General features: G+C 42.2%; 10 protein-coding genes across 13 annotated transcripts; 7 read left to right on the top strand and 3 right to left on the bottom strand.

Annotated features, from left to right (window-relative positions):
• Positions 1-20,193: 20,193 nt before the first annotated feature.
• DDX43 (DEAD-box helicase 43) lies at positions 20,194-34,344 on the bottom strand. 2 transcript variants are annotated; one of them, XM_081250956.1, is made up of 17 exons: positions 34,044-34,344; positions 32,131-32,186; positions 31,717-31,843; positions 30,782-30,907; positions 29,578-29,659; positions 28,467-28,623; positions 28,130-28,248; positions 27,439-27,540; positions 26,921-27,062; positions 26,242-26,342; positions 25,173-25,260; positions 24,384-24,511; positions 24,070-24,179; positions 23,248-23,386; positions 21,780-21,867; positions 21,093-21,248; positions 20,194-20,364 (listed from the first exon to the last, which is right to left on the bottom strand). In XM_081250956.1, exons 1-16 carry the CDS (start codon positions 34,288-34,290, stop codon positions 21,132-21,134), a joined length of 1,929 nt encoding a protein of 642 aa, XP_081107082.1. In that variant the 5' UTR covers positions 34,291-34,344; the 3' UTR covers positions 20,194-20,364; positions 21,093-21,131. The 2 variants fall into 2 exon arrangements, with proteins under 2 accessions (XP_081107082.1, XP_081107083.1); XM_081250957.1 differs by lacking the exons at positions 20,194-20,364; positions 23,248-23,386 and having other exon boundaries at positions 21,124-21,248.
• A 4,179-nt stretch (positions 34,345-38,523) lies between these two features.
• Positions 38,524-39,475, top strand: OOEP (oocyte expressed protein; the record flags this gene model as incomplete). The annotated part of the gene is made up of 3 exons (XM_081251070.1): positions 38,524-38,686; positions 38,881-39,060; positions 39,396-39,475. The coding sequence occupies 3 exons, from the start codon at positions 38,524-38,526 to the stop codon at positions 39,473-39,475; spliced, it is 423 nt and encodes a 140-aa protein (XP_081107196.1).
• Positions 39,476-49,081: 9,606 nt separating this feature from the next.
• KHDC3L (KH domain containing 3 like, subcortical maternal complex member) lies at positions 49,082-50,360 on the bottom strand (the record flags this gene model as incomplete). The annotated part of the gene is made up of 3 exons (XM_081251100.1): positions 49,082-49,593; positions 49,860-50,039; positions 50,192-50,360. The coding sequence occupies 3 exons, from the start codon at positions 50,358-50,360 to the stop codon at positions 49,082-49,084; spliced, it is 861 nt and encodes a 286-aa protein (XP_081107226.1).
• A 5,713-nt stretch (positions 50,361-56,073) lies between these two features.
• LOC308626097 (developmental pluripotency-associated 5 protein-like) lies at positions 56,074-56,927 on the top strand (the record flags this gene model as incomplete). The annotated part of the gene is made up of 3 exons (XM_081250877.1): positions 56,074-56,185; positions 56,259-56,458; positions 56,871-56,927. The coding sequence occupies 2 exons, from the start codon at positions 56,074-56,076 to the stop codon at positions 56,411-56,413; spliced, it is 267 nt and encodes an 88-aa protein (XP_081107003.1). The 3' UTR covers positions 56,414-56,458; positions 56,871-56,927.
• A 5,648-nt stretch (positions 56,928-62,575) lies between these two features.
• Positions 62,576-62,915, top strand: LOC308626060 (developmental pluripotency-associated 5 protein-like; the record flags this gene model as incomplete). The annotated part of the gene is made up of 2 exons (XM_081250852.1): positions 62,576-62,687; positions 62,761-62,915. 2 exons carry the CDS (start codon positions 62,576-62,578, stop codon positions 62,913-62,915), a joined length of 267 nt encoding a protein of 88 aa, XP_081106978.1.
• A 6,807-nt stretch (positions 62,916-69,722) lies between these two features.
• On the top strand, positions 69,723-70,062 carry LOC308626138 (developmental pluripotency-associated 5 protein-like; the record flags this gene model as incomplete). The annotated part of the gene is made up of 2 exons (XM_081250958.1): positions 69,723-69,834; positions 69,908-70,062. The coding sequence occupies 2 exons, from the start codon at positions 69,723-69,725 to the stop codon at positions 70,060-70,062; spliced, it is 267 nt and encodes an 88-aa protein (XP_081107084.1).
• A 6,607-nt stretch (positions 70,063-76,669) lies between these two features.
• LOC308626261 (developmental pluripotency-associated 5 protein-like) lies at positions 76,670-77,009 on the top strand (the record flags this gene model as incomplete). Its single annotated transcript, XM_081251101.1, has 2 exons — positions 76,670-76,781; positions 76,855-77,009. 2 exons carry the CDS (start codon positions 76,670-76,672, stop codon positions 77,007-77,009), a joined length of 267 nt encoding a protein of 88 aa, XP_081107227.1.
• A 6,812-nt stretch (positions 77,010-83,821) lies between these two features.
• Positions 83,822-84,729, top strand: LOC308626292 (developmental pluripotency-associated 5 protein-like; the record flags this gene model as incomplete). The annotated part of the gene is made up of 3 exons (XM_081251160.1): positions 83,822-83,933; positions 84,007-84,206; positions 84,619-84,729. The coding sequence occupies 2 exons, from the start codon at positions 83,822-83,824 to the stop codon at positions 84,159-84,161; spliced, it is 267 nt and encodes an 88-aa protein (XP_081107286.1). The 3' UTR covers positions 84,162-84,206; positions 84,619-84,729.
• Positions 84,730-90,777: 6,048 nt separating this feature from the next.
• Positions 90,778-91,685, top strand: LOC308625967 (developmental pluripotency-associated 5 protein-like; the record flags this gene model as incomplete). Its single annotated transcript, XM_081250654.1, has 3 exons — positions 90,778-90,889; positions 90,963-91,162; positions 91,575-91,685. The coding sequence occupies 2 exons, from the start codon at positions 90,778-90,780 to the stop codon at positions 91,115-91,117; spliced, it is 267 nt and encodes an 88-aa protein (XP_081106780.1). The 3' UTR covers positions 91,118-91,162; positions 91,575-91,685.
• A 54,681-nt stretch (positions 91,686-146,366) lies between these two features.
• Positions 146,367-717,481, bottom strand: KCNQ5 (potassium voltage-gated channel subfamily Q member 5; the record flags this gene model as incomplete). 3 transcript variants are annotated; one of them, XM_081250512.1, is made up of 14 exons in its annotated part: positions 146,367-147,306; positions 149,712-149,838; positions 152,187-152,318; positions 168,751-168,859; positions 205,437-205,657; positions 216,357-216,413; positions 225,612-225,706; positions 234,944-235,039; positions 241,000-241,110; positions 254,785-254,910; positions 255,175-255,350; positions 298,386-298,512; positions 348,938-349,028; positions 717,087-717,481. In XM_081250512.1, the coding sequence occupies 14 exons, from the start codon at positions 717,479-717,481 to the stop codon at positions 146,464-146,466; spliced, it is 2,706 nt and encodes a 901-aa protein (XP_081106638.1). In that variant the 3' UTR covers positions 146,367-146,463. The 3 variants fall into 3 exon arrangements, with proteins under 3 accessions (XP_081106638.1, XP_081106639.1, XP_081106640.1); XM_081250513.1 differs by lacking the exon at positions 216,357-216,413 and adding an exon at positions 221,260-221,286; XM_081250514.1 differs by lacking the exon at positions 216,357-216,413.
• Between the last annotated feature and the right edge of the window lie 212,937 nt (positions 717,482-930,418).

Consider the following 930,418-nt stretch of genomic DNA (forward strand, 5'->3'; position numbering starts at 1 on the left):
GAAGAGGCAGACACCAGTCCCAGATACACTGCTGTCTAACAGCATGTGGAACCCGCCCACTCCCTAGAAGGCCAGAACAAGTCCTAAGACTGGCTGGGTCCTGGAGCTAACCACCACTGAGCCTGCTCGAGCTTCACACCAGCCTCACCCACCAGTGGACGGAGAGCAATCCTAGGACTACCACAGCGCAGCAGCCCACGGACCCAGCCCAAACACCAGCAGGCAAGGACGAACTATGGACTCGGCTGGGTCCTGACCCTGCACATCAGAATGCCAACACAAGATTCAGGACACCCAGGACCCCGCAGCCAGCTGTGTCCGGAACAGTGGTGTGATACCAGCAAGCAGAACCTAGGACCTGTCTCTGCCTGCCTGTGGGCCAGGATAGCCCCAGGACTTGGCTTTACACACCCGTGGTTGGGCACCAGCCCTGGTATCTCCTGGACCCCAACTTCACCCACAAGCGAGCCAGCGCTAGTCTCGATGTCACCCACGGTTGTCCAGCCAGCTGCCTCATTATTCTCTCCCATCAAGCAGCACTGACAGCCTCCAAGCAAGGCAGAGCCTGGTTGTTTACCAGACTGGGGGCGCCAAGCCTACTAGACGATCTACAGTAGTCAGCCCACCGCAACCGAAGAGCCCAGGCAGCCCACATAGGGGGTACACCTAGAGCATGTAGTTCTAGTGACCAGGGGAGAGTGGGCAGCTGGGACACGTAGGACCTCTCCTACAAAAGGCCACTTCTCCAAGGTCAGGAAATGTAACTAACCTACCAGATACACAGCAATAAAAACAGCAAGTTAAGAAAAATGAGGTGACAGAGAAACACTATCCAAATGAAGGAACAACATAACCCAGAAGAAGAAAATCTAAACGAAATGGAAATAGCCAATCCATTCAAGAAAGAGTTCAAGGTAATGATTGTAAAGATAATCAAAGAACTCAGGAGAAAAATGGACAACCAGAGCAAGAAGCTAGAAGTTTGTGGGGTTTTTTAAGTCTTTTATTGAATTTGGTACAATATTGCTTCTATTTTGTGTTTTGGTTTTTTGGCCGCGAGGCATGTGGGATGTTAGCTCCCTGACCAGGGGTTAAATGCGTACCCCTGCATTGGAAGGCAAAGCCTTAACCACTGGACCATGAGGGAAGTCCCTTAGAAGTTTTTTAAAAAGGTGATCTAGGGGCTTCCCTGGTGGTGCAATGGTTAAGAATCTGCCTGCCAATGCTGCAGGGGACACAGGTTCAAGCCCTGGTCTGGGAAGATCCCAAATGCCACGGAACAACTAAGCCCGTGCGCCACAACTACTGAGCCTGTGCTCTAGAGCCCATGAGCCACAACTGAAGCCTGTGTGCCACAACTACTGAAGCCCGTGCACCTAGAGCCCGTGCTCTGCAACAAGAGAAGCCACCGCAATGAGAAGCTGGCGCACCACAGCAAAGAGTAGACCCCGCTCACCTCAACTAGAGAAAGCCCGCATGCAGCAACAAAGACCCAACACAGCCATGAATGAATGAATGAATGAATGAAAAGAATCTGCCTGCCAATGCAGGGGACATGGGTTCAAGCCCTGGTCCGGGAAGATCCTGCATGCCTTGGAGCAACTAAACCCGTGCACCACAACTACTGAGCCTGCACTCTAGAGCCCACGAGCCACAACTACTGAGCCTGTGTGCCACAGTTACTGAAGCCCGCGTGCCTAGAGCCCATGCTTGGCAGCAAGAGAAGCCACCGCAATGAGAAGCCCATGCACCGCAACGAAGAGTAGCCCCCGCTTGCCGCAACTAGAGAAAGCCAGCACGCAGCAATGCAGCCAAAAATAAATAAATTTATAAAAAAGGTGATCTTAAAGGACAACCAAACAGAGAAGAGGAATACAATAACTGAAATGAAAAATACACTAAAAGGAAACAACTGTAGATGAAATGATACAGAGGAACAAATCAGAAACCTGGAGGACAGAGTACTGGAAATCACTGAAGATGAACAGAAAAAAAATAGGATAAAAAGAAATGAGGACAGTTTCTCTGAAACAACATCAAGTGTACTAACATTTGTGGTCCCAGAAGGAAAACGGAAAGAGAAAGGGGCAGAGAACATACTTAAAGGCATAAAAGCTGAAAACTTCAGCTCAGAAAACAGACATCCAAGTCCAGTAAACACAGTAAGCCCCAAACAGGATCAACCCAAAGAGGACCACACCAAGACTCGTAATTAAAGTGGCAAAAACGTAAAGATATAGACTATTAAAAGGCGCACAGGAAAAGCAATAAGTTACATATGTGGGAGCTTGCATAAGGTTATCACCTGACTTTTCAGGATAAACTCTGCAGGCCAGAAGGAATGGCATGGTATATTTAAAGTGATAAAAGGGAAAATCCTATAACCAAATGTACTCTACCCAGCAAGGCTGTCATTCAGATTTGCTGGAGAGATCTAAAGTTTTATAGAAAAGCAAAACTGCTGCCAGTTGTCCCAGACCCAGCCCTGTCCACCAGTGGTCAGCAGGCTGGAGGCTGGGTCCCCACTGTCCTTGGAGGACTCGGCTGGGGAAAGGGGGAAGAAAGTGTCAAACATTTTATTTTATTTTTTGCAAAATGTGATTTGGACAGGAAGGATATGTCCTACCTGCAGACACTGCTTCTATAATGTGCATCCTGCACGTGAGCTAATGTGGGGTGGGGGCTGCATCCCTCCACAGGCTCTGGAGGAGTGCAGACACGTTTCATGCTCTCCTCCGGGAGGTGGTTGCCCCCAGGTCTCCTCCCAGAAGCCTCTCGTTGCCCCCCGACCCTTTGCTCTGGGACATTTGCCCACACCTGTGTCCCCTCCGGGAGCCTCGAGCACACCCAGCCTAGAGCAGGTGGCTCCCTGCTGAGTTTCGTCAGCATCCATCCCAGGACCAGGCACCAAGCTGGGTTTTGCAGATGCTTCCTGTGGAGGGACAGGCACCGACAGACAGGAGCACATGTGACGATGTGGAGCTATTTTACCCATGAAACACAGTCCACTCTCAGCTGACTGGCACTGACTGGCCAGGGGGTGGCAGGTGCTCTCATGAGTCACTGGGTGGATGGCCAAGGAGCTTCTCATGGGCTTCTCCCCTTCTGCAGGCTGGGACCCCCGAGCACTGGCCCAGGGAGAAGCAAGAGGATTTGGGTTTATGTTTAAGATGAAGCAGAAGACATTGAAAGAGGCATATAAGCATTTCACAGAATGGACCTCTGTAGATGTCGTTTGCATAACAAAGTGCCTAAATCATCAAAACTAGGGAAAATAACTACCCTCGAGGACAAGCAGAGGTACCCTAGAAGCAAAGGCCTTTCAGCACGTATTTCAGGTTTATGACAATGCCCTTGAGTTTGGGGTTCTTGAAAGGTGATGGGGAAGGAGGTGGGAAACAGCCTTGGGTCAGTTGGGGTTTGGGGCTGATCCACACCTTGGGGGGCCTAAAACGTAGCACTAGATAGTTTTGGGGGACGTTTTTTAAGAGAAAGAACCCAGAATTACGTTGGGATCAAAGAAGGGGCTGAACAAGTGAGGACCCTGCGGTTTCAGCCTCCATAGCTTCCCAGGAAACCTGCCTCTGGTGATGAGTCAAACCCAGGGATTTGGTAAGAAAACTTTGCCCGCGTGTTAACTACGCAGCGGTGATGGCTGGAATAGAGGCAGCCACCCTGCATCCACGAGGGACGATGCCAACATTCTAGTGATGATGGAGTAGAGGGCTGAGTGGCATCTGGTGACACTGTTGGGCCACCAGACCCATCTCTGGACCTCCCATCTCTCACGCTCTTTAAACATTAAATGTTAGACACCTGTGTAGGTTGTCACTCTCAGTAGGGATTTCTGTCACTTCAGCCACACACACAACTAACTGATACAGCCTTCAAGTCTCAGTTGAAAATTCTCTGTCCTTAGCCAGTTCCCCAGCAGACTTGGGTCTCTGCCTCTGTCCCCACACCCTTCACCCGTTAAAGCAGCTCAGGCACTAAGGTGCCCCGTCTGCCTGTCTGGCTCATCCATATGTGGTCTGTGAACACCTCCGGGGCAGGCCTCTGCCTTCTCTTCTCTGTGCACCCTGAGCCTGCACACAGTGGGCTTTCAGAGCCTCAGGGACCTCACCCCACCCCACCATGGCCAGAAGCCTCCAGCCACCAAAACCCCTGTGGAGTCACTTTGGCCCAAGCAGTGCTGGGTGCCTCAGCCCTGTCACAAGAACAGGCCACACCATCTGGCTTCCCAGAGTTCAAGCAGCAGGATCTGGGGGTTCTGTCTGGCTCCACACTTCCTCACTGTAGCTCAGTCACCTCCCTTCTCCGAGCCCCAGTCTTATCCTCTAAAATGGAGACATCGATTGCTACCTTAATAGGACTAATTCCGTGAGGACTAATTTGGGTAATCCTAGAATTAACAGCTGGCCCTAAGAGATACCGCTTGAACCCATTCGGATCTCCAGATTAAACAAGAGTCTCGCGGTGTTATCTGGAATTTCTTCCCTGAAGCTAGCCAAAACCCACACAGTTGTAGTTCCAGGGTCTCCACTTTGCTAGCTGGACAGAAAACCCAAAGTGGCTCAAACAGGCTAACAAACAAGACGGGAGAGAATGACTTACGTACCTAAGTCCACAGGCAGCGGGCTTCCGGCAGGGCTGCACCTGGAGCTCAGGGACGTCAGCAGGATCCGTCTCTCCCGACCTCTGGGCTCTGCTTACTGGCGTCCTCCTCGCGCAGGTGGCCCTGCCCCGATGGGAGCAAGACGGCCGCCAATGGCCACAGGCTGAGGTCACGTCCCCTCCACTCCCAACAGAAAGCGAGCTTCTCTTGCCCAGGATTCCAGCAGGAGGCCCCGCCCTGGGCCCTGATTGGCCACTAGCCCAGCCCTGAGCCAATCACGTGTCCAGTGAGGATGGAACATGCTGATTGGCCATGTCGAGGTCATGGGACCATCCTCTCCGGGAAACCTGTGAGCGGGTCACCCTGTGACCGGGATGGGAGACAGTGTGAGGCGCGGAGAGCAGGGATGAGGGTGCATCCTCTGTGCTTCGTTTCCTGGGATGTGCCTGCTCACATCCTCTTCCCACACCCCATCGTCCTCTGTTTACAAAAGAAGTCAGGACCCACCTCTTCCCTTCCCAAGCCCCGTTTCACCCACCCACACCAAAAAGGAGCAAGCCCCCCTCTCTGAAGACAGGATTGGGGACCCCTCCCAGGCTCACGGCTGGCTTTTAGTGTCTGATTACAGTCGTCAACAAACATCCACTGAGCGCCACCACGCGCTGCTGTGGGTTCTCAGGACTGTTAGCTGTTCTGAGTACTGGGCGTCGCCCAGGGGCCTCGCAAAGGGAGTGAATTTAGTCTGAGGAAGCACCTGGGATACTGATTCTCCGAATCACTTTGCTGTACACCTGAAACTAACACAACATTGTAAATCAACTGTACCTCAATTTAAGAAAAAAGATATTCTGTCATTGAAAATTGTTCTGAAAGTTGTAAAGTTTTCCCTTTCAAACGTAGATTCTTAACGTGTCTGTAATTGGCTTGGTGGTGTTTTGTGAAGTAGGGATCCAACTTAGACTCCCATATGGATACCAAATTGTCCCGGCACCATTTGCTAACTGAGCCTCCTTTCTCCGTTTACATATTAAGAAGCCTTTTAAAAAATCCTAAGTATTAAGGACCTCAGGTCTTTGGTAATTTGTACAGCACCCGAAGTCATGCTTCCTGTCTGTGTCTTCTCCCCTCCTTTTACTGTTTCAATTTCTGGTATGCACAAGTACCCCAGAAAGCCCATGGATGCTTCTGTGAGGACAGGGGATGTGAGCATGGAAGAGGGGCTGAGTCCATAATGACCATGTGACTGTGCTGAGCGACCCCAACATGGAGTCTGGCTGGGACTTCCTAAGGCAGGGTCTGCGTTTCTTCCTCTTGGTGTCTGGCTGTGCACCACAGGGCTGGTGGATTGGGACCTGGGTCTCTGGGGCCAGCGGTGGAGAGATTAGACCCCATCGCCTGCTTTTCCATTCATTTCCCTCCTGTGGGCTCCACTGAGCTGGTGTGGAGACATTTTGGACACATTTTTCCTAAAGGTCTGAGAGGTGCTCGCTGCTTTGTTTCTCCTTGTGTCTTTATTTTTTTCTGAATATAGTTGATTTTCAATGTTGTGTTAGTCCTTGTGTCATTTTGACAATAAGGCATCTGTGGTTTAACAGACTCCCCCCCCTCTCACTCCTGCCAGCTCCTTGCCTTGTAGAAAGATGGAGAGCTCTGGGAGCAGCACCCATCACACTTGAGCCTGGACCAGAGAGACACGTTCTTGCCAGGAAGGCTCCATCCCTGCTATGGGGGTTTGGAGTTATGGCTTCTGATCATGCACCCCCCCGGGCCCTTGGCACAGGCCCCACTCTGAGGTCTAGAAAGGAGGTGGCCCCCCCTCCCTGACCCACAACCAGTAGCGAGCACTTGGTCCAGCCCCCTGGCTTTTCTGCCCTGCTTCTCGTCCAGCCCCATCTGGCTCCCAGGCTCCACCCTTGACCCCTGCCCACAGGGTCAGCAGGACTCAGTTCCAGGACAGTTTCACACCAGGAGAGGCTACTGGAGGCCCTCCCACACCCTGGTCTAAATAAGCCTTTCCTTGGAGCCTCACAACCCTGTGAGGAGATACGGGTTTTGTGCCCATTTTCCAGTTAAGAAAGATGAGGCTCAGAGCCGTTATGTGATTTGCCCAGGGTCACTCAGCAGGTCAGTGAGTGAGCTGGCATTTGAGCCCAGGCTGTGTGGCCCCAGACTCCATGTCTCAGACTCCATGACTCAGTGCACAGGTCTTTCAGCTCCTTGGTTAAATTTATTTCAAGGTATTTTATTATTTTTGATGCAGTCATAAATGGAATTATTTTCTTTGTTTCTCTTTCTAATGGCTTATTATTAGTGTAGAGAAATGCGACAGATTTTTGTATACTGAGTCATATCCCGCAACCTTGTTGAATTTGTTTATTAGTTCTAATAGTTATTTTGGGGGGGCAGTTTTTAGGGTTTCATATAACATCATGTCATAATCAGTGACAGTTTTACTTATTTCTGTTCCAATTTGGGTGCCTTTTATTTCCTTTTCTTGCCTAATTACTCTGGGTAGGACTTCCAATACTATGTTGAATAAAATTGGTGAGAGTGGGCATCCTTGTCTTATTCCTGATTGTTCAGGAAGAACTTTCAGCTTTTCACCACTGAGTGTGATGTTAGCTGTGGGCTTGTCTTATATAGCCTTTAGTATATTCCATGTATAACCACTTTGTTGAGAGTTGACTTCATAAATAGATGATGCATTTTGTCAAAAGTTTTTTCTGCATGTATGGAGATGATCATATGATTTTTATCCTTTGTTTTGTTCATGTGGTGTATCACATTGATTGATTTGCAGATATTAAATCATTCTTGCATCCCTAGAATAAATTCCACTTGATCAAGGTGTATGGTTCTTTTAATGTATGCTTGAATTTGGTTTGCTAATATTCTGTTGAGGATTTTTGCGTCCATGTACATCAGGGTCCTTCTTGACATTCTTAAAATCCAAATTTAAAATGTTGTCTCAGTGAAAAATTACAGTTAAATGCAAAAATATCAAGAAAGTGAAAGTCCTTAGAAGTAAATGATAATGAGGCATAACAGATGAAAGGAACAAGGACTCCAAATAACTTACTTTTCATAAGAATGTTAACTCTTTAGTGGCATGGACATATATATACTACCAAACATAAAATAGATAGCTAGTGGGAAGCAGCCACATAGCACAGGGAGATCAGCGCGGTGCTTTGGGACCACCTAGAAGGGTGGGATAGGGAGGGTGGGAGGGAGGGAGATGCAAGAGGGAAGAGATATGGGAACATATGTATATGTATAACTGTTTCACTTTGTTATAAAGCAGAAACTAACACACCATTGTAAAGCAATTATACTCCAATAAAGATGTTAGAAAAAAAGAATGTTAGTTCTTCAGAGGAATTCTCATTGAAATAAACTTAAAAGGCATGCTTTAGGTTAAAATTTAAAACTTTTTTTGGCACTATATTTCTATGGTGAAACTGAAACATGTAATTTATGTATAAGATATTAAGGAATACTATGCAGCTATTAAAATCATATTTTCAAAAAGTTTTAATGACATGGATAAGTACTAATATAACGTGAAAAAGGAACCAGGAATATAGGATGATCCCATCTAGTTTAGATATGCTGAGTGACAGTTTTCAAATTTTAAAAAATGGTTTAGTGTTCATATAATCGGAAGGATTCCATCAATATACTTTGGTTTGATATTCTGTTTTCTTTCAACCAGATACACAGAGCTGTGATGCAGACCAGGTATTACCAACACTCCAACCCCACCCACTGTGGGTCCTGAGAGGCACTGGCTTTCTGACCTGGAGCCCAGTGCCTGACTCAAGGGCTCCATAAATGCTCCCTGAATATACTGCACTTGGGAAGAAGCCTATTTTTCCATACTGTGAAATAACAAGACAATTGCTTCCACTAAAAGATCCCCCGAAAACACTGAATTTACAAATTTGGTTTTATCTACCTGCAATCCTGTGAAGATGTCTGAGTTCAGATGTGGGCTTCTTTTGCCACAGAACCAGGAAACCCTGAGCACACCTGCCGTTTCTCATGTGACCATCAGAGGGCAGTGCGTGGCTATTTGTGACTATCACACAGTCCCTAGTTAATCTTCCTCAGAATGTGTTTTATATCCTTAGAGGATTTCTTTATGAATTATTTAATTTCCTTTTATTCTTCAATCCTTTGGAATCTAATGAAAACTCCTTACAAATAACAACTGAAGGTCATGCACTGAATGGGCGATGCCCCCTCTTACACATACAGACACATAAATTTATGAGTGTCTGAATGATGGTGGAACCTTGCCTCACATAAAATTTTAAAACTCGTGGCTAAGACTCTACGCTCTCAATGCAGGCAGCCCGGGTTGGATCCCTGGTCAGGGAACTAGATCCCACATGCCGCAACTAAAAATCCCACACGCAGCAACAAAGATCCTGAGTGCCGCAACTAAGACCCAGCACAGCCAAACAAACAAACAAACAAACAAACAAACAAATAAATTCATCCAAAATGGATCAAAGACCTACATTTAGGAGCTAAAACTATAAACTTATAGAAGACGACATAGGAGCAAATCTTCACGACTTTGGATTTGGCATCAGTGTCTTAAATATGACATCAAGTCAACGAAAATTTAAACAGATACATTGGATAAAGGGTCACCAACATGACTGCTTTCCATCTGGCTCTTAAGGTACCCCTGGCACCAGACGAGAATTACACAAGGCATTTCTCCAGTAATTCTCCCCAAACCCATTAAGCAGCTGCAGTTGTTTTCTCCATGTTAGAGATGGGGCCACTTAGGCTCACAGCCTTGCTGGGATCACCCCGCTAGGAAGAGGCTGAGCAGGGACCAGACTGCACTCTCTCTGCCTTTGGACCCCATGCTCCTTCCACACTGCTCCCTCCTTGATTCTTCCAGAGATCGGATCCCCAGGCCTTGAGAACTCACTGAGCTCTGGGGCAGTGTCACCACCTACGCCTGAGGCTGGACTCCTTGGCCAGGAGTGGCCTGCCCTGGCCACTGGGGGCCCTCCCAGGCCCAGGATCACCCAATATCTGGGCAGAAGATGTTTCTCTATGAGCTCCAGGAATAAAGGTTTCTGTATCCTCAGAGCTGAGAGGTCCCCCTGGGGCATCAGGTCCTAGCCTGCTTGTCAGGTGGGCCCTGCGGGCGTCTACTGAACACTGGGCTCAAATCCTGCCTTGGCCGGTCTGTGGGGCAGAAAAGAGGGCAGTTTCTTTAAGCTCCATTTCCTCGTCAGTCAACAGGGACAGTGTTTCTACCTTCTTCCTGGAGTTGTTAAGAGATTCAGTGAGATGAGTCAGGTCTGGAAAAGAGACCCGGTAAGGACTCCTTAGCTGTACCTGCTGATATGACCTCCCCGCAAGCCCTCTGCTGCCCTGGGCTCCCTGCCTCTGCCCACTGTGTTCCCTCTGCTGAGGGCCCAGCTCCCTCAGACTCAGATGATTCTCCAGGAAGCCTTTTTCTCACTCCCATTGGCTGGGGTGTCCCTTGGCCGGCGGCGGGGAACAGCACTGGGGCTCACGCCATCAGACCCGGGCATCCCTGGCGCTGGACATGAGCCTGTGCCTGTGGACGGTGAGGCTCTGAGTGTGCAGAGCTGACCCTGGAGCTCCGTGCACGGTGCCGTCTCCTCCTCGGACCACAGGCCGGGGCGCCCGGGAAAGGGGCTCCCTCCTTCCAAGCAGCCACAGTGAGCTGCGCTGAGCTCCCTGGGGCTCCTCCCCCCAGACAGCATCTCAGGGTCCCGCAGCCACCGGGGGCGGGGGGCAGTGTCTTCTCGCGGGTCGATATTCAAAGTCAGTTTCTGGAGAAGGTGTTAGTCTTTAATGGAAATCACACTGGGAAGAATCCGGGCCCCTTCGTACGAACCAACACCGAGCCTGAGCCCGTGACCGTGACGGCACAGCCGCGCCGTGGGGACCCTGCCCCGTGGTTCTCACTGCTCTTCACCCCGGTTCCATCAGGCGCGTCTCCCTCTTACCCTCAGGGGAGCCCTGAGTGTCCTCCCTGTGAAGGTCTGTGCTCTGTGCATGGGGACCCGTCTCCTGGCCGAGGAGAGGGAGGTCGCTGACCCGCAGCCGCAGATAGAGCGCCCTCTGTCCTTACCTTGAGGGAGGTGAGGGCTCCCCCCTTTTCCTCACCTGGCGTCTTGGGCGGGAAGCCGAACACCACCCCACGCAGAAGCTGAATGTGAGGGGGGCCAGGGCTGGGGGCTGGCGCAGGGCCGAGCCAGGGGCCACTGCTGGGGGAGCCCGAGGGGTGCTCAGGGGCTGTGCCGCCTCCAGGGCTGGGTGTGTCACCGGACAGGCTGAGATGAGCTCCAGGGAACGGAGCAGCGGGGTGTGGTGGGAAACCTGGGCCAGGGGACTGGGGTGGCCCTCCCTGCTCCGCGGGTCACTCTCAGGCACCCTGACGGCCTCCGCTGCCCACTCGGCCACCTCCCTGCCTCAGGTGGAGCTCCGGGCTCTCGGGAGCCCCTGCTTTCCCAAACAAGGCGCAAACTTGAGGAAGAGACACAGATTGTGGAAACTGCAGTCAACACTTAAAAATGCGCACGAATTGTGTTCCCCAAATTCCACTTTATAGGAACCAGTCCTAAAAAATACAGATTGATGGATGCAGATGTACTACAATTAGGAGTGAAAAACTGGGAACGGCAAGTTCGATGATTATAGTACAATATTGTTGTCTATGTTCACTATACTATGCGTTAGATCAGATCTTTAAAATTTGAAAAAGAAACCAGAAAGCCAGCTCCACGAATCTTCTAATTTTTCAATGTTGATAAAATTAGAAAACCAAAAGTTGAAAACCAAAGTTTTCAACAGTTTGTTGGCCAAAACAAAGCATTTCTAAAGCTGGATTTGTCTGGATATGAGGGTGTCTAGATTTTTACTTAGCACTAAACAATGTTGCAAAGTATGTAAATTGTGTTATCTTTTCTCCTGGTTTAATCACATGGAATTTTTAAACCACATTTGAAAACCCAAAGTATCTAACGAGTCTATTAATGGCAACTCAGCTCAGGAGACAGGCTACATATAAGGAGTCTGAGGTTAGAAGTCAAGCCCCAGGGCTGAAACTGATTTATTCGGTGACCTTGATGAAGGTCATTAACCAGGAGTTCACCTCAGCATCTGGGTCTGCTGTGAGAAGAGCTAACAGAAGGGATTGAAAACACTTAACTCCCTCTCAACAAGTGCTTCAAGAATTCCTGATGCTTTCTGTAATTTTAAAGTCTGTCTCATTTGGACACTTCCCGTGAATTTTGCCAAAATTATCAGCATACTATGAAGCCCCAAAATAACAGCTAAGCACTATCAGCTGAATGCAAGCTTTTGCAACATTGTAAAAAACAACAACAGGGCTTCCCTGGTGGCGCAGTGGTTGACAGTCCACCTGCCGATGCAGGGGACATGGGTTCGTGCCCCGGTCCGGGAAGATCCCACATGCCGCGGAGCGGCTGGGCCCGTGAGCCATGGCTGCTGAGCCTGCGCGTCCGGAGTCTGTGCTCCGCAATGGGAGAGGCCACAACAGTGAGAGGCCCGCGTACCGCAAAAACAACAACAACAACAACAAAAAACAGATTTTATTAGGGTTGGTGATTAATAGCATAGGGGTTTGAAAAAACTTGACTGCAACCATGCTGCATAAGCACCTCTGTTCTGAGAGATGGTCTTGAGCAAAAGCTAAAAGGGCAGAGAATCAATAAATCTTCAAGCAGAAGTCAACACAGTTTTACTAACAAGGTGTCAGTGTAAATCTCCACATTTTAACTCACAAACTTAATTCTGTGGAAACTGCCAATGTCTTTTTTGCCTTCAAAGTGTCTTTCCTCACCTGGTATCACTCAGGGAAGTACTTTCCCCTACAGGAGGGTCACAGCATGAAGTCTTTTTGCTGCTGGCAGTCTTGGGGTCCAGGTTGGATCTTTTTTTTTTTTAATTTATTTATTTTTGGCTGCGTCAGGTCTTCGTTGCTGTGCGTGGGCTTTCTCTAATTGCGGTGCAAGCAGAGGCTACTCTTCGTTGCGGTGCGCAGGCTTCTCATTGTGGTGGCTTCTCTTGTAAAGCACAGGCTCTAGGCATGCGGGTTTCAGTAGTTGAGTCACGCAGGCTTAGTAGTTGTGGCTCACAGGATCTAGAGTGCAGGCTCAGTAATTGCGGCGCACGGGCTTAGTTGCTCTGCGGCATGTGGGATCTTCCTGGACCAGGGCTCGAACCCGTGTCCCCTGCAGTGGCAGGCGGATTCTTAACCACTGCGCCACCAGGGAAGCCCCTTTTTATACTTTTGAAATTTACTAGAAAATTACTTTTCAAAACAACCATGTCAGTACCACGCCAGAAAAACAGAAAAGACATCAAAGTTTGTAATAGAGGCCAAGCCCTACCCGGATCCAGTTCACCTACAGTGATGAGACTAATTGCCCTTGGAGGAGTCCACATGTTACTAAGAGCCACTATGTCTTGGGTGCTATGGATGACCTGGATGTAGTCGAAACAGTGGGATATCTGAATTCTAGTTTTCCACATCCAACCACCAAAAAAACTGTTAGAACTAATAAATGAATTCAGTAAAGCTTCAGGATACAAAAATCAACACAAAAAAATCAGTTGTGATTCTATACACTAATGAACCATCAAAGAGAGAAATAAGGAAAACGATCCCATTTACAATTGCATCCAAAAAAATAACTAGGAATAACTTTTAACCTCTGATGTGAAGGACCTGCACACTGAAAACTGTAAGACGCTGATGAAAGAAACTGAACAGACACAAATAAATAGAAAGATACCCCGTGCTCATGGGTGAAAATATTGTTAAAACGTCCATTCTACCCAGAGCAACGTACACATTCATGCAGTCACTACCAAGATTCCAATGACATTTTTCACAGAAACAGAACAATCCTAACACTTCCGCGGAGCCACAAAGTACCCCAACTAGCCAAAGCGACCCTGAGGAAGGAGAACAGGCTGGAGGCATCTCGCTCCCTGATTTCGCACTACGTTACGAAGCTACAGTCACCAAAAAAGTGTGGAATTGGCACAAAAACAGGCACACAGACCAGAGGAACAGAACAGAGAGCCCAGGAATAAACCTACAGGTATGAGGTCAGTTAACTGACAAGAAAGGAGCCAAGAACATACACCAGAGAAAGGACAGTCCTCTCAATAAACGGTGCTGGGAAAACCGGACGCCACACGCCAAAGAACAACACTGCACTCTGTCTGCACCACACACAATAGTGAATAAAACCCCACAACTTTCCACATCAAGCCCTTCCCCTCCTGGGTCCTCGGAAGATGGACCCCTCAGCGGTCAGCCACGCCCAGGAACCTTCTCCCCACTTTTCCTCACCTTCTCCCTCAGCGGCATCACATCCCGGCAGGTCCTGAGGAGACCAGGCTCGTCTCAGCATGAACTGGACCCCACAGTGTCCCAAAGCTGAAGCCCCAGCGGGTCCTGACGAGACCCAGCCTCCGTTAGTGCGGACTCGACCCCGGCTTGTCCCGAAGCCCCGGCATTCAGTATGGACTCAGTCCCGCGTGTTCCAGAAGCCAAAGCCCCAGTGGGGCCTGAGGAGACGGGACTCCCGTCAGCTGGGAGCCGAGCCAAGTCGGCGGGCAGAACCCGCGTTCCCGGGGCGGGTCAGGGAGGCGGGCTCACGTTCCCTGCCAGCCAATGGGAACGTGCAGACCGAGCTGCCCTCACAGTTCAGTGGAGGCCCCGCCCCCGAGGGCAGTTCTGCTGAATCCATTAAACTGCAGAAATTCAAATAGAAATAGGGCCAAATATCCCATGACTTCTCCTAAATAGTTAAGGAACAATTCACTGGAAACCATATGGAATTTAAAAAAAATAACCAAAAGATTTATACGATCTGAAGAGAAACCAGAGTATGACATATGGAATAAAATAAATATAGACTCAAACTCTAAAACTTACACCAGGACTTTCCCTGGTGGTGCAGTGGTTAAGAATCCGCCTGCCAATGCAGGGGACACGGGTTCGAGCCCTGGTCCAGGAAGATCCCACATGCCGCAGAGCAACTAAGCCCGTGTGCCACAACTACTGAGCCTGCGCTCTAGAGCCCGTGAGCCACAACTACTGAGCCCGTGAGCCGCAACTACTGAAGCCCGCGCACCTAGAGCCCATGCTCCGCAACAAGAGAAACCACCGCAATGAGAAGCCTGCGCACCGCAACGAGGAGTAGCCCCCGTTTGCCGCAACTAGAGAAACCCTGCGCACAGCAACGAAGACCCAACACAGCCAAAAATAAATAAATAATTTTATATAAAGGAAAAAAAAAAAAGGGCTTCCCTGGTGGCGCAGTGGTTGGGAGTCTGCCTGCTGATGCAGGGGACGTGGGTTCGTGCCCCGATCCGGGAAGATCCCACATGCTGCGGAGCGGCTGGGCCCGTGAGCCATGGCCGCTGAGCCTGCGCGTCCGGATTCTGCGCTCCGCAACGGAAGAGGCCACAGCAGTGAGAGGCCCGTGTACCGCAAAAAAACAAAAAAAAAAACCCCAAAAACCAAAAACAGGCTTCCCTAGGAGGCAGTAAGTTCTCTGTCCTCAGAGGTGTTTAAGCCCAGGCTGCTCAAACCCCGGGTGGCAGGTTGCAGGCAGTATGTCTGGACCAGGTGGCTAAAAGGCCCCTTCTCAACTGTTGCATCTTGTCATTGTAATGCCTGAGAGCCTTCAGGTGATTTCCATGCAGCAATAACTCTGGGATCCACGGTCGGGCCCCTGAGCTAGTTCTCTCCCCTACTTTCTCCTTTCTAACAGGCAGGTGCCCTGCAAGAAAGCAGCAAAAATTCCCACAAAATAAACAGCTGAAATGCCAAGGTTAGATGCAGCATTCTAACTGCAAACAATTATTAACATCTGCTCCCTGGAAGACTAGCTGTGACTATTTAGCGGAGACAGGAACAGCTAACAACTTGGCAGCTGTACCACACAAGTGAAATTCCTCTTCCTTTTACACCACTGGTCTTGAGTCCCTTGGCTGCAATCTTTCAAGGGGTTCAGCTATGATCTTTCTCACATGCTGTTGCCAACCTAAGAGTTTGTTCATTGAAATAAGAAGTCTGTTTTTTAAAAAACCTTAAAACGAAGCAACACGAATGGCAAGATGTGACACCCTTCAGGGCATGTGAAAGAAGCACAGCAGGCTGGAGCCGAGGCAGGAGCCAGGCTCCTTAAGAAGACAACGCCAGTTCTGGACGGCACATGCCAGTTGTGCCCAGGAGCGCCAAGCGGAGAGAAGGCAATGTTGCAACCTTACAGGTGGAGAGAAGCGCAAGTCCTTGACAGGCGGTTTAAAAATGCAGACAGCCACGGTGAGGGCTGCTTTCCCCAAGCACCACCGCTCCCCAAAGGCAGACCGGGTTGCTTTAGAGGGTCGGCCACCTCTAAGAGGCAGAAGTCTCCTGCCCCAGATCAAGCTGTGGGAAACTGCAGAAGAGGCTAAGGCACGTGGCTTAGTGGTCTGATGAAAGAACAGATTTCTGCACCCAAGAAAAACATGAGTTCAGAGAGCTTTGTCTCGTCTCTCACCTGACATGCTTTCAGAGGTTGAAAAGACACACACAGCCTCCACTTTCCAAAGGACCTCTCCTAGGAGGAAAAACAGCATGGGACTGCGTGCGTACAGCATCTGGCTGAGGGTGAAAAGTGTCCCAGGCTTCCTGTGGGAATGAAAGCGCTCTTCCAGACACACCTGAACAGATGGAGCCTAACACCACAGCTTCTTCTCCAGTCTCTCTCAACTGGGAACACAGATCTGCTGTTGAAGAGACGGTGACATGACCTACACATCCACAATTGTGGCTCAAACATCTGACAGCTACATTTTTTTCCTCAATAGTATGTGGATATTTCCAGAGAGCAGGTTACCAATGCCTTAACCCCACCTGCCCCCAAACTCCAGCCTGATAACAAAACACCCCTTGACAAAGGGGGTTTGGTGTTTGATTCCTTCAAACCCTTTCTAACTCAGCTTCTTAGGAAAAACCTACATAAGCCACATACTTAAGAGCCTTCTTGGTGCCTACTTATCAACAGCCTTCAGCTGTGAGCAGTGAGACACTCTCTGAATACGCACTGAATCTGCATGACTGGAAACACAGAGAGCACCCCGATGTGCCAACCATGGTCAGGTGTATGAAAATACGATCCCCTCAGAGTCTAGAGGATGCTCTATGTACATTCAATGATGCATATTTTAAAAGGCTGCAATCTGCTAGACATGTATCGTGAGCACTGGTGAAAGCGTGGCTGCCACGGACACACCACGTTTTATTTAGTGAGAGTGGTGTCCCTGTCCTTGTCCACGGAAAGCATGCTCCATGGAACGGAGAACTTTGGCCACTCCACCTCCCTGCTTGGGGGGGGGTTTGTTCTGACTTCTCTGGGTGGATGCTCAGATGAATCCATCCATGAGACACTAAAACGCTCCACCAAGCCAGGCTGTCCACTGCTGCTTTTATTCTTTGAGGCTTAAGAAAGAACTCAGAATTAAAACTGAGTAAGAAGGTGATAACTTTGAACACAATATATGTCAAGATGGTCAGAAATTAGAATTCAAGTCCTTTCTTCTCTTTCCTTCCTACTCCCTGTTCACACTCTCTGCTCCCCCGACACACTGACTAGAAAATTTTGCAAAAGCATACTTTTGGATATAAAACTTTATTTTCAAAGGATACTTTGATTCTGATAGAATTAGATACAGGGATCTGGGTTTTTGAACATAAAGAAAAAAATCAGGTAATTGTTAATACTTAAAAAAGTTGTGTTAGCAATCTTTCTCCCTATAAGAGAGGCAAAGTGCTCACAAGAATGAGCATTTGGGCTTCCCTGGTGGTGCAGTGGTTGAGAGTCCGCTTGCCGATGCAGGGGACACGGGTTTGTGCCCCGGTCCGGGAGGATCCCATATGCCGCGGAGCGGCTGGGCCCGTGAGCCATGGCCGCTGGGCCTGCGCGTCTGGAGCCTGTGCTCCGCAACAGGAGAGGCCACAACAGTGAGAGGCCGCATACCGCAAAAAAAAAAAAAAAAGAAAAAAAGAATGAGCATCAGATGGCACCGGCCTGTGTTGCTCAAAGTCGTGCTTCGTTGCTGACCCCCCAGTGCAGAAGGTCAAGGCTGGCCAGAACTTCCATCCCAGGGCTGGACTCTGGGGCAGGAACCACACGGTCCTTGGCAGCTTTCTTGTGGTTCTCAATTAAGGATTAGTACTTCTGAAAACATGAGCCCCAAACCACTACGTGCACCCATTAGTCAAAGCACTTCTGGCCCAGGAGAACGGCTGAGGCCGTGACCTGTAACTCTGCCCGCAGAATGAAGCGTGGAGGGGAGCATCAGGGGCTGCGGCTCCCGGGAGGGGCTCCGCATGTGTGTTTCTGGACCCTCCACAGTACGGCTGGGCGCATGGGACTGCCTGAAACCGCGCCTGGCCCGAAACCTCCTGTTGGTGCATCAGGGTTTCCTCTACTACATGTGCTGAGCAAGAGAAACGGCAGGGGTCTCGGCGCCTGGAGCTGGGGACCAGATGAGACAAGTCTGGCACTGTAGTGACAGCTCGATTAGCCAGCAGATGCCGCCTGAGTGCCTACTGTGTGCCAGGCACAGGGCCGGCGAGGGACCCGCGTCAAACGGACTTGCTGACAAGCGACAAAGCTGGCAGCAAAGCAGGGGTCTGTGTCCCCAGCAGACGGCTCTGCTCACAGAGGTCCACTGCCAGCCGCAGGCTGCTGGTCCAGGGCTACACCTCGCGTGAGGCAGCGTGGAATCACACAGTGACTGCCAAGAGTGCCGTCACCCACATTTCCAGAACTGACCTCATGCTTCGTTGTTTTCCTTTCATTCTTTTTCTGATCATGTTTTTTTTTTTGTGTGTGTGTGTGTGTGGTACGTGGGCCTCTCACTGTTGTGGCCCTTTCCGTTGCGGAGCACAGGCTCCGGACGCGCAGGCTCAGCGGCCATGGCCCACGGGCCCAGCCGCTCCGCGGTATGTGGGATCTTCCCGGACCGGGGCACGAACCCGCGTCCCCTGCATCGGCAGGCGGACCCTCAACCACTGCGCCACCAGGGAAGCCCTGATCATGTTTTTTATTTTTATTTTTAGTTCAGTAGTTGCCTTAAAAGTCTGCATGTAAACATGCTGAATCAGGAGGATGTAATCCTCCTGACCTAAAAGATTTACAGTATTCATCAAGCTTTTTATCTGCAGTAAAATTGAACAGCCTTCATCATGGGCTTAAATGCAGCCGACATCACTGCATTAAGCACTGCACTTACCCCTTGGAGATGTGCTCCAGGCTCACTGGAGCTGCTTGCCGCCCCTCATTTCTGGTCCAGTTTGCTGTGGTCACTCTTCACCGGGTAGAAAAGTAAGGAGGGTCTCGTTTTCACTCACAGGTCTGTCCCTGAAGCCTTGGCTGATGGTTTCTGCTCACTGGGCCTTACTGAAGCCTGGCCTGCTCTGCAGTTCGTAGTGTCCTCTGTAACGTCGGAGAGTGTTCACCTGAGGCTCCTGTCCACGTGCAGCTGGACCTTCTTCTGCGAGATGCTCTTCTGGACCCTCTTGGTGAAGGATGTGATGCCCATGGGCCGGGGCAGCAGCGGGGCGGGCCTTGAACCGGCAGCAACCAGCCCACGGGTCCCTGCAGCCCCTGGCTGCATCCCGAGCCCCTCAGCCCCGGGGCTGCCCTCCCCACACTCCCCAGTGTGTTCTGATTGTGGTCTTTTATAACCAGGTGTCCAGTTTTCCCAGCACCACTTACTGAAGAGACTGTCTTTTGTCCCCATTGTGTATTCTTTTTACGTTTCATTCTGCACTTTTAGGGAAAGATGGGCTCCTAGCTGTTAGCCTAGCTCAGCTTCGCTGAAAACCTGTCAGTAGCCCAAATTAATGTTAGTATTTCACTAATTTTAATGCATTTTCACGTAATGAAACTTATTACAAAAATTTATTCTCATTACATACACCTTTTGGTGGGTGTTTGTGGTTCTTGTATCATGAACATATTTCCTTACTATTCAAGTTCCAACAGATGATAACATGGTATAAGTAATTCATGTAGGGGACAGAAAACTACACAAAACTATAAGGGAAAGTAGGGGACCATGATTAGTCAAAGAAGCTTTCGGGGAAATGAATTTACCCAGGATTTACTTGATCCTGGAGCACTAGGCTAAAATTTAACAAACAGCTGTTGCATAGTTCGGCCCCATGAAATCTTTTTACTGTTTCATTTCAAAGTAGATAAAGTAGTAAGAAAAGTACCACCAAATAGAACACTATGTGGTAAACACAAAATTAAAGGGCTATTGAGAAAGACGAATCAGCTTGTCTTTTAATCACAGAAAAAAATTTAGTGTTAACAGCATTTTCACTGCTATGACAACATCTGAACGAGCTTGAAACCCTTTAAAGATGGACCTCAATACAGCAACCTTATAGGAGACAAAATTTACTTTTATTTCTTTTTTTAAAATAAAGATAGCAAAAAGTGAAATTGTAATGCTACATTCCTTAATATCGATAAAAAAGTTCCAACTCAAGTTTAAATACTTCTGATCTTATTAAAGTATAAAATACTGAATTCTACATTTTAAACACTATTATTTTAAGAATCAGTCATTTCTTCATACTGCCAGCATGCTTCCAATACTTCCACAGTGTCTTAAATAAATATATCTCAAAAAAATCTTGAATTCTGAAAAATAAGCAGGAAAAACCATAAATTGACATACTGTGCCATTCTAATGGGGGTGAGGTGATCTTTGAATCCCCTAGTGATTAGTGAAGCTGAGCATCTGTAACTTGTTGGACACTTGTATGTCTTTGGAGAAATGTCTATTCAAGTCCTGTGCCCATTTTCTAATCAGGTTGTTTTTGTTCAGTGTTAGGAGTTTCCTATGTCATAGGCATTAGGCCCTTATATGATATGATTTTCTCCATAGTTTATTCATATGGCTCCCTACTGGACATTTATGTCCAGAGGAATTGCTGGATCAAAAGGTATATGTATTTACAATTGATACATTACCACCTGATTGCTCAGAAGAGGTTATACCAATTTACACCTCCACCAGTTCTATTACATTCCATTATACTCTTACGACTAAACAACTTAAAGTTTTTTTCTCACCTCTGAATTAATACTTCTAAGATATATATATATATATATATATATATATATATATATATAAAACATCTTTATTGGAATATAATTGCTTTACAATGGTGTGTTAGTTTCTGCTTTATAACAAAGTGAATCAGTTCTAAGATATACTAACTAGAATTTAGGTAACAGATAAAGAATAAGATCTCATTTATTATGTTAGTGACTCTTAGAGATAATGCTGATTGTAATAAACGCACTAACAAAGCCTAGTTAGGGAAACCAGGTGTTTGAAAGTCCATGTGTTATTCAAATTTTACCTCTTTTAAGTAGGCTGGTACCACTTTTCAACATAGATGTTAATAATAAAACTTCTTGGATTTTCCTTGGGGTCTTTCCCATTTATTTTCCATTTCTTTTTTCAGTTTATTTGCTTTATATCTCTCAGCCATCACCACAAGATCCTCTGGGACACTCTGAAGCCATTAAACGTGTTATTAGGATTGAGGCGATTCTCATTATATAACAGCTTTTCAACAATCCTCAGAGAATCTCCACAACTGATTACATGACATCTTCCAAACAGAATGGAATGTGTCCCTCTGCATATGCAACACCGAATCTTCAAGGTATGAAAACCAGCCTAGTCTTAAAAAAGCCCGTCAGTAAGTACACGGCCCTCCTGCTAGCGTGGCCCTTCAGTTGCTTCCTGGTGCCTTTGCCTGGTGTCACTTTCTCACCTCGAGGCCTGAGTGTGTCCCCTGCTTCCTCTGTTCTCTCCAACCTCCACCCCACTGGGCTCTTCCTCAGCAGGGTTCAGTGATGCTCACCCCTATTAGATGAGGTTCTCCACTTATATATTAATAGTGCTCATCTTTGCCATGCTACAGCCCTCATAACATGCTTAATTACTTGTTTAATATCTGTATTTCCTAACAGGCAGTAAAGCCCCAGTACTTGGAATAAATGAAATTTGAACCTTAGAAAACAGAGTTGCATATTCTTACCTGATTTGCTCTTTCCAGAATATTAATTAATTCACCGGCAATCTTCCAATCATTTCTAGTGATAAGGGTAACAGATACCCCGGTCCTCCTTCAAGGGGGAAAAAGTCAATTTAATTTGATTTATAATTTATATTCATGATTCAGCTAGCAAAATAGAACAAAAACAGCAGCAGCAAAACCTCAACTCTTTCACAAGCCCAACTACGTATGATATATTAAGGTTTACTCATTCAGGGACTTCCCTGGTGGAGCAATGGTTAAGAATCCGCCTGCCAATGCAGGGAACATGGGTTCGAGCCCTGGTCCAGGAAGATCCCACATGCTGTGGAGCAACGAAGCCCATGCGTTACAACTACTAAGCCTGTGCTCTGGAGCCTGCAAGCCACAGCTACGGAGCCCACATGCCACAGCTACTGAGCCCGCGCGCCTAGAGCCCGTGCTCCACAACAAGAGAAGCCACCACAATGAGAAGCCCGCACACCGCAACGAACAGTAGCCCCCGCTCGCCGCAACTAGAGAAAGCCTGCACGCAGCAACGAAGACCCAACGCAGCCAAAAAACTAATTAATTAATTAAAAAAAAAGATTTAGCCATTCACATAAGGAGGATGTGGTACATATACACAGTGGAATACTACTCAGCCATAAAAAAGAACAAAATAATGCCGTTTGTAGCAACATGGATGCCACCAGAGATTATCATGCTAAGTGAAGTAAGCCAGACAAACAAAGACAAATATCATATGGTATCACTTATATGTGGAATCTAAAATATGACACAAGGGACTTCCCTGGCGGTCCAGTGGTTAAGACTTCGCCTTCCAGTACAGGGGGTGAGGGTTCCATCCCCGGTCGGGGAGCTAAGATCCCACATGCCTCATGGCCAAAAAACCAAATCAGAAGCAATACTGTAACAAATTCAATAAAGACTTTAAAAATGCTCCACATCAAAAAAAAATCTAAAAAGTAAATAAAATATGACACAAATGAACCTATCTATGAAACAGAAACAGAATCATGGACATAGAGAACAGGCCTGTGGTTGCCAACGGGGAAGGGGCTGGGGGAGGGATGGAGTGGGAAGTTGGGGTGAGCAGATGTAAGCTTTTATATATAGGATGGGTAGACAACAAGGTCCTCCTGTATAGCACTGGGAACTGTGTTCAATATCCTACGATAAACTATAATGGGAAAGAATATTAAAAAAATAGAATGTATATAAATATGTATATATATATATATGTATAACTGAATCACTTTGCTGTACAGCAGTAATGAACACAACATCATTGTAAATCAACTATACTTCAATTTTAAAAAAAAGATTTAGCCGTTCAAACATCAGTTTGGAACCTAATCTGCAGTTGTTTAAACAGCATGTTACGGGGACTTTATGGTAGTGCTCTCAGAGGGGAAAAAGGTCCTTTTTGTGAAGAGAATGGGGAGCCAGGTTGGATGGACTGACTTACCCTGCTCTCCCGGTGCGCCCTACTCTGTGCACATATTCTTCGATGTTCCGGGGAAAATCGTAATTATAGACGTGTGTGACATCATCGACATCAAGACCACGAGATGCCAAATCTGTAGCAATCAGTATTCGCACTTTCCCTAAAGAGTAAAGCCAAAAGAATACAGATACATGCTGGTACAAACCAACCCAAGACATATCTGTCCCCTAATATCTGATCAGGTGAACTATCCTTGCTTTTAATATTAAAACTCTTTTAAAGACAGTGAAGACGGGAAAGGGTTACTTAGCCTTTTTTAACTGCTGGCAAGTTACAACACAATAGATTCCAAAATTCAAAGAGTCCATGAACCACGGCAAAGATATATGCCTCTCAAGTAAATTAAGATAACACCCTCGCTGCAAATTACTGCCTTGATATCCAGGTTTTAAACATTAGCTTGAGATAGTCCTGAGAATCTGATTAATATTTAGAACAAGTATAGTTCTGGGATCTGCAAGCTGAGGGCAGATCTTAGACACGGGATCCATGGAGAAGTGCCCTCACTCAAGCAAGTCCAGGCACTGGACACTTTTTTTTTTTTGCGGTACGCGGGCCTCTCACTGCTGTGGCCTCTCCCGTTGCGGAGCACAGGCTCCGGACGCGCAGGCTCAGCGGCCATGGCTCACGGGCCCAGCCGCTCCGCGGCATGTGGGATCTTCCCGGACCGGGGCACGAACCCGTGTCCCCTGCATCGGCAGGCGGACTCTCAACCACTGCGCCACCAGGGAAGCCCCAGGCACTGGACACTTTTAAACTGCAATACTAATTGTATAAATGTACCTGTTTTAAAGTTTTTTAATGCTCTCTCTCGGTCACTCTGTTCTCTGTTGCCATGCAGAGACTCTACTGATATATGCTGGATACTCAGGTCACTTGATAAATGATCAGCCCTGAAACAAAAGATAAAGTCAGGGGTCTAAGTGCTTATTCTCATACCACCATCAATTCATTACTGTTACTTCCACTGGCAAGAGTCTGAAGTAATGTGCATATTGTAAGACTTACACCCCCCCCATATGAAATGCGTATACACATAGAAACAATGCCAAAACAAACCATGACTGATGATTTGAATATAAAAAATATATACTCACATAGCTTTCCGGCTAACAAATATTATGACTTTGTCTTTGGGAGACAGGCTGTCGATGAAAGTTTGGATATGCGATCGTTTCTCGTCTTCTGTGGTGACAATTATATTTTGCTTCACAGTACTTACAGCCTAAAGGACTCAGATATCATAGTTCATCAATATTAATGGACAAACCCCATATATTGGCTCGAAATCCATCTTATTTCTATCATTGGTTAAATGTTCTAATAAACTGCTAGCAGGAAAAATGGCAGGTTCTTGCAAAATCACCGGTTCCTACCCAAGGATTTATGGCTCAGTCTTTCACTTTTTACCAGTGAGTCACCTACGCTAAGCTGGGAACTCTTGAATACGTGGCAGTGTGTTGAAAGCAGCTGGTTACTACTGTTGGAAAAGGAATAACCACGGTTTGAGGCCAAGCTTACAAAACTATCGCCATGAATTTGGATATAGCCTTTGCAATAAAGATGTTCAGCTGATGACACAAAGAGTTTCCGTTCAATAAGTATTTTGACAACACAAAATTTCAAAGTATCACTGGTACCATTTTACTGACCCAGAGATGAAATAGATTCTGAAGGATTTATCCTGTCTTTCGTGAAATCTCATGAAATGAGCCTAGGGCAATGACCCATTATTAATTACCAGTGATTTAAGTAAAACGTCAATTTTCATTAATGATTAGTTGAAAGGCCAATCTCAATTATGAAGTGAAAGGCCAGAGAGCTTTACAATGGCAAAACATTTCCATAATTAATAAGATATAAATAGTAATTAAAAACAAGCTTACAACTAGATCCAAAGTACCAACATACACAATCATGGGCTCTTTCAAATAAGATTGTGCGAGTCTACGGACAGCACATGGCCACGTTGCACTGGAGATAAAACATAATACATAAACATTAAAAATTTATTATAAAACAAACATTACTAAATTTCCCTAAGAATGCTATGAACCAAGTTACTGATGAAAGACAAACTTACTACTTTTTAATGAGGCCAATTTCACAGAAAACATTTGCTTCACAATGAATTGCTCAATGAAGCTACTAGATTAAACCTTTAAATAAGTTCAATAGGTTTGTAAACAAAAGGTGAAGAAGAGCTATACCTTTCTAATCTATGAAAAGGTACAGTGAATTGAGGTGTTAGTGTTCTCTCAGCCTTTATAAAGAAGGCAAAAAAACCCAGTATTTTTCATACATTGTTAGCAGGTAAAACCAAATGCTCATGCCAAATAAAAACATTTTAACTGTACCGATGATTGGATATGTTAATTCAGATGTTTCTTCAACCATATATTGTGAAAGTAACCACCTTCTACTTTCACACTAATTACAAAGATGGGAGGTTGAGTAAGAAAACAAAATGAATAAATTTAGTCTTCTTCCCCAATCACATACTCTTCTGCTGCCTCAGCTTTATCTTTGCCAAAAAGTATTCTGGACAGGTGATTACTTTTTCCAATCTGAGACCCCCCTATGAAACAGTCTCCCCTGCATTTTTTATAGAAATCTTATTCTTTTTCAAACATTTATTTATTTACTTAGGCTGTGCCAGGTCTTAGTTGCAGCACGTGGGATCTAGTTCTCTGACTAGGGATCGAACCCGGGCCCCCTGCATCGGAAGTGCACTGTTTTAACCGCTGCACCACCAGGGAAGTCCCTAGAAACCTTATTTTTAATTCAGGAAACCCAATAGTCATTGCTAAACTGTTACACTGAGTTGCTATACTAAGTGATGACATATCTTTCACCAAAGGATCTCAAAATACTTTTAAGAAAGGCTCTAAAATCAAATGGATTTGGTTCCACTGATTTCTACTTTGCAGACTAGCAAATTAAACATATACCTACCTTGTCATAACTGTCTGCCTGTCTGGGCGTACATCTAATAAAATCTTCATTATCTGGGGTTCAAATCCCATATCCAGCATCTTGTCAGCTTCATCTAAGACCTGCATGAAAAATGGTTTGAATAGGGGAATTCCCTGGTGGTCCAGTGATTAGGACTCTGCGCTTTCACCGCTGAGGGCCCAGGTTCCATCCCTGGTCAGGGAAATAAGATCCCGCAAGCTGTGCAATATGGCCAAAAAAAAAAAAAAAAGATGGCTAGATTAGGTATGGAAGGTAGCTAATATGTATGTTCTGCCTTTATGAATGCTAAGGTAATTTTTTTCATTTCCTCCACTACCTAAGCTATCTGTAGTTGCAACACAGATTGAGTTAAGTTTGCCAACTAGCAGTTTCTAAATCTATTTAATGACAAAACAATTTGTGTCTAAAATATTCATTCATAAAAAAAATAAAAAAATAAAATATTCATTCATGTGGAATTCTTTTGTACTTACCTACATTTTCTAATATTTATATAATGCTAAAATGGAATGATCTTAAAATCCGTATTTTAACAAACTAGAGGGAATGAAAAACATTCCTAGGATTTAAAACCATTATGAAATGGAGAGCCATTCTAAAGGGTTTGATAGAGTTCAGTTCTTCCTCCCGGGACCCTGAACCCCTGCTCCACGATTACCAGGTAGGATACGCTCTTCAGGTACACAAAGTTATTCATTTGTAGATCGTGGAGTCTTCCGGGAGTGGCAATAACGATATCGACACCTTTCGCTAAGTCTTTTATTTGTCCATCTCTATCGCCACCACCATATATACAAACACTTAAAAAAAAAATACAGAGGTTCATGTCCACGTGGGGAATATCCCATCACAATTCAAAATCCCAACCAACCTAAGCATTTTGGGTATAAAATAAAAAGTACATAAATCAAAAGTCTCAGGTAGTACAGTATTGGCCCCTTTCTGAGAACCATCCACACCCACCAACCCACAGGGACGTGTCCTACGAGAGCCACGTTAGCATCCTTGTTATATGACCCCACCACCCAGGTTACAGTAGATGTGGATCAGGGGTAAGTAAGCCTGACCCACGCTGAGCCAATCAGCTTCTCAGGATGTGTGAAAATAACGGGGAGGATGTCTACAGCTACAAATGGTTTGAATGCTGATGCAGGAATGGTCAAAGACAAGACTCACCTTTTAAGACCTTTATATGAATATTTACGGCACTCAGCTTCCACTTGCAGAGCTAGTTCTCGAGTTGGGGTGAGGATTAACATGCCCGGCCCATTCCTGGCTCTTTGGAGAGAAAACGTTAGTAAAATACCCATCTCAGATATACAGGACCTTCATTCAGTGCCTGCAATGAAGGAATTCCCTGGCAGTCCACTGGTTAGGACTCCAAGCTTTCATCTGCTGAGGGCCTGGGTTCAATCCCTGGTCAGGGAACTAAGATCCCACAAGCCTCGAGGTACAGCCAAAGGAAAAAAAAAAAAAAAGGCAGCAATGAGTGTCAAAGCCACAAACAAGCACCACACATAAAAAGTGGAGAAATAAAGAAAAACAGCCAACAAAAAAATCCAGACACCAGCCTTTTCATTAAACAGGGCCAGAGCTTTCCTGTGTCAGACATTCTCACAGAATTGTACTGGACACGGTAATTTAAACAATTTGTTTCCAGTGTTTCACTATTAAGACTTTTGGTGGACACTACCTATTGCTTCCTAAAAATGTTTTGTCCATTTATAGCTTACCAGAACAACACAAGTGCATCTGCCCGAGACCAGGCATTACCTTTCGACCAAGGCAATCGAAGAAACTTTCATTGCATTTTTGGAATCCATATCTGTTAAACCCCTAAAGAGAACCCAGATGTAATAATTCTTACAGAGGTTGTGAGTCAATATGAATAAATCCAGGCATTAAGTAGGACAATGTCTTCCCCGTTCCAGTCTGAGCTACTCCTATAAGATCTACTCCTTGTAGAATGATTGGCCATGCCTGTGACTGAAACAGAATGAGAAATATTAAAATAAAAAGTGCATTTCTTTCTGTCAAGCATTCCTTCCTCCTCTCCCAGCTCCAAACTTCTCAGCATTTTGAGTGCTAGGCAGCGGTGGAGGTGCTGGGGGGACACTTATAAGAGACAGCTGCTCCCTGGTGTTCTAACGACCAGAAATTGAGGAGGGAAAGTCGATGAAATGTTAGAATTAAAGAAAGCATACCTGAATTGGTGTTGGCTTTTGAAAACCTGCCTTTTGAAGGTTTCTCATAACTTCAGGATAACAGTGAAATGCATCCTCAAAATTACCAACAGGGTTGGGAAGAGGACGTTTCTCACCACCTTTCAAGTCATCACACATTATATTATAATTTTCCCTCCTTTAGGGAAACAGGAACAAGGATTAGTGGCTTTGGTCACTTTACTCCCCAAGCAAGAAATTTTTTCCAACATTAGTTCAGGTCATATCTAGAAATTCAACTGCAACTGATTAAAATTAGACTGCTGGTTAAGTTACAGTAAAATGTAGTAAGAAATAGAAGCCAGCCCATCTTTTTTTACCAGAATAGTTCCAGAGAAGGAAAAAAATTACACTGTATGCATGAATGGGCCAATGAAAATTTCATGGAAAGGTTAAGAATAGAGCCTGAAAATTATATGCTTCATGAATCAAAGTCAGATTTGGCAAATGCCTGAGGGCCTATAATGTTTCACACACATTTCCCTAATTAATCCTCAACAATACTTTGAAGTGGGAATTATTCTCATTCGACAGGTGATCTTTAGTCACCTGTCCATGCTCAGGGCCCTATCCCAATCCTAGAATAACTGCTCTGTCTGCTATACCATACTATCTTAGTTTTATAACAGATATTAATAGAAAAAATGTTGCCATTATGACCTATAATTCCAGATAATACGGACCAAAGAGTAAGAAATTTTTCTAATATTCAGATATCAGATCAATTTCTCATGATTTTCAACACTTGTAAAAATAATTCTCAAAAACTGCTAATACAGCAGGCACTAACCACATGTCTCTTTAAATTTAAAATTTCAAATTCAGTTCCTCAATTATATTAGCTACCTTTTAAGTGTTTAATAGCCACATATGGATAGTAACTACTCTAGACACAAATATAGCCCATTTCCCTCTTCGCCAAAAGTTTTATGGGATAGCAATGCTCTAATGTATATGATGTAGGGTGCAACCCAGTTTTCTTTTGAATAGGAAGCTACAGTTTCAAATGCAATCATTTCAAATCTTTTCCTAATGGGTTAATTTACCAGCATAACTCTACAAATACTCAATAAAAAGTAGTAAAACTATTCACCTCCAATTGTCTGCTTGGTCTTGTGACATTGAACTTGTTGTTTCTGACTCCATGTAAAAGTTTTTCTTAATTGGAGGTAAACCTGGGACAAAAACCAAAATTTTAACTTGGATGATTAATAAGCATTTACATTTCATTGACATTTATTCAAAGCAACAGAAATCAAACAAAATATATATCAGGTTCACCTTGCACAGATACAGTTCTAGACAGCCGTCCCCCACTTTGCCAGCAAAGCTTCTGCCAGCCTCTAAGAGATCTCCATTTTTGCTTTGGCTTTCAATTACACTTTTCACCCAAGAAAGAGATCTTTAATAATTAAATATAAAAGAAAAGAAACCATGCTTCACAAGACACACAGCCATCACAAGGGACGAGCCTTCTCTCATAGTAAGCTAACTTTCTTTTCTTTGAGGGTCCATCCCATTACTGTTTAGGAATACGATATTTATCCTTATTCTATCCTCTACTTTGAAGCTACTTTGTTTCCTTTTTTAAATGCTTATCATACTTCCACCAAACTTACGTCCTTTTTCTGCGCCCCACCTCCACCCAGATCTCCCAACACATGTTGCTGAGATGGCGTGGGCTAGGCTGACCACCAGAGTGGAGTGAACCCTTGTTTGTATTTGTCACACGGTAGTGTCCACTGTGTGACTTTAAATAAATGAGGTTGTCCCACTACCTCATTCTGATCAAATCAATGCCTGAATTTACTCTGAAATTCAGTGAATAAGGTAGAACATTATACTCCATATATAGTTCCAAGTGAGAATTAAAAAAACCCATTTCTTCAAGAACTGTATGAACTTATTAAACGTTTTCCCCTTTTTACGTTGCCCTTCTTGGCCAGGACACTACAAGATCAATTTTTGCTCAGTCATAGCAAAATGTTAACTCCTGGTTGGCATGTGTACTCACTTCATTGCCCTTTTGGCCCAATTTTCCATTTTTATTAAACTTGTGCAGCGAGTTACCTCAAATAAGACAAGGTATTAATAAGTTTTAACTTTCCATTTGTAACGTAAACTGCAACACAGACATAGAAATATCATGTCCTAGAGACTAAGTGCAGCATTTCAAATTCTACTGTCATTTTGCATATAGATTTCATTACTAAGAGCAACACATTTTTTATAGAGGCTAAAACCTCAATTACTAGGAACAACAATACCACAGGTAAGTGTTGGGATCCAGCACTAACCTGCCCACTTTTCTTTGCTGTGTTTCAAAATATTTTCTCGGAACTTATCCCAATCAACCCATTTCTGATTTCCTGAAACATCTTTCCTTGCATCTTTTCTATCTGAAGGTTGGACAACAGCAACATCTGTTAAAAATATTCCAAATTAGTTTCCAAACAAATCCTACCAGTATAAAATCCAAAACAATTTTATTATTTTCTGTTTTAATAACCCAACAATAATAATGCTTGAAACATTAAATTTAGGAATTTAGTACCACAGTGCCATGACAATTCTGGTCACGGTTTGCCAGTTATTTACTTCAGATTTCTGAAATGCAAAAAAAAATTACTGGAGCAGTTAAAAAGCATGAGAACCTAGTGTCTGATAATAAATAACACATCACTTATCATTACAATAATTCTGTGTGGCAGATGTTACCCCAGGTAAACAAAAGAAACAGTGTCTTAGAGGCTTTTTAGAGGTTCTTTCCCAAGAAACACTAAGAGGCAATGCTGCCATCTGAACCCAAGACTCTTCTCCTTGTTGCTTCTGGAAATAGTTCAATAATGGCTTTTTCTCTAGTCCAAGTAGATCTGAGATTTTTTAAAAATATCAAACAATTAGGCAGTTTTCAAAGTTAGTCACATTCCAGGGAAGGGACCATAGACAGGAGGCCAGGACTAATCCTTGCTGTACCATCAATAATGAAGTGTATTAAAAGGTTATTTTGTTTTTACTCAAAAGTAAAACGGCCAGGCTTAACAGCAGATATTAAGTGTCTTAGTTTGAGGAAAAGTATCCTGGATTTCATAGAAAAAAATTCTGTAACAGACTAGATTTAATGATGGCAAGCCAAAGCTTTGTTATCAGGAAAAGCAGTTATAATATGGCTTATAACACTGAATAAAACATTTAAAATTTTACAGGGCTTTAGTGGGCAAAAATTACTTACCAACTTTGGGTTGTGTTTTGTAGTCTTCTTGTTGTTGAACAAGATTATCTATCACTGTTTTCGCTTTGCTCTGCATTGCCTTGGTGCCAAAAATTCTTACTTCCGCTTCAGGGTACCCTTTTATTATCTAGATACAAGGGGGGGAAATAGGTGAGATAAGTCCCTTCCCCTCCCCCACCCCCCGCACTCAACCTCAAATAGGACAAAAGTGTAAAGGAAATACAGGATTGCTATCAATCAGCATCTAAGATATAATGAATGGACTATAGCTTAGGTGAGTTCTTAAAAAGAAGTATGAAGAGCTTTGGCAACTTACCTAAGTTACCACAGTATGTTAATAATTGAAGAGAAATTAGAGTTAGGAATGAACCATAGTTCATCCTCTTTAAGGATTTAAGAACCCAAATAATTTACCTGTATTTTGGTGAATGTTGAGCTCTGGATCTCTTTTATTTTTGACCCACCACGCCCTGTTTATAAAAATAAAGGAATTTTTTTTAAAAAATTGAAATCAGTTATGGGGAACCTACTACCGACTCTGCTCAAAGCCTTCTCTAGCTCTTCCCAAATCATCCAAAGGCTCCTAGGGTTCAGTCATCACTTTCAGTTTGGAAAAAGGGAAGCAGGCGCTTTCTATTCCAAATTGTGGTGGGTGGTAGGAGGTTCCTTTCCCAGAGGTAGACACTAAGGATTCACCACCAGACCAAGGAAAGACTAATTGGATCCAAAGTGTTGGCAAGGATGTGCAGAAACTGGAACCCTTACACACAACTCAACCAAAAAAGTCCAATTAAAAAATGGCCAAAGGTCTTGAATAGACCTTTCTTCGAAGACATATTTATGACCAACAGGTGTATATGAAAAGATGATGAAATCATCAGAGATATGCAAATCAAAACCACAATGAGATATCACCTGTTAGAATGGCTCTCATCAAAAAGACAAGGGATATGGGGCTTCCCTAGTGGCGCAGTGGTTAAGAATCTGCCTGCCAATGCAGGGAACACAGGTTCGAGCCCTGGTCCGGGAAGATCCCACATGCCGCGGAGCAACTAAGCCCATGCACCACAACTACTGAGCCTGCGCTCTAGAGCCCGCACATGACAATGAGAAGCCCACGCACTGCAACAAAGAGTAGTACCCACTCACCACAATTAGAGAAAGCCCGGGCACAGCAACGAAGACCCAATACAGCCAAAAATAAAAACAAACAAACAAATAAATTTATTAAAAAAAAAAGACAAGGGATAACAAGTTGGCGAGGATGTGGAGAAAGGGAACCCTTATGCACTGTGAGTGGGAATGTAAATTGGTGCAGTCACTATGGAAACAGTATGCAGAGTCCTTTAAAAACTAAAAACAGAACAACCATGTGATCCAGCAATCCCACTTCTGGGAATTTATACACAAGAATTGAAACTAGGCTCTCAGAAAGATATCTGCATTCCCATATTCATCATTATTCACAATAGCTAAGAGGTGGAAATCACCTAAATATCTGTCAACAGACGACTGGATGACAAAAATGTGGCATATGCATACAATGCAAGTTTTCAGCCTTAAAAGGAAATCCTGCCATTTGTGACAACACATATAAACCCTGAGGACATTACACTGAGATAAGCCAATCACAAAAAACTGCAGATTCCACTTCTATGAGGTGTCTGGTGGCTGCCAGGGATGGGGGAATGGGGAAATGAGTTGTTGAGAGGTAGATTCAGTCGTGCAATATGAAAACCTTCTGCAGATCTACCACACCTAAGAACGTTGTTCTTAGGGTCAACAATACTGTAAATGTATGTTGTTTACCACAATTTTAAAAGGGGGGCGAACCTTACTTCCAATCATTTCCAAATGCTTTTCAAAAACGAATTTGTAAGACTCACGCTATACTAAGAAAAAGAACACTTTTTTCGGCAGAGTAATCATATTCAAGTAACAGAAACTAAGTGCAAGGTACGGCTAATGTTCCGAGCAGCCCTTTAATACCCTACGCCTTCTTATCTTGGGTTAATGGCTCTCCCCGGTGCTCAAACGGACTGACCCCTTTGTTGTTCATTTTGGGGTAAGCTGCCAAAGGTCTGTCCTTTCATCCCAAAGATTTCTTAAGTCTAAGAGTTGGCTCTCCCAAAACATCGTCTCTATAAAACTATAGAGATACATTAAACGCCATCACTCTAGCACCAAAGCGTATCACAAAGGTCCCGTGGGGACCCGAGCCGCCCCAGTGGCCACTGATTGGAGGCGAGGCGGGAGGGGCGGGGATGCCACAGGCCCCGCCCCGCTTCACCCTCCCCGGCCCGCCCGCGCACGCCCTCCGCTCTCACCGATCACCGCGCCCACCCAGTCGTTATTCAGGCTGAAGGAGAGCGGCGGCTCCTGGAAACCAGCTCCCACGGGCTGCTGGACGCCGGAGTGGCCCCTCCAGCCGCCACCTCCGCCGGCCTTCTGGCCTCTGCGACCGCCTTGGCTCGGCTCCTCCGGCCTCCTTTCCGGAGCCCGAGGCATAGCCGCGCCCCGCCGACAAGCAACGACCCAGGAGGAGGCATTGGCGCCGGCTTCCGGCCGAGACATGGCTCCGCGAACAGGATCCGGCACCTCCAGCGTCTTCCAGCAGGCCCTGCACACTCGAGATGCCGTCGAAGGCTGGTCCGCGAGGGCAGCCACGCAGCCGCTGCTCAAGGCGCGCGCGCCGACGCCCCGCCCAGGCCGCTGCCCATTGGCGAACGCATCGCTGTGAGCGGGGCTGGTCCAATGGGCTTCCTCCATCCTGCACTCCCTGCATCCTGCGCGCGCGCTTGAGTAAGTCCTTGCGCGGGCCTTGTCCTTCTCTGCTGTGGGCTGTCCGGGGGTCTCTGTGCTTTCTGGCTACACACCCGCTCCTGGGACCCGCATCTCAGGGGCGCAGAAAGCGCAGTCACGTTTAACAGCCGGACCCAATACAGTCATTAAAAATTTGAAACAAAAGGTTGACAACAGCATTCACCATTGCTGTGTGAGCAACACTTTGATATAGTTAAGCATATGTTAGGTTTTTAAATGGTGGTTGTCATAATTGGAAAAGATACATGTACCCCAACATTCATAGCAGCACTATTGTAATAGCCAAGACATGGAAGCAACCTAGGTGTTCATCCACAGATGAATGGATAAAGAAGATGTGATATGTATACACAATGGAATACTACTAAGATAAAAAAAATGAAATAATGCCATTTGCAGCAACATGATTTGACCTAGAGATTATCATACTAAGTGAAGTAAGCCAGACAAAGATAAATATCATACGATATTGCTTATATGTGGAATCTAAAAAAAAAATGATACCAATGAACTTATTTCCAAAACAAAATAGGCTCAGACATAGAAAACAAACTTATAGTTACGAAAGGGGAAGCAGAGGGAGGGATAAATTAGGAGTTTGGGATTAAAATATATACACTACCATTTGTAAAATAGATAACAACAAACTACTGTATAGCACAGGGAACTATACTCAACACTTGACCCAAATGTTTGCTGTAATTTAAGGGCTAATGAAATAAATTGAATAAATGCCTGAAGCACTCCCATTTTTGCAGGCTGGCTCTGTGGCTGGACATATTATTCCAAGGAGGCAGTCCAGATGGGAGTGCCCCCACTTTGATTAGGATCTTCAAATTCTCTGAAGAGATCTCTGTTTGATCATGTGTTAATCAAACATAGTACACATCTATTATAATGCTGGGTACTGTGGTCTGTGCCCAGGATTGAAAAAAAAAAAAAGTACTACTCATGGTCCATCCTGGGTTGAATGGGTTAACATGGAATTAACTATAACTCTTAATGCAATAAACCCTGGACTTAATCGGATTACAATGTTATTGCAGCACCCAGGAAACACATAAAAAGATTAATGTTTTATGTATTTAGTCTCCTTTCTCTAATCCTTACTCTGAAGTGGGTTGTATTAATGATCTTTAAAAAGAAGTTTTGTTGGATTAGATTTGCTAATATTTTGTTGAGGGTATTTGCATCTATGTTCACGAGAAATAGCTCTGTACCTTTCTGGCAATGTCTTTGTCTGGTTTTGGTATTAGGGCCATGCTGGTCTCACAGAATGAGTTAGGAAGTTTTCCCTCTTGTTCTGTTTTCTGGAAGATATTGTACAAAGTTAGTATAATTTCTTTCTTAACTATGTGTTAGAATTCATCAGTGAACACATCTGGACCTGGTGCTTTCTGTTTCACAGCTATTAATTATTGATTTAATTTATTTAATAAATGTAGGCCTATTCAATTTGGCTATTTCTTTTTTTTGAATTTTTGAACTAACTATCTATCTATCTATCTATCTATCTATCATCTATCTATTTATTTATTTATTTTTGCGTTACATGGGCCTCTCACTGCTGTGGCCTCTCCCGTCGCGGAGCACAGGCTCCGGACATGCAGGCTCAGCGGCCGTGGCTCACGGGCTCAGCCGCTCCGCGGCATGTGGGATCTTCACGGACCGGGGCACGAACCCGTGTCCCCTGCATTGGCAGGCGGACTCAACCACTGCGCCACCAGGGAAGCCCTGTGACGTACATTTTGATGTTATTCTTTGGTACAAAAAAACTGGGTTCATTGTGCTTTGTATCATTTTTCATTGTATAGAGGTGTCATCTTAGGAACTGAAGATTACAAGAAGTGAAGTGATGAAGAACAGATTCTCAATGAGAAATTACAAAACCAGTTCACTCATATACTATTGACTGAACCCAAATACCCTCAAGACTGGTTCTTCGAGGGCTAAGCAGATAAAATGAAAGCAAGCGATCCCCTGGAAGTCTTCTTGCTAGTATTTTTAAAATTTATATGGGGTGCAGAAAGTTTAAATAACTTGCATTCGGTCACACAGCTAGAAAATGCTGGAGCCAGTCTTCAGATCATGCCTCTGTCCCACCAATCAGAGTCAAGGCAGGAAGCCTTGCAGGTACAGAGTGACAAAACTGATTCATCTTGGTAGATTCTGCTAAAGCCTAAAAACCTTACAATTCCGTTTTGAAGCTGGCATGGGTCAGCTAATAAAACTCAAGGCTTGCCATGTGTAGGAAACTTAATATGGGGTCTCTGCGTAAGACCCCATATGACTACACTTCCAAAACAAAACTGAATCAGAAATAAACTTTGCCATCCAGATGAGAATGCCAAAGGAACTTTTCTTGACGTTGCTTTTCTCACGTATGTCTTGATCTAATGATTAACTACCACAAACCAGCCTTGTGGCTAACTCATGCTACATGCAAGAGTCTGAAAATTTTCAAGGCTGTAATCTGAAGAGGCCTCAAATTGGATGCATCCTGAAGAGAATGGCTCAAGGAAAAAATTATCAATTTATAAAAAGATGAAATCATATCCCTACATTATGCCCGATTTAAAAAATTAACCCCAAGTGGTTGAAGAATTTAAACGTTATGATGGAAACTTCAAAAGTATAGTGAATGTCTTTAGACCTCAGGGCAGGAAAGGATTTCTTAAGCAAGACACAGAATGTACTTACCCTAAAGACTGATAAATCTGACTACACTAAAATTAAGAATTGTATTCATCAAAAGAAACCTTAAAGAAGGCGAAAAGACAATTTAAACTGAAAAGATATTCACAGTATACACCATTGAAAAAGAATTAGTAAGAGATTGAGGGAGAATATATGAGAGAACTTTCATACACTACCTTATATCCTCAAGACTTTTTTTTTACAATGTGCATGTATTATTATGTTGACTTTTTAAATTAAATTGAAGAAATAAAAGTATCCACTGAAGTTAGATTCAATATCTCCTCTCAGACAACTGTTGAGGCCTAGATGATGCAGATGAGGGAATTCAGTACATTAGTACCACCCCCCTTATGTAAATGATCGACACTTTCCGTGAAAAAGATTTAAAAAACAAACACTTCATAACTAATTGTAAGAACAAAGTCGTTTGTACAGCAGACTCTGTCTATTCTAAATCAACTACCAAACTCGTAGAAATGCACTAGGAGAAGTATAAGAACACGCACGGGTGACACACACCAACTTCAGGACATGATTTCCTGCGGGGAGGGAAGGAAAGGTCTTCACTGACATCTGTTTTAAAGGAGAGAGATCGAGGCAAATGTGGGAAATATTAACATCTTGTTAAATGGGGGGGTGGGGGGGTACATGAGTGTTTGTTATACAACTTTTTTAAATGTGTTAAATCTTTCACAATTTAAACTTTTAACTAAAATTAAGAACATTGGGAAGAAATGTGCATCAACACTCGTCGTCTCAGGATTTTGGAAATAGGCGAGATTTGTCTCCACTTGCTACGTTTCTAGAATGCCCACGTCTGACGTCTGTATTTTAAACACGACGCACTTGTTTGAATGATTCTGAAGCGGTAACGAACCAGAGGCAGGAGATGAAAGAGAAGATGCAGATTCCACGAGCCCGCCCTCGGCCTGACCCGCCTCGGGCGGAACCTTAGAACCTGGACCGGGCCTGGACGGGACCCCGCTCCAGCCAACCACACCGTCCATCAACCCGGACGCCTCGGGGCCGGGCGTTACCTGATCGGGCGGCGCCTCCGAGAGCCGCCGGGGTTCCAGGCGGAAGAGAAATCGGGTCGACGCCACGGCTCGCGGTACGAAAAGCGCAGCAACCCCCGGAGCCAGCGCCCACGAGGCCGCCCGGGAGCAGGGCACAGGCGCACCGGAGGGGGCGGGGCCGGCCGCAAGCCGTAAAGGGCCCAACTTCGCGCCTCCACAAATCCCGCGAGAGCTGCTTGCCCCTTACCCGCGGGCTGCCGGTTCGAGCATGGTGGACGACGTGGGCGCCGCCGAGGCCCGGGGGAACGGGCTGCTGGGGTTCCCACTTCCGCCGCCACGGATTCGCTCCCGGCCGTGGTGGTTTCCTGTGCAGGAGCTAAGGAACCCGCTGGTGTTTTCTTTGGAGGCGTGGCTGGCCGACTCGATCTTCGGTGCGCGACCCGGGGCGTGGTGGTGGCCCCCGAGTCGGGAGAGGCCGCTGAGCCGCGCTCCGCAGCCCTTTCCGGGCGCGCGGGCCGCGTGTGATGCGCGGTGCCCGGCTTTCTGCCCTGCCCGTCCCGTCCCCTTCGGGCCAGCTCCTCCTGCCTTTCGCCGTGCCCCGCTCAGTCTCTCCTTTCGCGTTCAGGCCCAGACCGAGCCGTGGTTCCGGAAATGGAGTGGATGAGCCAGGCCCTGCTGACGGTGGACGCAGTTCACGCCGGGAAGTTGGTGGAAATCACCGTCTTCGGGCGGCCAGCTGTCCAGCGCCGGGTGAAGAGCGTGCTCCTGAGCCTGGCGTCGAGTCACCGGGAGCAGCGCGCCCGAGGTGAGGGGCATGGAAAACGTGCGTGGGGAGGGAGCCACGGGGGAGCCACCTGGCCGTGCCTGGTCTCCTCCCAGCCTCCGTCTTCCCAAAACTCCCAGTATGCCTCACGTGGTCCCTGGGCATCCCTTGTGAGTGGAGTCCAAACAGGACCCTGGGAAAGTAGGCTGAGATGGGATGCATTCAGGCCCCTCACTGCCCGTGCCAGCCTCAGCTTGGCCGCGCCGCTGTTTCCAGGTCCTAGGTTCAGAGCTTCCACCCCGAAAAACGATACTGCCAGCACACATCCACCCCCATGAAGGAGCAGTTTGAAACAGTGAGCATTTTTCCTTCTCCAGCTGAGAAGATGGAACAACTCGAGGAGTTCTTGAAGGCCCAGGCACCAGGTCCCCAGGTCCCCCAGAGTCCTGTTGCATAAGTGCTCTCCGGGGCATGAGAACAGTCCTCCTTCCACTACTAAAGTTCAAGAGAAGCAAATATCCTTAAATCTGTGCATTTATTTTTTTCCTGTATCTCGATGGATAGCGGTTTGATTATTTTGCTGCAAACGTGAGTTTGTAGTGCCATTCTAGTAAATAAATGAATTTCCTTTTTTCCAATGGCATAAAGATCTTGGCTCACTCAAAATTAAGCAAATTTATAAAAGATTGACTCTGTTCATTCATATCTTGATGTGAGAGGCTGATAGGTGGTGGGTTTATTTTTGTTTTTTTCTTAGTTTCTATCGTTTTGAAACTACTAACCCTTTTATGATTTTATGGTCAGAGTCAGGCTCTCACACACAGGGGGCAGAAATGCAGGGTCAGTCTGCTTTGGGTTTCTTTTGCATCATTTGTTTTAAAACTTTAATGTGTGTAAGAATCACCTCGAGAGCTTGCTAAAACACAATTTCTTAGCCCCTTTTCCACTGATTCTGATTCAGTACCTTGGGCCCATGAGTATGCATTTCTAACAAGCTGTTAGATAATGCCAGCGCTTCTTCTCTGAGCCTCTCACCTTTAAGCTGGTGTTTGGTCCCTGAGTAGCAATCAGTGGGCCCATGTGTTTTCTTGGAGTGGAGTCTGACCGTGCACGTGGGTGGGCATTCCAACATGCAAGCTGAGGCGGTCAGTATTCATTCTGCTGGTGCTGTGATTTACCAGAAAGAGCCACGGTAATGGGCAGCTTGTGCATTGGCAGGTGGCCTTCCAGCCGGCTGTCTCCTCTGCCTCCCTCGCCAAGCAGGTGTCCTGCATGGGCTGGGTTGTTTTTCCATTAGCCTTTACAATGCTATGATCAATCTCTGCAAAACAGTTCCAATCCCATGCTGCTTCCACTTTCGGGAAGCAGAATTCTTGGAGGAATGATTGCCAAGAGCTCTGTGGCTTTAGACACAAAGTTGGAGTTGATTGAACTCATGCAGTTTCTTCACCCCTTAGCAGTAGTGGATTCTAGCCGTTTGCAAGGATTTTAAACACACAGATACACAAATCTTTGATTACAAGGGATATTGAACGTTATTCTCCTTCACATTTCTGTTAAACGCTTTTATACATTTTTCTTTATTCATTTCTGTCATTACTTCTTTCAACTCTGAAGATAAGGATTTTTATTATCTGTAAAAGCTTTTGTAACAAATAATGGTCCGTTACAACCAATACTGTCCACCCCTTTGCTTCTCAAATTTTTTGCATACGAAAAATGTTTATTGTATGTAGTTAAACCAATTACCGTTTTCTGTGTGATTTTTCCCCCTCATCCTCACGTTTTACATTTAAGCTTAGAGTGCCTACTTTTTCTCCGTTTGTAGAAATTTGATGAATATTACTACAGGTTTTTTCCTGGTGGGATTTTTACAAAATTGGACTATTTTTGACTGTTCAACATTTGGAGGAAGAGAATTATGCTTAATACGTGTCCAGTTTTCCAAAAATTATTTAAAACTAAGTTAGTAAATGATCCTGTTTTCTATCCTCTATACACGTTAGCATCTTGAAGTCTTAACCCCCAGTACCTCAGAATGTGACTATATTTGGAAATAGGGTCTTTAAAGAGGTAATTAAGGTAAAATGAGGTCATGTGGGTGGGCCAGTATGACTTTTTTTAATAAGAAGAGGAAATACAGACACAGGTATGTGCATACACAGAGGAAAGACCAGGTGAGGACACAGCAAGAGTAGGGCTACGTCTGCAAGCCAAAGAGAGAGGCCTCAGAAGAAACCAAACCTGCTGACACCTTGATCTTGGACTTCTAGCCTCCAGAACTTTTAGAAAATAAATATCTGTTGTTTAAGCCACGCAGTTAATTATTTTGTTACAGTAGCCCTAGCAAACTCATGCAACGTTTAATATCTAAAAAGGGTAGTTGCTCTGTCATTCTAACTTTCAGAATTTGGGAGTAATATTAGCTATATATTTATTGTTAAGAGCTTGTATCACATACCAGGCCCTTGAGCTAAGCACCAAAGTAGGATTCTTAGAGCCTAAGTAAATTGCTGAGATCACAGAGCTAGGACTTGGGGGTGGGTGAGATTTGAACCAAAACGTTGATTCTAGGATCTTACCTCTATAATATACTTTCCCACGTGCTTTTATTTTTCTCCACAGCTGAATTTCAGCTCATTCTCTGTGTGTGTGTGTGTGTAAGTGTGTGTAAGAGGAATTAGAATATACTTAATTTGTTAAGGCTCCACAGTATTTGTTATTCTATTGAGGGACAAGACAATGTTTTTTTGTTTGTTTGTTTGTTTGTTTGTGGTACGCGGGCCTGTCACTGTTGTGGCCTCTCCCGTTGCGAAGCACAGGCTCTGGACGCGCAGGCTCAGTGGCCATGGCTCATGGGCCCAGCCGCTCCGCGGCATGTGGGATCCTCCCGGACCGGGGCACGAACCCGTGTCCCCTGCATCGGCAGGCGGACTCTCAACCACTGTGCCACTAGGGAAGCCCAAGACAATGTTTTTTTTTTCCTAACAAGTTGCTACGGTAGAAGTATCTACTAGTACCACACTGAAAAATAGCATTGTTGATTTTTCTGATGATAAACATACTTATATCCTCAATATTTTTAAATAAGGCAATATAAAAAGTATTAAAATAATTACTCAAAAAATCTCACTGCTCATATGGTCCTTTCAAGTAGCTTTCCATGACTCCAAATATTTCTCTATAATTTTAGTAAACATTTTATTTATGTATAGCATGCCATTCATACCCAAACCATGTACATCCACAGTGTGAAAAGATTCATCAAACAATACAAAGGGGACACATGCATGTAGCCAGCAGCCAGAGAAGAAAAGATATTACCAGCACTCCAGAAGCCCCCATTTTTGCATCCTCCCCAAGGATAACTACTATTGTGACTTAACTATAAATGGACTCAATCTAAGATTTGTCCATGTTGCCAGCAGTTGTAGTTCCATTGTATGAATAAACCTTAATTTAGTTTTCCATCCTGTTGATGTACATTTTGATTGTTTCCTATTTGGACTTATAATGAATAGGGGTACTATGAAAATTGTTGTACATGACTTGGTGCATGCATATGTGCATTTCTCTAGAGTATATGTCTGGGATTGGAATTGCTGGGTTATAGGATGTGCATAAGTTCAAGTTGCTAAGGTGACTGAACCAGTTGACTTTCAGCAGTGTATGAGACTTCGAGTTGCTCTACATCTTTGTCAACAGTCGATTTTTATTTTGGAGAATTTAGGTATTAGTGCTATTGCACTGCAGTTTTTAAAAAGTAATCACTTCATTGGTTCCATAATATAAAATTGTGAGTGTACAGTTCGCTTTCTTTTTTAGTAAACTTAAGAGTTGTGCCACCATCAGCAGAGACCAGTTTAGGAACATTTCCATCACTTCACAAAGTTCCCTTATGCCTGTTTGCAGACAGTCTGCTGGCTGTCTCCACAAATTGCCTTTTCTGAACATTTAAGATAGGTAGAATAATATTCAATGTAGTCTTTTACATCTGACTTCTTTATCTAGTTGGACTGTCTCTGCTTTTTGATTGGGGGATTTAATGCATTCTAATTTAATGTAATCATCAGTATGATTGGATTTCTGTCTGCCATTTTGCTTTGTTTCCTATCATGTCCTTTGTTTTTTTCTTCCATTTTATGTTAGATAAATTTTTATATACACTTTTTTTTTAAGATTTAATGTTATTTATTTTTGACTGTGTTGGGTCTTCGTTGCTGTGCATGGGCTTTCTCTAGTTATGGTGAGCGGGGGTTACTCTTAGTTGCAGAGCGTGGGCTTCTCTTAGTTGCAGAGTGTGGGCTTCTCATTGCGGGGGCTTCTCTTGTGGAGCATGGGCTCTAGAGCACAGGCTTAATAGTTGTGGCACATGGGCTTAGTTGCTCTGCGGCATGTGGGATCTTCCCGGACCAGGGCTCGAGCCCATGTCCCCTGCGTTGGTGGGTGGATTCTTATCCACTGTGCCACCAGGGAAGTCCCTGTGTACACTTTTAAAGTGATTTTCTTCCCCTTTGTTTTGCCTTAGGGATTATAAAAATCTAACTCATTACATTCTGCTTCAGATTAGTGAAAAGGAGGGAAGCAGGAAGGAAAAACAGTTGAATAAGTGGAGACACTATGTTCTTAGATAGAAAAGTCAAGTGTTGCCTATTTGGGTCTGTTGTTCCCAGAACTCAGTGCAATTCCAGTTATAGTCACAACCAGTTTTTAGGGGCTGAGGCTGTAGGATGAGCGTCCTTAAAGTCTGATTTTACATGTGCTTCAGAGGGACCCGAGAAGGCTATAATAAGGTTTTCTGGGGGGGGGTGGTTTTTTAAAATAAATTTATTTATTTTATTTGTTTTTGGCTGCGTTGGGTCTTTGTTGCTGCGTGCGGGCTTTCTCCATTTGTAGCGAGCAGGGTCTACTCTTTATTGTCGTGCACGGGCTTCTTATTTTAGTGACTTGTTGTGGAGCACAGGCTCTAGGCACGTAGGCTCAGTAGTTGTGGCTCGTGGGCTCTAGGAGTGCAGGCTCAGTAGTTGTGGCGCATGGGCTTCATTGCTCCGCGGCATGTGGGATCTTCCTGGACCAGGGCTTGAGCCTGTGTCCCCGGCATTGGCAGGTGGATTCTTAACCACTGCGCCACCAGGGAAGTTCTATAATAAGGTTTTAACTAGGGTCTAGTAAAAAATTCTGATGAGGTAAATAGGGCAGATGTGTATTAACTAAACCGAAGTATGCAGGTGGACATAACAGAAATAGCCTGTCACTTATGCTCCACAGCTGTGTTCCCAAGATTTCCAGAGAACCCATAAACAGCTGAAATTGTATTCTTTGATACCTTTAGTGAGCACACTCAAAGACACTGTCCACACTAAATTATTTGCTGCCAACCAGTTTACCCTGCCCCCAAAACGTGTAGACAGGATTCGCTCTTCTCAAAGTGCCTGCGGTCTTCTTTCTTGCTTACAAATCCTGCTCTTGTTTTTTGATGTTTCCTCATGGTTAGATCTAGGTTATATATTTTTGGCAAAAATACTGGGTAAATCATATTGTGTCTTAGAGCATCACATCAGGAGCCACATGGTTTGTTTTGTTTTTTCCCCACTCTTAGTGATATTGTAAAAGGCCTTGTGTTGATTAGAAGTGTGGAGTTGAGAAATTCTGATGAGGGAAATAGTGCCAACCTGGTGTAACTACAGTGGAGCGGCAGGAGGACCCGGGGCAGACTATCAGCGTGTGCTCCACAGCTGAGCCCAGACGTTTTCCACACAGGCTGTCAACAGTGAACCTTCTTCTTGGGTGCCTCTACTCAGCCTACTCAAAAACTGTTCAGACTGGGGCTTCCCTGGTGGCGCAGTGGTTAAGAATCCGCCTGCCAATGCAGGGGACACGGGTTTGAGCCCTGGTCTGGGAAGATCCCACGTGCCGCGGAGCAACTAAGCCTGTGCGCCACAACTACTGAGCCTGCGCTCTAGAGCCCACGAGACACAACTACTGAAGCCCACGTGGTGCGAGTACTGCAGCCTGTGCGCCTAGAGCCCATGCTCCTCAACAAGAGAAACCTCCGCAATGAGAAGCCCGCGCACCGCAATGAAGAGTAGCCCCTGCTCGCACAACTAGAGAAAGCCCTCACGCAGCAACAAAGACCCAACGCAGCCAAAAATAAATAAATAAGAAATAAATAAACTAAAAAAAAAACTGTTCAGGCTGACCTCTTTACTAGCCCTCAAATATTTTACCTGCAAAAATGTACAAATAAGAGTCACTGTTCCCAGAATTCTTTAGTTTTTTTAACTTTAAAAAATTGAAGTATAGTTATTTATAATATTATTATTAGTTTCAGGTGTACAACATAGTGATTCAGTATTTTTATAGCTTATACTCCATTTAAAGTTATTACGAAATAACGGCTATATTTCTCTGTGCTGCACAAGAGATCCTTATTGCTTATCAATATTTTTTTTGAATTATTTATTTATTTATTTAATTTTGGCTGTGTTGGGTCTTTGTTTCTGTGTGAGGGCTTTCTCTAGTTGCGGCAAGTGGGGGCCACTCTTCATCGCGGTGCACAGGCCTCTCACTGTCGCGGCCTCTCGTTGCGGAGCACAGGCTCCAGATGCGCAGGCTCAGTAGTTGTGGTGCACGGGCTTAGTTGCTCCACGGCATGTGGGATCTTCCCAGACCAGGGCTCGAACCCATGTCCCCTGCATTGGCAGGCAGACTCTCAACCACTGCGCCACCAGGGAAGCCCTGCTTATCAATTTTTAAAAAATAAATTTATTTATTTATTTTTGGCTGTGTTGGGTCTTTGTTGCTGTGCCCGGGCTTTCTCTAGTTGCGGTGAGCGGGGGCTACTCTTCGTTGCAGTGCGCGGGTTTCTCATTGTCATGGCTTCTCTTGTTGTGGAGCACGGGCTCTAGGCACACGGGCTTCAGTGGCTATGGCATGTGGGCTCAGTAGTAGTGGCTTGCGGGCTCTAGAGCTCAGGCTCAGTAGTTGTGGAGCACGAGCTTAGGTGCTCCGCAGCATGTGGGATCTTCCCAGACCAGGGCTCGAACCTGTGTTCACTGCACTGGCGGGCGTGTTCTTAACCACTTCGCCTCCAGGGAAGCCCAGGAAGCCCGCTTATCAATTTTATACATAGTAGTTTGTATCCCTTAATCCCATCCCCCTATCTTGCCCCTCCCACTGCCTTGTCCCAACTGGTAACCACTAGTTTGTTCTCTGTGAGTCTGTTTCTGTTTTGTTATATACATTCGTTTTATTTTTTAGATTCTACATATAAATGATAACAGTATTTGTTTTTCTCTGACCTATTTCACTAAGCATAATACTCTCTAGGTCCATCCACATTGTTGCAAATGGCAGAATTTCATTCTTATGGCCAAGTAATATATCATTGTGTGTATACATATATATATACACACACATATATACATACATATATATATATATATATATATATATATATATATATATATATATATATATATATATATACACACACACACACACACACACACCACACCTTCTTTATCCATTCTTCTGTTGATGGACACTTAGGTTGCTTCCATATCTTGGCTACTGTAAATAGTGCTGGTATGAACATTGGGAAGTGTGTGTCTTTTCCATAGGAGACTTCTGTAGTTTTTGCCTTCGTTCCTTGACAACTTCCATGGACGGCCTTGGGCCTCAGTTTCCAAACAGAATCTTCCTATCTGAACTCCATCTTCTTTTAATGGGTAAAATACATTCTTCTGTATATATAGTATACATGTCGTTTAAGGAATAAAATGAGCACTACAGCATACCTTAATAGAATAAAATCAATATTTTGGGAAGCCATCTGTATACACCTTTCCCTCAACTAGTTTTGTATGCATTTTAATAAATTGCAAGTCTGACAATTGAACAGTGAGTAGGTTAGCCCTCTCAGATATTAAAACATTGTATAAAGATACATAGTTAAAACAGTGGGGTAGATAGAAAAAAATAGAAAAAATGATACACATGGACATAAAATAGATTGCTAATTTTGAGTTTGGGTGAGTATAGTGAAAGTAGCTTTTGTACCATGTAGTACGAAGATAATTGGTATGGCGATTTTGTAGGGCAGTTCGGCAATATAAAATCTGAAAGGCGCTCATTCTTTAACTAGCAGTTCCACTTCTAGGAAGTTCTCTTAGGGAAATATTCCAGTGTGGACTCAAGGATGCACGTAGAAATTCAAGACAGAAGTTCGTAATTGAGTAATTGGAGAAACAAACTAGTCAGCCACTAAGGGAAGGGCTAAATCAAACTGTACCCATCCTGAGAAAAATCAAGCTGCTAGAAGAAGGGAAAAAAAGGTGTATACGATTACGTAAAAGTGCAAGTTAAACTGTTACTTTCGTAAGACAGTAAGCTTGAAACGGCAGATAGGAAGGTCTGGGGACTTTGGGTGAAAACTTGGATGTCACTGGTCCATGCCCTGCTTGGAGAGGAAACTAGTAAGGTGTTTTTTTTTTTTTTTAGATCAACTCTTCATAGGCATAAGGAATTTTACCTAAGTACCCTCACATCTAAATGCTTTTATTTAAAGTTCAGTCTCCTTTCCTTGGCTCATCTCCAACCAAGGATGTTTACTGTATCTTACCATTTTCTTTCATAAGATCATCTCAGACGTGTCTATGTGTGTATATGTAGGGTATTTTAAACCTAGTTTCAGGACAGTCACAGAGACTCCTAAATGTTCCATTGGCTTGCTACCTGCTATTCAGTAATCTTTCTTGTAAAGGAGAGAATTTGATGTTCTGGTCATGTGGGTGCTACTTAGAGGGGGGAAAAATCAAGATTGAGTCTTAATTCTACTCTGATTTAGCCTCAGTTGAAACTTTGAGTCTGCATTGATTTTGAGTCTAAATGTTTAAGGATCACTCAGCCTTGCCTCTTCTGAAAATAGTTAATAGCCTATTTGTAAATTCAGCTTTGCATCTTTATATTTCCCTTGTTATAAACTAAAGGCTTATTCAAAATTGGAGTGATCATTACTGGTGACCAAAGGGTCTACAATAGACATACCACTCCCTGCTCTTTAAAATTAGGTTTCCTTGGATTTTTAAAATGAAAATTTTCATAGCACTATATTGACTTGTGCTATTTAAAAAAAAAATCCTAACACCCAGCTGTTAACAGTTTACTTCTAGCCAGGGCACCAGCGTCCCAGCCAGCAGCCAGGAACAGGAAGCCAAACTGATAGAGATACTACTTCTCTCTACGGTGGTACTCAGAGTACAACATGTGAGTGTATAAAGTTAATATGTTGTACATCTTAATTTACACTGTATTACATGTCAAATATATTTCAATGTTAAAAAGTGACAAGGAGGGCTCCCCACTGCTGCGGTTACTAGTTAGCAGGGAAGAGTCACCAGCGCTGCTTGTGTCTCGCTGGCTTCAAACATCACTGGAGGTCGAGTGACCCGGGCAGGACTTGGAGACGACAGCTGCGCTGTCCTGGCCATTTCAGTTTTCCCCTAGTCGCCAGCAGTTGCCTGAGCTGGGAAGTCTCTGCTTGCAGCGCTATGATACGCCCACCCGTGAGGCCCGTTGAAACCAAGTTTTCGCATCCCTTGTCTCTGAGTAGAAATATCTCAGGCTTGGAAAGGTTTCCCATGAGGACAGACTCGACGGCCCGAGAGGTCCCTCACCTTGCAAAGCCAGATGCGCGCGGTGAAGGAGCACAGGGGAAGCACCTGCCCGAGGCGCGAGAGACTGCAGCCCCGGGCGGCTAGAAAGCCAAAAGCTCTCACCTGCCTCTGGGTAGAAAGCCACCTGGAGCAGATAGTGGCTGCTGGAGGGACGTGCCTATCTCTCCCCTTCCCCCTGCCAATTAACAGACGTTAGGGAAATTCGATGCTTTATTAGAACTCTTTAGATTCGTGTTTGCAAACATTTAACAGGGAGTGGCGGGAAGCGGGGAAACCAAGAACAACACACACCATTCTTTTCTCAGCTTCTGCAGCAGCATAGGGTTCCAGGAGGGGCTTCCACTTTGACCTTGCCTGGCTCTCTTGCTCCTGGGCCCGAAACGCGTTCAGAACCTGGTAACCGGACCCTGGATAACTTCGGGGAAGCTCTGGGTGGCCGCCTCCCGGGCTGCGCCGGGGGACCGCTGGGTGGCCGCCTCCCGGGCTGCGCCGGGGGACCGCTGGGTGGCCGCCTCCCGGGCTGCGCCGGGGGACCGCTGGGTCGCCGCCTCCCGGGCTGCGCCGGGGGACCGCTGGGTGGCCGCCTCCCGGGCAGCGCCGGGGGACCGCTGGGTGGCCGCCTCCCGGGCAGCGCCGGGGGACCGCTGGGTGGCCGCCTCCCGGGCTGCGCCGGGGGACCGCTGGGTCGCCGCCTCCCGGGCTGCGCCGGGGGACCGCTGGGTCGCCGCCTCCCGGGCTGCGCCGGGGGACCGCTGGGTCGCCGCCTGTCGGACCGCGCAGGGGGACCGCTGGGTCCCGGCCTCCCGGGCTTCGCTGGGGCACAGATGGGTCGCCGCCTGTCGGACTGCACTGGGGGACCGCTGGGTCGCCGCCTCCCGGGCAGGAGGCTTCTCAGAACCTGGAAGAAGAACAACGAGAGGAGGTCGCACCTGTGTCCCACATACTCTCCACATAGGAGTTACCCCTTCGGGCTGCAGGGGTGGGAGCCCGGAATCAGAGAACGAGGTCAATTTGCTCCTCTGGATCCCTTGCAAAGAGGAAACCCTCTTCCAGTCGAATTAAGAGGATGAGACCGCTGCCCCGGCACAGCCAGGACGCACCAGAATCCCTCCCAAGGAACCCGGGGCCTGCCTAGGGTACCTTTCATTGTTCCCGGCCCCGTACTTTGCGCCCGGAGTTGGCGGTGATAGTCGGCCAAGTTCATGATCATCGTGTATACATCCTTCTGGTAATAAGGCCGTCCAAATATCAAGATCTCAGCCTCACCGTCCGGGTCCCACCGATTAACGTGAAGCAGGGTCTGCGACACACACTCGACATGCGGGATGTGCTCTCCGCCCAGGCCTGCGCAGGAAGCAACGAGGTCCTGAGCGGTTGGGCCTGGGAGGGGAGGCAGCGGGGGGCCCGCATGCGAGCCAGAGCCGCGAAGAAGCTGCCTGGGCGCGGCCAGCCTGCGGTGAGGGGCGGCCTCGGCCTCACCGCTCGGGCCCGCTCACCGAAGATTGCTTCCACTAGCCAGGCCTCCAGGTGAATTGCCCTCGGACTCTTCAGGTACTCGGAGTGAAACCAGTAGGGCCGCTTGGTGAGGTTACCGAGCACCTCGAAGAGGGTCCCTTCTCGCTGCTCCAGCTGAACGAGCGTCGGAAACCGCTTGGGGGTGGCCATGCCGCTGCGAGCCTCGCAGGGGGCCGTGGGTCCTCTGCCAACCGCCTGCCGCGCGTCAGACCCGCCGCCGCAAGGGCCCCCCGGCCTTATATCCAGGGCTTTCGGCAAGCCCCTCCCCCACCCGCGCCCTCCTCAGTGGACTCCAGGCCTCGCCTCCGAAGCCCGCAGCCGGGGCTTCTTCCCCGGAAGGCGCAGCTGCGCTGGGGCGCGCGCCCAGGGCGCTCTCGCTGGGCGGTAGCATCTGGATCCTGCCACTTCCCCGCGCGCCAGGCTGGAGGCCACAACCGGGAAGCTGCGGAAGCCTTAACTGTGGACGCTGGGCGGCCAGGACAGCCCCGGAGACGTAGGGAAGATCCAACGTCGCGCCGACAGCTTTCAGAGGAGCGAATCGGTGTTTGCAGAGACCCGGATGCCTTTCAGACAGTTATAATGGGACCAGTTGAGCGTTCCCGAGGGATTGGAATAAACTTTAATGGAAAATCTAATTAAGTACGTCGGAAAAACAAACGCTCAAGGAGCAGAAAAAGGTATTCGGAGGCCAAAGTAAGCCCCTCCCGACTTCCTCCTGAACCCTGACCACTGAGCACCCACCCCAGAGGCCACCGCATTTCCCGCTTCGGCCTTAACCTGTTACAGACGGCTGCGCACACCCAACAGCGCCTGCTCCGTGTGGTTTGCACCCCAGAGGGAAATCCCTTGAAAGTAACACGGTTATAGCTCCATTTCTTGATTTTTCTGTCCAGCTGAAAGCATTGCCTATTAACTGCTGCCCAGAGCATTAAAAATTCTCCTGTCCTTTTATCTCTAATTCTTTGTGTCCTTTTATCTATAAAGGAAACACTTTCAAATATGTTTAATGAGCCTAATGGTTTATTCTGATTTGTTCAGGGCAGTAGATAAATGGAAGCCAGCAAAATCGGATAGTAAATTTGGACTGAGTATCATAGATAGAGCCGTAATAGAAGCAACTTAAAATCGTTTGTAAATAAGATATAGAGTTCGACATATTCTACTGGAGAGTTCTCACTATACTCTCCCTCAGGTCGTCCCCTCCCTCAGGCTTCAGGCTTCAGACGCACTGTGCCCCCTCCCTCGCGGGTTACACTGAGACCTAAGAAATGGGAAGTCCCGACAGTCGTGCAGGGCTGGAAGCTGCCGCGAGCGGCCTGTGGCAGAGGGTGGCTCAGTGAGTGTCCCTGCTCATTGCTCTTGGCCCTAAGCCAGCCTGAGATCAGCTGCCTGGCTAGGCCTTCAGGAAGGGCGGGGTTGCGCTGAGACTGAGCGCCAGGCTCGCTCATCGGCCCTTGGGGTCCCCAGAGCCCCGTGGAAAGAGCGCACCCTTTCCGCCCACCGCGGCCTGCACGTGGCCGAAGCCGAGGCGGAGCAAGTGGAAATGGAAGAGTGCGTCGGCCTCCCGGGCTCCCACTGCCGCGGAGGCCTGGCAGGCGTGGGTGGTGGCCGGAGCCCGCAGGCTCGCGGGGCCCCCGGGGACGCACGTCGGGGTGTCGCTGCCTGGGTCCGTCTTCGGAGCGAGTCGGGCCGGAAACTTAACAGGCGGTGGGCCTCACGCCTGGGTCCCTGGTCGCCGTCCTTGCTGGAGTCTGCGCTGCGCTTAGGGTCGGGCTTGCGGGCTCCACTCCGCCCGGCGTGACCCCCACTCACCACCCTCCCTCCGACGGCGCTTTGCGGGGCGCGGCTCCGCGCCCGCTCTCCTCTCCTCAGGCTCCTCCTGAGGGGGAACCAGGGACTTCTGGACTCGGCAGTGCCCCACGCGCTGGGCGACGCGAGGTCGCGATCCTCGGCGCCCGTGGAAGGAAAGGCGCGGGCCAAGGGTCCGCAGGTTCCGGCCGCAGGCGCTCTCACAGTCGCTTCCGGAGCTCCTCCACCCCCGGCCCCGCCGCTCCGTCTCCCCCGGACTCTCGGCTCGGGCACTGCCGCAGTCTTCGGGAGCTCCGGAGCCAGAGCCGGAGCCGGGAAGCACGTCCCCGGACGTGCGTCGCGGGAACCGGGCGCTGGAGGCCTGGGCGTTCCCGGTGCTGGGCTCTCGGGAGACGAGGTGCAGGCGCCGGGCGGGTCGCGTCCGGAGACTGGAGAGCCAGGGCCGCTCGGGTGCCGGCGGTGGCTGTGTTTCCAGACCCAAGCGCGAAGCTCGTGGGGGTCGTGCCCGCTCCCCGCGCGCAAACCTTGGATCGGACCCAAGTGATGGGCTAGAATCTTCGCACAGGGGCTAAGGAGGGGGAAGACACACTGCTCATGGGGGTCTGGGCTGCGGTGACTGCTCTGGGCCTGGGGGAGCACTTCCTGGAAACTCTGGTAAAATCCCGCGCCCGTGGCAGGGCGGAGGGTCGCTGGCCAAAGAGATGCTGGCCTTTTCCTCAGAAAGAGGAGGGAGGAATGGGTGTCGCCGGGACTGCCTTTACTGTGGCAGCGTCCCGGGATTCTGCAGACTTCTCTCAGTTTGGCCCTGCCCCAGGGGCCCTGGGTCAGTTCCTGAGTGATGGTCCAGATGAAAGGCCGCTGTGTGTCCTCGGGCTGCAAGGCGTGACCCTCTGGGGACCGTGCCCAGCCATGCGCTCCGGGGTCCCCTCGGGCTCACACTGACACGCCAAGGGGTGGATGGCTGGAACTTCAGGTGTGGCTGACCAAGAGGTGCCCTGAGTTTTCCAGAAGGCCCAGAGGAAGAGCCCTGGCTGCCTCTGGCACCTCTGGTTCCGTGCACCTGGCACGTACCTGCCTGACCTCTGAGTTCCGTGGTGGGGGGACATCGTGAGCTCCCTGCCAACTGTCCACTTTCCATGTTCCCTGCCCAGCAGTCTATGTACTCAGAGTGGGAGAGAGGGAGCATCCCCTCCCTCTGGCTGAACCTGAGGTTCCCACCTGCTTCAAATGAGAAGCTGCTGGCAGGTAATATTTGGGATCGAGAGTGAATTTTAAGTGGTTTCGTCTCATGTGTACTCACAGAGCCAGGCTCAGAAGCTAAAGGTGGGCCTGGAGACACAGAAACAACTGCTTCCTGGGGATAAAAGAAATTAAGATAGGAATCCCTATCCCCCACGCAGGAAGGAGCTGGTGGCACCTTTTTGAGGAGGGCTCAGGGAGGGGGAATCTAACTCCCCTTAGTAAAGCACACTACTCTCCTACCAGCAATTTGAATCTGCAATTCTAGGTTCAATATCTGTTAATGAAAAATCAATCCAGAGTCACTTCTCCCAGTGGCAAGGCAAACAGCTGAGAATCCTTGATAGGAGTGGGGAAATGGGTGCTTATAAACTGCTGATGTGCCACACCTGTGCTGATTCTAAGCATACACAAACTCCTTAGAAAGGATGTTAGTCATTAGTATACAAATTTGTTTGATAGTCATACTTTTTGAGCCTGTAATTTAAGTCCCGGTTGTTTATTGTATAAGTTTGTACCGTGTTACAAGTTTGAAATAAGTGTATATAATTACGCAGGCTTCTCTCTAATACTCTTAAGTTGGACGCAATTCCTGTGCTCATCTATCTGCTTCTTTAAATACCATATCGAGGGACTTCCTTGGTGGTGCAGTGGTTAAGAATCTGCTTGCCAGGGCAGGGGACACGGGTTCGATCCGTGGTCTGGGAAGATTCCGCATGCTGCCAAGCAACTAAGCCTGTGCGTCACAACTACTGAGCCTGAGCTCTAGAGCCCATGCGCCACAACAAGAGAAGCCACCACAACGAGAAGCAAGTGCACAGCAAGGAAGAGTAGCTCCGGCTCGCCATAACTAGAGAAAGCCCGTGCACAGCAATGAAGACCCAAGACAGCCAAAAATAAATAAATAAATACCATGTTGAACTTTCAGCCAAAGAAATGCTGTGTATATGGGGGATGGGGGGTATTTAGAAACCATGATAAAGGAAGTCCTCACTAGGGGATGGTTTACACTTTGTTTTTCCCTCAGAAGAGTTACTTTTTATTAGCTACCTGACACATTAGTACTTTATTTCCCTTTCATTGAAATTGAGAACTACGGAAGAGTAGAAAGAATTCTGTGTATCCTTCACTGAGAACCAACTGTTGATATTTGTCACACTGATTCTCTCTCTCTCTCTCTCTCTCTCTCTCTCTCTATATATATATATATATATATAATGGGGGGTTCATTTTTGTGGGGTGCTGAACTATTTGTAAGTGAACTGGAGATATCAACACTTTACATATTTCAACATGTTTCTTGTTAGAACAAGTACCTTTTCTTATGTGATAAAGGCACCACACTCTAGAAATTGTATATTATAGAACATAGTCAAATGCTATTTTACAGTATAGCCCATGTTAAAATTTCCTCCACTGTCCTGAAATGTTCTTTCTCTGTCTTTGATTCAGGGTTTGAATCATGCATAGCACTTGGTTGTCTCTTTATTAATAAGATGATCTTCTGCTTTTTTGTTTTCATGGCTTTGACAAACCAGTAGTCCATTGGTCCCATTGTTGGTGATGCTAATTGTGGGCTTTGGTTAAGGTGGCATCTGCCCTCCAAGTCGCTGTTGTGAAGGAATATTTTCTTCTTTGTCATTCATAATCTATGGGCTAGGCTTTCCAGAACTCTTCAATATCCAGTTAATAACATTTCATTTGATAGTTAGCCACTGATTATCTGAATTGATTACACTGGTGGCTGCAAAAGAACAACCAACCCACAGGTTTTGATTGCAGGTGAAGAGGTCTGCCCTAATAAGTGGCCATGAAGGCTGCTGAGGGGACATTAGATGTTATCAGAACATGATCTTGGAAAAAGCCAGCTTCATCTCTGTCTGTGAAGCCCTAAATATTGAACCCCCCCCCCAATCGGGTAGATCTAGTGCAGTGTTTAAAGTAATCTGGTTTTTAAATGAATAAAACAAGTTTGTTTAGGGCCTGAAGGCCGGACCACATAGTTTAGGCCACGTGAGCTTCGAAATCCGGGTAGATTCCACAGTTCCAGACTCAGGGGCTTCAAGGATCATGAACCGTGGGGCACTTCAGAGCCCCCATCAGGACCCTGGAAGAAAATGAATATCGGAATCTCGTTTTCCTCTTTGTTAAGTGGCCGGAGTGACCCCTCAGATCCCTGAAGTTGCAGGGGTCGCCCTGCAGTGAAGTCCCGGGGTCCGGCTCCCTTAGGCCAAGGAAAGACACGCCCTCCTTTGGAACTGGGAAGGCAGGGACTCGATTTGGCAGCTAGGTGGCCGTCGCACCCCCAAACCTGTACTGCTTGCCGAGGTTCAGGCCCAGCCACTGTTTCTAGAATAACAAGGGTTTCTAGCGCCGTCTCCCCACTCACTCCCAAGGTGAAGGGATTTTGGTGCAGAGGAAACGAGTCAAAGCAGGTGGGAGCCCGAGTCAACTCAGAGACAGCTGGGCCCACCCGCGCTCGGGAGCCGGAGGTGGGGCGGGGAAGGGCCCTAGACAGTCAACCTGAGAACAAGGAGGCACGGGGCGTGCGGGTCATGGCGAGTGTGGGACTGCGCTGCCGGGCCTGAGACCAAGCGGCGCGGGGCGTGCGGTGCGTGGCGAGTGCGGAATTGCGCTGCCGGGCCGTGAGCGGACCGGGGGCGGGGCCTGGATGGGGGGGCGGGGCGTGGCCTGGATGCAGGTTGGCCAGTGGCGTGGGGCATGGCCCGTCCAGGTGCTTAACTTTCCGCCAGAGGCATCATTACACCCAGTCTAGGTCCGAGCTCCTAGCAGGCTTGGTTTAGAAGCCCTGAAGATGGGGAAGCTGCCCGAGCGGAACGACATCCCACCTTGGGTGGGGGCTCCCGAAGTCTTGAAGGAGCCCGAGGTGTTCCAGGTCCAGACGGGGCTTCTGGAAGCCGTGTTCGGTGAGTGAGCCCAGTCCTGACCCGGGTGCCCCGGCCCTCCTGGGCCCGAGCGCTCATCTTCTCACCTAAACAGGCCCCGACGGATCTCGAATCCCATTCGTCGAGCAGGTGGGCACAGTCATGCTCCAGATGAAGGGTCTGGGAACTTCGGACGTCGCCGAAGTCATGGTTTACGGCTCTTACTTGTGCAAGTTCCAGACCAAGTGGATGCTCCAGTCCGTGGCCTAGCGGCACCGCCAGCAGCACAAGCAGGTTGAGAGGCCTCATGACCAGGTGCCCTGGACCTGCCTGTGCAGGCGGCCTGGCTCCCTCCCCTGCAGCCCTCCTCACCCCTCCCTAACTATCCCCTCCGGGCAACCACCAACAGCACCTCGTCCGGCACCCACCCGGGGAGGCCTCTGTGTCCAGGCTGTGCCCCAGACTCCTTGGCAGTGCCGGCCCTCGGTCCTAGGGACCCTGGAGTAAGGCTGTGAGAGGTGGCCGGGGCTGGCCTCCTGGGGAGGGGCCTCCCCACCCGCCATGTTGGAATGAGCCCAGTTGGCCCCAGGTTCTGAGGTTCCCGAGAGTCCCAGGCCCAGGACACCTAGCTGGAAAGACCCGGAAAGGAACCTTGGAAAGAGGCAGAGAACTGTTGAGGCTCTTACCCTCTCCCCTCACACTGGCCTGCTGTGGCTTTCTGGTGCAGGGACGCTGCAACCTGAGGAAGCCACGACTTCGCTCGACCTAGCTCCTCGGATGAAGGGAAGCCAGTTTGCAGCCAGACCAACCGGTGGAGAGGAGGCTGCAACCAGAGCTGCAGGGGGCCTGGTTTAAGCTCTGCGCCAGCCCGACAAGGAACACCCAGCGGGTTTCTGGTCCCTGCCTCTGCCTTTAAGTCCTCATGTCCTTCCCCCCAAGGTTGCTAATTACAGAATAAAATTGTAAGCGGTTTCTTGTTGTGTCTTGATGTGTAGTTGAGGGATTGGAGATAACATCACAGGTGAGGTGGCCCTGGAGCTTAACCCTTAGTGAAACCCCTAAGGCTAGAAAGAGGTTCCGGAGCACAGTGGGGAAAAAGGGTCTGGAGAGAACAAGGAAAAGAGTCTAGGAGTCAAGTTCTGAGATGCAGCTCTGACCGAAAACTCAGGCAAGCTAGGAGAGATGCGATCTTCTGGCACTGAGGGTTTCATAGCCTTGTAAACTAAACTGGAACCTGCTGGGTGCTCATTTGCACTCAGCCTACTGCTGCACATTATGTAGGTTGGAGCATGAAGCAAAGTCAGCCTTACAGATAGGTATACAGGAAAGGAGAACCTCACACAGACCCCTTGTCATGGTGTCTGGAATTCTCCACCACACTTACAGAATTGCTGCCCTGGCCTCCGAAGGGTAAGTGGGATTAGGGTGGAGGGAGCATTACCATAGGTGGGGCTCACTCCTGAGGGTAGAGGGGCCATCAGAACGGGGGCTACAGTTTTCCCCAGTAGAGACCAGTGTGGTAGTTCACAAGCCGGAATGAATCCCCTCAGGGAGCTTTCTGGCCCTATGACCTTAGCCACATTCACCCTCCACCCTGTCCCTGCTCAGGTTCTAAATTGAAGACAATAGCATCTGAACTCATGCGAAGTTGTGAGATTTACGTAGGGTACTTAGAGCGAGCATCACACCAGAAACAAGTGTTGACTATCTTTTGGAGCAATTGAACAAAAATGGGGGAGAGAAACCAGCAAGGAGCCATTTTCTGCAAGAGGCATGTAGCCCGTCCATCAGACAGCCGTTCTGATTCTCACTCGGTAAATGAATGGCACCAGCATTTGGGCCAGTGGTTCAGGCCCCAAACGAGAAGCCATCCTTGATGCCTGACCACCCAAAAGGACTCCCTGCTCGAGCCCAGTCACCTTGACTTCCAACCTGATCCTCTCCTGCATCTGGACCCGGTCCAGCTGCCCACCCCACCCCGGCACCAACCTGCCTTGCCAGAACTACTGAAAGAGGCTCCTATCAGGCCTCAGGGGGGTCTCTTTTAGTCATCTCACAGTCGGCTCCTCTGCCAGACTTAATTCTTACCACGTTAATCAGATGGCCCCTCCTCCAAAAGGAACTCCAAAATTCTCCAAAGTTTTCCAGCCAACCTAACCCAAGCTCCTGGCCCTGACGTAGAACGCCCTGTGTAACGTGCCACCTGCCTGCATCTGTGCTGCACATCCGTATCCTTTAGCTGCCCCTCAAACAAACCGTCGTGTTTCCACTTCAGGGTTTTTATTTTTTGCTCTTCTGCCAGGAACACTTCTCACTTGTTTTTTTTGTTGCTGTTTGCTTTTTTTAGCGGTACGCAGGTCTCTCACTGTTGTGGTCTCTTCCGTTGCGGAGCACAGGCTCCTGATGCGCAGGCTCAGCGGCCATGGCTCTCGGGCCCAGCCGCTCCACGGCATGTGGGATCTTCCCGGACCGGGGCACGAACCCGTGTCCCCTGCATCGGCAGGTGGACTCTCAACCACTGCGCCACCAGGGAAGCCCGTCACTTGTTTCCATTAAATTTTTTGGCCACACCAGGTGGCTTGCAGGATCTTAGTTCCCCAACCAGGGATCGAACCCGTGCCCCCTGCAATAGAACTATGGAGTCCTAACCACTGCAACAACAGGGAATTCCCTCCCGTTTTTTTTGAATGATTCTGTCTCCTTCTTCCCAGTGGTCCATGTTCCCTCCAGAGGTCGGCGCCTTCCCGACTGTCTCTGCTTGACCTACTTTAGTTTTGTTCATGGCATTTTAAACATGACTGAGAAGGTAACCGTTCGCCCCACTGAAATGTCAACTCTAGAAAAGTTGGGATTTAAAAAAAATAGACAGTATGTAATATTACATATTGAGGACAGTTTTCTAAGAAAAGGACCCCAGCTTGGCTGCTTGGGTTTGGACCTTGGCTTAGCCTCTTTAGCGATGGAACCATGAGCATTGTTCTTTGGTTCCCCGTCTGTAGTAGGATAAGATCTGTCGCATGCGTTGTAGTGAGGATATCAAGCCTTAGAACAATGTCTGACACCATGGGCAGTCAAACGTGATTTCTTGAATGCATGAAGGACAGGCTGCAGGACTGGAGCTGGATTGCTCCCTCCCAGGCTTATGGAGGAGGGACTCCAGCCTCCAGCCCCTGTTCTCACACTGAAGGCTCAGGGAGGGGAGCTGGGAAGTCCTTTGTCAAGGGCACCGTTTTCCTGCCTCCTGGAAATGCAGGATGGTGTGTGTGTGTTTCCTGGAGTCTTTGGAGGCAATACAGCCTTCAGGTGACCAGGAAGTAAAGATACATTTTGGCATGCTATTGAAGTTCATTTGGAGGAGAGGAAGAGACTAGACAGGTACCCTATTGGCATCCTGACACCCTCTCTTCCAGCCTTTGAGAATTGCACCAGCACTCTGGCCTGGAAGTCATGGAGCACTCAGGACAGCTCCTGCCCAGGATTTCAGAGGAGAAATCAGTCCCATCTTTCCCACATCCCCAAGAAATGATGATTGTTAAAACCATTGGCCCTCTGATTTTGAAGAACTAGGCACACATAAATGACTTTCCTCCTGTTTGGCGGGTCAGGAGGGACAGTTGGCTCAGCTCCGTGTGGAAAGAGGCCAAGAGTATCTACAAAGGTTGACCTGCCTTGCAGACTGGTTCCTTCCCGGTAAGAAGAGCTGATAGGCTCTCATGGGACAATCGTTGGGTGTCAAGATCGGAGGCTATTGCAGGGCCCAAGGTGCTACTGGTCAAGGAGGGGCTCGTGTTGGGATCAGGTGGGGTCTGGACAGGGGGCATCTTGGTTTCCAGGGAAGAGACTGCCTCTGATCCTGGTCACCTCAAGGGGGTCCCTTGTGGCTTTGGGCACATTTTGAATGCAAGGTCATTGGCAAGATACTTCTGGATACCTGTTAACAGTTGCAACAGTTCCCTACAATCTCACCCAGGGACGCCTGCAAACTTCTTTTTTTCTGATCTGTTAGATGAACAGTCTCCCTTTTGTACTTCTTGCTTGAGTCTCCTTATGGACCACCAGGTGTGGCCCCCAAATTAGGCTCAGCCAGTGCACCCTTTAAAGAATCAGTTGGCAGTGAATGATTGTGTGTGGGCATATAAACTGTAAAGTTATGAACCCCAATTTGGCAGTGTAGAGGGGGCATAAAAAACTGCCCTTGCCTCTAAGTCTAGAAATTCCCTAAGGGCACTGCTTCAAAATGTAGAAAACAGCTTTAGGTTAGTTAATCTGTGTCAAAAGTATCAAGCTTAGAAATTTAAGACTGTGCTATAAATTCCATGCATGCCCTGGACTGAAGATTTTTCAGCACTAAAAAATAAATAAATAAATAAAAAATAAAAATCCTAAGCAACACAAAACTTTGAGCAAATACATAGAAGGGTTTTGGAAATAGTAACCTGAAGGTTAAAAAAAAGTGGTTGTCTTGTGGTGGTCCTTTTTTTTTGAGTTTGAAGCTCTTGATCAATTTTCCGCCAAGGGTAAGCGAAAGGGCAACACAACCACTGCAGAGGGTGTGGGTTCGATCCCTGGTGGGGAAAGTAAGATCCCACATGTTGCATGGTGCAGCCAAAAAAATAAAACTAAAAAGAAAAAAAAGTCAAGGCACAGTTATATGTTTGTTTGTTTTTTTTTTTGACATAAGGCTGTACATCAAATGAGGTATTATTGAGAGTTTACACAATCCAGATCTAAAGGCCATGTGACTCCCTTATGGAGATCAAGAAGGAATGTTACCTTTTAAAGAGTTGTCCCAGTGATCTTGGGAGAATGTTGCTCTTTATGGTTGAGCGGGTATTTCTGCAGATGGGGGAGCTCCGCTGATGCATATTGCTGATACACGATGCAGAGATGCAGAGCAGAGGGGAGAGAGGAGGCCAAAGGGCACAGAAAATTTTTTGTGTTTAAATTTTTCTTGTCTTGCAATGAAATGCAAATTTCCCTTCACAACAGGTAAGGTGCATCTCAATGGAATAATTCCAGTGAGCCCAGACTCTTACATCTTCCCATTCAGAGAAAAGCACTACTATGGCTAACTTGAGATGTCTGTGTTTTGTTATTAGTGGTAGTCTTCTGATGCTCAACTACATTTTTTTTTCAGCAAAAACTCCATTATATCCTGTCTCCTCCAATACCTCTTTGGGGCAGTTCCTCTAAGCTACCTGAGAGGCTGTCTCCCGAGCTGTAGTTCTCATTTGCCCCAAATAAAACTTAACTCACACCACTCATGTTGTGCATTTTCTTTTTTTCAGTCAACCAGAGAGGTAATCTGTTAGAAAGAGATGAGTCTACATTGACATATAATTAGCACTGAGAAAGTCCATAGTTTACATCAAGGTTCACTCTTGGTGTTTTTTTTTTTTTTTTTTTTTTGCGGTACGCGGGCCTCTCACTGTTGTGGCCTCTCCCGTTGCGGAGCACAGGCTCCGGACGCGCAGGCTCAGTGGCCATGGCTCACGGGCCTAGCCGCTCCGCAGCATGTCGGATCTTCCCATATCGGAGCACGAACCCCTGTCCTCTACATTGGCAGGCAGATTGTCAACCACTTTACCAACAGGGAAGCCCAGCAATCTGGTTTTTAAATGAATAAAAGAAGTTTGTTTAGGGCCTGAAGGCCGGACCACATAGTTTAGGCCACGTGAGCTTCGAAATCCGGGTAGATTCCACAGTTCCAGACTCAGGGGCTTCAAGGATCATGAACCGTGGGGCACTTCAGAGCCCCCATCAGGACCCTGGAAGAAAATGAATATCGGAATCTCGTTTTCCTCTTTGTTAAGTGGCCGGAGCGACCCCTCAGTCCCCTGAAGTTGCAGGGGTCGCCCTGCAGTGAAGTCTCGGGGTCCGGCTCCCTTTGGCCAAGGGAAGACACACCCTCCTTTGGAACGGGGAAGGCAGGGATTCGATTTGGCAGCTGGGTGGCCGTCGCACCCCCAAACCTGTACTGCTTGCCGAGGTTCAGGCCCAGCCACTGTTTCTAGAATAACAAGGGTTTCTAGCGCCGTCTCCCCACTCACTCCCAAGGTGAAGGGATTTTGGTGCAGAGGAAACCAGTCAAAGCAGGTGGAGCCCGAGCCAACTCAGAGACAGCTGGGCCCACCCCTGCTCGGGAGCCGGAGGTGGGGCGGGGTAGCGCCCTAGACAGTCAACCAGAGACCAAGGGGGCGCGGCGTGCGGGGCGTGGCGAGTGCGGGATTGCACTGCCGGGGCGGGAGCGGAACGGGGGCGGGGCCTGGATGGGGCGGGGCGGGGCCTGGATGCGGGTTGGCCATGGGCGTGGGGCGTGGGGCGTGGGGCGTGGGGCGTGGCCCGCCCAGGTACTTAAGTTTCCGGCTGAGGCAACTGCCTACCCAGTCTAGGCCCCAGCTCCAAGCAGGGTTGTGTTTAGACGCCCTGAAGATGGGGAAGCTGCCCGAGCGGAACGACATCCCACCTTGGGTGGGGGCTCCCGAAGTCTTGAAGGAGCCCGAGGTGTTCCAGGTCCAGACGGGGCTTCTGGAAGCCGTGTTCGGTGAGTGAGCCCAGTCCTGACCCGGGTACCCCGGCCCTCCTGGGCCCGAGCGCTCATCTTCTCACCTAAACAGGCCCCGACGGATCTCGAATCCCATTCGTCGAGCAGGTGGGCACAGTCATGCTCCAGATGAAGGGTCTGGGAACTTCGGACGTCGCCGAAGTCATGGTTTACGGCTCTTACTTGTGCAAGTTCCAGACCAAGTGGATGCTCCAGTCCGTGGCCTAGCGGCACCGCCAGCAGCACAAGCAGGTTGAGAGGCCTCATGACCAGGTGCCCTGGACCTGCCTGTGCAGGCGGCCTGGCTCCCTCCCCTGCAGCCCTCCTCACCCCTCCCTAACTATCCCCTCCGGGCAACCACCAACAGCACCTCGGCCAGCACCCACCCGGGGAGGCCCCTGTGTCCAGGCTGTGCCCCAGACTCCTTGGCAGTGCCGGCCCTCGGTCCTAGGGACCCTGGAGTAAGGCTGTGAGAGGTGGCCGGGGCTGGCCTCCTGGGGCGGGGCCTCCCCACCCGCCATGTTGGAATGAGCCCAGTTGGCCCCAGGTTCTGAGGTTCCCGAGAACCCCAGGCCCAGGACGCCTAGCTGGGAAGTCCCGGAAAGGAACCCTGGAAAGAGGCAGAGAACTGTTGAGGCTCTTACCCTCTCCCCTCACACTGGCCTGCTGTGGCTTTCTGGTGCAGGGACGCTGCAACCTGAGGAAGCCACGACTTTGCTCGACCTAGCTCCTCGGATGAAGGGAAGCCAGTTTGCAGCCAGACCAACCGGTGGAGAGGAGGCTGCAACCAGAGCTGCAGGGGGCCTGGTTTAAGCTCTGCGCCAGCCCGACAAGGAACACCCAGCGGGTTTCTGGTCCCTGCCTCTGCCTCTAAGTCCTCATGTCCTTCCCCCCAAGGTTGCTCATTACAGAATAAAATTGTAAGCGGTTTCTTGTTGTGTCTTGATGTGTAGTTGAGGGGTTGGAGATAACATCACAGGTGAGGTGGCCCTGGAGCTTAACCCTTAGTGAAACCCCTAAGGCTAGAAAGAGGTTCCGGAGCACAGGGGGAAAAAGGGTCTGGAGAGAACAAGGAAAAGAGTCTAGGAGTCAAGTTCTGAGATGCAGCTCTGACCGAAAACTCAGGCAAGCTAGGAGAGATGTGATCTTCTGGCAGTGAGGGTTTCATAGCCTTGTAAAAACTGGAGCCTGCTGGGTGCTCATTTGCACTCAGCCTCCTGCTGCACATTATGTAGGTCGCAGCGTGAGGAAAAGTCAGCCTCACAGATAGGTATACAGGAAAGGAGAACCTCACACAGACCCCTTGTCATGGTCTCTGGAATTTTCCACCACACTTACAGTATTGCTGCCCTGGCCCCCGAAGGGTAAGTGGGATTAGGGTGGAGGAAGCATTACCATAGGTGGGGCTCACTCCTGAGGGTAGAGGGGCCATCAGAACGGGGGCTACAGTTTTCCCCAGTAGAGACCAGCCTGGTAGTTCACAGGCCGGAATGAATCGCCTCAGGGAGCTTTCTGGCCCCATGACCTTAGCCACATTCATCCTCCTACCCCCTGTCCCTGCTCAGGTTCTAAATTGAAGATAATAGCATCTGAACTCATGCGAAGTTCTGAGATTTACGTAGGGTACTTAGAGCGAGCATCACACCAGAAACAAGTGTTGACTATCTTTTGGAGCAATTGAACAAACCTGGGGGAGAGAAACCAGCAAGGAGCCATTTTCTGCAAAAGGCATGTGGCCCGTCCATCAGACAGCCGTTCTCGTTCTCGCTCAGGAAATGCATGGCACCAGCATTTGGGCCAGTGGTTCAGGCCCCAAACTAGAAGCTGTCCTTGATGCCTGAGCACCCAAAAGGACTCCCTGCTCGAGCCCAGTCACCTTGACTTCCAACCTGAGCCCCTCCTGCACCTGGACCCGGTCCAGCTGCCCACCCCACCCCGGCACCAGCCTGCCTTGCCAGAACTACTGAAAGAGGCTCCTATCAGGCCTCAGGGGGGTCTCTTTTAGTCATCTCACAGTCGGCTCCTCTGCCAGACTTAATTCTTACCACGTTAATCAGATGGCCCCTTCTGCAAAAGGAACTCCAAAATTCTCCAAAGTTTTCCAGCCAACCTAACCCAAGCTCCTGGCCCTGACGTAGAACGCCCTGTGTAACGTGCCACCTGCCTGCATCTGTGCTGCACATCCGTATCCTTTAGCTGCCCCTCAAACCAACCGTCTTGTTACCACTTCAGGGCTTTTATTTTTTGCTCTTCTGCCAAGAACACTTCTCGCTTGTTTTATTTATTTATTTATTTATTTTGCTGTACGCGGGCCTCTCATTGTTGTGGCCTCTCCCGTTGCGGAGCACAGGCTCCGGACGCGCAGGCTCAGTGGCCATGGCTCCCGGGCCCTGCCGCTCCATGGCATGTGGGATCTTCCCGGACCGGGGCACGAACCCATTTCCCCTGCATCGGCAGGCGGACTCTCAACCACTGGGCCACCAGGGAAGCCCCTCACTTGTTTCCATTAAATTTTTTGGCCACACCAGGTGGCTTGCAGGATCTTAGTTCCCCAACCAGGGATCGAACCCGTGCCCCCTGCAATGGAAGTGCGGAGTCCTAACCACTGGAACAACAGGGAATTCCCTCTCATTTTTTTGGAATGATTCTGTTTCCTTCCTCCCGGTGGTCCATGTTCCCTCCAGAGGTCCGCTCCTTCCCCACTGTCTCTGCTTGACCTACTTTAGTTTTGTTCATGACACTTTAAACATGACTGACAAGCTAACCATTCACCCCAGTGGAATGTCAACTCTAGAAAAGTTGAGATTTAAAAAAAATAGACAGCATGTAATATTACATATTGAGGACAGTTTTCTAAGACAAGGACGCCGGCTTAGTTGCTTGAGTTTGGATCTTGGCTTAGCCTCTTTAGTGATGGAACCATGAGCCTTGTTCCTTGGTTCCCCGTCTGTAGTAGGATAAGATCTGTCGCATGCGTTGTAGTGAGGATATCAAGCCTTAGAACAATGTCTGACACCATGGGCAGTCAAACGTGATTTCTTGAATGCATGAAGGACAGGCTGCAGGACTGGAGCTGGATTGCTCCCTCCCAGGCTTATGGAGGAGGGACTCCAGCCTCCAGCCCCTGTTCTCACATTGAAGGCTCCGTGAGGGGAGCTGGGAAGTCCTTTGTCAAGGACACTGTTTTCCTGACTCCTGGAAATGCAGGATGGTGTGTGTGTTTCCTGGTGTCTTTGGAGGCAATACAGCCTTCAGGTCACCAGGAAGTAAAGATACATTTTGGCATGCTACTGAAGTTCATTTAGAGGAGAGGAAGATACCCTATTGGCATCCTGACACCCTCTCTTCCAACCTTTGAGAATTGCACCAGCACTCTGGCCTGGAAGTCATGGACCACTCAGCACAGCTCCTGCCCAGAATTTTGGAGGAGAAATCAGTCCCACCTTTCCCACATCCCCAAGAAATGATGATTGTTAAAACCATTGGCCCTCTGATTTTGAAGAACTAGACACACATAAATGACTTTCCTCCTGTTTGGAGGGTCAGGAGGGACAGTTGGCTCAGCTCCGTGTGGAAAGAGGCCAAGAGTATCTACAAAGGTTGACCTGCCTTGCAGACTGGTTCCTTCCCGGTAAGAAGAGTTGATAGGCTCTCATGGGACAATCGTTGGGTGTCAAGATCGGAGGCTATTGCAGGGCCCAAGATGCTACAGGTCAGGGAGTGGCTCGTGTTGGGATCAGGTGGGGTCTGGGCAGGGGGCCTCTCGGTTTCCAGGGAAGAGACTGCCTCTGATCCTGGTCACCTCAAGGGGGTCCCTTGTGGCTTTGGGCACATTTTGAATGCAAGGGCCTTGGCAAGATACTTCTGGATACCTGTTAACAGTTGCAACAGTTCCCTACAATCTCACCCAGGGACACCTGCAAACTTTTTTTTTTTTCTGATCTGTTAGGTGAACAGTCTCCCTTTTGTACTTCTTGCTTGAGTCTCCTTATGGACGAACAGTTGTGGCCCCCAAATTAGGCTCAGCTAGTGCACCCTTTAAAGAATCAGTTGGCAGTGAATGATTGTGTGTGGGCATATAAACTGTAAAGTTATGAATCCCAATTTTGCTGAGTAGAGGGGGCATAAAAAACTGCCCTTGCCCTTAAGTCTAGAAATTCCCTAAGGGCAGTGCTTCTAAATGTAGAAGACAGCTTTAGGTTGGTTAATCTGTGTCAAAAGTATCAAGCTTGGAAATTTAAGACTGTGCTATAAATTCCATGCATGCCCTGGACTGAAGATTTTTCAGCACTAAATAAATAAATAAATAAATAAATAAATAAATAAAATCCTAAGCAACACAAGACTTTGAGCAAATACATAGAAAAGTTTTGGAAATAGTAACCTGAACGTTAAAAAAAAAAGGTTGTCTTGTGGTGGTCCTGTTTTTTTGAGTTTGAAGCTCTTGATCAATTTTCCGCCAAGGGTAAGCGAAAGGGCAACACAACCACTGCAGAGGGTGTGGGTTCGATCCCTGGTGGGGAAAGTAAGATCCCACATGTTGCATGGTGCAGCCAAAAAAATAAAACTAAAAAGAAAAAAAAAGTCAAGGCACAGTTATATGTTTTTTTTTTTTGACGTAAGGATGTACATCAAATAAGGTATTATTGAGAGTTTACACAATCCAGATCTAAAGGCCATGTGACTCCCTTATGGAGATCAAGAAGGAATGTTACCTTTTAAAGAGTTGTCCCAGTGATCTTGGGAGAATGTTGCTCTTTATGGTTGAGCGGGTATTTCTGCAGATGGGGGAGCTCCGCTGATGCATATTGCTGATACACGATGCAGAGATGCAGAGCAGAGAGGAGAGAGGAGGCCAAAGGGCACAGAAAATTTTTTGTGTTTAAATTTTTCTTGTCTTGCAATGAAATCCAAATTTCACCTCACAACAGGTAAGGTGCATATCAACGGAGTAATTCCAGCGAGCCCAGACTCTAACATCTTCCCATTCAGAGAAAAGCACGACTATGGCTAACTTGAGATGTCTGTGTTTTGTTATTAGTGCTAGTCTTCTGATGCTCAACTACATTTTTTTTTTTCAACAGAAACTCCTATATAACCTGTCTCCTCCAATACCTCTTTGGAGAAGTTCCTCAGGGCTCTCTGAGAGGCCGTTTCTGGGCTACAGTCCTCAGCAATGCCCCAAATAAAACTTAATTCTTAACTTTTAGGTTGTGCACTTTCTTTTGTTCAGGAGACATCTCCATCAAATCTCTATCAATGGTCAAGCTTCTCTTCTAGAACTTCAAGGTGGGCAGTGGGCTGAGAGTTGCCTCACTACCACCCCGGCTCCTAAGACTCTTTATTTTTTAGAAGAGTTTAGGTTCACAGATAAATTGAGCAGAACGTACAGAGAGTTCCCATAAACCCCCTGCCACACACTTGCCCAGCCTCCCTAACTGCAAACATCCTTTACCAGAGTGCCAACTACAGACTGGCACTGCCATCTGCCTCTGAAGTCATGAGCCACTGCAGTCACTGACCTTCAGCACCCCCTGAAAGAATTTCAGGGTGGAGATCAGGGGTGAAGCCCTCTGTGCTCTGGGAAAATACTGGCAGAACAGATCTTCAAATAGGTATTTTTAGGAGACGATTTCATGAGCCCAGTTCTTGCATCTCTTCATATCTAGAAAAGCACTGAAATCGTTAACGGTGACGTCTGCTCCTTGGGGCTAGCAGCCAGCCTCTGCCTAAGTGTGTTTTTGACTGCACGTGCCTCCTTCACTAACATCATGTACATACTGACCTTCCCCTCACCTCTTTGGAGCAGTTCCTCTAAGCTACCTGAGAGGCTGTCTCGCGGGCTGTAGTTCTCATTTGCCCCAAATAAAACTTAACTCACACCTCTCACGTTGTGCATTTTCTTTTTTTCAGTCAACCAGAGAGGTAATCTGTTAGAAAGAGATGAGTCTACATTGACATATAATTAGCACTGAGAAAGTCCATAGTTTACATCAAGGTTCACTCTTGGTGTGTTTTTTTTTTTTTTTTTTTTTTTTGCGGTACGCGGGCCTCTCACTGCTGTGGCCTCTCCCGTTGAAGAGAACAGGCTCCGGACGCGCAGGCTCAGTGGCCATGGCTCACGGCCAGCCGCTCCGCGGCATGTGGGATCTTCCCATATCGGGGCACGAACCCCTGTCCTCTACATCGGCAGGCAGATTCTCAACCACTTTACCACCAGGGAAGCCCAGCAATCTGGTTTTTAAATGAATAAAAGAAGTTTGTTTAGGGCCTGAAGGCCGGACCACATAGTTTAGGCCACGTGAGCTTCGAAATCCGGGTAGATTCCAAAGTTCCAGACTCAGGGGCTTCAAGGAACGTGAACCGTGGGGCACTTCAGAGCCCCCATCAGGACCCTGGAAGAAAATGAATATCGGAATCTCGTTTTCCTCTTTGTTAAGTGGCCGGAGCGACCCCTCAGTCCCCTGAAGTTGCAGGGGTCGCCCTGCAGTGAAGTCCCGGGGTCCGGCTCCCTTAGGCCAAGGGAAGACACACCCTCCTTTGGAACGGGGAAGGCAGGGACTCGATTTGGCAGCTGGGTGGCCGTCGCACCCCCAAACCTGTACAGCTTGCCGAGATTCAGGCCCAGCCACTGTTTCTAGAATAACAAGGGTTTCTAGTGCCGTCTCCCGAATCCCAAGGTGAAGGGCTTTTGGTGCAGAGGAAATGAGTCAAAGCAGGTGGGAGCCCGAGTTAACTCAGAGATAGCTGGGCCCACCGCACTCGGGAGCCGGAGGTGGGGCGGGGAAGGGCCCTAGACAGTCAACTGGAGACCAAGGCGGCGCGCGGCGTGCGGGGCGTGGCGAGTGCGGGATTGCACTGTCGCCCCGGGGGCGGACCGGGGGCGGGGCCTGGATGGGGCGGGGCGTGGCCTGGACGCGGGTTGGCCAGGGGCGTGGGGCGTGGCCCGTCCAGGTGCTTAACTTTCCGCCGGAGGCATCTTTCCACCCATTCTAGGTCCGAGCTCCTAGCAGGCTTGGTTTAGAAGCCCTGAAGATGGGGAAGCTGCCCGAGCGGAACGACATCCCACCTTGGGTGGGGGCTCCCGAAGTCTTGAAGGAGCCCGAGGTGTTCCAGGTCCAGACGGGACGTCTGGAAGCCGTGTTCGGTGAGTGAGCCCAGTCCTGACCCGGGTGCCCCGGCCCTCCTGGGCCCGAGCGCTCATCTTCTCACCTAAACAGGCCCCGACGGATCTCGAATCCCATTCGTCGAGCAGGTGGGCACAGTCATGCTCCAGATGAAGGGTCTGGGAACTTCGGACGTCGCCGAAGTCATGGTTTACGGCTCTTACTTGTGCAAGTTCCAGACCAAGTGGATGCTCCAGTCCGTGGCCTAGCGGCACCGCCAGCAGCACAAGCAGGTTGAGAGGCCTCATGACCAGGTGCCCTGGACCTGCCTGTGCAGGCGGCCTGGCTCCCTCCCCTGCAGCCCTCCTCACCCCTCCCTAACTATCCCCTCCGGGCAACCACCAACAGCACCTCGGCCGGCACCCACCCGGGGAGGCCCCTGTGTCCAGGCTGTGCCCCAGACTCCTTGGCAGTGCCGGCCCTCGGTCCTAGGGACCCTGGAGTAAGGCTGTGAGAGGTGGCCGGGTCTGGCCTCCTGGGGCGGGGCCTCCCCACCCGCCATGTTGGAATGAGCCCAGTTGGCCCCAGGTTCTGAGGTTCCCGAGAACCCCAGGCCCAGGACGCCTAGCTGGGAAGTCCCGGAAAGGAACCCTGGAAAGAGGCAGAGAACTGTTGAGGCTCTTACCCTCTCCCCTCACACTGGCCTGCTGTGGCTTTCTGGTGCAGGGACGCTGCAACCTGAGGAAGCCACGACTTTGCTCGACCTAGCTCCTCGGATGAAGGGAAGCCAGTTTGCAGCCAGACCAACCGGTGGAGAGGGGGCTGCAGCCAGAGCTGCAGGGGGCCTGGTTCAAGCTCTGCGCCAGCCCGACAAGGAACACCCAGCGGGTTTCTGGTCCCTGCCTCTGCCTTTAAGTCCTCATGTCCTTCCCCCCAAGGTTGCTAATTACAGAATAAAATTGTAAGCGGTTTCTTGTTGTGTCTTGATGTGTAGTTGAGGGGTTGGAGATAACATCACAGGTGAGGTGGCCCTGGAGCTTAACCCTTAGTGAAACCCCTAAGGCTAGAAAGAGGTTCCGGAGCACAGGGGGAAAAAGGGTCTGGAGAGAACAAGGAAAAGAGTCTAGGAGTCAAGTTCTGAGATGCAGCTCTGACCGAAAACTCAGGCAAGCTAGGAGAGATGCGATCTTCTGGCACTGAGGGTTTCATAGCCTTGTAAACTAAACTGGAGCCTGCTGGGTGCTCATTTGCACTCAGCCTACTGCTGCACATTATGTAGGTTGGAGCGTGAAGCAAAGTCAGCCATACAGATAGGTATACAGGAAAGGAGAACCTCACACAGACCCCTCGACATGGTCTCTGGAATTCTCCACCACACTTACAGAATTGCTGCCCTGGCCTCCGAAGGGTAAGTGGATTAGGGTGGAGGAAGCATTACCGTACGTGGGGCTCACTCCTGAGGGTAGAGGGGCCATCAGAACGGGGGCTACAGTTTTCCCCACTAGAGACCAGCGTGGTAGTTCACAAGCCGGAATGAATCCCTTCAGGGAGCTTTCTGGCCCTATGACCTTAGCCACATTCACCCTCCTACCCCCTGTCCCTGCTCAGGTTCTAAATTGAAGATAATAGCATCCGACTTCATGCGAAGTTGTGAGATTTACGTAGGGTACTTAGAGCGAGCATCACACCAGAAACAAGTGTTGACTATCTTTTGGAGCAATTGAACAAAAATGGGGGAGAAAAACTACTAAGGAGCCATTTTCTGCAGGAGGCATGTGGCCCATCCATCAGACAGCCTTTCTCGTTCTCGCTCAGTAAATGCATGGCACCATCATTTGGGCTAGTGGTTCTGGCCCAAACTAGAAGCCGTCCTTGATGCCTGACCACACAAACAGACTCCCTGCTCGAGCCCAGTCACCTTGATTTCCAACCTGAGCCCCTCCTGCACCTGGACCCGGTCCAGCTGCCCACCCCACCCGGCACCAACCTGCCTTGCCAGAACTACTGAAAGAGGCTCCTATCAGGCCTCAGGGGGGTCTCATTTAGTCATCTCACAGTCGGCTCCTCTCCCAGACTTAATTCTTACAACGTTAATCAGACGGCCCCTCCTCCAAAAGGAACTCCAAAATTCTCCAAAGTTTTCCAGCCAACCTAACCCAAGCTCCTGGCCCTGACGTAGAACGCCCTGTGTAACGTGCCACCTGCCTGCATCTGTGCTGCACATCCGTATCCTTTAGCTGCCCCTCAAACCAACCGTCTTGTTACCACTTCAGGGCTTTTATTTTTGCTGTGTCAAGAACACTTTTCACTTGTTTTTATTAAATTTTTTGGCCACACCAGGTGGCTTGCAGGATCTTAGTTCCCCAACCAGGGATTGAACCCATGCCCCCTGCAATGGAAGTGTGGAGTCCTAACCACTGGAACACCAGGGAATTCCCTCCCGTTTTTTTTGAATGATTCTGTCCCCTTCTTCCCGGTGGTCCATGTTCCCTCCAGAGGTCCGCTCCTTCCCGACTGTCTCTGCTTGACCTACTTTAGTTTTGTTCTTGGCATTTTAAACATGACTGAGAAGGTAACCATTCGCCCCACTGGAATGTCAACTCTAGAAAAGTTGGGATTTAAAAAAAATAGACAGTATGTAATATTACATATTGAGGACAGTTTTCTAAGAAAAGGATCCCAGCTTGTCTGCTTGGGTTTGGATCTTGGCTTAGCCTCTTTAGCGATGGAGCAATGAACCTTGTGCTTTGGTTCCCCATTTGTAATAGGATAAGATGCGTCACATGCGTTGTAGTGAGGATATCAAGTCTTAGAACAATGTCTGACACCATGGGCAGTCAAACGTGATTTCCTGAATGCATGAAGGACAGGCTGCAGGACTGGAGCTGGATTGCTCCCTCCCAGGCTTATGGAGGAGGGACTTCAGCCTCCAGCCCCTGTTCTCACATTGAAGGCTCCGTGAGGGGAGCTGGGAAGTCCTTTGTCAAGGGCACCGTTTTCCTGCCTCCTGGAAATGCAGGATGGTGTGTGTGTTTCCTGGTGTCTTTGGAGGCAATACAGCCTTCAGGTCACCAGGAAGTAAAGATACATTTTGGCATGCTATTGAAGTTCATTTGGAGGAGAGGAAGATACCCTATTGGCATCCTGACACCCTCTCTTCCAACCTTTGAGAATTGCACCAGCACTCTGGCCTGGAAGTTATGGAGCACTCAGGACAGCTCCTGCCCAGAATTTTGGAGGAGAAATCAGTCCCACCTTTCCCACATCCCCAAGAAATGATCATTGTTAAAACCATTGGCCCTCTGATTTTGAAGAACTAGACACACATAAATGACTTTCCTCCTGTTTGGAGGGTCAGGAGGGACAGTTGGCTCAGCTCCGTGTGGAAAGAGGCCAAGAGTATCTACAAAGGTTGACCTGCCTTGCAGACTGGTTCCTTCCCGGTAAGAAGAGCTGATAGGCTCTCATGGGACAATCGTTGGGTGTTAAGATCGGAGGCTATTGCAGGGCGCAGGATGCTACAGGTCAAGGAGGGGCACGTGTTGGGATCAGGTGGGGTCTGGGCAGGGGGCCTCTCGGTTTCCAGGGAAGAGACTGCCTCTGATCCTGGTCACCTCAAGGGGGTCCCTTGTGGCTTTGGGCACATTTTGAATGCAAGGGCCTTGGCAAGATACTTCTGGATACCTGTTAACAGTTGCAACAGTTCCCTACAATCTCACCCAGGGACGCCTGCAAACTTTTTTTTTTCTGTTAGGTGAACAGTCTCCCTTTTGTACTTCTTGCTTGAGTCTCCTTATGGACGAACAGTTGTGGACCCCAAATTAGGCTCAACCAGTGCACCCTTTAAAGAATCAGTTGGCAGTGAATGATTGTGTGTGGGCATATAAACTGTAAAGTTATGAACCCCAATTTGGCAGTGTAGAGGGGGCATAAAAACTGCCCTTGCCCTTAAGTCTAGAAATTCCCTAAGGGCAGTGCTTCTAAATGTAGAAGACAGCTTTAGGTTAGTTAATCTGTGTGAAAAGTATCAAGCTTGGAGATTGAAGACTGTGCTATAAATTCCATGCATGCCCTGGAGTGAAGATTTTTCAGCATTAAGAAAAAAAAGAAAAAAAATCCTAAGCAACACAAGACTTTGAGCAAATACATAGAAAAGTTTTGGAAATAGTAACCTGAACGTTAAAAAAGAAAAAAAAAGGTTGTCTTGTGGTGGTCCTTTTTTTTTGAGTTTGTAGCTCTTGATCAAATTTCTGCCAAGGGTAAGCGAAAGGGCAACACAACCACTGCAGTGGGTGTGGGTTCCATCCCTGGTGGGGGAAGTAAGATCCCACATGTTGCATGGTGCAGCCAAAAAAATAAAACTAAGAAGAAAAAAAAGTCAAGGCACAGTTTTATGTTTTCTTTTGCCCCAGGGCTGTACATCAAATGAGGTATTATTGACAGTTTGCACAATCCAGATCTAAAGGCCATGTGACTCCCTTATGGAGATCAAGAAGGAATGGTATCTTTTAAAGAGTTGTCCCAGTGATCTTGAGAGAATGTTGCTCTTTATGGTTGAGCGGGTATTTCTGCCAGTGGGGGAGCTTGGCTGATGCATATTTCTGATACACGATGCAGAGCAGAGGGGAGAGAGGACGCCAAAGGGCACAGAAAATTTTTTGTGTTTAAATTTTTCTTGTCTTGCAATGAAATCCAAATTTCACTTCATAACAGGTAAGGTGCATCTCAACGGAATAATTCCAGTGAGCCCAGACTCGTGCATCTTCTCATTGAGAGAAAAGCACGACTATGGCTAACTTGAGATGTCTGTTTTTTGTTATTAGTGCTAGTCTTCTGATGCTCAACTACATTTTTTTTTCAACAGAAATTCCTATATAACCTTTCTCCTCCAATACCTCTTTGGAGAAGTACCTCAGGGCTCTCTGAGAGGCCGTTTCTGGGCTACAGTCCTCAGCAATGCCCCAAATAAAACATAATTCTTAACTTTTAGGTTGTGTTTTTTTTTTTTTCAGGAGACATCTCCATCAAATCTCTTTCAACGCTGAAGCTTCTCTTCTAGAACTTCAAGGTGTGTAGTGGGCTGCGAGTTGCCTAACTCCCACCCCGGCTCCTAAGACTCTTTATTTTTTAGAAGAGTTTATGTTCACAGATAAATTGAGCAGAAATTACAGAGAGTTCCCATAACCCCCCTGCCACACACTTGCCCAGCCTCCCTAACCACAAACATCCATTACCAGAGTGCCAACTACCACCTGGCACTGCCATCTGCCTCTGCAGTCATGAGCCACTGCAGTCGCTGACCTTCAGCACCCCCTGAAAGGAGTTCAGGGTGGAGATCAGGGGTGAAGCCCTCTGTGCTCTGGGAAAAAACGGGCAGAACAGGTCTTCAAATAGCTGGTATTTTTAGGAGACGATTTCATGAGCCCAGTTCTTGCATCTCTTCATATCTAATAAAGGAATGAAATCGTTAACGGTGACATATGCTCCTTGGGGCTAGCAGCCAGCCTCTGCCTAAGTGTGTTTTTGACTGCACGTGCCTCCTTCACTAACATCACATACATACTGACCTTCCCCTCACCTCTTTGGAGCAGTTCCTCTAAGGTACCTGAGAGGCTGACTCCTGGGCTGTAGTTCTCATTTGCCCCGAATAAAACTTAACTCACACCTCTCACGTTGTGCATCTTTTTTTCAGTCAACCAGAGAGGTAATCTGTTAGAAAGAGATGAGTCTACATTGACATATAATTAGCACTGAGAAGGTTCATAGTTTACATCAAGGTTCACTCTTGGTGTGTTGGTTTTCTTTTGCGGTACGTGGGCCTCTCACTGTTGTGGCCTCTCCCGTTGCGGAGCACAGGCTCCGGACGCGCAGGCTCAGCGGCCATGGCTCACGGGCCCAGCCGCTCCGCAGCATGTGGGATCTTCCCAGACGGGGGCACGAACCCGTGTCCCCTGCATTGGCAGGCAGATTCTCAACCACTTTACCACCAGGGAAGCCCAGCAATCTGTTTCTTAAATGAATAAAAGAAGTTTGTTTAGGGCCTGAAGGCCGGACCACATAGTCTAGGCCACGTGAGCTTCGAAATCCGGGTAGATTCCAAAGTTCCAGACTCAGGGGTTTCAAGGAACGTGAACCGTGGGGCACTTCAGAGCCCCCATCAGGACCCTGGAAGAAAATGAATATCGGAATCACGTTTTCCTCTTTGTTAAGTGCCCGGAGCGACCCCTCAGTCCCCTGAAGTTGCAGGGGTCGCCCTGCAGTGAAGTCCCGGGGTCCGGCTCCTTTAGGCCAAGGGAAGACACGCCCTCCTTTGGAACAGGGAAGGCAGGGACTCGATTTGGCAGCTGGGTGGCCGTCGCACCCCCAAACCTGTACTGCTTGCCGAGGTTCAGGTCCAGCCACTGTTTCTAGAATAACAAGGGTTTCTAGCGCCGTCTCCCCGCTCACTCCCAAGGTGAAGGGCTTTTGGTGCAGAGGAAACGAGTCAAAGCAGGTGGGAGCCCCAGTCAACTCAGAGACAGCTGGGCCCACCCGCGCTCGGGAGCCGGAGGTGGGGCTGGGAAGGGCCCTAGACAGTAAACCGGAGACGAAGGCGGCGCGGGGCGTGCGGGTCGTGCCGATTGTGAGATTGCGCTGCCGGGCCTGACACCAAGGCGGCGCGGGGCGTGCGGAGCGTGGCGTGTGCGGGATTGCGCTGCCGGGCCGGGAGCGGACCGGGGGCGGGGCCTGGATGGGGCGGGGCGGGGCGTGGCCTGGATGCGGGTTGGCCAAGGGCGTGGGGCGTGGCCCGTCTAGGTGCTTAATTTTCCGCCGGAGGCATCTTTCCACCTATTCTAGGTCCGAGCTCCTAGCTGGCTTGGTTTAGAAGCCCTGAAGATGGGGAAGCTGCCCGAGCAGAACGACATCCCACCTTGGGTGGGGGCTCCCGAAGTCTTGAAGGAGCCCGAGGTGTTCCAGGTCCAGACGGGACGTCTGGAAGCCGTGTTCGGTGAGTGAGCCCAGTCCTGACCCGGGTGCCCCGGCCCTCCTGGGCCCGAGCGCTCATCTTCTCACCTAAACAGGCCCCGACGGATCTCGAATCCCATTCGTCGAGCAGGTGGGCACAGTCATGCTCCAGATGAAGGGTCTGGAAACTTCGGACGTCGCCGAAGTCATGGTTTACGGCTCTTACTTGTGCAAGTTCCAGACCAAGTGGATGCTCCAGTCCGTGGCCTAGCGGCACCGCCAGCAACACAAGCAGGTTGAGAGGCCTCATGACCAGGTGCCCTGGACCTGCCTGTGCAGGCGGCCTGGCTCCCTCCCCTGCAGCCCTCCTCACCCCTCCCTAACTATCCCCTCCAGGCAACCACCAACAGCACCTCGGCCAGCACCCACCCGGGGAGGCCCCTGTGTCCAGGCTGTGCCCCAGACTCCTTGGCAGTGCCGGCCCTCGGTCCTAGGGACCCTGGAGTAAGGCTGTGAGAGGTGGCCGGGTCTGGCCTCCTGGGGCGGGGCCTCCCCACCCGCCATGTTGGAATGAGCCCAGTTGGCCCCAGGTTCTGAGGTTCCCGAGAACCCCAGGCCCAGGACGTCTAGCTGGGAAGTCCCGGAAAGGAACTTTGGAAAGAGGCAGAGAACTGTTGAGGCTCTTACCCTCTCCCCTCACACTGGCCTGCTGTGGCTTTCTGGTGCAGGGACGCTGCAACCTGAGGAAGCCACGACTTTGCTCGACCTAGCTCCTCGGATGAAGGGAAGCCAGTTTGCAGCCAGACCAACCGGTGGAGAGGGGGCTGCAGCCAGAGCTGCAGGGGGCCTGGTTCAAGCTCTGCGCCAGCCCGACAAGGAACACCCAGCGGGCTTCTGGTCCCTGCCTCTGCCTCAAAGTCCTCCTGTCCTTCCCCCCAAGGCTGCTAATTGCAGAATAAAATTGTAAGTGGTTTCTTGTTGTGTCTTGATGTGTAGTTGAGGGGTTGGAGATAACATCACAGGTGAGGTGGCCCTGGAGCTTAACCCTTAGTGAAACCCCTAAGGCTAGAAAGAGGTCCTGGAGCACAGGGGGAAAAAGGGTCTGGAGAGTATAAGGAAAGAGTCTAGGAGTCAAGTTCTGAGATGCAGCTCTGATCGAAAACTCAGGCAACCTAGGAGAGATGTGATCTTCTGGCACTGAGGGTTTCATAGCCTTGTAAACTAAACTGGAGCCTGCTGGGTGCTCGTTTGCATTCAGCCTCCTGCTGCACATTATGTAGGTCGCAGCGTGAGGAAAAGTCAGCCTTACAGATAGGTATACAGGAAAGGAGAACCTCACACAGACCCCTCGACATGGTCTCTGGAATTCTCCACCACACTTACAGAATTGCTGCCCTGGCCTCCGAAGGGTAAGTGGGATTAGGGTGGAGGGAGCATTACCATAGGTGGGGCTCACTCCTGAGGGTAGAGGGGCCATCAGAACGGGGGCTACAGTTTTCTCCACCAGAGACCAGTGTCGTAGTTCACAAGCCGGAATGAATCCCCTCAGGGAGCTTTCTAGCCCTATGACCTTAGCCACATTCACCCTCCTACCCCCTGTCCCTGCTCAGGTTGTAAATTGAAGATAATAGCATCCGACCTCATGCGAAGTTGTGAGATTTACGTAGGGTACTTAGAGCGAGCATCACACCAGAAACAAGTGTTGACTATCTTTTGGAGCAATTGAACAAACCTGGGGGAGAGAAACCAGCAAGGAGCCATTTTCTGCAAGAAGCATGTGGCCCGTCCATCAGACAGCCGTTCTGGTTCTCACTCGGTAAATGAATGGCACCAGCATTTGGGCCAGTGGTTCAGGCCCCAAACGAGAAGCCGTCCTTGATGCCTGAGCACCCAAAAGGACTCCCTGCTCGAGCCCAGTCACCTTGACTTCCAACCTGAGCCCCTCCTGCACCTGGACCCGGTCCAGCTGCCCACCCCACCCCGGCACCAACCTGCCTTGCCAGAACTACTGAAAGAGGCTCCTATCAGGCCTCAGGGGGGTCTCTTTTAGTCATCTCACAGTCGGCTCCTCTGCCAGACTTAATTCTTACAACGTTAATCAGGTGGCCCCTCCTCCAAAAGGAACTCCAAAATTCTCCAAAGTTTTCCAGCCAACCTAACCCAAGCTCCTGGCCCTGACGTAGAACGCCCTGTGTAACGTGCCACCTGCCTGCATCTGTGCTGCACATCCGTATCCTTTAGCTGCCCCTCAAACAAACCGTCGTGTTTCCACTTCAGGGTTTTTATTTTTTGCTCTTCTGCCAGGAACACTTCTCACTTGTTTTTTTTGTTGCTGTTTGCTTTTTTTAGCGGTACGCAGGTCTCTCACTGTTGTGGTCTCTTCCGTTGCGGAGCACAGGCTCCTGATGCGCAGGCTCAGCGGCCATGGCTCTCGGGCCCAGCCGCTCCATGGCATGTGGGATCTTCCCGGACCGGGGCACGAACCCGTGTCCCCTGCATCGGCAGGTGGACTCTCAACCACTGCGCCACCAGGGAAGCCCGTCACTTGTTTCCATTAAATTTTTTGGCCACACCAGGTGGCTTGCAGGATCTTAGTTCCCCAACCAGGGATCGAACCCGTGCCCCCTGCAATAGAACTATGGAGTCCTAACTACTGCAACAACAGGGAATTCCCTCCCGTTTTTTTTGAATGATTCTGTCCCCTTCTTCCCGGTGGTCCATGTTCCCTCCAGAGGTCGGCTCCTTCCCGACTGTCTCTGCTTGACCTACTTTAGTTTTGTTCATGGCATTTTAAACATGACTGAGAAGGTAACCGTTCGCCCCACTGGCATGTCAACTCTAGAAAAGTTGGGATTTAAAAAAAATAGACAGTATGTAATATCACATATTGAGGACAGTTTTCTAAGACAAGGACACCAGCTTGGCTGCTTGGGTTTGGATCTTGGCTTAGCCTCTTTAGTGATGGAACCATGAGCCTTGTTCCTTGGTTCCCCGTCTGTAGTAGGATAAGATCTGTCGCATGCGTTGTAGTGAGGATATCAAGCCTTAGAACAATGTCTGACACCATGGGCAGTCAAACGTGATTTCTTGAATGCATGAAGGACAGGCTGCAGGACTGGAGCTGGATTGCTCCCTCCCAGGCTTATGGAGGAGGGACTCCAGCCTCCAGCCCCTGTTCTCACATTGAAGGCTCCGTGAGGGGAGCTGGGAAGTCCTTTGTCAAGGACACTGTTTTCCTGACTCCTGGAAATGCAGGATGGTGTGTGTGTTTCCTGGTGTCTTTGGAGGCAATACAGCCTTCAGGTCACCAGGAAGTAAAGATACATTTTGGCATGCTACTGAAGTTCATTTAGAGGAGAGGAAGATACCCTATTGGCATCCTGACACCCTCTCTTCCAACCTTTGAGAATTGCACCAGCACTCTGGCCTGGAAGTCATGGACCACTCAGCACAGCTCCTGCCCAGAATTTTGGAGGAGAAATCAGTCCCACCTTTCCCACATCCCCAAGAAATGATGATTGTTAAAACCATTGGCCCTCTGATTTTGAAGAACTAGACACACATAAATGACTTTCCTCCTGTTTGGAGGGTCAGGAGGGACAGTTGGCTCAGCTCCGTGTGGAAAGAGGCCAAGAGTATCTACAAAGGTTGACCTGCCTTGCAGACTGGTTCCTTCCCGGTAAGAAGAGTTGATAGGCTCTCATGGGACAATCGTTGGGTGTCAAGATCGGAGGCTATTGCAGGGCCCAAGATGCTACAGGTCAGGGAGTGGCTCGTGTTGGGATCAGGTGGGGTCTGGGCAGGGGGCCTCTCGGTTTCCAGGGAAGAGACTGCCTCTGATCCTGGTCACCTCAAGGGGGTCCCTTGTGGCTTTGGGCACATTTTGAATGCAAGGGCCTTGGCAAGATACTTCTGGATACCTGTTAACAGTTGCAACAGTTCCCTACAATCTCACCCAGGGACACCTGCAAACTTTTTTTTTTTTCTGATCTGTTAGGTGAACAGTCTCCCTTTTGTACTTCTTGCTTGAGTCTCCTTATGGACGAACAGTTGTGGCCCCCAAATTAGGCTCAGCTAGTGCACCCTTTAAAGAATCAGTTGGCAGTGAATGATTGTGTGTGGGCATATAAACTGTAAAGTTATGAATCCCAATTTTGCTGAGTAGAGGGGGCATAAAAAACTGCCCTTGCCCTTAAGTCTAGAAATTCCCTAAGGGCAGTGCTTCTAAATGTAGAAGACAGCTTTAGGTTGGTTAATCTGTGTCAAAAGTATCAAGCTTGGAAATTTAAGACTGTGCTATAAATTCCATGCATGCCCTGGACTGAAGATTTTTCAGCACTAAATAAATAAATAAATAAATAAATAAATAAATAAAATCCTAAGCAACACAAGACTTTGAGCAAATACATAGAAAAGTTTTGGAAATAGTAACCTGAACGTTAAAAAAAAAAGGTTGTCTTGTGGTGGTCCTGTTTTTTTGAGTTTGAAGCTCTTGATCAATTTTCCGCCAAGGGTAAGCGAAAGGGCAACACAACCACTGCAGAGGGTGTGGGTTCGATCCCTGGTGGGGAAAGTAAGATCCCACATGTTGCATGGTGCAGCCAAAAAAATAAAACTAAAAAGAAAAAAAAAGTCAAGGCACAGTTATATGTTTTTTTTTTTTGACGTAAGGATGTACATCAAATAAGGTATTATTGAGAGTTTACACAATCCAGATCTAAAGGCCATGTGACTCCCTTATGGAGATCAAGAAGGAATGTTACCTTTTAAAGAGTTGTCCCAGTGATCTTGGGAGAATGTTGCTCTTTATGGTTGAGCGGGTATTTCTGCAGATGGGGGAGCTCCGCTGATGCATATTGCTGATACACGATGCAGAGATGCAGAGCAGAGAGGAGAGAGGAGGCCAAAGGGCACAGAAAATTTTTTGTGTTTAAATTTTTCTTGTCTTGCAATGAAATCCAAATTTCACCTCACAACAGGTAAGGTGCATATCAACGGAGTAATTCCAGCGAGCCCAGACTCTAACATCTTCCCATTCAGAGAAAAGCACGACTATGGCTAACTTGAGATGTCTGTGTTTTGTTATTAGTGCTAGTCTTCTGATGCTCAACTACATTTTTTTTTTTCAACAGAAACTCCTATATAACCTGTCTCCTCCAATACCTCTTTGGAGAAGTTCCTCAGGGCTCTCTGAGAGGCCGTTTCTGGGCTACAGTCCTCAGCAATGCCCCAAATAAAACTTAATTCTTAACTTTTAGGTTGTGCACTTTCTTTTGTTCAGGAGACATCTCCATCAAATCTCTATCAATGGTCAAGCTTCTCTTCTAGAACTTCAAGGTGGGCAGTGGGCTGAGAGTTGCCTCACTACCACCCCGGCTCCTAAGACTCTTTATTTTTTAGAAGAGTTTAGGTTCACAGATAAATTGAGCAGAACGTACAGAGAGTTCCCATAAACCCCCTGCCACACACTTGCCCAGCCTCCCTAACTGCAAACATCCTTTACCAGAGTGCCAACTACAGACTGGCACTGCCATCTGCCTCTGAAGTCATGAGCCACTGCAGTCACTGACCTTCAGCACCCCCTGAAAGAATTTCAGGGTGGAGATCAGGGGTGAAGCCCTCTGTGCTCTGGGAAAATACTGGCAGAACAGATCTTCAAATAGGTATTTTTAGGAGACGATTTCATGAGCCCAGTTCTTGCATCTCTTCATATCTAGAAAAGCACTGAAATCGTTAACGGTGACGTCTGCTCCTTGGGGCTAGCAGCCAGCCTCTGCCTAAGTGTGTTTTTGACTGCACGTGCCTCCTTCACTAACATCATGTACATACTGACCTTCCCCTCACCTCTTTGGAGCAGTTCCTCTAAGCTACCTGAGAGGCTGTCTCGCGGGCTGTAGTTCTCATTTGCCCCAAATAAAACTTAACTCACACCTCTCACGTTGTGCATTTTCTTTTTTTCAGTCAACCAGAGAGGTAATCTGTTAGAAAGAGATGAGTCTACATTGACATATAATTAGCACTGAGAAAGTCCATAGTTTACATCAAGGTTCACTCTTGGTGTGTTTTTTTTTTTTTTTTTTTTTTTTGCGGTACGCGGGCCTCTCACTGCTGTGGCCTCTCCCGTTGAAGAGAACAGGCTCCGGACGCGCAGGCTCAGTGGCCATGGCTCACGGCCAGCCGCTCCGCGGCATGTGGGATCTTCCCATATCGGGGCACGAACCCCTGTCCTCTACATCGGCAGGCAGATTCTCAACCACTTTACCAACAGGGAAGCCCAGCAATCTGGTTTTTAAATGAATAAAAGAAGTTTGTTTAGGGCCTGAAGGCCGGACCACATAGTTTAGGCCACGTGAGCTTCGAAATCCGGGTAGATTCCAAAGTTCCAGACTCAGGGGCTTCAAGGAACGTGAACCGTGGGGCACTTCAGAGCCCCCATCAGGACCCTGGAAGAAAATGAATATCGGAATCTCGTTTTCCTCTTTGTTAAGTGGCCGGAGCGACCCCTCAGTCCCCTGAAGTTGCAGGGGTCGCCCTGCAGTGAAGTCCCGGGGTCCGGCTCCCTTAGGCCAAGGGAAGACACACCCTCCTTTGGAACGGGGAAGGCAGGGACTCGATTTGGCAGCTGGGTGGCCGTCGCACCCCCAAACCTGTACAGCTTGCCGAGATTCAGGCCCAGCCACTGTTTCTAGAATAACAAGGGTTTCTAGTGCCGTCTCCCGAATCCCAAGGTGAAGGGCTTTTGGTGCAGAGGAAATGAGTCAAAGCAGGTGGGAGCCCGAGTTAACTCAGAGATAGCTGGGCCCACCGCACTCGGGAGCCGGAGGTGGGGCGGGGAAGGGCCCTAGACAGTCAACTGGAGACCAAGGCGGCGCGCGGCGTGCGGGGCGTGGCGAGTGCGGGATTGCACTGTCGCCCCGGGGGCGGACCGGGGGCGGGGCCTGGATGGGGCGGGGCGTGGCCTGGACGCGGGTTGGCCAGGGGCGTGGGGCGTGGCCCGTCCAGGTGCTTAACTTTCCGCCGGAGGCATCTTTCCACCCATTCTAGGTCCGAGCTCCTAGCAGGCTTGGTTTAGAAGCCCTGAAGATGGGGAAGCTGCCCGAGCGGAACGACATCCCACCTTGGGTGGGGGCTCCCGAAGTCTTGAAGGAGCCCGAGGTGTTCCAGGTCCAGACGGGACGTCTGGAAGCCGTGTTCGGTGAGTGAGCCCAGTCCTGACCCGGGTGCCCCGGCCCTCCTGGGCCCGAGCGCTCATCTTCTCACCTAAACAGGCCCCGACGGATCTCGAATCCCATTCGTCGAGCAGGTGGGCACAGTCATGCTCCAGATGAAGGGTCTGGGAACTTCGGACGTCGCCGAAGTCATGGTTTACGGCTCTTACTTGTGCAAGTTCCAGACCAAGTGGATGCTCCAGTCCGTGGCCTAGCGGCACCGCCAGCAGCACAAGCAGGTTGAGAGGCCTCATGACCAGGTGCCCTGGACCTGCCTGTGCAGGCGGCCTGGCTCCCTCCCCTGCAGCCCTCCTCACCCCTCCCTAACTATCCCCTCCGGGCAACCACCAACAGCACCTCGGCCGGCACCCACCCGGGGAGGCCCCTGTGTCCAGGCTGTGCCCCAGACTCCTTGGCAGTGCCGGCCCTCGGTCCTAGGGACCCTGGAGTAAGGCTGTGAGAGGTGGCCGGGTCTGGCCTCCTGGGGCGGGGCCTCCCCACCCGCCATGTTGGAATGAGCCCAGTTGGCCCCAGGTTCTGAGGTTCCCGAGAACCCCAGGCCCAGGACGCCTAGCTGGGAAGTCCCGGAAAGGAACCCTGGAAAGAGGCAGAGAACTGTTGAGGCTCTTACCCTCTCCCCTCACACTGGCCTGCTGTGGCTTTCTGGTGCAGGGACGCTGCAACCTGAGGAAGCCACGACTTCGCTCGACCTAGCTCCTCGGATGAAGGGAAGCCAGTTTGCAGCCAGACCAACCGGTGGAGAGGGGGCTGCAGCCAGAGCTGCAGGGGGCCTGGTTCAAGCTCTGCGCCAGCCCGACAAGGAACACCCAGCGGGTTTCTGGTCCCTGCCTCTGCCTTTAAGTCCTCATGTCCTTCCCCCCAAGGCTGCTAATTACAGAATAAAATTGTAAGCGGTTTCTTGTTGTGTCTTGATGTGTAGTTGAGGTGTTGGAGATAACATCACAGGTGAGGTGGCCCTGGAGCTTAACCCTTAGTGAAATCCCTAAGACTAGAAAGAGGTTCCGGAGCACAGGGGGAAAAAGGGTCTGGAGAGAACAAGGAAAAGAGTCTAGGAGTCAAGTTCTGAGATGCAGCTCTGACCGAAAACTTAGGCAACCTAGGAGAGATGCGATCTTCTGGCACTGAGGGTTTCATAGCCTTGTAAACTAAACTGGAGCCTGCTGGGTGCTCATTTGCACTCAGCCTACTGCTGCACATTATGTAGGTTGGAGCGTGAAGCAAAGTCAGCCTTACAGATAGGTATACAGGAAAGGAGAACCTCACACAGACCCCTCGACATGGTCTCTGGAATTCTCCACCACACTTACAGAATTGCTGCCCTGGCCTCCGAAGGGTAAGTGGGATTAGGGTGGAGGAAGCATTACCGTACGTGGGGCTCACTCCTGAGGGTAGAGGGGCCATCAGAACGGGGGCTACAGTTTTCCCCACTAGAGACCAGCGTGGTAGTTCACAAGCCGGAATGAATCCCCTCAGGGAGCTTTCTGGCCCTATGACCTTAGCCACATTCACCCTCCTACCCACTGTCCCTGCTCAGGTTCTAAATTGAAGACAATAGCATCTGACTCATGCGAAGTTGTGAGATTTACGTAGGGTACTTAGAGCGAGCATCACACCAGAAACAAGTGTTGACTATCTTTTGGAGCAATTGAACAAACCTGGGGGAGAGAAACCAGCAAGGAGCCATTTTCTGCCGGGGGCATGTGGCCCGTCCATCAGACAGCCGTTCTCATTCTCACTCGGTAAATGAATGGCACCATCATCTTGGGCCAGTGGTTCAGGCCCCAAACTAGAAGCCGTCCTTCATGCCTGAGCACCCAAACGGACTCCCTGCTCGAGCCCAGTCACCTTGACTTCCAACCTGAGCCCCTCCTGCACCTGGACCCGGTCCAGCTGCCCACCCCACCCCGGCACCAACCTGCCTTGCCAGAACTACTGAAAGAGGCTCCTATCAGGCCTCAGGGGGGTCTCTTTTAGTCATCTCACAGTCGGCTCCTCTGCCAGACTTAATTCTTACCACGTTAATCAGATGGCCCCTTCTGCAAAAGGAACTCCAAAATTCTCCAAAGTTTTCCAGCCAACCTAACCCAAGCTCCTGGCCCTGACCTAGAACGCCCTGTGTAGCGTGCCATCTGCCTGCATCTCTGCTGCACATCCGTATCCTTTAGCTGCCCCTCAAACAAACCGTCTTGTTACCACTTCAGGGCTTTTATTTTTGCTCTGTCAAGAACACTTCTCGCTTGTTTTTTTTTTTTTTTTTGCAGTATGTGGGCCTCTCACTGTTGTGGCCCGCTTGTTTTTATTAAATGTTTTGGCCACACCAGGTGGCTTGCAGGATCTTAGTTCCCCAACCAGGGATTGAACCTGTGTCCCCTGCAATGGAAGTGTGGAGTCCTAACCCCTGCAACACCAGGGAATTCCCTCTCATTTTTTTTTGAATGACTCTGTTCCCTTCCTCCTGGTGGTCCATGTTCCCTCCAGAGGTCTGCTCCTTCCTGACTGTCTCTGCTTGACCTACTTTAGTTTTGTTCTTGGCACTTTAAACATGACTGACAAGGTAACCGTTCGCCCCACTGGAATGTCAACTCTAGAAAAGTTGGGATTTAAAAAAAATAGACAGTATGTAATATTACATATTGAGGACAGTTTTCTAAGACAAGGACACCAGCTTGGCTGCTTGGGTTTGGATCTTGGCTTAGCCTCTTTAGTGATGGAACCATGAGCCTTGTGCTTTGGTTCCCTGTCTGTAATAGGATAAGATCCATCGCATGCATTGTAGTGAGGATATCAAGTCTTAGAACAATGTCTGACAGCATGGGCAGTCAGACGTGATTTCTTGAATGCATGAAGGACAGGCTGCAGGACTGGAGCTGGATTGCTCCCTCCCAGGCTTATGGAGGAGGGTCTCCAGCCTCCAGCCCCTGTTCTCACATTGAAGGCTCCGTGAGGGGAGCTGGGAAGTCCTTTGTCAAGGACACTTTTCCTGCCTCCTGGAAATGCAGGAGGGTGTGTATGTTTCCTGGGGTCTTTGGAGGCTCTACACGCTTTAGGTCACCAGGAAGCAAAGGTACATTTTGGCATGCTATTGAAGTTCATTTAGAGAAGAGACTAGGCAGGTACCCTATTGGCATCCTGACACCCTCTCTTCCAACGTTTGAGAATTACACCAGCACTCTGGCCTGGAAGTCATGGACCACTCAGCCTAGCTCCTGCCCATAATTTTGGAGGAGAAATCAGTCCCACCTTTCCCACATCCCCAAGAAATGATGATTGTTAAAACCACTGGCCCTCTGATTTTGAAGAACTAGACACACATAAATGGCATTCCTCCTGTTTGGAGGGTCAGGAGGGACAGTTGGCTCAGCTCCGTGTGGAAAGAGGCCAAGAGTATCTACAAAGGTTGACCTGCCTTGCACACTTGTTCCTTTCTGGTACGAAGTGCTGATAGGCTCTCATGGGACAATCATTCGGTGTCAGGTTCAGAGGCTATTGCAGGGCCCAAGATGCTACAGGTCAGGGAGTGGCTCGTGTTGGGATCAGGTGGGGTCTGGGCAGGAGGCCTCTCGGTTTCCAGGGAAGAGACTGCCTCTGAATCTGGTCACCTCAAGGGGGTCCCTTCTGGCTTTGGGCACATTTGGAATTCAAAGGCCTTGGCAAGATTCTTCTGGATACCTGTTAATAGTTGCAACAGTTTCCTACAATCTCACCCAGGGACACCTGCAAACTTTTTTTTCTGATCTGTTAGGTGAACAGTCTCCCTTTTGTACTTCTTGCTTGAGTCTCCTTATGGACGAACAGTTGTGGCCCCCAAATTAGGCTCAGCAAGTGCACCCTTTAAAGAATCAGTTGGCAGTGAATGATTGTGTGTGGGCATATAAACTGCAAAGTTATGAATCCCAATTTTGCAGTGTAGAGGGGGCATAAAAAACTGCCCTTGCCCCTAAGTCTAGAGATTCCCTAAGGGCAGTGCTTCAAAATATAGAAGACAGCTTTAGGTTAGTTAATCTGTGTCAAAGGTATCAAGCTTGGAAATTTAAGACTGTGCTATAAATTCCATGCATGCCCTGGACTGAAGATTTTTCAGCACTAAAAAAAAAAAAAATCCTAAGCAACACAAGATTTTGAGCAAATACATAGAAAAGTTTTGGAAATAGTAACCTGAAGGTTAAAAAAAAAATGGTTGTCTTGTGGTGGTCCTGTTTTTTTGAGTTTGAAGCTCTTGATCAATTTTCCGCCAAGGGTAAGCGAAAGGGCAACACAACCACTGCAGAGGGTGTGGGTTCGATCCCTGGTGGGGAAAGTAAGATCCCACATGTTGCATGGTGCAGCCAAAAAAATAAAACTAAAAAGAAAAAAAAAGTCAAGGCACACTTATATGTTTTTGTTTTTTTTTACATAAGGATGTACATCAAATGAGGTATTATTGAGAGTTTACACAATCCAGATCTAAAGGCCATGTGACTCCCTTATGGAGATCAAGAAGGAATGGTATCTTTTAAAGAGTTGTCCCAGTGATCTTGGGAGAATGTTGCTCTTTATGGTTGAGCGGGTATTTCTGCAGATGGGAGAGCTCCACTGATGCATATTGCTGATACACGATGCAGAGCAGAGAGGAGAGAGGAGGCCAAAGGGCACAGACATTTTTTTGTGTTTAAATTTTTCTTGTCTTGCAATGAAATGCAAATTTCACTTCACAACAGGTAAGGTGCATCTCAACGGGATAATTCCAGTGAGCCCAGACTCGTGCATGTTCTCATTCAGAGAAAAGCACGACTATGGCTAACTTGAGATGTCTGTGTTTTGTTATTAGTGCTAGTCTTCTGATGCTCAACTACATTATTTTTTCAGCAAAAACTCCTATATATCCTGTCTCCTCCAATACCTCTTTGGAGAAGTTCCTCAGGGCTCTCTGAGAGGCTGTTTCTGGGATGCAGTCCTCAGCAATGCCCCAAATAAAACTTAATTCTTAACTTTTAGGTTGTGCTTTTTTTTTTTTTTTTCAGGAGACATCTCCATCAAATCTCTATCAATGGTCAAGCTTCTCTTCTAGAAATTCAAGGTGTGCAGTGGGCTGAGAGTTGCCTCACTCCCACCCCGGCTCCTAAGACTCTTTATTTTTTAGAAGAGTTTATGTTCACAGATAAATTGAGCAGAAAGTACACAGAGTTCTCATAACCCCCCTGCCACACACTTGCCCAGCCTCCCTAACTACAAACATCCTTTACCAGAGTGCCAACTACAGAATGGCACTGCCATCTGCCTCTGCAGTCACGAGCCACTGCAGTCGCTGACCTTCAGCACCCCCTGAAAGGAGTCCAGGGTGGAGATCAGGGGTGAAGCCCTCTGTGCTCTGGGAAAATACTGGCAGAACAGGTCTTCAAATAGTTAGGTATTTTTAGGAGATTTCACGAGCCCAGTTCTTGCATCTCTTCATATCTAGAAAAGGAATGAAATCGTTAACGGTGACGTCGGCTCCTTGGGGCTAGCAGCCAGCCTCTGCCTAAATGTGTGCTTGACTGCACGTGCCCCCTTCACTAACATCACATACATTCTGCCATTCCCCTCACCTCTTTGGAGCAGTTCCTCAAAGCTCCCTGAGAGGCTGACTCCCGGCCTGTAGTTCTCATTTGTCCCGAATAAAACTTAACTCACACCTCTCACGCTGTGCATTTTGTTTTTCAGTCAACCAGAGAGGTAATCTGTTAGAAAGAGATGAGTCTACATTGACATATAATTAGCACTGAGAAAGTTCATAGTTTACATCAAGGTTCTGTTTTGTTTTTTGTTCTGGTGTGTTTTTTTTTTTTTTGCGGTACGCGGGCCTCTCACTGTTGTGGCCTCTCCCATTGCGGACCTCAGGCTCTGGATGCGCAGGCTCAGCGGCCATGGCTCATGGGCCTAGCAGCACCGCGGCATGTGGGATCTTCCCAGACCGGGGCACGAACCCGTGTTCTCCACATCAGCAGGCAGATTCTCAACCACTTTACCAACAGGGAAGCCCAGCAATCTGTTTCTTAAATGAATAAAAGAAGTTTGTTTAGGGCCTGAAGGCCGGACCACATAGTTTAGGCCACGTGAGCTTCGAAATCCGGGTAGATTCCACAGTTCCAGACTCAGGGGCTTCAAGGAACGTGAACCGTGGGGCACTTCAGAGCCCCCATCAGGACCCTGGAAGAAAATGAATATCGGAATCTCGTTTTCCTCTTTGTTAAGTGGCCGGAGTGACCCCTCAGATCCCTGAAGTTGCAGGGGTCGCCCTGCAGTGAAGTCTCGGGGTCCGGCTCCCTTAGGCCAAGGGAAGACACACCCTCCTTTGGAACGGGGAAGGCAGGGACTCGATTTGGCAGCTGGGTGGCCGTCGCACCCCCAAACCTGTACAGCTTGCCGGCCGAGATTCAGGCCCAGCCACTGTTTCTAGAATAACAAGGGTTTCTAGTGCCGTCTCCCGACTCCCAAGGTGAAGGGCTTTTGGTGCAGAGGAAACGAGTCAAAGCAGGTGGGAGCCCGAGTTAACTCAGAGATAGCTGGGCCCACCCGCACTCGGGAGCCGGAAGTGGGGCGGTGAAGGGCCCTAGACAGTCAACCGGAGACCAAGGCGGCACGCGGCGTGCAGGGTGTGGCGAGTGCGGGATTGCGCTGCCGCCCCGGGGGCGGACCGGGGGCGGGGCCTGGATGGGGCGAGGCGGGGCCTGGATGCGGGTTGGCCAGGGGCGTGGGGCGTGGCCCTTCCAGGTGCTTAACTTTCCGCCGGAGGCATCTTTCCACCCATTCTAGGTCCGAGCTCCTAGCAGGCTTGGTTTAGAAGCCCTGAAGATGGGGAAGCTGCCCGAGCGGAATGACATCCCACCTTGGGTGGGGGCTCCCGAAGTCTTGAAGGAGCCCGAGGTGTTCCAGGTCCAGACGGGACGTCTGGAAGCCGTGTTCGGTGAGTGAGCCCAGTCCTGACCCGGGTGCCCCGGCCCTCCTGGGCCCGAGCGCTCATCTTCTCACCTAAACAGGCCCCGACGGATCTCGAATCCCATTCGTCGAGCAGGTGGGCACAGTCATGCTCCAGATGAAGGGTCTGGGAACTTCGGACGTCGCCGAAGTCATGGTTTACGGCTCTTACTTGTGCAAGTTCCAGACCAAGTGGATGCTCCAGTCCGTGGCCTAGCGGCACCGCCAGCAGCACAAGCAGGTTGAGAGGCCTCATGACCAGGTGCCCTGGACCTGCCTGTGCAGGCGGCCTGGCTCCCTCCCCTGCAGCCCTCCTCACCCCTCCCTAACTATCCCCTCCGGGCAACCACCAACAGCACCTCGGCCGGCACCCACCCGGGGAGGCCCCTGTGTCCAGGCTGTGCCCCAGACTCCTTGGCAGTGCCGGCCCTCGGTCCTAGGGACCCTGGAGTAAGGCTGTGAGAGGTGGCCGGGGCTGGCCTCCTGGGGAGGGGCCTCCCCACCCGCCATGTTGGAATGAGCCCAGTAGGCGCCAGGTTCTGAGGTTCCCGAGAGACCCAGGCCCAGGACGCCTAGCTGGGAAGTCCCGGAAAGGAACCCTGGAAAGAGGCAGAGAACTGTTGAGGCTCTTACCCTCTCCCCTCACACTGGCCTGCTGTGGCTTTCTGGTGCAGGGACGCTGCAACCTGAGGAAGCCACGACTTCGCTCGACCTAGCTCCTCGGATGAAGGGAAGCCAGTTTGCAGCCAGACCAACCGGTGGAGAGGGGGCTGCAGCCAGAGCTGCAGGGGGCCTGGTTCAAGCTCTGCGCCAGCCCGACAAGGAACACCCAGTGGGCTTCTGGTTCCTGCCTCTGCCTCTAAGTCCTCATGTCCTTCCCCCCAAGGCTGCTAATTACAGAATAAAATTGTAAGCGGTTTCTTGTTGTGTCTTGATGTGTAGTTGAGGTGTTGGAGATAACATCACAGGTGAGGTGGCCCTGGAGCTTAACCCTTAGTGAAATCCCTAAGACTAGAAAGAGGTTCCGGAGCACAGGGGGAAAAAGGGTCTGGAGAGAACAAGGAAAAGAGTCTAGGAGTCAAGTTCTGAGATGCAGCTCTGACCGAAAACTCAGGCAACCTAGGAGAGATGCGATCTTCTGACACTGAGGGTTTCATAGCCTTGTAAACTAAACTGGAGCCTGCTGGGTGCTCATTTGCACTCAGCCTACTGCTGCACATTATGTAGGTCGGAGCCTGAGGAAAAATCAGCCTCACAGATAGGTATACAGGAAAGGAGAACCTCACACAGACCCCTTGTCATGGTCTCTGGAATTCTCCACCACACTTACAGAATTGCTGCCCTGGCCTCCGAAGGGTAAGTGGGATTAGGGTGGAGGAAGCATTACCGTACGTGGGGCTCACTCCTGAGGGTAGAGGGGCCATCAGAACGGGGGCTACAGTTTTCCCCACTAGAGACCAGCGTGGTAGTTCACAAGCCGGAATGAATCCCCTCAGGGAGCTTTCTGGCCCTATGACCTTAGCCACATTCACCCTCCTACCCACTGTCCCTGCTCAGGTTCTAAATTGAAGATAATAGCATCTGAACTCATGCGAAGTTGTGAGATTTACGTAGGGTACTTAGAGCGAGCATCACACCAGAAACAAGTGTTGACTATCTTTTGGAGCAATTGAACAAACCTGGGGGAGAGAAACCAGCAAGGAGCCATTTTCTGCAGGGGGCATGTGGTCCGTCCATCAGACAGCCGTTCTCATTCTCACTCGGTAAATGAATGGCACCATCATCTTGGGCCAGTGGTTCAGGCCCCAAACTAGAAGCTGTCCTTGATGCCTGAGCACCCATACGGACTCCCTGCTCGAGCCCAGTCACCTTGACTTCCAACCTGAGCCCCTCCTGCACCTGGACCCGGTCCAGCTGCCCACCCCACCCCGGCACCAACCTGCCTTGCCAGAACTACTGAAAGAGGCTCATATCAGGCCTCAGGGGGCTCTCTTTTAGTCATCTCACAGTCGGCTCCTCTGCCAGACTTAATTCTTACCACGTTAATCAGATGGCCCCTTCTGCAAAAGGAACTCCAAAATTCTCCAAAGTTTTCCAGCCAACCTAACCCAAGCTCCTGGCCCTGACCTAGAACGCCCTGTGTAGCGTGCCATCTGCCTGCATCTCTGCTGCACATCCGTATCCTTTAGCTGCCCCTCAAACAAACCGTCTTGTTACCACTTCAGGGCTTTTATTTTTGCTCTGTCAAGAACACTTCTCGCCTGTTTTTATTAAATGTTTTGGCCACACCAGGTGGCTTGCAGGATCTTAGTTCCCCAACCAGGGATTGAACCTGTGTCCCCTGCAATGGAAGTGTGGAGTCCTAACCCCTGCAACACCAGGGAATTCCCTCTCATTTTTTTTTGAATGACTCTGTTCCCTTCCTCCTGGTGGTCCATGTTCCCTCCAGAGGTCCGCTCCTTCCCGACTGTCTCTGCTTGACCTACTTTAGTTTTGTTCTTGGCACTTTAAACATGACTGACAAGGTAACCGTTCGCCCCACTGGAATGTCAACTCTAGAAAAGTTGGGATTTAAAAAAAATAGACAGTATGTAATATTACATATTGAGGACAGTTTTCTAAGACAAGGACACCAGCTTGGCTGCTTGGGTTTGGATCTTGGCTTAGCCTCTTTAGTGATGGAACCATGAGCCTTGTGCTTTGGTTCCCTGTCTGTAATAGGATAAGATCCGTCGCATGCATTGTAGTGAGGATATCAAGTCTTAGAACAATGTCTGACAGCATGGGCAGTCAGACGTGATTTCTTGAATGCATGAAGGACAGGCTGCAGGACTGGAGCTGGATTGCTCCCTCCCAGGCTTATGGAGGAGGGACTCCAGCCTCCAGCCCCTGTTCTCACATTGAAGGCTCAGGGAGGGGAACTGGGAAGTCCTTTGTCAAGGACACTGTTTTCCTGCCTCCTGGAAATGCAGGAGGGTGTGTATGTTTCCTGGGGTCTTTGGAGGCTCTACACGCTTTAGGTCACCAGGAAGCAAAGGTACATTTTGGCATGCTATTGAAGTTCATTTAGAGAAGAGACTAGGCAGGTACCCTATTGGCATCCTGACACCCTCTCTTCCAACGTTTGAGAATTACACCAGCACTCTGGCCTGGAAGTCATGGACCACTCAGCCTAGCTCCTGCCCATAATTTTGGAGGAGAAATCAGTCCCACCTTTCCCACATCCCCAAGAAATGATGATTGTTAAAACCATTGGCCCTCTGATTTTGAAGAACTAGACACACATAAATGACTTTCCTCCTGTTTGGAGGGTCAGGAGGGACAGTTGGCTCAGCTCCGTGTGGAAAGAGGCCAAGAGTATCTACAAAGGTTGACCTGCCTTGCACACTTGTTCCTTTCTGGTACGAAGTGCTGATAGGCTCTCATGGGACAATCATTCGGTGTCAGGTTCAGAGGCTATTGCAGGGCCCAAGATGCTACAGGTCAGGGAGTGGCTCGTGTTGGGATCAGGTGGGGTCTGGGCAGGAGGCCTCTCGGTTTCCAGGGAAGAGACTGCCTCTGAATCTGGTCACCTCAAGGGGGTCCCTTCTGGCTTTGGGCACATTTGGAATTCAAAGGCCTTGGCAAGATTCTTCTGGATACCTGTTAATAGTTGCAACAGTTTCCTACAATCTCACCCAGGGACACCTGCAAACTTTTTTTTTCTGATCTGTTAGGTGAACAGTCTCCCTTTTGTACTTCTTGCTTGAGTCTCCTTATGGACGAACAGTTGTGGCCCCCAAATTAGGCTCAGCCAGTGCACCCTTTAAAGAATCAGTTGGCAGTGAATGATTGTGTGTGGGCATATAAACTGTAAAGTTATGAACCCCAATTTTGCAGTGTAGAGGGGGCATAAATAACTGCCCTTGCCCCTAAGTCTAGAGATTCCCTAAGGGCAGTGCTTCAAAATGTAGAAGACAGCTTTAGGTTAGTTAATCTGTGTCAAAAGTATCAAGCTTGGAAATTGAAGACTGTGCTATAAATTCCATGCATGCCCTGGACTGAAGATTTTTCAACACTAAAAAAAACAAAAAGAATCCTAAGCAACACAAGACTTTGAGCAAATATATAGAAAAGTTTTGGAAATAGTAACCTGAAGGTTAATAAAAAAATGGTTGTTTTGTGGTGGTCCTGTTTTTTTGAGTTTGAAGCTCTTGATCAATTTTCCGCCAAGGGTAAGCGAAAGGGCAACAAAACCACTGCAGTGGGTGAGAGTTCGATCCCTGGTGGGGGAAGTAAGATCCCACATGTTGCATGGTGCAGCCAAAAAAATAAAACTAAAAAGAAAAAAAAAAGTCAAGGCACACTTATATGTTTTTTTTGACACAGGGCTGTACATCAAATGAGGTATTATTGAGAGCTTACACAATCCAGATCTAAAGACCATGTGACTCCCTTATGGAGATCAAGAAGGAATGTTACCTTTTAAAGAGTTGTCCCAGTGATCTTCGGAGAATGTTGCTCTTTATGGTTGAGCGGGTATTTCTGCAGATGGGGGAGCTCCGCTGATGCATATTGCTGATACACGATGCAGAGATGCAGAGCAGAGGGGAGAGAGGAGGCCAAAGGGCACAGAAATTTTTTTTTTATTTAACAAATTTAATAAGTTATACATATACATATGTTCCCATATCCCCTCCCTTTTGTGTCTCCCTCCTACCCTCCCTATCCCACCCCTCCAGGCGGTCACAAAGCACCGAGCTGATCTCCCTGTGCTATGCGGCTGCTTCCCACCAGCTATCTACCTTACATTTGGTAGTGTATCTATGTCCATGCCGCTCTTTCGCTTTGTCACAGCTTACCCTTCCCCCTCCCCATATCCTCAAGTCCATTCTCAAGTAGGTCTGTGTCTTTATTCCCGTTTTACCCCTAGGTTCTTCATGCCTTTTTTTTTTTTAAATTCCAAATATATGTGTCAGCATACAGTATTTGTCTTTCTCTTTCTGACTTACTTCACTCTGTATGACAGACTCTAGGTCCATCCACCTCCTTACAAATAGCTCAGTTTCGTTTCTTTTTATGGCTGAGAAATATTCCGTTGTATATATGTGCCACATCTTCTGTACCCATTCATCCGATGATGGACACTTAGGTTGTTTCCACCTCCGGGCTATTGTAAATAGGGCTGCTATGAACATTTTGGTACCTGAGTCTTTTTGAATTATGGTTTTCTCAGGGTGTATGCCCAGTAGTGGGATTGCTGGGTCATATGGTAGTTCTATTTGTAGTTTTTTAAGGAACCTCCATACCGTTCTCCATAGTGGCTGTACCAATTCACATTCCCACCAGCAGTGCAAGAGTGTTCCCTTTTTTCCACACCCTCTCCAGCATTTATTGTTTCTAGATTTTTTGATGATGGCCATTCTGACTGGTGTGAGATGATATCTCATTGTAGTTTTGATTTGCATTTCTCTAATGAGTAAAGATGTTGAGCATCCTTTCATGTGTTTGTTGGCAGTCTGTATATCTTCTGTGGAGAAATGACTATTTAGGTCTTCTGCCCATTTTTGGATTGGGTTGTTTGTTTTTTTGTTATTGAGCTGCATGAGCTGCTTATAAATTTTGGAGATTAATCCTTTGTCAGTTGCTTCATTTGCAAATATTTTCTCCCATTCTGAGGGTTTTCTTTTGGTCTTGTTTAGGGTTTCCTTTGTTGTGCAAAAGCTTTGAAGTTTCATTAGGTCCTATTTATTTTTGTTTTTATTTCCATTTCTCTAGGAGGTGGGTCAAAAAGGATCTTGCTGTGATTTATGTCATAGAGTGTTCTGCCTATGTTTTCCTCTAAGAGTTTGATAGTGTCTGGCCTTACATTTAGGTCTTTAATCCATTTTGAGCTTATTTTTGTGTATGGTGTTAGGGAGTGATCTAATCTCATACTTTTACATGTCCCTATGCAGTTTTCCCAGCACCACTTATTGAAGAGACTGTCCTTTCTCCACTGTACATTCCTGCCTCCTTTATCAAAGATAAGGTGACCATATGTGCGTGGGTTTATCTCTGGGCTTTCTATCCTGTTCCATTGATCTATCTTTCTGTTTTTGTGCCAGTACCACACTGTCTTGATTACTGTAGCTTTGTAGTATAGTCTGAAGTCAGGGAGCCTGATTCCTCCAGCTCCATTTTTCATTCTCAAGATTGCTTTGGCTATTTGGGGTTTTTTGTGTTTCCATACAAATTGTGAAATTTTTTGTTCTAGTTCTGTGAAAAATGCCAGTAGTAGTTTGATAGGGATTGCATTGAATCTGTAGATTGCTTTGGGTAGTAGAGTCATTTTCACAATGTTGATTCTTCCAATCCAGGAGCATGGTACATCTCTCCATCTATTTGTATCATCTTTAATTTCTTTCATCAGTGTCTTATAATTTTCTGCATACAGGTCTTTTGTCTCCTTAGGTAGGTTTATTCCTAGATATTTTATTCTTTTTGTTGCAATGGTAAATGGGAGTGTTTCCTTGATTTCACTTTCAGATTTTTCATCATTAGTATATAGGAATGCCAGAGATTTCTGTGCATTAATTTTGTATCCTGCTAGTTTACCAAATTCATTGATTAGCTCTAGTAGTTTTCTGGTAGCATCTTTAGGATTCTCTATGTATAGTATCATGTCATCTGCAAGCAGTGACAGCTTTACTTCTTCTTTTCCGATTTGGATTCCTTTTATTTCCTTTTCTTCTCTGATTTCTGTGGCTAAAACTTCCAAAACTATGTTGAATAAGAGTGGTGAGAGTGGGTAACCTTGTCTTGATCCTGATCTTAGTGGAAATGGTTTCAGATTTTCACCACTGAGGACGATGCTGGCTGTGGGTTTGTCATATATGGCCTTTATTATGTTGAGGAAAGTTCCCTCTATGCCTACTTTCTGTGGGGTTTTTATCATAAATGGGTGTTGAATTTTGTCGAAAGCTTTCTCTGCATCTATTGAGATGATGATATGGTTTTTCTCCTTCAGTTTGTTAATATGGTGTATCACATTGATTGATTTGCGTATATTGAAGAATCCTTGCATTCCTGGAATAAACCCCACTTGATCATGGTGTATGATCCTTTTAATGTGCTGTTGGATTCTGTTTGCTAGTATTTTGTTGAGGATTTTTGCATCTATGTTCATCAGTGATATTGGCCTGTAGTTTTCTTTCTTTGTGACCTCCTTGTCTGGTTTTGGTATCAAGGTGATGGTGGCCTCGTAGAATGAGTTTGGGAGTGTTCCTCCCTCTGCTATATTGTGGAAGAGTTTGAGAAAGATAGGTGTTAGCTCTTCTCTAAATGCTTGATAGAATTCGCCTGTGAAGCCATCTGGTCCTGGGCTTTTGTTTGCTGGAAGATTTTTAATCACAGTTTCAATTTCAGTGCTTGTGATTGGTCTATTCATATTTTCTATTTCTTCCTGATTCAGTCTTGGCAGGTTGTGCATTTATAAGAATTTGTCCATTTCTTCCAGGTTGTCCATTTTATTGGCATAGAGTAGCTTGTAGTAATCTCTCATGATCTTTTGTATTTCTGCAGTGTCAGCTGTTACTTCTCCTTTTTCATTTCTAATTCTATTGATTTGAGTCTTCTCCTTTTTTTTCTTGATGAGTCTGGCTAATGGTTTATCAATTTTGTTTATCTTCTCAAAGAACCAGCTTTTAGTTTTATTGATCTTTGCTATCGTTTCCTTCATTTCTTTTTCATTTATTTCTGATCTGATTTTTATGATTTCTTTCCTTCTGCTAACTTTGGGTTGTTTTTGTTCTTCTTTCTCTAATTGCTTTAGGTGCAAGGTTAGGTTGTTTATTCGAGATGTTTCCTATTTCTTAAGGTAGGATTGTATTGCTATAAACTTCCCTCTTAGAACTGCTTTTGCTGCATCCCATAGGTTTTGGGTCGTCGTGTCTCCATTGTCATTTGTTTCTAGGTATTTTTTTAATTTCCTTTTTGATTTCTTCAGTGATCACTGAAGAAATAAAAGGAATCCAAATCTGAAAAGAAAAAAATTTTTTTTTCCGGTACATGGGCCTCTCGCTGCTGTGGCCTCTCCCGTTGCGGAGCACAGGCTCCCGACGCACAGGACCAGCGGCCATGGCTCACGGGCCCTGCCGCTCTGCGGCATGTGGGATCTTCTCGGACCGGGGCACGAACCTGTGTCCCCTGCATCGGCAGGCAGACTCTCAACCACTGCACCACCAGGAAAGCTGCAGATTGGCTTCTTTTACTTAGTAAATGCATTTAAGTTTCCTCTGTTGACAAAGAATGCCATTTCAGTAAACAAAGGACGCAGTGGCCGTCAAGCTATTGGCCACTGCAGCTGGCCTGAAGGCACACCGTGAAGAGGTTCAGACTGGAAAGAGACAGGACACTGGCCGTACTAGGTCGTTAGTCAGATATGACTGAGTCCTTGCCCCATCCTGGACAGGATCATCTTTCCCTCCCCCACCTGGACAATGGTGATCAGAAAAGATCATCCCTTTTGTGGTCAAGGACTGCTAAGTTTCTAGCCTTATTAGGACCAGGCAAGAGAACTCTGCCAGCACAGTTTGGCTCAGGCACACCAACACCTAAACAGTGTCTCAAAGTAACCTGGGGTTCATTATACTGTACTTGTAATAAATTAGCATTGAGGTTTTTGCCCCCCTCCACAATGGGTATCACTTGGGTGCTTATGGGTAAGTGCCTGCACACTAGGAAAAAAGTTATATAACCTAAAGCTGTCAATCAAATTGTCAGTCAAATGACACAGTACACAGGGAGGGACCACCACTCTAAAAAACCCAAGCCTACCCCCCATTGCAGGGCAGATAGCCTGCTCCCATCCTTTCTCGGGAGCATAGCTTCTCTTTGCTTAATAAAACTCCCTGCTACTTAAAACTGCTCTAGTTCTCTCGTCTGAATTCTTTCCCTGAAGTGGACAAGAACAGAGGAAATTGCTGTCCCGCTGGTAACAGCCCTAGGTAGTCAAGGTGCACATCAAAGGAATAACTTCAATAATCTCAGGCTCTTGTATTTTCCCATACATAGAAAAGTGCTAAATTCATTCATTTGAGATACCTGGTTTTCCTTTAATTACCAGTAATCTTTTCATGTTCCACTGCCTGTTTTTTTTTTTTTTTTTGGTGGGGGGAGGTGGGGATTTTTTGTTGTTTGGGTTTTTTTTTTTGCAAAAACTCTTATATATCCTGACTCCTCCTTAACTCTTCAGAATAGTCCCTCAGAGCCATCTGAGAAGCTGTATCTTGGGCTCAAGTCCTCAGTAAGTCTGCTGAATAAAACATAATTCTCAACCTTTAGGTTGTGCATTTTTTTCTGTCGACACCTCCATGTCTTTTTGTGGCTTGATAGCTCATTTCCATGATCTGGCTGGACCACTGTTTATTTATCTGTTCACTTACTGAAGGACAATTTGGTTGCTTTCAAGTTTGGGGAATTATGAATAAAGTTGCTATAGATATCAGTGTGCAGGCTTTTGTGTGGACATGCGTTTTCAAGTCCTTTGGGGAAAATACTAAGGAATGAAACTCTTAAATTGTGGGGTAAGAGTATGTTTAGTTTTGTAAAGAGCTGTCAAACTGTCTTTCAAAGGGGCTGCACCCCTTTCTATTTCCGTCAGCATGAATGAGAGTGCCTGCTGCCGCACATCCTGGCTAGCATTTGCCATCACCAATATTTAGATTTTAGTCATTCTAATAGGTGTGTGGTAGTATCTTGTTGCTGTTTTAATTTGCATTTCCCTAATGACATATGATGTGGAATGATATATGAAGCATATTTTCATATGCTTATTTGCCATCTTTATATCTCCTTTGGTGAGGTGTCTCTTCAGATCTTTTTTCTCTTTTTTAAATCTGTTGTTTTCTTATTGTTGCATTTTAAGAGTTATTTGTATGTTTTGGATAACAGTCCTCTATCAGATATGTCTTTTGCAAATGTTTTCTTCTAGTCTGTAGCGTTTCTTCTCATTTCCTTGACAGTGTCTTTCACAGAGCAGAAATTTAAAATGTTAATGAAGTTCAGCTTATCAACTATTTCTTTCATGGATCGTGCCCTTGGTGTTGCATCTAGAAAGTCATCATCAATACATACAATGAAATACTGTCAGCCATAAAATATAATGGAAGCTTGCCAATTATGACAATACAGATGGCCCTTGAGGACATTATGCTGAGTGAAATAAGTGAGACAGAGAAAGACAAATACCATATGATATCACTCATATGTGGAACCTGAAAAAAAAAATAAAAAAAACCAAGCTCATAGATACCTGAGAATAGACTGGTGGTTGCCTGGCGGTTTGGGGGAAGTAGGAGACATGGGTGACGTGGGTCACAAGGTACTAACTTCCAGCTATAATATAAATAAGTCAAAAAAAAAGTCATGGGGATGTTATATACTATGTGGTGACTATAGTTAATAATACTGTATTGTGGGCTTCCCTGGTGGCGCAGTGGTTGAGAGTCCACCTGCTGATGCAGGGGACACGGGTTCATGCCCCAGTCCAGGAAGATCCCACATGCCGCGGAGCGGCTGGGCCCATGAGCCATGGCCGCTGAGACTGTGTGTCCGGAGCCTGTGCTCTGCAACGGGAGAAGCCACAACAGTGAGAGGCCCGCGTACTGCAAAAAAAAAAAAAAAAAAAAAAAAAAAAAAATACTGTATTGCATGTTAAAGTTCCTAAGAAAGTAGATCTTAAAAGTCCTCATCACAAGAAAAATAAGAAAGAGAAAATTTGTAGCTATGTGCGGTAACAGATGATAACTAGACTTATTGTGGTGGTCATTTTGCAATGTATACAAATAACAAATGATTATGTTGTGCAACTGAAACTAATATAGTGTTATGTGTCAATTATACCATAGCCAAAAACCAGTTGTCACCAAACCCAAGGTCATCTCAATTTTCTCCTATGTTATCTTCTAGGAGTTTTATAGTACTGCATTTTAAATTAGGTTTTTGATTCATTATGAGTTAATTTTTATGAAGGGTGTAAAGTCTGTCTAGATTCTTTTTTTTTTAATCTGTTTGTTGAAAAGACTATCTTTTCTTCATTGTGTTGCCTTTGCTCCCTTTGTGAAAAATCAGGTGACTATATTAGTGTGGGTCTATTTCTGGACTCTGTTCCATTGATCTATTTGTCTAGTCTTTTGCCAGTACCACGCTGTCTTGATTACTGTAGCTTTATAGTAAGTCTTGAAGTCAGGTAGTGTCAGTCCTCAGACTTTGTTTTTCTGTATCTTATTGTTTTAATATATGATTCTCAGTAGTTAGGTAGATCATCTCATATACTTGTAAGTAACTTATTTTCCTTTTCTGTGAATTGCCTAGCTGTGTTCTTTGTCCCTTTTTCTGTTGCGATCTCCATCCAGTTTTTGTTTATTTGGAACAATTCTTTACATGGTCTACATATCGATACCTTGTTTTTTTGTTTGTTTGTTTCCTTCTTTTTGGTGTTCAAGTATCTTATTCAAATCTGTCCTCCATTTGATAACTTTGTGATGTCATCTAATGTTTTTCTAATTGAGATGTAATTGACATATAGCATTACCTTAATTTTAGGTGTATGACATAGTGATTCAATATTTGTATATTTTGTGAATTGATCACCACAAGAAGTCCAGTTCACATCCATCACCACACATAGTTACAATTTTTCTTTCATTTTAAAAAATATTTATTTATCTTTGGCTGCATTGGGTCTTCGTTACTGTGCACGGGCTTTCTCCATTTGCGGCGAGCAGGGGCTACTCTTTGCTGTGGTGGCTTCTCTTGTTGCGGAGCATGGGCTCTAGGCACGCGGGCTTCAGTAGCTGTGGCACATGGGCTCAGTAGCTGAGGCTCGCGGGCTCTAGAGCACAGGCTTCAGTAGTTGTGGCACACGGGCTTAGTTGCTCCTCAGCATGTGGGATCTTCCCGGACCAGGGATCAAACCTGTGTCCCCTGCATTGGCAGGTGGATTCTTAACCACTGCGCCACCAGGGACGCCCATAATTTTTTTTTTTCTTATGATGGGAAGTTCTAAGATCTCCTTCTTAGCAACTTTCAAATATGCAGTGCAGTATTATGAACCATAGTCACCATGCAGTATGTGACATCCCCAGGGCTAATTTATTTTATAAGTGGAAGTTTGTACCTTTTACCTTCACCCACCCCGACCTTTGGCAGCCATTTGTTGAAAAAATATCCTCAAGTTTTGGGTATTTGAGACATACTTGTACAAAAAATTATTTATCTAAGAGGTTTTTCTGCCGTTCTAGACCCTCCTCTTTGCAAGGGTTTTCTGTGAAGTCCTGTTTCTGTTAATATACTTATATGTGTTATAAATAGCCAACTTTCTCCTAACATTTGGTTAGGGACAAATTCCACAATAGAGAGAAAATCAATTCTTCTTGGTCATCTTTTAAGAGCGTAGCTGTAACTATACTACAAAGCTACAGTAATCAAGACAGTATGGTACTGGCACAAAAACAGAAAGATAGATCAATGGAACAGGATGGAAAGCCCAGAGATAAACCCACGGACATATGGTCACCTTATCTTTGATAAAGGAGGCAGGAATGTACAGTGGAGAAAGGACAGTCTCTTCAATAAGTGGTGCTGGGAAAACTGCATAGGGACATGTAAAAGTATGAGATTAGATCACTCCCTAACACCATACACAAAAATAAGCTCAAAATGGATTAAAGACCTAAATGTAAGGCCAGACACTATCAAACTCTTAGAGGAAAACATAGGCAGAACACTCTATGACATAAATCACAGCAAGATCCTTTTTGACCCACCTCCTAGAGAAATGGAAATAAAGACAAAAATAAACACATGGGACCTAATGAAACTTCAAAGCTTTTGCACAGCAAAGGAAACCCTAAACAAGACCAAAAGACAACCCTCAGAATGGGAGAAAATATTTGCAAATGAAGCAACTGACAAAGGATTAATCTCCAAAATTTATAAGCAGCTCATGCAGCTCAATAACAAAAAAACAAACAACCCAATCCAAAAATGGGCAGAAGACCTAAATAGTCATTTCTCCACAGAAGATATACAGACTGCCAACAAACACATGAAAGGATGCTCAACATCTTTACTCATTAGAGAAATGCAAATCAAAACTACAATGAGATATCATCTCACACCAGTCAGAATGGCCATCATCAAAAAATCTAGAAACAATAAATGCTGGAGAGGGTGTGGAAAAAAGGGAACACTCTTGCACTGCTGGTGGGAATGTGAATTGGTACAGCCACTATGGAGAACGGTATGGAGGTTCCTTAAAAAACTACAAATAGAACTACCATATGACCCAGCAATCCCACTACTGGGCATACACCCTGAGAAAACCATAATTCAAAAAGAGACATGTACCAAAATGTTCATAGCAGCCCTATTTACAATAGCCCGGAGATGGAAACAACCTAAGTGTCCATCATCGGATGAATGGGTACAGAAGATGTGGCACATATATACAATGGAATATTACTCAGCCATAAAAAGAAATGAAATTGAGCTATTTGTAATGAGGTGGATGGACCTAGAGTCTGTCATACAGAGTGAAGTAAGTCAGAAAGAGAAAGACAAATACTGTATGCTGACACATATATATGGAATTTAAGAAAAAAAAATGTCATGAAGAACATAGGGGTAAGACAGGAATAAAGACACAGACCCACTAGAGAATGGACTTGAGGATATGGGGAGGGGGAAGGGTAAGCTGTGACAAAGTGAAAGAGCGGCATGGACATATATACACTACCAAACGTAAGGTAGCTAGCTAGTGGGAAGCAGCCGCATAGCACAGGGAGATCAGCTCGGTGCTTTGTGACCGCCTGGAGGGGTGGGATAGGGAGGGTAGGAGGGAGACGCAAAAGGGAGGGGATATGGGAACATATGTATATGTATAACTGATTAAATTTGTTATAAAGCAAAAATAAAAATAAAAATAAAAAAAAGAGCGTAGCTGTAAAACACAAGCCTTGCCAAAGACTGAATGTGTGATCATGCTTATTTTGCCTAGTGTCCTTTTAACCTAACATATGGACACACACCCCCATCCCCCTTCAGTTAGGAATGCTACATCTCTGCAAGTTTGGTAAGTTTCTAGTTTCAGTGGTTAAATGCATTGCTGGCCACCAGGTAGGGCTGGAGCCTTATTTATGCTGTTTTCTTTTTTTTTTTTTAATTTATTTTTGGCTGCATTGGGTCTTCATTGTTGTGCGTGGGCTTTCTCTAGTTGCGGTGAGCAGGGGCTACTCTTCAGTGGGGTGCACAGGCTTCTCATTGCGGTGGCTTCTCTTGTGGTGGAGCACAGGCTCTAGGCACACGGGCTCAGTAGTTGTGGCTCGCGGACTCTAGAGCACAGGCTCAGTAGTTGTGGTGCACAGGCTTTGTTGCTCCACAGCATGTGGGATCTTCCCAGACCAGGGCTCGAACCCATGCCCCCTGCACTGGCAGACAAATTCTTAACCACTGCGCCACCAGGGAAGCCCCTATGCTGTTTTCTATGCACCCTATTCCTGGGTGTCCCATTTCAGAGGTAAAGTTGCCTTTGTCTTATAATTTTTAGGACACTTTCCCAAGCAGTCTTCATCTTTAAGTTCCCCACAGATCATCAAGTAGATAAAGGGAAAAAAGGAAAGGAAAGAACTTCCAAGCTCATCTGCCAATCATGTTTCAGCATAATAACTACCATTACTTGAGGACAAGTCTCACAGCTGCCCTGAGCTTGGGGGTGGGGAGGGGGAACGGTTCTCGGTACAGTCAGCCTCCCCCGCCAGTTGTCTAAGATGATTTACGGGACTTTGGAGCCAAAGATCAAGAACACCTCCTTTTCCTTACCAGGTCTTACACTGATTGATTGTGTCTTTTTTTTTTTTTTTTTTTTTTGCGGTACACAGGCCTCTCACTGCTGTGGCCTCTCCTGTTGCGGAGCACAGGCTCCAGACGCACAGGCTCAGAGGCCATGGCTCACGGGCCCAGCTGCTCCGCGGCATGTGGGATCTTCCCGGACCGGGGCACGAACCCGTGTCCCCTGCATCGGCAGGCGGACTCTTAACCACTGCGCCACCAGGGAAGCCCCTGATTGTCTCTTTTAAGTATAAGATTGAGAACTTTACAGACATATTGTTCAAAACCACTTTTTGATGAAGATCCTTTTATTTGCTACTCAAGACATTTAGTAATAATCAAATGTTACTCGCACTGGTTTCTCAGCCCTCTGCTAGTGAGGTTTTTACTGACTTGAATTGTTAAGAATTTGGCAAGTTGCAGCCCTGTCTTTCCTTTGTAGTAGTAAATCTGTAGGAAGAGAGGCTGGTTGATGCTCAAGCCCGTGGACACAGCCTGGTCATAGATTCCTGGGGGGTGAGGAAACTCTTCTCTTCCTTATACCAGAGTTAGTGATGACATTTAAAACAACACTTTATCTTTCGTTCAGGTCATGGCATGCTCGTTTTCTTTATACTTTAATAAAAACATTACAAAGTGGCCAGTGAGACTATAACATAGAACCAGATAGAGATTCTGAAGAACATTTGATTTCCTGTTCCCCCCTGCCCTCTGCCCTGTGGGTTGTAAATTGAGTAAGTTCTCTTTTGGAAGGGAGTAAACCTCTCGAGACTTGAGTGTCATGCTCTCTTAGTCGTTATTTACCAAGTCCCTTTTCTTGTTTATAGGAAGAATTGTCACCTGGGGAATGCCCATGAGTCTCAACCCACCAAGCTGGGCTAGTTCAAGGGCTTCCTGGTACAACAGCTGCTCAAAACCTTGGCTCTGCGGAACGCGAGCAGTCACCACAGCGTCTGCTGCAATTCCAGACAAAAGCGGAGAAGAAAGAACATCAACTACCAACAACAAAAACACCCCAAACTACCTGGCACTTTCATTATCCTGGGCAGCTTTATTCTCGGTAAATGTACCTCTGCTGGACTTTTTCATTTATTAAAATGGCTTCCACGATTTCATTACTTCCTTCATGGATCATAATTTCTGAAGCATTAGTCTAGGCAGGCAGTTAGGAAGATTTATTTTCCCTTTGCATCTAAAAATTATGTATTTATTTAAAACAAAAGTTTTCCTGACATAGATGTGATATATATATATATGTATATATATATATATATATATATATATATATATATGTTTTTTTAATGCAGTGAGTGTGAGTTCCACACAGTTCCAGGCATGTGCTAGGTAAACCAAATACACTGCCAAAACATAAGGCAGGAAACTCATGGGATTTATAGTCTGGTCATTGCAATGAAGACTTGTGTTCTCTTAAGGGATTAAGACAGACTCCTTGAAATTGTAGAATCAACTAAAAATGTAATTGTCATTTGAACAGACTTTCTTCCTTCTAGGAAGTGTGCCAGTAATCACATTAATGTTGTATTTTTAATTACATACTTACGAAGATAAACAGTGTGGAAGGATACAAGAAGACAAGCAAAATTCCCCTTCCTGACCATACTTCTTTGTAACCTATGCTCAGACCCCCCCCCCCCATATCTGGGCATATAGATTTAACTCATTCTTTTTTTTAAATTAAACTTTCTATTATGAAAAATTTCACACACAAATGAGGTGGAGGAAGTGTAATGAATCCAATCTATTGTTCAGCTTCAACAAGTATCCATAATCTTGTTTTTATATTTCCTAAATGTAGATTGTTTTGAGGCAAATTCTAGACATATCATTTCATTTGTAAATAGCTCCTAACAACACCAGGATTAGGGGAACTGACCCTCCACACAGTGGAAAATCCACCCATAACTCAGTCACCCCTCCGTATACTGGGTTCCTCCCTACCTGCCCTTCCGCATCTGTGGATTCAGTCAACTGCCAAGTGTAATGCTTTAGTATTTGCTATTGAAATAAGTCCGCGTATAAGTGGACCTGCGCAGTCCAAGCCCAGGTTGTTCAAAGGTCAACTGTATTTAATTTTTATTACTAGATTTTAACTTTTTACAGGTTTTATATTGATAGAACAATTGAGTAGGTAGTAGAGTTCCATACTATATCCTTTCATGGCTTTCCCTATTATTAACATTCCCTATTATAGAGTGTATTATATACATTGTTAATAAACGTATGACATAGTTGTTAAAAATAATGAACCAATAGTGATGGACTATTATTAAATAGTCCACAGTTTATTAAATTTCCTTCATTTTTACCAGCTATCCCTTTTCTGTTCCAGATCCCATCCAGGACACATAACCTTTAGTTATCATTGTCTCCTTAGGGTCCTCTTGACTGAGACATTTTCCCAGTGCTACTGGTTTTGACGTCCTTGGCAGTTTTGAGGGACGCTGGCCAGGTGTATTGCCGCATGCCCCTCTTGGAAGTCCTGTGACGTTTTGCTCATGATTTACTGGGGTTATACGTTTTGAGAGGAAGATCAGAGAGGTCAAGCGCCATTTCCATCACGTCCTGTAGGTTTCTCTCTCCAGACAAGCTGTTTCAGGTTCTGGGAGCGTTGGTCTCCTCGCAGGTGGTCACTGGAACGGTGGAGGCCGGGCCCTTGGTCCGCGCTGCGACGCCCCTACCCCAGGCTTGGTTCCGAGCCCCTGGTCCCCCGCTAGGAGGGCAGCTGGTTCCTGGGGCCGCAGGAGACCTGGGCGCGAGAGGAGGGCCTTCTAGAAGGCGTGGAGGCTCTGAGGAAGTGGAATCCTCAGAACCGGCGCGGGTTCCATTCTTCAGCCGCCCCCCTTCACCCCCTGCCCCCATTTCCAGATTCCCTCTGCCTGGCATCCTAGGAGCCCGACCCTCGGCGGCGACCCCCGCCCCACGTGGCTGTGCAGCCGGCCAGAGACCCTGACACAATGCAGCATGGCGGGCCTGGGGGTCTTCCGGGACCTTAGAAGGCAGAGGCGGTGACCGAGACCATCCCGGCGCGGGAACTGCTGGTTCACGGGGCAGACGACACGGAGAGGAGGCGGGATGCGGAATGCGGGATGCCGGACGCAGGTCGGCGCGCGCGGAAGGGGCGGGGCCCGGCCGCCTAAGAGGCCGAGCGCTCCCTCCCCGCCGCCTGGGTCCATGTTCCTCCCCGCGCCCCTCAGGCGTTTGGCGCTTCCTAGCGCGCAAAGTCTGAGACAGGTTAGGGGCGATGATCACATCGCGGAGGTCGTTTACGTCGAGCTGTGCATGTTCCACGCGTTGTTTGGTGAGTGAGCCCGGAGCTCGCGCCCTCGGGCGCCCTACCGGCCTCAGCTCGTCCGCTGCCTCCTCGGGGATGGGGCCCGGATCCAGGTGCCCTGAGGTTTCCTGGAATCCTAGACTATCCAGGGGCCACTGACCCCGAGGGCGCCTTTCCTCCGTGACCAGAACCTCGCTTCCCCTCCCGCGGCTCAGCGCCCCTTCCCTCCCAGGCCAGGGCGGCGAGATGCTGGCGGCCTTCTACGGTTCGTTCAGGGTCTCACCCGTGGTCAGCGCGGTCCCAGGATGCGGAGCCGGATCTTCCTTGTCGGATCGCCCTTCTACCAGGATGTGAGGACGCTCTTCACTGTGGCAATGTCTTTCCAGCTTCGGGTCCACCGGGACCGAGGTGAGTGAGGGGCTTCATGGGCCCTGGCAGGGAACCCGCCCTTGGCCCAGGGGTCCGGGAAGGCGGGCTTGGGTCTCCGCATCTTTCTGGTTCACTCCAGTTCCTTAGTCTGAGGTCCTGGAACAGTTCTGAAAACAACCACTCACTCTAAAAACCCCCGCTGTGGGTCCCGGCTCCTGAGTTTGGGAAGGAGTCTTGGCGAGACCCACAGGGGAAAATCTAGCGTATCCGTGACTCCAGATGAGGGTCCCCGGGGAGTCCTTGGAATAGCATCTTGAGGGGACGTCTTCCGCCCAATCCCTTCTGTGGGCCTGCCTATCACTTAGATATCCTAGGACGGGGGATTCCGAAGCACAGCCCCGGACCAGCAGAATCAGCTTCACCTGGGAACTTTCTAGAAATGCAAACTGGCGCCCACCCAGACCCAGAGAACTGGAAACCCTGGGGGTGGGACGCGGAGATTTCGGTTTTAACAAGCCCTTCAGGTGATTCTGATGCATCTCCACAAAGCCGCCACCTGACCAGCTGCTTTCTTTTTATCCAGAGCTCGGACCCGGCGGCTGCTAAATTGCCGCCACCTGACCAGCTGCTTTCTTTTTATCCAGAGCTCGGACCCGGTGGCTGGTAAATTCCGCGTGGGCCTAGAGGCTCTCGGTTTCAGGCTGGGGCCCGTCCGGAATCCCTCATCTAGACGAGTGCTCCTGGCGGACCCAGGACGGGGATGGCGTTGCTTGCGGGGGGGCTGACCTGGAGGTCGGGAGGCTAAGGCTCCATCCAGCTGTGTTTGTGCCGTGAAAGGTGAGGATGGGAGTGGGGCAGCTCTTCTCAATTCTGTCACGTTCAAATGACTGCAAGCTCGACCTCTTAAGGAAAGTTTCCGTGGTTTTATAACAAAATGATCCTCATTGGTTTTGCCTTGATCAGCATTCTTTCCAGGTTATGATGGGGGAAAGACAACTTCAGGAAGTGTTTTCGGCTCCTCGCTGTGATGGGGGGGCGCTGTGTGGGATTTCTGGAGGAGTCCCCAGCCCCTCCCCCCCCCCTTCCCTGCTCTGGAATCCTTTCCTGCCGGGGTCCCTACCGGGAAGAGTGGGGAGCTTCAGGGAGGGAGGTCCTGCTGTGGGAATGCTGCCTGGCAGCCCAGGCAGGTGAGACTCATTGTGTACCCCAGGCTCTCGGCTAGCTTTTGCAGGAGCTGCGAGGTCTTAGAAGCAGGTATGGAGTGGATTGAAACGCGTCTGGAGTCTGTCTGGTAGACTTGTTTGGTAAGCAGGACCCATGCTCCTGGATGGTTAAACCTGGGCCATTTTTGTTGAGGTGGGAACACAGAAATACTTGGCAACGGGGAGCGCCCTGGGTCAAGAGTGAGTTTATGGCCTGCTGTAGGGAAAGGGCGAGATGGCCGGCTGGGGATGAGGCTGGGGAGGGAGAGACCACCCACCTAGGGCCAGGTGGGGATATAGAGGCCTTCAAGCCCTTGTGAAAGCCAGAGGGATGCAACCCAGAGCCCTGGAGGGGGACCAGCTTCTGGGAGGAGGGGTGTGTGAGCAGGAGGCCTCAGGGAGCTTTGTGGAGAGGTTGCTTCTACCTGAAGAGAAAGAATACCCACTCTTACTTGTACCTTCTTTGATCTGACTACTTAATCTATGACTATTAACCAATGCTTCTCTAATAAAAAACACTAAATTCTTGTTTCTACTTTCATAACTAATAAGCCCAAACTTATGCTTTAACAAATGTCATTAGCTCATATTTTTAAGTGATTGAATATGTGAATGAAACTTGTAACGTTTAATTAAATGACAAATTTAATACATTAGATTCTCTTAGATGCCAAAAAGGTTTGAACGTACCTAGAACATTTACAAAATAGATTTGCTAACATCTGACAGCTTAAGGGCCAGGTCCTGTTCTGCTTGAGATGTGTGATATCATCAGTCTTCAAAACAATGACATAAGATCGGTCTTCTGGGCTTCCCTGGTGGCGCAGTGGTTGAGAGTCCGCCTGCCGATGCAGGGGACGCGGGTTCGTGCCCCGGTCCGGGAAGATCCCATGTGCCGCGGAGCGGCTGGGCCTGTGAGCCATGGCCGCTGAGCCTGCGCGTCCGGAGCCTGTTCTCCGCAACGGGAGAGGCCACAACAGTGAGAGGCCTGCGTACCGCAAAAAAAAAAAAAAAAAAAAAGATAGGTCTTCTGATTATTTTCTTGAAACTCAGACACAGGGGAACCAAGCCACCTGTTCAGGGTCACACAGGCAGTGAGGGGCAGAGCTGGGGTTGGATTCTAGGCTCTCATGCCACCTGCCCCTTTATCATTATGGTGACCACAAAATAATTATAACAGTTTCATTAAAACTGGTTAGAGAAATGCTAATATTTGACTTTAAAATTAGTTTCTTCATTACTTCTAAACTTTTTTTTTTAAACCCTAGTGGGAAACAATTTATTATATATATTCCCAGAGCTGCAATAATATTATCAGGAAATACATTCATGCTTTCTTTGGATTTCAGTCATTTTTATGACCTGAAAAAAAAAAAAAAAAAAGAAAACTACCCCAGACCACAAATATTGGTGGCAGATGGGTTCTGGAAGGAAACTGGACCTCCTTTCATAATCCTGTGAAACCTCAGTCAGTCATTAGGCTGAGTGCCTTTTTATACCGAAGACTAGCAAGCTGCTCATGGTGTCTTCAACTTCACAGAGACTGTACTTAACATTTTAGTTTTGGAAATGTAGAACACATGTCCATGGTTGAAAATTCAGAAGATGCAAAAGTGTACGTGGAGAAAGGTAAGCCTCGCTGTCCCTCAGTCATTCAGCCTCTACTCAGATTTTATCTTTGCCTATATGTCTATATTTTATATGTACATATATGGATGAATTGTAATGTGTGGCAGGATATTTCATACATTGTTCTATACCTTTGTTTTTTATTTTGAACTAATTTTAGACTTACAAAAGCATTGCGAAAATAGTACTGTGCCAACATACTTTTCCCTCAACTTCCACTTATGTTACCATCGTATGTAACCATAGGACATATTTGAAAACTACAAAGTCGTTTGGATTGTAACGGGTTTTCCAGTAACGTTGTTTTTCTGTTCGAGGATCCAGTTCTGGGTCTCCTCATATTTAGTCATCGTGTCTCCTTAGTTTCTTCCCACCTTTGATGGTTCTCCAGTCTTTCCTTCTCCATTGTGACGTCGACTTTGGTGAATCATTTTGTAGAGTATCCCTCAGTTGGGACTTGTCTGATGCTTTTTCATGACTAGATGGCAATGCAGCGTTGAGAAGGAGGCCACGTGATGTGATCATGTGTCCTCATTACATCATATCACGGAGGCAGGCCATCCGTCTGAGCTGCTGGTGGTGATCGTAACCTTGATCGCTTGGCTAAGTAATCATTTGCCTTGATTCTCCACTGTATGCTTACTATTTTCCCCCTTGTAATTATTAAATAGTTTGGAAGAGATAGAGTTCTTCCAGGTTGGATCCTTCGGTGTGTCCTTTCAAACATATATATCCTTTAAAAATCTGTGAGCACTTCCTTACTTTTTGGTACCACAAGATGCTAAAATATCCATATATATGTTTATATATGCATATTTTATTTATGCATATGTATATTTATTTTAATAGTTGGCAACATATTTCACACATTGGTCTGTTTATTTTAAACCTAATTTTATCCTGGAGATTATTCCATATCAGTACATAAACAAATAAACCATTTAAAAATGTTAACTAATGTTCCAGTTTATAGATGTTGTACAGCCTATTTTACTGGTCTTTGTTGATGGGCATTTAAGCAACTTTTAATTTTTTTAAAGGTCGCAGGTGTTTATTTACTTTAATTTTTTTAAAATTTATTATTTTTTTGGCTGTATTGGGTTTTTGTTGCTGCGTGTGAACTTTCTCTAGTTGTGGCGAGCGGGGGCTACTCTTCGTGTTGCAGTGCATGGCTTCACTTGTTGCGGAGCATGGGCTCTAGGCATGCAGCCTTCAGTAGTTGCGGTGTGTAACTTAGTAGTTGTGGCTTGTGGGCTCTAGAGCGCAGGCCCAGTAGTTGTGATGCCCGGGCTTAGTTGCTCCGTGGCATGTGGGATCTTCCCGGACCAGGGATTGAACTCATGTTTTCTGCATTGGCAGGCATATTCTTAACCACTAGGGAAGTCACAACTTTTAATCTTTTTCTATGATAAGCAATGTATGTGAGAGGATATTTGTAGGATGAATTCCTTCCTAGCAAAGTGTTTGTTTGCTGTTTTTTTTATTTTTGGTCATTCCTGGAAATATCACAATTTTTTAAAATTGTGAAATGTAATACACAAGTAGGAAAGTGCACAAAACATGAATGTAGAGGTCAGTGAATATCACAATATGATTATCCATGTAACAACCATTGAGGTTTAAAAAAAAAAAAAAGCCATTGTCCACAGGCACATGGGGTCCTCCTTGTGCCCTTCCCAGTTGCTCCTTCCTTAACAGAATTTCTCTTATGGTAATCACTTCCTTGTTTTTGTTTGTATTTATCATCTAAGCATTCATTCCTAAACATTATGTGTAAGTTTTACTTCATTTATGAAAAAGTAGAAAAATACATATTGTGTGATTAGATGTCCAGCATTATTGATTCAGCATTGTTTGTGAGATTTATCCATTTTGTTGCCTGTAGCTATGTTTCATTCATTTTCCTTGTTGTATAATATTTCATTGTATAAATATATACCACAAGTCATTTATCCATTCTAATATTGATGAACTTTTTTTCCCCCAGTTTTTGGCTATTATAATGAAGGCTAGAGTGCATATTCTTGTATATGTGTCTGTACTTATCAGCTCAGGCTACCATAAAAAAATAGCCCAGACTGGGTATTTAAACAACAAATTCATTTTCTCTCAATTCTGGAGTCTAGAAGTCCAAGTTCCAAAGTGTCCTTGGCCTGGATGGCTGCTTTGTCTCTGGATCCAAATGGTCTTTCCTTGGATGAGCTGGGGGAGGGGAGAGGACAGGGGAGGGGGCTGAAAGCACTCTGGTGTCTCTTCCTATAAGGATGCCAGTCTTATCAGATTAGGGCTCCACCCTTATGACTTCAATTATCTCTAGATGCAGTCACATTGAGGGTGGGGCTTCAACATAGGAGCCTTTAGGAGGGACACAGTTCATTCCAGAACAGTCTCCCAGTACACCCACGAGGTGTTTTGACTTTTGCCTTTAGTATAAAATTAACAGGCATACCTTGTTTTATTGTGCTTTGCTTTTTTTTTTTTTTTTTTTTTTTTTTTTTAATTTATTTTTGGCTGCTTTGGGTCTTTGTTGCTGTGCACGGGCTTTCTCTAGTTGCGGCGAGCAGGGGCCCACTCTTCATCGCGGTGCGCGGGCCTCTCACTGTCGTGGCCTCTCTTGTTGCGGAGCACAGGCTCCAGATACGCAGGCTCAGTAGTTGTGGCTCACGGGCCCGGTTGCTCCGCGGCATGTGGGATCTTCCCAGACCAGGGCTCGAACCCGTGTCCCCTGCATTGGCAGGCAGATTCTCAACCACTGCGCCACCAGGGAAGCCCTTGTGCTTTGCTTTATTGCACTTCGAAGATACTGTGTTCCTTTACAAACTGAAGGTTTGGGGCAACACTGCATTGTTGGGTGATGATTAGCATTTTTTAGCAAGAAGGTATTTTTAAATTAAGGTATGTACAATTTTTTAGACATTGTTAGTGCACACTTTCAGAATATAGTGAAGTGTAAACAGACCTTTTACATGTACTGGGAAACCAAAAAAAAAACATTTGTGTGACTTGATTTATGGTGGTATTCGCTTTATTACAGTGGTCTGGAACCGAGCTCACAATAGTTCTGAGGTCTACTTGTACCTAGAATTTAATAGAAAATTTTATTGTTTTAATTATAGATTCTCATGCACTTTTTGTTTGTTTGTTTGTTTGAGGTACGCGGGCCTCTCACTGTTGTGGCCTCTCCCGTTGCGGAGCACAGGCTCCAGACGCGCAGGCTCAGCGGCCATGGCTCACGGGCCCAGCCGCTCCGCGGCATGTGGGATCTTCCCGGACCGGGGCACGAACCTGTGTCCCCTGCATCGGCAGGCGGACTCTCAACCACTGCGCCACCAGGGAAGCCCTCTCATGCACATTTAAGAGTAATACAGAAAGGGTCTTCGTACAGTTTTCCCCAGGCTTGCAGGGATAGGAAGCACCAATTACCCGTGTGGGTCACTTGGACAGGGCATGTCGCCTTCCCCTCTTTGCTCCACGACCCTATGTCCTACCTGCTGGTGACAGAGCCCTTCATGAATGCCATCGCTGTGGGTATAGACAGCTTCCTGGAGGAAGGCATGTCATCTCGTAGGCTGTCATCTCTGAGCTGGCACTTGGGCTGTGGTCATGCTGTCGCTGTGTGTGCCTGGCAGCTCCCTGGTGCTGTGGCATCTGATGGGCCTGGAGATCCCTGGCCACGTGTCCCTTCTGCTCCTCCTGTGCTATAAAGTGGGTCCCTGGGTCTGAGGTGAAATTATGTAGGGTCCTGTATTGGTGACGGTGGCCAAGGTCCCATGGACAAACTCGATTACAGAAAATGTGTCTCTTCCTGTCAAAATTACTTGCTGCCGCTTCCAGAGGAGAGGGGGGTCCAAGGTACTCAGCTTTCCCCTAAGTGACTGGGTGGTCTTCTAGGGGACGGCGCCGTAGTGGGGACCTAGTGTTTATCTGCTGCTGGCAGGACTGGTGCTTAACAGTGGCAGTCGCTAGACCAGCCTGGGGGACTGAGAGCTGAGGCCACGGGTCCTCACACAGGATCCCTCCCTTCCCCGTGGCTGATCCCTTCACGTGCCCACGGTGCATCGTGCACGCTCTGGTGGCCAATGACAGAGACCGGCCAACATCGGCTCCCAAGTCAGTTAGTCTACCTGGCCTCGTGGGTGGTTAACTCACACCACAAAAACACTCGGACCTCATGCCTACACCTGAAAGGATCCAAACACCTGCCTCTACCCAGACCTCCTAGTTTCTTATTGCCCTTTGGTGGTGAGACGGACTCTCTCGCAGTTAATAGGGAGTACGCTGCCACTGCACATGAGGCTGTATGTGTTTTAACTTTGGGTCCCTCTCCACACAGCAGATGACCAGGGGCACCATCTGAAGCCCTTCCCATGGGGGGATTTCCCCCCCACTGTCTTTCCCAGCCACCCCCATGCAGCCAGAGGCGTGAGCTGAGGGCAGGGCTGGTGCAGCAGTGGTGGGTGATGGGGTCTCTTCATGCAGCTCCTTGTGCCCTCGGGCCCTGCTTTGGTGATGCCCCGGCTGCACCATTTCTGTCTCATGACGGACTGCTGCTTGGCCCACCTGATCTAGTGACTTGGTGGTTCTGACAGGACCCAGCTCAGGGATTCTGGATGTGGCTGCACGGTCACGTGGTGCCCTCTGGCCATCACCAGGGCCAGCGTGGCAGGAGTGCTTTTCCAAAGGTGTGCGAATCTCCATTGCAGACGACTGTGGCCTTCCTCCAGGGCCTCAGGGTCTGCATTATGACTCTCCCATGGGGGCTTGCTGTAAATTCCACATGGCATTATTTTCCCACCACTGATACCCCTCAGACTATAGGATGTGCAGGATCACTTCGCCCAAAAGATGGGGCTTTCCGTCGGCACAGCCTGGACCCGCCAGTGTCCTTTTCTGCTCCCAAGTCCACTAAAGCCTGTTAGAGATGCAAGTTCTCAGAACGCACCCCAGACCTACTGAAGTCTGGGGGTCAGGTGCATGCATCTGAGTTTTAACCTTCTTGGGGTCCAGCTCTGGTGTTGGGGTCGTGCCAGCCTCAAGTATGAACATTCCAATCATACGCTGGGAAATGGGAGCTGGGAGATGACTACCAGGTGGGTATGGATCCAGTGGACCCTGGTGGGCCAGGACTCCATTTATCACCTGACTGACACAGGTCGCACTCCAGCAGGGGGCCACGATGATGCCCTAAGCCCACAGGTATCCATGTCGACTAGGACCTTGTGTCCAGTTGCCTACGATGTTTGGGTATTCTCTTTTTCCCATGTACATTACCTGCGTAAGTGACTATAGACTCCTGGATGTGAAGGACTCCGGAATCGTTACCATGTACAGTTGCCACAATACTGCCAGGTCCTTCCTCCTGCAGGTCACTGAGCTTCAGGTTTGAAAACTGGCTTCCATCTGGAGGCTGGGCAACAGCAGAACATTTTACTGTGGCTGCTGCCCTCAGCCTTCTGATCATCCAGCTTGATTTTTTATGTACAGACTAAGTAGTACCTCTATTGGCTACCCAGATATTTTTCCCCTAGAGATGCCATGTTCCATTAACCCCTGTGAGACTGACCCTTGGACCTGGCCACTCATGATTGCATCTTCCTGGCTTTGGAGGGTTGAGTGGCATCACTGGGCCTCTTGTTTGGAGAAGGGTGGTCATCACCCCGACTGCTCTCAGAGACCCTAGTTTAGCATGCAACCTGTGCCACTGTAGTGATAATTAGCACCTCCATCACATTACACAATTATCCTTTTTTTTTTTTTTTTTTTTTTTTTAGCTGAGCCACACGGCTCGTGGGATCTCTGTTCCCCGACCAGGGATTGAACCTGGGCCACTCCTAATCCTTTCTTTTTACCAATCCTTTCTTTTTAAAGTTCTAGTCTCTTAGAAAATTTGATTATAGTACAGTATTGTTGTCTATATTCATTATACTATGCGTTAGATCTCTATAGCTTATTTACTACTTATTGTAAGTTTGTGCCGTTAAACTACATCTCTCTTATCCCCCAAACCCCTGGCCTCTGGTAACCACCACTGCACTCTGTTTGTACGAGTTTGGCTTTTTAAAATTCCGCGTGTAAGTGATACCATACTTGACTTGTCTTTCTCTGTCTGACTTAGCACTGTGTGCTCAGGGTCCATCCATGTTGCTGCCAAAGGCAGGATGCCCTCCCTTCTCTGGCTGAATAATATTCCACTGTGTGTATACACACCTTAGCTTCTTTGTTCTCATCTGCTGATGGGCAGTGTGGTTGCTTCCATATCTTGGCTATTGTGAATAATGCTGCAACAAACATGGGAGTGTAGCTGTCTCTCTGAAAGGATTGTGTTCTTTGTAAAGGCTGAATAACATTCCGCTGTCTGACTTTGAGCCTTTAAGTGCATTCTTCCACCTTTTGCTACGTGCCAACATTTTGGCTTCACTTAGTGTGGGCTACTGTTTTCTGTGTTTCTGGGAGCCATCCTAGTAGTGAGATTGCCTCATCTTGGAATCCTTGTCAGGTATTAAACTCTCTGTCTGTTGAAAGTGCTCACAAAATGGATAACCTCCCCCTTATCCAACCTTATGTTCTGCCTGCTCTTCATCAAGTACCACCAGCATCTGGTCCTTGCATCCTCTTCAGGTTCCTGCTGGCACAAGCTGGCTAGCTTCTGCAGCAACTTAACAGGGCGGCACACACCCAGCCAGCCTGTGGTTAGTTATTGGCCTAAAAGCCTGTTGAGCAGATCCTGGGGGGTTTGGGGGAGGCACATGTTATGTCTGTATTGTTTTCAAGCAAGCAGAGGATATTAGTTTTTGGTTTTTAAAAAAAATTTATTTTACTTATTTATTTTTGGCTGCGTTGGGTCTTCGTTGCTGCGCGCGGGCTTTCTCTAGTTGCGGCGAGCGGGGGCTACTCTTCGTTGTGGTGCGTGGGCTTCTCATGGCGGTGGCTTCTCTTGTTGCGGAACACGGGCTCTAGGTGCGTGGGCTTCAGTAGTTATGGCACATGGGCTCAGTAGTTGTGGCGTGCGGGCTTAGTAGTTGTGGCTCATGGGCTTAGTTGCTCTGCGACATGTGGGATCTTCCCGGACCAGGGCTCGAACTGTGTCCCCCTGCACTGGCAGGCGTATTCTTAACCACTGGATGTTAGCTTTTAACAGGGAGGTCTGGGCCACTCCTGCAGGCTTGGAGGGATCTGGGAACAAAGATTTTCAGGGGCATCCACCCAGATATCAGGGTCCCAACCTTTTCCAACCTTGTCAGAGCCGTCCTTCTTTCAGCGGAAGCTTCACTCTGGAGCGCAGCTACTCTCTGTGGGTGAAGGGCTGGGCCTCAGCATTCTCTGCTCTCCTGCAGAGAGTGAGAGCCTCTTTTCTAGCAATGAGGTTCTGGCTTTCACACTTGTCTATAATTGTGTTAACTGCACTCAGCCTTTCACTGAGATTTTCTAGGCAGTGGTTCTCAAGGTGTGGCCCCCAAAGCAGTATCAGCATCACCTGGGAACTTGTGAGAGACGTAAATTCTCAGAACTAGCCCTGTAGTGACCAGAAAATCTGGGCTTGGGGTGCAACAATGTATTCTAACCAGCCCCCGGGGTGACTCATGCCTTCTAAACTCGAGAATTACTGTTCTCCTTCAGAACTTCAGTCAAGCTTAACAAAGCCGCCTAATTCCTCTGTTGTCCCATTTCCTTGACATTATACACTAAGTTGACTAGTGATGGAAGTTCCCATGTGGATCATGACCTTGTGCCCGAGGCTGTCTGTGCTCCACCAGACACCTGTGTGGGCTCCAGCACCAAAACCCCATCTTTTTGCCCGTTTTGGGGGGGGACCACTCCTGATGTAATTATTGCAAGTTTAGTTTTTCAGGAAGCAGATTTTTTTTTTTTTTTTTTTTTTTTGCTGTACGCGGGCCTCTCACTGCTGTGGCCTATCCCGTTGCGGAGCACAGGCTCCGGACGCGCAGGCTCAGCGGCCATGGCTCACGGGCCCAGCCGCTCTGCGGCGTGTGGGATCTTCCCGGACCGGGGCACGAACCCGTGTCCCCTGCATCGGCAGGCGGACTCTCAACCACTGCGCCACCAGGGAAGCCCGGGAAGCAGATTCTGAGATGGTATAATGTGCAGATGCTCCTTAGGGAGCGCTCTCGGGCCTGGCAGGTGTGGAGGGCAGAGGAGGACGTGGGCCTCAGACGCAGGACAGGGGCCAGGACAGGTGTTAGGCGGCCCCCGGCCTTCCACCTCCACCTGGTCAGGCGTCCGGATGTGGGAATGCACGCGGGGCGGGGACGGGGGGCCGCGGGAGGGGGCACCGTGGGAGGTGAGGATGCCCGCAGGGCGCCTCCGTTCAGCTGAGGTCTGGCCCGGGTGCCGACAGGCGAGGCCTTTGTGCCTCTCCCTCTCCCACAGCCGGGGTCGTTCTGGAAGGCCGGGTGGGCTGACACGCCCGGAGCTCAGCGGCCACCGAGGCTCCTGCCCTCACGAGGACGAAGCCGGGCCTGGTGAGCTGGCGTTAAGGGAGCCTAGCGAGTCGGGCGTGTGCGGGGCCGTGGCGGAGGTTGGGTGCGGGAGAAAGCCCGTGTGTCCCGTGATGCGTGCACGCGGCCGCTCGTGTGTGCACCACTTCCTCAGCGGGTAGACGAGCACGGGTCTCCGTGCCTTGGCTGATACATGAAGAGGTGGTCTTGAGAGTGACTGTGCATTGCAGGTCAGGTGAAGCAGGGAGGTGTCTTCATCATCCGCCTCTTTCCCTTCCTCGTTCTGAGTTTCCATGTTGTCCAAGGAAAGACATTCTCAAGAGCAGAGGGTGGGTTATTATCCAGTTATCACCAACGGCCTCTCATGTCGATGATTCCGAGGACTCTTCTGGACATCCCTTTTGATATATTTCTGTCAGAGTTCTGAATTTTTCCTTCGCTGAATAACAAATGAACTAACGAATCCATTTAGGACCAAGCAAAGGCCAGGGTCTCCCTCAGGGGACATGCTGGGGGCTCTGGCTTCGGGGCAAGGCTGGGGGCAGGTGTGGAATTCTCACCGGCTACTCACGGGGGTTGTAAGTCTCACCTTTTTTTTTTTTTTAAATATTTATTTATTTAGGCTGCGCTGGGTCTTAGTTGCGGCATGTGATCTTTCTAGTTGCAGCACGCGGACTCTTAGTTGTGGCATGCACACGGCATATGGGATCTAGTTCCCTGACCAGGGATCGAACCAGGGCCCCCTGCATCAGGAGCCTGGTCTTACACACTGAACCACCAGGGAAGTCCCAAGTCTTGAATAGATGGTTTTGCTGAATGATGTGGATAAATAAGCTTATTTATTTTTCCTTTTACCTAGTCCCTTTATAAATATGGTTATGTACAGGAAATTTAAACATTTAGAGTGCTTTGGGAAACCGGTAAAACTCTGAGGCAAGAGGCCTTTTGTGTTACTTTTACAGAACTAGCAGGTTGTGTAATTGGTAAGATGGTCCTCCATCTGGTGGCTAACTCTGGGATCAGCTCTAGGGACTAGGAATTGACCACATTTGGAAATGCCATACTTCTCTTAAAAATAATAGGAAAAGGGGCTTCCCTGGTGGCGCAGTGGTTGACAGTCCGCCTGCCGATGCAGGGGACACGGGTTCGTGCCCCAGTCCGGGAGGATCCCACGTGCCGCGGAGCAGCTGGGCCCGTGAGCCATGGCCGCTGGGCCTGCGCGTCCGGAGCCTGTGCTCCGCAACGGGAGAGGCCACAGCAGTGAGAGGCCCGCGTATCGCAGGAAAAAAAAAGAAAGCCTGTAAAAGGGCATGGAGGCCAAACCATCAGAGTCAATGTGGTCTTTGTCAGGGCTGTGGGATTCTTGACAAGGCTTGAAAAAAGCTCAGTAAAAAGTAACTCGTTGTCTTTCTATGGCAAAGCAAGCCCCATGGACATTTAAAGGGAGTGGGATGTTTATATAATGCAAAGCATCCTTGAAGAGGACCGTCAGGAGGGTGGAGCAGCTCACACCCCTAGAGAAGCAGCAGCCATGGGAGCAGACTTGGAGTCTCACAGCCAAGCCTAGCAGTGTTTCCAGAGCCCTGGAGAGGATGCCTGGGTGGGTGGAGGGAGCTGGGGAGGAAACCTGCTGACCCCTTCTCATACTACAGTTACCAGAAAGAATGAAACAAATGAGGTAAATGTTCAGCTCCCCAGATTAGAGAAAACAGAATCATCTTAAGGAAACAACAACTAAGGAAATAAAACGGTTAGAGCAGAAACCCGTGGAATAAAACACACTAGGAAAAGCAAAGCCAGAAGCTGGTTCTTTAAAAATATTAGTGAGACATGAGTCCATATTGATACAAATAAATGACTGAATAAATAAGCCAGGGAGAATAGACAAACTTCCCATGCAGAAAAATTCTAAGAAATTCATGCAGATACTCTGCCCTCCAGGAGGTAGAACCTGACTCCTTGTGTTTTACTTAGGTGTGGGCTGCATAGAGTGACTGACTGCCAAGACTGCGGTCTGGAAGGGTGTTTGAGTGTAACGTTCCAGTGCAGAAACCTGAGAAGCCTACCTTGGCTACAGTGATCAAGGTCAACATGGAGAGTGAAGTCAGGTTGATTGTACACACCTTTGATATGATGGGTTGGCACATCACCTCTCCAGCTTCTTTCCCCAAACGCAAAACTCCAGTCTAATCATGAGGAAAGAATCAGACACATGTCAATAGAGGGGCATCTTATAACATACCTGACCAGTACTCCTTAAAATTGTCAAGGTAAAAAATAAGGAAAGTCTAAGGAAGTACAACAGCCAATAGGGGCCTACGGTGACATGATGATTAAATGTAATACAGGACCCCAGAACAGGAAAAGAACAGTAGGTAAAAACTAAGGAAATCCGAATAAAGTGTGGACTTTAGCTCCTAGTAATTATAGATATTGGTTCATCAATGTGTTAAAAGATGAACTGACACTAACAACAAACTATCCAAAAGAGGAATTAAAGAAACAATCTCACAATCATACTGAAAAGAATAAAATACCTAGGAATAACCCTACCTAAGGAGATAAAAGACCTGTACTTGGAAATCTATAATACCCTGATGATATTGAAGATGACACAAACAGATGGAAAAATATACCGCATTCATGGTGTGGAAGAATTAATATCGTTAAAATGACCATACTAAACCAAGGCAATCTACAGATTTAATACAATTCCTATCAAAATACCCAGGACTTCTTTCACAGAACTAGAACATGTAATCCTAAAATTTGCTTTGTGTATACCGAAGAATCCTTGCATTCCTGGGATAAACCCCACTTGATCATGGTGTATGATCCTTTTAATGTGCTGTTGGATTCTGTTTGCTAGTATTTTGTTGAGGATTTTTGCATCTATGTTCATCAGTGATATTGGCCTGTAGTTTTCTTTCTTTGTGACCTCCTTGTCTGGTTTTGGTATCAGGGTGATGGTGGCCTCGTAGAATGAGTTTGGGAGTGTTCCTCCCTCTGCTATATTTTGGAAGAGTTTGAGAAGGATAGGTGTTAGCTCTTCTCTAAATGTTTGATAGAATTCACCTGTGAAGCCATCCTGGTCCTGGACTTTGGTTTGTTGGAAGATTTTTAATCACAGTTTCAATTTCAGTGCTTGTGATTGGTCTGTTCATATTTTCTATTTCTTCCTGGTTCAGTCGTGGAAGGTTATACCTTTCTAAGAATTTGTCTATTTCTTCCAGAACCTGCTTTCTTGAGTGATCATTAACTTACAGGGGTGTCCCGTACGTCTTTCTTTACTTACAGTCCCCAGTGGGATTAACTACTTAATCAACTACTTTGTCCCTTTACTCTGTCCCTATCACATAGAGTAACCCACGCATTTAGGAAATCACCTCTGACTGTGGACTCTGCCATATTGCACGCTTACAATTCTAAGTATTACAGAGGACTTCTATGATGTGTCCAGTTTTATCATCAATTGGTATAAGCAAGCGTCCCCAAATATCCACCTATTCAGCCTCCACATGATTGGAAAGTTGGAAATTTAGTCTTTTGAAAGAGACTGAACTTTCAAAAATCAGGAGAAAAACTATCATTGCCTTGATTGAAAGGATTTTATTTATTTATTTATTTATTTGCGGTATGCGGGCCTCTCCTGTTGCGGAGCACACGCTCTGGACACGCAGGCTCAGCAGCCATGACTCACGGGCCCAGCCACTCCGTGGCACGTGGGATCTTCCCGGACCAGGGCACGAACCCGTGTCCCCTGCATTGGCAGGCAGACTCTCAACCACTGCGCCATCAGGGAAGCCCGATTGAAAGGATTTTATTGGGAAATGTTACAGGGTCCTTATGTATCATCCAGAAGTAAATGATCTTTGGAAGAGAACTACCAGACCAAGAGCTTCAGATCAAGCCAATGATGATGTTAGAGAGGGGAGATTTCCCCTTCTATCCCTCTTGAGTTCTTGTGGCTGGACTAATAATAAAATCGACACAAGACATAATAACAGAAGCAAAAGAAACACATTTTAATTGTGCCGCTGAGGTCTCATAGAAACGGGACCTGGGAAGTGGCCAAAGAGGCAGCTTTTATAATTTTTAGACAAAGAAACAATAACTCTGTGAGAAATTGACAGCGAAAAGAAAGCTTTGGGTGCTCAGTTAGTGAAGAATCTAAACAGAGTTTGGGTTTGGGTAGTAAAGGAGCAACACGGTGTGTTTATACAGGTTCCTCGGCCCCCAGTTCCCCATCGCCGGTGATAAGGGTGCCTTCTACCCCGCAGGCAAGGAATCCACCTCTCACAGGGGAGATTTGTTTCCTGCTTCCAGGGAGACAGGAGGGTCAGAATTTCCCTCTTGCCTCAGCTCTTTCTTAAATTACTTTAATTCAAAATAGTCAGCATGCCATGAAGGCATATTTTGTTCCGCCCTGAACCCAACAATGACATGAAGTAGATAACTTCAACTCCAGACAAGAAAACAAGATACATCTTTGGTTAACAGCGCCAGCCCTTTTCATTTTGCTCTATTGTCATTGTCCTTTGGTGCCCCCTAGTGGTGAACGGAAAGGTTTCACGACTCTTTCACAGATCTACAGGCACACCTCCGAGATATTGGGGGTTTGGGTCCAGACCACTGCAATAAAGTGAATATCGCAATAAGACGTCACATGAATATTTTCGTTTCCCAGTGCATATAAAAGTTATGTTTAAACTACACTGTAGTCTATTAAGTGTGCAATAGCATTATATCTAAAAAAGTGTACATCCCTTAATTAAAAATACTAAATTGCTAAAAATGCTAACCATCATCCGAGCCTTCAATGAGTCTTAATCTTTCTGCTGGTAGAAGGTCCTGCCTCCATGCTGGTGGCTGCTGACTGATCAGGGTGATGGTTGCCAAAGGTCGGGGCAGCTGGGGCAGTTTCTAAAATAAGACCACAGTGACGTTTGCCACATGGATTGACTCTTCCTTTCAGGAACAGTTTCTTTGTACCATGCAGCGCTGTTTGATAGCATTTTACCCATAGTAGAACTTCTTTCAAAATTGGAGTCGTTTCTCTCAAATTCTACCACTGCTTTATCAACACAGTTTATGTTGATAAAGGATAAAAAAATCTCATTTGAAATCTTTTGCTGTCATTTCAGCGATCTTCACAGCATCTTCACCAGGAGTAGATTCCATCTCAAGAATCCACTTTCTTTGTTCATCCATAAGAAAGAACTCCTCGTCCATTCAGGTTTTATCCTGAGACTGCAGAAATTCGGTCACATCTTCAGTCTCCACTTCTGATTCTAGCTCTCCTGCTGTTTCCACCACATCTGCAGTGACTTCCTCCACTGGAGTCTGAACCCCTCCATGTCATCTATGAGGGATGGCATCAACTTCTTCCAAACTCCTGTTAATGTTGATTAGTGTGATTCTTCCCATGAATCACAAATGTTCTGTTCTTAATGGCATCTAGGATGGAGAATACTTTCCAGAAGGTTTTCAATTGACTTTGCTCAGATTCATCAGAGGAATCCCCATCTATGGCATCTGTAGCCTTGCGAAAGGTATTTCTTTTCTTTTTTTAAATTTATTTATTTAGTTTTGGCTGCGTTGGGTCTTCGTTGCTGTGTGTGGGCTTTCTCTAGTTGCGGCGAGCGGGGGCTACTCTTCGTTACGGTGTGAGGCTTCTCATTGCGGTGGCTTCTCGTTGCGGAGCATGGGCTCTAGGCACGCAGGCTTCAGTAGTTGCGTCTTGCGGGCTCAGTAGTTGTGGTGCACGGGCTTAGTTGCTCCGCGGCCTGTGGGATCTTCCTGGACCGGGGCTTAAACCCATGTCCCCTGCATTGGCAGGTGGATTCTTTTTTTTTTTTTTTAAATTTTTTAATTAGTTTCTGCTTTATAACAAAGTGAATCAGTCATACAAATACATCTGTTCCCACATCCCTTCCCTCATGCATCTCCCTCCCTCCCACCCTCCCCATCCCACCCCTCCAGGCGGTCACAAAGCACCGAGCTGATCTCCCTGTGCTCTGCGGCTGCTTCCCACTATCTATCTACCTTACGTTTGGTAGTGTATATATGTCCATGCCTCTCTTTCGCTTTGTCACAGCTTACCCTTCCCCCTCCCCATATCCTCAAATCCATTCTCAAGTAGGTCTGTGTCTTTATTCCCGTTTTGCCCCTAGGTCCTTCATGACTTTTTTTTTTTTTTAAATTCCGTATATATGTGTTAGCATACGGTATTTGTCTTTCTCTTTCTGACTTACTTCACTCTGTATGACAGACTCTAGGTCTATCCACCTCATTACAAATAGCTCAGTTTCGTTTCTTTTTATGGCTGAGTAATATTCCATTGTATATATGTGCCACATCTTCTTTATCCATTCATCCGATGATGGACACTTAGGTTGTTTCCAGCTCCGGGCTATTGTGAATAGAGCTGCAATGAACATTTTGGTACATGTCTCTTTTGGAATTATGGTTTTCTCAGGGTATATGCCTAGTAGTGGGATTGCTGGGTCATATGGTAGTTCTATTTTTAGTTTTTTAAGGAACTTCCATACTGTTCTCCATAGTGGCTGTACCAATTCACATTCCCACCAGCAGTGCAAGAGTGTTCCCTTTTTTCCACACCCTCTCCAGCATTTATTGTTTCTAGATTTCTTGATGATGGCCATTCTGACTGGTGTGAGATGATATCTCATTGTAGTTTTGATTTGCATTTCTCTAATGATTAATGATGTTGAGCATTCTTTCATGTGTTTGTTGGCAGTCTGTATATCTTCTTTGGAGAAATGCCTATTTAAGTCTTCTGCCCATTTTTGGATTGGGTTGTTTGTTTTTTGGCTATTGAGCTGCATGAGCTGTTTATAAATTTTGGAGATTAATCCTTTGTCAGTTGCTTCATTTGCAAATATTTTCTCCCATTCTGAGGGTTGTCTTTTGGTCTTGTTTATGGTTTCCTTTGCTGTGCAAAAGCTTTGAAGTTTCATTAGGTCCCATTTGTTTATCTTTGTTTTTATTTCCATTTCTCTAGGAGGTGGGTCCAAAAGGATCTTGCTGTGATTTATGTCATAGAGTGTTCTACCTATGTTTTCCTCTAAGAGTTTGATAGTTTCTGGCCTTACATTTAAGTCTTTAATCCATTTTGAGCTTATTTTTGTGTATGGTGTTAGGGAATGATCTAATCTCAAACTTTTACATGTCCCTGTCCAGTTTTCCCAGCACCACTTATTGAAGAGGCTGTCCTTTCTCCACTGTACATTCCTGCCTCCTTTATCAAAGATAAGTTGGCCATATGTGCGTGGGTTTATCTCTGGGCTTTCTATCCTGATCCACTGATCTATCTTTCTGTTTTTATGCCAGTACCACACTGTCTTGATTACTGTAGCTTTGTAGTATAGTCTGAAGTCAGGGAGCCTGATTCCTCCAGCTCCGTTTTTCGTTCTCAAGATTGCTTTGGCTATTCGGGGTCTTTTGTTTTTCCAAACAAATTTTGAAATTTTTTGTTCTAGTTCTGTGAAAAATGCCAGTGGTAGTTTGATAGGGATTGCATTGAATCTGTAGATTGCTTTGGGTAGTAGAGTCATTTTCACAATATTGATTCTTCCAATCCAGGAGCATGGTATATCTCTCCATCTATTTGTATCATCTTTAATTTCTTTCATCAGTGTCTTATAATTTTCTGCATACAGGTCTTTTGTCTCCTTAGGTAGGTTTATTCCTAGATATTTTATTCTTCTTGTTGCAATGGTAAATGGGAGTGTTTTCTTGATTTCATTTTCAGATTTTTCATCATTAGTGTACAGGAATGCCAGAGATTTCTGTACATTAATTTTGTATCCTGCTACTTTACCAAATTCATTGATTAGTTCTAGTAGTTTTTCGGTAGCATCTTTAGGATTCTCTATGTATAGTATCATGTCATCTGCAAACAGTGACAGCTTTACTTCTTCTTTTCCAATTTGGATTCCTTTTATTTCCTTTTCTTCTCTGATTGCTGTGGCTAAAACTTCCAAAACTATGTTGAATAAGAGTGGTGAGAGTGGGCAGCCTTGTCTTGTTCCTGATCTTAGTGGAAATGGTTTTAGTTTTTCACCATTGAGGACAATGTTGGCTGTGGGTTTGTCATATATGGCCTTTATGATGTTGAGGAAAGTTCCCTCTATGCCTACTTTCTGCAGGGTTTTTATCATAAATGGGTGTTGAATTTTGTCGAAAGCTTTCTCTGCATCTATTGAGATGATCATATGGTTTTTCTCCTTCAACTTGTTAATATGGTGTATCACATTGATTGATTTGCGTATATTGAAGAATCCTTGCATTTCTGGAATAAACCCCACTTGATCATGGTGTATGATCCTTTTAATGTGCTGTTGGATTCTGTTTGCTAGTATTTTGTTGAGGATTTTTGCATCTATGTTCATCAGTGATATTGGCCTGTAGTTTTCTTTCTTTGTGACATCCTTGCCTGGTTTTGGTATCAAGGTGATGGTGGCCTCGTAGAATGAGTTTGGGAGTGTTCCTTCCTCTGATATTGTTTGGAAGAGTTTGAGAAGGATGGGTGTTAGCTCTTCTCTAAATGTTTGATAGAATTCGCCTGTGAAGCCATCTGGTCCTGGGCTTTTGTTTGCTGGAAGATTTTTAATCACAGTTTCAATTTCAGTGCTTGTGATTGGTCTATTCATATTTTCTATTTCTTCCTGAGTCAGTCTTGGCAGGTTGTGCATTTCTAAGAATTTGTCCATCTCTTCCAGGTTGTCCATTTTATGGGCATAGAGTTGCTTGTAGTAATCTCTCATGATCTTTTGTATTTCTGCAGTGTCAGTTGTTACTTCTCCCTTTTCATTTCTAATTCTATTGATTTGAGTCTTCTCCCTTCTTTTCTTGATGAGTCTGGCTAATGGTTTATCAATTTTGTTTATCTTCTCAAAGAACCAGCTTTTAGTTTTATTGATCTTTGCTATCATTTCCTTCATTTCTTTTTCATTTATTTCTGATCTGATTTTTATGATTTCTTTCCTTCTGCTAACTTTGGGGTGTTTTTGTTCTTCTTTCTCTAATTGCTTTAGGTGCAAGGTTAGGTTGTTTATTCGAGATGTTTCCTGTTTCTTAAGGTGGGATTGTATTGCTATAAACTTCCCTCTTAGAACTGCTTTTGCTGCATCCCATAGGTTTTGGGTCGTCGTGTCTCCATTGTTATTTGTTTCTAGGTATTTTTAAATTTTCTCTTTGATTTCTTCAGTGATCACTTCGTTATTAAGTAGTGTATTGTTTAGCCTCCATGTGTTTGTATTTTTTACAGCTCTTTTCCTGTAATTGGTATCTAGTCTCATAGCATTGTGGTCAGAAAAGACACTTGATACAATTTCAATTTTCTTAAATTTACCAATGCTTGATTTGTGACCCAAGATATGATCTATCCTGGAGAATGTTCCATGAGCACTTGAGAAAAATGTGTATTCTGTTGTTTTTGGATGGAATGTCCTATAAATATCAATTAAGTCCATCTTGTTTAATGTATCATTTAAAGCTTGTGTTTCCTTATTTATTTTCATTTTGGAAGATCTGTCCATTGGTGAAAGTGGGGTGTTAAAGTCCCCTACTATGATTGTGTTACTGTCGATTTCTCCTTTTATGGCTGTTAGTATTTGCCTTATGTATTGAGGTGCTCCTATGTTTGGTGCATAAATATTTACAATTGTTATATCTTCTTCTTGGATCGATCCCTTGATCATTATGTAGTGTCCTTCTTTGTCTCTTCTAGTAGTCTTTATTTTAAAGTCTATTTTGTCTGATATGAGAATTGCTACTCCAGCTTTCTTTTGGTTTCCATTTGCATGGAATATCTTTTTCCATCCCCTTACTTTCAGTCTGTATGTGTCTCTAGGTCTGAAGTGGGTCTCTTGTAGACAGCATATATATGGGTCTTGTTTTTGTATCCATTCAGCCAATCTGTGTCTTTTGGTGGGAGCATTTAGTCCATTTACATTTAAGGTAATTATCGATATGTATTTTCCTGTTCCCATTTTCTTAATTGTTTTGGGTTCGTTATTGTAGGTCTTTTCCTTCTGTTGTGTTTCTTGCCTAGAGAAGTTCCTTTAGCATTTGTTGTAAAGCTGGTTTGGTGGTGCTGAACTCTCTCAGCTTTTGCTTGTCTGTAAACGTTTTAATTTCTCCATCGAATCTGAATGAGATCCTTGCTGGGTAGAGTAATCTTGGTTGCAGGTTTTTCTCCTTCATCACTTTAATTATGTCCTGCCACTCCCTTCTGGCTTGTAGAGTTTCTGCTGATAGATCAGCTGTTATCCTGATGGGGATTCCCTTGTGTGTTATTTGTTGTTTTTGCCTTGCTGCTTTTAATATGATTTCTTTGTGTTTAATTTTTGACAGTTTGATTAATATGTGTCTTGGCGTATTTCTCCTTGGATTTATTCTGTATGGGACTCTCTGTGCCTCCTGGACTTGATTAACTATTTCCTTTCCCATATTAGGGAAGTTTTCAACTATAATCTCTTCAAATATTTTCTCAGTCCCTTTCTTTTTCTCTTCTTCTTCTGGAACCCCTATAATTCGAATGTTGGTGCGTTTAATGTTGTCCCAGAGGTCTCTGAGACTGTCCTCTGTTCTTTTCATTCTTTTTTCTTTATTTTGCTCTGCAGCAGTTATTTCCACTATTTTATCTTCCACCTCACTTATCCGTTCTTCTGCCTCAGTTATTCTGCTATTGATCCCATCTAGAGTATGTTTTATTTCATGTATTGTGTTTTTAATCGATGCTTGATTCATCTTTAGTTCTTCTAGGTCCTTGTTAACTGTTTCTTGCATTTTGTCTATTCTATTTCCAAGATTTTGGATCTGGGAAATAGAATCTTGGATCATCTTTACCATCATTATTCTGAATTCTTTTTCAGGTAGACTGCCTATTACGTCTTCATTTGTTAGGTCTGGTGGGTTTTTATCTTGTTCCTTCTCCTGCTGTGTGTTTTTCTGTCTTCTCATTTTGCTTATGTTACTGTGTTTGGGGGTCTCCTTTTTGCAGGCTGCAGGTTTGTAGTTCCCGTTGTTTTTGGTGTCTGTCCCCAGTGGCTAAGGTTGGTTTAGTGGGTTGTGTAGGCTTCCTGGTGGAAGGTACTAGTGCCTGTGTTCTGGTGAATGAGGCTGGATCTTGTCTTTCTGGTGGGCAGGTCCACGTCTGGTGGTGTGTTTTGGGGTGTCTGCGGACTTTTTATGATTTTAGGCCACCTCTCTGCTAATGGGTGGCGTTGTGTTTCTGTCTTGCTAGTTGTTTGGCATAGGGTGTCCAGCACTGTAGCTTGCTGGTCGTTGAGTGAAGCTGGGTGCTGGTGTTGAGATGGAGATCTCTGGAAGATTTTCGCCGTTTGATATTATGTGGAGCTGGGAGGTCTCTTGTGGACCAGTGTCCTGAAGTTGGCTCTTCCACCTCAGAGGCACAGCACTGACTCCTGGCTCCTCAATTTGGGATGATTTGTTGTCTATTCATGTATTCCACAGATGCAGGGTACATCAAGTTGATTGTGGAGCTTTAATCCGCTGCTTCTGAGGCTGCTGGGAGAGGTTTCCCTTTCTCTTCTTTGTTCTCACAGCTCCTGGGTCTCAGCTTTGGATTTGGCCCCGCCTCTGTGTGTAGGTCGCCGGAGGGCGTCTGTTCTTCGCTCAGACAGGACAGGGTTAAAGGAGCAGCCTCTTCGGGGACTCTGGCTCACTCAGGCCGGGCGGGAGGGAGGGGCACGGAGTGCGGGGCGAGCCTGCAGCGGCAGAGTTCGGCGTGACGTTGCACCAGCCCGAGGCGCGCCGTGCGTTCTCCCAGGGAAGCCGCCCCTGTACCCCGGCAGTGGCGGGCTGCACAGGCTCCCGGAAGGGCGGTGTGGACAGTGACCTGCGCTCGCACACAGGTTTCTTGGCGGCGGCAGCAGCAGCCCCAGCGTCCCACGCCCGTCACTGGGCTCCGCGCTTTCAGTCGTGACTCGCGCCCGTCTGTGGAGCCCCTTTAAGCAGCGCTCTTAATCCCCTCTCCTCGCGCACCAGGAAACCAAGAGGGAAGAAAAAGTCTCTTGCCTCTTCGGCAGCTCCAGAGTTTTCCCGGACTCCCTGCCGGCTAGCTGTGGCACATTAGCCCCCTTCAGGCTGAGTTCTCGCCGCCAGCCCCAGTCCTTTCCCTGCGCTCTGACCGAAGCCCGAGCCTCAGCTTCCAGCGCCGCCCGCCCTGGCGGGCGAGCAGACAAGCCTCTCGGGCGGGTGAGTGCCGCTCGGCACCGATCCTCTGTGCGGGAATCTCTCCGCTTTGCCCTACCCAGGTATGTGGGGAGTTTCTTGCCTTTTGGGAGGTCTGGGGTCTTCTGCCAGCATTCAGTAGGTGTTCTGTAGGAGTTGTTCCACGTGTAGCTGTATTTCTGGTGTATCCGTGGGGAGGAAGGTGATCTCCGCGTCTTACTCTTCCGCCATCTTACCCGGAAGTCTATTTTTTTTAACAGCTAGAGAGAGAGCCAGCAGGGGCTTATTTCAGGGTCTGTCCCACAGGGACTCCCGGAGAGCAAGCAGACAGAGGTCTCGGGATGCCGCAGGCTGAGGAAGGCCAGCCCCCACGCGGTACAGAAATATATTCAGCTTGCCAATGACCTGCAAGGTGAGCAGCTTCAGTGATGGGGAGGGCGGACCCAGTCGCAGGTGGATTCTTAACCACTGTGCCACCAGGGAAGCCCAGTGAAATGTATTTCTTAAATAATGAGACTTAAAATCAAATGACTCCTTGATCCGTGGGCTGCAGAATGGATGTTATATTACCAGGCATGAAAACGACACGAATCTCATTGTCCATCTCCATCCGAGCTCTGGGGTGACCAGGTGCATTGTCAACGAGCAGTAATATTTTGAAAGGAATCTTTTTTTTCTGAGCAGTAGGTCTCAACAGTGAGCTTACAATATTTAGTAAATCATATTGTAAACAGATCTGCTGTCATGCAGGCTTTTTTGTCCCATTTATAGAGCACAGGCAGAGGAGATTTAGCATAATTCTTAATGTCTCTAGGATTTTCAGATGGTAGATGAGCATTGGCTTCGACTTAAAGTTGTCAGCTGCATTAGCCCCTAAAAGGAGAGTCAGCCTGCATTTTGAGGCTTTAAAGCCAGCCAGTGACTTCTCCTCTCTAGCTATGAAGGTCCTGGATGGCATCTTCTTCCAGTAGAAGTCTGTTTCATCTACCTTGAAAATCTGTTCACCTTCATTAATTACCTTAGCCAGATCTTCTGGATAACTTGCTGCAGCTTCTGCATCAGCACGTGCTGCTTCCCCTTGCACTTTGTTGTTATGGAGCCGGCTCCTTTCCTTCAACCTCATGGACCAGCCTCTGCTGGATTCAGACTTTCCTTCTGCAGCCTCCTCACCCCTCTCAGCCTTCAGAGAATTGAAAGGAGTTAGGGCCTTGCTCTGGATTGGGCTTTGGCTTCAGAGAATGCTGTGGCTGGTTTGATCTTCTGTCCAGACACTAAAACTTCCTCTGTATCAGCCATAAGGCTGTTTCTCTTCCTTCTCATCCGTGTGTTCATTGGAGCAGCATTTTTAATTTCCTTCAGGAACTTGTCCTTTGCATTCACAACGTGGCTGTTTGGTGCAAAAGGCCCAGCTTTCAGCCTGTCTCGGCTTTCCTCACTAAGCTTCATCATTTCTAGCTTTTGATATATACTGAGAGACATGCAACTCTTCCATTCACTTGAACACTTGGAAGCCATTGTAGGGATATTAATGGGCCTAATTTCAATATTGTGTGTCTCAGGGAACAGGGAGGCCCAAGGAGAGGGAGGGAGATGTAGGAATGGCCGGTTGACGGAACAGTCAGAACACACACAACATTTATTAAGTTTGCCATCTCGTATGAGTGCAGTTCTTGGAGCCTCCAAATAATTATAGATTAGAGGTCACTGCAACAAATATAATAGTAATGAAAAAATTTGGAATGTTGTGAAAATTGCTGAACAGAGACAAAGTAAGCAAATGCTGTTGGAAGAATGGTGCCGGCAGACTTGACCCATGGAGAGTTGCGACAGACCTTCAATTTGTAGAAAATGCAATATCTGTGAAGCTCAATAAAGTGAAGTGTCATGAAGAAGGGTCACCTGTACACTTTTAAACTTAATCCTCTGTAGGGTGTGGAGAAAAGGGAACCCTTCTACACTGTTGGTAGGAATGTAAATTGGTGCATCCAGTATGGAGGTTCCTCAGAAAACTAAAAATAGAGCTACCCTGTAACCCAGCAATCCCACTCCTGGGCATATATCTGGAGAAGACTCTAATTTGAAAAGATACATGCACCCCTATGTTCATAGCAGCACTATATACAAGAGCCAGGACATGGAAACAATCTAAATGTCCATTGACAGATGAATGGATAAAGATGTGGTACATGTATACAATGGAATACTACTCAGCCATAAAAAAGAATGAAATAATGCCATTTGCAGCAACATGGATGGACCTGGAGATGCTCATACTAAGTGAAGTAAGTCAGACAGAGAAAGACAAATATCATGTGATGTCACTTATATGAGGAATCTAAAATATGACACAAATGAACTTATCTATGAAACAGAAACAGACTCACAGACAGAGAACAGACTTGTGGTTGCCAAGGGGGTGGGGGGAGGGGGGATGGAGTGGGAGTCTGGGGTTAGCAGATGCAAAGTATCATACATAGGATGGATCAACAACAAGGTCCTGCTGTAGAGCACAGGGAACTCTATTCAATACCCTGTGATAAACCATAATAGAAAAGATATGCAAAAGAATGAGTATAGGCAGGTCCCAGCAGCTGGGGGTGGGGCCTGGGAGGAGTGGCAGCGGCCAGCAGCCCGAAGGCTCTCTGCGCCACGCCCACCACCAGGCACCCAGCAGGCGCCCGCCCCCCAAATAGGACGCCCAAGAGCAAGGTCAGCTCCCCCAGGGGGCGGCGAAGGAGATGGGTGAGGTTGTCAGCTAAACCGGCTCCTGCAAAAGTGGAACCAAAGCCAAAAAGGGCGACGGGAAAGGATAAATCTTCAGACAAGGAAGTGCAAACAAAAGGGAAAAGGGGAGCAAAGGGAAAACAGGCCGAAGTGGCTAACCAGGAGGCTAAAGAAGACTTACCTGCAGAAAACGGGGGAACTAAGAGGAGAGCCCGGGCTCTGACGAAGCACGAGGGAAAGAAGCCAAGTCTGATTAATACTAACAATCAGTTTGCTGTAGAGCAGAAATTAACTCGACATTGTAAATCAACTATACTTCAATAAGATAAATTTAAAAAATAATAAACCTAATCCTCTGTAGCATTTCTCTGCCACCTAAGAAAAGGCAAAACTCTCTTGCGTGTGTTTTTTTTCAGACTTTAGCTATTGTTCTAATCTAATTGATTAATGGATTTGTCATCCTCCACCTGATTCAACTAAGAAAAATTTAATAGCTGCTCCTTTCTTTTAAAAAACATAGCTGCTCCTTTCAACACTTCAAAGGGTAGATTTTCTTCTATAGGTACCTTTTGGAATTTGAATTTTCCTCACAGTGTTAATCCTAACCTTCTGTTCTATCAAAATTGGACAATGACCCCCAAATAATGAACTATTAATACTTACGCTGACTTATGAAGCAAGCTTACAGCAGTAGAAACAAATGTCCTCGGTGACTCCCCGCCTCCGTGTTAAGGGACTAATAATTGTCCTGCTTTTCACTGTGATCAATGATACTTAAACTCCCCATTCCGGTTGTGCATCGCTGACGTGCTACTTTTTTAAAAAATTGAAATTATATGTATTTATATATATATATATAATATATATATTTGTTGTTGTTGTTACAAAACTAGTCCAAGTTTATTGCTGAGATGCTAGAGCGGGGGGCCGCCCTTAGGATTAAGGCCACGGCGGTGTCTGGATCCGAGGATGGAACTGTGATCATCCACACTGTACGCCGTGGCCAGTTTGTGGGCTCACTAAGGCCCCCGGAAGCCACGTTGCCTGGACCTGTGTCCCACCTGGCGCTGGGCTCTGAGGGCCAGATTGTGGTGCGGAGCTCAGCGCGGGAGCGTCTGGGGGCTCAAGTCACCTACTCCTTGCACCTGTACTCGGTGACTGGGAGGTTGCGAGCTTCACTGCCCTTGGCAGAGCAGCCCACAGCCCTCGCGGTGACGGGGGACTCTGTTCTGCTGGGCACGGCCCAGTGTGCCCTGAACAAACTGCTGCCGGCCGCGCCGCCCCTGCCCAGAAGGTGCCCGTCCGCAGCGTGGCTGTGACCCAGGAGCGCAGCCACGTGCTCGTGGACCTGGAAGACGGCAAGCTTATCGTGGTGGGCGCAGGGCAGCCCTCGGAGGTGCGCAGCTGCCAGTTTGCGCAGGAGTTGTGGCAGTCCTCCCGGCGCATCTCCCAGGTGTCGCCTGGGGAGACAGTACAAGCCGGGAGGGGCGCGCTGACAACCTGCCCCGCCCCACCCCGGAGGCCACTCCCCGGGAGGCCCCGCCCCTAGAGGCCCCACCCCGGAGTCCGCGGGAACCAAGGAGGGGCGACATCTAGCCCACACTCTGGCAGGGGGTGGGCGGGGGCCCCAGCGCTGCCCAGCTCAGGGATTGGTGGGCGATGTCACTCCAGGAAGCCCCGCCCCTCACCGGCAGGGTGCCCGTCTGGAGTCCCAGCCCTGGCCTCAGCACAGTCTGGGGTGGGGAGCCCAGGTTCATCCAGCAGCACCGTCGGGGCCTGGAGTCAGAATATGTGTCCGCCCACCTGCACGAGTGGATCGACCTCATCTTTGGCTACATCTTTGGCTATAGTTTATCTATTTTATACATAGTAGTGTGTGTGTATGTTAATCCCAAACTCCCAATCCATCCCTCCCCTCCCCCCTTCCCCTTTGGTAACCATAAGTTTATTTTCTATGTCTGTGAGTCTCTGTTTTGTAAATAAGTTCATTTGTATCATATTTTAGATTTCACATATAAGCGATATCATATGATATTTGTCTTTCTCTTTCTGACTTACTTCACTTAGTATGATCATATCTAGGTCCAGCCATATTGCTGCAAATGGTATTAGTTCATTCTTTTCTGTGGCTGAGTAGTATTCCATTGTATATATGTACCACATCTTCTTTATCCATTCGTCTGTTGATGGACACTTCCATGTCCTGGCTATTGTATATGGTGCTGCTATGAACATTGGGGTGCATGAATCTTTTTGAATTAGAGTTTTCGTCTTTTCTGGCTATCTGTCCGGGAGTGGGATTGCTGGATCATATGGTAGCTCTATTTTTAGTTTTTTAAGAAACCTCCATCCTGTTCTCCACAGTGGCTGCATAAGGTACTCTTTTTATGTGGACAACAGGATTTCACCTGATTATTACCAAAACCTATCTTGCGTATATAGAGTAACGTTTAGAAACTTTCCAATTTTAAAACACCTACTCCTACAGAAAACTGCTTCTCTGAGAAAGATACTCAGAGACCCAAAACGAGGGAAGAATAGACTATTCAGCAGAGCTTGCAAGAGACCTGGCCAGATAACCAAGTCCTCTTCATCTCCATTCTGGGTGCTCCCATTCCAGTGGTAGAAATAACCTAACTAGAAAAGGTGGTCCAAAATTTGTCTCTGGTTATGGATAATTACGTAGCCTTTGTTTCCTTCTTGGCCAGCTAAGAACTTCGTTTTTTAGCAAACACTGCTTGCTACCCTGGTTCACTATTGGTCAGGGAGAATAATTTGTGGTTGGTTAAAAGAAAAGATGACCTGGCTTTCTAGAACAGATTCAGATGGAATAGGACTTGATTTCATGGCCTGGTTTTGAAATCTAGGCTCTTTCCTTGGCAGCCTATTAATAGGATTGATAATCACTTTGTTTCTAGTAATTATCTGTATCTTGTCCAGCCTTAAGTGCTACTGTGCAGTCATGATCTTTTTTTGTTTTTTATTTTAAGTATTATTACTATTATTTTTTTGGCCGTGCTGTGCGGCTTTGTGGGCTCTTAGTTCCCTGACCAGGGATTGAACCCGTGCCCCCAGCAGTGGAAGCGTGGAGCCCTAACTAACACCTGGACTGCCAGGGAATTCCCTCATGATCTTTATTTATTTATTTATTTATTTATTTTGGCTGTGTTGGGTCTTCGTTTCTGTGCGAGGGCTTTCTCTAGTTGCGGCAAGCGGGGGCCACTCTTCATCGCGGTGTGCGGGCCTCTCACTATAGCGGCCTCTCTTGTTGCGGAGCACAGGCTCCAGACGCGCAGGCTCAGTAGTTGTGGCTCACGGGCCCAGTTGCTTTGCGGCATGTGGGATCCTCCCAGACCAGGGCTAGAACCCGTGGCCCCTGCATCGGCAGACAGATTCTCAACCACTGCGCCACCAGGGAAGCCCCCTCATGATCTTTTTAAATGATTCATCACCTCATCTTGTAACCAAAGGCACATGGAACTAACTGTAGTGGAGATGCAGACCATGTTCTCCAAATAACCATGTGATTGATGAATTTTGATGATGGGATAGTGGGTCTGAACCCTGTAGATGAATGTCCTTTGTCTTGTGTCTTTTTGCCTTAGGCCGAAAAGGGAGACTGAAAAGTGAAAAAACAGACCCAGAAGTTGCAGCAGGAAGCTGGCAGATAAACTCTAACAAACATTTCTTGCCAAACATAAACATCTCTTGCAGAACATCTTCACTAGTCAAGACCACTCAGTGATTGTGATGGAACACATGGGGAAAGACCACTTACTCTGTAACTAGGTTTGAAACCAGGCAGAGACAGTGACACTCTGCAATCAAGACAGATTAATCTGGGAATTCGCTGGTGGTCCAGTGGTTAGGGTTTTCACGGCTGAGGGCCTGGGTTCAATCCCTGGTTGGGGGACTACGATCCCACTAGCCAGGTGGCAGGGCTAAAAAAAAGAAAAAAAGACCAGTTGATATCCTTGCCTCCTAAGAATTGCCAAGATAACCACAAATTGTCCCATTTTTTATTTTATTTATTTATTTGCGGTACGCGGGCCTCTCACTGCTGTGGCCTCTCCTGCTGCGGAGCACAGGCTCCGGATATGCAGACTCAGTGGCCACGGCTCACGGGCCCAGCCGCTCTGCGGCATGTGGGATCTTCCCGGACCGGGGCACGAACCCGTGTCCCCTGCATCGGCAGGCGGACTCTCAACCACTGCGCCACCAGAGAAGCCCCTGTCCTCGGGTTTTCTTATACCCGCAGCCAAATCCATCCTAACTGATAGGTTACCTGTGGTCAGGTGGTGAGGATTAAATTCGGTAACACCTGGGAAAGCCCTTATTGGCTCAACACTGGGCAGTCACTCAGCATGAGTCGCTACTTTTTAGGCTTTTTTTTGGAAGTTTATGTGATTTACAAGGTTGTGTTAGTTTCAGGTGCACAGCAAAGTGATTCAGTTACACATATATATGTATTCTTTTTCAGATTCTTTTCCCCTATAGGTTATTACAAAACATTGAGTAGAGTTCCCTGTGCTCTACCGTAGGTCCTTGTTGGTTATCTGTTTTATATATAGTAGTGTGTTCATGAGTTATTTTAAAGTCTGGGGTCCACAGACTGTAGGCCAGCTCTGGCTATGGGCTTGGCATTGAATGTAGGGTATAAAGAGGGCTGGGGAGCCGGAATGTGGTTTCATGGGGCTCAGGGAGCAGGGAAGGGAGACGAAAGGCCCTCTTCTCCTTGGAGCTCCAGGGAAGTGTGAGCAATCAGGCCTCCTGGTGAATGGGCAAAATCTAGGCCTGGGTACCATCTGTGGGGTGTGAGGCAGTGTATTCGTTAGTGGAGGAGGGACAGAGGTGAAGGATGCTGAGGCCTGGGGGGGTGGTGAGGGGGCTTTTTCTCCCAGTCCTGCAGAAACACGATTACTCACTATTTGGCATTCATTAATTCCATTAATTTCTTTCCCTTTGGAAAAGCCCAGAGACCTTTGGGAGAAGTAGCCGATCAAATCTGTGACACAGTGTGAACGAGGCTGAGGCTCACACCCTTCTTGAGAGAAAGACCTCTGAAGTTAGGGGTTGGAAGCTGCTGAAACTGAGTAAAAGGCCAGAGAGACCAGGACACTTTCACCCATTCAGGGTTCTTGAGCACCTTCTGCCTGCGCGGCCTGACGGGAGACGCTTGGGGATATTGTGACATGTCCCCCTCAAGAAGTTTGTCTGGGATGTCCGACCGAGGTGACTTCGGGCCCAAGGGAGACATTCAGAGCTGATGCTCAGGGCTGGAGACCCCTGATTGGGTGGGACCCCAGCGTTAGTAGCTGAGGTCACGGGTGGAGCCACCAGGGGAGGGTGTGAGGGGAGGAGAGAAGGGTGGGATCTGGAACACTGACCGCAAAGCAAGGAAACTAAGGAGCTTGGGACAGTGAATAGAGAGGACTGATCCAGAGAAGCAGGGACAAACGGGGTGGGGGGCAGTTTTAAGAGGAAGGCAGACTGTTCACAGCATTGACGGCCCCAGAGAAGCCAAGAGGGATGCTGACTGCATGTACTTCCGGGAGGTCATGCTGGAGGGCTGGAGCTGGTTGTCTGGGGGGTGGGCAGGCGTGGGCCTGACTGTCCTGCTGGCCGGTGGACGGATGCTGGGGAAACAGAAGTACCTTATACAACTTACGCTATAAATCGTTGGTTCTAAAGAAGGTGAGATGTGGAGAGAAAGAAAGAGGAAGGTGAGTTCTTGCCGTGCTGGTCATGGGAGAGGCTCACTTCTGTTCCTGAAGGGGAGATGCCGCAGATACGGGGAAGGAGGGGGTCGGGATCCAGAGCAGGAGAATTAGTCGTCCCTAAGGGAAGAGCTCCCCTGGGGAGGGGGAGAGGCATTTCCGCTCCTGAGTCCTGGAAGCAGGAGGTGGTGTTGCATGTGGCCCGGAGGCCTCGGCGAGGAGATGGAGATACGCAGAAGCATCTGTTGACCTGGGCTGCGTGTGGTGTGCTGCCTTTGGCACGGGGGCTGCCCCCAGGGGAGGGTGCGAGTACCTAGTTCCTGGGGTCGCGGGCTGGGCAGGGCTTGGCAGTGCAGGAAGGTAGTCACACCACTGTAGGCAAAGCAAAGGGGAAGTAGAAGCAAGTAATGGAAAGAGATGGGCCTCACTAAAGAAAAAAACTAGCAAGCAGGTGAGAAGCTGAGAAAGTCGGTGACAGTGTGTGGGGACCCTGGACCCCGATGATTAGCCCGGAGCACACTGGACTTGAACTAGGCAACAAAACCATTATAGGAATGAACGGGCCATGGGAATGGGCAAAGAGATATATCACCCCAATGTGCCTTGGGTTTTCTATTTATTTATTGGAACAGAAAAATTGCCCTTCACCAGTCTTGTGGTGCTGTGATTTCAGGGCAGTGCATAGTCTGTAGGTTGCACGTAGTGTATCTGATAAATTCCTGCTTGGAAATGTAGTAAAAACCTCAATGACTTGGAGTTAGGTAGGCCAGAGGGTGAAGTCCTATTGTAACTAATTAAAATTTTTTAAAAATTAAAGAAGCAATTTTTACTTGTACCAGGTGCTTGAAGTAGTCGAAAGCAGGGTGATGAAGTGGGCACTTCAAGGTCTGGGAAGCTACTTGTACCCATGATGAGGGTAGAATAATTGTACGTATATTTTGCTTTTAAAGGCGGGACTGAGAGAGGCTGTAAGGTAGGTGCAAAAGCGTTTGGAAGCTGTTTACGTTTTTGGGTTGGTCAAGCAAGCACGTTCCAAGTTTGCTGATTATTTTCACTCGTCTCCGGAAGGTGACAGGACAGGCAGGGAGACCTGGGTGCGCTCCTCAGGGACGTGGGGGGAGGCCCCTCACGCGACAGCCCCTCACCCTTCCTCCTGCGTCTAAGGCGGCTTTCTTAGGCCTTTGTTGCTTTGCGTTCCAGAGCTCTAACATTCTGAGCCTCCTTTCGAATAATTCCACTGCAGTTAATGATGCACACCGTGCAAAACTGCTAGTGGAACAGAAGGAGCGGGGGTGGGGTGGGGTTCTAGGGCAGAAGGGGAAGATCCCTTTGGGAGCAGACGCCCCCTGGTTGGGCAGCGCTGGGTAGGTGCTATACAAATGGTCATTCTGAGCAGCCAGGGGTTCCAGCATTTGGGGACCTGCTGGTCCCCACTTCTTAGCACTCGTTTAGCAAACCCTTTTCTTATAGCTAACACAAGGCTCATATGCGCGGGCATCTGTTTTGATATATCAAATAAAAAACATATACAAATAAATATTCAGTATAATATCAAGTACATTTTTCTTATGATACTCTCAGCAACATTTGCAAATCTCTCCTCTTCCCAAATTACCGATGGTTTCTTCATCAACACTGGAAAAAGGTAATTTTAAATTTCAACCCCAAATCTGTATACGATCAGTTTCATCGACTGCGACCCAGTTCGTTCAGAACAAACCAGTTAATACCAGATGAGAGCAGTCACACTAGCTGTTTATAGACATCTTTTTAATGTTTTACTTTAAAACAAATAATCCCAGTAAAAGAGAGCAAAGGAAATTACATTTGAATGGTAGCTTGAAATGGATATGATATTCCTGATTTATTTGTTTTCAGGAAACAGACAACTGCATTGTCATACACGACTTCCAGAACTGCTCACTTAAATGCACATAATTATATTAAATTAAGTTTCTCTTACAAAAACACAACCATGTCATTTTAAGGCAAAAAAATAGCTTCTGGGGAGATAAGTTAACATTTATGATATTTTCTCAATCTGGATGAAGTGACCTATTCACTTAGTTGCTCAGTTGCATCATTCCTTATAGTTTGCTTTGCAAACAGGCGTGAGAGTTAGTCACTTTGTGCCTGATTTCCTCCTCTCTGTTAGACTTGTTTTACTGGCAAATTAAGAACGTTCAGAATCACTGAGCCAAGGGGAGGCAAGAAAGGCACCTTAGAACAGGAGATAAAGACTTAGAAACTGTCAAGTGTCTTCTTTAAACAAAACTTGCAATCTACACATGTTAATTTAGTTGAACAGAATGCAAACATTTAGATCAGACAAAGCAAAATTTCTCAGTTCATCTCCTAGAAGGGATGTTTGCCATGAAGCGTTAGCTTGATCAGCCCCACGAACTGCAGAAGGCAGACGAACACGGACTGAGAAAGCCGGCGGCTGATCAGCGCTCAGCTAAATTGTGCTTCGAGACGCCGTCTGGGGTTGACTGAAGGGACTTTGCTAAGTGTAAGTGGGAGGCCCCTCTCAGCCCCACCGAGAGGAACAGACACAACCCTCCAGTTTTCACACAAGACAACCAGCTTTCGACATCCAGGACTTTTTGCGCTATAGGGTAAGACAGACACAAAATGGTCATGGCTTGGATGTATGAAAGCTTTTCCTAACATGATTTACCACGCGGGGCTGTGGGTAACCCTCAGTGATGGGCTTAGGTTTGTTTCTGAATCCTCCGTCTTCAGCAACGCCGGATGAACTGTACTGTGTCTGAGGCCTAAAGGGGCCAAAGGAGGGGTCCCCCGTACATTCAGAGTTCCTGCTGCCAGTGGGGTTTGACCCGGACAGGGTGTGTCCAAGACTCAGTGCTACCTGAAAGCTGCTATCTTCCGCCTCTTCCTCGGCTGACACCTGGAGAGGCCTGCCGTGCACGGCGGGGGTCTGGCTTCGGGTCAGTGGAGGGGGCTGGGGTGGGGTGGGGTGTTCTTGTGTACAACCTCCTTGGGAGGATGGATCACAACTTGGAGTGGAGACATGGGTAGATGAAACATTGCATTTAACACTTTACTAACACTCTATGTTTCGAAAATGAAAATAATGGCTTCAAAAGCTTGAGAACCTCTTCTTAACTGGAGTGTAAAATTTAGACTCTCTTCTGCATATCTCCAGCACCCAAGCACACTCTGAATGACACGCTCTGGGGGAGTGTGCTAGGATCCCCGTGGGGCGAGAAGAGGAATCTTGCCAAATTTCAGTGCTTATCAAAAAGGACAGGGTCTTAAAAGGCTGAGAAGCGCATTTTGGGTGAGTGGAGAAGCGGTTTACTTTGGGATGTCGGCTGGTGAAGTCCAGAAGGGAACTTGTGGCAGGGAGTCCATAAGCCTGTGGAGAAGAAAAGTCGGGGGGAGTCTGGGGTGGAGAAACCCGGCTGCGGAGAGAGTTGGGAGGGACTGGGCGGGTGTCAGGGCATCTTCTGGCCTCTGGGTGGCCGGCGAGAGCCCTGCTTGGTCCTCCTGGCTGCTGGGAAAGTTTTCCTGGAGGCACTACCGTCACGGAAAAAACTCTTCCTTTTTAAGTCCTTCTGTGGTGAGAGTTTAACCAGTGTTCTCTCGCTTCTCCTGGCCCTTTGGGTGCCGTGACCTTGGCTGAAGTTCTGACGGTCTGGGCTAGCGAGGCTGGTTTCTAACAAGCGGTCAACTTTGCTTGCTTTCTGGTACATACGTTTCTCCTTTGGTGTCCCTTGGTGTTTTTGCTGCCAGGCTATATTATTAAGTGTTTTGATTCGCAGACCCTGCCAGTGTTACCGGACTTTGAACCATAAAACGTTTGTACCAGGAAACTGAGCCAGTAATTTCAGATTGGGGGCAACATTCTTGGGAAGAATAGAAAATGTGTGCTACAGTATAAAAAGTAAAGGATGTTTAGTTTTAGCCTTCCATATGCAAAATGTACTACCTAATAGCAAAAAACATTCAGGGCATATTAAAAAATAAATGCCTTTCAAAATTCTCTGCTTATATATAAGAATAAGGGATGTTTCGGTAGTTGAATTCCTTAGGAATATTCGTTTTCTAAAAAATCAAGTTCTTTTCTTTTGGGTTTGTTTCCCTCCCTCTCATGGCCCTGGAGGGGGAAGTCATTTTCTTGAGCTTCACTTGTTTCCCGGTGTCGTGTCTGGATTCTTTTCAAGCCTTTCCCATCCCCGTCTCACTCACACTTCTGCTCCCAGGAGCCTGCGTGTGTATCAGCCGTGGGAAGAGCCTCTCACACTTGCCTTTAGTGGAGAGCGCTGCAGGGCACACAGATCAGCCCTGCCCGGCCGGCTGTCCGCTTCTCAGGACTTGGTTTGCTTGTGTAGCAGCTGATGGAGCGAGCCATCAGGGAATACGTTTCCACTGAAGTCAAATGTGTCAGAGTCAGCCTATTTGCCCCACTGGCCTTGAATTTCATTGTTTGCACATTTTCTAACCGAAGAACATTCTCGTCATAAAGAACATGAAAATGACGTGCAAAGTTGCTGGCCACAGCGTTAAGTCACCAAAAGCACACGAATTGACATTCAAATGACATTAATAATAAAATGCCTGAATAGGAACGGGTTGACGAGTATGTCTTGGACAGGCAGCCGTGTCTGTGATGCCCCAACTCTGCTTTACTGGACACCCTATTAGCAGCTGATACTATGTTTACGTGTACGCACGTCATGGCCTAATTCTGAAACTGTATTCTGTGTTTTACCACAAAGCAGAAATGCCTGAAATTTGAAGGCGCTTACTCCCATCATTTCAAAAGACAGAGTCCAATCTTATAAATGACCTGACCTTGACATTTTCACACACACCACAGCACCAGCAGTGTTGATTTCTCAGGAGTTTTAACTCGAGGTACCTTCCTGAATGAGGGCTAATGTTGTCCTACCTGGGAAGTTCAGCCGTCCCCTGAACATGCACTGTCATGCAATTAAAAGGTAACGGGCTTGGAAACTGCCTTTCCTGCTCTTCCTGATTCTTGGGCATTCAGCTTTTGAGAAGGGCTTCCCGAAGAGTTCATGCAGCGACATGTATGGCTGAGAGCCTGCGGGGCAAGGGAAGCGAACGAGGCCTCATTTCAGCCTGGCGTGGGCCCGGCCGAGGGCCTCCGCAGCTCCCGCCACCGGGCCCGCGCTCCGAGATGATCGGGATCGTCCAGTCCTGAGACAGTCCGACGCCAGGGCGGGTTCCCGGGCCGGCGGCCCCGCGTCCAAGGCGTCCGACCCGGTCTCCTCCGGACCCGCCTCCTCATCAGTTATAAACAATTTGGATTCCCTCCATTTGGGGTAAAAATCTTGGCTGCCCCTGGAGCCGCTGGACTCGCTCCCCGACAGCGGCACGTCCAGGTCCTCCGCGGACCGGATCAGGTTCTGCACCGACGCCGACTTGCCCCGGTCCTGGGCCGCCGCGGGCCGGACGGACAGCAGGGCCGCGCCGTCCAGGTCGAGGCTCTGGCGCAGTGCACGCTCCTTGGCGGCCTCGAGGCGGGCGGAGACGTCGGGGAGGCCTTCGTGCGGGCCCGCGGGGCCGGGGACCAGGGCCCCCAGGGCGGGTAGCGGGGCCGGGATTTGCAGGGTGGCGGGAGCCGCTGGCCGGGCTGCGCCCACCCCCGCCGCCGCTGGACCGTCCCCCGGGCTTCCGGGCCCCTGGGCCGCCGTGGGGCTCAGCGCGTACAAGGTCTGCGCGCCCAGCTCGCCGGGCGCGAGGATGAGCTGCAGGCCCCGAGTCAGGCCCGCGCTGGCCGAGCGGGGCAGGCGGCCGCCGGGCGGGGCCAGGCTCTGATAGTCCGAGGTCTGCTGACAGTCGAAAGGCGGGGTCTGCAGGGGGGCCAGCGCGAGGGCCGACGCGGAGCCTTTCCGCAGGGCCTGCTGGTAGATGTCCAGCAGGCAGTCCAGCTTGGCCTCGATGGACTGGACCTGAAAGAGGGGAAAACGTACACTGTTGATAAGAATGTAGAAAGCAGTCCGGCTGTGCCTGCACAGTGAAGTCCGGAGAGGCGAGTCGTACGCAGTCCTGACTCGGCACCAGCTCAGGATGCCCCCTCCAGCCGTGAGGGCGGGAACGGAGGGCTCAGAGGCGGGACGCTCCGGCGTCCGTCCGCCTGGTCTCCACCGGCGCCCTTCTGCCTCCCCAGCCTTTAAAATTAATTTTCAGGGGCTTCCCTGGTGGCGCAGTGGTTAAGAATCCGCCTGCCAATGCAGGGGACACGGGTTCGAGCCCTGGTCCGGGAGGATCCCACATGCCACAGAGCAGCTAAGCCCGTGCGCCACAGCTACTGAGCCTGCGCTCTAGAGCCTGTGCTCCGCAACAAGAGAAGCCCCCGCTTGACACAACTAAAGCAAAGCCCACGCACAGCAATGAGGACCCAACACGAAGATAAAATAAAATAAATTATAAAAAGAATAAAATAAAATGGATGTTTCAAAAGCCATATAAGCGCTGTACAAAGCAACTTCCAGACCCTCCTCCCCGATCAGGTTGCCCTTCCTCAGCCTCTTCCCTGAAGACATTCTGGGACTTTACTGCTGCCTAGCAGGGAACTTATTCTGGAAGAAATCAAGACCCTAGATACTGGGACTTCCCTGACGGTCCAGTGGTTAAGACTCTGCGCTTCCACCGCAGGAGGCCCGGGTTCCATCCCTGGTCGGGGAACTAGATCCCACAAGCTGTGCGGTGCAGACAAAAAAAAAAAAAAAAAAAAAGACCCTAACTATCAACCTAGGTGATTCTTAATTTAAAAATAAAGGTATAAAATGCTTGGAATGTTTATATTAAATTGGGGGAGCATTTTGATTCCTAAAAACTGTCTTTGTATGAAACGATACACTCTCAGGGTCAACAAACATTCAGTGCACTACCATAGTTATTATGCTTTTTTTTTTGACATAAAAGACAATGAAAATAACCAAAACACAAATAAAAACTAGATCTTTGTTATTCTACTGTTGGAAATCTATAGTTGTTTGCAGTTCGAGTATTAATTGATGTGAGGAAATTTTCTATTTCTTATATGGAAATACAGGTGTTTTAGAGAAACACTGTCTATGCATAAAGAAAATTTATTTTATTTGCTCTTTCTTGATTTTATTCCTTTTAAAATCTATTACTCATTAAAATACATCCAACTGCCTATAATCAGTTTTGATTAAAAAAAAAATTCTGGCTACTTCACTCCTGTTAGAATGGCCGTCATCAAAAAGATAAGAGATAACAAATGCTGTTGTGGATGTGGAGAAAAGGGAGCCCTCCTGCACTGTTGGTGGGAATGTCAACGGGTGCAGCCACTGTGGGGAACAGTATGGAGGTTCCTCAGGTAATTAAAAATAGAGCTACCACATGATCCAGTAATTCCATTGTTGGGACTATACCCAGAGGAAACAAAAATTAACTCAAAAAGATGTCTGCACCCCCATGTTCACAGCCAAGACTCAGAGACAAGTGTCCATTGCAGATCAATGGATAAATAAGTTGTGGTGTGTGTATATATATATATACACAATGGAATATTACTCAGCCATAAAAAACAAGGAAATCCTGCTATTTGCAACAACAGGGATGGACCTTGAGGGCATAATGCTAAGTCAAATAGGTCAGGCAGAGAAACACGAATACTGTATGATCTCACTTATGTGGAATTTACGACAAAAAACAACCCCCTTCCCAAACACATAGAAAAAGGATCAGATTCATGGTGACTAGAGGCAGCGGGTAGAGGGAGGGGACCAGAGGCAGGTGGCCGGAAGGTACCAATTCCTAGTTATAGATAAACAAGTGCTGGGGGTGTGATGCACAAGGGGATGACTAGAGTTAATACTGCTGTGTGGTACCCAGGAAGGTGTTAACAGAGTAGATCCTAAGGGTTCTCATCACAAGGAAAACAAGTTTTTTTCTTTTTGTGCTTTCCTTTTTATTGTGTCTTATAGGTGCCTTTCCAATGTAAGGCCTTTTTTTTTTTTTTTTTGCGGTATGCGAGCCTCTCACTGTTGTGGCCTCTCCCGTTGTGGACGCACAGGCTCAGCGGCCATGGCTCACGGGCCCAGCTGCTCCACGGCATGTGGGATCTTCCCGGACTGGGGCACAAACCCGTGTCCCCTGCATCGGCAGGAGGACTCTCAACCACTGCGCCACCAGGGAAGCCCCTATTGTGTCTCTATGAGATGATGGAGGCTAACTAAGCTTACTGTGGTCATCATTCACAGTGTATGGAAGTCAGACCATTATGTTGTATGCCTTAAACTTATACAGGGATATGCGTCAATTATATCTCAATGAAACTGGAGAAAAATCTGGCTAAAAATTAAGCAGTTTAGTTGAGCTGTACCTGTTTTTCAACCTTGACCACTCGGCCAAGCATGCTGAGGTCATCTGTGGTCTCATGTTCTGCGGTTATTTTCTCTCTGCTCTTCTTATCTGATGTGATTTGCCCTTTTCCAAGAATTTGATCCACACTAGCAGAGAAAGAGATCTGATTATGAGTGCTGAAGGTGGACACTGCCCTAGGCTGGAAGGAAGGGTTTTGAGAAGAAAAATACAATTATCTCTATTTACGTAAGAGGAAATAAAAATGAACTTCTTCCAGTTGACGTGCTTATTTTCTTCACATGAAAATTACACGAGGTTAATTTTCTCATTATTCTAGTCCATGATGAAATCACTTATGGCTGATCTTCTGGAGGCAAAAATGTCCTAAACTACCAAGTAATTTGTCTGTTCCCACCCCTGACCAGGTGCTTCTTGAATTCAACCACTTAAAAATGACAAAATCATAATTATGACTATTTCATGTTAATAATAGAGCAGATTTTTCAATGACCATTTATCATACATCTGACATATGGAAGATAAGCAGATAAGAAAGCTGTAGTCTCCATCTCAGGATTTCTAGTTGGACAGTATACACACATCACATAAGCAAGAAACTCCAGATTAGTTCTGCAAATTCTGCAGCAGTTGAACTTTATAGAAACATTGGGAGGGAACTATACTCAATATTTTGCAATAACCTATAAGGGGAAGGAATCTGAAAAAAAATAGATATAAATGCATATATAACTGAATCACTTTGCTGTACACCTGAAACTAACACAACATTGTAAATCAACTATACTTCAATAAAAACAAAGAAACAAAAAAACCAGTTGAACAAACATATGTTAAATGAAAAAATCCTGTTTGTAATGTTATGGCATTCTCTCCAGGTCAATTGATTTCTGGAAATTATCAATTTAGTTTAAAGATATTTTACTTTCAAAAACATTAATTCCTTCACCCTCAGAAAAATAAAACTTTACCAGAAAACCATAAATAATCATAGGAATAAATAACAGGATCCTAATTTACATTTAACCTTTGTTTTAAACGATTAAATGGACGCTATTTATGTAAACTATTGCTACAATGCAGCATGAAATAAAATTTAAATTGCAGACTTTACAGTGTATTTTAACTAGTGACCCTATCACTATGAAGAAAAATAAAAGAAAACCAATTACATTTGTGATAAACAAACAAGCAAACAAAAACGTTGGGAGCCTTAGGTAGTTCTATGAAAGGACTTGGAAAACCTTGGCTACCTGGGCGGAGATTGTAACAGGATCACAGGTGATTTAAAACAATTTCTAAGGAGACCTAGTCAGCCTAAATTGGACTTACTTTCTTCCTTTTTGTGTGTTTTAGAACTGAATTATAAGGAATATTGACTCAACTTTCCAGTTTACTTTGTGTGCACAGGAGTACAGGCAGTCATGACATCTAATCTATTCAACTGCCGCTCTACAAGGACTGGGTCATTTGTTCATCTCTGGGTGCCCAGGGTGCCCGGCACACATTGCAGGTTCAATACTTACCTGCTGAATGAATGAACGAAAAAAACTGTGATTTCTGTAACTAATGTTATAGAAATCAACAGGTGTTTTACTAAGGGCCTAGTATAGGCCTCACCCTGGGCTAAGTGTGCTCTGGGCATAGACAAACAATGAAGACTCAGTCCTTGTGTTTTAAGAACTGTTCAGTCGAATGCTGGTAGTTTGGGCCTGATAGTGAAGCAAGACTGTTAAAAAAAATGAAACTGACTAAATATTTTGGCTTCAAGATGACACAATCAAACACGTTTGAAATAACATACTGAACTCATTTCTTTCAACCACTAGAGAAGATGCTCCCTGGAAAGACGGTGTGTATCTAGCCCCGTGCAGGACAGGCATGAAAGGACGGGCCCAGACTTGGTCCAGGGCCAGGGGGACAAACTTCCCACAGGGAAGCAGTATAAGAGCCAACCCCGCGTTTCCCAGTTTGACTCTCCGGCACAGTATTCCAAGGTGAGGAGTGCTTTTACTCCCTGCAGTGGACTCTACTCGCTTTAGGGGGTCAGAGGAGGGACAGGTCTGTCTTTGTGGGCTGGATGGTGGGTCAAGTTTAACGAAGGAGAAAGACTAGCTTTTCTCTGAAGGATGGTTAGGATTCAGGCGATAACGGAAACGACAGCTGTGCCCACCATTAACATTCCCCGAGCGCTCGGTGACCCTGCATTAACTCATTCAGTCCTCACCACGACCCTAGGCGGCCACTGCCAATACCCCATTTTCACAGGTGAGACACTGAGACACTGTCGATACGTTGAGGCTTTTAATGTCCGATTTACATTTAAATAAAATCTGTTTCAACGCAAAAGTCCAGCTGTTCACTAAAAAAAGAGTTAGAAGCGTGGAATTCAAGAGTTTTCTCTACTAGGGAGACGTTCCTCCCGGACAGTTTCTGTGCCTGTTCCTGTAGAACAAGTAACCCCCGCGTTGCTCACCGTGTTTGCAGGCTTTTAATTCTGCACAGCATGTCCAGGTGACCAGCAGAATACTGTTCGATGACGTCTTTTACGTCATACGGGCGTAATGTTTCCTTAAACTTCCGTTTTGCAACGTGAAACTTCATAATTCTGTAAGAGGAACATACTGCATATGAATCTTCATAACTTCACTAAAACAAAGTCACCCAAATGGCTCACTAGTATATAGAAGAAACTCTGCGGGAGAAAACGTCACACATCAAATTATTTTAAGCTCCTGCAGAAATGCAACATGAAAGCCCGAGGTTACAGTGGACAATTTAAGAATATCTCCTGTGAGGCACAGCTTGAATGTAGAAAAACACACTAAAAAAGAGACTAAACGTTAATACTTAACTCTTGCACCTTTTTAATGTCCATTGAAACCCTGAATTAAAATCAAAGTCAAAATGCAATTCTACCTTTTCCATGTAACCCCAAGAAGTCCAAGATCAACACCTAGTGAATGCATCCCTATAAAAATATGAAAGTTGTTAAAATGGTCTTTTATGTAACTATATGCATTTCTGAGATGCAGATGTGCTACAAAACTCTCATTCTCTCTAGGGAAATGTACATTTGTATAGAAATTTATGAAAAATTTCATAAATTATTTCTGCAGAATACTGCTCAATTAGCTACCCAAGGGTTTTTTTTTTTTCCCAAACATAACACACTCATCAACTAAGCTGGATGTCTAAACTCTTCAGAGCCAGAGGTTTTATTTATTTATTTATTTATTTATTTATTTGGCCACACCAAGTGGCATATGGGATCTTATTTCCCCGACCAGGGATCAAACCCATGTCTGATGGAAGCATGGAGTCTTTTTTTTTTTTTTTTATGGTACGCGGGCCTCCCACTGTTGTGGCCCCTCCCGTTGCGGAGCACAGGCTCCGGACGCGCAGGCTAAGCAGCCATGGCTCACGGGCCCAGCCGCTCCGCGGTATGTGGGATCCTCCCAGACCGGGGCACGAACCCGTATCCCCTGCATCGGCAGGCGGACTCTCAACCACTGCGCCACCAGGGAAGCCCGAAGCATGGAGTCTTAACCACTGGACCTCCAGTGGTTAAAAAGACCAGAGGTCTTTTTAATTACAATGTCTCCCCCAACATGGACTCCGTGTTTTAAAACAATATTTCGTCAATAAATGTCATGATGTCATGAACAGCTAAGCTGCTTAAGATAACCAGTTACTGCAATAACTTGATATAATTCCTGGGGAAAGCAAAGAAGCACAGCATTTTAATGAATCTGTGCAGCCTTACTGCCGGTAAATGTTAAACTTGTTGGTGTTTATTCAACTATTAATTGGCTCAGAGACTCTTATTATCACGCTCATGGGTCCCAGGCTGCAGATCAGTCAACTAGGCTCTATGAACCAAAATTTATTGTTCCTTGGAGGAAAGGGGGAAGATTAGGGACAAATGTAGCGTTTAAGTGGAAAATTACCTATCTAAGTTATAGCTGATTGCAACAAACCCAAACTGTTTTATTGGTTATAAAGCCCCAAACTCGATCCTGGAATTGTATTGTTAACTTCAAACTGATTGTCTCCTAATCAGCCCTGAATCATTTGTCTTTAATATTCTTTTTTCTTTTTTTCGGTACGCGGGCCTCTCACTGTTGTGGCCTCTCCCGTTGCGGAGCACAGGCTCCGGACGCGCAGGCTCAGCGGCCTTGGCTCACGGGCCTAGCCGCTCCGCGGCATGTGGGATCTTCCCGGACCGGGGCACGCACCCGTGTCCCCTGCATCGGCAGGCGGACTCTCAACCACTGCGCCACCAGGGAAGCCCTGTCCTTAATATTCTTACCCCCTTTCTCTACCACATGGTTTTCCCGGGCCCAGCGGGTGAGCATCACGTTCCCTAGCACATCCTGCAAGGCCGTGGGTGGCGTGGCGTCTGCCCACCCCTCTCACCTCATCCTCGTCCACTTGCTCCTTGGAACTCGAGGACTTTCCTCGTCTTCCTGAAATCCTACAGGATACTTAAGACTCAGTTCTAACGTCGCTTTTTTAATGGAAATTTCTGCGATTCTCTCCAAGCAGTTAGTCACTTGTCTATTAACCTTCGTTTTAGTAACTAACATGCCACACTGTGATTACTTGCTTATATACGGCCTCCACCAGGCTGTAGGAGGTCCTTGACTGCAGGGCTGTCTCTGACTGTCTGGAGGCTCCGCCTGGCCAGGGAAGGGGGTGACGGGCGGAGGCAGCAACCCCCTTCTCCCCAGACGTTCGTCCATCTCCACCTGCTCTTCTGCCTGCAGCCCCACGCCAGCCCTTCCAGATTCTCTCGTCAGCAAAGTGCTCATTTCTCAGAGGTCTGTCTTGGCACGCTACCCAAAATGCTAACTGTTCCAGGTTCAGCTCAAGCACGGACCTCTCGAGGAGATTCACTGAGGTCAGAAGCTCTGTTTTTCATCCCAGCAGCTCATAAGATCCCTGGCAAGGATCGGCCATTCAGTACACGCTCGCTGAAGAAACGGATGAGGACCAGCTCCTCTTTGGTCGCCCAAAGCTGTTTATGCTGTTCTGTGCCAAGGCAGACTCCTGACACCTTCTGAACGGAACAGATCTGAGTTCCTTGAGGCGCATTTCAGGGAGACCGTAAGACTCTGACTCTCTTTCGTGAATACCAAAAACTTTCTAAAGTAAAACAAATTTGTGTATTCATGAATAATTAGGACCCTGCCTGACTCAGAAAAGATTCCTTTAAATAAAGATGCTTCTGAAAACCACGAAAATATAATATTCTTTTCCCTCAAATTACTAACGTAATTAGGATTTCACAGAACAACTAAATCACAAATTATAAGATATCATTATGAGGAATTAAGGAGAAAGGAAAAAACATTGAAAGTCAAGGAATAAATGACACCATAAGCCAGCAAGTACCAAATGTAAAGAGAGTGCTGACAGCAAAATGAAACTGTCCAAGGTGAGGAGGGGAGGGCCTGGTGGGAGAGTAGTTCAGTTGCTGAACGAGTTTTATATATCACAGGACCATCAAGAACACAGGGATGAACACATGTGGTTAAAGTCTAAACAGAGTATAACCTCAGTTTTCTGTTCCTAAGAGACTGCTGTAGATGCTTCCAAAACTCCTGCGTGCCAGGCCTGCTCCAGGAGGGCGAGGATGGGAGGCGTGCTCCCTGCCCATCTTGGCCACTGTCTGATGACCCTTCTGAGCCAAGACCCCGGTCATCAGGGCCGGGCGATTCGAGATGTTCATACCATCCAGTCACCTCTGCTTCCCTCCCTCCACCCAATCCCCTCGCCTTTCCAGGGACTGCACTCGGTTTTCGTGGTTGAAATCAGAAGGTAGAGAGCAGAAGATCTGGGAGACTAAGCTAAGCCCCCTCACTTCCCCGGTCCCGCTGGACGTCTACAATGGCTTCTGTCTCTGCCCACAACGAGCTTGACCCGAGTGCTCAGGGTCCATGTCCTGGACACGGAGCTGGACGGTGGGAAGTGAAGGCCTCGTCCTCCCACCCCACCCCGCCGCCTCCTATGGGGTGGGTCTCCCATCGCTGAGCCCTTGCTGAATGGCTGGCCCTGCCCTGAGCCCTTTGCCTCCATTATGTCAACGTGAAGCCCTAAGAGTTTTCCACCTTTGATATTTGGGTCTAGCGAGGGCTCTGGAGGTCGGGTAACCTGTCCAAGGTCACACAGCTAGTACGAGGCTGGTGTTGCTGATACCCCCACTAAGCTCGCACCACAGGGCAGGTCTTGGGCAGGCACACTTGTAAAGGTTCAGGGGAATGTGCAGCTGTCCACTGAGCTCCTCCCGCCTCCTCTGTGTGCCCTCTGATCCTCACACAAGTAAACCCGAGGCCACGTTAGTCTATTCACCTCACCGCCAGCCCTGTCCTCCCGGGGGGTCCAGTGCACTCTGCCCTTGAACTGGCCCCCTTCCTTCTCCCCAAGGCCCCTCCCAAGAATCAGGCCTGGGCCCATGTGGGTTCCCCACCCCTCAATAATTGTAAAGTTTCCCCTTTTGTCGCAAAGTCTAGGTGTCCTCTGCTTACTTTACCCAAGTTGTAGGATATACACATTGGTCTCATTGGTCATTGGTTTGCTTTACTGTGTACGTTTCCCAGCCACCAGCTGCCCACGACGCACTTAGCTTCTGCAAAGTGGAGTCAGTAGGCCGTTTTCTGCTTATTTGCAGGAAGAAATGAAGCCCAGAGTTCAATAATTCTAGATTTCAGGAAAGACATGAAGGTGATGACAACCGAGGAAACTGTCCAAAGTGGCTATTAGACTATGAATTTGAAAGGCCTTTTAATTCTTCGATTTTTTTTTTCTCTCCCAGACCATTCCATGTCAGGTACTAAGCCTTCTGACTATGCGGTGAAGGGAAAAGGTGAGAGCTGGGGTTGGAGACCCCCGAGTTGGGAGGAAGCTTGGTTCACACAGGCAATCCTGAATGCTATGTATCTCTGCCCTCCTAACGCAGCTGGATGTAAATCAGAGGGACCCAAAGTCTAGACAAGGGGTGGAAAGTTCTTTCTGTGAAGGGCCAGGCTGTAGGTCACATGATCTCTGCTGAAGCCACCCACGTCTGCACTGTAGCATGAGAGCAGCCACAAGCAGTACGTACACAAGAGAACGTAGATGTGCTCCAGTAAAACTTTATTTACAAACACGGCATTGGGTTGGCTTTGGCTCCACCCTGTGGTTTGCTGACCTCTGGTGTAGACACAAGGAAATGCCTTGAGGCCAGGCAGAAAAAGAGGCCGAAAACTTTAATGGACGTTTATAAAAGAAGTTTAATATGATCTATGTATTGCCTGGTAGAAAGGAGTGTTTGGGCAAATCATTCCGGAGTAAAATTCAGACCTTTAGAGTACATTTAGTGATTAAAATGACAACACTGCCAGGCGGCACTTGGCAGTATAGCCTGTGAGATGGGGACTCTTGTCAGCCCCAATCTGCAGATAAGGAAACTGAGGCCAAGAACGGTTAAGTAAGTCGCCTGAGGTTAAACAGCTGGTAAGCGTGGGGTCTGAGCCAGTGTGGCTCCAGTGCTGAGCTCTTAATCACAATGTTTACTATTGTCTTAATGTTAAGATGTTAATATTTTAACACAAAATAACCGCACGGAAGAGATACTTTGGTATGAAAGGGCTCTTATTGCTCGCACAGCTGGCACACAGTGAATGGCTTGTTCTTACTGGTGCTGTTGGAAGGGCCTTCGGAGGAGGACAGAAGGCGGGGCACTAGGTTGCACTCTCACTGTCTTTTCCTCATGAGGGCAAACTGCACCCCTGGAGCTAATACAGCAGCAAAGGGCAAAAGACCCTGAAGCCAGCCTCCTCCGATGCTGCGGGTACCTAAGAGGCTAGGAATCCCGGAGGAGACCTACGCTCGAAACAGACATGCTCCGCTGTGACCGCTAGAGGGGGCCAGAGATTCGCCACAAACCTCAACTGGCAACTGGCTTGAAACGGAAGAAATCTGCTCAAGCAATTCTCTGAGCACGAAGAAATAACCAAAGCGAAGTTAAACCCCGGGTGGAATATAGGCTATATATACACACAACACATGTGCACTTATAAGGAAGTGTAGGTGCATTTGTTGTGCTGCCACTAGTTACAGAATCTCGCAAAAGTCTTGTCCCAGGCCTCTGAGTCAGGGTAGAAACCACCCCCTGCATACGAATATGCAGAGATAAGAACGACTAGAAAACAGAAGTGGCGGTGACTGTGCCACCACCAGACAGATGCACGGGCGGCCGACAGCCAGACCTCGTGCGGGCGGAGGGCTCAGCCGACTGAACCAGGGAGGCAGCTTGATGGGCTCTACGTAAAGGCAGCAGAGTCCCCAAGCCCCCGCTGCCCCCTTGCCATCAGCCAGGGAGCCTAAAGCACGCCGATGCCTGGCTCCCACCTCCAGAAACGTCATTTAATTGATCCAGAGGCTTTATAAACCTCGTCGGGTGATTGGAACCTGCAGCCCAGGTTGAGAACGACCAACAGGCGGTGGGGCTGGGGTGGGACTGGGCTGGGTTAGGACGGCCTCCACACGAAAGCGTGACGGCGGGTCTGTGTCGTCTTCCGAGTCACACAAATCGTGCCCATGAGGCAGCGCGTCCGTGTGCCTGGGTGTCAGACCCCCAGTCACACACCCCGTGCTTCCTGCCTCCGCTTCTGGAGTAAGACCCGAAGTTCCACGCAAAAGCTAGCTAACAAGTCCCATTAGATTCTCAAGGAAGCAAGTGCCAGGTGACGGGTCCATTCATTCTTTCAATAAATAGTCATCGAGCTCCTACCACGGTGTGTGTGTGGGCCCTGGCTGTGCTGCGAAGGAGCTGAAGAAGCCTCCAGGGACCATGTGGTCCCCGTCCGTCCCTCTGCGGCGTCCTGGTGGGAGGAACAGTCCCCTCGCCAGGAGCTCTAAAGCCCATGTGCCCAGAGCCTGGGGCCCTGGACGAGCTCAGGGTGGTTGCTTCCCTGCGTGATGCTGGAAAGCGGGACCGAATCAGCCACTCGTCACACATTCACTGAGCACCTACGATGTGCCAGCCTCCGTGCTGGAGGCCGGGGATTGGTCAGGAGGGCAGGCAGACAAGCAGGAGAGGAGTGTGTACCCCAGACTTCTCCCGCATGCATCCCCATCTCTGGGGAGAGAGGATCAAATTCCTCAGGGCTCAGAAATGGCCGCCTGATGTCCCAGACCTCATGTTTTTGGTGTGGATGCGCCCCACTTCATATCGGTGCGTCCTGTCCGTCACCTCTACTGATGAGCGTTCCATACCCACCTCTTTCGCTGTTCAGCAAATTCAATCCCCTGATTCTGACTCCCCAGGAGAGATACAGCATCTGTCCGCCTGAAAAGGAGGGGCCCGGGGCTCGTCCTGCAAGTGACCCAGGGCCTCTGGTCGTTGACTCCCTCCCGAGGTAACCCTCTCGAGCCTTTTACAGTCCAGTCAAGGGGTGGTGCTGATCACGGGGCAGATTCGGCAGCCAACTAGGCTTAGAACTTGATAATGTGGGTCACCACCGAAGGCGTGTGGATCACTAGTTGGATGATTCATTAATGTTATTTTCCTGTTAATACATAATCATGGGCTTCCCTGGTGGCGCAGTGGTTGAGAATCTGCCTGCCAGTGCAGGGGACACAGGTTCGAGCTCTGGTCTGGGAAGATCCCATATGCCGCAGAGCAACTGGGCCCGTGAGCCACAACTACTGAGCCTGCGCATCTGGAGCCTGTGCTCCGCAACAAGAGAGGGCGCGATAGTGAGAGGCCCGCGCACCGTGATGAAGAGTGGCCCCCGCTCGCCGCAACTAGAGAAAGCCCTCGCACAGAAACGAAGATCCAACACAGCCAAAAATAAATAAACTGATTAATAAATGAAAGCTGAGCTGATGTCCTTCTTAAAAAAAATACATAATCATGACTCGGTAATACAGGTCTGCATTTGTGTATATGGTATCTAGACTTTGACACTCTTCGAAACTAGTTATAGAATCGCATACCAAGACTCCTTTACCATCCTGTCATCTCAGACTGGGCTACTAGCCAGCAACTAAGGAACCCCAGGGCTGCCTGGATGCACTGGCCAGTCTCATTTTCTTGCTTTCAGCTCTTGATAGAGACGTAAATTAGCCCCACTGTATACAATCTACCAGATGTCGTCACTAAAGGGGCAGGCAGATACCTCCCTTGGCTGACTTAGGGGTCAGGAAAGTTCTGTGGTCACATTGTTCCCATCACTGGGAGTAGGGTTTTTCTTCTAATGCTTAATATTGTTTTATATTCAGGAGTAATAAGTTCTTCTGTTCATTCTGTTTGGTCTTCTTTTAAAGAGATAAGAGTAGTAAAATGCAAGTAAGAACTGGATACAAGCAAGTCTACAAATGGGTAACTTTCCTTCCTAGGATTTTTGTGAGCACTAACACGGTAACTACATTTGGGCATTTTATTTTCCTAGGAGTATAAAATCCTGTGTAAATTTTAAAGTGTGAAACAAATAAGTAAATAAACAAAGTGCCCATACATGCTGATTGCTCTTGAATAGTTTTCATCTCAGCAATGAATAGGAGATTCAGTTAATAAAAGGTTAAAAAGTGGATGCTGCAAAGTAAGTGTGTTTTCGGTGAACACACTGGTTTAATGCAGCCTCAGGGCAAAATGAGGTCACAAGCAATTATCTTCAAAACAGAAACAAACAAAAAGAATATTCCAGGGCTTCCCTGGTGGCGCAGTGGTTGGGAATCCGCCTGCTAATGCAGGGGACATGGGTTCGATCCTTGGTCTTGGAAGAGCCCATGTGCTGAGGAACAACTAAGCCTGGGAGCCACAACTACTGAGCCCACGTGCCACAACTACTGAGCCCGTGTGCCTAGAGCCCATGCTCTGCAACGAGAAGCCACCGCAACAAGAAGCCTGCGCACTGCAACCAAGAGTAGCCCCCGCTCGCCACAACTAGAGATAGCCTGAGCACAGGAACGAAGACCCGATGCAGCCAAAACTAACTAAATAAATTTATATATATAAAAAGAATATTCCAGGGAGTATATTAGCTGATTAAAAACATCTCATAAATGATCCATAAAATGTTCCCCAGCAGCGTCCTGTACTGTCATGTGTCACAGACTTGGCTGTCCAGAGTGACTACATAGCGACTTGCAAACAAAGACTCACCATCTCTGCTAAAACAGCAGAGACGCCATCAGCAAAGTTAGGGACTGGTGATGATTAAACAGCTTGCGGATTTAACAAAACCCACAGTGGCAAACATGTGCCACCTCTTCTCTGTTTGCGGGGAATTCTTGCCTGAAGGTTGAAGTGAGGTTTAAGAAGGAAGCAGAGCTGAAAACACATTTTAGAGGAGAACGTGCACGCCTCCTGGAGCAGGTGGAGCACAGGGCAAGAAAACCCGAAAACCTCGGCACTCGCGCCGGGCGACAGCAAGGCCCGCTTGGCCCACCCTCGGAAGCTGACAAGTCATCGGTGGCTCTGCGCTTGGCTGATCAGACCCGAGCGATTTTAGAAGAGTCGATGATGAGTCTTCGCTAGTTATAAAGAAATTCTTGACGCCTCACCTATGCTCCTATTAGCGTGAAAGATTCTCATAGGTAGTTTGAAAAAATGGCTTTACAACCTGGCCTCAACTTTTTTTTTTTTTTTTAATTTATTTATTATGTTTGGCTGTGTTGGGTCTTCATTTCTGCGCGAGGGCTTTCTCTAGTGGCGGCGAGCGGGGGCCACTCTTCATCGCGGTGCACGGGTCTCTCACTGTTGTGGCCTCTCCCGTTGCGGAGCACAGGCTCTGAACGCGCAGGCTCAGTAGTTGTGGCTCACGGGCCCAGTTGCTCCGCGGCATGTGGGATCTTCCCAGACCAGAGCTCGAACCCGTGTCCCCTGCACTGGCAGGCAGATTCTCAACCACTGCGCCACCAGGGAAGCCCCTTGGCTTCAACCTTTTTTGCCTCTACTGAGTTTTCCTCCAAAGCTCCCGGTGACTTCCTTGGTGCCGCTTCCCAGGGACCTCCTGGAAAGGAGTAGGTCCCCTGTCTCTTCTGACCTCCAGCAGCCTTTCATACGGTGGACCCGCCTTCCGCTCCCAACGCTGCGCCGGGCCGTCCTCCGCCCCGTCTCCTGGTCCCTCTGCCTGGCTGCCCCGGGTCCCTCTGGATCAGCACCTTCTCTCTTCCGCGGCTCCTCACGGTCCCTGAGCAGGAGATTCTGTGAGGACCACTGTCTCTCTTGCCTCCACGCTCTCCAGGGGACGCTTCTGGAAACCATCCACGTCTGCGCTGACGACCACCAAGGCTGTCCTGCTCCAGGCGTCTCTCCTGGGCTTCAGATGCAGGGCTCCACCTGCCTGCTGGGCGGCGCCTCCAATGGCACTCGCAGCACTGCGCCGTCTCCACCCTCCCCCCCGCCCCCCGCCCCCCGCCCCCAGCCCGGGCGCCCGTCTCACCCTCGACTCCTCCGCTCCATCCTCGCCAACCACTAAAGTCCAAACCCTGCTACTGTTTCCGTCGGAAGAGCGCCGGCGTCCCCCCAGCTTCCCTTCACCGTGACTGCGTGGCCCCGGCGCCCGCAGATCCAGGGCTTGTGACAACGAGTGTCCCCTCTTCCCAGCCCGCTCCGCGCTGCAGTCAGAGTCACCGTCCTGAGTGCGGGAGCGCAGCGCCGGCCTGCGGCGGGGGAACTTCGCACGTGCGCCCTCTGGCTCTCCGGCCTGGCGCCGGCGCCCCTCGGCCTGGCCTCTCCTCCCCCGTCCCCTCCCGGCCCCCTGGCTCTTGGTCACTGCAGCCGCCTAGACACACACGCGGGGCCCGCACGACGGCCCCTCCCGGCTCCAAGCAGGGGCCGCCTCCTCCTTACTGTTTGCCCCTGTGCCCAGCGCACGGGAGAAGTGATACATCTTGTTTCAGTGCAGGATCCGACCCCCTGGGAGGGTCTTTAAAGGGCGTCCTGAGGCCCGTGTGGATGGGGGCGGCAGAGGAGAGTCACACCCACCTCTCAGGCCCACTGGACTTCGTGGGATGGCCTTGCGCGGCAGCGAGTCACCCACAGGGGCTATGGGGACGCTGCCTTGTGCTGCCTCCAGCCCCTAATGGCGGCGGTGCTCTGGGCGAGTCCTCAGCGCAGGGCCTGGTGAGGAGGAAACTGCCAGGGGAAACAGCGGGCGCTTCCTGGGGGAGGGGGTGGGTGCAGGCAGGCAGGCGCCCCCAGGTGCGAAAAAGGAGCGCTCCTTTCACGTGGGCCGCGCCGGCAGGGGGAGCTCAGAGAGGAAGGGTCTGGCCTGAGCGGAGGGTGGGCAGGAGGGGGCCCAGCGCCCTGGGTTCCCACGCTGCCCGGCACTCGGTGCTTTGAGCACGGTAACCCGTGAAATCCTCACCGCAGCAAAGGTCAGCACCATCCCCGTCCCCACGTCACGATGAGGAAACACCACAGAGAGGCGATGTGAGTTGCCCCAGGTCGCACAGCGGCACGTTGGGTTTCTTGGACCACCTTCCTGAGCAGCCCTGGGGGGCGGGGGGGGCAGGAAAAACTAGCCAGTGAGGCCTCGTAAAGTCAGGCTGCAGCTTCAAGGAAGGACTGGGAGTCTGGGGTTAGCAGGTGCAAACTGTTACCTATAGAATGGATAAACAACAGGTCCTAGGTCCTACTGTAGAGCACAGGGAACTATATGCAGTATCCTGTGATAAACCACAGTGGAAAAGAATATGAAAAAGAATACAGATATGTGTATAACTGAGTCACTGTGCTGTACAACAGAAATTAACACAACATTGTAAATCAACTATACTTCAAAAAAAAGAAAAAGAACATTAGACAATGAGATTCTCTGAGTTTTCACCCCAGACCTCATTTATTCATCCGATTCCCTGGAAGGCTGGGTCTGCCCAGGGGTGCGGAGATGACAACGCAGGGCTACCAGGAGATGTAAGGAACAGGATACACCCCGCAGCTTCTGGGCCAGCTCTCCTACACATACTGAGTAATCTCCACCGCCTGGTTTCGGTTCTCCTCACAAGGAGAACGGGTTGCGCCGTATTCTGATTCAGTTCTTGCCGACTGACAGAAAACACAGTTATGTTGAGAGCCACTGTTGCTGAGGATCTCGTAAGGAGCGGCCCTGACCCTAGATGTAGTGATTCTAGGAAAAAATACCTGTGAGAAGCAGGCGAGCTTCACCCACAAGGTTCCCACTGACCAAGCTGTTTCCCCAGCTGCCCAGGCACACAGCCCTCGCGTGCTGTCCTGCTGTGCACAGCTGAGAATTTATCCAGCCCTTGCTGTGCGGTGGGAAAACAAATACAAACATCTCTTTTGTATTTTAAAAAATGATTATTCCAAGACCCTTTTTATAAATGTAGAGTTGTATTGACTATGACCTTTAAAATTTATTATTTCGAATACATGAGCATATCTTAATTTTTGCGTGAAAATTTGCCCAAGACTCACACTTATGTAGTGTTTCCACAGTGCCAAGTGCAAGCTTGAAAGGCAAGCCAGTCAACCTCTTCAGATATTCCCGGATGTCTGATATTGCGAAGGATTATCCGGGTAACTGATGGGCTTATTTTTAATCTGAAAATTTTGATATTGTGCCTGGGAAAATATTTTTTGAACAGTGATAGAAAAATTGGTGTCTTGCCATGTGTTATGGGCTGAATTGTGTCCCCCCCAAATTCATAGGTTGAAGCCCCAGGACCTCAGAATGTTACTGGCTTTGGAGATGGGGCCTTCAAAGAGGAGAATAAGTTAATATGAGATGTTAGCACAGACCCTACCCCACTCTGACTGCTGTCTTTATAAGAAGGGACATTTGGACATAGACACATACAGAGGAAAGACGACGTGAGGACACAGTGAGAAGGTGGCTGTCTGCAGGCCGAGGAGAGAGGCCTCAGAAGGAACCAGCCCTGTGAACACCTTGATCTTCGACTTTGAGCCTCCAGAACTGTGAGCAAATAAACCTTTGGTGGTTGAGGTTAAACCAGTTGGTGGTATTTTGTTATGGCAGCCCGAGCAAGTGAATACACCGTAATACAGGGGACCCTGGAACAACACGGGTTTGAACTGCTTGGGTCGGTTTATATGTGCATTTTTTTCAATAAATATATTGGAAAAATTGTTGGAGATTTGTGACAATTTGAAAAGAGAAACGAACTGTGTAGCTAGATATGCTGAAAAAATTAAGAAATAGTTAGGTATGTCATACATAAAATATATGTAGATACTAGTTGATCTTTACCTAAGCATGAGTGATATTTAATATAAAATTAATAAGGTGTTAGTTTTCTTACTGTTTTATGACTTTACTTTCAAAGAATTTCATTACTGTACAGCATGCCTCTCTCTCCCTTATAATGGGAGAAACTGCATATCAGCCTATCATCACAGGGAAGTGGTTTTTTAAAAAATCTAACACTGTTTCAATACTGTATTATGGATGTAACTGTGATACTGTGTGCAATAAAATTTTTAATAACAATTCATTCATTACTGTACAAGCTAAGCTACCATGAAGCAATCATACTGCTGCTTCTTTGTTATCAGTGCATGAATCGTTATACCTGTAAATAAATGTGTACTTCTTTTTCACGTTATCTTTTCATTTTTGATGTCTAGTGTTAGTAACACATATAACATCTATAGCGTTTTGTATCGTATAAGACAATTTTGATGTAGGTACTGATAGATGATTCATCTTGTGAGCATACTTCTGTATCAGTAAACACAGTACAATACTGTAAATATATTTTCTCTTCCTTGTGATTTTCTTAATAACATTTTCTTTTCTCTAGCTTAATTTTTGGTAAGAATACAGTAGATACTACATATAACATACAAAATATGTGTTAATTGACTGTTTATGTTATCGGGAAGCCTCTGGTCAACAGTAGGCTATTGGTAGTTATGTTTGGGGGAGTCATAAGTTACATGCAGATTTTCTACTGCATGGAGGGTCGGGGCCCCTAACTCCTGCACTGGTCAAGGGTCAACTGTATAGTGGGAGTTCGGTGTGTAGAATTTTCAAGAGTTTATCAGTTTGCTTGTCAATCTGTTTACTTCCCTGCTAATTTCATCCTTCTATTTAGAAATTAATTTGTATGAGTGGATAAAAAGAAATTTAACATTGTTTGAATTAAATCATTAACAAGACAGATAGGACTCTTGTTAAAAATAAGTTCAATTTTCACCCCCAGAGATGAGTTTGAAAACACATTTTCAACAACTTCACGCACTCCAACTAAATAATATTTTGAAAAAAATCTGTGGTAATCCTGGAGGAACTATACAAAACTAAGTATTCTTCTGTCTTTTAAGGCATAGTTTGGAAATATCTAAGAATAGCTGTTGTTCACTACTATAAAAAGTGATGTAATCCATTAAAAAAACAAGTCTCGGTGAATTTGGGGAATAGAATCCAGATGAATTCAGAGAATGACCTTAATCATCTCATTGCCTGAGAATATTTATTCTCAAAAACAACTAGAAAATGTCAGATGCTGAATAAATATTAATAACTGAAAATAAGAATCCCTACTTTGCTCTTGTGAATGTAATCATATTATTTTCCAAGCTGTCATCGCATACATATTTTCTGTTACACATTTGAATTTTAATTTGTCTCTTAGGAGAAAACTATTATTATTGTTAGCACTACTGGAAGACAAAAGGCATGTTCAGGTAGTCATATTAAATAATCAAACAACCAAAAGAGAACGAGGAAAATGCCAAAAACAAAGTCGCCGTTTTAGAGTTAAGGAATAGATGGTTCGAACTTGCCATCAGTAACATCCACAGAAAATCCTGTTTAAGGTGCGCTGTGAGTGGTGGGCATGTTCTGGCAAAAGCACTCTAGTCAATTGGTGTTCAGTTTGTTATGTAATTAAACTCATGAAAAGGACACTTTTGCATATGATTTAGGGACTTATACCTGCAAAGCCTTTTCAGAAGTGCTAACTGTGGTGGTTGGTCCTTTAATTTTTAGAAATTAAGTTCTATCATGAGTCAAAGATTTCCAATTAAGTTATTAACTACTGAGTATAGCTATTATGTTTTTATAGAATCCAACAATTTTAAATGAAACTTAGAAGTGATTAAAAAAAAAAACGCACCAAGAAGAATCGGGATACAGGGAAGAAAAACAGCCCATCAAGAGTTATGAAGTAGCAAGCAGAAAGCTTCCAAAATCCACAAAAAGGAGAGACGTGTAAATAATAAAGTTCCTGTCAAAAATAAGAACCAAGAAAGAATTCTGAAGAGCAAGGGAATTCTGCAAGGGACTTTACAAAAATCAGTCAAGTTTCCAGAGGAAGGGGTAATAACAAAGCAAATCGCAAGCTGCTGCTCAAGTGCTGAGCTGGCAAAATAAACCTATTTCATTTTCTTTTTTGCAGCTCAGGATTCTTTGTTGTGAGGCAAAAGCAGAAAGCTTCAGAAGGTCTCGGGAAATGACACAAATTGGGTTAAGTATGACTTTTAGGAAACTTAATCTGGTCCCTTAGATAAGATTTTACTGTACTTGCTGCAAATTAGACCAGGGGTCTCTGCTGGCTGTAAGGAACGGATGGAAAGAATGTCGAGGTCACTTTTGGGCCAGCAATGCCCCATAGAGCTTCCTGCCATGATGGAAACGTACTATGTCTTCTCTGCCCAACACAGAAGTCACTGGCTATGCGTGGCCACTGAGCACTTTAAATGTGGCCGTACCATTGATGAACTGAACTTTACATTTTATTCCATTTTAATTAATTCAAATTTGAATCGCCTGGTGTGACCAGTGGCTACAGTGTTGGACAGAGCAGCACAGATCCTTTCCATCCCTTTAACTGAAGGCTGTAGACCTTATTTCACTATGTATCCTTGGGTTTTCTGGGATTAAATATTACCCAAGGCTTCTGGGATCCCCCGGGGCAGGGCGATCATATCATTGTCCAAACTGGGAGACTTTGAGAAAGACGTGGAGTGTCAGTAACAGTCATGATGAGACAAGAGGCCCAAGACACACGGGACGGGACGGTCCCCCATCCACAGGGTTGTTGCTCGCAGGTTCAGAGGGAAGTAACTAGGCTTGACTTTACTTCTGTTTAGCGGGCTGCTACAGATAATGTTTAAGTACCTCTGGGCACACATTTTCATCATATCATGATTTTCTTTGCCCCCATAAACATTTACCAAAATCTTTATAACTCACCTCTACTCTCCCAGTGACCCCCGACCACAGAGTACAGCAATGTCTAACAGGATGCTCAGACCAGAAGCACATAATCCATCATATTGATGTCTGAGCTTAGACTGAGTATCTGGGTTGCTAAACTGGGTTGGATGTTTTCAGCTTTCCTCAGGCTTTCTGGTAAGAGGCAGGAAAAGCCAAAAACAGCAGAGGCATATTTCTTTGCAGTCACTCTGCATCCCCTGACAGATACACGTTCTCCCAAAGGGATGACACTGGGCAGGCTGAACAGCCGCAGTTCATTTAGTACGGATCCTGGATTGTCTGGGGGAGTGGATCCTGGAAATACAAATACAAGTTGCTTGGGACCCTCTCAGTTTTCTGCCATCAGCAGAGGAAGTGTGTTACAGTCAGACTTTACAATTATATTTCAGCAGGACAGGAGCAACCCCCTGCGGAACACACAGGCTTCCCATGTTCAGAAGTCAACCTGCTTTGAAATAGCAAAGACGGACTCTTCTTCGACATGACATACAGAACATGGATTGAAGCACCGAGACGTACAAATAATTTAAAAAGTACAGTTGTATCTATACTCAGATGTCCTTAAAGCGACAAATTCACACAACAAGCCAATTCTCACATAATCTGTCCGGTATGGCCTGGCTTTTCAAATCCCACCCACCTTTTATAGCCCATCCCGTGTTGAACACAGTCAAGTTTTGTATTAAAAAAATATTTCAAAATGTAATAGGCATGTGGATGAATAGGAAAAGAGAAAGGAATTATTGCGGGAGATTTACCTGCAGGAAAGAGAATTCAGCAACGTAGTGATTCAGATAATCAGGGGGAGGTTTCAGAATCATTTTGTCAGAGGTTTTCACCAACCTGATCGCCCGAATGACAGTTTTCAGTGGTGGGGTGAGGTCCTCCACAGACACGTCACACTGGCATCCTTTGTCATCATACACGTCATCGGTGCCAAGCGCCGTGTCAGCTGCAAGAGAAAAGGGCCAGTTAGGTAGCAGCACAGTGGCAATTTAAAACTTGTTACCGAATTGGTCTCACGTAGGGATGGCGGGGAACTCACAGACTCGGCTTATAAATCAACACGTATAAGGTCGGCCAATTGTTTTTCCCAGTATTATTCTTTCTCCTTTTCCTACCACCTAACCGATTTCACATGGTTTGACGTGACTGCCTTTCTGAGCTGTTTTCCATGGGGAAATGGGACTGCTGACACACTTTCTTCCCGGTAGAGGTGATGGATTTGTGTCGATCCACTCACGCTCTTTTGCCCAGTTCTTTTGAAACTAACAGCCAGAGTTTAAATAACAGCTGTTTGGAGTTAGGAAAGCAGTTTTTGGACATTTAGTGAACTGGCCTGTATATATAGAGCTTGAAGCCCATGGCACTGACCCCAGTTGTCCCACGCCCTGAACGAGTGTGCTAAGCGTTCGGATCCAAGCACACGGACTCCCTGTCGGTTACTGGACGTGGGCAGCCCAGGACAGAGCTTGCTGATGATAGCACTGCCAAGGCCGAGGGCAGATTCTCAGACTGGATAAGAAAATCAGTTTCCCGTAAACCGAGCAAAATATCTTTCAGCTTAACCACAAAGTTTGACAAAAAGGCAGGGTTACAATAAACACCAAATTACTAAGAATTTATAAAATTAATAAGGCATAAGCATATCATTGCAGCTTGGTTTTCAGTAACAGAATATTGAAAGCAGGTTAAAATTCCTGTAACGAGGAAAAGGTTTAAATAAGTATTGGTAGGTTTATTTAATGGAATATTGAGAATCTGTGAAAAATGATGACTAATGACTGGAAAACTGTCACAATATATTATTAAAGAAACAATCTATATCTGGGATTAAGAATGATTTTATTTTTTTCTGCCTGGCTATATTTTCTAAAATCTCTGCAATGAACATGTATGATCCTGGTAATAAAGTAACAGAAGTGTACTCAGGAGAAAAGAGTTATGTAGCCTCCAAATACTACTTGAACCTCTTTATTTATTATTTTTATTTTTTATTTTGGCCGCACAGCTTGTGGGATCTCAGTTCCCTGCCGGAATCCTAACCACTAGGCCACCTGGGAGCTCCCCTATTTGAGCCCCTTTAAATGTTGACGTAACGAAGGGACTAAAACTGCTTTCTGTCTCCTGCCCTGATCAGTGATCATCTCCTACATCATAAAAGAAGGAGACTTTGCCATGGGCTGGCCTGGTTGGGTTACAGGTCCTGAAACGCTGTAGGAGGCCCATTCACGGAGCAGTGCTCACAACCGGGATGCAGTTCGTGCATTGCTCAATTCAATGAATCACTGTGTTTACTCAGTTGATGGTGTGCTGGGGTCAGGGGTGGTGTGGTGAAGAGATACAGATGGGTCTTCACAGCTCTCTGTCATGGTCCCTCTGGCCTTCTGGCCCCCAAGCCTCCTAAGTGGGTTCTCCAGAACCACCAACTCATAATAACAATCCTAAACAGCAACCACTCGCTGAAATGTATGCCCGGCGCTTAGACAAAGCTTCTGCACGTATTAGTTTTCTTATTTACAGCAACTGTACAGGTTGGTGATGCTATGCCTGGTTTTTAGATGCTGATATTGAGGCTTCGAGAAGGTAAGTATAATAATTAAACAGCATAAAAGTCAGGGTCCTTTTATCGTTGTGAGGTTAGTGGAAAACTTTTTCCGCAGGTAGGTGCTGTCCCAATAAGCACAAAAGTAAAGATAGTGAAACTACAATGTTCGCGTGGACTGTAAAGTGGAGCGGGGAACGTCCCAAACGGCGACAAGACGTTTTCTCCCTGCCCCCCTCCTGCACCCCAGTAAGACCTTCTGGCTCTCTGTCGCGGTTAGCATTAGGCTGGGCAGTGGATGGGAGACATTGTATCCAAAGCCATTTTATTAGGGACTTTCATTATACTACTTATAACTTGATTATTCAAGGCATAAATCAAGCTCTCAGTTTTTAAAAAAAGTTTTTTCTTTTTGTAAGTTTGGTCAGGGCAAACTAATAGGAAATACATCTTCGTTGCCATGTGTTGAAGCAAGGGCTGAGTTAGAGAATTTTTCCCCTTATTCCAAAACCAGAAAAATGGGGTAAATGCCATCTTTCTGTTTTGTAAGTATCTTGAGGTGTCCATATTCTTTCCAGTGAGGTTAATGACAATTAAATGTTCTTCTCGTGATTCCTAGAGGCTTAAAACCCGCGTGACCTCTGAGGCACCTGGGCGGGGCTGAGCTTCCAGCCACGGCTGGCTCTGTGCTCTGTGCTCTCTGCTTTCCGACCACACTGCTGGCCCTCTGCCCTGGCATTTGGAGAATGTGGGTCATGGGAACAGGAGCTCACGTGAGCACCAATCTGCAAAAACCCAGTCCTGAAGGGCTGCGTGCCAGCAGCGCGCAGTGCTCCCCAAGCTGGCATTGTGCTCCGCGGGGGTGAGCCTCTGTGGCTGGTGGGCCTGCCCTGTGCATGCCCCGTCTGTGCTGGGAAGAAAGGAAGCTGAAAATACAGCCCTCTGTCTCCCCCAAGCCACTCTGTCTCCTAGTAATTAGCTGTGTTCAAGATTTGCTTTCAAATACTTTGTTCCCCCAGGTTTTGGAAAACTCTATTCCATAGTTTTTGGAAAGAACCACTTGGACCTTACACGATAGAGAGGAGGTAAAGAGAAGATTCTGGAAACTTCTGCTACGTCCAAAGACTGTCTTCCTGTTCCCACTATAAATTTTGCCATCAAGATGCAGGTGTTTGAGAAAAAGGACAGGTAGTTTCTGGTTCTTTTTCTTTGTCACCTGCTCTTACAGATTAGATTTCTTGACGAAATGATTACAATGGTTTTCAACCTTGGCTGCATGTTAGAATGACACCTCAGTACTCAGGATGGGCTGGAACACAGGCCTCAGAGTGTTTATAAAAGCTCCCCAGAGGTGTCCATGTGCAGCCAAGAAGGACCACTGACTGGAAGTGGAAAATGGTGCCCCTGGTTTCCCCCAGCTGGAGCCGAGGCATGTGTGTGTGTGACTAGTCTGCCATCGGACTTGGGCTCATCCCCATGTTTCCCCTCGCATCACCAGTGTATTTTGCACAGTTTGAGACAATATAGGTGCTTCCCAAGACAACAGGAAATAATCACATCATAAAAAACAGAAAAAGAAATCCCTTACGAGCTGGTGACCTTGGAACAGGTTTCATCATCTTATTGTTCAGCCTGGAGACCTTGGCTTTCTGAATTCCAGCCACTGTTTTCCACCCCTCAGCCACCTGAGACCCGCTCTGCAGGCCGTAACCCTGTTCTCTTTCAACGGAGTCACTACTGTTCTTACACACAAGAGACTCACATATTCAGAGACAAAAATAAAATCAAACTGTCAAAACCTAGCAGAAAACATTTGTTTGTCTGTGGAGGAAACAGTAATGGTCTGATGTTTGGTCACTAAGAGGAATTATAAAGGAGACAGCCTTGGTCATGAAGACAGAAAATGTTACCACCTGAAATGACCAAATTATAATGCAAACGAAAGTCCTGATTAGGAAAAAACTGAAAGGTATAAAAAAGCTTAATATTTATAATGTATAAGAAGCTTATTTGAATGGATCACAATCCAAAATATTAATGTATTATACAAAGAAGTCAGTCAGGAAAGACCACCAGTAGCAAAAAATGATAGAAAACTTTTCAACCTAACTAGAAATAAAAAAAATTAAAATTATTTGAAAGTATGGACTTATACTTATTTAGTAGCAAAAGAATAATAACTAATACTAACAAAATTGAGGTGACTCTGGTACACTTTGACATTGCTAGTGACAATGTAAATCAGAACAAAGTTTTATGGCAAGAAAAAGTTTAAAAAAATTTAAAATCAACAATCTTATAATTTTATACCAGGAAAGTTATCTTTGGAAAATAATTTCAAAAAGAAAATAAAGATAGCTTAATGTAATAATTTTTATTGCATCATTGCCTATTGTAGAGAGATAGTTATATAAATTTCAATGTCCCAAAGTAGAAAACTGTAAATTATAGTATTTGACCATGCTGATGTACTACACAGCTATGAAAATGATAATTATGAAGAGTACATGGTAGTATGAAAGTATTTTTAAGTGTTCAGTAAAATTAAAATATGAAACCAAATACTCATGTTGATTAGAACTATGTACCATGATATATAAAAAGAAAAGCAGCTAGAAGTGAATATATAAAAATGAAATTAGCTGTATCAGGGCATGAGACTATAGATGATTTACATTACTTTTATTGGGTTGGCCAAAAAGTTCATTCAGGTTTTTCTGTAAGATGTTCCTTAAGGAATTTAAAGATTTTTTTCCATCACAAAAAAACATATGTTTTTTGAAATAGAGTATTTGAAAAATAGGAAAAAAATTAGAAGAAAATAAAATCTTTCCAAGTTGCAGAACTTTAAATAAACAACTACTGTAATATGTTTCTTATAGTAAAAATGTGAAAGCTACAAGTTTGCAATACATTTTAGGCATTTAAATGGACCACGTAATGATTCTATTCCACTGTGCTATAAGGAACACACATTAAAAAGGCCACTATCAATGGTGGTGATAACTAATTTATTACAACCTGTTATGAAGTATAATTGATTTTCCAATTCTTCTGCTGCTTGTCTTTCAATTACCTTTTCCCCACTACCATTTCCGATACCTTAAATATCATCTTAAATGTACAGTCTCCACTTCAGCCACGTGCTAGTTCAAAGGCGTCTCCTTTCATCCAGCTGAGTTTAGAATAACTGCCTGGGTCCTGATGCAGCAGCATGGTATTATTTTGCTACGTCCTTGTTTGGGGACTTTCCTTCTGTTCTGTGCTGGGTGCTGCTGTGTCCTCAAGACACTAATAAGAAACCCAGAAAAATACTCCAGATAATATATTTTTTGTTCTAGACTTTTGCCTTTTCAAATAGTTTTTATTTTAACTTTGTTTTTCTCTCATTATGAGAGTAATGCATACTTCTCCTAGAAACATTGAAAATTTGAATTTTAAATTAAACCATGGAGAACGAGTAAAGGTTTTTGTAGTTCTAACACTTGGGCAGGTCCTATTAAATTTTGGCCTCTTCCCTTCCAGTATCTTTCTGTGCATCAACTGATGTTTAACGTCCAAGTCAATTTCTCAACACCGATTAGAAGTTGTACATCTCTGGTTGCCATGGGGGCAGGCTTTGCTTTGATAGCTCAAAAGACCTTATTCAGCCTCATCTTATTATATGGCTGTTTCATCTCATGCTCCAGCTACACCGGACGACGAACAGTTCCTCAAGGTGCTGTCTAAGCATTATTACCTTTGGCTACTCTCCCAAGGGCTACCCTCTATACACCCCCTTTCCGTTTTTTTCTTTTTGGCTGGCGATCTGCGGGTGCTGAATTTGCAGTAGACAGATGATTATATGCATAGAGCACCACAAAAGCACCCCAAAATGAGAAGAACATCGGAATATTTACAACAAATCACTTTCATTTCAGCATGCGTATAACTCTTGCGCCGTGTTGAAAACTAGAATTTTATTTTGCGGTTTAACAATTCCTGTTGATGTTGAGTTATCCAAAGCCAAGAGCATGAGGGCAGTAGGACAGAGTTCAGAGCCTCAGATCCAGCTTTCCAGACACAAGGCTTTTGGGTCTGTGGCCTCTGGGAAATGCAGCCTGACCCCCAAAACTGACTCAGCCCTGTCCTGTTCTGCATACATATCTCTTATATTTGTTGTTTACAACCCCTTTCCTTGGCAGACAGTGAGCTGCGAGGGCAGGGACCCCATCCTCCATCCACGCATCCATCTTCCCTGTATCTCCTCATGCATGGACCTACCACCCCCAGAGCCCTGACGGTGCACGTTTGCTTCGTGAGTGAAGCATTTCCCCTTGACCTCAATAAAGTCTGGATGCAGGATTTTAGGATTGGATTTAGGACCTTCATTCATTCAGTCCTTGTGTGTGAGATGGCTTACAAAGATGAGCTGTAATTTAAAATATTACACTGCCAGACTGGAAATATTGTGCTCATTTTACACAAATGAAGGAGCTGCAGCTAGGAGTGAAAAATGATGTACGTGGGGCTTTTAAAATGGGGCCAGAGCAGCCATCCCGGAGGAACTGCCTTGCATCCTGTTTTCTGACCCTGTGAACTGGGCCAAACTGCCAGCATCCCAAGAAGTCAGCAAGAATGAGAAAACGGTGCTGCAGGGACTGATGAAAATGAACCTTTACCTGGTGACCACTTGGCCGGACTAATGAGTGAAGTGCAAATCCAATAGCTTTACTCATCAGCACCAATGGACTCTTCCTCAGAGCAACATGTCTCATCTTCCTCTTATTTCATTAAAAACCCTGATTCCCTCTCCTGTAATAGGGACACTATTTGTGTTTCTACCCCAATACATGTACCCCAAATTGCAATTCTTTGATCCCAAATAAATGCTTTTGCCTCTTGAATTGGTTTCCTGTTTTCTGTAGGTTGATATCAGTGAGCTTAGATGACCTGCCCAAGATACAGGGTTGTTAGGGTACAGCAGTCCTTTTAACACTGAGATGGCGCCTCCCTGCACACAAATCTCCCTGTGTTTTGCAGAGTAAAAGCTCAAGTCTTCAGAAGGCCTGCAGGGCCCCATGTGCCGCCCCTTCTCCCACCTTCCCATCAGGGCTCCCCTCTCTCTGTTCCCTCCAGGCCCCCCGGCTGCTCCGCGCACCTCTCTCCCTAGGGCTCCCTCTGGGGATGCTCCCTTCCAGACGGCCTGGGGGCTCCGTAGCTGCTGAGGCCTCTGCTCAGTGTCTGTTCTCCAAGAGAACCACCAGGACTCCCTTACCCAAGGCCAGGAGTGTCATCTTGTTCTCTGATGTATCTCAAGCGCCTGGAACAGAGTGCCTGGAACAGGGTAAGCAAACTAGTATTTACCCAGGGAACCAGTTAGGGTGAGTGATACCCGTCCACTCCATCTCTCTGATCGATCACAAACTTTAATGCACTAGTTAACCTCTGGATTTGGCCTTATCGTTTTCTCTTTTACTGTTTTTTTTTTTTTTTTGGTTGCTGTTGTTTATATGTTTTGGTGATCTTTCATGACTAGATATATACTTTGAGATCCTACTGTGGAAAAAAGATCCAACTTTTCCTCTAAGTGTTTAATTTTTATAGGATTTAAAAATAGGATTTCCCCCCAGTGGTCCATGAAAATATTTAAGAGGCAAAATAAGTTTAAAGTAAAAGCATGAATAACTTCTAGAGTAGAACTCAGTAAATACTTGTTGAATAAATATGGTACACTGCACTTTTACTTTTAGGTTGACACGCAACCTGTAGGTCCACTTTAAATTCTTGAGTCTATAAGTTTACGATTAGTAAATAATAGAAGAATTTTAACATCAGTACAACGAGCAGGAGGGCTCTCTACCCACATCCTCCATATAAATATAATAAAGCAGCCCATCCTGACTTACTTTCCTCTTCAGGAACAATGTAGACTAATGGAAATGTAAATATATTACAGTGAGATACAGTGTAACTTCATAAATCACTTCTGGATACTCACTCCCCTGTGCGTTTCCAAATGCAACCTTTAATCCAGTGCTTTACAGTGTTAGCATAGGGGGGACAAAGGGTGAGATTTCAGTCATGTGACCATTGTTCACTCAGTTCTGAATCTTAGACGGTTTGGAGGAAACAGCTTAAAAGTGAGCTCTCATTAAGAATTAGGAAATCATCTCACTGAATTCTGATAAAAATAAAATATAACACTATAAGGAACTTTTTGATCCATCTGTGAACATATTCTCATGAATTTTTTTTCTAGGCTGTAGAATTAAAATAAAATGCTATAGTACTAGGGAAAGAATTCTGAAAAATAAATATTTGTTTTTATTGAAAAAAAGTCCCAGTATTCATATCTGTGGCCTCTACTGGTTTCAAAATAAAACATCCTTTTTTTAAAGCAATATTCTAGTTAAAGAGCTACTTTTAATATTTTGAACAGGTAATTGCATTTTCCTGTGTATTTTTACCAAAGTGGATGCAAATGTTAGCACAGTTGAAGATTACAGATTGATAGAGACGTCATAACTCAGCTGTGCTTGCTGTTTATTTTATTTTTTAGTGTTGTGACATTCTCTATGTGGAGCGGAAAATTTGGGACTCAAAATACAGTCGTGGTACCCATAACAGAAATGAAGAGGTACAATCAAATACACTATCAGGGGACATGCAGCTGACCTTTTTAAAATTTTTTTTTCCAAAAAAGGGTTAGATCTAGATTATCCTGTGACTATCACATTCTGAAAAAATGGCTCTATATACCATGAAAACTCCCTCAGTTGCTTAGAAGACTTTCACAGTAAAGAGAAAATACAACTGGCCTTTGACTGGACTTGACCACTTTGCTGTTGGCATGGCCTAGCATCAGTTTCCAAATCTGCTTGACTTTTAGACACAATAAGAAATACACTTGCTATTGCGATCTAGCGTGCACACACACACACACACACACACACACACATGATAGAAGCTCCCTTGTAGGTTAAGACGGTAGAATGAACATACACATCTAATCCTGATCCTTCTGAAAAGCTCACTAAAACTATAGTGATGATACGTTTTAAAAAGACTTAAACACATAAAAGGATAGAACAGCAGGGGAGGCAGCAACAACATAATCCTGAAAGTAGGAAAGCAGCTGGGCAAGTGAGGTAGCCGGCTAGCTGGCACCAGAGAGAAAGCCCCAAGCCAAGGCTGGGAAAAGCCGAGAAACAACAAAATTCCCACTTCAGACGAGTCAGGGCGGCACTCGGTCCCTGCGGGGTGACTGACTGGAGGGAGGTTGTGTGCACCCTGCCTGCAGCCTTGGGCAGGACTCCGCTCCTTTTCCAGCAGGGTTCTGGCTGGGGGGCTTCGGATGAGGGGTCCTCAGGCATGGGTTCCAAGTGACCATATACAGCTTGAATGCTGAGAACCCGCTAGTGCCTGGTCACCATCTCAACAATGGCAGCAGGACCTGCACCTCCATGTAGGAGTCTGGAGAAGACCTCTCTGGGAGTCTGACCGGCCCAAGAAGAAACAGCTGAAGGTCCTGACCCCAGAGGTTTCCCAGGAAACGGCTGACCCAGATCCACCCATGGGGAAGGTCAAGCTGACCGCCCCCGGCCACATGCTCAGAAGTTCCAGTCACCCTTGTCGGATCTCACACTTCTCTGCGAGGAGACACCCAAAGTTCACTAAATGCCTGAGGAAATCATCCAGTACAAAGAGATCAAGATCAACCCAAAATGAAGCAAAAAAAAACCAAAAACTGTTATTAACATCTTCACAGAGGTAAAGCAAGGTACTACATCTGTGAAGCAAAAACAGGAAGCTAAAATAGAGGGACACAGTCAACAACCACAGCAACAATAAAGAACCTTAGAAATGATAGGTTTGGATGATAAAGTTGGCCAGAACTCCCCCAAAACAGAAACAAAAAGACAAAGAGGTAGAAAATGGGAGAAAAAAGAAGAAAGTCAGATGGCCGGTCCCCAAGCCCTGCCTCTAAATAATAAATTTCCATGAGACAACAGAGAAAATGAAGGGAGGAGATCATTAAAAAAAAAAAAACACAACAAAACATTCTAGAACGGAAGGTCACAAATTACCAGTTTGAAATGACCCCTTGAGTCCCCACTATAGTAGATAAAAATACATCTGTGCCCAGGAAAATCATTATGAAAATTCAGAACACTGGGGACAAAAGTGGATCCTACAAAGTTCCAAACGTAGGACAGACAACATCACACCATTGGTTACATACAAACATCAGAATGGCTTTGGGCTTAACAATCCTGAAAACAAGCACACCAGGGTACAATGCTTTCAAAATTCCAAAGTGACATGATTTCTGGCCTAAAATTGTATACCAAGCCAACCTATCAAGCAGCATGAAGATGGAAAAAAGCCATTTTCTGACATGCAAGATCTTCAAAAAAATTTGCTTCCCTTGCACTCTTCCTCAGGAGTGTTCTGGAGGATGCACCCCATCAAAATGGGGATGTAAATCAAGAGAGAGGATGACCTGGTGCAGGAGACACAGCTCAGGATGAGGGTGAAGGAAACCCCGGGTGGTCGCCATGTGCCAGGTGGAGATGCTTCCGTCCATGTAGGACTGGCGTGACCCATGCACAGGCACGTGGTTGGAGGTCAGCAATATGCCTTCCATCACAGGGGTTAAATCAAGAAAGACAAAATCATGAGCCCCTGTAGGCTGGGAAGGCAATCTAGAAGAACACCAAAAGGAAGCCAGAAGCTGACGTCTGTGCAGCAGGCTTGTTGAGCAGCCAGCCCGGCTGAAAGGAGGGTGGCGTCTCCAAGAAACACCACCATGGAACTGGATCATTTAACTGACACAACTGACCCTGTGTCAGTTTTACTGACAGATTATTGGAAGATGTGGGAAGAATTATGAAAGCAACAACAGCAAGAAATAGGCATTTATTTACTACCGGAAAAACAAACAGTAGTAGTACAATATAATACGTATAGGTATAATGTAGACCCTGAATTCTGACTTATCAAAAAATTACAAAACCTAGATTGGAAGGATGGGAGGGTCTGCAGAAGGTAAATAGTGAAAAAAGAGCTAAATCTTCATTTACTAGAATTTTAAGTTAATAGAAAATGTTCAAAATTGATTAATCAGAAGTTAGCTGTATGCACATACTATTGAAAAAATATGGACATTTGTTAAGTATCAGAAGAAACAACAGAAAAATAGAAATGGTCGCTTCTAGAAAGAAATCCTGCGGGGTAGAGTGGGAGAGCTGAGGCGGGGAAACATCATATTCTGATATAAAGAGTTCATATTATTTGACTTTTTATTTGTTATTTTAAATTAAACTTTCAGTTTTGTTAGTTGTAACTACAAATTCAAATTTGTAATTGTGGAATCATATGCAGTTGCAAGAAATAATACCGAGGTCCTGTGTACTCTTTATTCAGTTTCCCCCAGTGATAATACCTTGCAAAGCTACAGCACGGCGTCACGGCCAGGGTGTTAACACTGATACAGTCCAGATACGGAATGTTTCCATCACCACCAGGAGTTCCCATGTTGTCCTTTTACAGCCACGCTCCTTCCCCCCATCCCCTACCCGCCATGACTCCTGGCAACCACTAATCTCATTTCCATTTCTATAATTTTTGTCATTTGGAGAATGTTATATAAATGCAATCATATAGTATGCAACCTTTTCAAATTGGCTTCTTTTCCACTCAGCAAAATTCCCTCAAGATTCAGCCAAGTTGTGTATATCAACAGCTTGTCCACCTTTGCTGCTGAAGAGTACCCCTGGTACATGTGTACCAGAGTCTGTCTAACCAATTCACCAACTGAATGACATCTGGGTTGTTTCCAGTTTCTAGTTATTATGAATAAAAGATGCTATGAACACTTGTGTACAGGTTTTCTATGAACGAAAGTTTTCATTTCTCTGGGATAAATGCCCAAGAATATGATTTCTTAGTCATGCTTAGTTTTATAAGAAACTACAAAACTGTTTTCCTGACTGACTGTATTATTCTACATTCCCACCAGCAACGGATAAGAAATCGTTTCTCTGCATTCTCCCCAGCATTTTGTGCTGTCATTACTTTTTACTTTGGTTATTCTGATAGGTGTGTACTGATATCTCCTGTAGTATTTTGTTGTTGTTGTTGTTGTGGTTTTGCGGTACGCGGGTCTCTCACTGTTGTGGACTCTCCCGTTGCGGACCACAGGCTCCGGACGCGCAGGCTCAGCGGCCATGGCTCACGGGCCCAGCCGCTCCGCAGCATGTGGGATCTTCCCGGACCGGGGCACGAACCCGCGTCCCCTGCATCGGCAGGCGGACTCTCAACCACTGCGCCACCAGGGAAGCCCTCTCCTGTAGTATTAATTGGCATTTTCCTAATAGCAAATGAATTTAAACATCTTTTCATGTGCTTATTTGACATCTGTGTACCCTCTTCAGTGAAATGTCTGTTTTTATCTTTTGACCATTTTCTAATTCAAATTTTTTTTTAAAACTCTTTTTGAGTCTTGAGTCTTATCTATGTTGGACATGTGGTTTGCAGATCTTTTCCCTCAGCCTGCAACTTGTCTTTTCATCCTCTTAACAAAGTACTTTGCAGAGCAGACGTTTTAAATTTTCATGAAGTCCACTTTGTCAATTTTCCTTTCATGGATTGTGCACTTGGTGCTGAATCTAAGAACTTTTTGCTTAGCTCCAGATCCTGAAGATTTTCTCTTATGTTTTTCCTTAAAGTTTTATAGCTTTATGTTTTTACATCTATGATTCATTTTGTGCTCATCTTTATTATTTGACTTTTAAAACTAGGCAAATGTATTACTTTGGTAAGATACGAATTCTTTGAGAAAAATCTAAAAGGCTCATGAACTAACCCTGACTCCCACTACCTGTGGTGCAGTCTGTGTCCTATTCTGTCCCGCCTCATCCCATCTACCCCACACCTCCCACCTTGTGAGTTGAGTTCACGACACTCTACCGTAGATTGAAAAGGACTATAGACAGTCTCTTCTGCCTGGTGCAACCCCCATTTTTACTTCTCTTCATTATTTCTTCTTTTCTAACTTCTCCATCATCAGTTCTCTCTCAGATGTTTAAAAAAAATCACCCACTGCTCTTTGGCACGAAAGATAAAAACTCTTTTTTTGTCCCTTTCACGCCCTTCCCCGCCGGGTGGCACACTGAAATGCGCGCAGTCTGCAGCCCATGTCTCATAAGGGCGGGCAGTGGGTGGGCTCCACACCAGCTGAGATAACTTACAGCCTGGGAAAACGAGGGTTACTCTCATCACTTTCTCTTTGAAGTTTCTAAGTCACCTCAGAAATAGAACACTGCGTCCCTATTCTTCACCAAACTACATCCTTGATAACGTCCTAAAATATGATTTATCTCAAATTTCAGTGCAAATGTAGCACATGGCTGATTACTCCCAGGCAGGTAAAATATACCACGCACAGTGCCTGCCGACCACGGGAAACTTGGTTGTTGGAATTCAGTCAAAACGGTAATCTAACCGTGTTTACCAAACACACTAAACAGCACCCTTGCAATTTGGAAAACCAGATTTTTATTGTGTTTGTTCTCAGGCTTGCTAATTAGCAACATTCAGAAATACTAATTCACACTAATGAGGCATCTATTATGTAAGACACTACTACACTTGAGCACTTTCTCTGTAAGACCAAAGACCCCACTCACGCTGATTGAGTAGATAATTCATGCATTATCAGCATCTTAAATTATGTTAATTATGATGTGAATTTCTCTAAGAGTCTCTATTAGGGATTGTCAATTAACCTTACTTACTGGCTAGCAGAAATGCTGGCAAAAATTCATGGATAGCTCCTGACACTTAATTAAAAGGAGTCTTTCTGTTTTGAGTGATGATATGACGCACTGGAGAGTGTTCAAAAATAACTGACATGGTCTCTATGCTAAAATTGCTGATCACACCATAACAATGCCTAGTAAGTGCCTAGTAAAATACTTGAAAAAATTATTTTGAATTGCACAGGTTACTATTGATATATCCACCATCTTTATTCAAAAGGGAACATTGGAGTATGTTTTATACTTCTTTTAAAATTATTGCAATGATAAGGCAATACAGGAGTTTCATTATCTTCTTAAAAATCACTCAAATATCTAGTTTATTGACTATCTCAATGTTCAGTGATTCAGCAATAAACACTTTTAATAATATCACACTCTGGGCTTCAGTGATGCATCTCATTTGTATGGGGGTCTTTTTACAATCCCAAAGCAATTTCTCTAAAGAGGTGCAATGAACTGACCCCTGAATAAATACATATTAAATCACTTATTTGGTCATTATCTGTTAATTATCCATTTACAATAAATATTTTCTAAGCAACTATTATGTGCCATGTACTGTGCTGTCATATAGTAAATCACTGCCTCTCTTCCAGAACAGATGCATTGTTTCTGTCATCTTCAATAAAGGCAATGATCCATGATAAAAAATAGTCTGAGATAGAAGAAGGAACTTCATTCTTTCTGTGATTATATAAATTATTTACCAGGAAGACTCCTACAACTCACTCTAAGGAATAAAGAAATAAAGTTTGTGTGAACATATAGCTTTTTTTTTTTTTTTGTGGTACTCAGGCCTCTTAATGCCGTGGCCTCTCACTGCTGTGGCCTCTCCCGTTGCGGAGCACAGGCTCCGGACGTGCAGGCTCAGCGGCCGTGGCTCACGGGCCCAGCCGCTCCACGGCACGTGGAATCTTCCCAGACTGGGGCACGAACCTGTGTCCCCTGCATCGGCAGGCGGACTCTCAACCACTGCGCCACCAGGGAAGCCCAACATATAGCTTTTAAACTTCCATTTACCATTGACAGAAATTGCCATCAAGTGCTGGAAGAAAGGAAGATGAAAACATGCAAATTAATCAAGCCCAGGACTTTAACTCATTAAAATTAATGCAGAAATTAGCATTAATGAATTAACAAATAATAACAATACATTCAATGTACTGAGTACCTATTCTGTGTCAGGCAAGAATATTACACACATTATATCTCATTAGTGCACAAACAATCTTATTAGGGAGGTTTTATTGCTGCTACTTTATTTCTTTAGCCACATGGCATGGCTTGTGGGATCTTAGTCCCCTAACCAGGGGTCGAACCCGGGCCCTCAGCAGTGAAAGCGCAGAGTCGAGTCCTGAGCACTGGACCGCCAGGGAATTCCCTCCTGCTACTTTACAAAGAGAGAAGGAACTCAAGCACAATGAGGTTAAGCCACTTGCCTCCTCACCAACTACCTCGTGGGGGAAGTGGGATTGGAAAGAAGCTCCCTTTTATTTGCAAACTGTGTTTTTAACCACTGTGTTGGATTAATTTAATTTTCATAAAAAATTTCTTGAGGGCTTCTCTGGTGGCGCAGTGGTTGAGAGTCCGCCTGCCAATGCAGTGGACACGGGTTCGGGCCCCGGTCTGGGAGGATCCCACATGCCGTGAAGCGGCTGGGCCCGTGAGCCATGGCCGCTGAGCCTGCGCGTCCAGAGCCTGTGCTCTGCAATGGGAGAGGCCACAACAGTGAGAGGCCCGCGTACCGCAAAAAAAAAAAAAAAAAAAAAAAAAAATTCTTGAGAACTCACCATACTGAATTGAAAACAAATACATAAATAGTCACAGCTTTGTGAAAACATTTTTTTTTTACTCATAGACACAGAGATCGACTTTTGTAGACTTTCATAGTTCTGCCGGTAAGTGATCTCAGTGTGTGCAATAAAAGAAAGGCAAATTCATAGTCCAGCAGGACTGCCTTTATTAGAACGAATGTTCCGGTAATCCTAGCACAGCCAAGTGATTATAAGAAAGCAAAGGCCAACTACACGCAGGTAACTGAGACAACCGTGGGTCCAGCCTGCCGGCACCACCCCAGCTGGCCTCCTCGTACAGTAAAATAACTGAACCAGGTCAAATTGGAAGAGGCTGATGGATGGCTCCTGCTATTCTAGACTAAGACAGACAGTACGTCACCTTAGGGAGAAACATTCTGAAACATGGCAAAGTGACTTAAAAGAACTTACTTAATCTTATCTCCAAAAAGATGAGTTCTGTCTCCTTTGAACCATATTCAGAGACATCTGACCACAGTCAAACAGTCATGATTTGCAGTGGCCCAACAAACTGCAGAATTACAAATCTGCACTATTCATTAAACAATTCTGTTGGGGAGTTCAAAATAGATCTGGTAAACTATTCCCCAACTTTCAATTATTATTAGGCTAGCAGCGATACTGCCAGGAAATGACAACGTGTCGACATTGGTACCATTTGGGTGAGCTTGGCCAGAGATGGCAACGTTTAAGAGTGGCCTTTCAAAAAATAATGGGAATTACTGATGTGTTACCTTGATGCTTGAAGGGGTAGGAAACAATACTTATAGATTATGTAATGACTAAGGGAGCATGGCTTGAGCAGATTGGCCACATTAATTGGAAAAGAAGATAACAAATCGTTTGACTAACACTACACTTATAGCTGATTTATTCCACATTTCATGCATTCACTCATTCGTGATGTGATGTATGTGAAAGAAATCTGCTAAGCAGCATGGTAGGACAAGAAGAGCTTTGGAATCATGCCTAAGCGCGATTCCAAACCCCAGCTCTGTATTTAGATTGAGCTACGTGGGCAAGTTATTTACATTTTCTGGGTCTCAATTTTCTTATCTGCAAAACAGCTGTGTGGGTGTTGAAGGAGTTAACAGATGGAAAATGCCTAGATGATTGGAATAGTATTGCCGATCGCTGGAACAAAGCTGGAGCCGTCCATAGGGGTGAGTGGGGGACCGCTGATGCCAGAAATAACAGTCTCCTACACTGCTGTTGCAACAATATTCTTTAACAGTGGACTGTCATTATATACAGAGGAGCTGACAAGTGCTTTGGTGCATATAAAACTATATCTTTTAAGTCAGATCTTTACACTTGCATTCTTCCCAGGAGCAATGTTTTTTTCTTCAGCTTTTGTCAATCACACCCATTAATGAATGGTTTTTAAAAGGGTTGCAGACTAGGTTGCATGCCTCCCACTGCATCTTCTGCAGTGATTTTAACCATGGCAGTTGGTGGAAAAGAGCCATGTGGCTGATAGGGTCTTGGTGCTCCAGCTGGGTGTCAGGATTGTGCCTCTGAGGTCAGAGAGCCGAGATCTGGACATTGGTTCACCAGAGACCTCCTGGCTCCACATACGTCAAACAGCGAAAGCTCTCCCAGAGATCACCATCTCAACGCTAAGACCCAGCTCCACTCAAAGACCAGCAAGCTACAGTGCTGGACACCGTATGCCAAACAACTGGGAAGACAGGAACACAACCCCACCCATTAGCAGAGAGGCTGCCTAAAATCATAATAAGAACACAGACACCCCAAACACACCACCAGACGTGGTCCTGCCCACCAGAAAGACAAGATCCAGCCTCATCCACCACAAAGCAGTCACTAGTCCCCTCCACCAGGAAGCCTACATAACCCACGGAACCAACCTTAGCCACTGGGGGCAGACCCCAAAAAGAACAGGAACTACGAACCTGCAGCCTGTGAAAAGGAGACCCCAACCACAGTAAGATAAGCAAAATGAGAAGACAGAGAAACACACAGCAGATGAAGGAGCAAGGCAAAAACCCACCAGAATAAACAAATGAAGAGGAAATAGGCAGTCTACCTGAAAAAGAATTCAGAGTAATGATAGTAAAGATGATCCAAACTCTTGGAAATAGAATGGAGAATTTTCAAGAAATGTTTAATAAGGACCTGGAAGAACTAAAGAGCAAACAAACAATGATTAACAACACAATAAATGAAATTAAAAATTCTCTAGAAGGAATCAATAACAGAATAACTGAGGCAGAAGAATGGATAAGTGACCTGGAAGAGAAAATAGTGGAAATAACTACTGCAGAGCAGAAAAAAGAAAAAATGAAAAGAATTGAGAACAGTCTCAGAGACCTCTGGGATAACATTAAATGCACCAACATTCAAACTATAGGGGTCCCAGAAGAAGAAGAGAGAAAGAAAGGGACTGAGAAAATATTTGAAGAGATTATAGTTGAAAACTTCCCTAATATGGGAAAGGAAATAGTTAATCAAGTCCAGGAGGCACAGAAAGTCCCATATAGGATAAATCCAAGGAGAAACATGCCAAGACACATATTAATCAAACTATCAGAAATTAAATACAAAGAAAAAATATTAAAAGCAGCAAGGGAAAAACAACAAATAACATACAAGGGAATTCCCATAAGGTTAACAGCTGATCTTTCAGCAGAAACTCTGCAAGCCAGAAGGGAGTGGCATGACATATTTAAAGTGATGAAAGGGAAGAACCTACAACCAAGATTACTCTACCCAGCAAGGATCTCATGCAGAGTCGATGGAGAATTAAAACCTTTACAGACAAGCAAAAGCTAAGAGAATTCAGTACCACCAAATCAGCTTTACAACAAACGCTAAAGGAACTTCTCTAAGCAGGAAACACAAGAGAAGGAAAAGACCTACAATAACAAACCCCAAACAACTAAGAAAATGGTAATAGGAACACACATATCGATAACTACCTTAAATGTAAATGGATTAAATGCTCCCACCAAAAGACACAAACTCACTGAATGGATACAAAAAGAAGACCCATATATATGCTGTCTACAAGAGACCCACTTCAAACCCAGGGACACATACAGACTGAAAGTGAGGGGATGGAAAAACATATTCCATGCAAATGAAAATCAAAAGAAAGCTGGAGTAGCAATTCTCATATCAGACAAAATAGACTTTAAAATAAAGACTATTACAAGAGACAAAGAAGGACACTACATAATGATCGAGGGATCAGTCCAAGAAGACATAACAATTGTAAATATTTAAGCACCCAACATAGGAGCACCGCAATACATAAGGCAAATACTAACAGCCATGAAAGGGGAAATCGACAGTAACACAATCATAGTAGGGGACTTTAACACCGCACTTTCACCAATGGACAGGTCATCCAAAATGAAAATAAATAAGGAAACACAAGCTTTAAATGATACATTAAACAAGATGGACTTAACTGATATTTATAGGACATTCCATCCAAAAACAACAGAATACACTTTCTTCTCAAGTGCTCATGGAACATTCTCCAGGATAGATCATATCTTGGGTCACAAATCAAGCCTTGGTAACTTTAAGAAAATTGAAATCATATCGAGTATCTTTTCTGACCTCAACACTATGAGACTAGAAATCACTTACAGGAAAAAAATCTGTAAAAAATACAAACACATGGAGGCTAAACAATATACTACTTAATAACCAAAAGATCACTGAAGAAATCAAAGAGGAAATAAAAAAATACGTAGAAACAACTGACAATGAAAACAGGATGACCCAAAACCTATGGGATACAGTGAAAGCAGTTCTAAGAGGGAAGTTTATAGCAATGCAATTATACATCAAGATACAAGAAACAACTCAAATAAACAACCTAACGTTACATGTAAAGCAATTAGAGAAAGAAAAACAAAAAGCCCCCAAAATTAGCAGAAGGAAAGAAATCATAAAGAACAGATAAGAAATAAATGAAAAAGAAATGAAGGAAACAGTAACAAAGATCAATAAAACTAAAAGCTGGTTCTTTGAGAAGATAAACAAAATTGATAAACCATTAGCCAGACTCATCAAGAAAAAGAGGGAGAAGACTCAAATCAATAGAATTAGAAATGAAAAAGGAGAAGTAACAACTGACACTGCAGAAATACAAAAGATCATGAGAGATTACTATAAGCAACTCTATGCCAATAAAATGGACAACCTGGAAGAAATGGACAAATTCTTAGAAATGCACAGCCTTCCGGAAACAGGAAGAAATAGAAAATATGAACAGACCAACCACAAGCACTGAAATTGAAACTGTGATTAAAAGTCTTCAAACAAACAAAAGCCGAGGACCAGATGGCTTCACAGGTGAATTCTATCAAACATTTAGAAAAGAGCTAACACCTATCCTTCTCAAACTCTTCCAAAATATAGCAGAGGCAGGAACACTGCCAAACTCATTCTACGAGGCCACCATCACCCTGATACCAAAACCAGATGAAGATGTCACAACGAAAGAGAACTACAGGCCAATATCACTGACTAACATAAATGCAAAAATCCTCAAAAAATACTAGCAAACAGAATCCAACAACACATTAAAAGGATCATACACCATGATCAAGTGGGGTTTATCTCAGGAATACAAGGATTCTTCAATATAAACAAGTCAATCAATGTGATAAACCATATTAACAAACTGAAGGAGAAAAACCATATGATCATCTCAATAGATGCAGAAAAAGCTTTCCACCAAATTCAACACACATTTATGATAAAAACCCTCCAGAAAGTAGGCATGGAGGGAACCTACCTCAACATAATAAAGGCCATATATGACAAACCCACAGCCAACATCGTTCTCAATGGTGAAAAACTGAAACCATTTTCACTGAGATCAGGAACAAGACAAGGTTGTCCACTCTCACCACTATTATTCAACATAGTTTTGGAAGTTTTAGCCACAGCAGTCAGAGAAGAAAAAGAAAGAAAAGGAATCCAAATCGGAAAAGAAGAAGTAAAGCTGTCAGTGTTTGCAGATGACATGGTACTATACACAGAGAATCCTAAAGATGGTACCAGAAAACTACTAGAGCTAAACAATGAATCTGGTAAACTAGCAGGATACAAAATTAATGCACAGAAATCTCTTGCATTTCTATACACTAATGATGAAAAATCTGAAAGAGAAATTAAGGAAACACTCCCATTTACCACTGCAACAAAAAGAATAAAATACCTAGGAATAAACTTACCTGTGGAGACAAAAGACCTGTATGCAGAAATTATAAGACACTGATGAAAGAAATTAAAGATGATACAAACAGATGGAGAGGTAAACCATGTTCTTGGATTGGAAGAATCAACATTGTGGAAATGACTATACTACCCAAAGCAATCTACAGATTCAATGCAATCCCTATCAAACTACCAATGGTATATTTCACAGAACTAGACCAAAACATTTCACAATTTGTATGGAAACACAAAAGACCCCGAATAGCCAAAGCAATCTTGAGAAAGAAAAACGGAGCTGGAGGAATCAGGCTCCTGGACTTCAGAGTACACTACAAAGCTACAGTAATTAAGACAGTATGGTAGTGGCACAAAAACAGAAATATAGATCAGTGGAACAGGATAGAAAGCCCAGAGCTAAACCCATGTACATATGGTCACCTTATTTTTGGTAAAAGAGACAAGAATATACAATGGAGAAAAGACAGCCTCTTCAATAAGTGGTGCTGGGAAAACTGGACAGCTACATGTAAAAGATGAAATTAGAACACTCCTTAACACCATACACAAAAATAAACTCAACATCACTAATCATTAGAGAAATGCAAGTCAAAACTACAATGAGGTATCACCTCACACCAGTCAGAATGGCCATCTTCAAAAAATCTACAAACAATAAATGCTGGAGAGGGTGTGGAGAAAAGGGAACCCTATTGCACTGTTGGTGGGAATGTAAATTGATACAGCCACTGTGGAGAACAGTATGGTGGTTCCTTAAAAAAGTAATAATAGAACTACCATATGACCCAGCAATCCCACTACTGGGCATATACCCTGAGAAAACCATAATTCAAAAAGAGTCATGTACCACAATGTTCATTGCAGCTTTATTTACAATAGCCAGGACATGGAAGCAACCTAAGTGCCCATCAACAGATGAATGGATAAAGAAGATGTGGAACATATATACAATGGAATATTACTCAGCCATAAAAAGAAAGGAAATTGAGTTTTTGCAGTGAGGTGGATGGATCTAGAGTCTGTCCTACAGAGTGAAGTAAGTCAGAAAGAGAAAAACAAATACCATATGCTAACACATATATATGGAATCTAAAAAAAATGTTTATGAAGAACCTAGGGGCAGGAAAAGATTAAGGACACAGATGTAGAGAAAGGGCTTGAGGACATGGGGAGGGGAAAGGGTAAGATGGGACAAAGTGAGAGAGTGGCATGGACATATATACACTACCAAATGTAAAATAGATAGCTAGTGGGAAGCAGCCTCATAGCACAGGGAGATCAGCTTGGTGCTTTGTGACCACCGAGAGGGGTGGGATAGGGAGGGTGGGAGGGAGATGCTAGAGGGAGGAGATATGGGGATATTTGTATATGTATAGCGGATTCACTTTGTTATACAGCAGAAACTCACACACCATTGTAAAGCAATTATACTCCAACCAATAAAGATGTTAAAAAAAATAAAATAAAATAAAAAAGAAAATGCCTAGTCAACTCCTGTCGTATATTAGGTGCTAACAACGTTGTCTTCCCTCCCTTCCCTTCTGAGGCTCTGGAAGTGAAGGAAACCACAGGGAGAAACACAAAGCCAGCATCCATCGACACCGCATCCGCCGAACCAACTGCACATAATAAGAGTGAGTAAGCTAAGGTGGCGGGTGTGGGTTGGGACGGTGGAGTCCCCACTTCACGTTAGGCCATCCCCGTGATTTGCTGTGACCCTCAGGATGCAGTGACTGTCACTCTGTGAGCACTTGAGCTGAGGCCTCAGCAGACCTTGCAGGTTCCGCTTCTACTCTTTTAACAGAGAAGAACAAGCTTGACTCCATACTGGATCTGCTTCTTTTACTTTTACCTTTGTATTCTACTGCTTTTGCTTCCAGTTAAGAATGTTGCCTCTAGCCGGAAATATACAGAATAGCCCATTCTCAAGGCTCTGACCTTTAAGGGTATAACACTGTTTACATTCATATAGAGATAACAAAGTTGCAGAACAGAGAATAACATTTGTCTTGTTGGAGGTTTACAGGAACATTGTGACCCGACCTACATGGACAGCTGCAAGAGCAAAGGATGCTACACAAAGAAGTTTGCAACAAGGAACCATGCCCTTCCCTCATCTGGCCTTTAAAGATGCTTTGCTGAAACCCTTCAGGGAGTTCCGGGGTTTTCTGGGGCACGAGCCACCTGTTCTTCTTGCTCGGCCCTGCAATAAACCTTTCTCTGTTCCAAACACCGACGTTTCGGTATTGTTTGGCCTCACTGTGCATCAAGCACACGGACTTGCATTTGGTAACACTCTCTTAGGAACCTACCACCATGAGAATCTGCCCGACCTGCTGGAGTCCGGGAGACTGCACCTAGCGGAGATGGGTTTGCCCAGCAGCTGGTCACAGGTGTACAGGTGAGTCCAGCCAAGGCCCGAAGAACTGCCAACAGAAGTGCAGGCTGAAAAAGTCTTGCTGTTTTAAGCCACTAAATCTGGGGGGAGGGGACAGCTTTGTCTGAACAGATAACTGATAAAAATACAAGACAACGTGAGGTCATGACTGTTTTCAAGCAAAACACAAAATCATGGGAACACAGGTTCAGTTTGGGGAAAGCTTACTTACTGGCTCTGACATAATGATGTAGTACACCAGTTGCTACTGCACAAGATTAATGAAAGATGGAAATCTCTCACCAGGGGGAATTCAGGGTTTCATGTGCAAATGAATCTTTGTGACAAGAGGTACAGGGATTAATTTTCCCCAGGCAATGTTCTTCTGAGCTTTCTATATTTTCAGAGTTTAGGAACTGTTGTTATACATTGTACATGGCAACAGAGGAAAGAGATGGCAAGAGAAGAAAAGCTGGGAAAAATTAGACGTTGAAAATAAAAGGAATTTAGAACAATTTGAGCTTCATACTGCAGATAACAGAAAGCAAAGCCTGGGTAACTTGGCTTTTTCCTGGGTCAGCCATTGAAAGGATCCTGGCCTTTTTTTCTTCTTTCTTTCTTTCTTTTTTACCCAGTAGAACACTCCATGAGAGCAATTAAATATAACTTAAAAACTGTGTCCTATTGGTTTCTCTTTGTGGAACAGAGAACTAAGTGTGCCTTTGAAGGAAATAGCTTGAAATATATGAATGAAAAATCACCATGCAGCTGAAAAGCACTCCCCTTATATAGGGGCTAAATTCTGTGATCTGTGTAATAGCTGACTTCGTGCTTATTTTGTGGAAAGCGTGAAGGCTGCACAGTGAGGAAGATGCGTCCCCACTCTCCAGGGCCAATCAACACGGTCACTGGGGTGGGGCTGGTGGTAAAGCTTACAGACAAATGGGTCATGTCTACTCACCTGGCCCCTCTAGTGCCAGAATAATGCTGGCCCTGGGCAGTCCCCCGCCATTCGGTGACTTGAATGGGAACCCAGGAGTTGAAGGGAAGTCATCGTCCTGTGAAGGCTCCACTCTGGAGCGCTCACGTGCATGCACACACACATGCACATGCACAGGCACACACATGTCAAGGTAGGCAGGGCACAGAGGACACACTTCTCAGGAGATGCAGGGCTGCAGCCGATAGTGGAAAGGAAGAGAAAGAGTGGGGCTCATGGGAGGTCAGAGGCCACGCAAAGCACTTTCCTCTGCATCAGAGGAGATGAGGGCAGGTCAGAACAGCATCCCTCAGCAGGTCCTTCCCTCTCTCTGCTTTTCAGGGAGGATAAGAGGTGAGGGTTGAGTAGGAGCCAGAAGGGCAGTTACAGAACCCGGGTTGAGAAGATCTCTCTGGGGCTGTCTGGCTTGACCTCCTCGGGGCCTGGAGTCCCTGAGTGTTGATGATCCAGGTTTGGGGTGAAGGCATCCAGGGATGGACTCTTCCATTGGTGTGGGGTCTCTCATCGCTAGACTGTCCTGATACTGAGCTAAAAGCTGGTATTCACACTGGGTTCTTGTGCTGCTCTTTGAAGTGACCAAGAACGTCTCTTCAACCTCTTGAAGCAGCTAAAGGTGGGCCACACATCATAAAAGAAAGAGCTCTGAGGTAGAGGTTAGCACACTTTGGTTTTGCTCCGACTAGCTGGCTTCCTGCTTCCTCATGTTCTTTTATTTCTTGTCCCACTAATCAAATGCTCCATATGACTTTTGAAATGCTGCACTAAGATTGGAACACAAAAGTCTAGCTGTCATGTGATCAAGGCTGACCAGGATGTGCCGGGGTTTTTCTGAAATATAATATGTAGGACTCTGGACGTGACATGGTTAGACTGGAGAGCCCAAACCCAAATGCCTCTAGAGGGAGGCAGGTAATGGAGACGATTGAAAGGGATGGGGAGCTGGTGGTTGGGGTTCCTAGAAAGACAACAGGCAGTGGTGGAAACCTGTTACTTAAAAGACCTGCCAGTGCAACAGCATCCGTGTAGCTAGACATTGAGACGGTTCCCAGTGAGTCCACTTCCAGGTACCCACCGCTCTGTGCAGTCCCCTTTACATTGTCCCAGTGTTGGTCTGTGTGACCCTGAGGTGGAGGAGGTGATGAGATGTTAGGCTATAAAGGAGTGCAGCAGAAGTAGAGACAAGGACATGACCTCACCTCTTACGAAAACACCAAAATCACAACTAACTGCTGGACAGCCATCACCAAGAAAACTGCTGGAATGTACTAAGAGATATCCTCCATCCAATGACAAAGAAGAAGCCACAACAAGACAGTAGGAGGGGCGCAATCACAGTAAAATCAAATCCCATATCCTCTGGGTGGGCGACCCACAAACTGGAAAGTAATTATACCACAGAAGTTCTCCCACAAGAGTGAAAGTTCTGAGCCCCTAGCCTGGGGGTCTGGCAATGGGAGGAGGAGCCCCCAGAGAATCTGGGTTTGAAGGCCAGTGGGGTTTGATTGCAGGAATTCCACAGGACTGGGGGAAACAGGAACTCCACCCTTGGAGGGCACATACAAGGTCTCGTGTGCACCAGCACCCAGGGAAAAAAAGTGGTGATCTCATAAGGGCCTGGGCAAGACGTACCTATTGGTATTGGAGGGTCTCCTGCAGAGGCTGGGGGCAGCTGTGGCTCACTGTGGGGACAAAGACACAGGCAGCAGCAATTCTGGGAAGTACTCACTGGCGTGAGCCCTCCTGGAGGCCACCATTTTCTCCCCAAGACCCGGCCCCACCCAACAGCCTGCAGGCTCCAGTACTGGGGCCTTGGGCCAAACAACCAACAGGGCAGGAACACAGCCCCACCCAACAGCAGACGGGCTGCTTAAAGTCTTCCTGAGCCCACAGCAGCCTGCTAAACAAACCCCTTGACACGGCCCTGCCTGCCAGAGGGACAACACCCAGCTCCAACCACCAGTGGGCAGAAACCAGTCCCTCCCACCAGGAAGCCTGCACAAGCCTCTTAGACAGCCTCACTCACCAGGGAACAGACAGCAGAAGGAAGAAGAACTACAACCCTGCAGCCTGCGGAAGGGAAACTGCAGTCACAGAAAGTTAGCCAAAATGAGATGGCAGAGGAATATTTCCCAGATGAAGGAACAAGATAAAGCCCCAGAAGAACAATTAAGTGAAGTGGATATAGGCAATCTTCCTAAAAAAGAATTCACAGTAATGATGGTAAAGATGATCGAGATCTTGGAAAAAGAATGGAGGCACAGATCAAGAAGATACAAGAAATGTTTAACCAAGACCTAGAAGAACTAAAGAACAAACAAACAGAGATGAATAATACAATAACTTAAATGAAAAATACACGAGAAGGAATCAATAGCAGAGTAACTGAGGCAGACGAATGCATAAGTGAGCTGGAAGACAGAATGGTGGAAATCACTTGCCATGGAACAGGGCAAAGAGAAAAGAATGAAAAGAAATGAGGTCTAAGAGACCTCTGGGACAACATTAAATGCACCAACATTTGCATTATAGGGGACCCAGAGGGAGAAGAGAGAGAGAAAGGACCTGAGAAAATATTTGAAGAGATAATAGCTGAAAACTTCCCTAACATGGGAAAGGAAGTAGTCACCCAAGTCCAGGCAGGATAAACCAAAGGAAGAACACATTGAGACACATAGTAATCAAACTGACAAAAATTAAAAACAAAATAAAACTATTAAGAGCAACAAGGGAAAAGCAACAAATAACATACAAGGGAATTCCCATAAGATTATCAGCTGATTTCTCAGCAGAAACTCTGCAGGCCAGAAGGGAGTGGCAGGATATATTTAAAGTGATGAAAGGGAAAAAACCTACAACCAAGATTACTCTACCCAGCAAGGATCTCATTCAGATTCGATGGAGAAATCAAAAGCTTTACAGACAAGCAAAAGCTAAGAGAATTCAGCATCACCGAATCAGCTTTGCAACAAATGATAAAGGAAAGAAAAGGCAGAAAAGAAAAGGCCATAACTAGAAACAAGAAAATTACAAATGGAAATGCTCACTGGTAAAGGCAAACATACAATAAAGGTAGGAAATCATCCACACACAAATATGATATCAAAACCAGCAATCATGATAAGAAGGAAGTAAAAATGCAGGATATTGGAAATGTATTTGAAGTTAAAAGACCAACAACTCAAAACAACCTTGTTTATATATAGACTGCTATATCAAAACCTCATGGTAACTGCAAACCAAAAATCTACAATAGATACATACACACAAAAAGAAAAAGCAATCCAAATACCATTCTAAAGTTAGTCAGCAAATCACAAAAGAGAACAAAAGATGAATGGAAGAAAAAGGACCTAAAAAAACAAATCCAAAACAATTAACAAAATGGCAATAAGAACATACATATTGATAATTACCTTAAATGTAAATGGATTAAATACTCCAACCAAAAGATGTAGACTGGCTGAATGGATACAAAAACAAGACCCATATATATGCTGTCTACAAGAGAACCACTTCAGATCTAGAGACACACACAGACTGAAAGTGAGGGGATGGAAAAAGGTATTCCATGCAAATGTAAATCAAAAGAAAGCTGGAGTAGCAATACTCATATCAGACAAAGTAGACTTTAAAGACTGCCACAGAGACAAAGAAGGTTACTACATAACGATCAAGGGATCAATTCAAGAAGAAGATATAACAAGTTTAAATACATATGCACCCAGCGTAGGAGCACCTCAATACATAAGGCAAATACTAACAGCCATGAAAGGGGAAATCGACAGTAACACAATAATAGTGGGGGACTTTAACATCTCATTTACACCAATGGACAGATCATCCAGACAGAAAATCAACAAGGAAACACAGGCCTTAAATGACACATTAGACCAGATGGACTTAATTGATATTTATAGAGCATTCCATCTAAAAGCAGAATACACATTACTCTCAAGTGCACATGGAACATTCTCCAGGATGGATAACATGCTGGGCCACAAAGTGAGCCTCAGTAAATTTAAGAAAACGAATCATATCAAGCACTTTTTCTGACCACAACACTATGAGATTAGAAATCAGCTACAAGAAAAAAAACTATAAAAAACACAAACATGTGGAGGCTAAACAATATGTTGCTAAACAGCCAATGGATTGCTGATGAAAACAAAGAGCAAATCAAAATTACCTAGAGAGAGACGAAAATGAAAGCACGATGATCCAAGACCTATGGGACACAGCAAAAACAGTTCTAAGAGGGAAGTTTATAGCAAACAATCTTACCTCAGGAAAGAAGAAAAATCTCAAATAAACAACCTAACCTTACACCTAAAGCAACTAGAGAAAGAAGAACAAAACCCCAAGTTAGTAGAAGGAAAGAAATCATAAAGATCAGAGCAGACGTAAATGAACCAGAGATGAAGCAAACAATAGAAAAGGTCAACGAAACTAAAAGCTGGTTCTTTGAAAAGACGGCAGCCTCTGTCCTGGGTACTCTCTCCCTCTCTTGACCGTGTACTGTCTCTGCAGCCGAACCTCACGAGGACGTCCAGGCAACGGATGAAGGGGTCGATGAGAGAAGGGAATGAGACCTGCCAGTAAGTGCTGCAGTGAGCTGAGAATGGACCCCTCCCAACCCCTCCCCCCGCTGAGCCTTGAGATGACACTGGACCCAGCAAGAGCCTGACTCTGAGCCAGAATCACCCAGCCAAGTCACTGCAGGGCTCCTGACCTCAGAGACTGTGAGAGTGTAAGTGTCCATAAGTAACAGATAACGAATACAGCATTCTAATTCATTTTAAAGCACCCACATACACATGCACACACACTTTGCTGTGCTGGAGAAACAAAATTCAGAGCTCCAGTTTACACAACCCTGCAATTCTCAATAAAACCTGGATCCGCAGAAGGTGGAAAGACATGGCTTAAGGCTGTACTCAGAGGTCACCTGGCAGCTTAGATTCTGCCAGAAGAAAGGAGGTAGAATCCACTCAAAACTCAGATCTAAAGCAGGGAGCTATTTTTTTCCCCACCACGAGAAACTAAACATAATTTTCCCTATAACTGTAGGGTGACAACAAACATTGGGGAAGAACCTAGAGAAATCTGGACAGAAATCTTGTTCTGTGATACAGAGTACTTGGATTAGAATAGAAAGCCAGGGCAATCTCCAGTTCAGTCAAAATAGAAACGCGTTTCCCCAGTAAGTAAAAACCAGGAACAGGCATTTCACAAAAAGTATTGGAAAAAGCAACCATTTACCAGAAATATGATAAATACTTAGTCTCTTAGAGTCTATAACCAGAGATTGAAAGGTCTCTTCTCCCCAACTCCCCACAGGGATAAGAACCCTGGGACACAAGAGCAGATGCTGGGGGACAGGGAGAATGCAGGACAACCAGGAGAGGAGCAGGACCCGTCCCTGGCTGAATAAATGGGGAACCCGGACAACTAAGGAGAAAAGAAACCCATGGACAGGAATTGAGGTGATTCCTCCAGGTAATGCTTTTCACCAGTTACCTTGGTGAGGGATGGAAAGTGTGTTTCAGATTCCTACTAAACACCCTCCAGGCTTTTGCACAGAATTATGCCAACAGTTAAGTTGGCCATAGACTGGACTTTTAATTTCCAGACTTTCAACCCAGTCATTCTCAGGAAATCCTTTTGTTCTGGTGTGAAAGAAAACCCTCAGGCTTTGTTCCAGGTGGAGCTCAGAGGAGTGGGGTCCCTTCCAGGGTCCAGCTGAAGCCCTGAGGGAACACAGCCTTCACAAGAACTAAATCTGTCAACACGACGCAGAGTCATCATCAGGTAATTTCAGAAAGTGCCAGAAGTATCATGTATTGTGGAAAACAATAATCAGAGTCTGGTTGAAGCTGGATCAACAGTGCAGGAAGTCAGGAAAAACGCTAAGTGCAGTGCTGTGCTTGGCATTTTGTGGAAACACCAAAAATGTCAACTGGGGAGACTGAGAAAAACACGAAGGAAGCAGATGCCATTGGAAAAGAAGCGCAGAAGAGGCCCAGCACCAGATGAAAGGGCCGTGTGTACGGTTGGGTGAAATATAAAATGCCGGTAGCTTGTGATTTATGCTGCTTGGAGGAGAATACCCCGTTGTGGGTACAGGAGTCTGTTAATTGAGGCTGGTTGCAAAACCACTGCACTAAAATGCTTCCCTTTGGCCAGTGTTCCCGTTGATCTTCTACTGACAATCTCAAACAAGATGTTTACGAGATGGTGGGCCGGGGACCCAGAGGTTAAAGAAGAGAGGAAGGGGATGGATGTTCTACCTTCAAGAGGAGTTGAGGGTTCCGGCATCCTGGGCTGTGCATTTCTTCTCTTTTGCTCATTTCAGGTGAGACCCAGACGGCTGTCATTCACCCACAGGGAAGGTGGGGTGCCAGGCAAGCAGCCTGAGGCACGGGGCATCTGGGGCGGTGAGGAGGTGCTGAGGAAGGCGGCTGCCCCCAGTTTTCCCCTGGTGGCCGTGGTGATAGGAAACCCACAATTTGGGCCGACTGCACGTGAGGACAGATTGTATTATCTGAATCCGAATTCATTTATTTTTCCCTAGGTTTTCCTTTACCCGCTTTGTCCTTGTTTTGAAATATAAGGAGTTAGGCCAGTCTGCGGTCACGGTCTCATGGAGATTAGGTGATGAAAGAAAGGAGGAAAAAAATAAAAGATAATGATAAACAAGAAATAAACCAAAAACATGTCTCAATCTGGCTTTTAGACACTCAGAGGAATAGAAATGACGTGTGGACGGAATACTGGGGAGGAAGCGTGTTTAAGGGCATTCTTCCCCGCCACCTTCAGGACGAAGCAGGAGAGACTTCTTGGCTGTGTCAGACACCACTGGAGGTTTTCTCCCAAGAGCCGATCCCCAAACAGAAGCCCTCACGTCTCTCCAGTCCCATCCCCTGCCCTGTCCCTTGACCTACTTGCCGTGGAGGAGTCTGGCCGCAGACCAGGTGCTGGATGCCGACTGGCAACTCCAGTGCCCACTTTCCTCACCAGTGGTCATTTCAGGCGTGAGACCCAGTTTTGCCACATAAGACGTGAGTGGGCCGTTTTCTTCACAACCTAGGGCGGTCCCCCCTTTGCCTCTCAAAGCGCCATGTGTGGGGAAGATGCTCGTAGCCATCCGGCTGCCGGCCTGGAGGAAGCGGCACACAGACCACAGCTGGGCAGAGCGAAAGGAGAGCACCGAGAGCAGGGGAGCCAGGGCACCTGCCTCCTGGCTGGGAGCTGTCCCGCCTCTGACCTTCTCCTCACGTGGTGTTGATGATACATTTCGCTACTGGTTAAGGTAGTGGAGCCTGCTTCTCTTGTGCCCCACAGCCAGAGGCACCCTAGCGGGTACCCTGGCTGGAGGAGAAAGGCAAAGAAGAGAAGTGAAGAGAGAAGAGCTCCTTGCAGTGCCTGGAACAAGGGAACGGGCCTCAGGGACCCCCATGATCGGCAGGCATTTCGCCTCTTTGCCCCCCAGCCTCTGCTTGGGGACCCCTGCACCCAAGACTGCTAGTCTTTCTCATGAACGTAGAGCAGCCAGCAACCCCTGAGGGCTTCCCACAAGAACTGATGCGTTTCCCTTGAGCAGAAACACTGTTACACACGTTGAGATGTTCACGTTACATGCAGTATTCCAGACATATATATATATATATATATATATATATATATATATATATATATATATTTTACGCTCTACAGGGTGGAGCCACCTCCAGCTACTGCCTTATCTCTGTCGAGATTTTCGTGCTCTTTGATGCAACTCTGAAAGGCATTCCCAGTACAGCAGGGTCCGGCACGACAGCCTCTTTGATCGCAAACTAACTAGTCACCAGAAACCTCGGCTTGCCCCTAGCTCTCCCTAATTTCATCCTTTGGGCTCTGCTGCCTGGCATTCCTTGGACTTGCTTCTGCCACATTCCGTGTGCTCGTCTGTGCTGACAGCTGTCCATCTCCTGAGACCACCTTTTGTATCTGGAAACAGACCTCAGATGGCCTCACGGTTTGCCTCCCTCCTTGGGTAACAGACACAGGCCAGATGGCTGTGATCCTGAGCCTCTGCCGGGTACCTGATCAACACAGAGACGGGTCATCTAAAGGCCGTTTCCCAATTTGCCGGATCTTCCACTCTTTTTTTTTTTTTTTTTTTTGCGGTACGCGGGCCTCTCACTGTTGTGGCCTCTCCCGTTGTGGAGCACAGGCTCTGGACGCGCAGGCTCAGCGGCCATGGCTCACGGGTCCAGCCGCTCTGTGGCATGTGGGATCTTCCTGGACCGGGGCACAAACCCGTGTCCCCTGCATTGGCAGGCGGACTCTCAACCACTGCGCCACCAGGGAAGCCCCTTCCACTCTTTGAAGACGGTGCAGTTCAGAGTTTTGGCAGCTGAGGCTGGGAGAAGGAGGGGTGGGCCAGTTGCTCAGTCGAATGGTTTCTAAGGGAGGGGGATCGGGCCAACTGAAGATGGAAGAGCAACAGTGAGAAAAAGGAGAAATGAAAGATGCTTAAAGGGAAACTGGCACGACATCTGAGGGCGCAGCTTTGAACGTGTCCTCCAGGAGGGCTGGGAGGTCAGATGGTCTGGGTGTGCGCCGAGGCTGCCCTGCTCACGGCTCTTAGATCTGGGCAGCTCTCAGCTCCCTCATTCACAAGATGGGGATCACGACTTGCCTCCTCATAGGGTTATTGGAAGAATTAAATGAAACCATCAAAGTAAAGCATCCAGAACAGTGCCAGCCAATAAATGTTACTTTCATCATTATTATTCTTGTATATTAAAATATAAATATTTTTAAGCCACCTAATTTATTCTTATTTTATTTTTAAAATGAGAATTGTACATATTTAAAGTGTATACCATGATGACTTGATATACATATACATATAGTGAAATGAAATTGCGGTATAAATTATACAATGGAGTATTACTCATCCTTAAAAAAGAAAGATATCCTGCCATTTGCAACAAGATGGATGAACGTGGAGGCCATTATGCCAACTGAAATAAGCCAGACACAGAAGGACACAAAATACATGATCACACACTCATTATATATGGAATCTAAAAAAGTCATATCCTACCTAAATTTTGAGATTGTATGAAGAGGCTTAAATACTATTGATTGACTAGTGGAACATTTCTATCTCTTATTATTAGATTTATAAACTAAAAATACTATTCATATCATATTGGTCAAAATCAGTTTGCTATGGCAATACCACCCAGGTCCCTTACAGTTTACTTTCTTCCTTTTGCTCTTTGTAAATTTCTGGTGACAACATCTGCCTGTTACTTTCCACTTCTCTAGTATACATGGATGTGGAATTTAAAATTGTGTCCTTTAAAATGTAATGTGTAAATTTCATCAAAAACGATAGTAAATAAAAACAACATGGAATATTTAATAACCTTTTGTAAGAGTCATTAAATTATAACAATGATACCATCTGTAGTAAAGGGTAGCAGATTTGGGGAGAATTATTAAAATTTACAGATTAACCTTAAATTTCTTTTGTTTTCCTATTATGGTGTCTTTTAGTTAACAGGCCCATTATTTCCCAAATGTAAGTTAGTTATTAACCTCAAGGCCAGTCTGAATTTCTATTTTTCTTTCTGCTATTCATCCATTCTCCCTGAGCTGTTAATGGGCATTGAAATGCCTAAAATATGTAAAGGGAAAACAGAAGTAGAAAAAAAAGAGCCCCAGAAGTGAATGAGCAAATAGATCCAGAATAATTGGGAGTTGGATGCAGTATTATATATTATTTTCTATGGGTAATAAGTGGATTTTAGAAATACTTAAAACATATAGAGGCACTATAAATAAAAATGTATAAATTGAAGTCTACATTTATTTGATAGCTACTTCAGCTTTTTTTTTCTATAAAAAGTGAATTTCTGTTCTTCTAAGATCTAACCATGAGGTAAATCAGAGGTCAAGGTTCTGGGCTACTGTACAGAGCAAGGAGTCAGGAGTCATGGTCTCTTGTGGGTGGGCGGCCAACAAAGCTACTTCAACAGGACAGCAGTCGGCCTCCTGTCACTTGGGGGACTCAGAACCAATTCAGACAGGCATTAACCAGGGAAAGCAATTCCCTTCTAACCAAAGAGAACTGCACTTGTACGAGATGATGATGTAAATGCATGGTAGGAGACCTTTCCAATTTGTGGTTTGGAAGAGAACAGGACTTCTGTTTCTATTTGTCTGACCTCTGAGACATCTTTGCAGAAACTGAAAATAGTGTGATGGATGGTTCTGACTCTAGGAGTCTTTGAAAAATGCTTCCCCTCTGGCCAAACATACAAGTAGAATTCATCTTCCATATTCAGAATCTGGATTCTCTGACTTTTATATTTAGATGTGCTCAGCCAACTGTAAGGACTTCACAGCATGGAAGCGATGCTTTCTGAAGCCCACGTTGGAAGGGTAAGGACCTGTTTCCAGTGCGAGTGGACCCAGGGCGAGGGTTGGAGCTGTGTGCACCCCCGGGGATGCTGTGCTGTGAGTTTGCAGGGGCTCCGGTATGGGCTGAATGGCATTCTGACAAATTCCATGTGCTGAAGTCCCAGCCCTCAGTCCCTGAGAATTCAGAGACAGGGTCTTGAAAGACATAATGAAGTTAAAATGAGGATATCTGAGTGGGTTCTAATCCAGTATGACTGGTGTCCTTATAAGAGGAGGAAATCTGGACACAGACATGCACAGAGGGAAGAAGTGGAGACACAGGGAGAAGGTGGCCGTCTATGACCCAAGGAGATCTCAGACTTGTAGCCTCCAGAACTGTGAGAAAGTAAGTGTCTGTTGTTTAAGCCACCCAGTCTGTGGTACTTTGTTACGGCAGCCCTGGAGCCTAATACAGTTCTATTCGTAGCAGGAGATGTCAAACCTCATTAGACAGTCCACGTCTACCCTCGGTGAAGGCTGGTCCCCGGCACCGAGACCAGGAGGATCGCCACCTAAGGAGAGGGGTTTGGTGGCCACCAGTTAGACCAAGGGCCCCCAGAGTGAGGGAGAGGAAAAGGGCAGTGTCTAAGAGGAGGACCCGATTTTTTAATAGAAAATCCTCTTCTGCCTTTTTATCACAAAAGCTTTACACGTTCATTGTAGAAATAATAGGAAATACAGATGAACAACATGAATAAACAAAATATAACTTTGATCTCACCTCTTGGAGGTAACTGTTCATTCACTGTTATAAATCTTTCCAGAACTTTTACTATAAATATATGAATTTACACACACATCCACACACAGCCAAAATGGAATAATTTTCTTTTTGTGATCCTTTCTCTGTTTCAATAATTTTAGACTTATAGCATCTTTTCTAATGTCTGCTACTTCATTATATCGACTGTATCCTAGAAATGGAATTGGTGGGTGGGAGGCGTCCAAGCTTAGGCAGATGTAAAGGCTCTTGATATGTTGCCAACTTGCCTTCCAGAAATCATGTGTCCATTTATATCCAGCAAGTCTATTTTGAGAGCTACACAAGCCTTGTAACTGCTAACTCTTGACTCAGCTGTTCATGGGCTTTCAGCCAATTCCTAGGGAGGAGAGTGCGGAGACCAGAGGACACTGAGATCTGTGCTGCCAGTGACTCGGGACACTCGGGGGCTTGGTGTAGGGCCGGGAGGGGTGTCGGTGCTGGGGAGAGCACTTCTCACCTTAGCACAGCGGCAGGAGGAGGGCACCTGGCGGGTCAAGTGTGCAGCCCAGATGGCAGCTGCGAGCTCCGCCAGGAGGGCCTGTGCCGGGTCAGCCACTGGGCGCTGCTGGGAGAGCCCGACGTTCCCGGGTGTGCAGGGTGGGAAGTGTGAGGAGGGAACTCCGGGGGCGTCTCTGAGAGTGGGGGGTGGCCCCACGAGCTCTGAATGGGCTGGGAGGGCCGGGGGCTGAGAAAGCCCGAGGTCACTGTGGGCCCGGGTTGTTAATTTTATCCCGCTGCCTGGGAGAACGCAGTTCTGCTCGGGAGTGTGCACAGAGGGGCTGACGGCCTTTGTGGGCTTTTCCGTGTTAATGGAAGATGTGATTTGACTTTGGTTCTTTGCCCAGGATAAGAGATCCTGGGGGTCGTTCTTAGAAGGAAAGCCAAGCTAATCTTAAATGCAAAACAAAATGTTTTACTTCATAAACACTGAAATTATATGGCACTCAACAAAACGTGTTGGCAAGTAAGCTTCTGCCACAAAATCTGATCAATAAAATAGGTTAATGCCTCTCAGAAGAAGAACCTGAATTCCACTTATCATTAGATAAGAACTTCCAGTGAGCATCTCTCTAACAAAGATGAGCAATGGTCTCTGATTTAGGGGAAAACAGAGCCTAGCAGAAAAGGAACAGCATCCTCACTGGGTCCAGAAAGGCTCTGGCCCCTTCTCCCTGGGTCTCAAGGTTCCCGAGCACCTGGCCATCTTCGGGCCTTTGCAGGTCAGACACGTCCTGTGCGTCCGAAGCACAGTCCTGTTGACCTGATACGGACCTCGCCTGAGAAATAACAATATGCTTGAGATATGAGTGAAGAATGAACAACACTGTGTCTGCCCTCCCTGAAATGTAGACTTAGCTGTCAAAGTTGCTTCCAAAAGTAAACTTCTGTACACTCGCCCAAAGCAGGGAATAAATTTCCAAGAAAACAAACAAATATTTCTTCCCCTGGCGTTGTCTCCTTCTCTCTGCGATTGGCACTAGGGAGAATTAACCACTCATGATCTCGAGCGTTCAGTGAAACGGTTATGGAGAAAAGGGACGGGCTTACCATCTGCCACCGGCTTGGGCTGGGAGCTCTTGAGCCGCAGCGAGGGCCGGAAACGGGTGCGGTCGTTGAAGCTCCAGCTCTTCTGCACTTTGGTGGGGCTGCCCTCGGTGGTGATGTCCGTGCTGGGGGACCGCCTGTCGCCCAGCGAGGCCTGCCTGCTCTTGACGCTCTGGCCCCGCGGGCTCGCCATGCGTACGCGCTCCTTGAAGCTGAGCTTCTGGCTGCGGGCGGAGCACAGGGCAGCGTTAGTGCGTTTCGGGCAGTGCCGTCCACCCACGTGGGTAAATGCTCGGATGAAACTGCATACGACCATGTACTTCAATACACAGAATGTTCTTAGCAAGTAGGGGTACAGCGATACAGTGTTCCCTTATTGCAAATTTGAGCTTTACTGAACCTCTCTGTTTGCATTCAAGTCCGTCTCATTCCACAGTTTTGCACACCCTTCCTGGATTCAACGAAGCCTGAGACCAAGCACAGTGGTTGGGGCACAATGACACTGGAAAGACCAGAGAACTGGTTTGGTGTTCGCCTTAGAAACAGATTTTAGAGTTAACCTCAACTTTTGAGACCTAAAAAAAAAGGTTTTGATTTTTGTGTTTTTTTGGGGGGCGGGGAGCATATCTCTTTGTAATTTCTAAAACATTTCTATGGGAAAACGGGGATGACAGTTACACATGCACATGTATTTACAGGCTGCATGCATTTTATACTCCAGGCAAGATTACGATTTCCACATCCATGCAGTCTCAGAGCGGCTGGCGGCACTGCAGACAATATTAAACACACAACATTTAAGACCACATTCATTCTGGTGAGACAAAAACCACACAAGGTAGCACGAACACAGCTTATAATGAACGAGATGACTGACTGATGGAATGAGATGCTGTATTCACCAACAGTTTCCTGATATTCGACAGGTTATTGATTGGCTGTGGCAGCTCCCGGTAAATTATATTTGTTCACGTTCAGTTCTCAGACGCCAGCGAGGCCTGAACTGATGTTGGTTGATAAAGGAAGTGTTAACCAGGCAGCAAAACCCAGAGTGCACCTCCGGGCCCTCCTGAGCACAAGTGGGGTGTGAAGGGCCGGAAAGGGCGGGCTGCCATCAGAGACCTGGGTTTGGAGGCCTCGCCTCTAACTTGGAGATAAAAACAGCAACATAGCCGAGGGACTTTTGTGGGCATCAGATGAACTATGTGAAGCTTTGTGGACCCATTTTGTTTGTGTGCTTGTTCATTTATAAACTACTGTGCTATTCATTAGAAAGTGATGCCACGGGGGGAGGGATAAATTGGGATATTAACATATACACACGACTATATGTGGAGCCCTATGTCAAGGACACCCTACATCAAGGACACAGGAAAAAAACTCCAGAATTAACCGAGCCCCCATAACAACTGTTGCCACGGTCTCTCCTAATCTAAACTGGACAGCCCCCTGGTTCCATACTAGGCAAAATAATCACCATGTAGTAACCTTGTATCCTCCTGACCAATCACCTAATGCCATCCTGCCAGCAGGAATTTTCTTAGTTTTGAGGCTATAAAGGTTGGCCACTAGCCCACAAAGGGGGTCGGCTCTCCCTGGTCTATCAGGAAGTTGCCCGCTGGATTCGCAGCGCCCCTCACCATCTCTGCCCTTTGCTCTCAACAAACTCATTCTTTTCTAAAATTCTTCAGGTCTGGAAATTCTTCTTCCAACCCGCACTCGGACCACGACATTTTGGTGGCCCGCACAGGGACATCTCCGGGGGGGATCTCCTCCCCGACCTCCTCTCCTCATTTCTTGGGACCCTCTGTGAACAGGCAAGCTGCCGTGGAAGCTACAGAGGAACTCTGGCCAGGGCCACACCCTGGTGTGTTCCGAAGGCTCCGTGGCTCACTTTGCCCCAGTAACTGCCGCCCAGAACGGGTGAGGGTCCCTCTGTCTTCCTCCTGACTGCGGACTAGGCCGATTGGTATTATGCGGGCACGGGTCAGGCATTTAAAAGCCATCAGGGCGCCTGCCACTTGAAGACTCCCGTGAAAGGATAAGGGGGTCACGGAACAGACCAGGCTGTTAGAGCGTCTGTCCCCAGCAAGGCAACTTCCGTGCACCGTGAGGCGCGTATTGGTTCAAGCAGAACACTGAGCCCCCTCCCCTTGGCCGCCGCCTGCCCGGCAGGACTACGAGGCCGATTCCTCAGCCTGTCTTCTCTGTTACACTTTCACCTTTTTCTCCGTCCGGATTGACTTATAGGAGCCTAGGCATTTCCTCTGAGCCATCCCAGCAGTGCCTTTTCACGTCTCCGGGCATCGCCAAGTGGTGAGTCACCCGGTGGGTCCTGGGAATCTCTCTCTCTTTTCTCTTTCCCTGCCCGAGTCACAAGGTGCCTTAGTCGCACGCTCAGGGGTCACCTCTCACGGTCGGACGCGATCGTTGAGACGGTCGACCCATTTTGTGCCTTAGTCGCACAGAGAGATCACTGGGACAAAGGGGACGCCTCTCTGTCAGCCGGTGACTCTCAGTACCCCCATTCTACGGCGTACAGGCTAAGAATGGGTTCTGGTTCGTCTCGGGAGCCTCCCTCAGACTCACCCCGTGGTTGTATCCTCAGGAACTTGGAAAATCTGACCCTGAAAATCTCAAAAAGAAGAGGCTCATTTTCTTTTGTAACACGGCTTGGCCCCAGTATAAACTGGGGGGCCGAGAACAATGGCCTCCTAACGGCTCACTAAATTATAACACGATCCTCCAACTTGATCTCTTTTGGCGGAAACAAGGAAAGGACTCAGAGGTTCCGTACGTCCAGACCTTTATGGCCCGTAGTCAGAGTCCGGAGCCGAGGGACTCATGCCGCCTTGTCTTTCTGTTGCCGCCTCATCCCCCCCACCCGCTCTGCCTCCCTCTCCAGCAGATCTCCTAGGTGACCCTCCACTCGACCTCTCCTGTCCCCCGCCCCATGGACCCCCTGCTTCAGCCCCCGACCCCATCTCAACCCACAGCTCCCCATCAGCCACCCCCACACAAGATCCAGGACTGCCCAACGCCAGGAAGTAGCAAATGGAGACATGGGCACTATTAGAGTCCATGTTCCCTTTCCCACGTCTGACGTTTCCCAAATTCAAAACAAGTTAGGTTCCTTCAGTCAGGATGGCCGCAATGTTCTTTAGACTCCAGAGAAAATTGGTTAAGATAAAAAGTTTTTAAGATTGCAAAAGGGGGTTCTTTTTGCATGTGCAATTAGAAAACCTAGTCTGTTGAAATAGCTTTTTCAGAATCCTGAGCCTGAGAGAACAAAAATATGCCTAGGAAAAAGTCTGAAGTTAACTCTTAATCATGTCCTTGAGCTACAAACACAGCCCACTTTGCCTGAGACTTCAGCCTTGGGTTAATTAGTAGAACTTCAAGCCAAGGGGGGAAAAAAAAAGGCAAAGAGACATTTTAAATCTCAAGTGGAAAATATGAGACCTCTGACTGTCTGGATATATAGTGTATGTCTCAGTATGTGTCTTTGTCTTTGGATAATATTGCTGAGGTTGATTTGTAAATGAGCTCCATTTAATTGGCTTAACAGAAAAGTAAGCACTTACAAATCAAACAATTCTAAAACAAGAAAAATTAAGCTAAATACATTTCAGGTTCACGTGAACCGGGAAATATTCAATATTAAATTAATACCTGGTGTTAATGTTTATGTTTGTTGATCTAATTAATATAGACATGTCTCGAGCCATCAACATTAAGTATAATACTTTTATTGTGCCTAGGTTTAATATAAGCTAAATAAGATCTTATTATATCTGTTGCAAATTTGTCAGCAATGAAAATAACTCAATGTGATGAAACTTTTAAGAAAAGAAAATACAAATGAGATAAGAGCTTTGGGTGAAACTTTTAGGAATAATTATGTTTCAGGAATGTCTACTTAAGAATAATCTCCCCAGATATTCGACTACTTAAAACATTGAGTTGTGCTAAATTAAGTGAAAGGATGGAAGTTTATTAAATAACTAGGCCATTTCCAAATAAAATAAGATACTGAAACATTAATTACTGAACACTGGCTTCCTTTTACACAGAAACAAAAGGTTTGGAACTATTAAAAAATGTGTTTGGTGCCACACTGAGATATTTTCTGTAAGAAAGCACATTCTTCAAAAATTATTATTTGGATGTATGTTTACCAATCTACAGAGTGCTGATATAAAGGACAGTTCATGGTTGCTTAAGGACAGTAGGATGTATGTTTTTAGTAAAAAAAGGTATGAGGAATGGAATTACATTTTATTAAGAAAAAAGGACGTAGGTCTAATTTAGAGTTGACTGCTCCTGAATGGAAAAATAAAGTGAGAGATACAGAAAGTGATAGAAAGTTTTGTGAAAAGTGGCCCCTGAGGAAAGAGTTTTATGCATGGTCAGGACTAAGTTTATAATGAATTTAATTAAGTAAATGAATTTTAAAAGTAAGCTGGTGCAAAACTTGAATTTGGCTTTTCTTTCTGTTAAGAGGACAAGTTTTCTTAAAATGTTGAACTGCCTCTGATAACAGATTTTAAATTTCTTTACCTCTTAAGTGATCTGTATTTGCCTTTGAAATCTTTTATTGTTACCTTGGCTAAGTAAATAACTATTGCTTCCTTAAGTGCTGTGTTCCACAACAGTAACCAAGTTACTTTGTTAATTTTATTGTGATCAGATTTTAAACATGCCTTCTTACCATGCCTTCATAAGTCTTTCGTCATTATAGACACTTACAGTTTCACTCTAATGCCTTTGCAAAAATGCTTCCTCTTCAAGAAGATTTATAAAAAGGACTTTTGGATAAGTACAAGTTTCTGACTTTCAGACTATAATGCCAAACTCGGTAAGAAATTGAAGAATTCTAATGAAAAACCTGATGGCTTCATAAAGCTGTTAACAGAAAGGATTAATTAGCAAGGACTGAATGAACTGGTAAATATGGTTATAATTTTCTATAATTATAGAAATTTGCATTCTATCTGAAAAATTACTGGTTTGAACCTGTGTTTTCCAGGTGTAAGGAAAACCTTCCCCTCAAACTAATTCTGACTTACAGTAATTTGGTAAATTATACCTTTGTAAGCAAAACTGAAACATTTACCTCTTGCCTCCGTCTGCTCCCTCCAGAGATGGGAAACTCTTAGGTTCCCAGCAGCTTTAGCAGATAAATTAGGAAGGCGACCTCACTAACAGGTACAGAAATCTCAAGGTATTTTGGGAACCTTGAAAAGGGAGGAATTCACCTAGATCTGGTAAGCGAAATCTGTGACAGGCCCTTGGTGTGAATTTCCTAGCCCTGAGAGGTCTTTTAAAAGTTCAGTCTGAGACTCCTTATAAAAATTTCTGCATGCAGAAAGCCTATATGATCAATTACAGTTATATAAATCATCAGGCCAAGTTTAGTGAGACCAGGCTGAAATATCCTTCTCTCTCTGTTAAGAGAACAACGTTTTCTTGGAATGTTGCTTTTAATAACAGACTATGTAAATTTCTTTGCCTTTAAGCAATTTGTATTTACTTTTAAAATCTTTTGTTACTTTGGTAAAGTAAATAAATATGATTTCACAATGATCTATGAAGATCATGGCACACATGATAAAGTTCATTCTGCTTCTACAAAAATTAACCCCTCACTGCCATACTTTTGCCATCCTGATGTCCTTAAAACATGGCAACAGTCTACTCCTAAATCAGGGAATTTAAAATGGGTAAACAATAACTGTCAATCAGTCAGGGCTATGGAAAATCCAAGACGGCTGCTTGGCTTTTTCCAGCTCCCTGACAAACCTCGTTTTTTCATTTGATGGGATAAAGCCTTCCCTGGCTGCAGGGTTAATGCCCTCACAATGAATAAAAAAAATTACGTTTCACTGAATATTAAATTCTAGTTTTATTAATTAAGGTCTGTGTTACTGAGACTCACTTCCCAGATATTTCCTTGCTGTTATGTTATATTGCTAAAAAGTTTAACTGAATTATTAAAGGACACTCTAGTTTGTTTCTAAAGCTTATCTCAGTAATCTATTTTCGGATGAAGATCAGATGCCCCAGACCTACAATCAGGGGATTATGCATACTGGAAAAGACATAATTTAAAGGACTGTCTGCAAGCTGGATGGATGGGGACCCATTTTGGGCTGGCTAAATGGCTTTCTTTGTAACTATACCCTCAATTTTAATCAGACTAGCCTGGAGTGGGGTCCCTGGTCAGAGGAGGTTGAATATGATGTATTACATGAAGGTAATTTCACTTTGTGTTGGGGAAATTCAAGGAAAAATGTGACTAAGAAAATATATTAATGAAGACAATATCCCCATAAATAGCTTGGCACTGGGAACTAAATATGTGGGGACTGGTGTGACCACCGGACGCTTACTTAGTTTAACCTCCCGACAAGACTCTCCTCCAAAATACAACATAATTCAACTAACATTCAGAAATTTGTTCTGCCAATTCCCCCCGTCACACTCATCATCAGTCAGAGCCGGGATTCTCCCCTTTATGTGTAGATGATTACTTCCTCGGAGTTTGGCCTTCCCATGGTCCCAATCGTAGGCCATGGGAGCCCAGTCTATTTCCAGAGGAAAACTCCCAAAAGGTGAGGGCCTGGCTCTGGGTGGGGGGTATCCTTGAGGGGCACCGGATTTTCATCTCTATGCGATAACAGGGTCTATCTGGACCTTCCCACACTTTGGAGAGGCCCCTGCACAATTAATGCTGCGGTCCCAGGGGCAACCATTATGACTACAAAGGATTTAGCTTCCTCAGGGGGCGTTCCCAACTTGGGTCCTTCCTCGAGGAGGCCTTAAGACCTGTCCCAGAGAGACAAAAACGAGCCGCGGATTGCGGGGGCGGGGGCTGCTTATGATAACCCAATTCTTGATCAGCCCGAAATAATACGTAGCATCTTTAGAGGGCTCTCCTGGTTTGCAGACATACCCCTCTTAGAGAGGAGTGTTCTCCATCTCACCATCACGGTCCAGGAACCCTGGAAGGCTGCGGTGCTGAGGAACAGCAGTCAGCCCCAGGCTCTCTGGCCGAGGGGGTTTTACAAAACAGGAGGGCCCTTAGTGGTATAACAGCTGAGGCGGGGGGTGTCTGTGCCCTAGTAAGCGAGTCAGGCTGCTTCTATATTAATACCTTCGGCCAGGCTGAAGAGGACCTTCAGATTCTAAAGAAAAACATCAAATTAATAGAAGATTTAAAAGAGAGAGCAGGACAGGGCCCCAGCTGGCTTTCCAGCCTCCTCTCCTCTCTGGGGATCCAGATATGGATGTGGCTATTGCCCTTGTTGGGACCATTAATCCTGATAGCCTCTGTTTTGTTGCTTGGCCCCTGCATTATTAACACATTATCTAAGTTCGTCTCCCGACAGGTTCAAAAGATTCAATTCCAGATGGTGCTACAACAAGGATACCAGCCAGTTGGCACAGGGACTACGTTGGAACAAGCTGCCTTATCATTCCACGGGCTCTCATCTCCCTCCGTAAATACATCCTGACAGAGAGCGGGCACTGGGCCTCAGGGCCCCACGACGCCCCAGCCAGCAGGAAGAAGCTAGGAATGGTCATCGCCCCTTTCCCCAGTGACCTGGGCTCCTATGGCCTGAGATGGGGATAGGCAGATAGTTAGTCATGAGCGGGGCCAAAGATTTGGCCCATAAATAAAAAGATGGGAGAATGTAGAGCCCTACATCAAGGACACCCTACATCAAGGACACAGGACAAAAACTCCGGAATTAACCGAGCTTCCATAACAACTGTTGCCGTGGTCTCTCCTAATCTAAATTGGACAGCACCCACCCCACCCCGACTCCATACTAGGCAAAATATTCACCATGTAGTAACCTTGTATCCTCCTGACCAATCACCTGCCAGCAGGAATTTTGTCTTGAGGCTATAAAAGTTGGCTACTAGCCCACAGAGGGGGTCGGCTCTCCCTGGTCCATCAGGAAGCTGGCCTGCTGGATTCGCAGCGCCCCTCACCATCTCTGCTTTCTTCTCAACAAACTCACTCTTTTCTAAAATACCTCAAGTCTGGAAATTCTTTTTCCAACCCGCGCTCGGACCACAACACTATATATGAAATAGATAGCTAATAAGAACCTACTGTATAGCACAGGGAACTCTACTCAATACTCTGTAATAACCTATATTGGAAAAGAATCTAAAAGAGTGGATATATGTATATGTATAACTGATTCACTTTGCTGTACACCTGAAACTCACACAATATTGTAAATCAACTATACTCCAATAAAATTTTTAAAAAATGCATTTCTATTTTTATGCCAAAAAAAGGGATGCTGCTATGGAGTGAGGGGCCCAGGGTTCTCCAGGCCTGAAGCAGTGGACAGAAAGGGTCTGAGGCCCACAGTCTGGCTGCAGCCTTTGTGGGACATAGAGGCGGTGTTCTCACAGATACGGATTATCTGAGACCAAGTGGAGGCCCCTTCTTTTCCACGTTCCGCCACGTCCACTGTCCCCAACTGCGGTGTGCAAACAGCAGATGTGTTTAGTGGCTCTGTGCTGTGTAGGTAACAAGAACAGTAACACTGATTCTTCCATGCCTAGTTGCTTAACAAACGATGTTCTAAAAAGACACCACGTTGTGTGTGTGTTTACGTGAAAACACATCAAACAATGAACTGTGCTGGTCAGCAGGTCCTGGTAATGATAAACACTCTGGCCATGCAGCTGACAGCTCCGATCCGAAGGGCAGACACAGCTGTGCGGCCGGACTGAAGGCACATGCAGAGAGCAGGCAGGCGGGTTGAAACGGGAGTCGGCGGTTCAGGGCTCTTAAGACAATCCCATCAGACAAGGCTTTCTCTGTACTTGACCAATGTGTGATTACATGGTGGATTCATTCAGCAGTAGCAATAATAACACCGTAATGCTGCATCTTCTTATTCCCAGGCTAGGTTCTCCATGTCATCCAAAGCTCACAATATCTAAACAAATCCTCAAAGGGATGGTGCTCAAAGTGTCTACTCTTTTCAAGCTTGTTTTTTTAATAGTAAAAATTTCAAACCTCTTTTCAGTTTTGGCCAATCTGTTCCATCATTTATATTTATGATGGTCTGGTTCAGGAACACACCACTTGCACCTTTATTTAGAATAATGAATGGCTCGTCAACAGAGCTGCCATTACAAGTGTTCTCACTATACTTAATCTAATCCATTACCTTTCCTGGAACTAACAGATGCTAATTACTATAGAAGGTTGGGTTTAGTTAATACCAAATTATTTCTCAAGCTTTCAAGATATCTCTCTTTCCTTTGCCAACTGAATGAAGAGGAAACTGATAAAAACATCATAAAACCATTTAATATGAAATTTAGTTTTCTCTTTTATTTATTTATTTATTTATTTATTTATTTATTTATTTATTTATTTATTTATTTTCTTTTTGCGGTATGCGGGCCTCTCACTGTTGTGGCTTCTCCCGTTGCGGAGCACAGGCTCCGGATGCGCAGGCCCAGCGGCCATGGCTCACGGGCCCAGCCGCTCCGCGGCATATGGGATCCTCCCAGACCGGGGCATGAACCCGTATCCCCTGCATCGGCAGGCGGACTCTCAACCACTGCGCCACCAGGGAGGCCCTAGTTTTCTCTTTTTAAAAAATTTCAATTGCTAAAAAAGTAAAAAAAAAAAATCTAAAATAGGTATCAGCATTAAATCCACCATGGTTTATTTACAGTAACAAAATATTTAAAAACAATTGCTCCTATAAGAATATTTGAAAAAATTGCCCCTATAAAACATTTAATATTGTCTTTAAGAATTAATGGAAAGTGGAAATAATATTTTCTGAATATTAGTACTGGTTAAGGCACTTAAGTTGATAGAAATGAGTTCTAGGTGCCTCTTCCCCTTTTGTCCTTCTAAAGTACATGAATGTTTGCCAACGTCTAATGTTTGAAAAATTCTCTAGAACTATTTTAAAGTGAACTCAACATATTACACACTAAATTAGAAAAAAAAGATGTAATGTTTTCAGTCTTTGTTCTGACATAATTGTATGACAGTTAAGAATAACATCCTAATCCAGAACTTTTTAGCCAAACAAAGTTTTCTTTTCCAAGGCAAAGATCTGTTCTTGTGTCCTCCTACAAAAAAGTCACTTTCATTTATTTTTCTAGTTCACTTCCCCTTTGGAAATCAACAGAGTATCTTGACTAGATGACTATTAAACGGATTAGGTGGCTGTTATTGAAAACACACAATGATTAAAAATATAGACTCTTCACTAGTCCACTGAAGTTTTCATTATTTTTTGGCTTTTTTTTTGGTGATACCTATGAACATGATTTTTGAGGAAGGTTTATGTAACAGTGTTTTTAGGTAGATTGCCAAAGATTATCTCCAAGAGACAACAAAGAGGTCTCTCTTTGGAGAAAGTAACCAAAAGGCTGCTGTGGTCATTGATGGTGTGCAGCCCCTTGTCAAGTTCAAATGGCTGGGAATCAGCCGGCCACTGGATGATCCCTGCCAGGGACTGGGCAGCATCATGGCATCCCCATGGGAATCCTCTCGGACTCAGAACCCTGGAGTTACTGGTACGCTTAATTAGGGCTTTAGCCCTTCACAGGATTAGCATCCTACAAATTCTTGCCTCTGGCACAATATGGCTATGGAACCAGGACAACCCAGTGCGTGCACAGCTCAGCATCGTCCCACCACCAGGAGGCACTGTGCGGACCTGCCTGTTTGTCCCCAGGGCTGAGAGGGTCCAAGCAGGCAACAGGCAGCAGGGGAATTAGGAGCAGGTTGGAAACCTCATTCAAGAGTCCTTAGAAGAGTGAGTCTGAGCAGGGCTCAGTAGGGTGGCGGAGTAACCTGGTCATGCACCTGAGGTTAGTTGGCATTCTCAGATCTCATGTCAGTAGCCGGGATGCTGGTACCTCTGCTTCCATGAGGTGTGTATTCTGAAGAGCTTCTGCTTATGACTACAGACCTTACTAGGAGTGAGGAGACACAGCAGCAGTTACTAGGTGGTCACCACCAGGAAAGTGCTCAGGGGTTTGTGGTCTTTCTTGAAAAACAAAGCCATTTGGCTTCATTGTTTTTCATATGTTAGTACAAGGACTAGTTAAACACTAAGGACAAACTGTGTAATTTAATTGTGCTGCTCGAAACAGATCCAGTGCTCTTAATGGTTAAGTAGAAATAATTAGATGACATAGGCATTCCAAACGATGGTAGTCTATGTCTTAGCATCTGTTTCATACGAAAATAAGAATATAAATATTTTAGGATATAGCAATCTTTGTAGTAAATAACAATGCAACATAGTATAAATGATGGAGGAGTAAAATATTCCAGAACTTTTAAAGATAAATACTTATAGAAATCAATGAAATAAATAACATTAATTGCTTTGAAATTAAAAATAATCTTGATTTGTATGAAGCCTGCATTTGTACTTAATATACATAACCAGTTGTAAGAACGCATGTGCCAAAAGACAGAAGAAAATATTCTAGGTTGAATATAAGAAAAAAAGCATTTTTCTTGTATTAAGTCTTACTATGTGTTTTTAAAAGACTAAATCCTTTCCCTCTATCAATAAAGGTGAACAAAAGGAGAGACCATTTAAAAAAATGTTTTTGAAACAACCTAGCCTTTTGCCAATAAGGATACAAGTTGACTACACTGAAAAAGGAAAAGCAGTCTTGTCTCACTGAGTTTAGTTTAACAACACATGTAGATCATTCACTGTACACAGAAGAAAGAAAATGTAAACAGTGGAAAATAAATGCAGAAGAAATATGAGCGCACAAAGTTTTCCATCAGTGTTCTAGATTCTCTCCCAAGACTCACACTTCTCAGAACCTAATAAAGGCAAGCACGCCAGGAGCAGTTCTGGCAAAGCACCTGGTGGATCACAGCACAGGATGAAATGTAATAAAAGAGTATCACTTATGCTTTAACTTTTAAGATACCCATCTTTGTAACAGTCTCACAAGTACCTGTTCAAGCAACTTCACAGAGTCTCCTAGAAAGTCCAGCAGGGTTCCCTTAGTGGCTCATAAAGTGCGTTAAGGCAGTTTAACTACAAAGCAGGCATAGAGCCACCAAGTGTTGATTAAGGAGACAGAGTACAGCAGAGGCAATGAGATTCACAGATAATCCCCAAGTCTCTGATATATGATCTATACCTGTAGCAATGAAAACTTAACAGGTAGGAAGAAGTAAAAGCTTTCTTGTACCATCGTGATGACTAACAACCTCATCAACCTTGTCAAGGAGGAAGAGAAAAAGGTGAGGATACCGGCTGAATCCAGCTGGATGGGTTTACAGGAAGATTCTCTTCTCAGAAAGTGACAATTGATACCCAAACAGAGAACCGTCTAGCTTAAAAAATGAGTTGGAAAAATTACTTAATGGAATGATGAATTAAAATAAAATCAATACACACCATTTACCACCACGTATGAGATTAGAACTGTTTTAGTGGGAAGATAGAGGGAAACAAGTGAATGATGAAATGATGCCCAAGAAGCTGGGTTTATGGCTTCAGCTGAGGAACAAAGCAGGCTCAGCTGAGATGAACGGGGATTCACACCTGACCCTGTACCGATGTTCACTCCTGTTCAGCTGAGCTAGATTAAAAAGCTCTTTTGGAGACTGACGAGTTGTATTTTTTTTTCTTTTTTCTTTTTTGGCCGCACTGCGTGGCTTTTGGGATCTTAGCTCCATGGCCAAGAATTGAACCCATGCCCCTGCAGTGGAAGTCTTAACCACTGGACAGCCAGGGAATTCCCTGACGAGTTGTATTTTTAAAGAAAAATTTTGGATCTGTCACAAACAACATGTAACCATCTTGGGGCTGGGTGTCTTTCCTTAGCCCAAGATGCTGTACATGAATTTTTAGAAAACATATCCTAACCTCAGTGTAGAAAGACAAAATCTAAAAAGAATGTCCTGAAGCAGGGAACCCAGTTCCCCAGGGGTATACGTGAGCGTGTGTGGTGCCCACTCCATCCTGCAGAGGCCTGATCTACAATCCTGGCCCCTCAGTCAGAGGGCACCAGTGCAGGGAGAGGCGCTGGCTGCTGTATTCGACTCTTCTACATCTGGGTCCGTCCCAGCTCTCAGAACAGAGAACCGCCCCCCCCCCCACCCCCGAGGAAGGATTTAGGAGATTCCAGGCTCTGGAGGATAACAGAGTTAGCTGCAGCACATCTACGCTGGTCTATCTGAATCACATCGATACAGCCTTGGCCCAAGCAGTAAAGGCTCTGCACTTGGACTGTGCTGGTCAGTCCGTCTGAACTTGGGTCCAGCGCCCACTGGCAATATTCTGGACCCAGAGCTGCTTCTTCCAAGGGGGAATTCTCATCAGGATGCATTTCCTCTGAGCGGATTCGCTGGCGTGAGGGGAACTTTGTTATTTCCTGAGATGTTGCTATTGTTGTTACAATATACTGCATCCACTAGGCAGTCTTGTTCATTTCAGGGCCACAGCACGGGGAAGAGAAGGTAATATTCATGCGGGGCTGCAGCTGATTTCCTTCAGATTATTGACATGTTTTTAATTTTTCATTTTCTCTCTTTTTATATTCCTCCTCTTTACCTCTTTTGTTGGTGTTTTATCTCTCTTCGCATAAAGTACTGGAGGTCAGGGGCATTTTATTACTCCATCCAAGGGGTATTTATTGAGCACATGCCCTGTCATAGCTTCACACACGGTGACGTGATGTGTAACCGGAAGGCAGCAGACCCTAGTGCGTGTGGGTGAAGCGTGAAGTAAGGCACGTGTGCCACACACGAACACACGGTGTGTTCATGGTGATTTCTGCCAAATGTCCAATGACCACAGAGAAGCCAGAAGTCTCTGTGTGATTCTCTGAGTCAATAGCGCAGCTCAGTGGTTCCATGTATATTCCATGCATACCTGCCTACAGGGGAGTGATCTTTGACAGCCTCAGTCAGAATAGATTTTAACATCATGACATTTAAAACATTTGGTTGTGGTCTTTTTGGTTCGTGTTTGGACCGAGGGGTGGCAGCTAGAACACCTGGGTTCTGCCTGTGCTGTCTGCTTTGGGGACCTTGGAAGAAGTGCAGCATCACTGTCAGCCCAAGGTGGCCCCTCACTCAGCGCCGCCACAGAGGCTGTGCTGAAGCAAACACCTCCACACGATTTGCAAATGTCCCCTTTGGAGGACGAAACCGAGACAGGTGACCTGATTCTCAGGTAGCTGCAGAGTCCCTGCCAAAGAGGGTCTCTGCCCTTAGGACTTGGAGATAGGTTCCTTTTTTTTTTTTTTTTTTTTAACATTAACTGTACATTGATAGGTTCCTCTTTGAGATAGTCTGTAAATGGATAGCTCCCAAGACAAGGAAAACGTCAAATGTCCCCAAAGAAACTAAAACAGCTTATAATGGCTATAATTTATTTTAACTTTTCTTGAGTAGTTTCCACACAGAAGGAGGGTGGGGTTTGCGTGGAGTCTACACAAAGGAGGACCAGAGCGTCAGGGCTATTCAGCCTGCCTCTTCCAGGGTCTAATGCCCAGAACCTCTCTTTGGGCACAAATATCTCTAACATGGAGAACAGTAACTCTTCAAGCTATTAAAACTCTCTGGAAATACCACCCAGGAATAGCCCATGCCTTCTGCTCTCTATCTGCCACATAAGAGAAGGGTCTCTAGCACCACGCCCTGTGTAGGCTTCCCTACCCTGGAGGAGTGGGTGCATCCGACCATGCCCGCCTCCCATCGTAAACGAATGTGTTTATGTTTCGGTTCATAAGCGTTTTAAGTGTTAACTGAGATAATGCAGAAATGGAAGACCCAGAGACTCATCACCTCAAGAGAACTCTCAAAACTGATTTCAGGACATGAATAAATGTGTCATTAGTATATCAGTACCGAGCTAAAGGATCAACCCCTGGCCAGCCCTGGGCAGGGGTTGCCCGTGTTTCCTCATTACTAGAACGGGTGGCAGTGACGGGAAAAGCCTTGTGTCCCTTGTGGAGAGGAATTCCAGGTGCCTGGGACACCCTGCTGGTCCCGCCTCTGTCCCCCGTCACCCCACCTGTGCTGAGACCCGCCTGCCCTGTCCTCCAGGGCTCTGCCCCCAAACCTAGACCCTCCCTGGCACTCGGGAACCCAGATTCAACTGTTCTCTTTCAGCTCCTTTTCCCTCTGGGTCTAGTTTTCTGCTATTCAGTCTGATTGATACAGCATTTCCTTCTAAGGCACGGAAGAATGACCATACAGTGTAGCTGATCTGGTGAAGTGTCCAGGAGGATTCTCTTCTTCCTCAAGGAAGGGGGCTATTCGTTTGGATCAGATCACCTGAGTAGACCTCAGCTCTGAATGAGCGGGAGATGTTGCACAAAGAGTGTTCTTACCTCCTGGACACAGGGTTCGTTTTGTCCCTCCCTCCTACCCCCTCCCCAAAGCATACAGTTTCTCACTTTAACAGAAGGACCCTGGTGAAGGGGAGTGTATCTTATCCTGCTTCATGGGATTTGAATACTTGCGTAAGACTTCTGTCTGGGAAAACAGTAGCAAGGAACAGCCAAAGACCGTAATTATTATTTTTACCCTAAACATCCCATGCTCTGCAGATTGTAAAAAGCAGTGAGTGAGTTAGGAAAAGACACTTATGCTCCCAAGGCGGGGCTGGGGGTGGAAATCAATAAAACAGCAACCTTTGCAGGCAATCTTGTGAAAGGTCCCTTTTAACCATCTTGTATTTGTTGATTGATTTTACTCACACCACACGCATTTAAAACATCTGTCAGGCATCAGATTTATCAACAAACACGAAGCAGAACAGAAATCACAAACCTGCTTGACGCTTCCCCTTGCTCTTTCCTCCAGGTGCGTGCAGACAGAAGAAAAATGACGATAAATGGTGAATACATTTATAGCCCTCGATAATGACCAAATTGGAGACTGGGGAATGAAGTACCTTAATTAATCCTTTCCGAGCAAGAGCCATACAAGCAAGACACTTTATCATAAAGGTACCCAACTTTCTGACATATATTCTTGGTGGTACAGACCCGAGATAGCACAGCACCAATACTGCCCACATGTGACCAAAAACTATAGACTCTTCATCAGCCTAAGTTATCCAAGGTTTAGGCAAAGTGGTTCTGGTCTAACCAGCATCAGCAGAGACCGTCAGAAGGGCGGTGTGGGTTGTGCTGAAGCTGGAGTCCCTGTGGTTCATGCAGACTCAATCTGGGTTAGTTCATCTGTGACCGTGGTCTTGTGTCTCCGTCACTTGCTGGGGCAGATTTTGTTTTTGTGCTGTACAAAGTATGAATGTCCTTGCAGGGCATCAGGCACACAGACAACCTAGCTCAGTGTTGGGTGGTCTGTCTAATAAGCCACTTGAGCAAGTTCGGGTCTACGCAACATGGCATGGGGTCCCTGCTCTTGGCAAATGCGCTGTCCTTGGGCAGAAGTCTTGCCTTCCTGTGGGTCTCAGTGCTCTTATGAATAAACTGAAGGTGCTGGAGTTGGTAATCTCTGAATTCTAACCCTAAGGTACCACGTGGCACCCTAGGAGCTTGATGACTCCCTGAAGCTTCACAGACGATCTGACTCATTTCCCAGAATAGCACGTTTACCTGTGCTTCACCCCTGCATAGCCTTCACTCCCTTTGTGATGAAAATCAAGGAGTTCCTTCTCTAAATCCTTCTGTCGTTAAAACAAAACTTGGAAATAGCAACTGCTAAGACCTCCAAAGTGCACGTGAGAGACGAACGGGACCAGAAAGGAGGGTGTCCAGCAGGTCTGAGCAGCATGGGCTCTCCCACCCCGCATGGCTGTCACACCACCCTACTCCCTGGGATGAGCCCGTGCAGTCAGCGCACCCCACTGTATCTCTAAACTGGGGGGGCGAGAGCACGGGTGGGCGTTTTTACTCATAATGTCATTGGTGCTGCTGCTGCTTTTAGTAATACCACCTCTCCCCGACCAGCTGTTTAAAATTGCAGCCCCGAACGCTCCCCCAGTCCCTTCCCTACTTTACTTTTCTCTTTAGCACTTAGCATCATCTACGCTATTATATATTTTGCTTATTTATTTTTACTGTCTCTTCCTAGTATCTCTTGAATATACACTCCCTGAGGCCTGGGATTCTGTTGGTTTTTCTCCTCCACTGCTGCATTCCCTGTGCCTGGAACAGTGCTGTGCACACAGTCGGTGCTGTAGGGGAGCAGAATGTGGCACCCCAAAAATCTGGCACCCCAAAGTGTGTCTCTTTGGCATGAGGATAAATTCAGGCTGATTATTTTTAAGAGACAGAAGTCTCAGGAAGTTATTCTTATCTCTCCCTTAACTGCCTAAACGAATTGAGATAAAGTGCCTGTTCCCCCTGAAAAAAAGCTGTCGCCAGAGAGGTCTGTAAAGAATATGGGCCAGGTGTGGAGGGGACTCAGCAGGGCCTGGAGGTGAGAGTGTCTCCATTAGAGGAACTCTGCCCCTTGTCTCTTCTGGCCCAGGAAACACCCGCTTCCCCACCCCCGTGTGAACTGCGCTTCTCCCCTCTGAGTCCCAAACTAGCATCCGCAACATCCTCCTTTGTCTTTAGCTGAAGGTGGTGTTTGACGAGAGGGTTTCGCCCATTTGGGGGAATTACTCAGTTTTCCTGGGTCTCTCCTGCGTATCCATGTTGTTAAACTCTTGTTTGATTTTCTCCTGTTAATCTGTCTCATGTCAATTTAATCCTCAGACCAGACAGAAGAACCCAGAAGGGCAGAGGGAAAATTTTCCTCTCTGACTGTGCTCAGTGAGCACTGACTGCACGAACGCATGGAGGAGTGAACGATCTTTCCCTTCAGAAGTTCTTCAACCCCAAACGTTATAGGAAATACACGATGTAAGGAAGAAGTTTTGGTCTATTTCTTACTGTATCACCTTGCACTCGCTAAGCCAGTTAGTTATATATGTAAAATGAACCCTCTAAGTCACTGTAAATTATTCTCCTCACAAACCTACACATTTGATGAAAGCAGGATTGCTTCCAGAGCAAAGGTTCTGAACTTGGCTTCAGGGAGTTTGTGAATACACTAAAATTTGTAGGCAGAGTTTTGATTTTTTATGCGTTGAATATTTTTCTTGGGAAAGAGTCCATAATTACCACCATGTTCTTAATGGTTTAACAAAGAACAACAAAGATTAAGAATCACCGCAGTTTGGAACAGTAACTACGGCTGAAGGGAGAGGTGCAGGGACACTGCTTGTCCTCCTGGGCAAACAGCCGCGTTCCTCAGTAAACAAGGCCGAAACCCACAGGCTAAGCAGGGCGCAGGGAGAGGAGAGTGGGGCTGAGGCCTGGTAGCTACAGAGGGACAGGATGGAGGCAGGTGTCCGCATACATGCTCCTCCATCCCCGTCCCCACTAGAAACAGGGAAAACAACAGAAAAAAGAGAGAATTACGGGAGTAAAATAATAGTTTATGCACTGGGAGAATCTGACTCATTATTGAATAGTTTTTCCAGGCTGCAGGATGACTTTTAATCCAAAAACTGCAGGAAGTGGGAAGCCAAATAATCACATATAATAAAATAATAGCCCACACTCCCCGTCACTTGGGAACTTTTTTTTTTTTTTTTTCTTTCCCACTAGCCTTTTTACACATTACCTAGCAACCTTCATAAAGACGAGATGTACAATTTCCATACAGTTCCCGTTTTTGATTCATACCCTCAAGGAACAGATGGAACACGAGTTATATTCCTTTTTTGTTTTAAAATACTACACCTTAGAAAGAGTCTAATTCTCAAAAAGGGAATTTCCCTACATTTTAAGATCTAAATGCAAAGTGACTTCTCATCCATATGTACACTAGGCCGCACCCGCTCTAACATCCTGGGGTCAATGAATCTCTGTCACAGCTGCTGGCACAGGTTTGACCCTGACCTCTAGGAGGTGTGTCCCATAGGGTCAGAGGTGACCTTGTCCAGCTCTGGTCCTTCACCTTGTGCATGGGAAGCCAAGGCCCAGGGCTGGGCAGGGAAGCAAATGACAGATCCCGTGAGCTCACGATGGCCCCGCAGACCTCCTTGGAGGCGGCGGCTCTGGAGAACCGGCCGTGAGGGTCTTCCTGGCTGGTTCTCTTGCACTTTGGGAAAAGAGGTTTCTCTGAGTCACACTAGTCAGCTGCCTCCAATCCCGTGAAGCCACTGGGACTAAGGCCTTGATGGGCTCTGAAAGGAAACAGCAGGTGCTCAAACGCACGAAGTCAGCTGAGCTGTCCGAGAACTCTGCACAACCCGGGGGACCGACTACTAGTCCAGCAGATGACTCACAGGGGGCCGTCCCTGGCTTACTTTTCTTGTTTCACTGAGGATTTCTTTCATTAAATGGTGATTATGGTTTAGTCTGTGAGCTGAACTGGAGTCCAGGCTTCTGGGACTAAGGATTGTTTGGGAATTAAAGATGCTGAGGCAATCGTCAGGCCTGTGTGCGACCTTTCCAGTCCCCTCCCTTCTAGGGACAGGGGGGCTGCACCTCCCTCCTGGTCCCCCCCCTCCCCCCGAGCTGAAGCACGGCTGGGTGACCTGCTTCGCCCAATGAAATGTGAATGGAAGTAACATCTCTTTAAAATTTTGAATGTTAATTCCAAGCTGTATTCTGAGTGGTCCTATCATCTCACTGTACTCCACCTCTTCTCTTTTTTCACTGCTGATGTTGGTTTGATCTGCAAGTGGAAGCTCAAGGCCCATCCTGTAAGGGGATCCCGAGGAGGAATGACCTTAAGGGACTTAAATGTGCAGACGTGATGCTCCCCAAGCAGCCCCGCCTGGAGTCAGGGGATGGGGGGAGTTTTAAACAGTCATTGTTTTTCAAGAACCAAGGCACTTACCTTAGGAATTCTGGTGGGCTTTACGAAATGAGATATTAGAAAATAAGCATGAAATAGTAAAAATAAATCTCTATAAAGTTTAGATTCTTTTCATATTCAAGCCCAGTCTGTGGATGGTGAGGAATGCTACAGAATCCATTTAGTTTTGCACCTGAGTTGTTACCAAACAGCTTTGAATCTTTCAAAGAGCAACAGAGAGTAAGACAAGCCCCGAATCGACACCCGTGTGTGCGTGTGTGTGTGCGCGCGTGTGTGTGGTTTGCTTTACAAACTTAAGGAAACGCGACCACAGCCCCGACTGTCGCACTGACACCTACTTGGTGGGGCTGCAGGTGTGCAAGGCCTTCAGGTGCGGCTTCCAGGTTGCAACGGAGACAGATTTCTCGTCAGCTGCATAACTACGCCAAACGCACTGCACGCAGCATACGCAGGGACATAAGAAAGAAAAACAAAAGAGAGGAGGAGAGAGAATGCAAGGAAAAGGGAGATTAGTAAATTAACACAGATTAAGCATCTTTTCCTCGCCATGTTCAGCCCTGATAAATGTCCGAAGGGTGAAGAAGCTTGGGTGTTTTCGCCTGGCTGTGAAATATACTCCGCCACATCCATAGAATTGCTTTTCAGGATAACTCACATCAGAAGCAGAAGTACCACAAAGCATAACACAGAGGAGTTTTGGGATTGGTTAGGGAGAGACGTGGGAGGCGAGCTACCCGAGCGTGACCGACTGTGCCTCCCGGGAGCCACGGCGTGCCCTTAATCACCACTTGTAAGACAGGCAGAGGACCCTGGAAATCCAGAAGGCAACTAGTAAATTAGCTAGTAAACTGATGACCACCAGGGCATGTTAACGATGTAGTGAAATCCCCTGCGGTTGAACCATGGGGTACTTCTAAGGCTAACCACGAAGGTGGAGATAAAAGGCAGGCCTAAAACAAGGTGGGGAAATGTATTCTCAGGAGCATGATCCTAAAGCACGTAAGGATTGAACGCTGGGGTCTAAGAACACGTTTAGAGCTCTTTGATGTGAAACACAAGCTCTGTGTACTTCATAGAATTATACCTGATATATATATAATACAAAGTATTTTCACGTAATCCCCACAGAGTGTGGATTAAGACCCTTATGACCCTTATTTTGTAGAAGAGAAAATAAAGGCTCAGATAAATTAAGAGGTTAACACAAGGCTGGCAGAGGTGAGACATCACCTCAGGTTGCCTGGCTGTTGGTCTTAGAATCCCTTCCACGGTCCTTTGCTGACTGCTGGGTGACCGTGGTTGGAACAGCTTCCCTCTGAACTGTCCATTTCAGAGGTTGCCTGAACTTACTTTCCATAGAGATTCTGGTGAATCTCTTCCTTTGCAATAGGTCTGCAAACATCTCTAGTGACCAAGTGTTTACGCCACTCTCCTGAGAGGAACATTTTTATTATAATTCATCAATCAGAACATGCTATTTTGTGTGACTAATTCACATAAACAGGTCATGCCCCTGTCCTACCATCACTCATGATTTTGAAACCTACAATGAAGAAAACAGTGACCTAATAATATTCCTTTTCCTGACAATATCACTGAATACGTGTGTGCAGAAAAAAGAGTTAAACGTTGACACAACTAATTTGGAAAACTTTGGCCGTATCTATTAAAGCTGAAGTATATATACCCTACGATACAGCTACACACTCCTGCATGTAGACTCAACAAATATGCTTACACAAGCTCATCAAAAGATGTGTACTCTAATGTTCAAAACAGCACTACTCTTTTTTTAAAATCTTAATATGAATTTTCTTATTTGTTTACTTATTGAAGTATAGTTGGTGTACAATATAAGTTACAGGTATACAATAAAGTGATTCACAATTTTTAAAGGTTATACTCCATTTACAGTTATAAAATATTGGCTGTAATCCCCATGTTGTACAATATATTTTTGTAGCTTATTTATTTTATACATAATAGTTTGCACCTCTTAATCCCTGATCCCTATCCTGCCCCTCCCTCTTCCCTCTCCCCACTGGTAACCACTAAGTAGTTCTCTCCATCTGTGAGTCTAAACAGCACTACCCTTTTTTTTTTTTTTTTTTAATACTGGAGTCTAGTTGATTTACAATGTTGTGTTCGTTTCAGGTGTACAGCAAAGTGATTTCGTTATACATATACATATATCTATTCTTCTTCAGATTCTTTTCCCCTATAGGCCATTACAGAGTACTGAGTAGAGTTCCCTGTGCTCTACAGTAGGTCCTTGTTGGTTATTTTATATATAGTCGTGTGTACCTGTTAATCCCAAACTCCTAATTTATCCCTCCCTCTTGCCTTTCCCCTTTGGTAACCATAGGTTTGCTTTCTGTGTCTAAACAGCAGTACTCTTAATGAACCACAGTTGGAAATGCTCAAGCAGCCGTCAGCAGGCCCAGACATGGGTGAGCCGTGGACCGCTGGCACAGTGGAGCAGCACACAGGGACAGTCCACTGTGACCACACCCAACAGTGCGGATGGACTGTACATGAATACTGCTGTGTGAGAGGAACAAGACACAAAAGAGTCGCCGTGGTGTGACTCCACTTCCATAAAGGACAAAAGCAGGGAAACCAATCCCTGCAGTTAGAAGGCGGCGGGGCAGCTCCCCCAGGGGCAGAAGTGGAGCGAGGGTGCATGGGGTCCTGACCACCATCTGCTTCTTTCTCCGGCTGCTGGTGACAACGGCAGCGCAGTTTTCTAGGGTCTGTGCTGCATTCCCTACGCACCTAAGATGTTCAAGAAGTGATATAAAAAACTCGGAAGATATATGGTAGGACCTGAGGGGTTGTATATTATTAAGGACGGTTTAAATAATTGAAGCCAGCTTCCTTGCCTGGAGCCTTCATCCCATGGCTCATGTTGGCTGAAACTACAAATCCCTGAGAACTATGCTAAGCATCTTGGTATCTTACAAGATGCCAAGAGAACAAAGCAGTCGTCATTGTATCATCCTGAAATGTTAGTTACACTCACAATCTACAGAGTGACTCAGAGGCATCAATAAAGACACATGGGTTTATGATTGCAGCGTCTTCTGTAGTGAAGGCCAGAGCCCCGCCAGGGCTGCTTTAATTAAACAACTTTAATAGAAGGCATCAGATATATGTGGACTTGGATGCAGTGGGAGCAGGACTCACGTAAAAGTGAGAAGCACACAGCAGGCCTGGGCATTACTAGATATCAGTGGAAAAAAATCCCAAACAACAATATGACAAAAAGTGGGACCAAGACATTACCTGCCAAAGTTATAAAGAACTGGGGGCCAAAGTGGCCACGCTTAGAAAACTGAAAATTTTCTTAACAGTGAGATCTGGCTTCTTGCTCTTTTTCTATCAAGTTGATCTCAACAGCTAAGCTCTTATTCCCTTCATTAGGAACAGAGGGCAAGTGGCATCTCCCTCGGGGCTGATACCAGTCCGCAGTCCAGTGGCAGTGGAGCGGGTACCTATTATTCTCACCCTCTAATCACACTGTCCTGGCCTCAGCTCTCCCTCAGCTTCTGGAAGCTGAACCCAAGGCCACAAGCATGTGATCGAGGAGCCAGCGTTCCTCTACTTGAAGCTAAAATCACACAGTGGTTGGCAAGAGAAAGTGCCCAGAGGGATTTAATTTACATGGCACACACACTCCCAAGGAAAAGTCACCACAAAGCAACACGAAAGCCAAATTCACCATTTACTCTGCGACCCTGGTGCTCAAGGTAGCCAAACAAGTTCACACTTTGGTCCAGAGCTATAAGCGCAATGTCAGTATAGTTACGTTTCAGGGAGTATTTAGTCTGCATTGTCTGGAGCATTACAGCTATGGCGCATTTGACCCTTTCTGGAAACCTTAATTCCAGCTGAGCATCCAAAGGTATAATCAACATGGAATGATTTTTTTCAAGGTATAGAATTTTAGAAGCCGGAGAATGAAAAGATTTAGGGTGAAAACCAGTAATATCGCTTTCCCCACTTTACTTCTCACTCATTTTTGTTCCTTAGTGGCAACCCCTTCAACTTGTATAGCTTCTGTTTCTAATTTTAAGAATCCTTATTTTTAAGGATTGTTCTCATATTTCTTTGAGGTTTTATATTTTCTTACCATGGAAGATAGTGACATAGCCATGTACACACCTTCCCCTGATCTCACCCTACCAACAGTTTTTAGTTAATTTTAGTTAACTTTTCGTTAAGTGTTTAGTTAGTGAACACTACTTAGTGTTTGCGTTGCTTTGACCCCGTAACTACTGTTCCCAGCTCAGCAATGTGATGGACCATTGACTACTTTTTTCTTTCCCGTGTAATTTATTTTGGTTTCTCTTGGAGCTAGTATTGCCCTATTTTAATTTCTTGATTTGCCTTTATGCACCTAGGAGGAAAACATGCCTGAACTCTTCAACAGAACTCTAAAATTCCACTTGTCAGATACATCACGAAAGCTGTGTCTCCTTGCCGACCTCCCTCCGGCTCTCTGCTCTCCGGCCCTGCATCTCTGGCCCTGGGACTGCCCCTCAGCAACAGCCTAGAGGTCCCCTCACTCCTCCCTGGGTGGGATCTCTTGTTCCCGGAACACCACGTCTCCTTCCTTTCTGGGTTCATCTCCTTGTTTTGGAGGATTAATTCTACCCAAGTAGCTTCTCCTGTTTTTCTTTTTCTTTTCCTTTTTTTCCCATTTCAGCTTTATTGAGGTATAACTGACCTATATACAGTTGTGAGATCTTCTAAGCTTACATCATGGTGATTTAATATATGTACACATTATGAAAGGGTTTCCCCCATCTAGGTAATTAACACATCCATCACCTCACGTATTTATTTGCTTGTTTGTTTTTTGGTGTGAGAACATTTTGCTTGTTAGTTTTGGGGTTTTTTTTGAAATGCATTTTTAAAGACTTTTTATTTTATTGCTATATTGGAGTATAGTTGATTAACAATGTTGTGATAGTGTCAGGTGTACAGCAAAGTGATTCAGTTATACACATACATATATCTCTTCTTGGTGTGAGCACATTTAAGTTCTACAGTCTTAGCAGATTTCAATTATACAACACTGTTATCAACTATAGTCACCATGGTTCACATTACAGCCTCAGGGCATATTCATCTCATCGTGAAAGTTTGTACCCTTTTACCCTATTTCCCCCACCTTCCAGCTCCTGGAAACCACTTTTTGCTTCTCTTTCTAGGAGGTTGACTTAAAAAAGTTTTTTAGATTCTACATATAAGTGAGACCATGCAGTAGTTGTCTGTCTCTGTCTGGTTCTCTCACTCTGCATAATAACTAGGTCCATCCGTGTGTTGCAAATAGCAGGATTCCCTTCTTTCTCGTGGTTGAATAATATTCCATTGTGTATATATACTGCAAAGGAAAACAGTACGGAGGCTCCTCAGAAAATTACAAATAGGACAGCCATATAATCCAGCAGTCCCACTTCTGGGTATATATCCAAAGGAAATGAAAACAAGATATCTGCACCCCCATGTCCACTGCAGCATGATTCACAACAGCCAAGATACGGAAGCAAGCCAAGTGCCCATCGGTAGATGAACTGATAAAGAAGATGTGATATTAGCTTCTTGAGTAAGGGTAAATGGTAGGTAAAGTTTTGAGGTTTTGCATATCTGGAAGAGTCTTCATGTTACTCCCATACCCCATGGATAATTTGGCTGAATATAGAATTCTAGATTGGAGATAATTTTCCTCCATAATTTTGAAAGTATTGTTCCACTGTCTTCTAATTCTAAGGTTACTAATGAGAAATCCATGCAATCCAGATTCTGGACCCTTTGGGTATGTTCTGCTCAGAAAGCATTTAGGATCCCCTTTCTTGCAGGAGTTCTCATATTTCACAAGGGCATCCTCAGTGTGAAGCTTTTTGTTCACAGTGCTGGGTCCTTGGGGGGCCTTTTACTGTGGCCCCTCCTGCCCCTCATTTTTGGGGAACCAGAATAGAATATTTATTTGATAAAATTCCACATTTAGTTTCCCTGTATTCTTTTTGAGGTACTTCTGTTGGCTGAATATTTGATCTCCTGGAAGTGTCATCCAATTTTCCTACTGTTTTTTATTTTCCATCTCGGTCTTTTTATTCTATTTTTGGGGAGATTTTCACAGTTTTATCTCCTTTTCTGTTTTCTTCTTTTTCTGCTCTCATGTTTTCCACATCTAGGAATTTTTTTTCTGAATCTGTCCTTATTCATGATTAAAGCATTATTACAAAGGCTGTATAAGCTCTGTATATGTGGCTTGAGTTTATTTTAGTGGTCTCACTTTGGAAGGCTCAGTTCTTTCACTAGAGGAAGCTGAAGTTTCAATACATAATTTGTTTTTCTTTGGGGCCAACTAATTTCCCCAGAGCAGCATCTTCTACTTTCTTCCCTCAGGAAAATAAGCCCACCTGTCAGCATTCATTTCACAAACTTGTACTTAATTCCCGTTTCTGTTTCCAATAAAGCACCTTGGCTCCATCCTGAACTGGACCAACCTCTCTAGAAGGAAACCACTCACACAGAACTTCTGAAGGATCTTGAAATGCTAATCCACAGGTTTCAGTGATGTATACATGAGGCTTCGAGTGCTGGATTCAGATTCTGACACCAGGGACCTGAGTCCTACCTCTTGCCAAGTCCTTAGGCTTGTCCTGGGGACCAAGTGACATAATGTAGCAGAAACACTTTGCACACTTGTGAATAGAAGCACTTCGCAAGTCTTAGGCATTATTAATAAAAGTGGTGACATTGGGGCACGTATTCAAAACGTTACTGAGGACTGCTTTCTTTTCCTAGACTGCTCCGCTTGAAAGGAAAAGTTAATTTAAATGAATCATGCAAAGATGTTGACACAACTGAGTTTACTGCAAGCTGCTGGGGTTTCAAACTTTTCCCTAAAACCCTGAAATGCTGGTTAATTTAGTTGTCTCACCGATTGAACGGCAAAGCAATCTGGGCATCTCCAGTGCCCTTTACAAAGACAGCGGCTCTGGCTCCAAACAAACGAGACTGGTCTTGGTCTTGACGCTTTGTGTGATCAGCAAACCAAGGCAGTTTTATTGGGTAAGAAAATGCACGGATCAGCAAACGAGGCTTGTTGTTTAATCTAAAGCATCCTTAAAATAAACATCTACAATCTATAATCTAAAGCTTAAAGCCCTGACTTCTGGCCATGGGTTACAGCAAGGAAAAACAAAGAATACATTTAATAATTATATCATTATTCTTATGTCTAATAAATTACATTTGGACAGAGGAACAATCACTTTTTAAATTGGTAATTAATGAAACTATGATTAGATTTAAAGGTATTCTTGAACATTTCAAGCCTTTCATTTTATATTCTTTTTTGTTCAGAACAACACACAAGTTAGAGCTTTAAGTAAAAAAAAAATTAATGATTTCACTCCGCAGTTACCTACCTTGGCACAAGTTCAATTATTGATCACAATATATATTACATAACTCAGTTCCATAAAATAAAAATCTAGATCTTTAAGTAAACTTGGCAATCAGCCTCTTCACTTTTTACGGCTGACCTCAGAGGAAAGCCTTGTCTTGCTTTGGCTGTTGGCCAAAGCCTGTTGGTATAAATGCCTCCAGTCCAAAGATTGTCTGGAGGAATGGTAAACTGTTTTCACGTTCAATTGGAAATTTTTATTTTTTGCACAATTTGGTAGTTAATAATGATGAGATAGATCAGAAAGTCTCTCCTATTATTCTCTGTATCTGTCTTGTGCAGTATGATAGCCAGTAGCCATGTATGGCTACTGAACACCTGAGACGTGGCTGGTGCCTCCCAGGAACTGAATTTCTAAACGTAAACAGCCACCTGCAGCTCTTGGCAACTGTTTTGGGCAGCAGAGCTGGAAGCTCTGTGTCATCACAAGGGATCCACGCCTCAGAAATTCCTCAAAGGGCTCACTTTCCAACAGGATGGCCGATGGTCTAAGATTTTTTTAATGCAGTCCCCTTTTATACCCAGAAGTATCAAGGATCTGTACACAGAAGTGGTTGTACTTCGAGTACGTGCTGATTGAGAAAACATACAATACAAAAAGCTAGTAAATAATTTCGTGAGGATATTAAATAAGTCTGAACTTTATCGATGCCAATAGCACGGCCACGCTCCTGAGAGCAGACAGCCTAGGTATGTGTCAGGTGTACCACTGGTTCCCTGTGTGGACAGGGCTTGCTGCCCGAATGGATGCAAGGAACCCAGGGAGTAGCTCTGCATTCACAGGCTGGAAAGCATTCTTCCAGAACTGAAAGATGAATACGTTAAAGAGCAACTGAAAGATAAAAATAGCAAGGAGAAAAATGCCTTAGAAGTGTGGGGACACCCCATAAGCAGTTAAGAAGTGCTAAAAGGTGGAGGCTCTCTGTTGGGGCATTTTGTGTGCACCCCGGTGTGCATGACATCCCTTTTCATCATGGCCCTGTCATTCGGCCTCAGATCTTAAACTCCTACGACTCAGGGGCCTTTCCTTCAGGAAAACAAAGTTTACTTTATCCTTGGCACCCCTTTAAAGCCCGGAAATTTTAAAACAAGAGCCTCTCGGTGGCGTGCATTACATGTCACGCGCAATGGTCAGGAGTCACAGAACAGTTTGCTCTAAACACTAACACCCTCACTTAGTCACAGATACAAAGGGGTCTCCTTCCTGACGTAGCCCCTCCCCGCCTCCCCCACCCTGTGGCCACAGGCAGAGGCTGCGGAGTTGGGGTTGTGTCATGGTTGCTGCCGTCCACTCCCGACTGGAACCTGCAAGGTGCGTGGGAACAACGGGCCTGCTACTGCAGCAGGAACCTCAGTCACCGCCCTGAGCCCTCTGGTTCTGCAGGTCTGGGGCATCCGCTGCCTGGCATGGAGGGATATTACATAATCACCTTGTCTATAATTAAATACGAGCTCACAGCATGGATCTAGAGGAAAACATATTTTGTGATTCTTAGACTGTGTCTAGGGTGGCTCTACACCCCAAAGGTACGGATGACAAAAGGAGAAGCGTTCCTTTTACTGCTGAAGCAAATCCGGAGTTACTGAAACGAAGATTAAATGCTGAACAACCTGTGTATTATGAGTTGGCTTCAAATAATATGCTTACTACTTCATACGCTCAAACATCGATGTATTCCATAATTCCAGCTCTTAAAATAAGAATTTCCAGTTATTGCTCTAGGTGGCATTAAAAGTGATTCCACAAGTACTAAACCCTGACATTCTAAACAAATACGTTGTTCCTCAGAATGGTGGCACACATCGGGCAGCAGAAGGGAACTGCAAGGCGGGCACCGATGCGGCGTCCTGCTCCATCACTGAATGAGCAGTGATCTTTCACCAAGCAATGCATGACACACACTAGGTCATCCCAGGAGCAACGCGACTGCTGACCCCCGCATGGCTCTGCTGCTGCCGTTACTTAATCCGAACAGAGTGTGGACCGCTGGCTGAAAATACATAGCATTTTTTTCTGTTTGGGAGTGGGGAGCACTTGACCAAATCTAAGACTGTACATTAAGTTCCAGCTTCGCTTTGAAAAACAAAACCAAAGAGCAGCCCCCCTAAGCAAGGGCACAGTGGGACTGGCCCATGACCCAGCGCCTGCAGAAACAGGCATTGCTGTCTTCCCGGCACACTGACGTTTACCTGGATGAGGCTGGCAGCTGGGTTCCTTCTTTTCTCAAAGTGCTTCTGGCGGTGCTGTTCTTGTACTTTTAATGCAAAACCTGAGCCAAGAATGCCCTGCAACAAAATACGGAAATAGCGCTGAAAACTTTTTTCCCCCAAACACCGTTAAACAATACAAGCATTTAAAAAAACCCTCTAAGAAGAGTCTGTGAAAAGGTGAACAGTATGCAACCTGTCCCTAAACTCATTAAAACAAACACGATTTCCTCTACTATAACACGTCGGCCAACGGCAAGCAGCTGGGCAGGAAGCAGAAGGATGTCTACCCTTCCGGAAGTCACCAGGCCGTACGGTCTCCCATGGGGTAGGAGGAGTCACCACAATTCCAGATAAAAATCACCATCTAAAAAATGTTTTTGCGTGGCCTTCTCTGTGGCATTTCTTTACGCCTAAGTCAGAGAGAATGGTCCTATCCAGTGGTGGACAGAGGGGGATTAGAACTTGGGGCTGTTCCTGTCTCGCGGATGTGGACGTGGGAGCTTTCCCAGCACTTTGACGACGCTACCTGATTTTATACATTCCATTCACGAAATGGTGGGGGAGGCAGCGTTTAAGGTTAATCCTCAGCGATGCTATAATTCTACACCTACCAAAGGAAGGTAACAGCGGCGAAGGACAGTTGTCCTGATGAGACAGACACTCAGTTTTGGAGATGTCGAAGGTTTGCCATTTTGCGTGTCTGTCCAGTAAAGACAAGAGCACAGGTCAATGCAAAGCACCTTCCTGTCTACCTGAGTCTTAACGGCACACTCTGCGCGCGGCTTGCCTTCCTGTCCCTGGCTCACCTGTCAGATCTGGGGGTTGGTAGGTGAGCAGTGCCTTCTGGGTTTATGCTAGCTTTTGCTGGTTTGCTTCCTTCTGCTGTCTTCATCTGCCAAACTTCCGGCTCTCTGATATGGCCCCTCTTTTCAGTTTGCTTTGGTCTAAATTTGTGGAATCAAGATGCTTCGTCTCAGCCTTGAGTTGAGTTGAGGTTGGCTTTGGAGTTTGCTCAGTTCAGTCTCTGGGCTTTGTCTCTAAGCCTCCACTTTACTGGTGTGGGACGCGGAGCCCCTCTGCTTTCAAGTCTGGGATTTTAGTTGCTAGCTATAAATTATTAGCTTCTTATTAAACTTCAAGGAGTCTAACCCTTAGGTCACAGCCGGGCATTTTATAAGCTCTAAGTCAGTATTTGCCACAGGTAAGGACCGCCGATTTTTCTTTTCTTCACATGTTTGAAGTCACTCAAAGATAGTACAGGCTGCTCGAGGGGGTGATGGGTCTAGTCCTTGGAGATGTTAGGTCTCAGTGGATGAAAACTTGGCGAGGACATTTTTGGGCTCTAGGTAACCTTTAACCTTCCTTCTCATCCTGAGATTCCACAATTCTGAGTTACCTCTGGGACAATGACCAGATAATAAATAACACAATTCTGTTTAAAATGCAGTTATATGATGACAGTCTTGTTTTTAACGAGCAGTGACCGACTCCCCCATCGGTCAGGACGAGTGGCTGCACCGCGGGATGAGGAACGGCGTCTGAGGTCTGTCCCAGCTCACTCCCTCACTGACTGTGCTGTGCAGCCTGAGGTCCTCACCGCGTGCAGGCTGCGACTGAACATGCCAAGCTCTATGAAAACCTGGTCTGTAGGATCTTATCTGTAGATTTAAACAACATTTCCCTCCATTTAGAGGTTATAAAAACGGCCTTCTGTTTGCAAATCCAAATCAACACTTAGTTACGTATAACTCCTAAATTTCTTGCTGCTCCTTAAAGCATTAAGGAAAAAATTAAGTATTTTCCTTTTAATGTCATTTTTCGTGAAGTTTAAACATGTAAGAGACTATGAAACAGCAGAATTAATAGCATATATTTATATTATGTATATTATGTATTCATATGATATGCGTAGATGTGTATAATCCACTCATAGGAAGCATAATTTAGATTTTGTAGGCATTGAATTAGCAGCAATAGCTGCCATTTTTGAGCATTCATTATGTAAATATGAAGTTCAGAGTTAGATCCCTTTTGGAAAATGAAGACAGGCCAGGCCCTGCATAGCACAGACTTAGCACCTGCCAAACAAACTAAAATGTGGTGAAAATCACGTTGGCAGTGCTTAGAAACATTCGCCAGTAGATGGCAAATGTCGGCTGCATGTCTCCTGAGCCAGACTGCCCATTACAGCAGTCACCGCACCAGCTCTGCTCAGCGTCTTCTTACGGCTGCTGTCCAATCCTGCCGCACCTCCCTCCGTCCCCAGCTCAGAAACAGAAACACAAGGCTGGTAAAATAAAGCCTGTGATGTTACATATATATCCTGTAAGTTACGTAAGTATATACATGTAAATATAACTTGCATGCTATTCCTTCCAGTATCCATACCGATAGATACAAAGTCTCAGAAACTGATTTTTGTCTTAATTCATTTCCTAAGATCGGATAACTTAAATTTTGAGGTTTTAAGTTTTAGAAGTGCTACATAAACACCAAATAAAAAGGAAACATGTATTGGTCAGTGTTTAAAATATTTATCCCTTGTTTAATTATAATTAAAATATACTCCCTTCCAGATTAGAAGAGCCTATCTGTACCCCCCAGTCCTGCACCTGGCGAACAGGCTAGACAGAAAGATCCTATCCTCTCAGCAGGAGGTAAGGGGCTTCCGCAGGTGGAGAAAGTCCTGCCCCGCAGGGCGAGGCTGGGCAGGGGTCTCCAGGAAGGGGACCCCTGGTGGAGTTGGTGGTCTGTGTGACTCTGTGATGTGTGGGAGAGTCCTTCTGCTTTGAGGGAAAGATGGGGAAAGGAGCTTCTCTTTCTTGGTCCTCGGTCTCCTGGGTAGAAGGACCTCAAACAGGGATGGGCCACAATCCACCTCTGACTTTTCTCAGCAAAATGCCAACGTGTTCTCCTAATTTCAATCCGACACCCTGCCAGCCCATCGGGTGCACAAGACATAACGGCATTTCCAGCCACCTTGTGTTATTTAGAGGTATGCGGGAGCCACTGAGTCTTTCATTCAAGTAAGAACTCAGTGTAAGTAAGACCCTAACGAGAGGCTGCAGTGAAAAGATCCACGGTGAAGTCTACTTTGCTTGGCGCTGTTAGGGCGTGGTCTATGCAAGCAAGATGTTCAGATCTCCAACATGTGTTAATTTAATTTGCATATAAAATTGTAATCACTTTATTGGGAAACCTTTACAAGAATGACCACTTAGTCTCTGACCCTTAACCTAACAGCCACACAGTTGAACCTCCTGTGATGGTCCGTGGTCTCAGGATGGAGTCAGGGCACCTCCCTGGGCGGGAGCACCAGCTCCCGGAGGTGGGCTGACCTTCAGGCCAAGTGGCCCAGGTCTTTACCCCTTTGAACACTTATGTCTGCTCACTTCTTACCCTTTTCTTTTCCCTCCCTTGCTGTTACCTCTTCCTGGTCTAATGTGTGTTCTATCACCGTACTTCTACATTGCTGTCTATAAGCCTCAGAGGTATGAAACCACAGAGTTCAGTTTACCAGACTTTTCTCTAAATTAACCAAAGGTTATGAACGAGCCTCGAGGCTCTCCTGGGAGGACGGCACATACACGGGTGCCCAGGGGGACAGTCCAGAGGGGGCCTCCTTCCCTGCTTGTAGTTCTTCGAGGGATCACACGGGTTGTTATACGTGTGGCCTCAGGATAAGTATAAACACAACAGAGGCAGATCTTTTGTGCCATTATTTTGGGAAAAGAGTGCAACACTACATTTTACTGTTTCTAAAGGTATCTTCCTGTAGGGAATCTGGTTATTGAGTGGGTCTCTGCCCACTGAATTGCTGGGCAGAGAATTGAATTCTGGTCTGAACTGCTGAGGTTGCCAGATTCAGCTGACTCTGGACTCTGCTTCATTTTGTCACAGCAGGAAACACACACATCATGAAAATTTTCATTGTGACAAGCACCTGACTTACGTCATTGGTCTTAACAGGTTTTCTCTGGGTGTGATCATTTTTCCTACCTGACATTGATAAAGAAATGTACTCAGGGTTTCTCTTACGGGCTGACTTGTGTCCAAAATTCATAGGTTGTAGTCCTAATGACCAGGACCTCAGATGTGACCTTATTTGGAGAAAAGGTCTTTACGAAGGTGATCAAGTTATAGTGAGCTCATTAGGGTGGCCCTATCCTAATATGTCTGGTGTGCTTTTTAAAAAAATAATTAATTAATTAATTAGTTTATTTTCGGCTGCGTTGGGTCTTCCTTGCTGCACTTGGGCTTTCTCTAGTTGTGGTGAGTGGGGGCTGCTCTTCCTTGTGGTGCGCGGGCTTCTCATTGTGGTGGCTTCTCTTGTTGCAGGGCACGGGCTTTAGGCTTCAGTGGTAGTGGCACGTGGGCTCAGTAGTTGCGGCGCACAGGCTTAGTTGCCCCATGGCATGTGGGATCTTCTCGGACCAGGGCTCGAACCTGTGTTCCCTGCACTGGCAGGTGGATTCTTAACTCCTGAGCCACCAGGGGAGCCTCCCTGGTGTCCTTTTTTTTTTTTTTTTTTTTTTTTTTGCGGTACGCGGGCCTCTCACTGTTGTGGCCTCTCCCATTGCGGAGCACAGGCTCCGGACGCGCAGGCTCAGCGGCCATGGCTCACAGGCCTAGCCGCTCTGCTGCATGTGGGATCTTCCCGGACCGGGGCTCGAACCTGTGTTCCCTGCACTGGCAGGCGGATTCTTAACTCCTGAGCTACCAGGGGAGCCCCCCTGGTGTCCTATTAAGAGGAAACCTAGACACAGACATGGGCAGAGGGAACATGATGTGAAGACACAGTGCTCAGACTGCCGTCTACGAGCCCTGGAAGAGGCCTGGCCACATCCTCCCTTGCAGCCCTCAGGAAGAACCGGCCCTGCCAGCTCCGTGATCCTGGACTTCCAGCCTCCAGAACTATGAGACAATAAAGTTCTGTTGTTTAAGTCAAGCCAACTACTCCGTGATGCCTTGTTACAGCAGCCCTAGCAAACCAACACAGTCACACGTGGGCAGCACATGACAAACCCGGATTCAAAGTGGGGTCTGATGCCCGTGCTCTCGCGTGGTCTCTTGGGACCATTCTCTGACCTTGGATGGTCCGGGGTGCAACCAGCTGGTCAGGCTGGAGCTGAGCTCTGGCCACAGGAAGGACAAGGGGTCCCAGGCAGAGGGGGTGCCCCGGCAGCTACAGGCTGTGGTGCTGAAGGCCCCACCCCCTTGGCTCCTGGGAGGGCTGCCCTGGGGTCTCTGCAGCACAGGCTGTGACATGAGCCAGCCTGTGTCTGGGGCAAGACCGAGGCTGCTGTTCCCTAAGCGGGACGGCGGCCACAGCTCTCACAGTCCTGCTTGTTGGCTCCTCTCCAATAAGGGGAAGCCAAAGGTGAGATCTTGGGGAGGGGGGCAAGTGGTAATACTCTGACCAAGTGCCTTTGAAGACACAAGAGGATAAAACAATCAGAAAGGAAGGCTTCATCCAGTACGGAGAAAATAATCAGAAGCTTAAGAGAAGGGAAGTGTGTTCTTCATTCTGATAAGAAACTGGGTGTTAGCAAAAATCAATGATGACACAAGGAATAAATCATCTGACACATTAATAAAAACCCTTTAAATTTGTATGCTTTTCACTCAGGTGGACCTGAGAGGTAGATACTCCACGTGGGCACATGCATCTCTTCAGGAGTGCACGCCTTATGCACCTAATGGGAGCCATCAGTTTAAGAGGAGGATATCTTTAAATCTTTACACATATTTTCAATGTATTAGCAGCCTGTTGACTGAGAGGTGGTGTTGCCTGAATTATCATTTGGTCCTAAAGCCTCAGCTGGTATAAGACTCTCGAGTTAAGCGACTCCAAGGGAAGACCGTATTTTGTCAATTATCCAACTAGATACATGTAGAAAAGTCAACATTACATCAGAAAAATGATATTAGTCAATGATATAGCTATGTTCTAGGGCATACCATTTTGTGAAAGCTCGTGCTAATAAACCTCCCAGATCCAACTGAAAGTGCTTAATTTTTGCAAAGATACTCACAGCAGGAAGTGCAAAGAAAGAAATGCCCAGGAGTGCAAAGCCTGCAGAGAGCAGCCTTCCCAGCCAGGTCAGGGGGGTTTTGTCTCCATAGCCGATTGTGGTCAATGTTATCTAAAAACAAAATAAATAGGACGTGCAGCTTAAGTACTTGAGAGGAAAGTCAGGACCCATGAACAGGAGGCAAAGCAATGTTTCCACTAAATCAGCATTCAACCAGTCTGGTTGGTGCATTTTATTACTGTGCTTTAAGTTTCCATGACGCATAACAGAACTTCTCTTTGTTTAAGGAAGGGAATAAACTACATACTTGTTCCTCCCTTATAACACAATTTTCCATCTTTTCTAAGTGCATTTAAAGAAAGGCTATATTATATAGTAAGTGGATAACCATCAGTAATACAGAAATGGTAGCACTATGGATTCAGGACTGGATCAGCACACAAAACAATAGTTTATGTTACTTCAGGCTGCCCATTTATTTCTGTGGCGGGCATTTCCTGAAGGTCTGGTGTGTGCAAGGTATGTGTTTTGATTTGTAGTGGAACAAAAATGAGAGGTACGTAGTTCCTGTCCTGAGATATTTATGGCGTAAGAGGGGAGATATGTAACACACAAATCATTAAAAGGCAAAATAGGGCAAGACAGGTATTAGGATGAATGCACAAAATAATTTGCTGCTCAAATTCAAAGAGATTATTACCAGCTTGGGGTGTTGAAACAGCTTTGTTGGGAAGATGTCATCATACCCAGGCTTTGAAGGAGGGCTAATATTTTGAGAGGCAGAAATGATAGAGTGATCTAGGGAGGGGAAACAGGTGACCAGCTGCACAGCAGTGAAATAAACAGGGTGGGTTCTGGAACGTGTATTCAGTTGGGCCGGAGCACGGTGGGTCTGAAGAGGAGGCTAACCAGCTACGCTGAAGCTGGACCAGGGAGTGTCTTTGAAAAATGATCCCTGGGTCATGTCTCCCCGATGGTCAAGTGCCCCAGGGGCTGCCCATGTGCCTTAGAACAAAGCCCTGGCTCCGCTCCAGGACCAACGAGGTTCTGCCTGATGTGGCAGAATGATGGGGCAACTGAACCAGAACAGCGGGAATGGGACAGTACCGGGTGGAGAGTAAAGAGATGAGCTGAGGAAGTTCAAAAGAAGCGCGTCTGAGAGGAAGGGAAAGACGAAATCTACATGACTTGAAAGTTTCACCTGGGAAGATGATTGCCCCATAAATAGAAGTATGATAATGAGCAAGAGGAGGGTTTGGAGCAAAGAAGAGTGGCTTTCAAATGAGGGTTTTTAAACTATCAGTATGATGCTGATCTAGAAATGTCTGAGCAACGAATTAAGAAGGAGAGCTTGAGTCTTGAGAGAGATTGAGGTTGGCATGAAATGTGGGTTTTGGAATAGGAAACCGAGTGACTCTTTAAGCTCTGTGAAGAAATGAGGGGCCAAGGGCACCTCCTCAGGAGACACAGGCATGTAAGGGATGGAGGGGAAAGGAAAGTCAGAGGACAAGACAGTTTTTCAAAAGTAGGAGGACTAGGAATGGGTTATAGAAACGGAAACTCAATGAAGAGAGTTTCACAGAGGACCAGGTGAGCCCTGATGCCACAGGCTTAGGGAAAACAAGGAGAATGACTGAGAAAAGATGTGGACACAGAGACAGGGGTCACTGGTGATTTCTAACAGCAGCGGTTTGGGGCAGGTTGTCCTCCCCGGGCTCTGAAGGAGGGCCAATAAGTTGAGAGGCAGAAATGGTGGAAGACGAGGCACTCTGTGATGGAGACCCTCCGGAAGCGCTCGGCTCAGCTGGCCACCGCTCCCTAGCCCCTCTCCTCTCTCCTCGCTTCTGTGCTTCTCCTTTTACATCTTCGGCGGCTCCTTTTACGTGGCTCCTCCTACCCCAGCCCACCTCCAAATACTGGATTCTTAAGCTTTGCTTTTGGGTCTTTTTCTCTTTTAAAAATTCTGTTCTTCTCAAGACTTCCCTGGTGGCGCAGTGGTTGAGAATCCGTCTGCCGATGCAGGGGACATGGGTTCGAGCCCTGGTCCGGGAAGATCCCACCTGCCGCGGAGCAACTAAGCCCGTGCACCGCAACTACTGAGCCTGCACTCTAGAGCCCACGAGCCACAACTACTGAGACCGTGTGCCACAACTACTGAAGCCCACGTGCTGCTGCAAGTACTGCAGCCCGTGCACCTAGAGCCTGTGCTCCGCAACAAGAGAAGCCACCGCAATGAGAAGCCCGCGCACCGCAACGAAGACCCAACGCAGCCCAAAATAAGTAAATGAAATAAATAACTTTATAAAAAAATTCTATTCTTCTGTAATTTTCCTTTCCCCCTCTCCCCTCCTTTCTCTCTCTTCCCCAGCGACGTGAAATGCTCTCATGGGTATAAATACCATTTTTATGCTGAACAAACTGAGTTTCTACCTCCAGGCCAGGCCACTCTTTTGAGCTTTGGATTCACACATCCTCAGCAGGTATTCTGTTGGGATGCTGCACAGTCATTTAAATTGAACATGTCTAGGGACTTCCCTGGTGGCCCAGCAGTTAAGACTCCATGCTTCTGCTGCAGGGGGCGCGGGCTGGATCCCTGGTCGGGGAACTAGGATCCCTCATGCTGCACGGCCAAAAAACTAAATAAAGTAAAATAAAATAAAAGCAGGTGTTGTGAATTAAAGGATGTGAAACAAATAAAAAAATAAACTGAACATGTTTAAAACGGACATTGTATCATGCTAAACCCGCCGCTCCCCCAATGACACCCCCTCCTGGTCGAGAGCCCCACCGTCCACCGTGCTGCTCAGTCAGAAGCCTTGTGGCACTGCCACCGCTCCCTCCCCGCAGGTGTCTCTCTGAATACCTCAGCAGGTTCCGCTGCTTTGATCTCCCCAATCCCACTGCCTTCTCTCTGTCATCACGGCCACCACCGAAGACCGGGCTGCTAGAGCAGCCTCTTTTTTTTTTAGATGATAATGATTCCAGTTTTATTAAGGAATGGTTGACATACATCACTGTTTAAGGTGTGCGGCATGATGGTTTGATTGACACGTACTGTGAAATGACGACAACAGGGTTAGTGAACATCCGTCATCTCATAGAGATGCAGAGAAAGAAAAGAATGATGAGAACTTTTAGGCTTTACTCCCTTAGCTTTCCTGTATATCATATGGGAATGTCAACTACAGTCACCATGTGGTACTAACATCCCTGGTACTAGTTTATCTTAGAACTGGAAGTTGGTGCCTTTTGACCACCTTCCTCCACCCCCTGCCCCTCTCGTAACCACAAATGTCATCTCTTTCCGTGTTTTTTTTTGGTAAGTTTCCACATATAAGTGAGATCACACAGTGTCTGTCTTTGTCTGCCTTGTTTCACTTAACGCTCAAGGTCCATGCACGTGGTCGCAGACAACAGGGTTTCCTCGTCTTCATGGCTGAGTAGTGCCGCCGTGTATACACCACACCTGTCTGCACGCTCATCGCCGTGCACCGACGCTGCCCCCGTGTCCTGACTCATGCGCATCATAAGCCGCCGTCTCTCAGTTGCTCCTCCTGCTTTTGCTCTAGCCACTCTCACTTCCTTCTCTGCACACCTGCAAGGGCTATTATTTTCTTACTCCTCTCTAAAAACCCTTCAATGGCTATTCACCAAATTCAGAATAAATTCTAAGCTCCTAGCTACGGACCTTGTGACCTGGTCTCTGCCCAAGTCTCCAACGTCCCCCTGGTCCCCCCTTGCTCACTGCACTTTAACTACAGTGTCCTTTCAGCTCCTCCAACGGGCCAGGCTATCCTGCCACAGGGCCTTTGCACGCTCTGCTCCCTCAGCCCCCAGTCTCCCTGGGGCTCCTCATCCTTCAGGTGTTATCCAAAACACTCTGTCCCCAGAGAGGCCTACCCTGCCCACTGTCCACAGGCGGCCTCTGGCCTCTCTCTGTCCTGCTCGTTTCCTGTCAGCACTCATCATGAGGGGCAGTCTACTACTGCTCTACTTTCCTCTGGGGAGGGTCCTTATTTCCTCTACTAGAAGGAGGGACCGTGTCTTTACTCTGTTTTCTCTCTAACATCCAGCATGATGTTTGCCACCAGAGTAAGAGGAACGCAATAAATATTTAGTAAATAAATAAAGAATTCTTTCAAGAACACTGGCAACAGAGTGAGAAATATGGGGCCAGAACTCCCGGAAATCTCTGATGTGAGTGGGTGCTTTCTAGGGTGTGTTTGTGCCTGTCTGAAGAGAGGCCGAGGCTGAGGAGGGCAGGGGGGAGCTTTATGATGGGGGGTACCCGAGGAGGAGGGAACATAAGGTCAAGGACACGGTGGAGGGTTAGTCTTGGCAGTGTGAGAGGAGGGCAGGGCTGGAAAGCTCAGGCCAGTTCCCGTCAACAGTGAAGGAGAAGGAGGGTCACCTGTGGGGAGCAAAGGGCCTGGAACAGGAAAGGCCCAGGCTGTGAGGCTGTGAGGCTGTGCGAGGCAACTGGCAGTAGAACCCAGCAGCCAAGTGAATCAGATGCCACCAGCAGTATGGGTAGAGGATTCTCAAAGGAATTCCTTGAGATTGCAGAAGCAGCCTTCCTGGCTCCATTTTATTACAGGCTCCTGATTTTAATCTATTTATACCTGTTCTGCAAGACAGCTTAATCCTTTCCGGTAGTTTATTAATAATAATAAAGGGAAGGAGAAATGTCATGGTTTAGTCACAGCAATACTTTGCACTTCTCCGTCCGCTTTCCATTCCGATCACACATCTGAGCTGTTCTCCTTGTGGCTCAGTGCTCAGAGTGGGTTTTTTTTTTTTTTTTTTTTGCGGTACTTTGCCCTCTCACTGCTGTGGCCCCTCCTGTTGTGGAGCACAGGCTCCGGACGCGCAGGCTCAGCGGCCATGGCTCACGGGCCCAGCCACTCCGTGGCACGTGGGATCTTCCCGGACCAGGGCACGAACCCGTGTCCCCTGCATCGGCAGGCGGACTCTCAACCACTGTGTCACCAGGGAAGCCCCTACTCATTGACTTTTGACCATGGTGTTGACAGTATCACTGGAAAGGTCATGAAGTTTTGAATTTACTTTAAACAATTAAAAGATAAACTTTAAAAAGGTTCCAATATCTTTTTCAGTGCAGTTTCAGCAAAGTGATCCTTTCATTGAGCAAGAGGACGCATTGGTTGTCGCACTTTACGACTGGAGGTGGAAGCTGGCAGAGCCGCCTGACAGGGCAGATCAGGGTGCGGAGGGACAGGCCCACTTGGCCAGCTGCCCCAGCAGGCCGGCTCAGCGATGCCGTCGGTTCATGCTGTCTCTGCAGGTGGACGTGTACTGGACGATGGTGTGGCAGGTGGGAGCAGCTCAGATACAGCTTTGCCCTCCTGCCCCTGAGCTCAACTGCAGTCATGCAGGTGAGAAACGGCATTCTCTGAAAGTTGGTGGGTTGTGAACACTGGCATGAAGGTGTAATTGTGGTAGCAAAGTCAGAGGTCAGCTCGGCGCACCTTACTGGGTTCAACCATCAATTACTTCTTCCTCAGGAACGATGCTGCAGAACAAATACAAATTCGGGCCCAGGCTTTCCTGATTTTTTTTTTTTCCTTTAATGAGATGGCAGATGCTGTGCTCAGATTACAATCTAAACATTGGTTAGGCTACAGTTATTTGTTTGTTTCCAAGAGCAGAATTAATTTGAGACCAGGAGATATAAACTTTACCTTCTTTTCTTCAAGCAACAAATCAACAAACTTTTATTGGTCTGGTTTTGAGGATACAGTCATGAATAGTAGTTTATAGCTAATGCATTCATGTGAACAATTAAGAATATACTGTCTGTAGATTTCCACAGCACAGCATAATTTCCCCCTAAGGGGGTCCTTTTAAAAAAATTATTTTTTATTTTATTTATTTATTTTTTCTTCCAGTTTTATTGAGATATTATTGACACACAGCACTGTATACGTTCAAGGTGCACAGCATAATGCTCTGACTTGCACACATCGTGAAATGGTTATCACACTAAACTCAGTGACCACCCATCATCTCATACAGATACAACATTAAAGAAATGGAAAAATACTTTTATTGTTTTAAAATCTCTGAGGATTTATTCTGTTAACAACTTTCATACATAATGTACAGCAGTGTTCATTATACTTACTGTGTGGTACACCACATCCCTAGTACTTATAGCTGGAAGTTTGTACCTTTGACCATCTTCATCCAATCTCCCCTCTCCTGCACTCCCCACCCTCTGGTGACCACAAATCTGATCTCTTCTTCTATGAGTCTGTTTGTTTTTGAGGTTTAACTGACCTACAACACTATGCCAGTTCCTGTTACACAACATAGTGATTTGGTATTTCTATAACATTTCAAAATGATCCCCACAATATGTCTAGTTACGATGTCATCATACAAAGACATCACATAGTTACTGGCTATATTTCCCACACTGTACCTTTCACAACTGAAATTTGTACCTCTCCATCTCCCTCACCTGTTTCTTCCCTCTGCCTCCCCTCTGCCCTCTGGCAACCACCTGTTTGTTTTCTATATCTGTAATTCTGTTTCTGTTTTATGTTCGTTCATTTGTTTTGTTTTTCAGATTCCACATATAAGTGACATCATACAGTGTTTGTCTTTCTCTGTCTGACTTATTTCACTTGGCATAATGCCCTCTAGGTCCATCCATGTTGTTGCAAACGGCAAGATTTCATTCTTTTTATGGCTGAATAATATTCCATTGTATTTATGTACCACATCTTCTTTCTCCATTCATCCACTGATGGGCACTTAGGTTGCTTCCATAATTTGTAAATAACGCTGCTATGAACATGGGGTGCATATATCTTTTCCAATTAGTATTTTTGTTTTCTTTGGAGTGGAATTGCAGGACCAGTGGTAGTTCTAGTCTTAATGTTTTTTTTTTCTGTTTTCTTATTTATTTTCATTTTGGATGATCTGTCCATTGGTGTAAGTGAGGTGTTAAAGTCACTCACTATTATTGTGTCACTGTCGATTTCCTCTTTTATAGTTGTTAGCAGTTGCCTTACACATTGAGGTGCTCCTATGTTGGGTGCACCTATATTTATAATTGTTGTATCTTCTTCTTGGATTGATCCCTTGATCATTATGTAGTGTCCTTCCTTGTCTCTTGTAACATTCTTTATTTTAAAGTCTATTTTATCTGATATGAGTATTGCTACTCCAGCTTTCTTTTGATTTCCATTTGCATGGAATATGTTTTTCCATCCCCCCACTTTCAGTCTGTGTGTGTCCCTAGGTCTGAAGTGGGTCTCTTGTAGACAGCATATATATGGGTCTTGTTTTCGTATCCATTCAGCAAGCCTGTGCCTTTTGGTTGGAGCATTGAATCCATTCATGTTTAAGGTAATTATTGATATGTATGTTCCTATGACCATTTTCTTAATTGTTTTGGGTGTGTTTTTGTAGGTCCTTTTCTTCTCTTGTGTTTCCCACTTAGAGAAGTTCCTTTAGCATTTGTTGTCGAGGTGGTTTGGTGGTGCTGAATTCTCTTGGCTTTTGCTTGTCTGTAAAGCTTCTGATTTCTCCATCGAATCTGAATGAGATCCTTGCCGGGTAGAGTAATCTTGGTTGTAGGTTCGTCCCTTTTATCACTTTATCATGCCACTCCCTTCTGGCTTGTAGAGTTTCTGCTGAGAAATCAGCTGTTAACCTTATGGGAGTTCCCTTGTATGCTCTTTGTCATTTTTCCCTTGCTGCTTTCAATAATTTTTCTTCGTCTTTAATTTTTGCCAATTTGATTACTATGTGTCTCGGCATGTTTCTCCTTGGGTTTATCCTGTATGGGACTCTCTGTGCTTCCTGGACTTGGGTGGCTATTTCCTTTCCCATGTTAGGAAAGTTTTCTACTATAATCTCTTCAGATATTTTCTCATGTCCTTTCTCTCTCTCTTCTCCTTCTGGCACCCCTATGATGTGAATGTTGGTGTCCCAGAGGTCTCTTAGGCTGTCTTTATTTGTTTTCATTCTTTTTTCTTTATTCTGTTCCGTGGCAGTGAATTCCACCATTCTGTGTTCCAGGTCACTTATCCATTCTTCTGCCTCAGTTATTCTGCTATTGATCCCTTCTAGTGTAGTTTTCATTTCAGTTATTGTACTGTTCATCTCTGTTTGTTTGTTGTTTAATTCTTCTAGGTCTTTGTTGAACATTTCTTGCATCTTCTCGATCTTTGCCTCCATTGTTTTTCCGAGGTCCTGGATCATCTTCACTATCATTGTTCTGAATTCTTTTTCTGGAAGGTTGCCTATCTCCACTTCATTTAGTTGTTTTTCTGGGGTTTTATCTTGTTCCCTCATCTGGTACATTGCCCTCTGCCTTTTCATCTTGTCTATCTTTCTGTGAATGTGGTTTTTGTTCCACAGGCTGCAGGACTGTAGTTCTTCTTGCTTCTGCTGTCTGCTCCCTAGTCTTAATGGTTTTTTTTTTTTTTTTTTTTTTTTTGTGGTACGCAGGCCTCTCACTGTTGTGGCCTCTCCCATTGTGGAGCACAGGCTCCGGATGCACAGGCTCAGCGGCCATGGCTCACAGGCCCAGCCGCTCTGCGGCATGTGGGATCTTCCTGGACCGGGGCACGAACCTGTGTCCCCTGCACCAGCAGGCGGACTCTCAACCACTGCACCACCAGGGAAGCCCAGTCTTAATGTTTTTGAGGAACCTCTATACTGGTTTCCATAGTGGCTTCACCAATTTACCTTCCCACCAACAGTGCGTGAAGGTTCCTAAGGGGGTCCTTTAAGGGAAGAAGATTCATGTTGACAGTTGTCAACAATCTCCTTTCCCCTTCCCCCCTCCCCTCCCCTTCCCTTTTCCTCCTCTTTGCTCTTTTTCTCTTCTTTCGAGTCTCTTTTCTTCCCTTCTCTTCTCTTTGGGCCACTTCCTGAGCATACGGTTTCAGATAGTGGGTAGTTACAGAATCTGCACAGTCAATTTTGAAATTTGGTCACCTTGAACTAGTACATCAGAAAGATTTTTGATCTTCAAACATCAGAAACTCCGTGTTGGTGGCATCATAAAATTTGGGTTCTGCTGTGGCAGGGAGCTCAGGGCATTAGCATTCCATACTGTTCTTCCAGGACTGTGGTCAAGTATGTAGTAATAGTGGTGACTAACATCTGTCTAGTGCTTGATAAAGTACATTTACACGTCCTAATCTCATTTAATACACACAGCAACTTTGTCTTTGGCTACTAGTCTTTTCTCAGTTTTAGAGAGATATTAAAAATTGCTTAATATCACACCTCCAATAACAATGGGGTTGGAACCCTGGTCTCCTGACTATAATATGGTTTTTTTTTTTTCTCAATACAGCACGTGCTCAGTGCTTATGGAGTAATACTGAGCAAAAGTGTCCAGAGTCGAGTGTGCGGTGACAATTTTCAAGGAACAGACATCTTAGGAAAGAGTTCCCCACAGAGACTTATAACCAGTATACCCCATAAACGCCCTTAAGGTAGGCGTGGCACTTGGAGAGGTTATTGACCACTCAGCTGTTTTGGGGGGTAATGGCTGGGCTATGTGTGTCTCAGTTTTCACTTGGTCATTAATAATCTTGAATGGTTAGAAGTAAAGTAAGGCTTGGATACCATCGGGTAATGCATTGGTAGTAAGAAACACAACTTTAATTAATGGTACCAGCAGATACAGTTAATTCTCCAACTCAGATAAGTCAGAAAGCAACAGCTTCTACGAGGTGGCAGAAAACATTTTGTCCTGGTGAACCTGACGGAAGGAGGGTTGATTCTCGGAAGGGTAACAGATGTTATCAGTGACAAGGGTATCTTAGCTCTTTCCACAAATGTGCACCATTTCCTATTCTTAGACTTTGCAGGGGGATGAAACTCATGGCATATATTTGGGCTGCACAACCTGTTGAATGCAGAGCCTCCTATATTGATGCTTGGAGAAAGACTGTCAGGTTTTTAGCATGAATTCTGGGACTAGCTCTGGCCGACATCAAATCCTCTACATGCCTGAAGGAATCATCTCAGGCACAGGTCTGAGGTGGAGGCTGTATTTTTCAGATGCTTGCTCAAGAGTAGATTTATACCATCCGCTATTGTTTGCGTCTTTAAAAAAAACCTGTTGAACACTGTCTTCGTCACAGGAATAGTGGTAAATAGAAAGAGGACAAGCTGGCCTTCAAGAATAGGTCATTACCAGGAAAAATGACTTCAGGAGGATGGGATCGTAAGTTGTTTCAGCCAATCAAAAGGAAGAAAATAATAACAGGAAAGAAGGAGATCATAATAAAACATAACTGTGGGAAAACCTGTTTTTAAATTACTTCAGAAGAAACCCAAAGCAACTGGAAAGGAGGATAATAACAATAGGAAATAACGTTAAATGGAACTCCGCCCAGCAACCAGAAGGTCCTCCTGTCCCGGAGCCGCAGCCGGGGCCTCAGCCTCCCCTCTGCCCCCGCACGTCCACTGTCATCAACGCCTCTTCAGTTGCTCCTTCAGAAGCCAGAACATCTTTTCATCGAAACCCCAGTTCCCACGCCCCTTCTGCGCTTAAGCCGTGGGTGTGCCAGGAAGGTACCGCTCTGTGTTCCTTGGCTGTAGCGGTTCTCCCACTTCACATCCACGGCAGCCCCATCTGTGGTTGGGTACCTGCCATGCGCTTAGGACCGGCCCTTTGCATGGATTATCCCACTTACTCAGTGGGCTGAGTACTGTTGTTCGCGAGTATGGAATTGTTTTCAGGTATCAAAGTTCTCTGAATTGTTATTGGCTCTGAGCAGTGCTGATGGCACTACGTGTTCGTCCTGCAGTTGGTTTGGGTACGGCCCTCAGCACCTTATTAATGGAAGGGGTTTCGTATTTAATATTTAGAATTCACTGGGACACTGGATCCATAGCCTACAAATGGCATTTTATACTTAATGTCGATACTTCGGACATTTTTTTTTTTTTAAAGAAATGAGGATTTCCTTTTTTTTTTCACCAAAGCCTAGCAATAAGAAACACTCCAGTTCAGGATGCTTTCATTTCCCTATGTATTCTGGATACTTCCGTAGTTAGCAAGGTGTCCATTACATGCAACATGGACAATTTTATCTTTATTTTTATTTTTTTAACATCTTTATTGGAGTATAATTGCTTTGCACTGCTGTGTTAGTTTCTGTTGTATAACAAAGTGAATCAGCTATACGTATACATACATCCCCATATCTCCTCCCTCTTGCGTCTCCCTCCCACCCTCCCTATCCCACCCCTCCAGGCGGTCACAGAGCACCGAGCTGATCTCCCTGTGCTATGCAGCTGCTTCCCACTAGCTAGCTATTCTACATTTGGTAGTGTATACATGTCCATGCCACTCTCTCACTTCGAACATGGACAATTTTAACTAAAAAGTATCCAGACATAGATTTCATTAAGGTCTTCATTAACACATAATAAAAGGTATAGTCAGTATTTTAAATTTGTTTTACTTCACACTGGAGACCTAGTATGTTCTTATAAGGAATAGAACTAATAAGTTCTCTTGTTTGCTTTTTGTGACTTCACACGATTTCATGAATGAGTCAGTTAATATCAACAAACCCACTGTGGACAAACAAGGCCTTTTTTATTCCTAGAAGCTCAACACCTTAGAAAATTTTTACCCTTGCATTCAAGGCTAGATTTTTTTTTTTCTTTAAAGAGGCATAATTAGGCCATTCAAAGATCCTGTTAAGTACAGGTTAAACTTCAGTCAAATAGCACTACTGGAATGAAATCAATGAATAGATGTTGCTTTTCCCTGAAACGAACAGAGATGACCTTAGGAAACCTGCTACATGTGTTGTTCTGGCAAAAGAAACAAGCTGGTGACTAAGTGAGAGGCACATTCAGAGCTTCCCACACACTGTTCAACACACAGTGCAGTGATTCTGATTAGTAGGAAGGAGAAAGGAAGACGGAAGGCCAGAAGGCCAGAGAGCTGCCAGGTGGACCCACCAACAGATGCACCTCAGAGAAGGGGCTTCTGAGTGTCCCGTCACTCACGCACGTTAGAATTATCACAGAGGCGCAAAATCTAAATTTCAATTCAAATCGCTGCTTTGAAGCCTGAGATGATCAGTTGTCTTCCCCTTGCTGGCTAGAAAAGCCTCCTGTTTGCTCAGTTTACACAGTCTATCCCACCGCGAGTCACAGATTTTCATTTGTTCTCTACACATAAGAAGTGTTTTAAGAATGTCAGATGACTGCTCTCTTCTGGGTTTTCCACTTTCCTCCTTTCAAAGTGGCCATTATTGCTTGTGGGGTAGGGGAAGGAGTTGGAAACCAAATTGTTAAACCAACAGAATGCTTTGTTATCAGTGGCACAATCTTGGAGACATTTAACTCTGATAATTTAAGGAAAAAAAATCTTAATCTTCAGATGAATATATTTTTGATTTTTATTCATATTATTGCTGCTATGCAACCCATAAACATACCAAGTTCTGCTTACTACAGGCCCTGACGAGGTATCCATGTCCTTGACAAGAGTTCTAGTTCTCACTGATGAGCTTCTGACAAATAGCAGAACAATGCAACAATTGGGAACTTCAATCTGTGCTCCACAAAGCAAACCGGCAAACAAACTTACCGATGTTTAAATCACAGTTTAAGAAGATGACAGATTTTTATTTTGGCAACAATCTAGCACTCAAGAAATACTGCCGATGATTTATAAGAGAACAAATTTGTTGGACCAAAGAGACAGGGAAAGTCTTCAAACAACTATAACTGCTCTTGTATTTTCACCCTTTTGGAATGTTTTAAGGAATAGAATTTTAAAAAATGTAGTTTACACATTGCATAAAGCACTCCTTTATCCTATGACATTCTTAATAGGGTACACGTTTCATCGACTGTTTTATAGATTCTTCACACTGTCAAGACAATTTTTGCTTTGATGGAAAACTATGTGTTGTTTAGAGTACACTCGTCCAGGTTCTCAGTTCCTGCTCTTATGGGGAGCACTCTGCACCTTTCAGGCCTTTGAGCTATTTTAGGAGCACAGAAGTTGTAGCAGCAATGCAAAGTAATTCTTGTCTATGGACGTGTAAGTACATTCTGTCTGGTGCGGGTTCCTCTGACTTTCCTCTTTCACTGTGGAAGAAGCCAGGTGTGCCTCTGTTTGCACATTCATTTGAATACTTAAAAGTTTACATAAAATCTTGGGGACATGTTTATTTTCTACCTGTATGAGAGTCGTGATTTTACTTTTATTTGTCTGGAAAACTATCCTTTAACCACAATATAAAGGAAAAAGAGGTTTATGAGTGGAAAGTTTTGAAATTCAGGGCCTATAGTCTCTGATCTGATAGATGGTGAGCACTCTTCTCTTTTTCCCTTTTTGTACCATAATTTTACTCTTCTTTCATTCAGCTAGTATCCCTTTTTTGTTTTAAACCTCAGATAAACTTTTTGATGAGTGGCAAAACAATGCAACCATTTGTACTTTAAAGCTGTGCTCCACAAAGTTAAAACGAACAAGCCCATGAACATTTTAATCACGGTTAAAAAATTACTTGTCTTTACTTTGGCAACAGTCTAGCATGCAAGAAATACTACTGATGGTTTGTAAGAGAACTTAACTTTGTTGGAATTAACGGGGAAACTCTTCAGAGTTTATACTTAATTATAAGTGCTGTACATTTTCACTTAACTCCCTTTTGGAAGTTCATAGTTTTACTGAGACCACTCATGGGAATCCCTACACTACATTCAAAGGAAACATCTCACAACATCCAATGAATAAAAGCAGATCCTTATACTCACCGTGCCCCACCAGAGTGCGTCCGCGTATGTAGAGAATTCCTTATTGGCATCCTTTTCCACCAGGTAGACAAGGAAAGACGAAAAAATCAGAACCAAAAATCCTATGTACCAAGCTGTAATTAATTCCTAGATATAAAAGGAATGAGAGATTTTTAGAGGTGAAAAATCTTTGAAAAAGGAAAAATATATATATATGCATGATTCCATGTGTTTGACTACTGCTTGGATATTTATGATGACTTTCACATAATCCACTACACCTTGTGTCCCACATTGCTTTAGCCAATTACTGAAAAGATTAAGTCTGCTTTCGATGGGTTTAGTAAATATCACGGCAGCAAGGGAAGAAGTTAAGAACACCCTGCCCGCACCTGGGCGAGGGCCCCCCACCTTGCTGTGCGCGTAGACCACGGAGCCCAGCAGCTTCCAGGTGCCGCCGCGCCTGTCCATGCGCACCATGCGCAGGATCTGCAGGAAGCGCAGGCTGCGCAGCGCCGACGTGGCGAAGATGTTACCCTGAGTTTTGGCAGAAACTACTGCTATGGAGGCGATGAGGACGATGGTATCTGAAAGAAACAGGGCGAAGCAGCCGTAAGCAGCACGACCAGGAGGTTTTAGTTTCCAAAACAGGATTTCAGAAAGGGTCCCTTTGACCTGTTCGGGGCCCAGGGAACTGCTCTTGAGCCCCAGGCCGGCGCGCACCACGCGGGCTCTGTGATCGCCGAGGAGGGGAAGGCGGAGGACGTGGCCTCCTGCGCCTGCTGCCCCGGGTCTGACCCTCGGCCGTTCTCTGCTTTAGCCACACAGGTTTGGACCGCTCGCCGTTTAACCTTCAAAGGCCTGGACACCGCCTTCGGAAGGTCCGGTGCTCCAGAGGGCTCCGGGCTGGCACAGCGTCCCCAAGGCAGTCCTGGCGGCACGGGTGGTCCTGCCTGTAGGAAGGGGCTTCTGCCTCTGCCTCTGCCCCGGCACCGCGGCCTGCTGGCTGATGCCACAGAGGGTACATAGCCTGTCCAGATGCGAAAGGGCTACTTCGCATAATCATGTCTCCTGTTTTCTCACCGAAGAAGCTGGTAGCTCCGTTCTGCAGAAACTTCACTTGTGTTGTGGGGTCTGCACCTCTACAGCCTCTCAGACAAAGGCCCTAAGTGAGCGGACTGCGGTAAGCGTTCTGCTCCGCGTGCTCTGTACGGTGCCAGCCAGTTCTGGGTAAGTTCTGTACACAAGTCAATTAACATTCCATTTGTTACAACAGAGGAGGTGATCACACACACTATGCACTGCATGGGAAGGGATATTTAATGTGTGACATATTGACATCTGGCTGAAATCATATCTGCCCTTTTGTCAGCTAAAAAGAGCAGCTAAGGAGAGCACAGAAAAGATGAATGACTTAATCGCTGCAAGGGTGAATATCTGAGTGAGGGGAGGGAGGCTTTGAAGTGGGAGAGGTGAAGTGGGGTGAATGGCTTCCAGTGGAGACTCTACAGTAGGTCTGCGTGACCTCATCATCCTCAGTAGGATGTCCTTCCTGCTGAGAGCGGGCTGTGCGTGGCCAGGTGGCCACGCTCCAAAGAAGAGCTCCACCTCAGGGGCTTGCAGTTACTGATGGTTCTGGGAGCCTCAGGGGTACGTGCTGTGTGAATGTGTACCCTTTGTCCAGCCCAGTAGTGCCTGCATTCAGGAAGGCCTGGCCCCTGGTGTGTACTGAGAGCGTCCTTAGACTCACTCTCCTGGTGCCCTTTTGGGTCAGGACCTGGAGAGGGTCAGGGGTTGGCAGGACGTGGGTCAGCCAAAGGGAATCCTCCAGTTGGATCTGCACGCTGCGGGAGCTTGTGGCTGGGTGCACAGCCAGCCACAAATGCATCCTTTTCACTCGCTCCATAGCTGTCGGAGGTGAGAAGGAACTACATACGCTGATACGGACATCAAAGGCATTAAGGGACTGAAGTCAGTTGCAAAGCAGTATGTACAATGTACTCTTATTTAATACAACATGTTTTATACACCTAGGAAAGACATGCGAGAACAGACACAGAATATTACTATGAATTCTCTCTGGGGTAGAGAGTTGTGGTGAGTATGTGGATAAAGGGACTTAGCACTTTCTAAGTTATTAATTTTGGTAATGTTGGAGTTTTATAACAGTGAAAATGTCTTTTGAAATCAGGAAAAAACTTTAAAAATGTGAAAACATCTCTTGGTTTTCATCATCTGGAGGGACATACTTCCAAGACAAGTGGTCTGCAGACAAAGAGACACTCCTTACATGGCCCTGATGGATATACATTTTGCTTCTATTTCTCACTGTAGGCCTGCTTCCTCACAAGTGTATACAAAGGAAAGAAAAAGGTACAATACCCTATTGACCATGTTAAAATATTAGAAAAAATTGAAATAAGTAAATGACCAGTAGGGGTGCAGAAAGCACAGACTTAAAATTTACTTTGTGCCAGGGACTTCCTTTAGTTCTAGGTTTTTACAAATGTTATATTATTTTAATTCTTATGACACCCGTGTTGGTTAGGTATTCTACAGATGAAAAAAGCGAGACACAAAAAACATATTGTCTTAGTTTTAAAAAATCAGCTATAGGCCTGTTACACTACAGCACAAAAAGTATGCTATAAAGTCAATTCATTAGAGAAGACCTAGAAAAAGTAAAAGGAACCCTGTAGGTTTGAGAGAGTTTCAAAAATTATGCACACAGTGAGTCATAATCTAAAGGTTTTAAGTCACAAAATATGTAAAGGTAACCAGAGATTAGATTTAATACGCTCATTTTAATTCAGATCAGAAAGAGTTCAATGAAATGAAGTCATAAATGAGCAACCAAATGGCACACAATGAATGCACCCACAAAAATGTTTCTTGTTGGATTACAGTCATCCACTGGAATTTTGCTGTCAGTACCACGGAGATATTTCCCAGGTTAATATTTTAGAAGTTATGAGTACTCTTGACTTTCATTTTTATTTATGTATTTATTATTTTTGTAGACCATTACTTAGCAGAATGGAGGTTCCACAAGGTTGGATACTTGTATCCGAAGTATCTAGAACAGTGCCTGAAACGTGGTAGGCACTCAATAAATGTTGATAGAATAAACTTAGGTTAATAAACATTTAAAAGTAGCTTGAGCTTTGTTCTCTTACTGTATCAGTGGTTTAATAACTGGAACGTCAATCTAAAATACCTGTAAGTTAATCAAACCAGCACAGAATTCTACAGCAATATAATAATTCACAGTTGTCAGCTACTGATGTATATAAAAAGCAAATCTCCCTAAGATTTACCTTTTATGACAGTGGGCAGCCGTGGTCTTTAAAGATGGCATCATGGGAGACCCCTGAACTGCTGCCCTCCCACAGACACACCAAATGAACAGCTACACACGCAGTAATTCCCTCTGCAGGAAGTCCAGAAACTAGCCAAGGGGCTCCTACGCACTGGGAGAATGAGAAAATGCTCACATCAAAACAGCAGGAGAGGCTGAGACGTACTCGCCATAAACCCCACTCCTAGCACACAGCAGGGACCTCCAACTCCCAGCTTTTCCCTGTGAGGCTAAGGGTCTGAACCCCATTTTTAGCGCCCCAATTTTTAAGACTCCCACCAGAGGGATGGCCCCCCAAACACCTAGCTCTGAAAGCTGTGGGGCTTGCATCCGTGAGCCCCACATACTACAGCAAACACAGAAGCAGGTATTAGCAGGCGTGAGCACTGGGCCTCCGCTCACCCACTGCCCGTGTCCAGGCAGAAATGCCTGTCTCCCCGACCTTTCCTGAAAGGGTTCTATTTGCGTACTTTAAAAGCTGCCACCTGCCAGTCAGGCCTCTAACTTTTAGCATCCAACTAGGGAGTGACTGCAGTTCTCTCCTGAGACCACAGAAGCCGGTGGACGCCTCCCCTGGCCTCTCCCTCTGGCCTGCTCCAGTTTGCCAGTATCTCCCTCAGGAAGCTTTTATACACATCTGGTGCCCCAGCTTTTGAGGCTGCTGCTTGATAGAAGAACCCCTGAATCACCTGGCTCTGACAGCCAGTGGGGCTTTCATTCAGGAATCCCATAGGCCTGTAGCAAAGAAAGAAGTTCATAATGGGTTGCGGACCCCATAGCCCCCTCCCCTACTCCATGGCCGTATAACTGGGCCCAGTACAGAGGGGACAGGTGAAATGCCCACCTCCCAGTTTCTCCTTGGATGGGGCCTAATGACACACTTTCCCCACTGCTCCTAGGGTTCAGCTTCCAACTGGCCTGTATCTAGGAGCTGACTGTGACCCTCCTCCTGGGACACTGATCAGTCTGGGCACATATTCAACCACTGGGAGCCACTAAAAACAGGGAAAGTGATTAGACAATCACATAGGTTTTAGAGACAATGAGAAGCAAGGCTAGGCTGACTGATGATGTTCATCTCCTACACAAGATCAGTCTGTCAAGACTGGGGTAGGTGGCTGTTTATCTAACACACAGAAACCCCCACAAAGAGTCAAGGAAAATAAAGAAACAAAATAATATGTTCCAAACAAAAGAACAAGATAAACTACCAGAAACAGATCTTAATGAAACAGAAAACCTAGAAGAAATAGTTAAATTACTAGAAACATACAACCTACCAGGCTAAATCAGGAAGAAATAGAAAAGCTGAACAGACCAGTTACTAATAAAGAGATAGAATCAGTAATCAAAAACCTCCTAACAAACAAAAAGGTCCAGGACCAGAAGGCTTCACTGGTGAATTATACCAACATTTAAAGAATAAGTACCAATCCTTCTCAAACTCTTCCATAAAAAGAACAGAAGAGGAGGAAACACTTCCAAACTCATTTTATGAGGTCAGCATTACCCTGATATCAAAACCAGATAAGGACACCGCAAGAAAATTAAAGTACGTATGCCTGATGAATGTAGATGTAAAAGTCCTTAATGAAGTCCTAGCAAACTGAATTCAACAGTACATTAAATGGATCATTCACCATGATCAAGTAGGATTTATTCCAGGGACGCAAGGATGGTTCAACATCTGCAAATCAATCAATGTGATACACCACATTAACAAAAGGAAGGATAAAAATTACACGATCATCTCAATAGATGTAGAAAAAGCACTTGACAAACTACACACACATTCATGATAACAACTCTCAACAAAGTGGATATAGAGGGAATGCACCTCAACGTAATAAAGGCCACAAAACAAGCCCATAGGTAACATCATACTCAGTGGTAAAAAACTGAAAACTTTCCCTTTAGGATCAGGAACAAATTAAAGATGCCCACTCTTGCCAATTTTATTCACCTTAGTATTGGAAGTCCTAGCCAGAGCAATTAGGCAAGAAGGAGAAATAAAAGTCATACAAATCAGAAAGGAAGAAATAAAACTGTCACTATTTGCAGATGACATATTATATATAGAATACCCTAAAGACTCCACCAAAAAACTGTTGGAAATAATAAATGAATTAAGCAAAGTTGCAGGACACAAAATAAATATTCAAAAATCAATTGTGTTTCTATATACTAACAACAATCTATCAGAAAGAGATATTAAGGAAAAAAATCCCATTTACAATAGCATCAAAAAGAATAAAATATTTAGGAAGGAGTTTGATCAAGGAGGTGAAAGATCTGTTTGGTGAAAACTATAAAACATTGATGAAAGAAAGTGAAGAAGACACTAATAAATGGAAAGGTATTCTATGCTGATGGATTGGAAGAATTTTGTTAAATATTGTTAAAATGTCCATACTACCCAAAGCAATATACAGATTCAGTGCAATCTCTATCAAATTCCAGTGCTGTTTTTCACAGAAATAGAACAAACAGTCCCAAACTCGTATGGAATCACAAAGACCCTGAATAGCCAAAACAATCTTGAGAAGGAAGAACAAAACTAGAAACATCACACATTCTTATTTCAAATTATATTACAAAGTTATACTAATCAAAACAGTATGATATTGGCATAAAAACAGACACCCAGGTCAATGGAACAGAATAGAGAGCCCAGAAATAAACCCACACATATATGGTGAATTAATTAATGAGAAAGGAGCCAAGAATATACAATGGGGAAAGGACAGTCTCTTCAATAAACGGTGTTGGGAAAACTGGACAGTCACATGCAAGAGAATGAAACTGGACCACTATCTTACACCACTCACGATAATTAACTCAAAATGGATTAAAGACAAATGTAACACCTGAAACTATAAAACTCCTAGAAGAACATGGGGGTAAGCTTCTTGACATTTGCCTTGGCAATGATTTTTTGGATTTGACACCAAAAGCAAAGGCAAGAAAAGCAAAAATTAACAAGTGAAACTATAGCAAACTGAAAATCTTCTGTACAGCAAAGGAAACCATCAACAAAATGAAAAGGCAATGAAAGAGAGAAAATATTTTCAAATCACACAGCTGAGAAGGAGTTAATATCCAAAATATACAAATAACTAATACAATTCAATAGTAAAAAAGAAAAGCAAACCCAAAACCCCAAACAATCAAATTAAAAATCAGGCAGTGGATCTGCATAGACATCCTCCCAAAGATGACATACAAATGGCCAATGTGTATTGAAAAGGTGCTCAATATCACTAATCATTAGGGAATGCAAATCAAAACCTCATACCTGTTAAAATGCTATATCAGAAAGGCAGGAGATAAATGTTGGTGAGGATGTGGAGAAATGGGAACCCTCTGGCACTGTTGGTGGGAATGTAAATTGGTGCAGCCACTTTGGAAATCAGTATGGATGTTCCTCAAAAAATTAAAAATAGAACTATCACAGGACCCAGCAATCCTATTTCTGGGTGTATATCCAAAGATAATTAAAACAGGATCTTGAAAGATGTCTGCACATCCGTGTTCACTGCAGCATTATTCTCAATAGCCAAGATATGGAAACAACCTAAATGTCCATCAATGAATGGATGAATGGGTAAAGAAGAGCTATCTATCTATCTACCTACCTATCTATCTGTCGAAATATTGTACATCCATGAGAAAGAAGGAAATCCTAATGTCTGCAAAAACATGGATGGACCTCGAGGGCATTAAGCTAAGTGAAATAAGCCAGATAGAGAAAGACAGATACTGTATATCACTCATATGTGGAATCTAAAAAAGTAAAACTCATAGAAACAGAGACTAGAATCATGTTTACCAGGGTGTAGGGGGTGGGGAGAAATGGGGAGATGTTGGTGAAAGATTGTAAACTTCCAGTTATAAGATGAATAAGTTCTGGGGAACCTAATGTACAGCATGGTGATTATAGTTAATAATACTGTATTATATATTTGAAAGTTGCTAAGAGAGTGAATCTTAAATATTTTCACCACAAAAAAGAAATGGTAATTACGCGACGTGATGGAGTTGTTATCTCACAATCATTTTGCTATATGTAAGTGTATCAAATCGATAGATTGTACACAAACTTACATCACGTTTTTGTCAAGTACATTTCAATAAAGTTGGGGAAAAACTGGGTAGAACAGCTTAAGCTGCTCTAGTAACAATTTAACTAATAACAATTAGTTATTTGTCCAAAATGTTTTTTGCAACATAGGAGCATTTGTTTTAAGTGAAGACAGCACCTTTTAGTACAATGTAGGAATTACAGGTAGCCCTCAAGGCTCATTGGCTTCAGATTCATTTGTTCATCTGTTCGTGTATGAAGAAGTTAATTGAGGGTCAAGCACTGTATTAGACACTTGCATTAGAAATGAATATTCATTCATCCATCTGATCATCAATCTATTGCAAATGTTTATCAAGTCCCTACTGTGTACCAGGCACTGTGCCAAATGCTTTACGCGCAACAGTGGTTGTCAGTGGGGACAATTTTGCCTCCCAGGGGCATTTGGCAACGTCTGGAGACATATTTGGTTGTCACAACTGGGAAGGGGGTTGCTGCTGGCATCTAGTGGTGGAGGCCAGGGTTGCTTCAAAACATCCTACAATGCCGGGAACAGCCCTCTGAACAAAGAAGTACCAGTCCCCAGTGTTAGCAGTGCCAAGACTGGGAAACCCTGAGGTCCATCATTTCATTTAGTCCCCCCAACAGCCCTATGAGGGAGACAGTATCACTCCTATCTCCTCCTTACAAAGGAAGAACTGAGGCTTGCGGGGGTCAACTAGCCAAGCACAACACCTACAAGCGGCTGAGCTGGCCCTTACCTGACTCCAAAGCTGTGCCCTTAAGAGTTATGGTGCCCCATTCCTTGGATAAAGAAAATCTAGAGTGACATGGGTTGGGGGGTAGGGGTGGCGGGGAGGGTGAAAGGGGTAGGCTGCAAAAGCAGGTGGAAACTAAAGCAAGAATAAATTGTTAGGATAAAGCATTCACAAAAGAAAGAAGTGCAGGGAGAATAAAGCAGAAATAAAATGGCACCAAAACAGATGGTAGCTTTGTGGATACATCCAGAGACAGTGGGGCGAGAGAAAGAAACAGAACTGCTAACAAACAAGGACGAGCTCCAAGCTGCATGAAGAAAAAAAAGGTGTAATCTGGAGCTCTTAAATGCCCCTCCCAACGGAAACAGTGGGGGAACAAGTCAGGAAGCAGTGAAGAAATAGTTACTGGTTACAGGCAGCCCATTAGAGACGTGGAATATAGGCTTATAAGGGATTAGGAAGTAGGCTCACATATCCACTGAGTCACTTAGAATGACTTATGGATGAATTCTTGAGACTCGAGGAGACTGCAAAGATTTGAATGAAGTAAATACTGTAGAGATATTTAAGACACGTAGAGCGTGTATGAGGTTATTATTAGACCCCTCTGGAACCTGGCTCCAGGATTAGTCAGCAAAATCAATACAAATTGATCACCCTGGATGCTGAGTAAAAGGGATCAGTCACTGAAATACTGAAAAGCCCTCATTATAAGGTGGATTCATATCCAAGGTTACCCCATCACGGACCTAAGATTGGGTTAAAGCAGGGTCAATTGTACATCTGAACTTGGCGGGCTGTGTTTTGTTGCTACAATTACGTGACACAATGCATCTATCAGAAAGTATATTTTAGTATGCTTGGCCTAATTTAAAACCATAAAGGGAAGAACTAAATCACATGGATTAAACAAAGCATAGTTGAACACCTTTTTTTTTTTTTTTTTTTTTTTTTTTGTGGTACGCGGGCCTCCCACTGCTGTGGCCTCTCCCGTTGCGGAGCACAGGCTCCGGACGCGCAGGCCCAGCGGCCATGGCTCACGGGCCCAGCCGCTCCGCAGCATGTGGGATCCTCCCGGACCAGGTCACGAACCCACGTCCCCTGCATCGGCAGGCGGACTCCTAACCACTGCACCTCCAGGGAAGCCCTGAACACTTTTATACTAGTAATTGTTAGGAGAGATAAGTTTTCTAGAGGTGAACCACAAAGGGGGTACATCTTGACATCTAGAAACTGTCTGGAGACTTTAGGTTTTAAGAATTTTTGTAAATTATGTTAGAGTCTCGGAAAGATTCCCCTAATAGCTAACATAAATTTCCCTCTTACACTTTAAGGTTTTAAGCATTTTTGTAAATTATGTTAGAGTCTCAGAAAGATTCCCCTAATAGCTAACATAAATTTCCCTCTTGCACTTTAAGGTCATTTCATCTTGTTGCCTCTGGGCAAAACAGAAGTGCAACAATTACTACATTCCTGGTGATTCTACCCTTCTCCCACCACCATTTTTGTTCTAATTCCTTGAGCTCTTTTCAGTGACTTCACTATAAGCTAAAATTTGGATAATTTCAATGAAATAGCTGTTTTAAAATTATAAAAGTAATAGCTGCTATAAAATATCAAAACTTTAGACATATGTATAAGAAGTAATTTATTTAATTAGCTAATTCTTTACTAAGGAGGTGTAAGTTCTTCAATTTTTGCTATTAAAATGATGCTGAAATGAATAGTCTTGTACACAAATTTTTCTTTTTTTTTTTTTTGGTACGCGGGCCTCTCACTGCTGTGGCCTCTCCCGTTGTGGAGCACAGGCTCCGGACGCGCAGGCTCAGTGGCCATGGCTCACGGGCCCAGCCACTCCGCGGCATGTGGGATCTTCCCGGACCGGGACACGAACCCGTGTCCCCTGCATCGGCGGGCGGACTCTCAACCACTGCGCCACCAGGGAAGCCCTACACAAATTTTTGTAGGTATTCTCTTTAGGGATACATTCCTGGAGACTGGATTGCTGGGTTGACGGCTGGCATGTTTTGAGTTTTGATATCAAAGTGCCCCCCAAATGATGGTACCAATGATCACTAACAATGTATGAAAGTACTTCTCTCTCCTTGCTAATAAAAAGCAATGCTAATAAAATAACGATAGTAATAATAATAGCTAAAATTTACTGTTTACTGTGTAATACTGTTCTAAGCATTTTCAAGTATTCCATGGAATATTATAAATTTGTAATCTTTGCCAATATGATAGACAAAACCTCACTTTTTTTTTTAAAGAGATTCATGTCATGAAGAAGTCATAGAAGGCAAGTCATCAAGAAGGACTTTGCCCAAGATTATAAAACTACTTTCCTAGATTCTGTCTGGTATATTTAGCTGCTCTTTTAGTTAACATATGTACTCTGTTTGGCATGTTCTTTTTGGCAACGGTAGCTAGCTGTCCTGCACAGATGCATGCTTCTCTTCTGAGGCACAGAACTACCCCTGGGAAGGGGCTGCCTACCAGGGACGTCATTTCCCAGGTCTGCTCGCCTCTGGGTGGGGGGATGTGGAAGGTGAGTGGAGATGGTGTGTGCCTCTTCCGGGCTGAGGGGAAGCAGATGGCCTTAGGGGCTGTCTTTTCCCATCTGCCAGCTCATGTGGGCCTTCAGGATGTCCTTAGGGGCCAGATGCTGAAGATGGCGGGGCCCTGGCAGCCGGGACCCGAGTGACCGCAGGCAGCAGGGCTTCTACCACACACCCCGGCCCCAGCAAGAAGCACCTTCATTGGATTATCACGCAAGGAAGAAATGAACTTCTATTTTGAGAAGTTACTGGAATTTGAGGATTTGTATGTTATAACAATTAGCATTACTCTAACTGAGACATCTTTAACTTTTATGAAATTTATGTTTATCTCTCTGGTGAAGTAGAGAACTAATCTTACTTTTTATCCTATGTGATAGCCAGTTTTTCCAATACCACCTAAATAAAAAGCCGATTCTTTTCCAAATGTTTCCATATACTCATGGAGAGGTCTGTTTCTAGATTCTTTCTGTTCTATTGCCTATGCCTCATCAGTATGACACTAGATATTAGATAGGGTAATATCCCTTCAATGTTACTTCTTTGTAAAAAAAATTATGAATTATTCTAAACCTATTTATTTCTCCAGGTAAATTTCAGAATAAATGTACCAGTTAAAACCCCAGCATCCTGATACAGACTGCACGTTCGATTTTAGGTGAGCATCTTCTGTACTGCTTCCCTCATCTCACATCCAGCGAGCTGTGTACTTCTGCTGCTTCTGCTCCAAGTATCTCCCCTCTCTCCCTCCTCCCACTGGTCCCGTGTCCCCTAGCTCAGGGCGAGGCTCCCTCTCTCCCAGCCACGCCACAGACTCTGAACAGCTCTTCTCACTCTTGTCTTTGCTTTCTCTAAACTCTTTTGTATTTTTTTGTCAGATTAAAATGTTAAAGTGATGACATTACTTCTCTGATCAAAAAAAGTTTTTTCTTTTTTTTCCCACTACTTAGAACAAACATCAAATTCTGCTTCCCAGCTTCAAAGTGCTATACAGAATGCTGCTCTGTCTGCAAAGCCGCTCCCTCTCCCCGTGTGGCCACCTCTCAGCTGCTGCTAGGGCTCAGCCCAGGTGCCAACTTGTCAAGGAGGCTGCCTTCACGCACTGGTGCCCGGGGCTCTGGGTGCACTCCTGTCACTCTTACGACTGTGAGTACCATCTGCTTGCCTGCCGGTCTCTCCCAGGAACTGTAAGACACCGAAGGCAGGCAAAGCACTTATTTTTCCTTGTAACCTCAGTGCCTGCTCAGTACTTGTCATAGTAAGATGTCAATGATGATCTGATGGGTTATTTGCTTATAGTGAGCACAGAAATAGGATAACATTTTATAATTTCAAGAGTCTTAGAAACAATACAGTTAAAGAGCCATCATTTTGCAGTTGAGAAGCACGAATATACAAAATATATACAAGTTAAAAATATGTTTAAAAAGACCTTCAAGATGGCGGAGGGGTAAAACGTGGAGATCACCTTCCTCCACACAGATACATCAGAAATACATCTACATGTGGAACAACGCCTACAGAACACCTACTGAACGCTGGTAAAAGACCTCAGACTTCCCAAAAGGCAAGAAACTCCCCACGTACCTGGGTAGGGCAAAAGAAAAAAGAAAAAAGAGAGACAAAAGGATAGGGATGGGACCTGCACCAGTGGGAGGGAGCCGTGAAGGAGGAAAGGTTTCCACACACTAGGAGCCCCTTCGCGGGGGGAGACTGCGGGTGGTGGAAGGGGGAGCTTCGGAGCCATGGAGGAGAGCACAGCCACAGGGGTGCGGAGGGCAAAGCAGAGAGATTCTCGCACAGAGGATCGCTGCCGACCGGCACTCACCAGCCCGAGAGGCTTCTCTGCTCGCCCGCCGGGGTGGGCGGGGCTGGGAGCTGAAGCAAGGGCTTTGGTCAGAGCACAGGGAGAGGACTGGGGCTGGTGGCGTGAACACAGCCTGAAGGGGTTAGTGCGCCACGGCTGGCTGGGAGGGAGTCCGGGAAAAAGTCTGGAGCTGCTGAAGAGGCAAGAGACTTTTTCTTCCCTCTTTGTTTCCTGGTGCGCGAGGAGAGGGGATTAAGAACGCTGCTTAAAGGAGCCCCAGAGATGGGCGTGAGACGCTCAGGCTGCTGCTGCCGCCACCAAGAAGCCTGTGTGCGAGCACAGGTCACTGTCCACGCCCCCTTTCCGGGGAGACTGTGCAGCCCGCCACTGCCGGGGTCCCAGGATCCAGGGACGGCTTCCCCGGGAGAGCGCACGGCGCGCCTCGGGCTGGTGCAACGTCATGCCGGCCTCTGCCGCCGCAGGCTCGCCCCGCACTCCATGCCCCTCCCTCCCCCCCGGCCTGAGTGAGCCAGAGTCCCCGAAGCAGCTGCTCCTTTAACCCCGTCCTGTCTGGGCGAAGAAAAGATGCCCTCCGGTGACCTACACGCAGAAGTGGGGCCAAATCCAAAGCTGAAACCCGGGAGCTGTGCGAACAAGAAGAGAAGGGGAAATCTCTCCAAATGCCTCTGGAGCAGTGGATTAAATTTCCACAATCAACTTGATGTACCCTGCATCAGTGGAATACCTGAAAAGAGAACGAATCATCCCAAATTGAGGAGGTGGACTTTGGGAGCAACTGTAGACTTGGGGTTAGCTTTCTGCATATACTTTGTTTCTGGTTTTATGTTTATCTTAGTTTAGTATCTAGAGTTTATTATCATTGGTAGGTTTGTTTATTGATTTGGTTGCTCTCTTCTTTTTTTAAAATTTATAGATATATATATATTTTTCCTTTTTCTCTTGGTCAGGGTATATGTGTATCCGTCTTTGTATGATTTTGCCTGTTTAGCTTTGCTTTTACTATTTGTCCCAGAGTTCTGTCTGTCCCTTTTTCATTACTATTTAACTTTTAAATTTTTAATAATTTTTTTATTTTAATAACTTTATTTCCCTCCCTCCCTCCCTGCCTTCCTTCCTTCCTTCCTCCCTCCCTCCCTTCTTTCTTCCTTTATTTCATTTTTTCTCCCTTTTCTTCTGAGCCATGTGGCCAACAGGGTCTTGGTGCTCTGGCGGGGTGTCAGGCCTTTGCCTCTGAGGTGGGGGAGCCGAGTTCAGAACACTGGTCCACCAGACACCTCCCGGGTCCACATAATAGCAAATGGCAAAAGCTCTCCCAGAGATCTCCATCTCAACGCTAAGACCCAGCTCCACTCAATGATCAGCAAACTCTAGTGTTGGACACCCTATGCCAAACAACTAGCAAGACACAAACACAACCACTCCCATTAGCAGAGAGGCTGCCTAAAATCATAATAAGGTCACAGACACCCCAAAACACACCACCGGATGTGGTCCTACCCACCAGAAAGACAAGACCCAACCTCATCCACCAGAAAGCAGGCACTAGTCCCCTCCACCAGGAAGCCTACACAACCCACTGAACCAACCTTAGCCACTGGGGGCAGACACCAAAAACAATGGGAACTACGAACCTGTAGCCTACGAAAAGGAGACCCCAAACACAGTAAGATAAGCAAAATGAGAAGACAGAAAAACACACAGCAGGTGAAGGAGCAAGATAAAAACCCACCAGACCTAACAAATGAAGAGGAAACAGGCAGTCTACCTGAAAAAGAATTCAGAGTAATGATAGTAAAGGTGAACCAAAATCTTGGAAATAGAATGGAGAAAATAAACATTTATCAAGGAACTAGAAGAACTAAAGAGCAAACAAACAATGATGAACAACACAATAAATGAAATTAAAAATTCTCTAGTAGGAATCAATAGCAGAATAACTGAGGCAGAAGAACAGATAAGTGACCTGGAAGATAAAAGAGTGGAAATAACTGCCACAGAGCAGAATAAAGAAAAAAGAATGAAAAGAATTGAGGATACTCTCAGAGACATCTGGGACAACATTAAATACACCAATATTCGAATTATAGGGGTCCCAGAAGCAGAGGAGAAAAAGAAAGGGACTGAGAAAACATTTGAAGAGATTACAGTTGAAAACTTGCCTAATATGGGAAAGGAATTAGTCAATCAAGTCCAGGAAGTGCAGAAAGTCCCATACAGGATAAATCCAAGGAGAAACAAGCCGAGACACATTAATCAAACTATCAAAAATTAAATACAAAGAAAAAATATTAAAAGCAACAAGGGAAAAGAAACAAATAACACACAAGGGAATCCCCATAAGGTTAACAGCTGATCTTTCAGCAGAAACTCTGCAAGCCAGAAGGGACTGGCAGGACATATTTAAAGTGATGAAAGAGAAAAACCTACAACCAAGATTACTCTAGCCAGCAAGGATCTCATTCAGATTTGGCGGAGAAATTAAAACCTTTACAGACAAGCAAAAGCTAAGAAAATTCAGCACCACCAAACTAGCTTAACAACAAATGCTAAAGGAATTTCTCTAGGCAGGAAACACAAGAGAAGGAAAAGACCTACGATAACAAACCCAAAACAATTAAGAAAATGGTAACAGGAACATACATATCAATAACTACCTTAAATGTAAATGGATTAGATGCTCCCACCAAAAGACATAGACTGGCTGAATGGATACAAAAACAAGACCCATATATATGCTGTATACAAGAGACACACTTCAGACCTAGGGACATATACAGACTGAAAGTGAGGGGATGGAAAAAGATATTCCATGCAAATGGAAATCAAAAGAAAGCTGGAATAGCAATGCTCATATCAGACAAAATAGACTTTAAAATAAAGACTATTACAAGAGACAAAGAAGGACACTACATAATGATCAAGGGATCAATCCAAGAAGAAGATATAACAATTGTAAATATTTATGCACCCATCACAGGAGCGCCTCAATACATAAGGCAAATGCTAATAGCCATAAAAGGGGAAATTGACAGTAACACAGTCATAGCAGGGAACTTTAACACCTCACTTTCACCAATGGACAGATCATCCAAAATGAAAATAAATAAGGAAACACAACCTTTAAATGATACGTTAAACAAGATGGACTTAATTGATATTTATAGGACATTCCATCCAAAAACAGCAGAATACACTTTCTTCTCAAGTGCTCATGGAACATTCTCCAGGATAGATCATATCTTGGGTCACAAATCAAGCCTTGGTAAATTTAAGAAAACTGAAATCGTATCGAGTATCTTTTCCGTCCACAATGCTATGAGACTAGATATCAATTACAGGAAAAAAAATCTGTAAAAAATACAAGCACATGAAGGTTAAACAGTACACTACTAAATAACCAAGAGATCACTGAAATAATCAAAGAGGAAAACAAAAAATACCTAGAAACAAATGATAATGAAAATACGACGACCCAAAACCTATGGGATGCAGCAAAAGCAATTCTAAGAGGGAAGTTTATAGCAATACAATCCTACCTCAAGAAACATGAAACATCTCAAATAAACAACCTAACCTTACACCTAAAGCAACTAGAGAAAGAAGAACAAAAAAAATCCCCCAAAGCTAGCAGAAGGGAAGAAATCATAAAGATCAGATCAGAAATAAATGAAAAAGAAATGAAGGGAACAAGAGCAAAGATAAATAGAACTAAAAGCTGGTTCTTTGAGAAGATAAACAAAATTGATAAACCATTAGCCAGACTCATTGAGAAAAAAAGGGAGAAGACTCAAATCAATAGAATTAGAAATGAAAAAGGAGAAGTAACAACTGACACTGCAGAAATACAAAGAATCATGAGAGATTACTACAAGCAACTATATGCCAATACAATGGACAACCTGGAAGAAATGGACAAATTCTTAGAAAAGCACAACCTTCTGAGACTGAACTAGAAAGAAACAGAAAATATAAACAGACCAATCACAAGCACTGAAATTGAAACCGTGATTAAAAATCTTCCAACAAACAAAAGCCAAGGACCAGATGGCTCCACAGGCGAATTCTATCAAACATTTAGAGAAGTCCTAACACCTATCCTTCTCAAACTCTTCCAAAATATAGCAGAGGGCGGAACACTCCCAAACTCATTCTATGAGGCCACCATCACCCTGACACCAAAACCAGATGAAGATGTCACAAAGAAAGAAAACTACAGGCCAATAACACTGATGAACATAGATGCAAAAATGCTCAACAAAATACTAGCAAACAGAATCCAAGAGCACACGAAAAGGATCATACACCATGATCAAGTGGGTTTTATCCCAGGAATACAAGGATTCTTCAATATACACAAGTCAATCAATGTGATAAACCATATTAACAAATTGAAGGAGAAAAACTGCATGATCATCTCAATACATGCAGAAAAAGCTTTCGACAAAAAACAACACCCATTTATGATAAAAACACTCCAGAAAGTAGACATAGAGGGAACTTACCTCAACATACTAAAGGCCATATATGACAAACCCAGAGCCAACACTGTTCTCAATGGCGAAAAACTGAAACCATTTTCACTGAGATCAGGAGCAAGACAAGGTTGTCCACTCTCACCACTATTATTCAACGTAGTTTTAGAAGTTATAGCCACAGCAATCAGAGAAGAAAAAGAAATAAAAGCAATACAAATAGGAAAAGAAGAAGTAAAGCTGTCACTGTTTGCAGATGACATGATACTATACCTAGAGAATCCTAAGATACTACCAGAAAACGACTAGAGCTAATCAATGAATTTGGTAAAGTAGCAGGATACAAAATGAATGCACAGAAATCTCTTGCATTCCAATACACTAATGATGAAAAATCTGAAAGAGAAATTAAGGAAACACTCCCATTTATCACTGCAACAAAAAGAATAAAATACCTAGGAATAAACCTACCTATGGAGACAAAAGACCTGTATGCAGAAAACTATAAGACATGGATGAAAGAAATTAAAGATGATACAAAGAGATGGAGAGGTAAACCATGTTCCTGGATTGGAAGAATCAACATTGTGAAAATGACTATTCTACCCAAAGCAATCTACAGATTCAATGCAATCCCTATCAAACTACCAGTGGCATATTTCACAGAACTAGACCAAAAAATTTCACAATTTGTATGGAAACACAAAAGAACCCTAATAGCTAAAGCAATCTTGAGAAAGAAAAACGGAGCTGGAGGAATCAGGCTCCTGGACTCCAGACTATACTACAAAGCTACAGTAATTATGACAGTATGGTAGTGGCACAAAACAGAAATATAGATCAGTGAAACAGGATAGAAAGCCCAGAGGTAAACCCATGCACATAAGGTCACCTTATTTTTGATAAAGGAGTCAAGGATATACAATGGAGAAAAGACAGCCTCTTCAATAAGTGGTGCTGGGAAACTGGACAGCTACATGTAAAAGAATGAAATTAGAACACTCCCTAACACCATACACAAAAATAAACTCAAAATGGATTAAAGACCTAAATTCAAGGCCAGACACTATAAAACTCTTAGAGGAAAACATAGGCAGAACCCTCCATGACATAAATCACAGCAAGATGCATTTTTGACCCGCCTCCTAGAGAAATGGAAATAAAAACAAAAATAAACAAATAGGACCTAATGAAACCTCAAAGCTTTTGCACAGCAAAGGAAAACATAAACAAAATGAAAAGACAACCCTCAGAATCAGAGAAAATATTTGCAAATGAAGCAACTGACAAAGGATTAATCTCCAAAATTTACAAGCAGCTCACGCAGCTCAATATCAAAAAAGCGAAAAACCCAACCCCAAAATGGGCAGAAGACCTAAATGTACATTTTTCCAAGGAAGATATACAGATTGCCAACAAACACATGAAAGGATGCTCAACATCACTAATCATTAGAGAAATGCAAATCAAAACTACAATGAGGTATCACCTCACACCGGTCAGAATGGCCATCATCAGAAAATCTACAAACAATAAACACTGGAGAGGGTATGGAGAAAAGGGAACCCTCTTGCACTGTTGGTGGGAATGTAAATTGATACAGCCACTATGGAAAACAGTATGGAGGTTCCTTAAAAAGCTAAAAGTAGAACTACCATACGACCCAGCAGTCCCACTACTGGCCATGTACCCTCAGAAAATCATAATTCAAAAAGAGTCATGTCCCACAGTGTTCACTGCAGCTCTATTTACAATAGCCAGAACATGGAAGCAACCTAAGTGTCCACTGACGGATGGATAAAGAAGGTGTGGAATGGAATATTACTTAGCCATAAAAAGAAACAAAACTGAGTTATTTGTAGTGAGGTGGATGGACCTAGAGTCTGTCACACAGAGTGAAGTAAGTCAGCAAGAGAAAAACAAATACCGTATGCTAACACATATATATGGAATCTAAAAAAAAAAAAGTTTCTGAAGAACCTAGGGGCGGGGCAGGAATAAAGATGCAGACCTAGAGAATGGACTTGAGGACACAGGGAGGGGGAAGGGTAATAAGCTGGGACAAAGTCAGAGAGTGGCATGGACTTATATATACTACCAAATGTAAAATAGATAGCTAGTGGGAAGCAGCGGCATAGTACAGCGAGATCAGCTTGGTGCTTTGTGACCACCTAGAGGGGTGGGATAGGGAGGGTGGGAGGGAGATGCAAGAGGGAGGAGATATGGGGATATATGTATATGTATAGCTGATTCACTTTGTTATACAGCAGAAACTAACACAACTTTGTAAAGCAATTATACTCCAATAAAGATGTTAAAAAATATGTTAAAAAAACCACATAGATTGAAACGCAAAAAAAAACTTTAAAGAAATATTCGCAACACATATGATCATGGACAAAGGATTAACATCATGAATATATAAAAATAAACTAATAAGAAAACATGCTAGTAGAAAATTGGACAGAAGGCATAAATATAAGTTTAACCCTAAGAAGAAGTAAAAATAGCCAATAAGCATATGGAAAGAAGTTCTTTATAATTTATAGTTTTGAAATTTAAGATAGTAGCAAGGTACCATTTCAAGCTATCAAAGTAACAAAGTTTAAAAAACAAATAGTGAATATTGGCAAGGAGGAGGAGAAAAAGTTCTTTCATGAAGGTTTTATTGAACAATAAAATGGTTTAATTTTGGGAGGAGGGGCCTTTTGCATCATAGGCCAAAAATATTAAGTATTTGAAACCTATTATTTAAGTAATTTTACTTCTAGGAATTTAACCTAGTAAAAAAAATTGTAATGTCAATAAAGGTTTGCAGAAGAAGCCTTATTATACTATTATTAAATAAAATAAAAACTAGATTTAGGGACTTCCCTGGTGGCACAGTGGTTAAGAATCCGCCTGCCAAGGAAGGGGGCACGGGTTCGAGCCCTGGTCTGGGAAGATCTCACATGCCGCGGAGCAACTAAGCCCGTGCACCACAACTACTGAGCCTGCATTCTAGAGCCCGCGAGCGACAACTGCTGAAGCCCGCGCACCTAGAGCCCATGCTCCGCAACAAGAGAAGCCACTGCAAGGAGAAGCCCGCACACTGCAACAAAGACTAGACCCCGCTCACTGCAACTAGTGAAAGCCTGCGTGTGGCAATGAAGACCCAACACAGCTATGAATGAATGAATGAATAAATAAATAAATTTAAAAAAATTAGATCTAATTCAAATCTCTAACAAAAATGGATTCATCACAAACAATCCAGTCCATCTACTCTGGAGCGTGGACTATGGAATCCGACTGCCTGAGTTCCAACCCTGGCTCTGCCTCTTATTAGCTGGGTTACCCGGGTTAAGTCAGTGAACCTCTCTGTGCTTCTGTTTCTTTATCTGTAAAAGGAGAATCATGCAAGTGTCTCTATCATAGAGATGTTGTGATAACTAAATAAGTTAACACATTCGAAAGATCTTAGTACAGTGCTAGCCCATAATAAATTTTATCTAATTTATTATCGTTAGTAGCAATATTACCATGGATACTACTACTCCAATACATCATCGTGTAAAGAACTGCTTACACAGCAGGATTCAAAGGTTGATACCAACTTTGCCCCCAAAGAATTATGTGTTGTTACAGTACATATAAAACTAAATACTGTAAGTACCGATGCTGCATGCTAACAGTGGCTCTCTTTGGGTGGTGGGATTATGTGTAAAGTTTAGTTTCTTTATGCACATCTCTTTTGTCCAAATGATCTATAACAAGCCTGTGTTCCTTTTGTAATGAGAAAAGGGAGCATTATTATTTACTTAAAATAAGAAGCTATGGCCCAGGAAGGCCAAGGAAGTTTATAGTCAGTGGTGGGAAAGAGAAGGGAAAAGGCATTCACTGGGTGTCCCTGGTGGACGGGGCTGTGCCAGGCGCTCAGCACACAGGCTCTATTCCAGCCCTTCTCCATAACAGCCCTCTGAGGAGGCACAGGGCTGTGAGTGTGGACCTAGCGCGAGAGAGCCCAGGTCCTCTACCTCTGCCCTCTACTAGCTGTGGAACCTCAGGCCTACTAATCTAGACGAGTCTTGGAGTGTTCTCTTGTAAGGAGGGGAGAGAACCATTCCTCACAGGGCTGTTGTGAGGATTCAGTGAGATAATACACAGAAAGCCCTTGGTCTGCCTCACTGTGCCTGTCAGGATGTTAACACCTCTGCTTAAAAAAATATTGTACACACGCACACACACACACTTTTACAGATCAGTAAGTTGATACCAAGGAATTTCAGGAATCTTATCCAAGGTCTTTTAGCTAGTAAATGGGGCCAACCATCAAGTCCATATCTGCCTGGTTCTAAAGTGCTTTCATTTTATTCCATACTTCTTTTTTGATAACCTTTCTTTTGTAAAAAGACCAGTAAACACGGATGTAGGCAAGTCTTACATGCTTAAATATAAATCTCCACGGAGTAAAGGATTATTAAGGACAGGGAATACAACTACTTGCAAATGGTCTACATTCAGGGAAATTTAGCAGACATCTTATAATTACCCAATTTTTATATTTTAGGTTGTCTCAATGGGATGCAGCCTATGACAGTGTAGTGGTCAGCCTGTCTTGTCTACGTGGGACCATTTGTGCATGAATTTGTAAATTTTCAGTGTACCATGTATGTCATGTGCCAGATGCTTTAGTGCCAACAGAACAGCAAGACAGGAGGAATTGCAATTTTGTGGTCCCACTGTATTTTCCTACAAATACAAAATTCTAACCTCTCAAAAAGAACAGAGATACAAAGTGTGGAAGCAGGAGCTTGAGCTGTGCCTGGTCCAACCGTCAGTTCCCTTAGGGCTGGTTTCCGTATCTTCAAGAGTGAGGTGGACTAAACTGGAAAGGGTCCAAGATGCTTCCTGACTCTATTCCTAGAATTCTAAGTGGTACATTCTTTATTTGGAGACTAAGTGGTTCAATGACGAGCCATCAGCAGGAGTTTCTGGGAAGGATTTTTCTCGTGTTAAGTGTTAAGGCAATTCATTCATTCATGCAGTAGTTCACTCAACAAATGCTTTCAGTGCATGTCTGCTGTGCGCTGAGCACAGGGGAGAGAGCAGTGAAAAAAACAGAAGCTTTTCTGCCCTCAAGGAGCTAACGTACTATAACACAGTGTATCGTAGACTGATGTTACACAAATGAGTAAGTACAGAATTCAAGGTCAGGTAGTGACACAGACTCTTGAGAAATAACAAGCAGGGCAAGGGGTGGGGCCACAGGGTAACAAGCGGTGCTCTCGGGCGGGTGGTCTGGGAGGACGTCTCTGAGGCGGTGATGCAGGAGCCCAGGTCTAGTGAGGTGATGGGGTGGCCGTGGCCCCGTCTGGGGGAGCTGTCCCAGGCAGGAGGTGTGAAGACCCTGAGGCGGAGCAGGTTGTGTGCACAAGGGCAGGTGAGGAGGCCAGTGTAGCTTGAGAGGAGTAGTGGGCACTCGGGCCCCACCGCGGCGGCTCTGCGAAGAGCTTCAGCTGTCCTTCCAGGCGTGGTGGGTTTGGGGCAGAAGAGTGCAGGATCAGATTTGTGTTTTCCAAGTCATTCTGGTTGCCTTTGGGAACCAGATCAGGAGGGGCTGGAAAACATGAGCAGAGGTCACAGGCCAATGAAGAAGCTACTGTCGGCGTCTGGACCGAGGGTGAGAGCAGCTTCAGTGGAGCCAGGTCGAAGTGAGGAGGACCCAGGGAGGGGGTGAACTGGGGACACGTGAGGGGAAGGTGTCAAGGCTCGCTGAAGGTTTGATGGTGGGGTGCGACACAAAGAAGGGGCTCGAAGGGTGGCTTCAGGACTTCTGGCCTGAGCAATTTGGTGAATAAAGGCTGTCTGTTGAGATGCGGGACTAGTTCGCTTGGGGTGGGGGCAGAAAAGAGGGCTGTTTAAAAGCAGCAGTCCGGTTTTGGCCGTATCAAGTTTGAGACGCCCTCTCGACACCTGGGAGACAGTGAATGAATTGCCTTCGGGGAGAGGTCAGGGGTGCAGAGTCAGGCAGCACATGTGCGTGTGCGCGTGCAGTGTGCATGCACGTGTGGTGCACGCGCGTGTGGTGCCACAGGACTAATCTCCAGTATCTTCCGGGTGTGAGTACAGACGTTTAACTTCAGATGCGGTACAGGCTGCAGGATGTGAGGAAGCTGTTTCTTTCCTTGTGAAACAGCGAGGAGGCATTTGTCCTCTGAGAGTCGCGGTGAATGAGTGGGAGGCAAACACCTCCTATTTAGGGCACACCCTGGTACCCTGAGTGAACTACCTAGGTGTAACCCCATCAGTCCTCGATAAATCAAAAGGATGGAAAGACAGGGGCATTTCTGGATGATTCAGAACATGTTTTAGGGCCATGACAAATTGGCTGTATAGTATGTTTCTTTATATGGAAAGTACAAGAATGGCTTTGAGAAACAGCAGTTTTGCACACATCTGAGGAAGATGTTTAAAAATTTCACCTAGCACCTATTTTCATACACACCAAAGGGCAAACCTGCAGTCACTTTCAACTAAGCAGAGCCCCACACCAGTATTTGACTACACGGCTAAAAAAAGATTTGGATTCCCACCAGCGCATGCTCACAGCTTCCACTGGAAATCCCCTAACATCCCACGATGAAATCTAATGCTTAGATGTCTTGTTCAGTGCGCTGACCTGAGTGCTTATTCACCAAGAGTGAAACAGTGATGTCATTACAGGTATAACTTTACAGAGTAAAAACAAAATATCTAGGTTTCGATACTACTTTTTGGTAGTTACTTGACACTGATTCTTTGAATCTTGGCAGGCAGTTGTGTTTACTAGTATTGGGATAGGTACTTTCTCTTTGAGAAACTTGATACTTATTTTCAGATGACATGCAGGTTTTGATTAATCATCGCCTACTACTAAAAGCTTTGAAAGGATATCTTCAGAAGTTCTTTGAATAGACTGTGCTATTTGCATTTTCCAGGTGGAAACGTCTTTTCAGCTAAAATGTCAGTAACCAAAGGACACCTGTGGGTGGGAATTGACTCTGTCATTTGGGGATTTTGAGAATTACCTGGTATACCTGGTTCTCAGTCTTTTTCAAGACACAATTTCTTATTTTTAGAAATAAGAAATAGGTACAGTTTAGGCTTCTGGATAATCCTTAGGGATAAACCCTGGGGTGTGAAAATGGACTTTTCCTTCTGTGAAGAATGAAAAGATAGTGCTTTAAAAGAGTGAATTTGAGTAAATACAAGCCACAAATGAATACCTGACACTCACTATAATTTTGAAATTCCTACTTGTTGCCATGTGCAGATCTATTATATTCTTCTATCCATACTTTTTGGGGGATTATTAATCAAACAGATCACGATTGATTACACACCTAAGTTCCACCTTTAATAATCATATCCGTGGCAAAATTCGTCCTCATTGGCACTAGATAAAGGGCAGTTTTTAGAGCTTTCTAATTTCAATTTTGCTTTTATGTGTTGCTGTTGTCGAACTCTACAAAGTATATTGCTGTTCTTATCTGTGCTTAAAAGGAAAGAAACAGAGTCCCAGAGAGGCCTGTACAAGATGATAGAATAAGTTACTTCCAGAGACAGCATTAGAACTCACAGGAACCAACGTGAGCCTGCAGTGCAGACTGTGGGATGTCTCACGACAAATCCTAAAGCCATGAGGACAGATCCCGCTCTGGGCTCACTTTCTTTTCATTACCAATCCCTTTCCTACTGTCACAAGATTTTTGAACAAGACACGCTCTGTTTAGAGGAGAACAAAGAACAAGGTTTATTGGAAGCATGTGCTGATACAACCTGGGGACGCTTTGCAAAGAGCTGGAGACCGCCCCTCAGGGCAGCCCCGTCGGGGCAGGGTATGTCCCCACAAACCAAGTGTGGAGAGGCAGCAAGAAAGCATAATTCAAAACAGTTTCAGTTTTCATGTTATGATCAGCAAATATTCCAGAGAACCACAGAAACTTGATAAGAGATGGATTCTGAAGTCACATGATGGCAAACGTCCTGAGGATTAGCTACACTACTTTGATCTCCACATTCCAAATACAGATTTGGAGTCTGTGGTAGGAGCTAAAATCAAATATTTAAAACAGTTTGCAAAAGCCAGAAGTAAAAGAATTGAGAAAAAAGTAGCAGAAGAGCGTCCTGTAAAGGAGCCTGCAGTTACCAGCATGCAAATAAGTACTGATACTTTATTTAACAAGATCATCACATTCACATGACCAAATTAAAATAGGGAACTGAAGCAATTAGATTAAAAAAATTCAGGCAAAAATTATTCTTCTGAAAACTCCTGATAACTGAGGTAAAGGTGTTACTTTTTATCTTGCATTGCTTGGATAACTGCCACATTTTTTTCATTTCCTCATACTGTGTTTACCTTGTGTATGTAGACGGTGCAATGCAGGGGTGAAGTTCTGCAGGGGAATGCCTACTAGCTTGCCATTTTTCAGAATTTTTTATTCATTCAATACACATTTATTGTGGCCAGAAATTGCTAGGACCTGGGCTTTTAAGGGTAAAGGGCATGGACAGGGCATGGATGGGTGCATGAGTCCGATACCCATGCAGAGGTGAAAAGACGGCTGGCAAGATGGACTGAAGGGAGTGACCACGACCAGGGTGCTACCTGTTCAGATGGCAGAATCGAGGAGCAGGGCAGGCCCAGGTAACCTGGTTAAGGGCCAAGGAAGCCCCTCTGGGAGAAACGTGGGTTAAGCCATAGTGAACAGCCAGTCAAAAACAAAGCTACAAAACCCCTCTGCACATACGTTAGGGACCATAACACAACCATTTCTGAAATGACCTCATCTACAGAGCTCTAGACTCAGAAAGTACCTTGGGTGGTTCCTTCCCCCACTCCTCCTCTTTTAAAATAAAATTTATTCTTATTTAAGACACATGGACTCTTTAAATTCAAGGAATTTAGTACTGAGGGAGATAATTTAAGAAAAAACAATCAGAAACATACCAAGAGGTCTTACTGAGTTGATAACTCTTTTCTGATTGTATTTGTTGATTCTAGGATTGTTCACTTCGTTCCTACTTATTATCTTTACGTGAACATTTTATTCTTAAAAAAATTCCTCCAATTTTTTTTTACAAATAAAAGCAATGTGAATATATACTCTTATTTTTCTCTTGTCTTAAACAAAAAGTAGCACACTATATATGTAGTATTGCAGCATCCTTTTTCTTTTATTTAATACATCTTGGATTCTTCTGTATCTAACCAAAAGGTCTTCTTCATTGTGTTCACAGTTTATTCAGCTGTATTTACTGCTTACTACAAATTGATGCAACTATCAGGAAGGAGAGTAAATGCTGTGTAATTTTGGTAGTAGTGACACTTTTCCATAAAGGTGACACCACTTTGCATCCCTGTTTCCTCACAGTCTCACTAAAAAAGTAAGTGATCAGACTTTGGAATTTCCCCATCTGACAGGTGAGAAAATGCTGTCTTTTGTGTATCTTTCTTATGAGTGAGATTGAGTGTGTTTAAGAGATACATGTGTATTTCTTTTGCTGTGAACTGTCTGTTCATGTTCATTTCCTATCTTTTATTTTCCACTGGGTTGTTGGATTTTTCTTCTAGATTTCTAGAGCTCCTTATAGTTTAAGAAGGTTAACTTTTTGTCTCTGAGAGACGTTGTAAATATTTTCCTACATCTGTCTTTTTGCTTGTTGTTTTGTTTTATCATGTGGTATTCTTTGACTTTATACAAACTAATCATATATTTAAAAAACCTTATGTAGTCTAAGTTTATCAATATTTTCTTCTATGGTTTCTGTATTTTTCATTTTAGTTAAAAAGGCCTTCCTGGTTCCAAGGTTACAGGAGAATTTACTCATTTCTGCCATCCAGTATTTATGGGTTTTATTTAATTTAAATCTTTGATTTATTTGTAGTTTATCTTGAAATATGGTAAGATAGATATGGATCCAACCTGATCTTCTCCCAGATGAGTAATTACTTGTTCTAACATTGCTTAAAACCAGAGTGACGACGGAGTTGAAATTCATGAACTTGTAGGGTTGTTACTAACTTTTGAGAAAATGACTTTTCTTGTTGATTATGATGGAAGATTCACTGGAAGATATTGAGGGGGGTTTTGAAGATTTTAAGAATAGGGGGATTTTTAGAGCTATCATAAGATCGTGAAATCTCACTCCTGGGCAAATATCTGGAGAAAACTCTAATTCAAAAAGATACATGTACCCAGTGTTCACTGCAGCACTGTTTACAATAGCCAAGACATGGAAGCAACCTAAGTGTCTATCGACAGATGAATGGATAAAGAAGATGTGGGACATATATACAGTGGAATATTACTCAGCCATAAAAAAGAATAAAATACTGCCATTTGCAGCGACATGGATGGACCTAGAGATTATCATACAAAGTGAAGTAAGTCAGAGAAAGAAAGACAAAAATCATATGATACTACGTATATGTGGACTCTGAAAAAATGATATAAAACAGAAATAGACTTATTTATAAAACAGAAATAGACTCACAGTCATAGAAAACAAACTCATGGTTACCAAAGGGGAAAGAGAGGAGGGATAAATTAGGAATTTGGGATTAACGTATACACACCACTATATATAAAATAAACAACAAGGACCTACTGTATAGCATAGGGAACTATATTCAATATCTCATAATAACCTATAATGGAAAAGAATCTGAAAAACTACATATATATATGTAAATTGAATATATATAAATTGAATCACTTTGCTGTACACCTGAAACATAACATTGTAAATTAAATATACTTCAATAAAAATGGTTAAAAAAGAAGAAGAGGGGCGATTTTTGAAAGGTGGGGGATTAGGGAGAACAAATGACCTGTTTTTAGAGCACATCAGGACTATGATTATTGGGTCCAACTTGCTATAAAGCACCATTGGGGCTCAGTGACAATTTTAAACATTGTATTCTATGGGAGTTGACCTTTGAGGCTCTGATGTGATTATATGTATCCTTTAGCAGGCAGGTATAATTAGTATTGGTCTCAGTAAAGTTTGCTTGAATAAGGACTTCCTACAAAGTAAAGTTAGATTTAAGTAATGGTCCTTCAGGAAGTTGTGGTATTGGCTTTTTACATTAATTAGTCTTTCAACACTTCACCTATGTAAACATCAAATTTACATTCATTTACCAGAGCATGAAGAACTGCTCCTTAATGGGCTATATTTTCATTTGTTTCTTGACCCAAGTAGTTAAATATGAATTTCAGAAACTTCTGCTTATTAAAATAATTTTCATAGAAAAACAGAGAAGCAGAAACACACATTTTCTATGAAAGTAATAAATGTCACTGAAGTCAACTTGGATGTAATTTACTGCCATGAAGTATTTTAGGCATGTTTATATTTAAAAGGAATAGTCAAACTCTGGCAACAGTTTGGCAGCTTCCGATAAAGTTAAACAAACATCATATGACCCAGTAACCCCACTTCTGGGTATCTACCCTAAAGAAATAAAAACTTAGGTTAATACAAAACCTCTACATAAATGTTCATAGCAGCTTGATTTATAATAGAAACTACCCAAATGATCTTTAACAGGTAAATGGATAAACAAACTGTATAATCCATATCATGGAATACTAGTCAGAAATAAAAAGGACTGAACTACTTTTATAAGGAAATGACTTGGTTGGATCTCCAGAGCAGTATGCTGAGTGAAAAAAACCAGACAATTTCAAAAGATTGAATTTATGACTATATGACTGCATTTACATAACACTCTAAAAATGACAAAATTACAGTGATAGAGAATATATTAATGATTCCCAGGAGTTAGGATTGGGGCTGGGAGTGACTCTAAAGGGATAGCACCCCAAGTTTCTTTAGGGGGATGGGGAGGTTCTGTATCTTGATGGTGGTGATGGTTAAATTAGCCTGTACATGTGATAAAATTTCATTGAGTGCAAGCAAAAACTGGTGAAATCTGAATAAGGTTTGAAATTTAGTTAGTAACACATGCAATCAACTTCCTGGTTTTGATAACTGCACTGAACTCACGTGAGATGTTATCATTGGGTGAAGGATACTTGGGTACAAGGCAACCTTCTCTATTCTTTTTTTTAATATTTAATTTATTATTTTTATCAGGAAGGTTCTTATTAGTCATCCATTTTATACACATCAATGTATACATGTCAATCCCAATCAAACAATTTATCACACCCCCCCCCACCGCTTTCCCCCCTTGGTGTCCATACGTTTATTCTCTACATCTGTGTCTCAACTTCTGCCCTGCAAACTGGTTCATCTGTACCATTTTTCTAGGTTCCACATATATGCATTAATATACAATATTTGTTTTCCTCTTTCTGACTTCACTCTGTATGACAGTCTCTAGATCCATCCATGTCTCAACAAAAGACCCAATTTCGTTCCTTTTTATGGCTGAGTAATATGCCATTGTATATATGTCCCACATCTTCTTTATCCATTCATCTGTCAGTGGGCATTTAGGTTGCTTCCATGACCTGGCTATTGTAAATAGTGCTTCAATGAACATTGGGGTGCATGTGTCTTTTTGAATTATGGTTTTCTCTGGGTATATGCCCAGTAGTGGGATTGCTGGGTCATATGGTAATTCAATTTTTAGTTTTTTAAGGAACCTCCATACTGTTCTCCATAGTGGCTGTATCAATTTACATTTCCACCAACAGTGCAAGAGGGTTCCCTTTTCTCCACACCCTCTCCAGAATTTGTTGTTTGTAGATTTTCTGATGATGCCCATTCTAACTGGTGTAAGGTGATACCCCATTGTAGTTTTGATTTGCATTTCTCTAATAATTAGTGATGTTGAGCAGCTTTTCATGTGCTTCTTGGCCATTTGTATATCTTCTTTGGAGAAATGTCTATTTAGGTCTTCTGCCCATTTTTGGATTGGGTTGTTTTTTTAATATTGAGCTGCATGAGCTGTTTATACAATTTGGAGATTAATCCTTTGTCCTTTGATTGGTTTGCAAATATTTTCTCCCATTCTGAGGGGTGTCTTTTTGTCTTCTTTATGGTTTCCTTTGTTGTGCAAAAGCTTTGAGGTTTCATTAGGTCCCATTTGTTTATTTTTGTTTTTATATCCATTACTCTAGGAGATGGATCAAAAAAGATCTTGCTGTGATTTATGTCAAAGAGTGTTCTTCCTATGTTTTCCTCTAAGAGTTTTATAGTGTCTGGTCTTACCTTTAGGTCTCTAATCCATTTTGAGTTTATTTTTGTGTATGGTGTTAGGGAGTGTTCTAATTTCATTCTTTTACATGTAGCTGTCCAGTTTTCCCAGCACCACTTATTGAAGAGACTGTCTTTTCTCCATTGTATATCCTTGCCTCCTTTGTCATAGATTAGTTGACCACAGGTGCATGGGTTTATCTCTGGGCTCTTTATCTTGTTCCATCGATCTATATTTCTGTTTTTGCACCAGTACCATATTGTCTTGAATACTGTAGCTTTGTAGTATTGTCTGAAGTCAGGGAGTCTGATTCCTCCAGCTCCGCTTTTCTCCCTCAAGACTGCTTTGGCTATTAGGAGTCTTTTGTGTCTCCATACAGATTTTAAGATTTTTTCTCCTAGTTCTGTAAAAAATGCCATTGGTAATTTGATAGAGATTCCACTGAATCTGTAGATTGCTTTGGGCAGTATAATCATTTTCACAATATTGACCCTTCCAATCCAAGAACATGGTATCTCTCCATCTGTTGGTATCATCTTTACTTTCTTTCATCAGTGTCTTATACTTTTCTGCATACAGGTCTTTTGTCTCTGTAGGTAGGTTTATTCCTAGGTATTTTATTCTTATTCTTGCAATGGTAAATGGAAGTGTTTCCTTAATTTCTCTGTCAGATTTTTCATCATTAGTGTATAGGAATGCAAGAGATTTCTGTGCATTCATTTTGTATCCTGCAACTTTACCAAATTCATTCATTAGCTCTAGTAGTTTTCTGGTGGCATCTTTAGGATTATCTGTATAGTATCATGTCATCTGCAAACAGTGACAGTTTTACTTCTTTTCCAATATGTATTGCTTTTATTTCTTTTTCTTCTTTGATTGCTATGGCTAGGACTTCCAAAACTATGTTGAATAATAGTGGTGAGAGTGGATCTCCTTGTCTTGTTCCTGATCTTAGAGGAAATGCTTTCAGGTTTCACCACTGAGAATGATGTTTGCTGTGGGTTTGTCATATATGGCCTTTATTATGTTGAGGTAGATTCCCTCTTTTCCCGTTTTCTGGAGAGTTTTTTATCATAAATGGGTGTTGAATTTTGTCAAATGCTTTTTCTGCATCTATTGAGATCACCATATGGTTATTCTCCTTCATTTTGTTAATATGGTGTATCACATTGATTGATTTGTGTAAATTGAAGAATCGTTGCATCCCTGGGATAAATCTCATTTGATCATGGTGTATGATCCTTTTAATGTGTTGTTGGATTCTGTTTGCTAGTATTTTGTTGAGGATTTTTGCATCTATATTCACCAGTGATATTGGTCTGTAATTTTTTTTTTGTAGTATCTTTGTCTGGTTTTGGTATCAGGGTGATGGTGGCCTCATAGAATGAGTTTGGGAGTGTTCTTTCCTCTGCAATTTTTTGGAAGAGTTTGAGAAGGATGGGTGTTAGCTCTTCTCTAAATGTTTGACAGAATTCACCTGTGAAGCCATCTGGTCCAGGACTTTTGTTTGTTGGAAGATTTTTAATCACAGTGTCAATTGCATTACTTGTGATTGGTCTGTTCATATTTTCTATTTCTTCCTGGTTCAGTCTTGGAAGGTTATACCTTTCTAAGAATTTGTCCATTGCTTCCAGGTTGTCCATTTTATTGGCATAGAGTTGCTTGTAGTAGTCTCTTAGGATGCTTTGTATTTCTGCAGTTTCTGTTGTAACTTCTCCATTTTCATTTCTAATTTTATTGATTTGAGTCCTCTCCCTGTTTTTCTTGATGAGTCTGGCTAATGGTTTATCACTTTTGTTTACTCTCAAAGAACCAGCTTTTAGTTTTATTGGTCTTTGGTATTGTTTTCTTTGTTTCTATTTCATTTATTTCTGCTCTGATCTTTATGATTTCTTTCCTTCTGCTAACTTTGGGTTTTGTTTGTTCTTCTTTCTCTGGTTGCTTTGGTGTAAGGTTAGATTGTTTATTTGAGATGTTTCTTGTTTCTTGAGGTAGGCTTGTATAGGTATAAACTTCCCTCTTAGAACTGCTTTTGCTGCATCCCATAGGTTTTGGACTGTCCTGTTTTCAGTGTCATTTGTCTCTATGTATTTTTTGATTTCCTCTTTGATTTCTTCAGTGATCTCTTGGTTATTTAGTAATGTATTGTTTAGCCTCCACATGTTTCTGTTTTTTATGTTTTTTTCCCTGTAATTCATTTCTAATCTCATAGTGTTGTGGTCAGAAAAGATGCTTATATGATTTCAATTTTCTTAAATTTACTCTGGCTTGATTTGTGACCCAAGATGTTATCTAGCCTGGAGAATGTTCCATGTACACTTGAGAAGAAAGTGTAATCTGCTGTTTTTGGATGGAATGCCCTATAAAAATCAATTAAATCTATCTGGTCTATTGTGTCATTTAAAGCTTGTGTTTCCTTATTTATTTTCATTTTGGATGATCTGTCCATTGGTGTAAGTGAGGTGTTAAAGTCCCCACTATTACTGTGTTACTGTTGATTTCCTCTTTTATAGCTGTTAGCAGTTGCCTTATGTACTGAGGTGCTCCTATGTTGGGTGCATATATATTTATAATTGTCATATCTTCTTCTTGGATTGATCCCTTGATCATTATGTAGTGTCCTTCCTTTTCTCTTATAACATTCTTTATTTTAAAGTCTATTTTATCTGTTATAAGTATTGCTACTCCAGCTTTCTTCTGATTTCCATTTGCATGGAATATCTTTTTCCATCCTCTCACTTTCAGTCTGTGTGTGTCCCTAGGTCTGAAGGGGGTCTCTTGTAGACAGCATATATATGGGTTTTTTTTTTTTTTAAACAGAGAACAGGAGTATTTATTTATTTTTAAATTTATTTATTTATTTATTTATTCATTTATTTATATTTTTGGCTTGTTGGATCTTCGTTTCTGTGTGAGGGCTTTCTCTAGTTGTGGCAAGCGGGGGCCACTCTTCATCGCGGTGCGTGGGCCTCTCACCATCGTGGCCTCTCTTGTTGCGGAGCACAGGCTCCAGACGCGCAGGCTCAGTAGTTGTGGCTCACGGGCCTAGTTGCTCCGCGGCATGTGGGATCTTCCCAGATCAGGGCTCGAACCCGTGTCCCCTGCATTAGCAGGCAGATTCTCAACCACTGTGCCACCAAGGAAGCCCCACGAGTCTTGTTTTTGTATCCATTCAGCAGGCCTGTGTCTTTTGGTTGGAGCATTTAATGCATTTGCGTTTAAGGTAATTATCGATATGTATGTTCTTATGACCATTTTCTGAATTGTTTTGGGTTTGTTTTTGTAGGTCCCTTTCTTCTTTTGTGTTTCCCACTTAGAGAAGTTCCTTTAGCATTTGTTGTAGAGCTGGTTTGGTGGTGCTGAATTCTCTTAGCTTTTGCTTGTCTGCAAAGATTTTGATTTCTCCACTGAATCTGAATGAGATCCCTGCCGGGTAGAGTAATCTTGGTTTTAGGTTCTTCCCTTTCATCACTTTAAGTATATCATGCCATTCCCTTCTGGCTTGTAGAGTTTCTGCTGAGAAATCAGCTGTTACCCTTATGGGAGTTCCCTTGTATGTTGTCTTTTTTCTCTTGCTGCTTTCAATAATTTTTCTTTGTCTTTAATTTTTGCCAGTTTGATTACTGTATGTGTTGGCATGTTTCTCCTTGGGTTTATCCTGTATGGGACTCGCTGTGCTTCCTGGACTTGGGTGGCTATTTCCTTTCCCATATTAGGGAAGTTTTCGACTATAATCTCTTCAAATATTTTCTCTGGTCCTTTCTCTCTCTCTTCTCCTCTGGGAGCCCTATAATGCAAATGTTGTTGTGTTTAATGTTGTCCCAGAGGTCTCTTAGGCTGTCTTCATTTCTTTTCATTCTTTTTCCTTTATTCTGTTCTGCAGCAGTGAATTCCACCTTTCTGTCTTGCAGGTCACTTATTCATTCTTCTGCCTCAGTTATTCTGTCACTGATACCTTCTAGTGTAGTTTTCATTTCAGTTATTGTATTGTTCATTTCTGTTTGTTTGTTCTTTAATTCTTCTAGGTTTTTGTTAAACATTTCTTGCATCTTCTCATTATTTGCCTCCATTGTTTTTCCGAGGTCCTGGATTGTCTTCACTATCATTATTCTGAATTCTTTTTCTGGAAGGTTGCCTATCTCCACTTCCTTTAGTTGTTTCTGGGGTTTTATCTTGTTTCTTCATCTGGTACATAGCCCTCTGCCTTTTCATCTTGTCTATCTTTCTGTGAATGTGCCTCTCTATTCTTTTTGCAACTTTTAAGGAAGTCTAAAGTTACTTCAAAATAAAAAGTTGTAACGAAGGGCCAGATGTTAGGAAGATGACTGTTGGGAAAAGGAATGAACATCTATTTTCTCTCAGACTTCAGATTAGCCAGTGTCTCTTGTGGGGTGGGGAAGATCTGGGGATGGGACTCAGACTGTCACATGGTTTACTGATTTGCTCCTGCGGTGCCATATGTGAGTGATGCAGGGAGATGACACAGTGTCATAGAAAGATGTTGGGACTTGACGTGAGCACATCTCTCTTTTTTTGTTGACTCTTTTGCTTATGCAGTGTGACCCTCAATACGGCCCTTAATCTAGGTCTCAGTTTTTCAAAATATAAAATGGGAATCCTCATCTTTTTCAGTTTCAATAAGATTGCTATGGGGGTTATATGAGATAGTTTATAAATACGATTTATACTTTAAATCATGAAATTTTATTCCTGTTCATGTAACACCAAGTGCCAAAATCCTAACCTCCTGTTATATTCAGCATCAAAGGAAGATTTCTTATCTAAATACAGCCCTAAACTGTTGTCCATTTTCTAATATGTGTGCAGGAAAGAAGCCATTGATGGTCCAGCAAGTTCACAGCCACTGTGGATTAGTGGAAAAGTAATGAAAATTCAAAAATGAAGCAAAGGCTCACTTCATCTCTTGTTTCAAGGAAGGCTGTGAGTTGAGCATTTAATTCAATGTGGTTCTTTCTTTTTACCCAGAAGGAGTGCAGAGGGGAAGTATGCACTCTTTTTTCTCTTATTATTATTATTATTGTTATTTTTTAAAAATCAGGAAGTTTTATTTCTGAAAAAATGGTGGTTCTGCAACACTTTCCAGTGGAACATTTACTTATATTTCAAAGTGAGAAAATCAAGCAGTCCTTTGCCAGTTGCAGCCCGTGGAATCAGGATAATCTCTCATGGCAACGGACAGCACCTAGAACATGCTGACAAGAAAGTTGCTAATCTATGTCACATGGTCTCCCACCAACCTGTTAATAAATTCCTTTTTCCTGCTCCCTCGTTATTCTTGCATGTGGAGATTAAATGTACTATATGGTAATTAAATTTGACTCTCAAGAGGTAGTGCTTTAGAGCCGTGAGCCACAGGAGGCTGGCTTTCTGCTCCAGCTCCACTGGTGACTTGGGGGTTGAGCACGGAGCACCTGCCCTGTGCCAGGCCTCAATTTTTCTGTCTACAGAGTGAGAGAAGCAACGTCTCAGAGGGACATGGTGCTGCTTTACGAGCTCTATGTTCTAACTGAGCTCCAAATTCCATTACAGAAAGGTATTCTTTGATGAATTAAAGATGCATTTATACTGTTGTTGAGATTCTTAGCAGGAATGAAAGAAGCTTTAAGATCTAATTTTAAAAGACTCCCACTTCACAGCACGTTATCCAGCTCTCAAATGCTGCACACAGCTGTGCATGGAGAGCTCTGTGGTATTTATTAAAAATAAGACACAAACCCTGCAAAGAGGTGCCGGAAATATCTCCACAACGCGTACAGGTGCTGAACTGCTCGACTTCCACTGAGGCTATGGGGGCTCCTACTGGCAAATTCCAATCACCACTCGGAAGAATGACCCCAGAGAGACAGCTTAATGCTTCCTACTGATCACGAGTCTTCAGAGAACATCTCAAGGCAGAAAGAGACAATTTCTCAAAGGAAGTAAATAACCTTTAATGAAACAAATCTGTGTCGCAGCCATAACTAAGTATATGCCGCAGAGTCCTTTGCTAAGAAGCCCTTGGGAATTGCTTCCTGGTGATAGTTTCCAAGGGGAATGGGAGAGCTCTCATCACCTTCTCCTAATTCCTGCTGCTCACGGGAAATAACACGTTTCTTTTCAGTTTGGACATTTCATGTTTTCTAAGGGTAGATATATAGATGAGTGGAAAAGTCTGAGGGACAGGTTTATATTTTTCTGGATGGGTAATGATTTGTATATTCTGATATGAAGTTCAGACAGGTATAGATAGATGACCAAGAGACCCAGAGCCTTATGTAGCCATATTGTTTGTTGCCTGATCAATTTTTTTTAAACCAAATATTTAGCATTAGGCCCACCAGCAATCTATTGGACCTTTGCCTGGTGGCCCATCCTAGATGCTACCTTGTCTCAGGCAACTATACGCCCTCACGCGGCCCCCATGGCCCCCAGGGGTGGCTGTCCATCCATCACCTCCCACTTCTCACTGAGCTCCAGCCACAATGGCCATGTGTCTCTTCCTGGTGCTAGCCATGCTCACTAGGTCTCAAGAACCTTTGCAATGCCTGCTCCCTGGCCTGGAGAGATCTGTGCCCACATCTTCTCATTGTGGCTTCTCTAATACTCAGGTTGACTTGAGTGTCCCACTCCTTAGAAAGACCCCCTTGAGCCACCCGATCTAACGAAGCCCCCAATCTCTCTGTTTATATCCTTCATAACGCTATCTCTGGTTGACATTATCTTGTTTCTAAAAAATATGTTTGCATATTATTTTTCTCTGTCCACTGGAATATTAGCTTGACAGGAAGGAGGACACTGCCCATTTAGAGCCACACAGCATCCCTGGCACCTAGAACTGCGCTTGGACATGGTGGACACTGTGTAGACATTTGCTGGGTGACTGAGCTCAGAATGCAGGGGATCTTTCACTCCTCTGCTCAGTCAGTCATGATGTTCTACACCTTTCTGACCAGACTACTTCTACCTCCATCACCTTTGCTCTGAATCAACATAATTAGTGTCCCTCCTTCTCCACGGGCATGGGAGACCATACTCTTACAGGCAGGGATCATGTTTTATCCATCTTTGGGTCCTTTGCACCTAAGGTCATGTTTGGCACATAATAAGTGCTCTGTCTGTGAATGAATTTTCTTACATAACATTTGAAAGTGCAGAATATCAGTACAATATATCGTAGTATGCCACTGAAGTTTATAGAAGGAGTGGGAAATAATCTTTAGCCATCCATTTGCTCTAAGCATATTCTCTATATGGTCAAGTCTTACCAGCTGATCAAACTATAAGTTCAAATTTGTGCACCAGGTCAACAGTGACTTAAACAGGTCTCCAAGGGTCTACTAATGTGAACAAACATGCGAAGGCATTTCTGGGAGTAATATCACTTATCCGGAGCTGCCTCCAATTAGGAAATACCCAGGGACCTCATGATAACATTGTTCAAAATGGTATGCAGTCCTATATGAGGCAAGTAAGTCTACTTTAGGGCTTAAAGTCTTCTTTAGGTTGGAGAGCAGCACAGGTAACCTGATCTAGTTGAAATAATAAGGCTAATTTTATTTAAGGCTGATACTGCAATTAGTGTCATTTTGTGAAGTCTGGCTTCTCATTCAAAGATTTCAGATTAGAAATGATAATATTTGTATACAAATAATGAATATTACAAATGTAAGTTGATGACAATGGACAAGGTTAACTAAATTTAATTTAACAATACTAATGAACAGTAAGCACAATCTTCTCACAGTTGGGTAGTGTGGCACTCTGGGAAGTAGATACTTGCTCATTGTTCTGGGTTCCTTGCACACACTCCTGAACCTTGGAAACTCTGGCATGACAAGTGCCTTTTGTACGATAACGAGGTGGCTGGGGGTCCCTAGAGAGCTTCAAGATGGGGGCTGGTGACCAGAAAGACAAAGGCGTGATGAGAGGGCCAGCCCCACCCTGGACCTCTGGGGAGGGAAAGGAGCCTGGAGATGGAGTTCCATCATCAGTAGCCAATGATTTAATCACGTGTGCCTTTGGAGTAAAAGCTCCATGAAAATCTCTAAACCATGGGTACTGGAGAGTGTCCGGGTTGGTAAACAAATGGGTGCTGGGAGGCGGGGCGCCTGGCAGGGGCACGGAAACTGCATGTTACCCAGTCCTTTGCCCCAAATACCTGCCCTGTGTGCCTCTTCCATTTGGCTGTTGTTCTTGAATTATAGCTATAATATAATATAATATAATATAAGGTACAGCACTTTCTTGAGTTCTGTGTCATTCTAGTGAGGTGGGGAGTTACTGGAGCCCCCAAACTGTAGTCAGCCAGGCAGAAGTGTGTTAGCCTGGGCACCTCACTGTGGCTGGCACCTGATGTCAAGGAGGGAAAGTCCTGTGGGATTAAGCCCTGAACCTGTGGGGTCTGTGCTAATACCAGTTGTTAGTGTCAGGATTGTATTGAGTTGCTGAACACCAAGTTGGTGTCTGGGAAGTTGGCGAATTGGTTGGTGTGAGGAAAAACCGCCACACATTAAGTGTCAGAAGTGTTGTGAGTGAAAACAGCTCATCAGGTACATATATTTTTCTAGACTGAAATCCTGGTTCTTTCATTCACCATCTTTCTAACTTTGGACAAGTTTCTTAAGCCTTAGCTTACTTCCTCATCCTTAAAAAGGATATTATAAAACTCATGTAGGATTAAATAAGACAATATTTATAGAGTTCAAGAGCAGTACCCATCACATAGCAACTTTCAATAAATATCAGCTCTTATTAATTAGAAGGATTGAAATGGCTCTAATGTTCTGTGCTCAATCAACCCAACAGGGTTCAATGGTCCTCAGATGGTCCAGTTAATCACATGGAGGTGACCATATGCACCGGAGTTTGAACACTTAGATGGAAAGAGAAACAGCAGAAGAGTATATGACTGACAGGAAGTAACCCAAGAGAACATAACTTCTACTAAAGGGCAGAGGAGATTAGAAGGTGTAGAAAATGACGCAGTTGAAGAGTATGTCTCTTGGAACCAAAGATGGAGAACCTGGAGAGGTAGAAAAATGGTGTCTCAATCTTCAGTTCAGAACCAGTGGCAGTCTGAGAGTCTCTGATACAGCTTTCCAACACATTAGCAGCTGAAGCTGCCTTTTAATAGGATAAACTCACAGAGTGGCCTTGGCTGTGTGGTTGATTTTAATAAAGGCTCCAATTTTGTTTTAGCCAAAGAAGACACTGGTTATTTTCTTCTCATTAAAAAAATACACTTGTTGGCATTTTCAGGAGTGACTGTTATCTCATGTCAAAGGCATATATGCTCCATTCAGGGGGAAATATCCGTGCTGAGGTTTGCCTCTTTCGTCCTCTTGTGGAAATATTACACCGAAGGAGAACTGCTAAAATAGCAATTAAAAACCGACCTACATTTAGCATCAAATACAGATCCACGATTAACCACAGGTTGGTGTTTTCTGCTTCCCTGAAATGCACTGCAAGACTGAGAAGTATGGCCCTGTTACATATGTCTCTAGACAGAGTTACTGGGGCATCCAGAAAAGCCGTGGCTACAGCGAATTGGTTGGCCTCCTGACAGATCAGGCTTATCATCACAATCTAGGCACCAGCCTTTGCTATGGTTTGCAACTTTCAGATAGGTCATTAACAGAAGTTAGAAAAGGAGTGACTATGAACTCAGTCTTAGAGGTTATTTCACATGTTCTCAATACTGAGGTCACGAGTAAATGAGTTGTGTTTGAATGTAGAGAAATCAGAAAGCAGCCAGTCCAGGTAAATGAGGGCAGCTCATTAGATATCCTCAAAGGTACTTGACGTAGGGCAGCGATTATGGCCCCCAGATGTATGTAGAAATGTTATTTCAACAGCGTCTTAGGGGAGAGACGTAAATTGAACGCATAGGTATAAGGAAGAATTTTGTAATTCAAGATAAGCTTTTACCAATTTTCAAAGCAAACTCCTCAAATCAAGCAGAGATAAATCAACATGGTAATGAAAGAGAGCATCTAATTAAAAAACAATTGAATAAATTTTTTTTTCTTCCCTTAGGTTACAGTTGTTTAAAATATGTTTTTCAAACCCAAGAATATAATGATTTTATGATTTCTCAAATCAACAATATTTGAAAATGCCCTGGTTCTGGCTCCAGTGCAGGGGTGGAGAGGTGGGCAGGTCAGGAGGGGAAGTTCTGCAGTCTTTGGGAATCAGCTCATGGGCGTCTATCACCTTGTGTCCAAATACTAACAGTTGGTCTGCAGGGCTCGCTAGGTGACGGCTGTAGTAGCTTTGGTCTGTCTCAACTGGAGAGAGCAACACAGGGGTGCTTCCAGAAAGCACTCCCCGTGCTGCAGGCACAGCCAGGCTACCAGTCTTCTCTGGATCCTTTCTTGAATGCTCAAGCCTTCTAAAAGTGTTGGGTGTGTATTTGGCATGTTCAGACTAACCAAATCTTACAGATACATGGAGTCTTGAGAGAGGTTAGCTACATTTCCAAACGCACAACATTTATCACAGACAGATGAGGGAGATGCTACTTCTTTGTCCATTTTGCCATGGTAAATTAGGCAAAACAAGGGAAATCCAGGGTTCACTTTACATTTTGCTTTATCGTTTAACCCCTGACATCAATCATTTTTTTATCGGCCTATTAAGCAGGCCTAGAAAGAGCCCCAGCAGCCACGTGCTAAAGCCTGCCGCCGTCAGGCAGGTGACCTCGGTTCCTCTGTGTAGGTTACATCTTACTGACCTCATCCTCAAGACCCACGTTTGAACACATTTCACTATTTCATTGCTTCATCTGGACCATGAATCGAACCATTACACATACCTCAAAAAAAAAGACTGAAAAGTGCATAGTTATCCTAAATGTAAGTACAAATCTTGTTTTTGTTCTAATGGGGATTCATTATATATTTATCTGTGAAAATTTCTTCCAAAGCAATAGATTCACTAGAGGTCAAATATCCAAATGAAGAAAAGTCCTGAAGAGGTAACTAAACTCCAGCCACACCTAAACCATGTCACACTAAATCTGTAAGGTCACAGCTGACAGGCTCAAAGGTGGCTAAGTTACAGACGACAACGTCGTCTTCAGAACCATACATTACACCAAGACCTGAACGGAACCGAGACAGGAAGAGAAAGATTAAAGGACTAAGTTGTGCTGATGTATCCGTAGCTGAGAACAGCTATCAAAGGGCAGCAGGCGTCTGGGAAAGAATCTGCTTTTTAGCTTAGAAGCCAGAAATACATTGGCATTGCCTCTGGAATTGGAATAAAACCAATTTTAAATTGGTTTTAAAGCCTGGAATGGAACGTTCCTGCAGTCATCCGTGAACCAACCTTATCCTGTAGAAGCTGAGTGAGCCCTGGCCAAACCATCTGCCTTGTGAATGGTTTTGTTTGGGTCCCTCATAGGACAGGAAGTTCTTGTGCTGTAATTCCACATCGAGTTACAGTGTTTTGTGGTGTAGTTTGAGCAGGGAATTAAAAAAGAGGAAAAACCTCCAGAGGAAAATCAAGTGCCTTCACTGATGCACCTCAGGGGCTGGGTGGGCCCGCCTGGGGGCTGGGTGGACCCGCAAGGCTGGGTGTTGGCGCCCACTTTCCTCCATGCCCCTCTGGCAGAAGAGGGGCAGCCGGACAAACAGACTGCGTTAGTGAAGGCCAAACAAGATGTTTCAAGGTTGATGTAACTTAGAATTGCACTTGATTCACTGCGGTAACCACAGGGCTTCCCGCACAGCCCCATGTCCATAACATCTGGTTGAAGGAACGGTGGCTCTGGAAATGTGCATGCGTGTGGGGAACCCTCCCGCTTCCTTGTGCCCAGGACGTGCGCCACTCACACCGCACTGGGAGGAAAGATGGGCCAAAGGGTTCCTCTTACAGTCCCCGTGGAGGGGGTTTCTCCACTTCCTCCTTAAGGAACAGGGGTTAGGGAGGAAACTAAAGGTGCTCAACAATTCCCAACTCCTGAAACAAAATGGCAAACCAGCTGCTGATGAAGAGCTTAGTCTAAAGTAGCTTGTAAATAAAAACCCCACTTTCTCAGATTGGAAATAGTTGAAATAAGTAAACCTCACTGAGAACTTTCAGCATTTGGATTTGAATGGCTACCAAAGAAGTGGGAAGGAAAAAAGAGCAAGAAAACCAAACGGAGCTGTTGAATAACAGCAGCAACTACAACATCAACAATAACAACAAGCTTTTGTATACAGGGTTTTCTTTTTCTTTCCCCAAAGGAATAACATTCTATTACTTAAAAATAGGCCAAATTCTTCAAAAATGTCAGTGTTGGGAAAGACAGAGAAAGGCTGATGAACGGTTCTAGATGAATGAGACCAAAGAAGCGTGATGACCAGACACAGTTGTGACCCAGACTGGGTCCTGCCCTGGAGGGAAAATGCTACAAATGACATTATTGGGTCAACTGGCAAAACCGCGATACAACCAGCAGATTAGTTAAGGTATTGTGTTAATGTCCAATTTATGGAAGGTTAGGTAAAAGAATGTCCTTATTTTGGCAAACCCACACTGAAATATTTAGGGATAAAGGGCCATGATGTAGACAACTTACTTAAAAAATTAATCGATTAATTGAAAATTGAGATATAATTGACTAAGGTTTTCAATTTTATGATCCACTTTTAAGTAAATTACTTAGAGGTGCCAGATCTTAACTCTGGAATGTTTTATAATTTCAGGCTGGTACCCAGGTGAATGGAATCTCTTTGAAAGGACAGCAGCCAGGGAGCTGCAGGGATGTGATATTTATTCGGGGACTGCAGGGTGGGCCCTCAAACTTCAGAGGATAAACACTTCATCAGGTCTAACAGTTACAGTACATAAACATACTTGTAATTATTCTTGAGGCACGCTCATTAACATGCTTTACCAGGACAACTACACTTATACGTGCCAGCAGATCAAGAGCATAAAAGGGGTATTGCTTACACTGTAGAGCAAAAAGGGGTCTTTATACTTAGTGAAATCAATGCTCCCAAACTCAGGGTGACACTCGAGAACCATGGATTTCAGCATAACTTAACCTGACACAAGTAGGTATTTTAGAGCCAGACCATCTGGCTCAAATCCCAGCTCCACCACTAAGTACCTGCATGACTTTTAGCGACTCACTTCACCTCTCTGTGCCCCAATTTCTTCATCTTACAATGGGGATAATAAAAATACCTACCTCATCATGTTATGAAGAGGATTAAATGAGTCAGCGCTTTCAAAACACGAGATTGCTGGCCCATGCTGAATAATCCATGAACGTTAGCTCTTAACATTAACTAAATGCTGCGATACCGGAAACAGAAGAAGAAAAGGATGCAGTGTCATAAATCTAGGTATCCGGGACTTTGATATTCACCTATAACACAGAAGGGCTTCCGGGCAAATCTCAGTCTTCCTTGCCATCCTCTGTACCGGCAACAGCAGCCTGCAGACCAGATTCGAATGATGAACTCCAAACCAAAGACGACGATCATCACAAACTCCTAAAATATCAAATGAGGCATGTCAGAGAGAGGTATTACGGATCAAACCACAGCAGGAAGCTCTGTGGATATGTCTGGACATGCAGGCACTTCATCTAAAATATCTGGTTGTTAAAGTCTGAAGTTAACATCGCCTTTTCTCCAAATCAAGCTAAACCCAGAGAACAATGGAATTGTATTTCCTATCATGGAATACTATTCCTCTTCAAGTCTCTAAAGCTTTGCAAGTTTAGGAGTCTGTTTTAATTCTAAATATGCAGGCTGAATTACAGATCCCCTTGTCTGGAATATGCAGTCCCTCAAGATTGGTTCCAGGACCCCATGGACACCAAAATCCTCAGATGTTCAAGTCCCTTATATAAAATGGAGTAGTGTTTACATAAAACCTACACACATCCTTCCATATACTTTAAGTCATTTCTAGATTACTTATAATACCTAATACAATGTAAATGATTTGTAAATAGTTGCTGGCATGCAGTTCAAGTTTTGTTTCTTGGAACTTTCTGGAATTTTTTTTCCAAATATTTTCGATCTACGGTTGGTTGTATCTGTGGATGTGGAACCTGCAGATAAGGAGAGCTGACTGTATAGTGCAATTGGCCTTAGAACCTGGTAACATGTAAAATATGTGAAATGAAACAGCAAACCCTGAAAACACAGCTTCACAGTTTTACAGAAAACAGACCTTCATTTTGCTGCAAGGAGTGACATAATCCCTGAGCCCTTAAGAGTTGTTCTCAGAGAAGGAGAAGTTAATATTTAGGAGGATACTGAGTTCTTTTGTTATGATTCAAAATCTCCTTATAAGACAGCAAGTTTTGACAGTGTTGTTGTGTGTGGCACATACATCCTTCGACAGAAATGAGACCCTGAAGCCTCTGGATCTGAAGCTTCTTAATTATTAGGCTGCCCTTTGGTGAAAGCTGCCTAGAAAATAACACTTGCTCCAGCAGGAGGGCTTTGAGATTATCTAGGAAGAGTTGTGAGTGAACCCTGGGGAAGGCCTACTAAAGAGGCTCATTAAATGTGGGTCACAGACTGAGAAACCACAGGACTCTGTCAGAAGAAAGCACCTCTGGAGCAGACCTGTCACAGTCACCTTGTTGTCCCTTTATAGGGGCAGGCACTGAGTTTATCACATTTGAGTTGTTTTCCTTTAAAAATATTTCCCTCTCGTTTTTGTTTTTTGAATCTCTCGTCTTTAAACAAGGGTTGAGTCAACATTTATGATGTAGAACAATATTTATTACTTGATTTTTGTTATAATTGCTTAATTATAAAAGTGATACATGGTTTTTATTAAAGTCTCTAAACATCACAGATGTGTTGAGTGTACAAAGTAGTCCTAAGCCACTCCCCCTCCTCTCACGTCCCAAGATAAAAACTGTTATCAAATTTAGAAAAATGGCATTTTTGTTGCAAGTTTCAGGCAAATGTCTGTTTCTTCAGTTAGAGCATGTGATGATATACTGCACTTTTGAAATGCCTAGTAGAGATACATCATTCTCTCCTGTTATTTTGCACTAAGTAACCCACAAATATTTCTCATCATGGGAAATAAATCTCCAATATCATGGCTGCTTACTTACAGTGATTTGAAACTACCCGTGGGCTAAATCTCCACAGACTACTTTATGCAGAAAACCAAAGCCACGGTCAACGCACACTCATTGATGATATCAGGGTTTTGTTTTGTTTTGCTTTTAGTTTTGAGTATATATCTAGGTAGTTGAGTTTATTCATTCATTAAGGTGGCTGAAGCGCCATGTTAGGACGAGTTGGGAGTGAAACCTGGGGAGGCCAGGCTTGGTTTAATCCTTCTCTTTCCTCATACAGAGCCTGCTGAGGCCCCAGGTGCCCAGCAGCCGTGTGTCCAGTGCACATTTAATGGCAGGGCCATTTTACACCGGCCGCCACCTCCTACTTGAGCCAGGAAGTCTGGCACTCCACTTGTGGGGTCCTATTATCAGGGATAGCTAAGAAAATCCCAAATGTGGCCTGAGCAACTGGCACTACAGTAGAATGATTTTACTTTTTCATGGGAATAGCTGCTACCAGCCAATGTATGGCCAATCATCTTTAGATATTGAATAAAGAATATTAGAATAAAGTAACATTCTATTACTTTAGGAAGGTAGGTCCTCACTGCATCATTTCTATGTTGTATCCTGAGGCAGATAAATTACATCTACAAATTCTTTATTCAGGGTCCCTTGCTCAGGAGTACTGCCTCTTGAATTTTTTTTTAAAATTATGTTGGGAAAAATCCTTCATTTCCAAATAAAGCAAGAGGAAGTTGTAATTGGATTTCACTACAGGGTCACAGTTTCTGCCTTGGAGAAGTAAGACTAGGGTCAGAATTCTCTCCTACTAGAGCATTCCTTAGTATTCTTTATGAGGGCCTGGTTTTAGACTTAGTGAGCGATAACCTCAAACTCTCTGGTCACTGAGTGAGCAGCAGGGAGGTGTCGGTGCAGCATTTCTCTCAGGCCCGGAGCTATAGGACGTGGGGATGCTCCCTCCTGAGACTTGAGCTGATTCGATTGGGAGCAAAAGCATGAAAACCACTTTGACCAGATTCTGTCTCATTTCCTGAAATTTCCATCTTATTTCAATTAAAAGGAACAAAGTGCTATTGAGAAAGAGGGGGGAAAGGATTCCAAATCTGACAGTCAGACCTGGTGGGGAATGGAATTGTGAGAAGAGCACCTTTTCTCTCTTTTTTCATTTCTCCACTTTGTTGAGGTATAATTGACAAATAAAAGTTCTGCATATGTGAGCTGTACAATGCGATGTTTTGATGTACGTAGACATTGTGAAGTGTTTACCATAATCAAGCTAATTAACATATCCATCACCTCACATAGGTAACTTTTTTTTTTTTCTGGTGAGAACACTTAAAATTTAATCTCTTAGCAAATTTCCAGGACACACTAACACTATTGTTTCAATAGTTAATTGTTAACTGTAGTCACCAGGCTGTATGTTAGGTCTCCAGGACTTATTCATCCTGCATAATTGAAACTTGGTGCCCTTTGTCTAGTATCTCTCCTTCCTGCCCACCTTCCAGTCCCTGGCAATCATTCTACTTTCTGTTTTTATGAGTTTGACTTTTTAGATTCCTCATATAAGTGAGAACATGCAGTATTTTTGTTTCTCTGTCAGACTTATTTCACTTAGCATAACACCCCCCAAATTCATCCATGTTATTGCAAATGGCAGGATTTCTTTTTTAAGGCTGACTAATACTCCCGTCTCTGTCTATCTGTCTATCTATCTATCTATCTCACATCTTCTTTATTCATTTGTCCACTGATGGACACTAAGGTTGTTTCCACATCTTGGCTATTGTGAATAATGTTGTAATGAACATGAGGGTGCAGATATCTCTTTGAGATCCTGACCTCACTTCCTTTGGCTCTAGGACCAGAAGTGGGTTTCTGACAGCTCTATTTTTAATTTCCTGAGGAACCTCCAGACTGTTCTTCGTAGTGGCTGCATCAATTTACATTCCCACCAACAGTGCACAAGGGCTCCCTTTTCTCCACACCCTCTCCAGCACTTGTTATCTTTTTGATAACAGCCATTCTAACACATATGAGGTGATATCTCATTGTGCTTTTTATTTCTTAATTAATTTTTAGTTGCTTTACAATGTTGTGTTAGTTTCAGGTGTACAGCAAAGTGAATCAGTTATACATGTACATATATCCACTCATTTTTAGATTCTTTTCCCATATAGGTCATTACAGAGTATTGAGTAGAGTTCCCTGTGCTACACAGTAGGTTCTTATTAGTTATCTATTTTATATATTAGTAGTGTGTATATGTCAATCCCAATCTTCATCATGGTTTTGATTTACATTTCTGATGATTAGTGATGTTGGACACCTTTTCATAATACCTGTTGCCCATTTTTAAATCAGGTTATTTTATTTTATTTTTTGCTACTGAGTTATGGAATGTCCATATATGTTTGGATATTAACTTCTTATCGGATGTTTGGTGTGCAAATGTCTTCTCCCATCCCAGAGGTTGTGTCTTCACTCTGTTGATAGTTTCCTTTTATGTACAGAAGATTTTAAGTTAGATGCAATCCCACATATTTATTTTTGTTTTTGTTTTTTGTGATTTTGAGTCATATAAAAAAACCCAAAAGACAAATTCTGTATGATATCACTTATGAGTGGAATCTGAAAAATAAAACTAACTAGTGGATATAACAATAAACAGACTCACCAATATAGAGAACAAGCTAGTGGTTACCAATGAGGAGAGGGACGTGGGGAGGGGCAAGATAGGGGTAGGGGATTAAGAGGCACAAACTACTAAGTATAAAATAAATAAGCTACCAGGATATATAGTACAACACAGGGAATAGAGCCAATATTTTATAATAACTATAAAGGGAATATAACCTTCAAAATTGTGAATAATTATGTTGTACACCTGAAACTTATATAATATTGTACATCAACTGTACCTTAATTAAAAAACAAAAAAATCATTGCCCAGACCAATGTCAAGAAGCTCCTTCCCTATGTCAGACAGAGAAAGGCAAACATCATATGATATCACTTATATGTGGAATCTAAAAAAAGGGTACAAATGAACTTATCTTAAAACAGAAATAGAGTCACAGATGTAGAAAATAAACTTATGGTTACCCGGGGGTAAGGGGGTGGGGAGGGATAAATTGGAAGAATTGGGATTGACATATACACACTACTATATTTAAGATAACCAATAAGGACCTACTGTATAGCACAGGGAACTCTACTCAGTACTTTGTAATGGCCTATATGGGAAAAGAGCCTTAAAAAGAGTGGATATATGTATATGTATAATAGATTCACTTTGCTGTACACTTAAAACTAACACAATGTTGTAAATCAACTATACTCAATAAAAATTTAAAAAAAAGAAGCTCCTTCCCTATGTTTTCTTCTAATAGTATTATAGTTGCAGGCCTTACGTTTAAGTCTTTCATCCATTTTGAGTTGACTTTTGTATGTGGTGTGAGATAAGGGTCCAATTTCATTCTTCTGCATATGGATATCCAATTTTCCCATTCATGATAAAAACTCTCAGCAAGTCAGAAATAGAGGTTTACTATCTCAAATTGATAAATAGAATCTACAAAATCCTTACAGCTAATGTCATACTTAATGATGAAAGACTGAAAGCTTTTCTCCAAAAATCAAGAACACAGAAAGATGTTAGTTTCATCACTCTTATTCAACATAGTTGCAAAATATAGTCACAGCAATAAGGCAAGTAAAAGAAATAAAAGGCATACAACTGGAAAGACAGACATAAAATAGTCTATATTTGCAGATGCATGACTGTCTACAGAGAAAATCTCAAGGAATCTACCAAAAGACTCTTAGAAATAATCAGTGAGTTCAGTAAGGTTGAAAGATACAAGATCAATATACAAAAACCAATCAGATGTCTGCATACTAACAGTAAGGATGTGGAAGCCAAAATTAAAAGCACAATATTATTTACGATCATTCTAAAGAAATTAAATGTTTAGCTATGCACTTAACAAACCTGTACAGGGTACGCAGGCTGAAAATTATAAAACGTTGGTAAAAGAAAGCAGACGAGACCTAAGTAAATAGAAATACCATGTTCATGAATTGGAAGATTCAACATAATAAAGATGTCAGCTCTTCCCAAATTGATGTGTAGGTTTAATGAAATTCCTATCAAAGTCCTAGCAAGTTTTTCTTTTTTTGTAGACATAAAGAAACTTATTCTAAAGTTGATATGGAAAGGCACAGGCCCTAGAATAGCTAAAAATAATCCTGAAAAAAGAGAATGAAGTGGGAGGAATCACTTTATCTGATATTAAGGCCTGCTATGTAGCTCTAATAATCAGTACTGTGTGGTCTTGGCAGAGGGACAGACACATAGAGAATGATGGAGCACAACAGAGAACCTAGAAATACACTCAGACAAACATGCTCAATGGATTATTTCATAAAGGTACATAAGTAATTCAAAGGAAGAAAAAATAGCCCTTCAATAAGCAGTGCTGGGACAATTGGACATCCATATACAATAAAATGAACCTCTATCTATATCTCACACTTTATATAAAAATTGATTCAAAATGGATCATGGGCTTAAGTGTTAAAACTATACAACTTTTAGTAAAAAACATAAGAGAAAAATTTTAGGAATTGAGCTAAGCAAAGAGTTCTTTGACTTTACACCAAAAGCATAAGTAAGGAAAGGAAAGATTGATAAACTGGACTTCATCAAAGGTAGAGAGGATCACCCCCTCTTGCGAGAGCACAAGAATCACAACTAACTGCTGATCAATCATTGACAGGAAGACACTGGAACACACCAAAAAAGACATCTCACATCAAGACAAAGGAGAAGCCACAAAGAGATTGTAGGAGGGGCACAATCACAATAAAATCAAATCCCATAACTGCTGGATGGGTGACTCACAGACTGGAGAACACTTATACCACAGAAGTCCACACACTGGAGTGAGGGTTCTGAGCCCCACATCAGGCTTCCAAACCTGGGAGTCCAGAAATGGGAGGAGGAATTCCTAGAGAATCAGACTTCGAAGGCTGGTGGGATTTGATTGCAGGACTTTGACAGGACTGTGGGAAACAGAGACTCCACTCATGGAGGGCACACACAAAGTACTGTGCACATCGGGAGCCAGGGGAAGGAGCAGTGACCCCAGGGGAGACAGAACCAGACCTACCTGCTAGTGTTGGAGGGTCTCCTGCAGAGGCGGGGGGAGGCTGTGGCTCACCACGGGGACAAGGACACTGACAGCAGAAGTTCTAAGAAGTACTCCTTGGCCTGAGCCCTCCCTGGGTCAGCCATTAGCCCCACCAAAGAGTCCAGTTAGGCTCCAGTGTTGGGTCGCCTCAAGCCAAACAACCAACAGGGAGGGAACTCAGCCCCATCCATCAGCAGACAAGTGGATTAAAGTTTTACTGAGTTCTGCCCACCAGAGCACCAGCCAGCTCTACCCACCCCCAGTCCCTCCCATCAGGAAACCTGAACAAGCCTCTTAGATAGCCTCATCCACCAGAGGGCAGACAGCAAAAGCAAGAAGAACTACAATCCTGAAGCCTGTTGAACCAAAACCACATTGCCAGAAAGACAGACAGGATGACAAGGCAGAGGGCTATGTACCAGATGAAGGAAAAAGAAAAAACCCCAGAAAAACAACTAGATGAAGTGGAGATAGGCAACCTTCCACAAAAAGAATTCAGAATAATGATAGTGAAGATGATCCAGGACCTTGGAAAAAGAATGGAGGCAAAGATGGAGTAGATACAAGAAATGTTTAACAAAGACCTAGAAGAATTAAAGAACAAACAAAGAGAGATGAACAATACAACAAATGAAATGAAAACTACACTAGAAGAAATCAATAGCAGAATACCTGAGGCAGAAGAATGGATAAGTGACCTGGAACACAGAATGCTGGAATTCATTGCTGCGGAACAGAAAAAAGAAAAAAGAATGAAAAGAAATGAAGACAGCCTAAGAGACCTCTGGGACAACATTAAACGTAAAAACATTCGCATTATAGGGGTCCCAGAAGGAGAAGAGAGAGAGAAAGACCTGAGAAAATATCTGAAGCGATTACAGGCGAAAACTTCCCTAACATGGGAAAGGAAATAGCCACCCAATCCAGGAAGTGCAGAGAGTCCCAGGCAGGATAAACCCAAGGAGAAACACGCTGAAACACATAGTAATCAAATTGGTAAAAATTAAAGACAAAGAAAAATTATTGAAAGCAGCAAGAGAGAAATGACAAAGAGCATACAAGGGAACTCCCATAAGGTTAACAGCTGATTTCTCAGCAGAAACTCTACAAGCCAGAAGGGAGTGTCATGATATACGTAAAGTGATGAAAGGGAAGAACCTACAACCAAGATTACTCTACCTGGCAGGGATCTCATTCAGATTCCATGGAGAAATCAAAAGCTTTACAGACAAGCAAAAGCTAACAGAATTCAGCACCACCAAACCAGCTCTACAACAAATGTGAAAGGAACTTCTCTAAGTGGGAAACACAAGAGAAGAAAAGGACCTACAAAAACAAACCCATAACAATTGAGAAAATGGTCATAGGAACATACATATCGATAATTACCTTAAACGTGAATGGATTAAATGCTCCAACCAAAAGACACAGGCTTGCTGAATGGATACAAAAACAAGACCCATATATATGTGAGACCTAGGGACACACACAGACTGAAAGTGAGGGGATGGAAAAAGATATTCCATGCAAATGGATATCAAAAGAAAGCTGGAGTAGAAATACTCATATCAGGTAAAATAGACTTTAAAATAAAGAATGTTACAAGAGACAAGAAAGGATATAATGATCAAGGGATCAATCTACGAAGAAGATATGACAATTATAAATATATATGCACCCAACATAGGAGCACCTCAATACATAAGGCAACTGCTAACAGCTATAAAAGAGGAAATCCACAATAACACAATAGTAGTGGGGGACTTTAACACCTCACTTACGCCAATGGACAGATCATCCAAACAGAAAATTAATAAAGAAACACAAGCTTTAAATGACACAATAGACCAGAAAGATTTAATTGATATTTACAGGACATTCCATCCAAAAACAGCAGGTTACATTTTCTTCTCAAATGTACACAGAACATTCTCCAGGATAGATCACATCTTGGGTCACAGATCAAGCCTCAGTAAATCTAAGAAAATTGAAATCATATCAAGTATCTTTTCTGACCACAACGCTATGAGATTAGAAATCAGTTACAGGGAAAAAAATGTAAAAAGCACAAACACATAGAGGCTAAACAATACGTTACTAAATAACGAAGAGGTCACCAAAGAAATCAAAGACGAAATCAAAACATACCTAGAGACAAATGACAACAAAAACACGATGATCCTAACCTATGTGGTGCAGCAAAAGCAGTCCTAAGGGGGAAGTTTATACCTATACAAGCCTACCTCAAGAAACAAGAAACATCTCTAATGAACAATCTAACCTTAACCTAAAGGAACCAGAGAAAGAAGAACAAACAAAACCCAAAGTTAGTAGAAGGAAAGAAATCATAAAGATCAGAGTAGAAACAAATGAAATAGAAACAAAGAAAACAATACCAAAGATCAATAAAACTAAAAGTTGGTCCTTTGAGATGATAAACAAAATTGATAAACCTTTAGCCAGACTCATCAAGAAAAAGTGCAAGAGAACTCAAATCAATAAAATTGGAAATGAAAAAGGAGAAGTTACAACAGACACCGCAGAAAAAGAAGTTACAACAGACACTGCAGAAATATAAAGCATCCTAAGAGACTACTACAAGCAACTCTATGCCAATAAAATGGACAACCTGGAAGAAATGGACAAATTCTTAGAAAGGTATAAGCTTCCAAGACTGAACTAGGAAGAAATAGAAAATATGAACAGACTAATCATAAGTAATGACATTGAAACTGTGATTAAAAATCTTCCAACAAACAAAAGTCCTGGACCAGATGGCTTCACAGGTGAATTCTATCAAACATTTAGAGAAGAGCTAACACCCATCCTTCTCAAACTCTTCCAAAAAGTTGCAGAGGAAAGAACACTCCCAAACTCATTCTATGAGGCCACCATCACTCTGATACCCAAACCAGACAAAGATACTACAAAAAAAGAAAATTACAGACCAATATCACTGATGAATATAGATGCAAAAATCCTCAACAAAATACTAAGAGAATCCAAGAACACATTAAAAGCATCATACACCATGATCAAGTGGGATTTATACCAGGGATGCAAGGATTCTTCAGTATACGTAAATCAATCAATGTGATACACCATATTAACAAATTGAAGAATTAAAGCCATATGATCATCTCAACAGATGCAGAAAAAGCTTTTGACATAATTCAACACCCATTTATGATAAAAAGCTCTCCATAAAGTGGGCACAGAGGGAACCTACCTCAAAATAATAAAGGTCATATATGATAAACCCACAGCATACATCATTCTCAATGGTGAAAAACTGAAAGCATTTCCTCTAAGATCAGGAAGAAGACAAGGATGTCCACTTTCACCACTCTTATTCAACATAGTTTTGGAAGCCCTAGTCACGGCAATCAGAGAAGAAAAAGAAATAAAAGCAATACAAATTGGAAAAGAAGAAGTAAAACTGTCACTGTTTGCAGATGACATGATACTATACATAGAGAATCCTAAAGATGCCACCAGAAAACTACTAGAGCTAATCAATGAATTTGGTAAAACTGCAGGGTATAAAATTAATGCACAGAAATCTCTTGCATTTGTATATACTAACGATGAAAAATCTGAAAGAGCAATTAAGGAAACACTCCCATTTACCATTGCAACAATAAGAATAAAATACCTAGGAATAAACCTACCTACAGAGACAAAAGACCTGTATGCAGCAAACTATAAGACACTGATGAAAGAAAGTAAAGATGATACCAACAGATGGAGAGATATACCATGTTCTTGGATTGGAAGAATCAATATTGTGAAAATGACTATACTACCCAAAGCAATCTACAGATTCAGTGGAATCCCTATCAAATTACCAATGGCATTTTTTACAGAACTAGGAGAAAAAATCTGAAAATCTGTATGGAGACACAAAAGACTCCTAATAGCCAAAGCAGTCTTGAGGGAGAAAAGTGGAGCTGGAGGAATCAGACCCCCTGACTTCAGGCAATACTACAAAGCTACAGTAATCAAGACAATATGGTAGTGGCACAAAAACAGAAATACAGATCGATGGAACAAGATAAAGAGCCTAGAGATAAACCTATGCACCTGTGGTCAACTAATCTATGACAAAGGAGGCAAGGATATACAATGGAGAAAAGACAGTCTCTTCAATAAGTGGTGCTGGGAAAACTGGACAGCTACATGTAAAAGAATGAAATTAGAACACTCCCTAACACCATACACAAAAATAAACTCAAAATGGATTAGAGACCTAAAGGTAAGACCAGACACTATAAAACTCTTAGAGGAAAACATAGGAAGAACACTCTTTGACATAAATCACAGCAAGATCTTTTTTGATCCACCTCCTAGAGTAATGGAAATAAAAACAAAAATAAACAAATGGGACCTAATGAAACTTAAAAGCTTTTGCACAGCAAAGGAAACCATAAACAAGATGAAAAGACACCCTTCAGAATGGGAGAAAATATTTGCAAATGAATCAATGGACAAAGGATTAATCTTCAATATATATAAACAGCTCATGCAGCTCAATATTAAAAAAACAAACAACCCAGTGCAAAAATGGGCAGAAGAGCTAAGTAGACATTTCTCTAAAAGAGACGTATAGATGGCCAAGAAGCACATGAAAAGCTGCTCAACATCACTAATTATTAGAGAAATGCAAATCAAAACTACAAGGAGGTATCACCTCACACCAGTTAGAATGGGCATCATCAGAACATCTACATACAACAAATGCTGGTGAGGGTGTGGAGAAAAGGGAACCCTCTTGCACTGTTGGTGGGAATGTAAATTGATACAGCCACTATGGAGAACAGTATGGAGGTTCCTTAAAAAACTAAAAATAGAATTACCATATGACCCAGCAATCCCACTACTGGGCATATACCCAGAGAAAACCATAATTCAAAAAGACACATGCACCTCAATGTTCACTGCAGCACTATTTACAACAGCCAGGTCATGGCAGCAACCTAAATGGCCATTGACAGACGAATGGATAAAGAAGATGTGGGACATATATACAATGGAATATTACTCAGCCATAAAAAGGAACGAAATTGGGTCATTTGTAGAGACGTGGATGGATCTAGAGACTGTCATACAGAGTGAAGTAAGTCAGAAAGAGAAAAACAAATATCGTATATTAACACATATATGTGGAACCTAGGAAAATGTTACAGATGAACCAGTTTGCAGGGCAGAAATTGAGACACAGATGTAGAGAATAAACGTATGGACACCAAGCGGGGAAAGTGACGGGGGTGGTGGTTGGGGGATGAATTGGGCGATTGGGATTGACATGTATACACTGTTGTGTATAAAATGGATGACTAATAAGAAATAAAAAAAAGTAGAGAGGTTGAAAAGACAAACTGTAGACTGAGAGAAAATATTCTCAAAGCACAGATATGACAAAGGACTAGTATCTAGAAAATATTAAAACTCTCAAAACTCAACAGTAAAAAACAGTTCAACTAGAAAATGAGCAAAAGACATGAACAGCCATTTCACTAAAGAGGAAAATGGATAGGAAACGAGCACATGAAAAAATATTCAACATCATCAGCCATGTAGGAAATGCAAATTAAAACACAAGATAACACCACATACCTATCAAAATGGCTAAAATTAAAAATAGTGCCAACACAAAATGCTGGAGAGAATGTGCAGAAACTAGATTTCTTGTGCATTGTTGGTGAGAACGTAAAATGATGTAGCCACTCTGGAAAACAGCTTGATAGTTTCTTATATAATTAAACATGCAGTTACTATATGACTTAATAATTGTACTCTTGGGCATTCATGCCAGAGAAATGAAAACTTATGTTTATACAAACACCTGTACACGAATGTTCATAGTGGATTTATTCATAATGACCAAAACCCAGAAACAGCCCAGATGTCCTGACCACGTGAATGGTTAAACAAGCTGTGGTCCATCCATATTGTGGAATACTACTCAGCAGTAAAAATGAACAAACTATTGACACACACAACAACCTGGATGAATCTCTGGGGCATTATGCTGAGGGGAAAAAGGCAATCCCAAAGGTTACATACCATGTTATTCCATCTACAAAATATTTTTAAACTGAAAAATTTTAGAAATGCAGAACAGCTTAGAGGTTGCTGGAAGTCGGGGATGGAGGGAGGAGGGGTGTTTGGGGAGAAGGAGCATGTGGGTGCAGTTATTGAAGGATGACCTGAGAAATCCTGTGGTGATGGAACTGTTTGGTGTGTTGACTGTGACCAGAGATATATGAGCCTCCACACGTGTTAAAATTGTACAGAACTAAAGACCAACATACAAACACATGCATGTCCACATATAAATACCCCACACAAAACTGGGGAAATCTGAATAAGATCTGTGGATTGTATCAGTGTTATCATCCTGGTCGTGATATTACACTATAGTTTCACAAAGTGTTATCATTTGGGGAAACTGGGTAAAGTGTACATAGAGTATCTCCATATTATTTCTTACAACTACATGTGGGCCTACAATTACCTCACAAAAAATGCAATTAAAAAAAAGTCATTCCCCATCATGTAGCTCAGTGGGGCCACCTCCAAAGAGGAAACGTTCTTCTTCATGTCCAGTTACTGGATCTGAGCTCACTGTGTTTTGGTTTCATGGCTCCAAATGACCCTTTGGATGGGTCTTCTTATTTTATCTTCCAATCAGCTAAAAATACAAACATCTGTTATGCTCATTTGAAATGACTTCTATTTGGTAAGAAGTTCTCCTGACCTTTGCTGGGCAGCAGAGACACAGGTTCTGCTGCCTTTGCTGCTGTACCTCAGGATCAATCAGCTCATTTTCTCTCGCTTTTTTTTTTTTTTTTAACATCTTTATTGGAGTATAATTGCTTTACACTGGTGTGTAAGTTTCTGCAGTATAACAAAGTGAATCAGCTATATGTATACATACATACCCATATCTCCTCCCTCTTGCATCTCCCTCCCACCCTCCCTATCCCACTCCTCTAGGTGATCACAAAGCACCGAGCTGATCTCCCTGTGCTATGCACCTGCTTCCCACTAGCTACCTATCTTACATTTGGTAGTGCATGTATGTCCATGCCACTCTCTCACTTCATCCCAGCTTACCCTTCCCCCTCTCCATGTCCTCAAGTCCATTCTCTACGTCTGCATCCTTATTCCTGTCCTGTCAGAAGCTTTTTTTTTTTTAAGATTACATATATATGTGTTGGCATACAGTATTTGTTTCTCTCTTTCTGACTTACTTCACTCAGTATGAGTCTCTAGGTGAATCCACCTCACTACAAATAACTCAATTTCAGTTCTTTTTATGATATGACTAATGGCTGACTAATATTCCATTGTGGAATTTTTATATTCCATTGTATATATGTGCCACATCTTCTTTACCAATCCATCTATTGATGGACACTTAGGTTGCTTCCATGTTCTGGCTATTGTAAATAGAGCTGCAATGAACATTGTGATACATGACTCTTTTTGAATTATGGTTTTCTCAGTGTATATGTCCAGTAGTGGGATTGCTGGGTTGTATGGTAATTCTATTTTTAGTTTTTTAAGGAATCTCCATACTGTTCTCCATAGTGGCGGTATCAATTTACATTCCCACCAACAGTGCAAGAGGGTTCCCTTTTCTCCACACCCTCTCTAGCATTTATTGTTTGTACATTTTTTTGGGGGGGGTACGTGGGCCTCTCACTGTTGTGGTCTCTCCTGTTGCGGAGCACAGGCTCCAGACATGCAGGCTCAGCAGCCATGGCTCACGGGCCTAGCCGCTCCACGGCATGTGGGATCTTCCTGGACCAGGGCACGAACCCGTGTCCCCTGCATAGGCAGGCGGACTCTCAACCACTGCGCCACCAGGGAAGCCCATTTGTACATTTTTTGATGTTGGCCATTCTGACTGGTGTGAGGTGATACCTCACTGTAGTTTTGAATTGCATTTCTCTAATGATTAGTGATGTTGAGCATCCTTTCATGTGTTTGTTGGCAATCTGTATATCTTCTTTGGAGAAATGTCTGTTTAGGTCTTCTGACCATTTTTGGATTGGGATGTTTTTCTGATATTGAGCTGCTTGTATATTTTGGAGATTAATCCTTTGTCAGCTGCTTTGTTTGCAAATATTTTCTCCCATTCTAATGCCCTTTATTCAAACGTTGCTAAAGAGATTAGGGAATAATAATCAGAGTACTTGACCTACTAGGAGGAAGCTGCAACGTAAAGCTGGTGTTATTAAGTATGGTTCTGTATTTCTTCTTTTAAGATCCTGGAAGCTTGGCTTTGACATCTCTCCACAGAACTAAAGGCAATGTTTATTATTTTAATCACCTGTCTTGAAGGAGTTGTAGTGTTTCCTCACTTGTCCTCAGAGAAACATAGAGTACCTTTCCTATTCTTCCTAAAGACTTAGGAAGTGCATATAGAAATTAAGAAACCAAAGAGGTGGACTTCCCTGGTGGCACAGTGGTTAAGAATCCGCCTGCCAATGCAGAGGACATGGGTTCGAGCCTGGGTCTGGGAGGATCCCACATGTCGCGGAGCAACTAAGTCCGTGTGCCACAACCACTGAGCCTGTGCTCTAGAGTGCGTGATCCACAACTACTAAGCCACACGCCACAACTACTGAAACCCATGCGCCTAGAACCCGTGCTCTGAAACAAGAGAAGCGACCGCAATGAGAAGCCCACGCACCGCAACCAAGAGTAGCCCCGCACGCAGCAACGAAGACCCAACGCAGCCAAAAAAAAGAAAGAAAGAAAAAGAGGCAGGGGAGAGCTAGTCTTCTGTTCTATTTTGGATATCCATTGAGAATACTAACCAGCATTAACCCCCTTTTCTAGCTATTAAGGAAGAATCTTCGTATGTTGCTATTTCATTGATATGTATAACTTTGCTGTATAACTTCAGATTTAAACTATATTCTTGCAGTTCTCTTGTGTTTGAGTTACTCAAAGAGGTTTTAGGCACAGACTGATTTTTTTGGTACAAATTCACAAGCCTAACAGCTCATGTTCTGGTTGTTTTCTCATTAATCAATAGCACTGTTCATTAAAACACAGTGACCTTTGTCTAATCTACAAGCTGTCTGCTGTGACTATTAATTTTTTCTGTTTTCATGCCAGCAAACAGCCTTTTTCTGAAGATGAGATGCTGACATTGTAAACCCCGTGACATTTTCACCAATTCTTGAAGAGCTGTGGCTAATTAAATGTACAAAATTGGAAGTACTGTCCTTACTCAGAATACCAGCATAATCAGTTTCCAGCTATCTTTGCTCCTTTTTTTGGTATGTATACTTAAAGTACCACAGGGCTAGCAGGCCAGCATGCCTCCTCCCATAACCCCTGCAGGGAGAGGATTTGCGATGTAAACTGAGCCGTGAATCACAAAGAACGGCATCAGTCACAGGGGTTGCAGTTATAATTCTCTGTAATTTGGAAAATTCTATTAGTATAATACATACTGAGGAAATGAAGTTCAGATCTAGAAATGGCACAACGCTTAAATCGGAATGTGGAAATAAAAATACAAAGGTAAATCACTGATATTTGTCTCTCTGAAGGACAGAAAAAGACCCCAACACATGCTTACTAACTGTTACCTAGAGGCCATCACACACCATCATCAACCTAGCTTGACTTCACATTCTTTTTATTTTGGGGGATGGTGTATTAACGGTTAGTGAATTGGAAGAGAACTTGAGGCAATGAATGTTTTTACCGAAGGGATTAAGTCGAGGACGGGATCCTGCCTGTACTGAGGGTGGTGGTGAGGGTGTGACAGCATTTACTACGTGGACACTGAGCGGTGATCAGAGGACGCGGCGTAGAAGTGCACGTGGGGTGAGGACGGGGCACCGGTGCTCCCACCTTCGTACACCATGGGTGAGATGGTTCTGGAGCCAGTAACTGGGTTGCCCCACTGGCCAGAGGGCTTAGGGAGACACTGGCAGAAGAATTCGTCTCAGGAGCACCAGGAAAATTTAGATTTCCTCCTTACTGGTTGGTTGATTCCCCAAATATCTCTATAAATAATTTGTCCTTTCAAGTGTTCCACGCCGTTTAAAATGTAAACCTCCCTCTGAAAAATACTTCACTTAACCACATTTATATTCTGAGGTTCATTTATCCAGAGGTTTCTCAGAGGGGCACAGGGAAGGGAGTGGTTTGAACATGTCCCATCCCGAATGACTAAGTCACACTTTGTTACCTAAGAAGGACTAGGGGAAGGTTTTCATCAGGTGTGTAGATAGGACCGGAGGATGTTCCTGGCTTCCCCACAGTGCAGCCTAGGGGATCCCATATGTCCTAGTTGCGGAGGGGAGGCCCCAGGAGTGAAGTTAGACACTGAGGTATGGGTTGGTTGCTGTCAAGTGCTGTCATGATCACCTGATGTGAGGGAGCCACCAGACGATCCCTCTGTGTTCATGTGTCACCTTCTTAAAGTCGCACTGACATCAGGGCAAAGGATGGCTTAGACCTTTCCCTCCGCCAGCCCAGGAAGGAGGGTGAGGTCGGGCCACAGGACCCAAAGCAGCAGTGCTCTCTGCTGAGGCGCCCAGGTTGTCGGTGCACCTGGCACGAACAGAAGGCAGGTTCACCAAGTGCCTTTTGGTCCCCCACCCCTAACCAAATTACACCTTCATTGGTTTAAGGTTTGTGTACAGGTGTGTCTGCATGCAGCCACGTGTGTGTATAGCCAGGGATAGAACAAAAACACTGAGCCATGAACTCCAAGCCAGAAAAATAAAAAACAGCTTGCCACACCTTGAGCTGAACCTGATATTCATTCTGTTAAGGTTTTGCCAAATAATCACCAAGGAACCAGTTCAACTTGGAAATGAAGCTAGAAATCCCAAATCAGATCAAAGTGGAACACCAAGAGAGTCTTCCAAATGAGTGAAATCAAGCCAAGTTTTCATTTGATTAGGGTTGCTAATTTGTCAATTTCTCATCATCCTACAGGCTTTTCTTTTTCTCAAGAACTATAGGAGTTTGTTCCCAAAGAATTTAAAATTTAAATTTAAAATGAACATTAATTCAACACCCATATATGATGAAAACTCTCCAGAAAGTGAGCATAGAGGGAAGCTACCTCAACATAATAAAGGCCATATATGACAAACCCACAGCAAACATCATTCTCAATGGTGAAAAACTGAAAGCATTTCCTCTAAGATCAGGAACACGACAAGGGTGTCCACTCTTGCCACTATTATTCAACAGTTTTGGAAGTCCTAGCCATGGCAATCAGAGAAGAAAAAGAAATAAAAGGAATACAAATTGGAAAAGAAGAAGTTAAACTGTCACTGTCTGCAGATAACATGATACTATACATAGAAAACCCTAAAGATGCTACCAGAAAACTACTAGAGCTCATCAAGGAATTTGGTAAAATTGCAGGATACAAAATTAATGCACAGAAATCTCTTGCATTCCTATACACTAACAGTGAAAAATCAGAAAGGAAATTAAAGAAACAATCCCATTTACCACTGCATCAAAAAGAATAAAATACCTAGGAATAAAGCTACATAAGGAGGCAAAAGACCTATACTCAGAAAACTATAAGATACTGATGAAAGAAACAAAAGATGACACAGAAAGATGGAGAGACATACCATGTTCTTGGATTGGAAGAATCAATGTTTTCAAAAGAACTATACTACCCAAAGCAATCTACAGATTCAATACAATCCCTATCATATGACAATGGCATTTTTCACAAGATTAGAACAAAAAAATTTACAATTTGGAAACACAAAAGTCCACAGATAGCCAAAGCAATCTTGAGAAAGAAAAACAGAGCTAGAGGAATCAGGCTCCCTGACTTCAGACTATACTACAAAGCTACAGCAATTAAAACAGTATGGTACTGACACAAAAACAGAAATATAGATCAATGGAACAGGATAGAAAGTCCAGAGATAAACCCACACACCTATGGTCACCTAACCTATGACAAAGGAGGCAAGATATACAATGGAGAAAAGACAGTCTCTTCAATAAGTGGTGCTGGGAAAACTGGACAGCTACATGTAAAAGAATGCAATTAGAACACTCCCTAATACCATACACAAAAATAAGCTGAAAGGGTTAAAGACCTAAATGTAAGGCCAGATACTATAAAAGTCTTAGAAGAAAACATAGGCAGAACGCTCTTTGATATAAATTGCAGCAAGATCTTTTTTGACCCACCTCCTAGAGTAATGAAAATAAAAACAAAAATAAACAAATGGGACCTAATTAAACTTAAGAGCTTTTGCACAGCAAAGGAAACTATAAACAAAATGAAAAGACAACCTTCAGAAGGGGAGAAAATATTTGCTAATGAAGCAACTGACACGGGATTACTCTCCAAAATATACAAACAGCGTATGCAGCTCAATATCATAAAAAACAATTAACCCAATCAAAAAATGGGTGGAAGATCTATATAGACATTTCTCCAAAGAAGACATACAGATGGCCAACAAATACTTGGAAAGATGCTCAGCATCACTAATTATTAGAGAAATGCAAATCAAAACTACAATGAGGTATCACCTCACACCAGTTAGAATGGGCATCATCAGAAAACCTACAAACAATAAATGCTGGAGAAGGAGTGGAGAAAAGAGAACCCTCCTACACTGTTGGTGGCAATGTAAACTGGTACAACCATTATGGAGAATAGTATGGAGGTTCCTTAAAAAAGTAAAAATTGAGCTACTATATGATCCAGAGATCCCACTCCTGGGCATATATCTGGAGAAAACCATAATTTGAAAAGACATATGCACCCCAATGTTCATTGCAGCACTATTTACAATAGCCAGGACATGGAAACAACCTAAATGTCAAAGGAATGAAATAATGCCATATGCAGCAACATGGAGGGACCTAGAGATTGTCATACTGAATGAAGTAAGTCAGACAGAGAAAGACAAATATCATATGATATCGCTTACATGAGGAATCTAAAAAAAGGGGGTATAAACGAACTTATCTACAAAACAGAAATAGAGTCACAGATGTAGAAAACAAACTTATGGTTACCAGGGGAGAGGGGGGGAGGGATAAATTGGGAGATTGGGATTAACATATACACACTACTATATATAAAACAGGCAAACAACAAGGACATGATGTATAGCACAGGGAACTCTACTCAATCCTCTGTAATGACCTCTATGGGAAAAGAATCTAAAAAAGAGTAGATGTATGTATACATAAAACTGATTCACTTTGCTGTACACCTGAAACTAACACAACATTGCAAATCAACTATACTCCAATAAAAACTTTTTAAAAGTGAACACTGCTACTGGAAATAAAATGAGGCCATTCTATTAGTTTTATAACAAGAAAATATGCAAGGGCAATGGGTTCTTACTTATAAAAATTTAAAATACTTATAAAATTTTAAATAAAATTCCGCAAAACAAAGGAACAATGTATTTCAGTGAAGAGAGAGCCCTGCCTTAAGCAGCAGGTAAATGTCAGCCAAGCTGACCATACAGCAAATGTTACATTGCCCTTTGGTGGCATTTCTCCTGTGGGTGGAGTGATGCCCGTGACAAGGCAGCCATTGGGATGCAGTGTGATGGACTGAACGCCCCTGTGCGGAAGCCCTGAGCCCCGTGTGGTGGTGTGAGGAGGTGGGGCCTCTGGCAGGTGAGGAGGCGCAGATGAGGTCATGGGTGTGGGTCTCCTGGATGGGATTAGTGCCCTCACAAGGAGAGGAAGAGAGACCGGGGGACACAGCGAGAAGGCTGCCATCTACAAGCCAGGAAGAAGGCTCTCGCCGGGGGCCTGAATCAGCCAGCACATTGATCTTGGACTTCCAGCCCCCAGAACTGAGAGGCAAGCACACCCAGCCTGCAGTATTTTGTTCTAACCGCCGGGCTGACTGAGCGGCCGGTTTCTGTGCTACTGAGAGGCTGGGGGTCAGGCAGGACCAAGCACATGGGCTCTTGGAGAGCTTTCAGGATTTTGCTTTTCTTACTGAGGAGTTATAGCTCTGCCTTGCACATGCCTGGGCTTGGACCAAAGAAACTGCTCTTGTACTGGGAGATGCCCTGCCTTTCAGAAGATCTTCCTCTTCCCTCTTCTTTTGGGGTATTTGCGTTGTTTAGTACAATAACTGCTCTGTGACACCTACTTCATTTGTCGGTTTCATGAGTCACTTGACAAATGTATACTGAAGACCGTGGCAGGGCAGGAGGTCAAGGGGAGCAGTGTGTCTGCCCCCCGGAGGAGGAGGTGACCCTCTGTTTGGGATGATAAGGCACATGCACTAGAGAACTCACACGGTGAGGTGCCATGAGGTCCCCTGAGAAGCTCCTCACCCACTGTGGTGACTCCCTCACTAAATGCCCCTTGAAGTATTCTTCAGTTCAAAACTTCAGGCTCAGCGAAAACTAATTAGCATACTGCTTTGTCAATCCATTAAAATCAAAGTTCTGAAAAAGAGCTAGCTAGAAGAAGAAAAACTGGAGTGAGCTAATTGGCCAATAGTGTTTTTCCTAAGCTGCCTATTCAGCATTATTGACACTAATTGCAATTGGTGAGCAAGATGTCTGGTGTCAGCGTGCTTGTTTTGATGAATCTAAGCTAGAGGACAGTAACAGTAATTACCAATTTCACTCCTATGACTTATAACAATTTTGTTTTCATTGGGGGTCATGTGATGAGATCTCTCCTCTTTTACTATTTCACTGGAACAATAGGATTTTCCTCCATTGGTTAAGAAAGGTTCTTAAGACAGGCTGGGAAAAGAAAGAGAAAGCAAGGGACAGTTTATTCCTTTTATCTGAGCATGTTTTAGGCAGAATCCCCAAAGGTTTTGGTCTTTGAAAGACGTGGAACTTCAGGGTGGAGCCGAAGTGTCTCCCGAAAGCCCAGGAGAAAGCAGCCAGGGTTTTATTTACTCAGTGATGGCAGAGGCTATGCTGATGGAAGGAAGAGCCCTGAGACCCTCGCAGGCGAGCTGTCTGGGGTGGGGATGTTCGGCTGTTGGTGGGTTGTGAGAACGGGGCAGGGCGATGGGAGTCCAGCAGGAATCAGATACCGCTTGCCTTCCACATGCCGCCACTAACAGAAGGTGTGTACCAGCTTTCTGTGCATGTCTGATAAACGCAAAATGTTAGCTATCCCCAAAGTATTAATACGTAAATCAGTGGCATTGTAACACTTCCTGAATTGAAGAAAAATTTGAAGTTTTCGGCCCCTTTGAACATTTAGATCATCAAGAAAAATCAAACCTATGCAAGATCACTTATTTTACTAGTTTCTATTTTATTAACCATGTGAATCTTCACACTGTATCCTTTAAAAAACCTGTCATGATTCTGGGATGTTTATTTACATCTCTAGTTATCCATCAGAATCATTCAAGACCAGTCATGCTGTAAATCAAGGATATTCTTAAACTGGGAAGGTGAAGGGCCTGTTCATTGATCAACTTGAATTAATTTAATGAGCTCCTCTGCCTGTTGTTTATTTGAATCATTAAACAATAGAGTAAGAATGAATATGTCTTCTATACCCCTGGCCTAAGAAAAACTGAGATGGGGATAAAAACAAGAAAAGTACTTGAGAGATTTCCAACTGTTTCAGAACACCAACTTTTATGATCCCTAAGCACACGACCTGGCACAGGGCAAATACTTATCAATTTGATTTAATGGCAAGTTATCCTGACAGCTGATTCCAAGGAATCCTTGGGGGTCTCCCTTGTTTCTATCACAGTTCTTTTCTCTGCTGTGTCATTCATCAGGCCATGTTCTGATCCTAATTTGTTCTTCTGAAGTCTCCCTGCCAGAGAGAAAACGCCTCCTCTTGCTGTGTCCAGCGTTCATCTTAGACAGAGACAGCTCCTACTGTACAGAAGGCATCACTCTTACTTGCCCATAATGTTGTTTTTGTTGAATGTCTCTGTTCTGGTCATCATTGTGTCTTGATTAATACACCACTGCCTGCTGGTCCCCTGTCACGCACACCTGCTACACAACCTCTGACAGGCGATGCCCTCCGTTCACAGGACACGTGGCTATCACTCAGACTGATCTGGAAAATCACTTCGTGTAGGAGGGACCTGATCTGTCATAGGAACTTGAAACCCTGCTCTGTTCTCTTGCTCTTTTCTTTGGTTGTAGACTCATTCCTCCCTGGCCACACGACACTTGATTGGAGACTACGGTAGTCATTGAACCACGTATGAGAGGATCGATTCACAATTTGAACGAATAAAGCATCCTGCACACAATTAGGGACCAAAGCTGCGGAAATACAGACCCATTGACTCGGCAGGACATTAACAAAAAGTAGGCTCTGAGCAAAAATAACTGTCCATTCGGAAGTTAAGGCTCTGCCCCGAAAAGAATGGTCTGGAGAAAACGCCTTCCTTGCCACTTCCTGGGCAGCATGGAAGCCTGAAGAGAGGGAACGCTACGCAGTGGTCCGTGAATCCTCCGTAGAAGCTGGACAGGAGAAGTCGAGCAGCAAGGAGTGTGAGAGCACGTTTACTCAGAGTGAGGGCTGGGGTCTGGGGGCTTGGCTGGAGGGGAGGCCTGAAGCAAGGAGGACCTGCCAGTTCCCTGGTTGCCATGGAAACAGCTCTCTCCTCCTCGGGTCTGCATCCCCTTTTCATCCTTGCTCACCCTCCAGGTAGGCCCATGAAGCCTCCAGAGAGGAAGGGCCATCTGGCCCCTCAAGGCAGCCTCACTGGGCAGTCCCTGGTCACAGCCAAAGCCCCACGGGTGCTGTTTGCAGGTGTGGATGTGGAGGACTCACCTGCCATTTCCCCGCCTTGACAGGCAGGGGGTAGAATTGCATTCCGCAGGGAATTCGCACTCCCCTGCCCCATAATGAAGTCTATCTAAGAGTCACCAAAGGCACAGGTTTCAGAGACTAGCTGCTGTTCCCCAATTAGTACCTTATCAGAGGGCGTAAACTGTTTATACTGTTGAGAGTTCCTATCTTCACTTCTTCCACTTCATTTACTCTGCTTGTTTGCACAGTAAATGCAGATCCAGTGGAATCTTACCTTCCTCAAGAGCATAAATACAGTTCATCACTTCCATTCACACTCCACTAATTCAAACCTTGTGAGAATTCTGCTAGAGTGTGGGTACCATTTTTAAAGGGGGATTTACTAGGCAAATTAAGAACAGAAATGAGAGGATAAGAGAGAAGGTTTAACATATTTAGGAGGAAATCGTTTTCAAGATCCTTAATAACACGTATTTGCATTTAAACAATTAATGGAATAATTACAAGCAAGCCATCTCATTAATTAAAGAAACCCCAGCAGGATCTTTATTTGGCAACAGCTTGCGAGCAGAGATTCCCTGTTAGTCAGTATCGACTCGATGGCGAGTGGTAAGAAATAGGCCTGCTCCCAATTCTCATCACCCCCTTTCAATCGTCGTGACTGTTTCCCAAACACGGAGGTGATCACTCCAACCAGCGACAGCAGCTGCATACATCAGCGTGCGAACGCGTGTCACCGGTCCCACACGTGCTCTGGGTCCCTGTGGTGGCTGGAAGCAGCCCCTGGCCCAGGAGAGGCAGGACCAGGAAGATCAGAAGGAGGGTCCACGGTTGACCCCAGGGCTTGAGACCCATCTCCCCAGCCCTGTGTCCCCCACTCCTTGCTCTGCATCTGCGTGCTCTGCTCTGATCCTTTCGTATCTCTCCGTGACCGCCCCCCCAACCCCAGTAGACGGCCTACGGCCTTTCTCTCCCTGATCACCAGGCCCTGGAAACCCAATGGGCTGCACGCTCCCCTTCCAGGGAAGCAGCATGGTGCCTTGACTAGGTCACTGTCAAACACTGGGATCACTCATGTGGCCACAGGAGGACGCTTCGGACAAAGCTTAGAAAATGGAGATTCCACCATGCTTCATTCATTCATTTGGCGGAGAGTGTGGGTTAGAAGCATGGAGGGGCCCTGCCATGTGTGACTTTGGACAAGTTAACTTAACCTCACTGAATCTCACTTTTCTTTTCTGTAAAATGGAGATAAAACTCCTTCTTTAAAGGGTTGTTATCAGGGTTTAAATGACTTAATACTTGTACAGTGCTTAGGACAGTGTCTGATACAGAGAAATCCCTCTTATAACTACTAAGTAAAATAATGCATTCATTCAGTATTTATTGAGGGATTCCTATGTGCCAGGTGGTATTCTAGATGCTGGAGATACAGAAGTGACCCAAGACTCAAAAATCCCTGCCCGCTTCAAGCTTCCAGTGACGAAGGCAGATAGTATCCCTGATAAAAGCTCTTTACAGCCCGCGCGGAGGTGAGAGCTGCAGAGACCAGGCAAGGAGGCCGACGGGGCTGGGAGGCTGCGCAGGCACCCGGCCTGGAGCAGGAGAGCCCGTGGGCCTTTCAGAGAGGCTTCCAGGCAGTGAGCTCAGCTGATGTGTGGATGGGGAGCCGGAGATACGGGGCTGACAGGTGGGAACCGAGGGCGGGACTGCGGAGGGCCCTTCAGGGCACGGCAAGAACCCTGGCTTTACTCGGAGAAGGGGGGCTGCTCCAGGACGAGGGCCTCAGGAAGAACGGGCTGAGCCGTGTGTCCCCTCACACAGCTGCTCGGGCAGTGCGCTGGCTTTGGGAGGGATGGGAGGGCCCCCCGAGAGGAAGCAGGCACCCGCAGAGGGTCCACGAGCGGGAATGAACATTGGGGCAGGACCCAGGTGTGTCTCTTCCAGGCAAGAGGAGAGGAATGAGACGCCAGGCCAAGAAGAAGGCTCTCCCGGACACCTGCTAAGTGGAAGCCTGAAGCTGCAAACATGTCACGTCCTCAGAGACGGTTTCTCAAATGATCAGAATCTCCAAGTGGGGGGCTATTCTGCCCACACTTCCTCACTCTTAGTGTTCAATGTGGCCCTGAACTCACAAGCTTCCAAGGGAGGCTCTCAGGCGGTGAGAAACAATGTGAGATGTGACATTTATTGGCAGTACAGGAAAGAAAAGCAGCAGGAAGAAAGAATCATCTTATATTTGAGTTTTATACGTTCCAAGGGAAATTTAAATAGAAATTCAAAACACATGAAATGTTTTAATTAATTAATTATTCAGTTATTTACTTAATATTTTAATTGAAGTATAACTGGCTTACAATATTATGTTAGTTTGAGGTTACAACATAGTGATTTGATATTTTATACATTGTGAAATGACCACTGTCACCATACAAAGTTATTACAATATTATTGACTCTATACCCTATGCTGTACTTTACATCCCTGTGACTTATTTTATAACTGGAACTCTCTACCTCTTAATCTCCCTCACCTATTTCACTCATCCTCCAACTCCCTCCCCAGTTTATCCCCTGCATCTATGAGTCTGTTTCTGTTTTGTTATGTTTACTCATTTCTGTTTGTATTGTTTTTAGATTCCACATATAAGTGAAATCATATGGTATTTAACTTTCTCTGTGACTTATTTCACTTAGCATAATACCCTCTAGGTCCATCCATGTTGCTGCAAACAGCAGAGTTTCATTCCTTTTAAAGGCTAAGTAATATTCCATTGTGTGTGTTTATCTATCTTATTTATCTATCTATCTAGCTCACATATTTATCCATTCATCTATCAGTGAACATTTGGTTGTTTCCATATCTTGGCTATTGTAAACAATGCTGCAATTAACAATGAATGTAGGGATGTATATATCTTTTTGAATTACTGGGTTGTTTTTTATCCCCCCTTTGAAAAAATACGCAGAAGTGAAATTGCTTGATTTCATGGTAGCTCTATTTTTCATTTTTTGAGGAAAAAAATACTGTTCTCCACAGTGGCTGCACCAATTAACATTCCGACCAACAGTGCAAGAGGGTTCCCTTTTCTCCACACCCGCTCCAGCATTTGTTCCTTGTAGATTTTCTGATGATGCCCATTCTAACTGGTGTGAGGTGATACCTCATTATAGTTTTGATTTGCATTTCTCTAATAATTAGTGATGTTGAGCAGCTTTTCATGTGCTTTGTTGCCGTCTGTATGTATTCTTTGGAGAAATGTCTATTTAGGTCTTCTGCCCATTTTTGGATTGGTTTTTTTTTTTTAATATTGAGCTGCATGAGCTGTTTATATATTTTGGAGATTAAACCTTTGTCCGTTGATTCATTTGCAAATATTTTCTCCCATTCTGAGGGTTGTCTTTTTGTCTTGTTTGTAGTTTCCTTTGCTTTCCAAAAGCTTTTAAGTTTATTAGGTCCCATTTGTTTATTTTTGTTTTTATTCCCATTACTCTAGGAGGTGGATCAAAAAAGATCTTGCTGTGATTTATGTCTAAGAGTGTTTTTCTTATGCTTTCCTCTAAGAGTTTTATAGTGTCCGGTCTTACATTTAGGTCTCTAATCCATTTTGAGTTTATTTTTCTGTATGGTGTTAGGGAGTGTTAGAGAGTGTTCTAATTTCATTCTTTTACATGTAGCTGTCCAGTTTTCCCAGCAACACTTATTGAAGAGACTGTCTTTTCTCCATTGTATATCCTTGCCTCCTTTGTCATAGGTTAGTTGACCATAGGTGCGTGGGTTTATCTCTGGGCTTTCTATCCTGTTCCATTGATCTATATTTCTGTTTTTGTGCCAGTACCATATTGTCTTGATTACTGTAGCTTTGTAGTACAGTCTGAAGTCAGGGAGTCTGATTCCTCCAGCTCTGTTTTTTTCCCTCATGACTGCTTTGGCTATTCAGGGTCTTTTGTGTCTCCATACAAATTTTAAGATTTTTTTTCTAGTTCTGTAAAAAATGCCATTAGTAATTTCATAGGGATTGTATTGAATCTGTAGTTTGCTTTGGGTAGTATAGTCATTTTCACAATATTGATTCTTCCAATCCAAGAACATGGTATATATCTCCATCTGTTTGTATCATCTTTACTTTCTTCCGTCACTGTCTTATAGTTTTCTGCATACAAGTCTTTTGTCTCCCTAGGTAGGTTTATTCCTAGGTATTTTATTCTTTTTGTTGCAAAGGCAAATGGGAGTGTTTCCTTAATTTCCTTCAGATTTTTCATCATTAGTGTATAGGAATGCAAGAGATTTCTGTGCATTCATTTTGTATCCTGCAACTTTACCAAATTCATTCATTAGCTCTAGTAGTTTTCTGGTGGCATCTTTAGGATTATCTGTATAGTATCATGTCATCTGCAAACAGTGACAGTTTTACTTCTTTTCCAATATGTATTGCTTTTATTTCTTTTTCTTCTTCGATTGCCATGGCTAGGACTTCCAAAACTATGTTGAATAATAGTGGTGAGAGTGGATCTCCTTGTCCTGTTCCTGATCATAGAGGAAATGCTTTCAGGTTTCACCATTGAGAATGATGTTTGCTGTGGGTTTGTCATATATGGCCTTTACTATGTTGAGGTACGTTCCCTCTATGCCCACTTTCTGGAGAGTTTTTTTTATCATAAATGGATGTTGAATTTTGTCAAAAGCTTTTTCTGCATCTATTGAGATGATCATATAGTTTTTATTCTTCAGTTTTTTAATATGGTGTATCACATTGATTGATTTGCATATATTGAAGAACCCTTGCATTCCTGGGATAAATCCCACTTGATCATGGTGTATGATCCTTTCAATGTGTTGTTGGATTTGGTTTGCTAGTATTCTGTTGAGGATTTTTGCATCTATATTCATTAGTGATATTGGTCTGTAATTTTCTTTTTTTGTAGTATCTTTGTCTGGGTTTGGTATCAGGGTGATGGTGGCCTCATAGAATGAGTTTGGGAGTGTTCTTTCCTCTGCAACTTTTTGGAAGAGTTTGAGAAGGATGGGTGTTAGCTCTTCTCTAAATGTTTGATAGAATTCACCTGTGAAGCCATCTGATCCTGGACTTCTGTTTGTTGGAAGATTTTTAATTACAGTTTCAATTTCATTACTTGTGATTGGTCTGTTCATATTTTCTATTTCTGCCTAGTTCAGTCTTGGAAGCTTCTACCTTTCTAAGAATTTGTCCATTTCTTCCAGGTTGTCCATTTTATTGGCATAGAGTTGCTTGTAGTAGTTTCTTAGGATGCTTTGTATTTCTGCGGTCTGTTGTAACTTTTCCTTTTTCATTTCCAGTTTTATTGATTTGAGTCCTCTCCCACTTTTTCTTGATGACTCTGGCCAAAGGTTTATCGATTTTATTTATCTTCTCAAAGAACCAGCTTTTAGTTTTATTGATCTTTGGTGTTGTTTTCTTTGTTTCTACTTCATTTCTTTCTTTTTTTTTTTTTTTTTTTTTTGCAGTACGCGGGCCTCTCACTGTTGTGGCCTCTCCCGTTGTGGAGCACAGGCTCCGGATGCGCAGGCTCAGCGGCCATGGCTCACGGGCCCAGCCGCTCCGCGGCATATGGGATCCTCCCGGACCGGGGCACGAACCCGCGTCCCCTGCATCGGCAGGCGGACTCTCAACCACTGCGCCACCAGGGAGGCCCTCTACTTCATTTATTTCTGCTCTGATCTTTATGATGTCTTTCCTTCTGCTAACTTTGGGTTTTGTTTGTTCTTCTTTCTCTAGTTCCTTAAGGCATAAGGTTAGATTGTTTATTTGAGATGTTTGTTATTTCTTGAGGTAGGCTTGTATACGTATAAACTTCCCTCTTAGAACTGCTTTTGCTGCACCACATAGGTTAGGATCATCGTGTTTTTGTTGTCATTTGTCTCTAGGTATTTTTTGATTTCGTCTTTGATTTCTTCGGTGATCTCTTCGTTATTTAGTAACGTATTGTTTAGCCTCTATGTTTGTGCTTTTTACGTTTTATTTTCCCTGTAACTGATTTCTAATCTCATAGCGTTGTGGTCAGAAAAGATACTTGATATGATTTCAATTTTCTTAGATTTACTGAGGCTTGATTTGTGACCCAAGATGTGATCTATCCTGGAGAATGTTCTGAGTACATTTGAGAAGAAAGTGTAACCTGCTGTTTTTGAATGGAATGTCCTATAAATATCAATTAAATCTTTCTGGTCTATTGTGTCATTTAAAGCTTGTGTTTCCTAATTAATTTTCTGTTTGGATGATCTGTCCATTGGTGTAAGTGAGGTGTTAAAGTCCCCCACTACTATCGTGTTATTGTGGATTTCCTCTTTTATAGCTGTTAGCAGTTGCCTTATGTATTGAGGTGCTCCTATGTTGGGTGCATATGTATTTATAATTGTCATATCTTCTTCTTGGATTGGTCCCTTGATCATTATATAGTGTCCTTCCTTGTCTCTTGTAACATTCTTTATTTTAAAGTCTATTTTATCTGATATGAGTATTTCTACTCCAGCTTTCTTTTGATTTCCATTTGCATGGAATATCTTTTTCCATCCCCTCACTTTCAGTCTGTATGTATTCCTAGGTCTGAGGTGGGTCTATTGTAGACAGCATATATATGGGTCTTGTTTTTGTATCCTTTCAGCGAGTCTGTGTCTTTTGGTTGGAGCATTTAATCTCTTCATGTTTAAGGTAATTATCAATATGTATGTTCCTATGACCATTTTCTCAATTTTTATGGGTTTGTTTTTGTAAGTCCTTTTCTTCTCTTGTGTTTCCCACTTAGAGAAGTTCCCTTAGCATTTGCTGTACAGCTGGTTTGGTGGTGCTGAATTCTCTTAGCTTTTGCTTGTCTGTAAATCTTTTGATTTCTCCATCAAATCTGAATGAGATCCTTGCCAGGTAGGGTAATCTTGGTTGTAGGTTCTTCCCTTTCATCACTAAATATGTCATGCCACTCCCTTCTGGCTTGTAGAGTTTCTGCTGAGAAATCAGCTCTTAACCTTATGGGAGTTCCCTTGTACGTTATTTGTTGTTTTTACCTTGTTGCTTTCAATATTTTTCCCTTAATTTTTGTCAGTTTGATTACTACGTGTCTTGGCGTGTTTCTCCTTGGGTTTATCCTGCCTTGGACTCTCTGCGCTTCCTGGACTTGGGTGGCTATTTCCTTTCCCATGTTAGGGAAGTTTTCAACTATAATCTCCTCAAATATTTTCTCATGTCCTTTCTCTCTCTCTTCTCCTTCTGGAACCCCTATAATGCGAATGGTGTTGTGTTTTATATTGTCCCAGAGGTCTCTTAGGCTGTCTTCATTTCTTTTCATTCTTTTTCCTTTATTCTCTTCCACAGCAGTGAATTCCACTATTCTGTCTTCCAGGTCACTTATCCCTTCTTCTGCCTCAGTTATTCTGCTATTGATTCCGTCTAGTGTAGTTTTTTTTTTTTTTTTGCTGTACGCGGGCCTCTCACTGCTGTGGCCTCTCCCATTGCGGAGCACAGGCTCCGGACGCGCAGGCCCAGCGGCCATGGCTCACGGGCCTAGCTGCTCCACGGCATGCGGGATCCTCCCAGACCGGGGCACGAACCCGCGTCCCCTGCATCGGCAGGCGGACCCCCAACCACTGTGCCACCAGGGAAGCCCCTTCTACTGTAGTTTTCATTTCAGTTATTGTATTGTTCATCTCTGTTTGTTTGTTCTTTAATTCTTCTAGGTGTTTGTTAAACATTTCTTGCATCTTCTCGATCTTTGCCTCCATTCTTTTTCTAAGGTCCTGGATCATCTTCACTATCATTATTCTGAATTATTTTTTTGAAAGGGTTCCTATCTGCACTTCATTTAGTTGTTTTTCTAGGGTTTTATCTTTTTCCTTCATCTGGTACATAGCCCTCTGCCTTTTCATCTTGTCTTTCTGTGAATGTGGTTTTTGTTCCACAGGCTGCAGGATTGTAGTTTTTCTTGCTTCTGCTGTCTGCCCTCTGGTGGATGAGGCTATCTAAGAGGCTTGTGCAAGATTCCTGATGGGAGGGACTGGTGGCGGGTAATGCTGGCTGTTGCTCTGTTGAGCAGAGCTCAGTAAACTTTAATCTGCTTGTCTGCTGATGGATGGGGCTGGGTTCCCTCCCTGTTGGTTGTTTGGCCTGAGGCGACCCAACACTGGAGCCTACCCAGGCTCTTTGGTGGGGCTAATGGCAGACTCTGGGAAGGCTAACACCAAGGAGTACCTCCCAGAACTTCTGCTGTCAGTGTCCTTGTCCCCGTGGTGAGCCACAGCCTCCCCCCGCCTCTGCAGGAGACCCTCCAACACTAGCAGGTAGGTCTGGTCCAGTCTCCTATGGGGTCACTGTTCCTTCCCCTGGGTCCCAATGCGCACACTATTTTGTTTGTGCCCTCCAAGAGTGGAGTCTCTGTTTCCCCCAGTCCTGTCAAAGTCCTGCAATCAAATCCCACCAGCCTTCAAAGTCTGATTCTCTAGGAATTCCTCCTCCCGTTGCCAGATCCCCAGTTTGGGAAGCCTTGACGTGGGGCTCAGAACCTTCACTCCAGTGTGTGGACTTCTGTGGTATAAGTGTTCTGCAGTTTGTGAGTCACCCACCCAGCAGTTATGGGATTGGATTTTATTGTGATTGCGCCCCTCCTACCATCTCTTTGTGGCTTCTCCTTTGTCTTTGGATATGGGTTAGCTTTTGTTGGTGAGTTCCAGTGTCTTCCTGTTGATGATGGTTCAGCAGTTAGTTGTGATACCGGTGTTCTTGCAAGAGGGAGTGCACGTCCTTCCACTCCGCCATCTTGAACCAATCCTGCACTTTCATTCTGTTGATTGTTTCCTTCACTGTGCAGAAGCTTTTTAGTCTGATGTAGTACTTGTTTATTTTTGTTTTTATTTCCCTTGCCAGAGGAGACATATCCAAAAAAACATTGCTAATATGAATGTCAAAGAGCATACTGCATATATTTTCTTCTAGGAGTTTTATGGTTTCAGGTCTGACATTTAAGTCTTTCATCCATTTTGAGTTTATTTTTCTATATCGTGTGAGAAAGTAGTTCAGTTTGATTCTTTTGCATGTAGCTGTCCAGTTTTCCCAACACCATTTACTGAAGATGCTGTCTTCTTCCCATTGTATATTCTTGGGTTTTTTGTTGTAGATTAATTGACCCCATAAGTGGGGGTTCATTTCTGAGCTCTCTATTCTGTTCCATTGATCTATGTGTCTGTTTCTGTGCTGGTACCATACTGTTTGCTTATTGTAGCTTTGCAGTATAGTTTGAAATGAGGGAGCATGATACCTCCAGCTTTGTTTTTCTTTCTCAAAATTGTTTTGGCTACTCAGAGTCTTTTGTGTTTTCATACAAATTTTAGAATTATATGCTGTAATATTATGAAACATGCCACTGGCATTTTGATAGTGATTTCACTGAATCTGTAGATTGCCTTGTGGAGTCTGGGCACTTTAACAAATTAATTTTTCCAATCCATGAGCAAGGTGTATGATTCCATTTGTTTCTGTCACCTGAAGTTTCTTCCATCAATTCTTATAGTTTTCCTAGTACAGGTCTTTTATCTCCTTGGTTAGATTTATTCCTAGGTATTTTATTATTTTAGATGCTATCGTAAATGGGATTATTTTCTTAATTGTTCTTTATGATAGTTCATTGCTAGTGTATAGAAATACAACAGATTTCTGTACCTTAATTTGTATCCTGCAACTTTACTGAACTCATTGAGTAGTTTTTTTTTTTTTTTTTGCGGTATGCGGGCCTCTCCCGTTGCAGAGCACAGGCTCCGGATGCGCAGGCTCAGCGGCCATGGTTCACCGGCCCAGCCACTCTGCGGCATGTGGGATCCTCCTGGACCAGGGCATGAACCCGTGTCCCCTGCATCAGCAGGCGGACTCTCAACCACTGCGCCACCAGGGAAGCCCATTGAGTAGTTTTAATAGTTTTTTTGATGGCCTCTTTAGAATATTCTAATTATAGTATCATGTCATCTCTAAACAGTGACAGTTTTGCTTTCCCTTCTAATTTGGATTCCTTTTATTTCTTTTCCTTGCCAGATTGTTGTGGCTTGGACTGCCAATAATATGTTGAATAAAAGTGGTGAGAGTGGGCATCCTTGTCTTGTTCCTGATCTTAGAGGAAATGCTTTTAGCATGCTGAAAGCTGTGGGTTTGATGCTGGCTTACATGGCCTTTATTATGTTGAGGTACATTGCTTCTTGTTTCATGAGGTAGGCTTGTATAAAATTCCCTCTTAAAACTGCTTTTGCTGTATCCTATAGATTTTGAATCACTGTGTTACCATTTTCCTTTGTCTCCAGGTATTTTCTGATTTCCTCTTTGATTTCTTCAGTGACACGTTAGTTGTTCAGTAGTACTGTTTAGCCTCCATGTGTTTGTGTTTTTTGCTTTTTTTTTTTTTTTTCTTGTAGTTGATTTCTATTCTCGTACCATTGTGGTTGGGAAAGATGCTTGATATGATTTCAGTTTTCCTAAATTTATTGAAACATGCCTAGCTTGTGATCTATCTTGGAGAATGTTCCATATGCACTTGAAAAGAATGTGTATTTTACTGCTTTTGGTCGAATGTTCTACATATATATCTATTAAGCCTGTGTGGCCTAATGTGTCATTAAAGGTCAACGTTTCCTTATTAATTTTCTGTCTGAATGATCTGTCCATTGATGTACGTGGGGTGTTAATGTCCCCTACTATTATTGTGTTACTGTCAATTTCCCCGTTTATGTTTGTTGATATTTGCTTTATGTAATCAGTTGCTCCTTTCTTGGGTGCACATATATTTATAATTGTTACAGCTTCTTGTTGGATTGATCCCTTTATCATTATGTAATGTCCTTCTTTGTCTCTTGTTACAGTCTTTATTTTAAAGTCTATTTTGTCTGATATGAGTATTGCTGCCCCAGCTTTCTTTTTGTTTCCATTTGCATGGAATACGTTTTTCCATCCCCTTCACTTTCAGTCTGTGTGCATCTTTAGAGCTGACGTGAGTCTCCTGAAGGCAGCATATATATGGGTCTTGTTTTGTATCCATTCAGTCACTCTTTGTCTTATGATTGTAGCATTTAGTCCATTTACATTTAAAGTAATTACTGATAGCTATGTGCTTATTTCCATTTTGTTCATGTTTTATTGGTTGTTTTGTAGTTCTTGTTTTTTTCCTTTCTTCTTCTTTTGCTCTCTTTCTTTGTGATTTAATGACTATCTTTAGTTATGTTTGGATTCCTTTCTCTCTCTCTCTCTCTCTTTTTTGCATGTGTATCAGTTATAGACTATTGGTTTGTGGTTACTGTGGGGTTCATATGTAACTATATCTATATAGACATATATGATTATGTGGGTGATCTCTTAAGTTCGAATGCTTTCTAAAACCCTGCAATTTTACCCCCCTCTGTGGGCTGCATGGACCTTTCTTTTGTTGCTGATCAACTGCTGTGGGTATGCTGGTGTGCAGGGGCTCGTTCTCATCCCTTCGGGCTGCAAGGCCCTGCCTCCTGCCTTAAGCCTCTGACATCAAATCTGGTCAAATACCTGAGCAGCAAATATCAATATAAGAGTTCAGTCACTGGCATCAACATTTACATCATTAGGACAGAGTAATTTCAAAGGAAAATAATTATTTTAAAAACTGTTTAAAGTTTTAGGTTACCTAAATATGTGTGCTTCTATTTTGTCATCAAACAATAGTTGGGGATTATAAAAACCAAATTTTGGGATTGTCTGGTGGTGAGATCAGGAAGGCCAAAGAGAAGAATTAATTGCTTGGGAAAATCTCCAAGAAAAATCCATCTGAAATGAGGGATTACTTTTTCTCTTGAGTCAGTAATATTCAGAAATATAGAGGCATGAAATAAAATTTCAACATGATTTGGCCCTAGCCAGAGCCAGAATTCATTTTTATGTTTCTGTTGATGGCCAACAATTTTTTAAAAAGTTATAAGATGGAAATTTCTAACAACTGTGGTGATAGCCACTTTTTTTTCCTTTAGTTTTTTTATTTTATTTTTTGCTTTATAACAAATTTAATCAGTTATACATATACATATGTTTCCATATCCCCTCCCTTTTGCGTCTCCCTCCCACCTTCCCTATCCCACCCCTCCAGGCGGTCACAAAGCACCGAGCTGATCTCCCTGTGCTATGCGATAGCCACTTTTTATAAGACTGGTATTTCAGATGAACAAAACCATTATTTAAATAGGTTCTCTTTCCATCAGACAGGAAAAATCATCAAAGCAAATAACCACACTCAACTTGTGTGAAGCATGCCCCAGCCTGAGGATGCTAAGATGGCAGAAGCACCCTGCATGCCCAGGTGTCACCCACCACCTCCTCTGCACAGCTCAGCACTGCTTAAAACAGTCTCCTCGATGCTCAAAGATTTCAACATTTAAGTCATAGTATCAACATATGCTTTTATTAACATCTGGAGCACTCAGCGTTTGGTTGAGAGATGGGGTTGATAGCATTATTTTATCCCCAAACTCTTTAATAATATTCTCACTTTATGGTCACTCCTTTACACACAGATCTGTCCCCCACTCCTCCTTCCCTATTCCAGTTATCCTCCAAGGTGCAGTCCGAATTATCTTTCTCAAAACCAAATTTGATCAGGTCATTGTGCTGCTTAAAGGCCTCTTATGATTTTCATCACTTACAGCATAAAATCCAAATGACTTTACTTTAGAAAACCAGGCTCTTCTCTGTCTGGTTCCAACCCTCCTCTGAGTCTCTGTCAACCTGAATCCCCTACAATTGAGCCAGACTGACCTAGACTTTTGTGACTCAAGACCCTGCTCAAAGGTCCCCACGTCTGGAGGCTTCCTCACTTTGCAGTGGAGAATCAGTCACTTCCTCTGTTGTAACCAATTGTTCTTTTTACCCATGTCTATGTTACCATCATATTGATGGATCACATAATTTCTAATTCTACTTACTTTTGGTTCTCTCACTCACTTTTGGTTCTTTCTCTCTCCAGGCAAGAAACTTGGTCTTTTAATTCAGAAAATTATTTGAAATTTTACTTCAGGTTAAAAATGGGAAAAGATAGTTAGAATAATCCAAATGAGATGAGGGAGGAGGCTAGGGCGTACAGCCTAGAACATAATAGGTACTAAAGAAATGCTGGTTTAGTGCAAGGTTTAAAGCAAAATTTTGCGTGAGATCCAGGAGACAGTGATGACTACATCTTAGGTTAGGTGCAGTTGACCTAAAACACTACCATAGGAAGCTGTTTGGAGGCATTAGTCCCTACTGCTTTTGCCTCTAGAGATCATTAGTGAAGGAGTCAGTCATTGCTAAATGACTTTGTAATTAAAATATGTTAGTGTTGAATAACTGACTGGTCACTGCAGTAACTCTCTCTTGTTTTATGATCCTATTCATTTTTAATGTTGGTTACAAAGTCATGTTTTATGTTAATGATCAGCCTGCTTTGATATTAGGTAAGAGTATTTGCTTTAATAACATAAACATTTGATGATCCCAGATTCAGAAGGGTAGTTGAAGCTCAGGAGAAAACGAGGACGAGTGGGGAAAAAAGAGGCAAAAGTTAGCAAATGGTCATTTTATTTTAGATCTTGAAACTTGTGCTCAACACCACTTGATTATACTTGCCTTTACAGATTTTCCAAAGGATGAAAAATTGTTCTTGGAATTTTATACTGCTAAAATTGAAAGACTGATTGGAGCCAGAGTACTTTAATGTCTCCATGCAAGCACTGAATTTATACACTAATATCTGCATCTAGTCATTCGTTTCCCACAGGTGATAGCTTTATTTTGCACCTCTGTTCTCCCAGGCATTGAGTACCTCTTTTGTTCCAGACATTGGGGTGGGAGTGGTGAATAGAACAAGGCCCACTCTTAAGGAGTTTGCATTCTGGGGGCAGAAACGAATAATGAAAAACAGTCACAAGTATGCAAAAAAATAAATAAAATCATGATAATGCCATAGAGATGAAGAAACAAGACTGCATGTGGAGTATGTAACCGGATTGGGTTACTTTGGATTGGGGGGCTGGGTCATTTAGTTTATGTGCACGTATTTTGAACGTCCACTACTTGCTAGGCAGTGTGGTACAAACTAGGAAATACAGAGACCTCTAACATGCAGTTCCGATTCTTAGATAGTTTTCAGTCTAGCAGAAATAAAATGTTTGGAAATCAATGATCGTTCTGGAACACGGCGAACACTGTTATCCACCATCGACGGCTACAGACCACCCTCTGGGAGCTGTGCTGGACCCCAGAACACAGAGGAAGGGAGTGTAGCAGCTCCTGGGCGGGGAAAACTTCCAGGGAGAGGGGGCATGAGACTTAACAAACAAGTAAGAATTACCACGGTGGTGAAGGGAAGAGGTAGCGCCAGGCTTTCAAGTAGAAGAATTACCATTTGTGAAAACACAGAGGCAGTGTTCCTGGAAAGTGTGAATGGTTTGCTATTGCTGTAGTGTCAAGCGTGACTGTGAGTATGTGTGTGAGTGTGTGTGTACACATGTGCACACAGGTATGCATACACCCACTGCTACCTGTGTGGGCACCTTTAAGGGAAACTGGTTCAGAAATAAGCCTAGAGAAAGAGGAAGCACCAGAGAGATGTGAGAAGGCTGTGTGCGGCAAGGTTAAGAACTGCATCTTCTAAGTCTGAAAATTATTTGGAATTTTACTTTAAGTTAAAAGCAGGAAAAGACAGAATAATCCAAATGTTACAGATTTTATGTACTGAGATGTCAAAATTCATAGAGTTAAGGCGAAAAATGAAGCTTACAATTATTAAATCAGCTTATATTTTAAATAAAATATTCTCAATTTGTTCTATTATAACAGTCTTAAAATTTGTTTCAACCTGCAGCAACATTATTTTTCTATCTAAACTGCATAAAAGTTTCCTTTATTAAAATTTTGGCTGATTTAAAAAATTTTGAACCTTTGATGAATAGGTTTGTAAGGCTTAAAGATTTCTTTAACATAGCTTGATAAAAAGGAGAGTAGAAAAATTTGGATGAAGAATACGCTAAACCGTCATCTGACGCAGGTTTTTACCCCTGTGATTTATTTGACCTAAGAATGACACCTCCCATGTCATCCTTATGACCTAAGGATGTTCTGATGCCTTTCACTTGAAAAGTCCATATTATCGAGCAGAATGCAGCATGTGCTTCTGAATTGGTAGAATGGATAAACTCGAATCCACTTATACCAGCTTTCCTACCACAGTGCAAGATATGCATTGATGAAATGCTGGAGAGGGTGTGGAGAAAAGGCAACCCCCCTACACTGTTGGTGAGAATGTAAATTGGTGCAGCTACTGTGGAAACAGTATGAAGGTTCCTTAAAAAACTAAAAAGTAGAGTTACCATGTGATCTTGCAATCCCACTCTGGGCCTATATTTGGAGAAAACTATAATTCAAAAAGATACATGCATCCCAATGTTTATAGCAGCACTGTTTACATACAATAGCCAAGACATGGAAACAACCTAAATGTCCATCAACAGATGAATGGATAAAGATGTGGTACATACACAAAATGGAGTATTACTCAGCCATAAAAAGAATGAAATAATGCCATTTGCAGCAACATGGATGGACCTAGAGATTATCATACTAGGTGAAGTAAGTCAGAAAGAGAAAGACATACCATATGATATCACTTATATGTGGAATCTAAAAAATGATACAAATGAACTTATTTACAAAACAGAAACAGACTCAGACAGAAAACAAACTTATGGTTACAAAAGGGAAAAGGGGCGAGGGATAAATTGGGAATTTGGGATTAACAGACACAAACTACTATATATAAAATAGATAAATATCAAGGTCCTACTGTATAGCACAAGGAACTATATTCAATATCCTATAATAAACCATAATGGAAAAGAATATGAAGAAGAATATCTATCTATCTATATCTGAATCACTTTGCTGTACACTTGAAACTAACACAACATTGTAAATCAACTCTACTTCAATTAAAAAATAAATAAATGCATCGATAAAAAGCCAGGTTTTAGGTAAGATTGCTCAGTAAAAAGATCAGGGCTTAGGACAAAAATAGAGAAATAGAGTTAGGGCAAACCACTCTGAGCCTATGGAACCTTCTAAACAGAAACCTAACATAAACAACAATCCTAATAAGATATTTGTACAGTTAAAAAGAGATGTTGAGTTCTAACAGCTGCTTCAGCAATCCTGGCCGTCACCTACATCAATGTGGAGAGAGCCTGATGGGGTGTGTCAGGAGGGTGCAGGCTGCTGGGTTTGGAGACAAGGGCCCCGCATCACACGTCACAGGTAGAGAGGCACAGGGTTTGCACAAAATACAGTGGTGCTAAAGACGCATCGCTTTACATTTGTGTCGTTTGCACAGGTTGGGAAGAATCGTCCCATGGGCACTTCCAAGGCAGAGCGAGTTTCCAAAATAAAGAAGGCGCCACGGCAGTGTGCGCCCCTTCAGGCTCGCTGCGTTCAGCTAGGCTGACGCGCTTTACGCTCAGCCGCTGCCGTTTGGGAAAAATTATCTTTAACTTCCGTTACGTTGACATCATTACCCAATTGAGCATCACATATGACGCAATTTGCATTACGGAATTGTGAAGAAAGAGAACAAATTGCATTTGCATAATACTCAAAATTCTCCACCTGATTTAAGTAGAAAAATGCTTTTGAGGAACTATGACAGACAGGGATAGGGAAGGTATGAGTGTCAGTGTACAGCTGGTGTGTATTGTGGGCAGGGCCTCTGGCTCACAGCATCCCTGATAGGTGTTTAGCGAATATTCGATGAGTGAATAAACGAATGAATGAATCGATGAGCAGCTCAAGGTAAAAGATACCCTTCAGGCTGCAGAGGGGACTCAAGGAAGCACTTGTCCTCTGAACGCCCCTCTGATGTTTCCCCTTTCTGACCCCAGCCCGGACCTCTTTCCTGGGCTCTACAAGCAGACAAGCTTCCCAACCTGGTCACACACTTGTCTGCCTGAGCGGTGGGATGCCCATCCCTGCCTGGCTACAGTGGCCCTGAGCATGCAAGCTCCACTGTGGGGGACCCCAGGGCAAAGCCAGCGAGTGACCCAGGAAGCAGCTTGCAGGAGAGACGCAGATGGGTTGGCCAAGTGGGGCAGAACCCTGCAGCCCCCGTCAGATTCACAGGTGTGTCATCAGGTCACATGTGCCCCCATTATTAGCACCATCCATGAAGTCAAAGAGGCCAAAGAGGCAGGACGCCCCACCCCCCACCGTGCAGGACGCCCTCTGGCCAGGCTGGGATTGTTCTTTTCTTTGAAGGCTGCACTTGATGTCGATTTGTACTTGACGCCACCCGATTTAAGGAAGTGACGTTCAGGAGAGTTAGGGGTGGGCAGTGGGGGGCCCCCTGCCTGCACACCCAGGGCTGGTGCTCCTCCACCCCCGGCCTCACCCTAGGGTGTCGGTTGACGCTGCTCTGCTTCCGGAGGGGGCTGTCCAGGGTTTCTCCGGATGCGCAGGTCTTGCAGCACCGACACGCCTGCAGTCTCCAGTAGCCGCAGCTGGAGGGCCGGCCACACTCGCAAGTCTCCATTCTGTTCTCCATTTTTCAGTATGTTCTGTGGATTCATTATGATTTCCAGCCCCAGAGGATGCCAGGCCTGCAGCATTCTCCTGGAATCCAGCCTGTAATGTTGTTTGTCAAGCTGCCATTTACAGCTTGGAAATTTTTTCTCTACTTTGCAGAAGCACGATGTGTCTTTTCACCTTAATCGTGACCCCTGATATAGGCCTGCACGGGGAACAGGGACCCCCATATTCCAACCCAATATTCAATACCTGAGCGTGAGGTAGGCCTGCAGGGAAACAGGGCCCCCGCCGTATTCCAACCCAGTATTCGATATCTGAGGGTGACACAGGCCTGCACAGGAAAAGGGGGCCACCCCATCGCTTCCAGCTTTGCCTTTATATAGTTCCAACCCCAAATTCCCTATATAAGCGTGATCACTAGTACCTATATTGGAAACAGACTTTGGTAATCTTGTCCATAGTTTTCATGAGAAATCAATGATGTGAGATAGGTTTATTCTCTGTCCATATACGTTAAAGTGGGAATTAAAATGTTGAACTAACCCCGTTTTCTTTCATCTCCTAATTTCGTAATTTATTCTCTATAAATGCATGATTTCAAGGCTTTTCATTTTTTTCTGTGTCAGAGCCTGTAGACAGGAATGTGCTCTAGACCTGCTTCCAGGGCAGGACAGTGCCTTACTCATATCTGGGGCTCCAGTCCCCGGCACAGGGGCTGGAAGGTAGGAGGCACTTCATATAAATTGAGTTAAAACTGCAGCGAATTAAGGCCCGGAGCCTGGGGAATGAGGAGAGGGGGAATGACGTCAACTGCTCGCTGAGGGCTGCCACCAGTGACGCCTCGCTCCGGTCCATTCTAGGTCAGGCACTGCATAGGGGCTTAATTTTGGTGCCATTATCTATGATCCTGTGAACATTTCAATACTAATGCTGTGCAATTAAACCACTGGCCGTCTTGCCGTCTTCTTTCATCAAATTTCTTGATGATTTGCCACCAGCTCCCACTGTATGAAGTGCTGTTGCTGAGTCAGCTTTGGATCCTGTGCTCCAGAGATGTACAGTCCGAGCCATGCCTCACTTTCCTCCGCCCGCCTCTGGCTTCCTCTCCCTCCGTCATCCTGGTCCTCTTGCCCTTCCGAGGCTTTCACCCTGGACGCTCCATCTGCCTGGTACGTTCTTTCCTCTAATCGCTGCACGGCGGGTTGCCCCACCTCACTGAAGGCTCTGCTAGGAGCTGCCCTATCCGGTGGACCTCTCTGAACACGCGATGGAAACACCCAGTTATCTATTCCTTTCTCCTGCTTTACTTTTATTTTTAACACTTGACTGGTTCATCTGTTTACTCTGTCTTCCCAACACAGATGTGCGTTCCACCAGGACAGAGTTTTGCCTGCTCTTCTCATTGCCGTATCCTCAGCTTCCCCCCAAAAGCCTCATGGACACTGGGAGCCACCGAAATGCTGTGGAGTAAATGAAGAAGGGAGGAGATTCACTGTCAAGCGGCTGCTGCTGAGGGAAGCCGAGGTTAGAGCCAGTTCATTCCAGGCAGAAGCAGGTGTCTGAGCAGGTTGCAAACGGTGGAAATTACTTAAACCTGGAAAGGTGGTGAGGGGAGGGCGTTCTTCCTTCTGCTGCAACCCCTCTAGGACTCTATCATTTTCTAGCAACCCTGTAGCACCCCCTTGTCACTCTCTTTCCCTCTTGGCTGAATATGCCTCTGTGGCGTCAAAGGGCACAGCGGGTCAGCATCAGTGTGGGCCTGGCCGAGGGCTGCTCATCATGTCCCGACACAGAACCGTGCAGGGCAGTTCTGCGACACACAGTGAACCACCCGGTGAGACACCGGTGCTCATGTCAGAAGTGTGGAAGTTCTTCGCTTCCTTACTTGTGGATAGAGACATGGTCTTGTTCAGGCATAATTCCATTACCTTCAACGTGAACAACTCTTCCCTCTGAATCTGAAGTACTTTTCACAGAGCAACTCCCCTACTATATTATTATCCCTCGGTTAAGATTCAGTGTAGGTGCAAACTGCTCCTGCATTTTCTTTTCGGTCATCAGCAGATTGATGAGGGTCGTTAGCCTCCATGAATCATTTTAAAGTTTATTTGCATTTGCCTTGATGAAAGACAAGCAAAGGAAAATAACGGCAGTTTTCAGTGTTGGCTGGGATATTCTGAGCGCTTTCTGCAGGAAATTACAGGGATGAGATAAACAGACAGGAGCACTGCTCACTCCTCAGTTCTGATCACTTCACATCTCCTACCCATGGAAGACTGAAGACCCTCGAACGGATCCTTGTCCTGACATTCTGTTATCCTGTCTCACAATGTTCATGCCAGAGCTTTAAACGTAAAGATCTCATGTAATCTTCTACATCAAATCCATATAATTTTATGCGCAAGCCTTTCTACTTTGCGAGGATGGGTACATGTGTCTGCGGCTGATTCCCCACTCTGCCAATACTGACAGATGGGAAATGGTTAACAACCTGTCTAATTCTTCAATTACCATGTTACATAATAGGTAGTTTATAGCAATTTAAAAAAACCACAACACAAAACCCCCACGTGTATCCACATTAGAAAAAGAAAACAAACATGGAACACAGATTAATTATGCAGTTATTAGCTTTTCAAGGGGGGACTCTGCACTACAGATTTTCTTTAAATAGTAAGCTACACTAGTGCATGGAAGATGTAATTAGATCTGCCTAAGTTGGATTTGTACACATTTCAGGAACTGGTTCATTGTGCATAGAAACAGCAAACCCATGTTTGCTTTGCTACACGAAGCAAAACCAGCAAATATGCATAAACTCGATTCAGAAGGTGCCAAACAGCTAAGATGTTTGGGAAAACCTGGATCTCTGACCATGTGTTTGAGTCTCATCCAGATGTGTATTAGCACAATCCACTTGTGGTTGGGAGCCCTTCTCACACAGCAGGAGGGCAGAGGGGAGCAAACACGCTGAGATATTCTCTTCTTGCCAAAACTGATAATGACATTCCTTTTACTGCTTGTGGGTGGGCCGTTTAAGAAATGACCACCTTCAAGGAAAATTTTTCAAATGCTATACATCATTTTCATTAAGAGGAGAGGTCATCTGGTGAAGATTTGTCACCGGAAATATGTACAAATCATCACGTTGGACAATCTACATTTAAAGGCCAAAAATGAATACTTGAAAATTAATCTGGAAGACAAGAAGATATCCAATACAAAGGAAATGCACTCCAAAACAGCACTGCTGTTAAGAAGGTGGGATATGAAATGCAGAAACATACAACCTCAGGCTCGTGAAATCAAAACAAACCGAAACAAAACCTTCCACAATAGTTTAACTGGAGCTAGGAGCGCTCCCTTCACCAGCATGGTCCTCAGCTCACCTGCACAAAGCGAGCTGGGACTGTTTACCCCACAGATCGGCTGTTGATTGTTTACAAAATCAGATTTGGAATTCTTGATACAAAGGACTGCTAGTGGTGTGAAGGGATACACCCATTTGTGATAACTTTGTAGATGGACTCTGTAAGAAAAAAGAAACTAACTTAATCTAAATGAGAGGGTCGCGGGCATCACTTGGCATATACAGAACCACAAGGAAGCCTCAGCTGGCAGGGCTTCCCTGAGCCCTGGAAATACACTGGGGAGACTCATCGGTCTGGACTGAGGCGCAGGAGGGTGCGAGGTGGTAGCCAGGCCTGGGAAGCAGCCTGGGCTCCTGTACAACTTGGTACGGTAAAATGGGAGGAATAATACTTACATAGCAAGTTTTTTTTGTTTTAATAAGAAATCAAGGAGTCTGATACGTGAAAGGTACTTACAAAAAAGCTAGTTCCCTTACAGTTCTGAAGAATTTACAAAACCTAGGAAATCAACACCAGCTTTTCACTGTCCCTGGCACTTGGGCACATGGCTTTGCATTGTCCTCTCGAGTTCATAAATTCTGTGCCCAGAGTGAGCTGAGCAAACCGCTCTGTTAGATCCCGGGCTATCCCTCAGCAGTGCTCCACCGAGCCAGCTGACACTGAGGGAAGAGCTTTGAAAGCCATGAGCGTGGTCATCAGGTGCATTTACCAGAAAACTACAAGAGTAGAAATCTGTTTCCTTAGTCACCAAACATAAGAGGTTATTGTGCACGTGAGCAATGCACTGAGTCACTTCTGGTTAGACGGACACGCCTGTGTGAAGAGCTGCCGTAAGTTACAGTGTTTGTGGTGAGATACTTGTTTTCTATTACAAAAGTACAGTATGATCTCAAATGCAGCCTTTTCAAATACCCCTGGTTCACTGCCCTTGTGCCCCCATTAGGTTCCACTGTATACGGAAGAGCCAGTGACCGTAATATTTGATGCATTCTCTGTGCTGAGCCCGGGGCTAAGCACTGGGATTTAATCCTCACAACAACTTTATGAAGTAGCAGATATTACTACCCACTTTTAACAGATGAGAAAACCAAGACACAGAGAAGTGGTTTCTTGAACTCACTAGCAGGGGGATGAGAACGATGAGAGCCTCCCCTTGGGGTGGGGGACAGAGAGCGGAGGACTCCGGGGGGACCCCAGGAGGCGAGGAGGCACCTGCCCCTGACACGCTGGTGCACTCAAGGAAACAAGTGGAAAGCGTGAATGTCAAGGAGGTGAGCCGCCTGGAAGCTTGTCCAGGGGCCGCTCTGCCTAAAGGCGCTCCCTGCTGGAAGCGTGGGTGTCTTCTACCTGCCAGAAATAGAATTAGCTAGAATGTGGGAATATCTTTTAAAAAACCCCCAAATGGACAGAGTTATGAAAACATACACAACTGTGGTATGTGATTTACACATAAGTCTTCAAAGTTTACACCTGTGTTGTATTTGTGACCAAAAGTGTACAAAAGTGACTTTACTGTAAATTGTTGCAGACATTTAAAAGCCATTCCTATGACTATTGGATGGCAATTCTTTAGATATGCTTCATCTTGGGAGCTAAAAACAATGCTAGTCAGAATTGTGTTCTATGTATTCTGTTTGGTTAAATTCAGAGGATAGACAGACTTTGAAATCAGATTAACTGTTTCAAAAACACATGCTAAAAGAATAAATACAACAGTCCCTAAATAATTAAGATTTCTCTTGGCTTTTTCCAGTATTCTACAACTGATTGAACTTTTATAATATACTATAAGAACTGATAGTGAAAAGAATTAAAATACACATGCTTTCCCGGTTTATTTCTAAATAAGAAAAAGAAAAAAACAAAGGATATACTTGATCTTTTTTTGTCCAAATAAAACACAACAGTCTTTGGAGAAAACACTGATGAAAAGAGAAACATCAGTAAAACCTTACACCCGCAACACAGTCCAAATATTTTTAGGTAGGTTTTAAGATTACACTTTGCTTTAAAACATACACCTTGACAATTTATTACTATAGCACAAAAATAGGAGGATACGCAAACTCTCTCCCTACAGAAAGCCGTGTAGCAACGGCTTTCAGAGACAATCCATCTGCAGCACGTACTACACTGCTTAATACAAAGGCCTCACTTGCATAAAAGGATTGGTTTCTACTTTGCTAAATCTAAAGGCATTCAAGACTGAGGGATACTCCTACATTGTTGGTAGGAATGTAAATTCGTACTGCCAATTTAAGGAGGTTCCTTAAAAAACTAAAAATAGAGCTACCATATGATCCAGCAATCCCACTCCTGGGCATATATCTGGAGAAAACTCTATTTTGAAAAGATACATGCACCCCAATGTTCATAGCAACACTATATACAATAGCCAGGTCATGGAAGTAACCTAAATGTCCATCAACAGATGAATGGATAAAGAAGATGTGGTATATATATACAATGGGATATTACTCAGCCATAAAAAAAGAATGAAATAATGCCATTAGCAGCAACATGGATGGACCTAGAGATTATCATATTAAGTGAAGTAAACCAGAGAAAGACAAGTAACATATGATAGCGCTTATATGTGGAATCTAAGAAATGATACAAACGAACTTATTTACAAAACAGAAACAAACTCACAGACATAGAAAACAAACTTATGGTTACCAAAGGGGAAGGAGGGGTGAGGGGTAAATTAGGAGTTTGAGATTAACCTATACACACTACTATATATAAAATAGATAAACAACAAGGTCCTACTGTATAGCACAGGGAACTATACTCAATATCCTATAATAAACCGTAATGAAAAAGTATATATATATATATATATATATATATATATATATATATATGAATCATTTTGCTGCACACTTGAAACTAACACAACATTGCAAATCAAGTATACTTCAATTAAAAAATATACAAATAAATATCAAAGTTATTATGTTGAGTAAAAGAAGCCAAACACAAGACTATCTCCATGATATCAAATTCTTTCACTCAACATAATGATGTATATAATTATCATATATGACATATATGAAATATATATGATATATACAGTGGTACTTTTGTTACAGCAGCCCTAAGAAACTAATACACATGACAATATGTGTTTCTCAAAACTCATGAAACTATACATTTAAAATGGGTGATGCTTATTCTATGTAAATTGTATCTCAATAGTCCTGATTAAAAACAAGAGCATTAGAGGAAAAAAAAAAAAAGACTGAGGGGTAAAAGAAGACTTACAGATGGTCAACAGGTATATGAAAAGAACTCAACATCACTAATCATCAGGGAAATGCAAATCAGTACCACAATAAGATACCACCTCACACGAGTTAGAATGACTATTATTAAAAAGCGAGAGAGAAGTGCTGGACAGAATGTGGAGGAAAGGGAACCCTCCTGCACTGCTGGTGGGAATGTAAATTGGTGCAGCCACTGTGGGGAACAGTATGGAGGTTCCTCCAAATATAAAAAATAAAACTACCATATGATCCTGCGATCCCACTCCTGGGCATACATCCCTAGAAAACTGTAAGTCGAAAAGATGCATGCATGCCGATGTTCACAGCAGCACTATTTACAGTAGATAAGACATGGAGACAATCTAAGTGTCCACTGACAGATGAATGGGTAAAGATGCGATGTGATATATATATCACACACACACTGGAATAATATTCAGCCATAAAAAGAACAAAATCTTGCCATTTGTGACAACATGGATGGCTCTTGAGGGCGTTATGTTTAGTGAAATAAGTGAGACAGAGAAAGACAAATACTGTATGATTTCACTTATGTGGGACCCCTGAACTCGCAGAAACACAGTAGATTGGTGGTTGTGCAGGTGCGGGTGGAGGAAATGGGTGAAGGTGGTCAAAGTGCACAAGCTCCCAGTTATAAGACAAATGGGTTCTGAGGACCTAATGTGCAGCATGGTGCCTATAGCTAACAGTACTGAACTGTCCACTTAGCAGTTTTGCTAAAAGAGTAGATCTTAGGAGTTCTCACCACACATACACACACACACGCACACACACGCACACACACACCACACACAATGGCAACCATGTGAGGTGATGAACTGTTAACTGACTTCACTGTGGTAGTCATTTTGCAATATGTATGTATATAAAATTGTCACGTTACACACTTTAACTTTTCACAATATTATATGTCAATTATATCTCAATAAAGCTGGCAAAATAAAAAAGATGAGTGATGTGTAAAACGTCTACATTTTTATCTACTCACATGCACTCTAGTTACTGAACTCTGGTCAGTTGTCCACTGCTCAGGAAGTTTTAAAAATCATGATATTAACCAGCTTTTAGCTTTTGAATAACGTGAGTTTCTCTGGATTATTTAGAAACTCATTAGCAATGACTGAATTTATATTTCAGAGATTTGGAGGATGCAAACCTCATATTTCACATTCTTGACCTGGTTATAAAAGAAACCTTTTTACAAGATTCTTAATGCTTGATTTACTCATAATATATATCATTGGTCATGCAGTAAATCCAGTTTTTCATGCTCCCAGGTCTAAAAATCAGATTTATATTTTCGATCTGAAATTCCTAGCTGTCGTTCTGTATATGTACCCAAAAGCCAGCTCTGCCTTAGACCTTGGCTCAGACCATCTGTTGTTATCAAAGGGGTGCAGGAGGCTGAAAGCCCACTTACTACCCGAATGGAATCTTGTAAATGGAACAAATCCCCAGTGGGCTCTTCAGTCTATCTGTTTTCTATCTTGGGTTTCACCATAGTAACCTTGACATTAGCAATATACCGCTGAGCACGATTTGTATGGAGACGAATTGGGATAGATTTGTTCCAGGTTCAAAAGTGATTTCTCCCTGTCCCAGGGCAGAGACTTGATGAAGTCTTGGCACTCCAAGCACAAACCAACCTCCGCGAGCACAGGCGAAAGACCAGCTGCCCAGGTTGTACAAGCTGACATCCTTCACTTCCCACCTTCAAGGTAAGAATACTTTTCTTGTATTAAATGCTCGCTGCTGCGCATAACCAATTTCTGTTTATTAAGGAACATGGCCATCTTACCCCACCCACTCTTTCTCTCTTTTCCTCTCTAGTCAAGCAGGTTTTATGGAAAAAGTGAGTTGTTCCAATTTATAGTTCATTCAGACAGTCCTGAGACTGTCAAGTTTGATTTTGGGGACTGAGTGAGTGGGTCAAAATGGATGTAAATGAACCAAACTTTCAATCAGATGTGATTTGAGTATACAGCGCTGTAGTTCAGTTCTAATAGAAAGTATAAGAGTTTAAAAGGCCCAGAATAATTCAGGCTAAAATATCTTGGGGTATTTTTCCATTTTAAAATGAATTGAGCAGTTCTCTGTGGTTGAGGATTGACAGCATAATGGAAACAGAGCAAACTGCAGAATTTCTCACCAGGTAACTTCATTAGCAGCAAAATTCATAATGCAGTCTGCTGGCTGAAAAGAGCACGAAGCCTTCTGTTTTCTTAGGAGGTGCCATATGCTCATAGCTCTTGGCTGACTATACATAGTTACTGCTAAATTGTGGTTACTGGAAAACGCTCTCTATCCTGTAACTTTTAGCAATATTGTAAGAGACCTCAGAGATGCTGATTCTTCTTGTAATTCATTACCATAGAGAAACATAATTAAACCTGCTTCCAAGTATTGCCTTCTACTTACAATGCAACTATAACACATGATACTGCTACATAATAGCAATCTAGAATATTTCTATGTATGCTTGGGGATTGACTAAAGGTTAAAACGGCAGGCAAATGTTCCAGTGACCTTTGAAACTTTTATACTTCACAGAAACTCTCTTTTTTCTAGAGATAACTTTTCGTGGGACAAAATGCATTGCATAAATATTATAGACAATTCTTGTATTATGTAAACTTTATGTACATTTTTGTTCATATGTTTCACTTACCAGAATCAAGAGGCAACTTGAGGCCAACTTTGTGTGCTCGGGGATGGTGGAAAACACTGACAAAATCAAGCAACCAAAGACAAGGAGGAAACTGTAAAACAACAAAAAAAGAGATCTGATGAGAAACTTGCCTTAGCATGACAGGCTTAAGCTCTTATTTCTAATGGATAAAGCACCAGATCCATTTGAATTGGCATTGATTCAATCATAACAGCCCTAAAAGGGACTAGCCATTTTGAATATCAGAATACAATGTGATGTCCAGTGCAAATGGGGCTCCTTTGCAACTTTACTGATGAGAAGGATGAATGTGTGTGTGCATGTGTACGTATGCCGTGTGTGCGTGTGTGCTATGCTTAAATGTCCACAGCTAAGACTCTGCAAGTTTCCTAGAAAGGGCTTTCCCAAACAGGGGTCCTGAAAGGCCCAGACGTGTTTTGTTCTCCTGCTCAGGAGCTCAGGTGGTAGCTGCTCTCCTGTCAAAGGAGCAGACTCATGTTCGGCAGCTTTGGTGAACTGTCAAGGGTTCTAAGTGCTTACTAAGCCACTGGCTCCTTTTCAGAGTCTAGTATTGTTCCTGGATTCTCATTTGCCGTTTCTTTACAGTAATAATAAGAACAGAAAACGACTTCCTCTGCTACCCACGTGCTTCCCATTCCCTTCCGGTCAAACCCCTAGAGAAATGCCCCCAGCTCTACTTGTGCTGCAGTGACAGAGAGCATTTTCCACTAGTCCACCTACAGACATTTTTATTCCTAGAAATACGGAACTTCTGGAGTCCGGTGGAGTGGGGGGGCTGAGTTCCCAAAGTAAACGTCTAATAAAAAGTGCAGGCTCGGTTTTAAAGTTGAAGTTACTTATCCTGAAATTCAAAAAACAAAAATCCCAGTATCTGAGCTCTTTTCCCTAAAAGTCATATTTCTTACTTTTACTCACATGGTACTCATCTCATCTTTTACTCAACAATCTCCTGTAAAACATCAGCTTTGTGTTCTTTAGTACAGCTGGCCTCTGCCTCCTCTTGACTTGCCCTGATGAATCTGCACGTCTTTCTACCACACTTGACTGGGGGCTCCCAAGGGCTGATAGCCAGGGATTGGTGACTTATGGCCTGGGGACAAATCTGGCCAATAAAGTTTTACTGGCACACAGCCACATCCATTCATTTGTGTATTCCCTATGGCTGCGCTCACACAAGAACTGCAGAACTGAGACTTGCGCTCTAAGCACAAGACTGAAGTATTTACTCTCTCTGGCCTTTAGAGGAAAGTCTGCTGACTCCTGACTGATACCATGTATTCCTTATTTCTTTATATCTATTTCAGCACAGAACCCGAAGTGGGTATGCTGATAATTACTCACATTCGGAGGGTTTCGTATAAGCGAGATACTAAGCTAAGCCCCTTTCACATGCACTATCCACGTTATCCTCTCAAATTTATGGAGTAGAAATCTCATTGTTCCCATTTTGCAGATATGGAAACTGAGAATTAAGAACATATTGTGACTCATCCCAGGCTGCTTGGCAGGAAGAGGGGTTCAAGCACTGTGTGTCCTTGAGTTGCCACAAGGTGTCGCTGAGGAGCACAGAGGAGGCCGGCAGTGATGTTCTTGGCTCAGCAAGACTTCTGGGGGTACTTCTCTATCCCTTCCAACTGAGAGGGAGGCAGTTATTCTGAATAGCAGAAGCCTTCAAGAGGAAGGACTCTACTAGGGAGAAAACCTGGTACGTGAGTTAATAACAACTCATCATACTTTGGTCTCATGTACCTGATGATTCAGAATTGTTTGGACTATATTTTAAATTGGCCCTAGCAGACTGTGAACTAGACATCAAATTCCAGCACACCTACAGACCCCCGAACTATTCACGAGAAAGTGAAATCCAGGGATCACTGAGGGAGTTTGGAGGATGAAGTGGCATCAAGTAACGAGTGACAGATGTTTCCCTCCAGTGAGGGGCTGTTATCTGTAGATGCCTCCTGAGTCCAGGTTCAGCAGAAAACATTCAGAGAAGCGAGCAGGGGATGACTCAGTCACTAAGACACCTTCTTCCAAGGGCATCCCAACGGCGGCCTCATGATCTCCGTGTTTGTTCAAAACACACCTACAGGGGCTTCCCTGGTGGTGCAGTGGTTGAGAGTCTGCCTGCTAATGCAGGGGACACAGGTTCGAGCCCTGGTCTGGGAGGATCCTATATGCCGTGGAGCAACGGGGCCCGTGAGCCACAACTGCTGAGCCTGCGCGTCTGGAGCTTGTGCTCCGCAACAAGAGAGGCCGCGATGGTGAGAGGCCCACGCACTGTGATGAAGAGTGGCCCCCGCTTGCCACAACTGGAGAAAGCCCTTGCACAGAAACGAAGACCCAACACAGCCCTAAATAAATAAATAAATGAATAAATTAAAAAAAAAAAGTAAATCCTATTTAAAAACAAAAACAAAAAAAGACCTACATCACGAGCCCTTTTGCTAGCGGCTTCTTCATTAACAGTTGGGTGTTGCTTAACCTTTTCCCTTCATGTCACTACTTTGCCCATTTTCTTTCTTGAGCTGATCTTACCCTCCTTTCTGATAAGAGTAGTTTCTGTGCTAGAATTCTGTTATTTCTATGGGGACCCATCTGACGACAGCAAGCCAAATACCTGCACTGCCCTGGCTGCTTGAGGGGCTGTGATGAACAAATACATTCATTAATGAATTCCTTCCTTTCCTCAACCATTCATCCACTTGTCCAATCAGCAAATATTGATTAAGCATATAATACCAGGCTGAGCCACAGGGATATAACAATAAATAAGATTTTCTTTTCTTGCCTTCTCAGAGTTCAGGATCTGTTGAGGCATACAGGGTAGTAAACAGATGTAAAAAGAAAATTAAAATTCTGAGTGATGATTGCAAGGATAGGGAAGGTACAGGGGACGCCAGGAGCATACAAGAGGGGAGGGATTAGGCAGGACTGGTTACTTCGCTTGTGGAGTTGAGTGCAAAGTGAAAACGTGGAGGCCCTTTGTTTAAAAAGTATTAAGAGTTTCAAGACGGTGACAGCAGAGCATGACACCAAGTGTGGCACCTTTCAAAGTTCTGGGCTCCATAGGACTGCACAGGTGGAATGTCCATGAAGCCAAACTTGGGGTTTGGGAAGACTTCCTGAAGCACGTATGGACCAAAATGAGCCCTGAAGGCCCAGGAGGAGTTAGTCAGCACAACGGCTGGGTGGCTGGGGAGAAGGACACTCTAGGCCATTCACCCGTGTGGGTGAAGGCCAGGTGCAAGTACAGTGTCACCAAAATTCACTAAGTAATCAACAGGGTAGAGTGAGTGAACACCTGCTAGCTAGCTTATCCTCTGGTGGATCATGAAAAACGTAAGGCAGGTTATTCCTGCAAGTTCATTTTTTTGCATAGGAATCATCTTGGTTCCACTGAAAACATGTCCGCGAAAGATGTCATGCCAAGCACAACCGAGGGACGAGCGTAAATCAAAGCAGCCCCTACCTGTAAGGAACTGAAGATCCAGTGTGGTGTGTGAGGTGAACACACAGGGTCATCATAAAGGGTAGAGACAGACGTGTGCTAGGAGAAATGCCCCAGTGCTTGAAAGTGGGGAGGGATTCTCTTCAGTTGGGAATCATGGAAGCACATCAAGAAAATCTCCAAAAATGGGTGTTGCTGGAGCTGGTCTTTGAAGGAACATTTGGGTTTCAACAAGAGAAGTTTCTGGAGAAACACATTCCAGAAAGAGGGCACCATAGGAGAAAGGCAACATGGCAGAATATGAATGAGATAAAGTATTTGCTCCCTGTTTCATGGAACAAAAAGTTATCGAGCTTAACTGTAGCACAGGATGAGACAGGTGGTTGAATTGGGAGTCTGGGGCCATGGTGGGTAAGTCAGGGCCTGTCCTTAGTTCAGGAGACAGTGGGAACCACTGAACATTTTTGAACAGGAAGCTAATATCATCAGAGTTGCTCTGCGGGAAAATAAGTCGGCAGGCGAGTCTCTGAGTACCTGAGAAGCAGAGTCGGGAGTTATGGTGACCAGGTTAGGTTGTGAACTCACTGGCAGAAATGAGGGTAGGACAGAGAGGCAGACTGGACGCTGTGAACACAGGAGCTTCCTGACTTGGTAACTCTGAGGCTCAGGGGTAGAGGCTGGGAAGGGAGGGGGGGCTGAGAAGTCTGCGGTGTCTGTCCATAGTTATTGGTGACGCTCCTAACAAGCCAGGAGGGGAAAAGTCAGGGGAGTAAGGAGGAAAAACCGACTCTGAGGAGAAGAGGACAATCCAGTCTTGGAAGTCCACGGGGAATTGTGCGTCTGAATGCTGGGCACAAAGTCTGGCTGGAATATGGAGGCGCTTTTCTCCTGGAGGAAGTGAATGTGTAGACCGAGCAGAGAAGAAAGTGCAGACGGAGCACAGAAGGTTTGGGTAAGTGGCATAAGGGATATCTGGGGACACTTCCTCATCTTGGAGAGTGACACCATGGAGAAGGCCGGACACACGCTGCTGTGAAGTGGCTCTTGGTGGCGCTGTCAGAGTCAGACTCCCTGGCTGGAGAAGCACTGGGCTGACAGCGTCATCCCTGAGGGGACAGCCTGCACTGCTGGGTCTGAGTATGGCTCTGCTGACCTCCCTGCTCCTGAGGGGCCCGCACCTGTGTGCACGCTCTCAATGCCCCCTCTCCACCTGTCTGTGGGCTGAACAGAAGTGGGGGCAAAGGCAACAATCACTGGACAAGGGGCATCTTAATCCAGGGCCCACGGGCCTCCAAGGGGTCTGCGGATAGAATTTGGAGGGGCTTTGAAAGGGGATGGGAAAAAATTATGTCTTTGTCACGAACCATGGCAAAAACCATGATGGCGTCAGCGTGACTCGGGACTGTCACTCAGAGAAATCACAGATATTTTCATATACCATTTTACAGCTGTAGATGAAACAGTTATGTTTCATCTTAGATACTGATTTTGCCGCATCACTGTTGCAAGATTATGATAGTTATAAGACCCACTGCTGGGAGTTGTTTTTTTAATGCATTAATAAAGAAGCACATGTATTACTATATCAGAAACTTGTTTAATATTTTAACAATAGCATTTCAATGTAATTTTTTTCTTTTGTAATCACCTGTATTTTATGCATTTAAAAAATTATGCTTAAATTCCATACATATGTATTAGCATACGGTATTTGTCTTTCTCTTTCTGACTTACTTCACTCTGTATGACAGACTCTAGGAATTTAAGAAAAAAAAATGTCATGAAGAACCTAGGGGTAAAACAGGAATAAAGACACAGACCTACTAGAGAATGGGCTTGAGGATACAGGGAGGGGGAAGGGTAAGCTGGGAAAAGTGAGAGAGTGACATGGACATATATACACTACCAAACGTAAGGTAGATAGCTAGTGGGAAGCAGCCGCATAGCACAGGGAGATCAGCTCGGTGCTTTGTGACCGCCTGGAGGGGTGGGATAGGGAGGGTGGGAGGGAGGGAGATGCAAGAGGGAAGGGATGTGGGAACAGATGTATATGTATGACTGATTCACTTTGTTATAAAGCAGAAACTAAAAAAAAAAAAAAAAGAAGCATTTAACTCAAAAAAAAAATTATGCTGAGGAATGGTTCACAGGCTTTACCAGACTGCTGATGCATCCATGGCTCACAAAAAATTAGAAGCCTGTGGTGGGAGATATCTGAGGAGGCCAGGGGCTGGGAGCTGCAAAATGGCCTGTTTGGTGGAGGTCACCAACTTAGGTAAGGTTTTTTTTTTTTTTTTTTTTAATCCTAGAGCATTTTAGATATTTATTTCCATATATTTAGTCTTAATTGTTTATTTCCCCCCAGAGGTAGATTTTAAAATAATTTTGAAAAAATATGAATATTCTTTCTTTTATATATTAATCCTGAGATATCATAAAATCTGTATTCCTGCAAAATTATTCTGTAACAGCTACTGGCTTTTATTTTGCCTGAAGTAATCATTTCTATTTCGTTTCTGAGGAAATTCACTTTGGTGTAGACCTTTTGTCCTTTAGAAGGCAGAGATTATTCTAAGAGGAGAAGAAAGGCATTTATGATGCAAAATACCATCAGTTCAAAGCCGCCTATGTTTATTCCAGAAAACTACCATCAGCTTTCGTGGGCTAATTAAGAACCAATTTGCCAGATTTACTTTGGTAGAAAGCTCTACTTGGAAATATCATGGGGGCTTGTGCAAAAGGTGATGTCCATGACTTGGGAAGCCAAGGTCATGCTTCGAGCAGGGGTTCATTTTGCAAGAATTAAAGTGATGTGAAAATAAAGCAAGTTACGCAACGTCATTCACACACACACACACACACACACACACACACACACACACACACCAGCCCCCCAGGAGCCACTGTGAACTATGCCGTGGAGAAAGGAGACGCAGGGCTGATGCCGCCCGTGGGCTCTCAGCGAGCTGAGCTCAGCTGGCAGGCAGACTCACAGCACGAGCTCTGTGGGCTGCCGTAACCACACAGTCCCACCTAGAAGGTGCTCTTGGCAAGTCTTTTGGGGGACAATGCGCTTTCCATGTGTAACTGTCCACGAGTCAACTGGTCGGAAAACTCTGGGGGAGGGGAGATCTCAAATGTCTTAAATGGATTGGAATCATGGGATTAAAATAAAGAAGGCTAACAGGAAAGTAGATAGGAAGTTTTTAAAGAAAACAACTCTTCAGAAATAACTTCCCAAGGAAATTCAACCTTAGCTCTGACTTCTCATAAATTTTTCAGTATTGCTTTGATAGACTGTGTTTTATTTTTTGGGGGTTTTTTTTTGGCTGAGCCTTGTGGCTTGCGGGATCTTGGTTTCCCAACCAGGGACTGAACCCGGGCCCTTGGCAGTGAAAGCGCAGAGTCCTAACCACTGGACCACAAGGGAAATCTTAATAGAGTGCGTATTTGAGGCAAGACCTCACAGGTGCATTGTGAATGATGAGGGCTGGAGCCCACACGCAGGCATCAGGGACCACAGACGACACACCGGCTGCCCCCGCACTTGCCTGAGGACATGCTCCCTAAGAAATCGAAACCTCACCACAAGAGAAATGGCTGGAGACCATTTTTTTTTCTTCCAGCATCCTAAATTTGCCTTTATTTCTAAACTTGGCACTTTGCAAAATGTCCTTTCTGCATAATTTTTCCATAAAAGGGCATTTTGCACATGAAATCTATCCACTGCATGCCCTAGCTTCCACTGCAAAGCAGCAAAAATTAAATACGACATTTTTGGTGTCTTTAAAGGTGAGCTGGAATATTTGATTGAAAACACTGCACAATATTGCTTTTCAGGTGCAATGAGCCCTACACATTAATAAAGATCCTGATAAATAAATACTAGCACCATAACCTCTGGGAAGTTGCAAAAATAGGTCATCAGCTAAGAGATTCAAAAAGAGAAACGCTGCCTTTTACACCTGTGTGGGGTGAAAAGGAGATCAGAGGATCCAGGAAAGGGCGGTTTCTGCTTGCACGGCGAGTTTCCGCAGAGGGCCAGGCTGATGCCAGCGAGTGAAAACAAGAAAGAAGACCCAGAGCGGTACAAGAGCCCCCCTCAGAGCAGAAGCATTGGGCCTGCTTCTCACCCAGGAGCAGGAATCCCAGTGGCGAGAAGAGATCTGACTGTGCTCCCCCTCGAGCCAGGGGCTGTTGTAAAGACGTCACTGGTGGACAACTGTGCAGGCCCAGCTCCTGAGCCCCCAGCACTTAGAGAAGCACAGGCCTGTGACAGACACTCCTGCTGGAGCCAGGTGTCCTGCTCCGGGGCCCCTCCTCACCTCACCCTCCTCTCTAGGGTCTGGACCCCGAGGACGCGCCCCTCCCTCCATGCTTGTTCTTCAGACACTGGAGGCGGCTTTACCACGACTCCCCGTCAGCCCTCAGATCACACACACCCCGCGAGTGAAGCAGCGCCCATGTCTGTCTCCTCGTCACTGCTGTTGAAAAGCACATCCCGTTCGTTCCCGCATCCCTCAAGTTTGACTCAGGCCCATCATTATCCTCCAGTCTCAGCAAAAGATGGAGCACTTAATCATCAGCATGAAATATCTGCACCCTCAGTTCTGGCCAGGGAGTCCAAATCCAAGCTTTCCACTGCCCAGCTATCAGCAAAAGTCTGCTTTCAAAAAAGACTGTCTTGAAGATACACACTTGCTCATTTTCCTGTATTTTTCCTGCCACATCACAGGGCACGGAGCAAACGTGGCCACTGACAGCCTGTGTACTCGGACCTCATTACCTTGATTGCTCATAGAACTATTTTCACGAAACTATGTTTGCTTTTCTGCTGTTTTCTTGAGGAGTAAAAAGCCTTTAACCAATTTACTATATTTTAAGAGTTCCTCTGTACTTCACCTTGTATTTGGTCAATGAGGTATCATGTAAGAAATTTCTCAGGATTTTATCACAAGAAACATCTTCTTGTAAAATGATGGGCAAATTGTTGGCCATTTTTAATGATTTTATGTTGCTGGGTCCAGATTTATTATGTTATAAGGCATCAAAGTGTTTGTGGATGAAACTGAAAAACTTTTATGGATAAACATTAATAAATCTTGAAAAATGTAATAGATCCTAAATGACTAAAGTGAGGAAAATATTCTGAGTGTCAAAAAAAGAGTAAAGTAGGGCACCTTGGACTTTGTATATTGATAAGCTCAATCACAACTCCTAGAAATATCCCAGATAGAATATAAGCAAATGAATTTTAATAAATTCAAGAGAACAGCTATGATTACCAGAAAGCAACACAGGTTCACCAACAGTAAGAAACACTGACCTGTGCTTATTTCCTGTTTTGATTGGTTTCCCAGCTTGCTCTATCAGGGGCATAGAGTATAGATAAAAAGTCTTGATTTCAGCAAAGCACCGTTAAGTGGTTTATAATATCCCTGAAGAAAAGAAGTGGAAATTCAGGCAGGATAGACGACGCTACAACTCTTGGGAGGTCGTGTACCTGGTGAGAAGCCTGGAGAGCTGAGCCACGGGGTATGTAAGAAAACTCTGAACACTTGTGTCTTGAACACAGGTGAAATCCTATGATCCATCAAGCCAAAGCACTATCCGTTGCTTCTGGGAAAAATGATGGGGTTTTACTTTATGGAGGCAGCGATCTTTTAACATAGTTGTCTCCTTGCCTTGGCTGCTAGGAAGCTCGGCAGTGAATTTGTGACTCGTTTATAACAGTGCAGATCCCTCTGTTAGCAGCCTCAAGTCCTTTCTGAATGATACAGGGTATCTGGGATAGACCTGATGAAGGCGTGATTTTGTCTATAACTCCTCTTTCCTTGGAGTAGGAGTATTAATGCAGCCTAAAGCTGCACTCTTTTTAAAGAAGCAAATGACACCACTGGCTCAAATTTAACAATGTAAACTAAACCTAAATTTCTCTCACTTAAGTTTCTGAAAAGCTGTTTACATTTGTTGCTTTTACATTTTATTATGTTAATCTTGATTCATTTATTCCTAGCATGAACTACCAACTCCCTACTCCAGGAGTCCCCAGATGTTCTGTGCTTGTCTTCAGAGGCAACAGAACACTATTTCCTAAAGGGCCCGAGGTCTGCAATTTAGAAACCCACCAGTCAGGTCCTTGCCTCTGCAAGCTGTTTCAGTGTCCTTTCCAGGAAACACCACTGAGACTGAAAACCAGTGTATATGGTTCAGAGAGAACAAATCTAAAATAAAAAACCAAACCAGTTTTCCTACTGTCCTATAGTGAATGTATGCAACAGGAGAGCATTCTATTTGATATTTTATATCTTTGTTACCCTGTTATATTTTCCTCTGAGCAAACAGCGTCATCTGGGATTCTTATTTGCTTGTTTATTTTGGTCTCTTCTGTTAGAATGTAAGCTTCCTGAGGGCAGGAACAGATTCTCTCTCTTATTTGCCATGTTATTACCAGTAACCAGAATCAGGTCTTGTACTAGCAAATTCATTTATTCATGTAACATGTATTACTCAGGGCCTGCCATGTACCAGGCACTGTTCTTGGTGCTGAAGGCATAGTAGTGAATAGGACAGACAAAAATCTGTGCCTTACATTCTAGTAGGAGAGTTGGGACATGAGCAATGTAAATAAATAAGATGTATACAATGTTAGAGAGCAATATAACTGCTAAATAAAGGACAGGATGCAGACACTCAGGGATTTGAAAGTTTGGACAGAGTGCCCGGGAAGGTCTTACTAAGAAGGTGACATTTGTTGAATTTTGAATTTCAGAAGTGAAATCCCATGACCTATCAAGCCAAAGCAATGGTGCGTTTGGGATTCAGCTGGCACGGGTCTTCCCAGTTCTGCTCCCTAAAGCACTGCTTTATCATGCCAATTCCCTGTTTTAAAAGTTATGGTTCCTTTCTTTTGTTGTCATATCCAAACTCCTTTGCCTGGGTTTTAAGATCCCCACCGGAACAGTAATTCCTCCATTCTCCCAGAGAGACCCTCTGGGCAGCCCCATCTGCTCTATTTTCTGCACAATACCATGTGTGATATGATAATGGTGTATAAGAACGGAACTTCACCCTTCCACGTGCTGCTCCTCTGAGCCAGTAAGTCATATGGCAGCTGGTACCCACGCTCCTGCTTTCTGGCCCATCCAGCCCCCTGTCCACATACCTCACTGCCTCTCCCCTAGAGCTGTTTTAAAGACTAAATAAGGCAGCATCAAACTCAGAATTTGTCTTTTAACATAACAAAGAAGTATATAAATACCAAATTGAGTTAAAAATGCCAACTGAGCATCACACTGACACATAATTGCTACACAATTTCTACAAGTTTTAACAAGGATAAAATCATGAAAGTATTAAAGTGACTTATAATCTAAAACCTCTGCTTATAAAGCAGGACATCTGAAAATGTAAAACATGGGACAATGCCCAGCAGGGTCTGAGGTGCTCACGTAACTTCATGGTGTGTCTAGGCAAACCCACGAGAACGACAACATGATAAGATAGTTGGGTTGGAAGGTGTGGCCACGTTCCCCAGGCTGACAGGCTGCAGTGCATTCCTGACACACAGCAGCCTTGGCCTGCTGGACCTCAGCGTCCAGTCCCTCGCTACTCCAGCTTCTGGAAAGGACTCGAGGCTGCTCTGAATTAATAGGTGGCACCACCGAGAAGCTGCCGGGCTGCAGTCTGTACGTGGGAAGGAGCCTCGGTTGAAGTGACCAGGCAGAGATTCACCCTTAAAATGAACACTAAGGACTGCTGACCAAGGCTGCCTTGCTGATGAACAGGCCACATGCAGTTCCCCAACTGAGAAAGGGGCCCCAGCAGAAGAGCATGCTAACCACAGCCATGAATGAAATAAAAGCTGTCTGCAAAGGCTGAGGAAGAGACAACATTGTACAATCTATGTGAATGTTCCTTTTAAAGGCATCTTTTCAAGAGGTAATTTTGGTGCTGACACCATGAAAAATAATCCAGTCCAACAGTTTTGATAATATGAACCCATGTGGATTAAATTTTCCATGCTTTGTTTCAAAAGGTCTGTTTATGCAAGAAAGTGAATTATGGCAAAGGTTGAAAACATATGTTAAAAGATGTTTGACAACAGTTGTCTGGCCTGAATGATTTTTCCATAAAAAGATGGTCAATTTATTAGGCAAATAATAATTTAATCATTGCAATTTTCTATGAATATATGATAATAACCATTACATTATCTGAAAGTGAATAACAAAAATTCTGAAGTAATTTATTTAAATATTTTTATTGGAAGAAAAGTAAAAGGGGATAAAAGTAGGCTTAAAGTTTTAAGCAAAAAGTTATTTTAAAGTACTATATTTGGTAATAAAAAATCAATTATGAATTTGTTTCATAAGTGGATCCATGTGATCCACTTACTTTAAAAATAGATTTTCCTTAAAAGGTTTCCTGAGAGCAGTCACACTACATGGGAAATCTCGGTGCAGCTCTTTGTTACACATATGCCAGGAGGACCCATCACTTCTCGTGAAATGAGACTTCTAAGTCTCACAGAATAAAAACTTTCAACCCAATGGAGTCAGGTTATGCTATGGGGGCTATGGAGTGGGTAACTGCTACTGATTTTCTCTATTTGGCCTACAGAAATAAAGTAGTAAAGTGACTAAAACAGCAGAAAACAAAACCTTTGCAAGTAAAGTACTCTTGGCAGTAGACTTTATGATGTGGTACAACATCAGAAAAAATAAACCCAGAAAACAGATGTCTCCACATAGTAATAACCATAAACTCTGAAACTACTACACATGTAAGTACCTGCCCAAGGGATAAGGAAGATGCATGTTTCTTCTGGGGACTGACCTACAGTGGCACTTGTTGCTCTTGGTGACCTGAGCTGAACGGAAGCTGAAAGCCGGCATCACACTGAGTGGAGCCGCTGAATAGTTTATGGACCAGCAAAGCTGGCAAGCACAGACAGACACTAGACAGTACGTATTTCCCACCTCTAAAAATATACTGTAGTCAGTTAAAAAAACTGTAGACACTCTTCCAGGGCCCGGTAAGTAAGTAAAAGGGTCTGCTTTCTCTTGCTGCCGCTATGTAGATAGATATCAAGAATATTTTATGTTTGTTTCCAAAACAGTGAAGTTGGTGATTCCATGTATATAATACACACAACTGAGGTGGGCGTGGCTACCATGGTGGGGCAGGAAGAGGCTGAGCTCACTCCCTCCCACAGGTACACCAAAATTACAGCTACCTACACAGCAACCATCTACAGGAACCCCCTGCAGGCTAGCAGAAAAGATTTCCCACAACTAAAGAGATAAAGAAAAAACCACAACGAGATGGGTAGGAGGGGCAGAGCCATGGTTTAGTCAAGACCCACATCCCCAGGTACGTGACCAACGAACAGGAGGGTAACCACAACTGCAGAGGTTCTGAGTCCCACACTGGGCTCCCAATCACGGGGGTCTTGCACTGGAAACATGAGACCCCACCCCAGAGCAGCTGGCGGTAAAGGCCAGCAGGGCTTACGTACGAGAGCCAGAGGACTGGGGGAAACAGAGACTCCACTCTGAAAGGGAGTGCACAAAGTCTCACAAGCTCCGAGTCCAAGTGCAGAGGCAGTAATCTGAAAGAAGCCTGAGTCAGACGTACTTGCTGATCTCAGAAAGACGCCCAGAGAGGCAGGAGGCAACGGGGACTCCCACTGGGGACACAGATGCTGGAAGCAGCCATCTGGGGGCTCATTTTATCAGGAGGACACTGGTGCAGTCAAGCACTAGCTTGGGGTTCTTCTTCCAGCCTAGTAGCGCCGGGGGTTTACCTGCCTATCAGCAAGCCAGCACCAAACCTGGGGTCCCTGGGCCCCACAGCCAGCCATGCTGGGATCTGGCCCAGCCAACCAGTGTACCAGCAGCCGCTGCACAAGGCAGGACTTGGTAGCCAACTGGGACGGAGGCCAACCTGCCTACCAGCACATCCACAATAGTCAGCCCGCCACAAGAGAAGGGCCCACAGAGCCCACCCCTAGAGCATATAGCTCAGGTGACAGGTGGGGAGTATGCTGTTGGGTCCCATAGGACATCTCCTATATAAGACCACTTCTCCAAGATGGGAAATGGAACCAACCCACCTAATACATGGAAATAAGCACAGAGAACTTGGCAAAATAAGGAGACAAGGGGATATGTTCCAAACAAAGGAACAAGATAAAACCCCAGAAAAAGAACGAAGCAAAGTAGAGATAAGCAACATAGCCAATAAAGAGTTCAAGGTAATGATCATAAAGATGCTCAATGAACTTGGGAGAAGAATGGAGGAACACAGTGTGAAGTTTAAGAAAGAGTTAGAAATATAAAGAAAAAAACAGAGCTGAAGAATACAGTAACTGAAATTTTTTAAAAAACTAGAAGAAATCAACATTAGATTAGATGATACAGAGGAAGAGAACAGCAAGCTGGAAGAGAGAGTTGTGGAAATCATCCAAGCTCAACAGATAGTAGAAAACAGTATGAAAAAAAAGAGGATAGTTTAAGAGACTTCTGAGAGAACATCAATGTTATAGGGGTCCCAGAAGGAGAACAGAAAGAGAAAGGGACAGAGAACTTATTTGAAGAAATATAGCTGAAAACTTTCCTAACCTGGGGAAGGAAACAGACATCCAGGTACACGAACACAGAGAGTCCTAAACAAAATGAACCCAAAGAGGTCCACACCAAGACATACTATAATTAAAATGGCAAAAAGTAAAGTTAAAGAGAGACTCTTAAAAGCAGCAAGAGAAAAGCAACTACTTACATACAAGGGAACTCCCATAAGACAATCAGCTGATCTTACAGCAGAAACTTCAAGGCCAGAAGGGAGTGGCATGATATATTCAAAATGATGAGAGGAAAAACCTACAATATGAAGAACCTAGGGGCAGGACAGGAATAAAGATGCAGATGTAGAGAATGGACTTGAGGACACAGGGAGGGGGAAGGGTAACCTGGGACGAAGTGAGAGAGTGACATGGACTTGTATATACTACCAAATGTAAAATAGATAGCTAGTGGGAAGCAGCCGCAGAGCACAGGGAGATCAATTCAGTGTTCTGTGACCACCTAGAGGGGTGGGATAGGGAGGGTGGGAGGGAGACGCAAGAGGGAGGAGATATGGAGGTTATGTATATGTATAGCTGATTCACTTTGTTATGAGGCAGAAACTAACACACCATTGTAAAGCAATTATACTCTGATAAAAAGGTTTAAAAAAAAAAAGAATATTCTACCCAGTAAGGCTCTCATTCAGATTTGATGGAGAGCTCAAAAGCTTTAAAGACAAGCAAAAGCTAAAAGAGTTCAGCACCACTAAACCAGCAAAATTGTTAAAGGGACTTCTTTAAGCTGAAAAAAAGAAAAACAGATCACAACTAGAAGTATGAACATTTTGAAAGGAAAAATCTCACTGGTAAAGGCAAACACACAGTAAAGGTAGTAGATCAACCACTTATAAACCTAGTGGGAAGGTTGAAAGACAAAGTAGTAAAATCATCTATATCCACAATAAGTAGTTAAGGGATACACACAATAAAAATTTTTAAAATATGATGTGAAAAACATTAAATGTGCAAGGGGAGGAGGAAAAATGCAGAGTTGTTAGAATACATTCAAACTTAAGAGAGCATCACCTTAAAATAATCTCAACTTTATATATATGTGTGTATACATATATGTGTGTGTGGGGGTATATATATACACATACTAAGATACAAACTTCATGGTAATCACAAACCAAAAATCTATAACAAATACACACACAAAAAACGGAAAGGAATCCAAACATAACAATAAAGACAGTCACCAAATCATAAGAGTAGAGAATAAAGGATACCAAGACCAAAGACACCACACAAACACAAAACTTATGGGCCAATGTCACTGATAAACATAGATGCAAAAATCCTTAACAAAATATTGGAAAGCTAAATTCAACAATACACTAAAAGGATCATATGCCATGATTAGGTGGGATTTATCCTAGGGATGCATGAATAAATATCCATAAATCAATTGACATAATACACCACACTAACAAACTGAAGAACGGAAATCATATCATCTCAATAGATGCAGAAAATGCTTTTGACAAAATTCAACATACTTTCACGATAAAGACTCTTAACAAGTGAGTATAAAAAACATACCTCAACATAATAAGCATCGTATGTGACAAGCCTACAACCAACATCACACTCAACAGTGAAAAGCCGGAAGCATTTCCTCTAACATCAGGAACAAAACAGGGATGCCCACTCTTGCCACTTCTATTTAACATAGTACTGGAAGTCTTAGCCACATCAATCAGATAAGAAAAAGAAATAAAAGGCATCCTAACTGGAAGGGAAGAAGTAAAACTGGCACTGTTTGCACATAATATAATATTTTATTTAGAAAACCCTAAAGTCTCCACCCAAAAACTGCTAGAAATTATAAATGAATTCAGCAAAGTTGCAGGATACAAGATTAATATACAGAAATCTGTTGTGTTCCTATCCACTAATAGTGAAATATCAGAAATAGAAAGAAAAAAAATCCTATTTAAAATTTCATCAAAAAGAATAAAATACCTAGGAATAAACTTAAGCAAGGTGACAGACCTATACTCTGAAAATTATAAAACACTGATGAAGGAAGTAGAGGATGATACGCTCTTGGATTGGAAGAATTAATGTTGTTAAAATGTCCATAATACCGAAAGTGATCTACAGATTTGATGCAATCCCTATCAAAATACCCATGATATTCTTCATAGAACTAGAACAAACAATCCTATGGAACGACAAAATACCCTGAATTTCCAAAGCAATCTTGAGAAAAAAGAACAAAGCTAGAGGTATCACTCTCCTAGACCTCAGACTATACTACAAAGCTGTGCTATAGTAATCAAAACAGCATGGTACTGGCACTAAAACAGACACATAGATCAATGGAACAGAATAGAGAGCCTGGAGATAAACCCACGCACCTATGGTCAATGAATCTATGACAAAGGAGGCAAGAATATACAGTGGAGAAAAGACATTCTCTTCAATAAGTGGTGCAGGGAAAACTGGACAGCTACCTGTAAAACCATGAGATTAGAACATTTCCTCACACCATAAAAAAAAAATTAAACTCGAAATGGACTAAAGACTTAAATGTCATACCTGAAACCGTAAAACTCCTAGAAGAAAATATAGGCAGGAAGCTCTTTGACATCAGTCTCAGCAACACTTTTTGAAAGTTTCCTCCAGCAAGGGAAACCCGAACAAAGATAAATGTTGGGACTACATCAGTGAAGAAAACTATCAACAAAACAAAAAGGCAGCCTATTGAATGAAAGAAGATATTTACAAATGGTATATCCGATAAGGGGTTAATATCCAAAAATATTAAAAAAACTCATACAACTCAACATAAAAAATAACCCCAAACAACCCTCTTAAAGATGGGTAGAGGACCTGAATAGAAATTTTTCAAAGAAGACAAACAGATGGCCAACATGAAAAGATACTCAACATTACTAATCATCAGGGAAATGAAATTCAAAACCACAGTGAGATATTACCTCACACCTGTCAGAATGGCTATCATCAAGAAAATGACAAGTAAGTGTTGGCAAGGATGTGGAGCAAAGGGAACCCTTGTGCACTGTTGGTGGGAATGTAAATTGGTTGAGCTACTATAAAAACCAGTACGGAGACTCCTCAAAAAATCAAAATTAAGCTACCATATGATTCAGCCATGCCACTTCTTGATATTTTTCAAAGAAAAAACCCACTAATTTGAAAAGATATACACCCCTATTTTCATGCAGCGCTATTTACAATCGGAATGACATGGAAGCAACCTCAGTGTCCACTGACAGAAGAATGGATAAATAAGATGTGGTATACATATACAATGGAATATTACTCAGCCATAAAAAAAGAATGCAGTCGTGCCATTTTGACAACATGGATGGACCTAGAAGATATCATGCTAAGTGAAATAAGTGGGATGGAGAAAGATAAGTACTGTATAATTTCATTTATATTTGGAATCTAAAAAATGATACAAACAAACATAATAGAACAGAAATAGACTCATAGATACAGAGAAAAAACTGGTGGTTGTCAGAGGGAAAGGACTGGGGCAATGAGTGAAATAGATGAGGGAGATTAAGAGGTACAAGCTTCCAGTTATGAAATAAATCATGGGGATGTAATGTACCACATAGCTAATATAGTTGATAATACTGTAATAACTTTGTATGGTGACAAATGGTAACTAGACTTATCACAGTGATCATCTTGCAATGTATAAAGATACTGAATCACTATGTTGCACACCTGAAAGTAATATAATACTGTTAGACAATTATAGTCCAATGAAAAGAAACCAAAAAACCCCACAAATGAACCAAAAAAGTGAGACAAAATGTGGCTGTATTTAATTTAATATTATACCCTTCACTGACAATTTTAGAGATGTTTACTTAAATTCTGTTGTTGTTTCAGGTACATAATTGAAACTAAAACATATTAAGCGGTGATGGAAAATATAAAAGTTGAAAGTGGGAATAGTTGAGTTTTGCTCCAGATCTTCGGTTTTCATAGGCACCCAATCCTCTAAAAATATCTCAGTTTTGGGGCTCCCCTGGTGGCACAGGGGTTGAGAATCTGCCTGCTAATGCAGGGGAAATGGGTTTGAGCCCTGGTCTGGGAGGATTCCACATGCCGCAGAGCAACTAGGCCCGTGAGCCACAACTACTGAGCCTGTGCGTCCGTAGCCTGTGCTCCGCAACAAGAGAGGCCGCGATAGTGAGAGGCCCGCGCACCGTGATGAAGAGTGGCCCCCTCTTGCCGCAACTAGAGAAAGCCCTCGCACAGAAACGAAGACCCAACACAGCAAAAATCAATCAATCAATCAATTAAAAATATCTCAGTTTTCTCACTAGTAAAGTGACAGGGATGCACTAAATAAACCCTAGCATCCCCATCAATTAAAAATTCAGTTGTTTCTGAGTACTCTGATGTTTCTGCTTCTGATCAGACAGCCGTGGCAGCAAGGCTGTGTTACTGAAGAGCCAGAAATGGCTCCTGATTCCTGGGCCCTTCAAAAGGCACGAGGCTGGGAGGGACTCAGAGGTATCACCTGCACAGTCTAGCGAGAAAATGCATTATTTCCCCTTCTTGCCGTATGAGAGTCTAGGCTATGTCTCTTCCCACTAGTTATTGCCTTCTGCAGGAGAGGAAGGGAAAGGACAAAGATTTACAGTAGAGACTGGCAAACTTTTCCTGTAAAAGGCCAGATCATAAATATTTTAGACTACGTGAGCCATACAGTCTCTCTTGGAGTTGCTCAGGTCTGCAGTTGTAGCTAAATGAATGGTGTGGCTGTGTTCTAATAAAATTTTACTTACAAAAGTAGACAGTGGACCAGATATGATCCACAGACTGTAGTTCCTTGATTTAGAGCTCAGGGGCAACAATGTGATTTCCGCTTTCGGCTGGCTTGACAAGTGTAATTCTCCTGCCCTGGAGTTTGTCCTACAGAAAGGTTTTCAGTTTGTCTCCTGATACTCAAGTCCTTGTGATAAAGAGCAATCATGAGTGGCTCAGAATTTGTTTCAGATTTAAAGGTTATCATTCAAAATAAATTTAAAACATAGGGAAAATTTTATGTACAGTATTTAATGCTTTTTGCCTCATTAAATACAAAAAAAACCAAAGAACAAATAGATGTCACAAAATGATGTCACATACCTTGAAATTTTTTTTGGCAGAACTGAATTCAATACTATTTTGTGATTGACAGAAGTAAGAGAAAAGCAATTTCCCGTCTTTATTATTCCTGTTTTGCCATTTGTATTAGCTAAAATGAGTATCAGCCAATCAGAAAAGTATGGGATCTTTGTCTTCTCTGTTTAATATTGCTTGGTGGAAAACCGTAACTGAGAGAAAAGCAATAGGAAATTAACCAGGTACTATGATCTGTAATAGGTTTCAGGCCACTTTTCCATCACTGTAAAATTTTAAGAGCTTGAAAAGTTTTCCAGAGCATCTATCTTTGCCATGAAGCTTTGGGAAATAAAAAGTTAGTTAACGTTCTCAAATTTCAAAATGATTTTCCATAATAATTCAGTCTTTTAAAGGATTTCTACAAAAACCTTGCCCTCCAATAAAAAAAACAAATGCTTGAATGCACATACATACACACATACTTTAAAAAAGCATCTGAGAATAACTCTCCAACATTAAATTCTTGAAAAAAATCCTGGCATCTCCAAAAATTACTGTGGACCCCAAGGTTTTAACATTTTCTTTCCACTGAGTAAAGTAAAAAATTTTCAAACATCGATTTTCTTTTTATAACTAAAAAGTTTATAGCCCTATAAATATGGTATGACTGTGATAAACAATAATCTGTGGCCACAAAATATTAACTGAGGGCCACGTGTTGTTGAAAGTGGGACACTTTTTTCTACTCCTTTGGGGCATCAGTGAATGAATAAGTGGATACTGCTCTCTTCCTTTTGCCGAGATGTTTCCTTTTCAGTTTGATTTTGTGAGCCAGGGAGGTTTGCTGGAACTAGCGCTGGATTAGGCATTAGAAAGCCTGGATTTTAGTTTAGCTTCACTACCTCCTAGCTTGGAACCTGTGATGGTTAATTTTATGTGTCAACTTGACTGGCCGCTGGGTGTCCAGGTTGAAAACATTATATCTGGGTGTGTCTGTGAGCCTGTCTCCAGGTAACATTAGCATTTGAACTGTCTGACCAGTAAAGTAGACGGCCCTCTCCACTGTGGGTGGGCACCATCCAATCTGATGACGGCCTAAACAGAACAAAACGTGGGGAAAGGAGGAATTCACCCTCTCTTCCTGCCTCACTGCTTGAGCTAGGACAATACTTCTCATCTCATCTCCTCCTCCCCCTGGGCTGGGGTTTATGCCATCAGTGCCCCTGGTTCTCAGGCCTTAGGACTGAACCACACCACCGGCTTTCCTGAGTCTCCAGCTTGCAGATGGCAGACTGTGGGACTTCTCAGCCTCCATATTCACATGAGCCAATTCCTCATAGTAAATATCCTTTATATATATATATATATATATATATATATATATATATATATATATCTCCTCTTGGTCTGTTTCTCTGGATAGCCCTGATTAACACAGAACTCTTTTTTTTTTTTAACATCTTTATTGGAGTATAATTGCTTTACAATGGTGTGTTAGTTTCTGATGTATAACAAAGTGAATCAGCTATACATAAACATATATCCCCATATGTCTTCCCTCTTGCGTCTCCCTCCCTCCCACCCTGCTTATCCCACCCCTCTAGGTGGTCACAAAGCACCGAGCTGATCTCCCCTAACACAGAACTCTTGGCCAAATCTCTTGTTTCCTTTGTGCTTTGGTTTCGTCATTTGTAAAATGAGAAGTCTAATATCTGCTGCACGTGGGTAGGATCTGATTATATGTGTGATGAAATGAAAGTATTACGCAAACGCATGATACTCTTGTGAGAGGATTATGAAGTCTTTGAAAGCAAACCTTTGTCTTCTTGGAATTCAAGAAAGTTTCACTGCACACCTACTAGGCACCAGCATTACCCACCACAGCCTTGTACGAAGAAGCCACTCAAAAATTATTCATTGACTTGTACTAGTTAAATGCTATATTTAATAGCAAAGAGAGATTAATCTATTCACTAGAGAAAAAAATGAAGGTCCTTCTAAGACTACATTAGATTTCTGAAAGGGGGGATCTGACAACTAGCTCTGGCACGGCAGCTTGCATTCAAATTGACAGTAGTTAGCCGAGGTAGAAGCTGTGACAAATAGTTATGGTTAGAGAATTGCTTTACCAGTAGCTAGGAAGGCACTGCAGCCTTTGATGGCAGGCAAAAGCCATGGCAAACAAGTGTTCCTGTTTCTATGAAAAAACGTCTGTCACGAAACTCACTAGATTACATTTAGCGCACCTCCTATAAAGTCTAATTCTCCTCAACTGGGTACTTAGATTTGATACTACTGAAACCACATGTGGAGAAAACCCACCGCCACTTCCTACTTTCAGAGCATAGCGTCGATACTGCATACATGTGCATATGTATTACACACATGGTGGTAATCCTTGGAAGCTGGTAGTTACCCTGATTTATAATCAAAGTGGGGGCCAATGGAGAATGAAATAGAGGGGACAAAATAGAGATAGGCGTGCTTGAAATGGGGGTGAATATTTTCTTGAGAGCATTTGTCCTAGAGCCAGTCGTCTACTCAGGCCTTTAGAACTCCTGCCAAGCAATTCAGTAGAGCCATTAGGTAATCAGAGGCTGTCATATCTGGACAGAGTCCTCTCAGGTGCCTGATTTCTGGGATCTTCTAGATGCTCTTAGACAACAAGAGTCATAGAAACAGGGACAGATGACAGAGAAAGAGCAACAATAGTTGACTCAGTCTGTATCTGTGATACTGAACTCAACACAGGAAGTGGCTCAGCATTTAAGGATGGCTATAAGTAATCAGCCTGATAAATAATGTTTAGGAGACAGCACGATACAGAGTAGAATGACCTGGAAGTGGAGGAGGCCAGAAAAGTTCTGACCCAAACTAGGAATGTGACAGGAGTCAAAATGCCCTCCACCCTCCAAACACAACTGGCAAACTGTCTACCCAGGTGAGGAGACTGGTATGGAGTGAGCAAAACTATTAGGTTTAAATTTACAGATTTACAGGGAAATTGCCATTATTTGACTTCAGAAACAATCCAATTTCAGCAGTTTTACATGGTCCAATCCTACATGTTATTCCTATTATCCTTATACTTTGCTGCATATATATATATATATATATATATACACACACACACACACATTTATATACACTCAACACAGAAGTTCATACATATCATTTTCCCAGATTTAAAAAATCCCCTTAACATTAATATCTTAGGGCAATGAAGGGAAAAATGGCTTTCCAAGCAGACAATATTTATAAAATACTTCCTGCGTCTCGAGGGTTTTCTCTACAGTTACTTTCAAACTTCATTGTGTTTTCAGATCAGAAACACGTAGGCATAAGTAGCCAATTAAATAGTAAAGGATACTTTAAAATGAGATGTACTTAAAAAAGATACACTGAAATTAGAGCAACGACAAAGTTCAAGCTGGCTATTTTTAGCTTCCTCCTCAGTTGATTAGTATCAGATTGATTAGTTCATGATTGGACAGGCAGCCAAAAGGGAACCTTAGTTAGGAGCCCACACTATTTATTCTCATCCCTGGAGCCAGCACACTTGCAAGAGGAATGAACAGGTGCTACCTATGCTTGCAACACAGGTTGACCTTGGTGTCTCACTGGCTTTTTTGGGCCAAGATAGTGTATTTGCACACCTGCTTGTAAATACTGCGCGCACACACACACACACACACATACATATAAAATCATGGAAGTAAAGATCTATTCACATTATTAGCTCTTCTGATAGGAAAGCCTTAGTGAGTTTAGGAAAACATCTGATTATAAAAGCAAGTCATTGTCTCATGGAATAAACACTGTTAAAAACAAGCACGCTGGGCTTCCCTCGTGGCGCAGTGGTTGAGAGTCCGTCTGCCGATGCAGGGGACGCGGGTCTGTGCTCTGGTCAGGGAAGATCCCACATGCCGCGGAGCGGCTGGGCCCGTGAGCCATGGCCGCTGAGTCTGCGCGTCAGGAGCCTGTGCTCCGCGACGGGAGAGGCCACAGCAGTGAGAGGCCCGCGTACCGCAAAACAAACAAACAAACAAACAAAAAAAACTACCACACAAATAACACAGAAATGTGTAACTTAGACCAAGTTCCTAGTAATAATCACTGTCCGCACATTTGCCCATACCCCCCTCCAAATGAGCAGTGTCACCACTTCGGGAGCTAGAACCTGAGTTTTACCTTCCTTGCCTCAGTATTCTGCTTTTTTTTTTCAGCCACACTTTTCTTTTAAAGTCCAACCTCCTGGGGTTCTTCTCTTCACCAGCCTACAGCACACTGACCTTTCCCTTCTCCACACTTACAACGCTGAGTTTGCACTCACACATTAGCTGTAAAATGTCTTCAGAAGCTCCCGAATTTGGAATTTCCCAAACCTTTTCCACAAAACACCACTGTCCCAAGAGACTCCCACTGGCCTTACCGTGGAAACCGTTCCTCTGTTAAGACACGGGGGAAAGCTGGGTCCCTGGGCAGCACCCGGGGTTCTTTATCGTGATACTTTGGGGAATGCTGGGTCCCTGGGCAGCACCCGGGGTTCTTTATCGTGATACTTTGGGGAATGCTGGGTCCAGTGGCAGCACCTGGGGTTCTTTATCGCGAGACTTGGGGGAATGCTGGGTCCATTGGCAGCACCTGGGGTTCTTTATCGCGAGACTTGGGAGAACGCTGGGTCAGGCAGCAACACCTGAGGTTTTTATCGGGAGACTTGGGGGAATGCTGGGTCCAGCAGCAGCACCTGGGGTTCTTTACCGCGAGACTTGGGCCAGTTTAAAATGTAATGTGAATGGTGCAGCTGGGGGAAGCTTTCAGTGTCCCTGTGTCTAAAACTGATCGAGGAACCCGGTGTTACCCATCCTCCTGTTGATATCCTAAGTGACGCTTGTATCTCGTAGGACCTGGTATGGCAAACATCACATCCTTGACAGCAGGGAATATGTTCTTTTTTCCTTTCTAGACCTTGTAGTGCATAGCATGGTCTGAAGATATCAAAGTACCCCCAAATTATTTGTTGATTGCTTCATAGGGATGAAGGAAAATAAGAAAGGAATGAAAAATATATCAAAAGATAAATATGTGCTAAAGGCTTCCACCATACTTTTTTTCTTATTGACTTATTTATCTTTAATTAAATAAAGGGATGCCTTCTGTTTTAGACATACCTCTTAAGATTCCATTACACCATTACCTTTCACTGTGCTGACCAAAAGTCACTGCAGAGGAAGGGGACAGGGACTGGCTATCATCTCTTAGAGAACTTGAAAAATATATTGACTAAAATTTTTATGGGGCTAGGAATGTGTTTCTATCCTAAAGAGGGTAATAAAAAGGAGGAAATAAAACCCTAAAATTAATATCATTAGGTTTATGGCATTTCATTTCCTATGTGTGAAAGGAGACTTTCATCTTAACTGTGGACTTTCTCCCTTGTCACTGCTGAAGGGAGCCACGGCTGAAATTTTGCTCCACGCAATAAAATGTATAGTAGGAGGACATATTGTACCTTAAGTATATCCCTGTCCCTGCATATCTTCCTCTGACTGCTACAAGGCATAAAACAAATCAGTTCTCATTAATTTCTTCAACTCCTTCCAAAAACAGTTCTTCAAGGCATAATCAAGTGGGTTTTATTGAAATCAGCTGTTGGTAGACCGTGCCAATCACCAGACCGTGTCAATCACCTGTGCTGGTTACTGAGTCACAGCCGGGAGCTCTGGGCTCCCAAACACCGTCTGTACCGAGTAAATTCTTCTCAAAACATTTCTTTGCAGTGTTGTCCATGATGCCTCCCAGCTTGACCGGCTCAGCATCCAGTCATGGGTTTCAAACTGAACACAGTTGAGTTTCTGTTTTCCTAATGAAAGATCAGCTTTGGTATGAGTATTTGAGTGTCATCACAAACTAATAGAAGGGTACCTTTCAAAATATTGCTTGCTTTCTTAAAATGAAAAGATAACATTTCTGAGCTAAGTTAATTGGGAATACCTGACTTCTAATCACAAAATGTGCTTAAAATAATGAGGAAGAAAAGTAATATGTTTACGAGCTAACAACAAGAAGTTCCCTTGGGGCTTGGGATGACACCTCAAAGTAGTAAAAATGTCTTTTCTCTTCTGTAGTTGGCCTCAGGACTCACAGGAAGGGTGATCTGATGGGGCGGACGTACTCATAGGATTCCCAGCTCTGCCCCAGCATGTGGCTTTGGGCAGACACCCTAACCTCCTTGGGCTTGGCACTTCCCTTCTGTGAAACCAGAGGATGATCTGCATAAGCTCAAGCATCACTTTCAGCTAAATCCAAATCCATGACACTATTACTCCATGAGAAAGCATGCTCTTGCCCCTCTCAGACATAGAGAGAGTTACTATCTCTTTACATAAGGCACTCTGCTAGGTGTTGCCATACGACTCTATTGTACTGACCTCATTTATGAGCCTTTTCTAAAAATTTAAATGATGATGAAACCAAGCAGGACCCTGTGGAGCTCCTGGGTACAGAAGCCTTTCTGTACCCCATTCCTTATTTGTAGGGAACAGACTCCAGCCTCCATGACCTTCCGTGAGTCCCAAAGGGCAGATTCAAACATTTGGGAAGTGAAGGGATGCAGAGACAAGGAAGGAGCGGCCAAGAAACCACCTGAGGCCAGATAGAAGGAGTGCAGGCCCTGCACACACCCTAATCTTATCAGCAACCCTACCCTTGAACTATTGCTATAAAATTCCTCACCAAATCCTCCCCATTTGGGACACACAGTTTTGAGGGCACTACCCCACTGTGTCCCCCTTTGCCTGGCAAAGCAATAAAGCTATTCTTTTCTACTTCACCCAAAACTCTATCTCCAAGATTCTCCAAGATTCGATTCGGCACCAGTGAACAGAGGCTGAGTTTTTGGCATCAGTGGTGTCTAAACCTAATAAGTTAAAGTTCAATAGCAGCCTGATTGTTGAAATTTGGGTTTAAAAATATATGAGAGGGCTTCCCTGGTGGCATGGTGGTTGAGAGTCCACCTGCTGATGCAGGGGATGCAGGGGACATGGGTTCGTGCCCCGGTCCGGGAGGATCCCACGTGCCGCGGAGTGGCTGGGCCCGTGAGCCATGGCCACTGAGCCTGTGCGTCTGGAGCCTGTGTTCTGCAACGGGAGAGGCCACAACAGTGAGAGGCCTGCATACCGCAAAAAAAAGAAAAAAAATTATATATATATATATATATAGAGAGAGAGAGAGAGAGAGAGAGAGAGAGAGTCCAGCGGTTAACAGTTCTGCTGGAGACTACTGGGCCACTTTCCTCCTGCACATTGTTTGAAGATGTGCAGCAAAAATAGGCTCCAATGACACATCTGACATTCACAACCTCCCGTAATGGCTCTTGAGGAAATGCCTGGAAGGTTGCTTCTAGGAAAGAAAAAACAGGATGGTCGACTCCTGTTGCTTGTGGTAGTGGTATGTTCTGTAAAGTTGCTTTGAACTCTGGGTTAGTGAGTCCTGAACCAGGGAAAGTAGAGTGAGACTCTTGGAGCTGTGGTCACACGAGTCTTTTCTACCATTCAATACATACCCTTGTTTTATGTGTGTTTCTGTTTCAAGACATCTTACTTAATGTGTGTTGTTTATTCATTAACATTGAACTCCGGGCCAGTAGCAGCGTAACTGATGCCTGAAAGAAGCTTATCTCACTCACGCCCTTTCTCCAGAAGGCACATCACAGCTCTCTTGTTTTAGGACACTAGACAGCACTTCAGCACCAGCTTGGGGACCATTTTAAATAGTGAAATCATCAACAAAAAGCATGAAAATGTGAAAAATGTGACAGTAAATAGACCATGAAAAGAATACTTGTTTACAGTATGGGAGCTGAAGCAAGGCAGAGCAGAGCCACGTCTCAGCTGGACACACACACATCGGAGACTAAAATCCTTCCTGCTCAACCAGTGAATACAGAAGGGCCACAGGGATTGACTTTTGTCTCACAAATAAATGTTGGTTAGCAAATCTGTAAATAGGCACCTCATGAATAATGAGGATGGATTGGGTAAGCTGCATAGAAATTCAAAATATGTAAATATCTAAATATAACTTCCTTTTTTTAACAAGCAAATAATGGTATTATTGATATCAACTCATGTAAAATATGAGCTTAAAAGAATACTTTCTTATAAATGTAGAGTATACGAAATCAATAAAATGTTTATAGTTCACATAGAAATCAAATCTTTCTGTACCCTAAAGCCTATTTTCACTGTGGATGAAGGTTTTAGAGTGAACAACTAAACAGGAGTTACAACATGAAACACTAGGGCAGCTGCAAAGACTCAGGAACTGGAGAGTAATTAGGCTTCCTCTTACTACTGACACGAATCATTTGGCCACGTGCTGACAATACTCCACATACAGTTGTAAAGGGCAGAGAGAGGAGTAAAATGAGCAACTTAGATGATGCAGTTGTTCTTAATGTTTCACAGTTTACATTTAAAAGTCTATCAGGGCACAATTACAATGACTAAGTCCATTGATTGAAGCGCAGAGCTGCCAAGGCACTCACTCCGACTTGAGAATGAAAGTGGTAAAAGGGCCAAAGACAACATCACTGTAATCTATTTAAGTGAATGTCCATTCTTTTTAATTTTCCCAAACAACAGATAATTGTGGGAACTCAAACATGGCACTGAAACTCATCGTGACCGACTCGACAAGGAATTTAAGCTTGCCATCTTAAAAATAAGAGCTGTGATGAATAGCTACCGCAGTCTAATTGGAGGTTTCAAACTCAGTCTTTACCGTGAGTGTTTTCTACTCTCATTTAAGTGATGTGTATTTGTTAAGCAAGATTCCTTTTAGATTTTAGGCATTTTCATGCTATTAAAAATGCAGATGTCAACTGGTTTTCTGTGGCATTTAGTAGGAAAGAATAATCATATTAAAATAAATAATAAGTTTAATTCCAGTAAGACTACAGTTTTTTCTGTGAAAAACAGGAGTTAAAATATATTCAAGTCATATTTTCCCTCAGGCTTTAAATTGATCATTCACAAATATGAATTCCATGTATGTAGCCCATGTATTGCATTGTGGTCCAGCAAACAGGTTTTTTTCCCATCTCCACAGGATAACTTTCCACCTTTTAATAAACAAAGGTAAGAAGCCTTTCTAAAATATTTTACTTTAGCTCTGCAGTTTAAGCCAATGTCACTGCCTCCAAAGGAGACTGACTCCAAAATGTCTGAAAATATCTCCAGTCACTGAAACTCAACCAGCTACAGAATGCTTTTCTTTTGCAAACAGGTAAGTTAACCTTTATTTGTGATTAATGTGTGTAATGTTTTCGCTTGTAAATGTTAGAACTTGGATGAAACTGTTTCTTCCTCAGAAAAGTGTAAACTGTAAATCTCATCACTTTAGAGGAAAAAAATAATATCTTTACAGTGAATCTAATTACTCAGGTGACAAAATGCAAGACAGTTGTTGAATGTAGTTGGGCATTACCTAGTAACACAGTTACAGTCCCTTGTAGGGGACGCTGTGTGGCCCCAAGAAGCAATAGAACTGGCTCCACCCAGTCCAGGCTCCCAGACCCTCACAACTGCTGCCGCCAGCTTCTTATTAGTCTCTTGGGCTCTGCGTTTCCTCTGCTGCCATGCAGTCCACAAATCCTCCTCTGCTCAGTTCCCTCTCCCCTTCCCTCCAACAGCCTTCAGGGGCTCCCGTTGGTCTTGAACCTAACAAGGTGCTGCCCGCCTCCCAAGGTCGTCATAAGTGACCGGACTTGGTCTTTCCGTTCTCTGTCAAATAATGTTTCTGTATAAAAATAACTTATCTGGGGCCATTGGAACATAGACTCTTGGGGAAACACTTAAATATTTATTAAAAAGTTTAGAAAGTAAAAAAATAGAGAAGTAGTTGATAAATAAATTTTTTTTTGGTCGCTCCTCATGGCATGTGAGATCTTAGTTCCCTGACCAGGGATGGAACCTGTGCCCCCTGCAGTGGAAGCGCGGGGTCCTAACCACTGGACCGCCAGGGAATTCCCAAAGAAATATTTTTATAAATTGACATCATAGGTAAAGATTGTCTTAGTGGCCTACTATCAGACCCTTCTGTAGGTCCACGTGTCACACCCCCTCCCCGTGTTGTCAAGCTTCTCTCATTGTGACCCCATCTATCACAGATGGAAACTCAGTGCACACAAAATCATGTGCGTCAAAGCATTCCTTTTCACTCTGGTCTATGGTTGGCAGGCTTTCAAAAATCCTCACCAGCACAAAATCACTCTATATTACATTTATTGGTTTTAGAGTGTTAGATGAAAAGAGCTATTGCTGAAAGTTTAGTTAAAAAATTAAACACACTCAAGACACTTCCCATAGTTCTGTGCTCTGGGATGTCATTCCTGTAATTAGATTTGAATTGTATTGTGAGTCTCCTAGATCCTCAAGTTTATAACTAAACTTTAATTCACCAACAATTTCAGTCTGAGTTTTCTCCCAAAACAATGGAAAAATGATAAAACTATTGCTTGTATTATGAACTCTGAAATGAGAAAGTGTGATTTATTCATTTCCCCTAATTTATGGGGAAGTATTCTTGTTTTCCTTAACATTTCTGAATTTCAGGGCTGCCCAGAATATTATATAACCAAAATAAAGTTGCTTGCTGCTCTTTAGATTCAGACATGCTGTGCTAACTAAATCTTGTCTCCTAAAATATTTTCATGGCATCCTTAATTGGTAGCACAATTCTACAATTAAGGATCTGTGTTGAATGTCTTTGTAGTAATTCATATATATGCATGTTTTCTAAAAATACGGAAACCTGAAACTTGATTGGGAGCTTTGTCTCTCAACTCCAGCAATTTGTAAGCATCTTCCTTTTCTTGCCCAAATATGAAAGCTAGTGTTAGTTTGATGCATATAAATTAAACAGCAAATATGAGACAGCAAAAATGAGAGCCAAAAAGGCCCTGGGCAAGGTTCCCAGGCAGAGAATCTAGAATTCTAGCTCTGATTTGCAGGATCATTACTGCCCAGACCTCACCTGAAAGTTAAATGCACTTTATTTTGCTTATCCATGAAGGCTTTGCCTCATAACAACACCAGAGATTTCTAAATTAATTTTCTCCTGCAAAAAATCTGATTTAAAGTTCACATTTTCAAATGGGAAAGCAACGATTACTACCTGGCTGGCAACATCCTAAGTGTTACAATATAACTCAGGAATATATAGGAGAAAAGAGGAGGAGAAGCATGTTCTAAACCCAACTCTTTACTTTTCCTGCAGTAAACAGGCTTCCATGAAGTTTGTCTGTTTGTTGTTATTAGTAAAATGGGTCCCAGCTGTGATTCAGGAACATTAACATATCTATCTAATGTGGTACTGATGGATGATCACCACATGCTTTCCTGTTGTCAGATAACATTTTATTACACTTTGAAAATGTCGGAAATCACGTTTCAATAGTGCTACTTCCGTAATGGCAATGGAATTGTTACCTATTCTTGACTTTAATGTAAGGCCTATAACACCAGTCTAACACATCTTTATTATGTGTCCTCACATAATATGGTTTTCATATTTTGTTGTACCTTAATATATCAGCATAAAAATAGCTAAATTCCCTTACCATGCTGTTTAATAAAGAGGCAGTGTTTGGCTTAACAGCTGACAAACAACTGAAAGTGAGCACATTTTGGGGACTTCCCTGGCGGTCCAGCAGTTTAGACTTTGCGTTTCCACTGCCAGGGGCACGGGTTCGATCCCTGGTCGGGGACCTAACATCCTGGCTGCTGCACGGTGCAGCACACACAAAAAAAGAAAAAAATAAAATAAATAAAGTGTACCTTTAAAAAAACAAAAAGAAAGAAAGTGAGGACGTTTTAATAGAGGACAGTGTTTTGCTGTGCCCCTGGAGGTGTTGGGAGAAAGTGTAGATTTCTGGGGTTAGACCTCACATGAAAAGTGTGCATAAATGGAACACAACAACGGTTTTGTGTTTCTACTAAATCTCTGTTATGAATAGGATATTTGAGACAATGTCTATCCTTGATACTATGATTCCATCAAATCAACCACTCATCTTCCCAACTGGTAAACTTGAGATGACAGTGGGGAAGTTCCAGCTCTGAGTCCCTCAATGGCCCGTTTGTTTTATGTTCCATTCAGACTGTTCTCTGATCGTGGGTAGTGGAGGCTTCATGAGGGAACCGTATTCATGTAACACTATTCAGAACTCAAGATTCCATTGGCTAAACTGGAAGCCTTTCATTTATGAAGAAAAACTATGGAGCACCCCTTAGGTGTCAAGTACTCTTGTTAGGCCCTGAGTACCTATCAGCTCATATGGCATATAAGGCCCTCAGGAATCTAGTAAAATACTGTAGTCATTCTGAAGGAGGACTCAGAAGTTTTCTTTTTCACAGTTTGTGAGACTTAGCATTTAAGAATGATTGATAGAAAACATCGAAATGACCTGGAAAAGGAAGATGAGGACAAGAATGCAGTATTTTTCTGGGGAGCCCCTTAGGCTGTCAGCCTTTCCTGCAGGTTTTCTGTGGGAAAGGCCGATTATGTGATTGAGTAACGTGGACACTAGGAGAGTGAAAGTTTTAAAAATGAACCTTCCTTCAGTTCCCGATGCTCTGGAACAGGATGGCTGAGACATTTCAGAACGTCCTAGTTAGCATCTCCGTAATAAGACAACCGTGGATCTAGACATGGAAGATCAAGGCACTGGTGGTTCTATAGCCGGGCTGCACATTAAATAGTAGAATTCCAATACACCTCTATAATTCATATATAATTCATATAATTCATAGCATATAATGCTAAGTATTAGTCTATATTTTCTAGTAATCTAGCTTTCTGTGATGATTCACTGTAACACAAAACATGGGAATCAAATGGCATACCTTCCTTAAGCCTTCACTCTCAAGGGAAGCAAAATCATAAGGATAGAAGTAAAGGTCCTTGATACAGAAAGCAAATTATGGTTACCAAAGGGGCAAGGGGCAAGGGGCAAGGGATAAATTAGGAGTTTGGGATTAACATATACACACTACTATATAAAATAGATAATCAACAAGGACCTACTGTATAGCACAGGGAACTCTACTCAATATTCTGTAACAACTTATATGGAAAAGAATCTGAAAAAGAATAGGTACATGTATATGTATAACTAAATTGCTTTGCTGTACACCTGAAACTAACACAGCATTGTAAATCAACTATACCCCAATGTAAAATAACATTTTTTTTAATTGCAAAAAAAAGGAATGTCCTCATTAGCATTTCAATGGGTTTAGAAATCAAGATCATTGGGGCCGCACCTTAGAATCATCCGGGGAGTGTTTAAACACCTTCACATTCAGGTTTCATCCAAAGATGAAAGCAGACTGGCCTCCCTGGGGGTGGGGCCTGGGTACTGAAGTTTGTAAAGCACTTCGTACACACATGCAGCCAGGATAGAGATCCACTGCTCTAGGTCAGCCCTCACTCACCTCTAAGCGTAGGAAACACAGGTGCCCGAGGCTAAGGGAGGTGAGATCACACTCATTTCTGGATGCTGTGATGCAAGGGGTCTGAACGCTGCGTGCTCCAAACTTCTGCTTTTGCCCATGCTGACTGTTGAGGAATCTTTGGGTGGTCTACCAACAGTAATTCTATTACACATTCAAAACGTCTGACATCCCTTAAAGTGTTGAGCTGCCAAAAGCTCACCTTGGCCGGAGGGGGGAAAGCCAGACTTTTAGGGGTCCAGCCTGCCCTGCCCCTCCTCCAGTCAGAGTATCTCAGTTTTTATCTGTTTAATATACAGGTTTTCCCTGTAAGCTTTCATGTCAAGAGAAAAGCTAAAAAGGACCTTAAAAAAGCACCAAAGTCTCCTCCATACCCTCAAGGAATACGATAACTTGTGTTCATGTTTAGATATTGTTTAAATTATGCCCACTATCCTTGAAAGAGTATTTATGCATGCGGGGAGGGGGGCTAGACATTAAAGATAATATAATTACGAGGTTGTTAAATAGTTTGGCCCTGGTTTGGAACTCTTCTCTGATAATTGACATGCTGTGTGGATTTGAGCAACCTCTCTGAGCCATGGTGTTGTTTCATATGTAAAATAAAGATATTGTTACTGGGTTATTGCCAAGTATTACATGAAATGCTAAATGCAGTAAAGGATTTAGCACAAAAAAACCATAGTAAAGCACAGAATGTCACATTCAACATAAATGCTGCAGAGGGTGTGGAGAAAAGGGAACCCTCCTACACTGAAGGTGGGAATGTAAATTGGTGGAGCCACTATGGAGAACAGTATGGAGGTTCCTTTAAAAAGTAGAAATAGAGCTACCATATGATCCAGCAATCCCACTCCTGGGCATATATCCAGAGAAAACTAATTTGAAAAGATGCATGCAGCCCAATGTTCACTGCAGCTCTATTTACCATAGCCAAGACACGGAAGCAACCTAAATGTCCACTGACAGATGAATGGATAAAGAAGATGTGGTACATATACACAATGGAATATTACTCAGCCATAAAAGAGAATGAAATAATGTGATTAGCAGCAACATGCATGGACCTAGAGATTATCATACTAAGTGAAGTAAATAAGACAGAGAAGGACAAATACCATATGATATTACTTATATGTGGAATCTAAAAGAAAATGATACAAATGAACTTATTTAAAAAACAGAAATGGACTCAAAGACACAAAAGACAGATTTGTGGTTACCAAAGGGAAAGAGCGGGAAGGATAGATTAGGAGTTTGGGATTAGCAGATACAAACTACTACATATAAAATAAATAAACAGCAAGGTCCTACTGTATAGCACAGGGAACTATATTCAGTATCTTGTAATAAACCATAATGGAAAAGAATATGAAAAAGACCCGGAAACAAATACAACATTGTAAATCAACTCTATTTTAATTTAAAAACGAACAAAAAAACCCCCATGAAATGTGCGTTCAACATTTATCAGCTTCATTCCCTTCTCTGCTCTTGTAGTAGACAGCAAAGAAAAAGTTTCTGTTAAGTGGTAACATAGGATAATGGCTAAAGAACTTAGCATATAAAAAATTTTAAGGGTGGCCTTATTTTGATAACTATTGTTTTTGCATAGTATCTTTAGAAAATATAAGCTTAAGAAGACCCATTTTTATGGTACTTTGGTGCGTCACAGTGCTTCCAAATTACAAAAAGCAAAATAATTCAATTTCAAGATCAATGCTATCTGAGATGCTATTCAAGAACCAAGTCCTAATTTCTTCTCCATCAGTCCATGCCACTCCCCAAGGAACCCAACCACTTAAGGTGGATTAAATCACCTATGGTATATGTTGCCTTTGTTTTATTATAGGCACACATTTCTTACTTGTAGTTATAACAGTTTACAGTAAGCATGAATTTTGGCAACACTCAAAGCAATTAAAAATGATTTAAAAGGCAAAAGGACAAAATTACCCGACATGAAATACATCAAAGTAATCTAGTTGTTCAGTTTTTTATTTAATCAATGGCCTCCATTTGACTTTTTGTATTAACTTTAAAGAAGTATAAACCGAACAGTTCAGAAGGACTTTGGATGATCTATTCATGTTCTGTCATCATGTTTATGTTTCCAATTTAAATTTAAATCTCACAAATGCTCAGACTACACAATGATAAGAATGGACAAGGGGCTCCCTTTAGGAATGACGCTTGTGGGTGATTCTGCTCAGCGCTAAAATAAAGGGATGAAAAATTGTGGAACAGCTGCCTGTGAAAATAACCTAAACTAATGTTTAGCTCTGCCCTAGTCCGCGACTGGCTGCCAAATTTCCATGATGCTACTAACTTCTTCATTGCCTTTGAGGAACTCTGCCAAGAGGCTTCTCCTATCTGGAGGAAGAAAACAAAGGGAGACTTTTCCATGAGCTCAGAACAAATCTCAAGTTCACAGCATCCAGATAACAAGGTTGTAACAGCTGACAAGACTGGGAAAGCGTGTGAGATGATGTAATTGCGTACACACACACACACACACACGGTGTCGTGGCCCCAGGTTCCCTCATGTTTAACACCAAGGTTTGCCCTTCCTTGCACTCACTGTGCTCATTAAACAGACGCCAGACACCATCTCACCACACATGTGAAACCAACCATTCACACCAACTTACTGTGCTAAGTTTTTCTGGGGGGGAAGGGCTGCATTTCTAGAAAAGCACATTTTGTCACCATGTCATACTTTCAGCTTAAAGTCCTGCTACCCTTTACTATAGAAGAATATTTTCTATAACCCATGACAGATGAACAAAAAAAGCTTATTCTAAGTTTACCAGAAGTAAGAGTTTTCTCAACACACACACATACACACACAGAGTCTTGAAAAATCTTCTGAGAATACAATTAGAGCCTACTTCCTCGTTCACAAAAGTATAACTGCACGAATAACCCTTCTTTAAGTGGATACACTTTCATAAGAAAGAAATCTTGGTTTATAGCCAGTTGGCTGCAAGTCAGGCTGAAGTCCACTTAGGAAAATGTTAACCGATCAAAGTTTTAATATAAATATATGTGTCTCTACTGGATAAAGGTGTGTCAGGGGTTCTCATTATGAAAGCTCATCACTGGACTGGACTGGAAGACCTGTGAGGGCAGGTTTCCCTCACCGGGTCATTCCAAGTCCAGACTCCTCCTGGCACACACTAGCTCTCAACACACAGCCCCTGAGTGAATGAATGACAGGATCTTGTGGACCAGCCCCCTGCAGGGCGGCCCCTAAGCAATCATCCATTTGGGAGCACATTCCTGGGTCCCCAGAAGAAACAGAAAAAGCAGGTAAGAGAACAGATGCCCGTTTCTGGAATTTACAATCTAGATGTAGCATATGAGTTTATGACTTTTGACGTAAAACAATAAAATGGGGCTATTTTAAGAAAAAAAAAAGCCTCAGTTAAGGAACAATTTGTCAGGATGATAAAAGGGGAATGAATGGTAGAGAAAATTCCTGAGACAGCGCTCCAAGAGCTTTGCTAATTAGAAAATGACTGAGAAGGAAGGAATTACCATCGAGTGGAAAAGAGAATTTCAAAGAAGGTGAAATCTGATAATCTGGCTTTGAGTCTCACAATGTCTGACTCCAGTTCAAGCTGGAAAATAATTTACAAAATGGACTTAGGTTTGGAACTCAGCATTGTTGTAAGGGGCTAATATATTTTTATCAAATTTCCAACTTTATTAAGGGGATTTCACATCACTATAAAAATATGTTCTTTCTAAAATTTTGCAGTTGCAAGACACAGATTCTAGAATACTGAGTTCTAGAAGGAGAAGGTCTATGTACGTTAAGAGAAGTATACAATGCAAGGTCTTAGCATCTAGCATCACGTCCAATAGAGTTTCTTTCCAACGATGCACCTGTACTTGGTGTCTGCGTTGGCTTTGTGTGTATCTGCGTACATGCACATGCATGTTTTCTTGGAAGGTTTCCTTTGGAGTCAAACTTTCAAGTTGATGCCTTCCTGTAACATAGCAACTGTCCTTATTCAAAAATACTTTCCTAATCTCATTGAATCCTTCCTCTTTGCCTGCATTTCACCACCCACCCTTCTAACTTACTTCAACTTGGCAGACTTACAATGGCCATTTTCTTTTCCACACGGACAAATTTCTCCTAGGTAATGACTTCGGTTGTCAGGCACAAACACTATCTTTTCGTATCTAGCCCCAGTTATACAAGCCAAACTACTTAATTCCAGAGATATGGCCAGGATTTTATTTGGTGAAATGTTAACTACTTTTCCATCCAGTTCCTTCAATCTCTCTTTTAATTTAATGGATTCGGATAGAATATGAAGTCCTAAAAGTACATTCCTCTACACTCTTCAGAAATGAGATCAGCCTTGTCATGTGTTAAGAACTAAACTTTGCCCTTTGTTCTAGGTGCATCATCCCCTTCCCTAAGAGGTATTTGCTGTCCGGGATGTTCTATGGGAAATGGCTGTGGATTAGGATAAAATCAAAACACCACCACCAGGTAAAAAGTGAGCACAGTTATATATTTTCCTGATTACTGACAGGTTACATGTCTTAGAGGAGGATAGGTTTCCATGTGAGAAGGCTGAGGGATTAAATTAAAGAAGAATTAAGAAAAGAGGATATCAGAAGAACGAGAGAGCTGAAACTTCAGATCATGGGGAGAATGTCCCTCTCTTGCTCCAAGCTCAAATGCTTCTTCTGCTCGTGAAAATACTCAAATTCTCAAGACTGGTTTTCAGAATGTGGGGAGCAGCATGTTTCAGGAACTGGAAGCCAGGCTCAAAGTTTTCAGAAAAGCAGTCTACATTCTCAGATCTAAGAAGCAGCCACAGAACAGGCTAGAGAAGATTGTTTTAAGGTCTTGGGATCGGATATCTAATCTAATCAGTAATAGGAACTTGATTTCACATGACCTTTTTGTAGAGCACAAAAAGTTACATGTGGATGATTAATTCTGATGACATCATCACAGGCAGAAAGAGTCAATATGTGAGTTTCCCCTTCCACGATATGGCCTTCCTCCAAGCTCCAACATAGGTTTAGAATCCAAGACGGACCATGCCAGCCTGGGATCGCTCTACTGCCCCAGCCCTTGGAATTCTCTTTCCCTCGATGGGCTCTGAAGCACACACAGCTGTGGACCGACTGCCCACTTGGTGTGAGCGCTGCCACAGGCATGGGCATCTTCTTAGTCATCACCGTCAGTAGGTGATACAGGGCATGCAGCTGGCTCAGCCCTGGGACAGAAAGGACCTGGTACCACCTTGGTTCCTGTGACTCACAGACGGAGACCAGACACTTAGAGCCTCACCATCCAGTGGGCTTTTCTCTCATGCATCTCACAGGCTGGCAATAATCGCTGAGGATTTTCTGCCCGATTTTTGGATAACGAGTTTAGTTTTCTTTCTTGCAAATATATAGCCTCATCAACTCCACTCAGTGACACCAATGGTGCCCTGACTCCAAACAAGTGAATCCGTGGAGAGGATGATGACATTCTGGGTGACAGATCATCTTTTAATCAGTTTGTTTACTAAAATTGGCTGCTAGTGGCATTTCATGAAAAAGTGATATTGGATACTCTATTGAATACAAATGACTATCAAGACAGACTTTGAATAACAGCCATAAGGGAGCAAATTTGTAGAGGCTTTGAGGGCACGATTTTTAGTTTTTCTTAGCTATTCTTGATTTTTAGTCATCTGACTTACCAGGATAGTTGTTGAAAAAATTCAAGAGAAATATCTGTGTTATTCTTATACCAATTCTGCTCCTGAAAGAACAAAAGCAAATTTCTTGCATCTCCTTTGGGAATTTTACAAAGGGAGAAGTTTTGAATACAAAGATTGTTCATGACAGTTTTGAATAAAAAACAATCTGAGAGGATAGAGCTTTTTGAAAAAAGAGAAAGAAGTCTTGTTCTTCCCTTATGATTAAATATAGCATTAAATGGGTAATCATTTTTCAAAATAAATATAGTTTATTGGGGAGGGGGCAGGATAAGGCAAATATCACCCTTGCTTCCCGGGGTAACTTTGGTGAGAGTAGCAGGTAGACTTATTCCAATTATGATTTATGAAAAAATGTCAAGAATGATTTGTTAATCACTGCAGAAATGTCCATTTACAGTCCACTGAACAAAAGTGCCAAATCGGATACGATAAAGTATTGACTTGAAGCATGAGTGAAAATGAGTACAATGCGAATACTTTAAAGCTATACCAGTGTATCAGTAGTTTCATGTCTTCTGTACAGTTTGTAATACTGACACTATGAAAGCACATGGCATGTAAACTCAGGAAAATCTCACATTGCCTAATATTGACGCGTCATAATCAATTTTAAAGAAACGAGAGAGACGTAAAAGCACAAGGGTATTTACAGCTGTCCTTGCCCATCAAGACACCCAGGAGGCTCTGCTCCGACGTGGGCTACTCAAGTGTCCTGCTCCACTTGGCATGGTTGGAAATACTGTTTGCCACATGTAATTCTATTCTGCATCATTGGACTCCAGACCATGAAAAACAAGTGCCACAGTATCTCCAAGAGAGGAAACAATACTTCTCCTCTTCATATTTCCTGAGAGGCAGCACAGGCAGATGATTTGTATAATGCTGTAGAGAATCATTAAATTAAATGCCAGCTGGGGCTTAACTTTCCAAACTGGAGTGCCCTTTTGAGAGGGCCAAGACCCGTGTCTGCATTTTATCTTAATTGTACTGAGTTAAAAATATGTGCTCCTTTCTGCTTTTTCCTGAGTCAATATAAGTAAATACAAACACTGCCAAGGAGCAATTCTGATCCATGAGCAACACGAATGAGAAAAGAGTAAAATAAAAAATAGTAAAATAGAAAAGTGGTGAGGGGGGTAGTGATTTGAATGAGACTGTGTACGTGCATTTGTTTGCTGTTTAAAACTTCCTTAGGTCCACATATCTGCTATCATTCCCTCCTACGGAATTTCAAGAAGATAACATGGTTAACATTGATTATTACAGTAACTGCACATAAAATCTTCATCTTCTCTTGATAAAACTTAGGCTCTTTCAGGTCTTTTCTGAATCTATTTAAAGAAAACTAAAATGAACTGTTAGCATGTGTTAATCTATTAGTGTAAGTAACCTAAATACTGAAACATATATAGACAATAACTTAAGGAAATATTTTTCATAAATATAAAAACATACATTACTTGGGGGTAGATGCAGCCTTAAGATAACTGAGAATCTTAGTAACTGGCAAGGGTATAAGGAAAATATAAAATTAATCTCCACTTTCTCTTTTCTCCTAATACATACCTTGAGAGGAAAAATTGGTACTGACTATAAATCCATTAAAGAGAAAAAAGGGTTTTTCCTTCCACGTCAGAAAGGAAGCCAAAACCTAATCAAACACCGTTTATATGCTAATCAATCAGAGAAGCCGCTCTCTGCTCTTGCCCCGTGGGTAGGCAGCCAGCGGATTCAGAACAAGCTGTTCTCATGATTCTTGACTGTGAAGTATGGTAACGACAGGTCAGTTGAACTCGTAAGCCAGCTGGTTTTGGAAAGGTCCTGGCTGTTTGTGAAGTCAATCCATGTTTGTCTTTTTAATCTCATAAGAATGACCTCAAGGAACCTTAACAAGTTTCCTTCAAATTTGTGGTATTGGCAATCGAAGTTCAGTCCAACAATTTTTTTTAATTAAGGATCTGATCACCATGAGATTTGACCCTGATATAGAGGGGAAAGTTGATAATTGCTTTTTAAACTAATGATTTGAAATTAATTGATTTTTTTGGTGTTCTGGGAAATCCGCAGCATGTTGGTTCCTCTTTATAACATCATATAATCGGACCCTCAGGACTTTTATGAAGCTTTAAAAAACCGGTTGTTTATATTTTTACCATATCTAAATTGTAAAGAAGCCAAAGTTCTAGTTAAAGAATTATACTGTAAGACAAAATTAACTACAAACTATCTCCCTGTAACTTATCTGTATAACTTTCCAAGTAGACCTGTCCTCTGAAGCTGCAATGATAAATCTCGTTATTTAATATTTGACAAACAGATGTGGCTATTACAGATAGACAGACTGATAGACCGATAGAGACCTATGCCACGTGGCCTCTTTATAAGATACATCACATTTTTTGCTTTTTGAAGTACAGACAGATAAACAGATAATGTTTCTGGATGAGGCGCAATTGTATCTATTAGGATTTTATACTAAGACTGAGAAGCTCTTTAGTACTTTCATTGGTGTTTCATTAGAGACACTCCCCTGACCTTGGACACCCCAAATCAGTACAGAATAGGTTCATGACCCATTAAACACACAAGCAGTCCTGTATCTCAGTTACGTTTACCAGGCCAAACCCTGCAGTTCTACTATGAAACACAGTGTGTAATAAATATTATTTGATGATGATGACAGCTTTAGATGCTCCAAACTTTCCCTCCCAACTTAGGGTCAAAAGAGTAAGTTAAAAAGTGCTTGACCTCAGATTTGCAATGTGAAACTACTCATATTTCATGTTCAAAGCTCAGGAGAAATACTTATCAAATGGAGTATATTTATTAGTTTCAAAATTTTTACCTTTTTTCTCTGGACATCATCATTATTTATTTATTTATTTATTTATTTGTTTGTTTATTGCCGTATGCAGGCCTCTCACTGCTGTGGCCTCTCCCATTGCGGAGCACAGCCTCCGGATGCGCAGGCTCAGCGGCCATGGCTCACGGGCCCAGCCGCTTCACGGCATGTGGGATCCTCCCGGACCGGGGCACGAACCTGTGTCCCCTGCATCGGCAGGTGGACTCTCAACCACTGCACCATCACGGAAGTGCGGACATCATCGCTATTAATTAGGATCCATGAGGACCTATGTACAAGGCCCTGGCAGCTCACTGATATGTTGCAGTTAGTACTGTGGTTCAAAGGCTATTGTGGATGTTTGTCATCTGGGGATATTGTTAAAATAATCAGTGGTAGGAAAGCAAAGTGCATAACCCAGGGATATGAAGAGTCATGAAACTCTGCCTGACTGAGGCCACCAGGCCACCAGGCTCCAAGTCTAGACACTGGGTGTGGTGACACAGCTCACCATGGGGCTCTGGATAAACCTGGCCGTGCTTCATGTTCACGTAGAGAAAAAGAGAAGGGAAATGTCCTCCTCCATATGTTGTAAGTGAGACAAATGTATTTTAGATACTTTAAGATTTCCAGGGCTTCCCTGGTGGCGCAGTGGTTGAGAGTCCACCTGCCGATGCAGGGGACACGGGTTCGTGCCCCAGTCTGGGAAGATCCCACATGCCGCGGAGCGGCTGGGCCCGTGAGCCATGGCCGCTGAGCCTGCGTGTCCGGAGCCTGTGCTCCGCAACAGGAGAGACCACAACAGTGAGAGGCCCACGTACCAAAAAATAAAATAAAAATAAATAAATTAATTAAAGAAAAAGATTTCCATATGCAAGTAGTTCTAGAATTGAAATATAATCAACGGCAAGATCAAGCACTTTGCCAACCAACAAGTCCATACTTATTTCCTTTTCTCCTTGCTTTGCCAATTAAATTTCATAGACATTTAGGTAAGGAAAAAACAAATGTGTTTGGTTTCTTAGAAAGACTAGCTCTGTAGCCTTTTGATGTGTTTCCAACTCTTTCTACAAATGGATACAAAAATGTTCCAAATCAGTACATTTCTATTGAAGTTGAAATGGCTCATGACCTATTACATAAGCAACAAGTCTTGCTTTGCTTGTATCTCACTTGTGTTTTCCGGTCCAGACTCTGCTTTTCTAGGAATTACAGCGAAACATTATTTGATGGTGATGATGTTGACTTCAAAAGGTGCATCATAACATGAACGGGAAACATGCTGTCTCATCTATGCCAATTACGTTACTTGTATCCCTTTTAATGGATCATCAGGCGATTTGTTAAAAAGGTAGCACTTCACCTGAGAGGTGTAATTGACTTAAAATGGTTGTGGATAGCTATTCACTCAATGGTTTTTTGAGGGATCAAACGCAAGCATGTAGAGATGATTCTTCCTGCTAATACTGATGTGATATATGTGACACCATAAAAGACAGTTCGGAACCTCTTTCTCCTCTGCACGGCACTGGCCTTGTCATCATAGGTATGATCTCTGCTCAAGTGAAATGCTGTGATTTCACGGAAGAGACCTGGCCTTTGGATACCGCGGGTCTAAGCCTGATTCTGCTACTGCAGTGAACTTGGGCAGGTCCACGGCTTTCCTGAATCTCTATTTTCATGTGGTTAACTGAGGGTTAAATGTACTTATTTCCAGAGTTGCTGTAACAGTTAAAGAAGATTATTATGTATTATGTTGAATTTCTGAGCGGTCAATGTACATGAGTTTCCTTTCTCCCCTGTCATCTCTTAAGAATAGATCATCAGAACTGCAGAATAAAGAAACACTCATGCTCCTCCTTTAAATTTTTAGGGGATTAAATTTCCTATAAGCTCATTAATTTCCCTCCAAATATAAAATGACTAAAGAAGTACCTTGAATAATAATATCGTTATAATAATGAGTTGTTTTTCCTTGTATAGTCAAAGGACATCATCTGATAAGCCTTCACTACTTCACTAATATAAGTAAGTAATCATTTCACATGAAATTGATGGTAGCAGAATATGGAAAAATAAAAAACAAACTAAGTGCAGGAGGGAAACAACATAAGGGAATAAGATGAGCCTCAAATTCTGTTCTCAGGACTTTGAAATCCTCAGCTTGTGTTCTGGAACTCCGATGGCTTTTCTCCAGTCAGGTGAAGGTTACGTGCATGACTGATCCCAGATCAGTATGAGGCATGTGATGTCTATCCACCAGCTCTCTGTCTCTCTCTGCCTCTCTCTCTCTTTTCCTGTCTGTCTGTCTGTCTCTCTCACTTGCACAGAACAGTGGCTGGCACAAAGAAGGAACTGTGTAAATGTTAGCAATCATTGTGTATTGTTGTCATCCCCATTTTACGAAGGAGGAAGCTGAGGCACGGAGGAGTAACTTGCTCAGGATCACACAGCTGGTAGGTATGGAAACGAACGTTGGAAGCAGCTAGTCGAACACTAGAGCTTGTGCCCTTAACCTTTATGCTAAAGCATCTCCCCAAATGAATGTACTGAAAATGTAGTAAGTTCATTCTGAGTAGTAAACTGTTCCTAGAATTTATTCAATAATTTTCAAATGATACTTTGACACTCCTCGACTCTAGCATATCATTCTGAAGATTTCTGATACATAAGTACAAGTGTTTCTGTAGGTTATTAATAAAAACATGCTAGTGTTAACAGTTGCCTGATTAACTTAAGAGCCAACACACTAGGAAATGATTGCTGTTTTCTGTAATTTAGTCTTCAAAACTTGGCAGTAACTGAAAATAAACCTTAGCTCGGTGAGACCAGCTTTACATTCATTTGACACTAAAAATCCCTCAATGTTCATTCCCATCTGAGGCGATGGATTCCCCACAAGAACTGTAGTTTAGGTCGTATTCAGGCAGATTCCACATGGCACAGGAGGGGCAGGTTATCGTTCAGTGACTGTGTAACGGACTGGTGCTTTTGAAAACAACTGAACCACACTTTTACTAAAAAAAAAAAAAAAAGTGGAACAGTAACATACATTACTAACAATGCAGAGTTATTTTAGATTGAAGGAGAAGATATTGTGTTTGTCTAAATGTCATGTTGCCTCTTGGGTCGCACCCATGGTACGATTATGAAAAAGATAAAAAATATAGATGATCTAATTTCCAAATCTCCTCTTAGAGTAGTTTAACCTTGTAAGTTTAAACAGCCCGTGAAACCTGGCATCAAACACATTATTTATAAAGAGAAAGACTGAAGCTTCAAAAAGGTTATTTTCCATTAAAAATGACAACGATGTTCCTTCCTGAAATCAGCCAAATACATGTCTACACAGCAATGCAGGCCAAGGCTGAAATGATGAACTTTTTGGCTGACTTAAGTGGTCGTTTCAGGGCTACATGCTGCCTCTGCTGTGCATGTTCCATGTCACCTGGGAGCCCCTGCAGAAGCACAGTGAATATTCGAGGAAAAATTAAAGAAACCTGTCTTTCTACTTGGAAAACTTCAGAAACTTCTGAAGCTTCAAATCTCTATTCAAAATTTCCCCAAATAATCTGAAAAGTTAGAAGGCAATTAGTATACCGAAAGCAGAATCTCTCTGCAACGGAGGTTATGATTTCTTTAACTCTATTATCTGTCAATCTCTTTAATTTTTTTATCTGTGAAATAGATTTTTGAGCCTCTTCTGGATGCCTACCTGACAGCTACAGAGCTGAGGTGTCAAGAACGGGTCCATGTCTCGATTTTTATAACTGTAAAATCCTCGATGAATATTTGGCTATGTAGGGGGGTAATTATTGATAATTATATTAACACGGGTTTATGTAGAACAAGAGAAATCAGTTTAATTTTAATACTCCAGGTCAATTAGTGAATGAATATACATATTTTAAAATGAATGATTCTGTAAGTGGAAGAGAAACTTAATAAGTCACAAGAGACCGTTTGGTTATCAGCAAGGCAAAGTGACTTTTTGCTAGATATTGTGATATTTTCCCCCAAATCTTTCCAGTGCATCACTGGAAAGAGAAGAGAACAAATGAAAGGAGGGAGACAGGACACAAAGAAAGGAAAAACAAAGAAAGAAAAGTAAAGGGAATGCAATTAAAGATATATGGTAGGGGACAGGAACCAGTACTTAGGAGACCTACCTTAGTCTAGTCACTTGATAAGCATCTCAGTTTGGCCTCATGACAACCATACAAAAAGGAATCTTGCTCTGTAAGATCCCACCCAACGGCCAGTGGCCTTCGCATAAGACCGCGTTTTCTTTGCCCATAGAAATGTCCTTTTCTCTGTGGCTTGATTTTAAGTTTTCTCCACATGCAGGTACAACACAGATAACTATCACAGAGTGTTTATCATGTGCCAGGTACTTTTCTGAATACTTTGCACAGACTACCTCATTTCATCCTCCAAACAGCCCTATTATTATTCCCATTTACCAAGGCTGAGAGTCACAGAAGCCACGACTCCAGCCCCGGAAGAACAGACTCGGAGCGCATGTGCTGATCACAGTCTCCGACTGCCCCTTTGTGTGGAACAGACACGTGACTTGTCTCAGTGTCTATGTTTCTGGCCCAAATGGTTTAGCTGGACATCCACACTAATGCCACCGCTGCCCGCCTCTGCGGGTGCCGACTGACAGATGGGAGTGTCACAGAGTCCTGGTCACACCTGGTCACGCCCGGCCTGTCTTCCCAGTGGCCCAAGGACCACACCACCAAGGAGTGGACGTGAGCACTACGGCCCCAGGGGGTGGTGAGGGATGGACACACGCTGTGGTCAGACGAGATTCCGGCCAGACTGCATGACCCCCTCCTGGGCATGGAAACAGACAGGGCTGGGCAAAGAAATGTTCTTGCTGAAACTTGAATAATTTGACTGAAATGATAACCATTTCAACAATAACGTGCAAATAATTCCGCCAGATAAAAGAGGTCTTCTGCTAGGTGAGGAAGTTGTTAAGCCTTGTTTAGGGGGAAAGTCAGGTCCACTTGGTTCTTCTTCAAACCTGCACTTCTCATCATGAAGCTAAGGGTTGAATTTCGGGGTATGTTTCAGAGTGTCAAAGAGTGTTTAAGCCCAAAGAGGATTTAAATCCAAGGAGGTCATGAATCCAACCCCCTGCTTTTATAATAGAGAAAGCTGAGGCCCAGAGGACAGTTTAAGAAGAATGAAGACTTCTTTCAAAACTTAAAATGACCCAGAGAGAAAGACACCACAGACAATAAACATTTTTCACGAACTGCCCTAACATTTAGTTACAAACTTGAGAAAACCAGTAAGTAAATGATGGTTGCTTTTACTCTTTTTAGTCATTTCTGCAGAAGTGAGTATAAAGAAAGGCCCACCTCTCTCTGCTAAGGGAGCTTGTGCTTATGGAGTTGCTGGGGCCCAAGCACAAGGGTCTCAGCTGGGAGATGTCCACGGGCTTATATGGTTCAGTGCCAGAGACATCACCTGATTTTATAGGCTTGCATCAACTTTCACTAGGTAAGAAAGCCTAGTAAATGCTTGTTGGGAGGATGAGGGAACACAAGATCTGGTCAGCGAGCACAAGTGGGGCTCCTCCGCATGGCGTGGGCGGTTCAGGCTGGAAGGACATGACCTCCAGGGACTGCTCAGGAGCGGACACTGCGGAGAGCTCTCTCTCTAAGGGGCACTCGTCTGTAAGTGGAAAAGGAGGTTGGGGGCAAAGGAGTTTAAACTAGGACAACTGCTGGAAATACAAGAACACTTGGAAGAGCTGGGATCCAACTTCAAACCCAGAGCAAGGGAGCCCTTTCCATATTCCTAAGGCAGAACAGTGTCTCTGGATACAGACAGTGCCGCCTGGAGTCTCGTCCCCTCCTTCCACGTGGAGCAGAGCTCCTGGCCGGGGTGCGTCTGGGCTCGCCACTCACCCAGGCCCTCCTGTTCCGCCTGTTCTGTGATGTTCTAAATGCAGTTCTACAATCATTAGCACCTTTACAGAACTGTGTAACCGTCATCACAATCTTATTTCAGATCACTTCCATCACACTCAAGGGTCTTCACGCCCACCCCACCCGCAGTCCCACAACCGCGAATCCCCCCTCTGGCCAGTTCGTTCTTAAAGTCCAGTGCCTGAGGAAACGGTGGGTGCCTACTAGGAGCTCAATATGAGTTTGTTCGATCAAGGTCTTATGAACTTATCATCGGGGTCCTCGGGACAGGGCACTTTTGCCAAGGAAATCCAACTTTTCGTTTGTCCACCAAGTGCTTGAATATGGACTCACACGTTATCAGAACAACTCGAGAAGTGGTCAGCACAGGGTGACACTTTCTGAGGACGATAGACAGATCTAGAGAGGATGAATGGTGTGGTCCCATCACCCCCTGCAGGTGATAATGCTGTGCCTTTGACTCCACAGCCAGTGTTCACTCCATCCCCATCAAAAGAGGTGATAGAATATTGAGAAAACTTGGGTTCTACATAAATATATTTGGAATTTTACTTAAAAGAAAAACTCCCACTATTTTTAACCTTGAATTTGTTTGAAGTAGTACAACAACAAAAAATATTTTTACCTTAAAATGAGGTTTACGAGGGCAAAATAACATGGAGAATGGAAGAAATTATTTAGGGTTTCTAAGAACACGCATTGCTTCTGTCATTTGGCTAATTCAAGAGTGCACAGCCCCCCTCCTCACCCCATGCCCCTGGGACCCTTTGTGTGGCTGGCAGTCCAACCTTGCCCTTCATTTTGGGCAAAGAGGCTCACCTCTGCCTTTACCACCACAGTGACATGGGAAAGAATTATGAAATGGTGTACAAAAGAAAAGGAAATTGCTTTTCGTTAAAATATACTTTTTAAACTTGATCAAAATTATCTTATTTTCCTGCATGCTGTATTTTACAGATGTATGATTCTGTGCCAGAAACAAGCAAAACTTCCTTTAAACGTGGTCTGGCTGCTGCCTGCCTGTAGAGATTTGCTCTCCTGTCCCTCAGGGCAGATCCTAGGTGATTCAAACAAAGGATGACATAGCTCCTTGCCCCAAGTGCCTCAGGCTTCACATGACGGCTGAATGTCTCCTGGGCTCACAGACAATCTCCCAGGACCTTCAAGTCCTGCTGCCTGAATATCCCCCAAAACGAGGGGAGGGTGAGCTTCTCTGGACACCTGAACCCCTATTTCCCCCTTTGTGGAGCATTATTACAAATTACTACAATAAAATTTTACGTCACTCTCTTAAAATCCCAGCTTATCTGTATACTTTACTAATACGACTAGTTATTTTTATGAGCTGGCTTATTTTGTGTGTACTCTCAGCTCCTCGGGGGACATTTCACAGCCCCAGTTACAGCTACGGTTTTATCCGAATTATGCAAAATGCACAATTGAAAGTGTGGAGGAATAAAACTAAAAGCTGGCTCTTTGAGAAGATAAACAATATTGATAAATCATTACCCGACTCATCAAGAAAAAGAGGGAGAGGACTCAAATCAATAAAATTAGAAACGAAAAAGGAGAAGTTACAACAGACACCGCAGACATACAAAGCATCCTAAGAGACTACTACAAGCAACTCTATGCCAATAAAAGGACAACCTGGAAGAAATGGACAAATTCTTAGAGAGGTATAAACGTCCAAGACAGAACCAGGAAGAAACAGAAAATATGAACAGACCAATCACAAGTAACGTAATTGAAACTGTGATTAAAAATCTTCCAACAAACAAAAGTCCAGGACCAGAGGGCGTCACAGGTGTATTCTATCAAACATTTAGAGAAGAGCTAACACCCATCCTTCTCAAACTCTTCCAAAAAATTGCAGAGGAAGAAACACTCCCAAACTCATTCTATGAGACAACCATCATCCTGATACCAAAATCAGACAAAGATACTACAAAGAAAGAAATTACAGACCAATATCACTGATGAATATAGTTGCAAATATCCTCAACAAAATACTAGCAAACAGAATCCAACAACACATTAAAAGGATCATACACCATTATCAAGTGGGATTTATCCCAGGGACACAAGGATCCTTCAATATACACAAATCAATCAATGTGATACACCATACTAACAAATTGAAGGAGAAAAACCATATGATCACCTCAGTAGATGCAGGAAAAACTTTTGACAAAATTCAACACCGATTTATGATAAAAACTCTCCAGAAAGTGGGCATAGAGGGAAGCTACCTCAACACAATAAAGGCCATATATGACAAACCCACAACAAACATCATTCCCAATGGTGAAAAACTGAAAGCATTTCCTCTAAGATCAGGAACAAGACAAGGATGTCCTCTCTCGCCACTATTATTCAACATCGTTTTGGAAGTCCTAGCCACGGCAGTCAGAGAAGAAAAAGAAATAAAAGGAATATAAATTGGAAAAGAAGAAGTAAAGCTGTCACTGTTTGCAGATGACATGATACTATACATAGAGAATCCTAAAGATGCCACCAGAAAACTACTAGAGCTAATCAATGAATCTGGTAAAGTTGCAGGATACAAAATTAATGCACAGAAATCTCTTGCATTCCTATACACTAATGATCAAAAATCTGAAAGAGAAATTAAGGAAACACTCCCATTTACAACTACAACAAAAAGAATAAAATACCTAGGAATAATCCTACCTAGGGAGACCAAAGACCTGCATGCAGAAAACTATAAGACACTGATGAAAGTAATTAAAGATGATATAAACAGATGGAGAGAGATACCATGCTCTTGGATTGGAAGAATCAATATTGTGAAAATGACTATACTACCCAAAGCAAGCTACAGATTCAATGCAATCCTCATCAAATTACGAAGGGCATTTTTTTTACAGAACTAGAAAAAAAGTCTTAAGATTTGTATGGAGACACAAAAGACCCCGAATAGCCAAGGCAGTCTTGACAGATAAAAATGGACCTGGAGGAGTCAGATTCCCTGACTTCAGACTATACTACAAAGCTACAGCAATCAAGACAATATGGTACTGGCACAAAAACAGAAGTATAGATCAATGGAACAGGAGAGAAAGCCCAGAGATAAACCCACACACTGATGGTCAACTAGTCTATGACCAGAGAGGCAAGGATATACAATGGAGAAAAGACAGTCTCTTTAATAAGTGGTGCTGGGAAAACTGGACAGCTACATGTAAAACAATGAAATTAGAACACTCCCTAATACCATATACAAAAATAAACTCAAAATGGATTAGAAACTTAAATGTAAGACTGGACACTATAAAACTCCTAGAGGAAAACATAGGAAGAACACTCTTTGACATAAATCACAGCAAGATCTTTTTTGATCCACCTCCTAGAGTAATGGAAATAAAAACAAAAATAAACAAATGGGACCTAATGAAACTTAAAAGCTTTTGCAAAGCGAAGGAAACTACAAACAAGATGAAAAGACACCCCTCAGAATGGGAGAAAATATTTGCAAATGAATCAACGGACAAAGGATTAATCTCTAGGATATATAAACAGCTTATGCAGCTCAGTATTAAAAAAACAAACAACCCAATCAAAAAATGGGCAGAAGACCTAAATAGACATTTCTCTAAAGAAGATATCAGATGGCCATGAAGCACATGAAAAGCTGCTCAACATCACTAATTATTAGAGAAATGCAAATCAAAACTACAATGAGGTATTACCTCACACCAGTTAGAATGGGCATCATCAGAAAATCTACAAACAACAAATGCTGGAGAGGGTGTCGAGAAAAGGGAACCCTCTTGCACTGTTGGTGGGAATGTAAATTGATACAGCCACTATGGAGAACAGTATGGATGTTCCTTTAAAAACTAAAAATAGAATTACCATATGACCCAGCAATCCCACTGCTGGGCATATACCCAGAGAAAACCATAATTCAAAAAGACACATGCACCCCAATACTCATTGCAGCACTATTTACAATAGCCAGGTCATGGAAGCAACCTAAATGCCCATTGACAGATGAATGGATAAAGAAGATGTGGTACACATATACAATGAAATTTTACTCAGCCATAAGAAGGAATGAAATTGGTTCATTTGTAGAGACATGGATGGATCTAGAGACTGTCATACAGAGTGAAGTAAGTCAGAAAGAGAAAAACAAATATTGTATATTAACGCATATATGTGGAACCTAGAAAAATGGTACAGGTGAACTGGTTTGCAGGGCAGAAATAGAGACACAGATGTAGAGAACAAACGTATGGACACTGAAGGGGGAAAGTGGCCAGGGGTGGTGGTGGTGTGATGAATTGGGAGATTGGGATTGACATGTATACACTAATATGTATTAAATGGATAACTAATAAGAACCTGCTGTATAAAAAATAAATAAATAAAATTCAAAAATTCAAAAAAAAAAAAGAAAATGTGGAGAAATTACGGAGACAAGCAAACACGTGAACACATTTGTAGGATGGTAATGTTAAGACAGAGTCAGAGAATTTGAAAGCTGGAAGTCACCAAGTCCAAGGATGAGGAAACTAAGGTCTAGAGAGATTAAATAACATGTAGCAGTTGAAGTCCAGCAGCTGAGAGGCAAAAAGGCAGTTTTGACCAAAGCTAAGAATTTGCTACAGAATTTATAATTTAATGAGTTATGTAGATTTATTAATTAAAAACCAGATTATATATATGACTGAATTATATAAATATACTTTATATATTTTATAAATTATAATAAAAATATAATATCTGCCATGGTTGAAATATCAGTTATGAGAGATTGGAAAAATGATACATTTATCAGTTCAAAATTGTGCAGGTGACTCATTTAGCACAACATGGTACTTTCTCTTATTCTAGGAAAACCCCTCAGGTAGATTACTGAGTTAAATTTACGGTTAAATTTGAAATGTCTACTCTTTCATTCATTGATTCATTTTACAAAAAATATTTACTGAATGTCAGCTATGAACCAAGCATTTCTCTGTGCTCTGGGACTAAAGCCAGAATAAGTCAGACAGGTTCCCCGGCCTTCTGGAGCTTACATTTTAGTGAGGAGGCAAATCATGCACCAGAAAATCAATGAGTGAGTGAGAATTCCTGATTAGCGACATGCACAACTGAGGGGAAAAAAAAGGCAACGGGACATAGAGTGCCTGGAGAAGTTATTTTAGATCAGACCGTCAGTGGAATCCTCTGTATGGAGGGGATATTTGAGTTAAGACCTGAATGGAGAAGACGGTTCTCAGAGCAGCAAGGACGGAAGGGCCCTCCCTGTGGAGGGATCAGCAAGTGCAAAGGCCCTGGGGCAGAAACAAACTTAATGTGTTTGAGGAACAGGAAGATGAGGCAGCCAGAAAGCGGTGAGGGGAGGAAAAGTGGTGGAGGAATATGAGGAAATAGTCAGGGGCCACCACGCTGAGAAGCTGGAATTTTATTTTAAGGGCAAAAGAAAGTCAAGAGGGTTTTAAACAAAACAGAGCCATAATCTGATTTACACATTTAACACAGGTTATTTTGGCTGCCGTTTGGAGATTGGATTATAGGGTGCAGCCTTGGAAGCAGGGGAGTCATTAGTAAGCTATTGCAAAAATCCAGGCTAACAAGACATGGAAATAACCTAAGTGTCCATTGACAGATGAATAGATAAAGAAGATGTGGTACATATATACAATGGGGTGTTACTCAGGCATAAAAAAGAATGAAGTGAGTCAGACAGAGAAAGACAAATATCACATGATATCACTTAGTATATGGAATCTAAAAAATAATACAAGTGATTCTATATACTAAACAGAAAGAGACCCAGACATAGAGAACAGACTTTGGGTTGCCAAGGGGAAGGTGGGTGGGGGAGGGATGGAGTGGGAGTTTGGGATTAGCAGATGCAAACTAGTATGTATAGGATGGATAAACAACAAGGTCCTACTGTGTAGCACAGGGAACTGTATTCAATATTCTATAATAAACCATAGTGGAAAAGCATATGAAAAAGAATGTATATATGTATAACTGAGCCACTTTGCTGTACAGTGGAAATTAACACAATATTGTGAATCAACTCTACTTCAATAAAATAAATGAAAAAATATAACCCAGGCTAACAAGATGGGAGCTTGTAATGGCAGTGGGGGAGGGGAGAAGTAAGAGAGTTGGAGAAAGGGACAGATGTGAAATATTTGAGGAGAATGGACAAGACTTGCTGATAAACTGGATGTGGAACAAGGAAACGGGAAGAATCAAGAATGCTTGCTGTCAGTATAAGCAACTGGGTGGAAAGCGCCAGTTACTGAGACGTGGATCCCTAGAAGAGGCAGCACCGTTTTGGGGGTGACATCAAGAGTTCTGTGCCTGCGCTAAGTTTAAGGTGACCCTCAGACACATAAGTGGAAATGTCAAGGAGCCTTCTAGTTGTGTGAGCCTGGAGATCAGGCGAGAGACACGGCAGCCAATAAAAGATGGGCGTTATCCTCCTAGAGATGGGATTTGAAGACATAGCATCCATGGGAAATTTGAAACTAGAGGCGGTCCAGTGCTGAGTCCTGGGACAATCCCAAGTGTAGAAGACAGTTAGAGAAGAGAAGCCACTGAAGAGCCTGAGAAGGGTCCTTCCAGGAGGGAGGAGAAAACCGGGAGAGTGTGGAATCTCAGAATGCAGGAGAGGACGGCTTCTAGGAGGCTGGTCATTTGCATGGAATCCTGCCCTGAGGCGAGTGCAAGGAGCACAGAGCCAGCCAAGGCCACTGAACTGAGATTCGTGAGGATTCTGAATTTGGCAAAAGCAGAGACAGAAGCTCATCGGCAATGAACTAGAGTGAACGGAGGCTGAGGAGAGGAGGCAGCAAGTGCCGACCATTCCCTTGGGGAGTTTTGCTGTGAAGAGGAACAGACAAGGAGGCAAAAGTGAACAGAGGTAGGGGATCGAAGGTGTTTATTTTGTTTTGCTTTTGTTCTTATTTTTAACAGGAGATATTAATCGCACTTTACTGCTGATAAGAATGTTGCAATAGAAAGGAAACAACTAAACCTGCAAAGGAGAAAAAGTTTGATGCTGATGTCGCCGTAGCAGGGTTGTGAGGACCCGGTTGAGACAAATGGCCGGCAGAAACCTGTGTGACTTTCTCAAAGGCAGTTTAGTTTCTCAGGCATGGGATAAGAGGAGGCCAATATTTGGGTTTAGTCAAAGCTTGGGGTTTTCTGGAGAGAGGGGCTTGCGAGGGAGTGTCATAGTGAAGATACATGGAATTTACATTAGTTAAAAGAAGGAAGTGAGCACACAAGGGTGGAGATGGTAGTGTAAAGTGTCTGGGTCACTGGATTGGAAGTTCCAGTGGGCTGGAGATTTATGGCATTGTGGAAAACAAAATAAGTGCCGCAAAGGTAGGAAGTGAGATCCTTGGAATCAAGTTTTCAGAGTTGGTGACCCTGTTGGTTGGTGGAGTGAAATGATACAGCTGAGCTAGGCAGGTGATGAGAACCCAGACGGAAGGGGCTGGGTTCTGGTCATCAAGCTGAAGTCGAGGGTCCTTCAACAGATGATGGGCTCCCTGACTCCTGCAAGTACTGATGGAGTACTTTACAGGGGATCCCGGAAAAGACATGCCAAGTCTCTAGGAGCTCCTCTAAAATAACAGCCCAAAGGCCAATATTCAGGTCACCTTCTAAATCTCATCCTTATTAAATATTGTGGTTTGGGCGTGTATCATTCACTAATTGTGTGACCATGGCATTTAATTTAGTTCTGTTGAGCTTCTTTTATAAAAGAAGCTCATCACCATCACCACCACCACCATTATCAACATCATCATTATCCTCACTATTGTCATTGTCATCACCATCATCATCATCACTGTCATTATCTTCACCATTATCATTGTCATTGTCATTACCGTCATCACCATCCTCCTCCTCACCATTACCACTGTCATCACCATCACCTTCATCATCACCAGCATCATCAACCTCACCATTATCAACGTCATCACCACCATATCATCCTCACCATTATCATCATCATCACCATTGTCATCATCATCGTCCTCACCATTATTAATGTCATCAGCATCATCATCTTCCTTCACCTTCTCCTCCTCCTCACCAATATCACTGACATCACCATCACCATTATCATTATCGCCTGTATACAGGTTGCTATCCTTTATTTAGGGCCTTTCCACTGGCTCTGCATGGAATACTCTGTCCGCAAATGTCACCTCCTCAGAGAATCCCAATCACTCAAACTAAAGGAGGACCTCCTGACACTCTATTCCTAAACACCCCGTTTTATTCCTTACAGTATTTATAATCTGCAATTATCATTTTAATGGGAGATCTAATACATTTACTTGTTTACTTATTTATTGTTTGTATTTCCTCTTTCAAGAAAAATTTCTATGAGATCAGACACATTGCCTAAAGATTACAGCAATGCCTTATTTATAGTAACAGTGAATGAAAAGGTAAACTGTAAAATCCTCTACAGTTATTGTTATTATTGGGAGCAGATGTGTGACCTCAGTACAGCCAGTTTAAAGAAAGAAATAGTTTGTAACACAAAGAGAACACACTTGATTTAGACAGTGTGTTTTTGAAGCATGTTTCGTATATATCTTTTTTTTTTTTTTTTTCTTTTTGCGGTATGTGGGCCTCTCACTGCTGTGGCCTCTCCCGTTGCGGAGCACAGGCTCCGGACGCGCAGGCCCAGCGGCCATGGCTCACGGGCCCAGCCGCTCCGCGGCATATGGGATCCTCCCAGACCGGGGCACGAACCCGTATCCCCTGCATCGGCAGGCGGACTCTCAACCACTGCGCCACCAGGGAGGCCCGTATATATCTATTTTTGAGAAAACTTTCAACTCTTAAGAGTTATGGAGTAGAAGACAAGTACTGGTCAACTCCTCAGACCTAGATTGAAATAATGAAGTAGAGTCGATTACCTGTGACCCAAGACAGAAGATCATGAATGTGGTCAGAGGCAAGGTAGAACCTCCAGAAGGATAAGCATGCTGCTGACATTCCCCCTCCAACACCCGCTCCCACAAACTGGGACGATCATCCTAGACGTACCCTGGACCAGTAGCAAAGGCATCATCCTTCAACAGATGACAGAAACTTACCTGACATAGGGATGAAACATTCTGGCCAGGAAAGGTTAATCTCCTAACTTGCTTTGACTCTCATGTATAGTTTTCATAATATCTCACAAGGTAAACCCTAATCTAATTAAGCCTTTTACCTTAAATTCTTAAAATTCTTAACATAGTAAATTCAGTGCAGAATTCTTTCCAGTCTGAGCATCTGAAGGTGGTTTTCATTTAACATACTCCTAAATATATTGGCTCATGAAAAGTCAGGTTTTTCGTTTCTTGCTGCTTTATTGAGGATGGTTACTCCAGAATAGCACTGCGTTTGTTTTTTCATGCTCAAACATGTTTTAAAGCAATACAATTAATTTGTGTTTCATATAAATCATAGTCAACTGACAGACATATTCTTAGGAAAAACAATGTTATACATTGGTTCATAAGAATTAAAAAAACACATTCCCCAGGCATTTAAAAAAGAAGTTTTAGTGTAAAATAAAGTACAAAAACCCTGTAATGCTAACAAATAAACCATATAGGAAATGAATTCCTTGAAGCAATAATAATTTAAAAAGCAAATTTACAAAAATTCTCTTAAATTTTATACCACATATAATTTATATTTAATGTAGGATATTTGATATGACGATGGATGGGGCTTCTCTACATGGTAACTCCTAGGGCTATGTGGATCTTAAGATGAGAATCATGAGGCTATATATGAAAATGAGCTATAAAGGACAAACTGGGAATTGGTAAAGAAAGAATAGCGGCTTTTTCTTACTTTCTTTAATGTTTGCTTTTAAAATGAGAACTATTTAAACATCTCTTATAATTTTAAATTTAGGCTTCTTTAAAAAAAATCAAAGTGATACATGCATGCAACTGAGATTCAGATAATTTCCTGCTCCCAAACCAACTGCTTTCAAGTCTGATAAAAAATAATCTAAATAAGATGCTCCTTTGCTGCTTCTTGGCTCTTCACACGTTATCTATTGACTTTCTCTTACTAGGATGAGGAAGTAGCTTCCTTTCTCCTCATTTCCCTGCACTCTCAACACACACACACACGCACACACACACACACACACACACACACATTTTCTGTGTCCCAGCTCTCCCTCTGCCAATACAGTTAGGACACATTTGGTACGATCCGTGTTCAGAGATCCTATTCCACCCACACTGTCCCATACTCTGGAGGGAGCCTATGAGCTGACAGGAGCTCCGTGGGCTGGTGAGCCTGTCCGTGGGCACTGCTCCCCTACCCGTCACCTCTATGGAGTCAAATCTTCCTTGCCAGGCTATGGAAATTCCCCAGGGAAGGCATCCGCAGTGCTGGGATGGGGGTGCAGTCCTCTTGGAAATGGTTTTGGGTGTGCTAACCGCCTTCCCTGCCTGTTCTCAGCACAGTATCCACCCACCCCCGTCTCCCATGGCGCTGGCACCATGGTCTGCATCTCTCCAGTGTCTGTCAGGCTGGGGGAGGGTGAGCCACCCGACGTGTGGAGTTGGGGGTGTCTCTGGGGTCTAAGGGCCTCTTAACAAACTTACAAGGAGCCTTTTGTTTTAGCCCCTCCCTTCCTCTTCCAGGAGACCTTTCCTCAGCAACATGGTATAATCACCCTACTGCTGGTTCAGGGTTTCACCCTCTATGTTCTGTTCAGTCAGTTCCCACTGGCCCTATATGCTTTCCAGCCTTGTTGTGTTCTTTCTTTTATTTCCTGTGTCCTAGTGAGTTAGGACCTTTTAAAAACCTCTTTACACTCATTTTATTGGGATTTCAGAAAGGGATCAGAGGCAAATGCACATATTCAATCCACCATCTTTATCCAAACATCCTGAAGTTTGATTCTTCACAAAGGTGATTTAAATAGCATTTAAGAAAAACATAGGTTTTTATATGAGATATTACAGTAGGAGGGTATTAGCACAGTATATTAGCCAACATGATGCAGACCGTGGGGAATAAACTGATGGAATAAAATAGTAAACTTTTGCTTTAATAAAAGATGAGTTCTATTATTTAAAAAATGTCATTTGACGGGCTTCCCTGGTGGCGCAGTGGTTAAGAGTCCGCCTGCCGATGCAGGGTACACGGGTTCATGACCCGGTCTGGGAGGATCCCACATGCCGCGGAGCAGCTGGGCCCGTGAGCCATGGCCGCTGAGCCTGCGCGTCCGGAGCCTGTGCTCCGCAACGGGAGAGGCCACAACAGTGAGAGGCCCGCGTACCGCAAAAAAAAAAAAAAAAAAATTGTCATTTGTCTATAGGAATCACCTCTCTAAGCACAAACTGTAGTATCCAATTAAAACTGGGCCATGGGAATTATATTCAATACCTTGTAATGGAAAAGAATCTGAAAAAGAATAGATATATGTATGTATAACTGAATCACTTTGCTGTACACCTGAAAATAATACGACATTGTAAATTAACTATACTTCAATATAAAAAAAAGTGGGCCAAATATAAATTGGTGCAGCCACTATGGAGAACAGTATGGAAGTTCCTTAAAAAACTAAAATTAGAACTACCATATGATCCAGCAATCCCACTCCTGGGCATATATCTGGAGAGAACCATACTTCGAAAAGATACATGCACCCTTATGTTCATAGCAGCACTATATACAATAGCCAAGACATGGAAGCAATCTAAATGTCCATTGACAGAGGAATGGATAAAGAAGATGTGGGACATATATATACAATGGAACATTACTCAGCCATAAAAAAGAATGAAATAATGCCATTTGCAGCAACATGGATGGACCTAGAGATGATCATACTAAGTGAAGTAAGTCAGACAGAGAAAGACAAATATCACATGATATCACTTGTATGTGGAACCTAAAAAAGTGATACAAATGAACTTATTTACAAAACAGAAACAGACTCACAGACATAGAAAACAAACTTATGGTTACCAAAGGGGAAAGGCAGGGGAGGGATAAATTAGGAGTTTGGGATTAACATATACATGCTACTATATATAAAATAGATAAACAGCAAGGACCTACTGCACAGCACAGGGAACTATACTCAATATTTTGTAATAACCTATACGGGAAAAGAATCTGAAAAGGTATATGTCTATATGTATAACTGAATCACTTTGCTGTACACCTGAAACTAACACAACATTGTAAATCAATTATACTTCAATAAAAATAAAGAATATTAGGCATGACATAGTTTGTCTATTTCAGTATAAGGACCAGGTGTATGTCTGACTGTATGAAAAGTACAGATCAATTCTGCCACAATAATAGTTAACCGCAGTCAATGATCACCCAATTAACTACAGAGAGAAAAAGATAGCTAACAGATGTAGAGGTTCATGACTCTATTACTTAACCAGGTATGATTAAACAGTGATTAAAACTGGATTAACAAGAGCATCGCTTGCGGAGTATCTTTTCTAATGTATTAAGACACAGGACAGCTTGAGACGGCAGATTTAATTTAAACAAGTAAACCAGTGGTTTACTTTATTGTCTGCAATCACTTCCACAGCTGATATGAACATTTGTTAAGTTACAAATGAATAGAAGCCAAAAGTGTGTGGCAGAAATTAACTTATGAAAACAATGAATGTAAGCAACATATGCATGAACATTCTCAGGCGGTAGTGCATATGGTTAATTAAAGTTTAACATAAATTAGATCTACTTAACCTTGTTTCAAGGACCATTGGCACAGTGGTTTTTTTTTTGGTAAAATGCCTGTATATCTTAACTAAGGTGATTAACTGCATTTTAGTAATGACCTCCAAAAATTAGCCAAAGCCTCATGGTTCATTCCTTAGTTAGCAGCAAACATGGCTCAAATGCTCTGTTTGTTTTCAAGATGATTCCAAAAGCCAAGACTGGATAAAATACATAAAAGCCAAATCAAGGGATCAGTCTTTCTGGAAATAACTGATATATTTTATATTTAAAGAAAAACTTCCCTTTGTAAATTGTAAGGTTATAAAATATACCATAATTGCTTCTCCCAGATGAACTTGAATTGCTTTAAGTACACTGTTTGATGTCTTTTGCTCTTTATTTACTTTATATGACTCCACCAATAAATTAATATGTAATGTGGCACAGGTGTGTTATGCTACTATACGTGAAGACCTCTGTCAACTCTGTGATATGTAGGTACGTATTTTTTCTTATCGTTTACACCTTTTTGCAAAGATGATTTAAGATAGCTTATAAAAATGGCCACACTTTCAAATGAGTTCAGCGCAGAATAAGAAAATCAGATGTAAGCACAGGAGAACAGCACAAATGTTCACTAGCTGCTATGACCATGCATCAAGTTTTACACTAAACTTCTTGACATTCAAGGAAACCTCTCCCCACCCACAAAAAGAAAAACAAAAAAGTTAATTACATACATTTCATCTAAAAAAAAAAAAAAGAATCAGATGTGGTACTTGCCCTTGGTATTTCCTGTCACAAAGCTGTGTCTAATATGCACATCTACCAACTGTTTTCTTCATGTTCTTTCTGAACAATTTTGTCAATGATCATACTTTGTCAAAAATTATATTTAACAAATGGTGCACACTTTGAATTATCCTAGATGAAGTGAACATTTTTGATGCTTTGGATTTTGCATATTCTTATCCTGAGCCATTTTCCTATGTCCTATTAAGTGTCTGTTTTAATCTAACGGATCCTATATACATTCAGCACAACCCAGGGTTTGTAAAGGGACAGCTTTGCAGTTTAAAATCTCATGAAACACATGGAGTTGGTTTTGTAACTCCAAAAGATAAGTTTCTTAACTCATATACTCCAGATTTTACTAAACAAGACACTCTGCCAGAGATTTCCTCACACCCAGACAAATGAAAGTGCCTTTCATGGCGGTGACTTTCTGTGCAGGCGGGCGGCTTGAGAGGGCGGGCAGTTCACGCTGTGCATTTGGTCTTCTCCCACTGAATATTTATTTTCTCTTCCCTTTGATTAACTGACACAAGCTTTTATCCCTCCTCTCTGCATCCACATCAATGTGGCATTCGATCAACCATCATCCACAGCTACATCCTATACACACAGAAGGGACCTCAGTTTCAGCATCACATTCTACACTTCAAGCTTCTCAGGTCATTGGGAGGAGGAAGGACTTGTTTATTGCTTTACAACTAGTTAAACAGCCTCAGTTATGAGTCAGCATTTATGAAATTAGGGTTTTAAAAGATCACTTCCGTAACTGATGAATTATGTGATCATAACGGCCCTCCTAAACTCACATACACGTGACCCTCCTAGAGTCCCATATGCAGGACTGAGAATCGGCAGCTCACCTTACGATGCTCTGTGAGCCTCTGAATGCAGCAACCAAGTCTCACTTATCTCCAGCACCGAGTGAAAGTGCCTGGCGCAGCAGGTTCAGTAAATGTTGGTTGATTGAGTAAGAAATTAATAAACGAAAAATCAAAACCTTATTGGCACCTGCCGAGTGGGGAACTTCGTTGGGGGTATTACCAGTTCATCCTAATGTCTAACTTCCACGGTAATTAGACTGAATTTCTTCACTGATACACGTGTAGACAGACATTAGGGTTTACTCTCTATCTCTATTATATGTCTATCTAGGAATTTCTTTTTTCTAAATGAAGGCTTATTTGAAAATAAAATGAAGGTTTCTCATGCTACCACAGATCTAAAACATATCAGGCCTTCGGTTTATTTTCTCTGATATTAAAATTAATTTAAGTGAAGTTTCTTCAACATTTTATAGAATGAGATGGTTAAAGGATAACAGAAAATGGCTGAATGCTGAGATTCTTCCCGTGGAGAGAAGATATGAATATAAATGTAACCCACAGAGCAGTTATAAAGCATAGCCTGTGGAATCTCCAAGGTTTCTCTGAGTTATTTTGGCGTGGGTTCTTTCAACTGTATATAGTTCTCATAACATTGAATGTTTGGGCATATTTTAGCTCATCTTCTTCCCTAAATTCAGTGAAACAGCCAGTAAAATATTTGCCCAAGCAAACTGCCTAAAAGCACGGTTGTATTTCTGATTTAGCCGGTTAAATGAGAATATCTCAGACTAAGAACTTTGCAATCTTTTGTGTATCTAAGGACGTGATGCATGTTAGAAAGATTGACATGAAAGCTTTAGTTTCTTCTCCGGTAACCTTACCTACCTGCATTTTTCCTCAGTTATACTGAGATACCACTGACATAAAACATTGCATTAGTTTAAGCTATACAACATAATGATTTGATATACATATTTATTGTAAAATGATCACCGCAATAAGTTTAGTTAATATCCATCACCTCACATCATAACAATTTTTTTTCTTATTATGAGAACTTTTAAGATCTACTCTCTTACCACTTTTCAAATATACATTTAATAGAAAGAATTTTGTGGCTTAAAGAGTTCTAAGCAGTATACACTTGTTATCATGTAATTTTTGTATTCTTCCTCCTTTTCATGTATTTATTCCCTGAACTAAAATTTTCAAGGTCATATTTTTCTTCCCTTGATGCTTTGAAGTTCTCAGGTACAGGAATGGGAATGAAGGTTTGTTGAACAGCTGTTATGATCAGGAACAGTGCCTAGGGGTCTGTGAGTCCAGAATTAACCAGTGCAAAAATAGGTGGAAAAACACACCTGCATTGGTCACCTATAAATGACTGTAAATTAGTATCAATATGTTTAATTAAAATAAGACAAACTCACTGGGTTCCAGTTCAAGATGGCAATGTAGGGAGATCCTGAACTCACCTCTTCTCATGGACGTGCTGAAACCTATACCTACACATGGAATGCTTTACTCCTTAAAAAAACTAACTTCTGGCTGAGTGACGACTACACACGGGGCGATAGAGAAGAAAACCACATTGGCGGTAGGAGAGACTGGGGCACAGTTTTGCCATAAACCACACCTCTGGCTTGGGGACCGGAGCTTCTCCCTGGGGAAGGAAGCATTGGAGCCCCAGATCGGGCATCTTGGCTTTTAAGACCTGCGCCTGAGAGATGAGCCCCCAAAACATCTAACTCTGAAAGCCTACGAGGCTTCTCTCCTGAGACCCACGAGACAAGTGATTTGAAAAATAGCTTTGAAAGGGCTTGTGTGTTTGGACTCAGCGGCCCCAGGGCCCAGCTCAAAGGTGATCACACCCAGGCTCAGAGTGAAGGAGGCTCAGCTGCTGATAGTAAAGAAGGCCTGGGCCCGGCACCTGACCCAGCACACACGCAGGAGCCTGCCGGCCGCTCTCCGGAATGGAGACAGGAGGGTGCCAGCCCCGTGCTGTCCCTTTGCTGTGCTCCAGAGAGAGCGTCCACATGCCTGGTGCCCTGATGGTTGTGGCCACCACCCAGGGGACACCTCTCGACTGTCTGGCTCTGCAGGCCAGGGGATCTGGCCTTCCTGCTCCCATGGGACTCTCATAGTTGGTGGCTCCCGGAAAGGCATGCATACTCCTGTCTGGTGCCCTGAGTTTTGCGGCTGCTGCCAGGAGACACCTCTCCACTGCCTGGCTCTGGCAGCCAGCAGGGTCCCGTAGGACCGCAAGCAATGGCATGATTTCTTAAATGGCTATCGCCCCCAGAGCACAGCAGGAGGAAGCAGATGCAGGAGCTTGGTCTTCCAGTCAAGGAGGCCTGTTTGTTAATCGTCATGCCTGTGGCCTGAGGGGCAGGCTTCTAATTAAACACCATCTGGGGCTGACCATAGTCCCTTCCTGAGACGTCAGAAGGTGGGTGCTATCTTCACCCTCTCCCTCTGCTGGGCCCCAGGGCACCAGTGTCTCCTGGGGGGAAGCTTTACCGGTATCTCGGGCCCTGGTTTTTACATATGGTGCCCCAGTTTTTGTGGCTGCGCCCATGGGATGCCCTTTGGTCACCTGGCTTTAGTGGCCGGGGTGCTTGCATTCCCTGGTCCCACAGGACTGTGGCCGTCAGAGATGTTTCTCGACAGGTTCCCCATTCCCCCACCCCCTGGCAGGGCACTGCACAGACAGCAGACCGAGCCCCTGCCCCCCACCATTCTTTGTGTGAAGGAGGCCTCTTTGGCATCCTGGAGCTTTGGCCTGAGGGGCAGGCTTCAGGTCTGGTGCACGTCTGGTGGCTGACAGAGTGGATCTCAGGAAGGCAGGCTGTGGATGCTACCCTGCCGCCCTCCCTCTGCCTTGCCCCAGACTGCTGGTATCTATCAGAAGAGAGCTTATGCACCCCTCTGGAGCCCCAGGTTTTTGCAATTGCCAGCCAGGGACACCTGCATATCTCCTGGCTCTGGTGGCCAGTATACTTGGAGTCCCACAGGACTGTATATATTTGCACACTTTAAAAAGCTGCTGCCTGAGGGTCTGGCTTCCAATCAGCCTGAATCTAGGTGCTGAGATCCTCTCCTGGGGACCTGACAGGTCTTGCTACACCCTCAACTACTGTGAACGATTGAGAATGTAATAGGCTCTTGGAAAATCACAGAGGTTTGAGAGAAAACAAACAGCTGAGGCAGGATTGAGTGACAAGGTTCATCTCCTACATGAGGCTACTACTGCAAGCCTGGAAGAGGTGGCTGTCTCAACTACTGTATGGAAACCAACACAAAGGACAAAGTAAAGTGAAGAAACAGAGAAATATGTTCCAAATGAAAGAATAATAGAAAACCTCAAGAGACTACTTTAATGAAAGAGATAGGTAATTTACCTAAAAAAGAATTCAAGGTAATGGTCAGAAAGATGCTCACCAATTTGGGGAGAAGGATGGATGAACTTCAACAAAGAGATGGAAAATATATGAAAGTACCAAATGGAAGTCACAGAGCTAAAGAACACAATAATTGAACTGAAAAATATACCAGAAAGATTTAACAGCAGACCAGATGAAGCAGAGGAAAGGATCAGTCAACTAGAAGACAAGGCAGTGGAACTCATTCAATCAGACCAGAAGAAAGAAAAAAGAATGAAAAAAAGTGAAGTTAGATGAAGAGACTTACGGTGCAGCCTCAAATGGACATTCATATCATGGGGCTCCCAGATGAATGGAGGGAGAGAGGAACAGAAATTTTATGTGAGGAAATAATGCTGAAAACTTCCTTAACCTGGGGAAGGAAACAGACATCCAGATCCAGGAAGTCCAGAAACTTGTTGATAATATGAACCCAAAGAGACCCACACCAAGACACACTGCAATCAAAAATTCAAAAGTTAAAGACAAGGAGAGAATATTTAAAAGCAGCAAGAGAAAAACAACTTGTTATGTATAAAGGAACCCCCATAAGACTATCAGCAGCTTTTCAGCAGAAACTTTGCAGTCCAGAAGAGTGGCATGATATATTCAAAGTGTTGAAAGAAAAAAACCCCAAAACCTTCCAACCAAGAATACTCTACCCAGCAAAGTTATCATTCAGAATTGAAGGAGAGATAAAGAGTTTTCCAGACAAGCAAAAGCTAAAGGAGTTCATTGCCAGTGAATTAGCCTTACAAGAAACATTAAAGGGACTTTTTTTAGCTGAAAGGCAAGGGTGCTAATTAGGAACAAGAAAACACTGGAAAGGTAAATATACAGTAATAAAGTAGCAGATTAGTCACTTAAAAGCTAGTATGAATGTTAATAGACAAAAGTAATAAAAATAACTAGGATTACAATAATTAGTTAAGGGATATATATGCAACAAAAAGATGTAAAATGTGACATTAAAAACATAAGATGTGCTGGAAGGAGTAAAACGTTGAGCTTTAGAGTAATAAATTGATAAATGCAGCGCAATCCTAGATAGAAAATTCAATGAATGAAAGCAGTATGTATGCAATATTAATGACAGGTACAGGGCATGGTTAGGTTGGCATTCACACTATTTGCACCATGATCTTTAAATATTTTCTTTGCTAATAGGTACAAACTAGCCAGATTCTTCTCCCTCTCTCCCGTCATTTTATCATTTCTCTAGACTGAAATGATCATATTTTTTGAGACACTGAATTTATTTGAAATGCTTACTGAGTTAGTCTCATTGTCAGCTACATTGAGCTAAAAATCTTTGTTTGTGGAAACCTCTAAGCTCAGCAGGGTCAAAGGAGGACACTTGGAAAAACAAGTCCTTATAAAATAAGAGATCACATGCTTCTCTGATTTGTAGTATAAACAAATTAAACATTTTCCAGAGTGAGATATGAACAAATCATATTTTCTGAAAAAAATTGAAGCTTGTCATAGTTGACATATCTGAGGATCTCAGTGGGACTTAGTCCAGGGATATTTGACACATTAAAACTACAGAATTCTGGGTTGTAAAAGTTTTAGCATTTCTACATGGCTAATAAAAAAACACTAAGTACTACTGAAACTACTACAAGACTTCCTGCTGTGAGACCAAAGTTAGCCAGTTTTGTAGATTTTAATTCCTTGTGTCAGTGTTTTCTGAGGCTTAGATTTTTATTTTTTAAACGAAACCTCGGAGGCTTGACTCTGTCTTAATGTTTACCAAGTAGTAAAAATGATATGTTGAACTTAAAAAATAAGAAGTGGCTATGGTCACGGAAACTTGTTGGAGCACATCATTTGTCCCTAAGTATTTTCAATAAAAATATTTCAATAAAAATATTTCCCTTATAGATGCTATATGAAGAAGATTTTGAATTTGCACAATGAGAAGTGTCCCCCAACCCTTCCCAAGAATTAAATGGAAAATTCTAAGGACCATTAGGGCTGTTGGCAGCTTATATATTTCTCATTGTCTTTTAATATAATTTGGGGCTTAGGGAGTCCTTAGATACCATTGCTTACATAACTACCTACATGACCAGAAGTAATCATTGTAGTTAAAAATATACTGACTTCCAAAAACCAGGATATGATGCCAAAGAGAAAGGAGAGAAAGGGAAGAAATCATGCCTCAGCAGACACTGTGGACAGATGTTTCCCATAAACAATGTAAGCATGTTAGTTTTTAATTCAGTGTCACTTTTCACGAGCTGATAATTTCTTGCAGCTGTAATATTAATTAATCTTCTTCTATCCAGTTCTGGGTCCCAAACCAATACAGTTCTGTGGGGCAGAGAGGTTTATCATCCTCCCCGGCAGTTAATGGAATGAATGAAGGTGGATCCCTGAAGGCAAAACAGTGAGCAAGCATACACTCCGTCTGTGCTCCATCTGTGCAGTCTCTCCTGCCTGAAGGGAACCCTACAGGACCGCTCCTGGGTCCACCACGTGGCCGAGATGCAGCCTCTTTTGGCTTCCTGCCATTTCTCTTGCCTTTCCATGTCTCTTTTCACCATGAGAGATGGCGTAATCTTTATCCAACATCCAGGGAACCACACAGCTAAGCATCAAAGTGTCAAATCCATAGCTGGCTTCTCACTACATTTCATATAAAATGTAAAACCTCTGCCTCAGCTCACAAGGCTCTGTGTGGTCAAAGGCTGTCACCTGCAGCAGAATCTTGCCTTTGTCTGCAAGGTTCGGGCTGGAGCTTCCCCTATGGGTTCCTTGAACTACTAAGCAAGCTCCTCCCTCCCACAAACTGCTCTCTGCCCAGAATCTTCCTTCACCCTTGCCTGGATGATGCCACCTTCAGATTTCAACAAGGCCACCTGTTCTTTTCTCCCTGTTGTCGTTCCCATTTATTTTCCTCCAAAGCCCATATTGTGAGCTCTAATTATATATCTATTGGGTACTTGTTTTTTGTTCTATACCCTAGTGTCATATAAACTCCATGAGGCCAAGCACCAAGGCTGTTTTGGCTGGAACATGCCGGAAGAGCAACTGGCACAAGAGTAGGTGCTCAATGTAAAAAATAGTTGGATGCATAAGGGGATGATTATTTATTTGTTGGATGATTATTCTGATTGATGTTGGTCTCTTAGGAATGTAATTGCAGTATACAAAAGAACTATCTGTGTTATAAAAAATTAAATTAATTTATTCAGATACGAGACAGCTGTTCTGAGTGATTTTTGTAAACATATCTACTGAGTTGACAGATTTGGACTGAAGATCTCCATTTGGGGAGATCTCATGGAGATGTCCAAAGCTCCACATATGTTGATAGTTTGCCACTTTTCCCTTCTCACCTTTTCCCAGGAAGCTACATGACCTCCTTATCCATGATATGGGGCAAACTTATTTATACACTTTTCTGGAAAAAAAATCATTAAAATTACTCCCTTTATTAAAAGGTGCTAATGTTTCACTAAAAGATAATTTTCAATGGTAGGTTCATCCATTTCTGCTGCATATTATCAAATAAAAATAAACACTTCCATGGTTTATAAAATGGGTTCAGAGGATCATTCCCCAAAATGATGCAATACGAGAATAAATGAACAGTAAAAGCACCCTCTCTTCCTTTTTCATGTACTTGAGGGAAGATAAAGAATTAAAAGAAGAAAGTGAGGGACTTCCCTCAGGAACACTCCCCACCTCTCCCCTTACCACCCCTCGCCTATATGACCAGCCGTCCTGGTTTTAGCTGGAAATTCCCCATCCCAGGACACCCTTCAGTTGCAGGCAAACTGGGATAGCAGTTGCTCACCCTACAAGGGAGGTCAACGGGGTGACGGTGTGTGTGGGGTGGAGGCAGGGAGGCACCTGTCCCCTGAGGAAGGCTTTGAGCTTGAAGAGTTGATTTCCAAAGAACCCACCGAGCTCATCACGGGGCTGGTGAGGTACTGTGGATGGCGATCAGACCAGGGTCGGGGGGTCTGGAAGGACAGGATGATGCCCATAACCAAGGTGGGGATGGGGACTGATGGGGTTGAGGACATGCTACCCCAGAGTATGGCACCTGGTATACTGAAGAGTTTAAGCTGAAGGAGTTTGAGAAAACAACAGAAGCAGGAAGGTCATTCCAACTTCTTCCCTGAAACAGGTCATAAAGCCCTCCTGTGGGAGGTGTCCCCTTTGTACCAGGAGGTGAGGAGTCCTCCTCTCCTCTCCTTTATCCCTGAGGACAAAGGGACCAAGAAGAGTCCAAACCAACAGCCGTTCACTGTGATGACCTTGTACCCCTTAGCCTGTCATTGTCCTCCACGACTGTCCTCTCCTTATCAACCCCAGCAGGACAAGATACATGAATAACTGCTTCCTGGAGTCTTCATTTCCTTATGAAGGGTCCCGGGTCCTGTAAAATTTATATTAAAGAAATTTGCATGCTTTTCTCCTGTTAACTGGTCTTGTCAGTTTCTTTTTCGGACCCAGCTGGGGACTCTAAGAGGACTGATGGAAACTTTTCTCTCCCTTACAGGACTCACCCAAGAAGACACTTTATCTCACTTGGAAGACCTCACTAAAAGCTTTGACTTTTATATAATTACTGACTCCACATTTCCAGTATTAACTGCTGCTCAGGAACAATTGCTAATTCTGCTTTATGGTTTCAAAAAAACCTGTCATGAATTCATATCTCAGCTACATTGGAAGTTGTTTTGAAAATGATTGGTAAGTCTCAGAAGAGCATGATATGGCACGTAATAATTAGAAGATGAACTACAAGAAAAAGAAAAAGCCAAACTTCTTTAGAAAAAGGAACTAAAATAGAAAACAGTATAAATATTTCCCAAGTTGAATGTTATTGATGTTACCTGTGAAGTATTAAAAATTGTTCTAATTTAGTGAACTGAGATTGAATTATTTTAATATCTTCTTCCAAACTCATCTTGACCTGAAAAGGAAACCGTTGTGTTCAAAATCATCCCCAAAGACGAAAACTGTGTTTCCAGGTCTCTTTTATTTGAAGATCATATAAAGAAGTAGAATAGTAAGTACTAGGTAACTAAAGCACACCTAGAAAATGGTGCTCTTCTGTTACGTAACCGACTAGAATTGACAGCATTTGCTCTATGCTTAGAATACTCAGGAAGTTTATACATAAACTAAGGCCACCACAATGGACTAGTCCTCCGCCATAAAAAGAAACGAAACTGAGCTATTTGTAATGAGGTGGATGGACCTAGAGCCTGTCATACAGAGTGAAGTAAGTCAGAAAGGGAAAGACAAATACCGTATGCTAACACATATATATGGAATCTAAGAAAAAATATGTCATGAAGAACCTATGGGTGAGACAGGAATAAAGACACAGACCCACTAGAGAATGGACTTGAGGATATGGGGAGGGGGAAGGGTAAGCTGTGACAAAGCGAAAGAGAGGCATGGACATATATACAGTACCAAACGTAAGGTAGATAGCTAGTGGGAAGCAGCCGCACAGCACAGGGAGATCAGCTCGGTGCTTTGTGATCGCCTGGAGGGGTGGGATAGGGAGGGTGGGAGGGAGACGCAAAAGGGAGGGGATATGGAAACATGTATATGTATAACTGATTAAATTTGTTATAAAGCAAAAAGTTAAAAAAAAAATAAGGCCACCAAAACAAAGTCAGTCATACAAAATTGGGGCTGGCACCTCTGATATCTTCTGAGTGAATTACTAAACCATTGCCACTGTTTTGTAATCTGTAAGTAGTTGGATTTTTCTGACATTTTTCCCTGCAAACTCTCCCCAACCTAGCCACTTTTGGAGGAACATCCTTTGACAGTATCAAGAATTTCAAGCTGAGGAGCCATACGTCTTAAATTTTTCTTAACTGACAAAGTTACTACACGTATAAGGGTCACAAAGCCAACTTAGGTTCAATGAGTCAATGAGTTCTGAATCATTCATTCCCAGTTTTGATTGGCTCCACTGGGAAACTGTCGATGAGAATATTCAATTCAAGGCTCCCTAGGATGAAAGATTAGCTAACAGATTTTGAGTATTAGTAATAAGTATTTACTAAGTACTTATTAAGAATTTAACATGGTTTAGCTCATGTAATTCTTAGTACAACCCAGTGAAAGAGTCTCTTATGTTTCCCATTTTGCAGACAAAGAAATGGAAGCGCAAAGAGATTCTCGTGTTCCAGTGAGGTTGTGTGTTCAGCAAGAAGCAGAGCCAGGACTCAAACCCTGACCCCAGCTGCACTCTCCTGCTCTTTGACACTCACTGCACACTCGGGCCTCTGGAAACGCCCCAGCACCCTATTTCTGGCTCGTCCTCCACACCTAATGTTCTCTCGACCCCCATCACACCACTTTCTAAACGTGCTCCATATGCGTCTTTGCTCCTACGTTTGACCACTGGTTAAAGGAGATGCTTGATCTAAATTTCCGTGTGTAGCAAAACCACTACGTTTAAAAAAAATCAGACTAAATGTAAACATAAAAAGGATTGGCTAAGATTTAGTAAGAAAAGTGTTTCTAGAAGACAGACTGGAATTGGGTAAGGGATTGGAACCATTAACATTACTCTGAGCAAAAATGTAGAAAGTAGAAAAAGGAAAGGGCATCCGGCGGGGCTGTTTCTTTGCTGAAATGAACATCAGGGAAATGTTCAAGGTTAGGGTTTCTGGATTCTGAAATAACACCGGAGGGGCAGAAAAGTCATCAGGAAGCAGCTCTCTTGGCCACCGAATCAGCAACAGAACAAATGAGGGAGGGTGGTGGTGTAAACTACCTGCACAAGTCACAGCTGGTCTGAGGTGTGGGGTGTCACGCCCATTATACTTAAAGGGATCTGACTTTCTTTTGATTAATCAATGGATAAGGGAGACATGGGTCATGACACAGGCAGACAGGATGGTGAGGAGGTGGAGGTCAAGGGCCTCAGGGAGCAGCTGGGACGTGGTCAGGATGGTGATGACTGGTCCCCCTGCACTGGACACAAGCTGAGTGCTGGAAATGACCAGTGAGCACACCCATCCTAGGCATGGAAATTCCAACACAAGCTACAGGGCGGATCTGCCACCACTGGCAGGTCTCTTTTAATACCAGCTGATGCTTTTTATGAAAAACCAGCCTATCCAGAACAGTTTGACAAATTCTAGGCATCTAACTGCCTGAAGTTATTATTTCACTTTCCGATTTTTTTTTTTTTTTTCCAGAGAGGGAGCTCAGCAGAGTAACTAAAAGATCAAGTTAGATGCCTGGGCTGGATTCCTGGTTCCATCATTTATTAGCTGCTTGGTTTTGGGAACTTCTTCCCTGGTTCCCTGTTTCCTCACCTGTAAAATGGGAAGAATAAAGATATCTACCTCACAGGTGTGTTATGAGAATAAAATGAGCAAGTGACCGAAAAGCATTTGGAAAAACATCAGACATACATAGAGTTATTAGCACGACCACTCAACACATGCTAGTTGTTATTATGATGAAGATTTACGTCAGTACCATTGGAAACTAAGCACAACAATGGGTTGTAAGAGCTATGTTTTGGGGTTCCCGTGTCACCCATAACCTCTCTCTATAAGAGCTGCCTTGGCCCTTAGAGCCTGCAGAAGGGGCAGGTTGGTGACTCTATAAATATTCTGTGCCTGCCCTCCCTTCCCCTGGCTGTGAGGTCACTAGACCAGGGACAAACACCCGATCCAGGGCCAACTATTCCATTGGGTGGCCGTGGATACTCAAGTCATTTGGGAAAAGGTCTTATAGAATTAGGGCCGACATCAGGCCAAAGTCTCGTGCCAACTGAAGTTGTAGGAATGGAAACAGTGAGGCAGCAGAAGCCTGTCCATGGAGAGGAAGATGGAGAAGCCACCTTGACAAATCGGGGGGAGGGAGGATATGGGGGAAGGAGGGGAAGCCAAGACAAGAGACAAGCAGGGAAGAGGGGACTGCAGACCTTGAGGGGTTCCCAGACCCCAGCTCTAGGCTTCAGGAATTCTTTCTGGACCTCGTGCATCTTTTCTTTTCAATGCTTGCCGAGTGTTGACTTGAGCTTGTCAACATGAGTTTTGTTCTTTCCCTGTAACCTATTACAATGCCATAAGTAATACACAGAGGGGCCCCCGATGAATAGACAGGACCCCCAAGTTTTCCTTGGTAGCTATTTGGACCAGGTACTGTGATGTATCCCCCTCTCATTGTCTTCCTTTGTTTGGTTGGATGCTTGGCCGGGAAGAGAATGTAGGACAGCCAGCATCCAGTGTCCTCGGAAGCTCTGATCGGGAACTTGACAGATGGTCTTCTCCTCTTCTCTGTTGCTCTGACCGCCCCCCGCCAGTTCTCAAGGCTCTGGGAGGAATAGAATTTGCCTGTCCTCATAAAATGACCTCTCTCTCATGACTCTGAAACATATTCACAAAACTGGTTCATTTCATGTTCGGAGATTTTTCATCACAGGAACCATTAAAATAATAACAGAAATTGTCCTCTCTACTAGGGTCTGTCAGTCAAAGCCCATCCAAAATGCCTTTCAAGGACGAGGAGCTTCACAAAATACTGACAGATATTAGTGGAAAACAGCGGTACCATCCTTAACTAGATTTGGCTTGGGTTTAAACAAAGCCAAGCAGGACCGAGAGATTTTAGGATGCTACTGTGCTCTAGGAATCTTTAAGACGTCATTTTTTCATGCATGATGGTGACACAAGGAACCCAGTTTGGAAAGTTGAATCTAGACCAATGGTGCTCAATCAGAGATCATTTTGTCCACCCACGTCTCCCACCCTCTCTGGGGACATCTGGCAATGCCTGGAGACATTTTTGGTTGTCACGACTTGGGGAGTGGGGACGTTATTATTGCATTGAGTGGACAAAGGCCAGCGATGCTGCTCAACATGCTACAAAGCACAGGGCAGGCACCTATGACAAAGAATATCTGCCCCTAAATGTCAATAGCGCTGAGATGGAGAAATCCTGGCCTAGATCAGAGTAACTTGATCTGGTAGTATTAGCAGTGACTTGAGGGGTGGCCTCACCTGCCCACAGCCTCCCCTCCCTGGGAAAAACACCTTGTGAAAAGCTCTCCAGTCTCCCCGAAGTGGTACCAGAATAAGTTCTCTGCAGGTCCCCAATGTTTCCAGTTCAACAAAGAGCTTTCTCATGTCTCTCAGTCCTACTCTATTCATTCTTTTAAAAATATTTCAAATTTACAACGTAAGAGGGAAAGTAAGGGTGAAATCAGTATTGGTGGTTTTTTCCTGGCCTCAAGCTTTCTCAAGATTTGCTCAGTCTAATTTATTTCTACAGCGTGCCCTGGGCGATAAGCTGCAGAGGTGTCGCTGGTGACCCCTGCCAGGAGATTTTGAGGACTGGCCCCTCCTCACCATCTTCCTGGGCCCACTCTTGCCTCAGTGCCCTGGGCCCCTCTGGGGTCACCCTGCCTCTCTTCCCAGACGGGAACCCGTTCATGTGAGTGTGTAAGGGCACGAGCGTGTGACCTCTCCGTGCCGGGGGCATCTGTTCCTGGTGCAGAGAGACGAGGGAATGAACATTCCAGCAAAAGCGCTCGGCGTCTGTACTTCTGTGCAGGGTCTGCGAAGCGCCTCCCAAGTCTGTCCTGTAGGTGATTGGAGAACTTGAAACTTCTGACATTTGAGGGGGCCTTTCGGAGGTATCATTCATCATAAAGAAACGTCATCACCAAAGGCAGAAACAGTCCATCTGAGCACCCTCGGGACACTCCCCCTGCGCCCTCTCTGTACCATGTCTCCCTGAGCACCGTGGAGGTCCCCAGTGTGTCCTGGGGTGGTGGTACCCTGAGAATCCTGAGATGCCTGGGAAGGGCATCCTCACAGGCCCATCTCTCCTGGCCCTTTGCAGGGAGATAGTTGCTTTCTCTGGCTGACCACTGGAGCTGGCCAGCTGTGTACAGAAAAGCTGTGTTCCCACAGCTCAGACGGCTCTTGAGAGGTATTAAGCATTAGATATTTCTCCCATTTTCTTCAAGCTTAAACGAAATAAAGCTGGACCACCCCTCCAATCTGCTTCTTAATAGGCCATTGTTAATACAATTATGTATTAAGGTCAATCTTTTTTTTCAGCAAATAAAAGCAAAATTATTCAATCAAATCTTGCAGAAGACTGTAGTCATGTAGGAAAACTTCTGATTTACAGAACGGTAAGGTACTAAAGGGAAGACTCCACTTCCATCACAGAGGAACTGACCACAGGAACATGGTTTCCCTTTCAGACTGGAGAAGGCTGACAGCTAAGACCAACAGCTGGAGAACGAAAGCTGGACGCAGGCTCGTTCCTGTCCCCGAGTGCTAGGGAAGCAGTGGGTCCACCGAGCTGTCCTAAGGAGGGGGAGGGGACCCTGTGCCTTGACCCCCGAGCAGCCATCCCCTCCCCCAAATCATCCTGCAGCCCCTATTCTGTGTCCCCGCTGGCTCACTGAGATCCACCCCCGGAAGGTCTGGGACAGTGTGTGCTAATATCAGTTTCATCTTAAATATTTCCAGGCAGGCACAATATCTACAAGTTATTGGGTTATAGCCGTATAATGCTCAGGGAGAAACCTGAATTGTGTTTGTTTTGTATTAGGAATTAATACCCATTACTAATCCTGTGTAAATAATAAAGTGGCTGGAAAAAAGACATAAAATGAGAAATTGCTGCCATAGAAACTGCCAACTATTCTGTTTTGTCACTGTAGTTTTTGAGGTTGTGTGAAAGAGCTCAGGTTTAATAATTTAACATTAAAAATAAATGACTTGCCTTCAAACAACTGATTCCATAGCTATGTCTCAGTTCCCCAAGATTATCTCTCAGGGATAAAACCAAAGTCACTTAATAGCCACAGTCTAAAGAGTGGTTTCATTAGCTAATTCGTGTATGGGGCTCTGTTTGCACTCAAATTTCTGTACAAGTTCAGGCTTAGGTGAGAACCCTGGTACTGACTATGATTTTTAGTAGTGTCTATACATTTCATAGGTCTTACATTTCAAGCCAGATTCATGTCTATGTGTTAATATCCAAGCAAGATCTTACATAAATAATTATACAAGGTTAGATAGGAAAGCAGAAGTACAATGAATGAATTTGTCATTTTTCTAATGGTTAGCAATTTTTTAAAGCACTTAAAATTTAGTCAGTGTGCCTGTGTGTGATTGTGTGTGTGTGTGTGTGTGTGTGTGTGTGTGTGTGTGTACCGGTGAAGCACATCACACAGAAAAAGTTCTGCTGTTCATCTTCTTTACCCTTTCAATCTTCAAGCCCTTAGCACAGACACATACATTTCTTATTTTAAAGAAATAAGGTTTTCTAAAATTTAAATACTTAAGATAGAATGTCCTATTTTCAGGGAGATTTAAGGAATATTTATTTTAGGGGAATTCAGGAAAATTACTCAATATGGAGGCCATTTGATCAATTTTTCTGATTCTTTGTGGTCATTTTTTTAGACAAACAAAAGCAAAAAATTAAGACCTTTTTATTTGCGAGCAAAGAAGCAATGGTTATTTAATCTTTTTAAAGTAAGAGGCAAAACACCTTTGAAGCCAGACTGTATCATCATCAGGCAAGCTCTACACCCCTTTTAATTAGAACAGACACCCCTGTAAGCCTAGAAGTTCTTCCTCGTGTCTAACCTAAGTATATGTCGGTAAAAAAAATAGATCTGCATTTTTGCTGCTACATATATATATATATATATATATATAAATTTTTTAATTTTTTTACTAAAGGCAAAGCCCTTACTAAATCATTCCTTTGGCATCTCCTGTCTTGACTAAAGAACCTCAGCTGCTCTACCTTTTCTAAATTAATAGGTTCTATTTTCTGGTTCTTGTGCTATCCTTGTAAGTTTCTTTCCCACATCTTCCTGTGAAAAGGCAAAGCCATGGAAAAGGCAACGTTCTCCACTGAGTGGGGTGAGCAAGCCAGGGACAGCCGGCCAGGAGGGTTGATTTGGTTTGGGTTTTGCATGTTCCTTTGACCACGAGACCTGCTGAGCTTGCACCCTCCAGAGGTTCCCCGCCCTGTGAAGGTACAAGAAATCCAGAGCTGCCCAGGTCAGGGCAGGGAGTCAGCCGGGCTCTCGTGGAGCCACAGCTGCCCTCACCTCCATGACGTAGCCTCATAAAACCCTCTCCTCCGTCAAAAAACCAAGATTGAGACCTCAGCTCTTTCAGGCTTTCTTTTATCATTGCATTGGAAGTTTTCCTGTTTTATTTTACTTTTTTGAAACCTGCTTTTACTGTGTTTTATACTTGTATTTGTATTTTCATGCTTCAAACGGGGAAAAGAGAGCCCTGTGGCCTAGCAGATGTGTCAGTGGGAAGCTGGGGTCTCAGAACGTGAGACCTGCTCTGTGTCCCCCTTCTCCCCCCATCAGCACCGGCAGGTGGAGTCTCACAGGTAACCTGGCTCTGGAACATGGCCCCTCTGCTGAGCCTTGACAATGCCATCCCTGAAGCACCTGCCTGTGGTGATAAAACAAATGAACACATTTGTAGGCTAAAAAATTACCCTCTTTCCCTTTCCCTTACCAAGAAAACAAGCCCATGGATCCTTCCTAGATTTTCTCTAGTATGTTTATTTTATTTTTTAAAATTTTTATTTTATATTGGAGCATAGTTGATTAACAATGTTGTTTTAGTTTCAGGTGTACAGCAAGGTGATTCAGTTATATTACATACACATGTATCGGTTCTTTTTCAGATTCTTTTCCCATTTAGGTTACTACAGAACACTGAGCAGAGTTCCCTGTGTTATACAGTAGGTACTTGTTTGTTATCTAGTTTAAATATAGCCGTGTTCTAGTATGTTTATTATTCTATTTTATAAAGTTCCTCCTTGCCACCTTCCCCAGCTTGGAGTTGGTGAGTAACCTCTCCAGGTGCCACCTGGACAGGCTATAGTTTCTCTGTTCCAAGTTGCTATGTTCCAAGTCCTTGACCTACAAGTATAAGGACCCCATTTAAAAGGCTCTATAGGAGGGCAGCTGTACTTTATGCAGCTGTGAGTTGAGAAAGCACAGGAGAAAACTACTCACATTCAGTATGGCTTTTGAATGAGTTTTTCTAATCACAATAGCATCTGGATGCCTTTGAAAAACATCTGTAGACATACATGGGATACCTAATATTGATTTTCCAGCCACAGCACTTAGACCCGTGGGCACACACACCTCTTGAACATACAGTGGGGCCCCTGCTCCAGGGAATAGTCAAGGTGACATATATTTCTCAGCTCTCATGATGTTCTGGTGGCCTTGAGATCAAGTTCAAGTCTGAATTTCTATACTTTTACTGCAGGGAATGAAGTGAGAGTTTCCCAAGTTTGTCAGGCATCAATACCACCACTGATCAAGATCTAACTGGAATCTACTGGTGGGGAGAAAAGAGAAAGTCGAAAAAGACACATGGAATTTCAGAGTGCAGCTTACATCCCAAACATTTCCATTAGTATTTCATCCAAATTAAATTAAGTTTGAAGTCTAGATCATGAATGAAGAATGTAGAAGTAGAACATCAGATTCAGAAAAGTTTGACAACTGGTGCATGGTTGCCAAGCTGAAGGTCTCATGATTTGAATTTATACCCGAATCAGTGTAATGACGAAGCCTGAGCATTTTGCATCACATGAGGCTACAAACTTCTCCAATAAATTCAGCATAAAGGAAACACTTGTTGCCAGTCTGAGAAATCACAGACAGCTCTGAAACTAAGCAAGAGGGACCCTGGATTAACAAGGAGGCAGAAATCTCTATTTGCTGGTGGAATATCTATAAACTTAGTAAACAGATCTAATCCATTCATGCTCATTATAAAAAAGTTATGCATTAATAAACCCATCAAATCTTTTTCATTTGCCTTCTATGTGCATAGCCCTGTGTTGCCAGCAACATGTAATTCCCCCAAGCCATGATTTTCAGTGATGATGAATATTTTGGATCTTATCCAAACAATCTATCAACATTCGGGATGAGAATGCCACCGATTAATAAAAATACTCTGTGAGGGCTTCCCTGGTGGCGCAGTGGTTGAGAGTCTGCCTGCCGATGCAGGGGACACGGGTTCGTGCCTCGGTCAGGGAAGATCCCACATGCCGCGGAGCGGCTGGGCCCGTGAGCCATGGCCGCTGAGTCTGCATGTCCGGAGCCTGTGCTCCATGACGGGAGAGGCCACAACAGTGAGAGGCCCGCATAACGCAAAAACAAAACAAAACAACAACAACAACAAAAAACACTCTGCGAGAACTGCTAGGTGTGCATCTGCTTACTCTCTCATGTTTGTTCTCCAGTCTCTCCCTCTCCTAGATGTTAATAACTAGAAATCTTATGTGTTTGAACCTTGCTGTGAAGAAAGAAAGAAAAAATGTGCACTTCCAAATGGGAAGAAGAAAATGCATGGGCAAGCCTTCCAAAGCACAGACGCCATCAGCAACACTGCCAGCTCAGAAGTAATGCAACTTTAGTGGTAAAAGAGTGCAACCTCTCTAAGGAAAGGAAGCTGCCAGAAGGGAAATGCTTTTCTGTCAAACAAAATAGAAAACTTCCTTTGCCCTGGATTCAGCACACAACATAAATACACAGGAGGTTCTTAGGTTTGCAGACTTGTATCACACACTTCATGCTAAGGCAGACTCGATGACCAGCCAGCATGCTGGCTGGTAAACCCCTCTCTTGCCTGGATTTCTGCATCAGCACCAGGACTGTTCTCTCCACCACCACACACTCAAGACTCATTGATGGATCCCCTCTTATTGGCCATGCACCATTCTAACACCTGTCTGACTCACCACTCATACTTTGGACCTGTCTTTCTCCATTCTTCACGTAAAAGCCAGGATGATTTTTCTAAAACCTAAATCTGGTCATTTTTCTGGTCCCTCTTCTTGGGATTTCCATTGCCCTCGGGATAAAGTTCAAACCTCCTTAGTCAGTGTAGCTAACAACACAGTTCACACCTGAACTTGGCCCCATCTAGAGTCACAGATGCAGGTCTTCCCTCCTCAGGCCTCTCCCACACAGTCCCCCTGCAAACGTCTAAGACAATGTGTACCTTCCATCTTCGGCTTCTTGAGGGGATCAGTTGGTACGAAGTTGATGAATCTCCATACCTGCGTCAGTCTCCATCATGTAGTGAGTACTAATTCACACTCAGATTCACCACTTTATATGTATTTTGCTGATGTTAATCAGCTTCTCCTGTAGGAAGCTGTCTGGAGACTCAGAACATTCAAGTTTAGAGTTCAAGGGTATTTGAGTAAGAAAACTAGTAGGACCAGGGAGAAGATGGAGGAGCATGCATGGGGGAACAGGACACAGGGAATAACGATTTATCAGCCTCAAACAGACAAAAGAATCCTTTCCATTCTATAAAAGTGATTACCAAGAAAAGGGTTTCAACTTAAGAACGTCTACACGTTAATCAGTTAATCAGCTGAAGAATGATAGGTAAGACAATGTTTCACGGGTAACAGTAATAAAATTTGATAATCAATATATAAACACTGTGTTTACTGGCAAATGGTTTCTTTTTCTATCTCTGTCACTCTGTAACACTGAGGGCAGACTTAACCTTTATGGTTTTATTTCCCCAACTGTAAGATGAGAAGGTTAAAAGAAGTGAACTTTAATGTCATGTCCAGCTCATTCAATACTTTCACTGGCATTTTCTCAGAAATGTGTAAGAAATAAAAATATAATGGATAGGAAGGAGGTAGGGGGAGAACAGGAGAGGCAGGCAGGAGGGGCCCTCCAGGACCACAGGAGCAGGAGAGCGTGGAGGGCATTGGCCCTGCTCACTCAGGCCCTGGAAGCCTGCTAAGCTCCCAGGCCGGGTCCCCTGCCCTCCAAGACCAGAGACATGCCTGGGCCCTTTCTGTTGCATTGAACCTAAGCCCCATGCCCACCACACCCAGGGCCTTTTCCAGCCCTGTGTGTCCTAACTGTAGGCCCCATTCACCGACTAAACTCTGCCTCAGCCTAAGCCTCACCACCAAAGCCAAGGACTTTTCTGCTTTTTTAAAATTTTTAAAAATTTTATTTTAGGGCTTCCTTGGTGGCACAGTGGTTGAGAGTCCGCCTGCCGATGCAGGGGACACGGGTTTGTGCCCCGGTCTGGGAAGATCCCACATGCCACAGAGCGGCTAGGCCAGTGAGCCATGGATGCTGAGCCTGCACGTCCGGAGCCTGTGCTCCGCAATGGGAGAGGCCACAACAGTGAGAGGCCCACGTACCGCAAAAAAAAAAAAAAAAATTATTTTAGTTTAGTTTTTTCTCATCCTTTTTACTATTGTTGTTCTGTTTTCCCTTCCGGTTGTTGTTTCATCTATACTTGTATTTTTATATTCTTTCTAACATATCTGTTAGTTTCCTAGTCTAATTTTATTGTTTACTCTGTTATTGTTCTGCTCCTTTTTATCTTTTTTTTTTTTTTCTGCCACCCTACATAGCTTGTGGGATCTTGGTTCACGAGCTGGGCTCAGGCCAAAGCTCCTGTGGTGGGAGCTCTGAGTCTGAACCACTGAAATAAGAGAGAACCTCAGACCCCAGGGAATATTCATTGGAGTGAGGTCTCCCAGAGGTCTTCATCTTGGCACAAAGACCCAGTTCTATCCAATAGCCTAACAACTCCAGTGCTGGAAGCCTCAGGCCTAACAACAAGTAAGATAGGAACACAATCCCACCCAACAACAACAACAACAAAAATATATATATATATATATATATATATGAGATGGCAAAAAAATATGTCACAGATGAAGGAGCAAGGTAAAAAACTACAAGACCAAATAAATGAAGAGGACATAGGCAACCTACCTGAAAAAGAATTCAGAGTAATGACAGTAAAGATAATCCAGAATCTCAGAAATAGAATGGAGGCACGGATTGAGAAAATACAAGAAATGTTTAACAGAGATCTAGAAGAACTAAAGAACAAACAGAGAAGAACAACACAATAACTGAAATGAAAAATACACTAGAAGGAATCAATAACAGAATAACTGAGGCAGAAAAACGAATAAGTGAGCTGCAAAACAGAATAGTGGAGATAACTGCTGAGGAGCAGAATAAGGAAAAAAGAATGAAAAGAATTGAGGACAATCTCAGAGACTTCTGGGACACCACTAAATGCACCAACATTTGAATTATACGGGTCCCAGAAGAAGAAGAGAAAAAGAAAGTGTCTGAGAAAATATTTGAAGAGATTATGGTGGAAAATTTCCCTAACATGGGAAAGGAAATAGTCACTCAAGTCCAGGAAGCGCAGAGAGTCCCATACAGGATAAACCCTAGGACAAAAACAACAAGACACATATTAATCAAACGAACAAAAACTAAATTCAAAGAAAAATATTAAAAGCAGCAAGGGAAAAACAAAAAATAACATACAAAGGAATCCCCTTAAGGTTATCAGCTGGTTTTTCAGCAGAAACTCTGCAAGCCAGAAGGGAGTGGCAGGACATATTTAAAGTGATGAAAGGGAAAAACCTACAACGAAGATTACTCTACACAGTTAGAATCTCATTCAGATTTTACAGAGAAATCAAAAGCTTTTCAGACAAGCAAAAGCTAAGAGAATTCAGCACCACCAAACCAGCTTTACAACAAATGTTAAAGGAACTTCTCTAGGTGGGTAAAACAAGAGAAGAAAAAGACCCACAAAAACCAACACAGGGGGCTTCCCTGGTGGTGCAGCGGTTGAGAATCTGCCTGCTAATGCAGGGGACACGGGTTCGAGCCCTGGTCTGGGAGGATCCCACATGCCGCGGAGCAACTGGACCCGTGAGTCACAACTACTGAGCCTGCGCTCTGCAACAAGAGAGGCCGCGATAGTGAGAGGCCTGCGCACCGCGATGAAGAGTGGCCCCCGCTTGCCACAACTAGAGAAAGCCCTCGCACAGAAATGAAGACCCAACACAGCAAAAATAAATTAATTAATTAAGGGGTGTCAGTACTCTGAACTATATCTCACTTTCCATTAAAAAAAAACAACACAAAACAAATTAGCAAATGGTAATAGGAGCATACATATTGATAATAACCTTGAATGTAAATGGATTAAATGCTCCAACCAAAAGCAACAGACTGGCTGAATGGATAAAAAACCAAAACCCATATATAAGCTGTCTATAAGAGACCCACTTCAGACCTAGGGACACATACAGACTGAAAGTGAAGGGATAGAAAAACATATTCCATGCAAATGCAAATCAAAAGAAAGTTGAAGTAGCAATACTTGTATTAGATAAAATAGACTTTAAAATAAAGACTGTTACAAGAGATAAGGAAGGACACTACATAATGATCAAGGGATCAATCCAAGAAGAAGATATAACAATTATAAATTTTTATGCACCCAACATAGTAACACCTCAATACATAAGGCAAATGCTAACAACCATGAAAGGGGAAATTGACAGTAGCACACTCATAGTGAGGGACTTTAACACCCATTTACACCAATGGACAGATCATCCAAAGAGAAAATAAATATGGAAACACAAGGCTTAACTGACACAATAGACGAGATAGATTTAATTAATATTTATAGGACATTCCACTTGAAAGTGGCAGAATACACTTTCTTCTCAAGTGCACATGGAACATTTTTCAGGATAGATCACATCTTGGGTCAAAAATCAAGCCTTGGAAAATTTAAGAAAATTGAAATTGTATCATACATCTTTTCTGATCACAGTGCTATGAGATTGGAAATCAATTACATGAAAAAAAAACTGTAAAAATCAAAAATACATGGAGGCTAAACAGTGCACTACTAAATAATCAAGAAATCACTGAAGAAATCAAAGAAGAAATTAAAAAATACATAGAAAAAAATGACAATGAAAACATGATGACCCCAAACCTATGGGACACAGCAAAAGCAGTTCTAAGAGGGAAGTTTATAGCAATTCAATCTCACCTCAAGAAACAAGACAAATCTCAAATAAACAATCTAACCATATACCTAAAGCAACCAGAGATAGAAGAAGAAAGAAAACCCAAAGTCAGTAGAAGGAAAGAAATCATAAAGATCAGAGCAGAAATAAATGAAACAGAAATGAAGAAAACAATAGCAAAGATCAATAAAACTAAAAGGTCATTTGAGAAGATAAACAAAATTGATAAAACCTTAGGCAGACTCATCAAGAAAAAAAGGGAGATGATGCAAATCAATAAAATTAGAGATGAAAAAGGAGAAATCACAGCTGACACTGCAGAACTACAAATGATCAAGAACAAGACAAGGATGTTCACTCTCGCCCCTCTTATTCAACATAGTTTTGGAAGTCCTAGCCATGGCAATCAGAGAAAAAAAAAAGAAATAAAAGGGATACAAATTGGAAAAGAAGTAAAACTGTCACTGCTTGCAGATGAGTTGATGCTATTCATAGAAAATCCTAAAGTTGCCACCAGAAAACTAGCAGAGGTAATCAATGAATTTGGTAAGGTTGCAGGATACAAAATTAATGCACAGAAATCTCTTGCATTCCTATACACTAAGAACAAAAAATCAGAAAGAGAAATTAAGAAAACAATCCCATTTACCATCTCAACAAAAAGAATAAAATATGTAGGAATAAACCTACCTAAGGAGGCATAAGACTTGTACTCAGAAAACTATAAAAGACTGATGAAAGAAATCAAAGATGACATAAACAGTTGGAGGAATATACAATATGCTTGGATTGGAAGAATGAATATTGTGAAATGACTATACCACCCAAGGCAATCTACAGATTTAATGCAATCCCTATCAAACTACCAATGGCATTTTTCACAGAATTAGAACAAAAAATTGTACAATTTGTATGACAAAACAAAAGACCCCAGATAGCCAAAGTGATCTTGAGAAAGAAAAATGGAGCTGGAGGAATCAGGCTCCCTGACTTCACACTATACTATAAAGCTACAGTTATCAAGACAGTATGGTACTGGCACAAAAATAGAAATATAGATTAATGGTACAGGATAGAAAGCCCAAAGATAAACCCAGGCACACATGGTCACCTAATTTAAAACAAAGGAGGCAAGAACATACAATGGAGAAAAGACAGCCTATTCAATAAGTTGTGCTGGGAAAACTGGACAGCTACCTATAAAAGAATGAAATTAGAACACTCCCTAACACCATACACACCAATAAACTCCAAATGGATTAAAGACCTAAATGTAAGACCAGAAACTATAAAACTTTAGAGGAAAACATAGGAAAAACACTCTTTGACATAAACCACTGCAACATCTTTTTGACCCACCTCCTAGAGTAACGAAAATAAAAACAAAGATAAACAAATGGGACCTAATTAAATTTAAAAGCTTTTGCACAGCAAATGAAACCATAAGCAAGATGAAAAGACAACCCTCAAAATGGGAGAAAATATTTGCAAATGAAACAACGGACAAAGGATTAATCTCCAAAATATAGAAACAACTCATGGATCTCAATATCAAAGAAAGAAACAACCCAATTAAAAAATGGGCAGAAGACCTAAATAGACATTTCTCCACAGAAGATATACAGACTGCCAACAAACACATGAAAGGATGCTCAACATCATTAATCATTAGAGAAATGCAAATCAAAACTACAATGAGGTATCACCTCACATCAGTCAGAGAATGGCCACTATCAAAAAAATCTACAAACAATAAATGCTGGTGAGGGTGTGGAGAAAAGGGAACCCTCCTACACTGTTGGTGGGAATGTAAATTGATACAGCCATTATGGAGAACAGTATGGAGGTTCCTTAAAAAACTAAAAATAGAACTACCATACAACCCAGCAATCCCACTACTTGGCATATACCCTGAGAAAACCATAATTCAAAAAGAGTCATTACAACAATATTCATTGCAGCTCTATTTACAATAGCCAGGACATGGAAGCAACCTAAGTGTCCATCAACAAATGAATGGATAAAGAAGATGTGGCACATATATACAATGGAATATTATTCAGCCATAAAAAGAAACGAAATTGAGTTGTTTATAGTGAGGTGGATGGACCTAGAGTCTGTCATACAGAGTGAAGTAAGTCAGAAAGAGAAAAACAAATACCGTATGCTAACACATATATATGGAATCTTAAAAATAAAAAACAAAAAATGGTCACGAAGAACCTAGGGGCAAGACAGGAATAAAGACACAAACCTACTAGAGAATGGACTTGAGGATATGGTGAGGGGGAAGGGTAAGCTGTGACAAAGTGAGAGAGTGGCATGGACATATATACACTACCAAACGTAAAATAGCTAGCTAGTCGGAAGCAGCCGCATAGCACAGGGAGATTAGCTCCGTGCTTTGCAAAGACCTAGAGGGGTGGGAATGGGCGGGTGGGAGGGAGACACAAGAGGGAGGGTATATGGGGATATATGTATGCATATGGCTGATTCACTTTGTTGTACAACAGAACTAGTACAGCACTGTGAAGAAATTATACCCCAATAAAGATGTATATATAAAAATAAATAGGATCTGAACAAAGAAAAAAACCAAAAAAACCCCCAAAGCACATGTGTTTAAAAAAAAAAGCCATAATGAATCCTAGCACTTAATGTCATAAACAATGATCAGATTAGCTTTACTGTTAAATATTATTCCTGCAATTCAGGTGGATTTCCATCAGGTAGCAGCAATGTGCTGTATCATGCAATTCAAGTATTTAAAAAACTGATTTGTATTTGATAAAAGGATTCATATATTTTCTTACATTTTATTATCAAAGATATAACTCTGCACTAAAGAAATTCAGTAACATTTAACACTATGGAACAACCTGGGATTCTTCTCACTGATGATCACCTTTTACTGTATCTACTGAATATGAGCTTGGTGTTTGAAGTTCTGATGAGATGTCTTAAATCTTTGATCTTACTGAATGGCAGTTGTTCAGTTCAGAACTTTTTATTTTCTGTATTAGCCACAGCAAGTCTACTTAGAAAATCCCAGATATTTCTGTAGGTATCTTAGCTTTAAATTGTCTGTCTTCTATACTGGGGAAGCTAAGAAACCTCCAAATACGTGTGACCTTCACATAGGAGTGCTGGCTCTTGCCATGGTCCTAAGGACCCCAGTCCTGGATTAGTCACAGTGCAGGCTGGTCATCTACCCACGTAAAATGACTCAGCCCCCATTCACGAAAACAATCTGCTGGTGGCCAAAGATCACCATTCACACTTTGGAAAAATTTACACTGAGTCCTTTAATGTTCCATCAGATTGATCAAGGAAAAAGCTTGGCAGCCCTTACATACTATCCTCTGGTTTAATCTACTCTTTAATTTTGCTCTTTCTCTGCTGTTACTGTTTCTGTTTCTTTATTTCTAAAACCTCACTCTGTATCACACCTCATTTCTCTTCTGTCTGCCCCAAAGCCATTTTCTCTAGAGAACACTATCAGTTTTTGTTTGATATTTCTCACAACCATTAAATCTTATGACCTGTAACTTTCTCCCTTACACCTATGTTTTTCTTTCAAGTGATTTAAGATCTGACTATGCCTCGATAGCTTTGCCTTATTTTTGAAAACCTCCCCACTGAAACATTATAGCTTTACTTTAAAAATATGCACAGATTTAAAATATCACAAGGATGCTTGCAGGTCAGGTCTGTTTAGGATTTTTCTACTTTACATATTCAATTCCATAAGAATATTAACTTATATGTATATAATTTAAATTGCAGACCGTGAGGAATATTTGTGAAATTAGATGCATTTTTCTAAACTTATAAAAAGAATGTTGAACATCAGAGTAGAGCACAGGTGCTATATTCAAATTAGCAGATACGTTTTAATTTTAAAAAGGAAGATAGGAAGATTTGTAAGAATTTCTTCAATTCACTGATTCGCATCCATGCCCCCAAATTAAATAATCCTTAATATCATCATATGTTAACTTATAGAATTTTGGTTCTAAAGCATGAAATTGTCTCCTCCACTCCTTTGACCTCCTGTATTTGAATAATTCACTATGGCTTGCTGCATTCAGTGCTAGAAAAAGTCTCTTCAAGTTCCAAAAAGCTTTTCTTAATTTTAGAAAGTCCATATGCTTAGCTTCTGTTGATAAGTGCTTTCTGGAGACATGGTTAAATGGAAATGGATATGAAAAATCTGCTGCAGATAAACTATATTCCTTCACATATTTTTAAATGTCTAGGGGAAAATAAAGATGATAGAAAAGTTGAACAAATGTATATACTAGGTAAAGGCACTTGTGGAAGAAAATGTCTTTGCTTGTCATCACATTTTTATTAACATTGCTGGCTCAGACTGGGCTGTGTGGTACTTTTGTTTCCAATACAAGAAAATACACATATCTATGCTGAATGAAGATGAAGAGCTACTATGACTCTGTTTCAATGAGCCAAGGGAACAATGGCATGGAAACGTACGAAGGCTGTGAGGGCAGGGTTGATTAATGGGTTGAGGGTAATTAATGGTGTTCAGGAGGCGTGGCCTCAAGCTCTGGCTTTGTCAGCGGTGGCTCTGGCCTTCTGAGCTGGTCTCTCATGGGAACTCTCCATCCTCACCCTCCAGCGGTAAGATGCAAGGCCGGCTCTCAGGCAGCTTTAGAACTAAACTGAAGGCTAACAATTTTCACAATATGTGTTATTGAAAAGATTAAGTAGAAAGCTATTTAGGAGACCTGTCTAAAAATAATACCCTGGCAATGTTCCTGTATGTTAACATTTCAAGGGTCACGATAATTACTTGTCTTGGTTCACTGTATATACTAATCACTTAGGAAAAGAAAAGCCTCCATCTCCACTGGTGTCACAGCGTGAAAGGTGCTTAGAAATAACTAAAGAAGAGAGGCACCGCTAAGCCTTTAATCTCTAATGATGTGGGTTTCAAGCACTACGTCTTTTAAGTGACTTCCTCCTAAAACTCACTTTTTATGAAAAGTTTTCACTTGGTTGCTTAGAACCCTGAGCTAACCTATTTTGTACATAAAGGTTGAAGCTCAGAATCTCTACTCCAAGTAAAGCAGAATAATTTAACCTGACTTGTCACAAACTGCTCTGAACGTTTATATTTTTATAAAAATATAAAGTATAAGATGGTCTGCAACATCATGAGAATACATACACATATCAAAGAAATAAAAGAAATAGCCCAGAATGAAATATACACAAAGGTCATTTTACTTATAATGAAGGAAATATAGTGGAGAAGGGAAAGATTAATAAATTGTAGGGCAAGTGCTTATGTACGAAGAAAAAATAATCTTAAATCTTTGTCTCACACAGTTCACCAACAAAAGGAAATTCCATATATATTGGGGCTAGCTGTAAATAATGAAGCCCCAAACATTCTAAAATACATAAAAATATCAATTATTAATATAGAAAATCAATATGAGGATGTACTTTTAAAAGCATGTACAAAATAACACAGTAGAATGACCATCACCAAAAAGTCTAGAAATAATAAATGCTGGAGAGGGTGTGGAGAAAAAGAAAGCCTCCTACACTGTTGCTGGGAATGTAAATTGGTACAGTCACTGGGAACAGTATGGAGGTTCCTCAAATAACTAAAAATAGAATTGCCATATGATCCAGCAATCCCACTCCTGGGCATATATCCAGAGAAAACTCTAATTTGCAAAGGTACATGCACCCCTATGTGCATAGCAGCACTATTCACAGTAGCCAAGACATGGAAACAAGAAGATGTCGTACATATATACAACAGAATACTACTCAGCCATAAAAAAGAATGAAATAATGCCATTTGCAGCAATGAGGATGGACCTAGATGACATTATGCTTAGTGAAATAAGTCAGACAGAGAAAGACAAATACTATATATCACTTATATGTGGAATCTAAAAAATAATACAAATGAATCTATATACAAAGTAGAAACAGACTCACAAACATAGAAGACAAATTTATGGTTTCCAAAGGAGAAGGAGGGGGCACAAATTAGGATTATAGGATTAACAGATACAAACTACTCTACACAGCATAGATAAACAACAAGGATTTACTGTATAGCACAGTGAGGAATTATACCCAATATCTTGCAATAACCTATAACGGAAAAGAATCGGCATAAAACCAAATCACTATGCTGTACACCTGAAACTAACACAATGTTGTAAATCAACCATACTTCAATAAAAACCGTTAAATTTCTGTGTGATCCAAAAGAGTACACTGAAATCAAAAAGGTAGATCACAATCAGGCTGGAAAATATATAGTACCGTTAATAATGTATGACAGCCATAGACTACAAAACTCTTTGAAAAAAAAAACCCAAAACAAAACTCTTTCAAACCTTTAAGAAAAACATTATGATCCCAATTAGTAAAGAGGCAGTAACACAAATAGCAAACTTACAAAGAAGGAGAAGGACAGGTAAATAAGTTTGACTCGACTAGTAATCAGTGATGTAAATGAAGAAAAATAATGTATTTTGTTGTCAAAATAGTAAAACATGATAAAGAACTTTACACTCTGCAGAATATGTGTAAAGAGTACAAGTTTATTTTCAAAGTAATTTGGAAATATGTATCATGTTGCCTCAAAAATACTCCTGCCGCTTGACCCAGTAATTTACTATTATGAATGTAGCCTCAGCAAACAATTGGAATAAGGAAAAGCCTTATGCACAGCAATATTCATTTTAATATTATGTATAAGAGAAAAAGAATCTTAAGTGTCTCAAGGAAGAATGATCATTGCTGAGAAATTTCGGGACAGGTTAAGTTGAAATAGTATATGGTTATTAAAAATAACTTTTTTTTTTTTTTTTTTTTTTGCGGTACGCGGGCCTCTCACTGTTGTGGCCTCTCCTGTTGCGGAGCACAGGCTCTGGACACTCAGGCTCAGCGTCCATGGCTCACGGGCCCAGCCGCTCTGCAGCATGTGGGATCTTCCCGGACCGGGGCATGAACCCGTGTCCCCTGCATCGGCAGGTGGACTCTCAACCACTGCACCACCAGGGAAGCCCAGCTTCAGTCTTTAAATAAAGGTATTATCAGGTAAAAACATTGCCTAGGAAGGTCATTTAATCTTAAAATTAGTCTTCGAAAAGTTTCCACCCAACCCCTGCTGCCCGCATGAACATTCGGCTGTGACCCTGGACCTCCTCACGTTTCCAGGGCCTGTCCTGCTGCAGCCCCAGCTGGCTCGCAACCATTTAGGGCTTCCTCTCTTCCTTTTTCCTTCTCTTTTTCTACCTCTTCTCTTGGTTCTATTTTTGTTGAACCCCATAACTCTCAAAATGGTTCCCAGCCTTCCTTGTTTACCAAGTATTTCATACATATTCTCTTCGTTAACCAAGAAAAAAGAAACTAATGGTTTCAGCTCTCACTGGCCCTCATTTTCTTACAAAAATCTGCAAAAACTCCCATGACAGGTACAGTGAAATTCCAATTCTTTTCCCCATTATCTTGGGCTCCAAAGTGAACCAATGTTATGCTTTCACCCTCTTCTTCTCCTCCTGGAATAGTTTGCTTTTCTCACTGTCACCCAACTGTGTTCTGCTTTCTGCATTGGGTGTCTTACTCTTCCTTCCATTTTACTTGGAATGACCTTCTAAGATGACTGTCATACCAGAATATGGGGGTTAAGAAATTACTGGAAAAAAAAAGGACTCAGAATTGCTCAGCAACAGAACACCAAATGGGCCTTCCTTCAGAGTGGCTTCTACAGAACTTCTGAAATACTACAGTACTTTCTGTACATTTCTGAGAGGTGCCTCAGTGACCAGCACACAGCTGAGGGTACCAGTGACTATTGCGGGGGGGAGGGGACATGCCTAAGAATTCTAGCAGCGTCACTTTTTACCTCTTGGGAGAGTTTAGGAAATTTCAGGCACTCTAAACTCCAGCTGACCATAATTTAGCATTCAAACTAGCACACTGAGAATAGAAGTGGGTGTTATTAAAAATTATACAAGGATAACAAGTGAAAAGCAGAACGGTTTTGGACAAACTTTTACTGCCTCTTACTGTGTATTTGTTAAAAATATAGGCTCCTGGATTTCTGACGTTCTGAGTATGAGGCTCATAATCTGCATTTAAAAAAAGCTCCTTACAGGGAGATCAGCTCGGTGCTTTGTGACCGCCTGGAAGGGTGGGATAGGGAGGGTGGGAGGGAGGGAGACGCAAGAGGGAAGGGATGGGGGAACAGATGTATATGTATGACTGATTCACTTTGCTATAAAGCAGAAACTAATAAAAAAAATAAATAAATAAATAAAACAGCTCCTTAGTTGCTTATTAATTTAGATTTGAGAACCGCTACGCTAAAGGTTTTTTTTTTTCCTCCAATACCTAGGTATTTCTTTGTGATCGTCTTCAAGGATCTTCCTCTAACATATAATGGAGATCATCATCAACACATTTTATTGAGTAAGTGTTCTGTACAGAGTGCCTTTAGGGTACAGTACACACACAAACTTACAACTGGCTTTCAGTCTGATATTCCCAACAATGCTTTTATACCCACTATAGGTATTCAATTTAAAAGCTTGATTTAAATACTAGAATTAAACAAGTATTGTTTTCTACTATGTTTCAGGGCAATTATATTACATTTCAATTACAATGTGACCTTTAAAATTCTTATCGGGCACGTTATTGTAACTTACAAATAACATCGTTACAATTTAATAGGCTTGGTAAGAAATGAACCTTTAGAACTCAACTCATATCTATATTGAGACCATTAAGTTTTGTAACTCAAGCACACTGTTTGAAAATAAAAGAAAAATCTCTGCACTGTCCAACTCTGAATTTTCTAGTAAGTAAGTAGTTTTCTGGAGTAGCTACAAAAACTTTGAGTTGTAACACTTTATAAATCCTTTGAGAATGAAGGATTATTCTGGATGTAAGAGAACAGCCTTTAAAGTCCTTTTATCCATTTTTTAAAAAGACTAACAATTTCAATATACATAGTTAAACATTAAATAAATGCGTTAGGCCTATTACAGGTAGGTTATAAATACATCATCAGTGGTTGAATAACATGTAAATTGAGTGCATTATATTGTACATGTAATTAATAATTCAAAGTATCAGTTACTGTCCTAGCTGCCTTTGGTTTTGTATTTGCTTAGATAAACTTCATAACTGCATGCTGTCTTTTTCCTCTTCAAAAAGTCCTGCTCTCCCCCTGCTACCCCACACAAAAAAGCAGGCTTTCGATGGCATGCATCTGAATAGCTCATGAGAAGCACAGGCAGCATCCCTGTCATCTTGCAGCCCAGCTGAGGTTTAAGCAGCATGTTCTGTGGTGGTTCTTGACCTGGGCTGAGCATCCACATCACTGTAGAGCTTTTTAAAAATATGAACTCTGGAGAGGGTGTGGAGAAAAGGGAACCCTCCTACACTGTTGGTGGGAGTAGTTGGTAAGTAAGTTGGTGTAGCCACTATGGAGAACAGTATGGAGGTTCCTTAAAAAACTAAAAATAGAGCTACCATATGATCTAGCAATCCCCACCCCTGGGCATATATCCAGAAAAAAACATAATTCAAAAAGATACATGCACCCCTATGTTCATAGCAACATTATTTACAATAGCCAAGACATGGAAGCAATAAATGTCCATTGACAGATGAAGGCATAAAGCTGTGGTGCAGATATACAATGGAATACTACTCAGCCATAAGAAAGAATGAAATAATGCCATTTGCAGCAACATGGATGGACCTAGAGATTATCATGCTAAGTAAAGTAAGCCAGACAAAGACAAATATCATATGATATCCCTTGTATGTGGAATCTGAAAAAAAAAGATACAAGTGAACTTATTTACAAAACAGAAATAGACCCACAGATGTACAAAACAAACTTACGCTTAGCAAAGCAGAAGGCGGGGGGATAAGTCCAGAATTTGGTATTAACATATACAAACTACTATATATTTATAAAATAGATAAAGAACAAAGACCTACTGTAAAACACAGGAAACTATACTCAATATTTTTGAATAACCTATAAGGGAAAAGAATCTGAAAAAGATCCTTTTTATATATAAAAAGAATACATATATATAACTGAATCACTTTGCTGTATACCTGAGACTAACACAACATTGTGAATCAACTATACTTCAATTTAAAAAATACATTAATTACCTAAATTAGAAAACAAACAAACAAAGTCTGGACCCCGCCATAAACCTACTGAGGCCTCCATGTGTGTGTTCTCACGGGCACCCCAGGTGATAAGCACTGCTTGCCCTTCTCCATGAAGAAGGAAACCGCTGATGGCTATGGGTGTGGCTTAGCTGACAGTATCTGATTGCTTTAGAGTTTGGCCATTAGTTTCCAGGGGCAGATCCAATTCAAATCCCTATCTGAACACATGACAGTTGTGTGACCATGTTATTTACCCTCCGAGATTAATTCCTACTCTGAGGTTATCATACCGAATTCAAAATATTATTTTTGGTAATCAGTATAAGACAACCAACCTAAAGCACCTGCATTTCCTTCTAGGTAAAACAAATTTTCTTCTTTAGCATCTAATAGGCATTGTTTTGTGTGAATAATATTCTTTATATCGTTTTGCTAGTTTTCACTTCATCTGACAGGTCTGCCAGTCTCCATGAAAAATCCTGAACACAATCCACGTTATCCCAGAAGAATTGCCAACCAGGACAAAGCTGGAGGGAAATTCATTTCACCAACTCTTAACATTAGATTTATAAAGAAATTTGTCTTGTCTTGCTTTCAGAAAAAAAAACTTGAGATGTAATCTCTTGGAGCAATTTGCACATCTTTTCTGACAAAGATGTTATGACCATCTCTCAAAGCTCAGTGCCACTCAAGCTGCTGAGCAGGACCCAAATTATCAGAGGTAAGGGTGACAGCTGTTGGGCTGAATGCCAGCAGAGAAACAGGAAAACGTCAAGGCACTGGGTAACTGTGTCTTCATGGCTGTTTTCTAAATCACTTCCTCTTTAAATGTGATATATTGATCCTACAGGAGGGGGAGGTATGTAAAACATACATGTTTCCTAGGAAGCACCAAAGGCAAAATTTCAAGTGTCAGAATAATTGTTTTGACTCATTTGAGTCAAGAGAATACAAATGTTCAAGCAACTCTGCTTCTGCCTGGAAACTCTTCCTTCAGATATTAATATTTGCATGGCTTCCTTCCTCACTGCTTTTTCAAGTCTTAGTTCAGATATTTCCTTTTCAGCAAGACTGCTTGCTGTGACCTCCTACTTAAAACTGTAATCCCTTGTTTGCTCAGGGACTTTCTAACTCTCTAGCCTTTTTAAATATTTCCACAGTACTTACCACTTTCTAATGTCCTTTAGAAATCACTTGGGTATTGTGTTCATTGTCTGTATCCTCCTACACACACGCAGACATACGCACAGACACAAAGAATGTGGCTCCATGCAGGCAGGGATTTTCCTCCTTTTGCCCACTGCTGTATCCCCAATGCCTGCAAAAGTGTGTCTTGCAGTAGTTTGCTCAACAAATATTGAATGATAGGGGATAGATGGGTGAATGAAGGATGCTCTAGGAATGCAATGTGGCAGGAAAGCAGAGCATCCCTGTAAATGGCCAGACCATGGACATTGCCAAGGCTAGGTTGAGCAGGAAACTCTTATCATCTGGGAACACCTGAGAGAACTAATGCCACGTTACGTGGAATGACAGTGGTTTGGGGGTTTGCTGTCACTAATTCAGCGTCCCCCACTCCTGAGACCAGAAACACTTATGGTTCATCATCAGTCCAGCCTGGGCCACCACGCTCAGGCCACCAGAATGACTGACCTCAAATCAAAATCTGATCATGGCACTCATCTGCTTACCATCCTTCACTGGTCTCACTTGTTTCAGGATAAAGTCTGACAAAGCACGTAAACTCCTACTTGTGGTCCTTCACTTTCTCCTTGATACAGCCTGTGCTGTGTGCACTGAATCACACCCAGGTACTTGCAGTTTTTCAAAAATGCTATGTTCTCTGTGTCTGCGCAGTTGTTTTCTGTTATCAGTTTTATCCTACTTATCTGGCCAACACCTGGGATCCTTCGAGGCCCAGCACAGAATCTTCCTTCCTTTCCTAAAGCCTTCTCAGAATTGCCGAGGATGCATTGTTACCCTTGACTTCTTAGCATACTGGATTTGTCCATTTCTTCTTGTAGTTCTGCCAATTTTCAATGTTTTATTTTGTGCAACAACCCTCTTTATCTCTCACAGCCTTTTTTGTTTTAAAATCTATTTTGTCTGCCTTTAATATAATTACATCAACTTCCTTCTGGTTAGTTTTCTTGTTATATATTTTCTCATAATTTTCTTCTCAGTATAACTGTGTTATATTTTTAAGTGGGCTTCTTATAAGTATAATATAGTGAGTTAAAAAAATCTGTCAATATTTATCTTTTAATTGGAGCATGTAGTCTGTTTTCAACTAATCAGGTTAGTAATCTAGTTGTTTTATTTTGTTTCTTCTAATGTTTCTACTTTCAGACTTTATGAATTAATTAGATTATTTTTCTTGTCTACTAGTTTTGGAATTGTACTTTTGAATTCTTTTATTCTGGTGCTTACTATAACTTCTGCTATGCATATTTAACTTAACATTTAAATTTAATCAATATATTTACCCTCCTTTGGAATCATACAAGGACCTTTGAGCACCTTACCGCTGATCACCACCACCACCAACAGCAACTGATATGCTTGTTGCCCAGGTTTTAAGTGATTTTATTTAATGTGCAAATTAAATAGTATGTTCAATCATTTTTAGTCACAGTTTGTTTAGATTTATCTATGTGGTTACTCTTCTTTGCTAACCATTCTTTCTTGCATCCGAGATGTTCCTTTGAGGAAATTTTCCCATTTCTTTGAAACAATTTTATTCTGGTAATCCCATCAAAATGTATTTGTTGCTGTCTTTCAGTAGTATTTTTTAAATGTAATGTAATTTATTTTTTTATACAGCAGGTTCTTATTAGTTATCCATTTTATACACATTAGTGTGTACATGTCAATCCCAATCTCCCAATTCATCCCACCACCCCTACCCCCCACTGCTTTCCCCCCTTGGTGTGCATACGTTTGTTCTCTGTATCTGTGTCTCAATTTCTGCCCTGCAAACCAGTTCATGAGTACCATTTTTCTAGGTTCCACATTTATACGTTAATATACGATATTTTGTTTTCTCTTTCTGACTTCACTCTGCATGACAGTCTCTAGGTTCATCCACGTCTCTACAAATGACCCAATTTCATTCCTTTTTATGGCTGGGTAATATTCCATTGTATATATGTCCCACATCTTCTTTATCCATTCGTCTGCCAATGGGCATTTAGGTTGCTTCCATGACCTGGCTATTGTAAACAGTGCTGCAGTGAACATTGGGGTGCATGTGTCTTTTTGAATTATGGTTTTCTCTGGGTATATGACCAGTAGTGAGATGCTGGGTTATATAGAAATTCTATTTTTAGATTTTTAAGGAACCTCCATATTGTTCTCCATAGTGGCTGTATCAATTTACATTCCCACCAACAGTGCAAGAGGGTTCCCTTTTCTCCACACCCTCTCCAGCATTTGTTGTTTGTAGATTTTCTGATGATGTCTATTCTAACTGGTGTGAGGTGATACCTCATTGTAGTTTTGATTTGCATTTCTCCAATAATTAGTGATGTTGAGCAGCTTTTCATGTGATTCTTGGCCATCTGTATGTCTTCTTTGGAGAAATGTCTATTTAGGTCTTCTGCTCATTTATTGATTGGGTTGTTTGTTTTTTTAATATTGAGCTGCATGAGCTGTTTATATATTTTGGACATTAATCCTTTGTCCATTGATTCATTTGCAAATATTTTCTCCCATTGTGAGGGTTGTCTTTTCAGCTTGTTTGTGGTTTCCTTTGCTTTGCAAAAGCTTTTAAGTTTCATTAGGTCCCATTTGTTTATTTTTATTTCCATTTCTCTAGGAGGTGGGTCAAAAAAGATTCTGCTGTGATTTATGTCAAAGAGTGTTCTTCCTATGTTTTCCTCTAAGAGTTTTATAGTTTCCGGTCTTACATTTAGGTCTCTAATCCATTTTGAGTTTATTTTTCTGTATGGTGTCAGGGAATGTTCTAATTTCATTCTTTTACATGTAGCTGGCCAGTTTTCCCAGCACCACTTATAGAAGAGAATGTGTTTTCTTCATTGTATATCCTTGCCTCCTTTGTCATAGATTACTTGACCATAGGTGTGTGGGTTTATCTCTGGGCTTTCTATCCTGTTCCATTGATCTATGTCTTTGTTTTTCTGCCAGTACTGTATTCTCTTGATTACTGTAGCTTTGTAGTATAGTCTGAAGTCAGGGAGTCTGATTCCTCCAGCTCCGTTTTTTTCCCTCAAGACTGTTTTGGCTATTCGGGGCCTTTTGTGTCCCCATAGAAATTTTAAGATTTTTTGTTCTAGTTCTGTAAAAAATGCCATTGGTAATTTGATAGGGATTGCATTGAATCTGTAGGTTGCTTTGGACAGTATAGTCATTTTCACAATATTGATACTTCCAATCCAAGAACATGGTATATCTCTCCATCTGTTTGTATCATCTTTAATCACTTTCATCAGTGTCTTATAGTTTTCTGCATACAGGTGTTTTGTCTCCCTAGGAAGGTTTATTCCTAGGTATTTTATTCTCTTTGTTGCAGTGGTAAATGGGAGTTTTTCCTTAATTGCTCTTTCAGATTTTTGATCATTAGTGTATAGGAATGCAAGAGATTTCTGTGCATTCATTTTGTATCCTGCAACTTTACTAAATTCATTGATTAGCTCTAGTAGTTTTCTGGTGGCATCTTTAGGATTCTCTATGTACAGTATCATATTATCTGCAAACAGTGACAGTTTTACTTCTTCTTTTCCAATCTGTATTCCTTTTATTTCTTTTTCTTCTCTGATTGCCGTGGCTAGGACTTCCAAAACTATGTTGAAAAATAGTGGTGAGAGTTCACTTGTCTTGTTCCTGATCTTAGAGGAAATGCTTTCAGTTTTTCACCATTGAGAATGATGTTGGCTGTGGGTTTGTCATATATGGCCTTTATTGTGTTGAGGTAGGTTCCCTCTATGCCCACTTTCTGGAGAGTTTTTATCAAAAATGGTGTTGAACTTTGTCAAAAGCTTTTTTTGCATCTATTGAGATGATCATATGGTTTTTATTTTTCAATTTGTTAATATGGTGTATCACATTGATTGATTTGCATATATTGAAGAATCCTTGCATCCATGGGATAAATTCCACTTGTTCATGGTGTATGATCCTTTTAATGTGTTGTTGGATTCTGTTTGTTAGTATTTTGTTGAGGATTTTTGCATCTATATTCATGAGTGATATAGGTCTGTAATTTTCTTTTTTTGTAGTATCTTTGTCCCGTTTTGGTATCAGGGTGATGGTGCCCTCATAGAATGAGTTTGGGAGTGTTCCTTCCTCTGCAAATTTTTGGAAGAATTTGAGAAGTATGGTTGTTAGCTCTTCTCTAAATGTTTGATAGAATTCACCTGTGAAGCCCTCTGGTCCTGGACTTTTGTTTATTGGAAGATTTTAAATCACACTTTTAATTTCATTACTTGTGATTGGTCTGTTTATATTTTCCATTTCTTCCTGGTTCAGTCTTGGAAGGTTCTACCTTTCTAAGAATTTGTCCATTTCTTCCAGGTTGTCCATTTTATTGGCATAGAGTTGCCTGTAGTAGTCTCTTAGGATGCTTTGTATTTCTGTGGTGTCTGTTGTAATTTCTCCTTTTTCATTTCTAATTTTACTGATTTGAGTCCTCTCCCTCTTTTTCTTGATGAGTCTGGCTAACGTTTTATCAATTTTGTTTATCTTTTCAACAAACCAGCTTTTAGTTTTATTGATCTTTGCTGTTGTTTTCTTTGTTTTTATTTCATTTATTTCTACTCTGATCTTTATGATTTCCTTCCTTCTGCTAACTTTGGGTTTTGTTTGTTGTTCTTTCTCTAGTTCCTTTAGGTGTAAGGTTAGATTGTTTATTTGAGATCTTTCTTGTTTCTTGAGGTATAACTTGTATAGCTATAAACTTCCCTCTTAGAACTGCTTTTGCTGCATCCCATAGGTTTTGGATCATCGTATTTTCATTGTCATTTGTCTCTAGGTATTTTTTGATTTGCTCTTTGATTTCTTCAGTGATCTCTTCATTATTTAGTAAGGTATTGTTTAACCTCCATGTGTTTCTGTTCTAAAAATTTTTTCCCTATAATTGATTTCTAATCTCATTGTGTTGCAGTCTGAAAAGATGCTTGATATGATTTCAGTTTTCTTAAATTTACTGAGACTCGATTTGTGTCCCCAAATGTGATCTATCCTGGAGAATGTGCCATGCACACTTGAGAAGAAAGTGTAATGTGCTGTTTTTGCATGGTATGTCCTATAAATATCAATTAAATCTTTTTGGTCTATTGTGTCATTTAAGCCTTGTGTTTCCTTATTTATTTGCTGTTTGGATGATCTGTCCATTGGTGTAAGTGAGGTGTTAAAGTCCCCCATTATTATTGAGTTACTGTTGATTTCCTCTTTATAGTTGTTAGCAGTTGCCTTATGTATTGAGGTGTTCCCATGTTGGGAGCATATATATTTATAATTGCTGTTTCTTCTTCTTAGACTGATCCCTTGATCATTATGTAGTGTCCTCCCGTGTCTCTTGTAACATTCTTTATTTTAAAGTCTATTTTTAAAGTCTATTTTATCTAATATGAACACTGCTACTCCAGCTTTCTTTTGATTTCCATTTGCATGGAATATCTTTTTCTATCCCCTCACTTTCAGTCTGTATGTGTCCCTAGGTCTGAAGTGTGTCTCTTGTAGACAACATGTACATGGGTCTTATTTTTGTATCCATTCAGTGAGCCTGTGTCTTTTGGTTGGAGCATTTAATACATTCATGTTTAAGGTAATTATCGATTTGTAAATTCCTGTTACCATTTTCTTAATTGTTTTGGGTTTGTTTCTGTAGGTCTTTTTCTTCTCTTGTGTTTCCCACTTAGAGAAGTTCCTTTAGCTTTGTTGTAGAGCTGGTTTGGTGGTGCTGAATTCTGTTAGCTTTTGCTTGTCTGTAAAGCTTTTGATTTCTCCATGGAATCTGAGTGAGATCCTTGCCGGTTAGAGTAATCTTGGTTGTAGGTTTTTCCCTTTCATCACTTTAAATATGTCATGCCACTTCCTTCTAGCTTGTAGAGTTTCTGCTGAGAAATCAGCTGTTAACCTTATGGGAGTTCCCTTGTATGTTATTTGTCATTTCTCCCTTGTTGCTTTCAATAATTTTTCTTTTTCTTTAATTTTTGCCAATTTGTTTAATATGTGTCTCGGCATGTTTCTCCTTGGGTTTATCCTGTATGGACTCTGTGCGCTTCCTGCATTTGGGTGGCTATTTCCTTTCCCATGTTAGGGACTTTTTCAACTATAATCTCTTCAAATATTTTCTCGGGTCCTTTTTCTCTCTATTCTCCTTCTGGGACCCTTATAATGTGACTGTTGTTGCGTTTAATGTTGTCCCAGAGGTCTCTTAGGCTGTCTTCATTTCTTTTCATTCTTTTTTCTTTATTCTGTTCCGCAGCAGTGAATTCCACTATTCTGTCTTCCAGGTCACTTTTCCGTTCTTCTGCCTCAGTTAGACTGCTATTGATTCCTTCTAGTGTAGTTTATATTTCAGTTATTGTATTGTTCATCTCTGTTTGTTTGTTCTTTAATTCTTCTAGGTCTTTGTTAAACATTTCTCACATCTTCTCAATCCTTGCCTCCATTCTTTTTCCAAGGTCCTGGATCATCTTCACTACCATTGTTCTGAATTCTTTTTCTGGAAGGTTGCCTATCTCCATTTAGTTGTTTTTCTGGGGTTTTAGCTTATTCCTTCAACTGGTACATAGCCCTCTGCCTTTTCATCATGTCTGTCTTTCTGTGAATGTGGTTTTTTTTCCACAGGCTGCAGGACTGTAGTTCTTCTTGCCTCTGCTGTCTGCCCTCTGGTGGATGAGGCTATCTAAGAGGCTTATGCAGGCTTCCTGATGGGAGGGACTGGTGGTGGGTAGAGCTGTTTTCAATAGCTTTTAACACTATTAAAATTAGCTTTTTTTTGCATTTATTTGCTTATCTTTGCCTAATTATGCTCACCATTCTTTCTTTTCTTTCAAGCAAGGTATTCCTTCTGGGATCATTTGCCTTTTTATTTAAGTACAAATACTTAACACTTAATACTTTTAGACAAATACATGTGTGAGGGTGTCTTGGTCAGAAATTCTTTTGTTTTAGGTTTTGCATTTATTTTTTGGAATGACTAATTATATATTTGTTTTGACTTTGCTCTTGAAAGACATATAATTATACTTGTCAGTAATTTATCCCTTGGCACTTTAAAATCATTATTCTACTGCCTTCTGTATTGCCTTGTTGTCATTGAGAAGTTATAGTTTAAGCGTCATTCCTTCTTAGGTTATTTACTTTCCTATTGGTTTGGGTTTCTTATAAGAATCTTCTGTGTTGTACAGTTTGCCTGTGATGTGTATGTATTTCTTTGTATTTATCCATTTGGGATAAACGTGGCTACCTAAATCAGAAAATTGGCATCTTTAATTCTAGAAATTTCTTAACAATCATGTTCGGGAATATTCCCTCTTCCCCATATTTTTTATTCTTTATGGAATTCTGATGAAGTGTACCTCAACCCTTCTTTCTAAATTGTTCACACATTGTCGTTCTCAGCACAGACTTTTTCTTCCCTCAAGTGAGACCCATTGCTGAAAGAAATTAATTTCTTTAGTCTCTCACTTTGCAGAGTAGTTTTCTGCCTCCTTTCCCCTATGTATGTGTGATCTAAGCTCTAGGCCTCTGAGCATTGGCAGAAGCACATGGCAGATGCCAACTACCTTCTCTCTGTAGGCATGATTTCCCCTTAATCTTGGCCTTTGAGGAGCTCCCTTACATTCTTGCCAGTTCAGTTATGGGCTCTTTAAGTGATATTTTAAGAGGATTTCAGGTTACATGTTCCATTATATTGTTAGAAAGGTAAGTCTCACTTTCAGTACTCTGAATTGCTCATTTGATAGCATCTAGTACATTCTTTTGTAAATGTCAATTAACTGTTTTATCTATCCCAGTTGATCAAGCTCATCCTGGGGGCAGGAACAGTTTCTTTCCATGTACTAATTTATTCAGTCAGGAAGTGTTATTCAGTTTCTATTAGTAACTCTGCACTGATGTGTTGTTAGTTGTTGTATATACAAAGGTGGTCTAAATTGAAATGGTCTGATAATATAAAAATAATAAAAGCTAATGTTTGTTGAATCATTTCTAGTTCAACAAATGGCCAGTTTTTCTGATAAGTGCTTTATGTTTATTGTCTCATATTAATCTTCACAATTACCCAATGAGTTTGCCATTATTGCTATTGAATATTTCCTTCCATAGACGAGAAAATGGAGGGTGAGAAGAGACTTGTATATAATAAGAGAGTGCTGATTATTAGATAAGCTGGTCATGCCACAGTTTTTAAAATTTAAAATGATCTTTCTATTGAATTCTTTTCATGGTTGCCTGTTGCTGGAAACTCACCATAATACACAGTTTCAGAGGTTCACTTGAACTCTTGTAAAGTGCGGAGGCATCCTTGAGGTGGACCCAGTCGTAGGCTCTAGATTATATCCTGGAGCAAAGAGTAAGTAACTCCAGGCAAGAGCACTATTCCAATCATAGCATGAAACCTTTTGCTAAAAGGATCAAACCTCGGTTATTTTACATGTATCAGAATTTTTAACTGAGTCATATCTTTGGACACCTACTTGATTTATCTCATCATATAAATTCTGAGAAAATGAAGAAGACATATTGGTTATGCCCTTAATGGTATGGGTTCTTCATACATATCATGCAATGACAATAGATCTCTATGCAGTATGTAGCTGCATGTAATTTTATTAACAACATCCTTTCAGCAGCAACTTGTACTTTGTTCAGCCTCACTTGTGGTTCACATTTAAAGGCCCCCCACTCCTCTTAGTCTACCTTATTTTAGGTTCTAACCTCTTTCATCCTTTGTTCTTTGCACTTCCTTATCTTTCTTGGCAGCTGAGGCAGCTACCTGGCCGCCTGTTATTCTCACTCATGGCCTGCTGTGTGATGAGCTGTAGCATGAGAAGTTCCTGTGGGTAGCAATGGGAACTTTTCCATTCCATTTTCCTGCACCCTTGGCCTCTAGGCATACACAACACTCTCTTTCTGACATTATCCTTCCCTGTTTCTTGCAAATGCTCTATTCTGATGATTTTTTTTTCTGAGTCAATTCCATCCCAAGTGTATTTGTTTCATATTGGATTCCTCCTTCTTTTTTCTTTTTCTTTCTTTTGCTAAACACTTTAAAAAGTTTTGGCTGTGAATTTTCAAGAGTAGTCTATAAAACCCAACAATGGATGCCTCAGGGATTTTTAGTAGAGCATGAGCTCAGCAGGAAAAGTAGTCTTATCAGGATGTTTCATGTTATAATTTCTCACTTTGTTTTAGAAAGACAGTACACCCAGGCAAAAACACATTGTTCGTTTGTGAACGCAGCCATCAGCTGTTCTAGAAGGAAATTATGGTACAAGTAAATAGACAAAAAGAGTGTCAGAGGGAAAGTCACCCTGAGGAACATTTTGAGGAGTGCAGAGAGCACAGGTGCTGTTCTGACTTTCATCAGCTCTGATCAGACAGTGATTCCCACACACCTTGAGGGCAGAGAAGGAAGCCTGGTGTGCCCAAGGCTCACAACTGCTGGAAATCCCACAGAAGAGTGGGCTTTGGATGGATCTTAGGCTTGTGATAATTAAAGGCCAACAACTGCATGAGTCATAACTTCTTAGTCACATTAAAACTCTATCTAAGTCAAGTTGAAAATAAAACAAAGCTCTATTTTTCCCACATGAAAAAGTAAAAGTGGTTTCCAACATGAACGACCATATAGCTCCTACAATGATGCCTAGGCTGTTGTCAGGCTTCCCTCAATTCTTCAGAAAAGCATCTCACAATCAACGTAAAACCAACAGAATGCAGAGAAATGAGTTAAACCATCCCTAGAATATGTGCAGTGTGTGCTGAAGAGAGAAGAAAAGAATAATAGGAATATGCCCAATATGCACGATTACTCCAATACTGTCAAAAGTGAATTTTAAAAGTACTGATCTTTAGAAACATGAATACCTGAAAATTAAAGACAAGCCAAGTAAAACGTATCAACATTTCTGAGTACTTAAATCTGATTCTTTTAACAACTTTATGTAATATCAGTGCCTTTTGCTTTCCTTGAAGACATTACTGATGGATTCTCTCATTTCACTCCACAACATCTGACAGCATTTTTCTTTATTTTTATTACGTCCTATGTATTTAAAAGAAGTTCCCAAAGATTTGCTTGTGCAAATTCAGGCCTTTTGAAAAAGAGTATGTCCTAGTTACTGCATGTGCACTGCTCTGCATTAGTAATAATTATGCAAATGAACTTTAGAACCACCCACATCCACTTCTAACATGAAGCTCTCTCTGTACAGTAGGACTAAAATTCAGAGATTGAATATATCTGTACTAGTGCTGGACTTTTAAAATGGGATATTTTGGCTTTTGAAGTGGCAATCATATATTTTATAAAAGTATTACTTAGTGGGATGGTATACTGCCTTTTATTTTCCTATTCTGTTCATTAAAAATATTAAGTGCATGGGCAAGCCTCCATAGAAATTCACCTGTCTCTATCCTTTTCCCTCTTTTATCAGTGACCATACAATCAAAAAGCTGAAAAGTAAAGAATGAATTGCAGAATCACCATCTGGAATGTGTCTTAAAGGTAACTGAATTTATTCCTGGCTTTTATCCCAAGTAGCATTTTGCTTATATTTTTATTTGTAACAATTCTTTTTTTTTTTTTTTTTTTTTGTGGTATGCGGGCCTCTCACTGTTGTGGCCTCTCCCATTGTGGAGCACAGGCTCCAGATGCGCAGGCTCAGTGGCCATGGCTCACGGGCCCAGGCGCTCCGCGGCATGTGGGACCTTCCCGGACCGGGGCAAGAACCCGTGTCCCCTGCATCGGCAGGCGGACTCTCAACCACTGCGCCACCAGGGAAGCCCCTGTAACAATTCTTTTATTCTGCCTGAAATTATGGTTAGTCTCATCCTCATTTATCTGCTTCAGTATACTGAAATCTCACTGAGGAAATTGGGTTTTTATTTTTGAATGTCCTCTCATGCTTAGCACATAATTGATGCTCAAGAATTATTTGTTAAGTGAAATCTAAGGAACATCGGTTTTTATCCTGTTTTTTAAAAACTTCCGGAGAAAATAATCAGAAACATACCCAAGAAAGGAGTGAAAATGATTTTAAAATGATTTATGCTGGAGTTGTCCATTACCTCTATTCCTGTCCTTCTTAGAACTAAAGAAATTAGCTGATGGTCTGGTGTTGTGGATTCTAAGCCTGGATTTGTGTCCTGTATCCACCAGTCCCTAGCTGTCCCACCATGAGCAAGTCACTAAACTTCTCTAGGACCCATTTTTTGCACCCCTAAGATGGTGATAATAACAATTACCTTCCTCATATGTTTTCCTAATGATTGAATATGATGCAAATAAAAAATATTTAGCAGTGTCTGAGATGTAGTAACACTCACTCATTAATTGTTGGCTATCATCATTACCATCATCATAATCATCATCATTACCATCAAACTGGATTACCACAATCAATAGTTTCAAATATAATATTTAATTCCTTAATTCCTTTCTGTTCCATTAACCTTGAATCAAACCAACTGTCCATTTTTTTGTTTTGTTCTTGTCATTTTCCCGTTGAATGCTATTAATCCTACCATTTAACATTGTACTGGAGGTGGTAGCCAAAGCAATAAGGCCAGAAACTGAGTTGGAAAGGCAGAGAAAAAAGTTGACATGACTGATGGATTTGATCATCTATAAAAAAAATCCAAGATAATATAAAACTATCTATTAAAACTAATTGGGAAATTCAGCAAGGTGGCAGGATATAAGACCAATATATAAAAACTAGTAGTGTTTCTATTCAGCAGCAATAGCTAAATACAAAATGAAATAGAAAAAAGACACTATGGCAACAAAACATTTAAGTTTCCAGGCATAAATATAACAAAACATGCAGGTGTCTGTGATATTTATTGTTATTATCAGGAGACCAGAATGAATGGCAAGTTAGGTCAAATGCATGGATAAGAAAACACAGTATTATTCAGATAATAATTCTTTCAAATTTTAAAATAAATTTTGTTAATTTCCAAGCAAATTATAAGTGGTTTTTATTGGAGAAGGGGTAGATTAACAGAGTGATTTAATTATCTTATAGAAGAGTACCAGTACCAAGACTACTAGAAAAAAGAAAACAAAGGAGGAGAGAGTTGCCTTACCAGATGTTTTAAGTATACAGTAATCAAGTGTATTGTTGGGCACAGGGATAGACAAGAAGTAGATCTGTACAAAAGCACAGAGAGCCCAGAAGCCTACTCATAGGTATGTACACACATGGATCTTGTTACATCATGAGGAGGCATTACAAATTAGCAAGGAAAATAGGAAAATGGACAGTGATGATATTGGGAGTATTGGGACAACTTCCTTTGCAGATAAAAACAAAATAAAATGACTTGAAAATGTAGAGTATCCTTATTATATCAGAGCAAGAAAGGGTTTTTTATATAAGACACAGAACATAGATGATAAAAAATTGATGAATTCACTATATCAAAATATGAAACTTCTTTACAATAAAAGACATCACAATGCTAAAAGTAAAGTACCTGAAACATATATATGTTAGCATATATAATGTGATAAATATTTAGAATATATAACATAATTTAGAAAAAAAACATAAGAGAAGTGGGTAAGGATGAGGACAGGAAATTCCCTAAGCAGGAACCCTGAATGGCAATTAATGATGCTTATGAAAAGATGCTCAATCTTGTAATCAAGGCAGTGAAGCAAAACAATGAAGCAGAGCCATTTCCTGTGATCAGAAGTGTAAAAAAATTGAAACATCTGACAACATCAAGTATTGGTTAGGATGAGAGGAAATTGAAAAACTTATATGCCCCTGGTGGAAGTGAAAATTGTCAACCCAGTTTGAAGTGCAATTTATCAATATCTAGTAAAGTTAAAAGTGAAGCATGAATAACCTAATAATTACACTTCTAGATACAGACCCTAGAGAAACTCCAGCACCTGGCAGCAGAGACACGTTTAAGAATATTTGTTTATAGCATTGTCTCTAATAGTGAAAAAAATAGAAACACTAAATCTCATGGATAAATAATGATATAGTCATATTAGGAATCACTATGTATGTATGATATCTATCTATGTATACTGTATACATACATATAGTGTAGATATATATGGAAAGACCTCAAAAACATATTTATCCAAAAATGACTGTAAAATAATGCTTTATCTAAAGAAAGAGAAGACCCAGTTGCAGCTGAGATGGATACAGGAGCTAGCAAATCATATCTAGTTAGACAAAGGTTAGATATGCTCATAACTTAATCATATAATCTGATATAGCTTATATGACATTTTCAAACTGGTGAAATAATGGTAGTATGAAAGGGAAAAAAGAGATAAGGCATTTCACCTTAGAACACAGATATTAAACAGACCTTAGTAAAATTGAATTTAAAGGTAAAATGAACTTCATGCAGTCCACATAAACTTCAAAAAATGTCTCTGCCAGCTCTGTTAAAATGCCACTGTGTCTTCCTCCAGTCCTCATAAATCACAATCTGATGTGCACCCCTGATACCCAGATTTGGCCTCTCTTTTCCATAAAAGGAACCAGGGCTCCTTGAAGAGTAATTGATTCCCTGTGACAGGGTAGGGAAGATAAAGTTGTACTTGAAATGTGTAGCTCTTACCAGAAAGTGAGAATGCTTTCAAAGATGTCTGCAGACAGCACTATGGAGGAAAGTGCCTCCAGGGGTTGTGACATTCAGAGGACAAGAAAAGAAAATAAAGATCCGGTCAGAGGCACAAGTTTATAATATAATTACTCAAAATAGACATAAGTATATAGAAACAGAGGCATCTATGGGTTTCCAGCAATGTCTACAGAAAATAGGTATATCAACAGAAACTATGTAAGTACATTGTATTTTATTTTCATTGGTCCCACTAGGAAAAATCAGAGGGTAAAAATTTAAGGAGGAAGCTTTTGTCAAAAAGTTGAGTATGAGATGCTAAGAAAAAAATGGGTAAGGGTGACCATTAAGAAATGCCCACGGGGGGCTTCCCTGGTGGCACAGTGGTTGAGAGTCCGCCTGCCGATGCAGGGGACACGGGTTTGTGCCCCAGGCCGGGAAGATCCCACATGCCGCGGAGCGGCTGGGCCCGTGAGCCATGGATGCTGAGCGTGCGTGTCCAGAGCCTGTGCTCCATAACGGGAGAGGCCATAACAGTGAGAGGCCCGCATATGGCAAAAAAAAAAAAAAAAGAAATGTCCATGGGATGCATTGCGAGAAACCTTTTCTCACTAACAGGCCAACTGACACCTAGCAGCAGACCCCATCCCAATAATCACTGGCTCTGTTGGACCATATAAGAAGGAACATTTAGGCTCCTATGTTTTGGTCTCAAATTTCTGGCTAATAATCTAAATCTATAAACATATTGAGGTCCTAATTCTATTGGTACAATCTGTAAACTTAATCTCTAACCAAATAGCCACCTTGACATGGTCATTTTGTTTCCTTGTCAAATAAATTATGAAGATGATAAAGAAACAAACCAGGGCTTCCCTGGTGGCACGGTGGTTAAGAACCCGCCTGCCAATGCAGGGGACAGGGGTTTGAGCCCTGGTCCGCGAAGATCCCACATGTCGCAGAACAACTAAGCCTGTGAGCCACAACTATTGAGCCTGCACTCTACAGCCCACTAGCCATAACTACTGAGCCTGTGTGCCACAACTACTGAAGACTGCATGCCTACCGCAATGAGAAGCCTGAGCGTCGCAACGAAGAGTAGCCCCCGCTCACTGCAACCAGAGAAAAGCCCACACGCAGCAAAGAAGACCCAACACAGCCAAAAAAAAAAAAAAAAAAAGAAAGAAACAAACCAAATTCAGCATCAATTTTATATTCAGTGCAAGTGTAGTAATGACTTGTAATCACTTTGTTAACCTGTATTTGTGCTGCTTTTTAAAGGGTAGCATGTAAAGCAGGGCTCCCCAACCCCCTGGCCTCGGACTGGTACCAGTTGGTGGCCTGTTAGGAGCCGGGCCGAACAGCGGGAGGTGAGCAGCAGGTGAGCAAGCGAAGCTTCATCTGCCGCTCCCCATTGCTTGCGTTACCACCTGAACCACACCACCCTCCCCAGGTGGGTGGAAAAGTTGTCTTCCACGAAATTGGTTCCTGGTGCCAAAAAGGTTGGGGACCGCTGATGTAAAGGAATCTGACAAAAAGGATTTGAGATTTTAATTGAAATACTCAGGAATTTTTAACTTAACTTTATGATCAATATTTAGATGCTCAAGGCAATCTGACTTCTTAGAACCATCCATTTAGATGTATTGTATGTATAAGCAGCATTTGAGTGCTTGGGAAGTTTTTTTTGTTTGGATTCCTTATGAGTATTTGAAAGTCTGACTTCCTGGGTGTTTTAAAGTGCTAGAAAGTATCAGCTATATCATATTTGTGGTTTTATTTAAAAACATTTAGGACAGTTTGCTTAAATTTTCTGTAAATATTTTAAAATATTTACTGTACCAAATGCATAAATAAATCGAATATTAATTCAGGAACAAATACAGGCTAGTATTTTAATTTTTTCACAAAATTGCTGGTTTTAGAAAATAGACTTATAAATTTACTTTGTAATCTTATGAAAAGCTAGGCTTTAAAATTAAAACTCTATTAAACAGGATATTAATTTAAAGTCTGTGTACAAAAGCCACTTCCCCACAAGATAGTAAAAAGGCAATTGACTAGGTTAAATGAAAAAAGCAAGTTATAGAAAATAATATACCTTATGATGTAATTTTTATAAGTGAAGAAAAATTAAAAATTTCATGTATTATATATGGATTAACATATAGAGAGCAATAAAAAGTATGAAAATGTGAACTAAAGAGTGGAATACAGCAGACATCAAATTTTAGTGCGATGTAAATTGTCAAAAAATCTAAGATGATCATAACAAAATGTTAATATTTATTTATTTGTGGCATTTATGTTGGTAATTATTTTACTATCCATTGTGTTTTTAATTTTTCTCAATTAAAATATCTCTAATGTAAAGATTCAAGTCATAGTATACTAAGAACCCAAGGGACCAATAATATAGTGAATTGGACAGAGACTTGGGCTATTTAAGTAGATTAATTGTGAGGATAATGACTGAATAATTAAAATTATAAAAGAAAACATTTGCATTTAAAACAAAACAACTTAAGGCTGAAAGAAGCAAAATTTGAATGAAAAAAAAAGAGAAAAAAATGAAGTTTCTGCCAAGATGTCTCACACATTGTGACTGATCTGAGCAAACAACTTGAGATTTGTTGTGCTCTTTCAAGTAAAGTGGACAAAATAATGTGTATTTGAGAATAGTAGTTGGTGATGGAATATGTTGTTTCCAATAAAACCTGGAAATACATCATAAAAGTCTGCAGTAGAAACTCCAACGAGGAGAAAAGTTTATTTGCCAAAATCTAAGTGAAATGGTTGTTGATGTATTTCTGTGATATCGATGACATTATTCATGGAGAATTCATAGTATTGGGTAAAATACTCAATTAAATTCATTGTGATGAGAAATCATGATGCATCTGAAAGATTTTGTGTAAAACAAAACCAGGGGATTGCGGGTGTGTGTGTGTGTGTGTGTGTGTCTGCCTTCACTACGCTGACGTTGCTCTATGGGCTTTTGGTGAAAGAGTTTCTGTGCAAATGTTGTAGTACCTGCCTTAATCTCCCACCTTATGCATAAAACAAGGTTCTGAAAGCTTTCAAGGCTGCTTCTAAACGTGAAATCCACCTCTAATGGACAAAAACTTTCCATCAGTGAAGACTGTCAAGGGAATGTGCAATTCCAGTGCCAGATCCCCCAGTACTTTCATGGATGGCAGCATTATTGGAAGAACTATACATAGTGCTATTTAAAGAAAATAAAAATTGACTGTAAGCCCTGCTATGTTTTTCTGAGAAATTTGTGATTCTGTTTTGCACAAATATGATATGATGTTTTCTTTTGGTAAACTTTTTTTTTTTTTAAAGATTGCTCTAGAACTATTTTACATCCTTATTTGTTTTGATACTGACACACTTCTTTTTGTATTTTTATTTTATTTTTTTTGGCCCTGCCTTGCTGCATGTGGGATCTTAGTTCCCCAACCAGGGATCGAACCCGAGCCCCCTGCAGTGGAAGCGTGGAGTCTTACCCACTGGACCACCAGGGAAGTCCCCTTTTTGCTACACTTTTAAAGACAAATATTTCAGGAGAGTATATAACTTAATGAAGTACCTGGGCTATGAATTCAGCTAGGGGTTGAATTCGTGTTCTGCCCACTAAGTGGTCTGCGTCTGCAGCGGGGATGAGCGGACTGCAGTGGGAGGCAAGGCAGGATCCATCACAGTGTCTGGTCTGTGGCAGACACTCAGAGGTAGCTATTATGATTACAATGGCTATTTTTTATGATAGTATTCATTTGACAAAAAGCCTGTCAACTTTTTTCTTCTCATTAAATTACTCCCATTAGACTTGAGAAATGATATACTTTTCTGTATTGAGTTTGGTTATTTTACTGATTGAAGTAAAAATAAATTTCCCTGAAAAATCTCATCGTATGATTACTAAGTCCCAGAGTTATATTCCCCACCATTTCTATATACAACACAATCACTCTACTTAGTCAAAGATACTCAGTGTGATGTTGATATCGAATTCTTCCAGGTGAATGAATGTGTTCACTTATTATTATTATTTTTTCTAAAACAACAACAAACCTGTATTTAGCTTATCTAATTTGGTTAAATTGGGCTTCCCTGGTGGCGCAGTGGTTAAGAGTCCGCCTGCCGATGCAGGGGACACGGGTTCGTGCCCCGGTCCGGGAGGATCCCACATGCCGTGGAGTGGATGGGCCCATGAGCCATGGCCGCTGAGCCTGGGCGTCCGGAGCCTGTGCTCCGCAACGGGAGAGGCCACAACAGTGAGGGGCCTGCGTACCGCAAAAATAAATAAATAAATAATAATTTGGTTAAATTAATGATACCATTTTCCAGAAAACTAAAACTATGATCCTCCTTTATTTTCCTTCTCTGAATATAGCAAAGATGAATTATGTTTTGCGTTATTTTAAAGGAATTTTTAAATTGAAGGATAGTTGATTTACAATGTTGTGCTAGTTTCAGGTGCACAGCACAGTGATTTGGTTCATATATATATATGTGTGTGTGTGTGTATACATGTGTATATGTGTATATATATATCTATTCTTTTTCAGATTCTTTTCCCTTATAGGTTATTACAAAATACTGAGTAGAGTTCCCTATGCTATACAGTAGGTTCGTGTTGTTTACCTATTTTATATATAGTAGTTTCCATGTGTTCATCCCAAACTCCTAACTTATCCGTCCCCTCTTCCCTTTGGTAACCATAAGTTTTATGTTATTAAGATATTTCTCTTACCAGATTGGAGGATGCATTCTCATTTGGGTTAAATAACTATGATTTTTAATGCTTCAGTGATATCATAATTAAGACACTAAGTATAATATCTGCTGGTTTTAGGTTTACTCACATGTAAAATGTGGAGCTTTAATCCAAATATACATTTTCAGAGTCTATTCATCACCGAGTGTCATGGTTTATACAGTCTTCTACCACCTCGTGCTATCAGTATACTCACTGACGTCATCAGAGTTTCGTGAAGGATATACACGTACGTAATTTGGGGAAGCACTTCAAAATATACACGTGTGCCTGTTAAAATGACTACTTAGACTGTTTCTGGTGGATGGACCTTAGCTCATCTCATTGTCTAAGATTATTCATAATATACTAAAAACACTACTCTTATTGAGATACTTTGGGAACGTAGTTAAATACCAAGATGACTACTAATAGGATTAAGGCGAAAGAACAGCTAGGCTTTTCTAAGCCAGTTAAAGCCATTGGGCCTGCTGCTTACTCAGTAACAAATCACATCTGATATCTGGAAGCAGAAATACCAGGTAAGCATTTCTGTTCTTGTCCTGTCCATAAAAGGTTGGAAGATTGAATTAGAATAAGATTTCTGATGGAGTCAAATGAAGTCTCACCCAGACTGTGCAGGTACCTTCAGAACTGCTTTTTTTAGGGGAGTTTGAGATTGCTTTGCCAAAATTGATCCTACACTTTAGGGAGGGCACATCATGTTTGTGGTGGATATAACACAGAACCATGGACTACAATAATTGTTAAATTGCCTGAGCTGAAGAGCATAACTTACAAATTCCAATAAGTAAGTGTTGCAAACAACAATAAAAATGCCGTTAAATTTAAATATCACCTCCAATTGGTACATTTTATTTTAGGTTTAGTAATATTAATGCCAGAGAGCAAAGCTGAATAGAAAAATTATCTGAATATATCAGAGAGAATGAAAATCCGATCTCTTTGATTTAAGAGAAATTGAAAGCTATACTAGTTCTAGGAAGGTTTAGATGAAAAGGAAAGGAGATTCTTCCTCTAAGCACGTAAGGGTCTCAAGAAAAATGTGAGTATTGTCATTTCTGGAGACTTAAAGCAGAAGTCATGCATATCTTTCCGATTTTGTTTTAGTAGAAGAGCTATTTGTTGTCTACAAGGATTACATAGGCTTTCCAAAACCGATATGAATGAATGACTGATTCCATATCAAAATGATTTAATGTAAAATAAGGACACCAATTTCAAGATTTTTTTTTTCAATTTTGGTCACATAATACACACTTTGAATACTTGCCCAAGATGGTAGCAATGAAGAGCATTTCGTTAGGGGAGCTTTGAATGCAGACCCCCCACCCCCCCCAGAAAAGCAAAGGCTCTGGTGCTGGACAGCTTGGGTTCAGGATGTGACTCTACCAATTCCTAACTGCGTGACCTTGGTCTAGTTACTCCACTGCACTGGGCTGTAAAATAGGGGTAATAATACCTGCCTAAGAAAGTTGTCGAGAGTAGTAAGTGAAATAATTCACTCTAAGCCCTTGTAAAACTGGCTGGCACAGAGAACTCAATAAACATCAATTATGATTGCCATTTCAGAGCAGTAACCCCTAACATTTTGGTTTTGCTGAGACTCACAAGACAGAGAATGTCCATAGATGTCACACACCCTGTGGGTCCAACTTCTACAAAGCAGCCTTCCTCACTCTCTCATGGCAAATATCATATTGTAATGCAAATAAGCAAGAGTGACATCATTACAGAGATAACCCTGAATCTGTTCTAACTTTAAGAAATAATTTTAAAACCTCAGCACTTGATTTTAGTAACAGGCTAATAAGAACACACGTCCCAGTAGACTAAGACAGAGTTAGTTCTTCTGAGAACATTTCTTTTAGGAAATAAAGGGAAGGGAGAGGTCCTGAGGTCATGATTTTGGATAAAGCCATTCAGTGGTCATTAATTATGATCACTTTCTTTTCCATCTGTCCATCCATCCACCTGTCTCTCCATCCATCCATCCATCTACCCAACCATTCTTCTATCCATCAAATATTTATAGAATATCAACATGGGGCTGAAAATACTGAAGAAACTTTGTCTAGAAGCTTGCATGCTTCCCTGGAGTCCTAGGTTTGTTTGCTTTGTTGTTGTTCTTGGTTGATTTTGGGTTTTGTTTTTTACTCTTTAGGGGAAACTTCCTATTTGGCAGAAGGAAGGAGAGTAAAATTTCTCCTAAGAGGCTCAAAATGAATTATCTTTCTGAGTTTTCTTGTAGCTTGCTGGATTTCTTCCTAACAGCTGTTTTAAATTCTTATCGGTTAGAGCACAAAATTCAAGACTCTGTCTGAGAAAAAAAATCTGAGGCAGCAGATGAATGCCAGCCCAATCCCAGAGTCTGCTAGACGGAAAGTATTCTTGAGCAGACATTCAGAGCAATGGGAGGGAAAGGAAGAGGCATCTTTATTACAGAACCAAAGTACCTTACATGGTACTTAGGGCAGTGTCTTTGATTTTCTTCCAGCTTTTATTATTCTGTATTTAGTGAAGCAGCAAGGTAGCTTTTGGTTTACATTTAGGTTAAATATCATTCTCTGTGGATTAATATGGCAAGTATAATTTAGAATATTGTTTGTTTAATTTAGCTTGTTACTGCTACAAGGGAGTTATTATACTCAAAGTAAAATCAATCTTTAACTTCAGTGGGTAGCTACTTCTTTAGCGATTGGTTCTGGCACACGTTTGTTTATTTAACATGTTAAAGGACAAAGAAGCTGGTGGCCATATCCTCACAGTATTTCCTACATACAGATGTAAATATACAACAAAGAGGGGGATAAAAGAAAAAGGAAAAAGTTAAGAACCTACTTCTCTTTGTTGCCCAGAGTTTCCTACCAGGTTTTGCATAATCAGTAACAGTATGTTACATGGTCAAATAAAAAAGTTAGAAGTTAAACCACAGAAGTGATACATACTGAAATTACCCATACATTTTCTTTAAAATGTGTGGTGATGATTAGGAAGACAGGGGTCGGGTATCTAGGACGCTGCTCTTGGTACAGGAAACCCTCAGTGACCGTAGCTATGACTGCTTGTAAAGGCATCAGGGAGACCAACCCGGGGCCGATGTGTGTAAGTTCTCAGGGCATCCACTTGGAAACTAGGAAACCTGTTCTTTTCAACAGTATAGATCTCAAGTGGTTAACACAGAAAAGGAAAATTAAACACAAGAGAAAATTGAAGCAGCAGAGAAATAACCGTCATCCTCTTTGTTGAGTATTTGACTTCAAAAAATCTGTGTAATATAAATAGAATAAATCATAGTCATTATGATGATATACACAACAAGTGTGCATTACTGGATTATTTGTGCAATGTATAACTTTTTCCCCCAGGTATAAAATTTTCACCTGGTTACATGTTAGATACAAGGGCATGCAGAGAAATAATATAATATTTTCAAGACAATAAAATGATGATCAGTTGGTCTAATAAATATTTGGAGGCATTTTAATAACAATGAGGAATTTATTATATTTTTTGCCAGGCTTCCAGGGCATATCAGCATGGAGTAGCAGGCTTATCCTGATGTCATGGTGGTCACAACAGAAATCCAGTTATCTGACTCTGTAATGTAATAATTATACCAGGATTCCAAATTTCAACATTTTAAAAAAAGTAGTCTAAGAAAGTTATAATCAAAATGCCAGCAACTCAGAAATAGTTGTACTTTCCAAAAGGAGCATATGAAGGTGAAATTTTGATGTGGCCAATTTGATGCTGTGGACTGTTTTTTTTTTAACATCTTCATTGGAGTATAATTGCTTTACAATGGTGTGATAGCTTCTGCTGTATAACAAAGTGAATCAGCTGTACATATACTTATATCCCCATATCTCCTCCCTCTTGCACCTCCCTATCCCACCCCTCGAGGTGATCACAAAGCACCGAGCTGATCTCCCTGTGCTATGTGGCTGATTCTCACTAGCTATCTATTTTACGTTTGGTAGTGTATATATGTCCATGCCCCTCTCTCACTTTGTCCCAGCTTACTCTTCCCTCTCCCTGTGTCCTCAAGTCCATTCTCTCCACATGGATCTTTATTTCTATCCTGCTCCAAGGTTCTTCAGAACCATTATTATTATTATTAGATTCCATATATATGTGTTAGCATATAGTATTTGCTTTTCTCTTTCTGACTTACTTCATCCTGTATGACAGACTCTAGGGCCATCCACCTCACTACAGATAACTCAATTTCGTTTCTTTTTATGGCTTAGTAATTTTCCATTGTATACATGTACCAAATCTTCTTTATCCATCCATCTCTCGATGGACACTTAGGTTGCTTCCATGTCCTGGCTATGGTAAATAGAGCTGCAATGAACACTGTGGTACATGACTCTTTTAGAATTATGGTTTTCTCAGGGTATATGCCCAGTAGTGGGATTGCTGTGTGGTATGGTAGTTCTATTTTTAGATTTTAAGGAACCTCCATAATGTTTTCCATAGTGGCTGTATCAATTTACATTCCCACCAACAGTGCAAGAGGGTTCCCTTTTCTCCACACCCTCTCCAGCATTTATTGTTTATAGATTTTTTGATGATGGTCATTCTGCCTGGTGTGAGGTGATACCTCATTGTAGTTTTTTTTTTTTTTTTTTTTTTTTTGCGGTACATGGGCCTCTCACTGTTGTGGCCTCTCCCGTTGTGGAGCACAGGCTCCAGACGTGCAGGCTCAGCAGCCATGGCTCACGGGCCCAGCAGCTCCGCGGCATGTGGGATCTTCCCGGACCGGGGCACGAACCCGTGTCCCCTGCATTGGCAGGTGGACTCTCACCCACTGCACCACCAGGGAAGCCCCTCATTGTAGTTTTGATTTACATTTCTCTAATGATTATTTATGTTGAGCATTCTTTCATGTGTTTGTTGGCAATCTGTATATCTTCTTTGGAGAAATGGCTATTTAGGTCTTCTGCCCATGTTTGGATTAGGTTTTTTGTTGTTTTGAAATTGAGCTGCATGAGCTGCTTGTATATTTTGGAGATTAATCCTTTGTCAGTTGCTTCATTTGCAAATATTTTCTCCCATTCTGAGGGTTGTTTTTTCGTCTTGTTTATGGTTTCCTTTGTTATGCAAAATCTTTTAAGTTTCATTAGGTCCCATTTGATTATTTTTGTTTTTATTTCCATTTCTCTAGGAGGTGGGTCAAAAGGGATCTTGCTGTGATTTATGTCATAGAGTGTTCTGCATATATTTTCCTCTAAGAATTTTACAGTGTCTGGTCTTACATTTAGGTCTTTAATCAATTTTGGGTTTATTTTTGTGTATGGTGTTAGGGAGTGTTCTAATTTCATTCTTTTACATGTAGCTGTCCAGTTTTCCCAGCACCATGAACTGAAGAGGCTGTCTTTTCTCCATTGTATATTCTTGCCTCCTTTATCAAAAATAAGGTAACCATATGTGCATAGGTTTATCTCTGGGCTTTCTATCCTGTTCCATTGATCTGTATTTCTACTTTTGTGCCAGTACCATACTGTCTTCATTACTGTAGCTTTGTAGTATAGTCTGAAGTCAGAGAGCCTGATTCCTCCAGCTCCATTTTTCTTTCTCAAGATTGCTTTGGCTATTCAGGGTCTTTTGTGTTTCCAAACAAATTGTGAATTATTTTGTTTTAGCTCTGTGAAAAATGCCATTGGTAGTTTGATAGGGTTTGCATTGAATCTGTAGATTCCTTTGGATAGTATTTCAGGGTCTTTTGTATTTCCATACAGGTTGTGAAATTTTTTGTTCCAGTTCTGTGAAAAATGCCATTGGTAGTTTGATAGGGATTGCACTGAATCTGTAGATTGCTTTGGATACTATAGTCATTTTCACAATGTTGATTCTTCCAATCCAAGAACAGGGCATATCTCTCCATCTGTTTGTATCATCTTTAATTTCTTTCATCAGTGTCTTATAGTTTTCTGCATACAGGTCTTTTGTCTCCTTAGGTAGGTTTATTCCTAGGTATTTTATTCTTTTTGTTGCAATGGTAAATGGCAGTGTTTCTTTAATTTCTCTTTCAGATTTTTCATCATTAGTGTATAGGAATGCAAGAGATTTCTGTGCATTCATTTTGTATCCTGCTACTTTACCAAATTCATTGATTAGCTCTAGTAGTCTTTGGTAGCATCCTTAGGATTCTCTTTGTATAGTATCATGTCATCTGCAAAAGTGACAGCTTTACTTCTTCTTTACCTATTTGGATTCCTTTTATTTCTTTTTCTTCTCTGATTGCTGAGGTAAAACTTCCAAAACTAAGTGGAATAATAGTGGTGAGAGTGGACAACCTTGTCTTGTTCCTGATCTTAGAGGAAATGTTTCAGTTTTTCACCATTGAGGACGATGTTGGCTGTGGGTTTGTCATACATGGCCTTTATTATGTTGAGGTAAGCTCCCTCTATGCCTACTTTCTGGAGGGTTTTTGTCATAAATGGATGTTGAATTTTGTCAAAAGCCTTTTCTGCATCTATTGAGATGATCATATGGATTTTCTCCTTCAATTTGTTAGTATGGTTTATCACATTGATTGATTTGTGTATATTGAAGAATCCTTGCATCCCTGGGATAAACCCCACTTGATCATGGTGTATGATCCTTTTAATGTGCTGTTGGATTCTGTTTGCTGGTATTTTGTTGAGGATTTTTGCATCTATGTTCATCAGTGATATTGGCCTGTAGTTTTCTTTCTTTGTGACATCTTTTTCTGTTTTTCGTATCAGGGTGATGGTGGCCTCATAGATGAGTTTGGGAGTGTGCCTCCCTCTGCTATATTTTGCAAGAGTTTGAGAAGGAAGGATTTAGCTTGTCTCTAAATGTTTGATAGAATTCACCTGTGAAGTCGTCTGGTCCTGGGCTTTTGTTTGTTGGAAGATTTTTAATCACACTCTCAATTTCAGTGCTTGTGATTGGTCTGTTTATAATCTCTATTTATTCCTTGTTCAGTCTCAGACATTGTGCTTTTCTAAGAACTTGTCCATTTCTTCCAGGTTGTCCATGTTATTGGCATATAGTTGCTTGTAGTAATCTCTCATGATCCTTTGTGTTTCTGCAGTGTCAGTTGTTACTTCTCTTTTTTCATTTCTAAATCTATTGATTTGAGTCTTCTCCCTTTTTTTCTTGATGAGTCTGGCTAATGGTTTATGAATTTTGTTTATCTTCTCAAAGAACCAGCTCTTAGTTTTATTGATCTTTGCTATCATTTCCTTCATTTCTTTTTCATTTATTTCTGATCTGATCTTTATGATTTCTTTACTTCTGCTAACTTTGGGGTTTTTTGTTCTTCGTTCTCTAATTGCTTTAGGTTTAAGCTTAGGTTGTTTATTTGAGATATTTCTTTTTTCTTGAGGTAGGATTGTACTGCTATAAACTTCACTCTTAGAACTGCTTTTGCTGCATCCCATAGGATGCTACTGTGACTGTATTACTGTCAGTTTCCCCATTTATGGCTGTTAGCATTTGCCTTATATATTGAGGTGCTCCTATGTTGGGTGCATAAATATTTACAATTGTTATATCTTCTTCTTGGATTGATCCTTTGATCATTTTGTAGTGTCCTTCTTTGTCTCTTGTAATAGTCCTTATTTTAAAGTCTATTTTGTCTGATATGAGAATTGCTACTCAAGCTTTCTTCTGATTTCCACTTGCATGGAATATCTTTTTCCATCCCCTCACTTTCAGTCTGTATGTGTCCCTAGGTCTGAAGTGAGTCTCTTGTAGAGTGCATATATATATGGTCTTCTTTGTGTATCCATTCAGGCAGTCTATGTCTTTTGGTTGGAGCGTTTAATCCATTTGCATTTGAGGTAATTATCGATGTGTATGTTCCTATTATCATTTTCTTAATTGTTTTGGGTTTGTTATTGTAGGTATTTTCCTTCTCTTGTGTTTCTTGTCTAGAGAATTTCCTTTAGCATTCATTGTAAAGCTGGTTTGGTGGTGCTGAGTTCTCTTAGCTTTTGCTTGTGTGTAAAGTTTCTAATTTCTCAGTCGAATCTGAATGAGATCCTTGCTGGGTAAAGTAGTCTTGGTTGTAGGTTTTTCTCTTTCATCACTTTAAATATGTCCTGCCACTCCCTTCTGGCTTGCAGAGTTTCTGCTGAAAGATCAGCTGTTATCCTTATGTGGATTCAATTGTATGTTATTTGTTGTTTTCCCCTTGCTGCTTTTAATATTTTTTCTTTGTATTTAATTTTTGATAGTTTGAGTAATATGTGTCTTGGCATGTCTTTCCTTGGGTTTATCCTGTATGGGACTCTCTGGGCTTCCTGGACTTGGTTAACTATTTCCTTTTCCATATTAGGGAAGTTTTCAACTATAATCTCTTCATAATTTTCTCAGTCCCTTAGTTTTTCTCTTCTTCTGGGACCCCTGTAATTTGAATGTTGGTGTGTTTAATATTGTCCCAGAGGTCTCTGAGACTGTCCTCAATTCTTTTCATTCTCTTTTCTATATTGTGCTCTGCAGTAGTTATTTCCACTATTTTATCTTCCAGGTCACTTATCCGTTCTTCTGCCTCAGTTATTCTGTTATTGATTCCTTCTAGAGAATTTTTATTTTCCTTTATTTTGTTGTTCATCATTGTTTGTTTGCCTTTAGTTTGCCTTTGTTTGCCAAGGACCTTTAGTTCTTCTAGGTCCTTGTTAAACTTTTCTTGTTTTTTCTCCATTCTATTTCCAGGATTTTGGATCACCTTTACTATCATTACTCTGAATTCTGTTTCAGGTAGACTGCCTATTTCTTCATTTGTTTGGTCTGGTGGGTTTTTGTCTTGCTCCTTCATCTGCTGTGTGTTTCTCTGTCTTCTCATTTTTCTTATCTTACTGTGTTTAGGGTCTCCTTTTCACAGGCTGCAGGTTCGTAGTTCCCATTCTTTTTGGGGTCTGCCCCCAGTGGCTAAATTTGGTTCAGTGGGTTGTGTAGGCTTCCTGGTGGATGGGTCTGGTGCCTGTGTTCTGGTGGATGAGGCTGGATCTTGTTTTTTGGCTGGGCAGGTCCACGTCTGATGGTGTATTTTGTGGTGTCTGTGACCTTATTATGATTTTAGGCAGCCTCCCTCCTAATGCGTGGGGTGGTGTTCCTGTCTTGCTAGTTGTTTGGCATAGGGTGTCCAGCACTGGAACTTGATGGTCATTGAGTGGATCTGGGTCTTAGCATTGAGATGGAGATCTCTGGGAGAGCTTTTGCCATTTGATATTATGTGGATCTGGGAGGTCTTGGGTGGACCAATGTCCTGAACTCGGCTCTCCCACCTCAGAGGCACAGGCCTGACACCCGGCTGGCGCACCAAGACACTGTCAGCCACACAGCAAAAGAGAAAATGGAAAAATATATGTATATCATTTTCCCCAAAGTCCACTGTCTGAATTTTGGGATGATTCGTTGTCTATTCAGGTATTCCACAGAAGCAGGGTACATAACGTTGATTGTGGAGATTTAATCTGCTGCTCCTGAGGCTGCTGGAGATATTTCCCTTTCTATTCTTTGTTCACACAGCTCCCAGGGTTCAGCTTTGCATCTGGCCCTGCCTCTGCATGTAGGTCATCTGAGGGTGTCTGTTCTTCGCTCAGACAGGACGGGATTAAAGGAGCAGCTGATTCGGGGACCCTGGCTCACTCAGGCCGGGGGGAGGGAGGGGCACGGAGTGTGGGGTGAGACTGCGGCGGCAGAGGCCAGCGTGACGTTGCACCAGCCTGAAGTGCGCCGTGTGTTCTCCTGGGTAAGTTGTCCCTGGATACCGGGACCCTGGCAGTGGCGGGCTGCAGAAGCTCCTGGGAGAGGAGGTGTGGAGAGTGACCTGTGCTCGCACACAGGCTTTTTGGTGGTGGCAGCAGCAGCCTTAGTGTCTCATGCCCGTCTCTGGTGTTCACGCTGCTAGCTGCGGCTCGCACCCATCTCTGGAGATTGTTTAGGCGGCGCTCTGAATTCCCTTTCCTTGCGCATCCGGAAACAATGGTCTCTTGTCTCTTCGGCAGGTCCAGACTTTTCCCTGGACTCCCTCTCAGCTAGGTGTGGTGCACTAACCCCTTCAGGCTGTGTTCACGCTGCCAGTCCTCTCCCTGCGATCCGCCCAAAGCCCGAGCCTCAGCTCCCAGCACCTGCTCTCCCCGGCGGGTGAGCAGACAAGCCTCTTGGGCTGGTGAGTGCCGGTCGGCCCCGATCCTCTGTGCGGGAATCTCTCCGCTTTGCCCTCCGCACCCCTGTTGCTGCACCCTCCTCCGTGGCTCCAAAGCTTCCCCCCTCCACCATCCGTAGTCTCTGACTGTGAAAGGGCTTCCTAGTGTGTGGAAGCCTTTCCTCCTTCACACCTACCTCCCACTGGTGCAGGTCCCGTCCCTATCCTTTTGTCTCTGTTTTTTCTATTTTTTTTTTTTTTTTGCCCTACCCAGGTACGTGGGGAGTTTCTTGCCTTTTGGGGGGTCTGAGGTCTTCTGTCAGCGTTCAGTAGGTGTTCTGTAGGAGTTGTTCCACGTGTAGATGTATTTCTGATGTATTTGTGGGGAGGAAGGTGATCTCCATGTCTTACTCCTCCGTCATCTTCAAGGTCTCCCTGTGGAATTTTCAATGCAGGAGTTTTGGCGAGGGAACATTTGACATGCCCTAAAGAGCAAACTATTAAATTATCATCCTCTTGAAATGCCAAGTTCTTTGCACAAAAGTCATCCACATTCTTCCCTGATTGTCATCACATTCCTGGTGCTTGAACTGTGTGGAGGCACATGGAGCCCATGTTCAGCCTGACCTTGACCTTGGGCCTCACTCACCCCGTGGAGGGTATCGTGAAGGATGCACGTCTTATGCCCACTTGAAAAACATCACCCCCCTCCATATTTTTTAAAAAAATCTTACATCTTGAAATGACTGAATGTCAAAAAGACTGTGCCCAAAGGTGCTGTCTTCAGAAGTGATATGCTTGTCAAAGATGAGAGAGGAAACTGCAGAAGAAAAGGCCCTCGTGAATTTACCTAAAGTACCTGCAAAAATGGAAAAACGAAGTATAAGAGAGTCCATATATTATTACAGAATCAGAGGGCTTCAGGACTGGGAAATACCTGGAGAGCCTGCAGTCTAGACAGTGACCCCACACATGAGTTACCCACAGGTGGCCTGGTCCCTGGGCTCCCAAGGGTGCTCCCCCTCCAGATAAGAGTCCCTGACCCTCCCCCATCACAAATCCTGTTCCACTGTGAGCACGAATGCTAAACTGGGCATTTTCCTACCGCCGAGACTAAGTCCTGGCCAGAAACTTGCTCCTGACACATTTTCTTGTACTTGAATCTCTATTTTTGTCATTTTCTTAGGAAATGGGGGCTGTCCCCTCTCCCCATGTCCCTCCTAACACATTAGTACAGTTTTTAATTTAAAATTTATTTTTATATTTTATGTATTTACTTTGTTAGTTAACTCATCCTTCATCTCACATAATTTTCTTGCTGTTATTGTTGTCATGGTGAAAATATTTATGATTTACTCTCTCAGGGGCTTTCAAGTACACCACACTGTGTTGTACGTTAGATCCCATAACTTTGTCACATCACAGCTGGAAGTTTGTGCCATTTGACCAACATGGCCCTCCTCCCCCAGCCCCCAACCCGCAGAAACCACAGTTCTACTCTGCATCCATGGGTTCAGCTTTTTCAGATCCCACATACAAGTGACATCACGCAGTTTCTGTCTTTCTCTGTCTGGCTCATTTCACTTAGTATAACGCCCTCAAGGTTCATACATGCTGTTGTAAATGGCAGAATTTCCTTGTCTGTATGGCTGAGTAGTATTCCATTGTATACATTTACCACATCTACTCTACTCATTGATCTGTAGATAGACACTTAGGTTGTTTTCGTGTCTTGGAAATTGTGAATAGTGCGGCAACGAATGAAGGAGGACAGATACTGCTTCAAGATCCTGATTTTATTTCCTTTGGTCATATGCCCAGAAGTGGAATGGCTGGATCTTACGGGAGTTGTATCTTTAATTTCCTGAGGAAGCTTCATACTGTTTTCCATAGTGGTTGCACCAGTTTACATTCCACGCACAAGGGCTCCCTTTTCTCCACACCCTCACTGGCACTAGAAGACCACCTTCTATGGGAGCTTTGCCAACTCCAGACGTTATCTTTCTGATGTCTATGTACATCCATTCGGCTGTATCTCTGGAGCTTCCTGGCTCCTGTCTCTCCGGGGATCATGCTGCAGCTGTCTGTCACCTGTGCAGGGCAGGCCACCTGCTGCCTGTCACAGGGCTCACTGAATACAGCCTGGCACCTGCCTGAATCCGTTCTCTCCTGTGCAGTGAGGCCCACTCTCTCAACAACCACTGCCAGTGTCAGAAGAGAGGCTCAGGTCCTGGCTTTCCCAGATGGCCTTGGTGCACACACCTTTAGGGATCTCAACTAGAACGTAATTTTTATTAAGTGGTCATTCAATTGCTAGAGTCTGCGAGGTCTGATGATGCACTAGTTTTTGAGGAAGTACATTTTATCTTATGAAAACCAATGACTAACAGAAATGTTCTTATTATATGAACTTGAAATCAGGGCCTACATAACACACACAGTGATTTTGTGCAAAGTGGAAGAAGTTCCCTCTTCAGGCAGACCAATTTCAAAAATGGCCTCTGCATCCCACAGCCTAATCCAGGCCATAGGGCTGAGCCATGAGTGTGGACAGAATTTCAGTCCTGACCCCTTGGCTGGGTGCCCTTGAGCAAGACAGGCCCAGGCAGTGCTACATGGTGGTCTGTGGATTGGTTCTGGTTCTGCTTCTTTGAGTCACAAATAACAGGTTTAAACGGCTCTTTCATACAAGAATTCTCCAATTATTGGGTAACAGCTATTCTATTTCCTCTGCAACTTCTCTTCTTTGGGTTAAACATCTCTACTTCCTTCAATTATTCCTCTTCACAAATGTTTCAAATCCCTTCACCTTGCTGTTGGCTTTGTTTGGAACATGCTTCCATTTATCTGTATTTTTCTTCAAGTGCACTATGAACCAAACACAACAGGACTGTAGGTTGGTTTCACCAAAATGGAGTGGAGTGGGGTTCTAATTCCTCTTGTTCTACAATGTTCTCTGTTTCTCTGAAATCAGCCTAAGATGGCAGCAAGTTGGAAGAGGCTGGCAAGAGAGACTCTGAGCTTTAAATACCAAGTATTCTAAGGTAAGTAACTAACGAACAGAACAAAACCAAAGTTATATTTTCTTAAGATCATTTCTCAAAAAGGAATATAAAGAAAGTTGTGAGTTACTCTGAGAAAGCAAGAGCTCATCTGGTTTCATGTGAGAAATCTGATTAGGTTAAGGTTTACCAGCTTATTTCCCTCCATAAAGCAAATACTGATTTATGTACATATTTTCAAACTCTCTTCCTTCAAGTCCATGTACACACATATATTTATCAATTATTAAAATAATATGCAGTCTGTGCTTCATATCAGTGGTCACACTATCAGAGCTTAATGGGTTAGAATAATTTCATAAAGACTAGACAGAAGAAAAAGGGGGCAGAGAACATATGTGAAGACACAATAGCTGAAAATTTCCCTAACCTATGAAAGGAAACAGACATCCAGGTACAGGAAGAACAGACTGTCCCAAACAGGATCAACCCAAAGAGATCCACACCAAGACACAATGTAATTAGGATGGCAAAATTTAAATAAAGAGAGATTCTTAAAAGCAGCAAGGGAAAAGCAACAAGTTACATACAAGTTTTGAGCTATTATGAATAAAACTGCTATGGAACCCTTTCTAGAGAGATCTTTAAATTTCTCTTATTTAAATTCTTAGGAATGGAACTGCTGAGTAATAGGGTAGATGTATGCTTAAACTTTTTTGAGATTCCTCCAAATAGTTCTCCAAGGTGGTTGTATCATTTTCACTCCCATTAACAATGTAAGAGATTTACAGTCATTCTGTATCCTCTCCAATGTTTGGTATTTTAGTTTTAAAAATTTTATCTGTTTAAGAATATGTGTATTGTTATCCATTGTGGTTTTAATTCGCAGGTCCCTTAACATTAACAATATTGAGCACCTTTTCATGTATTTATTGATGAGTCACACAGTTTCTTTGGTGAATTATGTCTTTCGAAGTCTTTTGCCCATTTTCAATTGTATTGTCATTTTATTATTAATTCGTAGAATTTCTTTATATGAACTATATTTATAAGTCCTTTTTCAGATATATGCTTTCAAATATTTTCTTCTAGTCTGTGGCTTGCTTTATCATTTTCTTAATATCTTTTTGAGGAAAATATTTCAATTTTGATACATACAATTTATTGATTTTTTAAATGGTTAGTACTCTGTGTTCTAAGAAATCTTTACAATTTTAGCTCTTACATTTAGTTCTGTAATCCATGTAAAGTTGATTTTTCTGTATGGTGTAGTATGGGTCATGGTTTAATTTTTTTCTATATGTTATATCCAGTTAGATCAGCAATATTGTTAAAAGACCCCCTTTTCCATTCAAGTAAAAAATAGTGTTTTCAAAAAAAAAAGACTAGACAGAAAAAAGTTAAATGTATTTTGGGAGGAGTATATTTCATGCAGAAAAAGGGGAGATGGAAAAAATGAAGAGATTTTTGTAGTTTTCCATATTAAGAAAGGATCTTCTAATTTAGTGGTATTGAAGTGTTAATGATAGAGGTCATGAAGTTCAAGGTCTGTAGGCAGTGTATTAAATCACAGTGCTGTCTGAATCCTGAAACTGTCTTCATGCTTTTAAAGTCATTGACTGATGGTTGGATACATGGCAATGATTGAACTACCTAGATGGTCTGACAAAAATGTGGTTCAGAGGCAGACCTATGTGTCCAGTTGTTGACACACATGTGCATCACCTTTTGGGGCTTTTCCTGTAGATCAGACTAAGATCCTCACAGAAGAGGCCCAAGAGGGAGATGCATGAAATACAGAGGGTGACGGGAAGGGAAATGGGCATGACAGGGAGATTCCGAGGTGGCATAACAAAGCTGTAAACATATTTATAGTTCTGTCATTTTATACCGTGTGACATCTGGCCACATTACCTAATGTATCTGAATACTAGTATTTGTATTTGTGAAACAGGGTTAATAATAGCTACTTTTAAGTACTTTTGGAAGAATTAATTAAGATTTTATTATGTAAATATATATAAAAAGCTCCCGGGATATACTAATATGTTCAATATACTAACATTTAATATGTTCAATATACCAGGATATACTAATATGTTCAATAAAATGTTTATCTCCCAGGAAAGTTGACACAGGCAATATGGTACCAGGAGCTGTCTAAAGCAGGGGCTAGCTGGGTTTAGATCTTTAATTCATAATTTTTGTTTGGTTCCAATGCTGTTTAGAAACGCTGGGTTTTGTTCTTTCACTTTAAAGGGATGTGCTGTGAAGTTTCCATTAGCACACGCAGAAGACCTGTGTACAGCAGCCCTTCTCTGCAGAAAACCAGTATTTCGTTCCCCATTGCCCCACTTTAAAGATTCTGGGGACCTAAAACCTCCTTACAATCAGGAGTTAAATGACTTCTACAGAGTGAGCTGATGACTTGGAACCCTCCTGGATGAGGCTCTGTACCAGCAGAAGTATTAGTGATCTCCAGTTGTCAGTTGTGAAGGATGTAGCCAGGAACCAAGTAAATGATATGTCCTAATTTCAACACACTGTTGGCTTTGGAATAGGGGCCAAGTTTTCATGTCATGTCTCCAGCTGGCATCCTAGTAGTGCTGGTTTTCTGGTTGGGAAAACATCCTGTCCAGGACCCCTTATGATCAAAAGAACTCAGCATGAGGATTAGCCTGTCAAAGAGATAATGCACTGAATCCTACACAGAGTAGGGTTGTGACAGGACTATTGTGTGACTCTGAGACAGGGTCAGTACTTTGTATTGAATCTACTAATTCCACTTGATTCCTTTAATTATGGTGGATGAGGGAGATTATATCTATGAGATAGTTTGCCTACTAATTTTCTGTAATTTGGCCAAGACTGTCTTTCAGCATACTTTTTCATGATGAATTTTAGACATACCTACACTTGAATGACAACACAGAAAGGAGTGACAACATAATGGCATGAAAGAACTTGGAGTCAGACAGACTGGGGTTCAGGTTAGGTTTGCACAGACAACTTGTAGGTTTCAAGGCAAAGTCACTTCCCTACTTTAGCCTTCAGTGTCCTCATAGACAGAAAAGGGGTTACAATATCCACCTCCAAAGATGCTGTAAGGGTCACACAAAGGAATATAAGTAATGTAACAGAGACCCTAAAGGTAGAACGTTCTCAACAAGTGTTTCCTGGATCAAAGGCATGAAATATTTCCCATGGGTGGTTCTCCAAATAGCAGAAGCTGTATGAGCTGCTAATTGAAACAATGTACAAATATTGGTTCAGATGTGAAAAGCTCTGTGTGACCCTTAGGATTCTAGTTTTTCCATTTACGTGGAATACATATCAGATGCTCTGACTGAAGGTGTCAAGCATCTGAAACAAAAAAAACCTAGAATTTATTATTCAAAATTTATAAAAATACATAAATGAAAAAGAAACCTAAGTAATTAAACTTTCAAAAGATGTTTTCTGTAACTTTGTAGCATTTATATTTCTAAGTTAATGAAGCCTAAAGGTCATGAGAATGTTTGGCACCCTGTGTGTGTGTGTGTGAAACTAAGTTACATACAGGTGTTATTACTGATAGAAAATAGTATTTTCAGATAATTCTGCATGGCTTCCTAAAGTCAAATTCATTCAAGCTTTGGCTACTGCCAACATTTTTATGTTTAATAAATGTTACCTCATGAGACTATCAGGTTATTTTGCAAATAACCAGGCTAACACCTCAGGAAAAGAAAAAAAAAAAAAAACAGATGAAGGAAAGACAAGTGGCTTAATTATGGTCAGGTTCTGACCTAGATTTTCTTAGTGAGCAAACATTGCTTCCGGGGAAAGAGTTTGGTATTTTGGAATTGGCATTAAGTTACTACAGCTACTAGGATAATACTTACTAGGACAGTACTTTCTAATTTATTATATATGTGTACTAAGTAGCTTTGTGTCCTGAGTAGTACTGATGGTCTATTAATGCCTTACTGATTATAGAAAGAAGCACAGAGAGTCAGGCAGCACTGGAAGCAACCCTCATGGGACACAGATGTGGCCAAAGCATGCACTGCACCACAAGCTGGTTTCAAGTACAAGGGAAAGGGCAGAAGAACAAGGAAAGTGTAAGTAAAAGTAAAGCATATGGGGGGATAGAGGCAAGATGGTGGTGGGGGAGGATGTGGCGTTTGCCTCTCCCCTCAGCTAGGGCACCTGCGGACACTGGTGGGGGGACCTTGACACCCAAGGAGATGGAAGGAATGCCCGAGGGACTGGGTAGGACGTGGGGGGAGTGAGGGGGGAGGAGAAATAGAGGCTGGATAGGACAGGCACTCCCCAAAGGGGCTGGGAGGGGGGAAGGTTTCCTATGCCTGGAGGGACCCTTGGGGGCTTGGAGGATCGGGGGGAGTGTGCCTAGCATTTCCCCACCCTATCGGGGCCCGGAAAGCCTGCAGGGCTCCCTGGCCAGGTCCTCCACTCTCCGAGGACCCTCTGGGCCGCGTTGGTCCTAGGAGCATAAGAGGGAGGCTGGGGGAGAAGAGGAGAGGTGGACGGGGAGGGATTGGAGGATCAGGGGAAGCGCGGCAGGCATTTCTCCCACCTGCTTGGCCCCAGGAAGCCTACTGGGCTTCAGATCTGGTACCCTGCCTTCAGGGACCCCCACTGGCTGCGTGGGTCCTAGGAGCATGGAGGGGGGAAGAAGTAGAGAGGCCAACAGGGGGGCTGTCTGGAATCAGAAGATCAGGGGGAATGAGCCTAGCATTTTCTCCCGCCCACTCGGGCCCAGTGAGCCTGCTGAGGTCCTGGACCTGGTCCTCGTCCTCCAAGACCAGAGGCACTCTTGGGTCTCTCCCGCTGAGCCTAAGCCCCCCACTCCCCAGGGCCTTTTCTGGCCCAGTTGGTCCTAAGCATAGGCCCCGCCCACTGCCTAAACCCTGCCCCTGCCTAAGCCCCACACCCCACAGCCAAGGCCTTTTCTGTTTTTTTTTTCCTCCTCTTTTTTTATTTGTGGTTCTGTTTTACCTTCCAGTTATTGTTTCATCTATATAAATTTTTTGTTATTATTTCTAACATATCTGTTAGTTTTCTAATCTTACTTTATTTTTTACTCTTTGTTATAGATCTGCTCCTTTTTTTTTTTTTTGCCACCCCATACTGCTTGTGGGATCTTGGTTCATGAGCCAGGAGTTGGGCCAGAGGTCATGCGGTGGGAGCTCCGAGTCTGAAACACTGGACTGACAGAGAACCTCAGACCACAGGGAATATTCATCAGAGTGAGGTCTCCCAGAGGTCCTCATCTCGGCACCAAGACCCAGCTCTACCCAACAGCCTACAAACTCCAGTGCTGGAAGCCTCAGACCTAAGAACAAGTAAGACAGAAACACAATCCCACCCATCAAAAAAGGAAATGAGACAACAAAAAAATATGTCACAGATGAAGGAGCAAGGTAAAAACCTACAAGACCAAATAAATGAAGAGGAAATAGGCAACCTACCAGAAAAAGAATTCAGAGTAATGATAGTAAAGATGATCCAGAATCTCAGAAGTAGAATGGAGGCACAGATAAAGAAAATACAAGAAATGTTTAACAGAGATCTAGAAGAACTAAAGAACAAACAGAGATGAAAAACACAACAACTGAAATGAAAAATACACTAGAAGGAGTCAATAACAGAATAACCGAGGCAGAAGAATGAATAAGTGAGCTGGAAGAGAGAATGCCAGAAATAACTGCTGAGAAGCAGAATAAAGAAAAAAGAATGAAAAGAATTGAAGACAATCTCAGAGACCTCTGGGACAACATTAAACACACCAACATTGGAAATATAGGGTTCCCAGAAGAAGAAGAGAAAAAGAAACGGTCTGAGAAAATATTTGAAGAGATTATAGTGGGAAACTTCCCTAACATGGGAAAGGAAACAGTCACTCAAGTCAGGAAGCACAGAGAGTCCTATACAGGATCAACCCTAGGAGAAACACACCAAGACTCATACTAATCAAACTAACAAAAATTAAACTCAAAGAAAAATATTAAAAGCAGCAAGGGAAAAGCAAAAAATAACACACAGGGCTTCCCTGGTGTCGGAGTGGTTGAGAGTCTGCCTGCTGATGCAGGGGACACGGGTTCGTGCCCCAGTCTGGGAAGATCACACATGCTGCGGAGTGGCTGGGCCTGTAAGCCATGGCTGCTGAGCCTGCGCGTCCAGAGCCTGTGCTCTGCAACGGGAGTGGCCACAACAGTGAGAGGCCCGTGTACCACAAAATCAAACAAACAAACAAACAAACAAAAAATAACATACAAAGGAATCCCCATAAGGTTATCAGCTGACTTTTCAGCAGAAACTCTGCAAACCAGAAGGGATTGGCAGGACATATTTAAAGTGATGAATGAGAAAAATCTACAACCAAGATTACTCTACCTAGCAAGGATCTCATTCAGATTCAACAAAGAAATCAAAAGCTTTACAGACAAGGAAAAGCTAAGAGAATTCAGCACCACCAAACCAGCTTTACAACAAATGCTAAACTTCTCTAGGCAGGAAACACGAGAAGAAAAAGACCCACAAAAACAAACCCAAAACAATTAAGAAAATGGTAATAGGAAAATACATATCAATAATAACCTTGAATGTAAATGGATTAAATGCTCCAACCAAAAGACACAGACTGGCTGACTGGATACAGAAACAAGACCCATATATAAAGAGACACACTTCAGCCCTAGGGACACATACAGACTGAAAGTGAAGGGATGGAAAAAGATATTCCATTCAAATGGAAATCGAAAGCTGGAGTAGCAGTACCCATATCAGGTAAAATGGACTTTAAAATAAAGACTGTTGCAAGAGATAAGGAAGTGCACTACATAATGATCAAGGGATCGATCCAAGAAGAAGATATAACAATCGTAAATATTTATGCACCCAACATAGGAGCACCTCAATACATAAGGCAAATACTAACAGCCATAAAAGGAGAAATTGACAGTAACACAATCATAGTAGGGGACTTTAACACCCCACTTACACCAATGGACAGATCATCCAGACAGAAAATAAATAAGGAAACACAAGCTTTAAATGACACAAGAGACCAGATAGATTTAATTGATATTTATAGGGCATTCCATCCAAAAACAGCAGATTACACTTTCTTCTCAAGTGTACATGGAACATTCTCCAGGCTAGATAACATCTTGGGTCACAAATCAAGCCAGAGTAAATTTAAGAAAATTGAAATCATATAAGCATCTTTTCTGACCATGACACTATGAGATTAGAAATCAATTACCGGAAAAAAACTGTAAAATACATGGAGGCTAAACACAAACACATGGAGGCTAAACAGTGCACTACTAAATAACCAAGAGATAACTGAAGAAATTACAGACAAAAATACACAGAAACAAATGACAATGAAAACACGACAACCCACAAGCTATGGGACACAGCAAAAGCAGTTCTAAGAGGGAAAACATGACAACACACAACCTATGGGACACATCAAAAGAGTTCTATAGCAATTCAATCTCACCTCAGCAAACAAGAAAAATCTCAAATAAACAATCCAACATTACACCTAAAGCAACTAGAGAAAGAAAACAAAGTCAGTAGAAGGAAAGAAATCAAAGATCAGAGCAGAAATAAATGAAATAGAAATGAAGAAAACAATAGCAAAGGTCAATAAAACTAAAAGTTGGTTCTTTGAGAAGATAAACAAAATTGATAAACACTTAGCCCGACTCATCAAGAAAAAATGGGAGAGGATGCAAATCAATAAAATTAGAATTGAAAAAGGAGAAATCACAACTGTCACCACAGAAATACAAAGGAGTATAAGAGATTACTACAAACAACTATATGCCAATATAACAGACAATGACAAAGAAATGGACAAATTCTTGGAAATGTATAATTTTCCAAGACCAAACCAGGAAGAATTAGAAAATATGAACAGACCAATCACAAGTAATGAAATTGAAACTGTAATTAAAAGTGTTTCAACAAACAAAAGTCAGGATCAGATGGCTTCACAGGTGAATTCTATCAAACATTTAGAGAAGAGTTAACACCGATCCTTCTCAAACTCTTGCAAAAAATTGCAGAGGGAAGAACACTCCCAAACTCATTCTATGAGGCCACCATCACTCTGATACCAAAATCAGACAAAGATGTCACAAAAAAAGAAAACTAGAGGCCAATATCACTGATGAACATAGATGCAAAAATCCTCAACAAAATCCAACAACACATTGAAAGGATCATACGCCACGATCAAGTAGGATTTATCCCAGGAATGCAATGATTCTTCAATATGTGCAAATCAATCAATGCGATACACCATATTAACAAATTAAGGAATAAAAACCATATGATCATCTTAGTAGATGCAGAAAAAGTTTTGACAAAATTCAACACCCATTTATGATAAAAACTCTCCAGAAAATGGGTACAAAGGGAAGCTATCTCAACATAATAAAGGCCATATATGACAAACCCACAGCAAACATCATACTCAATGGCTAAAAACTGAAAACATTTCCTCTAAGATCAGGAACAAGACAATGATGTCCACTCTCACCACAATTATTCAACAGTATTGGAAGTCCTAGCCACAGCAATCAGTAAAGGAAAAGAAATAAAAGGAATCCAAATTGAAAAAATAAAACTGTCACTGTTTTCAGATGACATGATGCTATACATGCCACCAGAAAACTACTAGAACTAATCAATGAATTTGTAAGGTTGCAGGATACAAAATTAATGCACAGAAATCTCTGGCATTCCTATACAATAACAATAAAAAATCATAAAGAGAAATTAAAGAATCAATCCCATTTACCATCGCAGAGAAAAGAATAAAATACTTAGGAACAAACCTACATAAGGAGGCAAAAGACTTGTACTCAGAAAACTATAAAACACTAGTGAAAGAAATCAAAGATGACATAAACAGATGGAGAGATGTACCATGTTCTTGGATTGGAAGAATCAATACTGTGAAAAGGACTATATTACCTAAAGACATCTACAGATTCAATGCAATCCCTATCAAACTACCAATGGCATTCTTCACAGAATTTGAACAAAAATTTTTACAATTTGCATGGAAATACAAAGACCCTGATTAGCCAAAGCAATCTTGAGAAAGAAAAATGGAGCTGGAGGAATCAGACTCCCTGACTTCAAATTATGCTACAAAGCTACAGTAATCAAGATAGTATGGTACTGGCACAAAACAGAAATATAGATCAATGGAACAGGATAGAAAGCCCAGAGATAAAGCCACACACATATGGTCCACCAATTTACGACAAAGTAAGCAAGAACATACAATGAAGAAAAAACAATCTCTTCAATAAGTGGTGCTGGGAAAACTGGACAGCTACTTGTAAAAGAATGAAATTAGATCACTACCTAACACCATACACAAAAATAAACTCAAAATGGATTAAAGGCCTAAATGTAAGACCAGACACTATAAAACTCTTAGAGGGAAATATAGGAAAAACACTCTTTGACATAAACCACCACAAGATCTTTTTTGACCCACCTCCTTAGAGTAATGAAAATAGAAACAAAAATAAAGCAATGGGACCTAATTAAAATTAAAAGCTTTTGTACACAAAGGAAACCATAATAAGACAAAAAGCAAGCCTCAGAATGGGAGAAAATATGTGCAAATGAAGCAACGGACAAAGGATTAATCTCCAAAATATACAAAAAACTCATGGAGCTCAATATCAAAAAACCCCAAAAAAACCTAATTAAAAAATGGGCAGAAGACCTAAATAAACATTTCACTAAAGAAGACATACAGAAGGCCAAGAGGCACATGAAGAGATGCTCAGCATTACTAATTATTAGAAATATGCAAATGAAAACTACAATGAGGTATCACCTCACAGCCAGTGGGAATGGTCATCATCAAAAATTTACAAACAATAAATGCTGGAGAGGGTGTGGAGAAAAGGGTACTCTTTTGCACTGTTGGTGGAATGTAAATTGATACAGCCACTATGGAGAACAGTATGGAGGTTCCTTAAAAAACTAAAAATAGAACTACCATATGACCCAGCAATCCCACTACTGGGCATATACCCTGAGAAAACCATAATTCAAAAGGACACATGTACCCCAATGTTCACTGCAGCACTATTTACAATAGCCAGGTCATGGAAGCAACCTAAATGCCCATTGACAGACGAATGGTTAAAGAAGATGTGGTACATATGTACAATGGAATATTACTCAGCCATAAAAAGGAATGAAATTGGGTCATTGGTAGAGGTGTGGATGGACCTAGAGTTCACACAGTGGACTCCACACAGAGTCCATACAGTGTGAAGTAAGCCAGAAAGAGAAAAACAAATATCATATATTAACACATATATGTGGAATCTAGAAAAATGGTACAGATGAACCTATTTGTAGGGCAGGAATGGAGACATAGACGTAGAGAATGGACATGTGGACACAGGCGGGGAAGGGGAGGGTGGGATGAATTGGAAGATTAGGATTGATGTAAATACACTACCATGTGTAAAATTGATAGCTAGTGGGAAGGAGCTGTATAGCACAGGGAGATCAGCTCGGTGTTCTGTGATGACCTAGATGGGTGTGATGGGGAGTGGGAGGGAGGTCCAAGAGGGAGGGGATATTTGTACACATATAGCTGATTCACTTCATTGTACAGCAGAACCTAACACAAGATTGTAAAGCAATTTTACCCCATAAAAAAAAATAATAAACCCAAACGGAAAAACTGGAAAATTAAAAACCATAAAGCATGTGGGACGAGAGTGGTATGTCAAGATACAAGCATTTATGCACCTGGGCAGCAGCGTGTGGACCCAGTTTTGATATCTGAGTGTTTTATTGAGGGTGCAATCCCTCTGCCGTGGACAGAGAAACAGTCAGTCCCCTGGGGAGAAAGTGGTGATCAAAAGAAATTCACACTTTACACTTACAACACACAATGCTTATCTCTGTGCAATATGAATTTAAATATTTGATATTGCCAGCTGTAATTTTTACACTACCATATTCAGCCATAGCTTGAAAGAAATTTATTTTTTGAATAAACAAAACACTGTAACAAAATTTAAAAAATAATACCTTAAAGAAGTATTTGTTACAGAAATACCTGTATCTGATGAAACTAATGTTGTTCAGATAGAATTTTTTTTTTTTTTTTGCGGTACACGGGCCTCTCACTGTTGTAGCCTCTTCTGTTGTGGAGCACAGCCTCCGGATGCACAGGCTCAGCGGCCATGGCTCACAGGCCCAGCCGCTCCACGGCACGTGGGATCTTCTTGGACCGGGACACGAACCCGTGTCCCCTGCATCGGCAGGCGGACTCTCAACCACTGTGCCACCAGGGAAGCCCTCAGATAGAGTTTAACCAGTCTTCTTTGGGTCCACCTAGTCCCCCTTACCTACCATTGAGCTATTTTCAAATATTAGGGTTTTTTTAAAAATTTTTAATTTTATGTATTTATTTTTGGCTGCATTGGGTCTTCGTTGCTGCGCGTGGGCTTTCTCTAGTTGTGGCGACCGGGGGCTACTCTGCTGCGGCACGCGGGCCTCTCACTGCAGTGGCCTCTCCCATTGCGGAACACGGGCTCCAGGCACATGGGCTTCGGCAGTTGCAGCATGCAGGCTCAGCAGTTGTGGCTCACAAGCTCTAGAGTGCAGGCTCAGTATTTGTGGCACACGGGCTTAGTTGCTCCATGGCATGTGGGATCTTCCCGGACCGGGGATCGAACCCGTGTCCCCTGCATTGGCAGGCGGATTCTTAACCACTGCGCCACCAGGGAAGCCCCAAATATTAGTTTTTATTGGTTTTCAGAATGGTTGTGCAGCTGGCTGTCTTAGCGGAGAAATTTGCCCTTCCCTAAGTCCTTTAGAGTCTTTTCAATAAAATGTGTTGGGTTTAATGAGAAAAATATTGTGCAGTCATATGCAAAAATAAGAATCTAAAAATGTAAGTTTCAGGAAATGCATTATTGAGAAAACACAAAGAAATATTTATTTCTAAAGAGGGTATGACTTTTGGTGTTAGGCTGACAAGTCTCGCCTCCTGAGGACAGACTTGTTTGACCCGGTTTGTGTTGAGCTCTCTGGTGACTTTTTTGTAAGGATTAATATATAAAGGAGGGGCTGGAAAACGTGTAGTCTCTCTGTGGGTAAACAGTATGGGTGTGCAAACAGAGAGACCAGGAAAGGCTGATTTTTCTAGAAGTCTGGGATCATGCCTGTCCTATATCCCCATCCACCACATTTCAGACACGCCTGCTTGCTGAGAAATGCATTCTCTGCACATGATAGAGTGTGTTCACACACACAAAATCAAGTGAGTCCATGAGCTGCCGTAAGCCACGTGCAGTTTTTCAGCCTGTGTTCTCCAGAAAATAACAGCATTTCTCTCTTTTGGCTGTGTGCCTACGAATAACAGCGCAAAGGTATTTCACTGAGAGAAAAACAAACAAGTGTTACTATCTTTAGATATAAAAAGACATCGGTTGAGTTTTCCCCTAGTGTAACAGAGTTGCTGGAAGGCTGCTCTAACACTGGAATGAGCTCATGAGATACTTTGCAAATTAGCACAAACGTTTTTTGAAAGCTGTTTGCTGAGAGTATGGAAAATGATTAAAAATCTAAACAGAGAGACTGCAGGAAAGCAAAGGTGAATAATAGGGAGAAAGCCGGCCACGCACTACTGGGCTTCCTCATCCAGCCATCAGTGTGTCCTAAGTAGATTCAGTACGCTGAGTCAACTTCCTTTTTAGATACGGTAGACGTGACATTCCTGCCAACCCACCGGCTCCTCCTTAGAGATATCGCCTTCCATCCCCCAAGATAGGCCCCCCTCCCCCCAGGACAGGCCCCTGCCGCCCAGTCTCAGCTGATGGGATCCGGGTGACAAGTGGCCAGGGCTGGACTGCCGGCCCCTCTCTGAGGAATCTGGAATGGAAGCCTAAGGACAGGCGTCAGTGATTTGCCTGCAGGGGTTTGCTTTGAAAGTACCTGCAGAGTAGGAGCCAGACTTCCCACCAGCGTAGCCCACAGGCCAGCCCAGGCCAGGATCGCATGGTGGCCGGGGAGGCCAGAGCGGCAGGACAGGGGTGCAGAGGGAGGGAGGAATGGGGGGGGGACACAGAATAAAGATCCCACGAGAGATGAGCCCCTCGAGTTGGTTTAACTGAGTTTCTCGACTTGACAACGGGGTTGGGAGTGGATCCATGTTTTGTGGGTCCTGAATCATAGCACCATTTGCGGAGCCTTCTTCCAGAAGATTTCACAGTCGCCATACAAAACTCGGTGCAGGGCCCCGAAGCTCAAGCTCAGTTACCCTACAGGTACCCTGACTTTATGATCAAGAGGTTTCTGACCAAGGCAGCCAGAACCACACCAAGGGCCCAGGGGGAATCAGGGCAAGGCCCTTACTTTGGCCACTCCAAATCTGGAAGCCTTGTGTGCTCCCGGGACTCCAAGGGCGACACTCACTAATTCATCTCTGCCCACCCCCCACACACATATCTCTGGTCCTCTATTTCAATTTTGCTGCTAGCCCTCTGGGAATTTACTTGTGTTTTAAATTATCCTTTAAAGGGATCTCTGATGTTTATTTTCTGTATTTGGAATTTTGCTGGTTGGTCCGCATAGTTAAAACCACGTGTTTTCTTCTGGAGTCATTATTAAGAAAAAAGGAAAATTTATGAGGCACATGCTGTGTCCCTGTTTGGCTGCACTTCTCCATCTGGGCACATCCTAGAAAGATTTCAAATGGCTTTGTGGCCACTCTTTTAATCCTGTGAACCTGGGAATACTTTAGGAGACTGAGTAGTAACGCTGATGCTGCTGTTTGAAAAGGTGAGCTCTTTACCCCAAGCTACACAGGATGTTTCAGATAAGGCTTCTAATGTTGTGTATGTCAATACCAAGCTCCATGAAATGTACAGAAAATACAACCAAAGGGAAAACCACTCAGAATGGAGGGTGATCCTTATTCCCTCCCTCTATCCCCCCAAAATACACACACACATGCACACACACACATCCATATTTTAGAGCCCTAAAGGGCAGCAGTGAGCCAGAAATACATTAACACTAAGACAAAAAAGAAATAAAGATCACAGGAATTAAATCCATACCTCAGTGTATGAAACACAATACTGTAATGTTTTGAAGGAAGAACTCTACCTGGAATGAATGGGCTTTACAGGGAAAGTGGATACTGCTTGATTAACTTTCTGACAGTAGAGAATGAATAAACTGATTCTCTATACCAGGGCTTTTAAAAACCATTTTCCCTCAAGAAAGACCAAGCACTTTGCAAAGTCCTTGTCTAAATGATCAGCCAGGACTGAAGTTTGAAGAGGACTGGGTCTCAGGTATAATACTTGTGACATTCTGCTACCTTGCAGGTGGCACTTCAGAGGGAGAAAAGAGAGAACAGAAATGGGGGTGGGCCTGGGGAAGTGTCACCATGTGTGTGACACATAGCATGGTGAATCTCGAATCATTTTATCTGAGGACTTGTCTTTCTTCTCTCTCCCCTGGGCTTTGGCTTTTCAGAAAAGGGCACTGTCTTCCCTCTGGTGTCCTGTCCAGTCTCTGACACAGAGAAGAAGGTCAATAATCACTTACTGAGGGCAGAGATTACAAGAGGAAAAAGAGATGTTTTTAAATCAGTAAGATTACAAAATTATAATGAAATAACAGAAGAGGAGGACAAACAGGTATTTAAGAATCAGGAATAAGTAAAGGAGACAGCCACAAAGATATAAAAATAAAATGAGCACAGAGCTTAGATATTTTAGGAGAAGCAAAGATAAAGTCATATTGGAAGAAGTGATGAATGATGAGGTAAACCTGAAAGAAAAATTTTAAAATGTGGGGAAAACAATTATAAATTATTTGTCAGTGATTTCTACACATTGGATTAAAGTTAATTATACCCATGTTTAAAAAAGCCCAGTATTATTTCTACCATTAGATTTTTAAAATGCCATTGATGGGATTTATTTCTTGTAGTTAAAAGGAACACTTTATTATTATTGTTACAGGACTCTATTACAATAAAACTTTATTATCATAAGAGAGCCTTGAAATTTTTTAATGAGGAAGTTTATACACTCTTTGAGTACATAAAGTTCTTAAATTTACATGGCACAAATGTGCTCAGTCTGAAGAAAGATGGGAATGAGAGAACACCTTAAAATTTAAAAAAAATTGAAATAAGTATAGACTTATAGAATTTGCAGAAATATATTGAGAGGTCCTGGGTACCCTTCACTAAGCTTCTCCCAATGGTAATGTCTTAAGTAACTATGATACTTTATCAAAACTAAATTGGCATTGACACAATGCAAATAACTAAACTAAGACCTTTCTCAGATTTCACCAGTTTTCATGCTGTTTTGAATCTGTGTGTATAATTTTATGAAATTGTATTACATGCATAGATTTGTGCCACTAACACCACAGTCAAGACAGAGAACTGGAGGACACCCTTTAAAATGAGAGATCAGATAATAGAGAGATGCCTCATATAAGAAAGCTATTCTAAGAAAGACAAATCAATGGGATAACAGGCCAGAAATATTAAAAGGAAAAAATTGGAAAAATTAAATAAAAAATAAAAAAACTGAAAATATAAATATAAAGGTTGGGGTGCAATGATGTAAAAGTCATATTTTGAAGGTTACTACCTTCAGAAGACCTGGGAAATATAAACATATATGAGACACATTGCACAACGAAGGGGTCAAACCCAATAAAAATTTAACATGTCAGGAAAACAGCCTTTTTTCTTGAAAAAAGGGCGTGAAGTGACAGAAACATAGGAACATCTGATCTTATTGAGGAAATGCAAATTAATTTTTGAAACAAATTTCTATGGCCACAGAGATATAGATATTAAGAAAAAATGTTGTCAAAGTTCATTACTCAAAACAAATGGGTGATACAGACTACAGCTATAAAATGAGAATTTTTAAAAGGCTCACGGAATCATACATTTCCATAGTTGTTAAAATGTGTATGCATAAACAGCAAGGCCCTACTGTATAACATGAGGAATTATATTCAATATCCTGGGATAAACCATCATGGAAAAGAATATGAAAAAGAATATTTATATATGTATAACTGAGTCACTTTGCTGTCCAGTAGAAATTAACACACTGTAAATCAAATATACTTCAATAAAATAACTTTTACAATGTGTACGCCAAGCTGCAAACAGTGTCCACAGGCTAAACTTGCTTCCTCAACCTTCTGTGCAGCTGGTCCATGGACCTACAATCCCATTCTGGCTGATAGAAGTGAAAGGAAAGTGTGCTAGAGAGCATTCCAGGAAAGAATTTCTTCCTGGATTATAAAAGGAGAGAAAGAGACTGAGAAACAGGAAAAAGAGCTAAGAAGCCCTCTCTCCCTCCTGCTGTTGATGGTCTGTGAGGACAGGGTGTTCTATGAGGACAGGATGGATCTGCTGCAGCCATCTTGCCACCATGAGGTGAGGACAGGAGAGTCCCAGAGAAGCTGAACCATAGTTCTGTCTACCGAACTAACTCTGGCTATAGTCTGTCTCTGGACTTCTTTTTATTTGATCAAATAAAACCCTATTGTTTTGGCCAAGTATGGCCAGGTTCGTACTTGAGGCCAAAGCACCCTGACTGAGTCAGTCACTAAGATCCAGCAGAAATGCAGCAGTCACTTACTAAACACTTTATCATGTGCCAACACGACACTATGTCCTTTATTCAATATCGCCTCCAACAAATTACCTATGAATACATGGACTGTAAACGACTGAAAGCCAAGAATGGGCCAACGAACAGCCCATCCATTTATCTTGGAGATGGAAAAGAATCCATAAGCAAGCTTTGTTTTTTTACACCAAGGAATTTATGATTTTGGGGGTGCTGGTGGTGAAGGCAGATATGAAAAGGGAACTGAAATACTAAAAAAGAAAAATGCAAATGTGCATCTGAAGACTGTTCCTTTGTAAATATATTCAATGGCTAAATATATTTTTCAACCATAGAACGTGGAAGTATGAGATTGCCTGGCAAGAGAAAGGCCATTTTCTGGCTTTATGGTTATGAATGATTTGGTCTGTATGCTACACATCTACAATAAACATCCATATTATGTGGGTTTGTGATGTTTCCTCTCCCCCAAAAGGAGAAAAAGGGGACAGGAAATTCTGTAAATGTAGGAAAATCACTACATTTGGATGAGCAATGATATTTCTCTCCAGGAATGCCATTGTCTCAGTTACCAAAAGTTTGCACTCATTTGCGAAAGGAGTTGAATGTATTGAGAAAGGATGGTTTAAACCATTAACCTTAGATGACGCCTGTAGGAGGGGAAGGACTCATCCAACAGAAATCACTTTCTCCACTGGCTGTCGTGCACCACATAAGCAGAGAGAATTTCACGATAGCTGCCTCCCTGGCAAAGCTGCTCTTGTATAGTTTAGCAGAAATATAGAAAATCGTAAACTATAGATCAGTATCTGAAAGATTTTTCTATTCATAAATGAATTTTTCAAAGCCAAAGAATATTTTAAAGTTAAGTGCCATAGGAAAATCTAGAATAATTTTGTTCCAATGTATCCTCCATACATAGTTCTACTGGTCATGATCAGCTCAAAGTCTTCTTTCTGCAATGACTGTCCCCAGCCTCTCAGGTCCTTACTGTCTGGTCTCCCTCCTGGATCCACATCATTGTCCACTTAACTACACTTTGCTCACTCATTGGTGCGGGATGCAAGTTCTTTGAGGCAGAGTTTTGTGCATTTTGTCCTCTTATGTAGCCCAAGAATCTGCCCAGTGCCAGGCCCACAGTCAGCTTCCAGATGTTTATTGAATACATTAAGGAATATAGTTTACCCTCTAAACTGCAAACTCTTTGAGAGTAGGGTCCATGTCATTCTGTATCATCTCCTGCATACATAGTGGGCTCTGAAGAAATAATTGTTAATAAACAGGTTGGATGAGGTAAAACATGTCAAGAGGATTCCCATTATTTCAGGTCACAGGTCAGTGTCCTGGGTCAACAAAACCACCATTGTTTTCTCTCTCTGGACTTGTAAATATGCAATAACCACAAATTATTTCACTGGGCAAATGCTCATTTATACTCTAAAGTCATTTAGTTTTATGCTTAAACCAAAAGGTAGATTAATGGGGATATTTGCAAAGGCTTCATCTTGTAAACTTGTTCGGTACTTAAAGTGGAAGCTGCCAGCATCAGTGCAGGCTGTGAAATCACAGCTGAAGCCATGCAAAGTGACCTGAATAACCAAGGGAAAATTACGACTGACCGTGATATTTCAACATTTTTGTCAAAACATTCAAAATTCTCTGATTGTTGGTTATAAAGGTATAGGGAAAGAAAAAAAGGGTGAAACAAATATTTTTTTTTAGTATAACTTAAAACTTTAGAAACATGAATTAAAGTGACTTACTTCATTGTAAAACAAACATGAGCAGTTTGAATAGTGCTTTCTTCCTGTTTCTGTTGGGAAACACTGTCACGCCAGCTTCTGGTTGGTACATGGGCTCTTAAGAGGAGTGGCCTTGGCAATGAACACATCCATCACCTTACAGAGGTAAGGGGGGTGCCATGTGTGTGTGTGTGTATGTGTGTGTGTGTGTGGTAAGAATGCTTAAGACCTACTCAATAAAGTGAAAAAAAATCATAAAGAGTGGCCGGGGGCCCTGACACCTCCTCACTGGGAGATGAAGAGCTCCCTGGGCCTTTGGAGGGAGAATCTTTCCCTGATCCCTTTTACTCCAGCTCAAAGTGGGGTGTGTCAGCCCCACCACCTTAGGCAGCATGAACACTGCCTGTGGGAACTGATGCATTGCAAGGGGCTGGGCCTTGTGCACACTCTCTCCTCTTGCTGCAAGTAAATGCTGTGCCACTTACACCTGGTGTGTGCCTTGTCTGTTCTCAGGGACCTTGAAACCTGCACTGGTCCTTCCCTGGGTGGCACTTACCTGCCTTTTAACCTTGGCCACACAGCCTGGCCACCCAGTGGATGGTGAAACATGCACAATATGGAAAAAGCATCTTCTCCATGGCTTGGAAAATTGTCACCCTGCTTTCTAGGTTTGGATTAGTTGCCAACATTTTGTCCTTTGCGCTTTTATGGGATGAAATGTCTCTGAGGATTCCTTTAATGTGAATATTTTGGTCACTTTCTCTGGGACGTCTTCATCCTTCCCATCCCACTGCCCCACCTTCCTCGCGTACGTCAATAGGTTTGCTTCCCTGAAGTTCCCATGGAATGGGGAGGTGTCAGCATTTCCACAGTCAGCTACTTCTTCCATAATTCCATTTACATTTGATTTCAATTTCACTTCTGGCATTATTACTTTTTGTTTCTTTGTTGCATTTTCATTTTTGTTGGCATTTTCATTGTTCAGTTTTGTGAATATATGCACACAGCTCATATGTAGATATAGTAAATGTTTTGCTGTCAAGGATTTGGTGAAATTACAATTGGCCTACTTTTATTATTAATTTTTCTTAAATCATACATCTTCCAACTATGTAAGAACCTTTGTCTAAGAGACTAAACTCCAGGTAGGGAATCTTTGAACCTTTTAAGGCAGGGGTCCTCAACCCCGGGCCGCAGACACGTACCCCGGCCGCAAAGCAGGAGGTGAGCGGCGGGGGAGAGACCGAAGCTTCATCTGCCACTCCCCATCACTCCGCATCACTCGCATTACCGCCTGACCATCCCCCCCCCCCCGTCTGTGGGAAAATTGTCTTCCATGAAACCAGTCCCTGGTGCCAAAAAAGGACCGCTGTTTTAAGGGAAGGGCCTCCCCCAAATGATGTCACTGTCGACTGCAAGCATTATTGTAACAAACAAACAAACAAATCAATAAGTAAATACATGTCAGGTAGGCTGTGATCTAAGCCAAAGTTCCACGTGTGTGCTGACTTTTCAGAAGACCTCTCTTTAGAATCCCTGAAGAAGATGAGGAAAAAAGTCAAAGACAGAAATGATAGAATCTGTAACAGAAAAGAGCCAAAATAGAAACAGCATTTGTATGCAACTGTATCTAATAAACATATTTGAAGATGCTCATTCAAAATCTAAACAGTAGGAGTGTATACGTTCCTCAATTCATAAAGAACTAAATCCTTCATTTTAGCTTCTCTTGGGAGGGATAGATATGAATTACATACTTTAAACAGTGATCCTATCTTGTACTTCTTGGTTAATCAAATCTCAAGGTAAACTCAGATATACTGACAAATTCAAAGCAACATTTTAAGTTAAGATTTTCAGAAGATAGGTCTTTAGCTCAAATTTAATTTAATTTCTCATCTATACCAGAGGCTGAACTCTGCATGGTGAATTTTATCTCTCAGAGGGTAGGGCTTATTATTTCTACAGCTTAATACGCTCCTGACTCATAAACCACTTACTTCCAAGTCTTTGGTTTCCATAATAGTGCTTATGTGCTCCAGTCTAACATCAGCTAAAATTTCACCAGAGTGCCTTTCCAAACCACATTAGCCATATGAATACCATTTCCTTGGTGTCTTGTTGGAATAACTGAAAATATTTTAAAAAACTGAGTAACATGTTTGTATTCTTGCTGTGTCTAGACCGTGGTGTATAAAATTAACACCTACTTACTTCTGCATGAATTTTGTGTGTGTGTGTGTTTACACTCAGAAAGTCAGAAACAAAGATGACCTGTTCTTATTTGAATTGCTATTTGTTTTAATAAGTCTTTATTTCTAAAACCCAGTATTTTAGTAAAATAATGCATTTAATGACTTGACGAGCAATTTTCTAGTTTCTAGCGAATTTATATCGGCCATTTTATGTTCCTTAAAAATAAACTTTTAAATTTCAAATAGTCTTAATTTATCTTACTTAAAATGCTAGATCTGTTAAAAGATAATTTGGTATCCCATGGCATAGCTACTTATCTTCCTATCAAAAGCATGAATTTAATTTGAATGTTTAATCCTGGTCAGGCTTAGTGAGAACATAATAATTTGCACTGGGTGAGGCTTGGTGTTGTTTCTTTTCTAATGTGTGAAAATTGATGATAAAACAATGGCCATTGATGAGTGAGTGCTTTTATGGCACTTCTTGTTCCTCTGAATGAAGGAAGAGTATCATTATCCACGGTACAAAATGTCAATATCAAAAGCCGTTTGCTCAATGAGGCCAGGCCAGGGACGTTGAAAATGATAATTATGTCTTTTCTTCCACAAGGCCATGTAATTACAATAGGAAAATTGTGACTCCATAAATGACACTTCTCATCTGGCATGATAAAATTAATCTCCTTGCTCTGATCATCCATGTAACATGGGTTTTGGTATGTATATATTTCTATATCTATATAGATATACATACACATATGTATTCTTTCTGTTACCAACTTCTTATCAAGTCATTTAGATATAATTTCTGCATGCTTTGACACTATAAAAAGTTTGGATAGAAAATACAGTCCCTTAGAGGACTGAAGTATGATAAAAGAATCCTTTAATTTTTATTCACACAATTCTTCTCTCTTTAAAGAATTAATGACAGATATTGGAAACTTCTTTGGATTACTTAAAAAAAGACTTTGACAGAATTTTAGAGTACTATTGAATATTTTTTACATGTATGAACATATATTAATAGTAAAAAGAAACATTTCCATCAATTAAAGCTCCATAATCTCATAAGGGTTTTGCCACCATGAACAATATTCTGATCATCCCATATTTAGCGTTGTCTCAGTAAAGTGTGATTATAAATATTCTGAATGTAACATTAGTTGGTCAATTTGAAATTTCAATACAACCAGATTGAAAAACATGATTTACTGACATTCATACACCTTTTTCCCCCTCTTTTTATAACTTTACTAGTTGGGACAGGAATGTTTTTCTACTACACTGTAAAAAATCTGTATTATATTTTAGAAGGAGAACTCATTTAAGAATCCAATTTAAGAACACAACCTAAATGTCTACCAACAGATGAATGAATAAAGAAGATGTGGTACACACATACAATGGAATATTACTCAGCCATAAAAAAGAATGAAATTATGCCATTTGCAGCAATATGGACGCAACTAGAGATTATTATACTAAGTGAAGTAAGTCAGAAAGAGAAAGATAAAAAACACGTGATATCACTTATATGTGGAATCTAAGATATGGCACAAATGAACATATCTACAAAACAGAAACACATAGAGAACAGACTCATGGTTGCCAAGGGGGAGGGGGCTGGGGGAGGGATGGAGTGGGAGGCTGGGTTTAGCAGATGCAAACAATTATATATGGGATGGATAAACAACAAGGTCTTACTGTATAGCACAGAGAACTACATTCAATATCCTGTGATAAACCATAATGGAAAAGAATATAGAAAAAGAATGTCTATATGTGTATAACTGAGTCACTTGGCTGTACAGCAGAAATTAACACAACATTGTAAATCAACTATACTTCAATAAAAAAAAAGAACCCAATTTAAATCCTGAATGTAATGTTGCATTCATATTTTTAAAAAGCAGTCTTGTTGTGTTTCTATTTATCAGGTCATTGAAACCTCACTGCACAGACAGCTCACTACAAAGTAGGCATTGGTATGATCGGGTCTGTGTGATCCCTGCTGGAAGTGAGTTACACAAAAGACAAACTGATCCCATCCAGGAAGTGTACAGTAAGTCGTACATGTAGTTTGGCTTTAAGATTTCAGTGTATATATTAATCATGCAACTACACATTTCTCTAAATGTCTATCTCTGTTTTACAAGAAACAGGATAATATTCTACAAAATAAAAAGGAATAGAAACTGAATTGTGAGGGCTCAGGGCACTGCTGGAAAGGGCTACTCATGTGTGACTTCGATGAGCTACATCTAGATCGAGAATCTCCCAAGGTTGCTCTTTTCAGTGAATATTGACCAATCTTCATTTCTGCCACTGGACACAAGGGCAAGCTGTCTGAGCAGCTTGCACGTCAGCCAGGGCTGCCTCACTGAGGGGTGCAAAAATGATCCACCAACCTACACCTGAAGTACATTTTTCAGTGTTGCCTAAGATCCTATCTGACTTTCAAGTTAGAAAGAGGGCTTAGAATCATCAAATCTCAGAGCACTTTTGACAGATTGGAAGACAAAATATTGTTGTTTCCTCATTTTCACTAAAGTCTATGAGAAGGAGAAGGATAAAATGATATGAAGAATCATTAGAATTAGACATTCACCCAGTAATTTAGTTAGGACAGGCCAAGGGCAAGCTGGTAAATGTTTTATTAATCAACTCTCTAGTGAAAGAAACCCTAATCTATAGGTGTGCTGATTTCTGAGGTGTAAATACCCCACCCTGGCCACTTTCAAGCTACCGCCTTGATGTCACTGGATGTGACATCAAGGAACAGATTAGCTCATGACCAAAACCCCTTCACAGGGACACAATAAGGAACTTAGACCACACACAAGAAAATTAGGGTTGGATGAGGTTTGAGTATCAATTAATTTTGGTTTAAATGTGCTTTATTTATGTATAAATTCATGTAGTTAAAATTTAACAACCTGTGTTTGCCAACTGGGCCACAAAATTCCTGAAAATTTAACATTCAGCTCCTACAAGCTGCTGTGAGCCACGCTTAGCACATTGCTGGGTAGGGGGACTTTTACCATTTTATTTTTTACAAATATAGTGAAGTATGTCCTACTTATGCTTAAATTATTGTTTGTGTTCTCTTTAGTTTTGTTACAGAGTTAATTTTAAACATTATTAGAAAGGCCACAAAGAAACTTGCTGTTTGCTAATTAATTGTTCTTGAAGAAAAATGGGGAATGAAAGGGATAGTTTATTATCCACAAATACTACGTATATGTCTATTTATATATGTAGTGAAATATCTCCATCTCACTATAGCTATAGTCTATCATCTATCTACTATTGAGATACATAGATTAATATTGTGAGAGATCTATCTCTATTGATCTATATATGAATATAAACTATGTTCTGGAAAAAGCATCTCAATCATTTCCAAGAAAAATAACTCTACAAAATATGATTTTACAAAACTATTCATAAATATTCTTAAGTTTATTAACATGTATAGATACCTTTTTAAAAGTATTAATATTCCCCTACAGTATTTACAGAATAATTTCTATTTTATGCAAACAACTATGGTGGGTGGAAAAAATTAGTGAACTCGAATTAATAGAATATGTATCAAAAATATAAATAACATGCCATCTACCTTAGATAAGAGTTTATATTTTGACACGTACATGCCAATTTCCTCAAAAAGTGACCTTTTCAGTAAATTGCAAGCAATGGCAATAATGACGTAGAAATGAAGAAAGCAAATGGGAATACAGTTTTACCCAGAGAAATATGACATATGATGAATTGAAGAACCAGTAGCTAGACTTGATTAGCTTATAGGAGTCTTTGTTGAGTTGGTCCCAGATTAACAGCTGGAAACGAGCTGGGTCCATGACTGCTGTGTGCTAATTTATACCGCTCACTGTTGACACTCATTACAAGGGGCACAAAATTGTATTTTTCAAAAAGTGTCATTGAGCTAATAATTTCAGATGGATGCTGACAATTTTAAATAGCAGAGGTTTTTGGCAACTTAAAAAATGCATTTGCAAAATATTCAGCAAGTCTATTTAAAAACCTGCATATGAATTGTTTTCTAATGTTTGAACTACTTGAAAAGGTGATAACAATATGGTCTTTAATCTGATAATGCATCATTTTAATGCTAAAACTTCTTCAATTGCTATGGAATTCAATAGGACTTTAAAAATTATTTATTTCAATTATATATGGACCAACTTCTAAGCAATCAATTACTTTTGGGTTTTGAACATCTGTGAAAAAATCTTCATGAACATAAGGAATATCTGTTAGCCAAGAAGAAAGTGTTTTTTTTTTTTTCTAATGTATAATGAATCATGAAGAGTTGAGGCACTTTACTTGAACAAAAGAGATTAGGAGACTTTTAGTCCATGTAAAATACAATTTGATCTTTGTAGCCATATCTTCTATTGGGCAATGAGTCATGGACATGTATTAATAAAAGGCACATCAGCTATCTCAGAATGAAACAGCACCCAACCAGGAAAGCTTGGCTTATTAGAGAAGCTACAGATGTGGGCTGTGGCCTGGAAAGGCTGCACACTTCTGTGTTTACATAACACGTTAGTCTGAGGATTTCGCGTACTTCACAAACATGCACTTGTCAATTTTCACAGCGTCTTCAGGAACCAGACAGTGTGAAAGATGACTTTTCTCACAGGAGAGTTGGGGGCAAGAGCCATACAGGAGATGAGTTTGCCAGGAGTCACAATGAAATGGACAGAGCGATTCTTCCATGTATGCAGTAGGTGCTCAATAAATGCCAGTAACAGAGCTGAATCACAGCCTGAGCTAAGTAGTCTGCCTCTTCTCCCTCCCTTTTTCTTATTTTCACACGATGATAGTTAATTTTATTTGTTCAATGGCTATTGCAAGCATTAAACCAAGTGTGGCCTTTGATTCTGTGAGGAAACCGGCAAAAGTTCGTATCTTCAAAAAACATACTCAGTAAACCAATATATTGAGATGCAGAAAAATGTTCTTAAACATCAGAGTGTTTAAAATTCTGAGCGTTTATTATAAATTCCGGGATGTAGAGGCTCTGGGGTTGTTTGTAACTCACTGGAAGTAAATCTCCCATGGGCGGGGATGGGGAAATTCCTGAGTGGGCAGGGAGGACACGGCGGGGTCAGCGGTAGGTCCCTGGGTTCTCCCACTGCTGAAGAAGGGCTCTCTCAACAGCCATGGAAACGTGGTTGCACCAGTTGAGTTTGGAATTGCTGGAATCTTTTTTTTTGGTGGTACGCGGGCCTCTCACTGTCGCGGCCTCTCCCGTTGTAGAGCACAGGCTCCGGACACGCAGGCTCAACGGCCATGGCTCACGGGCCCAGCCGCTCCGCGGCATGTGGGATCTTCCCGGACCGGGGCACGAACCCGTGTCCCCTGCATCGGCAGGCGGACTCTCAACCACTGCACCACCAGGGAAGCCCAGAAAGGCTGTTTTTATAAGCTGCCTGCCAACCATTTTCCTTTGGGGTTAAATCGACTTTGAGGGATGGGTGAAGGGTTATTTGAGTTACAAAGCCAGATCAGAATACCCTTTTCTTCATTCCAAATTGCACAAGAAAACATTAATTTTAATCTTGTTAACTAAGTACATTTGTGATGAATGAATCAACATTGACCAATGTAAATGTTTATCAGTATTACAATCTTTTTCACTAGTTATCTTATCAATATTAAAAGGCCGTCCTGAGAGCTTTTCATGAAGACATTATAGCAGGAGGCCACACTGGCACTTCAAGTGCTCAGCAAATGTCACAGCCCCAGTATCCTTGGCCCCTTCCAGACACGGGCTAGACTACTTTCAGATACTTCCTTTGAAACCGGATGATTTTCACCAGGGGTTGTCTTTCCTGGCTTTTCTGGATAGAGATACAGTGCCAGAAATTCAAGGTCCTCTTCAGATAGTTGCTGCTTGTGATGTATTATTCTGGTTATACAAGCAAGTCTGATTTAAATTTCTATAGCTATTTCTAAGCTATTTCTCTCTCTAAGGAAGGAGCTCTGCCGTTCAGAGGTGGCTTACAAGCCTCCGTTGATTCACTGGTGAAGAAAGTGGGTACAGAAGATAGAGGCGTTCCTCGGTGGCAGAATTCGGCTGCTTTCTCCTATAAAAGTTTCTTGAGTGATGCAAATACTAGCAGTTAATCACATGGCAAACTGCCGTTAGCTAGTACCTTTCTGACATCCGGTGTAAACAAGAATTGAGATGTGGGGAGAAATGGGGGTGCCGTCTCATTGGGAGATGAAATCAGGGGAGCCTGATGGGGGCACCTCACAGGGGTTCAAAAATCAAACTTTCTACTTAACTTTTGCCTAAGACTCATTCCCTATTGCTGGTAAAACCTTTCACTCCCACTTTTTTACTAAATTGTTGTCTCCTGCTCTCCTACCATCACCATTAAGACTCAGATGGAGGGCAAGGAATTTTCCCAGGGACCTCAATCTTGTAACATCCTGGAAGGAAAAAAATGAGTAGCTACCCTCCTCTCTCTCTACTCCATCCCTTATTTTCTAGAGAGAGCAAACCTAGAGCAAGGCAGAGGTTTTCAACTTGGATTTTAAAAGAATGATGACATATATACACTACCAGATGTAAAATAAATAGCTAGTGGGAAGCAGCTGCATAGCACAGGGAGATCAGCTCGGTGCTTTGTGACCACCTAGAGGGGTGGGATAGGGCGGGTGGGAGGGAGACGCAAGAGGGAGGAGATATGGGAACATATGTATATGTATAACTGATTCACTTTGATATAAAGCAGAAACTAACACACCATTGTAAAGCAATTCTACTCCAACAAAGATGTAAAAAAGAAAAGAATGAGTCCCATTTCTGCTCTTCTTGAATAACTCATTTATCCAAATAAGTAGGATCCCCATATGGGCTTCCAACTTAGTGGACTAGACCTTTAGAGCAATGCCCGTGTTACTCAGAACGACTTTGGAACTGATTAAAATAAACTACGACAGAATCCCTATGAACACTTTGCCTCTTGGCATGTTTTCACCCTTGGAAGATGGCTTTGACTCTTTTTACAGCCAAATGTCATCCAGAGCCAACTCTGGTGAGGAATGTGCATGATCATGCAGGCTGAGCCTCTTTGGTTAAGAAATAAGGGGGGGATATAAAGCCATTAGGCTAAGCCGTGTGCATTTGTGGCTTATACACTGAGTCTGAAGTCAGCCTCCAAGGATAATGCTGAAACTGTTTTGAGAATTGGTGGTGCCATTAGTACAAGATGAGAATCCCAGGGGCCTATTCTGATCCTGTATACAAATGAAACCAACGGGGTGTACCATTTGTTGGACAACAAGCCTCATTACTTTACTGTCATACATATTCTATTGTAGTTTGATGTCTTCCTCTAAGCAGTGGAGGATCATTCATTTAGTTATTTGCTCATTGAACAAGGATGTATTCATCCACATCGTGTTGGCGTTAAGAGAAGGGCCCAGAGCCAGACTGGCTGGCTCCAAATACAACTCTGATACTTTGTACTGTGTCACCTTGGGCTAGGTTACCTAACCTCACCTTGGGCTAGTCTCTTAAGCTGAGCAGAATGGGTATGATGTTAGCGCTGTTGGTGACTCAGTGATCAATGCACACACTGCCTGACGCCCACGGGCATGACTCGTACATGACGGTCATCAACAAAGTTTTACTGAAAACCCACAGTGCCACTCACTGTGCTGCTGAAACTCTTGGTTTGGGATTGAAATGAATCATAACAATAATTGAGAACTTAAATACATTCCAATAAAATAATATTGAAATAAACAACATCACTTTCATCTGATTATTTATTTAAAATTGCACGAATACAAAAGCCTCTAAAGATACTCGCAGAAGATTGATCTGGGTAATTGCACCAGTGACCAAAACATGACTTGTTCTGACAATGGTAGCTAGATGATAGTTATTTTAAATTCATATATGCAAATGGTCCTGAAAAATTCTCATTAAAAGCAACTGATGTTTTCATCTGAAAGCTCTTAGCATTTAAACTGGACAAAGAATTTACCTTCATATAACAATCTTTGAAGTATGAGCTGTAGAGAAATACTCTGCATAAAACCCCATTATGGTATTATTCTTCTAGAGATATTACACATTTACAAAGATGCAAGACTTTTGGGGTCAGATAGTAAGTGAGACAGTATTCTAATAAGGCCTCTCCCAGTGACGCTGAGAGCTGAACTGCCACAGCCAGAACCACATCTGACTCATGGAAATGGGATGCTCCATGGTGGAATTCAGTAGGACAAGACTGGAGTCTTTCTCTTTAGTTACAGAGGACTGATGTTCACAGACATTCTTTTCCCTTGTATGTGCTTCTACATTTATTGCATACACTCCCTGCATATAAACAGTGCGTCTGCATTGCTCACCAAGTGGTCTTGGTGTTAGAAGTGGCCTTCTGTTTAAGAGGATGTTGAAGAATAATAAAGCCTTTCCATAAGGCTTTCCAAACAATAGTTTCAGTTTAAGATTGATCCCACTGAAGGTATGATTTCCCAGTTATTTTGGCAGTTGCAATTATAGTTCCTTGGGCTTAAACGCTTAATTAGGAGCCTTTGGAAAGTTTCATGTCAAGCTAAAAATATTTCTAATGTACACTCTCTGCCTATTCAAAGCTGTGTGGAGCTTTAATTTACAAAGGAAACTTGTTCCCTTAATTGTTGTGTCAGTCAGCAAAAGCACAGGGGGCAGCCCAGCATAGTCTGTTTATATTTAGCTGTGCCAGTGGCCATGAAATGTCACAACGTTCATGTAATTTAAGGAAAGGTTAGGGACATTATTTCTATACAACTGATTGCTTCACAATTTGTTTTATTTTTTTAAGTATGTACTTGGCAGGATTTTTTTTTTGTAGGACGTTACATCTTTTTTTTTTAAATTGAAATATGGTTGATTTACAATGTTGTATTGGTTTCAGCAAAGTGATTCAGTTATACATATATATCTATTCTTTTTCAGATTCTTTTCCATTATAGGTTATTACAAGATATTGAGTATAGTTCCCTGTGCAATACAGTAGGAGGTTGTTGTGTATCTATTTTATATATAGTAGTATGTATCTGCTAATCCCAAACTCCTAATTTATCCCTTCCCCCCTTCCCCTTTGGTAACCATAGTTTGTTTTCTATGTTGAGGGACTTTACTCCTATCCTTACAATTTTGCATCCCTTGAAAGTGGAGACTTGAAGAAAGTTTATCAGTTGATTCCCATGTTTTCTGTTACAGTGAATCATCACAGAAAGTTAGATTAATAGAAAATATAGACTAATACGTAGTGTGTGAATTATAAAGGTTTATTTTATCTGAATTCTACTATTTTTATACTGTCTTCAGTTTTTGAAGAGTAGGTTTCATTTTGGGATAGATTTAGAGATGAATAAACTGAAGAGAATTGCACATTTTCAGGATGACTCACCTATTTACCAAGTGCGAGGAGAGAAGAGGGGAAAAACAAAGACAAATAAGCAAACAAGGAGGAACAATGCCTTGCGCCTCCACAGGATTCTCTGGAAGGCTTTTCACATCCATGATGCAATCTTTCCACGGAGAGCTCATAAGGTCTGTTCTCATTGGATGAGCTCATCCCCCCAAAGTGTAGGGGCCTGAGTCACATCCACGCCTGAGACTTAGGTGGCTGTTCGCTGTCATCCCAGCTCTGCCACCTCCGTCAGCATGGCCTTGGATGAACTACACAATGTCTCTGAGGGTCGGGTTCTTCCTCTGAAAATGTGGATGATGATTGTCCAGCCATACCAACCATACAAATGGGCCGGTGTCTGCATTTGGCACCCACTCAATGGATCACAGTTGTTAATTCTTCTTGTGATCATGGCTATTACTACCTAGCCCCAAAGGCAGAGGGGATACTTTCCAGCTATTTTGTCAATGAACTTACAAAGAGAGAAAACTGTTTCACTCTCTTTCGGGAAATCCCTTCAATAGATGATGTCCATGCCTCATGTCAGGCTCAATTCAACACCCCAGTAACTTCCAAGTGTCATTTCTTACAGTTGACCCTCCCCGCTCAGGAAACTTTTCAGCCTGATCTCTAATGAACCCTTGCTTTATGATGTGTGGTAATCTCCAGTTCGTGGAATCTAATTTATTCTATTCTTCAGTTAGTTGTGATTAAAATTATTTTTGTACTCAAAAAACTAAAAATAGAAATACCAAAAGACCCAGCAATTCTACTCCTGGGTATATATAAAAAAAACCAAAACCACCAATTTGAAAAGATACACGTAGCCCAATATTCATAGCAGCCCTATTTACAATAGCTGAGATATGGGAGCAGCCTAAGTATCCATCAACAGATGAATGGATAAATAAGATGTATATATATATATATATATACGTGTGTATATATATATATATATATATATACACACATATATACATATAATGGAATATTACTCAGCCATAAAAAAGAATGAAATAATGCCATTTGCTGCAACATGGATGGAGTTGGAGGGCATTATGCTAAGTGAAATAAGTCAGAGAAAGACAAATACTGTATATTATCACTTATATGTGGAATCTAAAAAATACAACAAACTAGTGAATATAGTAAAAAAGAAGCAGACTCACAGATACGGAGAACAAACTAGGTTACTGGGGGGAGGGGAGGGGAGGGGCATTATAGTAGTAGAGGATTAAGAGATACAAACTATAGGGTATAAAATTAGAATATATTGTACAACACAGGGAATATAGCAAATATTTTATAATAACTATAAATGGAGTATAACCTTTAAAAATTTTGAATCACTATATTACAGACCTGTAACATATATTGTACATCAACTATACTTCAACAAAAAAAAATAGAAAAAATATTTTTGTACTTTGTGTGCATTAATCAAGAGGTAATAGGATAGCAAGTAGGGACCTCTTGACAACCAAGAGCCACAAACAATCTTCTAAAAGTATTTAATTTCAACATATTTTTAATACATTTACTTTATGCTGTATTTAATTTGAATATCCCTTAAATGTTTCATAGTAATTGCAGTAATGTATGGAGTTAACCTGTTATCAAAACAAGTGGGCATATGAGTTTTACATCATTTAGGAACTAAGTACTGGGATTCAGTGTTTAATTAGCATCCAGTATATAAATGAAAGAAGGAGCATTTTCATACTTATGTGGTTTTGAAGGAATAATCAGGTGTAATATTGGCAGAGAAAGAGCTACGGGTTTATGGTGAATAAAGACCACATGTAAGAAATATGGCACTACAGTTCTGGGAGGAATAAAAATAAGAAAGAATGTATACTCACTTCACTCCATACAACAGTCTCTAGGTCCATCCATGTCTCCACAAATGGCACAGTTTTGTTCCCTTTTATGGCTGAGTAATATTCCATTGTATATATGCACCACATCTTCTTTCTCCATTCGTCTGTTGATGGACATTTAGGTTGCTTCCATGTCCTAGCTATTGTAAATAGTGTTGCAGTGAACATTGGGGTGAATGTATCTTTTTGAATTATGGTTTTCTCAGGGTATATGCCCAGGAGTGGGATTGCTGGGTCATATGACAGTTCTATTTTTAGCTTTTTAATGAACCTCCATACAGTTCTCCATAGTGGCTGCACCAATTTACATTCCCACCAACAGTGTAAGAGGGTTCCCTTTTCTCCACACCCTCTCCAGCAGAAAGAGAAAAACAAATATCGTATAATATTGTTTATATGTGGAATCTAGAAAAATGATACAGATGAACTAATTTGCAAAGCAGAAATAGAGACACATGTAGAGAACCAACATATGGATACCTAGGAGGGGGTGGGTTGGATGAATTGGGAGACTGGGATTGACATATATACACTACTATGTATAAAATAGATAACAAATGAGAACCTACTGTATAGCACAGGGAACTCTACTCAGTACTCTGTGATGACCTAAATGGGAAGGAAATCCAAAAAAAGAGAGAATACATGTACACATATAGCTGATTCACTTCTCTGTAGAGCAGAAACTAACACAATATTGCAAAGGAACTATACTCCAGTAAAAATGAATTTAAAGAAGTAAAGAATATGATATAAAGTGATAAAAAACAAAACAAATAAACAAAAAGAATGTAGAAATCTAGAGGTATTTCTTTCGATAGCCCAAGTGTTTTGTTACAAAGATCTGGATAGAGAGTGACATGGTGTATCTATGACAGAATAAGGATGAGGGCCTGTTCATAACATAATAGTAAAGAAAGTTGGAAGAATGGATAAATGCACTTTAAGAGGGTCTTTTCAAGATAGATAGAAGTTTTGACTCAAGTGATAAGTACCTGGCTGGTCTTCATCATCAGACGTTCACAATCACAAGAGTGTTTTTACAAAATGAATGGGAATTATGATACTTTTATAGAAATTAATCAGTGAACACTATGCTGGGACAGGCAGCCAGCCAGCTTAAGTTAGATTTTCCCAGCAATCCTATAGTAAGCATTGTGATGGATTATTTGGAAAGTGATGGAAAAACTCTGTACAGTTACTTGGGATCGCAGTTGATTGCCCAGCCGTCTGGGTGCTTTAGGTGAGTATTTCAGTGAAGGTAAGGACCAGGGACAAAAGTAAGACCTAGCCTTAGAGTTTGTGTAAAATGTCACCCATACGCTCACTGGTATGATGGTGTCAAAGTAACCTTGTGCTTGCGACGTAATATGCTTGTACTCTCAGGGTTGTTACAGACAGACGGCTGTTACTGCCTGACCCTCAGGGAGGCATGTGAATCACAGCCTTCCTGAATTTACATGTTATGGCAATGCTTCTGGTAAATGGCAGTAAAATGTTTTGTTCCATAAAGTCAATATAGGCGTTTCCCCTTCTCGTAGGAGGAACAAGGTCCTAATTGAACCTTTTACAAATGACTATAAATTCTGATCAAAATACAAAAAGAACAACTACCTGAAGACTCTGAAGAGTGAACAAAAGTAAGAATATTTTGAAGGGAGTAAAGACTTGGAGGAAGCAACCAGAATGGGCTGACTGTCAGGTTTTTGAGGTTTTACTTTCTTTTTTTTTTTTTTTTTTTTGCGTTACGCGGGCCTCTCACTGTTGTGGCCTCTCGCATTGCGGAGCACAGGATCCGGACACACAGGCTCAGAGGCCATGGCTCACGGGCCCAGCCGCTCTGTGGCACGTGGGATCCTCCCAGACCGGGGCATGAACCCGTGTCCCCTGCTTCGGCAGGCGGACTCCCAACCACTGCGCCACCAGGGAAGCCCTAGTTTTCTCATCTTTTAAATGAGAATAATCACATCTACTTCATAAAGTTGTTGCACATTTTGTATAAGACAGAGCAGGTAAAGTGCATATATTAGGACCTGAAATATAGTAAAAGGTCGTTATTATGTTTATATTATTATTGTACTCGGTAAAAAATTCATTGAATGAATGAAAAAATTAATGAATGATGACATAATTTGAAAATTTTGAAAATTTTGTCTTATACTGACATCCAAGAAGTGCTAAATTGTTCATTTGAAAGTTCACATAAAAAGTGAACTAAAACACTATTTGGCAACCCTAGGTGAGAACTAAAATATGCAAATTTTCCACGTAGTTCCATATTCTAGCAGACTTCCAGGAAATAGAATATATAACAGCATTTATAAAGAGAATACCTGCTATGAATCTTAAGACCAGATAAGTTTCACAATGATTTATCAGCACCTACAAATTTCAACACATTATCCCAAGACAAAGAGTAGAATAGGAGGATGGAAATATAAAGATAAAAAGACATGGCCCTGGGTGGGATGAATTGGGAGATTGGGGTTGACATATATCCACTACTGATACTGCATATAAAATAGATAACTAATGAGAACCTACTGTATAGCACAGGGAATTCTACTTAATGCACTGTGGTGACCTAAATGGGAAGGAAATCCATAAAAGAGGGGATATATGTGTACATATAGCTGATTCACTTTGCTGTACAGTATAAACTAACACAATATTTTAAAGCGACTATACTCCAATAAATATTAAAAAAAAAGACATGGCCCTGTTTTGAAAAACTTTCACTTAGTAATTGAAACAATAGATTATCTGGTATGGACAGTGGTCCCAGACACTGGGGGTAGCTAGAGATTATAAAATACATCATCATGCTTGTATAAAAATGGATATATACATAAAAATGTATATATAGATACACACACAAAAAAGTGCAAATCTCCTCTAGTTTTGCTCTAATAAATGCACTCTAAATTTCAGATACTTACCTGAGAGTCATATAATCATCAGTTTATGTCCAGAAGACCCATTTTCTAATGTCCTATTTGTCATCTAATGCATATTCTGTTTTTAAAATTCAGGGCCGTTTCGTTAGTAACATTGTAATGAGGCCCATCACTCTTCTCACTTTCCGATTAGACATATCCACCCAAATCTAAACTCACTCCAAATTATGTGAATAGTGAGGAACCCAATGGAGCCAAAAACAACGACAAACACAACATGAACACGCCCACCAGTGTGGTCAGTGGTGCGTGTTTAACAACTGGCTCTCAGACAAAACACAACTAAACAGAACCCCGCTTGGTAGCATTTGCCATTTTCCGTGGCGTAAACTCTCCATCCGTGGCTGACTGCAAGCTACCTATGTAATGCCCCTGAATGCAGAGCTGGGGAGAAAAGTGCAGCAGTACACTGTTATACTGTCTGTCCACCAGAAAGGCATGACGGATGTAAATAACATCGAGAGTTATAATAGTAAGGTGTAGTACATAATTAGGATGTGATGGACTCTGAGTATTTATTGCCTTTATTTTTAATGTAACTTACTGAATTTTAAGTTTATATAATTTAATTTTTAATAGTGGCCAAAGTACAAAATTCCTGAAGATTCTTTGGTGGGCTCTTGTGAGCCAATATGAGAAGGCAGCACACCCTGAGTGCAGTGCAGTTGTTCAAATTCAGGGCACACAGACTGAGGCTGGACCTCCAGGCATTACTGGTCAAATAACCTAATCTCCCTACACCTCAGTGTTCTCATCTGTGTAGTTACAGTACTTATTTCATAGAGATGTTGCAAAGATGAAGTGAGGAAATACCTGTATGATACTTAGCACAATGTCAGAAACATAATAATAATTCACTCAGTGTATTGTTATAAATTTTTACTACCACAATACATTGTTGGTAAAATTACTTTGTTCACACTGGAAAAAAACACTGAAATTTTACTGATGAGAAAATATATTTCTTATTTTGTGATCTATGAAAAGACAGCAGTTTTGCTTCCTAGACAGCAGATGGTAATCTGCTACTAGAAACTGAAAGGGGAAAAAACAGTCTCAACCAATATGATTGAAGCAGTGCTTTATGAGCTGGATGGTGAAGCAGAAAGGGATTCCCTACATTCTGGAATCGTTACACCTGCAGTAAGAGGCTTCATCTCATGTAATAATTCTGGTTAACTGAGCCTCAGACTGAAGTTGAATGTTGGGAGGATTCTGAGGTGGCCTCCATGCTTGCTGGAGAGAGCATTTTAATATATAAACAAACAATAGTCATGGTAGTTAATGATGGAGAGGAAAGAAACCACAACATGTACTTTAACACCCTTGACCTATGTCCATGCCTACAATGCTTGTAGAAAATTTATATTGCACGCTACTTGCAAAAGAAAGGAAAAAAAACCCATATAACATGGTCCTGAGTTTGGGGGTTATTTACATATTTGAAATTGAGGTTGACTGAATTATGATGATGACTGAAATATGGTGATGACTTTATAAAAAATTTACACAATTTATGGTCATAGAGCAAGAAGACAAAACTGGCTCAGTTCAACAGTTTTTTGGGGAGAGGGGCACCAGGAAAATGATATAAAGCAAATGGCACTTGGAATCAACAGAAAACTCAACATTTTTCTTCATTCCATTCGAGAGCCATTCACAAAAAATAGTGATGCTGAAGTATTATTGGGGAAATGTGTTAATGGAAGTTATACATGCATTTCAAGAAATGATTATAGGGTTTGCTTTAGCTTTCCACATAGTAGGACAATCCTATTTCCACATAAGAAAAGCAAGGACAGTGGGGTCTTGCAGCAGAAGGTCAATTCCAAACTTTCCTTAAGTGAAGGGGGTAGAATTTAATTGTGTCTTGGTCATTTTACCAAGAGGTAATTTATGTTCTGTGGGGTGATTTTGTGTAGAACCCTTGACAGGTACCATGTTACCTAGAACCAGGTTCCTCAAATCATAAACATCAATGCCTATGTCCTCCAAACATCTTCCAGAGCATTCTCTTTAGAATCTCTACTTTAGAAAACCAAGTCTTTTATCCTAGGAACAAGACAAGGATGCCCACTCTCACTACTTTTATGCAACATAGTTTTGGAAGTCCTAGCCACATCTATCAGACAAGAAAAAGAAATAAAATGTATCTGAACTGGAAAAGAAGAAGTGAAACTGTCACTCATTGCAGGTGACATGACACTATACATAGAAAATCCTAAAGATTTCACCAGAAAACTACTAGAGCTCATCAATGAATTTTGTAAAGTGGCAGGATAAAAAATTAATACACAGAAATCTGTTGCACTCCTATACACTAACAGTGAAAGATCAAAAAGAGAAATTGAGGAAACAATCCCATTTACCATTGTATCAAAAGAATAAAATAACTAGGAATAAACCCACCTAAGGAGGCAAAAGACCTGTACTCTGAAAACTATAAGACACTGATGAAAGAAATCAAAGATGACACAAACAGATGGAAAGATATTCCGTGTTCTTGGATTGGCAAAATCAATATAGTTAAAATGACCATACTACCCAAGGCAATCTATAGATTCAATGCAATCCTTATCATAATACCAATGGCATTTTTCACAGAACTAGAACAAAAATCTTAAAAATTGTATGGAAACACAAAAGACCCCAAATAGCCAAAACAATCTTGAGAAAGAAGAATGGAGTTGGAGAAATCAGGCTTCCTGACTTCAAACTATACTAAAAAGCTACAGTAATCAAAAGAGTATGGTACTGGCACAAAAACAGACACATATAGCAACGAAACAGGATAGACAGCCCAGAAATAAACCCACATACCTATGATCAATTAATCTATGACAAAGGAGGCAAGAATATACAATGGAGAAAAGACGGTCTCTTCATAGAGCAAGAAGACAAAACTGGCTCAGTTCAACAGTTTTTTGGGAGAGGGGCAGCTGGAAAATGATATAAAGCAAATGGGACTTGGAATCAACTGAAAAATCATGTATATACTACTATATATAAAATAGATAATCAACAAGGAGACACATTTACAAAAATGACATCCCAGTATACAGGCTAGTTGTCAAGGGGTTCATGAATATTTTGACTCTTTCACATTTCCTTATCCTAATTTGATCACAATGAATTAAGAAGGCATCTATTGAGGAAAGTTATCAAAGTAAAATCTTATTTCCAAGTGCAGAATCACTAGGAGCCTGGGCAATGCACTGGTGATCAGGCAAGGGGATCTTCAGCAAGAAGCACACAGATGTGCTCTTCATTTACCTTGTGCATCTGTGAACACCCTGGACGAATGTGACCACGTGTGAACTCCTTCCTGGTCTCCCTCGGTGGTTTTACATACACGTGTTAAACTGGAATTACTTGAAAAAAGATGGGTGTTTGTTTGCTTTTGTGTAAACTATTTGGTACAAAACTGGCATTCATTTTTTTTAACTTTTATACACCAATATTTATATAATTTGCTATTAATAACTCCTAAGAATCCAAAATAAAATGAAGCAGCAGCATTATTCACAATCATAGCACCATTATTCACAATTATCCCAAAGTGGAAATAGCCCAGAAGTCTATCGACAGATGAATATACACACAAAATGTGGAATATACCTACAACGGAATATTATTCAGACATAAAAAATAACGAGATTCTGATACATGTTGCAAATGGATGAACCTTGAAAACATATGGCAAGTGAAACAAGCCAGACACAGTAGGACAAATACTGTATGATTCCACTTATATGAGGTCCCTGGAATAGCCAAGTTTATAGTGACAGAAGGTAGTAGGACAATGACAACATTGCTATCAATTATAGTTCAACAAAAAATAAATTAAGAAAAAAAGAAAGAACAATGAGTAGCAGGGAGGTGGGGAAGGGAACAATGGGAGTTACTAAGTAATGGGTACAGAATTCCAGCTTGGGGTGATGAAAAGGTTCTAAAACTGGACAGTGGTGATGGTTGTCCAACACTATGAATGTACTTAATGCCACTGAATTGTACAATTAGAATGACAATCTTTATGTCATATATTGTCATCAAAATAAAAAGAAAAAATCAAATAATTCTAAATGGTCTATATAAAACTGGCATTCTTACATTGATTATTTAGTTTTGTTTTTTGTTGTTTTTTTCAGGGAAACGTGAGGGAAGAGTTGGAGGCCCTGGTAGGAGAGTTTGTTTGCTTCTGAAAGGATTTCTATTTTTCACTTCTTGTAGGAGATGAGAGCCTTTGAGAGACAGTGTTTGTCTGACTAGACAAGATGTTGAAGGGATTCTCCCTTGGCAAACACAGAGCAGGGTTTTTCAACCTCCACACTACTGACATTTTGGTCCAGATAACTCTGCTGTGGTGTCATCCTCTGTGCTGCAGGATGCTCACCAGCTTCCCTGGGCTCACCCAGGAGAACCACACACTGCCCCCCTGTTGTGCTTTTAACAAAATCCTCGACCTGGTTGAGAACTGCTGGTGTAGAGTCACTTAAAACAGAAACGATAGTAAAACCTAGGGCTGGTCATTAAAATGTGGGTAAAAGCTACCAAGATGCTGCTCAGTTATTCTCTTTGCTCTCATTCTTTCAAATATCGCCTCATCAGTCGATACACGAATTGTAAGTCCCCCAGCCCACACCTGGGGCTGTCCGCAATCTGTCCACCAATCTTCCTAGATCTCACGTAAATGTGAAAACTTGCCTTGTCTCAAACACCTATTCACTCTCTCACTTGTGTGCTTTTCATCATGTTTTCCTTTTTCCTAGAATTCCCACACTTTCTTCTCCCCCGACTGGGCTTCTACTTATCTTTGATGACCTCGCTGCTGGTTCAGATAGATGCCACCTCCTCCCAGAATGCTCCCCTGATCCTTTGGACCAGAGCATCCTTTCTCCAGGAACCCCATGGCATCTGCAGAGCAGCCTAAACTATTCATGTGGCAAATCCATACTGCAGAATTTGGGGTATGTGGCTTATGCCTTGAAGTGTGTTCCGCAGTTCCTAGCACGGGGCCTTCCACGTAGAATGCGTGTGTTGGATGGATGGAAGAAGGCCTTAAAAGGGAGAGGAAGAGCAAGGCCTTCAAGACAATTGTCAAGTCATTTGCAAGTGGAGTCAAGGAGGCCCCTTTGCCTGGTGTGTGCTGCAAAAATGCCTTGGGCCCAAAACAACTCATCTAACTAACTGCTGCATGAAACTCCACTTTCAAAAATAAATTCCTTTGTTGTCTTGAGTTTTTTTCAGGTTTTAAGAATGTATTGAAATAAGCAGAGGGTAGTTGATAAGGATCTCTCCGTAAGAGGTCCTGTTGCAGACTGTTTTGGGGTCCCTGGGGATGAGAGCCATGGTTCACGGGGAGGATAAAGGAGCCAGCGACAGCGGATGCAGGACACATCACAGCCGAACTGGTTTACCATGAGTGCATCATATATATATATATACGTCAACATACCTGTATGTACAAATATATACCTAGAAATGCATACATATACGTGTATGTGTGTATATGTACCTTATTACATATTATACAACCCACATTTATTTTGTGGGTTGGATTAAAATCAGGAATATATATATTTTTTTAATTTAAGATCATAGCGGGGACACTGAAGAGATCATATGAAAGATAAATATGCTTATATTTAGGCAGACAGGCATGCAAGAGAGCTGAAATAAAAGTCATTTTTTCCCAATTAGAAGCAGGATATATTTCTTTCTATTCATTATTTCTTATGATGTTCTTGTAGCTTCTGAGGCGAAAGGCTGATAGACAAGACACCAACTTCCACTATTTCTCTAAGCTACAAAAAATGACTTGTTTCTAAATTTAGCTCATTATAATTATCTAGTTTTTCCCCAAACCTGCCTGATTCACCTGATTAGGCTAACCAGGGGGTCTAATGACTGATCTCAGAAGAAGGACGGCTGGTGACTAATGTATTCCCAGTGTCATATATGAATATATGTCTCTTCTGATGGTTAGAGCAGATTAAACCCGCATCTGGACCCTGCAGGTGAGCAGTTCTGCAGACACAGCCTGAACTGCTGTGTGTAAATTACAGCCCCCAGAGCCGGAGCTCCTGGCCGGGGTGGGGCTATGACAGCAAAGAGGGGGGAGCAGCGCCCCAGAATCAGACGGGCTCTGCAGCCTGGGAGCTTGTGATGCGCGCTGGTACAGCACCACGTTTGACACCGTGAAGGCAGGTATGATCGGACACCTGAGCTGGGGCCTCCCAGACTCCAAACAGCCCTCCTTTACTTACTGACTTGGCCTGATGGAGGCTTTCCCTCCACAGTTAAAGATAAAGCTTTTCCACAACATCGATGGACTTTACCATAAAAGTGGCTGGTGTCATCCATCTATTATTCATTCGTTCGAACCTTCCTTCATTCACTGGACAAACGCGGTGCCCCGCGTGTGCCGGTGTGGGTGGACAGACAGGAGTGACCCTCACAACTTTCTTCAGGTCACCCGGGAAGGAGGACCCTGGGCTGCGTGGCTGCCCCAGACTCAGCAGATCATGGGCCCCGAGGGTCCACATGTTATGCTACGCGGCCCCATGGGCTTCTGTAAAGGGCTGATCCCTACGGCCAGACTGTTGGTGACTCTAACTCAAGCTGTATTTGCCTGGCTCATCAGACGCCTCCCTCTGGCCTCTGAGAAGGAGAGACCCACCCCTGCCGCCGCCCAGGGGAGCCCCCCGCTGATGCTCTTGCCCCCAGACTGCACACGGCCACTCCTGCCGGCCTTGACCGTGCCCTATGCTAGCACTATTCCGGTTGCTGGGGAGACACGTACAAAACAGACAGAAAGCCTGACCCTCAAGGATCGGACATTCCAGCGGGGCAGCCAGATGACAGACACGTGACATGTATAGTACATCCCGAAGTGGTCGGCGTGGTGGGAAAAGCAGCAAGCAAGAGAGGGGGGCAGAGTGTCGGGCGTAGGGACGAAGTCATCATCACTTTGCAGAGCAGATCTGGAGGGGGAAGGGGAGAAACAGCCTGAAGGCCTGGAACCTTTGAAGGCTGGGGGCGAACATTACACCAGGAGAAAAAGGGAAAAGCACATCGGGGGCACCAGGGGTGCGCCAGGCCAGCACGGGTGTTTTGCTTTTTGTTTCTCCCCAGGCTGCTCTTTAAACAAAGCTCACCTGGCATTTACAAGACAACATTGCCTAGGGGTCCTCCAAGATGCTGCAGCTTGGAGAGGGATCTTCATGTGTCAAGATGGGGCTATCACTGTCCCTCCCGCCTGCCTCTCAGGGATGCTGTGAGGATCAAAGGAGAGAGGGCTGCAAAGGAGCTTTGAAAACAAGGCACGCTCTCCATGCTGGCAAGGGAACATTACTGCAGAATCGTGTTAGAAATGAGTGGGGTGATGGTGCCTGGATCCAAATGTTACTAACTGCAGCAGAAAGATGAGAGACAGAGATGGAGAGATGAAACATGGGCTTGGTCCCTCCTAACCTAAGTACCAAGCTGTCAGCTGACTTCCTCCACCCAACCCTGCAGAGCACAGCTCGATTCTTCTTGAATAATTTGGCTCCTGACCATTTGACTGCAAAGCCCATGCTCCATTCTAGGACAAAAATATTGACTTTACCCTATTAAGTAAATGTGTAAACTGAAAGGCAGGCTAACTTTGCCACGTCTCAACTGACTCAGGCAATAGAAAATTACAGCTGCCAACGAGAAAAGAAGAACACAGATGAGAAAAAGATCTTTTAAGAATACATAGCGAACGTCGAGATTAATTAATAACTTGATACAAGAAACAAAACTAATAATTTCTTAACTTAGTTACCACTTTTGTTCTCTTTTTAAAAAAAATCAAAATTTTCCTTTTTCATTATTTCATAGACTCCCCTCTGAATTCATGAGATCAAGAGTTGATAAATCTGAAGACCATTTCTGTTGTCCAAATACTTCTAAAATAGTAGGTAGGGAGCTTGCAATTAGTTTATGACTCATAATCTTCAAATATTAATTTTCTGAAACAACATGGGAGACAAATCTCTAATGTTTAATTTTTATCTCATTGGAATACAGTGATCCTTTTTAAAATAAGAATTACAGATAAGAGAATTAAACATGGTACTTATTAATAGAAATAATTTGGAAAAATTAAAATGAATCTAACAAAAACACATGAAAGTATTCTATGTATTATGTACTATGGAGGAAAAGTAATCATAAGTGTCCATCAACAGATGAATGGATAAAGGAGATGTACACACACACACACACACTGGAGTACTACTCAGCCATAAAAAAGAATGAAATATTGCCATTTACAGCAACATGGATGGACCTAGAGATTATCACACTAAATGAAGTAAATCAGACAGAGAAAGACAAATGTCATATGATATCACTTATCTGTCGAATCTAAAAAATGATACAAATGAACTTATTTACAAAACAGAAATAGATTCATAGACATAGAAAACAAACTTATGGTTACCAAAGGGGATCGAGGAGGGTGAGGGGTGGCAGGGGGATATAAATTAAGAGTTTGGGATTAATAGATACACACTACTATACATAAGATAGGTAAACAACAAGGATCTACTGTATAGCACAGGGGCCTATACTCAATATCTTATAATAGCCTATAAGGGAAATATATATATATATATATATATATATATATATATATATATCTGAATTACTGTGCTGTATACCTGAAAGTAACATAACATTGTAAATCAACTGTATTTCAATAAAATATTTTTAAAAAGAAAATTAATCATAGACAAATGTGGATGAAGTAGATCAAAGCAATTGATCAGAAGGTGGCCAGGCTTCACCAGGTGAAATGTATTTGGATATATTGTCCTCACCATCCACAGTCTACCCATTATATTTGGTTTACAAAGTTAATTAGAGGTTCTGGGACTTCCCTGGTGGCGCAGTGGTTAAGAATCAGCCTGCCAATGCAAGGGACAGGGGTTCGATCCCTGGTCTGGGAAGATCCCACATGCTGCAGAGCAACTGAGCCCACGTGCTGCAACTACTGAGCCTGCAGGCCTAGAGCCCGTGCTCCGCAACAAGAGAAGCCGGCGCACCGCAACAAAGAGTAGCCCCTGCTCGCCGCAACTAGAGAAAGCCCGCGTGCTGTAGCAAAGACCCAACGCAGCTGCAAAAAAAAAAAAAGGTAATTAAAGGTTTTTTCATTCCCTTGTTCTCTATTTTGCAGGCCTTGAGCCAGCATGTGGTTTGGTCTTCAGGGTGCAGCCTTCGAGGTGCAGCAGCCTCAGAAGCGGCTCGGCACATGATCCTACAACTTTATCGAGCAGTAAAACCCTAAGTGTCTTTTACGAACATCCTTCGTGGCTCCTTGAGAGTCTGCAGGTGTACAGTCACCCAGATGACCATGCATCCAAGCCGGAGCTGACCAGGTGATATGGACTGAATGTGTGTCCCTTCAGACATATGCAGAAGCCCTAACCCCAATGTAATGGTGTTTGGAGGCGGGGCTATGGGAGGGTAATTGGGCTTCAATAAGATCAGGAGGGTGAGGCCCCCATGACTGGATCCGTGTCTTCTCAAGAAGAGGCAAAGAGAGCAGAGCTGTCTCTGCTGTGTGAGAACACGGCGCAAAGGCACTCTGCCAGCCAGGAAGACTCAGCTGGCACCTTGATCGTAGACTTCTAGAGAAATCAGTTTCTGTTGTTCAAGCCACCCAGTCTATGGTACCTTGTTATAGCATCCGAGCAATAACAACGTTTCCTATGAGGAAAGTTCAAACTGGCGTTGAAGGATGTAGAGGCTCAGGAGGCTGCATCCTTAGTCGCTTCGGGAATTTGACAGTCTCCCCAAGTCGGTCAGGAAATGGTGTACGCAGGAGATATATTTTTCAGGAGGGTGGCATGGAGCATGCTCTCTGCCTCGGTCCTGGAAGATGAGACTGATCAGGAAATCAATAGCCTTCCTGAGATTAGCAGAGAAAAGGCGGAAGTCATACAATGGGGCAGCTCAGGTGTGATGAGAGCCTGGATGCAGGGACTGAATTCTTGGTCTTTGTTTATTAGGCATTGAGAAGCATTGCAAGAGGTGTGGAGGGAAAGACTAGAAACCATCCAACAGAGTTGCGTGAGTGCAGTTTCGGCAGCACGGGTATGAGCGTCCCAGACCCCGAGAAACACAATAACACGAGTATGATGTCCAGGTAGGAAATAACCGGTTTTTAATAAAAGTAGAAGCAAAGGAGATGGAGGGATGATTTGAGAGAAGCGTGATGTCAGAAATCAGCAGCCGACTGGAGATGTGGAGGAGACTGTAATACATTTAAAAAAATCCCTTGAAACTTCATGAGCGGAGACGCTGCAATAAACACCCTTCACAAGGAGAGATAAATGGCTGTGGCATTTCAGTTGCGATGGAAGATTTAGCTCCAAATGTCTCTCACGGTGACAGGACATAATCTATGAAACTCAGTGGAAGGCAATTGGGGAGGAAGACAAGTAGATTTATCTCTCATTTATACGCATGCTGCAGTCGGGCACAAGGGAAAGGGCAATGTGTCTAAGTGTGCAAATGTCAGAGAAGAGAATTCGAACCCAGGACTGAGCCCTGGCGTTTCTTCCTGGCGTGGCTGTAAGGGGTGGGTTGGAGCTGGGAGGGTGTGTGGAACAGAAACTGTAGTAGAGAGCACCTGTTGTGGACAGATTATGAATTGTCTGGACCACTCATGTTCCGTAACTCTGCGGAATATTTTCACCACCATTTACAAACTGCAGCTGCAAGCCTGCCACGCTGCCAACACGGGTCCCACCGTTACTAGGAGCTTATCCGTCTCTTCGTCTCGGCATCCTCACATCCTCATCAAGCCATCCAAGGGCTGGTGGGACCCGGCGCTGTTCTTTCTCTGCCCTAGTGCTGTCACGACGCACACATTCACTCCCTATCAGCTTCTCTACCCCAGTTGTCCAGCTAAAAGTCCAGTGATGGAATTTAATGCGGCTTCTGCACATTTATGAATGTGCTCATGCCTTATCCCAGCAATCGCAAGATGCACACGCCAGACACTACTTGGAAAACGAGGATTCTTACACCACTTCTATAAAACGCTACCTTCATAAACACTAGTGTCCAGCTCTGAGGCTCCCCTGGTAGATCCTCAGGACAGAGGAAAGGGTACAGCTCAGCGATATCTCCGGGGTGGCCTATGTCTTCTTTGTGAGTCTGTCTTTGATTTGCTGCCAGAAAGGGCAAAACTGCCCTTTCCTCTGAATGTTTCCCCCAGGCCTGCTCTGTCTTTCTGTTTGCAATGCATTTCATTCTCCCTACTATAGGGAAATGAGATATTCAAATATACGACTTCTTACAGAACACACCTACTTTTTGGAATGCATGCATAAGTTCACAACCTATTAAAACTACTTAGAAAAGGGAAGGTAAGGCCCTGTTGGTGACTTGTAAGGGGTTAGTAGTTAGTTAGTGGTCTCCTCAGTATTCCACCCCTCCCACTTACCCTCAGAGGGTAAGGTAAGGGCTTAAGGGCCCACACTTGGACCTTCTGACCCTCTGAGTTCTAATCTCAGCCCTACTTCTCACCACCCGGTGGCCTGTCTTACCCTCCCTACACCTTGATTGTCCCCATCTCTCCAGTTAATAGGGGGGGAGGTGATCAAAATGGCAGAGGAGTAGGACATGGAGCTCATCTCTTTCCACATATACAGGTAATGAGAACTGTATTTTGGCCCTCAAATGGGAACCACGACCTCCTCCATTTGGTCAACCTGAACTTCCACACGCTACAATACAGGGAGTTGACAGGTGTCCCCCTGCAAAACCTAAAGGGAGACTCGATTATGAGGCGACCCAATGGGCCTTTGTTGGTGTAAGGGGAGGGGCCCTGGGGCCTTGGATGTGCAGAGTAGGGGTGAGGGAGGGGTGCAGTGCCGGCTGCAGGGGCCTCTGTAAAGGGCATCTGTAAAGCACAGGGCAGAGGCCAGGGTGGGAGCAGAGGTATCAGAGAGGAAGCAGAGAGAGGGCCCGAGAGCAGGACCCAAGTGTGGGGCTGCCCGCCTGGCAGCAGCTGCCCAGGGAGTCGAAATCAGGAGCCATTGCAACAGGCAGACAGAGGGTAAACACAGGTTACCTTTAGAGAAGCCCCAGAGGCGCTGAGCCAGAGCTGAGCTGGCAAAACCCAATAGGTGAGAAGTTAGTCCGCCAAGTAAACTCGCCAGACAAGTGTGATGGTTCACCCAGTGGATCCACCACAGAGGCCTGGGCATTGGGCTAGAGGTGGGGGGGTGGGGGTGACAAGGGGGACAGTCTTTCCTGGAGCAAGAGGACCGTCCACAGGGCCCCAGCAGTTTTACTGAGTATTCATCTGTGCTGGTCCTCACTTGGGTTTGCTTTTGGAATATTAGATAATTCTTACTTTTAAATACTCTTGGAAGAAACACCAAACAGCTTTGATTTTAGTAGTGATTTTATAAAAAAGAACTTCAAACTATGAAGAAATATGAACTCAGTGATGTGATCTCATGATTTCATTTTAAGTCTTGGTATTTTTATTAACAGATTTACTGGGTTTTTTTTAGCAGCTTTATCACCAGATGAATATTAATTCCTTGTATCTATTGTACAAATTACTAACTTCTCAAGTTTTCAAATCATGAAATATTGGACATCAATTGTCATAAGAGCTTTTTGCTGCAAAATGAACGAACGAACAGACATTAACTCTCTTTCAGAGCGTATGTCATATCTAAGCACACACACATATCCAACTGGAGTATTACTGTGAAATAGGGAACAAGTCAACTAATTCTGTTATTAAAGATTCCAAAATACCTCTAAAATAATTGCTAACACATCAGGGTCAAGAGACTCACCCACATGGTGTAATATTGGTTTGGCCAAAAGGTCTATTCATTTTTTTCTGTAAGATGGCTCTAGGAGCACTTAGTTGTCTTTAACTTCATTCAAAACAATTTTGTTAGATTGTATGTGACAGCTGACATATCAGCATGTGTTTAAAAAAAGACTTATCAAAATTGATGAATTTTGTGTAGCCAGTTTAATATTGAAGATGGAAGAAAGCAAGCATCATTTTCAGCATATTATGCTCTATTATTTCAAGAAAGGTAAAAACGCAACCAAAATGCAAAAAAAAGATTTGTGCAGTGTATGGAGAAGGTGCTGTGACTGATCGAACATGTCAAAAGTGGTTTGCAAAGTTTCATGCTGGAGATTTCTCGCTGGACGATGCTCCATGGTCAGGCAGACCAGTTGAAGTGGATAGCGATCAAATTGAGACATTAATTGAGAACAATCAATGTTATAGCACGTGGGAGATAGCCAACATACTCAAAATATCCAAATCAAGTGTTGAAAATCATTTGCACCAGCTTGGTTACATTCATCACTTTGATGTTTGGGCTCCACATGAGTTAAGCAAAAAGAACCTTCTTGACTGTATTTCTGCATGCGATTCTCTACTTAAACATAATGAAAATGTTCCATTTTTAAAACAAATTGTGACGAGCTGTGAAAAGTGGATACTGTACAATAATGTGGAACGGAAGAGATCGTGGGGCAAGTGAAATGAACCACCACCAATCACACCAAAGGCCGGTCTTCATCCAAAGAAGGTGATGGTGTGTATATTGTGGGATTGGGAGTCCTCTATTATGAGAGCCTTCCGGAAAACCAAACGATTCATTCCAACAAGTACTGCTCCCAATTAGACCAACTGAAAGCAGCACTTGATGAAAAGCATCCGGAATTAGGCAACAGAAAACACATAATCTTCCACCAGGATAACACAAGACCGCATGTTTCCTTGATGACCAGGCAAAAACTGTTATAGCTTAGCTGGGAAGTTCTGATTCATCCGCTGTATTCGCCGGACATTGCACCTTCAGATTTCCATTTATTTCAGTCTTTACAAAATTTTCTTAATGGAAAAACATTCAATTCCCTGGAAGACTGTAAAAGGCACCTGGAACAGTTCTTTGCTCAAGATGGAATTATGAAGTTGCCTGAAAAATGGCAGAAGGTAGTGGAACAAAAGGGTGAATACGTTGTCCAATAAGGTTCTTGGTGAAAATGAAAAATGTGTCTTTTATTTTTACTTAAAAACCGGAGACACTTTTTGGCCAACCCAATATTTATACTTCTGTAAAATACAACTCAAATATAACACACCCATTATAAGTAATGCATAGATTTTAGTTAAATATTAATGGAAATGTTCACATAAATTTCAAATTCACTGATCTTAGCTTTCATAAAGCCAACATTCAAAACAGTCACATATGCACTGTGAACACAACTAAAATGTATAAAACTAAGAAAAATACCCTTCCTAGCTGTTTTCTCCTTGCAATATGCTCACTTTGAATAATAAACAAATACAGATTCTTAAAATTCTAAAAACCTCTTAACAGTACAAAAATAATACAGTCTGTATTAATTAGTGTCCATAAAATTTATTGAACTATGAGATGACGATTTTAGTAAACAGAGAAAGCAAGTTAATTTTTAAAACCATGCTGAAAATAAGAAACAACTTCTCAAGGGATTTTTTTTTCATTAATCAGCATTTCTTCACACTCAGTACAAGTTTAAATAAGTCTGTGTGAATGTTTATTCACAACTTCTTCTAACTCTTGTGATGAAATGGGCTAATTCTATTGCTTGTGAGTTAAGCTTCATTCAGACTGAGCTTAGATATCTTTTCAAAAATTAACTGATGAATATAAAACTATAAAATGTGTCAATTTAATGTACCCTATTGATTTATTGAAGGGACTTTGATTTATCTGCATCATTTAATGGGGTCTCAGGCACCTCGGGCCTCTCTTTCCTCGATTATAAAGCCAGGACGCTGTCAGAGGAGCCTCCAATTTCCCGTCCAGCTTTAATTATGGCTCCATGTTTGGGCTGAGCTGGACTTTCTTCAACTTGTGCTCAATTTTGATGCATTTTTCTGAAGTATTATCTCTACTTTTATGCTATATTTTTAGCTGCCTTTGTACTTGTGCTCTAGCCACATGTTTCACATTTTTTAGAACCTAATTTTGAGCAATGTATACCTAAGTAAATCCTTGAATTTGGGGGGTTTAGGTATTTAAAATGAACCTACTATGACCATTTTTTGTCATGAATTGAGTCATTGTTAAGCTAGGATAAATTGTACCTTATCCCCACTATTTCTCGATTAGATATACAGTAGCAAGTGGGAAGATACGTTGTCACCATTTCTATTAAAGCTGACAACATTAATAATAATAACCACATTTTATATATACATATAAATAGATAGATAGATACACACACACACACAATGGAATATTACCGAGCTATAAAAAAGAATGTAATAATGCCATTTGCAGTAACATGGATGGACCTAGAGATTATCATACTAAGTGAAGTAAGTCAGATAGGGAAACACAAATATCATAGGATATCACTCATGTGGAATCTAAAATATGACACAAATGAACTTATCTATGAACCAGAAACAGACTCACAGACATAGAGAACAGACTTGTGGTTGCCAAGGGGGAGGGGAGCTGGGGGGAGGGATGGAGTGGGAGGCTGGGTTTAGCAGATGGAAACTATTATATATGGGATGGATAAACAACAAGGTCTTACTGTATAGCGTAGTGAACTCTACTCAATATCCTATGATAAACCATAATGGAAAAGAATTTTAAAAAAATGTACATATATGCATAACTGAATCAGTTTTCCATACAGCAAAAGTAACATAACAGTGTAAATCTTAACACTGTAAACTGTACTTCAATAAAAAAATAATAATAACCACATTGATTATAGCATTTGAATGTGATTTCAAGATAGAGGCTTCTCTAAATCCCTTCTTGGTTGTAGAAGTAGAAACATCTTTATTATATCTTCCCTAATATTTTACTCTGAAGCAATTCTAACTCAGCATCAGGAATAAACACATCCTAGCAGCTCCTGGACGATATGCCAAATAACCTTCTGTACTTCTCAAATCCGTGACATACTTGTGTAGACTCCTATCTTTTAGACACAAGACAGGTTTTAGGAGGACTGTTGCTCCCGGCCCCTTGCTGAAGGCAGTACTGAGTCTGGGTTCTTCTTCCGTCTCGAGGAGCCCTTGCAAAGAGATACTCAGTCTGTTTCTCTGATGTTTCTGAGAAACGGCCATGGAAGGAGGACGGTAACAAAGAGATAAGGTCATTCGTCCATGGGAAGACCAGCCACCTTCCTCGGGCAAGTGCAGGGCTGGACCCTAACACGGCTCCTCCAGCCCTGGGGTGGTGCTCACGGTCAGTTCCGAGCAGCTGGGGAGACACATTCATCCATAACCTGTGAACAGTTATCTATACGTGCAATGTGGAGCTCGTAAAATTGGAACCTATCACAGTCATGTCCTTGGTCTCATATGTTACCTCTTGCTTTGAGGTCTTTCACTCCTCACTATTAGTTTTCAAAATGAATCCCTTACAGTGTATGGGGGACTTTCTTTCAGTTTATAAATCTGTTGCAGTCTTCCTGTCCTTACAAAGTTACTCTCATTTTACTATTCCCCTCAATTGCCAGGCTAGGTTGGTGACGTCCAAGGGAGTGGAATTAAATAAATCTATCACTTTCCTCGTAACATCCTGATAAAATCTTCCGTGCTCATTGCTTCCACGTCCTCACCACACACCCCTCCTTAACCCTGCAGTGTGGCTTTGGCCATCATGGCTCTTCTGCCCTCATGAAAGGTCACCAGTTTCCTCTTGCTCACCAAACTCAGCGTCTATTCTCAGGTCCCATATTTATTCGCGACACTAAAATTCTTGTCGGCACTTTTCTCTCTGACGCTTTCTGCCCCTGCAGCTTCCTCGACACGCCAAGGTCTTCACGCCATCGTTTTGTCATTGCATTTTTGTGTGTCCTTGCTCTGTATTGGAGTGTCCGTCAAGGAGTTGCCCTTAGTCTCCTGTTCTCAGGCACTTCCTCCCTTGGCAGTTAATTCTAAGGCTTCAGTTATCTTCTGTCTGTGAATGATCTGCCCACTGGAAGTCTCTCTCATGAATATCCTGCCAGCACCTCAACTTCATAGATCCCTGGTTAAACTCACCCTGTCCCCTGTCAAGCCAGCTCTTCCTTCTTGGGCTGTCCGGCTCTGCTCATGGCACCACTGTCTGTCACTAGGAGCTCAAAATGGACCATATCAGTGTCATCTTCCAAATGCACTGGTGCCCTCCTTCCTATGCTCATTGCCAGATGCTTCAACTCTCACCCCTATTGTATTCAACACTGGAAACCTACTGATTCGTTTAAATAACTCGTCCTCCTGAAGCTCAGTTCTGATCCGGCCATTACCCTGCTCTGATGTCTCCCCTGGCTCCTCATTGCCTAGAGAATCAAGTCTAAGTTTCCAAGCCTAATTTTCAAGGTCCTGATTGGCCAGGAGCCAAACTACTTTTCGACCTCCTTTCTCACCACTTCCCTTTCCTCAAAGAAAACGGCCTACAATTACGCCCACGTGTCCTGAATCTTTCCATCTCACTGTCTTTGCTGGTGTGTCCTCCGCCCACAAGGCCAGGTGTCCTGCAAGTCAGTGAGGACCTGGCCCAGGTGCTCACCCCCCATGACTTTCCCTCTTCTCTCCATAGAATTTTACATCTCTCTCAGGTCACCTATAAAAACCTGGTTGTAACTTTTTACTACATTTTCTCACTTTGCTGTGTTCTGGGGATAAAAAGTGAGCAATTCAGAGTTCCCATGTCCCAGGTACATGTTAGGTTCTGGGCATGTGAAGTTCCCATGTACATGCCATATGTCACCTACCTGACTCTGTAAGCTTCTCGAGAGTAAAAACGGTGATTCTTTTCTGCATCTTCTGAAACATCAAGCACTGGAATGCCACCCATGTACACATCATTTAAATGGATGATCAAACACTGAGTCCCAAGCTTCCTGACCATGGTCCCCTCTCCCACTTCCATCCCGTGCACTCTGCTTGATATCTGCTCTTGGATTTCAGAATTCAGTTGACAAGGTCTATGTGAAAATCCATGCAAAATTATGAATATAATACCAAATTGTTTCCTGCTTAAAACTCTAAAAAAGGGTTCTATTCTGCTTTAAAAGAAATGCATACAAAACCAGCCAAGGAAAAGTTGCACTTCTTGTTGTCACTGGGGCCTTGACTGGTAGCATCCTTTTACCTTCGCCAACTTACAAGATAAAGGAAGGAACACCTCCACGTTGTGGCGTTCCACATGAGGATACCTCTGGATTTAGACTTTAAAATCAATTTACTCCAAAGGGTTTGGTAAGGAAACAAAAACCCTCGCCAATGCTATTGGTGGAAGAAAGCCACATAGAAGGTAAAGTGTTCAATAGCACGTCCTTGGAGTTCAACAGACAACACGATGCCAGAATGCTGTCTCTGGCTTAGGTGCTGTTCTTCACAAGGAAGAGCCAGGGCATTCTCTAAGTAACCTTTTCAGGCATCTCTGAGGTTGGTAATGATTTTACATCTATTTTATAAGGAAGACACAGGGACGAGGAGAGCTTGAGACATCCTCCTAAGGTGGCACCATCGGTAGGTTGCAGAGCGGGGGCTCTGAAGCCAGGCAGTCCGAGCACAGGTTGAGGGGTGAACGGCCCCGCAGCCGAGAACCGAGGGCTGCGGTGGGATGTCGCTAGTTCGCCCTATTCTCAGAGGGTCCACGTTCCCCACAGGGAGGTTCTTCCTGGCGGCAGGGTGGCTCTGCCATCCTCCACCGGGAACTGGCCCTTTCCTGCCCCTTTTGTTGTACGACGCTTTGTGGTCCACCCCCTGTGCTTTCCTTCCATTCGGGTCTCCATCCTGCTGTGCATCAGTGACCCTGGGCCGGGCATGGGGTTGGCCGGGCAGCAGCAGCCCTGGTGCCTTCTTTCCTGCCCTCATCCTGCCTGGCCCCATGAGCCCTGGGTGACTGCGGCACAAGCCCGGGCTCAGGACAGTCAGTAATCCCGGGATCCCATCCCCAGCCCCAGCCCAGCACCCACTGCTAAACGCCTGATCCAAGGGGCACAGTTACGTGATTTAATGAGAGCCTTCACTTAAAAAGGTGGTGTGTGAGGTGCCGTGATATACAGTAATGTCTGTAATTGTGAGAAGCAGAGGCTCATGTGGATAAAGGTTATTTCTCTCTTCCCAGGTACAAGCGCATACAAGTAAACCACTGAAAAAGCTTGTAAACGCCTATGACTGCTACCCAGCACTAAGCAGCCTTCAAACATCACCGTCTCCCCAGGGGGCCGACCTCATTCTCAGGGTGAGAGCTTCATGCTGGGGCGGGGGTGGTGGTGTCCTAGTAGTAAGCCTCTGCAAAGAAGGCTATTTAAAAGTTTTATTTGGTTTAAATATATATTGCTCAGACCGCTCACTTTAGTCAAAGGTAGCTGATAAAAACAAATACAATGAACCACAAATATTAAGTAAATGAAATGTCACAGTTCCTGACTGATGAATAAATAGCATTTTTATGCAAACTATTATATATAGGGTGGATAAACAACAAGGGCCTACTGTAGAGCACAGGGAACTATATTCAATATCCTGGAATAAACCATAATGGAAAAGAATATGAAAAAAGAATGTATATCTATGTGTATAACTGAATCACTTTGCTGTACAGCAGAAACGAACACAACACTGCAAATCAACTCTACTTCAATGAAAAAAAAATAGCATCTCTAGGTAAGAACTACAAAAGAAAAAGCCAGACAAACCCCAGAATGCTTGATTTCACCAGGAAAGCGATCACATTTAGAATGCTTCCAAAACAGTTTCACTATATTGTAACACTAGCTTAGAAGTAAATTCTCAATACGTTGTAAGTCACCTAGGGAAAGATGCATTTTGGTTAATTTAAATAAAAACAAATTTTCTAATTAAAAATGCCACTCCCTTGACCCAGCAATTCTCATGACAAAGATTCTGGGCTCAGCCCTGGCCTGCGGCTTATTTTGTAATTTGCTCTTGCTTGTTCCTGAAACCTGTGCAATGTTTCCGTGCAGTTAGAAGTGAAGCTTGGGTGCATGTACTGTGCCATTCTTGGTAGTCTTGCCCTGGAAGCCAGTCCAAGCAGCCTCACTCCATTCTGTGTAAAGCTAACCAGCCTCCCAGCCTCCATCTCGGACCAGGAGTGACATTCCTCATGCAAAGTGGCTTTTTACCTCTTTCTCAATGATTTTTATCATGACAGTTCCAAGTTAACTCTGTACACAATTTAAGCAGCAGGTCCGTGACAGAGTATGAAGGGGTTTTGTCATTAAATGAATTCTGACAATGGATAAAGAAGATGTGGCACATATATATAATGGAATATTACTTAGCCATAAAAAGAAACGAAATTGAGTTGTTTGTAGTGAGGTGGATGGACCTAGAGGCTGTCATACAGAGTGAAGTAAGTCAGAAAGAGAAAGACAAATACCGTATGCTAACACATATATATGGAATCTAAAAAAAAAAAAAAAAGGTCATGAAGAACCTAGGGTCAGGACAGGAATAAAGATGCAGACCTACTAGAGAATGGACTTGAGGACACAGGGAGGGGGAAGGGTAAGCTGGGACAAAGTGAGAGAGTGGCATGGACATATATACACTACCAAATGTAAAACAGATAGCTAGTGGGAAGCAGCTGCATAGCACAGGGAGATCAGTTCGGTGCTTTGTGACCACCTAGAGGGGTGGGATAGGGAGGGTGGGAGGGAGATGCAAGAGGGAGGGGATATGAGGCTGTGTGTATATGTATAGCTGATTCACTTTGTTATACAGCAGAAACTAACACACCATTGTAAAGCAATGATGCTCCAATAAAGATGTTATAAAAAAAAAAAGAATTCTGACAGCAAATGTTTTTCAGCAGAGTATGAATGACGCTCCTGTGGGGTCCCTGTTCCATGTGATCTCATTCAGTAAACAAGACTTCAGCACCTCCTATGGGTAATGTGCTCTGTGCAGCGTAGGGCGAGTCCGGTGAGGGGCCCTGGAACTTAGCAGCCACAGGCTTATCATCCAGCAGAGAAGAAGGACTTATCCTTCAATAACCCTACTACATGCCGACCACAAGATGTGCTGTGGGAATGCAGAAGAATAATTCTGAGAAATTCTTAAGAAAACTGCTGGTGGAAGAGAGTGTCCTTTTTTAGTAGGAAAGAGATACCCACATCTATCATTTACAGTATATTTATGCACAAATGCAGGAAAAATAGATTATGATCCTTTCCTAAAAGAGGATGCATAGAATCTGAGTGGTTGATGACATTCAAATGAGCCTTCATGAAATTCTCTAGTATTCAGAATTTATTAGACTTTCTTGGATTCAGGAAGCATGAGCAAAGGATTCTTCTGGGAAGAGGAGGAAAGAAAAAAAAAACTCCCTCCATGAGTATTCCTTTCTACCAGAAGTACGCTTTCCAGAATTGACCATCAGCAGAATTTTCCTTTGCTTCAGACTTAGCCCAGGGAAGCATCGTGGAAGTTTGTTGCCAACGGTGGCAGCTTATTTTGCCCTCGGGCTCCAACCCTGCACTCTGAAGCAACCTGGCGAGGTCTGGGCTTGAGCAAAGCCATGCGCAGTGATGCCCGGCCTGACCTTTAGGCAAGAAGTGGTTTTCTGGTCCTTGAATACACACGTGGAAATGAACCTCATCCACTTATGCAAGTGTGTACCCTGTACCTGAGACAGCCAGACGTCCAGGTTAGCTGGCAGAAAAATGTTACTGTGTTGCTTTAGAAAATAGATGAAAAGACACTAACCCTTCCGAACTGTAGCTGTGGAAAATAATATTAACTCTACATGTCAGGATGAAAAACACGTGTTTACGTTTCAGATATTTTCCCCCCTGTCTCCAGTCTTAACCCCCAAATAACGCCTAAGCATGCCCAAAGATGCACTTCATTTTTATAGCCGTGTTTAACAGAAAGCCAATAGCACCTGGATGACTTCTCCCCTCTAATTGCTTAGCGCCGTAATTTCTAGCACGTTGTAGTAGCTGGGGCTGTCTGCAATAGCAAAGCACTTCCTTTTTCATTTCAAGCGCAGCAAAAAAAAAAAGGTTCCCTGCAGAGCTGGACAGTGAGAAAGTTTGGTACTGTCACCACTCCTACCATAGGAAAGGAAAAGAGATTTCTAGTCTGGTCAGATAACTAGAAATCTTGGTTCTCCAATTCCCAGGAGAACTCTATGCCCAGCAAACCAGCATATCCTAGACTGTGCATTCTGTGACATAAGATGCCACAGCAGGTCAGGGTTTAGACCTGTGTGCTGGGTGGTTTTCACCTCCTACTTCTCTGAAAAGGATTCCTTTACTCAGCAGGTCAAAGGCTATGGTTGGCAAAGTTTACTAAAGAATTCAGAAAGCAAACTAAAATACTTCTGGAGGAAGCAGGCGCGAATGATGTGGCGTCCTTGTGAAGGGACATTTAGCTGTAGAAACCCAGAGGACTGATTCGCTATTTCAGACCCAGGGGAACGTGGTGCAGAGAGTAACAGCTACGAGCTGGGAGCTTGTTTAATGACATGTTAGCTCCAGCCTAAAGTGTAGTAAATGTTCACTGCCCAGAGTATATAATGAAGCGGTGGGCAATGCCTTTTATCAGATGTTTCTTAATCCTTTGGGGCCCATTAACAGTCACAACAGAGGCAAACAGAAACTGTGACATGTGCCTCTAAAAATACTGCTTATTGGCAACTGCTCCCTGGAAGAGGTATTTTGTGTTCATTGGAACCGTGAGTGTGTGAGTGAAATTTTCCAGCAGTTCACAAAAATACCCGGACCCCATCGAGGGCACGTCTGCGAACTCTAGAAAAAAGTGAAAGTCCCGGGAAGCATTAGAAACCCCCGTATCTCCTATGGGGCAGATTGACCGTCACTAAACAGCTCCTTTTTTCTTGACATAATAAGGATTAAACGGTAGGGAAGTGATCTACGTGCAAATTTGCATCCAATGCGGTTCGCCTCCAGCCCACGCGGGTTACTGTTTTCACACGTGCTCTTCTGTGTGCAAGGTTTTGCCCCGTCCACACGGCTGTGACTCAACACATGTGGTGTCGCTTTTGCAGTCACCTTCCCTCCCCACCGGCTTGGGAGAGGCTCCTCTGTCATTCCAAGGCACAAGACGTGACAATAGCAGACAAACAGGGTCTTTGGTTTTTCTAGCTTTAAACTGCTTTATTTTAGGTGGACACAGTGGACCATCAGGATGACTAACGCAAGACATAAAGTGACAGCTAATCCAAAGGTCACGTGGTCTTGGTGACCATCACCCCTCCCCCAGTGACACGGAGGCCTAACAAGTGTGTGTTTTATTTGGGGGATGTAGATGCCTTCCCTGAATATTCCAGACCAAACAAAGAGACATCAATTTAGCTGCTGCTTCTTTAGGTGGCTTTGCCGCCTTTGCCCACCCCAGGGTGGATGCTCTGCCTGTTTCCTGTCTTAACCGAGCATTCAGTCGTTTGAAGTCGAAAATTCAAAATTACATGCAACCACTTCTTCCTTAGATTCTCCTAAGAATCTCTCAAATCAGCCCACTTCTGTCCACTAACCCAGATAAGGCTACCATCGACTCTCCTCCAATTTCTTCCCCGGTAAACTCTTCTGATTGCTGCCAGAAGAAGGATTTTGTAAGACAAGCATTTGGTTACATGAATCTCCCACTAGCTCTTCTTTACCAACTTATTACTGTCAGGATAAAGCCCAAAGTATCAACACTCTTTTTTTTTTTTTTTGCGGTACGCGGACATCTCACTGTTGCGGCCTCTCCCGTTGCGGAACACAGGCTCCGGACGCACAGGCTCAGCGGCCATGGCTCACGGGCCCAGCTGCTCCGTGGCATGTGGGATCTTCCCGGACCGGGGCACAAACCCGTGTCCCCTGCATCGGCAGGCGGACTCTCAACCACTGCGCCACCAGGGAAGCCCTCAACACTCTTACTTCCTACTTCCTCCCTACTTCCCTTTTTCCATAGGGAACTTCTTCTACTTACCCCCAAAGAACTTGCACTGGCCTTTGCACTTGCGGCTTCCTCTGCCTGGAAGGCCCTCCTGCTCAGAGTAACTCCTCCCATCCTGCAGTTCCCAACCCGCATGTCCCTTCTCCTGGGGGGCTGGTCTTGGTGGGGGCCAAGGGAGGGGTATGTTGGCTGCACAGCCCGCTAAGCCACGTAGGAGCGTAAAGCGTAACAATGTACCTCCGTGGTCTGTAAGCTCTAGGGGGCCTCGCAATTGCCTGAGCCCCACGGGCAGTAGGTTTGGCGTGTGTCCTGGACATCAATTTGACAAACTCCCCCAGGTGGCTGTGTTTCACGCCAAACTTCAAGGACCAGTGCTTCAGCTCAAAAGTCATCAGGAAAGAAGATAATACGTAGAGAAAAATAATTTCAAAGTACAAAAGATGTTTATCTTAGATGAAAATTTATAGATTATAATTTAATAGATTTTGTCTCTGCTTGAGAGAGAGAATGACTACTGTGTAAATCAATTATACCTTTGAAACATCTATTCTATTGCTACATATGGCAATACATAGTAAATAGTAAATAAACATGACGAGGTAGTAATGAAAATTTGTTGAGTGCTTATTACGAACCAAGTCCTATAGTATAAATATCGTATGTAGTAGAAAGAGGTAGCTGGTACCTGAACCCAGATATTCTGACATCAAAACCTGCGATGTTTCAACACTTACTGTGTTGACTGGTTTAAAGAATTCAACTGTAGGATTTCCCGATGTCAAATATAAACCAACACACACACACAAAAATAATTGGAATCAAAGCACTGTACCACATGGATTGAGACAATTCTCACTGGCAAATCTCCTGAGAAATGAGACACACCTATAATAAATAAGAAGAAAGAAAATGCTACTTATGGTGTGGAATATTTACTTTGTGTAGAAAAGAGATTTTCAAACTATAAAACCATCTATAGATTTATTCCCATACATTGGAAAATAAAAATTAACAAATACAATTAAAAAGAAGAAAATGATTCACCCTCAGAAAGATGAGGTAAGGCGTTAGAGTCAATTCAACAAAAGCCTTAAGGACCAAAACCAGAGGAAAAACATAGCAACAGAGAAAGTAAAGCAGTAATCATAGACTCATAACGCTTAAGCATCCTCAAGAGGTCATCTGGCAATGACCTGTATGAGAAAACAACTTGGTCTGAAAATTCCAAGACTCCAAGCTATCTGGCCGATGCCTCTATAACTAGGGAATTAAATGTTTGTCCTGCATTTCCCATACTGTTAATTTGGCCAGTAAGTTTATTACTGGGTTCCCACTACAATTTCCTCAAAGCAGTCCCATTTTTGCTCCCTGAACTAAAAACCACTGCACTGTAGCTCACAAGATCTTCCTCCAAGTTCATCCAAAGCATTTAAGGGCAAAAGCAGCATGCGAACCATGATGACTAGCTATGGATGAAAATAAAAGGAGAAAAAAAAACCCCACATACTTTGTCCTGTGCTTTATGAGTCTTAGAAAAGCCACACACTCATTAAGAGGAAACAAACAACCGACAGCAAACAAGATGAAAAAGGGCTACTTCTCACTAGTCTGTACTGAATTCTTTCAGTGTCTGAGTGCTTATATCCGAGAATATAATGATGTAATTCACTAATGATAATCAGTGGTACCTGGCAATTAAGTCCTCTTTTAAAATTAACCTTTCCATATTTCATCTCATGTCACTGTGAAAGGGCACCCCACATACCATGTTACCAAAGAGCGCTTAGGTAAATGCTTTTCAAAATTCACATTTACATTCGTACTGGAAAACGTACCCCTCGTCTGCTGCACAAATGGATTTCATAATTAAGACTTTGATAAAAGGAGTGGCAAAAGGGTAAAGTATACATTGCTTACGACCCTTTGTTTTTTTTATGTGTGTGGAGATGGCCTTATGAACCATTAATACCTCTTCTAGAAATCTATCCCGAAGAAATAATCTGAGATACACACACACACACACACACACACACACACACGATGGTATTAATACAAAAGTGTTCACCATTGTAAACTTGTAATGGTGAAAAATTGGAAATAAACAAAATGTTAATCAATAGGGAAATTCCACATGATGAATTATTACCAAGCCATTAAAATGAGTTTTGTGAAGCATTGTTCAAGAAAACAGATAAATGATTATGTTGCAAAGTTAAGTGAATATGAGTAGAATATATAGTATGACCCCAAATGGTCCAAACACATATATTCTAAAAAGATCAGAAGAAAATATAGCAGCATGTTAGAAGTAGTGGTACTCAGTATAGTGGGATTATTAGCAAATTTTATTCCTTCTATTTTCCCTAGTTTTCGAATTTTACCCAGTAAATGTATATCACTATTTCAGCCAGTAAAATAAGGCAGCAGCCCTATGTTTAAGGGCATTACACAGATGGTGACCAACCCTTTTCCTCATGGGTGCAGGTTGTATTACCTTTTGCACTTTTGCTTGTTTTATTTCTTTCGTCAACTGGCTCCACCAACATTGTTGGGAATGATGACTGCGTCTCCTTTTATGATTAAAAAGATAGTTAGGAAATTAGCACTATCTGGCAAGGATCCCAGTCAATGCCAAGAAAAAAAAAGAGAAAACAGTCTTGGAAGCTTCAGTTTGTCTAGGCACATGGAATTGTTTACCATCACGAAAGTCGGTAAGTGCAAACTACAGCAAACTGTCAAAGAAAGAGACGAAATCACAGCCCAAGATATTTCTGGGCTCCACGTCTGCCCTGATTTCTGCTTCAGGTCACCAGCTGCCTCACAGTAGATTTTAGGCACCAGCAAGAAGTAATGTGCCCTATGAAGCATTTCTCAAAAATCCAGAGCAGTGACATGTACGGTCCTATGAATGTGACTAATAAATGCTTTTGCGTTTATTCAAGAGTCTAAGTTTTATAAATGCTATGCTTTTCTCATCTCCTAAAATGCGTCTACTTAGAGCTGAGAAAGTTATCAAGGAATGATTATTGGGCTTACATTTCTCACAAACAAAAGTATTATTTCTAAGAATAAAGAAGACTCTTCGGGGATCTCTGAAAAACCACTTCAGGAGAATACAGAAGATGAGAAAGACTGTAGAATGAAGCATTCGGTCAAGGACTCAATTAAATAAAATTATTTGTTGACAACAAGTAGAGCCAATGCTTGCCAGTGACTACTGTCTGTGAACATATTAGGAATCTCTTTTCCTTTTTCTTTTTAGCAAGCATATAAAACATTTAAAGCATTAACACAATGCAGCCAAAGCTCCAGAATTCGGGAGGGGAATATGGTATGAGACTAATTTATAGGGCAGATGGAATGCCTGTAGGGACTTTCTGTTGTGGATACATTGGTCAGACCTCATTGGTACAGATAACAAGCTCTGCTTTTGGAAACTGAAACCGTTAAGCATAAACTCTTGGAAAAGCCCATGACAGTTAGATCCTTGCAGAAATGCACAAGCTTGGCAGTTCCCACCCCAGACGTGGGGGGCATGAAGGCAGCGAGGAGGCAGTATGGGGGCTCTTCCCCCAGGAAGCGTCTGTTCCTTGCCCCGATTTTATCTTCGGTCCACTGCGTGGATTTGGATGCGCAAACATTAAAGCGCTGAGAATGAACCTGTGCGTGATGCCAGCCTACACCCCCTCCACGTCAGACATGAAGTTTCTCCTGAAGCAGAGGGGTCAGTGGGAGCAGAAACATAGGAACAGAGTATGCCCAAGACAAATACGGAGTGTCACTGGCCTAAGACTGGCCTCTGCGGTGGCCTCAAGGAGATGGTCAGGGGACTTCTTGGGTGGTCCAGGGGTTAGGACTCCAAACCTGGTTCCACCCCTGGTCATCAGGGGGCTAAGATCCTGCAGGCTGCGCAGCCAAAATCAAAGAAAAGAAAAGAAAAAAAGGAGAAGAAGGCCAGGTCCTGCTGTTAGACACAGAGCAGATGCCCTGGGGAAATACCTCAGAACCGCTCCCTGATTGTCTCTGGGGAACCGAATGCTGGTGCAGTCTGGAGGGTGAGAGGGCTGGGGCAGGGCCCTGAGGAAACAGGCTCAATGACTCTGATACAGCGTCCTGGTGGGGGCCTCAGGGTTAGCGCAGAGATGCACGTTCAAGGAAGGAGCTTACAAGGAGGAGGGCTTTCACCGCACTGAGCTCTAAGAGGGAACAGAGGGCAGTGTCATTGGCTGGGCTGCAGCTGGGGGTATGAATCCGTCCCTGCTCTATTTCTAACCAGCGTGGGATGTGGGCCCTTGGACTTATTAACAGGACCCTGCTCTAGGAACCCTGAGGCTCTTTCTAAACCAAATACTTTTTAAAAACAAACCAAAACCATAAACTAATACATTTATTAAAAGTAGCTTGTTCAGGGCTTCCCTGGTGGCGCAGTGGTTGAGAATCTGCCTGCCAATGCAGGGGACACGGGTTCGAGCCCTGGTCTGGGAAGATCCCACATGCCACGGAGCACCTAGGCCCGTGAGCCACAACTACTGAGCCTGCGCGTCTGGAGCTTGTGCTCCGCAACAAGAGAGGCCGCGATAGTGAGAGGCCTGCGCACCGCGATGAAGAGTGGCCCCTGCTCGTCACAACTAGAGAAAGCCCTCGCACAGAAACGAAGACCCAACACAACCAATAAATAAATAAATTAATTTAAAGATCTTAAAAAAAAAGGTAGCTTGTTCAATGGTGAAGAAAGGAAGATTTAAAAATTATCTAATCAACATAAACCAAATACTTTGTTGCAGAAGTACACAAAAAGCCCATCTTCAGAAGTATGTCTTCATTGATCTTCATGACTGAAACTACAGGTAACATCAATAGAATTTATAAGTTAAAATAATGCGATGAGGTCGAGTTTTGCTTTGCCTGCCTGAGGGACCAGTGGTTAACTTCATCAGCACGTTAAGTTTGAAGAGGATGGTTTATTTTGTTGAATAAAATGCTTGAGTACGGGATAAAGAGATTAAATAAGATTTTATTAAGAAGCCTGTGGCTTGGGACTTCCCTGGCGGTCCAGTGGTTAAGACGCTGCACTTCCACTGCTGGGGCTCAGGTTCCATCCCTAGTCGGGGCACTAAGATCCTGCATGCCATGGGGCATGGCCAAAAACAAACAAACAAACAAACAACTAAATAAATAAATAAAATTAAAGGCATTAAAGCTTAAAAAAATAAAAAAGGGTGGCTTTACTTGTTGAAACTCCAACTGTAACTCGGGGAGTGTACTGGGGGTGGGACTGAAGGTAGGCTGTCTCTGGTAATGATTTGTTAGTCCAGCTATTAAGATCACGTGATCTAAAGCGCTCATGATAAGGTGCTAATAATCAAAGTAAATTGTTGTTCACCTCCCTCCCCCAGCTTTAATCTGAATTGTTCTGAATGGCCCTAAAATGCAGTAATTAGGAAGTTTGGATATAATAAGTATAGATAAATAAAATCAGAAATATATTTTTGCAAAGCAGACTTGATACCTCTTCAGCAGCACCTGGGGGCCACAAACCTAAATCTCGGTTCTGCCTCATGGGCGAGTCTGACAAGGCTGCCGTGAGAGGTGAGTGGGGACCTGCTCAGGGAGGGCTGGTTTTCATTCTCATTCAAGAGCAGGATGCCGGGCAGACCCAAGTCAGGACTCTCATGCCACCGACTCTCACGAAGGGCCGTGCCTGCCTCACAGCCATTTATTTCTCACTCCAGTCCTGGAGCCGGTACATGTGATCTCTGGACAATGTCACCAGACTGCGCTGTATAGAACACAGACTCTGCTTTCTTCGTGAGTCAAAATGGTTAACCTAGTTAAATGCACAAGTCTATTTTCTTGTTGAAGCTATGCACGTAATTTAAGTTAATAAAGTTACTGGTGCAGCCACTATGGAACACAGTATGGAGGTTCCTTAAAATACTAAAAATAGAGCTACCGTATGATCCAGCAATCCCACTCCTGGGCATAAATCCAGAGAAAATGAAAACGCTAATTTGAAAAGATTCATGCACCCTAATGTTCACAGCAGCACTATTTACAATAGCCAGGACATGGAAGCAGCCTAGATGTCCATCGACAGATGAATGGATAAAGAAGATGTGGTACATATATACAACGGGATACTACTCAGCCATAAAAAGGAATGAAATAATGCCATTTGCAACAACATGGGTGGACCTAGAGATTATCATACTAAGGGAAGTAAGCCAGACAGAGAAAGACAAATATCATATGATATTACCTGTCTGTGGAATCTAAGAAAAACGATACAAATGAACTTATTTACAAAAAAGAAACAGACTCACAGACATAGAAAAATTTATGGTTACCAAAGGGGAAGTGGGGGAGGGATAAATTAGGACTTTAGAATTAACATATGCACACTACTATATACAAAACAGATAAACAAGAACCTACTGTATAGCACAGGGAACTGTACTTAGTGTCTTGTAATAACTTATAATGGAAAAGAATCTGAAAAAGAATATATATATATATATATATATATATATATATATATATATAGAATGGAATCATTTTGCTGTTCACCTGAAACATTGTAAATCAACTATACTTCAGTTAAAAAATAAAAAAATGAATACAAAGTAAAGTTACTTGACAGGGTGAGAGAGAGCTTCCTCAGCAGAATAGGACACCAGAAAGCCAGGTGTGAAGGCTAGCTTTATGTGTTGACTTGTCGAAACTATAGGACTGAGTTATCAATCAAACACTAGTCCAGGCGCTGCTGTGAAGGTATTTTGTAGACATGCTTAACATCTACAACTGGTTGACTTTAAGGAAAGGAGATTATCTTGATGAGATGGGTGGGCCTCATCTAATCAGTTGAAAGGCCTGAAGAACAAAGCTGAGATTTCCCTGAGGAAGAAGAAATTCTCCCTCAAGACTGCAGCATCAGCTCCTGTTGGGGGTGTCCAGCCTGTCCAGCTTGGCCTGCAGACTTTAAACCTGCCAGTCCCCACGTTCATGCAACCCAGTTCTTTGAAATGAATCTCTCTCTCTCTAAATATCCTGTGGGTTCTATTTCTCTGGAGAACCCCAACTAATACACCATGCCCTTCCATTTGTGTAAATAACTGTTTGTAAGTTTAAAAATACATCCCACACATTATTATATGTTGTGTGCACATATGTATACATGTTTGTGTATATATGTACATAAATGTGAAAGTCTTACATTAAATATACACAAAGAGGGGCCTAAGTGGGAAAATGGGATTGAAAACAGGAGATGAAGTAGAAAAACACAATTAAAAATTGAGTATTCTATATTAAAGAAAGGCAGTCTTTGGACTAATAATACCAGTGTACCACAAACTGAGGGCTTGAATAGTCCCTTTCTGTGCCCGCCTGAGAATATTCACATTTATAAATCACATTATGTGTAATAACATGTCCTAGTGAAACCTCATGCCCGAAACTGAAATATCAGCTTAAATGATATTTTCAAAAATGTAGACTGATTACTTCTAAGGGACTATTAGGATAAGAGGTATCTGGACATAATCGTGAACTTTCAAACACATTCCACTAATATGAATTCTATTCATCTCTCAAGGCTCAAGTCCCATAATACTCTTGCTCTGGTTTTCAATGAATAGAGCATTCACTCTCCAAATCACTCATTGGGTATCACAGAATGATTTACACTGTTGTTATTTTAAGAATTTCATGTCTTGCATCCCATCTAGCCTGTAAATTCCTTAAGATCAATGATGTTTGTATTTATTTGTTTCCTCATAGTGACTGGTTTAATGTCTTGCACATGGTGACATTCTTATTTTAGGTACTCAAGAACTGACTCATGGTAACTAATAATGAAGATAGGAAGTGTAATTCTAAGGAAGAATTAATAAGAGTTTAAAAAACGGTAAATAGAACCCTAATAACTTATATGTTGATTTTTTCCTACCAAAAATACTAGCCAAACTTTGATTTTTATTTTATTATTTATTTACACCATAAATCTATGTTGTATCTAATGAAGTAAGTCCCGATTCTATAAAACTTTAATAAAATTTCTTAACATGTAATAAAGCCGATTCACACAATTAAAATCTCAACTGAACTAAATAATACTATTATAATAACCTATTAAATATATCATTAACTTAATTGGCTAAGGTCTGACAGCATATTGGGGTATTTGCCGATGTAACTATAACAAATAGTATCTATGCTTAAGATTATTTTAAATGAATTAATTTATTTATTATTTATTTTTGGCCGCGCTGGGTCTTCGTTGCTGCACGCGGGCTTTCTCTAGTTGTGGTGAGCGGGGGCTACTCTTCGTTGTGCTGTGCAGGCTTCTCATTGAGGTGGCTTCTCTTGTTGTGGAGCACGGGCTCTAGGTACGTGGGTTTCAGTAGTTGCATCCCGCAGGCTCAGTAGTTGTGGCACACGAGCTTAGTTGCTCTGCGGCATGTAGGATCTTCCCAGACCAGGGCTTGAACCTGTGTCCCCTGCATTGGCAGGCGGATTCTCTACCACTGCGCCACCAGGGAAGTCCCTATGCTTAAGATTTTAATAAGTAAAAACACTGACATAGTTCAGAGTCATGAGTTTTATTTGATACGCTATTCTGATGAACTAGAATAGTTAATAAATAGTTAATAAAGGTAAACGTAGGATTAAATACAAACTGAGTTACTTCCATGAGGCTTTGTTGAGATTCTATGATAAATGTTTCTGGTGTCAAAAGCAAAATCAGGATTAAACTATATCAACACTATCATGTCTGCTCTGTATGTTCATTTTCCTGTTTAAGCTAAGGACACATCTGCCTGAGAATAATCTCATTAAAGTCAATGAACAGATTCACCACTGGCTCTTCTTGCCCTCTAATCCTATTACAGTTTCTGTCTGCATTTCAATCTTTGACCTTTGCAAAATTTAAAAGCAGTATTTCCTGCAAAATTTAATATTACTGTTTTTAATATGAGGAAGACACCTAATTATGTTGAAACCTTACATAAACTTTCGTGGGTCAGCAAAAATCAGTTGGATACCTTCCCCATCCTTTCAGAATTTCCACGTGAGAGGGAAACGCCCCTGGAATGAAGAGTCTGCTGGCTCAGGAGGGAGGGTGTGCAGACGTGCTTATAAGGGCTGGATGCTCTGTGTTACTCTCTCCACATCCTTCAAGGCTGGTTCCCCCTAATAACAACGACAGTGCCAGTCTGTGGCCTCAGATCCAGGGTGCTCCAGGTATCCCAGAGGTAGGAACCCTGACCTCCACCAGCTCTAATGAACTGAGGGACCAGCTCCAGACACAAAGGGTGCCTTTGGTTCCCTGCAGTCATAGCTAGCTTTGAATATGACACCCGCTTCACATTAAAGTTAGAGTTGGGAGAATTTGTCCATTGGGGGTTCATTTTCTATTCCTTTTAAAGGTGTACGTTTTCTGAAATGAACACATATACAGTTACAGAACGATTATTTCTGCTAACAAAGAGAGCATACCAGCAGTGCTTATCTGCAATAATGAGGAGAGACAGTGATCAAAGAAGCAAGAATATAAAGAAGAAAAAGTCAGAACTACTCTTCAATAAACATCTTAGACTGACTAACTAGTTATGATAATAATAAAACTTTAGAAATGATAAACATAGCTGAGAAGTGAAAAAGATGGGATTTAAAAAAATTATTTTATGCAAGCTTTTGGTAATAATCCCTGTAGTCTACTTAGGTGCCATTCCTGAAATATCTTTGGGATATACACTGAATGCTTTTAATAAAATTCTGATTCATATTTTACATCACTCCTCTCAAGCACTTTGCACTGCTGGAAGGTAACCAGCTCTCACAATTAGCAAGACTCAATTTAAAGATGAGCGAATTCTCAAAAATTACTAAAATTGATGTTTTTCAACTACATAATTTACAAAGTCTCTTTCAGTTCTAAAATTCTGTCATTCCCTAACTATGCATCCTTACATCTCAAAAGGAAGATGAACAAAATTAGGATTTATGTAACTGTCATATAAGTAAAACAGATTTTCTCAATATCTGGCTGTTCCTCCGGGGTTGGGCTGTCAGCAGTTGGAGGACATGCAATCTCATCTCCTCAGATTTCGGTGCATTTGGCTCAAGTTCTGCTGGAGCTGACACCCCTCCCTCTCTGAAGGCACATAACCTTGGCCCGGCAGCCAGCATCTTCCCTCCACCCCCGGTCCACAGTATTTGTTTCATGGGAATGTTGCCTGAATTCGTTCAATAAGACACACACTTTTTTTTTTTAAGTTTTTGGAAAAAGGACATTTCAGTCTGCTTGGATAAGGAAAATTTAGGCAGGATGATTCTGTCAATGACATGTTCAAAAAGTCTACTCTGGAGTGAAGTCAATTCAGAGGAAGCACAGCAGAGTCCAGAAATGGAAAGACAGACAGACACCAAGCCAATAGCATTTGAGTCCTTGTATCCAGCTATGCCGGAAGCAAGGAAGACCCTAGGACTTATCAGTTAAGCAAGCTAGCGCACGCTCTTTTGTGCTTAAACCAGTATTATTTGGGTTTCTACAACTTTTAACCAAAGGGAACCTAAGAAAAAGGGGTTTATAAAGATTGATGCTGGGCGTCTTCAGTTTCATCGCAGTGGCTGCCACGTGCCACCTTTTCAGCATAGGTACCCTCTGTCTCGAAGTCAGCCCTTCCTACGCTGTTTTATTCCTTCTTAAGACAATACTCTGGTCAGTAAAAAACAAGAGGCACAGATACACACACCTCATTAAGTACCAACCTCTAGCCTTACCTTTGCATTTTAAAAAGAAAGCAACCTGTCACCTACTCAAAATTATAATATGTTTAAGTTGACATCTCTGAAATGTTATATACTGAAGTAATCTTCAATGCTCAAAAATGCCTAGGCAATCTCTATGTATCGGAAAGGTCCTCTTTGGTCAGTCTTTCAAAACTATATCAGCCAACAAAGGAGGATAAGTACTGAATTCTGATAAGGTTTAAGTTTCATACAGTGCTTTTAAAAAATAATTTTGTCAGATTTATGACTGTCATCTCTCCCAGTCTCAGCCTCTTCTCTCTCTCTCTCTCTCTCTCTCTCTCTCTCTTTTTTTTCACTTTCTGGTTCACTTTAGAAATTTAAATTTTTTTGTACTTTCTAAATGCCTGGGAGTTGGCTTAGTGGAGACACCACTCTTGAAACAACTCCACAGCTAAAAGTAGGTATAAACATATGTGTAGCATTTCAGTGTTCATTTATCACGGGTGGATGTGTCCCGGAAGCTATAAATAGGGAGTACGGCACTGGGTGTGCACTGACATTCATATGCATGTGAATTCCTGCCTGCATCTACTAAGATCTTTTTTCAAATTTTATGAGAAGACTCCTTGGTGAAAATTTCATTAGCTACCATAAATCAGGCACTGAGACTGTCACTTATTTAAATAATTTTAACGGCCCAGCAATGTCAAGAATAGTCATCTATTCGGTTCCTCCCATTCTCTGCTCTCCACATGCCAAGCAGACGGCTCCAAACAGGCCGTGCTGGGGCCAGAAGACCCAAAGCACACCTGGCAGTTCTCAGCATCGGGCACAGAAATGAGATCATGCATCTGACGGGCTGGGTGCAGTGCCTGACACACAGTAGGAACCGAAATCAAGGCCAACTCTCCCACCTGTTTTTCCTGCCTTTTCTTTCTTTGCACTAAAGTGCAGGCGTGCTGCATCCCCCTTCTCCGGAAGGAGCGATGTGTTTTAGAGGAATTGTCCTTAACTTTATCTTACCTAACTCTCTTTTAAAGACATAATTACTTCATAAGGCCCTGCTAATACCTTGAAATGAAAATCACAGATAAAATAATTTGCCGAAACACAGAATAACCCCCAAACCCTAACATAAAGGAAACACGTAAGGAAAGGAATTCATAGTAAAAATATATTTCCATAGGTAAATGTTTGGGCATGACACACTTGATTAGAAGACACCATTAAATGTCGGGTGGTGGCACCTAGACACAGAACCCTCATGACGGCAGCTGTTGTAAATGTATAACCATTCAGGAATGTTTTGTTGGCAACTCCAATGCCCCAAGGTGTGTTGCCATCAGTGACATATTTTTTTTTTTTGGAAATAATAACCACCTCTTTTTTTTTTGGAAATAATAACCACTTCTTTTTTTTGGAAATAATAACCACCTCTTTGTAACGTTCCAAATAAAACTATCAACAGTTGTCTCTTGATTTACACAGTAGTTGAATTCCTGCAAAATTTGGTGATAAAATTGTGAAAAATTATTTTTGCATTTATTTGCAAAATGCAAGTAGGCTCTGAATATAGTTCAGACAACTATAAACAGGCTTCTTACCTACATAAATGTCCATCAGGATTTCAAAGTGCAAATGCCCTCTGCATTGCAGACAGGCAGCATTTCTGATCTCTGCTCAGACATTGTGACAACCCAGAAGCATCTCACCCATTTAAAATACTCTCCTTAAGGGGGCGATTCTATCCTCATTGAGACTTTTTAGAGTGACACATTTTATTTCAAACCACATCTTTAATTATAATAAAATATTTGCAACACATGATAAAGTTTTCTGGCATTGTTGTCCATTGCAATGAAGACATCACCGGTGTTCCTCTGCATTCCTGTATATGTATGGATAGTCTCTGGGTTTTGAGTTTGCTGAAATGGTCTTGAAATAGACATTAATTACATGCTTAGTTAGAGACAATGTAATAAACTTCCTTTGCCAGAGTAATTGGAACCATGCAGTTATGTTTTCCCGGTTATTATACAGTAGCAACAAGTTTTTAGGCACATAAAACACCAGAGGCAGGTTGAATTGTAACAGCATCTCAAAGTCAAGTGAAAAAAATTCTAAATTAAGATAAAAAAAACCCATGACCAGTCACTGAAATGCTCTGATTCATGACTCTGCGATTACCAGAACATAGCGATTTTAAGAGCCATGTTTATTTAAAGATCTATTTCATTCAAGAGCTGATTTACTTGTAAGGCACCTAGAAAAACATTGATTCCAAAATACTGGTACAAGAAAATATCTCGAATGTTTATTTTATTGTGCTTCAAAAGAAAAACATGGCAAGATTTTCCCCATCAAAGTGGAAAAAATGGCCAAAAGAAACTCGAATTTAAAATGAGATTGTGCAAAGGTTTCGTGAACAGTGATTTGGGGAAATAAGTGGAAATGGCAAAAAAAAAGGACTCTGAGACATTAAAAAAAGAATAAAAGAAACAAAATTTAAAGCCTCTTCGAATGTAAAACACTAGCTTTTCCCATAGAGTCACAAACGTATTCAACAATTTGACTTGCCACCATGACTAAGAAATGAAAGTCAAAACAGGGTTTAATACTCATAGTATCCAAAGATTATTTTGCGGAAGTCTTAATTTAGACAGTATATCATATTAGTTCCTTTGTCCCATGAAAATATAGAGAACTTCTTTTACTGGATGCTAGCCTTTGAAAATGAATGACTTCCAAATAGTTGAACTTACAGAAGCTGCCCACCAACCAAGCATAGACAGGCGTCATTTGCTCCGATTTTCTGAACTAGAGACAGTGACGCACCTTTCTGGATGTCGATATTTTAACTCTTTTTGCAAGTTACATGTGTGCGTTTGAGATGGAGGGAAAGAATGGTGGGACTTAGAACACCTCAAAGTACGACGTCAAGGAAATTTTTCCATCCTGATTTCTAGAGAGTAGTCTAGCTGATGTCACACTGTCACAATTTAGAGTGCGTGTGTGTGTGCGTGCACTAGCGCTTCTGCACATGCACACACATACTATTAGGAGCGGTGGCCCCCCCCTTCCTCTTGTATGTAAAGTGGTCACATGGGGCATTTACATAAACCACTTCCTCTGCCCAAAACGCTCGGCCACCAACTTGTCAGGTGGGTGGCTCTCAGCCCTCAGATATCACCTCTTCGGAGAAGCCCTCCCTGACTCTCTATGTAAAGACGCCATTCTCACCCACCACCAGTCATTTTTTCCTTCATGGCATTTAAAAAGCCTCAATGCACATGGATGGACCTAGAGATGATCAGACTAAGTGAAGTAAGTCAGACAGAGAAAGACAAACACCATATGATATCACTTACATGTGGAATCAAAAATATGACACAGATGAACTTATCTACGAAACAGAAACACTCACAGACATAGACAACAGACTTGTGCGGGGCTGGGGGAGGGGTGAATTGGGAGTTTGGGATTAATAGATGCAAACTATTATATATAGGATGGATAAACAACAAAGTCTTACTGGATAGCATGGGGAACTATATTCAATATCCTGAGATAAACCATCATGGAAAAGAATTTTTTAAAAAGGCTGCACTGATCTTGTTACTGTCTGTTCACTGATGATTTCCCCCTACTGGAATGTAAGCCGCTGGAGGGCAAGGTCCCTGTCTGTTTTGTTTACCGTTCTTACTTTCAGACCTAGAACAATTCCCGGCATTTTGAAGATACTCAAAAAAATATTTGTTGAATATGCAAACATTGAATATAATTCTTTAGATCTAAAAGTTCTGTCCTTTACCTTCACTTTAGTTTTCCCAAATAGGTTTAACCTCCACAGAGATAAATAACTAAACAAGTTATTTTTGTATATTTAATCTGTGGCTCAAACTGATGCAGTAGCCACTAGACACACCATCACCTCATGCCGGTTCATGTGACGAACTTGGCTTCTCTGAGCTCCCTGCTTTCTCATGTACACAGAGGACCTGTCCTACCCTGGGACTTGTCATTTCTCATGGCAACTCTCATTCTATAGAGAGCAAAAAATCTAGACTTGAAGGAAGCATAAAGAAAAGCTCGTTAGTATAACTTTTTAAGCACTAAAGGTATTGCTTTCAGAAACTGTTAATGTTTAAATCAACATTTTAATGAGACAAGTAGATTCAACATTTATCTTGACGAGTTGAGTCTAGATCTGATTCTATTTGGACACCAAGATCCCCGCGAAGCCATACAAGTCTGTTCTCCTGGACTGGGACCCATCCAAGTTCAGTATTAACACGGCTTTTGAGAAACAGAAGCACAACTTGCTCACACCCGTTTTCCATGGGGCGTTTCCACCCAGTGCCCCAAAATAAAACAGAAGAAGAAGATGCCCACATACTTAATTTATCAGAGAAATAGCCCTATAAAATCTTCCTGAGATGCCTTACATGATTTCTGAGTACAACCTGGAAGGATTAGGCACAGCCTGTAAAATTTATAAGTTCACCTTTTCGTGCGTCTTTCTCTAGTTTTCTGACTAAAGAGAATGTTGCCATACAGTTAATGAAATGACCAAATCAAATGAGATAATAATGCCTGCTGGAAAAAAAAAGTTGAAGAATTTCAACTTCAAATATAAGGTTCTATTTTTGGAAAAAGAACAGAAAGACAGGACTGAGTCCTCTGATTTGGGTTTGTTTCCTGACTTGTCCATTCACCATCTGTGAGATCTCATGCAAGTCTATTGACCTCTCTGTGTATCAATTTCCTCATTTTAAAAATGGGAGCAGTGGTAGTCAACTCACAAAACAGACCCAATGACTAAAGAGTCACCATATGAAATACATAAATGGTGCTTAATTGAACTAAGAAATGAATGGAACATATATGCCTTAATGCTTGTATCACTGTTCCTCTCTTGATATCCATACATTTCAGTTAATTTAAGCACTATCCCATATAGTGAGGTTTTTGCACGCATCAAGAAAACTGCATATCCTAAGTTCTGGGTTTGGGAATAGCTTGGATACTGGTCTGGAGGAGAAAAAACTGGGATTCAGCTCCAGTTCAGCCGAGGGGCACTGGGCCCATCATTTAACCTCTGGGCTGCATCTTCCCTCATGTGTGTACACACAGGGTGGGGCAGATCAGTGGCTCTTGAGGCTGGCCGCACCCTGGTGTCATCTGGAAGATTGAAAACGGGTGATGCCTGATTCCACCCTCAGATCTGGGGCCGGGCAGGCACTGGGATTCTAAAGTATCTCCTCAGGTGATTATGACACAGCTGTACAGAAACAGGTGAGGGGCCAGACCCCAGTCCACAGAGGTGACACCAAGGCACCTGGCATGCCTCATGGCAAATGGACTGGGATTCTCAATTTTATCCACCGGTCTCAGAATCTTGTTACTAGGATCAGGATTCTGAAGTAAATCAACTTTAGGACTTGGAACAAATCAGGTCTTTCTGAATCTATGAGGCTGAGATCTAGACTCCGGGGGATGGTAAAGTCACTAAGATAAGCGCCTACTTTTGAGGAACAGACTAGGGGGGCCAGGGGCTTTCCCTCACTATCACATGCCACAAACTTGTATATCGGACACTTATCAGGCATAATTCACAAGTTTTATAATCAATCATTATTTATGCTCTGGGGCAGCACTGTCTCACGTGGCAGCCATTGGCCACATGTAGCTCTGGCGGCTGTTCTTTTTTTTTTTTTTTTTTCGGTACGCGGGCCTCTCACTGTTGTGGCCTCTCCCATTGTGGAGCACAGGCTCCGGACGCACAGGCTCAGTGGCCATGGCTCACGGGCCCAGCCACTCCGTGGCATGTGGGATCTTCCCGGACCGGGGCACGAACCCGTGTCCCCTGCATCGGCAGGCGGACTCTCAACCACTGTGCCACCAGGGAAGCCCCTGGCGGCTGTTCTGAACTCAGATATGCCATAAGCATAAAATACACATGGGATTCTGAAGGTTCAGTGTGCAAAAAAGAATGTAAAATATCTCATGATAATTTTATATGGAATGATCATTATCATGTCAAATAATATTACGTCAATATGATATTGAGATAAAATTTAATAAATGTTATTTAGACCAATAATTTTTTGAGATATTAGTTTAAATGAAATATATTGTTAAAATTAATTTCACCTTTTTTTTTTTTTTTACCTTTTTGAATGTGGATACTGGAAAACTTAAAAGTACCCGTGGGGCTCACTTCAGTTGGGTAGTGCTGCTGTAGGGCAGGGGCTGAGCTGCACTAAACTCAGAGCTTCGGTAGAGCTCGGAGCATGATGGACTCCACGTCGCAGGCTGCTGGGGAAGGATGCGGCCCTGAACTGGGGGGACACCAGGTGTCATGGGTGCACAGAGGAGTGACTTAGACCGCCATGGAGGAGAGATGCAAGCAGACCCCAAGGAGGGGATAATGCACTGGGAGGCTAAATTAATCAGGGGCCAAAGAGGAAGAGAGATGAGAAAAAGCAGAAGAAAAAGCTTCGTTGCCCCAGTTTCTTTACTCACTCCCCAGCCCTGCCATGGTTTCTGCTCACTGGATTAGGTCCACAGCATCTCCAGCCTTTGCCACTAGCATCTTTGACCTAAACCAAAGGAGCACGTAGTGTATGGGGACTTGGCCCCCAACCTTCTGGGAGAGAAGACTGCCTTTGTAAGTTATAAAACATTGTCATCCTGTTTGTCTTTTAGCAGTGTGAGAAAAGAAACATTTTACAACATGGAAACATAAAGCAGAGAAACTCTAGAGTGCTTGGTCAATGGCCTTTGCTTGCTGTCCTCTTTCCTGGCTGATGTGCACCTCTCTATCTGATGGCCTTTGATCGTTAGAACTCCTGCTTCACTTTGCATAGTTTGGCACTCAGAGATACAGGTGCACTTCATAAACAGTGCAGGTTTGGTACCAGACAACCGCAATAAAGCAGACATAGCAATAAAGCATGTCACCTGAATACTTTGTTTCTGTGTGCAAATAAAAGTTATGTTTATGCTACTCTGTGGTCTATCAGTTGTGCAGTAGCATTATGTCTAAAAAACAATGTAGGAGACCTTCAAGATGGCGGAGGAGTAAGATGTGGAGATCACCTTCCTCCTCACAAATACATTAGAAATACATCTACATGTGGAACAACTCCTACAGAACACCTACTGAACGCTGACAGAAGACCTCAGACCTCCCAAAAGGCAAGAAAGTCCCCACGTACCTGGGTAGGGCAAAAGAAAAAAGAATAAACAGAGACAAAAGGATAGGGATGGGACCTGAACCAGTGGGAGGGAGCCGTGAAGGAGGAAAGGTTTCCACACACTAGGAGCCCCTTCGCAGGCGGAGACTGCGGGTGGAGGTGGGGGCGGTTTCGGAGCCACGGAGGAGAGCGCAGCCACAGTGGTGCAAAGGGCAAAGTGGAGAGATTCCCGCACAGAGGATTGGTGCCGACCGGCACTCACCAGCCCGAGAGGCTTGTTTGCTCACCTGCCGGGGTGGGCAGGGGCTGGGAGCTGAGGCTCGGGCTTCGGTTGGAGCGCAGGGAGAGGACTGGGGTTGGCGGTGTGAACACAGCCTGAAGGGGGCTAGTGCTCCACAGCTAGCCGCGGTGGGGGGGAGTCCGGGAAAAAGTCTGGACCTGCCTAAGAGACAAGCAACCATTGTTTCAGGGTGCGTGAGGAGAGGGGATTCAGAGCACTGCCTAAACGAGCTCCAGAGATGGGCGCAAGCTGTGGCTATCAGCGTGGACCCCAGAGACGAGCATGAGACGCTAACGCTGCTACTGCAGCCACCAAGAAGCCTGTGTGCAAGCACAGGTCACTGTCCACACCTCCTCTCCCAGGAGCCTGTGCAGCCCACCACTGCCAGCGTCCCGTGATCCAAGGACAACTTCCGTGGGAGAACACACTGTGCACCTCACGCTGGTGCAACGTCACGCTGGCCTCTGCTGCCGCAGGCTCGGCCCGCACTCCGTGCCCCTCCCTGCCCCCGGCCTGAGTGAGCCAGAGCCCCAGAATCAGCGGCTCCTTTAACCCTGTCCTGTCTGAGCCAAGAACAGATGCCCTCAGGAGACCTACAAGCAGAGGCGGGGCCAAATCTAAAGCTGAACCCCGGGAGCTGTGAGAAAAAAGAAGAGAAGGGGAAATCTCTCCCAGAAGCCTCGGGAGCAGCAGAGTAAACCTCCACAGTCAACTTGATGTACGCTGCATCTGTGGAATACCTGAGCAGAAAACAAATCATCCCAAAACTGAGGCATGGACTTTGGGTGCAACTGTAGAATTGGGGTTTGCTTTCTGCATCTAATTTGTTTCCGGTTTTATGTTTATCCTAGTTTCGTATTTAGAACTTATTATCATTGGTAGATTTGTTTATTGATTTGGGTGCTCTCTTCCTTTAAAAATTTTTCTTATATATATATATATTTTTTTTTTCCCATTTTCTCTGAGTGTGTATGTGTATGCTTCTTTGTGTGATATTGTCTGTATAGCTTTGTTTTTGCCATTTGTCCTAGGGTCCTCACTGTCCTTTTTTATTTTTTTTAGTATAGTTTTTAGCACTTGTTAGCATTGGTGGATTCGTTCTTTGGTTTGGTTACTTTCTTCTTTCTATCTCTCTTTCATTTTTTTTTTTACTTTTTTATTTTTAATATTTTTTTCTATTTTAATAACTTTATTTTATTTTATTATTTTTTCTTTCTTTCCTTCTTTTCTTCCTCCTTTTCTTCTGAGCCGTGTGGCTGACAGGGTCTTGGTGCTCTGGCCAGATGTCAGGCCTGAGCCTCTGAGGTGGGAGAGCCGAGTTCAGGAACTTGGTCTACCAGAGACCTCCAAACCTCATGTAATATCAAACAGTGAAAGCTCTCCCAGAGATCTCCATCTCAATGCTAAGACCCAGATCCACTCAATGACCAGCAAGCTACAGAGCTGGATACCCTATGCCAAACAACTAGCAGGACAGGTATACAAATCCACCCATTAGCATAGAGGCTGCCTAAAATCATAATACGTTCACAGACACCCCAAAACACATGACAGGACATGGTTCTGCCCACCAGAAAGACAAGATCCAGCCTGATCCACCAGAACACAGGCACGAGATCCCTCCACCAGGAAGCATACACAACCCACTGAACCAACCTTAGCCACTGTGAGCAGACACCAAAAACAATGGGAACTACGAACTTGCAGACTGTGAAATGGAGACCCCAAAAACAGTAAGTTAAGCAAAATGAGAAGACAGAGAAATACACAGCAGATGAAGGAGCAAGGTAAAAACCCACCAGACCAGACAAATGAAGAGGAAATAGGCAGTCTACTTGAAAAATAATTCAGAGTAATAATCATAAAGATGATCCAAAATCTTGGAAATAGAATGGAGAAAATACAAGAAACGTTTAACAAGGACCTGGAAGAACTAAAGAGTAAGTAAACAATGATGAACAACACAATAAATGAAATTAAAAATTCTCTAGAAGGAATCAACAGGAGAATAAGTGAGGCAGAAGAATGGATAAGTGACCTGGAAGATAAAATAGTGGAAATAACTACTGCAGAGCAGAATATAGAAAAAAGAATGAAAATAATTGAAGACACTCTCAGAGACCTCTGGGACAAAATTAAACGTACCAACATTCGAATTATAAGGGTCCCAGAAGAAAAAGAGGGAAAAAAAGGGACTGAGAAAATATTTGAAGTGATTATAGTTGAAAACATCCTAATATGGGTAAGGAAATAGTCAATCAAGTCCAGGAAGCCCAGAGAGTCCCATAAAGGATAAACCCAAGGAGAAACACACAAAGATACATATTAATCAAACTATCAAAAATTAAATACAAAGAAAAAATATTAAAAAAGCAGCAAGGGAAAGCAACAAATAACATACAAGGGAATACCCAGAAGGAAAACAGCTGATCTTTCAGCAAAAACTCTGCAAGCCAGAATGGGGTCACAGGACAGATTTAAAGTGATGAAAGGGAAAAACCTACAACCAAGATTACTCTACCCAGCAAGGATCATATTCAGATTCAACAGAGAAATTAAAACCATTACAGACAAGCAAAAGATAAGAGAATTCAGCAGCACCAAACCAGCTCTACAAAAAATGCTGAAGAAACTTCTCTAGGCAGGAAACACAAGAGAAGGAAAACACTTACAATAACAAACCCAAGACAATTAAGAAAATGGTAATAGGAACATCCATATTGATAATTATCTTAAATGTAAATGGTTTAAATGCTCCCACCAAAAGACACAGACTGGCTGAATGGATATAAAAACAAGACCTGTACATATGCTGTACACAACAGACCCACTTCAGACCTCAGGACACATACAGACTGAAAGTGAGGGGATGGAAAAAGATATTCCATGCAAATGGAAATCAAAAGAGAGCTGGAGTAGCAATTCTCATATCAAATAAAATAGACTTTAAAATAAAGACTATTACAAGAGACAAAGAAGGACACTATATAATGATCAAGGGATCAATCCAAGAAGAAGATATAACAATTGTAAATATTTATGCAGCCAACATAGGAGCACCTGAATACATAAGTCAAATGCTAACAGCCATAAAAGGGGAAATTGACAGTAACACAATCACAGTAGGGGACTTTAACACCCTACTTTCACCAATGGACAGATCATCCTAAGTGAAAATTAATAAGCTGTAAACGATGCATTAAACAAGACGGAGTTACCTGATATTTATAGGACATTCCATCCAAAACAGCAGATTACACTTTCTTCTGAAATGCTCATGGAACATTCTCCAGGATAAATCATATCTTGGGTCACAAATCAAGCCCTGGTAAATTTAAGAAAATTGAAATTGTATCAAGTATCTTTTCTGACCACAGTGCTGTGAGATTAGATATCAATTACAGGAAAAAAACTGTAAAAAATACAAACACATGGAGGCTAAACCCTACTGAATAACCAACAGATCACTGAAGAAATCAAAGAGGAAACCAAAAAGTACCTAAAAACAAGTGACAATGAAAACATGATGACCCAAAACCTATGGGATGCAGCAAAAGCAGTTCTAAGTGAGAAGTTTATAGCAATACAAGCCTACCTCAAGAAACAAGAAAACTCTCAAATAAACTACCTAAACTTACACCTAAAGCAATTAGAGAAAGAAAAAAAACCCCTAAACTTAGCAGAAGGAAAGAGAGCATAAGGATCAGATAAGAAATAAATGAAAAAGAAATGAAGGAAACAATAACAAAGATCAATACAACTAAAAGCTGGTTCTTTGAGAAGATAAACAAAATTAATAAACACTTAGCCAGACTCATCAAGAAAAAAAGGGAGAAGACTCAAATCAATAGAATTAAAAATGAAAAAGGAGAAGCAACAACTGACACTGCAGAAATACAAAGGATCATGAGAGATTACAACAAGCAACTCTATGCCAATACAATGGAAAACCTGGAAGAATTGCACAAATTCTTACAAAAGCAGAAACTTCAGAGACTGAACCAGGAAGAAATAGAAAATATAAACAGACCAGTCACAAGCACTGAAATTGTGACTGTGATTAAAAATCTTCCAACAAACAAAAGTCCAGGACCAGATGGCTTCACAGGTGAATTCTATCAAACATTTAGAGAAGAGTTAACAGCTATCCTTTTCAAACTCTTCCAAAATATAACAGAGGGAGGAACACTCCCAAACCCATTCTATGAGGCCATCATACCCTGATACCAAAACCAGACAAAGTTGCCACAAAAAAAGAAAACAACAGGCCAATATCACTGATGAGCATAGATGCAAAAATCCTCGACAAAATACTAGCAAAGAGAATCCAACAGCACATTAAAAGGATCATACACCATGATCAAGTGGAGTTTCTCCCAGGAATGCAAGGATTCTTCAATATACACAAATCAATCAATGTGATAAACCATACTAACAAATTGAAGGATAAAAACCATATGATCATCTCAATAGATGCAGAAAAAGCTTTCCACAAAATTCAACATGCATTTATGATAAAAATCCTGCAGAAAGTAGGCATAGAGGGAACTTACCTCAACATAATAAAGGCCATATATGACAAACCCAAAGCCAACATCGTCCTCACTGTTTAAAAACTGAAACCATTTCCTCTAAGATCAGGAACAAGACAAGGTTGTCCACTCTCACCACTGTTATTCAACATAGCTTTGGAAGTTTTAGCCACAGCAATCAGAGAAGAAAAAGAAATAAGAGGAATCCAAATCGGAAAAGAAGTAAAACTGTCACTGTTTGCAGATGACATGATACTATACATAGAGAATCCTAAAGATACTACCAGAAAACTACTAGAGCTAATCAATGAATCTGGTAAAGTAGCAGGATACAAAATTAATTCACAGAAATCTCTGGCATTCCTATACACTAATGATGAAAAATCTGAAAGAGAAATTAAGGAAACACTCCCATTTACCACTGCAACAAAAGGAATAAAATACCTAGGAATAAACCTATCTAGGGAGACAAAAGACCTGTATGCAGAAAACTATAAGACACTGATGAAAGAAATCAGAGATGATACAAACAGATGGAGAGAGAAACCATGCTCTTGGATTGGAAGAATCAACATTGTGAAAAAGACTATACTACCCAAAGCAATCTACAGATTCAATGCAATCCCTATCAAACTATCAATTGCATATTTCACAGAACTAGAACAAAAAAAAATTTCACAATTTGTATGGAAACACAAAAGACCCCAAATAGCCAAAGCAATCTTGAGAAAGAAAAACGGAGCTGGAGGAATCAGGCTCCTGGACTTCAGACTATACTACAAAGCTACAGTAATTAAGACAGCATGGTAGTGGCACAAAACAGAAATATAGATCAATGGAACAGGATAGAAAGCCCAGAGGTAAACCCATGCACATATGGTCATGGCCTTTATTTTCGATAAACGAGGCAAGGATATACAATGGAGAAAAGACAGCCTCTTCAATAAGTAGTGCTGGGAAAACTGTACAGCTATATGTAAAAGAATGAAATTAGAACACTCTCTAGCCCGTACACAAGAATAAACTCAAAATGGATTAAAGACCTAAATGTAAGGCCAGACACTATCAAACTCTTAGAGGAAATCATAGGCAGAACACTCTTAGACATAAATCACATCAAGATCCTTTTTGACCCACCTCCTAGAGTAATGGAAATAAAAACAAAAATAATCAAATGGGACCTAATGAAATTTAAAAGCTTTTGCACAGCAAAGGAAACCATAAACAAGATGAAAAGACAACCCTCAGAATGGGAGAAAATATTTGCAAATGAAGCAACTGACAAAGGATTAATCTCCAAAATATACAAGCAGCTCATGCAGCTCAATATCAAAAAAACAAACAACCCAACCCCAAAATGGGCAGAAGACCTAAATAGATATTTCTCCAAAGAAGATATACAGATTGCCAACAAACACATGAAAGGATGCTCAACATCACTAATCATTAGAGAAATGCAAATTAAAACTTCAATGAGGTATCACCTCACACTAGTCAGAATGGCCATCATCAAAAAATCTACAAACAATAAATGCTGGAGAGGGTGTGGAGAAAAGGGAACCCTCTTGCACTGTTGGTTGGAATGTAAGTTGATACAGCCACTATGGAGAACACTATGGAGGTTCTCTGAAAAACTATGGATAGGCCTACCTTACGACCCAGCAATCCCACTACTGGGCATATACCCTGAGAAAACCATAATTAAAAAAGAGTCATGTACCACAACGTTCATTGCAGTTCTATGTACAACAACCAGGACATGGAAGCAAGCTAAGTGTCCATCGACAGATGATTGCATAAAGAAGATGTGGCACATATATACAGTGGAATATTACTCAGCTATAAAAGGAAACAAAATTGAGTTATTTTTAGTGAAGTGGATGGACCTAGAGTCTGTCATACAGAGTGAAGTAAGTCAGAAAGAGAAAAGCAAATACTGTATGCTAACACATATATATGGAATCTTAAAAAAAACCCAAAAGTTTCTGAAGAACCTAGGGACAGGACAGGAATAAAGATGCAGATGTAGAGAATGGACTTGAGGACACAGGGAAGGGTAAGTATAAGCTGGGACGAAGTGAGAGAGTGGCATGGACATATATACACTACCAAACGTAAAATAGATAGCTAGTGGGAAGCAGCTTCATAGCACAGGGAGATCAGCTCGGTGCTTTGTGACCACCTAGAGGGGTGGGATAGGGAGGGTGGGAGGGAGATGCAAGAGGGAGGGGATATGAGGCTGTGTGTATATGTATAGCTGATTCACTTTGTTATACAGCAGCCACTAACACATCATTGTAAAGCAATTATACTCCAATAAAGATGTTAAAAAAACAATGTATAACCTTAATTTAAAAATATTTAATTGGTAAAAAATACTAACCATCATCTGAGCCTTCAGCCAGTCATGGTAGTAATATCAAAGACCAGTAATCACAAACAACAAGGTCCTATTGTATAGCACAGGGAACTATATTCAGTATCTTGTAATAAGCTATAATGGAAAATAATTTGAAAATGAATATATATATGCATATAATTGAATCACTTTGCTGTATAGCAGAAACTAAGACAACATTGTAAAGCAACTATACTTCAATAAAAAGGTCACTGATCACAGATCACTATAACAAATATAATAATAATGAGAAAGTTTCAAATATTCAGAGAATTATCAAACTGTGATGCAGAGACACGAAGTGAGCCAGTGCTATTGGAAAAATGGCACTAATAGACTTGCTGAAGGCAGGGTTGCCAACAATCTTCACTTTGTAAAAAACGCAATAAAATGAAGTGCAATAAAACAAGGTCTGCTGAATTATTTTCCTTGTATTGTTTGCTAGTTTGGCCTTGATCCACTGTGGTTGATTCAACACCTATTACCACCCACTTCTGTCTCAGTGCTGCCGTCTGCCCTAGATGTTGGAAAACTAAGTCCCCAAGCTCTCCGTCTCCCTTGCACGTAAGGGTTACCATGTAACTCAGTTCTGGCCAAAGGCACATGGGTAGAAATCCCTGGAGAAGGATCTGTTCCCTTCAGAAGGTCAAACCTTGTTAGGAACCCCTAGGGCTCTTTGCCACTTGACTGGAATGCAGCTGTGAGGTTGGAGGTGAAGCAGCCATCTTGCGACCATGAAAGGACAAACATGAGGATGACAGACTGAGGAGGGTGGGGCAGACAGAGCCCAGTCCTTAATGACACTGTGGAGGCTTGACTTCCTCCAGACTTCTTGTTGTGTGAGAAAAACAAATCCTGAACCTGATAGGCCACTGTTAGTCCAATTTCTATTACCTGCAGATAATATAATCTTAACTAACACAGTAACGATTATTTATAGTGATATCATAATAAGTCTTTTTTTGTTGTTCATTTGTTTCCTGGAAGTCTCTCAATGACTGTGCCTCTCTCACATCTTCCACCCCTTTGCCTCTCTCCTCCCCATCACGTCTTGCCTCAGCAGGTTCCAAACTCCCCGGAAATGTAGCATAAAGGAGAAACACAGTGCCCTGAACTGCATCACGTGCGACACAACACATGCGACACCAAGCCCCTGGCCCCCACTGCTCTCCTCCACACCCCTCCCGAAGCAAAGTGTCCATCAGAACACTTGTGAGTTGGGGCCTTGGAAGGAGGGTGAAGTCATCACCAGCGCTACAGACGCAGGGAGGGTGGTGGTGGCAGCCGCCCGGTTGGCATGCTCACCGTATTTCCCCATCTGGTGAGCCCTCGGGCACTACAGGACAGACTTCAACATATTTCAGTTCTTCACGGTGACACAGGCTTTTGTGTTCTGTGGTAAACCCACACGAGCCCTGTCAGCCCCGCAAAGCCACGAGGCTCCAGTTAGAAAAGCATTCCTTCCCACAGATAAGAAAAAGGAGTCTCCAATCCAAAAACAGCCAAGTCAACAAAGGAAAATTGAAAAGATGCCCAGACAACAGCACAGAGACATAGTAACTCAGAAAAGGAAAGTGTCTTTTTCCCCTGGAGCTGTCTATTCAGAACTTTCTAACGTAACCAGGTGACACTGGGTAATGTTGATACAGCTATGGTCTCCACTTTTCCTTCAACATGGTGACATCCTCTGCTTTCTTTCCCCAATTTCTTCACCTTGCAATACATACCTAGGTTGTTTCTGGTGAAATAAGCCTCTTTTGTTTCCTATAAAAAGCCACATGGGATCAGATGGAGAGAGAACAGGCAAAGGCATATCCCCAAGCCAGGTGCCTTGACCCGAATATTTGCCTGAAAGTGTTTTGCACATTTCAGCTCAGTTATTTTATTTCAAAGTCCAAATAGCTTTTTCCAGCCTGTTATTTCATTGTGCACCACTCCTATGTTATGATGCCGTTATATGTGAAGTGTATACATACACATAAGATTTTAAAGTGCATATTTTTTTAATAAAGCCCCCGGAAATTGTACTTGGGAATCCAGCAGTTCTCTTTGAGAGTCTCATTTACTTGTCACATTTTATAGGCCAGCGTTAGAAACGCTCAGCTTCCATCCCCGCTCCCCACCCCTCCATACACCTGCCCAGAGGACACTGACTTAGGACGTGCCCTGTTGTCCCTGGCTCACTGCTGCCTTGTGCTCTGGCTCAGGGTGCCTCCCTCCTGTGTCTCTACAGATCCTGAAGCCAAGCCCTTCCCAACACGACCCAAGATTCTGCCCAGGTCACCCCTAGAGACCCTGCTTCTACGCCTCTGTCTTCAATGACATGGCTTCGCTCTCTCCATCCTCGCCCTGTGGTTCCTGGGAGCCTGCCCTGCAGCAGGGGCTCAGTCACTGAGCAGATCCTTGAGCAGCACCAGGCACAGTGCTCAGCTCCGTAGAGGATGAACCAAGGAAGACGAGTCAGAGCCTGTAAGTACGGACAGACGGAAAATAGACCAATGAATAAATTAACGAATGAGAAAACTCAGGTGAGTGTTATGATCAAATAAACAGAGCTCCCCAAGGATCAGCTATTTCAGCTGGGATCTGAAGGTCAAGAACAACTTGCTTACCGCTGAACTTAGGATCTGCAGTCTGTGCTGTAATATTACTAATTCATCAGAACAACAACTGCAAAAACCTTGCAGGAATGGATTTTAACAGGGAAGTGGTACCTGCTCTGTTACTGTGTATTTGGTTTCTGGAGAACAGGGCTGTTATTAACCTCCATATGTACACACAGCTCACAATACTCTCGCTCTCTGGAAAGCATGAAATGAACAGTATCGTCTGGAGTCAGGGTAGCAGGTGCAGAGAAGAGAAGATGCTCCGAGCAGAACTGCTCAAGTCCCCACGTCTCTCTCGGTACCATCAGGCTGCACCTCCAGCTCTCCTGGGAGGGGGTGTGTGTGTGTGTGTGTGCGCACACGTGCACATATGTGTGTATGTGTGTGTGCGCACACGTGTGTGCACGTATGTGTGCTGAGCGCACGTGTGTGTGCTGAGTGCACGTGTGTGTGTGTGTGTGTGTGTGTGTGTGTAGGTGTCTCTGTGACTGATGCATCTGCGTAGGCGGCCCCAGAAAACCTCAAATACACTTGCATCCAGCTTTTCTCTGTGAAAAATGAATGGTAAACAGAACCAATCCCAGAGCATCTGTGAAATAGGTAAGCAATATACACGACACGTCAACAAGAAAATGGCTTGCAGAGAAAAGGATAAACGATGCTAAAGTTACATCCACGCCATGGTATTAGTAGAAATTAAAACGACTTTAACTCCTTTTGTTACATAGGAGTGACGTGCCACTTCTGTTTGGCCAGCTCTGAAATTCTATGATGCACTGTTGCAGAAACTCAGTCTTTCAAATACGATGTGAAAAGACTCCCTTTGTGTTTGATTGCTTAACATTGCTTATCATGAGCTTGGGAAACAGCTTCTGATATTTCCAGTCTTGAAGGAGAGCAGGCTCCGGTCAACTCCTAGGTCGAGGCAAAAGTCAAGCCTGAAGCAGGCTTGAGCACTTTCATACCCTGTTACAAGCACCAGAGGTTGATGTTGTGGGTATAAAGTAAATCCTAACTCCGTGTTATTGCCAGGTTAGGGTAAAAAAAGAATTCTGTCTTTGAAGCCCCAAATAGTTAAAGTGTGGCAACAAGAGAAGGGGAAAGCAGGACTCGCCCCAGGGAATCCAAATGAGGTTAGTCTACTGGGCAAATGGTGCAAGACGTAATAAAGATGGCGGCCTGAGGAGAGCCTCGGTCCTGAAGGATTTTTCCTTCTGAAACCATGCACTTAATTGGACACAATAATATATATATATATATATCATTATATTATATATTATTATTAATTATTATATGTTTTATCTAATAATTATATATGATTTAAATATACATATATAATATATGTATATTATAATTGTAGTATATATAAATATATACTATAATTATATGTTGCTATATACTTACATTAATATAATTAATTATATTTATAATATATGTTATGATTACATTATAATATTATGTATATAATTGTGCCCACATAAGTGCATATATATATATATATGAGAATGTAGCTGTAAGCAGAACTTTAACTTGAGCACAGAAAGTTGTGGTGCTTGTTTCCTAGGGCTGCTGTAACAAATTACCACTAACGATTAGGCTTAAAACAACAGAAATTTAGACTTTCACAGTCTGGAGCTAGAAGGTTGAAACCTGGCTGTCAGCAGGGAGACGCTACCTCGGAAGGTTCTAGAGATCGACTCGTCCGTGTCTCTCCCTGGTGTCTGTGGGGCTGGTAATCCCTCTTCGTCCCCGGCTTTGAGCCGAGTCATCTCAAGCCGTGTCCATTCTCATTCTTCTCCGCATGTCCTTTCCTATCCTTACAAGGACACTGGTCACTGGAGTTAGGTGAGGTCATGCTTAACAACTGATTACATCTGCAAAGACCCTGGTTCCAAGTAGGATCACATTCTGAGGCTCTAGATAGATGTAAAGGTTATGGGGGACACCAGTCAGCTCACTACAGGCGTCATGAGATCCATGTTTAGATATCAACAGGGAATCTATGAAAAATCAGGAAACCCTGGCTCAGATCTAGAACCCGGGGCTGGTCCTCGCTTCCTTACCCCCACTGCTGTGTCTTTTACCTAAGGTCACTGCATCAGGCCCCCCACCAAGATTCCCGCCTCAGCCAGCCTGCCTGTGTCCAGGTTCTGCCTCTGCTACGTTTTAGCTTTGAGACCCTGGCAAGTTACTTAGCCCATGAGTGCCTTGGTTTCCTCACCAGTGAGATGGGGATAATTATACTCACTCATGGGGTTTCTAGGATGATCGCATCATGGAATCTGTGTCCATCACTCACACAGTGCCTGACCCGGAGCAAGTGACAGCTTATCATTCTGATAGTTATCAGTCTCTCCGTTGTATAATCCATCCCGCCTGTTCCTGGCAGGGTCATGTTTCTAAAACTGAAATCTGATATCATCTCTTCTGTAAGACCTAACATGTTCAGCTGATTCCCAGATAAAGGAAGTTCTCAGCCCACTCAACGCCTGTAATATCAGTCCCATATCTCACCCAACCCTCCCACCCCACACTCCACAGTCTCCCTGTTTCCCAGAAGCATTGAGCAAAAATCAGCACCCTCCTTATGGCTTCTTGCTTTGGCACTCACAGCCCCCGAGCGTGGAACACAGCCCTCCGCATCCACCCGGTGAGCACTGCCCGCGTGGCTCAGATATCAGCCTGGAGGGAGGACCCTTCCCTGAAGTGCAGTGACAGGCCCCTCTTCCACGCTGGGCACGGCAGTCCCTCACATTCGCTTGAGATCATTTATTGACATAACTTCTTTTTTTCCCTAAGATTTCCTATTGGTTTTTATTTTTCTTTCAACCCCCAATTGGTTCCTTTTCATGCCTGTTTTTTTTTTGTTGTTCCATTTCTACCTGTTTTTACCTAACACTTCTTGCTACTTTTTTATTTTTTTGCGGTTTGCGGGCCTCTCACTGTTGTGGCCTCTCCCATTGAGGAGCACAGGTTCTGGACACGCAGGCTCAGTGGCCATGGCTCACGGGCCCAGCTGCTCTTTGGCATGTGGGACCTTCCCGGACTGGGGCACGAACCCGTGTCCCCTGCATCAGCAGGCGGACTCCCAACCACTGCGCCACCAGGGAAGCCCGACTTGCTATTTTTAAAAATGTATTTTATTGACATATAGTTGATTTACAATGTGGGTTAATTTCTGCTGTACAGTAAAGTGATTCAGTTATACATACATATATTCTTTTCCATATTCTTTTCCATTATGGTTTATCACAGGACATTGAATATAGTTCTCTGTGCTACACAGTAGGACCTTGTTTATCCATCCTATATGTAATGGTTTGCATCTGCTAACCCCAAACTCCTAATCCACCCCTCCCCCTTGGCAACCACAAGTCTGTTCTCTATGTCTGAGTCTGTTTCTGTTTTGTAGATAAGTTTATTTGTGTCATATTTTAGATTCCACATATAAGTGATATCATATGGTATTTGTCTTTCTCTGACTTACTTCAGTTAGTATGACAACCTCTAGGTTCAGCCTTGTTGCTGCAAATGGCATTATTCCATTCTTTTTTATGGCTGAGTAATATTCCAGTGTATATATGTACCACATCTTCTTTACCCATTCACCTGTCGATGGGCATTTAGGTTGTTTCCATTTGACATAACTTCTTTTGTGGATTAGAAGTTCCCTGAGGCTACACAAAATGTCATGTCGATTCTTAAAGATCGATTCTGACTCCTTGCGAGGAAGTAGAGTGTTTTGGTGAACAGCACAGGGTTTGGTGTTGGTGTTCTGCCTTTTTATCAGCTGTGCAAACTTGGAGAAGTTTCTTAACTCGTAAATCGGGGTAATAAATATACCCACCTACTGGGGTTTAGGTAATGTTTGCAATGCATAAAGCCAATCATTTATTAAGGGATACTTAATAAAAGCCTTTTAAAAAATTCTGTTAGCTTGGTACAACTGAAAAAAATCATACAAGCTTGCAGATCATTGTGTCAGACATTGAGTCTCCCATCTTAACAGCCTCAGTTTATCTTTTTATATTCATCCTCAGTAATTCCCTTACCCCTAGGCCTTCATCTTCCTCCAAATCCTCTCTGCTCTCCCGGGAGTCTACTTAACTTCATTCTCAGCGGATGAGTCTACCTCCTACTAGAAAAACTAAATAAGTAAATAAAGTCTGCAACATGATCTTCAGCCCCGTACTGCCCCACCACCCTTTCTGGGACACACACACACACACACACACACACACACACACACACACACCCCTGTATATTCATTTCCCTCCCCGCCCCTCCCTCCCGCCAGAGAAGGACACACACACACACACACACACACACACCCCTGTATATTCATTTCCCTCCCCGCCCCTCCCTCCCGCCAGAGAAGGAGATATTCCCTCACTGCTGGATGGCAGCCCCTCCTCCTGTGTGCCCCTCACCCTGGTCTCTCCTGTCTCTGCCAGGGCTCTGCCTTATCACGATCTCTTCCCCCATTACCTGCCTTCCTAGTGGGCATATTTCTGTACAGTCTACAAATATACTACACATCTCGTCCCCAATAAAACAGACAGCAGCCAGAGAGTCTCCCTCGGCTCTGCCTCTAGACGTTTTCTTGCCTTTCTCCTTTCACCCTCACCCCAACCTTCCCAGAACAGCCCAGAAAAGCAGAGCCCTTGTTTTCATCACCCACCTCACTGCAGTTAAGGACGACCACGCCACGGAAACCTCTGCCAGTAAAGTCACCCATGTCCTCCGCATTGCCAGATTCAATGAATACCTTTGGGTGCTGTTTCTAGTGACTCTTTTTCTACATTCAAGACCATCGATCACTCTCTCCTGAAAACTATCAAACTTCTATGCTCTGGGATACAACTCTCTCCTAGTTTTCCTGGTAGACTTTTTACTATTTCCTTGAACCTTCCACTGAAGACTTTTCTTCTGCTCCAAATGCTGTGACCTGGAGACTGGCCTCCTTGGCCTGCCCTCTTTCCACTGTTCTTCTCCATGAGAAATGGCATCACTTTCATGTTTTTTTTTTCCTCACCGTAACTTATGACTCTCACATGGGTATGTCTTCCCTGGATTTCAGACATGATTTTCCTACTGCTTTTTGAATTTCTCTAACTGAATGCTCTCAGGCATTTTAAATTTTGCTTGTTCAAAGCTAAAGTCGTTATCTTTTCTCCTGATCCTGTTTCCATTTTGTTTTTATAGGCAGGTCGGTCATCTGGTCACCACAGCCTAACACAGAATGCATCAGGGCAGGGATTCAAGGCAGTGCTTCTTTTGGGGTACACTTCAAATTTAGGGTGGGCTCTCTGTAGCCTCGGAGTGAAGACAAAAGCCTTGGAAGCAAATCCTCTTGGGTCTGAAGAGAATCACCTTGATGTTTTCTCTTGATTCTGTGAATACAGGGTGAGAGGGTCCCTCTCGTCCCAGGATGAGTTTTATTGTTGTTGTTGTTTGTTTTCTTTCAAATGTCTGTCAAACTGCTTCTCTTGCTTGTCTTCAGAGCTGTTTCCTGGGTGGAGGTGGACACGTGGGCCCAAGGGGCCTGGGGATTTTGTGTGTTCCTTGACATCTTCCAGAGACAATGAGGGTCGGCCAGCACCTTCATCCAACCCCCTCCCCACTCATCCTGCCCACCCAATTAATCATCAATCACTTTTCTTCATTTCTTTTTTTTTGTGGTTTATCTTATTTTTTTTAACTTTTAATTTTATATTGGAGTATAGTAAACGATGTTGTGTTAGTTTCAGTTGTACATCAAAGTGATTCAGTTTTACCTACACGCGTATCTATTCTTTTTCAAATTCTTTTCCCATTTAGGTTGTTACATAATATTGAGCAGAGTTCCCTGTGCTACAGAGTAGGTCCTTGTTGGTTATGCATTGTAAATACAGCAGTGTGTACATACACTGAATGCACCCCCTTCTCTCCACACTTACCATCTTCCTAAACCAGCCCTTTGCCGTCTGTCTCTTGAGTTCTGTAGTCACCTCTCAGAGAGAGTTCCCAGTAATTAGTCTAGTCCTCAGATCTGTTCTCCACAAAGCCATCCGAGTGACCCCAAATTCAAAATCGTTCAATAACTTTCCACTTCTTGTAGGATAAAGACGCAGCTCATTAAATGGCACAAACCCTCCCCCAGCCTAGAATTCATAGTTTGCCCCTGCTTCTTGCCTGCACTAGTCAGTAACAGCAGGCAGCACAGTTTCCTGTAGGACACCTTACTCACTTCTTTGTGTTTGGCTCATGTAATCAGCTCTGCTCAGAATACCTGTCCCTGGCCTCCTCACCTGTCTAATCCTGCCACCTTCCCAAGGCTCAAGTGATGCCCCGCTGTGTCAGGTGACCTGCTCCTCCGTTGTCATGGCACCTGTACTCCCGTCCACCCACTGGCTGCCACCCCTGCCCCTGCCTTGTCCTCCTGAGGGAGAAAGTGTTACTCATTTGTATATCCTTAGCACCCATCACAGCACTTGAAACATAATAAATACTCAGTAAATACTTGTTCAAGTGAACAAGTAAATTCCAGCTCTCCTGCCAACCTATGATGACCTTGGGCAAGTCCAAACTCTCTGGCACTCAGTTATTTCATGTAACGTGAAGAAGCTGAGCTAATCTCTTAAACGTCCCTTTCAGTTCCAATGTTCTATGATGCTACTATTATGTTTGTTGAAAGAGTGTACTGGAGTGAAAACTTATTTTTAATAGCCTGTCATTAAATGTCGAAAACATTTCCTCTTTCGTCACTCTGTTCTTCTGCATGAAGTTTAACACTTGAAGTGTTTAACTGAAAATATCTCTGAGTGAGTTATAGCACAGAAAGCTCCCACCTTCATGTGTTGAAGTAAACAAAAGAAATTCACATTCATAAAGTTCAATCGCTTGAAATGCCTTCAGACTCGGAGAGAAGGCAACTTGGTTATAAAATTAGTCATTGTTGCCTACTTTTGTATTTCCTTTTTGTTAATAACTTGATCCCGCAGGGTATGCTTCCTAGTTTAGGACCCAGTGCTTCTTATGTGTGTTATTTTTCTTTTAAATAAACTTTTTATTTTGTAATAATTTTCTTTTTTCTTTTTTTAAGTTGAAGTATAGTTGATTTACAATGTTGTGTTAATTTTTGCTGTACAGTAAAGTGATTCAGTTTTATATATATATCCTTTTTCAGATTCTTTTCCATTATGGTTTATCACAGGATATTGAATATAGTTCCCTGTGTTTTAGAGTAGGATCTTGTTGTTTATCCATCGTATATACAATAGTTTGCATCTGCTAATCCCAAACTCCCACTTCATCCCTCCCTCAGCTCCCTTCCCCTTGGAAGCCACAAGTCTGTTCTCTATGTCCATGATTCTGTTTCTGTTTCACAGATAAGTTCATTTGTGTCCTATTTTAGATTCCACATACATGTAATAACATACGATATTTGTGTTTCTCAGTCTGAGCTACTTCACTTAGTATGATAATCTTTAGGTCTACCCTTGTTGTTGCAAATGGCATTATTTCATTCTTTTTTATGGCTGAGTAATATTCCATTGTGTGTGTATTTATATATATACCCACCACATCTTCTTTATTCATTCACCTGTTGATGGACATTTAGGTTGTTTCCATGTAATAATTTTAGATTTACAGGCAGGCTGCAAAGATAGTACATAGAGTCCTGTTTCCTTTATTTTTAACATGTTAAGTAGTAGAGTTGTTTGTCATAATGAATGAATGAATATTGATATACTATTATTAAAGCCCATACTTTATTCACATTTCCTTAGTTTTTACCTAGTATCCTTCTTTTCATCCAGGATACCACATGACATTTAGACGTTACATCTCCTAGGCTCTTCTTGGCTCTGATATTTTCTCAGACTTGCCTTGTTTTTGATGACTTTGACAGTTTTGAGGAGTCCTGGTCATCTGTTTTGTGGAATGACCCTCAATTTGGGCTTGTTTTATGTTTTTTCATGATTAGAGTGGGGTTATAGGCTTTTGGAGGAGGACCACAGAGGTAAAGCATTATTCTTATCTCATCATATTATGTGTACACACCTGTCAATATGAGTATCGGTGATGATGTTGACCTCGATCACCTGCTAAGGTAGTGTTCATCAGGTTTCCACACTGTGAAGTCACACTTTTCCTTCCTTTCCATACAGCACTCTCTGGAAGGAAATCACTGTGCTCAGCCTACCCTTGGAGGGGGGGTCTTCGTCCACCTCCTTGAGGGTGGAATATCTACATAGATCATTGGAATTCTTCTGCAGGGGAGGCGTGTCTCTTCTCTCCCATCTATTAATTTATTCAACGTTTATTCTTATCCGCATGGACTTATAGATTGTGGGTTATTTTTGGAACATCAGACTTACATTAAATAGAAGTAAAAGGAGAACAAAATAAACACAAAGCAAGGAAGGGGACAGAGAGCCCAGAGGCATCGCCTTCCGTTATCCTTAATCTAATGCTCTGCAACTGAGTCAAGCCTGTACAGCACACCACAGCGGAGTGCACACCTACACGCACATTGCAATTCATCCCCACAAACTGGACAAACGGATGACACCAGTACTTTGTTCAAGAAACAGAATGTCACCAGCCCCCGGGCCCCTCCACATGCTCAATCCCTTCAGTCACTGTGTTCTCCACCCCAGGGTAACCAGGAACTTCAGTTCCAACAGCACATATCAGTTCTGCCTGTTTCTGAATGTCACACAAATGGAAATCATATCACACGTATTCTATTGGTGTCTGGCTTTTTTCACTCAATATTTTTTGGAGGGTGGCGCTGGGGAGATGTTCACCCATGTTTTGCATATAGTTGTAGATTATTCTTATTGCTACTTACTAGGAAAATATATTGGGTGAGTACACCACTACGCAGTTCCTTGTGTGTAGTTGTAGATCTTTCTCAATGCTGTAACCATAGTGTGACTAAACCACATGTATTTATGTTCTTTGGTTGATGTGGTTTGGGTGGTTTCCAGCTTGTGACAGTTAAGGAGAGTGTCACTGGGGACATTCAGGTACCCATCTTTTAGTTGAACATATTGGACGGGTTTATGTTGATTTTATAGCAAAGAATAGAATTGTTGGGTCACAGGATGTACCTATGATTACATCAAGTAGATAGTCCAGTTTTCCAAAGGGATCACACCCCATTTACATTCTCCCCAGAGGATGTGAGAGACCCATTTGTCCTGCGTCCTTGACAACACTTAGGGTTGCCCACCTTTTAAATCTGTGTCTACATAGTAGAATATTATTGAAGCTTTATTTTTTATTTTCCTGATAACTAATGAGGCTGAGACATTTTCATACGTTTATTGGCCATTTGGATATTAACTTTTGTGGCATTCCTTTTGTAAAACTTTCATTCAAGAATTTCTTGCCTTCTTTTCTATTGGGTTGTCTTTTAAAAAAAATCTATTGGGGGTGTGTGTGTGTGGGGGCGTGTGCATTTATATATTCTGGTTATGAATCCTTTGTTGAATATATGTATTTTGAATATTTTCTTCTACTCTGTGGGATGCTTTTCACAATCTTAACAGTGACTTTTGATGACTAGATTTAAAAATTTAAATGTAGTCTTATTTATCAAATTTTTATTTTTTGTTACCACCTTTTGTGTTCAGTTTAAGAAATCTTTGCTTACTCCAGGTCAGAAAGATGTTTAGAACAGATGTTGGGAAACCATGGCCTGCAAGCCAAATCTGTTTTTGTAAATAAAGTTTTATTGGTGCACAGACAGGCTCATTCACTTCTGTGTGATTCATGGCTGCTTTCTCTCTTCAACAACAGAAAGCTGAGTAGTCACAACACAGACTGTATAATCTGTGAAGCCTAAAATATGTACTATCTGGCCCTTTAAGAAGAGTTTGCCAACTCTTATTCTAGAAGCTTTTTTTTTTTGACTTTACATTTAGATATGCAATTTATCTAGATTTGATTTCTATGTATGTTGTGATAAGGGGTAAAGATTTATTTTTTTTCCATAAGGCTATCCAATTCACCTTGCAGATCTTATTAGGAAAAACAGTCCTTTGCCCACTGTACCACAAAGTTGTCTTTGTTATAAATCAGGGGACCTGTATGTGTGAGTATGTTTCTGGACTCTATTCTGTTCCATTGATTTATTGCTGTCCGTCCTTACACTAATACTGCATTATCTTAAATGCTATGGTTTTATAACAGGTCTTATACTTTGTAATGCAAACCCCCCAAAAGATCTTGGCTATTTTGGTCCTTTGCATTTCCACATGCATTTTAGAAGGTTTGATATTGATTTTTGACAAATATTTTGATTGCTGAGGAAGTGAAAAAAAAGGTTTCCCTTTTAAAAATATAACTTTCAGATATGAGAAGGAAGTTTCAAACAGATGTGAATTTGAAATTTAAAAATATTGAGACTAGTGAATAGTTTCTATACATTATTACTTTTGTTTATTGATATATTCAATAGTGTGCATTTAATAAAGTACTATTGAGAAGCTAAAATCTAGATTATCTGTGACATTGAAATAAAAGATATCCTTGGCAATTTAGTTCAATTTAAAAATGTCCTGTTTGAGACCTGTAAAGTAACCATCACAATTCAGGTGTGGTGGGTGTGCTGACCTTATATTTTCAATAAAGACTACTTTTGGGGTATCTTCTGTATTCTCAGGAAAAAAGCTCTACCTGAACATTTCTCAGCGGGTTTTTTTTGGGGGGCGGTGTGGTTGGATTGCATTGTTGTTTTTTTTCTGAATGCTGCAGTTCAGTGAAGTTTGCTTTAAAAGTAGTATTGTCTTCTTACCCCAAAAGCAACAGTTAATATGTTAAGAATGTTCACTTCTACAAAGCCCATTTATTTTACTAGGATAAAAAGGAAGCTCATAGGGTAAACTATCTCAAGATATATCATTCACTAATTTTAGAGTGCAGTATGTTTGACAAACTTGGAATAATAAGGATATGAATTCGTGAAACGTCTCTATCGTAAGTTATGTAAAATAAGTTCCTGTAGATCTTAGCCTTTTTGGAGATATGAATAATTTTAGAATTTTTTGAAAACTGCAGACTATCTCCCCAGAACACACACACACACACACACAATTATTTGTATACAACAGTTCAGGAACTCTCAGTGACGTTGTTCCTTAGCCATAAATTCCCCGCCGGTAGATCCCGTCCTCCACTCCCTTGTACCTGCCTCCCCAGTTTCTCAGACCACAAGAACGGTTACATAAATCTGTTATCAAAACCACAGAAGTCTGTTTCATGAAGGCTGAACAAAAGTTCTTAATTATGAATCACATCACCATCAACAGCCATTTATCAACTACCGTAAACTAGTTGGGTCTCCTAATGGGTTAAACATAGCATTCTTCAAGCCCTTTATTCCAAAAAGTAAGTTTAATTGAAGGGAGAGTAATGCAGTGTTAATTTCTTGTGTTGGAATAAATGAACGCATGCGCATCCCACCGGAACGTTGAGACCTGCTCCCCCATTCCCCACCCAAGACCTCCTTCCTGGCGCGCAGCCTGCATCCCTCCGCTCTTCTCGCTCCCACTCCCCGCTCACCTTCCCAGGAAGGCTGCCCTCTCCTTCACCTGCTCCTCCTCTAGCGCCCAAGAACTTCTTTCAGTGCCTCGCAGTCCTTGCCTTTCTTGGATGTAATCCCTCTCCCGACTCTCATCTCTGGACCAAGGGTCCCTTGAAGGCTGAGATTTCATCTTTCTTTATATATATACATCTGAATGCCTGAGCCAGCATTTAGCACATTTATTCGCACAAACAATAAAAGTTTGTGGATGAATACATGAAGGAAGGAATCTTTTCTGTATTTGTACATTTACCTAAATTATTTTTTTAGTGTGATAAGAACACAGCATGGGGATCTACTCTCTATATCACAATAGGGTACTGTGAACTACAGGCACAAAGCTCCCTCAGTGGCTAACGTTTGCTAATTTATGACTGTAATCACAAAGGAGCCCTCAAGTACCTGTTTTCAGTTTATTCTATGATATTTACATGGAAGGACTGAATGAATCGCAATAATAGACAAAGAACTGTAATATTTAAGTCTGCATGCAACAGAGCACGCCAAACACATGGAAAATGAAGTGGACCCAAATATATGATTTATGGTTCCTTTCTACTTGGGATAATTATTGATTTCACACTGGAATGTTCTTGATTTAAATATAATTCAGGTCATCTCACAGGTGTTAAAAACAAAACTAACTTTTTCTTTTCAGATTGTAATTTTATTTTATTTTATTAGTGTATTTTATTCCTTTCAAAGACAGTAATATTTAGTTTCATTCTATCTCTTTCCTTTCAAACTTCTTCCTCAGACTCCAAGTCATCATAGAAACTTCTCTCAAGTGTCTGCTGATGCATCTGTGTCTTCAGCACAAAAGCAGAAGAGCAGGTGAGAAGCCTGCCGAGTCCTCTGGGCTCATACCTGACGTCACCTGGAGAAAGAGACCCAGCCATCCTGCCTCTTTCCTCTCCTCTCATTGCTTCTCTTCTGGGAAATATTGATCATAGAATAATTTCACCTGATATAACTAACATTGTCTAGAATTTATTTCTTCTGAAAAAATTTTTTGCAATCAAATCAGCCAGTAAAATCGATCTTTCAACCATATCCTCCATTTGCCCTTCCTCATCCAGTTGCTCGAGATGGTACTGAGAGGGTTTCTACACTTCTGGGTCTGTTCACAGATTTACAGGATTCTGTTTCTTTTATTGAACGTGATTTAAAAACTTGTACGTACTCTAGGCAAGCCCTCTCCAGCAGGGTGTGACAAAAGGGGTCACCTGTCAGCACAGTGCTAAAATAGTTCTTAAATAATCTGCTGACTTCCCGCTTCAAACTAATTAACAGCTGTTGAGTCCTTTGCATCTCCCAAGTCTGTTGAACTTTTTCTTCTATTTCCCCATCTTGAAACAAACCAAGAGAAAACCCCAACAGTTAGCTTCTTGTCCTTTATACACACTGTTTTCAGACAAAGCTATGAAGTAAGAAGTTTCTGAAGGTATAGGACTGCATTTCAGTGGGATTTTTTCCCCCTTCTATATGTCTTAATAGGCAGTTTGCAATGACCAGGACACAGTTCAGGATAAAGACTGTGCATTTCTAGTAGGCATTCTCAATGTTCAGTACAATGGTCCTCAACTCTCCCCTACATGGAATCATCTGGAGAGCTTAAAAAAAAAATTAGTGCTTAAGACTCACAGATACAGAGAACAAACCAGGGGTTATCAGTGTCGGGGGAGGGGCAGGTACAAACTACTGGGTGTAAGACAGGCTCAAGGATGTATTTTACAACATGGGGAATAGAGCCAATAATTTGTAATAACTGTAAATGAAAAGCAACCTTTAAAAATTATATAAAAAATTAAAAAAATTGATGCTTAGATCTCTATCCAGAATTCTGATTTAACTGATCTGTGGTGAAACTTAGGCATTGGTATTGTATTTAAAAACCTCACCGGATGATTCTAAAGATTTAAAAGTACAGATAGCTTTTTACAATTCATGGTGTATGAATTTGCATTTGATTGTGCTTAGATATATTTTGATACTTCAAAATTCTATCAAACAACCCAAAACACAACTGTTACCTTAAAGGTTGTTTTTTTTATTATGCACACAGCATTAAACATTATAACATTGATTTTATTCCCATCTTACTTTCAAAAATCCCAAATCACTTCTGAAACGATGAACAAAACAGAGAATACATGCACTTGTTCTTTGCTCATGTGTTGGTATGCCACAGTATTTCTGTTTTACTTTAAAATTATTCTGCTCTGTTCTTCTACTGGTAGTTCATCCTTTTCTGACCACTGCATGAATGAAAATAGGAAAAGAGGAGAATTTGGGGAAAGAGGACAATTCAGGGAGTTCCTGGCTGGGGTCAGGTTTAGGGAGACCTGCTATCTGGGGAGCTATCCTTCTGCACATGGTGAAATGCTCTCCGCTCCTCCACGGCAAGAACTGTTGGCTGAAGCCCAATAGAGAGGTCCAGGAGTGAATCGGCCAGTGAAATATTTATGCCTGTAAACCTTGTGAGATGGCCCCAGATTGGGACATGATGAAAGGGAACCCAAACTTGGGTTTTACAACTGAAATAAATTTCACACACACACACACACACACACACACACACACACAATGTTTTTAAAACCAGGCAGCTACAAAGAAGCCCACAAACCTCATGAACTAGACTGTGGTATGCTTACTGGGACCACTCATTTGTACCCACTGTATCTGCCTTCCTTCCAATCATGTTGGATAAATTATTCCAACCCTTATCCAGGGTGCATCCCCTTTTCCTCACAGGCTACAAATCCCACCTCCTCTCAGAGACTTTCTCTCATAATTATCCTGTATCTCTCATAGCATCAATTTCTCCTTCTGTACTAGAGGAATCACATCAGAGAGCAAAGTTGCTTTAAAATAAAAGAAAAGAAAGCAAAACAAAAAGCAGCAAAATCACCCGGCCTTAACCCAACTCCAGTCCCATCTCTCCACCCACGTTCAAAGCAAAATTTCTTGCAGAAGCTATAAGTCGTTATCTTCCCCTCCTCATCTCCTTTTCTCTTCCCCAGTTGGTCTTTCCCCCTCAACTCCACCAGGAAGTCTCTTCACCACCGGCTGCCATGTTGCCAAACACAACAGTCCATTCTCTGGTCTCTTTGTATTCATCCTCTTTGCAGCATCTGGCCCAGTTGACCATCGCCTCTTTCTAGAAACTCATTCTTTCCAGCTCCTGTGACAATGCATTTCACTAGCTCTCCTTCCAGGACACTGCCTGCTGCTTTGCTGCTCTGCTTTTTCTGCTTTAATTAACTAATATTTTGGTAACAGTTTTACCAAGATATAAGTAACATACCATATAGTCACTCATTTCAATTGTATAATTCAGTGTTTTGTGTGTGTGTGTGTATTCAGAGTTGTGCAATCATCACTACAATAAATTTTAGAACATTTCATCACTTCAGAATGAAACCTTATACCTTTTAGCAGTCATTCCTCATTTCCTTTTAATCATCTCCCTCCCACCAGCCTTTGGCAATCACTAACCTACCTGCAGGAACAGGTATTGGATTTTGTCAAGTTCTTTTTCTACTTATGATATAATCATGTGATTTTTTTCTTCTTTAGCCTATTGATGTGATGAATTGCATTAATTGATTTTTGAATGTTGAAGCAGCCTTGTATATTTGGGATGCCTGGTTGTGGTGTATAATTCTTTTTACACATTATAGGACAGGGCTTGCTAATATTTTATTGGAGAATTTTGCATCTGTGTTCATGAGAGATATTGGTCTGTAGTTCTCTTTTCTTGCAATATTTTTGTCTGGTTTTGGTATTAGGGTAATGATGGCCTCATAGAATGAGTTAGGAAGTATCCCTCCTGCTTCTATCCTCTGAAAAAGGTTGTAGATAATTGCTATAACTTCTTTCTGAAATACCTGGAATTCACCAGTGAACCCATCTATGCCTGGTGCTTTCTGTTTTAAGGTTAGTAATTGTTGATTTCATTAATAGATATGGGCCTATTCACATTTACTATTTCTTCTTGTGTGAGTTTTGGCAGATTGTGCCTTTCAAGGAATTGGTCCATTTCTCCTACTTTAACAAATTTATGGGCATAGGGCTGTTCATAATATTCTGTTATTATCTTGCAATGTTCTTGGGATCTGTAGTGATGTCTCTCTTTCATTTCTGATATTTGTAATTGTGTCCTCTCATTTTTTCTCTTACAGATTTTGACTGTTTTAAATAACCGGTTTTTGGTTTCATTGATTTTCTCTATTGATTTCTGCTCTAATTCATATTATTCCTTGTCTTCTCTACTTTCCACTCTGTCTCTCTAGATTTGCCTATTCTGGATATTTTATATAAATGAAATCCCTGTGATCCCATTTTCAAAGTTCTTCCATGTTGTAGCATGTATTAGTACTTCATTCCTTTTGAATTGCTGAATTATGCCACATTTTACACCACATTTTATTTATCCATTCATTAGCTGGTGGACATTTGGGTTGCTTCTGCTTTAGGACTATTATGAATACTGCTACTATGAACATTCATATTCAAGTTTTTGTGTGGACATACATTTTTATTTTTCTTGGGTATATATCTAGAAGTGGAATTTCTGGGTTATATGGTGAATCTATGTTTAACCCTTTGAGGAACTGCAAGACTGTTTTCCAGAGTCAGTGCACTATTTTATATTCCCATTAGCAGTGTATGAGGGTTCCAATTTCTCCATATCCTCCCCAGCACTTACTGTCAACCACCTTTTTTATTATAGCCATCCTAGTTGAAGTGAAGTGGTATCTCATTTTTGTTTGGTTTGCATTTCCCTGATGGCTAATGGTGTCAAACCATTACTAGTACATTTCATGTACTAATTGGTCATTTTTATATCTTCTCTGGAGAAGTGTCTATTCAGATCCTTTATTCATTTTTAAAATTGGGTTATTTGTCCTTTTATTACTCAGTTGTAAGAGTTCTTTATATATTCTGGCACTAGACCTTTATCGAATATATGATTTGCAAATACTTTTTATTTTCTTGATGGTACCTTTTGAAGTACAAAAGTTTTAAATTTTGATGCAGTCCAATTAATTTTTCTTCTGTTGTTCATGATTTTGGTGTCATATCTAAGAATCCTTTGCCAAATCCCAAATCTTGATGATTTACCCCTAAGTTTTCTTTTAAGAACTTTATAGTTTTAGCTCTTACATTTAGGTCTTGATCCATTTTGAGTTATTTTGTATACGGTGTGAGATCAGGGCTCAACTTCTTTCTTTTGCATGTGGCTATCAAGTTGTCCTAGCACCACTGGCTGATGTCACCACCTCCTTGTTTTAAATACCTATTGCATATTAACAAGTTCATCCACATGCGTAGCAGGTATCTCCGATTTAACACACAAGAAGAGAATTCTCGAGTTTTCCTTACTAACTTATCACTGCTCCTTCTCCAGTCTTCCCCAACTCAGTGAATGATATCATTACAGACGCTTGTTCAAGCCAATAATTTACCCTTGTCTTCTTTACTTGATCCATCAGCAAGTTCTCTTACCTCTATCTTCAAAACACATATTAAATCCATTCTCTTTATCATCTCTTCTCTTTTCTATCTATCTTCACTTTTCAGGTGATTTCACCTAGTTCCATGGCTTAAATACTATCTATGTGCTATACACACTGATAACACAAATTCATATCCCTAGTTTCATCTCCTACTCTGAACTTTAGTCTTATATATATATACAACTGTCCAGTAGACAACTCCATTTGGATATTTAACAGGCATCTTGAACTTAACATGTCCAAAATAAAGCACTTGGTTCCCACCCCACCACCACCACTGCTCCGTACATTCCATATTTTCCTGCTCCCATCTCCAGCAAATGGTACCACCGTTCACCTATTTGTTCAGGATAAAAGCCTTGGCATTTTCTTGGCTACTTTGCTATCACACCCAATATCCAATTGTTTAGCAAATCCTGCAGGCTTTCCTTTCGAATTACATCCAGAACATGACCACTTCTTACTACTTACAATGCTACCAACATTGGCCAAGCCACCATCATCTTTTATTCTCCAAACAGTCCCTCCATTTCTTTTCTACCTCCCCACACCCATTGCCTTTTTTTTTTTTTTTTTTGGTGGTATGTGGGCCTCTCATTGTTGTGGCCTCTCCCGTTGCGGAGCACAGACTCTGGACGCGCAGGCCCAGCAGCCATGGCTCATGGGCCCAGCCGCTCTGCGGCATGTGGGATCTTCCCGGACTGGGGCACGAACCCGTGTCCCCTGCATCGGCAGGCAGACTCTCAACCACTGCGCCACCAGGGAAGCCCTGCCTTTTTTTTTTATACAGCCACCAGAGCAATTCTTTTAAAATATAGAATCTCTCTCCAGAAGCTTCCAATGGCTTTTCATACGATTCAGAACAAAATCCACAGTCTTCACTGTGGCCTACCTGGCTGTGCACCATCCTGCCCTCGCCTCCTCCCAGCTGTGTTCCAGCTTGCTGCTGTGGTCACTCTCAAGCACACCCCACCCTGGGGTCCTCTGGCTGGCCCTGTGCCCGTGTCCTCCTTTTTCAGACACTGCAGTGCTGGTTCCTCACTTCACTTATGTCTGATCAGAGGACTTCCTTCACCAGCCCACCTGATACAGGCCCACTTCCCATCAGTCCCCTCCACTGGCAATATTCTTCATAGAATATAGACTACATGAGGACAGGTTCTTTGCTTTTGATCCTTACTGCATGTCCAATGCCCAGAACAGGATTGGGCATCCAATATTGGGCTATCAATAAATACTGTTGAATGAAAGAACGAATAAACCAACGTCTTTATTACGACCTTCCTAGTTTAAGCCACTGTGGTCTCTGCCTGACAATTCAGTAATTTCCTAACGGGTCTTCTGGCTTCCACTTTGCCTCTCTCAGTCCAAGCCATCACACAATGCAGTCCCAATACAACACAATCCATCCACTGCACCCGTGCACTACATCCAGACCCCTTCCATGTAGCATAGGAGGCACACAGGAGCTGTCTCCTGCCCAAGTGTCAGCATCCAAGTCCACACTTCCACCTTGATCAGTAACTCCAGTCAGACGGACCCTCAAACACCCCCAGCTCGCTTCCCTCTCAGGGCCTTCTTTTGTGCTAACTTGTCTTTCTTCATGGAACACTCATACCCCAGGCTTCACAGGGCTGGCTTGTTTTTGGTCATTGAGACTGCAGTTTAAATATCACCTCATCAGAAGGGACTTTCCTGACCACCTAGTGCAATGCAAACACCAGTCACTCTGACTCATTGCTCTCTCCATAGCTCTTATTTTTTTAATTTAATCTTTTGTTGAAGGGTAGTTGATTTACAATGTCGTGTTAGTTTCAGGTGTACAGCAAAGTGATTCAGTTATACATATCCTTTTTCAGATTCTTTTCCCTTATGGATTATTACAAGAGTTCCCTGTGCTATACAGTAGGTCCTCGTTGTTTCTCTATTTTACATATAGTAGTGTGTATATGTTAATCCCAACCTCCTAATTTGTCCTTCCCCCCAACCGTTCCTCTTTGAATGAATTTATATACAAAACAGAAATAGATCCACATAGAAAACAAACATCGTTTCCATAGTCCTTATCTTGACCTGATATTCTTCTCTCTTACTGATGATTGTCTGCCTTGCCCCCTCCCACTCCCAACTAGAATATAAGCTCTAAGAGATGAGGGATGATTGTGTTTTCCTTGTTTGACAAAGTATCCCCATCACCTACTACAGTCATCAACACACACTTGATGCTTAATATTTATTTCTTGCATCAAATAGTTTGTAGTTTTTAATATTATCTGATTGCAAATGCCTTTTCTAGTTAGAGGAGTATATTCTGGTAAATCCTGATACAGTTTTTTGTTTGTTTGTTTGCTTGTTTTGCCATTCATTCCAAATGAGCACAATTTTGAATTGGGACAAAATTTCCAATTAAACTAGTGAGTGTTTCCTCAGGATTAAGAGTCACAGGTCGACAATATCTGCTTAGTGTTCTGAGTGGACCTTTCTAGTGACTTGGGTCACCTAGAGTTTCTCTTCCTCTTCTGGGGGGCTATTACCCACATAATGATCATAAGCCCTTCTAGTTGTACAGTATCTTGGAGTCACAGAGTCACTTACAAAAGCAAGCTCTTGATCTGTCCCCAAACCCTGTATTCATTAGGGTTGTATATTGAGATTGAGAGAAAGTGCAAAGAGATGAATGACTTTCCCAAGGACACAGGGCAAGGAGCTCCATCCAGGTTTCTCTTCTCTCCCCACATCTTGCTCTGTCCACAATAGCACATGATCACCCGTCAAGGGACTTCTTGGAAACATGGAATGTTAAAAATGCATCTTCCCCCCTTCAGGTTTTCTCTCTCCTTACTTGCAAAACCTTTACTAGGATACTATCGAATTCATTTAAAATTTTTTTTAAATTAATAAATGAAAAAGAATACTATGGAATTCAGAGAAAGCACTGGCTGGACCCTTCCTTTTGTGACAGAAATTACCATAGAAGTCATGGAACTTGAAATGAACACCACTCCTCTGATAACTTAATTTGTTCTGGTACTAACATATTAGAATTACAAGAATTTATATTTTAATTACTCAGCCGTAAAAGGGAATGAAATTCTGCCATTTGCAGCAACATGGATGGACCTAGAGAATATTATCCTTAGTGAAAGGAGTCAGACAGAGAAAGACAAATACTGTATGATCTCACATATATGTAGAATCTAAAAAATAGTACAAATGAATATATATGCAAGACAGAAACAGACTCACAGACACAGGAAACAAACGTGGTTATCAAAGGGGAGGGAGGGCAAGCTGACAAATTAGGGGCACGGGATTAACAATTACAAACTACTATGTATAAAACAGATAAGTAACAAGGATGTAGTGTACAGCCCAGGGGATTATTGCCATCATCTTGTAATAACCTATAATGGAATATAATCTGCAAAAATACTGGATCACTACACTGTACACCTGAAACTACATGATACTGTAAATCAACTATACTTCGAAAAAAAATAATTTATATTTTAGGCTTTCCAATACGAAGGATCTTGACACAAGACAAGAAAGGGCACCAAACATGACTTGTAACTGACACTTTATGCATTTATTTAAAAGAAGGATTTATTGCAAAACACTGGAAATTTGCAAACTTTGGGGAAAGAATATGACAGGAGATGAGTAAATGTGTGGGAGAAAGACAAAAAATACGTTCTTGAACCTGTAATTTAAACTCCCACTCTGTTTCTCCCAAACGTCTCCACTCTGTTTATCATAACTCATCCCTTTCAAGCCAGCACAGCCTGCCTGGGGGGCTAATGACACCTGTTTAAAAAATAATTAAGGTAAGTTTGTTGATATTTTTCAATGTGCTGTGGAAGTGACACACCCAGGGACCAGGACACTAGCACTTTTCCAGAAAAATAAATAAGAAGATATTTCTTTATAGGAAGGATAATTTTAATGTTTGTAATATATGATATTACATCATTCGCAGTTCATAGGTAATGAAAATCTATCACTTACGGAACGAATTTTTATTGCTGTTATATGAAAACAGGTCTGATTCTGGATAATAGCTCATCAATCTAATTGTGTAGGGTTGTTTTGTGTGTTTACTACAAGCATAACTAAAATGGTTCAGTGCTACTCAATTAGCTTTATATCTTGGGAAGATGACATTAAATGTTTACATCAGATTCAAATGACAATGAGAAGCGAATTTAGCAGAAAGCATAAAAGGCAACTTTTACTCAAATGGATGAGTGTGATATACTAACTTAAGTAATTCTTGAGACATAGCAGTGAATGTAATGTGTTCAAACAGCAGCAAACAATGTGTAGGATTACTTACTCATTTCATCACCACAGAGGGCCATCCTCCTCCTGTTTGGACAATAGGTTGTGTTTATTCTAGGATCTAGGAAAATTCGCCCAGCTTTGGATGCTAATCTAAATTGGATTCCTGGAGGATTCCAACAGTATCACGTTTCTGGCCATCCACCAGTGTCAAGCACTGACTGACCACCGTGAAAGCTCATGTCTGATTAAAATGATGAATGATCTGATGTCACATCATTAAATGTGTCATCTTCATTCAAGAGACGTGGAGCCTCTGAATTAAAAACCTATTGAAAAAAACACTCTAAGGTTACCCAGTTAGTCAGGGGCCAAGTCTTCTCCTTCTTGCTTCCCTGCGCTTTCTCACTGAATTGAACCTACACACTGATACTTTTACCTCTGTCACATTACAAAGAAAAGCATTCTTCCTGATTGTGTTACCCTATTCTTTGTTTCCCCCCAGCATTTAATGTGATTTTATGAACTCTTCATATTTGATACGTTTGATTGACTGGGCCCTCTAATGGGGTGCCTCTGGCTAAGAGTGAATACCTCCTGCAGGTGGGGTTGGGAAGAAGGAACATGTTTCCTGATCATGCCCCTGACCCGGCTCTAGCGATGAAGGGGGTGGGTGGGCCTCGCGGCCACTGTGGCAGGGAGGAAAAGGCCCTTCCAGAGCCTGGCTTTGGACACTCCAGATACTGTCTCGGAATCTTGAGGCCGCCTGCTTATCAAAGGTATCCAACTGCTCCTGCTGCTATTGGGGGTAAGAATATCTTAAGTGTAACTCCACCGCACACTTGGGGAGAGCTAGCTGTAACATTTTACATTATTGTCCCCTCTCCCCAGTCCTTATTCAAAGATGTAAATACTAAACAAGAAAATATGCATATTGAAGTACTGCAAAGAGGTCTTTGAGAACCAGAGGTCAAATTAGCCACGTAAAGAAATGAAGTGACATTTGGAGAATATGTATATTATTTAATAATCCTGGAAGCATTGTGGAAAATTATGACTTTATAACCTTTTATGTTTATATTTGTGATGATTAAATCATACTTATATGGCTGTGTTTTGGTAGGTTATTAAGAAACACGTACATATGTTAATTTTTATTTATAGTGCAGCTTAGAAAACATATTATTAGGAAGAAGGCTAAGAGATATGGGGATATATGTTTATGTAGAGCTGATTCACTTTGTTATACAGCAGAAACTAACACACCATTGTAAAGCAATTATACTCCAATAAAGATGTTTTAAAAAAAAAGACAGAAGGCTAAAGAGGGAAAGATAAAAGGAGAGAATGAAGCTGTAAAAAAATTCTAGAGACTGCCAGTTAGTCATAAAATTAGTCATGATTTTTATCTACTGAAACTTGTGGAAACTACCGTATAATTTTATGTACTCTTGCGTTTTATAATCTTTAAAAATATTTAAGTTCTTCTTATCTCAGAATCTGTAAAATGATAGTGATTACAGCTAGTTATTTTGTTAAAGCTCTTTTCCCAAAAGGGCTATAAATTCCAAGAGAAAAGAGACAAATAAATTGACCATTCCTGGCTCTTAATATTTTTTGCAATTTTTATTTTCCATCTGAAAGTGAACAAAGTAAGACTGCCCAAGGGCCAATGTAACAATGTCATATTCCACACAGACCTTATATACTTTAATTCTTTTAGTTCCTAGGAGTCAACAAAAGTATCCAAAAACAGGACCACCCCCTGACAGAATGTGACAATGTAAAGGAGGGTGACTACTATCATTGATAAATATATGGAACAAATAATATAATAAAATCTGGCCACGACCATGGACTCAAACTAGGAATTAGAAATTAGTTACAAAAACTAAAAGTATAAGCACAGAATGTGAAACAAGGCAGATGTGTTTCTTTTTTTTCTGTTGAGCTGCCTTTGTGAACACCTTCTATTAAGTAGAGTCACTGTTGTACTTTTCTTCCTTTCAGATGAACAGACCAGATATGCAAGTGCCTTTAGGGTTTGGCTCATCAGTTCTGACAATAGGTAGAGTCTTATATTATGAAGAAAAGTGATGTGTAAATGGGCAGAAGTATCCAGTCAATAACTGCTGAAGAAATAACACCCGCCTCTTGTAGCCCAGAGGGTTTCCATGGGAATCCTGTCTATATTAGCTTTGGCAGAGACGTGCGGCTATTTTTAGAGGATTTGAAAGCAACTAAGAATGCCTTTCACTTTTATTCCAAAGCTGATCTGGTATCTATGATTATGGACCCTCTGACCGCATGCACATACCACACACACACACACACACACACCACTACACACACTCCTGAAAAAAGTGATTGTATTCAGCTTGAACTTGGGTGCAGCTTGAAATCCAAAGCCAGTCACTTGGTCTCTTTTTCCACATCATTCAGGGGCTGACAAGCCTGCCTTTTTAATTAGCTCTAATTGCTCCTAAAGCTTTACCCAGGAGCCGGAGGCCTCGGAGATTAGACCTAAATCTGGAGGCCAGCGCTGCACTCGCAACAGGCCCTTTCCCGGTGCAGCTGGACTGACAGACCTGGTTGATCAATGAAAGTTACTGACTGCGGACGAAGCCCAATAGGATGAAGGGAAAGCCTGTCACCCGGAAAAGGGCTCCTTTCCCCCATGACTGTCTGCTCCAGGAGCCCAGGGTCATCGTCTGCTCTGCCCAGAAACAGGGGCCCCCAACCCTTGCAGTGAGGGCCTTCTCATCTGCACATCTTTTCTACTTTCTTCCTTTTCTTCTGACCATGCTTTTAATTCTCACAGACACTTGGATTAAAAAAAGACTGGAGTGTGTGTGTGTGCGTGTGTGTGTGTGTGTGTGTGTGTGTGTGAAGCTTTGTCCCTTTACTTGTATTGCGCTTCTTTTACTTTAGTTTATTTATTTATTTAAGTTTAACTTTTTTTTAAATGTGACTATTAAATGTACGACATTTACCTTTCAGCAGTATTTAGCAGTATCTCTGTGGGTGTGTTTAGCTGGTAGTTTCCCCTCTAGAGAGGGGCTTTCTCTGGAGGGAACACCTGTTAGCAGGGTGACCTGTGGTTTTATATTTTCATCCAAACCGTATTTTGAGAATGGAAGAGGCATAAACCGGGACTGTTCCAGGTAAACTGGGAGGCACGGTTACCTACCCACGGGGAAACAGTCCTCTGTTTAAGTACAGGTAAGACCCGGGCGATGCCTTCACTGGAAACAATTGTTCCCAAATCCTCAGCTGCCGGATCACCATTCTCTGGGGCAGCATAGAGGTGGGAAGAGGTTTCACCTGAAGCCGAGATTAGATCCGCTCCTCCTTCAACCTCAGCCAAGATCAGCTTGAACTGATCTCTCCTCCTTCTGCTGTAATATTTATTTTGCACTTATAACTGAAATGGGAAAGAGACTGAAAGCCTAGGAGAAAAGGGACTTTGTTTGCTAAGACATGTCTTTTGACCTCAGACTCACAGCACCAAGATTTATGTATCAGTTTTGGGACTGAGACACATCTCCACATCTCTTCCTTCTTAGAGAGGAATCGTAATGAGGAGATCACGTATCTCCTAAGGATCTGATGCACTTCTGATCACTGCCCAGCAGTGGTTTGTGGCCGGACAGCCAGGTTCACCCGAAATAAGAAGCATCACGTGGTGCCTTTGACTGTCTTTTGGCTTTAAAGTGTTTTGTCTGACAGAAGCTTCTTGAAAGTCAAAGATACCCTTTCCCCACTTATTCAACCTCTAGTTTCAACAGATTCTCTCTCATAATTATTCATGGTGAAATTTCTGGCCATTCTGGGCAATGTTAATAACCTCTTCTTAACATACTTTCATTCCTTTGGTTGTACCTTTAGGTCAACAGGGCCTTGCTCTGACACGCCTCCTTCTTACAGATGCATAACTTCCTATTTTTTTTATAATGGTAAGCTAATGGAAAAATTAAAATGTAAATAAATATGTAGCACAGAGGGTGCACTCTAAATAAGTGAATACATTCAAAGATGATTATAGACACTGCGTAAACATATGACAATTGCCCTAACTCACATTCCTATTCCTCTGCTTGTTTGCACACCTCTTCTTCCACTTCCCTAACTGCCAACTGGTAATGTCAAAGGCGTCTTGCTATATCCTAGCCGTCAGTTCAGGCTTCAGCTCTGCCTAGAAGTCTGCTTTGACCTAAACCCGTTGTAGTTGGGTATCTGGTGAAGACACAAAGAGAACATTTACACCTGTTCTCCTGAACCATTCTGGGTTATCAGTGGTTACAGATTTGATAAAGCATGCTTTTTCACACAAATTAATAAAATTGTCTAGTAAAAATGTCTTAAGATCCTGAAAAGTGATATAAAATAAAGACACAGGAAAAATAAAAAAAGCAATCGTTCTAAAATAGCATAGCTTTAAAGTGCACTCACATGAACAGCAAAACAGAAAGGTCATTGCTGATGGGAGAACCGAGGGCTGGGGTGATGCATGTGGGTCACACACAGAATTCCACGTTCTTATAGAAAACTTAGGAAGCTCAGTTTTGAGGTCATAATCCTCTGAACAGTGTCCTGGGCTGAGAAGCGGGGATACCTTTTTATTTTCTTCCTGCAGCATCCTGCAGGGTCTGCATCCTGCTTTCCTCCCTGGGCTGCGTGGGGACCGCTGGGCATCCTGACTCCGTGTGAGACTCACGCAGTCCTTGTGGCTCGGTCTGTGCTGAGCTTCCTTCACCCGCTGACCAGACCAGAAGCCACTTGAGAGCAGAGACTACACTACCATGGTGGATGAACAACCTGGTCTGTGCCTGGCAAATAAATATTTCTTGATTTACTCTGAATCAAAAGCTAAGCCCCTCAAAGTCCAAAAAGAGCTAATTGACATGCCTTGTAATGTCATAATTAACTTTGTTCATTTTCTTTTATTCTTAGAAATGGATTTAAACAAGTGTTAATTCCCCAATTATATTAATTTTTCATGGTGGAAATTCTAAAAAGGAAACCAACAAAGGTATGTGCACAAAAGATGTATATATTTTCCTTAAAAGACACCTTCGATGCACACTGACCAGGCAATGTCACGTGAATAGCGTTTTCCTAGGGTGCCTTACTCAATGAAATTTGTTTTATCTCTCATTCCTGCTATGATTTAATCTGATCGCATTTTCTAAAGGGCTAACGTAGAAGTATGCTGCATGAAACATTCAATTTGAATGCCTTATTACAAACTAACAGTTTCCTTTTATAATAATTTGTATAATAATGTTAAATTTCTTCACAACATCCCAGCATAAATGAAAATAATATTATTTCATGGACATTAACATTATTCTTTATATTTGAATTGCTATATTAATTCCATACACCTAGTAGGCGGCTTTCACTATGCAGAAGCTGGTGTTGTTTCTGATATAATAACATATAAGCGTTTCAAGAGAATCATGAAACTTTGTTTTCTTGTATGCAGTCCAGATTCAGAGGAATTAAAAATAACTACAGTTTTTTAATGGATTTAATTTACTTTTATCAAGTATGTATCTTTGAATTATTTGAGTACATATGAACAGGGAATGCTAAATATGTTCTAGAGATCAGTTAGCTATTAAGCTTACACATAAAATTTATAGGAATTAACATAAGTACAATGTAATAAATAGGAATTTAGGCAGATCACAAGGTGAATCTCATCACAGCCGTCAACCCCCAATGCTCCTCAACCTTGAGCCATGGAATTTATAGCACTTTCACAATTACTGCTTTTGGGGAAATGATTCTAATGCTTATGTAGAACTATATCCTTTGGGGTCATGATAAATAATCTCTAAAATCAAAAACCCCACAAGGAACTAATAATATACTTCTGAATAATTAACAACTAAGATAAGAAAAGATGCTCCCGGCAATATAGGCTCCATTCTAAAACACATGTAAAATAGAGTTCCAAAATCCTTTGAGCCACTTCAAACCCAGAATCTGTTAACAGTTGTGTTTGTCTAAGAGGTGGAAAGGGGAGGTCCACTTCAACAGAGAAGGTAGAGGACACCGAAAACCACAAGACGAAGCTCCCCTTCTTCAAAGACCAAAGCCAGAAGAAGATGCACAAAATTCCAACTTCTCTTGAGCCCCTTAGAGAGCTGAGGTGCAAGGCAACCAAGTAGACTGAACTCCAAAGAGTGACAGGCCCACCTAAGAGGATCACACAAGTGTCTCAACTTTGGCAAAGCGTGAGAAGAAGAGGGGGCCTCCCTACAGAGGGGCAAGAAGAAATTAGCTAAAATTCAAGTGAATTTGTAAGGAAGAAGCATGGACTAATACGGCAGTTTGAAATAGCCAGGGACTCCACACACAAGGAGTCCACACTGGCTCATCAACTCTTGTCCCCGGGCCCCCACCCAGTGCCCATGGAAAGGTAGGAAGCAGGAACGAGAGAGAGGTCCCTGTCTAGGGAGAAGCTTGCAGGTGACCAGCTGGGGAACAGGCATGGACTCAGCAGCCCTGCGGCACAAGAAAGAAAAGTTAAAGGAAGTTCTTCAGACAGAGCGCACGTGATACCAGAGGGCAACCTGGAGCTATCCAAAGAAATAAATAGCACTGGAGATGGCAAAAAGAAAGTCCATATGAGAGATACCTTTTCTCACTTTTAAAGATAATATGATTGCCTAAAGCAAAAATAGTAACAATGCATTGTGAGGTTTATCTAGAGAAGTGAAACCGGTGATAAGAATAGCACAAAGGGGGCTTCCCTGGTGGCGCAGTGGTTGAGAGTCCGCCTGCCGACGCAGGAGACACGGGTTCGTGCCCCGGTCCGGGAAGATCCCACATGCCATGGAGCGGCTGGGCCCATGAGCCATGGCCGCTGAGCCTGCGCGTCTGGAGCCTGTGCTCCGCAATGGGAGAGGCCACAACAGTGAGAGGCCCATCTAACGCAAAAAAAAAAAAAAAAAAAAAAAAAAAAACCCCAAAAAAAAGAATAGCACAAAGGATGGGAAGGAGTAAATGGAGTATGTGTTGAAGGTTCTCAAATTACAGGTGAAATACTATAAAGCTATTTGGAGGTAGACTGTGATAAGTTAAAGATGTATATTGTAAAATCCAGAACAAGTAAAATATTTTAAAAGAACAACTACTCATAGGCCAATAATGGAGATAAAACAGAATAATAAAAAACATTTAATTCAAAGATAGGAAAAGAAGAAAAAGGAAGAAAGAGCACATGGAATTGATAGAAAACAACTAGCAACATGGTAGATTTAAGTCCACTATACCAACAATCACATTAAATATAAAGTAGCAGGATACAAAATTAATGCACAGAAATCTCTGGCATTCCTATACACTAATGATGAAAAATCTGAAAGAGAAATTAAGGAAACACTCCCATTTACCACTGCAACAAAAAGAATAAAACACCTAGGAATAAACCTACCTAAGGAGACAAAAGACCTGTATGCAGAAAACTATAAGACACTGATGAAAGAAATTAAAGATGACACAAACAGATGGAGAGATATACCATGTTCTTGGATTGGAAGAATCAAAATTGTGAAAATGACTATACCACCCAAAGCAATCTACAGATTCAGTGCAATCCCTATCAAACTACCAATGGCATATTTCACAGAACTAGAACAAAAAATTTCACAATTGGTATGGTAACACAAAAGACCCCGAATAGCCAAAGCAATCTTGGGAAAGAAAAATGGAGCTGGAGGAATCAGGCTCCTGGACTTCAGACTATAGTACAAAGCTACAGTAATCAAGACAGTATGGTACTGGCACAAAAACAGAAATATATATCAATGGAACAGGACAGAAAGCCCAGAGATAAACCCATGCACATATATTCACCTTACCTTTGATAAAGGAGGCAAGAATATACAATGGAGAAAAGACAGCCTCTTCAATAAGTGGTGCTGGGAAAACTGGAGAGCTACAGATAAAAGAATGAAATTAGAACATTCCCTAACACCATACACAAAAATAAACTCAAACTAGATTAAAGACCAAAATGTAAGGCCAGACACTATGAAACTCTTAGAGGAAAGCCTAGGAAGAACACTCTATGACATAAATCACAGCAAGATCCTTTTTGACCCACCTCCCAGAGAAATGGAAATAAAAACAAAATAAACAAATGGGACCTAATGAAACTTCAAAGCTTTTGCACAGCAAAGGAAACCATAAACAAGATGGAAAGACAACCCTCAGGATGGGAGAAAATATTTGCAAATGAAGTAACTGACAAAGGATTAATCTCCAAAATATACAAGCAGCACATGCAGCTCAATTTCAAAAAAACAACCGAATCCAAAAATGGGCAGAAGACCTAAATAGACATTTCTCCAAAGAACATATACAGACTGCCAACAAACACATGAAAGGATGCTCAACATCACTAATCATTAGAGAAATGCAAATCAAAACTACAATGAGGTAACACCTCACACCAGTCAGAATGGCCATCATCAAAATATCTACAAACAATAAATGCTGGAGAGCATGTGGAGAAAAGGGAACCCTCTTGCACTGTTGGTGAGAATGTAAATTGATACAGCCACTATGGAGAACACTATGGAGGTTCCTTAAAAAACTAATAATAGAACTACCATATGACCCAGCAATCCCACTACTGGGCATATATGCTGAGAAAACCATAATTCAAAAAGAGTCATGTACCACAATGTTCACTGCAGCTCTATTTACAATAGCCAGAACATGGAAGCAACCTAAGCGTCCATCGACAGATGAATGGATAAAGGAGATGTGGCACATATATACAATAGATTTTTACTCCACCATAAAAAGAAACAAAACTGAGTTATTTGTAGTGAGGTGGATGGACTTAGAGTCTGTCATATAGAGTGAAATAAGTCAGAAAGAGAAAAGCAAATACTGTATGCTAACACATATATATGTTATCTAAAAAAAAAAAACTAACAAAAAAATGGTTCTGAAGAACCTAGGGGCAAGATAGGAATAAAGATGCAGACATAGAGAATGGACTTGAGGACACGGGGTGGGGGAAGGGTAAGCTGGGACGAGGTGAGTGGCATGGACATATATACACTACCAAATGTAAAATAGATAGCTAGTGGGAAGCAGCCACATAGCACAGGGAGATCAGCTCGGTGCTTTGTGACCACCTAGAGGTGTGGGATAGGGAGGGTGGGAGGGAGACGCAAGAGGGAGGAGATGTGGGGATATATGTATATATATAGCTGATTCACTGTGTTATACAGTAGAAACTAACACACCATCGTAAAGAAATTATACTCCAATAAAGATGTTAAAAAAAAAGATGTTAAAAAATGTAAATGCTCTAAACACTGTAATTCGGAGACAGAGACTGTCAACTTGGATTAAAGAAGGTCTCACCTAGAGGATGTGTACAGAAGCACACTTTATAGAGACATGAATAGGTTAACAATCAAAGGATGAAAAATATGCCACATAAACACTAATGAAAAGAAAGCTGGATGACTATATAAAAGAAGTAGACTCTGGAACAAGGAATATTACTAGGAATAAGAGGGACATTATGCAATGATAAAGAGGTCAATTTTTCAAGAATTTATAAAAGCCTGAAAGTACCCAACAATCGAGCTTCAGAATCTGTGAAGCAAAGCTGACAGAGCTGAAAGGGGAGGTGACAGGCTCACAGTTGCAGGTGGAGACTGCAGCACCCTTTGCTCAGCCATCCACAGAGCAAGGAGAGGAAAGATTCAGCCACACTGCGGAGGCTTTAACACCACCATCAACCAACCTGACGGAACTGACATTTAACAGCAGTCCCTCGACATCAAGAGAATGCACATTCTTTTCACATGTACACTGAATGTTCACTAAGATAGTCATATTCTGGGCCATAAAACATATGTGGACAAATTTTAAAGATTTGGAAGACTGTAAGGCGTGATATCTCAAACTTGTCACCATTGACATTTGGGGCCAGATAATTTTTTTTTGTTATTGGGAGCTTTCCTGTGCAATTTAGAGGGTTTAGCAGCATCCCCAGCCTCTACTCACTAGATGCCAGTAGCAAATCGTCCCCCTCTTCCTAGTTGTGACAACCAAACATGTCTGCAGACATTGTCAAATGTCCCCTGGGAAGCAAAACTGTCCCCAGTTAGGAATCGCTGATGTAAAAGATGTTCTCAAAACACAACAAAAATCCAGTGGTACAGAAAAAAGATAATATTTTATGCCAAAGTGCTTTTCTCCTAGAAATGCAGGATTGAGTCAATATTTGGTGACTGACAACAGCTGCACTAATAATAACATGATCATCTCAGGATCCTTTATAATAAACACCCTCAGGAAACTAGGAGTAGAAAGGAACTTCCTCAACTCGATAAAGGGCACCCACAACAAACCCACAATTAACACCACACTTAATGACGGAAGAATGAAGGCTTTCACCTAAGATCAGGAACACGGCAAGACTGCTTCCACTACTCCTATCCAGCCTCATAGTAGAGATCTTAGCCAATGCAATAAAGTATAAAAAAGGAGTAAAAGGTACATGGATCAGAAAGGAATAAATAAAACTGTCTTTTATTTGCAGACCACATGATGTCTATGTAGGAAAGCTCAAAGAATCTACATAATTTAAAAATAGACTGCTAAGAAAATGAGAAGCCATAGATTCTGAGAAAAAATTTGCAAAACACATTCAATCAAAAACTCTTCTATTCAGAATTTATAAAGAACTCTTACAATCAATAATGAAAAACAAAGAACCCATTTTAAAAATGGGCAGAATATTTTAAAAGACACTTCACATAAGCAGAGAAATGGGTGGCAAGTAACATGCAAAGATGCTCACCACCGTCAGGTATTAGAGAAATGCAAATTAAAGCTACAATAAGACATCACTATAAGACAACTTGAACGACTACAATTTCAAAAACTGCCTCTGCCATGTGCTGGTCTAGATACTGAGGGACTGAAACTCACCTTGCTGACTGGAATGCAGAGTGATAGAGCCACTTTGGAAAGATAGTTGGCAGTTTCCTATAAAGTTACCATACAACCCAGGATTATCTCTTCTACATATTTATCCACAAAAAATACCCCACAAAGACCTCTCTGAGAATGTTTATAGCAGTTTTATTCATAGTCACCAAAACCTAGAAATACATTAGTATTGGACTTGTGTTTTGTGGAACATTCAGAGGGAAAATATCTCTAAATGAAACCAACAGTATATAAAGTGGCTGGAGTATGAATTCTGCTCTGTTCAGGAATTCAGTACCAGAATAAAGAAAGGATTGAAAAGTAACAAAAAACCAGATTGACGCCACAATTTCTTCCCCTACATCTCAGTTTTCTCCTATTAGCCTACATATTTTAAGTTAATATTTCACATCTTTTGTTTGTTTTAATAACAAAGAAATTAAAAGCTATCTTATATGAAAGCAAATTTTCCATCTTCCTAGCAAGTAAGAAATTGCATTGTATTTTAATTATTAATTTATAAATAACATTCCAACATTCACAGTGGGCACAGTTTTCCTGTCTCTTCAAAAACCATTCTTCTAGAATCTAGAAGAATCTATAGCAATTGATTCTTCCCTTCCTGCCCTTTGTCACGGCATGCTGTGCCCTGTTTCTGATAAAACCACTTATTCAAATGACAGCAGTATAAGGACCAGAAACACAGTGTCACAGATTCCTAGGACAGAAACAGAGCTTCGGAATAATCTCATCTAGTTTCCTACTTGACACGTACTGGCTGTCCCAGTTTGTCAGTATAAACTGTGTGCCAAGTAGGAGGGAGAAAATTCCGGCGGGTGTGGCGATCCTGTTTGTGTGATGGACCGCGGTGGTGCTGAGGTTGACGATGGCGCCCATGTCAGTGGGTGAGGCGGGGCCAGGGTGAAACTAATATTTTCTTAACACCCTGACTTTTACTGCCAAGCTCATCTGCCTTGAGATAGAGCTACTTCTTGAAGAAAGCAAAAATAGGAAAAAGCTATTTTCTTTGCCTAAAATCCTCCTATCTTTTTTACTTGTTAACGCCTACTCATCCTCAGGTCTTAGCTTAAATGCCCGAGGACATTCTTCCTGCCCTGGCATCAAGATCCTCCTCTTATGCATTTTATACTCACCTGTACTCTGAATTGTAGCACACAGCTTGATTTGAGAGAAGCAATTAGTTTGTAATTAGTGTCTTTTTAAAAATCTGTCTCCCAGTACAAATAATTTAAAATCTGTTTCCCAACTCAAATATAAACTCCACAAGTAAAAGGACAATGTCTTTCTTGGTGACTGCTGTTCACCCAGAACTTGATTCTGTGTGTAATTCAGGACATTCGCTCAACACACCTATGATTTTTCACTAAGGAATTGCTGGCCATGCTGCAGAAATAGCTTAGCCCCGTATTCAGCAAAAATCAAAGCCCAAGTCCCAAACAAAAAGCAAAAGATGTAACCCTGAAATCGAACACAATCATTTACTTGCTAATGATTTGGGGAAACTTAATAAACATTCTGACCATAATTAATCCTTTATAGGAATCTAGCACCAGGTAATGAATAGAGGTATGTAATATGTGTGCTTAAGACATAGAAGGTGGTCGAAAAAAGTGTAGAATCAATCCAGCGCTTTCCACTAAAGCACAGTGATGCCTCACTCAATCTTAATTAGATTACATTTTAAGAATGTCTTTTCTTAAAACAAGTTAAAGACAAAATACACATTTCTGACTCAAGGATGAATTTATTAAGGTGAAAACTAATGATATTTAACAATTACTGATTTTCAAAACTGGTAACTTCAAGTGATCCAAGCTATTTGATGATTTTGTATTCCAAGTATGCATATTTTCTCTACATTTATCCTTGTTATAACCAATGTGAATATGATCTGATGACAGAAAAACTCACCAAACATATTTTCATGGTCCCCCATTACCAATAGGAATAGTCTTAACTCCATAGCGTGTTGTTAAGCTGTCTCAAATCTGGCTTCAACCTACATTTTCATACATATTTTCTAGTCCCCTTTTCCACTCTGAGCCCAAATCCTACCAGATGATTCATTACCTGAATGCACCCTGGACTTTCCTGAGTCTGTGCCTTGGTTCACACAGACCCACTCCTTGGAATTGTCTTCCAACATTTCTATCAAAACCACTGTCTATCCCTTAAGATCCAGTTCAAATGTTGTTTCTTACTCCTCATCTATGCCTTGCCCTCTCCCACCACTGCCTTGGATAATCCTTCCTGTTTTAAAGCTAATTTTGCACAGGTTTTTTTATTGAGCCAAATTGTAGGCTTCTCAATGGTAGGAACAACGTGTCAGCCATTTTTTGGCACTCACGGCCAGCTCTGTCCAAGTGAACATCTAGAATAATATCTTTGGTCAACCAGCATACTCTGAAGGTGTATGTTTTTGAGTGACACAAATTGGTGAAAGTTACTAAATACATGTTGAAGGGATGGAAGTGGGAGGATGTAACAGTACAGTCTGTTTTAGGCTATTATAATCAGGTGAAAGGATTGATCTCAGGCACATCACACTTGGCATCATTGTCGCTTTGCTTACAAGATACAAGATCAGTCTAAGTGTGACCAGTGGATCAGGCTTTTAAGAACTACGTATCTATTTAATTCAGAGCTTTTTAATTTCAAATTCAGTGATTTTAATGTATCAAATGTGGGCTTCCCTGGTGGCGCAGTGGTTGAGAGTCCGCCTGCCGATGCAGGCGACACGGGTTCGTACCCCGGTCTGGGAAGATCCCACATGCCGCGGAGCGGTTGGGCCCGTGAGCCATGGCCGTTGAGCCTGCGCGTCCGGAGCCTGTGCTCCGCAACGGGAGAGGCCACAACAGTGAGAGGCCCACGTACAGCAAAAAAAAAAAAAATAAAAATAAAAATAATGTATCAAATGTATACTTGATCATAGGGTGGCTTTACATTCTGAATTATCGGTGTTGTGGCTTTTTTAACCAACTGGACTTAGAAAGCACCGCATTGTGGCAATATGAAAAATCACTTCAATGGGAAAAAAAAAAAAAAGCTCATTACTTTTCTATAGCTCAGCCTGTGACCAAAATCTGCCATCATCTGGTTTTATTGTTCATAAAATATTCCCAAAGTACATTGATAATTCACTGAGGGTTATCTGACCTGAGTAAACTTAAAGCTGTTTCCAAACCTGGGTGTTGAAACGGAATATTTTCTCTTTTGAAAACTAAATCTAAAATGACACTGCATTTGGTTTCTAGTAAATCTTTATTATTAAATAATTAATACTTAACCATCAGACTTCATAGATTATTTATTTCCAGGACATTCTTTCACTCTGGATATACGTAGTGCATGTGAACCCACAAAACACTCTTTTAGGAGATGCAATTGGAAGTTTCTTTCCAACGTTTGTGAATGACTCACATTGAGGCCAGGTTATTTCCTTCTTTGTCACTCAAGTTTCCCCATTTATAAAAAGCATGTAGAATTTGCCATGTGTTATTCTGAATAGCATTTTGATAGCAAGATATACAGACCAAGGTTTTATGGAATTTAAATTCCATGTTATTTGCATTTCAATTTAGAAATTATAAATAATGAAGTAATTATGGGTTTTAAAAAGGTTTTGTTTTTTTGGATAGTATTGTCATTGTAATTATAACTGGACCATGAATGGTGAGTACTTCCTTGATTTATATGTTTGCTTTTAATTAGATAATGCTTTCTGAAGAAACAAATAAAGAAATATTCTATGAAAAGAAAAACCAAAGACCTCAATGGTATGTCAAAACAACCCTAAGTTGATTACATAAATGGAAATGAAAATATTTTGAAAAACTGTCAGTGACTCTTGAGGGCTTGATTATTCTCTGTGTGGGCTTTTGTGCCTTGTATTTTTCCATCCATCTACCCATGTTGGGACCATTTCCCTGCCCATTTTCTGTGGAATGGAAAGCAGAGCATGGCGGGAGAAATAAATCGTAATGACGTTCAAATCCTTCCTTTTGGCTACTTGTAAGCAGCTGGAGGAAGTGGCTGAGGGCGAGTTTTAACAGCAGGGACTAAATTTTGAGGAATATTAATGGTTTTAATTTGTGCACACGATTCCATGAACAGGGGTAGCTGAAGATTAAGTGAATGACCAATGGCATTCAAAACATATTTCTGAATGAGAATAATGCCTACCCTCGACTAAAAAAATAAGCAGAAAGTGAAAATACCTCACAACCAGGTGGCTTTAAAGTATAAACAAAAATCAGTCTCTCTAATTGGCTGGAGAAGTTGGTATTCTGTTTGAACTTTTCACAAAACCTCAACCTAAATATCAGAGCCAGGACCTGCCTTTTATTGTTTTTTGGTTTTTTTTGCGGTACGCGGGCCTCTCACTGTTGTGGCCTCTCCCGTTGCGGAGCACAGGCTCCGGACACGCAGGCTCAGCGGCCATGGCTCACGGGCCCAGCCGCTCCGCGGCATGTGGGATCTTCCCGGACCGGGGCACGAACCCGTGTCCCCTGCATTGGCAGGCGGACTCTCAACCACTGCACCACCAGGGAAGCACCAGGACCTGCCTTTGAAATAAAATGCTTTGGAGCACTGAGAATTCCTTTTGTAGTTCATTCAAACTTCTCTGAATTGTAAGGTTCTGTCATGGCAATGAGCAAGGAGGAGAAATAGGAGAAGGAAGAAAATAAATCCGTAATTTAGAATTTGTTCTAGATCCAAGAGTTAACTCCCGTTTATTCAAGAGAGTTGAGTCATGGGCAAACCACAGGTGGTCAGGGGGTGGGTAGACCATGACACATCTGTTTCTCATAGAGCCACACTGTGCCATTCTAGAGCTTTGACTTTTTCTGAATGAAATACATTCATGTGTGAACATGTCAGAGCTGGTGCGGGAAAAACATGAATTTTCTCTGGCACACTAGACACTTCTGATTTGCTTCAGTGCAACACTGGGGCCCTCTTGTTCCCACTGAGCTCTCCTGGCAAGTCTGTGGTGTTGACAGGGGTTGGTTTTCCTAATCCACTGTGCTCTCCATTATGAAAACCTGTTTACAGGCTCTTCGAGAACTTTTGCCTGATTTACTGAGATTTTCCCCCAAAGTAATTAGTAAAAACATTTTTTATTAGTCAGGGGCCTCATCTCTCTCGACAAAGGTATAAGCAGCAGCTAACAAAAAAAGGAACTATTGAAGAGAAAGTGTAGGAATTTAGTCACCTCTCAGGTATAGTCAAGTCGTCAGTGCTTCTCAAAATTTAATGTGCATTCAGATCACGTGAGGATCTTGTTAAAATGCAGATTCTTTTTAAAAATGTTTATTATTTAAAATGTACTGGAGTACAGTTGATTCACAATGTTGTGTTAATTTCTGCTGTACAGCAAAGTGATTCAGTTATACATAACTATATATCCTTTTTAATACTCTTGTCCATTATGGTTTATCACAGGATATTGAATGCAGTTCCCTGTGCTCTACAGTAGGACCTTGCTGTTTATCCATTCTCTATATAACAGTTTGCTTAAAATGCAGATTCTGATTCAGTAAATTTGGGAGGGGGCTCAAGATCCTCATTTATAACAGGCTGCCAAGTAAAGCTCCCTGAACTAGGGACAGGTAAATAGAAGAATTATAAAGTAATATAATCCTTAAGAGACCTCAAAATTCATATCCTTGTCTCCTCCTACGCAGGATTACATTCCAACACATCATATTTCATTACTATAATTGAAAGGGTTTGCAGTTCTGCTAGATAGAATCAAGTCATTTCACTCCTGTGGGCCATCACTACATTAGTATATACAATGTATGGCATATATCACTTTAACATAGTAACATAATTTAATATAGAAGGATGCTCTTGGGTCTCAATTTACAGTCATCCCCTCTCATCCTCAAGGGATACATTCCAAGACCCCCAACGGATGCCTGAAACCATGGACCGTACTGAACCCTATATGTACTATGTTTTTTTCCTATAAATACATACCTATAATAAAGTTTAACTTATAAATTAGGCAGATGAAGATAAACAACAATAGCTAATAACATAATAGAATAATTATAACAATAAACAGTAATCAAAGTTATGCAGAAAAGATACAAAATATCTTATTGTACTGTGCTCAGACTTCCTGTGCTGATGTGAGAGGAGAAAATGCCTGCATGTTGAGGTGAAGTGAGTGAATGATGTCGGCATTGTGACCTAGTGTTAGGATACTGCTGACCTTCTGATGAGACGTCAGAAGGACCATCTGCTTCAGGTGAGGCTGGACCAGGGAGCCAGGACAATGTCGACAGTTGAAGATCCCGGGTGGGACGGGATGAGATTTGCTCATGCTACATAGAACTGGGATGCAATTTAAGATTATAAATTGTTTCTTTCTGGAATTTTCCAATGAATATTTTTGAACCACAGTTTACCTTAGGTAACTGAAACCGAAGAAAGGGAAACTGTGGATAAGGGGGAACTACTGTATTATCCGGATCTACGGAGTCTCAATTTATTATCCTAAACGGAATTTTCTAACTATTTTCCTGAGTCCTATATGCAAAATTATATTAATGTTACTTTGAATGAAAAGATGGTGCTCCAAGATTTCGCTTAGATTTTTAAAAAAAGTGTTTAGCTAATTGTATCCAAGTAAAAGTTGAAAAGCAAGAGGGAAAAGCAATTCGAAGTATCTTCACTAGAAGCAGTGCAAGCCTTATTTCCTTTTACCACTGCTTCAGACTTAGTTCAATGACAGCTACCCTTAGTATCTGTCAGCAGATCCCAGAAATGGGGGTCGGCGGGGAAGAATGACTCACCCTTTATCACTGGCATGTCTCCTCTGGTTCATCTGAACTGCCTCAGATACTTTAAAAAAGGAAGGTGAAAGTTTGACAAGTCTCATCGAGAAAATCATGAGAAAGAGAAGAACTGCTACCAAGGAACTCGGCCTTAGGGCAACTAAACAATGCTGCAGAATTTTAAATAAAGTGGCAATCAGAAGCACGGGGAATCTCCTTAATGAAATTAGTCTAAGTCATGGATTTCGGTGCTGGGAGAGGGGGCATTCCACAGGGTTTTATAAGCAGTGTGCCACAGATTACAGAAAGTTTCAGTAATGCCATTGTTGTGCGTTGAACTGTGTCTCTCCAAAAGATGTTGAAATGCTAACCTTTGGTACCTGTCAATGTGATCTTGCTTGGAAATAGTCTTTGCAGATGTAATATAGTTCAAATGAGGTCACAGTGGGCTTTCAGTCCAATGGCTGGTGTCCTCAGAAGAAGAGAAAAAATTTAAAGACAGAGACACAGAGATACACAGGGGAGACAGAGGGAGAAGAGCCATGTGATGACAGAGGCAGAGACTGGAGTGATGTGCTACAAGCCAAGGAATGCTGAGGATTGATGGGAATCCCCAGAAGCTGGGAAGAGGCAAGGAAAGATTCTTCTCTGGAGCCTTCAGAGGAAACATGACCTTCCCACACCTTGACTTCAGACTTCTGGCCTCAGAACTGTGAGGGAATACAATTCTGTTGTCCTAAGCCACACAATTTGTGGTAATTTGTTATGACAACCCTAGAGAACAAACACAGCCACATCCTTTAAGAAGAGTTGGACATTCACTATGACTAGCATTAAGTCAGCACCTAGTTTTTATCTCCAAAAGTTGCTTTAATTCCATAGCAAAGTATTAACTCAGTTTAAAGAGAGCATGGCTGAAATTCTCCCATTAATAGAGGCTAAAATGTAGTAAAACTAAGGAAAAGTTGCAAGTACCCTGACCGATCCTGGCCTTGATTGCTGAACCCTGGGGTGAGTGTCCTGAGACTGTAGAGTGTGACAGTTACACCCAGTTGACTGAAACACTCAGTCTAGTCTTTTGTTGATCTGATACTATGATGCATTGCTAAGTTTAGACAGCACAATTCAAGCAATTAAGATCAGAGGCAACAGGGGCTTCCCTGGTGGCGCAGTGGTTAAGAATCCGCCTGCCAATGCAGGGCACACAGGTTCGAGCTCTGGTCCAGGAAGATCCCACATGCTGCGGAGCAACTAAGCCCGTGCACCACAACTACTGAGACCGTGCTCTAGAGCCCACGAGCCACAACTACTGGAGCCTGCAGGCCTGGAGCCTGCAGGCCTAGATCCTGTGCTCTGCAACAAGAGAAGCCACTGCAATGAGAAGCCCGCGTACCACAACGAAGAGTAGCCCATGCTTGCCGCAACTAGAGAAAGCCCACACGCAGCAACGAAGACCTGATGCAGCCAAAAATAAAATAAATACAATAAATCTATTAAAAAAAATCAGAGGCGACAAAAGTATGCAGGAGCCAATGATTCCTCACTTGATCTTTCCAGCTTTAAGGAGCCACTGCACACATAGAAATAGACACACTTTCCAAAATCCCTCTCACTGCTAGGCTTTTAAATGGCAAAGCAATAAGGCAAAGTGCAGGAGAAATGGAGACAGAAAAGCTGAGTCACTAGAGTAAAGGGTACTGATATTTTAGCAAAAACAACATAAATGTGCTCATTAAGAATAGCCCAGAAATCAGAATTTCTGTGTTGAATTTTTCTTTGTATTTTAGTTCATCCTTTCCTCTCCATAAATCCATATGCCTCCCATTTTTCAACATCCAGTTCTTAACTGGTGTTTCTCCAAAAAATCTTCCCCAGTCTCGCTATAGGATGCCTTAGCAAGTATGGTGACCCTCTGTCTTTCTTACTATTTTTTCTAAATATACATATATATATATATATATTTCTAGTGTATATATAACATATATATTATAATACATTTCTAGTATATATAATATACATTATATATATATTTTCAATATATATTTCTAGTATATCTATAATATATATATTTCTAGTATATATATTATATATAGTATATATATTTATATATATATGTACTATATATATATAATATATATATATAGTGTATATATATACAAAATGTTACTAATATAATGTTTCTAGTGTATATATATATATTTTTTAGTATATAAACATAAAATATTCCTTATATATTATATATATATTTCTAGTATATTTTATATATATAACATACATACAAAATGTTCCTAATAACTGTGTATATGTCTCAAAAAATGTATCCTGATCTTTATTTATTTTATATGAGGGCATCTTCTCTTCTCAAATCTTGGGTGCACATATACACAATTTAGAGTAGAAAGTTACATAATGGTCCTCCCTACCATTGCAAGACAAACCTAATTTCTTCACTCAATCCACATCAGGATGAACAAGCTCCAGTTCCAGGATAAAATACCTGTGATAATCATTACGGCCCATCACTGGTCAAAGGTGTGCCTGACCCCCTCCTTCCAGGCCTCCGGTGGACCAGACTTCTCCACTCCCTGTAAAGTACGGTGTAGCCTTGGACTTGCTTTGGCCAATGAACATGAGCAGAGTCAGTGGTGTGTCCTGTCTGGCAGGGAGGCTTAATCGCCAGGACATAATTGCTGGCAGCCTCCCCTCGGCTGGTGGTTGTGGAAGCACAGGTTGGCTGGAGCATCCATTGGCCTGGGCCTCGCAGGGCATAAGGAGCTGACCAAGCTCCTGCAGACCAGCAGGAGAGAGGGAAACAAACATCTGCTCTTCAGGCCACTGAGATCTGGGGCTTTGATTTTCTTTTGTTATTGCAGCAAAACCTGGCTTATCATGAGGGCAGCAATAACAACAATTCATACTACATCTAATACTTTATTTTCATTTCAGTTTGGACTTGTCCATGAGATGGGCAAGGTTCACTAGATAGAAGGTTAAAACTACAGCCCTTGTAAGAATACAAAGCAGAAAGCTGCATCCAGCTCCAGCCTTCTCTCCTTTATAACCTGCTTGTATTAGATGCAAAGTGAACACAAGCATAGTCCTAATAGATCCCTAATGGTATCTGGATTTTAAAAGGGCACATGTTTATTGCATCATAACATTGGTATGGTCACTACTAGAGATGTTAATAAATTGAATTTGTAAAATTTTCATTATGCTCTCTTTTCATCCATTATATTCTATAATGAAAAATGAAAATAAAATGGGCTTATATTTACAACAAATTTATTTTAAAATTCAAATTATGAAGCTGCATGGTAATATTAAATTAAATTCCATTAAAATTCTATTAACATAATTAAATTACATTTTAATGACTAAAATCATGAAGAATACTTAATGAAATACATTATTTATATTATGAAGGAGTTCATTAATTAGATTTAATAACATTTGGACTCATCACCAGTAGAGAAAAACTATAGCTTATTTATTAATGCTTTTATATACATAGTTACATTTCTACTGCTACTTCATACTTTGATCTTTAATTTTTCTAAGTATTTAATGATTGCTGCTACATGACCTGAGGTCGAGACTGCATTTTAGATCAAGTTACATCTAAAGTGGTCTAAATGTCAAAGGTTTTTGAAGAGTCTTATGCAGAAGCTAGACAGAGTAGCCTTCAACGTGAACAATTTTAAGATGAAAATGTTACAGGTTGGTTTTGCCCGTGAAAACGTTTTCTATCCCAGCTTTTGTTGACTGAGATTTTTCTCACAGAAGCAAGAATACTTCAGCTTTCTTTTAGTCACAGTGTAAGGGGCATGAAAAGAAGCAGAAGCCCACACTCCCTAGTTCTGAAAGACATCAGAGCAGACTTGAGGCACATCAGACAGCTGCACCTATTGGGTACATATGCTCACTTCTGCATTTGTACTTGACCCAAGTCTCTCACAGAAATTCCAGCTCAAGGGCATGGCCTCAAAAGACCTCCACTGGGCTTGTTTCTGAATGTCCCTGTAGTGTTTAAACTCAACTTACCTGCTCACCAAGAATAGTAAAGTTTTTAATAAAATCATTGCGGTAAGGCATAATGGTTATTGAATTGTATATGAAAGGTATTAACTTATATAAGTAACAAAGCATATCACTGACAAATCATGAATATAAGTAAGCAGATATCAATTATGTTACCTGGCAATCTTGAGCAGATCATACTTAAGAGAACTGTGGTTATTTATATCCGATGCTGTGAAGAAAGCTGATCTCCCAGAGGACAGCTGATATAAATAGCAGTAGAAAGAAGAGCCGGGCAAGTCACATTTTTATATGTGAGCAGATCAAGTAGAACTTCTGCAGCCCTTACAAACTTTGAAAACTATTTCTACGACAGTATTACGACGGCATCTGTTACACAAGGGAAGTTTTGCCACATTATGTTTTAAGAGAAATACAAATCTTTTGGTGACCTTTGAGTTGCATTGTATTAATATTCAAATGACCTCTTACAAAAAAAGATACTGAAGCTATTTTCTAACCAGCCTTCCATCATTATTCTCCCCCAGGGAGGTTTCACACTCACCACCCTGCCTCCACCAAATCGCCCTATGAATATTTGACAACCTAAAATTCATCCACAAGCCAGGAACCTTCAGGTGTTTCCCTACTGTATGGAAGCATCTGAGAGCCAGTATGTGGGAACAGGATGGGTCATGGGGGCTGTGGAGCTGGAATTAAGTGGCCCCTAAAATTTCAGCCAGAAGATCATATCCTTCAGAGTCAGTGGTTAATGGAGTTTAATTTGTCTACCTCTCCAGCCACTGCCAGACTTCTTGTCCTTTCCCGATGCCCTCTCTAGAGACTCGCTTCAGCAAACTGTATTTGCTTGGGTTTTGTCTTTTCCTTGCTGATCTGTGAGTCTTCCTGAAGTGTTCTTAAATTCTCACTTCAGCTTCATGGGATAAGCCAAGTCTCCTCTAATTTTGTGGCTTTATAGTGTATGTAGACCCTGATCATGTCTTCTAAGGTACGTTTTCCCTATTCTATAGCTCCCAAGTTTTGCTACTTCAAGTGAGGTCTGCAGATCACCTGGGAACGTGTTAGAAATGCAAATTCTCACCACTCCTCCCGTCTCTCCTACTACATCAGGACCTGCATTTTAACAAGATACCCAGGGGATGTATATGAGCATATAGGTTTGAGAAGTGATGCCCTAAGAGACATCTGGACTCTTGCTTCCCCATCTGAGAGACTGAGTGTCATTCACACTGGAGGCTCTTTCTTACAGGCTGCCTCGTAAAGGGGGTAGAAAGTTGAAGGGCGCCATCCTTTCAATGAAATCAGTCTTCCTGGTGACCCAATACTGTTAGAAAGGCAACAGAAAAGGAAACATTGCGGGATCTCCTGTGACACTCGAGACCTTAGCCTTGGAGCTCCCTCTGGGAGCCCGTTGACTGGGCAACGTTACATTCAAGCGGCAGCTAAAGTTCAATTCATTCCCAATTCAACGTTCTTGGACGTCCCCTCAAGGAAAGGACTAGTGCATTGACTGCTCCACCCAAACTCCCATCACAGACCTTCTTCCCTAACCGATAGAAGACCCAATGCCAGTTTCACATTTTCAAGCCCTTCTGGAAGGAAGCACCTCCACCTGTGGCTCCTGCTACAGGGTTCATCACACTGCAAGCCTGGGAATGTAAGCTCTTCAGTCAGGAACATCATCTCCAACGTAACATCATGCCAGAACAATTCCCAGGTCTGCCTCCCCGGAGATGCCCAATTCTGGCGTCAATCAAGTCGTGCTTAGAGGACAGAGGAAAGGGCTGGAGGAGGACATGAGAGCTGACAGGATGCAGCAGTTAAGATCCCAGGGTTCTAGGAGAGTCCAAGGTACCAGATGGGACCACTAGTTTGTTGAAACTTTCAGCATACAGTTCTCCTTCCTAAGACTTTCCTTCCATCTGTGTAACTGTGCTCAGAAAAGTCTTCATCCACCTTCGATCCTCTATGCAGAATACCCTCCTCCTCGTGGGCTGGGAAACATGAGTACATTCCAGCGATAACATTGTCACGAAGCTGCTCCTTGCACTGGGTCTTTCACTGAGAATCTCATGTGAGCCCTTCAGCCTTGGAACGGTCCTTGTCGACTCAGATGACCTTGGCTGGCTGCTCTGTAGTCTCCGGATATAGCAGCTGCCCATGGCAAATCTATCATTAGCAGACGATGCCCAGTTATTCACTAGTAGGGAAGTTTCGCTAAGACAAACCGATCCTGGCAACCACTCTGAGTCTCTTTCCTCCTCTCAAAATGCTTCAGACTTGGCCTCCCTTAATGTCCCTCCCACAACCTGCTTCACTACAAGACCACTCATTCCCTATGATCAGGTCCTCTTATTCATCTCATGTGTCCAGTGCCTTGAACTGGCAAATTAGAGGCACTCAATAAATATTTGTGAACCGAAGGCAATTGGAATGGAAAAACTAGAGTGAGTCTCTGTAGATGCTACTCTATCCAGGGCAGAAATTCAAACTTTTTGAGAAGGCTATGGGATTACTGTAATAAACATTGGAAAAAGCTATTTCTTTGGTAAGTACTTCAGTGTTTTGGTGGCCCACGACTGCCTTTCAGTCTGGTGAGACCCGGATCTGAGAACCCAGAGAAGCTGTGCACAGACACCTCGTGACCCACAGAAACTGAGATCATGAACTCATGTTGCCTTAAGCCCCTATATTTGGGGTAATTTGTTACACTGCAATAGATAACTAATACAATAGCCTAAGCTTAGAGCGCTGTAAGTATTCTTAAAATACAAGAGAATTTTATTTTCTCATTTTATAGATTTATAGTGTATGAAGCTGACTCTGAATGACATCAATTCCTGGGACCATAAATTAGCAGAAGAGCTGCTGTGAGAATTAATAGCTTCTCGGGTCCAAGTTCTCAGCTCACTGAGCACACCATCTGCAGCTCCATTGCCTCCTCTGAGAGAGGAACAAATTATTTAGGGGATTTGATGTTCTTTAAATTTTGTGCTTGTAAGAGTGGCGTCTGTATTATCATTTCTAAGGAAGAATAGGTTTTAAAATGAAATTTAGTGGAGCGCAAAAGCTCCGAGTTGCTGTTATGAAATGAAAGACGTTCAGAATCAATAGAGACCAAGTAGAGGAACACCAAACGAGCTGTGAGTGGAAAGGTCATTGATAGAAGAGCTTGTGGTAAGATTTAAACTTTTCCTTCTGTCTTATTTATTGGTCCCATGTAACACATCACAAATGGTGGCTTCTGTCCTTTGGATGCAGCATTATTCTCAGCATTTTTCAGCAGTTACTCCATGGAAGCACCCCCCAGAGAACATATTTCTACAATTCCCCACAACTGCACCCTTCTCACAATTCTTATATTAATCCCTAATTTCTTTTTTTTTAAAGTGTTTTAAATAGACTTTATTTTTAGAGCTGTTTTAGGTTCACAGCAAAATTGAGTAGAAAAGTAGAGATTTCCCATGTATGCTTTGCTCTCACCCATGGACAGCCTTCTCCACTGTCACCATCCCCACCAGGTGGCCCATTTGTTACAACTGATGGACCTACACTGACATGTCATGGTCACCTAAAGTCCATAGTTTACATCAGGATTCACCCTTGGTGTTGTGCATTCTATGGGTCTGGATGAATGTATAATGACTTGTATCCACCATTATAACATCATACAAAGTTGTTTCACTGCCCTAAAAATGCTCTGGGCTCCACCTACTCATCCCCTCCTCCACCAGCCTCTGACACCACTGCCCTCTTTACTGTCTCCATAGTTTTGCCTTTTCCAAAATGTCATATAGTTGGAATCATACAGTGTGTAGCAGTTTTACTTGGTAACAGGCACTGCAGTTTCCTCTATTTTTTTCTATTGCTTGATAGCTCATTTCTTTTTAGTGCTGGATAATATTCCAGTGTCTGCACGTACCACCATTTATTTCTCCATTCTCCTACTGAAAGACATCTTGGGTGCCCTAATTCCTTTTAAAACTCGTTTTTCTTCTGTGCTACCATGCAATTTCTTGTAATTCACCATGGAAAGTAATATAATAAATTCAATACAACAGCAGAACCAAAAATACTTAAGAAAAGTAAGGTTGTCCCTGGACTATGTGAATTGAAAGTCTTACTAGTTTATTTACATATAGTTTGGGATATACTGAGAAGTATTGAACGGCTACAGTTGAGAACCTGAAATGTAATGTAATATTTTGGCATATTTATAATTATTTACAGAATAACATTATTTCACACACCAGAATATCTGGATCCTGGATGGAGTCTCTGAGAAGTGAAAGCAGGCTCCGGTCCCTCCTCCAGGCGAGGGGAGGGCTCTTTGGAGCCTGAGGGACCTAGACATCAATGTCCTCAGGCCTCGTTCATTGACAGATGTTTGCCCTCTAAGGCAGCATTTTTCAAATGTTTCTCACCCAGATTGTAAGTAGTACATTTAATATTCTCCATCTCCATCCCCCAACACAAAACTGAGACAAGTTTCATGAAACTTGTGATAAAGGTAAAAACAGGTATTGTGATAAAGTAAAAACATAATAAAGTCAATATTAAATGTGATTTCATTCATATTTAAATAAAAGAGAAAAAGGACCTCAGTTCAATTAAAAAAAAACAAGCAGAAACAATCTTGCTGTTGTTTATGCACTAAATCTACATCAATCCCATCTACAAGAGCCACAGGATGAAACCCCTCCAGAGCCCACCCAAGCTCCCCATCAGGAAGCTGCTCCCAACTCTGGCCAGTCTGGTGGCTTCCGAAGAGAAAAAAACATCACCTGTATTTTCTGGAAGCCCTTTGAATCCAAAGGCAGAGACTACGTCTTAACCCTCTTTGTGAGCCTTGTACAAACTGTGCCCTTTGGGGACTGTATTTTAACTAATTACTGAGGTGCTTCAGTTCTAAAGAAGAAAAAGAGAACATGAGGTTCAATTCCTCCTGAAAACATTTTAGAGTTACAACTGCAAGCCCAAAGCAGTGATTTCCAGCTCAGACTTTGCTCAACGCTAAGTTGCCTAAAATGATCCTAAAAGGTGAAAAAATCAGACTGTACTCACTTTATTCACTTATTATCCCTCTAGGTGTTTTTCTTGCCCCACCTCAATACACTTAGAGGAGGAAAATTTTAAAAGAATGTTTACTGGTCCTGTCAGGGACCAGAAGTTGCCTTCCTGGAATCCATTCTCCCATCCTCCTTAGTAACAGAATCTCTGTTTTCTTGAAAGCAGCCCCTTGTACAGATAAGGATGGGATGAAGTGAAAAAGAGTAGGGCTTCTGAAAGGTCTTAGAAGAGGGTTGGATCAGCTTGGCGGCACACACTTTTGCCCTGTTCTTTGTCCTCATGCCTGAAAAGTGCGTGTTGGCAGGAGCTTTGGCCGCCATCTTGAGCCACGAGGCCAACTTGATGATGGAAATCACACACTATGAGTAGTAGCAGAAAAAGAAATAAGGACCCTGGATCACTGATGTTTATGGAATTATCCCACCAATGTTGGAGTGCCAACACCCAGAACGTATGTATAAGAGAGAGAAATAAACCTTTATCTTGTTGAAACTCACTGTTATTTGGGAGAGCTGTTATATGCAGCCAAGCCTAATTGACACAAATTCTTAAATCCATTTCCTTTTTGCTTCTAAATGACAACTGTTCTGTCTTCCAGGGCCCTTCTATGTACATTGTGCTTCACCTGGTGGCTTTTGCTGGATAGGATGACAACAGCTAGTTAACACCCAGTATGCCATACCTTCCCAACTGTCCCCTCATTTTCACTTAAAACTTTTGTCTGCTTTCTTACAACGTTATCTGTCTGTTTGTACTAATCCTTCAGGAATCTGGATGTAGAGCCAGGGTTAAAACGGCTCCCTTCCTTCTCAGCGTCCCATATGCTAAGCCATAAGAAGAATCTGAAGGAAAAGTACTTAATGAGAAATATGCAAGAACCATATGAAGGAAACTTTAAAAAGGCTTCTAAAGGACATAAAAGACAACCTGAACAATCAGAAACACATACTATGTTCTTGGATAGAAAAACTCACTCTAAAGACATTTGTCTTCTCAAAGCTAATTTGTAAATGTAACTGCACCCAAAAGAAGTCAGTATTTTTTCCCCTAGAACACAGTAAGTTCATTATAAGGTTTATATAGAAAAATAAATAAACAAGAACATCCAGGAAAATTTAGGAAACGAGCAATGAGGAATAAGTAACTCTACCACATAAGACACACCTTAAAGCCTCAGTCATTAAACCAACATGGAAAAATGGCATGCCTGAGTAGAGATGGAAAATTTTAAAAAAGGTTCAGAAGTAGACACCAAAATATATAGAATTTTGGTATATGATAAAAGTAGCATTTCATATCTGTGGAGAAAAAATGGACTATACAGCAAGTGGTGTAGACAACTGGGCAGCCATATAGAAAAGAGCTGGGCCTTTATCTCACACATACACCAGAACAAGTTCTAAAAGGATCAGAGACGAAATGTAACAAAACAAATGAAACAATAAAATTACAAGAAGAAATGTACATGAGAATTCTTTTTATCAACTTAGAGAAAGGTTTTTCTATTACACAAAACCTAGAAGGCACAAAAGAAAAAGTGATAAATTAGGCCACATATTAAAGAAAAACAAATAAAATTCTAAATAGTCTTTAAAAAAAACTATAAGCAAAGTTAATAACTATGAAGAATATTTGCAATTCCAATAATTGAAAAGGACTAATTTCCTTGATATATATGCAGCTCCTTAGTCAATATCTACTGAAGGCAGTAAGAAAAAATCCAACAGCTCAGTGGAATTTGGTCTCAGTCTAAGAACAGGTAATAAGTTTTAAAAAATACAAATAGCTCTTAAAAACATGAAATAAATTCTTCCTCATTTATAATAAAAGAAATGCAACTTCATTTTTCAGTTAGGAAATTGGCCACATTTCTAGTAAGGCTGTAAATACAGAGGCTCTCCCTATATTGTTGGTGGGAGTAATATTGTTAGAAATACCTCAAAGGCAATTTGGTAGTTTCTTTCAAAATTATAGACTCATAAACACTTTGACTCAACATTTCCACTTTTGGATTTTTTTTTCCTGCAAGTATACTCACGAGTGTGTAAAAAGACATATATGATTATTCATTGAAACGTTATGTGTCACAGCAAAACATTCAGAACACACTAACTGTCCTTTAATGTGGGACTGATTTAAAATTATGGTTAAAAATAAATAAATAAGTAAACAAATAAATAAAAGTATGTATATTCATTCAATGGAATAATACAGAGCTCTAAAAAACAATAAGGGAGCTCTTTCTGTACTGATATGGAAAAATCTATAAGATATGTTAACCGGAAAAAAGAACATTGCAAAACACCTTCAGTATAACACAATACTATTTTCTGTTTAAAATAAAGAGAGGAAAAATGGAAATATATTGGGAAGTAGATTGTTCACATTACATCTTTGTATACTTTTTTATTACTTTTATTGAAGTATAGTTGATTTACAATGTTGTGTTAATTTCTGCTGTACAACCAAGTGATTCAGTTATACGTATATACATTCTTTTTCATATTCTTTTCCATTATGGTTTATCACAGGATATTGAATATAGTTCCCTGTGCTAAACAGTAGGGCCTTGTTGTGTATACATCTTTGTATACTTTTTGATGTTTGGGCCATTAAAATATATCACCTAGTCAAAGAGCTAAATAACACAACAAACAAGTGAATATAACAAAAAAAGAAGCAGACCCACAGATATAGAGAGGAAACTGGTGGTTACCAGTCGGGAGAGGGAAGGGGGGAGGGGCGGTATATAGGTGGGGAAACTAACAGGTACAAACTATTGGGTATAAAATAAGCTACAAGGACATATTGTACAACACAGGGAATATAGTCAATATTTTATAATAACTCTAAATGGAGTATAACCTTTAAAAATTGTGAATCACTATATTGCACGCCTATAACTTACATAATATTGTACATCAACTGTACTTCAATTAAAAAAATAATAAAATAATTTTTTATCATAAAATAAAGGAAAGAATATGTGTACATATTACTGAGAACTTTACAAATCTGGAGACCTATGTGCTCTCATATTAAAGAAGCATAAAAAGTGTCAAAAATAAATAGGAAAACTTTTTTCTTTCCTTGTCTTGAAAATCCTGATGGCTTCTGAATACATTCACCAAGACAATCGCTGATACAACCTCCTTTCTTACATGGCTACTCCCCAGGGAGCAGCATCAGTACCTCAAGGGGTCAAGGGATATTCCCTTCCTCCAGGGTAGGGAGACTCAGTAACACTGGCCCAGAGGGATTTCAGGACTGCTAGGGACCAGTGACTGCTCCATGCCTCTCACTGTCTCCTTGTGAATGCAGTGTCACTGTGACTGTCCTGTGTTTCACAATTGTGTGTTGGGTGTGTAGGGGTCAGGGGGGTGGAGGAAGATTAAACAACTTGTCTTTTAAACTCACAAGTCTCCGCATCAGGAGGAGCTGCATCGATAACTGATCTAGATAACTGATCTAAATTATACAATTCTGGACTTTGAACCTGATTCCATAAGTTAATGATAATGGGATTTGGGGGAAAGCAGATTATTAAAATTAAGCTGTTTTGTGTGTGGAAGACTTGAGACTAACTGTGATCTAGAAGGTGGAGCAAGGCAGACTGCACTACTGTTCCCTATGCTACCTGCTTTTCCAGAGCTGTGCCATGTGCCGTGTGACTGTGCAGAAATACAATCAAAGCATATTTTCTTTTCTCACTGATGTGCAGCCACGTGACTTGCTCTGGCAGTGAACTGTCGACAGACGTACACAAGAAGAGGGCTAAATGTTCTTCCTGCTTGGGCTCTGGCACATGAGAAGACTATGCTTCATGTGGCTTCTGGTCCAAGGAGGATGAAAGACAGGTGCAGCCAACCTGGAACAAACTTGCAATCTAAAGTCGAGTCCAGCCGAGGCAGCCTAGATCAGCCAAATTTCAACCGGCCCAACACTCATGCAAAGAAGAAATCAATGCTTCTTGAATGCCCCTGGGTTTACGACATCTACTATCCAGTATTACTGTGGTAACTGCTAGCTAATACAACAACCAGGAATCCGAAGAATTATTGAAGGAGTAAGAGTTGTTTGATATTGATTCCAACTTATTTCAGGGGCAATTGTTGCTAAGTCATCTCTACCTGGAATATGTGTACAGAAGTCCAGAAAGATCCAGAAAATTATGAAACCAAGTGGCTGTTTCTCATAAATAATGGAGATAGTCTCTGAGAGGGAGGGGCACTGCAGACATAAACGCTGTAACTGAATTGAAACATGAAAACATTTTCATTTAATATGAAGGACAATGTTTATTATGAAATAAGTCTTAAATGGAAACTGGAAATCATGATCTCAGAGATGCAGTTGACATTTTCTGCACTTATTATGAATTTTGATCCAGATGAAAAGTAGAAATCTCCAGCCCAGGAGCTAAAAGTGACTCTGCGAAGAGCTGCTGCTCAGAACGTCTCCAGGCTCATCCTCCTGCCCTCAGGGCAAGGACCCTGCTGTGCTACATGGGGACCGAGGGGTTCATCTGCCCACTTCAAGAAAACGTTTCCATCTGTGAGAACTGCATTGCTATGGCAGTTAACCAGCTGATGACTATTCTGAGAAGAGTCACTTTTCCTGCGTGCCTAAGTGTGAGCTCACACCACAGAGCTCCAGCCTACCTTCTGTCTCCCTGATGTTAATCCCTCTTTCTCCATCTCCGTCAGCTCCGGCTGCCCTAACGAGTCACCAAGGACTGGGTGGGTCACACACAGATGTTTGTTTCTCATGGTTTGGAGGCTGGAAATCCAAGATCAAGGTGCATAAGTCTAGAGGGCCTGCCTCCTGGCCCTCAGATGGTCGTCCTCTTGTGTTTCCTCATAGGGTGGGGGGCAGGAGGCCAGGGACCACCCTCTGTCCACTCTCCGAGGGCACTGATTCCATTCCGAGTGCCTCACCCACATGACCTGATCTCCCCACCTCCACCCTGTACCACCACGTGGGGGGCTAGGATTACAACATACTTATTTGGGGAAGAGACAGACATTCCCCCTACAGCATTCTCTAACTTTCATTCCTCACTGTTCTTCCTTTCCTTCAGCCACAGCACAGACTTTAAAAGGGTATTACCTATTTTCTGTGTTTATTCAATAACATTTCATAATCTATTCTCCACTTAACTTTTCTTTCTAATCGCCTTATCATCTCCCCATATTTGCAACCCCTGCATTGGCCAGTCACCTTTGACAAGAATTTAAAAGGTGCCCTCTTTATTTTTAACATTGAAATTTATGAAAAGAAGTCATTTGTCGTGAGAAGGTGATAATATTGAAAAATACCTGGATAAATTTACGGGACCATGTTATTATTATTAAGCAAACATTTTCTTATCAAATTTCTGCTTAGTTTAGATTATGTGAAATGAGAACTTTTATGTACAATGAAATCCATGTGCTCTGCATGTAACCGACTTTGGGAGTAAGGCATTTCTGGAAACTGTACTATCTAAGACATGATGATGATGCAACCATTTTTGTTTTTAAATAAGCTATCTGATGAATGTATGTCTGATTTTATAAATTATTTTCACTGGAAAATTCAAGTACTTTAAACCAAAATGGATTCTTGCTAAGAATAAAAATAACTAGGTTATACTATCTTTTGTGCTTAAAAATAATTCTTATAGGAATTATTTTTCCTACTATACTTATTAAAGAAAAGTCATGTCTCACCACATATACTACTTTTAAATTAATCAGTGAAATTCCTTCCATGAACTAGCAATCAATATGATCCATCGGTTTGGGGGAAACTTTTGTAAGCATAAGAAAAATGATTGCTACTTGACTTTCATTAAATATATTAAGAATTTATACATTTTTAGAATATATGTTTATATATTAAGAGTTGAATGCAACTCAGTGTTATTTTTATCCTCAATTAGATTATCATATAATTTGACACCTCATTAAAAAGACTATTTGAAAGGATAACATGGTTCCTTTATTAGCTGATTTTTTAAATGAATCATGTCTAGGGGAAAAAATCACTATTTTAGTCTACAAATCAATTTTTAACATATTCTTTAGGATGGTTTGTTAATTTCTTCATGGGTGAACTAACATATTATTAGGATTATACTGAGTTGTTTAAATTTGTTGTGTCCTAATGCAACCATGTCTTAAGTAAAACAGCTTGTATTTCTGCTCTGAAGTCTATGGTAAGTTAAACTATATATTTTCTGTTTGATGTCAAATGCCTTTTTTTAACTGAAGGGCCTACACTGAGTGTGCACAGACAGACATTCTGTGCAAACATGAGCTGTCGCCTATTCATAAACCACAGGTCATCAAGTCCATAAAGTAAGAGGGGCTTTGTTCAGCCCCACCTCTCACTTCTCAGCGGTGGTTCTTACGCCTGGTGGTCAAACAGGAAGATGCATGTATACATCTCTCAACTCAGCAAACGTTTTCCACTTTGTCAAATGACTCCTCCCTTTCTCATTTTACATCCACCTCTGGGGCGTGTGAGTGAATCCAGGTTTCAGACTGCCTCCCTAGAGCAAAAGGAACAGTTCTCCAAGACACTGGGCTACCAGGCAAGGCTTCCAGGGAAAGCCCGCAGCCTCTTTTGTATTCTAGCAAGAACACCCAAAGACAGACTGTCCCATAGGTTTTAGGGGAAATTCCCAGTTGCCTTTTAGGTAAATTTAATCCCCTACACTGTTTACAAAATTAAGTCTTTCTTTGAATAATAGAGGCCAAAGGAAAAAGAAGAGAGTTAATCTTTCTTTGCTTTAAAAATAACAAATGACAAGGGGTGAGTTCTGAGACATCTACTTAGTACATTTGAGTATACTTATTCTTTCCCTTTATAAAAATTAGTTTCATTTTCCCTAGCATTCTTGTATCAAATTTCCTTGGTGATATGGAGCTATTTATAAAATAAATAAAAATGACTATTTCCAAGTCTCTCTAAAACAATTAGAGGGCAATCAAGGAGAAAATATCTATACAAATTATATACACATGTATAGAGACAAAAGACTTGCAAATAAGCCTGAGTTTCTAAATAAGAAATCACATCGAAAGAAACTCAATTACTTAAAAGTCATATTACAACATTAGCAGACAAAGGAAGTGCAGAAGATGTAATAGACGTTAATTTCAGCATAGGAGCTTGGGAACTTGCATCTGAAACATGAATTCAAATGAGCTGGGATAGGAGAGCTCTCATCCCTACCAAAATAGCAGGAAGGGCTGTAACAGGAAGGTAATGATGAATGGCAACGTACTGAATCACAGATATTTTCTTTTTTGTCCCCAAAATGATTCTAAAATCTAATGTATTCAAAGTACTTAAAATACCAAAGGATTCATATGATCACCTCAGATAAAAGAAAGAGAAGGAAAGAAGAAAGGAAAGAAGCCAGAACAGGACGGAGAGAGGCAGGCTCACTGTGGTTGGAGCATAGCTCTGTGTTCCGTAACGCACGTGGTTGCAAAGCAGGGGATCGGGTATTAGAGTCTCAGGTTTCTTCCTCCCGTGTCTCATATTATTGCCATATAAAGTAACAGGGATATCAAGATTTATATTATGGAATAAGAAGTAAAAAGAAAATTAAATACTGACTAACATGGTTACTATATTCCAGGTGCTGTGCTAAGACTTTAAATTCATCATCTTACTTATTCCTGAAAAACAGTTTTAAGAGGTAAATACCATTATCATTCCCATTGTACAGATGAAAACACTCAATTCCTTTTTCTTAAATTTTTATTTTATATTGGAGTATAGTTAATTTACAATGTTGTGTTAGTTTCAGGTGTACAGCAAAGTGATTCAGTTTTACATATACATATCTATCTATTCTTTTTCAAATTCTTTTCCATTATAGGTTATTACAGTGTACTGAGTAGAGTTCTCTGTGCTACACAGCAGGTCCTTGTTGTTTATCTATTTTATGTATAGCAGTGTGTATATGTTAATCCCAAACTCCTAATTTATCCCTCCCTCCACCTTTCCCCTTTGGTAACCAAAAGTCTATTTCTTTTCTTTTGAGACAGCCAGTAAGTTGTGAAGCTAGAACTGAAACAGTCTGACGCTCCTTTCATTATATCACTTTGCTATTATTATTGTTGTTGTTGTTACTGTTGTTGATTGATTGAATGATTGGTCATCATGCTCACTTTCATGGAGTTAACAGGTAGAGAAACAAAAACACAAACACATTAAAATATAAACAACGTGGTTGAGTAGCTCTTCAAGGCAACAGTTAGAGATCTACTGAGAGGTAATTCACAGGGTCCCCAGCACATGCGGGGTCCTTATTCTGATTCAGCCAGTTCACTTCTATGTGGAACATCTCTCCACTTCACAGCCCTACAAGGTTGATTCCAACAAAGACACTGAGATAGAGAGTTTAAGAAACTTCTCCAAGGTTAGAATCAGGATTTAAACCCAGATGCTCTGATTTGAGAGATTTTTGCACTAACCACTCCTGGGTGGAGATTTTCATAACTGGACACACAGATCCCAAATGCCTTAGGACTCCAGAGAAGGGAAAGTCTCTCTTGGATGGGAGGATAGAGGAAGGCTTTTGAACAAATAGGAGAAAGGATTTATTCAGAGCTTTGAAAAATTAGCTGAACTGACAGATGAAGGAGAACAAAAAAAGGGTGTGCCTGGAGGAGGAAAGTGGGTAGAGCTCAGAGATAACGAAAGCACAGGCCAGTCCAGGGAAAGTGCAGGGACCAGAGATGGAGGAGGGAGGGCATGAAAAGAGCGGCACTTGGAAAAATAAAAGGATTGGTTTTCTATTGCTGCTATAACAAATTACCACAAACTTACTGGCTTAAAACAGCACACATATGTGTTTTATCGTGCTGGAGGTCAGAAGTCAAAATCAGTCTCACTGGGCTGAAGTCGAGGTGTCAGCAGGGCTGGTTCCCTCTGGGGCTTGGAGGGGAGAATTGTTTCCTCTGCTTTTTCAGCTACTATAAGCTGCGTGTCTTCCTTGGCTCAGGACCCCTTCCTGCCACCACTCCCATCTCCTGCTTCTGTCCTGACATACTCACTGGTCCGCCGGCCTCTCCCAGGTAAAGACCCTCATGATTACACAGGCCCACGTGGACGACCGGACAATCTCCCCATCGCAAGGTCCCTAATATAAGCACAACTGCAAAGTCCATTTGCCACATAAAGTACCCTATTTCCAGTTTATGGATAGGAGGACATGGACATCTGTTTTTAATTGGAGTATAGTTGATTTACAATGTTGTGTTAGTTTCAGGTGCACAGCAGAGTGAATAAGTTTTATATATATATATATATATATATATATATATATATATATATATATATATATATATATATATATATATATATATATATGTTCTCTTTCTTTTTTCAGATTCTTTTCCATTATAGGTTATTACAGAGTACTGAGTATAGTTCCCTGTGCTATACAGTAGGTCCTTGGTGTTTATTTATTTTATATATAGTCGTGTGTGTCTGTTAATACCAAACTCCTAATTTACCTCCCCCTTCCTGTCACTATGCCCTTTGGCAACCATAAGTTTGTTTTCTATGTCTGTATGTTTCTGTTTTGTAAATTAGTTCATTTGTATCAATTTTGTAGACCCTACAGGCAATTGATATCATATAATATGTCTTTCTCTGACTTACTTCACTTAGTATCATAATCTGTAGGTCCATCCACTGTGCTGCAAATGGCAATATTTCAGTTTTTTTAATGGCTGAGTAGTATTCTGTTGTATATATATATATATACCATATCCTTTTTTTCCTTATTTTGTGAATGATTTTTTATTCTCTTTGTTCATTTTTCTTCTTTTTTAAATAGATCTTTATTGAGTATAATTGCTTTACCATATTGTTAGTTTCTGCTGTTTAACAAAGTGAATCAGCTATATGTCTACATATATCCCCATATCCCCTCCCTCTTGAGCCTACCTCCCACCCTCCCTATCCCACCCCTCTAGGTGGTCACAAAGCACCGAGCTGATCTCTCTGTGCTATGCGGCTGCTTCCCACTAGCTAGCTATTTTACATTCGATAGTGTATATATGTCGATAAAGACACAGACATAGAGAATGGACTTGAGGACGTGGGGGAGGGGGAAGCTGGGGCGAAGTGAGAGTACCACATCTTCTTTATCCGTTCATCTGTCGATGGACACTTAGGTTGCTTCCACGTCCTGGCTATTGTAAACAGTGTTGCAATGAACATTGGGGTGCATGACTCTTTTTGAATTATGCTTTTCTCCAGATATATGCCCAGGAGTGGGGCTGCTGGGTCATATGGTAACTCTTTTTTTAGTTTTTTAAGGGACCTCCATACTGTTCTCCATAGTGGCTGTATCAATTTACATTCCCACCCACACCCTCTCCAGCATTTATTATTTGTAGATTTTTGATGATGGCCATTCTGACCGGTGTGAGGTAATACTTTGATTTGCATTTCTCTAATAATTAGTGATGTTGAGCATCTTTTCATGTGCCTGTTGGCCATCTGTAGGACATGGGTATCTTTGAGGGGACATTTTTCAGCCTATCCCACAACTATACAGTCAGGTTCACACAACCTGATAGTGGATGACCCTCTCGGCCAAACTGGAGATTAGTGAGAATTACTGAAGTTTATTTAAACAAGGGAGTAACATGATTAAAGCAATAGTTTAGGTCTAGGAATCTGACATTTAGATTGATTCATCTATAGCAGTGGTTCTCAAAAATTAGAGTGCATAAAAATCACATTTTGAGTTTGTCATAAAATAGAGATTTCTAGGTCCCCTCATTGCTAGAGATTCCTGTTTATTAAGTGGGCTGTGCAACCCAGGAATCTTCCTTTGAAAAAAAGAGACCCCACAGGTGATTCTGATGCAGGTGATCTAAGAGATGCTTTGAGAGATGCTGGTCTATGACACTTACACACCTTCATAAATCTACACCCACTCCGTCACTCCATGCAGGGATCAGATCAGGATAAAAAAACGTGTAAGTCACAAAAATAAAATGCATATTTTAACCTATTTACACATTTATTTGTAAGATTTATCAAAAACCTAAAATCATAGCAATACAATAAAAAGTCACTATTTTAAGCATAAAGGGGAAAAAAAAGTTACCTGTTTCTGATACAGGGGAAGAGGACATCTTAGAATTATTCTGTGTCTTGCTTACTGGACACTAACTATGGGTCGGGTACAATTCTAAGCATTACACAGTGTCCAGTCATTTACTTCTCTCTTCATGGTTAGTATTTACGTCATGTCACGGACAAGAAAACGGAAGTTTAGCGGTTCTGAATAGCTGGCCCAATATCACACAGCTAGAAAAATGATGGAATTACTGTTTTGTCATTGTCTGTGTGGCTTCTAAATTCATACATTCCTTACTTGGCTGCTTTGTCCTCTGAAGGACGCTACCTCACTGGAGATTAACTGCTCCACTCACAAATGTAAATATAAATCTGCAAATCACTTAGTAGATATCCCTGATTCTTTTTAAGAAGAGGGAGAGAGAAGAGTGGAAAGAGGTGGAAGCAATGACTAAGAAACAGAGGTTGGGGTCTTATACTGGTGCTGGGCCACCATCCCTGGGCCGTGAGCAAAGCCCTTCATCTCTGTGGTCTGTGTCTTCGCAATCTGAAAATAAGAGGACCAGAAAAAGCAATCTCTAAGATCCCTTCCTACTTGACATGTCCAGGAGTTTTATGATGGTAACAATTACGAATCACATCAAACATCACCCATCGCTCCACACTGATTCCATCATGGTTTCCTCGAAGAAAGACTTCTATGTATTAGCAGAAACCTCTCTGGCTGAAAAATGACTAAATAAGAAAGAAATTGAAGAAAATTACATGCTCAACCTTGCCTAGAATTGGTGGGAACAAAGGGAAAAGAAAATATCCTTTACCACATACTTATTCCAAGGGTGCAGCAACACAAATAATAGAATACAGCTGAGAGCCTCAGAGGCAGAACCATCCTCGGAACAGGCGACAATGAACTCGGTAGATTTGGAAACCTAAGCAAATGCAGAGAAGCCCTTCCCTGGGAGTCCGGTCATCTCTCTTTTTAGACACAGTGTGAAAAAGCGTGAGTTCCACTGCCGATTAAAAGCAGCAAGCCTGCCAGAAGCCTAACTGAGCCGGGCAAATACAGCAGAAAAAGCAATGGAGGGGAAAGCAAACCTATAAAAGGCTGACACAGTGACTCAAAGGCCTGGGTCCAAAGCCCCTGAGTGACTGTGGGACAAAGGTCACTGCAGAGGGCAGTGGTAGAATCATGATCGGCACTGTCTCAGAAGCCAGACAGACAGATGGCTTGGGATCTCGTGTCTAACGCTGACTCAACTGCATTGAGTCATCCCCGGAGTCTGGTTTACAGGAGGCCAGGAAGGATGGGCGTGAGGGGGAATATGAGCTTCTTGCCCGGTCCTTCAGGCTCCCTGGGGTTCGCCAGGAGGCCTGAGTCCAGGCGTCCTTGAGGAGGAGCCTTGGGAGAGGTCTAGACGGCTCCCGGCACGAGAGGGCTCTGGGGATGTGCAGAGACGACCCTTGCACTGCCCATCCCGAGGACCCTGGAGGAGGGGAGGGGAGGAACCAGACAGAGAAGAGGTGCCCCATCTTCAGCTCCCATCATGACTTGAGAAGCTCGGGGTGCACGCTGAGGAACCCACGTGAGCAGAAACAGCCCAGGGCCCGGAGGGGCACCGCACGTCTGCAGGGACCCCCGCCTCTGCCATCCACACAGGACAATTCATCTTGAGGCTTTTAAAATACTTCTCAGAGCGAAGAAAGAATAACACTTTCTATCCTAAAACCAGAGTGTGGGTGTGATAATCCGAGTGGGAGTTCAGACTCCTGCTGGTTTGGGGCAAGATTACAGTTCTTCCATCCAGGCTGCATGTTTTAGGGGAGCACAGTTATGTTTTGTTCATCTCTGTATGCCCCACAGATCCTAACAAATAGCAGATGCTCAACAAATAGTCTTTGAAAGAAGGAATGAATGAATGAATGAATGAATACTGGATGAGCACTCTCCCCTCTGATGCCAGTAGCACCTTTTCTTCCCCCATTGACTGTAATTTACATCCATGTCTGAGCTATTTCTTAGGAGCCATTTTTAGAAAACAAAGCTACAATATTTTTACATTTCAACACAAAAGGAGCAACTGATAAAATACAAGCACATACAAAAGCAGGCCTGCAATGGGAGTTCTATTGGGCTGCAGGGAGAAACTGTCATTTGTTTTTTTGTCCTTCCTTGCCTGGGTACCCCCTCAAAAATGTGAAAGAATTTCAAATAAGACCATCAGAAAGAGCAGAAGGGAAGAGTCTCAAGATCTGGCTTAGCTCCCGAATCTCCAAGTGAAAAAAAAGACAAGACACAGATAAGGCAGCTGCTGCATAATGCCACCAACTGCTGATGGAAAACGGGTGAGCAAATCAGGCAGACCAGCAAAGGGGGCCTACCTCTGTAACATAATTAACTATTCAAACCCTCTCAGAGATCAGTTCCCAGGAACTTCTTTATAAGATCACAGATCTCAAAAGGAATCGAGAAAAAGTAAATGCTGGCTGCCAGGGCAACCTCAGTTTCTCAGGAAAGCCTCTCAAGGGACATTTTTAGCTGCTCTTCACAGCTCTTCACCAAAGCCAGTTTGTAAAAACCTAAGGCTGCTCCATGCACGAGGTGTGGGTATGCCCTGGGGTGGCTGTGGTGAGTAGCGGGGTGCATGAAATACAACCTTTGCCCTCCAGACACTTAGGGCTCAGGACTAGCCATGTGGTGTCTGGTGGAGAGAATCATGAAGTCACGCAGGGAAAGGCTCCAGGGCAGGGCTCCAGCTTCTGCTGGTGCTACTGTGCAGTCAAAGCTGAGCAAAGATCGACTCAACAAATGGACTTGAAAAAATAAAGGCATTTTTCAAACGCCTCCTTAATGTTAGGGATATTGTTCATGCTTTTAGGGAAACTTATACATGAATACATAAACAAAAGTATTCACCCAGTTTTTACTTCTGTGGCTTAGATAGATGTTAACAAATCCAGAGGTTGGGGGCTTCCCTGGTGGCACGGTGGTTGAGAGTCCGCCTGCCGATGCAGGGGACATGGGTTCGTGCCCCGGTCCGGGAGGATCCCACATGCCACAGAGCGTGAGCCGTGAGCCATGGCCGCTGAGCCTGCGCGTCCGGAGCCTGTGCTCCTCAGCGGGAGAGACCACAACAGTGAGAGGCCCGTGTACCGCAAAAAAAAAAAAAAAAAAAAAAATCCAGAGGCATCCTTGTGGAGGCTGCCTTAGTGATGCTGTGCCTTTAAACATGTGGGTGATGCTGAGGAAAGAGCCCAGCCTTCATTAAAGTTTGTACCAGAAATGGGTTCCTACACTGACCCTTCACATGTGTATTTTCTGAAAGCATATGTCACCCAAGATCCTTCTCCCGTAACACATGGTTTGGTAACTCCTGGCAAACCCAAGGCGGGCAACTGTGGGATTGCAACAGGCCATTTACAGCACCGGTGAAAGAAGGATGAGTGTCAGGCATCCGGATTATCTGGATTTGTTCAGAGCTCCCTCTGTGCTGTAGTTTATGAAGCTCATCAAATTATGCCCATGAGACCCCACTGCACTGGGCTCATCACTCACATTTTGTCAATAACCAGAAACAGTACTCACAAATAACTTACAATATCCTGAGAATCCCCATCCTCCACTAGAATACAGACTCCTCGGGAGCTGTGTTTTGTTTAAGGCTATTTTCCCAGTCCCTACAACACTCTTTGGCACATAGTAGGTGCTTAATAAACATGGTGTTGATCAAATGCATGAATGAATTTAAATTGCTTCTTTCAAATGGCACAGGGGAGACAATAAGAGGTTTATATGTCACTCTGTGAATAAGTAGCCCTGAAATCTCTTCTTGAAAGATTGCTTTTGTGAAAACACAATTTTCTCTCTTGTCTCTCCAAAGTTGAACACTTCTCTCAAATGCCAGGAAACCCAAGCATGACAAGGTACGTGTCTGACAGCAGACATTCACCCCACAGACAGTTACTGAATGCCTACTGTATCCTGGGTACTCTGACAGCCACACACCAGTGAACCAAACAGATGTGGGCTTATTCATGTCATAAAATGTGAAAATAAATTTAATCTTGTGGTATTGAACCAGACTTTACAAAATGTGGTGTCCAGGATTAGAAAGTAAAGCTTCTGCTGAAACTAACAATTAAAACTACATATAAAATAGGTAACCAACAAGGACGTACTGTATAGCACAGGGAACTATACTCAATATTTTGTAATAACCGATAAGGGAAAAGAATCTGAAAAAGAATATATCTATATCTATCTATCTATCTATCTATCTATCTATCAACTGTACCTGAATCACTGTGATATACACCCAAAACTAACACAACATTGTAAATCAACTATACTTCAATTTTTAAAAATAATAAAATAAAATTTAAAAAGTAACAGTTAAAGACCATGGTAGCGTCTCTGATAGAGGGTCTCACCTCCCTCATTGCAAAACCGGAATGAATATTCAACGAAGCAAAAAACCCTAAAACAAAATTAGAAAGGTTTTTAAAGCCTCCTTAATGCTAAGAAGAGTTTTTTTGTGCTATTATGGTAATGCATTCATAAGTAAATAAATGAATAAAAACATATGACTGCACATACCTTATCTTACACACCCAAATAATTGCTTTCCTTTATAAAACAGTTACCGTGTGAGACATAGGTTTATTTCCATGAACAGCCAATTAAGTATGTGAAAGTCACTTTTTAATTCTCTTTGGAACTATGTCCCATTCTTTAAAATACAAAAATTATAAATTTTATTTGGGGAGCCTGTAAAAGGTCATTTGGAGTTTCCTGTGACAAACAATATACATAATCAAGGTGGGTAATGACATTTGGGAACAAGATGCAACTATAACATATTAGGGACCTTTTTATATAGTTAATAAGCTAGTCATAAAGGCAAATCCAAAAGAGGAGTTCTAAAGTAATTTTGAACAATAGCAATATCATTGGAGTACGTGGAAAATTTATTTGCTGACTATTGTTAAGATCAGCTCCCATTGTCTTATTTAAATGTATGTGCTCTTGAATCTCAGTATGTTTTTTATTGATGTACAATGTGTTAATTTCTGCTGTATAGCAAATTGATTCAGTCATATATATATATATATATATATATATATATATATATATATATATATATATATATATATATATACATATATATATATGTATATTCTTTTAAAGTGTTTTTCCCACTATGGTTTATCACAGGATATTGAATATAGTTCCCTGGGCTATACAGTAGGACCTTGTTGTTTATGCATCCCATATATAATAGTTTGCATCTGCTAATCTCAACCTCCCAATCCATCCCTCCCTCACACCCCCTCTCCCTTGGCAACCACAAGTCTGTTCTCTGTCTGTGAGTCTGATTCTGTTTCGCAGATAAGTTCATTTGTGTCATATTTTAGATTAAATCCCAGTATTTTATACTTACCTTTAAAGATGTGTTCCTAAAAGAATCATTATTTATTCATCACATTATTATTTTTTTTCTCTAAAGAAATCACACATAGGACATTGCTGCAAAACTTTCAAAATTTCATACTTAAAAGTGAAAGACAAATTTAATAATAGGGCTAAAATAACCCATAAGCAGAAAAAATGTATTAAAATTTAAAATATAATGGAAACTATGTCCCCAAGAGGGTCTATAGGAAATGAAGATTTGGCCTGTGTTTGATCTGATCTGGTATTTTAAATTCAATTTAGGATTTTTTTCCCACAACCAGTTCTTTGTATCATTTCCTTTAAGTTTTAGGCCTTTCTTCCAAATAGACATATATAGTTTGTTATCTGTTTATGTCAAATCCCAGAAAGTAAGGTTTCTTGGTGTTTTATTATCATTTAGAAGTTCTTTAGAATAAAGGATTCATTAAATGACATTCATAAAATTATTGTCATAAGTTATTATAGAATGGTAGTGAATTTTCTTTAAATATGTGTACATAAGTTATAAAATGTATTAAATGAAAGATCAGAAGGGATATGAAAAGTTAAAGAGGGCAAAAAATTTATTCTTGAGAACTAATGTGTGAGAAGATTAAAATAAACTTATCAGCTATCTTTTAATTTGTTATAAATCAAATGAACTAAAAGTGTTCTATTTGAAACTGTCTATTTTTCAAAACAAAAGACCCTCCCATAAAATCCACTGCATTATTTTTTCTGATATACAGAAATATCATGTTTCTAGATGCAGACTCTAGTGTTATGAGGCAAATATTCTCTCACATTTGCACTTCATTTATTTCATCCTTAACAAACTGTACAAGAGTTCTCTTTGCCTTAAAATAGGTGCACAATTATAATCTTAAATATATTTTTATGATTTTATATGTAATGACATAAAAGAAATTATACCATAAATATCAGTCATGAACTTTTAAATTTTGATATATGTCATGGGGGAAGATTATTTTAGTAGATGTACGATTTCACAAGGCAGATGATAAACTGAGACAATATTAGAATATTCCAATATTGTGAAATAACTATCCTTAAGAACTCAGTATGAGAAGATCATTATAATTTCATAACATTTTATTATTATCTAATTACAATTAAAATGCCATAACCCAAACCAAATATTATTTTTAAGATATTTTATAAATGTCATCTTATAAATAATTTTCCTTTTTTAATTTAGATGTGTCTACACATCAAAGTAAGCAGTTACACAGGATGAATAAGTTCTAGAGACTTAATGTACAGCATGGTGACTATAATTAATAATACGGGTCTTCCTTGACTTATGCTGGGATCCGTCCCAATAAACTCCTTGTAAGTTGAAAATACTGTATCAAAAATGCATTGAATACACCTCACCTACTCAGCATCATACTTAGCCCAGCCTACCTTCAATGTTCCCAGAACACTTACATATGCCTACAGTTGGGCAAAATCATCAATACAAAACCTATTTTATAACAGAGTGTTGACTATCTCATGTAATTTATTGAAGACTGTACTGAAAGGATGGTTGTCAGCGTATGGGTGGTTCACCCTGTGATCCTGGGGCTGATGGGGAGCTCTGGATCTCTGCCCCTGCCCAGCATCGCGAGACAGTGTTGGACCACATATCGCTAGCCTGGGAAAAGATCAAAGTTCAAAATTCGAAGTACGGTTTCTACTGAATGCACATTGCTTTTGCACCACTGTAAAGTCAAAGAGTTGAACCATTGTAAATCAGGGACCATCTGTACTCTATTGCACACTGAAAATCTGCTAAGACAGTAGATCTCGGGTGTTTTCAATACACACATGCACAGGGAACTATGTGAGGATGTGTACATGCTGGTTAGTTTGACTACAGTATTCATTTCACTCTGTATGGTTGTTCCTCGGTATCCACAGGGAATTGGTTTCAGGACCCTGCACAGATATCCAAATACACAGACACTTATATAAAATCCCTTATATCAAATGGCATAGTATTTGCATATAACCCATGTATATCCTCTCATATACTTTAATTCAGCTCTAGATGACTTATAACACCTAATACAATGTAAATGCTATGTAAATAGCTGCTGGTGCACAGCAGATTCAAGTTTTGCTTTTTGAAACTTTCTGGAATTTTTTTTCACGGGTGGATTGAATCCGTGGATGGGGAACACGTGAATATAGAGAACCGACTGTGTGTGTATACCAAAACATCGTGTTATAGCCTTAAATATATAGGACTTCTATTTTAAAAACAACAACAAAGTAAATTACATGTTATTATGTTGGTTCAGGGCCTCAGCTGGGGAGAGGGTCCATCCTCTTTACCTATTAGGGAGGGACCAATTGAGAATTAGCTTCTTCTGCTTGGTCCTCTTTTCATCCTATGCTTCAGGGTCTTGTCTGAAACCTCTGTACCAAGTAAGCTTTCGTAATAATCAAAGGGCAAACACTTACTGGAAGCCTATAGGTACAGGACTGGGATTAACAGTCACAGTTTGCAAGTGAAAGCCAGAGCCCTGGGGGCTTGGCCTGGGGATTTGGGATGGGTTGGGGGAATTCGATTGTACTTGAACACCCTAAGAGTGTGAGTGCATTCTTCAGTGATTGAACTGGTGGGTAGGTGGGTAGGTGGGTAAGTAGGTGGGTAGGGAGGTAGGTAGGTGGATAGGTAAGTAGGGAGGGAGGGAGGCAAGTGGGTAGGTAGGTAAGTGGGTAGGTAGGTAAGTTAGTGGGTAGGTAGGTGGGTAGGTCGGTAGGTAGGTGGGTAGGTAGGTAGGTGGGTGGGTAGGTAGGTGGGTAGGTAGGTAGGTAGGTGGGAAGGGAGGTAAGTGGGTAGGCAGGTAGGTGGGTAGGTAGGTAGGTGGGTAGGCAGGTAGGTGAGTAGGTAGGTAAGTGGGTGGACAGATAGGTGAGTAGGTAGGTAGTAGGTGGGTAGGTGGGTAAGGCAGTAGGTAGGTGGAGTCAGTAGGTAGGTAGATAGGGGAATGGAGTTAATCTTCACACCCACCCTGCGATGACCTGCCTAAAATTGACCACTTTAGGGATGAATCACATTCTCACTTACCTCAATCCAATTAAAAAACTATTCACTAGTAAATTATTTGGCAAGTGCTTCTTGGCCATAAAACATTTAAACATCAGTTTTGGTCCCAATAGAAAGACAACTTATTTAATGATAGGAGCAAATACTATGTTATTTAGCTGAAGTGTATAATTTTAAAACTCTTGCCTACATTTATAAAGATCCATGTACTAATAGTTTCCAAAAGCAATTAATCTGTTCACCGAGACTATATTTTTCCTTTGTAACATGTATTTTTTTGTCCATTTCCTGTACTATCTTCTGTTAGAAAACTGTTTCTAGCATTAATTTGTTTATTCTAAATATAAAGGCAAAAATCCATCAGATTTATAGCCCAGACTCCTTTGGTGCCCATGAATATGCTCCTTAGGATATTAGGGGAAATCACATTTTTGCTATTTCTGAACTGCCTTGGCATTAGTGGGTATCATTTAGGAACCAACGGAAATCAGCCAGTACATGAAGGAGCTCTGACGTGTATCAGTTGACCATTAAGCTCTGAATCTGATGGTCATTAGTGAAAGCACAGCAGCTATCAGATAACACCGAGGCTACCACTACCCATATTGATCATAAAGAGATTTTTATGTGCTTTTGTCACCACACAGTATTAGGCATGAAGACACAGCAACTGCTCCTGGGCTCCATCAGAGAAAGGAAGTATCAGCCATGTGGCCTAGAACATTGCATGAAGGCTCTTTTTCAGACCAGTGGAGGGTCCATCTCCATTCTGACTCCGAACACAGTGTGAGGCTTCCTAGCAAATGGGCTGTAAAACCTCCTCTGTGGCTACTGCTCAGAGACACAGAGTGCCAGGGAAACAGAGCACAGCAGTTAGTCCTGCTGTAAAGCCGAGGTGAGCACGTGAGCACCCCAGAGCACACTGAGGGAATCTGGGGATGCCTTAGAAATACATTATGATATGAAATTGAAATCTCACATAGGTAATCAGGTAGAAATTAAGCCTTAGTAATAAGAGGCCTTACACAGAAAAAAGAACTTACCAAGCACATATGTTTCTAAGATGCTCAGAATCAACTCCCCAGCAAGTGTAAGTACTTCTGCAGAGGGATGAACCGAGTCTGTGAGCAAACGGAAAAGGCTGAGTCCCGCCCAGGGGGGCACATGTGGCTTGACGGGTGAGCTGACACTTGAGTACAGCTTCTACAAATGAATGGGATTTTATTACATTGTAAGAGGAGAGGGGCATTCACTCCAGTTAGAGGATTAAGATGATAAAAGGCAAACCCAGGATGCAAGTTCACACCCCTTGAAAACAACACGAGGAGCGATGTGGAGCGTCTGTGGTTAGGGTCTTGGGAATAGTCTGGAATGGAGCCAGAAAGGCAACAGAGTTTGGGGAGACCATCTTACGTTTTAGTCTCCTGTAAACAACAAGGCTGAACGTTTTTGTGAAGCGCAGTGGCGTGAGATCTCTGGTCTCTACGCCCTTCTTTCTATAAGACGAAGGGCCCCGTGGGGGGCGTGGACAAGTCCTTGAGCCTCGAACAGACACGTGAAAGGAATTCAATGTTTGTTTATTGATGAATTCATGTTCACATCAGTTCCTTGTTACCTTATTTTAACAGATCTCGGCTGACAGTATGTAATAAAGATCGGACAAGACTAAGGCCCCCGGGGACCTCAGCGGGCCACCGCACTGCTGGGAGAGGGGACTTATCCCATGAACCAGGGCAGTAGTTTGGAAGGTGGATATAAGAGGCCGGTAGAGCAGAATGAACAGGACTGGGTTGGGTGTCTAAATGAGAGAGAGAGGAGTTTATAACTCAAATGAGCAGGCAGATGTTGATGCTTCTTTCAAAGAGAAGAAAGGCCTTGAGGAGGAGGAGATGGGAGGGTTGGATGGTGGAGACACCTTGAGTCCAAAGTACCTGCTGGATCTTCAGGTGGAAACATCCAACTTGGGGCTGGAGCTTAGCAGGAGTCAGCTGGAGGCGTGAACAAGCCAAACTCTGCCTGGATTTCAAATGTGTGACTTCATCTCTGGCATTTCTCTTCAGACTAACCTGGAAACTCAATCAACAGTTTTATACCTACCTCCTGCCGTTAGGTTTAAGCATCTATTCACTCTCTAAATTACGGAGCACCTACAATATGGAGGCGGAGTTTGGGAGCTGGGGGTGGGGCCAATGGTTCTGTCCTCAGGCAGATTATCTTTCAAGGGAAGAGTGACCCGAGACCAAATAAAGTAATAAACATATAATAACATTTCAAGTAGGAGAAGTGTTTTGAAGGAAAACAAAGCGGGAGGAAGAGGGAAAAGTACTTCTTAAACTAAATATTTACAGTCTAAGGCTGGGATTTAAACCAAGGACTAATTAATGACTTTTCACCTTATTCTCTCCACTGCCGATAAGAACATGTAAAAGTCACGTGGATTATCTGCCTCAAGGAAAAGGCCATTCAGGTGTGAAGGAAAGCTGCACTTCTGCTGAATATCCCGGATCGTTAGGTGGAGACCCTGACCCCAACTTAGATGGTACCAAGGGCTCCACAGTGCTGCTCCAAGGAAGGGAATCTGTGTGAGAGTAACTAGGATTTGAAGTATCCTCACAACCCTGGGAATTAAGTACAAAAGGTACCAAAATATCATTTTTTTCTCTGAATCAGTCTACCTTTTCTTTTCTAGAAGGTATACAGGTGGTGAAATAAAATTACTTCTTCACCGCTCATCCAAATCTTAATTGTGACTCATCATGGGTTTTACATGAAGCTAATAGAGTCTTCGTGGTGCAGAAGTGGAGGGTAGGGGAGGAGGAAACAAGGCACGTGGAAGTTTCATCACAGAGGAGATGCCACGTGAACTTGTCAAGAAAAGCTACTGGAATTCTATGACTTGAATACATCTTTTTGCAACTGTCACTATAATCATAGTTTAATGCAAAGAATGGTGATGAAATTATACCCGCCCAGGCTGGGAATGTGTCAGAGATGAGCCTTCAAAGGTGGTTCCAGGGACTTCCCTGGTGGCGCAGTGGTTAAGAATCCGCCTGCCAAAGCAGGGTACACGGGCTCGAGCCCTGGTCCGGGAAGACCCCACATGCCGCGGAGCAACTAAGCCTGTGCACCACAACTACTGAGCCTGCACTCTAGAGCCCGCGAGCCACAACTACTGAGCCCACGTGCCATGACTACTGAGCCCGTGCCTAGAGCCCATGCTCCACAACAAGAGAAGTCACGGCATTGAGAAGACCGCAAACCACAACAAAGAGTAGCCCCTGCTCGCCGAACTAGAGGAAGCCCGTGTGTGGCAATGGAGACCCAACGCAGCCAAAAATAAATAAATTTTAAAGTAAATAAATAAATAACTAAAACTAAAATTTAAAAAAAAAAAAAGGTAGTTCCAGAAGACCATTATCTAAGGTAAATCTTACACCTAAGAAGTCAAATCTTCTCGGATTCAAAGATTGACAACAATGATAAATACATTCAAGAATTTGAAAGCCTATCTAGCTGTTAAGGTTGAAAAGTGTGCATTCATGTGCTGGACTTGCTGCTGCATGCCACTCACTACAGAGACAGACTTGCCTTCTCCTAGAAAAGCCTTCTTCCCCGGCCTCTTGAACTTCAGACTGTGCTGATTTCTTCCTCTCCCTCCCTGTTCCTTTGCTGCTTCTCTGTAAGTTCATCCTCTTCTACCCCACCTGTAAAGTGTTGGCATTCCTCAAGGTTCCATTCTAGACCTGTTTCTCTTTTTGTGTTAAATTTTCTCTTTAGGTAATCTATTCATTCACTAACTCGGCAAATGTGGACTGAGTGTCTCCTGTATGTCGGTAATGTTCCATGCACCTGCGACTCATCAGTGAACAAAACAAAGAAGATCTCTGTTCACTGAGAACTTACATTGCAACAGGTTTCAGTTACTCTTTGTATAGGCTGGTGACACCTGAGTTTATATCTCCAGCTTCCATCCATTCTCTGAGCTCCAGATTCATCCATTCATTAGGGCTCCCACTTAACTGTACTTGTAACGCCTTTCGTTTCTTACAAATTGACCAATTCTCCACTTGGATAATTTAGAAGCATCACAAGTTCAACATGTCCAGAATGGTAACTGGTCAGGTTTGGGGATAAAATTATGAGTCCAGTGTTCCCCACCTCAAGAATTGTATCAACTTCCTTCCATCTGCAAAACCCAGAAATTTGGGAGCAACCCTTGCCCTGTCAACTCTGTCCATAAATATCAGTCCCCTTTTCTGCATTATCACTGCCACCATTCCAGTCCAGCTACTTCATTTCTCAGGGGCCTCTGCAGTGGGTCTCTCTGACCCCACTGTTTCCCTGATCATGTCAGCCCCTTCAAGACAGAGGCCAGAATCCTCACCAAAGCCTACCAGGCCTTGTCTGATGTGACCCCCTCAGCCTCTTTCATGTCTCCACCAACTGCTTGCATCTTTGCTCTCGGAGCTTCAGCCATGGGCCTTTCTTTCAGGTTCCCAAACAGGCTACATGTTTCCAAAGGTAGAGTGGTTACTGAACACAAGTCTGTGTGCCCTACGCACAGTGAGTCCAAGTGAACCAAAACCTGGGAGTTTGGAGCAGAGAAATGTTTATTGCAGGGCCAAGCAAGAAGACTGGGTGGCTCATGCCCCAAAACCCCCGAACTCACCAATGGTTTGGCGGGGAGAACTTTGTTTTGGCAAAATTGGAGGTGAGGGCTTCAGGGTGTGTGATTTTCTTCTGATTGGTTGATGGCGAGGTAAAAGGGCAGTGCTCTGGAAATCTTGCACTCAGCCTGAAGTTACCATCCTCCACCTGGGTGGGGGCCTGAGTTCTGCAGAGGAACTCAAAGATATTGTTAGGTGTATCCCTTGAGGAGGAACCAGGACCCTTCCCCAAGACTGCACTATTGTTTCTTGACTGTCCCTCCTTTTTTTCTATATCGCCTCACTTCCCTGATTAGTAACTGCTTGAATTTGCTCTTTGCTATTCAGGAAAGTCCAGGAGGCTGAAGCCTTTGTCTTGCAAATAAGGAAATGGGACCCAGAAGGGCTTTTGTACCCTGGAGGGCCCCATGGGGTCCTGCTCGGCTTCAGAGTCTCTGCACACACTGTCCCCTTATGCTTCATTCAAGCGGTTAACTCCTACTCATCCTTCAGCTTTCAGCCCAAAGTTCACATCCTTGGAGAAGCTGTATGACTCTGCTCTTGCTTCTGTAGCAAAACACTAAGGACTGGGTGGCTTAGACAAGAGAAATGCTTTCTCACAGCTGTGGAGGCTGGATGTCCAAATCCAGGTGAAGGCAGGTTTGGCTTCTCCCAAGGCCTCTCCTTGGCCACCTTCCTGCTGCATCATCACATGGCCCGTTCTCTGGGTGCAAGGATCCCTTGTTTCTCTTCCTCTTCTTTTAAGGACACCAGTCCTACTGGATTAGGGCCCCATCCTTCTGACATCATTTAACTTTAATTACCTCTTTCAAAGCCTTATCTCTAAATAGAGTCGAACAGGAGGTTATGGCTTCAACATGTGAATTTGGGGACACAATCCAGTGTCCAATAGAAGCCTCCCCTAAATCCCCAAGTCAGGATAGGCTCCCACTTACCTGTACTTGTAATGCCTTTCATTTGTTACAAAGCACTTTCCTCAGTTTGTAATAACTGAACCCGTTCGCCATGCGTGAGATCTGGCCCCTTCCTGCCTCTCACACTTTATCCCCTCCGCTCCCGCCACTGGTCCTCTAGGATGTCAGACACTTCCTGCCTGGAATCCTCCTCCCATGGCTCTTTCCCCCTCTTCATCCTGGTCTCTAACAGCCCCTGGAGGGGCCATCCCTGACCCCTGTGTCTCTAAACATATTACCCCAACTCCCAATTCCTGTGCCCTGCCATGATAATACCTATTTTTTCATTCACTTACTATCTTATTTGCCTGCCAGAATATAGGCTAACTAGGTTTTGGCACTGTATCCTCCAAGTCTAGAACAGGTCTGGAACACTGGAAGCACCCAAGACACATTTTTTGAGTGAATAGATGAGTGTGTTTATTAATACGATTCTTCGATTCTTCTCTGTTTACCCCATCAGACTGTAATCTCTGTCAAACGGGAAGAATTCTGCTATGCTTACCAGTGACTGGGCACTCAAGACTAGTGGCTGGAACATGGTACGTTCTTAGCAAATACTTGCCAAATGAATGAATAAGAAAATAAAAGCAAAAGTAGCAAGAGTTTATGGAAAACATCTTGAAACAATTTGAAGAACATGAAGAGAAGTTGTGGCATTTCTGGCTAGTTCACAATTCAATTTGATTCATCAGAGGTGCACCCTCAGTTTACACATGGCTTTCTGGGCCAAATCTCTGTGAGGGGCCATGAAACTGCCATCAGAGTGCTATGAAAATTACAGCAGAAAGAGAATAACAGTATTTTTATTTCTAGAAATATTTCCTTTCCAAGGACCAAGCATAATCCAAGATTATTATTTACTTGGATGGTCTTTTTGTTCACCAATGAATGTGATTCCAGGACCAAATTATTTGGATATTATGTACGGATTGAAATAAAGGTCTTAAAAACAAGGCAATACACATTTAGAATGACTCCTACTACAAACCAAGTAATTATTTTTAAAGTGAATATGTTCTTTATGCCTGTTTCATTTTTAGAGAATCTTAAGAGGAAGAAAAAGAGATGAATATTTAGACAGTATATTACTTTGGAGTTTGTCAAAAGTAGGTGTAAGTTAATAAAAGCTATATACATAATATTTGCAATTTCTTAGAGAACTGTGTTATTTCTCCTCCAAAGTACCCTGGTAGGAGGAAATTGATTACTCATTGAAAAGTACATGAACCAAAAAAGGAACTATATTTATCATCATTTTGATTTGTCCCTCCATCTAGAGGAAAGTTTGAAAAAAGTATTTGTTTAATAAGCTCAAATATAACTTTTTAATCCCTTTATAATAGGGTAAAATTCCAAAAATTTTCATGTCTTTAAGAACATCTTAAAGAATTCTCCCTTTTATATTTCAAAAATTTTTCCTAAATTTTTTTTCTGCCCTCACTCCCTTTAATTTCATATCTCAATACATATGAAATATGTACTGATATGCACAATTGGAAAAAATCAATCTTTTGAATGCACTGACACTAAGTTGTAATCAAAATTTAAATATCTAAAAACAATATTTTTGGGGGGTGAAGGATGGGCAAAATAAGGGAACGGGATTAAGAGATACAAACTTCCAATTATAAAATAAATAAGTCACAGGGATGTGATGTGCAGCATAGTAAATATAGTCAATAATACTGTAATAACTTTATATGGTGATAGGAGATAACTAGACTTATCATGGTGATCATTTTGTAATTTATAAAAATATCAAGTCACTATGTTGCGCATCTGAAATTAATATATTGATAATATTGTAAGTCAATTATACTTCAATAAAAACATAAGTTGACAACAACAACAACAACAAAAAACCTTATTGCAGGAGATAATATGAGTAAGAAAGGGTGAAGCGTCCTTGCACCCCTGGAATGAACCCTACTTGATCATAATTATAATTCTTTTAATGTATTTTTGAATTCCATCTGCTAATATTTTGCTGAGGATTTTTACATTTATATTCCTTAGGGATATTGACCTGTAATTTTTCTTTTTGTAATGTCTTTGTCTGGTTTTGGTATCAGGGTAGATTCATAAAATGAGTTTGAAAGTGTTTCTTCCTCTTCAAATTTTTGGAATAATTTGAGAAGGACTGGTGTCAACTCTTCTTTTAGTGTTTGGTAGACTTCACCTGGAAAGCCATCTGGACAAGGACATTTGTTTGTTGGGACTCTTTTTTAAATTATTGTTTCAATTTCATTATTAGTAATCAGTCTATTCAGATTTTCTATTTCTTCATGATTCAGTCTTGGAATATCGTATGTATGTGTAGGAATTTATCCATTTCTTCTAGATTGTCTAATTTGTTGGCATATAATTTTTCATATTAGTCTCTTATGATCCTTTCTATTTCTGTGGTATTGCTTATAATTTCTCCTCTTTTATTTCTGATTTTATTGATTTGGGTCCTCTCTCTGTTTTTCTTGATGAGTCTGGCTAAAGGTTTGTCAATTTTTGTTTATCTTTTCAAAGAGCCAGCTCTTAGTTTTATTGTTCTTTTCTATTGTTTTTTGTCTCTATTCTATTGATTTCCACTCTGATCTTTATTATTTCCTTCCTTCTAACTTTAGGTTTTGTTTTTCTTCTTCTAGTTCCTTTAAGTGTAAAGTTAGATTGTTTATTTAAAATTTTATTTGTTTCTTGTAGGCCTGTATTGCTATAAACTTCCCTCTTACAACTGCTTTGGCTGCATCCAATAGATTTTGGAGATTTTTGTTTCTATTTTCATTTGTCTCTAGGTATTTTTTAATTTCCTCTTTTATTACTTCAGTGACCCATTTGTTGTTTAGTAGTGTGTTGTTTAGTCTTCACGTGTTTTTTCCAGTTTTCTTGTAATTGATTTCTAGTTTCATACCATTGTGGTTGGAAAACATGATAGATATAATTTCAATATTCTTAAACTTATTGAGACTTGTTTTGTGCCCTAACATGTGATCCAGCAATTCCCCTCTGGATATTTATATGAAGAAAATGAACACACTAATTTGAAAAGATATATGTGCTTCTATGTTCTTTATTTACAATAGCCAAGATATGGAAGCAACCTAAGTGTCCATTGATAGATGAATGTATAATGAAGGTGTGGTATATATACACAATGAAATATCACTTAGCCATAAAAAATAATGAAATCATGCCATTTCCATTAACATGTATGGACCTTGAGGGCTAAGTGAAATAAGTCAGACAGAGAAAGACAAATACTATATGATTTCAGTTATAGGTGGAATCTAAAAAACAAAACAAATGAACAAACAAAACAAAAAACAAACAGACTCATAGATACAGAACAAACTGCTGGTTGCCTGTAGGGGGAGTGTGCTGGGGGGGAACAGGTGAAGTGGGTGAAGGGGGTTAAGAGGTACAAACTTCCAGCTATAAGGTAACTGTGTCATGAGGAACATAGCCAATAATATTGTAGTAACTGTATGTTAACAAATGGTAACTAAACTTATTGTGGTGGTCAATTTGTAATGTATAAAAATATCAAATCACTATACACTGAAACTAATATAATACTCTATGTCAATTACACTTCAGTGAAACAAAAATAAAGGGTAAAAGTCACTGAATAACACAAAGAATAAATTTAGGAAGAAGAAAGCTGCTATCAAAGGATGAAGGTGGTCCCCACCATATTTTTTTTTTTTTTTTTTTTGCTGTACGCGGGCCTCTCACTGCTGTGGCCTCTCCCGTTGCGGAGCACAGGCTCCGGACACACAGGCTCCGCGGCCATGGCTCGCGGGCCCAGCCGCTCCGCGGCATGTGGGATCTTCCGGGATAGGGGCACGAACCCGTGTCCCCTGCATCGGCAGGCGGACTCTCAACCACTGCGCCACCAGGGAAGCCCCCCACCATATTTTGATAAATACAATGTAGACTCAGTTTGTCTTTGATTTTATTGCATGGTAGCCATATGAGGATTTTAAGAACTAAGTTTCTAAGTCACTTCTGGATATCTCTGTAGTATTTATTTGATCTTCCATAAGTAGTGGGAAGAAAAAGGAGAACTGCATATAATTGTGTCCCATGACTGAATCCCTAGAGGTTCTTTCTTTTGAGGAAATACATAAAATCCTTGAATATTTACAGTCAGATGTAACATCTAGTTAAGTAGGATTTCTTCACTTCAACACCACTGACACTGGGAGGTGGGGATAACTCACTGTTGTGTGGCTGTCCTGTGCACTGTAGGATGTTTAGTAGCAACCCTGGCTTCTGCCCCTTATATGCCATAGGACCTCTCTCCTAATTGTGACAACTAGAAATGTCTTCAGACATTGCTGAATGTCTCCTGCTGTTCCTGGTTGAAAACCACTGACTTAAAGTTTCATAATGATCTTGGTAATCTACTCAATAAATGAGCATTCACTGAGTGCCTGATAAGGTTTTTGTGTTCCACTAGGGATTAAGGGAAGAATAAGACCCAGCTCCTTCTCTTAAAAAGCTGAGTCTACGTTAAAGAGACAAAATCATTGGAGTAAAATAAAAAACACTTATCACTGAGGTCTAGATGGCCTGTAATGGCAATAAATATTTCAGTGATTTAGAGACTTGCAAAGTAGTGGAGAGTGATGGGGGAAGATTCTGGAAGGCATTCCTGGGCATGGGCTCTGAAGACTGGATGGGATGTGGAAGACAGAATTAAGAGGAAAGTACATTTCACGGGTGTCATGGAAAACACGTATTTGCAAGGGCCTAACACAGAACTGGGTGAGGTGAGTGTGAGGGAAACCAGTGAAATAAAGGGTGAAGAGAATTCCCTAGGAGCTGACAGAAGGCAGTTCCTTTGGAAATACGACAGGATGTCAATGGAGGGAAAATGGAAGGTCTGGCTGCGAAGGAGGTGGGTTTCTTAAAAAGTGTGGCTGGAATTTGAGGAAGTGATGTGATTTCCTCAAACCTGGTCTAAAGTCCTGGCTGAGTGGTATGGGACTGCAGCTTTAGGACTGATCAACGTGGTGGAGGGGAAGGTCTGAATCTTAAACTGGGAAGAACTACAGTTTAGTAGCTGAGTTTAGGAAAAGGCCAGTTAAGAATCACACTCTGACTGTCCTGGCTGATTAAGTAAATGCCAGCATGTCGCTGTGGACGCTGAACCCTTGTCCACTTGCTCTGGACAGCTCTTAGGAAAATATCTTTTTGATTCAGATTTCATTAAGAAGTTCTACGGTTGCTGAACGATTAAACATGTTCATATAAAAATGATAATTTGGGGCTTCCCTGGTGGCGCAGTGGTTGGGAGTCCGCCTGCTGATGCAGAGGAGATGGGTTTGTGCCCCGGACCTGGCGGATCCCACATGCCACAGAGCGGCTGGGCCCGTGAGCCATGGCCGCTGAGCCTGCACGTCTGGAGCCTGTGCTCTGCAACGGGAGAGGCCACAACAGTGAGAGGCCTGCGTACCGCAAAAAAAAAAAAAAAAAAAAAGATAATTTATATCTAGTTTCTATTCTGTCTTAAATGAACTATTATCAGGTTAATGAATAATTTAAATTCCAGGAGATTTCAGGATGATGGAATAAATTGAACATTCTCAAGCACTTTATCTTAGCTGTAATTTATCTCAAGCACTATTTTGGTTGTTTTTTCAATATTATTCATTTCAATTGACAAATACAAACTTTATTTCATTTCCTACTGAATCCAGATATACAATATAATAATGTCATTTATTAAAAAATCTGAAATGCACACACACGTGTACACACACATACACACATAATGAAAGGCTGGATAATGCCTGCTGGGAAAGGAAGAATGATCACATACAGGACACTTCTAATTTAATTAGGGCTTTCTGCCTTGATATTTAAAAATGTTTCAACACCGGTTCCCTAGTGAGATAGGCAACATCTGTGAGATTCCACAGTTCACATTTTGTAACAGAAATGGTCAATACTTTTAAAAAATCAGGTGGCTTTGTGAATATACACCCAAATCTAAAAACCACGTATGAAGTAGCTAGTTGCCATCCCTAGCTGGAAACCCTAGCTGGTACACATGTCTAAGTGGGTGTACCTACATGCACACACACTCATGGTCTACATGACCGTGATACTTAGACATCCCTGTCCCTAATGTGGAAACCAAGAAACAACTAAGATAACAAATTTTCCCCCCAAATATCTTAAGTATAATACAGGTAGAATGATTATGTAAACGTGGGAGTCTTCATGTTTATGAATATGAGTGAAAATTAGTGCATGTGGTTCTAATTCCTGTTCTTCTGACAAGAAAGGAACAGATAAAGATGACATTTTATCATCACTAACGGTGTGGATTACTATAGAAAAACTATTCTGTGCTTTTCTTTTTCTGAACATTTGCAGTAGTCACATTCTCCTTTTTTGGTTAAATTGTGCCTTGGTTTCAATTTAGATATTTTAGGAAGGCACCTTGATGCTTTCAAGGCCATCGTGACACCAAGGTAGAGTGTCACATTAGGAATCAGCTAAAATAAAGAATCTGTTGCCTTATGGAGTTGATGTGCTTTCTTACTTACTTAATCTAATAGCAAGAAGTGGCTTGGGCAGGGGAAGAATATTAAATAGGTGGTTATGGTCCGATATTCATAAACTGATTAAAAACATGAATATGTGTATATACACACACACATTCACATAGATGCTCAGATTTTTGCAATTATAGATATATGCGTATATGTGAATATATTATAGCATATAAAATCAATACTTTGGAACTGCCCCACAAGGCCATGGGCAAAAAAGGTCACTACCCTTGTGATTCTATTATATCCCATACAATCATCTACATAACAGTTATTATTTCTGTTGTATTTGTTTGGTTACAAGTCTGTTACCCTCCCTCTTTTGAAAATCTCTGAGGAATGATAGTTATAATTCATCTCTTTATCCCGAGTGTCTACCACTGTGTCCGGCAAAGAGAAAGCCCCAGGAAATGCCTAATGGATGAATGAATTTGACTTTTTAAAATTCTTACCTTAGATATATCTTTTAAATCTCAATTATAACAAGACTTTTTAAATATTAAATTTTTCAGAATTCCTCAGCTTATACAGAAGCATTCTTTCCATTTCACAGTTTGTACTCAGAATATCTTAATGCTTCTGTTTTAACAAAAGGAAAGAGAATAATCACTAGATTTACAGTGGCCAATAAGATGCTTCTTTTTTGAACCACTCAATAACTCATTCTAAAAAGAAAATACAACTACACTTTGAGTGGCATTTTACGAAATTTAATTTTATAATGTTTAATATTTCTGATTTCTGCTGCCTCATTTTATCAAAATTCCAAGGCTAATTAACCAAGCCTTTTGTGCAGTTAACATTTGTCAAATACTGCAAAATAATTTATGCAAATGTAACACCACATTTTCATAGTCAGTTTGCTATTTTTTTTGTTTTGTTTAACTTTTCCCACAAAAATCCTCATTTCTTTTTAGGAGAACGGCAGTATCAAAAAGAAAAAAAAAATTACCTTATACTAGACTTCTTATTTTGATCATTTATTTCAGGGAATTTGAGCCTGTCAACATTGTAACAATATAACAAATTAGCTCTCAAACTGAAGTAATTAAGGCAAAAAATCTGACAGCTCTTTTCACGTTAAAAATTAGAAATGATAACTGCTTTGAAAATACCCCCTTACTTTTTAAGGGGACCACAAAATCCTGCAGGCGGAGAAATAGAGTTTTACAAATTTTCAATTCTCTTATTGGCTGTGCTTTATCTAAAAAATACATTGACAGTAAAACCTGTGGGCATATTTTAAAGAATAGTTGCACAATTAAAAGCACTTCAACATTTCAAACTGCACCTACTCAAACTCTGTTACTTTTAGGAAAACACGAAGTTCCCACAGCGAAGCAACTGGCATCTCTCTTACTGTATCGAGGCAATTCTACCACCTATCTCTCGACCAAGTATGTCTGTCCTATTCATCCTTAATGAACACTGATAAAAGTAGTAAATGGATTCAATATGAAGACACAGGCTAGCTTGAGCTTCTACTGTTTAACTTTACTGATGATTGATAGACATGCAGTGAATTCTAATGACCCAGGAGACATCCTTCCAACGTAACCATCGAAATCAAGGTGGGTAACTAGTTCTTTAGGACACAACAGGGTGCAAGTATTAAGAAACTTACCACCTGTGTGGTCAAGGGAACTGATGTGGATGGGATTTAAATGGACTCAAAACAGAAGAAAGCATATCAGGGAAAAGGAATAGATTGAGCAAAGGCAGGGAAACAGGAAAGGTCAGAAATCATTGGAGAAACGCTGACTGATTGAGTTCATTTGGAGCTACAACACCAAGAGTGAAGTCAGAAATAACTTGAAAGCCCACCGCCGTTGTGTAGGCAGTGGAGGCCTCTCTTCGTTTCTGAACCGAGGGGTCGTAACAAAATCGACCACTGTCACATCTTCTCGGTAAGGAACTTTTATAGTCAATGCAATAGCCCGTAATCGTCTTCTATTTATGTATTTATTTATTTATTTATTTTGCGGTACGCGGGCCTCTCACTGCTGTGGCCTCTCCCGCCGCGGAGCACAGGCTCCGGACGCGCAGGCTCAGCGGCCATGGCTCACGGGCCCAGCCGCTCCGCGGCATGTGGGATCTTCCCGGACCGGGGCACGAACCCGCGTCCCCTGCATCGGCAGGCGGACTCTCAACCACTGCGCCACCAGGGAAGCCTGTAATCATCTTTTAAATGCAATAAACTTAATGGAGTAGAGGAAGAAAAAGGGAAAGAAAGAGCATGTCTTACACAGTATCACCAAATTGAAAGCTTTGTAATGGACTAGAGCCGAAGTCGGAGACACAAAGATCAAATAACGGCCTTCCATGTTTAAAAAGACTGCTAGTTACTGAAATTATAATTCTAAGCAAAGAGGAAAATTTTTTATATGAATGTAAATAACTTTTCAACACTTGCAACAATTATTTTTCAGAAAAACCAAGCTTACCTCTTTTAAAAGCAAAAATAAGATGTACGCAAAGTTTAAACTTATGTTTCCTTTTTCTTAGGAAGGAGCTGCTTAAACTCTAAAGTTGCTATTGGCATGTATCATTCCATATGTGACTTTATTTTTTAGAAAAATATTAAATATATCATACTAAGTAAAGAAAGTCATTGTTGCAATTGCCTAAAATAATTGATTGAGCATCTTTTACAGATACCTCTCCAGGCTTCTCAACAGATAATCTCCGAGAAATGAGAAACAGGGCAATTTATAAAGACACGGGAGAACATGCATGCTGTTAATGTATCATTTAAAGACTTAAATAATGAATCACTACGTTGTAGTGATTTATAATATTGTATGTAAATCACTACAAATAATATTGTATGCAAATATTGTATGCAAATAATATTGTATGTCAACTATACTTCAATCAAAAAAGAAAAAGAAAAAAATAAAGACTTAAGTAATAGATTTGCAAATACTTCAGTTTGGACTTTATGGCAGGGTATTAGAAAACAATATCTTTTATATACTTAACATTTTAATCATTCCATAAATATAGGAAGAAATATTTTTGAAAGATTTATAATGGATACATTAAAAAGAAGAAAATAGGAAATAATCTTTCCCCCAAACTATTAAAAAAAAGAAAATAGGAAATAATCTTTCCCCCAAACTATTTATGATATACCAAAAATATATCTAAAAATGTGAAGCTCAACCCTAGAATAGAAACTATTGACAGAATTTTAAAAACACAATTAACATGCTATGTGCAGTTATCTGTATTCAGAGAGAAGTAAGACAGGATTCACTTTTATTTTCGTAGAATAGTATGGGTTGGCCATATTTTGTAAAGCACACAAAAATGTGGTAGTAAATATTGGTATTTAAAATCAGCCACAATTAAACCATTTATTGGATTTGCCCTATTTTAAAACCTTACTTTAAGAGAAAATCTCTCAGAATGAGTAGTTTTACAAGCTTCACAAGAAGAGCAAACATATCAGATATTCTCATTCTGGGTAATTACTTCCTTCGTGGGGCCATGTACATTCTTGCAATGTAGCTGAAAATTAAGGCATACACTACAAACAGAACTGGTTAAATGGAAAAAATGCTGAAAAAAAATCAGAACAAATGAAGAAATACTTAAAGACACTGAACACCTGAACCTGCTAGTTTGTAGACTGAGTCAGCTTCTTTGCAAATGCTTCTTTGCAAGAATATAAGGCTGTGTACCCTGGTTCTGGCCAAATAAAGTATTTTTTAAGAAATGGTTTAACTCCGCGTTTTCAACACTTCTGGTTTTGCTGGGTTTTGTGACACTGTCCTTATCCCCCCAAAGTTAACCTATGGGGGAGGCCGACTTACTAATAAGGACAAAACAATGTGGAGGACGGTAAAGGGTCAAGCTCATTAGAGCTTGTCCTGTGTCTGCTGGTCCTGGGGGTTAGGGTCAGGGCCGCTGCAGGGCGCCGGCAGGGCGTGACAGCAACGGAGATGCACCCTAAGATAACAGATCACTCTGCAGCTTTTGGGAGGACAAGGCTGGAGGAGGAGCCATCCAGCCGGGAGCCTGGCTGGAGAGGGCTGACCTGCAACAGGTCAGGGGTGACAGGGATCAGAGGGGCAGGAGGACTCATCAGTACGTTGAAAGGAATCAAGACTGATTCCAAGGAGATGAAAAGGCTGAACGCTTGGAACAATAATAAATAAGAATGATTGTTTTTCACTTGGATCTGTCAAAAGTACAGCTTAACGAAGTGAAATCTTACTGGAAAGTCACTATTTTTGTTTTCAATGGCAATGAAGTCTTGACAACGGGAGTCAGTGTTCTGCGTGAAAGGGTAACTTGCTGAGGACATGGGACCATGACTTACCTGACACTGCACCCCGTCCTGGGACTGAGTCTTAAAGTATTTCCACAGAGGGTGGGGTAAAACAAAGGGAGCTTTTGTTCCCTGAAATTCGAAAACGCATCTTTCTCTACGTGAACCATGGCTATTTATTGCAACATTCCAGGAACTTAATATTTTTTTTATCACCTGCAGAAACTACCTGTTTCCTAAACCCTGTTATGTACTCCTTTAAAAAGAAAAAAGGAAATCTGTATTTCTGTGAGCTTGGCCAATACTTCAGGAATGCCCACCTTTATTTTCCTTGAGCCACATGAACTGATGATTGCATTTGGCTTCTACCTTTTGTCCAATGGTGCTTCACACTGCTGCATAGATTCTAGTATGTTACCTTTGTTCAACTCCACTCTCACTCTCACAATGTATCTTCATTGAAAAGGCATTAGTTTGTGATTATTGGCTTTTCTCTGGAAGAATGTTCTACAAATTAAGAAAAGCAGCCAAGAAAATAATACTGTATGTGTTTTGAATGAGTCTATAATTCTAATGCTCTAAATTATTCTAGGAATAATTTAACATAGTTCAACATTCTCTTACTACTCATGGACAGTGATGTAACCCAGAGTTTGTTGACTACATCAAAAACCCAGTCCATAATACTCTTTTTTTCCTTCTGTATGCATGAAACACAAAATAATTCTTAGCTATAGAATTTATAATACTGTCTATTTATAAAACTACCACATGTTAAATTAATTCCTGGATAGTACTTTATTTGCAAAACTGATATCAAAACATTTGGTATTTGTTTTTCAGAAGTAAAAAAAAAAAAAGGGCGGGCCCAGACTAGCATCTTTTGAGGTTATACCAAGCAGAGTTTGTATCAGAGGGTCTAAAGTTGGGGTTTTGTAAACTTTAGTTCTTTATTGTACTATTTTACTATAATGAGTGAAATTACCTATGACACAGCTGTGGTTGAGAACCACAGAATTAGATATTGTCTTCTAAAAGTAGAAACTCCATCTAAATCAGATAAATATTTAAAAAAATAAGAAAACAAACAAACAAAAACTTGAATGGGAGAGGGCTGAATGGGTCTGAGCAGAGCTAGGACTGTGATGAAGGTGATGAGGTTATTCAAGGCAGGGTTGGTGTGAAGAATTTGGAGTATGTTACAGTAAAAAAAGAATTCGGTAGCTGTTTAGCTCTTTGAATGCAGATAAGGGACTGTGTTTGCTTCTCAGCTTTGCCAGCTCCTTGCTCTGTGAGCGACCAGCACATTTAAAAATGTCAGTAATAACACTGCTTATCTCATATAGCTGTTTTGGTTATCAAAATAGCTGATTTTAATATCTTACATTGACCAAGTACTTACTCTACTGTTCTAAGTGCTTTATGTAAATGAGCTTACTTAATTCTCAAACGAGTCTTTGAGATGGGTCTAGTTATTACCTCCACTTTACAGATGAGGAAGCAGAATAAGGAATAATTAATGATGCATGAAAAATCAGGTGTGATGCACAGAAAGTACGATGCCTGAAACACAGATTCAAAAATGTTATAACTGTTTTGCTCACAGAAGTTTAATCTAACAGTGTAAGTAACAAGGAACACTCCAGTATGAGAGTACTTAAGTCTACTCTACATTGTTTTCAAATTAACCAAAATTCAAATTAGTCATTTCATCTCAATATAAACCAAACTAAGTGGCTAAGAATGAAATTTATGTGGTTAAAGGGTTCTTATATTAAATAAAACGTCAACTCATCAAATTGTAAATTCTCAAGATTAACAGAATCATCATTTGTTCTTCAAGTGTAATATTTATATAGCTCACAATGGAGTCGGGGCTTTGGCAGTCTTCTAATGACCTTGATGATACAGGCAGCCAAGGAGGATAATTTAACTCTCATAGTAAGAAAATATTTGAGCTAAATCATTCATTTGAGAGGTCAAGAGAAGAGCTAAGCAAAGTCTTCCTCAGCTATCATGAATAAAGGAATCGTTTCGATGCCTTTTTGGCCAGTGGAGCAATTTGCAAAACTCTAAATAGCAGTTTGTTAGCATTTTACCACTGACCTCATTTTCAGACATTGTTAGTTTCAATCTGACACAGTCATCTGATAGATAATATTTCATACCACAAAGAAGACTTGAGCAAAACTTTCTCACTTCCTAATTTCCTCTCAGGTTTCCAATTCTGAAATTCATCTTGGATTACAGTTTGCTTTGCTGCCCTCACCTGCTTTCTTTGCATATAGTTTAGAGAAAAATGTTCTTCCAGGAATAAGCCTTGAATCTGTATTCCAAATTTCAGCAGCAGAAGCCGCGGAAATAAATACAGCTGTGACCCATCATGAATTATACTGGATCTGCTAATTACTCTACATGGCCCTTCCTCCCCACCCCCCTGCATCCCACTGGCTCCCTCTTCATTTCAAATGGCACCCAGGAACGCATCATTGGCAAGAGCCAGGGAATAAGGGAATAGTCTGAGTGGCCGGTAAAAAAACCCATCCTAATAGAGCTGCTGAATCAATACTCTGAAATACTGTTTCACAAGGAAAAGGTCACTCGGTGGTCCTTGGGTTGACTAAAACCACGAAACTAAACCCTGCTTGATCAACAGATTTATAACATTTTCATTTTACAGAATGAAAAATGAAGAGAATATTCTATCAGCTTCCCAGTGATAGATATGACAAGACGAGAAAATGAAGAACGAAACCACAATTGACGCAACTCTGAGGCTTGGAAGTGGTTGTAGGAACCTGCTTACCCTCTTCCTCAATGGAGTTTATCACCACAGTTACTAATGTGTGGACCGAAGTGTCAATCATGGATTAGTGCTAAAACTACTACCTTCCAAACTATGGATGTACCTTTCTTCCTTGTGCAATAGATGTGTTACTGAAGCATTGAAAATAAGGTTGGTACATCGAATCATACTTAAGATCCCATGAGTGTCCCTATGCAAAGATGTTTATAACTGTAAATATTGTTATCCTTCTCTTTTAAGCCCATGTTTTGTTTTTTTTTCAGTTAGTTAGTTAATTAATTAATTAATTTTTGGCTGCGTTGGATCTTTATTGCTGTGCGTGGGCTTTTCTGTAGTTGCGGCAAGCGGGGGCTACTCTTTGTTGTGGTGTGTGGGCTTCTCACTGCAGTGGCTTCTCTTGTTGTGGAGCACAGGCTCTAGGCTCAGTAGTTGTGGCACTGGGGCTCAGTAGTCGCAGCTCGTGGGCTCTAGAGCGCAGGCTCAGTAGTTGTGGCACACGAACTTATTAACCCCACGGCATGTGGGGTCTTCCCGGACCAGGGCTCGAATCCATGTCCTCTGCATTGGCAGGCGGATTCTGAACCACTGCACCACCAGGGAAGTCCAAGCCCATGGTTTAATATGCCAGATTTCTTAGAGCAGAGAACCCTAAATAAGACTACTGTAAAGGACTTCTTTGACTGTGATGCACTAATAGCATAGAGTATACAGTATCCAGCAGAGAGACAGTATAAAGCTTTCCCCCCTGGCACTGCAGAAAAGCACTGGACTAATCCTCCTATGCTCATCCCCCCTCACTGAAGGTCACCACCAGCAAGAATTGGGGCATCTGAAGGCCACGGGTTTTGCTAACCACAATGCCAATATTCAGATCGCAGGTGGAGATATCCACAATACCCCTGACAGGCTGCCAGAGGTACCAGAGGCCTGGGTCTCACCAGCTGACACCCACAATATTAAGGGCCAATCATGAAATAACTATGGTTTTGAGAAAGGTTGAAAGAAAAGTCTTAGAAACAGTGAATATAATGTCTCTCTCCAAAGCAAATCTGTGGGGTCCTAGTTTTAAAATCCCTGCTTATTAGCTCAGAATTTGGATTCCGTGTAAGGAATTAAAATATTCAGCTCTTTGAAATTCGTTAGGTGGTGTCTTGGCCGAGGGTGTGCAGTGTAAACACCAGTGCTCCGGCATCCTGTGATGATTCTATGATGAGGGCTTCCTCGATGTGCATCAGTTTAGTTTCATTTTCCTGGAATCCTTCCTTTCTTTCCTCCAGAGAAAAACTTTTACTCCATTAGGTTCCCTCTCTTGCCCCCAAGAAAATCCTTTTCTCCATTACTAACGAGGTTTTTTTCCTAACAAACGAGACCTTATGAAGTGAACCCAACGTCCCTAAGGTTCAAGTGACCTCCAGTTGCCAAATCCACTGGTACTTTTGCAATTCCATCCTGCTCGGCTCTCGGCAGCATCTGGCACCCTTCGAGGCTCCTCTGTCTTCAACGGTCTGCTCACTCGGCTCCCAAACAGCCTCCTGGTTCTCAGCTTCCTCATCGCTCCTTCCCAAGGTTCCTCCTTTACCTCTAATCACAGACACTTCTAAAGAGTCCTCCCTTCCTTCCTTCCCATTCGTCTTCCTATTCTACCAGCTTTTCCTCTGTCCTCCCATCCATGGCTTTATTATCTGTCAGTTAGCAATACATACATTTATTCCTCCAAGTCAGGCTGTCTCCTGAAAACCCAAACTTGATACGTTCCCCATCTTGCTACTGGAATTATTCTCTTTTAAAAAAAAATGGTCACACCTCTTCTCTTGAAACATATGATGACTCCTATGCCTGGTGGATGATGTCCAAATATCCTAGTCCCACAGACAAAGCCTCTACAGTGCATCCTTATATTCCTTCCTAGTCTCCATCCTTACTGATCCTCACCCTAAAGCTTGCCCCATACTGCAGCAGGGACTCAGCAGCGCTCATTCACTCCTCTGTGTCTTTGCTATGTTGACCATATTTACAGGATCAACAGTGTCAGGGCATAAAGCCTGATAAGCAGGTTCTTACCCAGGTAAAAAGACTGAGCTGAAGTTCAGACTGCCTTAGGAAACAGAGACTGTTCCTGGCTGTGCCTACAGAGTTCTTTCCCCTCTTCATCTGTCATCTTAGAAAATGTCAACAACATCATGCTCACATAGAAAGTATTTGCAGAATCTTGGGTCAAGGAACCCAAATTCTAGACTCTCCACTCTGGGAGGAAGAATCTTCCCTAGTTATCTTCTCTAACCAACAAATTAGTTCCAGAAGTGGAGAGGAAGGAAAGAGACGGGCAGAGAAACAAACAGACCACTTGGATGAGCCTTGATAATCAAGGAAGTGACCTGCAGCCGGCAGATGCTTCTCACACGTCCACAAGATAAATCCGACTTAATCAGTGAACAGTCCTTCTGCATCTTCTGCATTCCTATAGCATCTAGTTCATGCCTTGATTATAGCTCATAGTATACTAATCTGTCATTTCTTGATTCTATGTCCATTTCCCCAATCCATCTGTGACCCCTAGCACAGAGCAGATGCTGATAGAGTGACAAGCACACCCTTCAAGCCTAGCAATGCCTTGGATACAATGAAGAAGCATCTTTAAGATTCTCTGCAATCATAGCAATGGCTATATTAAAACAGTACAATCTGGTCAAAGAAATTATGAATGCTGCTATAGACACATCCTGTGAAGTCTCTCTCATGAAACCAATATGTTCCAGAAACAATTTTCCAAATAACTTAAAGCAACTGTAATGGTGCAAGCTATTTGTGCTCGAAGATACAAGATTAAAAACTTGATCAGAATGGCCATGATAAAAAAATCTACAAACGATAAATGCTGGAGAGGGTGTGGAGAAAAGGGAACCCTCTTGAACTGTTGGTGGGAATGTAAATTGATACAACCACTATGGGGAACAGTATGGAGGTTCCTTAAAAAACTAATAATAGAACTACCATATGACCCAGCAATCCCCCTACTGGGCATATACCCATATTTCATATGGGAGAAAACCATAATTCAAAAAGAGTCATATACTACAATGTTCATTGCAGCTCTATTTACAGTAGCCAGGACATGGAAGCAACCTAAATGTCCATTGACAGATGAATGGATAAAGAAGATGTGGCACATATGTACAATGGAATATTACTCAGCCATAAAAAGAAATGAAACTGAGTCATCTGTAGTGAGGTGGATGGACTTAGAGTCTGTCATACAGAGTGAAGTAAGTCAGAAAGAGAAAAACAAATACTGTATGCTAACACATATATATGGAATCTAAAAAAAAAATGGTTCTGACAAACCTAGGGGCAGGACAGGGATAAAGACACAGACATAGAGAATGGACTTGGGGACACAGGGAAGGGAAGGGTAAGCTGTGACCAAGTGAGAGAGTGGCATGGACTTATATACACTACCAAATGTAAAATAGCTAGCTAGTGGGAAGCAGCCACATAGCACAGGGAGACCAGCTCGGTGCTTTGTGACAACCTAGAGGGGTGGGATAGGGAGGGTGGGAGGGAGACTCAAGAGGGAGGAGATATGGGGATATATGTATATGTATAGCTGATTCACTTTGTTATAAAGCAGAAACTAACACACCATTGTAAAGCAATTATACTCCAATAAAGATGTTAAACAAAAAACTTGACAAATACCGCCCTATGCAATTCCATCAGAAGCTCTTTTGCATTTTTTCAAAATCCACTAAGAACCAATGACATACGTTTGTCTTACAAAGGGCAGTCTTGCCCCAGCAAACGATGCTGATTTTCTAGCTATAAGGGAGGAAATACAGAGCCCGCAGGAGGTTAGGACATCTGTCCAAAATGCCAGGTGGTGACCAAGAAAGTGCTGATAGGAATTCGCTTTCTGATTTTCACCTCTCTCAAATTCCTCTTTATATTCCTTTCCCGATATTTCACATTTATGCGAGTGCTTTCCCTGCAGTTTAGGTCTTTATTTAGCTCACAAAGTAGGCTTTATACTAAGGAGGTAGAGTATTCATCTTTTGGCGTCAGTACCGGTTGCCCTTAGTAACCACCACTTGAAGGGAAACCTTATTTTCATCTGGTGATTCGAAATAAGACTGAAGGGTCAACTGCAGAGCAATTGTGAAAGGCAGGTCTCAAACTGGCAAATCGCTCAGTACAAGCCCCTCTTTCATCTGGATCATTCCAAAGACACTGAGAGTTTTGTTCACAAATATTTCATAAATCACAGGGTTTAGACATTGGTTTCTAAACAATACTTGTAAAAATAGAACTATACAGTCCAACCTGAAATCTCATTATTATTGAGATTATGGAGAGAAACCATATAATTGACACAAGACTAAGGCAAACAGAGAGATAGGTAAACGGAATACATATTCATTTCAGATATAGTATGTCAAGTACTCTGAAACTATACTCCTGTTGAATTCACTGATCTTTTAAAATTTGAGTTCAAGCTTCCAAGAACCTATGCTAAGAAGCAAAGCCAATTTGCTGTCTGTTATTAGTTTAGGCTAATAAATTCGATGATAGAACAGCTAATGATTTTGGATATTTTTGAATCACTATTTGATATATGACAATTGTTTACCTACTACTAAGGAAAAATAAGGGATAAATGTAATTTTCACTCTTTGAAGCCCACTTATATCTAATTCATGTATAGTATTCTAAATGATATTTAATATATATCCTTCTCATGAGTCAAAGAATGAAAAGATAAAAATTTTTATTTTTATGCAAAATAAAAATAATACACTTCCATTATTGTGGCTTAAGAAATCTAAACCCTCAGGCTGTTTGGCTTTTTTGGCAAGAGGAAGATGCCTGGTCATTGCTAACATCAATGTTTTACACTGTTTAAGTGGATTCAATGCAACTATGTATGATAAGGAATTTTACTAGTGGTCTGTTCACAGCCTAAATAGGATGCAAGCATATTTTATGAAACACGATTTAGCAGGGAGATAAGGCAAAGAGCAAATGGGAACTAAGGCACATAGAATTGGAAGCAGGCCAAAAATTCAGGGAAGCGACTTGTAAATATGATTATGATGATGAAGTTATACTAATCAGCATAAGAGTGTCTGTGTATTTCTGTATGGCAAAAGGATTCCATAGAAACAGCATGTTTTCCCACTTTTGCAAGCTTTTCCAGCTAAATTCTGAAATTCACATGCTACAAATTTAATCTTGTACTTTTTAACTCTTAATCACTCTTGAAATAGAAGCTAAATCAGTTACTGAAGCAGACACTGTCAACTTACTACTGAGTTTGGTTTTGTTTCTCATTTTTCCTTCAGCATTGAGGATGAATCAAAAATGGTTGTTTTCCAAACTTAGGGTTACCAAAGGGGAAAGGTGGGGGGAGGAATAAATTAGGAGTTTGGGATTAACCTATACGCACTACTATACATAAAATAGATAATCAACAAGGGCCTACTGCATAGCACAGGGAACTCTACTCAGTACTCTGTAATGGTCTATGTGGGAAAAGAATCTGAAAAAGAGTGGATATATGTACATGTATAACTGAATCACACTGTTGTACACCTGAAACTAAGACAAAATGGTAAATCAACTATACTCTAATATAAAATAAAATTTTTAAAAGACACAGAGAATAAAACAGTATTCACAGAGCAAAAATGGTTGTTTTCAACTAAAAAAGCTAAATATAATTAAACTACTTAAAAAATCCACGTAATGTCTGAATTGTAGTGCATTTCTTGTATGTGAACTTTTCCTCAACAACAATAACAAAAAACTTAATATAATTCACACAGATAAACAGTTTGCTCAATACTTCGTAAGCATGAGTACATATATGGTCTTTGATTCTTATTTGAACACAACTTCTGAGCTACCAGAAAGTCGGCCACCTCTGAAGTGTCCCTCTCCAAGGAGACTGCAGTCTCATGGTGTGGACCTATAGCGGTGCATTTTACTCTGTGGTCAAGGATGCTGCTACCGACCCTCCACCCACCAGGATGCTCCTAGTCTTTCTGAGTGGACGCTCAGAGCCCTCACCCGGCCTCCCTTGTGATAAACGGTGAAGTCTGTGAGACGCCTGGAGGAACCCGGGGATGTTGTCTGAGACTGAAGCTCATCTCTTCGCGCTGTCCTGCTGTTCCTGCGTGAAGGCTGACTCCATCGGCGGGGGAGCAGCCTCCTGACTTGAGGCCCGCTGGTCACTGCTTCCTTGTCACTCGTTCTGTCCCGATGGCTGACATCAGAAACCTCCACACATTTGCAAAGTTTGTATCCCAACCAGGGGACTCCAGGGGCTGTCTCTGTGAAGCTTACTTTAAACCACAAAACCAACTGTATAAAAGACCGTCAGAAAATTAAGGTCCCAATTTCCAGGAGCTCGAAGGAGCAAAAGATATTTAATGACTCAATGTGACTTTTTTTTTTTTTCTTTTTTTTGCGGTACACGGGCCTCTCACTGTTTTGGCCTCTCCCGTTGCAGAGCACAGGCTCCGGACGCACAGGCTCAGCGTCCACGGCTCACGGGCCCAGCTGCTCTGCGGCATGTGGGATGCTCCCGGACCGGGGCACGAACCCGTGTCCCCTGCATCTGCAGGCGGACTCTCAACCACTGCGCAACCAGGGAAGCCCTCAATGTGACATTTTTAATAGTCAAAACCCTTCAATTGTTTTTTATTGCTGCAATGCTTCTCTCATTCTAAAGAATTGTTTTCATTTTACATGTGATCTATTTTGACATGAAATATTTCCGGAGGTGATAAGTATTTACTAAGCTTCTATTTTTGGCAATTCAGGGACAGTGAGAAAATATGCCAAGAGACTGAAATTTTTAAAAACTCACTTTTTTTCAATCATAGGAAGGTTTCACTGTTGTATACCATTGAAACAAGTTAGATGGATAAATATAATAAAATGTAAATATTTTAATAGATATATAATGCAATTTTAAGAAAGGGTTTGAAAGCATGTCGTTAAATGTGTTCTGGAAAACTTTTGTACTTCACTTGTTATGTATGATCATACCTCACTTATCCCCAGATAACTTATCTAGAAACTTCAAGTGTATTGAATGTTGCCGAAAATTAACCATAATTTTCATAACAGATCGGATGACAGATGTAGGAGGAACATCACACTGTTACAGGGCTCCTGTCACTTCTTTCAGGTGTAATTCTGACCAGCGTCTTCACCCGTGTTCCCCAACCAGCCATGGGAAGAAGAGCAAATGAGAAAGGGCAGAGAGAAAACGTGCTGGAGTCAAGCCTCAGATCCCAATCCGGACTGGGACAATGGAGAAGACAGAAAACTCTTAAAAGAGTGACCTTCGTGACCCAAGTCACCCGGGAGGCCCCAAATGGCCCCAGAAAGGTTCTGTGCTGTGTAAGACATTCTTGATGGTATTTCTGCAAGCCTTTTTTATTGCCCTGTTTTCTTTCTCATTCTATGTGTTTATTTGGTTTGGGCCTGATGTATAAACAACCAGAATGGAGGAGGAACAATGTCCTATGCCAAGAAATGCAGCCCAGAGGGAATTGTTTTAAAGCGCCATGTTGAGGAGGAACAGAGCGATGCCTGGAGTCTGATAATAACGCCCGGGGCAGAGGCAGTTCTACTCAAAAAGACCCCGATGAAAGTTTTCGGAAGCTTTTACTGTCTGTCAGAGTGGACAGAGTTTCCCAGGCAACACGGTGAATTAAGTAACACGTTGGGCAGAAACCTAAATGCTTTGTCACTGCAGCCTCTCAGCCCACTGTGTGAATGTGCTTTAACGTGGGCGAGGGCCAGGGTCTCCTCTGTCAGGGACTCCAGGTGTCAGGGGAGTGGGAGATGTGGTCTCTGCTGATACAAAACAAGAGCTCCTGGACCTGACCGAGGAGCGAGACTTGTCCACAACGGGCTGGAGGTCGGGGGCTGGGAGAACCACGTGAGCGGAACCGCCTTGCGGGAGTTGAGATCAACATAGTCTGTGTGTTGACACAAACTCCCTAAGTCTCAGTGGCATTACTGGTAAAATAAAAGTACTAAAAGCTATACTACTGGTAAGGTTTCCTCTGAGGATGAAAGTGATAATTTATGTGGATGTGTAAAAAAATAATTTAAAAAAAATCTAGTTGTCAAGAACAATTATAAAACTAAACTCCAGGCACTGTAAATCTGAACATTTTGACATAGTCATTCTGCTCATCATAACTAGGTAAGTTAACTGGTAAGCAGGTACACAGGCAGCCTAACTGGGGGCAGCTAAGAGACAGCCAAGCCCTGTTAAGATGAGCCGGGTGAGAGAAAAGGGGTACCCATCAAATTGGAGCTTGTGTCAAGGTTCCCCTGGAGACCAGAGTCCAGGAGTGGATGGGATGTGTGGGCATTTCCCATTCCTCTGACCACAGTTCTCTGACGATGGGGGTACCGAATGCCCGAGGAGGTCTGGAGACAAAGGCTTGGCTTCAGCGTGAGGACCACTTTTAGCACCTTCCATCTGTGTGACCTCGAGTTGCACTTCATTTCCCCACTTACAAGGCTGTGATAAAGACGCCCCACAGAACTGTCTGTAGACTGGAATGCAAATCAAGTCAAACATGGAGAATCAAGCGTCTTCCATCCGCTGCATCAGGTCAAGGTGGACGCTGTGAGGTCCCGGGTCAGATACGGTTGAGGGCAGAGCAGTCCCTAGAGGGGCTGCACACTCAGGAGGGGTGGAGCGGGGCATGTGGGTGTGGGGCAGCCGTCAGCTCCTTCTGCAGCACAGAAACGACAGCCTCCTGGAGCTGGGGCCACGGCCTCTCCCTCCCCCTCTGTTCTCTTTGCCAAGGATGAAAAATAAGCAGAAGTATCCCCGCAACAGTCCCTTTGCCCTCACCACCCTGGCATTCCACCAATTAAAGAATCACCCGCATTCATAAGGACTTCCCAGCCCACCCCTTTCCTAACAGCAAAGTAAGAGGTACCAGGGGTCACTCACTCTCAGTGTGAATCAGTTCAAACAGCTTATTTTCATGGTTCCTTAAAGAGACAGACAATTTAATGAACAGAGTAAAGTGGGGAGGGGGCCGTCTATGAGCAGTACTTTGGGGGCTGCGGCAAGGTACGAGGGAAGGACTGTCCCAGCCAAGAGCGTCAGGGGCACCGAAGGGAAGGGCGGTGAGCAGGGTGGAGGAAGCCAGGAGGGTCACATATTGGTGTCAAAAGAAAAAGAATGCGAGTCTTGTTTTGTAAACTGGAAATGATCAGAGAATCAGAGATAGCAGAGCCAGAAGTTTGGGAGACTGGGTCTTCCGGGGTCTTCAGAAATGAATGTCTGCAGGGCTCAGGCAGAGAATATCAATCAAGGAAATGGGATGGATGTGAACATAACAGCCACCAGAGGGAACTGTGGAGAGCCAGCAGGTGTGGCTTTCCTAGAGACAATGTATTTAACAATAGTAATCACGCTGTGCTGGACAAAAGGATTTGGCGTGGAGCGATCGCTCCAGCCCCTTCAATGTTACCAACGGAATCGCTAAGCATTAAAATATATATAAAGAAATATTTTAGGATGTGACCTTGTACAGAAATAGCTCCATCAGGCTCTTTTCTCCAAGGACTTGAAAGTTGGGTCAGATTTGAAGATCTCATAAGAAATGGATTAGTTTCCGCTACTCCAGGAAACCCTCAAACCCAGGAGAACCCCAGGGGTTTCGCAGTTCTCTCTTCAGGTGAAAACTCCTTTCCTCCTCCAAAACAACCCAGGAGCAAGTCCTGAGTACATTTAGAGACTCCTCAGAGGAAAATGAAAGCGTTTTAGGGTGATACTAGTATAAGGCAGAAGCGGGCACTGAAGTTATTGGAAGGGGAAGCTTCACAAGCTGATTGCATTAAAACTCTATTGAACCTCCTCTGGAAAACCCTAAGGTCACAGCAGGAGGAATGACAGAGAGGAACGTAGGGTCCAGAACACAAGCAGGTGAGACGGGTTTATTTGCGGCACACATGCAGCGTCTGGATCTTTTGGGCCACAGGATCCATGTTATTGTCAACATTATGGGTGTGTGATGTAGTCTTAATATCAAACATGAATTACCCCTCTTTGACTAGTTCAAAGAGACCGGCTTTGGATTTGGTCCAGCCTGTGTCTGAATTCCGCCTCCATCGCTTATTAGTCACGGGACACAGGGACAATCACCCCACTCTTCAGTGTCACACTTCCTCACCTGTAAAATGGTGATACTAAAACCTACTCTGGAGGTTGGGAAGTTGGGAGGTAAAATATAGATGCAGAGTACCCAGCAGATCGTAGGTATCTGCTGCCATGATCACGACTTATCCTTGTGATTTTATCGTTGTATTAGTCATAGACAAGTGCCATCACCCAGCAAGGCCTCACGCCTGCTTCTCACCCCTCATGCTGGGGTTTCCCAAACACACAGAACCTGCATGTTTCCTGGAAGACCTGTGATAACTGCACAGCTCACTCCACGCACATCGTGCTTCGCAGAAGCAAGTAACGGGATGAGCAAAGCTTCACCGCCAGTCCACATTTTTTAATTCAAGCTCCTTGGTACACAATTAGTCAGTGGTATTTCTAGAAGCTTGTGATTGGCAATAAATAATTGTAGTCTAGAGCTCTTTCTTCTATTGCCACTTGCTAAACACCCACTTAAAGTATCGGATCACAAAACTCACTACAAATTGAAATTTGTGTTTCCTTTTGGGTTATCTGGGAATAATCCAACAGACAATGAAGAGAACATAACGCTAATTTCTACTCTTGGTTTCATAATACTACACTGATTATTTTCAGACTTAACTTGGTGCGCAAGAATTAAAAGATATATTTCCTCTATATTTTCGTTAATGTGGATTTTGGGGGGGGGTGGTTTCCAGCCAACGAATTTATACTATCAAACATCAGGCAAAGTAAGGAAAAGCAAAATTAGCCTACTGAGGTGTTTTCGTAAGAAAACAAATTCTGTTCTCTACTGCCTGAATAATGGAAGTCAGGGTTTTTCTCTCTAAAGGTATCTTCTTGTCATAGACTGTGATTTTGTTAATATGAGAGCAAAGGCAACAGTGTTAATTCTTGTCCAGCTGGAAACTAGCATGGATTGCATTCTGGCTCCAGTCTTCAGATTTTTAGTATGAAAGACATATATGACCCACACATCCATCAACTGACTGATAGATCAATAAAATGTCTATCCATACAGTGGAATATTATTCAGCAACAAAAAGGAATCAAGTACTAACCATGCCACACCACGGATGGACCTTGAAAACAGTATCAAATAAAAGAAGCGAGGCACAAAAGGCCACATATTGTATAATTCCATTTATGCTAAGTGTCCAGGATAAGCAAACCCACAGAGAGAGAAAGTGGATTGGAGGTGGCCCAGGGCTGCAGTGGTTGTGGAAGGGGTGGGGAGTGACTGATAATGTGTGTGAGGTTTCTTTTTGGGATGACAGAAATGTTTTGGAATTACATAGTGATGATGGTTGTACGACTCTGTGCATATACTAAAAACCAGTGAATTTTATACTTTAAAGGGATGAATCATGTGGTATGTGAATTATATCTCAATACTCTACATAGAAAATTCTTCCCTGTCATCATCATCATATTCCAAAGCAAATGTTCACTGCAAGCTTACCTTGTGAGGTTCAGTGAATTCTGCAGTGACATTGCATTAGCAAAACAAGTTTAGAAATCCTTGTATGTAAATCTCAAGTTTGTCTCCATAGTTTTATAAAGAAAATTTCCTGCCAATTTTAAATTTTGAAAAAAAATTGCTTTGAGTGATTCTTTCCTTTTATTGGCTCTTCTCATAGGATAAAAGAAGTGTTTGCATTTCTTTTTTGTTTGTTGTTGTTTTTGGACTGAAGTGGAGTCAAGATGGAATTAAGTAAGAATTATATTGTGCAGCTCCCTGAAAACAGCAGAAGATCAAATATGGAACATACTCAAAGTGGGAGAGAAATAATTACTTAATAGAGCACATTAATAAAAAAGACCTCACAAATGAAATGTTGTTCCAAAGACATCTTAAACACTTCCTGGAGCATCACACACACACGTGTTGAGAAAAAGCCAAGTTTTATATTTTAGTCTTCTAGCAACTTAATGCAATGAAAATTTCCAGATAAACAGGAAGAAAAAGGTAATTTTCATTAAAAATGTACACATACATTATGATCGCTGTTCCTTTTTCTTTTTTTATTGAAGTATAGTTGATTTACAATGTTGTGTTTATTTCTGCTGTATACAAAGTGATTCAGTTATACATATACACACATTCTTTTTCATATTCTTTTCCAGTATGGTTTATCCCAGGATACTGAATATAGTTCCCTGTGCTGTACAGTAGGACCTTGTTGTTTATCCATTCTCTATATACTAGTTCACATCTGCTAACCCCAAACTCCCACTCCATCCCTCCCCCACCTTTTCCTTTAGTTCTTACTGTAATGCATTTAGAGGTGCCATTAACACAAGGTTTCACATATAATGTGCAGGGACTTGGTGTTAAGAGGACAAGCCCTGGCGTCAGGCTGATTTGAATCCTGATGCCCCAACTTATGCCCTGAGAAAGTCTTTTAATTTCTCTAATCCTCTGTTTCTCTATCTGTGAAATGAGGATGGGGATAGAGTGTTGAGAGAATTCAATGTGACGATACCTTCAAAGCGCTTAACGTGGTGCTAGGTTCAGGTTGAGCTGACGTGTTGTCGTCATCGTCCTCATCTTGCTTTCAGCATTGCTTAATGCCCTTTTATAGGGCCATTTATTACTCCAGTGACATTTCTGATAGAATCCCCAGATTTCAACCAGAGAAGCAAGGACACCCGCCCATTCAGCCCTACAGGGAGACACTTTCCTCTGTTTCCCTCAAAAATTCAAATTGTAATTCCAAGAAACCACTCATCCTTTTTGCTAACACAATTTTATAAAAGGTCTTTTTTTTTCATAAACAAAGCCAAACATAATATTTTGTTCATCTGATTCTACGCAGAATAGCTGTTATCTGAGCACTGCCTCATCACACACGAAAATGGCAGTAATTACTAACCACCCAGAAAAAAAAAAACACCTAAGGAAGACATGGGTCTCCATCCATGTAATGAAAAACAAAAAGAGGCAAACAAGGCTGCTCGTCCCACTTTGTGTGTCCGTGTCTGACTTACAGTTCAGCAGCCTTATAGCAAGTCTACAAGTCACTCTTAGGTACCCAGTGTGTTTTGAACATGGTAGGTGCCCAGAATAAATTTCTTCTTCACTTGAATGCCCTTGCACTGTGCTGGGTGTCACAGATACAAACTACGGTTAAAACCTGGTCCCTCCTCTAAACCTTATTCTGAAACGTGCTGTGTCTTCAGAACAAAAAATAGGAAAGTGTTTCAATGACAAGGTAAGGTTTAGTCAAGGCAACACAAGCATCAGTAAAATGTTCAAGCTGGATACATTTATTCTCTGTGACATCAGACACGGATCCCATTCCAATATAAGTTCAAGTAGTTTAGAAAAGTTCATGGTGTGACAAACAACAGGTAATCTTTACCACAAGATGCCTCCCTGTCAAAAAATTATTTGATGTTATCCTAATATAAACATCCTCATTCCTGAGGCTCCCCAGTTCTCTGGGGACTATCCCACCTGTACCATTCCTGGAGAGCGTTTTATCAGGGGATCTTAAAGCTAAGGCTGGTGCTGGTGATTCTGGAGGGCAGTATCTGAAAGGGAAACCAGTTACTGATGGGTCTGATGTGAGCAACCCCACTGGCCTGTCACACACCACAGCTGGGGAGCAGGGCTATGGAGGGTTCAGAGACTAGTGTGGCGTGTGTGCACTTGATTCCAAGAACCAGGTTTTGGCTGACCTGTTGTTAGGGAGACAAAACCAACTGAGACTACAATTACTGAACTAATTTGATTTGGTGGCCCAAGGAGAGAAGCCTTAAACATATCAAAGCTTGTTATGGAAACACAGACACACAGACACAGACACAGACAGACAGACAGACAGATACACACACACACACACAAATCAAGCCAAAAACAAAGCTGAAAAGAAAAACTACTAACCAAAAAGCAATTGTACCCAAGACCTAAGCACTCCCTGGTATCCAAATAACTGCTTTGGATTTAGGCCAACAAGAACTCCTAATCACTCCTAAGTAAACTCCTAAATCACATGTGGTCCTATGTGATTCTCCATCAGGCTTTTGAATGAAAGCAAAGTGAAAGATTTAGACACATCAATTTCATCTCCAAATAAAGAGGTTTAGAAAGTCAGAATTTTATAAAGAATCAGGATAAATTTAGCATAACAAAGATTTCACTCAGATGTTAAAGAAAATGTCAAATTTATGGGAAGACACAAAAACAGGATATTAAGTTGAGTGATAGAATTTTTTACAAAGTCATGCTGGTCCATTAATGTCACAGCTGCAATATAAAGAAAGAAATAGCAAAGCTTCTTTCTAATTACCAGAGTCTTATTTTCTATCAGGGCCACACAGAGATCTTTATATTATTTTTTTAATCTAGGAAAGTTTGAGATGCTTACTCCAAAAATTCACTTTGCAAAGTAGGGACATGGTTAACCACCTGCTTCCTGGACTTCACATAAAACAGAAATATACTGGTCCCTCCTACGTCATCTGTGACTATGCTCTGACTCAGTGTAATTGATTTTATAATGGAGTGAAATACTTTATAATGGGACTTTTATTCTATTATTCATGAGAGAGAAAAACAACATTTAAACCATCCAGGAAAAAAGAGGGAGAGTCACGTTTCCATATTTTGGACATATTGCACCCTGACACTCTTCTCCTATCCTTAGCTCATAGGCTCAGAGGTGTCTCTGGGCTCAAGAGAAGAGCAGGGAATACCTAGTCCTTTCCATGGAGTCTAAATGGGATGCACTAAAGCAAGGCAGGTTAGTCAGGTCCCATCAGTAACCTCCAAAGTCAGAGGGTCTTTGTTAAGGTTTAATGAAAACAGATCCTATAATAGTAGCTCCCATTTATGTAAACAGTTACATAAGGAGCAACACAGTTTCAAAATCAATAAGAGGCTCAGACTGGATATATTTTAAAAACAAAGGAAAGACTGTCCTAGTAGGCTAGGTTAGAATGTCCAGCGACTCACTCCCTCAATTCTAAAGTGCATCAATTCTTTGAAGCCACGGATATCATCTCATAATATCACCACCCTGAAAATCGATAATATAAGGCTACAGGAATATAAAACCCTAAGGCTTAGTTTTAAAGAATCTATGGTAGAACAAGGGAGATGAATTCCACAAAGACAGAGTGTCACCGAGGGTCATTCTGGAAAAGCATGACACAGACCTTCAGAAGCTGCCAGGAAAGTTCACAGTCATTACCTCACTGGGAATTCTCACCACCGTCCAGTCATTCAATCTGAACTACCGACGGTCAAGGTCAGATGGTCCCTGTCTGTCTGAGTAGAAAGCAAGGCTGCAGGACCAAGTGGGAGCAGGCACGAGGGCCTGAACTGAGAATTGAATCAGTGGCCCACACACTAAGACTGACTTTCCACAGCAGAATCAAAGGCATAGTGTTTTAACCAAGATATTACTTCAATTCCAAGATAAGTTCATACAACTTAGATCTCCTTCTCCAATTCTACCTGGGAATTAAACTTTTAAACTTGTATGTGCACCAGATGACAATTTAATCATTTCTTTTAATGCCCTTGGGTAAGAAGTATAATTAACTTGAAAATTTAACAAATAAGTTCATGACCAAGCTTTATGTGTCCTTAACAGTCTTTTAAAAGGTTTGTTTAGTTTGGGTTTGAGTTTTTGTCTCAGAAAGACCTGAGCAAAGCAAAAAAATTATTACTGGATTTATTAAGGATTGAACTACAGTGTCTTACACAGTGAACAATATAAAGTGCAACATAGAGAGAACTTTCTACAAAATAGTCCTTATGTAACAATCAAGTAAAGAAAGAACTCTAGAAGCATCCATGCAGCTACTCTCACACACATATTTACTCACTGATCAATAAAGAACATAGTGCTATGCTGTGAAGCAGAGGACAGGAATTAGTTGATAGCAAAGCCTTATTTAGATTGTCAAAAGACAATTGGCCACACCTACTTCCTACCTTGTTAAGGACCCCTGTTTAGCATCTCTTGAATCCATTCTTCAACCCATCTAGTTAAGAAATTTAACTCTAATTATTATCAAGGCTTTGGGAAGGTAAAAAATAATCTCTCCTAAAAAACAAGAAAACACTGGAGATGATAGATTGATGGATAGATACATAAATATAGATAGGCAGACATAGATAGATAGATATAGATATGAAAACAGATACATAGATACATAGATAGGTAGATTTTCCTTCTCTTGTTTCCAAAAAGGATCTGGAGTGACACTTACTATTCATTGCATCATGTCAATGTTCATATCTTCAAAGGTAGCTTATATGATAATGTTTCATTAGAATACAATAAATAATTTGTCAATCCCTGTCATGTCACATATTGTATGAAGACTGGTAGAAATTCTAGAAACAAAAAGCTGATTCATGTTAAGTTCTTCCTACAGTTGAAGTGGAGAACTGGTTTGTGAACATCTGGTTTGATCTCATACAGATGAAACTGCTTTGTCACTGCTTCTGCAGTCCAGAAAATAATGTCCAGTGGCTACTCAGGTGGCCCTCTCGAGTTATTGCCCCAAAGTAAAGGAATCAGAGGGCTGAACATCTGGACAAAGTCGTTAACCAGCTAACCGACTTTCAAAGGCAGAAGATAAAGGCTAGCAATGCTGACTGCCACAGTCTAAATGGACAGCAGGTGTGCCCTTCGTTAAGCCTACAGTAACCTCACCTCCCATCCTCCGCCTCCCCCTCCTCTCACCCATCCCTCCTCCCTGAGGCTGGACCCTCCTCTGCCTGAGCCCCTCCCCCTCCAGGCTCCCTCCCCCGCCCCACTCCGCCCCTTTTTCTCATCTTCTCCCCTAACTCCACCACTTTAAATGAATACAACTTCCCTTGGAAAGAAGTATGTTTTACTATTTACTGTCATCGTTGAATACATTCTTTCCAGTACTTTACAAGAAAAACGGAACATCTGATTTTTCAAGGAGGGAAATACACTTGCTGTGTTGTGTATTCAACGTGTGACTTTCCATGTTGGTTTATTTTTCTATAGGTCAACAACCTTTACCAGCACAATCAGAAGTCCGCTTGCTCACCATCCCAACACTCAAGATTCACAGGGGGGCACACAGAACCTGAGCTCAAAGGGAGCCCTGGGTCTGGGCATCTGGGTCCCCGACTCCAAGGCAAGGTCAAGGATCTGCAGCCAATGGGACAGCTGCCACAAAAGCGGTCCCACAGCCTCCCGGAAGCTGGTTCTACTTTGCAGTGACTCTCACTATTGCATGGTTGTTTTGTTTAATTCGCCTAAATAACTCATGCCTAACTTCCCCATTCTCACCGTTACCCACGCCCTGGAGGAGTTTTCACTGTTGCTTGGAGACGACTATTGGATTATCTACTGGCCTTCCCTTCCTCCCGCACAATCTCTACAAATCACTGAACCTTTTCACAAGTGCTTTTTCTTACTCCTATGACTTTTTCAAAAAATTTATTTATTTTCAGCTGCATTGGGTCTTTGTTGCTGCACGCGGGCTTTCTCTAGTTGTGGTGCGCAGGGGCTACTCTTCGTTGCGGTGCGCGGGCTTCTCACTGTGATGGCTTCTCTTGTTGCGGAGCACGGGCTCCAGGTGCACGTGCTTCAGGAGTTGTGGCACGTGGGCTCAGTAGTTGTGGCTCGCGGGCTCTAGAGAGCAGGCTCAGTAGTTGCGGCACACGGGCTTAGTTGCTCTGCGGCATGTGGGATCTTCCCGGACTAGGGCTCAAACCCGTGTCCCCTGCACTGGCAGGTGGATTCTTTTTTTTTTTTTTTTTTTCGGTTTGCGGGCCTCTCACTGTTGTGGCCTCTCCCATTGCGGAGCACAGGCTCTGGACGCGCATGCTCAGCGGCCATGGCTCACGGGCCCAGCCACTCCGCGGCATGTGGGATGTGGGATCTTCCCGGACCGGGGCACGAACCCGTGTCCCCTGCATCAGCAGGCAGACTCTCAACCACTGCGCCACCAGGGAAGTCCTTCCTATGACTTTTTGACTGTAATACTAATACCTCTAGACTTTCACTACCTTTAACTATGAAACAAAAAAGTAATAAATATTAGAAAATAATCAATACTATAGAAATGAAATAGTGAGGGAAATAAATGTAATGCTTTACACAGCCCTCTCTTGGGCCAGATGTGTTCCGACCCTGACAAATCTGCAGGGTAGGTCTTGCACGGTGTATTGCTCCTGTTTTCCTCAGATGAGGAAACTGAAGCCCCAGGTGGTTGTCACTTTCCAAAGAATGTGCAGCCATGTAGTGCCAAAGACTGACCTAGAACATGGGACTTCTTACACCTAAACTCTTATACTTTATATTTCTAAAAATGCTAGACTGCCTATTCATGCCAAAGCGTGTGTTACACTCTTAGGGAATCTTTGATCTTTCTTTTGTTAAAAAAATTATTACTATACGTGTATACATACATATATTGACACTGTTTCTAATGTATATATCTCTCTATATGTCTGTATCTATATATATATATCACCACAAAGAAATATTTCCTGCTAAGGATCCGAGTGCCCATGTGCTCAGCCATCATGGATTGGGTTGTGAGGAAGCTTGTTGTCATGGTTACTTTGATAATCCCCATACACTTTGTTATGTATAAAGGGGAAATTACTATATATTATATGAAATTGATGCTATATCTTGAGTAAATAATATTAGAAAATTTAAACCCAAGAGGCAGCCCAATTCTAAACTGATGAATAAAAATGTGCTCACTGTCATTATCTTGTCTCTCTAGAAAATAAAAATCATGAACACAGAGTTATGACGCTTGGAGATAAGGCTCAAGACCAGTTGAGTAATCCCAGCTATGGAGACTATCTAAACACTGGTGACAAAACTATGAGAAACCCTTCTGGCTATTCTGACAGTAAACACGTCTAAGCCTCAGCCCTTCAGGACCTCACTGTGGATTCCACTTGAAACTCAACGGCATCCCTCCTGCTCTTTCACTGACTCACTCAGCTTTCTCAGCATAAACATGGTCCGCTTGTGTGGACTGAATGTTGTGTCTCCCTTAAATTCATCTGTTGAAGACCCCATCCCCAATGTGACTATATCTGAAGACAGGGTCTTTACATCTGTTAAGACAGATTCCTGGACCCAGAAGTGGGTACTACTGTAACAAATACCTAAAAATGTGGAAGCAGCTTTGGACCTGGGTGACAGGTAGAGGCTGGGAGAGTTTTTGAGTGCAGGCTAGAGAAATTCATGATGGCCATCAATGGACCGCTGGCACAACTGTGGCGTTAAAGGTCATTCTGGTGGGAGCTCGGAAAGAAAAGAGGAGAGCTAGAAGGAAAGCTTTCATCCTCTTAGGGGATACATATCATCATGAACAGAATGTTGGTGGAAATATGGATGTTGAAGGCCACTTTGGTGAGAGCTCAGACAGAAACGAGGGACAGGTTATTGGAAACTGGAAAAACGGCACCCTTGTTATAAAGTGGCCTTTATAAACACGGCAGAGAACATGGCTGAACTACAATCTAGTGTCCTCTGAAAAGGTAGAATTTGTGATTCATGAGGCTGGATAGTTAACAGAAGAGATTTTTTCTTTTTATAAATTTATTTATTTTATTTATTTATTTTTGGCTGTGTTGGGTCTTCGTTGCTGTGCGCGGACTTTCTCTAGTTATGGCGAGCGGGGGCTACTCTTCGTTGTTGTGCTTGGGCTTCTCATTGCGGTGGTTTCTCTTGTTGCGGAGCACGGGTTCTAGCGCATGGGCTTCAGTAGTTGTGGCGCACGGGCTTAGCTGTTCCGCGGCATGTGGGATCTTCCCGGACCAGGGCTCGAACCCGTGTCCCCTGCATTGGCAAGCAGATTCTTAACCACTGTGCCACCAAGGGAGCCCAACAGTAGAGATTTTTATGCAAAGTATTGAAGGTGTGGCTTGGATCCTTCTGATTGCTTATAGCAAAATGTGAGAGGAGAGATGAACCCGAAGAAAGAACTGTTAGGTGGAAAGAAAGATCTGGAGGTTTGGAAAATTCTCAACCTATCCAAGGAAACACTAGAGGTGTGGCACTTTTAGTGTGTCTGTCGGGAGACAGATAGGTTTCCAGCTGGAGAGGAATTTTGCTTCCAGATGAGCCGTACTTTGAATCCTACCCATATCTGACTTAGATGATACATAGATGGGACTTTGGATTTCAGACTTAAAAGTTGGTTCTGGTCCAAGTGAAGACATTTGAGACTGTTGGGACAGAATGAATGTATTTTGTATAAGAGAAGGACATGAATTTGGGAGGGCCAGGGGTGGAATGTTATGGACTGAATGTTTGTGTCCCCCCAAATTCATAAGTTGAAGCCCCAGCTCCCAGATTGTATCCGAAGACAGGGCCTCTATGGAGGTAGTAATGTTAAACAAGGTCATAAAGGTACAGCCCTGATCTGGCAGAGTTAAAGTCTTTATTGCAGCACTATTTACAACAGTGAAGACTTGGAAGCAACCTAAGTGTCCATCGACAGATGAATGGATAAAGAAGATGTAGTATGTATATACAACGGAATACTACTCAGCCATAAAAAAGAATGAAATAATGTCATTTGTAGCAACATGGATGGACCTAGAGATTATCATACTAAGTGCAGTAAGTCAGAAAGAGAAAGACAAATATCATATGGTTTATCGCTTATATGTGGAATCTAAAAAAATGACACAAATGAACTCATTTACAAAATGGACATAGACTCACACACATAGAAAACAAACTTATGATTACCAAGGTGGAAAAGGTGGGGGGTAAATTAAGAGTCTGGGATTAACCTATACACACTGCTATATATAAAAGACATAAATAACAAGGACCTACTGTAGAGCACAGGGAACTCTACTCAATATTTTGTAACAACCTATGAGGGAAAATAATCTGAAAAAGAACATATATATTATATGTATGTGTAGCTGGATATATATGTATGTATAACTGAATCACTGTGCTGTATACCTGAAACTAACACAACATTGTAAATCTACTATACTTCAATTAAAAATAAAGATCATATCATCTGCAAATAAAGATAATTTTACTTCTCCTCCTCTCCCCAGAAAAAGAGACAGGAGGGAGTCCCTGGTCTCTGCCCTGAGGATGCAGTGAGAAGACAGACAGCTCCCACCAGGAACCTGACTGGCCAGCACCTGATCTGGGACTTCCAGCTCCCAGAACTGTGAGAAAATTCATTTCTATGGTTTTATCCACCCAGTCTATGGGATTTCCGAGCTGATGAAAACAGCCAGGAACTGCCTGGAGTAACACAAGGAACACTCTCTGTTTCCACAATTGCCAGGAACTGCCTGGAGTAACACAAGGAACACTCTCTGCTTCCACAAATGGGGCATCTCTTAGTCCCAAGTATCTGCACTTCCTTGCCATTCTTTATGCTGGTCTCTGAGCCTGGAATCCTTCTTCTCTATCTTCTGTCAAGATTCAATCTACTCTTCAAGTTGTAAATGTTTGTTATTACTCACAGAAAGCTTTTCTAAATCTACCATGCCCAATAGACAAACACACGTGTGTGCACACACACACAAACAAGCTCGAGCCCACACACGCACACACGCAGCCCCAAAAGGCCAGCATCTCTGCCTCTTCCGTGTCAGCTCTCAAGCCACTTGCTTAATTTACTTTATTGCTCTCACCAAACTATAATTCTTTGAGCCAAGAAACTGTGTTTACCCATCACCCTATCTTCTGCAGTGCTCAGCACATAGCGGGTGCTCAGTAATTATGTTTAGTCCCGGCAACTGAATTGTACATATGTGAACTGTCAGATTTCCTTTTTAAAAAATAACATAAAATTTTGCATTTGTTCTAGACTTACAAAGAAGCAAAAATAGTACACAGAGTTCCTATATACCCTTCACCTGGCCTCCTCAGTGGCAGCGTCCCATGTAAATAGCACATTTATCAAAACCAAGAAATTAATATTAGTACATTCTTATAAATTAACTGCAGTTGTTTGATTCTTTGTTTTTAATTTCACCAGTTTTTCCTCTAATGTCTTAATTCTTTTTCAGGTCCAAACCAAGATCCCACATTGCATTTACTTGTTCTATCTTCTTAGCCCCCTTCAAGCTGGGACAGTTTTTCCTTCCCTTTCATGACCTTGGAACTTCTGAAGATTATTGGTCAATTCTTTTGTAGACTATTCCTTGAGTTGGGTTTTTACGATATTTTCTTTTTGTTAGATGGAAGTTATGCATTATTAACATGAAAGCCATCATACAAAGATATGTGATTTTAGTATGTCCTATTAGCATCCTTTTGGGAAACATGACACATATATCTTATTACTGCTGATGTTAGCCTTGATCATTTGGTTAAAGTGGTGTCTTCTGGGTTTCTCCACTATAAAGTGACTATGTTTTAATACCTTTTGGGGGGGAATACTTTGAGACTATTCAAACATCCTGCTGCTCCTCCAACTTTCATTTACTCCTTTTAGCATCCATTGGCAGATCCTGCTAGAAACAATTGTTTCTGTAGCGTTCACCTAATGGTAATTTAAATTTTTCCTCATTCTTTTGATCTGTCAAGCTTCAAAACAAACTGACCAACTACATTCCTCTGCAGAGGCACAAAAGGCAAAGGCCTGAGTTTCCCTGCAATGGAAGTAAGGGATCAAGTCAAATAAAAGGTCTAAGGGCTCAACACAAGTACAATAGGGGCTTATGGGCATCCACGTCCAGAGCGAGGAAAGATACCAGGCATAAGTAGCTTTGGTGGCTGCTTTAATTTGATAGATCAAGCCCATCACACCCCTTTTCTCTTTGTTTCATGGTAGGACCCCATTTTTGAGCTGAGTTAGCCTGAAGGCTTGTTGTGAACGCAACTGAAAACAGGTGGAGGGAGAGGGGGAGAAAAGCCATCAGACATCTTTCTCACCAGTAGCTGTTTCCTCTTTGAAAAAAACCAGTATTTCATTAGTTTCTTAATGAATATTTGCTAATGTTACAGTAGCAAACATCTTTTTAAAGTTTTATTAATTGATTTGTTTGGTGATTGATCTTGGTCAATATTTTAAAAATGTTTATCGTGGTGTATCTATAAACAATGAAACATAAAATTGTGGAAGATGAAAACAGTAACCTAAAAATTGTACATTTAGTTCCCCATCATATTATAACTTTACCTGATACTTTTCTTTTTGGACTTTCTTCTACTTTATTGTGAATTTTACAATAATGCATTTAAAAAGTTTTAAGCATAAATGTTCATAATAAAATAATTATAAGGAAGTTATTGTAGTTAATTATTAAAATAAGTATGTTCATGTTTTCATGTTGACATCTAATAAATCTATATTTCAGATCACCTTCTAGTATATTTTGTAAATATTTAGAACATTTTCATACATACGTATAATATCAGTACTTTGTTATGTAAAAGAAATTAAATAACTTTTAAAGGCATAAATAAGATTTAAACTTATGTATCTAAATTGATTCAAAATAAGAGTAAATCACTTATCAGTCTATTAAATTTGGTGAAAAATATTAAATTCTCCTTCATTTTTAAATGATTCTGTTTTACAACATTGACACTCATGACTTGATAATATCAAGAAGTTAAGGCTTGGCTTCCCCACAAATCAATAAGTAAATTTATTTCATTTGTTATACTCTCTTTACAGACTGATCAAATGAATAAATACAAGTTTAGAGGTGGAATTTTTAAATAATGACATTAAAGGCCTTTGGGTCACAATATATGGCTCCATTTCTTTATTGTTATTAACTTCTGAAAAATGAATGATATTTAATTTTATTTTTTAACGCATAGAAATAACCTCATCAAATTCTTGAAGATTCTCATGTATATGAGATGCAATCATATCAGAAGCTGTAAAACTGTTTATTGTACTCCTATGGCTGACCCCATTTATGGAACTCCTGGTTTGGAATTGTTTCCTTTTATTTTGATGATGGAAACAAAGATGAAGTCATTAGAAGCCAAGAGTAGTGAGGAATTTGGAAAGTGGGTGACAGGTTTGGGGTTTCATTCATGACCAGAAGCCAAATGATGATTGAAATCTTTATGTGGTTCATTAAGTGACTGAAGACAATTCCATCCAGGCTGAAAATAGCTCCCCGTGATATAATCCACCAGTGGTATGGCCTCCTGGGGATGTCACCCCAAGGACAACGGGGTGGGGATACATAACCCCTGGCTCAGTGTATCCACCCTCCCACAAACAGCTCTTGATAATGTGCACCAATGAGGGTAAACAAGGGGAAATTTGAAAAGGTGGGCTATCCATGAAAACTACAGTGAAATGAAAAGGAAGGAAGTCGCCTGATGGCTTTGGGCAGAGTTACCATGCTTCTAAAGGCCTCAGAGGAGCCCTGATTCTGAAAGTGGATTCTTATGTAATGGCCAATCTACAATGTGAATAATCCACACTGAGCTAATTACAGGGTTATGAAGATGCTACCGATTCTCCTTCCAGAAATTCTTGGCAATTCTTGGGTGGACTTAAATGATGACAACAGAGCCTTAGACTCTGGTAATTTGCAAACATTAGACTACACAAGTGGATTTTGTCCCCAAATTACAGTATTAGAATTGAACATTTTAATGGTTGCAATATGTACTATATGAATACTATCTTGTGAAAAGGGGAACATTTTTAAATGTATAGGCAAGACTTCGCTGTATATTTTAAAAGGCTCTGTTTTATTCTCAAAAACAATGCTTTTATCCTAAAATATATTTGCATGTAGTAAACGACAGTCTGTCTACCTATCTGATAAAATATCTATGTTGCTAACCACTTCACGCTTTTAGCAATTCAGGGGAGATTCGTGAGATTAACGACAAACAGATTTAATGGTAACAGTGAAAGTAACAGTTTTAAATAACAAGCCTCATCTCTTTTTTATTTACTTAATTCATAGTATTCCAATAAAGTTCCTTTGATTCATGGCCTTAAATCAAAGGTTTGATCCCTTTATTTTCTCAGCCTGTCATTTCCTGAGTTCTAATTTTATTCTCCTTGCCTCTCACACAGATTTCCACACATTTACTAACATTGCATTTCATGAATATGAGATGTATTTTTATAGGATACATTTTGTATTTCACCCCATAAAAGCTGGAAAAGATGTACCATTGAAAGAAGGCTTTATTTTCTTTTATTTTTATTTTTGGCCACTCCAGGCAGCTTGCGGGATCTTAGTTTCCCAACCAGAGATCGAACCCGCACCCTCGGCTCCGAGTCCTAACCGCTGTACTGCTAGGGAATTCCCAAGAAAACCTGATTTTAGAACTGAAGTATGAATTTTAAAAGCACCGCATCTTAGTGGGAAAGTCCCAGAATTAGTTCACTTCTCTGAACTCTCATTTCTTCACTTGGGAACTTATATTTGAGATCTTTTTGACATGGTAGGCCAGTTTCAGACTTATTCTTGGCTTACATCCTTAGAACCCAAATCTGAACATTACTTTGAGGAAATTCCACTTAATTTTAGACATGTGTGACATCCTAAGAACTTCAGGTTGGGTAAGGGAACTAGGGGTGTGACCTCAGAGCGTGCACACCTGTCCCACTCCCAGCCCTGGTCAACACTGCAGGTGGCTGAAGGCATCGGAGATGGGGGAGCCCGAGGGCTCAATCTGCTGCTGGAAGGTAACCCCCGACTTCAGCAATTTCAGGACCCTGATTATGAGTGTTAGAGACAAGACTGTGCTGTTCAGCAAATCACAGAGCTTATTTCTTAGAGTTTCTTCACATTGGACTAGGGTTACAGTAAAGAACGAGGTAGAATTTATCACAGGACCATAAGGTGGGTCCAAAGATAGATCTCTCTTTGAGAGAAAAAGAATGCAAAATTATAAATATAAAATTGGGAAATTAAATTCAGAGGCTTGCAAGGGGCTGGGTGAGTGAGGGACTGTGAAACTTAAGGTTCATTTGCTTTGCAATAAACTTGCCTTTTTCTCTCTCTCTCTCTCTCTCTCTCTCTCTATATATATATATATATATATATGTACACACACACACACACACACACACACACACACCTTTGGAAAATGTAGGCATTTTCTCTTTTTTTTCCACATCAGAAGCGTTCTTCCACGAATCCTAGAGTGTGAGATACCAGACCAACATATATTTGGGTCTTTTGTGTCAGCTCCATACAAGGAAACACGAGGACAAGTGTAACATTACTTGCCATGTGCTTCTCCTTGTTGGATCAACCCCTCATCTGCCCTGCTTCCCCAGGGTCTGGGGTGGTGACGACGCACGAGGCTTTCTCCTCATTCCACTTTGTGGTGTGATGATGTAAGGCTGACCTCCCAGGAGGATGCTCTTAGATCTTTTGAAACCAGAGGAGAAGTGTCCACGAGTGAATTCTAGAGAAACTGCACCACCTTGGTCACTACTGAAGGCCCTCCAAGGACCTGCTTGGAGGAGAAGGAGTTCAGGGAGGAGCTTCAGGGCCAGCCTGGAGGGAGGAGGATGGGACGAGAGGGGCTTGAACTAAAGTCAGCAAAGTGTCTGGTCCTGAAGGGGCCAGGGACTCGACTTCCTAAAACTGTCCCCTACTTTCTGGGTGGGGGTCAAAGTCCCCTCCATGCTCGGAGCAGCCACTGCGGATGAGGGGACAGCCCAGGAGGGTGGACGGGAAACCCTGGAATGGGGAACAGGGGGACGAGGGCAGAGGAAGGGGGAGAGAGGCTCCGGGTGGGGAGCCTCAGCACAACCCAGAGCCCTCATTTCTACACAGAAGAAAGAATAGTTTGAAACCCCTGACCCGAAAGGATGTCCCTCCAGAAGTGCATTACGCTAAATACCAAGTATGACGATAACTGCAGTAGGTGATTTTCACATCTTATGACAAACCTTAATGAAATGAAACTTTAAGCCGCCTTGGAAACATGACTGTTTTAATGATCAGGCAACTCTACTGTACCTGCAAGAGTTCCCGGAAGGCCTTTAAAATGTTTCATCTTTCCTCTTGGCAGGTTCTTAAAAGAGCAACACGAAAACTCACCAGTATTACTCTCTATGCCTTTATAAGTTCAGAGAAAGTTTGGCAATGATTCTAGATCATCACTTTTATGGGTTTTAGCTGTCAAAGCAGCCTTGTTTAGTTTTCTTGTACCAATCATTAAGGTGGTTTGGACAAAACAGTAACAATAAAAAGGCAGTCTAAAAGGATGAAGCGTATGCGAGTTCTTAAGTTGCCCAAAACACTGTGTTTGCTAAATGACACCACGAGCCCTTTCTATGGGTAAGAGAAAAATACCCCATTAGGTATACGTATAAAAAAACCTCCTTTCCCAGGAGGTAACCTGAGTTTTTGATCACTCACTTGTTTCAGTGTGACTGTTTGTGAACATTATTTAATTTTTAATTTCTTTTTTGTCTCTCATGGGCTTAGTGTAATGTTATCTACCTGGTAGCTGCTCCACACCTGCCTTTCAATAAATAAAAACATTCCAGATGAAAGTTACTTATGTCATCATATCACCACCACCCTTTTGAATGGCTATAAAGAACAAAATAGAAAGTACAGATACATTTCTACACAGGGCAGGGACAGGATTTCATTGACTTTTCCTCTTATTGCTGGAATATAAATATCTATTTTTCATGGGGGGGGACTTTTAATCATTGAAAAATATTAAACAGTAATTGCAAGTAAAGCAAACGTGCCTATTGGTTATAATTCTTCTCTGCTGCACCACAAGGTTCAGGATGTAAATGTGCCGAGAGGAAGGAAGTGATAATAAACATTGCTCTCAAAATAGGTGAGAGATTGGAAGACAGGTCTGAATGTGGCCCTTCTACAGGGTTAGGTGCTGTGATGCGATGGCTACAAATAGACCCATGATGTAGGAGCAGCCCAGCCTTCACCTCACGAAGCTTACTCTAGCCCATGATGAGACAAATCCAGGAACAATTGCTGAGTATGTGCCAAGCTGTCTGCTACATGCCTTACAGACATGAAGCCATGAAGGGCACTATTAGGAAGATTAAATAACTTGACCAAATACCAAAGTCTACACAACTCGTTAAGTACCAGGCCAGCCTTTAAGCCCAAGGCTTTCTGTCCCTAGAGCTCATCCGATCGCTACAGTAGTGATCCAAAACGGTGTACATGTCATCAAGAATACAGAACAAGGGCTTCCCTGGTGGCGCAGTGGTTGAGAGTCCGCCTGCCGATGCAGGGGACATGGGTTCGTGCCCCAGTCTGCGAAGATCCCACATGCCGCGGGGCAGCTGGGCCCGTGAGCCATGGCCGCTGAGCCTGCGCGTCCGGAGCCTGTGCTCCGCAACGGGAGAGGCCACAACAGTGAGAGGCCCGCATACCGCAAAAAAAAAAAAAAAAAAAAAAAAAGAATACAGAACAATATTAAAATGATTTCCAAGCCTAAATCAAAACAAAAACGTAAAGCCAAATGAGTGGGAAATGAATGTCAAAAAAAAAAACTGACTCCTATGGGGAAAAAAATCATCAATGTGCTTTTAACTATGTTAGGGTAATTTGATAATATTATGGTTGGTGGGTTAACTTGTATTTTTCCAAGAGTAACTCTCAATTTAGGAATAATAGCTCAAGGCAAGCATTCACTGTTTATTACATTGATTTTATAATTGAGCACCGGTGATCATGCTACATGAGTTGATAAGCCTGCAAGGTAAGACTAAAGAAAATTAAGTTTTAAAAGTATATTAGGATGGATAATCATGTCAATTTTATGTTGTACTCAATTCAGTAAATTCACAATCTGTGATTATTATAATTTAAATAGAAATATTAATCAATTATGCAGAATTTTAAGCGTTTCTAAAACTATAGGGACTGAAGAACATATTAGTGGCTTAGTTCTTGGCAAGAGAGTTAGGTCTCACTATATATTATGAGTTTCCTTTGGACAGTCATTTAGACGTGGCTACATTAATAAATACTGGAAAAGAAGAAATATATTAGAACTGGGTAGTGGATGATATTTACCTTTGCTTAAACTTCATGGAAAAATTCAGATGTGATTTTTAAAATTGTGTCACCCATAAAAAAATGAATCTCCAATACATTTTTAACGGTGCTTTTTATTATATGCCAATATTTAGATTATAATGATTTTGGTTCCAATCATTATTAGTCTGATAAGATACAGTAACACTAACACTACCCAGCTGAACTAAAATTCTTCTTTATCTATAATTACATTTCTTTTAGTTCCTGCTAGTACCCATTAAAGAATGGAATTTATTCATGCATTTTTCTGAGAACAGCATTCATCACTTGCACTCACTTCTCACCTTAATGAACAATGATTTTAAAAATACAGGGATGGTGAAAAAGTCAAACTTAATAGCAGAATTTCAATGAGGACTAAACTGCAATATAAGGTTAGAACTCAGCAAGGGTAGCTCAGCAAGAGACCAAAACACTACCGGCGCCATCAGTGTCAAGAGAAATACTGGGTGGTGACTGAGAGTGCTGCTGAGTACTTCTTAAATAAACAGGATGCTAAGATAAGAAACTTCACCACAAAGTTACCCTTCAAAATGTGTCACGTTACTGTTGGCACTTTTCATCATTAAAAATGGATTATCAGCTAAGTCTTGTTTATAACAACCATGCCACGTGAAGAGGTTACCAGGAATGAGAGGACTGAGCTTTGTTTTCTAGTGTCCCTGCTCCGAATCTGACTGCTTCAGTGCAAAGCAGAGCTCCGCCCCCTCGCTATCCGAATGATCTTCAGAGAGTGGTTCCATTCTCCTTTAGCTTGGTTTCCTCATGGGTAAGTCAGTGGTGATAATAAGAGATTGAGGTCAGGATAAAGTGAGAACAGGCATGCATGCTTTAGCACAGGTCCGGCTACATAGTACGTGATCAACACAGATTAGCTTCAGCTATTACAATTGTGTACCCAACATGGCAGTGATGTCACTGGAGGGTTTTCAACAGAGGAAGCACACGCTCTAACTCAGGTTTTAAAAGGTTCACCTGAGCTCCGGTGCTGAGAACAGACTGGAGGGGACGGGAGCAGAAGCAGGAAAATGAACCTCAACTACCACTGCATTAACTCCCCACTCGAGGATGGAGCCCGTGGCACCAAGTGGCACCAGAGACATTGGGAAGGATGGCCTCATCAATAGGGCCCAGGGCTTGAGGAAGAGAAGAGTCAAGAGAGTTAAAATTGTTGATTTGGGGTTTTGTTTTTTGTGGAGGGGGTTATTTGCTTGTTTGCTGAGGGTCTTTGTTTGCTTTTGCCTGAGTGATTATGAGGACGGAGTCTGAAGTGGCGAGATACCTGGATAGGAATGCTTATACAGCAGGTGCAGGTTGGGATGAGATGAGGACCACCAGGAATCTGGTTCTGCACATGTTCAGGGAGCGATGTCCATCACACATCCATGTGAAGAGGCCAAGGAGACAGTGAGATAAACGAGAGAAGAGGTCTGGGCTGAAGATTCAAATGTGGAGTCACCGCTGATTAAATTATATTGTCAGGACTGAGACTCAAATGTGAGATGGCAAGTAGAAAGAAGGCAATCCCAAGTGGGTAGTTAACCACAAGGTAAACTAATTTTTCCCTCAATAGGAATTTTTTTTAACCCTTAAATGATCTGAATAATCACTAAGCTGTGTGCATGACACACTTTGGCATTGTCTGGATGGTATTAAATATGTCTGGAAATCTCACACTCTTTCAAAGCCACAGACCACTGTAAAAAAAAATCACAATTCTAAGAAACATCTGTCAGGAAACATGCATATTTGAGTAAGAACACAGGAAGTGGCCAATACTCAAGAAAAAAAGTTCAGTCACCAGATCTCAACTGTTGATCCAAGGAACACTAATCATGGCTTAGTTACAAGATTCAAACACCAAAATAACTCTCCACAATTCAAATGGGCAGCTGGCTGGCTGTCGTCCCTAAGAACTTAATAGCAATTATTCATTCAGCCAGTCAGTCACTGGGAATAACGATGACAAATCAAAGCTGGAGCCGTGAGGAGCCCAGTGAGGAGAAATCCCGTGCTTTCCACCCCAGGCTCTCAAGGTGTGGAGGAAGCACAGAGGTGGAGTCAGTCACTGAATCCATGAAGTACTGGGAGACTTCTGGGAGGAGGTGACTTTTCGGAAGGTGGAGCTTGCAGACTGAGAATGTGGAGTGGAAGTAGATGCCAGAGGAGGGCGTGCACAAGGAAGAACTCATGTCCATGGCCTCTGTTTTGGCCCCTGTATATCCTTATTTTTGAAACTGAACTGTCTTCACATCATTAAAAATGAAGCAACTGACTCTTAAAGTTGACTAAAGTAAATTACTGATTCACAGAACAAACTGACTTTATTTTCAAAGGGTCCTACGTGGACATTTCTTCTTTCAAGACAGGTATTTTGGAATGTAGATGGAACCTTTGTCAAAGACCTAAGCACAGACAGGAAGGACTTTAGAAGTTCCAGAAAAGCTCCTTGGGTTTCCCATCTCACCTCCTAGCCTGCAGGTGCCCCAAATATCATTCGAGCCTGTGACTCATTTGAATCTAAGTGGTGGATAAAAATGCAAACTTCGTGAGAAGTCTGGTGATAGTTACATCTTAATGTCACTTGAGTGCTTCTGATTCTGAGGACCTTCCCAAGAAAAGTGAAGTTGGAGAGGTTGCTAGGTAAGAATAACAACTGAGATGGGTAGATTAGGGAAAATTAAAGAGAAATTAATTCTGCTTTATAGGCTGCATTAAATTCTCTAGTAAAATCCTGACAGTGATACAGGTTTGATATATATTTATATTCATAAACGTAATCACAGAATCACTTGCAAATAAGCTATGAATTTCTACCAACAAAGGCCTTTGTTTGAGGGAAGAGTTTCACAGCCTTGGTCATTCTGCAGCATTGAGGAAACCACTAAGCACCTCCTAGAAGCACTGGGAGTGGACAACTCTGTTCTTCTCACAGGCGCTAACAGCCCATGAGGCAAACTCCAAAAGCTTTGGAAGTAAAATAAGTTATTTTTTGTTGTTCTAAGAAAGTACACTATAATACTTAAATCGGCTTCACTGAAAAAGGCTCTAGTTATCAACTGGATGAGTTAATGAAGAGACAGATTTTGAAAGAGGAAGAGAAAAAAGTACTTAAAATCATATTACCTGCCTAAGACTTCTCCCAATTAAAAAATATGACTTGATTACTCACTGTATTTAAGTAGAGGCTAAAAAAAAAATTGTGAAATGGATTTTTTATTCAGGGTCTTATTTTTTTTTTTGCTCATTTTTTTTGCTCATTTCTGTCATTTTATTTGGCTCTAAATTGTCCTGTGATTCATAGGATTTTGGTTAAAAAATAAAATAATTTACTTTAGGATGCTGTGTAATAATGTCCTAAGGCACCTAGCGATGGAGCCAGATGTATCCCAGGCACACTGGTCAATGGGGGTGACAGGTCCAAGCCCAGAGCCTTGCAGCCAGAGCTGAGGGGCTCACGGTGGGCACGCATGTGTGTGGTGGTGAATCCCTCATGGGGCACAAAGGTCAGGAAGATGAGTCTAGGATGTTCATTTGATTCATAAATGAAGAAAACTAAATTTGCTTTTCATTAGGGGAAAGGACGAGAAAATCAAGGCCAAGAACCATTGGCTAATCATTTGAAAGCAGCTCTTTTGCCCCTTTTCTGTTTCCTCATTTCTGTTCCCCTCTAACCTTAAAAGAACCTAATTATAGGAATGAGATCACTAAGCGATTGAAACTAACTCCTGACTTGTGCTCTCCTGAATGCACCCCATGCCTTGTCTAACCTGTTGATTCTTTTCCTAGATTGAAAGAAGAATGAAGAATTAAGCAGTTAAAGAATGGCTAGTTCTCTACCCCCTAACAGCCCCCTTAGCAATCCTGCAGGCAGATCACGCAGATAACATCTGAAAAAGAGTCAGCCAGTCTGCACACAATGGAGAATAATGCAGAACCCAACCCATTGCCTCAATGATTCATTGAAATTCTTCCCCCATTTTCCCTTTAAAAACTGTCATTGCTGAGCAGAATCTTCAGAGTTGGTCTCAGGACATGAGTCCACCTTCTCCCAGGCTGCTGGCTTTTCTGATTAAAGCACCTTTCATTTCTACTGACACTTGCCTCTTGAACTATTGGCTTATGAGCGGCAAGCAGCCAAACGTGGGTTCGGTTACACACTGATTCTTGTTTTACAGTTATTTGTGTTAGAAGTTTTAGTAGAATAAGACACATCCCAATATTGCAAAGATATAATAGGTGAATAAATAATATGATATCACTAACTAAAATGCTCTTTGCAAGAGATTATTCTCTTCACTGAGTAGGAGACTGAGATTCATCAAAAATAAACACAGCAATACATTTTCAAGCACACCAGTTGCTCCTGATGGAGTACCAGGTAGAGCTGTATTTGAGGCCTGAGCCCAGAGGGCAGACATGCGATGTCCAAGCTACCGTGGATGAGGGGGAGCAGCTGTCTTTCTAGAGTAGTGAAGAAGCATCTCTAAAGCTCCTGGGGCAGCCATACTGTCTTCTATGGTCCTGAACCCGTGGTGGAATTTAGCCACGTGAGGACCCAGGATACGCAGATGAGAAGTGGCAACTGACTTGACTTAAGGATCCACTTTCCTGGCCCAAGAAGGTGAGAAGAGCCCATTAACATAGAACAAAAGAGGTCTTCTACAGCCAAGGTTCCCCTGTGCAAATCAGAGCACAGCTCTGCCTGCACCAAATAACCGGGGGCAAAGTGGAAAGTGAAGACAACCCTGCAGACATGTGCTCTGCAGAATCCCACAGGAAATGTTCCCAGAGGCCTGCATCTCGGAAGACCCCTGTGGAGGGCCTCCCCATTTCCTTCCATCCTGTTCAGGCTTCCGCAGACTGGGAGGCTACAACCATAGGTTCCAGCCGCTTCCTTCAGCCCCTCTGTCTTCACTGCAGAGCACAGCATGCACTGCAACATGTCAGTCTTTAAACCTCTGCTCCAGAAACGTCCTTCCCCCAATCAGAATCCAGCAAGGCCTCCTCACCGCCCCCCAATGGGCCAGAAATTCCCCACACTGCACACTGGCACTCAGGGTACCCCCCCAATCTGTTCCGTCCTAATCTCCTAGCACTGCCATTTTTATGTCCTTTCTCCTCCAGCCAACAGGACACTCATCGCCCAGGAGCACAGGGCACCAAGCCTGTCTCCACTCCTTGTTTACATGGTTCCTGGCTCTTCATTTCCCTCAAATTCACCTTCTCCAGGAGGCTATTCTTGCTCGCCCTCAACCAGGTGGGCTTTTTCTCCTTAGAACCTGCAGTCCTTTGGAAACGTCTCATGGTGACCCACACGCTCTCCTTTGTGTCAAGGTTATTTACCTAATTGTCTCCTCACCCTTGAAGATTGTGAGCTTGTGGTTTGCTCAGAAATGGGCGGTCAGTACAGATGTGTTGCTTTGAGCTGAACCCAGCAGGATCAGTGTGCCCCTCTGGTGATGGGGTGTTGCCCTGTAGACATCATACATAGTCCCTCACAGTGGATTCTGAAGACCTTTCCCCCACTTTCCTCTTCTGTTTGCACACAGCCACTGAGACAGAACATCCGGGTGTTTTTTTTGTTTTTTGTTTTTTTCCTTTAAAAGAAAACCTGTGCTACTACACGTAACAAAAGAAGGAAAGTATTATTTATCGGAAATAGATCTGGTTTACTACAAACTATGCAGAAAATTGCAGAACTGAGCATTTTTGAGCCTTTGAGCAACGCACGTTCAGGATTCAGGCAAAAGCACATCCTTCACTGTTCCCTGAACAACTGCTTTAATACCCTCACTTTCATGAAAACAATGATTTCATACGACAGAACGTAGACACGTGCAATCCTCTTCATCTGTAAATACGGTAGATACAAGCCAAGAATAGTCTATCTTTAGCTTCACTTTCTATCACTGTAACTTACAAGGATGATCCTAACCTCTAAAAACCATATTCGAGGCCGATAGAAGTGAGGCTCCTGAACACGCATCATTCTTGGAAGCCCTCTTCTCCCCTCACACAGTGTCCTTGATGCATCTTCAGACTCCTGCACTGCTTCCCTGGAGGTTCCCTCCACTTACTTCTCCTCCCCTGTTTGTCATCCAGCAACTCTTCACACCTGGCACAGTCATCCTCACGCCTCATTCCCCCAGAAAACTGACTCACAAACTCACACACTTCCCTCCCGGGTTTCTCCCCTAAGTGCAGCCTCTAGTACATAGTTGGCTCACAATATATAACTCTTGGAAAAACAAGTAAATGACAACAACATAGAAGTTCTGGTCCAACCCGTGAGAAGGTGACAGTGCATCTTCACCGCAGTGACCTTCTATCACTTCCAACTCAACAGATCCTAAACACAACTCAGTATTTCCTCTTCTCTCCCGGCCCCAGACCCCCGTTTCCTTCTATACCTATTTTTATATTACATGGTCCCAAAATATGGAGTCATCTCTGTTTATTTCCTTCCTGTCTCCCCCTATCTAAAATATTGATTATTCCTATTGTTGTATTCCTAAGGTATTATTCTAGGCTTTGTTTATGGCATGAATTCAATCGTAGTATCTACCATTGGCTAAGTACTTACCACCTGCCAGGCACTGAGTGGAGCTCTATATACAGTCTTTTTATTAATTTTCAAAGTTGCTCAATGAGAAGATGCTACTATTAGTTCTATTTTACAGATGAGAAAACAGTCTTTCAGATATTTACTGAGTACAAGTGCATGTAATTGTATATGAAACCATCTGATTTCCAGGTATATATGTTTCCAACACATGGTTAAATATGTTCATATCTATAATTTTATTTTTCCTAGGACATTTTCTCTAATAAACATTTGGAAATGGTTGTCTTGAAAAAATTATTAAGATAATGTCACTTGACTTGGATAAATAATTATCTTTAGCAAGAGAACCAACTGGTTTTTTTTTAACATCTTTATTGGACTATAATTGCTTTACAATGGTGCATTAGCTTCTGCTGTATAACAAAGTGAGTCAGCTATACGCATACACATATCCTCATATCCCCTCTCTCTGTGTCTTCCTCCCCCCCGCCCCAGGTGGTCACAAAGCACTGAGCTGATCTCCCTGTGCTATGCAGCTGCTTCCCACCAGCCATCTATTTTGCATTTGGTAGTGTATATACGTCCATGCCATTCTCTCACTTCGTCCTAGCTTACCCTTTTTGTATCCACACATAGCAACAGGAACTGTTATTTAATACATATTTGCACTGGCAAAATAAAATGCCATATTTGCAAATATGTTATTCAGAGATTAACATTAATGCAGTAATTCCAAATAACTATTTTTAATAAGCAGTATAATGACCACAGCTATAAAATAATGGAGTTGATAAAACTTGCCAAAATACAGTAAAAATGCAAAAAAGCCATTTTTTTTAAGCTCCTCTTTTGGGTACCATCCACTATCTTCTCCCCCTTAAATAGTATTGAAAGAAATGAACATCTATGAAACAAATTCACGGTTAGAGATGAAGATGCAATTATGTAAACAGACACTGATAGTATACTCAAACCAAGGGAGACCCTTAAAGCAACAACTGAAGCAGCAGGAGACTCATTCAGTGTATGTAAGAGACACAGTAAATGGCTTTTTCCAGTGATTCTGACAACCTGCAGGCTGGTTACCAAATACTGACACAGTGGATGTTTCAGAAAGTGTGGCTGCCAAAGAAAACCCAAGAGAGAGTTTCTCTTTGGAAGCAAATTAAAACTACTCTCATGGAATAAACAAATGCCAGTGGGCAACTGCTGTCCTGATTCTTATCACCTGTGATGCCTGTGACTGTCTGGTGCCAGGGGGCCGGGAGCTATGGGCACCAGCACAGAGGGAGGGACAGCAGGACCAGGCACTGGTTCCTGGAGCCACAAGACACTGGGCGAGGTCCTCCTGACCATCCTCGACTCACAGATGAGGGAACCAGGCCTGGAGGTCTCCCCCTTTGAGATCTCCTCAGAGTAGCCTGGGAAGCGGAACTGAACTCTGCCTTCTGACTAGGACTGTGCTCTTTTATCCCTAGCATAGAGCCTCTTTTCAGGATTGAAACAGAATACAGCAATTATTTATTTATTCATTCATTCATTCTTTTTCATGTTCTTTTCCATTATGGTTTATCACAGGATATTGAATATATTGGGTTGGCCAAAAAGTTCATTTGCGTTTTCGTAACATCTTATGGGAAAACCCAAATGAACCTTTTGGCCAACCCAATAATTCCCTTGTGCTGTATAGTAGGACCTTGTTGTTTATCCATTCTATAGAATAGTTTGCATCTGCTCATCCCAACGTCCCACTCCATCCCTCCCCCAGCTCCACCCCCTTGGCAACCACAGGTCTGTTCTCTGTCAGTGAGTCTGTTTCTGTTTCATGGATAAGTTCATTTGTGTCCTATTTTAGATTCCACATACAAGTGATAACATATGATGTCTGCCTGACTTAGCATGATAATCTCTAGGTCCACCCATGTTGCTGCCAATGGCATTATTTCATTCTTTTTCTATGGCTGAGTAATAGAATACAGCAATTTTGATGTTAATCACTGTGCCTTCCCATGAGCAGGGTGAGGGGAGAGGTGAGCTGTGACAGGAACGGTGAAAGCCTGAAGGACCCAAGTGTAGACAAGTCCTCTTCCCGTTCTGAAGCTGCGCTTGAGACCTGGTGGGGAGAGGGCAGGGCTCAGCTCCATCCTGCTCCAGCTGAGGGGACCACGAGCTCTGGAGCTTGCAGCGGTGGGGACATGCATGAAGGAGTGGCGGGCAGTTGGAGGAGAAGGACAGAGAAAAACAGAGCGGGGCTGCGAGGCACAGAGAATGGTTCCCCCTCTGCTGAGGACGCACATCATTAAAACTTCTTGGGGCTTCCCTGGTGGCGCAGCGGTTGAGAGTCCGCCTGCCAATGCAAGGGACGCGGGTTCGTGCCCCGGTCCGGGAAGATCCCACATGCCGCGGAGCGGCTGGGCCCGTGAGCCATGGCCGCTGAGCCTGCGCGTCTGGAACCTGTGCTCCGCAATGGGAGAGGCCACAACAGTGAGAGGCCCGCGTATCGCAGAAAGAAAAAAAAGAAAAACTTCTTCATCTTCTGAAACATCAGCTAAAAAAGACCCAAGACTAGAAAGCCTCTTTCTCCCTACTTTGTTTTTTGCTTCTGTCTCAAGCATTTTTCAAGTTGCCTACACGTTACTCAATGTTTTATGTGTGATCTCCTCTTCACGTCCTGGTGAATATCTGGTGTGTTGCCCGATTTACGTCTGGTGTGGTGGTGTGGACACATGGGTCCCATGAAAAATAAAAATAAAATGATGTGAGTGTCCATGTGAGTGTATGCATTGAGGTAGGGCGAGAAGGTAATTAAAGGGGATGGAAGAAGCTTATAAAAACCTGTTTCTTACCCTATCCAGCTCCATCCAAAAAACCTATAATTCATGAATAAAATATAATCTGAGTTCTACATCAGTATTATGAAGCTTCTTATTGAGCATGAGTTTTTTTTAATGTTATTGTCTTATAAAATTTGATGGAAAATTTTTCTTTCCCTTAAAAATAAACCCGAATACCGCAGACATTTCCCCAAAATTCCAGCTGTCTGCTTGCTGTCCTTGTTTCTCCAGAGCTATTTTATTTTTCCTCCATGGGTAGTTTAAAGGTGTCTGCTTTGGTATGTAATACCATTTGAAAGAGTTTAACAGAATTAAGGTTTTTTCCAATGTACTAAGCAGTTTATTTTCACATAACTGAGGTACACATTGCAAAATGCGTGTTTTAATTGGAAAACTTTCTTTACTAGTTAAAAACTGTCATCTTAATGAAGGAATATACTTCAAAATCGAAGGAGAGTTTAGTCCAACAGTTTAACAGGCATACTGCTGTATGCATGAGTGTGAAATTTTGGAAGGGCCAGGCATGGGGGAAATAATTTATAATTTGTAAAATCCAAGTCAAAATATTTTTATGTATTACCACACCCAATGTATTGCATTTTTTTTCTTCTGTGTTGTCATTTCCACTGAAGTAATCATAGCCCAAGTACATTTCTTTCTAAATACAAAGCATCCTTCCATGCCTGCATGCATGCATCCATCCATCCTTTCATTCACTCAATTAAACAAAAAGAGCATGCATTTTGTACCCACCAGGCACCTGGCCCTGTGCTAATCACTAGGAAACAGAGATGAATTAATACTGTTCCAACTCTGGAGAACTTTACAGGGTAATCAGGTAATTATAGCACAGTGAGGGGGCAGCTCCGTTAACTATACGGACAAAAGGTGTGAAAACAGGCTCTGCGAAGGCAGAAGCCTCACCTCTCCCTTCACCTCCACACGCCAGGGACAATTTATGCTTCACTAACACAGTTCACAATGTAATCTGTCCTGCCTTTGGCCTCTGTTCCCCATGGGATTAATGAGGGATTATTTCACCCTCATAACACACTGTTCTTCCCTCGGGTTCCTCCTTAAAACTGTAACTACGTAAAGGCAGGGAACATTTGTATGACCAGGACTCATCACAGAAATGTGTGATCAACGGAAGAAGAAAGAAAATAACTACAAGCAAAGAAGACCCCACATTAATACGTGTCACTGTGCCCCCAAACACATATATACCATCCCCCCACTACGAAGAACTCCTGTTTTTTTCCCCCTCTAACAGTAAGAATTTAAAATATTTTCTCTTTTAAATAGATTTTTCCCCCAGAGGGCAAACCACTCATTTATTCTCTTGGCAGAGAAAAATAGTACAGTGTCAAAATGTCTAAGGCAGTTTGAAAATATTCTGGAATTTCTGGTTTCTTTTCCTTGCTTTTTACACAGCTATATAAATGTGGACCTGTTCTGAAAGTCAGCTGGAAGCACACATTTCAAGGTATTTGCAGTCCTTTCTTTTTCCTTTTTGCATTTCATTTGGCTGGACAGTTGTTTAAAATGTGGTGTAACCAGACTGCACCTATTTATACTGGTTATTTCAAAATAGACGACTTGAGTCACTGGTTTTATATACTGTAGCTGGTTGGCCAGTTCAGAGGAAAACAATGGTTAAAGTATTTGAACAACAATGACTAGATGAATTGTCTAAGAAAGAAGAAAAAGAAACAGTTTATATCTCACTTAAGTGCATTGTAATTGTCCAATCAAACTAACAATCATGTAAATATTATTTCAGAAGAATGAGAAATGGATGGTATAAAAGTGTCAAGTATTTAAATCACGAACTAAAATGTGTAACAGTCAGAAAAAAAAAACATAGCACTTGGGATGAGAGACTGTCTGTATTAAGCATATTTGGATACATCAGTCACTTGCAATATTTATTCAATGAACCCAGTTTCTGAGATTTTATTTCTGTTTTCCACCTAGTGAATAAACATGTGTTAAGTTCATGTTGTCTGTGACCTTTTACTAAAAATGTCACTCCTTAGTCACATTCTTCATTGGTGGTCAGAGTTAGATGCCAAGAATATGCTTGCCATCTGAATTCGCTTTCCCATGCACTCCTTCGGCTGGATGATACCACCCAGATGACTGCACACAAGGTGGCATACGAGGTGACAGACAAGCTGAAGAATTTCCTATGCCTGGTAGCTTCATTCTTTAAAGAACCATTCAAGAATCATCACAGAACAATTAGAGCAAGGACAGATTCTGTGCATTTGGGTCATTTGTGCTCCAGGGCGGTTCGCAGGGTGTCTAGGTCAACGCCTAGTGGCACAAACCCTTTCCTGAGTCTGCAGTCCAGAGTCCCGTGTCATCACAGAAGCTGCAGCACAGTTGTCTTCGCTGGAGAATTTGACCAAATTTATCCAAGGCAATGTGTCTACCCATGAGGTCCTTAGCCAAGGTTCTCAGATGCCATGGTCTCTGAGCGTCTGGAAATGGACGCAATCATGTGTTTATGGATGTACACTCGTGCGCATGTTTGTCTAAGGAGATGGCTCATAACTTTTTTCATAATCTGGAAGAGGCCTTGGCTCAGCTGCCCACCTGTGGGCTGCACAGGGCCTGGGCTCACACACGGCCGCCTCCAGGATTCACTTATGAACTCTGACCACAGGACGTGGTGCCGTCACGCCATCACAAAGCGAATTTCACTCGCTCGACCAGTACGATTCAGCACATAAGAAAACTGAGGAACTCAGAGCTCAAACTGGGTCCTAATCCACATCATCTGGCCTGGGAGATGCCCTGAGTGTAACCGTCCATGCTTCCTTTCTTTGGGATTGTTTTCACTATAAACACACTCGGGCTTTTCTCCTTTTCTCTTCTGAGATGTTTCAAAAAGAAAAGCTCTGAGACTAATAAAATAAATGTGCATGTTCCCAACAGCCATTTTACTGTATTTCCTTCATGGTTAGGACTTGTTCTTTTTGGTTTTGTTTGTTTTTTTAAAGGAGAATTAAAATGTTCAGGTATAGTTGAAACCCAGCATATGCCTCTTCAATCCCATTTCCCTCCTTCCTTCTCCAGACTTACAAGCTATCCAGGTAGCTATCAATTCTAAACATTAAAAAATATATTCACAGCACATATGCATGCTAGGCTAAGCAATATATAAGTATTGGTTTCATGGGTTTTTTTTTTCTGATTATTTTCCCTTATGGTTATTATAAAATACTGACTCTAGTTCCCTGTGCTATACAGTAGGCCCTTGTTGGTCATCTATTTTATGTACAGTAGTGTGTGTACGTTCATCCTAAACTCCTCATTTATCCCTCCATATTTTCAAATACCATATAGTTGGTCTCATACTGTAAGAATGTTTTGCACCTTATTTTTAGCTCATTAGATTTGAGATCCATCAGTATTGATCCACGTAGCTCTAATTCACTTCCTTCAGCTACTGGATGGTACTCTATTGCATGACTTACCCTTTCCTCCCTTTATGGACGCACCAGTGAGGCTCACCTGCAGGACGGCTTCCCTGTCTCTAAAGCAGGGACCAACTCCTCCTCCTGATGGGCAGCAGGACTGTTCTTCCAAAGCCAAAGGCTCAGCCTCACCCAGGTCAGTCCCCATGGTGCCTGGCACATGCGTCAGTGCATCCTGAGTCTGCTACAAATACTGACTCAATCACCTTTAATCACCACTGATTTCCCTATATGTCGGCTGTCGGTGTACCCAGCCCAATCTTCTTACAGGGTTGTGTAATTACGTTCCCTGGGAGTGGGTCTTGTTATGTCATGTTCTCAACCATCAAACTGTCATTCACAGGCTCTTTATATTTAGTAGGTCCTCAATATTTACAGAATGACTAAACTGATGAAATGAAAGGGGAAATGTTAATGTCATGAAGTGTGAGGTATCTTCACTGCAGACGACTTTACATTTCAGTTTTCTGTGAACACGGTTCTCATCCACTACATCACACGACTGTTCCACCCAAGAGAATTTACTGGTGCTTATTGTCAATACTGGGACCTAAAGGGGGTCTATAAGCATAGGAACTGAGAAATATGGGAATTAATTTTGCTTCATGATGGACAAGCACACACTGGTCTCTCTTTTTCTAAATATTTTATTCTCAAACAATTTTCAAAGGTTATACTTCATTTATAGTTATTTTAAAACACTGGCTCTGTTCCCCATGTTGTACAATACACCCTTGAGCCTGTATTACATCCAGTGGTTTGTACCTGCCCCTCCCCACCCCTATATTGCCCACCCCCTCACTGGTGACCATTAGTTTGTTCTCGACATCTGTGAACCTGCTTCTATTTACTATATTCTCTAGTTTGCTTGCTGAATTTTTTAGATTCCGTATATAAGTGATATCACACAGTATTTGTCTTTGTCTGACTTATTTCACTTAGCACAATGTCCTCCAAGTCCATCCATATTGCTGCAAATGGCAAAATCACTTTCTTTTTTATGGCTGAGTAGTATTCCAGCCACAACTACTGAGCCTGCGCTCTCGAATCGGCGAGCCACAACTACTGAGCCCGAGTGCCACAACTACTGAAGCCCGCGTGCCAAGAGCCTGTGCTCCACAACAAGAGAAGCCACTGCAATGAGAAGCCCACACACTGCAACGAAGAGTAGCCCCCGCTCACTACAACTAGAGAAAGCCCGTGCGCAACAATGAAGACCCAACACAGCCCAAAATAAATTTTAAAAAATAAAATAAATAAATTTTAAAAAAGACAAAATCACTTATAATTCACTTATAGAAAAAATTAAAAAATAAATGTCCATTGACAGATGAATGGATAAAGAAGATGTGGTACATATACACAATGGAATATTACTCAGCAATAAAAATAGTGAAATAATGCCATGTGCAGCAACGTGAATGGACCTAGAGATTATCATACTAAGTAAAGTAAGCCAGACAGAGAAAGGCAAATATCATACAATATCACTTATAGGTGGAATCTAAAAAAAAAGATACAAATGAACTTACGTTACAAAACAGAACTAAACCCACAGACATAGAAAACAAACTTATGGTTACCAAAGGGGAAAGAGGAAAGATAAATTAGAAGTTTGGGATTGACATGTGCACACTACTGTATATAAAATAGATAACCAACAAGGACCTATTGTATAGCACAGGAAACTCAATATTTTGTAATAACCGATAAGGGAAAAGAATCTGAAAAAAATAGATATATATGCATGTATAACTGGATCACTTTGCTGTATACCTGAAATTAACACAACATTGTAAATCAATTATACGCCAATAAAAAAAATTCAGGGGCTTCCCTGGTGGCGCAGCAGTTGAGAGCCCGCCTGCCAATGCAGGGGACACGGGTTCGTGCCCCGGTCCGGGAGGATCCCACATGCTGCAGAGCGGCTGGGCCCGTGAGCCATGGCTGCTGAGCCTGTGCTCCGCAACGGGAGAGGCCACAACAGTGAGAGGCCCGCGTACCGGAAAAAGAAAAAAAAAAAAAAATTCAGGTAGCAGGCTGGATGTGGCCTGTGGTGTGCTACCCCTGGCCTAAGGAATGGTGGTCTCAGGAGGGAGGCATCTCCCCACATCCCTTATATAGAATCAGAATAGGAACAGGCAATGGTCCCTGGATCCACAGGACAGGACCAGCATCTGACTGTCCTGTGCTTATGCTCACCAAGGCATCATCTGATGATGCTTTGGTGCTGCACCTGGTCTCTGCTTTTAGGAAGAGAATTGGATGGTTGTGTGCGTTGGAGGAGTCTAAGTCATTTATCTGTAGTCATTTATAGATTTATAGGGCTAGTAAATAAGAAGAACCCCTTCAAATGTGACTCAGGTGTACAAGGTCATGGTGGCTCATACATCATTGCTCACCGACTTGGCTGGATGGTGATGTGTAAATGGGACAAAGCACCAAGGGTGTGCACTTCACCGTGGACAGCAGCATCACCTTGCAATGTACACTCACAGGAAAAAGACACTAAACCAACCACAGAGAACTTGATCCCAGTGAGTTCCCAGCCAGAGCATCCTCAGTAACTCCAGAAAGCCTTGGCCAGTGGAGCACACTGGTTCTGATCCAAAAAGGTCCATTTCATTTTACCAATGTCTCCTATGTACAGATGCAGCTGTAAACGATGCAGACCACGAGGTGTCCAAATGCTTCTTCCTAAAAACCTGTGGTTCTACAGACACAGGATCTGCAGTAACTACAACCTGTTCTACTTGTGGGTAACTGTTATATTTGGTAAGAAAAATGAACACTTGATAAATCTTCCTATTTTTATTTTCAGAGGTCCACATATGAACAAAGTTTATTCTTAAAATAAACTTCACCATTTGTTGCCAAAGTTATTCTTTACAAGGCTGTAAACTTTTTTTTCAAACAAAGGGGTGTTTTTACACATTTTGATTATATATGTGTATAGGCATACAAACATTTTTAAAAGACAGTATTCTCAATGTTTGAGAAGAAATATGGTGATGGATGGAATCGATCCATCTGGCAGAAATCAAATTACACAGAAATTTGAATGATTTTAGGTTACAAACTAACATTGGACAGAGGGTAACAGCCCACGGGAGACCATTAATACTAATGAATCCCAAATATAATTGGATGTGTGCATGCCTTATACATCTTTTTCTTTACCCATTGTCAGCTCAGCTTCAGCATGCTTTTAACCAGGGTTACAATAAATCACAGGAAGTACCTGGGGGAAAGTGAAAATCTCCTGATTAGTTAGGAAGAAACTCTTTCAGGGAGGTTACTTTCTAGTCAGGCTTTCCATAGGTGGTAAAAGAAAAGAACACTGTGATATATGCAAGGAAGGAAACATTAGACAAAATTAAAGCTTTTCTCTCTTTTCTAAAGTTACAAGTTATGAATGGCAAGCCTTCAAAAATAATCCAAGAAACCAAGCACAGGAGCTGGGACAAGCCAGAAAAGGATGCTCTTGAGTTCTGGACGTCCTGGGGAAGGTGGAGACCAAACCTGGGGACTTGTCACCTCTTCTGCCACCAACGAGGTTGGGGGGAGAGACAGAAACTGGAATCTACTTGAAGGGAATTTCCACATGTGTGTCACATACAATTTGATAGCTGCCATTACATCTTTAATATTAGTCAAGTTGTTTCCTACTTATTAAGTGTCCATTCTGAGAACCAGGTAAGAGTTTAAGCAAGAGTATTTGTAGAGTTCAAGTGCCCTGAAGTCTAGGCTTCCCAAGGTGCAGGGAGATGGGTAATATTCTGTAACACAAATTACCCAGAGAACTCATATTCGGAGTGTCACACTCAGCATTTGTAAAACGCTCTTTATTTGCAAAGTTATAATGACTGACTTTGCAGAGAGCCTGATTCAGTGGGTATTCATTATGATAAATCTGGCTCCAATAAGATCTTGTCCGTAGAGCTCCTCAGAAAATACACACTCCTTGTTGAGAGAATGGGGTGGTGGAAGTGGGACAGGAGGGAAGAAGACACAGAAGAAGGAGGTATGGGTTATGGACACAGTAAAAAATCACGTGGGCCAGAGAGTGTGACCCTAGAAGGTGCACCTCCCGTCCTGTTCAACAGATCACTTCCTGGCAGCAGTTGCTTTCGTCCTTTTATTTGTATGCACACATAAATGGGGGGTGTGATGTGTGCATACATATATGCCGATTCTCATGACTCACACTTTCTGTGTTTGCAGATCTGCCTGCCCCTAAAAGTTACTTGAAACTCCAGCATCAATGCTCACTGGGCATTCATGGTCATTTGCGGACATGCAAACGGGGGCCAAAAACTTAGTCTCCCTCCCAATGCCCACGCTCCCAGCTACCACTGAAAAAGGCGATTCTATGCCTTCTGATTTCGGCTCAGATTGTAAACAAGTGTCCATCTCAGGGTCTATTTAATGTCATGATTTTTGCATTTGTGTGCTTTGTGTGTGCTTTGTGTGTGTGTGTGTGTGTGATTTTGCTGCTTAAAATGGGTCCACTGTAGTGCTGAAGCACTGTCCAGTGTTCAGTGCAAGAAAGCTGTGATGTGACTTCCAGGGGAAAAGACACACAAGGTAAGCTTCATTCAGATGGAGTTCCAGTGTTACTGGCTATGAGATCAATGTTAATTAATCCACTGAATCTTAAATAATGTGTCTTTAAACAGAAACACACATAAAACAAGGTTATGTATCGATTGTTTGATGGAAATGTGACCAAAAACTCCAAGGAGCCTATTCCCCTGTTTCTGCTAGGAGCAATGATTCTGTATTCGCTAATTCAGTGTTCGCAGTGAATTCATAGGCCCTAACTAGCATGGACAATGAGAATCTACTGTGTGTGTGTGTGTTTTTAATTTACAAAAGTGGATCTTGTGTACACTACATATGGTGTGTTATACCTTGATTCTTTTTCACTCAGTAATTCACTTTAGAAACCACGTCATGCATACTTCCTTCCTTCTTCTCAAAGGATGCACAGTTTTCCCTTGGACAAGTTTACCATCATTGATTATCTAGTTGTTTCTATACTTTTTTGAAAACAAAACAATGCTTCAGGGAAAATTCTTACGCTTACACTTTTGCAAAGGACACAGATCTCTGAATGAAAGAAACTTCTGGCCTCTGTAACAAGCGCATAACTACTGGGGCCATATTTAGGAGCCATCAAAGTTTTTTAAAAGACTGACAACACTACCTGGGGTGTGGATGTGGCCTGTTGGCTTGACCAGTGAGGATGTTTCACAAATGTCACAGGATCAGACTTTCTTTCATACAGACGGTAAGAGTTTATTAGCTGCAGGGTCCCTTTATTTGAGGGCCAGGGTAAGTGCTTTGCATTTGTGTACAAATGGAGGCCTTTGTAAAGTGCTCTTTGCTTTGTGATGCCTCTTCTCTAAGGAAAAAAGCAACAGCCATGTTTCAAGGAGAACGGACCCTCCTCTCCATCTGTCCCCACCCCCCATGCCCTGCTGGCTGTGCTGGGTGGTCCATGAAGCAGCTCTGCATCAGGACCACTAGGGAAGGGGTCTGACGCCCGAGAAAGGATGTCCTAGGTATTCAAAGATCACGGGAGTAACAATAAAGAATTGTTGATAAAATTAAATGAGAGCCCTTGATTTTCTCCAAGTCACTTCTCTGCCTCAGAATTTTCTTAGCTAAAAAGATGTCTGGGGCTTTCCTGGTGGCGCAGTGGTTGAGAGTCCGCCTGCCGATGCAGGGGACACGGGTTCGTGCCCCGGTCCGGGAAGATCCCACAGGCCGCGGAGCGGCTGGGCCCGTGAGCCATGGCTGCTGAGCCTGCGCTCCAGAGCCTGTGCTACGCAACGGGAGAGGCCACAACAGTGAGAGGTCCGCGTGCCGCAAAAAAAAAAAAGAAAAAAAAAAAGATGTCTGAAAGAAGCACCTATAGGACACGACAACCTTGCAGTGAGTATAGGTACATGACTCATGCAAAAATGGCCATCTTTAAGCCAGCAGTTTAAACCCCACCCAAATTCCTCTCCCTCATAATTCGCTAGTGAAACCATTAGTTTTCTAATGACAATATGAACTATAAAAAGCATATTAGATATAGACAAAGAAACACCAGGAGGGTGGAAACCAAGTTCAACTTAATTTTACCCACTCACATTAAAAAAGAAGAAGACGCTGTGCTTGCAAAGCTGGAGATGTGCCTCACCCCGTGAACAGGGCAAGGATTTTCAGACGTCAGGAGGGTGACCTCACCCTGCTTCTCCTGCCTGGGTCTGACTGTCCGGGTCCAGGCCCTCCTGGGCACACAAGCAGGGCGCTGGGTGCACCTATGTACAGATGTGTGAGCTCATCTGAATTTCTGGATGAACACATCTGCTTTCCCCTCATGAATTTATCAAGTGTAATTAGATTGTCTGTGTGTGTGTGTGTGTGTGTGTGTGTCTGTGAGAGAGACAGAGACAGAAGCAGAGACAGACAGAGACAGAGAGACAGAGACACAGAATGAAAGAGGGGCTTTTGGATGCTCATATGATGTTTACATGTACTTTCTCCCACTCCCACTCCCTCGAATTCTGGGGCTATCTCTCACAAAATTTTCCTACCTGGAAAGAAGCCACAGTGGTTTACTGAATATTAATACTAAGGTGTAAATACTACTTTGTTTCTTATTTGCTCTCTCCATTTATTGGAGCCTTTGAAGAGCAAGTCAATATATATTTTAACCCCTAAAGAGACCCCTGCTTCAGAATTTGACTCCTTCAGAGGAAAGAAAAGTCATAAAAAATAATGTCTTTTGCTGGCTTTTAGGAATTTGTAACAGAGAGGAATATTTTCTCTGTTAATATACAGAGAGAAAAGGTTCTAAACTGCTTTTTAAAAGAATATGCTTCACACAACCAGAGAAAGCCCACGTGCAGCAACGAAGACCCAATGCAGCCAAAAATAAAATAAATAGATAAATTTATCAAAAGAAAAAAGAATATGCTTCATATAAGAGTTGAACAAACAATAGGATTTGAAATGTCACTACTTATTTTTTTGTTTTCGCTTTATTGATGTTTGATTTTACAATGTTGTGTTAGTTTCAGGTGTACAGCAAAGTAATTCAGTTTCATACACACACACACCCCCCACACACACATATTCTTTTTCAGATTCTTTCCCCCTACAGGTTATTACAAGATACTGAGTAAAGTTCTCTGTGCTGTACAGTAGGTCCTTGTTGGTTATCTATTTTATATATAGTAGTGTGTACCTGTTAATCCCAAACTCCTAATTTGTCCCTCCCCACTTCTCATTGTATTAAAATCACAGAGACCCTTTACTAGAGGGAGCGTAGGGCAGATCGCGAAGTCATCTCTGTAAGGCTGATGGGAGGCCCGGCCACCAGGGCTGCCCCTGGCAGTGTTTGATGTGGAACAAGTCACTTGACTTTTCTGCAGCCACAGTTTTCCCAGCTAAGAAAGGACAGTGTAGGAGTAGGTCACCAAAGGTCCTTGCAGCTCTGTGAACATATTACTAAATGTGTCAAAGCGGTAGTCCCTGACAATTTTTCCAACTTTAAGCTTTAAGAATGTGCTATTCTCTGTAGATTCAAAAATAGAGAGATTATAGAAAAATCTTTTTGTTCCAGTGCAGAGAGCTTCCAGAGACAACAGTACATCTCTTGGTATGTAATCCTAGCACCAAATACAATGCTACTGTAAAATAAATAATGCGTGCCTTGATTTATTCATTAAACATGTGTTTTTTTTTTTTTTTTTTTTTTTTTTTTTTGCTGTACGCGGGCCTCTCACTGCTGTGGCCTCTCCCGTTGCGGAGCACAGGCTCCGGACACACAGGCTCCGCGGCCATGGCTCGCGGGCCCAGCCGCTCCGCGGCATGTGGGATCTTCCGGGATAGGGGCACGAACCCGTGTCCCCTGCATCGGCAGGCGGACTCTCAACCACTGCGCCACCAGGGAAGCCCTAAACATGTGTTTTTACACGTGCCTATTGTTACAGTAAGGTGCTTTCACACCGGCACATTTCCACATTTACCAGGTGTTCGGGCCCCAAGAAGCCGGGGACTTGCCCAAGGTCACCGTATCACTTCCAGAGCATCCCTTCTTCCCTTTACCTGGGAGGCAGCTGCCAGCTCTGCGTCAGGGTCCCTACGCCTTTTAAATCTCACCTGTGCACCACCGTCGGGGAGACCTGACTATGTCACATGCAGAGCCTTCTACCTGCATCAGGGCGTTTGTCGCTGTCCAAAAACCTTGTTACCTACCTCCTGGGGCTTGCTCTTCACACCCAAAGCCGCCATCCCAGACCTTCACTTACCATCCATCCCTAGCTCTCTTCCTCCAGCGTCTTTGTCCCTCCCCACTTCTCAATCACCTTCACCTTTCTCCACCTGGGGAGCCCTTCGCTAGGCTTTTATATTTGTGCAGTCCTCCAGCTGCCTGGAGAAATAAAGAAGCGTTTGGTCGTACTCTGTCTCTCCCTAATCTCCCGTACCCCTCTCTCTGCAGCAATTTAATTGTCAGTTACGCAGTCCAGTCTGTCTTCTCCTTCCTCTCCCAGCGCCAGCGCTGTATCACAGACTCTTTGGAACTGCCTTGCACTTCCCCGTGTCTCTCTTTGGACTGCAAGGCTGCTCCCACACCAGACTTCCCTGTCTGCTCACAGAGGCTCTCTGGGCACCCCCATCTCTCAGGATACACCTTTGGGACATCCCTTACACCTGCGGGATGCCTTCTGAATGCTGACTGCTGTGCTCCACACTGTCTGGTTGCTGGGTTCCTTAGGCCCTTTTCCCAGGACGCAATTTCTTCCCTGTGACACAGATGTCCTCGGAGCACGTGGGGCTGCAGACCTGTCCCCTCCCAGGTGGCCCCCCCTTCCGGGTTCTGGCCGCCCCTGCTCTATGCTGCTTGTCTACATCACTGCCTCTTTGTACACCTACATCTTCATTTCTACTCTTTTTTTTTCCTCTAGAAATTAAGAAACTTTTGTCAGTAGCATTTGGTAATTATGTTGAAGCATAGTTGATTTACAATGTTAATTATCAGTGGTTTCAGGTGTGCAACCTAGTGATTCAATAGTTTTATAGATGATACTCAATGTAAAGTTACTGTAAACTATTGGCTCTATTCCCTGTGCTGCAGATTACATCTTTGAATCTTATTGTATACCCAGTAGTTTGTACCTCTTAATCTCTTGCCCTTCCCCCACCCCCCTGGCCCTCTCCCCACTGGTAACCACTAATTTGTTCTCATATCAATGAGTTTGTTTCTGTTTTGTTATATTCATTCATTTTTTCTTAAGATACCACATGTAAGTGAAAACAATGTATTTGTCTTTCTTGGACTTAGTTCACTAAGCATAATACCCTCCATATCCATCCATGTTGTTGCAAACGGCAAAATTTCATTCTTTCTTATGGCTGAGTAGTATTCCAGTGTGTGTGTTTGGGTGGGTGGGTGTGGGTGTGTGCATGTATCACATTTTCTTTATCCATTCACCTGTTCATGAACACTTAGATTCTTAAAATGGATTAAAGACCTAAATGTAACATGGGAAACAATAAAACTCTTAGAAGAAAACATAGGCAGTACACTCTTTGGCATAAGTCTTAGCAATATTTTTTTGCATCTCTCTCCTTAGGCAAGGGAAACAAAAGCAAAAAAGCAAAAAAAGAAAAAACAACCCAAATGGGACCTATTAAACTTAAAAGCTTTTGTATAGTGAAGGAAACCATCAACAAAACAAAAAGACAACCTACTGAATGGGAGAAGATATATGTAAATGATATGTCTCATAAGGGGTTAATATTCAAAGTATATACTGAGCTCACATAATTCAATATCTAAAAACAAACAGTCCAATTAAAACATGGGCATATGACCTGAATACACAGGTTTCCTAAGAAGACATACAGATGGCCAACAGACACATAAAAACACGCTCAGCATCACTAACCATCAGATAAATGCAAACTGAAACCACCATGAGATATCACCTCACACCCATCAGAATGGGCATCATCAAAAAGACAAGCAAAATAATAAATGTTGGCGAGGGTGTGGAGAAAAGGGAACCCTCCTATGCTGTTGCTGGGAACATAAATTGGTGCAGCCACTATGGAGAACAGTATAGAGGGTCCTCAAAAAACTAAAAATAGAGCTACCATATGATCCAGCAATTCCACTCCTGGGCGTATATCCAAAGGAAAGGAAATCACTAATTAGAAAAGACATATACGGGGCCTCCCTGGTGGCACAGTGGTTAAGAATCCGCCTGCCAGTGTAGGGTACACGGGTTCAAGCCCTGGTCCGGGAAGATCCCACATGCCAAGGAGCAACTAAGCCCGTGCACCACAACTACTGAGCCTGCGCTCTAGAGCCTGTGCACCACAACTACTGAGCCCACGTGCCACAACTACTGAAGCCCACGTGTCTAGAGTCCATGTTCCGCAACAAGAGAAGCCACCGCAATGAGAAGCACGCACACCACAACGAAGAGTAGCCCTCGCTCGCTGCAACTAGAGAAAGCCCACGCGCAGCAACGAAGACCCAACACAGCCCAAAATAAATACATTAACTAATTAATTAATTTGGAAGAAAAGGAAAAAAGACAAGACATATACACCCCAATGTTCAGAGCTTCATTTCTTTTCTTTATAATATTCTCAGTCCATTGCACTCCTTCTTTGAGACTTGGTCCCCCTGTGGATGCTGTATTACCCTGGATTGAGTCATTCTCTTCTCTGTCTCTTTCACAAGCCCCTTTTCTCCTCTTTTCTCCTCTTTTCTCCCCAAATGCCAGTATTCCCTAAACCTCTCTCCCTACATTCTTCTCCAACAGCTTTTCAATTTTGTCACCAGCACCTCTACATCACTAACTAATGACCCTCTCCCAAATCTCAAATAGGTTATATGCTCACCTGTGCATCCCGTCTATCCCTCAAACAGAATTGAGTATCTTTGCTTAGTCACAGTCACATTTGCTTGAAACCATGAAAACTATGATTCTTTCATCTCTTCTGTCTATCAAACGCTGATCCAGGGCTAGGAACTCTGGTTCTCCCTCTGAACTCTCTGCTGTCCTCCCCTCCTTCACTGTCCCATGGCTGATGCTCCAGGCCAGGCCCTCATGGTGCTGTGTCACTGCACCCCCCTACACCCCACCCCCCAGACACTAACTCTGGCATAACCACCAGCTTCACATGGGGCTCTGCAAGCAAGTATGAAAAACACACACACGATAGATTTAACGTGACTAGGTCTCTCCTGTGTATTGTCATGTGCTTTGGAAATCTATATTAAGGCTGCAACGTGGAAAGGGACTTTGGACCAATAACAAACAGAAAAAAATTCGGGTAATTGCCTTTCACATTTTTTGGAGGAAAAAAGAATGCTTTCTCATTAATGACCATTGTGAATTATGGTACCTACCCTTGAATTAGATGAGTATTCTGTTTTCTCCGGCGCAATGTGATAGTTTCTTAACTATTCTTGTTTATGGTTGTCTAAGCCACCTTCCTTTGGTGCCATCTATAAATTTATTTGTATTATCCACTTCCTGCCCCAAAGCCTGGAATAAAACTCCATACCCATGAGCTCCGAAAAACAGCTCTCCACAGCATGACCCAACTAGTTTGGGAACAGTCATTTGTAAAGTAACTCCTCAGGTCCAACATTGGAGGAAAAGCTCTGGATCCATGTAAGGGAATCTTTCCTGCTAAAGATAACTTCCATTTTCAGTGGAATGACTACAGTCCCTTCCATTGAGAGACAGAATAACTGAAACGTGGTCCCACCAAACTGGTGGCCTGTGTGACCGTGCAGAAGTCAACACCATTGGCACAAATGTGACCTGCATACTTTTTCCTTTCCTTGTGTGTCTCCTGTGCTACCTTTGGAAGGTCTGCAGGGCCATCTCAGTGCCTAGCTGGTTCCTTTGTGCTGATTGTCAACCATCTCTTTGTGTTATTCTTTGGTGGATCTGAATCTAAAGGACTTATCTGATTTTCTTCTAGGGAAAAACACTTGGGTGCCGATTTGGATGTTCAAGCTTGGAGATAATGTTGACCCTAAACAGAGTGACTGTCATTTCTTCCAGGTGTCAAGGACCACATGATCTTATCTTGAAGGTTATACATGAGTTCGCCCAAAGTCACGTGTATTGACATCCAACTTCCTCGCCTTTTCCATCTGATGGAGAAGAGCAGAACTATAGTATCTAATCATCCGGCTCCGGTAACGTTAAAACTAGTTTACTGTCCCCGCGTAATGCTGTCACCGGACTGCCCATCTAGTCCAGAAATACATCTGAAGGTCAGGCTGTCGTCTTAAGGAGAGAGCCAAGTGCACCTTAAGGACTGCAGTGAACGCACATTCTGACACTCAGTGGCTTTACCTTCACTCTGAGGAGCCACTCTCTGGTTGAAGAAAAAGAACCATTTCCCACATGCCTGGAGAAAGTCGATCAAATGGGAAAGAGTATTTCCAAAGTGTTCCAAGGACATGACATGAGGTGGGCACTCAAGTACTGAATGAATGAAATAAAGAATGAATGAATTCTAGGCCCCATGGAAGGCCCAGTGTGATATCTTCCCCCATGTACTAAAATAAAGAAAGTTAACAAGAGTAGAAATTTAGCATATATACTGAAGATAAACAGGCATTTCATTTGATTAAAAAAAAAAAAACTTTTGGTGTGCATTATTTTTTGTAAGTCATTTTGGGGAGAAAAAAATAACATCCCCAAACAAAGTACTATGAAGCAGCATTGGTTTCTTTTCTATTTTTAAACACACTTGAGAGCAAATTAAACATACTCAGAATGTTATATTAACTAGAACATTTAGTTTAACTAGTTTAATTACTGCTCTTTGGAAATTGCTGTGATCAGTGGGAAGTCCTGGGTTTGGTCTCTGTGTGGGATGCACTGAACTGAATGCCCACCTGCATGGGCAGCTGGGCACCCAGCTTCCAAGTTTCCCAAGGGGTCAAGAGAGCTGGCAGTCAGCAGTTCTCTGTACGGTGATCAGACTTTACCCTGAAAATCCCTTTAATAGGAGCAGTAACTAAATGTCTCTGGAGAAAGGCCAACCTATGCTTCCATTCTGTCAACTCAGAGAGGTGGTTTTTGTAGCTCAGTAAACAGTAAACTCACACCCTTCTGGAGTAAAAATTCCTTGAAGGAATAGGCTGTGTCTTATTTCCATTCAGTTTCTGTAGTTCTTGTGTAGTTTAGGTCCTTATACATAGCATGAGGTCACGTTATTGAACAAACAGTGAAGAATTATGTCTTAACTGTACAACTCAGAAAGCTGAGAAATGTATTCGATGACCCAAACATGGGAGAAGAACCCAAATTCTCAATCCCATCTAGTCCCAGATTCATTCAGGTATGAGGGGAAACAGGTTCAGAGAAAAGGGAGCCCTAAACTTGGTACCTATTCCATAAAAGATTGTGGGAATAGCTTTCACAAAGCCTATGCTTTGGAAAAATTTCCAACTAGGAAAAAATACAGGTGGTTTTCTCTCTCCTATGCACTCCCCTGACAACTTGCATTTTGAGTCCATGCTTTAACCTCCAATTAAACAGGAGAACTGCGGCTCTCTGTTGCCAAATTATAGAACTATTTCCTGGATCACTGAGAAAGGAAACTGCTAACGACTGTAAACAGTCTACGTGATAAATATTTGTTTTATGGAAGTATAGTTGACATCCAATATTATGTTAGTTTCAGGTGTACAGCAGGGTGATTTGACAATCAAATGCATTATGAAATGAGCACCATGATAAGTCTAGTAACTGTCTGTCACCAGACAGAATTATTACCGTTATAGACTATATATTGACTATATTCTCTATCCCATACATTACATTCCTGTGACTTATTTATTTTATAACTGAAGGTTTGTGCCCTTTTAACCCCCCCTCATCTATTTTACCCAACCCCCTGCTCCCTCTGGCAACCACCAGTTTGCTCTCTGTATCTATAACTCTGTTTATATTTTGTTTTGTTTGTTCACTTGTCTTGCTTTTTAGATTCCACATATAAGTGAGATCATGTGGTATTTGTCTTTCTCTGTCTGACTTATTCCACTCAACACAATGCCCTCAAGGTCCATCCTTGTTGTCACAACTGGCAAGATTTCGTTCTTTTTTATGGCTGAGGAATATTCCATCGTATATTTGTAACACATCTTCTTCATGCATCTATTGATGGACATGCGATGAATGATTTTAAGTTACCTGCTATTTAACTCTACGTGACAGACATATTGACTTCTTCAATGTGCTTTTTCCTACAATAATTCCATCAGGAATAATAATAGTTCCTTTCTCAGCTGTATACAGTAGTCAACTTCCAAAATGGAAAGTATGATCTTTATAAGTTATTCACGGAATATCTGAGTTCTCCCGGATTTCAGAAATAATAGGTAGATATTAGAAAGCCTCAGAGAAATTGTAAGGCTTCACTCTCTTATTTCCTAAGAAACCTGAGCCTAACTAAAACTCCTAGAAAAGTAGGGTTCTCTAACCCCCGTATCTTTCTGGAGGCCTCAGTGAATCACTGCAGAGCGATGTGTACATTAGGTGTCCCGGTCTGCTGATGCAGGACACTCCTGCAGCCTGTAAGCAATTACAGGGTCAGCCCATCTCCCGATTAAGAGCAGACAGCTTTAAGAGGAAGAGAAATCAAATTATACAACCTGGTAGAAAGAAATAAAGAGAAAACTCATTTCAGAAATATAGATGCCCAGAGGGGAAGGAAAAAAAAAAACCAACTGGGAATAGTTTAATTAGGGGGAAAGATGATGGGACAAATGAGAGAAAGAAAGGAAGAAACATCCAGGAAAAATGTGGATGGGGGAGGGGAGAAGGAAGCATGGAGACTAAATGGAAGATATTTATGTTAGTGTGAAGAAAACATGAGTATTCTATTAGTTTAAAGAAAGAAAATCCGGTAAAATCAGTTTGGAGCAAATGGTTCTATGGTACATTCAGCCATTGTGAAACATAAATGAAGCAACTGCTGCTATTTTAAATGAATCTTAGGCATTCTGCAGTGAAAGTATAAATTCAAAATTTAATGTTTATAGGAAATGCTATTAAGAAGTTATTATAGCAATTTGGGTCCTCAATGTAAGTGGCTCCACAATTTAAACTAGTAGAACTTAAGGAAATCCCTGTTTGAAAAAAAAAAAGTTATAACATTCAAATAGTCCCCCTGGTAGCGATAAACTAGGTAAATTTTCATTAAAAACAAAGGATAAAAATCTAAGCTTGATGCCAGAGGAGATACAAATAAAAAGGGTGCTTTGGTTTCTTTAGACACAAATTATTTTTGAAGAATTATTTAAATGATCCAATTAGAAAGCAATGTGAGAATGTAATTACGGGCTAAAATACGTGGTCCAAATAATGAAAGCTATGTGAGGTAAATAAAAGTAAGGATAATAACCCAGAGCTATCAAGAGAAACTTTATGGAAAAATTAAAACTTGAGCTGGTTAGAATTTGGAGACAGAAACTGTTAATAATAGTTAATACTGTTAAGTTACATGTAATTCTCTGATACTAAGTTATAAGGGGTTTTAACCATCATTCATTTTTTTCAACAATATTTATTGTGCATATGCTATTTTGCTAAGAGCTATACCACACCCCAAAGCATTTTTAAATTTTTATGTTTTTAAATTGATTTTTATTGGCGTACAGTTGCTTTACAATGTTGTGTTAGTTTCTGCTGTACAGCAAAGTGAATCAGCTGTACATACACATATATCCCCTCTTTTTTGGATTTCCTTCCCATTTAGGTCACCACAGAGCACTGAGTAGTTCCCTGTGCTGTACAGTAGTTTCTTATTAGTTATCTATTTTACACATAGTCTCAACAGTATATATACGTCAATTCCAATCTCTCAATTCATCCCACCCCACCCTCCAAAGCCATTTTTAAATGATGCCATCCATGTAATAGGAGGGGCCCTGGGCCCACAGGCATCATCCACAGTAGTGGTGATGACAATGGTTAAGAACACGGGCTGCCAGCCAACCTGCCCGGTTCAAAGTCCTGTTCTGCCATTAACTCGGTGGCTGGCTGACCATGGTCAGGTCACTGACCCTCACCCTGCCTCAGCATCCTGGTCTGTTCACAGGAGATGATGATCCTAAATAGCACCTCTTAGGGCTGTCCTGAGAGTAAAAGACTGAATGTGTGTAAGGCGTTAAGAACACTGTCCAGCATATAATCAATAGTTACAATGAGCACCGTGGATGGTAAATAATCTTGTTTCCTACAAGTTCCCCTCCCTTGTTCTCCCCTTTAGTCCTGTGTTCCCTTCAAGCTAGAGTTCAGTCTCCCTTGTTAATAGTCCCACTAAGCTAACTGAATACAGGGCTCACGCTCACCGATTCCTCTCGTCACTTCCGATTCACTTCCCAGCGAACAGCATCCTGGCTTCTGCCCTAAGCGCTTCCTTCACGGACGCCTCCCGTGCAGCCGTCAGATCCAGTGGTAACCACAGCCTATATTTCACAGTGGACTATTTCTTGAAACTCTCTCAGTACCCTTGGTTTTCACGACCTCCTGGCCATCCTTCTGTCCAGTGTTTCCTTCCATCCCGCTGTCTGCTCCAGTTTATTCCCCTTTCTCTGCTCACCCTTACGTTCTCCAGGTTTCCATCCTCTCTCTTTTACACACTCTCCTTGTGATTTTAAGCACTGTCGGTACCTCCGTGTCTCTTAAATCTTCATCCACAGCTGCCAGACGTATATAGCGAGGAGCCCACAGTCACCGAAGGCTCAGCATCTTCAAACTAAACTCATCTATCACCCCAACGTTCCCTGCAGCCTGCTGTCCCCCCTGTATTCTCAATCTCATTTAACGGCCCCCACTACGTAGCCCACCACCCAAACCAGGAACCGGGAAACAGCAAATCCATCCTTCTTCATCTTCCACGTTGACCCCTCTAATACATTGCAACTCTATCACCATATTTTCCTTTTTTAAAAATTTATTTATTTATTTAATTTATTCATTTCTGGCTGCACTGGGTCTTCGTTGCTGCACGTGGGCTTCCTCTAGTTGTGGCGAGCGGGGGCTACTCTTTGTTGTGGTGCATGGGCTTCTCTTGTTGCGGAGCACAGGCTCTAGGAGCCGGGGCTTCAGTAGTTGTGGCTCGCGGGCTCCAGAGCGCAGGCTCAGTAGTTGTGGCGCACGGGCTTAGTTGCTCCGCGGCATGTGGGATCTTCCCGGACCAGGGCTCGAACCCGTGTCCCCTGCATTGGCAGGCGGATTCTTAACCACTGCACCACCAGGGCCATATTTTCTTCTCCATCTTTGCTACCACTGCCCCCTGTCCAAGTCCTAATTATTTCTTGCCTCCGTTGAAACAACAGTTTTGAAATGGATCTCCCGCCTCGTTTGTCCCCTTTAAGCCATCATACCTAGAGCTGGCAGACTGGACAATCTACAATGTAAACTCAGGGACATTACCAGCTGCCTAAACCCAACAAATTCAAAACCTGCCCAGCACCTACAGGAGAGCATCCTGGACCTTGACAGAGCCGTCCCTCCCTCCATCACTTTGCCTCTGTATTTCTCTCCTGTTTCAATAATGACCATGTGCTCATTGTGATTATATGCATATATATTACATACACATAAAATATCGCAATACACTGATGTAATATTATTGTTCCTGTTTTACAGGTTAAGTTGATGGTATTGGAAGCAACTTGCTCATAGTCCCAAAATCAGTAAAGTTGATAACTGGATCCGAATCTAATCATATTGCCCTTTCCTTGAAGGTCATGGTCCACCATGGTTCCCCATTTTGCACCACCAGCACCTAGAACATTCAGTGGTACACACAATGACTGTTAAGTATTCATCTGAATTGATTGTTAAAAATAAAAACAGAGAAATTATAACATGATAATTATAAAGGATGATTCTGCCACTGACTGAAGATGGAACTGAGTTTCTAGAATTACCTCCCAGGTACTAAAAATGGAAGCAACGAAGACTATGACTAAGTTTGTCAAGTGTTTTCTTCATACACAGTTAAATTTAAATATCTTTCAAGTTATGATATAATCTCCATATGATCTTTTTATTTTCAAGTGCATTCTATTCAAATGTCTTATTTACTTTTAGAGGAGCAAAAATAAGGTAAACATAAATATTTGCACTAACAAGTTCTGTGCTAGGACACAGTATGTATGGAATACATGTGTGTATTCACAGGACTGAATACATGTGTGTGTATATATAGAGAGAGAGAAATACAGATATATAAAATGGAAAAAGCACAAAGTATTTTTCAGTTTATAAATAGATAACCTCAGTAACATTTCGGAAACTCACTATTTCCACAGACTGATAACAAAGTATCAAAAGGATCACCTAAGACTCTGAGAGCCATCAAAGAATTTTAAAAACTATGAAAAAATGCAGTTGTGTAGCCAATCTGTCTACCAGGTTGAAACCAAATAAAACCTCAAATAGCACCCTTGAAATGGTTGAAGGAAAAGGAAATTGAAGTGAAAACATGTACCTGTCGTTAAACACAACTAGAAGCTATGGTGGCCCAGCAATTGGGCCATTTCAAGCACTTTCACCGCAGTGGGCTGGGCGAAAACTCACTCTGCTGGCGTTCTCAGTTGCCAAAATAGCCATTTGCAATTAAAAATTAAAACTGGCACCTCCTCTTCACAAGCTATTATCAAAAGACTGCTGGCTACCTTCCTTGTTTTAGTGGTTCTTGTATCAAGACTTCATGCCACTTTGAAATATTTTTTTCTTATGTTTCATTTCTCTTAGGCCGTAATGTTCCCAGTGCTAAGATTTTAACACTTTCAACATTTCTAATTGGAATATGATCCACAAATATTACAGCACTGTTGCAATTTCTGAAACAGATTGATTTGAGCATTTTATATAGAGGATTTTATGTTCCTAGATTAGCAGGGCAAAAAGCAGTATAACTTGTAGAAGGCCTCTCTGTCTTTAAGGGAAATCATTGGGTTTTAAGGAACGCAGGAGTGAAAATAAAATGCAAACATCACTTTCTATAGACAGAGATTTAGCACTGAACAGAATATATATGTAAATAATAAGGTTGTTCATCACATCTGTTTGAGTCCTGACACAGGGAATGGCCAAGAGGGTCACATTCCATCTTCCACCAGGAAACCAGCAGTGTATTTTGGGGGATGAGGGGCGTGAATCAGTTTGCAAGCATGGAGCATCTTCTACGTGCCAGACCCTGGGCTGGGTGCTGGTGATACAGCAGAGAACCAGACGACAGCCCCTGCCCTTAAGAAGCTGGGTAGAGATGGCGATCAGCAGATCCTCCGTCCAACAGGGGAGTGCTGTGCTCTGTTTAACTCCTTAGAAAGACCCCCTTGGCTAATGTGTGGCCCACTGCCCGCCCCCGCCAGGGGTTTGGAGTTAACGCGAACAATCAGGAAGGGGGCCTGCAGCTCGGGGCAGAGGAAGGGAAAGGATTAAGAGATCAGGTCACTAATTACAAATACTCCCTCCCCTTCCGATTACATTTCAGACCCTCCTCAGTAGCCTCCATCACCGTGGCTGCATCACAAACACCTCTGTGCCCGTTTCACAGATGAGATTTGGAGACCCAGGAGGGGGAAGTAACTTATTCCAAGTCACAAAGCGAATTAGTGGGCAAGTTGGAAGCAAAGCAAAGATCTCCTGCTTCTGGACCCATACCTTCCTCTTCTAAATGAATCATCAGTATCTTACTTCTAAGCAAATCAAAAACACCTGGTAATTCCTTCAGCTTTGCTTCACTCTGCAACTCCTGTATGGAAGGTTTCCAAGGGAAATGATTTACCTACTCATGAAGCAGGCATGTACGGAGGGTCTACTCCATACAGGGCACCTTGCTAGGTGCTTGGGATTCAGAGATAAATAGGAGATTTTCTGTACAGGAAGTTTACCCTCCCGTGGGAGAGACAGACCAAGTGGCTCACAAGGACCGCAAGGCGGGGCAAGCACCAGGGTAATGTCATTCCCGGGGGCCCATGGAAGCTGACAGGAGAGGCACCTAAATTATCCTGGCAGTGGGAGATGTGCCCAAGAGGAGGCGACCCTTGAATTGTGTTTTGAAGAAACAGTAGGAGTTGTGCAGCCAGAATGCAAGGGGTGGGAAAAGCCCCAGAGAAGAGTATGAGCAAATACTGTGTCCGGTGGCAGATACAGGATGGGGGGGTGGGTGGTCTCAGCAAGGCTGGGGCTCAGGAGTATATTAGAGATGAGACAGGAAAGATGGCAGAGGCCACATCACGAGGGGTCTTTCGAGCTGGTCCAAGGAATCTGGAGTTAATCTACACTCCTGTCCCACCGTCCCAGCTCTCAGCCATCCTCAACCCACTTAAATCCCAGTCATGACACCATCCCACTGCTGCTGCTTCGGCAAAGGCCACCAGGGAACCTCCTTCGTCACCAACCAATGAAATCCTAACACACCTCTTCTAGTTCTTTCTGCAGCACAGGAAATGCCCACTGCAGCTCCTTCCTGCACACGCCTTCCTGCCTTCACTTTCATAAAGAGAAGGCCTCCTGGCTTTCCCCTGTGGCATTGTGGTCACTGCCGAGGTTTCCCAGATCCTTCTGTGATCTCTTCCAGAGCTCGATGCCCTGCTGGCTGGTGCCGTCCCCACTCCGTCCTCCGCCACGTCCTCGTCCCGCCCTGCACCTCTGGGCTAACTCACTTGTCCCACTCATTGCTTTCACCGGCACAAAACTGCTGGCAGCTTCTAAATCTGAATATCTAATCGAGACATCTAGATTTTGCTCTAGATTTGTAAAGGCAGTCATTCTTTGAAATATATTTTATTTATTTTTGCTCTCTTTGCGACAGAAATGGTTCTGCCTGCTGATCCAAGACCCGATGGAGAGAGACCATGCGTACCTGGTTCACTATTGTGTGTTTACCACTTACGATCTCTCCCTAAACGTCTGACAAACGTTTCAAACTCAACAAGTGCAAGTCGGAACTCATTATACTCCCTGAAAGCATGCCCCTCGCCTTTTGTCCCATACGTGAGTGAATGGTACTTCCGTTCCCCAGATCACCCAGCTCAGGGTCATCTTTCTCACGCCGCACGTGGGACTGGTGAAAACAATCTGCCTGGTACCTACATAACTGCTCTCTAATTAAATCCCCCCGCCTCGTCCCCACGGTTACTGCCTCCTCAGGTAATCGTCTCTCACCTTTCCAGAACAGTCCATGGCACAGAGGAGCCCGTCGACAGACATCGTGGCACGAATTTATGATAAAAGAACACGAGAATGACAGGCCACCCTGCTCCCATCTGGCACCCTTCAATCCATTTACCGAACGAAGGAAAGACACATCTTCCCCAAATACGCGTCTGATGACATCAACCCTCTGACTATCACCATTCACTGACCAGTGCCAGCTACAGGATAAAGACTAGATTCCACGGCCGGCGTCTGAAGCCGCCCAAGGTCAGGCACGTGTGCCTTTGGCTCTATCCTCTTTTCCTGAGGTCGTGCTCATCCTGCAGATACCCACCGGTGCCCAGAATCACCATGTTGATTCCAGTGCCACGTCGTTACCTAAGCTATCTTCGCCATCAAGATGGCTCATTCCTCCTCGCTCTTACACTTGAAAACTTAGTCATTGGTCAAAACTCAGCTCATACCTCTCTTCCTCTCGAAAGCCTGTGCTGACCTTGGTGCTCTCAGCCCCACTTCCTCTCTTCCCACATGACTCTGTACTCACCTCTGTAACAGCAGCGTTTCACTCCTGTTCACTGGCTTGCACTCATCCCCTGCTGGAGTCTTTTCCCTTCTTGAGGGTGGAGGCCTTCGCCTTATGAATTTGGGAATTAGCACACGTGAACACTCAATGTTTGCTGATGGATGGATGAGTGAACAGATGAGTAGATGGTAGAGAGTCATGGAAAGATGAGAGGCAAAGGGATATGATAAGATGTGCATTTTAGGAAAAACACGGTGGTGTCAGAGCAAAGAGCTGGAAGGCTGAGAACAGAAGCCGGAGACCATTATAAATAATCCAGTGGGGATGTATGGAGAAACAGAGAGGGAGGGTAGCAGTAGCAAAGGAGGGGAGGGTAGCAGTAGCAAAGGGGAGAAGGGAATGGATTTGAAAAATATTTATAGAGTGAACACACAGACTTCAATGATCATTTGGGTGGACAGCGGGAGCGAGTCTGAGAAAAATGAAGACATCAAGGATGCCTGCCGGGCTCCTAGCTTGGATGACTGGAGGATTTCTTCTAGTTTAAAATATATATACATTCTGATCCATGGCATTATGCCTGGCAAAGATGCACTGGACAAAGTGGCGAGTTACATGTGTCTGCCACACTGTTGCCTTTGCTGTTTCTCAGAAACGTATTTGTTCCATCAGCGCAAATGTATATATGGAGCCCATCGTGTGTTTTTCTATTACCACCGTTTACTCTAAACTTTTCCCCAAAAAGATGAGGGATTAAAAATGGACAAACAATGCTCACAGAAGCATGTCACCTCATATGTGAATAGCTCCTCCATTAAATTAAAGGACAGCTGAAAACAGGAAACCAGGAAACATCCTAAAGAACAGTAAGAGAACAGACTCTCCTAATTTCCACCGATTTATAAAGATTGGAAGAAAGGATTTGCAGCAGGCCATCTCTTGTTCTCGCCAGCCATCTCATCAGTGGGTTGGGACATAAACACTTGAAACCACATTGTATACCATTAAAATACCATTATAATCATGGTTTTTGCATATTTAACAGAAATGTTTCGTCACCTGAAACGTAACTATAAACATACTTTTCTTGCTTCTTGGCAAGGAAACATGGGTCGACCAAGTAAATCCATCCCTGAAGTACCTCATTAATCACAGTGCACTTGTTCTTGGCAAGAGCCTTAATGTGCTACAAAACCTGTTATTAAAGTAAGATTTGGGGATTCCCAGGCTGGCAAGGAATTAGTTAGTTACACTGCTTTAGAAATGGTTTTCTTATAACTTCCTTTATTATTAATGGTCTTGTTAGACTTACAGCTCAAAGTAACTTTCTTTTATTAATTTAACGTGCGAAATCCACCTACTCTAAAGCTTATTTAAAATCATAAGTACCAGTTGCCAAAGTTGGCCTGTCCCCCACTACTACATCAGCTGTAGTCGTGCAGATGCTTCTGTCTTTGTGCTAATGTGGGTCTAGCACCCCTCCCCGATCGCTCAAGCATTACAATTTCAGGCTGTAGAAATCAGTAACGCAAAACTTCACAGCAGCAGGTGGCAATGACAAGTACATAATTTATTTTGTATCTACCACTGAAGGCAATGATTGACCAATAAAGCCTGGTGAGTAGAGAATTATTCGAACTTGAACCTCTCCAAAAATGATTTGTCAAAAATTTAAGATTCTGTAAGGCCAGAAAACCCTTTTAGACCCCAACATATTGAAAAGAGAACGTTGCATTACAAGAAGTCCTCATTCATGTTCAAGAGCAGCACTTAGGAGATACAAAGCATTGAGCACCAACCAAAGTTGTCTCTCACCCTTTCTGAATATACAATACATAAATTACCAAAAATTAAATCCGCTAAATAGCATCGTATTGTAAAGTCAAAGCTATGAATGTTCTGAGCAAACTCTTGTGTAAAAAAACGAAAAACAAAAAACCAATTTCCATACAGTATATATTTTGCTGCCAAACTGAGCACAGATCATATTGCTAAATGTTTTAGTGGATCCTGACAGGTCAAAATAATTGTTCAGGCTCATTAGGTAATTGGATTCATTATATATCAACTCAGAGGGCATGAACATGAAAAGTACCAGTAGTGCTTCTCTAAGTCTAGCATTTACTGCAATAACCACATCTAAGGCAACGTGAATCTTACACACATTATACCTTTTGATGTAATAATGATGCTACACAACGTCCTCCTTGTGTACACTGTAAGATGGAAAGTTGGCTGGAATATTCCACCTCATGCTACAAGTTCACATCAATCTGGGGCTGTAAAATTTTCCAGACACCAGAGTCACACAGATTGTAGACTCCACCAATTTCCTGACTACTATGTGGTCAAATTCCAGGCTCACCTATTTACCAAACCAGCCACTTCATCCATGTTATTTCAAAAAATGTTTCTGGAGTCATGCCCATCCTCCATCCCAGGTGAGGGCTATGTTTGGATGACATGCCTCATTTCTAAGACATCTAATTCACGTGTTGCAAATCTTTTTTACTAGGAAACAAGGAACCTGTCAGTGAGTGCCTTAAACTTTCTCTACTGGCCTCCAACGGCTGCTGTCTTTATATTTCATTTTATCATAAAGAAGCAAAAAAGGGGAACTAAAAAGAGAAGAAAAAGAAGAAGAAAAGATGATGGCGTAATGGCATAAAAACTACCTTAAAATGTCCACATAAATCTAACTCTAACAGGAGACTGAATGAATGGTCATTGTGGGAAAAATAGTAGTAAACTTCAAACGCACTGAAAGATTTTAAATGCCTAAGGGAAAAATAAACATTTGCTTCCAATCATTTTCTCATTAAGCATCCTCTGTTAGATGATGAAGCCTTAACACACGCTCTGACTCCAAGCCACCACAGCCTGCTTCACCCACTGCCTGCCTCTCCCACTGCCTGATCCCGTCCCGGGCGGCACGCCGGCCCTGCACCTCGGCCCGCGCCCCTGCGCGCCGGGCTCCCCGCCAGCCCCAGCTACTATGCCCGAGCGAGCATCCCCTCGCCCGGCCCTGCTCGCCTCCTCCGGGCCTCGGCCACCACTGTGGCAGGAAGGACTACGTGCACTGACAGACTTTCCGTTAGTGGCGGTTGAGGTAGCTGCAAGGCGTGTTTCCGGGCGCGCTGGAAACCTAGCTGCTGGCCCCCCGCCCCCCGCCGCGAGCGGCAGCCCCCCCAGCCCCGCTCCGGGGACCAGGACCCGGGCCTGCTTCTCTCCTCTCCCCGCCGCCTCTACCCCGCCATCACCTCCTAACCTTTCCAACACACTCTCCCGAGCCTCACGCGGGCGCTCAGCCTCCCTGAGCCTTGCCCAGCTCCCGGGCGCCCCCCACGGTTGGAGTGGACGTATCTCGGGACCTAATCGCTCCCAATTATCCGCGCAGCCGGGGTCCCGCGCCTGCCCAGCTCTACCCCCGGGCGCCCAGAGCGGCCGGGTGGCCCAGCGGGGGCGCCGACGGGCAGGCCCCGTCCGCAGAGGCGGGAGAGGTGGGGCTCAGGGAGCTGGCAGGCTCTAGGAGGAAGACCCTAAACACGTGCAAAGAAATAAAAGCCACCACGTGTGCGCACGCGAGTGTGTGTGCGCGTGTGTGCGCGCGTGTGTGTGTGCACGCGCGCGCCCGGCCAGGGCGTCTACGCCGGGCGTCCGGGGGGCCAGGCAAGAGGGCCCCCGCCGCCGCGGTGGCGGGGGGCGCGCGGGGAGCGCGGGTACTCACACGAAAGCGTGGTAGACGAACGCCCAGCCGCGGGGTCTCTCCAGCACGTTGTACAGGTAGTTCTGCAGCCGCCGGTACTTGACGTTACGCCGGCAGCTCTGGCCGCTGCTGTAGGAGAGCGGCTTCCCCAGCAGGCTCATCCGGGCGCCCTGCTTGCCCCGCCGGCTCTCCCGCAGGCCGCCGCCGCCGCCGCCCAGCGCGGCCGCGCGGGTGCCCAGCAGCAGCAGCCCGTCGCCCCCGGCGGCCGCCGAGTTCAGCAGCGCCCTGGCCCGGCCCGACTCCACATCCTTCATGCCGCAGCCCGCGCGCCCCCAGCCCGCCGCCGCCGCCGCACCGCTCCTCACCCAGAGCCCGGCGGCGCCGCCCTCCTCTCCGCCCGCGTGCTGGCGGGGCATGGCATCACCGCGGGCACCGCGAGGGGGGCGCCGCCGGCGGGGGCCGCGGCCTCATGCGCGCCGGCCGCTTTCGAGGAGGCGGCGGCGGCGGACGGGGCGCCCGGCGGCCCTCGACCTGCGCGCCGGGGAAGGGGGAGCAGCGGGGGCGGAAGGGCGCGCGGAGGAGACGGAGGAGTCCCGGGGTCGAGCAGCCTTTAGCTTCGAATGCGTAATCAGGACGTGTCGGGGGCGTCACTCCAAGAGGGCTTCTCCGGCCCCTCCGTTCCCGTGGCGGATACTCCCTCCTGGCGAAGCGCCCCCGGGGCTGGAACGCGAGCTCCCCCGCGCGCACGCCCGGCCCCGGGCTCCCCACGCCAGAGGGGGGCGGGCCCCGAAGCCCCTCTCGGAGGCAGAGTTCGGCGTGTTCTCCCCGGCGCTGTGGAGGTGTCCGGAAGGTGCGGCCTGCCTCGTGCCCGGAGGAGGGACGGGAGAGGTAGGCGCCGTTCCCTGCCGCCGCTACGCCGCCGCGCGGGCTGGTCCCGCCGTCCTTCCGCGAGGGGTGTGCGCGGGAACGGCCCGGCCCTTCCCTCCAGGTACCAGCCAGTCCCCGGGCGCGCGGGCCGAGGCTCCGGGCGGGGGCGCTCCGGTCCGCGCGTTCAGGGTGCTGACCCGCAGGACACGGCCGCCGAGCCGGCGAGGTGGGCACCGGGCATCTCCCCGCCGCTCACTCCGGCTGGCGGGCTGTGACTTTCCATCCCGGCATCAGACAAGAGTAGCCGGACATCCCTCCCAGCCCGGGGGTGGAGTGTGGGGAGGGCTTCAAAACTCCAGAGTGGCTCCTCCGCGGTGAACTAGCGGCCCCGAGCTGCGCCTGGCAGCCGCGCGAAGCATGGGAGGACAAACCGGGTCCCTCCGTCAAGAAATTTTCATTGATGTCCGAGATAGTCATACAACGGCCGAGTCTCGGCAGTGGCGACGGCGGCCCCAGAGTTTGGGGGGAAAATCCTGGAGGATGGAGAGCCCAGGGCACCGGCTTTGCGGGGTGCCCTCCCCACCCCCGTCTGCCGCCACTTACGCGGTGAGAGACGCGTCGCGAGGGACGAGTGGCTGGATCTCCTGCCGCCCCCAGGCCCCCAGCCCCCGGGGAGGAGGGAGGCCGCGGGGTCCCTGGCTGCGCCTCTGGCCTTCAGTGAGCCCGCGTCAAAAACCGTAATCCGCTCAACCTCGCAGTCAGCTGGGGACGCCGAAAGGAAGCCGGGCTTGGGAACTTCTTCCAACAGAGTGGAATCCCCCCCCCTCACATAGGAAGGAAAGGATCACACGTTAAACTGAAGGAAGAACTGGGTTCCACCACAAAGCCAGAGCAGACGCTTCCGAGGTAGTGCGTCCAAGTGCCTCTCCCTTCCAGAAGCCTAAAGTCGAGGCGCGAGTCCGGTGGCGGCGGTCGCCGCCCCTCGGAGGGAGATGCTCTGCCGGCCCCGCTCTGGGCGCACACCCACGGCTGCTCCCGTCTGCCTTCGGCAGCCGCGGCACCTCCACGCTTTGTCCTTCCTTTTATTGTCGTCGCTGTGAGGCCCGCGCGGCCCTCTCGCCGGCTCCAGGGCGCCGGCGGGACCCCGCTTCCATCCCGCCTTGTCCCCAAGCCTGGCGGCGGCGGCGGACACTTCCCCGCGGCGCTCCGTGCAGCTGGCGGCGGCGCCACGTGACTGCTGAGCTCCGGCCCCCGGAGTCGCTCTCCGGTCCCCTAATTCACTTCCCACCCGCGCGCGTGGAGGGGCGAGGGGGACGCCCGGTGGCCCGATGTTCAGGTCGAGGCAGAGCGCGTCCTGGAGCGAGCGCTGCGGTCCCCGAGCAGCGCGAGGACCCGGCCGAGGGCGGGGAGTTGGCCGTCGCTATATTTAGCCATACCCGGCCCCGCGGAGTTTTTGCGCGGGGACTTTCAGGGTCAAAGCCCTAGAGGCCTAAAAGGACTCGTGTGCACGCTTTAAACGTGAACATCTTGTCTTTTCTGCAGGCAGGAGAACGAAAACCATATCCTCTTGACCAAGCAGGTTTTTCTTCTTGCAGACTTTGCCCCGCCCCACCACGAAGGTCAGGTCCCTTCCATCTTATGGGCGCACCGGGCCCAGCGTGCAGGTAGGAAGGTTCGGGAAGGCGGGACACGTTTCGCGGAAAAGAGCCAGTTGCCTGATCTCCCAGGGATGCTGGGTGAGGGGGGTGCGACAATGATATTAGTGAAGGCGTGGTGTTGATGAAGTAAATGCATGGAACTTTAAAACAGCATCAAAGGTGGTCATCAGCAGAGGTTTAGAGGTGGGAAGGACCAGACACCCCAGAGGGGACCGGAACGAGCGCTCACAGGTGGTTGGTATGAGGGTTACTAGGAACCGAACAACCTCGCCTCCCAGTTTAGTATCCCCTCCTCCCCACCCCACCCCAGTGCTGGTTCCGCATCTTTAATAGAACATGTACAAAACAGCATATGGTTGTATTTCACAGACTCTGCCCGCTACCTTGGGAAAGAGGGGTTCAGCCACAAACCCTAACACCCGGCCTGCACGTGCTCGGAAGGAAAGGCCACGTGAGGCTGCACGGCCTCTCACCCCGGATTCTTTGTGTGGACCTGGCTTCTTCACTACCAGCTAACTCCCCTCAAAAGGCAAGAATTAACTGTGGGGAAAACAGAGTGTTGTGATCAAGCTTTTTCTCTATTTGTGCCTTTGAATACAGGTGTTGCTAGGAAACTGCCTTTCATTCTTTTTGTTGAAATATTAAAACCTAATATCACAAGAGAGGGTGGCATATAGCACAAAGAGTAAAACAATATAGTAGTGTGTATTATAACCATAATAATCACATTAGAGCATTATAAAGAGGTATAAGAGTAAAAGATGACCACCTTTTTCGAAGCAAATGCTTATTTCTAGCGTAGAGCATGTGAAGTGATTTCTACTCCCCATCCTTTGAAGATGGGAGTGCTTTCAACGCATTGTAAGATGCCTGCCTGGAATTTATGTCCATGGAAACTTTTATCCTCTGAAGTCTACCTGGAGATAGTTTCAATTGAAAATAGTTACTAGAAATATTTTACTTCAATGTGTTTTCTATCCCATTATATTTTTATCTGAAGGGTACTCTAAAATAGTAATATGGAAAATTCTATACAAGAGCTAGACGTGCCCAGGGAAGACTTTTAAGGCAGAGCTGTTTTCACAGAATGTCAGTGACCCCATGACTCTCTCCCTTTCCTTCTTGTCTGTGCCCCCACCCCCTGCCCAATTCCCCCTCTGCCACAGCCCTACCACTTCAACACACCTCTCATCAAGTCATTGTCATGGTTCTGATCATCTAGTGACGGATGGAAGTGCTACTTTTTAGAGATATGAATGCACTTTGACCCACTGTGAGTCGCTGGGTCAACCAGATGGTAATGACAAATAGAATCCTCAAACCTTAGAGCAAAAGGGACATTCGCTGATGAAGAAATGGAAATCCATTGTTGGCTGCTGTTCAGCGACTTGCCCAAGACTCGGCTGTTGGCCTTTGGAGGAAGGACCGAAGTCCCCTAACTCTTGAGTGGAATGCCCTTTAAGCCATGCCACCCTTTCCCTTAGCTTTTATTTCCCTCCTATCAGATCATCACCAAACTCACAAGCATAGCAACTATAATTGTGTTTCTCAGGTATCTTATTATAACCATTGATACACTAAATATATTTACTTCCTCTTATTATTTTACATGTATCAGCATTGTGTACCATGGATATCATTTTTAGTCCATCGAGGATTCTTATCTAGGAGACATGATGCTGAGATTCTCAATGTGTTTCACCAACAAGTAGAAATTAGAGAACCCAGGGCAACATTAGAGATCGTAAGAGCCTGGCCAGACTACGTGAAGGTTCTAACACAGCAGCCCTGCCCTCAGTGGATGAGGCATGGCCCTTTCAGAACAGCTTCTGCCCAGGGATGCAGAAAAGGTGCAGGTGTGAGTGGATGCAGGTGTGAAGAGAAGCTGCTCGGGGACCAGACAGATAGTGTGGGAAGGACTCAAAAATTCTCACCATTTTCATCCCAGGAACTATCAAAATTTACTTTCCTAGGAATTACTAAAATAATGTGTCAGTCACCATTGTCAAAACAAAATAATAGCAAATATTTAACACATGTTTACTGTGCACGAGGCCCTGTGATTTCCAAGAATTATTTCACTTGATTCTGACAACAGCCTCTTAGGTGAGAACTGCAATCGTATCCAGTTTATAGGGAAAAAACTGAGGTGTGAACAAGTTAATAATTTTTAAGAACTAATAAGCAGTTGAGTCTGGATTCAAACTTACAGGTATTCAATGCAAAAACAGAACCAAACAAAACCCATAGAAACAAAAAACAAAACCAGATTTTTACCTATGAAACTATAGTAACTTTTGAAATAAGAAGCTTTAGCCTATTATTGTCTTAATCATTTTGACTGTTTTTCTTACCAGAAGAGAAGTGTTGGAAAGTTTCTAGTAGCTGTTGTACAGCAAGACTTTGGGTTTTATTCTAAACACAGAAATAGACTTAATATTCCTGTTCACTTTTCCTGCAGAAATAGGGCTTCCCTGCATAGATAGGTTTTTTTTTTTTTTTTTTTTTTTGGATTCAACATTTTAAAACAGTCCCAAATCGTGTAGTATCAATGTCTTGGAATTGTATTTACATTTTTAGCTTTTTCCTAACATTACCTTCAGCTTTATTCACAAAATCCTGTTTATCATGCTTGGCTATGCCTGATTTCATTTTTTTTTCTGACATGTTAGTACGGCAGTGCTACTGTTTTTCTTTCAGCCAACTGCTTAAACACTTCTTTCTGGAAATAATCTGAATACGGTTACTTGATCTTTCTAAGATACATATACTTAGAAACTGTGTGAAGAGGTTGATACAGAAAGCAAACCTCTCCTTTGAGCAAGTGGACGGGAAAATTCTGTTATAATTCTGTGCCCCCTAGTGGCCCTCACATTTTACCATAACCTTTTTCAAAGAGGAAATAAGAAGGCACCCTTTAGGAATCTCCCTAAACCTATTCATCTCTTCAGAAAGCCATCATTAATCAGCAGCACTGTGCTAGTTGGAGTGGGTACAGAGAGGAAAAAGCATCTTGATTCTTATGTTCCTGGGCTGGTGGGGGAGAGATGGATGAATAAGTAATTCTGACGTGGTGAGTTCCCAGAGGTTTGCACAGGACGTTATGGGGAGCTGCAGAGGGTTTCCTGAGGAATATAATGCTGTGCTAAGTCTTAAGGAAAAGCTGGATTTAGGTGACATCAGGGCAGGGTGTTCAAAGAAAAAATACTTGAAAAAATGTGAAGGCTTGAGAGCTGATCGTGCATTGAGAATGGCAAGTGGTTGTTCAGGATTCTGTTCTCACTTGAGCAGGGAGCCACTGAAGAATGTAAAGCAAGAAACTCTACTTGTTCCTCTTTCCACTTGCAGAAAAGCACTTGATATTAGTTCAGCTTAATGAAAAAAGAAGAAAGTGTGGCTTGAGCACCCATGCGTGGCACACACTGTTCCAGGCTGGGATTCAGAGATGATGCGTCTGTGGAGAGTAGTGATGACTGCCAGTCCTTGGGCAGATGTCGAGCAAAACCTCCCGTTTTCAGGCCTGGGTCTCTGAGTAAACTAGGAGAGAACATCTGGCGCGGCCATCTGGGGAGGGGGAAGATGGTGAGTTCAACTTCACGTTGAGTGTGGCCGGCCTGCTGAGACAGCCCAGTGGAAACGTCCAGTGGGTATACGGCTCTCGGCTCAAGGGGGAGCTAGGATTCAAAATTCGAGCATCACCAGCATATATATGTATATACAGATATAAAAGATATAACCACCAGCATCATATGTGTGTGTATATATATATATACTTCCATATATATGATGAAAGTGATGGGTTGGGGTCAGATTGCCTGGGAAAATACATAGATTGGCTTAAGAAAGAAGAGGCATGAGGACCCAGCCTGAAAGTGGGAGCCTGAGCATTGAGGATTGGGAAGGAGGAAGGAGAGGAGGCTGAGTGATTACTGAGGACCACCGAGGACCACTGCCTCGACAGCCACAAAAGACGCTTCAGCAAGGAAATGCTGAACAGAGACCAGCTGAAATAAGAATTCAGGATTTGGCCACAGGAGGCCATTGGAAGAAGCTGTTTCTGGGTTTTGTTTTCTCGCAGAATTCCTTGTAGAAAGAAAAATCAAGTCAGAGTGGGCAGGAAGGAATTCAAAGGTGAGGTAGTGAAGACGATGATTCTGGAGGGGAGGAGAGAGGGCCCTGCAGGCAGAGGCTCTGGGTTTGACGAAGGTTCTGAACATAACATAACACGATGCTGACTCAGGACACTTGAGTGGCTGGCCGTGGCAGCCAGGCTCACAGGTCCCCTGGCTGAGTCTGAGCTGCAATTACACTGACAGTATTTCACTGCCAGCTGCGAGGTCTCAGACAACTTGGAAAACATCTACTGATTTTGCTCAGTACTTTTATAGTATTTTTAATTAAAAAAAAACGATCACTTTTTCATTTCTAGCATTTCCCCCAAAGTTGAATTTAATACATACACATTTTTCATGTATAGTTTTATCTGGAAGGAAGATGCATGTTGGAAAAATGATACATTATTCTTTGATTTTATTTATAATGAAAGGCTGTGGAACTGACCAGATCATTCAGGAAAAACTATGCATACATCTCTAATATCTGTGAAATATTCAACACAGTTTTCAGGCAGTGCTGCCGAGAGCCATGGGGAATGCCTGGGATATCTCAGACAGGTCAGGAAATGGCAGGGGTCCGGGCATCCAAGTTCCTGGAGATTTAACCAGACATTTGTTTTTCTCTCTTTTTTTTTCTTCTATTTTTTAAAACATATTTATTGGAATAAAATTGCTTTACAATGGTGAGTCAGTTCCTGCTTTATAAGAAAGTGAATCAGCTATACTTATACATATATCCCCATATCTCCTCCGTCCTGTGTCTCCCTCCCACCCTCCCTATCCCACCCCTCTAGGGGGTCACAAAGCACTGAGCTGATCTCCCTGTGCTATGTGGCTGCTTCCCACTAGCTATCTATTTTACATTTGGTAGTATTTATAAGCCCATGCCACTCTCTCACTTCGTCCCAGCTTACCCTTCCCCCTCCCCGTGTCCTCAAGTCCATTCTCTACATCTGCGTCATTATCCCTGTCCTGCCCCTGAGTTCTTCAGAAACATTTTTTATTTTAGATTCCATATATATGTGTTAGAATACGGTATTTGTTTTTCTCTTCCTGACTTACTTTACTCTATATGACAGACTCTAGGTCCATCCACCTCACTACAAATGACTCAATTCCGTTTCTTTTTATGGCTGAGTAATATTCCATTGTACATATGTGCCACATCTTCTTTATCCATTCATCTGTCGATGGACACTTAGGTTGCTTCCATGTCCGGGCTATTGTAAATACTACTGTAGTGAACATTGGGGTGCATGTATCTTTTTGAATTATGGTTTTCTCAGGGTATATGCCCAGAAGTAGGATTGCTGGGTCATATGGTAGTTCTATTTTTAGTTTTCTAAGGAATCTCCATACTGTTCTCCATAGTGGCTGTATCAATATACATTCCCACCAACACTGCAAGAGGGTTCCCTTTTTTCCATACCCTCTCCAGCATTTATTGTTTGTAGATTTTTTGAAGATGGCCATTCTGACTCGTGTGAGATGATACCTCATTGTAGTTTTGATTTGCATTTCTCTAATGATTAGTGATGTTGAGCATCCTTTCATGTGTTTATTGGCAATCTGTATATGTTCTTTGGAGAAATGTCTATTTAGGTCTTCTGACCATTTTTGGATTGGGTTGTTTGGTTTTTGATATTGAGTTGCATGAGCTGCTTGTAAATTTAGGAGGTTAATCCTTTGTCAGTTGCTTCATTTGCAAATATTTTCTCTCATTCTGAGGGTTGTCTTTTCGTCTTGTTTATGGTTTCCTTTGCTGTGCAAAAGCTTTTAAGTTTCATTAGGTTCCATTTGTTTATTTTTGGTTTTATTTTTGTTTGTATAGGAGGTGGGTCAAAAAGGATCTTGCTGTGATTTATGTCATAGAGTGTTCTGCCTGTATTTTCCTCTAAGAGTTTTAAAGTGTCTGGCCTTACATTTAGGTCTTTAATCCATTTTGAGTTTATTTTTGTGTATGGTGTTAGGGAGTGTTCTAATTTCATTCTTTTACATGTAGCTGTCCATTTTCCCAGCACCAATTATTGGAGAAGCTGTCTTTTTTCCATTGTATATTCTTGTCTCCTTTATCAAAAACAAGGTGACCATATGTGCGTAGGTTTAATTCTGGGCTTTATATCCGGTTCCATTGATCTATATTTCTGTTTTTGTGCCAGTACCATACTGTCTTGATTACTGTAGCTTTGTAGTATAGTCTGAAGTTAGGGAGCCTCCAGTTCTGTTTTTCTTTCTCAAGATTGCTTTGGTTATTTGGGGTCTTTTGTGTTTCCATACAAATTGTGAAATTTTTTGTTCTAGTTCTGTGAAAAATGCCAGTGATAGTTTGATAGGGATTGCATTGAGTTTGTAGATTGCTTTTGGTAGTATAGTCATTTTCACAACGTTGATTCTTCCAATCCAAGAACATGGTCCATCTGTTTTGTATCATCTTTCATCAGTGTCTTATAGTTTTCTGCATACAGGTCTTTTGTCTCCTTACGTAGGTTTATTCCTAGGTATTTTATTCTTTTTGTTGCAGTGATAAATGGGAGCATTTCTTTAATTTCTCTTTCAGATTTTTCATCATTAGTGTACAGGAATGCAAGAGATTTCTCTGCATTAATTTTGTATCCTGTCACTTTACCAACTTTGATGATTAGCTCTAGTAGTTTTCTGGTAGTATCTTTAGGATTCTCTATGTATAGTATCATGTCATCTGCAAACAGTGACAGTTTTACTTCTTCTTTTCTGATTTGGATTCCTTTTATTTCTTTTTATTCTCTGATTGCTGTGGCTAAAACTTCCAAAACTATGTTGAATAATAGTGGTGAGAGTGGACACCTTGTCTTGTTCCTGGTCTTAGAGGGAATGGTTTCAGTTTTTCACCACTGAGAATGATGTTGGCTGTGGGTTTGTCATATATGGCCTTTATTATGTTGAGGTAAGTTCCCTCTATGCCTACATTCTGGCGGGTTTTTATCATAAATGGGTGTTGAATTTTGTCAAAAGCTTTTTCTGCATATATTGAGATGATCATATGGTTTTTATTCTTCAATTTGTTAATATGGTGTATCACATTGATTGATTTGCATATATTGAAGAATCTTTGCATTCCTGGAATAAATCCCACTTGATCATGGTGTATGATCCTTTTAATATGCTGTTGGATTCTGTTTGCTTGTATTTTATTAAGGATTTTTGCATCTATGTTCATCAGTGATATTGGCCTGTAGTTTTCTTTCTTTGTGACATCTTTGTCTCATTTTGGTATCAGGGTGATGGTGGCCTCGTAGGATGAGTTTGGGAGTGTTCCTCCCTCTGCTATATTTTGGAAGAGTTTGAGAAGGATAGGTGTTAGCTCTTCTCTAAATGTTTGATAGAATTCGCCTGTGAAGCCATCTGGTCCTGGACTTTGTTTTGTTGGAAGATTTTTAATCACAGTTTCAATTTCAGTGCTTGTGATTGGTCTGTTTATATTTTCTATTTCTTCTTGGTTCAGTCTCAGAAGGTTGTGCTTTTTAAAGAGTGTGTCCATTTCTTCCAGGTTGTCCACTGTATTGGCATATAGTTCCTTTTAGTAATCTTTCATGATGCTTTGTATTTCTGCAGTGTCAGTTGTTACTTCTCCTTTTTCATTTCTAATTCTATTGATTTGAGTTTTCTCCCTTTTATTTCTTGACAAGTCTGGTTAATGGTTTAACAATTTTGTTTATTTTCTCAAAGAACCAGCTTTTAGTTTTATTGATCTTTGCTATCATTTCCATCATTTCTTTTTCATTTTTTTCTGATCTGATCTTTATGATTTCTTTCCTTCTGCTAACTTTGGGGTGTTTTTGCTCTTCTTTCTCTAATTGCTTTAGGTGTAAGGTTAGGTTGTTTATTTGAGATGTTTCTTTTTTCTTGAGGTAGGATTGTATTGCTATAAACTTCCCTCTTAAATCTGCTTTTGCTGCCTCCCATAGGTTTTGGGTCGTGTTTTCATTGTCATTTGTTCCTAGCTATTTTTTGATTTCCTCAGTGATCTCTTGGTTATTAAGTAGTGTACTCTTTAGCCTCCATGTGTTTGTATTTTTTACAGCTTTTTTCCTGTAATTGATATCTAGTCTGGTAGCCTTGTGGTTGGAAAAGATATCTGAAACGATTTCAATTTTCTTAAGTTTACCAGGGCTTGATTTGTGACCCAAGATATGATCTATCCTGGAAAATGTTCCATGAACACTTGAGAAGAAAGTGTATTCTGTTGTTTTTGGATGGAATGTCCTCTAAATATCAATTAAGTCCACCTTCTTTAATGTATCCTTTAAGGCTTGTGTTTTCTTATTGATTTTCATTTTGGATGATCTTATTGATTTTCATTTTGGATGAAAGTGGGGTGTTAAAGTCCCCTCCTATGATTGTGTTACTGTCGATCTCCCCTTTTATGGCTGTTAGCATTTGCCTTATGTATTGAGGTGCTCCTATTTTGGGTGCATAAATATTTACAATTGTTATATCTTCTTGTGGGATCGATCCCTTGATCATTATGTAGTTTCCTTCTTTGTCTCTTCTAATAGTCTTTATTTTAAAGTCTATTTTGTCCGATATGAGCATTACTACTCCAGCTTTCTTTTGATTTCCATTTGCGTGGAATATCTTTTTTCACCCCCTCACTTTCAGTCTGTATATGTCCCTGGATTTGAAGTGGGTCTCTTGTAGACGGCAGATATATGGGTCTTTTTTTTGTATCCATTCAGCCAGTCTATGTCTTTTGGTTGAGGCATTAACTCCATTTACATTTAAGGTAATTATCAATATGTATGTTCCTATTACCATTTTCTTTTTCTCTTTTTTCTTTTCTTTTTTTTTTTTTTTGTGGTACGCAGACCTCTCACTGTTGTGGCCTCTCCCGTTGTGGAGCACAGGCTCCGGATGCGCAGGCTCAGTGGCCATGGCTCGTGGGCCCAGCCGCTCCGCAGCATGTGGGATCTTCCTGGACCGGGGCATGAACCCGTGTCCCCTGCATCGGCAGGTGGACCCTCAACCACTGCGCCACCAGGGAAGCCCCTACCATTTTCTTAATTGTTTTGTGTTTTTTATTGTAGGTCTTTTTCTTCTCTTGTGTTTCCTGCCTAGAGAAGTTCCTTTAGCATTTGTTTTCAAACTGGTTTGGTGGTGCTGAATTCTGTTAGCTTTTCCTTATCTGTAAATGTTTTAATTTCTCCATCAAATCTGAATGAGATCCTTGCTGGTTAGAGTAATCTTGGTTGTAGGTTTTTCCCTTTCATCACTTTAAATATGTCATGCCCCTCCCTTCTGGCTTTCAGAGTTTCTGCTGAAAGATCAGCTATTAGCCTTATGGCAATTCCTTTATATGTTATCCGTTGTTTTTCCCTTGCTGCTTTTAATATATTTTCTTTGTATTTAATTTTTGATAGTTTGAATAATATGTGTCTTGGCGTGTTTCTCCTTGGATTTATCCTGTATGGGACTCTCTGTGCTTCCTGGACTGGATTAACTATTTCCTTTCCCATATTAGGGAAGTTTTCAACTATAATCTCTTCAAATATTTTCTCAGTCCCTTTCTTTTTCTCTTCTTCTTCTGGGACCCCTATAATTCGAATGTTGGTGCGTTTAATGTTGTCCCAGATGTCTCTGAGACTGTCCTCAGTTCTTTTCATTCTTTTTTCTTTATTCTGCTCTGCAGTAGTTATTTCCACTATTTTATCTTCCAGGTCACTTATCCGTTCTTCTGCCTCAGTTATTCTGCTATTAATCCCTTCTAGAGTATTTTTAATTTCATTTATTGTGTTGTTCAGCATTGCTTGTTTCCTCTTTAGTTCTTCTAGGTTCTTGTTAAATGTTTCTTGTACTTTCTCTATTCTACTTCCAATATTTTGGATCATCTTTAATATCATTATTCTGAATGCTTTTTCAGGTAGACTGCCTATTTCCTCTTCATTTGTTAGGTCTGGTGGGTTTTTATGTTGCTCCTTCATCTGCTGTGTGTTTTTCTGTCTTCTCATTTTGCTTATCTTACTGTGTTTGGGGTCTCCTTTTCGTAGGCTGCAGGTTCGTAGCTCCCGTTGTTTTTGGTGTCAGCCCCCAGTGTATAAGTTTGGTTCAGTGTGTTGTGTAGGCTTCCTGGTGGAGGGGACTAGTGCCTCTGTTCTGGTGGATGAAGCTGGATCTTGTCTTTCTGGTGGGCAGGTCCACGTCTGGTGATGTGTTTTGGGGTGTCTGTGACCTTATTATGATTTTAGACAGCCTCTCTTCTAATGGGTGGCGTTGTGTTCCTGCCTTGCTAGTTGTTTGGCATAGGGTGTCCAGCACTGTAGCTTGCTGGTCGTTGAGTGAAGCTTGGTGTTGGTGCTCGCGCCTGTCTCAGGAGCTTTTTTAAGCAGCGCTCTGAATCCCCTCTCCTCGTGCACCAGGAAACAAAGAGGAAAGAAAAAGTCTCTTGCCTCTTTGGCAGCTCCAGACATTTTCCCGGACTCCCTCCCGGCCAGCCGTGGCGCAGTAACCCCTTCAGGCTGTGTTCATGCCGCCAACCCCAGTCCTCTCCCTGCGCTCCGACCGAAGCCCGATCCTCATCTCCCAGCCCCGCCCGCCCCGGCGGGGGAGCAGACAAGCCTTTCGGGCTGCTGACTGCCGGTCGGCACCGATCTTCTGTGTGGGAATCTCTCCTCTTTGCCCTCCGCACCCCTGTTGCTGTGCTGTCCTCCGTTGCACCGAAACTCCCCCATCCGCCAACCACAGTCTTCGCCCACGAAGGGGCTCCTAGCGTGTGGACACCTTTCCTCCTTCACAGCTCCGTCCCACTGTTGCAGGTCCCGTCCCTATCCTTTTGCCTCTGTTTATTCTTTTTTCTTTTGCCCTACCCAGGTACGTGGGGAGTTTCTTGCCTTTTGGGAGGTCTGAGGTCTTCTGCCAGCGTTTAGTAGGTGTTCTGTAGGAGTTGTTCCACATGTGGATGTATTTCTGATGTGTCTGTGGGGAGGAAGGCAATCTCCGCATCTTACTCTTCTGCTATCTTCCCCCTTTCTCCTGTTTTTCTCTTTTTTAATATAAGGTTTCTGGATAAAATTATACTTACAGAAAGGCTGTTAAAATTATTTTTAAAGATAATTTCTGTTTGTTGAGCTACTGAGGGTCATGCTTGCTGACTTTTTGTGTCGTGCCTACAAAATGGGAAGAGTCACTGCCCACTGGGGTGTAGGGAGAGGCTAAGGACAGCCAGAGCTGATGGCCTGAGGCTCCGGCCATCGTGAGTTCTGCAGCTTAGTGGCTGGGATGCTCTGGATTGTGGAGAGTGTTAGGATCCAAGTGTACAAAGAGACTGGACCTTGTGTAGGAATCTTGAAAGTAAAAAGAGCTAATTCGTGTGAGAGGCAAGTGTCCTGATAAACAGAGGGGAAAGTGGGATTGCAACCAAGTTGTTTTAGTTATTATTTTTTTAATGTTTTTTTGCTACTATGGTGTAAAATTTTGACGAGATACAATAAAAGGTCAATGAAGTAGAGGGACTACTACTTTGTGACTTTTCAAAATTTTTGGTTTTGTTTTTGTTTGTTATTTATGTGAAACTGAGGCATTTTGAGAAAAAGAGGGACAAAGTTGACAGTCATTTTAAGGAAGAAGATATTTCCTGATTTGTATAAGAAGATTAAAATGAGGAAGAAACTGGGGGCCACAAGACTCAATGTTGTTTTGGGTGATGAGAATCGGAAGTGGACAAATAATTAGCAATAAATTACTTTTTGTGGGGTGAGAGGCTGGAAGGACTCTCATTTATTTATTTGTTTGTTTATTTGAATTTTTAAAATTGAAGTATAGGGCTTCCCTGGTGGCGCAGTGGTTTAGAGTCCGCCTGCCAATGCAGGTTACACGGATTCATGCCCCGGTCTGGGAAGATCCCACATGCCGCCGAGTGGCTAGGCCTGTGAGCCATGGCCGCTGAGCCTGCACGTCCGGAGCCTGTGCTCCACAACGGGAGAGGTCACAACAGTGAGAGGTCCGCGTACTGCAAAAAAAAAAAAAAAAAAAAAAAAATTGAAATATAGTTGATTTAAATGTCTTGTTAGTTTCAGGTGTACAGCACAGTGACTCAGTCATATATATATTCTTTTTCAGATTCTTTTCCATTATAGTTATTACAGAATACCGAGTATAGTTCCCTGTGCTATGCAGTAAGTCCTTGTTGTTTATCTATTTTGTATCTAGTTGTATGGCCAATAAGTTACTTTTAAACTGGTTGGGATTTGGGAGTCAGAAAAAACTTCTAAGTTATGGGATCCTGGTTCTTGGCTGAGTTACTGAATTTCTCTGTCTTCATTTCCTTCCTGTTGAAAGTGGAGATAATTGTATCCTCATCACAGGGCTTTTGAGAGGGTTAAATGAAAGAGTTGATGTAAGGCCTTAGCATGGGTCTGACAGTAAATCTGACCACTGCTCTTAATGATCACTCACTGCAAGACTTACCTCAGGTTCAGTTTGTGATTCACACCGCAATTTGAAAGTAATAGCTAATGAATTTTCTGAAACATTAGCTTCCGCAATTTTAAACATTAACTGAAATTTAACAGACACATAAAAATAATAGAAACATGAACTTGTAAATAGACACGGCTTTTCTGGGTAAACCTTGAGATAACCCAGAAGTGAAACTTTTAAGTTTTGCAGATGACAGCTTTCAGTGAACTGTTTGTGAAGTTTAAAAGCAAATTAAAGCAGCCACATCTGATAATATTCCAGGTTATGCATTCATTTTTTATTTAATAATACTTTATTAAAGGTGACTAGATATAATTAAACAAAGTAAACCTTTAACATACTTAGCTTTGGATATTATTATACTTCTAATAGCAATATTCAAGTGGTGATGGGTGTTTAATTCTTTCACTCTAAAATATATGTGACATTTTAGATGTCCGATGATAGGTGTTGAATTCATCACTCTAGAATATCTGTGAATTTATGATTCTGAAATTTTTCTGGATGAGAGAGGTTTGAGAATTTGGTGAAAGTCTCAGAAAACGTCTGAAAAGCATACCTATAACTTTGCATACAACCTCTACGGTTCACAGACACTCTGAAACAATTCATAAAACCTGGAGTTTATGGATTCCAGATTGTGAGTCCTTGCTCTGTATTCTTAAAGGAATTCATTTTACAAGGGTTCTCTGGAGCCTGTCTTCAGGACGTTTTGTATTGGGTGTATGAGGGTAATGGGAGCAGCAGAAAGTTCCTCGCCCTCCACGGAACAACCAATTTTATTTCTCAGGCGGTAGTTAGGAATACCCTGATGACACAGATTGTTCAGAGTTTGGATATTATAAATCCAACAGTATCACTCTGTGTGTCTGTGTGTGTAGCTTAGTGTATGTATATATAAACACATATAAGTATGTATTAATATAATTGCAATCCAGTGCTTTAAAGTATTGCCCACCAGCACATAAATCCACCAAGAACCATCTGCTTATGCAATACAGGGAAGATTATGAGCCCACCCAGGGCTTCAACTCTGATAAGTGGATCATAGTCATTTCTATACTTAAATTCTTTTTACTCTTGATTAATATCCTGACATGGGAAAACCTCAGCTTTGTTCTCCAGGAATTAAAGTCTTGACATTGTGTCTCAAAAGCATCCCATCACCAGTTTACCACCTCCATATTGCCAGCTGCCTGCCCACTCACCCACTGGAACCTGTGGATCGTCTTGGCTACAGCATTCCTTTAAGGCATATTTTTTTTAAATACTTTTCAATTTATTTTATGAATCCAGTATAAAATTGATACTGTAGTTGCATCAGATTATTAAAATAAAATTTTAGATCATCTCTTTCATAAACAGATATATATATTCTAAGAAAAATATTATTATATGAATATAGCCATATATAAAAATACATACATCAGTACCAAGTGGGATAAACTAAAAAATGCAAGGATGTATTGGCATTCAAAATTAAGTCAGATCTTTCTCCTAAAGCAAAGGAAATAAAAGCAAAGATAAACAAATGGGACCTAATTAAACTTAAAAGCTTTTGCACAGCAAAGGAAACCATCAGCAAAATGAAAAGACAACCTACTGAATGGGAGAAAGTATTTGCAAATGATATGACTGATAAGGGCTTAATATCCAACATATATAAACAGCTCATACAACTCAGCATCAGAAAAACAAACACCCCAATAAAAATAGGCAGAAGACATGAATAGACATTTTTCCAAGGACTCCATGCACATGGCCAACAGACACATTGAAAGATACTCAACATTGCTAATCATCAGGGAAATGCAAATCAAAACCACAATGAGATATCACCTCATACCTGTCAGAATGGCCATCAACAAAGAGAACACAAATGTTGGCGAAGATATGGAGAAAAGGGAACCCTCGTACACTGTTGGTGGGAATGTAAATTGGTGCAGCCACTGTGGAAAACAATATGGAGGTTTCTCACAAAACTAAAAATAAAACTGCCATATGATCCAGCAATTCCACTCCTGGGTATATATCCGAAAAGAATGAAAACACTAATTCAAAAAGATACATGAATCCCAATGTTCATTGCAGCACCAGTTACAATTGTATATATATATATATATATATATATATATATATATACTATTTAAATAGTATATATATACTATATATATATATACCATTTAAATAGTATATATATATATATATATATATATATATATATATATATATATATATATATATATATATTTGTAATGGAATACTATTCAGCCATAAAAAAGATTGAAATTTTGCCATTTGCAGCAACATGGATGGACTTGGATGGTATTATGCTAAATGAAATAAGTCAGACAGAGAAAGACAAATACTGTATGCTATCACTTATATGTAGAGTCTAAAAAATAAAACAAGCTAGTGAATATAACAAAAAAGAAACAGACTCACAGATATAGAGAACAAACTAATGGTTATCAGTGGGGAGGGGCAAGATAGGGGTAGGGGATTAAGAGATACAAACTACTATGTATAAAATAAATAAGCTACAGGGGCTTCCCTGGTGACACAATGGTTAAGAATCCACCTGCCAATGCAGGGGACACAGGTTCCAGCCCCAGTCCAGGAAGATCCCACATGCTGTGGAGCAACTAAGCCCGTGCACCGCAACTACTGAGCCTGTGCTGTAGAGTCCACGAGCCACAACTACTACAGCCTGTGCTCCACAGTAAGAGAAGCCACTGCAATGAGTAGCCCCCACTCACCACAACTAGAGAAAGCCTGCACACAGCAATGAAGACCCAACAGCCAAATAAATAAGTAAATGAATAAATTTAAATAAATAAATAAGCTACAAGGATATGTTGTACAACACAGGGAATATAGCAAATATTTTATAATAACTATAAATGGAGTATAAACTTTAAAAATTATGAATCACTATATTGTACACCTATAACATATAATATTGTACATCACTATGCTTCAATTAAAAAAGGTTAAAAAAGTAGATCATGTAAATCATTCCATCAGCAAAAAAAAAAAGAAAAAGATCAAACGTTCATCTAGAATAAATATTTTAAAAATTTAGTAAAATTCAACATCTATGCATTGATGAGTACAAAAATTTTTTTAGCAAGATAGTAAGCATAAGCAACCTCCTTAATCAGTTTAGACTTTTGTATCATGAATGCACCCCTCCTACTGTCTCCTTGTGGCTTTTTCTTTGTCTTTGGAAGTAGAAGGTCTTTTTGGTAGGTTCTAGTCTTTTTTGTTGATGGCTGTTCAGCAGTTAGGTGTGATTTTGGTGTTTCCATGAAAGGAGGTGAGCTCAGGTTCCTCTACTCTGCAACTTGTCCCGCAAATGTCCAGATTAAGCTTTTGAAAATGAACCTATAGCAGCAAATATATATATATGATAGCCTGCTACTGTGTTGCTCTACAGCATGAGACTTAAATGAACAATTCCTCACCAGGGCCCCTAGGTGGGCCTCTCAGTGTTCAGCTTGGCAGTGGTCAGCTGGATCATGACTAGTAATACCTGAGTTTAGAGAAGACCCCCATCTCATTCTCTTAGTGAGAATTTATTCACTCATCCACGCATCAGTTCATGCAACAACTCTTAACTGAGTGCCTACATGTGTGAAAACTCTAGAACACTTATTATCTCTGTGTAATGCAGCCTGCAGTGTACTGTAATTTTTCAAAAGCTTTAAACCCTTTTTAGACATAACATGGAATGATAGAAAAATGATCTAAAACTGTATATAACATAGAATGATAGAAAAATTATCTGAACTTGATAATCCAAGACCAATGAATATGCTCTTTAATTATGCATTCCTCTTTGCATTCTCTTTTTTTAAAATTTTACTTATTTATTTATTTACTTATTTTTGGCTGTGCTGGGTCTTTGTTGCTGCACATGGGCTTACTCTAGTTGCGGCGAGCAGGGGCTGCTCTTGGTTGCGGTGTGTGGGTTTCTCATTGTGGTGGCTTCTCTTGTTGAGGAGCACGGGCTCTAGGTGCATGCGCTTCAGTAGTTGTGGCTCGCGGGCTCAGTAGTTGTGGCTGGTGGGCTCTAGAGCGCAGGTTCAGTAGTGTGGCACATAGGCTTAGCTGCTCTGCGGCATGTGGAATCTTCCTGGACTAGGGCTCAAACCCGTGTCCCCTGACTTGGCAGGCGGATTCTGAACCATTGCACCATCAGGGAAGCCCCTCTATGCATTCTTTACACCAGTGGTGACTTTGCCTCTGAGGGGGATTCGCAACACCTAGAGGCATTTTTGGTGGGCACAGGGCAAGTGAGAGAGGCAGTGGGGAGGTGTTGATATGGTGTTCAGGGGGTAGAGGCCAGGGATGCTGATAAATAACCTACAACACACAGGACAATCCCCACAGCAGAGTTATTCTTCCCCAAATGCCAATAGTGCTGAGGTTGAGAAACCTCACTATAGAGAAACCCTTTAAGCCAGCCTTTGAAGGCACTGAGGAAGGGAGTTTTTCTTGCTGTCATCTGGTAATATATGTTGCTCTATGCACCATATAGTTCTATATTTAGAATTTTCGTTTTTAGTATGCACCTGAGGAAAGGATGCTAGATATTCATAGGAAAACTATTTTCTCATTTAAAATAAAATATTTCAATGTCTACAATACCAGAGAAAGTCAATAGGTAAATAAGCATGTCTAGCTCAGTAATATTCTAGAAGGTTAGAGCAACATCAGTATTCTGTTTACCTAAAAATTAGCATATCTTTCTGCCTCTACCACAGACAGAAATGAAAGAGGCAGCAAAAGAGCTGTGGAACAAAGGAATGGCCAGTTGGTTCAGGGTTTTGAGGACTCTGTGAGACATTCTTTCTTGTTGCGTTTGAGTATAGATCATTCAAATTATGCCACAGATTTATTCAAGATTTATCTAATTTCACATAAATTTATACAAGAGCCCTTTAGGTTAGGATGGTGATAAAATGTGAACAAGCAGATTAGAATAACTATGGTTTACAGCTAACCATTCACCACTTTCCTGGAGATATTTTATGAGCTATTCAAACATGGACATTTGGTCTAAGTGCCATTTTAATGCAAGTATTTCCATTGTGGGTTACGGCATCTTTTTTTTTTTTTTTTTTTTTTTTTTTTTTTTTTTTTTTTTTGCGGTATGCGGGCCTCTCACTGTTGTGGCCTCTCCCGTTGCGGAGCACAGGCTCCGGACGCGCAGGCCCAGCGGCCATGGCTCACGGGCCCAGCCGCTCCGCGGCATATGGGATCCTCCCAGACCGGGGCACGAACCCGTATCCCCTGCATCGGCAGGCGGACTCTCAACCACTGCGCCACCAGGGAGGCCCGGGCATCTTTTTTTTTTTTGAGAAATTTAATAAAAACACATACATTGCTTGTGGTAATCATAGCCTTAGAAAAGCTACATCAAATTGACAATATTTCTTTACTTCAGTTAATAATATATGAATGTATTATAGTGGCTAATAATTTTCTTGCATAACAATGGTCTCTGGGTTAGAAAGAAATCTGTCAGATGGGAAAATATCAGAAGGAATGAAGTGACAATGCATTTTCTTACTGTCATGTTATTCATGAATAAATTTACCTATTTTTCATGGCAAAGCTTGTTTTTAAGCTCTCTTTTCTTAATCAAAGACATGTTTTGTATAAGTAGTAGTTATTTTTTTATGTATACACATATGCATATACAAGTTGGTTACAAACACATGGGTACATAGATCCTCTAAAATATTAGCTTTATTTCCACCTTCACTGATCTACTAAGCTCCTTAAGCTTCCTCACTGTGGAAGAGCAAGTAATTCCTTTAAGAAAAATAAAACTTCCGCAAATTTGAATTATAAAGTATTCCTATTTCTTTAACACTCCTTGAACGGTATTCCAATTTTTGGTTTAAATAAAAATGATTTAACTTGTGCTAGATTTTTTTCTGTTATGAATTAAACTGGAAAAGTCAGAGGTTTACTGGATTAGCTTAAATCATACTTTATTTAACATACAAGTAAACTTAAACACATTATTTAATCTCTTTATTCCTCATTTTTCTCACTTTCAAAATGGGAGACAAGAGTTGCTGGTAGATGAATTAAATTATATAATGTATGCAAATTTCCCTGCACCCTGTCAGTGCTCTGGCAATGTTAAATAGCTTATGGATACTTCTAGTTTTTAAGGGAAAATAAAGAAGGTACTTTAGGAAAAAATATTAAGAGTTACAACATGTTGAAATGTTTATCTATTCATTAAAAACTTTTCCTATAAAGGAACATGGTTAACCAGCAAATCCAACATTGCTCAGTCATACAGATTCATATGTTTTTTAGCTGCTCCCAAACTGAAGTAAATATATGAAAATGTTCAAGTACATGGATCTAAACAGGCTTAGTCTTTCCCTCCTGCTCTATGTTCTTTCTTTCTTTTTAAACGTTTTATTCTAAACCGCCATGGGTTGTGTTTCCATAGCCAGAATGAGCTATTAGTCCAAAATGGTGGGTGTTCACATTCCCTTTATCACTTTTAGTCACAGCTAAACACAAGTTTCTTACCTCCTTTGGGACACTGAGGTGCTTGTTTGTCTCTAGTATTTTATAGAAACATAAATCACAAGCAAACGTAATTTCAAAGATAAGCAGACAGAAAACAGAGAGAAAGAAAGACTTAACAGAGAATTTGATGACATTTTATATTCTCTGTCTTCTGGGGAAGGTCACAAGAAACTGAGTTTTATTTCATCTTCTTTCCAGAAGGAAAAACTACCACATGGTGCCGTCAGGGGTCCCAGGCTCCACAGAAAAGATATTCTTGAGGGGCAATGAACACGGAAACAACACAAAATGAAAATGGTAGGTGATCAAAAATGTTAGTTAAATGAATAAAAATACCTTACTGTTATCCGCAGACATAGGCATTAGATAATTACTGACTTTTTAATGAACAGTGGAGAGCAGATATTTTTACACACACACTCATATGTACATTAACGGGAGTAATAAGGAAACGTGCTATTGATGTCTGTGTCTGACATGGTGAAAGAAGATACACCCTGATCCAGCCTCCCTCAAGGGCCAAAGCCTGATGACAGTGAGTACTCTGACAGGTAAGTGGAGCTACCACCCTGAAGATATTTGTAAAATTTAAGTGAACTTGAAATTCAGGTTTCATAGGGCGTCAGGTTGGGGGCAGGTCGAGTCAGGAGGCAAACCTACTCAAGCTTGGGGTCTCCTAGGTGATTCTCCTTGCATAGAACCTCAGCACATTAAGTCCTCAATTACGAAGTGAATTGGAAGAACATTGAAGGAAAATTACCTGTCTTGAAACTGGCGTTAGGTTTGTGGGAAAGAAGGTTTTCCCATTAATTCTTAACAAACCAGTACACAGCATTGCAGACTGCAGTCCTGTCATCCGGGTGGTTCAAAATGGCTGTCAGCAGTATTTCAGTATAAAGGTGGCCTCGTGAGTCTGGAAGAACCGAATGCAAACATACTACCCGCCACCAAGGCCTCAAGGAATATTCGCAGATGTCATGTCGAAAAACAGGGCTTGTTGTCAAAACTGCAGACAGACAAGAAAAGAGGACAACACAAACAAGCACCATAAGAGTAAACAAACAGGGCTTCCCTGGTAGCACAGTGGTTGAGAATCTGCCTGCTAATGCAGGGGACACAGGTTCGAGCCCTGGTCTGGAAAGATCCCACATGCCGTGGAGCAACTGGGCCCATGAGCCATAACTACTGAGCCTGCGCGTCTGGAGCCTGTGCTCCACAACAAGAGAGGCCACGACAGTGAGAGGCCCATGCACCATGATGAAGAGTGGCCCCCGCTCACTGCAACTAGAGAAAGCCCTTGCACCGAAACGAAGACCCAACACAGCCAAAAATAAATAAATAAATAAATTAATTAAAAAAGAAGAGTAAACAAACAGCTGAATCAAACGGGCAAAACTTCCAGATATTGAGTGTATCAGACAGATCATAAAATGGCTGTGTTTAGCATTCTTAAAATATTTGCTTTTAAAAAGAGGTGATTAACAACAAAGGAAACCATAAACAAGATGAAAAGACAACCTTCAGAATGGGAAAAAATATTTGCAAATAAAGCAACTGACAAAGGATTAATCTCCAAAATATAAAATAGCTCAACATCAAAAAAACAAACAACCTAATCCAAAAATGGGCAGAAGACCTAAATAGACATTTCTCCAAAGAAGACATACAGATTGCCAACAAATACATGAAAAGATGCTCAACATCACTAATCATTAGGGAAATGCAAATCAAAACCACAGTGAGGTATCACCTCACACCGGTCAGAATGGCCATCATCAAAAATCTACAAACAATAAATGCTGGAGAGGGTGTGGAGAAAAGGGAACCCTCCTGCACTGTTGGTGGGAATGGTGATATAGCCACTATGGAGAACAGTATGGAGGTTCCTTAAAAATCTAAAAATAGAACTACCATATGACCCAGCAATCCCACTACTGGGCATATACCCTGAGGAAACCATAATTCAAAAAGAGTCATGTACCACAATGTTCATTGCAGCTCTGTTTACAATAGCCAGGACATGGAAGCAACCTAAGTGTCCATTGACTGATGAATGGATAAAGAAGATGTGCCACATATATACAATGGAATATTACTCAGCCCTAAAAAGAAACGAAATTGAGTTATTTGTAATGAGGTGGATGGACCTAGAGTCTGTCATACAGAAAGGGGTAAGTGAGAAAGAGAAAAACAAATACTGTATGCTAAAGTACATATATGGAATCTAAAAAAACAATATTGTTGAACCTAGTCAGAGGGCAGGAATAAAGACACAGATGTAGAAAACAGACTTGAGGACACAGTGAGGGAAGGGGAGGCTGGGACAAAGTGAGAGAGTGGCATGGACATATATACACTACCAAATGTAAAATAGATAGCTAGTGGGAAGCAGCCACATAGCACAGGGAGATCAGCTCGGTGCTTTGTGATCACCTAGAGGGGTGGGATAGGGAGGGTGGGAGGGAGGGAGATGCAAGAGGGAGGGGATATGGGGATATATGTATACATATAGCTGATTCACTTTGTTATACAGCAGAAACTAATGCAACATGATAAAGCAATTATACTCCAGTAAAGACATTAAAAAAAGGAGATGATTAAAATATAAAGTGCTATAAAGTTAAATAAGCAGACTTGAAGAAGATACATAATACTTTCAGAAATAAAAAAATATATATTGAAATAAAACTAGTGGCTAGGTTTGATGGGTAATTAGAGACTTCATGAGATTATCTACATGATGATGAACTAGATGATAGATCTGAGGAATTTATCCTTATGGTAGGACAGTGAGAAAAAGAGAAGATATAACACAAAAGAGAGACAGGTAGAAGAGAGTGAAAAATGACAATATAATTCAAATATTTGGAGTTCTAGAAATAGAGGACAAAGAATGAGGTACTGGTAACATTTAAAAAGAAAAAGACTGAGGAATTTGCCAGTCTGATGAAAAATAGCAATCTATAGGGTCACGAATCCAAGGTAAATACAAAATAAATGAACACATAGATTATCTAGCTCAAAGCACAGAAGGCCATAGACTAAAAGAAAAATCTTGAAAACTACCAGAGAAAAGGAAAGTATAATCAGGCTGAAAACTGACCTCTCAGCAACAACAGTGGAAGCCAGAAAACAGTGGAATGAGAGAAAATATCTGTCAATCTAGAATTGTATACTGAGCAAAAATCACTTTGAAGAAAGTAAAAAAGAAAAAAAATATTGCCAGATGAAGAAAAGTGAGAGAATTTGTCACAAAAGATAAACTCTTTAAAAAATTCAAAAGATGGCTTCCAGGCAAAAGGAAACCAATTTCATGTGGAATATGTAAAGAGGAATAAAGGACAAAGAAAGTAGTAAATATGTGGAGAAATATAAACAACACTAAACAATACTTCTTTTGTGGTTCAAAACAGTAGAGCTATGGTATTCAATAATAACTACATGTAAGTCAGAAAGACATCAGTAGATTTAAAGGCTTAATTAAGGTCACTGTTTAAAAAGAGTGAAAATTATAATTTCAGATTTTGATAAGTAGGCAGGCTGGAAATGCTAAGATAACCAACAAAAGAATGGACGTAGAAGGTTTAACTTTCAAATCTGTAGGGAGGAAAATGAGTGAGGAAAACCATCCAATCAATATTTTTAAAAGGTAAAACAAACAAACAAAAAAGAAACAGATAAGATGGGACAAATAGAAAGCACCCAAATAAGATAGTAGAAGTAATACAAATCAATATCCCTCACGTCTGAGCGCTCAGTAGTTAGGTATTTGCAATAATGACTTGTGTATGTTTTATCAAAAATGTACTATCTGAAATGAAAACCAACTAAGATATAACCACATATGTATCAGCAAAAATGTTAAGTTCTGTGTATGTTCAGGAAAGAGGCTTTTCTGTATCTCAGCTGTTTTCCTGATAATGTCTGATCTCTTGCTAATGTTATTTTCCTGAGGGTTTAGCTTCTGTTTCTTTCTGTAGGTTACCTAGGGGCACTAATACCTAGATCCAATTTAGATAGTATCCCTACCATATTTAACATATGATTTCTTTGTTTAGTTATGTAACAGTACATGTTTATTATTAAGCATAGGACGTCAAGTTAGTTTGCAGTCACTACTCCACAGAATAAACACACAGCAGACACAACATACTCACTAACATCATGAAGCACTAAATAATCAGATAAATTGGGTTTAAAATGTTCTGTACAATGCAGAAATCTTTGGTGCTTTGTTACAATGAGTTTCAGAGTGTTTCAGTGATGCCTGGGGAAATTGACCTCAGTTTTTGTATTATTATTTTTTGCCTAACTTTATTTGCAGGAGTATAACAGTATAAAAAAATTAAAGATCCTTTAAAAGACAAGAATTTTTACTCTTGATTAAAAAATAAAAGGCCCACCTGAAACTTCAGGATACAGTCTGAAATGCAGGGTAGAATAAAGATACATTGGGCAAGCAGTAGTTGAAAGAAAGCTGTAACTCTTTAAACGTCAGACAAAATAGATTTTAGGACAAAAAACATTAGTAGAGATGAAAGGGTAATTATAAGTGGAGAAATGTTTCAATTTACTAGCAAGATTTAAGAATTTTAATCTGTATACATCTGCTTAATAATACAGTCTTTATATATGCATGAACTGAAAAAGATGAAAAGACATACACTATCAGAACTGGAAAATTTTAACACATTCATCTGGGAACTGAAAGACGAGGCACATAAAATCAGTGAGTGTACAGAAGGTCTGAATAACATGATTAACAAATTTAGCTTTAATGGGTGAATTGCAAAACGCTCATCTGTTCAAGGGCACTTAGAACCTTCACAAGACTAACCACATACTCTGCTGTAAAGACAGACTCACCAAACTTTAAACGGCTGAGGTTACATAGGACACATGCTCTGATCACAGTGGGACTATGTTAGAAATAATTAACAAAAAGATAAGACAAAAGTCATACTTCTGGAAATTTAACATTTCTAAAAAGTCATAGGTCAAATAAGAATTCATAATGAAAATTAGAAAGTCCTGAGAACTGAATGGTAATGAAAATGCTGCATATCAAACTAATGTGATGAAGCTGATGTGGTTCTTAGGACACACAGAGATTTAAGTCATTATGTTAGAAAATAGAAAAGCCTCAAAGTAAATGAACTCAAGAAATTAGACAAACAATCTGCATTCACCTCCTAAAAATAGGCAGGAAATAATAGAGGACCAATGGAAAGAAAACAGACATACAATAGAGGGAATCAATAAAGCCAAAAATAGATTATTTGAAATAGATAACAAAATTGACAAACTCTGGTGAGACTGAGCAAGGAAAAAAAAGTGAAAAAATAATATTAACAATGAAGAGAGGGGAGGGTATAACAAGATACTCTGTACAGTTTGAATGATAAGTTAATATTCAAATATTATTCTAATGAATGTAAAACATTACATAAAGTGAACAAATTCTCAAAGTATAGATTTCACTTATAGAGAAATAGGGAGACAAAAACTAAATAGAATTTTCACTCTTAAGAAATTGAATCAATAGTTAAAAACTCTCCCCTCCCCTGTACCTTCCCAAAAAGGCTCAAATATTTTACTTCTAATTTCCATCAAACATTCAACAGATGAATTCATTCCAGCTTTACACAAACTATTCTAAAGTATAGAAGTAGAGGAAATATCCCCTGTTCATTTCATGTGTCTCTCCTGACCTTGATTTCAAAACCTGGACATTCTAAGAAAACTATGGGTCAAACTGACTTGTGAACATAGATTTTAAAACCTTAACATCTGACAAATTTATGTTGATTCAGAAATATAAGGTGGTTTAACAGAAAATAAACTTCAATAATATACCATATTAACAAATTAAGGAGAAATGTAAAATCATATAAATGGTTACAGATATAAAGGACTTGATAAACATTGCTCTGTGTTAAAATGCTTATGGAACTGAGAATTGAAAGCAAAACATTTTCCTAATTTGAAGTATTGTCAAAAGCAGGGGAGAGAATACCTAAAGATAAAACTTTGAAAGCATTCTTTTTAAGATAAGACAGAGACAAGGGTTCCTTCTATCACCACAGTTACATTTTATCAGGACAGCAAAGTAAGACAAGAAAAGATGTAAAATTTAAAAAGAAAAAATGGATCTCTTACTTTTCACAGATGGTATAATTTTTTTGTTTGTTTTTTGTTTGGTGTGTGTGTGTGTGTAGAATCCTCTAAACAATCACTGAGTAAATTTAGTAAGATTGCTGGACACACATAGCAGTGAAAACCTTCAGTCATACCTCTAAACATTAGCAACAAAGAGTTAGAAAATGGAATCAAACAAATATAACCTTTACCATGACATTATAAAAATCAAGTACTTAAGGATAAATTATCAAAAAATATGCAAAACATTCATTGAGAAAATTATAAAATGTAATCAAACAGCATTAAGCAAGACCTAAGTAAATGGAAAGAAACACCATATTTATAGGGTGGAAGATATAACATCATAAAAAATCAACTTTCCCTTTAGTGAATCTGTAAATTCAGTGCAATTCTAATAAAACATCTGATGAATTTTGGTTTGTGTTTGTGTATATGTTATTGTTATAGAACTTAACAAACCAACTTATTCTAAAATTTTTATTGAAGAGCAGAAAGTCCAAAATAGCTAAGACACCCCTGGAAAGAATAAACTTGCCTTACTGAGATAAATTGTTAAGAATAATTATAAAACTATAATAATCAAGCCAGTGAACAAAATAGAAGAGGGCCCAGAAACAGAAATAAAACATATATAAACTTGCTTGATGGTAAGTTGGCATTTTATATTAATGGAGACAAATGGATTTTTAATGACAAGGCATTGGGATAACTATGGTGAAAATAAAATTGGGCCTAAACAGAAACACATAAATAATTTCCAGTTGTTGTACTGATGGAGAATATCTTTATGTCTACAACATAGGGAAGGCTTTCTAAAACAAGGCCCCAAATGCATTAATGGATACATTAAATAACTTCTGCTCAAAATATCCATAAGTTAACTAAAAAGACAACCAAATGCAGAAGATACTTGCAATATATATAACTGACAAAGAATTAGATTTCAGGACATATAAAGAAATCACAAAAATCAACAGGAAAAAGACAAACAATCCAATAAAATGGGCCAAAAAGAAAAAAAAGGGGAAAAAAGTAGTCATTTCACTTGAGAAAAATAGGCAGCCAGAAAATATAAGATGTTCAACCTCACTAAGACTCAGGCAAATGGAAATTAAGACTGTAATGAGAAGTCAATTCATACTCACTAGATTGGCAAAAAATTGTAATGTGAGATGATGATGTTTTGCCTTGAGTATGACACCAGCAGGACACTGTGGTAGAAGGAAGTGTGAATTGAAACCAAAAATATTTGGTGTTTTCCAACTGAGTTGAAGATACACCATACCTAGGACCTATGCATTCCACCCTCGTCTCTATTCCTGAAAACCACGTGCACACGGATTACCAGGAAATGTGTGCAAGAATTATTAGAAGCACTGCTTGTTACCAGCAAAAGCTGGAAACAACCCAATAGTAGATCAAATCAATAAATTGTGGAATATTCGTACAAGGGACTAGTAAACTACAGGAAAACAAGTGAATTACAACCATATCCTACGTGGATGAACCTCAGGAGCAAAAAAGCCAAATTCAAGAAGACACTCGATAATTCCATTTATATGAAGTATTGATACTAAAGTAAACAGTATGCCGTTTGCATATATATACTTGCTGACAACTTTAAAAAGCAAAGGAAAGATGCAGAAAATATGGTGATGGTTACTTAGGATAGAGCGGAGAGGTCGGGAGACGGGATGAGATTGGAGACCAGCATTTAGACCTAGAAAGCGTTATCAATGCTGGGTTGCAGGTAAACAGGTGTTTGTCCAAGTGTTGCATTGCTATTTTTGTACTTTACATGTATTTTATTCTTTTTTGGTATCTACACAATATTTAATGAAAATAATTGAAAAAGACTACCTTCAATAAGTGCTGTGCATCAAACTCACATTCGTAATGTGATAACTGCAGACCTTCATCTAATCATTCCCTGTGGGACATTCATGTTACCTGAGGACATCCCAGGGCCTATCAGAGCAGATGTGATTCTAAATAAGTCAACCCTGGTGCGACTTCTTAACTGTGTTTTCTCAATGTAGAGCCATTTTGACAGGGAGAAGGGATGAACAGCAGGGCAATGACAACACACAAATCATCACTTCTCTCTGCCTTCTTCAGATTGCTGTAAGAAGAGGGTTCAAATACCTGGAGGATAAAGCACAGCTTGATCACTAAGTGAATTTGCTGTCTGGGGATGCACTTATAGACAATATGAAATGGGATTGATTTACAGACATTCCATATCATCTTTTGTCTTAATTTAAACTATAATTCTTTTTACGTGAAAAACATCTTACAGTTTTCTGTCAATATTATGAACTACCCACCACTGTTGTTTTATTTTACAGGTTATTAAATAGGAACTCTTGGGTTTTTTAATTTCAGTTTTATGTAGGTCCTTATGTCTCTATTCGTGTTATTTTAACTGTTTCTGTCTTCAGGGAGCTTATAATCTGTAACTCTTTGCTTAAGGCATAATGGCTCACCAAGGAGCCACACTTAAGAGGCACTAAGCTATTGCTTTTTTTTTTTTTTGCGGTATGCAGGCCTCTCACTGTTGTGGCCATGACTCACAGGCCCAGCCACTCCGCGGCATGCGGGATCCTCTCGGGCCGGGGCATGAACCCGTGTCCCCTGTATCGGCAGGCGGACTCCCAACCACTGCACCACCAGGGAAGCCCTAAGCTATTGCTTTTTGAAGTTGCTGCTGCCTTGTAGAGATGGGCCTTCACTTAATCGTAGATCAAGGTACAAGCTTTCTTGCTTATATTCTTATATATACTTTCTTATATTCATAGTGACTTTTCCAGAGCTCACCAGGCAACTGAAGCCAACTGAATATAGCAGTACCAGTCATGATACTTTCCTCATAGTTAACTGGAAGGCACGGTTTTTAAACTAAAGAAAAGATAACTGATACACTATTTTGAATTCGACTTCCTGAAAAACTTTCAGTAGTAAACAAACTTTTATGATTAATATGGAAAATAAGTCTGCTTTCCCCTACCCCCATGCTCCATTCTGTGTTTTAGTTGTATTTGTGCCAAGATGTTTTGGCAATCTGTACATCTTTTTTTAAAATACCTCAAAATAACAAAACACAGACTCCATGGTTCTGTGGCTGATTTTACAGAGTATCATGGCATGGAGAGCTGTGATAAAATTCTCCCAAAGCTTTCTACCCCTACAAGTGCATCTTTGGAATCTTTCCATAATGTGTGTGCATGTGCATGTGCACATGTGTGTGTGTGCGTGCACCCGTGTGTAATTTCTAAATTGGTATTACATTAACATGGCTCAAAATTTCAAAAAAATTTTTAAAAAATGATATCTAGTGGCCCTCAGAATCCTGAAATGGTAACTAAAAAAAGCTGGGTAAAATGTTTAAAATTTTTCTAAAAGCATAAAAGTGCTAACAAGATAATGAAGAATTACCTGGCCAAAATCTAGGAGAAACTGAAAATTCAGAGGGTTAAGCTCAAAATTAAAAGCTGCTTTTGCCCAGATGGTATTTGTCTATTGAAAGAAACAGCTGTGGAACTGAGCTGTGGTTTTGGCAGCCTCCTGAGGCAAAAAGACAGGCTTCAAAAATCAATTCCTACCCAACTGCAGAGTCTGAAAAGAGCTATCCCCTCTGAGGAAGGGTGACCCAGAAAGAAAGGAGCCCTTACTAGAACCTGCAGGCTCTGCAGAGGACACTTTTGTAAAGCCCCCAAGACCCTGATGAAAGCGAATAAAATCTTTTGAGGCCTTGAATTATTCCTGCAATTATTTTTTTTCAGATACAATGATCAGACACTCCAAAAAGAAAATACCATAAATTAGCACCAGCAAAATAAAGTAGACATTAGAAAGAGATTATAATGAATTCAGATATTTAGATTAACAGACATGTATTATAAGACAACTTATGGTGACAAACTAACACTATAAAAAACAACGGGCAGAAAAAATAAAAATTATTTTAAGAAAGACACTGATTTTATAAAACCCAAATCAATCTTCTCATCCTAAAACTGTAACTAAAATTAAGAACTCAGTGGAAAGATTTCACAACTGAATAGAAATAGCTGAAAAGAAAATTAGTGTGCTAGAAGACTGGTTAGGTATAAATTATCCAGGTTGCAGCATGAAGAAACAAAAAGATGGAGAATGCATAGGACACACTAAGAAACACAGAACATAGATGAAGAAGATCTCAAATAACTTGGGTAGAAATTGATTTTTGTAGTTTGTCCCTCTAGACCCAGGAGGCTGTGGAGGGAGGTGGGTGTGGTTATAAAAAGGCAACATGAAGGATCCTTTTGGTATTGGGACTATTCTTTACCTTTGCTAGGGTAAGGGAAACACAAACTTATATATGTGATACCACTATATAAAACTCAGCACACACACATATGCAAACAAGTACAGGTAAAACTGGAGAGATACGAATATGATCAGAGGATTGTACAAATGTTTATTTGCTCGTTGTTACACTATAGTTTTATAAAATTTTAACATTGGGGAAAACTAGGAAAAGTGCACAGTGAGATCTCTCTGTATTATTTCTTACAACTGCATGTGAATCTACAATTATCTCAATAAAATTTGAATAAAAAAGGAAGCACACACCTTGATCCATGATAATGAAAATGCAGAATACCTAAGGCAAACACAACAGGAGAAAGAAAAGGTAGATTACCTCCAAGAAAGAGCTCAGCAGCTTGACCGCCAGCTCACTCCTTAATGCAACCAAGGATGCTAGGGGTCAGTAGAATAATATCGTCAACATTTTAAGATAGATAGACAGCTGGTGAAGTTATCCTCTGAAATGAAGGTGAAATAAAATAGAGACATTTTTAGATAAACAAAATTTGGAAGTGGTTAACACCCACAAAGCTATACTAAATTCTAAAGGATGTATTTCATAAGAATAAAAATGACCCTGGGTGAAAGATTTGAGATACACAAGGGAATAAAAAGCAGTCACAATGGTAAGTGATAGTTTGTGAAACATGACAAGGTATCAGATATCTCAATGGGATATCAAGACTTAGTAACATTAAGACTGTGTGGAATAATTAAGATAGCCCAGTGGGACAGAAGAGAGAGCCTGGAAACACGATTAAGCAGTGCAGAGCAGTGGGAAAGCATATCTTTTATTTTTTATTTTAATTAATTAATTAATTAGTTTATTTATTTATTTATTTTTGGCTGTGTTGGGTCTTCGTTGCTGTGCACGGGCTTTCTCTAGTTGCGGCGAGTGGGGGCTACTCTTTGTTGCGGTGTGCATGCTTCTCACTGCGGTGGCTTCTCTTGTTGTGGAGCACAGGCTCTAGGTGCACGGGCTTCAGTATTTGTGGCTCACAGGCTCTAGAGTGCAGGCTCAGTAGTAGTGGCTCACGGGCTTAGTTGCTCCATGGCCTGTGGGATCTTCCTGGACCAGGGCTTGAACCCGTGTCCCCTGCATTGGCAGCGGATTCTTAACCACTGCGCCACCAGGGAAGTCCCAAAAGCATATCTTTTAAATAAACAGTGCAGGAAGCGGTAATAGGTACCTAGGTGGGAAAATATGCAAGTGGGTCCCTACTTACACCATTCACAGGTGGATGAGGCACAATGATAAAGTTGATGGAAATGTTTGCATAACATATTCATGGCATCTGGGGAGGGAAATGTTTCTCAAATGAGACACAAAGAGCACAAGCCGAAAAGGAAAAAATAAAAAAATAGGACTATCTTAGAATTACAAAATTTTCTCATCAAAAGGTACCATAAAAATGACTAAAAGACAAGCGAGAGTGGAAGAAATATTTGCTGACAGGTAAAGGACTCATATTCATAACATACAACGAGCTCATACAAATCAATAAAAGGGAGAAGATCCAATAGAAAAAAAATGGGCAAAGTACATGAATAGGCACTTGCCCAAACAAGTAGTCCGAAAGGCTGATCAACTTTTGTAAAAAGTGCTGGGCTTCATTTACAACCAGAGAAATGTGGGTTAAAATCATAATGAGATAACAATACTACCCCCCCAGTGCTCACCAACAGATTGGCAAGGTTTGAATTCTCAAAACCCAATAAAAGAAGAACAACTCAATTTTAAAATGGGAAGAATCTTTTACCAGACACTTCACCAAAAATATTCAGGTGACAAATAAGCACATAAAAAGGTGCTCAACATCACAGGTCATTAGGTAAGTACAAATTAAGATCACAGCAAAATACAACTACACACCTATCCAGAGAGGGAAACTTACAAAGCCTGACCACACCAAGATGCCAGGTGTTGCTGCGCAGGTAGAAGGAATGGAACTCTCATCCACCGCTGGCAGAAATAATTCTCTGCAGCCTTACTTGTATGTTGAGCCTGAAATTTATCTGTCTCCTAGTTTCACTAAAAAATAGATTCACGTTTTGGTTGCTTTTCTACGTTTTCCAGTAGAAGAAGGAGGAATGCTGACTTTTACAGCCATGCTCATCGGGATACATTCCTTACATTTTTAAGTGGTTCTACTGTATTGTGTAATGCTATTATGAAACAAAACAGAAAGAATAGTTCTATGCTACTTCTTATACGATGAAAATTAATCTGATCCAATGTATTCCGTAACATAGAGAGGGAACATTACAATCAGAAAAATGAATGGTAAAGGAAAGCAAAGCAGTTATACCATCCTAAAGTAAGATCCAATACAATAGAGAGAAGAAAAAGCACACAGATGATCTCACCCAAGACATAGGACTGTGTGAACGTTCTTCAGTGGGAAGGGTGTTTACCCCGTGGCAGACTCATGGCGGAGCTGGACGAGGTTGCCCACCCGTCTCCTGAGGGCTCGAGTTTCATTCCTGGAGACCCCTGAGGGTCTGCTTTTGTTATGGGGTAGATCTGACATTTAATTCCTAGACTTTGAACACAGCAAGAATTCAAGAAGGCCGCAGGAGTGCTTTTCCACATTTCTACTGATAGCTATTGGACATTTTATGCTTGATAAAACACTAAGAAAGGCTCTCTCAGAAGCAGTTTGGTTTTCAAGAGGCTTTTTGTTTTGAGTCACTATTGCCTAGAGATGCTCAGCTCCATTCCTCCAACACAGGAAATCCTGAATTTCTTTTCCGTTTCATTATCCCAACCTATTCCCCTGCAAATGTCGTCTTATATTCACTTCATTGGTTTAACTACATTTATTTCTCGACCTTTTCTGTCTTCTGTGAAATGTCTTCAGACGTCTCTCTTCTGGAAGGTAGAAAAGAAATACGAGAGAGAAGTTGGCGTGGAGGACGATGTGGGTTGTTAGTGCAAGAGGGAAGGCAAATGGGGAGAAGCAGGAAGGAAAGACTGAATTTCGTGTAAAAGTGTGGCCCAGACGGGCTGACAGAAAATGCTTTAGGATAACATATACCCTGATTCAGACTAGAAGTGAAGTATGTCAGGACAGAAGGCAGGTGACTGAGTTAAGGGATATTTTTAAAGAATTAAATCAAACTGAAGGTGGAAAAATAAACCTAAATATCGGGGTTTTATTCTTGGTTAGGCTAGGTCATTGGCAAATACATTGAATGTATTTCGGAGCCCCAGTGGATTCAACCCCAGTGGGTTCAAACACCATTTTCACTACTATTGTCTCTTGAGCAATTATGGGTTAAATAATGTCAAATAAAGACCTGAATGAATCGTAGGGGCAGCAAACACTTTCCAACCATAACAGATAAGCTAACCGGCCCATCACACAGCTACGGTCGGGGTCGGTCTCACTCTGCGCATGCGGGGGTTTTGCAGGTTAATTACCCTGCCTGCATGGTGGGTTCTTATAATGTATAACCTCCCATGAAAGGAAACGCATCAAGGCACTATAGTGTAGAGAGAATGGGTTTGTCAGATCCCTTACATCCAGGAGAAGAGGTGTCAGGAGAGCACAGAAACGTGGGCACTGGACGCACCATGAAAAAGGGAGATTTATGACAGACAGAAGAACAATACCTATCTCATGGTTTTATTAACTATTCAATGGGGAGTCTTAGAGCAGATGTTCTAGGTGTTCTAGGCCGAGAAGTGCTCTTTTCCTAATCATCTTGGGGTATGTGAGAAAGATTCCTAGGAAGGATACACCTAGGCTGTTTAAACATTGTGACCTTCCGTCTCTACTGTACACAGAATAACGTTTAAAATTCTCAGAGACTAAAAGAGAAAATCTAAGTACTGTATTACTTTATTTTCATAGTGATTAAGGAAGATTTCAATCAATCCCAGTCTACTGGCTTTTAGAAATAATAAACTGACGCTTTCTTTCAAGAGTCCCCACAATCTAAGTACTTTTGTGATATATTTGTTATTGCCTTGCCAGGCTTTTGATCATATTTATCCTTGCAGCCTTTTACCCTAATGCTTCTAATTTCTTTATTATTTTGCAACTGTGATTTGTTTTATACATAACTAAACACTTTGCATTTGCACACAGTCTGCCTCATTTCCAACGTAGAGGAAATGGCTTGTGTACATTTTAGGAGGCTATGATCTTACAACACTCCAGGAAACAGGATCCTTGGATTCATTATTCACCAGCTGAGGACAGTTTTTAGACAGAGTGAAGGAAAGGCATAATTCTCTGGAATAAAAGGAAAGATGAACTCAAGGGATTGTAACAACGTAACTGTTGAGGACAGTTAGTTTGAGAGACAAAGACTGTGGCAGTCCTCTCTGGGCATTTTAAACCCACAAATTTAGGAAATACACTCGAAGACTGCGGATTGAACTATGCCATTATGTCAACAGGGGGTGTTTCATGATGATGCAAGTGTGAAAATCTGGTTGAAATGTACCACTTACTAAGCCCATCGCAAGTGATGCAAAAAGGCCCCCCCAGGCAAGATGAGGCTCGAATAGAATCCCCCAAATCAAGGAGCTGCTCCAGGCAGCAGACGTCCCTGGACCTGAAGGACATCAGGACCCCTGGTGTCAGAAGAAGGGGACAGACTGGAACCGGAGTTGATGCAGGAGCTCAGGCTTACCTGGCAGTCTCCCTAGCACACAGCATGTCTCATGGTGATTAATTTTGTTCAGGAAAAGGCAACCTAAGTAAGAAAATAAAATATCAAAGGTTTATAATTAGTGACGTGGTATGTACCAGTTTTCAGAGGAGTTACAGACCGCGCTTCCAAACGGGTTGCTGGTTAAGGAGTCTCAAGGGCTGTGCACTTGGGTGTGACTTTCCCTGTTGTATACAAGGTGATCTGATCACGAGCAGACTCTTCCCTTCACTTAGATAGCCGTTAGCTACCAATACGGATCTTTGGCAATACTCTTCAGAATAATGGGCTCAACTATTTTTTATGTCTCTCTATATCTGCCTATTTTATTTTTTAGCTAAAAAATAAGCTCTTTAATTAAGAACAAACAATATGAACATTTCCCACTAAACTGTATTATTAGTGCCATTAAGTGATCTTTGCTGCTTCCAAATACAATAGATTTTTTACCTTTCTAGGAGCAAGCTGAAAGATGATAATAGCTTCACTTTATTTTCTTAGAAATTGTATTGAAATATAGTTGATCTACAGTGTTGTGTTAATTTAAGGTGTACAGCAAAGTGATTCTGTTTTATCTATCTATCTATCTATCTATCTATCTATTCTTTTAAAAATTATTTTCCATTACAGGTTATTATAAGATATTGAGGGGCTTCCCTGGTGGCTCAGTGGTTGAGAGTCCGCCTGCCGATGCAGGGGACACGACGGGTCCGTGCCCTGGTCCGGGAAGATCCCACATGCCGCAGAGCGGCTGGGCCCGTGAGCCATGGCCGCTGAGCCTGTGCGTCCGGAGCCTGTGCTCTGCAACGGGAGAGGCCACAACACTGAGAGGCCCGCGTACCGAAAAAATATATATATATTGTGTATGGTACCCTGTGAACAATAGCATCACTTTAGAAGAGCTGAAGCTGATACTACTGATAAGTATTAGGTGAAATTATTACACATAAACTTTTGAAACAGAGGAAATAGAGTACTTTAAAACCATCATTTTAGTGTAAGAATCACAAAACTAATCATTATTGCTAACTATTTCTAAGACAGTTTCAGAAGAATTTTCCATGTCAGAATGCTGTTAGCTTGTGTTTTCTTTCCACACGTGGATTGTAAATTGATAAATATGATGTCGGCACTTTGTAGATTCATTAACTCCTATTAACCTGAGTGGCCGCCCTACAGTAGACGGAAGCATGCAGCAGATGGCACTAAGATCACTTAGCAAAGCAGAGGTCTACCTTAAATTGCTCTTCAGGGTCACAGAATTGCCTGAAAAGTAAGCTACACTAACTAACTGAACAGAGCCCTTCCCGACAAAGTTACACACTAGATCTGCAAGTTCCAAACACTGTCCTCTCCGTTCAGAAGAAATTACAGGATTCAAAATAAACACAGAAGTAATGCCATATGGAGCCTCTTCATGAATCAGAATATTGAGATACTTTCTGACATGTGAGCTCTCATAGCCATTACTTTTTCATTGTCAGATGAAACACATTCATTTGTTTTCACTTTGTAAATGTAAAATACAATGTGTGTAATTTTTATATTCCAAGAAAAAGATGATTCATACAATAGATGACAAAGCAATATCTGTTGTCCATGATTTCATTTTGCTCCTTCCTTCTCTGATCTCCTCCGAAGCAGTGCTGTGGAATTTTTATTGTCACAGTTATGCACTTATCCTCTACCTCGTACTTTTCTTTAGCAAAACCTCCACCCTCTGCCTCTGGGGCAGACAAATCTGATCTCTTTTTCTATGTTTGCTTGTTTCTTTGCTTTTGAAGTCTAATTGACCTACAGCACTATGTTAGTTATTGGTACAGCACAGTGATTTGATATTTCTATAACATTTCAAAATGATCGCCAAGAAAAGTCTAGTTACAATATGTCACCATACAATGACAGTACACAGTTACTGACTATATTCCACACACTGTATCTGGCTATCTATTTCTCTCACTATATATATATATCTATGATTATTTTAAGTTGCTAATCTCTAAGTTTGAATGGATTTTAATAACCCTGCATTTCTCTCCCCTACCCCACGTTTACTGTTTTGGACATGATATTTTACATCTTTGTGATTTTGTATCCCTTAACTACATATTATGGATATAGATGATTTTACCGCTTTTGTCTTCTAACCTCCCTACTAGCTTTATATGCAGTTGACTTACTACCTTTACTGTACATTTGCCTTTACCAATGAGCGTTTTACTTTTGTAATTTTCATGTTTCTAGTTGTGAACTTTTCTTTTTCACTTAGATAAGTTCCTTTAGCATTTGTTGTAAAGCTGATTTGGTGGTGCTGAACTCTTTTAGCTTTTGCTTGTCTGTAAAACTTTTGATCTCTCCATCTAAACTGAATGAGAGCCTTGCTGGGTAGAGTAGTCTTGGTTGTAGGCTTTTCCTTTCATCACTTTAAATATCAATATATCATGCTACTCCCTTCTGGCCTGCAGGGTTTCTGCTGAAAATTCAGTTGATAACCTTATGGAAGTTCCCTTTGTACATACTGTGTTACTTTTCCCTTGCTGCTTTTAATATTCTCTCTTTATCATTAATTTTTTGCCATGTTAATTATAATATGTCTTAGTGTGATCCTCTTTGGGTTGATCCTGTTTGGGATTCTCTGTGCTTCCCGGACTTAGGTGACTGTTTCCTCTTCCAGGTTAAGGAAGTTTTCACCTGTTATGTCTTCAAATATGTTCTCTGCCCCTTTCTCTCTCTCTTCTCCTTCTGGGACCACTATAATGTGAATATTAGTGTGCTTGATATTGTCCCAGAGATGTCTTAAACAGTCCTCACTTTTTTTTCATTCTCTTTTCTGTTCTGCAGTAGTGATTTCCACTATTCTGTCTTCCAGCTCACTGATCTGTTCCTCAGTATCATTTAGTTTACTGTTGATTCTTTCTAGTGTATTTTTCATTTCAGTTATTGTATTCTTCATCTTTGCTTGGTTGTTTTTTTTATATTTTCTAACTCTTTGTTGAAGACTTATAACTTCTCACTCTGTTCCTCCATTCTTCTCCCAAGTTCTTTGAACATCTTTTTGATCATTACTTTGAACTCTCTGTTGGGTAGATCCACTTCACTTAGTTCTTCTGGGGTTTTATCTTATTCTTTAGTTTTGAACGTATTCCTCTGTTGTCTAATTTTTATTTCTATGTATCTGGTAGTTTGGTTACCTTGGTGAAGTGGCCTTATGTAGGAGACATCCTATATGTCCCAACAGTGCACTCCCCTCTGGTCACCAGAACTGTATGCTCCAGGGGTGCCCCCTATGTGAGCTGTGTGGGTCCTTCTGTGTGGTGGGCTGACTATGTGGGTGGTCTGGTAGGTGTGGCTGTCCCCCAGTCCAGTTGGTTGCCAGGCCCTGCCTTGTGAGGGGGCTGCTGGCCACTGGTGGGTGGGGTTGGGTCATGAAGATAGTAGCTGTGGGAAACCAGGGGGTCCCAGGACTAGTGCTGGTCCACTGGTGGGCAGAGCCAGTTTCTGGAGTGGGTGGTTTGTGGGCTGGGGGTCATGGATCTAATGTCAACCTGCTGGTGGATTGGGCCAGTTCCTGACATGGCTGGCTGCCAGGTCTGGGGTGTCCCAAAGCTGGTGTTGGTCCACTGTTGGGAAGGGCTGAGGCCCAGGCATTCCTGTGGCTGGTGCCAGCCTGCTCGTCAGTGGGCTGGGTCCTGGTATGGCAAGCTTCAGGACTGCAGTCTTCCTGGGGCTGGTGTTAGCTGCATTGTTTTAAATGTTAGAAAAAGATTAAAATATTTATATATTTGTTTTATCATTATTCTGGAATCTAACTCTAAGAAAAATTCACAAGGGTATTAAGAAGTCAAAAAGAAAGAACCTGACACAGACTGTTTGACCAGTGTGTTAAAGCAGAGGCAGCATCCACATATTTCTGGTGCTGGAAGACCAGCCTTGACCTTCTGCTTGTGTGGCACCTTCCAGTCTTGGACCTTTACCACAAGATGGTGACATTTTCAGTGCTGAAGGCATATAAAATGCTCACAGATTAATGAGTTCCTGTTGGGGTTCTGACAATACATCATAATTTAAAAATAGTTTTTGGATCAAATAAGTGTGAGATATGCAGCTCTAGAGAGCAATTTTACAGTTATCAATGGTCCACGAATAACAAAATCTGCACATTATTTAGAGGAAGAGAAAGATGAACAAAAAATTTTCACATCTTATATGATAAATAGCAATTTTGTATACATATAATAAAGTCATTATTTTCAATTTTGCCACAGTTGTTTTGATAACATTTCAAATTCTTAACTACTAGTCTACAGAGAATAAGTGGTATTGTTACTTAAAGATTTTTTGAATTAATAAACTTCGTGTTTTAGTCCAGTTTTAGGGTAAAGCAAAATGAACAGAAAGTACATAGAGTTCCCTTATACCCTCTGCCCCCACTGTCAACATCCTGAACCACAGTGGTACCCTTTTCACAATTGATGAACCTACACTGGCATCTCATTATCACCCAAAGTTTATAGTATATATTAGATTCACTCTTGGTGGTGTGCATTCTATGGGTTTTGACACACGTATAATGACATGTATCCACTGTCATACAGAATTGTTTCACTGCCTAAAATTCCTCTGTACTCTACCTGTTCATTCCTCTCTCCCCCCATTTATCCCTCCACAGCCACTAATCCTTTTGCTGTCTCCATCATTTTGCCTGGAAAAGAATGTTATAAAGTTAGAATCCTACAGAATGTAGTCTTTTCAGATTGATTTCTTTCACTAATATATACATTGAGGTTTCCCCTGTGTCTTTTCTTGGCTTGATAACTCATTACTTTTTAGTGCTAAGTAATATTTCATTGTCTAGATGTACCAAAGTTTGTTTATCCAGTCACTTACTGAAAAATATCTTGTGTGGTTTTTTTTGGTCTGAATTTTAATGAAGTTTAACTTACCAGTTTCTTCTCTCATGGATTGTGTGTTTGGTGTTCTATCTGTAAAAACTCATTACCATACTCAAGGTCACCTCAATTTTCTTTTATATTGTCTTCTAGGAGTTTTAAAGTTCTACATTTTAAACTTAGATTTATTATCCATTTTGAGTTAATTTTTGTGAAAGATGGAAGGTCTGTGTCTAGATTCTTTTTTTTGCATGTAGTTGTCCAGCTGTTCCAGCATACATTTTTTGAAAAGACCATCCTTGCTCCTTTGTCAAAGATCAGTTGACTATATTTATGGTAGTCTGCTTCTGGGCTTTACATTCTGTTCCATTGATCTGTTTGTTTATTCTTTTGCTAATGATCTTTGTAGCTTTATAATAAGTCTTTAAGTTGGGTAGTGTCAGGTCTCTGATTCTTCTCCTTCAGTACTGAGTTGGCAATTGTTTGTCTTTTGACTCTCCATATAAACTCTAGAATCAGTTTGTCAATATCCACAAAATAACTTGCTGGAATTTTGACTGGGATTCTGGTGCATCTACAGATCAAGATGGTAAGAACTGACATCTTGACAACATTCGCTTTCTATCCCTGAACATGGAGTATCTCTCCATTTATTTAGTTCTTCCTGGACATCTTTCTTCTAAGCCTTGTAGTTTGCCTCACATAGATCTTGTATATATTAGAAATATACCTCAGTATTTTTTGAGTGCTATTATAAATAGCAATGTGTTTTTAATTTCAAATTCCACTTGTTCATTAGTGGTAGATAAGAAAGTGATTAACTTTTGAATATTCGCTTTGTATCTTGCCACCTTGCTATAATTGCTTATTAGTTCCATGATTTTGTTGTTGTCATTGATTCTTTCAGATGTTCTACATGGATGGTTATAACATCTGCATTTTAAAAAAAGGGTTTTATTTCTTCCTCCCCAATCTATGTACTTTTTATTTCCTTTTCTTGTCCTACTATATTAGCTAGGACTTTCAGTATGATGTTGAAAAGCAGTGGCGAGAGAGGACATCTTTCTATGTTCCTGACCTTAGTGAGGAAGCTTTGGGTTTCTCGCCATAAGTATAATGTTAGCTGTTTTTTGTAAATGGTGTTTTGTAGATATTCTTTATCAAGCTGAGGAGCTTCCTCCCTGTTCCTAATTTGCTGAGAGTTTTTATCATGGGTGGGTGTTGGATTTTGTTAAATGTTTTTTTCTGCATTTATGAATATGATGATGTAATTTTTCTTCTTTAGCTTGTTGACGTTACATGTTACATTAACTGATTTTTGAATGTTGAACCAGCCTTGCATACCTGGAATAAATCTCACTTTTTTGTGGTGTATCTTTTTTTTTTTTTTTTTTTTTTTTTTTTTTTTTTTTTGCGGTAGGCGGGCCTCTCACTGTTGTGGCCTCTCCCCTTGCAGAGCACAGGCTCCGGATGCGCAGGCTCAGCAGCCATGGCTCACGGGCCTAGCCGCTCTGCGGCATGTGGGATCTTCCCAGACCGGGGCACGAACCCGTGTCCCCTGCATCGGCAGGCGGACTCTCAACCACTGCGCCACCAGGGAAGCCCTCATTTTTTTAATACATTGTTGGATTTGATTTTCTAATATTTTGTTGAAGTTTTTACATCTATGTTCATGAGAGAGATTTGTCTGTAGTTTTCTTTACTTGCAATGTCTTTGTCTGGTTTTGGTATTAGGGTAATGCTGGGTTTATGAAATGAGTTAAGAAGTATTCCCTCTGCTTCTATCTTCTGGAAGAGATTGTAGAAAATTGGTATAATTTCTTCCTGAAATGTTTGGTAGAATTCAGCAGTAGCATTCAGCCCTCATTGGCCTGGTGCTTTCTGTTTCAGAAGATTATTAATTATTGACCCAATTTCTTTAATAGGTATATTCAGGTTGTCCCTTTCTTCTTGTGTGTTTTAGCAGATCGTGTCATTCAAGGAATTGGTCCATTTCGTGTAGGTTGTAAAATTGTGGGCATAGAGTTGGTCACAGCATCTCTTTGTTATCTTTTTAAAGCCCAGGGTATCTGTAGTGCTGTTCCCTCTTTCACGTCTGATATACATGATTTCTGTCTTCTTTTTTCTCAGTCCGGCTATAGGCTTATCAGTTTTATTGCTCTTTCCAAAGAACTAGCTTTTTTGTTGTTCATTTTATGTAATGATTTCTTTGTTTTCAATTTCATTGATTTCTGCACTATTTTTTGTTTATTTTGTTTTTTTGCTTAATTTGGATTTAATTTCTTCTTTTTCTAGTTTCCTAAGGTAGAAACTTAGATTATTGATTTTAGGTCTTTCTTTTTTCCTATTGCATGTATTCAACGCTATAAATTTCCCTCTGAAGGAAGTGCTTCACTTCATCTAACAAATTTGGTAAGTTGATTTTTTTTTTTTTTTTTTTTTGTGGTACATAGGCCTCTCACTGCTGTGGCCTCTCCTGCTGCAGAGCACAGGCTCTGGACATGCAGGCCCAGCGGCCATGGCTCACGGGCCCAGCTGCTCCACAGCATGCGGGACCCTCCTGGACCAGGGCATGAACCCGCGTCCCCTGCATTGGCAGGTGGACTCTTAACCACTGCACCACCAGGGAAGCCCTGGTAAGTTGATTTTTACTTTCATTTTGTTCAAGATATTTTTAAATTTCTCTTGATATTTCTCCTTTGAACCATGTGTTATTTTTAAGTATGTTTTTTAATCTCTAAGTATTTGGGGATTCTCCAGCTATCTTTCTGTTATTGATTTCTAGCTTAATTTACTGTGGTCTGAAATGTTGTAGAATTTCATTCTTTTAAGTTGTAAGGTGTGATTTATGGCCCAGAATGTGGTCTATCTTGATAAATATTCTATGTGAGCTTGAGAAGAATGTGTATTCTGCTGTTGGATGAAGTCGTCTATAGATGTCTATACTATCTGATTGCTTGATAGTTCTGTTAACTATGTTATTTCTGATTTTATGCCTTCTGAATCCATCCATTTCTGAGAGAGGAGTGTTAAAAGTCTCCAACTGTAACAGTGGATTCGTCTATCTCCTTGCAGTTTTGCCTCATGTATTTTGATGTTTTGTTGTTAAGTGCATATACACAAAGGATTGTTACATTTTCTTGAAGTATTCACTCTTTATCATTATGTAATGCTCTCTTTATCCTTGATGAATTTCCCTGTTATGAAGTCTGCTCTGCCTGAAATTAATATGGATATTCTCACTTTCTTTTGATTACTGTTTGCATGGTATATCTTTCTCTATCTCTTTCCTTTTAATTTATATGTGTCTTTATACTTAAATTTGGTTTCTTGTAGACAACATATTGTTGAGTTTTATTTTTTTATTCACTCTGACAAGTTCTGCCTTTTAATTGTTGTATTTAGATCATTGACTTTTAAAGTGATTATTGATACCCTTGGATTATGTCTACCATATTTGTTACCGTTTTCTATTCATTGTTCTTGTTCTTGTAAAGATCTTTTAAGTTGCCAAAATAGCACTTTTAATATAAAGTTATACTTTCTGAAATGTTGTTGAAGGCATTATGTTATAAGCTAGTTTGAATATAGCTTCATAGTTGAATTTTAGATACCATGGAAATACTTAGAATTAATTTTTCTAAATTTTCCAAAGTCAATCTTTGTTTTCAAGAAGAAAAACTAGACTGATAAGCATGTAATTTCCCACAATAAATTTGAAAGAAATCACAGGTCGAATTGCAGGTAAGGATATTTTCTCTGAAATGAGTATAAATTTCCACTCTAAATATTTCAACTGATTTATTTGTTTCTAACAGGAGGCTTGGTTAGGTACTTCTAAATACAGTAAAATTTATGATAATTTTCAGAAATTTTATTTCTGTTAAAATGTATTTAAACATTCATGTACTTGGAAGTCATTAGTCTTCAGAATGACAAATGATACATTTTGCTCCACCTCTGTTATGTCATAGTAGAATACATTTTGGTAAAAATTCAGTTTTTATTTTAATCTGGAATGTGCTTTGTAGGTTCATTTAAAGTTTTGCATAAAAGTTGTAGTTGGATAAGATGGAGAAATCAGTGGCTCCCCTAACTTCTCCTTTTTCAACTATTTACCTGCTCTATTAGTATGATTATGTTGCTCTTGTATTGGTAAGAGGCTGCATTTGAGAGTAGAGTGATCTTTCCTCTCTAAACCTGAAGAGATGACATATACCTTTCCTGAAATAGTTATTTGATTTGCTTAATTGTATTTTATTTTCTTAACATTTCCCCCCAAATCCCATTTATGTAAACAAAGTGTTTATTAAATTGAGTGGCAAGGTCACCAATAATATTTTAAAAACATGTTTTACAAAAGATAAAGTTTGTTACATTTTTTACACACCCAGAAAGTGGGAATTAATACTCAACTTGCTGCCACTAATGGCACTGACCTCACGTAATTATTCAGTTTTCATATTTCTTATATTTTAGAAATATAAGCTGAGTTTTGAATTAACTTTTATCTGTGTCTTGAGAATTTTATAAATAGAACAAAGAACATATTGTCATTATCGTTGAAGTCTTAAGTAGTTAATTATATTTAAAGAATAAAGATACATTTATATTATTTTTTAAGAGAAAAAAGTAAGAACGCAAAGGATTAAAAGACCATTTCCTGATATTTTACATTCTGTTGTGCATAGTCTTTGAACAACAAAATATCAAGAACAGATATGAGTCCTAAAAGAGCACTCCTAAGCTGCTGCTTCAAATAGCTTCAAATATAATGCTCTTGGGGGCTCCCAAATGCGTGGTCACTTTTCACGGTGACATTTATGGTAGAAAATCTCACAGAATGTCTGACTGTGCTTTTCCATCCCCAGTGGCTCTTCAAATGCCAAATGACATTGCTGGCCAGAATGATTCTCAGTATTTGTTTTCCCAAAGCGCATACTTTAAAGCTGTTTTTCACACTCTTGAGTTCAATAAGGACAAGTAGCCACGGCCTCTGCCCTCAAGGAGCTTCCATGTATCAAGGGAGAAAATCAGACAACCAACCAAACACAGTCAAGTAAATACCCTGCTCTTAGTGGAAACACAGGGGAGGAAGCTAGCAGTTCTTCTGAAAGAATTAGAAAACCTTTTACAGATGAGGTCCTTGACCACGGAATTCATTCCACAGAAAATATATCAGAAAGAAATGGGATAAAATTAAGAAAGCCAACTCACAAAAATCTGCAAGCTTGCAAGATGGTATAATTGATTGTTAGAAATAAATCAAGGGCTTCCCTGATGGCGCAGTGGTTGAGAGTCCGCCTGCCGATGCAAGGGACACGGGTTCGTGCCCCGGTCCGGGAAGATCCCACATGCCGTGGAGCAGCTAGGCCTGTGAGCCATGGCCGCTGAGCCTGCGCGCCTGGAGCCTGTGCTCCACAACGGAAGAGGCCACAACAGTAAGAGGCCCATGTACCACACAAAAAAAACAGAAAGAAACCAAGAAAGATGCTTGGGACTGGAAGAAAAGGAGCTATAACTCAGGACATTCAGGTAGAAGGACTCATTTCTTCTCTCCCTTCCTAATGAGTACAAAGATCATCACAGTATAAAAATGCTTTCTCTCTAGCAGCCATTTGAGTATTTCTTAAGTGTAAGCATGGTGATATTTCCTTTGCACAAGACATCCCAGTTGGTTCTGTCAACAGCTCTTACAGTTAAGCATTACTATTTCCATTTTATAGTTGGAAAACAATTAAGATTATTAAATTTGGATAAACTTCCTGAGGTTACCTGGTTAGTATGTGCTATGAAAGGGATCCATGCTGTCTGATTCCAAAGTTCATCCATGCTCTTAGCCACTGCAGCATGCTGTCTCCCTTGTACAAGATGTGCTGGAAAGAACATCAAGACACCTGGACCTACCTGGTTCCTGACTTCCAGAAGGAAGCACTCAGGGAGGGGCTTAGCATGGAAGCTCAGTCTCTCTCTGCAGAGACCTAGTTCCAGAGTGCTTACTTTGCTGGTGTTTTTTTAATTGATGGAGACCACCAGATACCTCTTTTCCCTCAGTGAAAACTAAGATGTTAGCAATCCCTGAAATTCAGTTTCATAATCCAGGAGCATCTCACGCCTTTAGCTTAGAGCTATAGGATAGTCTTTTTGTTTGTTTTTGTTTTTTAAATGTTGACTTTATTTTTTATGTATATATTGGCTGCATTTGGTCTTAGTTGTGGCATGAGGGCTTCTCTCTAGTTGTGGCGTATGGGCTCCAGGGTGCGTGGGCACCAGGGCGCATGGGCTCTGTAGTTTGCTGTACGTGGCTCGGTAGTTGTGGTGCCCAGGCTTAGTTGCCCCCCCCCCACATGTGGGATCCTAGTTCCCCAACCAGGGATCGAACCAGCGTCCCCTGCATTAAAAGGTGGACTCTTTACCCCTGGACCACCAGGGAAGTCCCTAGGATTGTCTTCCGACTTCCCATTTTCTTGGCATGTGACTACAAAACCCTAACCTACACACATAGAAACCAACACTCCTGGTCTCTACCCTTAAGATGCCACTGATTAAGTTATTTTCTTGTTTTTAATTTTTGGAGTCTCTATCAAACTAAGATTTCTCCACTGTTAATAACTGCGAATTGCCCTGCTGGGGAAATGTGAGATGGGGGATGGAGGTTAGAAACTGTCGATTTTGGCTGAGCATTCCTGCTGGATAACAAAGAGAACTTGTGCTGGCAGCCAGGGCGTTTCTGTCTCAATCTGCGTGTCTGTGGTCCACAGGCTGCAGGAAAAAGTGTCTGGCTGACTCCCTGGTGGTCAGTGCAAATTTTTTGTCATGGAAGGCCACATGGGCATCAGTCAAATGCCTGACTCCTGGGATTGACCAAAGCTACTCTTTAATAGGTAAATCCTGTTCCTCCCCAAAACTATTACTCAGAAATATACCAGCCAGTCACATTTCTCATGAGGCTTTTTATTTTACAGAGTAGGTCCTAGTTCCATGTGGGAAGGAAAGTGAAATCCATCCTTAATTCATCTATTTCATACCCAACTGAATATCATGAGTCGTATCTGGAAACTGCTTGACTTTTTATTCCTGTCAATTATCTATAAAAAAGATGAGTATGAAAAAAGGCAATAGGTTCCAATTCTTTTTTTTTTTTTTTTTTTTTGTGGTACGCGGGCCTCTCACTGCTGAGTCCTCCCCCATCGCGGAGCACAGGCTCCGGATGCGCAGGCCCAGCGGCCATGGCCCATGGGCCCAGCTGCTCCGCGGCATGCGGGATCCTCCCGGACCGGGGCACGAACCCGCGTTCCCTGCATCGGCAGGCGGACTCTCAACCACTGCGCCACGAGGGAAGCCCGGTTCCAATTCTTGATTCATATTTTCCTATGAAAGTTAGACTATAAACCATCTAATCTAAAGTTTTCAGTTTAGAGATATGCTTGAAGTGAGAAATGAAAAATTATAATATCCTGGAGATCTCTGTGTTCATGGACAAGTTTCCCCAAGTCTTATGTGGAGCACAGAGAAAATAATATTTTATGTTAAAGTCATGAAGCAAAAAGGGAGAATATATGGAATGCTTTTGTGTCCAGTATTCACAGTATGCATATTAACTGAGAGCAAAAGGAAATTATAATAGAAATTGATTTAAAGATGTAATACTGGGGAGATTATTTTAATTTGACAAAGTTAGTATGTTCAGCAGGGCAATGCCTACACATGCAAACCTCCTAATTGGATTTTTGTCTTTATAGCACTTGCACTTTATTACAAATGAAATGGAGCATGGCCCAGGTAATTATCACTTAACTTGGAGCAAGCACCTCTGGGCTCATAACTCATATAAATTTGGACTTTGACTATTGAACCAGGGGCTCAATGTATGTACCTTTAAGTTATTACTCTATCGTAACTCTTGTAAAATAAAGGATGGGATGCTATAATATTCTTCTGTTCTCATGTATTAGAGAGCAAAATTTAAAATGGGCACTATAGTAATAAGCATTATAAATTATAAAAAAGTTCTTTAAAGAAAATAGCTTAACTGTTATCGCTAGTATTGCCAGTATCATAATTGTTCAGAATAATGCCATACAATTTTAAAATAACCAGTAATAAAGTGATATCTTCAGAGTATTATTACCTTACAGGGTAAAATGAATGAACGTTACTTTATCAAACACTGAAACTTAGAACTAACAATATATCTTTATTGAGGCAGCATGTTTTAACAAAAGTGATCTCAGAAATGAGAAAAAACAGAAAAATACATCAACTATATATAATTAACTGGGAGACAAATTATATTTCTTTACTTAAATATCTGAAGAGAAAAAAAGGATGAAACCTGAGTATACTTGTTCTAGCCAGCAGTACAAAGAGTCAGGATAAAGAAATCTGAGAAATAGCAAATCAACATGAGTCTGAACAATTCTCCTTTGGCTTGAGTCCTGGTACCTGGAAATAGGCAAACACCCGACAGAACACACTTCTCTTGATTTCTGTTCCCTTAACATTTCTATTAAAATGCTATTCTTGGTAAGCTTTCCTCACTATCAGCAGAACAATGCCGTCGGATCTAAAGAGGTGTGCTTGGAAGGCATGATGGGTTTACCTCCCCCTCAGAGCTGAGGACTGAGTGCCCACCCAGCCCCTGCACAAGGCATACAACAGGCCCTGCGTGACATGAGAGACTCCAGGCCCCAGGGCTGTAACGCCCCCGCAGTGCAGTATCCAGGGTCTGCAATGCTGAGACATTTGGAACACGCAGCTGGATGTAAGGAATGGAGGCCCAGGACACAGACCGTCTGGAGACAGGAAGGATGAGTTTGTTTTTCTTGGGGGGTAGCTGATAATGTCGGGGGCGGGGTTGGTGAGCTAGTTCTGCAGGGTGCAAAGACACCGAATGAGAAAGGTAGAGGGTCAAGACGGGACCCTGGGAAACACCAAGGGGACAAGGATGAGCCACAGAAGGAAATCCACTGGAACTGCAGGACACTTAGAGAGCATGCTTTACAAAACGGGGAAGAGGTCTAATTTCAAGCACGATGCTCCAATCACAGTGTCAAATGATGCAGGAAGATGAGCATTAAAAGGACTGTGGATGGGTTTCCCTGGTGGCGCAGTGGTTGGGAGTCCGCTTGCCGATGCAGGGGACACGGGTTCGTGCCCCAGTCCGGGAAGATCCCACATGCCGCGGAGTGGCTGGGCCCGTGAGCCATGGCCGCTGAGCCTGCGCGTCCGGAGCCTGTGCTCCGCAACGGGAGAAGCCACAGCGGTGAGAGGCCCGCGTACCGCAAAAAAAAAAAAAAAAAAAAAAATAGGGACTGTGGATGTGTCAGGTAGGAGTTAACAGGTGACCTTAGCAGGTGCAGTCTGGGTGGACCGCGAGTGTGGAGGCCGGATTCCCACTCTCTGAGGTGAGTTAGAGCGGGGACGTGGTGAAAAGCTAGCTTTGTCTCTGCTGGCATCGATGTCTGCTGTTATTTCCACCACAAAAATGGCGGGAGGAGAAACAGAATAGTTCAGTGACACAGTTCTCAGCATTGCAGTCGCCTTCAGAAGGGTTTATTTAAAAATTTTTAACAGTAATTAAGGCCAAACCAGTTAAATCTGAATCTCTGGGGATGGGACCTAGTTATTGATAGTTTAAATAGCACTCCATGTGATTTTAATGTTCAGCTAAAATTGACAACCAGAATCAGCCTTAGTTTAAATGTCAGCCTCAGTAAATGTGGGAACTTCAGTTTCCTTAGAGAAGAGGGAATAGCAATAGTATCCTCCTCATTGGAGTATAAGAAGGGTGCAGTGACATGTGGTACTCTTACTGGCTGTTGTTGTATCATTAACACACACAGCTGACCTCGCTGGTTCCTCTGGCCCTCTGGGACAACTCTCTCTCTCTCCACGGTATTTACATCATCTCATGTAGCGCAGCCAGGCTGCTGAGCACTTGAGTACAAGAATAGCTGTGGAGGGTGGCATGGCATCTTCTTCCCGATTCTGAAGTCCTTGCTGCTGTGGCTGGAACCGGTCAGGGAGCTGGATGTTGGGTGTCCTTCTGGGGACCGGGCCAGGACCTGGACTACTTCTGTGACCTCCTGTAGAGCCCAGTCCAGAGCAGATGTGTGCTTGTCTAAGCGATGGAGTGACTGACCAATGCGCAAAATATAGGCTCTTCTCTTTATGCGAGAGGCAGAGAGAGAGAGAGAAAGTACAGCCCTTGGCAACCACATAATAACCAAGACACGAGGAGAGGCAGGCTCTCCCATTCTTTGCACATCATCTACTCAGCAACCCTGCTCCTGCTTAAACCTGGTCATTGGCTGTTGCCCCAGCGTTAGCTAGGTCAAAGGCTTTTTGCTTTGTTCTTTTTTTTTTTTTTTGCTTTATAACAAATTTAATCAGTGATACATATACATATGTTTCCATATCCCCTCCCTTTTGCGTCTCCCTCCCACCCTCCCTATCCCACCCCTCCAGGCGGTCACAAAGCACCGAACTGATCTCCCTGTGCTATGCGGCTGCTTCCCACTATCTATCTACCTTACGTTTGGTAGTGTATATATGTCCATGCCGCTCTTTCACTTTGTCACAGCTTACCCTTCCCCCTCCCCATATCCTCAAGTCCATTCTCTAGTAGGTCTGTGTCTTTATTCCTGTCTTACCCCTATGTTCTTCATGACTTTTTTTTTCTTAAATTCCATATATATGTGTTAGCATACAGTATTTGTCTTTCTCTTTCTGACTTACTTCACTCTGTATGACAGACTCTAGGTCTATCCACCTCATTACAAATAGCTCAATTTCATTTCTTTTTATGGCTGAGTAATATTCCATTGTATATATGTGCCACATCTTCTTTATCCATTCATCCGATGATGGACACTTAGGTTGTTTCCATCTCCGGGCTATTGTAAATAGGGCTGCTATGAACATTTTGGTACATGTCTCTTTTTGAATTATGGTTTTCTCAGGGTATATGCCTAGTAGTGGGATTGCTGGGTCATATGGTAGTTCTATTTGTAGTTTTTTAAGGAACCTCCATACCATTCTCCATAGCGGCTGTACCAATTCACATTCCCACTAGCAGTGCAAGAGTGTTCCCTTTTCTCCACACCCTCTCCAGCATTTATTATTGCTAGATTTCTTGATGATGGCCATTCTGACTGGTGTGAGATGATATCTCATTGTAGTTTTGATTTGCATTTCTCTAATGAGTAAAGATGTTGAGCATCCTTTCATGTGTTTGTTGGCAGTCTGTATATCTTCTGTGGAGAAATGTCTGTTTAGGTCTTCTGCCCATTTTTGGATTGGATTGTTTGTTTTTTTGTTATTGAGCTGCATGAGCTGCTTATAAATTTTGGAGATTAATCCTTTGTCAGTTGCTTCATTTGCAAATATTTTCTCCCATTCTGAGGGTTGTCTTTTGGTCTTGTTTATGGTTTCCTTTGCTGTGCAAAAGTTTGCTTTGTTCTTGTTCTTGCTGGAGTTTTACATATGCATCTTGGGCCTTTTGTCTCCAGTGCCAATCATAGAAATTTATGATTCCCTCAGAGAACTTGATAGGATCTCAAGCCACTGTTCATTTTCTACCCTGCATTGAAGTCACCTGTGGTCACACCGTATGTGCTGGGAGACCATAAATACTATATTCTTTGTCATGGCAGGGGGTAGATAGGCATTTGGAAACGTTCGCCGGATGATGGTACCTGCACAGCCCCTGGTTTCTTTCCTGGCTTCCTACTCTTGGGTCTTACCTTGGCTGCCATTGTCAAAGCAAAACTTGTCCTGGAGCAAGTGAAACAGGCAAGGAAGATTTTATTCAAAGCTATTTCAGTGTGGCGGAGACTCAGTCTGAACTAATTTCTGCTGAAACAAAAGGCAGGAGGTTTTTTTCTTTTTGTAAAAAAATTTTTATTTAGACTGAGATATTTGGTACTCATTTTCTCTTTTTTTTGTTGAAATAGTGATTTACAATGTATTAGTTTCTGGTGTACAGCAAAGTCATTCAGTTATACATACATATATATGTATATATATATATATCCGTATCCACTGTTTCTCCGATTCTTTTCCTTTATAAGTTATTACAAATTATTGAGTATAGTTCTCTCTGCTATACACTAGGTCCTTGTTGGTTATCTGTTTTATATAAAGTAGTGTGTGTATGTTAATCCCAAACTCCTAACTTATCTCCTCGCCCCTTATCCCCTGGTAACATTGTTTTTTTTCTACATCTGTGACTCTACTTCTGTTTTGTAAATAAGTTCATTTGTATCATTTTTTTTTTTTTTTAGATTCCACATATAAGTGTTATCATAGGAGTGTTTTTTAAGTGCCAGGTGAGCTGGTAGAAAAGCACTGGAAGATGTTAGGGGGGAGATTGAGTAACGGGGTGTGTGTAACATTGAGTTATTCCTGAGTTTGCAAGTGTTCGTCTCTGTGACTATGGCATCTGCGTTTGCTAATTGGTGCCCATCAAGTCAGGCTCCTATTTTCCCACAGAGACTGGGAAATCAGTCAGGGCTCTTTCCTAATGCGTACATTTCAAAGGGGTGACTCCCAGGTCCTTTACTACCTACATTCTGAGGTAGTAAACCTGGGGAGAGGTTGGGAGGAGATTTACATCTCAAAGGGGCAGAGAAAGAATTTAGGACTACAAGTTTTCTAAAATAAATGCTCTCAGAAAAGGAGGTCAAGGCCTAGAGTCAAGAAGATGCCTGGTCTAAAGTTCCAAACTGAGGGGAACGTGAAGGCTGTCTTGGTCACTGTGTTTGAATTTTCTTTGGTTTGATCTTTTTCTTAACATCAGTTCCTCTAGACTCTCTTGATTCTGGTTTTAGTTCTGCCTTTATGCTATGGTTTAAGTCAAAATTTTATTGTACTAATACATTTTTTTAAATCTTTGAAAAATTGTATTAATTGGGAAAATACATAAATTAAAAATCACATACACACACAGTCTTTAGATTTGGAAGCAAACTTAAAGTTAATCTTGTAACAGGTTGACTCCATGTTGCATCTGTTTCTTTGACTTTAGCCTTTGCTTTTTGTTTAGATAGCCACTGTTCTGTTTACGAGGTTGGTTCAAGGCAGCACATTACCCTGGTTGTTTTTTTCAACATTAAGATGCAGCACTCAGCAATGAATGCAAAATTTCCGAATGACCCATTCAGAGTAGGAAATGATCACCCCATTTCCTTTGGACACTTTAATTCCATTAATAGAGACAGAGATCAAAATCATTTTTGGTAACTTTTCACATGTACTTTCTTACTACATATTTAAAACGTAAGTGTTGGACTTTACGTAGACTTTATTGAATGTACTGTGTCGGATTTGGTCCACCACTGGAACTTGTCAAGACCATTGGAATACTGGTTGTATCCCACATTTTCCTAGCTAGTTTTTCCATTTTCATGTAATCTGTTACACTGATGAAGGTTACTTCTGCTTCATCAGCAGAGTCTGAGAAAGAGCCATTGCCCAGCACTCAACAGTGAGCCTGCACTCAGAGGACTTGGTCATTCAAGGAGGTAAACATTCACCTCCTCCTTCCCAATCTTGCTTCCTAAGATACCTAATGTGCTCTTCAGCAAGTCTTTATTACTTTCTGATTATTCTCATAAACTTAGTTTTTAAAAGGCAAAAGATTTAAAAACAATTATAGTAGATTCTTTATTTCAGTTTGTTCTTCAACTCCCTTGTGGCATTTCTGGGCATTTATTCTGACCAAAACACATAGCTGGAATAGTATTTAAGAAAACCCATGCGGGCTTCCCTGGTGGCGCAGTGGTTGAGAGTCTGCCTGCTGATGCAGGGGACGCGGGTGCGTGCCCTGGTCCAGGAGGATCCCACATGCCGTGGAGCGGCTGGGCCAGTGAGCCATGGCTGCTGAGCCTGCGCATCCGGAGCCTGTGTTCCGCAACGGGAGAGGCCACAGCGGTGAGAGGCTCACGTACCACAGGAAAAAAAAAAAAAAAGAAAACCCATGCAACCTATCTGAAAAGCTTATAGTTTCTCTGGGAAAAAATTGCTAGAATTATTCCTGGAAAAAACCCAAACTGTCATTTTTACACTGATGAACAACCAAGAGACAGAAGGGCCGGGTGTCCTTTGCTTGATTTCTTTGTCAGAGTGATGTCTTCTCTGCTTTCAACTCAGTTAGGAAAACATTTCAAAGCATGAGCCTTCTTTAATCTCTCACATAATTAGTGTTCAAACATGAATTTTCATAACTGGGGTGTTTCTGAATTGGCATTCTAAGGATTTATGTGGCAGCAAAACAAAATTTCTGGATGATTTTTAAAATTTTTATTATGCAACATTCTCTGCATATGAAGACATGTAGCATATAAAGTATGATGCTAGTAGTACAAGGAACACTCACCGCTCAGTTTAAGAACAAGAATATCACCAAGGTCACTGTGGTTTTCCTTAGTGACCTTCCACTGCCTTCCTTTTTGGGAGGCAATTTTCATCCTGAATTTTGTTTAGCATAAAATTCCTTTAAAGAATATTATTTATTTCCTTTAAAGAATATTAAATATTTCCTTTCAAGAATATTATTACCACGTATGTAAGTATCCCTAAATAATAGATTAATTATGCTTGTTTGTATATTTTCATTTTAAAAAAATGAGGTAAACACCAGAAAAGCTGGCCAAAATGGAGATTTCCATGGCAAATTCCTTTAAGCAAGTGAACCGACTGCACCCTGGACGGTCTGCTTCTGTTTGGATCCACCATCCGTTAAGAAGATGCTCTGAAAACTACATATGGACCATGTATCCTGTACTGCCCATTTGCCAAAGTACTTCTTTACTTTTGCTGTTTGAAAAGCTACATGCAGTATATGCAATAATTTTGCTGGCGTTAATAGCATAATTAGAAAATAAAAACATATTAAATTCAAATTTTGACATAACAATGACTTTGACCATTCTACCTGAACGAATAGTCAAGTGCTTTCACAAGTGAAATAGTTATGCTGTTTAATTTAAAACATAATTAAGTTGACTGTAAGTATAAGTGCTAATTTCAGGTACCGAGACTGTGGTTAGTTGAGGATCTCTCATCTGGATCTTGTAAAGCCCTGTGGTCCTTTTTACAGGGTCTTCATTCTCCTTGATCACCTATTGGCTGCTCACGTATTTATTGGTTCACCTCCCTCCCGCTTGAATTTTGCCCTCTCTCAACATCTGTCTTTCCTTAACCCACACTTGTTTGGCATCTGTCTTCACATCATGTCATGTCTGTCTCTACAAGTCTCTCACTCTTGCTTTGTCCAAGATGCAGAATGAATTTAAATTCTGGGTGATTGGAGTACAGATTGAAACCTTCTGAAGGGACTCTGGCTAGATCTAAAATAAGTTGTTTGGTCACAGGGAGAGAGATGTAAAAACTTCAAGGATACGGTGGCAGATATGAAGATAGACAAGGAGAAAGTGAGATGTGGAGATGGATGGGGGTAAAATTTTAGTACAAGATGAAAAATAGAAAGAAAATTAATTTTAAAGGAAATCTACACTAACAATTTTCATTGTTCTGGACAATTAAAACTCAAGTTTAGTTTTCTTATTTTATCATGGGCTGTTTGCTGGGGCTTCCTCATAAATAAGGCCACCGGATTGTTTCAATAGAGCTTGCATCTAGCTGGTAATACAATTAATTGGTGCTTCTGTTTGTATTATCCTTCTGCAATCTATGCACTCAAGGCATCCCTTTAAGTAGACAATAAATTCTTTTTGACAGGATAAGACTCTGTGAGGAATAAAGCAAAGGGATGGGTGGGAGATCTGTCACTGAAATCTCACTGTTGGCTGCCAGGGCGCCCACCCTCTTACACTGAACTGAGTTCTACGTGGTCTTTCAGGCTCAGCTTTGAGTCCTTTTTTTAATTTTATTTTTTTTTAATTTATTCATTTTTATTTTTTATGGGCGTATAGTTGATTTACAATGTTGTGTTAGTTTCTGCTGTACAGCAAAGTGAATCAGTGGTACATATACGTATATCCACTCTTTTTTAGATTCTTTTCCCATATAGGTCATTAGAGAGTATTAGTAGAGTTCCCTGTGCTATACAGTAGGTTTTTACTTAGTTGTCTATTTTGTATACAGTAGTGTTTATGTCAATCCCAATCTTCCCATTTTCCCCTCCCCAGCTTTACCCTCTGGTAACCATATGTTTGTTTTCTACATCTGTGACTCTGTTCCTGCTTTGCAGATAAGTCCATTGACAGATGAATGGATAAAGATGAGGTAGTACATATATACAATGGAATATTACTCAGCCATAGAAAAGAACTAAATGATGCCATTTGCAGCAACATGGATGAACCTAGAGATTATCATATTAAGTGAAGTAAGTCAGACAGAGAAAGACAAATACCATATGATATTGCTTATATGTGGAATCTAAAAAAAAAGAGTACAAATGAAATTGTTTACAAAGCTTTGAGTTCTTTTATGCAGGAAGCACATTAGAGCCAAGAAGTAACATGGAGCTGTGACAGGTCTGATCCCAGGGGGAAGCTTCTGTGTCATTGATTTTGTTGGGAATCTGAGGAGAACTAGGGTTTCCAGAAAAACATACAGTTTACACTTCTGTGACAAGGAGGCATTTCCAAGTGTGGCTACCACTGTTTTCTACTCTCTCTAGCCAGGGAAACTCTGGTTCACTGGGATGGAGAGTGGCTGCCCTGGGTCTGGGGTCCTGGAAGATCTCCCGACACAGAGCCATGAATCTTCTGAATAGGAGGAAAATTGATGGCCAGAGGAAGCCCCCAAAGCTGGTGTTTATCCAGTTTTCCTGTGCTTACGACTCCCCTGGGGATCTTGGTAAAATGCAGATTCCAGAGCTACTGATAGATTGAGTCGGAGAGTGGGAGGGCACCGAGAAGCTGCTTTTCCGGCAAGCTCCCAGGTGTCACTGCTCTGTTATTTTGCGGTCTAGACTGTGAATGGAACAGCCCTAAGAAGTCCCTGTACCACACTTAATTCCATCAGGAAACCAGAACGGCTTCAATGAATATTCACAACCAAAGAACAGGCCTCTGGAAGGCTGCCCACAGGCTGGAGAGGGACCAAGGGCACCTCTGTCCAGTAAGATCAGCAAAATTGACTCTAGGATTCAGTGTGCTCGATGACAGAGCAGATCACCTGTTCATCCAAGAACCAGCATCCTGAGCAAATAGATGAGCAATGTTTGTGACCCTGAATGGGAAACCCCAAGCCCAGAACCTGGGTGATACCAATGGCACTGAATGAGGGCCACCCTGGCTGTGCCAGCTGTGGTGAGTGACCTGCTATTTGTCCGGGCGTGCAGAGGACCCATCAGGGCAGAGAAGTGACCAAGACCCCGGCCTCTGGTGGGGCAGCCTGGGTGCAGGACCTGCACTGTCATGTCTTAGCTGCGTCCCTCAGGAAGTTCCTTAGCCTTTCGGACCCTCATTATTTTCCATATGTAACTAGAGATATTAAAGTGCCTTCTTCCCGAGGTTGTTGTGAGACACATAAAAACACTTATCACCGTGCCTGGCATCTAAAAATGCTCAGTAAAGATTACTTATTATGCTTCCAGCAAGATAAATTTTGCCTTTGATGATTTCTAGCGACTTTATCAGAATAAAGACTTTCTTATACACCTTATTGTGACAAATGCAAAATATTCACACAGGAGCTGAAGTTTTTGTTTTTGCTTTTTTTTGAGTTCACTTGATCAGAGTACGTAAATTACAGCAAGTCCCTACAAATGAACGAGTTCTGTTCCCAGAGCGCATTCATAAGTGCAATTTGTTCGTAAGTCCAGCAAAGTTAGCGTAGGTACCAAACTAGCACAATCGGCTAGATAGTACTGTACTGTAATAGGTTTATAATGCTTTTCACATAAGTAATACATAAAAAACAAATAAAAAATAAAGAAAACCTTTTTAATCTTACAGTACCTTGAAAGGTACAGTAGTACAGTACAACAGCTGGCATCCAGGGGCTGGCATCGAGTGAACAGGCAGGGAGAGTTACTGACTGGAGGAGGGAGAGGAGGTGGGAGATGGTAGAGCTGAAGGATCGTCAGCAACAGGAGATGGAGGGCAAGCTGCACTTTCACTCACGCCTGACGTGGATGGCACAGGTTCCAGTTCCTTGCTGGATTCAATTCTATTTACCCTCTCGAAAAAATGATCCAGTGATGTCTGGGTAGCAGCTCTTTTTTTCTCATCATAGATGACACAGTAGCACTGGATTGCATTCTGAACGGCTGCTGCAACCTTCATGTACCGTTCTATGTTCGGGTCCTGTGCCTCAAAAACTAACAGTGCCTCCTTAAATAAAGAAAATCCCCTGCCATTTCCTGTGTTGTGAATCACTTTGGTTCTTCAGTTTCTTCTTCCTCTTGTCTCTCTTTGTCCTTTCTCTGGGCCTCCAATTCCTGGCGCTTCTTAGCAGTACCAGCTACATCACCGCTGCTTTTACACTTCTTTCTAGACATCCTGGGCTTGAAATAAAGATACTGTGCTACCGTACAGTACAGTAAAGTACACAAAAGCACAACCATTTTTAGAGGATGCAGGCATGTGACAATGTACACCAGACACATGAACTAACTTTCATGATTGGACACACCAATGCACGTTTGCATCTTTGAAAGTTTGCAACTTGAAGGTTCACACGTAGGGGACTTACTGTATGTTGTTAAAATTAGTTTGCTCTTTTTGTGATAATAACCAGGCAGTAGCATAAAGCCATCCTAGACCATTTCCTCTAAATTAGTATTCTAACTTAGGGACAGTTTCATTTCACAGAATAGCCAGTTTTAACAAAGTGAAAATATTTGTCACTTCTGATATCCTGACTCCTGGGTATCTTTGTTGGCAGGCCTGCACAAGCATCAGCTGGACTCAGAGTTCTCTCGGAATATGTGCTGTGTTTATGCATAATTCATTCTGTTCTTTGCTCTCTGATGTACACGATCTATTCCTATTGCTATGAGAATAGCGATTCAATGACAATAACCTCTTTACTTTGTTTCAGTCATTTCCACAGTTACTGTGGTGACAGGTTGATTCGGGCTTTGATGCTGATGAAAAGGAAAAGAGAAACTTTTTTTCATAAAGTGCCTCTTTTCTGCTCAATTTGCTTTGCATCTCTTTGTGCCTCAAATTTAGCAAGTGAAAAGTTTGTTCCCAGGGATGATCTGAAATACAGGGCTGGCTGTCACATGCATGATTGATTCTAAATGAACGCCTGAGTCTTTCTTACAAGACTGAACCCTAGGACAGCAAAACACACTGTAAAAAAGGCTTTCCTGTCACTGGCAGGTACACCGTCATGTCTGACTTAACCCTTGGATTGTAAACAAGCAGAGGCTGACAAGAGATCACAAACAAAACCAGTCTCTGAGTCTCTGTTTTCCACAAGTCTCTCCAGGAAAGGTATCTCTCCGAGCCATCACTCCACTTCACCCTCTCTCGGTCCTTGACTCTCTCTGTCTCCCTCCTCCCAGCCATATTCACTGTCCTTGTGTCCATTTTTGCATCCGTCTGCCCCTCTCTGGTTTCTGTGGCTGAGCAGTGAGTCATGGAAACTACTCAAGACCCATGTCTCCCGGTTTATCCTCCAGCCATATCCTGTTATGTGTTTGTCTTTCAGCTGCCCTTGGAACAAGATGCCTTCTTCAGTGCTATTTCTCTTGTTTAAATTTTCTGTCTTTGAATTACCAGCCATCACTCCCATTTTAAAATATTTTCTTTAATTTCTTTTTAAAAAAGTAGTAATTTGGCCGAATGACAGTGTCTCTTTCAATTATGACCTGGGTAATGGTATAAGGTGCTAACTTTAATTAGTTCTAATTAGTGCTTCAAACCCAAGTGGTCCTGTGATCGTTCTGCTCTCCCTCCAATAGCAGTGGGATATAGTACAGATTTTCAGAGTATATGTGCAAAAGTTTGATTTCTATTTCTCTTAACAATCGTGCTATTTTTCTGATTTGGGAGAGTCTAGATATATCCAATTAGTGGGACTGATTTTCCAATAAGTTAAATTGAATGTCTCTGGAATATTGGCTAAGTGCCAGTTCAAATGTGACATGAGTTGGAAAACTGAATCTTGTGGGTCAAATCTGGCCTGACACCTGTTTTGTAAATAGTTTTATTGACACACAGCCATACTCATTTTTTATGTATTGTCTGTGACTGCTTTCACACTACAGAGACTATGCCCTGCAAAGCCTAAAATATTTGCTGTCTGACACTAGAAGAAAATGTTTGTGTACTCGTGGACTACTCCACACACCAGGCCTGGAAAATGTCCCTGGTTACGTCTCGAGGCAAAGTTTATCAGAAGTTCAGCCTGATACCTGAAAATCTCTTTTCCCCCAATTTGTGAAAATCACATATTAACTCATAGGAAAGGCCAGATTATTTTCAGAGATACCACAAAGGTATTTTGCATACAAACAGGGTTGCCAGATAAAAGACACTGGACACTAAGTTAAATTTGAATTTCAGAAGAACTGCAAAGATTTTTTTGATATATGTATGTTCCAAATATTGCATGGGACATACACTAAAAATTTATTTATTTTTCTGAAATTCAGATTTGACTGGACATCTTGTGCTTTTATTTGCTAAATCTGACAGCCCTCTCTATAAGAGGATGAAAAGAAGGGCAATGAAGAGAATTTGAAGCAACGTCTACTTCACTGTGTGAAGTTTCTAGTTTATTAGCACCTTCTGATGTACTGTCTGGTCACATTCCAGAGTTCTACAGTTTATATTCATGCTTTGAATCAATAATGAGAGACTTCATTCTTTTTTTTTTTTTTTTTTTTTTTTTTTTTTGCGGTACACGGGCCTCTCACCGTTGTGGCCTCTCCCACTGCGGAGCACAGGCTCCAGACGCGCAGGCTCAGCGGCCATGGCTCACGGGCCCAGCCGCTCCGTGGCATGTGGGATCTTCCTGGACCGGGGCACGAACCCGTGTCCCCTGCATCGGCAGGCGGACTCTCAACAACTGTGGCACCAGGGAAGCCCTGAGACTTCCTTCTTTACACCCAGGTGTTTGGCACACAGGTGGTCTGCTTTCCAACCTCGGAATCCATGCTGTTTCTTGGCAATTTGAAAATTTCAATTGTCCATCAGATTTCAGGAGGGAGAGCACTTTTTAATACAAGATGAAGGGAAATTACACAGTAGGACTTCCTAGGTTTGATTTAATCACAGGAGGAGAGCAAAAAATAGAAAGTTGTACAAAACAAGTGGTTGGGAGAATTGGCAAGAGTCCAATTGTTCTAATACTGCTCTATCTGTAAGGAAGAGTGTTAGGGATTTAACTGTAGTTTGGAAACATTGGTCAATACAGAATATTAACTGAGAGAAAGCAAGGTTAGTTAAACAGAAAAATAATATATTAAAATTTCTATATTAGAGGCAAGCTTCTGCTTAGGTGTGCCTTAGACTACTTAATGGACTCCTGGGAAGGCTTTCTCTAGTCGCGGCGAACGGGGGCTACACTTCATTGCGGGTGTGTGGACTTCTCATTGCGGTGGCTTCTCATGTTGCGGAGCACGGGCTCTAGGCATGCAGGCTTCAGTAGTTGCAGCACGTGGCTTAGTAGTTGTGGCGCAGAGGCTTAGTTGCTCTGTGGCATGTGGGATCTCCCTGGACCAGGGTTCGAACCCGTGTCCCCTGCATTGGCAGGCAGATTCTTAACCACTGCACCACCAGGGAAGTGCTTTGCTGAGCGATTATAAGTCAATAACCACACGATTTTGGTTCTCTATTTTTCATCTGAAGAAGCTATGTTAGAAGATTTTGAAGGTTCTTACCAGGTGTAAACCTTGACTTCTGTTACATGCCTATGCACATTAGATTAGATTGTGATGTCTACAGTATGTCCAAAATATCGAAATTATCAAATGTAAATGTGAACACGAGCCCCAAATTTGGGAAACATGACAGCATTGGAAGCTAGCCTCTGTAGACGAGACTGATTCCCATCAAATTAGAGCAGACCTGTTTAAATTAGATGGAACACTGGTTTAATATCTTAGGTTTGTCTACTTCTAACACATGTTCATGAAATTTTTGTATGTCTGAAATGCTGTTCCTCTCTTTCTTTATAAATATTTTAGTTTCCTGGTGGTTCGTAAAAGTTTCAGAGAAAATTTTAATTGACAGTAACTTCCATTTTATGGTGCCCAGTTTGAAAGTAGGTACCATAGAAAGGAAATCTGTCTTCTCTGGGGTTTGTAATGTAGCAATCCATCAGTTCGATAGAAAAAAATACACATGAGGTTATGGTGAAAGTTTCAGGGGAAATAACTGACTGGATATGCCTATTCAGAAATAGTTATTTGGGATAATACAACTAGAATTGGGGAGATGCTGATGTTTGTTCTCCATGTTAAGTATTTAAAAAAATACAGATCTAAGAGAGCAAAAAGAGTATGTAGGTATGCTAAGATTAACTTATATGTCTGCTAAAACACCATTTCTAAAAATTGATTTTAAATTTAAAATATTATAGATGAGGCTAAAACTGCCTCTGCCCACCACCCTGATTCTTCTCCCTTCACCTCCACCCCTTTTGAGGTAAGCACCACTGTTGTTTTTGTGTGGGTCCTTTCAGGGGATTTTCTCACAGAGATTTGACTTTGTTGTTTTCTGTATGTGTTAATAAGCCCAGCCTGCTATGTTTGTCAGTGTTGGATGGGAAAACAATGCTGCTGCTGAAAGACCTTTTGCACTGGGCTTGATTATCAGATTGAAGACGGCTACACTGTGGGCTCGCATCAGGGCAAGGAGTGTGTGTGTGTGTGTGTGCGTGCATATGCTGTCCTGCGTACACACACGCACATATAAATTTGGTTCACCAGCCACTCTGCACCTTGGTTTCCTTATCTGCAACCCAGAATGTGATGATCCAGAACATCATTAAGGTTTGTTCAGCTCTTGGTTTCTCTGGTCTCTTATTCCGAGTGCTAACATAGCTGAAAAGATGGCTATGTGACAGGACTTCTGTTCTTTCCCCATGGTGTTTAGTTATAGTTTCTGTTTATGGCATCTAATATTGTTTGCAAAAGCTGGATACATACTCATTTGCTCTAAGTAGATCCAGCTCATTTCTGTTCCCATAGACCAGGAGGAAAGGTCCAGTGATACTGGTCATCCTTTAACAGCATCTCATGGTCATTTCTTATGAGTCTTGTCCAACTCATTTGGAGTTAATCCCACTAAATTTACCCTCTCATAGTCGTTCTGGGTATCACTCTAATCCCTCATCACACCAAACCTAGTGAGCAATGCTGACAACTCACATGTGATATCCTGCAACCCCTTGTTTCAGAGCCGAAAATTAAGCTCAGCTTCTGTGAGTCTTTCTAAGATAGCTCACTTTCTCTTTCTTTTTCAAAACTGAAATTAGAAATTCGAAAAGATATACGCACTGCTATGCTCACAGAATCACTACTTACAATGGCCAAGACATGGAAACAACCTAAATGTCCATCAACAGATGAACAGATAAAGGAGATGTGTTATACATACAATGGAATACCACTCAGCCATAAAAAAAGAGTGAAATAATGCCATTTGCAGCAACATGGATGGACCTAGAGATTATTATACTAAGTGAAGTAAGTCAGACAAAGACAAATATAATATGATATCACATACGTGGACTCTAAAAAATTATAAAAATGAACTTATTTACCAAACAAAAACAGACTCACAGACATAGAGGACAGATTTGTGGTAACCAAAGGGAAAGGTGGGGGGAGGGATGGAATAGGAGTTTGGGATTAAAATATACACACTACTATACATAAAACAGATAAACAACAAGGACCCACTGTATAGCACAGGGAACTCTACTCAGTATCTTGTAATAATGTATAAGGGAAAATAATCTGGAAAAGAATATATAGATATAGATATATGTATATGCATCTGAATCACTTTGCTGTACACCTGAAACTAACACAACCATGGAAATCAACTATACTTAAATTTAAAAAATTGGAAAAAAATCGCTGCTACTTGTACTAAAACATCAAAAAATAGATTTTTTTCTTTATAATACCAGATCTGGCTTATTATTATTATTATTATTATTATTATTATTGTGTTATAGTTGCTTTCCAATGTTGTGTTAGTTTCTGCTGCACACCAAAGTGAGCAGCTATATGTATACATATATCCCCTCCTTCTTGAACCTCTTAACCCCCCATCCCACGCATCTGGTCATCACAAAGCACCAAACTGAGCTCCCTGCACTATACAAAAGGTTCCCACTAGTGATCTGTTTTACACATGGTAGTGTATATATGTCAATCCCAATCTCCCAATTCATCCCACCCACTCTTCTGCCACTGTGCCCATACATCAGTTTTCTCCATCTGCGTCTCTATTCCTTCCCTGAAAATATGTTCATATGCACCATTTTTCTAGATTTCACATATATGCGTTAATATACGATATTTGTTTTTCTCTTTCTAACTTATTACACTCTGTATGACAGACTCTAAGTCCATCCACACCTCTACAAAGGACACAGTTTCGTTCCCTTTTATGGCTGAGTAATGTTCCATTGTATACATGTATTGAAACTTCTTTATCCATTCATCTGTCGATGGACATTTAGTTTGTTTCCATGACCTGGCTATTGTAAATAGTGCTGCAGTGAACATTGGGGTGTAGTTCTCTTTTTGAATTATGGTTTTCTCAGGGTATATGCCCAGTAGTGGGATTGCTGGGTCATATGGTAGTTCTATTTTTAGTTTTTTAAGGAACCTCCATACAGTTTTCCATAGTGGTTGTATCAATTTACATTCCTGCCAACAGTTCAAGAGGGTTCCCTTTTCTCCACACCCTCTCCAGCATATATTGTTTGTAGATGGTTTGATGATGGCCATTCTAATTGGTGTGAGGTGATACCTCATTGTAGTTTTGATCTGCATTTCTCTAGTAATTAGTGATGTTGAGCAGATTTTCATGTGTCTCTTGGCTATCTGTATGTCTTCTTTGAACAAATTTCTATTTAGGTCTTCTGCCCATTTTTTGATTGGGTTGTTTGTTTTTTTGATATTTAGCTGCATGAGCTGTTTGCATATTTTGGAAATTAATCCCTTGCCCATTGCTTTGTTTTCAAATATTTTCTCCAATTCTGAGGTTTGTCTTTTTGCCTTGTTTATGGTTTCCTTTGCTGTACAAAAGATTTTAAGTTTCATTAGGTCCCATTTTTTAATTTTTGTTTTTATTTCCATTTCTCTAGGAGGTGGGTCAAAAAGGATCTTGCTGTGATTTATGTCATAGAGTGTTCTGCCTATGTTTTCCTCTAAGAGTTTCATAGTGTCTGGCCTTACATGTAAGTCTTTAATCCATTTTGAGTTTATTTTTGTGTATGGTGTTAGGGAGTGTTCTAATTTCATTATTTTACATGTAGTTGTCCAGTTTTCCCAGCACCACTTACTGGAGATGCTGTCTTTTCTCTATTGTATATTCTTACCTCCTTTGCCATAGATTAGGTGACCATAGGTATGTAGGTTTATCTCTGGGCTTTCTATTCTGTTTCATTGATCTATACTTCTGTTTTTGTGCCAGTACCATACTGTATTGATTACTGTAGCTTTGTAGTATAGTCTGAGGTCAGGGAGCCTGATTCCTTCAGCGCCTTTTTTCTTTCTCAAGATTACTTTGGCTATTTGGGTTCTTTTGTGTTTGCATACAAATTGTAAATTTTTTGTTCTAAATCTGTGAAAAATGCCATTGGTAATTTGATAGAGATTGCATTAAATCCATAGATTGCTTTGGGTAGTATAGTCATTTTCACAATATTGATTGTTCCAATCCAATGTCATGGTATATTTCTCCATCTGTTTATGTCACCTTTGATTTCTTTCAAGAGTGTCTTATAGTTTCTGTGTACAGGTCTTTTACCTCATTGGGTAGGTTTATTCCTGGGTTTTTTGTTGCAATGGTAAATGGGATTGTTTCCTTAATTTCTCATTCTGATCTTTTGTTGTTAGTATATAGGAATGCAAGAGAATGCTGTGCATTAATTTTGTATCTGGCAACTTTACCAAATTCACTGATTACCTCTAGTAATTTTCTGCTGGCATCTTTAGGATGCATATGTATCATAGTATCATGTCATCTGCAAACAGTGACAGTTTTATTTCTTCTTTTCCAATTTTGATTCTTTTTATTTCTTTTCCTTTTCTGTTTGCTGTGGCAAGGACTTCCAAAACTATGTTGAATAATAGTAACATGAGCGGACATCCTTGTCTTGTTCCTGATCTTAGAGGAAATGCTTTCAGTTTTTCACCATTGAGAATGATGTTTTCTGTGGGTTTGTTATATATGGCCTTTATTATCTTGAAGTAGGTTCCTTCTATGCCCATTTTCTGGAGAGTTTTTACCATAAATGGTTGTTGAATTTTGTCAAAAGCTTTTTCTGCATCTATTGAGATGATTATATGATTTTTATTTTTAATTTGTCAATATGGTGTATCACATTGATTGATTTGCTTATATTGAAGAATCCTTGCATCCCTGGAATAAATCCCACTTGACCATTGTGTATGATCCTTTCAGTGTGTTGCTGGATTCTGTTTGATAGTATTTTGCTGAGGATTTTGGCATCTATGTTCATCAGTGATATTGATCTTTAATTTTCTTTTTTTGTGTGATATCTTTGTTTGTCTTTGGTATCAAGGTGATGGTAGCCTCAAAGAATGAGTCCAGAAGTAGTCCTTCCTCTGCAAATTTTTGGAAGAGTTTGAGAAGGATAGGTGTTAGCTCTTCTCTAAATGTGTGATAGATTCACCTGTGAAGCCATCTGGTCCTGGACTTTTGTTTGTTGGAAGATTTTTAATCACAGTTTCAATTTCATTACTTGTGACTGGTCATATTTTCTATTTCTTCCTGGTTCAGTCTTGGAAGATTATACCTTTCTAAGAATTTGTCCCTTTCCTCCAGGTTGTCTATTTTATTGGCATATAGTTTCTTGTAGTACTCTCTTATAATCCTTTGTATTTCTGCAGTGTCATTTGTAATTTCTCCTTTTTCATTTCTAATTTTATTGATTTGAGTCCTCTCCCTTTTTATTTTTCTTGATGGTTCTGGCTAAAGGTTTATCAATTTTGTTTATTTTTCCAAAGAACCAGTTTTTAGTTTTATTGATCTTTGCTGTTGTTTTCTTCATTTCTATTTCATTTATTTTTGCTCTGATCTTTATGATTTCTTTCCTTCTACAAACTTTGGATTTTGTTTGTTCTTCTTTCTCTAATTGCTTTAGGTGTATGGTTAGGTTGTTTATTTGAGATTTTTCTTGTTTCTTGAGGTAGGATTGAATTGCTTTAAACTTCCCTCTTAGGACTGCTTTTGCTGCATCCCATAGGTTTTGCATCATTGAGTTTTCATTGTCATTTGTTTCTGTGTAATTTTTGATTTCCTCTTTGATTTCTTCAGTGATCTCTGACTTCTATGATTATGTGAAAGTGAATTTGAATGAACTAGTTTTCTTTCTCTATCAAATAGATGATCACAATATTATTTGGGTACTGGTGTTCCTTTATAAGCTCTGCATCCTGATCCTGCATCTGTGACGTTAGGATGTTGTTGCTGTTGTTGTTTTCTAATACTGTTGAAGTCTCCCTCCTCAGCCAGAGTTGCTGGTGCTCCTCACATCGAATGAAGCCTGGTGAAAACTAGAGTCCAGGCAGAGAGAAGAGACGGCTTCCTGCAGAGAGCTGAGCACAGGGGGACAGTGTTTTAAGAGCCCCTTGTTTTCAATGCCATAGGACAAATGCAAAACAAACAAAAATAAACTTCTTGAAAACATATACAAACAAAACAAATGGAAAATACCTTTTGCAAAGTTGTAACCTCTTTGTAATTGTGTCTTTGTTACTAACCATTTTGAGCAGTTGAATAGCTAAATAATCTGTGGTTTTGAAACTAGGCCTGAATAAATTTCCACCTTAAAAGTGGCATTCTTGTGTAACCACTGACAGTTGCCACTTGGTGAAGGTATCTTGTTTCTGATTTTACAGCTGTTGGTGTCTGGTTTGCTTCAGCCAGCTTCCTCCTCAGTCTCATTGTTATTGAAAGTAGGGGTCCGGCTGCTCACTGCTGTAAAGGCAATAAAGAGGCAAGGTTGGTGGAAAGGAAAGTTTGCTTTATTTTGGATGCCGGCAACAGGGGTCAGGGGCAGGGCAGACTCCTGTCCAAAGGCCGACTCCCTTCACTGACGAGCAGTAGTCAAGAGCTTTCATAGGCAAAGGGAGGGGGCCACATGCAGAAACAGCACAGGCAGCTCTGACAGTCATCTTGAAATTGGTCATTGGTGGTTTGACCACTGTCATCTTGATTGTTTTAAGTATAGCTAGTTTTTAGTTCCAGGGTTGGTTTCTTCCCATTTCCTTGAGCCCAGTTCTTGGAATTGTGGCAGCTTATGTCATGGCTACAGTCTGGTCATCATGTAGTTAACTTCTTACTCCTGGTGGGGGTTTCAGTAACCATATGATAGCTCACAGGATGTGGCTCAGAATATTCTCTATAGCCCTTGAGGAGAACTAAAGGTCCTTGACTTGGCTTAATGACTAAAATATTATTATTTGGTCTTGTTGGATTGTTTCCCTTTATTTCTGTATTTTCTCACTTCTCTGATTAAATTTTTCTTTGGCTAAAGTTTTTCCACAGACAAAAGGCAGGCAGAGGACATGGATGGCAAGGACCTGAGGGTCCTGCTCTGTTCCATCATCACCTGTGACTTCCAATTAAAATTGTATCACACTAAGATGATTGGAAAGCAGTATAGACATGTGAGGAAGAGATTCAACTTCCAAGGTGTCAACACTCTCCAATAATTGCCAGAAAATCTCCAGCAGTACCACATTCAAAAACATCTAAAGAAATAGTTCAAGTCAATGGGAATTTACTGTGTCCATCTTGGATTTAATTTGATATTGCCATTCTTACAGTGTTGTGTGAATACCACAAACATAATGTGGTATCCTTAGGGGTCATGGAATACATTGCTTTATATAGATGATTTGAGTCTTGCTCTAAAAATTTTGTTTTAATTAAACCAGTTATTCATTTAAAATTAAGAAAGACAATAAGAAGCATATTCTTTTATGCCTTTTTACAAGCCAGCAATGCTTCTAGAAGTTTGTGGTAATGTATAGAAGAAATGTTTTTATGTAATTATTTCAGATTTTATGGAAGTGAGTTTAAAAACTTTCTAGAAAACTATCCAGTGCTGATCTTAGTTCTCAAGGATGCAAAGAAATCATGTTTATTTCTAAATTTTGTGCCCAGAAGCCAGAAACAAAACAAAACAAACAAAAGAAAAACAAAAAACCCTGTGATCAGAGGTGTGCTGAAGAGAGTTATAGCTAAAATGTTGATGGTACTCGTGTTCTGTTTCTTTGGTCCCACTTCTGCACTGGTGCTATTATAATATTCATTTCTTCTTTCTGATGAACAAAAGTGTGTCCTTCCTGCAGTAAACTGTGCTAGTGACATATAAGCTTAATTCGTTTCCTTCTTGAGGTCAGCAAGATAATCCTCACCAGTTTCTTTGTGTCTCTGGGTAGACATACTTGCTCTTTTTTTTTTCCCCCAAGTGTTTTATATATTTATTTATTTTTAATTTTATTCGAATATAGTTGATTTATAATGTTGTGTTGGTTTCAGGTATACAGCATAGTGATTCAGTTATACATATACATATGCACATTTTTTTCAGATTCTTTTCTCATATAGGTTATTACAGAATACTGAGTAGAATTCCCTGTGCTATACAGTAGGTCCTTGCTGGTTATCTATTTTATTTTTTTCATTCTACCTCCTACTTTACTTATTTATTTATTTTTAATTGAGTATATTTGCTTTACAATGTATTGTTAGTTTCTGCTATACAGCAAAGTGAATCAGCTATATGTGTACATATATCCCCTCCCGCTTGATTCTCCATCCCACCCCCTATACCACCCCTCTAGGTCATCACAGAGCACTGAGCTGAGCTCCCTGTTCAGCAACTTCTCACTAGCTATCTATTTTACATATGGTAGTGTATATATGTCAATGCTACTCTCAATTTGTCCCTCCCTCCCCTTCCCCCCATGTCCACAAGTCCATTCTCTATGTCTGTGTCTCTTTTCCTGCCCTGCAAATATGTTCATAACTATCATTTTTCTAGATTCCATATGTATGCCTTAATATATGATATTTGTTTTTCTCTTTCTGACTTACTTCACTCTGTATGACAGACTCTAGTTTCATCCACTTACTTGCTTTTAAAATTTAGTATATCAGTCAATGTCTAGTCTGGTGCCAAATTGCTATGCTTCTAAATAATCATCATGAAAGTGTATAATATCATTCTTTGACTTGATACGTACAACTCTTCTTCACCTTAGGCCAAGCCTATACTGGAAATTTAGAATTCATCCTTTCTGATACTGCAATTTTATTTTTTATTTCAGGCCATAATTTTCAGTACAGGACATAAGTTTTCATTTGTATGGAAAGTTTAATAATAGAGAGATGTGCAATCTATGTTAAAAATCTCACACTCATACACAAAGGCTAAATTATAGATATAGTTAGTTGGAAGTAGATTTATCAATATTTCCCTTCTGGCATTTCTTTCTGTCTTCAGAAATTTCTTTGTCACATTGAGATCAATGGACCATGCTTATGCTCAGGGTTGGAAACCTTGGAAAAAACTTGAGCAGACCATAAGATTTTACCTGTGGCTGGCAGTTAAGACCATGCAAGTAGGAAAATAATGGCAAGGCAGAATTGTAAACAGCTTGACTAAGTATTGAAGACATGTCCCAACAAACTCATAGAGCCCAGCTCCAGAGACTGGGAATTATTATTATTATTTTTTGCTCCAGACATCTAGAGACTCCAATGATCATTCCACAAAGCATTTAGTCTCCCAAAAAATAGTTTATAAAAGTCACTAAACAAACAACTATAACCCATAACAAACTGCAACGAGAAAATCTAGGAAGCAGGGGGAATCTGAATTCCAAAGTTACCACATAATAATATTTAAAATGTCAAGGTTTTAGCAAAAGTTATGAGGCAAGAAAGGAAAGTGTAGTCTATTTACACACACACACATGCAATGAAATGAATAAAAACTGTCCTTGAGGAAGCCCACACATTGGACTTACTAGACAAAGAGCTAAATGTAACAATGGACAAAAAAAAAAAACAAGGAAAACAAGAGAATGATGTATCATCAAATAGAGAATACCAATAAATAGAAATTATTATAAAAAATGTAAACTCAGGAACTAAAAGTATAAGAGCTAAAATTAAAAATTCACTGGAGAATATCAACACCAGATTTGAGTAGGCAGAAGAAAGAACCTGTGAACTTGAAGATAGGACAATTGAAAAGATCTGGTCTGAGGATCGGGGTGGGGGGAGAACCAAGGAAATGATACCAAACAACAGAAGAGGAGGGAACACTTTCTAAATCGTTCTATGAGGACAGAATTACTTTGAAAACAAAGCCAAAAACGTTACAAGGAAAGAAAGTTATAGACCAATATCTCTTACAAATATAGATGCACAATCCTCCACAAAATACTAGCATCCTGAATTCAGCAGTGTATTGAAAGTGTTATATACAAAGTCCATATGAGATTTATCCCAGGAATGTGAAGATGCTTCAACATATGAAAACCAGCAGATAGGATGTATCATGTTAATAGAATGAAGAAAAAAAACCACATGATAGTGTTAATTGTTGCAGAAAAGCACTTGATAAAATCCAGTAATCTTTCATGTGTAAAATATACCACAAACAAAAATAGAAAGACAGTTACTCCAAGTAATAAAGAGAATTTTTGGAAAACGCAGCTAACATCATACTCAATGATGAAATATTGATGGCATTCCCTATAGAATCAAGAATAAGACAAGAATGCCTTATTTTACTACTTCTATTCAACAGTATACTGCAAGTTCTAGCCCAAACAATTAGGCAATAAAAAGAAATAAAAGGCATCCAGCTCAGAGAGGAAGAGGTAAAAACTATAATTTTTCACAGAGAACATGAATCTTGAAAAAGAAAATAAAGTTGGAAGGCTCATACTTCTCAACTTCAATACTAATTACAAGCTACAGTAATCAGAAGAGATTTGTATTGGCATAAGGATAGACATATGGATCAGTGGAATAGAATAAAGAGTTCAGAAATCAACACTCACATCTTTGGCCAGTGGTGCAAAGATCTTTCAGTGAGGGAGAGAATAGACTTGATTTTGTGAAAACTGGATATTCACATGGAAAAGAATGAAATTGGATCTGTACTTCCCATCATATAAAAAATTAACAGAGATACCTTCAAGATGGCGGGGGAGTAAGATGTGGAGATCACCTTCCTCCCCACAGATACATCAGAAATATATCTACATGTGGAACAACTCCTGCAGAACACCTACTGAACACTGGCAGAAGACCTCAAACCTCCCCAAAGGCAAGAAACTCCCCACATACCTGGGTAGGGCAAAAGAAAAAAGAAAAAATAGAGCCAAATTAATTAATTTGGCACAGCACCCCTGGGAGGGAGCTGTGAAGGAGGAAAGGTTTCCACACACTAGGAAGCCCCTTCACTGGTGGAGATGGGGGTGGCATGGGGGGAAGCTGCCAGCCATGGAGGAGAGCGTAGCAACAAGGATGCAAAGGGCAAAGTGGACAAATTCCCACACAGAGCATCGGTGCTGACCAGCACCCACCAGTCGGAGAGGCTTGTCTGGTCACCCACCGAGGCGGGCAGGGGCTGGAGCTGAGGCTCGGGCTTCAGAGGTCAGATCCCAGGGAGAGGACTGGGGTTGGCTGCATGAACACAGCCTGAAGGGGGCTAGTGCAACATGGCTAGCCAGGAGGGAGTCAGGAAAAGGTCTGGCCTGCCTAAGAGGCAAGAGACCATTGTTTTGGGGTGGGCAAGGAGAGGAGATTCAGAGCACCGCCTAAACGAGCTCCAGAGACAGGCGCAAGTTGCAGCTATCAGTGTGGACCCCAGAGATGGGCATGAAATGCTAAGGCTGCAACTGCAGCCACCAGGAAGTCTGTGTGCAAGCACAGGTCACATCCACACCGCCCCTCTCAGAAGCCTCTGCAGCTCGTCACTGCCAGGGTCCTATGATCCAGAGACAACTTCCCCAGAAGAACACACAGCATGCCTCAGGCTCAGGCTGAGGCAATGTCAACCCAGCCACTGCCACTGCAGGCTCGCCCTACATTCCATACCCCTCTCTTCCTATGGCCTGAGTGAGCCAGAGCCCCCTAATCAGCCGCTTCTTTAACCCCATCTTGTCTGAGCCAAGAACAGACACCCTCAGCAGACCTACACACAGAGGCGGGGCCAAATCCTGAAGTTCAGCCAAAGCTGAACCCCAGGAGCTGTGCAAACAAAGAAGAGAAAGGGAAATCTCTCCCAGCAGCCTCAGGAGCAGCAGATTAAATCTCCACAGTCAACTTGATGAACGCTGCATCTGTGGAATACCTGAGTAGACAACAATTCATCCCAAAATTGAGGCGGTGGACTTTGGGAGCAACTGTAGACTTGGGGTTTGCTTTCTACATCTAATTTGCTTCTGTTTTTCTGTTTATCTTATATTAGTATTTAGAGTTTATTATCATTTGTAGATTTGTTTATTGATCTGGTTGCTCTCTTCCTTTATATATATATATGTGTGTGTGTGTAGATATATATATTTCCTTTTTCTCTTCTGGTGAGTGTGTATGTGTATCATTCTTTGTGTGATTTTGTATGTATAACTTTGCTTTTACATTTGTCCTGAGGTTCTGTCTGCCCATTTTTTGTTTTTTTTTGTATAGTTTTAGTGCTTGTTATCATTGGTGGATTTTTTTTTTTTGGTTTTGTTGCTCTCTTCTCTTTTTCCTTCTTTTTTAAAATTTTTATATTTAATAATTATTTTTTATTTTAATATCTTTATTTTATTTTATTTTATTATTCTATTTCCTTCTTCTTTTTTTTTCTCCCTTTCTTCTGAGCTGTGTGGCTGACAGGGTCATGGTGCTCCAGCCAGGTGTCAGGCCAGTGCCTCTGAGGTGGGAGAACTGAGTTTAGGACATTTTTATTCTTTTATTTTTAGTACAGTTTTTAGCACTTGTTATCATTGGTGGATTGGTTTTTTAGTTTGGCTGCTCTCTTCATTTTTTCCTTTATTTTTTCTTTATTACTTTTTAATTTTTTATAATTATTTTTATTTTAATAAGTTTCTTTTCTTTCTTTGTTTCTCTGTTTCTTTGTTTCTTTGTTTCTTTCTTCCTTTCTTTCTTTCTCTTTTTCTACCTTTTCTTCTGAACTGTGTGGCTGACAGGGTCTTGGTGCTCAGCTTGGTATCAGGCCTGTGCCTCTGAGGTGGGAGAGCTGAGTTCAGTACATTGGTCCATCAGAGACCTCCCAGCTCCATGTAATATCAACTGGCAAAAGCTCTCGCACAGATCTCCATCTCAACACCTAAGACCCAGCTCCACTCAACGACCAGCAAGTTCCAGTGCTGGACACCCTATGCCAAACAACTAGCAAGACAGGAACACAAACCCACCCATTAACAGAGAGGTTGACTAAAATCATAATAAGGTCACAGTCACCCGAAAACACACCACCAGACGTGGACCTACCCAACAGAAAGGCAAGATCCAGCCTCATCCACCAGAACACAGGCACTAGTTCCCTCCACCAGGAAACCTACACAACCCACTGAACCAAACGTAGCCACTGGGAGCACACACCAAAAACAACAGGAACTACGAACCTGCAGCCTGTGAAAAGGAGACCCCAAACACAGTAAGCAAAATGAGAAGACAGAGAAACATGCAGGAGATGAAGGAGTAAGGTAAAAATCCACCAGACCAAACAAATGAAGAGGAAATAAGCAGTCTACCTGAAAAAGAATTCAGAATAATGATACTAAAGATGATCCAAAATATTGGAAATAGAATGGAGAAAATACAAGAAACATTTAACAAGGATGAGAAGAACTAAAGAGCAAACTAACAATGATGAACAACACAATAAATGAAATTAAAAATTCTCTAGAAGGAATCAATAGCAGAATATCAGAGGCAGAAGAACGGATAAGTGGCATGAAATTTAATAGAGGAAATAACTACTGCAGAGCAGAATAAAGAAAAAAGAATGAAAAGAATTGAGGACAGTCTCAGAGACTTCTGGGATGACATTAAATGCATGAACATTTGAATTATAGGGGTCTCAGAAAAAGAAGAGAAAAAGAAAGTGTCTGAGAAAATATTTGAAGAGATTATAGTTGAAAACTTCTCTAATATGAGAAAGGAAATCGTTAATCAAGTCCAGAAAGCAAAGAGAGTCCCAGACAGGATAAATCCAAGGAGAAACATGCCAAGACACATATTAATCAAACTATAGAAAATTAAATACAGAGAAAAATATTAAAAGCAGGAAGGGAAAAACAACAAATAACATAGAAGGGGATCCCCATAAGGTTAACAGCTGATCTTTCAGCAGAAACTCTTCAAGCCGTAAGGGAGTGGCAGGACATATTTAAAGTTATTAATGGGAAAAACCTACAACCAAGATTACTCTACTCAGCAAGGATTTCATTCAGATTCGACAGAGAAATTAAAACCTTTACAGACAAGCAAAAGCTAAGAGGACTCAGCACCACTGAACCAGCAATACAACAAATGCTAATGGAACTTCTCTATGCAGGAAACACAAGAGAAGGAAAAGACCTACAATAACAAACCCAAAACAATTAAGAAAATGGTAATAGGAACATACATATCAATAATTACCTCAAATGTAAATGGATTAAATGCTCCAACCAAAAGACATAGACTGGCTGAATGGATACAAAACAAAGACCATATAGATGCTGTCTACAAGAGACCCACTTCAAACCTAGGGACACATACAGATGGAAAAAGATATTCCATGCAAATGGAAATCAAAAGAATGCTTGAGTAACAATGCTCATATCAGACAAAATAGATTTTAAAATAAAGACTATTACATGAGACAAAGAAGGACACTACATAATGATCAAGGGATCAATCCAAGAAGAAGATATAACTACTGTAATTACTTATGCACCCAACATAGGAGCACCTCAATACATAAAGCAAATACTAACAGCCATAAAAGGGGAAATCGACAGTAACACAATCATAGTAGGGGACTTTAACACCCTAGTCTCACCAATGGACAGATCATCCAAAATGAAAATAGATAAGGAAACACAAGCTTTAAATGACACATTAAACAAGATGGACTTAATTGACATTTATAGGACATTCCACCCCAAAACAACAGGATACACTTTCTTCTCAAGTGCTTATGGAACCTTCTCCAGGATAGACCATATCTCGGGTCACAAATCAAGCCTTGGTAAATTTAAGAAAATTGAAATCACATCAACTAGCTTTTCCGACCACAATGCTATGAGACAAGATATCAATTACAGGAAAAAATCTGTAAAAAGTACAAACACATGGAGGCTAAACAATACACAACTTAATAAGCAAGAGATCACTGAATAAATCAAAGATGAAATCAAAAATTACCTAGAAACAAAAAACAATGAAAACATGATGACCCAAAACCTGTGGGATGCAGCAAAAGCAGTCCTAAGAGTGAAATTTTTAGCAATACAATCCTATCTCAAGAAACAAGTAACACCTCAAATAAACAACCTAACCATACACCTAAAGAAATTAGAGAAAGAAGAACAAAAAGCCCCCAAAGTTAGCAGAAGAAAAGAAATCATAAATATCAGATCAGAAATAAATGAAAAAGATATGAAGGTAACAATAGCAAAGATCAATAAAACTAAAAGCTGGTTCTTTGATAAGATAAACAAAATTGATAAACCATTAGCCAGACTCATCAAAAGAGGTGAAGACTCAAATCAGTAGAATTAGAAATGAGAAAAGAGAAGTAACAACTGACACCACAGAAATACAAAGGATCATGAGAGATTACTACAAGCAACTATATGCCAATACAATGGACAACCTGGAAGAATTGCACAAATTCTTACAAAATCAGAAACTTCCAAGACTGAACCAGGAAGAAATAGAAAATATGAACAGACCAATCACAAACACTGAAATTGTGACTGTGATTAAAAATCTTCCAACAAACAAAAGTCCAGGACCAACTGCCTTCACAGTCAAATTCTATCAGACATTTACAAAAGAGCTAACAGCAATCCTTCTCAAACTCTTCCAAAATATAACAGAGGGAGGACCACTCCCCAACCCATTCTATGAGTCCACCATCACCCTGATAACAAAAAGAGACAAAGATGTCACAAGGAAAGAAAACTACAGGCCAATATTACTGATGAACATAGATGCAAAAATCCTCAACAAAATACCAGCAAACAGAATCCAACAACACATTAAAAAGATCATACACCACGATCAAGTGGGGTTTATCTCAGGAATGTAAAGATTCTTCAATATACGCAAATCAATCAATGTGATACACCATATTAACAAATTGAAGGAGAAAAACCACATGATCATCTCAATAGATGAAGAAAAAGCTTTTGACAAAATTCAACACCCATTTATGGTAAAAACCCTCCAGAAAGTAGGCATAGAGGGAACTTACCTCAACATAATAAAGGCCATATATGACAAACCCAAAGCCAACATCGTTCTCGATGTTGAAAAACTGAAACCATTTTCACTAAGATCAGGAACAAGACAAGGTTGCCCACTCTCACCACTATTATTCAACATAGTTTTGGAAGTTTTAGCCACAGCAATCAGAGAAGAAAAAGAAATAAAAGGAATCCAAATTGGAAAAGAAGAAGTAAAGCTGTCACTGTTTGCAGATGACATGATACTATACATAGAGAATCCTAAAGATGCTACCAGAAAACTACTAGAGCTAATCAATGAATTTGGTAAAGTAGCAGGATACAAAATTAATGCACAGAAATCTCTGGCATTCCTATATACTAATGATGAAAAATCTGAAAGTGAAATCAAGGAAACACTCCCATTTACCATCGCAACAAAAAGAATAAAATATCTAGGAATAAACCTCCCTAAGGAGACAAAAGACCTGTATGCAGAAAACTATAAGACCCTGATGAAAGAAATTAAAGATGATACAAATAGCTGGAGAGATGTACCATGTTCTTGGATTGGAAGAATCAACATTGTGAAAATGACTCTACTACCCAAAGCAATCTACAGATTCAATGCAATCCCTATCAAACTACCACTGGCATTTTTCACAGAACTAGAACAAAAAATGTCACAATTTGTATGGAAACACAAAAGACCCCGAATAGCCAAAGCAATCTTGAGAACGATAAATGGAGCTGGAGGAATCAGGCTCCCTGACTTCAGACTATACTACAAAGCTACAGTAATCAAGACAGTATGGTACTGGCACAAAAACAGAAAGATAGATCAATGGAACAGGATAGAAAGCCCAGAGTTAAACCCATGGACATATGGTCACCTTATCTTTGATAAAGGAGGCAGGAATGTACAGTGGAGAAAGGACAGTCTCTTCAATAAGTGGTGCTGGGAAAACTGGATAGGGACATGTAAAAGTATGAGATTAGATCACTCCCTAACACCATACACAAAAATAAGCTCAAAATGGATTAAAGACCTAAATGTAAGGCCAGACACTATCAAACTCTTAGAGGAAAACATAGGCAGAACACTCTATGACATAAATCACAGCAAGATCCTTTTTGACCCACCTCCTAGAGAAATGGAAATAAAGACAAAAATAAACACATGGGACGTAATGAGACTTAAAAGCTTTTGCACAGCAAAGGAAACCATAAACAAGACCAAAAGACAACCCTCAGAATGGGAGAAAATATTTGCAAATGAAGCAACTGACAAAGGATTAATCTCCAAAATTTATAAGCAGCTCATGCAGCTCAATAACAAAAAAACAAACAACCCAATCCAAAAATGGGCAGAAGACCTAAATAGACATTTCTCCACAGAAGATATACAGACTGCCAACAAACACGTGAAAGGATGCTCAACATCTTTACTCATTAGAGAAATGCAAATCAAAACTACAATGAGATATCATCTCACACCAGTCAGAATGGCCATCATCAAAAAATCTAGAAACAATAAATGCTGGAGAGGGTGTGGAAAAAAGGGAACCCTCTTGCACTGCTGGTGGGAATGTGAATTGGTACAGCCGCTATGGAGAACGGTATGGAGGTTCCTTAAAAAACTACAAATAGAACTACCATATGACCCAGCAATCCCACTACTGGGCATATACCCTGAGAAAACCATAATTCAAAAAGAGACATGTACCAAAATGTTCATAGCAGCCCTATTTACAATAGCCCAGAGATGGAAACAACCTAAGTGTCCATCATCGGATGAATGGATAAAGAAGATGTGGCACATATATACAATGGAAAATTACTCAGCCATAAAAAGAAATGAAATTGAGCTATTTGTAATGAGGTGGATAGACCTAGAGTCTGTCATACAGAGTGAAGTAAGTCAGAAAGAGAAAGACAAATACTGTATGCTAACACATATATATGGAATTTAAGAAAAAAAAAATGTCATGAAGAACATAGGGGTAAGACAGGAGTAAAGACACAGACCTACTAGAGAATGGACTTGAGGATATGGGGAGGGGGAAGGGTAAGCTGTGACAAAGTGAAAGAGCGGCATGGACATATATACACTACCAAACGTAAGGTAGATAGCTCGTGGGAAGCAGCCGCATAGCACAGGGAGATCAGCTCGGTGCTTTGTGACCGCCTGGAGGGGTGGGACAGGGAGGGTGGGAGGGAGACGCAAAAGGGAGGGGATATGGAAACATATGTATATGTATAACTGATTAAATTTGTTATAAAGCAAAAAATTAAAAAAAAAAAAATAAATAAAAAACTTTAATCAAAAAAAAAAAAAAAGCTTTTGACAAAATTCAACACCCATTTATGGTAAAAACCCTTCAGAAAGTAGGCATAGAGGGAACTTACCTCAACATAATAAAGGCCATATATGACAAACCCAAAGCCAACATCGTTCTCGATGTTGAAAAACTGAAACCATTTTCACTAAGATCAGGAACAAGACAAGGTTGCCCACTCTCACCACTATTATTCAACATAGTTTTGGAAGTTTTAGCCACAGCAATCAGAGAAGAAAAAGAAATAAAAGGAATGCAAATCAGAAAAGAAGAAGTAAAGCTGTCAGTGTTTGCAGATGACAGGATACTACACATAGAGAATCCTAAAGATGCTACCAGAAAACTACTAGAGCTATTCAATGAATTTGGTAAAGTAGCAGGATACAAAATGAATGCACAGAAATCTCTTGCATTCCTATACACTACTGATGAAAAATCTGAAAAAGAAATTAAGGAAACACTCCCATTTACTATGGCAACAGAAGAATAAAATACCTGGGAATAAACTTACCTAACGAGACAAAAGTCCTGTATGCAGAAAACTATAAGACACTGATGAAAGAAATTAAAGATGATACAAACAGATGGAGAGATATACCATGTTCTTGGATTGGAAGAATCAACATTGTGAAAATGACTATTCTACCCAAAGCAGTCTACAGATTCAATGCAATCCCTATCAAACTATCAATGGGAGTTTTCACAGAACTAGAACAAAAAATTTCACAATTTATATGGAAACACAAAAGACCCCAAATAGCCAAAGCAATCTTGAGAAAGAAATACAGAGCTGGAGGAATCAGGCTCTCGGACTTCAGAAGACTCTCGGACTTTAGACTATACTACAGAGCTACAGTAATCAGCACAGTATGGTACTGGCACAAAAACAGAAATATAGATCAATGGAACAGGATATAAAGCCCAGAGATAAATCCACACACATATGGTCACCTTATTTTTGATAAAGGAGGCAAGAATATACAATGGAGAAAGGATAGCCTCTTCAGTAAGTGGTGCTGGGAAAACTGGACAGCTACATGTAAAAGAATGAAACTAGAACACTCCCTAACACCATAAACAAGAATAAACTCAAAATGGATTAAAGACTTAAATGTAAGGGCAGACACTATAAAAGTCTTAAAGGAAAACATAGGCAGAACACTCTATGACATAATTCACAGCAAGATCCTTTTTGACCCATCTCCTAGAGAAATGGAATTAAAAACAAAAATAAACCAATGGGACCTAATGAAACTTAAAGGCTTTTGCACAGCAAAGGAAACCGTAAACAAGATGAAAAGACAGCCCTCAGAATGGGAGAAAATATTTGCAAATGATGAAACTGACAAAGGACTAATCTCCAAAATTTAGAAGCCGCTCATGCATATCAATATAAAAAAAACAAACCACCTAATCCAAAAATGGGCAGAAAACCTAAATAGACATTGCTCCAAAGAAGATATACAGATTGCCAACAAACACAAAAAAGTATGCTCAACATCACTAATAATTAGAGAAATTCAAATCAAAACTACAATGAGGTATCACCTCACACCAGTCAGAATGGCCATCATCAAAAAATCTGTGGAGAAAAGGGAACCCTCTTGCACTGTTGTTGGGAATGTAATTGATACAGCCACTATGGACAACAGTATGGAGGTTCTTTAAAAAAATAAAAATAGAACTACCATATGACCCAGCAATCCCACTACTGGGCATGTAGGGCATGTACCCTGAGAAAACCATAATTCAAAAAGATACATGCACCCCAATGTTCACTGCAGTAGTATTTACAATAGCCAGGACATGGAAGCAACCTAAGTGTCTCAACAGATGAATGGATAAAGAAGATGTGGCATATATGTACAAATGGAATATTAATCAGCCATAAAAAGAAACGAAATTGAGTCATTTGTAGTGAGGTGGATGGACCTAGAGTCTGTCATACAGAGTTAAGTAAGTCAGGAAGCGAAAAACAAATACCTTGTGCTAACACATATATATGGAATCTAAAAAAAAAATGGTGCTGACGAACGTAGTGGTAGGACAGGAATAAAGAGGAAGACGTAGATAATGGAGTTGAGGACATAGGGAGGGGAGTCGTAAGTGGCGACAATGTGAGAGAATGGCATGGACATATATACACATTTACCAAACGTAAAATAGATAGCTAGTGGGAAGCAGTTGCATAGCACAGGGAGATCAGCACATGGAGATTAGCTTGGTGCTATGTGACCACCTACAGGGGTGGGATAGGGAGGGTGGGAGGGAGATGCAAGAGGGAGGAGATGGATCAATATTATGAGTGTAAGATCTAACACTATAAAACTCTTAGAATGAAAAATAGGAGTTGATCGTGATGTTGGACTTGGCTACAGATATTTAGATATGACACCAAAAGCAGGAGCAATAACAATAACAAAATGTAGAAATTGGACTTTATCAAAAAGAAAACATTTTGTGCATCAAAATATACTGTGAAGAGGGTGAAAAGGCAACTCACAGTGTGACAGAGAATATTTGCAAATCATATATCTGATGAGTGTCTGGTGTCTAGTACATGTAAAGAACTCCTACAACCCAAAAACAAAGGACAAAGAACCCAATTTAAAAATGGACCAAGGACTTGAATAGACATTCCTCCAACAGGGATATATGAATGGCCAACATATGGAAAGATGCTCTACATCAATTGTCATTAGGGAAATGCAAATCCAATTCCCAATGAGAAAGCATTTTAATCTACTAAGCTAGCCATGATTAAAAAATGGAAAATAAGAAGTGGTGATGCATATGAGGAGAAATGGAAACACTTGTGGATTGCTGGTGGGAATGTAAAATGGGCAGCTTCTTTGGAAAAGTTTGGAAGTTCCTCAGTAACTTAAACGTAGAATTGCCATATGACCCAGCAGTTCCCTGAAGAATTTAAAACATGTGAACATGTGGTCAAACACTTGTACAAGGAGGTTCAAAGCAGCACTATTTGTAATAGCCAAAAAGTGGAAAAAACCTAAATGTCAACAACTGATGAACTGATGAAAAACTGTGTTAAATCCATACAGTGAAGTATTATTTAGTCATAAAAGGAGTGGAATACTAATACATTCTGCAGCATGAATGAAGCTTGAAAACATGTTGATGAATGAAAGAAGCCAGACACAAAATGCTACATATTCTGGACATATGATTTTACTTATATGAGATACCCAGGAAAGGCAAATTTGTAGAGACAGAAAGCAGATTAGTGGTAGCCAGGGGCTGAGAGAAGGGAGAGACTGCTGAATGGATACCAGGTTTCCTTTGTGGGTGATAAAAATGTCTGGAACTATATAGCGGTAACGGTTGTACATTTTGAATGTACTAAATGCCCTTGAATTTTTCTCATAATATGGCAAATTTTATGTCGTGTGTATTTACAACCAAAGAAGTATATGGCACAACTTAGAAAAATTATATATATATATATATATATATATATATATATATATATGTCTATCAACTCTAAATTTCTAGATTCAATGTATGGTTTTGTTTCCACTTTAGTGTTATCTTAAACATCAAAGCTTTGGGTATCAGAAAAACTTTGGTTTTAGAGCATTTATAAATGTGTAAGTGAACCTACAATTAAAAGGTCTAGCAACATCAATAACTTCAGTCTATATCAACTGGGATGTTTCCATGCAGATGTGAGGGGGGCAGGGGTGGGGTGGGTGTATTATTTCTTGAGATGCAAAGGGACAATGATGGTGACTCATCTTGAGATGAGCATGAAGATCATATCTTGAAGTGATTTCAGAGAAAAACAAATGACATGATTAAAGGATAAGTAAGTTGAATCTGTGAGAAGAGATGAAAAGAACAGGATCAACTTGCCTAGTGGAGAATAAACTGAAAAGTGATTTAATAGCTGGAATCAAGTACTGTGTTAAACATAACCACCTGGGGAAATAAAAGAATGCCGTAGCATTTACAGGCTAGAGAAAATGCTGGATTTTGATTATATTGTTTTCTTTCTCAGAGACATTTTAGTAAGCTACTTCAAAAATGTGGAAGACCAGGTGGGGCAGGTGTGGTGGTTTTGCTGTGACAAGGAACCTCTGTGAGAGTGGCAGGAAACAAGAGAGCTGTGCCATCCTTATCTTGTAAAGTTACAATGATTTTGATTTTTAATGGTCAAAGATAGGAAAGGGAATTATTCTCACTTCTTCTTAAATATTTACAAATACCTTTGATGTTTTTCTTCAGGTAGGTCAGAAGAAAACTTTGGTAACCAAGAGGCAGACTAGGGTAGGACAGATGGGATTAAGGCTATGCTTGTAGAAGAAAGAAGCTTTCTTTTAGAGTCAGAGATGATAAATACTATAACAAAATTTAAGAAATTGTGGTTTTCTTTGGAAACATTTAAACAGAATATATTCTAATCTATAAAAAGAATTTTATTATCATTTTGCTTGACTAGAATGAATGGATTAGATGACTACTCAAGTTTCATTTAAGTGAAGCAGGAGAATCATGTTTTTCTGATCATAACTCTCTCTAAACTCACAAATTCTTAGAAACAGAAGTGCTCATGAGACACAATTTAATCCTTAAACAGTCTTACTTAATTTTATCAATTTTTGTGGATAAGTAGTATTACTAAGATAGTTCTAAGAAAGTCAGTAACATGATTATAGGTGACAACCACATTTTATCACTTAAGAAAAAAAAAAAAACATGAAACCCAGCTCAGCCTGGGAAACTGTAGAAATGTATCATCAAAAGTGCAAACTTTCTGCTATATGTGGTGTACAAGCTACTAGACTGAAAAAGTCCCCAAAAGACCCACCTGATGTGCAGAATAAGTTGTTCTTTCACAGCATTGTCAACACATGGATTGACAATGTAAATAAATTAAATGTAAATAAAGCACTCCAAAATAACATGTATTTAAAATTAGAATAAAGTCTAAATTGTCAATGTTTTGTATTATGGATTGTGTTTTTTCTTTTTTTTTTTTTTTTACTTTTTGGCTGTAGGATCTTAGCTCCCTGACCAGGGATTTAACCCATGCCCGCTGCAGTGGAAGCATGGAATCCTAACCACTGGACTGCCATGGAGTTTGGGATTAACATGTACCCACTGTTGTATTTAAAATAGGTAACCAACAAAAACCTACTGTAAAAAAAATGAATATAAAAGAAAATAAAGTAAAATTAGAATAAAAAGCTCTCTTTCCAACAACCTGTATATTAGTTATCCTAAAAAAAATCCTTCAGCTACCAAACACTTCAAATTCTTGGTTTAAAAAAATACATCTTTCTAAATGCTCAGCTGAATGAGCCAGAAAGTAAAGGAAAAGTAAAAAGTAAAAAAAAAAAAAAGGTAAAGTAGAAAGCCAGTGAAGTAAGCAGTCACAGAAGCCATGGATGCTCTGAGCATCTTTCAACCCTCAGTGACCTAGAAGTGAGCCCCACACGTGGTGATGGTGGCGAGGGGGGTGAACTTACGAGGCAACGCTTAGCGTGTGTGTAAGAGGGACATTTGGGTTAGACAGCCTGTTACAGAGCCAGAATCCCTAAAGGGCGACACCCAGGCTTACAGAGTGAGCTACATAAATAAACTTGCCTCCCAGAGATCTGGCTCTTGATAGGGAGGGGAAAAACTCCTTATGTGTGTTTGAAGACAAAATTCTCACTACTTATTTCTTTGGCAAAAGAAAAAAAAAAAGAATTTAGTTTGAAGTGATCCTGAATTGGAGGATCAATTTCATGTTTAACAAAAACAAACAAACCAAAAACTGAAAGTAAAAGAAAAGTAAACTGAAACTTTCCAGAAAAGAAAAACATTAAATGCAGACCTCAATGGATAAGGAAGTACGAACAAATAAGGACCCATGTTAAGAAAAAATGTACAAATAGATAAACAACAAAACCCAACTTATGAGAAAAAAGAAATAATGGAACTATAAAATCAAGAATCAGAATGATTAGACACAAAAGATAAAATGAGTTCGTTTAATATGTTTAGGGAAATAAAAATAGAAAAGTGTCCTTAAGAAATCATCACAAATGAATAGACAGAGGTACTGTTTCTGCTAATGGTGGATTACCATGATTTGGGCTGACACTACTGCAGATCACAATTATAAGCTCTGTACAAAATGCTACTTTAAAGAGCAATTATTTGAAGGCACAGGAGTAGGATACTAGGAGGTAGAAACTTGAGGGGAATCATCTTTGAAAAAAAAAGATCTGGGAAAGATTCCCATTTTTATGGCTTTTTTCTAGTCTACAGTGATAGGGAGTTAGAACTGAAACAGGAAACCACTGTCTTGCTGACCTGACGAATCAATGGATGAAGTGAGGTTCTGCCATAATGATTGAAGAGTGGTGTGTGGGGGGGTGCATGCTGGGAAGGAGGGGTCTACAGAGTGGAAGCCCTAAAGTCTACAAAATGCCATATACAAGTCCTTGGCTGAACCTGAATTATGCAAGCATGAGAGTGATTATGAGGAAACTAAAGAACTAGAAGCTGCAATTTCAGCTACTCCAGATACCTGCAGTGTGAGTCCAGCTGAGTGAACTCCCTCCTAAAACAAAAATCAACACTCTTCAGAAGCCAACAATAGAATTCAATCTCTACAACAGGTATTTCACCAAGTTCAGTGTAAAATTTTTAAATTATTAGGTATGTGAAGAAATAGGAATACGTGCTCATAGTCAAGGGAGAAAGGAGTCAATAGAAAAAGACTAATATGGTGCAGATGTTAGAATTAGAGATGACGACTTTAATGAACTTATAATAATCTTATTCAAGAACCAAAAGGAAAAATAGAGCCATGAGGAATCTAGTGAACAGACAATAAATCTCCACAGAGAAATGGAAACAGAAAAGAAGCAAATGCAAATTCATTACCTGAAAAGTTCAACGTAGGAAAAAAAGTTCACTGTTGACCTTAACAACATATTGGAGATGTCAGAAATAGGGTTAGTAAACTGGAAGTTAGAGCAGTAGAAATGATAATCTGAGAAACAGAGCAGAAATTAGAGGAAGAATGACCTATGCAATAATATCACGTAGCTTTAATGCACACACTAGTAGAGTCCCCAAACAAGAGGGAGGTAATAAAGCACAAAAATCACTCTTTCTCAGACTCTCCTTGTTTATGATGACCATGAAAGTTTTGAGCAGTACTGATCAGGTATTTTGCAGAACGTCTCTCAACTGGGATGTGTCTGATGTTTTGCTCATGATTTGACTGGATTTATGTGTTCTTGAGAGGAAGACCACAGAATTAAAACATCATTTTCTTCACACCATATCAAGGGTACATGCTATAAACACGACTTATGATTGTTAATGTTGAGCTTGATTACTTGGCTGAAACAGCGTTTATCAGATTTTCCACTGTAAAGTTATACTCCCTCATACTGTACTATTTGAAATAAAACCATTATGCATGGCCCGCATTTAATTAAGGATTGAGAATCATGCTCCAGCTCCTGGTAAAATGTTTGACATTCTTCTGCATGGAAGATTTGCCTCTTTTCCCCATATATTTATTTATTAAGTCACTTATTTATGTTAGCATGGACTTGTGAATATTTTATACTTTGTGTGTTATAATCCAATACTGTTTCATTTGTTTTGTTGTGTAAATATTCTAGCTTAGGCCATTGGGTTTCTTTCAGTTCTCTGTGCCTCTTTGACATCCTTTTTGTGTTAGTTTCCTAGAGCTGCTGTAAGAAAGCTCTAGAAACTTGGGAGCTTGAAACTACAGACTGTATTCTCTCACAGTCTGGAAGCAAGAGGTTTGAAATTAAGGCATTGGCATGGCCATGCTCCCTCTGAAGGCTGCAGGAAAGAATCCTCCTCGTTTCTTCCAGCTACTGGTGGTGGCTGGCAATCCTTGGCATTCCTTGGCTTGTTGACTCATCACTCCCGATTTTGTTTCTGTCTTTATATAACTTTTTCTTCTCTGTGTCTCTTTGTACCTTTTGTTCTTGTAAGGAAACCAGTCATTGTACTTAGGGCCCAAACTATTCCAGTATGACCTTCTCAAGTATTTTTGGATTACAAATTAGGTTACATTCTTAGGTCTCGTGTGAGCATGAATGACTGCTTACTTCACTGGATTTCTGCTTTACCATTTTTTTTTACCTTATATAACACAATTTATGGGAAAAACAGTGTTAGGACAGTCAAACTTCATGTACCATAGCACTATGTACCATAACACATCCGAGAAACATTAATTGGTACCCTCAGTGATGAATCTGACACCTGCAAAGGCAGTTTGGAGTGGCTGGGGGCTCTCTCCGGGGTGGGAAATGCTGGTGTGTGGGCACTGGCCATGCAGGTGAGCCTGTGGCATTTAGAGTAGGCACAGGAGAAAATGTAACCCACCAAGGGAGTATCAGGGTGGTGTTGTCTCTAGGCCCATTCTGCTTGGCAACACAAGGAAATATGTTTATATACTAACCACTGTGTGCACACCTATAAATGTTACTCTATGTAACAATTTGCCTGTATGTTTAATTTTAAATGATCCTTGAACAACCCAGATTTGAACCACACCAGTCCACTTAATATGTGGATTTTTTTCAATAAATACATTGGGAAACATCTTGGAGATTTCTGACAATTTGTAAAAACTTGTAGACAAACTGTGTCATGTAGAAATATCAAAAAAATTAAGAAAATGTTAGGTATGTCATGGATGTGTAAAATATATGCAGGTCCTAGTCTATTTTATTATTTGCTACCATAAAATACAGACAAATCTATATAAAAAGTTAAAATGTATAAAAATGTACGCACACGAACACAGACGGAACATGGCCCCATGGCACCATTCAGTCTAGAGAAATGTGGCAAATGTAAAGACTCAGTATTAAATCATAAAGTGAGCTGTGGTACCTACTGTGCTGCTGTCGTAATTTCTTGGCCTCTCTTGTTGCTGTTGTGCTGAGCTCAGGTGTTTCGAGTTTCTGCTTGAAACACCACGTGACACCCATCATCTCAACTTGAGCAGCTCCTCTCTCCAGTAAACTGCGTATTGCTGTAAAAAGTGATCTCTCGTGGTTCTTACATATTTTCCATCGTGTTTAGTGCAATACCATGAACCTTGTATAACACCACGGGCCCATAATAACTGCTGCTAGTGATGCTGGACATGCTCCCAAGAAGCAAAGTCACGACATTACAAGAAAAAGTTGAACTGCTTGACATGGACTGTAGATTGAGGTCTGCAGCTGCAGTTGCCACCATTTCAAAATAAATGAATTCAGCGTAGGGACCAGTGTAAAAAAAGAAAAGGAAATTCGTGAAGCTGTCACTGCAACTATGCCGGCAGGTGTGAAAATTTTGCACTTTTTTTCAAATACCTTTTTATCTCTCATTGAAAATGCAGCTTTTCTGTGAGTGCAGAATTGCTATAAGAAAGACATACCTGTAGACTCTAATATGATTTGAGAAAAAGCGTAGTCATTATATGACAACTTAAAGCAAAAGGAAGGTGAAGGAACTAAAGCTGGAGATTTAATGTCAGCAGAGGATGGTTTGATGATCTTAGGAAGAGGTTTGGTTTAAAAAATGTCAAGAGAACATGAGAAGCATCTTCTGCTGACCAAGAGGCAGCAGACGAGCTCCCAGACACATAAGAAAGTCATTGAGGAGAAAGGACATCTGCCTGACAGGTTTTTAATACAGATGAAAGTGCCCTATTCTGGAAAAAAAAGCGTCATAAGGGCATTTATTAGTAAGGAAGAGAAGCAAGTACCAGGATATAAGGCTGGACAGGATAGCCTAACTCTACCGTCCTGTGAAAATGCAGTCGGGTTTATGGTCAGGACTGCCCTCATCTATAAAGCTGCTAACTCCCAAGCCTTTAAAGGAAAAGATAAATACCAGCTGCTAGTCTTTTGGCTGGACAAGTAGAGGTACTGGACAACAAGAACACTTTCTGGATTGGCTCCAAAACTCATGAGATGCAGAAAAAGCAGTGTGCAGAGGTATATTTATACCTATAAATCTCTATACTAAAAGGAAGAAAGAACTCAAATCAATAACAGTGTTCTCCTGAAAGAAACTAGAAAAGGAAAAGCAAATTAAACCCAAACAAACCCAAAGAAGAAAATAATAAAGATTAGAGTGGAAATAAATGAGATCTAGATAGACAAAATCAATAAAACCAAAACTTGTGGTTTTTAAAAGATCATAAAAATTAACACATCTTTAGCTAGGATGACAAAGAAAAAAAGATATCAAATTACTAAAATCAGGAATGGACTAGGGAATTTACTACTAATCTTCCAGAATAAAAGGGATGATAAGGGAACATAAGTCTATGAACAATTGTATGGCAGAAAATTAGACATCCTCAGTGGAATAGACAAATTCAAAAAGACACTAACTCTCTCTAAGTCAAATGAAATAGAAAAATTGAATAAATCTACAAAAAGTCGAGAGATTGAATTAGTAACCAAAAAACTACTCACAAAGAAAACACCAGGCTGACATCATCAGTACAGCTCCAGTCTTGCATGGGCTTTGGCCCTTGGTGGGTTTCACTTTCCCCTGTGCCTACTCTAAATGCCACAGGCTCACTTGCATGGCCAGTGCCCACACATCAGCATTTCCCACCCCAGAGAGAGCCTCCAGCCACTCCAAACGGCCTTTCCAGCTGTCAGAGTCATCGCTGAGCGTACCAATTAATGTTTCTCTTATGTCTTATGGTATATATTGCTATGGTACATGAATTTTGACTGTCCTAACACTGTTTTTCCAATAAATTCTGTTATGTTTAGAGTGTGATTCTTCAAAACATAAGTTGTTTTGTTTTTCTGTTTTTCTTTTAGGACCATACAAATGCCTACATCTATTTCCTAAGATATTTGTGAGAGCTAAGTAAGTTGATAAATACACCCCTGGTGCATAATAAGCATTAGTTAAGTTCTTAGTGTTATTAAGGATGACTTTTATTTTCTAATGTGATTTTTTTTGGTTTCTTGTTTTCCACAATTGAGTATGTGTTACCCCAAATTGTAGAAACATATCATTTCATAGCAATTGCCTTCACAAAACTAATGAATATTTAAAATTTGATGTAACGTAAGTTTATTACAAATAAGCCATACATAGAATCCTGGATTGAGATTTGGGGTTAATTAGTAAGAGAGACCTTGTGTGAACATGGTAGGGTGAAAAATCTAAAGTGACCATCACATCCAAACCAACCTGATGTGTAGTCCTGAAGTTGACAAGTTGGGAGCAGCATAAATTTTAGAGGCCATCACAGAGAGAAGAAGTTTTCCTTATAGAAGAGAAGATGTTTTTGAAAATATAGGAATCACCAAAATAATTGGTGTCCTATTGACAAACATGCCAGGATTGCAGTGAAAAACTATAGTGATCATAAAGAAAACTGTCTGCAACCTTTGGAAAACTTAATAACGCTTTCAGGAGTACAGGGAATGTGTCTAAAGTATCTGTGTAGACTTTTACTTGACATTGGAAATGATAAAGAGGGGTCCAAGGATTTCAGATCTCCCATGCTGGAGAGCGGTGCAAGCCTAGTTACAGCTTTGAAGTTCATATGTGTTGGTCTCCGAAGAGAGAGGTTCAACTCAGAAGTGTTCTGTGATCATCAAAAACTCTTGAGGCAAACATTTACAAGGCTTTTATGCTGCTCAAAACATGCACGCACACGTATACACAACACACAATCAACATACAAAGGTATAGATGATCGTACCACTAAGCAGATTCAAGTCAAGGCAAAAATAGGGAGAAAGGTACCAACATCGCGGACTAGTCTCACTCTTACCAACAACCCAGGCAATGAAAATCCAAGGCTGGATTCAGAGTATCTATGAGTACTTTACCTAATGATGTTGGAAAGCAAACCAGGAAAGTCTACCCATCACCCACTGTGAAGGAAATGTGATGGTTACTAAAAAAGTATGTAAGCTCACACTTGCAAAGACAAAGGAAGTGTGATGGGTTCCAATCGTTCCAGGACCGAGAGCCAAGCACTCAGGATCCTTCTAGTCTACACTCCCAGGTGGGAACTGGAGAACCAGGGGCCATGCTTACATCATCTGTTAGCATCATCCGCTCGCTTACTCTGCCATCTGAGGAATCCTCAGCTTGTGCCTCTCCCTGATGACCCTTCCGCCTTCTGCACCATGTAACCCTGAAGAAACTGAAGGCAGGGAGATGGGTTGTCGTGTTAGGACAAACATTCTGAATCCAGTCTTGCTTTTTCAATCTCCCTGAAAAGGGAAGTCTTGACTTTGCCCACCAGTGACTCTCCTTCCTCCAGTCCCTGAGAAATAATCTGAAGATGCCCAAGCAGCTTTTTGGAATCATGTGACAAAAAACAAAGTTAACAGGGAGGGGAAGATAGAGAGATAAGAAGAAAAGTAGAGGGTTACAAAGATCAAGAGTTGGGCTGGGGCTGGGAAAGGAGGGAAAGGGAAAGGGATTTGGGGGGGGATTTAAAGAGGGATGCTGGAGCAGTGCAGCAGGGTGTGCAGGAGAGCACAGGGGACACGTGGGATCTAAATACGGACGGTCCCTGACTTAACCACAGTTTGACTTACGATTTTTCGACTTCATGGTGGTGCAACAGCGATACACATTCAGTGGAAACCATACTCTGACTTTTGAATTTTGATCTTTTCCTGGGCCAGCTCTTGTGGTGATGATCACTCTCTAGTGATGCCGGGCAGCTTCCATCAGCCACGTGATCACAGGGTAAATGACTGAGATACTTAGAACCATTCTAGACCCAGACAACCATTCTGTTTTTCACTTTCAGCACGGTCTTCAATAAATTACATGAGATATTCAACACTTCATTATAAAATGGGCTTTGTGTTAGATGATCTTTACCCAACTGTAGGCTAACGTAGGTGTTCTGAACACATTTAAGCTAGTCTAGGCTAAGTTATGATCTTCAGTAGGTTAGGTGTATTGCATGCATTTCAATTTATGATATTTTCAACTTACAGTGGGTTTATCAGGATATAACCCCATCACAAGCTGAGGAAGATCTGCATGCTACTTTAACCCTATATATCTGGATTCTTTTCATTGTCTTAGAAAAATGTGAGTAAAGACTTTGAGTAAAAATTAAAATTAGGGCTTCCCTGGTGGCGCAGTGGTTGAGAGTCTGCCTGCTGATGCAGAGGACACGGGTTCGTGCCCCGGTCCGGGAGGATTCCATATGCCGCGGAGCGGCTGGGCCCATGGGCCGTGGCCGCTGGGCCTACACGTCCGGAGCCTGTGCTCTGCAAAGGGAGAGGCCACAACAGTGAGAGGCCCGTGTACCGCAAAAACAAACAAACAAACAAACAAAAACAAAAAACCTTGCTCTGAGATGGAGCCATGTGGATCTCCGGGTTCATAAGCTGGTGCTGGAAATGGGTAGTGAATCCCTGAGCTATGTTAGTGGTTAGTGAAAACAGCGAATCCCTCCCCCAGAGATCTCTCCATTTCTATAGCCTCAGCTTTAACCACCTGCTGCTTCACTTAGAAAATTGCCAACTCCTGCTTTCTTCCATCTTCTTGTCTATCCATCCTCTTTCTTGTTCTATAACACAGTATTACGGGGCATCCTTGCCATTTCATGTCCAAGTTTTCCTTTTTTTTTTTTTTTTTGCTCACCACCTCAGTGAACCTCAAGATGAGATGACTGCGCTATTTTGACAGCTCGCCGGAGCTCTCTTTGAGTCTGCCCTAGCAGCTATTCTGGAAGAAGCTTCAGACTATGGTTTGGCTGAGTTGCAAACAGCAGTGTTTTTAGGGCATTAGGCATATGGAGATATCAGCTTTTTTTCCCAAGGGTAGTCTTTAAACTCAAAAGGACATCTGGGGTTCCAAGCAAATAGGCAAAATACAAAGGTGATAAAGTAGTAGAAAACAAAATCTGTTAGATTAAAAAAAAACCTTCCTATCAAAGTGCTGCTTTGTAAGTTTTATGGGGATTAAGAATATTTCTTTCAGAACATACACAGCTAAACCCTGTGAGCACACTTGAAGAGCTGGAGAGCCGTCCTACCCAGGGCTCGTCCAGGGGACATGCTTCCCGAGGGAGAGTGCGGGCTGTCATTAAAGCAGGGGACACTCGGGTCTACCTCTCACGTGACAGGACCTGACATCTCACGGGGCAGAAGCTGAGCTGTCACCCCTGAGAGACAACCTGCAGTCCGGGGGCAAAGTTCAGTCCCTGTGCTCAGGCCAGTTCTCTGTCCTGCTCTCCTCCCATTTCACACACAAACACACATGATCAACTCCACCACCCACTGCTTTAGGGGTGATTTAAAGAGTTTAAAACTACTGGAAAGATAGACCTTTTCCCCCACACATTTTTGTTTACATGTGATTTTGACTAATCTCTCTCAATGTAAGGTAAAAAGGTCAAGAAAATTCAATGGGGGCTAAAACCCTGAAAGACTTGAGTCAATCAAGTGTTCATTTATTCAGTCAACAAATATTAATTGAGAGCCAGCAAGGTACTAGGCAGTGAGGCGGTCTTCTGGGGGCTGCAAATACAGTGATGAGTACGACACAGGTAGGACACTCTGCCCTCTAGAAGGATACAGACCAGTGAGGGATTCAGGTAAGTAAATGGGTGAATAGAGTACATGCTGTGTACTGTAAGCCTTAAGAGCAAGGTACTGAGGGAGAACAAATGAGAGACCCTCAGTGAGTCAGGATAGGGGAACATGAGGATATTCAGGGAAGTGTGACTCATGAGTGGATCGGTGTTGGGGGAAACACAGTAGACTGAGGTGTCTGGTGTGTACATTACTGTGTAGTCAGGTCTCAGCAGAGATCATTATTCCAGTATATTTAATATTTTATTGTACTTTTACATCTTTCTTCACTCACACATACATGTTTTTCAAATAAAAGCATTCTTTCATGTATTCATTCAGTACTGACTGAGTGCCTCTTAGGTACCAGGTGCTAAGCTAACATACCAGTGATTCTGTGGTGAAAAGGGCAATTGTGATTTTCATGGGACATAGTCTCTAGGGACCCCAAACTCTGATTGTGCCGATAAGCGAAGTCAGCCCAGTACACTGCAGTAGAGCTGATGAAGACTCATTAACCTTGACAAAACTTTCTCTTGTCTACAGCACTAAAATTCAGATGATTGAGCAACACTGAGTCACTCACAGGCTACCAAAGGGAGGCTCCAGCAAGATCAAGAGAAGTAATTGCTTCACACTTATAATATAGAGGGGGATGTCTGTGATGCAGCTTCTGGAGGATTTTTGAGTCACTCAGTTGAACATGGGAGCAGAGGGAAGGTAGACATGAGTTCTGGGGCCCAAGCAAATCTGAGACAGCACTTCTAAACTTGGCTCTGGAGCCTTTGTTGTCAACACTAAAAAACGTACCTCTGTGCCACTCATCCCCAGGCCTCACTCCTTTCCCATCTGGCTGCTCGCTGCTCTAATGCCAGTGCTCAAGAGGCAAGGTTGGTGGAAAAGAAAGTTTGTTTTATTTCAGAGGCCAGCAATTGGGGGAGAAGGTGGACTCATGTCCAGAGGCCAACTCGCACCCCCCTTGACAAGCAGTAGGCAAGAGCTTTTAAAAGGGAGTTTCAGGGGTGCGCAGGCAGAGGGAGGGGGCCACGTGCAGAAACAGCACAGGCAGCTCTGACAGTCGTCTTGCAATTGGTCCTGTGGTGGTTGGATCAGCATCCTCTTGATTGTTTTAAGTACAGTTAATCTTCAGTTCCAGGGTCAGTTTGTTCCCTTTTCCTTGAGGCCAGTTCTCGGAATTGTGGCAGCTTGTGTCATGGTTACACTCTGGTCTTCATGTAGTTAACTTCTTCCACCCAGTGGGGCTTTCAGTATCCATAAGATAGCTCCCAGGATATAGCTCAGAATATTCTCGATAGCTCTTGAGAAGGAACTAAAGGTCACAGACTTTGCTTAATGACTAAACTATTATTATTTTGTCCAGTTTGACTGTTTTCCTTTTCTTCTGCATTTTCTCACTTCTCTGATTAAACTTATTCTTTGGCTTAAGTTTTTCTACAGACAAAAGGCAGGCGGAGGGCGTGGGAGGCAAGGACCATTGGGTCCTGCTCTGTTTCTATATTATATACCTTGGGTGCTGAATCAACTTCACTTTTCTTTCTGGCTCTAAGTTAGGTTTCCAATGAAAGAGAAATTCACAAGAAAAACATAAAAAACAATTAAGATTATGATGCTGCTGAGCTGCAGGAAGAAATCCTAGAGTAATGGAAAATCATCTCCGGGGCAGGATGAGGAGAACTTCAGACTTTGAGGGTAGAGTTGAAGGAGGGTCCCCCCCAGCTCCTGGGAATAGAGAGGAGGTATGACTCCCACAGCATGAGGGGAGGCATTGCGTGGGAACCTACGTCCAGGAGAAACAGAGCAGCCCCGGGACAAAGCCCACACTCTACCCCAGAGCGCTGGTCCAGTCCGTGGGACACAAACAAGCTGTCAGCGACCCGAGGAAGACAGCCTGGCTGCACGCATCCAGCGCTCAGCAGTGTGACACGTGGAGACGGAGTGGCCTCAGCAGAGCCCTGGCTGGGGGCACAGGGTCGCGTCCCCAGAGCCTCTCATCGTGGCCACCATGGGAGCCAGAACGGCACTGCTGCAGAGGAAAGAAGCCCTGCGGGTGGGAGCGGAAGTGCGGAGCCTTTTGGCTGTGGCACAGGAGGTCAGCAGGTTTAACAGCAAGTAGGGCATGGCTGTGAGCTGCCGTGGGACCCTCCACGTGGGGGACAGATGGCGTGGCGCTGATGCGTGCCGCTGAGAAGCCACGGCTTCTGCCCTCACTTAGGGGCAGTAATCTGGGAAACGTGGCTTATGCACACAGTCCTGTATAAGACCCATATCAAAGAGAGGTTTTTGTTTGTTTTAGATTTCATGTGTAAATGAGATTATACAGTATTTCTCTTTCTCTGTCTGACTTGTTTCACTTAGCATAATGCCTTCAAGGTCCATCCATGTCACAAATGGTTTCTCAGTTTTTTATGGCTGAGTAAAATTTTATTATGTGTGTGTGTGTATATATATATATATATATATATATATATACTGTTATGACTATGGGGGTGCAGATATGTCTTAAAATTTTTTTATTGGAGTATAGTTGATTTACAATGTTGTGTTCATTTCAAGTGTATGGCAAAGTGAATCAATTATACATATACGTATATCCACTCTTTTTTAGATTCTTTTCCCATATAGGCCATTACAGAGTATTGAGTAGAGTTCCCTGTGCTGTACAGTAGGTCCTTATTATCTATATTATATACAGTAGTGTGTATATGTCAATTCCAATCTCCCAATTTATCCTTTCCCCCCTGGTTTTCTACAATAAGACTGTTTTCTACACCTGTGACTCTATTTCTGTTTTGTAAATAAGTTTATTGGTACCATTTTTTTAGATTCCACATATAAGCGATATAATACAATATTTTTCCTTCTCTATCTGACTTACTTCACTCAGCAAAGAATCTAGAAAAGAGCAGATATATGTATGTGTCTAACTGATTCACTTTGCTATACAGCAGAAACTAACACAATATTGTCAATCATCTATACTCCAATTTAAAAACAGCAAGGGAAGGAAAACAACAGCAAAAAAGAAACAAAACAAGTGGAGTGAGCACTTCCTCCACTTTCAGAGAGTTTTCTAGAAACTCTTCTATCCTTTAATGTCAGAGTAGCATTACCCAGCCTGGGCGTACATTTCCCACGCCATCTGGTGGTGGTAAACTTCTAACTGCCTCCCCCTTGTGAAGAGGAAAGAGCCAATAAGGGTTTTCATGAGCAATTGGCTTAATAGAGCATCTTGAAAAGTAGCCACACATTCTATTAGAAAATTACATACTTTGCACAAGGGACACATTTTGGGTGAACACATGAAGCTTAAAAGTAATTAAATAATCAGTCCATACTGTGTTGGCAAAAGAAATAGGTTTTTTTCTAAAAATATCTAGGCATAAAGTGAAACTTGATGTAATAATGTTGGGGGAATATGGATTGTTGCGGTGATGTATGCTTATGTTTGTATTTGAAAACCAAACCTTGGGTAGCTTGTAGTCCAAATGCAGCCTTTCAAGGGAGGCGCATTCCTCAGGCCAGCTGCAATATCAGCGTTTTGTTAAGCAAAGGTGATGTTAAGTAAACACACATCACTTTTCTTCCCCCCAAAAGCCCCAAATTGCTTTCTAACATTTGCTTCCATATCTCGTTCATTCTGCTTTTAATGCACTCTCATGGCTTTTTCCATTTCTTTGCAGAACTGATCACACTGCACGGAATATTTAGAGGGTAGCATCAAAGTTTATCAGAAACCTTTTTCATAAGAAATGAAAACATCATATCTCCCTTATGCCCTTGTTTCTACTTCTTAAGTGTTGACTAAAATAATTTAGATCCATGGTTTCTTCCACGGTTGAACAAGGATAACTATAAACGGAGTTGGGAACATCTTTCTCTATACATTTTCATAGTTTCTCTTATTGGATACTAGCTAACTTATTCTGCTTTACTGTAGTTCTTCTCTTAGCAGATCCCCCAGATTGAACACTTGCAAGTTGAGTAATTACCCCGTGTATATATTGACAGATCACCAGTCTCAAACAAGCAATGAACAAAGTTGCTACATATGTTCATCTCACCACAGATGCTTCCACCCACCCTCACTCTGTTTTTTTAAGTGCAGCAAATATTAATAAATGCACTTGTGAATGTTCTTAACATATGTCTCTAAGATAATCTGATTTTGTACCAAAATTCAACTCTACAAGGTTTACAAAATCTTTATATAGGCAACTCTTTTGTAATAAAAAAAAGTCCTGAGGGTGACACAGTACTGTAAACATAGATAGCTAAAAACAGAAAAGCAAAAAAGATTGATCAGCACGATTTAGACTCAACCAACTATACTGAAAGTCTCATAGCCAAATAATTACTATTTAAGTAATTCATAGTTGGGGCCAAGATCGCAGTGGTATGGGATGCTGACTCAGACGATGCTGGCACTGCATATCTGGTAAACTGTCAGCCAAATCCATTGCCATCAACAGAAAGACCAATGTTAATTGAGTCAAGGTAGGACCTGCGGAAAACTCACGGGCGGCGTGAAAAGCAGCAGGCTTTCCTACATTTGGAATGGAGAAATGATTTTCCCCAGTGATGCTCTATATGGTAATGCTTCCTCTGGGAAATACAATGAACCCATTTTACTGAGCAAGGTCAGCCCACTATGTACAGATCACTGTGGCTATGATGAAAGTAAAGTGAGGCTTCAAGCAAATAATTTGTGGTAAGAAATGTGGGTAATAGGCAGTTGTAAAAGCTCCAAGCTTGGAAGCCAGAGACTTGATTTGGGGTCCCAGGTTCATATTTAGTAGCTCGGGGATCTTCTCTGGACCCGTGTCCAGGATACAGTTGCCTGCCCTGTCTGACTCACAGGTGATTGTGTGGGTCAGAAGAGAAGTCACATCATTGGAGATTTAGGGTCCCCTCCTATGTGGTGGGTGAGGTGATGTTTTGCCCTCATTACAATAGAATCACTGAACTAGATCATGCTGGTTCTTGATAAGTGGTGCATTTCACCTACTAGTTTAAGGGTTCCCTGGTGACGCTCCATTTATTTTATCTTCTGTCCTGCCCTGATGCTGTTCAAGGTTGCACGTAACGGAGATTGCATGGTAAGGGGGAAAGCCTGGGATTTAGAGTCCGAGGGTCCAGCTTAGACCCCTAGTCTGTGACTCAGGGGTTAAGTCTTATCCATGTTGTCATTCACGTCTCACATCAACCTGCTTATCGTCCTTGGTTTCTGAATGAGGAAACAGAAACTTACATAGTTTATATGACTTGCTGAGTTAACCGGTATTGGAACCAGTTAATAATTTGAACCCACAGGGTCTGATTCTATGATCCGTGCTATGATCTGCCATCCTCCCACAAGATGGGGATCATAACTAATATGGAGGGGCTGTGGGAGCAGACGTCAGCACCCCGAGACACACTCAGGGGTTCATCTAAGACTACAGAGCCCACGCAAACAATCTTCTGGGAGACAAAAGCAGTACCAATCCCTTCTCTGTCTTTCCCTGGGATCCCTGCTGAATCCACACTCAGCCAAGGGGAGCCTCCAGTGCACCCTGGAGGGTGGAGGGAGCTGCTTCCCCATGTGCCCCTGGCACTAGGACAGCCAGCACGAGGGGAGGCAGAAAGGAAGGGTTGCTATGATCCAGGTCAGTGACTAGGACCTTTATTAAATAACAGAGACTATGTCACACCATGGAAGCTCTTGCTTATGAAATCTTTCCTGTCAGCCTCCACAGAAGGGAAGACTTCTCATCTCTCTGAGATTAGCTTTGGCTTAAACCTATGGGGTTCATAGTGGAAGATGACTTTCTAAATCCCTTCTAAATCCTTACGACACTGTGATGCTATCCATGTTTAATGATAATTTTTCTTTAATAAACCCTTGAAAACAAGCCTTTTTATTATTAAACTTGTTGGGATCACCAGAAAATTTTTAAAGATTAATGAACTTTTGACTGAAATCTCTTGTAAGCAATCCAAAACTGTGCATTTGTGTTTACGTACATAGGAACTAGCTTAATTCCAATTCAAATGGGTGAAAAGTATCCTAAAACACTCAAGATCTGGTAAATTGTTTTGTGGGAACAGATGTGGTTGGGACAGTTTTAAAAACTTGATTACATTTGAATGTGAAGATGGGTTACAGCTTTGGGCGAGGGGACGGTGCTTGAGATCTTTTATAACGAAAGCTGACATTCTAGTCCGGTTGTTGCAACGCCTTGGTGACATTGGTATTGTTATTATTGTTTTTGTGTATACTTGGTTTTGGAGTGTTACTTCTGAAATCTTTCTGAGATTTTTATTCTCAGTGAAGATGTTTTAAATATATAGAAAACCGAACTTTGGAGTAAAAGCTCTTTACTAACCAGGCAGGCTTTATTTTTAATTTTTTTAATTTTCTAACTTACTTTATTATTATTATTATTTTTGCTGTACGCGGGCCTCTCACTGTTGTGGCCTCTTCCATTGTGGAACACAGGTTCCAGACGCACAGGCTCAGTGGCCATGGCTCACGGGCCCAGCCGCTCCACGACATGTGGGATACTCCCGGACCAGGACACGAACCCGCGTCCCCTGCATCGGCAGGCGGACTCCCAACCACTGCGCCACCAGGGAAGCCCTATTTTATTTTTTTTAACTAATTTTTACTGGAGTATAGTTGATTGACAATGTTGTGTTAGTTTCTGTCATATAGCAAAGTGAATCAGTTATACATATACATATATCCACTCTTTTCTAGATTCTTTTCCCATATAGACCATTACAGAGTATTGAGTAGAATTCCCTGTGATATACAGTAGGTCCTTATTAGTTAACTATTTTATATATAGTAGTGTGTATGTGTCAATCCCAATCTCCCAATTTCTCCCCCCGCCCCTTTTAAAATAAAATCATCTATTTAATTCTAACTAGGGGAGGTTAATGGGGCTTATCATTAATACGTAAAATAGAAATAAAGATAGCAATCAATCGTACTTGCGAGGAGTGTGCACATATGGGTCAGCGTTTCCAGCTTCACAGGAATGGTAATGATTTAGGGGCTGGTTTGCATGTCAGTGGAGGAACACAGCTGCTTTCTTGACAGGGTTGCCAAGGACCCACAACATACACAATATGGTTTAAGGCACTGACACCTTTTGTTAAAGTGCAGATATTAATTGGCACACTGATGTTTTCATTACTGTTGACATTCGCCCCTTAACTCAAGTGCATATATAAGGTCGACTTAGTAATAGGCTCAGCTTTTAGGAGAACACTTGACATGGGCTGTATCCTCTCAGTTTGGAGATGTGTGGAGTAAAGAAAGGTCTGGGGTATGAGGGCATTCCTGGTGTTGAAGGATTCAGGTTTCACACTCAGCTTGAAGGGTGATAGTTGGGATGAAGACCCTTGCTTGTTTTCGTGGACAGGGCGTAGATGCTGGGAGTGATACAGTGCAGACAGGAAATGCGATGATGCTTACCCATGTCTCTTTCCCTGCAGTAACTCAGTGCCTTTTAATATGAATATGTCAAATAACCACTCCCCTCAGCCAGGAAACTGATCTATAATCATTCCCCATAAAACTTGGACTCATTGATTCTAACTTTGTCCCTTTAGACCACACAGAATTTGGTTTAGGGTCAAACACATGTAGCATCTGTTTTTGTTTCTGTACAGAGTATAGGGCAGCTGGGATGATATATATACAGGATGCAAATGATGCTGGAACAAAAAGAATCCCCATATGTATGCATCCAGCTACTCGTAATTAATAACCATCCAGGCTGTGTCCTGCAGGGTGTAGGTCTGTATGGCTTTGAGGGCCTGGGAGAAGAGATGATGTGTCTATAAAAACTCGGTAGCATTGATAAAAGTTCCTATTTCTTCCCATGTTTTGAGGAAACGGTGGAGAGGGGTGCTTATTTCAGAAGCTCAGGCTGGAATAGTGAGGCCAGAGTGGCTATGCCCAAAAGAGAATGGAAAGTTTACTGGACTGATCTCAATCCAGGCTTACTTCTGTAGAGACATGACAAAAGATTCTGTTTCATCCTGTTCTATGGAACAGTTTAAATAAATGGATTTTAAAAAATGCATATTTTTGACGGCATGTTAATCAAATTCAGAAATTTAAAAAATTAGGAAGAATAAATAATGCATTGGCTAAAGAAGCAGGAATCAAAAATAACTTTAAAGGCTAGAACGTTTAAATAGAACGTAAAGACATGTAAGAGGTCTAAATGCAAAGTGATGTGCTCTGGTTCAGAAGTCAAGTAAGATGTTTCTAGGTTAGAGGGTACTTGGCTTAGCCAACTGTGAGCTCAATGAACAACGAGCAGATGTGTTTGCTAAGAAAGCTCTGGGGGGTTAGTCCGGGTTTATAGAAAGTGTCTAAGTGGTCTTGCTGGATTTTGTGTTGATTAGACCTCACCAGGAATCATCTGTTCAAGGAGAGGTCAAGAGCCTCCTGACAGGTGTCTAGTGGGAGGTGTCTGGAATAGCGAGTCGTCTAGAAATCAGAGCCCATGTGTAGGAGAGCAGGATGAGGACTTTGAGGAAAGCCCATGATGGGTGGCCCTCGAGGACACTGTTTTCACACAGGAGATGGATTCCATTTCTTCTGGGTGATGTAAGAAGGAAAAGCGGGAACCCAAGGGTCCAAGTTTTAGGGATAAAACTACTGGCTTGCTACGAGGAATGTTATAGATAATGAGGAGGGGGTAGTGTTTATTTGCTGTGTTTATACTTAAAGGCACTGAGTGACTCCAGGAAACCCACAAATCCAAGGAAAAAGGCAGTGTTTGGCAATGGTGTTTTCCATTGTTAGAGGTAGTTAGAAATAGGCCAAAAGATCTAATTTTCAGGGATGTGGTTATATCTGGGGACTGTTTAAGCCCTCCCATCCTGAATTGCTGGGAGATCCTTCAAGTGGAGAGCCTGCAAAAAGGTAATTGCTAAACTCTGTTTGAGGTGAAAGAGCCCCTTTCATGTAATTTGTACCAATGATCATTCTCCTAATTTTGATCTAGTGAGTGACCACAATCCTTCTGCGTAAATAAACTTTCTTTGACATTTGCAACGCACAGTTACATCTCTCTAAATACATATAGATATTTTAGCATGTGAAACACTCCTATGCTTTTCTGGGCCAGACCTCAGAGCTCTCCCCTCACTCTCCACACATTATTTGATTCTTGGTAGCTACGCTCAACTTGGAACAGAGTTTTGAAAGGTAAAATGTTAACTTTACAAATGAGGGAAGAGTCTGTAAACTATACGTTTTGTGACACTGGCTTAAGTTCTGCGAACAGCGTTTCATTAGAGGTTGAAGAGACCTCACCACCGGCCACAACGCAATAATTTTTGAGCTCTTTACTCCTGCAGAAAAGAAGGCAACAAGTGTGGGAGTGGGATTTCTTACTGACATGGGAAGAAAAGCCAAAGGAGGGAGGAAAAATAAAAATGCTTCTTGAGAATTTAGAGAACTGAGTAAGTGAGAAATACTTAGTGAGACAGAAATGAACTAATAGGAAATGATTCAAGCTTTGCAAGACTCCCTTCTAAGAGGGGGGATATATTTTGAGTCCAAAGCTTGTCTGGTTCTTGTGAAGTATGGTTGCTGAGGTAAGTGAAGTCGTCACAAGATGTCTTATATATAAAGCGGAACACAAGCTTTGGTGTTAGGAGTCTTATCGGAAATGCACAGAACTTAAAGCTTGTTAGTAATCAATTCCTCTGAGAAGCCATGTTCCATCATGTTCTTCTCTCAAATATCCTGGTTACTAATAGCTTCCTCTTCATAACTGCCTTTGCCACTGTTTCAAGAGGCTAAAGAAAGTGCAGGGGAGAGGACGCGAAGACTCTAGATGCCTCTTCATAAATATTTTCTAGCTGCTGTTAGTCACCGCCATCTCCTTCTCATCGCACAGCACCTCCTTCGGTGCCCTGCACACACATGCACGCTCACAAAATGCTTTTGTTGACCTATTCCTAGGAAGATAAAAGCCTATTGCCAGGACAACTTGTTCATATTAACAGTTTTGCCCGAAAATAAAGTCTTTGGTTAAATTCACTGGGAAAAATGTCTGTAGCAGGCAGTCCAGGCGAAGATAAAAGTAACTTATCACTTGATAAAGATTGAACATGGGTTTGGCTTTTCACTGCTGGGGCATGGGTTGCTCTTCTCAGCTTTGAGATGGGAAGTCCCTTGGGACTCGTGACTCCCTAGAGACTGTCTCTTAGGTATGGAAGGTTTTCCCTTCTTACCTCAGGGAGAATGAACATGTCTCCCCAGACAGTAAGCTCTGTGGTGACAGAGAGGGGCATCTTTTCGGTTTTAGGGGTTTGATGCAGTATGTGGCAACAACAGGGCTGGGCAGCAGTCACCTGAAAGCCCAGAGGGCTCTTGTCTTGAGGAAGAGTGAGAGAAGGATACTGGTATCCTGATAAGTCTGATATGACTTGTATATTATAGAGCTCTAGGCTGAAAATATTTGTCTCCCAGAGTGCCCAGGACATTGCTTCCATATCTTCCAGTAGCCACTGTTTCTGACGAAAACAAAAAAAGCTCGTGCTTGGGCTTCCCTGGTGGCACAGTGGTTGGGAGTCCACCTGCCGATGCAGGGGACACGGGTTCGTCTGGGAAGGTCCCACATGCCATGGAGCGGCTGGGCCCGTGAGCCATGGCCTCTGAGCCTGCGCGTCTGGAGCCTGTGCTTTGCGACGGGAGAGGCCACAGCAGTGACAGGACTGCGTACTGCAAAAAAAAAAAAAAAGCTCATGCTCATGATTCTCTTTTTTGAACGTGTGCAGACTTTTTCTTTCTGGAGGGTCTTAAAACCTTGTAATTGGTGCTCCAAAATGTTAGAATGGAGGAATCCCGATGTGGTCTATTTTAATTCATGGCTCTGGTTTTTCAGTGGCTTCTTTCACCTGGAGACTTTGCATCTTTTAACCCTGGAGGTTTGTCTTCAGTGTTTATTTGGTAATTTCTCTTGTCTCTTTTGCTCTTTATCTCTAGAGATTCTATTCTATTAATCAGGTGTTTGAACCCTCTGGATTGTTTCTCCATGCTTCTGTTGTCTCTCACATCTTCAGTCCATTGTTTTTTTGTTTTTATTTTGGTTTTAGGTATTTAGGGGTTTTGTTTGTTTGTTTGTTTGCTGTATGTTCTGGGAGAATTCCTCATCTTTACCTTTCAATCCACCTGTGACATTTTGGGCAGCAAAGTATTTCCTAGATGAGAGCTCATTTTAATTCTCTGGTTGCTTCTTTTGTAACTTCCTGTTCTTGTTTTGTGGATGTGATTTCTTTATGCATCTCTCAGAATAACAGTTAGTAGCATTTTGTTGTTTTCTCTTTTTTTTTAAGTTGGTTTTTATGTTAGTTTATTTTGGTCACTCTTTTACATTGAAGGCTTTCTTCAGTCTTCTGGTGCATCTTGGTTGTTTATTTTTTACAAATAACCTGGTAAAAAGGCTGATTGGTAGCTCTCTGTATGTGGACAGGGCTAGTGGACAGGCAAACACTTTAGAGTAATGAGGGGGCAGGATAGGGGGGTGGGAACCCAACATTAAATTTCTTTTCTTTTCTTTTTTATTTTATTTATTTTTGGCTGAGTTGGGTCTTTGTTACTGGGTGCAGGCTTTCTCTAGTTGAGGCGAGCGGGCATCTCATTGTGGTGGCTTCTCTTGTTGCAGAGCACAGGCTTTAGGTGCATGGGCTTCAATAGTTGTGGCACGTGGGCTCAGTAGTTGTGGCTCACAGGCTCTAGAGCACAGGCTCAGTAGTTGTGGCACATGGGCTTAGTTGCTCCGCGGCATGTGGGATCTTCCTGGCCCAGGGCTGGAACCCATGTCCCCTGCATTGGCAGGTGGATTCTTAACCACAGTGCCACCAGGGAAGTCCCTAAGTTTCTTTTAAATAAGCTGTTTTTAATAGTATCATTCAGCTTCTTTAGAGAAATTCCCTCCTGCTCAGTGGATAGAAGCCTGCTTCTGAGTGTACTTCATGTAGAGGCTGGGGAGATGGGTGTGTGGTGCAGTCCCTGGTCCACATACAGATTTTCTATTCTCCCTCCTGTTTTTAGCCTCATGCCTAACTTTGCTCTCAATTGAAAGTAGCATTTTTCAGTCCTAAGCATCACCTGGATTCTGCATTACAGATGAGTTTAGACTATAAGCTTCTCTGTGTATCCCAGGCTTGAGATTTTCTCTGACCTAATTCCCAGTTAATACTTCTCCACCTCTTTTATGAATTCCATAAATTTGCTAAAATCTCTCATGTTTATGACCCATCCCCTCTTCTTTTTCTAAATAGCAGGTTCATAAAATTTTAATGGGGGTGTTGGATATAAGATGTAACGCATCTTTAACCACATGTTTCCTAGGTGCAGGTTTATTCTGCCTGTCCCTCTAGTTTATAACCTGTATGAAGGTAGAAATTATGGATGTTTTCACTGCTGTATTCCTAGTGCCTATAGTAATGTCACATAACATCTTAAAATACAGTTATTGGGGCTTCCCTCGTGATGCAGTGGTTAAGAATCTGTCTGCCAATGCAGGGGACATGGGTTCGAGCCCTGGTCTGGGAAGATCCCACATGCTGCAGAGCAACTAAGACTGTGTGCCACAACTACTGAGCTTGTGCTCTGGAGCCCACGTGACACAACTACTGAAGCCCATGCACCACAACTACTGAGCCCACGCCCCTAGAGCCGGTGCTTCACAACAAGAGAAACCATTGCAATGAGAAGCCCACACACCGTAATAGGAGAAAGCCCGCCCCCAGCAACAAAGACCAAGCTCAGCCAAAAATAAATAAATTACTTAATTAATTAATTTTAGAAATACAGTTATTGAAAGAGCAAATAGGACTTGTGAAAACATCTTCAGGGAAAGTGCCATTGCAAAAATAAAACCACTGTTTTTAATCACATCTTAGACATTAATTGTTTTAAAACATTTTAAGTCATTGGGTCAAATTTTAAAACAGTAAGAAGGGATACAACCTGCCTTGCAAAAAGTTAACATAAGAGCCGACCTTAGCATCTTGTTTCTGTATACTGAAAAGAGCAATACTGGAGCAAGAGTAGTGGAAAAGAACTTGGCCTGTTCTGGAGCTACTGCCCTTTAAGAATTTACATCTCTGTGTGTGTGTGTGTGTGCGTGCAAATGCGTGCATGGTCCATTTTTCCCCCCAGTGGGATGTCATATTTATTTATTGTGGTTTTTTTCTTTTTTTTTTTGCGGTACATGGGCCTCTCACTGTTGTGGCCTCTCCTGTTGTGGAGCACAGGCTCCGGACGTGCAGGCTCAGTGGCCATGGCTCACGGGCCCAGCCGCTCCGCGGCATGTGGGATCTTCCCAGACTGGGGCACGAACCCATGTCTCCTGCATCGGCAGGCGGACTCTCAACCACTGCGCCACCAGGGAAACCCTACTGTGTTTTTTTTTATTTAAAAATTTTTAAAATTGAGGTATAGTTAATTTACAATGTTGTGTTAGTTTCAAGTATATGGCAAAGTGATTCAGTTATACATATGTATATTTTTTCAGATTCTTTTCCATTATAGGTTATTACAAGATATTGGGTATAGTTCCCTGTGCTATACAGTAGGACCTTGTTGTTTATCTAGTTTATATACAATAGTGAGTATCAGCTAATCTCAAACTCCTAATTTATCTCTCCCCTCCCTCAACCCCAACCTCCACTCTCCCCTTTGGTAACCATAAGTTTGTCTGCTACACATAATACATTTTTGTTATTTTTAAGAATTTAAAAAATTTTTAATGTTATATTGGGGTATAGTTGATTAACACTGTTGTGATAGTTTCAGACGGACAGCAAAGTGATTCAGTTATACATACACATGTATCTGTTCTTTTTCATATGCTTTTCCCATTTAGGTTGTTACATGATATTGAGCAGGGTTCTCTGTGCTATACAGTAAGTCCTTGTTGATTATCCATTTTAAATATAGCAGTGTGTACTTGTCAATCCCAAACTCAGTTTTGTTATTTTTCTGCGAATTCCCTGTATTCACTAGGCACTGAACTTGTCAACCATGATTTTGCCAACTAGAGTGTTAAGTGAAGCAGTGCTTAGAGCTGGTGAAGCATAACTGAACTGCAGACCCCTGGCCAGGAGAGCTGTCCTCTGTCCGGCTCCCAAGTATTCACACACTGTGAGGACCATTAGCCACTCAGTTAATTTACTCACGGCTTCCTGAGTGTTGAACACCCACTGACTACTGCTCTTTCACTCATTCATCAAATAACTATGAATTACCTACTATGTAAAATGTAAAAGAGAATTTGTGTGTATTCAACCCAGTAAACAGCTATATAAGAACAGCATGGGTGAAGAGACACAATTTTGTAGCCGAGAACACAACCTCCAAGGCTCAGTAGCACTGGTGTCACAGCGATGGGTGTGGGGAAGGAGAGGGGGCAGTGTGACTTGCAGCTATAGGGGCACTTAGGCGGCTGTCCTGGGGAACAGAGATTTTGGCACAGAGTAGTGACCCAGACCCCCAGAAAGCACGGCCGAGCAGGTTTGGATAGAGCAAGTTAATTGCATGCATGAATACAGGGTTGCCAAGAGGACCCCAACACACCTAACTAAGCCAGAATTGGTTTCAAACCTGGCTTTTTTGGCAGTGATGGTACTGATGGACCCAACTGAAAGGAAATGGGAAAAGCAGAACAAAGAAAATAATACAGAGGCTGACACAGGAGGTTGCAAGATGCATTGAATAAACTGGCCTTTTTGGTTTAGGTTCTTAATAAAAAGGTGTGTTGACCCTATTATCATTTCTGGTGCCTGGAACTCTCTGTCAATAACTGTGGTCTTGGATCCCTAGAGAAATGAGCTTAATGGTGGGGTTTCAGCCAGCAGAGAAAAGAAGATGGTAATCTGACAGCTCAAGCTTGGGCTGATGGGGTAAACTTTGGTAAAGACACCTTCTGTAAAGTAAATGTTTCTCCACACTCTGGGACCTTGGATGGGATGACAGGTGGGGAGTCTAGTTTGCACAATTTCAGGGGCTGCTCCCTCCCAAAGCCATGCAAGTCCACCCTGCTCTTGCCTGACACTTGCCTGAGACCACCCTGCCCTTCCTGCCACAGTAAAGCGTGTTTTAGGGCAGCTGCCTGCTCCCAGCCTCATCCCCTCCCCCAGAACGACCTCAAGATAAGTAGTGATGGGATTTTCTAGAGAAATGGGAGACACACGCCTGAACGTGAGATCTTCACCCTTCATCTAAAGATATTTGTCCTTATGTGTCTCATTTGGTGATTTTCATCTTCTTTAGCTCTTGGAATCCTGTAACAGAACAGCACATGTCTACCAGCCATTTTTGGTGGCTTCTGAGAGGATAGAGAACGTAGTTCAGCAAGTTGCATTTGACACAAAGTTGGCAGGGTAGTGAGTTTACTGTGTGCCAGAACCAAGCTCCTGGAAGATCTTGACAGTCTGAAATGATGGGCCAAATATAATAAGATGAAACTGAATAGGGATAAACGTCTGTACTTTGGTTAGAATTCCAAATCAACAAGTACAAAGTGGCAGAGATTCTCTTGAAAAGCAGCTCTTCCGAAAGATTTAAAGACTTCATTCTCAACTGTGTCAGTGAGTCAGTCATGCAGTACGTTTAACCCCAAATTAAATGGAATTTTAAGCATTTTTAAGAGAAGTCCATTATCTAAAATGTGGGAGGTAATAGCTCCGCTCTGTTTAAACACAGCCAACCTCCCATCAAGGGGAGTGGGCAGCTGTTTCCTTCAAGAGAACCTATTCGTGGCCCCCTGTGAATGGCATAGGTGACTTATTTAGGAGAGAAAGTGGGATGCTGGGGAAGCTAAGTGCTCTGGATAATAAACTAATGGGAACTTTCTGGGAGAAAGGTCTTTGTAGGTGGACGTAGGGTCTAGCAATACAGTGGCAGGCTGGGAACTAAGGAAAAAAAAGACCAAGATGAGTGAGAGCTTTCTCGTTGGAAAAAAGCCTGTGAGGTTTCGGAATTGCTATTTAATAGTAGACTGTTTTCTGTTCTGAATTACAATTTCCCCTTAAATCCCCAAATCTTCATTACAGATCAGTAATGTGCAGCAGGCTTGTGTTTGGTGGAAGAAAGAAGGGAAATTCTCTTGTGGGGGACAGAGGGCAGCAGCTGTAGGAAGTGGAGAGTGGAACGTGGGGCAGGGATTAGAGCAAAGAGGTGACAAAGCACTGCTGAAACCAGTCACTCCTGTCCCCTGATGGATTTTTAGCAGCATCAGCCAGCTGGCTGGATTTCACTTGGCTTGGACTTTTGAACGATTTTATATTATGTGATCAAAGTGAAGGGTGATTCTGGAAGGCTGGACAAATTGGGAAAACTGGGCTGCATTTGCATAATTGGGGTCTCTTCCATCGGAAGATGAGTTTTTGTCACTGGACTGTGTTTTGCTCACTTGCATCTGTTGCACAGAGCTTGGATCCACAGATAACCCAAGTATCTGTTGAATGAATTAGTGAGAGTCCTACCTTTGATATGCTAAGGATGGTGTCACATAAACAGAGATTGATGATAGAGTCTGTCATCAAGAAGCCTGTAGTCCTATAGGGCAGTCATTCATTCAACTAATTATCTATTGAGGCATTTTTCTTGGCATTAGGAACATGTAAAGATACAAAGCAGACAAGGTGTGCACTCTCATGGAGTTGACCTTCTGGCTGGGGGCACACAGGTAAGAAATAAACAGATTAATAAAGAAGATAAATAAACAGTAGTGATGGATCCAATGACGAGAGTTGAAATGGTGCAGAGGGCAGAGGATGATGGAGGGGCTGCCGCAGATAGGGTGGTCTGGGGAGCCTCTCTGCTGAGATGACATTTAAGGTCAGTATGCATGGCAGGAAGGATCACCCACGGAAAGACCAGGGTACGCAAGCTAACCTCCAAGTGAACATGGGCCAGCAGCACGTGAGGACACTGGGAATGGTAGGGAGTGGGCTGGGGGGCGTGGGAGATTTGTAGAAGGGTCAGATAATGTGAAGTTACGAGAACCAGAAGAAAGAAGTGGATTTCATTATGAGAGTTGTGCGAAGCTATGGAAGGATTTGAAGCTTGATTGTGGTTATGAGGGTAAAGACAGAACATAGTAATACGGTACAATAAGTGTTTTGATTGAAAGACGGGACAATCACAGGACTCTGAGGGAAGAAGCAGGGGCTGAGGGACTGTTGGGAAGCACCTGGGGCCTCTTGGTTATGGCCAACAATTAACCACACGATGAAGGAGAAAAGAAATGGGGCATGAAACGTGTTCCAGTCAGAAGTTGGGTAAAGTATGGCTTTGTCACGGGGCAGCAAGGGACACAATGTTGATGAGACGGTGAGGGTGAGAAAAGATGAAGCTGATGAGGCAAGTGGTGACTGGATTGGGAAGAGTTGCTCACGTCTTGCTAAGAAGTTCACATTTCTGCCCAAAGGCAATGGGAAGACAGCAGAGGATATTGTGATCAGAGGATTTTCCTGGCAGGACGGTACTGTCACTTGCATACCTGGCATCACCATGAAGGCACATTGGAGGAGGGCAAAACCAACCTTCTGTGCAGGACACCAACTCAGGCTGTCATCCAGAGAAGAGGTAACGGTGGTCTGAACTGAGACGGTGGGAGGGGAGAGAAAGAAACATATGGATTTGATAAATAATAAGAAAGTTACAAAAGATCCTTTTGGCTGATTGGCCCCTAGGTAGATGGTGATGCGATTCACTGTGGGAGGGATAAACAGAGCAGCAAGCCTGGTGGAGGGGATTTAAGGGGGTGGGGATGGGAGATGGCGTAAATGATGTAAAGACTGAGATGCTCGAGGGACATAATGTGGGTGTGTCCAGCAGGCTGTGGGCCATTCAGGTCATCCTCAGGCGTGGTCTCTGGCTGCAGGAGAGACTCGAGCCCATCAGCAAGCAGGTGGTGACCAAGACTGAAGAGGCAGTCAGGAAAGGTGTGCATTACGGGATGAGATGACACAGGAGAACAGGACTCAGGAGCATCGACATTTCAGGGCCTATCGGAGGGACAGAGTCTAAGGATGCCATGGAGAAGCAATTCCTGGAGAGGCCAGCACCGAGGAGGTCTGTCACAGAGGCCAGTGACAAGAGAGTTTCAAGGATATTGAGGTCAAGGGTATAAAAGTTTTGGAGACATCAAGCAAGGACTGATGTGTCCTCAGAGTTTAATAATAAAGAGATAGGTGAGAACAACTGCTAAAGCAATTTCACTGAAGTGGCAGTGGCAAAGTTTCTAAAAAGAAGAGGGATATCTAAGTGAAACAAGCAGGACCCTATGGTCCTTGCCTCCCATGCCCTCAGCCTGCCTTTTGCCTGTGGAAAAACTTTAGCCAAAGAATAAGTTTAATCAGAGAAGTGAGAAAATGCAGAAACAAAGGGAAACAGTCCAACAAGGCTAAATAATAAAGTTTAGTCATTAAGCAAAATCAAGGACCCTTTAGTTCCTTCTCAAGGGCTATAGAGAATATGCTGAGCCATATCCTGGGAGCTATCTTATGGATACTAGAAGCCCCACTGGGTGGAAGAAGTTAACTACATGAAGACCAGACTGGAGCCAGGACACAAGCTGCCACAATTCCGAGAACTGGCCTCAAGGAAAGGGGAACAAACTGACCCTGGAACTGAAGATTATCTGTTCTTAAAACAATCCAGATGACACTGGTCAGACCACCGATGACCAATTTCAAGGTGATGGTCAGAGCTGCCTGTGCTGTTTCTGCATGTGGCCCCCTCCCTCTGCCTATAAAAGCTCTTGACTACTGCTCGTCAGTGAAGGGAGTCGGCCTTTGGACAGGCATCTGCCCTGCGCCCACCGGCCCAGTGGCTGACATCCAAAATAAAGCAAACTTTCCTTTCCACCAACTTTACCTCTTTATTGGCTTTTGAGTGGCAAGCAGCTGGACCCCACTTTCGGTAACACAAAGAGGAAAATGAGACCGTCCCCTCACAACTACATGTATTCAAGTACCACGACTAGCTCGATAAGGTTTTGCATAATGAAAATCCAAACCCAAGAATTTGTTTCAGATTTAAAAAATCATAACTAGTAATTTATACGATGAGAGTGGGGCTTCCCTGCTGGCGCAGTGGTTGAGAGTCCGCCTGCCGAGGCAGGGGACAAGGGTTCGTGTCCTGGTCTGGGAAGATCCCACATGCCGCGGAGCGGCTGGGCCTGTGAGCCATGGCTGCTGAGCCTGCGCGTCCGGAGCCTGTGCTCCACAACGGGAGAGGCCACAACAGTGAGAGGCCTGCGTACAGCAAAAAAAAAAAAGATGAGAGTGTAGTAATTACTGCCTTTTCGCTCCAAAGTAAACAGACATAATGGTTAAGGGAGTATAGCCAAAGAACTGTATTCTCAAAGAAACCAGCAATATTTCAGATTGCTGATGGAATAAAATGTTCCATATATATATATATATACATTTTGAAACAATTTCAAACATGGGGAAAAGCTGCAAGAACAGAGCAAAGAGTAAGTTGATGACGTGGTGCTCCATCACCCCAAGTACTTCAATGAGTGTGTCTTATAAATAAAGACATTACCTTATGTTGCTACAGACCACCCACATCAGGAAATTAATATAAATATACCAGTCATGTATAATCTCAGATCTCATTTACATTTTGTCAAACCATGTCTTTTACGAGAAAAGGATTCAGTTCAGAATCACATGTTGCTTCTTGTTGTCATATCCCTTTACTCTCCTTCAATTTGGGACAGACCCTCAATATTTCCTTGACCTCATGACCTTGGCACTTTCAAAGATAAGGGTCAACTATTTTGTAGAATGTCCCTGAATTTTGGTTTGTCTTGTGTTTCCTCATAATTAGATTCAGAATATGCATTTTATGCCTTGCAGGAGTACCCCAGAAGGGGCACTACATTTGTCTCATTGCGTCCTTGATTTGATTTGTCCTATTGACTATTAATGTAAATCATTTGTATAAAATGGTGTCTGCCAGGATTCGGCATGAGAAATTACCAATTTTCCCTTTGTAACTACTACATATTTAGTGTGTATGTACTTTGAGATTATGTAAGTATGAGAGTGGCCTCATCAAACTTTCAACTAATTTATGTAAGTATGGGCTCATGGATTCTTATTCTATTTGATGTTATAGCCTGTTGCTATTATTACTTGTTTTGTCCTGGTTTTGGCCAGTGGGAGTCTTTTCAGGCTGGCCCCTGTGTCCTTTGACGCACCTTCACTATTCCTCCAGCACTTGTTTACAGCACAGCAAGGTGGTCCAGGATTATCTTATGCTTTCCCTGCCCAGCCATGGATTCAGTCATTTCTCCAAGGAGCTCTTTTAAGGGAGAATACTATTTAGTAACCAAGATCTGGGTGGTAGGTATTTTAAACACAGACACACAAGCACACACACACTGTGATGGTTAATTCCATGTGTCAATGAGATCGGGCCCTGGGGTGCCCAGACACTTGGTTACACATTATTCTGGGTGTGTCTGTGAAGGTGTTAGGTGTTTCAGGTGAGATTAACCCGTGAAGCAGTGCCCTGAGTAAAGCAGGTTGCCCTCTGCAGTGTGGGTGCCTCGTCTAATCAGTTGAAGAACTGAATAGAACAACCCTGACCTTCCCACAAACAAGGGGAAACTCCTCCTGTCTGACTGCCTTTGAACTGGGACATCCGCTTCTCCTGCCTTTGGACTCAGACCTAAACACCGGCTCTTCCTGAGTCTTGAGCCTGCTACGTCCAGACGGGAAGTACACCATCAGCTCTCCCAAGGTCTAGCTGGCCAACTGCTTGTCCTGAGACCTGCCAGCCTCCATAATCACCTGAGCCATTTTCTTAGAGTAAACCACACACACACACACACACACACACACACACACACACGCACACACACACGAACATCTTACTGCTTCTGTTTCTCTGGAGAACCCTGATACACACACATTTACCTCTGCATCTATTTCTATGTCACCTATGTTGGAAAACATGACTTCATGCCGAGATCTCCAATTTTGATGCCACACCGCAAGATTCATTCTCGTCTTCTCCCTCTCCATATTTGTGCCCCCTCCTCTGACAGTGAGAAACCTGGCTCTCACCAGCCCTGGCAGAGTCTCTACTGGATCAGACTCCTCTGTGTGACCTGTGATCATCACCGCTGCCACCCCGTCTCCCTGCACCAGTGGCCTCCTTACTCTGCCCGGGCTGTCAGCACTGCCGTCCCCTGCCCAGCCACTTACAGGTCCCAGGGCCGCCGCAGCATCCTCATCACTGCACTCCAGACATCCCCTCCCCCACTCGGGTACTACACCTCACTGGACAGTGGCCTCTGCAGGTCCTCCCCCCAACGTGGACGCTGCCCACCCTGGGCAGGGGGCTGCCCTCCAATGGTCCACAAAACAATATGGAAAATTCCCAATAAATAGTTTTGACATTTTTTTGTGTAAACGATTCTAATTCACCTGAAATAGAACAATACCTACATGAATATGAAATCACATAGCCTCCTTCTTTATACTCTTCTCAAGTCTTCAGAGGTAGCATCACCACTAAATGTAGTTAGGAAATCCATGGCCCTGAAACATCAAGAGGTCCCCATACTATATGTTGAAAATGGTGTTCTAAGTCTCACTTATAAAAGTTGTGTATTCAGATTTTGAATTCACGGCAGCTGTGCTACTATACTTGCAGAAAGATGGGTAGAAACTTAACTTTGACAAATTTCTCAACAGAGCTTAAATCTTGTTTTGAAATATAAGTTATTTAAAAACAAAACAATTATTTATATAAGTGTGCTTTTCAAAGTCTCAATTTAAAATATTCACAATTTTAGTCATGAAGGCACATATATAGTGACAAATATCCTCATTTCAGGTATAGTTCTTGTAACAGGTGGTTTTTTTTTTAAGAGAAAAATGTTTCTACCGTGAAACACTGGCAAAATCTTTTTATCTTTCTCAATTTTTTGCTCTTTCATTTAGAAAACAATGAACACTCTCCTTTACTGGGAACTGAAATGCTGACATATGAAGTGTAACATTTATTACTTTTCACAAGGCAACATAATGGTTGGCAGATGCGTGTTTCTTAAGATTAAAGAAGAAACATTGCAAATTTCCTCACCAAGTATCATGCTGATAGGATAGCTATATGTCATTTATTCTGAGTAATAGAGTTGTCTAGAAATAGGAAAAAAAAAGAATAATATTCTGGAATGATTCTTCATATCAATGTTGAATTATTCCTATCACTAGCTTCATTTCAAGAAAACTATCCCATAATCGTATTTTACATTAAAGTATCATGTTAAGAAACAAATAAAAAAATAAATCACACTAATAGAAAAGGAGAACAATCAGAGAGCTTTTCATAATAGGAAATATGGTCCAAATGTTTATAATCGACCTAGAAGACAGAAAATGGCAACCTGGTGATGGCAAATACTGCTTCAAGTCTCAGCCTGCTTCCATTGAGTTCAATGTGTGTGAAATATCTCCAAAAGTTCTCATCACAAGCTATTTACTGTCATTAAAAAGTAGTGTAGGACTTCCCTGGTGGCACAGTGGTTGAAAAACCACTTGCCAATGCAGGGGACATGGGTTTGAGCCCTGGTCCGGGAAGATCCCACATAATGCGGAACAACTAAGCCCATGCGCCACAACTACTGAGCCTGTGCTCTTAGCCCGTGAGACATAGCTACTGAGCCTGCACTCTAGAGCCCGCAAGTCACAACTACTGAAGCCCTCGTGCCTAGAGCCTCTGCTCCACAACAAGAGAAGCCATCACAGTGAGAAGCCCACACACTGCAACAAAGAGTAGCCCCCACTCACCACAGCTAGAGAAAGCTCACGCACAGCAACAAAGACTTAATACAACCAGAAATAAATAAATAAACAAATATGAATCTCATGATAAAAAGAAAAAAAGTAGTGTGGCTTTGGCAGTGAGGATCTCCTGTTAAGGAAGTTGATGAGTTTCAAGCAGCCCTAAAAGTTAGAGAAATTACTTATTTACTTTTTACATACAGCCTTAATTATTTACAGAAGTTGGGTGAATAGAAATCTGTGTAAATCAAATATGGTAAATATACTAAAGCAGTATTTTCCAAAATGAGTCATAAAATAAATTGAGTGGCTTAGAGCCAACATTTAAAAAATGAAATAGTTACAGAAAAAATATCGGAAGGCATCCTATATAGTGAGAGGAAGTATTATATTTGTAAAATTTTAAATTTCTTTATTAAGCATGATTGGATGGGGAGAATTTGTGATAGAAAAAGTATTTTTACTATTGATTGTGTAAAAAGATATCTTGAAAGTCATTTTAGTTGAGTTTTTTTACACTTACCTGTTCATTGTCTCACTCAAGATCTAATTCTGTTTCCTTAACGGGTGTGTGTGCATTTCTCCTGAACTTGCTAAAGCACTGAGCACACAAAAGCATTTGATCATTTTTAAGTTTATTACAATCACCAGTGCTGGTTCAGCAAGTGCTGGTTGGTCACTTACTGCGTTTCCTCTATGGTGGTCGGTCCTAGGGGATCAGAGGTCTGTGCTCCAGAAGGTTGGGTTGAGTGGGAAAGAGAGAGAGACAGGACACAGAATCAGAGTAAATGGTGATCTGAGTGTCTTAGTAAATTGATGGACAAAGTAAAATGACAGGGGCACACGTGGACCTGACCCCCAGGATCCTGTACAGAGAAGTAATATTAGAACAGGACCATGAGGGTGATGGTCAGTAGCAGGAGGCACAGAGAGCATGTACATGGACTTGACCTTGTTGTAAAACTGCAGAATGAGGAATCAGTCATGACTGCTCTGCCAAGGGGATGCTAGGATGCAGCCAAAGGGCGAAGGAGCACAGTCCTAAGGGTCCTGTTTGCTATACGGGGATGCTAGGATTTTATCCTAAAGGAGATGAGGAAACATCGCCCTGGAGATTTTCAGGCACAGAAGTGACAGGATCAGTCTTTATAATAGATGGCTTGCATTGGAAACATTGATTGGCAGTGGGAGACTCGGTGTGGCTTATTATACTAGGAATGACAAGGGTATGGACAGAGGCCCTGGCAGGGAAGGATGGCAGGAAAGGGGATGGACTTGAAAGAGGACTTGGTGACTGGGCTGTGGAGGGCGGGAGGGATGGGCGTAGGCATTGGTGGAGCTAAAGCAAAGTGGGTTATGTTAACCTTCGCTGAGACGGTGAACACAAGTAAGGGGTAGATTTGGCGCGGTCCTATGATCAATTTAACTTCTGATATGTGGATTAGAGTTGTTGGAGGACCATCTCTTGGAGATATTTAATAGGGGCTGGCATAGAATAGGCTCTGAAGAACATGCCTTGGCTGAACAGATATATGAGCATCTGAACCTGAAGGTGGAAAGCTCAGGACCAGCATCAGTGGTTTGGGAACCTCTGCTTTGGAGAATGAGAAAACAGCCTGCAGGAAGATTCCGGGCAGCACCGGTACAGTTGGAAGCAGGGAGGGGAAGGGAAAGTGGAGGAAGAATGGAAGGTCTGCATCACTTTGGTGTAAATGTGAATGTTTAATTTCAAGACCCAGTATCCACTTAAGGAACGATACTCAAACGGCGTGTTATGTGAGGTCAGCTATCTTTGCTCAGTTGTAAAGTCCTCCAGACCACGCTGATGTAAGGATTTAAGGAACGGATATTTAGAAACTATGATATGACTCAAAAGATCTTCAGACACATAGGCACCCTGGGTTTTTGGATGCTTTCACATTTTGAAGACGTTTATGAGTTAATCAGAAGCAAAGCGACTTGAATGAACAGGGCTGGGAATCCAAAGGCTTTTGCAGTGACCAGAAAGTTACAGAGTGTGAGCATCTCTGCTCCTGGAGCGTCTACACATGGTGAAGAACTGCAGGGATGTGGCTGCTGGAGGATGACAGTCTCATTAGGGAAACTGGGATCGGTTATTGGACCTCTCAGAAAGTACACTGCAAAAAAACCATTCCAGCATTTGGTGACTCTTCAGACTGTGAGAACCAACGTGTCTTCTTAATTTTATGTTCAAAATCTCTCTCAAATCTGTCCCACCTCTCCTCTCCAGTAGGACAGGCCACCACCCCATCGTCCTCCCTCACCTGGACTGACCTGCTACCTTCCTCACTGTTCTCCATCATTTTCACACCAATCTGTTCCCTGCACACTAGCCAGAGTGATTTTCCAAATGCAAATCTGATTCTGTCACCCTTTGCTTAAAACTTCAGAATAAAGACTCAAATCCTTCTAATTATCTTAAATTTTTAAATCTAAATTGCTAAATATAATATACAGTGTATTTCATAATTTTCCTTCAGCTATTTATTTGGCTGTAAATCATTGGTGTTTTAAATAAAACATATCCTTTCTCTTAAAAAAAAAAAAAAGACTCAAATCCTTGCAGTCTACATGTTCCTGCATGATGTGGCCCACAGAACTTCCTTCCCTGTGCTCTGGGAAGGGAGGGCCTTCAGTGTGTGGTACAGCTCAGACTTTCATCCTTGTCTTACTCTCAGCTCAAAGGCAACTTCCCTAAGTCTCTGGGCCGGGCTGGACAGGCCCTGAGACCCTATCACAGGATGCTGAAACTTCCCTTTATCACACAAAGTACACTTTGTACTGATGAATGTACTTGTGTGATAACATGAGTGATGTTTGTTGCCTGCACTGGGCTGGAAGAACCAGGTGGTCAGGGGCCACCGTCATCCTATTCATCTTTGTATCCCGGCACCTGGCACAGAGCTAGGAACACGGAGGGGCTCAAAGCCACTTGGAATGAATGGAGCCTGGGAAGCAATCAGCTGAGCTGGGGTCACAGGTGTCCTCTTGGAGGAGCAGAGAGTTCTTTATGGAACCAGCCCCAGGATATGCTGATGTGAATGTTCCTGGCCATCCTGACAACTGGGAAAAATAATGACAACTAGCTTACTGAGAAAGCATCTTTATTAAGAAGTTTTAGGGTTGAATGATCTCTGTGGTCCTTCCAGCCATGAAAAATTACTACTTAATATGATATTAAATATGAGTGTCTTTATACTTTATTTGGAGTGTTTGTACCAAGTAATATGCTTTTTCTGCATTCTCTACTATTTGTAGGCCATGTTGTTTTTAATCAATGCTTGCTTTTCCTATTTTTTGGAGGGGTCCTTAATAAAACAAATTAAACACAGGATCACAGAATGCTTTCCTGGCAGGGAGGGAAGAGCTTAATGACTTAGTTTACAACTATGCACGTGTAAATTGTCCTAACAGTATCCTTTGCCTCAAATTGACTAGAATGAAATTTGAATTCTGCATTCTGGATGAAAATTGCAAGTACTTGTGCATGTTAATATAAAGAACCCACTTAAGAAATAGCTAATACTGAGTACAATATAATTAATAATTATATTAAAAATTTAAACATTGTGTTAGAGTACTAATTATTAGGTTTATAAAATTATCCCCCCACTTACGATTTTTTTTTTTTTAATTTTTGGCTGTGCGGCATGTGGGATCTTAGTTCCCTGACCAGGGATGGAACCCACATCCCCTACACTGGGAGCTCAGAGTCTTAACCACTGGACTGCTAAGGAAGTCCCTGCATTTTTAAACATCCTTGTGGTGTAAGGAACAGTAGGAGATGAGCTGATGGCAAAGGGTTCTGGGAGAGTGGGGCTTGCATCCCCATTGGCCATCCTCCTCATGACAGAGGCCTCCAATTTTAGTTTCAGTTTAAGGTTCGTCCCCATCCTCATTCTTTTAGGCCGGATGGGCCTCCGTCCTCAGCTCTAAAGTGGAACATAGGGTGACAGAGCCCCAAGTCTAACAGTGCATTGTGTTCTCATAATCCCCTGCTCACAGTAATTGATAGAAGGATGGGCAGTGATGAGACAGAATGTAACTTTCAGTTGGGGTATTGAGACAGGGACAGGTCATCTTTCCATTAGACCTGAGGCTGGAAGGACAAGAGACTGTAGATGCTGCAGACATCCTACTTCCATGGAAAAGGTATCCACCTGGAAGAAGAATCCACATGAAAGAGGAATCCACATGGAAGAAGAATCCACGTGGAAGAAGATTCCACATGGAAGAAGAATCCACAGGGAGGAAGAACCTAGCCTTGTTGGCATCAAGACTCTCCTGAAACCCTCCTGTTCCCCGACCTCTTCAGTCATGTGAAGCATTGGATTCCCTTTGTATTTTTTATCCTTTATGAAGGGTTATTATTTTTTATTTTTATTTTTTGTCACTTGTAACTCAGAGTGCTAATACTGGTGCTTTCAAGAATTTCTACCATGAAAACATGGAATATTCATTCATTCAGGAGACCCCTGATATTTGCAAGGTATGTCTTGGGTCTCTCACATCCTTGGTTTGGAGGATTTCTGTAACTTTAGGCATAGCTTCTTTGGAGAATTATTTTTCCAAGAAAAAAAATGTTTCTATCATTGCATGAGACTTATGGACCCTATAACATGAGTCAATTTTAATTAGGTAATTCTTTACTCCAGGCCATTCAGCTGGCCCAAGTGACTTGTTCCTAAAATTAACTGTGAAGATGGCACAATTCAACACTGTATTCAGACAAATCCTAAATTACAATGCCATGAATCTGCATGCATTTAAAGAAGTCAAGACTAAAACACCTCGGACTTCCCTAGTGGCACAGTGGTAGGGAATCTGCCTGCCAGTTCAGGGGACATGGGTTCGAGCCCTGGTCTGGGAAGACCCCACATGCCACGGAGCAACTAAGCCTGTGTGCCACAACTACTGAGCCTGCGCTCTGGAGCCCGCGTGCCACAACTACTGAAGCCTGTGCACCTGGAGCCCGTGCTCTGCAGTGAGAGAGACCACCGCAGTGAGAAGCCCGTGCACCGCAACGAGGAGTAAACCCCGCTCGCCGCAACTAGAAAAGGCCCGCGCGCGCACAGCAACAAAGACCCAATGCAGCCAAAAAATTAATTAATTTTAAAAAAACAACTAAAACACTTCAAATGCCAAGGAATATTAGGAATGGTTTGCTAGTGGCCCGTGCTTGCTTGTTTATGCATTTTTTAGGAAATAGAAGCAAAGCATTGTCATTCTAAGTCTGTTTTATGCCTAATCAAAACCAGGTTGAGTAAGTTGATCTTTAAGGTAGAAGCAAAGTTTGAAAGTGTAAAAAGACACACCCTCTTGCTTTGGGGGAGAAAATGGTTTACTCTAGTGGATGAAAGACTATAAAATTCCTGTGAGGTAGGTATCTGGTAGCCAAGGGGATCCTGCTGCAGCGTGGAAGCAATGTGCAAGTGTTAGAAGGAAAATATGGGTTTCCATCATCCTCTCAAAATGAGAAATAATTGCTACCTGTCTGGAACTGTCTGCTCTAAAGGAAATTGTGTCTTTCCTAGTAGATAAACTCCTCTGGGGTGGTTCCCTCTAAGACTCAGGTTCATCCTTTTACGAGGAGCCAGACTTGGTAGATGCCCCTTGTTTATGAGCAGATAGGGCTTGCCAGGGACTCCAGACATTTCCACAAAAGCCACCCTCATTCTCCAAACAAGCATCGGCAAGCACTCACTTCTCATTAGCAAGGTCTTTGCATGGCGACATTTTGTTTGCATGTGGGAAGAGAAAAGTTTCTACCGAAGGGCCAAAGCAAGGAATAATTCTGTTCAAGGAGGAATAGATTTGAACTTCACATGGGTTATTCATCTTCATGTGCTACAGTATTTATATTTTCACATCTGTAGATACAGCAGATATGAAGGATGATCTGTCCTGCACATGATCTCCTGTGCATCAACTCACACCAAAGAACTGCTCAGTTTAGTAGGGCTGCCAGGACCAACTGCAGGGGTCAGTTCCAAACTTACCATTCCCTGGTGCCAAGACACTGCTTACATGAATGCTCTCAGGCATGCGATTTATTGAATCACCTGTGGGGGAAGAAATACAAGCAAGGGTAGGCACCTCATGGGTCATCTAATTATGAGTTTTTAAGTTTATCATTTTCCTTGGTGTATTTGCTTCACTTTGTTTTTTACTCTTTCTCTCTCTCCTAAGCATCATCAGGGGAGAAGACGTAACCCCACGTAAGATATTAGATGCTGATTGTTTTATAAGTTAAAAAAAATCTATTTCAGTGATCAACAAGTGTTTTATTCAGTCAAGCTCTTGTCTCACATTTTTCCAGAGTATAAACATTTAGACATCAATATTTTCATTATTAGCAGTAATGAAAATACTGTCATTTATGTTTTGTTTTAAATATGAAAACACTGTCAGAAGCTGGTTTAGTGATTTAGTTCTTTGAGGGGCGTTAACAAGAGAAATCCTTATGCTGAGTCTTAGCTATGTGAGGAATCGTTCTTTTTATTTTTATTTTCTTCTGAGAGTTTAATTATAAAATTGAGTTGTAAGGAAGGGTGTCATTTTTATGCTACTTAGGAAAGATCAGTCTCTTTCACTCAAGGAAATTTTTTCCTCAAATCAAGAGAAAATCAATGCACCCACATGTATATTCAGGGCTGCTAATACTTACTCTCTGGTCTGGAAGAAATTGTGTGTCTTTGAAAAACAAAACTGAATTGGCAAAATAAAAAAAAATGAAACTCAGTTTTTCAAAACCTGGACAATAAATAAGGAAAGATACTTACTGCTATTCAATTGTTGCTTCATTTTATTTTCTGATTCATATATAAGCAAATCAGCTTTTTGATCCTCTTTCTATTAAGTATTTAGTGATTTACAAATAATGTTTACAAAGATGTAACTCAAATGGATGCTATGTTCCATCTGCAGTGTGAGAAATCTTGTTGAATGATGATGTACTCTAATGTTTCTGTTTACAAACAAGATTCAAGTACAAAGTTAAGTATTCTGTTTAATAATTTAAAATGCTGTCTCAGAGAGGGCTGGAAGGTACATCTCTGCAGAAAAATTTTTCTTAATGTCTTCCCATCCTCTGGCAATATGGATTTTTATAAAATATATCTAGAGATATGTACATGTGTGTTTGCATGTGCACACACACACACATATAATGTTAGAGGTGCAGATGTATGTTACACAGCAGTAGTTCCCAGACTTTTAGATCTCAAAAACAATTTTAATATCAAAAATGTCTTCTCATTTCCATAATAGCTGAAATCTATATATCCATTGATTGAGAGGATAAAAAACCACCTAGGATTAATGTATGATGTTAAATACTTTTGTCCTTCATTCATCACAATGTTATCTACATACTTGGATTAGCCACTGTCCATAGGTGTGTGAGATGCTCTTTATCCTTTATTTAGCCCAGGACAATGGTATTTGTGCACATGAGTCACCACTCACTAGGAATAGCTCAGTGCCCACCAAGGTTCATGGCATCCGTCCAGGCCGGAAATATTTACTGAAGAGAGACACGCAGGCATTTCTTTCTGAGGGCCATTGGGATGACTTCCAAGAGATTCCATAATGGAAAAAAAGGTTTAAACTCATGAAGTGAACATGAACTCTGTATTACCTTTTACATGTCTAAGAACATACTCCTTAAGATGTCAATTTCTTAGAAACTTCTGCACTATTTCCCTTGTGCACTGTAACTCTCAGGGAGTTTCACCAGGAGCGTGACTCGGGTTATCCCTGGAATCCATGATGACTACAGGGGAATAGATGGAAGTGGCAGGGGAGGGGAAGGCTGGGGCACAGGCAAGAAGGATGGGGAAGCGGATTCGGTGTCGATGCTTTACTTGGTGGTCCCGGTTTGTAAGCTTGCGTTCCTTGGTCTAGAATTCACAGGACGCTGATCATCTTCAGGGGGCTGAAATAGCATAAATATCTACATAGTAACAGAGAAGAAGCAAGACTGCCCATCTTTCTAAGTTATTTTTTTGGAAACAGAAGGGTCTCCTGTATTCTTCATTTACCGATTCCTATGCTGATTTTCTTTTAGTTTTTATGCAATGACAATTTCTCTTTATTTCAGTAGCCCAGCTCAAGGTAACAACCTGCTCTTCTAGTAGGTTTTACTAATATCTTGGTTAAAGCCATTTAAGTCTAACTGAGCACAGTATTCTTTTGCTGTGTTTGAAGTACAGCTAGGAAGCCAGACTTTACAGTCCAACAGGATTATGACTTCTTTCATGCTTCAGGATGTTAAATATTTATAATAAATTAATTTTAAAAGTTTAAGCTATCAATGATACCAAACTAGCTTAGTAGAGTTGAAATGCACATATATTAAAATCCAACGATCCCACTTCCATATATAAATGCTAGAGAAAATGTGGTATATGTGTGCCAGGAAACAGATAAATGTATATTCATAATAGCAAAACAAAAACAGAACTAAGCTACAGACTCATTAACAGTAGAACAGGTAAATAAATTGTACTATATTTAATACCATGGAATACTACTAACAGTAGCAAAAGAAAACTCCACAGCTAAATCCTCTACATAGATGAGTCTTAAAGGAATGATGGGGGTGAGAAGAGCAAGTTGTGGAAGAATGCATACAGTATGATTGTTCCATTTATATAAAGTTCAAAAGCAGGCAAAACCAAAAATTATATCAATGGTACATACAAGAATAAAAAAAAATATAAAGAAAAGCAAGGGAATGATTAACACAAAACTCAGGTTAGAGGTTAGCTCAGGAGGATGGGTGGGGATGAGATGTGAGAGAGACACACATTCTAAGGTGCTCCTGATATTCTGTGTTTTAAGATGGATGATGTGGATACACTGCATGTGCATGTATAATATACCTGTGTGTATATTTCCCAATTTTCAAAGAAATTGCAAGAGGAAATGTGCAAAAGGACAGTTTGTGATCTCTACCAACCAACAACTTTTATGATTAAAATGGATGGAGACTTTTCTACTTCCTATCCTAATTTTTATTTAAAGGTTAAAAATTCTAGTGGGCTTGCTGTAGGTTTTGCTGTTTCTCTGCTGTTTAGGAAGTCAACATTTTAAAACGTCCTTCTGGGCTTCCCTGGTGGCGCAGTGGTTGAGAACCTGCCTGCTAATTCAAGGGACACGGGTACGAGCCCTGGTCTGGGAGGATCCCACATGCTGTGGAGCAACTAGGCCCGTGAGCCACAACTACTGAGCCGGCGCGTCTGGAGCCTGTGTTCCGCAACAAGAGAGACCACGATAGTGAGAGGCCCGCGCACCACGATGAAGAGTGGCCCCCACTTGCCACAACTAGAGAAAGCCCTCGTACAGAAATGAAGGCCCAACACAGCAAAAGTAAATAAAAAAATAAAAACAAAAAAACAAAGTCCTTCTTCTAGAAACCATTACACTCTCTCATACTAATCCTTTCTTTTAATTTAATTTTATTTTTTATACAGCAGGTTCTTATTAGTTCCCTATTTTACACATATTAGTGTATATATGTCAATCCCAATCTCCCAATTCATCACACGACCAGCCCCGCCCCGCCTTAAATGTGCTCAGGAGGATAGCTTGTAGAGAGAGAGTGAAGTATTCTATCAGCATTTATTTCATAGGTAGAGTGAAACCAATGGTGTTTCCCAAATCAGAAGTTCACATGGGGCTCAAGTTCAGAGATGGTAGGCCAAGCCATTTTTTTTTAATTAAAAAAAAAGGCAGATGGAAGAAGTCTGTTTAATTTGATCGCTGTACATTTGAGAATTGTTTTGGGCCATGGAAACTCATTGTATGTTGAAAAGAGGAAGAAACTCTTAAAATGTTCTCATTCTAGGGACTACCCTGGTGGCACAGTGATTAAGAATCTGCCTGCCAATGCAGGGGATACGGGTTCGAGCCCTGGTCTGGGAAGATCCAACATGCCATGGAGCAACTAAGCCCTTGCACCACAACTACTGAACCTGCACTCTAGAACCCATGAGCCACAACTACTGAGCCCACCCACTGCAATGAAGAGTAGCCCCCGCTCACTGCAACTAGATAAAGCCCACACATAGCAACGAAGACCCAACACAACCAAAAATGAATAAATAAATAAATAAGCTTATTTAAAAAGAAATGTTCTCGTTCTACCTTCTAATCTTACAGAGGAGAAAACCAAGGCCAAGAGAAGATAAAATCATTATAAGAAGTTACTCAATGTGTTAGCAGAAGGCCAGCATAGAAGTAGTTCTCCACTTGACCTCGTGCCTGACTTTATAGTCCAGTGATCAAGCTTAGAATTTTAAGTCAGGAAGCCCTTGAGGTTCAGGTTCACTTCTTCCACTTACTAACAGGGCACTTTGGGCAAATTAAATTACTTAACTTCTCAGAATCTTAAAATATCAATCTATGAAATGTTGATAATTATAGTTCTTATTACACAGGGTTTGTGTAAGGATTGAATGAGGTCATACACATACAATGTATTATACAATGCCTGAAGCTCAGTAAGTGCATGGCAGCTGTTTGTTACTATGGGTGAAAAGCAAAAACAAAAACAAAAATTGATTTGCAATCAATTTTGAAGCTGGTATTGGTTTCTAAATGTTCTATAAATCATATTACAAACTGTTCACACTTTCCTAATTACAAGAAAAGGACATTTTACTATTTCCTTCTAGAATCTTATTATATGTTACATATAGTAAAGTCAGACACACCTAGAGTTCAATTTTTTCTCTCCCATTTATCAGCCTGTTATCTTTTCTGAGTTTCAGTTTCTTTCATTATATAATAATAAGGATAGAAAGACTGTGTGAAAATGAGATGAGGTGATTGATAAGAGAATGCCTGAGACATCACACTTGGACAAATATTTTCTTCTTTTTATATATTTCTTCATAAATCACTCTTCCATCATAATCAGAAGAAGGAGAAAAATTGAATTCTGCTTCCAGAGATGAGAGAAACTCTCAAGGCACAGTTGTAATATTAACAGTAGAGAGAGGAAGTTGAAATCCACAAAGCACAACAAAAATATTCACCAGCATTATGATTTCTAGGCTGATGTGTGCCTTATACACCATTTTAACCTCTTATTTGCCAAAAGTATTCCTGTCAACTTATTGAGTATTATTTTTCTTGAGGTCAAATTATTTATATCAAAATAGAGATTTATAGGAAAAGGAGATTTCTTTTCTAGTCAATATTGTTTTACTATAATGTACATAATAATTTCTTTTATCCATTCAAAGTGTTTTTAATTTCATCCAAAAAAATGAAAGTTAAACCACAAAGTCTAAGGCCACAGCCTACGTATACATCTTTATATCTGGAAATGTATCTTAGTTGTAATATTTAAGACACACAATGTACAATTCTTAAGAGGTACATGCTGACAGAGTGTATGCTGTATGTTGTAAGATCAAATATGAATATCAGGCCTTATCTGCAGGTACTGGGAATGCTGGAGTCTTATAGTTGTCACACAACCAAATTCATTTTGAGGAAACATCTTTAATGGCAAAGATTCATGCAATCATGGCATGCCAGTGACAGAAGACATCTTAGACCTTATTTGATTAGAACCCTGATTTTTCAAGTGAGCAAGTTGAAAAGTCTCAAAAGGCAAAATGAAGTGTGCCAGTCACACAATAACTTGGGTGAAGAGTCCAGACTGTCATGGAACTTGGCATCCACCATGGGGCATCCAACAGCCCCCGAGGCTGATGAAGGAGGCATGTGAAGGAAAGTCTTTCCAGAGGTTGTGTTACTGAGTCCAAGCTCGCTCTGCTCGCCGCAAGACAGGCCAATGAATCTCAGAGACAAGGTGTCCGGGGCACGAAATACGACTTTATTTGGAAAGCCAGCTGACCAAGAAGATGGCAGACGAGTGTCTCCGAAAAACCATCTTATCGGGGTCTGGATGCCAGTTTCTTTTACAGAATCAGAGAGGGAGAGGTGGTGAGGAAGTCATGTAAAAGGGCCATCAGTCTTGCAAAACACTTCCTGGAATGACCAGCCTCAGGGAGGGGAGGTGTTAATTTCTTCTTTCTTGCAGCCATTCACAGGCGGACAGGGTTCCCTGAGGCAGGTCATATTGTATGATTATAATAAAAGCAATGAAAATTGGCTCTTCCCTCTTACACTTCCCCACTGTCAATGTCCATTCCACAATCATGTGGAAAAAGGGGTGACAATGTTCTAAGTGCTCCATAAGATGGAACCTTCTGGGAGTGTCTGCCATTGGTGTCAGTGTCCCAAATGTTGAGATCTGTCTTTTGTTCCTCTTTGGAAGTGTCTACTTTACACCTGTAGACTTAAAAATATTCACAACCTAAAAGTTGAGAGTTATCAGAAATTTTGAGGGCTTCAAGCCCAGAAGACCACATCTCAAGTTAAGGAATTTAGTATTTTTCCATGTATGGGAAGATACAAGAGTCTGGGCTCACTGAAATCATTCCTTTGATACGCACCTCAGCTATCTGGGGCCTATGTGCTGTATTTTCACATCCTGAGTTTCCTCAGGGCTCACCATAGGGAGTGGCTGCAGTCTGATGGCTGCTAGATGGCAGGTATTCTCTCCTTCCTGAGTTTCCTCAGGGTTCAGCAGCTCACATTGGAGGGCTGCAATCGCTGATGACTGATCCTCTCCTCTTGGTCAGGAATTTGACCAATATTTGGGTGACAATTCATGACCAAATTTGGTCCCACGGTGCTGGGCGGCTCACACCAGTTCACACGAAAATTCTTGACATGCCACTCGAGGTGCTAATTTTCGGATTAAGCCCTATTGATAATTAAAGATTCTCTGGATTCTCTGTCTAATTATGATCCAGGAGACATTTTCCCTTGTTGCTTCTTCCCATACCTAGAATCACGTTATTACAATTATTTTATGTTATAAATGTAATCTATTTCTTTAAGATGTTTAGCCATAGAAGTTTTATTGGAGTCCTGGATACACACTGGGTACTGCAAGAGACAACAATCTTATAAAATATACACAATATAAGTGATGTAGCTAGTTAACACTGACAAAGACATATTGCAGCAGGGAGACACAAAGCACAAACAATTTGGAAATAAAGAACAAATTAGGGGCTTCCCTGGTGACGCAGTGGTTGAGAGTCCACCTGCCGATGCAGGGGACACGGGTTTGTGCCCTGGTCCAGGAAGATCCCACGTACCGCAAAAAAAAAAAAAAAAAAAAAAGAACAAATTAAAACAATGGTTACCATAGTATCAAATCCACAGGAGAGCCAGCTGGAGACAACAAATTCTGGCAGGATCAAGTAGAGAGAAAAAGATAAATGTTTCATCTTTATTTACAAAGACATACTTTATCAACCTATTGCAGATTATAGCATAAGAGAAAAGGTTTTTCTGAAAAACAAAGATTAAAGCTAATATATTTCCCAAAGTCATTAAGTTATAAATCATATTTACCAGTTCATTCAGTCCCATGTCATTAATTCCCGTTGATCTGGATGAAATAATCACATTTCCCATTAGTTTTGTCATTTGTTACCCAGTCCAGTGATATCACCTAAAGGCTATCAGAAACTTATATTTGTCAAAAATTTCCTTTTTGTCAGTCTTCTTGAAAAAGATTTTATTTTGTAAAAGCATCGGGACAAAAAACTTAAAATAGCATGTTTAAAGATTTGAGTACAATGCAATTAGCAGGAAACTTGGATATAACATTTTAGAATAACTGGTATAATGATTGATAACATATCAGGACATATCAGAAGTTAGGGATTCCATATACATTTTGGAATATCGATATAAATGACATTTATCCATACACTATAATCTAAGGTTCATCTCCAATTATTTGACAACGTTTTTGAAGTAATTTAACATACCAAATAAACTTAGTTTGACATCTCTCTCTGAGATGTCTCAGAGATATTCCTTCCAAGCATCCCAGAGGCTAAAAAGCTCTAGTCAGATTTTGATATTTGGGAAGTCTGTTGAAAATATCAAGAAGGTTTTAAAACACAACAGGATCATAGGTCACTGTGAAGCAGTACTTATTCATTTAACCAAAGTCACAAAATGATTAAAAGAAAGCAAATGACTTCCGGGTAAGATGGCGGAAGAGTAAGACGCGGAGATCACCTTCCTCCCCACGGATACACCAGAAATACAGCTACACGTGGAACAACTCCTACAGAACACCTACTGAATGCTGGCAGAAGACCCCAGACCTCCCAAAAGGCAAGAAACTCCCCACATACCTGGGTAGGGCAAAGCGGAGAGATTCCCGCACAGAGGATCGGTGCCGAGCGGCACTCACCCGCCCGAGAGGCTTGTCTGCTCGCCCGCCAGGGCGGGCGGCGCTGGAAGCTGAGGCTTGGGCTTCGGTCAGAGCGCAGGGAAAGGACTGGGGCTGGCGGCGAGAACTCAGCCTGAAGGGGGCTAATGTGCCACAGCTAGCCGGAAGGGAGTCCGGGAAAACTCTGGAGCTGCCGAAGAGGCAAGAGACTTTTTCTTCCCTCTTGGTTTCCTGGTGCGCGAGGAGAGGAGATTAAGAGCGCTGCTTAAAGGGGCTCCACAGACGGGCGCGAGTCACGACTGAAAGCGCGGAGCCCAGTGACGGGCGTGGGACGCTGGGGCTGCTGCTGCCGCCGCCAAGAAGCCTGTGTGCGAGCGCAGGTCACTGCCCACACCGCCCTTCCGGGAGCCTGTGCAGCCCGCCACTGCTGGGGTCCCGGGATCCAGGGGCGGCTTCCCTGGGAGAACGCACGGCGCGCCTCGGGCTGGTGCAACGTCACGCCGAACTCTGCCGCTGCAGGCTCGCCCCGCACTCCGTGCCCCTCCCTCCCGCCCGGCCTGAGTGAGCCAGAGTCCCCGAAGAGGCTGCTCCTTTAACCCTGTCCTGTCTGAGCGAAGAACAGACGCCCTCCGGCGACCTACACGCAGAGGCGGGGCCAAATCCAAAGCTGAGACCCAGGAGCTGTGAGAACAAAGAAGAGAAAGGGAAACCTCTCCCAGCAGCCTCAGAAGCAGCGGATTAAAGCTCCACAATCAACTTGATGTACCCTGCATCTGTGGAATACATGAATAGACAACACATCATCCCAAATTGAGGAGCCAGGAGTCAGTGCTGTGCCTCTGAGGTGGGAGAGCCAACTTCAGGACACTGGTCCACAAGAGACCTCCCAGCTCCACATAATATCAAACGGCGAAAATCTTCCAGAGATCTCCATCTCAACACCAGCACCCAGCTTCACTCAACGACCAGCAAGCTACAGTGCTGGACACCCTATGCCAAACAACTAGCAAGACAGAAACACAACGCCACCCATTAGCAGAGAGGTGGCCTAAAATCATAAAAAGTCCGCAGACACCCCAAAACACACCACCAGACGTGGACCTGCCCACCAGAAAGACAAGATCCAGCCTCATTCACCAGAACACAGGCACTAGTACCTTCCACCAGGAAGCCTACACAACCCACTAAACCAACCTTAGCCACTGGGGACAGACACCAAAAACAACGGGAACTACGAACCTGCAGCCTGCAAAAAGGAGACCCCAAACACAGTAACATAAGCAAAATGAGAAGACAGAAAAACACACAGCAGGAGAAGGAGCAAGATAAAAACCCACCAGACCTAACAAATGAAGAGGTAATAGGCAGTCTACCTGAAAAAGAATTCAGAATAATGATGGTAAAGATGATCCAAGATTCTATTTCCCAGATCCAAAATCTTGGAAATAGAATAGACAAAATGCAAGAAACAGTTAACAAGGACCTAGAAGAACTAAAGATGAATCAAGCATCGATTAAAAACACAATACATGAAATAAACAATACTCTAGATGGGATCAATAGCAGAATAACTGAGGCAGAAGAACGGATAAGTGAGGTGGAAGATAAAATAGTGGAAATAACTGCTGCAGAGCAAAATAAAGAAAAAAGAATGAAAAGAACAGAGGACAGTCTCAGAGACCTCTGGGACAACATTAAACGCACCAACATTCGAATTATAGGGGTTCCAGAAGAAGAAGAGAAAAAGAAAGGGACTGAGAAAATATTTGAAGAGATTATAGTTGAAAACTTCCCTAATATGGGAAAGGAAATAGTTAATCAAGTCCAGGAGGCACAGAGAGTCCCATACAGAATAAATCCAAGGAGAAATACGCCAAGACACATATTAATCAAACTGTCAAAAATTAAACACAAAGAAATGATATTAAAAGCAGCAAGGCAAAAACAACAAATAACACACAAGGGAATCCCCATCAGGATAACAGCTGATCTCTCAGCAGAAACTCTACAAGCCAGAAGGGAGTGGCAGGACATAATTAAAGTGATGAAGGAGAAAAACCTGCAACCAAGATTACTCTACCCAGCAAGGATCTCATTCAGATTTGATGGAGAAATTAAAACGTTTACAGACAAGCAAAAGCTGAGAGAGTTCAGCACCACCAAACCAGCTTTACAACAAATGCTAAAGGAACTTCTCTAGGCAAGAAACACAACAGAAGGAAAAGACCTACAATAACGAACCCAAAACAATTAAGAAAATGGGAATAGGAACATACATATCGATAATTACCTTAAATGTAAATGGACTAAATGCTCCCACCAAAAGACACAGATTGGCTGAATGGATACAAAAACAAGACCCATATATATGCTGTCTACAAGAGACCCACTTCAGACCTAGAGACACATACAGACTGAAAGTAAGGGGATGGAAAAAGATATTCCATGCAAATGGAAACCAAAAGAAAGCTGGAGTAGCAATTCTCATATCAGACAAAATAGACTTTAAAATAAAGACTACTAGAAGAGACAAAGAAGGACACTACATAATGATCAAGGGATCGATCCAAGAAGAAGATATAACAATTGTAAATATTTATGCACCCAACATAGGAACACCTCAATACATAAGGCAAATACTAACAGCCATAAAAGGAGAAATCGACAGTAACACAATCATAGTAGGGGACTTTAACACCCCACTTTCACCAATGGACAGATCTTCCAAAATGAAAATAAATAAGGAAACACAAGCTTTAAATGATACATTAAACAAGATGGACTTAATTGATATTTATAGGACATTCCATCCAAAAACAACAGAATACACATTTTTCTCAAGTGCTCATGGAACATTCTCCAGGATAGATCATATCTTGGGTCACAAATCAAGCCTTGGTAAATTTAAGAAAATTGAAATTGTATCAAGTGTCTTTTCTGACCACAATGCTATGAGACTAGATATCAATTACAGGAAAAGAGCTGTAAAAAATACAAATACATGGAGGCTAAACAATACACTACTTAATAACGAAGTGATCACTGAAGAAATCAAAGAGGAAATTAAAAAATACCTAGAAACAAATGACAATGGAGACACGACGACCCAAAACCTATGGGATGCAGCAAAAGCAGTTCTAAGAGGGAAGTTTATAGCAATACAATCCCACCTTAAGAAACAGGAAACATCTCGAATAAACAACCTAACCTTGCACCTAAAGCAATTAGAGAAAGAAGAACAAAAACACCCCAAAGTTAGCAGAAGGAAAGAAATCATAAAAATCAGATCAGAAATAAATGAAAAAGAAATGAAGGAAACGATAGCAAAGATCAATAAAAGTAAAAGCTGGTTCTTTGAGAAGATAAACAAAATTGACAAACCACTGGCCAGACTCATCAAGAAAAAAAGGGAGAAGACTCAAATCAATAGAATTAGAAATGAAAAAGGAGAAGTAACAACTGACACTGCAGAAATACAAAAGATCATGAGAGATTACTACAAGCAACTCTATGCCAATAAAATGGACAACCTGGAAGAAATGGACACATTCTTAGAAATGCACAACCTGCCAAGACTGAATCAGGAAGAAATAGAAAATATGAATAGACCAATCACAAGCACTGAAATTGAAACTGTGATTAAAAATCTTCCAACAAACAAAAGCCCAGGACCAGATGGCTTCACAGGCGAATTCTATCAAACATTTAGAGAAGAGCTAACACCCATCCTTCTCAAACTCTTCCAAACAATTTCAGAGGAAGGAACACTCCCAAACTCACTCTACGAGGCCACCATCACCTTGATACCAAAACCAGGCAAGGATGTCACAAAGAAAGAAAACTACAGGCCAATATCACTGATGAACATAGATGCAAAAATCCTCAACAAAATACTAGCAAACAGAATCCAACAGCACATTAAAAGGATCATACACCATGATCAAGTGGGGTTTATCCCAGGAATGCAGGGATTCTTCAATATATGCAAACCAATCAACGTGATACACCATATTAACAAACTGAAGGAGAAAAAACATATGATCATCTCAATAGATGCAGAGAAAGCTTTCGACAAAATTCAACACCCATTTATGATAAAAACCCTGCAGAAAGTAGGCATAGAGGGAACTTTCCTCAACGTCATAAAGGCCATATATGACAAACCCACAGCCAACATTGTCCTCAATGGTGAAAAACTGAAACCATTTCCACTAAGATCAGGAACAAGACAAGGCTGCCCACTCTCACCACTCTTATTCAACATAGTTTTGGAAGTTTTAGCCACAGCAATCAGAGAAGAAAAGGAAATAAAAGGAATCCAAATTGGAAAAGAAGAAGTAAAGCTGTCACTGTTTGCAGATGACATGATACTATACATAGAGAATCCTAAAGATGCTACCGAAAAACTACTAGAACTAATCAATGAATTTGGTAAAGTAGCAGGATACAAAATTAATGTACAGAAATCTCTGGCTTTCCTGTACACTAACGATGAAAAATCTGAAAATGAAATCAAGAAAACACTCCCATTTACCATTGCAACAAAAAGAATAAAATATCTAGGAATAAACCTACCTAAGGAGACAAAAGACCTGTATGCAGAAAATTATAAGACACTGATGAAAGAAATTAAAGATGATACAAATAGATGGAGAGATATACCATGCTCCTGGATTGGAAGAATCAATATTGTGAAAATGACTCTACTACCCAAAGCAATCTACAGATTCAATGCAATCCCTATCAAACTACCACTGGCATTTTTCACAGAACTAGAACAAAAAATTTCAAAATTTGTTTGGAAAAACAAAAGACCCCGAATAGCCAAAGCAATCTTGAGAACGAAAAACGGAGCTGGAGGAATCAGGCTCCCTGACTTCAGACTATACTACAAAGCTACAGTAATCAAGACAGTGTGGTACTGGCATAAAAACAGAAACATAGATCAGTGGATCAGGATAGAAAGCCCAGAGATAAACCCACGCACATATGGCCAACTTATCTTCGATAAAGGAGGCAGGAATGTACAGTGGAGAAAGGACAGCCTCTTCAATAAGTGGTGCTGGGAAAACTGGACAGGGACATGTAAAAGTTTGAGATTAGATCATTCCCTAACACCATACACAAAAATAAGCTCAAAATGGATTAAAGACTTAAATGTAAGGCCAGAAACTATCAAACTCTTAGAGGAAAACATAGGTAGAACACTCTATGACATAAATCACAGCAAGATCCTTTTGGACCCACCTCCTAGAGAAATGGAAATAAAAACAAAGATAAACAAATGGGACCTAATGAAACTTCAAAGCTTTTGCACAGCAAAGGAAACCATAAACAAGACCAAAAGACAACCCTCAGAATGGGAGAAAATATTTGCAAATGAAGCAACTGACAAAGGATTAATCTCCAAAATTTATAAACAGCTCATGCAGCTCAATAGCAAAAAAACAAACAACCCAATCCAAAAATGGGCAGAAGACTTAAATAGGCATTTCTCCAAAGAAGATATACAGACTGCCAACAAACACATGAAAGAATGCTCAACATCATTAATCATTAGAGAAATGCAAATCAAAACTACAATGAGATATCATCTCACACCAGTCAGAATGGCCATCATCAAGAAATCTAGAAACAATAAATGCTGGAGAGGGTGTGGAGAAAAGGGAACACTCTTGCACTGCTGGTGGGAATGTGAACTGGTACAGCCACTATGGAGAACAGTATGGAGGTTCCTTAAAAAACTAAAAATAGAACTGCCATATGACCCAGCAATCCCACTACTAGGCATATACCCTGAGAAAACCATAATTCCAAAAGAGACATGTACCAAAATGTTCATTGCAGCTCTATTCACAATAGCCCGGAGCTGGAAACAACCTAAGTGTCCATCATCGGATGAATGGATAAAGAAGATGTGGCACATATATACAATGGAATATTACTCAGCCATAAAAAGAAACGAAACTGAGTTATTTGTAATGAGGTGGATAGACCTAGAGTCTGTCATACAGAGTGAAGTAAGTCAGAAAGAGAAAGACAAATACCGTATGCTAACACATATATACGGAATTAAAAAAAAAAAAAGTCATGAAGGACCTAGGGGCAAAACGGGAATAAAGACACAGACCTACTAGAGAATGGACTTGAGGATATGGGGAGGGGGAAGGGTAAGCTGTGACAAAGCGAAAGAGAGGCATGGACATATATACACTACCAAACGTAAGGTAGATAGATAGTGGGAAGCAGCCACAGAGCACAGGGAGATCAGCTCGGTGCTTTGTGACCGCCTGGAGGGGTGGGATGGGGAGGGTGGGAGGGAGGGAGATGCATGAGGGAAGGGATGTGGGAACAGATGTATATGTATGACTGATTCACTTTGTTATAAAGCAGAAACTAATTAAAAAATTTAAAAAAAAGAAAGCAAATACGGGTCACCTAAGGACACAGAAATTCATATAATCTGTTATCAAAAGGAGCACTTCTAACAGAGAGGGAGATCAAATTCCAGTCTCCTATTAGCTTACTTAACAAAACCCATTTACTTAACTGCAGTCTAAATTGAGTTAATCCTGACCATATACAAAAGTTTCTCAGTAAAATGTAATTTCATTCCTCATACCTTCTTAACTGAAAACACACATTCTACCATACTGAAATGTTTTATTATTTTCAGTAGCTTTAATTGTATATTTAAATTAGAATCCCCGACTCTTAAAAACCTTAATTTCTAGTGACAACCAAGAGGCAAGTAATAGTTACCAAAATCTGGAGAAACTATTTTAAATGATTTTTACTTTTTGTTGTTGTTGTTGTTGCGGTACACGGGACTCTCACTGTTGTGGCCTCTCCCGTTGCGGAGCACAGGCTCCGGACGCGCAGGCCCAGCGGCCATGGCTCACGGGCCCAGCCGCTCCGTGGCATGTGGGATCTTCCCGGACCAGGGCACGAACCCGTGTCCCCTGCATCGGCAGGCGGACTCTCAACCACTGCGTCACCAGGGAAGCCCAGATCACTGCTTTTTTGTCATATGTATAAACTGAGAAGATTTTCTCTCTCTCCCTCCCAAAAGTCCTTATGTACCCCTCACGTTTGTTGTCTGTGAAATTGTCGAAACTCTCACAGGAGAGAAGAATTGCCACTAAAGGAGCAAAGAGGATGGGTCTTAGGCCCATCATGGGGGACATGATGACACTGAAGCTAGTTTTTAAAAGATGAATTAACACAACGTTGTAGTTCAACTATACTTCAATTAAAAAATAAAAAGATAAATAAGAGGTGCTTCTGTATTTAGGTCTTTATCTAAACCCAGCAGGTGAAGAAGGTACGTGTGTACAACAAATAGAAACTTAGGTCCTAGAAAATGTGTCCTATAGTCAGAGTAGTAATAATAATACTTAATTTTTCAAAGTTGTCTTAAAGATTAGAAAAAGTGTGCTATGAGCCCTTAGCAGAGGACCTAGCATATAACAGGTGCTCAAGAAACAAAAAGTATTACCAATGTCAGTAACATTGGCATCAGACAGAAGAAAGTCTGTTGAACCAAACTCTCTTTCATGTAATTGCTCCCCAGTTTACAAATAGATCTTATGTAAATACCTTGTACATATTTATCTCATTTTCAAACTCTGGAGGCCAGTATTTCTATACCTGCTTTTAAAACCTAGTAAACTAAGATTTGGGAAATTTAGGTGACTTGTCCAAGACCACACAGGCCCTTTTATTCCAAATCCTGTGGGTTCAGCCGTCATAATTTTACAGACCAATTAGCACACATTAGACATTGCTTCTGTATTTGTTGGAACCGTCACACAATCTCACTGTCTGCCACTTTCAATTGATTAGTTGAAGAGATTTGGTAATGACTCCTTTTGAATACCTTGTATTTCCTTTTTCCACAAAGAGGTAATTCCATTTTTAGCCATCAACACAGTACTGAACCATTGGCTAAAGTGGTAGATTCTAGATAAGTGTTATTTTAGAGTTTACAATGCAATAGAATGAGGGGTAATTTTAAAATTCTCTTCTCTATGTGTTGTTTCTAAAATAAAGTTGGTACACCTCCAGCACTTTATACGTGTACACTTCATATAATGTTCCTAGTAGATAAAGAATCTTCCTCTGTATTCCCTGGACTTAACCACTTCACGTTTGCAAGTGTCAGACACACTGGCATTCTCAGTACTTTTCATTGATTGCAATGAAAAGCACTTACTTCATTTCCCATTATTGCTTCCTTCTTCATCTTCGTTGCATTGTGGGTGGTGATTGTCAGTTTTCCAACAGTGCTAAAAATATTACTGGTTCATGCAATGACTTTCTGAGTTTAAGTGAAGGTCCTAACTGAGCCTGTGTGCGAGAGATGAAGACTTGAGGGGTTACACTTGGAGAAAAGGTAACCGGCAGCTAAAAGCAAATTGCTGAATTATGCTATGTTGCCTGTTCAATTACTGGAAACAGCAGCAAAACTAGCGCAAGACCTCAGAATAACGGTAGAATCAACCCAGGGCAAGTGTAGAATCAGATCTATCAGATTCAACCCACCCAGTTAAGAACAATTTACTTGTTTTAGCAAAAGGAAAATACTTCTTCTTTCAATGCTTGGGAATCAAGGAGCTTTATGCAAAGAGAGCTGAAAGCAGGAAAAGGCTGAGTGGACCTTGGAGCAGCTGCTCAAATTCAATGAACTGAAGGAAAAATCAGGGCAATCAAATCAAAACAGCCACAAAGCTAAGCTACCACACAGCCAGTGGCCATGCCGAGGAAGCAATAAGATGGTGCCTGCCCCAGAGCAACAGTTGTCCCCAAAGTGGCATGTTCTGATTCCCTGCTGCCAGCTGCGCTGCTCGGACACATGGTCCCGACGTCCGGGGCCTGAGTCCAGAAGCACGGAGCTGGTCCTGTGACCTAAAGAAGAAGATGCATCCTAGTGATGTCTATTAAAATGTGCTCACAGTGAAGGTCCTCGGCTCTAGAAGCCCCAGGAGGCCCTGCGTCTGGATTTTCTCATTTGATTTGAGCTGTGATGTCAGTAAATCCCACAACCTGCCGTGGAGGCCTGAAGCCATTTAGCCTGGTTCTGTTTTCTTGATCTGTAGGAAACAGAAGATAAACACAGACACCTCAAAAGGTTGTTTCTGTCTCCTCTCCTGCTTCCTAAGGGGGAGTGCTTGCTGTCAGCTGAGCTCCAATGGTTCATTGGTCCTTGTCTGGACGGAGCTCTCCCAGTTCTGTCAGAGAAATGCCTTGAACAGGCCCTGGGAACACAAGCTGTGTGTTCTGGAGTGGGTCTAGGTGCCCGATCGGAGGATGGAGCCCCTAAACATCTCCTGGCCGTGCCGGTGACACTCTGGAGGGACAGCTAGGTCCTCGGAATTAGTTAATTTTCCCATTAGATGCTGGCCATGCCCTCTCATGTTTCCAAGTATGTATCACGTTCTCCTTTTACTTTGACGTTTTTCTCTTCTGGATCATTTAAGGGACACTTTTCTGTGCCCCTTCCCTTCCCCTAAGAACTGTTCGGGTTCTTTTCTAAGGTGGTTGTGCAGCTAACATGCATTTAGCCACTGCCTGACACTATATATAACTCAGTTTCACGTGCCTGCCAGCATGAAACATAAACAGGCCAGCCTCCTGTAGCTCGCTGTGTTTTCTCAAGTCTCCCTGGGATTCAAGCCTACACTGTGTGCTTTCATGCATTATTTTACTGGCACACCCGGATTTTTCCACATGGTTCAAAATCACATACTTTCAGCTTTGAGTGAGAGTTCACTGATGTCCCACAAACCAAAACCTTGTTAAAGGCAACTTTTACTCTCTTGTTAAATACTTATAATTTTTTTTAAAAAAACTTGTTGGCTTTAAAAAAAGCGGCTTTCAATTTTTCTTATATAAATTTTTGTTCCAGGAATGCTGTAAACTGGAGTTTGGCTAACTCTTTCTGTAAAGGGATAAATAATAAATATTTTTGCCATCGTGGGTCATTGGGTCTCTGTTTCAACTTCTCAACTCAGCTGTTGTAGCTTAAAAGCAGCCACATAAATAAACGGGCATGATTTTGTTCCAATAATCCTTATTTATGGACACTGAAATTTGAGTTTTTTAATTATTTTTACGTGTCATGGAATATTATTCTTCTTTTGATTTTTTACCAACCATTAAAAAAATATAAAAACCATTCTTAGTTTGTAGGCCTTACATAAGCGGGCAGCAGCAGGCCAATTTTGGTCCATGAGCTGTAGTTTGCTGACCTCTGCTACTAACACATTTCTTTCAATTAGAGAAAGTGTGTGCTATACAGAGGCATCAGTGAAACAACACTGTAGCTCTATGGAGACTGTTTATTTCCCATGGAAAAGCTGTAAGAACACCAAGTAAAACCCTGAGGACTAACAGCAAAATATCAAGAAACTACACTTAATCATTTCAACCTCTTGAGCTATGTGAATGTCTAGTGCCCACTGCTTGAATTAATCATTAAGCAACATTTACTGATTATAACCAGAGATTAATATCATGAAGAGGTTTTGGAATTAAACTTTCTGAAGTTAAGTATAGCCCTGATAATTCAGTAAGGAAGTGAAATTTTCCCTATGGATACATCAGCTACTTCTCCCTTCCTGCATCTCCACGTCCAGTGGTTTTGATTTTAAGGGAAATGATTCTTCCTTTTACTGATAGCATCTTCCTTCTGACTTAGCTGTGTAATGAAGCCATCACGGAAAAGGAGCAGCTCTATATAAGACTGATAGTTTGATTACAGCATGACTAGCCTAATCGTCTCTGCAAAAAATAATATGCATTACATTTTCAGCTGGTCTCACAGTTAACGGTCATCAGGCATATTTCTAGATTCCAGGGGATAACAGTTTTGAAAATATTTCCAGACTGCCATAGTATGGTTCAAGGTAATGGTATCTAAAGACAATTCCATACTGAAGCCTACAAGCATAATTCATGATTGTTATTACTAGATTATAAACAATGAAACTGTTTGGAGAAAACAAGGCAGTTTTTTTCTGAGTGCGATTCATTTAACTTCATGTAATTCAACACAACATTCATCTTTGCTTTCTTCCCAAGAATCAAATAAATTGAGATTTGACCCTGAGCTAAGTGAGGTTGGGTACATATTTCCTATCAGTAGTCATTACTGTTGGGTGTTGTGTGGCAATCCCCAGAGGCTGTGTGTCTCTGGTATGGATCCCTTGTTTTTAACATTGGAATAAATGCTATACTTTTGTCCTGTCCCATTTTCTCTACTTTAAGGTTGTCAGTTACTTTTGAAGCTCTAGGTTTTATATTTTTCTTAAAACTCAAATCTTTATTCTATTATCTATTATTCCTTTACTCCAAAAATTCAACAGCATTCACTTAAATAAGAACAAAGTTCAAACATCTCAGCCAGATGCTCAATGTCTCATAATTTGATGACCCCAGTTACCTGCCTTTGACCTTCACCACATTCCTTCTCTCCATCCTTTCACCCTGGCTGCATCCGTGCCTCTGACCATCGATGGATGCGGGGCTGCCCACAGCGCCAGTCCCCTATACAGCTGCCTGGCAATGCGTCATCATCTTTCAACTCGTAAGTCGAAACTCAACTCTTCCAAGAATTTGTCTTAAAAACTCAAATGTGAGCTCTTCTTACCTTAGATAATCATGATTATTCACAGATTGCCTTGGAATTACACACACACACACATACACACAGGTCTGAATATACATCCCCCTTTTCTTCTAGGCTATAAGCCCATGGAGAATAGGTGTCTTTGCATGTTTCAGAGCATCTGGCATGGTACTTAGCATACGTAAGAACAAAGGGCCATGATTTCTAGAGCTTTGGATGGATCATCATTTGAGAATCCACCATCATCATTGCCAAGATTGAGCTCTTCGTTTAAGACCATGTGTTATCAGAGGCTGCCAAGGAGAGAAGTACACATTACCTTGTAAGTAGCTTTAATTAAACCAAGAACCTTCTGGTGGGGGAAGTGGGTGGTGGGTGGTGGGTAGAAAATGAAAGAAAAAAAAATTCCCAAACCCTGTAATTTCAAAACTTCCAGTTACTTTGTATCGGAGCTAAAGACTGGAAATCTCTTTTGCTCCAGACTTTTTTAGATCAAAGAGTGCTGTCTTTTTTTTTTCTTTCTTTTTTAATTTTTAGTGTGGAGCCAGTCATGCTGCTTTGTTTTGTTTTGGCCAAGGTAAGGGAAAGCCGACAGCTGAAATGGAGATTGCACTGCTTTTGTGGCTCTGAGCAGAAAAACATTTTCTTCAGAGGGAAAAGAATGCCATCAGAGAGAAACTGTTTCCAGGGAGCTGCGTCTCAGTGGATGGAAAGATAGACGGTAGGTGTGCACATTCTTGTCCGCCTCCCTCACAGAACTAGGTGACCCCGACACCCTGAGACCAGCAGCTTCGGGAAACTGGAGAGACCCGGCTTTGGTGTGTACAATGGTGTCCTCACCACGAGCACAGTCAGCAATGCCTGTGGGTCTCTAGGACAATTCATGGCCAAAAACGATGGACGCGTGGGCGCTAGGGCCAGAGAACCAGCTGGAAGCCGCTGACCCAGAGCTGCAGCCAACCGACCATTGCTGTTTTCCTGCCAGCCTCCTTCTGGAGACGCTGACGACTCACTGTTGGACCCTCTGAAGAGGCTGCCATCACGAGAGAGGATGCTGGGATCTTAAAATTGATGGGACGTCATTTTGTAGACAGAGGTCAAAACATACAGCTATTTAGTAAATTTAATAAAATCTTGTCAATTTTGATTTGACTTCTGGGTGATCAGAATTGTCATTCTGGGGTAATCACCTCCTGTCAGAAGCTCTCCACCCCACACCCTAACATAAGCATTGAGACATCCAGTAGCCCACTGTTTTACATCCAAACAGAAATATGCAGACCCATTCAAGAACACAAACTCGGGCAAATTTGACATTTTAAGGGTAAAGTGTAGGGCTCCCTGGTGGCGTGGTGGTTAAAAATCCGCCTGCCAATGCAGGGGACACGGGTTCGAGCCCTGGTCCGGGAAGATCCCACATGCCACAGAGCAACTAATCCCATGTGCCACAACTACTGAGCCTGCACTCTAGAGCTCACGAGCCACAACTACTGAGCCCGCGTGCTACAACTACTGAGCCCATGAGCCACAACTACTGAAGCCCACGTGCTGAGAGCCCGTGCTCTGCAACAAGAGAAGCCACCACAATGAGAAGCCTGCACACTGCAACGGAGAGTAACCCCCGCTCGCCACAGCTAGAGAAAGCCTAGTGTAGCAATGAAGACCTGATGCAGCCAAAAATAAATAAATAAAATAAATAAATTTGTATATATAAAAAAAGAGTAAAGGTTATACCGTACTTAATCACGTCATCTTAGAGCTTGCCCAACATGTTCTTATACCAGGAAGAGTAGTGATCCGTGACTTCTTATGATGTGTGGATTCATCCTCTCCCCCCGAATCACCCATCAGCATCACTGGCTTGTGTGCTCCAGTCTGTGAGTGTGTGTGTTTGGCCACAAACATGGCTGCCTCTCACTGGCTAAGCCAAGTCGGTATCTGTGGTCCTGAGGGACAGGTGTTCATTAGCCCCAGTGTAGGTTACCCTGGGTGGGCCGCTCAGGGTGGTGGGAGGTAGGCTGCTCCACCCCAGAGCTCCAAGGGGAGGAGGCCACTGGCTTGGGTCCCACCTCAATGCCATATCCGTTCTTTAAAATTCAGGTCACATTAGAGACATCAGAATTTCAACTCAGTTTCAATATGTTTTAAAATTTTTATTTAATATTGGAGTAGAGTTGCTTTACGATGTTGTGTTCGTTTCAGGTGTACAGCAGAGTGAATCTGTTATACATACACATGCATCTATTCCTTCTTAGACTCTTTTCCCACATAGGTTATTACAGAGGACTGAGTAGAGTTCCTTGTGCTGTGCAGTAGGTCCTTGTTGATGATCTATTTTCTATATAGTAGTGCATACACGTTAAACCCAAACTCCTCATTTATCCCTCCCCACCACCTTTCCCCTTTGGTAACCGTAAGTTTGTTTTCTATGTCTGTGAGTCTGTTTCTGTTTTGTAAATGAGTTCATTTGTATCATTGTTTTTTAGATTTCAATTGAAATTGATTGCAATTTCAATATTTTAAAATTATACATGTATTATATATTTATATTCACACACAGATGCTCGCACATATATATGTATCAATACATATGTATATTGACATACACACACATTTAAGAAACAATGTAAACTCCCAAGGCTCCTAAATATTTTTTCATTTCCATTCTCTATCAGCCAGACCTATCTGTGTATTCCAATATGCTTTTGATTTTAATTTTTATTAGCATCAGTATAGGCTGTGTGTATGTCTTTCCTCTAATTTCCTTTCCATGTTTTTATTTTAACCATGTGTCTTAGGGAAATTGTGCCTATTTCTTTTCTTTTTGACAGAATATTCTCACACTATAAGTATTCTCTGCACATTTTAAGAACATATCTTTAATCCAGTTATATTTATGGATTCTCGCTGGCTATTTTTAAAAATACAGTTTTGAGGGGATGGCAGAAAAGAAGCATAAGAACAAGCTGATTTTTATGAATTTTTGATCTTTTTTTTCTATATATTGAAAATAGCATTTTTGCTTTCAGAGATAGGTAAGAAGAGAGGAACCTCCGTATATTCCCTAACGGGCTGCTTAATAAGGACTTTTTCCAGCAAGGGGAAGAGTAGCATTAGGGCTGCAGTGGGGGACCCGGGGGTCTGCCTGCCCTGGGGGCCCTCCCTGTACAGCTCGTGGATCAGGTCAGGGCAGCTGTATCCCTTCCCCTTCTTTCCTTGGCCAGATATTTCTGGATGAGTCATTAAGTAAACAGGATTCGCTGATGGGGTGTTGATTCCACCATTTTCCAAACACTGACGTGGACAACAGGCTGTGGCAATCATTTTTGCCCCCTAATTTCAAGCTGCCCTTAGAAATGTCGTCCTTACCGGGAGTGCTGGGGTATGGAGAGAGAAGCCAGCACAGCCCTGGGTGTTCCCCCTCTCGGAAGCTGAGTCAGGGTGGCTCAGGGAGAGACTTGACAGTCTGCATTCTCCAGTCTCCTGGTGATGCTCCTACAGTGCCCTGGGCCTCAACCCAGGCTGCACAGGTCCTCAGCCAGCTGTGGCGGGGCTCCCATGAGTCAGTGAGGGCGCAGTCAAGACTGTTGCTAGAACAGAGATGGGAAGGATGAGCCGTTTCCCCAACATCTAGTTCCATGTTGGTCTACGGCTTCTAAGTAGAGCCCTGTATGCAGGCAGAGGCATTCCCAGAGGAACTGACCTATGACTGTAATTTGGATTTAGACACAGGTGTAAATAGAAAAATTTGTTAGAGGGAAGAGTTTATGGTGGAAAAGCTGGGAGAAGGCCTTATTGGTTTCAAGGCAAAATGGTAAAGGAAAATTGTGGCCGTGAATCCTCTCCTTAACAGCAAGATAGAGTAAATCACTTGATTGAGAGGATAAAGAAATGTTTGAAGTAAATGGAGGAACATGTGAATTAAGCTCTGAAAGCTGTAATTGATGGGGAAAGAGAAGATCTTCTCCATACTTAACAATGTATTTTATTCAGCGTGACTGCACCAGGTAATGAAAGATTAGCCATGAGTGACACTGGAGACCAGTGCTTTGCCACCTCTGCCAGACATTGGTTCAAATAGCTTGAGTTGCCGTTCTGGAGATTTGGGTTTCATGTTTCTCTGTAAACCCACAGGGTGATTGCTGTGTTGTGAGAAACCCCACACACTCATCACTAGATCCCCAAGTGAGTTTCATGCTTCTGACAGATGCCAGATTTTTCAATTCATCATGTCCACAGATTCATGTTTGATGAAGAAAGGGGTTCTCAACAAGCCTAGTAAGGACACTTTGTCCATGCATTATTATTATTTTCATGGGAAAGAAACTTCTGAGGCTTGATGCCTTATTCTAGGATAAAGGGAAAGGAAAAGTAATGTGTGTAATTTAGATAAACTCTACTCCAAGTAGAAACATAATCCTTTTATTTGTGAAAAGGGAGCATGGGATAGGAATTGATTTCATGGTTTTCCATGGGGTTCAAAATAGAAAAATAAACACATGCATGTGAATTAAGATAATTATCTGGTGATACTGGTAATGATATATATATATATATTTTTTGCGTTACGCGGGCCTCTCACTGTTGTGGCCTCTCGTGTTGTGGAGCACAGGCACCGGACGCGCAAGCTCAGCGGCCATGGCTCACGGGCCCAGCTGCTCCGCGGCATGTGGGATCTTCCCGGACCGGGGCACGAACCCGTGTCCCCTGCATCAGCAGGCGGACTCTCGACCACTGCACCACCAGGGAGGCCCCTGGTAATGATATTTAATTAGCAGATGAAAATAGATTTTGACCTGCAAATATAAGTTAGAATTCCAAAACATTAGAACTGAAAGAGAACTTGGGGGCAATTTAACCAGGGAAGTGAGCTGTCACTCAAGGTCACACAGCGAGTAAAGAAATAGCCCAGACTCACTGAAGATATGATGAGAACCAACTGACCAGAGACAGGTGTACAGATTAGGAAACAGCAAGCCCTTCCTTCTCATCTTCTTCACTATCTTAGGGGGAGAGATCAGGAAACACTGAGGCAGGGTCAGTGAAGCGCTGTGCTCATTGCAAGATCTGTTATGAGCACTGCGTGTGGTTTGGTGTGAAAAGAAGCTGAAACTGGTATCTAAGCCAAAATCTTTCCTTCTCTCTCTGATGCCGAAAATTTGGCCTCTGTGCACCAGTGCTGAATCGAATCTCAGAGACAGAGTTTTGGGTGAAGTAGACAAGAATAGCTTTATTGCTTTGCCAGGCAGAGGGGGACACAGCAGGCTTGTGCACTGGAGAACTGTGTGTCCCAACCTGGGGGGATTTGGTGAGGAGTTTTACAGTAGTAGTTCAAGGGTGGGGTTGCTGACAAGGATCAGGGTGCACACAGGACCTGCACTCCTTTAATCTGGTCTCAGGTGGTCTCCTGATGAGCTTCCCTGGTTCTTGAGTCTATCAAGCCATGACCTTCTCTCTGGAATGAAGAATGCTTCATCAAGTAGCTCATCTTCCATTTGCTGGGGGTTTTAGTTCTGTGAAGAGCTTAAAGATATTTTCATGTGTATCCCTTGAGGTGGAACCAGGACCCTGCCCCAAGGCTGCACTATTGTTTCTTGACTGCTCCTCCCTTGTCTCTGCATCTCTTCCCTTCCCTGATTAGAGACTGTTTGAAAGGTTTCCGTGCCCAGGAGCCCCACAGGGTCCTTCTCAGTTTCGTATCCACTTTGTATTTAGAATTAGCAGTTGATTGTGTAACTGCTCATGGAAGAAGATGGTGGTACCCAAACCTCTCATCCCGTTGTCCTCATCCAGAGGCAGGTTGATTTCTGCACGTGCTCCACTCCTCACCCTGTCCTTACACCTGGGTGCTCCTCTGTGACTGTTTGGTGAGATGATGCTTCACAGGCTGAGTCATAAAGGGCAGTCAGCCTCCCTGTTGTGTTGGGCTGTTTGCCTTGGGATCAGCCTCCCTACTGGGAGGGAAGCCCAGGCCGCCCCAAAGGACCGTGTGTAGGTAGGTATTCTGGCTGGAGGCCCAGCGAAGGTTCCAGCCAACAGCCAGGTGCGTGAGAAAGCGTTTAAGATGATGCCGGCTGCCACCACCAAGTGTTTGCAGCTGCATACCGCTCCCTGGACAAGGACTCCTTAGCTGAGCCCAGTTTCCCTGACAAACAATGAGAAATAAGAAGAAGAGATTGCTGTGATTTTAAATGGTTAAGGTTTTGAGGTGGTCTGTTTCCATAGGTAAGGAGGATGCTACTCTTAAAAATGGGGGAGGGGGTAAAAATAAAGTTATTATTATCATTTAAAAGGCGAAATAAAATTGGACTCAATCAGACTTACATTCTATCACAAAGATAAAAATTGATTTCAAAGAAAATGTGAACTAATAGCAAAACCCACAGATAAGAGACTGTATAATGGTGGGGGGCTGTAGGGTCGTCAGCAATATTTTCTAAAGTTAAAATGCTAGGTTATGTAGACTCAAGCACCACCGTGCACACATCTCTGTATTTGCTAAAAAATTAGACAAGGTGACCTTATTCATCTTTTCCACCTCTAACTCCTGTCATTCTGTCTTTATCGTGTGGGTGTTCGGTTTGCTGAAAAAGCCAGATTTCAGAACAGCTTTCTTTCGGAAATGATTTTTTAACGTTAAGGGGAAAAAGCTTGCCACATTGTAGAAGTGGCAGTTATAAAATTAGATATAAAATCCATTGAAAATTCATCACAATTGTACTGCAAAAGACACACGGAGGACTGAATTACAAAGTAAAAAGAATAAAGTGGGCTTTTGACTAAATGAGTTAAGCCAGGCTCCTTTCAGGATGATCATGTGTTGGAATGGCTAAAGAGATTGCAAAATAGGTGAAGAAAACACTATGTGTACAGTGCTAGATTGGGCCAGCATAAAATAAGAATTGTAGAAAGTCGATCTTGAGGTATAAGGCAGGGGTCAGAGGGCTGGGTTAATTCCTAGCTCTAACATAAAGAACATGCAAAACCATGATTAGAAAATGCAGAGAAATGGAAACCAGGAGGTACTGAAACCGTTTCATACTGGTGGAAAGATGCTAACGTAGAAAACCAAGGGATTTGGACCCGGCTGTGTAAGATGAAAAGTGCATTCTTGGGCTTCCCTGGTGGCACAGTGGTTGAGAGTCCACCTGCTGATGCAGGGGACACGGGTTCGTGCCCCGGTCCGGCAAGATCCCACATGCCACGGAGCGGCTGGGCCCGTGAGCCATGGCCGCTGAGCCTGCGCGTCCGGAAAAGTACATTCTTTCTCTCCCCTCATCCTGCCACCACTGTCCTCAGACACACGTCAACACCATACATTTTTAAAGAGCAAAGAGACTTCATGTCTCCCACTTATATCTGCACAGATGGAACAATAATTCATCCATTTCTGAACAAGCCACCAGCATGCTCTAAGCTATGGCTGAGACCCTCACTGGATTGAAGTTCTAATAAGGCTAAGGCTTCACTGAAGTTCCTCTGTTAACAAGCACTTTTTGCTCACTTAGCATCTACCTAGCAACATGTTAAGTCCTTTGGAAGGATGCAGAGGTCTAACGCCTATGAGCATCTAGCTATTTCTTAATTGAGGAGACAGTTACATTCATAAAGAAGCGTGAGTCCTGGAAAATCCAGGCAGTGTTACTGGGAAGGATGGAATAAGTGGAGTTTGAAATATGGGTGAGGATAGACCCGGAGAGGAAGTCATCCCTGACAAGGGGCTTGCTCTACACCTGGGACGTAGTAGCTGCTCATGAAATATTTACTGAAATAAATGCACCAGCAAAGGCAAAACTGTGCTGGGCAGTACCCTAGCCCAACTAGAGATGCAAGGCTAAGGGTGGAGGTCAGGGCAGAATCCGCTCAAGGAGGCCCGGGAAGGAAGGGATACATTCCTTTTCTGTGATAGGAAAATGGAAATCGATAAAGCTGCCTGCTTCTCACGAGAGGTCACCCTGACAGCAGAATGTGAGACGGGACAGAAGCGAAACTCAAGTGAGGTGGCATCAATTTCACCTCTGCCCGGCTTGGTGGGCGCGTGTGCCCGCTGTTTTCAGCTGCAGCGCGATGCTTCTGTGGGCGTGGGGTGCCTCTGCAAGAATATGATGAAGGGAATCCCTGCGTAATGATTAGTGAGATCACTCATCCGGGCGGCTTTAGGATCTGTGTGTCCTCCAAGGGGCATGGACCCTAAACAATAAAATGTTAACCCCAGGTGTTTTCTAGGAGCTTGGAGTTACGGGCGCCCAGTTCAAGCTGAGCTGGTTACGACTGGATAGGACCACCGACCCTCCGATCCGGCCGGCGTGAGTGTCTGCTGTGGTGGCCCTTTGACATCTGAGGGCCGGAACGCCCCCTGCATATCGCGCTAAGCACCCGCATTTTTGATCGTGGAGAGGCCTGTAGCTTAGTTAACGCCTGAGGCAGAACGATGATTTCTGCACCTTTTCCCAATCATCTTTCCCCCGTGCTCCCCATGCCTGGGCGGCCCTGCTTCTTTATTCATTACCCCGTAAATGCCCCAGCCCCTTGCCTTGGGGAGGCGACCCTGAGACTTGTTCTCCTGTCTCCTTCCCCCGGCGACCTTGTGAATAAACCCTCTCTCTGCTGCAAACCTCACCATCTCAGGGTTTTCACGTAAGACAAACCGGGTTCAGTAACCGAAGCCCAGCGGGCCCTGGCTTTGTGGTGATTCCAGGTACGTGGATAGGGGGCTGAGAGGTGGGCATGTCAGTCTGAACCAAAATTTCCAGAAAAAAAGCTTACAAGAAAGTATGTGAAATAAAGCCTTAGAACTCAGAGGATGGACCACACTGAAGTTTACCCTCTGTGCGTCAGGATGTTTACCAAGAACCAGGTTTACTTGTCAGAAGAGAAAAGTAAGCCTACACCTAGCTTTAGCCAAGCCACGAGGAGCATACCATATTTAAACAAACTTTAGCAGAGAAATTCCAACACTGAAAGTTTTGCATCTCTGCTGATGCACTAAATGTCTGGTATTGGGCATTAGAACTGAGAGCTGATTAAGTATTGTAATAGCAAATAGTAATAGCAAAAGATGGAAATAACCTACAGTCATTAAGCGGGAGATGGTTAAATACTCCATGGTATATCCACACTACGAAAGCATAGGAACGTACAGAAAATAATGAACTTTGTGTTTAAATAGAAAGATCTCTAGTACATGTTAAGTAATAAAACTAAGGTGCAGAATAGTAATTGTATAAGAAGGGGAAAAACAAGAATGAATATTCACGTTACTGCTATTTACAAAAGAGACACTGGAAGGATACGTCAGAAATGAAGAGAAATGTTTATTAGACTAGAGCAGTTGTTCTCAAATGCCAGCATGCATCAGCATCACCTGGAGGGCTTGTTACAACACAGATTACTAGTCCCATCCACAGAGCTTCTGCTTCAGTAGGTCTGGGATGGAGCCCAAACTGTGCATTTCTAAAGTTCCCAGGTTACCAGTCAGGGGATCATATTTTGAGACCTACTGGGCCAGAAAAATAGAATAGAGTCAGAGGCTGCAGTAAGGCTTCTCAAGGTTTATCATTTTTTTATCATTTTGATTTCTTTAAACATATGAATGTATTACCTACTCAAAAAAAATCTCAATGTAAAGAAACCAGTGTGTCCAATAAAATAACCTGCTCCTCAGTCAAAAAAAAAAAAGAACTGAGAGCTGTCATTTCGCTGGAAAAGCAGCAAAGTTCTCTGGGCTCCGGAGACAGGCTGCTTGGGTCTGAATATCCCACTTACTAGTTCTGTGACTTTAGGCAAGTTACTTAACCTCTCTGTTCCCCTCTTTCCTCATCTGACAATGGGGACCGTTCTATATGATGTTATAATGAGGGTTAAACATAATTTTTTTAAATTTTATTATTATTTTTTTTGCAGTACACGGGCCTCTCACTATCATGGCCTCTCCCGTTGCAGAGCACAGGCTCCGGACGCGCAGGCTCAGCGGCCATAGCTCACGGGCCCAGCCGCTCCGCGGCATGTGGGATCGTCCCGGACCGGGACACAAACCCATCCCTTACATCGGCAGGCAGACTCTCAACCACTGCACCACCGGGGAAGCCCATTAAACATAATTAATTACATGTGGGGTGCTTGGGTTAGTACATGGCTCGTAGGTAGTGATCAATAATTATCAGCTACTATTATGACTGTATTAACCTCGTCTTTTTGCCTCTTTTTGCCTAAAGAAGAAACAAATTATTATCCATTTTTCTTTTTTATATTTAATTTTTGAAAATTTAATAAACTTTATTAACTGTTGTTATACATGTAAAATGTGTTCAGCCCTAGCATTCAGTGTCTTTCTATATGCCAATGAAATTTATCATTTTTCTATGGTAGAATGTCAGAGAGAGGCAACTTGGTGGCTTTTCCTAAGTAACACGATTAATTACTTGGTGGCATTCAGAAAGCACTCCCTTCTCAAATCTTTCTGATAAGGAGAACCATATTTTTATTTTTCTGGAACAAAGTTTAAAAAATACACTTACAAAATAGAATCATAAATAAAAGAGTTGAACAAAATAGACTCATAAATAAGTTAGCTTCATTTTTCTGTCTGAGAAGACCTAAACAATCATTTTTCTTTCCATTGGGAAGGATGTCTAAAAGGAACCAGACCACACAATGACACTGAGACGTCTGTACCTGCAGTAAAATGAATCAGGAAAAGGACGATGTCTGCCAGGAGACTTTGGATATTGTTTTCATTATCCCATTATTTTCTGTGTAAAAGCCACTCATGTCTTGGAGTGGACCTTGTCGTCTGAAAAGCGCTTCATCTAGTTGCATTTCCAAAGATTTAAGTGGAAATTGTTGCTTTTGGGAAACAGCCATAAGGATTCAAGCCTGCATTTAAAAGACTCGATCCATTTGTCTCCTAATACCAGTAAGTGTTCCCGTATGTGGCAGGTTCTGCGCCCACCCAGAAGCTAATACTAATCTAATAATCACAGAAACGATCCCATCTTCAGAACGCTACGCACACACGACTGTGTACATTGTGTAGTCACGTGCAGGATTGCTCACATGTAACTCTCAGCAGCAACCTTGCAACGTTTGTCTGATTTTTCTAACTTTACAGATGAGAAAAACGAGGCTACAAAAGTTGTCTCCTGTTCAAGGTCGCACAGCCACCAGGGGAAGGGAAAGGAAGAGTCATTTCCACTCAGTTTCTTTGTTCCCACTCTCCTATTACTACCACCATCCTCAGGGGCTATTGTTCCAGCCCTTTCACTCGGAATAAAAATGGAGCTGCTGCTTTCAGGGATTCCTACCTGAGCTTGGGCAACTTAAAACAAGATTCACAAGACATATCCTGTCACTATGCTTGGTGCTCTCTGGACATCAATCAGTGACATGGGAACTGGTCTTATGCATTTCTGGTTACGTAAATTCACAGGAAATTCAGTGTTTGGGGGCTTTGGTGTCTCATTTTCTTGCCTTTAATATGGCAGCCCCAGTGTTTTGATAACACTGTATTCTATGTATGTTATTAATACACAATGAAATGACTTTTCCTATAAAAGATTCTTTAGAACGTTAGGTGGAAAATAAAACTGACTCTGTTCTCAAGTGTTAATCTAAAAACGAATTCCCAGGTTTAAAAAATTAGTGATCTCAAATATTACCCTTTGAGACTTCTTTCTAAGGAACCGCATTGAACGTATAAGTTATTCATTTTAGATTAGTAGGTGTGTTACTAACAGCAAAATTTCTTTCCCAGATGCATCATTTATTTACTGACATTGAAACTCTAAAAATATGCTGTCTTGGGGCTTCTCTGGTGGCGCAGTGGTTGAGAGTCCGCCTGCCGATACAGGGGACACAGGTTCGTGCCCCGGTCCGGGAAGATCCCACATGCCGCGGAGCGGCTGGGCCCGTGAGCCATGGCCGCTGAGCCTGCACGTCCGGAGCCTGTGCTCCGCAACGGGAGGGACCTCAACAGTGAGAGGCCCGCGTACCGCAAAAAAATAAATAAATAAAAATATGCTGTCTCTTGGCTTATGGGAAAAAAAAATAAAACAAAATTTGTGCATAACCACACTGCTGTGTGTCTCTAAGCAGAGCAATGCTGGAAGACTCATATGCAAACAAAACTGGCCATTTCTTTGCTATCTCACGACAGCAGCTTTAAAAAATTCTAGGAATGTAGAGAGCAAAGGAAGAACAAGAGAAATTTCTAATTCTGTTTGGGTAACTTGATTTTTTTTGCTTTGATAGTATTACATGGCACTTTATACAACTAACTGCAGAAATCACAGTCTTTTCTAGCACATACTGATATTTAGAAAAATTAGCCATGTATTGGCTATAAAATTAACAATATATTAGCTATAAAGTATGTCTCAACACTTTAAAGTATTGAAATATTACAGACTATGTTTTCTTATCATAAGGCAATTATGTTAGAAATGGAAAGCAACCATAAAACTAGGACATATCTGTATGCTTAGAAATTCAAGAAATAATCATGAAAATAATGTATGGTTCAAATAAGAAATCATAATAGATTAAATAATATTTCAAATTGAACAATGAAAATATAAGATTTCATAACTTGTGAAATCCTGGTAAATCATTACCTAGAGGATATTTCATTTAAAATACATTTATTAGAAAAGAAATGATGATAATAGGTGAAGTAAGCAACCATCTCAAGACGTTATCGAAAGAAAAGCAAATTAAGCCAAGGAAAGTAAAAAGAGGGAAAAAAAGATAAGAGCAGAAATTCATGAAATATAAACTAATCACACAATGGAGGGAATGAAAAGAGCCAAAAGTTTGTCCTGTTAAAAGATAATAAAATTTATATAACTTGCCAAAACTGACACACACAAAAAAACAAAACCCAAAAAACCAAAACCCTACAACTATTAAAGAAATAGTAATAAAAATTTTTTTACCTTAAAGAAAACTTCAAGCCCAAATGGCTCTAACAAAAATATTATGAACTATTAATGAAATTGGGAAGCTATGTGTAAGACCTCTTTGTAGAAATTCATACACACTTAAGTGAAATTTTAAGACTGAAATAAATGGAGATATATATTATGTGCATCGATCAGGGAACATAATATTGTAAAGATGTCAGTTCTTCCAACATTGATTTATAAATTCAGTGGAATCTTCATCCAAATCCCAACACAGATCTCTGTGTAACAAGAGAAAGTGAATTTAAATTCATACAAAAATGCAGAGGTCAAGAGTAACACAAACACTCTGCAGAACAAAGTGGGAGAACAGGTTCTAAGGGCTCCTAACTCCTATTATAAAGGTATGGTCAGAGGCAGATTTACTATGGAGCCTACACTATCCACTTTCAGGACCCCTGGAGCTGTCCTAACACTGTGTGCACATGATCACCTGTTTCTGTAAAATGTGTAAGGTAACTTACACAAGGTAACTTAACCATAGACAGTTAACTGCTAGGTCTTTTCTCTCTAAATTAACCTCCATTATACACCTACTCATGTTGGCTGGCTTTGGAATTGCTGTGGCATTTGAGGGGTTTGAATGAGAAGAGTTGAGCTGGGGATCTATTTAAAATTAGTGTAGTGGTATATGTATGTACCTCTCTGTGACTTCCATATGTAGTTACTTAATGGCTCGCCTTCAGCTGAAGAATGGCTTCTAGGAATGCACTGAAGGCCCCTGCGCTAACTCATCAGTGATGTGACCTGAAGGTGAGACCGGAGGCTACATCACAGCATGGTTTTCCTCGTGATATCTGGTGGGTGGAGGAGGAGAAATCAGATGGAAAAAGTGGTGCCTAAAGCTACTCTGTGGGAAAGTTTCCCAATGACACACATGTAAAACATGAAGAAGAGAATTCAGTTCTCATTGATGATTAAATCGAAATGGAAGTTCTTTTGTTTCAGGCATATACCTGACAATGCAGGGTATAATCATAAGTTCACTATACATTTTTTTTTTGTGTGTGGTACGCGGGCCTCTCACTGTTGTGGCCTTTCCCACTGCGGAGCACAGGCTCTGGACGCGCAGGCCCAGTGGCCATGGCTCACGGGCCCAGCTGCTCCGCGGCATGTGGGATCTTCCCAGACCGGGGCACGAACCCGTGTCCCCTGCATCGGCAGGCGGACTCTCAACCACTGCACCACCAGGGAAGCCCCACTATACATTTTTTATGGGGACCACGCAAAGCAGAAATGATCAAAGTTCCTCCATTTGTAGGGCACAAACTTGTAGCAGTATACAAATGGTGAGTATATCTGTAACTCAGACGTAAAAATTTTGGTGGATGTTTTTGAAATTTGACAAAAATATTTAATCTTTAAGTAACAATGCGTTGAAAACCTTCCTAAATTCATGAAAATAAAAAAATAAATTTTGATTAGCTAGAGGAAAGACTGAATTTGCTTTTCATTTTTTAAATAGAAAATGGTATTATAAAATTATAATTATAGGAAAAGTCAATCAAAGAATATGGAGCCAAAAATATAGAGAAAAATCTCTTAAGTGGTTTTGGATTTCATGATGTTTATGGTATTTGTCAGCTATTAAAAGTTTATAATTTGTTGTGGTTTATTTTCTCATTTACTTCCGTGCCTAATTTTAGATTTTTTTCTAGTAGAAGAGCAGAAAACTGTATAAGCTTCAGGTTCCTCAATGCTTAGACACGCCCTCCCCACCCCAGTTCTAGCAATTCAGAACTAAGTAACTATAGCAATTAAAAAAGTGTGGAATTGGCATAAGAATAGATAAAAGAGGAATGGAATATAATAAAGAGCCTAGAAACAGACCCATAAATATATGATCATGTGATTTATGATAAAAGTGGCACTTCAGAGCACTTGGAAATGGTAACATTTTCAATAAATGGTGTTGGAACAATTGGGTTTATATGGGGAAAATATTGGACCCTCTACCTTATATTATTCACAAAAAATTGTAGATACACGATAGATATATCTATCTATCTATAGATATATGATATGTAGATATATGATAAATATGAAAATCAAAACAAAATAACTTTCACAAACTAATATAGAACAATATCTTCATGACTTTAGTTTATGGTTTCCTTTGCTGTGCAAAAGCTTGTAAGTTTGATTAGGTCCCATGTTTTTTGCTTTTATTTCTATTGCCTTGGGAGACTGACCTAAGAAAACATTGGTATGATTTATATCAGAGAATGTTCTGCCTATGTTCTCTTCTAGGACTTTTGTGGTATCATATCTTATGTGTAAGTCTTTAAGCCATTTGGAGTTTGTTTTTGTGTATGGTGTTAGGGAGTGTTCTAATTTCTTTGATTTACATGCAGCTGTCCAGCTTTTCCAGCACCACTTGCTGAAGACACTGTCTTTTGTCCAGTTTATATTCTTGCCTCCTTTGTCAAAGATTAATTGACCATAGGTGGGTGGGTTTATTTCTGGGTTCTCTATTCTGTTCCATTGATCCGTATGTCTGTTTTTGTTCCAGTACTACACTGTTTTAATGACTGTAGTCTGAGAGGGTTATGCTTTCAGTTTTATTCTTTTTCTTCAAGATTGCTTTGGCAATTCTGGGTATTTTATGGCTCCATATAAATTTTAGGATTATTTGTTCTAGTTCTGTGAAAAATGTCACAGGTAATTTGATAGGGATTGCATTAACTCTGTAGATTGCTTTTGGTAGTATGGCCATTTTAACAGTATTAATTCTTCCAATTCAAGAGCATGGGATATCTTTCCATGTCTTTAAATTATCTTCAATTCCCTTTATCAATGTTTTATAAGTTCTCAGTGTATAAGTCTTTCATGTCATTGATCAGGTTTATTCCTAAATATTTTATATTTTTAGATGTGATTTTAAAAGGCATTTTTTCTTTCTCTTTCTTATATTTTATTGTTAGTGTAATGAAATGCAACAGATTTCCGTATGTTAATCTTGTATCCTGATACCTTGCTGAATTTGTTTATCAGTTCTTGTAATTTTTGTGTGGAGTCTTTGGGGTTTTCTATTTATAATATCATGTTATCTGCATATAATGACAATTTTATTTATCCCCTTCTAAGTGATGGGCATGGATATGTTCCTATAAAACCTTACAAAACAAGGAGCTGGCATAGAATGGCCATCATCAAAAGGTCTACAAACAATGAACACTGGAGAGGGTGTGGAGAAGAGGGAACCCTTCTACACTGTTGGTGGGAATGTAAATTGGTGCAGCCACTGTGGAAAGCAGTATGGAGATTCCTCAAAAAACTAAAAATAGAGCTACCATATGATCCAGCAATCCCACTCCTGCACATATATATATATCTGGTGAAAACCTTAATTCAAAATGGTATGCACCCCTAGGCAGCACTGCTTACAATAGCCAAGACATGGAAACAACCTAAATGTCCATTGACAGATGAATAGATAAAGAAGATGTGGTACATATACATAATGGAATACTACTCAGCCATAAAAAATAATGAAATAATGCCATTTGCAGCAAACATGGATGGACCTAGAGATTATCATACTAAGTGAAGTAAGACAGAGAAAGACAAATATCACAGTAGATCGCTTATATGTGGAATCTAAAAAAAACTATACAAATGAAGTTATTTACAAAACAGAAACAGACTCACAGACATAGAAAACAAACTTATGCTTACCAAAGAGGAAAGGGGGAGGAGGGGTAAATTAAGAGTTTGGGATTAGCAGATACAAATCACTATACATAAAATAGATAAAAAAACAAGGTCCTACTGTATAGCACAGGGAACTATAATCAATATCTTATAATAAACTATAATGGAAAAGAATATGAAAAAGTATATATATATGTATATATAAAACTGAATCACTTTGCTGTACACTAGAAACTAACACATTACATATCAAATATAGTTCAATTAAAAAAATATATATAGAGAGAGAGACAAATTTAACCTTGAAGGAGAGCAGAATATGTCACCCAGTTATGCCTCTTTCACGTTAGGATTATTTTAAGCTGGTTATTTTTTAAGAAACTGCAGACACAGGAGAAGCTCTGACAACTAAGTAAAAGTTACCCTTTTGTAAGAGACATTCACATTTGTAAGGGAAATCTCCCTTTGTAAGGGTGTCTCTCTCTCTGTACCAGGAAGAGAAGGTTGGCTCTAGAAACTTTTATCAAGAGAGAAGGCAAGGACTGAAATCCGCATAACAACCTCACTCTTGTTTACAGCATTTTCCCTGGTCACCTCCCATAACTGCCCCCCATTGCACATCTTCTTTGGTCTTTAGCTAGTGGTGTTATTTAATTGAAGGCTTGGGCCATTTCAGGGTTACTTGGTTCTCTTGAGTATCTCCCATGTGTACAGGAGGTATACAGTCATCCCCCTTATCCTCGGAGGGGTACGTTCCTAGACCCCCAGTGGATGTCTGAAACCACAGACAGCACTGAACCCCATATATACTATGCTTTTTCCTATACATATTACATATGATTAAGGTTCTTATTAGTTATACATTTTATACATGTTAGTGTATGTATGTCAATCCCAATCTCAGCTAGCATTCTGATTCTTCCTAGATATATAATAAAACTGAATAAGAGACAATTCACTAGTGGAATTTGCCAAAATGTATTTATACATTTATTCCAAAAGTATTTATCAAGTGACTTCTCTGCACCCCGCACTGTTCTAAGTGTGCAGTTTATGGCAACAGACCAAGCAGTCAAAAATCCATGCTCTCTTGGAGTCTGCATTCACATTTGGAAGACAGGTAAGAAACAAATAGTTAAAATCTTGTCAGGCAGTGATAAGTGCTGTGAAGACAACTAAAGCAGGATGGAGGGGCAGAGAGAGGGTGAGGATACAAACCCAGATAGGGTGGAATGCTGAATGTGGATCTTCTTGTGAGGTGGATAGGGCAATTCCTCAGAAAGCAGATGGATTTTGCATGCTGGAAGTGTCTCCAGGAGTATGGAAGGCTGGTGAGAAGTGGAATATTTCCTGCCATATCAGTAAACCAAGGACGTCACAGTCATCAGCGATTGCAGCCCTCCGACGTGAATGTGTGAGACCTACAGAAACTCAGGAAGGAAAGAATACCTGCCATCTAGCCGCCATCAGACTGCAGCCACTCCCAATGGTGAGCCCTGAGGACACTCAGGATGAGAAAGCACTGGATACTGGCCCCAGGTAGCTGAGGTGCTTATCAAAGGAATGATTTCAGTGAGCCCAGACTCTTGCATCTTCCCATACACAGAAAAGCACTACATTCCTTAACTTGAGATGTCTGGTTTTCTTTAATTAACAGTGATCTTTTGATGCTCTGACTACCTAGTCTTTGTTGCAAAAACTCCAATATATCCTGGCTCCCCGCTTACCTCCTTGGGGCAGTTCTCTCAGGGTTACTTGAGATGCTGCTTCCCAGGCTTGAAGTCCTAGGAATTCGCACCCAAGAAAACATTACTCTCAACTTTTAGTTTGTGAACAATTTTTTACTCGACACTGGGTATTCTTCAGGAATGGGAAAGGTACAAACTCTGTGTATGGGGAAAATTTCTATTTGATTCTCAGACAAACTTCAAGAAATAAGCTAGTACCTCATCCACCTTTTTCAATTCAGGCTTTCCGTGAGCTAGTTTCAATAAGAGGTTGTGGGGCTCTTTGCTATATTCACACAACATTATGAGATTTTTATTTTCTAAGGAACGAAGTTGGGAAGTAATAAATAACTCAGGGGTCAGCTAAAAACTTCTTTTCTCTTACTATTGAAATTCTTTCTAAATCGTGCAATTATTTTATTAAACTGCTGCCTGTTAAAGAATGATTAAATCCAGATGATTAAACCATGTGTGGATGTTTGATACCTTCGTATGCTGTGACATTGTTTTCAACAGCAGCTGACCATCTTTAGGTTTGGATGCAGTAGAGAAGTAAACTAGATGTGTACAGCCTGGGACCACCTCTGACGAGTGTCAACATGATCTCTGTGATAGGGCACCCCTTCTCCCTAAAACTGGAACATAGCAAATATAAACAAATAAATGCATAGAATAAAAGCACTTTCAAAACCTGAAAGATTTGAGCAAAGGTTATTTATAGCCCGCGAGTTTAGCCCTTGTTGTAGGACTTGGAGGTGAAGCACCTATAAGTCTGAAAACTTCTTAGGTCTCATTTGCTTTTTTAGCAAGCATCAGATGGATATGCCTACGTCTTTCTTGGAGACATTTTCACAGCTTAACTAGAAGTCTAAACTAAACGAAATTCCAGTAGAAAAAAATGGACCCATATCCACTTTTCTAGTACTTAATGAATAACACTTATTTTAGACAACTATTTTTAAAATAAACAGTGCCTGAATACATTCTTGAGTTTAAGCTGACACATCTCTTTTTTTCTTAACTGTTTCTCAAAAGTCACCATCACTAGTTTGTTGTTGCTGTTCTCCTTAGCTGCTGTGTTCATAAGAGATACAGGAATGCCAGTACTTCTAAAAGAACTGGTTACTGTTTTCAGGGAGTAGTATCTGTTGTGTGATTTTTGAATGGCATCAAGAGTTTCCTTAGTTACAAACAGACTTCTGAGCATTTATTGGAGTCTGACTAGTGCTGGACTGATCGAAACTGCAAGAGGGAACCAAAAAGAGCTCTCCTGAAGCCGATTATGAGAAGCATCCTGTAGAGAGCAAAATCTGCCCCCCAAAGTGTCTCTTTAGCGTGAGGAGTAATTTAGGCTGATTGTTTTTAAGAACCAGAAGACTCAGGAAGTTGTTTTTGGTTTCTTATCATCTATACCTTAATTGCCTCAAAGAATTGAGATAAAGGCTCTGTTCCCAGAATAGAGCTGTCATCAGAAATGTCTCCAAGGAATACGGGCCAGGCGTCGGGAGACAGACTCAGTAGACCTGAAGACCAGAGTCCACTCTGTCCCTTGCCTCTTCTGGCCCAGGAAACACCCGCTTCCCCATCCCCGTGTGAACTGCGCTTCTCCCCTCTGAGTCCCAAACTAGCACCCACAACATCTTCCTTTGTCTTTAGCTGAAGATGGTGTTTGATGAGAGGGTTTTGCCCATTTGGGGGAATTACTCAGTTTTCCTGGGATTCTCCCGTGTATACCTGTTGTCAAACTCTTGTTTGATTTTATCCTGTTAATCTGTCTCATGTCAATTTAATCTTTACACCAGACAGAAGAACCCAGAAGGGCAGAGGGAAAGTCTTCGTCCCCAACAGTTGGCACAGCTGACAGAATTCAACTTTACCGGCTGAACAGTATTCACCCTGAAGCTGCTGCGGCTCAGAGATCTTGGGACAACCGACAAAAGCCTCCCTTCTCTTCTCTTTTCTAAATTTAGATTTAGCAGGAGAAAGTATTTTTGGTGCTGGTTCCTTGGACTTAGCAACTCTGGTAAATGTGGTGGACTTAGAGATCCTTTTACTCCCAGAGATGGTCACTGTTTTTCTTTGTCTCTGTCTGTTGTGTCATTTGTCTTGTCTTATGTCCTGAGAGCTTGACTCTATGACCAGGGAGAATATTCTCTCTGGTCTCTGCCATCAGAAAGGTGTGTGTGCCAGCGGGCACTTGGCAGTCAGTCAAGTAGGCTGGGGGTCTGAGCAGCTGTAGCCAGTCGGTCTGAAACACAGGTAACAACCTGAGCTGTGCCGGTGCTCAGTGTAGTTTGTCATAAGGGGTCCCATAAAGGGCCTTTGTCATCTCAACCTTCCTTGCATTGTTAGTGCTGGCACTACACCATCCTTAACGCCTGGGCAACAAGGGTCTTTGCTTTCCTAGGCTATTTGGGGAAGTTACCTTTCTGGATCTTGTGAGGGCTGCATCCCTTGCACTCTCTTGTGAAATACATCTTTCATCCTTGGTTAAGCCATAAAAAATCTTATTGGTTTGATTCACTATTACCATCCTCCTCATCAATGGCCAGACAATGGGTCCTTTGAATTGGAAAAACTTCTAAATTGGTAAATTTTTAGAGAACTCTCATGGCAAACGGCTGTTTCATTGGTACTTATGGAAAGACTAAATTAAAAGGTGGATACAAAGAAATATACCAGCTAGTCTGAAGAACTTGCTTAATTTAAAGAATGGTTTGGGGAACATTATCAAGTTTGCTTCCCCTCATGGGTCTCACAGATGCTAATAAAGTCATTAGGTTAACTAACAAGAGAATGGGAAGAAGGCAAGGGGAAAGTCAAGGGACTCTTCCCAACAAGTGGACATTTTTAAAGAAATATAAAATTTATTAAGAAATAAGGTAAATAAAGCAAGTATTAAAAGGTGGAGCAAAGAGGAATCAGGAAAGGAAGAGCCACAGGACTCATCTCTACAGGTGGAAATATTTAGTTGGTTAATAAGACATGGGATGAATGAAATGGACATTGAAGGGGTAAAAACAAAGGTTTTAATACAGTACTACCTAAGTTTGGGTGAGCCAAAAGGGCCCCAGTGGTCCCCCAACATGAAAGGGCCCCCAAAATGTCCACTCTATTTACCCCAGTTTGGAGAAATTTTAAATGCCTGAGGCAAAAATTACAATGAGAAACAGGGCCAGAATTTGCTTGAAGCAGCAGTGAGACCAATGAATCCTGCTAAAGTTGACAAAAGGGTCCCTTGGCCCCACCCCTCTCTGGGGACTCAAGCTCCCTCTCACAGGAGGGGGTTAAATGGCTGAAGGGTAAAGAGGAGGAATTTCCAGGAGTGTTTGAGGCAGAAGCCCCATGAGCTGTGGTACCAAAACCCGCTGGCGGGGCCCTGGCTTGGGCTGCAGTTAGACTGAAAAAATGAAAAGTGCAAGGGTTGAGAGGATGACAGAGGTTGGAATGTTTGTGCAGGAGTTGTGTGAAAAGGTCAGGTCAGTGTTGCCTGAGTGTTTTATGGGCCTAGGGGTTCTGTCTGGCTAGGAATGCTCCCCCTTCTCAGTATGTAAGACTGAGGCCTGTTGATAGGGTCCTGGTTAGAGGTAATGAAATTGAGGTGCAAGCTTGGAAGCAATCTGGTGTATTTGAAAAAGCTTTTTGTAAAGTGGTTGTGTCTCTTTTGCCTGACTGTACTGTAGGGATGGACATAGTGTGTCACTGGGAATGTTCCCCCTTCCTGGAATTGTCAAACAGGGTGCAGGAGTCTGTCCTTCAGGCAATGTTAAGTGAACTTGCCAAGGGGAGCCAGTAGGGTTGCCTGAGTCCCCAGAATGTGGGACTGATAGTCAAGGCCTAATAGGGGAGATGGTGGAGGCTTTTTGCCCCCTGGGGGGAATTGGTCTATTGAATTGTGCTGTGGAACAAAGGGCCATTGTTGAATGCCTCATGCAGATTTTTTTTAGGTGTGATAATTGAACCCTGAAGTTCTAGAACATAGAAATCTTTCAGTTTGCAATTTTAGTTGGAAATCTTCTCCCTGATACAAAGAAGCATATTAAAGGAAATGTAGTTGGATGGGCAAACAGACTTTTGATATCACTTAGGAAGCAGCCCAGTTCTTTGGGGAATTAAAAACAGCTGTCTTTGTCTTGCAAATATCTACAAAATCAGAAATGTAAACACAGCCCACTGTCTCCTGAGACTGAGCCCAGTTAACACAATTGGGAGAACCTGACACCAGGGGGAAAAATTGGAGGGAAAGGTGCCCTTTAAAAAAGGACAAACTACTGGAAAATCTCCCTTGCCCAAAATCTAGCCTACAGCTTCCTTAAGATTATTTGTCAAGGACAAATACAAATCTTAAAATTTTTTTCCACAAAAGTAAAGAGGCTTGGCCATTTGAACAGATAAACTTAATTTATTCCAACCATTATTTATAAACTAGTGACTTTTATATAACATAGGTGTTATATTTATACCTGATTCATGACTAAGGTCTTAAAATGAAAGCTATGAAATCTCTGATTGCATCTGTATGTGTGTCTTTGTACATTATGCATAGGGCCTTTTTCTACCTTCAGACGGAACTGACAAAAATCACTTTGTAAAGTAGCTCAATTTAATTGGCTTAAAAAGAGTGCTTATGAAATAAATATTTCTAAGTCTCAGAAGTATCATAGAAAGCAACCCAAATGTTTTTCAAGTCCATGTGGTCTAGGATTAATCTTTAATAAATAATAGCAAGTTTAAGGTTTTTAGTTTAATTAAAACAAGTCTTTAATTATCAGCATTAAGTATAATACTTTTATTCTATCTAAGTTTACTAAAAGTCATGTTATCTGTTACAAAAATTTGCCAACAAAAGAAGAAGAAATAGCTGGAGATGATGTTTGACTTTGTCTAATGTGTCATGAAGTTTTCACAGGTTATATAAACAATTGTTAAGAGCAAGTAAAGTTAAATAGATATATGATAAAAGGGTTTTAGGTAAACTTATAAATGTTTATTATGTGTTATGGTTTATGTGTTCTTAAAAATAGCTGTCAAAATAATTTTGGTTACTAGAAACCTTCAAGTTTCGCTAAGATGAGTTAAATTATAAAGTAAATTTATTGAATGTCTAGATGATTTCCAAATAAAACATAATGGTGAAAGATTAATTACTAAACATAGGTATATCTGCTTTTAGCTTCCTATTACAAAGTAAAGGTAAATTTGCGTTTATTAGTAAACATGTCTTGTGCTTTATTGAAAGATTATAGTATGAAGTAGTCTATGTCTCTAGAATTATAAAATGTATTTATAAATTTACCAAGCCATAAAATACTAATGTAAAAGACAGTTCAGAGTTGTTTACTTCTTAGTTAAGGTTTCTAGGGGTTAAGATTTATAATTAATATATGTGATTAAAGTTACTGAAAATTATATGAAAGACATCTCTGTATGTAAGAAAAGTAAGTTGTATTTTTGGGTAAGAAAGATATGAGAAATGGAGATACAATTTTGTTGAGGGAAATGAAAATGATCTTGCCTAAAATAAGGCTGGTTATTTCAAGAATGGGAAAAAAAGAAAAGGACAAGGGATAAACTAAAATGGAAATAGAATGTTGTAGAAGGTTTGTCAAAAAGAAACCTTGAGAAAAGTGTTTTATGCATGCTTAAGCTGGTTAAGATCGAAAAGAATTTAAGTGAATGAATTTTAATATCACAGTAAGTTGGTGCAAAATTACAATTTGTTTTTCTCTCTGTTAAAAAGAAGTCTGCGCTTGTAAAGAAATGTAAAAGGTTTTTCTTTACCTTTAGTAGTCTGCCTAAAAACATCAGGGAGGGATTATATTTTATCAAAATAATTTCCTATGTTGTTTTTATCAGGTCGTTGAATGCTTAAACTGAACCTTTTCAATATTAAAAGAGCTATGGCTTTTTACAACTTTTAAACCTTCTGTATTTGCCTGTGAAGTTTTTGCCGTTTTGGATAAATTGTTTTGCAGTGACCTATGTTCTTATTTGACCAAGTGTTTTAAGACCTTTTTGGTATTTTTGACAAACTTCCCCCAAATCAAATTTTAAATGAAGTCTTATGGACCTGGAACTAAGTTTGGGATTTTCCAGACAGCCCCTAGAACACTTGAAAAGATATGTTTTCTTTCCTTATAAAAGAGCATTATTAATCTAATTAGGCTTATTTGGTGTATTAAATTACATGGTAAGCATTGTCAAATGAATAATGATAAACCTTCCTAGGCTATATTGTATGGGTAAATGTTTTTTAATATAAATGCTCTGGAAATTATATAAAATTCCTAAAATTCAGGTATGTCTTGGTATAATGTTATCAGTCATAATTCTAGTTATTATCTTATAATGCTGTGTGTCACAGAAATAACAAAATTTCCAGGTCAATTGTATTATAATGAATCAGATCTTTAACCAGGCCATTTTAAGTCTTTGTCATTTATAGACAGCTACTGTTTTAATCTCATGTTTTTGCAAAAATGTTTATCTTCAAGAAGATTCACAGAAAAGATTTTTTGATAAATATAGGTTTTTGATAACTTTCAGATTATACCGCTGAACTGGGTAAGAAATTACAGAACTCTAATGAAAAAACGGTTGGCTTCATAAACTGCTAACAAAAGATCAAGATCAGAAATTCCCTGGCAGTCCAGTAGTTAATGCTCTGCACTTTCACTGCTGAGGGCTTGGGTTCCATCCCTGGTCAGGGAACTAAGATCCCACAAGCCACGTGGTCCAGCCAAGAAAAAAAAAATCAAGATCAACAAGAATTAATTAGTGCACATGGGACTGAATGAATTGATGAATATGATATTAATTTTTATGACTTTTGGCTGAAATATTACTTTTTAATCCTTATTTTCCAGATATGAGGAAATCTTTCCTCTTAGACTAACTATGACCTACAGCAATTTGGTAAATTATACCTTTGTAAGCAGAACTGAAACATTTATCTTTTTCTCCCTACCTGATCCCTCCAGAATTTGGAAACTCTTAGTATGTATTTTATTTTCATGACAATATAGCTATTTACATAAGCTCACTAAGAATTTGTTCTTATAACAGGACACAGTTGCAAACATTGGTTACATTACCAAGGCTTTGATTGGAATGTCATATTTGAGGATGTGCATAGACTCAGATATGACCAGACAGCTTTAAGGAAATAAGATTGACCTTATGGAGCAATATTGCCCCTTGGAAAAACAGGCAGGCACATTGCTTACAGGGTTCCCAGCAGCCCTACCAGGTGAGTAAGGAAGGTCACTTCCTGGTAGGTGCAGAAACCTCAGGATATTTGGGAGGATCTCAAGAAGAGAGGAATTCACCTAAATCTATAGTTATTACAGGCAAGTCTGATGGTAAATCTTTGCTTTGGCTTCCCGGCCTCAAGAGACATTTAAAATTCAATCTGGAGATTCCTTATGAAAAGTTCCAGCAAAGCAGATTTTAAAAAGCCTTTAAGGTCAATCACTATTCTTGCTGGCCTTATGCAAATAATCAGGCCAATTTTACTGAAACTACACTTATTTGGCAAACAAATTAGCCTTACTTTGGCTCTCTTTGGTAAAAATAAGGGTAATTTTAGAGAGAAAAATTGTGTTTCAGTGGAAACTGTAATACACAATCATAGATACTAGATTTTAGTTCTGTTAATTTTCTTTGAGGTTTTGCTTTTCCACCTGTAAACTGGACTGAACCCTGAATTTTTCTATTTTCCTAAAATATTGAGCCATAGCTCTCCAAACTAACGTTTCCAACTTTTCTCCCACTTTCGGTTTGGGATTGTTGAAAACTAAAGCTTCCTTCTCCTGAAGCCCTCAAAACTGAAGCTGAACAACTTGATACAAACTGAAGAGGGATCACCATGATAGCCCATGTTAGACAGTCTTCGTGCCTATTGCTGGGTAAGCCACTCAGAAAGCTTACCTCCACGCTGATGACATCGTCAGAGACATTAAAATGATAAACCAAGAAAATCTGTCAGATTGTCACTTTCTGTCCTCACTCCATCTCAAGATGCTTCAAGGCTGACACCTAGAAATGTTCTCAACTGGCAGCTCTCAGGACTCAGACACTGCGTTATAATTTGCTCTGATCAATAACTGTTGTTTTTCTTTCATCTCCATAGAAATGGCTCATATTAAAACTTAATTGCTTGCACCTCATAGGCCTAACTTTGGAAGACCACCTGCCTCATAGCCTCCTGAAATGAACTTAACAGGGCTGACTCATTGTCAGGACTATGAGACTGGTTTAATGAGCTGGAACAATCTACCAACTCAGCTTCTGGACTGTGAGACTTCTTGGAGAAGTTTCAAAGGCAGGACCGTGATGGAGCAGAATCTGGCAGCCCAAAATGTGTCTTCTGGGCATGAGGATTAATTTAGGCTGATTATTTTTAAGAAACAGAAGACTCAGTAAATCTCTCTTTACCTTCCCCTTAGCTACAGGAAGAACTTAGATAAAGGAATAGTGCTATCACCTGGGATGGAGGTGCTATCACCTGGGATGGAGGTACCATCACCTGGGATGGAGATGCTATCACCTGGGATGGAGGTGCCATCACCTGGGATGGAGATGCCATCAAAGAATAGGGTGTGTGGGGGGTACCAGAGGGGCTTAGCTATCAGAGGCCACTCTGTGTCCCAGGGTCTCTGCTGTCCTAGCAAACATGTGCTTTTCCATCTCCATGTGAATTGCCTCTGAAATTCCAAACCCCGCCCCCCAACATCCTCTTTTGTCTTTAGCTGAAGATGGTATTTAAGGGGAGGGTTTCAGACTTTTTAGCCAGCTGCTCAGTCTTCCTGGGTCTCTCCCATGTACACATATGTTAATCTGTCTCATGTAAATTAATCCTCAGACCAGCCAGACTTAGAGTTAGAGGAAAATATTTTCTCCCCAACAACTCCACAAAGCAGCTGTTGACAGTTGTACAGGTTGTGCACTGTACATCTTCAGGGCACTATTAACCTTGTATGTGGCTGCTATGGCTTGATGAGAAAACACCATAATCCTGTGCCCAGAAGGAAGTCCTTTGAGATAGAAAGGAACCAAGTATCTGTAGCTCTCAGCCTAAGAACAGAGGCACTTTTGCATCACTGGCAATGCCCCCTGGGGTATAGAAGATTGGAAACTGTGTAGCCTCAGGGAACAGGATCTGCTTATGCAAAGCAGTTCCATTAGTGCATAGGTGAGCAGGTGATTCTTGCATAAACCACTACAGTCTCTGGATAATTGGTCCACTTTTCCAATGTCCCAAGAGACTGGGAAGAGAGTGGGTTAATTTGTAACCAAGAACCTGAAAATGTATCAGCATGAAATTGGAGATTCTACTGTGAATTGAACTGAAGTCTTGCATTCTGCTCACACCTTCGAATTACAACTCTCCAAGTAAGGCATTTGAGGACAGCAGAGAACAAATCCATTTGAAAGGGAATAGATGCTTTCTTTGGACACAGCATTGAGCATATTGTGACATTTGGACAATGAATCTGAGTGTAAGCTTTCGTATAGCCAAGAAATGTGCTAGGGTTCTGGAGTTTTCAGTTTCTGACAACAGAAAACATATAAATTTGTCTCTAGTAAAAAAAAAAAGTCCTAAATGGAAATGGCAACAAGAATCTGTCATGTGTATGGCAGCATCATAGGTCTTAAATGGGTCTAAAAATCATCTCATTCTACCTATGTGAAAACTAGCGCTTAGAGAAATGACTTGGGTAATGAATCACAATATTAGCACATACTCTGGATTAGTTCTCTGTGGGGATTCTAAAGATGCTTGTATCAAGGAAAATCTGCTGATTTATTAACAAAGTAAGAAGAATTTTGGTGTTAGAAAGGACATTGTGAACTATTTAGTTGAATATTCTTGATTTCCCAGAGGAAGAAACTGAAACTCAGAGAAATTAAAAAAAAAAAAAAAAAAAAAAAAGCAGCACAAGTTGATAGAAGAAGGAAGAAGAGTAGTAGGATTGTGAATTTCCAGTTTAGCTTGATGCTGGGAGATTGAACTCTAAACACAGATCCTCTAAGCTACACAGTCAAACATGGGTGGAATGGCTTGTTTGTTTTAAATATGTCTATAAGACATACATATCTTACATACATATGAGATTGCTTGATATAACCATTAATGATTAAACACATAACCATCACATTTAAGTGAGCAATAAGAGATTTACTGTAAAAGTCTACAACTCTTTAAAAAGCCCATCGTACAAAGCAATAACATATAAAAGACTAGAGATCTAAGATCACCCTTTGTAGGCGGAGAAATTTAGAAATCCAGAATCAATTTCACTTATAATAAGACTGAGAGCAAATGACAGTCACCAATTCAAGTTTCCATTAGCATAAACAAATTTGATTTATGGGGCTGCAGGCCTATAATATCAGTTTAAGTAAGATCAGGCAGAGGAAAGAGAGAACAGAGAGAGAGGGAGAAGCAAGAGTTGGGAATAAGATGGGAACCGTAGAAACGGGATACATTTTTATGGATTCGTACAAAGGCCAACTGAGAAAATAAGAATCTCATCTTCCTTAGCTGATGAGTACTTCCTGCTGTTAAAAAAAAAAAAAAAGGTAATCTAGGGTAAGAACACTGAACACTGAATCCACACTTATAAGAGAATTAATCTATGACAAAGGAGGCAAGAATATATAATGGGGAAGACAGTCTCTTCAACAAATACTATTGGGAAAAGTGAAAAGCTACATGCAGAAGAACCAAACAGGATTACTCTCTCACACCATGCAAAAAAACAAATTCAAAGTGAATTAAAAACTTAAATGTAAGACCTGAAACCATAAAACTCGTAGAAGAAAACATTGGTAGTAAGCTCTTTGACATTCATCTTAGTAATATTTTTGCATGTGTCTCCTCAGGCAAGGGAAGCAAAAGCAAAAAAAAAAAAAAAAAAAAGGACTACATCAACCTAGAAAGATTTTGTGCAGCAAAGGATACTATCAACAAAATGAAAAAGCCACTTACTGAGAGAAGATATTTGTAAACATTATACCTGATAAGGGGTTAATATCCAAGTTATACAAAGAATTCATGCAAACTCAACACCAAGAAAACAAAAAACCTGATTAAAAAAATGGGTACAGGATCTGAATAGACGTTTTTCCAAAGATGACATACAGATGGCCAACAGGCACCTGAAAAGACACTCAACATCACTAATTATTATATAAATACAAATCAAAACTACAATGAGATATCATCACCTCACACTTGTCAGAATGATGTAAATTGGTGCAGCCACTATGGAGAACAGTGTGGGGGGGTCCTCAAAAATTATAAAAGAATGACCTCAAGGTCCAGCAATTCCAATCCTGAGTATTTATCCAAAGAGAAGGAAAACACTAATTAAAGAGATATATGCACCCCTACGTTCATTGCAGCATTCTTTAAAATAGCCAAGATATAGAAGCAACCTAAATGGCCATCAACAGATATGTACAGATAAAGAAGTTATACATATACATATAAAATGGAATGTTATTCAGCCATAAAAATAGAATGAAATCTTGCTATCTCTGGAAACATGGATGAACCTAGAGGGTATTATACTAAGTGAAATAAGTCAGACAGAGAAAGACAAATACTGTATTATTTCACTTATATGTGGAATCTAAAATACAAAACAAATGAACAAATATAACAAAACAGAAACATTTATAGATACAGAGAGCCAAAAGTTTTTTGCTGGAAAGGAGGCAGGTAGGGGGAGGAAACAATTAGGTGAGGAGATTGAGATGTACAAGCTTCTCATTGCAAAATAAAAGAATCACACATCTGAAATGTACAACGTGAGGAGTCAAAGACAATGTAATATTTTAGTATGATGACAGGTTGTAACATCCTATTGTGGCGATCATTTTGAAACGCATGGAAATATCAAATCACTATGTTGTGTAATAGGAACTAACAGAGTGTTGTAGGTCAATTATACTTCAAAAACAAACAAACAAACTCATTGAAAAAGAGTCCAGATTTGTGGTCACCAGAGGCGGGGGGCAACTGGATGGAGGGGGTCAAAAGACACAAGCTTCCAGCTATAAGATAAATAACTACTAGGATTTGATGTACAGCATGACGTATATAGTTAACATTGCTGTGTGTTATATGTGAAAGTTCTTAGAAGAGTAAGTCCTAAGAGTTCTCATCACAAAGAAAATTGTTTTTCTATTTCACTAATTTTGTATCTGTATGAGATGATGATGCTCACTAAACCTATAGCGGTAATCACTTCATGACGTATGTAAGTCAGATCATTATGCTGTACACCTTAAACTTACTCAGTGCTGTATGTCAGTTATATATCAATAAAACTGGAAGAAAAAAAGAAACAAAACCAAAAAAAAAAGAAAAAAATTTTAAAGAATAAAAAAGAAATGTTTATAAGATGTTGCCAAACTGTCCTTCAAAAAGATGGCTCCAATTCCTATTCCTTTCTAAATGAATATGAGAGTACTTTTTCTCTATTTTCTGTACCTTTTCTTTCATTTTTTCTCCACGTCCGGGAGCAGATGACATAGATGGCTGTGACATAGGCAGCTAAAGCTTCACTCTGCCTTTTACATAAAGGGTAAAATTGTTGTTAGGAGGGGACTGTCCAGAGAGGGACTGAATTCCCAGACCCTTGAACCTGTACTGAATGGTAACACTTCAGCCAATCCCGTGAGTGAATAATGTTTAGATATGAACTGCTTAATTTATGAGTGTGGGTGAGCATTTTTTTTTCTTAAGGAATGATATTATTCAGGACCAGCTCACAAAACCAATTGTAAAGAAGACATCCAAGGAAATAGACTGAGAACTGGAGGGCCATTGGGAAAAACGGAGTTTCCCTCTCGTGGCTCTAAGGGCTGTCAGTTCTGTTTTCACTCTCTCTGTCTCTCTCTCACTCAGCTCTCTCTGCTGAACTAGATGATACCGGCAAAGATGACGAAGCACCACAGCACCAGAGTGCAAGCGAAACGATGACACTCTGCTTTTACATCTTCAGGAGTGAGACACTGATGGGTCCAGTTAGTCAATGGTTCCACAGTATGAGCACTGTGAAAACAGGGTCCTGCATCCTACTTGCTGTAGCTTCAGGGGTAGGAGAAGGAAGGCGGTGAGTAGTGGTTTAGGAAGTTACCCAAAAATGTCCCTACTGCGTGGATTTCCCACGAACGTCATACACAGTTTTGACTTGTCAGCTGGAATTGTTCTGCCTGTATAGAGTTGCTCTTCAGTGCTCCTCTGTCACAGCCTATTTCCCCAGCATTTTAACTTCAAATTCGTGAAGGCCTCGTAGATCAGACCCTCCCCCTCCTTTCCTTCCATCACCCCTTCTACCACATCTCTTCTTTAAACCTACAAATTCTCACCCCCCCCCCCGATTTATACAAAAATTACATGTGACAACCGTGAATTAACTCACCCACCATCTTTCTGTGCTCTACAACTGGACTTCTGCACACTGCCAGAAAAAGTCCCCCAAACAAATGGATTGTTCAAAGCATTTAAACTTTTAAAAACCTGCAGCAATATGCTCAACACCCCTGGGCGATCCTGTGCCTTCCCCTTGCCCATGCTCTCCGACACATGACAAACTTTCAACCCTGCTCAAGTCTCTCACTCCGAAACCTCTTCCTGGCCACAGGGAGATTGCTCTTAAACATGAACTGGAGCACGTCCTTTTCCTCTGCTTAAAAGCACCTAAGGACTCACGTCCTCACTGTCACACAGAGTCAAACGTCCTCGGTATTCTGTACAAGGTCCTTGATGGATGGCTTCTGCTTACCCACGCCCTTCTATCCCACGTCCCTGGTGCATCCACGCTCCAGCCAAACCAGTACCTGGGGGTCTCGGGAAGCACCAGGATCCCTCACACAGCTTTGTCCTCGCAGGTGCCTCTCCTTCCTTGACGTGCTGTCTTTCCCTGCTCTGCTGTGAGCGCCTCTCCACCTCTCGGTTCGGCTCAGCTGTCACGTGCTCTGAGTAGCCCTGCCCCCCCCCCACCTCCTCACCCACGTCTTACTCCCTCCTGGCACCCAGAGACCCTGTGCTCACTTCTCTGCTCCCTCCTGGTCCTCGGCCTACAACTCATTTTATGTCTCAAAACCTGAAAATTGCAGCTGCCCCGCCATAAACGTTCAATACATGTTTCTAGAGCGAATGAACAGATGGGTTTTTAATATGAGAAACAGAGCATTTTGTTCAGTAACTGGGGGCCTGGGAGAGAAGTGGAGATGCCCGCCACCCAGCATGTAAGATCCGCTCTCCCGTTTGTAATATCACTAAAACCAATCACCTGAAACCAACAACAGAAAAGTCTCAATCTGCTTAAGAGAGAGGAATGTCCTGCCTTCAAGTGAATTGCCTTCAACACTATTTTATGGAGAACAATTTTTAGTACGTGAGGTGTCACCTGGGGGCTAAGGCTGTGCTGTCCCCACCCGCTGCTCTCTGTTTCCGGTAAGGAAATAAGGGAGTTGTACTGAACTTCTGATTGTCACCTACAGAGACAGAGTTTTCCAGGCTGGCCGTCTTTACTGTAACCTCTGAAGGTGTCAATAGGGTGAAAGACTGTGCTGACCAGGGCCCGACTGGGCAGAATCCTACAGAAGCAGACAGCAGGGCACTTACAAAGGTGACCACAGTTCTGTGCTTCTCAAGCACCTGGGGCGCTTGTTAAAAATGTTGGTGGGCTTCCCTGGTGGCGCAGTGGTTGAGAGTCCGCCTGCCGATGCAGGGGACACGGGTTCGTGCCCCGGTCCGGGAGGATCCCACATGCCGCGGAGCGGCTGGGCCCGTGAGCCATGGCCGCTGAGCCTGCGCGTCCGGAGCCTGTGCTCCGCAACGGGAGAGGCCACAGCGCTGAGAGGTCCGCGTACCGCAGAAAAAAAAAAAAAAAAATGTTGGTGACCAGGCCCCATCTCAGTGTCACTAAATCGTAATCTCTAGCAGTGGAGCCATGGATCTGAGTTTTAGCACGTTTCTCTGATGTTTCCTTGGCCCATCAGCCTTGGGAGCACTGACTCAGACGTGCCCCTGCCCAGAGCTCCCCGGACAGGGGGAGGGTCCCCGTGTGGAGACGGGCATCGGAGGCTTCAAACTGTCAGATTACATGTCTCGAATCCGTGCTCACTGGGAACCCTCTGGAATTCAGTTTCCCCTGTAGCTAACCTACTGGAGGGGACTGATACAGCCAATGTGATGTTCCGTTCTTTTCAGAATGTTTCTCATTGCCAATTAACAAATAGTTCTGGTTGCTCTGTTTACTAATCTCTTGTGAGCTGTGTTCCTGTGAATTGGAACCCCGAGTCCGATCAATTCTTTAAGAATTCTTTTAAGTGTATCACACATGTGAATATGCAAGGCTGGAGAAACGCCAGATGATCCCTGCGGGCAGTCTCATCTCTGGTCTCCTCCCTGCGATAATTTCTTCCCGACCCAATTATCTTGTCTTTCTCTAATATTTATAATCAGTTTGTTTTGTCTGAAGAGATTAAATAAATATAAAACAGCCACGTTCTTCTGTTTAAGTCAACCAGGGCTCAAATGATGCCTCTTAAGAAACTTGAAGACAGAATCTAGCTTCTATTTTTCCTGTAGGGAGAAGGTCAAACTCTGAAACAGCAGTTTTCAACCAAGGATGAATTTGTCCACCAGGAGACCTTTGGCAATGTCCAGTGACATTTGTGTTTTTCACAATTGGGAGATACTACCGGCATCTAGAGGACAGAGACCAGGGACTATGCTAAACATTTTACAATGCATACATCAGTTCACTACAAAAAAAGAATTATGGCAGGGAAGGGGTAAATGGGAACTCTTTGTACTTTCTGATCAGTTTTGCTGTGAACTCAAAACTGCTCTAAAAAATCGTCTGTTTTTTAAAAAAGAGAATTATCTAGCCTCATATGTCAATAGGACCAAGTTAGAAAAACCTTGTCCAGAAGGAAGCAAGAAAAGTTATTTTCCTACTTCTGAACCTATTGCTTACAACATTGTGACAATGCTAGGTGCTTTTGTACAAGGTAGTAATGTTGCATATAAATGCTTGCCAAGTGAGTTCAGACGTGCATCTCTATCTCATTTCTTGCTCAGATCAGAAGATGCTATTATAATTGAATAACATATGCTCCACGACATCACTCATCAGACGAAGCCATTTAGCTACAGCACAAATATGATCCATGCTGAGGTGAGAATTGAATTTGCTTTTAATAGACATGCTTATAAGACGTCAGTGCATATTGAAATGTGGTCTTGGAGTCTGATTATGAGAGATGACCTGTTTGGTGGGGCTTTCATTTTTGATTTCCAGAATCTGTGTGCTTCACTCAGCACACAAGCCTTCTGTCTTGTGCACCATATGGGGCTCTTCTGGAATGACTTTCATTGGATTGTATCCCTTGTTTAGAAATATTTATCTTCTTTTCTCTCTGTCAGACAGGGCTGAGGGCCTCGAGGAAGGGTCTTTTGCCCAAATTCCCTTCTTGCTAGTACTTACCTTTGGTGATTCCCTGGTACTCTTATCAGAACAGTATATCTTCTGAAAAAAACAGAAGTATAACCCTATTGGTGAAGTTTCGGAAAAAATTTTATATAACTTATTTGGATGCAGAGAAATAAAAGAATCCTCTCTTCATCTGTGGTCAGGACATCAATAATTAACTTAGGTAAAAAATGCACAGATTTCTTTTGTGTAGTAGGGGGACTGGACAAGAAGGGACATAATTTAGGGGTCAGGGATGGAGAATGTAAGGGCTGCTTCCTGAACCGCATCCCTCAGGGCCAAGTAACAAGGACACCTGACAGTGTCACTTGTGGCTTGAGTGGTTCAGCAGTAAAGATGAGAGAAAATGGTGAACTAGTTTTTCCAAGGACAAAGCCAAATGAAAGGTGGAAATTAACTATCTGTTAGTATTAAAAGATGCCAGCGGGACAGCAGGAGAGAATCAAGATCAATTAAGCACAGTTAAGGGGTGGAACTCACTGTACCAATGCAGAAGCTCGTCCCTTCCCAGAAAGCCGGCACCTCCCCTGTTTTCCATCCTTCTGTGCCTTTGGATGCACTTGCTCTTTTCAGGAGGACTCAGTTGCCTATGAGGCAGGGAGGAGCTCTCCCCTCTGTCTCCTTCTGTCAGGATGCCCCCACCTCTATGTCATCTCTTCCGTTTGCTTAGGAATCTCCACCGTTGCATTTTCCCCGGAAATTCACACGTTGTGAAACTCCCGGTTGGAAAATTGCTTCTCAGTAGAAGTGAGGACAGTCATTATCTGTAGGGTGACACCTTCGCTCATGTTTAGTATTTCAGATTATTGGGAAGCCTTTCCCAGTTGATGGTTTGGTGTCAGCTGCACAAAGCCAGGCAGCTTTAAAGTCAGGTTCAACATGCAGTGTCAGTCACAGAAACACAAGTATGAAGTCCAGAATAGTTGAAAAGTGATGTGCATCTCTACTGCAGAGGCTGAACCCACTGTCAAAAGGGTTTTTTGTTCATATCACACAGGAAATAACCTCAAAGTCTCTTTCCCCATCTCTCTCCTATTATCCAGCAAGCTGTTGGGAAATTTCTCTTCTCTACCCTACAACACTGTCTCCAAACTAAGTTTCTCTTAGGTCAAGTACCTTCTACCATCTTTTGTTCTCTTAAACTGTCCATCAAATGTTCTTCTTTCATTGTGATCTAGATTAATCTAGACTTTCAGAGTGTTTTTAATTCTCCTTTCTGTGCATTACCTGGGTCAACAAAACCAAATGCCAAGTACCTGCCAAGCAATGAGGGCTTGCTTGCTGTGTTTGAAAGTGATTTTAAAGATGAAAGCTTAACAAATCCACAATTTTCCTTTACCAAATACACACATATGCACACAACAGCAAGGCACTCTGTTCTTCTGGAATGAAAAAAAGCTATGAATTCTTACATTAAATTGTTAAAAGTATGTCTATACAGGATTAGTATTTGGGTGGCCTAGGGCAGAGGAAGCTTTTCAGCAAATCTCCTGGGAAGAGTAATCCCATCCTACAAATTGGCTACTCTCCGAGCAAGCTCTTGAAATGTTCTAATTGGTGCCGTCAAAGCCAGAGTTTTCTCTTTCTAAATATCTTAATGCCACTAATCTCCAGGCAGAAAGAGTGGCACGTCTTCAGGCTTCTCTCAAAAAGGATGCTTTTCCCCACTCTTCAGTGAGCTGACTCTGCTGATGGGTGACTCCTCAGGTGCAAGTGTTCAGTCAGCCTTTGGTGTACCCAGGCTTCAGTTTCTTCTCAACCCAGAGAGAACCCTAAACTGGCCAGGGTTCTGGAGACAACTGTCAGCAGCCGATTAGCAAGAAGAACCTATGGCCTTGGTACCGCGTGCACATCTGTGTGTGTATTTTGTAAAGGAAGGTGTGGATTTATTAGCACTTTATCTTTAATATCACAAAATTCTTAAGTGCTAAGTTAAGTGATGCACCCAGTGCTGCAGGGGTCTAGGTGGCTGGAGGATGCGAGCAACTGGAGTTGGTCCTGGGGAGAGAAGGAGGGACCATAAGGGGATGACCAAACACCTAAACTTGAGCTCTCTTTAACATAATTTCATTTTTCCAAATCTGATGAAAAACCCAAATATTAGAAATTTTTCTCTTTTTGGCATTTTTCCAAATTTTGTACCTAGCAACTTAGAAACAACTTTCTGCGTACATAATTCATCTTTTATTTTTATTATTTATTTTAGTAGCAGTTATTGCTTACTTCTGATTACAAAAGGAATGCTCCACATTTAGCATCAGAAGTTGGCAATCATCAGAAAGGAACCTGTTGATCGGGGTTCATTACCTCTCTACAAGAGAGAGAATTTAGAAGCTACAGAAAAGAGCACCTGTAACCCCTCAACCCAGAGATAACCTCTGTTTGCATTTTGGTGTTATTTTCTGTTTTTAAATTTTTTCCCAAAGAATGACTTCCTAATATTTTGACAATTTATCAAGGGATTCTCTAATATTTTGAACATTTTATAATGACACATAACCATTCATAAATGTAATCATTAGTTAATTGTTCCCTGACTGGAAACAGAGGCCAGAAAAGTTCTTTTTTTGAGCTGTGGGCACTCAGGCCTGGCTCTATAAGCCTGAAATGTCATTCTTTCCCGAAGCCCCTGCTCACAGAAGCATGTCAAGGACACTGACAAGTGAAATGATGACTTCCTTGAAGCAAAAAGCCACCTGCTCTTACAAATAGTTTCCGGAGGGCATTCCATTACTTTTTGGTGTTTTTAACAACCTCTTACCCCAGGTCACTTGGAAAGGTACACTATTAGGTGGCAACCCTTCTGGAGTTTCAAGGATATTTTTTCTATTGCTAACGTAAAATGTTAACAATGCAGGAACTGATGACTTTTCTGTCCACAAAGAGGATGACCCCCTAATTTAGCACCAAATAGGTCTGATTCCTCACAAGACAGTAAGCCTTCCATTACCCTCATAGTTAAATTTAAGGACTTGTTTTACTTATTATTCTGTTTTCCAAATATTGACAGTACCTTAAAAATGAAACATTTGAGTTATAAAAAGTAGCATATTTAAAAATATTATATTTATTTGGAGGGCATTTCAACTTAGCAGTATTCTTAACAGTATTCTTCTTGTCCCACTCCTAAAAGCATCTTGAAGATATTTATGCTATTTTCCGTTGCCACTTTGGAATCCATGCTTTCCCACATGGCTCTAAAAAAAATAAAGAATTATTTCCAGGCTCACTTTGTGCAGCTCCACCTCCCTGGTCACAGACACCGTAATCACTTCACTACACACACTGCAAGGATTTTCACATCTCCCCACCCCCACCACCACTCCTGCCCTAACCTGGAAGAATTCAATTTCCAAAGGAAAAAAAATATCCCATGGATGAAGCTGTTACATGATCATTTTTAGTCAAATTACTTTTATCTTATGAATCAATATTTTTCTTTGAATTATTAAATGAAAAACAGTAACTGTGACCTTCCCCTCTGCAACCACACCCTCCTTGTCTCCCAGTCTCATTTACTTTCACCAAATCTGATCTTTGACTGACTAAACCTCTAGGTCTTTGTTTGCTCTCTAATTCTGATTGATCAATTCCTTATTGGCTTCGCTTTATGGCTTATATATTATGGTCAGACCATTTCAAGGGTCCTTCCTAATGACTCAAAGTCTTACCAACGTGTGCTTCTGTCTGCCCGGTGTGTTGTGTAGGAAGCCCTACTACTCTTGTGTTTCTCCCTGACAGCCACACTCAGCACTTCTGATGCCAGGTGTGTAGTGTAGGGTCTTTTCGGTGCACCTAGCGATGCTGTGGCATCAGCTGGGTATCCAACGATCTCACTCAATCCTGACACCATCTACCTGGAGGCAGCAGCAGGTCCTACCAGTTACAGCTCTGTCCCTCAACACTGCCTCCCTTCAGATGCCAGTCCCAAGTAGTAGGTCACCAGATTACCCACTACTGCGACTTCCCTACAAACTGGAGATTCCTATGACCTCCTCCCCCTTGGAGAGTTCACAGAACTCAGGGAAACACTTACTTACATCTACTAGTTTAAAGGACATGATAAAATTGAACAGCCCAGTGAAGCGATACAAAGGGTGAGGTCTGGGATGGTCGCCAGTGCAGGAGCTTCTGTCCCCGTGGAGATGGGATGCATCAACCTCCTGGAACAGGGGTTTGGTCGCCAACTTGGAAGCTCCCAACACCCCATTTTATTGGGATTTTACAGAGGCTTCCTCATGGAGGTATGATCAGTTATTAACTCCACTTCCAGCCCCCTCTCCTGTCTTTGGAGGGTGGGGTGTGCGGCTAAAATTTCCAAGCTTCTAATCATGGCTTTGGTCATTCTGATGACAGATCACCATCCAGGAGCCATCTAGGAGCCCACCCAGACTCACCTCATTAGAATAAAAGACACTTGTATCGCCCAAAAAATTAAAGAGGATTTGGGAACCCTACATCAGGAACCGGGGAGACCAAATATTGCAACAAAAGAAGTTCTTAGTGTTCTTATCAGTTAGGAATTTGCAAGGGTCTCAGGATCTCTGTGTCAGGAACAAAGGGCAGATATTATATCTTAAAAATCTTCAACAAGAAGACACTGGAACTCAACAAAAAAAAATACCCCACATCCAAAGACAAAGGAAAAGCCACAATGAGATGGTAGGAGAGTCACAATCACAATAAAATCAAATCCCATAACTGCTGGGTGGGTGACTCACAGACTGGAGAACACTTATACCACAGAAGTCCACCAACTGGAGTGAAGTTTCTGAGCCACATGTCAGGCTTCCCAACCTGGGGGTCGGGCAATGGGAGGAGGAACTCCCAGAGAATCAGACTTTGAAGGCTAGCGGGATTGGATTGCAGGACTTTGACAGGACTGGGGGAAACAGAGACTCCACTCTTGGAGGACACACACAAAGTATTGTGCGCATTGGGACCCGGGGAAGGAGCAGTGACCCCATAGGAGACTGAAACCGACCTACCTGTTAGTGTTGGAGGGTCTCTTGCAGAGCCGGGGGCCAGCTGTGGCTCACCATGGGGACAAGGAAACTGGCAGAAGAAGTTCTGGGAAGTATTCCTTGCCATGAGCCCTCCCAGAGTCTGCTATTAGCCCCACCAAAGAGCCAGGTAGGTTTCAGTGCTGGGTTGCCTCAGGCCAAACAAGCAACAGGGAGGGAACTCAGCTCCACCCATCAGCATACAAGCAGATTAAAGTTTTATTGAGCTCTGCCCACCAGAGCAACACCCAGCTCTACCCACCACCAGTCCTTCCCATCAGGTAGCTTGCACAAGACTCTTAGATAGCCTCATCCACCAGAGTGAAGACAGCAGAAGCAAGAAGAACTACAATCCTGTAGCCTGTGGAATGAAAACCACATTCACAGAAAGACAGACAAAATGAAAAGGCAGAGGGCTATGCACTAGATGAAGGAAAAAGATAGAACTCCAGAAAAACAACTAAAAAAAGTGGAGATAGACAATCTTCCAGAAAAAGAATTCAGAATAATGATAGTGAAGATGATCCAGGACTTCATAAAAAGAATAGAGGCAAAGATCGAGAAGATGCAAGAAATGTTTAAAAGAGATTTGGAAGTATTAAAGAATAAACACCTAGAAGAATTAAAGAACAAACAAACAGAGATAAACAATACAATAACTGAAATGAAAAATACACTAGAAGGAATCAATAGCAGAATAACTGAGGCAGAAGAACAGATAAGTGATCTGAAGACAGAATGGTGGAATTCACTGTCCCAGAACAGAATAAAGAAAAAAGAATGAAAAGAAATGAAAACGGCCTAAGAGACCTCTGGGACAACATTAAACGCACAAACATTCACATTATAAGGATCCCAGAAGGAGAAGAGAGAGAGGAAGGACTAGAGAAAATATATGAAGAGATTATAGTCGAAAAAGTCCCTAACATGGGAAAGGAAATAGCCACCCAAGTCTAGGAAGTGCTGAGTGTCCCAGGCAGGATAAACCCCAGGAAAACCAAACCAAGACACAGAGTAATCAAACTGACAGAAATTAAAGACAAAGAAAAAGTATTAAAAGCAACAAAGTAAAAACAACAAATAACATAAATGGGAATTCCTGTAAGGTTAACAGCTGATTTATCAGCAGAAACTCTACAAGCCAGAAGGGAGTGACAGGACATATTTAAAGTGATGAAAGGGAAAAACCTACAAGCAAGATTACTCTACCCAGCAAAGATCTCATTCAGATTCGATGGAGAAATTAAAACCTCTACAGACAAGCAAAAGCTAAGAGAATTCAGCACCACCAAACCAGATTTACAACAAATGCTCAAGGAACTTCTCTAGGCAGGAAAGACAAGAGAAGGAAAAGACCTACAATAACAAACACAAAACAATTAAGAAAATGGTAACAGGAACATATATGTCGATAATTACATTAAATGTAAATGGATTAAATGCTACCACCAAAAGACATAGACTGGCTGAAAGGATACAAAAACAAGACCCATATATATGCTGTCTAAAAGAGACCCACTTCAGACCTAGGAACACATACAGACTGAAAGTGAGGGGATGGAAAAAGATATTCCATGCAAATGGAAATCAAAAGAAAGCTGGCTGAGCAATTCTCATTAGACAAAATAGACTTTAAAATAAAGCCTATTACAAGAGACATAGAAGGACACTACATAATGATCAAGGGATCAATCCCAGAAGAAGATATAAGAATTGTAAATATTTATGCACCCAACATAGGAGCATCTCAATACATAAGGCAAATGCTAACACCCATAAAAAGGGAAATCGACAGTAACACAATCATAGTAGGAGACTTTAACACCCCACTTTCACCAATGGATAGATCATCCAAAATGAAAATAAATAAGGAAACACAAGCTTTAGTGATACAAGATGGACTTAACTGATATTTATAGGACATTCCATCCAAAAATACTAGAATACACTTTCTTCTCAAGTGCTCATGGAACATTCTCCAGGATGGATCATATATTGAATCACAAATCAAACCTTGGTAAATTAAAGAAAATTGAAATCGTATCAAGTATCATTTCTGACCACAACACTATGGGACTAGATATCAATTACAGGAAAAAATCTGTAAAACATACAAATACATGGAGGCTAAACAATACACTACTAAACAACCAAGAGATCACTGAAGAAATCAAAGAGGAAATCAAAATATACCTAGAAACAAATGACAATGAAAACACAACAACCCAAAACCTATGGGATGCAGCAAAAGCTGTTCTAAGAGGGAAGTTTATAGCAATACAAGCCTACCTCAAGAAACAAGAAAAATCTCAAATAAACAACTGAACCTTACACCTAAAGAAATTAGAGAAAGAATAGCAAAACCCCCCCAAAATTAGCAGAAGGAAAGAAATCATAAAGATCATATCAGAAATAAATGAAAAAGAAATGAAGGACACAAGAGCAAAGGTCAATAAAACTAAAAGCTGGTTCTTTGAGAAGATAAACAATATTGATAAACCATTAGCCAGACTCATATAGAGAAAAAGGGAGAACACTCAAATCAATAGAATTAGAAATGAAAAAGGAGAAGTAACAACTGAAATACAAAGGATCATGAATATGTAGAACACGATATGGATATGTAGAAATACAAAGGATCATGAGTGATTACCAGAAGCAACTATATACCATTAAATGGACAACCTGGAAGAAATGGACACATTCTTAGGAAAGCGCAACCTTCCGAGATTGAACCAGGAAGAAATAGAAAATATAAACAGACTAATCACATGCACTGAAATTGAGACTGTGATTAAATCTTCCAAGAAACAAAAGCCCAGGAACAGATGGTTTCACAGGCGAATTCTACCAAATATTTAGAGAAGAGCTAACACTTATCCTCCTCAAACTCTTCCAAAATACAGCAGAGGGACGATCACTCCCAAACCCGTTCTAAGAGACCACCATCACCGGGATACCAAAACCAGACAAAGATGTCAAACGAAAGAAATTTACAGGCCAATATCACTGATGAACATAGATGCAAAAATCCTCAACAAAACGCTAGTAAACAGAATTCAACAACAGATTGAAAGGATCATACACCATGATCAAGTGGGGTTTATCCCAGGAATGCAAGGATTCTTCAATATACACAAATCACTCAATGTGGTAAACCATATTAACAAATTGAAGGAGAAAAACCATATGATCATCTCAATAGATGCAGAAAAAGCTTTTGACAAAATTCAACACCCATTTATGATAAAAACCTCTCCAGAAAGTGGTCATAGAGTGGACCTACCTCAACATAATAAAGGCCATATGTGACAACCGCACAGCAAACATCATACTCAATGGTGAAAAACTGAAACCATTTCCTCTAAGATCAGGAACAAGACAAGGATATCCATTCTCACCATTATTATTCAACATAGTTTTGGAAGTTTTAGCCACAGCAATCAGAGAAGGAAAAGAAATAAAAGGCATCCCAATAGGAAAAGAATAAGTAAAGATTGCACTGTTTGCAGATGACATGATACTATACATAGAGAATCCTTAAGGTGCTACCAGAAAACTACTGGAGCTAATCAATGAATTTGGTAAAGTAGCAGGATACAAAATGAATGCACAGAAATCTCTTGCATTCCTATACACTAATGGTGAAAAACCTGAAAGAGAAATTAAGGAGACACTCCCATTTACCACTGTAACAAAAAGAATAAAATACCTAGGAATAAACCTACCTAACGAGACAAAAGACCTGTATGCAGAAAACTATGACACTGATGAAAGAAATTAAAGATGATACAAATAGATGGAGAGATATACCATGTTCTTGGATTGGAAGAATCAACATTGTGAAAATGCCTATACTACCCAAAGCAATCTACAGATTCAATGCAATCCCTATCAAACTACCACTGGCATTTTTCAGAGTACTAGAACAAAAAAATTCACAATTTGTATGGAAACACAAAAGATCCCGAATAGCCAAAGCAATCTTGAGAAAGAAATACAGAGCTGGAGGAATCAGGCTCCCAGATTTCAGACTATACTACAAAGCTACAGTAATCAAGTTGGTATGGTAATGGCACAAAAACAGAAATATAGATCAATGGAACAGGAAAGAAAGCCTAGAGATAAACCCATGCACATATGGTCACCTTATTTTTGATAAAGGAGGCAAGAATATACAATGGAGAAAAGACAACCTCTTCAGTAAGTGGTGCTGGGGAAACTGGACATCTAAATGTAAAAAAAAATGAAATTAGAACACTCCCTAACACCACACATAAAAATAAACTCAAAATGGATTAAAGACCTAAATATAAGGCCAGACACTATCAAACTCTTAGAGGAAAACATAGGCAGAACACTCTATGACATAAATCACAACAAGATCCTTTTTGACTCATCTTCTAGAGAAATGGAAATAAAAACAAAAATAAACACATGGGACCTAATCAAACTTAAAAGCTTTTTCACAGAAAACGAAACCACAAACAAGATGAAAAGACAATCCTCAGAATGGGGTAAAATATTTGCAAATGAAGCAAGTGACAAGGGATTAATCTCCAAAATTTACAAGCGGCTCATGCAGCTCAATAACAAAAAACAAACAACCCAATCCAAAAATGGGCAGAAGACCTAAATAGACATTTCTCCAAAGAAGAGATACAGATTGCCAACAAACACATGAAAGGATGTTCAATGTCACTAATCATTAGAGAAATGCAAATCAAAACCACAATGAGGTATCACCTCACACCAGTCAGCATGGTCATCATCAAAAAATCTACAAGCAATAAATGCTGGGGAGGGTGTGGAGAAAAGGGGACCCTCTTGCACTTTTGGTGGGACTGTAAATTGATACAGCCACTATGGAGAACAGTAAGGTGGTTCTTTAAAAAACTAAAAATAGAATTAGCATATGACCCAGCAATCCCACTCCTGGGCAAATAGCCAAAGAAAACCATAATTGAAAAAGACACATGCATCCCAATGTTCATTGCAGCACTATTTCCAATAGCCAGGTCATGGAAGCAAACTAAATGTTCATCGACAGATGAATAGATAAAGAAAATGTGGATAGACTCTCATTCATTCTTGTGACTTTTCCTATGAAAATGCTCTCTGCCCTACATATGATTTATAAGCTTCTAAAAACTCACTGCTATGTGAAAGCATAGCTTCTTCTGACAGCTGACTGCTAGTGCAGTAAATTTGCAATTTGTTTCTATTATTCCTTTTTTTTAGCCAAAGGAAATAGCTGTTATTGTCTCTATTTTCTGTAACAGATATTGCTACCATTAATCTCTCCAATAAGTTTTACAGGGAGGCATAAATCCACCCTCAATACCAGATAAGATAGACACTCAAGGAAATATATAAATACTTAAATTTAAAATGATGCAATTTTAAGCTGGATTGCATTCTTTTCTGAAAAGTTGTATATCAATTTATTTGACTACTCATGACTCCTTTTACACACTCCTGCACATTAAGAAATAACAAATAATCTGTTCTATAAGGTAAACAAATGAAATTTAGGACATTTCATTTACTCAAGCGTTTCAGTTCTAAAAGATGAGCATGCCAAAATTTGAAAGACGCCTTTCAATTGGTATATGCATTTCAATAGGTAAATGGATAAACACATGGGTCCATTCGAATGATGGAATGTTATTCAGCTATTTTTTAAAAACTAGCAATCCCACCGCCAAAAGGCAAGAAGAAACCTTAAATGCATATTGTTAAGTGAAAGAAGCCAGTTTGAAAGGGCTACATTCTGTATGATTCCGGCTCTGTGACATTCTGGAAAAGACAAATCTGTGGAGACAGTAGAAAGACCACTGTCTGCCAGGGCTTCACAGGGAAGGAGGGAGGGAGGGAGGGATGAACAGGTGAAGCAAAGACCATTTTTAGGGCAGTGAATGTCTTTTCTGTGATACTGTAAAGGTAGGTACCTGTCATTGTACTTTTGTCAGAACCCGTAGAATGTACAACACAAAAAATGAACCCTAATGTAAACTACAGACTTTACTTAATAATAGTGTATCAATATTGGCTCATCAATTGTAGCAAACGTACCACACTAATGCAATATGTTACCAATAGGTGAGCCTGGGAAAGGTGAGGGGGTAGGGGGCACATGAGAACTTTCTGTACGCCTGCTCAATTTTTCTGTATGCCTAAAATTGCTCAGGAAAACAAAGTCTATTAGAAAAACAAAAGATAGGAACATGGTTTTTAAAATGTTATTTTATATGCAATGGGTTGTATTCTTTAGTTAAATCTTTTTTTTTTTTTTTTTTAAATCTCTAAGATAATCCAATACCTTCAGAGCTAAATTTGTTAGTGGCTTGTCTGGATACAATTAAAATTCAAATATAAAAATGGGTGTTGCAATGAGCATGCCCAAAGGTCATGTTGCCAAATATATAAAGCTGTAGGTCCGAGGGATGGTTGATGACTATTGCCTGAGAATATGCTCAGTACACCCAGAATATCAAGCCGTCCTGGGTGGGGGCACCAGCTCTCACCTGCCACCCCTAAGCTCGCCTCTCCATTCCTCCAGCTTGTCTGAGCTGTGAATGGACATTTGTTTGGGTGGGAAATAAATGTCTATTGTTTCATCTGAGAATGACTAGTTAAAATATTTTCAGAAATGGATCTTGCCATAACATTTTGAGAGACCGGCGTGTATATGGAAAAAAGATTAAGAAAATGAATGAAGGAATAATGAGAGTAATTCTAGGTTATCGAAATTAATTTTATATTATTTAACATTTATGAAGCATTTAGTTTATTCCAGGCACTGACAAAATGATTTACAGGCATTTATACAACATTTACTAAACAAACATCTAATGTATGCCCACTATATGCCAGGCATTATCTTATTTATTTCTCATTATAACTCCATAAAATAAGAGCTCTTATTATCCATATTTTCTGACAAGGAGCCTGAGGTTTTCAAGCTTAATGAAGTTTCCCATCATCAGACAATTAGAGAGACGCAGAGCTAGGATTCTGATCAGAGACCAAGCTCTTAAAACAGAGGTCATACTGCCTCATTAAACCTGGAATTAGGAAGCTGCTTTGCAATGCATAACTTTGTTCTCATAAATGGAAGAAGCAGGGAAATAAGTCGAGTGAGAGCTAAGGAAAGAGAGATGAGAATCAAATCATTCTACTTGAAAAGTTATACAGTTTTGCCACATATTAGTAAAATCTTCAAAGTTTCCTTTCCTTCCCCATCTTCATTCTACCTTAACTGATGGTATGCTTTCTCTATAAAAAGCCCCGACTTATAGCATTTGCCAATTTCCATGGTGTAAACACTCCCACCATGGCTGATTTCAAGCTTCCAATGTGATCTAACTGAACACGGAGTTGGGGAGTCATACACACCATTCGTTCTTGTAACCTGGCTCCGACACCATTGTTTTTACCCCATCAGAATGGGCACTTAGTCGTTGAGAAGTGATAAATTCCACAAGGAAACTGGGGGTTGAGAGGTTTATGCCCTATTATATTTTTGGTACATTGAGTATCCAGAGAGAAGCAATTTCCCCTAGTAGATTTTGTGGTATTCCTTTCAAAACCTAGCAGGGCTTTGAGTAGTTTCTCAGGTGATGTGCTGATTCCAAAGTCCTGGGATTGCAAACAGTGATTCTATCCAGCTGCAGAAGCCAGAGGTAGACGTCTGATGTTGCTGGGTGATTTGCTGAATTAATTCTCCTGTGGGCCAATTAGGGCCCTAGCATCTGTTCATAGGGAGGAACCAGTAATGAAAGTAGGAAACAAAAATATTCCTAGAAACTCGTCTGTGAAGGGCTATAACTTGTGATGTACATTTAGCATTCCCAGTGAGAGAGGCCCTGGGCCAGGTGCCATCCCACCGCTGGCCTCTACATCCTGGCACAGCCCTGTGGGCTGGAAAGAACCGCTTTCTGCAGCAACTCTCAGCTCTCCGTTCACATGCTCAGGACCCAGCCGGCCAGGAGGACAAGCACAGGAACCCTGCGTACTCCCAGGTGATACCTGGGTGTGTGGTGCCTCCGTGGGCTGCAGGACACGCACCCAGGCTCTACCTCTGCTACAGCCAAAACCCAAACACTTGTTCCTCAAGTTGCTGGGTGCTTCCAGGACAGCAGATGCTGCCACGCTCTCCCCAGAGTGAGCATGTGAGAAATAAACCTCTTCACAGCCTCGGGGTGAGGCAGGAGACAGATGGGCCCCTGGGGTAGATGGCTGGATTTCCTTCCCGTGGACTGATACTCCAAGAAGGGAATAACAGGACAATGGAGAGCGGAGGCTGGGCCCTGCTCAGATAGAAGATAAGAGACCACATATTCCTCATTCTCGAAGTCAGGAGACCTCCCCTACTGCACATGTGCAGAAAGGCTTCTTGGAGGTCAAAAGGGGAGCAGTGCTAAGCTACCCATAGGGCTCTTCAGTAGAATCCATCTCGGCTAAGAGAGGCTCACGCACATATGGGATGATCCTGAGTTATACCAAATACAGACTCAGAACCAGACAAATCAAAATGATTGGCCAAAGGAAACCCAGAAGAAATGCCCCATAAAAGTGATTCAAACTGCCATGAGGTAGCGACTCTCTCTCTGAACCTGCCTTTGTGTCTGTCCACACATACTGTACTTCTTTTTCTTGTTTCACTACTTTCCGTCTTTGTGGGAATCCTCTTCTGCAAAGCCGTAGGGTCAGGGCCTTGTCACTGACCACAGGTCTAGTGGCTAGGATTTGGTGCTCTCACTGCTGCGACCCGACCTCAATCACTGGCCGGGAACTGAAACCGTGCTTCAAGCCGCTGCAGGCTGAGGTCACCCGAGATCATGGGTGCCCGTGTGGCACCATTGGTCTTGACACCCAAACCAATGTTGAGTGTGGGATCCATCCCTCCCTCAGTGGGATGGCCACAAAACTCTAAATCTAAGACTGCTGATTAATACTTGAAAGAGACCAGAAGATCTACAGAGTCTGTCCAATTGCACATTTGCACCCAGACTTCCTTACTGGTTTCTGCTGGGGCGCAAGTTGGGTAGGGAAGAGTGGGCCTGGGAGCCACCAGGGGTCAAACATCAGAATGGAGTCACTGCGTTTAGGTGTGAAAATAGTCATGCATGGTTTGGCTCAACTTAATATGCAGACAGGTGTGGGTTGGGTATAAATAGATGATGGCCATTTGTGCTAGGTGAAAGTTTATTATACTTTTCTGCTTTGGTATGTTTGAAATTTGCTATAAGTTTTATTTTACTTTTTATTATTTTTATTGAAGTATAGTTGATTTACAATATTGTGTTATTTTCAGATGTATAGCAAAGTGATTCAGTTATACATATATATGTATCTATTATTTTTCCTTACAGGTTATTACAAAATATTGAGTAGAGTTCCCTGTGCTATACAGTAAGTTCTTGTTGTTTATCTATTTTTTATATGGTAGTGTGTATATGTTAATCCCAAACTCCTAATTTATTCCTCCCCTCTCTTTCCCCTTTGGTAACCATAAGTTTGTTTTCTGTCTGTGGGTCTATTTCTGTTTTGTAAATAAGTTCATTTGTATCATTTCCTTTTAGATTCCACATATAAGCAATATCATATGATATTTCTCTTTCTCTGTCTGATTCACTTCATTTAGTATGATAATCTCTAAGTCCATCCATGCTGCTGCAAATGGCATTATTTCATTCTTTTCTATGGCTGAGTAATATCCCATTGTATATACATACCACATCTTCTTTATCCATTCATCTGTCGATGGATGGGCATTCAGGTTGCTTCCATGTCTTGGCTATGGTAAATAGTGCTGCAATGAACATTGGGGTGCATGTATCTTTTCGAATTATGTTTTTTTCTGGATATACGTCCAGGCATGGGATTGCTGGATCTTATGGTAGTTCTATTTTTAGTTTTTTAAGGAACCTCCATACTGTCCTCCATAGTGACTGTATCAATTTACATTCCTACCAACAGTGTAAGAGGGTTCCCTTTCCTCCACACCCTCTCCAGGATTTATTGTTTGTAGATTTTTTTTTTTTTTTTTTTTTTTTTGTGGTACGCGGGCCTCTCACTGTTGTGGCCTCTCCCCTTGCGGAGCACAGGCTCCGGACGCGCAGGCTCAGTGGCCATGGCTCACGGGCCCAGCCGCTCTGCGGCATGTGGGATCTTCCTGGACCGGGGCACGAACCCGCGTCCCCTGCATCAGCAGGCGGACTCTCAACCACTGCACCACCAGGGAAGCCCCCTGTTTGTAGACTTTTTGATGGTGGCCATTCTGACTGGTGTGAGGTGATACCTCGTTGTAGTTTTAATTTGTATTTCTCTAATAATTAGTGAAGTTGAGCATTCCATAAGTTTAAAAAAGTCTTCTGGTCCAGTCTAATATCAAAACTTCAACCTCTCACCCAATTTAAGCTTCTCACTTTTGCTCAGAAATCTGCGGTGCTGAGTGGGGCATGATCAGTTTCTCTCCTGTTTCCATTAAATCCTCCTCTCTGTGGCTCCCAGCTGTTCCAGGGCTGTGCTGAGAGCTGGTGAGAGGGTGAGGGACCTGAGAGGGTGGTGATCCAGCCTTCTGCCCTCCACAGGGTGGGTGTATCCCAGTCCTCCCCGCCCACCTCCCCCCTCAGCCCTAATTCCCAGACCAGTGGTGAGGTCCATTTCTGGTTGGCCCTTTGCAACACCCTTCCCACCTTCAGCCCCTCTAACTCTGTGCCCCAAGTCTCCTTCTGCCAGGGATGCCTCAGTCCTGGAGGGAGCCTCAGAGCAGGGTCTTTGTCAATGTGACTCAAGATCAGTTAATTTTTATGCATCCACTGGGCTGGAGAGAAACCCAGAATAGGAGCACTGCTCACTCTGCAAGGGCTCTGTTCTCCCTGCCTGGAGGGGATCTAGACCCCAGACCCCTCAGCTAGGAGTCAAATGCCCATCCTTCGGGCCCTCACTCCAGCTAAGCACGGCAGCATCTGTAAGAACTGGAGACTGAGGGCCTGTATTTTTTTGCTTCTTACAAACCAGCCTGGGCCGGGAGGCAGCTTCCCCCAGGAGCGGGTCCTGGGAGCTCTCCCTACCCAGCCCTCTTTTCTTACCCCAAAAGGAGAGACTCTGCACTCTAGTTACTCTCCCCAGAGAAAATCTTCACTCCTAACCTTCTCACAGTTTCTTTTTTTTTTTTTGGTAAATACCCTACAAGCAGAGAGTTGGGTTAAAGGTGGCCAAACTGTGTTTTGAATTACCACTTTGCAAATTTTGCCTAAGTGCTCTGGCATCTCCTCTTAGAATGTGAAGGCAATTAACACCCCTCCTTATCAGCTTCCTTCTGAAACCTCAGCCAAAATTCTAAAACAACAGGGAAATCAAACTTAGCGCCCTCCTGGCTTGCGTTTGAGATTATTTTAAGGCAATGGTACCCAAGACATTTCAGGAGAAGACACAAATGTGTTACACAGTGTGATTTGTGGTTGTTTTGTAAAGCCTCTTAGGATTTAGTGAAAATCATATTTTGGGTAATAAACATCAGAGGTGCAGGACACTGAGAGAAAGATGCAGGCATTTACAGAAGATGGCTGACAATTTGCATCGACAAATTACTGGATTCGAGATTTTAAAGACTGGGATGGGGAGATATCCATGGAGGTTGGGGAAGTCTCACTATTACTACCCCACCGATTACAACTGAGAAAAATCTTTGTCGCATTAAATCATGATACACATGATATAGGACCCCACTTTTTTCATACCAGATGCAGAAAAATAAGACAAGAATAAAAAGGCTGGAGGGGAAGATGCCAGGGACTAACACCTACCAGAGAAAGTTCATGTTCCAACAGCAGATACAGGACCTAGTGAAACTCGGGTACCAGGAATGGCCAGAGATGAGCTGAGGTATTCAACATCACTCTTATTAGAAAAGGGGTTGTCATGTCAACTTACATGTACCTCCTATCCTGTAGTCACTAAGAGGGGTAGCCTTTCAGCAAATGGCTGCTTAGAAATCCCGAGGCATTTTATACCTAAGAACAGCAAAATCTTCTTAAGTTCTGCCTCTCAGCCATGGCTCTTAAACCACCCAGTTGGGTTGGGGGCAGGGAGTCTTCTTTGCAGTGGCATCCGGATGGCAATGCTCCCTTTGACTCTGGGGACCGTCTGGATGCCCTCCTGGTGACGTGTCAGAAGGTCAGAAGGCACAGAGAACAGATTTCCACAGAAGCAGAAATAATAAGGTGAGAAAAGGGAGCCTCTCAGAGAACAACCCTTTGCTCAGGCTCTGCCCGCAGAGCGGGTGGGGCTGCTCCAGGGACCAGCAGGGAGGACCCACAGGCAGAAAGCCACTCTTGTGACAAGATCCCTTTTCCAGATGAGGCTTCTGCTTTCCTTGGAAGACAGGCTGCTGCTGCTGCAAAGAGGAATAATAATAACAGTAACAACAGTCATCATAATGTTTTAAAACGGCTGATGTGGTTCAGCTCTCCCACGTCCTGGGAGAGGGGTTCCGTGGGAGTGGGTGACTTGCGCAAGCATGGCACGGGCTGTGCAGACCTCCAATGCTCCTACCATGCTGGGCGCAGGTCTGTGCAGGTGTGTTGGCCTGGCTGCCTCCCCGGGGGTCCCGCCCACTTCCGACCCACCCTGAGACGCAGGGACCCGCAGGAACTGCACCCGTGGAGGTGAGCAGGCTTCCGGCTTAGTCACGTTTCTATCATTCCGTCTTCATCCCTTTGTGTGTCAACAAAAGCCAGGAATGTGCAGCAAAGACTTCCAAAACAAACCTCTCTCATGCGCTGTCCTTTCTGTCTTTTTCCTTTGTGTGGCTGTCACTGAATAATGCTCCCAGAGCTGGCTCACATCACTCTAAAGCCCTGAGCCTGTATTGAGGAGAAGGAAGGCGGCCAAGCTACCTCTGTGCACACGGAGATGTGACTCCTGGCATTTCCTCGTTCCCAGAATGGCCCCAAAATGGAATCTCTCCAGAGGCAGAGGAAGGGAATCAAAAAGTCAGTTCAGGAAGCTTCCATCTTCACTTAAGATGGCTGTGTAGACATCAATACAACATGCGCGTGCTCAAACGAGGTAAGGTCTGTGAAGAGTCTGAACCGGGAGATCTAGTGGAGGGGGGCTGTCCCTGGGCTTCAGGATGGCTGGTCCTATAGTCCTGGCTCTTTCTCCAACAAGGAGCTCGAGAAGATCACTTCACCTGTCCAGCTCTCATTCCTTTCTCTAGAAAATGAGGAGTTCCTGCCAGCTTTAGCAATTTCAGATTCAGTCACATTTAGGGAGTTAAATCAGATTCCTGGCACTGCTTTTTGTAAGGCTGCTTTTGACCTAAGCATATGCAATGCTAAATATAAAGTTCCAACTGCATTTCTGTCTCTGCTTATGGCTCCTTTGACTAAGCCAACATGAGCTTGTTTGGTTCAAAGCTAGACAGCCGGGTGCGCTGAGCACGTTCAAACTGCAGTGCCTGTAACTGCAAGCTTTCTGGAATTGTCCATGGGAAAGAAGCAGGAATCTCAAGCGGGGCTACAGTCTGAATAACCAGATAAACTGCAAAGAAAAGGGCTGTTATTAACTGAGTGAATATTTGGGCTGAAATGCCTCTATTTACCAGGGTCCCACCAACTGATCAGCAGGAAATCCCCACCTCCATCTCTGGGCCAGACCACCTAGGAACCGACTGGCCCTCTCGGGTCTCCTCTGTACTTTCAGAGGGTGGGAGGCGCACAGGCAAGTGCCCATGTGGGCCTCAGAAGGCTCCACTGGTTTCCTCACAACCCTCAGGCTGTGGGATGCTTCCTCTTCTGAGGACAAGCAGCCCCTCACCGAGGAACAGGGTCTGGGCTCGGGAACCCCGCTGCTGTTACCACAGCAGGACGTGCTGTGGCATGGTGGTGCTCCAGCTGCACAGGGAGGGCGTCTTGGGGGGGCCAGGGTGTGGGAAGGTATCTCTAGTTTTGGTTTTAATTGCAGGCTGAAAACCTGCCCTTCTATGGCTTGTGCCCAGAGACTTTTCAGGAGAGTCTCAACCAGGGATGATGGTGAAAGGATGGAACTGTGTTTGCAGAGTCAAATGCAGGCTGCGGAGAAGGGGGACCTGCCTTTGATACAGGAAATTCAATGGATAATAATAATAGTGGAGAGTTGAAATGTAGAGTTTTTTAAAAGTGGACAATCCCTGTTCTTACATCTGTTTGTAAAGAAAATATAATATCTTTAAATCAGTCTTCCGTAAATAGATTACCTTTTTGCAGTGTGCAACAAACAAACAAACAAACAAGCAAAATTGGGAGCAAAGCAAACGTAATCGCATAAACTCTATAGGGTGAAGGCCAGCCAGCTCTGGAACTGTGGCAGTCAAGAAGCCCCCAGGAAGCCACCACTGGGTTGGAGAAAGTACTAGCTTTCTGGGGATGTTACCAATACGCCCGATTAAAGTGCACAGTGATGGTGCTGAAGAACGCTAGCAAGGGGAGCTGTCCATCATCGGTGAGCACGTAAGTCCTAAGGACCAAAGTGGCTCCTTCTCCAAGGAGGAGGCGGTGCCGCGGGAGTCGGCGGGGCTGCTGATTGGCAGCTGGTGGTTGCCTAGTGACCGGTGAGGCTGCGTCTGGACCATCAAATTATTTAGAGGGCTTCTCCCGGGTGCAGTCTTCTACTTACGGGGTACATGGATTAGTGTGTGATAATGAATTTACAGAAATAGCAAAGCCACCAAGACATAAAAAGCAAAGACCGCGTCCTTTAAAAAAGCTGTTATTTAATGAGTTTTGTGCAAAGAAAGCACGCTTTCCTCCTCTCCTGGCCCTGACAAGCTGGAGCAGGGCACGTGGAAGGGTGAGGAGATCCGACAGGTTTTCCCACCTGTCCACATTAAATAGGGAAGAAAAACGGAAATTTTTTTTGTGAATTTGAGCTGGTGAACAGGGACTAAGAGCCTCTGTGTGGTACTTCTTTGTTCGTTTGTTTAAAGCTTTTATTTTTAAAATTAATTAATTTATTTTTTGTCTGTGTGGGTCTTCATTTCTTTCCGGGGCTTTCTCTAGTTGCGGGAAGCGGGGGCCACTCTTCATCACGGTGCGTGGGCCTCTCACTATCGCGGCTTCTCTTGTTGCGGAGCACAGGCTCCAGACGTGCAGGCTCAGTAGTTGTGGCTCACGGGCCTAGTTGCTCTGTGGCATGTGGGATCCTCCCAGACCAGGGCTCGAACCCGTGTTCCCTGCATTAGCAGGCAGATTCCCAACCACTGCGCCACCAGGGAAGCCCGGTACTTCTTAGTTTTCAGAGCACTTCCTCAAATTATTCTTCCCGCTGACCACTTCCTTTCACAGATGTAGAAAGGATGTCGAAGGACTGATGCGAATCCCACAATGATTCGTTGGCAGGTTGTGATGAGAATGCTGGCTCACCAGGCAGAACGCTTCCTCTTCTCTCGGGGAGCACCTTTCCGGCTTCTCTAAGATTTTAAAGGAGGGGTGATTTTGAAATGATACTCCAGTGACACTCAAATTTGTGCAGCTCTTTAAGCCAGGGGTCCGGGTCACATGGCAGGAGGTGAGTGGTGGACAGGCAAGCCAGCGAAGCTTCATCTGTATTTACAGCCGCTCCCTATCGCTCGCATTACCGCCTGAGCTCCGCCTCCTGTCTGCATTAGGGTGAGTTGTATAATTACTTCATTATATATTACAATGTAATAATAATAGAAGTAAGGTGCACAATAAATGTAATGCACTTGAATCATCCCGAAAGCATCCCCCCCCCACACACACACACCCAGTCTGTGGAAAAATTGTTTTCCATGAAACTGGTCCCTGGTGCCAAAAAGGTTGGGGACCATTGCTTTAAGCCTTTAAAAAACCCCACTTTTTATAATAAAAGTAAGCTCAAGAATTAGTATGATGTGTTGATAATAAAGATGATAAAAATAACTCGTTGAGCACCTATTATGTGTTGTAAATTGTACTAAGCATATTTGCATGTATCGTCTAATGTAATTCTCACCGTAATCCTTTTAGGAAAGGAATATTGTGAGCCTCAGTCTGGGTGTGAGGGATCTAAAGAACAGTGTTTATTTGCAAAAACTCCAAAGCTAGTGATTCCTGCAGTGTGGATTTCCCTCCACTGTGCCTTGTCTGTAACGGTGCCGGGTTAGTGACCACACATCACCCGTTCTCAGTTGAATCTGAGCTCACGCCCTCTCACCCAGGATGGTTTCACCACCACCTGAGGTCTGCATCCTGCCCTCTGGAGAAGGCCATCTGAGAGGCCCCAAATGACTTGTCATGAGACCCTGAACAGTCTGGCGTAATGGCTGAGAATACTACTTTACATCAGGTGGACCTGGGTACAAACCCAGCTCAGGAATTGACTAGTTGGGAGGCACATCTAAGTTACTTGTTTAGTTGCAGAGGTTGTTTCCTTTTCTAAAAGTGTAGGCAGCCACACCTACCTTACAGGATTGGTGGGGACATGAGTATTCAATGCAGTAATGATATAAAATCCTGGAAGCTAGTAAGGCTTCCATATGATGATTGTTTTGTTTCTGCTTCACTGAGGTTTTCTGAAAAACTCGTCATTGTTTAGCTGTGCTTGCTGCCCCTTTTCTCAGCCTAAACTGAGGGAGGGTCATTCATTCCAATAAAGATTGAGAACTCACTCTGCCGGACGCTCAGGATAGAGAAATAAGCATCATCCTTGACCTTCAGGAAATTACTTGACTGGTCAAAGGAGTCGACCCAAAATTGTTACAGTCAAATGTGATAATGAAGGCTGGAATATTGTACCTGGGAGCACAGAGGGACAACTAATTATATCTGGGGTCAGTCAAGAAGAGCTCACAGATGTGCAGTCAGCAAGGCAAATAAAGAGCGGATCCAAATCCTGAGCCCCTCCAGAAGAAGAAGACGGCAAGACAGTTTCTCTGTGGACCTTCATGAGCATCATGCCAAGACAAGGCAAAGATGTGATCTGAGGCTGCCCTCGTCTGTGTGTTCCCAGGTTTGCCTGCAGAAGAGTGGGAAGACTTCACGTCTGGCTGACGATGGCTCCCCATAGAGCACGTTAAGTCCAGACCTGAGGATCCTCTGTTCTGTTTATTCCTCCTGAGAAGGCTACTTCCCTCCCTGTCCTAATGCGGTCTGCTGGGGCAGAAGATGGGTCCCTTTCATTGGCCATAATTTGCTATCGCCCTGGGTCACTCGAAATACACGTCTTTTACGTGAAATCTGTTCCCAGCTCAACCCATCAACCAAGAACCTGGGCTGCCCCATCTCGCTGGCAGCAGTTTCCTTGGCAACCAGGGTCCAGCCAGAGAGCTCGCCAAGCCACAGTGGGACCAAGTGAAACCTTGCGGGAGTGTCAGCTTGCTTTCTGCTTTGAGAGAAAAGTAAGAGAGAGTAAGAGACCACCCTGGAGACACGTTCTCCTGCAAAACTGCCAGCGCAGCTGCCAGCACTTTGTGTCTGTAGAGCCCCTTCCATCTGGGCAGCTCAGAGCAGGAATGCTTTCAGAGCCCGGCCTCACCCTGTTGAGAGGAGCAGCATCGTTATTCACGTAGTTCCATAAGGGCTTCTCCAAAGGGCTCTTTTGGCCTCTCCTTTTCTTTTCTTCTCTTCCCTTTTCTTTTCTTTGCTTCCTCCTTCCTTTCCTTCTTACTCCCGCCCTCTCTCCCTCCCTCCCTCCCTCTCTCTCTCTTTCTTTCATTCATTCTTTCTTTCTTTTTCTTCCTTCCTTTCTTTCATTTTCTCTCCTTTTTTTTTTTTTTATCATTTTAAGCAATGCCCTTGACACACCCTGGTAGTTACTCTTTCAGTTTCCTGTGAAAATGTCACACTAAAGTGCTGGGGTGAAGATCATAGAATATTCTGTGTTTCCCCATCATTACCCCCATCGATCTTCCACAGTAATCAAAGCTGAACCCAAGCACTGATGTCCAAGCCAGGTGTCATGGCTGCAGTTCATGCTCTGGCTGGGGGGGGGGATTGTCAGTGACAAGGGTGACCCCCATCACTGCTCATGACTGGGGTGTCCTTAAAGAGCCAGCCCCTAATGGTGAGAAAAAGATTGAGGGTCCCTGTCGTGGAATATGCAACTTACCACACAGGGACCATCCAGAGCAGGACTTCCCAAAGCCCTCGCGTCTGTAGGAATCGCCCAGGGAGCTTGTTAAACAGCCGGTGCTGGTGTCATCAGTCTGGGGTGGCACCGGAGGGTCTGCATCTCTGGCAAGTTCTCCGGTGATGCTGAACTCACAGGAGCCAGAGTTCAGGCTCCATGTCTGTGTTCACATGACCACATGTGTGCCAGTTCACGCTGCGAAAGTGGACGAGAAAGGAAAGCTCGGCTTTCATTCTGCAGTGTTGTCAAAAAAGCGTTTTCATGTATGTGCCTCTTAGGTAGCAGAGTAGGTAGAATTAGTCCAATTGTTCTGCCCAGGGACACATAACCAATGAGATTCCAGATCCAAATCTTCACACCTTTTTGCCTCAAAAGACTAATCCAAATAGAATATTTTTGTCACTATTATGTTGGTCATTATTATAGTATTTGTATATAAATGAGAACATCAGTATTATGGCTGCTATTAAACACACACACACACACACACATAATATTGAAATGCTCTAAATCTAAGTGGGCTTAAGTTACCAGGAAGTTATTTCATACATCACAGTGGGGGGTCACAGAGACACCTCTGGGGAGGGGGGTTTCTTTACCCCTCAAAGTCCCATACTCATAGTCAAGTGGACTATGTTGCCTTGGCCCAGTATTTACTGGCTGCTGTCCAGCTTGACTTAAATTCCATAATTCTGGTGAGGATAATTGAGAGATGTCAGGGAATAACCTGCCTCCAAGCTGTAGTGAGTTGAAAGGTGTACCCCTCTCCCAACATAAAAGTCCACCTGGAAACTCAGAATGTGATCCGATTCGGAAGAGAAGAGTTTTTGTAGGTTTAATTTGGGCCAGGGTTTCCTGATGAGATCCATCCTGATTAGGGTGGGCCCTAAATCTAGTGATGAGTGTCCTTCTAAGAGACAGAAAAGGAGGAGATGCAGAGGGACCCTGGGAGGAAAGGCACATGAAGATGGAAGCAGAGGACGGGGTGATGCTGTCAGGAGTCAAGGGTGCCCAGAGGCAACAGGATTAGGAAGGGGCAGGACGGAGCCTCCCCCAGAGCCTTTGCGGGGAGCGCGGCCCTGCCCACACTGTGATTTAAGAGTTCTGGCCTCCAGAACTGTAGAACAATACATTTTTTTGTTACTTTGAGCCACGGAGGTGGTGGCAATCTGCTGGGGTCTCCCTGAGAAGCCAGGGTCAAAGTGGTCCAGCCTTGCAGACCTGTCCCCGGGCTGCCCTGTCCTGGTGTCCCAGGCTCTGGGCTTCAGCTTGGAGGTCCACATGGTGACGTCGGGGAGTATGGTGGGCCCAACCCTGGGGACAGGGTAACTTACAGTTCGATACATGGAAATGATAGTCTCTGTCCAGACACGTTTGCAGATGGAAAACGAGCTTGCCCTACCCTCAGGGAAGGGAACTCACAACTCAGAATTCATTCAACAAAATAAGACCTCTTGATTACTTCTTCTGTTTTTTTTTTTTAAGTAAATTGGTTCCATTGCAACATGGCTCTTTTATTTCAATAATTTTTAAAAAGTGAAGTATAGTTGATTTACAATATTGTGTTTGTTTCAGGAGTGCAGCATCTTGATGACTTCTTGATGGAGATGAACAGGGAAAAGCTTTGGGCCTGTTTATTGTCAGCAAATGTTTTTACTCTCAAATATTTATATACTTTCAAAAAGGCTGTTTCCCCACAGGTTTTGTCCTTAACCTTAAGATCTAGCTCGCCCTGGTCCCAGTCTTCTTGAGACCAGCACAGCGTCTTAAGTAGCCATAGGAGGTCCTCCATCCTAGAGACCTCCCTGAGCTGTGCAGTACCACTGCCATCGTGTGGCTGGGATGCACCAGCACACAGACTGGGCTGGCTCTCGCTCTGATCCAGAGGCAGGGATTGAGGCTCTGGACTGGAGACTGAAATCCTTGTTTATAACCTTGAGCTTCTGGCATTTAGCGAGGAGGACAAGGTGCTATCTGAAACTGAATACCGAGAAGAACTATATAATACGACGTCTGTTTGCCTGTCATTAAGGCTGTGGAAATTCACAAACACCGCGCGGCTTCCCCGGAGGTGAAACATACCACTGGAGGTGCTAGTTTGCCTTTCCAATCCTTTACCGGCCCTCTGCTGCAGCGGCAGCCAGCATGCAGGCACCTGGGCTGGGGAGAGGATGAGGGTCAGAGCCTCGCTACTACCTCCTCTGCCTGCTCTGTGTGTTCTGTGACACTTGGCATGGACAGTCACCTCTCCCTAAACGGCTGGAACTTTTGAGTGCTGGTTCCACTCTCCAACAACTAGGGTTTTGATGGCCTGATTTCCTTGGAAATGGAATCTACCTGGCTCAGAAATATTTGCTGCGTGGCTGCCACTAGATTAAAAGAATCTTTCTCTCTTGGCCTCCACCTAACTTCACAAGAGTGGAACTTTCCTGACGGACCTGTGCCAGTTCCCCGTCCAGCCTGCAGTGAGATTGCCAGGCAGGTGAAAGCTCAGAGCTCTGGCTGGAGCAAGGGTGACGTTCTGGGGCCTTCTACCTTTTCCACCAATACCTGCAGACAAGCTCCGAGACTGTTCCTTAGTACTCTGGAACATCACATGAAAAGCTCTTGTCAAGAGAAAGTGTTCCACGGACATAGAGAACAGACTTACGGTTGCCAAGGGTTGGGGGAGGGAGGGATTGGGAGGTTGGGATCAGCAGATGTAAACTATGATATATAGACTGGATCAACAACAAGGTCCTACTGTACAGCACAGAGAATTATATTCAATATCCTGGGATAAACCATAATGGAAAAGGATATAAAGAAAACAGTGTATATGTATAGCTGAATCACTTTGCTGTACAGCAGTAATTAACACAAAATTGAAAATCAACTATACTTCAGTAAAAAAAAAAAAAAGAGAGAGAGAGAGAGAGAGAGAGAAAGTGTTCCAAAGTTGGGGGTGGGGGAGAGAATTCCTACAGCATTGTTTCAGGGATATCTATTTACCAATTTCAATCAAATGAATCAGGGATCTAAATGGCTGAAAAGTCATGACCAGTTTTACCCCTGGAAAGGATGGCCAACCACAGGGTTCTGCTTTCCAGGCCTTTCTTCTCACACCTTTCTCCTCAGAGTGAGTTCCACCTACACCTGCAACATTGAGAGCTGGGGCTGGCCTTGTAGGAGGGCGTGGACCTGTGCAGTCCCGTGGGCCCTGCACTTGGAAAGGCCTGGCGCTTGGCATATTCCTCTGTTGACGCTATCTTGAAATTCTCAATGATTTTTTAACAAGGGCCCCTGCATTTTTATTTTGCACTGAGCCTTTCAAATTACTCAGCAGGTCCTGCCTGGGAGTTTGTTAGAAATCCATAATCTGAGGCCCCACCTCAGACTTCCAAAAGTTGAATCTGAAGTTGGGAGATGATTAAATTGGAGGAGAGAGAAGGAGAGTAAGGGAAAGTATTATATAATCCAGGGAACAGCTTCTTCAGAACCATTTCCTTTAAATCTCAGTGACCTGTCAGAAGATTTGAGCAACTCAGTTCTAAGATTAGAGGAGAAAAGGAGAACTGAACAGTGAATGGGCCCAGCCTTTGACTTTGGGGCTAGTCAGACCGCTGATGAGCTACTGCTCTCTCCTGGAATGGGGCAGGAATCCCTGCTACTAGGGGCAACTTCCTCTTTGTATCCTCACTCTTTCTAGGAAATTCCCCCTCAATTTCCCTTTTAGCTCTCAAAGCTCCTCTTTCTCTCTGGACAGGTACACGTTGCTTTACATCATCAGGGAATTTCCACAGTTACAGAAGAACAGATTGGGAGAGAATTTGACCACAGGCTTCAGTGCTTTCCAAAGAACACAAAATCTCCCAGGAGAAGGCTCCAATAGGCCACCTGCTAGAAATAGTGGTGGTGGGTTTATAGAGCTTAAATCGGTTTATAATCTAAAATTGTACACTTGCAATAATTACAAACAATGTTTGACTAGGAATATTGGTTCATCTTGGTTGTCCCTGCAGTTTTAAGGAGCCGGATTGTTCCCTTTCCAGTGTAGAAATCTCCCTACTGGTATGCATCATTTGAGAAATTAAAGCAACGTCTTTGATGTGTCGACGCAACTAGATAAAGGAAAAGCAAAGGCACACCAAACAAAGCAGAAGTATTGTTTTTGGAATACAAGCTAGAGAACAGCAGGCAATAAAACTCTTGGCTAGAGGCAACAAAAAAGTATAGAATTTACGATCTCAACTGAAGAAAGAGCTCTTTCGGGGTCTACTGCCCCTGGAGTGTTGTGACTGCAGCAGTGTTGGAGGAGAACGTTTCACTTCTCAAAAGGGAGATGGAGTTTTCACAGCCTGAGAAGCAGTGATCCAGGAGAACATGCGATTCTCGGCCGTCCCGCACCCATTCCTTCTGCCATCTTGGTTTCGTGCACATTCAATGCGCCTGTCGCCGAAGGACTAGTTCATGTCATTGTGTTTATCCTTGAATAACTGCAGAAGGATTTACTAAGAGTTGTTCCAAGCCATTCCGTTATCACGTTCTTGGAATAAGGCCTAAACAGAGAGAAGCAATAACCATATTAGCCGTGAGCTGTGCTGTGTCATATGACAGTGTAGCTGTCGTGCGGTGCTCTGGGGCTCTGGGGCGAATGGGGACCGGACGATGGGTTATACGGTTCCCCCAGTGTCCCAGAGTGGATGCAGGAGGCCTGTGAACCTGGGTGAGAAAACACTGTGCCTTTACTCCTGTTTTCCTGCCTCTAATTGGCTATGTATTTTCACAATGAGTTTAACATTATGCTGAGGCATCCACTAAGCTTCACCAGCCACCACTGGGGTCCAAAGCATACACACGGTCAAGAAACCTGTGGTAGAGGGCTTCCCTGGTGGCGCAGTGGTTGAGACTCTGCCTGCCGATGCAGGGGACGCGGGTTCGGGCCCCGGTCCGGGAAGATCCCACATGCCGCGGAGCGGCTGGGCCCGTGAGCCATGGCCCCTGAGCCTGCGCGTCCAGAGCCTGTGCTCCGCAACGGGAGAGGCCACAACAGTGAGAGGCCCGCGTACCGCAAAAAAAAAAAAAAAAAAAAGAAAGAAACCTGTGGTAGAAAGAAGCGGAGTCCACAGAAGAAAGATCTTCTTCAGACACAAGATAATAAAGTGTAGAACACACAAACAAAAATATCATGTGCATCTATTTGCAAAAGAAAGATACGGAGGGACGTATTGGAAAATATTTTGACAAAAATGCATGGTCAATGTGAGAAGAATTTTTAATTAACATTTAATAAAAACTAAAGGCAAAGCATTAGGGAAAAACTTAGTGAATTTATGGTGGAGTGAACACAATGGCAGGAACAAGTTAGCATGAACTGGGTGTGCAGTTTCTTGGGATTTTACTTTATGCGTTGATAGAACTTGAAAATCTAGAGGAATGAAGAGATAACGAAACACAAGCTGGTCAGAAAGGCCGTGGCCGTGTCTTGTGGAGACATACGATTGGGAAATCAGTGCAGGAATAAAGCACCTGGAGAGGAAGAGGAAACAGGATCCAGCATCTCAAAGAAGTCCAGACTGGGCCTGGTCCAGGGTTGGGGAAAGAAAACAGTGGTGACTTTGGTGAAAGGATGCATAATAGTTATAACTGCTGACATTTATTGGCTATTTACTATGAATTAAGATTTGGTCCTAAGAATTTAATATTTACTACTTACCTCAATCTCCAAAATAATGCTATGAACCTGGAAATGGGTGGTGTCATTCCAGGTGGTGTCATTATTCCATTGAACAGATATGTTCTTTAGTATGTTTGTTTATTCCACTCTTAATACAACTTTGTGGTGAGGGCAGCTTCCCCAGTTTCAGGCATTCCCAGATGTGGGAACAAAGGAAATTATTAACTTAGTCTTAGAAGTTCTTGTATAAATAAAAATAAATCAATTACTATTGATATTTTTACAATGGCATATCCATCAAAATTCTAGCCGTGCATCTTAGAATATTCAAGGTACCAGACAAGGACTCCTTAATTTGGAAGATAGGGAAAGATGGGTGTCCTTGGAGAGAGAGGTGGGTGTGACTGGGTGTGGTTGGCCTTGAGAACTCTTGTCCCAACTGCCCCAGGTTTTGAGAGAAGAGGAAGAACGGGTCTAGAATAGACAGGACTTTCCAGCATCTTTCTCCTTCAAATAGTATCTGGATTGGTCTCGGGGCACCGTGTAGTTAGGTGGACTGTCAGAGTCTCTGGATTCTGGGTGGGATTCCTGATGCAAGCCTGTCCATCTGTGTTTCATCTCCTTGGCCAGAGATATTGGCTCAGTGTCAGGCAATGACTCAAGTTGGTCCACAAGGGTCAAGCCTGGCATTTTGCTGGGATGATGGGGAGACATCCCATCCCATGTGTTTTATCCTTTGAGGTTGCTAAGCTAAAATTTGTGAGTCTGGGACTGCGAGCAGCTGCTGTACCTTGGAAGTGCCTATCTGAGCATGAAGCCAGCAGAGAGGAATCACCATTAGAAGATGGAGACCAGGTTCTGGTGTATCTCTTATACACTAACTCCAGCCTGTGCCGGAAACCAGATCAACCTGTAGACTTTTCACTCATGTGAGTCTGCAGATCCCCTTTTTGGTATATGCCTTTTCACCTTTCTATTGATCATTCCATCCCAAAGCATTCTGACCCAGGACCTTAGCCTGTTTGACATCTCAGTTAGGAGGCAACTGGGATGGTGTTTGCATGAAGGGTAGCAAGCCGACTGCTGGTTCCGGGCAGTGGTCCGTCTGCAGTGGGTTAGGTCATCCTCACGTGCTGCTTGGCCCAGTACCCACTGGGCCCAAGCAACCTGCCTTTGCCCAAGAAAGCTTATTCCTAGAGAACAGAACTTACCAGAACAGCTGAAAATACTGACCACTGGTTAAATGTGGATCCCATTGCTTGGATACTGTTGAAGAAAAGAGAGAATGTCTTGGGACCAGTAATTCCCAAGCTGGGTGTTTCTCAAACAGATGACGTATGTGTCATAGGATGGTCGTCCTGTCCTCAGGATGTCTTCTAACTGTGTCAAGTGGGCCAGTCATGCTGCCGAAACCAAAGGGAAAGGGCTCAAACCCACAGACTCTAGTGTGGGTACAGAGTCTGCTTTGACCTCCGTGTATTCACTCGTTCACTGGGACAGAGCCCTTGAGTTGCTCATCAAAGCCCTTGCTCTTCTATTTCCCATCACTCACAGCCTCTCCTGCAATTGGGTGAGGCCGTGTGACCGAATTCTAGCGGATGGAGTAGAATTGGAAGCCGTGTGCCCCTTCAGACCTTCATGCACTCTCCCATGGCTTTTCCCACTCACACTGTGCAGCGGGCCAATTTCCAGGGAGCCTTCAAGGTCCCGTGTGCAAAATGCCTGGGCATCCACCAACCTGGGTCCCCAAACCCTGTGGTCACCTGTTCACTCTCCCAGTATTGCTGCCCAGGAAGGGGTAAATTTCTGTTGTACATTTGGGGTCCACCCTTTACCATAGTTACCCTCCCCCAACTAATACATTTACCTAAATGTGTTGAGCACCAAGTATGAGGTCAGATAGGCATATGCTGTTAATTAAGGCAGCTCTGTGGTAAGCCTTATAAACCCCTCTGGGTTTTCCACGAGGCTGAAGGGAACTCTGCATGACCTGCCCTGCCCACCCGGCAGCCTCTTCTTCTCTGCATTTCACTCACAGGGGCCTCCTTCCATTCGGAGAATGTGCCAGGTTCTCTCCTGTCTCTGACTTCTGCACACATTTCCTCTGCCTAGAACGTCTCATTCCTCCCTCTGTGTGAGTCACAACTGAAACTTTGCTTCTCCGTGAAAGCCTTCATAGTCCGGTCACAAGAATGGGCAAGATAACCATTTCATATTTTTATACCATTTTATGTATTTTTATATTTATATTTTATATAGTTTTCCTTTATAGCATTAATTATAATTTGCCATTTTATATGTGAGCTATTCTTTGATTACTATCTTAGTTCCCTCCTAGACTATAGGTTCCTTTAGGTCAGGGCTCTGTTTCATTTTCTTTAACATCATGTGGTTGGTTACTTGGAAAGATTCCTGGTAGAAAATGCTCAGTAAAAATTTGTTGAGTGGATAAGGTGTACAAGGACCCCATCCTCTTCCAACTCCTCATGGGCTTTAATCATTAATTATTTCTCACTCCCTCTACCATCAATATCAAGACTAAATCAAATATCAGAAACCGGGAAAGGGTGATGACAACAGAAATAACATGACTTTAGGGGTATATGATCACATTTTTGCTTGAGCTGTGTTCAGTTTGTGATACTGAGTCATTAAGGAGATACCCTGGGATTTCCCTGGTGGCACAGTGGTTAAAATGTGCCTGCCAATGCAGGGGACACGGGTTCGATCCCTGATCTGGGAAGATCCCACATGCCGCAGAACAAATAAGCCCATGTGCCACAACTACTGAACCTGTGCTCTAGAGTCTGCGAGCCACAACTACTGAGCCTTCATGCCACAATTCCTGAAGCCCGTGCGCCTAGAGCCCGTGCTCCCCAACAAGAGAAGCCACCGCAGTGAGAAGCCCGTGCACCGCCACGAAGAGTAGCCCCCACTTACTGCAGCTAGAGAAAGCCCGTGCACAGCAATGAAGACCCAATGCAGCAAAAAAAAAAAAAAAAAAAGATATCCTGCAAACAGTCTGGAAGTCAGACCTGTGAACTGTAGAAACGGCTGTGCTAAGATGAACACAGAGGCAGTAACTGAAATCTGGGAGTACATTAGATCCTGGAAAGAGGGCAGAAAAAGAGAAAAAAAGTCATACTATTGTGGAATAAACAACATCAAAGATTGTTATGGAATCTGTGTCTTGCTCAATTCTGTGCCCTACTCAGCGCCCAACACAATAACTATACATAGTGAATGCTGATGAAGAGGACCCAGTAAAGGATGCTGTAATGGATTTTCCTGTAACAATGCTGCATAACAAGCAACATCTAAATCTTTGTGGCTGACAAGAACACTTTTTATTGTGCACAGATCTGGGAGCAGCTCTGTTTCAGTCTGGGAGGTGGGTGCAGGTCTGCTCCACGTGACTTTCATTCAAGGACTAGGTTGAACAAGCAGGTTGAACAAGCCCACCTGCGGAAAGCCCCTCCCTTGGGGAATGGCCTCAGCTGTGTCACACTCACTAACATTCCCTGTTAGGGAACTAACCAACGAACTCACCGACTAACACAGGAGCAAGTCATCTGCATGGAAGCAACCTACATGTCTTTCAACACAAGAATGGATAAAGAAGATGTGTTATATATGTATACAATGGACTATTACGTAGCCATAAAAAATAATGAAATAATGCCATTTGCAGCAACATGGATGGACCTAGAGATGATCATACTAAGTGAAGTAAGTCAGACAGAGAAAGACAAGTACCATATGATATCACTTATATGTGGAATCTAACAAATGACGCAAATGAACTTATTTACAAAACAGAAATAGAGTTACAGACATAGAGAAGAGACTTGTGGTTTCCAGTGGGGAGGTGAGTGGGGGAGGGAAGGATTGGGAGTTTGGGATTAGCAGATGAAAACTATTGTACAGGGAATAGATAAACAACAAGGTCTTACTGTATAGCACAGGGAAATATATTCAATATCCTGTGACAAACCATATTGGAAAAGAATAAAGAATGCATATATACATATATATATATTCAGTTATATATATATATATATATATATATTTCCCTGGTGGCACACTGGTTAAGAATCCTCCTGCCAGTGCAAGGGACATGGGTTTGATCCCTGGTCTGGGAAGATCCCACATGCCTCAGAGCAACTAAACCCATGCACTGCAACTACTGAGCCCATGAGCCACAACTACTATGTGTGTGTGTGTGTATGTATATATATATATATATATATATATCACTTTGTTATACAGCAGAAATTAACACAACAGTGTAAATCAACTATACTTCAATAAAATAAATTTTATAAAAAGAAGCAAGTCATCTGGCCAAGCCCAAGTCAGTGGCCCAAAGATGTTTCTTCTCATCCTTCTCTACTGTGAGGGGCTGGAAAAAACACGGCGGCAGGTCTGAGTGTGTGATCCTTTCAGGAAGAGGGAGAAATCGGACAGAAAATCCAGTCTTCAAGTTGGAGAACTAGGACAATGAGACTTCCTTCCAAGAAGGAAGTCTTCAATAGTAGATGCAGAGAGGGTCAATACCTACCTTGAGGAAAGGCTGTTGGATGTGTGTGTGGTTAGGTATCATTTAGGAGAGCATTTCAGCAAAGTGGTGAGGGCACAAACCACGCAGCAATAGAGGTAGACTTGC

The sequence above is a fragment of the Mesoplodon bidens genome (assembly GCF_964165515.1).
Source record: "Mesoplodon bidens genome assembly, chromosome: 12".
Taxonomy (NCBI): Eukaryota; Metazoa; Chordata; class Mammalia; order Artiodactyla; family Ziphiidae; genus Mesoplodon; species Mesoplodon bidens.

Coding starts and splice junctions, on each gene's coding strand:
- DDX43 (XM_081250956.1), bottom strand. CDS start 34,290: ATGTCTCGGCCGGAAGCCGGCGCCAATGCCTCCTCCTGGGTCGTTGCT. Junction 31,844..32,130: donor CAACATTCACCAAAATACAG/GTAAATTATTTG, acceptor CCTTGTATCTAG/ATAATAAAAGGGTACCCTGA. Junction 21,249..21,779: donor TTCTGGAAAGAGCAAATCAG/GTAAGAATATGC, acceptor TAATGGCTTCAG/AGTGTCCCAGAGGATCTTGT.